This window comes from Musca domestica, unplaced genomic scaffold (assembly GCF_030504385.1).
Source record: "Musca domestica strain aabys unplaced genomic scaffold, Musca_domestica.polishedcontigs.V.1.1 28, whole genome shotgun sequence".
Lineage (NCBI taxonomy): Eukaryota > Metazoa > Arthropoda > Insecta > Diptera > Muscidae > Musca > Musca domestica.
In genome coordinates, this window is record NW_026712293.1 from 9,074,607 (window position 1) to 10,228,039 (window position 1,153,433).

A 1,153,433-nucleotide genomic window follows, 5' to 3' on the forward strand; every position below is an offset into this window, starting at 1 on the left:
CAGCAACAGCCCGGAGAAAGAAAAAGGGAAGAAAAACCTTTACTGCAGCAGCCAGAGATGGTGAACAGGTTCCTGAGCGTGCTCGAAAAAATAGGAACAGCTTTAACGGTTGGAACACTGCAAGGGGCCCGGCATGTTGGGAATAGACCCAACCCCATAGACGATGATATGGACCTTATCGATCTCGATAATTAAAACTATCGAAGAGGTCACATCGTTAAGGATTTTTTCTTGGCACTCTTCTTCTTGAAGTTTGGAAAAGTGGATCACCAGATCAAAATTGTGAATTTTTTATAAATAAAAAGGTTGGCCGACTGAGTCATTTTTAATTTTGAAATAATAATTAAAGTGACTTTTCTTATGTGTTTGTTTGTAGTTTACTAAATAATATTGTTGTTGGTCTTTGTGCAACAATAAATTCCGGCTCAAAATCTACTCAGTAGAATTTGAACCACAACAAGTCCATACGACGGTATTAGAACTTGTACATGGTCCTTCGAGTCCAAAAAATAAAGAATCGGCTTATTTGCCAAAAATATTTTCCAAAAAAAGCACTAATTTTAATTTAAAATTAATTTGAAAGTAATAAGAAGTGTTGTTGTGTTTTCATCTGTGTTCGAATGTGGCGGCTTTTGTGTTGTTTGCCGTAGACACACATACATTCAACAAATCAGCACTGCCATTTCCAAAAGATACCGTTTGTGTGAAGTTAGAAGAAAAAGAGATATTTGTTTGTATTCATTGTTATTAACACTATCAAAAACACATACACTAACACCATTATAAAACACCACAATCACTTTCATATTCTCCATCATTATTTTTGGCATTTATTTCATTTTGTTTTGTGTTACATTTGTCGCATTCGACATTTGTAATAAACAATCTCTTGTAATAAACAATCAATAATAAACAATCTTTTTGACAAGTTTCTGACGCAACGTATAAAACTTTGCATAAATTATTGAATCAATAAAATATAATAATACACATAAATAATTTTGAATAAAAATAAATAATAAGAAAAAAAAATTAAATTTAATTAAAAAATAATTAAATAAACAAATCATAAAAATATATTAAAAACATTTTTTCAATAAGTTTAAAAACAAATTAAACTTTTGCTGAGAAAAATAATGTTATACGGCAAATCAAAAACATTTACAGAAATAATTTCATTTTATTTATTAACAATAAATAAAGTGATAATTATAATTTGTTTGTAAAATAATAAAAAATAAAAAAAAATAAATAAAAATTAAATAAAAATAATAAATAACAATAAATAAACCTCATATAAATATACAAAAAAATAAATGGAAAACAAACTGGATTCAACTATTTGTGCTAAGTTTGAATACGAAACCGACAGCCTTATGAATATGTGCATTCAATTGGAGAATATTCCCGAGGAACTATTTTCGTATTCTTATAATAGAAACCAGATTAGAATCCATTGATGAAGATTGGCACAATGCACGCAGTGCATTTGAATGTGTATATTTAGCAGAAGTAGAGGAAGAAGAAGGAAATGCTTAAAACTAAATCCAGAAAAATATTTGAGTCCCTCAGGGACAAATACCAAACTACAAAAGCAACATTATTAGAGATTTTGAAGAAAAGAAAACTAAATTAAAATAATACCGCTAGAGGCGATGTTACAAATCTGTCACTGTTTCACAGCTCAGCTGTGTATCCTCCGGGTACAATCTTTGACATGTAGGAAATTTGTATTAAAGTGCCACCTTGTGACACTCAAGACTTCTACGGAAGTTATGAACAATGGCCAACTTTTAGAGGCATGTTTACGGCCATAAATGGAAATCATCCCAGACTCACACCTGCGCAAAAACTCTATCATTTGCGTAACAAAACAAAGGGTGAGGCTGGTAGAATTGTTGATCGGTACCCGTTATCTGATCAGAATTTTTCGTTGGCATGGGAAGCATTATCAGTGCGATACGAAAATGCGAGGGTACTGGTAGATAATCAATTAAAGATTCTATTCAATCTTTCGGCAGCAAAGACTGAATCTAGCAGATATAAAAAGAATTCAATCAACAGTTAGCGACTGTCTAGCTATATTAAAAGCACATAAGGTGCAAGTAGATCAATGGGATCCTATTTTGATATATTTGTGTTCAACTAAGCTTCCGGTTGAAACTCTGACTCTTTGGGAACAATCGCTCGAATCACATTCAGAGCTACCAAAATGGTCACAAATGGAAGATTTACTAAAAAACAGACATAGAGTCCTAGAGAGAATAGACAGTCTAAGAAATATAGCAGCTTCAACTGCCTTTAATGATGAATTTCAAGCGCAATCGACACAATCGAATAGATGTGTCATGTGTAATAGAAATATTTTAAAGAATTGTTCAAGATTTAATAGTATGGGTGTAAATCAGAGAATTGAATTTGCAAGAGAAAAAAGGTTGTGTAACAATTATCTTATATATAGACACATTTCTCAGGAATGCGTTAGTGTACATAGGTGTATGTTTTGCAAAAAGAAACACCACACTAATAACGTTCAAGAGAGATCTGCACAGCCAGGATTGGTAGAAAGAGAAAGTCAAAACACTTACCGTTCTGAAAATGGACGCCAAACAAATGCTCTAGTTACCACAGAGAATATTGTAGAAGAAATGCCATGTCCAATTCTGTAGCTCAAACTTCTAATGTGGAAACACATGTGTCAGTAAGTCATGATGACGTTATGCTGCCTACAGCTCTAGTAAAAGTAAAATATTCTGGGGAAATATTTACAGTTAGAGCTCTCATTGACTCTACTTCGAAACGAAAGTTCGTTACTCAAAAAATAATTAAACGAATTGGCATATTGACTGAAAAAGCTAGTTTCAAGATTAGTAGACTGAGTGGAACAGTTGTGGCTAATTCAAATAAAAAATGTGTTCTGACGCTGTTTCAGAAATAAATGAAACTGAATTTGAAGCAGAAGCTTTAGTTGTGCAAAATTTGACAAGTTTAGTTTATTAAAATTTCAGATTTGGGAAGTATTAAGGATTTGAAGTTAGCAGATCCAGGCTTTATGATTTCTGCTCAAATCGATATGCTTATAGGTAGTGATGTTATCCCGTATATAATCCTAGAGGGAGTTAAAAAGAACATATTGGGCAACATAATATCAGCCAATGAAATTTGTTTAGCGTCTATAGAAATACAAAATAATTCTGAAGATGACGTTAGTAAATTATTGAGAAAGTTTTGGAAACAAGAAGTAATAAGTGAAGTGCCCATTTCCAGGAAATCAGACGAATATTGCGAGAAATGTTACGCCAACACGACATACCGTTGATCAGATGGAAGATTCGTTGTAAAATTACCTTTCAAAGAAGAATTTCCCCAAAAATGTACCTAGATTCGTCCAGATTCAAGGCAAAGAAACAATATGAACATATGGAAGTAAAGTTAAGCTAGAATGTAGACCTCGAGGAGTCATATAATGACCTATTAAATGAATATTTGTCATTGGGTCATATGAAACCCACAGAATCAAGAGAAATATGTACGGGTGGGAATATTTTTCATATTACTTACCGCAGCATGCAGTCTTTCGCCCAGAAAGTTCTAGTACTAAAGTGAGAGTGGTGTTTAATGGATCGAGTAAGACAAAAAGCTCTTATTCTTTAAACGATGTTTTACATACAGGGCCAATTTTACAACATTATTTAGTGTCTTTAATTTTGAATTGGCGCCTGTAAAAGTATGTGTTTAACGGTGACATTGAAAAAATGTACCGACAGATATGTGTTCATGATTTGATCGGCAATACCAGAGAATTTTATTTAGAAAAGAAGGTCAGAGTGATATTATTTGGCGATTCGCATCGAAAATAATTAAAAATTAGATATATGTTGATGATGTATTGACTGGAGTTCATACTCTTGCCTCAGCTTTGGAGGCGGAAAAACAATTAATTTGTGTTTTGAATTCTGCTGGATTTCCGTTAAAGAAGATAACGGCAAATCATCTGACCCTTCTTTCTAACGTCCGATCGGAAGATTTGTTAAATGAAGAATTTTTAAGAATTAAAGATATGAGTTCAACAAAGACATTAGGTATTCGTTGGAATGCTTTAACTGACTCATTTTATATATAGTATGAAGTCACTAGAGGTGACTAGCTCGATAACTAAAAGGAAAATCTTGTCAACAATTTCGAAATTATTTGACCCAGCAGAGTGGTTAACGCCTTTAATTATACAGTCGAAAATTTTGTTGCAAACCTTTGGTTAGAAGGTGTTAATTGGGATGAAAGAGTAAGTTCATCCACGTGTACTAAATGGAAATCATTTTTGAATCAATTTTCAAGTGTTGATTCTATTCAAATACCAAGATGGATTAATTATTGCCTAGAGGGCAATATACAATTTCATGGATTTTGTGACGCATCTAAGAAAGCGTATTGTGCCGCAGTATAAGTTCGAATGGACACAGAATCAAAGTCATCAGTAAACTTGTTAATAGCGAAAAGTAAAGTTGCTCCAATTTTCAAGTGTTGATTCTATTCAAATACCAAGATGGATTAATTATTGCCTAGAGGGCAATATACAATTTCATGGATTTTGTGACGCTTTCTTAGTATTGTGCCGCAGTATAAGTTCGAATGGACACAGAATCAAAGTCATCAGTAAACTTGTTAATAGCGAAAAGTAAAGTTGCTCCATTAAAAAGAGTAAGCTTGCCAAGATTAGAGCTTTGTGGCGCCGTATTGCTCTCATCTTTGGTGAAGTATATTGTCTCCAAATTAGATGTGAAATTCTGTCCACATGTGGACAGATTCAACAATTGTATTGGCATGGTTGCAAAAACATCCATCCACATGGAATACTTATGTTGCAAACAGAACCGCAACTATATTCAAAAATATCGAAAACGCAACTTGGAGAAATGTTTCTTCCAAATGTAGTCCTGCAGATCTTGGAACAAGAGGTTGTAATTCTGTAGAGTTAAGTAAATGTTCGCTATGGTGCAATGGCCCAATGTGGTTATTAAGTCCTGGTAATAATTGGCCAGAATCTAATATGGTATCGAAAGATCCGCCAGAAAAACGAAATATTGAAGTACATTGTGCACCAATTATAGAGAAAGGTGATTATAAAGAAATGATTCAAAAATTTTCTGCTTATACCAGAACATTGTGGATTATAGGATATATGTATCGTATGAAGACTAAGCGAAGAAAAATTAATATTCAGATGGAGGAAGTGGAAAACTTCTATCTCAAGATGAGCTGAATCACGCTAAGATGGTTCTAGCCCGAATAGCGCAAAGGGTTCATTATCCACAAGAATATAATGATTTAATTAATTGGAAAATTATAACACGAAAAAGTCCGTTACGTGCTTGAATCCATTTATGGATGAGAATGGGGTAATGAGTGTTAATGGACGTCTAGCTAATGCAAATGTTTCTAATGACGAACGATTTCCAAATAATAATTCCAAGTTCGTCTCATTTATGTAATATATTCTTGGAATTTATTCACAAAACATTATTGCATCCTGATGTAAGACTTATGATGTCCATGGTTCAACGGCAATTTTACATCCCTAGACTAAGAAGAACCGTTAAAAAAGTAGTGCATAATTGTGTAATTTGTGCAAGATACAAACAAAATGTTAAATCACAGATACTGGCTGCCTTGCCTTTAGAGAGAACTTCTTTTTCACTTCCCTTTACCTATGTTGGAACAGACTTTGCAGGTCCATTTCAAATTAAAAGTGGCAATTTGAGAAATTCACCGTATCAAAAGTATATATACATACATACATTTGTATGTTTTTCGACAAAAGCCATACATCTTGAAGCGTGTTCGTTACTATCCATAGAAGCGTTTCTTGCAACATTTACATGATTCATAGGTAGAAGAGGTTTGCCTAGATGTGTAATGTCAGATAATGGAACCAATTTTGTGGGTGCCAGTCGTACTCTCTCGAGGGAATATCATGCATTTATAAAAAAAATCTTCCAAAGAAATTTCGGAGAAGTATATTGTTAATGACTTCGAGTGGAATTTTATTCCACCTAGCGCTCCACACATGGGCGGATTATGGGAAGCAGGAGTTAAAAGTTTTAAGACACATTTCAAAAAGGTAATGTCTGAAAGAAAGTTCAATTTTGAGGAATTTGCCACTGTTTTAGTGAGAATAGAAAGTGTATTAAACTCTAGGCATTTGACACCATTGTCAGAGGATCCGGAAGATTTAGAGGCTTTAACTCCAGCACATTTCCTAAGAGGTGGACCATTATTATTCGCTACGGAAATGCCTATTGACGATTTATCGCTATAGCTATTATCAGTGGTTGTCAGTAGAATGTAATATATGTGTATGCGTGCCCCAATCATGGTTAAATATCTAACAGATAATGCCTTTGATGGCACCCTTTTTTCTCTGGGTTATTTTTTCTTTCAATATATTTCTTGCAGTTACATAATAATGAATATGGGCCAAGGTGAAGTCTGTAAGGTTTGCTACGGTATTCATCACCTGAGAAACTGTCCGGCTTTTCAAGTGATGACGGTATAGCAAAGAGAGAGAGAGAGAGAGAGAGAGAGTGATATTGGCCCGCAGATACTGCAAGAACTGCCTCGGACGAAACCACGTAGCGAGATTTTGTTCCTGGCCAGGGACATGTCGTATGTGTGGCTCTCGGCACAATACGATGCTGCATCGTCCTGTAGTAGCAGGTCTAATTGACAGTAGCATAGGGTTTGCCAGATATCACCCGTATGTCAATCAAAGAGCGCAGCAGACCCAAAAGCAACAACAAATTCTTGCTCAACTGCAGACATGACACGCGCACACTGTCACTGAAACTCCACCAAGGCAACAAAGCGGAAGCAACATCAGAATAAACAACAGATTGGTGTGCAGAAAAAACATACAAACAACAAACATCGGCGAGACAAAACAACCAAAAGTAGAGTAAACAACAAAATCAATAAGCCGCACAACAGCCACAGCAACAGCCCGGAGAAAGAAAAAGGGAAGAAAAACCTTTACTGCAGCAGCCAGAGATGGTGAACAGGTTCCTGAGCGTGCTCGAAAAAATAGGAACAGCTTTAACGGTTGGAACACTGCAAGGGGCCCGGCATGTTGGGAATAGACCCAACCCCATAGACGATGATATGGACCTTATCGATCTCGATAATTAAAACTATCGAAGAGGTCACATCGTTAAGGATTTTTTCTTGGCACTCTTCTTCTTGAAAATTAGAAAAGTGGATCGCCAGATCAAAATTGTGAATTTTTTATAAATAAAAAGGTTGACCGACTGAGTCATTTTTAATTTTGAAATAATAATTAAAGTGATTTTATTTTGTGCAGACAACAAACGTATCACCAGAATACTTTTGTGTTTGTTTGTAGTTTGCTAAATAATATTGTTGTTCGTCTTTCTGCAACAATAAATTCCGGCTCAAAATCTACTAAGTAGAATTTGAACCACAACAAGTCCACACGACGGTATTGGAACTTGTACAATAACATTTGTGTATTATTTCTATTTTTCTTCAATTTTTATCAAAACATAAATTACAGTCCATTGCAAATAATGCCTTATAGTTTGTTTTTCTTATACATTTGTTCATTTGGAGGAGTAATTAACATCCACTACATTATAACCAAAATTTTTTTGTCATTAATATCATTATATACATTTAGAAACAAGTTAAAAAGCAGTAGGTTTGGGCGGGTCGAACTTTGAATGCCCTCCACCATTTGGAACGAGTTTGGAAATGTTCATAAAATAAAATCCGTAAAAAATTCTGTTAACATTTTAAAAATACCGAATATAACCGTTATATTGTGATCTACAAGACGTGAATCTACATAGGCATTGTTTGTCATAAGCCATTACCATATTCAAATTCGAAACTTAAAATAAATTGTGAATAATGTAGCTAAAATCATCAAAACAGCGAAGACCAGCGAATTTTTCATAACGGGGCAATGATTTTTGATGAGTGTGATCGGCTTCATTCATCCTAGTTCAGTGAGTGATTTGATTAAAACAAAAATGATCGAATCGGAGTTAAATCATAATTTTCATTTTAGTAACCATTTTATAACTAACAATTAAAAAACATTAAGTTAGGCCGTCCCGAACTTTAGTACCCTCCACCAATGGGTAAAGAAAACATTTGATATAAAATATCTCAATTGTCACGTGTTCCGCTTTGAACTACAAAAATAACCATAAGACCGTTTGTATAATACTGATAAGCTTTTCGAAAAACCATAAAGTGGTTGAGGCCGTTGTATGGGGGCCACACCAAAAGAGAACCTCTATCGACAACTTTATACTTCAAGGATTGCCACCTACCAAATCTTCTAAAATATCAAATTCCAAAAAAAAATCGTGAGTAAATGAGTCTAATATTATCAAAATAACGAATATCGGTAGGTATCGTTATATGTGCGCTATAGGAAAACGTGGACCTAAATATTCAATGTTTCGCCACCGTAGCTAATACCCACTATGAACTACAAATACCAAAAACCGTCAAAATACCGAATATCGGGAGGTACCTTTATATGTGGGCTATAAAGAAACGTGTACCTATTTTATTAACAACAATCCTAGAAACAAAACAAATTATTCTGCCAAATTTTGAAGCTTTACGGCAAATAATGCTGGCTGTATTATGACTTTAACAGATACACGGACATCGTAAAATCGACTTAGATCGATATATCTCATTTTCAGTACCAACCATCCTAGCCACAATACAACTTTTTTTCACATTTTTTGGTGCTCTACGTCAAATAATGTGGGCTGTATAGTGATACCAACAGACATTATGACAAACAGGCCGACTTAGAATGTAATGCTGATCATGAATGTGTATACTTCATGCGGTCCACGATTATTATTTATGGTGGAGGGTATAAAATCAGTCCCCATTAAACAAAATGGTTAAAATTCTATTTTATAAACAGACAATTTTTATTCTCTCCACTACTTTATAGAGGCTATATTAGCTAATTTTTTAGGGGATAGTTTAATATTCGGTATGAAGGTAGTTCAGGAAACCGTAGTATTTTGTTTTTGCAAAATGGTTAGGCTAAACCCCATAATTGTTGTTTTTGTAAACAGTCAATTTTTATTCCCTCCACTACTTTATAGAGGCCATATCTGCTAATTTTTTAGGGGGATCGTTTAAAATTCGGTGTAGTTGCAAAATGGTTAGGCTAAACCCCATAATTGTTGTTTTTATAAAAACAACTTTTGTTTATCAGTGGAGGATATTGGTAATGTTTACCAGGCGGTAAGGTAGGGAATACCTAGGTTTCGGAAAGAGATACCAATCCTCATAAGTCCCAATGACTTTGACTGGGGATGTCAATGGCTTTGGATGGGTTGTCAGAGTGAGTGTGTCAGAGACTATAATAATTGTGTTTTATTTCTGTTTTTCTACGCTTTTTATCAAAACACAATTTCGGCGCATATACTTTTTGTTCTTCGAGCAGGATTTATCATATCAGCCAAACATTTCATCTAACCTAAGCTAACGTTTTTTGTCTTCAATATCATCATATAAAATTATAAACAAGTTAAAAAGCAGTAAGTTCGGCGGGGCTGAACTTTGAATGCCTTCCACATTTTGGAGCGAATTTGTCAATTTTCAAAAAAATCCGTTAAAAATTCTGGTAAAATCTAAGAAATGCCGAATATAGCCGTTATATTGGAGTCTATACGACGTGGACCTACATAGGTGCCGTCATATCGGAGCGATACGAAGACCTGGACCTGCATAGACAATTTTCTGTCACAGAGTGTTGTTCCCATTACGAACTATAAATACGAAATTTGCAACTACTCCGGTAAATAGTAAACCTAAAATCGTTAAAATACCAAATTTTGGAAGGTACCGTTATATAATGTCGCTAAAATCATCAAAATACCGAATAACGGGAGGTACAGTTATATGGGGACTATATTAATACGGGGACCTACACAGACAATTTTCTCTCATAGGCTGTAGTATCTATTACGATCTCAAATACAAAATTTGAAACAATTGCAGAGAATAATGTCGCTAAAATCATCAAAATACCGAAGATAAGGATTTAACGTTATATGGGGGCTATACGAAGACGTGGACCTGCACAGAAAATTTTCTGTCTTAGGCGCTAGACAGAATACCAAATTTGAAACAATTTCGGTGAATAATGTCGCTAAAATCATCAAAATATCGAATAACGGGAGGTGCAGTTATATGGGGGCTATATCCTATCCTGCCTACTGGCAAAATATACATGTCTGCAAAATTTTAGACTTCTATCTCAATTCGTTCAAAAGATAGCGTGATTTCAACTGACAGACGGGCATCGCTAAATCGACATAGAATTTTACGCTAATCATGAATATATATACTTTGTTGGGTCTTACATGAATATTTCCAGAAGTTACAAACGGAATGACAAAGTTAATATACCCTCTATACTATGGTGGAGGGTATAAAAATATAATTTTGCTGCTCACAAGGCTATGACAACATAATATTATACATTATTAATATAGTATTACAGAACGAGAATTATATAAATAGAACAAAGCATCCATTCGGGTTGAAAACGATTTTGTGGAACGTAATTCTTACCGAGCATTTAATAGTGGACCAGACACACAAGCATTCAGAGGTGTCAAATCTTAGGTCCGGTGGTGCCAAATCAAATAATAATATCAATCTAAGAAAAATCTACATGCCCACTATACTCAATTGATATCGCGAATAGTCCAGGACTATTATCCAATCAGTATATTCATGAAACAATGAAGACATGGTAGCAAATAACTACGACCTGAATATTTCTTTTTCTTTTTTATAGTCTTGTAATAACACAACATGTATATAGACTTTCTATGTATTGTGTTGAATAATAAACATAATAAACAATTCTGTTGTAATTTAAATTCATATTACAGCTTTTGGGAAGAACAAATGTTTCTTTTTGAGACTAAACAGTGGTGAAATTATATTAGGAACAATGTTACAGAAAGTCCATGGTGTCCCATTCGATTTTCGCAATTTTTCCATAAAAAAATGCATACCATCTACCATTTGGAACAAATTTGGCAATTTTCAAAAAATTTAATCCGTTAAAAATTCTGCTAAAATCTTAAAAATTCCGAATGTAGCCATTTTATTAGGGTATATACGACGACGTTGACCTGTATGGGCAACTTTTGTCATAAACATTATAACATTCAAATGCGAAACTTGAAAAAATTAGGTGAATAATGTAGTTCAAATCATGAAAATACCGAATATCTGGAGTTTCCATTATATGAGGGCTGTACGAAAACGCCGACCAGCTTGGCCCATTTACGAACTTAACCTGCCTACTGGGAGGAGTTACAAACGGAATGACAATACAAATATACGTTCCATAGAATGGTGGAGGGTATCACAATTAAGGCAAAATTCAGATCAATCAATTATCGTTTGTGTTTTGATAAAACCTCCTCCGATAAAATGGAGGAGTCATCCTAAAACAAAGAACACCATTTAGACCGTCAAACAAATTATTAGCTAAACTTCAAGAGTTTGGTCTAAATGCATATTTGGTCTGCAATCAGTTAAATTTCTTGGACATCTTGTCGAACCCGAAGGTTTACGTTGATTAACAGAAAAAGTTGAAGCAATAGCCAACTATCCTCAACCTAAACCTTCGTTGCTATGGTAAACTTTTATCGAAGATTTATATCAGGAGCTGCGACCAACAAACTTCCACTAACAGCGAGTCATAACGGAAACAAGAAGAACAACGAAATCTACTAATATGGATGAAAAAAAAAACAAAACAAGTTTCGAAAAATGTAAGTCCGACTTTTATCACATCCGTGTGAAGGCTTGCATTACGCTCGACGCTTACGATGTGGCCGTTGGTGGAGAACTCTAACTACAAAGAGCTAATAGCTGGATACTTTTAAGTTTTTACTCAATGAACCTTTCGAAAAGGCAGGAGAAATAATGTACGTATGACAGCCATATGCTTGAACGTCGCCAATTTACAGTTTTCACGAATCATAAACACTTAACTTTTCCATTTAAAACAAATTCTGATAAGACTACACCTTTATCAACTGACATAAGTCACAATTTTCAGTTGATATGCGTCACATCAGCAGAGCGGATAATGTTGTCGTATACGTACTCTCTCGCACTTCAAAAATTTCAATGCCAATTGATTGCAACAAATTAGCCGAAAGTATGATTCTGAATTACAAAGTAAATTACGATTACAAAACGATAAGTCATTTATGAATCCGGACATCAACCGAAACTCAGCGTGTTTACTGTGGTATTTTAATAGAAAATGTTCGACCATTCATCCCTTTAGAAATGCGAAAAATCGTATTTGACTCACTGCATAATTTTTGTTATTATGCTGGATGAATGTTTTGCCAACTGGTATGCTAAGACTTAGGGATAGCAAACGTGAAGATACTAACATATCTGCGTTTGAACTAACGTGTGGAACATTAGTTAGGCTTCCAGGTGGTACGCTGATTGATCCGAAGTTAAAGAACCGCAAATTGAAAATTTTATCATATCCCTCAAGGCGAGAATGCAAGCATTGAAACCTGTCCCTGCAAATCACAAAACAAGTATCTCTGACAAAACATCTCGTAAACTGCAGTCACGTTCTTGTTCGTCATAATGCAGTAAGACAAATCTTTAAAACTCTTCCCGATGGACCTCTTAGAGTACTGCGCAGATCCCATGCACAGAAGAGTGTAATGTTACATTTTGATAAAGATCCCTTTTTTTTCGTTCGGTCCCAACGCCACTCTTACCCGCCCCTGCCGACCGAGGGGGCCACCTTCCAATACGTAGGGAGCGCGTACACCCCATAGTCCGCACCATGGAGGGTTAGTATTGTAGGGAAACACCAGCTAAAATAAAACATCAGCCGGTTTTAGTAAAAGGATTAGTATTACAAATCACACACAACGAGCAAAAATACAAATCTGGCAGCTCCTGATACTGTAATTATAAATTAAGTATTGATATTTTTATTGCATGCAAAGGTTCAGATAGTGATAAATTATTATAGAGGTTGTTATATATTTCACATAAAGATCTAAGGGGGTTGCTTAGTTCGTAGTTAGATCTCGCCAAGGAAAGATTTAGCGGTATATAATTACGAGTTGTTCTAGACGGAACATTAAACTTTATTTCACTAATTAAAAATTGTGAATCAATTTGACCACGCAAAAGTCGTATTAAAAATATTGCTCTAAGTAATAAACGTCTTCTTTCTAACGATGGAAGGTCTATAAGTTTTAATCGATTTTCATAGGGGGAGTGCTTCAGACGGATTCCAGGGCAGACCTTTGAGAGCGAATATAATGAATTGTTTTTGAACTGCTTCTATTGAATTAGAGTAACATTTATAACTAGACTAGTAAACAAGCGTTTAGTTACGTAAGGGTCTTCAAACTCTTTAGACCAGCGCTTAATGAAACCTAGAAGAGACTTTGCTTTATTAACGCTAGATTCAATGTGTAAGTTAAAACGAAGTTTATTGTCCAAAATAACACCAAGATCAATAAATGAGTCTACATTCTCCAATTTGTATGAACCTACGAAGTAATCAGATTGAATATGTCTAGATCTGAATAATGATGATTTTGCATTTTTAAGATTTAGTGACATGCCATTTATACCACACCAATTTACAATGGAATGTATATCATGTTGTAAATGTGATGAGCTATTGAGAGAATCGAGATTAATGAACAGCTTAACATCATCTGCAAACATTAGAATTTTGGAAAACCTTACAACTGACGGACGATCATTGAGATAGAGAACGAATAGTAATGGCCCTAAATGGCTTCCCTGGGGAACACCAGAATGGGATGGTATTTGTGAAAGACACCTTTTGAGTACGGTTTTCAAGGTATGATGAAATCCAGTCTAACAATAATGTAGGGAAACCCATTAAATCAAGCTTGTGGAGTAATAAACCATGTACGACAGTGTCAAAAGCTTTACTAAAATCGGTATAAATTACATCAGTTTGAAATTTATTAGCAAAACCATTATGAACATAGCATGTTAATTCCATAAGATTAGTCAAAGTTGACCTACCTCTGATGAAACCGTGTTGACACGGTGAAAAAATTGGAACCACAAAGTGTATTAGCCTACGCGGAACCAATAATAATATCAATCTAAGAAAAATCTACATGCCCACTATACTCAATTGATATCGCGAATAGTCCAGGACTATTATCCAATCAGTATATTCATGAAACAATGAAGACATGGTAGCCCATTGTCCCATTCGATTTTCGCAGTTTTTCCATAAAAAAATGCATACCATCTACCATTTGGAACAAATTTGGCAATTTTCAAAAAATTTAATCCGTTAAAAATTCTGCTAAAATCTTAAAAATTCCGAATGTAGCCGTTTTATTAGGGTATATACGACGACGTTGACCTGTATGGGCAACTTTTGTCATAAACATTATAACATTCAAATGCGAAACTTTAAAAAAAATAGGTGAATAATGTAGTTAAATTCATGAAAATACCGCATATCGGGAGGTTCCTTTATATGAGGGCTGTACGAAAACGCCGACCAACTTGGCCCATTTACGAACTTAGCCTGCCTACTGGCAGGAGTTACAAACGGAATGACAATACAAATATACGTTCCATAGAATGGTGGAGGGTATCACAATTAAGGCAAAATTCAGATCAATCAATTATCGTTTGTGTTTTGATAAAACCTCCTCCGATAAAATGGAGGAGTCATCCTAAAACAAAGAACACCATTTAGACCGGCCGTTGGTGGAGACCTCCAACAACAAAGAGCTAATAGCTGGATACTTTTAAGTTTTTACTCAATGAACCTTTCGGAAAGGCAGGAGAAATAATGTACGTATGACAGCCATATGCTTGAACGTCGCCAATTTACAGTTTTCACGAATCATAAACACTTAACTTTTCCATTTAAAAAAATTTCTGATAAAGCTACACCTTTATCAACTGACATAAGTCACAATTTTCAGTTGATATGCGTCACATCAGCAGAGCGGATAATGTTGTCGTAGACGTACTCTCTCGCACTTCAAAAATTTCAATGCCAATTGATTGCAACAAATTAGCCGAAAGTATGATTCTGAATTACAAAATATATTAAACGATAAGTCATTTATAAATCCGGACATCAACCGAAACTCAGCGTGTTTACTGTGGTATTTCAATAGAAAATGTTCGACCTTTCATCCCTTTAGAAATGCGAAAAATCGTATTTGACTCACTGCATAATTTTTGTTATTATGCTGGATGAATGTTTTGCCAACTGGTATGCTAAGACTTAGGGATAGCAAACGTGAAGATACTAACATATCTGCGTTTGAACTAAGGTATGGAACATTAGTTAGGCTTCCAGGTGGTACGCTGATTGATCCGAAGTTAAAGAACCGCAAATTGAAAATTTTATCATATCCCTCAAGTCGAGAATGCAAGCATTGAAACCTGTCCCTGCAAATCACAAAACAAGTATCTCTGACATAACATCTCGTAAACTGCAGTCACGTTCTTGTTCGTTATAATGCAGTAAGACAAATCTTTAAAACTCTTCCCGATGGACCACTTAGAGTACTGCGCAGATCCCATGCACACAAGCGTGTAATGTTACATTTTGATAAAGATCACTTTGTGCGCAGACTCTCTAGTAAGGCGAGTATATGTAGGAGTGCCCATTTGTCAACAACATAGAATGTTTTGACTACGAAATATAAGCTTTAAAAATATAAAAAACAAAGCAATTCAAATTTAGTTCAATAAATAGTCGGTTGTATTTTGATAAGACCCCCCATTACGAACATAACAATTTATATGGTAGAACCCGGTATTATACAGCCAAATTGTGTATTGTAAACAAGCAGTGAACCAGATGAAACCCGAAATTGGTGATTTTTACTAATTTAGGGTACAAGTCTGCACCAAAACTATATTTGACAAATCTAACTGCAGGCCCGAAGCTACAGAAATGGCTTTATGTTGCGCACTTTGTATCCTGTAGCTGCGAGAGTACTGTTTATCCCATTTTTGTTGTTTTTATAGTAACAAAATAATATAATCCAACATAACTATTTTGCAACAAAATACTACTCTATTAATACGCAAGGCACGGTCGACGAAGGGGTTTTTTGTTGTAGTAGACAAAACCTACTTACATGGCTATTCTATTTCGAACGAGAGAGATGTAAATATTTATAAGTGCGGTTGTAAGATTAAAAAGAAATACCAGGATTGGTGGCTCTTTCCGAAACCTTTGTTCTTCATGAAACCTATATTTTTTGGTACATATTACCAAATTAGTTGAGGTGATATCCAGATCATATTCTTGTAAAACATCTGTCATTTGATACTACAGTTAGAAATGTGTGTCAGTAGTCTCTGTAAGGGACATGAAGTCAAATTGTGACATTGTTGTCGAGAGTGCAATCAGATGGATCAAACTTTGTTGCAGAGGTCGCTCTATCTATCGTGAGTAGTTCGAACAAAAAGGTGACTCTTAAAAATTAGAATTTGTCTTCCATCCCCCTCTCCTTTCAGCAAAGAAAATTCATGTTAATAGTAATCGCTCCTCCGTTTTAAATGTGACATTTTGCAGAATATATATGTATGTAGTGTAATTCGCCAATTCAGAAATTTCGGTACTAAGAATTCTCTGAGCCATTTCAGTAGCTTTGGGCCTGCAGTCAGATTTGTCAAATATAGTTTTGCCTGATTCGGAATTCGGCGAATTTTTGCCAACTGATTTTTATCATAAATTATTAAAAATTACAATTTTCGTGTTTTGTCTGCTACGCCTCTCATTTAGAGTGCGCAATTTGGCTAGATTATAATGGCTTATATCATATAAAATGTTATATCTCTATATCGTACGAATGGACCGGGACCTCTAATTACTCCGAATGATCGTTTTCACATTGGATCAAATTGAGCACGCAGTTTAAATCACGTGTTTGATTCAAGTGAGCAATCACAACTGTGATTTTTTTCCTTCACTCGGGTTCGCTTAGCGTCATTGTCTATTCAACTATTCAATCAACTTAGGTATATTGCATAAGTAAACAAAAACGTCGCAGTTTTGTGTGAAAGATCTCGGCCAATAATGTAAAATGAACAATATTTAACCATTACAAATATATATTCCTATTTTACTAACAACCATCCTAGATACAAAACAAATTTTTCTGCCAAATTTTGAAGTTTCACTTCAAATAGTGCGGGCTGTATCATGACTTCAACAGACACACGGACATGGTTAAATCGACCTAGACCGATATATCTCATTTTCAATATCAACCATCCTAGCCACAATAAAACTTTTTTTTTGGCAAATTTTGATACTCTACGTCAAATAATGCGGGCTGTATAGTGATACCAACCGACATTATGACAAACAGACCGACTTAGAATGTAATGCTGATCATGAATGTGTATACTTTATGGGCTTTGACTGGGGATGTCAATGGCTTTGGATGGGTTGTCAGAGTGAGTGTGTCAGAGAGTATAACAATTGTGTTTTATTTCTGTTTTTGTACGCTTTTTATCAAAACGCTATTTCGGCTCATAAACTTTCCTTTTGTTCCTTGAGCTGGATTTGTCATATCAGCCTAACATATCATTTAACTTAACCTAACGGTTTTTGTCATCAATATCATCATATACAATTATAAACAAGTTAAAAAGCAGTAAGTTCGGCGGGGCTGAACTTTGAATACCTTCCACATTTTGGAGCGAATTTGGCAATTTTCAAAAAAATCCGTTAAAAATTCTGGTAAAATCTAAGAAATGCCGAATATAGCCGTTATATTGGGGTCTATACGACGTGGACCTACATAGGTGCCGTCATATCGGAGCGATACGAAGACCTGGACCTACATAGACAATTTTCTGTCACAGAGTGTTGTTCCCATTACGAACTATAAATGCGAAATTTGCAACTACTCCGGTAAACAGTAAACCTAAAATCGTTAAAATACCAAATTTTGGAAGGTACCGTTATATAATGTCGCTAAAATCATCAAAATACCGAATAACGGGAGGTACAGTTATATGGGGACTATATTAATACGGGGACCTGCACAGACAATTTTCTCTCATAGGCTGTAGTATCTATTACGATCTCAAATACAAAATTTGAAACAATTGCAGAGAATAATGTCGCTAAAATCATCAAAATACCGAAGATAAGGAGTTAACGTTATATGGGGGCTATACGAAGACGTGGACCTTCACAGAAAATTTTCTGTCTTAAGCGCTAGACAGAATACCAAATTTGAAACAATTTCGGTGAATAATGTCGCTAAAATCATCAAAATATCGAATGACGGGAGGTGCAGTTATATGGGGGCTATATGAAAACGTGGACCTACATGGCGCATTTACGAACCTATCCCGCCTACTGGCAAATATACATGTCTGCAAAATTTTAGACTTCTATCTCAATTCGTTCAAAAGATAGCGTGATTTCAACTGACAGACGGGCATCGCTAAATTGACATAGAATTTTACGCTAATCATGAATATATATACTTTGTTAGGTCTTACATGAATATTTCCAGAAGTTACAAACGGAATGACAAAGTTAATATACCCTCTATACTATGGTGGAGGGTATAAAAATATAATTTTGCTGCTCACAAGGCTATGACAACATAATATTATACATTATTAATATAGTATTACAGAACGAGAATTATATAAATAGAACAAAGCATCCATTCGGGTGGAAAACGATTTTGTGGAACGTAATTCTTACCGAGCATTTAATAGTGGACCAGACACACAAGCATTCAGAGGTGTCAAATCTTAGGTCCGGTGGTGCCAAATCAAATAATAATAATAATAATAATATCAATCTAAGAAAAATCTACATGCCCACTATACTCAATTGATATCGCGAATAGTCCAGGACTATTATCCAATCAGTATATTCATGAAACAATGAAGACATGGTAGCAAATAACTACGACCTGAATATTTCTTTTTCTTTTTTATAGTCTTGTAATAACACAACATGTATAGACTTTCTATGTATTGTGTTGAATAATAAACATAATAAACAATTCTGTTGTAATTTAAATTCATATTACAGCTTTTGGGAAGAACAAATGTTTCTTTTTGAGACTAAACAGTGGTGAAATTATATTAGGAACAATGTTACAGAAAGTCCATGGTGTCCCATTCGATTTTCGCATTTTTTTCATAAAAAAATGCATACCATCTACCATTTGGAACAAATTTGGCAATTTTCAAAAAATTTAATCCGTTAAAAATTCTGCTAAAATCTTAAAAATTCCGAATGTAGCCGTTTTATTAGGGTATATACGACGACGTTGACCTGTATGGGCAACTTTTGTCATAAACATTATAACATTCAAATGCGAAACTTGAAAAAATTAGGTGAATAATGTAGTTCAAATCATGAAAATACCGAATATCTGGAGTTTCCATTATATGAGGGCTGTACGAAAACGCCGACCAGCTTGGCCCATTTACGAACTTAACCTGCCTACTGGGAGGAGTTACAAACGGAATGACAATACAAATATACGTTCCATAGAATGGTGGAGGGTATCACAATTAAGGCAAAATTCAGATCAATCAATTATCGTTTGTGTTTTGATAAAACCTCCTCCGATAAAATGGAGGAGTCATCCTATAACAAAGAACACCATTTAGACCGTCAAAAAAATTATTAGCTAAACTTCAAGAGTTTGGTCTAAATGCATATTTGGTCTGCAATCAGTTAAATTTCTTGGACATCTTGTCGAACCCGAAGGTTTACGTTGATTAACAGAAAAAGTTGAAGCAATAGCCAACTATCCTCAACCTAAACCTTCGTTGCTATGGTAAACTTTTATCGAAGATTTATATCAGGAGCTGCGACCAACAAACTTCCACTAACAGCGAGTCATAACGGAAACAAGAAGAACAACGAAATCTGCTAATATGGATGGAAAAAAAACAAAACAAGTTTCGAAAAATGTAAGTCCGACTTTTATCACATCCGTGTGAAGGCTTGCATTACGCTCGACGCTTCCGATGTGGCCGTTGGTGAAGACCTCTAACAACAAAGAGCTAATAGCTGGATACTTTTAAGTTTTTACTCAATGAACCTTTCGGAAAGGCAGGAGAAATAATGTACGTATGACAGCCATATGCTTGAACGTCGCCAATTTACAGTTTTCACGAATCATAAACACTTAACTTTTCCATTTAAAAAAATTTCTGATAAGACTACACCTTTATCAACTGACATAAGTCACAATTTTCAGTTGATATGCGTCACATCAGCAGAGCGGATAATGTTGTCGTAGACGTACTCTCTCGCACTCCAAAAATTTCAATGCCAATTGATTGCAACAAATTAGCCGAAAGTATGATTCTGAATTACAAAGTAAATTACGATTACAAAACGATAAGTCATTTATGAATCCGGACATCAACCGAAACTCAGCGTGTTTACTGTGGTATTTCAATAGAAAATGTTCGACCATTCATCCCTTTATAAATGCGAAAAATCGTATTTGACTCACTGCATAATTTTTTTTATTATGCTGGATGAATGTTTTGCCAACTGGTATGCTAAGACTTAGGGATAGCAAACGTGAAGATACTAACATATCTGCGTTTGAACTAACGTGTGGAACATTAGTTAGGCTTCCAGGTGGTACGCTGATTGATCCGAAGTTAAAGAACCGCAAATTGAAAATTTTATCATATCCCTCAAGGCGAGAATGCAAGCATTGAAACCTGTCCCTGCAAATCACAAAACAAGTATCTCTGACAAAACATCTCGTAAACTGCAGTCACGTTCTTGTTCGTCATAATGCAGTAAGACAAATCTTTAAAACTCTTCCCGATGGACCTCTTAGAGTACTGCGCAGATCCCATGCACACAAGCGTGTAATGTTACATTTTGATAAAGATCCCTTTGTGCAGACTCTCTAATAAGGCGAGTATATGTAGGAGTGCCCATTTGCCAACAACATAGAATGTTTTGACTAAGAAATATAAGCTTTAAAAATATAAAAAATAAAGCAATTCAAATTTAGTTCAATAAATAGTCTGTTGTATTTTGATAAGACCCCCCATTACGAACATAACAATTTATATGGTAGAACCCGGTATTATACAGCCAAATTGTGTATTGTAAACAAGCAGTGAACCAGATGAAACCCGAAATTGGTGATTTTTACTAATTTAGGGTACAAATCTGCACCAAAACTATATTTGACAAATCTGACTGCAGGGCCGAAGGTACTGAAATGGCTTTATGTTGTGCACTTTGTATCCTGTAGCTGCGAGAGTACTGTTTATCCCATTTTTGTTGTTTTTATAGTAACAAAATAATATAATCCAACATAACTATTTTGCAACAAAATACTACTCTATTAATACGCAAGGCACGGTCGACGAAGGGGTTTTTTGTTGTAGTAGACAAAACCTACTTACATGGCTATTCTATTTCGAACGAGAGAGATGTAAATATTTATAAGTGCGGTTGTAAGATTAAAAAGAAATACCAGGATTGGTGGCTCTTTCCGAAACCTTTGTTCTTCATGAAACCTATGTTTTTTTGGTACATATTACCAAATTAGTTGAGGTGATATCCAGATCATATTCTTGTAAAACATCTGTCATTTGATACTACAGTTAGAAATATGTGTCAGTAGTCTCTGTAAGGGACATGAAGTCAAATTGTGACAGTCATTGTTGTCGAAAGTGCAATCAGATGGATCAAACTTTGTTGCAGAGGTCGCTCTATCTATCCTGATTAGTTCGAACAAAATGGTGACTCTTAAAAATTAGAATTTGTCTTCCATCCCCCTCTCCTTTCAGCAAAGAAAATTCATGTTAATAGTAATCGCTCCTCCGTTTTAAATGTGACATTTTGCAGAATATATATGTATGTAGTGTAATTCGCCAATTCAGAAATTTCGGTACTAAGAATTCTCTGAGCCATTTCAGTAGCTTTGGGCCTGCAGTCAGATTTGTCAAATATAGTGTTGCCTGATTCGGAATTCGGCGAATTTTTGCCAGCTGATTTTTATCATAAATTATTAAAAATTACAATTTTCGTGTTTTGTCTGCTACGCCTCTCATTTAGAATGCGCAATTTGGCTAGATTATAATGGCTTATATCATATAAAATGTTATATCTCTATATCGTACGAATGGACCGGGACCTCTAATTACTCCGAATGATCGTTTTCACATTGGATCAAATTGAGCACGCAGTTTAAATCACGTGTTTGATTCAAGTGAGCAATCACAACTGTGATTTTTTTCCTTCACTCGGGTTCGCTTAGCGTCATTGTCTATTCAACTATTCAATCAACTTAGGTATATTGCATAAGTAAACAAAAACGTCGCAGTTTTGTGTGAAAGATCTCGGCCAATAATGTAAAATGAACAATATTTAACCATTACAAATATATATTCCTATTTTACTAACAACCATCCTAGATACAAAACAAATTTTTCTGCCAAATTTTGAAGTTTCACTTCAAATAGTGCGGGCTGTATCATGACTTCAACAGACACACGGACATGGTTAAATCGACCTAGACCGATATATCTCATTTTCAATATCAACCATCCTAGCCACAATAAAACTTTTTTTTTGGCAAATTTTGATACTCTACGTCAAATAATGCGGGCTGTATAGTGATACCAACCGACATTATGACAAACAGACCGACTTAGAATGTAATGCTGATCATGAATGTGTATACTTTATGGGCTTTGACTGGGGATGTCAATGGCTTTGGATGGGTTGTCAGAGTGAGTGTGTCAGAGAGTATAACAATTGTGTTTTATTTCTGTTTTTGTACGCTTTTTATCAAAACGCTATTTCGGCTCATAAACTTTTGTCATATCAGCCTAACATATCATTTAACTTAACCTAACGGTTTTTGTCATCAATATCATCATATACAATTATAAACAAGTTAAAAAGCAGTAAGTTCGGCGGGGCTGAACTTTGAATACCTTCCACATTTTGGAGCGAATTTGGCAATTTTCAAAAAAATCCGTTAAAAATTCTGGTAAAATCTAAGAAATGCCGAATATAGCCGTTATATTGGGGTCTATACGACGTGGACCTACATAGGTGCCGTCATATCGGAGCGATACGAAGACCTGGACCTACATAGACAATTTTCTGTCACAGAGTGTTGTTCCCATTACGAACTATAAATGCGAAATTTGCAACTACTCCGGTAAACAGTAAACCTAAAATCGTTAAAATACCAAATTTTGGAAGGTACCGTTATATAATGTCGCTAAAATCATCAAAATACCGAATAACGGGAGGTACAGTTATATGGGGACTATATTAATACGGGGACCTGCACAGACAATTTTCTCTCATAGGCTGTAGTATCTATTACGATCTCAAATACAAAATTTGAAACAATTGCAGAGAATAATGTCGCTAAAATCATCAAAATACCGAAGATAAGGAGTTAACGTTATATGGGGGCTATACGAAGACGTGGACCTTCACAGAAAATTTTCTGTCTTAAGCGCTAGACAGAATACCAAATTTGAAACAATTTCGGTGAATAATGTCGCTAAAATCATCAAAATATCGAATGACGGGAGGTGCAGTTATATGGGGGCTATATGAAAACGTGGACCTACATGGCGCATTTACGAACCTATCCTGCCTACTGGCAAAATATACATGTCTGCAAAATTTTAGACTTCTATCTCAATTCGTTCAAAAGATAGCGTGATTTCAACTGACAGACGGGCATCGCTAAATTGACATAGAATTTTACGCTAATCATGAATATATATACTTTGTTAGGTCTTACATGAATATTTCCAGAAGTTACAAACGGAATGACAAAGTTAATATACCCTCTATACTATGGTGGAGGGTATAAAAATATAATTTTGCTGCTCACAAGGCTATGACAACATAATATTATACATTATTAATATAGTATTACAGAACGAGAATTATATAAATAGAACAAAGCATCCATTCGGGTGGAAAACGATTTTGTGGAACGTAATTCTTACCGAGCATTTAATAGTGGACCAGACACACAAGCATTCAGAGGTGTCAAATCTTAGGTCCGGTGGTGCCAAATCAAATAATAATAATAATAATATCAATCTAAGAAAAATCTACATGCCCACTATACTCAATTGATATCGCGAATAGTCCAGGACTATTATCCAATCAGTATATTCATGAAACAATGAAGACATGGTAGCAAATAACTACGACCTGAATATTTCTTTTTCTTTTTTATAGTCTTGTAATAACACAACATGTATATAGACTTTCTATGTATTGTGTTGAATAATAAACATAATAAACAATTCTGTTGTAATTTAAATTCATATTACAGCTTTTGGGAAGAACAAATGTTTCTTTTTGAGACTAAACAGTGGTGAAATTATATTAGGAACAATGTTACAGAAAGTCCATGGTGTCCCATTCGATTTTCGCATTTTTTTCATAAAAAAATGCATACCATCTACCATTTGGAACAAATTTGGCAATTTTCAAAAAATTTAATCCGTTAAAAATTCTGCTAAAATCTTAAAAATTCCGAATGTAGCCGTTTTATTAGGGTATATACGACGACGTTGACCTGTATGGGCAACTTTTGTCATAAACATTATAACATTCAAATGCGAAACTTGAAAAAATTAGGTGAATAATGTAGTTCAAATCATGAAAATACCGAATATCTGGAGTTTCCATTATATGAGGGCTGTACGAAAACGCCGACCAGCTTGGCCCATTTACGAACTTAACCTGCCTACTGGGAGGAGTTACAAACGGAATGACAATACAAATATACGTTCCATAGAATGGTGGAGGGTATCACAATTAAGGCAAAATTCAGATCAATCAATTATCGTTTGTGTTTTGATAAAACCTCCTCCGATAAAATGGAGGAGTCATCCTATAACAAAGAACACCATTTAGACCGTCAAAAAAATTATTAGCTAAACTTCAAGAGTTTGGTCTAAATGCATATTTGGTCTGCAATCAGTTAAATTTCTTGGACATCTTGTCGAACCCGAAGGTTTACGTTGATTAACAGAAAAAGTTGAAGCAATAGCCAACTATCCTCAACCTAAACCTTCGTTGCTATGGTAAACTTTTATCGAAGATTTATATCAGGAGCTGCGACCAACAAACTTCCACTAACAGCGAGTCATAACGGAAACAAGAAGAACAACGAAATCTACTAATATGGATGGAAAAAAAAACAAAACAAGTTTCGAAAAATGTAAGTCCGACTTTTATCACATCCGTGTGAAGGCTTGCATTACGCTCGACGCTTCCGATGTGGCCGTTGGTGAAGACCTCTAACAACAAAGAGCTAATAGCTGGATACTTTTAAGTTTTTACTCAATGAACCTTTCGGAAAGGCAGGAGAAATAATGTACGTATGACAGCCATATGCTTGAACGTCGCCAATTTACAGTTTTCACGAATCATAAACACTTAACTTTTCCATTTAAAAAAATTTCTGATAAGACTACACCTTTATCAACTGACATAAGTCACAATTTTCAGTTGATATGCGTCACATCAGCAGAGCGGATAATGTTGTCGTAGACGTACTCTCTCGCACTCCAAAAATTTCAATGCCAATTGATTGCAACAAATTAGCCGAAAGTATGATTCTGAATTACAAAGTAAATTACGATTACAAAACGATAAGTCATTTATGAATCCGGACATCAACCGAAACTCAGCGTGTTTACTGTGGTATTTCAATAGAAAATGTTCGACCATTCATCCCTTTAGAAATGCGAAAAATCGTATTTGACTCACTGCATAATTTTTTTTATTATGCTGGATGAATGTTTTGCCAACTGGTATGCTAAGACTTAGGGATAGCAAACGTGAAGATACTAACATATCTGCGTTTGAACTAACGTGTGGAACATTAGTTAGGCTTCCAGGTGGTACGCTGATTGATCCGAAGTTAAAGAACCGCAAATTGAAAATTTTATCATATCCCTCAAGGCGAGAATGCAAGCATTGAAACCTGTCCCTGCAAATCACAAAACAAGTATCTCTGACAAAACATCTCGTAAACTGCAGTCACGTTCTTGTTCGTCATAATGCAGTAAGACAAATCTTTAAAACTCTTCCTGATGGACCTCTTAGAGTACTGCGCAGATCCCATGCACACAAGCGTGTAATGTTACATTTTGATAAAGATCCCTTTGTGCAGACTCTCTAATAAGGCGAGTATATGTAGGAGTGCCCATTTGCCAACAACATAGAATGTTTTGACTAAGAAATATAAGCTTTAAAAATATAAAAAATAAAGCAATTCAAATTTAGTTCAATAAATAGTCTGTTGTATTTTGATAAGACCCCCCATTAGGAACATAACAATTTATATGGTAGAACCCGGTATTATACAGCCAAATTGTGTATTGTAAACAAGCAGTGAACCAGATGAAACCCGAAATTGGTGATTTTTACTAATTTAGGGTACAAATCTGCACCAAAACTATATTTGACAAATCTGACTGCAGGGCCGAAGGTACTGAAATGGCTTTATGTTGTGCACTTTGTATCCTGTAGCTGCGAGAGTACTGTTTATCCCATTTTTGTTGTTTTTATAGTAACAAAATAATATAATCCAACATAACTATTTTGCAACAAAATACTACTCTATTAATACGCAAGGCACGGTCGACGAAGGGGTTTTTTGTTGTAGTAGACAAAACCTACTTACATGGCTATTCTATTTCGAACGAGAGAGATGTAAATATTTATAAGTGCGGTTGTAAGATTAAAAAGAAATACCAGGATTGGTGGCTCTTTCCGAAACCTTTGTTCTTCATGAAACCTATGTTTTTTTGGTACATATTACCAAATTAGTTGAGGTGATATCCAGATCATATTCTTGTAAAACATCTGTCATTTGATACTACAGTTAGAAATATGTGTCAGTAGTCTCTGTAAGGGACATGAAGTCAAATTGTGACAGTCATTGTTGTCGAAAGTGCAATCAGATGGATCAAACTTTGTTGCAGAGGTCGCTCTATCTATCCTGATTAGTTCGAACAAAATGGTGACTCTTAAAAATTAGAATTTGTCTTCCATCCCCCTCTCCTTTCAGCAAAGAAAATTCATGTTAATAGTAATCGCTCCTCCGTTTTAAATGTGACATTTTGCAGAATATATATGTATGTAGTGTAATTCGCCAATTCAGAAATTTCGGTACTAAGAATTCTCTGAGCCATTTCAGTAGCTTTGGGCCTGCAGTCAGATTTGTCAAATATAGTGTTGCCTGATTCGGAATTCGGCGAATTTTTGCCAGCTGATTTTTATCATAAATTATTAAAAATTACAATTTTCGTGTTTTGTCTGCTACGCCTCTCATTTAGAATGCGCAATTTGGCTAGATTATAATGGCTTATATCATATAAAATGTTATATCTCTATATCGTACGAATGGACCGGGACCTCTAATTACTCCGAATGATCGTTTTCACATTGGATCAAATTGAGCACGCAGTTTAAATCACGTGTTTGATTCAAGTGAGCAATCACAACTGTGATTTTTTTCCTTCACTCGGGTTCGCTTAGCGTCATTGTCTATTCAACTATTCAATCAACTTAGGTATATTGCATAAGTAAACAAAAACGTCGCAGTTTTGTGTGAAAGATCTCGGCCAATAATGTAAAATGAACAATATTTAACCATTACAAATATATATTCCTATTTTACTAACAACCATCCTAGATACAAAACAAATTTTTCTGCCAAATTTTGAAGTTTCACTTCAAATAGTGCGGGCTGTATCATGACTTCAACAGACACACGGACATGGTTAAATCGACCTAGACCGATATATCTCATTTTCAATATCAACCATCCTAGCCACAATAAAACTTTTTTTTTGGCAAATTTTGATACTCTACGTCAAATAATGCGGGCTGTATAGTGATACCAACCGACATTATGACAAACAGACCGACTTAGAATGTAATGCTGATCATGAATGTGTATACTTTATGGGCTTTGACTGGGGATGTCAATGGCTTTGGATGGGTTGTCAGAGTGAGTGTGTCAGAGAGTATAACAATTGTGTTTTATTTCTGTTTTTGTACGCTTTTTATCAAAACGCTATTTCGGCTCATAAACTTTTGTCATATCAGCCTAACATATCATTTAACTTAACCTAACGGTTTTTGTCATCAATATCATCATATACAATTATAAACAAGTTAAAAAGCAGTAAGTTCGGCGGGGCTGAACTTTGAATGCCTTCCACATTTTGGAGCGAATTTGGCAATTTTCAAAAAAATCCGTTAAAAATTCTGGTAAAATCTAAGAAATGCCGAATATAGCCGTTATATTGGGGTCTATACGACGTGGACCTACATAGGTGCCGTCATATCGGAGCGATACGAAGACCTGGACCTGCATAGACAATTTTCTGTCACAGAGTGTTGTTCCCATTACGAACTATAAATACGAAATTTGCAACTACTCCGGTAAATAGTAAACCTAAAATCGTTAAAATACCAAATTTTGGAAGTTACCGTTATATAATGTCGCTAAAATCATCAAAATACCGAATAACGGGAGGTACAGTTATATGGGGACTATATTACTACGGGGACCTGCACAGACAATTTTCTCTCATAGGCTGTAGTATCTATTACGATTTCAAATACAAAATTTGAAACAATTGCAGAGAATAATGTCGCTAAAATCATCAAAATACCGAAGATAGGCAGTTAACGTTATATGGGGGCTATACGAAGACGTGGACCTGCACAGAAAATTTTCTGTCTTAGGCGCTAGACAGAATACCAAATTTGAAACAATTTCGGTGAATAATGTAGCTAAAATCATCAAAATATCGAATAACGGGAGGTGCAGTTATATGGGGGCTATATGAAAACGTTATGTGGGGGCTATACGAAGACGTGGACCTGCACAGAAAATTTTCTGTCTTAGGCGCTAGACAGAATACCAAATGTGAAACAATTTCGGTGAATAATGTCGCTAAAATCATCAAAATATCGAATAACGGGAGGTGCAGTTATATGGGGGCTATATGAAAACGTGGACCTACATGGCGCATTTACGGACCTAACCTTCCTACTGGCAAAATGTACATGTCTGCAAAATTTTAGACTTCTATCTCAATTCGTTCAAAAGATAGCGTGATTTCAACAGACAGACGGACATGGCTAAATCGACTTAGAATTTTATGCTGATCAAGAATGTACATACTTGGTTAGGTCTGACATGAGTATTTTGAGGAGTTAGAAACGGCATGACAAAGGTAATATACCCTCCATAGTATGGACAAAAATGTTACAATCACAGAACTTCCACTTTGAAACACGGAGCTCACTTTTTTCTTTTGTGGTGAACATTCAATCAGTGGGGAAAGTAACATTAAACAGTGGAAGTGCAAAAGACAAATAATTTGATAGAATCAAAAACATTATATGAATTTGGCTCATTATATATTATCAAATTTGTGTTTGTGAGATAAATGATTCATTCATATTACAATTTTCAGTGCAAACGCAGAGACTGCGTTCTTGCCCTTTTTACTGGTAGTAGTCGCCTAACCGTCAGAAATAAATACATACATACGTTCATTTATCGTTCTGCTTTGTTACAAGTACGGTAGACCTCTCTGTCGGTCGATTGTGGTTAAGTAACACACAAAGTCAAATATTTTTGTGGAAAGTTTATACAAGTGTGTGTATATATGTATAGTTAAAAACAATTATTGACAATTCCGCGGCTATAGAGACCAGTATGAGTATGGTTGGGAAAGCTTGATCAAACTTAGTCGGTAACATTTTTTTATTATTTTTTTATTCGAGTTGTTCAAGCGAAACGAAAGAGTTGTGAGGAAATATGAATTGACGGAAGCGAATTGTTCATAACGGACAATGATCTATGATGAATGTGATCGGCCTAATTCATTCTAGTTCAGTGAGTGATTTGATTAAAACAAAAATGATCGAATCGGAGTGAAGACATAATTTTAATTTTAATAACCATTTCATAACTAACAAGTAAAAAATATTAAGTTTAGCCCTCCCGAACTATTAATACCCTCACGTGTTCCGCTTTGAACTACAAAAATAACAGTAAGATAGCTTGTATAATACAGTTGAACTTTTTGAAAAATCATAAACTGGTTGGGCCACACCAAACGGGAACCTCTATCGACAATTTTATACTTCAAGGATTGCCACCTACCAAATCTTCTTAAATACCAAATTCGAAAATAGCGAATATCGGTATGTATCGTTATCTGTGCGCTATAGAAAAACGTGGACCCAAAATACCGTCAATATACGAATATCGGGAGGTACCGCTATATGTGGGCGTTAAAAAAGTGTACCTATTTTATTAACAACCATCCTAGATACAAAACGAATTATTCTGCCAAATTTTGAAGCTTTACGTCAAATAATCCGGGCTGTATTAGACCGATATATCTGATTTTCAATACCAACCATCCTAGCCACAATGCAACATTTTTGGCAAATTTTGATACTCTACGTCAAATAATGTGGGTGCAGCCCAACAGACATTATGACAAACAGATCAACTTAAAATGTAATGCTGATCACGAATGTGTATACTTTATGGGGTCTACGATGATTATTTAGGGATGTTACAAACGTAATGACAAATATAATGCACCCTTCAAATATTCACAATAGACCCTACAAAGTATATATATTCTGAATCAGCGTAATGATGGTAATGTTTACCAGACGGTAAGGGAGCGAATACCTAGGTATCGGAAAGAGATATCAATCCTCATAAATCCCAATGACTTTGACTGGGGAATTTAATGGCTTTGGATGGGTTGTCAGAGTGGATGTTTCAGAGACTATAACAATTGTGTTTTATTTCTGTTTTTCTACCCTTTTTATCAAAACGCTATTTCGGCGCATAAACATTGTTCTTCGAGCTGGATTTATCATATCAGCCTAATATTTCATCTAACCTAATATTTTTTGTCATCAATATCATAATATACATTTATAAAAAAGGTAGGTCAAATGCCTTTTATTGCTGTGAGCCCACGAAAACTAATAACTGGCAAAAATGTTACAATCACAGAACTTCCAATTTGAAACGCGGAGCTCACTTTTTTCAAGAACAATATATGAATTTGGCTCATTCTATTATATAAAATTTGTGTTGTTGTGTTGCATTTTGATATGAGATAAATAATTCTTTCATATTACAATTTTCAGTGTCCAAGCAGTGCATTCACTCATGCCCTTGTTACTGGCAGCCGTCGCCTAACCGTCAGAAATAAATACATACATACGTCCATTTATCGTTCTGCTTTGTTACAAGTACGCTAGACCACTCTGTCAGTCGATTATGGTAAAGTAACACACAAAGTTAAATATTTTTGTGGAAAGATTATGTAAGTGTGTGTATATACGTATAGTTAAAAACAATTATTGACAGTTCCGCGACTATAGAGACCAGGGGTATGATTGAGTAAGCTTGATCACACTTATTCGGTCAGATGTAACATTTTTTTTGGAGTTGTTCAAGCGAAACGAAAGATTTGTGAGGAAATATAAATTGATCGAAGTGAATTGTTCATAACGGGCGATGATCTATGATGAGTGTGATCGACTTGATTCACTTTAGTTCAGTGAGTGATTTTATTAAAAGAAAAATGATCGAATCGGAGTGAAATCATAATTGTAATTTTAACAACCATTTCATAACTGACAAGTAAAAACACATTAAGTTTAGCCGTCCCGAACTTTAAATACCCTCCACCATTGGATAAAGAAAACATTTGATATAAAATATCTCTGTTCATGCGAAAGTTTGATGATCTGGTCACCCTAATTCAAAAGCTATGTTCCGCGCGCACTCGTAAGTTGTGCTTGTGTTGTAGCGCTCAATCACTCAATATGTCCGTTTGTGTCCTCTCTGTGGTTTTCCGATTTTCCTTTGTTCCAAATAAAATCACTTGTTACCTTAACGTCAACCACAACTGTTTGAATTTGGTAAGCGCTATTCAAATCTTCAAATTTGAATTCTAAATAAAGAACCAGAATTGTTCTTTCAAACAAAACTGATACGCTCTTTTTATTTCCTTTCCTTTTTCCTTATCCACATCTGCAAAACGAGAGTAAAATATTTCGAATTCCACGGAATAGTTTTCTGTCCAAAACAGCAGTATAACCAGCTTTCTATTCCACAGAAATACCCATATTTGGTATTTACATTTGGTCCATTCGAACCGGATTTAACTGCCGTGCCAAAATTGCCAATCATCCATACTATCCTCCTTATCCATTTTCTCCATCAAAATCAAGGTAAGTTTGTGCCTTAATCATCCAAAAGTGAAATTCAATAGTGCGATTCAATATCCAAGTGATTAACTCAAAGTGCGTTTTGCCGTCAGCAAATTTATATTTTCCTTTTTTTGTTTCTATCAACGCACAGTGTTCCGATTTTTTAACTCCAGAGTTTAAAGTTAAAATTACTTCCAAATCATCATAAAATATTTAAATTTTCCTTTAAATATTTTTAATCGATTTTAGGTGAAAAATATTTTTCCTTCCATTAATATAATTTCAATTATTTCCCCGTTTAAATTTCCATTAATTTAATCAAATATTCAAATATTTATTTATTTCCAATTCGCGACAGTGTGTTTATTCTTCATATTTCTATTTTGCCGCTAAGCCATTTCAACTTGTTTTTGTGTTTATGAATATTATCCATCTCCGTTTTACTCTACCACTGTAGTTGTTGTTGTTAGAGAGATTCCCACTACTGGATATTCTCGTCAGCAAGCTAACTATTCATCCACACATAAGCACACATACTACTATCATTCCTTGTTGGCCTCTGTTGAGTTGTTCGTCCACTCAGCCACCACAGTGTCTATTCATTATTTTCACTCAACAGTGATTGAAATATTCTCTTCGTTGCGCTCTTTAATAAACGCACACCCTACAGTCGGTCTGTTTATATGGTCGCACTACAACCTGTTTGTGACACCTATATATTATTCTATATTAACATATATATAGCCGTGAAGCGTTGGAATAATTTAGTCTTGCAGACTAGTAATTCATCATTTGGCCGCTGGAGGGCGCTATTTATATATAAAAATAGCCGAAAAATATTAATTTTTATCATTTTTTTCCGATTTTTTCTGGGTTTCTGCCATTATTGCGGGTCTGTTTACACCAGAGTATTCTCCTACCACTTGTCGTCATCTGAAGTGTCCATAATCGACACTAGGTGTCGCCCTGTAAATAAGGAAATATCTCCAAAATTCCCATTTTTCGCTATTTTTTCTAGATTTTTCGTGAATTGTAATAATTTTTGAACATTTCTTCAATCCTGCTGGGCTTATTTGCTATCTCAGATACGTAGTGCTCCATACCGCCACCAGAGGTCGCTTTTCACTGCTGAAAAGACCTGGAAAAACTGATTTTTTGCTTCAAAATTCCAAAATACGTCTTGTTTTTGAATTCTTTTCTGTAAATTTCACACTTCGGTGAATTATTTTTCCTGTTCTGTTGTATACTTGTGAATTTAGCCGCTAGAGGTCGTATTTTCTATAAGAAAACATCATCAAACCACTCGATTTTCCGAATTTCCGTTCATTTTCGGACTTTTTTCCCAATATTCTCGAGAATTCCAACAATTTCGCTGTTTCTCCTGAGTTTCGACTTAAGAAAAGTTCCAATTTTCGTAAGTTCCTCTTCATAACTCCTTCCAACAATGTCGTTAGACGCTTTCATTCGTAATGCTGACCAGCTGGTTGCATACAATGCTGGTATCGGCGATGGAACTATCCCGGCGACTTCCGCTCAGTTAGTCAAGGTCCATATTTCCGAGTGCACGGGCTTGTGGGAAACGGCAAAGTCTTCCTTTGATCTATTCATGATTGAGCAAGCTAATGAAGAAGGTGATGAGGAAGAGGGTGGTGAGGATGAAGCTTCAAATCGAGACACATTCCAGGCTAAGTACAATAGCACATATGTGACTTATTGTACGTGTTTAGCGCGGTTGACAGAACTTTTGGAAAGTTTTCAGCCTCCACCGGTTGCTTCTCCAGCGTCAACCGACGGCAGTACCATTTCAGACAACCGTGCAGAGCAAAGCTCTAGTCATTCGTTCCACCTCCTCCGTGCGACACGGAAATCCTTGATGGCGATTATATGTCATGGCCAACATTCCGAGACATGTTCACGGCTGTGTACATCAAAAATTCCAGGCTCAGTCCAGTTGAGCGTTTATTCCACTTATCTCAGAAGACCAAAGGTGAAGCACGTGATATAGTCCAAAGGTCTCCTTCCTCCGTGCGACACGGAAATCTTTGATGGCGATTATATGTCATGGCCAACATTCCGAGACATGTTCACGGCTGTGTACATCAAAAATTCCAGGCTCAGTCCAGTTGAGCGTTTATTCCACTTATCTCAGAAGACCAAAGGTGAAGCACGTGATATAGTCCAAAGGTCTCCATTGACTAACCAGGGATTCCAATTGGCTTGGCAGAACTTGTGTTCGAGGTTCGAAAATAAACGAATTTTGGTAAATGGTCAACTGAAGGTTCTTTTCAATCTTCCTTTCATTAAATCTGAATCTGCTTCTGCGCTAAAGGACCTTACACGCGACATTAATTCCTGTATATCTGCGCTGGCATTATACGATATCGACGTCACAAGTTGGGATCCAGTTTTCGTCTTCCTTTGTTCCAATCGCCTTCCAGACTCAACTCTGACGTTGTGGGAGCAAGGTCTGACAGACAAGACATCACTTCCTAGGTGGGAAGACCTTGATTCCTTCCTCACAAATCGGTATCGTACCCTTGAGTCCGTTTCAGAAATGAAACAATTCAAAATCTGAGGACAACAAAGGTAAATCCAATTCCAAACCAAATCCGAAAGGTTCGAAATTCAGTTCTTTCCAGATTAAGGTTTCTGCTCCGAAGTGTCCATTACGCACCAATTCTATGCATATTCTTCGGAAGTGTCCTCGATTCATAGCAATGGACATTAAAAATCGTATGTCCGAGGTGAAAAAGCAGGGGTTATGCTTGAATTGTTTCTCCAAAACACATCATATCCGGAATTGCACTAGCAAAAACAATTGTTTCGAGTGCCAAAAGAGACACAACACAATGCTTCACGATAGTTCAGTGCATTCACGACCATCCAATCCTTCTTCCAACTCAAATAGTAGCGCCAATCTGAACGCCAGCTCTGTTCTATTCACTCCTAATTCCGTACAGTCCACTAGTTCTGGGAACGGAGTTATCCAATCCTGCTTCACGACGAGTTCTAGGGGAATATTATTGGGGACCGCTCTTGTAAATGTCATGCACTTAGGTGTTTCATATCCAGCACGGGTTCTTCTTGATTCCGGTTCCCAAGGAACATTTGTATCCGAGAAATTCTTCAACAAATTAAAGCTTCCCTATGAACGAACGAACGTTCAGATTTCCGGCCTCAATAATACCACTGCAGCTTCCGTTCGAAAACTTTGCAGTGTTCTTTTATGCTCCAGATTTGACAATTCCCTGCAAGTTTCCGTGCATTCCATTCCGGAGATCTACCATCACAGACTCTGCCGACGTCCTTATTCGCTCGTCTTCTCAACATCAAGCTAGCAGATCCACATTTCTATAAGAGTTCCATTATTGATCTGCTAATTGGAGGTGATTTTATTCCTGAAATAATGAGATCAGGGGTTATGCACAATGTGTGCGATTCCATAATGGGCCAAGAGACCATCTTCGTATGGATTCTCACTGGTCCAATTCCTATTTCGGTTCCGACTACTTCCACTGTCGTCTCTAACTTCTGTGAGATTTCTCTTGATAAGGATATTTGCCGTTTCTGGGAGATAGAGAATTGCCCCAGAAAGAAATTTGTTTCTAATTCCGATAAATTCTGTGAAGAATTGTTTGCTTCAACTACCGCGAGGAATAAGGATGGCAGATATGTCGTTCGTCTTCCCTTTAAGGAAGGTTTTCCGAATAGTAAACTCCTAGGACACTCCCGTCCAAGCTCGGTCTCTCAATTCCTTCGCAACGAGAGCCGCCTACTCCGAAATCCAAATTTCAAGATAGAGTATGATCAGGTTGTTAAAGAGTACATACAGCTGAACCATATGATTCCGATTCAGGCTCCGAGTTCCAATAACGATACCCTCCACTACTATATGCCTCATAATTCCGTTCTACCACAAAGGTTCGTGTGGTATTCAATGCGTCTTCTGCTTCATCCAATGGTCAAAGTCTTAACGACATTTTGCATACAGGTCCAGTGTTGCAGAATGATTTGACTACGCTAATTCTCAAATGGCGCTTATTCCGCTACGTGTTTAATGCTGACATCCAAAAAATGTACCGCCAAATTCTCGTCCATTCCGATCATTCTCCGTTCCAAAGAATTGTATTCCGCAACCACCCAGGTGAAAGCATCCAAGATTTCGAGCTACAAACTGTCACATTTGGTGTCAATTGTGCTCCGTACTTGGCTATTCGCACACTTCTTCAACTAGCTGATGATGTCCAAGTTAGCCATCCGAAGGCAAGCTCGATTATCCGTAATAATATGTATGTGGATGATGTACTTTCTGGTGCACATTCAATTCCCGAAGCAGTTCAATCCAGAAACGAGCTTAAATCCGCTCTGGCATCAGCTGGTTTCTCCCTTCGAAAATGGACAGCGAACACAAAGGATATTCTAGCGGGTCTTCCAAATGACCATTTGTTGTGTGAAGATTTCCTAAACTTCGACGATAGTAGCATTGCTAAAACGCTAGGAATTCGTTGGAACGCTCGTTCAGATTCAGTTTTTTTTTGTCACAACGCCTTTTCCGTCTTCATGTTCCTATACCAAGAGGGAAGTTCTTTCTCAGATCTCCAGACTGTTTGATCCTGCAGGCTGGCTTTCCCCATGCATCGTTGTGGCAAAAATTATAATGCAGAGAATGTGGTCCGATGGTACGGATTGGGACGAAGTTATCAGTCCGGCCACATTGTCCCAGTGGAAGATATTTCAATCCGACTACTCGAATCTTGATCAAGTTCGAATTCCAAGATGGCTCCATTATGTTCCTTCCGCTGAAGTTCAATTTCATGGGTTTTGCGATACCTCTGAAATATGGGCATATGCGGCCGCTATATATGTGCGAATAGCTCGAGGTACCTCCGTATTCACACACCTGGTGTATTCCAAAACAAGAGTTGCTCCAGTCAAAACGTTATCCATTCCACGTCTAGAGCTTTGTGGGGCTGTCCTCTTAGCAGAGATGATTGATGCGTTACTTCCGACTCTCGATCTTCCTAATTATTCCTTGTTCTGCTGGACAAACTCGACAATCGTTCTCTCCTGGCTTTCCAAACCGCCATGCCATTGGTTAACGTTCGTAGCCAATCGCATTTCCAATGTTGTTCAAGTGGTGGATCCTTCTAAGTTCCACCATGTTCCTTCCGAATCCAACCCAGCAGACTTAGCAAGCCGCGGTCTCTTCCCATCCGATATCATTGATAATGATCTCTGGTGGCACGGGCCGGTTTGGTTACGAGAGTCTCCAGATCAGTGGCCAGACTTTGCTACTGAAGAACTGTCCGTAACCAGCGTCGAACGAAAACCCGTTCGTGTTCATTTTTCCTATTTCAAGGCGGCGGACGATATTGTGGGGAAGATTTCATCATATCAACGAGCATTGCGAGTTTTTTCATATGTGTATCGTTTCCTTCATCGTTTCCATCCTCGTTACCGTTCTCCTGTTGCACAACCACTCTGTAATTCCGATATCATTGGAGGTCGGAATATTCTTATCCGATGGTATCAAAAGTTCAGTTTTCCAGAGGAGTACAGATCCCTATCGCTCAGGAAACCGATTTCTACGTCCAGTTCCCTTCTATGCTTGAATCCGTACCTTGACTCTAAGGGGATTATCCGTTCATGCGGACGTTTAGAATCGGCTCCTGGCATTCCTGATGATGAGAAGCGTCCAATCATTCTTCCGTACAATTGCAAGCTAGCTCGTTTCTATGTCCAATTCATTCACAATATCACTATTCATGGTGGAAATCAGCTTGTTCTTCGATTAATACGATCCCAGTATTGGGTTCCTAAAATCAAGACCCTGATTAAAACAACGATCAATAAGTGTCGGACTTGTCTTCTGTATAAGAAACTATGTCAAAGACAGATCATGGCTGCGCTCCCTCCTGAGCGCACTGAAATTCTCGTCCTTTCGCTCGCACGGGCCTAGATTTCGCTGGCCCTTTTGACATCAAGAGCTATTGTGGTCGCGCATGTCGGATCACGAAAGGGTATGCGTGCGTTTTCGTTTGTTTCTCGACCGAAGCGATTCATCTGGAGGCAACATCCGATCTTTCCACTCCCACGTTCTTGGCGGCTTTTCATAGATTTGTTTCACGGCGCGGATGTCCAGCACATCTGTATTCAGACAACGGTACGACCTTCGTGGAGGCGTCCAAAGTACTGGCGAGAGAATTCATCCAAGCCTCTCGCACAGCGCTAATAGAAAAATTTTCCGTCCGTTGGCACTTCATTCCACCCGGAGCACCTCATATGGGTGGCCTCTGGGAAGCTGAGGTTAAGAGTTTCAAACCCCATTTCCGAAAGTTCGCCGGCTCCTACAAGTTCACGTTTGAAGAGTTTTCGACACTTCTCTCCAGAATTGAGTCCTGTTTAAACTCTCGTCCATTGTCTCCTATTTCCAGCGATCCAACTGATTTTGCTGCTTTGACGCCAGGTCATTTCCTCATCAGGACTCCCATTTTAGCTCCTATTGATCCAAATATTGATGAGAGTCCAATTTCCTTGATAAATCGTTGGAAACGTTTGAAAGCGATCCATCAGAGTTTCTGTGCTCGGTGGAAAACAGAGTATCTCCGTGAGCTTCAAAAGCGCCACAAGTGGCAGACTCCTGAGAAAGATATTGAAGAGAACACACTGGTCGCCATATATGATGAGAATCTTCCGCCAAATTCATGGCGTCTGGGTAGAGTTTCCAAGACATCGCGGCTCTGATGGCCATGTTCGTGTCGCAGATCTTGTGACTCAGAAAGGCGTTATCACTCGTCCAATTACAAAACTTGTTGTCCTTTCCGATAACTAAGTTCCGAATTTCTTTTTATTTCTCTCCGTCCTCGGTTAGTTTCAGAGCCAGTTCTCGGTCCCCTTCACCGCAGCCGTCGTCTTCTACGGCGGCTCGTCGCCAACCTGCGTCTGCACCGGCACCAGCGAAAAGGGGGTCCCTAACATCTTTGATCCAGCAGAATCGGACCATTTTGTTACCTACCGTCCTGGTGAGGATTGATGCGAAGAATGTGGCCAGGTGTCTCTTGGATTCCGCTTCGCCGGTCAGCAGAGTTTCGAGAGCGTTTGTGTAAACACGCTGACCCTGAGAGAGGAGACGGTATGCCAGCTGACATTATTTTCGAGGTTTGATTCGAAGGTGAAGATTGAGGGCACATTCCGGGTTGACAATCGGATCACGACAAAGACGCCAGCTGAATCACTCCCGGAGGAGTTCAAAAGGAACTTCCCACATTTGTTCTTTGCAGACCCCAAGTTTTATCAATCTGCAGGGGTCGACATAGTGATTGGAGTAGACCTATATCCGAAGGTCGTGTCTGAAGGGGTATATGCGAGGAGCGGGTTGCCAACGGCTCAGAGCACGGTGTTTGGCTGGGCGATATATGGGCTGTGTTCATAATTGGGACATCCCTATCTTTTTTTTCTATTCTCTTTTCTAAACTCAAATGAATTACTAATAAACATGAACTGAAGAATGCACTATTGTTTTCCTTTTCCCCCAAAGCACAAACTTTATCTTTCCAGATGCCCTCCTGAAGTTCCAGATGCGAGCTCGGATTCTTTTCGGCGCTGATGTTAGATGTAATCCTCCCGCTGTTTCATCATTATATTTCTTACTTACTATAATCTCATATCCATTTCATTCATTACTTTACATCACTTGTATTGTAAGCAGTGGGGACACACACGGGTTTTCCGTTTCATTCTTTTATTGCAGTGATACTGCAAGGGGGCCGGTAATGTTCATGCGAAAGTTTGATGATCTAGTCACCCTAATTCAAAAGCTAAGTTTCGCGCGCACTCGTAAGTTGTGCTTGTGTTGTAGCGCTCAATCACTCAATATGTCCGTTTGTGTCCTCTCTGTGGTTTTCCGATTTTCCTTTGTTCCAAATAAAATCACTTGTTACCTTAACGTCAACCACAACTGTTTGAATTTGGTAAGCGCTATTCAAATCTTCAAATTTGAATTCTAAATAAAGAACCAGAATTGTTCTTTCAAACAAAACTGATACGCTCTTTTTATTTCCTTTCCTTTTTCCTTATCCACACCTGCAAAACGAGGGTAAAATATTTCGAATTCCACGGAATAGTTTTCTGTCCAAAACAGCAGTATAACCAGCTTTCTATTCCACAGAAATACCCATATTTGGTATTTACAATCTCAATTGTCACGTGTTCCGCTTTGAACTAAATAACAGTAAGACCGTTTGGATAATATTGTTAAACTTTTCGAAAAACCATAAAGTTGCTGAGGCCACAGAGATGATTTTAGCTACATTATTCACCGAATTTTTTCAAGTTGCGCAAATGGATATTGTAATGGCTTATAACTCATACGGACCTTTTGACATTCAGAGCCATTCGAGGCCCGGGCCATTAAGGACCACAAACAAAATGTTCGAAATACGAATATAAAAATATGATTTTGTTGTTCACAAGACTATGACAATATAATATTATACATAATTAATAAAATATTACAGAACGAGAATTATATAAATAGAAAAAAACATCCATTCGGGAGGAAAGCGATTTTGTGGAATGTAATTCTTACCGAGCATTTAACAGTGTACAAGACACACAAGCATTCAGAGGTGTCAAATCTTAGTTCCGGTGGTGCCAAATCAAATAATAATAATATCAGTCTAAGAAAAATCTACACTCCCTATGTACTCGATTGATATTGCGAATAGTCCAAGAGTATTATCCAATCAGTATATTCATGGAACAATGAAGACATGGTAGGGAATAGGTATCACCTGAACATATCTTTTTCTCGATGTTACAAAAAGTCAATGGCGTTCCATTTGTTCATTGTTCATTTTTTCATAAAACAATTAAAAAAATGAAAAACATCTACCATTTGGAACAAATTTGGCAATTTTCAAAAAATAAAATCCGTTAAAAATTCTGTTAAAATCTTAAAAATACCGAAAGTAACCGTTATATTCGGGTCTATACGACGACGTTGACCTGTATGGGCAACTTTTGTCATACACCATTACAATATTCAAATGCGAAACTTGAAAAAATTATGTGAATAATGTAGTTCAAATCATGAAAATACCGAATATTTGGAGTTTCCATTATATGAGGGCTGTACGAAAACGCCGACCGACATGGTCCGTTTACGAACTTAACCTGCCTACTGGCAGGAGTTACAAACGGAATGAAAAAGCCAATATACCCTCCATAGAATGGTGGAGGGTATCAAAATTAAGGCAAAATTCAGACCAATCAATTATCGTTTGTGTTTCGATAAAACCTCCTCCGATAAAATGGTGATCCTCGACACCGAATTTTCTTTAAGAAATTAATTCGAAACAGATAATCCTGAATCTCAACAGAAAGCAGTTCTATATATTAAGACAATGACACATTACAAAAAAATTCCTATATTTTGTAGAGAAAATCCTTCGATTTGTACAGGTAGAAGCAGAATTAGCTTTGAAGGGAATAGATTCCGAGCAAATTAAATACAATATAATTATCGCTGAATTGGATACCGAATTGTGATGCAAGTGAAATCGTGTTTTATCCTCCTCTTTATGTTTGCACACAATTGAAAAAACGTTTGATTGGACATTTTCCGTGTCTGAGGAAAAACGCATCAATTAACTTCTGAATAATATGGGAATTAGTGTTACAAAACCAAGTATTCTGCCCCAAGAAATGTTTTATTGTTTACTGATTGATATGACACGCTGCATATTCATAGATCCAAAAACTGGCATCAACATTAAGGGAAAGGTGAAATCAATTCCGGGCTACGTGGAAATGAAAAATATGGAAATAAACTGTACATATCATGATTTACTATCTCAATTTAAATATAATACGAACATATCAAGGGAAAACAAAAGGTTCATCATGGCTTATTTCATTATATTTAGGCTAAAGGCGCTCCTCGTCGGCTTCTTCCAAATAAGATAGCCATAGGGAAACAATAATGTTAGTATGTGCTGTATCAAGAAAATTAGCGATTTTCCAAAAGCAGGTCAACTCCTCTACACAGCAACAAAAAAGAATGACGAATGGAGGCCACAAGGCGACTACATTTTTTGAACGCACAAAAAATCCCTGACAAATATCCTCACCGTCATCTGCATGATTTTGCCCATGACCTCCAAGGAAATAAACTTTTCTCTATGGTCGATCTCTCCAGAATTGAGTCCTGTTTAAACTCTCGTCCATTGTCTCCTATTTCCAGCGATCCAACTGATTTTGCTGCTTTGACGCCAGGTCATTTCCTCATCAGGACTCCCATTTTAGCTCCTATTGATCCAAATATTGATGAGAGTCCAATTTCCTTGATAAATCGTTGGAAACGTTTGAAAGCGATCCATCAGAGTTTCTGTGCTCGGTGGAAAACAGAGTATCTCCGTGAGCTTCAAAAGCGCCACAAGTGGCAGACTCCTGAGAAAGATATTGAAGAGAACACACTGGTCGCCATATATGATGAGAATCTTCCGCCAAATTCATGGCGTCTGGGTAGAGTTTCCAAGACATCGCGGCTCTGATGGCCATGTTCGTGTCGCAGATCTTGTGACTCAGAAAGGCGTTATCACTCGTCCAATTACAAAACTTGTTGTCCTTTCCGATAACTAAGTTCCGAATTTCTTTTTATTTCTCTCCGTCCTATGTTGTTCTGTCCTTACCTTGTCCTTAGCTACCATGCCCAAACACGTTTCCAACAACAATAAACGCAGTCATTCCAATCCAGCTCCATATAAACGACAGTTTCTATGCCCTCTCTGCCAGCGTCCTCATGCGTTGCGTCGATGCCACAAGTTCCTGGATATGAACATGCCGGAACGCTTAGATACTGTCCGTCAGCACAAATACTGCGTGAATTGCTTGGCAGTAGATCACTCAAATGGGTCGTGCTTCAGTGACAAGGGGTGTCGCCATTGCAAGAAGTCTCACCACACTATCCTTTACGTCGATCCCAAAGTCCGCGATCAGATTTTACCACGACATGCGCCCTCGGTTAGTTTCAGAGCCAGTTCTCGGTCCCCTTCACCGCAGCCGTCGTCTTCTACGGCGGCTCGTCGCCAACCTGCGTCTGCACCGGCACCAGCGAAAAGGGGGTCCCTAACATCTTTGATCCAGCAGAATCGGACCATTTTGTTACCTACCGTCCTGGTGAGGATTGATGCGAAGAATGTGGCCAGGTGTCTCTTGGATTCCGCTTCGCCGGTCAGCAGAGTTTCGAGAGCGTTTGTGGAGAAGATAAGGTTAAACACGCTGACCCTGAGAGAGGAGACGGTATGCCAGCTGACATTATTTTCGAGGTTTGATTCGAAGGTGAAGATTGAGGGCACATTCCGGGTTGACAATCGGATCACGACAAAGACGCCAGCTGAATCACTCCCGGAGGAGTTCAAAAGAAACTTCCCACATTTGTTCTTTGCAGACCCCAAGTTTTATCAATCTGCAGGGGTCGACATAGTGATTGGAGTAGACCTATATCCGAAGGTCGTGTCTGAAGGGGTATATGCGAGGAGCGGGTTGCCAACGGCTCAGAGCACGGTGTTTGGCTGGGCGATATATGGGCTGTGTTCATAATTGGGACATCCCTATCTTTTTTTTCTATTCTCTTTTCTAAACTCAAATGAATTACTAATAAACATGAACTGAAGAATGCACTATTGTTTTCCTTTTCCCCCAAAGCACAAACTTTATCTTTCCAGATGTCCCTCCTGAAGTTCCAGATGCGAGCTCGGATTCTTTTCGGCGCTGATGTTAGATGTAATCCTCCCGCTGTTTCATCATTATATTTCTTACTTACTATAATCTCATATCCATTTCATTCATTACTTTACATCACTTGTATTGTAAGCAGTGGGGACACACACGGGTTTTCCGTTTCATTCTTTTATTGCAGTGATACTGCAAGGGGGCCGGTAATGTTCATGCGAAAGTTTGATGATCTAGTCACCCTAATTCAAAAGCTAAGTTTCGCGCGCACTCGTAAGTTGTGCTTGTGTTGTAGCGCTCAATCACTCAATATGTCCGTTTGTGTCCTCTCTGTGGTTTTCCGATTTTCCTTTGTTCCAAATAAAATCACTTGTTACCTTAACGTCAACCACAACTGTTTGAATTTGGTAAGCGCTATTCAAATCTTCAAATTTGAATTCTAAATAAAGAACCAGAATTGTTCTTTCAAACGAAACTGATACGCTCTTTTTATTTCCTTTCCTTTTTCCTTATCCACACCTGCAAAACGAGAGTAAAATATTTCGAATTCCACGGAATAGTTTTCTGTCCAAAACAGCAGTATAACCAGCTTTCTATTCCACAGAAATACCCATATTTGGTATTTACAATCTCAATTGTCACGTGTTCCGCTTTGAACTAAATAACAGTAAGACCGTTTGGATAATATTGTTAAACTTTTCGAAAAACCATAAAGTTGCTGAGGCCACAGAGATGATTTTAGCTACATTATTCACCGAATTTTTTCAAGTTGCGCAAATGGATATTGTAATGGCTTATAACTCATACGGACCTTTTAACATTCAGAGCCATTCGAGGCCCGGGCCATTAAGGACCACAAACAAAATGTTCGAAATACGAATATAAAAATATGATTTTGTTGTTCACAAGACTATGACAATATAATATTATACATAATTAATAAAATATTACAGAACGAGAATTATATAAATAGAAAAAAACATCCATTCGGGAGGAAAGCGATTTTGTGGAATGTAATTCTTACCGAGCATTTAACAGTGTACAAGACACACAAGCATTCAGAGATGTCAAATCTTAGTTCCGGTGGTGCCAAATCAAATAATAATAATATCAGTCTAAGAAAAATCTACACTCCCTATGTACTCGATTGATATTGCGAATAGTCCAAGAGTATTATCCAATCAGTATATTCATGGAACAATGAAGACATGGTAGGGAATAGGTATCACCTGAACATATCTTTTTCTCGATGTTACAAAAAGTCAATGGCGTTCCATTTGTTCATTGTTCATTTTTTCATAAAACAATTAAAAAAATGAAAAACATCTACCATTTGGAACAAATTTGGCAATTTTCAAAAAATAAAATCCGTTAAAAATTCTGTTAAAATCTTAAAAATACCGAAAGTAACCGTTATATTCGGGTCTATACGACGACGTTGACCTGTATGGGCAACTTTTGTCATACACCATTACAATATTCAAATGCGAAACTTGAAAAAATTATGTGAATAATGTAGTTCAAATCATGAAAATACCGAATATTTGGAGTTTCCATTATATGAGGGCTGTACGAAAACGCCGACCGACATGGTCCGTTTACGAACTTAACCTGCCTACTGGCAGGAGTTACAAACGGAATGAAAAAGCCAATATACCCTCCATAGAATGGTGGAGGGTATCAAAATTAAGGCAAAATTCAGACCAATCAATTATCGTTTGTGTTTCGATAAAACCTCCTCCGATAAAATGGTGATCCTCGACGCCGAATTTTCTTTAAGAAATTAATTCGAAACAGATAATCCTGAATCTCAACAGAAAGCAGTTCTATATATTAAGACAATGACACATTACAAAAAAATTCCTATATTTTGTAGAGAAAATCCTTCGATTTGTACAGGTAGAAGCAGAATTAGCTTTGAAGGGAATAGATTCCGAGCAAATTAAATACAATATAATTATCGCTGAATTGGATACCGAATTGTGATGCAAGTGAAATCGTGTTTTATCCTCCTCTTTATGTTTGCACACAATTGAAAAAACGTTTGATTGGACATTTTCCGTGTCTGAGGAAAAACGCATCAATTAACTTCTGAATAATATGGGAATTAGTGTTACAAAACCAAGTATTCTGCCCCAAGAAATGTTTTATTGTTTACTGATTGATATGACACGCTGCATATTCATAGATCCAAAAACTGGCATCAACATTAAGGGAAAGGTGAAATCAATTCCGGGCTACGTGGAAATGAAAAATATGGAAATAAACTGTACATATCATGATTTACTATCTCAATTTAAATATAATACGAACATATCAAGGGAAAACAAAAGGTTCATCATGGCTTATTTCATTATATTTAGGCTAAAGGCGCTCCTCGTCGGCTTCTTCCAAATAAGATAGCCATAGGGAAACAATAATGTTAGTATGTGCTGTATCAAGAAAATTAGCGATTTTCCAAAAGCAGGTCAACTCCGCTACACAGCAACAAAAAAGAATGACGAATGGAGGCCACAAGGCGACTACATTTTTTGAACGCACAAAAAATCCCTGACAAATATCCTCACCGTCATCTGCATGATTTTGCCCATGACCTCCAAGGAAATAAACTTTTCTCTATGGTCGATCAGGTGCGTGCTTACAATCAAATTCCTATTGCACCTCATCATGTCCCACAGACCGCAATCATAATACCATTTGGACTCTTTGAGTTCGATAATATGACATTTGCCTTATGTAATTCGGGACGAATTTTCCAAAGATACATGTACGGACGACATTTTGGTGTCATCCTAAAACAAAGAACAACACTTAGACCGCCAAACGAAATTATTAGCTAAACTTCAAGAGATTGGTTTAAATGCATTTTTGGTGGACATCTTGTCGAACCCGAAGGTTTACGTCGATTAACGGAGAAAGTTGAAGCAATAGCCAACTATCCTCAACCTAAACCTTTGTCGATTCGTTGCTATGGTAAACTTGTATCGAAGATTTATATCAGGAGCTGGGACCAACAAACTTCCACTAACAGCGTGTCATAACGGAAAAAAGAAGAACAACGAAATCTACTAATATGGATGGAAGAAAACAAAACAAGTTTCGAAAAATGTAAGTCCGACTTTTACCACATCCGAGTGAAAGCTTGCATTACGGTCGACGCTTCCGATGTGGCCGTTGGTGGAGACCTCCAACAACAAAGAGCTAATAGCTGGATACCTTTAAGTTTTTACTCAATGAAACTTTCGGAAACGCAGGAGAAATAATGTACGTATGACAGCCATATGCTCGAACGTCGCCAATTTACAGTTTTCACGAATCATAAACCTTTAACTTTCCCATTTAAAAAAATTTCTGATAGAGCTACACCTTTATCAACTGACATAAGTCACAATTTTCAGTTGATATGCGTCACATCAGCGGAGCGGATAATGTTGTCGCTCTCTCTCTCTCGTACTTCAAAAATTTCAATGCCAATTGATTGCAACAAATTAGCCGAATCTCAAAAGTATGATTTTGAATTACAAAGAATATTAAACGATAAGTCATTGATGAATCCGGACATCAACCGAAACTCAGCGTGTTTACTCTGATATTTCACCAGAAAATGTTCGACCTTTCATCCCTTTAGAAATGGGAAAAATCGTATTTGACTCACTGTATAATTTTTGTTAAAATTAATTTTAATTAAAATTATGTAATTTGGACCTTCATATTTGCCAGCATTCCAGCAACAATTTCAATCGACAAAGGACGACATTATTTATTGTATCCTTGGATGTACTCGCATCAGAACTTCGGCACATTATCCCTGTGCTAATGGAATGATAGAACGATGGCACAAATCATTAAAATCATTTTGTAGTGAAAGTTCAATCTTTGGGGAAAATAACATGAAACAGTGGAAGAGCAAAAGACAACTAATTTGATAGAATCAAAAACATTATGTGAATTTAGCTTATTATATTTTATGAAATTTTTGTTGTTGTGTTGCATTTTCATATGAGATAAATGAATCATTCATATTACAATTTTCAGTGCCCACGCAGTGACTTCACTCATGCCCTTTTTACTGGCAGCCGTCGCCTAACCATCAGAAATAAATACATACATACGTTCATTTATCGTTCTGCTTTGTTACAAGTACGGTAGACCATTATGTTGGTCGATTGTGGTTAAGTAACACACAAAGTTAAATAATTTTGTGGAAAGTTTATGTAAGTGTGTGTATATATGTATAGTTCAAAACAATTATTGACAATTCCACGACTATAGAAACCAGTATGAGTATGGTTGAGTAAGCTTGATCAAACTTAGTCGGTCAGATGTAACATTTTTCTTATTATTTTTTTATTCGAGTTGTTCAAGCGAAACGAAAGAGTTATGAGGAAATATGAATTGATCGAAGCGAATTGTTCATAACTGGCGATGCTCTATGATGAGTGTGATCGGCTTGATTCACCCCAGTTCAGTGAGTGATTTGATTAAAAGAAAATGATCGAATCCGAGTGAAATCATAATTGTAATTTTAATAACCATTTCATAACTAACAAGTAAAAACACATTAAGTTTAGCCGTCCCGAACTTTAAATACCCTCACGTGTTCCGCTTTGAACTACAAAAATAACAGTAAGATAGCTTGTATAATACAGTTGAACTTTTTGGAAAATCATAAAGTGGTTGGGCCACACCCAATGGGAACCTCTATCGGCAATTTTATACTTCAAGGATTGCCACCTACCAAATCTTCTTAAATACCAAATTCGAAAAAAAAATTGTGAGAAAATGTGACTAATATTATCAAAATAGCGAATATCGGTATCTATCGTTATATGTGCGCTACAGAAAAACGTGGACCTAAATATTCAATGTTTCGCCACCGTAGCTTATACCCACTATGAACTACAAATACCAAAAATCGCCAAAACACCGAATATCGGGAGGTACCGCTATATGTGGGCATTATAAAAGTGTACCTATTTTATTAACAACCATCCTAGATACAAAACAAACTATTCTGCCAAATTTAGAAGCTTTACGTCAAACTATCCGGGCTGTATTAGACCGATATATCTCATTTTCAATACGAACCATCCTAGCCACAATACAACGTTTTTTGGCAAATTTTGATACTCTACGTTAAATAATGTGGGTGCAGCCCAACAGACATTATGACAAACAGATCGACTTAGAATGTAATGCTGATCATGAATGTGTATACTTATGGGGACTACGATGATTATTTAGGGATGTTATAAAACGTAATGACAAAGTTTTCAAGGTGGAGGGTATAAAATCAGTCCCCATTCAACAAAATGGTTCAAATTATATTTAATAAACAGACAACTTTTATTCCCTCCACCACTTTATAGAGGCTATATTAGCTTTGCCATTCCGATCGAAATATTCACAATAGACCCTACAAAGTATATATAATCTGAATCAGCGTAAAATTCTAAGGCGATATAGCGATGTCCAATTTTCTGTCTGTTGTAATCACGCTATCTTTCGATAGAATTGAGATAGAAGGATAAACTGGCAAAGATGTGTATTTTGTCTGTAAGCAGGATAACCTCGTAAATGGTCGGTTCACATTTTCGTATAGCTCCCATATGACAATACGTACCGGTATTCGATATTTTGACAACTAAGACGACATGTTTAAAATTTGGCACTTAGAATTTATAAAGGGTCTATAGAAAAACGAAGGCCTATTAGTTTTCCTATAGGCCTCATATTTTGGCGACTAAGATCACATTTTCTAACAATTCGGTATCTAAAGCTTTAATGGGTTCCACATCCTGTGGCAGAGAATTGTCTATTCCCATATAACTGTATCTCCCTCCCGAGACTTGGTACTTAGCGTTTGTTATGGTTTCAATAGCCTGTGGCATATTGCATTTTGCTATAGCAAAATTTATTTTGTATTCTAATACTTTGAGCTACATTTTTCAGGGGGATCGTTTAAAATTCTGTATGTCGATACTTCAGGATACCGTAGTATTTTGTTGTTGCAAAATGATTAGGCTAAACCCCATAACTATTGTTTTTACAAAAACAACGTTTGTTTGTTAGTGGAGGATAATGGTAATGTTTACCAGGCGGTAAGGCAGGGAATACCTAGGTTTCGGAAAGAGATACCAATCCTCATTAGTCCCAATGACTTTGACTGGGGATGTCAATGGCTTTGGATGGGTTGTCAGAGTGAGTGTTTCAGAGACTATAACAATTGTGTTTTATTTCTGTTTTTCTACCCTTTTACCAAAACGCTATTTCGGCGCATAAACTTTTTGTTCGAGCTAGATTTATCATATCAGCCTAATATTTCATCTAACCTAACATTTCTTGTCATCAATATCATCATATACGTTTATAAAAAAGGTATGTCAAATGCCTTTTATTGTTGTGAGCCATAGATGCCCAGTAGTGGCTGATTTCAGCAATTTCAACTCACACGTATTCTTACGCTCTTTTGTTTGATCGCCAATCAACCAATAGGAAAGCAGAAATATGAGTGGGAGAGACAAGCTACACAGGCAGAAGTTCTGTGTAATATTAACATTTAATCGTAATCGAGACTGCTGTTAGTGAACACGTAAACTGAAAATTATTGCGATATGTCAATGATGTCATTTGAAAAGTATTTTATGATACAAAATGCTTTTGATGATATGCAATGTTTTATATGTTATAAGACATTAAAAAAAATAAGAAATATAATTTAAAAAAACATTTTGAAACTACATAAATAAATGCATTTATCAAGAGTATTACTAAAACATGTATATTCATTAATTTTACATTTCATAGAAAAAGAAAAAAAATGACGACACCCGCCACACATATGCTTTCGTCGCTATCCCGTTGACGACTAAATAAAATGAATAGAAAAATCTTTTCTTCCAGTGTTATTTTGTCGCTCTCACCAACACTATTACATTGGGCATCTATGTTGTGAGCCCACGAAAACTAATAACAGGCAAAAATGTTACAATCACAGAACTTCTACTTTTGTAACGCGGAGCTCACTTTTTTCAAGAACAGGAGTATTATATGAACTTGGTTCATTCTATTATATAAAATTTGTGTTGTTGTGTTGCATTTTGATATGAGATAAATAATTCTTTCATAGGACAAGTGTACCAGTAGTCGGCACTTTTAGAATTTTCAATGTTTCAATCTTTCAACATTCTGAGTGAAATTGCAGAAAAATAAAGTTGTTTAGATTCCAAATTTTGTTTAGTTTTCGAAATAATAAACAACAATTGAATTTGTTTCTATTAAATTGGCAAAATTTGAAATTTTACTAAAATAGTCGTTTTTTGCCAGTAGTCGGCACCATTTTCCAATACCCGGCATGTCTATTTGCCAGTAGTCGGCATATAGTATTTCAGTAAAAACATATATTAATAAAATATAATAATAATATAATAATAGTATGGTTACCTTCAGTAACGTGTAGATTTTAATAAAAATTAAATTAAATAAAAAGAAAAAAGTACCTTTCTTATATTTGGAATTTGTGAATTGATCTCTTTCCTTTCTTCAAAAATGCCACCGCTATCTAAAACGTCAAATAGCTGATTTTAAAAACCTACTTAATTTAGAAAAGTTGGTCAAAAAGCACAAATAAAAACAACTGCCGACACAAAAATATTTTTTTATTTGTGTAGTTTTTGTATAATATTTTAATAGTTTTCTCAAGTATTGGTGAAATGGGTCAGAAATTATATTTTTTTAGTAATCGGCACCCCCTGCCGACTACTGGCAAATCTCTTTTTTTCTGTGCCTAATGTCGGCATTAAATAATATAACAGAAAAAGGCTTGATTTGTAAATTTTTTAAGTTATAAAATGATCTTTAGACTGTTATTTACTTAAATAAAATATTTCTGATTCCAAAAGTATTAAATTTAATTTACTTAAATCGACTATTAAGTTGACACCACCACTAATTTTTTCTTTACAAACAAGCACTATCGCATGCGTTGGAAGACAGTCACTGACGAAAACCGTTATGCTCTCGTAATAAATGATCGGAGCTAATTGTTTTTTTTTTTACAGAAAGAGAGCAGAGAACACTGTTGACGTTTTTTGCAATTATTTCATTACTTGGTCAATTATATTCTTAGTTATTTAAGTTTAAATTTCAAAACTGCCGACTACTGGAACATGCCGACCTTAGGCGCACGTACCCTATTACAATTTTCAGTGTCCAAGCAGTGCATTCACTCATGCCCTTGTTACTGGCAGCCGTCGCCTAACCGTCAGAAATAAATGCATACATACGTCCATTTATCGTTCTGCTTTGTTACAGGTACGCTAGACCACTCTGTCGGTCGATTATGGTTAAGTAACACACAAAGTCAAATATTTTTGTGGAAAGTTTATGTAAGTGTGTGTATATATGTATAGTTAAAAACAATTATTGACAATTCCACGACTACCGAGACCAGTATGGGTATGATTGAGTAAGCTTGATCACACTTATTCGGTCAGATCTAACATTTTTATTGGAGTTGTTCAAGCGAAACGAAAGAGTTGTGAGGAAATATAAATTGATCGAAGCGAATTGTTCTTAACGGGCAATGATCTATGATGAGTGTGACCGACTTGATTCACCCTAGTTCATTGAGTGATTTGATTAAAAGAAAAATGATCGAATCGGAGTGAAATCTTAATTGTAATTCTAATAACCATTTCATAACTAACAATTAAAAACACATTAGGTTAAGCCGTCCCGAACTTTAAATACCATCCACCATTGGGTAAAGAAAACATTTGACATAAAATATCTCAATTGTCACGTGTTCCGCTTTGAACTACAAAAATAACAGTAAGACCGTTTGGATAATATTGTTCAACTTTTCGAAAAACCATAAAGTGGTTGAGGCCGTTGTATGGGGGCCACATCAAACGGGAAATCTTAATTACCAAATTCGAAAATTAATCACATTATCTTTCGAACGACTTGAGACAGAGATGATTTTAGCTACATTATTCACCGATTTTTTTTACGTTTCGCATATGAATATTGTAATGGCTTATAACTCATACGCACCTTATAACATTAAGAGCCATTCGAGGCCCAGGACATTAAGGACCACAAACAAAATGTTCGAAATACGAATATAAAAAATATAATTCTGCTGTTCAAAGACTATGACAATATAATATTATACATAATTAATATAATATTACAGAACGAGAATTATATAAATAGAACAAAACATCTATTCGGGAGGAAAACGATTTTGTGGAATGTAATTCTTACCTAGCATTTAACAATGGACAAGACACACAAGCATTCAGAGGTGTCACATCTTAGTTCCGGTGGTGCCAAATCAAATAATAATAATATCAGTCTAAGAAAAATCTACACTCCCTATGTACTCGATTGATATTGCGAATAGTCCAGGACTATTATCCCATCAGTATATTCATGGAACAATGAAGACATGGTAGGGAATAGCTATCACATGAACATATCTTTTTCTCGATGTTACAAAATGTCCATGGCGTTCCATTTGTTTTTTTTTCGCAATTTTTTCATAAAACATTAAAAAAAATGAAAACCATATACCATAGGAACAAATTTGGCAATTTTTAAAAAATATAATCCGTTAAAAATTCTGTTAAAATCTTAAAAATACTGAAAGTAACCATTATATTCGGGTCTATACGACAACGTTGACCTGCATAGGCAACTTTTGTCATAAACTATTACAATATTCAAATGCGAAACTTGAAAAAATTAGGTGAATAATGTAGTTAAAATCATGAAAATACCGAATATCTGGAGTTTCCATTATATGAGGGCTGTACGAAAACGCCGACCGACATGGCCCCTGCCTACTGACAGGAGTTATAAACGGAATGACAAAGCCAATATACCCTCCATAGAATGGTGGAGGGTATCAAAATTAAGGTAAAATTCAGATCAATCAATTATCGTTTGTGTTTTGATAACACCTCCACCGATAAAATGGTGATCCTCGACGCTGAATTTTCTTCAAGAAATTAATTCGAAACAGATAATCCTGAATCTCAACAGAATGCAGTTCTATATATTAAGACAATGACACATTACAAAAAATACCTAGATTTTCTAGAGAAAATCCTTCGATTTGTACAGGTAGAAGCACAATTAGCTTTGAGGGGAATAGATTCCGAGCAAATTAAATACAATATAATTATCGCTGAATTGGATACCGAATTGTGATGCAAGTGAAATCGTGTTTAACCCTCCTCTTTATGTTTGCACACAATTGAAAAAGCGTTTGATTGGACATTTTCCGTGTCTGAGGAAAAAACGCATCAATTAACTTCTGAATAATATGGGAATTAGTGTTACAAAACCAAGCACTCTGCTCCAAGAAATGTTGCTCTGTCGGAGCCGATTTTTTTTTAAGTTTTATTGTTTACTGATTGATATGACACGCTGCATATTCATAGATCCAAAAACTGGCATCAATATTAAGGGAAAGGTGAAATCCATTCCGGGCTACGTGGGAATGAAAACTATGGAAATAAACTGTACATATCATGATATACTATCTCAGTTTTAATATAATACGAACATATCAAGGACAAACAAAAGGTTCATCATGGCTTACATCATTATATTTATGCCAAAGGTGCTCGTCGTCGGCCTCTTCCAAATAAGATAGCCATAGGGAAACTGAATGTTAGTATATGATGTATCAAGAAAATTAGCTATCTTCCAAAAGCTGGTCAACTCCGCTACACAGCAACAAAAAAGAATGACGAATGGAGGCCACAAGGCGACTACAGTCTTTTGAAAGCACAAAAAATCCCTGACAAATATCCTCTACGGAAATAAACTTTTCTCTACGGTCGATCAGGTGCGTGCTTACAATCAAATTCCTATTGCACCTCATCATGTCCCAAAGACCGCAATCATAATACCATTTGGACTCTTTGAGTTCGATAATATGACATTTGGCTTATGTAATTCGGGATAAATTTTCCAAAGATACATGTACGGACGACATTTTGGTGTCATCCTAAAACAAAGAACAACATTTAGACCGCCAAAAAAATATTAGCTAAACTTCAAGAGTTTGGTCTAAATGCATTTTTGGTCTGCAATCAGTTAAATTTCTTGAAAATCTTGTCGAACCCAAAGGTTTACGTCGATTAACGGAAAAAGTTGAAGCAATAGCCAACTATCCTCAACCTAAACCTTTGTCGATTCGTTGCTATGGTAAACTTGTATCGAAGATTTATATCAGGAGCTGGGACCAAAAAACTTCCACTAACAGCGTGTCATAACGGAAACAAGAAGAACAACGAAATCTACTAATATGGATGGAAAAAAACAAAACAAGTTTCGAAAAATGTAAGTCCGACTTTTATCACATCCGTGTGAAGGCTTGCATTACGCTCGACTCTTCCGATGTGGCCGTTGGTGGAGACCTCCAACAACAAAGAGCTAATAGCTGGATACTTTTAAGTTTTTACTCAATGAAACTTTCGGAAACGCAGAAGAAATAATGTACGTGTGACAGATATATGCTTGAACGTCGCCGATTTACAGTTTTCACGAACCAAAAACCTTAAACTTGTCCATTTAAAAAATTTTCTGATAAAGCTACACATTTATCAACTGACATAAGTCACAATTTTCAGTTGATATGCGTCACATCTGCGGAGCGGATAATGTTGTCGCAGACGTACTCTCTCGCTCTTAAAAAATTTCAATGCCAATTGATTGCAACAAATTAGCCGATGCTCAAAAGTATGATTCTGAATTACAAAGTATATTAAACGATAAGTCATTGATGAATCCGGACATCAACCGAAACTCAGCGTGTTTACTGTGATATTTCAATAGAAAATGTTCGACCTTTCATCCCTTTAGAAATGCGAAAAATCGTACTTGACTCACTGTATAATTTTTGTTAAAATTAATTTTAATTAAAATTGTGTAATTTGGACTAACATATTTACCAGCGTTCCAATGTTCATAGACATACACAGTGAAATCCGTTCGTATCCTGTTGCTGAAGATCGTTTTCATCAGGTAAATGAAGATATTGTTGGTCCTCTACCACCGAGCAAATGCTACAATTACCTTCTAACCTGCATAAATCGGTTTATTCGGTGGGTCGTATCGGTACCTATCGGGGATATGCGAGCATCTATAGTTGCTGAAGTTGAACTGGATTGTAGGTTTCGGCGTTCCAGCAACAATTTCAACCGACAAAGGACGACATTATTTATTGTATCCTTGGATCTACTCGCATTAGAACTACAGTACATCATCCCTGTGCTAATGGAATGATATAACGATGGCACAGATCATTAAAGTCTGGCATAATTAGCCATCCCTCGCAAAACTGGATGGATGTTTTGCCAACTGTTATGCTAAGACTTAGGGATAGCAAACGTGAAGATACTAACATATCTCCGTTTGAACTAACGTATGGAACATTAGTTAGGCTTCCAGGCGGTACGCTGATTGATCCGAAGTTAAAGAACCGCAAATTGAAGATTTTATCATGTCCCTCAAATCGAGAATGCAAACATTGAAACCTGTCCCTGCAAATCACAAAACAAATCGGTCAGTATCTCTGTCAAAACATCTCGTAAACTGCAGTCACGTTCTTGTTTGTCATAATGCAGTAAGACAAATCTTTAAAACTCTTTCCGATGGACCACTTAGAGTACTGCGCAAATCTCATAAGCAAATATCATTGGATGCGAACGAAAAAGAAGGGCAATACCAATCGACAGAATTAAGCCAGCATTTATATTCAACTCAGATATAACCGAAGATCCTAAAGTAACTGATTCGCAAGCCTCAACACGACAAATTTCTCATGTGAACGATCCTACGAACCAGGCGTCTACTTGTATAAAAACACCTATCCCATGTACAGGGACGTGTAATGTTAAATTTTGATAAATATCCCTTTGTGCGCAGACTCTCTTGTAAGTCGAGTATATGTTGGAGTACCCATTAGCGAACAACATAGAATGCTATGACTTAGAAATATAAGCTTTAAAAATATAAAAAATAAAGCAATTCAAATTTAGTTCAATAAATAGTCTATTGTGATTTGATAAGACCCCCCGATACGAACATAACAATTTATATGGTAGAACCCGTTATTATAAAGCCAAATTGTGTATTGTAAACAAGCAGTGAACCAGATGAAACCCGAAATTGGTGATTTTTACTAATTTAGGGTACAAATCTGTACCAAAACTATATTATATATATCAAGAGAGACAGATAATACTCATTAGAATTTGCCATCGCTAACTTTGAACGAAAGTTCAAAGTTGAATAAAATGGTATGATGGCAAATTATTAGAAATAATGACGAGTTGCATTTTAGGCTTATAATTTAATTGTAAATTAAACATTACCGCCGCCCTTGAAACATCTAGGTATGTTACAACAATAATGCTTAGATCTAAAGATTAAAATATAAATAAATGAAAGGTATAACCGTCAATTTTTTTGAGCGTTCATTATTCAGTTTATTTATTTATTTTTTTTTTTTTTTCAAAAAACAAGTGATGGTCGATGAACCATCAAGGCAATAGAAGATTGCCTTCAACAAATTTTAGACCATGGGTCTCGATTTAGGCCGATCATCTCGGGCAACTTCACAGTGGGCAAGGACCGGATACCACCCAACCAAAAATAGTAAGTTGAGCCCAAGGGAACCCTGGGCTCGAATGGGTTTGAGATTTAATAACCTTCGGGTACACAACGGGGCCAAGAATTAGCGCGATGTGAGCGTACTTGTAGAATTCGGGATCTGCTAGTTGCATCCCAGCATAGTGGTCCTGATTAGGTCTGGAGCAGATTGCGCAGGAGTGACCACATGTCTCAAGGGCATGCTAAGTGCGGATACACGAAGCAGCTGGTCGTGAAAAGACTGTGAAGTCAGTTGGCAGAACAAATCCTGGCCAACGTTTAAGGAGCTGAGCTGGAGTTTACTAGTCAGCGTTGAGCAAATTCGACTATGTCCAGCACAAGGATCCAATAGCGCTCGAACTGGTACTTTCCGGTCCGGAAGAACAATTTGTACCACCATTGTAGGCCCCAGAGTCACAATGGTCTGTATGGACTGAACTATCGGACGGACGGCGCCCGAAGGGGCTGACGATATCGGATGAGAGTGGCCGAACGGACGTCTAACAGAGGACTTCTTTAAAGCGGAAGAATTTGAATTGGACGAGGGCGACGAATGTAACGTAGGAGACGTGTAGCCTCTACTACCCGAAGGGCGGACAGTTCCATGGAGTGTTTGGTTGGAGTGGAGAAGGGTGTGGTGGTTATTGTTGCACTTCTTACATCGTCGCACACTGAAACAATCTCTTAGAATATGTGATCGGGTCAAACAATTCGAACAGAAATTATTCTGTGCCACAAATCGAATTCTCTTCACACAAGGTAGCTTGTGGAACTCGGGACAATCTTTCAAGAAATGCCTCTGCATGCACATTGAGCATTTCGGACCCTGTGGGCGATTAGATCCTGCCCCTGGTCGATTACCACAAGGAATTGTGGCCGTACTATTTGTTGTGTTTTCATCATTGGCTGGTGCAAGCTCCCGATGGGGAGACGCCGAAGGAATAGTCCAAGTTGAAGCAGAACGCGCCCGTGCAATCTTCCGATGAGGAGAAGCGGGTCCTACTTCTCCATTATTGGGCAGAAGTACCGCCATTTGGGACGAAAATCCCGGATTGGACACAACAGTTGCCGTGCAATTCTCCTGATGAGGAGAGACAACCGATGCGGTGCTGGGGAGAGCCTTCAAACTCTCTTTCTTCATCTGACATAGGGATGTTGTCATCCACAATTGGGAGAGAAGCGGCCATCGTGCTCATGTTTTCCATATCTGCGAAAAAATGGAGATGGCTCGGTAAAGAGTGAACAACTATATATTTATGGTCGATCAGAATGACAAGCTTAACTACGGGTCGTTTTACGATACCGTTTTCCGTTTTCACGTCCGCGACTCTAACATGACCGTCGATTCCCGGATAGACTTTTACGATGCGACCGAGTTTCCACGAAGTGGGAGGTAGTTGTTCATGTCGAAGAACTACTAAATCATCCGTTTGAATATCACGTTGCGGAAATTTCCACTTGTAGCGATGGTGGAGACTCTTTACATATTCATCTTTCCAACGAAGGCAGAATTTTTGAGAGAGCGCTTTCAATTATCGATACCGGTTCACGATATCCAAAGGAGATTCGTTTATGATGGGCTCTGGGGGAGCAAGGATTGGAGACCCGACAAGAAAATGTCCAGGCGTAAGCGCCACCGTATCATCAAGACTATTATTCATAGGACAGAGAGGACGAGAATTTAAACAAGCTTCTATTCTTGTTAGTACTGTCGAAAACTCTTCAAATGTAAATTTAAGATTTTTAGTCGTTTTTCGAAAATGAGTTTTGAAGCTTTTGACAGCAGCTTCCCAGAGTCCACCCATATGTGGAGCTCCGGCTGGATTAAACTTCCAGGAAAGCTCCTGGTATTGAAACTTGCAACGAAGTTTATTACGGATGTCGTTTAATGCCAGTTTAAATTTTCGTTCTAACTCTCGATATCTCGAAAACTAAATTGTCGAGAAGAACGAAAATTATCCGAGAATATAGTCTTGGGACATCTACGGCGTGAAATAAACCTATAAAAGGCTGCTAAAAATGTTTCCGTGGATAAACCAGAAGATGGTTCTAAATGAATTGCTTTCGTAGAAAAGCACACAAAAACGCAAACATAACCTTTTGTATTTTTGCAATATCTACCTGTAAAGGATTTGATATCAAATGGTCCAGCGAAATCGATACCTGTAGTAGAGAAAGGTCTGGACAAAATAGTTCTCTCCGGAAGAAGAGATACCATGATTTGTGTACATGTACGTTTTTTTCGCTAAAATGCATATTTTGCAATGTCTTATTGTTTTTCTAATCAAAGAAGTAGCACGAGGAATGCAACATTCCAGACGAAGAATGCAAAGCATTAATTGGTTTCCTCCGTGCATAGACTCTATGTGAATTTGTTCCAACAAAAGTTCTGCGAATCTACTATGGTATGGTAACAAAACTGGATGACGTTCAGAAGTGGAAAGAGTTGGACACTGTGCAAGGCGTCCATTTAAGCGCATTACCCCTGTTTCATCCAGAAATGGATTTAAGGATAAAATTGAACTCTTCGAATTGAGTGGCTTTTTGTGTAGTAACGCATAGTACTCCTCAGCATAAAATGATTTTTGAGCTAAAACAGCCAGACGAAATTTCACTGCTTGGATTTCAGAATTAGTGGGGGTGGAACCTTCAAACTGATATTTGCCTCGATGAGCAGAATGTGTATTATGGAAAAACCTTAGAATACATGCAATGGCGCGGAGTGCCGTATCGATGGAAGAGGATCGATTTAAGATATCTTCATTGTTTTGCATAAAAGTTACATGACTTAACTGGGCGAAGTTCGACAACAGTATCAAGCGAAACGTTTTGAATATTCCAATTTGAACTATCAAGACCTAGCTATTGTGGCCCATGCCACCAAATTTGTGATGAAGCCAACTCCGAAGGAGAAAGCCCCCGACTGCCCAAGTCTGCAGGATTGTCCTCAGACCGAACGTGGAACCACTTATTTTGCCCAACATTCTCCTGAATACGACAGACCCTATTTGCTACGAAAATAGACCATGTTGATTGCGTTTTTTGAAGCCAAGAAAGCACAATTGTTGAATCTGTCCAGCAATAAATTTTGTTAAAAGAAATATCAATCTCGTTTAGAATGCCTTTTAGAAGTTCGGATGCCAGCACTGCACCGCATAATTCTAAACGAGGTAAAGATATACATTTGAAAGGACTTTTGTTTTGCATGAGAGCAGATTTGTGAAGATGGTGCCATTTGAATCTATAACACGAATGTAAGCTACCCCCGCGTATGCCTTTTCTGAGGCATCGGAAAGGACATGAAGTTCGACTTGGAAATTCGGAGAATATTGGACCCAACGAGGAATAGAAATCGAATTGACGTGAAGATAGGATTCAAGGAATTTCTGCCATTCACGTTCCCTCGAAGACGGAAGCGAATCATCCCACCCAATGTTGTCGAGCCAAATACGTTGAATATTTATTTTTGCGTCCACTATAACTGGTCCTAGCCATCCAACTGGATCAAATAATTTTGCGATAGTTGACAAAACCTCCCGTTTAGTATATTTGGACCGATGTTAAAGCGCGTTTACACTGAAATAAAAATGGTCCAGCTGTGCATTCCAACGAATACCCAGCGGTTTTGAACTGCTAGCTTTTACGAAAGTTAGAAGCTGAGCGTCGTATTGGCTGTCCATTTACGTAACTCAAATTTGGCGGAAGATAGAGCACCGATTAGTTGGTCTCTAGATTTGTGCGCTGTCTCCAAATCGTGATAGCCGGTTAAGACGTCATCTACGTACATGCACTTCCGAAGAATATGTGCAGCTAATAGAAATTCATTTTCGGTGTCATCGGCAAATTGTAGTAAAGTCCGAATGGCAAGATATGGAGCACAATTTACTCCGAATGTTACTGTTTGAAGTTCAAAGTCTTGAACCGGCTTGTTGGGAGAATCCCGAAAAACAATTCTTTGGAGGGGGGTGTGAGCAGGATCTACGCTAATTTGTCTGTACATTTGTGTTATGTCGCAGTTAAAAACAAATTTGAAAAGTCTGCATCTTAGAATAAGGAGGACTAAATCCAACTGAAGAGTTGGGCCGACATAAAGAATATCATTTAGACTATTCCCATTAGACGTCTTGTTTGAAGCATTGAAAACCACACGCAATTTAGTTGTTTGTTTATCCGGATTAATAACCGGATGGTGAGGTAGGTAGTAAACCGTAGAGCTTGCTGACGAAGTCGAAACCAGTCTCATGTGGTCTAATTCTAAATATTCCCGGACCACCCCATCGTAAATGGTTTTAATTTGTGGTTTTCTAATGAGGGAAGCCTCATTACGGAAAAATCGATGTAAAGAGTTGGTCCTGGAATGACCAAGCTGACCTGAGAATTCTGGTATAAGGGGAAGTTTGACAATATATCTGCCATCTGAGTCCCGACACGTTGTATTTTTGTAATTTTCCTCACAAAACTTGTCCGAAGGAGACAGAATTGCGCGCTTTGGAGATTCTTCCAATTCCCAGAATCGAAGAAGTGTCTTGTTAAGATTATCTTCGGAATAATTTAATGTGGTAGTTAATACCGTTATGTTGGAAGAGGGAATTGGACCAGTAATGATCCAGCCAAAAACAGTATTTTGAGCCATTAATGACCCTAAAATGTTGGATTGAATTCCTCGAAGAAGAATTCTAGTATATAAATCAGCGCCTAGGAGTAGATCAACTGATCTAGATTCAAAGAAATTTCTATCAGCCAAACGAATATTTGGCAAACGGGAAATTAAGTCACCACCAAGTGAAAAAGATGGTAAATTGCCAGAAATATCGGGAACCACAAATGCTGAAAATTCCATGAATATTGATGTATCGATAGGAGAACCTATGCATAACGAACACAATTTTCTTGATGTAGTGGACAAGGTTTGGTTAATGCCAGAAATAGTTGCTTGTGTCGACTTAGTAGAAATACCAAGACGACGTTGTAAGATTTCTGTAATGATGGAAGCTTCAGAAGCTTGGTCAATTAAGGCACGAGCAGGGTATGTTATACCTTGATGAATTAAATGAACCATTGCTGTACCTAAAATAACATTTTTGTTGTGCGAAATATGATACACTTGCCTATTGGCAGAGTGCGATACACCTGACGAAGTCGAGGGAAGATTTGGATTCGCATTGCTAGATTGGAAAGAAGGTTGGTTTGAAATCGACCTCGGAGAAGTCGTTGATGGAACGGGAACTGCAGGATTGGACATTGCACGATGTAAAAGGATGTGATGCCGCTTGTTGCATTTACCACAGTTATGTTTACTTATACATTTTTTGACCTCATGACCAATCGTAAGACAATTAATACAACAATTGAACTGTTTAAGTACTGAAAAGCGACCTTCTACTGATAATTTGTTGAATTCTGGACACAAACGCAAAGGATGAACAGATTTCGGACAAAGAACGCACACTCTAACTGAAGGACCACGAGAAGAATTAACAGAAGGAGCTGGCTTCGTAAAATAAGCTCGCACTATCTTTTCATATTTTTAGAGGAATCTATGCCACGAATATCTCGAAGGGACGTAAGGGTTTAAATCCGTTCCGTAAGGAAATTATCCAAATCCTTCCAAGATGACAATGCCGATTTGTTTTTGACCGTCTGTTCCCACAATGAGACAGTGTTTTTAGGTAATCTTTGTATGCATAAAAAGACTAATATGGGATTCCAATCGTTCGTAGAAACGTCGTAGATCGCCATAGCCGATATGCATCCATTGATTGCCCGCTGCAGACCCGTAGATTACTCATTGTCAAGAACTGGAAGATCAAAAAGTAATTTAAGTTGACATTGTCATATGCCTCCTTCAATGCTTGCCACGCTAAATCAAAACTTCTATGCGTCAAAGGGAACTTTGAAATAACATATTTTGCTTCACCACTAGTTTTTTTCAGCAAGTAACATAGTTTTTCAATGTTACTAAGGCGGCTGTTGTTGATATAAACCGCCGAAAAAGGATCCATGAATGTAGGCCACGAAAGAAAATCACCATTAAAAACATCAATATCGCAAGGCGGAAAATTTAAACTATGCATAACATTGTCATTTGAAGCGAAAACTTCAAATGACCTTCCCGTTTGGTGTGAAACACCAGACAACGAGAGAATATTATCAGGGTGGTTGGCATTTCTTCTAGGAGTACTAGAAAAGTTAGAATTCAAATTCGATGGAGGACTTGTCTGGGATGAATGATCCGAGTTCGAATGAACCGATTGAATTGAAGAAGAATTGGAGGGCTTTTGCGAAGGACGAAGCTGATCCAATTTTCTATTGGTTGATGCAATTACGTTGACATATGCCTTAAATGCAGCATTATATTTACTTTGTGCTGATTCGAGGTCGGTTTCTTGGTCCTCGCCAGCAAGTTTAATAGAAGTAAGGCATTTGTCATACGTATCTTTCACTTTATCCCATAGCGACTTAGCTTCAGAAGATTGAACTTCAAGAATGTAAATGTCTAGATCTTCATCTCGAAGCGCATTGAAGTTGCTTTCGAATTGAATGATAGCATAAGTTGATCTGATAAAATAATAATCAAGTAAAATAGAAACAAAATGTTTTTTAATTTTTGTAGAAAATTTCTAGATTCAGGAAAATTATTTTATTTGTTAGCGAATACTAACAAATGCAACACTAAAACAAAGTATTTTACTTTTTAAGCGAAGCTTTAAAAAGAAACAATTATAAAGTACTCTTTCTTGATGTAGTGAAAATCGTATATATTTTCACTGTGTATCGAATAATACACGTTGGTTTCTTTATATTTATCGAAGAATACTCAAAATTAGGTTATGTGTATCAAATAATACACGAGAAAATTATTTCCAAAAAAAAATAATTTAAAAACCAAGAATGAATGACCAAAAATCGCAAAAAATCTGCAAATTTTTTATTTTTTTTTTCTTGAGTTTATGACAAAATGTAGGGTGCACGGACTGTAAAATGCACGCTACAAATCAAAATCGCAATCAAGAATTAATAAAATATTGTTATAAATATTTAAATATTCAAAAAAAAGTATATAAAAATCGTTTATAATATAAAATAACGAATATTATTACAGTAAAATACAAAACGACCGAATGTAGGGTGTATTCAAAAACGAAATAGCTAATTTCCAACAGAACCGTTAAAACTTTTAAGAAAAATTAAAATTTTTGAAAAAAAAAAGTATTTTTTAAATTTGGCCCGAACAGACCTAATAAACAATTTTCACTTTTTGTTATGAACACACCTATTACACGGTGTGGTGGTTACTGACTACCTAACACAAGTCAGTCAACCACAAGCATACAACACTGATATGTGATCGTATTGTTGTTGTTGTATTAACCACTAGTATGTTGTTATTGTTATTTGAATTCTCTTTTGTGTTGAAAAACACAAAAGCACCAATCACAACAACAATGTAAATCACAGATCACTGCTTATTTATTTGCACCACACTTTTTCTTTCTTTTTTACGCGTATATCGTAAATAAGAGCGAATATGTGCAAATGTATTTTGAGTGTAATATTCTTGAAGAGAATTATTACACACAATGAGAAACCGGCACTGTTGGAAATTATGAAAAAGCGAATTACCGACGGACGGACACTTAAGCAAACGGAATGAACGACCGTAGTTAAGCACTGTATTTGTATTGAATATATTTTTTAGAGAATATTTTTATTCAAACACTCGCGTTTATGCTCACTAAAAATGACGGGACGTACCTTTAAGTGATGAATGGATGTAATTAATGAAAATAATTGATGATGATGATGAGATGATTGGCGAGAGTTGATTTTTGGTTGGCTGTGTTGACGATGTCAAAACCTTTGAATAAGAAAGGAACCAGATTAGTTGTTGTTGCTGGAAAGCCCGTATCTCGGTTCGAAGTGACCGAAATGGTGCGGAGCAGTGTAAAGAAAATAAAAAGGGAAATAATAAAACACAAGAAATTTAGTATTTTTAAAATTAAAAAATTGGTGGTTTTATTATGTTTTTATATTAGTCGAATAACTAATATAATTTTACCTTTTTTACAATTGGTGTTGCAGCTTTGTTGCTAGGACTAAGATCCGTATAACAAGTGAAGAAAAAGCAACGCGAAAGCCAAGATGTCTCAAGAGCCGCGTAAATTTACAGATAATACTCGATAGAATTTGCTATCGCTAACTTTGAACGAAAGTTCAAAGTTTAATAAAATGGTATGATGGCAAATTATTAGAAATAATGACGAGTTGCATTATAGGCTTATAATCTAATTGTAAATTAAACAGGCTTTATGTTGCGCACTTTGTATCCTGTAACTGCCGGACTACTGTTTATCCCATTTTTGTTGTTTTTATAAAAACAAATTAATATAATCCAACATAACTATTTTCCAACAAAATACTACGGTATCCCGAACAAACATGCCAACACTGTTCTATTAATACGCAAGGCACGGTCGACGAAGGGGTTTTTTGTTTTAACAGACCAAACCTCATTACATGGCTATGCTATTTCGTTCAAGTAAATGAAAGCAACGAACATGGGGAGAGAGACGTAAATATTTATAAGTGCGGTTGTAAGATTAAGAAGAAATACCAGGATTGGTGGCTCTTTCCGAAACCTATGTTTTTCATGAAACCTATGTTTTTTTAATGGTACACATTGCCATCATTCTCCACCAATGAACAATTTTTTTTAAACAAAAATCATGGGATTAAGTCTAACTATTTTGCGACCACAAAATACTAAGGTATCCCTAATAAACATTCAAAGAGCTTATTATTTATGGTGTTGAGGTTAGAAGTGAGAAATTGAAAAATAGTGGAAATTAGTTGAGGTAATATCCAGATAATATTCTTGTAAAACATCTATCTTCTGATACTTCAGTTAGAAATAAGTGTTAGTAGTCTTAGAAACTTAATGGCATCGTAGAGATGTAAATTGCCTCTGTAAGGGCATGAAGTCAAATTGTGACAGCCATTGTTGTAAAGCGAATTGTTCATAACGGGCGAAGATCTATGATGAGAGTGATCGGCTTGATTCACCCTAGTTCAGTGAGTGATTTGATTAAAAGAAAAATGATCGAATCGGAGTGAAATCATAATTGTAATTTTAATAACCATTTCATAACTAACAAGTAAAAACACATTTAGTTTAGCCGTCCCGAACTTTAAATACCCTCACGTGTTCCGCTTTGAACTACAAAAATAACAGTAAGATAGCTTGTATAATACAGTTGAACTTTTTGGAAAATCATAAAGTGGTTGGGCCACACCCAATGGGAACTTTTATCGACAACTTTATACTTCAAGGATTGCCACCTACCAAATCTTCTTAAATACCAAATTCGAAAAAAAATTCGTAAGAAAATGTGACTAATATAATATGTGATAATATAGAAAAACGTGGACCTAAATATTCAATGTTTCGCCACCATAACTATGAACTACAAATACCAAAAATCGTCAAAATACCGAATATTGGGAGGTACCGCTATATGTGGGCGTTAAAAAAGTGTACCTATTTTATTAACAACCATCCTAGATACAAAACAAATTATTCTGCCAAATTTTGAAGCTTTACGTCAAATAATCCGGGCTGTATTAGACCGATATATCTCATTTTCAATACCAACCATCCTAGCCACAATACAACGTTTTTGGCAAATTTTGATACTCTACGTCAAATAATGGGGGTGCAGCCCAACAGACATTATGACAAACAGATCGACTTAGAATGTAATGCTGATCATGAATGTGTATACTTTATGGGGTTCACGATGATTATTTAGGGATGTTACAAACGTAATGACAAAGATAATGCACCCTTCTTTTCAAGGTGGAGGGTATAAAATCAGTCCCCATTAAACAAAATGGTTCCAATTATATTTAATAAACAGACAACTTTTATTCCCTCCACCACTTTATAGAGGCTATATTAGCTTTGTCATTCCGATTGTAACTCCTCGAAATATTCACAATAGTCCCTACAAAGTATATATATTCTTAATCAGCGTAAAATTCTAAGGCGATGTATCGATGTCCATTTTTCTGTCTGTTGTAATCACGCTATCTTTCGAAACAACTGAGATAGAAGAATAAACATGCAAACATGTGTATTTTGTCTGTAAGCAGGATAACCTCGTAAATGATCGGTTCACATTTTCGTATAGCTCCCATATGACAGTACGTACCGGTATTCGATATTTTGACGATTAAGACCACATGTTTAAAATTTGGCACTTAGAATTTATAAAGGGTCTATAGAAAACCACAGGCCTATTAGTTTTTCTATAGGTCTCGTATTTTGGCGACTTAGATCACATTTTCTAACAATTCGGTATCTTAAGCTTAATGGGTTCCACATCCTGTGGCAGAGATTTGTCTATTCCCATATAACTGTATATCCCTCCCGAAACTATTGTTAAACTTTTCGAAAAACCATAAAGTGGTTGAGGCCGTTGTGCGGGCGCCACATCAAACGGGAAATCTTAATTACCAAATTCGAAAATTAATCACGTTATCTTTCGAACGACTTGAGACAGAGACGATTTTAGCTGCATTATTCACCGATTTTTTTCAAGTTTCGCATATGAATATTGTAATGGCTTTTTACTCATACGCACCTTATAACATTCAGAGCCATTCGAGGCTCGGGCCATTAAGGATCACAAACAAAATGTTCGAAATACGAATATAAAAAATATAATTTTGCTGTTCACAAGACTATGACAATATAATATTATACATAATTAATATTATATTACAGAACGAGAATTATATAAATAGAACAAAACATCCATTCGGGAGGAAAACGATTTTGTGGAATGTAATTCTTACCGAGCATTTAACAGTGGACAAGACTCACAAGCATTCAGAGGTGTCACATCTTAGTTCCGGTGGTGCCAAATCAAATAATAATAATATCTATGCACTCGATTGATATTGCGAATAGTCCAGGACTATTATCCAATCAGTATATTCATGGAACAATGAAGACATGGTAGGGAATAGCTATCACATGAACATATCTTTTTCTCGATGTTACAAAAAGGTCATGGCGTTCCATTTGTTTTTTTTTTCGCAATTTTTTCATAAAACATTAAAAAAAAATTAAAACCATCTATCATTTGGAACAAATTTGGCAATTTTTAAAAAATAAAATCCGTTAAAAATTCTGTTAAAATCTTAAAAATACCGAAAATAATTATATTCGGGTCTATACGACAACGTTGACCTGCATAGGCAACTTTTGTCATAAACCATTACAATATTCAAATGCGAAACTTGAAAAAATTAGGTAAATAATGTAGTTAAAATCATGAAAATACCGAATATCTGGAGTTTCCATTATATGAGGGCTGTACGAAAACGCCGTCCGACATGGTCCATTTACGAACTTAACCTGCCTACTGGCAGGAGTTACAAACGGAATGAAAAAGCCAATATACCCTCCATAGAATGGTGGAGGGTATCAAAATTAAGGCAAAATTCAGATCAATCAATTATCGTTTGTGTTTTGATAGAACCTCCTCCGATAAAATGGTGATTCTCGACGCTGAATTTTCTTTAAGAAATTAACTCGAAACAGATAATCCTGAATCTCAACAGAATGCAGTTCTATATATTAAGACAATGACACATTACAAAAAATTCCTAGATTTTGTAGAGAAAATCCTTCTATTTGTTCAGGTAGAAGCACAATTAGCTTTGAATGGAATAGATTCCGAGCAAATGAAATGCAATATAATTATCGCAGAATTGGATACCGAATTGTGATGCAAGTGAAATCGTGTTTAACCCAACTCTTTATGTTTGCACACAATTGAAAAGTCGTTTTATTGTACATTTTCCGTGTCTGAGGAAAAACGCTCACAACTGAAAAGTCGTTTTATTGGACATTTTCCGTTTCTGAGGAAAAACGCATCAATTAACTTCTGAATAATATGGCAATTAGTGTTACAAAACCAAACATTCTGCTCCAAGAAATGGTGCTCTGTCGGAGCCGATTTTTTTTTAAAGTTTTATTGTTTACTGTTTGATATGAGACGCTGCATATTCATAGATCCAAAAACTGGCATCAACATTAAGGGAAAGGTGAAATCAATTCCGGGCTACGTGGAAATGAAAATTATGGAAATAAACTGTACATATCATGATTTACTATCTCAGTTTTAATATAATACGAACATATCAAGGACAAACAAAAGGTTCATCATGGCTTATATCATTATATTTAGGCCAAAGGCGCTCCTCGTCGGATTCTTCCAAAAAAGATAGCCATAGGGAAACAAGAATGTTAGTATATGCTGTATGAAGGAAATTAGCGATCTTCCAAAAGCTGGTCAACTCCGCTACACAGCAACAAAAAAGAATGACGAATGGAGACCACAAGGCGACTACGGTCTTTTGAAAGTACAAAAAATCCCTGACAAATATCTTCTACGGAAATAAACTTTTCTCTACGGACGATCTGGTGCGTGCTTACTATCAAATTCCTATTGCACCTCATCATGTCCCAAAGACCGCAATCATAATACCATTTGGACTCTTTGAGTTCGATAATATGATATTTGGCTTATGTAATTTGGGACAAATTTTTCAAAGATACATGTACGGACGACATTTTGGTGTCATCCTAAAACAAAGAACAACATTTAGACCGCCAAAAGAAATTATTAGCTAAACTTCAAGAGTTTGGTCTGAATGCATTTTTGGTCTGCAATCAATTAAATTTCTTGGAAATCTTGTCGAACCCGAAGGTTTACGTCGATTAACGGAAAAAGTTGAAGCAATAGCCAACTATCCTCAACCTAAACCTTTGTCGATTCGTTGCTATGGTAAAGTTTTATCGAAGATTTATATCAGGAGCTGCGATCAACAAACTTCCACTAACAGCGGGTCATAACGGAAACAAGAAGAACAACGAAATCTACTAATATGGATGGAAAAAAACAAAACAAGTTTCGAAAAATGTAAGTCCGACTTTTATCACATCCGTGTGAAGGCTTGCATTACGGTCGACGCTTCCGTTGTGGCCGTTGGTGGAGACCTCCAACAACAAAGAGCTAATAGCTGGATACTTTTAAGTTTTTGCTCAATGAAACTTTAACTTTTCCATTTAAAAAATTTTCTGATAAAGCTACACCTTTATCAACTGACATAAGTCACAATTTTCAGTTGATATGCGTCACATCAGCGGAGCGGATAATGTTGTCGCAGACGTACTCTCTAGCACTTCAAAAATTGCAATGCCAATTGATTGCAACAAATTAGCCGATGCTCAAAAGTATGATTCTGAATTACAAAGTATATTAAACGATAAGTCATTGATGAATCTGGACATCAACCGAAACTCAGCGTGTTTACTGTGATATTTCAATAGAAAATGTTCGACCTTTCATCCCTTTAGAAATAGGAAAAATCGTATTTGACTCACTGTATAATTTTTGTTAAAATTAATTTTAATTAAAATTATGTAATTTGGACTTACATATTTGCCAGCGTTCCAATGTTCATAGACACGTACAGTGAAATCCTTTCGTATCCTGTTGCTGAAGAACGTTTTTATCAGGTAAATATAGATATTGTTGGTCATCTACCACCGAGCAAATGCTATAGTTACCTTATAACCTGCATAAATCGGTTAATTCGGTGGCCCGTATTTATACCTATTGAGGATATGCGAGCATCTATAGTTGCTGAAGTTGAACTGGATTGTAGGTTTCGGCGTTCCAGCAACAATTTCAACCGACAAAGGACGACATTATTTATTGTATCCTTGGATCTACTCGCATCAGAACTACGGTACATCATCCCTGTGCTAATGGAATGATGGCACAAATCATTAAAATCATGTTGTGGTGAAATTTCAATCATTGTGGAAAATAATATGAAACAGTGGAAGAGCAAAAGACAAATAATTTGATAGAGTCAAAAATATTATGTGAATTTATCTTATTATATTTTATGAAATTTTTGTTGTTGTGTTGCATTTTCATATGAGATAAATGATTCATTCATACTACAATTTTCAGTGCCCACGCAGTGACTTCACTCATGCCCTTTTTTCTGGCAGCCGTCGCCTAACCGTCAGAAATAAATACATACATACGTTCATTTATCGTTCTGCTTTGTTAGAAGTACGGTAGACCATTCTGTTGGTCGATTGTGGTTAAGTAACACACAAAGTTAAATAATTTTGTGAAAAGTTTATTTAAGTGTGTGTATATATGTATAGTTAAAAAAAATTATTGACAATTCCGCGACTATAGATACCAGTATGGTTGAGTAAGCTTGATCAAACTTAGTCGGTCAGATGTAACATTTTTCTTATTATTTTTTTATTCGAGTTGTTCAAGCGAAACGAAAGAGTTGTGAGGTAATATGAATTGATCGAAGCGAATTGTTCATAATGATCTATGATGAGTGTGATCGGCTTGATTCACCCTAGTTCAGTGAGTGATTTGATTAAAAGAAAAATGATCGAATCGGAGTGAAATCATAATTGTAATTTTAATAACCATTTCATAACTAACAAGTAAAAACACATTTAGTTTAGCCGTCCCGAACTTTAAATACCCTCCCGCTTCCGCTTTAAACTACAAAAATAACAGTAAGATAGCTTGTATAATACAGTTGAACTTTTTGAAAAATCATAAAGTGGTTGGGCCACACCCAATGGGAACCTTTATCGACAATTTTATACTTCAAGGATTGCCACCTACCAAATCTTCTTAAATACCAAATTCGAAAAAAAATCATGAGAAAATGTGACTAATATAATATGTCATAATATAGAAAAACGTGGACCTAAATATTCAATGTTTCGCCACCATAACTAAGAACTACAAATAACAAAAATCGTCTAAATACCGAATATTGGGAGGTACCGCTATATGTGGGCGTTAAAAAAGTGTACCTATTTTATTAACAACCATCCTAGATACAAAACAAATTATTCTGCCAAATTTTGAAGCTTTACGTCAAATAATCCGGGCTGTATTAGACCGATATATCTCATTTTCAATACCAACCATCCTAGCCACAATACAACGTTTTTGGCAAATTTTGATACTCTACGTCAAATAATGTGGGTGCAGCCCAAGAGACATTATGACAAACAGATCAACTTAAAATGTAATGCTGATCACGAATGTGTATACTTTATGGGGTCTACGATGATTATTTAGGGATGTTACAGACGTAATGACAAAGATAGGGTGCATTATCTTTGTCATTACACAATAGATCCTACAAAGTATATATATTCTGAATCAGCGTAAAATTCTAAGGCGATATAGCGATGTCCATCTTTCTGTCTGTTGTAATCACGCTATCTTTCGAACGAATTGACAGTACGTACCGATATTCGATATTTTGAAGATTAAGACCACATGATACCAACAGACATTATGGCAAACAGATCGACTTAGAATGTAATGCTGATCATGAATGTGTATAATTTACGGGGTTCACGATGATTATTTAGGGATGTTACAAACGTAATGACAAAGATAATGCACCCTTCTTTTCAAGGTGGAGGGTATAAAATCAGTCCCCATTAAGAAAATGGTTCAAATTATATATAATAAACAAACAATTTTTATTCCCTTCACCGCTTTATAGAGGCTATATTAGCTTTGTCATTCCGATTGTAACTCCTCGAAATATTCACAATAGACCCTACAAAGTATATATATTCTGAATCAGCGTAAAATTCTAAGGCGATATAGCGATGTCCATCTTTCTGTCTGTTGTAATCACGCTATCTTTCGAAAGAATTGAGATAGAAGAATAAACATGCAAACATGTGTATTTTGTCTGTAAGCAGGATAACCTCGTAAATGGTCGGTTCACATTTTCGTATAGCTCCCATATGACAGTAAACCGCAGGCCTATTAGTTTTTCTATAGGTCTCATATTTTGGCGACTTAGATCACATTTTCTAACAATTCGGTATCTAAAGCTTTAACGGGTTCCACATTTTGTCTATTCCCATATAACTGTATATCCCTCCCGAAACTTGGTACTTAGCCTGTGGCATATTACATTTTGCTATAGCAAAATTTATTTTGTATTCTAATGCTTTGAGCTACATTTTTCAGGGGGATCGTTTAAAATTCTGTATGTAGATTCTTCAGGATACCGTAGTATTTTGTTGTTGTAAAATGATTAAGCTAAACCCCATAACTGTTGTTTTTACAAAAACAACGTTTGTTTGTTATTGTAGGATAATGGTAATGTTTTCCAGGCGGTAAGGCAGGGAATACCTAGGTTTCGGAAAGAGATACCAATCCTCATAAGTCCCAATGGCTTTGACTGGTGATGTCAATGGCTTTGGATGGGTTGTCCAAGTGAGTGTTTCAGAGACTATAACAATTGTGTTTATTTCTGTTTTTCTACCCTTTTATCAAAACGCTATTTCGGCTTTTTGTTCGAGCTAGATTTATCATATCAGCCTAATATTTCATCTAACCTAACATTTTTTGTCATCAATATCATCATATACATTTATAAAAAAGGTATGTCAAATGCCTTTTATTGTTGTGAGCCCACGAAAACTAATAACAGGCAAAAATGTTACAATCACAGAACTTCCACTTTGTAACGGGGAGCTCACTTTTTTCAAGAACAGGAACATTATATGAATTTGGCTCATTCTATTATATAAAATTTGTGTTGTTGAGTTGCATTTTGATATGAGATAAATAACTCTTTCATATTACAATTTTCAGTGTCCAAGCAGTGCATTCACTCATGCCCTTGTTACTGGCAGCCGTCGCCTAACCGTCAGAAATAAATACATAAATACGTCCATTTATCGTTCTGCTTTGTTACAGGTACGCAAGACCACTCTGTCGGTCGATTATGGTTAGGTAACACACAAAGTTAAATATTTTTGTGGAAAGTTTATGCAAGTGTGTGCATATATGTATTGTTAAAAACAATTATTGAAAATTACACGACTACAGAGACCAGTATGGGTATGATTGAGTAAGCTTGATCACACTTATTCGGTCAGATGTAACATTTTTATTGGAGTTGTTCAAGCGAAACGAAAGAGTTGTGAGGAAATATAAATTGATCGAAGCGAATTGTTCTTATCGGGCAATGATCTATGATGAGTGTGAACGACTTGATTCACCCTAGTTCATTGAACTACAAAATACAAAAATAACAGTAAGACCGTTTGGATTATATTGTTAAACTTTTCAAAAAACCATAAAGTGGTTGAGGCCGTTGTATGGGGCCACATCAAACGGGAAATTTTAATTACCAAATTCGAAAATTAGTCACGTTATCTTTCGAACGACTTGAGACAGAGATGATTTTAGCTACATTATTCACCGATTTTTTTCAAGTTACGCATATGAATATTGTAATGGCTTATAACTCATACGCACCTTATAACATTCAGAGCCATTCGAGGCCCGGGCCATTAAGGACCACAAACAAAATGTTCGAAACACGAATATAAAAAATATAATTTTGTTGTTCACAAGACTGACAATATAATATTATACATAATTAATATAATATTACAGAACGAGAATTATATAAATAGAGCAAAACATCCATTCGGGAGGAAAACGATTTTGTGGAATGTATTTCTTACCGAGCATTTAACACATCTTAGTTCCGGTGGTGCCAAATCAAATAATAATAATATCAGTCTAAGAAAAATCTACACTCCATATGTACTCGATTGAAATTGCGAATAGTCCAGGACTATTATCTAATCAGTATATTCATGGAACAATGAAGACATGGTAGGGAATTGCTATCACATGAACATATCTCGATGTTACAAAAAGTCCATGGTGTTCCATTTGTTTTTTCGCAATTTTTTCATAAAACATTAAAAAAATGAACACCATCTACCATTTGGAACAAATTTGGCAATTTTCAAAAAATAAAATCCGTTAAAAATTCTGTTAAAATCTTAAAAATACCGAAAGTAACCGTTATATTCGGGTCTATACGACAACGTTGACCTGCATAGGCAACTTTTGTCATAAACCATTACAATATTCAAATGCGAAACTTGAAAAAAATTATGTGAATAATGTAGTTAAAATCATGAAAATACCGAATATCTGGAGTTTCCATTATATGAGGGCTGTACGAAAACGTCGACCGACCAATTTCAATGCCAATTGATTGCAACAAATTAGCCGATGCTCAAAAGTATGATTCTGAATTACAAAGTATATTAAATGATAAGTCATTGATGAATCCGGACATCAACCGAAACTCAGCGTGTTTACTGTGATATTTCAAAAAAAAATGTTCGACCTTTCATCCCTTTAGAAATGGGAAAAAACCTATTTGACTCACTGTATAATTTTTGTTAAAATTAAGTTTAATTAAAATTATGTAATTTGGACTTACATATTTGCCAGCGTTCCAATGTTCATAGACACACACACAGTGAAATCCGTTCGTATCCTGTTGCTGAAGAAGGTTTTCATCAGGTAAATATAGATATTGTTGGTCCTCTACCACCGAGCAAATGCTATAGTTACCTTCTAACCTGCATAAATCGGTTTATTCGGTGGGCCGTATCGATACCTATTGAGGATATGCGAGCATCTATAGTTGCTGAAGTTGAACTGGATTGTACGTTTCGGCGTTCCAGCAACAATTTCAACCGACAAAGGAAGACATTATTTATTGTATCCTTGGATCTACTCACATCAGAACTACGGCACATTATCCCTGTGCTAATGTAATGATAGAGCGATGGCATAAATCATTAAAATTTTGTGGTGAAAATGCAATCATTGGGGAAAATAATATGAAACAGTGGAAGAGCAAAAGACAAATAATTTGATAGAATCAAAAACATTATGTGAATTTAGCTTATTATATTTTATCAAATTTTTGATGTTGTGTTGCATTTTCATATGAGATAAATGATTCATTCATATTACAATTTTCAGTGCCCACGCAGTTACTTCACTCATGCCCTTTTTACTGGCAGCCGTCGCCTAACCGTCAGAAATAAATACATACATACGTTCATTTATCGTTCTGCTTTGTGGTTAAGAAACACACAAAGTTAAATAATTTTGTGGAAGGATTATTTAAGTGTGTGCATATACAGAGACCAGTATGAGTATGGTTGAGTAAGCTTGATCAAACTTAGTCGGTCAGATGTAACATTTTTCTTATTATTTTTTTATTCAAGTTGTTCAAGCGAAACGAAAGAGTTGTGAGGAAATATGAATTGATCGAAGCGAATTGTTCATAACGGGCGAAGATCTATGATGAGTGTGATCGGCTTGATTCACCCTAGTTCAGTGAGTGATTTGATTAAAAGAAAAATGATCGAATCGGAGTGAAATCATAATTGTAATTTTAATAACCATTTCATAACTAACAAGTAAAAACACATTAAGTTTAGCCGTCCCGAACTTTAAATACCCTCACGTGTTCCGCTTTGAACTACAAAAATAACAGTAAGATAGGTTGTATAATACAGTTGAACTTTTTGAAAAATCATAAAGTGGTTGGGTCACACCCAATGGGAACCTTTATCGACAGTTTTATACTTCAAGGATTGCCACCTACCAAATCTTCTTAAATACCAAATTCGAAAAAAAATTGTGAGAAAATGTGACTAATATTATCAATATAGCGAATATCGGTATGTATCGTTATCTGTGCGCTATAGAAAAACGTGGACCTAAATACCGTCAAAATACCGAATATCGGGAGGTACAGCTATATGTGGGCGTTAAAAAAGTGTACCTATTTTATTAACAACCATCCTAGATACAAAACAAATTATTCTGCCAAATTTTGAAGCTTTACGTCAAATAATCCGGGCTGTATTAGACCGATATATCTCATTTTCAATACCAACCATTCTAGCCACAATACAACGTTTTTGGCACATTTTTATTCTCTACGTTAAATAATGTGGGTGCAGCCCAACAGACTTTTTGACAAACAGATCGACTTAGAATGTAATGCTGATCATGAATGTGTATACTTTATGGGGTTCACGATGATTATTTAGGGATGTTACAAACGTAATGACAAAGATAATGCACCCTTCTTTTCAAGGTGGGGGGTATAAAATTAGTCCCCATTAAACAAAATGGTTCCAATTATATTTAATAAACAGACAACTTTTATTCCCTCCACCACTTTATAGAGGCTATATTAGCTTTGTCATTCCGATTGTAACTCCTCGAAATATTCACAATAGACCCTACAAAGTATATATATTCTGAATCAGCGTAAAATTCTAAGGCGATATAGCGATGTCCATCTTTCTGTCTGTTGTAATCACGCTATCTTTCGAAAGAATTGAGATAGAAGAATAAACATGCAAACATGTGTATTTTGTCTGTAAGCAGGATAACCTCGTAAATGGTCGGTTCACATTTTCGTATAGCTCCCATATGACAGTACGTACCGGTATTCGATATTTTGACGATTAAGACCACATGTTTAAAATTTGGCACTTAGAATTTATAAAGGGTCTATAGAAAACCGCAGGCCTATTAGTTTTTCTATAGGTCTCATATTTTGGCGACTTAGATCACATTTTCTAACAATTCGGTATCTAGAGAATTGTCTATTCCCATATAACTGTATATCCCTCCCGAAACTTGGTACTTAGCCTGTGGCATATTGCATTTTGCTATAGCAAAATTTATTTTGTATTCTAATACTTTGAGCTACATTTTTTAGGGGGATCGTTTAAAATCCTGTATGTAGATACTTCAGGATACCGTAGTATTTTGTTGTTGCAAAATGATTAGGCTAAACCCCATAACTGTTGTTTTTACAAAAACAACGTTTGTTTGTTTGTGGAGGATATGACTTTGACTGGGGATGTCAATAATATTTCATCTAACCTAACATTTCTTGTCATCAATATCATTATATACATTTATAGAAAAGGTATGTCAAATGCCTTTTATTGTTGTGAGCCCACGAAAACTAATAACAGAACTTCCACTTTGTAACGCGGAGCTCACTTTTTTCAAGAACAGGAACATTATATGAATTTGGCTCGTTCTATTATACAAAATTTGTGTTGTTGTGTTGCATTTTGATATGAGATAAATAATTCTTTCATATTACAATTTTCAGTGTCCAAGCAGTGCATTCACTCATGCCCTTGTTACTGGCAGTTCATTTATCGTTCTGCTTTGTTACAGGTACGGTAGACCACTCTGTTGGTCGATTGTGGTTAAGTAACACACAAAGTTGAATAATTTTGTGGAAAGTTTATTTAAGTGTGTGTATATATGTACAGTTAAAAACAATTATTGACAATTCCACGACTACAGAGACCAGTATGGGTATGATTGAGTAAGCTTGATCACACTTATTCGGTCAGGTGTAACATTTTTATTGGAGTTGTTCAAGCGAAACGAAAGAGTTGTGAGGAAATATAAATTGATCGAAGCGAATTGTTCTTATCGGGCAATGATCTATGATGAGTGTGACCGACTTGATTCACCCTAGTTCATTGAGTGATTTGATTAAAAGAAAAATGATTGAATCGGAGAGAAATCTTAATTGTAATTCTAATAACCATTTCATAACTAACAATAAAAAAGACATTAAGTTTAGCCGTCCCGAACTTTAAATACCCTCCACCATTGGGTAAAGAAAACATTTGAGATAAAATATCTCAATCGTCACGTGTTCCGCTTTGAACTACAAAAATAACAGTAAGACCGTTTGGATAATATTATTAAACTTTTCGAAAAACCATAAAGTGATTGAGGCCGTTGTATGGGAGCCACATCAAACGGGAAATCTTAATTACCAAATTCGAAAATTAATCACGTTATCTTTCGAACGACTTGGGACAGAGATGATTTTAGTTACATTATTCATCGATTTTTTTCATATGTAAATATTCTAATGGCTTATAACTCATACGCACCTTATAACATTCAGGACCACAAACAAAATGTTTGAAATACGAATATAAAAAATACATATCTTTTTCTCGATGTTACAAAAGTCCATGGCGTTCCATTTGTTTTTTCGCATTTTTTTCATAAAACATTAAAAAAATGAAAACCATCTATCATTTGGAACAAATTTGGCAATTTTTAAAAAATAAAATCCGTTAAAAATTCTGTTAAAATCTTAAAAATACCGAAAGTAACCGTTATATTCGGGTCTATACGACAACGTTGACCTGCATAGGCAACTTTTGTCATAAACCATTACAATATTCAAATGCGAAACTTGAAAAAAATTATGTGAATAATGTAGTTAAAATCATGAAAATACCGAATATCTGGAGTTTCCATTATATGAGGGCTGTACGAAAACGCCGACCGACATGGCCCATTTACGAACTTAACCTGCCAACTGGCAGGAGTTACAAACGGAATGAAAAAGCCAATATACCCTCCATAGAATGGTGGAGGGTATCAAAATTAAGGCAAAATTCAGATCAATCAATTATCGTTTGTGTTTTGATAAAGCCTCCTCCGATAAAATGGCGATCCTCGACGCTGAATTTTCTTTAAGAAATTAATTCGAAACAGATAATCCTGAATCTCAACAGAATGCGGTTCTATATATTAAGACAATGAAACATTACAAAAAATTCCTAGATTTCGTAGAGAAAATCCTTCTATTTGTTCAGGTAGAAGCAGAATTAGCTTTGAATCAATTAACTTCTGAATAATATAGGAATTAGTGTTATAAAACCAAGCATTCTGCTCTAAGAAATTTTGCTCTGTCGGAGCATTGTTATGACACGCTGCATATTCATAGATCCAAAAACTGGCATCAACATTAAGGGAAAGGTGAAATCAATTCCGGGCTACATGGAAATGAAAACTATGGAAATAAACTGTACATATCATGATTTACTATCTTAATTTAAATATAATACGAACATATCAAGGAAAAAGCAAAAGGTTCATCATGGCTTATATCATTATATTTAGGCCAAAGGCGCTCGTCGTCGGCTTCTTCCAAATAAGATAGCCATAGGGAAATAATAATGTTAGTATGTGCTGTATCAAGGAAATTAGCGATCTTCCAAAAGCTGGTCAACTACACTACACAGCAACAAAAAAGAATGACGAATGGAGACCACAAGGCGACTACAGTCTTTTGAAAGCACAAAAAATCCCCGACAAATATCCTCTACGGAAATAAACTTTTCTCTACGGACGATCTGGTGCGTGCTTACAATCAAATTCCTATTGCACCTCATCATGTCCCAAAGACCGCAATCATAATGCCATTTGGACTCTTTGAGTTCGATAATATGACATTTGGCATATGTAATTCGGGACAAATTTTCCAAAGAAACATGTACGGACGACATTTTGGTGTCATCCTAAAACAAAGAACAACATTTAGACCGCCAAAAGAATTTATTAGCTAAACTTCAAGAGTTTGGTCTAAATGCATTTTTGGTCTGCAATCAATTAAATTTCTTGCTAATTTTGTCGAACACGAAGGCTTACGAAATCTACTAATATGGATGGAAAAAAACAAAACAAGTTTCGAAAAATGTAAGTCCGACTTTTATCACATCAGTGTGAAGGCTTGCGTTACGGTCGACGCTTCCGATGTGGCCGTTGGTGGAGACCTCCAACAACAAAGAGCTAATAGCTGGATACTTTTAAGTTTTTACTCAATGAAACTTTTGCTTATGCTCGAACGTCGCCGATTTACAGTTTTCACGAATCATAAACCTTTAACTTTTCCATTTAAAAATTTTTCTGATAAAGCTACACCTTTATCAACTGACATAAGTCACAATTTTCAGTTGATATGCGTCACATCAGCGGAGCGGATAATGTTGTCGCAGACGTACTCTCTCGCACTTCAAAAATTTCAATGCCAATTGATTGCAACAAATTAGCCGATGCTCTAAAGTATGATTCTGAATTACAAAGTATATTAAACGATAAGTCATTGATGAATCCGGACTTCAACCGAAAATCAGCGTGTTTACTTTGATATTTCAATAGAAAATGTTCAACCTTTCATCCCTTTAGAAATGCGAAAAATGGTATTTGATTCACTGTATAATTTTTGTTAAAATTAATTTTAATTAAAATTATGTAATTTGGACTTACATATTTGCCAGCGTTCCAATGTTCATAGACACACACAGTGAAATCCGTTCGTATCCTGTTGCTGAAGAACGTTTTCATCAGGTAAATATAGATATTGTTGGTCCTCTACCACCGAGCAAATGCTATAGTTACCTTCTAACCTGCATAAATCGGTTTATTCGGTGGGCCGTATCGGTACCTATTGAGGATATGCGAGCATCTATAGTTGCTGAAGTTGAACTGGATTTTACGTTTCGGCGTTCCAGCAACAATTTCAACCGACAAACGAAAGTGGAAAGTTTATTTAAGTGTGTGTATATATGTATTGTTAAAAACAATTATTGACAATTCCACGACTACAGAGACCAGTATGAGTATGGTTGAGTAAGCTTGATCAAACTTAGTCGGTCAGATGTAACATTTTTCTTATTATTTTTTATTCGAGTTGTTCAAGCGAAACGAAAGAGTTGTGAGGTAATATGAATTGATCGAAGCGAATTGTTCATAACGGGCGATGATCTATGATGAGTGTGATCGGCTTGATTCACCCTAGTTCAGTGAGTGATTTGATTAAAAGAAAAATGATCGAATCGGAGTGAAATCATAATTGTAATTTTAATAACCATTTCATAACTAACAAGTAAAAACACATTAAGTTTAGCCGTCCCGAACTTTAAATACCCTCACGTGTTCCACTTTGAACTACAAATATTGCCACCTACCAAATTTTCTTAAATACCAAATTCAAAAAAAAATTCGTGAGAAAATGTGACTAATATTATCAATATAGCGAATATCGGTATGTGTCGTTATCTGTGCGATATAGAAAAACGTGGACCTAAATATTCAATATTTCGCCACCATAACTATTAACTACAAATACCAAAAAACGTCAAAATACCGAATATTGGGAGGTACCGCTATATGTGGGCGTTAAAAAAGTGTACCTATTTTATTAACAACCATCCTAGATACAAAACAAATTATTCTGCCAAATTTTGAAGCTTTACGTCAAATAATCCGGGCTGTATTAGACCGATATATCTTATTTTCAATACCAACCATTCTAGCCACAATACAGCGTTTTTGGCACATTTTTATACTCTACGTCAAATAATGTGGGTGCAGCCCAAAAGACTTTTTGACAAACAGATCGACTTAGAATGTAATGCTGATCATGAATGGGTATACTTTATGGGGTTCACGATGATTATTTAGGGATGTTACAAACGTAATGACAAAGATAATGCACCTTTCTTTTCAAGGTGGGGGGCATAAAATTAGTCCCCATTAAACAAAATGGTTCCAATTATATTTAATAAACAGACAACTTTTATTCCCTCCACCACTTTATAGAGACTATATTAGCTTTGTCATTCCGATTGTAACTCCTCGAAATATTCACAATAGACCCTACAATATATATATATATTCTGAATCAGCGTAAAATTCTAAGGCGATATAGCGATGTCCATCTTTCTGTCTGTTGTAATCACGCTATCTTTCAAAAGAATTGAGATAGAAGAATAAACATGCAAACATGTGTATTTTGTCTGTAAGCAGGATAACCTCGTAAATGGTCGGTTCACATTTTCGTATAGCTCCCATATGACAGTACGTACCGGTATTCGATATTTTGACGATTAAGACCACATGTTTAAAATTTGGCACTTAGAATTTGTAAAGGGTCTATAGAAAACCGCAGGCCTATTAGTTTTTCTATAGGTCTCATATTTTGGCGACTTAGATCACATTTTCTAACAATTCGGTATCTAAAGCTTTAATGGGTTCCACATTCTCTGGCAGAGAATTGTCTATTCCCATATAACTGTATATCCCTCCCGAAACTAGGTACTTAGCCTGTGGCATATTGCATTTTGCTATAGCAAAATTTATTTTGTATTCTAATACTTTGAGCTACATTTTTCATGGGGATCGTTTAAAATACTGTATGTAGATACTTCAGTATACCGTAGTATTTTGTTGTTGCAAAATGATTAGGCTAAACCCCATAACTGTTGTTTTTACAAAAACAACGTTTGTTTGTTAGTGGAGGATAATGGTAATGTTTACCAGGCGGTAAGGCAGGGAATACCTAGGTTTCGGAAAGAGATACCAATCCTCATAAGTCCCAATGGCTTTGACTGGGGATGTCAATGGCTTTGGATGGGTTGTCAAAGTGAGTGTTTCAGAGACTATAACAATTGTGTTTTATTTCTGTTTTTCTATCCTTTTATCAAAACGCTATTTCGGCGCATAAACTTTTTGTTTGAGCTAGATTTATCATATCAGCCTAATATTTCATCTTACCTAACATTTTTTGTCATCAATATCATCATATACATTTATAAAAAAGGTATGTCAAATGCCTTTTATTGTTGTGAGCCCACGAAAACTAATAAAATTGTTACAATCACAGAACTTCCACTTTGTAACGCGGAGCTCACTTTTTTCAAGAACAGGAACATCATATGAATTTGGCTCATTCTATTATATAAAATTTGTGTTTTTGTGTTGCATTTTGATATGAGATAAATAATTCTTTCATATTACAATTTTCAGTGTCCAAGCAGTGCATTCACTCATGCCCTTTTTACTGGCAGCCGTCGCCTAACCGTCAGAAACAAATACATACATACGTCCATTTATCGTTCTGCTTTGTTACAAGTACGGTAGACCATCATGTTGGTCGAGTGTGGTTAAGTAACACACAAAGTTGAATAATTTTGTGGAAAGTTTATTAAGTATATATGTATAGTTAAAAACAATTATTGACAATTCCACGACTACAGAGACCAGTATGGGTATGATTGAGTAAGCTTGATCACACTTATTCGGTCAGATGTAACATTTTTATTGGAGTTGTTCAAGCGAAACGAAAGAGTTGTGAGGAAATATAAATTGATCGAAGCGAATTGTTCTTATCGGGCAATGATCTAAGATGAGTGTGACCGACTTGATTCACCCTAGTTCATTGAGTGATTTGATTAAAGGAAAATGATCGAATCGGAGTGAAATCTTAATTGTAATTCTAATAACCATTTCATAACTAACAATTAAAAATACATTAAGTTTAGCCGTCCCGAACTTTAAATACCCTCCACCATTGGGTAAAGAAAACATTTGATATAAAATATCTTAATTGTCACGTGTTCCGCTTTGAACTACAAAAATAACAGTAAGACCGTTTGGATAATATTGTTAAACTTTTCGAAAAACCATAAAGTGGTTGAGGCCGTTGTATGGGGCCACATCAAACTGGAAATCTTAATTACCAAATTCGAAAATTAATCACGTTATCTTTCGAACGACTTGGGACAGAGATGATTTTAGCTACATTATTCACCGATTTTTTTCAAGTTTCGCATATGAATATTGTAATTGCTTATAACTCATACGCACCTTATAACATTCAGAGCCATTCGAGGCCCGGGACATTAAGGACCACAAACAAAATGTTCGAAATACGAACATAAAAAATATAACTTTGACAATATAATATTATACATAATTAATATAATATTACAGAACGAGAATTATATAAATAGAACAAAACATCCATTCGGGAGGAAAACGATTTTGTGGAATGTAATTCTTACCGAGCATTTAACAGTGGACAAGACACACAAGCATTCAGTGGTGTCACATCTTAGTTCCGGTGGTGCCAAATCAAATAATAATAATATCAGTCTAAGAAAAATCTACACTCCCCATGTACTCGATTGATATTGCGAATAGTCCAGGACTATTATCCAATCAGTATATTCATGGAACAATGAAGACATGGTAGGGAATTGCTATCACATGAACATATATTTTTCTCGATGTTACAAAAAGTCCATGGCGTTCCATTTTTTTTCGCAATTTTTTCATAAAGCATTAAAAAAAATGAAAACCATCTAACATTTGGAACAAATTTGGCAATTTTCAAAAAATAAAATCCGTTAAAAATTCTGTTAAAATCTTAAAAATACCGAAAGTAACCATTATATTCGGGTCTATACGACAACGTTGACCTGCATAGGCAACTTTTGTCATAAACCATTACAATATTCAAATGCGAAACTTGAAAAAATTAGGTGAATAATGTAGTTAAAATCATGAAAATACCGAATATCTGGAGTTTCCATTATATGAGGGCTGTACGAAAACGCCGACCGACATGGCCTCTGCCTACTGACAGGAGTTACAAACGGAATGACAAAGCCAATATACCCTCCATAGAATGGTGGTATCAAAATTAAGGCAAAATTCAGATCAATCAATTATCGTTTGTGTTTTGATAAAACCTCCTAAGATAAAATGGTGATCCTCGACGCTGAATTTTCTTTAAGAAATTAATTCGAAACAGATAATCCTGAATCTCAACACAATGCGGTTCTATATATTAAGACAATGACACATTACAAAAAATTCTTAGATTTTGTATAGAAAATCCTTCGATTTGTTCAGGTAGAAGCACAATTAGCTTTGAATGGTATAGATTCCGAACAAATTAAATACAATATAATTATCGCAGAACTGGATACCGAATTGTGATGCAAATGAAATCGTGTTTAACCCCCCTCTTTATGTTTGCTCACAATTGAAAAAACGTTTGATTGGACATTTTCCGTGTCTGAGGAAAAACGCATTAATTAACTTCTGAATAATATGGGAATTAGTGTTACAAAACCAAGAATTCTGCTCCAAGAAATGGTGCTCTGTCGGAGCCGATTTTATTGTTTACTGATTGATATGACACGCTGCATATTCATAGATCCAAAAACTGGCATTAACATTAAGGGAAAGGTGAAATCAATTCCGGGCTACGTGGAAATAAACTGTACATATCATGATTTACTATCTCAATTTTAATATAATACGAACATATCAAGGAAAAACAAAAGGTTCATCATGGCTTATATCATTATATTTATGCAAAAAGTGCTCCTTGTCGGCTTCTTTTAAATAAGATAGCCATAGGGAAACAAGAATGTTAGTATATGCTGTATCAAGGAAATTAGCGATCTTCCTAAAGCTGGTCAACTCTGCTACACAGCAACAAAAAAGAATGACGAATGGAGAACACAAGGCGACTACAGTCTTTTGAAAGCACAAAAAATCCGTGTCAAATATCCTCTACGGAAATAAACTTTTCTCTACGGACGATCTGGTGCGTGCTTAATATCAAATTCCTATTGCACCTCATCATGTCCCAAAGACCGCAATCATAATACCATTTGGACTCTTTGAGTTCAATAATATGACATTTGGCTTAAGTAATTCGGGACAAATTTTCCAAAGATACATGTACGGACGACATTTTGGTGTCATCCTAAAACAAAGAACAACATTTAGACCGCCAAAAGAAATTATTAGCTAAACTTCAAGAGTTTGGTCTGAATGCATTTTTGGTCTGCAATCAGTTAAATTTCTTGGAAATCTTGTCGAGCCCAAAGGTTTACGTCGATTAACGGAAAAAGTTGAAGCAATAGCCAGCTATCCTTGTCGATTCGTTGCTATGGTAAAGTTTTATCGAAGATTTATATCAGGAGCTGCGACCAACAAACTTCCACTAACAGCGTGTCATAACGGAAACAAGAAGAACAACGAAATCTACTAATATTGATGGAAAAAAACAAAACAAGTTTCGAAAAATGTAAGTCCAACTTTTATCACATCCGTGTGAAGGCTTTCATTACGGTCGACGCTTCCGATGTGGCAGTTGGTGGAGACCTCCAACAACAAAGAGCTAATAGCTGGATACTTTTAAGTTTTTACTCAATGAAACTTTTGGAAACGCAGGAGAAATAATGTACGTATGACAGCCATATGCTCGAACGTCGCCGATTTACAGTTTTCACGAATCATAAGCCTTTAACTTTTCCATTTAAAAATTTTTCTCATAAAGCTACACCTTTATCAACTGACATAAGTCACAATTTTCAGTTGATATGCGTCACTTCAGCGGAGCGGATAATGTTGTCGCAGACGTACTCTCTCGCACTTCAAAAATTTCAATGCCAATTGATTGCAACAAATTAGCCGATGCTCTAAAGTATGATTCTGAATTACAAAGTATATTTAACGATAAGTCATTGATGAATCCGGACTTCAACCGAAACTCAGCGTGTTTACTTTGATATTTCAATAGAAAATGTTCGACCTTTCATCCCTTTAGAAATGCGAAAAATCGTATTTGACTCACTCTATAATTTTTGTTAAAATTAATTTTAAGTAAAATTATGTAATTTGGACTCAAATATTTGCCAGCGTTCCAATGTTCATAGACACGTACAGTGAAATCCGATCGTATCCTGTTGCTGAAACCGTTTTCATCAGGCAAATATAGATATTGTTGGTCCTCTACCACCGAGCAAATGCTATAGTTACCTTCTAACCTGCATAAATCGGTTTATTCGGTGGCCCGTATCGATACCTATTGAGGATATGCGAGCATCTATAGTTGCTGAAGTTGAACTGGATTGTACGTTTCGGCGTTCCAGCAACAATTTCAACCGACAAAGGACGACATTTTTTATTGTATCCCTGGATCTTCTCGCATCAGAACTACGGCACATTATCCCTGTGCTAATGGAATGATAGAACGATGGCACAAATCATTAAAATCATTTTGTGGTGAAAATTCAATCATTGGGGAAAATAATATGAAACAGTGGAAGAGCAAAAGACAAATAATTTGATAGAATCAAAAATATTATGTGAATTTAGTTTATTATATTTTATCAAATTTTTGTTGTTGTGTTGCATTTTCATATGAGATTAATGTTTCATTCATATTAAAATTTTCAGTGCCCACGCAGTGACTTCACTCATGCCCTTGTTACTGGCAGCCGTCGCCTAACCGTCAGAAATAAATAAATAAAACATACATACGTTCATTTATAGTTCTGCTTTGTTACAAGTACGGTAGACCATTATGTTGGTCGATTGTGGTTAAGTAACACACAAAGTTAAATAATTTTGTGGAAAGTTTATTTAAGTGTGTGTATATATGTATAGTTAAAAACAATTATTGACAATTCCGCGACTATAGAAACCAGTATGAGTATGGTTGAGTAAGCTTGATCAAACTTAGTCGGTCAGATGTAACATTTTTCTGATTATTTTTTTATTCGAGTTGTTCAAGCGAAACGAAAGAGTTGTGAGGAAATATGAATTGATCGAAGCGAATTGTTCATAACGGGCGAAGATCTATGATGAGTGTGATCGGCTTGATTCACCCTAGTTCAGTGAGTGATTTGATTAAATAAAAAAATGGTCGAATCGGAGTGAAATCATAATTGTAATTTTAATAACCATTTCATAACTAACAAGTAAAAACACATTAAGTTTAGCCGTCCCGAACTTTAAATACCCTCACGTGTTCCGCTTTGAACTACAAAAATGACAGTAAGATAGCTTGTATAATACAGTTGAACTTTTTGAAAAATCATAAAGTGGTTGGGCCACACCAAACGGGAACCTCTATCGACAATTTTATACTTCAAGGATTGCCACCTACCAAATCTTCTTAAATACCAAATTCGAAAAAAAAATTTTTGAGAAAATGTGACTAATATTATCAAAATAGCGAATGTCGGCATGTATCGTTATCTGTGCGCTATAGAAAAACGTGGACAAATTATTCTGCCAAATTTTGAAGCTTTACGTCAAATAATCCGGGTTGTATTAGACCGATATATCTCATTTTCAATACCAAACATTCTAGCCACAATACAACGTTTTTGGCACATTTTTATACTCTACGTCAATCATAATACCATTTGGACTCTTTGAGTTCAATAATATGACATTTGGCTTAAGTAATTCGGGACAAATTTTCCAAAGATACATGTACGGACGACATTTTGGTGTCATCCTAAAACAAAGAACAACATTTAGACCGCCAAAAGAAATTATTAGCTAAACTTCAAGAGTTTGGTCTGAATGCATTTTTGGTCTGCAATCAGTTAAATTTCTTGGAAATCTTGTCGAGCCCGAAGGTTTACGTCGATTAACGGAAAAAGTTGAAGCAATAGCCAGCTATCCTTGTCGATTCGTTGCTATGGTAAAGTTTTATCGAAGATTTATATCAGGAGCTGCGACCAACAAACTTCCACTAACAGCGTGTCATAACGGAAACAAGAAGAACAACGAAATCTACTAATATTGATGGAAAAAAACAAAACAAGTTTCGAAAAATGTAAGTCCAACTTTTATCACATCCGTGTGAAGGCTTTCATTACGGTCGACGCTTCCGATGTGGCAGTTGGTGGAGACCTCCAACAACAAAGAGCTAATAGCTGGATACTTTTAAGTTTTTACTCAATGAAACTTTTGGAAACGCAGGAGAAATAATGTACGTATGACAGCCATATGCTCGAACGTCGCCGATTTACAGTTTTCACGAATCATAAGCCTTTAACTTTTCCATTTAAAAATTTTTCTCATAAAGCTACACCTTTATCAACTGACATAAGTCACAATTTTCAGTTGATATGCGTCACTTCAGCGGAGCGGATAATGTTGTCGCAGACGTACTCTCTCGCACTTCAAAAATTCCAATGCCAATTGATTGCAACAAATTAGCCGATGCTCTAAAGTATGATTCTGAATTACAAAGTATATTTAACGATAAGTCATTGATGAATCCGGACTTCAACCGAAACTCAGCGTGTTTACTTTGATATTTCAATAGAAAATGTTCGACCTTTCATCCCTTTAGAAATGCGAAAAATCGTATTTGACTCACTCTATAATTTTTGTTAAAATTAATTTTAAGTAAAATTATGTAATTTGGACTCAAATATTTGCCAGCGTTCCAATGTTCATAGACACGTACAGTGAAATCCGATCGTATCCTGTTGCTGAAACCGTTTTCATCAGGCAAATATAGATATTGTTGGTCCTCTACCACCGAGCAAATGCTATAGTTACCTTCTAACCTGCATAAATCGGTTTATTCGGTGGCCCGTATCGATACCTATTGAGGATATGCGAGCATCTATAGTTGCTGAAGTTGAACTGGATTGTACGTTTCGGCGTTCCAGCAACAATTTCAACCGACAAAGGACGACATTTTTTATTGTATCCCTGGATCTTCTCGCATCAGAACTACGGCACATTATCCCTGTGCTAATGGAATGATAGAACGATGGCACAAATCATTAAAATCATTTTGTGGTGAAAATTCAATCATTGGGGAAAATAATATGAAACAGTGGAAGAGCAAAAGACAAATAATTTGATAGAATCAAAAATATTATGTGAATTTAGCTTATTATATTTTATCAAATTTTTGTTGTTGTGTTGCATTTTCATATGAGATTAATGTTTCATTCATATTAAAATTTTCAGTGCCCACGCAGTGACTTCACTCATGCCCTTGTTACTGGCAGCCGTCGCCTAACCGTCAGAAATAAATAAATAAAACATACATACGTTCATTTATAGTTCTGCTTTGTTACAAGTACGGTAGACCATTATGTTGGTCGATTGTGGTTAAGTAACACACAAAGTTAAATAATTTTGTGGAAAGTTTATTTAAGTGTGTGTATATATGTATAGTTAAAAACAATTATTGACAATTCCGCGACTATAGAAACCAGTATGAGTATGGTTGAGTAAGCTTGATCAAACTTAGTCGGTCAGATGTAACATTTTTCTTATTATTTTTTTATTCGAGTTGTTCAAGCGAAACGAAAGAGTTGTGAGGAAATATGAATTGATCGAAGCGAATTGTTCATAACGGGCGAAGATCTATGATGAGTGTGATCGGCTTGATTCACCCTAGTTCAGTGAGTGATTTGATTAAATAAAATAAATCATAATTGTAATTTTAATAACCATTTCATAACTAACAAGTAAAAACACATTAAGTTTAGCCGTCCCGAACTTTAAATACCCTCACGTGTTCCGCTTTGAACTACAAAAATGACAGTAAGATAGCTTGTATAATACAGTTGAACTTTTTGAAAAATCATAAAGTGGTTGGGCCACACCAAACGGGAACCTCTATCGACAATTTTATACTTCAAGGATTGCCACCTACCAAATCTTCTTAAATACCAAATTCGAAAAAAAAATTTTTGAGAAAATGTGACTAATATTATCAAAATAGCGAATGTCGGCATGTATCGTTATCTGTGCGCTATAGAAAAACGTGGACAAATTATTCTGCCAAATTTTGAAGCTTTACGTCAAATAATCCGGGTTGTATTAGACCGATATATCTCATTTTCAATACCAAACATTCTAGCCACAATACAACGTTTTTGGCACATTTTTATACTCTACGTCAAATAATGTGGGTGCAGCCCAACATACATTATGACAAACAGATCGACTTAGAATGTAATGCTGATCATGAATGTGTATACTTTATGGGGTTGACGATGATTATTTAGGGATGTTACAAACGTAATGACAAAGACAATGCACCTTTCTTTTCAAGGTGGAGGGTAAAAAATCAGTCCCCATTAAACAAAATGTTTCAAATTATATTTAATAAGCAGACAACTTTTATTCCCTCCACCACTTTATATTAGCTTTGTCATTCCGATTGTAACTCCTCGAAATATTCACAATAGACCCTTCAATATATATATATTCTGAATCAGCGTATAATTCTAAGGCGATATAGCGATGTTCATCTTTCTGTCTGTTGTAATCACGCTATCTTTCGAAAGAATTGAGATAGAAGAATAAACATGCAAACATGTGTATTTTGTCTGTAAGCAGGATGACCTCGTAAATGGTCGGTTCACGTTTTCGTATAGCTCCCATATGACAGTACGTACCGGTATTCGATATTTTGACGATTAAGACCACATGTTTAAAATTTGGCACTTAGAATTTATAAAGGGTCTATAGAAAACCGCAGACCTATTAGTTTTTTCTATAGGTCTCATATTTTGGCGACTTAGATCATATTTTCTAACAATTCGGTATCTAAAGCTTTAATGGGTTCCACATTCTCTGGCAGAGAATTGTCTATTCCCATATAACTGTATATCCCTCCCGAAACTTGGTACTTAGCCTGTGGCATATTACATTTTGCTATAGCAAAATTTATTTTGTATTCTAATACTTTGAGCTACATTGAACTACTGAAATACTACTTCAGGTTACCGTAGTATTTTGTTGTTGCAAAATGATTAGGCTAAACCCCATAACTGTTGTTTTTACAAAAACAACGTTTGTTTGTTAGTGGAGGATAATGGTAATGTTTACCAGGCGGTAAGGCAGGGAATACCTAGGTTTCGGAAAGAGATACCAATCCTCATAAGTCCCAATGGCTTTGACTGGGGATGTCAATGGCTTTGGATGGGTTGTCAGTGTGAGTGTTTCAGAGACTATAACAATTGTGTTTTATTTCTGTTTTTCTACCCTTTTATCAAAACGCTATTTCGGCGCATAAACTTTTTGTTCGAGCTAGATTTATCATATCAGCCTAATATTTCATCTAACCTAACATTTTTTGGCATCAATATAGTCATATACATTTATAAAAAAGGTATGTCAAATGCCTTTTATTGTTGTGGGCCCACGAAAACTAATAACAGGCAAAAATGTTACAATCACAGAACTTCCACTTTGTAACGCGGAGCTCACTTTTTTCAAGAACAGGAACATTATATGAATTTGGTTCATTCTATTATATAAAATTTGTGTTGTGTTGCATTTTGATATGAGATGAATAATTCTTTCATATTACAATTTTCAGTGTCCAAGCAGTGCATTCACTCATGCCCTTGTTACTGGCAGCCGTCGCCTAACCGTCAGAAATAAATACATAAATACGTCCATTTATCGTTCTGCTTTGTTACAGGTACGCTATACCACTCTGTCGGTCGATTATGGTTAAGTAACACACAAAGTTAAATATTTTTGTGGAAAGTTTATGTAAGTGTGTGTATATATGTATTGTTAAAAACAATTATTGACAATTACACGACCACAGAGACCAGTATGGGTATGATTGAGTAAGCTTGATCACACTTATTCGGTCAGATGTAACATTTTTATTGGAGTTGTTCAAGCGAAACGAAAGAGTTGTGAGGAAATATAAATTGATCGAAGCGAATTGTTCTTATCGGGCAATGATCTATGATGAGTGTGACCGACTTGATTCACCCTAGTTCATTGAGTGATTTGATTAAAAGAAAAATGATCGAATCGGAGTGAAATCTTAATTGTAATTCTAATAACCATTTCATAACTAACAATTAAAAACACATTAAGTTTAGCCGTCCCGAACTTTAAATACCCTCCACCATTGGGTAAAGAAAACATTTGATATAAAATATCTCAATTGTCACGTGTTCCGCTTTGAACTACAAAAATAACAGTAAGGCCGTTTGGATAATATTGTTAAACTTTTCGAAAAACCATAAAGTGGTTGAGGGGGACACATCAAACGGGAAATTTTAATTACCAAATTCGAAAACTAATCACGTTATCTTTCGAACGACTTGAGACAGAGATGATTTTAGCTACATTATTCACCGATTTTTTTCAAGTTACGCATATGAATATTGTAATGGCTTATAACTCATACGCACCTCATAACATTCAGAGCCATTCGAGGCCCGGGCCCTTAATGACCACAAACAAAATGTTCGAAATACGAATATAAAAAATATAATTTTGCTGTTCACAAGACTATGACAATATAATATTATCCATTATTAATACAATATTACAGAACGAGAATTATATAAATAGAACAAAACATCCACTCGGGAGGAAAACGATTTTGTGGAATGTAATTCTTACCGAGCATTTAACAGTAAACAAGACACACAAGCATTCAGAGGTGTCACAAAATAAAATCCGTTAAAAATTCTGTTAAAATCTTAAAAATACCGAAAATAACCATTATATTCGGGTCTATACGACAACGTTGACATGCATGGGCAACTTTTGTCATAAACCATTATAATATTCAAATGCGAAACTTGAAAAAATTAGGTGAATAATGTAGTTAAAATCATGAAAATACCGAATATCTGGAGTTTCCATTATATGAGGTCTGTACGAAAACGCCGACCGACATGGTCCATTTACGAACTTAACCTGCCTACTGACAGGAGTTACAAACGGAATGAAAAAGCCAATATACCCTCCATAGAATGGTGGAAGGTATCAAAATTAAGGTAAAATTCAGATCAATCAATTATCGTTTGTGTTTTGATAAAACCTCCTCCGATAAAATGGTGATCCTCTACGCTGAATTTTCTTTAAGAAATTAATTCGAAACAGATAATCCTGAATCTCAACAGAATGTAGTTCTATATATTAAGACAATGACACATTACAAAAAATACCTAGATTTTCTAGAGAAGATCCTTCGATTTGTTCAGGTAGAAGCACAATTAGCTTTGAATGGAATAGATTCAGAGCAAATTAAATACAATATAATTATCGCTGAATTGGATACCGAATTGTGATGCAAGTGAAATCGTGTTTAACCCTCCTCTTTATGTTTGCACACAATTGAAAAAACGTTTGATTGGACATTTTCCGTGTCTGAGGAAAACGCATCAATTAACTTCTGAATAATATGGGAATTAGTGTTACAAAACCAAGTATTCTGCTCCCAGAAATGTTGCTCTGTCGGATCCGAGTTTTTTTTAGAGTTTTATTGTTTACTGATTGATATGACACGCTGCATATTCATAGATCCAAAAACTGGCATCAACATTAAGGAAAATGTGAAATCAATTCCGGGCTGCGTGGAAATGAAAACTATGGAAGTAAACTGTACATATCATGATTTACTATCTCAATTTAAATATAATACCAACATATCAGGGAAAAACAAAAGGTTCATCATGGCTTATATCATTATATTTAGGCCAAAGGCGCTCCTCGTCGGCTTTTTCCCGATAAGATAGCCATAGGTAAACAAGAATGTTAGTATATGCTGTATCAAGGAAATTAGCGATCTTCCAAAAGCTGGTCAACTCCGCTACACAGCAACAAAAAAGAATAACGAATGGAGACCACAGTGTTTTGAACGCACAAAAAATCCCTGACAAATATCCTTTCCGTCATCTGCATGATTTTGCCCATGACCTCCAAGGAAATAAACTTTTCTCTACGGACGATCTAGTGCGTGCTTACAATCAAATTCCTATTGCACCTCATCATGTCCCAAAGACCGCAATCATAATACCATTTGGACTCTTTGAGTTCGATAATATGACATTTGGCTTATGTAATTCGGGACGAATTTTCCAAAGATACATGTACGGACGACATTTTGGTGTCATCCTAAAACAAAGAACAACATTTAGACCGAAATGAAATTATTAGCTAAACTTCAAGAGTTTGGTCTAAATGCGTTTTTGGTCTGCAATCAGTTAAATTTCTTGGAAATCTTGTCGAACCCGAAGGTTTACATCGATTAACGGAAAAAGTTGAAGCAATAGCCAACTATCCTCAACCTAAACCTTTGTCGATTCGTTGCTATGGTAAACTTTTATCGAAGATTTATATCAGGAGCTGCGACCAACAAACTTCCACTAACAGCGTGTCATAACGGAAACGAGAAGAACATCAAAATCTACTAATAGGGATGGAAGAAAACAAAACCAGTTCCGAAAAATGTAAGTCCGAATTTTACCACATCCGTGTGAAGGCTTGCATTACGGTCGACGCTTCCGATGTGGCCGTTGGTGGAGACCTCCAACAACAAAAAGCTAATAGCTGGATACTTTTAAGTTTTTACTCAATGAAACTTTAACTTTTCCATTTAAAAAACTTTCTGATAAAGCTACACCTTTATCAAATGATGCTCAAAAGTATGATTCTGAATTACAACGTATATTAAACGATAAGTCATTGATGAATCCGGACATCAACCGAAACTCAGGGTGTTTACTGTGATATTTCAATAGAAAATGTTTGACCTTTCATCCCTTTCGAAAAGGGAAAAATCGTATTTGACTCACTGTATAATTTTTGTTAAAATTAATTTTAATTAAAATTGTATAATTTTGACTTACATATTTGCCAGCGTTCCAATGTTCACAGACACACACAGTGAAATCCGTTCGTATCCTGTTGCTGAAGATCGTTTTCATCAGGTAAATGAAGATATTGTTGGTCCTCTAGCACCGAGCAAATGCTACAGTTACCTTCTAACCTGCATAAATCGGTTTATTCGGTGGCCCGTATCAATACCTATTGAGGATATGCGAGCATCTATAGTTGCTGAAGTTGAACTGGATTGTAGGTTTCGGCGTTCCAGCAACAATTTCAACCGGCAAAGGACGACATTATTTATTGTATCCTTGGATCTACTCGCATCAGAACTACGGTACATCATCCTTGTGCTTATGGAATGGTATAACGATGGCACAGATCATTAAAATCTGGCATAATTAGCCATCCCTCGCAAAACTGGATGGATGTTTTGCCAACTGTTATGCTAAGACTTAGGGATAGCAAACGTGAAGATACTAACATATCTCCGTTTGAACTAACTTATGGAACATTAGTTAGGCTTCCAGGCGGTACGCTGATTGATCCGAAGTTAAAGAACCGCAAATTGAAGATTTTATCATGTCCCTCAAATCGAGAATGCAAACATTGAAACCTGTCCCTGCAAATCACAAAACAAATCGGTCAGTATCACTGTCAAAACATCTCGTAAACTGCAGTCACCTTCTTGTTCGTCATAATGCAGTAAGACAAATCTTTAAAACTCTTTCCTATGGACCACTTAGAGTACTGCGCAGATCTCATAAGCAAATATCATTGGATGCGAACGAAAAAGAAGGGTAATACCAATAGACAGAATTAAGCCAGTTTTTATATTCAACTCAGATATAACCGAAGATCCTAAAGTAATCAATATCCTTATCCATACAAAAGGAGTCTACTCATTCGCAAGCCTAAACATGACAAACTTCTCATGTGAACGATTCTACGAACCAGGCGTCTACTTGTATAAAAACACTTATCCCATGTACAGGAATGTGTAATGTTAAATTTTGATAAAGATCCCTTTGTGCGCAGAATCTCTAGTAAGTCGAGTATATGTAGGAGTACCCATTATCCAACAACATAGAATGCTTTGACTTTGAAATATAAGCTTTAAAAATATAAAAAATAAAGCAATTCAAATTTAGTTCAATAAATAGTCTATTGTGATTTGATAAGACCCCCCGATACGAACATAACAATTTATATGGTAGAACCCGTTATTATACAGCCAAATTGTGTATTGTAAACAAGCAGTGAACCAAATGAAACCCGAAATTGCTGATTTTTACTAATTTAGGGTACAAATATGTACCAAAACTATATTTGACAAATCTGACTGCAGGCCCGAAGCTACAGAAATGGCTTTATGTTGCGCACTTTGTATCCTGTAACTGCGAGACTACTGTTTATGCCATTTTTGTTGTTTTTATAAAAACAAAATAATATAATCCAACATAACTATTTTCCAACAAAATACTGCGGTATCCCGAACAAACATGCCAACACTGTTCTAATAATACACAAGGCACGGTCGACGAAGGGGTTTTTTGTTTTTACAGACCAAACCTCCTTACATGGCTATGCTATTTCGTTCAAGTAAATGAAAGCAACGAACGAAAGGAACATGTGGAGACAGACGTAAATATTTATAAGTGCGGTTGTAAGATTAAGAAGAAATACCAGGATTGGTGGCTCTTTCCGAAACCTATGTTTTTCATGAAACCTATGTTTTTTTATGGTACACATTGCCATCATTCTCCACCAATGAACAATTTTTTTTTAGACAAAAATCATGGGATTAAGTCTAACTATTTTGCGACCACAAAATACTAAGGTATCCCTAATAAACATTCCAACTTTTTTCAAAGAGCTTATTATTTATGGTGTTGAGGTTTGAAGTGAGAAATTGAAAAATAGTGGAAATTAGTTGAGGTAATATCCAGATAATATTCTTGTAAAACATCTGTCTTCTAATACTTCAGTTAGAAATAAGTGTCAGTAGTCTTAAAAACTTAATGGCATCGTTCAGATGTAAATTGCCTCTGTAAGGGACATAAGGTCAAGGGACATAAGGACAGCCATTGTTGTCGAAAGTACAATCAGATGGATCACGTGTTCAGTTCATGTGAGCAATCACAACTGTGATTTTTTTCTTCAATCCGGCTCGCTTAGCGTCATTGTTAATTGAACTATTCAATCAACTTAGGTACATTGTGTAAGTAAACAAAAAGGTCGCCGTTTTGTGTTGTGCCGCAAAATTTTTTCGATATCTCTTACCAATTTCGAAAAAAAGACAAAAATTTCGAAAGTATGTCAGAATTGCAATATTCGAATTTCGAAAAAATTAAAGTTGTGCTGGGTCGTGCTTGATTTGTGCTAACTTGTGCCGTTTATTTTTTCTCAATATCTTCAACCGTTTTCAAGATATGGCAATTTCGAAAAATAACAGTAATTTTCAGAAAAATTGCTGTAATTTGTAAAAATTTAAATATCGAGATGCGGTAATTTTTGCTGAGTTGTGCTCACTTAACACAATTTTTCGTCCATGCCTAACGAATTTCTACCTTTACTCGTTACTCGCTAAAAATTAAAAAAATGTATAACTTTTGTAATATGTGGAATTTTTTAAATCTGCAGTTGTGCTGAATTGTGCTCACCTAGGACAATGTTTCTTCCATACATAGGAAGTGTGCATATCTACTCGTTAGTCGTTAAAATAGTAAAAATCAAACTTGCATTCTTATAGAACCAAGATATCGAAAAACTAAAAGCAAAATTTTTCGTCCATACATTGAAAATTTGTATTTCCACTCGTTACTAGTTAAAACTGGAAAAAATACATATATAAAGAAAAATTGCTGTAGTTTTTGTAAAAATTCAAAAAAAAAAAAAAAAAATTCGAGATGCGGTGAATTGTGCTGAGTTGTGCTCACTTAGCACAATTTTTCGTCCATACATAACGAATTTCCACCTTTACTCGCTAAAAATTAAAAAAATGTATAACTTTTGTAATATGTGGAATTTTTTAAATCTGCAAAATGTGCTGAATTGTGCTCACCTAGCACAAGAAAAAATACATATATAAAGAAAAATTGCTGTAATTTTTGTAAAAATTCAAATATCGAGTTGCGGTTAATTGTGCTAACCACTCGTTACTAGTTAAAATTGGAAAAAAAACATATATAACGAAAAATTGCTGTAGTTTTTGTAAAAACTCAAATATAGAGATGCGGAAATTGTGCTGAGTTGTGCTCACTTAGCACAATTTTTCGTCCATACATATTGAATTTCCAACTTTACTCGATAAAAATTAAGAAAATTTATAACTTTTGTAATATGTGGAATTTTTAAATCTGCAAGTTGTGCTGAATTGTGCTCACCTAGCACAATTTTTCGTCTATACGTTGGAAATTTGTGTCTCTACTCGTTACTCGTTAAAATAGTAAATATCAAACTCGCATACTTATAGAGACAAGATATCGAAAAACTAAAAGTTGTGCTGATTTGTGCTAACCTAGCACAATTTTTCGTCCATACATTGAAAATTTATATTTCCACTCGTTACTAGTTAAAATTGGAAAAAATACATATATAAAGAAAAATTGCTGTAATTTTTGTAAAAATTCAAATACCGAGATGCGGAAATTGTGCTGAGTTGTGCTCACTTAGCCCAATTTTTCGTCCATACATAACTGTATAAGTTCGATACGTTCCACCACAACTTTCCAATGCTCGATCAATCACGGATGCTGATTGGCGCACAGGCATCTCCTCTACAACTCCCCTGGCGGAGACCGTAGTGAGCGGATCGTCGCTGGGTATTGGTTGTTGTCGGTAGGCTCAGCGTGCTCTCATTAGAAGTATTTGTAGTTGTAATTGTAGACAGACATGGGACCCTCAGCGGTCACTCAGAACCATTGCGTTCACTTGTCTTTAGTCTTTGAAGCGAAACCCAACACGGCCACTGTCGCCAACACCATATTTGAAAAGAGGTAATCCTTATTGTTGAAAAAACACATCAAAAGCAATTCAATAAACCAGCAAATTTTGCAAGAAAAGAAACTAATCCTAATTGTTTTATTTCTCGTTGTATTTTCTTTTCCCCCATTACTCTACATAAACATTTTGGTCCTTCGAGCAAATGTTCAACTCAGGGGAGTGGGGGGAAAGGCTTCGTATAGCGGCAAGAACAAAAACTCCCCAGAGTTATTATGTGAGAATGAGATGTGAGGTGATGTATAGGTGAGAGATGAGGCGAGGGTGATTCGCGCGTGTGTAGTAGGATAAAAAGAAAGACAAAATCAAGAAATGAAATAAAGATAAATTAGTATTTTCTAAATATAATTTATGCTTTATTGTGACTCTTTCTTTTCAAACGACAGAATTACCTCTTTTCAATATGGTGTTGGCGACAGTGGCCGTGTTGGGTTTCGTTTCAAAGATTAAAGAGGCGAGGGTGATTCGCGCGTGTGTAGTAGGATAAAAAGAAAACAAAATCAAGAAATAAAACAATTAGGATAGTTTATTTGCTTGCAAAATTTGCTGGTTTATTGAATTGCTTTTGATGTGTTTTTTCAACGATAAGGATTACCTCTTTTCAAATATGGTGTTGGCGACAGTGGCCGTGTTGGGCTTCGCTTCAAAGACTAGAGACAAGTGAACGCAATGGTTCTGAGTGACCGCTGAGGGTCCTTTGTCTGTCTACAATTACAACTACAAATACTTCCAATGAGAGCAAGGTGAGCCTACCGACAACAACCAATGCCCAGCGATGATCCGCTCACTACGGTCTCCGCCAGGGGAGTTGTAGAGGAGATGCCTGTGCGCCAATCAGCATCCGTGATTGATCGAGCATTGGAAAGTTGTGGTGGAACGTATCGAACTTATACATTCCGCCTCCTTGCTAGAACTACGAGTCTAGCAATTAATATCAATTTATTATAAGTTAGGAAAGAACGTTAATTCAGATTCCTAAGTGAGCTATAGTTGTAGATTTTTAATTTATAAAAGCGATATGACGAATTACCGATAGATTCGTTCTACAATTTCAATCTTTAGCGCAATTAATTTTTTTTTAGCAAATTTCGACTATAAATGATACGATTCTTTTCTAAATTGGTCACATTCAATTCTTGATGCAAGATTAGGTTACAGTCGCGGGAGGTACTGAACCGGTAAGGATATACCCGAAAATAGACTTTTGGGCCAGCAAAGAATCCAAAACTATTTTTGGAGGTTCAGCTTCTAAAATTTTAGGATACAAGTCAGCGCCAAGTAGCAAATCTATTGGGCTGTCATCGAAAGAATCTGCTAATTCAAGATTAGGAATTCGAGTCTTTAAATTACAAAAAGATGGTGACGAGATCAACTTCCCCTTGACTTTGGGTAAGACTAACGCTTTTGTTTCCACAATTCTAGATGCGTTTTTAGGGGAAGACAACTTAAGAGAACAGACTGCTCTTGGCGAATTAGATTCAGGTGTGATTGTCAAATAACAAGTTGAAATTCCAAGTGCATTTTTGAGTTTCTTACGTACAATCGATGCTTTAGAGGAAGTATCTGCAATTGCACGAGTAGTGTACGATTTACCATCATAAACAATATTTACCAGTGCAGTTCCCAAGAGCACATGATCTTCAGTGGTGTTGGGAGACGGGCTATTTGAATTATGTTTTGCAGAGGGGGTGCGTTTCAGAGGGCTTTGGATCTCGACTTTTGACCTTCGTAAAAGCCGGAGGGTCTTTGAACCTCGACTTTTGACCTTTGTAAAAGCCGGAAGGGTTTTTAAACATCGACTTTTGACTTTGTTAAAAGCCAGAGGTAAATTCTTAGATTTCAAACCGAGTGTTTGGGAAGGCAGGGAGGATGGTGAAGAGTGACTTTTTGTTAAATTATTAGATACCAGAGATGGCTTGGATAAAGTGTCTGAAACAACTCTACTAATTTGTGGTCGGTGAAGAAGGCTGTGGTGCCGTTGATTGCAAGATTTGCAACTATTGATACTTCGACAATGTTTAACTACATGGCCACGAGAAAGACAATTTATACAACACTTATTCTTTATCACAATTAAGAATTTGTCCTCAAACGAAAGTTGTACAAACTTGGGGCAGAGTCGAAGAGCATGACTCTCGTTAGGACAAATGGAGCAATAAGTGTTTGGCCGAGGAGAAGGAGCAACACATTTTGACTCATGTACCAATGACCTTTTAATGATTGAACTAGATGTTCGAACATGCTTGGATGCCAACGATCTAGTGGAGGAGCGATGAAGTGAAACACTCTTTGATGACCACGATTTCTTCACAGGTCTAGGAGCAGTAACATTCTTTGATAACAATGATTTATTCGAGGGAATAGGAGAAGTGACTATTTTTGACTTTTCTGTGGGCGGATTTTTGTGTATACTCTGAATACACTGCAAAGTTTGTATTCTCTCTATAAGGAAAGCATCTAAGTCTGGCCAGGAAGGCAACAACGACTTATTTTTGATACTTTGCTCCCACAAAGTCAAGGTGGTTAAAGGCAAACGCTGCAAACAAATATGTACAATAATTGGATCCCACTGATCCGTGGCGACGTCATAGACGGTCATTGCACCGAGACAATTATTAATTCCACGTTGGACACTTTTCAAACCCGAACAAGTTTCAATTTTAAGTGGAGGAATATCGAACAAGTTTTTGATATGACTGTTCACCACGATGCGCTTATTATCATACGCATCTGACAAAGCTTTCCACGCTAAGGGGAAACTACAATTTGTGAGTGGAAATCTGCAAACAATTTCGCGGGCCTCACCGGTAGTCTTCTTCCTAAGATGGCAGAGACGCTCTATGTCTGAAATACGTGCATTATTTATGTAGACGGTGGTGAACAGATCACGAAAAGTGGGCCAAGATAAATAATCGCCGGTAAAGACTTCGATTTCAATATGTGGCACGACGAGACAATGACAATTGAAGTTTGGATTGGAGCAACTATTTATGGAGGAAAATTCTGAGAGCACATGAAGTGTTGGATTGGTAGAATGCACCGAAATCGATTCGACGGGGTTGGCCAAACCCAAGGCAGATGGAGGAGATACATCAGAATTATTCAACAGTACCTTGGGTGGAATTTGGCTAGTGGGATGTTGAAGAGTCATTGTAGGTCAGAAGCAGGGATGGGGGACTGAGGGGCAGATCAACAATTTTCACTGAGTGGAGCTTTAAGGCGATCAAGATGCCTGTTTATGGTGGATAAACACCGAGATAAGCAATACAAGCTGCACTATATTTTCCCTCAATAACATAAAAACTATCGGATTGGATAGTCTCGGTAGTCTTGAGATATATTTTGCACTCCTCATAAGTGCACAAGACTTTGTCCCACAATTCCCTAATCTCCGATTTCCGAATCTCAAGACCATACACAGTGAACTGTGATTCGTCGAGCTGTTCGAAATAAGCTACACTCTTCAGAACAATGTCAGCGGCTCTAATAAACCGTGTGAGCGGAGTGATCGACATCGTTGCCTAATTTATCACAAAAACAATGCAAACTGTTTGCAAAGGAAATAAAATTGCCCAAAGAATTGAAGAAAATAGCTACAAACTGAAATTTTCAAATAAGAAGCTAATTTCAAGAGAAGCTAATTCCGAGTATTTTCACAACAATAAAGCTCTATGGTGCATTTCCCTACACCAAGTAGCTTTATTGTTGTGAAAATACTCGGAATTAGCTTCTCTTGTTGTACAAAATACTTTGTACATACTTTTGAGTGCGGTTGAGGCGCTGGGAAAATCTAGCAATAAACAATAAATATTCTAAAATAACATATTTCCCAGCCGCCATAAAACACAACAGTGAACAATTCGGTGATCTTGTGCGCTGACGCATACGATAATGTGTGAGATAATAAAGGCTATGACCCACACGCACAGATATCAATGCGCTCAGTAGATGCACAAGACCACTTGAATGAAATGACAAGCAGCCCTGCAATGTTCTCCATTCAGTATTAGAATAGATAAGAGTAATTGTGTGGCTGCGATTAGGTTAAGATAGATTAGTTTCAGTAGTACTTAAGGAATATACTTTAGAAATAAAATCAGAATTGAAATAACACCCTAAGGAAGCGGTCGTGTTTCTTTTCTCACCGAACACAGAATAGAGTTGACAATCGAAGAGGGAGATTGGACTCTATTCTTATCATTAAAAACATTGATCCTCCGAGCAGGATCCAAAACAGAATTGAATCTACAGAAAAACCATTCGGTTGGTTTTCTTTTCTCACTCACTTGTACTGATCATCCGTCTTCGCGTTTCGTTTCGTTTTGTAATCTCTATGTTACGGACAGAGTTTTCTCAACAACCTCCTTCCATCGAGTTGTTTTATTCCCCCTCGTTCTTTCTCTATCCCCTTAATTTAGTTGGTGAAGAATTTTGCATCATCGCTTTGTCCATAACATAAATACATATTGCACATTTGGTCGTATCGAGCCGGATTCGGGCCAAAATCTGTGAGTGTCCCTCGGTCTACTAGTTCATTGTCGAATAGTAATTGTCCCATTTGTTCTAACCAGAGTCAAAATGATTATGTAGAGTAATGGGGGAAAAGAAAATACAATGAGAAATAAAACAATTAGGATAGTTTCATTTTCCTGCAAAATTTGCTGGTTTATTGAATTGCTTTTGATGTGTTTTTTCAACAATAAGGATTACCTCTTTTCAAATATGGTGTTGGCGACAGTGACCGTGTTGGATTTCGCTTCAAAGGCTAAAGACAAGTGAACGCAATGGTTCTGAGTGACCGCTGAGGGTCCTTTGTCTGTCTACAATTACAACTACAAATACTTCCAATGAGAGCAAGGTGAGCCTACCGACAACAACCAATGCCCAGCGACGATCCGCTCACTACGGTCTCCGTAGTAGGAGATGCCTGTGCGCCAATCAGCATCCGTGATTGATCGAGCATTGGAAAGTTGTGGTGGAACGTATCGAACTTATACAATTTCCAAATTTACTCGTTACTCGCTAAAAATTAAAAAAAAATTTATAACTTTTGCAATATGTGGAATTTTTAAATCTGCAAGTTGCGCTAAATTGTGCTCACCTAGCACAATTTTTCGTCCATAAATTGGAAATTTGTATCACTACTCGTTACTCGTTAAAATAGTAAAAATCATTGAAAATATGTATTTCCATTCGTTACTATTTAAAATTGGAAAAAATACATATATAAAGAAAAATTGCTGTAGTTATTGTAAAAAATCAAATATCGAGATGCGGTAAATTGTGCTGAGTTGTGCTCACTTAGCACAATTTTTCGTCCATACATAACGAATTTTCACCTTTATTTGTTACTCGCTAAAAATTAAAAAAATTATAACTTTTGTAATATGTGGAATTTTTAAATCTGCACGTTGTGCTGAATTGTGCTCACCTAGCACAATTTTTCGTCCATACATTGGACATTTGCATATCTACTCGTTAGTCGTTAAAAGAGTAAAAATCAAACTCGCATACTTATAGAAACAAGATATCGAAAAACTAAAAGTTGTGCTGATTTGTGCTAACCTAGCAAAATTTTTCGTCCATACATTGAAAATTTGTATTTCCACTCGTTACTAGTTAAAATTGGAAAAAATACATATATAAAGAAAAATTGCTGTAATTTTTGTAAAAACTCAAATATCGAGATGTGGTAAATTGCGCTAACCTAGCACAATTTTTCGTCCATACATTGAAAATTTGTATTTCCATACGTTACTAGTTAAAATTGGAAAAAATACATATAAAACGAAAAATTACACCATACATTGAAAATTGGTATTTCCACTCGTTACTAGTTAAAATTGGAAAAAATACATATATAAAGAAAAATTGCTGTAATTTTTGTAAAAATTCAAATATCGAGTTCGAACTGTGATTCGTCGAGCTGTTCGAAATAAGCTACACTCTTCAGAACAATGTCAGCGGCTCTAATAAACCGTGTGAGCGGAGTGATCGACATCGTTGCCTAATTTATCACAAAAACAATGCAAACTGTTTGCAAAGGAAATAAAATTGCCCAAAGAATTGAAGAAAATAGCTACAAACTGAAATTTTCAAATAAGAAGCTAATTTCAAGAGAAGCTAATTCCGAGTATTTTCACAACAATAAAGCTCTATGGTGCATTTCCCTACACCAAGTAGCTTTATTGTTGTGAAAATACTCGGAATTAGCTTCTCTTGTTGTACAAAATACTTTGTACATACTTTTGAGTGCGGTTGAGGCGCTGGGAAAATCTAGCAATAAACAATAAATATTCTAAAATAACATATTTCCCAGCCGCCATAAAACACAACAGTGAACAATTCGGTGATCTTGTGCGCTGACGCATACGATAATGTGTGAGATAATAAAGGCTATGACCCACACGCACAGATATCAATGCGCTCAGTAGATGCACAAGACCACTTGAATGAAATGACAAGCAGCCCTGCAATGTTCTCCATTCAGTATTAGAATAGATAAGAGTAATTGTGTGGCTGCGATTAGGTTAAGATAGATTAGTTTCAGTAGTACTTAAGGAATATACTTTAGAAATAAAATCAGAATTGAAATAACACCCTAAGGAAGCGGTCGTGTTTCTTTTCTCACCGAACACAGAATAGAGTTGACAATCGAAGAGGGAGATTGGACTCTATTCTTATCATTAAAAACATTGATCCTCCGAGCAGGATCCAAAACAGAATTGAATCTACAGAAAAACCATTCGGTTGGTTTTCTTTTCTCACTCACTTGTACTGATCATCCGTCTTCGCGTTTCGTTTCGTTTTGTAATCTCTATGTTACGGACAGAGTTTTCTCAACAACCTCCTTCCATCGAGTTGTTTTATTCCCCCTCGTTCTTTCTCTATCCCCTTAATTTAGTTGGTGAAGAATTTTGCATCATCGCTTTGTCCATAACATAAATACATATTGCACATTTGGTCGTATCGAGCCGGATTCGGGCCAAAATCTGTGAGTGTCCCTCGGTCTACTAGTTCATTGTCGAATAGTAATTGTCCCATTTGTTCTAACCAGAGTCAAAATGATTATGTAGAGTAATGGGGGAAAAGAAAATACAATGAGAAATAAAACAATTAGGATAGTTTCATTTTCCTGCAAAATTTGCTGGTTTATTGAATTGCTTTTGATGTGTTTTTTCAACAATAAGGATTACCTCTTTTCAAATATGGTGTTGGCGACAGTGACCGTGTTGGATTTCGCTTCAAAGGCTAAAGACAAGTGAACGCAATGGTTCTGAGTGACCGCTGAGGGTCCTTTGTCTGTCTACAATTACAACTACAAATACTTCCAATGAGAGCAAGGTGAGCCTACCGACAACAACCAATGCCCAGCGACGATCCGCTCACTACGGTCTCCGTAGTAGGAGATGCCTGTGCGCCAATCAGCATCCGTGATTGATCGAGCATTGGAAAGTTGTGGTGGAACGTATCGAACTTATACAATTTCCAAATTTACTCGTTACTCGCTAAAAATTAAAAAAAAATTTATAACTTTTGCAATATGTGGAATTTTTTAAATCTGCAAGTTGCGCTAAATTGTGCTCACCTAGCACAATTTTTCGTCCATAAATTGGAAATTTGTATCACTACTCGTTACTCGTTAAAATAGTAAAAATCATTGAAAATATGTATTTCCATTCGTTACTATTTAAAATTGGAAAAAATACATATATAAAGAAAAATTGCTGTAGTTATTGTAAAAAATCAAATATCGAGATGCGGTAAATTGTGCTGAGTTGTGCTCACTTAGCACAATTTTTCGTCCATACATAACGAATTTTCACCTTTATTTGTTACTCGCTAAAAATTAAAAAAATTATAACTTTTGTAATATGTGGAATTTTTAAATCTGCACGTTGTGCTGAATTGTGCTCACCTAGCACAATTTTTCGTCCATACATTGGACATTTGCATATCTACTCGTTAGTCGTTAAAAGAGTAAAAATCAAACTCGCATACTTATAGAAACAAGATATCGAAAAACTAAAAGTTGTGCTGATTTGTGCTAACCTAGCAAAATTTTTCGTCCATACATTGAAAATTTGTATTTCCACTCGTTACTAGTTAAAATTGGAAAAAATACATATATAAAGAAAAATTGCTGTAATTTTTGTAAAAACTCAAATATCGAGATGTGGTAAATTGCGCTAACCTAGCACAATTTTTCGTCCATACATTGAAAATTTGTATTTCCATACGTTACTAGTTAAAATTGGAAAAAATACATATAAAACGAAAAATTACACCATACATTGAAAATTGGTATTTCCACTCGTTACTAGTTAAAATTGGAAAAAATACATATATAAAGAAAAATTGCTGTAATTTTTGTAAAAATTCAAATATCGAGTTCGAATATTTTTCGTCCATACATAACGAAAATCCAACTTTACTCGTTACTCGCTAAAAATTAAAAAAAAATTATAACTTTTGCAATATGTGGAATTTTTGAAATCTGCAAGTTGTGCTGAATTGTGCTCACCTAGCACATTTTTTCGTCCACTAAATGGAAATTTGTATCTCTACTCCTTACTCGTAAAAATAGTAAAAATCAAAATCGCATATTTAGAAACAAGATATGGAAAAACTAAAAGTTGTGCTGATTTGTGCTAACGTAGCACAATTTTTCGTCCATACATTGAAAATTTGTATTTCCACTCGTTACTAGTTAAAATTGGAAAAACGTTTTTCGTTCATACATAACGAATTTCCACCTTTACTCGTTACTCGCTAAAAAATTAAAAAAAATGTATAACTTTTGTAATATGTGGAATTTTTTAAATCTGCAAGTTGTGCTGAATTGTGCTCACCTAGCACAATTTTTCGTCCATGCATTGAAAATTTATATTACCACTCGTTACTAGTTAAAATTATATATATAACGAAAAATTGCTGTAATTTTTGTTAAAATTCAAATATCGAGATGCGGTAAATTGTGCTAAGTTGTGCTCACTTAGCACAATTTTTCGTTCATACATAACGAATTTTCATCTTTACTCGTTACTCGCAAAAAATTAAAAAAATTTAAACTTTTGAAATATGTGGAATTTTTTAAATGTGCAAGCTGTGTTGAATTGTGCTCACCTAGCACAATTTTTCGTCCATACATTGGAATTTTGCATATCTACTCGTTAGTCGTTAAAATAGTAAAAATCAAACTCGCATACTTATAGAAACAAGATATCGAAAAACTAAAAGTTGTGCTGATTTGTGCTAACCTAGCAAAATTTTTCGTCCATACATTGAAAATTTGTATTTCCACTCGTTACTAGTTAAAATTGGAAAAAATACATATATAAAGAAAAATTGCTGTAATTTTTGTAAAAACTCAAATATCGAGATGTGGTAAATTGTGCTAACCTAGCACAATTTTACGTCCATACATTGAAAATTTGTATTTCCATACGTTACTAGTTAAAATTGGAAAAAATACATATAAAACGAAAAATTACACCATCCATTGAAAATTTGTATTTCCACTCGTTACTAGTTAAAATTGGAAAAAATACATATATAAAGAAAAATTGCTGTAATTTTTGTAAAAATTCAAATATCGAGTTCGAATATTTTTCGTCCATACATAACGAAAATCCAACTTTACTCGTTACTCGCTAAAAATAAAAAAAAATTATAACTTTTGCAATATGTGGAATTTTTGAAATCTGCAAGTTGTGCTGAATTGTGCTCACCTAGCACATTTTTTCGTCCACTAAATGGAAATTTGTATCTCTACTCCTTACTCGTAAAAATAGTAAAAATCAAAATCGCATATTTAGAAACAAGATATGGAAAAACTAAAAGTTGTGCTGATTTGTGCTAACGTAGCACAATTTTTCGTCCATACATTGAAAATTTGTATTTCCACTCGTTACTAGTTAAAATTGGAAAAACGTTTTTCGTTCATACATAACGAATTTCCACCTTTACTCGTTACTCGCTAAAAAATTAAAAAAAATGTATAACTTTTGTAATATGTGGAATTTTTTAAATCTGCAAGTTGTGCTGAATTGTGCTCACCTAGCACAATTTTTCGTCCATGCATTGAAAATTTATATTACCACTCGTTACTAGTTAAAATTATATATATAACGAAAAATTGCTGTAATTTTTGTTAAAATTCAAATATCGAGATGCGGTAAATTGTGCTAAGTTGTGCTCACTTAGCACAATTTTTCGTTCATACATAACGAATTTTCATCTTTACTCGTTACTCGCAAAAAATTAAAAAAATTTAAACTTTTGAAATATGTGGAATTTTTTAAATGTGCAAGCTGTGTTGAATTGTGCTCACCTAGCACAATTTTTCGTCCATACATTGGAATTTTGCATATCTACTCGTTAGTCGTTAAAATAGTAAAAATCAAACTCGCATACTTATAGAAACAAGATATCGAAAAACTAAAAGTTGTGCTGATTTGTGCTAACCTAGCAAAATTTTTCGTCCATACATTGAAAATTTGTATTTCCACTCGTTACTAGTTAAAATTGGAAAAAATACATATATAAAGAAAAATTGCTGTAATTTTTGTAAAAACTCAAATATCGAGATGTGGTAAATTGTGCTAACCTAGCACAATTTTTCGTCCATACATTGAAAATTTGTATTTCCATACGTTACTAGTTAAAATTGGAAAAAATACATATAAAACGAAAAATTACACCATCCATTGAAAATTTGTATTTCCACTCGTTACTAGTTAAAATTGGAAAAAATACATATATAAAGAAAAATTGCTGTAATTTTTGTAAAAATTCAAATATCGAGTTCGAATATTTTTCGTCCATACATAACGAAAATCCAACTTTACTCGTTACTCGCTAAAAATAAAAAAAAATTATAACTTTTGCAATATGTGGAATTTTTGAAATCTGCAAGTTGTGCTGAATTGTGCTCACCTAGCACATTTTTTCGTCCACTAAATGGAAATTTGTATCACTACTATTTACTCGTAAAAATAGTAAAAATCAAAATCGCATATTTAGAAACAAGATATGGAAAAACTAAAAGTTGTGCTGATTTGTGCTAACGTAGCACAATTTTTCGTCCATACATTGAAAATCTGTATTTCCACTCGTTACTAGTTAAAATTGGAAAAACATTTTTCGTTCATACGTAACGAATTTCCACCTTTACTCGTTACTCGCTAAAAAATTAAAAAAAATGTATAACTTGTGTAATATGTGGAATTTTTTAAATCTGCAAGTTGTGCTGAATTGTGCTCACCTAGCACAATTTTTCGTCCATGCATTGAAAATTTATATTACCACTCGTTACTAGTTAAAATTATATATATAACGAAAAATTGCTGTAATTTTTGTTAAAATTCAAATATCGAGATGCGGTAAATTGTGCTAAGTTGTGCTCACTTAGCACAATTTTTCGTTCATACATAACGAATTTTCATCTTTACTCGTTACTCGCAAAAAATTAAAAAAATGTATAACTTTTGTAATATGTGGAATTTTTTAAATCTGCAAGCTGTGTTGAATTGTGCTCACCTAGCACAATTTTTCGTCCATACATTGGAAATTTGCATATCTACTCTTTAGTCGTTAAAATAGTAAAAATCAAACTCGCATACTTATAGAAACAAGATATCGAAAAACTAAAAGTTGTGCTGATTTGTGCTCACTTAGCACAATTTTTCGTCCATATATTGAAAATTTGTATTTCCACTCGTTACGAGTAAAATTGAAAAAAATACATATATAACGAACAATTGCTGTAATGTTTGTAAAAATTCAAATATCGGGATGCGGTAAATTTTGCTGAGTTGTGCTCACTTAGCACAATTTTTCGTCCATACACTGGAAATTTGTATCTCTACTCGTTACTCGTTAAAATAGTAAAAATCAAAGTCGCATATTTAGAAACAAGATATCGAATAACTAAAAGTTGTGCTGATTTGTGCTAACCTAGCACAATTTTTCGTCCATACATTGAACATTTATATTGCCACTCGTTACTAGTTAAAATTATATATATAAAGAAAAATTGCTGTAATTTTTGTAAATAATAATTTAATTTAATAATAAAATTCAAATATCGAGATGCTGTAAATTGTGCTGAGTTGTGCTCACTTAGTACAATTTTTCGTCCATACACTGGAAATTTGTATCTCTACTCATTAAAATAGTAAAAATCAAAATCGCATATTTAGAAACAAGATATCGAAAAACTAAAAGTTGTGCTGATTTGTGCTCACTTAGCACAATTTTTCGTCCATATATTGAAAATTTGTATTTCCACTCGTTACGAGTAAAATTGAAAAAAATACATATATAAGGAACAATTGCTGTAATGTTTGTAAAAATTCAAATATCGGGATGCGGAAAATTTTGCTGAGTTGTGCTCACTTAGCACAATTTTTCGTCCATACACTGGAAATTTGTATCTCTACTCGTTACTCGTTAAAATAGTAAAAATCAAAATCGCATATTTAGAAACAAGATATGGAAAAACTAAAAGTTGTGCTGATTTGTGCTAACCTAGCACAATTTTTCGTCCATACATTGAAAATTTGTATTTCCACTCGTTACTAGTTAAAATTATATATATAACGATAAATTGCTGTAATTTTTGTAAAAATTCAAATATCGAGATGCGGGAAATTGTGCTAAGTTTTGCTCACTTAGCACAATTTTTCGTCCATACATTGAAAATTTATATTTCCACTCGTTACTAGTTAAAATTATATATATATAACGAAAAATTGCTGTAATTTTTGTAAAAATTCAAATATCGAGATGCGGGAAATTGTGCTAAGTTGTGCTCACCTAGCACAATTTTTCGTCCATATATTGGACATTTGCATATCTACTCGTTAGTCGTTAAAAAAGTAAAAATCAAACTCGCATACTTATAGAAACAAGATATCGAAAAACTAAAAGTTGTGCTGATTTGTGCTAACCTAGCAAAATTTTTCGTCCATGCATTGAAAATTTGTATTTCCAATCGTTACTAGTTAAAATTGGAAAAAATACATATATAACGAAAAATTGCTGTAATTTTTGTAAAAACTCAAATATCGAGATGCGGTAAATTGCGCTAACCTATCACAATTTTTCGTCCATACATGGAAAATTTGTATTTCCACACGTTACTAGTTGAAATTGGAAAAAATACATATAAAACGAAAAATTACACCAAACATTGAAAATTTTTGTAAAAACTCTAATATCGAGATGCGGTAAAATAGTAAAAATCAAACTCGCATACTTATAGAAACAAGATATCGAAAAACTAAAAGTTGTGCTGATTTGTGCTAACCAAGCACAATTTTTCGTCCATACATTGAAAATTTGTATATCCGCTCGTTACTATTTAAAATTGTAAATTTTAAATTTACTCGTTACTCGCTAAAAATTAAAAATATGTATAACTTTTGTAATATGTGGAATTTTTTAAGTCTGCAAGTTGTGCTGAATTGTGCTCACCTAGCACAATTTTTGCTCATACATTGAAAATTTGTGTATCCACCCGTTACTAGTTAAAATTGGAAAAAAATACATACATAAAGAAAAATTGCTGTAATTTTTATAAAAATTCAAATATCGAGATGCAGTAAATTTTGCTGAGTTGTGCTCACTTAGAACATTTTTTCGCTTATACACTGGAAATTTGTATCTCTACTCGTTACTCGTTAAAATAGTAAAAATCAAAATCGCATATTTAGAAGCAAGATATCGAAAAACTAAAAGTTGTGCTGATTTGTGCTAACCTAGCACAATTTTTCGTCCATACATTGAAAATTTATATTTCCACTCGTTACTAGTTAAAATTATATATATATATAACGAAAAATTGCTGTAATTTTTGTAAAAAATTAAACATCGAGATGCGGTAAATTGTGCTGAGTTGTTCTCACTTAGCACAATTTTTCGTCCATACACTGGAAATTTGTATCTCTACTCGTTATTCGTTAAAATAGTAAATATCAAAATCGCATATTTAGAAACAAGATATCGAAAAACTAATAGTTGTGCTGATTTAAGCTAACCTAGCACAATTTTTCGTTCATACATTGAAAATTTATATTTCCACTCGTTACTAGTTAAAATTATATATATAACGAAAAATTGCTGTAATTTTTGTAAAAATTTTAACATTGAGATGCGGTAAATTGTGCTGAGTTGTGCTCACTTAGCACAATTTTTCGTCCATACATAAAGAATTTCCACCTTTACTCGTTACTCGCTAAAAATTAAAAAAATATATAACTTTTGTAATATGAGGTATTTTTTAAATCTGCAAGTTGTGCTGAATTATGCTCACCTAGCACAATTTTTCGTCCATACATTGGAAATTTGTATATCTACTCGTTACTCGTTAATAAAAATCAAACTCACATACTTATAGAAACAAGATATCGAAAAACTAAAAGTTGTGCTGATTTGTGCTAACCTAGCACAATTTTTCGTCCATATATTGAAAATTTGTATTTCCACTCGTTACTAGTTAAAATTGGAAAAAATACATATATAAAGAAAAATTGCTGTAGTTTTTGTAAAAACTCAAATATCGAGATGCGGTAAATTGTGCTCACTTAGCACAATTTTTCGTCCTTACATAACAATTTCTTACTTTACTCGTTACTCGCTAAAAATTAAAAAAAATGTATAACTTTTGCAATATGTGGAATTTTTTAAATCTGCAAGTTGTGCTGATTTGTGCTAACCTAGCACAATTTTTCGTCCATACATTGAAAATTCGTATTTCCACTCGTTACTAGTTAAAATTGGAAAAAACATTTTTCGTCCATACATAACGAATTTCCACCTTAACTCGTTACTCGCTAAAAATTAAAAAAATGTATAACTTTTGTAATATGTGGAATTTTTAAATCTGCAAGTTGTATTGAATTGTGCTCACCTAGCACAATTTTTTGTCCATACATTGGAAATTTGTGTCTCTGCTCGTTACTCGTTAAAATAGTAAAAATCAAACTCACATACTTATAGAAACAAGATATCGAAAAACTAAAAAATGTGCTGATTTGTGCTAACCAAGCAAAATTTTTCGTCCATACATTGAAAATTTGTATTTCCACTCGTTACTAGTTAAAATTGGAAAAAAATACATATATAAAGAAAAATTGCAGTAGTTTTAGTAAAAATTCAAATATCGAGATGTTCTCACTTAGCACAATTTTTCGTCCATACACTGGAAATTTGTATCTCTACTCGTTATTCGTTAAAATAGTAAATATCAAAATCGCATATTTAGAAACAAGATATCGAAAAACTAAAAGTTGTGCTGATTTAAGCTAACCTAGCACAATTTTTCGTTCATACATTGAAAATTTATATTTCCACTCGTTACTAGTTAAAATTATATATATAACGAAAAATTGCTGTAATTTTTGTAAAAATTTAAACATTGAGATGCGGTAAATTGTGCTGAGTTGTGCTCACTTAGCACAATTTTTCGTCCATACATAAAGAATTTCCACCTTTACTCGTTACTCGCTAAAAATTAAAAAAATATATAACTTTTGTAATATGGGGAATTTTTTAAATCTGCAAGTTGTGCTGAATTATGCTCACCTAGCACAATTTTTCGTCCATACATTGGAAATTTGTATATCTACTCGTTACTCGTTAATAAAAATCAAACTCACATACTTATAGAAACAAGATATCGAAAAACTAAAAGTTGTGCTGATTTGTGCTAACCTAGCACAATTTTTCGTCCATATATTGAAAATTTGTATTTCCACTCGTTACTAGTTAATATTGGAAAAAATACATATATAAAGAAAAATTGTTGTAGTTTTTGTAAAAACTCAAATATCGAGATGCGGTAAATTGTGCTCACTTAGCACAATTTTTCGTCCTTACATAACAATTTCTTACTTTACTCGTTACTCACTAAAAATTAAAAAAAAATGTATAACTTTTGCAATATGTGGAATTTTTTAAATCTGCAAGTTGTGCTGATTTGTGCTAACCTAGCACAATTTTTCGTCCATACATTGAAAATTCGTATTTCCACTCGTTACTAGTTAAAATTGGAAAAAACATTTTTCGTCCATACATAACGAATTTCCACCTTAACTCGTTACTCGCTAAAAATTAAAAAAATGTATAACTTTTGTAATATGTGGAATTTTTAAATCTGCAAGTTGTATTGAATTGTGCTCACCTAGCACAATTTTTTGTCCATACATTGGAAATTTGTGTCTCTGCTCGTTACTCGTTAAAATAGTAAAAATCAAACTCACATACTTATAGAAACAAGATATCGAAAAACTAAAAAATGTGCTGATTTGTGCTAACCTAGCAAAATTTTTCGTCCATACATTGAAAATTTGTATTTCCACTCGTTGCTAGTTAAAATTGGAAAAAAATACATATATAAAGAAAAATTGCAGTAGTTTTAGTAAAAATTCAAATATCGAGATGCGGTAAATTGTGCTGAGTTGTGCTCACTTAGCACAAATTTCGTCCATACTTTGGAAATTTGTATTTCCACTCGTTACTAGTTAAAATTGGAAAAAATACATATATAACGAAAAATTGCTGTAATTTTACTCGTTAAAATAGTAAAAATCAAACTCGCATCGAAAAACTAAAATTTGTGCTGATTTGTGCTAACCTAGCAAAATTTTTCGTCCATACATTGAAAATTTGTATTTCCACTCGTTACTAGTTAAAATTGGAAAAAATACATATACAAAGAAAAATTGCTGTAGTTTTTGTAAAAATTCACATATCGAGATGCAGTAAATGTGTGCTGAGTTGTGCTCTCCTAGCACAATTTTTCGTCCATGCATAATGAATTTCCACCTTTACTCGTTACTCACTAAAAATTAAAAAAATGTATAAATTTTGTAATATGTGGAATTTTTAAATCTGCAAGTTGTGCTGAATTGTGCTCACCTAGCACAATTTTTCGTCCATACATTGGAAATTTGTGTCTCTACTCGTTACTCGTTAAAATAGTAAAAATCAAACTCGCATACTTATAGAAACAAGATATCGAAAAACTAAAAGTTGTGCTGATTTGTGCTGACCTAGCAAAATTTTTCGTCCATACATTGAAAATTTGTATTTCCACTCGTTACTAGTTAAAATTGGAAAAAATACAAATATAACGAAAAACTGCTGTAGTTTTTGTAAAAACTCAAATATCGATATGCGGTAAATTGTGCTGAGTTGTGCTCACTTAGCACAATTTTTCGTCCATACACTGGAAATTTGTATCTCTACTCGTTACTCGTTAAAATAGTAAAAATCAAAGTCGCATATTTAGAAACAAGATATCGAAAAACTAAAAGTTGTGCTGATTTGTGTTAACCTAGCACAATTTTTCGTCCATACATTGAAAATTTATATTTCCACTCGTTACTAGTTAAAATTATATATATAACGAAAAATTGCTGTAATTTTTGTAAAAATTTAAACATCGAGATGCGGTAAATTGTGCTGAGTTGTGCTCACTTAGCACAATTTTTCGTCCATACATAAAGAATTTCCACCCTTACTCGTTACTCGCTAAAAATTAAAAAAATATATAACTTTTGTAATATGAGGATTTTTTTAAATCTGCAAGTTGTGGTGAATTGTGCTCACCTAGCACAATTTTTCGTTCATATATTGGAAATTTGTATATCTACTCGTTACTCGTTAATAAAAATCAAACTCACATACTTATAGAAACAAGATATCGAAAAACTAAAAGTTGTGCTGATTTGTGCTAACCTAGCACAACTTTTCGTCCATATATTGAAAATTTGTATTTCCACTCGTTACTAGTTAAAATTGGAAAAAATACATGTATAAAGAAAAATTGCTGTAGTTTTTGTAAAAACTCAAATATCGAGATGCGGTAAATTGTGCTAAGCTAGCACAATTTTTCGTCCATACATGACAATTTCTTACTTTACTCGTTACTCGCTAAAAATTTAAAAAATGTATAACTTTTGCAATATGTGGTATTTTTTAAATCTGCAAGTTGTGCTGAATTGTGCTCACCTAGCACATTTTTCCGTCCATAAATTGGAAATTTGTATCTCTACTCGTTGCTCGTTAAAATAGTGAAAATCAAAATCGCATATTTAGAAACAAGATATCGAAAAACTAAAAAATGTGCTGATTTGTGCTAACCTAGCAAAATTTTTCGTCCATACATTGAAAATTTGTATTTCCACTCGTAACTAGTCAAAATTGGAAAAAAATACATATATAAAGAAAAATTGCAGTAGTTTTAGTAAAAATTCAAATATCGAGATGCGGTAAATTGTGCTGAGTTGTGCTCACTTAGCACAAATTTCGTCCATACATAAAGAATTTCCACTTTTACTAGTTACTCGCTAGAAATTAAAAAAATGTATAACTTTTGTAATATGTGGAAAAAATACATATATAAAGAAAAATTGCTGTAATTTTTGTAAAAACTCAAATATCGAGATGCGGTAAATTGTGCTAACCTAGCATAATTTTTCGTCCATACATTGAAAATTTGTATTTCCACTCGTTACTAGTTAAAATTGGAAAAAATACATATATAACGAAAAATTGCTGTAATTGCGGTAATTTTACTCGTTAAAATAGTAATAATCAAACTCGCATCGAAAAACTAAAATTTGTGCTGATTTGTGCTAACCTAGCAAAATTTTTCGTCCATACATTGAAAATTTGTATTTCCACTCGTTACTAGTTAGAATTGGAAAAAATACATATATAAAGAAAAATTGCTGTAGTTTTTGTAAAAATTCACATATGGAGATGCAGTAAATTGTGCTGAGTTGTGCTCTCCTAGCACAATTTTTCGTCCATACATAATGAATTTCCACCTTTACTCGTTACTCACTAAAAATTAAAAAAATGTATAAATTTTGTAATATGTGGAATTTTTAAATCTGCAAGTTGTGCTGAATTGTGCTCACCTAGCACAATTTTTCGTCCATACATTGGAAATTTGTGTCTCTACTCGTTACTCGTTAAAATAGTAAAAATCAAAATCGCATACTTATAGAAACAAGATATCGAAAAACTAAAAGTTGTGCTGATTTGTGCTGACCTAGCAAAATTTTTCGTCCATATATTGAAAATTTGTATTTCCACTCGTTACTAGTTAAAATTGGAAAAAATACATGCATAAAGAAAAATTGCTGTAGTTTTTGTAAAAACTCAAATATCGAGATGCGGTAAATTGTGCTGAGTTGTGCTCACTTAGCACAATTTTTCGTCCATACACTGGAAATTTGTATCTCTACTCGTTACTCGTTAAAATAGTAAAAATCAAAATCGCATATTTAGAAACAAGATATCGAAAAACTAAAAGTTGTGCTGATTTGTGCTAACCTAGCACAATTTTTCGTCCATACATTGAACATTTATATTTCCACTCGTTACTAGTTAAAATTATATATATGACGAAAAATTGCTGTAATTTTTGTAAAAATTTAAACATCGAGATGCGGTAAATTGTGCTGAGTTGTGCTCACTTAGCACAATTTTTCGTCCATACATAAAGAATTTCCACCCTTACTCGTTACTCGCTAAAAATTAAAAAAATATATAACTTTTGTAATATGAGGATTTTTTTAAATCTGCAAGTTGTGCTGAATTGTGCTCACCTAGCACAATTTTTCGTCCATACATTGGAAATTTGTATGTCTATCGTTTCTCGTTAATAAAAATCAAACTCACATACTTATAGAAACAAGATATCGAAAAACTAAAAGTTGTGCTGATTTGTGCTAACCTAGCACAACTTTTCGTCCATATATTGAAAATTTGTATTTCCACTCGTTACTAGTTAAAATTGGAAAAAATACATGTATAAAGAAAAATTGCTGTAGTTTTTGTATAAACTCAAATATCGAGATGCGGTAAATTGTGCTGAGTTGTGCTCAATTTTAGCACAATTTTTCGTCCATACATAACAATTTCTTACTTTACTCGTTACTCGCTAAAAATTAAAAAAATGTATAACTTTTGCAATATGTGGAATTTTTTAAATCTGCAAGTTGTGCTGAATTGTGCTCACCTAGCACAATTTTCCGTCCATAAATTGGAAATTTGTATCTCTACTCGTTACTCGTTAAAATAGTGAAAATCAAAGTCGCATATTTAGAAACAAGATATGGAAAAACTAAAAGTTGTGCTGATTTGTGCTAACCTAGCACAATCTTTCGTCCATACATTGAAAATTCGTATTTCCACTCGTTACTAGTTAAAATTGGAAAAAATATTTTTCGTCCATACATAACGAATTTCCACCTTAACTCGTTACTCGCTAAAAATTAAAAAAATGTATAACTTTTGTAATATGTGGAATTTTTAAATCTGCAAGTTGTGCTGAATTGTGCTCACCTAGCACAATTTTTCGTCCATACATTGGAAATTTGTGTCTCTACTCGTTAATCGTTAAAATAGTAAAAATCAAACTCACATACCTATAGAAACAAGGTATCGAAAAACTAAAAGTTGTGCTGATTTGTGCTAACCTAGCAAAATTTTTCGTCCATACATTGAAAATTTGTATTTCCACTCGTTACTAGTTAAAATTGGAAAAAATACATATATAAAGAAAAAATGTTGTAGTTTTTGTAAAAATTCAAATATCGAGATGCGGTAAATTGTGCTAACCTAGCATAATTTTTCGTCCATACATTGAAAATTTGTATTTCCACTCGTTACTAGATAAAATTGGAAAAAATACATATATAAAGAAAAATGGCTGTTGTTTTTGTAAAAATTCAAATATCGAGATGCGGTAAATTGTGCTGAATTTTGCTCACGTAGTACAATTTTTCCTCCATAAATTGGAAATTTGTGTCTCTTCTCGTTACTCGTTAAAATAGTAAAAATCGCATATTTAGAAACAAGATATGGCAAAAACTAAAAGTTGTGCTGATTTGTGCTAACCTAGTACAATTTTTCGTCCATACATTGAAAATTCGTATTTCCACTCGTTACTAGTCAAAATTGGAAAAAACATTTTTCGTCCATACATAACGAATTTCCACCTTAACTCGTTACTCGCTAAAAATTAAAAAAATGTGTAACTTTTGTAATAAGTGGAATTTTTAAATCTGCAAGTTGTGCTGAATTGTGCTCATCTAGCACAATTTTTCGTCCATAAATAACGGATTTCCAACTTTACTCGTTGCTCGCTAAAAATTAAAAAAATGTATAACTTTTGTAACATGTGGAAAAAATACATATATAAAGAAAAATTGATGTAATTTTTGTAAAAACTCAAACATCGAGATGAGGTAAATTGTGCTAACCTAGCATAATTTTTCGTCCATACATTGGAAATTTGCATATCTACTCTTTAGTCGTTAAAATAGTAAAAATCAAACTCGCATACTTATAGAAACAAGATATCGAAAAACTAAAAGTTGTGCTGATTTGTGCTAACCTAGAAAAATTTTTCGTCCATACATTGAAAATTTGCATTTCCACTTGTTACTAGTTAAAATTGCAAAAAATACATATATAACGAAAAATTGCTGTACTTTTTGTAAAAACTCAAATATCGAGATGCGGTAAATTGTGCTAACCTAACACAATTTTTCGTCCATACATTGAAAATTTGTATTTCCACTCGTTACTAGTTAAAATTGGAAAAAATATTTTTCGTCCATAAATAACGAATTTCCACCTTTACTCGTTACTCGCTAAAAATTAAAAAAATGTATAACTTTTGTAATATCGAGATGCGGTAAATTGTGCTGAGTTGTGCTCACTTAGCACAATTTTTCGTCCATACATAACGAATTTCCAACTTTACTCGTTACTCGCTAAAAATTAAAAAAAGTATAACTTTTGTAATATGTGTATTTCCACTCGTTACTAGTTAAAATTGAAAAAAAAAAAAAAATACATATATAAAGAAAAATTGCTGTAATTTTTGTAAAAATTCAAATGTCGACATGCGGAAATTGTGCTCACTTAGCACAATTTTTCGTCCATACATTACAATTTCCAACTTTACTCGTTACTTGCTAAAAATTAAAAAATGTATAACTTTTGTAATATGTGGAAAAAATACATATATAAAGAAAAATTGCTGTAATTTTTGTAAAAACTCAAATATCGAGATAAGGTAAATTGTGTTAACCTAGCATAATTTTTTGTCCATACAATAGTAAAAATCAAACTCGCATACTTATAGAAAAAAGATATCGAAAAACTAAAAGTTATGCTGATTTGTGCTAACCTAGCAAAATTTTGTGTCCATACATTGAAAATTTGCATTTCCACTCGTTACTAGTTAAAATTGCAAAAAATACATATATAACGAAAAATTGCTGTACTTTTTGTAAAAACTCAAATATCGAGATGCGGTAAATTGTGCTAACCTAACACAATTTTTCGTCCATACATTGAAAATTTGTATTCCACTCGTTACTAGTTAAAATTGGAAAAAATATTTTTCGTAAATAAATAACGAATTTCCACCTTTACTCGTTACTCGCTAAAAATTAAAAAAAATTATAACTTTTGTAATATGTGGAATTTTTTAAATCTGCAAGTTGTGCTGAATTGTGCTCACCTAGCACAATTTTTCGTCCATACATTGGAAATTTGTATATCTACTCGTTACTCGTTAAAATAGTAAAAATCAAACTCGCATACTTGTAGAAACAAGATATCGAACAACTAAAAGTTGTGCTGATTTGTGCTAACCTAGCACAATTTTTCGTCCATATATTGAAAATTTGTATTTCCACTCGTTACTAGGTCAAATGGGAAAGAATACATATATAAAGAAAAATTGCTGTAATTTTTGTAAAAACTCAAATATCGAGATGCGGTAAATTGTGCTAACCTAGCACAATTTTTCGTCCATACATTGAAAATTTGTATTTCCACTCGTTACTAGTTAAAATTGGACAAAATACATATATAACGAAAAATTACACCATACATTGAAAATTTGTATTTCAACCCGTTACTAGTTAAAATTGGAAAAAATACATATATAACGAAAAATTGCTGTAGTTTTTGTAAAAACTCAAATATCGAGATGCGGTAAATTGTGCTAAGCTAGCACAATTTTTCGTCCATACATTGAAAATTTGTATTTTCACTCGTTACCAGTTAAAATTGGAAAAAATACATATATAAAGAAAAATTGCTGTAATTTTTGTAAAAATTCAAATATCGAGATGCGGTAAATTGTGCTGAGTTGTTCTCACTTAGCACAATTTTTCGTCCATACATGACAATTTCTTACTTTACTCGTTACTCGCTAAAAATTTAAAAAATGTATAACTTTTGCAATATGTGGAATTTTTTAAATCTGCAAGTTGTGCTGAATTGTGCTCACCTAGCACAATTTTCCGTCCATAAATTGGAAATTTGTATCTCTACTCGTTGCTCGTTAAAATAGTGAAAATCAAAATCGCATATTTAGAAACAAGATATCGAAAAACTAAAAAATATGCTGATTTGTGCTAACCTAGCAAAATTTTTCGTCCATACATTGAAAATTTGTATTTCCACTCGTAACTAGTTAAAATTGGAAAAAAATACATATATAAAGAAAAATTGCAGTAGTTTTAGTAAAAATTCAAATATCGAGATGCGGTAAATTGTGCTGAATTGTGCTCACTTAGCACAAATTTCGTCCATACATAAAGAATTTCCACTTTTACTAGTTACTCGCTAGAAATTAAAAAAATGTATAACTTTTGTAATATGTGGAAAAAATACATATATAAAGAAAAATTGCTGTAATTTTTGTAAAAACTCAAATATCGAGATGCGGTAAATTGTGCTAACCTAGCATAATTTTTCGTCCATACATTGAAAATTTGTATTTCCACTCGTTACTAGTTAAAATTGGAAAAAATACATATATAACGAAAAATTGCTGTAATTGCTGTAATTTTACTCGTTAAAATTAATAATCAAACTCGCATCGAAAAACTAAAATTTGTGCTGATTTGTGCTAACCTAGCAAAATTTTTCGTCCATACATTGAAAATTTGTATTTCCACTCGTTACTAGTTAAAATTGGAAAAAATACATATATAAAGAAAAATTGCTGTAGTTTTTGTAAAAATTCACATATGGAGATGCAGTAAATTGTGCTGAGTTGTGCTCTCCTAGCACAATTTTTCGTCCATACATAATGAATTTCCACCTTTACTCGTTACTCACTAAAAATTAAAAAAATGTATAAATTTTGTAATATGTGGAATTTTTAAATCTGCAAGTTGTGCTGAATTGTGCTCACCTAGCACAATTTTTCGTCCATACATTGGAAATTTGTGTCTCAACTCGTTACTCGTTAAAATAGTAAAATCAAAATCGCATACTTATAGAAACAAGATATCGAAAAACTAAAAGTTGTGCTGATTTGTGCTGACCTAGCAAAATTTTTCGTCCATATATTGAAAATTTGTATTTCCACTCGTTACTAGTTAAAATTGGAAAAAATACATGTATAAAGAAAAATTGCTGTAGTTTTTGTAAAAACTCAAATATCGAGATGCGGTAAATTGTGCTGAGTTGTGCTCACTTAGCACAATTTTTCGTCCATACACTGGAAATTTGTATCTCTACTCGTTACTCGTTAAAATAGTAAAAATCAAAATCGCATATTTAGAAACAAGATATCGAAAAACTAAAAGTTGTGCTGATTTGTGCTAACCTAGCACAATTTTTCGTCCATACATTGAACATTTATATTTCCACTCGTTACTAGTTAAAATTATATATATAACGAAAAATTGCTGTAATTTTTGTAAAAATTTAAACATCGAGATGCGGTAAATTGTGCTGAGTTGTGCTCACTTAGCACAATTTTTCGTCCATACATAAAGAATTTCCACCCTTACTCGTTACTCGCTAAAAACTAAAAAAATATATAACTTTTGTAATATGAGGATTTTTTTAAATCTGCAAGTTGTGCTGAATTGTGCTCACCTAGCACAATTTTTCGTCCATACATTGGAAATTTGTATATCTACTCGTTTCTCGTTAATAAAAATCAAACTCACATACTTATAGAAACAAGATATCGAAAAACTAAAAGTTGTGCTGATTTGTGCTAACCTAGCACAACTTTTCGTCCATATATTGAAAATTTGTATTTCCACTCGTTACTAGTTAAAATTGGAAAAAATACATGTATAAAGAAAAATTGCTGTAGTTTTTGTATAAACTCAAATATCGAGATGCGGTAAATTGTGCTGAGTTGTGCTCACTTAGCACAATTTTTCGTCCATACATAAGAATTTCTTACTTTACTCGTTACTCGCTAAAAATTAAAAAAATGTATAACTTTTGCAATATGTGGAATTTTTTAAATCTGCAAGTTGTGCTGAATTGTGCTCACCTAGCACAATTTTCCGTCCATAAATTTGTATCTCTACTCGTTACTCGTTAAAATAGTGAAAATCAAAATCGCATATTTAGAAACAAGATATGGAAAAACTAAAAGTTGTGCTGATTTGTGCTAACCTAGCACAATCTTTCGTCCATACATTGAAAATTCGTATTTCCACTCGTTACTAGTTAAAATTGGAAAAAATATTTTTCGTCCATACATAACGAATTTCCACCTTAACTCGTTACTCGCTAAAAATTAAAAAAATGTATAACTTTTGTAATATGTGGAATTTTTAAATCTGCAAGTTGTGCTGAATTGTGCTCACCTAGCACAATTTTTCGTCCATACATTGGAAATTTGTGTCTCTACTCGTTAATCCTTAAAATAGTAAAAATCAAACTCACATACCTATAGAAACAAGGTATCGAAAAACTAAAAGTTGTGCTGATTTGTGCTAACCTAGCAAAATTTTTCGTCCATACATTGAAAATTTGTATTTCCACTGGTTACTAGTTAAAATTGGAAAAAATACATATATAAAGAAAAAATGTTGTAGTTTTTGTAAAAATTCAAATATCGAGATGCGGTAAATTGTGCTGAATTTTGCTCACGTAGTACAATTTTTCCTCCATAAATTGGAAATTTGTGTCACTTCTCGTTACTCGTTAAAATAGTAAAAATCGCATATTTAGAAACAAGATATGGCAAAAACTAAAAGTTGTGCTGATTTGTGCTAACCTAGTACAATTTTTCGTCCATACATTGAAAATTCGTATTTCCACTCGTTACTAGTTAAAATTGGAAAAAACATTTTTCGTCCATACACAACGAATTTCCACCTTAACTCGTTACTCGCTAAAAATTAAAAAAATGTCTAACTTTTGTAATAAGTGGAATTTTTAAATCTGCAAGTTGTGCTGAATTGTGCTCATCTAGCACAATTTTTCGTCCATAAATAACGGATTTCCAACTTTACTCGTTGCTCGCTAAAAATTAAAAAAATGTATAACTTTTGTAACATGTGGAAAAAATACACATATAAAGAAAAATTGATGTAATTTTTGTAAAAACTCAAACATCGAGATGAGGTAAATTGTGCTAACCTAGCATAATTTTTCGTCCATACATTGGAAATTTTGCATATCTACTCTTTAGTCGTTAAAATAGTAAAAATCAAACTCGCATACTTATAGAAACAAGATATCGAAAAACTAAAAGTTGTGCTGATTTGTGCTAACCTAGAAAAATTTTTCGTCCATACATTGAAAATTTGCATTTCCACTTGTTACTAGTTAAAATTGCAAAAAATACATATATAACGAAAAATTGCTGTACTTTTTGTAAAAACTCAAATATCGAGATGCGGTAAATTGTGCTAACCTAACACAATTTTTCGTCCATACATTGAAAATTTGTATTTCCACTCGTTACTAGTTAAAATTGGAAAAAATATTTTTCGTCCATAAATAACGAATTTCCACCTTTACTCGTTACTCGCTAAAAATTAAAAAAATGTATAACTTTTGTAATATCGAGATGCGGTAAATTGTGCTGAGTTGTGCTCACTTAGCACAATTTTTCGTCCATACATAACGAATTTCCAACTTTACTCGTTACTCGCTAAAAATTAAAAAAAAGTATAACTTTTGTAATATGTGTATTTCCACTCGTTACTAGTTAAAATTGAAAAAAAATACATATATAAAGAAAAATTGCTGTAATTTTTGTAAAAATTCAAATGTCGAGATGCGGAAATTGTGCTGAGTTGTGCTCACTTAGCACAATTTTTCGTCCATACATTACAATTTCCAACTTTACTTGTTACTTGCTAAAAATTAAAAAATGTATAACTTTTGTAATATGTGGAAAAAATACATATATAAAGAAAAATTGCTGTAATTTTTGTAAAAACTCAAATATCGAGATAAGGTAAATTGTGTTAACCTAGCATAATTTTTCGTCCATACATTGGATATTTGCATATCTACTCGTTAGTCGTTAAAATAGTAAAAATCAAACTCGCATACTTATAGAAAAAAGATATCGAAAAACTAAAAGTTATGCTGATTTGTGCTAACCTAGCAAAACTTTTTGTCCATACATTGAAAATTTGCATTTCCACTCGTTACTAGTTAAAATTGCAAGAAATACATATATAACGAAAAATTGCTGTACTTTTTGTAAAAACTCAAATATCGAGATGCGGTAAATTGTGCTAACCTAACACAATTTTTCGTCCATACATTGAAAATTTGTATTCCACTCGTTACTAGTTAAAATTGGAAAAAATATTTTTCGTCCATAAATAACGAATTTCCACCTTTACTCGTTACTCGCTAAAAATTAAAAAAAATTATAACTTTTGTAATATGTGGAATTTTTTAAATCTGCAAGTTGTGCTGAATTGTGCTCACCTAACATAATTTTTCGTCCATACATTGGAAATTTGTATATCTACTCGTTACTCGTTAAAATAGTAAAAATCAAACTCACATACTTGTAGAAACAAGATATCGAACAACTAAAAGTTGTGCTGATTTGTGCTAACCGCACAATTTTTCGTCCATATATTGAAAATTTGTATTTCCACTCGTTACTAGGTCAAATGGGAAAGAATACATATATAAAGAAAAATTGCTGTAATTTTTGTAAAAACTCAAATATCGAGATGCGGTAAATTGTGCTAACCTAGCACAATTTTTCGTCCATACATTGAAAATTTGTATTTCCACTCGTTACTAGTTAAAATTGGACAAAATACATATATAACGAAAAATTACACCATACATTGAAAATTTGTATTTCAACTCGTTACTAGTTAAAATTGGAAAAAATACATATATAACGAAAAATTGCTGTAGTTTTTGTAAAAACTCAAATATCGAGATGCAGTAAATTGTGCTAACCTAACACAATTTTTCGTCCATACATTGAAAATTTTTTTTTCACTCGTTACCAGTTAAAATTGGAAAAAACATTTTTCCTCCATACATAACGAATTTCCACCTTTACTCGTTACTCGCTAAAAATTAAAAAAAATTTATAACTTTTGTAATATGTGGAATTTTTTAAATCTGCAAGTTGTGCTGAATTGTGCTCACCTAGCACAATTTTTCGTCCATACATTGGAAATTTGTACATCTACTCGTTACTCGTTAAAATAGTAAAAATCAAACTCGCATACTTATAGAAACAAGATATCGAAAAACTGAAAGTTGTGCTAATTTGTGCTAACCTAGCACAATTTTTCGTCCATATATTGAAAATTTGTATTTCCACTCGTTTCAAGTTAAAATTGGAAAAAATACATATATAAAAAAAATTGCTGTAATTTTTGTAAAAACTCAAATATCGAGATGCGGTAAATTGTGCTAACCTAGCACAATTGTTCGTCCATACATTGAAAATTCGTATTTCCACTCGTTACTAGTTAAAATTGGAAAAAATACATATATAACGAAAAATTGCTGTACTTTTTGTAAAAACTCAAATATCGAGATGCGGTAAATTGTGAAAAATAAAGAAAAATTGATGTAATTTTTGTAAAAACTCAAACATCGAGATGAGGTAAATTGTGCTAACCTAGCATAATTTTTCGTCCATACATTGGAAATTTGCATATCTACTCTTTAGTCGTTAAAATAGTAAAAATCAAACTCGCATACTTATAGAAACAAGATATCGAAAAACTAAAAGTTGTGCTGATTTGTGCTAACCTAGAAAAATTTTTCGTCCATACATTGAAAATTTGCATTTCCACTTGTTACTAGTTAAAATTGCAAAAAATACATATATAACGAAAAATTGCTGTACTTTTTGTAAAAACTCAAATATCGAGATGCGGTAAATTGTGCTAACCTAACACAATTTTTCGTCCATACATTGAAAATTTGTATTTCCACTCGTTACTAGTTAAAATTGGAAAAAATATTTTTCGTCCATAAATAACGAATTTCCACTTTTATTCGTTACTCGCTAAAAATTAAAAAAATGTATAACTTTTGTAATATGTGGAATTTTTAAATCTGCAAGTTGTGCTGAATTGTGCTCACCTAGCACAATTTTTCGTCCAAACATTGGAAATTTGTGTCTCTACTCGTTAATCGTTAAAATAGTAAAAATCAAACTCACATACCTATAGAAACAAGGTATCGAAAAACTAAAAGTTGTGCTGATTTGTGCTAACCTAGCAAAATTTTTCGTCCATACATTGAAAATTTGTATTTCCACTCGTTACTAGTTAAAATTGGAAAAAATACATATATAAAGAAAAAATGTTGTAGTTTTTGTAAAAATTCAAATATCGAGATGCGGTAAATTGTGCTGAATTTTGCTCACGTAGTACAATTTTTCCTCCATAAATTGGAAATTTGTGTCACTTCTCGTTACTCGTTAAAATAGTAAAAATCGCATATTTAGAAACAAGATATGGCAAAAACTAAAAGTTGTGCTGATTTGTGCTAACCTAGAAAAATTTTTCGTCCATACATTGAAAATTTGCATTTCCACTTGTTACTAGTTAAAATTGCAAAAAATACATATATAACGAAAAATTGCTGTACTTTTTGTAAAAACTCAAATATCGAGATGCGGTAAATTGTGCTAACCTAACACAATTTTTCGTCCATACATTGAAAATTTGTATTTCCACTCGTTACTAGTTAAAATTGGAAAAAATATTTTTCGTCCATAAATAACGAATTTCCACCTTTACTCGTTACTCGCTAAAAATTAAAAAAATGTATAACTTTTGTAATATCGAGATGCGGTAAATTGTGCTGAGTTGTGCTCACTTAGCACAATTTTTCGTCCATACATAACGAATTTCCAACTTTACTCGTTACTCGCTAAAAATTAAAAAAAAGTATAACTTTTGTAATATGTGTATTTCCACTCGTTACTAGTTAAAATTGAAAAAAAATACATATATAAAGAAAAATTGCTGTAATTTTTGTAAAAATTCAAATGTCGAGATGCGGAAATTGTGCTGAGTTGTGCTCACTTAGCACAATTTTTCGTCCATACATTACAATTTCCAACTTTACTCGTTACTTGCTAAAAATTAAAAAATGTATAACTTTTGTAATATGTGGAAAAAATACATATATAAAGAAAAATTGCTGTAATTTTTGTAAAAACTCAAATATCGAGATAAGGCAAATTGTGTTAACCTAGCATAATTTTTCGTCCATACATTGGATATTTGCATATCTACTCGTTAGTCGTTAAAATAGTAAAAATCAAACTCGCATACTTATAGAAAAAAGATATCGAAAAACTAAAAGTTATGCTGATTTGTGCTAACCTAGCAAAATTTTTTGTCCATACATTGAAAATTTGCATTTCCACTCGTTACTAGTTAAAATTGCAAGAAATACATATATAACGAAAAATTGCTGTACTTTTTGTAAAAACTCAAATATCGAGATGCGGTAAATTGTGCTAACCTAACACAATTTTTCGTCCATACATTGAAAATTTGTATTCCACTCGTTACTAGTTAAAATTGGAAAAAATATTTTTCGTCCATAAATAACGAATTTCCACCTTTACTCGTTACTCGCTAAAAATTAAAAAAAATTTTGTTGTTGCAAAATCGTCAGGCGAAATCCCATTATTGTTGTTTTTATAAAAACAACGTTTGTTTATGAGTGGAGAACGATGGTAATGTTTACCAGGGGGTAAGGCAGGGAATACCTAGGTTTCGGAAAGAGCCACCAATCCTCATCAGTTCCCTTGTTTCTTGTCTGGGATATTCTCCCCAGAAGTTATTTAAAAAATAACTTCTATGACAAAAAACATTTTTTACCCAAGTGACGAGATCGTAAGCTCAATAGAAGAGGAACAAAAGAATTACATAAAACTAAAATTCTTTTGGAAAATCTTCTAAATCTTACAACCGCACTTTTAAACATTTACATCTTTCTCCACTTTGTTATGCTTTCGTTCAACCTGAACGAAGTAACATAACCATGTAAGTTTGTTTTGTCTGTTACAACAAAAACCCCTTCGTCGACCGTGCCTGTGTCTATTAATAGAACAGAGTTTGGCTTGCTTGTTTGGGATACCATAGTATTTTGTTGTTGCAAAATCGTCAGGCGAAATCCCATTATTGTTGTTTTTATAAAAACAACGTTTGTTTATGAGTGGAGAACGATGGTAATGTTTACCAGGGGGTAAGGCAGGGAATACCTAGGTTTCGGAAAGAGCCACCAATCCTCATCAGTTCCCTTGTTTCTTGTCTGGGATATTCTCCCCAGAAGTTATTTAAAAAAATAACTTCTATGACAAAAAACATTTTTTACCCAAGTGACGAGATCGTAAGCTCAATAGAAGAGGAACAAAAGAATTACATAAAACTAAAATTCTTTTGGAAAATCTTCTAAATCTTACAACCGCACTTTTAAACATTTACATCTTTCTCCACTTTGTTATGCTTTCGTTCAACCTGAACGAAGTAACATAACCATGTAAGTTTGTTTTGTCTGTTACAACAAAAACCCCTTCGTCGACCGTGCCTGTGTCTATTAATAGAACAGAGTTTGGCTTGCTTGTTTGGGATACCATAGTATTTTGTTGTTGCAAAATCGTCAGGCGAAATCCCATTATTGTTGTTTTTATAAAAACAACGTTTGTTTATGAGTGGAGAACGATGGTAATGTTTACCAGGGGGTAAGGCAGGGAATACCTAGGTTTCGGAAAGAGCCACCAATCCTCATCAGTTCCCTTGTTTCTTGTCTGGGATATTCTCCCCAGAAGTTATTTAAAAAAATAACTTCTATGACAAAAAACATTTTTTACCCAAGTGACGAGATCGTAAGCTCAATAGAAGAGGAACAAAAGAATTACATAAAACTAAAATTCTTTTGGAAAATCTTCTAAATCTTACAACCGCACTTTTAAACATTTACATCTTTCTCCACTTTGTTATGCTTTCGTTCAACCTGAACGAAGTAACATAACCATGTAAGTTTGTTTTGTCTGTTACAACAAAAACCCCTTCGTCGACCGTGCCTGTGTCTATTAATAGAACAGAGTTTGGCTTGCTTGTTTGGGATACCATAGTATTTTGTTGTTGCAAAATCGTCAGGCGAAATCCCATTATTGTTGTTTTTATAAAAACAACGTTTGTTTATGAGTGGAGAACGATGGTAATGTTTACCAGGGGGTAAGGCAGGGAATACCTAGGTTTCGGAAAGAGCCACCAATCCTCATCAGTTCCCTTGTTTCTTGTCTGGGATATTCTCCCCAGAAGTTATTTAAAAAAATAACTTCTATGACAAAAAACATTTTTTACCCAAGTGACGAGATCGTAAGCTCAATAGAAGAGGAACAAAAGAATTACATAAAACTAAAATTCTTTTGGAAAATCTTCTAAATCTTACAACCGCACTTTTAAACATTTACATCTTTCTCCACTTTGTTATGCTTTCGTTCAACCTGAACGAAGTAACATAACCATGTAAGTTTGTTTTGTCTGTTACAACAAAAACCCCTTCGTCGACCGTGCCTGTGTCTATTAATAGAACAGAGTTTGGCTTGCTTGTTTGGGATACCATAGTATTTTGTTGTTGCAAAACCTAGGTATTCCCTGCCTTACCCCCTGGTAAACATTACCATCGTTCTCCACTCATAAACAAACGTTGTTTTTATAAAAACAACAATAATGGGATTTCGCCTGACGATTTTGCAACAACAAAATACTATGGTATCCCAAACAAGCAAGCCAAACTCTGTTCTATTAATAGACACAGGCACGGTCGACGAAGGGGTTTTTGTTGTAACAGACAAAACAAACTTACATGGTTATGTTACTTCGTTCAGGTTGAACGAAAGCATAACAAAGTGGAGAAAGATGTAAATGTTTAAAAGTGCGGTTGTAAGATTTAGAAGATTTTCCAAAAGAATTTTAGTTTTATGTAATTCTTTTGTTCCTCTTCTATTGAGCTTACGATCTCGTCACTTGGGTAAAAAATGTTTTTTGTCATAGAAGTTATTTTTTTAAATAACTTCTGGGGAGAATATCCCAGACAAGAAACAAGGGAACTGATGAGGATTGGTGGCTCTTTCCGAAACCTAGGTATTCCCTGCCTTACCCCCTGGTAAACATTACCATCGTTCTCCACTCATAAACAAACGTTGTTTTTATAAAAACAACAATAATGGGATTTCGCCTGACGATTTTGCAACAACAAAATACTATGGTATCCCAAACAAGCAAGCCAAACTCTGTTCTATTAATAGACACAGGCACGGTCGACGAAGGGGTTTTTGTTGTAACAGACAAAACAAACTTACATGGTTATGTTACTTCGTTCAGGTTGAACGAAAGCATAACAAAGTGGAGAAAGATGTAAATGTTTAAAAGTGCGGTTGTAAGATTTAGAAGATTTTCCAAAAGAATTTTAGTTTTATGTAATTCTTTTGTTCCTCTTCTATTGAGCTTACGATCTCGTCACTTGGGTAAAAAATGTTTTTTGTCATAGAAGTTATTTTTTTAAATAACTTCTGGGGAGAATATCCCAGACAAGAAACAAGGGAACTGATGAGGATTGGTGGCTCTTTCCGAAACCTAGGTATTCCCTGCCTTACCCCCTGGTAAACATTACCATCGTTCTCCACTCATAAACAAACGTTGTTTTTATAAAAACAACAATAATGGGATTTCGCCTGACGATTTTGCAACAACAAAATACTATGGTATCCCAAACAAGCAAGCCAAACTCTGTTCTATTAATAGACACAGGCACGGTCGACGAAGGGGTTTTTGTTGTAACAGACAAAACAAACTTACATGGTTATGTTACTTCGTTCAGGTTGAACGAAAGCATAACAAAGTGGAGAAAGATGTAAATGTTTAAAAGTGCGGTTGTAAGATTTAGAAGATTTTCCAAAAGAATTTTAGTTTTATGTAATTCTTTTGTTCCTCTTCTATTGAGCTTACGATCTCGTCACTTGGGTAAAAAATGTTTTTTGTCATAGAAGTTATTTTTTTAAATAACTTCTGGGGAGAATATCCCAGACAAGAAACAAGGGAACTGATGAGGATTGGTGGCTCTTTCCGAAACCTAGGTATTCCCTGCCTTACCCCCTGGTAAACATTACCATCGTTCTCCACTCATAAACAAACGTTGTTTTTATAAAAACAACAATAATGGGATTTCGCCTGACGATTTTGCAACAACAAAATATTATGGTATCCCAAACAAGCAAGCCAAACTCTGTTCTATTAATAGACACAGGCACGGTCGACGAAGGGGTTTTTGTTGTAACAGACAAAACAAACTTACATGGTTATGTTACTTCGTTCAGGTTGAACTAAAGCATAACAAAGTGGAGAAAGATGTAAATGTTTAAAAGTGCGGTTGTAAGATTTAGAAGATTTTCCAAAAGAATTTTAGTTTTATGTAATTCTTTTGTTCCTCTTCTATTGAGCTTACGATCTCGTCACTTGGGTAAAAAATGTTTTTTGTCATAGAAGTTATTTTTTTAAATAACTTCTGGGGAGAATATCCCAGACAAGAAACAAGGGAACTGATGAGGATTGGTGGCTCTTTCCGAAACCTAGGTATTCCCTGCCTTACCCCCTGGTAAACATTACCATCGTTCTCCACTCATAAACAAACGTTGTTTTTATAAAAACAACAATAATGGGATTTCGCCTGACGATTTTGCAACAACAAAATACTATGGTATCCCAAACAAGCAAGCCAAACTCTGTTCTATTAATAGACACAGGCACGGTCGACGAAGGGGTTTTTGTTGTAACAGACAAAACAAACTTACATGGTTATGTTACTTCGTTCAGGTTGAACGAAAGCATAACAAAGTGGAGAAAGATGTAAATGTTTAAAAGTGCGGTTGTAAGATTTAGAAGATTTTCCAAAAGAATTTTAGTTTTATGTAATTCTTTTGTTCCTCTTCTATTGAGCTTACGATCTCGTCACTTGGGTAAAAAATGTTTTTTGTCATAGAAGTTATTTTTTTAAATAACTTCTGGGGAGAATATCCCAGACAAGAAACAAGGGAACTGATGAGGATTGGTGGCTCTTTCCGAAACCTAGGTATTCCCTGCCTTACCCCCTGGTAAACATTACCATCGTTCTCCACTCATAAACAAACGTTGTTTTTATAAAAACAACAATAATGGGATTTCGCCTGACGATTTTGCAACAACAAAATACTATGGTATCCCAAACAAGCAAGCCAAACTCTGTTCAATTAAAAAAAATTATAACTTTTGTAATATGTGGAATTTTTTAAATCTGCAAGTTGTGCTGAATTGTGCTCACCTAACACAATTTTTCGTCCATACATTGGAAATTTGTATATCTACTCGTTACTCGTTAAAATAGTAAAAATCAAACTCGCATACTTGTAGAAACAAGATATCGAACAACTAAAAGTTGTGCTGATTTGTGCTAACCTAGCACAATTTTTCGTCCATATATTGAAAATTTGTATTTCCACTCGTTACTAGGTCAAATGGGAAAGAATACATATATAAAGAAAAATTGCTGTAATTTTTGTAAAAACTCAAATATCGAGATGCGGTAAATTGTGCTAACCTAGCACAATTTTTCGTCCATACATTGAAAATTTGTATTTCCACTCGTTACTAGTTAAAATTGGACAAAATACATATATAACGAAAAATTACACCATACATTGAAAATTTGTATTTCAACTCGTTACTAGTTAAAATTGGAAAAAATACATATATAACGAAAAATTGCTGTAGTTTTTGTAAAAACTCAAATATCGAGATGCAGTAAATTGTGCTAACCTAACACAATTTTTCGTCCATACATTGAAAATTTTTTTTTTCACTCGTTACCAGTTAAAATTGGAAAAAACATTTTTCCTCCATACATAACGAATTTCCACCTTTACTCGTTACTCGCTAAAAATTAAAAAAATGTATAACTTTTGTAATATGTGGAATTTTTTAAATCTGCAAGTTGTGCTGAATTGTGCTCACCTAGCACAATTTTTCGTCCATACATTGGAAATTTGTACATCTACTCGTTACTCGTTAAAATAGTAAAAATCAAACTCGCATACTTATAGAAACAAGATATCGAAAAACTGAAAGTTGTGCTAATTTGTGCTAACCTAGCACAATTTTTCGTCCATATATTGAAAATTTGCATATCTACTCTTTAGTCGTTAAAATAGTAAAAATCAAACTCGCATACTTATAGAAACAAGATATCGAAAAACTAAAAGTTGTGCTGATTTGTGCTAACCTAGAAAAATTTTTCGTCCATACATTGAAAATTTGCATTTCCACTTGTTACTAGTTAAAATTGCAAAAAATACATATATAACGAAAAATTGCTGTACTTTTTGCAAAAACTCAAATATCGAGATGCGGTAAATTGTGCTAACCTAACACAATTTTTCGTCCATACATTGAAAATTTGTATTTCCACTCGTTACTAGTTAAAATTGGAAAAAATATTTTTCGTCCATAAATAACGAATTTCCACCTTTACTCGTTACTCGCTAAAAATTAAAAAAATGTATAACTTTTGTAATATCGAGATGCGGTAAATTGTGCTGAGTTGTGCTCACTTAGCACAATTTTTCGTCCATACATAACGAATTTCCAACTTTACTCGTTACTCGCTAAAAATTAAAAAAAGTATAACTTTTGTAATATGTGTATTTCCACTCGTTACTAGTTAAAATTGAAAAAAAAAAAACATATATAAAGAAAAATTGCTGTAATTTTTGTAAAAATTCAAATGTCGAGATGCGGAAATTGTGCTGAGTTGTGCTCACTTAGCACAATTTTTCGTCCATACATTACAATTTCCAACTTTACTCGTTACTTGCTAAAAATTAAAAAATGTATAACTTTTGTAATATGTGGAAAAAATACATATATAAAGAAAAATTGCTGTAATTTTTGTAAAAACTCAAATATCGAGATAAGGTAAATTGTGTTAACCTAGCATAATTTTTCGTCCATACATTGGATATTTGCATATCTACTCGTTAGTCGTTAAAATAGTAAAAATCAAACTCGCATACTTATAGAAACAAGATATCGAAAAACTAAAAGTTATGCTGATTTGTGCTAACCTAGCAAAATTTTTTGTCCATACATTGAAAATTTGCATTTCCACTCGTTACTAGTTAAAATTGCAAAAAATACATATATAACGAAAAATTGCTGTACTTTTCGTAAAAACTCAAATATCGAGATGCGGTAAATTGTGCTAACCTAACACAATTTTTCGTCCATACATTGAAAATTTGTATTCCACTCGTTACTAGTTAAAATTCGAAAAAATATTTTTCGTCCATAAATAACGAATTTCCACCTTTACTCGTTACTCGCTAAAAATTAAAAAAAAAATATAACTTTTGTAATATGTGGAATTTTTTAAATCTGCAAGTTGTGCTGAATTGTGCTCACCTAGCACAATTTTTCGACCATACATTGGAAATTTGTATATCTACTCGTTACTCGTTAAAATAGTAAAAATCAAACTCGCATACTTGTAGAAACAAGATATCGTACAACTAAAAGTTGTGCTGATTTGTGCTAACCTAGCACAATTTTTCGTCCACATATTGAAAATTTGTATTTCCACTCGTTACTAGGTCAAATGGAAAGAATACATATATAAAGAAAAATTGCTGTAATTTTTGTAAAAACTCAAATATCGAGATGCGGTAAATTGTGCTAACCTAGCACAATTTTTCGTCCATACATTGAAAATTTGTATTTCCACTCGTTACTAGTTAAAATTGGACAAAATACATATATAACGAAAAATTACACCATACATTGAAAATTTGTATTTCAACTCGTTACTAGTTAAAATTGGAAAAAATACATATATAACGAAAAATTGCTGTAGTTTTTGTAAAAACTCAAATATCGAGATGCAGTAAATTGTGCTAACCTAACACAATTTTTCGTCCATCCATTGAAAATTTTTATTTTTACTCGTTACCAGTTAAAATTGGAAAAAACATTTTTCCTCCATACATAACGAATTTCCACCTTTACTCGTTACTCGCTAAAAATTAAAAAAATGTATAACTTTTGTAGTATGTGGAATTTTTTAAATCTGCAAGTTGTGCTGAATTGTGCTCACCTAGCACAATTTTTCGTCCATACATTGAAAATTCGTATTTCCACTCGTTACTAGTTAAAATTGGAAAAAATACATATATAAAGGAAAATTGCTGTAATTTTTGTAAAAATTCAAATATCGATATGCGGAAATTGTGATGAGTTGTGCTCACTTAGCACAATTTTTCGTCCATACATAACAATTTCCAACTTTACTCGTTACTCGCTAAAAATTAAAAAAATGTATAACTTTTGTAATATGTGGAAAAAATACATATATAAAGAAAAATTGCTGTACTTTTTGTAAAAACTCAAATATCGAGATGAGATAAATTGTGCTAACCTAGCACAATTTTTTGTCCATACATTGGGAATGTGCATATCTACTCGTTAGTCGTTAAAATAGTAAAAATCAAACTCGCATACTTATAGAAACAAGATATCGAAAAACTAAAAGTAGTGCTGATTTGTGCTAACCTAGCAAAATTTTTCGTCCATACATTGAAAATTTGTATTTCCACTCGTTACTAGTTAAAATTGGAAAAAATACATATATAAAGAAAAATTGCTGTAGTTTTTGTAAAAATTCAAATAACGAGATGCGGTAAATTGTGCTAACCTAGCACAATTTTTCGTCCATACATTGAAAATTTGTATTTCCACTCGTTACTAGTTAAAATTGGAAAAAATACATATATAACGAAAAATTACACCATACATTGAAAATTTGTATTTCCACCCGTTACTAGTTAAAATTGGAAAAAATACATATATAACGAAAAATTGCTGTAATTTTTGTAAAAACTCAAATATCGAGATGTGGTAAATTGTGCTAAACTAACACAATTTTTCGTCCATACATTGAAAATTTTTATTTCCACTCGTTACCAGCTAAAATTGGAAAAAACATTTTTCCTCCATACATAACCACCTTTCCACCTTTACTCGTTACTCGCTAAAAATTAAAAAAATGTATAACTTTTGTAATATGTGGAATTTTTAAATCTGCAAGTTGTGCTGAATTGTGCTCACCTAGGACAATTTTTCTTCCATACATAGGAAGTGTGCATATCTACTCGTTAGTCGTTAAAATAGTAAAAATCAAACTTGCATTCTTATAGAACCAAGATATCGAAAAACTAAAAGCAAAATTTTTCGTCCATACATTGAAAATTTGTATTTCCACTCGTTACTAGTTAAAACTGGAAAAAATACATATATAAAGAAAAATTGCTGTAGTTTTTGTAAAAATTCAAAAAAAAAATTCGAGATGCGGTAAATTGTGCTGAGTTGTGCTCACTTAGCACAATTTTTCGTCCATACATAACGAATTTCTTACTTTACTCGTTACTCGCTAAAAATGAAAAAAATTTATAACTTTTGTAATATGTGGAATTTTTTAAATCAGCAAAATGTGCTGAATTGTGCTCACCTAGCACAAGAAAAAATACATATATAAAGAAAAATTGCTGTAATTTTTGTAAAAACTCAAATATCGAGATGCGGTTAATTGTGCTAACCACTCGTTACTAGTTAAAATTGGAAAAAAACATATATAACGAAAAATTGCTGTAGTTTTTGTAAAAACTCAAATATCGAGATGCGGAAATTGTGCTGAGTTGTGCTCACTTAGCACAATTTTTCGTCCATACATTGAAAATTTGTATTTCCTCTCGTTAATAGTAAAATTGGAAAAAATGTATACATAACGAAAAATTGCTGTAATTTTTGTAATAATTCAAATATCGAGATGCGGTACATTCTGCTGAGTTGTGCTCACTTAGCACAATTTTTCATCCATACATAACAATTTCTTACTTTACTCGTCACTCGCTAAAAATTAAAAAAAAAAAAATTAAAACTTTTGTAATATGTGGAATTTTTTAAATCTGCAAGTTGTGCTGAATTGTGCTCACCTCAGCACAATTTTTCGTCCATACATTGAAAATTTGTATTTTCGTCCGTACATTGAAAATTTGTATTTCCACTCGTTACTAGATAAAATTGGAAAAAATATTTTTCGTCCATACATAACGAATTTCCACCTTTACTCGTTACTCGCTAAAAATTAAAAAAAAATGTATAACTTTTGTAATATGTGGAATTTTTTAAATCTGCAAGTTGTGCTGAATTGTGCTCACATTGTACAATTTTTCAGCACAATTTTTCGTCCATACATTGGAAAATTGTATCTCTACTCGTTACTCGTTAAAATAGTTAAAATCAAACTCACATACTTATAGAAACAAGATATCGAAAAACTAAAAGTTGTGCTGATTTGTGCTAACCTAGCAAAATTTTTCGTCCATATATTGAAAATTTGTATTTCCACTCGTTACTAGTTAAAATTGGAAAAAAAAAATACATATATATATGCGGTAATATAAATTAAAAAAATGTATAACTTTTGTAATATGTGAAATTTTTAAATTCTGCAAGTTGTGCTGAATTGTGCTCACCTCAGCACAATTTTTCGTCCATACATTGGAAATTTGTATATCTACTCGTTACTCGTTAAAATAGTAAAAATCAAACTCGCATACTTATAGAAACAAGATATCGAAAAACTAAAAGTTGTGCTGATTTGTGCTAAACTAGCACAATTTTTCGTCCATACATTGAAAATTTGCATTTCCACTCGTTACTAGTTAAAATTGGAAAAAATACATATATAAAGAAAAATTGCTGTAATTTTTGTAAGAACTCAAATATCGAGATGCGGCAAATTGTGCTAACCTAGCACAATTTTCTCGTCCATACATTGAAAATTTGTATTTCCACTCGTTACTAGTTAAAATTGGAAAAAATACATATATAACGAAAAATTGCTGTAACTTTTGTAAAAACTCAAATATCGAGATGCGGTAAATTGTGCTAACCTAGCACAATTTTTCGTCCATACATTGAAAATTTGTATTTCCACTCGTTACTAGTTAAAATTGGAAAAAATATTTTTCGTCCATACATAACGAATTTCCACCTTTACTCGTTACTCCCTAAAAATTAAAAAAAAGTATAACTTTTGTAATATGTGGAATTTTTTAAATCTGCTGAGTGCTGAATTGTGCTCACTTTGCACAATTTTTCGTCCATACATAGCGAATTTCCAACTTTACTCGTTACTCGCTAAAATTAATTGTGCTCACCTAGCACAATTTTTCGTCCATACATTGAAAATTTGTATTTCCACCCGTTACTAGTTAAAATTGGAAAAAATATTTTTCGTCCATACAAAACGAATTTCCATCTTTACTCGTTACTCGCTAAAAATTAAAAAGATGTATAACTTTTGTAATGTGTGGAAGGTTTTAAATCTGCAAGTTGTGCTGAATTGTGCTCACCTAGCACAAATTTTCGTCCATACATTGGAAATTTGTATCTCTACTCGTTACTCGTTTAAATAGTAAATATCAAAATCGCATATTTAGAAACACGATATCAAAAAACTATAAGTCGTGCTGATTTGTGCTAACCTAGCACAATTTTTCGTCCATACATTGAAAATTTGTATTTCCACTCGTTACTGGTTAAAATTGAAAAATACATATGTAACGAAAAATTGCTGCAATTTTTGTAAAAATTCAAATATCGAGATGCGGTAAATTGTGCTAAGTTGTGCTCACTTAGCACAATTTTTCGTCCAAACATAACGAATTTCCATCTTCACTCGTTACTCGCTAAAAATTAAAAAAATGCTGTAATTTTTGTAAAAACTCAAATATCGAGATGCGGTAAATTGTGCTAACCTAGCACAATTTTTCGTCCATACATTGAAAATTTGTATTTCCACTCGTTACTAGTTAAAATTGGAAAAAATACATATATAACGAACAATTGCTGTAATTTTTGTAAAAATTCAAATATCGAGATGCGGTAAATTGTGCTAAGTTGTGCTCACTTAGCACAATTTTTCGTCCAAACATAACGAATTTCCATCTTTACTCGTTACTCACTAAAAAGTAAAAAAATGTATAACTTTTGCAATATATGGAATGTTTTAAATCTACAGGTTGTGCTGAATTGTGCTCACCCAACACAATTTTTCGTCCATACAATTGAAATTTGTATCTCTACTCGTTACTCGTTAAAATAGTAAAGATTAAAATCGCATGTTTAGAAACACGATATCGAAAAACTAAAAGTTGTGCTGATTTGTGCTAACCTAGTACAATTTTTCGTCCATACATTGAAAATTTGTATTTCCACTCGTTACTGGTTAAAATTGAAAAATACATATATAACGAAAAATTACACCATACATTGAAAAATTGCATTGCCACTCGTTACTATTTAAAATTGGAAAAAATACATATATAACGAAAAATTACACCATACATTCAAAAATTGCATTTCCACTCGTTACTAGTTAAAATTGGAAAAAATACATATATAACGAAAAATTACACCATACATTGAAAAATTGCATTTCCACTCGTTACTAGTTCAAATTGAAAAAAATACATATATAACGAAAAATTGCTGTAATTTTTGTAAAAACATAAATATCGAGATGCTGTAAATTGTGCTAACATAACACAGTTTTTCGTCCATACATTGAAAATTTGTATTTCCACTCGTTACTAGTTAAAATTGGAAAAAATATTTTTCATTTATGTGTTTGTTTTCTCTTTCGAGACGAGCTTAATGATCTGAAATTTGCAGTGAAAAGGAAAGCCAGATAGACACTATCACACACTCACCACTATGCGACGCGTTTCGCCGTTGGTTAAGCGGCTCATCAGGCATATTTGGTGTGGATGATGGCTTACAAGGGCCGTTCTCTGGAAAGTAGTATATATTTCGAACTTATTGCAAATTAGCATATGCGAATTATACACTAGAAACTCTCCAGGTTCGACTCAAGTTCTATTGGCAGATCTTTTTCACAGCAAAGTTTTGTTTTTGTAGTGATGGATTTTTTGTCTCGGCTCAAATATCGAGATGCGGTAATTTGTGCTAACCTAGCACAATTTTTCGTCCATACATTGAAAATATGTATTTCCACTCGTTACTAGTTAAAATTGGAAAAAATACATATATAACGAAAAACTACACCATACATTGCAAATATTTATTTCCACTCGTTACTAGTTAAAATTGGAAAAAATACATATATAACGAAAAATTGTTGTAATTTTTGTAAAAACTGAAATATCGAGATGTTGTAAATTGTGCTAACCTAACAGAACTTTTCGTCCATACATTGAAAATTTGTATTTCCACTCGTTACTAGTTAAAATTGGAAAAAATATTTTTCGTCCATACATAACGAATTTCCACCTTTACTCGTTACTCGCTAAAAATTAAAAAAATGCTGTAATTTTTGTAAAAACTCAAATATCGAGATGCGGTAAATTGTGCTAACCTAGCACAATTTTTCGTCCATACATTGAAAATTTGTATTTCCACTCGTAACTAGTTAAAATTAGAAAAATACATATATAACGAAAAATTGCTGTAATTTTTGTAATAATTCAAATATCGAGATGCGGTAAATCTGCAAGTTGTGCTGAATTGTGCTCACCTAGCACAATTTTTCGTCCATACATTGGATATTTGTATCTCTACTCGTTACTGGTTAAAATAGTAAAAATCAAAATCGCATATTTTGAAACAAGATATCGAAAAACTATAAGTTGTGCTGATTTGTGCTAACCTAGCACAATTTTTCGTCCATACATTGAAAATTTGTATTTCCACTCGTTACTGGTTAAAATTGAAAAATACATATATAACGAAAAATTGCTGCAATTTTTGTAAAAATTCAAATATCGAGATGTGGTAAATTGTGCTAAGTTGTGCTCACTTAGCACAATTTTTCGTCCAAACATAACGAATTTCCATCTTCACTCGTTACTCGCTAAAAATTAAAAAAATGCTGTAATTTTTGTAAAAACTCAAATATCGAGATGCGGTAAATTGTGCTAACCTAGCACAATTTTTCGTCCATACATTGAAAATTTGTATTTCCACTCGTTACTAGTTAAAATTGGAAAAAATACATATATAACGAACAATTGCTGTAATTTTTGTAAAAATTCAAATATCGAGATGCGGTAAATTGTGCTAAGTTGTGCTCACTTAGCACAATTTTTCGTCCAAACATAACGAATTTCCATCTTTACTCGTTACTCACTAAAAAGTAAAAAAATGTATAACTTTTGCAATATATGGAATGTTTTAAATCTACAGGTTGTGCTGAATTGTGCTCACCCAACACAATTTTTCGTCCATACAATTGAAATTTGTATCTCTACTCGTTACTCGTTAAAATAGTAAAGATTAAAATCGCATGTTTAGAAACACGATATCGAAAAACTAAAAGTTGTGCTGATTTGTGCTAACCTAGTACAATTTTTCGTCCATACATTGAAAATTTGTATTTCCACTCGTTACTGGTTAAAATTGAAAAATACATATATAACGAAAAATTACACCATACATTGAAAAATTGCATTGCCACTCGTTACTATTTAAAATTGGAAAAAATACATATATAACGAAAAATTACACCATACATTCAAAAATTGCATTTCCACTCGTTACTAGTTAAAATTGGAAAAAATACATATATAACGAAAAATTACACCATACATTGAAAAATTGCATTTCCACTCGTTACTAGTTAAAATTGAAAAAAATACATATATAACGAAAAATTGCTGTAATTTTTGTAAAAACATAAATATCGAGATGCTGTAAATTGTGCTAACATAACACAGTTTTTCGTCCATACATTGAAAATTTGTATTTCCACTCGTTACTAGTTAAAATTGGAAAAAATATTTTTCATTTATGTGTTTGTTTTCTCTTTCGAGACGAGCTTAATGATCTGAAATTTGCAGTGAAAAGGAAAGCCAGATAGACACTATCACACACTCACCACTATGCGACGCGTTTCGCCGTTGGTTAAGCGGCTCATCAGGCATATTTGGTGTGGATGATGGCTTACAAGGGCCGTTCTCTGGAAAGTAGTATATATTTCGAACTTATTGCAAATTAGCATATGCGAATTATACACTAGAAACTCTCCAGGTTCGACTCAAGTTCTATTGGCAGATCTTTTTCACAGCAAAGTTTTGTTTTTGTAGTGATGGATTTTTTGTCCACAACAACTACATTGCTTCCAATGCATACACTTGTTTTAGTGCTGCTTTAGGAAGACGGGTTAATGGCTCTGAACGTAGAGACGGCAACTTATAGTTTGCTGCACACCAAGGTCCGCGGTTAAAATCCCACACCCAGGCTCGGCTGAATTTTTGAGTTTTGCCTTGTTAAGGCGAAGATTTATGTGTTTGTTTTCTCTTTCGAGACGAGCTTAATGATCTGAAATTTGCTGTGAAAAGGAAAGCCAGATGGACACTATCACACACTCACCACTATGCGACGCGTTTCGCCGTTGGTTAAGCGGCTCATCAGGCATATTTGGTGTGGATGATGGCTTACAAGGGCCGTTCTCTGGAAAGTAGTATATATTTCGAACTTATTGCAAATTAGCATATGCGAATTATACACTAGAAACTCTCCAGGTTCGACTCAAGTTCTATTGGCAGATCTTTTTCACTAAATATGTCTGATGAGCCGCTTAACCAACGGCGAAACGCGTCGCATAGTGGTGAGTGTGTGATAGTGTCTATCTGGCTTTCCTTTTCACTGCAAATTTCAGATCATTAAGCTCGTCTCGAAAGAGAAAACAAACACATAAATCGTAAAACATATGATCTTCGCCTTAACAAGGCAAAACTCAAAAATTCAGCCGAGCCTGGCTGTGGGATTTGAACCGCGGACCTCGGTGTGCAGCCAACTAGAAGTTGCCGTCTCTACGTTCAGAGCCATTAACCCATCTTCCTAAAGCAGCACTAAAACAAGTGTATGCATTGGAAGCAATGTAGTTGTTGTGGACAAAAAATCCATCACTACAAAAACAAAACTTTGCTGTGAAAAAGATCTGCCAATAGAACTTGAGTCGAACCTGGAGAGTTTCTAGTGTATAATTCGCATATGCTAATTTGCAATAAGTTCGAAATATATACTACTTTCCAGAGAACGGCCCTTGTAAGCCATCATCCACACCAGATATGCCTGATGAGCCGCTTAACCAACGGCGAAACGCGTCGCATAGTGGTGAGTGTGTGATAGTGTCTATCTGGCTTTCCTTTTCACTGCAAATTTCAGATCACTAAGCTCGTCTCGAAAGAGAAAACGAACACATAAATCATAAAACATATGATCTTCGCCTTAACAAGGCAAAACTCAAAAATTCAGCCGAGCCTGGGTGTGGGATTTTAACCGCGGACCTCGGTGTGCAGCCAACTAGAAGTTGCCGTCTCTACGTTCAGAGCCGTTAACCCGTCTTCGTAAAGCAGCACTAAAACAAGTGTATGCATTGGAAGCAATGTAGTTGTTGTGGACAAAAAATCCATCACTACAAAAACAAAACTTTGCTGTGAAAAAGATCTGCCAATAGAACTTGAGTCGAACCTGGAGAGTTTCTAGTGTATAATTCGCATATGCTAATTTGCAATAAGTTCGAAATATATTCTACTTTCCAGAGAACGGCCCTTGTAAGCCATCATCCACACCAAATATGCCTGATGAGCCGCTTAACCAACGGCGAAACGCGTCGCATAGTGGTGAGTGTGTGATAGTGTCTATCTGGCTTTCTTTTTCACTGCAAATTTCAGATCATTAAGCTCGTCTCGAAAGAGAAAACAAACACATAAATCATAAAACATATGATCTTCGCCTTAACAAGGCAAAACTCAAAATATTTTTCGTCCATACATAACGAATTTCCAACTTTACTCGTTACTCGCTAAAAATTAAAAAAATGTGTAACTTTTGTAATATTCGTATTTCCACTCGTTACTAGTTAAAATTGGATAAAATACATATATAAAGAAAAATTGCTGTAAGTTTTTTAAAAACTCAAATATCGAGATGCGGTAATTTGTGCTAACCTAGCACAATTTTTCGTCCATACATTGAAAATTTGTATTTCCACTCGTTACTAGTTAAAATTGGAAAAAATACATATATAACGAAAAACTACACCATACATTGCAAATATTTATTTCCACTCGTTACTAGTTAAAATTGGAAAAAATACATATATAACGAAAAATTGTTGTAATTTTTGTAAAAACTGAAATATCGAGATGTTGTAAATTGTGCTAACCTAACAGAACTTTTAGTCCATACATTGAAAATTTGTATTTCCACTCGTTACTAGTTAAAATTGGAAAAAATATTTTTCGTCCATACATAACGAATTTCCACCTTTACTCGTTACTCCCTAAAAATTAAAAAATGTATAAATTTTGTAATATGTGGAATTTTTTAAATCTGCAAGTTGTGCTGAATTGTGCTCACCTAGCGCAATTTTTCGTCCATACATAGGAAATTTGTATATCTACTCGTTACTCGTTAAAATAGTAAAAATCAAACTCGCATATTTAGAAACAAGATATCGAAAAACTAAAAGTTGTGCTGATTTGTGCTAACCTAGCACAATTTTTCATCCATACATTGAAAATATGTATTTCCACTCGTTACTAGTTAAAATTGGAAAAAATACATATATAACGAAAAATTGCTGTAATTTTTGTAAAAATTCAAATATCGACATGCGGTAAATTATGCTGAGTTGTGCTCACTTAGCACAATTTTTCGCCCATACATAACGAATTTCCAACTCGCTAAAATTAACTCGCTAAAATTAATTGTGCTCACCTAGCACAATTTTTTGTCCATACATTGGAAATTTGTATGTATACTCGTTAAAATAGTAAAAATCAAACTCGCATACTTATAGAAACAAGAAAATTAAAAAAATATATAACTTTTGTAATATATGGAATTTTTTAAATCTGCAAGTTGTGCTGAATTGTGCTCACCTGACAAAATTTTTCGTCCATACATTGGAAATTTGTATATCTACTCGTTACTCGTTAAAATAGTAAAAATCAAACTCGCATATTTAGAAACAAGATATCGAACAAGATTAGAAACAAGATTTGTGCTAACCTAGCACAATTTTTCGTCCATACATTGAAAATATGTATTTCCACTCGTTACTAGTTAAAATTGGAAAAAATATATATATAACAAAAAATTGCTGTAATTTTTGTAAAAATTCAAATATCGACACGCGGTAAATTATGCTGAGTTGTGCTCACTTAGCACAATTTTTCGCCCATACATAACGAATGTCCAACTTTACTCGTTACTCGCTAAAATTAATTGTGCTCACCTAGCACAATTTTTCGTCCATACATTGGAAATTTGTATTTCCACTCGTTACTGGTTAAAATTGAAAAATACATATATAACGAAAAAGTGCTGTAATTTTTGTAAAAATTCAAATATCGAGATGCGGTAAATTGTGCTTAGTTGTGCTCACGTAGCACAATTTTTCGTCCATACATAACGAATTTCCATCTTTACTCGTTACTCGCTAAAAAGTAAAAAAATGTATAAATTTTGTAATATGTGGAAAGTTTTAAATCTGAAAGTTGTGCTGAATTGTGCTCACCTAACACAATTTTTCGTCCATACAGTTGAAATTTTTATCTCTACTCGTTAAAATAGTAAAAATCAAAATCGCATATTTAGAAACAAGATATCGAAAAACTAAAAGCTGTGCTGATTTGTGCTAACCTAGCACAATTTTTCGTCCATACATTGAAAATTTGTATTTCCACTCGTTACTGGTTAAAATTGAAAAATACATATACAAAGAAAAATTGCTGTAATTTTTGTAAGAATTCAAATATCGAGATGCGGTAAATTTTGCTGAGTTGTGCTCACTTAGCACAATTTTTCGTCCAAACATTGGAAATTTGTACATCTACTCGTTACTCGTTAAAATAGTAAAAATCAAAATCGCATATTTAGAAAAAAGATATCGAAAAACTAAAAGTTGCGCTGATTTGTGATAACCTAGCACAATTTTTCGTCCATACATTGAAAATGTGTATTTCCACTCGTTACTGGTTAAAATTGAAAAATACATATATAAAGAAAAATTGCTGTAATTTTTGTAAGAATTCAAATATCGAGATGCGGTAAATTTTGCTGAGTTGTGCTCACTTAGCACAATTTTTCGTTCATACATAACGAATTTCAACTTTACTCGTTACTCGCTAAAAATTAATAAAATATATAACATTTGTAATATGTGAAATTTTATAAATCTGCAAGTTGTGCTGAATTGTGCTCACCTAGCACAATTTTTCGTCCATACAGTGGAAATTTGTACATCTACTCGTTACTCGTTAAAATAGTAAAAATCAAAATCGCATATTTAGAAACAAGAAATCGAAAAACTAAAAGTTGTCCTGATTTGTGCTAACCTAGCACAATTTTTCGTCCATACATTGAAAATTTGTATTTCCACTCGTTACTGGTTAAAATTGAAAAATACGTATATAACGAAAAATTGCTGTAATTTTTGTAAATATTCAAATATCGAGATGCGGTAAATTTTGCTGAGTTGTGCTCACTTAGCACAATTTTTCGTCCATGCATAACGAATTTTCAAATTTACTCGTTACTCGCTAAAAATTAAAAAAATATATAACATTTGTAATATGTGGAATTTTATAAATCTGCAAGTTGTGCTGAATTGTGCTCACCTAACACAATTTTTCGTCCATACAGTTGAAATTTGTATCTCTACTCGTTACTCGTTAAAATAGTAAAAATCAAAATCGCATATTTAGAAACAAGATATCGAAAAACTAAAAGTTGTGCTGATTTGTGCTAACCTAGTACAATTTTTCGTCCATACATCGAAAATTTGTATTTCCACTCGTTACTCGTTAAATACATAAATACCGAAAAATTGCTGTAATTTTTGTAAAAATTCAAATATCGAGATGCGATAAATTGTGCTAAGTTGTGCTCACTTAGCACAATTTTTCGTCCATACTTAACGAATTTCCACCTTTACTCGTTACTCGCTAAAATTAAAAAAATATACAACTTTTTTAATGTGTGGAATTCTCCAAATCTGCTGAATTGTGCTCACCTAGCACAATTTTTCGTCAATTGCTGTAATTTTTGTAAAAATTCAAATATCGAGATGCGGTAAATTTTGCTGAGTTGTGCTCACTTAGCACAATTTTTCTCCATACATAACGAATTTCCACCTTTACTCGTTACTCGCTAAAAATTAAAAAAATGTATAACTTTTGTAATATGTGGAATTTTTTAAATCTGCAAGCTGTGCTGAATTGTGCTCACCTAGCACAATTTTTCGTCCATACATAACGAATTTCCACATTTACTCTTTACTCGCTAAAAATTAAAAAATGTATAACTTTTGTAATATGTGGAATTTTTAAATCTGCACGTTGTGCTGAATTGTGCTGAGCTAGCACAATTTTTCGTCCATACATTGGAAATTTGTATCTCTACTCGCTACTCGTTAAAATAGTAAAAATCAAAATCGCATATTTACAAACAAGATATCGAAAAACTAAAAGTTGTGCTGATTTGTGCTAACCTAGCACAATTTTTCGTCCATACATTGAAAATTTGTATTTCCACTCGTAACTAGTTAAAATTGGAAAAAATACATATATAACGAAAAATTGCTGTAATTTTTGTAATAATTCAAATATCGAGATGCGGTAAATCTGCAAGTTGTGCTGAATTGTGCTCACCTAGCACAATTTTTCGTCCATACATTGGATATTTGTATCTCTACTCGTTACTGGTTAAAATAGTAAAAATCAAAATCGCATATTTTGAAACAAGATATCGAAAAACTAAAAGTTGTGCTGATTTGTGCTAACCTAGCACAATTTTTCGTCCATACATTGAACATTTGTATTTCCACTCGTTACTAGTAAAATTGGAAAAATGTATACATAACGAAAAATTGCTGTAATTTTTGTAAAAATTCAAATATCGAGATGCGGTAAATTGTGCTGATTTGTGCTAACCTAGTACACTTTTTCGTCCATACATTGGATATTTGTATCTCTACTCGTTACTGGTTAAAATAGTAAAAATCAAAATCGCATATTTTGAAACACGTTATCGAAAAACTAAAAGTTGTGCTGATTTGTGCTAACCTAGTACAATTTTTCGTCCATACATTGAAAATTTGTATTTCCAGTCGTTACTGGTTAAAATTGAAAAATACATATATAACGATAAATTGCTGTAATTTTTGTAAAAATTCAAATATGGAGAAATTCAAATATGTAGAATATGGATTGTGCTTAGTTGTGCTCACTTAGCACAATTTTTCTCCATTCATAACGAATTTCCACCTTTACTCGTTACTCGCTAAAAAGTAAAAAAATATATATCTTTTGTAATATGTGGAATTTTTTAAATCTGCAAGTTGTGCTGAATTGTGCTCACCTAGTATCTCTACTCGTTACTCGTTAAAATAGTAAAGATCAAAATCCATATTTAGAAACAAGATATCAAAAAAATAAAAGTTGTGCTGATTTGTGCTAACCTAGTACAATTTTTCGTTCATACATTGAAAATTTGTATTTCCATTTGAAATTGTATTTCCAATTGAAAAATACATATATAACGAAAAATTGCTGTAATTTTTGTAAAAACTCAAATATTGAGATGCGGTAAATTGTGCTGAATTGTGATCAGCAAGCACAATTTTTCGTCCATACATTTGAAATTTGTATCTCTACTCGTTACTCGTTAAAATAGTAAAAATAAATATCGCATATTTAAAAACAAGATATCGAAAAACTAAAAGTTGTGCTGGTTTGTGCTAACCTAGCACAATTTTTCGTCCATACATTGGAAATTTGTAACTCTATTCCTTACTCGTTTAAATTTTAAGAATCAAAATCGCATGTTTAGAAACAATATATCGAAATACTAAAAGTTGTGCTGATTTTCACCTTTACTCGTTACTCCCTAAAAATTAAAAAAATGTATAACTTTTGTAATATGTGGAATTTTTTAAATCTGCAAGTTGTGCTGATTTGTGCTAACCTAGCACAATTTTTCGTCCATACATTGAAAAATTGTATTTCCACTCGTTACTAGTAAAATTGGAAAAAATGTATACATAACGGAAAATTGCTGTAGTTTTTGTAAAAATTCAAATATCGAGATGCGGTAAATTGTGCTGACGAATTTTCACCTTTACTTGTTACTCGCTAAAAATTAAAAAATGTATAACTTCTGTAATATGTGGAATTCTTTAAATCTGTAAGTTGTGCTGAATTGTGCTCAGCAAGCACAATTTTTCGTCCATACATTGGAAATTTGTATCTCTACTCGCTACTCGTTAAAATAGTAAAAATAAATATCGCATATTTAGAAACAATATATCGAAAAACTAAAAGTTGTGCTGATTTGTGCTAACCTAGCACAATTTTTCGTCCATACATTGGAAATTTGTAACTCTACTCCTTACTCGTTTAAATTATAAGAATCAAAATCGCATGTTTAGAAACAAGATATCGAAAGACTAAAAGTTGTGCTGATTTTCACCTTTACTCGTTACTCGCTAAAAATTAAAAAAATGTATAACTTTTGTAATATGTGGAATTTTTTAAATCTGCAAGTTGTGCTGAATTGTGTTCACCTAGCACAATTTTTCGTCCATACATTGGAAATATGTATATCTACTCGTTACTCGTTAAAATAGTAAAACTCAGACTCGCATATTTAGAAACAAGATATCGAAAAACTAAAAATTGTTCTGATTTGCGCTAACCTAGCACAATTTTTCGTCCATACATTGAAAATGTGTATTTCCACTCGTTACTGGTTAAAATTGAAAAATACATATATAACGAAAAATTGCTGTAATTTTTGTAAAAACTCAAATATCGAGATCCGGTAAATTGTGCTAACCTAGCACAATTTTTCGTTCATACATTGAAAAATTGTATTTCCACAAGTTACTAGTAAAAATTGGAAAAAATACATATATAACGAAAAATTGCTGTAATTTTTGTAAAAATTCAAATATCAAGATGCTCACTTAGCACAATTTTTCGTCCATACATAACGAATTTCCACCTTTACTCGTTTTTTTGTAAAAATTCAAATATTGAGATGCGGTAAATTTTGCTGAGTTGTGCTCACTTAGCACAATTTTTGTTCAAACCTAACGAATTTCCACCTTTACTCGTTACTGGCTAAAAATTAAAAAAATTTATAACTTTTGTAATATGTGGAATTTTTTAAATCTGCAAGTTGTGCTGAATTGTGCTCACCTAACTCAATTTTTCGTCCATACATTGGAAATTTGTATCTCTACTCGTTACTGGTTAAAAAAGTAAAAATAAATATCGCATATTTAAAAACAAGATATCGAAAAACTAAAAGTTGTGCTTATTTGTGCTAACGTAGCACAAGTTTTCGTCCATACATTGAAAATTTGTATTTCCACTCGTTACTAATTAAAATTGGAAAAAATGCATATATAACGAAAAATTGCTGTAATTTTTGTAAAAACTCAAACATCGAGATGCGGTAAATTGTGCTAACCTAGTACAATTTTTCGTCCATACATTGAAAATTTGTATTTCCACCCGTTACTAGTTAAAATTGGAAAAAATACAAATATAACGAAAAATTGCTGTAATTTTTGTAAAAATTCAAATATCGAGATGCGGTAAATTGTGCTGAGTTATGCTCACTTAGCACAATTTTTCGTCCATACATAACGAATTTCCACATTTACTCTTTACTCGCTAAAAATTAAAAAATGTATAACTTTTGTAATATGTGGAATTTTTAAATCTGCACGTTGTGCTGAATTGTGCTGAGCTAGCACAATTTTTCGTCCATACATTGGAAATTTGTATCTCTACTCGATACTCGTTAAAATAGTAAAAATCAAAATCGCATATTTACAAACAAGATATCGAAAAACTAAAAGTTGTGCTGATTTGTGCTAACCTAGCACAATTTTTCGTCCATACATTGAAAATTTGTATTTCCACTCGTAACTAGTTATAATTGGAAAAAATACATACATGACGAAAAATTGCTGTAATTTTTGTAAAGATTCCATTATCGAGATGCTCACTTAGCACAATTTTTCGTCCATACATAACGAATTTCCACCTTTACTCGTTACTCTGCAACGATCGCATATTTAGAAACAAGATATCGAAAAACTAACAGTTGTGCTGATTTGTGCTAACCTAGCACAATTTTTCGTCCATACATTGAAAATTTGTATTTCCTCTCGTTAATAGTAAAATTGGAAAAAATGTATACATAACGAAAAATTGCTGTAATTTTTGTAATAATTCAAATATCGAGATGCGGTACATTCTGCTGAGTTGTGCTCACTTAGCACAATTTTTCGTCCATACATAACGAATTTCCACCTTTACTCGTTACTCGCTAAAAATAAAAAAAAAAAATTAAAACTTTTGTAATAAGTGGAATTTTTTAAATCTGCAAGTTGCTCTGAATTGTGCTCACCTAGCACAATTTTTCGCCCATACATTGGAAATTTGTAACTCTACTCCTTACTCGTTAAAGTTATAAGAATCAAACTCGCATACTTATAGAAACAAGATATCGAAAAACTAAAAGTTGTGCTGATTTGTGCTAACCTAGCACAATTTTTCGTCCATACATTGAAAAATTGTATTTGGAAAAAATACATATATAACGAAAAATTGCTGTAATTTTTGTAAAAATTCAAATATTGAGATGTGGTAAATTGTGCTTACCTAGCACAATTTTTCGTCCATACACTGAAAATTTGTATTTCCACTCGTTACTAGTTAAAATTGGAAAAAATATTTTTCGTCCATACGTTACTCGTTAAAATAGTAAAGACCAAAATCGCATATTTAGAAATAAGATATCAAAAAACTAAAAGTTGTGCTGATTTGTGCTAACCTAGTACAGTTTCTCGTCCATACATTGAAAATTTGTATTTCCACTCCATACATAACGAATTTCCACTTTTACTCGTTACTCGCTAAAATTAAAAAAATGTACAACTTTTGTAATATGTGGAATGTTTTAAATCTACAAGTTGTGCTGAATTGTGCTCACCTAGCACAATTTTTCGTCAATTGCTGTAATTTTTGTAAAAATTCAAATATTGAGATGCGGTAAATTTTGCTGAGTTGTGCTCACTTAGCACAATTTTTCGTCCATACATAACGAATTTCCACCTTTACTCGTTACTCGCTAAAAATTAAAAAAATTTATAACTTTTGTAATATGTGGAATTTTTTAAATCTGCAAGTTGTGCTGAATTGTGCTCACCTAGCTCAATTTTTCGTCCATACATTGGAAATTTGTATCTCTACTCGTTACTGGTTAAAATAGTAAACATAAATATCGCATATTTAAAAACAAGATATCGAAAAACTAAAAGTTGTGCTGATTTGTGCTAACGTAGCACAAGTTTTCGTCCATACATTGAAAATTTGTATTTCCACTCGTTACTAGTTAAAATTGGAAAAAATACATATATAAAGAAAAATTGCTGTAATTTTTTTAATAATTCAAATATCGAGATGCGGTACATTCTGCTGAGTTGTGCTCACTTAGCACAATTTTTCGTCCATACATAACGAATTTCCACCTTTACTCGTTACTCGCTAAAAATTAAAAAAATATATAACTTTTGTAATAAGTGGAATTTTTTAAATCTGCAAGTTGTGCTGAATTGTGCTCACCTAGCACAATTTTTCGCCCATACATTGGAAATTTGTAACTCTACTCCTTACTCGTTAAATTTATAAGAATCGAAACCGCATATTTAGAAACAAGATATCGAAAAACTAAAAGTTGTGCTGATTTGTGCTAACCTAGCACAATTTTTCGTCCATACATTCAAATTTGTGTTTCTACTCGTTACTAGTTAAAATTGGAAAAAATTCATATATAACGAAAAAATGCTGTAAAATATCGAGATGCGGTAAATTGTGCTGAGTTGTGGTCACTTAGCACAATTTTTCGCCCATACATAAAGAATTTCCACCTTTACTCGTTACTCGCTAAAAATTAATAAAATGTATGACTTTTGTAATATGTGGAATTTTTTAAATCTGCAAGTTGTGCTGAATTGTGCTCACTTAGCACAATTTTTCGTCCATACATTGAAAATTTGTATTTCCACTCGTTACTAGTTAAAATTGGAAAAATTACATATATAACAAAAAATTGCTGTAATTTTTGTAAAAATTCAAACATCGAGATGCGGTAAATTGTGCTGAGTTGTGCTTACTTAGCACAATTTTTCTCCATACATAACGAATTTCCACCTTTACTCGTTACTCGCTAAAAACTAAAAAAAAAGATTAACTTTTGTAATAAGTGGAATTTTTTAAATCTGCAAGATGTGCTGATTTGTGCTCACCTAGCACAATTTTTCGTCCATACATTGGAAATTTGTATATATAATCGTTACTCGTTAAAATAGAAAAATCAAACTCGCATACTTATAGAAACAAGATATCGAAAAACTAAAAGCTGTGCTGATTTGTGCTAACCTAGCACAATTTTTCGTCCATACATTGAAAATTTGTATTTCCACTCGTTACTAGTTAAAATTGGAAAAAATACATATATAAAGCAAAATTGCTGCAATTTTTGTAAAAACTCAAATATTGAGATGGGGTAAATTGTGCTGATTTATGCTAACCTAGTACAATTTTTCGTCCATACATTGAAAATTTGTATTTCCATTCGTTACTGGTTAAAATTGAACAATACCTATATAACGAAAAATTGCTGTAATTTTTGTAAAAATTCAAATATCGAGATGCGGTAAATTGTGCTGAGTTGTGCTTACTTAGCACAATTTTTCTCCATACATAACGAATTTCCACCTTTACTCGTTACTCGCTAATAACTAAAAAAAAAGATTAACTTTTGTAATATGTGGAATTTTTTAAATCTGCAAGATGTGCTGAATTGTGCTCACCTAGCACAATTTTTCGTCCATACATTGGAAATTTGTATATATACTCGTTACTCGTTAAAATAGTAAAAATCAAACTCGCATACTTATAGAAACAAGATATCGCAAAACTAAAAGTTGTGCTGATTTGTGCTAACCTAGCACAATTTTTCGTCCATACATTGAAATGTGTATTTCCACTCGTTACTAGTTAAACTTGGAAAAAATACATATATAAAGCAAAATTGCTGCAATTTTTGTAAAAACTCAAATATTGAGATGCCGTAAATTGTCCTCACCTAGCACAATTTTTCGTCCATACATTGAAAATTTGTATTTCCACTCGTTACTAGTTAAAATTGGAAAAAATACAAATATAACGAAAAATTGCTGTAATTTTTGTAAAAATTCAAATATCGAAATGCGGTAAATTGTGCTGAGTTGTGCTCACCTAGCACAATTTTTCGTCCATACATTGGAAATTTGCATATATACTCGTTACTCGTTAAAATAGTAAAAATCAAAATTGCATATTTAGAAACAAGATATTGAAAAACTAAAAGTTGTGCTGATTTGTGCTAACCTAGCACAATTTTTCGTCCATACATTGAAAATTTGTATTTCCACTCGTAACTAGTTAAAATTGGAAAAAATACATATATAACGAAAAATTGCTGTAATTTTTGTAAAGATTCAAATATCGAGATGCTCACTTAGCACAATTTTTCGTCCATACATAACGAATTTCCACCTTTACTCGTTACTCGCTAAAAATTAAAAAAAAAATTATAACTTTTGTAATAAGTGGAATTTTTAAATCTGCAAAATGTGCTGAATTGTGCTAACCTAGCACAATTTTTCGTCCATACATTAAAAATTTGTTTTTTCACTCGTTACTAGTTTAAATTGGAAAAAATACATATATAACGAAAAATTGCTGTAATTTTTGTAATAATTCAAATATCGATATGCGGTAAATCTTCAAGTTGTGCTGAATTGTGCTCACTTAACACAATTTTTCGTCCATACATAACGAAATTTCCACCTTTACTCGTTACTCGCTAAAAATTAAAAAAATATATAACTTTTGTAATAAGTGGAATTGTTTAAATCTGCAAGTTGTGCTGAATTGTGCTCACCTAGCACAATTTTTCGCCCATAAATTGGAAATTTGTAACTCTACTCCTTACTCGTTTAAGTTATAAGAATCAACCTCGCATACTTATAGAAACAAGATATCGAAAAACTGAAAGTTGTGCTGAATTGTGCTCACCTAGCTCAATTTTTCGTCCATACATTGGAAATTTGTATCTCTACTCGTTACTGGTTATAATAGTAAAAATAAATATCGCATATTTAAAAACAAGATATCGAAAAACTAAAAGTTGTGCTGATTTGTGCTAACGTAGCACAAGTTTTCGTCCATACATTGAAAATTTGTATTTCCACTCGTTACTAGTTAAAATTGGAAATAATACATATATAAAGAAAAATTGCTGTAATTTTTGTAAAAACTCAAATATCGAGATGCAGTAAATTGTGCTAACCTAGCTCAATTTTTCGTCCATATATTTGAAATTTGTATCTCTACTCGTTACTGGTTAAAATAGTAAACATAAATATCGCATATTTAAAAACAAGATATCGAAAAACTAAAAGTTGTGCTGATTTGTGCTAACGTAGCACAAGTTTTCGTCCATACATTGAAAATTTGTATTTCCACTCGTTACTAGTTAAAATTGGAAAAAATACATATATAAAGAAAAATTGCTGTAATTTTTTTAATAATTCAAATATCGAGATGCGGTACATTCTGCTGAGTTGCGCTCACTTAGTACAATTTTTCGTCCATACATAACGAATTTCCACCTTTACTCGTTACTCGCTAAAAATTAAAAAAATATATAACTTTTGTAATAAGTGGAATTTTTTAAATCTGCAAGTTGTGCTGAATTGTGCTCACCTAGCACAATTTTTCGCCCATACATTGGAAATTTGTAACTCTACTCCTTACTCGTTAAATTTATAAGAATCGAAACCGCATATTTAGAAACAAGATATCGAAAAACTAAAAGTTGTGCTGATTTGTGCTAACCTAGCACAATTTTTCGTCCATACATTCAAAATTTGTGTTTCTACTCGTTACTAGTTAAAACTGGAAAAAATTCATATATAACGAAAAATTGCTGTAAAATATCGAGATGCGGTAAATTGTGCTGAGTTGTGGTCACTTAGCACAATTTTTCGCCCATACATAAAGAATTTCCACCTTTACTCGTTACTCGCTAAAAATTAATAAAATGTATGACTTTTGTAATATGTGGAATTTTTTAAATCTGCAAGTTGTGCTGAATTGTGCTCACTTAGCACAATTTTTCGTCCATACATTGAAAATTTGTATTTCCACTCGTTACTAGTTAAAATTGGAAAAATTACATATATAACAAAAAATTGCTGTAATTTTTGTAAAAATTCAAACATCGAGATGCGGTAAATTGTGCTGAGTTGTGCTTACTTAGCAAAATTTTTCTCCATACATAACGAATTTCCACCTTTACTCGTTACTCGCTAAAAACTAAAAAAAAGATTAACTTTTGTAATAAGTGGAATTTTTTAAATCTGCAAGATGTGCTGATTTGTGCTCACCTAGCACAATTTTTCGTCCATACATTGGAAATTTGTATATATACTCGTTACTCGTTAAAAAAGAAAAATCAAACTCGCATACTTATAGAAACAAGATATCGAAAAACTAAAAGTTGTGCTGATTTGTGCTAACCAAGCACAATTTTTCGTCCATACATTGAAAATTTGTATTTCCACTCGTTACTAGTTAAAATTGGAAAAAATACATATATAAAGCAAAATTGCTGCAATTTTTGTAAAAACTCAAATATTGAGATGGGGTAAATTGTGCTGATTTGTGCTAACCTAGTACAATTTTTCGTCCATACATTGAAAATTTGTATTTCCATTCGTTACTGGTTAAAATTGAACAATACCTATATAACGAAAAATTGCTGTAATTTTTGTAAAAATTCAAATATCGAGATGCGGTAAATTGTGCTGAGTTGTGCTTACTTAGCACAATTTTTCTCCATACATAACGAATTTCCACCTTTACTCGTTACTCGCTAATAACTAAAAAAAAGATTAACTTTTGTAATATGTGGAATTTTTTAAATCTGCAAGATGTGCTGAATTGTGCTCACCTAGCACAATTTTTCGTCCATACATTGGAAATTTGTATATATACTCGTTACTCGTTAAAATAGTAAAAATCAAACTCGCATACTTATAGAAACAAGATATCGCAAAACTAAAAGTTGTGCTGATTTGTGCTAACCTAGCACAATTTTTCGTCCATACATTGAAATGTGTATTTCCACTCGTTACTAGTTAAACTTGGAAAAAATACATATATAAAGCAAAATTGCTGCAATTTTTGTAAAAACTCAAATATTGAGATGCGGTAAATTGTCCTCACCTAGCACAATTTTTCGTCCATACATTGAAAATTTGTATTTCCACTCGTTACTAGTTAAAATTGGAAAAAATACAAATATAACGAAAAATTGCTGTAATTTTTGTAAAAATTCAAATATCGAAATGCGGTAAATTGTGCTGAGTTGTGCTCACCTAGCACAATTTTTCGTCCATACATTGGAAATTTGTATATATACTCGTTACTCGTTAAAATAGTAAAAATCAAAATCGCATATTTAGAAACAAGATATTGAAAAACTAAAAGTTGTGCTGATTTGTGCTAACCTAGCACAATTTTTCGTCCATACATTGAAAATTTGTATTTCCACTCGTAACTAGTTAAAATTGGAAAAAATACATATATAACGAAAAATTGCTGTAATATTTGTAAAGATTCAAATATCGAGATGCTCACTTAGCACAATTTTTCGTCCATACATAACGAATTTCCACCTTTACTCGTTACTCGCTAAAAATTAAAAAATGTATAACTTTTGTAATATGTGGAATTTTTTAAATCTGTAAGTTGTGCTGAATTATGCTCAGCTAGCACAATTTTTCGTCCATACATTGGAAATTTGTATCTCTCTTCGTTGCTCGTTAAAATAGTAAAAATAAAAATCGCATATTTAAAAACAAGATATCGAAAAACTAAAAGTTGTGCTGATTTGTGCTAACCTAGCACAAATTTTCGTCCATACATTGGAAATGCGTAACTCTACTCCTTACTCGTCAAAATTATAAGAATCAAAATCGCATGTTTAGAAACAAGATATCGAAAAACTAAAAGTTGCGCTGATTTGTGCTAACCTAGCACAAGTTTTCGTCCATACATTGAAAATTTGTATTTCCTCTCGTTACAAGTAAAATTGGAAAAAATATATACATAACGAAAAATTGCTGTAATTTTTGTAATAATTCAAATATCGAGATGCGGTACATTCTGCTGAGATGTGCTCACTTAGCACAATTTTTCGTCCATACATAACGAAATTTCCACCTTTACTCGTTACTCGCTAAAAATTAAAAAAATATATAACTTTTGTAATAAGTGGAATTGTTTAAATCTGCAAGTTGTGCTGAATTGTGCTCACCTAGCACAATTTTTCGCCCATAAATTGGAAATTTGTAACTCTACTCCTTACTCGTTTAAGTTATAAGAATCAACCTCGCATACTTATAGAAACAAGATATCGAAAAACTGAAAGTTGTGCTGATTTGTGCTAACCTAGCACAATTTTTCGTCCATACATTGAAAATTTGTATTTCCACTCGTTACTAGTTAAAATTGGAAAAAATACATATATAAAGAAAAATTGCTGCAATTTTTGTAAAAACTCAAATATTGAGATGTGGTAAATTGTGCTTACCTAGCACAATTTTTCGTCCATACACTGAAAATTTGTATTTCCACTCGTTACTAGTTAAAATTGGAAAAAATATTTTTCGTAAATACATAACGAATTTCCACCTTTACTGGTTACTCGCTAAAATTTAAAAAAATTTATAGCTTTTGTAATGTGTGGAATGTTTTAAATCTGCAAGTTGTGCTGAATTGTGCTCACCTAGTATCTCTACTCGTTACTCGTTAAAATAGTAAAGATCAAAATCGCATATTTAGAAATAAGATATCAAAAAATTGAAAAATACATATATAACGAAAAATTGCTGTAATTTTTGTAAAAACTTAAATATTGAGATGCGGTAAATTTTGCTGAGTTGTGCCCACTTATCGCAATTTTTCGTCCATACATAACGAATTTCCAACTTTACTCGTTACTCGCTAAAAATTAAAAAAATTTATTACTTTTGTAATATGTGGAATTTTTTAAATCTGCAAGTTGTGCTGAATTGTGCTCACCTAGCACAATTTTTCGCCCATAAATTGGAAATTTGTAACTCTACTCCTTACTCGTTTAAGTTATAAGAATCAACCTCGCATACTTATAGAAACAAGATATCGAAAAACTGAAAGTTGTGCTGATTTGTTCTAACCTAGTACAATTTTTCGTCTATACATTGAAAATTTGTATTTCCACTCGTTACTAGTTAAAATTGGAAAAAATACATATATAAAGAAAAATTGCTGTAATTTTTGTAAAAACTCAAATATCGAGATGCGGTAAATTGTGCTAACCTAGTACAATTTTTCGTCCGTTCATTGAAAATTTGTATTTCCACTCGTTACTAGTTAAAATTGGAAAAAATACATATATAACGAAAAATTGCTGTAATTTTTGTAAAAATTCAAATATCGAGATGCGGTAAATTGTGCTGAGTTGTGCTCACTTAGCACAATTTTTCGTCCATACATAACGAATTTCCACATTTACTCTTTACTCGCTAAAAATTAAAAATGTATAACTTTTGTAATATGTGGAATTTTTTAAATCTGCACGTTGTGCTGAATTGTGCTGAGCTAGCACAATTTTTCGTCCGTACATTGGAAATTTGTATCTCTACTCGATACTCGTTAAAATAGTAAACATCAAACTCGCATGCTTATATAAACAAGATATCGAAAAACTAAAAGTTGTGCTGATTTGTGCTAACCTAGTAAAATTTTTCGTCCATACATTGGAAATGCGTAACTCTACTCCTTACTCGTCAAAATTATAAGCATCAAAATCGCATGTTTAGAAACAATATATCGAAAAACTAAAAGTTGTGCTGATTTGTGCTAACCTAGCACAATTTTTTGTCTATACATTGAAAATTTGTATTTCCACTCGGTACTAGTTAAAATTGGAAAAAATACATATATAACGAAAAATTGCTGTAATTTTTGTAATAATTCAAATATCGAGATACGGTACATTCTGCTGAGTTGTGCTCACTTAGCACAATTTTTCGTCCATACATAACGAATTTCCACCTTTACTCGTTACTCGCTAAAAATTAAAAAAAAAAATTAAAACTTTTGTAATAAGTGGAATTTTTTAAATCTGCAAGTTGTGCTGAATTGTGCTCACCTAGCACAATTTTTCGCCCATACATTGGAAATTTGTATTTCCACTCGTTACTAGTTAAAATTGGAAAAAATATTTTTCGTAAATACGTAACGAATTTCCACCTTTACTGGTTACTCGCTAAAATTTAAAAAAATTTATAGCTTTTGTAATGTGTGGAATGTTTTAAATCTGCAAGTTGTGCTGAATTGTGCTCACCTAGTATCTCTACTCGTTACTCGTTAAAATAGTAAAGATCAAAATCGCATATTTAGAAATAAGATATCAAAAAATTGAAAAATACATATATAACGAAAAATTGCTGTAATTTTTGTAAAAACTTAAATATTGAGATGCGGTAAATTTTGCTGAGTTGTGCCCACTTATCGCAATTTTTCGTCCATACATAACGAATTTCCAACTTTACTCGTTACTCGCTAAAAATTAAAAAAATTTATTACTTTTGTAATATGTGGAATTTTTTAAATCTGCAAGTTGTGCTGAATTGTGCTCACCTAGCACAATTTTTCGCCCATAAATTGGAAATTTGTAACTCTACTCCTTACTCGTTTAAGTTATAAGAATCAACCTCGCATACTTATAGAAACAAGATATCGAAAAACTGAAAGTTGTGCTGATTTGTTCTAACCTAGTACAATTTTTCGTCTATACATTGAAAATTTGTATTTCCACTCGTTACTAGTTAAAATTGGAAAAAATACATATATAAAGAAAAATTGCTGTAATTTTTGTAAAAATTCAAATATCGAGATGCGGTAAATTGTGCTGAGTTGTGCTCACTTAGCACAATTTTTCGTCCATACATAACGAATTTCCACATTTACTCTTTACTCGCTAAAAATTAAAAATGTATAACTTTTGTAATATGTGGAATTTTTTAAATCTGCACGTTGTGCTGAATTGTGCTGAGCTAGCACAATTTTTCGTCCGTACATTGGAAATTTGTATCTCTACTCGATACTCGTTAAAATAGTAAACATCAAACTCGCATGCTTATATAAACAAGATATCGAAAAACTAAAAGTTGTGCTGATTTGTGCTAACCTAGTAAAATTTTTCGTCCATACATTGGAAATGCGTAAATCTACTCCTTACTCGTCAAAATTATAAGCATCAAAATCGCATGTTTAGAAACAATATATCGAAAAACTAAAAGTTGTGCTGATTTGTGCTAACCTAGCACAATTTTTTGTCTATACATTGAAAATTTGTATTTCCACTCGGTACTAGTTAAAATTGGAAAAAATACATATATAACGAAAAATTGCTGTAATTTTTGTAATAATTCAAATATCGAGATACGGTACATTCTGCTGAGTTGTGCTCACTTAGCACAATTTTTCGTCCATACATAACGAATTTCCACCTTTACTCGTTACTCGCTAAAAATTAAAAAAAAAAATTAAAACTTTTGTAATAAGTGGAATTTTTTAAATCTGCAAGTTGTGCTGAATTGTGCTCACCTAGCACAATTTTTCGCCCATACATTGGAAATTTGTAACTCTACTCCTTACTCGTTAAATTTATAAGAATCGAAACCGCATATTTAGAAACAAGACATCGAAAAACTAAAAGTTGTGCTGATTTGTGCTAACGTAGCACAATTTTTCGTCCATACATTGAAAATTTGTATTTCCACTCGTTACTAGTTAAAATTGGAAATTGTGCTGAATTGTGCTCAGCTAGCACAATTTTTGGTCCATACATTAGAAATTTGTATCTCTCTTCGTTGCTCGTTAAAATAGTAAAAATAAAAATCGCATATTTAAAAACAAGATATCGAAAAACTAAAAGTTGTGCTGATTTGTGCTAACCTAGCACAAATTTTCGTCCATACATTGGAAATGCGTAACTCTACTCCCTACTCGTCAAAATTATAAGAATCAAAATCGCATGTTTAGAAACAAGGTATCGAAAAACTAAAAGTTGTGCTGATTTGTGCTAACCTAGCACAATTTTTTGTCCATACATTGAAAATTTGTATTTCCACTCGTTACTAGTTAAAATTGGAAAAAATACATATATAACGAAAAATTGCTGTAATTTTTGTAATAATTCAAATATCGAGATGCCGTACATTCTGCTGAGTTGTGCTCACTTAGCACAATTTTTCGTCCATACATAAATCTGCAAGTTGTGTTGTTGCGGTAAATCTGCAAGTTGTGTTGAATTGTGCTCACCTAGCACAATTTTTCGTCCATACATTTGAAATTTGTATCTCTACTCGTTATTGGTTAAAATTGAAAAATACATATATAACGAAAAATTGTTGTAATTTTTGTAAAAACTCAAATATCGAGATCCGGTAATTTGTGCTAACCTAGCACAATTTTTCGTCCATACATTGAAAAATTGTATTTCCACTCGTTACTAGTAAAAATTGGAAAAAAATACATATATAACGAAAAATTGCTGTAATTTTTGTAAAAATTCAATTATCAAGATGCTCACTTAGCACAATTTTTCTTCCATACATAACGAATTTCCACCTTTACTCTTTACTCGCTAAAAATTAAAAAAATGTATAACTTTTGTAATATGTGGAATTTTTTAAATCTGCAAACTGTGCTGAATTGTGCTCACCTAGCACAATTTTTCGTCCATACGTTGGAAATTTGTATCTCTACTTGATATTCGTTAAAATAGTAAAAATCAAAGTCGCATATATAGAAACAAGATATCGAAAAATTAAAAGTTGTCCTGATTTGTGCTAAAATAGCACAATTTTTCGTCCATACATAAATCTGCAAGTTGTGTTGTTGCGGTAAATCTGCAAGTTGTGTTGAATTGTGCTCACCTAGCACAATTTTTCGTCCATACATTTGAAATTTGTATCTCTACTCGTTATTGGTTAAAATTGAAAAATACATATATAACGAAAAATTGCTGTAATTTTTGTAAAAATTCAAATATCGCGATGCGGTAAATTGTGCTGATTTGTGCTAACCTAGCACAATTTTTCGTCCCTACATTGAAAATTTGTATTTCCACTCGTTACTGGTTAAAATTGAAAAATACATATATAACGCAAAATTGCTGCAATTTTTATAAAAACTCAAATATCTATATCCGGTAAACTGTGCTAACCTAGCACAATTTTTCGTCCATACATTGAAAAATTGTATTTCCACTCGTTACTAGTAAAAATTGGAAAAAATACATATATAACGAAAACTTGCTGTAATTTTTGGAAAAATTCAAATATCAAGATGCTCACTTAGCACAATTTTTCGTCCATACATAAAGATATTCCACCTTTACTCGCTAAAATTAAAAAATGTATAACTTTTGTAATATGTGAAATTTTTAAATTCTGCAAGTTGTGCTGAATTGTGCTCACCTCAGCACAATTTTTCGTCCATACATTGGAAATTTGTATATTTACTCGTTACTCGTTAAAATAGTAAAAATCAAACTCGCATACTTATAGAAACAAGATATCGAAAAACTAAAAGTTGTGCTGATTTGTGCTAAAATAGCACAATTTTTCGTCCAAACATTGAAAATTTGTATTTCCACTCGTTACTAGTTAAAATTGAAAAAAATACATATATAAAGAAAAATTGCTGCAATTTTTGTAAAAACTCAAATAGTGAGATGTGGTAAATTGTGCTTACCTGGCACAATTTTTCGTCCATACACTGAAAATTTGTATTTCCACTCGTTACTAGTTAAAATTGGAAAAAATACAAATATAACGAAAAATTGTTGTAATTTTTGTAAAGATTCAAATATCACTCCGCACAATTTTTCGTCCATACATTGGAAATTTGTAACTCTACTCCTTACTCGTTTAAGTTATAAGAATCAAACTCGCATACTTATAGAAACAAGATATCGAAAAACTGAAAGTTGTGCTGATTTGTGCTAACCTAGCACAATTTTTCGCCCATACATTGGAAATTTGTATTTCCACTCGTTACTAGTTAAAATTGGAAAAAATACATATATAAAGAAAAATTGCTGCAATTTTTGTAAAAACTCAAATATTGAGATGTGGTAAATTGTGCTTACCTAGCACAATTTTTCGTCCATACACTGAAAATTTGTATTTCAACTCGTTACTAGTTAAAATTGGAAAAAATATTTTTCGTAAATACATAACGAATTTCCACCTTTACTCGTTACTCGCTAAAAATTAAAAAAATTTATAGCTTTTGTAATGTGTGGAATGTTTTAAATCTGCAAGTTGTGCTGAATTGTGCTCACCTAGTATCTCTACTCGTTACTCGTTAAAATAGTAAAGATCAAAATCGCATATTTAGAAATAAGATATCAAAAAATTGAAAAATACATATATAACGAAAAATTGCTGTAATTTTTTTAAAAACTTAAATATTGAGATGCGGTAAATTCTGCTGAGTTGTGCTCACTTAGCGCAATTTTTCGTCCATACATAACGAATTTCCAACTTTACTCGTTACTCGCTAAAAATTAAAAAAATTTATTACTTTTGTAATATGTGGAATTTTTTAAATCTGCAAGTTGTGCTGAATTGTGCTCACCTAGCTCAATTTTTTTAGCTCAGACTCGCATATTTGGAAACAAGATATCGAAAAACTAAAAGTTGTGCTGATTTGTTCTAACCTAGTACAATTTTTCGTCTATACATTGAAAATTTGTATTTCCACTCGTTACTAGTTAAAATTGGAAAAAATACATATATAAAGAAAAATTGCTGTAATTTTTGTAAAAACTCAAATATCGAGATGCGGTAAATTGTGCTAACCTAGTACAATTTTTCGTCCGTACATTGAAAATTTGTATTTCCACTCGTTACTAGTTAAAATTGGAAAAAATACATATATAACGAAAAATTGCTGTAATTTTTGTAAAAATTCAAATAGTGAGATGTGGTAAATTGTGCTTACCTAGCACAATTTTTCGTCCATACACTGAAAATTTGTATTTCCACTCGTTACTAGTTAAAATTGGAAAAAATACAAATATAACGAAAAATTGTTGTAATTTTTGTAAAGATTCAAATATCACTCCGCACAATTTTTCGCCCATACATAACGAATTTCCACCTTTACTCGTTACTCGCTAAAAATTAAAAAATGTATAACTTTTGTAATATGTGGAATTTTTTAAATCTGTAAGTTGTGCTAAATTGTGCACAATTTTTCGTCCATACATTGGAAATTTGTAACTCAACTCCTTACTGGTTAAAATAGTAAAAATTAAAATCGCATATTTAGAAACAAGATATCGAAAAACTAAAAGTTGCGCTGATTTGTGCTAACCTAGCACAATTTTTCGTCCATACATTGAAAATTTGTATTTCCTCTCGTTACAAGTAAAATTGGAAAAAATATATACATAACGAAAAATTGCTGTAATTTTTTTAATAATTCAAATATCGAGATGCGGTACATTCTGCTGAGATGTGCTCACTTAGCACAATTTTTCGTCCATACATAACGAATTTCCACCTTTACTCGTTACTCGCTAAAAATTAAAAAAAAAATTATAACTTTTGTAATAAGTGGAATTTTTTAAATCTGCAAAATGTGCTGAATTGTGCTAACCTAGCACAATTTTTCGTCCATACATTAAAAATTTGTTTTTTCACTCGTTACTAGTTAAAATTGGAAAAAATACATATATAACGAAAAATTTTTGTAATAATTCAAATATCGAGATGCGGTAAATCTTCAAGTTGTGCTGAATTGTGCTCACTTAACACAATTTTTCGTCCATACATAACGACATTTCCACCTTTACTCGTTACTCGCTAAAAATTAAAAAAATATATAACTTTTGTAATAAGTGGAATTTTTTAAATCTGCAAGTTGTGCTGAATTGTGCTCACCTCGCACAATTTTTCGCCCATACATTGGAAATTTGTAACTCTACTCCTTACTCGTTTAAGTTATAAGAATCAAACTCGCATACTTATAGAAACAAGATATAATTTTTGTAATAATTCAAATATCGAGATGCCGTACATTCTGCTGAGTTGTGCTCACTTAGCACAATTTTTCGTCCATACATAAATCTGCAAGTTGTGTTGTTTCGGTAAATCTGCAAGTTGTGTTGAATTGTGCTCACCTAGCACAATTTTTCGTCCATACATTTGAAATTTGTATCTCTACTCGTTATTGGTTAAAATTGAAAAATACATATATAACGAAAAATTGTTGTAATTTTTGTAAAAACTCAAATATCGAGATCCGGTAAATTGTGCTGAGTTGTGCTCACTTAGCACAATTTTTCGTCCATACATTGAAAAATTGTATTTCCACTCGTTACTAGTAAAAATTGGAAAAAAATACATATATAACGAAAAATTGCTGTAATTTTTGTAAAAATTCAATTATCAAGATGCTCACTTAGCACAATTTTTCGTCCGTACATTGAAAATTTGTATTTCCACTCGTTACTAGTTAAAATTGGAAAAATACATATATAACGAAAAATTGCTGTAATTTTTGTAAAAATTCAAATATCGAGATGCGGTAAATTGTGCTGAGTTGTGCTCACTTAGCACAATTTTTCGTCCATACATAACGAATTTCCACATTTACTATTTACTCGCTAAAAATTAAAAATGTATAACTTTTGTAATATGTGGAATTTTTTAAATCTGCACGTTGTGCTGAATTGTGCTGAGCTAGCACAATTTTTCGTCCATACATTGGAAATTTGTATCTCTACTCGATACTCGTTAAAATAGTAAACATCAAACTCGCATGCTTATATAAACAAGATATCGAAAAACTAAAAGTTGTGCTGATTTGTGCTAACCTAGTACAATTTTTCGTCCATACATTGGAAATGCGTAACTCTACTCCTTACTCGTCAAAATTTTAAGCATCAAAATCGCATGTTTAGAAACAATATATCGAAAAACTAAAAGTTGTGCTGATTTGTGCCAATCTAGCACAATTTTTTGTCTATACATTGAAAATTTGTATTTCCACTCGGTACAAGTTAAAATTGGAAAAAATACATATATAACGAAAAATTGCTGTAATTTTTGTAATAATTTAAATATCGAGATGCGGTACATTCTGCTGAGTTGTGCTCACTTAGCACAATTTTTCGTCCATACATAACGAATTTCCACCTTTACTCGTTACTCGCTAAAAATTAAAAAAAAAATGTATAACTTTTGTAATAAGCGGAATTTTTTAAATCTGCAAGTTGTGCTGAATTGTGCTCACCTAGCACAATTTTTTGTCCATACATTGGAAATTTGTAACTCTACTCCTTACTCGTTAAATTTATAAGAATCGAAACCGCATATTTAGAAACAAGATATCGAAAAACTAAAAGTTGTGCTGATTTGTCCTAACCTAGCACAATTTTTCGTCCATACATTGGAAATGCGTAACTGTACTCCCTACTCGTCAAAATTATAAGAATCAAAATCGCATGTTTAGAAACAAGATATCGAAAAACTAAAAGTTGTGCTGATTTGTGCTAACCTAGCACAATTTTTTGTCCATACATTGAAAATTCGTATTTCCACTCGTTACTAGTTAAAATTGGAAAAAATACATATATAACGAAAAATTGGTGTAATTTTTGTAATAATTCAAATATCGAGATGCCGTGCATTCTGCTGAGTTGTGCTCACTTAGCACAATTTTTCGCCAATACATAAAGAATTTCCATCTTTACTCGTTACTCGCTAAAAATTAAAAAAATGTATGACTTTTGTAATATGTGGAATTTTTTAAATCTGCAAGTTGTGCTGAATTGTGCTAACCTAGCACAATTTTTCGTCCATACATTGAAAATTTTTATTTCCACCCGTTACTAGTTAAAATTGAAAAAAATACATGTATAAAGCAAAATTGCTGCAATTTTTGTAAAAACTCAGATATTGAGATGCGGTAAACTGTGCTCACCTAGCACAATTTTTCGTCCATACATTGAAAATTTGTACTTCCAATCGTTACTAGTTAAAATTGGAAAAATACTTATATAACGAAAAATTGCTGTAATTTTTGTAAAAATTCAAATATTGAGATGCGGTAAATAGTGCTGAGTTGTGCTCAGTTAGCACAATTTTTCGTCCATACATAACGAAAATCCAACTTTACTCGTTACTCGCTAAAAATTAAAAAGTGTATAACTTTTGTAATATGTGGATTTTTTTAAATCTGCAAGTTGTGCTGAATTGTGCTCACTTAGCACAATTTTTCGTCTATGCATTGAAAATTTGTATTTCCACTCGTTACTAGTTAAAATTGGAAAAAATATATATATAACGAAAAATTGCTGTAATTTTTTTAAAAATTCAAATATCGAGATGCGGTAAGTTGTGCTGAGTTGTGCTTACTTAGCACAATTTTTCTCCATACATAACGAATTTCCACCTTTACTCGTTACTCGCTAAAAATTAAAAAAAAATGTATAACTTTTGTAATAAGTGGAATTTTTTAAATCTGCAAGTTGTGCTGAATTGTGCTCACCTAGCACAATTTTTCGCCCATACATTGGAAATTTGTAACTATACTCCTTACTCGTTAAATTTATAAGAATCGAAACCGCATATTTAGAAACAAGATATCGAAAAACTAAAAGTTGTGCTGATTTGTGCTAACCTAGCACAATTTTTTGTCCATACATTGAAAATTTGTATTTCCACTCGTTACTAGTTAAAATTGGAAAAAATACATATGTAACGAAAAATTGCTGTAATTTTTGTAATAATTCAAATATCGAGATGCGGTACATTCTGCTGAGGTGTGCTCACTTAGCACAATTTTTCGTCCATACATAACGAATTTCCACCTTTACTCGTTACTCGCTAAAAATTAAAAAAAAATGTATAACTTTTGTAATAAGTGGAATTTTTCTAAATCTGCAAGTTGTGCTGAATTGTGCTCACCTAGCACAATTTTTCGTCCATACACTGCAAATTTGTATTTCCACTCGTTACTAATTAAAATTGGAAATAAATACATATATAACGAAAAATTGCTGTAATTTTTGTAAAAATTCAAATATTGAGATGCGGTAAATGGTGCTGAGTTGTGCTCAGTTAGCACAATTTTTCGTCCATACATAACGAAAATCCAACTTTACTCGTTACTCGCTAAAAATTAAAAAATGTATAACTTTTGTAATAAGTGGAATTTTTCTAAATCTGCAAGTTGTGCTGAATTGTGCTCACCTAGCACAATTTTTCGTCCATACACTGCAAATTTGTATTTCCACTCGTTACTAATTAAAATTGGAAATAAATACATATATAACGAAAAATTGCTGTAATTTTTGTAAAAATTCAAATATTGAGATGCGGTAAATGGTGCTGAGTTGTGCTCAGTTAGCACAATTTTTCGTCCATACATAACGAAAATCCAACTTTACTCGTTACTCGCTAAAAATTAAAAAATGTATAACTTTTGTAATATGTGGATTTTTTTAAATCTGCAAGTTGTGCTGAAATGTGCTCACTTAGCACAATTTTTCGTCTATGCATTGAAAATTTGTATTTCCACTCGTTACTAGTTAAAATTGGAAAAAATATATATATAACGAAAAATTGCTGTAATTTTTTTAAAAATTCAAATATCGAGATGCGGTACATTCTGCTGAGGTGTGCTCACTTAGCACAATTTTTCGTATATACATAACGAATTTCCACCTTTACTCGTTACTCGCTAAAAATTAAAAAAAAATGTATAACTTTTGTAATAAGTGGAATTTTTTAAATCTGCAAGTTGTGCTGAATTGTGCTCACCTAGCACAATTTTTCGCCCATACATTGGAAATTTGTTACTCTACTCCTTACCCGTTAAATTTATAAGAATCGAAACCGCATATTTAGAAACAAGATATCGAAAAACTAAAAGTTGTGCTGATTTGTGCTAACCTAGCACAATTTTTTGTCCATATATTGAAAATTTGTATTTCCACTCGTTACTAGTTAAAATTGGAAAAAATACATATGTAACGAAAAATTGCTGTAATTTTTGTAATAATTCAAATATCGAGATGCGGTACATTCTGCTGAGGTGTGCTCACTTAGCACAATTTTTCGTATATACATAACGAATTTCCACCTTTACTCGTTACTCGCTAAAAATTAAAAAAAATGTATAACTTTTGTAATAAGTGGAATTTTTTAAATCTGCAAGTTGTGCTGAATTGTGCTCACCTAGCACAATTTTTCGCCCATACATTGGAAATTTGTAACTCTACTCCTTACCCGTTAAATTTATAAGAATCGAAACCGCATATTTAGAAACAAGATATCGAAAAACTAAAAGTTGTGCTGATTTGTGCTAACCTAGCACAATTTTTCGTCCATACATTGGAAATTTGTATATATACTCGTTACTAGTTAAAATTGGAAAAAATGCATATATAACGAAAAATTGCTGTAAAATATCGAGATGCGGTAAATTGTGCTGAGTTGTGGTCACTTAGCACAATTTTTCGCCAATACATAAAGAATTTCCACCTTTACTCGTTACTCGCTAAAAATTAAAAAATGTATGACTTTTGTAATATGTGGAATTTTTTAAATCTGCAAGATGTGCTGAATTGTGCTCACCTAGCACAATTTTTCGTCGATACATTGGAAATTTGTATATATACTCGTTACTCGTTAAAATAGTAAAAATCAAACTCGCATACTTATAGAAACAAGATATCGAAAAACTAAAAGTTGTGCTGATTTGTGCTAACCTAGCACAATTTTTCGTCCATACATACATTTTCGTCCACTCGTTACTGGTTAAAATTGAAAAATACATATGTAACGAAAAATTGCTGTAATTTTTGTAAAAATTCAAATATCGAGATGCGGTAAATTGTGCTGAGTTGTGGTCACTTAGCACAATTTTTCTCCATACATAACGAATTTCCACCTTTACTCGTTACTCGCTAAAAACAAAAAAAAATTAACTTTTGTAATATGTGGAATTTTTTAAATCTGCAAGATGTGCTGAATTGTGCTCACCTAGCACAATTTTTCGTCCATACATTGGAAATACTCGTTACTCGTTAAAATAGTAAAAATAAAAATCGCATATTTAAAAACAAGATATCGAAAAACTAAAAGTTGTGCTGAATTGTGCTGAGCTAGCACAATTTTTCGTCCATACATTGGAAATTTGTATCTCTACTCGATACTCGTTAAAATAGTAAACATCAAACTCGCAAGCTTATATAAACAAGATATCGAAAAACTAAAAGTTGTGCTGATTTGTGCTAACCTAGTACAATTTTTCGTCCATACATTGGAAATGCGTAACTCTACTCCTTACTCGTCAAAATTATAAGCATCAAAATCGCATGTTTAGAAACAATATATCGAAAAACTAAAAGTTGTGCTGATTTGTGCTAATCTAGCACAATTTTTTGTCTATACATTGAAAATTTGTATTTCCACTCGGTACTAGTTAAAATTGGAAATTGTGCTGAATTGTGCTCAGCTAGCACAATTTTTGGTCCATACATTAGAAATTTGTATCTCTCTTCGTTGCTCGTTAAAATAGTAAAAATAAAAATCGCATATTTAAAAACAAGATATCGAAAAACTAAAAGTTGTGCTGATTTGTGCTAACCTAGCACAATTTTTCGTCCATACATTGGAAATGCGTAACTCTACTCCCTACTCGTCAAAATTATAAGAATCAAAATGGCATGTTTAGAAACAAGATATCGAAAAACTAAAAGTTGTGCTGATTTGTGCTAACCTAGCACAATTTTTTGTCCATACATTGAAAATTTGTATTTCCACTCGTTACTAGTTAAAATTGGAAAAAATACATATATAACGAAAAATTGGTGTAATTTTTGTAATAATTCAAATATCGAGATGCCGTACATTCTGCTGAGTTGTGCTCACTTAGCACAATTTTTCGCCAATACATAAAGAATTTCCATCTTTACTCGTTACTCGCTAAAAATTAAAAAATGTATGACTTTTGTAATATGTGGAATTTTTTAAATCTGCAAATTGTGCTAACCTAGCACAATTTTTCGTCCATACATTGAAAATTTTTATTTCCACCCGTTACTAGTTAAAATTGAAAAAAATACATGTATAAAGCAAAATTGCTGCAATTTTTGTAAAAACTCAAATACTGAGATGGGGTAAATTGTGCTGATTTGTGCTAACCTAGTACAATTTTTCGTCCATATATTGAAAATGTGTATTTCCAATCATTACTAATTAAACTTAGAAAAAAAAACATATATAAAGCAAAATTGCTGCAATTTTTGTAAAAACTCAGATATTGAGATGCGGTAAACTGTGCTCACCTAGCACAATTTTTCGTCCATACATTGAAAATTTGTACTTCCAATCGTTACTAGTTAAAATTGGAAAAATACTTATATAACGAAAAATTGCTGTAATTTTTGTAAAAATTCAAATATTGAGATGCGGTAAATGGTGCTGAGTTGTGCTCAGTTAGCACAATTTTTCGTCCATACATAACGAAAATCCAACTTTACTCGTTACTCGCTAAAAATTAAAAAGTGTATAACTTTTGTAATATGTGGATTTTTTTAAATCTGCAAGTTGTGCTGAATTGTGCTCACTTAGCACAATTTTTCGTCTATGCATTGAAAATTTGTATTTCCACTCGTTACTAGTTAAAATTGGAAAAAATATATATATAACGAAAAATTGCTGTAATTTTTTTAAAAATTCAAATATCGAGATGCGGTAAGTTGTGCTGAGTTGTGCTTACTTAGCACAATTTTTCTCCATACATAACGAATTTCCATCTTTACTCGTTACTCGCTAAAAATTAAAAAAAAAATGTATAACTTTTGTAATAAGTGGAATTTTTTAAATCTGCAAGTTGTGCTGAATTGTGCTCACCTAGCACAATTTTTCGCCCATACATTGGAAATTTGTAACTATACTCCTTACTCGTTAAATTTATAAGAATCGAAACCGCATATTTAGAAACAAGATATCGAAAAACTAAAAGTTGTGCTGATTTGTGCTAACCTAGCACAATTTTTTGTCCATACATTGAAAATTTGTATTTCCACTCGTTACTAGTTAAAATTGGAAATAAATACATATATAACGAAAAATTGCTGTAATTTTTGTAAAAATTCAAATATTGAGATGCGGTAAATTGTGCTGAGTTGTGCTCACTTAGCACAATTTTTCGTCCATACATAACGAATTTCCACCTTTACTCGTTACTCGCTAAAAATTAAAAAAAATGTATAACTTTTGTAATATGTGGATTTTTTTAAATCTGCAAGTTGTGCTGAATTGTGCTCACTTAGCACAATTTTTCGTCTATGCATTGAAAATTTGTATTTCCACTCGTTACTAGTTAAAATTGGAAAAAATATATATATATAACGAAAAATTGCTGTAATTTTTTTAAAAATTCAAATATCGAGATGCGGTAAGTTGTGCTGAGTTGTGCTTACTTAGCACAATTTTTCTCCATACATAACGAATTTCCACCTTTACTCGTTACTCGCTAAAAATTAAAAAAAAAATTTATATCTTTTGTAATAAGTGGAATTTTTTAAATCTGCAAGTTGTACTGAATTGTGCTCACCTAGCACAATTTTTCGCCCATACATTGGAAATTTGTAACTCTACTCCTTACTCGTTAAATTTATAAGAATCGAAACCGCATATTTAGAAACAAGATATCGAAAAACTAAAAGTTGTGCTGATTTGTGCTAACCTAGCACAATTTTTTGTCCATACATTGAAAATTTGAATTTCCACTCGTTACTAGTTAAAATTGGAAAAAATACATATGTAACGAAAAATTGCTGTAATTTTTGTAATAATTCAAATATCGAGATGCGGTACATTCTGCTGAGGTGTGCTCACTTAGCACAATTTTTCGTCCATACATAACGAATTTCCACCTTTACTCGTTACTCGCTAAAAATTAAAAAATGTATGACTTTTGTAATATGTGGAATTTTTTAAATCTGCAAGATGTGCTGAATTGTGCTCACCTAGCACAATTTTTCGTCCATACACTGCAAATTTGTATTTCCACTCGTTACTAATTAAAATTGGAAATAAATACATATATAACGAAAAATTGCTGTAATTTTTGTAAAAATTCAAATATTGAGATGCGGTAAATGGTGCTGAGTTGTGCTCAGTTAGCACAATTTTTCGTCCATACATAACGAAAATCCAACTTTACTCGTTACTCGCTAAAAATTAAAAAATGTATAACTTTTGTAATATGTGGATTTTTTTAAATCTGCAAGTTGTGCTGAATTGTGCTCACTTAGCACAATTTTTCGTCTATGCATTGAAAATTTGTATTTCCACTCGTTACTAGTTAAAATTGGAAAAAATATATATATAACGAAAAATTGCTGTAATTTTTTTAAAAATTCAAATATCGAGATGCGGTAAGTTGTGCTGAGTTGTGCTTACTTAGCACAATTTTTCTCCATACATAACGAATTTCCACCTTTACTCGTTACTCGCTAAAAATTAAAAAAAAAATTTATATCTTTTGTAATAAGTGGAATTTTTTAAATCTGCAAGTTGTACTGAATTGTGCTCACCTAGCACAATTTTTCGCCCATACATTGGAAATTTGTAACTCTACTCCTTACTCGTTAAATTTATAAGAATCGAAACCGCATATTTAGAAACAAGATATCGAAAAACTAAAAGTTGTGCTGATTTGTGCTAACCTAGCACAATTTTTTGTCCATACATTGAAAATTTGTATTTCCACTCGTTACTAGTTAAAATTGGAAAAAATACATATGTAACGAAAAATTGCTGTAATTTTTGTAATAATTCAAATATCGAGATGCGGTACATTCTGCTGAGGTGTGCTCACTTAGCACAATTTTTCGTCCATACATAACGAATTTCCACCTTTACTCGTTACTCGCTAAAAATTAAAAACAAATGTATAACTTTTGTAATAAGTGGAATTTTTTAAATCTGCAAGTTGTGCAGAATTGTGCTCACCTAGCACAATTTTTCGCCCATACATTGGAAATTTGTAACTCTACTCCTTACCCGTTAAATTTATAAGAATCGAAACCGCATATTTAGAAACAAGATATCGAAAAACTAAAAGTTGTGCTGATTTGTGCTAACCTAGCACAATTTTTCGTCCATACATTGGAAATTTGTATATATACTCGTTACTAGTTAAAATTGGAAAAAATGCATATATAACGAAAAATTGCTGTAAAATATCGAGATGCGGTAAATTGTGCTGAGTTGTGGTCACTTAGCACAATTTTTCGCCAATACATAAAGAATTTCCACCTTTACTCGTTACTCGCTAAAAATTAAAAAATGTATGACTTTTGTAATATGTGGAATTTTTTAAATCTGCAAGATGTGCTGAATTGTGCTCACCTAGCACAATTTTTCGTCCATACATTAGAAATTTGTATATATACTCGTTACTCGTTAAAATAGTAAAAATCAAACTCGCATACTTATAGAAACAAGATATCGAAAAACTAAAAGTTGTGCTGATTTGTGCTAACCTAGCACAATTTTTCGTCCATACATTGAAAATTTGTATTTCCACTCGTTACTAGTTAAAATTGGAAAAAATACATATATAAAGCAAAATTGCTGCAATTTTTGTAAAAACTCAAATATTGAGATGGGGTAAATTGTGCTGATTTGTGCTAACCTAGTACAATTTTTCGTCCATACATTGAAAATTTGTATTTCCACTCGTTACTGGTTAAAATTGAAAAATACATATATAACGAAAAATTGCTGTAATTTTTGTAAAAATTCAAATATCGAGATGCGGTAAGTTGTGCTGAGTTGTGCTTACTTAGCACAATTTTTCTCCATACATAACGAATTTCCACCTTTACTCGTTACTCGCTAAAAACAAAAAAAAAATTAACTTTTGTAATATGTGGAATTTTTTAAATCTGCAAGATGTGCTGAATTGTGCTCACCTAGCACAATTTTTCGTCCATGCATTGGAAATACTCGTTACTCGTTAAAATAGTAAAAATAAAAATCGCATATTTAAAAACAAGATATCGAAAAACTAAAAGTTGTGCTGATTTGTGCTAACCTAGCACAATTTTTCGTCCATACATTGGAAATGCGTAACTCTACTCCTTACTCGTCAAAATTATAAGAATCAAAATCGCATGTTTAGAAACAAGATATCGAAAAACTAAAAGTTGTGCTGATTTGTGCTAACCTAGCACAATTTTTTGTCCTTACATTGAAAATTTGTATTTCCACTCGTTACTAGTTAAAATTGGAAAAAAAAATATATAACGAAAAATTGCTGTAATTTTTGTAAAAATTCAAATATTGAGATGCGGTAAATGGTGCTGAGTTGTGCTCAGTTAGCACAATTTTTCGTCCATACATAACGAAAATCCAACTTTACTCGTTACTCGCTAAAAATTAAAAAATGTATAACTTTTGTAATATGTGGATTTTTTTAAATCTGCAAGTTGTGCTGAATTGTGCTCACTTAGCACAATTTTTCGTCTATGCATTGAAAATTTGTATTTCCACTCGTTACTAGTTAAAATTGGAAAAAATATATATATAACGAAAAATTGCTGTAATTTTTTTAAAAATTCAAATATCGAGATGCGGTAAGTTGTGCTGAGTTGTGCTTACTTAGCACAATTTGTCTCCATACATAATGAATTTCCACCTTTACTCGTTACTTGCTAAAAACTAAAAAAAAGATTAACTTTTGTAATATGTGGAATTTTTTAAATCTGCAAGATGTGCTGAATTGTACTCACCTAGCACATTTTTTCGTCCATACATAGGAAATTTGTATATATACTCGTTACTCGTTAAAATAGTAAAAATCAAACTCGCATACTTATAGAAACAAGATATCGAAAAACTAAAGGTTGTGCTGATTTGTGCTAACCTAGCACAATTTTTCGTCCATACATTGAAAATTTGTATTTCCACTCGTTACTAGTTAAAATTGGAAAAAATACATCTACAAAGCAAAATTGCTGCAATTTTTGTAAACACTCAAATATTGAGACGGGGTAGATTGTGCTGATTTGTGCTAACCTAGTACAATTTTTCGTCCATACATTGAAAATTTGTATTTCCAGTCGTTACTGGTTAAAATTGAAAAATACATATATAACGAAAAATTGCTGTAATTTTTGTAAAAATTCAAATATCGAGATGCGGTAAGTTGTGCTGAGTTGTGCTTACTTAGCACAATTTTTCTGCATACATAACGAATTTCCACCTTTACTCGTTACTCGCTAAAAACTAAAAAAAGATTAACTTTTGTAATATGTGGAATTTTTTAAATCTGCAAGATGTGCTGAATTGTGCTCACCTAGCACAATTTTTCGTCCATACATTGGAAATACTCGTTACACGTTAAAGTAGTAAAAATCAAACTCGCATACTTATATAAACAAGATATCGAAAAACTAAAAGTTGTGCTGATTTGTGCTAACCAAGCACAATTTCTCGTCCATACATTGAAAATTTTTATTTCCACCCGTTACTAGTTAAAATTGAAAAAAATACATGTATAAAGCAAAATTGCTGCAATTTTTGTAAAAACTCAAATACTGAGATGGGGTAAATTGTGCTGATTTGTGCTAACCTAGTACAATTTTTCGTCCATACATTGAAAATTTGTATTTCCACTCGTTACTGGTTAAAATTGAAAAATACATATATAACGGAAAATTGCTGTAATTTTTGTAAAAATTCAAATATGGAGATGCGGTAAGTTGTGCTGAGTTGTGCTTACCTAGCACAATTTTTCTCCATACATAACGAATTTCCACCTTTACTCGTTACTCGCTAAAAACTAAAAAAAAATTAACTTTTGTAATATGTGGAATTTTTTAAATCTGCAAGATGTGCTGAATTGTGCTCACCTAGCACAATTTTTCGTCCATACATTGGAAATACTCGTTACTCGTTAAAATAGTAAAAATCAAACTCGCATACTTATAGAAACAAGATATCGAAAAACTAAAAGTTGTGCTGATTTGTGCTAACCTAGCACAATTTTTCGTCCATACATTGGAAATGCGTAACTCTACTCCTTACTCGTCAAAATTATAAGAATCAAAATCGCATGTTTAGAAACAAGATATCGAAAAACTAAAAGTTGTGCTGATTTGTGCTAACCTAGCACAATTTTTTGTCCATACATTGAAAATTTGTATTTCCACTCGTTACTAGTTAAAATTGGAAAAAATACATATGTAACGAAAAATTGCTGTAATTTTTGTAATAATTCAAATATCGAGATGCGGTACATTCTGCTGAGGTGTGCTCACTTAGCACAACTTTTCGTCCATACATAACGAATTTCCACCTTTACTCGTTACTCGCTAAAAATTAAAAAAAATGTATAACTTTTGTAATAAGTGGAATTTTTTAAATCTGCAAGTTGTGCTGAATTGTGCTCACCTAGCACAATTTTTCGCCCATACATTGGAAATTTGTAACTCTACTCCTTACTCGTTAAATTTATAAGAATCGAAACCGCATATTTAGAAACAAGATATCGAAAAACTAAAAGTTGTGCTGATTTGTGCTAACCTAGCACAATTTTTCGTCCATACATTGGAAATTTGTATACATACTCGTTACTAGTTAAAATTGGAAAAAATGCATATATAACGAAAAATTGCTGTAAAATATCGAGATGCGGTAAATTGTGCTGAGTTGTGGTCACTTAGCACAATTTTTCGCCCATACATAAAGAATTTCCACCTTTACTCGTTACTCGCTAAAAATTAAAAAATGTGTGACTTTTGTAATATGTGGAATTTTTTAAATCTGCAAGTTGTGCTGAATTGTGCTCGCTTAGCACAATTTTTCGCCCATACATTGAAAATTTGTATTTCCTCTCGTTACTAGTTAAAATTTGGAAAAATTACATATATAACGAAAAATTGCTGTAATTTTTGTAAAAATTCAAATATTGAGATGCGGTAAATTGTGCTGAGTTGTGCTTACTTAGCACAATTTTTCTCCATACATAACGAATTTCCACCTTTACTCGTTGCTTGCTAAAAACTAAAAAAAAGATTAACTTTTGTAATATGTGGAATTTTTTAAATCTGCAAGATGTGCTGAATTGTGCTCACCTAGCACAATTTTTCGTCCATACATTGGAAATTTGTATATATACTCGTTACTAGTTAAAATTGGAAAAAATGCATATATAACGAAAAATTGCTGTAATATATCGAGATGCGGTAAATTGTGCTGAGTTGTGGTCACTTAGCACAATTTTTCGCCAATACATAAAGAATTTCCACCTTTACTCGTTACTCGCTAAAAATTAAAAAATGTATGACTTTTGTAATATGTGGAATTTTTTAAATCTGCAAGATGTGCTGAATTGTGCTCACCTAGCACAATTTTTCGTCCATACATTAGAAATTTGTATATATACTCGTTACTCGTTAAAATAGTAAAAATCAAACTCGCATACTTATAGAAACAAGATATCGAAAAACTAAAAGTTGTGCTGATTTGTGCTAACCTAGCACAATTTTTCGTCCATACATTGAAAATTTGTATTTCCACTCGTTACTAGTTAAAATTGGAAAAAATACATATATAAAGCAAAATTGCTGCAATTTTTGTAAAAACTCAAATATTGAGATGGGGTAAATTGTGCTGATTTGTGCTAACCTAGTACAATTTTTCGTCCATACATTGAAAATTTGTATTTCCACTCGTTACTGGTTAAAATTGAAAAATACATATATAACGAAAAATTGCTGTAATTTTTGTAAAAATTCAAATATCGAGATGCGGTAAGTTGTGCTGAGTTGTGCTTACTTAGCACAATTTTTCTCCATACATAACGAATTTCCACCTTTACTCGTTACTCGCTAAAAACAAAAAAAAATTAACTTTTGTAATATGTGGAATTTTTTAAATCTGCAAGATGTGCTGAATTGTGCTCACCTAGCACAATTTTTCGTCCATGCATTGGAAATACTCGTTACTCGTTAAAATAGTAAAAATAAAAATCGCATATTTAAAAACAAGATATCGAAAAACTAAAAGTTGTGCTGATTTGTGCTAACCTAGCACAATTTTTCGTCCATACATTGGAAATGCGTAACTCTACTCCTTACTCGTCAAAATTATAAGAATCAAAATCGCATGTTTAGAAACAAGATATCGAAAAACTAAAAGTTGTGCTGATTTGTGCTAACCTAGCACAATTTTTTGTCCTTACATTGAAAATTTGTATTTCCACTCGTTACTAGTTAAAATTGGAAAAAAAAATATATAACGAAAAATTGCTGTAATTTTTGTAAAAATTCAAATATTGAGATGCGGTAAATGGTGCTGAGTTGTGCTCAGTTAGCACAATTTTTCGTCCATACATAACGAAAATCCAACTTTACTCGTTACTCGCTAAAAATTAAAAATGTATAACTTTTGTAATATGTGGATTTTTTTAAATCTGCAAGTTGTGCTGAATTGTGCTCACTTAGCACAATTTTTCGTCTATGCATTGAAAATTTGTATTTCCACTCGTTACTAGTTAAAATTGGAAAAAATATATATATAACGAAAAATTGCTGTAATTTTTTTAAAAATTCAAATATCGAGATGCGGTAAGTTGTGCTGAGTTGTGCTTACTTAGCACAATTTGTCTCCATACATAATGAATTTCCACCTTTACTCGTTACTTGCTAAAAACTAAAAAAAAGATTAACTTTTGTAATATGTGGAATTTTTTAAATCTGCAAGATGTGCTGAATTGTACTCACCTAGCACATTTTTTCGTCCATACATAGGAAATTTGTATATATACTCGTTACTCGTTAAAATAGTAAAAATCAAACTCGCATACTTATAGAAACAAGATATCGAAAAACTAAAGGTTGTGCTGATTTGTGCTAACCTAGCACAATTTTTCGTCCATACATTGAAAATTTGTATTTCCACTCGTTACTAGTTAAAATTGGAAAAAATACATCTACAAAGCAAAATTGCTGCAATTTTTGTAAACACTCAAATATTGAGACGGGGTAGATTGTGCTGATTTGTGCTAACCTAGTACAATTTTTCGTCCATACATTGAAAATTTGTATTTCCAGTCGTTACTGGTTAAAATTGAAAAATACATATATAACGAAAAATTGCTGTAATTTTTGTAAAAATTCAAATATCGAGATGCGGTAAGTTGTGCTGAGTTGTGCTTACTTAGCACAATTTTTCTGCATACATAACGAATTTCCACCTTTACTCGTTACTCGCTAAAAACTAAAAAAAGATTAACTTTTGTAATATGTGGAATTTTTTAAATCTGCAAGATGTGCTGAATTGTGCTCACCTAGCACAATTTTTCGTCCATACATTGGAAATACTCGTTACACGTTAAAGTAGTAAAAATCAAACTCGCATACTTATATAAACAAGATATCGAAAAACTAAAAGTTGTGCTGATTTGTGCTAACCAAGCACAATTTCTCGTCCATACATTGAAAATTTTTATTTCCACCCGTTACTAGTTAAAATTGAAAAAAATACATGTATAAAGCAAAATTGCTGCAATTTTTGTAAAAACTCAAATACTGAGATGGGGTAAATTGTGCTGATTTGTGCTAACCTAGTACAATTTTTCGTCCATACATTGAAAATTTGTATTTCCACTCGTTACTGGTTAAAATTGAAAAATACATATATAACGGAAAATTGCTGTAATTTTTGTAAAAATTCAAATATGGAGATGCGGTAAGTTGTGCTGAGTTGTGCTTACCTAGCACAATTTTTCTCCATACATAACGAATTTCCACCTTTACTCGTTACTCGCTAAAAACTAAAAAAAAATTAACTTTTGTAATATGTGGAATTTTTTAAATCTGCAAGATGTGCTGAATTGTGCTCACCTAGCACAATTTTTCGTCCATACATTGGAAATACTCGTTACTCGTTAAAATAGTAAAAATCAAACTCGCATACTTATAGAAACAAGATATCGAAAAACTAAAAGTTGTGCTGATTTGTGCTAACCTAGCACAATTTTTCGTCCATACATTGGAAATGCGTAACTCTACTCCTTACTCGTCAAAATTATAAGAATCAAAATCGCATGTTTAGAAACAAGATATCGAAAAACTAAAAGTTGTGCTGATTTGTGCTAACCTAGCACAATTTTTTGTCCATACATTGAAAATTTGTATTTCCACTCGTTACTAGTTAAAATTGGAAAAAATACATATGTAACGAAAAATTGCTGTAATTTTTGTAATAATTCAAATATCGAGATGCGGTACATTCTGCTGAGGTGTGCTCACTTAGCACAACTTTTCGTCCATACATAACGAATTTCCACCTTTACTCGTTACTCGCTAAAAATTAAAAAAAATGTATAACTTTTGTAATAAGTGGAATTTTTTAAATCTGCAAGTTGTGCTGAATTGTGCTCACCTAGCACAATTTTTCGCCCATACATTGGAAATTTGTAACTCTACTCCTTACTCGTTAAATTTATAAGAATCGAAACCGCATATTTAGAAACAAGATATCGAAAAACTAAAAGTTGTGCTGATTTGTGCTAACCTAGCACAATTTTTCGTCCATACATTGGAAATTTGTATACATACTCGTTACTAGTTAAAATTGGAAAAAATGCATATATAACGAAAAATTGCTGTAAAATATCGAGATGCGGTAAATTGTGCTGAGTTGTGGTCACTTAGCACAATTTTTCGCCCATACATAAAGAATTTCCACCTTTACTCGTTACTCGCTAAAAATTAAAAAATGTGTGACTTTTGTAATATGTGGAATTTTTTAAATCTGCAAGTTGTGCTGAATTGTGCTCGCTTAGCACAATTTTTCGCCCATACATTGAAAATTTGTATTTCCTCTCGTTACTAGTTAAAATTTGGAAAAATTACATATATAACGAAAAATTGCTGTAATTTTTGTAAAAATTCAAATATTGAGATGCGGTAAATTGTGCTGAGTTGTGCTTACTTAGCACAATTTTTCTCCATACATAACGAATTTCCACCTTTACTCGTTACTTGCTAAAAACTAAAAAAAAGATTAACTTTTGTAATATGTGGAATTTTTTAAATCTGCAAGATGTGCTGAATTGTGCTCACCTAGCACAATTTTTCGTCCATACATTGGAAATTTGTATATATACTCGTTACTCGTTAAAATAGTAAAAATCAAACTCGCATACTTATAGAAACAAGATATCGAAAAACTAAAAGTTGTGCTGATTTGTGCTAACCTAGCACAATTTTTCGTCCATACATTGAAAATTTGTATTTCCACTCGTTACTAGTTAAAATTGGAAAAAATACATATATAAAGCAAAATTGCTGCAATTTTTGTAAAAACTCAAATATTGAGATGGGGTAAATTGTGCTGATTTGTGCTAACCTAGTACAATTTTTCGTCCATACATTGAAAATTTGTATTTCCACTCGTTACTGGTTAAAATTGCTGTAATTTTTGTAAAAATTCAAATATCGAGATGCGGTAAGTTGTGCTGAGTTGTGCTTACTTAGCACAATTTTTCTCCATACATAACGAATTTCCACCTTTACTCGTTACTCGCTAAAAACTAAAAAAAAGATTAACTTTTGTAATATGTGGAATTTTTTAAATCTGCAAGATGTGCTGAATTGTGCTCACCTAGCACAATTTTTCGTCCATACATTGGAAATACTCGTTACTCGTTAAAATAGTAAAAATAAAAATCGCATATTTAAAAACAAGATATCGAAAAACTAAAAGTTGTGCTGATTTGTGCTAACCTAGCACAATTTTTCGTCCATACATTGGAAATGCGTAACTCTACTCCTTACTCGTCAAAATTATAAGAATCAAAATCGCATGTTTAGAAACAAGATATCGAAAAACTAAAAGTTGTGCTGATTTGTGCTAACCTAGCACAATTTTTTGTCCATACATTGAAAATTTGTATTTCCACACGTTACTAGTTAAAATTGGAAAAAATACATATGTAACGAAAAATTGCTGTAATTTTTGTAATAATTCAAATATCGAGATGCGGTACATTCTGCTGAGGTGTGCTCACTTAGCACAATTTTTCGCCCATACATAACGAATTTCCACCTTTACTCGTTACTCGCTAAAAATTAAAAAAAAATGTATAACTTTTGTAATAAGTGGAATTTTTTAAATCTGCAAGTTGTGCTGAATTGTGCTCACCTAGCACAATTTTTCGCCCATAGATTGGAAATTTGTAACTCTACTCCTTACTCGTTAAATTTATAAGAATCGAAACTGCATATTTAGAAACAAGATATCGAAAAACTAAAAGTTGTGCTGATTTGTGCTAACCTAGCACAATTTTTCGTCCATACATTGGAAATTTGTATATATACTCGTTACTAGTTAAAATTGGTAATAAATACATATATAACGAAAAATTGCTGTAAAATATCGAGATGCGGTAAATTGTGCTGAGTTGTGATCACTTAGCACAATTTTTCGCCCATACATAAAGAATTTCCACCTTTACTCGTTACTCGCTAAAAATTAAAAAATGTATGACTTTTGTAATATGTGGAATTTTTTAAATCTGCAAGTTGTGCTGAATTGTGCTCGCTTAGCACAATTTTTCGTCCATACATTGAAAATTTGTATTTCCACTCGTTACTAGTTAAAATTGGAAAAATTACATATATAACGAAAAATTGCTGTAATTTTTGTAAAAATTCAAATATTGAGATGCCGTAAATTGTGCTGAGTTGTGCTTACTTAGCACAATTTTTCTCCATACATAACGAATTTCCACCTTTACTCGTTACTTGCTAAAAACTAAAAAAAAGATTAACTTTTGTAATATGTGGAATTTTTTAAATCTGCAAGATGTGCTGAATTGTGCTCACCTAGCACAATTTTTCGTCCATACATTGGAAATACTCGATACTCGTTAAAATAGTAAAAATAAAAATCGCATATTTAAAAACAAGATATCGAAAAACTAAAAGTTGTGCTGATTTGTGCTAACCTAGCACAATTTTTCGTCCATACATTGGAAATGCGTAACTCTACTCCTTACTCGTCAAAATTATAAGAATCAAAATCGCATGTTTAGAAACAAGATATCGAAAAACTAAAAGTTGTGCTGATTTGTGCTAACCTAGCACAATTTTTCTTCCATACATTGAAAATTTGTATTTCCACTCGTTACTAGTTAAAATTGGAAAAAATACATATATAACGAAAAATTGCTGTAATTTTTGTAATAATTGTAATTTGCTGAGTTGTGCTTACTTAGCACAATTTTTCTCCATACATAACGAATTTCCACCTTTACTCGTTACTCGCTAAAAACTAAAAAAAAAATTAACTTTTGTAATATGTGGAATTTTTTAAATCTGCAAGATGTGCTGAATTGTGCTCACCTAGCACAATTTTTCGTCCATACATTGGAAATTTGTTATATACTCGTTACTAGTTAAAATAGTAAAAATCAAACTCGCATACTTATAGAAGCTAGATATCGAAAAACTAAAAGTTGTGCTGATTTGTGCTCACTTAGCACAATTTTTCGTCCATTCATTGATAATTTGTATTTCCACTCGTTACTAGTTGAAATTGGAAAAATACATATATAACGAAAAATTGCTGTAATTTTTGTAAAAACTCAAATATTGAGATGCGGTAAATTGTGCTTACCTAGCACAATGTTTCGTCCGTACACTGCAAATTTGTATTCCCACTCGTTACTAGTTAAAATTGGTAATAAATACATATATAAAGAAAAATTGCTGTAATTTTTGTAAAAATTTAAATATTGAGATGCGGTATATTGCGCTGAGTTGTGCTCACTTAGCACAATTTTTCGTCCATACATAACGAAAATCCAACTTTACTCGTTACTCGCTAAAAATTAAAAAATATATAAATTTTGTAATATGTGGAATTATTTAAATCTGCAAGTTGTGCTGAATTGTGCTCACCTAGTATCTCTACTCGTTACTCGTTAAAATAGTAAAAATCAAAATCGCATATTTAGAAATAAGATATCAAAAAATTGAAAAATAAGGAAAAATTGCTGTAGTTTTTGTAAAAACTTAAATATCGAGATGCGTTAAATTGTGCTGAGTTGTGCTCACTTAGCACAATTTTTCGTCCATACATAACGAATTTCCACTTTTACTCGTTACTCGCTAAAAACTAAAAAAATGCGCAACTTTTGTAATATGTGGAATGTTTTAAATCTACAAGTTGTGCTGAATTGTGCTCACCTAGCACAATTTTTCGTCAATTGCTGTAATTTTTATAAAAATTCAAATATTGAAATGCGGTAAATTTTGCTGAGTTGTGCTCACCTAGCACAATATTTCGCCCATACATAACGAATTTCCACCTTTACTCGTTACTCGCTAAATATTAAAAAAATTTATAACTTTTGTAATATGTGGAATTTTTTAAATCTGCAAGTTGTGCTGAATTGTGCTCACCTAGTTCAATTTTTCGTCCATACATTGGAAATTTGTATTTCCACTCGTTACTAGTTAAAATTGGAAAAAATACATATATAAAGCAAAATTGCTGCAATTTTTGTAAAAACTCAAATATTGAGATGCGGTAAATTGTGCTGTAAATAAAAATTGCTGTAATTTTTGTTACTAGTTAAAATTGGAAAAAATACATATATAACGAAAAATTGCTGTAATTTTTGTTACTAGTTAAAATTGGAAAAATTACATATATAAAGCAAAATTGCTGCAATTTTTGTAAAAACTCAAATATTGAGATGCGGTAAATTGTGCTGATTTGTGTTAACCTAGTACAATTTTTCGTCCATACATTGAAAATTTGTATTTCCACTCGTTACTGGTTAAAATTGAAAAATACATATATAACGAAAAATTGCTGTAATTTTTGTAAAAATTCAAATATCGAGATGCGGTAAGTTTTGCTGAATTGTGCTCACCTAGCACAATTTTTCGTCCATACATTGGAAATACTCGTTACTCGTCAAAATAGTAAAAATCAGACTCGCATATTTAGAAACAAGATATCGAAAAACTAAAAGTTGTGCTGATTTGTGCTAACCTAGCAAAATTTTTCGTCCATACATTGAAAATTTGTATTTCCACTCGTTACTAGTTAAAATTGGAAAAAATACATATATAAAGCAAAATTGCTGCAATTTTTGTAAAAACTCAAATATTGAGATGCGGTAAATTGTGCTCACCTAGCACAATTTTTCGTCCATACATTGAAAATTTGTACTTCCAATCGTTACTAGTTAAAATTGGAAAAAATACATATATAACGAAAAATTTCTGTAATTTTTGTTACTAGTTAAAATTGGAAAAATTACATATATAAAGCAAAATTGCTGCAATTTTTGTAAAAACTCAAATATTGAGATGCGGTAAATTGTGCCGATTTGTGTTAACCTAGTACAACTTTTCGTCCATACATTGAAAATTTGTATTTCCACTCGTTACTGGTTAAAATTGAAAAATACATATATAAAGAAAAATTGGTGTAATTTTTGTAAAAATTCAAATATCGAGATCCGGTAGATTGTGCTGAGTTGTGCTTACTTAGCACAATTTTTCGTCCATACATTGAAAATTTGTATTTCCACTCGTTACTGGTTAAAATTGAAAAATACATATATAACGAAAAATTGCTGTAATTTTTGTAAAAATTCAAATATCGAGATGCGGTAAGTTGTGCTGAATTGTGCTCACCTAGCACAATTTACTCACCTAGCACAATTTACTCGTTAAAATAGTAAAAATCAAACTCGCATACTTATAGAAACAAGATATCGAAAAACTAAAAGTTGTGCTGATTTGTGCTAACCTAGCACAATTTTTCGTCCATATATTGAAAATGTGTATTTCCACTCGTTACTAGTTAAACTTGGAAAAAATACATATATAAAGCAAAATTGCTGTAATTTTTGTAAAAACTCAAATATTGAGATGCGGTAAATTGTGCTCACCTAGCACAATTTTTCGTCCATACATGGAAAATTTGTACTTCCAATCGTTACTAGTTAAAATAACGAAATAACGAAAAATTGCTGTAATTTTTGTAAAGATTCAAATATCGAGATGCTCACTTAGCACAATTTTTCGTCCATACATAACGAATTTCCACTTTTACTCGTTACTCGCTAAAAATTAAAAAATGTATAACTTTTGTAATATGTGGAATTTTTTAAATCTGTAAGCTGTGCTGAATTGTGCTCAACTAGCACAATTTTTCGTCCATACATTGGAAATTTGCATCTCTATTCGTTACTCGTTAAAATAGTTAAAATCAAACTCGCATACTTATAGAAACAAGATATCGAAAAACTAAAAGTTGTACTGATTTGTGCTAACCTAGCAAAATTTTTCGTCCATACATTGAAAATTTTTTATTTCCACTCGTTACTAGTTAAAATTGGAAAAAATACATATATAAAGCAAAATTGCTGCAATTTTTGTAAAAACTCAAATATTGAGATGCGGTAAATTGTGCTCACCTAGCACAATTTTTCGTCCATACATTGAAAATTTGTACTTCCAATCGTTACTAGTTAAAATTGGAAAAAATACATATATAACGAAAAATTGCTGTAATTTTTGTTACTAGTTAAAATTGGAAAAAATACATATATAACGAAAAATTTCTGTAATTTTTGTTACTAGTTAAAATTGGAAAAATTACATATATAAAGCAAAATTGCTGCAATTTTTGTAAAAACTCAAATATTGAGATGCGGTAAATTGTGCCGATTTGTCTTAACCTAGTACAATTTTTCGTCCATACATTGAAAATTTGTATTTCCACTCGTTACTGGTTAAAATTGAAAAATACATATATACAGAAAAATTGGTGTAATTTTTGTAAAAATTCAAATATCGAGATGCGGTAGATTGTGCTGAGTTGTGCTTACTTAGCACAATTTTTCGTCCATACATTGAAAATTTGTATTTCCACGCGTTACTGGTTAAAATTGAAAAATACATATATAACGAAAAATTGCTGTAATTTTTGTAAAAATTCAAATATCGAGATGCGGTAAGTTGTGCTGAATTGTGCTCACCTAGCACAATTTTTCGTCCATACATTGGAAATACTCGTTACTCGTTAAAATAGTAAAAATCAAACTCGCATACATATAGAAACTAGATATCGAAAAACTAAAAGTTGTGCTGATTTGTGCTCACTTAGCACAATTTTTCGTCCATACATTGAAAATTTGTATTTCCACTCGTTACTAGTTGAAATTGTAAAAAATACATATAAAACGAAAAATTGCTGTAATTTTTGTAAAAACTCAAATATTGAGATGCGGTAAATTGTGCTTACCTAGCACAATTTTTCGTCCGTACACTGCAAATTTGTATTTCCACCCGTTACTAGTTAAAATTGGTAATAAATACATATATAACGAAAAATTGCTGTAATTTTTGTAAAAATTCAAATATTGAGATGCGGTAAATTGTGCTGAGTTGTGCTCACTTAGCACAATTTTTCGTCCATACATAACGAATTTTCGCTAAAAACTAAAAAAATGCGCAACTTTTGTAATATGTGGAATGTTTTAAATCTACAAGTTGTGCTGAATTGTGCTCACCTAGCACAATTTTTCGTCAATTGCTGTAATTTTTATAAAAATTCAAATATTGAAATGCGGTAAATTTTGCTGAGTTGTGCTCACCTAGCACAATATTTCGCACATACATAACGAATTTCCACCTTTACTCGTTACTCGCTAAATATTAAAAAAATTTATAACTTTTGTAATATGTGGAATTTTTTAAATCTGCAAGTTGTGCTGAATTGTGCTCACCTAGTTCAATTTTTCGTCCATACATTGGAAATTTGTATTTCCACTCGTTACTAGTTAAAATTGGAAAAATACATATATAAAGCAAAATTGCTGCAATTTTTGTAAAAACTCAAATATTGAGATGCGGTAAATTGTGCTGTAAATAAAAATTGCTGTAATTTTTGTTACTAGTTAAAATTGGAAAAAATACATATATAACGAAAAATTGCTGTAATTTTTGTTACTAGTTAAAATTGGAAAAATTACATATATAAAGCAAAATTGCTGCAATTTTTGTAAAAACTCAAATATTGAGATGCGGTAAATTGTGCTGATTTGTGTTAACCTAGTACAATTTTTCGTCCATACATTGAAAATTTGTATTTCCACTCGTTACTGGTTAAAATTGAAAAATACATATATAACGAAAAATTGCTGTAATTTTTGTAAAAATTCAAATATCGAGATGCGGTAAGTTTTGCTGAATTGTGCTCACCTAGCACAATTTTTCGTCCATACATTGGAAATACTCGTTACTCGTTAAAATAGTAAAAATCAGACTCGCATATTTAGAAACAAGATATCGAAAAACTAAAAGTTGTGCTGATTTGTGCTAACCTAGCAAAATTTTTCGTCCATACATTGAAAATTTGTATTTCCACTCGTTACTAGTTAAAATTGGAAAAAATACATATATAAAGCAAAATTGCTGCAATTTTTGTAAAAACTCAAATATTGAGATGCGGTAAATTGTGCTCACCTAGCACAATTTTTCGTCCATACATTGAAAATTTGTACTTCCAATCGTTACTAGCTAAAATTGGAAAAAATACATATATAACGAAAAATTTCTGTAATTTTTGTTACTAGTTAAAATTGGAAAAATTACATATATAAAGCAAAATTGCTGCAATTTTTGTAAAAACTCAAATATTGAGATGCGGTAAATTGTGCCGATTTGTGTTAACCTAGTACAACTTTTCGTCCATACATTGAAAATTTGTATTTCCACTCGTTACTGGTTAAAATTGAAAAATACATATATAAAGAAAAATTGGTGTAATTTTTGTAAAAATTCAAATATCGAGATCCGGTAGATTGTGCTGAGTTGTGCTTACTTAGCACAATTTTTCGTCCATACATTGAAAATTTGTATTTCCACTCGTTACTGGTTAAAATTGAAAAATACATATATAACGAAAAATTGCTGTAATTTTTGTAAAAATTCAAATATCGAGATGCGGTAAGTTGTGCTGAATTGTGCTCACCTAGCACAATTTACTCACCTAGCACAATTTACTCGTTAAAATAGTAAAAATCAAACTCGCATACTTATAGAAACAAGATATCGAAAAACTAAAAGTTGTGCTGATTTGTGCTAACCTAGCACAATTTTTCGTCCATATATTGAAAATGTGTATTTCCACTCGTTACTAGTTAAACTTGGAAAAAATACATATATAAAGCAAAATTGCTGCAATTTTTGTAAAAACTCAAATATTGAGATGCGGTAAATTGTGCTCACCTAGCACAATTTTTCGTCCATACATGGAAAATTTGTACTTCCAATCGTTACTAGTTAAAATAACGAAATAACGAAAAATTGCTGTAATTTTTGTAAAGATTCAAATATCGAGATGCTCACTTAGCACAATTTTTCGTCCATACATAACGAATTTCCACTTTTACTCGTTACTCGCTAAAAATTAAAAAATGTATAACTTTTGTAATATGTGGAATTTTTTAAATCTGTAAGCTGTGCTGAATTGTGCTCAACTAGCACAATTTTTCGTCCATACATTGGAAATTTGCATCTCTATTCGTTACTCGTTAAAATAGTTAAAATCAAACTCGCATACTTATAGAAACAAGATATCGAAAAACTAAAAGTTGTACTGATTTGTGCTAACCTAGCAAAATTTTTCGTCCATACATTGAAAATTTTTTATTTCCACTCGTTACTAGTTAAAATTGGAAAAAATACATATATAAAGCAAAATTGCTGCAATTTTTGTAAAAACTCAAATATTGAGATGCGGTAAATTGTGCTCACCTAGCACAATTTTTCGTCCATACATTGAAAATTTGTACTTCCAATCGTTACTAGTTAAAATTGGAAAAAATACATATATAACGAAAAATTGCTGTAATTTTTGTTACTAGTTAAAATTGGAAAAAATACATATATAACGAAAAATTTCTGTAATTTTTGTTACTAGTTAAAATTGGAAAAATTACATATATAAAGCAAAATTGCTGCAATTTTTGTAAAAACTCAAATATTGAGATGCGGTAAATTGTGCCGATTTGTCTTAACCTAGTACAATTTTTCGTCCATACATTGAAAATTTGTATTTCCACTCGTTACTGGTTAAAATTGAAAAATACATATATACAGAAAAATTGGTGTAATTTTTGTAAAAATTCAAATATCGAGATGCGGTAGATTGTGCTGAGTTGTGCTTACTTAGCACAATTTTTCGTCCATACATTGAAAATTTGTATTTCCACGCGTTACTGGTTAAAATTGAAAAATACATATATAACGAAAAATTGGATGTAATGCGGTAAGTTGTGCTGAATTGTGCTCACCTAGCACAATTTTTCGTCCATACATTGGAAATACTCGTTACTCGTTAAAATAGTAAAAATCAAACTCGCATACATATAGAAACTAGATATCGAAAAACTAAAAGTTGTGCTAATTTGTGCTCACTTAGCACAATTTTTCGTCCATACATTGAAAATTTGTATTTCCACTCGTTAGTAGTTGAAATTGTAAAAAATACATATAAAACGAAAAATTGCTGTAATTTTTGTAAAAACTCAAATATTGAGATGCGGTAAATTGTGCTTACCTAGCACAATTTTTCGTCCGTACACTGCAAATTTGTATTTCCACCCGTTACTAGTTAAAATTGGTAATAAATACATATATAACGAAAAATTGCTGTAATTTTTGTAAAAATTCAAATATTGAGATGCGGTAAATTGTGCTGAGTTGTGCTCACTTAGCACAATTTTTCGTCCATACGTAACGAAAATCCAACTTTACTCGTTACTCGCTAAAAATTAAAAAATGTATAACTTTTGTAATATATGGAATTTTTTAAATCTGCAAGTTGTGCTCACTTAGCACAATTTTTCGTCCATACATTGAAAATTGTATTTCCACTCGTTACTAGTTAAAATTGGAAAAAATATATTTATAACGAAAAATTGCTGTAATTTTTTTAAAAATTCAAATATCGAGATGCGGTGAATTGTGCTGATTTGTGCTAACCTAGTACAATTTTTCGTCCATACATTGAAAATTTGTATTTCCACTCGTTACTGGTTAAAATTGAAAAATACATATATAACGAAAAATTGCTGTAATTTTTGTAAAAATTAAAATTTCGCGATGCGGTAAATTGTGCTGAGTTGTGCTTACTTAGCACAATTTTTCTCCATACATAACGAATTTTCACCTTTACCTGTTACTCGCTAAAAACTAAAAAAAAGATTAACTTTTGTAATATGTGGAATTTTTTAAATCTGCAAGATGTGCTGAATTGTGCTCACCTAGCACAATTTTTCGTCCACACATTGGAAATTTGTATATATACTCGTTAAAATAGTAAAAATCAAACTCGCATACCTTTAGAAACAAGATATCGAAAAACTAAAAGTTGTGCTGATTTGTGCTAACCTAGCACAATTTTCGTCCACACATTGAAAATTTGTATTTCCACTCGTTACTAGTTAAAATTGGAAAAAATACATATATAAAGCAAAATTGCTGCAATTTTTGTAAAAACTCAAATATTGAGATGCGGTAAATTGTGCTCACTAGCACATTTTTTCGTCCATACATTGAAAATTTGTACTTCCAATCGTTACTAGTTAAAATTGGAAAAAATACATATATAACGAAAAATTGCTGTAATTTTTGTTACTAGTTAAAATTGGAAAAAATACATATATAACGAAAAATTGCTGTAATTTTTGTTACTAGTTAAAATTGGAAAAAATACATATATAAAGCAAAATTGCTGCAATTTTTGTAAAAACTCAAATATTGAGATGCGGTAAATTGTGCTGATTTGTGTTAACCTAGCACAATTTTTCGTCCATACATTGAAAATTTGTACTTCTAATCGTTACTAGTTAAAATTGGAAAAAATTCATATATAAGGAAAAATTGCTGTAATTTTTGTAAAAATTCAAATATCGAGATGCGGTAAATTGTGCTGAGTTGTGCTCACTTAGCACAATTTTTCGTCCATACATAACGAAAATCCAACTTTGCTCGTTACTCGCTAAAAATTAAAAAATGTATAACTTTTGTAATATGTGGAATTTTTTAATTTTGCAAGTTGTCCTGAATTGTGCTCACCTAGCGCAATTTTTCGTCCATACATTGGAAATTTGTATATATCCTCGTTACTCGTTAAAATAGTAAAAATCAAACTCGCATACTTATAGAAACAAGATATCGAAAAACTAAAAGTTGTGCTGATTTGTGCTAACCTAGCACAATTTTTCGTCCATACATTGAAAATTTGTATTTCCACTCGTTACTATTTAAAATTGGAAAAAATACATATATAAAGCAAAACTGCTGCAATTTTTGTAAAAATTCAAATATTGAGATGCGGTAAATTGTGCTCACCTAGCACAATTTTTCGTCCATACATTGAAAATTTGTACTTCCACTCGTTACTAGTTAAAATTGGAAAAAATACATATATAACGAAAAATTTCTGTAATTTTTGTAAAAACTCAAATATTCAGATGCGGTAAATTGTGCTCACCTAGCACAATTTTTCGTCCATACATTGAAAATTTGTATTTCCACTCGTTACTGGTTAAAATTGAAAAATACATATATAACGAAAAATTGCTGTAATTTTTGTAAAAATTCAAATTTTCTACATACATAACGAATTTCCACCTTTACTCGTTACTCGCTAAAAACTAAAAAAAGATTAACTTTTGTAATATGTGGAATTTTTTAATTCTGCTGAATTGTGCTTACTTAGCACAATTTTTCGTCCATACATTGGAAATTTGTATATATCCTCGTTACTCGTTAAAATAGTAAAAATCAAACTCGCATACTTATTGAAACAAGATATCGAAAAACTAAAAGTTGTGCTGATTTGTGCTAACCTAGCACAATTTTTCGTCCATACATTGAAAATTTGTATTTCCACTCGTTACTAGTTATAATTGGAAAAAATACATATATAAAGAAAATTTTTCGTCCATACATTGAAAATTTGTACTTCCACTCGTTACTAGTTAAAATTGGAAAAAATACATACATAACGAAAAATTGCTGTAATTTTTGTAAAAATTCAAATATCGAGATGCGGTAAATTGTGCTGAATTGTGCTAACTTAGCACAATTTTTCGTCCATACATAACGAAAATCCAACTTTACTCGTTACTCGATAAAAATTAAAAAATGTATAACTTTTGTAATGTATGGAATTTTTTAAATCTGCAAGTTGTGCTGAATTGTGCTCACTTAGCACAATTTTTCGTCCATACATTGAAAATTTGTATTTCCACTCGTTACTAGTTAAAATTGGAAAAAATACATACATAACGAAAAATTGCTGTATTTTTTGTAAAAATTCAAATATCGAGATGCGGTAAATTGTGCTGATTTGTGCTAACCTAGTACAATTTTTCGTCCATACATTGAAAATTTGTATTTCCACTCGTTACTGGTTAAAATTGAAAAATACATATATAACGAAAAATTGCTGTAATTTTTGTAAAAATTCAAATACAGAGATGCGGTAAATTGTGCTGAGTTGTGCTTACTTAACACAATTTTCTCCCTACATAACGAATTTCCACCTTTACTCGTTACTCGCTAAAGCTAAAAAAATATTAACTTTTGTAATATGTGGAATTTTTTAATTCTGCAAGTTGTGCTGAATTGTGCTCACCTAGCACAATTTTTCGTCCATACATTTTAAATTTGTATGTATACTCGTTACTAGTTAAAATAGTAAAAATCAAACTCGCATACTTATAGAAACAAGAAATCGAAAAACTAAAAGTTGTGCTGATTTGTGCTAACCTAGCACAATTTTTCTTCCGTACATTGAAAATTTGTATTTCCACTCGTTACTAGTTAAAATTGGAAAAAATACATATATAAAGAAAAATTGCTGCAATTTTTGTAAAAACTCAAATATTGAGATGCGGTAAATTGTGCTCACCTAGCACAATTTTTCGTCCATACATTGACAATTTGTACTTCCACTCGTTACTAGTTAAAATTGGAAAAAATACATATATAACGAAAAATTGCTGTAATTTTTGTAAAAATTCAAATTTCGAGATGCGGTAAATTGTGCTGAGTTGTGCTTACTTAGCACAATTTTTCTCCATACATAACGAATTTCAACCTTTACTCGTTACTCGCTAAAAACTAAAAAAAAGATTAACTTTTGTAATATGTGGAATTTTTTAAATCTGCAAGTTGTGCTGAATTGTGCTCACCTAGCACAATTTTTCGTCTATACATTTTAAATTTGTATGTATACTCGTTAAAATAGTAAAAATCAAACTCGCATACTTATAGAAACAGGATATCGAAAAACTAAAAGTTGTGCTGATTTATGCTACATTTACAATTTGTACTTCCACTCGTTACTAGTTAAAATTGGAAAAAATACATATGTAACGAAAAATTGCTGTAATTTTTGTAAAAATTCAAATATCGAGATGCGGTAAATTGTACTGAGTTGTGCTCACTTAGCACAATTGTTCGTCCATACATAACGAAAATCCAACTTTACTCGTTACTCGCTAAAAACTACAAAAATGTTTAACTTTTGTAATATGTGGAATTTTTTAATTCTGCAAGTTGTGCTGAATTGTGTTCACCTAGCACAATTTTTCGTCCATACATTGACAATTTGTACTTCCACTCGTTACTAGTTAAAATTGGAAAAAATACATATGTAACGAAAAATTGCTGTAATTTTTGTAAAAATTCAAATATCGAGATGCGGTAAATTGTACTGATTTGTGCTAACCTAGTACAATTTTCCCACTCGTTACTAGTTAAAATTGGAAAAAATACATATATAACGAAAAATTGCTGTAATTTTTGTTACTAGTTAAAATTGGAAAAAATACATATATAACGAAAAATTGCTGTAATTTTTGTTACTAGTTAAAATTGGAAAAAATACATATATAAAGCAAAATTGCTGCAATTTTTGTAAAAACTCAAATATTGAGATGCGGTAAATTGTGCTGATTTGTGTTAACCTAGCACAATTTTTCGTCCATACATTGAAAATTTGTGCTTCCAATCGTTACTAGTTAAAATTGGAAAAAATTCATATATAAGGAAAAATTGCTGTAATTTTTGTAAAAATTCAAATATCGAGATGCGGTAAATTGTGCTGAGTTGTGCTCACTTAGCACAATTTTTCGTCCATAAATAACGAAAATCCAACTTTGCTCGTTACTCGCTAAAAATTAAAAAATGTATAACTTTTGTAATATGTGGAATTTTTTAATTTTGCAAGTTGTCCTGAATTGTGCTCACCTAGCACAATTTTTCGTCCATACATTGGAAATTTGTATATATCCTCGTTACTCGTTAAAATAGTAAAAATCAAACTCGCATACTTATAGAAACAAGATATCGAAAAACTAAAAGTTGTGCTGATTTGTGCTAACCTAGCACAATTTTTCGTCCATACATTGAAAATTTGTATTTCCACTCGTTACTATTTAAAATTGGAAAAAATATATATATAAAGCAAAACTGCTGCAATTTTTGTAAAAATTCAAATATTGAGATGCGGTAAATAGTGCTCACCTAGCACAATTTTTCGTCCATACATTGAAAATTTGTACTTCCACTCGTTACTAGTTAAAATTGGAAAAAATACATATATAACGAAAAATTGCTGTAATTTTTGTAAAAACTCAAATATTGAGATGCGGTAAATTGTGCTCACCTAGCACAATTTTTCGTCCATACATTGAAAATTTGTATTTCCACTCGTTACTGGTTAAAATTGAAAAATACATATATAACGAAAAATTGCTGTAATTTTTGTAAAAATTCAAATTTTCTACATACATAACGAATTTCTACCTTTACTCGTTACTCGCTAAAAACTAAAAAAAGATCAACTTTTGTAATATGTGGAATTTTTTAATTCTGCTGAATTGTGCTTACCTAGCACAATTTTTCGTCCATACATTGGAAATTTGTATATATCCTCGTTACTCGTTAAAATAGTAAAAATCAAACTCGCATACTTATTGAAACAAGATATCGAAAAACTAAAAGTTGTGCTGATTTGTGCTAACCTAGCACAATTTTTCGTCCATACATTGAAAATTTGTATTTCCACTCGTTACTAGTTATAATTGGAAAAAATACATATATAAAGCCAATTTTTCGTCCATACATTGAAAATTTGTACTTCCATTCGTTACTAGTTAAAATTGGAAAAAATACATACATAACGAAAAATTGCTGTAAATTTTGTAAAAATTCAAATATCGAGATGCGGTAAATTGTGCTGAATTGTGCTAACTTAGCACAATTTTTCGTCCATATATAACGAAAATCCAACTTTACTCGTTACTCGCTAAAAATTAAAAAATGTGTAACTTTTGTAATATATTTTTTAAATCTGCAAGTTGTGCTGAATTGTGCTCACTTAGCACAATTTTTCGTCCATACATTGAAAATTTGTATTTCCACTCGTTACTAGTTAAAATTGGAAAAAATACATACATAACGAAAAATTGCTGTAATTTTTGTAAAAATTCAAATATCGCGATGCGGTAAATTGTGCTGATTTGTGCTAACCTAGTACAATTTTTCGTCCATACATTGAAAATTTGTATTTCCACTCGTTACTGGTTAAAATTGAAAAATACATATATAACGAAAAATTGCTGTAATTTTTTTAAAACTCAAATATTGAGATGCGGTAAATTGTGCTCACCTAGCACAATTTTTCGTCCATACATTTTAAATTTGTATGTATACTCGTTACTAGTTAAAATAGTAAAAATCAAACTCGCATACTTATAGAAACAAGATATCGAAAAACTAAAAGTTGTGCTGATTTGTGCTACCCTAGCACAATTTTTCTTCCATACATTGAAAATTTGTATTTCCACTCGTTACTAGTTAAAATTGGAAAAATACATATATAAAGAAAAATTGCTGCAATTTTTGTAAAAACTCAAATATTGAGATGCGGTAAATTGTGCTCACCTAGCACAATTTTTCGTCCATACATTGAAAATTTGTATTTCCACTCGTTACTGGTTAAAATTGAAAAATACATATATAACGAAAAATTGCTGTAATTTTTGTAAAAATTCAAATACAGAGATGCGGTAAATTATGCTGAGTTGTGCTTACTTAACACAATTTTCTCCATATATAACGAATTTCCACCTTTACTCGTTACTCGCTAAAGCTAAAAAAATATTAACTTTTGTAATATATGTGGAATTTTTTAATTCTGCAAGTTGTGCTGAATTGTGCTCACCTAGCACAATTTTTCGTCCATACATTTTAAATTTGTATGTATACTCGTTACTAGTTAAAATAGTAAAAATCAAACTCGCATACTTATAGAAACAAGATATCGAAAAACTAAAAGTTGTGCTGATTTGTGCTAACCTAGCACAATTTTTCGTCCATACATTGTGTTTATTAATATTAATTAAAGCAGATATACACAACACTTGAATTGTGTAACCTTGGTATGTTTACAATTTCTTGTAATCTACCAAGAAAATTTATTTTTGCTTTCTATTTATACATTTTTGAATTCATTAAAACTAGCATTTAAAGTTAACTAAGCAATAAATTACTTCAGCCAATAACCCATGCAATGTGAAACCAATCGAGGTGTTTCTTTATTTAGGCTATTGGCCTGCATAAGGCAAACAATAATTATATAGGTCAGTTATATGCTGACATAGAATAAAATAATAATAAAAACAAAATTAAAAATGTGTTAGTAAAATATGTTCTTTTGAACATTCTCCCCCACGTTGAACGAGGAACGTTCAAGAAACTGTCTGGTCAATGACGTATGATGATGAGACTGACTGCCGAGGGGTAGGTGTTGGGTTCATGTTATTGTTGGAAGTTCTGTGGTGCCGAAACTTGACAATGACGTATATGGCTACTCCAATTCCAATGCAAAGAGCTAGATAGCTGATGGTATGATGGTGAATGGCCGTCGATTTCATTAATTGTGGAAGGCGTCCGATTTCAATAGGTTTTAGCTGTTGGTGTAAGGTGACGAGTTCAGCAGCATGTGTTTCATAGGTGCTGTTTAATGTTTTGTTGAGCAAGACAAGCTTACTGCTTGAGATTATGGAATCCAGTGGCTTAAGTCTCAGATATGATGTGTGCACTGTTGTTTTGTTTTCGTAGTGACCGTATATTGTAAATGTGTTGTCTTTGAAAATGCAGCCTGGCCCAATTTCTAAAGTTCCAGCTCCTTGCACCTCCAGGTGTGTCATTTTTGTACCACAAACAAAGGACAATTCTGTTAAATTGGCTAGAGTAAACATCCATTTATTCTTTTGTTCCATTTGTCTCCAAGTTTGGTGGTGCATGGTTGATTGCAAGTCGCACGCTTCTGACGATTTGTTCAATAAGAAAATCACCTCGCATAAATGTGATCGATCGCCTTTGCTAAATTTCGCTTGGTTGTCGCAAATAAAAACGTCATTTGTGGTATGTATGCAGCTGTTCATTTCTTCTGCGGTTAGCGATATGAACTCATCCCGATGGACGTTAGCTGCCAATAATGTTGATTTCAAAGCTATTGAAATAAATCGACCGGATCGTAGCATAGGTACGGGGATCATTTTGAATAAATCATACTGCTGGAGATCCACTAATGGAAGGCGAATCTCGAATATGATATGGTTCTTAATAACCCTTCCCTTACTCTTCATTAATTTGAAGAAATCCGAAACATTATCTTCGCGAACGGGTAGAGCACGAGATGGAGGAATGTGAGCCTTGATGGTTTGGAGCTCTTGTAGCAATTGATGTGGCGTAAGTAGCAACGGACTTATCCGACCATGATGAGCATCCGTTAAAACGTCGATTAAGTTATCTTCTATATGTTTCAACCTTGATGAAAGTAGCATGAGCTGTGAAGTGAGAAACATAATTGATTGTGTTGTCTTTACAACATCTTCTTCTTTCTTCACCTTATTTGCCAAAAGGTTCATCTCCACTTGCATGTTGCCGAAGTTCCTTTGGCTCGTATCTTCGTCCTTTCTAATTATGTTGATTGTTGAATCAATAATAGATGTCTGATTTTTTAGAAGATCCAACAAATGTTGCTTGTCTGGAGTGTTTCTCCATACGATTAGTTGATATTTGCGATCTCTTTTGTCGACTAGCACTTGTCTGTACATCTTTTCAATGTCTGTTGTAAACACAAATCTCGGCAGTCTAAAACGCAACAGCATTCCAAACAGATCTCCTTGAACCCTGGGACCTGAATGCAAAATATCATTGAGTGACCATCCAGATGATGACTTGCAAGACGCATCGAACACAACCCTCAGTTTTGTTGTGCTGCTATTGTCAAGTTCTGGTCTTCACAAACATCGTCTTGTTCCCAGAACATCTTTAATAAATCTTCTAAAGCATGTTCATCTTCTCCGAAAACGGCGCATGTCACAGTTTCTGATTCAGCCTGAACTCTTCCACTAGCAATCCATCCTAGTTTTGAGTTCTTCAATATAGGAAGCTCTTTGGACATTCGAAGTTCTTGTGAGAGAATCAGGTTGAAGTAGAACTCTGCTCCAAGTAGTACGTCAATCCTGGTCGTTTGATAAAAATAGGGATCTGCTAGTTTTATGTTTTCTGGAATAGGCCATGATGTGATGTCGATCTCAGTGCTTGGTTGGGGTGGCACTATATTTGGTAACACAAAGGCTTCTAGGCGTGTTCTGAATTTGCTGGTGAGTGACTTAAGCTCCACGTTGACCCTGTGGTTTGCGGTTCTTGATCTACCTCCAACACCTTCGATACAGAGAGATGTTTGAATGGGTTCGATACCCAACCTCTGCACTAGTCGCTCTGACACCAGATTAATTTGTGAACCGGAATCCAGAATCGCCTTAAACTCATAGCTTCTTCCATTATTTGCCTTGATCGCAACACGTGCGGTTGCAAGAAGTACGTATGATTGGGATCTATTCGCCGATGCTACTGTTGGCGGCTGTTGAACCGACAAATCTGCTGACTTGTTCTCTACTTGTGGCCTCGTTGAAAAATGCAAAAGTGTATTGTGTTTTTGTTGACACTTCCTGCACTTCCCACTTGTACACGTTTTTGCCTGATGGTCATCCTTGAAGCAATTTAGACACATCTTGTGTCTAGCAACCCATTTCTGTCTTTCGGGCACTGTCATTGCCAAGAACTGTTTGCAGTAATATAGGGGGTGGTCACCTTTGCACATGTGACATCTACGGATCGTGGTGGAAGCAGTCGTTGCTGACGGTTTGCTCTTCTGAATCCCATTGACAGCTTCTAATGATTCGAAACGACTCCTCAAACATTTCATGAAATGATCCATCGTTTGGAGTTCTTTCGAATCTACAATCGACTGCTCATACAACACATGAGTAGTCTTGTCCATCCTCTTTGTTAGGATGTGGATTAAGAGTGGATCCCATTCCTTTGGCCTTACTCCAAGACCCTCCAATGCCAATAACGATTCATGAAGACTATCATGAAAGTCCTTCACTGATCTGCTATCGCCAGACATGTTGGGCAGGTTTAGCATTCTCTCAAGTATAGTTGACACTTGAGCTCTCTTGTTATTGTACCTGTCTTGGAGTGTCTTCCAGGCAATGTCGTAATTCGCCTCGGTCAACTCGAGGTGCCTTATGAGTTTCTCGGCTTCCCCAGTCACGTTGGCCTTGAGATACCACATTTTTTGCACTTGTGGCAAGGCTTGCTCGTTGATCATTTTCCCAAAAATGTCAGCAAACGTCTGCCACTTCGAATAATCCCCATTAAATTGAGGGATTGTAATTTTTGGCAGATTAACTTGATTTGCCAAGTTTCCGCCTGATCTCTGCTGAGACGACGAATGATCGACCTGTGTTAGCGTCGATATTTTTTCTTTGAACTTTAACGTCTCTTCCTCTAAGAGAACGTAGGCTGATGCATCGTACCCCACCAACGTTGGGTCATCAAAGTCCTCGAACATTTTGAAGTGGATATCTTCCACGTGTGTCCACAGTTTTTCAATTGCAGCCACTGTCTGACAGGGAGCAGCTTGGCCTGAATTGCCCCTTATTAACGTTTGTATGGACTGCATTAGAGCCCTCTGACGTCTCACTAATGCAGTCACGCTGCTGGTTGCAGTAAACTGGCCTGATTGTTTTTGCACCCCCTCCCTTGTTGCGGGAAGCGGTTTCTGAGGCATTTGTTCTTTGCCCCTTTTGATGTCTGCCTCGATGTTGTCGATTGCAGCTCTGTACTCTTCACCAATGACTTGGTATTCGTTATTGGTGATATGGAGATGTGACTCTGCCGCAGGATCTGCACGAATTTTGTTTTCATTGCGATCGATCTCTGCCCAGAGTGCTTCCATTTCCTTGAGCTTTTTGCTGTAGAACTCCACCGTTCTTCTTTCCAATGGAGCCTTTTTTACGTTCGCAATTGCCTTCCTCAACTCGGCAATTGCTGCTTGTTGTTGCTCGATTACTGTAGCTAGATCCATACTGTATCCGCCTTACGGTGATTAGCTATCAGTTGATTCAGATTCTTGATGTAGGTACTGGCTTCTTCTCCAGATGTTTCTGGCTCTTAGATGGTGCTACTAGTTGTACGTAACTAGCTCCTTTCACTCCTCAAACATTTCATGAAATGATCCATCGTTTGGAGTTCTTTCGAATCTACAATCGACTGCTCATACAACACATGAGTAGTCTTGTCCATCCTCTTTGTTAGGATGTGGATTAAGAGTGGATCCCATTCCTTTGGCCTTACTCCAAGACCCTCCAATGCCAATAACGATTCATGAAGACTATCATGAAAGTCCTTCACTGATCTGCTATCGCCAGACATGTTGGGCAGGTTTAGCATTCTCTCAAGTATAGTTGACACTTGAGCTCTCTTGTTATTGTACCTGTCTTGGAGTGTCTTCCAGGCAATGTCGTAATTCGCCTCGGTCAACTCGAGGTGCCTTATGAGTTTCTCGGCTTCCCCAGTCACGTTGGCCTTGAGATACCACATTTTTTGCACTTGTGGCAAGGCTTGCTCGTTGATCATTTTCCCAAAAATGTCAGCAAACGTCTGCCACTTCGAATAATCCCCATTAAATTGAGGGATTGTAATTTTGGCAGATTAACTTGATTTGCCAAGTTTCCGCCTGATCTCTGCTGAGACGACGAATGATCGACCTGTGTTAGCGTCGATATTTTTTCTTTGAACTTTAACGTCTCTTCCTCTAAGAGAACGTAGGCTGATGCATCGTACCCCACCAACGTTGGGTCATCAAAGTCCTCGAACATTTTGAAGTGGATATCTTCCACGTGTGTCCACAGTTTTTCAATTGCAGCCACTATCTGACAGGGAGCAGCTTGGCCTGAATTGCCCCTTATTAACGTTTGTATGGACTGCATTAGAGCCCTCTGACGTCTCACTAATGCAGTCACGCTGCTGGTTGCAGTAAACTGGCCTGATTGTTTTTGCACCCCCTCCCTTGTTGCGGGAAGCGGTTTCTGAGGCATTTGTTCTTTGCCCCTTTTGATGTCTGCCTCGATGTTGTCGATTGCAGCTCTGTACTCTTCACCAATGACTTGGTATTCGTTATTGGTGATATGGAGATGTGACTCTGCCGCAGGATCTGCACGAATTTTGTTTTCATTGCGATCGATCTCTGCCCAGAGTGCTTCCATTTCCTTGAGCTTTTTGCTGTAGAACTCCACCGTTCTTCTTTCCAATGGAGCCTTTTTTACGTTCGCAATTGCCTTCCTCAACTCGGCAATTGCTGCTTGTTGTTGCTCGATTACTGTAGCTAGATCCATACTGTATCCGCCTTACGGTGATTAGCTATCAGTTGATTCAGATTCTTGATGTAGGTACTGGCTTCTTCTCCAGATGTTTCTGGCTCTTAGATGGTGCTACTAGTTGTACGTAACTAGCTCCTTTCACAAATAAATATTTCAAATTCCTTACCACTGGTGGGGGGAAATTCGAAATTTATGAGTGAATCAAGTAATCCTTGTCAGGATCACGTCGGGGTCACCAAAAAATGTTTATTAATATTAATTAAAGCAGATATACACAACACTTGAATTGTGTAACCTTGGTATGTTTACAATTTCTTGTAATCTACCAAGAAAATTTATTTTTGCTTTCTATTTATACATTTTTGAATTCATTAAAACTAGCATTTAAAGTTAACTAAGCAATAAATTACTTCAGCCAATAACCCATGCAATGTGAAACCAATCGAGGTGTTTCTTTATTTAGGCTATTGGCCTGCATAAGGCAAACAATAATTATATAGGTCAGTTATATGCTGACATAGAATAAAATAATAATAAAAACAAAATTAAAAATGTGTTAGTAAAATATGTTCTTTTGAACACATTGACAATTTGTACTTCCACTCGTTACTAGTTAAAATTGGAAAAAATACATATATAACGAAAAATTGCTGTAATTTTTGTAAAAATTCAAATATCGAGATGCGGTAAATTGTGCTGAGTTGTGCTTACTTAGCACAATTTTTCTCCATACATAACGAATTTCCACCTTTACTCGTTACTCGCTAAAAACTAAAAAAAAGATTAACTTTTGTAATATGTGGAATTTTTTAAATCTGCAAGTTGTGCTGAATTGTGCTCACCTAGCACAATTTTTCGTCTATACATTTTAAATTTGTATGTATACTCGTTACTCGTTAAAATAGTAAAAATCAAACTCGCATACTTATAGAAACAAGATATCGAAAAACTAAAAGTTGTGCTGATTTGTGCTAACCTAGCACAATTTTTCGTCCATACATTGACAATTTGTACTTCCACTCGTTACTAGTTAAAATTGGAAAAAATACATATGTAACGAAAAATTGCTGTAATTTTTGTAAAAATTCAAATATCGAGATGCGGTAAATTGTGCTGAGTTGTGCTCACTTAGCACAATTGTTCGTCCATACATAACGAAAATCCAACTTTACTCGTTACTCGCTAAAAACTACAAAAATGTTTAACTTTTGTAATATGTGGAATTTTTTAATTCTGCAAGTTGTGCTGAATTGTGTTCACCTAGCACAATTTTTCGTCCATACATTGACAATTTGTACTTCCACTCGTTACTAGTTAAAATTGGAAAAATACATATATAACGAAAAATTGCTGTAATTTTTGTAAAAATTCAAATATCGCGATGCGGTAAATTGTGCTGATTTGTGCTAACCTAGTACAATTTTTCGTCCATACATTGACAATTTGTACTTCCACTCGCTACTGGTTAAAATTGAAAAATACCTATATAACGAAAAATTGCTGTAATTTTTGTAAAATTTCAAATATCGAGATGCGGTAAATTGTGCTGATTTGTGCTAACCTAGTACAATTTTTCCACTCGTTACTAGTTAATATTGGAAAAAATACATATATAACGAAAAATTGCTGTAATTTTTGTAAAAATTCAAATATCGAGATGCGGTAAATTGTGCTGAGTTGTGCTCACTTAGCACAATTGTTCGTCCATACATAACGAAAATCCAACTTTGCTCGTTACTCGCTAAAAATTAAAAAATGTATAACTTTTGTAATATGTGGAATTTTTTAATTTTGCAAGTTGTCCTGAATTGTGCTCACCTAGCACAATTTTTCGTCCATACATTGGAAATTTGTATATATCCTCGTTACTCGTTAAAATAGTAAAAATCAAACTCGTATACTTATAGAAACAAGATATCGAAAAACTAAAAGTTGTGCTGATTTGTGCTAACCTAGCACAATTTTTCGTCCATACATTGAAAATTTGTATTTCCACTCGTTACTATTTAAAATTGGAAAAAATATATATATAAAGCAAAACTGCTGCAATTTTTGTAAAAATTCAAATATTGAGATGCGGTAAATTGTGCTCACCTAGCACAATTTTTCGTCCATACATTGAAAATTTGTACTTCCACTCGTTACTAGTTAAAATTGGAAAAAATATATATATATAACGAAAAATTGCTGTAATTTTTGTAAAAATTCAAATTTTCTACATACTGTGATGACGAAAGTCGCCCTCTCGTTTTCGCCACAACAATATTATGAATTGTTAAATAAATTAAATTTTTTATTATCAAATCATTAATAATAAAATGAATTCCCAAAACTTATTCAACTACCCCCATACTTGTTTAACAAGAAAAGTTCTAATAATTCGCCGGCCGTTAAGTTCAATGACCGATCATTTCAAGGCCACATAATTACAACATAGCCAATGACAGGCAAAGAAGAAAAAGCGACAAATACGCAAAATATGCACAAACAACTTACAAGCATTACAACGACGGTAACTGCATATCAGCAAACGACACTAACAATGCTGAATGTGAAAGTGATGTTTGGTCAACCAATGGTAAGTGCGTTGGTGGAGTTTAATAGAAGTCGTTACAGTTATCCCCACTAACAAAGAACATTGGCAGAAGACGGCAGTGGGGAATAACAACAACGAAAGGTATGTTTATTTTCCTATAAAAGGGAAAGTTAAATTAGAAAAGAGATCAGTGAGTCATCTAAGCCAGAACAGCTAACAAGTGCGCGAATTCAAATAAACGTGAGAACGAAGCAAGTCATAGCCAGGTGAGTCAGAGTAGTGATCCCCATATCCTCCCGAACGAGTGGTGTTTATATCCCTTCGGTGTCCTTCGCGAAATTTTGATTAGAGCTAGTTGTGCCCGACTCGTTTAGTAACCCTCTGTGGAGTTGGTATCCTTTGGGCCCGTATCGTTAAATCATCGGAAGATTTCGGCTTTCTTAAAGTAACCCTCTGTGGAGTGTGTATCCCTTGGGCCCCCGTCGTTAAGTTCTCGGGAGACTTCGGTTTTTCTTACATTAACCCTCTGTGGAGTGTGTATCCCTTGGGTCCATGTTGTAGAAAACTCTCAGAAGACTTCGGTTTTCTCAAATTAACCCTCTGTGGAGTGTGTATCCCTTGGGTCCGTGTCGTAAAGAACACTCGGAAGACTTCGGCTTTCTTAAATTAACCCTCTGTGGAGTGTGTATCCCTTGGGCCCCCGTCGTTAAGTTCTCGGGAGACTTCGGTTTTTCTTACATTAACCCTCTGTGGAGTGTGTATCCCTTGGGTCCATGTTGTAGAAAACTCTCAGAAGACTTCGGTTTTCTCAAATTAACCCTCTGTGGAGTGTGTATCCCTTGGGTCCGTGTCGTAAAGAACACTCGGAAGACTTCGGCTTTCTTAAATTAACCCTCTGTGGAGTGTGTATCCCTTGGGCCCCCGTCGTTAAGTTCTCGGGAGACTTCGGTTTTCTTACATTAACCCTCTGTGGAGTGTGTACCCCTTGGGTCCATGTTGTAGAAAACTCTCGGAAGACTTCGGTTTTCTCAAATTAACCCTCTGTGGAGTGTGTATCCCTTGGGTCCGTGTCGTAAAGAACTCTCGGAAGACTTCGGCTTTCTTAAATTAACCCTCTGTGGAGTGTGTATCCCTTGGGTCCATGTTGTAGAAAACTCTCGGAAGACTTCGGTTTTCTCAAATTAACCCTCTGTGGAGTGTGTATCCTTTGGGTCCGTGTCGTAAAGAACACTCGGAAGACTTCGGCTTTCTTAAATTAACCCTCTGTGGAGTGTGTATCCCCTGGGTCCCCGTCATTAAGTTCTCGGGAGACCTCGGTTTTCTTACGTTAACCCTCTGTGGAGTGTGTATCCCTTGGGTCCGTGTCGTAAAGAACACTCGGAAGACTTCGGCTTTCTCGAATTAACCCTCTGTGGAGTGTGAATCCCTTGGGTCCCCATCGTTAAATTTTCGGAAGACTTCGGTTCGTGTCTTTAAACCCGCGAGAGACTTCGGTTTTCTTGAATTAACCCTCTGTGGAGTGTGTATCCCCTGGGTCCCCGTCGTTGAATTCTCGGGAGGCTTCGGTTTATTTACATTAACCCTCTGAGGAGTGTGTATCCCTTGGGTCCGTGTCGTTAATTCCTCGGATGATCTCGTTTCTCCATTATTAACCCTCTGTGGAGTACGTATCCCGCTGGGTCCGACTCTTTGGACTTTCGGAACTTCGTTTCTCTGTTATTAACCCTCTGTGGAGTGCGTATCCCTTAGGTCCGTGTCGTTCACTTCTCGGAAGATCTCAGCCCTCCATTATTAACCCTCTGTGGAGTACGTATCCCTCTGGGTCTCGACGCTTTAGATTTTCGAAAGACTTCTTTTTCCCTCTTATTAACCCTCCGAGGAGTCCGTATCCCCTGGGACCCGTAGCTAATACCCCTGTAAGGCCTTATTTTGAACTTAAATCCATCGAAGGGTCCGGTGCCCCGTGGACCCTTGTCACGTAATCCAGTGGAATCCATCCAACGGGCGGTGGAAGAATCGTACAATCAATGTCGTTGGTTCAAAAACAAAATTGACGCGGTTCGAACTAATCCGAAGAATTTTCCCGATTATTCAATTGTCGGTACCCAACTTTACCGACACGTCCAAAAAACTACGAATGATGACGACGAAACACCATGGAAGTTGTGTGTTCCCACGCACTTGCGAGAGCGCGTGCTACATGAAAATCATAGCCAGGCGACTGCAGGACATCTGGGAATACGTAAGACTATCCTTCGGACGGGTAGACGCTATTATTGGCCCGGCATGACTCGCGATATCACTCGTTTTGTACAGAGCTGTGATTTGTGTCAGAAGTATAAACCGAGTCAAACCGCACCGGCGGGCGGAATGCTATTGTCAATACCCGAGGAACCATGGGCCACCGTTTGCGCCGACTTTGTAGGTCCACTACCGCGTAGTAAACATGGCAATTGTATGCTTTTGGTGTTCATTGACCGATTTACTAAATGGGTGGAGTTAGTCCCCCTACGGAAGGCCACGGGGGAAACTGTAGTTAAGGCGTTTAGGGAAAGGATTCTTGCGCGTTTTGGGACCCCTAAACTTCTCATAACCGACAACGGCAGTCAATTTACTAGCCGGATCCTGGATAAATACTTACAGGAGATTGGGGTTCGAAGACAATTTACGGCACCTTATTGTCCCCAAGAAAACCCTACGGAACGAGTCAATAGGACAATTAAAACAATAATGGCGCAGCTAGCCAAGAATAAACACAATACTTGGGACGATTATCTAGCAGAAATCACGTTAGCGGTGAATACCAGCATTTCCGAGTCTACAGGGTACAGTCCAGCTTTCTTGGTGCAAGGTCGGGAACCCCGGCTACCCGGTGCTTTGTTCGACGAGGTTACCCCCGGCACTGGAACGCGAGTGGCTACACCTTCGCAAAGGGCCTCAGAGCTTGAAGAAATTTTTAAGATAGTTAGAGGAAATTTAGCACGAGCTGGGGAAGAACAGCGGCGTAGGTATAATCTTCGGCGACGCGAATGGACTCCTGTGATAGGCGATTTGGTACTTGTCAAGCAACACCATTTGTCCAAGGCTCTAGACAACTTCGCGGCGAAATTGGCCCCAAAGTTTGATGGGCCTTATGAGGTCGTTAGTTTCCTGTCTCCGGTTATCGTGAAGGTTCGCCGACTAAACGGACATAACGAGAAAACCGCCCACATTAGCGACATCAAACCATACATTTCCACTTCTAGCCCAGGGAAAAATCCCACTCTTACTAATCACGATTCTTTTCCCTCTTCCAAAACAGATACCATAATGTCGAACACTCCACAACCCCAACGTACCAAAGCCTATTACAAACAACAATGGCAATTGATGGACTCGATGAAGCCTTGTTCGGTTCAGCTTACCAGACTAAGCGAAAAGCAAATTGACCACGCTTTGGTAGTCGGTGGAAAGGCAGACTCACCTCACCAACCAGTTAATGGGGCGACTACAGTCTGTCGGCCTATGACCAGCTTGATTTCCAAACCAATTAAGCGATCCTCGTCAGCTAATCTGTCGCTTAAGTCGGCCAAAAGTACTCCAGCACCCAAGCCCACAACGAAATCAGCCGAGAAGATATTTATGGTCTGCCCGCCAAGCACAAACCAACCCAAAAGACATGTTGCGAAGGCCTCAACATCCAAACCAACTAGGCGGCAGCCACTTATCAAGCCAAATCCTTCCCTTCCGAAGCCAATACAGATGGTTGTTGATACAATCGTCATATCATCTGATGATGAGCCGAAAACGCCGCCGCGCAGACCGCCGCCAGTGCAGGACAACCCTATCACGCCCCCTCCATTTGTATCACCCTTATCAACAACCGGTGACGTGGGTACCGACCTGCCGCCTACTCCCGGCCGCAGTCTATTTCTGGAATTTGGAGTGCCTACAACATCCAGTCGATGCGCGTCGGATTCCGATTCGGAGCCACAGGCTCCCAGGATAAATCGGAGGTTGGAGAGTTCACGAGGTGAAGGGGGGTCCAGGCTTCCAAGTTTGGCTGTTGTGCCACCACCCCCTCCTAGTACAAACGAGGAGATCTCTTTCCACTGTCGCGAGGAGTTGTCCGAGGATGCCAGGCGTGAGTTGCAGCCCTGTTTGCGAGAAGCACTGCGTCGACGAGTCGGACGTCAACCGTACAAACGGATATTCTCGGTGGCAGGCAAGAAGATGCGGGTCATCATCAATCGCCAAGGAAAGGTCATAGTGACCAGTCGGCCCGAAGGACAGTCGTCAGCGGAAGGGGAGGTAGTGTGATGACGCAGTGCTTCTCGCAAACAGGGCTGCAACTCACGCCTGGCATCCTCGGACAACTCCTCGCGACAGTGGAAAGAGATCTCCTCGTTTGTACTAGGAGGGGGTGGTGGCACAACAGCCAAACTTGGAAGCCTGGACCCCCCTTCACCTCGTGAACTCTCCAACCTCCGATTTATCCTGGGAGCCTGTGGCTCCGAATCGGAATCCGACGCGCATCGACTGGATGTTGTAGGCACTCCAAATTCCAGAAATAGACTGCGGCCGGGAGTAGGCGGCAGGTCGGTACCCACGTCACCGGTTGTTGATAAGGGTGATACAAATGGAGGGGGCGTGATAGGGTTGTCCTGCACTGGCGGCGGTCTGCGCGGCGGCGTTTTCGGCTCATCATCAGATGATATGACGATTGTATCAACAACCATCTGTATTGGCTTCGGAAGGGAAGGATTTGGCTTGATAAGTGGCTGCCGCCTAGTTGGTTTGGATGTTGAGGCCTTCGCAACATGTCTTTTGGGTTGGTTTGTGCTTGGCGGGCAGACCATAAATATCTTCTCGGCTGATTTCGTTGTGGGCTTGGGTGCTGGAGTACTTTTGGCCGACTTAAGCGACAGATTAGCTGACGAGGATCGCTTAATTGGTTTGGAAATCAAGCTGGTCATAGGCCGACAGACTGTAGTCGCCCCATTAACTGGTTGGTGAGGTGAGTCTGCCTTTCCACCGACTACCAAAGCGTGGTCAATTTGCTTTTCGCTTAGTCTGGTAAGCTGAACCGAACAAGGCTTCATCGAGTCCATCAATTGCCATTGTTGTTTGTAATAGGCTTTGGTACGTTGGGGTTGTGGAGTGTTCGACATTATGGTATCTGTTTTGGAAGAGGGAAAAGAATCGTGATTAGTAAGAGTGGGATTTTTCCCTGGGCTAGAAGTGGAAATGTATGGTTTGATGTCGCTAATGTGGGCGGTTTTCTCGTTATGTCCGTTTAGTCGGCGAACCTTCACGATAACCGGAGACAGGAAACTAACGACCTCATAAGGCCCATCAAACTTTGGGGCCAATTTCGCCGCGAAGTTGTCTAGAGCCTTGGACAAATGGTGTTGCTTGACAAGTACCAAATCGCCTATCACAGGAGTCCATTCGCGTCGCCGAAGATTATACCTACGCCGCTGTTCTTCCCCAGCTCGTGCTAAATTTCCTCTAACTATCTTAAAAATTTCTTCAAGCTCTGAGGCCCTTTGCGAAGGTGTAGCCACTCCTGGGGGCTCAACCGGGATACACACTCCACAGAGGGTTACTTTAAGAAAGCCGAAATCTTCCGATGATTTAACGATACGGGCCCAAAGGATACCAACTCCACAGAGGGTTACTAAACGAGTCGGGCACAACTAGCTCTAATCAAAATTTCGCGAAGGACACCGAAGGGATATAAACACCACAGAGGGTTAATGTAAGAAAAACCGAAGTCTCCCGAGAACTTAACGACGGGGGCCCAAGGGATACACACTCCACAGAGGGTTACTTTAAGAAAGCCGAAATCTTCCGAGAGTTTTCTACAACATGGACCCAAGGGATACACACTCCACAGAGGGTTAATGTAAGAAAAACCGAAGTCTTCTGAGAGTTTTCTACAACATGGCCTCTCGTTTTCGCCACAACAATATTATGAATTGTTAAATAAATTAAATTTTTTATTATCAAATCATTAATAATAAAATGAATTCCCAAAACTTATTCAACTACCCCCATACTTGTTTAACAAGAAAAGTTCTAATAATTCGCCGGCCGTTAAGTTCAATGACCGATCATTTCAAGGCCACATAATTACAACATAGCCAATGACAGGCAAAGAAGAAAAAGCGACAAATACGCAAAATATGCACAAACAACTTACAAGCATTACAACGACGGTAACTGCATATCAGCAAACGACACTAACAATGCTGAATGTGAAAGTGATGTTTGGTCAACCAATGGTAAGTGCGTTGGTGGAGTTTAATAGAAGTCGTTACAGTTATCCCCACTAACAAAGAACATTGGCAGAAGACGGCAGTGGGGAATAACAACAACGAAAGGTATGTTTATTTTCCTATAAAAGGGAAAGTTAAATTAGAAAAGAGATCAGTGAGTCATCTAAGCCAGAACAGCTAACAAGTGCGCGAATTCAAATAAACGTGAGAACGAAGCAAGTCATAGCCAGGTGAGTCAGAGTAGTGATCCCCATATCCTCCCGAACGAGTGGTGTTTATATCCCTTCGGTGTCCTTCGCGAAATTTTGATTAGAGCTAGTTGTGCCCGACTCGTTTAGTAACCCTCTGTGGAGTTGGTATCCTTTGGGCCCGTATCGTTAAATCATCGGAAGATTTCGGCTTTCTTAAAGTAACCCTCTGTGGAGTGTGTATCCCTTGGGCCCCCGTCGTTAAGTTCTCGGGAGACTTCGGTTTTTCTTACATTAACCCTCTGTGGAGTGTGTATCCCTTGGGTCCATGTTGTAGAAAACTCTCAGAAGACTTCGGTTTTCTCAAATTAACCCTCTGTGGAGTGTGTATCCCTTGGGTCCGTGTCGTAAAGAACACTCGGAAGACTTCGGCTTTCTTAAATTAACCCTCTGTGGAGTGTGTATCCCTTGGGCCCCCGTCGTTAAGTTCTCGGGAGACTTCGGTTTTTCTTACATTAACCCTCTGTGGAGTGTGTATCCCTTGGGTCCATGTTGTAGAAAACTCTCAGAAGACTTCGGTTTTCTCAAATTAACCCTCTGTGGAGTGTGTATCCCTTGGGTCCGTGTCGTAAAGAACACTCGGAAGACTTCGGCTTTCTTAAATTAACCCTCTGTGGAGTGTGTATCCCTTGGGCCCCCGTCGTTAAGTTCTCGGGAGACTTCGGTTTTTCTTACATTAACCCTCTGTGGAGTGTGTATCCCTTGGGTCCATGTTGTAGAAAACTCTCAGAAGACTTCGGTTTTCTCAAATTAACCCTCTGTGGAGTGTGTATCCCTTGGGTCCGTGTCGTAAAGAACACTCGGAAGACTTCGGCTTTCTTAAATTAACCCTCTGTGGAGTGTGTATCCCTTGGGCCCCCGTCGTTAAGTTCTCGGGAGACTTCGGTTTTCTTACATTAACCCTCTGTGGAGTGTGTACCCCTTGGGTCCATGTTGTAGAAAACTCTCGGAAGACTTCGGTTTTCTCAAATTAACCCTCTGTGGAGTGTGTATCCCTTGGGTCCGTGTCGTAAAGAACTCTCGGAAGACTTCGGCTTTCTTAAATTAACCCTCTGTGGAGTGTGTATCCCTTGGGTCCATGTTGTAGAAAACTCTCGGAAGACTTCGGTTTTCTCAAATTAACCCTCTGTGGAGTGTGTATCCTTTGGGTCCGTGTCGTAAAGAACTCTCGGAAGATTTCGGCTTTCTTAAATTAACCCTCTGTGGAGCGTGTATCCCTTGGGCCCCCGTCGTTAAGTTCTCGGGAGACTTCGGTTTTTCTTACATTAACCCTCTGTGGAGTGTGTATCCCTTGGGTCCATGTTGTAGGAAACTCTCGGAAGACTTCGGTTTTCTCAAATTAACCCTCTGTGGAGTGTGTATCCCTTGGGTCCGTGTCGTAAAGAACACTCGGAAGACTTCGGCTTTCTTAAATTAACCCTCTGTGGAGTGTGTATCCCCTGGGTCCCCGTCATTAAGTTCTCGGGAGACCTCGGTTTTCTTACGTTAACCCTCTGTGGAGTGTGTATCCCTTGGGTCCGTGTCGTAAAGAACACTCGGAAGACTTCGGCTTTCTCGAATTAACCCTCTGTGGAGTGTGAATCCCTTGGGTCCCCATCGTTAAATTTTCGGAAGACTTCGGTTCGTGTCTTTAAACCCGCGAGAGACTTCGGTTTTCTTGAATTAACCCTCTGTGGAGTGTGTATCCCCTGGGTCCCCGTCGTTGAATTCTCGGGAGGCTTCGGTTTATTTACATTAACCCTCTGAGGAGTGTGTATCCCTTGGGTCCGTGTCGTTAATTCCTCGGATGATCTCGTTTCTCCATTATTAACCCTCTGTGGAGTACGTATCCCGCTGGGTCCGACTCTTTGGACTTTCGGAACTTCGTTTCTCTGTTATTAACCCTCTGTGGAGTGCGTATCCCTTAGGTCCGTGTCGTTCACTTCTCGGAAGATCTCAGCCCTCCATTATTAACCCTCTGTGGAGTACGTATCCCTCTGGGTCTCGACGCTTTAGATTTTCGAAAGACTTCTTTTTCCCTCTTATTAACCCTCCGAGGAGTCCGTATCCCCTGGGACCCGTAGCTAATACCCCTGTAAGGCCTTATTTTGAACTTAAATCCATCGAAGGGTCCGGTGCCCCGTGGACCCCTGTCGCTAATACTCTCGTTAGCCCTTGTCTTTTGGGCTTTAACCCTCTGCGGAGTCCATAAGCCGCAGGGTCCCCCCGATCTTGCTGGCTTTGCCTATCGTTGGCTTCGCCTATTGAGTCGGAAGAGTGGATCTGGAGTACTTATCCAGGTCTCCGTCGAATATTGTTGGAAAAAGGGAAGATACCAAGAACTCCGGAGACGACACCAGAGCCCTCATTGGCCATATCAACGGGAGTACTGATCCAGGTCTCCTGCGATTACGGGAACGGAAGAAGGAGCCAGTCAGCTAGAGGATTTATCCAGGACATCTCTAACGTAGGAAGAGAAGACAACCCGTACGGAGATTCTACTTCATAGACGCAACATAGAGTTTTATAATCAGCACCATATCCGCCAATAAAGCCACAATTTGACTAAAAACCAAAACCAAACTGTGTTATCACTCTCTCGGTCACTCAATATAAATTTCTGTGACGAACTCCGGCCCCTTGCAAGCTTACCCCAGCAACCGGAGGAAACTCGTCGTTACAATACATAACGAATTTCTACCTTTACTCGTTACTCGCTAAAAACTAAAAAAAGATCAACTTTTGTAATATGTGGAATTTTTTAATTCTGCTGAATTGTGCTTACCTAGCACAATTTTTCGTCCATACATTGGAAATTTGTATATATCCTCGTTACTCGTTAAAATAGTAAAAATCAAACTCGCATACTTATTGAAACAAGATATCGAAAAACTAAAAGTTGTGCTGATTTGTGCTAACCTAGCACAATTTTTCGTCCATACATTGAAAATTTGTATTTCCACTCGTTACTAGTTATAATTGGAAAAAATACATATATAAAGCCAATTTTTCGTCCATACATTGAAAATTTGTACTTCCATTCGTTACTAGTTAAAATTGGAAAAAATACATACATAACGAAAAATTGCTGTAAATTTTGTAAAAATTCAAATATCGAGATGCGGTAAATTGTGCTGAATTGTGCTAACTTAGCACAATTTTTCGTCCATATATAACGAAAATCCAACTTTACTCGTTACTCGCTAAAAATTAAAAAATGTGTAACTTTTGTAATATATTTTTTAAATCTGCAAGTTGTGCTGAATTGTGCTCACTTAGCACAATTTTTCGTCCATACATTGAAAATTTGTATTTCCACTCGTTACTAGTTAAAATTGGAAAAAATACATACATAACGAAAAATTGCTGTAATTTTTGTAAAAATTCAAATATCGCGATGCGGTAAATTGTGCTGATTTGTGCTAACCTAGTACAATTTTTCGTCCATACATTGAAAATTTGTATTTCCACTCGTTACTGGTTAAAATTGAAAAATACATATATAACGAAAAATTGCTGTAATTTTTGTAAAAACTCAAATATTGAGATGCGGTAAATTGTGCTCACCTAGCACAATTTTTCGTCCATACATTTTAAATTTGTATGTATACTCGTTACTAGTTAAAATAGTAAAAATCAAACTCGCATACTTATAGAAACAAGATATCGAAAAACTAAAAGTTGTGCTAAATTGTGCTAACCTAGCACAATTTTTCTTCCATACATTGAAAATTTGTATTTCCACTCGTTACTAGTTAAAATTGGAAAAAATACATATATAAAGAAAAATTGCTGCAATTTTTGTAAAAGCTCAAATATTGAGATGCGGTAAATTGTGCTCACCTAGCACAATTTTTCGTCCATACATTGAAAATTTGTATTTCCACTCGTTACTGGTTAAAATTGAAAAACACATATATAACGAAAAATTGCTGTAATTTTTGTAAAAATTCAAATACAGAGATGCGGTAAATTATGCTGAGTTGTGCTTACTTAACACAATTTTTCTCCATACATAACGAATTTCCACCTTTACTCGTTACTCGCTAAAAACTAAAAAAAAAATTAACTTTTGTAATATGTGGAATTTTTTAAATCTGCAAGTTGTGCTGAATTGTGCTCACCTAGCACAATTTTTCGTCTATACATTTTAAATTTGTATGTATACTCGTTACTAGTTAAAATAGTAAAAATCAAACTCGCATACTTATAGAAACAAGATATCGAAAAACTAAAAGTTGTGCTGATTTGTCCTAACCTAGCACAATTTTTCGTCCATACATTGACAATTTGTACTTCCACTCGTTACTAGTTAAAATTGGAAAAAATACATATATAACGAAAAATTGCTGTAATTTTTGTAAAAATTCAAATATCGAGATGCGGTAAATTGTGCTGAGTTGTGCTTACTTAGCACAATTTTTCTCCATACATAACGAATTTCCACCTTTACTCGTTACTCGCTAAAAACTAAAAAAAAGATTAACTTTTGTAATATGTGGAATTTTTTAAATCTGCAAGTTGTGCTGAATTGTGCTCACCTAGCACAATTTTTCGTCTATACATTTTAAATTTGTATGTATACTCGTTACTCGTTAAAATAGTAAAAATCAAACTCGCATACTTATAGAAACAAGATATCGAAAAACTAAAAGTTGTGCTGATTTGTGCTAACCTAGCACAATTTTTCGTCCATACATTGACAATTTGTACTTCCACTCGTTACTAGTTAAAATTGGAAAAAATACATATGTAACGAAAAATTGCTGTAATTTTTGTAAAAATTCAAATATCGAGATGCGGTAAATTGTGCTGAGTTGTGCTCACTTAGCACAATTGTTCGTCCATACATAACGAAAATCCAACTTTACTCGTTACTCGCTAAAAACTACAAAAATGTTTAACTTTTGTAATATGTGGAATTTTTTAATTCTGCAAGTTGTGCTGAATTGTGTTCACCTAGCACAATTTTTCGTCCATACATTGACAATTTGTACTTCCACTCGTTACTAGTTAAAATTGGAAAAATACATATATAACGAAAAATTGCTGTAATTTTTGTAAAAATTCAAATATCGCGATGCGGTAAATTGTGCTGATTTGTGCTAACCTAGTACAATTTTTCGTCCATACATTGACAATTTGTACTTCCACTCGCTACTGGTTAAAATTGAAAAATACCTATACAACGAAAAATTGCTGTAATTTTTGTAAAATTTCAAATATCGAGATGCGGTAAATTGTGCTGATTTGTGCTAACCTAGTACAATTTTTCCACTCGTTACTAGTTAAAATTGGAAAAAATACATATATAACGAAAAATTGCTGTAATTTTTGTAAAAATTCAAATATCGAGATGCGGTAAATTGTGCTGAGTTGTGCTCACTTAGCACAATTGTTCGTCCATACATAACGAAAATCCAACTTTACTCGTTACTGGCTAAAAATTAAAAAATGTATAATTTTTGTAATATGTGGAATTTTTGAAATCTGCAAGTTGTGCTGAATTGTGCTCAGTTAGCACAATTTTTCGTCCATACATTGTAAATTTGTTAATACTCGTTACTCGTTAAAATAGTAAAAATCAAACTCGCATACTTATAGAAACTAGATATCGAAAAACTAAAAGTTGTGCTAAATTGTGCTAACCTAGCACAATTTTTCGTCCATACATTGAAAATTTGTATTTCCACTCTTTACTAGTTAAAATTGGAAAAAATACATATATAAAGCAAAATTGCTGCAATTTTTGTAAAAACTCAAATATTGAGATGCGGTTAATTGTGCTCACCTAGCACAATTTTTCGTCCATACATTGAAAATTTGTACTTCCACTCGTTACTAGTTAAAATTGGAAAAAATACATATGTAACGAAAAATTGCTGTAATTTTTGTAAAAATTCAAATATCGAGATGCGGTAAATTGTGCTGAGTTGTGCTCACTTAGCACAATTGTTCGTCCATACATAACGAAAATCCAACTTTACTCGTTACTCGCTAAAAACTACAAAAATGTTTAACTTTTGTAATATGTGGAATTTTTTAATTCTGCAAGTTGTGCTGAATTGTGTTCACCTAGCACAATTTTTCGTCCATACATTGACAATTTGTACTTCCACTCGTTACTAGTTAAAATTGGAAAAATACATATATAACGAAAAATTGCTGTAATTTTTGTAAAAATTCAAATATCGAGATGCGGTAAATTGTGCTCAGTTGTGCTCACTTAGCACAATTTTTCGTCCATTCATTGGAAATTTGTATCTCTGCTCCTTACTCCTTTGCTCGTAACTCGCTAAAAATTAAAAAATGTATAGCTTTTGTAATATGTGGAATATCGAGATGCGGTACATTGTGCTGAGTTGTGCTCACTTAGCACAACTTTTTGTCCATGCTTAACTAATTTCCACCTTTACTCGTTACTCGCTAAAAATTAAAAAAAATGTATAACTTTTGTAATATGTGGAATTTTTTAAATCTGCCTAACACAATTTTTCGTCCATACATTGGAAATTTGTATCTCTACTCGTTACTCGTTAAAATAGTAAAAATCAAAATCGCATATTTAGAAACAAGATATCGAAAAACTAAAAGTTGTGCTGACTTGTGCTAACCTAGCACAATTTTTCGTCCATACATTGAAAATTTGTATCTCCACTCGTTACTAGTTAAAATTGGAAAAAATACATATATAAAGAAAAATTGCTGTAAAGAATTTTCACCTTTACTCGTTACTCGCTAAAAATTAAAAAAAAATGTATAACTTTTGTTATATGTGGAATTTTTTAATTCTACAAGTTGTGCTGAATTGTGCTCACCTAGCACAATTTTTCGTCCATACGTTGGAAATTTGTATCTCTACTTGTTACTCGTTATAATAGTAAGAATCAAAATCGCATATTTAGAAACAAGATTTCGAAAAACTAAAAGTTGTGCTGATTTGTGCTAACCTGGCACAATTTTTCGTCTATACATTGAAAATTTTTATTTCCACTCGTTACTAGTTAAAATTGGAAAAAATACATATATAAAGAAAAATTGCTGCAATTTTTGTAAAAACTCAAATATTGAGATGTGGTAAATTGTCCTCACCTAGCACAATTTTTCGTCCATACATTGAAAATTTGTACTTCCACTCGTTACTTGTTAAAATTGGAAAAAATACATATATAACGAAAAATTGCTGTAATTTTTGTAATAATTCAAATATTGCGATGCGGTAAATTGTGCTGAGTTGTGCTCACTTAGCACAATTTTTCGCCCATACATAACGAAAATCCAACTTTACTCGTTACTGGCTAAAAATTAAAAAATGTATAATTTTTGTAATATATGGAATTTTTGAAATCTGCAAGTTGTGCTGAATTGTGCTCAGTTAGCACAATTTTTCGTCCATACATTGTAAATTTGTTAATACTCGTTACTCGTTAAAATAGTAAAAATCAAACTCGCATACTTATAGAAACTAGATATCGAAAAACTAAAAGTTGTGCTAAATTGTGCTAACCTAGCACAATTTTTCGTCCATACATTGAAAATTTGTATTTCCACTCTTTACTAGTTAAAATTGGAAAAAATACATATAAAAATACATATATAAAGAAAAATTGCTGCAATTTTTGTAAAAACTCAAATATTGAGATGTGGTAAATTGTCCTCACCTAGCACAATTTTTCGTCCATACATTGAAAATTTGTACTTCCACTCGTTACTTGTTAAAATTGGAAAAAATACATATATAACGAAAAATTGCTGTAATTTTTGTAATAATTCAAATATTGCGATGCGGTAAATTGTGCTGAGTTGTGCTCACTTAGCACAATTTTTCGCCCATACATAACGAAAATCCAACTTTACTCGTTACTCGCTAAAAATTAAAAAAAATGTATAAATTTTGTTATATGTGGAATATTTTAAATCTGCAAGTTGTGCTGAATTGTGCTCATTTAGCACAATTATTCGTCCATACATTGGAAATCTGTATATTTGCTCGTTAGTAAAAATCAAACTCGCATACTTATAGAAACAAGATATCGAAAAACTAAAAGTTGTGCTGATTTGTGCTAAACTAGCACAATTTTTCGTCCATACATTGGAAATTTGTATATCTACTCGTTACTCGTTAAAATAGTAAAAATCAAACTCGCATGTTTAGAAACAAGATATCGAAAAACTAAAAGTTGTGCTGATTTGTGCTAACCTAGCACAATTTTTCGTCCATACGTTGAAAATTTGTATTTCCACTCGTTACTAGTTAAAATTGGAAAAAATACATATATAAAGAAAAATTGCTGTAATTTTTGTAGAAACTCAAATATCAAAATATTTATCGCTTCGGTAAATTGTGCTAACCTAGCACAATTTTTTACTCGCTACTCGTTAAAATAGTAAAAATCAAAATCGCATATTTAGAAACAAGATATCGAAAAACTAAAAGTTGTGCTGATTTGTGCTAACCTAGCACAATTTTTCGTCCATACATTGGAAATTTTGTATTTCTACTCGTTACTAGTTATAATTGGAAAAAAATATATATATAACGAACAATTGCTGTAATTGTTGTAAAAATTCAAATATCGAGATGTGGTAAATTGTGCTAACCTAGCACAATTTTTCGTCCATACATTGAAAATTTGTATTTCCACTCGTTACTAGTTAAAATTGGAAAAAATACATATATATTGGAAATGCTGTAATATTTATAAAAATTCAAATATCGAGATCGGTACACATTAACTTTTGTAATGTGTAGAATGTTTTAAATCTGCAAGTTGTGCTGAATTGTGCTCACCTAGCACAATTTTTCGTCCATACATTGGAAATTTGTATCTCTACTCGTTACTCGTTAAAATAGTAAAAATCAAAATCGCATATTTAGAAACAAGATATCGAAAAACTAAAAGTTGTGCTGATTTGTGCTAACCTGGCACAATTTTTCGTCCATACATTGAAAATTTGTATTTCCACTCGCTACTGGTTAAAATTGAAAAATACATATATAACGAAAAATTGGTGTAATTTTTGTAAAAAATCAAATATCGAGATGCGGTAGATTGTGCTGAGTTGTGCTTACTTAGCACAATTTTTCTCCATACATAACGAATTTCCACTTCTACTCGTTACTCGCTAAAAACTAAAGAATTTTCACCTTTACTCGCTAAAAATTAAAAAAAAAATGTATAACTTTTGTTATATGTGGAATTTTTTAATTCTACAAGTTGTGCTGAATTGTGCTCACCTAGCACAATTTTTCGTCCATACGTTGGAAATTTGTATCTCTACTTGTTACTCGTTAAAATAGTAAGAATCAAAATCGCATATTTAGAAACAAGATATCGAAAAACTAAAAGTTGTGCTGATTTGTGCTAACCTGGCACAATTTTTCGTCTATACATTGAAAATTTTTATTTCCACTAGTTACTAGTTAAAATTGGAAAAAATACATATATAAAGAAAAATTGCTGCAATTTTTGTAAAAACTCAAATATTGAGATGTGGTAAATTGTCCTCACCTAGCACAATTTTTCGTCCATACATTGAAAATTTGTACTTCCACTCGTTACTTGTTAAAATTGGAAAAAATACATATATAACGAAAAATTGCTGTAATAAAATAGTAGGAATCAAAATCGCATATTTAGAAACAAGATATCGAAAAACAAAAAGTTGTGCTGATTTGTGCTAACCTGGCACAATTTTTCGTCTATACATTGAAAATTTTTATTTCCACTCGTTACTAGTTAAAATTGGCAAAAATACATATATAAAGAAAAATTGCTGCAATTTTTGTAAAAACTCAAATATTGAGATGCGGTTAATTGTGCTCACCTAGCACAATTTTTCGTCCATACGTTGGAAATTTGTATCTCTACTCGTTACTCGTTAAAATAGTAGGAATCAAAATCGCATATTTAGAAACAAGATATCGAAAAACTAAAAGTTGTGCTGATTTCTGCTAACCTGGCACAATTTTTCGTCTATACATTGAAAATTTGTACTTCCAATCGTTACTAGTTAAAATTGGAAAAAATACATATATAAGGAAAAATTGCTGTAATTTTTGTAATAATTCAAATATTGAGATGCGGTAAATTGTGCTGAGTTGTGCCCACTTAGCACAATTTTTCGTGCATGCATAAAGAATTTCCAACTATAACGAAAAATTGCTGTAATTTTTGTAATAATTCAAATATCGAGATGCGGTAAATTGTGCTCAGTTGTACTCACTTAGCACAATTTTTCGTCCATTCATTGGAAATTTGTATCTCTGCTCCTTACTCATTTGCTCGTTACTCGCTAAAAATTAAAAAATGTATAGCTTTTGTAATATGTGGAATATCGAGATGCGGTACATTGTGCTGAGTTGTGCTCACATAGCACAACTTTTTGTCCATGCTTAACTAATTTCCACCTTTACTCGTTACTCGCTAAAAATTAAAAAAAATGTATAACTTTTGTAATATGTGGAATTTTTTAAATCTGCTAGTTGTGCTGAATTGTGCTCACCTAGCACATTTTTTCGTCCATACATTGGAAATTTGTATATATACTCGTTACTCGTTAAAATAGTAAAAATCAAACTCGCATACTTATAGAAACAAGATATCAAAAAACTAACTAACCTAGTACAATCTTTCGTCCATACATTAAAAATTTGTATTTCCACTCGTTACTAGTTAAAATTGAAAAATACATATATAAAGAAAAATTGCTGTAAACAATTTTCACCTTTACTCGTTACTCGCTAAAAATTAAAAAAATGTATAACTTTTGTCATATGTGGAATTTTTTAAATCTGCTAGTTGTGCTGAATTGTGCTCACCTAGCACAATTTCTCGTCCATACACTGGAAATTTGTATATATACTCGTTACTCGTCAAAATAGTAAAAATCAAACTCGCATATTTAGAAATAAGATATCGAAAAACTAAAAGTTGTGCTGATTTGCGCTAACCTAGCACAATTTTTCGTCAATACATTGGAAATTTGTATTTCCACTCGTTACTAGTTAAAATTGGAAAAAATACATATATAACGAAAATTTGCTGTAATTTTTGTAAAAATTCAAATATCGAGATCGGTACACATTAACTTTTGTAATGTGTAGAATGTTTTAAATCTGCAAGTTGTGCTGAATTGTGCTCACCTAGCACAATTTTTCGTCCATACATTGGAAATTTGTATATATACTCGTTACTCGTTAAAATAGTAAAAATCAATATCGCATATTTAGAAACAAGATATCGAAAAACTAAAAGTTGTGCTGATTTGTGCTAACCTAGCACAATTTTTCGTACATACATTGAAAGTTTGTTTTTCCACTCGTTACTAGTTAAAACTGGAAAAAAATACATATATAAAGAAAAATTGCTGTAATTTTTAAAATTGGAAAGAATACATATAAATCGAGTTATTCGGTATATTGATGATTTTAGCTATATTTTCCAATGGCATTGTCTAAAAATACACACAAGAAGTTCCTTCTGAGCACTTTAACCCCTGAAAGGAATATGTCTATATAGTTCCACAATATCGAATATCCCCCATATAACGGTACCATCGATATTCGGGATTTTGATGATTTTAGCCACATTTCCCAATGGAATTATCTGAAAATCCACACAGGGAGTTCCTAGTGAGTACTTTACCCCTAGACATAGATTTGTCTATATAGGTCCACAATATTGTATATCCCCCCATATATCGGCTTTCCTACCTTTCGATATTAGGTATTTTAAAGATTTTAACAGAATTTTTAATGGATTTTATTTTTTTGAGGTAGGGTATTCAAAGTTCGGCCCTGCCGAACTTACTGCTTGTTTACTTGTTTAGATCAATTTCATCACATATTGCAAATTTCATTGAAATGTGGCGTACACAGCGTGTTTAATGCATGAAATACACGAAATCGGCCGAAAATATATATAATGGAACTATATCCGAATCTGAACCGATTTCAATATAATTTGGCAAATATATTTTCTGATCAAATCCCGTCACTCATTCTAAATTTGGAGACTGTATCTGCATATAAATTCTAAATTTTTGGGGGGTACCTCCGATTCTGATGCTTTGTCTCTTGTTCCAAGTGGAATTTCAAAAATGTATATATCCTATGTTACTTTTAGGTGATGTTTTAGCATACTTGGAAATTTTCAGAAAAATCTGGGCAGCGGTTTCCGAGTCCACAAATAACGAACAAGCAAACATACAAACATTTTCCTCATTTATAGATATAGATATACATTATATCTATATACGTTTATATAATAAAATTCTATTATAAATGAATATGCCAACAACCATTTTTGTTAATATAAATTATTTTATTAAATGTTCAATATTTACTTTCATCAATTTTCGTGTAAAATAGTAGTTGTGGATCAACCGTTGTGCTTTCGTCTACTCTTTCTGGAGATATGTTTGTGGAAGTATCATCGTATGTTATCCATTGACATCCAACCTTAACGAATGCTGTATAATGACCGATTGATGTATTTTCATAATCTCCGTAATAAGCGACGAATCCAGCCATCTTGTACGCCGGTCCTCCAGGAACTATGACGGTGCCTGAGATGTCGGATATAGTTGTTACTCTGTACAAACCAGTAATTACACTTATCAGAAGATGTGGATTGTAGCTCTGCGTTGATATCACGCTCCGGCAACAGCATTCCTTTCTAAAATCGTTTCGGAAAATCTAAAGCATATATCAGAGAACTAAGCCCACTATCAACAATTTTTGTGTAGATGTATTCGGGCCAGTATTGATGCATCTATTGTCGATAAATTGCACTCATTGCAGCTGTATTTTAGAGTGTAACTTGGGACTTAGCCAAAAAGTTCCAGCGCCAAATCTGTTACATTGCAAAATGAATTGACTTGGGAAATATTACATAATGGTGTCCCATAATCGTTCGCATACTTCGATGTTGTTGTCTGAGTACATCTTAGAGATCGTAGAATTTCGACCCTTTTCTTAAAAAAATAGCACAAAGTCTCTCTTTTAGAAATATTCTCGTACACTGTATAAAGGGATTATCGAAATTTGATATAATACCGTCAAAATATTGATTGTTTGCAACGCATTTGTATTTTTACTCGTTAAAATAGTAAAAATCCAAATCACATATTTGGAAACAAGATATCGAAAAACTTAAAGTCGTGCTGATTTGTGCTAACCTAGCACATTTTTTCGTCCATACATTGAGAATTTGTATTTCCACTCGTTAATAGTTATAATTGGAAAAATACATATATAAAGAAAAATTGCTGTAATTTTTGTAAAAACTCAAATATGGAGATGCGGTAAATTGTGCTAACCTAGCAAAATTTTTCGTCTATACATTGAAAATTTGTATTATTGTAAAGTTGTGCTGATTTGTGCTAACCTAGTACAATTTTTCGTCCATACATTGAAAATTTGTATTTCCACTCGTTACTGGTTAAAATTGAAAAATACATATATAACGAAAAATTGCTGTAATTTTTGTAATAATTCAAATATGGAAATGGAAAATTTGTATTTTCACTCGTCACTGGTTAAAATTGAAAAATACATATATAAAGAAAAATTGCTGTAATTTTTGTAAAAATTCAAATATCGAGATGCGGTAAATTGTGCTGAGTTGTGCTCACTTAGAACAATTTTTCGTCCATACATTGGAAATTTTTATATCTGCTCGTTACTCCTTTGCTCGTTACTCGCTAAAAATTAAAAAATGTATAGGTTTTGTAATATGTGGAATATCGAGATTCGGTAAATTGTGCTGAGTTGTGCTCACTTAGCACAATTTTTCGTCCATACATAACGAATTTCCACCTTTATTCGTTACTCGCAAAAAATTAAAAAAAATGTATAACTTTTGTAATATGTGGAATTTTTTAAATCTGCAAGCTGTGCTAAATTGTGCTCACCTAACAAAATTTTTCGTCCATACATTGGAAATTTGTATCTCTACTCGTTACTCGTTAAAATAGTAAAAATCAAAATCGCATATTTAGAAACAAGATATCGAAAAACTAAAAGTTGTGCTGATTTGTGCTAACCTAGCACAATTTTTCGTCCATACATTGAAAATTTGTACTTCCAATCGTTACTAGTTAAAATTGGAAAAAATACATATATAACGAAAAATTGCTGTAATTTTTGTAACAATTCAAACATCGAGATGCGGTAAATTGTGCTGAGTTGTACTCGCTTAGCACAATTTTTCGTCCATACATAACGAATTTCCACCTTTACTCGTAACACGCTAAAAATTAAAAAAAAATTATAACTTTTGTAATGTGTAGAAGGTTTTAAATCTGCAAGTTGTGCTGAATTGTGCTCACCTAGCACGATTTTTCGTTCATGCATTGGAAATTTGTATCTCTACTCGTTAAAATAATAAAAATCATAATCGCATATTTAGAAACAAGATGTCAAAAAACTAAAAGTTGTGCTGATTTGTGCTAACCTAGCACAATTTTTCGTCCATACATTGGAAATTTGTATTTCCACTCGTTACTAGTTAAAATTGGAAAAAATACATATATAACGAAAAATTGCTGTAATTTTTGTAAAAATTCTAATATCGAGATGCGGTAAATTGTGCTAACCTAGCACAATTTTTCGTCCATACATAACGAATTTCCACCTTTATTCGTTACTCGCTAAAAATTAATAAAATGTATAACTTTTGTAATATGTGGAATTTTCTAAATAAGCAAATTGTGCTGAATTGTGCTCACCTAACACAATTTTTCGTCCATACATTGGAAATTTGTATCTCTACTCGTTACTCGTTAAAATAGTAAAAATCAAAATCGCATATTTAGAAACAAGATATCGAAAAACTAACAGTTGTGCTGATTTGTGCTAACCTAGCACAATTTTTCGTCCATACATTGAAAATTTGTATTTCCACTCGTTACTAGTTAAAATTGGAAAAAATACATATATAAAGAAAAATTGCTGTAGTTTTTGTAAAAATTCAAATATCGAGATACGGTAAATTGTGCTGAGTTGTGCTCACTTACCACAATTTTTTCGTCCATACATAACGAATTTCCACCTTTTATAGTTAGTCGCTAAAAATTAATAAAATGTATAACTTTTGTAATATGTGGAATTTTCTAAATCTGCAAGTTGTGCTGAATTGTGCTCACCTAACACAATTTTTCGTCCATACATTGGAAATTTGTATCTCTACTCGTTACTCGTTAAAATAGTAAAAATCAAAATCGCATATTTAGAAACAAGATATCGAAAAACTAAAAGTTGTGCTGATTTGTGCTAACCTAGCACAATTTTTCGTCCATACATTGAAAATTTGTATTTCCACTCGTTACTAGTTAAAATTGGAAAAAATACATATATAAAGAAAAATTGCTGTAATTTTTGTAAAAATTCAAATATCGAGATGCGGTACATTGTGCTGAGTTGTGCTCACTTAGCACAATTTTTCGTCTATGCTTAACGAATTTCCACCTTTACTCGTTACTCACTAAAAATTAAAAAAAATGTATAACTTTTGTAATGTGAGGAATATTTTAAATCTGCAAGTTGTGCTGAATTGTGCTCGCCTAACACAATTTTTCGTCCATACATTGGAAATTTGTATCTCTACTCGTTACTCGTTAAAATAGTAAAAATCAAAATCGCATATTTAGAAACAAGTTATCGAAAAACTAAAAGTTGTGCTGATTTGTGCTAACCTAGCACAATATTTCGTCCATACATTGAAAATTTGTATTTCCACTCGTTACTAGTTAAAATTGGAAAAAATACATATATAAAGAAAAATTGCTGTACTTTTTAAAATTGGAAAGAATACACATAAATCGAGATATTCGGTATATTGATGATTTTAGCAATATTTTCCAATGGTATTGTCTAAAAATACACACAAGAAGTTCCTTTTGAGCACTTTAACCCCTGAAAGGGATTTGTCTATATAGTTCCACAATATCGAATATCCCCCACATAACGGTACCATCGATATTCGGGATTTTGATAATTTTAGCCACATTTCCCAATGGAATTATCTGAATATACACACAGGGAGTTCCTAGTAAGTACTTTACCCCTAGACGTAGATTTGTCTATATAGGTCCACAATATTGTATATCCCCCCATATATCGGCCTTACTACCTTTTCATATTAGGGATTTAAAAGATTTTAGCAGAATTTTTAATGGATTTTATTTTTTTGAGGGAGGGTATTCAAAGTTCGGCCCTGCCGAACTTACTGCTTGTTTTCTTGTTTAGATCAATTCCATCACATATTGCAAATTTCATTGAAATGTGGCGTAATGCATCAAATACATGAAATCGGCCGAAAATATATATAATGGAACTATATCCGAATCTGAACCGATTTCAATATAATTTGGCAAATATATTTTCTGATCAAATCCCGTCACTCATTCTAAATTTGGAGACTATATCTGTAATCGATCGGGTACCTCCGATTCTGATTCTTTGTCTCTTGTTCCAAGTGGAATTTCAAAAATGTATATATCCTATGTTACTTTTAGCATACTTGGAAATTTTCAGAAAAATCTGGGCAGCGGTTTCCGAGTCCACAAATAACGAACAAGCAAACACACAAACATTTTCCTCATTTATAGATATAGATATACATTATATCTATATACGTTTATATAATAAAATTCTATTATAAATGAATATGCCAACAACCATTTTTGTTAATATAAATTATTTTATTAAATGTTCAACATTTACTTTCATCAATTTTCGTGTAAAATGGTAGTTGTGGATCAACCGTTGTGCTTTCGTCTACTCTTTCTGAAGATTTGTTTGTGGAAGTATTATCGTATGTTATCCATTGACATCAAACCTTAACGAATGCTGTATAATGACCGATTGATGTATTTTCATAATCTCCGTAATAAGCGACGAATCCAGCCATCTTGTACGCCGGTCCTCCAGGAACTATGACGGTGTCTGAGATGTCGGATATAGGTGTTACTCTGTACAAACCAGTAATTAAACTTATCGGAAGATGTGGATTGTAGCTCTGCGTTGATATCTTGCTCCGGCCACAGCATTCCTTTCTAAAGTCGTTTCGGAAATCTAAAGCATCTATCAGAGAACTAAGTCCACTACCAACAATTTTTTGTAGATGTATTCGGGCCAATATTGATGCATTTATTGTCGATAAATTGTTCTCATTGCAGCTGTATTTTAGAGTGTAACTTGGGACTTCGGCAAAAATTTCCAGCGCCAAATCTGTTACATTGCAAACTGAATTGACTTGGGAAATATTACATAATCGTTCGCATACTCCGATGTTGTTGTCTAAGTATATCTTAGAGATCGTAGAATTTCGACCATTTTCGTAAAAAAATTAGCACAAAGTCTCTCTTTTAGAAATATTCTCATGCACTGTATAAATGGATTATCGAAATTTGATATAATGCCGTCATAATATTGATTGTTTGCAACGCACATGGAGAAGATTTATAGTATGCTATTAAAATCACATGTGTTTGAGAGCGATATGCTTCTGTCGTTTAATTTTACGTTGGAACAAATTGATCCATTTGGAATGACAGGTAGCCACGTTCCTCGCTTTGTAATGCTGGATTCAACTTGTGGGAAAATTTCTCCGTACCTTGGGATTTTTGTTTAGAAGTTTTAGAGACACGTTTTTTCTGTTTCTTGAAGAGTGATACTTCTGGTAAATCGCTATCGGACGATGATGCCTTTCGTTTTGATGTTAATAGGACTATTTGATTGCGATGATGACGATGTTTCCGGTAATGTGGAACTTAAATTTGTTCGTTTTTATACCACGCCAAGTCATTTCGAAAGTAAGTTCTGGATCTTTTTTTGGAGAAATTGTTCCACTTTCTTCCGATGATGACATACGACTCCAGTATGATGAGACGTAATCTTTGGGTGTGGAAATGGCAATCGTTGGTATGGGGATATCCTGTTCTACAATCCGCGCCTCTTTTCTTCTAGCCATACTTCTACATGCAGCTTCTTTAAGAGTTTTTTCTATTTCTTTCAAGTGTTTTGCTATAAATTTATCAGCACGAAGAGGCAGACCAATATTTTGAAACTATCGGTGCTTCAAGTCGTTAAAATATGACTCCACTCTAGCCGATGTTGCATTTACGTTACCGCGTTTTCTAACACTTCGCATTGTTTCCGTGAATATTGGAAAGTATGGCATTAGGTTTTTTAATTTTTTTGCGAATTCGGGCAACATGTACCCATTGATATCATCATCGATATCCGTTGTTTCCTTTGTGGCCTTTTCTTCAATTTCTGCATAGGTTTGTGCAATGTAATTATATAGATTCGGCGATTTCGTTCGCTCCTCAAATTCAATGTCAATTTCTTTGTCATCATCAACATTGCCCAAATTGTCTTCGCCAATTATATTGGTAGCTACTTCGGTTGGTATGCCTTTGATTTTCGATCGAAGGAACTCCTTTGCTTGAAATGCTGGACTTCCTTTGTTACCATTTTTGTGCAGGCATAATGCCAGAATTGCAACATATACATTGTGCATATCCGCAAAGACTCTTGCTTTCTCATGATACACATTTCTCTTATATACAGAGCGCGAACGCCACCTCGGTGTTTCGAATAACATTTCCATCTGGCAATAATATTGGTGAAGTGGCATATATCCAAGCGTAATAAAAACGGCGGATATATTTTTGAATTACCCTTAATTATTTCGAAACATGTTTCAACATAATGTCGTAATGATACATTCCATTTTAATTGGTTCGTTGTCTAAAGGTTCCGTAAAAATTTTATCCTCAAAAAAAAAAGAGATTTTTTACGGAAACAATTTTATTGAGTATATTAATATATTTTCACAACGATTCTTTTTCGAGCAATTATTTTGTATATCACACGAACTATGTTGATGTTAAATATGCAAATACTTTTACTATAAAGTCGAAAACCGTAATGCCTATAAGAAATAGTGTTGCGGAGCAGCGAAAATGAAAAAAGGAAAATAAAACACAAATAATTAAAATTTTTAAATAATAAAAATTGGCGGTTTTATTGAATATTATATTAGTCGAAAAACTAATATAACTTTACCTTTTTTAACAATGGGTGTTGTGAAGATGATGTCGTTGGACGAAAATCCGAATAACAAGTAAGTTAAAAAGTAGCGAGCAAGCCTAGATGTCACAAGAGAGGCGCGAATTGATCATCTTTGCTCGTTACAATTTGTCATCACTAACTTTGAACGAAAGTTCAAAGTTGAATAAAATGGTATTTGACAAATTGAAGAAAAAGAGCAAAGGGTTGCATTTCTAAAGAAATTAAATTAAATTGAAGTTAAACATTACCGCCACCCTTGATACATCGAGCGATGTTACAACAAAACAAATCTTAACTTATAATAAATGGGAAATACAATTATAATAAATAAGAGGCGTAACCGTCAATTTTGAGCATAAAAAATTCATTTTATTATGTATATATATATATATTTTTTTTTTTAATTTTTTCAAAAAACAATTGATGGTCGTATAACCATCGATACAATAGAAGATTGCCTCCAAAAATCAGCTTGGCGATAGAGACAGATGTTGGCTGATCATCTCTGGCGATCCTACAGTGGACAAGGACCCGATATCACCCAACCAAAAATGGTTAATTGAGCCCAGGGGAACCCGGGACTCGAATAAGTCTGTGACTTTATTACCTTCAGGTACACATCAGGCCCAAGAATGAGCTCCACGTGAGCGGACTTATGGAATTCGGGATCTGCCAATTGCATCCCGGCATAATGGTCCTTGAAATAGTCGGGGGCTGATTGCGACGGCGTGACCACATGCCTCAAGGACATACTTCTGGCGGAAACGCGCAGAAGTTGGGACGAATCATGAAATGATTGCAAAGTAAGTTGGAAATAAAGCTCTTGGCCAACGGTTAGAGAATTGAGCTGAAGCTTACTAGCCAGCGTTGAGCATATACGGCTATGTCCAGCACAGGGGTCCAACAGCGCTCTGACTGGTACTTTTCTATCCGGAAGGATAATATTAACTGTATAGTCGGAACAACAAAGCTCGACGGCTTGGACGAGACCGGACAAGGAGGAGCGGACAATCTCGGTTTAGAGGACTTCTTTGGAACGGACTTTTTCGAAGTGGGTATATGCGACGAGGTGGATGGACGAGACGTGGAATCTTTTTTACCCGAAGGTCGGACATTTCCCTTGGATAGGGGCTTTTTGCCGAGGTGAAGAAGTGTATGGTGGTCGCCTTTACACTTCTGACAACGATGTGGACTCAAACATTTTCGGAGGGTATGTGACCTGCCTAAACAATTGGAGCAGAAATGCTCCTGAACCACAAATCGAATCCTTTTTTCGCAGGTCAATTTAAGAAATTCGGGACATTCCCGAAGGACGTGCCTCTGTGTGCACAAAACACATTTAGGTCCCTGTTGTCGAATGGATCTGGCCACTGTGCATTTGCCTTGAGGAGTTTCGGCGGGAGTGGAAGTTTTAGTCTCCCGTAGAGGAGCAACCACTCCGCCTTTGGTAGCCACATCTGTCGTTGAAAGTTCGTGGACGACGGGTGCAAGCTCCCGTAGAGGAGACGCCGTGCCAACGGTCCAGGCAGAGCCTTGAGGAGATGCAGACCTCGCTGGTGCAATCTCCCGCAGAGGAGCAGCGGTGTCTGCGCATGTGGTCGAAAGGCCACTAGTTGAGGCCAGGAGCACCTGAGGGGTATCTCCTGCCGTTTGGGACGAAGATCCCGGATTTGGTGCAGGCTCTGCCGTGCAATTCTCCCGTAGAGGAGAAGCGGAGCCTGTTTGATCTGCCGTAGAGCCGTTCGAATTGGCTGGCAGTGCCGGTGCAGGTTCCCGTAGAGGAGCGGCAGCATTGCTGACCCCGCGTATGTCGGAGTCTTGGGAGCCCAGAGGAATAATGGCATCCTCGACACCTCTCTCTTCATCCGACATTGGGATGTCCTCATCGTAATAAGGAAGGGAAGCGGCCATTTGACTCAAATTTTCCATCTGTGAAAAAAGTGGAGATGGCATGGTAGAGAGGCGAACATTTTAATCGTCGTCGGTCAAAATGACCAGCTTAACTACAGGTCGTCTTACGATACCGTTTTCCGTTTTTATATCAGCGACGCGAACGTGACCGTCAATTCCCGGATAAACTTGGACAACGCGACCTAATTTCCACGCTGTGGGAGGTAAATGTTCCTGTCGAAGGACAACTAAATCATCCGGTTGAATATCGCGTTGCGGAAATTTCCACTTGTAACGATGGTGGAGGCTCTTTAAGTATTCTTCTTTCCACCGAAGGCAGAATTGTTGTGAGAGCGCTTTTAATTTTCTATACCGATTAACGATATCCAATGGAGATTCATTAATACATGACTATCAGTCATGGGACAGAGTGGACGAGAATTTAAGCACGCCTCAATTCTTGTGAGCAATGTAGAAAATTCTTCAAACGTATATTTGAAATTTTTAGCCATTTTCCTAAAATGAGTTTTAAAGCTTTTAACCGCAGCTTCCCAAAGACCACCCATATGTGGAGCTCCAGCTGGGTTAAATCTCCATGAAAGCTCTTGATAGGAAAACTTTGATCGGAGTTTATCACGAATTTCATTTAATGCTTGCTTAAATTCCCGTTCTATCTCTCGAGATGCACCAACGAAGTTAGTGCCATTGTCGGAGAAGATAGTCTTTGGACATCCACGACGAGATATAAATCTATTAAATGCAGCCAGGAAGGTAGTGGTAGATAAATCCGAGGCTACTTCTAAATGTATTGCTTTCGTAGAAAAGCACACGAAGACACATACATACCCCTTTGTAATTTTACAACATCTACCTGTAAAGGATTTAATGTCGAATGGGCCAGCGAAATCGATACCTGTAGAGGTGAAAGGCCTAACCAAAACCGTTCTTTCTGGAGGCAGAGATGCCATAATTTGGGTACAAGTACGTTTCTTTGCTAAAACGCACAATTTGCAATGCCTTATGGTTGACCTAATCAGAGAAGTAGCGCGAGGAATCCAGTACTCCATGCGAAGCATACGGAGCATTAATTGGTTTCCTCCATGAAGCGAATCTACATGAATTTGTTCCAACAACAGTCTTGCGAATTTAATATGATAAGGTAAGAGAATAGGATGCCGTTCAGAATAGGAGAGAGTCGGAGACTGCGATAGGCGTCCATTCAATCTCATTACCCCTTCTTTGTCCAGAAATGGATTTAGAGATAAAATAGCACTTTTAGGATTAAGTGGTCGTTTATGAAGTAAGGCATAATATTCCTCTGAATAGTATGCCTTTTGAGCAAGCGTAGCAAGACGTAATTTTACGGCTAGGATCTCTGAATTGTTAGGAGCGGAACTCTCATAATGATGTTTACCTCTATGAAAAGAATGCGTATTGTGGAAAAATCGAAAGATATATGCAATGGCGCGAAATGCTCTATCTATGGAAGAAAATCTATTTAAAACATCATCATAGTTTTGATAAAAGTGACATGACTTTTAACAGGACGAAGTTCGACCTCAGTGTCAACAGAAACATTTTGAATTTCCCAGTTAGAACTATTAAGGCTTAGCCAATGAGGACCGTGCCACCAAATTTGAGAAGAGGCCAACTCCGAAGGAGAAAGCCCCCTACTACCTAAATCAGCAGGATTGTCCTCAGATCGAACATGAAACCATTTATTTTGCCCAACATTCTCTTGAATGCGACATACCCTATTGGCAACGAAAGTAGACCATGTAGATGGAGTTTTTTGAAGCCAAGAAAGGACGATCGTAGAATCGGTCCAACAAAAGATATTATTAAAAGATATGCCAATTTCACTCAAAATACCCTTGACAAGTTCTGATGCTAATAATAATACAGCACCGCATAATTCTAAACGAGGTAGGGAAATGGACTTAAGCGGAGCTACTTTTGTTTTGCAAGTCAGCAAATTTGTGAAAATTTCCCCATTTGAAGCAACGACACGAATGTACGCTACCCCCGCGTATGCCTTTTCCGAGGCATCGGAAAAGACATGAAGTTCGACATGACAAAGAGGTGAATATTGGACCCAACGAGGATTGGATATGGAATTAACACCCTGATAAGAAATCACAAATTTTTCCCATTCGCGTTCTGTCGAAGACGGAAGCGAATGTACCCATTCCCAATTTTGTCTAGCCAAATACGCTGCATGATGATTTTTGCTACAACAATTACTGGTCCTAACCATCCTACTGGATCGAAGAGCCTGGCGATGGTTGACAAAACTTCCCGTTTAGTATATTTGGACCGGTGTTCCAGAGGGTTAACACTGAAATAGAAATGGTCCAACTGTGCATTCCAGCGAATGCCCAGCGGTTTTGAACTACTAGCTTCCACGAAAGTGAGAAGCTTAGCATCATGTAGGTGATCTAAGGGAAGACAATCTAAAATTTCTCGATTATTGGCTGTCCATTTACGAAGTTCAAACTTCGCGGAAGAAAGATCACCAATGAGTTGGTCTCTTGATTTTTGCGCTGTCTCCAAATCGTGATAACCGGCCAAGACGTCATGCACTTCCGAAGGATATGTGCAGCTAGCGGAAATTCATTTTCTGTATCATCGGCCAATTGAAGTAAAGTCCGAATCGCAAGATAAGGAGCACAGTTTACTCCGAAGGTTACCGTTTGAAGTTCAAAGTCTTGAACCGGTTTGTTGGGAGAATCCCGAAATAAAATTCGTTGGAGAGCCGTATGAGCAGAATCGACCCGAATTTGCCTGTACATTTGCGTTATGTCGCAATTGAATACAAATTGGAAAAGTCTCCATCTTAGAATAAGAAGGACTAGGTCCAACTGAAGAGTTGGGCCGACATAGAGAATATCGTTAAGACTATTCCCGTTGGAAGTCTTGTTCGAGGCATTGAAAAACCAATCTCAATTTTGTTGTTTGTTTATCCGGATTAATAACCGGATGGTGAGGAAGATAGCAAACTGTAGAGCTTGCTGACGAAGTCCAAACCAGTCTCATGTGGTCTAATTCTAAATATTCCCGGACCACCCCATCGTAAATTGTTTTAATTTGCGGTTTTCTTAGGAGTGAAGCCTCATTTCGAAAGAATTGTCGTAAGCAATTGGTCCTAGAATGACCAAGTTGGCCTTCGAATTCAGGAATGATAGGAAATGTGACAATATATCTGCCTTCTGCGTCCCGCCGAGTCGTCTTTTTGAAATTTTCCTCACAGAATTTGTCCGAAGGAGACAAGATAGCGCGTTTTGGAGGTTCTTCCAATTCCCAGAATCGAAGAAGAGTCTTGTTAAGATCTTCTTCCGGAAAGTTGATAGTGGTTGTTAAAACTGTAATTGTAGAATTGGGAATGGGACCAGTAATGATCCAGCCGAAAACAGTTCTCTGTGCCATTAAAGAACCTAAGATGTTCGATTGAATTCCCTGTAAAAGGATTCTAGGATATAGATCAGCGCCTAGTAGAAGGTCAACTGGTCTAGAATCGCAGAAGTTTCTATCTGCCAAACGAATATTTGGCAAACGGGAAATTATGTCACCACCTATTGAAATGGAGAGTAAATTACCAGAAATAGCGGGAACCACTAGAGCCGGGATTTCAAAGAAAATTGATGAGTCGATAGGAGAACCTATGCATAATGAGCACAATTTTCTGGATGTAGTGGAAACACTTTGATTAACGCCAGAAATCGTAGCTTGGGTCGACGTAGTAGAAATACCAAGACGACGTTGCAAATTTTCAGTGATGAAAGACGCTTCAGAAGCTGGGTCGATTAGGGCACGAGCAGGGTATGTGATGCCTTGGTGAATTAGATTCACCATTGCAGTACCCAAAACAATATTTTTGTTTTGCGAAATATGATACACTTGCCTATTGACAGAGTGGGATATACCTGACGAAGTCGAGGGAATATTTGGATTCGCATTGATGGATTGGTTAGAAGTTATTGGCGACGGAGTCGCTGCTGGTGTAGAATTTGCGTGATTTGACATCTCACGATGTAAAAGTGTGTGATGTCGCTTATTGCATTTCCCACAATTGTGTTTACTTACACATTTTTTAACTTCATGACCAACCGTCAGACAGTTCAGACAACAATTGAAGCGTTTGAGCACTGAAAAACGACCTTCTATGGATAATTTTTTGAACTCAGGACAAAAACGCAATGGATGAACCAATTTAGGACAGAGAACGCAAGATTTAAAGGAAGAAGCGCTAGAAGACACAGAAGGAACGGACTTTGTTAGGTGAGTCCGCACCTTTTTCTCAACCTTTTTTGATGAGTCAATACCTCGAATGTCTCGGAGACAAATAAGGGTCTGGATCCTTTCCGTAAGAAAACGATCCAAATCCTTCCAATCAGACAAAGCCGACTTGTCTTTGACTGTCTGTTCCCATAGCGAGACCGTGTGCTTAGGCAATCTTTGAATGCATATGAAGACTAATATGGGATCCCAGTCATTCGTAGAAACGTCATAGATCGCCATAGCCGAAATACATCCATTGATTGCTCGTTGTAGATTTTTCAAACCAGCACTGGACTCATTATAAAGAACTGGAAGATCAAAGAGCAATTTCAATTGGTTGTTAACCAAGATTCGGACATTGACATATGTCTCCTTTAAGGCCTGCCACGCTAAAGCGAAACTTTTGTGTGTCAGCGGAAACTTTGAAATGATGTCTTTAGCTTCCCCACTGGTTTTCTTAAGTAAATAACATAATTTTTCAATGTTACTAAGTCGACTGTTGTTGATGTATACTGCAGAAAACAGATCCCTAAAGGTAGGCCAGGAAAGGAAATCGCCATTGAAAACATCTATATCGCATGGCGGTAGATTCAGACTATGCATTACATTGTCATTTGAAGCGAAAACTTCAACTGGCGGTTCTGTATGGCGCGAAACACCAGACAGAGGTAACATTTCTGAAAGAGGAGGAGAAACAACTCTTGGAGTGCTAGTTACATGTGAAACATGTGAATTCGAGCGTTGAGACTGCTGGGTACTATTCAAACTTTGGACCAACGAAGGATTAGAATTTTTTTGTAAGGTACGTAATTGGTCCAATTTACGATTTATTGAAGCAAAGACATTGGTCAAACATTTCCTTCACTTTACTCCACAATTCCCTTGCCTCAGCGGCCTGAACATCAAGGGAATATATGTCCAACTCTTCCTCTCGAAGAGAAGTAAAGTTGGCTTCAAATTTTACCAGAGCATCAGTTGCTCTGATAAAGAAATCAAGTGGAGATAGTGGCATTGTGAATTAGAAAGCTGTATGAATCCAGCCAAAGAGAACAAGAACTGAATTTAAAAATCGCAAATCTGAAAATATCAGTGTAAACAAACTTTAAATTGTTAAAACTCAACGAAAATTGAGTGAAATTGTTCAAATTTATATTGAAACAGCACGAAAATGCTTTTATCTGTTAGTGAATGCTAACAAATACAACACCCAACTAGATAAAGAAACTTTTTTTTTTTTAAATTTAAAAAAAGTGATGAGAAAATGTAAATAAATTTTCTCGGTAATGAAAATCGAAAAGATGTATCGAATAATACACTCTTTTTATGAGTATTAAAAAAATACCAAAAACTTGAAGAAGTATTTGCAAATTTGACAAACTTTGTTTCGTTAGGCGTTTCAGTGTATCGAAAAATACAGAGAATTTGATTTGTGTATCGAAATATACACAACAAAATTATTTCCGAAAAGAAATAATTTAAATCCAAATATGTAGAATATTTATTACTGACTGTAGGGTGCACGGACTGTAAGATGCACGCTACAGTTCAAAACAATAATTATTTTTTCCAAAAAGGACAAAAAATTCAAATAAATATTTAAAAAAATAAAAATATTTAATTTATATTTTTATACTATATAATAATAACGAAAATTATTATTAAATATCGAAACGACCGAATATAGGGTGCATCCAATAACGAAATAGTTAATTTCCAACAGAACCGTTAAAACTTTTAAGAAAAAATTAAAATTTTTGAAAAAATATATTTTTTAATTTTGGCCCGAACAGACCTAACAAACAATTTTCACTTTTTTGAGCGAACGGACCTATTACACTGTGTGGGTGGTTACTGACTACCTATTGTAAAGTTACTCAACCACAAGCATACAGCACTAATATGTCGTATTGTTGTTGTTGTTATTTCTTCTCTGTTTTGTGGTAATAAACAAAAAAGCACAAATCACAATGACAATGAAAATCACGGATCACTGCTTATTTATTTGCACCACACTTACGACAGATTACGCGTATATCATAAAGAAGAGAGAAAGAATGTAAATGTATCATGAGTGTAATATTCTTGAAGAGAATATTACACACAATGAGAAACCGGCACTGTTGGAAATCATACAAAACGAATTACCAACGGACGGACACTTGTAAAAACGACCGTAGTTAAGCACTTTGTTCGTTGTTTTTGTAAGATTATTTTTATTTCAAAACGAAACACTCGCGGCTTATGCTCACTAAATGGACGGTACGTACCTTTTTAGTGATGTAGTGATGAATTTATGTTAATAAATTAATGGATAGGCTGCGAGTATAGGATGGTAGGCACTGGTAACTGCTGTTTTTTGACGAAGTCAAACCTTTTTTAAAAAGGGAAAGAAGAAGCAGATTAGTTTTTTTTGTTCCTGGAAGCACGTATCTCGGCTCGAAGAGACCAAAAATGTTGCGGAGCAGCGAAAATGAAAAAAGGAAAATAAAACACAAATAATTAAAATTTTTATATAATAAAAATTGGCGGTTTTATTGAATATTATATCAGTCGAAAAACTAATATAACTTTACCTTTTTTAACAATGGGTGTTGTGAAGATGATGTTGTTGGACGAAAATCCGAATAACAAGTAAGTTAAAAAGTAGCGAGCAAGCCTAGATGTCACAAGAGAGGCGCGAATTGATCATCTTTGCTCGTTACAATTTGTCATCACTAACTTTGAACGAAAGTTCAAAGTTGAATAAAATGGTATTTGACAAATTGAAGAAAAAGAGCAAAGGGTTGCATTTTTAAAGAAATTAAATTAAATTGAAGTTAAACAAATAGGTTAAAAGAAATGTAGACTCTCCAACCCATTTGCAAGATTTTTCAACAGGTAGATCAATTGCACAATGTATGAATGTATGTAACCTTTCGTATAACAAAAGTATATATTTTCCATTAAAGTACCTACTATCATGTTTACAATTTTATATACCTAAAAGGAAGGAATATGCAAGTTGTATGTGTAAGGTTAAATTCATTCATATCTTGTAGATTTGATCTACCTGTATAAAAATCTTGCAAATGTCCAAAAACACGTGCAAGACATAAACACTTTTATTGCTGAGTTTTTCTCAAATATAAAAATTGACAAATCGGAATAAATTTATGTTTGATCAGGTATATTACATTCATCAAAATTTACGACCTTTGCCATTCACATTCCTCTGAATTTTCAAGAGCAATAAACTTAGAAGCGTTTAAGTCACAACACACACCTTTTGCAAACGGTAAAGTCATATTTGAACATTAATAATGACTTTACCGGAAACACAAATGCAGATTTCAAAAATTCCACATGTTACAAAAGTTATACCTTCCACCATACATAGTATAGAGGGTATATTAAGTTCATCATTCCGTTTGTAACTCATCGAAATAAAAAGTGAAGACCCAAGAAAGTATATATATTCCAGAGGTGGGCATAATACACTGTATTTTTAGTGCACAAATAATTTCACTATCACTGTTCATTTAGTGGCAGTGAAATTTTTTATTCCACTTCCACTAACCTTTTGAAATTAAATTGCACTTCCACGAACCATTTAGTGATATTTAAAAAAAAATTGTAAATTAGTGCTATTTAGAAAAGAAATCAAATTGTATGAATATTTACTATATATTCTGGACTACTATATATTATAATACTTAAATACATAGTGTTTTTTTGGCTTCGCTAAGATTTACTGGTAGTGCAATTTCACTAAATTTTGTGGTAGTGCCATTAAAATTTCACTACCACTAAAATTTAGTGGTAGTGCATTTTTTTAAATTTCACTAAATGGTTAGTGGTAGTGCAATTTAATTGTCTGAAATTCCACACAAGGAGTCCCTCGTGAGTACTTTATCCACTGAAAGAGTTGTCTATATAGGTCCACAATATCGTATATCTCCCATATAACGGTACCCCCCGATAATCGGTATTTTGATGATTTTAGCCACATTTTTCAACGAAATTGTCTGATCTGAAATTCTACTTTACCTCCAGACATAGATTTGACTAAAAAAGTCCACAATATCGCATATCCCACATATACCGGCACCTTCCAAAATTAGGTATTTTCATGATTTTAGCCACATTTTTCAAAGGAATTGTCTGAAATTGTACACAAGGACACTTTACCCCCTGAAAGAGAGTTGTCTATATAGGTCCATGATATCGTATATCCCCAATATAACAGTATTCCCCGATATTCGGTATTTTGATGATTTTAGTCACATTTTTAATGGAATAGTCTGAAATTCCAGACAAGGAGTTCCTTGTGTGTATTTTATCCATTGACAGAGAATTATCTATATAGGTCCACGATATCGTATATCCTCCATATAATGGTACCCCCCTATATTCGGAATTTTATTGATTTTAGCCACATTTTTCAATGATATTATCTGAAAATCCACACAAGAAGTTCCTTGTAAGTACTTTATTCCTTTAAAATTTATCTGTATAGTTCCAAGATTCCTTTAAAATACAATTATCTGTATAGTTCCAAGATATCGTTTAGCCCCATATAACGGGTCTCCCCGATATTCGGTATTTTGATGATTTAAGCCACATTTTTCAACGGAATTGTTGGAATTTTACATAAGGAGTTCTTTGTGCGTACTTTACCCCCAGATACAGATTTGTCTATATAGGTCCACAATATAACATATCCCCCATACATGGGCACCTTCTGATATAAGGTATTTTAAAAATTTTAAAAGAATTTTTAATGGATTTTATTTTTTTGAAAATTTTCTAATTCGTTCCTAATGGTGGAGGGTATTCAAAGTTCGGCCCGGCCGAACTTACTGCTTTTTTACATGTTTGTAACCTTCAGCATACATAGTATGGAGGGTATATTAAGTTCATCATTCCGTTTGTAAATCATCGAAATAATAATTTAGACCCAACAAAGTATATATATTCTTGATTAGCGTAAAATTTAGCCCTGTTCGTCGGTCTGTCCTTCCGTTGGTGTAATCATGCTGCAGTCAAAACAAGTAGGAATATGAAGCTAAAATGTTGCACAGATCTGTCTTTTGCTGCAGACAGGTCAAGTTCGAAGATGGGCTATATCGGTTAACAATATAACGGTAGCCACAGTTTTCAATGGAATTTTCTGAAAATCCGCACAAGGAAGAAGTTCCTAGAAGTTAATTGACTATATAGGTCCACGATATCGTATAGCCCCCATAAACCAGTACCCCCCGATACTCTTCGTATAGCCCCTATATAATAGTTTTCATTTAAGCGGTATTTTCTGACGGGATTTTTTGTGCTAAGTGAGCACAACTCAGCACAATTCACCGCATTTCGATATTTGAATTTTTACAAAAATTACAGCAATTTTTCTTTATATATGTTTTTTTTTTCCAATTTTAACTAGTATCGAGTGGAAATACAAATTTTCAATGTATGGACGAAAAATTGTGCTAGGTGAGCACAATTCAGCACAACTTGCAGATTTAAAAAATTCCAAAACAAAAGTTATGCATATTTTAATTTTTAGCGAGTAACGAGTAAAGGTGGAAATTCGTTATGTATGGAGGAAAAATTGTGCTAAGTGAGCACAACTCAGCACAATTTACCGCATCTCGATATTTGATATTTTTACAAAAATTACAGCAATTTTTCTGGAAAATATTGGTTTTTTCGAAATTGCCATATCTTGAAAACGGTTGAAGATATTGAGAAAAAAATTCGAAATTCAAAAATTGCTATTCTGATGTACTTTCGAAATTGTCGTTTTTTTCGAAATTGGTAAGAGATATCGAAAAAATTTTAACGGCACAAATGGGCACAAACCGAGTACGACTCAGCACAACTTTAATTTTTTCGAAATTCGAAAATTGCAATTCTCTCAGATTTTTTCGAAAAAAAATCTTTTTTCGAATATCTCAAAAATTGTTTTCGAATTTCGAAAAAAAATCGGCACAATTGAGCACAAACCTAGCACAACTTTCCTTTTTTCGAAATTCGATAATTGCAATTTCAACGGACACCACATTCACACTAATCCTAGATGATCGCCTTGTTATGAGCAATTCAACGCAAAACAACGATTGAGTATGATTGTTATTAGTTTCACGGGCTCACAACAATAAAAGGCATTTACCCTTCCTTTATTATAAATGTATATGATATATATATGAGAAAAAATTGTGCTTATAATGTTGTAGATGTTGATTATTCCTCCACATGAACATATAAGAAAAAAAATAGGGTAGAAGACCAGCAATAAAACACAAATTTTATACTCTCAAGGCGGGATCACATGATTGCCGCAATGCGCCAATTATTGGTGCATTTTATATGCCAATCGTGTGATTGCACAATTTATTGTCCAATGCGACAATCAAAAATAAATTGTGCTGATTTGCGGCAATCAAATACAAATCTGGTACGACAATCGTGTGAACTGTTAATAGACAACCATGCGCAAATTTAAATTTGAAAAATGCGTCAATATTTATTGTTTTCTAGTGCGTCAATCAAAGAAGACAATACGCGGCAATAACCTGATTTTTTTTAAATAATATTTTTTCTTGTGTTTCTACCGTCAACATTTCTTTGTCGTAAGTAAAGTAAAGTTAATTTAAATTGTTGTACTTGCTATAATTATGTTTATATTATGTATTTGCAGCTTTAATATTCGATGATTGCATTGTATACGAAAATTCAGCTGAGCTTGAGTTCTTTTCCCCCGATCAGCAACCAGAAACACCTGTGCCGAAAAAAAAGAAAAATACAAAGTGTAATTTGTTCCTGGACCTACATTGCAATACAGGAGCTGATACAAGCTGTGGAACAGCATCCATGTGTTTGGCAGTATTCATCCACCGAGTACAAAGATAGGAATAAACGGGAGCAGGCGTGGCGGGAAATTGAAAAAATGTGTACAGGGCACACGGTGGAAGACTGCAAGGCCAAATGGTGCAACATTAAAACGGCCTTTCAAAATCAAAAAAAAAAAAAGTAAAATCAAAATCTGGTCAGGGAGCCGAAAATACCATGCCACATTGGCCGCATTGGTCTGCAATGCAATTTTCCAACAACCACTCTGTGTCAAAAATGTCAAGTACAGTGTCAACATTAGATTTGGATGACTCTGGAAGTACTTCACAACATGCTGCTGCTGAGATTGTAAAGGTAGACAAAAGTGACATTTTGCAGCGTGCAGTTAAGTGTTTAGATGCGGAGGAAGATAATCGGCACGCGATTGGGATGTATTTGGCATCACAAATTCGAGAAATTGCCAAGAAAAATATTTGATATATAAAATTATTTATATATTTTTATATTGCTAGCTCAATTCTCCAATAGGAGACATGAAATACTTTTCCATTTCATCCCGAACAGCCTTTGCTTCACTTGTTATATAAGAACTTGGAACATTTTCTGTTCCACTCACAGCATCTTGTGGGAAGTCATTTCGCCATGTACCAGGAATTAAAGCACCGTCCTCATCGTAGCGATCAACAAGCAACGACGTTGTATAATTTGAATTTTTTTTAACAAAAAAATTGTGTAATGCACAGCAAGCTAGAGTTGCAGAGGTTGTTTTCTCTGCATTAAGTTTGGAAGGGCGTGAAAAAATTTGAAATCGCTTGACCATTATGCCAAATGCATTTTCTACAACACGTCGTGCTCTCGATAGCCTGATGTAAACTTTTACCAGGATATGCGGAAAGCATCATCCGCAACCAAAACAAATGGAACATTTGCTTGACGTCCTGGCAATGGTTTTGGAAGTGGCAAATTTAGCTCATTATGGTTTAAAGCACGTTGAAAAGTACAGTTTCCAAAGACTCCACCATCCGACACACGACCATTACAGCCAACATCAACGTATAAAAAGTTGTATTCGGCATCAACAACTGCCATTAGCACTATACTATGTGTACCTTTATAGTTATAGAAGGTGCTTCCTGAATTAGGTGGTGCTATAATTTGCACATGTTTGCCGTCAACCGCCCCTATGCAGTTCGGGAAGTTCCATAGTTTGTTAAATTTGAAAGCAACGGCATTCCATTCTTCCTGCGTGGATGGTATCTACATACATATCAAAAGAAATAATAAGTCAATTAAAAAGCATAAATATGTGTGTATTTAGATTTTTCATACCTTTATGTATGCACCTTTTAACGCTTTATAAATAGCATCACAAACAATTGGTACGAAAAGTGATATGGTATTTGGGGCAACACGGAAGAAGACCGAAAGACTTTTATAACTGTCACCAGATGCAAGAAATCGAAGTGTCACAGCTAAGCGTATTTGTTCGGGAATAGCCTTTCGCATGTTTGTGTCTTATTTTTAATATATGGTGACACTAGTTGCAACAATTCGATAAACGTTTCGTCATCCATCCGGATAAAATTTTTAAACAAAAACTTTTGGTTTTCGATTTCCCGGAATTCCATTAATGTTTTGTCATATGCACCATCAGTGCTTCTTTTTGTGAGCCACTCTCTGACCCACGTACTTCTATTTACTTTTCTTTTCTTTCATTTTTCTCATCGTCAAATGCGCACACCATAATTATAGCTGCTGCAATTTTCTTTTTTTTTTAAAAGAACACATCTTAATGAAACAAATTGTTAAATGCTTTTACATTTTTAATAAACAAACTTTGACACATAGCAGCTTTTTCTGATATTTGCCGTGTAGTAGAACAATCATGTGACTGAAGTTGGACAATAATTGTCACTTGATGGTTTTGAGACAATACGCGGCAATCAAATTTATGAAAAGTTGGACAATCATGTGACCGCAGAGAATTTGATTCTGACAATTTATTTATTGTGGTAAAACTTTGGACAATAAAAATTGGTTTAAATTGGCGCATTGCGACAATCATGTGATCCCACCTTCAGACTCATATATTTGGATTGTTTCTTTACTCATTCAATTGATATTCAATCGATACAAAACGAAATTTTACTTTAGTACTTATACACGAACATATCCTTTCTCGAGTAGAGCACCAATACGAAATCACCAAGGCAGAATTAAGGAAGGTGGTAGAATTAGCGCTAATTCTTTAAAAATTTGACGTTAATACATCATTGTTGCAATAATATTAATCGACACATTTATTTATTTTGTGAAAGCCATAATTAAACTTATGATAAAATATACCTGTAACCAATAGAGTTTTATGAATGCATTGGCTGTTATTATGAAATATAGAACTGTATTATTAATATTGAATTTAAGGTTTCTACAAATCCTGATAGAGGCTCATGGTCGTCGAAGCTGGATTTCATTTTGTCTGTCGTTGGTTTGGCCATCGGGTTAGGAAACGTTTGGCGCTTTCCCTACTTGTGTTACAAAAATGGTGGTGGCGCTTTCCTAATTCCATATTTAGTTGCTTTATTTTTGGCCGGAATTCCAATGTTTTTCATGGAGTTAGCTTTGGGACAAATGCTGACAATTGGAGGATTGGGGGTATTTCAAATTACTCCCATTTTTAAAGGAATAGGGTACGCCGCTGCCGTTATGTCATGCTGGATGAACGTGTACTATATAGTTATTTTAGCCTGGGCTGTATTTTATTTGGTTATGTCAATGCGAGCGGATGTGCCATGGCGTAATTGCAATAACTCCTGGAATACGCACAAATGTGTAAATCCATATAGCAGAAAACAAATTCAATGCTGGGTCAAAAGCGATAATATTTCTGGATCTAGAATTTGTTCTGTTAATGATGTAAATATTTCAATGTCAGACATAACAGATCCAGTTAAAGAGTTTTGGGAGTATGTCGAAATATATGTTTATGTTCTAATCGTTTAAGGAATCTAATTTTTATTTTTAGACGAAGAACTTTGAACATATCTTCAGGGATAGATAATATTGGCTCCGTTCGATGGGAACTTGCCGGCACACTCCTCCTCGTATGGATCTTATGTTATTTTTGCATTTGGAAAGGAGTTAAATGGACCGGAAAAGTTGTATACTTCACAGCGTTATTTCCTTATGTGTTGCTAAGTATCCTCCTAGTTCGAGGGGTAACGTTACCAGGAGCATGGGATGGTATTAAATTTTATATTATTCCCAATTTCAATAAACTGACAGAATCACAGGTGAATGAACTTAAAAAAAACTCAAACACTATCTGATTAACGCATATCAATTTTAAGGTTTGGATTGACGCCGTAACACAAATATTTTTCTCATATGGATTAGGCTTAGGAACTCTCGTTGCGTTAGGTAGTTATAATAAATACAATAACAATGTGTACAAGTATGTTTGTTACTGTATATTAAGAATATAATATTAAGTGTACACACTTGTGTAAATATTTCATTCCTTAGGCTTAGGTTTCGTAGTAGGATACACCTCTACCTAATTTCAAATACTAAATTTGAAACAATTCCAGTGAATAATGTCGCTAAAATCATCGAAATACCGAATATAGAGAGGTACCGTTATATGGGGGCTATATGAAAACGTGGATCTACATGGCCCATTTGCCAACTTAACCTGCCTACTGTAAAATAAACATGTGCGCAAAATTTTAGCCTTGTATCTGAATTCGTTCGAAACATATCGTGATTACAACAGACAGGCGGACGGTCATCGCTAAATCGACTTAGAATTTTAAGCTGATCAAGAATATATATACTTTGATGGGTCTGACATTAGTATTTCGAGGAGTTACAAACGGAATGAAAAAGTTAATATACCTTCCATAGTATGGTGGAGGGTATAAAAACGGGCGCACCTTTACAAGCAAGTACCCTTCGTATTGGGTGCAACAACCTATGACGGAAAATTGTCATACAGACACGTCTTCGTATAGCCGGCCGGTACCACCCAATATTCGGAATTTTGATAATTTCAGCATTTAAATGTCTACAAATCTTGTGTGTCTCGTTACCGTTACCGTGAGAGCCCGACGTCAAGCAAGTGGACGGGAAAAAACAGCAACATCAGCAGAAATGGTTCGAAAAGTGAAGAAGCGACTTGATTGAACCCCGCGTCGCAGTGGCCGAAAAATGGCTCGTGAGCTGAACATATGGCAATATTCCATTCGGCAAATATTGGAAAATGGGCTCGGGGTAAAGCCATTGAAATTCCAAAAAGTGCAAGGAATTACACCGCAACAAAAAGAAAATAGACTCAAAAGGGCTAAAGAGTTGCTTCGCTTGGACGAAAGTGGTGAACTGCAGAATTCGGCTTTCTCCGACGAGAAAACATTCGTTATCCAGCAGTTTGTAACAAACAACTGAGTCCAGCATGACTCAGCACCATCGTACTCAGCACGCGCCACCCAAGAGCGCACAATGGCCACCAAAATCTCAGAGGAACATTCGGGCAGCGTGTGACGGTTTCATTGGAGTTTGAAGGATATAATTCGTGCCAAAGATGACCAATTCGAACAAATCTAAATTTATTCTTAAATTTGATGCTATTTCCGACATTCTTGCTTTCATTCAATAAAATTTTAACAAAAAATTTAAATTATAGCTTTTGACTTTGTTGCAGTTTTTTAGTCTCTGGCAGACAAATAGAGTTTTTCGTCTTCGTATGTAAGTAAACAAAAATAGTTTCTTTCTACATGCAAATTTTGGTTCAATTAACTCCAACACAAACAAAACGAATGCCAAAGAAGACAATCAAAAATATCAATCGGTAATTTACAAAATGTTAACAAAGTAAAATATTATGTTTGAAAAAAGAAATTCACAGAAAAGGTATGGCCCATTTCATCCGCTATGCTGTATCGATTCCAACAGGTGCGCATCCTCGCTGTTCTAAAAATTAGACGCCAATTGGAGGCGACAAAATCAGAAAAATCTTTTGTTGGTCCATTTCAAGCCCTAAAAATTTTTTTTATAGCTCTAACACTGACTCAACGCAACATATCGTCATAATTGCGACCTGTAGCGTGATTACTCCACCATTGGGCAAATAAAATATTTTTATATAGAAGTATCTTAATACAACCGTGTTCCACATTAAGCTACAAATACCAGTAAGACCATTTGGATAATGCAGTTAAACTTTTCAAAAAAAAAGAAAGTAAAAAGCCTGTAAGCTTGGCCGGAACGATCTTTGAATAACCTCCACCATTTGGAACGATTTTGGCAATTTTCAAAAAAATAAAATCTGTTACAATTTCTGTTAAAATCTTAAAAATACCGAATGTAGCCGATATGTTAGAGTCTATACGACGACGTTGACCTGCATAGGCAATTTTTGCCATAAACCATTACAATATTCAAATGCGAAACTTGAATAAATACAAGTGAGAAAACTGTAAGTTCTCCAGGCCGATCTTTGTAGTATTATCCGTTACGGACTTCATATACCAAATTCGAAACAATTCTGGTGAATAATGTCTCTAAAATCATCAAAATACCGAATATCGGGAGGTACTGTTATATTGGGGCTATACAAAGACGTGGACCTGCACAGACAATTTTCTGTCTTAGGCTGTAGTATCCATTGGGGATACCAAAAGTAAAATTTTATCAAACTTCTTCATTTCGTTCGGAAGCTAGGGTGATTTCCACAGATGGACAAAAGGATAAATGGAAGGACAACGCTAAATCGACATATAATTTTATGTTGATGAAGAATATGTATACTTTGTGGGGTCTAAAATGTATATTTCTAGGTGTTACAAGCGGAACGACAAACTTAATATACCCTCCATATTATGATGGAGCGTATAAAAATAATACAGTAAAACTATTAAAATACCGAATATAGGTAGGTGTCATTATATTGGGGCTATGCGTAGACGTGGACCTGCACTGACAACTTTTTTGTCATAGGTTATAGTATCCATTACGAACTTCAAACACCAAATTTGAAACAATTCCGATGAATAATGTCTCTTCAATCATCAAAATACCGAATAAGTCGTGGACCTGCACAGACAATTTTTTGTCGTAGGCTGTAGTATTCATTGCGAACTTCAAATGCCAAAAGTAAAATTTTATCAATCTTTTTCATTTCGTTCGGAAGCTAGGGTGATTTCCACAGACGGAGAGACGGATATACGGAAGGACACCGCTAAATCGACATAGAATTTTATGCTGATTAATAATATGCATTCTTTGTGGGGTTTAAAATGTATGTTTCGAGGTGTTACAAACCGAATTACAAACTTAATATACCCTCCATGCTATGGTAGAGGTGATAAAAATTCAGTGAAATATATAGCTAAAATTATCAAAATACTGAATATAGTGGGGTACCGTTATATTGGGGCTATGCGAAGACGTGGACCCGCACATACAATTTTCTGTCGTTGGCTGTAGTATCCATTACAATTGAAACAATTCAGGTGTATAATGTCGTTAAAATCGTCAAAATACCGAATATCGAGTGGTACCGTTATATGGGGGATATGCGGAGACGCAGACCAACACAGATAATTCTCTGTCATAGTCTGTAGTATCCGTTACGGACTTCGAACACTAAATTTAAACCAACTCCGGTGAATAATGCATTTAGCACATACATCAACATAGTGGGATGCACATGCAAGCGTTACAATTGTTATACCCTCCACAGTACTATGTAGAATATATTAACTTTGTCATTTCGTTTGCTCATACTCATGTTAGACCCAAGAAAGTTTATATATATCGATTTGCGTAAAATTTTAAGCCGATTTGACCACGAGCCATACTTTGGAGGGTATAATAGCATTGTCATTATGTTTGTAACTCCTCGAAATTCTTATCTTAGACCCAACAAAGTATATATATTCTCGATCTGAGTAAATTTCTAAGCCAATTTATAGACAGACAGACGGACGTGCAACCCACAAGGATTTTTTCTGAGTACTTCATCGTCTGTAAGAAAATTGTCTGTATAGTTCAACGATAGCCCACATACAACTGCACCCTCCCAATATTCGGTATTTGCGTGATTTCTTTATTTTATTTATTTTTGCCGCAATTGTTTTAAATTTCATATTGCATACGCATTTTTTATCATACGCTTTAGTACCCATTACCAAATTGTCTATGTAGGTCCACGTCTTCATATAGCCCCCATATAACATCACCTCCTTTTTTTTGTTTTATGATTTAATTTTGATGATTTAACTGTGATATTCGGAATGGGTTCCAGTTTGATGATATTAGCGACATATTTTACCGGATTTATATAAAATCTCGTATTATAAGTTCGTAATAGTTACCACAGCCTATAACTAGCAAGTAAAAAGATGTAAGTTCGGCAGGCCTATCTTTTTTTCAAATTTTCAAAAAAAAAAAAAAAATACTTTAAAAAGTCTGTTTAAGTCTTAAAAATACTGAATGTAGCCGTTTTATTAGAGTATATACGACGACGTGAACCTGCATAGGCAACTTTTGTAATAAACTATTACAATATTCAAATGCGAAACTTGAACAAAAAATTCGGTGAATAATGTAGCTAAAATCATCAAAATACCGTTACGGACTTCAAACACCACATTTGAAACAATTCCGAAGAATAATGTTGCAAAAATCATCAAAGTACCGAATATTGTGTGGTACCGTTATATGAGTGTTATATGAAAAAGTGGACCTGTACGGACAATTGTCTGTCATAGGCTGTAGTATCCATTACGAACTTTAGATAGCAAATTTGAAACAATTCCGGTGAATAATGTCGCCTAAATCAGCAAAATACCGAAAATCGGGAGGTACCATTATATGGGGGCTATACATAACTTATATAACAAATTTTATATGCAGGACCACGTCTTCGTATAGACCCTATATAACGGTTTTAATTTGAGCAAACATTGATCCAATCGAGCCGGTTTATTTTTAACGAAAATTAATCCGTCTCCTTTTACAAAGGCATTAACATCGACTTCGTCGAGGACAACAACAACCAACAAAATAAAAAGATCAACGATCATCAAAATTTACAATTTATTTATTTATTCAAATAAAATTATAGCAGCAGCACAGGTATGTACACATCTTTTACATTGATTCCGTGTTGTGATAAATAATAAAAAAAACTATCGGTCGTTTTACAGCACTTCCGTCCGCCCATTTGCCGTCGGTAAATTTAATTTTAAAAACAATAATATTTGGTGTCAAATCCGTCCGTATTATCCGTATTATTTTTATATAAATATAAGCTAACATAATATATGTTTAATCAAAAATTATTTTACTTTTTATAAAACATTTTTGATTTAATTTTTTCGTTGTTTTCCGCTACCGATTGAAAACGTGCATCTTACAGTCCGTGGATCCTATAGTCGTTTTAATTAACATTTTAAATATTTTTTCGAATGTTTGATTTTTTACTAAAAATTTTTGATATTCTTTCGTTGGCAATTGTTATCATCGATACTTTGCCATAGTTTTCAGGTATTCTACGATACACTGTAAACATTTTACGAAATTTGGAATACACTGAGATAAGTTTTGAGTTAATATTTAATTCTTTTCTTAAAATTTCTATATATTTGTGGTTTAATCACGTTAAATCTCAATACTTGTGCCGTATGTACGATACTTTATTACGATTAGTCAACGGCAAATTATAAAATCAGTGTGTTTCTAATAAAACCCATTAATTTTAAAGTACATTTTATTAATATTTTTGTGAAAAACGTCAACTTTTTTTTTTTGGATTTTCTCATAAATTATTCGACTTTACGTGTCATTTTATAGAAATTAAAGCATTTCGTGCAATTCTTTCTATATTTTTCTATGTTCATAGTACAAATTGTTTTTCCAAAGAATTCTTGGTATTTTTGCTACTTTTCCTGCAGCTTTCTAAACAATGTACAGTTTTCGACGAAAGCTTTAGACCATTTTCTATTTTTGTTATTCTGTTTTGAATTACGTTCATTTATTTGAAATAAAATGCCACTCACACCTCTAGATTTATTCATCCGAGCTACTTATGCTTTGGTTAAATTTGATACCAACTTCAGTTCCAACGGGACATCGAGCTAATGTCTATATTTTAGAATTACATGGAGCTGAGTTCAGAACGTTATGGGAAAAGGTGAAAACAGTTTTTGACATCTGTCTTAATTATTTTGCAGAAAAAGACAGTTCAGGTGAGGACATCACTGCCGCTGACGCTAAATACGATGTCGCATTTAGATGTTTTCTAAAAGTTTCTTTTTTGGCCTACATTTAGAGACTTATTTTCGTCATATAATACTGGAATAAGTGACATTGAACGTCTATGTCATTTAAACAATAAGACCAGTGGCGACGCCCATGACATCGTGGCTAAGTTTTCACTTACCCACAAAAACTTTGGTCTTGCGTGAAAGCTCTAAAACAAACGTATGACAATCCACGTATTTTGGTGAACCACCCACTTAAGATTTTATTTGACCTGCCAGTATTAGACAAGTTTATTTTTAAAGAAATTGCAAAGAGGTATAAATGGGTGTATTTCGGCCATGTTAAATCATTACGTGTCAACTGAAGGCTGGACACTATTCGAGTGTTCATATGTCTTCAAAGGCTCCCCAAAAATAGCGTCACACTATGGGAACAAAGTATCAAAAATAAATCTGCTTTGTCTTCCTGGGAAGATTTAGATAAGTTTCTTACAGAACGCATCCAAACTCTTACCTGTTTTCGGGACATTAGAGGCATTGACAACGTCAAACCTCAAAGTAGTAAAAAAGTTCGTTCACATTTCACGAATGCTGGCACGAACGGATCCCCTACTTTTACGCCTCGTAATTCACATTCATCATCTAGGCCATCCCGAGCTTCATCCAATAAAACAAGCATTCTATGTCCACGACAAATGCATCATATCAGAGCATGCCAAAAATTTCTAAAACTTTCAGTTTCTGACAGAATTAACATCATTGGGCGACATAATTGTTGTTTAAATTGTCTGTTTCCTAAACATTAAGTCAACCACTGCAGTAGTCCATACAATTGTAGTAAATGTAATAAAAGACATCATATTCTATTACATAGAGATAATTCCACGTCTTCGACTGCAGCAACTTCTGAAGTCAGGAATGTAGCTTTGTCCAATCAACCCTCCGCTTTTTCAGGTCTAACTTCCAGCTCTTCTAATAGACAGGTATTTCATGCCGCTCAAAGTCGAAATGTCCTATTAGGCACGGCAATAGTGAACATCGTTCACCAGGGTACCACGTACCCTCCCAGAGTATTAATTGACCCTGCTTCAGAAGCATCTTTTATTACAGATCGCTTAAAGCACATACTAGGCATCACCTCCACTATCAATTTCTGGTATTAATCAGACAGTTTCGACTACGTCGCGCAAGTTGTGTTCAATTTGTATAAGTTCTCCATTGGATGCTTCGCTTTCAATGGAAACTACTGCCCTGAATTTACCTTTCATCTCTGGCAATCTGCCTTTCTTTTCTGTCAATAGCGACTTCGTTTCTCGTTTGCCAAATCTACGTTTGGCTGATCCAAATGTGTTCAACAGTCGCCCTGTTGACCTTTTGCTGGGAGCAGATCTTTATTCGAAAATTCTGCAACAGGGAATTCACACTAATATATTAGGCTCCCTAATAGCACAAAATACGGTTTTTGGTTGGATCATTACTGCTTCTATTCCCCCTCAACATCTATCAGTCTTTTCCCTTAAAGTCAGTATATCTGACGAAGAAAATCTTAACAAGGTCCTTCTTCGTTTTAGGGAACTAGAGGAAGTTCCTAAACGTGCAATTTTGTCGCCCTTCGACCAGTTTTGTGAGGCAAATTATAAACGTACCACACGTCGGATTCAGAGGGCAGGTACATGGTTTTCAACGTCTCGAATGAAACTTCCAACGGGAAAAGTCTTAATGATATTTTACATGTGGGTCCCACTTTGCAACTAGACTTAGTATTCCTTATTCTTAGGTGGAGATTATTTAAATTTGTATATAACTGCGACATCGCACAGATGTATAGCCAAATTCGTTTCGATCCGGCACATACTCCACTACAGAGAATACTCTTCCGAGATTCTCTTAAAAACCCTGTTCAGGATTTTGAGTTGCACGGTGATATTCGGCGTAAACTGCGCCCCCTATTTCGCCATACGGACGCTTTTACAGTTAGCTGACGATACTTACGATGAATATCCTCTCGCTGCACACATACTACTAGCATGTACGTCGACGATGTGCTAACAGGATATCATGGCTTGCGTACAGCTTTAAATTCTCGCGATCAATTAAGATCTGCTCTTTCGTCCGCTAAATTTAAGCTGAGAAAAGTGGGTAGCAAATGAACGTGCTATTTTGCAAAATCTTCTTACGGAAGATTTAACAGAATCCAAATTTCTTTCGTTTGTGGAAGCTAGCAATTCCAAGCCGTTAGGTATACAGCTTGATTTCTTTTACTTTAGGTTGAAAGCTCTCCCCACAAAAGCCCACTATACAAAACGAAAAACTTTGTCCACTATTGCCAAACTGTTCGATCCTTTAGATTGGTTAGGCCCCGTAATGGTGACAGCTAAAATAGTTATGCAGAAAACTTGAACAGATAAAATCGGTTGGGATGATGTACTTCTGTCCACGACAGAACGTGATTGGCACAATTTTGTGGAATGCTACCAGGATGCGAATTCCATTCATGTTCCTCGGTGGGTCCATTATACGCCAAATTGTTCCGCCGAACTTTATTTTTTTTCAGATGCCTCAGAAAAGGCGTACGCGGGTGTTATATGTATTCGGATTATAACGCCGAATAAAGACATTTATACTCAACTCCTGACTTGCAAAACTAAGGTAACCCCCTTAAAGACAATTTCCTTATCACGGTTGGAACTTTTGCGGGGGGTTTCGTCTTCCGAGCTCGCCTCCTATAATCTTTGGTGGCATGGACCACATTGGCTACGCCAAAATAGTTCTCATTGGAATTTATCCAATTTTCCTCTACTTGACACCGAAATTGAAATGCGTGCTGTCGAGACTCATGCCTCTTTCTTTAATAATTATTGTGACCCTTTAGAAGATTTCTCTTCGTTAGATAGGGCTCCTATGTTTTTAGATTTTTCCACCGGACTCATCCTGCTCATAGGGGTCGATACATTTACAATGAGAAGGCCCTTACCAGTTCAGAGATAAAAGCGGTTACTAAAGGCTACGCCTGTGTTTTTGTTTGCTTTTCTTCGAAAGCAATACATCTTGAGGCTACTTCTGATTTGTCTGCGGCAACGTTTTTAGCATCCTTTTATCGCTTTATCTCCAGACGTGGTTGTCCAAAAACAATGTTTTCTGATAATGGCACCAACTTCGTTGGAGCTGCTAGGGAAATCGAAAATGACTTTAAAATAGTTCTCCGTGAAAGTCGTACTAACTTGTGTTCCACACTGCAGTATCAGGAACTTTCATGGCAATTTATTCCAGCTGGCGCCCGCCATATGGGTGGTCTATGGGAGGCCACCGTAAAAAGTGTTAATTTCCATTTTAGTAAGCAAGCTAAGAACTTCAAATTTACGTTTGATGAACTTTCTACGATTCTTTCCAGAATCGAAGCTTGTTTAAATTCGCGTCCTTTATGTCCCATAAATGACAACCCCCAAGATATAGTATATATAGCATTTTCTCATTGGAACCCCAGTCCTTGCTCCTCCGGATCCAGCAATTTACAATGCGCCTTTGCATCTGGTAAATCGGTTTCGGAAACTTAAAACTCTCACTCATCAACTCTGCCTACGGGTGAAGTATGAGTATTTTCAAGAGCTTGCACAAAAGATACAAATGGAAGTTTCCACAACGCAATCTCCAAAAATGCGACTTAGTCGTAATTAGACATTAAAATCTTCCTCCCACTTCGTGGAAATTAGAACGGATTAAAGCGGTGCACCCGGGTTCTGATGGTCGAGTACGAGTCGCAGATATCCATACGGAAAATGGCACTATCCGACGGCCAATTGTAAAATTAATTGCGCTACCTTAATTGTCATAATCCATGTTTTCGATTCGTATTTGTAATCTCTTTGTTTTTACGCGAAAGAAAAAAAAGTATAATTGATGGCCGCGAACGCGTCGCGAATTCTCGGACAATGACAATTTTAAAACGACCTACGGTTTTTGATGGACATTCTGGCCAAGTAATATCCGCCTACGGCTGTCCCAAAATTTCATTCAGGAGATCCTGTGGTCTCGCAACCCCTTACGGCATCCTGTCGGAACAACTAGGATTCGAACAAGGCATGTGTTCACTACGGCGGCAAGCAACATCTACGGGACTGCAATGAGTTCAAGGTGACGCGCGTTGAGAGAAATTTGCGAACAGTCGCCCTGCATAAATGTTGCGGTAACTGTCCAATGCATTGTCTTCGAGATTGTCACGTTCGGCGTTGTTGCAAAATCTGCAACCTGCAACATCATACGTTGCTTCACCAACCTTCCTCCAATAATATGACTCCTTCCGGCGCTTCTCAGCCAAGAACATCAAATCACCCTAGGACACAAAAAGCTCCGCAAGCGTAAATATTCAAAACTTCCGTCCGTTCCTTCCACCTCTACGCACTCAAGTGCATCGGTCACTCTCCAATAGGCCAAAACCAATGGGGCTTCCCTTGCGTTGCAAATCGGCCAATATGCGCCATTCAGCACGTAGCTACGCTCGGGCCTACGATGGTGGTAAAGCTGCTTCTAAACGGACTACGGATACCTGTCAGAGCCCTTTTGGACCCATGTGCAGAACATAGCATAATTTGTCGGTCACTGGCTGACAGCCTTAAGCTATGGGTCCAAAAAGATTCTACCAGTTTTCCGTCACCTCATCTTATGATAGCACGCAACGCCTTTCAGTGTCGACACGAGTGATCGATTTGGAGTACCTGATTTCTCCTCCGGAGATTGTGTCAGCGGGTTTGAAAGAACATTTTTCTGGCCTGCAGTTAGCCGATCCTCGGTTTTACGAGGCTGCAGCTGTAGCATGGTTGTAGGCCCTGAAGTTTACGACAAAATAATGAAGTCTCAAACCTATTCGAGTCCTGGTTTACCATGGGCGCAGCTCACCATTTCGGCTGGGTAATACCGGGGCCATGTAATATTTAAAAGAAGTGAGGGGCAATCTTCAATCGCCTCTGGCTCTACGAGCGCTCTTCACTGGACTCTACGAGTCATTTGTTACAAAGAAAGAAGTTAATAGATCTGTTCTCTACGAGCCAATAACGATCTCTGCTCTACGAGCAAGAACTTTGTATTATAAAAAAGTAATTATGTTATAAAAAGAAGTAAGCATTATTGAAAAAAGTAAAAAAAAATAATTAATAAAAAATAAAAGAGGAAAAAAAATTAATTGTATATTTTGTTCTTAATTTTGCACCATAGCAGGATGCTTCGACGCGGGCGGCAATGTATAGTTTCAACGCATTTTTCCTAATGTATATGATTTAAATTTTCCCACGGGTCCTTTTTTATCCCTTCGCTACAATTTTTCCAATACTGATTTATACGTCTTTGTTTATTTCGTAGACAAAAACAAATGTAGTAACAAAATGTAACGAGTACCTTTTTATACCCCGCTTTGCGACATCATAGTTTTTTTTTTTTAATTCGCTAAGATCTCTCGCTCATTGGTTCACGACCGAAAAGCATCTAAACCCAAACATCCCTTAAAAAAATGAGATTTTAATTGTTCCACGAACAAAAATTAAATAAAAATATCAGTCCACGTCTGCTTTTGAAAAATTCTAATTCCTTGTGTTTTTATTTTTTCTCTACTTTCGTTTTGCAACGCAAACAAAAATTATTGCAAGTACAGGGTGAGTTAAAAAACAGCAACCAACTTCAGTCTGCTGTCATTTCTATGACACTTGTCTGACAGCTGTTAAAATTATTGCAGTGACAGCTCAACGTATTGTTTACAAGCGTACAAAAGATGATGGAAATGGAAATAATGGAATTCAAAGTAAATAGTGTGATTTCTTTATGTTTGGCTGGAAAACCACCTGTGGCTATCTTTAGACCACTCCAGAATTTGAATGTGAATAAATCTTTCGTGTCTCCTACATCACTCGTCACCGTGATACTCGTAGCGTAGCCCGACGGCAAGGAAGTGGACGGAAGACAACCGCAACATCAGTAGAAATGGTTCGACAAGTGAAGAAGCGACTTGATCGAAACCCACATTGTAGTGGCCGAAAAATGGCTCGTGAGCTGAATATATCGCAATATTCCGCTCGGCAAATATTGAAAAATGAGCTCGGGGTAAAGCCATTTAAATTCCAAAAAGTGCAACAAAGAAAATAGACTCAAAAGAGCTAAAGAGTTGCAACATAGTAAAGCGCCATAATTTTTACATATTTTTTAATAATTGAATGAAAGCAAAAAATTTCGGAAATAGCATCAAATTTTAGAATACGTTTAGGTTTGTTCGAATTGGTCGCCTTTGGGACGAATTGTTGCCTTCAAACGGCCAAAGAAACCTTCACACGCTGCCCTAATGTAGCTCTGTGGTATTTTGGCCCATTCCCGGCTGAGCTGATCGACACTTTGTAGGAGGGGCTTAGAAATGACAGCAGTCTGAAGTTGGTTGCAGTTGTTTCATCTCACACTGTATTAAAAAACAAAATCGTATAATAAACTTTAAATAAAAAACACTTTGCAGTAATCAGGTTAAAAGTATATACCGTTGATGAAAATTTCAAGTCAATCCGAGTATGTGAACAATTTTAGGGATTATGTTCGTCTTGGATGCGGTCATAATTCCCACTTTTTGAGGTATCCATAAAACTCTTAAAATAATAAATTCAGAGCAATGGCTGTCTATAGTGTCGCTAAAATCAATCACCTATTTTTCTTCCAATTACAAGGCAAATTACAGACAAATAGAATTTTTGGTCTTAGCATGTAAGTAAACAAAAATAGTTTTTTTCTACATGCAAATTGTGGTTCAATTAACTCCAACATAAACAAAACAAAACGCCAAAGTAGACAATCAAAAATATCAATCGCTACTTCACAGAATGTTAACAAAGTAAAATATTTAGTTGAAAAAGGATATTCAAACAAAACGTATGGTCCATTTCATCCGCTGTGCTGTATCGATCCCAACAGGTGCGCATCCTCGCTGTTCTAAAAATTAGACGCCAATTGGTTTTTAATTATGACCAGAGAGACTACAAATCAGAAAATTCTCTTTTTGGTCCATTTCAAGCCCTAAAGGTTTTTATTCTGACTCCAACCCTGACTCAACGCAACATATCGTGAAATTTGCGTCATAATTGTAACCTGTAGCGTCGTCACAAACAACAGGTAAAAAACATTGCAGTTAAACTTAAAAAAATAAACAAGTAAAAAAGCAGTAAGTACGGCCGGGCCGAACTTTGAATACCCTCCACCATTTGGAACGAATTAGAACATATAAAAAAATAAAATCCATTAACAATTCTGTTAAAATCTCGGAAGGTGCCGATATATGGGGGATAAACGATATTGTGGACCTATATAAACAAATCTATGTCTAGGGATAAATTACTCACAAATAACTCCTTGTATAGAATTTAAGACAATTCCGTTTAAAAATGTGGTTAAAATCATCAAAATACCGAATATTGAGTGGTACCGTTATATGGGAGATATAAGATATCATGGACCTATATAGAGAACTCTCTGTTAGGGGGTAAAGTGTTCACAAAGAACCACTTGTGTAGAATTTCAGAAAATGTGGCTAAAATCATCAAAATACCGAATATCGGTGGGTACCGTTATATGGGGGATATACGATATCATTGACCTATGTAGACAATTCTCTTTCATGGTGAAAAGTGCCCACAAAGAACTCCTCGTCTGGATTTTCAGAATATTCTATTAGAAAATGTGGCTAAAATCATGAAAATACAGAATATCGGGGGTACCATTATATAGGGGCTATACGATATCGTGGACCTATATAGACAATTCTAAAATAATAAATTCAGAACAATGGCTGTCTATAGTGTCGCTAAAATCAATCACCTATTTTTCTTCCAATTACAAGGCAAATTACAGACAAATAGAATTTTTGGTCTTATAAGTAAACAAAAATAGTTTTTTTCTACATGCAAATTGTGGTTCAATTAACTCCAACATAAACAAAACGCCAAAGTAGACAATCAAAAATATCAATCGCTAATTCACAAAATGTTAACAAAGTAAAATATTTAGTTTAAAAAGGATATTCAAACAAAACGTATGGTCCATTTCATCCGCTGTGCTGTATCGATCCCAACAGGTGCGCATCCTCGCTGTTCTAAAAATTAGACGCCAATTGGTTTTTAATTATGACCAGAGAGACTACAAATCAGAAAATTCTCTTTTTGGTCCATTTCAAGCCCTAAAGGTTTTTATTCTGACTTAACGCAACATATCGTGAAATTTGCGTCATAATTGTAACCTGTAGCGTCGTCACAAACAACAGGTAAAAAACATTGCAGTTAAACTTAAAAAAATAAACAAGTACAAAAGCAGTAAGTACGGCCGGGCCGAACTTTGAATACCCTCCACCATTTGGAACGAATTAGGACATATAAAAAAATAAAATCCATTAACAATTCTGTTAAAATCTCGGAAGGTGCCGATATATGGGGGATAAACGATATTGTGGACCTATATAAACAAATTTATGTCTAGGGATAAATTACTCACAAATAACTCCTTGTATAGAATTTAAGACAATTCCGTTTAAAAATGTGGTTAAATCATCAAAATACCGAATATTGGGTGGTACCGTTATATGGGAGATATAAGATATCATGGACCTATATAGAGAACTCTCTGTTAGGGGGTAAAGTGTTCACAAAGAACCACTTGTGTAGAATTTCAAAAAATGTGGCTAAAATCATCAAAATACCGAATATCGGTGGGTACCGTTATATGGGGGATATACGATATCATTGACCTATGTAGACAATTCTCTTTCATGGTGTAAAGTGCCCACAAAGAACTCCTCGTCTGGATTTTTAGAATATTCTATTCGAAAATGTGGCTAAAATCATGAAAATACAGAATATCGGGGGTACCATTATATGGGGGCTATACAATATCGTGGACCTATATAGACAATTCTCTGCCAAGAGATAAAGTTCTCTTAGGGAACTGCTTGTGTGGATTTTCATACAATTCCATTGCGAACTTGACCTGCCTGCAGACAAAAGGGAGATCTGGGCAAAATTTTAGCTTTCTATCTTAATTCGTTTAGCCTGTAGCCTGATTACAACAGACGGGCGGTCTAAAATGATTATTTCGATGAGTTACAAACGGAATGACGAACTTAATATTCCCTCCATATTTTTTTTTTTTTTGTGGAGGGTATAACAAGTTAAAAAGCAGTAAGTTCGGCCGAACTTTTAACACCCTCCACCATTTGCAACGAATTTGGAAATTTTAAAAAAATAAAATCCTTAAAAAAATCTGTTAAAATTTTAAAATTACCGAATATAGCCGTTATATTGGGGTCTATACGACGTGGACATACATAGGCATTGTTTGTCATTAGCCATTACCATATTCAAATTCGAAACTTGAAATAAACGGTGAATAATGTAGCTAAGGTGCAGTTAAATTGGAGCTGTGCCAAGACCTGGACCAGCATAGACAATTTTCTGTCACAGGCTGTAGCATCCATTACGAACTTCAAATACCACATCTCAAACAACTTCGGTGGGTATTGTATCTAAAATCGTCAAAATACCGAATATAGGGAGGTACTGATATATGGGCCTATACGAAGACCTGGACCCGCACAGACAATTTTCTGTCATAGACTGTAGTTCCCATAACGAACTTCAAATACCAATTTAGAAACAATTCTGGTGAATAATGTCACTAAAATCATCAAAATACCGAATATAGGAAGGTACCGTTATATGAGGGCTATACGAAAACGTGGAAAAGAACTTTGTATTATAAAAAAGTAATTATATTATAAAAAAAGTAAGTATTATTGAAAAAAGTAAAAAAAATATTAATAAAAAATAAAAGAAAAAAAAAATTAATTGTATATTTTCTTCTTAATTTTGCAACATAGCAGGATGTTTCGACGCGGGCGGCAATGTATAGTTTCAACGCATTTTTCCTAATGTATATGATTTAAATTTTCCACTACTGATTTATACGTCTTTGTTTATTTCGTAGACAAAGACAAATATAGTAACAAAATGTAACGAGTACCTTTTTATACCCCGCTTTGCGACATCTTAGTTTTTTTTTTAATTCGCTAAGATTTCTCGCTCATTGGTTCACGACCGAAAAGCATCTAAACCCAAACATCCCTTAAAAAAATGAAATTTTAATTGTTCCACGAACAAAAATTAAATATAAATATCAGTCCTCGACTGCTTTTGAAAAATTCTAATTCCTTGTGTTTTTATTTTTTCTCTAGTTTCGCTTTGCAACGCAAACAAAAATTATTGCAAGTATTTCTCTTTCTTTCATTTAAAAGACATTGTTGAATTTGGGTTTTTTCTCATCTATTTCGATATATAGAGACATTATGTACAGGGTGAGTTAAAAAACAGCAACCAACCTCAGACTGCTGTCATTTCTATGACACTTGTCTGACAGCTGCTAAAATTATTACAGTGACAGCTCAACATATTGTTTCCAAGCGTACAAAAGATGATGGAAATGGACATAATGGAATTCAAAGTTAATAATGATTTCTTTATGTTTGGCTGGAAAACCACCTGTGGCTATCATTAGAGCACTCCAGAATTTAAATGTGAATAAATCTTTCGTGTCTCCTACATCACTCGTCACCGTGATACTCGTAGCGTAGCCCGACGGCAAGGAAGTGGACGGAAGACAACCGCAACATCAGCAGAAATGGTTCGACAAGTGAAGAAGCTACTTGTTCGAAACCCACATTGTAGTGGCCGAAAAATGGCTAGTGAGCTGAATATATCGCAATATTCCGCTCGGCAAATATTGAAAAATGAGCTCGGGGTAAAGCCATTTAAATTCCAAAATGTGCAACAAAGAAAATAGACTCAAAAGAGCTAAAGAGTTGCAACATAGTAAAGCGCCATAATTTTTACACATTTTTTAATAATTGAATGCAAGCAAAAAATTTCGGAAATAGCATCAAATTTTAGAATACGTTTAGGTTTGTTCGAATTGGTCACCTTTGGGACGAATATTGGCCTTCAAACGGCCAAAGAAACCGTCACACGCTGCCCTAATGTAATGGCTAATGTAACAATGGCTGTCTACAGTGTCGCTAAAATCAATCACCTATTTTTCTTCCAATTATAAGGCAAATGACAGACAAATAGAATTTTTGGTCTTAGCACGTAAGTAAACAAAAATAGTTTTTTTTTTCTACATGCAAATTGTGGTTCAATTAACTCCAATATAAACAAAACGAAACGCCAAAGTAGACAATCAAAAATATCAATCGCTAATTCACAGAATGTTAACAAAGTAAAATATTTAGTTGAAACGGGATATTCAAACAAAACGTATGGTCCATTTCATCCGCTGTGCTGTATCGATCCCAACAGGTGCGCATCTTCGCTGTTCTAAAAATTAGACGCCAATTGGTCTCTCTTTTTGGTCCATTTCAAGCCCTAAAGGTTTTTATTCTGACTCCAACCCTGACTCAACGCAACATATCGTGAAATTTGCGTCATAATTGTAACCTGTAGCGTCATCACCAATAACAAGTAAAAAACATTGCAGTTAAACTTAAAAAAAAAACAAGTAAAAAAGCAGTAAGTACGGCCGGGCCGAACTTTGAATACCATCCACCATTTGGAACGAATTAGGACATTTAAAAAAATAAAATCCATTAACAATTCTGTTAAAATCTCGGAAGGTGCCGATATATGGTACTGTTATTTGTGAACTATTTGATATCGTGGACCTATATAGATAATTCTCTTTCAATGAATAAAGTACTCACAAGGAACTTGTTGTGCGGATTTTAAGACTATTCCATTGGAAAATGTGGCTAAAATCATGAAAATCCCGAATATCGGGGGATACCGATATATGGATATATAGACAATTCCCTTTCAGGGGGTACTGTGCTTACAAGGAACCCCTTGTGTAGACAATTCCGTCGAAAAATGCTGCTAAAATCATCGAAATACCGAATATCGTTATATGGGGGATATACGATATCATGGGCCTATATAGACAATTCTCTTTCATGGTGTAAAGTGCCCACAAAGAACTCCTCGTCTGGATTTTCAGACTATTCTATTAGAAAATGTGGGTAAACTCATCAAAATACCGAATATCGGGGGGTACCGTTATATGGGGGCTATACGATATGACGATTTTACCCACATTTTTCAACGGAATTGTCTGAAAATCCACACAAGGAGTTCCTTGTGGGTACTTTATACCTCGCCAGAGAATTATCTATATAGGTCCACAATATCGTATAGCCCCCATACAACGGTACCCCCCGATATTCGGTATTTTGATGATTTTACCCACATTTTTCAACGGAATTGTCTGAAAATCGACACAACGAGTTCTGAAAATCCACAAAAGGAGTCCCTTGTGGGCATTTTACCTCCTCAAAATGAAGTGTCGTTATAGGTCCACGATATCGTATATCCCCCATATAACTGTAACCTCCGATATTCGGTATTTTGATGATGTTAGCCACGCTTTTCAATGGGATTGTCTTAAAATCAACACAAGTAGTTCCTTGTGGGTACTTTATACCTCGGCAGAGAATTGTCCATATAGGTCCACGATATCGTATAGCCCCCATATAACGGTACCTTCCGATATTCGGTATTTTATGATTTGACCCACATTTTTCATCGGAATTGTCTGAAAATCCACACAAGGAGTTCCTTGTGGGTACTTTATACCTCGCCAGAGAATTATCTATATAGGTCCACAATATCGTATAGCCCCCATATAACGGTACCTTCCGATATTCGGTATTTTATGATTTGACCCACATTTTTCATCGGAATTGTCTGAAAATCCACACAAGGAGTTCCTTGTGGGTACTTTATACCTCGGCAGAGAATTGTCCATATAGGTCCACGATATCGTATAGCCCCCATGTAACGGTACCCCCCGATATTCGGTATTTTGATGATTTTACCCACATTTTCAACGGAATTGTCTGAAAATCCACACATAGAGTTCCTTGTGGGTACTTTATACCTCGGCAGAGAATTATTTATATAGGTCCATAATATCGTATAGCCCCCATATAACGGTATCCCCCGATATTCGGTATTTTGAAGATTTTACCCACATTTTTGAACGGAATTGTCTGAAAATCCACACAAGGAGTTCCTTGTGGGTACTTTATACCTCGGCAGAGAATTATCTATATAGGTCCACGATATCGTATAGCCCCCATGTAACGGTACCCCCCGATATTCGGTATTTTGATGATTTTACCCACATTTTTCAACGGAATTGTCTGAAAATCCACACAAGGAGTTCCTTGTGGGTATTTTATACCTCGCCAGAGAATTATTTATATAGGTCCACAATATCGTATAGCCCCCATATAACGGTACCCCCCGATATTCGGTATTTTGAAGATTTTACCCACATTTTTGAACGGAATTGTCTAAAAATCCACACAAGGAGTTCCTTGTGGGTACTTTATACCTCGGCAGAGAATTATCTATATAGGTCCACAATATCGTATAGCCCCCATATAACGGTTCCCCCCGATATTCGGTATTTTGATGATTTTACCCACATTTTTCAACGGAATTGTCTGAAAATCCACACAAGGAGTTCCTTGTGGGTACTTTATACCTCGGCAGAGAATTATCTATATAGGTCCACAATATCGTATAGCCCCCATATAACGGTACCCCCGACATTTGGTATTTTGGTGATTTTACCCACATTTTTCAACGGAATTGTCTGAAAATCCACAAAAGGAGTCCCTTGTGGGCATCTTACCTCCTCAAAATGAAGTGTCTTTATAGGTCCACGATATCGTATATCGCCCATATAACTGTAACCTCCGATATTCGGTATTTTGATGATGTTAGCCACCCTTTTCAATGGAATTGTCTTAAAATCAACACAAGTAGTTCCTTGTGAGTACTTCACCCCCTGAGAGAGAATTGTCTATACAGGTCCACGATATCGTATATCCCCCATATAACGGTACCTCCCGATATTCGGTATTTTATGATTTGACCCACATTTTTCATCGGAATTGTCTGAAAATCCAAACAACGAATTCCTTGTGGGTACTTTATACCTCGGCAGAGAATTATCTGTATAGATCCACGAAATTGTATAGCCCTCATATAACGGTACCCCCGATATTCGGTATTTTGATGTTTTTGGCCATATTTTTCAACGGAATGGTCACAAGGGGTTCTTTGTACACAAGGGGTTCTTTGTGAGCACTTTACCCACCGACAGAGAATTCTGTATATAGGTTAACGATAACGTATAGCTCCCATATAACGGTACCCCGCGATATTCGGTATTTTGGTGATTTTAGACACATTTTCCAATCGTATTGTCTGAAAATCCACACACGGAGTTCCTTGTGAGTACTTTACACGCAGACATATATTTGTCTTTATAGGTCCACAATATCGTATATCCCCCCATATATCGGCACCTTCCTATATTAGATATTTTAAAGATTTTAAAAGAATTTTTATTGGATTTTATTTTTTTGAAAATTTTCTAATTCGTTCCAAATGGTGGAGGGTATTCAAAGTTCGGCCCGGCCGAACTTACTGCTTTTTTACTTGTTTTATTTAAAATTTTATATACATTTTTTTTAATACAGTGTGAGATGAAAAAACTGCAACCAACTTCAGACTGCTGTCATTTCTAAGCCCCTCCTCTAAAGTGTCGAACACCTCAAGCAAGCATTTCGCCGGGAATGTAGCAAAATACTGCAGAGCAACATTCGGGCAGCGTGTGACGGTTTCTTTGGCCTTTTAAAGGTCATAATTCGTGCCAAAGGTGACCAATTCGAACAAACTTAAACGTATTCTAAAATTTGATGCTATTACCGAGATTTTTTGCTTTCATTCAATAATTAAAAAAATATGTAAACATTATGGCGCTTTACTATGTTGCAACTCTTTAGCTCTTTTGAGTCTATTTTCTTTGTTGCACTTTTTGGAATTTAAATGGCTTTACCCCGAGCTCATTTTTCAATATTTGCCGAGCGGAATATTGCGATATATTCAGCTCACGAGCCATTTTTCGGCCACTACAATGTGGGTTTCGATCAAGTCGCTTCTTCACTTGTCGAACCATTTCTACTGATGTTGCGGTTGTCTTCCGTCCACTTCCTTGCCGTCGGGCTACGCTACGAGTATCACGGTGACGAGTGATGTAGGAGACACGAAAGATTTATTCACATTTAAATTCTGGAGTGCTCTAATGATAGCCACAGGTGGTTTTCCAGCCAAACATAAAGAAATCATTATTAACTTTGAATTCCATTATTTCCATTTCCATCATCTTTTGTACGCTTGGAAACAATATGTTGAGCTGTCACTGTAATAATTTTAACAGCTGTCAGACAAGTGTCATAGAAATGACAGCAGTCTGAGGTTGGTTGCTGTTTATTCAACTCACCCTGTACGTAATGTCTCTTTATATCGAAATAGATAAGAAAAAAAAAAAACAAATTCAACAATGTCTTTCAAATAAAAGAAGGAGAAATATTTGCAATAAACTTCCGAGGGCCATCATTCTAAAGCAAGAAGTGTCTCTTGCCGAAAATATAATGACATGCACCGAATCATATATCGTACACAAATTCAACCAAACAAGACGTCGAAGAGATGGTTTAAAAAAGGAAATAATGCCCTCCCCCTCTTTAAGGAACTTAAAAAAATCCAAAAAATTTCGTCGAAATATACAGCTCAAATTAAGACCTTTATATAGGGTCTATACGAAGACGTGGACCTGCATATAAAATTTGTTTGGTATAGCCCCATATAATGGTACCTCCCGATTTTAGGTATTTTGCTGATTTAGGCTACATTATTCACCGGAATTGTTTCAAATTTGGTATTTAAAGTTCGTAACGGATACTACAGCCTATGACAGATAATTGTCTGTGCTGGTCCACGTTTTCATATAGCCGCCATATAACGGTACCTCCCGATATTCGGTACTTTGATGATATTTGCAACTTTATTCACCGGAATTGTTTCAAATGTGGTGTTTGAAGTTCGTAATGAATACTACAGCCAATGACGGAAAAATGTACCCCGTATGATGGTACCTCCCTATATTCGGTATTTTGATGATTTTAGCTACATTATTCACCGAATTTTTTATTCAAGTTTCGCATTTGAATATTGTAATGGTTTATGACAAAAGTTGCCTATACTGGTCCTCGTAGTCGTATAGGCCCTAATATAACGGCTACATTAGGTAATTTTAAGATTTAAATAGAGTTTTTAACGGATTTTATTTTTTTTTTCGTTTTTTGAAAATTGTCAAATTCGTTCCAAATGGTGGAGGGTATTCAAAGATCGGCCCTGCCGAACTTACATATTTTTTACTTGTTAGTTATAGGCTGTGGTAACTATTACGAACTTATAATACGAAATTTTATATAAATCCGGTAAAATATGTCGCTAATATAATCAAACTGGAACCCATTCCGGTGAATAACACAGTTAAAATAATCAAAATACCAAAACAAAAAAGGGAGGTGATGTTATATTGCATATGCAATATGAAATTTAAAACAATTGCGGTAAAAATAAATAAAATAAAAAAATCATCCAAATAGCGAATATTGGGAATATTGGTGCAGTCGTATGTGGGCTATCGTTGAACTATACAGAAAATTCTCTTACAAACGATGAAGTACTCTGAAAAACTCCTTGTGGGTTATACGCCAGTCTGTCTGTCTCTAAATTGGCTTTGAATTTTACTCAGATCGAGAATATATATACTTTGTTGAGTCTCAGATAAGAATTTCGAGGAGTTACAAACATAATGACAATGCTATTATACCCTCCAAAGTATGGCTCGTGGCTAACTCGTTGCAAGGCGTTGTTACAACAGACAGACCGACTACGCTAAATCTGTTTAGAATTTTACGCATATCGATATTATATATACTTTTTTGGGTCTAACATGAGCATGAGCAAACGGAATGACAAAGTTAATATATTCTAAATAGTATGGTGAGGGTATAACAATTGTAACGTTTGCATGTGCATCCCACTATGTTGGTGTTTGTGCTAAATGCATTATTTTGATGATTTTGGCGACATTCTTCACCGGAATTGTTTCAAATTTGGTGTTTGAAGTTCGTAATGGATACTACAGCCTATGACATAAAATTGTCTGTGCAGGTCCACGTCTCCAATATAACGGTACTCCCCTATATTCGGTATTTTAAACATTTTAGCTATATATTTCACAGAATTTTTATACACTCTACCATAACATGGAGGGTATATTAAGTTTGTAATTCGGCTTGTAACACCTAGAAATATACATTTTAGACATATTATTGATCAGCATAAAATAAATTTTGATCAGCATAAAATAAATTCAGCATAAATTTAAATTTAAATTTGTCCTTCCGTAATCCGTCTCTCCGTCTGTGGAAATCACTTTAGCTTCCGAACTAAATGAAAAGGTTGATAAAATTGTACTTTTGGTATTTGAAGTTCGTAATGGGTACTTCAGCCTGTGACAGAAAATTGTCTGTGCAGGTCGACGTCTTCGTATAGCCCCAATATAACGGTAACTCCCGATTTTCGGTATTTAGATGAATTCAGCGACAGTATTCACCGGAGTTTGTTCAAAGTTAACGTTTGAAGTCCGTAACGGATACTACAGCCTATGACAGAAAATTGTCTATAGCGGTACCTCCCGATATTCGGTACCTTGATGATTTTAGCGACATTATTCACCGGAATTCTTTCAAATATTGTGTTTGAAGTTCGTAAAGAATACCACAGCCTACGACAGACTATTCTCTGTGCAGGTCCACGTCTTCGTATATCCCCCATATAATGGAATCTCCAATATTCGGTATTTTGTTGTATGAGGTTCGTAATGAATGAAATTGTCTATGAAGGTCCACGTCTTCACATATCCCCCATATAATGGTACCTCCCGATATTTGGTATTTTGATGATTTTAGCGACATTATTCACCAAAATTGTCTCAAATTTAGTTTTTGAAGTCCGTAACGGATACTACAGCCTATGACAGAAAACGTCTTCGTATAGCCCCAATATAACGGTACCTCCCTATATTCGGTATTTTGACGATTTAAGCGACATTATTAACTGGAATTGTTTCAAATTTGGTGTTTGAAGTGCGTAATGGATACTACAGCCTATGACAGAAATTTGTATGTGAATGTCCACGTCTTCGTATAGCCCCAATATAACGGTACCTCCCTATATTCGGTATTTTGATAATTTTCGATATGTATTTCACCGAATTTTTATACCCTCCACCATAGCATGGAGGGTATATTAAGTTTGCCATATTGATCAGCATTAAATTCTATGTCGATTTAGCGTTGTCCTTCCGTATATCCGTCTGTCCGAACGAAATAAAAAGATTGATAATATTTTACTTTTGGTATTTGAAGTTCGTAATGAATACTACAGCCTACGACAGAGAATTGTCTGTGCACGTCCACGTCTTCGTGTAGGACCCATATAGCTGTACCTCCCGATATTCGGTATTTTAATGATTTTAGCGACGTTATTCACCGGAATTGTCTCAAATTTGGTATTTGAAGTTCGTAAGGTCCACGTCTTCGTATAGCCTTCATATAGCGATACCCCCCGATATTCGGTACTTTAATGATTTTAGCGACATTATTCACCGGAATTGTTTTAAATTTGGTGTTTCAAGTTCGTAATGAACGCTACAGCCTATGACGGAAAAGTGTACCCCGTATGATGGTACCTCCCTATATTCGGTATTTTGATGATTTTAGCTACATTATTCACCGAATTTTTTATTCTAGTTTCGCATTTGAATATTGTAATGGTTTTTGAAAAAAGTTGCCTATGCTGGTCCTCGTAGTCGTATAGACCCTAATATAACGGCTACATTCGGTATTTTTAAGATATAAACGCAGTTTTTAACGGATTTTATTTTTTTCGTTTTTTTGAAAATTGTAAGAATCGTTCCAAATGGTGGGGGTATTCAAAGATCGGCCCTGCCGAACTTACATATTTTTTTTCTTGTTAGTTATAGGCTGTGGTAACTATTACGAACTTATAATACGAAATTTTAAATAATTCCTGTAAATTATGTCGCTAATATAATCAAACTTGAACCCATTCCGGCGAATAACACAGTTAAAATCATCAAAATACCAAAACAAAAAAGGGAGGTGATGTTATATGTGGGCTATATGAAGACGTGGACCTACAAAGACAATTTTGTAATGGGTACTACAGCGTATGATAAAAAATGCATATGCAATATGAAATTTAAAACAATTGCGGTAAAAATAAATAAAATAAAACCAGTAAAGAAAATCCTAAAGTCGGGCGGGGCAGATTTTATGATACCACTTCGCGAATTTAGTTGAGCTCCACATAACAATTAAATCAATCATACACCCTAGGATTATAATTATAATTTAAAGTTCAAAGGACTAAATATGCCGAAGCATTTGTATCTTTTAAATTCGGACTTGTATTGACCATTTGGTGCAAAATTAATTTGAAATCAGATAAAGATATATATCCAAATCTGAACCGATCTCGATAAAATTTGGCAAATATATATCTCTGATGTATTTGATATATTTGAATATCGTTGTTACGGAGTGCATAATACGGCTGTGGATAACAAATACAACAAATCGGATGAACAATATACATGGGAGCTATAGCTATATCTGAACCGATCTTCACCAAATTTGGCATACTACCTTCTAGACTCAGTCGTATGTGCCAAATTCCATCCCATTTGGGCAAATATTAGACGTTTGGTGCACAATAAAAGGTAAATCGGACGAAGTTATATATGGGAGCTATATCCAAATCTGAACCGATCTCGATAGAATTTAGCAAAGGTATTTCTGAGCTGTATTTGATATATTTCCCTGAATATCGTTGTTACGGAGTGCATATTACGGCTGTGGGTAACAAATACAACAAATCGGATGAACAATATATATGGGAGCTATAGCTATATTTGAACCGATTTCCATCAAATTTGGCATGCTTATTTTTAGGCCTAATGTGGTTGTACAAAATTCCACACTATTCGGGCTGTTATTACACGTTTGGTGCACAATAAAAGACAAATCGGACGAAGACATAATACCCTGACCACCTTGTGGTGTAAGTAGGGTATAAAAATCATCCAAATAGCGAATATTTGGAATATTGGTGGAGTTGTATGTGGGCTATCGTTGAACTATACAGACAATTCTCTTACAGAAGATGAAGTACTCAGAAAAACTCCTTGTGGGTTACACGTCCGTCTGTCTGTCTCTAAATTGGCTTAGAATTTTACTCAGATCGAGAATATATATACTTTGCTGGGTCTAAGATAAGAATTTCGAGGAGTTACAAACATAATGACAATGCTATTATGCCCTCCAAAGTATGGCTCGTGGTCAACTCGTTGCAAGGCGTTGTTACAACAGACAGACGGATAACGCTAAATCGGCTTAGAATTTTACGCAGATCGATATTATATACACTTTTTTGGGTGTAATATCAGTATGAGCAAACGGAATGACAAAGTTTATATATTCTAAATAGTATGGTGAGGGTATAACAATTGTAACGCTTGCAGGTGCATCACACTATGTTGGTGTATGTGCCAAATGCATTATTTTGATGATTTTGGCGACATTATTCACCGGAATTGTTTTAAATTTGGTGTTTGAGGTTCGTAATGAATACCACAGCCTACGACAGACAAGTGTCTGTGCAGATCCACGTCTTCGTATATCCCCCATATAATGGTATCTCCGATATTCGGTATTTTGATGATTTTAGCGACACTTTTCACCGGAATTGCTCAAATTTGATGTATGAAGTTCGTAATGAATACTACAGTATATGAAAGAATATTGTCTGTGCAGGTCCACGTCTTCGCATACCCCCATATAATGGTACCTCCTGATTTTCGCCATATTTTTTACGGATTTTTAAAAATGTCTTATTTGTACGTCATAATGCGTTCTAGTTCCTGTTGCGGAAAATTGCATGTATAGGTACATATGTTCGCATAACCCCCATATATCGGTACCTCCCTATATTCGGTATTTTGATAATATAAGCTATATTATTCACCTAATTTTTATATCCTCCACCACAGTAAGTTTGTCATTCCTTTTGTAACACCTCGACATTTTAGACCCCACAATATATACATATTATTGATCAGCATAAAATTCTATGTCGATTTAGCTTAGTCCTTCCATATATAAGTCTGGCCATCTGTGGAAATCGCTCTAGCTTCCGAACGAAATGAAAAGGTTTATAAAATTGCACTTTTGGTATTTGAAGTTCGTAACTGCAGACTATGACAGAAAATTGTCTTTGCAAGTCCACGTCTTCGTATATCCCCCATATAATGGTACCTCCCGATATTCGGTGCTTTGATGATTTTAGCGACATTTTTCACCGGAATTGTTTAAAATTTGATGTATGAAGTTTGTAATGCCAGAAAATTGTCTGTACAGGTCCACGTCTTCGCATATCCCCCATGTAACAATACCTCCTGATTTTCGCCACATTTTTTACGGATTTTTTTAAAAATGTCTTATTTGTACGTCATAATCCTGTGGCGGAAAATTGCATGTATAAATACATATGTTCGTATTGCCCCATACATGCTATAATTATCAAAATACCGAATATAGGCAGGATATTCGGTATTTTGATAATTATAGCATTATTATTCACCGAATTTTTATATCCTCCACCATAGTAAGTTTGTCATTCCGTTTGTAACACCTAAAAATATATATTTTAGACCCCACAATTTATACATATTATTGAAAATTGTCTTTGCAGGTCCAAGTCTTCGTATATCCCCCATATAGCGGTACCCCCCGATATTCGGTACTTTGATGATTTTAGCGACATTATTCACCAGAATTATCTCAAATTTAGTATTTTAAGTTTGTAATTGATACTCCAGGCTAAGACAGAAAATTGTCTTTGCAGGTTCACGTCTTCGTACATCCCCAGCTATAACGGTACCATACGATATTCGGTATTTTGATGATTTTAGCGACATTATTCAACGGAATTGTTTAAAATTTGAGGTATGAAGTTCGTAATGAATACAACAGCCTACGACGGACAATTGTCTGTGCAGGTCCACGTCTGAGTATATCCCCTATATAATGGTACCTCCGGTATTCGGTATTTTAATGATTTTAGCCACATTATTTACAGAATTGTTTAAAATTTGGTGCATTAAGTTCGTAATGGATACTACAGCCTATGACAGAAAATTATCTGCGCAGGTCCTCGTCTTCGTATAGCCCCAATATAACGGTACCTCCCTATATTCGGTATTTTGATAATTTTCGCTATGTATTTCACCGAATTTTTATACCCTCCACCATAGCATGGAGGGTATATTAAGTTTGCCATATTGATCAGCATTAAATTCTATGTCGATTTAGCGTTGTCCTTCCGTATATCCATCTGTCCGAACGAAATAAAAAGATTGATAATAATTTACTTTTGGTATTTGAAGTTCGTAATGAATACTACAGCCTACGACAGACAATTGTCTGTGCACGTCCACGTCTTTGTATAGGACCCATATAGCTGTACCTCCCGATATTCGGTATTTTAATGATTTTAGCGACGTTATTCACCGGAATTGTCTCAAATTTGGTATTTGAAGTTCGTAAGGTCCACGTCTTCGTATAGCCTTCATATAGCGATACCCCCCGATATTCGGTACTTTAATGATTTTAGCGACATTATTCACCGGAATTGTTTTAAATTTGGTGTTTCAAGTTCGTAATGAACGCTACAGCTTATGACGAAAAAATGTACCCCGTATGATGGTACCTCCCTATATTCGGTATTTTGATGATTTTAGCTACATTATTCACCGAATTTTTTATTCTAGTTTCGAATTTGAATATTGTAATGGTTTTTGAAAAAAGTTGTCTATGCTGGTCCTCGTAGTCGTATAGACCCTAATATAACGGCTACATTCGGTATTTTTAATATATAAACGCAGTTTTTAACGGATTTTATTTTTTTTCGTTTTTTGAAAATTGTAAGAATCGTTCCAAATGGTGGGGGTATTCAAAGATCGGCCCTGCCGAACTTACATATTTTTTTTCTTGTTAGTTATAGGCTGTGGTAACTATTACGAACTTATAATACGAAATTTTAAATAATTCCGGTAAAGTATGTCGCTAATATAGTCAAACTTGAACCCATTCCGGCGAATAACACAGTTAAAATCATCAAAATACCAAAACAAAAAAGGGAGGTGATGTTATATGTGGGCTATATGAAGACGTGGACCTACAAAGACAATTTTGTAATGGGTACTACAGCGTATGATAAAAAATGCATATGCAATATGAAATTTAAAACAATTGCGGTAAAAATAAATAAAATAAAACCAGTAAAGAAAATCCTAAAGTCGGGCGGGGCAGATTTTATGATACCACTTCGCGAATTTAGTTGAGCTCCACATAACAATTAAATCAATCATACACCCTAGGATTATAATTATAATTTAAAGTTCAAAGGACTAAATATGCCGAAGCATTTGTATCTTTTAAATTCGGACTTGTATTGACCATTTGGTGCAAAATTAATTTGAAATCAGATAAAGATATATATCCAAATCTGAACCGATCTCGATAAAATTTGGCAAATATATATCTCTGCTGTATTTGATGAGAATATCGTTGTTACGGAGTGCATAATACGGCTGTGGATAACAAATACAACAAATCGGATGAACAATATACATGGGAGCTATAGCTATATCTGAACCGATCTTCACCAAATTTGGCATACTACCTTCTAGACTCAGTCGTATGTGCCAAATTCCATCCCATTTGGGCAAATATTAGACGTTTGGTGCACAATAAAAGGTAAATCGGACGAAGTTATATATGGGAGCTATATCCAAATCTGAACCGATCTCGATAAAATTTAGCAAAGGTATTTCTGAGCTGTATTTGATATATTTCCCTGAATATCGTTGTTACGGAGTGCATATTACGGCTGTGGGTAACAAATACAACAAATCGGATGAACAATATATATGGGAGCTATAGCTATATCTGAACCGATTTCCATCAAATTTGGCATGCTTATTTTTAGGCCTAGTGTGGTTGTACAAAATTCCACACTATTCGGGCTGTTATTACACGTTTGGAGCACAATAAAAGACAAATCGGACGAAGATATATATGGGAGCTATATCTAAATTTTTACCGATTATCTCCAATTTCAATAGGGTTCGTCCTTGGGCCAAACAAATGTTGTTTGGAAAATTTCATGTCAATCGGATAATAAATGCGACCTGCATTTTGTTCACAAAAATACATGGACAGACGGACGGACGGACAGACGGACTGACATGCATAAATCAACTCAGAAAGTGATTCTATGCAGATCATCAAAAGGAACTATGGGTCTATCTCGTTTCCTTTTGCCTGTTACAAACAAATGCACAAAGACATAATACCCTGACCACCTTGTGGTGTAAGTAGGGTATAAAAATCATCCAAATAGCGAATATTTGGAATATTGGTGGAGTTGTATGTGGGCTATCGTTGAACTATACAGACAATTCTCTTACAGAAGATGAAGTACTCAGAAAAACTCCTTGTGGGTTACACGTCCGTCTGTCTGTCTCTAAATTGGCTTAGAATTTTACTCAGATCGAGAATATATATACTTTGCTGGGTCTAAGATAAGAATTTCGAGGAGTTACAAACATAATGACAATGCTATTATGCCCTCCAAAGTATGGCTCGTGGTCAACTCGTTGCAAGGCGTTGTTACAACAGACAGACGGATAACGCTAAATCGGCTTAGAATTTTACGCAGATCGATATTATATACACTTTTTTGGGTGTAATATCAGTATGAGCAAACGGAATGACAAAGTTTATATATTCTAAATAGTATGGTGAGGGTATAACAATTGTAACGCTTGCAGGTGCATCACACTATGTTGGTGTATGTGCCAAATGCATTATTTTGATGATTTTGGCGACATTATTCAACGGAATTGTTTAAAATTTGAGGTATGAAGTTCGTAATGAATACAACAGCCTACGACGGACAATTGTCTGTGCAGGTCCACGTCTGAGTATATCCCATATATAATGGTACCTCCGATATTCGGTATTTTAATGATTTTAGCCACATTATTTACAGAATTGTTTAAAATTTGGTGCATTAAGTTCGTAATGGATAGTACAGCCTATGACAGAAAATTATCTGCGCAGGTCCTCGTCTTCGTATAGCCCACATAAAATGGTACCTCTCGATATTCGGTATTTTAATGATTTTAGCGACATTATTTAACGGAATCGTTTCAAATTTGGTGTTTGTAGTACGTAATTAATTCTACTGCCTACGACGGACAATTGTCTGTGCAGGTCCACGTCTTCGTATATAACCCATATAATGGCACCCCCCGGAATTGTTTCAAATTTGGTATTTGAAGTTCGTAATGAATACTACAGTCTAAGGCAGGTCCACGTCTTCGTATATCCCTAAATATAACGGTACCCCCCGATATTCGGTAGTTTGATGATTTTAGCGACATTATTCAACGGAATTATTTCAAATTTGGTGTTTGAAGTTGGTAATGAAATCTTCCTATATCCCAAATATAATTGTACTTCCGATAATCAGTATTTTAATGATTTTAGCGACATTATTCACCACAATTGCTTCAAATTTGGTGTTTGAAGTTCGTATTGGATACTACAGCCTATGACAGAAGATTGTCTGTGCAGGTCCACGTCTTCGTATAGACCCCATATAACTGTACTTCCAGATATTCGGTACTTTGATGAATTTAGCGACAATATTCACCGGGATTTTCTCAAACTTAGTAATTAAAGTTCGTAATGAATACTACAGTCTAAGACAGAAAATTGTCTGTGCAGGTCCACGTCTTCGCATAACTCCAATATAACGGTACCTGCCTATATTCGGTATTTTGATGATTTTAGTGACATTATACACCGGAATTGTCTCAAACTTAGTATTTGAAATTCGTTATGAATACTACAGCCTAAAACAGACAATTGCCGTGCAGGTCCACGTCTTCGTATATCCCCCATATAATGGTATCTTCGATATTCGATACTTTGATGATTTTAGCGACATTTTCACCGGAATTGTTTCAAATTTGATGTATGAAGTTCGTAATGAATACTACGGTATATGACAGAAAATTGTCTGTACAGGTCCACGTCTTCGCATATTCCCCATATAACGGTCTGATTTGTACGTCATAATGCGTTCTAGTTCCTGTGGCGGAAAATTGCATGTATAGGTACATGTGTTCGCATAGCCCCCATATATCGGTGCCTCCCTATATTCGGTATTTTGATCATTTTAGCTATATTATTCACCTAATTTTTATATCCTCCACCATAGTAAGTTTGTCATTCCTTTTGTAACACCTCGAAATATACATTTTAGACCCCACAATGTATACATATTATTGATCAGCATAAAATTCTATCTCCATTTAGCGTAGTCCTTCCGTATATAAGTCCGGCCATCTGTGGAAATCGCTCTATCTTCCGAACGAAATGAAAAGGATGATAAAATTTCACTTTTGGTATTTGAAGCTCGTAATGTGTACTGCAGACTATGACAGAAAATTGTCTTTGCAGTTCGACGTCTTCCTATAGCCCCCATATAGCGATACCCCCGATATTCGGTACCATCCGATATTTGGTACCCCCCGATATTCGATATTTTGATGATTTTAGCTACATTATTCATCGGAATTGTTTCAAATTTGGTGTTTGAAGTTCGTAATGAATTCTACAGTCTACGACGGACAATTGTCTATGCAGGTCAACGTCTTCGTATATCCCCCATATAATGGAACGTCCGATATTTGATATTTTAATGATTTTAGAGACGAGAGACAGAAATGCTTCAAATTAGAGACAGAAATGCTTCAAATTTGATGTTTGAAGTTCGCAAATGATACTACAGCCTATGACAGAAGATTGTCTGTGGAGGTCCATGCCTTGCCCCCATGCCTTGTGCAGATATTGCCCCCATATATTGGTACTCCCCGATATTCGGTACTTTAATGATCTTAGCGGCATTATTCGCCGGAATTGTTTCAAATTTGGAATTTGAAGATCTTAATGAATACTACAGTCTACGACAGAAAATTGTCTTTGCAGGTTCACGTCTTCGTATATCCCCAGCTATAACGGTACCATCCTATATTCGGTAGTTTGATGATTTTAGCGACGTTATTCAACGGAATTGTTTACAATTTGATGTATTAAGTTCGTAATAAATACTATAGCCTACGACGGATAATTGTCTGTGCAGGTCCTCGTCTTCGTATATCCCCCATATAATGGTACCTCTGATATTCTGTATTTTAATGATTTTAGCGACATTATTCACCAGAAAAGCTTCAAATTTGATGTTTGAAGATAGAAAATGGTACTACAGCCTATGGCAGAAAATTGTCTGTGCAGGTCTATGCCTTCGTATTGCTCCCATATAATTGTACCCCATCGTCTGTGCTATTCCGCGTCTTCGCGTAGCCCCAATATAACGGTACCTCCCTATATTCGGTATTTTGATGATTTTAGCGACATTGGAAGATTGCATAGCCCTCTATTCGGTACTTCCCGATATTCGGTACTTTGATGATTTTTGCAACTTTATTCACCGGAATAGTTTCAAATGTGGTGTTTGAAGTTCGTAATGAATACTACAGCCTATGACGGAAAAATGTACCCCATATGATGGTACCTCCCTATATTCGGTATTTTTATGATTTTAGCTACATTATTCACCGAATTTTTTATTCTAGTTTCGCATTTGAATATTGTAATGGTTTATGACAAAAGTTGCCTATGCTATTCCTCGTAGTCGTATAGACCCTAATATAACGGCTACATTCGGTATTTTTAAGATAAAAACACAGTTTTTAACGGATTTTATTTTTTTTTTCGTTTTTTGAAAATTGTCAGAATCGTTCCAAATGGTGGGGGTATTCAAAAATCGGCCCTGCCGAACTTACATATTTTTTTTCTTGTAAGTTATAGGCTGTGGTAACTATTACGAACTTATAATACGAAATTTTAAATAATTCCGGTAAAATATGTCGCTAATATAATCAAACTGGAACCCATTCCGGTGAATAACACAGTTAAAATCAAAACAAAAAAGGGAGGTGATGTTATATGTGGGCTATATGAAGACGTGGACCTACAAAGACAATTTTGTAATGGGTACTACATAGTATGATAAAAAATGCATATGCAATATGAAATTTAAAACAATCGCGGTAAAAATAAATAAAATAAAACCAGTAAAGAAAGTCCTAAAGTCGTGCGGAGCCGATTTTATGATACCCTACTCCACTTATAATTTAGTTGAGCTCCACATAACAATTAAAAGTTTTTATGGGAGAATTCAATCATACACCCTAGGATTATAATTATAATTTAAAGTTCAAAGGACTAAATATGCCGAAGCATTTGTATCAAAATTAATTTTAAATCGGATAAAGATATATATGGGAGCTATATCTAAATCTGAACCGATCTCGATAAAATTTGGCAAATATATATCTCTGCTGTATTCGATATATTTCCCTGAATATCGTTGTTACGGAGTGCATAATACGGCTGTGGGTAACAAATACAACAAATCGGATGTACAATATACATGAACCGATCTTCACCAAATTTGGCATACTACCTTCTGGACTCAGTCGTATGTGCCAAATTCCATCCCATTTGGGCAAATATTAGACGTTTGGTGCACAATAAAAGGTACATCGGACGAAGTTATATATGGGAGCTATATCCAAATCTGAACCGATCTCGATAAAATTTACCAAAGGTGTTGCTGAGCTGCTTTTGATATATTTCCCTAAATATTGTTGTTACAGAGTGCATCTTACGGCTGCGGAGGACAAAAATAACAAATCGGATGAACAGTATATATGGGAGCTATAGCTATATCTGAACCGATTTCCATCAAATTTGCTTATTTTTATACCCTCCACCTTGGAAAGGAGGGTATATTAACTTTGTCATTCCGTTTGTAACATCCTTAAATATTCGTCTTTGACGCCATAAAGTATATATATTCATGATCAGCATAAAATTCTAAGTCGATTTAACGATGTCCGTCTGTCTGTCCGTCTGTCTGTCTGTTGAAATCACGATACAGCCCACATTATTTGACGTAGAGCGCCAAAATTTAGCAGAGCTATTTGCATTGTGTCTAGGATGGTTGGTATTGCAAATGAGATATATCGGTCCACGTTCTGGTATAGTCCCCATATAACGGTACCTCCCGATATTCGGTATTTTGATGATTTATGCCACATTTTTTCACGGATTTGTCTGGAAATTGGTATTTGTAGGTCATAACGGGTCCCTGAGCGTGTGGCAAAACATTGCATGTATAGGTCCACGTTGTGGTATAGCCCCCATATAAAGGTACCTCCCGATATTCGGTATTTTGATGATTTATGCCACATTTTTCACGGATTTGTCTGGAAATTGGTATTTGTGGGTCATAATGGGTCCTAGTTCGTGTGGCGAAACATTGTAATTATAGGTCCACGTTTTGGTATAGCCCCCATATAACGGTATCTCGCGATATTCGGTACTTTGATGATTTTTGCCACATTTTTTTCACGGATTTGTCTGAAAATTGGTATTTGTTGGTTATAATGGGTTCCAGCTTCGGTGGCGAAACATTGCATGTATGGCTCCATGATTTGATATAGCCCCCATATAACGGTACCTCCCGATATGCGGCATTTTTATGGTTTTTGACACATTTCTTCTAATGTTTCTTTTACCCTAAGGTGGAGGGTATTAAAAGTTTGGCCCGGCCGAACTTAATGTTTTTTACTTGTTAGGCCTAATTTGGTTGCATGTGCAAAATTTCATACTATTCGGGCTGATATTACACGTTTGGTCCACAATAAAAGGCAAATCGCACGAAGATATATATGGGAGCTATATCTAATTTTTTACCGATTATCTCCAATTTCAATAGGGTTCGTCCTTGGGCCAAACAAATGTTGTTTGGAAAATTTCATCTCAATCGGATAATAAATGCGACCTGCATTTTGTTCACAAAAATACATGGACAGGCGGACGGACGGACGGACTGACATGCATAAATCAACTCAGAAAGTGATTCTATGCAGATCATCGAAAGGAACTATGGGTCTATCTCGTTTTCTTTTGCCTGTTACAAACAAATGCACAAAGACATAATACCCTGACCACCTTGTGGTGTATGTAGGGTATAAAAATCATCCAAATAGCGAATATTTGGAATATTGGTGGAGTTGTATGTGGACTATCGTTGAACTATACAGACAATTCTCTTACAGAAGATGAAGTACTCAGAAAAACTCCTTGTGGGTTACACGTCCGTCTGTCTGTCTCTAAATTGGCTTAGAATTTTACTCAGATCGAGAATATATATACTTTGCTGGGTCTAAGATAAGAATTTCGAGGAGTTACAAACATAATGACAATGTTATTATACCCTCCAAAGTATGGCTCGTGGTCAACTCGTTGCAAGGCGTTGTTACAACAGACAGACGGATAACGCTAAATCGGCTTAGAATTTTACGCAGTTCGATATTATAAATTAATCAAAATGAATACATTAAACTTTATTCATTGAGTATGAGTTAAAAACTGAACTTACAATAATGCTGTTACTTAAAACTAAGCCACCACATTATGCTGCGCCGCTGTCGCTCTGTAAACGTTGCCATTGCATTTCTTGCTGACACAGTGGCCCGTGTAGAATATTGGGCTATTAACCTGCAGTGGGGTGTTGAATAGGCGGCTCGTGTTACTTGTGGGAATACGGGAGCATGAAGGTTTCCCATGAATGGTTGTAAGTAGTTGGTTTGGGTGCAACCAAATGAATAAGGTGTTTAATGCGCTGACTTAGCAGCTCGTGTGGGGTTTTTTTTTGCTTTAGTGCAGCCAAAATGTGGGAATACAGGAACACGAGGGTTCCTCATGATAACTCCTCCCCTTCTAAGTGGGGGCCGTCCTCGGTCCTCGTAATAGCGTTTTTGATTGCATCTTCAACTGACCTGGTTATGATGATCTTCTTTTTTGTGATGGTTCTTCGTCGTAATAGGTAACCTGCCAGTCCAACAATCGCAAAACCACCAATGGTTGATAAACCTGCGATTTGGCCCTGATCGACCACACGTTGTAAATGGCGGATGTGTTGGAGGTTCCGTTGGTTCACGTGGTGCAGATAGGGGCACTTAGTATCTCAGTGTGTTGTGTCAGGTTGATCTCAGAAGCCCATGGAGTTTCAGGTTGCAGAGGAGTCGTCGAATTCTCGTTGTAATATACCGAATCGTTGATTTTTACATGATCTTTGAAAATGACCAGGTAAGTGCCATTAATTGTAACAGGAGCTTCATTACTTTCTTCTACTATTGTCAGTTGGTCATTTATGACTACCAATCCATCGCCTATTGGTGTAATCGGCGTGAGATTGTTGAATGTGGTGCTGCAGCTTGCAGTGTTACGTGTCAGTAGTTGTAGAGCGCATGATGTGGCTGATGACGGTAGGCAAAAAGTTGGTATCGTGTCGCTGCAGTTCCTTACCGCTAAGGTACGATTATGGCATACCGCTAAGGTGGATTCTTGTAGGTGGAGCATTTGGTGACCGGGAGCTACTGGTAAAGTAGTAATTTTCTTACATCTAAGCTTAGGAATAGGATATCTTATTAGGAAGTAAATTACATTATCGTATTGCAAAATCTTAATATTAGCTACAGCCATAACATCGGCCACGGAGAGGTTCGTGAAGTTCTCATTTTTTATTATGAAGTTTATTTCGTTACTGTCTAAAAGGATGGGGTTCAAGACTCCAATTTTTGCGAATGTGATAGAAGTGATAAGATTGTCTAAGTCTGTTATTATTGCTCTGTTTCTAGCTAATAGAATATCGTAAAGGTGGCTAGTGTCTATTTCTCTGTGTTTTTCTGTCTTCAAGATTTTATTTACTGTAATGGTGAGACTATTAATTTCTTTCTGTACCTCAGTGTTGATAGTAAACTGTCTGTCTTGGGAGTCGATTAGTTGTTCTGCCTTGTTTGTTAGTCTGTCAAAGTCGTCATGGTCTGGGGTCCCTGCAATATATTTCAGTACCGTCCCTATAAAGTTCAAGCTTCTCGCTTGTCTGTGATGAGTATTTACTGTCTTTATTAGTCTACTTATCTGATTTACGTCTGCGTCTAGCAACTTCCTCATGTGTGTTTGAGGAAAATGGTCCGTAGCGTTAGCTGTCTCGTCCTTTTGTCGTTCGTACAGAGTCAGGTTCGTAACATGTTTGATGTGTCCATAACTTTCCCAGATAACAAGGTCACCACCGGTCACCGGAATGTATCCTGCATTTGAGTAGTCTATTAGTCGTCCAGATGTTGCTGATACCAATATGGCTATAACCAATTTTAAAGCGGTTTTGAAAACGTAAGTTATAATTTTTTTTTTATTCGTCTCCCGCATAAAACTTGTGCTAATTCTAGAAAGGAAGAAAATTCAGCGGAGATTGTCCTTATGGACCCTCCTCCCCCTTATGAGAACGGTGGTACCCATGTCTTTTCCAACTTCCTCTTCGGTGTAAAGAGGTGTAAGTTTATTACCTAGCCTTCTGTTATGTTTTACGAACACTTTTTCCCCAACGGCAAAATCCCTATGTTGCCTATTCTTATTGTGCGCTTCTAAGTTTTTGATCTAAGTGTTTTTATACGCGATACTATTTGTGCGTCGGCTTCCGAGAAATGAAAGGCTGTAATAGGTTTCGTCTCAGTTACCGAATGTATTGACCTGTTATATTCGATGGTAGCAAAAAGAAGTATCTCTTCGATATCATCTAAATTTTTGTCAAGTTTAAGACATCTAGATATTTCCATCAGTGTGTTGTGAAATCGCTCTACCTGTCCATTTGAGGTACTGTGCAAGGGTGGAGCGTTCGCAATATCGATGTCGAAATGGTTCTTTAACGTGGCCTTGATGCTATGTGAATTGAGCGACTTCTCGTTGTCACAGTAAATAGTTTTCGTATTTGAAAACACATTGAGCAACTGCAGAAGCTGAGGCTTAACGTCTACTATCGTCCTAGACATTAAAGACTGTACTATTGCAAATTTTGAAAATTTGTCAATGCAAGTCAAAAAATATTTCGACCCTGTTGAAAATATATCAATGTGGAGAATTTCTCCACAATATGTGGGTATGGGTGTTTGAGCAATGAGTTGCTTTTTTGGATGGCGGTCATACTTCGCTTGAGAGCATACGCGACAATTTGCTACAAATTGTTTAGTCTTCTTTTCCATTTTTGGAAAAAAATAGTCTTCAATTATTTGCTTCACGTTTTCCTGGGCTGCTCGGTGTGCTCGATTGTGTTCGGCTGCGATAATTTCTTGTTGTTCGTTAGGATCTGATATATCAATAACTAACTTTTCTGTGTGCCTGAATTTCACGGTTGGAAAGAGTTCGATCAATTTATGCTGGAATCGTGCCAATATGTGCAGATCACACTGCAGAGCATTTACAACATCTACGTTCACGGCTTCCTGTAGATTTTTAATTAAATCGTCATTGGTTCGGAATATAATCAAGTGTCTCGTCTTTTTCCCAAAAATAATGAAAGTTCTCTTCTGGGGTTCTGTGCCTTCCTCAACAAGTATCTGATTACGGAAGCAATTTACCGGCTTATCGGTTTTCTCAATCGTGTTGGTAGATGATTCTTCGCTGTGGATAGTTTCAACACTCGCATTGTCTAAAGCATTAATGTGCTGTCTGGACAGCGCATCTGCAACTACGTTTTCCTTGCCTGGTTTATAGATTAGCTTTGCGTTGCATTCATCAATGAAAGCTTTCCACCTTTTAATTTTAGAATTCGGATTTCTGTCCGAAACGGCAAAGGTTAATGGTTGGTGGTCCGTGAATACGTTTAATTTTGATGCACCATAAAGATAGTTTCTAAGCGTTTTATGTGCCCAGACAATGCTAATAATTCCCGTTCATTAGTAGCGTAATGTTCCTCGCTAATTGTCAAAGTGCGGGAAATCATGGTTATAGGTTTTCCCTCCTGTGAAAAGACAGCACCTATAGCATGGGAAGATGCGTCTGTGGTTAAATCGAACGCTTTTTTGAAATCTGGGTATGTTAAGGTTTGATTTTTTTCGACTGTGTTGCAGTAACTCAGCCGTACTCTCCTCTCAGTATGTTTGATAGTGGTTTCGCAATCTTGGCGAAGTCGCGTATGAAGCAGCGGTAGTATCCCGCTAAGCCTAAGAATGACCTTAAACCTCTTAACTCGGGTAAAATAAAAAAAATCTTCTGTAACGCCGAAAATTTTAATTTTGCATTTATGTTTGATGGGAGTAACTCCATGAATTGATTTTACTGCAAATGAATTTTGGACTTCATTTACTCCCTTTAGTTCCGGTAAGGTTTTGATGTAACTCCTTGAAGCCCCCGTGTCGACAAGGAGTTTGATTTCTTTCCCTCCTATTGACCTCGAAATCCAAGGCAGGAGGGACCTTCCCCTAAAAAATTAAGCTCGTCGCTCTCAATTTCGTCTACGGCCTGCTCCGCATCTTCATCATACGTTGGCTCGTCCATTGATTCGTGTTCTTCGCTAAGATGATTCACACGTTGTAGTTTTGGTCCTGTGTATCGCCCTGAATTCGACGCTCGTTTCTGTGTATTTCCCTGTGACCTGTCATTATAGTCGTGACTTTGGTAGTTTATTTTTTGTCTAAATTGGTATAGGAAAGGGTCTACTTCCATAGGTTCGACACGTCTATGATCGGCGAAGTTACCACTGGTGTGTGGCTTTTGGTTATTTAAGTTGTTCTGCGGTTGACCAGCCTGTTTCTGTTTGGTAACCGAATAATGTGGGTTCTTCTGTCCCACATTGTGATCCGTATTAGGGGAATTTTGGGCAGAACGCGCGAAAGCGTAGCGCTCGTTATTAGCGTCTACTTCTTGTGCTAAGGCCAATGCAGAAGGGAGGTCTGTTGGTCTTGAGGCAAACAGGATATCACAAAGGGGTTTCCTTAAACCTGATATGAAAACCCTAAGGGCATCGGCTCTGTATTTTTCGTTTATAGTGTCTGCTACACTATTTTCATATGACATGATTGTCTTATTGGCTAACAAGGTTAATTTCTCTTCTACCTCATCGTAGAAATCTAGTAACTGCATCGAACCCTGCCTCAGCGTGGACAGTTCTTGTTCGATCAGATATATCGGACGTTTGTCCGCGTAAGTAAAATCGAGACGGGCAATGATTGCTTTAAAACTTAATACCGTGCTAAAGGATGAAAGTACTGCATCGGCGGCACCTCGCACTTTATTTCTAAGAATAATCACCGCTTGATAGTGGCGTTCGCTGCCATCGTATTTTTCAAATAACTCGTATGCATTGTGCGCTGCCTCGCGCCATGACACATAGGTGCCTGGCTGTCCGGAAAATTCCGGAAGAGACTTTATGGCATCTAAGGTGATATCACAAGGTACCAGCGGATTTATCCGAACTTTCGTAAACTTTTCAATTTTAGGTTTGTCAGTAGCAAGTCTACTGTTAATCGCAGTTATTTTCCTGTCGAATTCTAATTTTTGAGCGGCCAATGCTCTGCTCACTTCTGCTCTAACTAGCTCACTTACTTGTTCGGCGTTCATGGTTTCTTTTGTTTCTAAACTTAATTTGCCTAATAAGTCTTCGAATTCCTGACTCATAAATTATTCGCAAAAATGGAGTATTCCCAAAAAAAAATATATATTTGAATGAATTTGGTTAAATTTTCTCCTTTTTTATTTTAATTTTCACTTTAAAACAAAAAAAAAATGGCACTTCACTTACCTTATCATCCTTAAATGTTATGTAAATTAATTAAAATTAATTTCTGTTGTTGATCTTCGGTAACTTCTTCCACTTCTTGCCTCGGGATGTGTGTTTCTTGATGAGCCTTCTGATTGTTTTTCACTTTCTTTCGCCGCCCAAGGATATTCGTTCCTTGCTGATTCTGTAGATCGTCTTCGATGTTGCCTTTCGCTGCCCAAGGATATTCGTTCCTTGGTGACTTAAGCTTATTTTCGAACACAATTGAGTCCTTTTTTCTTAAGGGTATTTTGGTACAGTTTTGACTGAGTTTTCTTTCCTATTTATATTTTTTTTCTCACAGGATTTTTATTCTATGTTTTGTAGTTTCACTTTTCACAGTTCTAACTTTTTTAGAGTTCTTTTCGCGAAGTGAACCACGTACGTTTTTACTTTTCCTTTTTTAGGATTTGTATTTTTATTTTATATTTTGTAGTTTCACTTTTCACAGTTCTAACTTTTTTAGAGTTCTTTTCGCGAAGTGAGCCACGTTGGGCGCCAATTAATCAAAATGAATGAATTAAACTTTATTCATTGAGTATGAGATAAAAACTGTACTTACAATAATGCTGTTACTTAAAACTAAGCCACCACATTATGCTGCGTCGCTGTCGCTCTGCCAACGTTGCCATTGCATTTCTCGCTGACACAGTGGCCCGTGTAGAATATTGGGCTATTAACCTGCAGTGGGGTGTTGAATAGGCGGCTCGTGTTACTTGTGGGAATACGGGAGCATGAAGGTTTCCCATGAATGGTTGTAAGTAGTTGGTTTGGGTACAACCAAATGAATAAGGTGTTTAGAATAAGGTGTCTAATGCGCTGACTTAGCAGCTCGTGTGGGGTTTTTGGTTGCTTTAGTGCAGCCAAACTGTGGGAATACGGGAACACGAGGGTTCCTCATGATAACTTATATACACTTTTTTTGAGCAAACAGAATGACAAAGTTTATATATTCTAAATAGTATGGTGAGGGTATAACAATTGTAATGCTTGCACGTGCATCACACTATGTTGGTGTATGTGCAAATGCATTATTTTAATGATTTTGGCGACATTATTCACCGGAATTGTTTTAAATTTGGTGTTTGAGGTTCGTAATGAATACTACAGTCTATGAGAGAAAATTGTCTGTGCAGGTCCACGTCTTCGTATATCCCTCATATAATGGTATCTCCGATATTCGGTATTTTGATGATTTTAGCGACACTTTTCACCGGAATTGCTCAAATTTGATGTATGAAGTTCGTAATGAATACTACAGTATATGAAAGAATATTGTGTGTGCAGGTCCACGTCTTCGTATATCCCCCATATAATGGTATCTCCGATATTCGGTATTTTGATGATTTTAGCGACACTTTTCACCGGAATTGCTCAAATTTGATGCATGAAGTTCGTAATGAATACTACAGTATATGAAATAATATTGTCTGTGCAGGTCCACGTCTTCGCATACCCCCATATAACGGTACCTCCTGATTTTCGCCATATTTTTTACGGATTTTTAAAAATGTCTTATTTGTACGTCATAATGCGTTCTAGTTCCTGTTGCGGAAAATTGCATGTATAGGTACATATGTTCGCATAACCCCCATATATCGGTACCTCCCTATATTCGGTATTTTGATAATATTAGCTATATTATTCACCTAATTTTTATATCCTCCACCTAATTTTATATCCTGGGTACTGCAGACTATGACAGAAAATTGTCTTTGCAAGTCCAAGTCTTCGTATAGCCCCCATATAGCGATGCCCCCCGATATTCGGTACTTTGATGATTTTAGCGACATTATTCACCGGAATTTTTTCAAATTTGGTATTTAAAGTTCGTAATGAATACTACAGTCTAAGGCAGGTCCACGTCTTCGTATATCCCCAAATATAACGGTTCCCTCCGATATTCGGTAGTTTTATGATTTTAGCGACATTATTCAACGGAATTATTTCAAATTTGGTGTTTGAAGTTCGTAATGAAATCTTCCTATATCCCCCATATAATTGTACTTCCGATAATCAGTATTTAAATGATTTTAGCGACAGTATTCACCAGAAATGCTTCAAATTTGGTGTTTAAAGTTCGTATTGGATACTACAGCCTATGACAGAAAATTGTCTGTGCAGGTCTACGTCTTCCTATAGACCCCATATAACTATACTTCCCGATATTCGGTACTTTGATGATTTTACCGACAATATTCACCAGAATTTTCTCAAACTTAGTACTTGAAGTTCGTAATGAAAACTACAGTCTAAGACAGAAAATTGTCTGTGCAGGTCCACGTCTTCGCATAACTCCAATATAACGGTATCTGCCAATATTCGGTATTTTGATGATTTTAGTGACATTATACACCGGAATTGTCTCAAACTTAGTATTTGAAATTCGTAATGAATACTACAGCTTAAAACAGACAATTGCCGTGCAGGTCCACGTCCTCGTATATCCCCCATATAATGGTATCTTCAATATTTAATATTTTGATGATTTTAGGGACATTTTCCCCCGGAATTGTTTCAAATTTGATGTATGAAGTTCGTAATGAATACTACAGTATATGACAGAAAATTGTCTGTACAGGTCCACGTCTTCGCTTATTCCCAATATAACGGTACCTCCTGATTTCGCCACATTTTTTACGGATTTTTTAAAAATGTCTGATTTGTACGTCTTTATGGGTTCTAGTTCCTGCGGCGGAAGATTGCATGTATACTTACATGTGTTCGCATAGCCCCCATATAGCGATACCCCCGATATTCGGTATTTTAATGATTTTAGCGACATTATTTAACAGAAATGCTTCAAATTTGATGTTTGAAGTTCGCAAATGATACTACAGCCTATGACAGAAAATTGTCTGTGCAGGTCCATGCCTTCGTATTGCCCCCATATATTGGTACTCCCCGATATTCGGTACTTTGATGATCTTAGCGACATTATTCGCCGGAATTGTTTCAAATTTGGAATTCGAAGTTCTTAATGAATACTACAGTCTACGACAGAAAATTGTCTTTGCAGGTTCACGGCTTCATATATCCCCAGCTATAACGGTACCATCCGATATTCGGTAGTTTGATAATTCTAGCGACATTATTCAACGGAATTGTTAAAAATTTGATGTATGAAGTTCGTAATGAATACTACAGCCTACACGGGTAATTGTCTGTGCAGGTTCTCGTCTTCGTATATCCCCCATATAATGGTACCTCCGATATTCGGTACTTTAATGATTTTAGGGACATTATTCACCGGAAATGCTTCATATTTCATGTGTGAAATTGCAAATGGTACTACAGCCTATGACAGAAAATTGTCTGTGCACGTCCATGCCTTCGTATTGCCCCCATAAAACTGTACCCCCCGATATTCGGTATTTTGATGATTTTAGCGACATTATTCACCGGAATTGTTTTAAATTTGGTGTTTGAAGTTCAGATATATCGGACGTTTGTCCGCGTAAGTAAAATCGAGACGGGCAATGATTGCTTTAAAACTTAATACCGTGCTAAAGGATGAAAGTACTGCATCGGCGGCACCTCGCACTTTATTTCTAAGAATAATCACCGCTTGATAGTGGCGTTCGCTGCCATCGTATTTTTCAAATAACTCGTATGCATTGTGCGCTGCCTCGCGCCATGACACATAGGTGCCTGGCTGTCCGGAAAATTCCGGAAGAGACTTTATGGCATCTAAGGTGATATCACAAGGTACCAGCGGATTTATCCGAACTTTCGTAAACTTTTCAATTTTAGGTTTGTCAGTAGCAAGTCTACTGTTAATCGCAGTTATTTTCCTGTCGAATTCTAATTTTTGAGCGGCCAATGCTCTGCTCACTTCTGCTCTAACTAGCTCACTTACTTGTTCGGCGTTCATGGTTTCTTTTGTTTCTAAACTTAATTTGCCTAATAAGTCTTCGAATTCCTGACTCATAAATTATTCGCAAAAATGGAGTATTCCCAAAAAAAAATATATATTTGAATGAATTTGGTTAAATTTTCTCCTTTTTTATTTTAATTTTCACTTTAAAACAAAAAAAAAATGGCACTTCACTTACCTTATCATCCTTAAATGTTATGTAAATTAATTAAAATTAATTTCTGTTGTTGATCTTCGGTAACTTCTTCCACTTCTTGCCTCGGGATGTGTGTTTCTTGATGAGCCTTCTGATTGTTTTTCACTTTCTTTCGCCGCCCAAGGATATTCGTTCCTTGCTGATTCTGTAGATCGTCTTCGATGTTGCCTTTCGCTGCCCAAGGATATTCGTTCCTTGGTGACTTAAGCTTATTTTCGAACACAATTGAGTCCTTTTTTCTTAAGGGTATTTTGGTACAGTTTTGACTGAGTTTTCTTTCCTATTTATATTTTTTTTCTCACAGGATTTTTATTCTATGTTTTGTAGTTTCACTTTTCACAGTTCTAACTTTTTTAGAGTTCTTTTCGCGAAGTGAACCACGTACGTTTTTACTTTTCCTTTTTTAGGATTTGTATTTTTATTTTATATTTTGTAGTTTCACTTTTCACAGTTCTAACTTTTTTAGAGTTCTTTTCGCGAAGTGAGCCACGTTGGGCGCCAATTAATCAAAATGAATGAATTAAACTTTATTCATTGAGTATGAGATAAAAACTGTACTTACAATAATGCTGTTACTTAAAACTAAGCCACCACATTATGCTGCGTCGCTGTCGCTCTGCCAACGTTGCCATTGCATTTCTCGCTGACACAGTGGCCCGTGTAGAATATTGGGCTATTAACCTGCAGTGGGGTGTTGAATAGGCGGCTCGTGTTACTTGTGGGAATACGGGAGCATGAAGGTTTCCCATGAATGGTTGTAAGTAGTTGGTTTGGGTACAACCAAATGAATAAGGTGTTTAGAATAAGGTGTCTAATGCGCTGACTTAGCAGCTCGTGTGGGGTTTTTGGTTGCTTTAGTGCAGCCAAACTGTGGGAATACGGGAACACGAGGGTTCCTCATGATAACTTATATACACTTTTTTTGAGCAAACAGAATGACAAAGTTTATATATTCTAAATAGTATGGTGAGGGTATAACAATTGTAATGCTTGCACGTGCATCACACTATGTTGGTGTATGTGCAAATGCATTATTTTAATGATTTTGGCGACATTATTCACCGGAATTGTTTTAAATTTGGTGTTTGAGGTTCGTAATGAATACTACAGTCTATGAGAGAAAATTGTCTGTGCAGGTCCACGTCTTCGTATATCCCTCATATAATGGTATCTCCGATATTCGGTATTTTGATGATTTTAGCGACACTTTTCACCGGAATTGCTCAAATTTGATGTATGAAGTTCGTAATGAATACTACAGTATATGAAAGAATATTGTGTGTGCAGGTCCACGTCTTCGTATATCCCCCATATAATGGTATCTCCGATATTCGGTATTTTGATGATTTTAGCGACACTTTTCACCGGAATTGCTCAAATTTGATGCATGAAGTTCGTAATGAATACTACAGTATATGAAATAATATTGTCTGTGCAGGTCCACGTCTTCGCATACCCCCATATAACGGTACCTCCTGATTTTCGCCATATTTTTTACGGATTTTTAAAAATGTCTTATTTGTACGTCATAATGCGTTCTAGTTCCTGTTGCGGAAAATTGCATGTATAGGTACATATGTTCGCATAACCCCCATATATCGGTACCTCCCTATATTCGGTATTTTGATAATATTAGCTATATTATTCACCTAATTTTTATATCCTCCACCTAATTTTATATCCTGGGTACTGCAGACTATGACAGAAAATTGTCTTTGCAAGTCCAAGTCTTCGTATAGCCCCCATATAGCGATGCCCCCCGATATTCGGTACTTTGATGATTTTAGCGACATTATTCACCGGAATTTTTTCAAATTTGGTATTTAAAGTTCGTAATGAATACTACAGTCTAAGGCAGGTCCACGTCTTCGTATATCCCCAAATATAACGGTTCCCTCCGATATTCGGTAGTTTTATGATTTTAGCGACATTATTCAACGGAATTATTTCAAATTTGGTGTTTGAAGTTCGTAATGAAATCTTCCTATATCCCCCATATAATTGTACTTCCGATAATCAGTATTTAAATGATTTTAGCGACAGTATTCACCAGAAATGCTTCAAATTTGGTGTTTAAAGTTCGTATTGGATACTACAGCCTATGACAGAAAATTGTCTGTGCAGGTCTACGTCTTCCTATAGACCCCATATAACTATACTTCCCGATATTCGGTACTTTGATGATTTTACCGACAATATTCACCAGAATTTTCTCAAACTTAGTACTTGAAGTTCGTAATGAAAACTACAGTCTAAGACAGAAAATTGTCTGTGCAGGTCCACGTCTTCGCATAACTCCAATATAACGGTATCTGCCAATATTCGGTATTTTGATGATTTTAGTGACATTATACACCGGAATTGTCTCAAACTTAGTATTTGAAATTCGTAATGAATACTACAGCTTAAAACAGACAATTGCCGTGCAGGTCCACGTCCTCGTATATCCCCCATATAATGGTATCTTCAATATTTAATATTTTGATGATTTTAGGGACATTTTCCCCCGGAATTGTTTCAAATTTGATGTATGAAGTTCGTAATGAATACTACAGTATATGACAGAAAATTGTCTGTACAGGTCCACGTCTTCGCTTATTCCCAATATAACGGTACCTCCTGATTTCGCCACATTTTTTACGGATTTTTTAAAAATGTCTGATTTGTACGTCTTTATGGGTTCTAGTTCCTGCGGCGGAAGATTGCATGTATACTTACATGTGTTCGCATAGCCCCCATATAGCGATACCCCCGATATTCGGTATTTTAATGATTTTAGCGACATTATTTAACAGAAATGCTTCAAATTTGATGTTTGAAGTTCGCAAATGATACTACAGCCTATGACAGAAAATTGTCTGTGCAGGTCCATGCCTTCGTATTGCCCCCATATATTGGTACTCCCCGATATTCGGTACTTTGATGATCTTAGCGACATTATTCGCCGGAATTGTTTCAAATTTGGAATTCGAAGTTCTTAATGAATACTACAGTCTACGACAGAAAATTGTCTTTGCAGGTTCACGGCTTCATATATCCCCAGCTATAACGGTACCATCCGATATTCGGTAGTTTGATAATTCTAGCGACATTATTCAACGGAATTGTTAAAAATTTGATGTATGAAGTTCGTAATGAATACTACAGCCTACACGGGTAATTGTCTGTGCAGGTTCTCGTCTTCGTATATCCCCCATATAATGGTACCTCCGATATTCGGTACTTTAATGATTTTAGGGACATTATTCACCGGAAATGCTTCATATTTCATGTGTGAAATTGCAAATGGTACTACAGCCTATGACAGAAAATTGTCTGTGCACGTCCATGCCTTCGTATTGCCCCCATAAAACTGTACCCCCCGATATTCGGTATTTTGATGATTTTAGCGACATTATTCACCGGAATTGTTTTAAATTTGGTGTTTGAAGTTAGTAATGAATACTACAGCCTATAACAGACAATTGTCTGTGCAGGTCCATGCCTTCGTATTGCCCCCATATAACTGTACCCCCCCCCCTGATATTCGGCACTTTCATGATCTTAGCGACATTATTCACCTTAATTGTTTCAAATTCGGAATTTGAAGTTCGTAATGAATACTACAGTCTAAGACAGAAAATTGTCTGTGCAGTTCCACGTCTTCGCGTAGCCCCAATATAACGGTACCTTCCCGATATTCAGTACTTTGATGATCTTAGCGACATTATTCACCGGAATTGTTTCAAATTTGGAATTTGAAGTTCGTAATGAATACTACAGTCTAAGACAGAAAATTGTCTGTGCAGTTCCACGTCTTCGCGTAGCCCCAATATAACGGTACTTCCCAATATTCGGTATTTTGATACCTTTAGCTATATTATTCACCTAATTTTTATATCCTCCACCATAGTAAGATTGTCATTCCTTTTGTAACACCTCGAGATATACATTTTAGACCCCACAATGTATACATATTATTGATCAGCATAAAATCCTATGTCCATTTAGCGCAGTCCTTCCGTATATAAGTCTGCCCATCTGTGGAAATCGCTCTAGCTTTCGAACGAAATGAAAAGAATGATAAAATTTCACTTTTGGTATTTGAAGTTTGTAATGGGTACTGCAGACTATGACAAAAAATTGTCTTTGCAGGTCGACGTCTTCGTATAGCCCCATATAGCGATACCCCGATATTCGGTACCCCCCGATATTCGATATTTTGATGATTTTAGCTACATTATTCAACGGAATTGTTTAAAATTTGGTGTTTGAAGTTCGTAATGAATTCTACAGTCTACGACAGACAATTGTCTGTGCAGATCCACGTCTTCGTATATTCCCATATACGTCCGATATTTGGTATTTTAATGATTTTAGCTACAATATTCACCAGAAATGCTTCAAATTTGATGTTTGAAGTTCGCAAATGATACTACAGGCTATGACAGAAAATTGTCTGTGCACGTCCATGCCTTCGTATTGCCCCCATAAAACTGTACCCCCCGATATTCGGTATTTTGATGATTTTTGCGACATTATTCACCGGAATTGTTTTTAATTTGGTGTTTGAAGTTAGAAATGAATACTACAGCCTATAACAGACAATTGTCTGTGCAGGTTCACGTCTTCGTATAGCCTCCATATAATGGTAACTCCCGATTTTCGGTATTTTGCTGATTTAGGCTACATTGTTCACCGGAATTGTTTCAAATTTGTTATTTTAAGTTAGTAACGGATACTACAGCCTATGACAGACAATTGTCTGTGCAGGTCCACGTTTTCATATAGCCCTCTATTCGGTACTTCTCGATATTCGGTACATTGATGATTTTTGCAACTTTATTCACCGGAATAGTTTCAAATGTGGTGTTTGAAGTTCGTAATGAATACTACAGCCTTTGACGGAAAAATGTACCCCATATGATGGTACCTCCCTATATTCGGTATTTTTATGATTTTAGCTACATTATTCACCGAATTTTTTATTCTAGTTTCGCATTTGAATATTGTAATGGTTTATGACAAAAGTTGCCTATGCTGGTCCTCGTAGTCGTATAGACCCTAATATAACGGCTACATTCGGTATTTTTAAGATAAAAACACAGTTTTTAACGGATTTTATTTTTTTCGTTTTTTGAAAATTGTCAGAATCGTTCCAAATGGTGGGGGTATTCAAAGATCAGCCCTGCCGAACTTACATATTTGTTTTCTTGTAAGTTATATGCTGTGGTAACTATTACGAACTTATAATACGAAATTTTAAATATATATAATCAAACTGGAACCCATTCCGATGAATAACACAGTTAAAATCATAAAAATACCAAAACAAAAAAGGGAGGTGATGTTATATGTGGGCTATATAAAGACGTGGACCTACAAAGACAATTTTGTAATGGGTACTACAGCGTATGATAAAAAATATGAAATTTAAAACAATTGCGGTAAAAATAAATAAAATAAAACCAGTAAAGAAAGTCCTAAAGTCGGGCGGGGCCGATTTTATGATACCCTACACCACTTCGCGAATTTAGTTGAGCTCCACATAACATTTAAATCAATCATACACCCTAGGATTATAATTATAATTTAAAGTTCAAAGGACTAAATATGCCGAAGCATTTGTATCTTTTAAATTCGGACTTGTATTGACCATTTGGTGCAAAATTAATTTGAAATCAGATAAAGATATAAATGGAAGCTATATCCAAATCTGAACCGATCTCGATAAAATTTGGCAAATATATATCTCTGCTGTATTTGATATATTTCCCTGAATATCGTTGTTACGGAGTGCATAATACGGCTGTGGATAACAAATACAACAAATCGGATGAACAATATACATGGGAGCTATAGCTATATCTGAACCGATCTTCACCAAATTTGGCATACTACCTTCTAGACTCAGTCGTATGTGCCAAATTCCATCCCATTTGGGCAAATATTAGACGTTTGGTGCACAATAAAAGGTAAATCGGACGAAGTTATATATGGGAGCTATATCCAAATCTGAACCGATCTCGATAAAATTTGGCAAAGGTATTTCTGAGCTGTATTTGATATATTTCCCTGAATATCGTTGTTACGGAGTGCATATTACGGCTGTGGGTAACAAATACAACAAATCGGATGAACAATATATATGGGAGCTATAGCTATATCTGAACCGATTTCCATCAAATTTGGCATGCTTATTTTTAGGCCTAATGTGGTTGTACAAAATTCCACACTATTCGGGCTGTTATTACACGTTTGGTGCACAATAAAAAGTAAATCGGACGAAGTTATATATGGGAGCTATATCCAAATCTGAACCGATCTCGATAAAATTTAGCAAAGGTATTTCTGAGCTGCATTTGATATATTTCCCTTAATATTGTTGTCACAGTGTGCATATTACGGCTGCGGAGGACAAAAATAACAAATCGGATGAACAATATATATGGGAGCTATAGCTATATCTGAACCGATTTCCATCAAATTTGGCATGCTTATTTTTAGGCCTAATGTGGTTGTGCAAAATTCCACATTATTCGGGCTGTTATTACACGTTTGGTGCACAATAAAAGGCAAATCGGACGAAGATATATATGGGAGCTATATCTAAATTTTTACCGATTATCTCCAATTTCAATAGGGTTCGTCCTTGGGCAAAACGAATGTTGTTTAGAAAATTTCATCTCAATCGGATAATAAATGCGACCTGCATTTTGTTCACAAAAATACATGGACAGACGGACGGACGGACGGACAGACGGACTGACATGCATAAATCAACTCAGAAAGTGATTCTATGCAGATCATCAAAAGGAACTATGGGTCTATCTCGTTTCCTTTTGCCTCTTACAAACAAATGCACAAAGACATAATACCCTGACCACCTTGTGGTGTATGTAGGGTATAAAAATCATCCAAATAGCGAATATTTGGAATATTGGTGGAGTTGTATGTGGGCTATCGTTGAACTATACAGACAATTCTCTTACAGAAGATGAAGTACTCAGAAAAACTCCTTGTGGGTTACACGTCCGTCTGTCTGTCTCTAAATTGGCTTAGAATTTTACTCAGATCGAGAATATATATACTTTGTTGGGTCTAAGATAAGAATTTCGAGGAGTTACAAACATAATGACAATGCTATTATGCCCTCCAAAGTATGGCTCGTGGTCAATTCGTTGAAAGGCGTTGTTACAACACACAGACGGATAACGCTAAATCGGCTTAGAATTTTACGCAGATCGATATTATATACACTTTTTTTGGGTGTAACATCAGTATGAGCAAACGGAATGACAAAGTTTATATATTCTAAATAGTATGGTGAGGGTATAACAATTGTAACGCTTGCAGGTGCATCACACTATGTTGGTGTATGTGCCAAATGCATTATTTTGATGATTTTGGCGACATTATTCACCGGAATTGTTTTAAATTCTACTACAGCCTACGACAGACAATTGTCTGTGCAGGTCCACGTCTTCGTATATCCCCCATATAATGGTATCTCCGATATTCGGTATTTTGATGATTTTAGCGACACTTTTCACCGGAATTGCTCAAATTTGATGTATGAAGTTCGTAATGAATACTACAGTATATGAAAGAATGTTGTCTGTGCAGGTCCACGTCTTCGCATACCCCCATATAATGGTACCTCCTGATTTTCGCCATATTTTTTACGGATTTTTAAAAATGTCTTATTTGTACGTCATAATGCGTTCTAGTTCCTGTGGCGGAAAATTGTTCTCATAGCCCCCATATATCGGTACCTCCCTATATTCGGTATTTTGATAATAATAGCTATATTATTCACCTAATTTTTATATCCTCCACCATAGTAAGTTTGTCATTCCTTTTATAACACCTCGACATTTTAGACCCCACAATATATACATATTATTGATCAGCATAAAATTCTATGTCGATTTAGCTTAGTCCTTCCATATATAAAATCTGGTAACTCCCGATTTTCGGTATTTTGCTGATTTAGGCTACATTATTCACCGGAATTGTTTCAAACTTGTTATTTAAAGTTCGTAACGGATACTACAGCCTATGACAGACAATTGTCTGTGCAGGTCCACGTTTTCATATAGCCCTATATTCTGTACTTCTCGATATCCGGTACTTTGATGATTTTTGCAACTTTATTCACCGGAATAGTTTCAAATGTGGTGTTTGAAGTTCGTAATGAATACTACAGCCTATGATGGAAAAATGTACCCCATATGATGGTACCTCCCTATATTCGGTATTTTTATGATTTTAGCTACATTATTCACCGAACTTTTTATACTAGTTTCGCATTTGAATATTGTAATGGTTTATGACAAAAGTTGCCTATGCTGGTCCTCGTAGTCGTATAGACCCTAATATAACGGCTACATTCGGTATTTTTAAGATATAAACACAGTTTTTAACGGATTTTATTTTTTTTTTCGTTTTTTGCAAAATGTCAGAATCGTTTCAAATGGTGGGGGTATTCAAAGATCGGCCCTGCCGAACTTACATATTTTTTTCATGTTGGTTATAGGCTGTGGTAACTATTACAAACTTATAATACGAAATTTTAAATAATTCTGGTAAAATATGTCGCTAATATAATCAAACTGGAACCCATTCCGGTGAATAACACAATTAAAATCATCAAAATACTAAAACAAAAAAGGGAGGTGATGTTATATGTGGGCTATATGAAGACGTGGACCTACAAAGACAATTTTGTAATGGGTACTACAGCGTATGATAAAAAATGCATATGCAATATGAAATTTAAAACAATTGCGGTAAAAATAAATAAAATAAAAAAATCATCCAAATAGCGAATATTGGGAATATTGGTGCAGTTGTATGTGGCCTATCGTTGAACTATACAGACAATTCTCTTACAGAAGATGAAGTATTCAGAAAAAATCCTTGTGGGTTACACGTCCGTCTGTCTGTCTCTAAATTGGCTTAGAATTTATTCAGATCGAGAATATATATACTTTGTTGGGTCTAAGATAAGAATTTCGAGGAGTTACAAACATAATGACAATGCTATTATGCCCTCCAAAGTGTGGCTCGTGGTCAATTCGTTGAAAGGCGTTGTTACAACAGACAGACGGATAACGCTAAATCGGCTTAGAATTTTACGCAGATCGATATTATATACACTTTTTTGGGTGTAACATCAGTATGAGCAAACGGAATGACAAAGTTTATATATTCTAAATAGTATGGTGAGGGTATAACAATTGTAACGCTTGCAGGTGCATCACACTATGTTGGCGTATGTGCCAAATGCATTATTTTGATGATTTTGGCGACATTATTCACCGGAATTGTTTCAAATTTGTTATTTAAAGTTCGTAACGGATACTACAGCCTATGACAGACAATTGTCTGTGCAGGTCCACGTTTTCATATAGCCCTATATTCGGTACTTCCCGATATTCGGTACTTTGATGATTTTTGCAACTTTATTCACCGGAATAGTTTCAAATGTGGTGTTTGAAGTTCGTAATGAATACTACAGTATATGAAAGAATATTGCCTGTGCAGGTCCACGTCTTCGGATACCCCAATATAACGGTACCTCCTGATTTTCGCCATATTTTTTACGGATTTTTAAAAATGTCTTATTTGTACGTCATAATGCGTTCTAGTTCCTGTGGCGGAAAATTGCATGTATAGGTACATATGTTCTCATAGCCCCCATATATCGGTACCTCCCTATATTCGGTATTTTGATAATAATAGCTATATTATTCACCTAATTTTTATATCCTCCACCATAGTAAGTTTGTCATTCCTTTTATAACACCTCGACATTTTAGACCCCACAATATATACATATTATTGATCAGCATAAAATTCTATGTCGATTTAGCTTAGTCCTTCCATATATAAAATCTGGTAACTCCCGATTTTCGGTATTTTGCTGATTTAGGCTACATTATTCACCGGAATTGTTTCAAACTTATTTAAAGTTCGTAACGGATACTACAGCCTATGACAGACAATTGTCTGTGCAGGTCCACGTTTTCATATAGCCCTATATTCGGTACTTCTCGATATTCGGTACTTTGATGATTTTTGCAACTTTATTCACCGGAATAGTTTCAAATGTGGTGTTTGAAGTTCGTAATGAATACTACAGCCTATGACGGAAAAATGTACCCCATATGATGGTACCTCCCTATATTCGGTATTTTTATGATTTTAGCTACATTATTCACCGAATTTTTTATTCTAGTTTCGCATTTGAATATTGTAATGGTTTATGACAAAAGTTGCCTATGCTGGTCCTCGTAGTCGTATAGACCCTAATATAACGGCTACATTCGGTATTTTTAAGATATAAACACAGTTATTAACGGATTTTATTTTTTTTTTTTTTCGTTTTTTGCAAAATGTCAGAATCGTTTCAAATGGTGGGGGTATTCAAAGATCGGCCCTGCCGAACTTACATATTTTTTTCTTGTTAGTTATAGGCTGTGGTAACTATTACGAACTTATAATACGAAATTTTAAATAATTCTGGTAAAATATGTCGCTAATATAATCAAACTGGAACCCATTCCGGTGAATAGCACAGTTAAAATCATTAAAATACCAAAACAAAAAAGGGAGGTGATGTTATATGTGGGCTATATGAAGACGTGGACCTACAAAGACAATTTTGTAATGGGTACTACAGCGTATGATAAAAAATGCATATGCAATATGAAATTTAAAACAATTGCGGTAAAAATAAATAAAATAAAAAAATCATCCAAATAGCGAATATTGGGAATATTGGTGCAGTTGTATGAGGCCTATCGTTGAACTATACAGACAATTCTCTTACAGAAGATGAAGTACTCAGAAAAAATCCTTGTGGGTTACACGTCCGTCTGTCTGTCTCTAAATTGGCTTAGAATTTTACTCAGATCGAGAATATATATACTTTGTTGGGTCTAAGATAAGAATTTCGAGGAGTTACAAACATAATGATAATGCTATTATGCCCTCCAAAGCATGGCTCGTGGTCAATTCCTTGAAAGGCGTTGTTACAACAGACAGACGGATAACGCTAAATCGGCTTAGAATTTTACGCAGATCGATATTATATACACTTTTTTGGGTGTACCATCAGTATGAACAAACGGAATGGCAAAGTTTATATATTCTAAATAGTATGGTGAGGGTATAACAATTGTAACGCTTGCAGGTGCATCACACTATGTTGGTGTATGTGCCAAATGCATTATTTTGATGATTTAAGAGACATTATTCAACGGAATTGTTTCAAATTTAGTGTTTCAAGTTCGTAATGAATTCTACAGCCTACGACGGACAATTGTCTGTGCAGGTCCACGTCTTCGTATATCCCCCATATAATGGAATCTCCGATATTCGGTATTTTGATGAATTTAGCGACACTTTTCACCGGAATTGCTCAAATTTGATGTATGAAATTCGTAATGAATACAGTATATGAAAGAATATTGTCTGTGCAGGTCCACGTCTTCGCATACCCCCATATATCGGTACCTCCCTATATTCGTTATTTTGATATCCTCCACCATAGTAAGTTTGTCATTCCTTTTATAACAACTGGACATTTTAGACCCCACAATATATATATATTGTTGATCAGCATAAAATTCGATTTAGCTTAGTCCTTCCATAGATAAGTCTGGCCATCTGTGAAAATCGCTCTAGCTTCCGAACGAAATGAAAAGGTTTATAAAATTGCACTTTTGGTATTTGAAGTTCGTAATGGGTACTGCAGACTATGACAGAAAATTGTCTTTGCAAGTCCACGTCTTCGTATAGCCCCCATATAGCGATACCCCCCGATATTCGGTACTTTGATGATTTTAGCGACGTTATTCTCCGGAATTGTCTCAAATTTGGTGTTTGAAGTTCGTAATGGATACTACAGCCTATGACAGAAAATTATCCGTGCAGGTCCACGTCTTCGTATAGCCCACATATAACGGTGCCTCTCGATTTTCGGTATTTTGATGGTTTTTGGGACATTATTCACCGGAATTGTTTCAGATTTGTTGTTTGAAATTGGTAACGGATACTACAGCGCATGACAGAAAATTGTATGTGAATGTCCACGTCCACGTCTTCGCATATCCCCCAATATTCGGTACCTTGATGATGTTAGCAACATTATTCACCAGAATTGTTTCAAATTTGGTATTTGACGTTCGCAATTAATACTACAGCATAAGACAGAAAATTGTCTGTGCAGGTTCACGTCTTCGCATATCCCCCATATAGAGGTTCCTACCGATATTCTTTTCTTTGATGATATTAGCGGCATTCTTCACCGGAATTGTTTCAAATTTATGTATGATGTTCGCAATGAATTTTACAGCCAAAACTTTCTGTGCAGGTCAACGTCTTAGCATATCACCCATATAACGGTACCTCCCAATATTCGGTATTTTGATGATTTTAGCGACATTATTCACCGGAATTGTTTCAACTTTGGCATTTGATGTTCGCAATTAATACTACAGCCTAAGACAAAAAATTGTCTCTGCAGGTCCACGTCTGTGCATATCCCCCATATAGTGGTACATCCCGATATTCTTTACTTTGATGATGTTAGCGACATTATTTATCCGAATTGTTTCAAATTTGGTGTTTGAAGTTCGTAATGAATTCTACAGCCTACGACGGACAACTATCTGTACAGGTCCACGTCTTCGCATATCCCCCATATAACGGTACCTCTCGATATTCGGTATTTTGAAGATTTTTGCGACATTATCCACCCGAATTGTTTCAAATTTGGTGTTTGAAGTTTGAATTAATACTACAGTCTAAGACAGAAAATTGTCTATGAGGGTCCACGTCTTCGCATATCCCCCATATAACGGTACCTCTCGATATGCAGTATTTTGATGAGTTTGGCGACATTATTCACCGGAATTGTTTCAAATTTGATGTTTGAAGTTCGCAATGAATACTACAGCCTACGACAGAAAATTGTCTGTGAAGGTCCACGTCTTCGCATAGCCTAAATATAACGTTACCTCCCGATATTTCTTACTTTGATGATTTTAGCGACATTATTCACCGGAATTGTTTCAAATTTGATGCATAAAGTTCGCAATGAATACTACAGCCTACGACAGACAATTGTCTGTGCAGGTCCACGTCTTCGTATATCCCCGAATATCGTACATACCATTATAATCTATGATATTCGGTATTTTGATTTTAGCGACATTTTTCACCGGAATTGTTTTAATTTTGATGTTTGAAGTTCGTCATGAATTCTACAGTATATGACAGAAAATTGTCTGTGCAGGTCGACGTCTTCGTATATCCCCTTATAACGGTACCTCCTGATTTTCGCCACGTTTTTACGGACTTTTTAGAAATGTCTTATTTGTACGTCATAATGGGTTCTAGTTCCTGTGGCGGAAGATTGCATGTATTGTACATATGTTCGTATAGCTCCATAGATCTGGACCTCCCTATATTCGGTATTTTGATAATTTTAGCTATATTATTCCTCCACCATAGTAAGTTTGTCATTACGTTTGTATCACCTTGAAATATACATTTTAGACCCCACAATGTACACATATTATTGATCAGCATAAAATTCTATGTCGATTTAGCATTGTCCTTCCGTATATAAGCCTGTCCATCTGTGGAAATCACTCTAGCTTCCGCACGAAATGAAAAGATTGATAAAATTTCAATTTAGGTATTTGAAGTTCGTAATGGGTACTGCAGGCTATGACTGAAAATTTTATGTGCAGGTCCACGTCTTCGTATAGCCCCCATATAGCGATATCCCCCAATATTCGGTATTTTGATGATTGTAGCGACATTATTCACCGGAATTGTTTCAACTTTGGCATTTGACGTTCGCAATTAATACTACAGCATAAGACAGAAAATTGTCTGTGCAGGTTCACGTCTTCGCATATCCGCGATATAGAGGTTCCTACCGATATTCTTTACTTTGATGATATTGGCGACATTCTTCACCGGAATTGTTTCAAATTTATGTATGATGTTCGCAATGAATTTTACAGCCAAAACTTTCTGTGCAGGTCAACGTCTTAGCATATCACCCATATAACGGTACCTCCCAATATTCGGTATTTTGATGATTTTAGCGACATTATTCACCGGAATTGTTTCAACTTTGGCATTTGATGTTCGCAATTAATACTACAGCCTAAGACAAAAAATTGTCTCTGCAGGTCCACGTCTGTGCATATCCCCCATATAGTGGTACATCCCGATATTCTTTACTTTGATGATGTTAGCGACATTATTTATCCGAATTGTTTCAAATTTGGTGTTTGAAGTTCGTAATGAATTCTACAGCCTACGACGGACAACTATCTGTGCAGGTCCACGTCTTCGTTTTGCTGCCATATAACGGTACCTCCGTATATTCGGTATTTTGACGACATTATTCACCGGAATTGTTTCAAATTTAATGCAATGAATACTGCAGCCTATGACAGAGAATTGTCTGTGCAGGTCCACGTCTTCGCATATCCCCCATATAACGGTACCTCCTGATTTTCGCCACATTTTTTACGGATTTTTTAAAAATGTCTTATATGTACGTCATAATGGGTTCTAGTTCCTGTGGCGGAAGATTGCATATATTGTACATATGTTCGTATAGCCCCATATATCTGTACCTCCCTATATTCGGTAAGTTTGTCATTCCGTTTGTACCACCTTGAAATATACATTTTAGACCCCACAATGTATAAATATTATTGATCATCATAAAATTCTAGATTGATTTAGCGTTGTCCTTCCGTATACCAGCCTGCCCGCCTGTGGAAATCACTCTAGAGTCCGAACCCCATAATATATACCCCATATAATGGTAAAACCGATATTCGGTATTTTAATGATTGTAGCGACATTATTTACAAGAAATGTTTCAAATTTGGAGTATGAAGTTCGTAATAAATGATGCAGCCAACCACAGATAATTGTCTGTGCAGGTCCACGTCTTCTCATATCCACCATATAACAGTACTTCTCGATTTTCGGTATTTTGATGATTTTTGCCGCAATATTCACCGGAATTGTTTCAAATTTGGTGTTTGAAATTTGAATGAATTCTACAGTCTACGACAGAAAATTGTCTTTGCAGGTCCACGTCTTCGTATATCCCCCATATAATGATACCTCCGATATTCGGTATTTTAATGATTTTAGCGACATTTTTCACCAGAATTGTTTCAATTTTGATGTATGAATTTCGTAATGAATACTACAGTATATGACAGAAAATTCTCTGTGCAGGTCGACGTCTTCGCATATCCCCCATATAATGGTACCTCCTGATTTTCGCCACATTTTTTACGGATTTTTTAAAAATGTCTTATATGTACGTCATAATGGGTTCTAGTTCCTATGGCGGAAGATTGCATGTATAGGTGCATATGTTCGTATAGCCCCATATACCTGTACCTCCCTATATTCGGTAAGTTTGTCATTCCGTTTGTACCACCTTGAAATATACATTTTAGACCCCACAATGTATAAATATTATTGATCATCATAAAATTCTAGGTTGATTTAGCGTTGTCCTTCCGTATACCAGCCTGCCCGCCTGTGGAAATCACTCTAGAGTCCGAACCCCATAATATATACCCCATATAATGGTAAATCCGATATTCGGTATTTTAATGATTGTAGCGACATTATTTACAAGAAATGTTTCAAATTTGGTGTATGAAGTTCGTAATAAATGCTGCAGCCAACCACAGACAATTGTCTGTGCAGGTCCACGTCTTCGCATATCCACCATATAACAGTACTTCTCGATTTTCGGTATTTTGATGATTTTTGCCGCATTATTCACCGGAATTGTTTCAAATTTGGTGTTTGAAGTTTGAATGAATACTACAGTATATGACAGAAAATTGTCTGTGCAGGTCGATAAAATTGATAAAATTTCAATGTAGGTATTTGATGTTCGTAATGGGTACTGCAGGCTATTACTGAAAATTATATGTGCAGGTCCACGTCTTCGTATAGCCCCCATATAGCGATACCCCCCGATATTCGGTACTTTGATAATTTTAGCGACATCCCTCAACGGAATTGTATCAAATTTGGTATTTGAAGTTCATAATTGATACTCCAGGCTGAGACAGAAAAATGTCTTTGCAGGTCCACGACTTCGTATATCTCCAAATATAACGGTACCATCCGATATTGCCAGTTATTGTGAATTAAATACAACCTTGCAACACATATATTTGTGCAGCTCCCCCTACATGTAATGATGTAAATATGATCATGTAAATATCGGTTAACTAATAACATCGATTATCTAGTATTTAGTATGTGTAGATTACTAAGATAATATGTCCGTTACAGAATAGTCTAGATTAAGAATATTCTAGTTTAGAACCATCTAGAAAAGCTTTTATATATATAAGCAGGAGAAGAGAAAGAAAGTTACCTCAGTTTGTAAAGTGTCTGCCTAAGAGTTAACAAGTGTGAAATAAAGTCCGAAAAAACCGAAAGTGTCCGCGAGTGTTTTATTTGTCTACCTGGTGTTAAGTGTTAGTGGACATTAGTGGAAACAAATTTAAATTTACAACAGGTTATGGGCCCAGACGAGCTCTTAAAAAAAAATAGATGGACATTGTGTGTGACCAAGAACTTTTGAAAAAGTGTGCCCAAAAAAGGAACATTGTTAAAAGTGTGTTCCCATAAAATATTGGCAAAGTGTGTTGTGGCCTAGTGGATTGCTGTTGTGTGTCAACAAGCAAAGAAAAAAAAAAGATTTTGTGTGCGGCCATAAAAACGTTTTGTTGCATGTCAACATATAAAAGGAACATTTGAGACAAAGAAAAAAGGCCAACAAGTGGACAATTGTGTGTCAGTAAAGACTTTCAAATTAAAAAAAAAATAATAATTGTGAAGTAAAAATGGGCTCGTCGTTATATAATATAGAGAAGCTAGACGAAGCAAATTATGACTCCTGGAGTTTTACGATGAAAGCGGTTTTGGTGCATCAGGAGTGCTGGGACGTGGTGAGCGGTTCCTCCAAGAAACCAGAAAAAGATAACGAGTCATGGGTCAAAAAAGATGAAAAAGCGCTGGCGACCATTATATTGAGTGTAACGGCAAGACAGATCTCCTACATAAAAGCCTGCAAAACATCGGCGGAAGCATGGAGCACCCTAAAAGATGTACATAGACCAAAAGGCCCGGTAAGAAAAGTCACCCTTTTTAAGCAATTGTTGGGCATGTGTATGGGCGAGGGTGAATGTGTCCAGCAGCATGTGTGCAAGTTCGCTGCTATAAGTGACAAATTGGCAGAGACCGGGATCGAGCTACAAGAAGAGCTATTTGTAATAATACTGCTAGCAAGCTTGCCAAAGTCGTTTGAGAATTTTGTGGTGGCTTTGGAAACCAGAGACGAATTGCCCAGTCTGAGTGCATTAAAGATCAAGCTTGCTGAGGAAGGCGAAAGAAGAAAGGCAAACGGTTCCAGTGACGTAGTAGCAGCAGAAAATGCATTTGTGTCGCACAGCAAAAAAGAACACCCCAGAAAATTCTATACAAATAACAACAAGGAAAGTCCCAGAAAATTCCACACAGGTAGCAACAACAACAACAACAACAATGGGCGAAGCAATAAGAATGTGCACAACAACAACAAAAATGGCAAGTGTTACAGTTGCGGACGTCAAGGGCATTTCGCTGCCCAATGCAACAACAACAAAGGCAAGATGAGCGCAAACGCACACACACAGTCATTCAGTGTGCTGGCATCAACGAATGAGAACAACAACAACGTGTTAAACTCCAGCGTGTGGTGCGTCGACAGTGGCGCTACAACTCATTTGTGCTGCGACAGAGGAATGTTCACGAAATTTATAGATCATCATGAAGAAATAAATTTGGCTGGCGAGAACAAAATCACAGCGAGAGGCAAAGGCAGTGTGTTTCTAGAAGAGTGCAACGTTATGCTTAACAACGTTCTGTATGTGCCTGAACTGCAGTGCAATTTTATTTCTGTGGGCAGAGTGGCAAATAAGGCGGCAGTGAAATTCAATGGTAAAGGAGCAAGAGTCATCGATGCTAAAGGAAAAACAGTGCTGTACGCAAAAAGGGTAGGCGATTTGTTTTTGTATACTACATCAAAAAAGAAATCATTTTTTATGAATAGTAATGAGGCTCTCAAATGGCATTACCGATATGGACATTTAAATTTAAATAGCTTAAAGAAATTAGTTGATGAAAAATTAGTACATGGTATGAAAGTAAATTTTCCTAAAGAAATAAATTGTAAGGTTTGCATGAAAAGCAAGTGCACAGCGAAGCCATTCACGCAGTCTGAGAGCAGAGCGACAGACTTATTAGAGTTAGTTCATACTGATTTGTGCGGACCAATAAATAAACAGTCAATTGGGGGTTCGCGGTATTTATTAACATTTATTGATGACATGTCGCGTTATGTTTTTGTTTATTTCCTCAAATCAAAAGATGAGACATTTGAGAAATTTAAAGAGTTCAAAGAGATGGTCGAACGTCAAACAGGTAGGAAGATAAAATGTTTGAGATCGGACAATGGCACAGAATTTGTAAACAACCACTTTAATACATATTTGAAAGAGCATGGTATTGTTAGGCAACTCACTGTACCACACACGCCACAACAAAACGGTGTGGCTGAGAGGTTCAATCGAACTTTAGTGGAAATGGCTAGGTCTATGCTTGTAGCAGCAAATCTAGATGAGTCGTTGTGGGCAGAGGCTGTAAACACAGCAGCGTACCTGCGAAATAGATCAACCACAAAAGCGTTAGACGACAAGGCAACGCCATATGAGATGTGGTATAATAAAAAGGCTGCAGTAAAACATTTAAAAATTTTTGGCTCTACAGCAATAGCGCTGAATAAGAAAAACCACCATAAATTTAGAGCAAAGGGTGAAGAGTATGTGGTTGTAGGGTATTCAGAGACATCGAAGGCGTATCGTTTGTTTGATAAACACACAAGAAAGGTAGTGTTAGGCCGCGATGTGTATTTCATAGAGGAAATTAATGACAAGGATGTAGTGCAAATTCCGATTACCAATGGTGGAGAAATTAATTTGTCGAATTATAAGGAACACGACCATAAGAGTGATGACAATGATGATCAGAGTATGAAAAGTGATGGCGAATTTGAGTCGGCAGAGGAAGACAATATGTTAATAGAGGAACAGGAACATCCCATTAAGGAGGGGAGTAATGTAGAGAAGCCGCGAATAGGTCCAGGCAGACCAAAAATAGTAAAGACTGGTAAAGCAGGTAGACCAAAGAAACAGTATAATGTTTTGAATCTAATGAAGGTTGAGGATATTGTTGTGCCAAATACTGTTGAAGAGGCTATGTCAAGTGGCAACAGGCAATGGAAGATGAATATAATTCGCTAATAAAAAACGAAACATGGGAATTGAGTAATTCGCCAGCAAGTCAAAGAGTGATTGGCTGCAAGTGGGTTTTTACCTTAAAGAAAAATTCCAAAGGTCAAGTTGAGCGATTTAAAGCAAGATTGGTTGCAAGAGGGTTTGATCAAGAATATGGAATAAATTATACGGAGACATTTTCTAAGATAATATGTCCGTTACAGAATAGTCTAGATTAAGAATATTCTAGTTTAGAACCATCTAGAAAAGCTTTTATATATATATAAGCAGGAGAAGAGAAAGAAAGTTACCTCAGTTTGTAAAGTGTCTGCCTAAGAGTTAACAAGTGTGAAATAAAGTCCGAAAAAACCGAAAGTGTCCGCGAGTGTTTTATTTGTCTACCTGGTGTTAAGTGTTAGTGGACATTAGTGGAAACAAATTTAAATTTACAACAGGTTATAGGCCCAGACGAGCTCTGAAAAAAAATATATGGACATTGTGTGTGACCAAGAACTTTTGAAAAAGTGTGCCCAAAAAAGGAACATTGTAAAAAGTGTGTTCCCATAAAATATTGGCAAAGTGTGTTGTGGCCTAGTGGATTGCTGTTGTGTGTCAACAAGCAAAGAAAAAAAAAAAAAGATTTTGTGTGCGGCCATAAAAACGTTTTGTTGCATGTCAACATATAAAAGGAACATTTGAGACAAAGAAAAAAGGCCAACAAGTGGACAATTGTGTGTCAGTAAAGACTTTCAAATTAAAAAAAAATAATAATTGTGAAGTAAAAATGGGCTCGTCGTTATATAATATAGAGAAGCTAGACGAAGCAAATTATGACTCCTGGAGTTTTACGATGAAAGCGGTTTTGGTGCATCAGGAGTGCTGGGACGTGGTGAGCGGTTCCTCCAAAAAACCAGAAAAAGATAACGAGTCATGGGTCAAAAAAGATGAAAAAGCGCTGGCGACCATTATATTGAGTGTAACGGCAAGACAGATCTCCTACATAAAAGCCTGCAAAACATCGGCGGAAGCATGGAGCACCCTAAAAGATGTACATAGACCAAAAGGCCCGGTAAGAAAAGTCACCCTTTTTAAGCAATTGTTGGGCATGCGTATGGGCGAGGGTGAATGTGTCCAGCAGCATGTGTGCAAGTTCGCTGCTATAAGTGACAAATTGGCAGAGACCGGGATCGAGCTACAAGAAGAGCTATTTGTAATAATGCTGCTAGCAAGCTTGCCAAAGTCGTTTGAGAATTTTGTGGTGGCTTTGGAAACCAGAGACGAATTGCCCAGTCTGAGTGCATTAAAGATCAAGCTTGCTGAGGAAGGCGAAAGAAGAAAGGCAAACGGTTCCAGTGACGTAGTAGCAGCAGAAAATGCATTTGTGTCGCACAGCAAAAAAGAACACCCCAGAAAATTCTATAGAAATAACAACAAGGAAAGTCCCAGAAAATTCCACACAGGTAGCAACAACAACAACAACAACAATGGGCGAAGCAATAAGAATGTGCACAACAACAACAAAAATGGCAAGTGTTACAGTTGCGGACGTCAAGGGCATTTCGCTGCCCAATGCAACAACAACAAAGGCAAGATGAGCGCAAACGCACACACACAGTCATTCAGTGTGCTGGCATCAACGAATGAGAACAACAACAACGTGTTAAACTCCAGCGTGTGGTGCGTCGACAGTGGCGCTACAACTCATTTGTGCTGCGACAGAGGAATGTTCACGAAATTTATAGATCACCATGAAGAAATAAATTTGGCTGGCGAGAACAAAATCACAGCGAGAGGCAAAGGCAGTGTGTTTCTAGAAGAGTGCAACGTTATGCTTAACAACGTTCTGTATGTGCCTGAACTGCAGTGCAATTTTATTTCTGTGGGCAGAGTGGCAAATAAGGCGGCAGTGAAATTCAATGGTAAAGGAGCAAGGAGAGTTGTTTTTGTATACTACATCAAAAAAGAAATCATTTTTTATGAATAGTAATGAGGCTCTCAAATGGCATTACCGATATGGACATTTAAATAGCTTAAAGAAATTAGTTGATGAAAAATTAGTACATGGTATGAAAGTAAATTTTCCTAAAAGAAATAAATTGTAAGGTTTGCATGAAAAGCAAGTGCACAGCGAAGCCATTCACGCAGTCTGAGAGCAGAGCGACAGACTTATTAGAGTTAGTTCATACTGATTTGTGCGGACCAATAAATAAACAGTCAATTGGGGGTTCGCGGTATTTATTAACATTTATTGATGACATGTCGCGTTATGTTTTTGTTTATTTCCTCAAATCAAAAGATGAGACATTTGAGAAATTTAAAGAGTTCAAAGAGATGGTCGAACGTCAAACAGGTAGGAAGATAAAATGTTTGAGATCGGACAATGGCACAGAATTTGTAAACAACCACTTTAATACATATTTGAAAGAGCATGGTATTGTTAGGCAACTCACTGTACCACACACGCCACAACAAAACGGTGTGGCTGAGAGGTTCAATCGAACTTTAGTGGAAATGGCTAGGTCTATGCTTGTAGCAGCAAATCTAGATGAGTCGTTGTGGGCAGAGGCTGTAAACACAGCAGCGTACCACAAAAGCGTTAGACGACAAGGCAACGCCATATGAGATGTGGTATAATAAAAAGGCTGCAGTACAACATTTAAAAATTTTTGGCTCTACAGCAATAGCGCTGAATAAGAAACACCACCATAAATTTAGAGCAAAGGGTGAAGAGTATGTGGTTGTAGGGTATTCAGAGACATCGAAGGCGTATCGTTTGTTTGATAAACACACAAGAAAGGTAGTGTTAGGCCGCGATGTGTATTTCATAGAGGAAATTAATGACAAGGATGTAGTGCAAATTCCGATTGCCAATGGTGGAGAAATGAATTTGTCGGATTATAAGGAACACGACCATAAGAGTGATGACAATGATGATCAGAGTATGAAAAGTGATGGCGAATTTGAGTCGGCAGAGGAAGACAATATGTTAATAGAGGAACAGGAACATCCCATTAAGGAGGGGAGTAATGTAGAGAAGCCGCGAATAGGTCCAGGCAGACCAAAAATAGTAAAGACTGGTAAAGCAGGTAGACCAAAGAAACAGTATAATGTTTTGAATCTAATGAAGGTTGAGGATATTGTTGTGCCAAATACTGTTGAAGAGGCTATGTCAAGTGAGCATTCCCAATATTGGCAACAGGCAATGGAAGATGAATATAATTCGCTAATAAAAAACGAAACATGGGAATTGAGTAATTTGCCAGCAGGTCAAAGAGTGATTGGCTGCAAGTGGGTTTTTACCTTAAAGAAAAATTCCAAAGGTCAAGTTGAGCGATTTAAAGCAAGATTGGTTGCAAGAGGGTTTGATCAAGAATATGGAATAAATTATACGGAGACATTTTCACCTGTAGTCAGATATGAAACAATTAGAATGGTAATAGCTCTTGCAGCAGAGTATAATTTACATTTGCATCAAATGGACGTGTCAACAGCATATTTAAATAGCGACTTAACAGAAGACATATATATGAAACAGCCTCAGTGTTTTGTTGACAAAAGGAACCCTAATGCTGTGTTGAAGCTGAAAAAGGCTTTGTATGGGTTAAAGCAATCAGGCAGACAATGGAATAGGACGTTAGATAAAATATTAAGAGAAATGGGATTTTCAGCGTGTCCTAGTGAGCCATGTTTATATAGGCGAAACGAAAATGGCAACATAAATTTGATTGCAGTCTATGTAGATGATTTGTTGATAGCAAGTTCAGACTTCAGTGAAATGGAAGATATAAAGTCAAATATTGCAGCAAGGGTAGATGTAGTTGACAAGGGACCAGCTACTAAGTTTTTGAGCATTGAAATTGAAAGAGAAGGATCTACAGGTAAAATTAGTATACATCAGAAAGCTCAAATTAGAGAATTGTTAGATAGATATGGAATGAAAGAGTGTAGGCCAGTTTGTACCCCATTAGAACCCAAATTTCAGATAGCATGTAGCAATGAAAATTGTAAGCGAGTAGATTCAAAAGATTACCAGTCGTTAATAGGATCACTAATGTATTTAGCGATATGTTCGCGTTCTGATATACTACACTCAGTGTGTAAACTATCACAGAAAAATACGGATCCTCATCATGAGCATATGACAGCAGCGAAACGAATTTAGAAGTATCTAAATAAAACGATAGATTATAGATTACAGTATCAAAAGACTGGACAACAGGTAATAGCTTATGTTGACGCTGACTGGGGTGATGATATAGAAACAAGAAAATCGTACACTGGCTACGTGTTTATGCTCGCTGGAAGTGCTTTTTCATGGGAATCAAAGAAGCAGGGTACAGTTGCGTTAAGTAGCACTGAAGCCGAGTATATGGCTATTTCATCAGCAGCAAAAGAATCTGTTTATTTAAGAAAGTTGTTGTCTGAACTCAAAATAGATTGCCCTGATAAAATAATGATAAATGGAGATAATGTAGGGGCGTTACATTTATTTAGAAATCCAGTATATCACAATAGAACAAAACATATAGATATAAAGTTTCACCATATAAGAAATGTGTACATGGAAGGACATATAGATTTATGTTACGTTTCTAGTTCTGAGAACATAGCAGATATTTTAACGAAGAATTTATCAAAGGTGTCTCATTTAAAACTAGTAAAAGAACTTGGATTGACATGACTGGATTTTTATAGTATGTCTATAAAGAATGAATAAGTGTTGTAATGTAAATAGTATGTATAAATTAGAGAATAAGGAAATAAGAAATATATGTGTTGAGGAGGGGTGTCAGTTATTGTGAATTAAATACAACCTTGCAACACATATATTTGTGCAGCTCCCCCTACATGTAATGATGTAAATATGATCATGTAAATATCGGATAACAAATAACATCGATTATCTAGTATTTAGTATGTGTAGATTACTAAGATAATATGTCCGTTACAGAATAGTCTAGATTAAGAATATTCTAGTTTAGAACCATCTAGAAAAGCTTTTATATATAAGCAGGAGAAGAGAAAGAAAGTTACCTCAGTTTGTAAAGTGTCTGCCTAAGAGTTACCAAGTGTGAAATAAAGTCCGAAAAAACCGAAAGTAACCGCGAGTGTTTTATTTGTCTACCTGGTGTTAAGTGTTAGTGGACATTAGTGGAAACAAATTTAAATTTACAACAGATATTCGGTATTTTGATGATTTTAGAGACATTATTCAACGGAATTGTTTCAAATTTAGTGTTTCAAGTTCGTAATGAATACTACAGTCTAAGACAGAAAATTGTCTGTGCAGGTCCTCGTCTTCGCATATCCCCCATATAACGGTACCTCTCGATTTTCGGTATGTTGATGATTTTTGCGACATTATTCACCGGAATTGTTTCAAATTTGGTGTTTAAAGTTTGAATGAATACTACAGTCTAAGACAGAAAATTGTCTGTGCAGGTCCTCGTCTTCGCATATCCCCCATATAACGGTACCTCTCGATTTTCGGTATTTTAGTGATTTTAGCGACGTTATTCAACGGAATTATTTCAAATTTGATATTTAAAGTTCGTAATGAATACTACAGTCTAAGACAGAAAATTGTCTGTGCAGGTCATCGTCTTCGCATATCCCCCATATAACCGTACCTCTCGATTTTCGGTATGTTGATAATTTTTGCGACATTATTCACCGGAATTGTTTCAAATTTGGTGTTTAAAGTTTGAATGAATACTACAGTCTATGACAGAAAATTGTTTTTGCAGGTCCACGTCTTCGTATATCCCCCATATAATGATACCACCGATATTCGGTATTTTAATGATTTTAGCGACATTATTCACCAGAAATGCTTCAAATTTGGTGTTTGAAGTTCGTAATGGACACTACAGCCTATGACAGAAAATTATCTGTGCAGGTCCACGTCTTCGTATAGCCCACATAAAACGGTGCCTCTCGATATTCGGTATTTTGATGATTTTAGCGACATTATTCAACGGAATTGTTTCAAATTTAGTGTTTCAAGTTCGTAATGAATACTACAGTCTAAGACAGAAAATTGTCTGTGCAGGTCCTCGTCTCCGCATATCCCCCATATAACGGTACCTCTTGATATTCAGCATTTTAATGATTTAAGCGACATTATTTACCGGAATTGTTTAAAATTTTGTATTTGACGTTCGTAATAAATACTATAGTCTAAGACAAAAAATTGTCTGTGCAGGTCCACGTCTTCGTATATCCCCCATATAACGGTACCTCTCGATATTCGGCATTTTAATGATTTTAGCGACATTATTCACCGGAATTGTTTCAAATTTTATGTTTAAGGTGCATAATGAATACTACAGCTTACGACAGACTATTGTCTGTGCAAGTCCACCCCATATAATGGTAAATCCGATATTCGGTATTTTAATGATTGTAGCGACATTATTTACAAGAAATGTTTCAAATTTGGTGTATGAAGTTCGTAATAAATGCTGCAGCCAACCACAGACAATTGTCTGGGCAGGTCCACGTCTTCGCATATCCCCCATATAACGGTACTTCTCCATATTCGGTATTTTGATGATTTTAGCGACATTATTGACCCGAATTGTTTCAACTTTGGCATTTGAAGTTCCCAATTAATACTACAGCCTAAGACAAAAAATTGTCTGTGCAGGTCCACGTCTGTGCATATCCCCTATATAGCGGTACATCCCGATATTCTTTACTTCGATGATTTTAGCGATATTATTTATCCAAATTGTTTAAAATTTTGTGTTTGAAGTTCGTAATGAATTCTACCGCCTACGACGGACAATTATCTGTACAGGTCCACGTCTTCGCATATCCCCCATATAACGGTACCTCTCGATATTCGGTATTTTGAAGATTTTTGCGACATTATCCACCCGAATTGTTTCAAATTTGGTGTTTGAAGTTTGAATTAATACTACAGTCTAAGACAGAAAATTGTCTATGAGGGTCCACGTCTTCGCATATCCCCCATATAACGGTACCTCTCGATATGCAGTATTTTGATGAGTTTGGCGACATTATTCACCGGAATTGTTTCAAATTTGATGTTTGAAGTTCGCAATGAATACTACAGCCTACGACAGAAAATTGTCTGTGAAGGTCCACGTCTTCGCATAGCCTAAATATAACGTTACCTCCCGATATTTCTTACTTTGATGATTTTAGCGACATTATTCACCGGAATTGTTTCAAATTTGATGCATAAAGTTCGCAATGAATACTACAGCCTACGACAGACAATTGTCTGTGCAGGTCCACGTCTTCGTATATCCCCGAATATCGTACATACCATTATAATCTATGATATTCGGTATTTTGATTTTAGCGACATTTTTCACCGGAATTGTTTTAATTTTGATGTTTGAAGTTCGTCATGAATTCTACAGTATATGACAGAAAATTGTCTGTGCAGGTCGACGTCTTCGTATATCCCCTTATAACGGTACCTCCTGATTTTCGCCACGTTTTTACGGACTTTTTAGAAATGTCTTATTTGTACGTCATAATGGGTTCTAGTTCCTGTGGCGGAAGATTGCATGTATTGTACATATGTTCGTATAGCTCCATAGATCTGGACCTCCCTATATTCGGTATTTTGATAATTTTAGCTATATTATTCCTCCACCATAGTAAGTTTGTCATTACGTTTGTATCACCTTGAAATATACATTTTAGACCCCACAATGTACACATATTATTGATCAGCATAAAATTCTATGTCGATTTAGCATTGTCCTTCCGTATATAAGCCTGTCCATCTGTGGAAATCACTCTAGCTTCCGCACGAAATGAAAAGATTGATAAAATTTCAATTTAGGTATTTGAAGTTCGTAATGGGTACTGCAGGCTATGACTGAAAATTTTATGTGCAGGTCCACGTCTTCGTATAGCCCCCATATAGCGATATCCCCCAATATTCGGTATTTTGATGATTGTAGCGACATTATTCACCGGAATTGTTTCAACTTTGGCATTTGACGTTCGCAATTAATACTACAGCATAAGACAGAAAATTGTCTGTGCAGGTTCACGTCTTCGCATATCCGCGATATAGAGGTTCCTACCGATATTCTTTACTTTGATGATATTGGCGACATTCTTCACCGGAATTGTTTCAAATTTATGTATGATGTTCGCAATGAATTTTACAGCCAAAACTTTCTGTGCAGGTCAACGTCTTAGCATATCACCCATATAACGGTACCTCCCAATATTCGGTATTTTGATGATTTTAGCGACATTATTCACCGGAATTGTTTCAACTTTGGCATTTGATGTTCGCAATTAATACTACAGCCTAAGACAAAAAATTGTCTCTGCAGGTCCACGTCTGTGCATATCCCCCATATAGTGGTACATCCCGATATTCTTTACTTTGATGATGTTAGCGACATTATTTATCCGAATTGTTTCAAATTTGGTGTTTGAAGTTCGTAATGAATTCTACAGCCTACGACGGACAACTATCTGTGCAGGTCCACGTCTTCGTTTTGCTGCCATATAACGGTACCTCCGTATATTCGGTATTTTGACGACATTATTCACCGGAATTGTTTCAAATTTAATGCAATGAATACTACAGCCTATGACAGAGAATTGTCTGTGCAGGTCCACGTCTTCGCATATCCCCCATATAACGGTACCTCCTGATTTTCGCCACATTTTTTACGGATTTTTTAAAAATGTCTTATATGTACGTCATAATGGGTTCTAGTTCCTGTGGCGGAAGATTGCATATATTGTACATATGTTCGTATAGCCCCATATATCTGTACCTCCCTATATTCGGTAAGTTTGTCATTCCGTTTGTACCACCTTGAAATATACATTTTAGACCCCACAATGTATAAATATTATTGATCATCATAAAATTCTAGATTGATTTAGCGTTGTCCTTCCGTATACCAGCCTGCCCGCCTGTGGAAATCACTCTAGAGTCCGAACCCCATAATATATACCCCATATAATGGTAAAACCGATATTCGGTATTTTAATGATTGTAGCGACATTATTTACAAGAAATGTTTCAAATTTGGAGTATGAAGTTCGTAATAAATGATGCAGCCAACCACAGATAATTGTCTGTGCAGGTCCACGTCTTCTCATATCCACCATATAACAGTACTTCTCGATTTTCGGTATTTTGATGATTTTTGCCGCAATATTCACCGGAATTGTTTCAAATTTGGTGTTTGAAATTTGAATGAATTCTACAGTCTACGACAGAAAATTGTCTTTGCAGGTCCACGTCTTCGTATATCCCCCATATAATGATACCTCCGATATTCGGTATTTTAATGATTTTAGCGACATTTTTCACCAGAATTGTTTCAATTTTGATGTATGAATTTCGTAATGAATACTACAGTATATGACAGAAAATTCTCTGTGCAGGTCGACGTCTTCGCATATCCCCCATATAATGGTACCTCCTGATTTTCGCCACATTTTTTACGGATTTTTTAAAAATGTCTTATATGTACGTCATAATGGGTTCTAGTTCCTATGGCGGAAGATTGCATGTATAGGTGCATATGTTCGTATAGCCCCATATACCTGTACCTCCCTATATTCGGTAAGTTAGTCATTCCGTTTGTACCACCTTGAAATATACATTTTAGACACCACAATGTATAAATATTATTGATCATCATAAAATTCTAGGTTGATTTAGCGTTGTCCTTCCGTATACCCGCCTGCCCGTCTGTGGAAATCACTCTAGAGTCCGAACGAAATGAAATGGTTGATAAAATTTCACTGTTGGTATTTAAAGTTCGTAATGGGTACTAAAGCCTATGACAGAAAATTGTCTGTGCAGGTCCACGTCTTCGCATATCCCCCATATAACGGTACATCCCGATATTCTTTACTTCGATGATTTTAGCGACATTATTTATCCAAATTGTTTAAATTGTTTCAACTTTGGCATTTGAAGTTCCCAATTAATACTACAGCCTAAGACAAAAAATTGTCTGTGCAGGTCCACGTCTGTGCATATCCCCCATATAGCGGTACATCCCGATATTCTTTACTTCGATGATTTTAGCGACATTATTTATCCAAATTGTTTAAAATTTTGTGTTTAAAGTTCGTAATGAATTCTACCGCCTACGACGGACAATTATCTGTACAGGTTCACGTCTTCGTTTTGCTCCCATATAACGGTACCTCCGTATATTCGTTATTTTGACGACATTATTCACCGGAATTGTTTCAAATTTGATGCATAAAGTTCGCAATGAATACTACAGCCTATGACAGAAAATTGTCTGTGCATGTCCACGTCTTCGCATATCCCCCATATGACGGTACCTCTCGATATTCGGTATTTTGATGATTTTAGCGACATTATTCACCCGAATTGTTTCAAATTTGGTGTTTGAAGTTTGAATTAATACTACAGTCTAAGACAGAAAATTGTCTATGAGGGTCCACGTCTTCGCATAGCCCAAATATAACGGTACCTCCTGATTTTCGCCACATTTTTTACGGATTTTTAAAAATGTCTTATTTGTACGTCATAATGGTTTCTAGTTCCTGTGGCGGAAGATTGCATATATTGTACATATGTTCGTATAGTCCCATATATCTGTACCTCCCTATATGCGGTAAGTTTGTCATTCCGTTTATACCACCTTGAAATATGCATTTTAGACCCCACAATGTATAAATATTATTGATCATCATAAAATTCTAGGTTGATTTAGCGTTGTCCTTCCGTATACCCGCCTGCCCGTCTGTGGAAATCACTCTAGAGTCCGAACGAAATGAAATGGTTGATAAAATTTCACTGTTGGTATTTAAAGTTCGTAATGGGTACTAAAGCCTATGACAGAAAATTGTCTGTGCAGGTCCACGTCTTCGCGTATCCCCCATATAACGGTACCTCTCGATATTCGGTATATTGATGATTTTAGGGACATTATTGACCCGAATTGTTTCAACTTTGGCATTTGAAGTTCGCAATTAATACTACAGCCTAAGACAAAAAATTGTCTCTGCAGGTCCACGTCTGTGCTTTTCCCCCATATAGCGGTACATTCCGATATTCTTTACTTTGATGATTCTAGCGACATTATTTATCCGAATTGTTTCAAATTTGGTGTTTGCAGTTCGTAATGAATTCTACAGCCTACGACGGACAACTATCTGTCTTCGTTTTGCTGCCATATAACGGTACCTCCGTACATTCGGTATTTTGACGACATTATTCACCGGAATTGTTTCAAATTTGATGCATAAAGTTCGCAATGAATACTACAGCCTACGAGAGAAAATTGTCTGTGCAGGTCCACGTCTTCGCATATCCTCCATATAACGGTACATCTCGATATTCGGTATTTTGATGATTTTAGCGACATTATCCACCCGAATTGTTTCAAATTTGGTGTTTGAAGTTTGAATTAATACTACGGTCTAAGACAGAAAATTGTCTATGAGGGTCCACGTCTTCGCATATCCCCCATATAACGGTACCTCTCGATAAGCAGTATTTTGATGATTTTAGCGACATTATTCACCGGAATTGTTTCAAATGTGATGTTTGAAGTTCGCAATGAATACTACATTCTAAGACAGAAAATTGTCTGTGAAGGTCCACGTCTTCGCATAGCCTAAATATAACGGTACCTCCCGATATTTTTTACTTTGATGATTTTAGCGACATTATTCGCCGGAATTGTTTTAAATGTGGTGTTTGAAGTTCGTAATGAATACTACAGCCTACGACAGACAATTGTCTGTGCAGGTCCACGTCTTCGTATATCCCCGAATATCGTAGATACCATTATAATCTATGATATTCGGTATTTTGATTTTAGCGACATTTTTCACAGGAATTGTTTCAATTTTGATGTATGAAGTTCGTCATGAATTCTACAGTATATGACAGAAAATTGTCTGTGCAGGTCGACGTCTTCGTATATCCCCTTATAACGGTACCTCCTTATTTTCGCCACATTTTTTACGAATTTTTTTAAAAATGTCTTATTTGTACGTCATAATGGGTTCTAGTTCCTGTGGCGGAAGATTGCATGTATTGTACATATGTTCGTATAGCTCCATAGATCTGGACCTCCCTATATTCGGTATTTTGATAATTTTAGCTATATTATTCCTCCACCATAGAAAGTTTGTCATTACGTTTGTATCTCCTTGAAATATACATTTTAGACCCCACAATGTACACATATTATTGATCAGTATAAAATTCTATGTCGATTTAGCGTTGTCCTTCCGTATATAAGCCTGTTCATCTGTGGAAATCACTCTAGCTTCCGCACGAAATGAAAAGATTGATAAAGTTTCAATTTAGGTATTTGAAGTTCATAATGGGTACTGCAGACTATGACTGAAAATTTTATGTGCAGGTCCACGTCTTCGTATAGCCCCCATATAGCGATATCCCCCAATATTCGGTATTTTGATGATTGTAGCGACATTATTCACCGGAATTGTTTCAAATTTTGTGTTTGAAGTACGTAAGGAATACTACAGCTTATGACAGACTAATGTACATGCAAGTCCACTTCTTCGTATATATCCCATATAAGGGTCCTCCGATATTCGGTATTTTAATGTTTTTAGCGACATTATTCACCAGAAATGCTTCAAATTTGGTGTTTGAAGTTCGTAATGGATACTACAGCCTATGACAGAAAATTATCTGTGCAGGTCCACGTCTTCATATAGCCCACATATAACGGTGCATCTCGATATTCGGTATTTTGATGATTTTAGCGACATTATTAACCGGAATTGTTTCAAATTTTGTGTTTGAAGTACATAAGGAATACTACAGCTTACGACAGACTATTGTCTATGGAAGTCCACGTCTTCGTATATACCCCATATAATGGTACCTCCGATATTCGGTATTTTAATGATTGTAGCGACATTATTTATAAGAAATGTTTCAAATTTGTTGTATGAAGTTCGTAATAAATACTGCAGCCTACCACAGACAATTGTCTGTGCAGGTCCGCGTCTTCGCATATCCACCATATAACAATACTTCTCGATTTTCGGTATTTTGATGATTTTTGCGACATTATTCACCGGAATTGTTTCCAATTTGGTGTTTGAAGTTTGAATGAATACTACAGTCTATGAGAGAAAATTGTCTTTGCAGGTCCACGTCTTCGTATATCCCCCATATAATGATACCTCCGATATTCGGTATTTTAATGATTTTAGCGACATTTTTCACCAGAATTGTTTCAATTTTTCGTAATGAATACTACAGTATATGACAGAAAATTCTCTGTGCAGGTCGACGTCTTCGCATATCCCCCATATAATGGTACCTCCTGATTTTCGCCACATTTTTTACGGATTTTTTAAAAATGTCTTATATGTACGTCATAATGGGTTCTAGTTCCTATGGCGGAAGATTGCATGTATAGGTGCATATGTTCGTATAGCCCCATATATCTGTACCTCCCTATATTCGGTAAGTTTGTCATTCCGTTTATACCACCTTGAAATATACATTTTAGACACCACAATGTATACATATTATTGATCAGAATAAAATTCTATGTCGATTTAGCGTTGTCCCTCCGTATATCCGCCCGTCCGTCTGTGGAAATCACTCTAGCTTAAGAACGAAATGAAAAGGTTGATAAAATTTTACTGTTGGTATTTAAAGTTCGTAATGGGTACTAAAGCCTATGACAGAAAATTGTCTGTGCAGGTCCACGTCTTCGCATATCCCCCATATATAGGTACTTCTCGATATTCGGTATTTTGATGATTTTAGGGACATTATTGACCCGAATTGCTTCAACTTTGGTATTTGAAGTTCGCAATTAATACTACAGCCTACGACAAAAAATTGTCTGTGCAGGTCCACGTCTGTGCATATCCCCCATATAGCGGTACATCCCGATATTCTTTACTTCGATGATTTTAGCAACATTATTTATCCGAATTGTTTCAAATTTTGTGTTTGAAGTTCGTAATGAATTCTACCGCCTACGACGGACAATTATCTGTACAGGTCCACGTCTTCGCATATCCCCCATATAACGGTACCTCCGTATATTCGGTATTTTGACGACATTATTCACCGGAATTGTTTCAAATTTGATGCATAAAGTTCGCAATGAATACTACAGCCTATGACAGAAAATTGTCTGTGCATGTCCACGTCTTCGCATATCCCCCATATAATGGTACCTCTCGATATTCGGTATTTTGATGATTTTAGCGACATTATTCACCCGAATTGTTTCAAATTTGGTGTTTGAAGTTTGAATTAATACTACAGTCTAAGACAGAAAATTGTCTATGAGGGTCCACGTCTTCGCATATCCCCCATATAACGGTACCTCCCGATATGCAGTATTTTGATGATTTTAGCGACATTATTCACCGGAATTGTTTCAAGTTTTGTGTTTGAAGTACGTAAGGAATACTACAGCTTACGACAGACTATTGTCTGTGCAAGTCCACGTCTTCGTGTATACCCTATATAATGGTACCTCCGATATTCGGCATTTTACGGTTTTAATGATTATTTACAAAAAATGTTTCAAAATTTGTGTATGAAGATCGTAATAAATATTGCAGCCTACCACAGACAATTGTCTGTGCAGGTCCACGTCTTCGCATAGCCCAAATATAACGGTACCTCCTGATTTTCGCCACATTTTTTACGGATTTTTAAAAATGTTTTATTTCTACGTCATAATGAGTTCTAGTTCCTGTGGCGGAAGATTGCATATATTGTACATATGTTCGTATAGCCCCATATATCTGTACCTCCCTATATTCGGTAAGTTTGTCATTCCGTTTGTACCACCTTGAAATATACATTTTAGACCCCACAATGTATAAATATTATTGATCATCATAAAATTCTAGGTTGATTTAGCGTTGTCCTTCCGTATACCCGCCTGCCCGTCTGTGGAAATCACTCTAGAGTCCGAACGAAATGAAAAGGTTGATAAAATTTCACTGTTGGTATTTAAGGTTCGTAATGGGTACTAAAGCCTATGACAGAAAATTGTCTGTGCAGGTCCACGTCTTCGCGTATCCCCCATATAACGGTACCTCTCGACATTCGGTATATTGATGATTTTAGGGACATTATTGACCCGAATTTTTTCAACTTTGGCATTTGAAGTTCGCAGTTAATACTACAGCCTAAGACAAAAAATTGTCTCTGCAGGTCCACGTCTGTGCATATCCCCCATATAGCGGTACATTACGGTACAGCGATATTCTTTACTTTGATGATTTTAGCGACATTATTTATCCGAATTGTTTCAAATTTGGTGTTTGAAGTTCGTAATGAATTCTACAGCCTACGACGGACAACTATCTGTCTTCGTTTTGCTGCCATATAACGGTACCTCCGCATATTCGGTATTTTGACGACATTATTCACCGGAATTGTTTCAAATTTGATGCATAAAGTTCGCAATGAATACTACAGCCTACGAGAGAAAATTGTCTGTGCAGGTCCACGTCTTCGCATATCCCCCATATAACGGTACCTCTCGATATTCGGTATTTTGATGATTTTAGCGACATTATCCACCCGAATTGTTTCAAATTTGGTGTTTGAAGTTTGAATTAATACTACAGTCTAAGACAGAAAATTGTCTATGAGGGTCCACGTCTTCGCATATCCCCCCATATAACGGTACCTCTCGATATGCAGTATTTTGATGAATTTAACGACATTATTCACCGAAATTGTTTCAAATTTGATGTTTGAAGTTCGCAATGAATACTACATTCTAAGACAGAAAATTGTCTGTGAAAGTCCACGTCTTGGCATAGCCTAAATATAACGGTACCTCCCGATATTTTTTACTTTGATGATTTTAGCGACATTATTCGCCGGAATTGTTTTAAATTTGGTGTTTGAAGTTCGTAATGAATACTACAGCCTACGACAGACAATTGTCTGTGCAGGTCCACGTCTTCGTATATCCCCGAATATCGTAGATACCATTATAATCTACGATATTCGTATTTTGATTTTAGCGACATTTTTCACCGGAATTGTTTCAATTTTGATGTATGAAGTTCGTCATGAATTCTACAGTATATGACAGAAAATTGTCTGTGCAGGTCGACGTCTTCGTATATCCCCTTATAACGGTACCTCCTGATTTTCGCCACATTTTTTACGAATTTTTTTAAAAATGTCTTATTTGTACGTCATAATGGGTTCTAGTTCCTGTGGCGGAAGATTGCATGTATTGTACATATGTTCGTATAGCTCCATAGATCTGGACCTCCCTATATTCGGTATTTTGATAATTTTAGCTATATTATTCCTGCACCATAGTAAGTTTGTCATTACGTTTGTATCATCTTGAAATATACATTTTAGACCCCACAATGTATACATATTATTGATCAGCATAAAAGTCTAAGTCGATTTAGCGTTGACCTTCCGTATATAAGCCTGTCCATCTGTGGAAATCACCCTAGCTTCCGAACGAACTGGAAAGGTTGATAAAATTTCAATTTAGGTATTTGAAGTTCGTAATGGGTACTGCAGGCTATGACTGAAAATTTTATGTGCAGGTCCACGTCTTCGTATAGCCCCCATACAGCGATACCCCCCAAAATTCGGTACTTTGATGATTTTAGCGACATTCTTCAACGCAATTATCTCAAATTTGGTATTTGATGTTCGTAATTAATACTCCAGGCTGAGACAGAAAATTGTCTGTGCAGGTCCACGTCTTCGTATATCTCAAAATATAACTGTACCATCCAATATTCGGTATTTTGATGATTGTAGCGACATTACTCACCGGAATTGTTTCAAATTTAGTGTTTCAAGTTCATAATGAATTCTTCAGCCTACGACGGACAATTGCCTGTGCAGGTCCACGTCTTCGTATATCCCCCATATAATGATACCTCCGACATTCGGTATTTTAATGTTTTTAGCGACATTATTCACTAGAAATGCTTCAAATTTCGTGTTTGAAGTTCGTAATGGATACTGCAGCCTATGACAGAAAATTATCTGTGCAGGTCCACGTCTTCATATAGCCCACATATAACGGTGCATCTCGATATTCGGTATTTTGAAGATTTTAGCGACATTATTCACCGGAATTGTTTCAAATTTGTGTTTGAAGTACATAAGGAATAGTACAGCTTACGACAGACTATTGTCTGTGCACGTCCACGTCTTCGTATATACCCCATAAAATGGTACCTCCGATATTCGGTATTTTAACGATTGTATCGACATTATTTACAAGAAATGTTTCAAATTTGGTGTATGGAGTTCGTAATAAATACTGCAGCCTACCACAGACAATTGTCTGTGCAGGTCCACGTCTTCGTATATACCCCATATAACAATACTTCTCGATTTTCGGTATTTTGATGATTTTTGCGACATTATTCACCGGAGTTGTTTCAAATTTGGTGTTTAAAGTTTGTAATGGGTACTAAAGCCTATGACAGAAAATTTTCTGTGCGGGTCCACGTCTTCGCATATCCCCCATATAACGGTACCTCTCGATATTCGGTATATTGATGATTTTAGGGACATTATTGACCCGAATTATTTCAAATTTGGCGTTTGGTACTACAGTATATGACAAAAAATTGTCTGAGCAGGTCCTCGTCTTCGCATATCCCCCATATAATGGTACCTTTCGATATGCAGTATTTTGATGATTTTAGCGACATTATTCACCGGAATTGTTTTAAATTTGGTGTTTGGTACTACAGTATATGACAAAAAATTTTCTGTGCAGGTCCACGTCTTCGCATATCCCCCATATAACGGCACCTCCTGCTTTTCGCCACATTTTTTACGGATTTTTGAAAAATGTCTTATTTGTACGTCATAATGGGTTCTAGTTCCTGTGGCGGAAAATTGCATGTATAGTTACATATGTTCGTATAGCCCCCATATATCGGTACATCCCTATATTCGGTATTTTGATAATTTTAGCTATATTATACACCGAATTTTTATATCCTCCTCCATAGTAACTTTGTCATTCCGTTTGTAACACCTAGAACTACACATTTTATACCCCACAATGTATACATATTATTGATCAGTATAAAATTCTATATCGATTTGGCGATCTCCTTCCGTATATAAGCCTGTCCATCTGTAATTAATACTCCAGGCTAAGACAGAAAATTGTCTTTGTAGGTCCACGTCTTCGTATAGGCCACATATAACGGTACCATCCGATATTCGGAATTTTGATGATTTTAGCGACATTATTCAACGGATTTGTTTAAAATTTAGTGTTTCAAGTTCGTAATGAATTATACAGCCAACGACGTCAAATTGTCTGTGCAGGTTCACGTGTTCGTTTATCCCCCATATAATGGTACCTCCGATATTCGGTATTTTAATAATTTTAGCGACATTATTCACCAGAATTGCTTCAAATTTGGTGTTTGAAGTGCGTAATGGATACTACAGCCTATGGCAGAAAATTATCTGTGCAGGTCCACATCTTCGTATAGCCCACTTATAACGGTACCTCTCGATATTCGGAATTTTGATGATTTTAGCGACATTATTCAACGGAATTGTTTCAAATTTGGTACTTGAAGTTCATAATGAATACTACAGTCTAAGACAGAAAATTGTCTGTGCAGGTCCACGTCTTCGTATATACCCCATATAATGTTACCTCCTTATATTCGGTACTTTGATGATTTTAGCGACACTACTTACGAGAAATGTTTCATATTTGGTTTTTGAAGTTCGTAATGAATACTACAGCCTACGACATACAATTGTCTGTGCAGGCCCACGCCATCGCATATCCACCATATAACAATACTTCTCGATTTTCGGTACTTTGATGATTTTAGCGACATTATTCACCGGAATTGTCTCAAATTTGGTGAAGTTCGTAATTAACACTCCAGGCTAAGACAGAAAATTGTCTTTGCAGGTTCACTTCTTCCTATACCCCCCATATAATGGTACCTCCGACATTCGGTAGGTTAACGATTTTAGCGACATTATTCACCAGAAATGCTTCAAATTTGGTGTTTGAGGTTCCTAATGAATACTACAGCTTACGAAAGACTATTGTCTGTGCAAATCTAAGTCTTCGTACATACCTCATATATAGCATTTTCAGATTAAATGAAACCTTTTGAAATTCAAATGAAACTTTTTGCAGCGGGAATGAAACCTTTTGCAGTGGAATTGAAACCTTTTGCAGTGGAAATGAAACCTTTTGCAGTGGAAATGAAACCGTTTGCAGCGGGAATGAAACCTTTTGCAACCGAAATGAAACCTTTTACAACCGAAATGAAACTTTTTGCAAATCAAATGAAACTTTTAGATTTTTAGAAGGAAAAATAACAAAATATTTTTATTTTTAGTACGTTTAAAATTAAATTAACTAATTATAACTAATATATAGTTAAAGAGGAGTTTTTATTGATTATTAATATTTATGTTTTTATAAAATTTTTTCTTAAAGCTTCCATAATACACAAGTGTAGATGCAGAAAGATTGAAAAAAGTTTTTCAAGGTATTTTTTTCAAAGGACCCGAATTAGGTATCTTTTTATAATCTCCTCCATGGAAAGGAGGATATATTAAATTTGTCATTCGGTTTGTAACACCTCTAAATATTCGTCGTAGACCCCATAAAGTATATACAATCATAATCATAGTTGATTTAATGATTTCCACTTATCTGTCTTTTGAAATCACGACTTACCTTTATTAGGTAAGATTAATAGTATACTATAACTATAAAAATTGTGGTAAAGCTTAATTTCAGATTTCAGTCCTGGCCATACCTATAAAGGGCAAAATTTCTTTAAATTTCTCTTTTTAGCGTTAAGCATTTGGAATTTAATAATATGGAAGCATTTTATATCAAATCAATAAAGAACCATTTGTTATTACAATAATTGAAAATTTAAGAAATAATATAAATGTATGTAGATATTTATAATCAATAAAAAATCCTCTTTGTCAATATATTAGTTATATTATTATTAATTATTAATTGATTTCATTTAAAAACTACTAAAAATAAAAATGTTTTGTTATTTTTCCTTCTAAAAATCTAAAAGTTTCATTTGATTTGCAAAAAGTTTCATTTCGGTTGCAAATGGTTTCATTTCGGTTGCAAAAGGTTTCATTTCCGCTGCAAACGCTTTCATTTCCACTGCAAAAGGTTTCATTTCCACTGCAAAAGGTTTCAATTCCACTGCAAAAGGTTTCATTTCCGCTGCAAAAAGTTTCATTTGAATTGCAAAAGGTTTCATTTAATCTGAAAATGCTATAACGGTGCCTCCTGATTTTCGCCACAATTTTTACGGATTTTGGTTCTAGTTCCTGTGGCGGAAGATTGCATGTATAGGTACATATGTTCGTATAGCCCCATATATCTGTACCTCCCTATATTCGGTAAGTTTGTCATTCCGTTTGTACCACCTTGAAATATACATTTTAGACCCCACAATGTATAAATATTATTGATCCTCATAAATTTCTAGGCTGATTTAGCGTTGTCCTTCCGTATACCAGCCTGCCCGTCTGTGGAAATCACTCTAGAGTCCGAACGAAATGAAAAGGTTGTTGGTATTTAAAGTTTGTAATGGGTACTAAAGCCTATGACAGAAAATTGTCTGTGCAGGTCCACGTCTTCGCATATCCCCCATATAACGGTACCTCTCGATATTCGGTATATTGATGATTTTAGGGACATTATTGACCCGAATTATTTCAACTTTGGCATTTGAAGTTCGCAATTAATACTACAGCCTAAGACAAAAAATTGTCTCTGCAGGTCCACGTCTGTGCATATCCCCCATATAGCGGTACATCCCGATATTCTCTACTTTGATGATGTTAGCGACATTATTTATCCGAATTGTTTCAAATTTGGCATTTGAAGTTCGTAATGAATTCTACAGCCTACGACAGAAAATTGTCTGTGCAGGTCCACGTCTTCGCATATCCTCCATATAACGGTACCTCTCGATATTCGGTGTTTTGATGATTTTAGCTACATTATCCACCCGAATTGTTTCAAATTTGATGTTTGAAGTTCGCAATGAATACTACAGCCTACGACAGACAATTGTCTGTGCAAGTCCACGTCTTCGCATATCCTCCATATAACAATACTTCCCGATATGCAGTATTTTGATGATTTTAGCAACATTATTCACCGGAGTTGTTTAAAATTTGGTGTTCGAAGTCCATAACGGATACTACAGTCTCTAACGGAAAATTGTCTGTGCAGGACCACCTATTCGTATAGGTCGTATAGAACGGTACCTCCCTATATTCAGTATTTTGATAATTTTAGCCATATTATTCACCAAATTTGTATGCGCTCCACACATATTATGGAGGGTATATTAAGTTTGTCAATCCGTTTGTAACACTTCGAAAAAACATATAACGGTACTTCCCTATATTTGGTATTTTGATGATGGTATTTGATGACATTATTCACAGGAATTGTTTCAAATTTTTATTTTAAATTTGGTGTTTGAAGTTCGTAATGAATACTACTAAGACAGAAAATTGTCTATGCAGGTCCACATCTTCGCATATCCCCCATATAACGGTACCTCTCGTATTTTTATGATTTTAGCGACATTATTCACAGGAATTGTTTCAAATTTGGTGTTTGAAGTTCGTAATGAATAATACAGTCTATGACAGAAAATTGTCTGTGCAGGTCCACGTCTTGGCATATCCCCCATATAACGGTGCCTCCTGATTTTCGCCACAATTTTTACGGATTTTTTAAAAAAGTCTTAATTGTACGTCAACATTGGTTCTAGTTCCTGTGGCGGAAGATTGCATGTATAGGTACATATGTTCGTATTGCCCCCATATATCGGTACCAGCATAAAATTCTATGTCGATTTAGGGTAGTCCTTCCGTATATAAATCTGGCCATCTGTGGAACTCGCTCTAGCTTCCGAACGAAATGAAAAGGTTGATAACATTTCACTTTTGGTATTGTAGTAAAACTTCTATGTATAATAAAAACGAAATCTTTATAAGAACTTAACAGATGGATGGATATTATATTGATATTTGGGTTTCGCTCTTGGACAGTTCTTTCACCAAGCTTGTTCAATGACCTCGGACGGCGGGAGATCGATAACAAATTAATGAATAATGAACAACTGCGTAAAAAACTAATCGTTGAAGCCAACAATAGGGGTTGCCAAGGAGCGAGTGCCGAAAAAGGTTTACACAGTACGCTTGTGGAATTATTATATGTTCAATTACATACGATACAATTCAAAAATAAATTGTTTATAGTTATTGGTGCTATGTGGTTAATAAGAATAAGCCTTAGCGTTCACATTACAGTATTTGAAGATCGTAATGGGTACTGCAGACTATGACAGGAAATTGTCTTTGCAGGTCCACGTCTTCGTATACCTTCTTCATATATAGATACCCCCCGATATTCGGTATTTTGATGATTATTCAACGGAATTGTTTCAAATTTGGTGGTTGAAGTTCGTAATAAATTCTACAGCCTACGACGGACAATTGTCTGTGCAGGTCCACGACTTCGTATACCCCCATATAATGGTATCTCCGATATTCGGTATTTTGATGATTTTAGCGACATTTTTCAACGAAGTTGTTTCAAATTTAGAGTTTCAAGTAATAATTTTCGTAATGGGTACTACAGAATTAGACAGAAAATAGTTTGTGCAGGTCCACGTCTTCGTATATCCCCCATATAATGGTTTCTCCGATATTCGGTATTTTGATGATTTTAGCGACATTTTTCACCAGAATTGTTTTAAATTTGATGTATGAAGTTCGTAATGAATATTACAGTATATGACAGAAAATTGTCTGTCCAGGTCCACGTCTTCGCATATCCCCCATATAACGGTACCTTCTGATTTTCGCCACATATTTTACGGATTTTTTAAAAATGTCTTATTTGTGCGTCACAATGGGTTCTAGTTCCTGTGAGCGAAGATTGCATTTATAGGTACATATGTTCGCATAGCCCCCATTTATTGGTACCTCTCTATATTCGGTATTTTGATAATTTTAGCTATATTATTCACCTAATTTTTATATCCTCCACCATAGTAAGTTTGTCATTCCTTTTGTAACACCTCGAAATATACACTTTAGATCCCACAATGTATACATATTATTGATCAGCATAAAATTCTATGTCGATTTAGCGTAGTCCTTCCGTAAAAAAGTCTGGCCATCTGTGGAAATCGCTCTAGCTTCCGAACGAAATGAAATGGTTGATAAAATTTCACTTTTGGTATTTGAAGTTCATAATGGGAACTGCAGACTATGACAGAAAATTATCTGTGCAGGTCCAATTCGAATAGCCTCCATATAGCGATACCCCCGATGTTCGCTATTTTTATGATTTTAGCGACATTATTCAACGGAATTGTCTCAAATTTGGTATTTGAAGTTCGTAATTAATACTCCAGGCTAAGAAAGAAAATTGTCTTTGCAGGTCCACGTCTTCGTATATCCCCAAATGTAAATGTGATAACCCCCGATTTTTGGTATTTAATGATTTTAGCGACATTATTCAACGTAATTGTTTCAAATTTGATGTTTGAAGTTCGTAATGAATTCTACAGCCTATGACAGAAAATTGTCTGTGCAGGTCCACGTCTTCGTATATCCCCCATATAATGGTACCTCCGATACTCGGTATTTTAATGATTTTAGCGACATTATTCACCAGAAATGCTTCAAATTTGGTGTTTGAAGTTTGTAAGGGATACTATTTTGATAACGAAATGAAAAGATTGATCAAATTTCACTGTTGGTATTTGAAGTTCGTAATGGGTACTAAAGCCTATGACAGAAAATTGTATCTGCAGGTCCACGTCTTCGTATAGCCCCCATATAGTGATACCTCCCGATTTCAGCGACATTATTCAATGGAATTGTTTCAAATTTGGTGTTTGAAGTTCTTAATGACTTCTTTGTTTGAAGTTGGTAACGTATACTACAGCCTATGACAGAAAATTGTCTGTGCAGGTCCTCGTCTTCGCATATCCCCCATGTAACTGTACCTCCCAATATTTGACACCTTGATGATTTTAGCGACATTATTCACCGGAATTGTTTCAAATTTGGTATTTGAGGTTCATAATGAATACTACAGTCTAAGACAGAAAATTGTCTGCGCAGGTCCACATCTTCGCATAGCCCCAATATAACGGTACCTCCCTATATTCGGTATTTTGATGATTTTAGCGTCATTATTCACAGGAATTGTTTTCAATTTGGTGTTTGAAGTTCGTAATGAATACTACAGCCTACGACAGACAATTGTCTGTACCGGTCCACGTCTTCGTATATCCCCCATATAATGGTTTCTTCGATATTCGGTATTTTTATGATTTTAGCGACATTTTTCACCGGCATTATTTCAAATTTGATGTATGAAGTTCGTAATGGATACTACAGCCTATGACAGAAAATTATATGTGTATATCACCAAATATAACGGTACCATCCGATACTCGGCATTTTGATGATTTTAGCGACATTATTCAACGGAATGGTTTCAATTTTGGTGTTTGAAGTTCGTAATGAATTCCACAGCCTATGACAGAAAATTATCTGTGCAGGTCCACGTCTTCGTATATCCCCAAATGTAACGGTACCATTCGATATTCGGTATTTTGATGATTTTAGCGACAAATTCATTCATTCATTCAAAGGAATTGTTTCAAATTTGGTGTTTGAAGTTCGTATTGAATTCCACAGCCTACGACGGACAATTGTCTGTGCAGGTCCACGTCTTCGTATATCCAACATATAATGGTACCAACAATTTTATTTTAGCGACATTATTCACCGGAATTGTTTTAAATATGGTGATTGAAGTTCGCAATGACAATTGTCTGTGCAGGTCCACGTCTTCGTATACCTCCTATTAATGGTATCTCTGATATTCGGTATTTTGATGATTTTAGCGAAATTATTCAGCGGAACTGTTTCAAATTTGGTGTTTGAAGTTTGAATGAATACTACAGTCTAAGACTGAAAATTGTCTATGCATGTCCACGTCTTCGCATATCCACCATATAACGGTACCTCTCTATATGCAATATTTTGATGATTTTAGCGACATTATTGACCAGCAGTTCGACATTTATTTTTTGAAGTTCGTAGCGGATACTACAGTCTAAGACAGAAAATTGTCTGTGCAGGTCCACGTCTTCGCATATCCCCCATATAACTGTACCTCCCAACATTCGGTACCTTGATGATTTTAGCGACATTATTCACCGGAATTGTTCCAAATTTGGTATTTGAAATTCGTAGTGAATACGACAGTCTAAGACAGAAAATTGTCTGTGCAGGTCCACGTTTTCGCATATCCCCCATATAACGGTACATCTCGATATTCGGCATTTTGATGATTTTCGCAACATTATTCACCGGAATTGTTTCAAATTTTATGTTTGAAGTACGTAATGAATACTACAGCCTACGAAAGCCTATTGTCTGTGCAGGTCTACGTCTTCGCATATCCCCCATATAACTGTACCTCCCAACATTCGGTACCTTCATGATTGTAGCGACATTATTTACCATAAGTGTTTCACATTTGGTGTTTGAAGTTTGTAATAAATACTACAGCCTACGACAGACAATGGTCTGTGCAGGTCCACGTCTTCGCATATCCACCATATTAATGTATAAAGTTCTTAATGAATACTACAGTATATGACGGAAAATAGTCGGTACAGGTCCACGTCTTCGCATATCCCCCATTTAACGGTACCTCCTGATTTTCGCCACATTTCTTACGGATTTTTTAAAAATGTTTTATTTGTACGTCATACTGTGTTCTAGTTCCTGTGGCGGAAGATTGCGTGTATAAGTACATATGTTTGTATAGCCCCCATATATCGGTACCGCTTTAAACTGGGTATTTTGATAACGAAATGAAAAGATTGATCAAATTTCACTGTTGGTATTTGAAGTTCGTAATGGGTACTAAAGCCTATGACAGAAAATTGTATCTGCAGGTCCACGTCTTCGTATAGCCCCCATATAGTGATACCTCCCGATTTCAGCGACATTATTCAATGGAATTGTTTCAAATTTGGTGTTTGAAGTTCTTAATGACTTCTTTGTTTGAAGTTGGTAACGTATACTACAGCCTATGACAGAAAATTGTCTGTGCAGGTCCTCGTCTTCGCATATCCCCCATGTAACGGTACCTCCCAATATTTGACACCTTGATGATTTTAGCGACATTATTCACCGGAATTGTTTCAAATTTGGTATTTGAGGTTCATAATGAATACTACAGTCTAAGACAGAAAATTGTCTGCGCAGGTCCACATCTTCGCATAGCCCCAATATAACGGTACCTCCCTATATTCGGTATTTTGATGATTTTAGCGTCATTATTCACAGGAATTGTTTTCAATTTGGTGTTTGAAGTTCGTAATGAATACTACAGCCTACGACAGACAATTGTCTGTACCGGTCCACGTCTTCGTATATCCCCCATATAATGGTTTCTTCGATATTCGGTATTTTTATGATTTTAGCGACATTTTTCACCGGCATTATTTCAAATTTGATGTATGAAGTTCGTAATGGATACTACAGCCTATGACAGAAAATTATATGTGTATATCACCAAATATAACGGTACCATCCGATACTCGGCATTTTGATGATTTTAGCGACATTATTCAACGGAATGGTTTCAATTTTGGTGTTTGAAGTTCGTAATGAATTCCACAGCCTACGACAGACAATTGTCTGTGCAGGTCCACGTCTTCGTATATCCACCATATAATGGTACCAACCGATATTTGGTACTTTGATGATTGTAGCGACATTATTCAACGGAATTTTTTCAAATTTGATGTATGAAGTTCGTAATGAATACTATAGTATATGACAGAAAATTGTCTATGCAGGTCCACGTCTTCGCATATCCCCCATGTAACTGTACCTCCCCATATTCGGTACCTTGATGATTTTAGCGACATTATTCACCGGAATTGTTTCAAATTTGGTATTTGAGGTTCGTAATGAATACTACAGTCTAAGACAGAAAATTGTCTGTGCAGGTCCACATCTTCGCATAGCCCCAATATAACGGTACCTCCCTATATTCGGTATTTTGATGATTTTAGCGACATTATTCACAGGAATTGTTTTCAATTTGGTGGTTGAAGTTCGTAATGAATACTACAGCCTACGACAGACAATTGTCTGTACCGGTCCACGTCTTCGTATATCCCCCATATAATGGTTTCTCCGATATTCCGTATTTTTATGATTTTAGCGACATTTTTCACCGGCATTATTTCAAATTTGATGTATGAAGTTCGTAATGGATACTACAGCCTATGACAGAAAATTATCTGTGCAGGTCCACGTTTTCGTATATATATATTCGGCATTTTGATGATTTTAGCGACATTATTCAACGGAATGGTTTCAATTTTGGTGTTCTAAGTTCGTAATGAATTCCACAGCCTACGACGGACAATTGTCTCTGCAGGTTCACGTCTTCGTATATCCGCCATATAATGGTACCAACCGATATTTGGTACTTTGATGATTGTAGCGACATTATTCAACGGAATTTTTCAGATTTGATGTATGAAGTTCGTAATGAATACTACAGTATATGACAGAAAATTGTCTATGCAGGTCCACGTCTTCGCATATCCTCCATGTAACTGTACCTCCCAATATTCGGTACCTTGATGATTTTAGCGACATTATTCACCGGAATTGTTTCAAATTTGGTATTTGAGGTTCGTAATGCAGGTCCACGTCTTCGCATATCCCCCATGTAACTGTACCTCCCAATATTCAGTACCTTGATGATTTTAGCGACATTATTCACCGGAATTGTTTCAAATTCGGTATTTGAGGTTCGTAATGAATACTACAGTCTAAGACAGAAAATTGTTTGTGCAGGTCCACATCTTCGCATAGCCCCAATATAGTGGTACCTCCCTATATTCGGTATTTTGAAGATTTTAGCGACATTATTCACCGAAATTGTTTTAAATTTGGTGTTTGAGGTTCGTAATGAATACTACAGCCTACGATAGACAACTGTCTGTGCCGGTCCACGTCTTCGTATATCCCCCATATAATGGTTTCTCCGATACTTGGTATTAAGATGATTTTAGCGACATAATTCACCAGAAATGCTTCAAATTTCCTTTTTTTTGGTTCATGTAAAACAAAAAAACATTAAATATTTCGTTGATACCAACAATACTGTCGTCGTTGCTAGTTCCTAGTTTGGCGTGCTTTACTACATAAAGCAAAGATTGCAATATAATTCTTTTTTGTTTGGTCTGTCCGCTTTAATATTGCATATTGTTGTTGTTATATTTATTCTCTTTTTCTCGTTGTAACAACAGTCAAATTCATTTTCTGTTTTGTTTGTCGCAAACAACAACAATACTGTTTGATCATCCACCAACATCACTCCTTGCTTTGTCGTTGTTCTCTGATCAGCACTAGTTGTTTGTGCTTTGTTAGATCACTGAACGAACATAACAAGCGAAGGAAGAATATTTTTGTTTATTCCTCTTTCTGTCGTGTCCGTTTAGGTTGAGTAGCTACACTACGTTGGTCGGTCACATCTATTTGTTATAGTATTTGGTATTGAGCGTAAAATTATTGTTCTTATTAAAATTAAAATAATATAAATACTATAGTGTATTTAATTTTTGTTGTTGTTTTCGTACTTTTTGAAATTTATGCACCCTATAGACGGTTATTTTGACTAATTAAATAAACATAAACATAAATAAAATTGTTATTTTATTTATTTCTCTATTTTTTACCAATTTGCTTCGGTGTTTCTTGCTATAATTTTGGCTTCCTCTCCTCTACAAACTTTCATCAGAGACTCAGAGGCTCTGATAGAATTTGGTGCACAAATCGGTGCAATAAAAGATGATTTAGAAATTAGTATGCTAGAGGCATTGCCCCCAATTGATATTGATATTTTTGAGGGAGATTATTTTTCTTGGCCTTCCTTTCGGGATTTGTTTAGCGAAATTTACATAAACAACTCTCGTTTGAGTGATGTCGAACGCATGTTCTATTTGCTTAATAAAACTGCTGGAGAATCACGGGAAATCAGTTTCCTCTAACTAACCGTGGTTTTGCTTTCGCATGGAAAGCATTAAATGATGAATACAACAATATTCGATTATTGGTTCATCATCAACTAAAGTCGTTGCATAATCTTCCGATTCTTGAGAAAGAAACTGCAGTGCGTCTTAAGGAGATCCGACGGGGAATAAATAGTTGCATTTTTTCTATGTCGATCTATAACGTTCCCACAGATCAATGCGATCCGATACTTGTCTTTCTTTGCCTGCAACGCTTGCCGGAAGAAACGACAATGCTATGGGAACAAGGTATTAAAAACAAATCGGCCCTTTCTTCGTGGAAAGATTTGGACACTTTCCTTTCAGAAAGGAAAAACACGCTTGTGTGTTTGGAAAGTTATCAAGAGAAATCGTTAAATACTGCTAGGAATTCCCATTCCAAATGTTCATCTTCCCCTTCAATTGGAAAATCATGTTCTCTTTGTCGAGAGAAATGCTATCGCCTTCATTTTTGCTCAATATTTAAAGAATTAGCCCCCGCAAGTACGTTTGCATTCGTCAAGCGCCACGAACATTGTATAAATTGTTTTGTAAAGGGGCATAGACTAGTAAATTGTACTAGTAAAAATAGTTGTATGAAATGTGGTCAACGTCATCACACGATATTACATCGCGAGTCATTAAAACCGAATAGTTCGTTTCCGGTTCTGACTCCAAATGCTTCGTCAAGCGGAGCAAAATCGTTGTTGTCAGCTTCAGCCCCAGTTTTTCGTCCCTCGAAATGTATATCCTCCACATCGGTTGGAGTCGAAAATCAAAAATCTAATTTGGTTCTTTCAAAATCGCTTTACAAAATGTCTAAAAGCAACCTTATTAAGTTTATAAAAATGAATTTATCGGAAGGTAGTCAGTCAACGAAATTAAAACTTGTTAACAACGTTGTAGGACGACCTTCGTGTAAAATCGGTATCGCGACAGCTGCTGGTGTATATACCGACATTGACACAGTGTCTCAATTGGAACCCCCTCGAATATCGTTTCGGGAAACATTTAGCTCGATTGAAGTCCGAATCTGTAACTGCAGGTTCATCTGCGGCTTCAAAATATTACATTTCACGTACTAATATAGCTTGATTGAAGTCCGAATCTGTTACTGCAGATTTATCTGCGGCTTTATATTATCGTTGTAACGGAGATGGATCCCGAATCTGTTACTGCAGATTCATTTGCGTTTCCATCCCCTACATTTTGTTCGAATAAAAAGCTCACACTGCACTATACAACCCGTACCTACTACTAGAACTAATTTAGATTAAGTTAATTGTGTTGAAACATGCTTTGATATTTCAAGGGGGTCGGCATGTTTAATTTAGAATTGCATTTGACATTTTAACGAGTAATTGGTTGTCACTAGTTTAGCCGCCTCCTTTAGACATCAAGTAGTATTTCGCAAACAAAGAATAAATAGTTGTATATATTAAGAAAAACCCTTTTTTATTTATCTCTCTCTTATCCACTGCTCGACGCATTCGGCGTATTACTCCAATCGGCGGAGCCCCTCTGAGCTAAACAGGGAATAAATAGTTGCATTTTTTCTATGTCGATCTATAACGTTCCCACAGATCAATGGGATCCGATACTTGTCTTTCTTTGCCTGCAACGCATGTTCATCTTCCCCTTCAATTGGAAAATCATGTTCTCTTTGTCGAGAGAAATGCTATCGCCTTCATTTTTGCTCAATATTTAAAGAATTAGCCCCCGCAAGTAGGTTTGCATTCGTCAAGCGCCACGAACATTGTATAAATTGTTTTGTAAAGGGGCATAGACTAGTAAATTGTACTAGTAAAAATAGTTGTATGAAATGTGGTCAACGTCATCACACGATATTACATCGCGAGTCATTAAAACCGAATAGTTCGTTTCCGGTTCTGACTCCAAAGGCTTCGTCAAGCGGAGCAAAATCGTTGTTGTCAGCTTCAGCCCCAGTTTTTCGTCCCTCGAAATGTATATCCTCCACATCGGTTGGAGTCGAAAATCAAAAATCTAATTTGGTTCTTTCAAAATCGCTTTACAAAATGTCTAAAAGCAACCTTATTAAGTTTATAAAAATGAATTTATCGGAAGGTAGTCAGTCAACGAAATTAAAACTTGTTAACAACGTTGTAGGACGACCTTCGTGTAAAATCGGTATCGCGACAGCTGCTGGTGTATATACCGACATTGACACAGTGTCTCAATTGGAACCCCCTCGAATATCGTTTCGGGAAACATGTAGCTCGATTGAAGTCCGAATCTGTAACTGCAGGTTCATCTGCGGCTTCAAAATATTACATTTCACGTACTAATATAGCTTGATTGAAGTCCGAATCTGTTACTGCAGATTTATCTGCGGCTTTATATTATCGTTGTAACGGAGATGGATCCCGAATCTGTTACTGCAGATTCATTTGCGTTTCCATCCCCTACATTTTGTTCGAATAAAAAGCTCACACTGCACTATACAACCCGTACCTACTACTAGAACTAATTTAGATTAAGTTAATTGTATTGAAACATGCTTTGATATTTCAAGGGGGTCGGCATGTTTAATTTAGAATTGCATTTGACATTTTAACGAGTAATTGGTTGTCACTAGTTTAGCCGCCTCCTTTAGACATCAAGTAGTTTTTCGCAAACAATGAATAAATAGTTGTATATATTAAGAAAAACCCCTTTTTATTTATCTCTCTCTTATCCACTGCTCGACGCATTCGGCGTATTACTCCAATCGGCGGAGCCCCTCTGAGCTAAACAGTATATATATTATTGACCAGCATAAAATTCTATGTCGATTTGGCGTTATCCTTCCCTATATCCGCCTGTCCGTCTGTGAAAATCACTCTAGATTCCGAACGAAATGAAGAGGTTGATAAAATTCACTGTTGGAATTTGAAGTTCGAAATGGGTACTAAAGCCTATGACAGAAAATTGTTTTTGCAGGTCTTCGTATAGCCCCCATGTAACTGTACCTCCCAATATTCAGTACCTTGATGATTTTAGCGACATTATTCACGGAATTGTTTCAAATTTGGTATTTAAAGTTCGTAATGGCTTCTACAGTCTACGACGGACAATTGTCTGTGCAGGTCCACGTCTTCGTATATCCCCCATGTAACTGTACATCCCAATATTCGGTACCTTGATGATTTTAGCGACATTTTTCACCGGAATTGTTTCAAATTTGGTGTTTGAAGTTCGTAATGAATTCTACAGTCTACGACGGACAATTGTCTGTTCAGGTCCACGTCTTCGTATATCCCCCATATAATGGTACGTCCGATATTCGGTACTTTGATGATTTTAGCGAAATTATTCAACGGAAATTTGTCAAATTTGGTATTTGAAGTTCGTAATGAATACTAAAGTGTAAGACAGCAAATTTTCTGTGCAGGTCCACGTCTTCGCATGGCCCCAATATAACGGTACCTCCCTATATTCGGTATTTTGATGATTTTAGCGACATTATTGACCGGAATTGTTTTACATTTGGTGTTCGAAGTTCGTAATGAATACTACAGCCTACGACAGACAATTGTCTGTGCAGGTCCACGTCGTCGTATATCCCCCATATAATGGTATCTCCGATATTCGGTATTTTGATGATTTCAGTGACATTTTTCACCGGTATTGTTTCAAATTTGACGTATGAAGTTCGTAATGGATACTACAGTCTACGACAGAAAATTGTCTTTGCAGGTCCATGCCTTCGTATTGCCCCCATGTAACTGTACCTCCCGATATCCGGTACTTTGATGATTTTAGCGACATTATTCACCGGAATTGTTTCAAATTTGGTATTTGAAGTTCGTAATGAATACTACAGTCTACGACAGACAATTGTCTGTGCAGGTCCACGTCTTCGTATATCCCCCATGTAACTGTACCTCCCAATATTCGGTACCTTGATGATTTTAGCGACATTTTTCACCGGAATTGTTTCAAATTTGGTGTTTGAAGTTCGTTATGAATTCTACAGTCTACGACGGACAATTGTCTGTTCAGGTCCACGTCTTCGTATATCCCCCATATAATGGTACGTCCGATATTCGGTACTTTGATGATTTTAGCGACATTATTCAACGGAATTGTTTTAAATTTGGTGTTCGAAGTTCGTAATGAATTCTACAGCCTACGACATATAATTGTCTTTGCAGGTCTACAGCTACGAGTAGCCCCAATATAATGGTACCTCCCTATATTCGGTATTTTGATGATTTTAGCGACATTATTGACCGGAATTGTTCTACATTTGGTGTTCGAAGTTCGTACTGAATTCTGCAGCCTACGACAGACAATTGTCTGTGCAGGTCCACGTCTTTGTATATCCCCCATGTAACTGTACCTCCCGATATTCGGTACTTTGATGATTTTAGCGACATTATTCAACGGAATTGTTTTAAATTTGGTGTTTGAAGTTCGTAATGAATTCTACAGTCTACGACGGACAATTGTCTGTTCAGGTCCACGTCTTCGTATATCCCCCATATAATGGTACATCTGATATTCGGTACTTTGATGATTTTAGCGAAATTATTCAACGGAAATGTGTCAAATTTGGTATTTGAAGTTCGTAATGAATACTAAAGTTTAAGACAGAAAATTTTCTGTGCAGGTCCACGTCTTCGCATGGCCCCAATATAACGGTACCTCCCTATATTCGGTATTTTGATGATTTTAGCGACATTATTGACCGGAATTGTTTTACATTTGGTGTTCGAAGTTTGTAATGAATACTACAGCCTACGACAGACAATTGTCTGTGCAGGTCCACGTCGTCGTATATCCCCCATATAATGGTATCTCCGATATTCGGTATTTTGATGATTTTGGTGACATTTTTCACCGGAATTGTTTCAAATTTGATGTATGAAGTTCGTTATGAATACTACAGTATATGGCAGAAAATTGTCTGTGCATGTCTACGTCTTCGCATATCCCCCATATAACGGTACCTCCCAATATTCGCCACATTTTTACGGATTTTTAAAAATGTCTTATTTGTACGTCATAATGGGTTCTAGTTCCTGTGTCGGAAGATTGCATGTATAGGTTTAATATTCGTATAGCCCCCATATATCGGTACCTCCCTATATTCGGTATTTTGATGAATTTGGCGATATTTTTCACCGGATTTGTTTCAAATTTGATGCTTTAAGTTTGTAATGAATTCTACAGCCTACGACGGACAATCGTCTGTGCAGGTCCACGTGTTCGTTTATCCCCCATATAATGGTACCTCCGATATTCGGTATTTTGATGATTTTAGAGACATTATTCACCGGAATCATTTCAAATTTGGTGTTTTAAGTTCGTAATGAATACTACAGCCTACGACGGACAATTGTCTATGCAGGTCCACGTCTTCGTATATCCCCCATATAATGGTACCTCCCTATATTCGGTATTTTGATGAATTTGGCGACATTTTTCACCGGATTTGTTTCAAATTTGGTGTTTCAAGTTCGTAATGAATTCTACAGCCTACGACGGACAATCGTCTGTGCAGGTCCACGTCTTCGTATAGTCCCCATATAGCGATACCATTATTCAACGGAATTATTTCAAATTTAGTGTTTTAAGTTCGTAATGAATACTACAGCCTACGACGGACAATTGTCTATGCAGGTCCACGTCTTCGTATATCCCCCATATAATGGTACCTCCCTATATTCGGTATTTTGATGAATTTGGCGACATTTTCACTGGATTTGTTTCAAATTTGGTGCTTGAAGTTCGTAATGAATACTACAGTCAAAAACAGAAAATTGTCTGTGCAGATCCACATGTTCGTATATCCCCCAAGTAACTGTAACTCCCAATATTCGGTACCTTGATGATTTTAGCGACATTATTCAACGGAATTGTTTCAAATTTGGTGTTTGAAGTTCGTGATGAATACTACAGTCAAAGACAGAAAATTGACTGTGCAGGTCCACATCTTCGTATATCCCCCATGTAACTGTACCTCCCGATATTCGGTACTTTGATGATTTTAGCGACATTATTCACCGGAATTGTTTCAAATTTGATGTATGAAGTTCGTAATGAATACTACAGTATATGACAGAAAATTGTCTGTGCAGGTCCACGTCTTCGCATATCCCCCATATAAGGGTACCTCCTGATTTTCGCAAGATTTTTTACGGATTTTTTAAAAATGTCTTATTTGTACGTAGCAATGGGTTCTAGTTCCTGTGGCGAAAGATTGCATGTATAGGTACATATGTTCGCATAGCCCCCATATATCGGTACCCTCCCATATTCGGCATTTTGATCATTTTAGTTATATCATTCACCTAATTTTTATATCCTCCACCATAGTAAGTTTGTCATTTCTTTTGTAACACCTAGAAATACACATTTTAGACCCAACAATGTATACATATTATTGATCAGCATAAAATTCGATGTCGATTTAGCGTAGTCCTTCCGTATATAAGTCTGGCCATCTGTGGAAATCGCTCTAACTTCCGAACGAAATGAAAAGGTTGATAAAATTTCACTTTTGGTATTTGAAGTTCGTATTGTGTACTGCAGACTATGACAGGAAACTGTCTGTGCAGTTCCACCTCTTCGTATAGCCTTCATACAGCGATATCCCCCGATATTCGGTATTTTGATGATTTTTGCGACATTATTCACCGGAATTGTTTAAAATTTTGTGTTTGAAGTACGTAATGAATACTACAGCTTACGACAGACTATTGTCTGTGGAAGTCCACGTCTTCGTATATACCCCATATAATGGTACCTCCGATATTCGGTATCTTGATGATTTTAGCGACATTATTCACCAGAATTGTTTCAAAGTTGGTATTTGAAGTTCGTAATGAATTCCACAGTCTACGACGGACAATTGTCAGTGCAGGTCCACGTCTTCGTATATCCCCCATATAATGGTATCTTCAATATTCATTATTTTCATGATTTTAGCGACATTTTTTACCGGAATTGTTTCAGATTTGATGTATGAAGTTCGTAATGAATACTACAGTGTATGACAGAAAATTGTCTGTGCAGATCCACGTGAATAATTGTTTCAAAGTTGGTGTTTGAAGTTCGTAATGAATTCCACAGCCTACGACGGACAATTGTCAGTGCAGGTCCACGTCTTCGTATATCCCCCATATAATAGTATCTTCTATATTCGGTATTTTGATGATTTTAGCGACTTTATTCACCGGAATTATTTCAAATTTGATGTATGAAGTTCGCAATGAATACTACAGTATATGACAGAAAATTGTCTGCGCAGATCCACGTCTTCGCATATCCCCCATATAACGGTACCTCCTGATTTTCGCCAAATTTTTTACGGATTTTTTTTAAACGTTATAATGGGTGCTAGTTCCTGTGGCGGAAAATTGCATGTATAAGTACATATTTTCGTATAGCCCCCATATATCGGTACCTCCAATATTCGGTATTTTCATAATTTTAGCTATATTATTAACCGAATTTTTATATCCTCCACCATAGTATGTTTGTCATTCCGGTTGTAACACCTAGAAATACACATTTTAGACCCCACAATGTATACATATTTTTGATCAGCATTAAATTCTATATCGATTTAGCGTTGTCCTTCTGTATATAAGCCTGTCCATCTGTGGAAATCACTCTAGCTTCCGAACGAAATGAAGAGGTTGATAAAATTTCAATTTAGGTATTTGAAGTTAGTAATGGGTTCTGCAGACTATGACAGAAAATTGTCCTTGCAGGTCCAAGTCTTCGTATAGCCCCCATAGAGCGACAGCCCCGATATTCGGTTCTTTGATGATTTTGGCGACATTATTCAACGGACTTGTCTCAAATTTGGTATTTGAAGTTCGTAATTAATACTTCAGGCTAAGACAGAAATTGTCTTTGCAGGTCCACGTCTTCATATATCTCCAAATATAACGGTACCATCCAACATGCGGTATTTTGATGATTTTAGCGACATTATTCAACGGAATTGTTTTAAATTTGGTGTTTGAAGTTCGTAACGAATACTACAGCCTATTACAGAAAATTGTCTGTGCAGGTCCACGTCTTCGTATATCCCCCATATAATGGTATCTCCGATATTCGGTATTGTGATGATTTTAACGACATTTTTAACCGGAATTGTTTCAAATTTGATGTATGAAGTTCGTAATGAATACTACAGTGTATGACAGAAAATTGTCTGTGCAGGTTTTCGTCTTCGCATTTACCCCTTATAACGGTACCTCCTGATTTTCGCCATATTTTTAAGGATTTTTTTAAAAATGTCTAATTTGTACGTCGTAATGGGTTCTAATTCCTGTGGCGGAAGATTGCATGTATAGGTACATATGTTCGCATAGCCCCCATATATCGGTACCCCATTCCCTTATATTCGGTATTTTGATAGTTTTAGCTATATTATTCACCTAATTTTTATATCCTCCACCATATAACCTCTCGATATAACCCCCCTATATTCGGTATTTTGATGATTTTAGCGACATTATTCACCAGTATTGTTTCATATTTTATGTTTGAAGTACGTAATGAATACTACAGCTTACCACAGACTATTGTCTGTGCAAGTCCACGTCTTCGTATATACCCCATATAACCGTACCTCTCGATATTCGTCATTTTGATGATTTTAGCGACATTATTCATGGTATTGTTTCAAATTTTGTGTTTGAAGTCCATAACAGATACTACAGTCTATGACCGAAAAATTTCTGTGCAGGTCCACCTCTTCGTATAGGCCATATAGAACGTTACATCTCTATGTTAGGCATTTGGATAATTTTAGCTTATTATTCACCAAATTTTTATACGATCCACCATAGTATGGAGGGTATGTTAAGTTTGTCAATCCGTTTGTATCACCTCGCAAAATTATATAACGGTACTTCCCTATATTCCGTATTTTGATTATTTCAGCGACATTATTCGGCAGAATTGTTTCAAATTTGGTGTTTGAAGTTTGAATGAATACTACAGTCTAAGACAGAAAATTGTCTATGCAGGTCCACGTCTTAACATATCCCCCATATAACGGTAGCTCTCGATATGCAGTACTTTGATGATTTGACCAGAAATGCTTCAAATTTCGTGCTCGAAATTCGTAACGGATACTACAGCCTAAGACAGAAAATTGTCTGTGCAGGTCGACGGCTTCGTATATAACGGTACCTCTCGATATTCGGTATTTTGATGATTTTATCGACATTATTTACCCGAATTGTCTCAAATGTGGTGCTATAAGTTCCTAATGGATACTAAAGTCTATGAGAGAAAATTTTCTGTGCATATCCACGTCTTCGTATATACCCCATTGTTAATGCCAAAATCGTGGGAGAAAGGAAAATTAGGATATTTTCTTTTCTCCTTCTGGCATCTCAGGTTTTCCTGATTCTTTTTCAATTATTTTCCTCACATACACTTTGACATTGCCGCTTACTTATTCTTATATGTATGCGTTCTGCTTTCATTTTCGAAACATTTCGTCTGTGCTTTCACGGACTTTTTCCTTTTTTCTCTTTTTACTTTCTTTCAATTCAACCATTGTTACAAGCGGTAAGAATTCGTTTCAAAAAACCTAAAGTTTTCTTTCAATAAAGGATATTTCTATATTGTTTAATTCAACACTCTAATCCTTTTGTGTTTTTATTCCATTCTTTTTTTCCTATCCATCCTGAAATCCATCTGGGAGAAATATTGTGTTTCCACCAATATTTCTTTGGTTCGGTTTCTAAGCGCCTTCATTTTCTACAGGAAAATTACCGACGAATCCCTGGTATTTTCATTTGGTCCTCCACGAACCGTATTTTAGCTTAAACCGAAAGCGTTCTGTTCCAGTTTGGATTAAAAACTTCGTTATTTTTCTTTTTCTTCAACATTAAGGTAAGTTTGTGCCTTCGTTCTTTTACTATAAAAGTGCAAATTTTTCTGAAAATAAAAAGTGCATTTGCCGTCGGCAAAACATCATTTCGTTCAATACGCGTTTTCGGTGGAAGAGTGTAAATCATTTTCGATTTTTAATATCTTAAGAGAACAGTGCAAACTCCGATTGTGCAGTGATTTAACTCAAAGATTAATTTCTCTTAAAATTTCGCAAAAGAGCTTTATTGTTTTCAAGTGTTTTTGCATCCACTTGAATATTCGTTCGATCATAGCTACTCAATCTAAAGTTTGCGCTGTTTTGGTATTTGTGATTTTTTTTTTCGATCAACAAGTGACAACAACAATTAATTTTTTCTCGCTTTCGTTGTATGTTTGTTTGACGATATTGCAGTGTGTGGTTGTTGTTATTGTTTCTCTCGCTTTACTTATCACATCTCATCCATATGTGTATAGGGTTCACCAATTCGAAAATCGACCTTTAGTACATTTTAGTATTTCACTAAACATAGGGGTCGCCAATTATTAACCGGTTACCTTCATTCGAATATTTTTATTTTTTGCTTTCTGCATTGAAAATAAGTTCGTTCTCAATACTATTTTACGTGCATAATTATATTACATTGATATTGTAATATTGTTTCTTCAAAATAATTATTTATTTTTCTAAACGATTTATTCATTTCGTCCGACATAATACGTCCTCTATAAACACTTTTATTGAAAAAAGAAATATCTGTTAAATAATATTATAAAAATTGAATAATAATCGTTTTTTTTTTAATAAGAACGAGGGAAAAAATTGCGTATTTTTCTTGCCACCTTCTATCTTGTTTGAACATTTTTCGAGCTTTTGGTTTGAGATTCAGTTTTTTTGTGAAATTTATCACAGTTAATTTTTTTGCCCTAAATTTGATATTCCCAGAAAGCTTTCTGTTCTGTTTTGCGATTTGGATTCTTTTTTTATTCGATTCTTCATTTCAGTTATTCTCCTCGTATATCTAATTCGAAGTTACTTATTCCAAAATGTCTCTCGACTCTTTCATTCGTCTTGCCGACACGATCGTGGGATTTGATTCGGATATTAGTGATCATCTCCTTCCAGTCAGCTCCATTCATTCTATCAATGTTCACATTGAAGAAATTAAGTCCATATGGGTAAGAATCAAGTCCGAGTATGATACATACATCCGAGATCGTGAATCCGAGGGCAATGGAGACGAAGAGTCGGGTGATGAAGACACAGCTTCTGAACTAGGGACAATTCGAGCTAAGTATAAGACAACGTACCTTACTTACTGTAAGTGTATATCCCAGCTGTCTCAGTTATCCGAGGAACTACAATCGGCTTCAATTCCAAAAGAGTCTCCCGTGGCTCCCAGCCCAGTTCCTCCATCCAATCCTGAACAGGCGAACTCAGGATATTCTTTCAATTTACCGCCATGTGATACAGAGGTCTTCTCCGGGGATTATATGTCATGGCCCACATTCCGAGACATGTTCACGGCTGTGTACATAAAAAAATCCTCGCCTCAGTCCAGTTGAGAAATTATTTCATTTAGTTCACAAGACCAAAGGCGAAGCAAAAGAGATAGTTCAGAAGAGTCCTCTTACTAATAGTGGTTTCAGCCAAGCCTGGTCCAGCCTGTGCGATCGCTACGAAAATAAGCGAATTCTCGTAAATGGCCAGCTTAAAGTTTTATTCAACCTTCCTTCAGTTCCTTCTGAATCTGCTCAGAGTTTAAAACGCCTCCAAAGAGACATTAATTCATGCATCTCTGTTCTCAAGACCTACGATATTGACGTGGCGAGCTGGGATCCCATTTTTATCTATCTCTGTTCTAATCGTCTACCTGATTCCACACTTACTCTTTGGGAGAATACCCTCTCGGACAAGTCCAGTATTCCACGGTGGGCGGAATTGGACACATTCCTAACAAATAGATATCGCACTCTAGAGTCTGTTTCAGAGATGCGAAAAGGTGTTTCAGGTTCAAGTCAAAAGGAAAGTTCGGTCGATATAAAGTCCAAAGTTTCCAAAAAGTTTAGTTCGTTCCAGAGTAAGGTCTCCGATCCCAAATGTCCGTTGTGTCCAAACGAGGCTCACATAATCCGCAAATGTCCGAAGTTTTTAAAAATGAATTATGAAGCGCGCATTTCTGAGATCAAACGGCAAGGACTGTGTCTCAACTGCTTTTCAAAAACGCATTCCGTGAAAAATTGTCCTAGCAAACATAGTTGCTATACATGCAATAAGCGGCATAATACTCTTCTGCATAGAAACTCTGTTCATTCTTCTTCCTCCTCAGCACCATCTACATCTAGCACTGCTCCAAATTCAAACCTCAATCCCAGCTCCGCTCCATTTTCACATTCTGGATTACAGTCCACTAGCAGCGGAGTGGGAACTGTACAAAATTATTTTTCTGCCGGTGTTCAGGGGGTATTGCTAGGCACGGCTATGGTACAAATTGTTCATAATGGTGTGACATATTCGGCTCGCGCGCTATTCGATTCTGGTTCCGAGGGAACATTTATTTCAGAATCATTGTTTAATAAACTTAAATTGCCTCATAAGCGCACGAGAGCTCAAATTTCAGGTTTGAATGATTCTAATTCTGCCAGCGTACGTAAACAGTGCTCTTTCATTCTTTCTTCGCAATTTGACCACAACTTTGAATTAACGATTACTGCCTTCGTAATTCCTAAACTTTCGGGGAATCTGCCAAGTCATTCTATTCCGACTGCTTCGTTCAAAGATCTTCCAAATATTTCGTTGGCTGACCCTAACTTCTACAAGAGCTCACAAGTTGACCTACTTTTTGGCAGCGATGCCAGCCCTAATGCTTTCCAATTCAAGATCAGGTATATGCGGCTCTCTTCTGGCCCAAGAGACAGTCTTCGGATGGATCTTGACGGGCCCCATAGGTAAGAATTCGTCCAGGGTCGTCAACATAATCTCTAATTTTTGCGAAATCTCTTTGCATAAAGAGATTTCACGCTTTTGGGAGGTGGAGAATCTTCCAAGGAAGAACTTCTTGTCCCCACCCGATAAATTTTGCGAAGAACTATTCAAATCAACTACAACAAGAACTAATGACGGTAAATACGTGGTTCGTTTGCCTTTTAAGGAGACTAATTTTAATGGCGAAGGTTTAGGACATTCAAGATCCAGTGCTATGGCCCAGTTCTATAGGAACGAAGCTCGACTCATGCGTACTCCCGATTTAAAGAAGGAATATGATCGAGTCGTTCGGGAATACTGTGATCTAGGCCATATGCGTTTTATTCCCCATTCCAACGTTTCATCCGGTCCTAGTTATTATTTACCTCACCATGCCGTCATCAAACCTGAGAGCGTATCTACAAAGGTTCGGGTAGTATTTAATGCCTCCTCTCCTACTTCCAGCGGGTTAAGTCTCAATGATATTCTTCATACGGGCCCAATTCTGCAATCAGACCTAACCTTGTTAATTTTAAGGTGGAGATTCTTTCGCTTCGTTTTCAATGCCGACATTGAGAAAATGTATAGGCAAATATTAATTCATCCAGATCATGCTAAATTCCAGATGATCTTATGACTTTCAATTGCAGACAGTGACATTTGGGGTCAATTCCGCACCTTATCTGGCGATTCGAGTACTTTATCAGCTAGCTGAGGATGTTCGTTCAGAACTTCCTAGAGCTAGCGACATTCTTCGCAATTTTATGTACGTTGACGATGTACTCGGTGGGGCTCATTCTATTCCTTTAGCCCTACGTTCTATTCAGGAGTTGCAATCAGCTTTGAAGTCCGCTGGATTTTCTTTACGAAAGTGGACATCCAATTTGAAAACAATTCTGGCCGATATTCCGCCTAAGCATCTCCTTCGACAGGACTTTCTTGAGTTCGAAAAAAGTAGTACGGCCAAAATGTTAGGCATACGATGGGATGCTCATTCAGATTCTTTCTTTTTTACTGCCAAACCATTTTCTAATCCGTCCACATATACCAAACGTGTACTTCTGTCGCATATAGCGAAATTGTTCGATCCAGCCGGTTGGTTATCTCCATGTGTGGTTTTGGCAAAAATTATGATGCAGAAGATTTGGGCCTCTGGGGATGATTTATTGTCTCGTGATATCGTTTCCGATTGGTTGCAATTCCAAAATGATTTTCCGTCCATTGATAAAATTCGAATTCCGCGCTGGATAGATTTCACGCCTACAAGCGATATTCAATTTCATGGCTTCTGTGACGCGTCAGAGAGCGCGTATGCAGCGGCCTTGTACATTCGTATATCCTCTGGCGCATCTGTTTACACGCACCTCCTATATTCCAAGACGAAAGTAGCTCCATTAAAAACTCTGTCCATTCCGAGACTTGAGTTATGTGGTGCTGTACTTCTAGCTGAGATGATCGATAGTCTTCTTCCGTCATTGGATGTCCCGTCCTATTCCATATTCTGCTGGACGGACTCCACAATTGTTCTTTCGTGGTTGGCTAAAACACCTTGCTTCTGGAAAACTTTTGTGGCGAATAGAGTTTCCAACATTACTCAAATTGTTGATTCATCCAAATGGCATCATGTTTCTTCTGAGACAAATCCAGCAGACCTGGCAAGCAGAGGCGTTTTCCCGTCAGACCTTGTCGGTAATGACTTATGGTGGCGGCGACCTCATTGGCTGCGCGAAAAATCGAGCCCGTGGGGTGCAACCGCTGTTTCAATTCCGGACACAAATCTCGAAAAGAGGTCCATTCACGTCAACTTTGCCTATTTTTCTGATTTCCAAGACGTCTTAGATGTGTTTTCATGCTTCAGTAAAGCTCTTCGTGCCCTCGCCCTGGTCTATAGATTCATCTCTCGCACGCATCATGGATTTCGTACCAATTCTGTTCGCGTATCGGGCCCATTGACTAGCGATGAGCTGAATCTAGCTACAAATCGGTGGATTCAGTTGTGCCAAAAGGCATTCTATCCAAATGAATACCACGCACTATTTGCCAAACTTCCAATTCTTGCTTCCAGTTGTATCCGTAATTTAAATCCTTTCCTAGATGCTGATGGAATAATTCGTTCATGTGGCCGCCTTTCATCCTCTCCGGGCCTATCTTATAACGAGAAACATCCCATCATTCTTCCGTCCAATTGCCATTTCTCAAAGTTGCTGGTTTCTTTCGTTCATTCGGTTACTCTCCATGGTGGTAACCAGCTAGTTTTGAGAGTAATTCGCTCTCAATATTGGATTCCCAAGGTGAAAAACCTCATCAAGGCCACAATTAACAAGTGTAAAGTTTACATCCTTTACAAAAAACGTTGTCAGAAGCAACTAATGGCTGCCCTTCCTCCAGAAAGGACCGAGCTTTCTCGCCCATTCGCACGAACTGGTCTAGATTTTGCTGGACCATTCGATTTAAAAACATACAATGGTCGGTCTTTTCGTATCACTAAAGGATACGTATGCGTTTTCGTGTGTTTCGCAACGAAGGCTATCCATTTAGAACTCACTTCGGATCTTTCCACATCCACGTTTCTTTCTTTGTTGTCCCGTATAGAAGCTTGCCTTAATTCCAGGCCATTGTCACCAATTTCGCAGGATCCTTCTGACTTTGCTGCCTTAACTCCCGGGCATTTCCTTATTGGGACTCCTATTCTGGTTCCCGTCGATCCTCAAATTGATACTTCTTCCACTTCCATTCTCAATCGTTGGGAAAAACTGAAAGCAATTCACCAGACGTTCTGTTCACGATGGAAAAACGAATACTTGCGTGAGCTTCAGAAACGCAATAAATGGCAAACTTCTGAACCTAACGTCACCGTCGATTCGTTAGTAGCCGTCATCGATGACAATCTTCCACCGAACGCGTGGCGTCTAGGACGCATTTCGAAAGTATATCTGGGTTCAGACGAACGTGTACGAGTCGCGGATATAGTTACCCAACGGGGAACTATCACCCGACCAGTCACGAAACTCGTCGTATTATCCGCCCAAAACTAATACTTTCTTCCATCCAATCTGTTCCTGATGTCTAATCTGTAACAATCCGTTATATTCGTTCCTTCTACGCCAAGTAGAACAATATGTCTAACCGATCGCCATCCCGTGCTCGTTCAATCATCCGCTCCAGCGTGGAGAAACAGCGTCTGGCATATTCTTGCCATATTTGTCACACCCGACATCCATTGCGCCTATGCCGGAAATTTATGGGGATGAGTACATCTGGTCGTCTTAGTGTCGTGGAGAAATACAAATATTGCAAAAATTGTCTCGCACACGAGCATTCCCACGGCAGCTGCTTTTCATCGCAGGGTTGCAAAAAGTGCCACAAGCGGCACCACACCTTACTTCACCCATCGACTGAACGCACTCAACATCAACGACGTCCTCAACCCGAAGGTCATGCCCAGCCCACAGATCGCGCGCATCCCGAAGCTACACCTTCAGCTACCAACGGCATTAGTGCCAAAACACTATCATCGCTGATACGCCAAAATACCATTGTTTTGGTCCCGACAGTGGTCGTTCGGATTTCGGATGGGAAAGTGAAGTTGACAGCACGATGCCTGCTGGATTCAGGTTCAACTGTCAGCAGAGTATTAAAAAGGTTGACCGACTCCAAGAATTTGACGACGCTCACCTTGGACAAGGAATCGTTGTGCCCTCTAACCCTGACATCCCGGTTTGATTCTGCACGGAAAGTCGAAGCGATGATGAAGGTAGATAGTCGGTTAAACATTAAAACTCCTTCCAAAGACTTGCCTGCAGACTTTAAGGACAATTATGTCAACTTATGCCTGGCCGACTCAAAATTCTACCGTCGTACCGTCAAGCGTTCTACCGTCGACATAATTATTGGAGCTGACTTGTACACTAAAATAGTCATAGAAGGTACCATTTCGAGACCAGGACTGCCAACTGCCATCAACACCATATTTGGCTGGGCCATTTATGGACCTTATTCGTCCTAGTTTCTATCCTGAAACATACTATGTATCTTCTAAAATAAACCAAAATTGAATTCCATTGAAAAATTTGCACTATTTTGTATTTATTTTTATACTTGTGAACGAAACACAAACTTTACTTTTCAGCTACATATATTCTTTCCTTCAACGTTTTTTTTTCTGATAACGTAAATTCCATTCAGATTACGTTGTTATCCGGAAAAGTACACACGACATGACCTTGTTTTTATTTTTTTCATTGCAGTGTAACTGCAAGGTGGGCGGCGATGTTAATGCCAAAATCGAGGGAGAAAGGAAAATTAGAATATTTTCTTTTCTCCTTCTGGTATCTCAGGTTTTCCTGATTCTTTTTCAATTATTTTCCTCACATACACTTTGACATTGCCGCTTACTTATTCTTATATGTATGCGTTCCGCTTTCATTTTCGAAACATGTCGTCTGTGCTTTCACGGACTTCTTCCTTTTTTCTCTTTTTACTTGCTTTCAATTCAACCATTGTTACAAGCGGTAAGAATTCGTTTCGTTTTAATTCAACACTCTAATCCTTTTGTGTTTTTATTCCATTCTTTTTTTCCTATCCATCCTGAAATCCATCTGGGAGAAATATTGTGTTTCCACCAATATTTCTTTGGTTCGGTTTCTAAGCGCCTTCATTTTCTACAGGAAAATTACCGACGAATCCCTGGTATTTTCACCCATATAACGGTACCTCCTGATATTCGGTATTTTGATGATTTTAACGACATTACTCACCAGAATTTTTTCAACTTTGGTGTTTAAAGTCCATAACTGATTCTACAGTCTGTGGCAGAAAAATTTCTGTGCAGGTCCACCTCTTCGTATAGGCCCTGTAGAACGGTACCTCCCTATATCAGGCATTTTGATAATTTTAGCTGCATTATTCACCAAATTTTTATATCCTTCACCATAGTAAGCTTGTCATTTTATACATATGTATACATATTTCTGATCAGCATAAAATTCTATGTCGAATTAGCGTTGTCCTTCCGTATATAAGCCTGTTCATCTGTGGAAATCACTCTCGCTTCCGAACGAAATGAAAAGGTTGATAAAATTTCAATTTAGGTATTTGAAGTTCGTAATGGGTACTGTAGACTATGACAGAAAATTGTCCTTGCAGATCCACGTCTTCGTATAACCCTATATAGCGATACCCCCTCCGATATTCGGTACTTTGATGATTTTAGCGACATTATTCAACGGAATTGTCTCATTTTTGGTATTTGAAGTTCGTAATTAATACTCCAGGCTATAACAGAAAATTGTCTTTGCAGGTCCACGTCTTCGTATATCCAATATGTAATGGTATCTCCGATATTCGGTATTTTGATGATTTTAGCGACATTATTCACCAGAAATGCTTCAAATTCAGTGTTTCAAGTTCGTAATGATTTCTACAGCCTACGACGGACAATTGTCTTCGTCACGTCTTCGTATATCCCCTATATAATGGTACCACCGATATTCGGTATTTTGATGAATTTAGCTACATTATTCACCGGAATTGTTTCAAAGTTGGTGTTTGAAGTTCGCAATGAATACTACAGACTAAGACAGAAAATTGTCTCTACAGGTCCACCTCTTCGTATATCCAATATGTAATGGTATCTTCGATATTCGGTATTTTGATGATTTTAGCGACATTATTCACTAGAAATGCTTCAAATTTGGTATTTGAAATTCGTAATGAATACGACAGTCTAAGACAGAAAATTGTCTGTGCAGGTGCTTGTCTTCGCATATCCCCCATATAACGGTACCTCTCGATATTCGGCATTTTGATGATTTTAGCGACTTCATTTCCCGGAATTGTTTCAAATTTTGTCTTTGAAGTTCGTAATGAATACAACAGACTAAGACAGAAAATTGTCTTTGCAGTTCCACGTCTTCGCATATCCCCCATATAACCGTACCACTCGATATTCGGCATTTTGATGATTATAGCGACATTATTCACCGGAATTGTTTCAAATTTTGTCTCTGAATACAACAGTCTAAGACAGACTATTGTCTGTGCAGGTCCACGTCTTCTTATATACCCTATATAATGGTACCTCCGATATTCGGTATTTTAATGATTGTTGCGACATTTTTCACCAGAAATGCTTCAAATTTGGTGTTTGAAGTTCGTAACGGATACTACAGTCTAAGACAGAAAATTGTCTCTGCAGGTCCACGTCTTCGCATATCCCCTATAAACCGGTACCTCTCGATATTCGGTATTTTGATGATTTTTGCGACATTATTCACCCGAATGATCTCAAATTTGGTGCTATAAGTTCCTAAAGGATACTGAAGCCTGTGACAGAAAACTTTCTGTGCATGTCCACGTCTTCGTCTAAAACCCATATAACGGTACCTCCTGATATTCTGTATTTTGATGATTTTAACAACATTATTCACCAGATTTGTTTCAACTTTGGTGTTTGAAGTCCGTAACGGATATTACAGTCTATGACAGAAAAATGTCTGTGCAGGTCCACCTCTTCGTATAGGTCCTATAGAACGGTACCTCCCTATTTTAGGCATTTGGATAATTTTAGCTATATTATTCACCAAATGTTCATACGCTCCACCATAGTATGAAGGCTATATTAAGTTTGTCAATTCGTTTGTAACACCTCGAGAAAATATATAACGGTACTTCCCTATATTCGGTATTTTGATGTCTTTAGCGACAATATTCAGCGGAATTGTTTCAAATTTGGTGTTTTGAAGTTTGAATGAATACTACAGTCTAAGACAGCAAAATTGTCTATGCAGGTCCACGTCTTCGTATATCCCGCATATAACGGTACCTCTCGATATGCAGTATTTTGATGATTTCAGCGACATTATTCACCGGAATTGTTTTAAATATGGTGTTTGCAGTTCGTAATATATACTACAGCCTACGACGGACAATTATCTTTGCCGGTCCACGTCTTCGTATATAACCCCTATAATGGCATCTCCGATATTCGGTATTTTGACGATTTTAGCGACATTTTCACAGGAACTGTTTCAAATTTGATGTATGAAGTTCGTAATGAATAATACAATATATGACAGAAAATTGTCTGTGCAGGTCAACATCTTCGCATATCCCCAATATAACTGTATCTCCTGATTTTCGCCACATTTTTTAAGGAATTTTTTAAAAATATCTAATTTGTACGTCATAATAAGTTCTGCTTCCTGTGGCGGAAGACTGCATGTATAGATACATATGTTCGTATTGTGTTTGAAGTACGTAATGAATACTACAGCTTACGACAGAAAATTGTCTGTGCAGGTCCACGTCTTCGTATATACCCCATATAAATATACTTCTCCATTTTCGGTATTTTGATGATTTTAACGACATTATTCACCGGAGTTGTTTTTAAATTGGTGTTTGAAGTACATAACGGTTACTACAGTCTGTGACAGAAAAATGTCTGTGGAGGTCCACCTCTTAGTATAGGCCCTATAGAACGGTACCTCCCTATATTAGGCATTTTGATAATTTTAGCTATATTATTCACCAAATTTTTATACGCTCCACCATAGTGTGGAGGGTATGTTAAGTTTGTCAATATGTTTGTAACACCTCGAAAAATATGTAACGGTACTTCCCTATATTCGGTATTTTGATGATTTTAGCGACTTATTCAGCGGAATTGCTTCAAATTTGGTGTTTGAAGTTTGAATGAATACTACAGTCTAAGACAGAAAATTGTCTATGCAGGTCCACGTCTTCGTATGTCCCCCATATAACGGTACCTCTCGATATGTAGTATTTTGATGATTTTAGCGACATTATTCACCAGAATTGTTTCAAATTTGGTGTTTGAAGTTCGCAATGAATACTACAGTCTAAGAAGGAAAATTATCTGTGCAGGTCTTCGCATAGCCCAAATATAACCGTACCTCCCGATATTCTTTACTATGATGACTTTAGCGACATTATTCACCAGAAAGGCTTCAAATATTGTGTTTGAAGTTCGTAACGGATACTACTGCCTAAGACAGAAAATTGTCTGTGCAGGTCCACGTCTTCGCATATCCCCCATATAACTGTACTTTCCAATATTCACGGGAGTTTCAAATTTGGTGTTTGAAGTTCGCAATGAATACGACACTCTAAGACAGAGAATTGTCTGTGCAAGTCCACGTCTTCGTATATAACCCATATAAATATACTTCTCCATTTTCGGTATTTTGATGATTTTAGCGACATTATTCACCAGAATTGTTTCAAATTTGGTGTTTGAAGTTCGCAATGAATACTACAGTCTAAGAAGGAAAATTATCTGTGCAGGTCTTCGCATAGCCCAAATATAACCGTACCTCCCGATATTCTTTACTATGATGACTTTAGCGACATTATTCACCAGAAAGGCTTCAAATATTGTGTTTGAAGTTCGTAACGGATACTACTGCCTAAGACAGAAAATTGTCTGTGCAGGTCCACGTCTTCGCATATCCCCCATATAACTGTACTTTCCAATATTCACGGGAGTTTCAAATTTGGTGTTTGAAGTTCGCAATGAATACGACACTCTAAGACAGAGAATTGTCTGTGCAAGTCCACGTCTTCGTATATAACCCATATAATAGTACCTCCGATATCCGGTATTTTGACGATTTTAGCGACATTACTCACAGGAATTGTTTCAAATTTGGTATTTGAAGTTCGTAATGAATACTACAGTCGAAGACAGAAAATTGTCTGTGCAGATCCACGTCTTCGCATAGCCCAAATATAACAGTACCTCCCGATATTCACCGAAATTGTTTTAAATATGGTGTTTGCAGTTCGTATAGCCTACGACGGACAATTGTCTGTGCAGGCCCACGTCTTCGTATATCCCCCCTATAATGGCATCTCCGATATTCGGTATTTTGACGATTTTAGCGACATTTTTCACCGGAATTGTTTCAAATTTGATGCATAAAGTTCGCAATGAATACTACAGCCTACGAGAGAAAATTGTCTGTGCAGGTCCACGTCTTCGCATATCCTCCATATAACGGTACATCTCGTTGATGATTTTAGCGACATTATCCACCCGAATTGTTTCAAATTTGGTGTTTGAAGTTTGAATTAATACTACGGTCTAAGACAGAAAATTGTCTATGAGGGTCCACGTCTTCGCATATCCCCCATATAACGGTACCTCTCGATATGCAGTATTTTGATGATTTTAGCGACATTATTCACCGGAATTGTTTCAAATTTGATGTTTGAAGTTCGCAATGAATACTACATTCTAAGACAGAAAATTGTCTGTGAAGGTCCACGTCTTCGCATAGCCTAAATATAACGGTACCTCCCGATATTTTTTACTTTGATGATTTTAGCGACATTATTCGCCGGAATTGTTTTAAATGTGGTGTTTGAAGTTCGTAATGAATACTACAGCCTACGACAGACACTTGTCTGTACAGGTCCACGTCTTCGTATATCCCCGAATATCGTAGATACCATTATAATCTATGATATTCGGTATTTTGATTTTAGCGACATTTTTCACCGGAATTGTTTCAATTTTGATGTATGAAGTTCGTCATGAATTCTACAGTATATGACAGAAAATTGTCTGAGCAGGTCGACGTCTTCGTATATCCCCTTATAACGGTACCTCCTTATTTTCGCCACATTTTTTACGATTTTTTTAAAAATGTCTAATTTGTACGTCATAATGGGTTCTACTTCCTGTGGCGGAAGACTGCATGTATAGATACATATGTTCGTATTCTGTTCGTTCGTTTTGTGTTTGAAGTACGTAATGAATTCTCCAGCTTACGACAGACTATTGTCTGTGCAAGTCCACGTTTTCGTATATACCCCATATAATGGTACCTCCGATATTCGGTATTTTAATGATTGTAGCGACATTATTAAAAAGAAATGTTTCAAATTTGGCGTTTGAAGTTCGTAATGAATACTACAGCCTACGACACACAACTGTCTTTGCAGGTCTACGTCTTCGCATATCCATCATAAAACAATACTTTTCCATTTTCGGTATTTTGATTATGTTAATGACATTATTCACCGGAATTGTTTCAAATTTGGTAATTGAAGTTCGTAATGAATACGACAGTCTAAGACAGAAAATTGTCTGTGCAGGTGCTTGTCTTCGCATATCCCCCATATAACGGTACCTCTCGATATGTAGTGTTTTGATGATTTTAGCGACATTATTCACAGGAATTGTTTCAAATTTGGTATTTGAAGTTCGTAATGAATACGACAGTGTAAGACAGAAAATTGTCTGTGCAGGTCCTTGTCTTCGCCTATCCCCCTTATAACGGTACCTCTCGATATGCAGTATTTTGATGATTTTAGCGACATTATTCACCGGAATTGTTTCAAATTTGGTGTTTGGAATTCGCAATGAATACTACAGTCGAAGACAGAAAATTGTCTGTGCAGGTCCACGTCTTCGCATATCCCCATATAACTGTACCTTCCAATATTCGGTACCGTGATGATTCTAGCGACAGGTCCACGTCTTCGCTTATCCCCCACATAACGGTATGTGGGATATCCGGTATTTTGAAAATTTTAGCAACATTATTCACCCCAATTGTCTCAAATTTGGTGCTAGAAGCTCCTAACGGATACTGAAGCCTATGACAAAAAACTTCCTGTGCATGTCCACGTCTTCGTATATAACCCATATAACTGTACCTCCTGATATTCGGTACTTTGATGATTTTAGCGACATTATTCAACGGAATTGTCTCAATTTTGGTATTTGAAGTTCGTAATTAATACTCCAGGCTAATACAAATATAACGGTAAAATCCGATATTCGGTATTATGATGATTTTAGCGACATTTTTCGACGGACTTGTTTCAAATTTAGTGTTTCAAGTTCGTTCGTACGACGGACAATTGTCTGTACAGGTCCACGTCTTCGTATATCCCCTATATAATCGTACCTCCGATATTCGGTATTTTAATGATTTTAGCGACATTATTTACCAGAAATGCTTCAAATTTGGTGTTTGAAGTTCGTAATGGATACTACAGACTATGACAGAAAACTATCTGTGCAGGTCCACGTCTTGGTATAGCCCACGTATAACTGTACCTCTCGATATACGGTATTCTGATGATTTTAGCGACATTATTCAACGGAATTGTTTAAAATTTGTTATTTGAAGTTCGTAATGAAAACGACAGTCTAAGACAGAAAATTGTCTGTGCAGGTCCTCGTCTTCGCATATCCCCCATATAACGGTACCTCTCGATATTCGGCATTTTGATGATTTTAGCGACATTATTTACCGGAATTGTTTAAAATTTTGTGTTTGTAGTTCGTAATAAATACTACAGTCTAAGACAGAAAATTGTCTTTGCAGGTCCACGTCTTCGCATATCCCCCATATAACCGTACCTCTCGATATTCGGTATTTTGATGATTTTAGCGACATTATTCACCGGAATTGTTTCAAGTTTTGTGTTTGAAGTACGTAATGAATACTACAGCTTACGACAGACTGTTGTCTGTGCAAGTCCAGGATTTCGTATATATCATATAATAGTACCTCCGATATTCGGTATTGTAATGATTGTAGCGACATTATTTACCAGAAATGTTTCAAATTTGGTGTTTGCAGTTCGTAATGAATACTACAGCCTAGGAGAGACAATTGTCTTTGGAGGTCCACGTCTTCGTATATCCACCATATAACAATACTTCTTGATTTTCGGTATTTTGATGATTTAACGACATTATTCACCGGTGTTGTTTCAAATTTGGTATTTGAAGTACATAACGGATACTACAGGGTTGCCCATATTCGACGGACCCATCTGGCAACGCCATAAATTTTGATAACTTTCGCTTAATGACATACCGCGTTTGAAGCGTCAGTCCAAGCAGATTTTTACCATGAACCAATACACGCGCTCTGAAATAGTTCAAATTTACATTCAACAGAAGAAGTCTATTGTGAGAACTCAACGTGCTTTTAAAAAATGTGAGAAGTGCGCCTTCTAAGAACACCATTAAGCGTTTATACGAAAAATTTTCGACTGGTAAAGCTCTTTCTAATCCGAAGAGGCCATATAAAAGTCGACCAAGGCGATCGGCCGAGAATATCGCTGCCGTACGAGCCAGTGTTGAGAGGTCCCCAAGAACATCCCAAAAACGCCGTTCTCAGCAGTTGGGCATGGCTCGGTCTACTTTACAACGGATTATTCGCATTGATTTGCAGTCGTTCCCGTACAAAATTCAATTGACGCAAAGAATGTTGCCTGCGGACAAGCCTGGTCGATTGGAATGGGCCCAAAAAAAGAACATGGGTCCGTCGAATATGGGCAACCCTGTACAGTCTATGGCAGAAAAATGTCTGTGCAGGTCCACCTCTAGAACGGTACCTCCCTATATTAGGCATTTTGAAAATGTTAGCTATATTATTCACCAAATTTTTATACGCTCCACCAAAGTATAGATGGGATGTTAAGTTTGTCAATCCGTTTGTCACACCTCGAAAATATATGTAACGGTACTTCTTTTGATGATTTTAGCGACATTATTCAGCGGAATCGTTTCAAATTTGGTGTTTAAAGTCTAAGACAGAAAATTGTCTATGCAGGTCCACGGCTTCGCATAACCTTCACATAGCCCAAATATAACGGTACCTGCCGATATTCTTTACTTTCATGATTTTAGCGACATTATTGACCAGAAATGCTTTAAATTTGGTGTTTGAAGTTCGTAACGGATACTACAGCCTAAGACAGAAAATTGTTTGTACAGGTCCACGTCTTCGCATATCCCCCATATAACTGTACCTTCCAATATTCGGTATTTGGTATTTGAAGTTCGCAATTAATACTACAGCCTAAGACAGAAAATTGTCTGTGCAGGTACACGTCTTCGCATGTCCCCCATATAACGGTACCTCTCGATATTCGGTATTTTGATGATTTTAGCGACATTATTCACCCGAATTGTCTCAAATTTGGTGCTAGAAGTTCCTAACGGATACTGAAGCCTATGACAGAAAACTTTCTGTGCATGTCCACGTGTTCGTATACACCCCATATAACGGTACCTCCTGATATTCGGTATTTTGATGATTTTAGCGACATTTTTCACCGGAATTGTTTCAAATTTGATGTATGAAGTTCGTAATAAATACCACAAAATATGACAGAAAATTGTCTGTGCAGGTCCAATTCTTCGTATAGGACCTATAGAAAGGTACCTCCCGATATTCTTTACTTTGATGATTTTAGCGACATTATTCACCAGAATTGTTTCAAATTTGATGTATAAAGTTCGTAATGAATACTACAATATATGACAGAAAATTGTCAGTGCAGGTCAACGTCTTCGCATATCGCCAATATAACGGTATCTCTGATATTCGGTATTTTGACGATTTTAGCGACATTTTTCACCGGAATTGTTTCAAATTTGATGTATGAAGTTCGCAATGAATACTACAATATATGACAGAAAATTGTCTGTGCAGGTTCAACTCTTCGTGTAGGCCCTATAGAAAGGTACCTCCCGATATTCTTTACTATGATGATTTTTGCGACATTTTTCACCGGAATTGTTTTAAATATAGTGTTTGCAGTTCGTAATATACTACAGCCTACGACGGACAATTGTCTGTGCAGGTCCACGTCTTCGTATATCCCCCATATAATGGTATCTCCGATATTCGGTATTTTGATTATTTTAGCGACATTTTTCACCGGAATTGTTTCAAATTTGATGTATGCAGTTCGTAATGAATACTACAATATATGACAGAAAATTGTCTGTGCAGGTCAACGTCTTCGCATATCCCCAATATAACGGTATCTCCTGATTTTCGCCACATTTTTTACGAATTTGTTAAAAGTTCTACTTCCTGTGGCGGAAGACTGCATGTATAGATACATATGTTCGTATGGCCCATATATCTGTACATCACTATGTTCGGAATTTTGATAATTTTAGCTATATTATTCCTTCACCAAAGTAAGTTTGTCATTCCGATTTTAACACATTGAAATATACATTTTAGACCCCACAATGTATACATATTATTGATCAGCATAAAATTCTATGTCAATTTAACGTGGTACTTCTGTATATCCGCCTGTCCGTCTGTGGAAATCACTTTAGCTTCCGAACGAAATGAAAAGGTTGATAAATTTTCACTGTTGGTATTTGAAGTTCGTAATGGGTACTAAAGCCTATGACAGAAAATTGTCTTTGCAGGTCGACGTACCCCCCCCCCCCCCCCGATATTCAGTACTTTGATGATTTCAGCGACATTATTCACCGGAATTGTTTCAAATTTGGTGTTTGACGTTGTTAATGACAGACAACTCGGTATTACGTATTTTGATGATTTTAGCGACATTATTCACCAGAAATGCTTCACATTTGGTGTTTGAAGTTCGTAACGGATACTACAGCCTAAGACAGAAAATTGTCTGTACAGGTCCACGTCTTCGCATATCCCCCATATAACGGTACCTTTCGATATTCGGTATTTTGATAATTTTAGCGACATTATTCACCGAAATTGTTTCAAATTTGGTATTTGAAGTTCGTAACGGATACTACAACGGCATTGTTTCAAATTTGGTGTTTTAAGTTCGTAATTAATACTCTAGGCTAAGACAGAAAATTGTCTTTGCAGGTCCACGTCTTCGTATATCCCCAAATATAACGGTACCATCCGTTATTCGGTATTTTGATGGCTTTAGCGACATTATTCACCGGAATTGTTTCAAATTTGCTGTTTGAAGTTCGTAATGGATGCTTCAGCCTATGACAGACAATTGTCTTTTTTAAAAATGTCTTATTTGTACGTCATAATTGGTTCGTATAGCCCCCATATATCGGTACCTCCCTATATTCAGTATTTTGATAACTTTTGCTATATTATTCGCCGAATTTTTATATCCTCCACCATAGTAAGTTTGTCATTCCGTTTGTAACACCTAGAAATATACATTTTAGGCCCCACAATGTATACATTTTATTGATCAGCATAAAATTCTATGTCGATTTAGCGTTGTCCTTCCGTATAACCGATGTCCGTCTGTGGAAATCACTCTAGCTTCCGAACGAAATGAAAAGGTTGATAAAATTTCACTGTTGGTAAAGCCTATGACAGAAAATTATCTTTGCAGGTCCACGTCGTCGTATATCCCCCATATAACGGTACCATCCGATATTTTGATAATTTAACGACATTAATCAACAGAATTGTTTCAAATTTGGTGTTTGAAGTTCTTAATGACAGACAATTCGGTATTCCGTATTTTGATGATTTTGGCGAAATTATTCACCCGAAATGCTTCAAATTTATTGTTTGAAGATCGTATTGGATACTACAGTCTATGACAGAAAATTGTCTGTGCAGGTCCACGTCGTCGCCTAGCCCCAATATAACGGTACCTTCATATATTCGTTACTTTCATGATTTTAGCAACATCATTCACCGGAATGGTTTTAAATTTAATGTTTAAGGCTCGCAATGGATGCTACAGCCTATGACAGACAATTGTCTTTGCAGGTCCACGTCCTCGTATATCCCCAAATATAACGGTACCTCCCGATACTCAGTATTTTGATGATTTTAGCGACATTATTTAATGGAATTGTTTCAAATTTTGCGTTTGAAGTTCGTAATGAATTCTACAGCCTGCGACGGACTATTGTCTGTGCAGGTCCACGTCTTCGTATATCCCCCATATAATGGTACTTCCGCTATTCGGAATTTTGATGATTTTAGCGACATTATTCAACGGAATTGTTTCATATTTGGTATTGAAGTTCGTAATGAATACTTCAGTCTAAGACAGAAAATATCCCCCATATAACCGTACCTCGATACCTCAATATTCGGCATTTTGATGATTTTAGCGACATTATTTACAGGAATTGTTTCAAAATTGGCAGACTATTGTCTGTGCAAATCCACGTCTTCGTATATACCCCATATAACAATACTTCCCGATTTTGGGTATTTTGATGCTTTTAGCAACATTATTCACCGGAGTTGTTTCAAATTTGGTGTTTGAAGTCCGTAACGGATACTACAGTCTATGACAGAAAATTGTTTGTGCAGGTCCACCTCTTCCTATAGCCCACATATAACGGTACCTCTCGATATTCTGAATTTTGATGATTTTAGCGACATTATTCACCGGAATTGTCTCAAATTTGGTATTTGAAGTTGGTAATGAATGCTGCAGTCTAAGACAGAAAATTGTCTGTGCAGGTCCACGTCTTCGCATATCCCCCATATAACCGTACCTCTCGATATTCGGCATTTTGATGATTTTAGCGACATTATTTACCGGAATTGTTTCAAATTTGGTATTTGTAGTTGGTAATGAATACTACAGCTTACGACAGACTATTGCCTGTGCAAATTCATATAACAATACTTCCCGATTTTGGGTATTTTGATGATTTTAACAACATTATTCACCAGAGTTGTTTCAAATTAGGTGTTTGAAGTTTGAATGCAGGTCCACGTCTCCGCATAGCCCCTATATAATTGTATCTCCGATATTCGGTATTTTAATGATTTTAGCGACATTTTTCACCGGTATTGTTTCAAATTTGATGTATGAAGTTCGTAATGAATACTACAGTATATGACAGACAATTGTCTGTGCAGGTTCATGTCTTCGCATATCCCCCATGTAACGGTACCTCCTGATTTTCGCTACATTTTTTACGTATTTTTTAAAAATGTCTCATAATGGGTTCTAGTTCCTGTGGCGGAAGATTGCATGTATAGGTGCATATGTTCGTATAGCCCCCATATATCGGGGGCTATATTATTTACCGAATTTTTATATCCTCCACCATAGTAAGTTTGTCATTCCGTTTGTAGCACCTAGAAATATACATTTTAGACCCCACAATGTATACATTTTATTGATCAGCATAAAATTCTATGTCGATTTAGCGTTGTCCTTCCGTATATCCGATGTCCGTCTGTGGAAATCACTCTAGCTTCCGAACGAAATGAAAAGGTTAATAAAAATTCACTGTTGGTAAAGCCTATGACAGAAAATTGTCTTTGCAAGTCCACGTCGTCGTATATCCCCCATATAACGGTACCATCCGATATTTTGATAATTTAACGACATTATTCAACGGAATTGTTTCAAATTTGGTGTTTGAAGTTCTAAATGACAGATAATTCGGTATTCCGTATTTTGAAAATTTTTGGCGAAATTATTCACCCGAAATGCTTCAAATTTATTATTTTAGTTCGTATTGGATACTATAGTCTATGACAGCAAATTAACTGTGCAGGTCCACATCTTCGGTATTTTGACGATTTTGGCGACATTATTCACCGGAATTCTTTTAAATTTGATGCATGAAGTTCACAATGAATACTACTGCCTATGGCAGAAAATTGTATGTGCAGGTCCACGTCGTCGCCTAGCCCCAATATAACGGTACCTTCATATATTCGTTATTTTCATGATTTTAGCACCATTATTCACCGGAATGGTTTTAAATTTAGTGTTTAAAGTTTGCAATGGATGCTACAGCCTATGACAGATAATTGTCTTTGGAGGTCCACGTCCTCGTATATCCCCAAATATAACGGTACCTCCCGATACTCGGTATTTTGATGATTTTAGCGACATTATTTAATGGAATTGTTTCAAATTTTGCGTTTGAGGTTCGTAATGAATTCTACAGCCTGCGACGGACAATTGTCTGTGCAGGTCCACGTCTTCGTATATCCCCCATATAATGGTACCTCCGCTATTCGGTATTTTAATGATTTTAGCGACATTATTCGCCAGAAATGATTCAAATTTAGTGACTGAAGTTCGTATCTGTGCAGGCCCACGTCTTCGCATAGGCCAAATAGAACGGTACCTCCCCATATTAGGCATTTTGATAATATTAGCTGTATTACTCACCAAATTTTTTTATGCTCCACCATAATATGGAGGGTATATTAATTTTGTCATTCCGTTTGTAAAACCTCGATAAAATATATAACGGTCCTCCCTATATTCGGCATTTTGATGATTTTATTGACATTATTCACCGGAATTGTTACAAATTTGGTGTTTGAAGTTCGTAATGGATACTACAGTCTATGACAGGGAGACATACGAAGACATGAACCTGCACAGAAAATTGTCAGTATTAGGCTGTAATATTTATTGCGGACATCATACATAAGTTTGAAACAATTCCGGTGAAGAATGTCGCTAAAATCATAAACGTAAGGAATATCGGGAGGTACCGTTATATGGGTGATATGCGAAGACATGGACCTGCACAGACAATTTTCTGCCTTAAACTGTAATATTCATTGCGAACTTCAAGTACCAAATTTGAAACAATTACGGAGACTTAATATACGCTCCATATTATGGTGGATCATATAAAAATTATATAAAAATTATATATGCTCCACCACAATACTGAGCGTATATTAAGTCTACATTAAGTCTGCGGAATTGTTTCAAAAACATCCATTAACAAAATGAGAAACTTTCTTGAATGTAAAGAAACTTCTTAATTACTGCAATGAAAACCATTCATTCATGAAATGAAAAACTTTCATGAATACAGTGTAACTTCTACATTAATAACATTGGTGCAGTGAAATATTTGATTTAATGAAATGGAATAAAGCTATTCCTAGCTATTAATGGAATAAAGCTATTCCTGAAAGCAATTAAATAAGCAATTAAACGTTTTTTTTTTTCAAATACTTTATTTTATTATTATTATTTTAATTTGTAATTAAAATCTGATTAATTAGCAATGTTATATATATATATATATATATATATATATATATATATATATATATATATATATATATATATATATATATATATATATATATATATATATATATATATATATATACTTGCTAATTAATCAGATTTTATGTATATATATATATATATATATATATATATATATATATATATATATATATATATATATATATATATATATATATATATATATATATATATATATACATATATATATATATATATGATGAACGTAAAACTCTCAGTCCATTTAGCGATGACTGGCTTTTTTCCTTACACTTTGGAAAAATACTTTGGTTTTCATTTTACCTGTAAAATACAGGTATCAGTGGAAAATGATCCAATTTATAAACTTCTTAAAAAAACTTGTGTTTAAAAAATTGACCTGACCAGGAATTGAACAAGGGTCATCTAGGTCGCAATCAACAAAAAGACCTCAGCGACACCCGCTTACCAACTGAGCCACAACGTTATTGATAATTACGCTATCTAAATAAAAACAGTAGTTTTACACAGTTTTGGTACATCGTAATACCTCCCCACAAAAGCTCGAAATTTTCAAAAAATATGTTTTCTGCACAGAAAGAGAAACGATAATCCGATTTTGGTCCAACCTTGCAAATCCTAATATTTGCGTCAGTGCTAGGTCATCAAGTACCTGCCCCACAAAGGGTCCACATTTTGTATAATTACAGCTCTTATAAAATGTGATGTAAGAGTCCAATTGTCTTGTTTCAGACATTCTAATATTTTTATCAACCCAAGATCTGGTGTTAGGATGGAACATCCGATTCCACTTAGATTTGTCACGTCTGAGTATTTTTATCGACACAAGATCTGTTTTAAATATGGTAGAAATCGAACCATTTGTTTTTGTATCTCCCTCAAAAAAGGGTAAAGGTTTTGAATAACAAAAACGATCATAAAATCCAAAATAAACATCAAGTTATCTTCAAATTACACATATCACAACATTTTTATTAACCGAAGGTCTAGTGTGAAGATGGGATATATCGCTCCACTCATTTGGGTACCTCCCCCACTGTTTTTGCCTTTACCTTTTATTTTCCTTTTTTTTGTTAAATATTGGATGTGTAATTCTTGCAATTTTAATTCAATTTGTTATTTTATTTGTGATTCCAACCTTTGTTGTTTGTGTGGATGCACAATAGTATGATTTCTGTATTGTAAAATTTTGTTTTCGTATTTTGTACAATTTTATGTAATTCAAGTTGTTTAGTGTTGTACAATGTTAAATTTGTGTTTTTAAATTCAATATATTTTTTCATTATTTTCAAAAAACTTCGCTGCTGTTATCACGGGCCGCTTGTCGCTCTGAAGATGTTTTTCGAACTGCCCAGGAATATTCTGGCTTGGGCTACCAGAGCTGTTGAACCTTCCAGGATTTATTGGAGAAGTGTTTGGCTAGCGGCAGCACGTATGCATATATTAATCAATATGCACCAATGTACATACTGTGTACCACTAGCCGCAAATTTCCTATGGTCGTATGATCACTGACCATACATTCTCCGCCCCCATAACTCCGTGCTAATATGCGTCTTTCCTAATTCGATGGCATGGCTTATTGGCCCGGCAAGGACATATCCCAGATTCGTATTATAACGCCTGAACATCGCCCACTCTAGCCGCGGTACACCCTGCTCTTCTTATAGCAGTATACGTGTCTGCTCCTTATTCTAGATCTATAGGTATATTGTTTCTGGGCTCTGGGTCCGCTTCTTCGGTAAAATATGAGGTAGAGTACCCAATAGGGATATTACAGCCGACTAACTCAGCAAAGCCCGTTTCGTATAATGAGTGTCCATATCCTCTGAGGTCACTCGCAGGAGAACAGTATGTACAAAAACTAGGTCCCATGAAAAAGAGGGCTCGCTTATTTGAGCGGGCTGTAGGCTATCCTCGAGCTGTGGCGCCCCATTTAGCATCGTGTGGTGTCGATAATCACATCGTCTGCAACCCATGATGCATGAACAATCGGAGGCCAAACGCGATCGTGCCAAACAGTTTCGACGTTAGCCCTGATACGGAGTTTGATCTTTAAACCGCTGGCACGAGCTCAAAGCATGGTCCTGCTGACACAATCCGCAGGAGTACTGCCAATGGCCTGGCCTTGCTCCTCTAGCTCTGGAGGCTGCTCTATCCTCCCAACGGCTGCGAGGATTGCGATCAGGGCTTGGGCGACGTTCGAAGTGTCGGGCTGGGTTGTTTCTGTTGGGCACTGGTGCAACTTCGCGGGCTGGGGGGGCTTCTGGTGGATGTGGGTTGCGGTCGGGGCGTTGTGGGTTTCTTTCAACAATTAATCGACGGGATTCTCTCCTTTCAAGGCGTCTTAGGGTTTCTTCGTCTCTCCAATTTTGGACTGGTAAATATGCTGCCATCTGTGAAAAAGAGAAGAAGGAGTACTAATTCTTTTGAAAGGAGGGGTCCGACAAATCAGTCGGAAAATAACTTGACAACCTTCGTTATGAGTCGGCTGATGTTGCCACCAGCAGTTTTTATGTCTACCACTCTAACATTTTGATCTGTTCCCTGATGGGTGTTGATAATTCTCCCGAGTTTCCACTCATTTGGTGCCAAACGTTCGTCTTTAATCACAACTAAGTCACCTTCTTTAAGGTTATCCTTTTGATATTCCCATTTGGTACGGCGATGAAGCTCATGTAAATATTCAACCTTCCATCGATTACACTAATGTTGGGAGATGATTTTTAACCTATTCCATGTATTAACTAGACTAATATCTTGATCAGAAACATCGGTTTCGGGCGGAGCTAAAATCGGGGTACCGATTAAGAAATTACCTGGGGTTAAAGGCGCCAAATCGTTAGGATCTTCGCTAGCTGGACTCAAGGATCTAGAGTTAAGACATGCCTCTATGCGGGTTAAAATTGTGGTGAACTCTTTAAATGTAAAGTTCATTTTTGGCATACTTTTTCTTAAATGATTTTTAAAGGATTTAACCCCGGCCTTCGACAAGTCAGCCATGTGCGGAGCGCCAGGCGGGATAAATTTCCAACTAATGTTTTGATGAAAATTGTTTTGAACTGTACTATTTTGTATATATTTCATGAAGGCTAGTCGATGCCGCTTTAACAGATCAACGGCTCCCACAAAATTGGTCCCATTATAGGAATAGATACATGACGGACAGCTAATGAATCTAGAGAAAGCGGCAAGAAAGGTCACTTGTGGGTTCCAAATGAATGGCTTTGGTAGCGAAGCAAACAAACAAACAGACATATCCCCTCGTAATGAAACAGGTTCTGCCAGAATAGCTTTTAATATTGAAGGGTACCGCAAAATCAACGCCTGTGTTCATAAAGGGTCTTGCCAAAAGAGTTCGTTCAGGAGGTAGTGATGCCATTCTTTGACTCTGTGTGCGTTTCTTGTGAATTAACATATTTTGCAATTATGTATTGTTTGTTTAACCAACGATTTTAGTCCGAATATCCAGAACTCGGGCCTTAATAATCTGATCACCAACTGATTACCATCGTGCAATGTGATCTTGTGAGCAAAATCTACTAATAGTTTGCTTAATATTACTCCATGTGGTAATATTATTGGATGCCGTTCATCGTAAGTTAGCGCAGGCGATTGTACTAATCGGCCATTAGATGTCATGATCCCCTTTGAGTCCAAAAAAGGATTGAGTGTCAGTAATGAACTAGAAGAAGATGTTCGAACTTTCCTTACAAGTGATTCATAATCGGCTGCATAAAAGAATTTCTGGGTATGAATTATGCAAGCACGTTTGCCATCCTGAATTTCTCCAGCGGTGAGTTCCGTTGAAGAGGTTCTAAGATTTCGTCTATTTATTCCAGTGTTTTTTCCAAAATCTTAACGCATATGCATACGATCTATAGACCCTTGTTAAAGATGAATAATTTCTTAGAGGGTCACTTTCTTCTTGTAATAGAGTCAGTGATTTTAGTGTTTTTGCCTCTAAGTTTGTATCATCGGGGATCTTATGTGCTGGCCAACGAACTTTAGGTATTTTGAGCCATTGCGGTCCATGCCACCAGAGTTTGTTGTTTATAAGTTCGCTGGGTGGGCATCCTCGACCGGCAATGTCTGCGGGGTTATCTTCAGAGTCTACATGATTCCATTGTTCAGCTCCACTATTTTCTAAGATATCAGATGATTTCCCACAAAGGCTGACCAATGACAAGGTGTTTTTTTCAACCAAGCCAGCACGATTGTTGAGTCAGTCCAGTAATGAACCGAAAAGTTTGATATATTGAGATTATTCAATATTGTTGATGCTAATTTCGACAAAAGTAAGGCTCCACAGAGTTCTAATCTGGGAAGTGAAATTTTCTTGATTGGAGCAACTCTTGTTTTGGCAGTAAGCAATGACGTTCTAATTTCGTTGTCTTCATTCTGTAGTCGAACATATAATGCTGCTGCATATGCCTTTTCCGATGCATCGCAGAATCCACCCATTCCATTTCTACTACACTATATGTGGTGTAATTTATCCAAATTCAAAGTGTCATCCCAGTTAATCTTATCAAGCCAAATTTGTTGCATAACTAGTTTGGCGGTTACTACAATGGGGGCAAGTTACCCACATGGGTCGAATAATTTGGCAATTGTTGAGAGAACTTCCCTTTTTGTATAAGCTCTTTTAATATCCACTGAGGGTGGAGTGAAATTGAAAAAATCACAAAAATCAGGTCATTTATTAATTTTGGATCATTAACAGTCCACTTCATTAGCTGAAATCCAGTCGATTTCATAGCGGCTGTTAACTCCTTCCGAGATTTTATAGTCTCTTCGATCGAATGACCTCCTGCTAAAACGTCATCAACATAAAGGTTGTCCTGGAGAGTTTCTAGTGTATAATTCGCATATGCTAATTTGCAATAAGTTCGAAATATATACTACTTTCCAGAGAACGGCCCTTGTAAGCCATCATCCACACCAAATATGCCTGATGAGCCGCTTAACCAACGGCGAAACGCGTCACATAGTGGTAAGTGTGTGATAGTGTCTATCTGGCTTTCCTTTTCACTGCAAATTCCTGATCATTAAGAGAAAACAAACACATAAATCATAAAACATATGATCTTCGCCTTAACAAGGCAAAACTCAAAAAATTCAGCCGAGCCTGGCTGTGGGATTTGAACCGCGGACCTCGGTGTGCAGCCAACTAGAAGTTGCCGTCTCTACGTTCAGAGCGATTAACCCGTCTTCCTAAAGCAGCACTAAAACAAGTGTATGCATTGGAAGCAATGTAGTTGTTGTGGACAAAAAATCCATCACTACAAAAACAAAACTTTGCTGTGAAAAAGATCTGCCAATAGAACTTGAGTCGAACCTGGAGAGTTTCTAGTGTTTAATTCGCATATGTTAATTTGCAATAAGTTCGAAATATATACTACTTTCCAGAGAACGGCCCTTGTAAGCCATCATCCACACCAAATATGCCTGATGAGCCGCTTAACCAACGGCGAAACGCGTCGCATAGTGGTAAGTGTGTGATAGTGTCTATCTGGCTTTCCTTTTCACTGCAAATTCCTGATCATTAAGCTCGTCTCAAAAGAGAAAACAAACACAAAATTATTTTCGATGCTAGTGGATAAGTGTCTTTTACGTATTCGGCTAATTGAATGAGGGTTCGAAATGCCAAAAATGGTGCACAATTAACCCCAATTCATAATCTTGTATAGGGTCAGACGATGATTTTCTGAATAATATTCGTTGAAACTGTGTTTGACTAGGGTCCAATAAAATTTGCCTGTACATTTTTGTAACGTCAGCATTATAAACGTGTGTGAAAAATCTCCACTTTAGTACTTGTAATACAATATCTTGCTGTAAAACCGGACCTGCATATAAATTGTCATTGAGACTTCGCTTGTTTCACGTGGGACTTGATGCATTGAAAACAACTCGTAATTTTGATGTAATCTTTTCAGGTCTTATGACTGCGTGGTGTGGGAGATAATAGTTTGGAGTCTTGTTTATATCATTTGAAGATATTTTTCTGATATGCCCGAGTTCTAGATATTCAAGGATTGCGCTATCGTATAATTCCTTTATCTCTGGACTTTTTATAAGATATTCTATAAAATTGAGCTAAAGCAATATTTCTTGAGTCTCCGATTTCTTCGCATTTTTTAAATGGGGGGTCACAATATATCGCCCTTCCGAATTTCACATGATACGTATTCATCTGATCTCAAAATCTGTTTTGGGGTCTCTTCCACCTCCCAAAAACGTGTTAATATTTTTTCAATCGATGTAGTATTGCAGAGTGATATTTGTCTTTTCCTTTGTGATTCATCCTTCAAGGGTCCGCCAATTATCCATCCAAACACTGTTTTTTAGCTAATAAGGTACCAATTGATTTCATAGGTGTTCCAACTGTAAAGATGAGTGGGCGGGCCTATGTCCATTGCTATTAAGAGATCAACTGGTTGGCTGATGAAGAACTTCGGTTCGGCTAATTCAAAGTTCGTGGCGTCATGCATCTGGGTTTTTTAAGGGTATATGACGGCAAGTTTGACGGAAGCGATTTTAGAACAGGTGCCCAAACATCTAACCTGAAATTTGGGTCAAGTCTAGAACGTAATTTAAATAGGCAAGCTTTAGCAGAAGTTTCGGAAATGAGTCGATTAATTCTTGTCACATGCACTACGTTTCGTTTAGTGTGCAACCTTAAACGATTCTTTAATTTCTCATTAATAAATGTAGATTGTGATCCTGAGTCGATTATAGCTCGTGCGTTGTAATAATGATCATTCGCTTGGATTTGAACCATGGCTGCAAAAAGTAAGGTGTCTCCGGGACGAGGACTGACTTTACCGTCATCCTAGAGTGTCAAAATTGTTTTGTTAGTAGTTTCTTCATTTGGTGTTGTGAGAGCGGCAGTACTGGTGCTAGGGCGTACTTCCTCTTGTGATGAAGTTTGTGTTGTAGTTCCCTTATGTAACATAGTATGGTGCTTCAAACTACATGTTCTGCAACCAAACCGACTTTTGCAATCTTTCACGCCATGGTTAGACGACAAACAATTGTAGCAAAGGTGTGCCATTTTGACCACATGAATCCGGTCATTTACATTGTTAGCAATAAATTGTAGACAATCACGTATGAAATGATTAGATTTGCAAATTTGCACGTATTTAAGTACTGGTTCTTGGATTGCTGCTGAACGATTGCATTTTTACCCTTGTAATTTTGGGCTTTCTGATTAATATTCGTTTGAAAACTGCTTGTAAATCTCATTTTCTTTGTATAGTCGTTTCTGCTCTGAGTCTGCTGATTTGGTTTTGACAAGTTTGGTTTTATGTTTCCTACTGATTCAAGCGTTTTGAATTTGTGGGTCAAAAAGTTGTTAAAAGCTTCCCACGATGGTGGAGTCTTGCAATCTTCTATGGTATTTTCAAATTCTTCTAAAAAAGTTCTTGGAAGTTTGTTGGAACAAAGATATATCAATATAGGATCCCATCCTGCTACTTCGACATTTTGTGTCTCCAAAATTTGAATGCAGCTATTTACTGTTCGCTGTAACTTCTGTATACTGTAACTCGAATCAGTTGAAACGTTTGGTAAATTGAATAGTATTTTTAGTTGCTCGTTCATCTGCATTCTTTTATTCTCGTATCTGTCGGTTAAATTCCTCCAGGCTAACTCAAATCCCCCATTTGTTAGAGGAACATGGCTTATAACTTCTCTAGCTTCGCCAGTGTTTTTTTGAGTCAAATGAAAAAGTTTTTAAACATTGCTCAATTTGGGGTTCTGGATGTAAATGGCGGTAAATAAATCCCGAAAAGTCGGCCAAGTATTGTAACTTCCTTCAAAAGTGTCCGTGTCGCAGGGTGGTAATCTCGAATATGGGGTAAAATCAGCTTCCTTTTGAGACAAGTGGTTCTCTCTTCTGAGTTTTTCCTTTGCTTCATTTTCTTTGAGATTTTGGATTTGTTCATTGATTAATCCTATCGCCTTTTTGTATGTGTCGATTGCCTCTAAGTAGTGGGTCCTCAATTTAGTTTTATCAACCGGTTTTTCTCCTTCCTCTGGAATAAAATCTCGGCATTCTAAATACGCTTTTTTTACTTGGTCACAAAATGAACTTAGCTCCACTCTCGATGTGTATGTCGTCATCTGTGCTGCGATGCTCACAATTGATGCGTAATCCTTCAGATCATTCACGCAATTTGCAAATTTCTCACGGTTGAGTTTAAACATCTTTGTTGTATCAATGGCCAGTCTTTAGAACAAATTTTTGTATGACAAGAATTTAACAAAATTGGCCGACTAAGAGGACAGATCTTTGTTGTATTTGGATACAAACAAATCAATGATTTTTCTTGGCAAAACCTTGAATGTTACTTTTCCAAATATAATTTTAACGACAAGTGATATTTAATTGGGAATCGCGCTTTTGAATGCGGAAATTTTACAATACTTGCTAGCAAATACTTTTCAAGAGGTCAGAGAAATATTAAAAATTTCGACGAAATAAATTGGGAATTAACGTTCGGCAAATCAATAAGCATTTATATTATTATTTCTGAAAACAGCAAGAATTCCATAGAAGGGTCAGTCAAATTAACGATATAATGGCCAATTTGAAACAAAATATCCGTTTTTACTATTTAAAAATGTTCAAAAAACAATCGCAGAAAAAATGTGTGCTGGGTTGCCACGAAAAAAAAACTATTTTCAAAGAGAAAAATCAGAAAAATTAAATAAGACCGCTGAATTCCTATGCTAGAAAGATTTGATTTTGAGTAAATACCATTTTTTTTTTTCAAAAAGAGCTAACCAAAAAAGATTTATAAGTATGGGAGTTTCCCAGCAAACTATTTGCCAACAAAAAATTTTTGGACCAAAAAAGTTTAATTTTTCACAAACGAGGGTTAATTTTTTCAGCAAATTATCCAAATATAAAAAAAAAAACTTTTGAATATCAGTCTGAGTCAACAAATATTCTATAAACGCTCGATTTTGATAAATAATTTTTTCGATAATAATTTTTTTCCGAAGTTCTTCAACAATTGTACTTTCAGTGAATTGTGATATATTCAGCAATTTATGCGGCAAATTGTATAAAATTTTAGATTATTTTTTTGTAAAAAGAAATATTGTGGGTCGCAGATTAGAGTCTCACAGCACCATCATCAAATCAAAATTTCCAAAAAGTAGATAATTTTGTCGAAAATCTAAAAAAAAATTCAGCGAAATGTAAAAGTGTCTTTCAAGAAATTCTTCTATGGCCCCCAGAATGAATTGTTTGATTTAAAAGTGATACGGATTTTTTTTTTCCAGAATTTTGAGAAAAAAAATATAGCAGAAAAAATAATACGATGTATTTACAGTCTCATAAGTAATTATGTTCACATATAAGTTGAAAACAAATTCGACTTTGAAATTTTAGGTTAGTTAACTTTAAAAATGTTGGTGCCCTTCCGCCAAAGGAGTTTATATAACGCGTCTAATTTCCAAGAATTCCCAAATTTAATTTTTTTTGAATGTAACATGGCGTTTTGTAGATATTTAGTAATATTCCGATATGTCTGTGTTTATATAAAATATTTCTTGTGAATGTATGTGTCAGGGAGTAACCAGCAATTTTCCAAAAAAAAAAAAAATCCACAAAAAATATATACGATGGCAATTGTTGTTGTTGAATTGTGACGCCAAAAATAGCGCCATAATATTCCACGTTGATTTCGTGTGGTTTTTGGTATGTAAAATGTTTAGCAGAATGTCTGGCAATTTTTCGAAATTGTTGTATCGCAATTATGGCGCCATAAGTTGCCCCTTTTTTTTCTCAAAAAACGCAAGTTAAATGTAAATGGAATATTCAAAATGGCTCCAAAAATTTATGTTTAATAAGTGTATGTTGATTTGCAAAAAGTCCCACTGTATACAGTACACTGTATACGGACAGACAAATTATTATTAATATTAATATATATATATTTTTTTAAAGAGAGTCTTAAACAAACCGACGGACAGGAGTTCCAATTTTTCCATAAAATCTCAATTTAACAATTTGCGGGTTAGTTTCAATAATTTGGAAACTCTTTTCCACAATTTCCAAATATTTATTGAGAGAAATCTAGATATTTTTGTGTATGTGTAAATAAGGATGTATTTTTGTATTCCCCAGTTCTAAATAAAGGGTCAGCATCATCTCTTCTGTCACCTAAAGGTGTCGGTGTCAAAATCAACCGCACACTGCAATCCTTTCTCGATTCCACGCTTAAAGCACAAAAATATCTCATTCGTACTCACTTTGCCTCTCTTTTTATAGTTGGGAATGTGTTGATGTATGTGTGTTTGCCCTGTGCTTTCTTGTTCTTCGTTCTGTTGGCGTCTGGGCTGTTTTGTTGTTTGAGTTTGGATTAGTTACACCCGAACCGCTGTGTCTTGTTTAATCAATTTGCTTTTATTTTCTTTGGATATATAGGAAAATTTGTTATTCACTCTTGTTATTTATTTTTTGAAATTATAAAACTTAATAAATTTTATATTTTTTGTTTTGACCCACTGTGTTTCATTTTTTTTGTCTCTTTAATTTTTCCTGTGGTCTCTCACTGCTTTATCTTATTGTTTTATTACTAATTGCTTCCACTGATCACAGTTTGTTGTTTGTGTGGATGTACAATTGTTTGATTTGTGTATTGTAAAATTTTGTTTTCGTATTTTGTACAATTTTATGTAATTCAAGTTGTTGAGTGTTGTACAATGTTAAATTTGTGTTTTTAAATTCAATATTTTTTTATTATTTTCAAAAAAACTTCACTGCTGTTATCACAGGCCACTTGTCGCTCTGAAGATGTTTTTCGAACTGCCCAAGAATATTCTGGCTTGCGCTACCAGAGCCGTTGAACCTTCCAGGATTTATTGGAATGTGTTTGGCTAGCGGCAGCACGTATGCATGTATTAGTTAATATGCACCAATGTACATATTGTGTACCGCTAGCCGCAAATTTAAAATTCTTACATATAGTAGCGACCATAAGTATGGTCACTGACCATACACCCACAAAGGGTTAAAACTTTGGGTATTCATGAAGCTCATAAAATGCGAAATAAATAATTCAGACATCAGTCGGTTTTGCCGACAGATGTATACCCCAGCCTTGAGTTATGATTATTCAAACTGTTTACCCTTTATGTGGGAGTTTCCAAAGCAGTGGGATAACTTGGATCAATTCGTATCTGACCTAAGACTGATAAAAATATTACAACATTACAGATTTTGGCTATATTGACTACTTCCTATACTTTATATGAGATATGTTCAAAATTTTGGCAAATGTAAAACTATGTATGACGTAACAGGTGTAGCGGACCGAAGTATTCAATTTTCATACTATGTCGAATACAGATAAAAATATAGGTATGTGCACAATTTGAAGGACATCGAACATTTATATCCAATATGTTATGTAAAATAAAAAATTCGATAAAAAACATATTCATATCAGATTTCTGGTTAAGAGAAATATTTAGATTTAGAAAGTTGTAAAGAATCTGTCGCAAGTTATGACAGATGTAAATATTGGAAATTGTGTTCCTTTTTGGTGAGGTACCAGAAGGAGTTGGCAGAGTTGGGTGTCTATTTCGCTTTCTTTGAGCGTTCTCCGATCTCTACCATCTGTATACCCTCAGTCATATGGATACAGAGGGTATATATCATTTGCTAGGTCAAAACGTGCCTAGGTGAAATAACGGTTTTAGACCCTAGGTCTCTTTGGCCCAAATCCGGTTCGGGACATTTGGATTCGATCTGGCGATATCCGTCTGTCTGTCTGGCTTGTGGGCACGTTAATTTTCAAAGGGAATAACCGATTTTGTCCAAACTTGGTACATCGTAATATTTTTGCCAAAACTTAGATCAAGTTCGGAGATGGGCAATATCGGTCCACTCCTACTGGTACCTCCTCACAAATGGTCGAAATTTTCAAAAAAAAAATATTTTTTGCCCAAAAAATGAGAAATGATAATCCGATTTTGCTCCAACTTTGCAAATCCTAATATTTGCGTGAACGCTAGGTCAGGCGCGAAAATGGACAATATCGGTCTACTCCATCAATTAGCTCCCCCACAAAGAATCAAAATTTTGAATAATTACATCTCTTATAAAATGTGATGTAAGAGTTCGATTGTCTTAAAATTTCACAAATCCCATTTATTAGGTCTGGCGAAAAGATGGAGTACATCAGTCCAATCCTTTTGGTACCGACCCCAAAAAAGGTCGACATTTTGTATATCAATTAAGCTTATAAAACGCGAAATAAATACCCGATTCCATTACAGACTTGGTACATCTCAATATTTCTATCAACACAGGATCTGTTATAACAAGTTAAAATCAGTAAGTTCCGAACTCTTAATACCCTCCACCATTTGGGACGATTTAGGAAATTTTGAAAAACATAAAATCCATTAAAAAGGCTGTTAAAATCTTAAAAATACGAAATATCGGAAGGTGCCGATATATGGGGGATATAAGATATTGTGAATCTATATGGACACTTCTATTTCAGGGGATAAAGTACTCACACGGAGCTCCTTTTATGCAATTTCAGAATTCCGTTGAAAAGTGTGGCTGAAATCATCAAAATACTGAATATTGGGGGGTACCGTTGGGGATATACGATATCGTGGACCTATATAGACAATTCTCTGCCAGGGAGTAAATTACTCACAATGAACTCCTTGTGTATAATGTCAGACAATTCCATTGAAAAATATGGCTAAAATCATCATAATGACGAATATCGGGGGTACCGTTATATGGGGGCTATACGATATCGTGGACCAATATAGACAATTCTGTTCTAGGGGATAAAGTATTCACAAGAACTCCTCGAGTAAATTTTTAGATAATTTCGTTGAAAAATGTGGGTGAAATCATCAAAATGCCGAATATCGGGGGGTACCGTTGTATGGGGGATATACGATATCGTGGACCTATATAGACATTTTCGACCAGGGGGTAAAGTACTCATAACGAAATCCTTGTGTACAATTTCAGGCAAAATGTGACTAAAATAATCAAAATACCGAATATAGGGGATTACCCTTATATGGGAGCTATACGATATCATGGACCTATATAGACAATTCTCTGCCAGGGAGTAAATTACTCACAATGAACTCCTTGTGTATAATGTCAGACAATTCCATTGGAAAATATGGCTAAAATCATCATAATGCCGAATATCGGGGGTTCCGTTATATGGGGGCTATACGATATCGTGGACCAATATAGACAATTCTCTTCTAGGGGATAAAGTATGAACAAGAACTCCTCGAGTAAATTTTTAGATAATTTCGTTGAAAAATGTGGGTGAAATCATCAAAATGCCGAATATCGGGGGTACCGTTGTATGGGGGATATACGATATCGTGGACCTATATAGACATTTCCGACCAGGGGGTAAAGTACTCATAACGAAATCCTTGTGTACAATTTCTGGCAAAATGTGACTAAAATAATCAAAATACCGAATATAGGGGATTACCGTTATATGGGGGCTATACGATATCGTGGAACTATATAGATAATTTTCTGCCAGGGGTAAAGAACTCGTTAGGAACTCCTTGTGCTCAATTTCAGACAATTCTATTGAAAAATGTGACTAAAATCATAAAAATACCGAATTTCGGGTGGTACCGGGCTATAAGGTATCGTGGACCTATATAGCCCATCTTCGAACTTGACTTTGTTGGGTCTAAAATTATTTTTTCGATGATTTACAAATGGAATGGCGAACTTAATATACCCTCCATACTGTATGGTGGAGGGTATAAAAACGATAGAGACCGGACAACTCCTTCTGGTTTATCCCCCACAAAGGCTCAAAATTTTAAACATCCATAAAACTCGTGAAAAGCAATTCCATTTAATTATTAGGATTTACAAAGATGGAGCAAAATCGGGTAATTACTTCTCTTTTTATGCAAAATTTTTATTTGTTTTGAAAATTTCAACATTGTTTGGGGGAGGTACCAGAAGGAGTGGCCCGATATATTCCATCTTAACACCAGACATTGGGTTAATTTAAATATCGGGATGTGTGAAATTTGACGACAATCGGACATCACAATTTATGAGAGTTGAATTAATTTAAAATGTTGACCCTTTACTACCATTATATTATTACCCAAATATTAGGATTTGCAAAGTTGGAGCAAAATCGGATTATCATTTCTCTTTTTATCTCCAAAAAATATATTTTTTTTGAAAATGTCGACCATTTGTGAGGTGTACCTGTAGGAGTGGACCGATATTGCCCACCTCCGAACTTGATCTAAGTTTTGACAAAAAATTACGTTGTTAACCAGAAATCTTATATGAATATGTTTTTTATCGAAAATTTTTATTTTACATAATATATCGGATATAAGTGTTCGATTTCTTCTAATTCTATGATCGTTTTTGTTACTCAAAACCTTTACCCTTTTCTTGTGTCGATAGAAATACTCAGACGTGCCAAGTCTAAGTGGAATCGGATGTTAATTTCCCGTTTTATGAGCTTAATGGATATTCAAAATTTCTATCTTTTGTGTGGGAGGTACTAGAAAGAGAGGTTCGATATGTTCCATCCTAACACCAGATCTTGGGTAAATAAAAATATTAGAATGTCTAAAAATTTGAAGACAATTGGACTCTTACATCACATTTTATAAGAGCTGTAATTATACAAATAATTTATTTAATTTATAATTTTAACCCTTTGTGGGGAAGGTACTTGATGAAATGGACCGATATTTTCCATTTTCGCACCTGACCTAGCACTGATGCAAATATTAGGATTTGCAAGGTTGGACCAAAATCAGATTATCGTTTCTCTTTCTGTGCAGAAAACATATTTTTTGAAAATTTCGACCTTTTGTGGGAGAGGTATTACGATGTACCATGTTTGGACCAAATCGGTTACTCCCTTTGAAAGTTATCGTGCCTACCAGCCAGCCAGACAGACGGACGGACATCACTTTTTTATTTTACTGTTTTAACCGTATCAAATGATATGTACCCTCTCTACCCATATGGCTGAGGGTATAATAAATATTATTCAACATTGATAGGTCTATTGTATTTAATGATAAACAAATTGTACCATTTATAATACATTATATATTAAAATTCATCCGTTTTATGGAAAGTAACGGTTCATCAAAATTAAAATGCATATATTTATAGTTCAGTTTTTGTTCTACCTTTTTATAACTATTATTAGATGAAATATATTCTGAACATGATGATTGGTTCACAATATCGTATCAAAAAGTTCATGCCAAATTACTCCCTAAATTATGGGAATAGAAATATGAAAATTTCCGCAAAAAGCCAAGAAGAAAATATTAGATAAACACTGTTTTTGTACCAAAATGAACAGTTTATTTGGTTTATGTATTGAGATGTTAAGCTGTAACCCTTTCATGTAGTTTCATTTCTTACAACAAACCACAACAAGCTAATACTATTCTTGTAATTTCTACCGATAAAACTAATGAGCAAACGTTATATTCTCCACGTTCGGCAGAACCGCTACAGTTACTGCAGAATCTAATAAGCCTTTCGTTCTGGCCAAGCCTCCAGCGGTTATAGAAACCGGCCGATAAATATAAAAAAAATCTATCTGTTTCTGCAGATACTATTAATGAAAAGTCTGTTTCTGCAGACATTAATAATGTAATCCTAACGCCTTCTGATTTAAATGAAAAGTCTGTGTCTGCAGACAATAATAACGAATTCCCTATGCCTTTGCGTAGGAATCAACTTATTGTTGATATTTGTGTCCCGATTGCATCCCGATACTACAGTTGATAACCTTCGGTCTTACATAAAAACAAAAATTCCAAATTTACCTGATAATCGCATAAACATTTTTATGCCCTCCACCATACTATGGAGGGTATATTAATTTTGTCATTCCGTTTGTAACTCCTCGAAATACTCATGTCAGACCCAACAAAGTATATATATTCTTGATTAGCGTAAAATCCTAAGACGATTTAGCCATGTCCGTCTGTCCGTCCGTCTGTCTGTTGTAATCACGCTATCTTTCGAACAAATTGAGATAGAAGGCTAAAATTTTGCACACATGTATATTTTGCCAGTAGGTAGTAAATGGGCCATGTAGGTCCAATTTATCGTATAGCCCCCATATAACGCTACCTCCCGATATTTGGTATTTTGGTGATTTTAGCGACATTATTCACCAGAATTGTTTCAAATTTGGCATTTGAAGTTCGTAATGGATACTACAGCCTAAGAAAAAAATCTAAGAAAATTATCTGTGCAGGTCCACGTCTTCGAGTAGCCCCCATATAACGGTACACCCCCCCATATTCGTTATTTTGATGATTTTAGCGACATTATTTAGCGGAATCGTTCCAAATTTGGCATTTGTAGTTCGTAATAGATACTGCAGCATAAAACAGAAAATGGGCCATATAGGTCCACGTCTTCATATAGCCCCCATATACCGTACCCCCCGATATTCGGTATTTTGATGATTTTAGCGACATTATTTACCGGGATTGTTTCAAATTTCGCATGTGAAGTTCATACTGGATACTTCAGCCCATGCCAGAAAATTGTCTGTGCAGGTTCACGTCTTCGTATAGCCCCCATATAACGGTACCCCCCATATTCGGTATTTTGATGATTTTAGCTACATTATAAACAGATTTTTCTTCAAGTTTCGCATTTAAATATTATGATAACTTATGACAAAAGTTGCCTATGCAGGCCCACGTCGTCGCATAAGCATTCGGTATTTTTAAGGTTTTAACAGAATTTTTAACGGTTTTTTTTTTAATTTTTTTTTTCGGAAATTGCCAAATTTGTACCAAATGGTGGAGGGTATTAAAAGTTCGGCCCGGCCGAACTTACACCTTTTTAACTTGATAAATTTAACACGTCCCAACCTCGCAATATTTCATAATTTAAAATCATTACTTCTGCTAAAATATTTAATTTAATAGTTCTGGTCGGATGGATTGTTGGTAAAGGAATTTGTATTTAGGGAAAGAACAAATCCCGTTAATTTACCGGTTAATCTTTCAGTTGTACCATTGTCAAAAAGCTAACTAAATCTCTATCTCTTCTTTATCAAAACGTGAGAGGTCTTAACACCAGACTTAGAAATATTTATTTAAAATCATTTGACTGTGATTTCAAATTTTGATATTCACGGAAACATAGTTAAAACCACAAATTCGTGACACTGAGATTTTATCTGATCAGTACCAAATTTACAGAAAAGAACAGATTAAATAAAATGGGTGGGGGAGTTTTCGTTGCCGTTCATAATTCCATTGCCCCAGAACGTATTTTGGTTGCAGAACTCCCTAAGATTGAAAGTGTTTGTGTTAAATTAAAATATCTAAATTGTAATTTTATTATATCTTGTTCATATATTCCTCCAAATTCAGACATTGATATTTTTCTTATTCATTTAGTCCAAATAAAAGAGGTTTCATTATATCATTCCTCCAACGCAGAAAAGATTTGTCTGGGGGATCTCAATCTGCCTAATCTAGCATGGGTCCCAGAACTTTCTGGAACTTTCTACTGAGATGTCATCTTTTTGGGAAATCATATTTGAGCAATGTCTTTATCAAATAAATTCTATCTATAATGCGAAAGGTAAAATATTAGATTTATTTTTTTCTTCATCCTTAACTTCTTCTGTGTGCAGAAGCCCTCCTTTCTCAGAGCCAGATGATATGTATCATCCTACTCTTATGGTAGCCATTGAACTTAGTAACATTCAAACAGTACATACTTTGTCTCAAAATAAGTCGCGTAAGTTAAACATTGGCAAGACTAACGTTGATCTGCTGCGTTCTACATTATCCAATATAAATTGGTGTTTTGAAGGTAATTTGGATTTTCGTACTTCAAGCTTTTATAAAATAATTAGCAATGCATTAGAAACCTCAGTCCCACTTGCGAAAATGTACTGTGATATGGGTCCAGTTTGGTTAACCCCACAACTTAGGCGCTTACGTAACATAACAATCAAGTTATTTAAAAAAATCAATTCTACCATAAACTTTACTAATTATACAAAAGCTAGAAGTTTATACAACACTGAAAATTCTAAATGTTACTCTGAATACCCAGTCAAGATGAGAAACAGCCTCTATAAAAATCCTAAGAATTTTTATAAATTCGTTACTTCAAAAAGAAAAGTCCGTGAATTTCGCAGTATGCGATTCGGTATTAGAGAATCATGTGAACCTAAGGAAATAGCAGACATGTTTGCAGATTTTTTTAAAGTACGTATTCCAGACATTCCACTAAGGGTGTAAAATACTCTTATAGTATTAATAAACTTAGATGAAGTGTTGAATGGTCTACTTTCATTAAAATGTTCCAATTCACCAGGTCCAGATGGTGTACCGTCTTTCATTTTAAAAGCATGTGCACATGAACTATATCGTCCTCTAACAAGTATTTTTAATACTTCGTTAACCCTAGTGTATTTTCCTTTTATTTGGCGTTCGAGCTTTATTATTCCATTGCATAAAGCTGACAGTAGATGTGTTATTGAAAATTATAGGGGCATTGCAAAACTAAGTGCAATTCCCAAACTTTTTGAGCGTTTGGTTACACAACGAATAACTCATTTCGTTACATCTATAGTATCACCACACCAGCATGGTTTTGTTAAAGGAAGATTAACTTTGACAAATTTATTAGAACTGGTCTCTAATGTTCACACTGGATTCTCAAAAAATCTCCAAACTGATATTATATATACTGATTTCGGAAAAGCTTTCGATACGGTGGTGCATAATTTGTTTATATATAAACTTGACTTAATGGGTTTCTCTACAATTCTCCTAAAATGGATATCGTCTTAGTTGCATGACCGTACCCAAAAGGTATATTTTAATAATACTCTCTCTAAAAATATTACAGTATTTCATAGATGCCCAATGTAATAGTGTTGGTGAGAGCGACAAAATAACACTGGAAGAAAAGATTTTTCTATTCATTTTATTTAGTCGTCAACGGGATAGCGACGAAAGCATATGTGTGGCGGGTGTCGTCATTTTTTTTCTTTTTCTATGAAATGTAAAATTAATGAATATACATGTTTTAGTAATACTCTTGATAAATGCATTTATTTAAGTAGTTTCAAAATGTTTTTTTAAATTATATTTCTTATTTTTTTTAATGTCTTATAACATATAAAACATTGCATATCATCAAAAGCATTTTGTATCATAAAATACTTTTCAAATGACATCATTGACATATCGCAATAATTTTCAGTTTATGTGTTCACTAACAGCAGTCTCGATTACGATTAAATGTTAATATTACACAGAACTTCTGCCTGTGTAGCTTGTCTCTCCCACTCATATTTCTGCTTTCCTATTGGTTGATTGGCGATCAAACAAAAGAGCGTAAGAATACGTGTGAGTTGAAATTGCTGAAATCAGCCACTACTGGGCATCTATGCAGTATTTTCTGGTGTGCCTCAGGGTAGCCATATAAGTCCACTACTTCTTGTACTTTATTTAAATGATCTTCCATCTATTATTCGCAACTCAAGAATATTAATGTTTGCTGACGATGTTGAACTTTTCTGCACTCTTAATTCTCACAACGTCCCATATTTTCAAAACAATCTCCATATCATAACCGCAGACACCAAAATTACATCTATATTAAATTTCCGGATTTAAGATCTGTTCCTTCAGTCAACACCAAATTTAGTATTTTTTCTACAATTATAGTTCACATTTCAAAAACCACAACCATATCCCAATTCAGATACCATGAAGTAAATATGAAGTCTCCCCTCACCCAATATCAACTATAGTACAAATTATTACTTTTCGTACATATATAGAACCCATTTCCAAACCAACCCCAAATCTCAAATACAGATACCATCATTTATCTAAATATCAATTTTCAATCATCTCTATCCCTTTACCCGATACCACTCAGTGCTTTTCGTACACATTTTCGGAACCATTTAAAATAACCAGGTTACACATGAACAGCAACTCAGATATCAAGCACTGCTCACCCAACACCATTTTACTACCAAATACCATTTCAGAACTTTTCTTAACTTTATAGTTCGAATTGCTAAAAACCCCCAGGTACATCTATTCCGATCTCCATCAGTGATTCTCGTTTCAAATTTAGAATTCTAGCTCATTCCGTTTGGCCAATACGAATATTCAGCTTTTAGTACATTAAAGTGATTTTTGTACCCTTTTAGTACATATATACAAAAAATCATCCTTATCGTACGTCTACGAACCCTCATGGAAAATTTTGAGATTCTAGCTTGAGCAGTGTTTTCAGCAATTTTCAGCCAATTTTTTCCTATTATTTGACATTTTGTAGAAATATTGTGCTCATCCAAATCAAAATTCATCAAACGAGTTCTCCGTTCAATATAGTTTAACAAAAAACAAAAAAATAAATAAAAAACAAAAAAAAAATGGTAAAATTACATTGTCCGAAATGATTCACATTATAACAAATGACATTAAATAAATCTCATTTATTTGTATAAATTAATATTAATATATCTTTTATTTATAAAAAAATTTAACAATACAATTATATATAGTACAATAAATGAAATTGTAACAAATTTAAATTATAAATAAAGGATCTATACACATTAATTTCAAAAGCTTTTTAACATAAATACTAATTTGTATTTCAAATGCATTTTAAATTCACATAAATTAATAAAACACATACTTATTAAATACAAAGGGAATCAATAAAGTCTAAAAAGCTTGTAATAAATTTGATATGGAATATAAAATTTTTACATTTTTAGTAGTGCATTCACCAATACGCAAACTTTGGATTTTGGTTTGCCTTTCTGCTTCATTTCATACAAATATGTTTCAATAAATTTTCAAAATAGGGATGAGGGCAATGGATATTCTATGTTAAACACATGAAATGACTTAAAACATATATCTCTTAAAGTTATTTACAGGCGTAAAGTTATTTACAGGCGTAAGATATCCATCTATATATAAAAAATACTCCACATCCATCGCTCGGGTTTCCTAGACCCAGGATATACGGTTGTATCGGCTCGTTCCGCTTTGATAGGAATTTTATTTGTGAGGTCAAAAACTGCATTGTTTCATTTATGTATATGAAAGCTTCCTGTGAGTCTTTAATTGTGTATCTTCCAAATTCCTTTTTCCCGCATTTATTGGTACCCATGAATTTTTTGTGGGGTACAAATAGCCGTGAATGCACCATAAAAGTTTTAATGTATTGTTATCTAGAAAATAAAAAAAAATTATAATTATCAATTTTGAGACAAGTTTTAAAACATCCTACCTTTTTCAAATCCATCTTCGTCCACTGAATTTAACAGTTCCGTCATATAAGGATCTCGACATTTCATGGATTCTTTTATGTAAGTCAAAATTTTCCTTAATTTGTCATCCCACTCAATTATCTTACAAATTGTCAGCCGTTCGGCAGTTTATATTATGGCCACTTTTTTAAAATATCAGCTATATTTTTACTTTCATCTACAATTTGCCTCAATCTGAACTTCGACGAAACTCTCCACGCGTTGTTAAATTGTCATATTTGACACTTGTTATGTAAGCAAAAACAGTTTCATCTGCAAATAGAAAGGATATTTTTTTACAATTTTTACATATTTAACTGTTTTCTTAGTACATACCTTCATCTTCTTGTGGTGCATTAGTTGTTTCTTGTACTTGGGGGTACGGACAATTTTGATGTAATTTGTATATCTGTTTTTTGTTATGAAATTTTACATAAATTTTTCCACGCCTGTCTGTCCGATAGTATTACATTTTTTCTGTGTGAAACAAATGTATAAATTCCTTTTCTAGCCGGTAACTATCTTGTTGAGTCATATTCAATTGTTTGCTGTGGGAATTAATTATAATCAATTATAATAGTTCTTTCCTTGTCGGATATTTGTTCCGTTTTCGTATAATTTCAATATGGCCAGTACAGTGATTTGTATAATATTTTCTGTACAATCTGATAACGATTTACTTGGAATAGATCTCGGTGCGGATTGCGAAAACGATTCAATTCTGGATCTGCTTATTGGAGATTCAATTTCATCTCTCGATTTTTGAAAATTGTGTTTAAAGATGACTCTATTCCAAAATTTCAATTTTGGAAGTAGGTCATATAAATCATCATGAGACATTAACTGTCATGCTAATATTTTCATCTGTCTGAAAGAATATTATTAAACATTTTGTAACCATGATTTTAAAAAAATAAATCGGTGAGATGTACTAAATTCCAAGAATTTAATAGATCATGGATTGAACATTTAGTGGCTGGTACATCTATAAATGAAAAAAAAAAAAAAAAACAAAAATAACAAGTTAAAAAGCAGTAAGTTCGTCCGGGCCGAACTTTTAATACCCTCCACCATTTGCAACGAATTTAGAAAATTTCAAAAAATAAAATCCTTAAAAAATTCTGTTAAAATTTTAAAAATACCGAATATAGCCGTTATTTTGGGGTCTATACGACGTGGACATACATAGGCATTGTTTGTCATAAGCCACTACCATATTCAAATTCGAAACTTGAAATAAACGGTGAATAATGTAGCTAAAATCATCAAAATACCGAATATAGGGAGGTACCGTTATATGGGGGCTATACGAAGACCTGGACCCGCACAGACAATTTTCTGCCATAGACTGTAGTTCCCATAACGAACTTCAAATACCAATTTTAAAACAATTCCGGTGAATAATGTCGCTAAAATCATCAAAATACCGAATATAGGGAGGTACCGTTATATGGGGGCTATATGAAGACGTGGACCTGCACCGACAATTTTCTGTCTTAGGGTGTAGTATCCATTTTGAACTTCAAATACCAAATTTGAAATAATTCCCGTGAATAATGTCGCTAAAATCATCAAAATACCGAATATCGGGAGGTACCGTTATATGGGGGCTATACCAAGACGTGGACCGGCACGAATAATTTTCCGTCTTAGGGTGTAGTATCCATTTTGAACTTCAAATACCAAATTTGAAACAATTCCCGTGAATAATGTCGCTAAAATCATCACAATACCGAATATAGGGAGTTACCGTTATATGGGGGCTATATGAAAACGTGGACCTTCATGGCCCATTTACGAACTTAACCTGCCTACTGGAAAAATAAACATGTGTGCAAAATTTTAGCCACCTATCTCAATTCATTCGAAAGATAGCGTGATTACAACAGACAGACGGACAGACAGACAGACGGACGGACAGACAGACAGACGGACATCGCTAGTTCGACTTAGAATTTTACGCTGATCAAGAATATATATACTTTGTTGGGTCTGATATGAGTATTTCGAGGAGTTACAAACGGAATGACAAAGTTAATATACCCTCCATAGTATGGTGGAGAGTATAACAAGTAAAAAAACATTAAGTTCGGCCGGGCCAAACTTTTAATACCCTCCACCTTAGGGTAAAAGAAACATTAGAAGAAATGTGGCAAAAACCATTAAAATGCCGATTATGGGGAGGTACCGTTATATGGGGGCTATACCAAAACGTGGGCCTATAATTACAATGTTTCGCCACCGGAGCTGGAACCCATTATGACCCACAAATACCAATTTTTAGACAAATCAGTGAAAAAATGTGGCAAAAACCATCAAAATACCGAATATCGGGAGGTACCGTTATATGGGGGCTATATCAAATCATGGACCCATGCATGCAATGTTTCGCCACCGAAGCTGGAACCAATTATGACCAACAAATACCAATTTTCGAACAAATCCCTGAAAAAATGTGGCAAAAATCATCAAATTACCGAATATCGGGAGGTACCGTTATATGGGGGCTATACCAAAACGTGGACCTATAATTACAATGTTTCGCCACCGGAGCTGGAACCCATTATGACCAACAAATACCGATTTTCAGACAAATCCGTGAAAAAATGTGGTAAAAAAAATTAAAATACTAAATATCGGGAGGTACCTTTATATGGGGGCTATACCACAACGTGGACCTATACATGCAATGTTTTGCCACACGCTCAGAGACCCGCTATGACCTACAAATACCAATTTTAAGACAAATCCGTGAAAAAATGTGGCATAAATCATCAAAATACCGAATATCGGGAGGTACCGTTATATGGGGACTATACCAAATTATGGACCCATACATTCAATGTTCCGCCACCGGAGCTGGAAACCATTATGACCCACAAATACCAATTTTTAGACAAATCGTTGAAAAAATGTGGTAAAAAAAAACTAAAATACTAAATATCGGGAGGTACCTTTATATGGGGGCTATACCACAACGTGGACCTATACATTCAATGTTTTGCCACACGCTCAGGGACCCGCTATGACCTACAAATACCAATTTTAAGACAAATCCGTGAAAAAATGTGGCATAAATCATCAAAATACCGAATATCGGGAGGTACCGTTATATGGGGACTATACCAGAACGTGGACCGATATATCTCATTTTCAATACCAACCATCGTAGACACAATGCAAATAGCTCTGCTAAATTTTGGAGCTCTACGTCAAATAATGTGGGCTGTATCGTGATTTCAACAGACAGACAGACAGACAGACGGACAGACAGACAGACAGACGGACATCGTTAAATCGACTTAGAATTTTAAGCTGATTATGAATATATATACTTTATGGGGTCTAAAACGAATATTTAGGGATGTTACAAACGGAATGACAAAGTTAATATACCCTCCTTTCCAAGGTGGAGGGTATAAAAATAGTTCATTACACGAAGCATAATTTTTGCTCGTGCTGTTTTCAAAAAGGTCATTGGAGGCCCTACTAATGAATCCGTAGTAAGTACGTGAAAGTCTCCCAGGTCACTAGGATCAATTTGAAGTGCAGTACAATGCTTTAAATATTTAAAATTGTTAACTATTTGAACAAATAACGATAAAGAATGATCAAATACAATAATATTAACGATGTTATATAATTCATAATCATAACTTCTGGTGCCTACAAAAAATCTTTTTTGAATAAATTTTTTTATACAATACTTTTTCATACAAGGAAAATGAATATTCTGACATATTAACTTTTAAAGCTTTAAAATTACCCATATTAGTTGTGAAAATATCATTTTTATAGCATTGGATATTTGGACTTTCAGTTTGTGAAAGCAAATAATAGGCAAAATAAAGCTGGAATTTTTTTACTATTGAAATGTTTAAATTCTGCCTGGAAGTAGTTGCATGAAACGGACTGGACCGCATGCAGCCATTACTTCAGGGTAATGAGTAAGTATATGAAATTTAGGTTTTAAATTATCTTTGAATAGGCGTATGTAAATTTTGTTATGTTCTTTGATATTAGTTTAAAACGACTCTATAGATAATTCGCATATTTTGAAAAGTAATATTGAATATATTATATTTATAAGTTTATGAATAAATTGCCAAACTTCGTCATCTTCAGGGACCATATCGCCAACCATTATTGGAAAATAAAAAACAAATTTTAACATTTCACGAGCAGAAATTCGTAACCGATTTCGTTTTAAGTGATTTATGGATATATCTTGAAAAATGTTCCCTATTTCTACTTCACCATATTTTTTTCTATTTTTTAAAAGTTCCAATGTAAAGTATTTCTTTTCATTCATAAAATACAAAATAGATTTACACATATCGTAATGATTAAATTATCGATCACGTGGAACGAAGGTATTCGATTGAAAAAACATTTCTGCACAATACCAGTTTCTTTGGGATTTTCTTGGTCAAGCTGTTCATTGTAATTATCCTTGGTACGATGCAATAAAGGTAAATCTGTGGGTGAAGTTTCACTTAAAGTTTTACTTATTGAACAAAAACGGCAAAGTGTCCCATTAAATGCCCTATTATATCCCATTAAACTGTTAAGTCCAAGATCCAAGAGAAGAGAATAACAAATTTGAATGGTGGTTTATGACACACAAACAAGCACCATCAGCCACACACAAACCGCTGGCCGATATTGTCATTTGCTGTCGAAAATGGTTGTTGTTTATATTTGAGAGACGTAAAGTGTGTTTTCGGTTGCTACGCTTACCGATTGGAAAAAAAAAATCCCTTTGATATGCTGACATAGTAAGTTCGTTATTTTTTGCAACAACGTATTTATATGATGAGGAATGCGTAGAGTTTTTTCGGCTGCTGCGGTATTTTTTTGTTTCTGAAATTATGATGTACATTATTGGTTGTAGGTGAGAACAAAATAGAATAAGAAATTTTAATGGTGGTTGTTTTTATTTGGGAGTGGTAAAGTGTGTTTTCGGTTGCTACCTTAAATCAAATTACATGAAAAAATGTGTGCATATGAAGAAAAAAATATTCTCCCTTTGCATATGCTGGCATAGTAAGATCCTTATTTTCTGCAAACAACGAATGAGGAATGTTTAGTGCTGGTGCGGGGAATAGGGAAAACCACCAATGGAACTAAAGAACAGTTGTAGTTGTTTTTGTTTGGTTGACATGTAGGCTTGTTCGTATTTTCATGATTTTAGGCACATTTTTCAAATTTCGTATTTAGTTTCTAGCTCCGGTGGCGAAACATTGTATGTTTAGGTCTACGTTTTGGTATAGCCCCCATATAACAATACCCCCCCGATATCCGGTATTGGAAGCTCTTAATGAGTACTACAACTTATGGCAAATAATTTCGTATGCACGTCCACGTCTTCGTAGCTTCAATATAACGGTTTTCGCGATATTTTTCGACGGATTTTTATACCCTCCACCTTGGAAAGGAGGGTATATTAACTTTGTCATTCCGTTTGTAACATCCTTAAATATTCGTCGTAGACCCCATAAAGTATATATATTCATAATCAGAATAAAATTCTAAGTCGATTTAACGATGTCCGTCTGTCTGTCTGTCCGTCTGTCTGTCTGTCTGTCCGTCTGTGTGTCTGTTGAAATCACGATACAGCCCACATTATTTGACGTAGAGCGCCAAAATTTAGCAGAGCAATTGGTATTGTGTCTAGGATGGTTGGTATTGAAAATAAGATATATCGGTCCACGTTCTGGTATAGTCCCCATATAACTGTACCTCTCGATATTCGGTATTTTGATGATTTATGCCACATTTTTTCACGGATTTGTCTGACAATTGGTATTTGTATGTCATAATGGGTCCTAGTTTGTGTAGCGAAACATTGTATGCATAGGTCCACGTTTTGGTATAGTCCCCATGTAACGGTACCTCACGATATTCGGTATTTTGATTATATTTGCCAAAATTTTCACGGATTTGTCTAAAAATTGGTATTTGTAGGTCATAATGAGTTCCAGCTCCGGTGGCGGGTCATTGTAATTATAGGTCCACGTTTTGGTATAGCCCCCATATAACGGTACCTCCCGATATTCGGTAATTTGATGATTTTTGCCCCTTTTTTCACGTATTTGTCTGAAAATTGGTATTTGTAGGTCATAATGGGTTCTAGCTCCGTTGGCGGAACCTTGCATGTGTAGGTCCACGATTTGGTAGAGCCCACATATAACGGTACCTCCCGATATTCGGCATTTTAATGGTTTTTGCCACATTTCTTCTAATGTTTCCTTTACCCTAAGGTGGAGGGTATTAAAAGTTTGGCCCGGCCGAACTTAATGTTTTTTTACTTGTTTAAAATTGTTTCAAGTTCCTTCAAAATGGTGGAATGTATTAAATGTTCGGTCTCGCCGAAAATTGCTGTTTTTTTTATATTTTAATAACTACACCACACTGTGATAGAGGGTAATTTGTCGTTATGCATTTGTTTGTATCAGGTAGAAATCCGCGAGATACTTTTCTGGATGATCTTTATAAAATCACGTTCTGAGTCGGGTTATGCATGTCAATAAGTCTGACCGTCTGTCCATGTATTTTAATGAACAATATGCAGGTCGCCTTTATTGTTCAATTAGATGACATATTCCACGTATCATTTGTTTGGCCTAAGAACGAACTCCATAGCGTAACGTTTCATTCATTTCATGAAACTGCTTCATTAAATTGGAGCGCAAATTTAAATATAACAATTATCACAAATTTCTCTCAAATTATAAATACTTTGGTTGCGTACGTGTTTGTATCAGACATCGTGGTTATGTATCATTTCTATATTCAATTTTTTACTGAATTTTGTAAAAATAAGTAGTTTCGTAACATTAATGAAATCCTCTCATATATTCTTCGAAACCAAAAATCATTGAATTTAAAAGCAACGTAAATTTTCATTGCATGAACAAAATATTTACTCCATGACAGAAAATTGTATGTGCAGGTCCACGTCTTCACATAGCCCATATAACGGTACCTCCATATATTCGGTATTTTGATGATTTTAGCGAAATTATTCAACGGAATTGTTTCAAATGTGGTGTTTGAAGTTCATACTAACAGACAATTCGGTATTTGGTATTTTGATGACTTTAGCGACATTATTCACCATTCACATATTCGTAACGGACACTACAGCCTATGACAGACAATTGCCTGTGCAGGTCCACGTTTTCGCATATCCCCCAAGTTAGCTCCGCTGTCGGCCAACTGATAAACTACATTGCAAGATGCTGTTAGTGCCACGGCCAGTTATTGAACTATGGCCAACTTTTTGTAGTTATCGAATTATTGTAATCTCAATCACTATTAATTAAAGTAAAATCTTTCTGAGGATTTTAAACCAACCTGATTTTAAGTGTAGATTACAACATTACATTAACTTTAAATTCAATTTGTACAAAAAATATAATAAGTTTTCGCGCTTCGTTTCAACCTAAAAAGTAACTACAAACATCTAAAACTGAATTTACTTTTATGTATTTAATTTATAATTTTTCCTCAATTAGGAATTTCAACATACAAATGCAACTGGATATTGAATAAACTGAATTTTCTAAACCTTGTATTTGTTGTTTACAATCTCGTGGAACTAAGCGCGTGGGCAGATTAAACTAAAATTATTTTTATAAGAAGAATCTCGTTCCAAAACCTAACCCCAAAGCAGTGGAATAAGACAACCAGAATACGGATAACCCAAAGAAAACACATCCAGCCGGCTAAATTTGTAAGTCCCAGAAATGGTTTGTTCTTCTTTACAGGGTCAACCACCACAACACCAACTCGCCATCAACAGCAAACTGTTGCATTTGTAATAAACCCCTCTCGGGTCCGCGTGCACTTTTTCACAAATGCCAAAAGATTTATCATCTAAATTGTGTTAGCGTAAACAGTGATAATGAACCTTGCACATGCCATAATTGTGCCAACATAAATCTGTTTTCAAGCTCTTCAAAATCTGTTCGAAATCATCGCAGTAAAGCCTCCAGCGTTTCACGAGGCTCCACTATCCGAAGAAAACAATTAGAACTGCAGCGCCTCGAAGAAAAAAGGCAGCTAGATAAAAACATTATTCACCGCAATTGTTTCAAATTTGGTGTTTGAAGTTCGTAACTTATACTAAAGCCTATGACAGAAAATTGTCAGTGGAGGTCCACGTCTTCGCATATCTCCAAATATAACGTTTCCACCCTATATTCGGTATTTCGATGATTGTAGCGGCATTATTCACCGGAATTGTTTCAAATTTTGTGTTTCAAGTTTGTAATTTATATTTTTACAAATTCAAATTTAATAAAAAATGAGCTCGAGGTCTTTGTTGTTGTTTAGTTATTTATTATTTTCGATATTTCGTCCTCCAACGGAAGACATCATCAGGAACAATACTGTTTAAACATATAACAAAATTTTATAAAATATCGCTGAACTTCGACGCCGACCTTGTGTTGCTGCCATCTGTTTTGTCACTGCAGCATTCCCTTCTTATTGTATATCTTTGTTTATTTTTCTAATCAGATGTCTGTAACTGTTTGCTAGATTCTCTGTGTCTGTTTTGTAGTTTATTCGTTGTGATGTTGGAGTATTCATTATGTGTAGAGTTTCCAACATAAGTCGCTTTTGGTAGTTGTTCTCGCACTGTAGCACTCTCACTCTCTCTAATTCTGGATGATGTTGTTCGGTGGCACAGTGGGTAGAAAGTGCTGTTTTCTGTGTTGTGATTGATGACCTGTTTTTAATGTCTGATTTGTGTCCGGATAACCGTGTTTTTAATTTGTTTTTTGTTGTCCCGATGTAATATTTTTGACATTTATCATTTTCGTTCCCGTTGCATTTTATTTTGTATATTAAATTTGATTTGTCCATAGTGTCTATTTTTGGTTTTAATTGAGTAAATAGTTTTTGTAACGTATTGTAGGTTTTTGGCGCAATTGAGTAATTGTTGTCTTCATAACATTTGGAGTTTTTAAAGCGTTCGGAAAGTCCGGGTATATAAGTGACCGATTTATAGCATTTATTTTGTTTTTCCGTAGTTTGTCGCTTTTTATTATTTTTATAGTATTGATTTATTAGTTTAGTTTTATTTATTTAGTTTGTAATTTATACTAAAGCCTATGACAGACAATTTTCAGAGCAGGTCCACGTTTTCGCATATCTCCAAATATAACGTTACCTCCCGATATTTGGTATTTCGATGATTTTGGCGACATTATTCACCGGAATGGTTTTAAATTTGGTGTTTGAAGTTCGTAATAAATAACAGTTCGTAATAATATTATTAATAAATAATAATACCGATAGTGCAAGATTTTCCTTATTTGGCTGGATTACCTGTAAACGGTTACGTTGATGCTACACCACGATTATTGATTGGTCTAAACAATTCTAAACTATGAGTTTACAACAATATAAAATAAGGTAATATCAACGAACCAGTGGCAATTCGGACCCGTCTGGGGTGGTTAGTGTACGGTGCATTGGGAAATAAGTTTATAGAACACCATCACTGCCATTCGGATGAATGCAATAATAAGATTCTATCGGATTTAGTGAAAACGTTTTACTCTTTGGAAACTGCCGGTGTAGATGGTGCAAAAACCATGATGAGTAAGGACGACGAAAAGGTCATGTCCATCTTAGAGAAGTGTACTATACAAAGAGCAGATGGACATTACGAAACCTATGTGTTGTGGCGAGACTACAATGTACAAATGCCAAAGAGTTACGGTATGGCACTGAAAAGGTTTAAATGTTTAGAAAAGAAATTAATAAGTGAGCGTCATTTAAATGATATTTTCAATAAAACAATTTCTGAATATATTTCAAAAGGCTCTACAACCAAGACAGAAAACTATCGCGTAACGTCAAGCAAAGAGAAAAGGTTTGGTTTTTGCCAATTTTTTGATTTATGGTAATATAGAGCAGATGTTTCACCAGGTGTTTATAAGGGAAGAAGATCGTAATGCCCAGCGATTTCTATGGCGTACAGAGAGCAAAGGAGAACCTGACGTTTATGTTATGAACGTGATGATTTTCGCAGCGTCATGTTCACCATGCATATCGCAGTACGTTAAAAATATTAATGCCGATAAATTTAACGGAAAATATCCTACTGTAGCAGCGGCTATAAAAACAATCATCATGTCGATGACGATTTAGAAGCAATTACCTTAGCCAAAAATGTTAAATATATTCACGGAACGGCTGGCTTTAATATCAGAAACCGGATCTGTAATAACAAAAGTGTTTTAGCTGCAATGAATGGTATCAATAGTCAACAACATAAGCGCCTTAATCTCGAAAACGAAATTATAGCAGAGAAAGTTCTTCGTGTTTTTTAAAGTCAATAGATGACACCTTTACGTTTAAACTTTTGCTAAATATTGACAACAAAATACTGACAGAAAAAAAATCCCCTCAAAACGGGAAATATTAATAATTTTGATGTCAATATATGATCCTTTAGGTCTCATTGGACACTATTTGATGTACCTAAAAATAATACTGCAGGATGTATGGAGGAGCAGCGTAACGTGGGATGAACAAATACAGCCCCATCATTTAGCGAAGTGGACTAAATGGCTATCATTTTTACCGGAAATTGAAATGATAGCCATTTAGTCCACTTCGTTTGTTACCTAGAATATTTTAGTGATTATCACGATGTTGATGTACAATTCCATACATTCGCTGACGTTAGCGAAAATGGCTATGCAGCAGTTTCCTATTTTAGGATTTCGTATCACTTGTGGGTTCAAAAACCAGAGTTGTCCCACTTAGAGTAGCTACCATTCCACGTTTGGAATTAATGGCAGCAGTAATTGCTTCACGTTCGGCCAATAGTATCAAAAAGAGTACAACCATTGAACTCAGCCCAATGAATTTTGGTCTGATTCTAAAACTGTCATCAAAAAATGTATCATAAATTCGTGGCTTTTCGGGCAAGCGAAATTCTCGACAAGACTGATTTAGATGATGGATTTCCGGCAAATTAAACATGACAGACGAAGCTACAAAGTGGTCCAAACGTCGGCCCGACTTATCTAATCACAGTAGAAGCGAAATGGTCCAAGTTTTATGAAAGAAGACCCAAGCTGTGGCCGATACATACTGGCATAAATGCTTATAGTGACTGTGAACTTAAACAAAATTTGCTTCATGTAAAAGGAATTCACCACTTGGTTACAATTGAGCGTTTTTCTCAGAAGAGCGCTTAGGTCGGTTGCCTATGCCATACATTTCATAAGCAAACTTAAAAAGAGTTCAGCACCAAATAACATATCTCAACGCGAACTAAAAACAGCGGAGATCATTCTCATTCAGCGAGCTCAAATGGACAATATTTCGATGAAATAACAACGATGAAAGATGGTGGTAAAATTCCAGATGAATTTAAACACCCAGCAATTATGTCAAAACAAAACTACATCACCGAGCTAATATTACTTCACTTTCACGCAAAATACCATCATGGAAATCAAGAGACCGCCATAAATGAAATTCGACAACAATATTATGCGCCTCGCTTAAGAACTACGTATAGAAGTTATACGAAAATACCAAATATGCAAAGTTAGTAAGGCAGAACCAACATACCCACAAATGGAAATTGGTCCAATTTTGGTAACCGTCAATCGGCACAAGGAGAAAAGATATGTCGCATTGTTTACCTGTCTAATTAAACGAGCCGTGCAAATGGAGATAGTACATTCTCTTACCACCAGTTCTCGTATTTTAGCAATACGGAATTTCATAGTGGTGGTACGCCAAGAGAATTCTTCAGCGATAATGCGACTAACTTTGTTGGATCAGAAAAGGAGCTACGCGCTACCGTAAAAGAAGTTGACGGAAACGAATTTGTTCGCAATTTCACAACTGCTACAATTAAAAGGAATTTCATTCCGCCTGCTGCCCCACATATGGGCGGGGTGTGGGTACATATGGTACGTTCTATCAGTCAATGATGAAACCATCCGCAGTATTATGGCAGAAGTTGAAAATATTGTAAACTCTCGCCCACTTACTTACGTGCCAATAGACAACGAAACTCAAGAGGCACAAACGCCTAACCATCTACTGCTAGGGAGTTCCAATGGAATGAAACCATTAGCAGATTGTGAAGACTACAGTGTGGTGATTAAGAATAGCTGGTTGCCCATCCCAAATGTATACCCAACAATATTGGAAAATATGGCTGTGGGAGTATTTACCATCTCTTACATGTCGAACCAAGTGGTTTGAAAATAGTAAACTCTTAAGTAAAGGCGATTTGGTTGCTGTGGTTGACCCTTCGTTCCCGAGAAATGTTTGGCCAGGGGGTAAGGCAGGGAATACCTAGGTTTCGGAAAGAGCCACCAATCCTCATCAGTTCCCTTGTTTTTTGTCTGGGATATTCTCCCCAGAAGTTATTTTAAAAATAATTTCTATGACAAAAAACATTTTTTACCCAAGTGACGAGATTGTAAGCTCAATAGTTTTTATATATTTTAGCTCAAATGTTTTTATAAAAACAACAATAAAGGGATAAAGCCTAAATATTTTGCAACAACAAAATACTACGGTATCCCGAACAAACAAGCCACACTGTTCTATTAATAGACAAGGCACGGTCGACGAAGGGGTTTTTGTTGTAACAGACAAAACCAACTTACATGGTTATGCTACTTCGTTCAGGCTGAACAAAAGCATAACAAGTGGAGAAAGATGTAAATGTTTATAAGTGCGGTTGTAAGATTTAGGAGACTTTCCAAGAGAATTTTATTTTTTTTTTTTAATTCTTTGGTTCCTCTTCTATTGAGCTTACGATCTCGTCACTTGGGTAAAAAATGTTTTTTGTCATAGAAGTTATTTTTAAAATAACTTCTGGGGAGAATATCCCAGACAAAAACAAGGGAACTGATGAGGATTGGTGGCTCTTTCCGAAACCTAGGTATTCCCTGCCTTACCCCCTGGTAAACATTACCATCGTTCTCCACTAATAAACAAACGTTGTTTTTATAAAAACAACAATAAAGGGATAAAGCCAGACCATTTTGCAACAACAAAATACTACGGTATCCCGAACAAACAAGCCACACTGTTCTATTAATAGACAAGGCACGTTCGACGAAGGGGTTTTTGTTGTAACAGACAAAACCAACTTACATGGTTATGCTACTTCGTTCAGGCTGAACGAAAGCATAACAAGTGGAGAAAGATGTAAATGTTTATAAGTGCGGTTGTAAGATTTAGAAGACTTTCCAAGAGAATTTTATTTTTTTTTTAATTCTTTGGTTCCTCTTCTATTGAGCTTACGATCTCGTCACTTGGGTAAAAAAAAAATGTTTTTTGTCATAGAAGTTATTTTTAAAATAACTTCTGGGGAGAATATCCCAGACAAAAACAAGGGAACTGATGAGGATTGGTGGCTCTTTCCGAAACCTAGGTATTCCCTGCCTTACCCCCTGGTAAACATTACCATCGTTCTCCACTAATAAACAAACGTTGTTTTTATAAAAACAACAATAAAGGGATAAAGCCAGACCATTTTGCAACAACAAAATACTACGGTATCCCGAACAAACAAGCCACACTGTTCTACAGGTTGTTTTCATGCGAGCTCATAGAGCACGATCGTGCCATGCCCGAAAGGAACCGATCGTAACATGAAAACTGAAGGAATGTGCTCGTAGAGCAAGATCGTGCAATGCCTCGATAAGGTTCTGATCTGTTGAAGGTTGAACTCGTCGAGTCCAAGGTGGCGAAACCACTGATCTCTCCTGGAGGAACTCCAGGGACCATCGAAGACGGATTTTTAATTCATTTTTCTCCGAAGGAGGTTCTCTTCATCCGTTGTGTATGCCGTGGGCTTCAGGGATCAGCGCAGCCATCAAATCGTTGTTCCTTATTGTATATGGGACGTAATCCGCACACCATCATCGCAACCATCATTCTAAATTTTCCAACTCATATGAAAAGTAGAGAGGAAGCGAAAATGTAAATAGGAACGAATTTTGGTCAGAATGACCACAAAACCGTAGGTCGTTTTTCAACTGTATAGTTCGATGCTCCGCGGCTCTAACGCGGCCATCAAACTAAATTTTTTCCAAATTTGTAGTGAAAAAGTAGGAGGCGTAGACGACGCGAAACATCGACTATAACTAACTCCGTAGGAGTGGGAAAGGAATTGAAATGGCCGTCGGACAAAAGTGCAGTTTTCAATATTAAATTTCGCTCCTCACATTCGGTTATATTTATGTGAATTATGGATCGGTAATCCAGCAATATAAATAATTATAGATGCTTAGCATCTGCTTTAAGATTTGGCATTCAAAATATTCCCCGTGAACAATATGGGATGCCTCGTTGAAAATTAAGTACAGGCGGCCGTATAGCCATTGTTTTTGCGGATTGAATTCATTTGCGTGACAAATGAAAAAAAGACGTAGTCGATTCAGATGGTCGTTGACCGATAGTTGCGTAGCAAGTAGAAAATACAGGTGTAGGCGATGAAGTCTTAAAGTTTTCGGTAGGAAAACTTACCTATGTATACCTAAAACGTATGGAAAAATAGCGTCCGTAGGGAAAGATGTGAGCAAAAGTGACTCAAAGTCCCCAGTCTTTTACCCTAATCTAAGGAGAATCCCTAAAAAAAGTAATGAACCTAATACGTTGGTACGTGTACCCTGTAGCAGAATCTTCGGATAATGATCTGCCCCTAATAGTAGGTCAACGGGACGAGAAGAAAAAGGATCAGGGTCGGCCAAACGAAGATTTGGCAATTGCGGAATGGTGTCACGTTTTATGGAAAATGATGGCAGATTTTCTGCAATTGTCGGCAGAACCAGAGCATTAGCTTCCATTGTCTGCGTAGCATCCAATGGAGAACTAATACGAACGGGACATTGCTTACGGGAAATTTGTGAAACGGACCCACTAACCCCCGAGATCGAAGCTTGAACGTTATTCGCGCCTATACCCAATCTTTTTTGTATACTTTCAGAAACAAAAGATGCTTCTGAAGCAGGATCTATTAAGGCTCTAGCTGGGTACGTAGTACCGTTGTGCACAATATGCACCATAGCTGTACCTAACAATATTTTTCTGCTCTGGGTGGAATGAAATACCTGTCGGTTTGAAGACCCTGATATAGTATTGGTAGAAGTAGTAGGTAGAATTACCTGATCTAGCCTTCTAACATTTGAAGTCGTCGGAGACGATTGAGGCGTGGCCTCGATGTGTAACAGCGTGTGATGCCGTTTATTGCATATAGTGCAGTTGTAAATGCTGTTGCATTTTGAAGATTCATGTCCGTGAGACAAACAATTAAGACAACAGAAGTGTTTCTTAACTGTGCTGATTCTTTCAGGAACTGAAAGTCTAAGGAATTTATGACAAACTCTTAGATGATGCCTTTGTCGTGAACAAAGCGCACATGATTTAGGCGAGGATGTACGAGGTAACTTAAAGAAATGAGGGGCACTTTGGGCCGTGACGGAATTTGATGTATTCGTTGCACCATTCGTAGAAAGGGAACATTTATCATTGTTTAGAGGTTCGACGTAATCGATGCCCCTAATGTCACGTAAGCAGGTCAGAGTTTGGATCCTTTCTGTAAGAAAGTGATCCAAATCTTTCCACGAAGACAGAGAAGATTTGTTCTTTAAGCTTTGTTCCCAAAGCACCACGCAGTTCTTAGGTAACCTCTGAAGACACAGGAAAACTAGAATAGGATCCCAGTCTTTTGTCGGCACATCATAATTAGACATGGACGAAATACACCCGTTTATGCCCCTTTGTAATTTCTTTAACCCTGCACTAGTTTCTTTGTCTAAAACTGGAAGGTCAAAGAGGAGCTTAAGTTGGTGGTTCACCAAAATTCGAGGATTGTCATAAGTAGAAAACAAGGCACTCCATGCTAAGCTAAAGTTTTTGTGTGTAAGCGAAAACTTAGACACAATTTCATGGGCATCGCCACTGGTTTTATTATTTAAATGGCATAAACGCTCAATATCGGTTATGCTGCTGTTGTTTATATAAATGGCAGAGAATAAGTCCCTGAACGTAGGCCAGGAAAGAAAATCGCCATTGAATACTTCTATGTCACAGGGTGGCAAATTTAACCTGTGACTGGAATTTTCATTTCCACAGGATGTGAAAGATGAATTTTGGGAACTTTCGGATCGATGCGGAGCATTTAATACGGTCGCTGTATCCTCGGAACGAGGTATTGAAGGGTTACCTACATGAGATTTTGGTGTAATTACAGTAGGGGACTCAGGCGGAGCCCGTAGCGCGCCTAACTTTCTATTAATGGACGCTAGAACATTTAAAAAACATTTGTAGGCGACATCGTATTTGATGTCGGCGGCTGAAATGTCGTCCTCATTAGAATTTTTATCTTCATGTAGGTAATCAAGGCACTTTTCAAATTGGAATTTAACTTTATCCCATAGTGTTCTGACCTCAGCTCCTTGTAATTCTAGGATGTAAACATCGAGCTCTTCGTCCCGTTGGGAACTGAAATTGGCATCAAATTTTACCAAAGCATTAGTAGCTCGGATGAATAAATCCAAAGGAGTGAGTGGCATTTTGAATGCAAATCAGAAGCAAAACAAATGAATAATGTTTATTTAGACACGTAATGTCTTGTTTGAAAAACAAATGCAGCCGAAGAATACAAAACTGCAGCGAAATTACAAGAAATTGTAATTAAATTTGCACGAAAATGCGTAAAATGTTTTTAAAACGACACGTAATGTCAAGAAATTCAATATTTATTTAATGAAAATACACTGATTGTATAATAGTCGAGGAATATAATTGAGGTTTGACGTGATTAAACCACAAAAGTTAAATAATATTATAAAGAAACTCAAAAATTGTAATTTTTTTCTTTCAGTGTATTTTATATTGTTTACAGTGTATCGTAAAATACACACAGTATGTGACAGGGTATCGTAAATACCACTTACCGACAAAAAATCTAAAAGAAATGTGTAAAAAGTCGAAAAACTCAAAAATGTGACGAAAATCACTAAACTAGGTAGGGTGCACAGACCGTTAGTTGTGCTCTTCCAATCGTTCAGAATAAATCAAGAAACAAAACAGTTTTCTCGAAAGAGTTTGCAAAAATAAATAGTAATATATGTATTAAACGTTATTTAATAAAATATTACTATGCACATATATGTATGTATATACCGAATGTAATTTTTATTATTGGTTGATATTCGAAGAAATCAACACAAAATTTTATTGCAAATGGCACTTTCAATTTTTCAATAAATATATTATGATAAATGATCGTGAACACACCTATTGTATGTGATCAGTTATCATTTATCAGTGAGTGTCACTATTGTTATTTACACGAATATGTAAATAAAGAGGAACCAACAATCAGCAGTAATGACAACAAATATTCTTTTCTGTTGTTGTTGTTGTGTTTTACAAACTTATAAGAAGATGCAAAACACAAAAAGAACAATGAGAAAATAAAGTAAAATATAAAAGAAATATGCCAAAAATGTAAATAGGCAATGAGAAAATATGTTAGTCTGTGATTGTGGTTGTGTGTGTGTTTTGTTGGAAACAAAAATCACTTTGACACTGTTTTGTTGTTATGATAAATGCCGACGGCAATCTCATAGGAGACGGACGGACATGTAAACTTGTTGTAAAACGACCGAAGGCTTTATTTTGTTTTACAAGCACAACAATAACAAAGTTCGGTATGTCACTTTAGAAGTAATTCAGAGCGTACATACCTTTGTTGTGGCGGTTTAAATAAAATGAAAATAATTAAATAGATGTGATGGTGGTGATCGACGATCCCGTAGTTGTTGTTGACGACGTAGTCGTTGTATCCTTGGTGAGGCAAAGAGACGGATCGTAGAATCCAATCTTTTTGCTGCGAAACAGTCGTTCCTTTGTTGTTTTTCCTCGTGAAGGAAGGAGACAGATCGTAAAATCCGCCTCGAAGGACCAATGTTTGCATAGCAAAATGAAAAAAAAGGAAATGGGAGAAAAATAAAAACACAATAAATTAATATTTTTTCCCACTGAGCAGTGGACTGTATATTTTTTATAGGGTGGCTGTTCGTAGAACAATATTACCTTCGTACAAAGGTTTTTTGGCAGTAGGACGTAATCCTATGCTTGTTAGTACTCGTAGAGTCGGTGGAATACTGTAAAGGCGGCAATTACAAACGCCACTCCTTAGGAAATGTCATTACCTTTGACATTATGTACGAAGTACAAAGTCGTATTAAGAGGTAGTAGACATTACCGAAGGAGGAGCAAAATCACCCGTGTTACAAATAATAATAATAATAATAATGAAAATTCAGTTTGAAATTTAACAATAACGTTACCATCATATATTCGGTATTTTGATGATTTTAGCGACATTATTCAGCGGAATTGTTTCAAATTTGATGTATGAAGTTCGCAATGAATATGACAGAAAATTATAATCATTATTAAATTATCAGGTCCACGTCTTCGTATATACCCCATACAGCAGTACCCCCGATATACGATATTTAAATGATTTTAACGACATTATTCACCAGAATTGTTTCAAATGTGGTATTTGAAGTTCGCAATTAATACTACAGCCTAAGACAGAAAAATTTCTGTGCAGGTCCACGTCTTCGTATATCTCCCATATAACGGTACCTATTGATATTCAGTATTTTGATGATTTTGGCGACGTTATTCACCGGAATCGTTTCATGAAGTTCGCAATGAATACTACAGTCTATGACAGAAAAGTGTATGTGCAGGTCCACGTCTTCGCATAGCCCCAATATAATGGTACCTCCCTATATTCTGTATTTTGATGATTTTAGCGACATTATTCACCGGAATCGTTTCATGAAGTTCGCAATGAATACTACAACCTATGACAGAAAATTGTCTGTGCAGGTCAACATCTTCGTATATCCCCAAATATAACGGTACCCCCCGATATTAAGTATTTAGATGATTTTAGCGACGTTATTCACCGAAATTGATTCATGAAGTTCGTAATGAATGCTACAGTCTATGACAGAAAAGTGTATGTGCAGGTCCACGTCTTCGCATAGCCCCAATATAACGGTACCTTCCTATATTCTGTATTTTGATGATTTTAGCGACGTTATTCACCGGAATTGATTCATGAAGTTCGTAATGAATACTACAGTCTATGACACAAAATTTTCTGTGCAGGTCCACGTCTTCGCATATCCCCCATATAACTGTATCTCCCGAAATTCGGTACTTTGATGATTTTAGCGACATTATTCACAGGAATTGTTTCAATTTGGTATTTGAAGTTCGCAATGAATATTACAGTCTAAGACAGAAAATTGTCTGTGCATTTCCACGTCTTAGTATATCCCCAATATAACGGTACCTCCCTATATTCTGTATTTTGATGATTTTAGCGACATTATTCACCGGAATTGTTTCATGAAGTTCGCAATGAATACTACAGTCTATGACAGAAAATTGTCTGTGCAGGTCCACGTCTTAGTATATCCCCAAATATAACGGTACCCCCCGATATTAGGTATTTTGATGATTTTAGCGACATTATTCACCAGAAATGCTTCAAATTGGGTGTTTGAAGTTCGTAATGAATACTACAGCCTATGACAGTAAATTGTCTGTGCAGGTCCACGTCTTAGTATATCCCCAATATAACGTTACCTCACGATATTCGGCATTTTGATAACAGTGATGATTTTAACGACATTATTCACCAGAATTGTTTCAAATTTGGTATTTGAAGTTCGCAATTAATACTACAGCCTAAGACAGAAAACTTTCTGTGCAGGTCCACGTCTTCGTATATCTCCCATATAGCATATATCCCCAATATAACGTTACCTCACGATATTCGGCATTTTGATAACAGTGATGATTTTAACGACATTATTCACCAGAATTGTTTCAAATTTGGTATTTGAAGTTCGCAATTAATACTACAGCCTAAGACAGAAAACTTTCTGTGCAGGTCCACGTCTTCGTATATCTCCCATATAGCATATACCCCAATATAACGTTACCTCACGATATTCGGCATTTTGATAACAGTGATGATTTTAACGACATTATTCACCAGAATTGTTTCAAATTTGGTATTTGAAGTTCGCAATTAATACTACAGCCTAAGACAGAAAATAGTCTGTGCAGGTCCACGTCATCGCATAGCCCCAATGTAACTGTACCTTCATATATTCAGTATTTTGATGATTTTAGCAACATTATTCACCGGAATGGTTTCAAATTTGGTGCTTGAAGTTCGTAATGAATACTACAGCCTATGACAGAAAATTGTATGTGTAGGTCCACGTCTTATTATATCCCCCATATAGCGTACATCCCGATATTCGGTACTTTGATGATTTTAGCGACATTATTCACCGGAATTATCTCGAATTTGGTATTTGAAGTTCGTAATTAATACTACAGCATAAGACAGAAAATTGTCTTTGCATGTCTACGTCTTCGAATAGCCCCGATATAACGGTACCTCTCGATTTTCAGTATTTTGACTACAGTCCAGGGTTTAAAATGCTAACGCCAAATTAGCAATAGCACCGAAAATTTTCAGCCTTGCCAGCTAAAAAATCTTCAAAATTTGTAGCCCATCAATTGGCTACGCCAATAAATAGCAACACATTACAAAAAAAAGTAGCCGAGAGAGCTAATGCTACTTGAAACAGTCAGCAAAACAAAATAGCAGTGAGCTGCTGAGCTAAAATGAAATTAGCCTTAGCATCAAAATAGCTCAGCATCAAAAAAGCAAAGTCAAAAAGCAAATCAAAATAGCTCGGTTTTCAGCCAACAAAAACAAATATTTATTTTTGATTTCAGTGTTGCTCATAAAAAGTTCATACTGTATGAAACGCGATAAAAATCGCATTTTTATCCATTTGATATTTTCATATGTAGACAAATCCAAATGTTATTGAATTCAATAAATTTAATTATTAATCAATACAGTTAGAAAAGATATTGATAAATTACCTTTACTTAACTTAACTTTTAGCTTTATTGTCGGTAAGGGCTAAACAAAATTAGCTCGCTTATCAAAAACGAGCTAAATAGCTATGCGCTGAATTAAATATTTAATAGCAGTTGCAATAAAAGGCTAAGGCTAATTTCAATAAATTTAATTATTAATTATTATTCGTTACGGATACTACAGCCTAAGACGGAAAATTGTGTGTGCAGGTCCTCGTCTTCGCAGATCCCCCATATAGCGGTACCTCCCGAAATTCTTTACTTTGAAGATTTTAGCGACATTCTACACCGGAATTGTTTCAAATTTATGTATGATGTACGCAATGAATATTACAGCCTAAGACAGAAAATTTTCTGCACAGGTCCACGTCTTCATCACCGGAATTGTTTCAAATTTTGGTCTTTGAAGTCCGTAACGGATACTGCAGCCTATGACAGAAATTTGTCTGCAGGTCCACGTCTTCGTGTAGCCCCAATATAACGGTACCTCCCTATTTTCTGAATTTTGATTGTTTTAGCGACGTTATTCACCGCAATGGTTTCAAATTTGGTGTTTGATGGTCGTTTCGGATACTAAAGCATATGAGAGAAAATTTTTTGTGCAGGTCCACGTCTTCGTATAGCCCCAATATAACGGTACCTCTGTGTATTCAGTATTTTGATGATTTTAGCAACATTATTCACCGAAGTTTCAGATTTGGTGTTTGACGTTCGAAATGTATACAACAGCCTATGACTGAAAATTGTCTCTGCAGGTCTACGTCTTCGTATAGCCCCAATATAACGTTACCTCTCCATATTCGGTTTTTTGACGGTTTTAGCGACATTATTCATCGGAATTGTTTCAAATTTGATGAATGAAGTTCGCAATGAATACTACAGCCTATAACAGAAAATTGTTGTGCAGGTCCATGTCTTCACATATCCCCCATATAACGGTCCATCCCTATTTCCGGTATCTTCATGATTTTAGCTACATTATTCACAGGAATTGTTTCAAATTTGATGTATGAAGTTCTCAATGAATACTACAGCCTATGACAGAAAATTATTTGTGCAGGTCCACGTCTTCGTATATATCCCATATAACACTACCCCCGATATGCGGTATTTTGATGCCTTTAACGAATACTACAGTCTATGAAAGAAAATTGTCTGTGCAGGTCCACGTCTTCGTATATACCCCATATGACGGTACCTCACGATATTTTGTATATTGATGATTTTAGGGAAATTATTCACCCGAATTGTCTCAAATTTGGTGCTAGAAGTCCGAACCGGATACTGCAGCCTATGACAGAAAATTGTCTGTGCAGGTCCACGTCTTCGTATAGCCCCAATATAACGTTACCTCTCCATATTCGGTTTTTTGACGGTTTTAGCGACATTATTCAGCGGAATTGTTTCAAATTTGATGTATGAAGTTCGCAATGAATACTACAGCCTATAACAGAAAAATGTCTGTGCAGGTCCATGTCTTCGCATATCCCCCATATAACGGTCCATCCCTATTTCCGGTATCTTCATGATTTTAGCTACATTATTCACAGGAATTGTTTCAAATTTGATGTATGAAGTTCTCAATGAATACTACAGCCTATGACAGAAAATTATTTGTGCAGGTCCACGTCTTCGTATATACCCCATATAACAGTACCCCCGATATGCGGTATTTTTATGCCTTTAACGAATACTACAGTCTATGAAAGAAAATTGTCTGTGCAGGTCCACGTCTTCGTATATACCCCATATGACGGTACCTCACGATATTTTGTATATTGATGATTTTAGGGAAATTATTCACCCGAATTGTCTCAAATTTGGTGCTAGAAGTCCGAACCGGACACTGCAGCCTATGACAGAAAATTGTCAGTGCAGGTCCACGTCTTCGTGTAGCCCCAGTATAACGGTACCTTCCTATGTTCTGAATTTTGATTATTTTAGCGACGTTATTCACGGGAATGCTTTCAAATTTGGTGTTTGAAGTTCGTAATGGATACCACAGCATTAGATGGGAAATTGTCTGTGCAGGTCCACGTCTTCGCATATCGCCCATATAGCGTTACCTCGCGATATTCTTTACTTTGATGATTTTAGCGACATTCTGCAGCCGAATTGTTTCAAATTTATGTATAATGTTCGCAATGAATATTACAGCCTAAGACAGAAAATTTTCTGTGCAGGTCCACGTCTTCGTATATCTCCTATATAACGATACCTCCAGATATTCGGTATTTTGATGATTTCAGCGAAATTATTCACCAGAAATGCTTCAAATTTGGTGTTTGAAGTTCGTAATAGTTACTGTAGTCTACGACAGAAAATTGTCTGAGCAGGTCCACCTCTTTGCATAGCCCCAATATAACGTTACCATCATATATTCGGTATTTTGATGATTTTAGCAACATTATTCACCGGAATGGTTTCAAATTTGGTGTTTGAAGTTCGTAATGGATACTTCAGTCTATGACAGAAAATTGTCTTGCAGGTCCACGTCTTCGCAGATCTCCCATATAGCGGTACCTCCCGATATTCTTTACTTTGAAGATTTTAGCGACATTCTTCACCGGAATTGTTTCAAATTTATGTATGATGTTCGCAATGAATATTACAGCCTGAGACAGAAAATTGTCTGTGGAAGTCCACGTCTTCGTATATCCCCCATATAGCGACATTCTTCACCGGAATTGTTTTAAATTTGGTATTTGAAGTTCGTAATAAATAATACAGCCTACGCCAGACAACTGTCTGCGCAGGTACACGTCTTCGTATATCCCCAAATATAACGGTACCACCCGATATTCGGTATATTGATGATTTTAGCGACATTATTCAACGGAATTGTTTCAAATTTGTTGTTTGAAGTTCTTAATGAGAGACAATTGGGGATACGGTATTTTGATGATTTTAGCGACATTATTCACAACAAATACTTAAAATTTGGTGTTTGAAGTTCGTAATGGATACTTCAGTCTGTAAAAGAAAATTGTCTTTGCAGGTCCACGTCTTCGCATATCCCCCATATAGCGGTACGTCGCGATATTCCTTACTTTGATGATTTTAGCGACATTCTTAAGCCGAATTGTTTCAAATGTATGTATAATGTTCGCAATGAATATTAAAGCCTAAGAGAGAAAATTTTGTGTGCAGGTCCACGTCTTCGTATATCTCCCATATAACGATGCCCCCGATATTCGGTATTTTGATGATTTTAGCGACATTATTCACCGGAATTGTTTCAAATTGGGAATTTGAAGTTCGCAATGAATATTACAGTCTAAGACAGAAATTTTTTTGCCGCCATATAACGGTGCCTCCGGATATTCTTTACTTTGATGATTTTATCGACATTCTTCTCCGGAATTGTTTCAAATTTGGTGTTTTAAGTTCGAAATGACAGACAATTCGGAATTCGCTATTTTGATGATTTTAGCGACATTATTCACCAGCAATAGTTCAAATTTAGTGTTTGAAGTTCGTAACGGACACTACAGCCTATGACAGACAATTGCCTGTGCAGGTCCACGTTTTCGCATATCCCCCATGTTAGCTCGGCTGTCGGCCAACTGATGAACTACTTTGCAAGATGCCGTTAGTGCCACGGCCAATTGTTGAACTATAGCCAACTTTTTGTAGTTATCGAATTATTGTAATCTCAATCACTATTGATTAAAGTAAAATCTCTCTGAGGGTTATAAACCAACGTGATTCTAAGTGTAGAATGCAACATTACTTTAACTTTAAATTCAATTTGTACAAAAAATATAATAAGTTTTCGCGCTTCGTTTCAACCTAAAAAGTAACATCTAAAACTGAATTTACTTTTATGTATTTAATGCATAATTTTTCCTCAATTAGGAATTTCAACTTACAAATGCAACTGGATAGTGAATAAACTGAATTTTCTAAACCTTGTATTTGTTGTTTACAATCTCGTGGAACTAAGCGCGTGGGCAGATTAAACTAAAATTATTTTTATAAGAAGAATCTCGTTCCAAAACCTAACCCCAAAGCAGTGTTCTTCTTTACAGGGTCAACCACCACAACACCAACTCGCCATCAACAGCAAACTGTTGCATTTGTAATAAACCCCTCTCGGGTCAGCGTGCACTTTTTCACAAATGCCAAAAGATTTATCACCTAAATTGTGTTAACGTCAACAGTGATAATGAACCTTGCACATGCCATAATTGTGCCGACATAAATATGTCTTCAAGCTCTTCAAAATCTGTTCGAAGTCATCGCAGCAAAGCCTCCAGCGTTTCACGAGGCTCCACTACTCGAAGAAAACAATTAGAACAAATTCTTCTGTAGAAAATACTAATGTAACGTTTGCTGTCTTCACTTCAAACCAATCTACAAAAAATAATGTGCCTATAAACACGACAGTAACACACTTTCAAAATAAAATAGCCCATCCATCTTTACATTCAACATCATATAATAATACAACCACTTATATTGATAGAGCAGAAATTCCAACAACACAAAAAATAAAACAACAGCTTTTCCATCTAACGTCACTTTAAAGCATCTGCTAATTACCCTTTCCTCCCACCAACAACAGCTTTTCCACCCAACGGCACTCAGGGGCCATCGGTGGATTACACTTTCTGTCCATCAGGTTCATCAGCTCCAAGCAATACCATACCTTCAAACCTCACTCATCAGCAAATAACATCGAGACAAACTGTTCCTAAAGATCTACCCATATTCACTGGCAATCCGGAAGTGTGGCCTCTTTTCAGTTCCACATACGATTGGTCTACGGAGTATGTGGCTTAACTGATGCTGAGAACTTAATCCATCTGCAAAAGGCGTTGCAAGGAGATGCTTTGAAATCTGTACAGCACATTTTAATCCACCCGTGCTGTGTGCCAGCCGCAATTTCAACACTAAAATTATGGTATGGACAGTCAGAAAAGATCCTCCATTCCCTGAAACAAAAAATAAAATCATTACTGGCAGTCAAGGTAAATAAGTTGGGTACACTCACCTAATTTGCCGTACAAGTTAAAGGTCTACATGCCACAATAGAAGCCTGCAATCTTCTTGATGAGCTGAATAATCTATCATTATTACAGGAATTAATTGCCAAATATCCTTCTTATTTCCAAATTCATTTGGGTACATACAAAATGAATTTATCAAAACAAAATAGAAAAGTCAATATAGCGGAATTCTCCACATGGATTTCTGATATTGGTGTTTCTGCCAGCAGCGTAAATATTGATAGCAGTTCTAGCTCTGCCTCAGAAAGTCTCTCACGCAATAGGCAGAGAAAGGCATATGTACACACTCACACTGAACAAAGCAGAAAGAGATGTATCGTATCGCAGTTATAACTGCAACAACGTTGCCAACTGCGAGAAATTTAAGAGAATGGATAGGACAAATAAATGGAATATCGTAAGAGAATTTAATCTCTGTAAACAATGTTTACGAAAACATTTTGGCAAATGCAATAGTAACAACGTATGTGGTGTTGATAATTGTCAATATAAACATTATCTATTGCATAAACCAACAGAAAAGACGGACAAAAGTGAAATATCAAACATGGAGGATTCAAATAAAAACAACGTTTCAATGCAAAACAGTGAAAACCAGAGATATAAAACGCAAAAAGCATTGGGCTGTAACAATTTATTTAAAGTTAGTTCGGTAAAAATATATGGCAATGTAAACAAATTTATAGAAACATTTGCGTTTATCGACGACGTTTCTTCAACCAGTTTAATAAATAAACAGATCGTCAACGACCTATATCTTTCCGGAACCAATGAACTTTTATGTCTTAAATGGACTGGGAACGTCGAACGGTAAACAGTTCTCGTAGACTTTGCTTAAGTGCGGCAGGTCAAACCAAAAAAGTTCATACAGTAGAAGTTCGAAAAGTGAAACATTTTCTTTACAGAGGTAAACTGTTGACTTTAAAACCCTAGTGCAAACGGTTACGTTGATGCTACACCACGATTAATGATTGGTCTAAACAATTCTAAACTATGAGTTTAAAACAATATAAAATAAGGTAAGATCAACGAACCTGTGGCAATTCGGACCCGTCTTGGGTGATTAGTGTACGGTGCAATGGGAAATAAGGTTATAGAACATCATCACTGCCATTCAGATGAATGCAATAATAAGATTCTATCGGATTTAATGAAAACGTTTTACTCTTTGGAAACTGCCGGTGTAGATGGCGCAAAAACCATGATAAGTAAGGACGACGAAAAGGCCATGTCCATCTTAGAGAAGTGTACTATACAAAGAGCAGATGGACATTACGAAACCTCTTTGTTGTGGCGAGACGACAATGTACAAATGCCAAAGAGTTACGGTATGGCACTGAAAAGGTTTAAATGTTTAGAAAAGAAATTAAGAAGTGACCGTAATTTAAATGATATTTTCAATAAAACAATTTCTGAATATATTTCAAAAGGCTCTATAACTAAGACAGAAAATTATCGCGTAACGTCAAGCAAACAAAAGAAGGTTTGGTATTTGCCAATTTTCCCAGTTTTTAATAAAAACAAGCCAGGGAAAAGCAGAACCTTTTAACGATATGCTGATGAAAGGTCCAGATATGTTGGGTTCGTTTCCATCAATTCTCATTTGTTTTCGTGAAAAAGCTATCGCCATTTATGGTAATATAGAGCAGATGTTTCACCAGGTGTTTATAAGGGAAGAAGATCGTAATGCCCAGCGGTTTCTATGGCGTACAGAGAGCAAAGGAGAACCTGACGTTTATGTTATGAACGTGATGATTTTCGCGTCATGTTCACCATGCATATCGCAGTACGTTAAAAATATTAATGCCGATAAATTTAACGGAAAATATCCCACTGTGGCAGCGGCTATAAAAACTATCATCATGTCGATGACAATTTAGAGCAATTACCTTAGCCAAAAATGTTAAATATATTCACGGAACGGCTGGCTTTAATATCAGAAACTGGATCTGTAATAACAAAAGTGTTTCAGCTGCAATGAGTGGTATCAATAGTCAACAACATAAGCGCCTTAATCTCGAAAACGAAATTATAGTAGAGAAAGTTCTTGGTGTTTTTTGAAGTCAATAGATGACACCTTTACGTTCAAACTTTCACAAAATATTGACAACAAAATACTGACAGAAAAAAAATCCCCTCAAAACGGGAAATATTAAGAATTTTGATGTCAATACATGATCCTTTATGTTTCATTGGACAGTATTTGATGTAAAATAATACTGCAGGATGTATGGAGGAGCAGCGTAACGTGGGTTGAAGAAATACAGCCCCATCATTTAGCGAAGTGGACTAAATGGCTCTCATTTTTACCGGAAATTGAAATGATAGCCATTTAGTCCACATCGTTTGTTACCTTGAATATTTTAGTGATTATCACGATGTTGATGTACAATTCCATACATTCGCTGACGTTAGCGAAAATGGCTATGCAGCAGTTTCCTATTTTTGGATTTCGTATCACTTGTGGGTTCAAAAACCAGAGTTGTCCCACTTAGAGTAGCTTCCATTCCACGTTTGAAATTAATGGCAGCAGTAATTGCTTCACGTTCGGCCAATAGTATCAAAAAGAGTACAACCATTGAACTCTGCCCAATGAATTTTGGTCTGATTCTAAAACTGTCATCAAAAAATGTATCATAAATTCGTGGCTTTTCGGGCAAGCGAAATTCTCGACAAGACTGATTTAGATGATGGATTTCCGGCAAATTAAACATGACAGACGAAGCTACAAAGTGATCCAAACGTGGACCCGACTTATCTTATCACAGTAGAAGGCAAAATTGTCTAAGTTTTTTGAAAGAAGACCCAAGCTGTGGCCGATACATACTGGCATAAATGCTTATATTGACTGTGAACTTAAACAAAATTTGCTTCATGTAAAAGGAATTCACCAAGACAGAAAATTATCGCGTAACGTCAAGCAAAGAAAAGAAGGTTTGGTATTTGCCAATATTCCCAGTTTTTAATAAAAACAAGCCAGGGAAAAGCAGAATCGTTTGGGATGCAGCTGCGAAAGCCCATGGCATTTCTTTAAACGATATGCTGGTGAAAGGTCCAGATATGTTGTGTTCGTTTCCATCAATTCTCATTCGTTTTCGTGAAAAACCTATCGCCATTTGTGGTAATATAGAGCAGATGTTTCACCAGGTGTTTATAAGGGAAGAAGATCGTAATGCCCAGCGATTTCTATGGCGTACAGAGAGCAAAGGAGAACCTGACGTTTATGTTATGAACGTGATGATTTTCGCAGCGTCATGTTCACCATGCATATCGCAGTACGTTAAAAATATTAATGCCGATAAATTTAACGGAAAATATCCTACTGTGGCAGCGGCTATAAAAACAATCATCATGTCGATGACGGTTTAGAAGCAATTACCTTAGACAAAAATGTTAAATATATTCACGGAACGGCTGGCTTTAATATCAGAGACTGGATCTGTAAAAACAAAAGTGTTTTAGCTGCAATGAATGGTATCAATAGTCAACAACATAAGCGCCTTAATCTCGGAAACGAAATTATAGTAGAGCAAGTTCTTGGTGTTTTTTGAAGTCAATAGATGACACCTTTACGTTCAAACTTTCACAAAATATTGACAACAAAATACTGACAGAAAAAAAATCCCCTCAAAACGGGAAATATTAAGAATTTTGATGTCAATATATGATCCTTTATGTTTCATTGGACAGTATTTGATGTACATAAAAATAATACTGCAGGATGTATGGAGGAGCAGCGTAACGTGGGTTGAAGAAATACAGCCCCATCATTTAGCGAAGTGGACTAAATGGCTCTCATTTTTAACGAAAATTGAAATGATAGCCATTTAGTCCACTTCGCTTGTTACCTCCAATATTTTAGTGGTTATCACAATGTTGATGTACAATTCCATACATTCGCTGACCCCAGCGAAAATGGCTATGCAGCAGTTTCCTATTTTAGGATTTCGTATCACTTGTGGGTTCAAAAACCAGAGTTTCCCCACTTAGAGTAGCTTCCATTCCACGTTTGGAATTAATGACAGCAGTAATTGAGTCACGTTTGGCCAATAGTATCAAAAAGAGTACAACCATTGAACTCAGCCCAATGAATTTTGGTCTCATTCTAAACCTGTCATCAAAAGAAGTATCATCAATTCGTGGCTTTTCGGGCAAGCGAAATTCTCTACTCGATTGATTTAGATGATGGATTTCCGGCAAATTAAACGTGGCAGACGAAGCTACAAAGTGGTCCAAACGTGGGCCCGACTTATCTAATCACAGTAGAAGGCAAAATTGTTCAAGTTTTATGAAAGAAGACCCAAGCTGTTACCGATACATACTGGCATAAATGCTTAAAGTGACTGTGAACTTAAACAAAATTTGCTTCATGTAAAAGGAATTCACCACTTGGTTACAATTGAGCGTTTTTCTCAATGGCGGAGAGCGCTTAGGTCGGTTGCCTATGCCATACATTTCATAAACAAACTTAAAAAGAGTTCAGCACCAAATAACATATCTCAACGCGAACTAAAAACAGCGGAGATTATTCTAATTAGCAAGCTCAAATACACAATATTTCGATGAAATAACAACGATGAAAGGTGGTGGTAAAATTCCAGATGAATTTAAACACCCAGCAATTATGCCAAAACAAAACTACATCACCGAGCTAATATTGCTTCACTTTCACTCAAAATACCATCATGGAAATCAAGAGACCGCCATAAATGAAATTCGACAACAATATTATGTGCCTCGCTTAAGAACTACGTATAGAAAAGTTATACGAAAATACCAATTGTGCAAACTTAGTAAGGCAGAACCAACATACCCACAAATGGCAAGACTTCCAAGGGCTAGACTGTCGGCACATGTTGCACCCTTTACATTTACGGGCCTGGACATTTTTTGGTCCAATTTTGGTAACCGTCAATCGGCACAAGGAGATAGTACATAATAGTGCAAATTGAGATAGTACATTCTCTTACCACCAGTTCTTGTATTTTAGCAATACGTAATTTCATAGCCAGACGTTTACACCAAGGGAATTCTTCAGCGATAATGAGACCAACTTTGTTGGATCAGAAAAGGAGCTACGCGCTACCGTAAAAGAAGTTGACAGAAACGAATTTGTTCGCAATTTCACAACAGCTACAAGTAAATGGAATTTCATTCCGACTGCTGCCCCACATATGGGCAGGTGTGGGAACGCATGGTACGTTCTACTAAAACTGTTTTTTTTATTTGTATAAAATAATGCCGACGAGATCAGTCAATGATGAAACCATCCGCAGTATTATGACAGAAGTTTAAAATATTGTAAACTCTCGCCCGCTTACTTACGTGCCAATAGACAACGAAACTGAAGAGGCACAAACGCTTTACCATCTACTGCTAGGGAGTTCAAATGGAATGAAACCATTAGCAGATTTTGAAGACTACAGTGTGGTGGTTAAAAATAGCTGGTTGCCCATCCCAAATGTATACCCAACAATTTTGGAAAAGATGGCTGTGGGAGAATTTGGTTGTTGTGGTTAACCCTTCGTTACCGAGAAATGTTTGGCCAGGGGGAAAAGTTTTGGAAACAACAGTTGCAGCTGTCGCCCAGGTTCGAAAAGCGAAAATTATGACATCAAGAGGTGTGTGCTAGAGAGACCAGTAGCAAGATTGGTTCTACTCGACGTGCATTCAAATAGGGAGTAGGGCTTCGAATCTTTCTTGCTATACTGCGGCCAGGTGTTAGAGCCACTGTCGGCCAACTGATGAACTACATTGCAAGTTAGCGCCACGGCCAATTGTTTAATTATAACCAACTTTTTATAGTATTTGGTATTTGAAGTTCGCAATGAATATTACAGTATAAGACAGAAAATTGTCTGTGCAGGTTCACATTTTCGCATAGCCCCAATATAACGGTTCCTTCATATATTCGATATTTTGATGATTTTAGCAACATTATTCACCGGAATTGTTTCGAGTTTGGTGTTTTAAGTTCGTAATGGATACTACAGTCTATGACAGAAAAGTGTATGTGCAGGTCCACGTCTTCGCATAGCTCAAATATAACGGTACCTCCCTATATTCTGTAATTTGATGATTTTAGCGACATTATTCACCGGAATCGTTTCATGAAGTTCGCAATGAATACTACAGCCTATGACAGAAAATTTTCTGTACAGGTCCACGTCTTCGCATATCCCCCATATAACTGTACCTCCCGATATTCGGTATTTGCATGATTTTAGGGACATTATTCACAGGAATTGTTTCAATGAATATGACAGAAAATTATCTGTACAGGTCCATGTCTTCGTATATACCCCATATAACAGTACCCCCGATATGCGATATTTTGATGATTTTAGCGACATTATTCACCGGAATTTTTTCAAATTGGTATTTGAAGTTCGCAATGTATACTACAGTCTAAGACAGAAATTTGTCCGTGCAGGTCCACGTCTTCGCATATTACCCAAATAACGTTATCTCTCAATATTCGGCTTTTTGATGCTTTTAGCGACATTATTCACCGGAATTGATTCATGAAGATCGCAATGAATACTACAGTCTATGACAGAAAAGTGTATGTGCAGATCCACATCTTTGCATAGCCCCAATATAATGGTACCTCCCTATATTCTGTATTTTGATGACTTTTGCGACATTATTCACCAGAAATGTTTCAAATTGGGTGTTTGAAGTTCGTAACGGATGTTACAGCCTATGACAGAAAATCTTCTGTGTCATATCCCCAAATATAACGGTACCCCCCGATATTAAGTATTTAGATGATTTTAGCGACATTATTCACAGGAATTGTTTTAAATTTGTTGTTTGAAGTTCGTAATGGATACTACAGTCTACGACAGAAAAATTGTCTGTGGAGGTCCACGTCTTCGCATAGCCCCAATGTAACGGTACCTTCATATATTCGGTATTTTGATGATTTTAGCAACATTATTCACCGGAATTGTTTCAAATTTGGTGTTTGAAGTTCGTAATGAATACTACAGCCTATGAGAGAAAATTATCTGTGCAGGTCCACGTCTTCGTATATACCCCATATAACAGTAACAGTACATTATTCACCGGAATGGTTTCAAATTTGGTGTTTGAAGTTCGTAATGGATACAACAGCCTATGACAGAAAATTGTCTGTGCAGGTCCACGTCTTAGTATATCCCCCATATAACGTTACCTCCCGATATTCGGTATTTTGATGATTTTAGCGACATTATTCACCGGAATTGCCTCATGAAGTTCGCAATGAATACTACAGTCTATGACAGAAAATTCTCCGTGCAGGTCCACGTCTTTGCATAGCCACCATATAGCGTACCTCCCGATATTCGGTACTTTGATGATTTTAGCGACAGTATTCACCGGAATTGTCTCTAATTTTGTATTTGAAGTTCGTAATTAATACTATAGCATAAGAGAGAAAATTGTCTTTACAGGTCTACGTCTTCGTATAGCCCAGATATAACGGTACCTCCCGATTTTCAGTATTTTGACTACATTCCAGGGTTTAAAATGCTAACGCCAAATTAGCAATAGCACCGAAAATTGTCAGCCTTGCCAGCTAAAAAATCTTCAAAATGTTTAGCCCATCAATTAGCTACGCTAATAAATAGCAATATATTACAAAAAAAAAAAAAAAAAATAGCCGAGAGAGCTAATGCTACTTGAAACCGTCAGCAAAGACAAAATAGCAGTGAGCGGCTGAGCTAAAATAAAATTAACCTTAACATCAAAATAGCTCAGCATCAAAAAACAACGTGAATGTGCTACTTAGCTCGGTTTTCAGCCGAAAAAAAAAAACAAATATTTATTTTTGAGTTCAGTATTGCTTATGAAAAAGTTCATACTGTATGAAATGCGATAAAAATCGCATTTTTATCCATTTGATACTTTCATATGTAGACAATGTGCAAATGTTATTGAATTCAATAAATTTAATTATTCATCAATACAGTTAGAAAAAATATTGATAAATTACAATTTAAGTATAAACTTATATTAGCTCGAAACCATATGTACGTGTTTTATTAGTTTGTACGTTGACAACACACAATCATAAAAATATGTTTTGGGCTGCTCATTCGGCTAAAGGAAAATAGCAGCAGCCGAAATCCGAGCTATTGCTTATTTTGTGTGCTGAACTTTTAGCTTTATTGTCGGTTAGGGCTAAACAAATATACCTTATCAAAAACGAGTTAAATAGCTATGCGCTGAGTTAAATAGCTGATCATGTGCTATTTTAGCCGTGGCTGTCAATATTTAATATTAGTTGCACTAAAAGGCTAAGGCTAATTTCAATAGGTGCTGGCTTTTAAACCCTGCTACAGTATATGACAGAAAACGTCTTCGTATAACCCCAATATAATTCCACCTCCCTATATTAGGCATTTTGATAATTTTAGCTATATTAATCACCAAATTTTTATACGCTCCACCATAGTTTTGTCATTCCGTTTGTAACACCTCGAAATATGCATTTTAGACCCCACAAAGTATACATAATCTTCATCAGCGTAGAATTCTATGAGAGTTGTCCTTCCGTATATCCGTATTTGAAGTTCGTAACGGATACTACTATAAAAATCGGCCCGGCAGAACTTACAGTTTTCTCTCTTGTATTTATTAAGTTTCGCATTTGAATATTGCCGAGCCCCATATAATGGAACCTCCGACGTAATTTAATGATTTTAGCGACATCATTTAAAAGCAATGTTTCAAATTTGGTGTTTGAAGTTCGTTACGAATACCACAGCCATTGTCTGTGCAGGTCCACGTCTTCGCATAGCCCCAATATAACGGTAACTCTGTGTATTCGGTATTTTGATGATTTTAGCAACATTATTCACCGAAATTTCAAATTTGGTGTTTGATGTTCGAAATGTATACAACAGCCTATGACTGAAAATTGTCTCTGCAGGTCCACGTCTTCGTATAGCCCCAATATAACGTTACCTCTCGATATTCGGTTTTTTGATGATTTTATCGACATTATTCAGCGGAATTGTTTCAAATTTGGTGTTTTACGTTCGTAATGGATACTGCAGCTTATGACAGGAAATTAGTATGTCATATCCCCCATATAACGGTACATGCCTATATTCGGTATTTTCATGATTTTATCGACATTATTCACAGGAATTGTTTCAAATTTGATGTATGAAGTTCGCAATGAATACTACAGCCTATGAGAGAAAATTATCTGTGCAGGTCCACGTCTTCGTATATACCCCATATAACAGTACCCCCGATATGCGGTATTTTGATGATTTTAGCAACATTATTCACCGGAATGGTTTCAAATTTGGTGTTTGAAGTTCGTAATGGATACAACAGCCTATGACAGAAAATTGTCTGTGCAGTTCCACGTCTTAGTATATCCCCCATATAACGTTACCTCCCGATATTCGGTATTTTGATGATTTTAGCGACATTATTCACCGGAATTGCCTCATGAAGTTCGTAATGAATACTACAGTCTATGACAGAAAATTTTCTGTGCAGGTCTACGTCTTTGCATAGCCCCCATATAGCGTACCTCCCGATATTCGGTACTTTGATGATTTTAGCGACTTTATTCAACGGAATTGTCTCGAATTTGGTATTTGAAGTTCGTAATTAATACTACAGCATAAGACAGAAAATTGTCTTAGCAGGTCTACGTCTTCGTATAGCCCCGATATAACGGTACCTTCCGGTTTTCAGTATTTTGACTACAGTGCAGGATTTAAAATGCTAACGCCAAATTAGCAATAGCACCGAAAATTTTCAGCCTTGCCAGCTAAAAAATCTTCAAAATTTGTAGCCCATCAATTAGCTACGCCAACAAATAGCAACACATTACAAAAAACAAGTAAAAAACATTAAGTGCGGTCTGGCCAAACTTTTAATATGCTCCACCTTAGGGTAAACAAAACATTAGAAGAAATTTGACAACAACCATTAAAACGTCGAATATTGGAAGGTATCGTTATATGGGGGCTATACCAAATCGTGGACCTACACATTCAATGTTTCGCTAAAGGAGCTAGAACCCATTATGACCTACAAGTACCAATTTTTAGACCAATCCGCGAAAATATGTGGCAAAATTTATCAAAATATCGAATATAGGGAGTTACCGTTTTATGGGGCTATACCAAAACGTGGACCTATTATTATAATGACTCTCCACACGAACTGGGACCCATTATGATCTACAACTACCAATTTTCAGAGAAATTCGTGAAAAATGTGTCAAAAATCATCAAACTACAGAATATTGGGAGGTACCGTTATATGGGGACTATACCAAAATGTGGACCTATACATACAATGTTTCGCCACACGAACTAGGACCCATTACGACTAACAAATTCCAATTTTTAGACAAATCAGTGCAAAAATGTGGCAAAAACCATCAAAATACCGAATATAGGGAGGTACCGTTATATGGGGACTATACCAAATCGTGGACCCATACATGCAATGTTTCGCTATCGGGGCTAGAACCCATTATGATATACTTTATGGGGTCTACGACGAATATTTAAAGATGTTACATACGGAATGACAAAGTTAATATACCCTCATTTCCAAGGTGGAGGGTATAAAAATAGCCGAGAGAGCTAATGCTACTTGAAATCGTTAGCAAAGACAAAATAGCAGTGAGCGGCTGAGCTAAAATGAAATTAGCTTTAGCATCAAAATAGCTCAGCATCAAAAAACCAACGTGAATGCTGCTACTTAGCTCGGTTTTCAGCCAAAAAAAACAAATATTTATTTTTGAGTTCAGTGTTGCTCATGAAAAAGTTCATACTGTATGAAATTCGATAAAAATCGCATTTATATCCATTTGATACTTTCATATATAGACAATGTGCAAATGTTATTGAATTCAATAAATTTAATTATTCATCAAAACAGTTAGAAAAAATATTGATACATTACAATTTAAATATAAACTTATATTAGCTCGAAACTATATGTACGTGTTTTATTAGTTTGTACGTTGACAACACACAATCATAAAAATATGTTTTGGGCTGCTCACTCGGCTAAAGGGAAATAGCAGCAGCCGAAATCCGAGCTATTGCTTATTTTGTGTGCTGAATTTTTAGCTTTATTGTCGGATAGGGCTAAACAAAAATACCTTATCAAAAACGAGCTAAATAGCTATGCGCTGAGTTAAATAGCTGATCATGTGCTATTTTAGCTATTTAGTTAAATAGCTGATCATGTGCTATTTTAGCAGTGGCTGTCAATATTTAATAGCAGTTGTACTAAAAGGCTAACGCTAATTTCAATAGGTGCTGGCTTTTAAACCCTGCTACAGTCTATGACAGAAAATGGTCTGTGGAGGTCCACGTCTTAGTACAGCCCCATTATAATTCCACCTCCCTATATTAGGCATTTTCATAATTTTAGCTATATTATTCACCAAATTTTTATACCCTCCACCATAGCATGGAGGGAATATTAAGTTTGTCAATCCGTTTGTAACACCTCGAAATAATATAACGGTACCTATCTATATTCGGTATTTTGATAATCTTAGCTATATTATTCACCAAATTTTTACACCCTCCACCATAGTATGGAGGGTATATTAAGTTTGTCATTCCGTTTGTAACACCTCGAAATATACATTTTATACCCCACAAAGTATAAATCTTCATCAGCGTAGAATTCTATGAGAGTTGTCCTTCCGTATATCCGTCTGTCCGTCCGTATTTGAAGTTCGTAACGGATACCACTACAACAATTGGCACGGCAGAACTTACAGTTTTCTCACTTGTATTTATTTAAGTTTCGCATTTGAATATTGCCGGGCCCAATATAATGGAACCTCCGACGTAATTGAATGATTTTAACGACATTATTGACCAGAAATGTTTCAAATTTGGTGTTTGAAGTTCGTTACGGATACTACAGCCTATGATAGAAAATTGTCTGTGAAGGTCCACGTCTTCGTATAGCCCCAATATACCGGTACCTCTGTGTATTCGGTATTTTGATGATTTTAGCAACATTATTCAATAAAATTTCAAATTTGGTGTTTGACGTTCGAAATGTATACAACAGCCTATTACTGAAAATTGTCTTTGCAGGTCCACGTCTTCGTATAGCCCCAATATAACGGTGCCTCCCTATATTCGGTATTTTGATGATTTTAGCGACATAATCACCGGAATTGTTTCAAATTTTGGTCATTGAAGTCCGTAACGGATACTGCAGCCTATGACAGAAAATTGTATGTGCAGGTCCACGTCTTCGTGTAGCCACAATATAACGGTACCTCTCTACATTCGGAATTTTGATTATTTTAGCGACATTATTCACCGGAATGGTTTCGAATTTGGTGTTTGAAGTTCGTAATGGATACTACAGCCTAAGACGGAAAATTGTCTGTGCAGGTCCACGTCTGCGCAAATCCCCCACATAGCGGTACCTTGCGATATTCTTTACTTTGATGATTTTAGCGACATTCTTCAGCCAAATTTTTTCAAATTTATGTATGATGTTCGCAATGAATATTACAGCCTAAGACAGAAAATTTTCTGTGCAGGTCCACGTCTTTATCACCGGAATTGTTTCAAATTTTGGCCTTTGAAGTCCGTAACGGACAGAAAATTGTCTGTGCAAGTCTGCGTCTTCGTGTAGCCCCAATATAACGGTACCTCCCTATATTCGGAATTTTGATCATTTTAGCGACATTATTCACCGGAATTGTTTCATGAAATTCGCAATGAATACTACAGCCTATGACAGAAAATTGTCTGTGCAGGTCCACGTCTTCGCATATCACCCATATAACGGTACCTCTCGATATTCTGTATTTTGATGATTTTAGTGACATTATTCACCGGAATTGTTTCATATTTTGCGTTTGAAGTTCGTAATGGGTACTACAGCCTATGGCAGAAAATTGTCTGTGCAGGTCCACGTCTTAGTATATCCCCCATATAACGGTACCCCCGATATTCGGTATTTTATGATTTTAGCGACATTATTCACCGGAATTGTTTTAAATTAGACGTCTAAAGTCCGTAACAGATACTGCAGTCTATGACAGAAAATTATCTGTGCAGGTCCACGTCTTTGCATAGTCCCCATATAGCGTACCTCCCGATATTCGGTATTTTGATGATTTTAGCGACATTCTTCACCGAAATTGTCTCGAATTTGGTATTTGAAGTTTGTAATTAATACTACAGCATAAAACAGAAAATTGTAGAAAACGGTACCTCCCGATATTCGGTACTTTGATGATCTTAGCGACTTTATTCACCGGAATTGTTTCGAATTCGGTGTTTCAAGTTCGTGATGGATACTACAGCCTATGACAAAAAATTGTCAGTGCAGGTCCACGTCTTCGTATAGCCCCAATATACCGGTATCTCCCGATTTTCAGTATTTTGACTACAGTGCAGGGTTTAAAATGCTAGCGCCAAATTAGCACTAGCACCGAAAATTTTCAGCCTTGCCAGCTAAAAAATCTTCGAAATTTGTAGCCCATCAATTAGCTACGCCAATAAATAGCAACACATTACAAAAACAAAAAAAAATATATATATATATATATATATATATATATATATATATATATATATATATATATATATATATATATATATATATATATATATAGCCGAGAGAGCTAATGCTACTTGAAATCGTCAGCAAAGACAAAATAGCAGTGAGCGGCTGAACTAAATTGAAATTAGCCTTAGCATCAAAATAGCTCAGCATCAGTGTTGCTTATGAAAATGTTCATACTGTATGAAATGCGATAAAAATCGCATTTTTGTCCATTTGATACTTTCATATGTAGACAATGTGCAAATGTTATTGAATTCAATAAATTTAAATGTATTTTAGTTTTGTGACATATTAATAAATACAGTTAGAAAAAATATTAATAAATTACAATTTAAATATAAACTTATATTAGCTGACGAGCTCGAAACCATATGTACGTGTTTTTTTAGTTTGTACGTTGACAACACACAATCATAAAAATATGTTTTCGGCTGCTCATTCGGCTAAAGGAAAATAGCAGCAGCCGAAATCCGAGCTATTGCTTATTTTGTGTGCTGAACTTTTAGCTTTATTGTCGGTTAGGGCTAAACAAAAATATCTCGCTTATCAAAAACGAGCTAAATAGCTATGCGCTGAGTTTAATAGCTGATCATGTGCTATTTTAGCCGTGGCTGTCAATATTTAGTAGCAGTTGCACTGTAAGGCTAAGGCTAATTTCAATAGGTGCTGGCTTTTAAACTCTACTACAGTCTTTGACAGAAAATGTTCTGTGCAGGTCCAAGTCTTCGTATAGCCCCAATATAACGGTACCTCCCTACATTCGCAATTTTGATTATATCAGCTACATTATTCACCAGAATGGTTTCAAATTAGATGTTTGAAGTTCGTAATGGATACTACAGCCTAAGACGAAAAATTGTCTGCACATGTCCACGTCTTCGCTTATCTCTCATATAACGGTTCCTCCTGATATTGGGTATTTTGATGATTTTAGCGACATTCTTCACCTGAATTGTTTCAAATTTGGTGTTTTAAGTTCGTAATAGATATTAGTCTATGACAGAAAATTGTCTGTGCAGGTCCATGTTTTCGCATAGCCCAGTATAACGGAACCTCCCTAAATTTGATGCATGAAGTTCACAATGAATAATACAGCCTATCGTTATTTTTTGCAACAACGTATTTATATGATGAGGAATGCTTAGAGTTTTTTCGGCTGCTGCGGTATTTTTTTGCTTTTGGAAATTATGATGTACGTTATTGGTTGTAGGTGAAAACAAAAGAGAATAAGACATTTTAATGGCGGTGGTTTATATTTAGGTATATATGTAGGAGAGGTGTGTTTTCGGTTGCTACGTTAAATCCAAATTACATGAAAAAATGTGTGCATATGAAGAAAAAATATTCTCTCTTTGTATATGCTGGCATGTTTAGTGTTGGTACGGGGAATAGGGGAAACCACCACCGGAACATTTTTTTAGTTTAAAGAGTTCTTGCTGAAAAATGTAAAGGCGTGTGTTTGCTTGCAAGTAACGGTTTTGGTTGTTTTTGTTTGGTTGGCACGTAGGCTTTTTGGTATTTTCATGATTTTAGGCACATTTTTTATGGAATTGTTTCAAAATTCGTATTTGAAATTGAGAATCGGTGCCACAGCCTATTTCAAAAAAATTGGTATTGTCTTCGTATAACCCCATATAATGGTACCTCCCGATATTCGGTAATTTGATGGATTTTGCCACATTTTTTTTCACGGATTTGTCTAAAAATTGGTATTTGTTCAAATTTGGTGTTTGAAGTGCGTTACGGATACTACAGCCTATGACAGAAAATTGTCTGTGCAGGTCCACATCTTTGTACAGCCCCAATATAACGGTACCTCTGTGTATTCGGTATTTTGATTATTTTAGCACCATTATTCACCGAAATTTCAAATTTGGTGTTTGACGTTCGAAATGTATACAACAGCCTATGACTGAAAATTGTCTCTGCAGGTCCACGTCTTCGTATATCCCCCCATATAACGGTACCTTCCGATATTCGGAATTTTATTGATATTAGCAATACTATTCACGGGAATTGTTTCAATTTGGTATTTGAAGTTCGCAATGAATATTACAGTCTAAGACAGAAATTTGTCTGTGCAGGTCCACGTCTTCGTATATCCCCCATTTTTTCAAATTTGGTGTTTGAAGACAATTCGGTATTTTGATGATTTTAGCGAAATTATTCACCGGAATTGTTTTAAATTTGTTGTTTTAAGTTCGTAATGGATACTATAGTCTACGACAGAAAAATTTTCTGTGCAGGCCCACGTCATCGCATAGCCCCAATGTTACGGTACCTTCATATATTCGGTATTTTGTTGATTTTAGCAACATTATTCACCGGAATGGTTTCAAATTTTGCGTTTGAAGTTCGTAATGGGTACTACAGCCTATGACAGAAAATTGTCTGTGCAGGTCCACGTCTTAGTATATCCCCCATATAGCGTTACCTCCCGATATTCGGTATTTTGATGATTTAAGCGACATTATTCAACTGAATTGTTTTGAATTAGACATTTGAAGTCCGTAACGGATACTGCAGTCTATGACAGAAAGTTCTCTGTGCAGGTCCAATTTTTTGCATAGCCCCCATGTGTTTTAAGTTCGTATTGGATACTACAGTCTAAGTCAGAAAATTGTCTATGAAGGTCCACGTCTTCGCATAGCCCAATATAACGGTACCTCCCTATATTCGGTATTTTGAGGATTTTAGCGACATAATTCACCGGAATTGTTTCAAATTTGATACATGAAGTTCGCAATGAATAATACAGCTTATCGTTATTTTTTGCAACAACTTATTTATATGATGAGGAATGCTAAGAGTTTTTTCGGCTGCTACCGTATTTTTTTGCTTTTGAAAATTATGATGTACATTATTTTTTGCAGGTGAAAACAAAAGAGAATGAGACGTTTTAATGGTGGTTGTTTATATATAGGAGAGGTAAAGTGTGTTTTCGGTTGCTTCGTTAAATCAAATTACATGAAACAAACATTAAGTTCGGCCGGGCCAAACTTTTAATACCCTCCACCTTAGGGAAAAAGAAACATTAGAAGAAATGTGGAAGTACCGTTATATGGGGGCTACACCAAAACGTGGACCTATAATTACAATGTTTCGCCACACGAACTATGACCCACAAATACCAATTTTTAGACAAATCAGTGAAAAAATGTGGCAAAAACCATCAAAATACCGAATATCGGGAGGTACCGTTATATGGGGGCTATATCAAATCATGGACCCATGCATGCAATGTTTCGCCACCGATGCTGGAACCCATTATGACCAACAAATACCAATTTTCAGACAAATCCGTGAAAAAATGGGTTAAAAATCATGAAATTACCGAATATCGGCAGGTACCGTTATATGGGGGCTATACCAAAACGTGGACCTATAATTACAATGTTTCGTCAATCGAACTAGGACCCATTATAACTCACAAATAACACTTTTTAGACAAATCAGTGAAAAAATGTGGCAAAAACCATCAAAATACCGAATATTGGGAGGTACCGATATATGGGGGCTATATCAAATCATGGACCCATGCATGCAATGTTTCGCCACCGAAGCTGGAACCCATTATGACCCACAAATACCAATTTTCAGACAAATCCGTGAAAAAATGTTGCAAAAATTATCAAATTACCGAATATCGGGAGGTACCGTTATATGGGGGCTATACCAAATCATGGACCCATACATGCAATGTTTCGCCACCGGAGCTGGAAACCATTATGACCCACAAATACCAATTTTTAGACAAATCCGTGAAAAAATGTGGCAAAAAAAACTAAAATACCCAATTTCGGGAGATACCTTTATATAGGGGCTATACCACAACGTAGACCTATACATGCAATGTTTTGCCACACGCTCAGGAACCTACAAATCCCTGAAAAAAAGTGGCATAAATCATCAAAATACCGAAAATCGGGAGGTACCGTTGTATGGGGACTATACCGGAACTTGGACCGATATATCTCATTTTCAATACCAACCATCCTAGACACAATGCAAATAGCTCTGCTAAATTTTCTACGTCAAATAATGTGGGCTGTATCGTGATTTCAACAGACAGACAGAGAGACGGACATCGTTAAATCGACTTAGAATTTTATGCTGATTATAAATATATATACTTTATGGGGTCTAAGACGAATATTTAAGGATGTTACAAACGGAATGGCAAAGTTAATATACCCTCCTTTCCAAGGTGGAGGGTATAAAAATGTGTGCATATGAAGAAAAAATATTCTCCCTTTGCATATGCTGGCATGTTTAGTGTTGGTACGGGGAATAGGGGAAACCACCACCGGAACTTTTTATACCCTTCACCAGAAGGTGGTCAGGGTATTATGTCTTTGTGCATTTGTCTGTAACAGGCAAAAGGAAACGAGATAGACCCACAGTTCCTTTTGATGATCTGCATAGAATCACTTTCTGAGTTGATTTATGCATGTCAGTCCGTCTGTCCGTCCGTCCATCTGTCCATGTATTTTTGTGAACAAAATGCAGGTCGCATTTATTATATGATTGAGATGAATTTTTCCAATTGCCCAAATGGGATGAAATTTGGCACATACGACTGAGTCTAGAAGGTAGTATGCCAAATTTGGTTCAGATATAGCTATAGCTCCCATATATATTGTTCATCCGATTTGTTGTATTTGTTACCCACAGCAGTATTATGCACTCTGTAACAACGATATTCAGGAAAATATATCAAATACAGCAGAGATATATATTTGCCAAATTTTATCAAGATCGGTTCAGATTTGGATATAGCTCCCATATATATCTTTATCTGATTTCAAATTAATTTTGCATCAAATGGTCAATACAAGTCCGAATTTAAAAGATACAAATGCTTCGGCATATTTAGTCCTTTGAACTTTAAATTATAATTATAATCCTAGGGTGTATGATTGAATTCTCCCATAAAAACTTTTAATTGTTATGTGGAGCTCAACTAATTAGCAAAGTGGTGTAGGGTATCATAAAATCGGCACCGCCCGACTTTAGGACTTTCTTTACTGGTTTTTAGTTTAAAGAGTTCCTGGTTGTTTTTGTTTGGTTGGCACGTAGGCTTTTTGGTATTTTCATGATTTTAGGCACATTTTTAATGGGATTGTTTCAAATTTCGTATTTGAAATTTAGAATTGGTACCACAGCCTATGTCAAAAAAAAAATTGGTTTAAGGTCCACGTCTTCGTATAGCCCCATATAATGGTACCTCCCGATATTCGGTAATTTGATGGATTTTGCCACATTTTTTCACGGATTTGTCTAAAATTTGGTATTTGTTAGTCATAATGGATTCTAGCTCTGGTGGCGAAACATTGCATGTTTTGGTATAGGCCCCATATAACAAAACCCCCCGATATTTGGTACTTTGATGATTTTAGCAATATTATTCACCGGAATCGTTTCAAATTTCGTATTGGAAGCTCTTAATGGGTACTACAACTTATGGCAAATAATTTCGTATGCATGTCCCGCCGAACTTTGCGGTATTTTTTATATTTTAATACCTATACCACACTGTGGTAGAGGGTAATTTGTCGTTGTGCATTTCTTTTTGTAACAGGTAAAAATCCGCGAGATAAACATAAAATCACGTTCTGAGTCGGGTTATGCATGTCACCATCTGTCCATGTATTGTAATGAACAAAATGCAGGTCGCCTTTTTTGTTCAATTAGATAACATTTTCTACGTATCATTTATTTGGCCTAAGCACCAAGTCCATAACGTAACGTTTCATTCAATTTATGAAACTGCTTCATTAAATTGGAGCACAAATTTAAATATAGCAATTATCACAAATTTCTCTCAAATTATAAATACTTTGGTTGCGTACTTGTTTGTATCAGACAGCGTGGTTATGTATCATTTCTATATTCACATTTTTTACTGAATTTTGTAAAAATAAGTAGTTTCGTAACATTAACGAAATCCGTCTCATATATTCTTTGAAACCAAAAATCATTGAATTGAAAAGCAACGTAAATTTTCATTGCAGGAAAAAACATTTATTATATTAACAAAGCTTTTCATTGCATAAATGCCAACGAAACCGGTTCATTGATACTACGAAGCATTTTTCTTTCAGTGTAGTCTACGACAGAAAATTGTCTGTGCAGGTCCACGTCTTCGCATAGCCTCAATATAACGGTACCTTCATTTATTATTTATTAGCGACATTATTCACCGGAATTGTTTCAAATTTGGTATTTGACGTTCGCAATTAATACTACGGTCTATGACAGAAAATTGTCTGTACAGGTCCACGTCTTCGCATATCCCTCATATAACTGTACCTTCCGATATTCTTTACGTTAATGATTTTAGCGACATTATTCACCGGAATTGTTTCAAATTTGGTGTTTGATGTTCTTAATGACAGACAATTCGCTATTTTGATGATTTTAGCGATATTATTCACCGGAATTGTTTCAAATTAGATCTATGAAGTTCGCAATGAATACTACAGCCTATGACAGAAAATTGTCTGTGCAGGTCCACGTCTTCGTATATCCCCCATATAACGGTACCTATCGATATTCGGTACTTTGATGATTTTAGCGACATTATTCACCGGAATTGTCTCAAATTTGGTATTTGAAGTTCGTAATTAATACTCCAGGCTAAGGCAGAAAATTGTCTTTGAATACCGGTATTTTGATGATTAAAGCGACATTATTCACTAGAAATGCTTCAAATTTGGTGTTTGAAGTTCTATGACAGAAAATTGTCTGTGCAGGTCCACGTCTTCGTATATCCCCCATATAACGGTACCTACCGATATTCGGTACATTTATGATTTTAGCGACATTATTCACAGGAATTGTCTCAAATTTGGTATATGAAGTCCGTAATTAATACTCCAGGCTAAGACAGAAAACTGTCTTTGAGTTCCGGTATATTGATGATTTAAGCGACATTATTCACCAGAAATGCTTTAAATTTGGTGTTTAACCCTCTGCAACTGACGTATGGTCTGACAGACCCCGCAAAGAGAACAATCGTTCGTAACTTTGTAAAATAACAAGTTACGATCTATACGCTCTCGTTACCTTTTCTATTCATGCTCCTACGTCGCTCAGTGTGAAAAGATCAATCGTGGGCAACGCACGTGTCTAACTGCGCAGTAAAAGGTCTATTAGACCCGCACATCAACATTTGTGTAAGTAGCCAGCAGACCACCACGTCAGTATTATTGTGAAATTCTATATGGTCTTGTAGACCTCACATCAGTAATATCGTAAAATTACATATTGTCTCTCAGACCTCACAACAGTAAAATTGTATTTTGACTATTATTATCGCTTATATTTTTGCAGTCAGTAAGCTCAGAGGAAATGACTTCCTATAAAAGAACATCAGGTGGAACTTTTAAAAGCAGCGAACAGCAAATAACTGAGTGGCTGGAAGAAATTGATGAAGAGGGTGAAGATTTCAGCGGCGACGATGATGTAAATGATCCAGATTTTGCAGCAGAAGAAATTATATTTGAGGACGACGAAATTTCTCTGGAAGCGCGTTTTCAAGAGGAAGATAATAGCTTTGCGGAAGTTCAAACGGAATCCATAAGTGAGCATTTGTACAGATGTAAAAATGGCTTTGTATGGTCTGATCAGGAGGGTGCAAGACATTCTAGAGTTCCAGCTCATAATATTCTAAGGCTACCAAACATTGTAACTTTCACAAAATTTGAAAGTTATGTTTGTCTTTGGACAAAATTTTTTGATCAGTCTATGCTTTCAAGCTTGATAGTAAATACAAACCAAAAGCTTAATATGTATAGGAGCCAGTTCAAAAATAACAGCCGAGCAGAACTTATGGACACGAATGAGAATGAAATGAGAGCATTCATAGGGCTCTTATATTATTCGTCGGTGTTTAAATGCAACGCCTCCGATCTCAATACAGTATTTGCTACTGATGGCACAGGCCGTGAAATATTTCGCTGCGTTATGTCCAAGTATAGATTTTCATGTTTTCATGGTTTGATGATCTTATGACCAGACAAGAACATGTAAAAGAGGATCCGCTGGCTCCTATATCAAATTTATTTAATAAATTCATCTTAAATTCTCAAGCTCAGTACTCCCCTGGCGCCTATATGTGCATTGACGAGATGCTGGTTCCATTTAGAGGTCGTTGCAAATTTGTAATCTACATGCCACAAAAACCTGGTAAATATGGGCTAAAGATCATGATTTTATGTGACGCACGAACTTTTTACACCTACAATGCTTATATCTACTGTGGTAAAAATTCTGATGGAATAGGACTAAATGAAGAAGAGAAGAAATTATCGGTGCCATCGCAATCAGTCTTACGACTTGTGAAAGCTGTTGAAGGCTCAAACCGTAACATTACAGCGGACAACTGGTTTAGTTCCATTCCGCTAATAGAAGCTTTACTAAAAAAGAATCTAACCTATCTTGGAACACTGAAAAAAATAAGAGAGAGATCCCTGCATGTTTTTTGCAAAACAAAGAAAGAGAAGTTTCGAGTTCACTTTACGCTTTCACCAAGGACTTTACATTATTATCATTTGTTCCAAGAAAAAATAAAGCAGTCCTTTTAGTTTCATCCACACACCACATCCAGGAATCCGACATTGCAACAGGCAAATGTAATGATTGAAGATTACAATCAAACAAAAGGAGGCGTTGATGAGATCGACAAAAAGTGCTCGATATATTCCTGCAGTCGCAAAACACGTCGTTGGCCGATGGCAATTTTTTATAGACTACTTGATATGATAGGTATCAACTGTTTCGTTGCGTACCAAGCATGTGAAAATATGGACCTCAAATTGAGAAGAGGCCAATTTCTGTTAAATATGGCTCGTGAAATGGTGCTAGATCACATGAAAGCACGTGCATATAATGAAAGATTACCACGAGAATTGCGCATGACCATTAGTCGAGTTCTGGGAAAAGATCTTCCTCCTCCACCACCAAAAATTCAGCCTGAGACAGGCAGTGGAAGAAAACTGTGTCATATATGTCCATCTAAATTACAAAGAAAAAAATTACAACTGCTGTTCTTGTTTGAAACCTGTTTGCTTGCAGTGTTCCAATCCTCTCTGCGATAACTGCCAAGCAAAATGTAGTTTTAAAGACTGAATTTTTAAGACTGAACATGTACTGATCTAACCGTACGATTTGGCTAAAAATCAAACCAAAACTTATTTGATAAGTGTTTTTAAGGTAAAAAAACAATATTTGTAAGAATAATTGTTTTTTTTTTTTGTTTTTAAGAGAAGAGTATTTTTTTTTTGTTATTATAGAACTAAATGAAATAAACCATACCTTGAAAAAATCGTCATTTATTTGAAATTTTTAACCTATGCTAGATTGAAAACTATTTACTGTTGTACATAAATAAGGCCAAGAAGGCGCCAGTCAAAAATTTGAGCATGGGAAATCGGTTTAAAAATGAGGTCTGCTAGACCCCATGTCAGTCACATTGTTACAATTAGACCACGTCAGTTGCAGAGGGTTAAAGTTCGTAATGGATACTACACCCTATGACAGTTTGTGCAGGTCCACGTCTTCGCATATCCTCCATGTACCTCCCGATATTCTTTACTTTGATGATTTTAGCGACATTATTTACCGGAATTGTTTCAAATTTAGTATTTGAAGTTCGCAATGAATATTACAGTCTAAAGCAGAACATTGCCTGTGCAGATCCACGTCTTCACATATCACCCACATAACGGTAAATTTCGACATTCGGTATTTTGATGATTTTAGCGACATTATTCACCGGAATTGTTTGAAAATTTATGTTTTAGGTTCGTAGTAGATTCTACAGTCTATGACAGAAAATTGTATGTGTAGGTCCACGTCTTCGCATATCCCCAATATAACGGTACCTCCCTATATTCGGTATTTTTATTATTTTAGCGACATTATTCACCGGAATTGTTTCAAATTAGATCTATGAAGTCCGCAATGAATAATACAGCCTATGACAGACATTCAGTATTTTGATGATTTTAGCGACACTTTTCACCGAAATTGTTTCAAATTTGGTGTTTAAAGTTCGTAACGGATACTACAGCATATGACAGAAAATTGTATGTGCAGGTCCACGTCTTCGCATAGCCCCAATATAATGGTACCTCTCTATATTCGGTATTTAGATGATTTTAGCGACATTATTCACCTGAATTGTTTCTTGTTAGATCTATGAAGTTCTGTGCAGGTCAACGTCTTAGCATATCACCCATATAACGGTACCTCCCAATATTCGGTATTTTGATGATTTTAGCGACATTATTCACCCGAATTGTTTCAAATTTGATGTTTTAAGTTCGTAGTGGATACTACAGTCTATGACAGAAAATTGTCTGTGCAGATCCACGTCTTAGCATATCACCCATATAACGGTACCTCCCAATATTCGGTATTTTGATGATTTTAGCGACATTATTCACCGGAATTGTTTCAAATTATATCTATAAAGTTTGCAATGGATACTACAGCCTATGACAGAACTGTACCTGCCGATATTCTTTACTTTGCTGATTTTAGCGACATTATTCACCGGAATTGTTTCAAATTTGGTATTTGAAGTTTGCAGTGAATATTACAGTCTAAGGCAGAAAATTGCCTGTGCAGGTCCACGTCTTCGCATAACACCCATGTAACGGTACCTCTCGATATTCGGTATTTTGATGATTTTAGCGACATTATTTACCGGAATTGTTTCAAATTTAGTATTTGAAGTTCGCAATGAATATTACAGTCTAAAGCAGAACATTGCCTGTGCAGATCCACGTCTTCACATATCACCCACATAACGGTAAATTTCGACATTCGGTATTTTGATGATTTTAGCGACATTATTCACCGGAATTGTTTGAAAATTTATGTTTTAGGTTCGTAGTAGATTCTACAGTCTATGACAGAAAATTGTATTTGTAGGTCCACGTCTTCGCATATCCCCAATATAACGGTAACTCCCTATATTCGGTATTTTTATTATTTTAGCGACATTATTCACCGGAATTGTTTCAAATTACATCTATGAAGTCCGCAATGAATACTACAGCCTATGACAGACATTCGGTATTTTGATGATTTTAGCGACACTTTTCACCGAAATTGTTTCAAATTTGGTGTTTAAAGTTCGTAACGGATACTACAGCATATGACAGAAAATTGTATGTGCAGGTCCACGTCTTCGCATAGCCCCAATATAATGTAACCTCTCTATATTCGGTATTTAGATGATTTTAGCGACATTATTCACCTGAATTGTTTCTTGTTAGATCTATGAAGTTCTGTGCAGGTCAACGTCTTAGCATATCACCCATATAACGGTACCTCCCAATATTCGGTATTTTGATGATTTTAGCGACATTATTCACCCGAATTGTTTCAAATTTGATGTTTTAAGTTCGTAGTGGATACTACAGTCTATGACAGAAAATTGTCTGTGCAGATCCACGTCTTAGCATATCACCCATATAACGGTACCTCCCAATATTCGGTATTTTGATGATTTTAGCGACATTATTCACCGGAATTGTTTCAAATTATATCTATAAAGTTTGCAATGGATACTACAGCCTATGACAGAACTGTAGATTCTACAGTCTATGACAGAAAATTGTATGTGTAGGTCCACGTCTTCGCATATCCCCAATATAACGGTACCTCCCTATATTCGGTATTTTTATTATTTTAGCGACATTATTCACCGGAATTGTTTCAAATTAGTTCTATGGAGTCCGCAATGAATACTACAGCCTATGACAGACATTCGGTATTTTGATGATTTTAGCGACACTTTTCACCGAAATTGTTTCAAATTTGGTGTTTAAAGTTCGTAACGGATACTACAGCATATGACAGAAAATTGTCTGTGCAGATCCACGTCTTAGCATATCACCCATATAACGGTACCTCCCAATATTCGGTATTTTGATGATTTTAGCGACATTATCACCGGAATTGTTTCAAATTATATCTATAAAGTTTGCAATGGATACTACAGCCTATGACAGAACTGTACCTGCCGATATTCTTTACTTTGCTGATTTTAGCGACATTATTCACCGGAATTGTTTCAAATTTGGTATTTGAAGTTCGCAGTGAATATTACAGTCTAAGGCAGAAAATTGCCTGTGCAGGTCCACGTCTTCGCATAACACCCATGTAACGGTACCTCTCGATATTCGGTATTTTGATGATTTTACCGACATTATCCAACAGAATTGTTTTAAATTTGGTGTTTTAAGGTCGTATAGGATACTACAGTCTATGGCAGAAAATTGTATGTGCAGGTCCACGTCTTCGCATAGCCCCAATATAACGGTACCTCCCTATATTCGCTATTTTAATGATTTTAGCGACATGATTCATAGGAATTATCTCAAATTTGGTATTTGAAGTTCGTAGTGGATACTACAGTCTAAGACAGAAAATTGTCTGTGCAGGTCTACGCCTTCGCATACCCCATATAACGGTACCTCCCGATATTAAGTATTTTGATGATTTTAGCGACATTATTCATCCGAATTGTCTCATATTTGGTATTTGACGTTCGCAATTAATACTACAGCCTAAGACAGAAAATTATCAGTGCAGGTTCACGTCTTCGCATATCCCCCATATAGAGGTTCCTCCCGATATTCTTTACTTTGATGATATTAGCGACATTCTTCACCGGAATTGTTTCAAATTTATGTATGATGTTCGCAATGAATTTTACAGCCTGAGAAAACTTTCTGTGCAGGTCCACGTATTCGTATATCCCCCATATAACGGTAAATACCGATTTCGGTACTTTGATGATTGTAGCGACATTATTCACCGGAATTGTCTCAAATTTGGTATTTGAAGTTCGTAATTAATACTCCAGGCTAAGACAGAAAATTGTCTTTGTGTTCCGGTATTTTGATGATTTAAGCGACATTATTCACTAGAAATGCTTCAAACGTGGTATTTGAAGTTCGCAACGGATATCACAGCCTATGACAGAAAATTGTCTGTGCAGGTCAACGACATTATTTAACGGAATTGTTTCAAATTTGGTGTTTGAAGTTCTTAATGACAGACAATTCGGTATTCGGTATTGTGAAAACTGTCTGTGCAAATCCACGTCTTCACATATCCCCCATACAACGGTACCTCTCGATATTTGATAGTTTGATGATTTTAGCGACATTCTTCACCGGAATTGTTTAAAATTTGGTGTTTGAAGTTCTTAATGACAGACAATTCGGTATTTTGATGATTTTAGCGACATTATTCACCAGAATTGCTTCAAATTCGGTGTTTAAGCTTCGTAACACATACTACAGCCTATGACAGAAAATTGTCTGTGCAGGTCCATGTCTTCGCATATCCTCCATATAGCTGTACCTTCCGATATTCTTTACTTTGATGATTGTAGCGACCTTTTTCACTAGAAATGCTTCAAACTTGGTGTTTGCAGTTCGCAACGGATACCACAGCCTATGACAGAAAATTGTCTGTGCACGTCCACGACATTATTTAACGGAATTGTTTCAAATTTGGTGTTTGAAGTTCTTAATGACAGACAATTCGGTATTCGGTATTTTGATGATTTTAGCGACGTTATTCACCAGAAATGCTTCAAATTTGTTGTTTGAAGTTCGCAACGGATACTACAGCCTATGACCGAAAATTGTCAGTGCAGGTCCACGTCTTCGCATATCCCCCATACAACGGTACCTCCCGACATTCTGTATTTTGATTATTCTAACGACATTATTCACCGGAATTGTTTCAAATTTGATGTTTGAAGTTCGTAATTTATACTAAAGCCTATGACAGAAACTCTTCTGTGCAGGTCATCGTCTTCGCATATCCCTCCCTATATTCGGTATTTTGATGATTTTAGCGACATTATTCACCGGAATTGTTTCAAATTTGGTGTTTGAAGTTCTCAATGACAGACAATTCGGGATTCGGTATTTGGATGATTTTAGCGAAATTATTCACCAGAAATACTTCAAATTTGGTGTTTGAAGTTCGTAACGGACACTACATCCTATGACAGACAATTGCCTGTGCAGGTCCACGTTTTCGCATATCCCACATGTTAGCTCCGCTGTCGGCCAACTGATAAACTACATTGCAAGATGCTGTTAGTGCCACGGCCAATTGTTGAACTATAGCCAACTTTTTTTAGTTATCGAATTATTGTAATCTCAATCACTAAAAAGTAAAATCTTTCTGAGGGTTATAAACCAACGTGATTCTAAGTGTAGAATACAACATTACTTTAACATTAAATTCAATTTGTACAATCTGCCCGTGGGCAGATTAAATTAAAATTCTTTTTATAAGAAGAATCTCGTTCCAAAACCTAACCCCAAAGCAGTGGAATAAGACAACCAAGATACGGATAACCCAAAGAAAACACATCCAGCCGTCTAAATTTTTAAGTCCCAGAAATGTTTTTTTCTTTTTTACGGGGTCAACCGACACAACACCAACTCGCCATCAACAGAAAACTGTTCCGTTTGTAATAATAATAAATACCAAAAGATTTATCATCTTAATTGTGTTAACGTAAACAGTGATAATGAACCTTGCACATGCCATAATTGTGCCGACATAAATCTGTCTTCAAGCTCTTCAAAATCTCTTCGAAGTCATCGCAGCAAAGCCTCCAGCGTTTCACGAGGCTCCACTATCCGAAGAAAACAATTAGAGCTTCAGCGCCTCGAAGAAGAAAGGCACCTAGATAAAGAAAGAGATTCCAAATCTTTAAGGCTAAAGTATCAATTGTTGCACCAAGAAGAAGAAGGGGGGATGATCGTAGCTCCGTAGACATAAATTCCGTACACGGATGGCTGAACAATCAACCCAATCCTCATAACATACCAGAAATAAGTCAAAGTGCTGTGCCACCGCTTAAAGGACCAAATTGTTCTGTAGAAAATACTAATGTAACGTTTACTGTCTTCACTTCAAACCAATGTCAAGCAGCAGCACAATCTACAAAAAAATAATGTGCCTATAAACACGACAGTAACACACTTTCAAAATAAAATAGCCCATCCATCTTCACATTCACATCATATATTAATACAACCACTTCTATTAATAGAGCAGAAATTCCAACAACACAAAAAATAAAACAACAGCTTTTCCATCTAACGTTACTTTAAAGCATCTGCTAATTACCCCTTCCTCCCACCAACAACAGCTTTTCCACCCAACGGCACTCAGGGGCCACCGGCGAATTACACTTTCTGTCCATCAGGTTCGTCAGCTCCAAGCAATACCATACCTTCAAACCTCACTCATCAGCAAATAACATCGAGACAAACTGTTCCTAAAGATCTACCCATATTCACTGGCAATCCGGAAGTGTGGCCTCTTTTCAGTTCCACATACGATTGGTCTACGGAGTATGTGGCTTAACTGATGCTGAGAACTTAATCCGTCTGCAAAAGGCGTTGCAAGGAGATGCTTTGAAATCTGTACAGCACATTTTAATCCAACCGTGCTGTGTGCCAGCCGCAATTTCAACACTAAAATTATGTTATGGACAGTCAGAAAAGATCCTCCATTCCCTGAAACAAAAAATAAAATCATAACTGGCAGTCAACGTAAATAAGTTGGGTACACTCACCTAATTTGCCGTACAAGTTAAAGGTCTATATGCCACAATAAAAGCCTGCAATCTTCTTGATGAGCTGAATAATCTATCATTATTACAGGAATTAATTGCCAAATTTCCTTCTTATTTCCAAATACATTGGGGTACATACAAAATGAATTTATCAAAACAAAATAGAAAAGTCAACATAGCGGAATTCTCCACATGGATTTTTGATATTGGTGTTTCTGCCAGCAGCGTAAATATTGATAGCAGTTCTAGCTCTGCCTCAGAAAGTCTCTCACGCAATAGGCAGAGAAAGGCATATGTACACACTCACACTGAACAAAGCAGAAAGAGATGTATCGAATCGCAGTTATAACTGCAACAACGTTGCCAACTGCGAGAAATTTAAGAGAATGGATAGGACAAATAAATGGAATATCGTAAGAGAATTTAATCTCTGTAAACAATGTTTACGAAAACTAGGTATGTGGTATTGATATTTGTCAATATAAACATCATTATCTATTGCATAAACCAACAGAAAAGACGGACAAAAGTGAAATATCAAACATGGAGGATTCAAATAAAAACAACGTTTCAATGCAAAACAGTGAAAACCAGAGATATAAAACGCAAAAAGCATTGGGCGATAACAATTTATTTAAAGTTATTTCGGTAAAAATATATGGCAATGTAAACAAATTTACAGAAACATTTGCGTTTATCGACGACGTTTCTTCAACCAGTTTAATAAATAAACAGATCGTCAACGACCTAAATCTTTCCGGAACCAATGAACTTTTATGTCTTAAGTGGACTGGGAATGTCGAACGGTAAACAGTTCTCGTAGACTTTGCTTAAGTGCGGCAGGTCAAAACAAAAAAATTCATACAGTAGAATTTCAAACAGTGAAACATTTTCTTTACCGAGGCAAACTGTTGACTTTAAATCCCTATTGCAAGATTTTCCTTATTTGGCTGGATTACCTGTAAACGGTTACGTTGATGCTACACCACGATTAATGATTGGTCTAAACAATTCTAAACTATGAGTTTACAACAATATAAAATAAGGTAAGATCAACGAACCAGTGGCAATTCGGACCCGTCTTGGGTGGTTAGTGTACGGTGCATTGGGAAATAAGTTTATGGAACACCATCACTGCCATTCGGATGAATGCAATAATAAGATTCTATCGGATTTAATGAAAACGTTTTACTCTTTGGAAACTGCCGGTGTAGATGGTGCAAAAACCATGATGAGTAAGGACGACGAAAAGGCCATGTCCATCTTAGAGAATTGTACTATACAAAGAGCAGATGGACATTACGAAACCTCTTTGTTGTGGCGAGACGACAATGTACAAATGCCAAAGAGTTACGGTATGGCACTGAAAAAGTTTAAATGTTTAGAAAAGAAATTAAAAAGTGAGCGCCATTTAAATGATATTTTCAATAAAACAATTTCTGAATATATTTCAAAAGGCTCTATAACCAAGACAGAAAATTATCGCGTAACGTCAAGCAAAGAAAAAAAGGTTTGGTATTTGCCAATTTTCCCAGTTTTTAATAAAAACAAGCCAGGGAAAAGCAGAATCATTTGGGATGCAGCTGCGAAAGCCCATGGCATTTCTTTAAACGATATGCTGATGAAAGGTCCAGATATGTTGTGTTCGTTTCCATCAATTCTCATTAGTTTTCGTGAAAAAGCTATCGCCATTTGTGGTAATATAGAGCAGATGTTTCACCAGGTGTTTATAAGGGAAGAAGATCGTAATGCCCAGCGATTTCTATGGCGTACAGAGAGCAAAGGAGAACCTGACGTTAATGTTATGAACGTGATGATTTTCGCAGCGTCATGTTCAGCATGCATATCGCAGTACGTTAAAAATATTAATACCGATAAATTTAACGGAAAATATCCTACTGTGGCAGCGGCTATAAAAACAATCATCATGTCGATGACGATTTAGAAGCAATTACCTTAGACAAAAATGTTAAATATATTCACGGAACGGCTGGCTTTAATATCAGAAACTGGATCTGTAATAACAAAAGTGTTTTAGCTGCAATGAATGGTATCAATAGTCAACCACATAACCGCCTTAATCTCGGAAACGAAATTATAGTAGAGAAAGTTCTTCGTGTTTTTTAAAGTCAATAGATGACACCTTTACGTTTCAACTTTCGCTAAATATTGACAACAAAATACTGACAGAAAAAATCCTCTCAAAACGGGAAATATTAATTATTTTGATGTCAATATATGATCCTTTAGGTCTCATTGGACACTATTTGATGTACTTAAAAATAATACTGCAGGATGTATGGAGGAGCAGCGTAACGTGGGATGAACAAATACAGCCCCATCATTTAGCGAAGTGGACTAAATGGCTGTCATTTTTACCGGAAATGGAAATGATAGCCATTTAGTCCACTTCGCTTGTTACCTCCAATATTTTAGTGATTATCACGATGTTGATGTACAATTCCATACATTCGCTGACGCCAGCGAAAATGGCTATGCAGCAGTTTCCTATTTTAGGATTTCGTATCACTTGTGGGTTCAAAAACCAGAGTTTCCCCACGAAGAGTAGCTTCCATTCCACGTTTGGTATTAATGGCAGCAGTAATTGCGTCACGTTTGGCCAATAGTATCATAAACAAACTTAAAAAGAGTTCAGCACCAAATAACATATCTCAACGCGAACTAAAAACAGCGGAGATCGTTCTCATTAGCAAGCTCAAATGGACAATATTTCAATGAAATAACAACGATGAAAAGTGGTGGTAAAATTAGCAAAAGTAGCTTTCTCCTTTTTTAGACGGTAATGAAGTTTTACGTATTGATAGCCGAATAGAACACGCCGATGTTCCAGATGAATTTAAACACCCAGCAATTATGCCAAAACAAAACTAAATCACCGAGCTAATATTACTTCACTTTCACCCAAAATACCATCATGGAAATCCAGAGACTGCCATAAATGAAATTCGACAACAATATTATGTGCCTCGCTTAAGAACTACGTATAGAAAAGTTATACGAAAATACCAATTGTGCTAAGTTAGTAAGGCAGAACCAACATACCCACAAATGGCAAGAATTCCTAGGGCTAGACTGTCGGCACATGTTGCACCCTTTACATTTACGGACCTGGATTTTTTTTGGTTCAATTTTGGTAAACGTCAATCGGCACAAGGAGATAGTACATAATAGTGCAAATTGAGATAGTACATTCTCTTACCACCAGTTCTTGTATTTTAGCAATACGTAATTTCATAGCCAGACGTGGTACGCCAAGGGAATTCTTCAGCGATAATGCGACCAACTTTGTTGGATCAGAAAAGGAGCTACGCGCTACCGTAAAAGAAGTTGACAGAAACGAATTTGTTCGCAATTTCACAACTGCTACAAGTAAATGGAATTTCATTCCGACTGCTGCTCCACATATGGGCGGGCGTGGGAACGCATGGTACGTTCTACTAAAACTGTTTTTTTTTTTGTATAAAATCATGCCGTCGAGATCAGTCAATGATGAAACCATCCGTATTATGGCAGAAGTTTAAAATATTGTAAACTCTCGCCCGCTTACTTACGTGCCAATAGACAACGAAACTCAAGGGGCACAAACGCTTAACCATCTACTGCTAGGGAGTTCAAATGGAACGAAACCATTAGCAGATTTTGAAGACTACAGTGCGCTGGTTAAGAATAGCTGGTTGCCCATCCCAAATGTATACCCAACAATTTTGGGAAAAGATGGCTGTGGGAGAATTTGGTTGTTGTGGTTGACCCTTCGTTGCCGTGAAATGTTTGGCCAGGGGGAAAAGTTTTGGAAACAACAGTTGCAGCTGCCGACCAGGTTCGAAAAGCGAAAATTATGACATCAAGAGATGTGTGCTAGAGAGACCAGTAGCAAGATGGGTTCTACTCGACGTGGATTCAAATAGGGAGTAGGGCTTCGAATCTGCGGCGGGGTGTTAGAGCCACTGTCGGCCAACCGATAAACTACATTGCAAGTTAGCGCCACGGCCAATTGTTGAACTATAGCCAACTTTTTATAATTATCGAATTTTTATAATCTCAATCAATATTAATTAAAGTAAAATTTTTTTGAAGTTATAGACCAACGTGATTATAAGTGTAGAATACAACATTACTTAAATAAATTCAATTTGTACAAAAAATAAAATAAGTTTTCGCGCTTTGTAACTACAAAAGTAACTACAAACATCTAAAAACTGTATTTACTTTTATGTATTTAAATTATAATTATTCCTCAATTAGGAATTTCAACATACAAATGCAACTGGATATTGAATGAACTGAATTTTCTAAACCTTTTATTTGTTGTTTGCAATCTTGTGGAACTTAGCGCTTGGGCAGATTCCCGCAACACACCATGTAACTGTACCTCCCGATATTCTTTACTTTGATGATTTTAGCGACATTATTCACCGGAATTGTTTCAAATTCGGTATTTGAAGTTCCTAATGGATACTACAGCCTATGACAGAAAATTGTCTGTGCAGTTCCACGTATTCGCATAGCCCCAATATACCGGTACCTGCATATATTCGGTATTTTGATGATTTTAGCAACATTATTCACCGGAATGGTTTCAAATTTTGCGTTCGAAGTTCGTAATGGATACTACAGCCTATGACAGAAAATTGTCCGTGCAGGTCCACGTCTTCGTATATCCCCTATATAACGTTACCTCCCGATGTTAGGTATTTTGATGATTTTAGCGACATTATTCACCGGAATGGCTTCAAGTTTGGTGTTTTAAGTTCGTAGTGGATACTACAGCTTATGACAGAAAATTGTCCGTGCAGGTCCACGTCTTCGTATATCCCCTATATAACTTTACCCCCCCGATATTCGGTAATTTGATGAATTAAGATACATTATTCACCGGAATTGTTTGACATTTGATGTTTTAAGTTCGTAGTGGATACTACAGTCTATGACAGAAAATTGTCTGTGCAGGTCCACGTCTTCGCATATACCTCATATAACTGTACATCCCGATATTCGGTATTTTTATGATTATAGCGACATTATTCACCGGAATTGTTTTAATTTGTTATTTGAAGTTCGCAATGAATATTACAGTCTAAGACAGAAATTTGTCTGTGCAGGTCCACGTCTTCGTATAGCCCCAATTATAACGGTACCTCCCGATTTACCGTATTTTGACTACAGTCTAGGGTTTAAAATGGTAACGCCAAATTAACAATAGGACCGAAAATTTTCAGCCTTGCTAGCTAAAAAATCTTCAAAATTTGTAGCCCATCAATTAGCTACGCCAATAAATAGCAACACATTACAAAAAAAATTAGCCGAGAGAGCTAATGCTACTTGAAGTCGTCAGCAAAGACAAAATAGCAGTGAGCGGCTGAGCTAAAATGAAATTAGCCGTAGCATGAAAAAAGCAACGTGAATGCTGTCCTTAGCTCGGTTTTCAGCCAACAAAAACAAATATTTATTTCTGAGATCAGTGTTGCTCATAAAAAAGTTCATACTGTATGAAATGCGATAAAAATCGCATTTTTATCCATTTGATACTTTCATATATAGACAATGTGCAAATGTTATTGAATTCAATAAATTTAAATGTATTTTAGTTTTGTGACATATTAATAAATACAGTTAGAAAAAAAATTGATAAATTACAATTTAAATATAATCTTATATTAGCTGACGAGCTCGAAACCATATGTACGTGTTTTATTAGTTTGTACGTTGACAACACACAATCATAAAAATATGTTTTCGGCTGCTCATTCGGCTAAAGGAAAATAGCAGCCGCCGAAATCCTAGCTATTACTTATTTTGTGTGCTGAACTTTTAGCTTTATTGTCGGTTGGGGCTAAACAAAAATAGCTTTTAAAGCCTGCTACAGTCTATGACAGAAAATTGTCTGTGCAGGTCCACGTCTTCGCATATCCCCCATATAATTGCACCTCCCTATATAAGGCATTTTGATAATTTTAGCTATATTATTCACCAAATTTTTATACCCTCCACTATAGTATTCTTTATCAGCGTAGAATTCTATGAGAGTTGTCCTTCCATATATCCGTCTGTCCGTCCGTATTTGAAGTTCGTAACAGATACTACTACAAAGATCGGCCCGGCACAACTTACAGCTTTCTTACTAGTATTTTTTAAGTTTCGCATTTGAATATTGCCGGGCCCCATACACTGGAACCTCCGACGTCATTTAATGATTTCAGCGACATTATTCACCGGAATGGTTTCAATTTAGGTGATTGAAGTTCGAAATGTATACAACAGCCTATGACTGAAAATTGTCTCTACAGGTCCACGTCTTCGTATAGGCCCAATTTAACGGTACATCCCTATGTTCGGTATTTTGATGATTTTAGCGACATTATTCACCGGAATAGTTTCAAAATATATCTATAAAGTTTGCAATGAATACTACAGCCTATGACAGAGCTGTACCTGCCGATATTCTTTACATTGCTAATTTTAGCGTCATTATTCACCGGAATTGTTTCAAATTTGGTATTTGAAGTTCGCAGTGAATATTACAGTCTAGAGCAGAAAATTGCCTGTGCAGGTCTACGTCTTCGCATAACACCCATATAACGGTACCTCTCGATATTCGGTATTTTGATGATTTTAGCGACATTATTCACCGGAATTTGCTCAAATTTGGTATTTGACGTTCGCAATTGATACTACAGCCTAAGGCAGAAAATTGTCTGTGCAGGTTCACGTCTTCGCATATCCCCCATATAGAGGTTCCTCTCGATATTCGTTACTTTGATGATATTAGCGACATTCTTCACCCGAATTGTTTCAAATTTATGTATGATGCTCGCAATGAATTTTCCAGCCTGAGAAAACTTTCTGTGCAGGTCCACGTATTCGTATATCTCCCATATAACGGTAAATACCGATATTCGGTACTTTGAAGATTGTAGCTACATTATTCACCGGAATGGTCTCAAATTTGGTATTTGAAGTTCGTAATTAATACTCCAGGCTAAGACAGAAAATTGTCTTTGAGTTCCGGTATTTTGATGATTTAAGCGACATTATTCACTAGAAATGCTTCAAACTTGGTATTTGAAGTTCGCAACGGATACCACAGCCAGAAAATGACAGAAAATTGTCTGTGCAGGTCAACGACATTATTTAACGGAATCGTTTCAAATTTGGTGTTTGAAGTTCTTAATGGCAGACAATTCGGTATTTTGATGATTAATTTAGCAAAATTATTCACCGGAATTGTTTCATGAAGTTCGCAATGAATACTACAGCCTATCACAGAAAACTGCCTATGCAAATCCACGTCTTCACATATCCCCCATATAACGGTACCTCTCGATATTTAGTAGTTTGATGATTTTAGCGACATTCTTCACCGGAATTGTTTCAAATTTGGTGTTTGAAGTTCTTAATGACAGACAATTGGAACTAAGCGCGTGGGCAGATTAAATTAAAATTCTTTTTATAAGAAGAATCTCGTTCCAAAACCTAACCCCAAAGCAGTGGAATAAGACAACCAAGATACGGATAACCCAAAGAAAACACATCCAGCCGGCTAAATTTGTAAGTCCCAGAAATGGTTTGTTCTTCTTTATGGGGTCAACCGACACAACACCAACTCGCCATCAACAGAAAACTGTTCCGTTTGTAATAATAATAAATGCCAAAAGATTTATCACCTAAATTGTGTTAACGTAAACAGTGATAATGAACCTTGCGCATGCCATAATTGTGCCGACATAAATCTGTCTTCAAAATCTGTTCGAAGTCATCGCAGCAAAGCTTCCAGCGTTTTACGAGGCTCCACTATCCGAAGAAAACAATTAGAACTTCAGCGCCTTGAAGAAGAAAGGCAGCTAGATAAAGAGAGAGATTCCGAATCTTTAAGGCAAAAGTATCAATTGTTGCACCAAGAAGAAGAAGAAGGGAGGGATGATCGTAGCTCCGTAGACATAAATTCCGTACACGGATGGCTGAACAATAAACCCAATCCTCATAACATACCAGAAATAAGTCAAAGTGCTGTGCCACCGCTTAAAGGACCAAATTGTTCTGTAGAAAATACTAATGTAACGTTTGCTGTCTTCACTTCAAACCAATGTCAAGCAGCAGCACAATCTACAAAAAATAATGTGCCTATAAACACGACAGTAACACACTTTCAAAATAAAATAGCCCATCCATATTTACATTCAACATCACATAATAATACAACCACTTCTATTGATAGAGCAGAAATTCCAACAACACAAAAAATAAAACAACAGCTTTTCCATCTAACGTCACTTTAAAGCATCTGCCAATTACCCCTTCCTCCCACCAACAACATCTCTTCCACCCAACGGCACTCAGGGGCCACCGGCGAATTACACTTTCTGTCCATCAGGTTCGTCAGCTCCAAGCAATACCATACCTTCAAACCTCACTCATTAGCAAATAACATCGAGGCAAACTGTTCCTAAAGATCTACCCATATTCACTGGCACTCCGGAAGGGTGGCCTTTTTTCAGTTCCTTATTCGATTGGTCTACGGAGTATGTGGCTTAACTGATGCTGAGAACTTAATCCGTCTGCAAAAGGCGTTGCAAGGAGATGCTTTGAAATCTGTACAGGACATTTTAATCAACCCGTGTTGTGTGCCAGCCGCAATTTCAACACTAAAATTATGGTATGGACAGTCAGAAAAAGATCCTCCATTCCCTGAAACAAAAAATAAAATCATTACTGGCAGTCAACGTAAATAAGTTGGGTACACTCACCTAATTTGCCGTACGAGTTAAAGGTCTATATGCCACATTATTACAGGAATTAATTGCCAAATTTCCTTCTTATTTCCAAATTCATTGGGGTACATACAAAATGAATTTATCAAAACAAAATAGAAAAGTCAACATAGGGGAATTCTCCACATGGATTTTTGATATTGGTGTTTCTGCCAGCAGCGTAAATATTGATAACAGTTCTAGCTCTGTCTCAGAAAGTCTCTCACGCAATAGGCAGAGAAAGGCATATGTACACACTCACACTGAACACAGCAGAAAGAGATGTATCGTATCGCAGTTATAACTGCAACAACGTTGCCAACTGCGAGAAATTTAAGAGAATGGATAGGACAAATAAATGGAATATCGTAAGAGAATTTAATCTCTGTAAACAATGTTTACGAAAACATTTTGGCAAATGCAATAGTAACAACGTATGTGGTGTTGATAATTGTCAATATAAACATTATCTATTGCATAAACCAATAGAAAAGACGGACAAAAGTGAAATATCAAACATGGAGGATTCAAATAAAAACAACGTTTCAATGCAAACAGTGAAAACCAGAGATATAAAACGCAAAAAGCATTGGGCTGTAACAATTTATTTAAAGTTAGTTCGGTAAAAATATATGGCAATGTAAACAAATTTATAGAAACATTTGCGTTTATCGACGACGTTTCTTCAACCAGTTTAATAAATAAACAGATCGTCAACGACCTATATCTTTCCGGAACCAATGAACTTTTATGTCTTAAATGGACTGGGAACGTCGAACGGTAAACAGTTCTCGTAGACTTTGCTTAAGTGCGGCAGGTCAAAACAAAAAAGTTCATACAGTAGAAGTTCGAACTGTGAAACATTTTCTTTACAGAGGTAAACTGTTGACTTTAAGACCCTAGTGCAAACGGTTACGTTGATGCTACACCACGATTAATGATTGGTCTAAACAATTCTAAACTATGAGTTTAAAACAATATAAAATAAGGTAAGATCAACGAACCTGTGGCAATTCGGACCCGTCTTGGGTGATTAGTGTACGGTGCAATGGGAAATAAGGTTATAGAACACCATCACTGCCATTCGGATGAATGCAATAATAAGATTCTATCGGATTTAATGAAAACGTTTTACTCTTTGGAAACTGCCGGTGTAGATGGTGCAAAAACCATGATAAGTAAGGACGACGAAAAGGCCATGTCCATCTTAGAGAATTGTACTATACAAAGAGCAGATGGACATTACGAAACCTCTTTGTTGTGGCGAGACGACAATGTACAAATGCCAAAGAGTTACGGTATGGCACTGAAAAGGTTTAAATGTTTAGAAAAGAAATTAAGAAGTGACCGTAATTTAAATGACATTTTCAATAAAACAATTTCTGAATATATTTCAAAAGGCTCTATAACTAAGACAGAAAATTATCGCGTAACGTCAAGCAAATAAAAGAAGGTTTGGTATTTGCCAATTTTCCCAGTTTTTAATAAAAACAAGCCAGGGAAAAGCAGAACCTTTAAACGATATGCTGATGAAAGGTCCAGATATGTTGGGTTCGTTTCCATCAATTCTCATTTGTTTTCGTGAAAAAGCTATCGCCATTTATGGTAATATAGAGCAGATGTTTCACCAGGTGTTTATAAGGGAAGAAGATCGTAATGCCCAGCGGTTTCTATGGCGTACAGAGAGCAAAGGAGAACCTGACGTTTATGTTATGAACGTGATGATTTTCGCAGCGTCATGTTCACCATGCATATCGCAGTACGTTAAAAATATTAATGCCGATAAATTTAACGGAAAATATCCCACTGTGGCAGCGGCTATAAAAACAATCATCATGTCGATGACAATTTAGAAGCAATTACCTTAGCCAAAAATGTTAAATATATTCACGGAACGGCTGGCTTTAATATCAGAAACTGGATCTGTAATAACAAAAGTGTTTTAGCTGCAATGAATGATATCAATAGTCAACAACATAAGCGCCTTAATCTCGGAAACGAAATTATAGTAGAGAAAGTTCTTGGTGTTTTTTGAAGTCAATAGATGACACCTTTACGTTTAAACTTTCACAAAATATTGACAACAAAATACTGACAGAAAAAAAATCCCCTCAAAACGGGAAATATTAAGAATTTTGATGTCAATATATGATCCTTTATGTTTCATTAGACAGTATTTGATGTACATAAAAATAATACTGCAGGATGTATGGAGGAGCGGCGTAACGTGGGTTGAAGAAATACAGCCCCATCATTTAGCGAAGTGGACTAAATGGCTCTCACTTTTACCGGAAATTGAAATGATAGCCATTTATTCCACTTCGCTTGTTACCTCCAATATTTTAGTGGTTATCACGATGTTGATGTACAATTCCATACATTCGCTGACGCCAGCGAAAATTTCTATGCAGCAGTTTCCTATTTTAAGATTTCGTATCACTTGTGGGTTCAAAAACCAGAGTTTCCCCACTTAGAGTAGCTTCCATTCCACGTTTGGAATTAATGACAGCAGTAATTGCGTCACGTTTGGCCAATAGTATCAAAAAGAGTACAACCATTGAACTCAGCCCAATGAATTTTGGTCTCATTCTAAACCTGTCATCAAAAGAAGCATCATCAATTCGTAGCCTTTCGGGCAAGCGAAATTCTCTACTCGATTGATTTAGATGATGGATTTCCGGCAAATTAAATGTGGCAGACGAAGCTACAAAGTGGTCCAAACGTGGGCCCGACTTATCTAATCACAGTAGAAGGCAAAATTGTTCAAGTTTTTTGAAAGAATACCCAAGCTGTGGCCGATACATACTGGCATAAATGCTTAAAGTGACTGTGAACTTAAACAAAATTTGCTTCATGTAAAGGGAATTCACCACTTGGTTACAATTGAGCGTTTTTCTCAGTGGCGGAGAGCGCTTAGGTCGGTGCCTATGCCATACATTTCATAAACGAACTTAAAAAGAGTTCAGCACCAAATAACATATCTCAACGCGAACTAAAAACAGCAGAGATTATTCTAATTAGCAAGCTCAAATGCACAATATTTCGATGAAATAACATCGATGAAAGGTGGTGGTAAAATTCCAGATGAATTTAAACACCCAGCAATTATGCCAAAACACAACTACATCACCGAGCTAATATTGCTTCACTTTCACTCAAAATACCATCATGGAAATCAAGAGACCGCCATAAATGAAATTCGACAACAATATTATGTGCCTCGCTTAAGAACTACGTATAGAAAAGTTATACGAAAATACCAATTGTGCAAACTTAGTAAGGCAGAACCAACATACCCACAAATGGCAAGACTTCCAAGGGTCAGACTGTCGGCACATGTTGCACCCTTTACATTTACGGGCCTGGACATTTTTTGGTCCAATTTTGGTAACCGTCAATCGGCACAAGGAGATAGTACATAATAAGGCAAATTGAGATAGTACATTCTCTTACCACCAGTTCTTGTATTTTAGCAATACGTAATTTCATAGCCAGACGTGGTACGCCAAGGGAATTCTTCAGCGATAATGCGACCAACTTTGTTGGATCAGAAAAGGAGCTACGCGCTATCGTAAAAGAAGTTGACAGAAACGAATTTTTTCATTCCGACTGCTGCCCCACATATGGGCGGGCGTGGGAACGCATGGTACGTTCTACTAAAACTGTTTTTTTTTTTTTATAAAATAATGCCGACGAGATCAGTCAATGATGACACCATCCGTATTATGACAGAAGTTTAAAATATTGTAAACCCTCGTCCGCTTACTTACGTGCCAATAGACAACGAAACTCAAGAGGCACAAACGCTTAACTATCTACTGCTAGGGAGTTCAAATGGAACGAAACCATTAGCAGATTTTGAAGACTACAGTGTTTGTTGTTTACAATCTTGTGGAACTTATCGCTTGGGCAGATTCCCGCAACACCCCATGTAACTGTACCTCCCGATATTCCTTACTTTGACGATTTTAGCGACATTATTCACCGGAATTGTTTCAAATTCGGTATTTGAAGTTCCTAATGGATACTACAGCCTATGACAGAAAATTGTCTGTGCAGTTTCACGTATTCGCATAGCCCCAATATAACGGTACCTGCATAAATTCGGTATTTTGATGATTTTAGCAACATTATTCACCGGAATGGTTTCAAATTTGGCGCTTGAAGTTCGTAATGGATACTACAGCCTATGACAGAAAATTGTACGTGCAGGTCCACGTCTTCGTATATCCCCTATATAACGTTACCTCCCGATATTAGGTATTTTGATGATTTTAGCGACATTATTCACCGGAATGGTTTCAAGTTTGGTGTTTTAAGTTCGTAATGCATACTACAGTCTATGACAGAAAAGTGTATGTGCAGGTCCACGTCTTCGCAAAACCCCAATATAACGTTACCTCCCGATATTCTGTACTTTAGCGACGTTATTAACCGGAATTGTCTCAAATTTGGTATTTGTAGTTCGCAATCAATACTCCAGGCAAAGACAGAAAATTGTCTTTGCAGATCCACGTCTTCGTATATCCCCAAAAATAACGGTACCACCGATATTCGGTAATTTGATGAATTAAAATGCATTATTCACCGGAATTGTTTGACATTTGATGTTTTAAGTTCGTAGTGGATACTACAGTCTATGACAGAAAATTGTATGTGCAGGTCAACGTCTTCGCATAGCCGCAATATAACGGTACCTCATTATATTCGGTATTTTGATGATTTTAGCGACACTATTCACCTGAATTGTTTCAAATTAGATCTATGAAGTTCGAAATTAATACTACAGCCTATGACAGAAAATTGTCTGTGCAGGTCCACGTCTTCGCATATCCCTCATATAACTGTACCTCCCGATATTCGGTATTTTTATGATTATAGCGACATTATTCACCGGAATTGTTTTAATTTGTTATTTGAAGTTCGCAATGAATATTACAGTCAAATTTGTCTGTGCAGACGTGGTACGTTTGTCATAGCCAGACGTGGTTCGCCAAGGGAATTCTTCAGCGATAATGCGACCAACTTTGTTGGATCAGAAAAGGAGCTACGCGCTACCATAAAAGAAGTTGACAGAAACGAATTTGTTCGCAATTTCACAACTGCTACAAGTAAATGGAATTTCATTCCGACTGCTGCCCCACATATGGGCGGGCGTGGGAACGCATGGTACGTTCTACTAAAACTGTTTTTTTTTTGTATAAAATAATGCCGACGAGATCAGTCAATGATGGCAGAAGTTTAAAATATTGTAAACCCTCGCCCGCTTACTTACGTGCCAATGGACAACGAAACTCAAGAGGCACAAACGCTTAACCATCTACTGCTAGGGAGTTCAAATGGAACGAAACCATTAGCAGATTTTGAAGACTACAGTGCGCTGGTTAAGAATAGCTGGTTGCCCATCCTAAATGTATACCCAACAATTTTGGAAAAGATGGCTGTGGGAGAATTTGGTTGTTGTGGTTAACCCTTCGTTACCGAGAAATGTTTGGCCAGGGGGAAAAGTTTTGGAAACAACAGTTGCAGCTGCCGGCCAGGTTCGAAAAGCGAAAATTATGACATCAAGAGATGTGTGCTAGAGAGACCAGTAGCAAGATGGGTTCTACTCGACGTGGATTCAAATAGGGAGTAGGGCTTCGAATCTGCGGCGGGGTGTTAGAGTCACTGTCGGCCAACCGATAAACTACATTGCAATAGCCAACTTTTTATAATTATCGAATTTTTGTAATCTCAATCAATATTAATTAAAGTAAAATCTTTTTGAAGTTATAGACCAACGTGATTATAAGTGTAGAATACAACATTACTTAAATAAATTCAATTTGTACAAAAAATAAAATAAGTTTTCGAGCTTTGTTTCAAACTAAAAAGTAACTACAAACATATAAATACTGTATTTACTTTTATGTATTTAAATTATAATTATTCCTCAATTAGGAATTTCTAAATCTTGTATTTGTTGTTTACAATCTTGTGGAACTTAGCGCTTGGGCAGATTCCCGCAACACCCCATGTAACTGTACCTCCCGATATTCTTTACTTTGATGATTTATGCGACATTATTCACCGGAATGGTTTCAAATTTGGTGTTTTAAGTTAGTAATGCATACTACAGTCTATGACAGAAAAGTGTATGTGCAGGTCCACGTCTTCGCATAGCCCCAATATAACGTTACCTCCCGATATTCGGTACTTTGATGATTTTAGCGACGTTATTAACCGGAATTGTCTCAAATTTGGTATTTGTAGTTCGCAATTAATACTCCAGTCAAAGACAGAAAATTGTCTTTGCAGATCCACGTCTTCGTATATCCCCAAAAATAACGGTACCCCCCGATATTCGGTAATTTGATGAATTAAGATACATTATTCACCGGAATCGTTTGACATTTGATGTTTTAAGTTCGTAGTGGATACTACAGTCTATGACAGAAAATTGTATGTGCCGGTCAACGTCTTCGCATAGCCGCAATATAACGGTATCTCCCTATATTCGGTATTTTGATGATTTTAGCGACATTATTCACCTGAATTGTTTCAAATTAGATCTATGAAGTTCGAAATTGATACTACAGACTATGACAGAAAATAGTCTGTGCAGGTCCACGTCTTCGCATATCCCTCATATAACTGTACATCCCGATATTCGGTATTTTTATGATTATAGCGACATTATTCACCGGAATTGTTTTAATTTGTTATTTGAAGTTCGCAATGAATATTACAGTCTAAGACAGAAATTTGTCTGTGCTAGTCCACGTCTTCGTATAGCCCCAATTATAACGGTACCTCCCGATTTACCGTATTTTGACTACAGTCTAGGGTTTAAAATGGTAATGCCAAATTAACAATAGCACCGAAAATTTTCAGCCTTGCCAGCTAAAAAATCTTCAAAATTTGTAGCCCATCAATTAGCTACGCCAATAAATAGCAACACATTACAAAAAAATTAGCCGAGAGAGCTAATGCTCCTTGAAGTCGTCAGCAAAGACAAAATAGCAGTGAGCGGCTGAGCTAACATGAAATTAGCCTTAGCATGAAAAAAGCAACGTGAATGCTGCTACTTAGCTCGGTTTTCAGCCAACAAAAACAAATATTAATTTCTGAGTTCAGTGTTGCTCATGAAAGGGATAAAAATCGCATTTTTATCCATTTGATACTTTCATATGTAGACAATGTGCAAATGTTATTGAATTCAATAAATTTAAATGTATTTTAGTTTTGTGACATATTAATAAATACAGTTAGAAAAAAAATTGATAAATTACAATTTAAATATAAACTTATATTAGCTGACGAGCTCGAAACCATATGTACGAGTTTTATTAGTTTGTACACTGACAACACACAATCATACAAATATGTTTTCGGCTGCTCATTCGGCTAAAGGAAAATAGCAGCCGCCGAAATCCGAGCTATTGCTTATTTTGTGTGCTGAACTTTTAGCTTTATTGTCGGTTAGGGCTAAACAAAAATAGCTTTTGAACCCTGCCACGTCTTCGCATATCCCCCATATAATTGCACCTCCCTATATAAGGCATTTTGATATTTTTAGCTATATTATTCACCAAATTTTTATACCCTCTACTATAGTATTCTTTATCAGCGTAGAATTCTATGAGAGTTGTCCTTCCGTATATCCGTCTGTCCGTCCGTATTTGAAGTTCGTAACAGATACTACTACAAAGATCGGCCCGGCACAACTTACAGCTTTCTTACTTGTATTTTTTAAGTTTCGCATTTGAATATTGCCGGGCCCAATATACTGGAACCTCCGACGTCATTTAATGATTTCAGCGACATAATCACCGGAATTGTTTCAAATTTTGGTCTTTGAAGTCCGTAACGGATACTGCATCCTATGACAGAAAATTTTCTGTGCAGGTCCACGTCTTCGTGTAGCCCCCATATAACGGTACCTCCCTATATTCGGAATTTTGATTATTTTAGCGACATTATTCACCGGAATGGTTTCAAGTTTGGTGTTTGAAGTTCGAAATGTATACAACAGCCTATGACTGAAAATTGTCTCTGCAGGTCCACGTCTTCGTATAGCCCCAATATAACGGTGTCTCCCTATATGCGGTATTTTGATGATTTTAGCGACAAAACCACCGGAATTTTTTCAAATTTTGGTCTTTGAAGTCCGTAACGGATACTGCAGCCTATGACGGAAAATTGTCTGTGCAGGTCTACGTCTTCGCATATCCCCCATATAGCGGTACCTCGCGATATTCTTAACTTTGATGATTTTAGCAACATTCTTCAGCCGAATTGTTTCAAATTTATGTATGATATTCGCAATGAATATTACAGCCTAAGACAGAAAATTTTCTGGCAGTCCACGTCTTCGTGTAGCCCCAATATAACGGTACATCCCTATATTCAGAATTTTTATTATTTTAGCGACATTATTCACCGGAATGGTTTCAAATTTGGTGTTTGAAGTTCGAAATGTATACAACAGCCTATGACTGAAAAGTGTCTCTGCAGGTCCACGTCTTCGTATAGCCCCAATATAACGGTGTCTCCCTATATGCGGTATTTTGATGATTTTAGCGACAAAATCACCGGAATTGTTTCAAATTTTGGTCTTTGAAGTCCGTAACGGATACTGCAGCCTATGACAGAAAATTGCCTGTGCAGGTCTACGTCTTCGCATAACACCCATATAACGGTACCTCTCGATATTCGGTATTTTGATGATTTTAGCGACATTATTCACCGGAATTGTTTTAAATTTGGTGTTTTAAGTTCGTAAAGGATACTACAGTCTATGGCAGAAAATTGTATGTGCAGATTTACGTCTTCGCATAGCCCCAATATAACGGTACCTCCCGATATTAGGTATTTTGATGATTTTAGCGACATTATTCATCCGAATTGTCTCAAATTTGGTATTTGACGTTCGTAGTGGATACTACAGTCTAAGACAGAAAATTGTCTGTGCAGGTCTACGTCTTCGCATTTCCCCAATATAACGGTACCTCCCGATATTAGGTATTTTGATGATTTTAGCGACATTATTCATCCGAATTGTCTCAAATTTGGTATTTGACGTTCGCAATTAATACTACAGCCTAAGACAGAAAATTGTTTGTGCAGGTCCACGTCTTCGTATATCCCCAAATATAACGTTACCCCTCGATATTCGGTACTTTAATGATTTTAGCGACATTATTCACCGGAATTGTCTCAAATTTGGTATTTGAAGTTTGTAATTAATACTCCAGGCTAAGACAGAACATTGTCTTTAAGTTCCGGTATTTTGATGATTTAAGTGACATTATTCACCGGAATTGTTTCAAATTTGGTATTTGAAGTTCGCAATGAATATTACAGTCTAAGGCAGAAAATTGCCTGTGCAGGTCTACGTTTTCGCATATCCCCCATAAAACTGTACCTCCCGATATTCGGTAGTTTGATGATTTTAGCGACATTATTCACCGGAATTTTTTCAGATTTGTTGTTTGAAATTGGTAACGGATACTACAGCGCATGACAGAAAATTGTCAGTGCAGGTCCACGTTTTCGCATAACACCCATATAACGGTACCTCTCGATATTCGGTATTTTGATGACTTTAGCGACATTATTCACCAGAAATACTTCAAATTCGGTGTTTAAAGTTCATAACGGATACTACAGCCTATGACAGAAAATTGTCTGTGCTGGTCCACGTCTTCGCATATCCTCCATATAACGGTACCTCCCTATATTCCTTACTTTGATGATTTCAGCGACATTATTCACCGGATTTGTCTACATTTGTTGTTTGAAATTGGTAACGGATACTACAACGCATGACAGAAAATTGTCAGTGCAGGTCCACGTCTTCGCATATCCCCCAATATTCGGTACCTTGATGATTTTAGCAACATTATTCACCAGAATTGTTTCAAATTTGGTATTTGAAGTTCGCAATGAATATTACAGTCTATGACAGAAAATTGTATGTCAGGTCCACGTCTTCGCATATCCCCCATATAACGGTACCTCCCGATATTCTGTATTTGACGACTTTAGCGACATTATTCATTGGAATTGTCTAAAATTTGGTATTTGACGTTCGCAATTAATACTCAAGGCTAAGGCAGAAACTTGTCTTTGAGTTCCGGTATTTTGATGATTTAAGCGACATTATTCACCAGAAATGCTTCAAATTTGGTGTTTGAAGTTCGCAACGGATACCACAGCCTATGACAGAAAATTGTCTGTGCAGGTCTACGTCTTCGCATATCCCCCATATAACGGTACCTACCAATATTCGGTACTTTGATGATTTTAACGACTTTATTCACTGGAATTGTCTCAAATTTAGTATTTGAAGTTCGTAATTAATACTCCAGGCTAAGACAGAAAATTGTCTTTGAGTTCCGGTATTTTGATGATTTAAGCGACATTATTCACCAGAATTGTTTCAAATTATATCTATGAAGTTCGAAATTGATACTACAGCCTATGACAGAAAATAGTCTGTGCAGGTCCACGTCTTCGCATATCCCTCATATAACTGTACATCCCGATATTAGGTATTTTTATGATTATAGCGACATTATTCACCGGAATTGTTTTAATTTGTTATTTGAAGTTCGCAATGAATATTACAGTCTAAGACAGAAATTTGTCTGTGCTAGTCCACGTCTTCGCATAGCCGTAATATAACGGTATCTCCCTATATTCGGTATTTTGATGATTTTAGCGACATTATTCACCTGAATTGTTTCAAATTAGATCTATGAAGTTCGAAATTGATACTACAGCCTATGACAGAAAATAGTCTGTGCAGGTCCACGTCTTCGCATATCCCTCATATAACTGTACATCCCGATATTCGGTATTTTTATGATTATAGCGACATTATTCACCGGAATTGTTTTAATTTGTTATTTGAAGTTCGCAATGAATATTACAGTCTAAGACAGAAATTTGTCTGTGCTAGTCCACGTCTTCGTATAGCCCCCAATTATAACGGTACCTCCCGATTTACCGTATTTTGACTACAGCCTAGGGTTTAAAATGGTAACGCCAAATTAACAATAGCACCGAAAATTTTCAGCCTTGCCAGCTAAAAAATCTTCAAAATTTGTAGCCCATCAATTAGCTACGCCAATAAATAGCAACACATTACGAAAAAATTAGCCGAGAGAGCTAATGCTACTTGAAGTCGTCAGCAAAGACAAAATAGCAGTGAGCGGCTGAGCTAACATGAAATTAGCCTTAGCATGAAAAAAGCAACGTGAATCAGTCCACGTCTTCGTGTAGCCCCAATATAACGGTACATCCCTATATTCAGAATTTTTATTATTTTAGCGACATTATTCACCGGAATGGTTTCAAATTTGGTGTTTGAAGTTCGAAATGTATACAACAGCCTATGACTGAAAAGTGTCTCTGCAGGTCCACGTCTTCGTATAGCCCCAATATAACGGTGTCTCCCTATATGCGGTATTTTGATGATTTTAGCGACAAAATCACCGGAATTGTTTCAAATTTTGGTCTTTGAAGTCCGTAACGGATACTGCAGCCTATGACAGAAAATTGCCTGTGCAGGTCTACGTCTTCGCATAACACCCATATAACGGTACCTCTCGATATTCGGTATTTTGATGATTTTAGCGACATTATTCACCGGAATTGTTTTAAATTTGGTGTTTTAAGTTCGTAAAGGATACTACAGTCTATGGCAGAAAATTGTATGTGCAGATTTACGTCTTCGCATAGCCCCAATATAACGGTACCTCCCGATATTAGGTATTTTGATGATTTTAGCGACATTATTCATCCGAATTGTCTCAAATTTGGTATTTGACGTTCGTAGTGGATACTACAGTCTAAGACAGAAAATTGTCTGTGCAGGTCTACGTCTTCGCATTTCCCCAATATAACGGTACCTCCCGATATTAGGTATTTTGATGATTTTAGCGACATTATTCATCCGAATTGTCTCAAATTTGGTATTTGACGTTCGCAATTAATACTACAGCCTAAGACAGAAAATTGTTTGTGCAGGTCCACGTCTTCGTATATCCCCAAATATAACGTTACCCCTCGATATTCGGTACTTTAATGATTTTAGCGACATTATTCACCGGAATTGTCTCAAATTTGGTATTTGAAGTTTGTAATTAATACTCCAGGCTAAGACAGAACATTGTCTTTAAGTTCCGGTATTTTGATGATTTAAGTGACATTATTCACCGGAATTGTTTCAAATTTGGTATTTGAAGTTCGCAATGAATATTACAGTCTAAGGCAGAAAATTGCCTGTGCAGGTCTACGTTTTCGCATATCCCCCATAAAACTGTACCTCCCGATATTCGGTAGTTTGATGATTTTAGCGACATTATTCACCGGAATTTTTTCAGATTTGTTGTTTGAAATTGGTAACGGATACTACAGCGCATGACAGAAAATTGTCAGTGCAGGTCCACGTTTTCGCATAACACCCATATAACGGTACCTCTCGATATTCGGTATTTTGATGACTTTAGCGACATTATTCACCAGAAATACTTCAAATTCGGTGTTTAAAGTTCATAACGGATACTACAGCCTATGACAGAAAATTGTCTGTGCTGGTCCACGTCTTCGCATATCCTCCATATAACGGTACCTCCCTATATTCCTTACTTTGATGATTTCAGCGACATTATTCACCGGATTTGTCTAAATTTGTTGTTTGAAATTGGTAACGGATACTACAACGCATGACAGAAAATTGTCAGTGCAGGTCCACGTCTTCGCATATCCCCCAATATTCGGTACCTTGATGATTTTAGCAACATTATTCACCAGAATTGTTTCAAATTTGGTATTTGAAGTTCGCAATGAATATTACAGTCTATGACAGAAAATTGTATGTCAGGTCCACGTCTTCGCATATCCCCCATATAACGGTACCTCCCGATATTCTGTATTTGACGACTTTAGCGACATTATTCATTGGAATTGTCTAAAATTTGGTATTTGACGTTCGCAATTAATACTCAAGGCTAAGGCAGAAACTTGTCTTTGAGTTCCGGTATTTTGATGATTTAAGCGACATTATTCACCAGAAATGCTTCAAATTTGGTGTTTGAAGTTCGCAACGGATACCACAGCCTATGACAGAAAATTGTCTGTGCAGGTCTACGTCTTCGCATATCCCCCATATAACGGTACCTACCAATATTCGGTACTTTGATGATTTTAACGACTTTATTCACTGGAATTGTCTCAAATTTAGTATTTGAAGTTCGTAATTAATACTCCAGGCTAAGACAGAAAATTGTCTTTGAGTTCCGGTATTTTGATGATTTAAGCGACATTATTCACCAGAATTGTTTCAAATTAGATCTATGAAGTTCGAAATTGATACTACAGCCTATGACAGAAAATAGTCTGTGCAGGTCCACGTCTTCGCATATCCCTCATATAACTGTACATCCCGATATTAGGTATTTTTATGATTATAGCGACATTATTCACCGGAATTGTTTTAATTTGTTATTTGAAGTTCGCAATGAATATTACAGTCTAAGACAGAAATTTGTCTGTGCTAGTCCACGTCTTCGCATAGCCGTAATATAACGGTATCTCCCTATATTCGGTATTTTGATGATTTTAGCGACATTATTCACCTGAATTGTTTCAAATTAGATCTATGAAGTTCGAAATTGATACTACAGCCTATGACAGAAAATAGTCTGTGCAGGTCCACGTCTTCGCATATCCCTCATATAACTGTACATCCCGATATTCGGTATTTTTATGATTATAGCGACATTATTCACCGGAATTGTTTTAATTTGTTATTTGAAGTTCGCAATGAATATTACAGTCTAAGACAGAAATTTGTCTGTGCTAGTCCACGTCTTCGTATAGCCCCCAATTATAACGGTACCTCCCGATTTACCGTATTTTGACTACAGCCTAGGGTTTAAAATGGTAACGCCAAATTAACAATAGCACCGAAAATTTTCAGCCTTGCCAGCTAAAAAATCTTCAAAATTTGTAGCCCATCAATTAGCTACGCCAATAAATAGCAACACATTACGAAAAAATTAGCCGAGAGAGCTAATGCTACTTGAAGTCGTCAGCAAAGACAAAATAGCAGTGAGCGGCTGAGCTAACATGAAATTAGCCTTAGCATGAAAAAAGCAACGTGAATGCTGCTACTTAGCTCGGTTTTCAGCCAACAAAAACAAATATTAATTTCTGAGTTCAGTGTTGCTCATGAAAGGGATAAAAATCGCATTTTTATCCATTTGATACTTTCATATGTAGACAATGTGCAAATGTTATTGAATTCAATAAATTTAAATGTATTTTAGTTTTGTGACATATTAATAAATACAGTTAGAAAAAAAAATTGATAAATTACAATTTAAATATAAACTTATATTAGCTGACGAGCTCGAAACCATATGTACGTGTTTTATTAGTTTGTACACTGACAACACACAATCATACAAATATGTTTTCGGCTGCTCATTCGGCTAAAGGAAAATAGCAGCCGCCGAAATCCGAGCTATTGCTTATTTTGTGTGCTGAACTTTTAGCTTTATTGTCGGTTAGGGCTAAACAAAAATAGCTTTTGAACCCTGCCACGTCTTCGCATATCCCCCATATAATTGCACCTCCCTATATAAGGCATTTTGATATTTTTAGCTATATTATTCACCAAATTTTTATACCCTCCACTATAGTATTCTTTATCAGCGTAGAATTCTATGAGAGTTGTCCTTCCGTATAACCGTCTGTCCGTCCGTATTTGAAGTTCGTAACAGATACTACTACAAAGATCGGCCCGGCACAACTTACAGCTTTCTTACTTGTATTTTTTAAGTTTCGCATTTGAATATTGCCGGGCCCAATATACTGGAACCTCCGACGTCATTTAATGATTTCAGCGACATAATCACCGGAATTGTTTCAAATTTTGGTCTTTGAAGTCCGTAACGGATACTGCATCCTATGACAGAAAATTTTCTGTGCAGGTCCACGTCTTCGTGTAGCCCCCATATAACGGTACCTCCCTATATTCGGAATTTTGATTATTTTAGCGACATTATTCACCGGAATGGTTTCAAGTTTGGTGTTTGAAGTTCGAAATGTATACAACAGCCTAAAACTGAAAATTGTCTCTGCAGGTCCACGTCTTCGTATAGCCCCAATATAACGGTGTCTCCCTATATGCGGTATTTTGATGATTTTAGCAACAAAACCACCGGAATTTTTTCAAATTTTGGTCTTTGAAGTCCGTAACGGATACTGCAGCCTATGACGGAAAATTGTCTGTGCAGGTCTACGTCTTCGCAAATCCCCCATATAGCGGTACCTCGCGATATTCTTTACTTTGATGATTTTAGCAACATTCTTCAGCCGAATTGTTTCAAATTTATGTATGATATTCGCAATGAATATTACAGCCTAAGACAGAAAATTTTCTGGCAGTCCACGTCTTCGTGTAGCCCCAATATAACGGTACATCCCTATATTCAGAATTTTTATTATTTTAGCGACATTATTCACCGGAATGGTTTCAAATTTGGTGTTTGAAGTTCGAAATGTATACAACAGCCTATGACTGAAAAGTGCAGGTCCACGTCTTCGTATAGCCCCAATATAACGGTGTCTCCCTATATGCGGTATTTTGATGATTTTAGCGACAAAATCACCGGAATTGTTTCAAATTTTGGTCTTTGAAGCCCGTAACGGATACTGCAGCCTATGACAGAAAATTGCCTGTGCAGGTCTACGTCTTCGCATAACACCCATATAACGGTACCTCTCGATATTCGGTATTTTGATGATTTTAGCGACATTATTCACCGGAATTGTTTTAAATTTGGTGTTTTAAGTTCGTAAAGGATACTACAGTCTATGGCTGAAAATTGTATGTGCAGATTTACGTCTTCGCATAGCCCCAATATAACGGTACCTCCCGATATTAGGTATTTTGATGATTTTAGCGACATTATTCATCCGAATTGTCTCAAATTTGATATTTGACGTTCGTAGTGAATACTACAGTCTAAGACAGAAAATTGTCTGTGCAGGTCTACGTCTTCGCATTTCCCCAATATAACGGTACCTCCCGATATTAGGTATTTTGATGATTTTAGCGACATTATTCATCCGAATTGTCTCAAATTTGGTATTTGACGTTCGCAATTAATACTACAGCCTAAGACAGAAAATTGTTTGTGCAGGTCCACGTCTTCGTATATCCCCAAATATAACGTTACCCCTCGATATTCGGTACTTTAATGATTTTAGCGACATTATTCACCGGAATAGTCTCAAATTTGGTATTTGAAGTTTGTAATTAATACTCCAGGCTAAGACAGAACATTGTCTTTGAGTTCCGGTATTTTGATGATTTAAGTGACATTATTCACCGCAATTGTTTCAAATTTGGTATTTGAAGTTCGCAATGAATATTACAGTCTAAGGCAGAAAATTGCCTGTGCAGGTCTACGTTTTCGCATATCCCCCATATAACTGTACCTCCCGATATTCGGTAGTTTGATGATTTTAGCGACATTATTCACCGGAATTTTTTCAAATTTGTTGTTTGAAATTGGTAACGGATACTACAGCGCATGACAGAAAATTGTCAGTGCAGGTCCACGTTATCGCATAACACCCATATAACGGTACCTCTCGATATTCGGTATTTTGATGATTTTAGCGACATTATTCACCAGAAATACTTCAAATTCGGTGTTTAAAATTCATAACGGATACTACAGCCTATGACAGAAAATAGTCTGTGCTGGTCCACGTCTTCGCATATCCTCCATATAACGGTACCTCCCTATATTCCTTACTTTGATGATTTCAGCGACATTATTCACCGGATTTGTCTAAATTTGTTGTTTGAAATTGGTAACGGATACTACAACGCATGACAGAAAATTGTCAGTGCAGTTCCACGTCTTCGCATATCCCCCAATATTCGGTACCTTGATGATTTTAGCAACATTATTCACCAGAATTGTTTCAAATTTGGTATTTGAAGTTCGCAATGAATATTACAGTCTATGACAGAAAATTGTATGTCAGGTCCACGTCTTCGCATATCCCCCATATAACGGTACCTCCCGATATTCTGTATTTGACGACTTTAGCGACATTATTCATTGGAATTGTCTAAAATTTGGTATTTGACGTTCGCAATTAATACTCAAGGCTAAGGCAGAAACTTGTCTTTGAGTTCCGGTATTTTGATGATTTAAGCGACATTATTCACCAGAAATGCTTCAAATTTGGTGTTTGAAGTTCGCAACGGATACCACAGCCTATGACAGAAAATTGTCTGTGCAGGTCTACGTCTTCGCATATCCCCCATATAACGGTACCTACCAATATTCGGTACTTTGATGATTTTAACGACTTTATTCACTGGAATTGTCTCAAATTTAGTATTTGAAGTTCGTAATTAATACTCCAGGCTAAGACAGAAAATTGTCTTTGAGTTCCGGTATTTTGATGATTTAAGCGACATTATTCACCAGAAATGCTTCAAATTTGGCGTTTGAAGTTCGCAATGAATATTGCAGTCTAAGGCAGAAAATTGCCTGTGCAGATTTACGTCTTCGCATATCACCCACATAACGGTGCCTCTCGATATTCGGTACTTTGATGATTTTAGCGACATTATTTACCGGAATAATGTACCGATATTCTTTACTTTAATGATTTTAGCGACATTATTTACCAGAATTGTCTCAAATTTGGTATTTGAAGTTCGTAATTAATACTCCAGGCTAAGACAGAAAATTATCTTTGAGTTCCGGTATTTTGATGATTTAAGCGACATTATTCACCAGAAATGCTTCAAATTTGGTGTTTGAAGTTCGCAACGGATACCACAGCCTATGACAGAAAATTGTTTGTGCAGGTCCACGTCTTCGCATATCCTCCATATAACTGTACCTCCCGATATTCTGTACTTTGATGATTTTAGCGACATTATTTACCGGAATAATGTACCGATATTCTTTACTTTAATGATTTTAGCGACATTATTTACCAGAATTGTCTCAAATTTGGTATTTGAAGTTCGTAATTAATACTCCAGGCTAAGACAGAAAATTATCTTTGAGTTCCGGTATTTTGATGATTTAAGCGACATTATTCACCGGAATTGTTTCCAATTAGTTCTATGAAGTTCGTAACGGATACTGCAGCCTATGAGAGAAAATTGTCTGTGCAGGTCCACGTCTTCGCATAGCCCCAATATAACGGTACCTCCCTATATTCGGTATTTTGATGATTTTAGCGACATTATTCACCGGAATTGTTTGACATTTGATGTTTTAAGTTCGTAGTGGATACTACAGTCTATGACAGAAAATTGTATGTGCAGGTCAACGTCTTCGCATAGCCCCAATATAACGGTGCCTCCTGATATTCTTTACTTAGATGATTTTAGCGACATTCTTCACCGGAATCGTTTCAAATTTGTTGTTTGAAATTGGTAACGGATACTACAGCGCATGACAGAAAATTGTCTGTGCTGGTCCACGTCTTCGTATATCCGCATATAACGGTACTTCCCAATATTCGGTACTTTGATGATATAAGCGACGTTATTCACCGAAATTGTCTCAAATTTGGTATTTGAAGTTCGCAATTAATACTCCAGAAAATTTTCTGTGCCTCCCAATATTCGGTACCTTGGTGATTTTAGCGACATTATTCACCGGAATTGTTTCAAATTTGATGTTTTAAGTTCGTAGTGGATACTACAGTCTATGACAGAAAATTGTATGTACAGGTCCACGTCTTCGCATAACCCCAATATTACGGTACTTTCCTATATTCGGTATTTTGATGATTTTAGCGACATTATTCACCGGAATTGTTTCAAATTTGACGTTTTAAGTTCGCAGTGAATACTACAGCCTATGACAGAAACTTGTCAGGTCCACGTATTCGCATATCCCCCATATAACTGTACCTGCCGATATTCTTTACAAATTTCTTATTTGAAGTTCGCAATGAATATTGTAGTCTAAGGCAGAAAATTGCCTGTGCAGGTCCACGTCTTCGCTTATCACCTATATAACGGTACCTCTCTATATTCTATAGTTTGATGATTTTAGCGACATTCTTCACCGGAATTGTTTCAAATTTGTTGTTTGAAATTGGTAACGGATACTACAGCGCATGACAGAAAATTGTCTGTGCAGGTCCACGTCTTCGCATATCCCCCAATATTCGGTACCTTGATGATTTTAGCAACATTATTTACCAGAATTGTTTCAAATTTGGTACTTGAAGTTCGCAATGAATATTGCAGTCTAAGACAGAAAATTGTTTGTGCAGGTCGACGTCTGCGCATATCCCCCAAATAAAACGGTGCCTCCCGACTTTCTTTACTTAGATGATTTTAGCGACATTCTTCACCGGAATTGTTTCAAATTTATGTGTGATGTTCGCAATGAATATTACAGCCTGAGACAGAAAATTTTCCGTGCTGGTCCACGTCTTCGTATATCCGCATATAACGGTACTTCCCGATATTCGGTACTTTGATGATATAAGCGACGTTATTCACCAAAATTGTCTCAAATTTGGTATTTGAAGTTCGCAATTAATACTCCAGAAAATTTTCTTTGCAGATCCACGTCTTCGCATATTCCCATACAACTGTGCCTCCCAATATTCGGTACCTTGATGATTTTAGCGACATTATTCACCGGAATTGTTTCAAATTTAGTATTTGAAGTTCGCAATGAATATTACAGTGTAAGACAGAAAATTTTTTGTGCAGGTTCACGTCTTCGCATATCGCCCATATAACGGTACCTCTCGATATTCAGTAGTTTGATGATTTTAGCGACATTCTTCACCGGAATAGTTTCAAATTTGGTGTATGATGTTCTTAATGACAGATAATTCGGTATTTTGACGATTTTAGCGACATTATTCACCAGAAATGCTTCAAATTTGGTGTTTAAAGTTCGTAACGGATACTACAGCCTATGACAGAAAATTGTCTGTGCAGGTCCACGTCTTCGCATATCCTCCATATAACTGTACCTCCCGATATTCTTTACTCTGATTATTTTAGCGACATTATTCAGCGGAATTGTTTCAAATTTGGTATTTAAAGTTCGCAATGAATATTACAGTCTAAGGCAGAAAATTACCTGAGCAGATCCACGTTTTAGCATATCACCCATATTACGGTACCTCTCGATATCCGGTATTTTGATGATTTTAGCGACATTATTCACCGGAATTGTTTCAAATTTGATGTTTTAAGTTCTTAGTGGATACTACAGTCTATGACAGAAAATTGTATGTACAGGTCCACGTCTTCGCATAACCCCAATATAACGGTACCTCCCTATATTCGGTATTTTGATGATTTTAGCGACATTATTCACCGGAATTGTTTCAAATTTGATGTTTTAAGTTCGCAGTGAATACTACAGCCTATGAGAGAAACTTGTCAGGTCCACGTATTCGCCTATCCCGCATATAACTGTACCTGCCGATATTCTTTACAAATTTGTTATTTGAAGTTCGCAATGAATATTGCAGTCTAAGGCAGAAAATTGCCTGTGCAGATTTACGTCTTCGCATATCGCCCATATAACGGTACCTCTCGATATTCAGTAGTTTGATGATTTTAGCGACATTATTCACCCGAATTGTTTCAAATTTGGTGTATGATGTTCTTAATGACAGATAATTCGGTATTTTGACGATTTTAGCGACATTATTCACCAGAAATGCTTCAAATTTGGTGTTTAAAGTTCGTAACGGATACTACAGCCTATGACAGAAAATTGTCTGTGCAGGTCCACGTCTTCGCATATCCTCCATATAACTGTACCTCCCGATATTCTTTACTCTGATTATTTTAGCGACATTATTCAGCGGAATTGTTTCAAATTTGGTATTTAAAGTTCGCAATGAATATTACAGTCTATTACAGAAAATTGTATGTACAGGTCCACGTCTTCGCATAACCCCAATATAACGGTACCTCCCTATATTCGGTATTTTGATGATTTTAGCGACATTATTCACCGGAATTGTTTCAAATTTGATGTTTTAAGTTCGCAGTGAATACTACAGCCTATGAGAGAAACTTGTCAGGTCCACGTATTCGCCTATCCCGCATATAACTGTACCTGCCGATATTCTTTACAAATTTGTTATTTGAAGTTCGCAATGAATATTATAGTCTAAGGCAGAAAATTGCCTGTGCAGGTCCACGTCTTCGCATATCACCCATATAACGGTACCTCTCGATATCCGGTATTTTGATGATTTTAGCGACATTATTCACCGGAATTGTTTCAAATTTGATGTTTTAAGTTCTTAGTGGATACTACAGTCTATAACAGAAAATTGTATGTACAGGTCCACGTCTTCGCATAACCCCAATATAATGTTACCATCATATATTCGGTATTTTGATGATTTTAGCGACATTATTCACCGGAATTGTTTCAAATTTGATGTTTTAAGTTCGCAGTGAATACTACAGCCTATGAGAGAAACTTGTCAGGTCCACGTATTCGCATATCCCGCATATAACTGTACCTGCCGATATTCTTTACAAATTTGTTATTTGAAGTTCTCAATGAATATTATAGTCTAAGGCAGAAAATTGTCTGTACATGTCCACGTCTTCGTATATCCCCATTTTTTTCAAATTTGGTGTTTGAAGACAATTCGGTATTTTGATGATTTTAGCGACATTATTCACCAGAAATGCTTCAAATATGGTGTTTAAAGTTCGTAACGGATACTACAGCCTATGACAGAAAATTGTCTGTGCAGGTCCACGTCTTCGCATATCCTCCACATAACTGTACCTCCCGATATTCTTTACTTTAATGATTTTAGCGAGATTAATCACTGGAATTGTTTCAAATTTAGTATTTGAAGTTCGCAATGAATATTACAGTCTAAGGCAGAAAATTGCCTGTGCAGATCCACGTCTTCGCATATCACACATATAACGGTACCTCTCGATATAAGGTATTTTGATGATTTTAGCGACATTATTCACCGGAATTGTTTCAAATTTGATGTTTTAAGTTCGCAGTGATTACTACAGCCTATGAGAGAAACTTTTCAGGTCCACGTATTCGCATATCCCCCATATAACTGTTCCTGCCGATATTCTTTACAAATTTGTTATTTGAAGTTCGCAATGAATATTATAGTCTAAGGCAGAAAATTGCCTGTGCAGGTCCACGTCTTCGCATATCACCCATATAACGGTACCTCTCGATATTCTATTGTTTGATGATTTTAGCGACATTCTTCACCGGAATTGTTTCAAGTTTGTTGTTTGAAGTTCTTAATGACAGACAATTCGGTATTTTGATGATTTTAACGACATTATTCACCAGAAATGCTTCAAATTCGGTGTTTAAAGTTCGTAACGGATACTACAGCCTATGACAGAAAATTGTCTGTGCAGGTCCACGTCTTCGCATATCCTCCACATAACTGTACCTCCCGATATTCTTTACTTTAATGATTTTAGCGAGATTAATCACTGGAATTGTTTCAAATTTAGTATTTGAAGTTCGCAATGAATATTACAGTCTAAGGCAGAAAATTGCCTGTGCAGATCCTCGTTTCAGCATATCACACATATAACGGTACCTCTCGATATAAGGTATTTTGATGATTTTAGCGACACTTTTCACCGAAATTGTTTCAAATTTGGCTTTTTAAGTTCGTATTGGATACTACAGTCTATGACAGAAAATTGTATGTGCAGGTCCACGTCTTCGCATAGCCCCAATATAACGGTACCTCCCTATATTCGGTATTTTGATGATTTTAGCGACATTATTCACCGGAATTGTTTCGAATTAGATCCATGAAGTTCGCAATGAATACTACAGCCTATGACAGAAAATTGTCTGTGCAGGTCCACGTCTTCGTATATCCCCAATTTTTTCAAATTTGGTGTTTAAAGACAATTCGGTATTTTGATGATTTTAGCGACATTATTCACCAGAAATGCTTCAAATTTGGTGTTTAAAGTTCGTAACGAATACTACAGCCTATGACTGAAAATTGTCTGTGCAGGTCCACGTCTTCGCATATCCCCCATATAACTATAACTCCCGATATTCTTTACTTTATGATTTTACCGACATTATTTCACCGGAATTGTGTCAAATTTAATATTTGAAGTTCGCAATGAATATTACAGAGTAAGGCAGAAAATTGCCTGTGCAGATCCACGTCTTCGCATATCACCCATATAACGGTACCTCTCGATATTCGGTATTTTGATGATTTTAGCGACATTATTCACCGAAGTTGTTTTTAATTTGATGTTTTAAGTTCGTAGTGGATACTACAGTCTATGACAGAAAATTGTATGTGCAGGTCAACGTCTTCGCATAGCCCGAATATAACGGTACCTACCTATATTCGGTATTTTAATGATTTTAGCGACATTATTCACCTGAATTGTTTCACATTAGATCTATGAAGTTCGAAATGAATACTACATCCAATGACAGAAAATTGTCTGTGCAGGTTCACGTCTTCGCATATCCCTCATATAACTGTACCACCCGATATTCTTTACTTTAATGGTTCTAGCGACATTATTCACCGGAATTGTTTCAAATTTGTTGTTTGAAATTGGTAACGGATACTACAGCGCATGAAAAAAATTGGCTTTGCAGGTCCACGTCTTCGCATATCCCCCATATAACGGTACATTGATGATGTTAGCAACATTATTCACCAGAATTGTTTCAAATTTGGTATTTCACGTTCGCAATTAATACTACAGCCTAAGACAGAAAATGGTCTGTGCAGGTTCACGTCTTCGAATATCCCCCATATAGAGGTTCCTCCCGATGTTCTTTACTTTGATGATATTAGCGACATTCTTCACCGGAACTGTTTCAAATTTATGTATGATGTTCGCAATGAATTTTACAGCCTGAGAAAACTTTCTGTGCAGGTCCACTTATTCGTATATCCCCCATATAACGGTACTTCTCAATATTCTATACTTTGATGATATTAGCGACATTATTCACCGGAATTGTCTCAAATTTGGTATTTGAAGTTCGCAATTAATACTCCAGGCTAAGACAGAAAATTTTCTTTGCAGATCCACGTCTTCGCATATTCCCCATATAACTGTACCTCCCAATATTCGGTATTTTGATGATTTTAGCGACATTATTCACCGGAATTGTTTCAAATTTGATGTCTTAAGTTCGCAGTGGATACTACAGTCTATGACAGAAAATTGTCTGTGCAGGTCCACGTCTTCGCATATCCTCCATATAACTGTACCTCCCGATATTCTTTACTCTGATTATTTTAGCGACATTATTCAGCGGAATTGTTTCAAATTTGGTATTTAAAGTTCGCAATGAATATTACAGTCTATTACAGAAAATTGTATGTACAGGTCCACGTCTTCGCATAACCCCAATATAACGGTACCTCCCTATATTCGGTATTTTGATGATTTTAGCGACATTATTCACCGGAATTGTTTCAAATTTGATGTTTTAAGTTCGCAGTGAATACTACAGCCTATGAGAGAAACTTGTCAGGTCCACGTATTCGCCTATCCCGCATATAACTGTACCTGCCGATATTCTTTACAAATTTGTTATTTGAAGTTCGCAATGAATATTATAGTCTAAGGCAGAAAATTGCCTGTGCAGGTCCACGTCTTCGCATATCACCCATATAACGGTACCTCTCGATATCCGGTATTTTGATGATTTTAGCGACATTATTCACCGGAATTGTTTCAAATTTGATGTTTTAAGTTCTTAGTGGATACTACAGTCTATAACAGAAAATTGTATGTACAGGTCCACGTCTTCGCATAACCCCAATATAATGTTACCATCATATATTCGGTATTTTGATGATTTTAGCGACATTATTCACCGGAATTGTTTCAAATTTGATGTTTTAAGTTCGCAGTGAATACTACAGCCTATGAGAGAAACTTGTCAGGTCCACGTATTCGCATATCCCGCATATAACTGTACCTGCCGATATTCTTTACAAATTTGTTATTTGAAGTTCTCAATGAATATTATAGTCTAAGGCAGAAAATTGTCTGTACATGTCCACGTCTTCGTATATCCCCATTTTTTTCAAATTTGGTGTTTGAAGACAATTCGGTATTTTGATGATTTTAGCGACATTATTCACCAGAAATGCTTCAAATATGGTGTTTAAAGTTCGTAACGGATACTACAGCCTATGACAGAAAATTGTCTGTGCAGGTCCACGTCTTCGCATATCCTCCACATAACTGTACCTCCCGATATTCTTTACTTTAATGATTTTAGCGAGATTAATCACTGGAATTGTTTCAAATTTAGTATTTGAAGTTCGCAATGAATATTACAGTCTAAGGCAGAAAATTGCCTGTGCAGATCCACGTCTTCGCATATCACACATATAACGGTACCTCTCGATATAAGGTATTTTGATGATTTTAGCGACATTATTCACCGGAATTGTTTCAAATTTGATGTTTTAAGTTCGCAGTGATTACTACAGCCTATGAGAGAAACTTTTCAGGTCCACGTATTCGCATATCCCCCATATAACTGTTCCTGCCGATATTCTTTACAAATTTGTTATTTGAAGTTCGCAATGAATATTATAGTCTAAGGCAGAAAATTGCCTGTGCAGGTCCACGTCTTCGCATATCACCCATATAACGGTACCTCTCGATATTCTATAGTTTGATGATTTTAGCGACATTCTTCACCGGAATTGTTTCAAGTTTGTTGTTTGAAGTTCTTAATGACAGACAATTCGGTATTTTGATGATTTTAACGACATTATTCACCAGAAATGCTTCAAATTCGGTGTTTAAAGTTCGTAACGGATACTACAGCCTATGACAGAAAATTGTCTGTGCAGGTCCACGTCTTCGCATATCCTCCACATAACTGTACCTCCCGATATTCTTTACTTTAATGATTTTAGCGAGATTAATCACTGGAATTGTTTCAAATTTAGTATTTGAAGTTCGCAATGAATATTACAGTCTAAGGCAGAAAATTGCCTGTGCAGATCCTCGTTTCAGCATATCACACATATAACGGTACCTCTCGATATAAGGTATTTTGATGATTTTAGCGACACTTTTCACCGAAATTGTTTCAAATTTGGCTTTTTAAGTTCGTATTGGATACTACAGTCTATGACAGAAAATTGTATGTGCAGGTCCACGTCTTCGCATAGCCCCAATATAACGGTACCTCCCTATATTCGGTATTTTGATGATTTTAGCGACATTATTCACCGGAATTGTTTCGAATTAGATCCATGAAGTTCGCAATGAATACTACAGCCTATGACAGAAAATTGTCTGTGCAGGTCCACGTCTTCGTATATCCCCAATTTTTTCAAATTTGGTGTTTAAAGACAATTCGGTATTTTGATGATTTTAGCGACATTATTCACCAGAAATGCTTCAAATTTGGTGTTTAAAGTTCGTAACGAATACTACAGCCTATGACTGAAAATTGTCTGTGCAGGTCCACGTCTTCGCATATCCCCCATATAACTATAACTCCCGATATTCTTTACTTTATGATTTTACCGACATTATTTCACCGGAATTGTGTCAAATTTAATATTTGAAGTTCGCAATGAATATTACAGAGTAAGGCAGAAAATTGCCTGTGCAGATCCACGTCTTCGCATATCACCCATATAACGGTACCTCTCGATATTCGGTATTTTGATGATTTTAGCGACATTATTCACCGAAGTTGTTTTTAATTTGATGTTTTAAGTTCGTAGTGGATACTACAGTCTATGACAGAAAATTGTATGTGCAGGTCAACGTCTTCGCATAGCCCGAATATAACGGTACCTACCTATATTCGGTATTTTAATGATTTTAGCGACATTATTCACCTGAATTGTTTCACATTAGATCTATGAAGTTCGAAATGAATACTACATCCAATGACAGAAAATTGTCTGTGCAGGTTCACGTCTTCGCATATCCCTCATATAACTGTACCACCCGATATTCTTTACTTTAATGGTTCTAGCGACATTATTCACCGGAATTGTTTCAAATTTGTTGTTTGAAATTGGTAACGGATACTACAGCGCATGAAAAAAATTGGCTTTGCAGGTCCACGTCTTCGCATATCCCCCATATAACGGTACATTGATGATGTTAGCAACATTATTCACCAGAATTGTTTCAAATTTGGTATTTCACGTTCGCAATTAATACTACAGCCTAAGACAGAAAATGGTCTGTGCAGGTTCACGTCTTCGAATATCCCCCATATAGAGGTTCCTCCCGATGTTCTTTACTTTGATGATATTAGCGACATTCTTCACCGGAACTGTTTCAAATTTATGTATGATGTTCGCAATGAATTTTACAGCCTGAGAAAACTTTCTGTGCAGGTCCACTTATTCGTATATCCCCCATATAACGGTACTTCTCAATATTCTATACTTTGATGATATTAGCGACATTATTCACCGGAATTGTCTCAAATTTGGTATTTGAAGTTCGCAATTAATACTCCAGGCTAAGACAGAAAATTTTCTTTGCAGATCCACGTCTTCGCATATTCCCCATATAACTGTACCTCCCAATATTCGGTATTTTGATGATTTTAGCGACATTATTCACCGGAATTGTTTCAAATTTGATGTCTTAAGTTCGCAGTGGATACTACAGTCTATGACAGAAAATTGTATGTGCAGGTCCACGTCTTCGCATAGCCCCAATATAACGGTACCTCCCTATATTCGGTATTTTGATGATTTTAGCGACATTATTCACCGGAATTGTTTCGAATTAGATCTATGAAGTTCGTAATGAATACTACAGCCTATGACAGAAAATTGTCTGTGCAGGTCCACGTCTTCGTATATCCCCAATTTTTTCAAATTTGGTGTGTGAAGACAATTCGGTATTTTGATGATTTTAGCGACATTATTCACCAGAAATGCTTCAAATTTGGTGTTTAAAGTTCGTAACGGATACTACAGCCTATGACAGAAAATTGTCTGTGCAGGTCCACGTCTTCGCATATCCCCCAATATTCGGTACCTTGATGATGTTAGCAACATTATTCACCAGAATTGTCTCAAATTTGGTATTTGAAGTTCGCAATTAATACTCCAGGCTAAGACAGAAAATTGTCTGTGCAGGTCCATGTCTTCGCATATCCTCCACATAACTGTACCTCCCGATATTCTTTACTTTAATGATTTTAGCGAGATTAATCACCGGAATTGTTTCAAATTTAGTATTTGAAGTTCGCAATGAATATTACAGTCTAAGGCAGAAAATTGCCTATGCAGATCCACGTATTAGCATATCACACATATAACGGTACCTCTCGATATAAGGTATTTTGATGATTTTAGCGACACTTTTCACCGAAATTGTTTCAAATTTGGCGTTTTAAGTTCGTATTGGATACTACAGTCTATGACAGAAAATTGTATGTGCAGGTCCACGTCTTCGCATAGCCCCAATATAACGGTACCTCCCTATATTCGGTATTTTGATGATTTTAGCGACATTATTCACCGGAATTGTTTCGAATTAGATCTATGAAGTTCGAAATGAATACTACAGCCTATGACAGAAAATTGTCTGTGCAGGTCCACGTCTTCGTATATCCCCAATTTTTTCAAATTTGGTGTTTGAAGACAATTCGGTATTTTGATGATTTTAGCGACATTATTCACCAGAAATGCTTCAAATTTGGTGTTTAAAGTTCGTAACGAATACTACAGCCTATGACTGAAAATTGTCTGTGCAGGTCCACGTCTTCGCATAGCCCCAACATAACGGTACCTCCCTATATTCGGTATTTTGATGATTTTAGCGACATTATTCACCGGAATTGTTTCGAATTAGATCTATGAAGTTCGCAATGAATACTACAGCCTATGACAGAAAATTGTCTGTGCAGGTCCACGTCTTCGCATATCCCCCATATAACTATACCTCCCGATATTCTTTACTTTATGATTTTACCGACATTATTTCACCGGAATTGTGTCAAATTTAGTATTTGAAGCTCGCAATGAATATTACAGTCTAAGGCAGAAAATTGCCGGTGCAGATCCACGTCTTGGCATATCACACATATGACGGTACCCTTTCGATATAAGGTATTTTGATGATTTTAGCGACACTTTTCACCGAAATTGTTTCAAATTTGACGTTTTAAGTTCGTATTGGATACTACAGTCTATGACAGAAAATTGTCTGTGCAGGTCCACGTCTTCGTATATCCCCAATTTTTTCAAATTTAGTATTTGAAGACAATTCGGTATTTTGATGATTTTAGCGACATTATTCACCAGAAATGCTTCAAATTTGGTGTTTAAAGTTCGTAACGAATACTACAGCCTATGACTGAAAATTGTCTGTGCAGGTCGACGTCTTCGCATATCCCTCATATAACTATACCTCCCGATATTCTTTACTTTACGATTTTACCGACATTATTTCACCGGAATTGTGTCAAATTTAGTATTTGAAGTTCGCAATGAATAGTACAGAGTAAGGCAGAAAATTGCCTGTGCAGATCCACGTCTTCGCATATCACCCATATAACGGTACCTCTCGATATTCGGTATTTTGATGATTTTAGCGACATTATTCACCGAAGTTGTTTTAAATTTGATGTTTTAAGTTCGTAGTGGATACTACAGTCTATGACAGAAAATTGTATGTGCAGGTCAACGTCTTCGCATAGCCCGAATATAACGGTACCTAACTATATTCGGTATTTTAATGATTTTAGCGACATTATTCACCTGAATTGTTTCACATTAGATCTATGAAGTTCGAAATGAATACTACATCCTATGACAGAAAATTGTCTGTGCAGGTTCACGTCTTCGCATATCCCCCATATAACTGTACCACCCGATATTCTTTACTTTAATGGTTCTTGCGACATTATTCACCGGAATTGTTTCAAATTTGTTGTTTGAAATTGGTAACGGATACTACAGCGCATGACAAAAAATTGGCTTTGCAGGCCCACGTCTTCGCATATCCCCCAATATTCGGTACCTTGATGATGTTAGCAACATTATTCACCAGAATTGTTTCAAATTTGGTATTTCACGTTCGCAATTAATACTACAGCCTAAGACAAAAAATGGTCTGTGCAGGTTCACGTCTTCGCATATCCCCCATATAGAGGTTCCTCCCGATGTTCTTTACTTTGATGATATTAGCGACATTCTTCACCGGAACTGTTTCAAATTTATGTTTGATCTTCGCAATGAATTTTACAGCCTGAGAAAACTTTCTGTGCAGGTCCACTTATTCGTATATCCCCCATATAACGGTACTTCTCAATATTCTATACTTTGATGATATTAGCGACATTATTCACCGGAATTGTCTCAAATTTGGTATTTGAAGTTCGCAATTAATACTTCAGGCTAAGACAGAAAATTTTCTTTGCAGATCCACGTCTTCGCATATTCCCCATATAACTGTACCTCCCAATATTCGGTATTTTGATGATTTTAGCGTCATTATTCACCGGAATTGTTTCAAATTTGATGTCTTAAGTTCGTAGTGGATACTACAGTCTATGACAGAAAATTGTATGTGCAGGTCCACGTCTTCGCATAGCCCCAATATAACGGTACCTCCCTATATTCGGTATTTTGATGATTTTAGCGACATTATTCACCGGAATTGTTTCGAATTAGATCTATGAAGTTCGCAATGAATACTACAGCCTATGACAGAAAATTGTCTGTGCAGGTCCACGTCTTCGTATATCCCCAATTTTTTCAAATTTGGTGTTTGAAGACAATTCGGTATTTTGATGATTTTAGCGACATTATTCACCAGAAATGCTTCAAATTTGGTGTTTAAAGTTCGTAACGAATACTACAGCCTATGACTGAAAATTGTCTGTGCAGGTCCACGTCTTCGCATATCCCCCATATAACTATACCTCCCGATATTATTTACTTTATGATTTTACCGACATTATTTCACCGGAATTGTGTCAAATTTAGTATTTGAAGTTCGAAATGAATATTACAGAGTAAGGCAGAAAATTGCCTGTGCAGATCCACGTCTTCGCATATCACCCATATAACGGTACCTCTCGATATTCGGTATTTTGATGATTTTAGCTACATTATTCACCGAAGTTGTTTTAAATTTGATGTTTTAAGTCCGTAGTGGATACTACAGTCTATGACAGAAAATTGTATGTGCAGGTCAACGTCTTCGCATAGCCCGAATATAACTGTACCTCCCGATATTCTTTACTTTAATGGTTCTAGCGACATTATTCACCGGCATTGTTTCAAATTTGTTGTTTGAAATTGGTAACGGATATTACAGCGCATGACAGAAAATTGGCTTTGCAGGTCCACGTCTTCGCATATCCCCCAATATTCGGTACCTTGATGATGTTAGCAACATTATTCACCAGAATTGTTTCAAATTTGGTATTTGAAGTTCACAATGAATATTACAGTCTAAGGCAAAAAATTGCCTGTGCAGATCCACGTCTTCGCATATCACCCATATAACGGTACCTCTCGATATTCGGTATTTTGATGATTTAACGACATTATTCACCAGAAATACTTCAAATTCGGTGTTTAAAGTTCGTAACGGATACTACAGCCTATGACAGAAAATTGTCTGTGCAGGTCCATGTCTTCGCATATCCTCCACATAACTGTACCTCCCGATATTCTTTACTTTAATGATTTTAGCGAGATTAATCACCGGAATTGTTTCAAATTTAGTATTTGAAGTTCGCAATGAATATTACAGTCTAAAGCAGAAAATCGCCTGTGCAGATCCACGTATTAGCATATCACACATATAACGGTACCTCTCGATATAAGGTATTTTGATGATTTTAGCGACACTTTTCACCGAAATTGTTTCAAATTTGGCGTTTTAAGTTCGTATTGGATACTACAGTCTATGACAGAAAATTGTATGTGCAGGTCCACGTCTTCGCATAGCCCCAATATAACGGTACCTCCCTATATTCGGTATTTTGATGATTTTAGCGACATTATTCATCGGAATTGTTTCGAATTAGATCTATGAAGTTCGCAATGAATACTACAGCCTATGACAGAAAATTGTCTGTGCAGGTCCACGTCTTCGTATATCCCCAATTTTTTCAAATTTGGTGTTTGAAGACAATTCGGTATTTTGATGATTTTAGCGACATTATTCACCAGAAATGCTTCAAATTTGGTGTTTGAAGTTCGTAACGGATACTACAGCCTATGACAGAAAATTGTCTGTGCAGGTCCACGTCTTCGCATATCCCCCATATAACTATACCTCCCGATATTCTTTACTTTATGATTTTACCGACATTATTTCACCGGAATTGTGTCAAATTTAGTATTTGAAGTTCGCAATGAATATTACAGTCTAAGGCAAAAAATTGCCTGTGCAGATCCACGTCTTAGCATTCACCCATATAACGGTACCTCCCTATATTCCTTACCTTGATGTTTTTACCGACATTCTTCACCGGAATTGTTTCAAATTTATGTATGATGTTCGCAATGAATATTACAGCCTGAGACAGAAAATTTTCCGTGCTTGTTCACGTCTTCGTATATCCCCCATATAACGGTACATCCCAATATTCTTTACTTTGATGATATTAGCGACGTTATTCACCGGAATTGTCTCAAATTTGGTATTTGAAGTTCGTAGTGGATACTACAGTCTAAGACAGAAAATTGTCTGTGCAGGTTCACGTCTTCGGATATCCCCCATATAGAGGTTCCTCCCGATGTTCTTTACTTTGATGATATTAGCGACATTCTTCACCGGAACTGTTTCGAATTTATGTATGATGTTCGCAATGAATTTTACAGCCTGAGAAAACTTTCTGTGCAGGTCCACTTATTCGTATATCCCCCATATAACGGTACTTCTCAATATTCTTTACTTTGATGATATTAGCGACATTATTCACCGGAATTGTCTCAAATTTGGTATTTGAAGTTCGCAATTAATACTCCAGGCTAAGACAGAAAATTTTCTTTGCAGATCCACGTCTTCGCATATTCCCCATATAACTGTACCTCCCAATATTCGGTATTTTGATGATTTTAGCGACATTATTCACCGGAATTGTTTCAAATTTGATATCTTAAGTTCGTAACGAATACTACAGCCTATGACTGAAAATTGTCTGTGCAGGTCTACGTCTTCGCATATCCCTCATATAACTATACCTCCCAATATTCGATACCTTGATGATTTTAGCGACGTTATTCACCGGAATTGTCTCAAATTTGGTATTTGAAGTTCGTAGTGGATACTACAGTCTAAGACAGAAAATTGTCTGTGCAGGTTCACGTCTTCGGATATCCCCCATATAGAGGTTCCTCCCGATGTTCTTTACTTTGATGATATTAGCGACATTCTTCACCGGAACTGTTTCGAATTTATGTATGATGTTCGCAATGAATTTTACAGCCTGAGAAAACTTTCTGTGCAGGTCCACTTATTCGTATATCCCCCATATAACGGTACTTCTCAATATTCTTTACTTTGATGATATTAGCGACATTATTCACCGGAATTGTCTCAAATTTGGTATTTGAAGTTCGCAATTAATACTCCAGGCTAAGACAGAAAATTTTCTTTGCAGATCCACGTCTTCGCATATTCCCCATATAACTGTACCTCCCAATATTCGGTATTTTGATGATTTTAGCGACATTATTCACCGGAATTGTTTCAAATTTGATATCTTAAGTTCGTAACGAATACTACAGCCTATGACTGAAAATTGTCTGTGCAGGTCTACGTCTTCGCATATCCCTCATATAACTATACCTCCCAATATTCGATACCTTGATGATTTTAGCGTCATTATTCACCGGAATTGTTTCAAATTTGGTATTTGAAGTTCACAATGAATATTACAGTCTAAGGCAAAAAGTTGCCTGTGCAGATCCACGTCTTCGCATATCACCCATATAACGGTACCTCTCGATATTCGGTATTTTGATGATTTTAGCTACATTATTCACCGAAGTTGTTTTAAATTTGATGTTTTAAGTCCGTAGTGGATACTACAGTCTATGACAGAAAATTGTATGTGCAGGTCAACGTCTTCGCATAGCCCGAATATAACTGTACCTCCCGATATTCTTTACTTTAATGGTTCTAGCGACATTATTCACCGGCATTGTTTCAAATTTGTTGTTTGAAATTGGTAACGGATATTACAGCGCATGACAGAAAATTGGCTTTGCAGGTCCACGTCTTCGCATATCCCCCAATATTCGGTACCTTGATGATGTTAGCAACATTATTCACCAGAATTGTTTCAAATTTGGTATTTGAAGTTCACAATGAATATTACAGTCTAAGGCAAAAAATTGCCTGTGCAGATCCACGTCTTCGCATATCACCCATATAACGGTACCTCTCGATATTCGGTATTTTGATGATTTAACGACATTATTCACCAGAAATGCTTCAAATTCGGTGTTTAAAGTTCGTAACGGATACTACAGCCTATGACAGAAAATTGTCTGTGCAGGTCCATGTCTTCGCATATCCTCCACATAACTGTACCTCCCGATATTCTTTACTTTAATGATTTTAGCGAGATTAATCACCAGAATTGTTTCAAATTTGGTATTTGAAGTTCACAATGAATATTACAGTCTAAGGCAAAAAGTTGCCTGTGCAGATCCACGTATTAGCATATCACACATATAACGGTAGCTCTCGATATAAGGTATTTTGATGATTTTAGCGACACTTTTCACCGAAATTGTTTCAAATTTGGCGTTTTAAGTTCGTATTGGATACTACAGTCTATGACAGAAAATTGTATGTGCAGGTCCACGTCTTCGCATAGCCCCAATATAACGGTACCTCCCTATATTCGGTATTTTGATGATTTTAGCGACATTATTCATCGGAATTGTTTCGAATTAGATCTATGAAGTTCGCAATGAATACTACAGCCTATGACAGAAAATTGTCTGTGCAGGTCCACGTCTTCGTATATCCCCAATTTTTTCAAATTTGGTGTTTGAAGACAATTCGGTATTTTGATGATTTTAGCGACATTATTCACCAGAAATGCTTCAAATTTGGTGTTTGAAGTTCGTAACGGATACTACAGCCTATGACAGAAAATTGTCTGTGCAGGTCCACGTCTTCGCATATCCCCCATATAACTATACCTCCCGATATTCTTTACTTTATGATTTTACCGACATTATTTCACCGGAATTGTGTCAAATTTAGTATTTGAAGTTCGCAATGAATATTACAGTCTAAGGCAAAAAATTGCCTGTGCAGATCCACGTCTTAGCATTCACCCATATAACGGTACCTCCCTATATTCTTTACCTTGATGTTTTTACCGACATTCTTCACCGGAATTGTTTCAAATTTATGTATGATGTTCGCAATGAATATTACAGCCTGAGACAGAAAATTTTCCGTGCTTGTTCACGTCTTCGTATATCCCCCATATAACGGTACATCCCAATATTCTTTACTTTGATGATATTAGCGACGTTATTCACCGGAATTGTCTCAAATTTGGTATTTGAAGTTCGTAGTGGATACTACAGTCTAAGACAGAAAATTGTCTGTGCAGGTTCACGTCTTCGGATATCCCCCATATAGAGGTTCCTCCCGATGTTCTTTACTTTGATGATATTAGCGACATTCTTCACCGGAACTGTTTCGAATTTATGTATGATGTTCGCAATGAATTTTACAGCCAGAGAAAACTTTCTGTGCAGGTCCACTTATTCGTATATCCCCCATATAACGGTACTTCTCAATATTCTTTACTTTGATGATATTAGCGACATTATTCACCGGAATTGTCTCAAATTTGGTATTTGAAGTTCGCAATTAATACTCCAGGCTAAGACAGAAAATTTTCTTTGCAGATCCACGTCTTCGCATATTCCCCATATAACTGTACCTCCCAATATTCGGTATTTTGATGATTTTAGCGACATTATTCACCGGAATTGTTTCAAATTTGATGTCTTAAGTTCGTAGTGGATACTACAGTCTATGACAGAAAATTGTATGTGCAGGTCCACGTCTTCGCATAGCCCCAATATAATGGTACCTCCCTATATTCGGTATTTTGATGATTTTAGCGACATTATTCACCGGAATTGTTTCGAATTAGATCTATGAAGTTCGCAATTAATACTACAGCCTATGATAGAAAATTGTCTGTGCAGGTCCACGTCTTCGTATATCCCCAATTTTTTCAAATTTGGTGTTTGAAGACATTTGGTGTTTGAAGACAAGGTATTTTGATGATTTTAGCGACATTATTCACCAGAAATGCTTCAAATTTGGCGTTTAAAGTTCGTAACGAATACTACAGCCTATGACTGAAAATTGTCTGTGCAGGTCTACGTCTTCGCATATCCCTCATATAACTATACCTCCCAATATTCGATACCTTGATGATTTTAGCGTCATTATTCACCGGAATTGTTTCAAATTTGGTATTTGAAGTTCACAATGAATATTACAGTCTAAGGCAAAAAATTGCCTGTGCAGATCCACGTCTTAACATTCACCCATATAACGGTACCTCCCTATATTCTTTACCTTGATGATTTTACCGACATTCTTCACCGGAATTGTTTCAAATTTATGTATGATGTTCGCAATGAATATTACAGCCTGAGACAGAAAATTTTCCGTGCTTGTTCACGTCTTCGTATATCCCCCATATAACGGTACATCCAATATTCTTTACTTTGATGATATTAGCGACGTTATTCACCGGAATTGTCTCAAATTTGGTATTTGAAGTTCGTAGTGGATACTACAGTCTAAGACAGAAAATTGTCTGTGCAGGTTCACGTCTTCGGATATCCGCCATATAGAGGTTCATCCCGATATTCTTTACTTTAATGATATTAGCGACATTCTTCACCGGAATTGTTTCAAATTTATGTCTGATGTTCGCAACGAATTTTACAGCCTGAGAAAACTTTCTGTGCAGGTCCATGTATTCGTATTTCCCTCATATAACGGTTCCTACCGATATTCGGTACTTTGATGATTGTAGCGACATTTTTCACCGGAATTGTCTCAAATTTGGTATTTGAAGTTCGTAATTAATACGCCAGGCTAAGACAGAAACTTTTCTTTGAGTTCCAGTATTTTGATGATTTAAGCGACATTATTCACTAGAAATGCTTCAATCTTGGTGTTTGAAGTTCTTAATGACAGACAATTCGGTATTCGCTATTTTGATGATTTTAACGACATTATTCACCGGAATTGTTTCATGAAGTTCGCAATGAATACTACAGCCTATCACAGAAAACTGTCTGTGCAAATCCACGTCTTCACATATCCCCCATATAACGGTACCTCTCGATATTTGGTAGTTTGATGATTTTAGCGACATTCTTCACCGGAATTGTTTCAAATTTGGTGTTTGAAGTTCGCAATGAATATTAGAGTCTAAGGAAAAAATTGCCTCTGCAGTTCCACGTCTTAGCATATCACCCCTATAACGGTACCTCTCAATATTCGGTATTTTGATGATTTTAGCGACGTTATTCACCGGAATTATTTCAAATTTGATGTTTTAAGTAGTGGATACTACAGTCTATGACAGAAAATTGTATGTGCAGGTCCATGTTTTCGTATATCCCCCATTTAACGGTTCCTACCAAATTTGGTATTTGAAGTTCGTAATTAATACTCCAGGCTAAGACAGAAAATTGTCTTTGAGTTCCGGTATTTTGACGATTTAAGCGACATTATTCACTAGAAATGCTTCAAACTTGGTGTTTGAAGTTCGCAACGGATACCACAGGCTATGACATAAAATTGTCTGTGCACGTCAACGACATTATTTAACGGAATTGTTTCAAATTTGGTGTTTGAAGTTCTTAATGACAGACAATTCGGTATTTTGATGATTTTAGCGACGTTATTCACCAGAAATGCTTCAAATTTGTTGTTTGAAGTTCGTAACGGATACTACAGCCTATGACAGAAAATTGTCAGTGCAGGTCCACGTCTTCGCATATCCCCCATACAACGGTACCTCCCGATATTCTGTATTTTGTTTATTCTAACGAGATTATTCACCGGAATTGTTTCAAATTTGATGTTTGAAGTTCGTAATTTATACTAAAGCCTATGACAGAAACTCTTCAGTGCAGGTCAACGTCTTCGCATATCCCTCCCTATATTCGGTATTTTGATTATTCTAACGACATTATCTACCGGAATAGTTTTAAATTTGGTGTTTGAAGTTTGTAGTAAATAATACAGCCTACGCCAGACAACTGTCTGCACAAGTCCAGTCTTCGTATATCCCCAAATATAACGGTACCACCCGATATTCGGAATTTTGACGATTTTAGCGACATTATTTAACGGAATTGTTTCAAAATTTGGTGTTTGAAGTTCTTAATGACAGACAATTCGGTATTTTGATGATTTTAGCGAAATTATTCACCAGAAATACTTCAAATTTGGTGTTTGAAGTTCGTAACGGACACTACAGCCTATGACAGACAATTGCCTGTGCAGGTCCACGTTTTCGCATATCCCCCATGTTAGCTCCGCTGTCGGCCAACTGATAAACTACATTGCAAGATGCTGTTAGTGCCACGGCCAATTGTTGAACTATAGCCAACTTTTTTTAGTTATCGAATTATTGTAATCTCAATCATTAAAAAGTAAAATCTTTCTGAGTGTTATAAACCAACGTGATTCTAAGTGTAGAATACAACATTACTTTAACTTTAAATTCAATCTGTACAAAAAATAAATTATGTTTTCGCGCTTCGTTTCAAACTAAAAGTTAACTACAAACATCTAAAACTGAAATTACTTTTATGTATTTAATTTATAATTTTTCCTCAATTAGAAATTTCAACACACAAATACAACTGGATATTGAATAAACTGAATTTTCTAAACCTTGTATTTGTTGTTTACAATCTTGTGGAACTAAGCTCGTGGGCAGATTAAATTAAATTTCTTTTTATAAGAAGAATCTCGTTCCAAAACCTAACCCCAAAGCAGTGGAATAAGACAACCAAGATACGGATAACCTAAAGAAAACACATCCAGCCGGCTAAATTTTTAAGTCCCAGAAATGGATTGTTCTTCTTTACGGGGTCAGCCGCCACAACACCATAATAATAAATGCCAAAAGATTTATCACCTAAATTGTGTTAACGTAAACAGTGATAATGAACCTTGCACATGCCATAATTGTGCCGACATAAATCTATCTTCAAGCTCTTCAAAATCTGTTCGAAGTCATCGCAGCAAAGCCTCCAGCGTTTCACGAGGCACCACTGTGCGAAGAAAACAATTAGAACTTCAGCGCCTCGAAGAAGAAAGGCAGCTAGATAAAGAAAGAGATTCCGAATCCTTAAGGCAAAAGTATCAATTGTTGCACCAAGAAGAAGAAGAAGAAGGGAGGGATGATCGTAGCTCCATAGACATAAATTCCGTACACGGATGGCTGAACAATCAACCCAATCCTCATAACATACCAGAAATAAGTTAAAGTGCTGTGCCACCGCTTAAAGGACCAAATTGTTCTGTAGAAAATTCTAATGTAACGTTTGCTGTCTTCACTTCAAACCAATGTCAAGCAGCAGCACAATCTACAAAAAATAATGTGCCTATAAACACTACAGTAACACACTTTCAAAATAAAATAGCTCATCCATCTTTATATAATAATACAACCACTTCTATTGATAGAGCAGAAATTCCAACAACACAAAAAATAAAACAACAGCTTTTCCATCTAACGTTACTTTAAAGCATCTGCTAATTACCCTTTCCTCCCACCAACAACAGCTTTTCCACCCAACGGCACTCAGGGGCCACCGGTGGATTACACTTTCTGTCCATCAGGTTCATCAGCTCCAAGCAATACCATACCTTCAAACCTCACTCATCAGCAAATAACATCGAGACAAACTGTTCCTAAAGACCTACCCATATTCACTGGCAATCAGGAAGTGTGGCCTCTTTTCAGTTCCACATTCGATTGGTCTACGGAGTATGTGGCTTAACTGATGCTGAGAACTTAATCCGTCTGCAAAAGGCGTTGCAAGGAGATGCTTTGAAATCTGTACAGCACATTTTAATCCACCCGTGCTGTGTGACAGCCGCAATTTCAACACTAAAATTATGGTATGGACAGTCAGAAAAGATCCTCCATTCCCTGAAACAAAAAATAAAATCATAACTGGCAGTCAACGTAAATAAGTTGAGTAAACTCACCTAATTTGCCGTACAAGTTAAAGGTCTACATGCCACAATAGAAGCCTGCAATCTTCTTGATGAGCTGAATAATCTATCATTATTACAGGAATTAATTGCCAAATTTCCTTCTTATTTCCAAATTCATTGGGGTACATACAAAATGAATTTATCAAAACAAAATAGAAAAGTCAACATAGCGGAATTCTCCACATGGATTTTTGATATTGGTGTTTCTGCCAGCAGCGTAAATATTGATAGCAGTTCTAGCTCTGCCTCAGAAAGTCTCTCACGCAATAGGCATATGTACACACTCACACTGAACAAAGCAGAAAGAGATGTATCGTATCGCAGTTATAACTGCAACAACGTTGCCAACTGCGAGAAATTTAAGAGAATGGATAGGACAAATAAATGGAATATCGTAAGAGAATTTAATCTCTGTAAACAATGTTTACGATAACATTTTGGCAAATGCAATAGTAACAACGTATGTGGTGTTGATAATTGTCAATATAAACATCATTATCTATTGCATAAACCAACAGAAAAGACGGACAAAGGTGAAATATCAAACATGGAGGATTCAAATAAAAACAACGTTTCAATGCAAAACAGTGAAAACCAGAGATATAAAACGCAAAAAGCATTGGGCTGTAACAATTTATTTAAAGTTATTTCGGTAAAAATATATGGCAATGTAAACAAACTTATAGAATCATTTGCGTTTATCGACGACGTTTCTTCAACCAGTTTAATAAATAAACAGATCGCCAACGACCTAAATCTTTCCGGAACCAATGAACTTTTATGTCTTAAATGGACTGGGAACGTCGAACGGTAAACAGTTCTCGTAGAATTTGCTTAAGTGCGGCAGGTCAAAACAAAAAAAGTTCATACAGTAGAAGTTCGAACAGTGAAACATTTTCATTACCGAGGCAAACTGTTGACTTTAAACCCCTAGTGCAAGATTTTCCTTATTTGGCTGGATTACCTGTAAACGGTTACGTTGATGCTACACCACAATTAATGATTGGTCTAAACAATTCTAAACTATAAGTTTACAACAATATAAAATAAGGTAAGATCAACGAACCTGTGGCAATTCGGACCCGTCTTGGGTGATTAGTGTACGGTGCAATGGGAAATAAGTTTATAGAACACCATCACTGCCATTCGGATGAATGCAATAATAAGATTCTATCGGATTTAATGAAAACGTTTTACTCTTTGGAAACTGCCGGTGTAGATGGTGCAAAAACCATGATGACTAAGGACGACGAAAGGGCCATGTTCATCTTAGAGAAGTGTACTATACAAAGAGCAGATGGACATTATGAAACCTCCACAAATGCCTAAGAGTTACGGTATGGCATTGAAAAGGTTTAAATGTTTAGAAAAGAAATTTAAAAGTGAGCGTCATTTAAATGATATTTTCAATAAAACAATTTCTGAATATATTTCAAAAGGCTCTATAACCAAGACAGAAAATTATCGCGTAACGTCAAGCAAAGAAAAAAAGGTTTGGTTTTTGCCAATTTTATCAGTTTTCAATAAAAACAAGCCAGGGAAAAGCAGAATCGTTTGGGATGCAGCTGCGAAAGCCCATGGCATTTCTTTAAATGATATGCTGATGAAAGGTCCAGTATGTTGGGTTCGTTTCCATCAATTCTCATTTCTTTTCGTGAAAAAGCTATCGCCATTTATGGTAATATAGAGCAGATGTTTCACCAGGTGATTATAAGGGAAGAAGATCGTAATGCCCAGCGATTCCTATGGCGTACAGAGAGCAAAGGAGAATTTGACGTTTATGTTATGAACGTGATGATTTTCGCAGCTATGGCTTTAATATCAGAAACCGGATCTGTAATAACAAAAGTGTTTTAGCTGCAATGAATGGTATCAATAGTCAACAACATAAGCGCCTTAATCTCGGAAACGAAATTATAGTAGAGAAAGTTCTTCGTGTTTTTTGAAGTCATTAGATGACACCTTTACGTTTCAACTTTCACAAAATATTGACAACAAAATACTGACAGAAAAAAAGTCCCCTCAAAACGCGAAATATTAAGAATTTTGATGTCAATATATGATCCTTTATGTTTCATTGGACACTATTTGATGTACCTAAAAATAACACTGCAGGATGTATGGAGGAGCAGCGTAACGTGGGATGAAGAAATACAGCCCCATCATTTAGTGAAGTGGACTAAATGGCTCTCATTTTTAACGGAAATTGAAATGATAGCCATTTAGTCCACTTCGCTTGTTACCTCCAATATTTTAGTGATTATCACGATGTTTATGTACAATTCCATACATTCGCTGACGCCAGCGAAAATGGCTATGCAGCAGTTTCCTATTTTAGGATTTCGTATCACTTGTGGGTTCAAAAACCAGAGTTTCCCCACTTAGTGTAGCTTCCATCCCACGTTTGGAATTAATGGCAGCAGTAATTGCGTCACGTTTGGCCAATAGTATCAAAAAGAGTACAACCATTGAACTCAGCCCAATGAATTTTGGTCTCATTCTAAAACTGTCATCAAAAGAAGTATCATCAATACGTGGCTTTTCGGGCAAGCGAAATTCTCTACACGATTGATTTAGATGATGGATTTCCGGCAAATTAAACATGGCAGACGAAGCTACAAAGTGGTCCAAACGTGGGCCCGACTTATCTAATCACTGTAGAAGGCAAAATGGTCCAAGTTTTTTGAAAGAAGACCCAAGCTGTGGCCGATACATACTGGCATAAATGCTTATATTGACTGTGAACTTAAACAAAATGTGCTTCATGTAAAAGGAATTCACCACTTGGTTACAATTGAGCGTTTTTTTCAGTGGCGAAGAGCGCTTAGGTCGGTTGCCTATGCCATACATTTCATAAACAAACTTAAAAAGAGTTCAGCACCAAATAACATATCTCAACGCGAACTAAAAACAGCGGAGATTGTTCTCATTAGCAAGCTCAAATGCACAATATTTCGATGAAATAACAACGATGAAAGGTGGTGGTAAAATTAGCAAAAGTAGCTTTCTCCTTTTTTAGATGGTAATGAAGTTTTACGTATTGATAGCTGAATAGAACACGCCGATGTTCCAGATGAATTTAAACACCCAGCAATTATGCCAAAACAAAACTAAATCACCGAGCTAATATTACTTCACTTTCACGCAAAATACCATCATGGAAATCAAGAGACCGCCATAAATGAAATTCGACAACAATATTATGTGCCTCGCTTAAGAACTACGTATAGAAAAGTTAAACGAAAATACCAATTGTGCAAAGTTAGTAAGGCAGAACCAACATACCCACAAATGGCAAGACTTCCAAGGGTCAGACTGTCGGCACATGTTGCACCCTTTACATTTACGGGCCTGGACATTTTTGGTCCAATTTTGGTAACCGTCAATCGGCACAAGGAGATAGTACATAATAGTGCAAATTGAGATAGTACATTCTCTTACCACCAGTTCTTGTATTTTAGCAATACGTAATTTCATAGCCAGACGTGATACGCCAAGGGAATTCTTCAGCGATAATGCGACCAACTTTGTTGGATCAGAAAAGGAGCTACGCGCTACCGTAAAAGAAGTTGACAGAAACGAATTTGTTCGCAGTTTCACAACTGCTACAAGTAAATGGAATTTCATTCCGACTGCTGCCCCACATATGGGCGGGCGTGGGAACGCATGGTACGTTCTACTAAAACTGTTTTTTTTTTTTTTGTATAAAATAATGCCGACGAGATCAGTCAATGATGAAACCATCCGTATTGTGGCAGAAGTTTAAAATATTGTAAACCCTCGTCCGCTTACTTACGTGCCAATAGACAACGAAACTCAAGAGGCACAAACGCTTAACCATCTACTGCTAGGGAGTTCAAATGGAACGAAACCATTAGCAGATTTTGAAGACTACAGTGCGCTGGTTAAGAATAGCTGGTTGCCCATCCTAAATGTATACGCAAGAATTTTGGAAAAGATGGCTGTGGGAGAATTTGGTTGTTGTGGTTGACCCTTCGTTGCCGAGAAATGTTTGGCCAGGGGGAAAAGTTTTGGAAACAACAGTTGCAGCTGCCGACCAGGTTCGAAAAGCGAAAATTATGACATCAAGCGATGTGAGCTAGAGAGACCAGTAGCAAGATGGGTTCTACTCGACGTGGATTCAAATAGGGAGTAGGGCTTCGAATCTGCGGCGGGGTGTTAGAGCCACTGTCGGCCAACCGATAAACTACATTGCAAGTTAGCGCCACGGCCAATTGTTGAACTATAGCCAACTTTTTATAATTAATACCTCCCGATATTCGGTACTTTGATGATTTTAGCGACGTTATTAACCGGAATTGTCTCAAATTTGGTATTTGTAGTTCGCAATTAATACTCCAGGCAAAGACAGAAAATTGTCTTTGCAGATCCACGTCTTCGTATATCCTCAAAAATAACGGTACCCCCCGATATTCCGTAATTTGATGAATTAAGATATATTATTCACCAGAAATGCTTCAAATTTGGTGTTTGAAGTTTGTAAAGGATACTACAGCCTATGACAGAAAATTGTCTGTGCAGGTCCACGTCTTCGCATATCCCCCTTATAACTGTACATCCCGATATTCGGTACTTTTATGATTATAGCGACATTATTCACCGGAATTGTTTTAATTTGTTATTTGAAGTTCGCAATGAATATTACAGTCTAAGACAGAAATTTGTCTGTGCAGGTCCACGTCTTCGCATATCACCTATATAAAGGTACCTCTCGATATTCGGTATTTTAACGATTTTAGCGACATTATGCACCGGAATTGTTTCAAATTCGGTATTTGAAGTTCCTAATGGATACTACAGCCTATGACAGAAAATTGTCTGTGCAGTTCCACGTATTCGCATAGCCCCAATATAACGGTACCTGCATATATTCGGTATTTTGATTATTTTTAGCAAAAATTATTCACCGGAATGGTTTCAAATTTGGCCTTTGAAGTTCGTTATGGATACTACAGCCTATGACAGAAAATTGTCCGTGCAGGTCCACGTCTTCGTATATCCCCTATATAACGTTACCTCCCGATATAAGGTATTTTGATGGTTTTAGCAACATTATTCACCGGAATGGTTTCAAGTTTGGTGTTTTAAGTTCGTAATGCATACTACAGTCTATGACAGAAAAGTGTATGTGCAGGTCCACGTCTTCGTATAGCCCCAATATAACATTACCTCCCGATACTGATTACCTCCCGATATACATTGATGATTTTAGCGACGTTATTCACCAGAATTGTTTCAAATTTGGTATTTTTAGTTCGCAATTAATACTCTAGGCAAAGACAGACAATTGTCTTTGCAGATCCACGTCTTCGCATATCCCCAATATAACTGTACCTCCCGATATTCGGTACTTTTATGATTATAGCGACATTATTCACCGGAATTGTTTTAATTTGTTATTTGAAGTTCGCAATGAATATTACAGTCTAAGACAGAAATTTGTCTGTGTAGGTCCACGTCTTCGCATAGCCCTAATATAACATTACCTCCCGATACTGATTACCTCCCGATATACATTGATGATTTTAGCGACGTTATGCACCGGAATTGTTTCAAATTCGGTATTTGAAGTTCCTAATGGGTACTACAGCCTATGACAGAAAATTGTCTGTGCAGTTCCACGTATTCGCATAGCCCCAATATAACAGAACCTGCATATATTCGGTATTTTGATGATTTTAGCAAAATTATTCACCGGAATGGTTTCAAATTTGGCGTTTGAAATTCGTAATGAATGCTACAGCCTATGACAGAAAATTGTCTGTGCAGGTCCATGTCTTCGCATATAACGCAAATAACGTTCCTCTCGATATTCGGTATTTTAATGATTTTAGCGACATTATTCAAATTTGGTGTTTTACGTTCGTAATGAATACTACAGCTTATGACAGAAAATTATCTGTGCAGGTCCACGTCTTCGCATATCCCCCATATAACGGTACCTCCCTATATTCGGTACTTTGATGATTTTAGCGACATTATTCACCGGAATTGTTTCGAATTTGGTGTTTCAAGTTCGTAATGGATACTACAGCCTATGAGAGAAAATTGTCATTGCAGGTCCACGTCTTCGTATAGCCCCAATTATAACGGTACCTCCCGCTTTACCGTATTTTGACTACAGTCTAGGGTTTAAAATGGTAACGCCAAATTAGCAATAGCACCGAAAATTTTCAGCTATGCCAGCTAAAAAATCTTCAAAATTTGTAGCCCATCAATTAGCTACGCCAATAAATAGCAACACATTACAAAAAAAATTAGCCGAGAGAGCTAATGCTACTTGAAGTCGTCAGCAAAGACAAAATAGCAGTGAGCGCCTGAGCTAAAATGAAATTAGCGTGAAAAAAGCAACGTGAATGCTGCTACTTAGCTCGGTTTTCAGCCAACAAAAACAAATATTAATTTCTGAGTTCAGTGTTGCTCATGAAAAAGTTCATACTGTATGAAATGCGATAAAAATCGCATTTTTATCCATTTGATACTTTCATATGTAGACCATAGGTGCACAAAATGAACATTGCGCTTGTATGTGTGAGAGAAAATAAAAATGCACGTAAAGAAAATTTTGATTACAGCAAGCGGTCGATGCTTGGACAGCGAACACATGTGTGACTAGATACGTTTTTTTATGAAAATAAAATGAAAATAGTATATATGTAATTGGATTTCTAATTCGAATTATTTAGGAAAATATAAGTATGGAGGTTTTCCAATTAACATATTAATTAAATTAAAAATACATTGAATTTGTATGAAATAACTTCTTTTGTAATTTAATGTTTCAAGAAATGTTTGAATATGTTTATTTTACATTGAAAAATAATGTGTGAAAATGTAGATTTGTTTCAAAAAGAAGTAAATTTCAGTTGATAAGGGTTCAAGGGGTTTAAAAAATATACATAATAATGTTATATACAGTTTGACTTAAAACAGGATGTTTTCCGATGACAATAAAAGGCACTGTACATTTCCAAAAGCATAAAATAAGAACTCAACATATTCATATTTCCCTACGCATCCAGTCTCATTAAATCTGTCATTTGTTTTCTCTAAGTGTTCACGGCAAAACAATGCGTGCACCACCCGAGCATGTGTGTATCCGTTGAAGTCTCATCAACGACTGAAAGCGAGAGAATAAAAATACACACGAACGCGACATCGACGAAAATGTACTATTTTGTGCATCTTAGATGTAGACAATGTGCAAATGTTATTGAATTCAATAAATTTAAATGTATTTTAGTTTTGTGACATATTAATAAATACAGTTAGAAAAAAAATTGATAAATTACAATTTAAATATAAACTTATATTGCTGACGAGCTCGAAACCATATGTACGTGTTTTATTAGTTTGTACACTGACAACACACAATCATACAAATATGTTTTCGGCTGCTCATTCGGCTAAAGGAAAATAGCAGCCGCGGAAATCCGAGCTATTGCTTATTTTGTGTGCTGAACTTTTAGCTTTTTTGTCGGTTAGGGCTAAACAAAAATAGCTTTTGAACCCTGCCACGTCTTCGCATATCCCCCATATAATTGCACCTCCCTATATAAGGCATTTTGATAAATTTAGCTATATTATTTACCAAATTTTTATACCCTCCACTATAGTATTCTTTATCAGCGTAGAATTCTATGAGAGTTGTCCTTCCGTATATCCGCCTGTCCGTCCGTATTTGAAGTTCGTAACAGATACTACTACAAAGATCGCCCCGGCACAACTTACAGCTTTCTTACTTGTATTTTTTAATTTAATTCCCCCATTTAATTGCACCTCCCTATATAAGGCATTTTGATAAATTTAGCTATATTATTTACCAAATTTTTATACCCTCCACTATAGTATTCTTTATCAGCGTAGAATTATATGAGAGTTGTCCTTCCGTATATCCGCCTGTCCGTCCGTATTTGAAGTTCGTAACAGATACTACTACAAAGATCGCCCCGGCACAACTTACAGCTTTCTTACTTGTATTTTTTAATTGTTTCAAATTGTTTCAAATTTTGGTCTTTGAAGTCCGTAACGGATACTGCAGCCTATGACAGAAAATTGTCTGTGCAGGTCCACGTCTTCGTGTAGCCCCAATATAACGGTACATCCCTATATTCGGTATTTTGATGATTTTAGCGACATTATTCACCGGAATTGTTTCAAATTATATCTATAAAGTTTGCAATGAATACTACAGCCTATGACAGAACTGTACCTGCCGATATTCTTTACTTTGCTGATTTTAGCGAGATTATTCACCGGAATTGTTTCAAAGTTGGTATTTGAAGTTCGTAGTGAATATTACAGTCTAGAGCAGAAAATTGCCTGTGCAGGTCCACGTCTTCTCATAACACCCATATAACGGTGCCTCTCGATATTCGGTATTTTGATGATTTTAGCGACATTATTCAAATTTGGTGTTTTACGTTCGTAATGAATACTACAGCTTATGACAGAAAATTATCTGTGCAGGTCCACGTCTTCGCATATCCCCCATATAACGGTACCTCCCTATATTCGGTACTTTGATGATTTTAGCGACATTATTCACCGGAATTGTTTCGAATTTGGTGTTTCAAGTTCGTAATGGATACTACAGCCTATGAGAGAAAATTGTCATTGCAGGTCCACGTCTTCGTATAGCCCCAATTATAACGGTACCTCCCGCTTTACCGTATTTTGACTACAGTCTAGGGTTTAAAATGGTAACGCCAAATTAGCAATAGCACCGAAAATTTTCAGCTATGCCAGCTAAAAAATCTTCAAAATTTGTAGCCCATCAATTAGCTACGCCAATAAATAGCAACACATTACAAAAAAAATTAGCCGAGAGAGCTAATGCTACTTGAAGTCGTCAGCAAAGACAAAATAGCAGTGAGCGCCTGAGCTAAAATGAAATTAGCGTGAAAAAAGCAACGTGAATGCTGCTACTTAGCTCGGTTTTCAGCCAACAAAAACAAATATTAATTTCTGAGTTCAGTGTTGCTCATGAAAAAGTTCATACTGTATGAAATGCGATAAAAATCGCATTTTTATCCATTTGATACTTTCATATGTAGACAATGTGCAAATGTTATTGAATTCAATAAATTTAAATGTATTTTAGTTTTGTGACATATTAATAAATACAGTTAGAAAAAAAATTGATAAATTACAATTTAAATATAAACTTATATTGCTGACGAGCTCGAAACCATATGTACGTGTTTTATTAGTTTGTACACTGACAACACACAATCATACAAATATGTTTTCGGCGGCTCATTCGGCTAAAGGAAAATAGCAGCCGCGGAAATCCGAGCTATTGCTTATTTTGTGTGCTGAACTTTTAGCTTTTTTGTCGGTTAGGGCTAAACAAAAATAGCTTTTGAACCCTGCCACGTCTTCGCATATCCCCCATATAATTGCACCTCCCTATATAAGGCATTTTGATAAATTTAGCTATATTATTTACCAAATTTTTATACCCTCCACTATAGTATTCTTTATCAGCGTAGAATTCTATGAGAGTTGTCCTTCCGTATATCCGCCTGTCCGTCCGTATTTGAAGTTCGTAACAGATACTACTACAAAGATCGCCCCGGCACAACTTACAGCTTTCTTACTTGTATTTTTTAATTTAATTCCCCCATATAATTGCACCTCCCTATATAAGGCATTTTGATAAATTTAGCTATATTATTTACCAAATTTTTATACCCTCCACTATAGTATTCTTTATCAGCGTAGAATTATATGAGAGTTGTCCTTCCGTATATCCGCCTGTCCGTCCGTATTTGAAGTTCGTAACAGATACTACTACAAAGATCGCCCCGGCACAACTTACAGCTTTCTTACTTGTATTTTTTAATTGTTTCAAATTGTTTCAAATTTTGGTCTTTGAAGTCCGTAACGGATACTGCAGCCTATGACAGAAAATTGTCTGTGCAGGTCCACGTCTTCGTGTAGCCCCAATATAACGGTACATCCCTATATTCGGTATTTTGATGATTTTAGCGACATTATTCACCGGAATTGTTTCAAATTATATCTATAAAGTTTGCAATGAATACTACAGCCTATGACAGAACTGTACCTGCCGATATTCTTTACTTTGCTGATTTTAGCGAGATTATTCACCGGAATTGTTTCAAAGTTGGTATTTGAAGTTCGTAGTGAATATTACAGTCTAGAGCAGAAAATTGCCTGTGCAGGTCCACGTCTTCTCATAACACCCATATAACGGTACCTCTCGATATTCGGTATTTTGATGATTTTAGCGACATTATTCAAATTTGGTTTTTTACGTTCGTAATGAATACTACAGCTTATGACAGAAAATTATCTGTGCAGGTCCACGTCTTCGCATATCCCCCATATAACGGTACCTCCCTATATTCGGTACTTTGATGATTTTAGCGACATTATTCACCGGAATTGTTTCGAATTTGGTGTTTCAAGTTCGTAATGGATACTACAGCCTATGAGAGAAAATTGTCATTGCAGGTCCACGTCTTCGTATAGCCCCAATTATAACGGTACCTCCCGCTTTACCGTATTTTGACTACAGTCTAGGGTTTAAAATGGTAACGCCAAATTAGCAATAGCACCGAAAATTTTCAGCTATGCCAGCTAAAAAATCTTCAAAATTTGTAGCCCATCAATTAGCTACGCCAATAAATAGCAACACATTACAAAAAAAATTAGCCGAGAGAGCTAATGCTACTTGAAGTCGTCAGCAAAGACAAAATAGCAGTGAGCGCCTGAGCTAAAATGAAATTAGCGTGAAAAAGCAACGTGAATGCTGCTACTTAGCTCGGTTTTCAGCCAACAAAAACAGATATTAATTTCTGAGTTCAGTGTTGCTCATGAAAAAGTTCATACTGTATGAAATGCGATAAAAATCGCATTTTTATCCGTTTGATACTTTCATATGTAGACAATGTGCAAATGTTATTGAATTCAATAAATTTAAATGTATTTTAGTTTTGTGACATATTAATAAATACAGTTAGAAAAAAAATTGATAAATTACAATTTAAATATAAACTTATATTGCTGACGAGCTCGAAACCATATGTACGTGTTTTATTAGTTTGTACACTGACAACACACAATCATACAAATATGTTTTCGGCTGCTCATTCGGCTAAAGGAAAATAGCAGCCGCGGAAATCCGAGCTATTGCTTATTTTGTGTGCTGAACTTTTAGCTTTTTTGTCGGTTAGGGCTAAACAAAAATAGCTTTTGAACCCTGCCACGTCTTCGCATATCCCCCATATAATTGCACCTCCCTATATAAGGCATTTTGATAAATTTAGCTATATTATTTACCAAATTTTTATACCCTCCACTATAGTATTCTTTATCAGCGTGGAATTCTATGAGAGTTGTCCTTCCGTATATCCGCCTGTCCGTCCGTATTTGAAGTTCGTAACAGATACTACTACAAAGATCGCCCCGGCACAACTTACAGCTTTCTTACTTGTATTTTTTAATTGTTTCAAATTGTTTCAAATTTTGGTCTTTGAAGTCCGTAACGGATACTGCAGCCTATGACAGAAAATTGTCTGTGAAGGTCCACGTCTTCGTGTAGCCCCAATATAACGGTACATCCCTATATTCGGTATTTTGATGATTTTAGCGACATTATTCACCGGAATTGTTTCAAATTATATCTATAAAGTTTGCAATGAATACTACAGCCTATGACAGAACTGTACCTGCCGATATTCTTTACTTTGCTGATTTTAGCGAGATTATTCACCGGAATTGTTTCAAAGTTGGTATTTGAAGTTCGTAGTGAATATTACAGTCTAGAGCAGAAAATTGCCTGTGCAGGTCCACGTCTTCTCATAACACCCATATAACGGTACCTCTCGATATTCGGTATTTTGATGATTTTAGCGACATTATTCACCGGAATTGTTTTAAATTTGGTGTTTTAAGTTCGTATAGGATACTACAGTCTATGGCAAAAAATTGTATGTGTAGCTCCACGTCTTCGCATAGCCCCAATATAACGGTACCTCCCTATATTCGCTATTTTCATGATTTTAGCGACATTATTCACCGGAATTGTCTCAAATTTGGTATTTGAAGTTCGTAGTGGATACTACAGTCTAAGACAGAAAATTGTCTGTGTAGGTCCACGTCTTCGCATATCCCCCATATAGAGGTTCCTCCCGATATTCTTTACTTTGATGATATTAGCGACATTCTTCACAGGAATTGTTTCAAATTTATGTATGATGTTCGCAATGAATTTTACAGACTTAGAAAACTTTCAGTGCAGGTCCACGTATTCGTATATCCCCCATATAACGTTAAATACCGATACTCGGTACTTTGATGATTGTAGCTACATTATTCACCGGAATGGTGTCAAACTTGGTATTTGAAGTTCGTAATTAATACTCCAGGCTAAGACAGAAAATTGTCTTTGAGTTCCGGTATTTTGATTATTTAAGCGACATTATTCACTAGAAATGCTTCAAACTTGGTATTTGAAGTTCGCAACGGATACCACAGCCTATGAGAGAAAAATGTCTGTGCTGGTCAACGACATTATTCACCGGAATTGTCTCAAATTTGGTATTTGAAGTTCGTAGTAGATACTACAGTCTAAGACAGAAAATTGTCTGTGCAGGTTCACGTCTTCGCATATCCCCCATATAGAGGTTCCTCCCGATATTCTTTACTTTGATGATATTAGCGACATTCTTCACCGGAATTGTTTCAAATTTATGTATGATGTTCGCAATGAATTTTACAGACTTAGAAAACTTTCAGTGCAGGTCCACGTATTCGTATATCCCCCATATAACGGTAAATACCGATATTCGGTACTTCGATGATTGTAGCTACATTATTCACCGGAATGGTCTCAAATTTGGTATATGAAGTTCGTAATTAATACTACAGTCTATGAAAGAAAATTGTATGTGCAGGTCCACGTCTTCGCATAGCCCCAATATAACGGTACCTCTCTATATTCGCTATTTTGATGATTTAAGCGACATTATTCACTAGAAATGCTTCAAACTTGGTATTTGAAGTTCGCAATGAATACTACAACCTAAGACAGAAAATTGTCTTAGCAGGTCCAGGTCTTCGCATATCCTCCATATAACTGTACCTCCCGATATTCTTTACTTTGATGATTTAAGCGACATTATTCACCGGAATTGTTTCAAATTTAGTATTTGAAACTCGCAATGAATATTACAGTCTAAGGTAGAAAATTGCATGTGCAGATCCACGTTTTAGCATATCACCCATATAAAGGTACCTCTCTATATTCGGTATTTTGATGATTTTTGCTACTTTACTCATCAGAATTGTCTCAAATTTGGTATTTGATGTTCGCAATTAATACTACAGTCTATGAAAGAAAATTGTATGTGCAAGTCCACGTCTTCGCATAGCCCCAATATAACGGTACCTCTCTATATTCGCTATTTTGATGATTTTAGCGACATTATTCACCAGAATTGTTTCGAATTAGATCTATGAAGTTCGCAATGAATATTACAGCCTAAGACAGAAAATTGTCTTTGCAGGTCCACGTCTTCGCATATCCTCCATATAACTGTACCTCCTGATATTCTTTACTTTGATGATTTTAGCGACATTATTCACCGGAATTGTTTCAATTTTAGTATTTGAAGTTCGCAATGAATATTACAGTCTAAGGCAGAAAATTGCCTGTGCAGTTTCACGTCTTAGCATATCACCCATATAACGGTACCTCTCAATATTCGGTATTTTGATGATTTTAGCGACATAATTCACCGGAATTATTTCAAATTTGATGTTTTAAGTTCGTAGTGGATACTACAGTCTATGACAGAAAATTGTATGTGCAGGTCCACGTCTTCGTATATCCCCCATATAACTGTTCCTACCGATATTCGGTACTTTGATGATTGTAGCGACATTTTTCACCGGAATTGGCTCAAATGTGGTATTTGAAGCTCGTAATAAATACTCCAGGCTAAGACAGAAAATTGTTTTTGGGTTCCGCTATTTTGCTGATTTAAGCGACATTATTCACTAGAACTGCTTCAAACTTGGTGTTTGAAGTTCGCAACGGATACCACAGCTTATGACATAAAATTGTCTGTGCACGTCAACGACATTATTTAACGGAATTGTTTCAAATTTGGTGTTTGAAGTTCTTAATGACAGACAATTCGGTATTTTGAAGATTTTAGCGACGTTATTCAGCAGAAATGCTTCAAATTTGTTGTTTGAAGTTCGTAACGGATACTACAGCCTATGACAGAAAATTTGTCAGTGCAGGTCCACGTCTTCGCATATCCCCCATACAACGGTACTTCCCGATATTCTGTATTTTGATTATTCTAACGACATTATTTACCGGAGTTGTTTCAAATTTGATGTTTGAAGTTCGTAATTTATACTAAAGCCTCTGACAGAAACTCTTCAGTGCAGGTCAACGTCTTCGCATATCCCTCCCTATATTCGGTATTTTGATGATTTTAACGACATTATTCACCGGAATAGTTTTAAATTTAGTGTTTGAAGTTCGTAATAAATAATACAGCCTACGCCAGACAACTGTCTGCACAAGTCCAGTCTTCGTATATCCCCAAATATAACGGTACCAACTTTTTTTATTTATCGAATTATTGTAATCTCAATCACTATTAATTAAAGTAAAATCTTTCTGAGGGTTTTAAACCAACGTGATTCTAAGTGTAGAATACAACATTACTTTAACTTTAAATTCAATCTGTACAAAAAATAAATTAAGTTTTCGCGCTTCGTTTCAAACTAAAAATTAACTACAAACATCTAAAACTGAAATTACTTTTATGTATTTATTTTATAATTTTTCCTCAATTAGGAATTTCAACACACAAATACAACTGGAAATTGAAAAAACTGAATTTTCTAAACCGTGTACTTGTTGTTTACAATCTTGTGGAACTACGCTCGTGGGCAGATTAAATTAAAATTCTTTTTATAAGAAGAATCTCGTTCCAAAACCTAACCCCAAAGCAGTGGAATAAGACAACCAAGATACGGATAACCTAAAGAAAACACATCCAGCCGGCTAAATTTGTAAGTCCCAGAAATGGTTTGTTCTTCTTTACGGGGTCAACCGCCACAACACCAACTCGCCATCAACAGAAAACTGTTCCGTTTGTAAAAATAATAAATGCCAAAAGATTTATCACCTAAATTGTGTTAACGTAAACAGTGATAATGAACCTTGCACATGCCATAATTGTGCCGACATAAATCTGTCTTCAAGCTCTTCAAAATCTGTTCGAAGTCATCGCAGCAAAGCCTCCAGCGTTTCACGAGGCTCCACTATCCGAAGAAAACAATTAGAACTTCAGCGCCTCGAAGAAGAAAGGCAGCTAGATAAAGAAAGAGATTCCAAATCTTTAAGGCAAAAGTATCAATTGTTGCACCAAGAAGAAGAAGGGAGGGATGATCGTAGCTCCATAGACATAAATTCCGTACACGGATTCCGTACAATCAACCCAATCCTCATAACATACCAGAAATAAGTCAAAGTGCTGTGCCACCGCTTAAAGGACCAAATTGTTCTGTAGAAAATACTAATGTAACGTTTGCTGTCTTCACTTCAAACCAATGTCAAGCAGCAGCACAATCTACAAAAAATAATGTGCCTATAAACACGACAGTAAAACACATTCAAAATAAAATAGCTCATCCATCTTTACATTCAACATCATATAATAATACAACCACTTCTATTGATAGAGCAGAAATTCCAACAACACAAAAAATAAAACAACAGCTTTTCCATCTAACGTTACTTTAAAGCATCTGCTAATTACCCTTTCCTCCCACCAACAACAGCTTTTCCACCCAACGGCACTCAGGGGCCATCGGTGGATTACACTTTCTGTCCATCAGGTTCATCAGCTCCAAGCAATACCATACCTTCAAACCTCACTCATCAGCAAATAACATCGAGACAAACTGTTCCTAAAGACCTACCCATATTCACTGGCAATCAGGAAGTGTGGCCTCTTTTCAGTTCCACATTCGATTGGCTTAACTGATGCTGAGAACTTAATCCGTCTGCAAAAGGCGTTGCAAGGAGATGCTTTGAAATCTGTACAGCACATTTTAATCCACCCGTGCTGTGTGACAGCCGCAATTTCAACACTAAAATTATGGTATGGACAGTCAGAAAAGATCCCCCATTCCCTGAAACAAAAAATAAAATCATAACTGGCAGTCAACGTAAATAAGTTGGGTACACTCACCTAATTTGCCGTACAAGTTAAAGGTCTATATGCCACAATAGAAGCCCGCAATCTTCTTGATGAGCTGTATAATCTATCATTATTACAGGAATTAATTGCCAAATTTCCTTCTTATTCCCAAATTCATTGGGGTACATACAAAATGAATTTATCAAAACAAAATAGAAAAGTCAACATAGCGGAATTCTCCACATGGATTTTTGATATTGGTGTTTCTGCCAGCAGCGTAAATATTGATAACAGTTCTAGCTCTGTCTCAGAAAGTCTCTCACGCAATAGGCAGAGAAGGGCATATGTACACACTCATACTGAACAAAGCAGAAAGAGAGGTATCGTATCGCAGTTATAACTGCAACAACGTTGCCAACTGCGAGAAATTTAAGAGAATGGATAGGACAAATAAATGGAATATCGTAAGAGAATTTAATCTCTGTAAATAATGTTTACGAAAACATTTTGGCAAATGCAATAGTAACAACGTATGTGGTGTTGATAATTGTCAATATAAACATCATTATCTATTGCATAAACCAACAGAAAAGACGGACAAAGGTGAAATATCAAACATGGAGGATTCAAATAAAAACAACGTTTCAATGCAAAACAGTGAAAACCAGAGATATAAAACGCAAAAAGCATTGGGCGGTAACAATCTATTTAAAGTTATTTCCGTAAAAATATATGGCAATGGAAACAAATTTATAGAAACATTTGCGTTTATTATGTCTTAAATGGACTAGGAACGTCGAACGGTAAACAGTTCTCGTAGACTTTGCTTAAGTGCGGCAGGTCAAAACAAAAAAGTTCATACAGTAGAAGTTCGAACAGTGAAACATTTTCATTACCGAGGCAAACTGTTGACTTTAAAACCCTAGTGCAAGATTTTCCTTATTTGGCTGGATTACCTGTAAACGGTTACGTTCATGCTACACCACGATTAATGATTGGTCTAAACAATTCTAAACTATGAGTTTACAACAATATAGAATAAGGTAAGATCAACGAACATGTGGCAATTCGGACCCGTCTTGGGTGATTAGTGTACGGTGCAATGGGAAATAAATTTATAGAACACCATCACTGCCATTCGGATGAATGCAATAATGAGATTCTATTGGATTTAATGAAAAAGTTTTACTCTTTGGAAACTGCCGGTGTAGATGGTGCAAAAACCATGATGAGTAAGGACGACGAAACGGCCATGTCCATCTTAGAGAAGTTTACTATACAAAGAGCAGATGGACATTACGAAACCTCTTTGTTGTGGCGAGACGACAACGTAAAAATGCCAAAGAGTTACGGTATGGCACTGAAAAGGTTTAAATGTTTAGAAGAGAAATTAAAGTGAGCGTCATTTAAATGATATTTTCAATAAAAGAATTTCTGAATATATTTCAAAAGGCTCTATAACCAAGACAGAAAATTATCGCGTAACGTCAAGCAAAGAAAAAAAGGTTTGGTATTTGCCAATTTTCCCAGTTTTTAATAAAAATAAGCCAGGGAAAAGCAGAATCGTTTGGGATGCAGCTGCGAAAGCCCATGGCATTTCTTTAAACGATATGCTGATGAAAGGTCCAGATATGTTGTGTTCGTTTCCATCAATTTTCATTCGTTTTCGTGAAAAAGCTATCGTCATTTGTGGTAATATAGAGCAGATGTTTCACCAGGTGTTTATAAGGGTAGAAGATCGTAATGCCCAGCGATTTCTATGGCGTACAGGGAGCAAAGGAGAACCTGACGTTTATGTTATGAACGTGATGATTTTCGCAGCGTCATGTTCGCCATGCATATCGCAGTACGTTAAAAATATTAATGCCGATAAATTTAACGGAAAATATCCTACTGTAGCAGCGGCTATAAAAACAATCGTCATGTCTATGACGATTTAGAAGCAATTACCTTAGCCAAAAATGTTAAATATATTCACGGAACGGCTGGCTTTAATATCAGAAACCGGATCTGTAATAACAAAAGTGTTTTAGCTGCAATGAATGGTATCAATAGTCAACAACATAAGCGCCTTAATCTCGGAAACGAAATTATAGTAGAGAAAGTTCTTCGTGTTTTTTGAAGTCATTAGATGACACCTTTACGTTTCAACTTTCACAAAATATTGACAACAAAATACTGACAGAAAAAAAGTCCCCTCAAAACGCGAAATAGTAAGAATTTTGATGTCAATATATGATCCTTTATGTTTCATTGGACAGTATTTGATGTACATAAAAATAATACTGCAGGATGTATGGAGGAGCAACGTAACGTGGGATGAAGAAATATAGCCCCATCATTTAGCGAAGTGGACTAAATGGCTCTCATTTTTACCGGAAATTGAAATGATAGCCATTTAGGCCACTTCGCTTGTTACGTCCAATACCTTAGTGATTATCACGATGTTTATGTACAATTCCATACATTCGCTGAAGCCAGCGAAAATTTCTATGCAGCAGTTTCCTATTTTAGGATTTCGTATCACTTGTGGGTTCAAAAACCAGAGTTTCCCCACTTAGAGTAGCTTCCATTCCACGTTTGGAATTAATGGCAGCAGTATTTGCGTCACGCTTGGCCAATAGTATCAAAAAGAGTACAACCATTGATCTCAGCCCAATGAATTTTTGTCTGATTCTAAAATTGTCATCCAAAGAAGTATCATCAATTCGTGGCTTTTCGGGCAAGCGAAATTCTCTACACGACTAATTTAGATGATGGATTTCCGGCAAATTAAACGTGGCAGACGAAGCTGCAAAGTGGTCCAAACGTGGGCCCGACTTATCTAATCACAGTAGAAGGCAAAATGGTCCAAGTTTTTTGAAAGAAGACCCAAGCTGTGGCCGATACATACTGGCATAAATGCTTATATTGACTGTGAACTTAAACAAAATTTGCTTCATGTAAAAGGAATTCACCACTTGGTTACAATTGAGCGTTTTTCTCAGTGGCGAAGAGCGCTTAGGTCGGTTGCCTATGCCATACATTTCATAAACAAACTTAAAAAGAGTTCAGCACCAAATAACATATCTCAACGCGAACTAAAAACAGCGGAGATTGTTCTCATTAGCAAGCTCAAATGGACAATATTTCGATGAAATAATAACGATGAAAGGTGGTGGTAAAATTAGCAAAAGTAGCTTTCTCCTTTTTTAGACGGTAATGAAGTTTTACGTATTGATAGCCGAATAGAACACGCCCAGCAATTATGCCAAAACAAAACTACATCACCGAGCTAATATTACTTCACTTTCACGCACAATACCATCATGGAAATCAAGAGACCGCCATAAATGAAATTGGACAACAATATTATGTGCCTCGCTTAAGAACTACGTATAGAAAAGTTATACGAATAGCTGGTTGCCCATCCCAAATGTATACCCAACAATTTTGGAAAAGATGGCCGTGGGAGAATTTGGTTGTTGTGGTTGACCCTTCGTTGCTGAGAAATGTTTGGCCAGGGGGAAAAGTTTCGAAAAGCGAAAATTATGACATCAAGAGATGTGTGCTAGAGAGACCAGTAGCAAGATTGGTTCTACTCGACGTGGATTCAAATAGGGAGTAGGGCTTCGAATCTGCGGCAGGGTGTTAGAGCCACTGTCGGACAACCGATAAACTACATTGCAAGTTAGCGCCACGGCCAATTGTTGAACTATAGCCAACTTTTTATAATTATCAAATTTTTGTAATCTCAATCAATATTAATTAAAGTAAAATCTTTTTGAAGTTATAAACCAACGTGATTATAAGTGTAGAATACATTACTTAAATAAATTAAATTTGTAAAAAAAAAAATAAAATAAGTTTTCGCGCTTTGTTTCAAACTAAAAAGTAACTACAAACATCTAAAAACTGTATTTACTTTTATGTATTTAAATTATAATTATTCCTCAATTAGGAATTTCAACATACAAATGCAACTGGATATTGAATGAACTGAATTTTCTAAACCTTGTATTTGTTGTTTACAATCTTGTGGAACTTAGCGCTTGGGCAGATTCCCGCAACACCCCATGTAACTGTACCTCCCGACATTCTTTACTTTGATGATTTTAGCGACATTATTCACCGCAATTGTTTCAAATTCGGTATTAGAAATTCCTAATGGATACTACAGCCTATGACAGAAAATTGTCTGTGCAGTTCCACGTATTCGCATAGCCCCAATATAACGGTACATGCATATATTCGGTATTTTGATGATTTTAGCAACATTATTCACCGGAATGGTTTCAAATTTGGCGTTTGAAGTTCGTAATGGATACTACAGCCTATGACAGAAAATTGTCTGTGCAGGTCCACGTCTTCGTATATCCCCTATATAAAGTTACCTCCCGATATTGGGTATTTTGAAGATTTTAGCGACGTTATTCACCGGAATGGTTTCAAGTTTGGTGTTTTAAGTTCGTAATGCATACTACAGTCTATGACAGAAAAGTGTATGTGCAGGTCCACGTCTTCGCATAGCCCCAATATAACGTTACCTCCCGATATTCGGTACTTTGATGATTTTAGCGACGTTATTCACCGGAATTGTCTCAAATTTGGTATTTGTAGTTCGCAATTAATACTCCAAGCAAAGACAGAAAATTGTCTTTGCAGATCCACGTCTTTGTATATCCCCAAAAATAGCGGTACCCCCCGAATATTCGGTATTTTAATGATTTTAGCGACATTATTCACCGGAATTGCTTCAAATTTGGTGTTTTACGTTCGTAATGAATACTACAGCTTATGACAGAAAATTATCTGTGCAGGTCCACGTCTTCGCATATCTCCCATATAACGGTACCTCCCTATATTCAGTACTTTGATGATTTTAGCGACATTATTCACCGGAATTGTTTCGAATTTGGTGTTTCAAGTTCGTAATGGATAATACAGCCTATGAGAGAAAATTTTCATTGCAGGTCCACGTCTTCGTATAGCCCCAATTATAACGGTACCTCCCGCTTTACCGTATTTTGACTACAGTCTAGGGTTTAAAATGGTAACGCCAAATTAGCAATAGCACCGACAATTTTCAGCTTTGCCAGCTAAAAAATCTTCAAAATTTGTAGCCCATCAATTAGCTACGCCAATAAATAGCAACACATTACAAAAAAATTAGCCGAGAGAGCTAATGCTACTTGAAGTCGTCAGCAAAGACAAAATAGCAGTGAGCGGCTGAGCTAAAATGAAATTAGCCTTAGCGTGAAAAAAGCAACGTGAATGCTGCTACTTAGCTCGGTTTTCAGCCAACAAAAACAAATATTAATTTCTGAGTTCAGTGTTGCTCATGAAAAAGTTCATACTGTATGAAATGCGATAAAAATCGCATTTTTATCCATTTGATACTTTCATATGTAGACAATGTGCAAATGTTATTGAATTCAATAAATTTAAATGTATTTTAGTTTTGTGACATATTAATAAGTACAGTTAGAAAAAAAATGATAAATTACAATTTAAATATAAACTTATATTAGCTGACGAGCTCGAAACCATATGTACGTGTTTTATTCCTTTGTACGTTGACAACACACAATCATCAAAATATGTTTTCGGCTGCTCATTCGGCTAAAGGAAAATAGCAGCCGCCGAAATCCGAGCTATTGCTTATTTTGTGTGCTGAACTTTTAGCTTTATTGTCGGTTAGGGCTAAACAAAAATAGCTTTTAAGCTATGCTACAGTCTATGACAGAAAATTGTCTGTGCAGGTCCACGTCTTCGCATATCCCCCATATAATTGCACCTTCCTATATTAGGCATTTTGATAATTTTAGCTATATTATTCACCAAATTTTTATACCCTCCACTATAGTATTCTTTATCAGCGTAGAATTCTATGAGAGTTGTCATTCCGTATATCCGTCTGTCCATCCGTATTTGAAGTTCGTAACAGATACTACTACAAAGGTCGCATTTGAATATTGCCGGGCCCAATATACTGGAACCTCCGACGTCATTTAATGATTTCAGCGACATAATCACCGGAATTGTTTCAAATTTTGGTCTTTGAAGTCCGTAACGGATACTGCAGCCTATAACAGAAAATTTTCTGTGCAGGTCCACGTCTTCGTGTAGCCCCCATATAACGGTTTCTCCCTATATTCGGAATTTTGATTATTTTAGCGACATTATTTACCGGAATGGTTTCAAGTTTGGTGTTTGAAGTTCGTAATGACGGAAAATTGTCTATGCAGGTCCACGTCTTCGCATATCCCCCACATAGCGGTACCTCGCGATATTCTTTACTTTGATGATTTTAGCAACATTCTTCAGCCGAATTGTTTCAAATTGATGTATGATGTTCGCAATGAACATTACAGCCTAAAACAGAAAATTTTCTGGCAGTCCACGTCTTCATGTGCTATTTTAGCCGTGACTGTTGTAATTTCAATAGGTGCTGGCTTTTAAACCCTGCTACAGTCTATGACAAAAAATGGTCTGTGGAGATCCACGTCTTAGTACAGCCCCAATATAATTCCACCTCCCTATATTAGGCATTTTGATAATTTTAGCTATATTATTCACCAAATTTTTATTCCCTCCACCATAGCATGGAGGGTATATTAAGTTTGTCATTCCTTTTGTAACACCTCGAAATAATATAACGGTACCTATCTATATTCGGTATTTTGATAATCTTAGCTATATTATTCACCAAATTTTTATACCCTCCACCATAGTATGGAGGGTATATTAAGTTTGTCATTCCGTTTGTAACACCTCGAAATATACATTTTATAAACCACAAAGTATAAATCTTCATCAGCGTAGAATTCTATGAGAGTTGTCCTTCCGTATATCCGTCTGTCCGTCCGTATTTGAAGTTCGTAACGGATACCACTACAACAATTGGCACGGCAGAACTTACAGTTTTCTCACTTGTATTTATTTAAGTTTCGCATTTGAATATTGCCGGGCCCAATATAATGGAACCTCCGACGTAATTGAATGATTTTAACGACATTATTGACCAGAAATGTTTCAAATTTGGTGTTTGAAGTTCGTTACGGATAATACAGCATATGACAGAAAATTGTCTGTGAAGGTCCACGTCTTCGTATAGCCCCAATATACCGGTACCTCTGTGTATTCGGTATTTTGATGATTTTAGCAACATTATTCACCAAAATTTCAAATTTGGTGTTTGACGTTCGAAATGTGTACAACAGCCTATTACTGAAAATTGTCTTTGCAGGTCCACGTCTTCGTATAGCCCCAATATAACGGTGCCTCCCTATATTCGGTATTTTGATGATTTTAGCGACATAATCACCGGAATTGTTTCAAATTCTGGTCTTTGAAGTCCGTAACGGATACTGCAGACTATGACAGTAAATTGTATGTGCAGGTCCACGTCTTCGTGTAGCCACAATATAACGGCACCTCTCTACATTCGGAATTTTGATTATTTTAGCGACATTATTCACCGGAATGGTTCCAAATTTTGTGCTTGAAGTTCGAAATGTATACTACAGCCTATGATAGAAAATTGTCTGTGTAGGTCCACGTCTTCGTATAGCCCCAATATAACGGTACCTCCCTATATTCGGTATTTTGATTTTAGAGACTCTATTTACCGGAATTCTTACAAATTTTGTGTTTGCAGTAATGGATACTACAGCCTACGACAGACGATTGTCTGTAAAGGTCCACGTCTTCGTACAGCCCCAATATAACGGTACCTCACAATATTCGGTATTTTGACGATTTTAGCTACATTATTCACCGAAATGGTTTCAAATTTGGTGCTTGAACTTCGTAATGGATACTACACCCTATGACAGAAAATTGTCTGTGCAGTTTCATGTGTTCGTATAGCCCCAATTATAACGGTACCTCCCTATATTCAGTATTTTGATAATTTAAGCATATATTTCACCGAATTTCTGAACCCTCTACCATAGCATGGAGGGTATATTAAGTTTGTCATTCGGTTTGTAACACCTCGAAATATATATTTTAGACCCCACAATAATTGCATATTATAGATGAGCATAAAATTCTATGTCGATTTAGCGTTGTCCTTCCGTATATCCGTCTCTCCGTCTGTGGAAATCAATCTAGCTTCCGAACGAAATGAAAAAGGTCGATTTTTTTTTACTTTTGGTATTTGAAGTTCGTTATGCTTATGAAAGTAAAATCTCCGTGCAGGTCCACGTCTTCGTATATCCAACATATAATGGTACCCGGCATTTGGACGATTGTAGCGACATTATTCACCGGAAATGTTTCAAATTTGATATTTGAAGCTGGTAATGAATACTACAGCTTTTGAAAGACATCTGTCTGTGCAGGTCCACGTCTTCGTATATCCAACATATAATGGTACCCGGTATTTTGACGATTTTAGCGACATTATTCACCAGAATTCTTTCAAATTTTTTGTTGGAAGTTCGTAATGAATACTACAGCCTACGCCAGACAATTGTCTGTGCAGGTCCACGTCTTCGTATATCCACCATATAGTGGTAGCTCGCTATATTCGGTATTTCGATGACTGACAATACTCACCGAAATCGTTTCAAATTTAGTGTTTGAAATTCGTCACTGATACTACAGCCTATGACTGAAAATTGTCTGTGCAGTTCCACGTCTTCGTATAGCCCGGTACCTCCCCATATTCGGTATTTTGATAATTTATGTATATATTTCACCGAATTTTTATACCCTCCACCATAGCATGGAGGGTATATTAAGTTTGTCATTCGGTTTGTAACACCGCGAAATATATATTTCAGACCCCACAATGTATACATATTATAGATCGGCATAAAATTCTATTCTATTGTCCTTCCGTATATCCGTCTCTCCGTCTGTGGAAATCAATCTAGCTTCCGAACGAAATGAAAAAGGTCGATTTTTTTTTTACTTTTGGTATTTGAAGTTCGTTATGCTTATGAAAGTAAAATCTCCGTGCAGGTCCACGTCTTCGTATATCCAACATATAATGGTACCCGGTATTTGGACGATTGTAGCGACATTATTCACCGGAAATGTTTCAAATTTGATATTTGAAGCTGGTAATGAATACTACAGCTTTCGACAGACATCTGTCTGTGCAGGTCCACGTCTTCGTATATCCAACATATAATGGTACCCGGTATTTAGACGATTTTAGCGACATTATTCACCAGAATTCTTTCAAATTTTTTGTTGGAAGTTCGTAATGAATACTACAGCCTACGCCAGACAATTGTCTGTGCAGGTCCACGTCTTCGTATATCCACCATATAGTGGTAGCTCGCTATATTCGGTATTTCGATGACTGACAATACTCACCGAAATCGTTTCAAATTTAGTGTTTGAAATTCGTCACTGATACTACAGCCTATGACTGAAAATTGTCTGTGCAGTTCCACGTCTTCGTATAGCCCGGTACCTCCCCATATTCGCTATTTTGATAATTTATGTATATATTTCACCGAATTTTTATACCCTCCACCATAGCATGGAGGGTATATTAAGTTTGTCATTCGGTTTGTAACACCGCGAAATATATATTTCAGACCCCACAATGTATACATATTATAGATCGGCATAAAATTCTATTCTATTGTCCTTCCGTATATCCGTCTCTCCGTCTGTGGAAATCACTCTAGCTTCCGAACGAAATGAAAAAGGTTGATACAATTTTACTTTTGGTATTTGAAGTTCGTAATGGGTACTACAGCCTATGACTGAAAATTGTCTGTGCAGGTCCACGTCTTCGTATAGCCCCAATAAAACGGTTCCTCCTGATATTCGGTATTTTGATGATTTTAGCGACACTATTCACCGGAATGGTTTCAAATTTGGTGCTTGAAGTTCAAAATGTATACTACAGCCTATGACTGAAAATTGTCTGTGCAGTTCCACGTCTTCGTATAGCCCCCATATAGCGGTACCTCCCGATATTCGTTACATTGATGATTTAAGCAACATTATTCACCGGAATTCTTTCAAATTTTGTGTTTGCAGTTCGTAATGAATACTACAGTCTTCGATAGACAATTGTCTGTGCAGGTCCACGTCCTTGTATGTCCAACATATAATTGTACCCGGTTGTTTGACGATTGTAGCGACATTATTCACAGGAATGGTTTCCAATTTGTTGCTTAAAGTTCGAAATGTATACTACAGCCTATGACTGAAAATTGTCTGCGCAGGTCCTCGTCTTTGTATAGCCCTCAAATACCGGTACCTCTCGATATTCGATATTTTGATGATTTTGGCAACATTATTCACCGAAATGGTTTCAAATTTGGTGTTTGAAGTTCGAATTATATACTACAGCCTATGACTGAAAATTGCCTGTGCAGGTCCTCGTCTTCGTATAGCCCCCATATAGCGGTACCTCCCGATATTCGGTACTTTGATGATTTTAGCGACATTATTTACCAAAATGGTTTCAAATTTGGTGTTTGAACTTCGTAATGGATACTACACCCTATGACAGAAAATTGTCTGTGCAGGGCCACGTCTTCGAATAGCCCCCATATAGCAGTACCTCCCGATATTCGGTACATTGATGATCTTAGCGACATTATTCTCCAGAATTCTTTCAAATTTTTTGTTGGAAGTTCGTAATGAATACTACAGCCTACGCCAGACAATTGTCTGTGCAGGTCCACGTCTTCGTATATCCACCATATAATAGTAGCTCCCTATATTCGGTATTTTGATGACTGCAGCGACAATACTCACCGAAATCGTTTCAAATTTAGTGTTTGAAATTCGTCACTGATACTACAGCCTATGACTGAAAATTGTCTGTGCAGGTCCACGTCTTCGTATAGCCCCAATAGAACGGTTCCTCCTGATATTCGGTATTTTGATGATTTTAGCGACATAATTCACCGGAATGATTCCAAATTTTGTGCTTGAAGTTCGAAATGTATACTACAGCCTATGACTGAAAATCGTCTGTGCAGTTCCACGTCTTCGTATAGCCCCAATTATAACGGCACCGAATTTTCATAACCTCCACCATAGCATGGAGGGTATATTAAGTTTGTCATTCGGTTTGTAACACCGCGAAATTTATATTTTAGACCCCACAATGTATACATATTATAGATCGGCATAAAATTATATTCTATTGTCCTTCCGTATATCCGTCTCTCCATCTGTGGAAATCACTCTAGCTTCTGAACGAAATGAAAAAGGTTGATACAAATTTACTTTTGGTATTTGAAGTTCGTAATGGGTACTACAGCCTATGACAAAAAATTGTCTGTGCAGGTCCACGTCTTCGTATAGCCCCCATATAGCGGTACCTCCCGATATTCGGTACTTTGATGATTTAAGCAACATTATTCACCGGAATTCTTTAAAATTTTGTGTTTGCAGTTCGTAATGAATACTACAGCCTACGACAGACAATTGTCTGTGCAGGTACACGTCTTCGTAATTTGAGGTTGGTAATGAATACTACAGTCTTCGATAGACAATTGTCTGTGCAGGTCCACGTCCTTGTATGTCCAACATATAATGGTACCCGGTAGTTTGACGATTGTAGCGACATTATTCACAGGAATGGTTTCCAATTTGTTGCTTAAGGTTCGAAATGTATACTACAGCCTATGACTGAATATTGTCTGCGCAGGTCCTCGTCTTCGTATAGTCCTCAAATACCGGTGCCTCTCGATATTCGATATTTTGATGATTTTAGCAACATTATTCACCGAAATGGTTTCAAATTTGGTGTTTGAAGTTCGAATTATATACTACAGCCAATGACTGAAAATTGTCTGTGCAGGTCCTCGTCTTCGTATAGCCCCCATATAGCGGTACCTCCCGATATTCGGTACTTTGATGATTTTAGCGACATTATTTACCAAAATGGTTTCAAATTTGGTGTTTGAACTTCGTAATGGATACTACACCCTATGACAGAAAATTGTCTGTGCAGGGCCACGTCTTCGTATAGCCCCCATATAGCAGTACCTCCCGATATTCGGTACATTGATGATCTTAGCGACATTATTCTCCGGAATTCTTTCAAATTTTTTGTTGGAAGTTCGTAATGAATGCTACAGCCTACGCCAGACAATTGTCTGTGTAGGTTCACGTCTTCGTATATCCACCATATAATAGTAGCTCCCTATATTCGGTATTTTGATGACTGCAGCGACACTGATACTACAGCCTATGACTGAAAATTGTCTGTGCAGGTCCACGTCTTCGTATAGCCCCAATAGAACGGTTCCTCCTGATATTCGGTATTTTGATGATTTTAGTGACATAATTCACCGGAATGGTTCCAAATTTTGTGCTTGAAGTTCGAAATGTATACTACAGCCTATGACTGAAAATCGTCTGTGCAGTTCCACGTCTTCGTATAGCCCCAATTATAACGGTACCTCCCCATATTCGGTATTTTGATAATTTAGGTATATATTTCACCGAATTTTTATACCCTCCACCATAACATGGAGGGTATATTAAGTTTGTCATTCGGTTTGTAACACCTCGAAATATATATTTTAGATCCCACAATGTATACATATTATAGATCAGCATAAAATTCTATGTCTATTGTCCTTCCGTATATCCGTCTCTCCGTCTGTGGAAATCACGTGGACCTACTTCGTATAGCCCCATATAGCGGTACCTCCCGATATTCGGTATTTTGATGATTTTAGCGACATTATTCACCGAAATGGTTTCAAATTTTGTGCTTGAATTTCGTAATGGATACTACACCCTATGACTGAAAATTGTCTGTGCAGGTCCTCGTCTTCGTATAGCCCCAATATAACGGTACCTCACGATATTCGGTATTTTGATGATTTTAGCGACATTATTCACCGAAATGGTTTCAAATTTTGTGCTTGAATTTCGTAATGGATACTACACCCTATGACTGAAAATTGTCTGTGCAGGTCCTCGTCTTCGTATAGCCCCCATATAGCGGTACCTCCCGATATTCGGTACTTTGATGATTTTAGCGACATTATTCACCGAAATGGTTTCAAATTTGGTGTTTGAACTTCGTAATGGATACTACACCCTATGACAGAAAATTGTCTGTGCAGGGCCACGTCTTCGTATAGACCCCATATAGCAGTACCTCCCGATATTCGGTACATTGATGATTTTAGCGACATTATTCTCCAGAATTCTTTCAAATTTTTTGTTGGAAGTTCATATAGAATACTACAGCCAACGCCAGACAAATGTCTGTGCAGGTCCATGTCTTCGTATATCCACCATATAGTAGTAGCTCCCTATATTCGGTATTTTGATGACTGCAGGGACAATACTCACCGAAATCGTTTCAAATTTAGTGTTTGAAATTCGTCACTGATACTACAGCCTATGACTGAAAATTGTCTGTGCAGGTCCACGTCTTCGAATAGCCCCAATATAACGGTTTCTCCTGATATTCGGTATTTTGATGATTTTAGCGACATAATTCACCGGAATGGTTTCAAATTTGGTGCTTGAAGTTCGAAATGTATACTACAGCCTATGACTGACAATTGTCTGTGCAGGTCCACGTCTTCGTATAGCCCCTGTATAGATACCGATACCTCCCGATATTCGGTACTTTGACGATTTTAGCAACATTATTCACCGAAATGGTTTCAAATTTGGAGTTTGAGGTTCGAAATGTATACTACAGACTATGAATACTACGTCTTCGTATAGCCCCAATTATAACGGTACCTCCCTATATTCGCTATTTTGATAATTTAGGTATATATTTCACCGAATTTTTATACCCTCCACCATAACATGGAGGGTATATTAAGTTTGTCATTCGGTTTGTAACACCTCAAAATATATATTTTAGAACCCACACTGTATACATATTATAGATCAGCATAAAATTCTATGTCTATTGTCCTTCCGTATATCCGTCTCTCCGCCTGTGGAAATCACTCTAGCTTTCGAACGAAATGAAAAAGGTTGATACACTTTTACTTTTGGTATTTGAAGTTCGTTATGTTTACTACGGCCTATGACAGAAAATTGTCTGTGCAGGTCCACGACTTCGTATAGCCCCATATAGCGATACCTCCCGATATTCGCTACTGTGATGATTTTAGCAACATTATTCGCCGGAAATCTTTCAAATTTTGTGTTTGCACTTCATAATGAATACTACAGCCTACGACAGACAATTGTCTGTGCAGGTCCACGTCTTCGTATATCCACCGTATAAAGGTACTTCCGATATTCGGTATTTTAATGATTGTAGCGACATTATTCACCAGAAATGTTTCAAATTTGATATTTGAAGTTGGTAATGAATACTACAGCCTTCGACAGACAATTGTCTGTGCAGGTCCACGTCCTTGTATATCCAACATATGGTATGGTATGGTACACGGTATTTGACGATTGTAGCGACATTGTTCACCGGAATTGTTTCCAATTTGGTGCTTAAAGTTCGAAATGTATACTACAGCCTATGACTGAAAATTGTCTGTGCAGGACCCCGTCTTCGTATAGCCCCCATATACCGATACCTCCCGATATTCGGTTCTTTGAAAACTACAGCCTTCGACAGACAATTATTTGTGCAGGTCCACGTCCTCGTATATCCAACATATAATGGTACCCGGTATTTTGACGATTGTAGCGACATTATTCACCGGAATGGTTTCAAATTTGGTATTTGAAGTTCGAAATGTATACTACAGCCTATGACAGAAAATAGTCTGTGCAGGTCCACATCTTCGTATAGCCCCATATATCGGTACCTCCTGATATTCGGTACTTTGATGATTTTAGCAACATCATTCACCGAAATTGTTTCAAATTTGGTATTTGAAGTTCGAAATTTATACTACAGCCTATTACTTAAAATTGTCTGTGCAGGTCCTCGTCTTCGTATAGCCCCCATAACCCGGTACCTCCCGATATTTGGTACTTTGATGATTTTAGCAACATTATTCACCGAAATGGTTTCAAATTTGGTATTTGAAGTTTGAAATGTATACTACAGCCTATGACTGAAAATTTTCCGTGCAGGTCCACGTCTACGCATAGCCCCAATTATAACGGTACCTCCCCATATTCGGTATTTTGATAATTTAGGTATATATTTCACCGAATTTTTATAACCTCCACCATAGCATGGAGGGTATATTAAGTTTGTCATTCGGTTTGTAACACCTCGAAATATACATTGTAGACCCCACAAAGTATACATATTCTTGATCAACATAAAATTCTATGTCGATTTAGCGTTGTCCTTCCGTCTATCCTTCTGTCCATCTGTGCAAATCTCCATAGCTTCCTAACAAATGAAGAAGTTTGATAAAATTCTCCTGTTGGTATTTGAAGCTCGTAATGGGTACTACAGCTTTTGACAAACAATTGTCTGTGCTGGTTGACGTTTTCGCGTAGCCCCATATAACGGCACCTCCCTATATTCGGTATTTTGATGATTTTGGCGACACTGTTCACCGCAATGGATGCAACAACCTAAGACCCACAATTGTCTGTGCAGGTCCACGTCTTCGTATAGCTCTCCCGATATTCGGTAGTTAGATGATTTTAGAGACATTATTCAGCGGAATTATTTCGAATTTATTATATGAATTTCGTAATGGATACTTCTGCAAAGATCGGCTGCAGAACTTACAGCTTTCACACTTGTATTTATTCAAGTTTCGAAAACAACAGAAGTTTTAACGGATTTTATTTATTTATTTATTTTTTATTTTTGAAAATTGCCAAAATCGTTCCAAAGGGTGGAGGGTATTCAAAGATCGGCCCAGCCGAACTTATAGCTTTTTTACTTTTTTTTTTTTGAAAAGTTTAACTGCATTACCCAAATGGTCTTACTGGTATTTGTAATTTAATGTGGAACACGGTTGTATTAAGATACTTCTATATAAAAATGTTTTCTTTACCCAATGCACTATGGTTTTTTTACGTTTATTTTTGGCATAAACTCTAATTTTAAAGCTATTGAATTGAAATTTGGTTTGTATACCTGCTATATAGCCGATCTGGCCGATTTGAAGTGAAATTTAGTTTGTATTCATTTCTTATGCTCCCAAGATTATCTACCAATTTTCATATGATTTAGCTGCTGTATAGCCGATCTGCCCGATTTAACCCAACGTTTTTGTTTATGAAGCTATTGAAGTGAAATTTGTTTTGTATACATTTTTTGTTCTCCCAAGATGATTTGGGGAAACATACGGCTCATCCATTACTATAATTATACTTTTGCTAAGCCATTTTGAATGTTTAGTTTTAAATCGCTCTAATTTACGGTTGCACTTTGGAAAATGCTTTTTTATATAATTAACAAAATCTTTAACTTGTTTTGATATCACACGCATTTGGTCTTCATTTAAACTGATATTATTGATATTCTGTAACACATACATATTTCACAATTGCATCTTCTGAGCGATTGTTGCTGCTCCAAATTTTAATAAGCGCTGCATGGGCAAACACATGTTTATCTGCAAAACACTTGTTGTCACAAAATAGAACAAAAAAGGCTAGTTACTCATTAATTAACACACCTTTGTTAATAACTTGGCATTTATATCTTTTTGCAATGCTTTGCCATTCACATGTTACACTCCACGGAACACAACTACAATTTATAGATTTTATATAAAGTTATACATAAACAAATCATTTCACAGTATTACAACAACAGACAATTATGACAAAAAGAGCATCTCGTCTTAATTTTACGTACCTGAACTAACGTTTTCCATAATTACAAATTTTAATTCTTTTCAATTTTGTTAAATCACAAGCACTTGAACTTAGCTGATCTTTACCGCCAGTTGTAGCAAAACAAAGTGATTTTCAAACAGCTGACAAAAAATTATACTTTTTACCCACCATTGCAATGGTGGAGGGTATTAAAAGTTCGGCCCGGCCGAACTTAATGTTTTTTACTTGTTATTTGTAATCACGCTACCGGAGTCAGGGTTAAGGTTATTACAAGTTAAAAAAACAGGCCGGGCCGAACTTTGAATTTCCTCCACCATTTGGAACGGATTTGGAAATAAAATCCTGAAAAAACTTTAGTAAAATTTTAAAAATACCGAATATTGCCGTTATATTGGTGCCTATACGACGTGGAACCACACAGGCATTATTTGTCATAAGTCATTACCAAAATTCAAATTCGGAACTCGAAATAAACGGTGAATAATGTAGCAAAAATCATCAAAATATAAAATATAGGAAGGTACCGTTATATCGGAGCTGTGCGAAGACCTGAACCTGCGTAGACAATTTTTTTTCATATTCTGTAGCATCCATTACGAACTTCAAATACGGCATTTCAAACAATTTCGGTGAGTATTGTACCTAAACTCAAAAAAATACCGAATATAGGGAGGTACTGGTATATAGGGCCTATACGAAGACCTGGACCTGCATAGACAATTTTCTTTCACAGACTGGAGTTTCCATTACGAACTCTAAATGCGTAATTTGAAAAAAGTTTGGTGAATAAAGACGCTAAAATCACAAAAATACCGAATATATGGAGGTACCGTTATATGGGGACTATACGAAGACCAGGACCTGCATAGACAATTTTCTTTCACAGACTGTAGTTCCCATTACGAACTTTAAATACGTAATTTGAAACAATTCTGGTGAATAATGTCGCTAAAATCATCAAAATACCGAATATCGGGAGGTACCGTTATATGGGGGCTATACGAAGACGTGGACCTACACAGACAAATTTCTGCCTTTCAGTACGAACTTCAAATACCAAGTTTTAGCGATATTTGATTGATTGTCTACTTTGGCGTTTCGTTTTGTTTGTGTTGGAGTTAATTGAACCACAATTTGCGTGTAAACAAAAACTATTTTTGTTTACTTAGATACGAAGACCAAAAATTCTATATGTCTGTCATTTGCTTTGTAATTGGAAGAAAATAGGAGATTGATTTTAGCGACACAATAGACCGCAATTGTTCTGAATTTATTATTTTAAGAGTTTAATGGATACTTCAAAATGTGGGAATTATGACCGCATCCAAGACGAACATAATCCCTATGGGAAGTATGATCGTTGACTGTTTGAAAATTGTTCACATACTCGGATTGACCTGAAATATTTATTAACGGTAATTACTTTAAACCTGATTACAGCAAAGTTTTTTTTTTTAATTTAAAATTTATTATGCAATATTGTTTCTTAATACAGTGTGAGATGAAAAAACTGCAACCAACTTCAGACTGCTGTCATTTCCAAAGTGTCGATCACCTCAAGCAAGCACTTCGCCGGGAATGGGCCACAATACTGCAGAGCAACATTCGGGCAGCGTGTGACAGTTTTTTTTGCCGTTTGAATGCCATAATTCGTACCAAAGGTGACCAATTCGAACAAACCTAAACGTATTCTAAAATTTGACGCTATTTCTGAGATTTTTTGTTTTAATTTAATAATTAAAAAAAATATGTAAAAATTATGGCGTTTGGCTTTGTTGCAACTCTTTCGCTCTTTTGAGTCTTTTCTCTTTATTGCATTTTGGAATTTTAATTTTACCCTGAGCTCATTTTTCAATATTTGGCGAGTGGAATATTGGGATATGTTCAGCTCAAGAGCCATTTTTCGGCCACTGCGATGTGGGTTTCGATCAAGTAGCTTCTTTACTTGTCGAACCATTTCTGCTGATGTTGCTGTTTTCTTCCGTCCACTTCCTTTCGTCGGGCTACGCTACGAGTATCACGGTGACGAGCGATGAGCGACACGGCTCTAACGATAGCCACTGGTGCAAATATAAAGAAATCACACTATCAACTTTGAATTCCATTACGAATAACTTTTTTTGGAAAAATCTCACCAAAATGCTTTTGTACGCTTGTAAACAATATAATGGGCTGTCACTGGAATAATTTTTAACGGCTGTCGGACAAATGGCTTAGAAATGACAGCAGTCTGAAGTTGGTTGCTGTTTATTCAACTCACCCTGTACGTAATGTCTCTTTATATCGAAATAGATAAAAAAAAAAAAAACAAATTCAACAATGTCTTTTAATTCAAAGAAGGAGAAATATTTGCAATAATTCATCATTCTAAAACAAGAAGTGTCTCTTGCCGAAATTAAAATGATATGCAGCGAAGCATATATCGTACACAAATTCAACCAAAAAAGACGTCGAAGGGATGGTTTAAAAAAAAGGGAAATAATGCCCTCCCCCTTTTTAAGGAACTTAAAAAAAAATCCAAAAAATTTCGTCGAAAAATATAGCTCAAGTTAAGACCATTATATAGGGTTTATACGAAGACGTTGTCCTGCATATAAAATTTGTTTGGTATAGCCCTCATATAATGATACCTCCCGATTTTCGGTATCTTGCTGATTTAGGCTACATTATTCACCGGAATTGTTTCAAATTTGGTATTTAAAGTTCGTAACGGATACGACAGCCTATGACAGGCAATTTTCTGTGCAGGTCCACGTTTTCATATAGCCGCCATATAACGGTACCTCCCGATATTCGGTACTTTGATGATTTTGCAACTTTTTTCATCGGAATTGTTTCAAGTGTGGTGTTTGAAGTTCGTAATGAATACTACAGCCTATGACAGGAATTTGTGCAGGTCCGCATCTTCGTATATCCCCCATATAATGGTACCTCCCAATATTCGGTATTTTGCTAATTAAGCGAATTATTCAAGTTTCGCATTTGAATATTTTAATGGTTTATGATAAAAGTTGCCTATGTTGGTCCACGTCGTCGTGTGGACCCTAATATAACGGCTACATTCGGTATTTTTAAGATTAAAACAGATTTTTTTTACGGATTTAATTTTTTTGAAATAATGTTCCAAATGGTGGAGGGTGTTCAAAGATCGGCCCTGCCGAACTTACATCTTTTTTACTTGTTAGTTATATGCTGTGGTAACCATGACGAACTTATAATATGACATTTGAAATAATTCCGATAAAATATGTCGCCAATATAATCAAACTGGAACCCATTCCGATGAATAACGCAGTTAAAATCATCAAAATACCAAAATAAAAAAGGGAGGTGATGTCATATGTGGGCTATATGAAGACGTGGACCTATATAGACAATTTTGTAATGGGTACTACAGCGTATGATAAAAAAGTACATATGCAATATGAAATTTAAAACAATCGCCGTAAAAATAAATAAAAAAATCATCCAAATAGCGAATGTTGGGAGGGTGCAGTTGTGTGTGGGCTATCGCTGAACTATATAATTTTCTTACAGACGGTGAAGTACTTAGAAAAACTCCTTGTGGGTTACACGTCCATCTGTCTGTCTCTCAATTGACTTAGAATTTTACTCAGATCGAGAATATATATACTTTGCTGGGCCTAAGATTAGAATTTCGAGGAGTTACAAACATAATGACAATGCTATTATGCCGTCCAAAGTATGGCTCGTGGTCAATTCATTGAAAGGCGTTGTTACAACAGACAGACGGACAACGCTAAATCGGCTTAGAATTTTACGCAGATCGATATTATATATATTTTTGGGTCTAACATGAGTATGAGCAAACAAAGTTAATATATTCTACATAGTATGGTGGAGGGTATAACAATTGTAATGCTTGCATGCAAATTCCATTATGTGCTAAATGTATAACACCTACATTTTTGATTAAAAATATATCACACCTTTGAATAAATTGTTAGTACTATTATATTTTTAGGACGAACGTGGGGAATTAACCACCATTTGGAACGATTTTGACAATTTTCAAAAAAATAAAATCCGTTCAAAATTCTGTTAAAATCTTAAAAATACCGAATGTAGCCGTTATATTAAGGTGTATACGACGACGTGGGCCTGCATAGGCAACTTTCATCATAGACCGTTTCAATATTCAAATGTGAAAATTGAATAGAAAAAATCGGTTAATAATGTAGCTAAAATCATCAAAATACCGAATATCGGAAGGTATGGTTCTATGGGACATGGACCTACACCGACAATTTTCTGTCATGGGCTGTAGTATCCATTACGAACTTCAAAAACCAAATTTGAAAAAATTCCGCCGAATAACATTGCGAAAATCATCCAAATACCGAATATCGGGTGGTGCTGTTTTATGGGGGCTATACGAAGACGTGGACCTACACAGTCAATTTTCTGTCCTACGCTATAGTACCCATTACGAACTTCAAATACCAAATTTAACAAGTCCGGTGAATAATGTCGCTAAAATCATCAAAGAACCGAATATCGGTAGGTACCGTTATAGGGGGTTATACCAAACCGTGGAGCTTTATGGCCCATTTTAATTACATCATCATCACATTTGTCTAAAATTTATCAACCTACTTCATTTCATTCGGAAGCTAGAGTGATTTGCACAGACAGACAGACTGACAGACGGACGTCGATAAATCGACATACAATTTGCTGACCGAGAATACAGGGTAAGATAAAAAATCTACGACAACGTCAAACGCTACGATTTTTTTAATTTTATTGAATGAGAGCAAAATATGTCGGAAATAGCATAAAGTTTTAGAAAAAATTTAGATTTGTTCGAAATGGTCCAAACGGCCATTGAAACCTTCGCACGCTGCCCAAATGTTGCTCTGCCGTATTTTTGGCCCATTCAGTGCGAAGCGCTTGCTTGGGTTGATTGACACTTTGGTATTTTTTAGTTCCAACCTTGCTTTCCAAAATACTCCAGACACAATAGTTCAAAGGATCGGTATCCAGAGGTTTTGGTGGCCCTTAAGCGCTGGAAATGAAGCGAGGAACCCCATTTTGTAGCCATTCTTTGAGTTTATTTTCTTTCTGATGATGATTTTTCAATATTTGCGATATATTCAGCTCAGGAGCCATTTCTCGGCCACTGCCACGTGGGTTTCGATCAAATCGCTTCTTCACTTTTCGAACCATTTCTGCTGATGTTGCTGTTTTCTTCCGTCCACTTTCTTGCCGTTGGGCTACGCTACGAGTATCACGGTGACGAGCGATGGTACGAGACACAAAAGATTTATTCTCATTTAAATGCTGGAGTGCTCTAACGATAGCCAAATATAAAGAAATCACACTATCACGCTTGAATTGCATCACGATTACCTTTTTTTTTGGAAAATTCTCACCAAACTGCTTTTGTACGCTTTTAAACAATATAAGTTGTGCTCCAGAACCTGCAAATTAGTACTAATTAGCACTAATTCTGCTACAACGCGTTCACGTACTCCAAAAACTAGCAAAACTTGCAGCTCTCTCGAGAAAAAAATGGCGCTGAGTGGTGCACATTTCTGCTTGTTTTAGCTACATGAATTTGGCCGAGCAGAAATGTGCATATTGTAAATTTGACATGTAATTGGCAGGGCTAACAAGGTTGAAAAATGTATTGATACATTTCAATAAAGAAAATGATCAACTTGAAAACTAAAGGAAAAACTAATATTTGTCGTGCAAAAAACAAAAATAGAAAATATGGAGCAACTGATGTATTCACTTTTGGATGATTCCAGCAGTGAAGAGGACTGGCTGAATGAGGAATCAGATTATTAATTATTATTATAAATTATTAATTTTAACCTATCGTCTTCAATACTCATTTTTTAAATGTTGGCGCTCTTTTCAGTAAGGTTTCACCAGTCCGATTTAGGCTGTTTACTTTTGGAATTTTGAATTTTGACATTTTATCGCATTTCTGCTAATTTTCCGTTCCCTTATTTTTTGAGCAAACCTAAATGAGAATGACATTTTGAACTGTTCTCTCTTCTGCTAGTTTTACTACTAAAAAAGTACTGGAACACAACTATAATGTGCTGTCACTGGTATAATTTTAACAGCTGTCGGACGAGTGGCTCAGAAATGACAACAGTCTGAAGTTGGTTGCATTTTTTTCATCTCACCCTGTATATATACCCTGTGGGGTCTAAAATGTATATTTCGAGGTGTTACAAACGGAATGACAAACTTACTATACACTCCATACTATGGTGGAGGGCATAGAAAGGCACCGAAGAGATTGCTTAAAAGAAACCTAGAATAACTGTAACTTACAAATACCCTTGTGCTGAGTATTACTCACAGATATAAGCTAAATCTTCGAACAAAGATGCAACACATTTAGGAAAATATAATTGTTAGTAAATGTATATACGCTTGAAAACGATCATTTCTTCAATGCGAATATATCTTTCGCAATTTACGAAATAGGTACATAATAGCGTCCATATGACCTATAATTATGTATTTACTCTTAAATTCCATAAAAAATCCATTAACATAATGTTACACGTATAATGGTACCACCCGATTATATGTACTTTGAAGGTTTCTGCCAACAAATCAGATGGAACTTTACAAGGGTTTGTTTATTCCTTGTCAAAAATTTTTGATTAAGGTTTACTAATTGGTATAGCTTCGGTATATAGCCGCTTCTCTATTTTCCGTGTTTTGAAGGCTTCTACAAAAATTTCCAACCAAAGAAAAAATGGTTCCTCCGGATATAGGTATTTAAAATCATCTTCCACAACCGAATTAGATTAAATATGGTAGCTCTGCTCTTTCCTTGCAAAAAAGTTCAATTCAGATCCACTATTTGGAATAGCCCCCATACGGGGTACGGTAACTCCCGATTTTTGGTATCTTGAAGATTCCTGAAACAATTGCTATAGCCCCCTTATAATGGTGCCTCCTGATTTTCAGTATGTTGGTTTCTGCCAGAATTTCCTAAGAATTATTTCTCCTTCGGCGCAAAACAATAAATTGAAACGTTGATTAAACGAATTTGCCGACAAAGAGCGTTTTAATTTGTGTTTTCCTTTTGCTATGATCTCGACACTCCATTTGCTCTTTTGAAAGAACATTTTCGCATTTTATCTTCGTTTTGCTGTGAATAAAAATACATCAATATTCCATTCAGTTTCTCAATAATCGGCTTAATAGGCCAAACAATAACCTTATCTCTCCAACTCTCATGTTAGCTTAGTTGATGTCTATTCTCATCAACAATAATTCCCCAAAATTCTACGCGCCCTTATTAGCGTCAGTTTACTAACTTACAAGCATACTAACAATTATTTTCTGTGATCTGATACCCGTCGCCGTTCGCTCACCTGCTTGTGTTTTAATCCCCTTTTGTTCGGTATTCGCAAACCCCATTGTCAGTTATCTGTTCGTAGTGTTGTAGTTAACCCACCCCCGTAACCATTCGATCCTCAAACACTACTTGAGTTGAATTCTCTTTTATGTGGTATTCTTTATTCACCACTGCAAAAAATAAAAATTTTTTAAGAACATAATTGATTTGTAGTATGTTTTTGGAATTTCTAGTTTCTAGTTTTGGCATTTTGTATAACAGGGGCAGGGATGACCTTAGAAACTGCAACAGATGAAATTTCCACTGCCGATGCGAAATTTTAATCTCCGAGTTAGAGCTATATTGATTGTTTGGCAGAAGTTAATGAGAATTTGCAAAATCTGACATCGGTGAAATCACCCTCGTCAATCCGAGTTAGTAATACCCATCCAGAGGTTTCTAATTCCCCTAATATCTCTAGCCATAATTTAAATATGTCCAATATTGTGAATCCCGATCCTTGACTGTGTGCTGAAATGTCTAATTCTAATTGGAGTCTGCCGCCGGATAATTGCAATACTATGCACAGCCTAAAACTTCAGCCGTGAAAAATATATAATTTCCACGGTTACTTCTTTCGTGGCCCACATTTCGTTATCTTTTCTCAGTCATTTGCATAAGTAATTGTCGGCTAAGTGACATTGAGAGGTTATGACACTTAGTGAAATAAACTAATGCTGAGGCAAAGAAAATCGTTAGGCTGAGGAACCTGGAAGTCTGAGATTGAGCCTGGTTTTTTATAGGCTCAGAGGGTTGCCTGGTGTCCCCGTTTTGAGGAACGGGTCCGGTAAACGCATCCTTAGATGCCCTCAACTCCGCTTCCACTTCTCGATCAGACATCATCTCCTCGTTATAGTCGGACAAAAATACCTCAGGGAAAAGTTCTTGTTGGGTTTCCGTAACTAACACAAATAACGAAAGAGGACAACACGAAAGAAAAAGCTAACAACAGATTTATTTCTGTAACACAACTAACTTGACAACTGGTCGCCTAACAACACCCCTAGCAGTTCGGAAGTCTACCACGCGAGCCTTACCGTCATTTCCAGGATGCGTATCGACTACGCGTCCTGACTTCCAAGAAGTAAGTGGAAGTTTTCATGCCTAATGTCTACTAAATCATTGACTGCACAATTCTACCCAGATATTTCCACTTATAACACTTATTTATATTAAACAAATACTCTTCTTTCCAAAATGCAAAACTGATGTCTTCAGTTTTCTATACCGATTGACTAAACTTAATGGCGATTCTTCAACAAGAGGTTCTGGCGGAGCAAGAAGTGGGGCACCTATAAAAAAGTGACCAGGTGTAAGCACTACCACTTCATAGAGAACCGGGAACCCGGAACCGGGAATGCAAACAGGCTTCAATGCAAGCTAAAATCTTCGAAAATTCTTCAAACATTCACGACAAGGACTTGGCATGCCGATAAAAATGTATTTTAAAACTTGTGACTGTTGCCTCCCAAAGACCACCCATGTGGGAACGCCAGCTGATATAAATTGCAAAGTAAACTCCTGGTATTCCATAGAGGAACAAATGGTATGACGACATTCTTTAAGAAACATTCTAAAATCTTTTTCGAATTCATGCGAGGCACCACCAAATTAGCCCCGTTGTCCGAAAAGTAGTTTTAGAACAACCACGACGACCTTTGAATTGATAAAAGTTAGCCAAATGCACAACTTTGGCCATGAAACAAAAAAGACACAAACGTATCTGTTACCGCCGAAATTGCGTGTAAAAATAAATAAAATAAAAACACGAACGTTTTAATTTTAAATTCAAAAAAAGTATGGTAGATTTATTGGGATAAGTTAGTAAATTAGAAAAAGGTGTAGGACAGATTACCTGTTGTCGAAAAGAGGCGTCGGCGGCAAATTTATACTCGTTAGAATCTGCATTTGACAGTTCAATGTTGTAACAAAACCGAATATGCAGATTGTAACGAGTATAGCATTCGATAAAGTCTCAAACACAATGAATGTGGAGACGACAATGGAAATTAATGAACTTACGATTCTAAATTAAACATTGGCCACCCCCTTGCAACATTATAAATGTTGTAACACAACCAACATAATAACATTTTACAGATATATAAATATATAACAAATGATGATAGCAAAGGAAAGGAGGACAGTGCAGTTGTGAGCTGTTAATTTCAATACAATTTTATTTTTTCAATATTTTCAAATTCAATAACATATACTACGGTTACGTGTAACAAAAACCCGATAATATCCATCCAAATATTGTATAATGGGCGATAGGCAATCCTGGAGAGACTTGCACTCGACTGGTGACGACTTTAGCATACACATCAGGACCTAGGACTAAAGCAACACGACTTGGTCGGTAAAAGGAGGGATCTGCTAGGGGTAAACCTAGGAACGACTCCTTCAGTTTTTCGGAAATTGGTTCCGTCGGCGTGAAAACGTGGCGAAGATCTGTCACTCGAGCCGAAACAATGATCGACTGTGTCGGATCATAAACTGAAGTGGCCGAAAATCGGCTAAAACGAACTCCATCCAAATTGGAGATAGGTAGTCTTAAGTGGTCAACCATTGAGGCACATATTTGACTTTGGATAGCGCATGGGTCTAACACTGGCTGAACTGGGTATGATGGTCCGACACAATGAATTCTCACCACTAAACTTGGTGATAGTGTCGCCACCGATTGTAGAGATAATAGGATAAGGGGAGAAGCAGTGTGATAACCAGCCGGTGTGGTATGTACGGACGGATGTGAACCAGACCTGACGTTCGGACGAGACTCGGAACTTGGGTACGGACGGGGTCTTGTAGTTTTTCGACTCCGGGACGAATAATGGTGATCCTTAGGATCATCGTGCAACAGTTAGTGATGATCACCTCCACATCTATAGCAGACCTTCTTACTATGGCACTCCCTCCGTTGGTGTCCTTTTGTGAGACATCGTGTGCAGTCCCGATGTGTTATGACGACCTGTATACGGGCAACAAATTCTTTGCATGTACCAAGAGCATGCCGGCGAGTGCAAACCCGACACCCGTTACGATTCACGATTGATGTGCCTGGGGAGCCCGCAGTTACGGACTCTGATGTATTTGCCCGAGCTGACGATACGACTACAGATCCCACAGTTATGGGATCTGGCCCCCTAGATGCAAGTTCCGCGATATACGGCAATACGGATGAACCCGCAGTTACAGATTCTGATGGTTTTCCGCGGGCTGGATCCGCAGTTACGGATTCCAATAATTGGGAGGTAGGCAACGGCGCTGAATCCGCAGTTACGGATTCTGTTACCGACTCCGACAATTTTACGGCCGCAATAGGTTTAACCAGTTCCTCAACAGCTTCGGATGTAGTACGCCTTTTGGTACCAGATATCTCGTCCGCCCTCTCTAATACGGTGTCTATCTTCGAGAGGAGTTCGATTTCAAACATATTGGTGGCATCCATTATACTAAGAAGAAAAAATGGTTTAATTTTCTTCATTCGTCGATTGGTCGGTCAGAATGACCAACTTAGCTATCGGCCGCTTTACAACGCCATTTGTCGTACGAACGTCCACGACACGAACATGTCCGTCTACACCGGGATAAACATTTATAACACGACCTAACTTCCATAAGGTCGGTGGTAGATTTTCTTGTCGAACGACGACTAAATCACCTATCTACTTCCCTTTCAGGGTACTTCCACTTGTACCGCATATGCAAATTTTTGAGATATTCCTCCTTCCATCTGATACAAAATTGATGAGCAAGCGCTTGGACTTTTCGAAACCGATTCACGAGCGAGATCGGTGTTTCATTAACCATGGGTTCGGGAGGAGCTAGTAAAGGCGCACCAATAAGAAAGTGACCGGGTGTTAAGGAAATCCGATACTGCCTCCAAATGAATAGCCTTGGTCGAGAAGCAAACGAATACACAAACATATCCTTTTGTAATTTTGCAAGCCCGACCCCAAAACGATTTTATCTCAAAGGGACCAGCAAAGTCCACACCAGTTGTAGTAAACGCCCTATCGATAATTGTTCTTTCCGGGAGCCATTATTTGACTACAGTGTTTCTTTTTATCTAAAATGCATACCTTACAATGACGAATGACAAAGCGAATCAATTGTTTTACTCTGGGAATCCAGTATTCCATTCTCAAGATACGAAGCATCAGCTGTGTTCCTCCGTGAACACTCTTGACGTGAATATATTCCACCAAAAGTCTAGCGAACCTACTTTTATATGGCAGAATTATTGGACAACGTTCTGAGGGTGAAAGTGTGGGTGACCGCGCCAAACGACCATTCATGCACATGACACCATTTTCCACAAGCATTGGATTAAGTGGAACTAAATGACTCGAGTGTGCCACGGGTTTTTTATCCATCAAATCCTTGTACTCTTAAGCGAAGTGGGCTTTTTGAGTGATAACTATCAACCGTAAGCGAACCTCATTAAATTCCGAAGTTGTAATTTTTTTCTGAGAGTAATAATATTTACCTCGATACCGAGAATGTGTTTGACGCAAAAATCTAAGCATGTAAGCGACAGCCCGAATATCTTTTACAAATGACGAATATCTGTCCAAAATATCTGTAAAGGTTGACGAAAAGAATGAGAAATGACACTGCACCAAACGCATTTCTATGTCAGTCTCAAGCGGAGTTAAATCTCGAATAGACCAACTCGATTTATCTTGGCTGAGCCAGTCTGGCCCATGCCACCAAAGAGAGCTAGAAGCTAACTCTGCAGGGGTTACACCTCGACTTCCAAGGTCCGCAGGATTATCTTCTGACCGAACATGATACCAATTATGGTTGCCAACATTTTCTTGAATACTGCTGATGCTATTGGCAACAAATGTAGTCCAAGTTGAAGGTGTTTTTCGAAGCCATGATAAAACAATAGTAGAATCCGTCCAACAATATACTTGACGAAATTTTATGTCGATCTCCCTCACTATATCTTTCAAAAGTTCCGAAGCTAAGACTGCGCCACAAAGCTCTAAGCGAGGAAGTGATATTGATTTTATTGGGGCCACTTTGGTCTTACTAGACAATAAATGCACGAACACATTTTGACCTGGCACTTCAACTCGAATATATACTACCTCCGCGTATGCCTTAATCGAGGCATTTGAAAACAACTTAGCTATTGCCGAAAGAACTTCCCTCTTTGTATAACTCGATTTTTTCTCTATAGACTTGACATCAAACTAAAACGAATCTAACCTAGCATTCCACCTTATACCAAGAGGTTTAGAACTACTAGCTTCTACAAATGACAACAATTGCGCATCTACCAAATGTTCTTGGGGGAAACAGTTCAAAATAATTTTATCATTGGCTGTCCATTTTCTAAGCTCAAACTTCGCCGATGAAAGTGCCGAAATAAGTTGTCCCTAGCTGTTACCGCTATCTCAAAACATCATCCACATACATGGATTTTCGCAATATGTGCGCTGCCAAAGGGAATTCATTTTCTGTTTCCTCCGCGAGTTGCAAAAGAGTTCTAATAGCTAAGTATGGAGCGCAATTCAAGCCGAAAGTCACAGTTGCAATTCAAAATCTTGAATTGGCTTTGTTGGCGAGTCCCTATAGAGAAGCGGAGTGTGCCGAGGGTCTACTCGTATCTGCCGATACAATTGGGTTATGTCCGAGTTAAACACGAATTTGAATACTCGCCAACGAAGTATCAGAAGAACAAGGTCGAGTTGTAAAGTGGGTCCAACATGTAAAATATTGTTTAAACTATTCCCATTAGAAGTTTTATTCGAAGCATTGAAGACAACACAAAGTTTAGTTGTCTGCTTTTCGGCGTTAATTACCGGATGATGAGGCAAATAACAAGAGAGGCTGTCAAGACGGTAAGCAGAAACTGACTTCATATGATCGAGTTCTAAATATTCAGTCAAAACTTGATCGTACGTAACTTTAACCTCCGGTTTTTTCAAAAGAGATGCTTCATTCCGAACTGCTTAAGGACATTAGCCCGAGATTCTCCTAAATACCTATCTGCATCTAAGTCAGTTCGTATGGGCAAGGTTACCATGTATCTACCGTCAGATAATCTATGCGTAGTTCGGACATAGTTTTCCTCACAAAGACGATCAGAGGGGGACAACATTTTTCGTTTAGGAAGCTCTTCTAACTCCCAGAATCGAAGCAAAGTTTTGTTTAGCGAATCTTCTTCTTCAACATTTATTGTGGTAGCAAAGGTTTGAATTACCGACGATGGAATCGGCTCAGTGACAAGCCAACCGAAAACTGTATTTTGTGCTAACAACGAGCCGGACACAATAGAACGACAACCTTCCAACAAGATTTTAGGGTATAAATCTGCCCCAAGCAGCAGATCTACTGGACGTAAATCGAATAAATTAATGTCAGCCAAACGAATATTTGGAATATGCGACCTAAAATCTGATGAGACGGTGAACGAAGGTAAATTTCCAGAAATAAGTGGCAATACTAAAGCATTAGTTTCCAACAAGACCGATGAATCACAAGGACTTCCAATTTTTATCGAACAAGCTTTGCGTGAATGTGCCGAAATTGCGCAATTAACGCCTGAAATACTAATATTGGTTGAAGAAATTGGGAGTTTTAGACGGTTCTGGAGCCGCTCAGATAAAAAGGACGATTCAGAAGCAGGGTCTATCAACGCCCTAGCTGGGTAAGAAATTCCACAATGAATTAAGTTCACCATTGCGGTTCCTATAAGCACAGATTTATTTTGTGCCGCGTGAAATACTTGTCGGGAATTACCATTAGTCGATGTAGCAGGAACTGCTGGATCGACCGAAGAAAATGGAGCACGATTTCCAACGTTATTACTATTTCTATTAGGAGAGGTTGGGGCCGAAGATGATTTAGAAGGCGAAGAATCAGTTCTATGCAACAATGAGTGATGTGTTCTACCACATTTAGAACACCGATGTTTGCTAATACAATTTTTAACCTCGTGACCATTTCTGAGACAATTCACACATAGGCGACGACGCTTAACGATAGAAAATCTTGTGGGGATCAACATATTTTTGAAACGAGGACATTCAAAAAGCATATGATTATGTTGCGAGCAAAGAATACAAGAGCTATTTTGGGGGGATTTGAAATTATCCGATGACTTCGATTTTGTCATATGTTTTTGTACCTTTTTACAACAGATTTTGTTGCCTGTTCACTTCCCCTCATATCATGCAAGCACATTAAAGTTCGAACCCTTTCAGTCAAGAAGCTATCCAAATCTATCCAAAGTGATATTGCCGATTTGTCTTTTACGCTTTGTTCCCACAACGTTTGGTTGTGGACAAGTAACCGAGGATTGTCATAATTATCTTTTAAAGCTTTCCACGCAAGACCGAAAATGCGGTGAGTCAACGGAAGTCTCGAGATAATTTCTCGAGCCTCTCCACTAGTTTTGCGCGTAAGATGGCAAAGACGCTCTATATCGCTTAAACGCGAATTATTTATGTACACCGTGCTAAAAAGGTCTCTAAACGTGGGCCAGGATTGAAAATATCCTTCGAAAACATCTATATCACACGGAGGAAGCGCTAAACTATGCATAATGTCATTATTTGAAGGATCAATTAAACTCTGATCAACACTAGGATTCCCAATATTCGATATTGGGGAGCTAGTCTTACCTACTTCCTGAGAAGTATATGTAGCAGAGTTCGCTATCTTTAAAGCTACATCACAAGACTGTAATTCTTGAGGAATATTACAGGGATGCTGCAAAAGTGACACTACTGAACTACTACGAGAGGAGTTCAGCGATTTTCTCGAACCTCGAAATTCTATCAACCTATTATTTATATCTGTTAAGCATTTCATATATTCCTGGTGCACGACCTCATATTTATGATCAGCGGACTCGATCATTTCTTTAGTGGAGTCCTCAGACGTTTCCAAGAAGAGCATACATGTATCGAAGACATCCTGGGTCTTTTTCCAATATTTTTCTAGCTCGGCGCTACGAACTTCTAATGCACAGAGGTTGATTTCCTCTGGTTTCATTGCCCGAACCTGTTCCACGAACCTGACGAAGGTATCCGAAACCCGGATGAAGCTGTCCAATGGAGTATACGACATATTTAAAAGTTTTATTTAAATAAGGAACAACAATCAAATAGTTCACAAAGAAATTTGTTTTTGTTTTTTTTTTTTAATTTTGACAAATTTCTTTGAAGAAAAACTCGAAATGTTCACGAAGAATTTCCGTAGGCGATCAGAAATATTCAATTTAGTTTTACCAAATGATTTTATTCTTTTCGAGAGAAACCAATTTCTTCTGGAAAATAATAAATATCAAACAAATTTTGCACAAATTCCGACAAAAAGTTGAAAAGATTCCAAATTTCAAAAAAAGGCGACCTAATTCTTCACGAGAGAAACCAATTTCTTCTAGAAAAGAATCAAAATCGAACAATTTTATTTAAAATTAGGCAAAAATATTCAACGACTTCAATTTTAAACGAATCCGACCTAATTCTTCACAAGAGAAACCAATTTCTTCTAGAAAAGAATTAAAATCGACCAAAATTTCCAAGAATTCTTAAAAAGATGTATGCCAACAGCAGGATCTAATATGAAGTTTTACCAAAACAATTAATAAAACTTCCCCAAATGCTAAAATTTTCCCGAAATTCTTAAAGAAAATTAACGAAGGTTTTTTAATAATGGCACAAAAATTACCAAAATGATCAAAAACTGTAAAATTTCCGACAAAACCCGATCAAATTCTTGAAAATGCAATGAAATTCCAAAAACCAATCAAAAAGTGACCGAAATGTCCGAAAACAAATCAAAAAACAAGCTTTTTTCCAAAAATTTGAACGAAAAAATCCAAAAAAATTGCGAAAGACAAAAAAATATATAAATTTTTGTGTATAGAAAATATATAAAATGTTAAATAAAAAATGTATATTTAACTAAATTTTCAAAAATATAAATTATTATTTAAAAAATATTTACTTTCGTAAAAAATAATCAAGAAAGTATATTATTTATACGAAGCGACCAATAAATCGACCAATGCGGACTGTAGAGTGCACGATATTTAATTATTTCCAAAATAATTACAATTTGTTCACACGTACACCATTAACATATATAACAATTTTTTTCACCTTTGTACCAACGTATTAACTAACCACCATCGACCGAACCGAATGGTGTAGCGCACACGTAACAAAGAAGAAAGAACAAGTTAAAAAGCAGTAAGTTCGGCCGGGCCGAACTTTTAATACCCTCCACCATTTACAACGAATTTGGAAATTTTCAAAAAATAAAATCCTTAAAAAATTCTGTTAAAATTTTAACAAGTTAAAAAGCAGTAAGTTCGGCCGGGCCGAACTTTTAATACCCTCCACCATTTACAACGAATTTGGAAATTTTCAAAAAATAAAATCCTTAAAAAATTCTGTTAAAATTTTAAAAATACCGAATATAGCCGTTATGTTGGGGTCTATACGACGTGGACATACATATGTATTGTTTGTCATAAGCCATTACCATATTCAAATTCGAAACTGGACCCGCACCGACAATTTTCTGTCACAGACTGTAGTTCCCATAACGAACTTCAAATATCAAATTTTAAACAATTCCGGTTAATAATGTCGCTAAAATCATCAAAATACCGAACATAGCGAGGTGCCGTTATATGGGGGCAATACGAAGACGTGGACCTGCACAGACAATTTTCAGTCTTAGGGTGTAGAATCCATTTGGAACTTAAAATACCAAATTTGAAACAATTCCAGTGAATAATGTCGCTAAAATCATCAAAATACCGAATATAGGGAGGTACTGTTATATTGGGGCTATACGAGGACGTGAACCTGCAAAGACAATTTTCTGTCTTAGGGTGTAGTATCCATTTGGAACTTCAAATACCAGATTTGAAACAATTCCCGTGAATAATGTCGCTAAAATCATCGAAATACCGAATATCGGGAGGTACCGTTATATGGGGGCTATACGAAGACATAGACTTGCACAGACAATTTTCTATCTTATGGTGTAGTATCCATTTGGAACTTCAAATACCAAATTTGAAACAATTCCGGTGAATAACGTCGCTAAAATCATCAAAATACCGAATATAGGGAGGTACCGTTATATTGGGGCTATACGAAGACGTGGACCTGCAAAGACAATTTTCTGTCTTAGGGTGTAGTATCCATTTGGAACTTCAAATACCAGATTTGAAACAATTCCCGTGAATAATGTCGCTAAAATCATCAAAATACCGAATATCGGGAGGTACCGTTATATGGGGGCTATACGAAGACATAGACTTGCACAGATAATTTTCTATCTTAGGGTGTAGTATCCATTTGGAACTTAAAATACCAAATTTGAATCAATTCCGGTGAATAACGTCGCTAAAATCATCAAAATACCGAAAATCCGGAGGTACCGTTATATGGGAGCTATATGAAAACGTGGACCTACATGGCCCATTTACGAACTTAACCTGCCTACTGGAAAAATAAACATGTGTGCAAAATTTTAGCCATCTATCTCAATTTATTCGAAAGATAGCGTGATTACAACAGACAGACGGACAGACAGACAGACAGACAGACAGACGGACAGACAGACAGACAGACGGACATCGCTAAATCGACTTAGAACGCTGATCAAGAATATATATACTTTGTTGGGTCTGACATGAGTATTTCGAGGAGTTACAAACGGAATGACAAAGTTAATATACCCTCCATAGTATGGTGGAGGGTATAAAAGAGAAAAAAAAAAACTAGGCGAGCGACGGCTGCCTAACCAAGCATATGTATGTAACAGGTGTATGTATGTATAAACATCAAACAGACGATCGACGACCGCAAGCGTACATATGTCACACGCGTAAATATGTAAATATAATTATGTATGATGGATCAGTGAAAAAATAGAAAATATGAACAAGTGATTTTTGGAGTTTGGTGGTGTTTTTTTTTCTTTTGTTATTCTTTTTGAATATGAACGAACACTAGAGTGAGTGGATGCTATTGCAATATTTATTATATTTATTTATTAAAATTGTTCAAATTTTCATTTAAAAACCGATTTCACCGCAATTGTTATTAAAAATAATTTATTTAAATTTTATCTACTCACTTTTGAAACAAAATTCACTTGTTAATAATTATTTTTTAAACACAAAAATATTCTTTTTTCCCACTGATTACTATGTCCGTCCGAGACTAATAAACAAGAGAACGATAGAAGGACCGACAAACAAAGGGAATACGCGACGCGTTGCAAAGCGGCTGTTGTTGTTGTAAAAAAAAAGAATAGGTTAACGAACATTATTTTTGTTTTGTTATTAATTTCGATAGTTATTATTTTTTTCGCGAGCTCACAATAAAAAACACTGCACTGACCTACGTTTGTTGATGACGATGTAACTGATGATAATGATGTAAATAATGTAATGGGGGATGATGATGTAGTTGCTGTTGGGAAGAACCAAACAAAAAAATCCGATTAGACAACGATACCAAGTAGCTCGTATCCGGCTCGATTGGACCAAATAATGTTACCGCCGAAATTGCGTGTAAAAATAAATAAAATAAAAACGCGAACGTTAAGTATGGTAGATTTATTGGGATAAATTAATAAATTAGAAAAAGGTGTAGGACAGATTACCTGTTGGTTGGTTTGGCAGCCAAATTTATACTCGTTAGAATCTGCATTTGACAGTTCAATGTAGTAACAAAAAGGAATATGCAGATTGTAACGAGTATAGCTTTCGATAAAGTCTCAAACACAATGAATGTGGAGACGACAATGGAAATTATTGAACTTACGATTCTAAATTAAACAGTATCCTTTAGTGATACGACAAGCACGACCCGTAAATGAATTTACATCATAAGGTCCAGCAAAGTCTATCACAGTTGTATAGAAAGGTCTATTTATTGCAGTTTTTTCGGGAGGAAGTGCAGCCATTATCTGCGAACACGATCGATTTTTCTCTGGCCAGCAAACCTTGCAACGATTAATTACTATACGGATGAGCGTTTTGACAGGATAAATCGTAAACTCCATTCAAATCATGCGCAACATTAGCTGATTACCACCCTGCTCAGTTTGTGAATGTGCGTATTCAACAAGAAAGCGTGCTAGTCGACAACCGTATTTCAGAAAAATGGGACACTTTTCATTCTCAGATAAGGTGGAAGAATTTACTAAACGTCCATGCAGACGCATAACACCAATCTCGTCTAGAATGGGGTATAAAGGAAGAAGAGAGCTAGAGGAAGGTAACTACATAATAAAACTTCTGTGCCAATAGGCTAAATGATTCTTTATCATTCTACTTTCTTCCGAAGCTGGGATTTTACTCGTGAAACAATTTGGAGACCGATATTGGGGGTGGGTTTTATGGATGAAATGGTACATATAAGCCCAAAACTTGCAAAGCTCCATCAAGTAATGAAAATCGCTTCAAAATATCTTTATATTTTGTGAAGAAAGAAAAATGCGATTTAACACTACGCGTTTCCAATTCAGTTGCAAGTGGAGAGAGATGTTAGGTTTTCTAAGCGGAACTATATAACAAAATGAACACTATTTTTCCCTAGGGAATTTTTATTCGCATATAAATAACCCCCGCATTTGCTTTATCTGAAGCAACAGAGAACACATGTAGTCCTGCCAAAGCATTTGGTTCATAATCAACCCAACGCGGAATTGTAATTGAGTTGACATGAGGGTAATTATCAACGAAAGTTGATGGGATTTACACAGAAATATAACGAGTCCAAATTCCATCGAATAACCAAGAACCTGAGAGTCCGTGGGCATACTAGCAAGAACAGATTTGTCGTTTGCAGCCCACTTACTCAACTCAAATTTTTGCTGTGGAGCAATGAGCTGATCCCGAGCAAGAATAGCGGTATATAGGTCATGAGCGCCAGCAAGGACGTCATCAACATACATACTTTTACGAAGGATATTTGAAGCAAAAGGATATTCAGATTCACAATCATCAGCAAGTTGGAGCAAAATACGAATAGCTAAATAAGGGGCACAATTTACTTCAAAAGTGAGAGTTTGCAATTGGTAATCAGAAATGGGGTCATTGGGAATAAAATTCTTGGTCGGAACAAAATGATTAGAAGATATGTATCTTTTGGGTAAACGCGAATTTGACGATACATTTGCGCGATGTTACAATTAAACACGCCAATTAAAAGCGCCATCCCAATATTAACAAGACTAAGTCTGCTTGGAGAGTTGGTCCCACGTGTATAATGTCGTTTAGAATTATACCAGTAGAAGTTTTATTTGATGTATTAAAAACTACGAGTTATTTTGAGGTCTGTTTCTCTAGATTGACAACTGGATGATGGGGTAAGTAACATATTAGTGACGCTAGTGAGGGAAAAACAGAGCACATGTAACCTAAGCCAAGATACTCGCGAACAACGTAAAAGCAAATTTTCATCCCTAAGGAATTGGCTAAGAACGCGAATCAAAAATGTTCAGGCTGTGAAAAATTTTAGTACGGATGGGAAGTGTGATAATGTAACGACGCTCTGAATTTCTCGCTGTTGTAGACCGGTAATTGTCCTGGCAGAACTTGTCTGATGCCGAAAGTAATTTGCGTTCAAGTTTCCAAAACTACAGAATGTTTTTATTGAGGCTGTCTTCCTCACTTAAGCTCAAAGGGGTCGTAAAAACTTGCAAGGGAGAGGGGGGAACTGGACCAAAAAGGATCCAACCAAACAACATTTGCGGATATAAGTCTGCACCCAACAACATATCTACCGAACGACAATCAAAAATGTTTGGATCAGCCAACCCAAGATTTTGCAAAAACCGAGCTAAAGCAGGGCTACAGAAAATGATGGAAGATTACTAGAAATCTTTGGGAGAACAAAAGCATTTGTTTCCAAAACAAGTAAAAAAACATTAAGTTCGGCCGGGCCAAACTTTTAATACCCTCCACCTTAGGGTAAAGGAAACATTAGAAGAAATTTGACAACAACCATTAAAATGTCGAATATTGGGAGGTACCGTTATATGGGGGCTATACCAAAACGTGGACCTATAATTACAATGACTCGCCACACGAACTGGGATCCCTTATGATACACAACTACCAATTTTCAGAGAAATTTGTGATATGTGTCAAATCAATGTGTCAAAAATCATCAAAATACCGAATATTGGGAGGTACCGTTATATGGGGACTATATCAAAATGTGGACCTATACATACAATGTTTCGCCACACGAACTAGGATCCATTACGACCCACAAACACCAATTTTAGACAAATCAGTGCAAAAATGTGAAAAAACCATCAAAATACCGAATATCGGGAGGTACCGTTATATGGGGACTATACCAAATCGTGGACCCATACATGCAATGTTTCGCTACCGGAGCTGGAACCCATTATGACCAACAAATACCAATTTTTAGACAAATCCGTGAGAAAGTGTGGCAAAAATAATCAAAATATCGAATATTGAGAGGTACCTTTATATGGGGGCTATACCAAAACGTGGACTTATATATGCAATGTTTTGCCACACGTACAGGGACCCGTTATCACCTACAAATACCAATTTTCAGACAAATCTGTGAAAAAATGTGGCTTAAATCATCAAAATACCGAATATCGGGAGGTACCGTTATATGGGGATCATATCAGAACGTGGACCGATATATATCATTTTCAATACCAACCATACTAGACACAGTACAAATTGCTCTGCTAAATTTTGGCGCTCTACGTCAAATAATGTGGGCTGTAGCGTGATTTCAACAGACAGACATACAGACGGACAGGCAGACGGACATCGTTAAATCGACTTAGAATTTTGTGCTGATTATGAATATATATATACTTTATGGGGTCTACGACGAATATTTAAGGATGATACAAACGGAATGACAAAGTTAATATACCCTCCTTTCCAAGGTGGAGGGTATAAAAATGGAAGAACTTAACCGATAACTTATACAAAGCCGACAATTTTTTCTAGAGATAACAAAGGACGAACAATTTACACCGCAAATGGTTGCAAGAGTGGGTCGAGATGATAACTTCAATCCGTTTTGAAGGTGCTCAGTTATAAAAGTAGGGTCAATGCGAGCTCGAACTGGATAAGAATTTCCTTCGTGAGCAATATTAACCATGGCGGTACCGAGAAGGACTCGCCAATTGTGTTATGTGTACAACACTTGACGACTTACAAACGTTGGATTAGCACCAGCGGATGTAGAGGCAACATTATCTAAATTAGAATTGGAATGAGTTCTCGACTCGGACTGTCAGTGTCACATTTTAAGAGGAGCTATTTGTAGGTGCCGATCGATTAGGTTTATTCATAAGCGTATGATATTTTTCTTGGCATACATAGCAACTATGTGCACTGGGACAGTTACTAACAGAATGACCTCAAACAATTGAAACACAAGCCTTGCAAAAAAATTTCAATATAGGTACACTAATTGGAATAGCCCCCATATAATGATACCAACCGGATTTCGGCATTTATGGGGTTTCTGCCACATTGTTCAATGAAAACAACTGAAAATTTATATTTAAGGTTCTTGAAAAGTTTGTTTTCTTCTAGCGAAAAAAATTCCTAACATAATTACCGACCATGTTAGATAAAGCTGGATAATTGAGGATTGTTTTCTCCTTTCGAAAAAAATTTCGATTTAGGTTCACGAATTGGTATAACCACCATATAGCGGTACTTTCAGATTGTCAGTATTTTTTAGAGTTTCTGTCACAATTTCCAACCATACCATTTCTCCACTCCTTACAAAAAACTTTTCGATTAAGATCCACTAATTGTAATACCCAGATAACTGTCTATCCGTCCCGGTTTTCAATATTTTGAAGGTTTCTGCCACAATTTCAAACCAAATCAGTCGAAACTTGACATTTGCGGTTCTTGAAAGTTCTGCTTTCATCCTGCGAAAATGTTTGATTCAGTTATTCTAATGGGAGTAGCCCCCATTTATCGGGGGTTTGTGCCAAACTTTCATATGCGGTTCTTGAAAGTTCTGCTTTCATCTTGGAAAAAATCTTCGATTCAGGTATTCTAATTGGAGTAGCCCTCATTTATCGTTTTTTTTTTTTTTTTTTTTTTTTTTTTTTGCCAAACTTTCCAACCGACATAGATGACATTTGACAATTGGGGTTCTCGATTCTTCTACAGTTTCCAACAAATCATCTAAAACTTGATAAACCAGTTAAAATTGGAATTTGGGGTTCTTGAATGTTTCACTAATTGGTATATCCCCCATATAACGGTACCATCCGATTTCCAAAAATTTTTAAGGACTTTACCACATTTTCCAACTACATTAGATAAAACTTGACAATTGGGGTTCTTGGTAGATCTGTTGTATCCTTACAATAAATTGTTCGATTAAGATCCACTAATTGGCATAGCCCCCAGATAACGATACCATCCTATTTTCAAAATTTTTTAAGGTTTCTACCACATTTTCCAACTACAGTAGATGACACTTGACAATTGGGGTTCGTGGTAGGTCTGTTCTCTCCTTGCAAAACAACTTTTCGAGTAAGGTCCACTAATTGTTATTGCCCCTAGATAAATGTTCCTCCTGGTTTTCGATATTCTGAAGGATTCTGCAACAATTCCAAACAAAATCAGTCGAAGATTGACATTTGCTGTTCTTGAAAGATCTGCTTTGTTCTTACGAAATATTTTCGATTCAGGTATTCTAATTGGGGTTGTCTCCATTTGTCGGAGATTTTGTGCCACACTTTCAAATCAAAATGGATCATATTTGAAAATTGGGGTTCTCGATTCTGCCACAGTTTCCAGTCAAATCAGCTAAAACTTTAAAATCGGGTCTCTTGAAATGTTTGCTCTGTAACGACACTGTTTCCTCCGTGGGCTGAGGTGAATGAATGATGGGTGAAGGACTATGGTAACTCGGAATCGGTGTACGAAGCACACTTTCCTTAATCGTGGACCCGGAATATAAGCGGCCGAAGAACACCTACAGCCTACAGAAGGCTTATTGTTGCTAGTTGTTTACGTCCATTATAATCCTTCGCATAAGCAAATTGTTGCAACATGTTTACGTCTAATGTAGATTCCATTGCACATGAATGTTGTTGCTTGTTGTTTACGTCCAACGCACACAGCCAATTTCCCTTACGCATGTATGTTGTTGCTACCTGTTTACTTCTAACGACTACATTACATTCACTTGCGCGAGGTTCTCTTTTTAAAGCATGGATTACATAATATATATATATATATATATATATATATATATATATATATATATATATATATATATATATATATATATATATATATATATATATATATATATATATATATATATATATATATATACATATATACATACATACATATATATATATATATATATATATATATATATATATATATATATATATATATATATATATATATACACGATTCGGCGACTCCCGCCTTTACAGCTCTCTCCTTTCGAAAACTGTTGATTCAGATTTAATTATTGGTATAATCCCCATATAACTGTACCTTCCAATTTTCACATTTTTTTAAGGTTTCGACAACAGTTTCAAACTAGATTAGATGAATCTTGACAATTGGGATTCTTGGTAGGTTCTTAGTGTTCTCTCCTTGCAAAAGCTTTTCGATTCAGGTGCACTAATTGGAATAGCCCCCCATATATCGGTTTCTGCTACATTTTCCAACTGAAACTTGACTCTTGGGGTTCTCGGTAGGTCTGTTCTCTATCTCTGCAAAAACTATTCGATTCAGGTCCACTAATTAGAATAGCTCTCAGGTTTCTGATGTCATTTTCAACCAAATCAGATGAATCTTAACTTGAAAAGTGCGTTCGCTTGTTGCAAGAATTTTAGATATTGGACAATTTCCTCCTAATGTATGAAACTAGAAAAATGGGGTTCTCTTCTTGAAAAAAATCTATTCAGGTCCACTTTTTAGAGTAGCCCCCATATAACTTTACTTCCCGATTTTCGTGTTTGAAGGTCTCCGCAACAATTTTTTGGCGCTTGCCAAAAAAATTCGATTTAGGTCCACTTATTGTATAACCTCCATATAACAGTAAAGTCCGAGCTTCAGTTTTTTAAGGTTTCCCCCAAAGTAGATGAAACTTGAAACTTTGGGTAGGTCTGCTCTCTCCTTGCTTAAACTCTTTGAATCAGGTCATCTAATTAGAATAGCCCTCATAAAATAGTTCTTCCCGATTTTCGAAATATATAGGAGGTTCCTGATACAATTTCCAACCAAACCAGATGGAACTAGACATCTGTGGTTCTTGAAGGGTTTGTTCTCTCCTGGCAAAAACTGTTCGATTCTTTGCACTTACAATAACATTACCTCTTGAAAGGCGTTTTGTGAAATACGCTCCATATAACGGTACCTCCACAGTTTTAATATTTTAATGGTTTCGACCACAATTTGTAAACAAATAAGATAATTGGAAAATCCTATCCTTGCAAAAAAGTTTCAATTTAGGTCCACTAATTTGTATAACCCTAATATAGCGGTACTTTCCGAATTTCAGTTTCTAAGGTTTCTGAAACATGACACATGATAAGTAGATGAAACATGACTCTGGGGGTTCTCGTTGAGAAAACTTGATTCGCTCTAGCTTTTCGCTCCGATTTTTGGTATTTTTTAGGTTTATGCCACAATCTCCAACCAAAACAGCAAAAACTTTTCAACTTGGTTGCAAGAGTGGGTCGAGATGATAACTTCAATCCGTTAGGTCTGTTCTCTCCTTGCAAAACAACTTTTCGAGTAAGGTCCACTAATTGTTATTGCCCCTAGATAAATGTTCCCCCTGGTTTTCGATATTCTGAAGGATTCTGCAACAATTCCAAACAAAATCAGTCGAAGATTGACATTTGCTGTTCTTGAAAGATCTGCTTTGTTCTTACGAAATATTTTCGATTCAGGTATTCTAATTGGGGTTGTCTCCATTTGTCGGAGATTTTGTGCCACACTTTCAAATCAAAATGGATCATATTTGAAAATTGGGGTTCTCGATTCTGCCACAGTTTCCAGTCAAATCAGCTAAAACTTTAAAATCGGGTCTCTTGAAATGTTTGCTCTGTAACGACACTGTTTCCTCCGTGGGCTGAGGTGAATGAATGATGGGTGAAGGACTATGGTAACTCGGAATCGGTGTACGAAGCACACTTTCCTTAATCGTGGACCCGGAATATAAGCGGCCGAAGAACACCTACAGCCTACAGAAGGCTTATTGTTGCTAGTTGTTTACGTCCATTATAATCCTTCGCATAAGCAAATTGTTGCAACATGTTTACGTCTAATGTAGATTCCATTGCACATGAATGTTGTTGCTTGTTGTTTACGTCCAACGCACACAGCCAATTTCCCTTACGCATGTATGTTGTTGCTACCTGTTTACTTCTAACGACTACATTACATTCACTTGCGCGAGGTTCTCTTTTTAAAGCATGGATTACTTAATATATATATATATATATATATATATATATATATATATATATATATACATATATACACATATATATATATATATATATATATATATATATATATATATATATATATATATATATATATATATATATATATATATATATATATATATATATATATATATATATACACGATTCGGCGACTCCCGCCTTTACAGCTCTCTCCTTTCGAAAACTGTTGATTCAGATTTAATTATTGGTATAATCCCCATATAACTGTACCTTCCAATTTTCACATTTTTTGAAGGTTTCGACAACAGTTTCAAACTAGATTAGATGAATCTTGACAATTGGGATTCTTGGTAGGTTCTTAGTGTTCTCTCCTTGCAAAAGCTTTTCGATTCAGGTGCACTAATTGGAATAGCCCCCCATATATCGGTATCTGCTACATTTTCCAACTGAAACTTGACTCTTGGGGTTCTCGGTAGGTCTGTTCTCTATCTCTGCAAAAACTATTCGATTCAGGTCCACTAATTAGAATAGCTCTCAGGTTTCTGATGTCATTTTCAACCAAATCAGATCAATCTTAACTTGAAAAGTGCGTTCGCTTGTTGCAAGAATTTTAGATATTGGACAATTTCCTCCTAATGTATGAAACTAGAAAAATGGGGTTCTCTTCTTGAAAAAAATCTGATGAATGAATGATGGGTGAAGGACTATGGTAACTCGGAATCGGTGTACGAAGCACACTTTCCTTAATCGTGGACCCGGAATATAAGCGGCCGAAGAACACCTACAGCCTACAGAAGGCTTATTGTTGCTAGTTGTTTACGTCCATTATAATCCTTCGCATAAGCAAATTGTTGCAACATGTTTACGTCTAATGTAGATTCCATTGCACATGAATGTTGTTGCTTGTTGTTTACGTCCAACGCACACAGCCAATTTCCCTTACGCATGTATGTTGTTGCTACCTGTTTACTTCTAACGACTACATTACATTCACTTGCGCGAGGTTCTCTTTTTAAAGCATGGATTACTTAATATATATATATATATATATATATATATATATATATATATATATATATATACTAGCTGGCCCGGTCCGCGTTGCCGGCCCGTAGTTTTTGTCTATTATGCATATTTGTCAAAGCATAATTATTCACAGATATGACTGATATAAGTGTTCACGTACTGGTCGATTAAAAGTGTTTTAAAATACTTGTACCCATATTTAAGCCGTGGGCTTCAATATTTAAATCGTGGGCTTCAAAGGTGTGGATGTGCTATACAAATCTATTAAAAAGTATATATCAATCTTATCCCCAAGTAAGGGATCAAATTAATTTTTAGTCAAATGAGCAGTAATTTGGAATTTGCTGTATTTTGTACACCTCATAAGTGAGGGCTGAATGAATTAAGAATAGCCAAAGTTAATTAATTTTTTAAAGCCATTAGCACCACAGATTGTCCATTAGAGTTCTTATAAGTCCCCCTAACCATGTCGGTCTGTTTGTCCGCCAAAAGGTGGACTTGAGGGGGTACTATTATATGGAAAAATTTGTAGATATGTTCCAACTTTTGTGTAAGATTTTCACTCCCCAAATACACATTTTTAGCGAAATCCTTTGAAATATGGTAAAATCAGGAGGTACCTTTATATGGGCACTACTCCGAGACATCGACCTACATTGAAAACATTCTTCTACCCCTTATAATCCAATATGACAAATAGAGACCAAATCAAAAATATAGCAGAAAAACATAGCATGTCAAACTGAAAAAAATTTCGCGTGATTGAAAATGAGTAAAAATAGTTTTATCCACCATATTTTTCATCGTAGTAGAATTCAATGACAAACAACAAATATTCGGTCCCGTGTTCATGTTTCCACAATTTATTTCATATAGACGTATATCCCAAACCTACGTTTCCAACCAATATTCTCTTGGGAGTTACAAATTTAATAGAATACAAAATTTTCTTTTCTGACCACACATTATATGTGAAAGTGGACTTGGGGATACTCCAATGTGGGGACTTTACTTAAATAAATTCCTATGTGGCAATTAGCTGTATGATGGTTCCCTAACCCCTTAGAGACAAATATGCCAAATAAGGGCCAAACAATGAAAAAAGTGCCCAAGACCCCAAAAATAGCTTAAATCATATGATGGTTATATAAATATGAATTCGGGATGTACCCTTATCGTGAGTTATGAACGATATCATGACCTGCAAAAGTGATTTAAGGTATATTGAATGTTTGTGAAGAATTTCTGGAAGGATAGAAATCCTTTTCTAACTAAAAGTCTCATTCGCTCTACTATTTTCCACCCTTTATATTTGGTATTTTACTGATTGTACTTCCAAAGAATTTAGCATTTTGAGCTCTCATTGGACGGATTATTGTCACATGAAAGAAGTAGGTCCACGCTTTAAATGAGCTCATTAGGCTTTTTCTGTCATTTTTGGTTGTTTAAATGTGTTCGCATCTTCCATCTAAAGCACGATGTCGGCCCTGTAGTTGAAAGGTAGATGTCAGTTAACTTCGTATTTCGCACTTATTTCATTTTTTTGGTGAAAAATTATTCTTTATTTTGTTCACAAAAAATCCACTGAATTCAATATGATAATGACAAAAGAAGAATAACAAATTGAAAAAATCTTCAACTTGTTCGCTGATGTATTACAGCAAATGTTTAAAGACCCTTACTATTATTTTAAAATTCGATTCCACTGAAAATTTTTTCGATTTTTTCCCGATTTGAGAATTTTTGCAATGAGATCTCTTTTTCGTGATTTTTTAACGATTTTGAAAAATTAATTATCTTATAATTAATAATTATCTTTATTTTGGTGTGACCGCGTTAAATTATTTCGACATCATCCATTCCGTTTCGCCACCACATAATTCGGTACACACTTCCATGTAACCCGCCATCAATTTCAGATCTCAAGAAATCAAGTCAATTTAATAAATTGGTATTAATATTCGAATTCAAAAATAAAATATAAAAAACACTACAAATGTACATTAGAAAAAAGTAAGTCAAAATGGAAAAAAATCATGCAAAATAAAACATTACTATTGTACATTTGAAAAGTCAAAATGAAAATGTTAATATATCACATTTTTACGCGATTTTTTTGGATATTATCCTTTTCGGAGAGGAGACAACTCCGAATTTGTGTGAATCGTGAAAATCAGTCCAGCGGTTCTTAAGTTATAAGCGTAGTAACTAACACAACTTACATTTATATATATATATATATATATATATATATATATATATATATATATATATATATATATATATATATATATATATATATATACATATATATATATATATATTCTGCCACAATTTCAAACCAAATCAGTCGAAACTTGACATTTGCGGTTCTTGAAAGTTCTGCTTTCATCCTGCGAAAATGTTTGATTCAGTTATTCTAATGGGAGTAGCCCCCATTTATCGGGGGTTTGTGCCAAACTTTCATATGCGGTTCTTGAAAGTTCTGCTTTCATCTTGGAAAAAATCTTCGATTCAGGTATTCTAATTGGAGTAGCCCTCATTTATCGTTTTTTTTTTTTTGCCAAACTTTCCAACCGACATAGATGATATTTGACAATTGGGGTTCTCGATTCTTCTACAGTTTCCAACAAATCATCTAAAACTTGATAAACCAGTTAAAATTGGAATTTGGGGTTCTTGAATGTTTCACTAATTGGTATATCCCCCATATAACGGTACCATCCGATTTCCAAAAATTTTTAAGGACTTTACCACATTTTCCAACTACATTAGATAAAACATGACAATTGGGGTTCTTGGTAGATCTGTTGTATCCTTACAATAAATTGTTCGATTAAGATCCACTAATTGGCATTGCCCCCAGATAACGATACCATCCTATTTTCAAAAATTTTTAAGGTTTCTACCACATTTTCCAACTACAGTAGATGACACTTGACAATTGGGGTTCGTGGTAGGTCTGTTCTCTCCTTGCAAAACAACTTTTCGAGTAAGGTCCACTAATTGTTATTGCCCCTAGATAAATGTTCCTCCTGGTTTTCGATATTCTGAAGGATTCTGCAACAATTCCAAACAAAATCAGTCGAAGATTGACATTTGCTGTTCTTGAAAGATCTGCTTTGTTCTTACGAAATATTTTCGATTCAGGTATTCTAATTGGGGTTGTCTCCATTTGTCGGAGATTTTGTGCCACACTTTCAAATCAAAATGGATCATATTTGAAAATTGGGGTTCTCGATTCTGCCACAGTTTCCAGTCAAATCAGCTAAAACTTTAAAATCGGGTCTCTTGAAATGTTTGCTCTGTAACGACACTGTTTCCTCCATGGGCTGAGGTGAATGAATGATGGGTGAAGGACTATGGTAACTCGGAATCGGTGTACGAAGCACACTTTCCTTAATCGTGGACCCGGAATATAAGCGGCCGAAGAACACCTACAGCCTACAGAAGGCTTATTGTTGCTAGTTGTTTACGTCCATTATAATCCTTCGCATAAGCAAATTGTTGCAACATGTTTACGTCTAATGTAGATTCCATTGCACATGAATGTTGTTGCTTGTTGTTTACGTCCAACGCACACAGCCAATTTCCCTTACGCATGTATGTTGTTGCTACCTGTTTACTTCTAACGACTACATTACATTCACTTGCGCGAGGTTCTCTTTTTAAAGCATGGATTACTTAATATATATATATATATATATATATATATATATATATATATATATATATATATATATATACACGATTCGGCGACTCCCGCCTTTACAGCTCTCTCCTTTCGAAAACTGTTGATTCAGATTTAATTATTGGTATAATCCCCATATAACTGTACCTTCCAATTTTCACATTTTTTGAAGGTTTCGACAACAGTTTCAAACTAGATTAGATGAATCTTGACAATTGGGATTCTTGGTAGGTTCTTAGTGTTCTCTCCTTGCAAAAGCTTTTCGATTCAGGTGCACTAATTGGAATAGCCCCCCATATATCGGTATCTGCTACATTTTCCAACTGAAACTTGACTCTTGGGGTTCTCGGTAGGTCTGTTCTCTATCTCTGCAAAAACTATTCGATTCAGGTCCACTAATTAGAATAGCTCTCAGGTTTCTGATGTCATTTTCAACCAAATCAGATGAATCTTAACTTGAAAAGTGCGTTCGCTTGTTGCAAGAATTTTAGATATTGGACAATTTCCTCCTAATGTATGAAACTAGAAAAATGGGGTTCTCTTCTTGAAAAAAATCTATTCAGGTCCACTTTTTAGAGTAGCCCCCATATAACTTTACTTCCCGATTTTCGTGTTTGAAGGTCTCCGCAACAATTTTTTGGCGCTTGCCGAAAAAATTCGATTTAGGTCCACTTATTGTATAACCTCCATATAACAGTAAAGTCCGAGCTTCAGTTTTTTAAGGTTTCCCCCAAAGTAGATGAAACTTGAAACTTTGGGTAGGTCTGCTCTCTCCTTGCTTAAACTCTTTGAATCAGGTCATCTAATTAGAATAGCCCTCATATAATAGTTCTTCCCGATTTTCGAAATATATAGGAGGTTCCTGATACAATTTCCAACCAAACCAGATGGAACTAGACATCTGTGGTTCTTGAAGGGTTTGTTCTCTCCTGGCAAAAACTGTTCGATTCTTTGCACTTACAATAACATTACCTCTTGAAAGGCGTTTTGTGAAATACGCTCCATATAACGGTACCTCCACAGTTTTAATATTTTAATGGTTTCGACCACAATTTGTAAACAAATAAGATAATTGGAAAATCCTATCCTTGCAAAAAAGTTTCAATTTAGGTCCACTAATGTGTATAACCCTAATATAGCGGTACTTTCCGAATTTCAGTTTCTAAGGTTTCTGAAACATGACACATGATAAGTAGATGAAACACGACTCTGGGGGTTCTCGTTGAGAAAACTTGATTCGCTCTAGCTTTTCGCTCCGATTTTTGGTATTTTTTAGGTTTATGCCACAATCTCCAACCAAAACAGCAAAAACTTTTCAACTTGGTTGCAAGAGTGGGTCGAGATGATAACTTCAATCCGTTAGGTCTGTTCTCTCCTTGCAAAACAACTTTTCGAGTAAGGTCCACTAATTGTTATTGCCCCTAGATAAATGTTCCTCCTGGTTTTCGATATTCTGAAGGATTCTGCAACAATTCCAAACAAAATCAGTCGAAGATTGACATTTGCTGTTCTTGAAAGATCTGCTTTGTTCTTACGAAATATTTTCGATTCAGGTATTCTAATTGGGGTTGTCTCCATTTGTCGGAGATTTTGTGCCACACTTTCAAATCAAAATGGATCATATTTGAAAATTGGGGTTCTCGATTCTGCCACAGTTTCCAGTCAAATCAGCTAAAACTTTAAAATCGGGTCTCTTGAAATGTTTGCTCTGTAACGACACTGTTTCCTCCGTGGGCTGAGGTGAATGAATGATGGGTGAAGGACTATGGTAACTCGGAATCGGTGTACGAAGCACACTTTCCTTAATCGTGGACCCGGAATGTAAGCGGCCGAAGAACACCTACAGCCTACAGAAGGCTTATTGTTGCTAGTTGTTTACGTCCATTATAATCCTTCGCATAAGCAAATTGTTGCAACATGTTTACGTCTAATGTAGATTCCATTGCACATGAATGTTGTTGCTTGTTGTTTACGTCCAACGCACACAGCCAATTTCCCTTACGCATGTATGTTGTTGCTACCTGTTTACTTCTAACGACTACATTACATTCACTTGCGCGAGGTTCTCTTTTTAAAGCATGGATTACTTAATATATATATATATATATATATATATATATATATATATATATATATATATATATATATATATATATATATATATATATATATATATATATATATATACACGATTCGGCGACTCCCGCCTTTACAGCTCTCTCCTTTCGAAAACTGTTGATTCAGATTTAATTATTGGTATAATCCCCATATAACTGTACCTTCCAATTTTCACATTTTTTGAAGGTTTCGACAACAGTTTCAAACTAGATTAGATGAATCTTGACAATTGGGATTCTTGGTAGGTTCTTAGTGTTCTCTCCTTGCAAAAGCTTTTCGATTCAGGTGCACTAATTGGAATAGCCCCCCATATATCGGTTTCTGCTACATTTTCCAACTGAAACTTGACTCTTGGGGTTCTCGGTAGGTCTGTTCTCTATCTCTGCAAAAACTATTCGATTCAGGTCCACTAATTAGAATAGCTCTCAGGTTTCTGATGTCATTTTCAACCAAATCAGATGAATCTTAACTTGAAAAGTGCGTTCGCTTGTTGCAAGAATTTTAGATATTGGACAATTTCCTCCTAATGTATGAAACTAGAAAAATGGGGTTCTCTTCTTGAAAAAAATCTATTCAGGTCCACTTTTTAGAGTAGCCCCCATATAACTTTACTTCCCGATTTTCGTGTTTGAAGGTCTCCGCAACAATTTTTTGGCGCTTGCCAAAAAAATTCGATTCAGGTCCACTTATTGTATAACCTCCATATAACAGTAAAGTCCGAGCTTCAGTTTTTTAAGGTTTCCCCCAAAGTAGATGAAACTTGAAACTTTGGGTAGGTCTGCTCTCTCCTTGCTTAAACTCTTTGAATCAGGTCATCTAATTAGAATAGCCCTCATATAATAGTTCTTCCCGATTTTCGAAATATATAGGAGGTTCCTGATACAATTTCCAACCAAACCAGATGGAACTAGACATCTGTGGTTCTTGAAGGGTTTGTTCTCTCCTGGCAAAAACTGTTCGATTCTTTGCACTTACAATAACATTACCTCTTGAAAGGCGTTTTGTGAAATACGCTCCATATAACGGTACCTCCACAGTTTTAATATTTTAATGGTTTCGACCACAATTTGTAAACAAATAAGATAATTGGAAAATCCTATCCTTGCAAAAAAGTTTCAATTTAGGTCCACTAATTTGTATAACCCTAATATAGCGGTACTTTCCGAATTTCAGTTTCTAAGGTTTCTGAAACATGACACATGATAAGTAGATGAAACATGACTCTGGGGGTTCTCGCTGAGAAAACTTGATTCGCTCTAGCTTTTCGCTCCGATTTTTGGTATTTTTTAGGTTTATGCCACAATCTCCAACCAAAACAGCAAAAACTTTTCAACTTGGTTGCAAGAGTGGGTCGAGATGATAACTTCAATCCGTTTTGAAGGTGCTCAGTTATAAAAGTAGGGTCAATGCGAGCTCGAACTGGATAAGAATTTCCTTCGTGAACAATATTTACCATGGCGGTACCGAGAAGGACTCGCCAATTGTGTGATGTTTACAACACTTGACGACTTACAAACGTTGGATTAGCACCAGCGGATGTAGAGGCAACATTATCCAAATTAGAATTGGAATGGCGTCGGCGTCACATTTGAAGTGGAGATATTTGTAGGTGCCGATCGATTAGGTTTATTCATAAGCGTATGATATTTTTCATGGCATACATAGCAACTATGTGCACTGGGACAGTTACTAACAGAATGACCTCTTGGCAAACAATTGAAACAGAAGCCTTGCAAAAAAAAATTCAATATAGGTCCACTAATTGGAATAGCCCCCATGTAATGATACCAACCGGTTTTCGGTATTTTTGAGGTTTCTGCCACATTGTTCAATGAAAACATCTGAAAATCGGTGTTAGATCTGTCCTTGAATTTTTTTCGATTCAGTTCCACTAATTTGTATAACCCCTATATAATAGTACATTTGGATTTTCAGTTTCTCACGGTTTCTGCCACAAGTGCCAACCAAATTATAGGAAACGTGACAATTAGGTTTCTTGGTAAGTCGGTTCTCTCCCTCTGCAAAAATTGTTCGATTCAGATCTTAACAACTGTTCTCTTCTTGCAAAAAAAAAAAAATAAAAATTGACTCAGTTCCACCAATTGGAATAGAGGCCTTGTAACGGTACATCCCGATTTTCGGTGTTTTGAAGGCTTCTGCAACAATTTCCAACCATAGCAGATGAAACTTGAAACTTAAGGTTCTCGCTAGGTTTGTGCTCTCACTGAAAAATACTTTGGATTCAGGTCCACTAATTATAATAGCTCCCATTTAACTGTACCTGAAGAATTTTCTGTATTTGGAGGTTTCTGCCACGATTTCCAAACAAATTAGATGAAACTGGTTAGTTCTACCCTTGCAAAAATTTCTGATTCAGTTTCACTAATTTATATAAACCCCATATAACGGTGTCTTCCGATTTTCAGTTTTTTCTTTAAGTTTCTGCCACATTTTCCAGCCAAAGTAGATGAAACTGGAGAATTCATTTCAGGTCCACTAATTGGTATAGCCCGAATATAACAGTACCCTCCGATTATCAATTTTTTAAAGTTTCTGTCGCAATTTCCAACCAAAGTAAAAGAAACTTGAAGTTCTCGGTAGGTCAGTTCCATCCTTGCAGAAAATATGCGATTCAGGTTCAATAATTGGTATAGCTCCCATATAACAGCACCCCCCGATTTTAGGTATTGTTGACGTTTCTACCACAACTTCCTTCCAAATCGACTAAAACTTTACATTTGAGTGCGTCCGGATTTTCAGTATTATTTTATTTTTTAAAAAATGACAATTGGGGTACTCGGTAGGGCTTCCCCTTACTCAAAACGTTTGATTAAGATCCACTAATTGGAATAGTCCCCATATAACCGTTCCACCCGATTTTCAGAATTTTGAAGGTCCAACAATTTCCAACCAAATTAGCTAAAACTTGACAATTGAGGTTCTCGGTAGGCCTGTTCTCCCTTCAATGCTGTTCGGTTCAGGTTCCCTAATTGGTATAGCCCCCATATAACGGTGTCCACAGATTTTCTTTAGTTTTGATGTTTCTGCCACAATTTTCAACCAATATCAGCTGAAATGTGACATTTAGGCGCGTCCCGATTTTCTGCCACAATTTCCTTCAAAATCATTAAAACTTGACATTTGAGTGCGTCCGGATTTTCAGAACTTCGAATATCCTCCACCATTTGGTACAAATTTAACAATTTTCAAAAAACTAAAATACGTGAAAAATTCTGTTAAAATCTTAAAAATACCGAATGTAGTCGTATATTAGGGTCTATACGACGACTTGGATCTGCATAGACAACTTTTGTCACAAGCTATTACAATATTCAAATGCGAAACTTGAAATGCGAAACTTATAGTGTAGCTAAAATCATCAAAATACCGAATATAAGGAGGTACCATGAAGATTATTAATGGACCTGCCCTGACAATTTTCTGTCCATTACTAACTTCAAATACAAAATTTGAAGTAATTCCGGTAGATAATGTCGCTAAAATCACCAAAATACCGAATATTGGGGGTTCCGTTATATGGGGGCTATACGAAGACGTGGACCTGCACAGACAATTTCCTGCCAATTCTGAAGTATTCATTACGAACTTCAAATACTAAATTTGAAATAGTTCCGATAAATAACGTCTCTAAAATCATCAAAATACCCAATATCGGGAGGTACCGTTATAATTGGGACTATACGAAGACGTGGACCTACATGGCTCATTTTCTGTCTTAGGATGTAGTATCCATTACGAACTTCAAATACCAAAATTGAAACAATTCCGGATGTAGTATCCATTGCGAACTTCAAATACCAAAATTGAAACAATTCCGGTAAATAATATCGCTAAAATCATCAAAATACCGAGTATCGGTGTGTATTATGTCTGCAGGACTTTTGGTATTGAAATTAGCGACATTATTTACCGGAATTGTTTCAATTTTTGTATTTGAAGTTCGTAATAGATGCTACAGCATAAAACAGAAAATGGGCCGTGTAGGTCCACGTCTTCGTATAGCCCCCATATAATGGTACCACCGATATTCGGTATTTTTATGATTTTAGCGATTTTATTTACCGGAATTGTTTCAATTTTGGTATTCGAAGTTTGTAATGGATACTACATCCTAAGACAGAAAATGAGCCATGTAGGTCCACGTCTTCCTATAGCCCCCATATAATGGTACCTCCCGATATTGGGTATTTTGATGATTTTAACTACATTATAAGTTTCGCATTTCAAGTTTCGCATTTGAATGTTGTAATAGTTCCCTCTGCATGTCGAAGTCGTCGTATAGACAGCTTACAGCTTTTTTATTTGTTTCATCATTATATTTAACTTTTGAAGCATATGATATTAAAAAATTTAGCATTATAAAAGGGTCACAAGAAAGTCCATTGCTGGCTATTGGCTGGTACAATATGTTGTGCAGGGAAGGTTCGTTTCAATTTTTGTACCCTCCACCATAGTATGGAGGGTGTATTAAGTCAGGTCCACGTCTTCGTATATCCCCCATATAACGGAACCCCCAATATTCGTTATTTTGCTGATTTTAGCTACATTATAAACAGATTTTTTTTTTCAAGTTTCGCATTTGAATATTGTAATAGCTTGTGAAAAAAGTCGCCTATACATGTCCAAGTCGTCGAATTTTTCACGGATTTTATTTTTTGAAAATTGTTAAATTTTTACCAAAGTATTTAAAGTTCGGCACGGCCGAACTTACAGCCTTTTTACTTGTTTTGAAGTAAATTTTTCTCTAATTTGAAGGTACTCGTTTCGCTGTGGGATATGTTTGTCATCTGCTCTGTGATTAACATTGCTTAGACCTTTTGTAATGTAATTATAGCACTCATATATCACGGGCCCATTATTAGTTGTGTTGTTTAATTGACAAGTGTAGTAGTCGTGGTTCCCTGCACAGAGCAAGCACACCCCCTTTCTGTAACAATCTGTGGAACCATGTTCATGCATCGCACATTTGGAGCAATGAGTTGAACCTCGTTTATTACTAAGAATATTCCTTTAGTGCACTCCAACGTCACAGATAAACCTTATTTACCTTACTTCATTTTTACTTACATGGCTCTTGTCAAATTCGATCATATATAATGCGTCGGGTGGGTTACTTCGTTTAGTTGGAGTTTCCTTTGCGTTTACAGATTCAATGTTAAAGGTATTCTTAAATTCATCCTGAAGGGTTCCGATACTTATTTTGGGCAATCGAAACAGAAGAATGGTTGAAGAAGGTTTCTGCAACAATTTCCAACCAAATTAAATGAAACTTGGTGATTGGGGTTCTCGGTTGGTGCTTTCTCTCTGTTGCGGAGCAATGTAAATAAAATAAAAAGGGAAATAAAACACAAGTAATTAATATTTTTGAAATTAAAAAATTGGCGGTTTTATTGATGATTTATATTAGTCGAAAAACTAATATATGATTTACCTTTGTTGTACAATGGTGTTGCAAAGATGTTGTTAGGGCGAAGATCTGTAAAACAAGTAGAGAAAAAGCAACGAGAAAGTCAAGATGTCTCAAGAGCCGCGCAAATTGACAGATAATACTCGTTAGAATTTGCCATCGCTAACTTTGAACGAAAGTTCAAAGTTGAATAAAACGGTATGATGGCAAATAACGGAAGTTTAGCAGAGGTCTTCTTTATAGCGGACGAATTTGAATTGGACGAGGGCGACGAATGTAACGTACGAGACGTGTAGCCTCTACTACCCGAAGGGCGGACAGTTCCATGGAGTGTTTGGTTGGAGTGGAGAAGGGTGTGGTGGTTATTGTTGCACTTCTTACATCGTCGCACACTGAAACAATCTCGTAGAATATGTGATCGGGTCAAACAATTCGAACAGAAATTATTCTGTACCACAAGTCGAATTCTCTTCACACAAGGTAGCTTGTGGAACTCGGGACAATCTTTCAAGAAATGCCTCTGCATGCACATTGAGCATTTCGGACCCTGTGGACGATTAGATCATTGGCGTGTGAAAGCGGAGACGCCGAAGGAATAGTCAAGGTAAAGCAGAACGCACCCATGCAATCTCCCGATGAGGAGAAGCGGGTCCTACTTCTTCATTACCGGAAGGGTATCAACCGCCATTTGGGACGAAAATCCCGGATTAGACACAACAGTTGCCGTACAATTCTCCTGATGAGCAGAGACAACCGATGCGGTGCTGGCGAGAGCCACAGTTGCTGTGCTATTCTCCCGATGAGGAGAAGCAACCATCTTCTTGTCAGCCGATGAGCTGGTTTGGCAGGCTTGAAGACCCGGAGCAGACTCCTGATTAGGAGCTTCTATAATCTGTTTAAAAGCCGAGTCTTGTGATCCTAAAGGAGCCACATTGTTGTCTTCAAACTCTCTCTCTCTCTCTCTTCATCCGACATTGGGATGTAGTCATCCACAATTGGGAGGGAAGCGGCCATCGTGCTGAAGTTTTCCATATCTGCGAAAAAATGGCGCAGTGAAGAGAGAACAACTATCTATTCTTGGTCGGTCAGAATGACAAGCTTAACTACGGGTCGTTTTACGATACCGTTTTCCGTCTTCACGTCCGCGACTCTAATATGACGGTCGATTACCGGATAGACTTTTACGACGCGACCGAGTTTCTACGAAGTGGGAGGTAGTTGTTCATGTCGAAGAACTACTAAATCATCCGTTTGAATGTCACGTTGCGGAAATTTCTACTTGTAGCGATGGTGGAGGCTCTTTAAATATCCATCTTTCCACCGAAGGCAGAATTTTTCGATACCGGTTCACGATATCAAAAGGAGATTCGTTTATGATGGGCTCTGGGGGAGCAAGGATTGGAGACCCGACAAGAAAATGTCCAGGCGTAAGCGCCACCGTATCATCAAGGCTATCATTCATAGGACAGAGAGGACGAGAATTTAAACAAGCTTCTATTCTCGTTAGTATTGTCGAAAACTCTCCAAATGTAAATTTAAGATTTTTAGTCATTTTTCTAAAATGAGTTTTGAAGCTTTTGACAGCAGCTTCCCAGAGTCCACCCATATGTGGAGCTCCGGCAGGGTTAAACTTCCAGGAAAGCTCCTGGTATTGAAATTTACAACGGAGTTTATTACGGATGTCATTTAATGCAAGTTTGAATTCTCGTTCTAACTCTCGAGATGCTCCAACGAAATTGGTACCATTATCCGAGAAGATAGTCTTGGGACATCCACGGCGAGTAATAAACCTATAAAAGGCTGCTAAAAATGTTTCCGTGGATAAATCGGAAGATGGTTCTAAATGAATTGCTTTCGTAGAAAAGCACACAAAAATGCAAACATAACCTTTTTAATTTTGCAATATCTACCTGTAAAGAATTTAATATCAAATGGTCCAGCGAAATCGATACCTGTAGTAGAGAAAGGTCTGGACAAAATAGTTCTCTCCGGAGGAAGAAATGCCATGATTTGTGTACATGTACGTTTTTTTGCTAAAATGCATATTTTACAATGTCTTATTGTTTTTCTAATCAACGAAGTAGCACGAGGAATCCAATATTCCAGACGAAGAATGCAAAGCATTAATTGGTTTCCTCCGTGCATAGACTCTATGCGAATTTGTTCCAACAAAAGTTCTGCGAATCTACTATGGTATGGTAACAAAATTGGATGACGTTCAGAAGTGGAAAGAGTTGGACACTGTGCAAGGCGTCCATTTAAGCGCATTACCCTGTTTCATCCAGAAATGGATTTAAGGATAAGATTGAACTCTTCGAATTGAGTGGCTTTTTATGTAGTATCGCATAGTATTCTTCAGCATAAAATGATTTTTGTGCTAAAGCAGCCAGACGGAATTTGACTGCTTGGGTTTCAGAATTAGTGGGGGTGGAACCTTCGAACTGGTATTTGCCTCGATGAGCAGAGTGTGTATTATGGAAAAACCTTAGAATACTTACAATGGCGCGGAGCGCCGTATCTATGGAAGAGAATCGATTTAAGATATCTTCATAGTTTTGTATAAAAGTTACATGACTTTTAACTGGGCGAAGTTCGACAACAGTATCAAGCGAAACGTTTTGAATATTCCAATTTGAACTATCAAGATCTAGCCATAGTGGCCCATGCCACCAAATTTGTGATGAAGCCAACTCCGAAGGAGAAAGCCCCCGACTGCCCAAGTCTGCAGGATTGTCCTCAGACCACTTGTTTTGCCCAACATTCTCCTGAATACGACAGACCCTACTTTCTACGAAAGTAGACCATGTTGATTGCGTTTTTTGAAGCCAAGAAAGCACAATTGTTGAATCTGTCCAGCAATAAATTTTGTTAAAAGAAATATCAATCTCGTTTAGAATGCCTTTTAGAAGTTCGGATGCCAGCACTGCACCGCATAATTCTAAAAGAGGTAAAGAAATACATTTGAGAGGAGCTACTTTTGTTTTGCATGAGAGCAGATTTGTGAAGATGGTGCCATTTGAATCTATAACACGCCTTTTCTGAGGCATCAGAAAGGAGATCAAATTCAACTTGGAAATTCGGAGAATATTGGACCCAACGAGGAATAGAAATCGAATTGACGTCAAGATAGGATTCAACGAATTTCTGCCATTCACGTTCCGTCGAAGACGGAAGCGAATCATCCCACCCAATGTTGTCGAACCAAATACGTTGCATAATTATTTTTGCGACCACTATAACTGGTCCTAGCCATCCAACTGGATCAAATAATTTTGCGATAGTTGACAAAACTTCCCGTTTAGTATATTTGGACCGATGTTCCAGCGCGTTTACACTGAAATAAAAATGGTCCAGCTGTGCATTCCAACGAATACCCAGCGGTTTTGAACTGCTAGCTTCTACGAAAGTTAGAAGCTGAGCGTCGTAAAGATGATCTGAAGGAAGTGGTTGTAAAATACTGCGATCATTGGCTGTCCATTTACGTAATTCAAAGATAGAGCACCAATTAGATGGTCCCTAGATTTGTGCGTTGTCTCCAAATCGTGATAGCCGCTTAAGACATCATCTACGTACATGCACTTCCGAAGGATATGAGCAGCTAATGGAAATTAATTTTCTGTGTCATCGGCCAATTGCAGTAAGGTCCGAATGGCAAGATATGGAGCACCATTTACTCCGAATGTTACGGTTTGAAGTTCAATATCTTGAACCGGCTTGTTGGGAGAATCCCGAAAAACAATTCTTTGGAGGGGGGTCTGTGCAGGATCATTTGTGTTATGTCGCAGTAAAAAACAAATTTGAAAAGTCGCCATCTTAGAATAAGGAGGACTAAATCCAACTGAAGAGTTGGGCCGACATAAAGAATATCATTTAGACTATTCCCATTAGAAGTCTTGTTTTGTTTATCCGGATAAATAACCGGATGGTGAGGTAGGTAGCAAACCGTAGAGCTTGCTGATGAAGTCGAAACCAGTCTCATGTGGTCTAATTCTAAATATTCCCGGACCACCCCATCGTAAATGGTTTTAATTTGTGGTTTTCTAATGAGGGAAGCGTCATTACGGAAAAATTGACGTAAACAGTTGGTCCTGGAATGACCAAGCTGACTTGAGAATTCTGGTATAATGTGAAGTTTGACAATATATCTGCCATCTGAGTCCCGACACGTTGTATTTTTGTAATTTTCCTCACAAAACTTGTCCGAAGGAGACAGAATTGCGCGCTTTGTAGATTCTTCCAATTCCCAGAATCGAAGAAGTGTCTTGTTAAGATTATCTTCGTAATAATTTAATGTGGTAGTTAATACCGTTATGTTGGAAGACGGAATTGGACCAGTAATGATCCAGCCAAAAACAGTATTTTGAGCCATTAATGACCTTAAATGTTGGATTGAATTCCTCGAAGAATATTCTAGGATATAAATCAGCACCTAGGAGTAGATCAACTGATCTAGATTCAAAGAAATTTATATCAGCCAAACGAGTATTTGGCAAACGGGAAATTAAGTCAGCACCAAGTGAAAAATATGGTAAATTACCAGAAATAGCGGGAATTGGACCAGTAATGATCCAGCCAAAAACAGTATTTTGAGCCATTAATGACCCTAAAATGTTGGATTGAATTCCTCGAAGAATATTCTAGGATATAAATCAGCACCTAGGAGTAGATCAACTGATCTAGATTCAAAGAAATTTATATCAGCCAAACGAGTATTTGGCAAACGGGAAATTAAGTCAGCATCAAGTGAAAAATATGGTAAATTGCCAGAAATAGCGGGAACCACTAATGCTGACAATTCCATGAATATTGATGTATCGATAGGAGAACCTATGCATAACGACCACAATTTGCTTGATGTAGTGGACAAGGTTTGGTTAATGCCAGAAATAGTTGCTTACGTCGACGTTGTAGAAATACCAAGACGACGTTGTAAGTATTCAGTAATGATGGAAGCTTCAGAAGCTAGGTCAATTAAGACACGAGCAGGATATGTTATACCTTGATGAATTAAATGAACCATTGCTGTGCCTAAAATAACATTTTTGTTGTGCGAAATATGATACACTTGCATATTGGCAGAGTGCAATACACCTGACGAAGTCGATGGAAGGTTTGGATTCGCATTGCTAGATTGGGAAGAAGGTTGGTTTGACATCGACCTCGAAGAAGTCGTTGATGGAACGGGAACTGCATGATTGGACATCGCACGATGTAAAAGGGTGTGATGCCGCTTGTTGCATTTACCGCAGTTATGTTTACTTACACATTTTTTGACCTCATGACGAATAATAAGACAATTAATTCAACAATTGAACCGTTTGAGTACTGAAAAGCGACCTTCTACTGATAATTTGTTGAATTCTGGACTCAAACGCAAAGGATGAACAGATTTCGGACAAAGAACGCGCACTCTAACTGAAGGACCATGAGAAGAATTAACAGAAGGAGCTATCTTCGTAAAATGAGCTCGCACCTTCTTTTCAGATTTTCTAGAGGAATCTATGCCACGAATATCTCGGAGACACGTAAGGGTTTGAATCCGTTCCGTAAGGAAATGATCCAATCCTTCCATGATGACAGTGCCGATTTGTTTTTGACCGTCTGTTCCCACAATGAGACGGTGTTTTTAGGTAATCTTTGTATGCATAAAAAGACTAATATGGGATCCCAATCGTTCGTAAAACGTCACAAATCGCCATAGCCGATATGCATCCATTGATTGCCCGCTGCAGATTTTTTAAACCCGTAGATGACTCATTGTCAAGAACCGGAAGATCAAAAATTAATTTAATTTGATTGTTAACCAATATACGGACATTGTCATATGCCTCCTTCAATGCTTGCCACGCTAAATCAGAACTTCTATGCGTCAAAGGGAACTTTGAAATAACATCTTTTGCTTCACCACTAGTTTTTTTCAGCAAATAACATAGTTTTTCAATGTTACTAAGGCGGCTGTTGTTGATATAAATCGCCGAAAAAAGATCCCTGAATGTAGGCCAAGAAAGAAAATCACCATTAAAAACATCAATATCGCAAGGCGGAAGATTTAAACTATGCATAACATTGTCATTTGAAGCGAAAGATTCAATTGATCTTCCCGTTTGGTGTGAAACACCAGACAACGAGAGAATATCATCAGGAGTGCTAGAAAAGTTGGAATTCAAATTCGATGGAGGATTTGTTTGGGATAAATGATCCGAGTTCTACAAACCGATTGAAGTGAATACGAATTGGAGGGCTTTTGCGAAGCACGAAGCTGATCCAATGTTCTATTGGTTGATGCAATTACGTTGACATATGCGTTAAATGCAGCATTGTATTTACTTTGTGCTGATTCGAGGTCCGTTTCTTGGTCCTCGCCAGCAAGTTTAATAGAAGTAAGACATTTGTCATACCTATCTTTCACTTTATCCCATAGCGACTTAGCTTCAGAAGATTGAACTTCAAGAATGTAAATATCCAGATCTTTATCTCGAAGAGCATTGAAGCTGCTATCGAATTGAATGATAGCTACAGTTGATCTCATAAAATAAGCAAGAGTAGTAAGCGAAATTTTGAATAATAAAAAAAAGGTTTACTGGACTAAAATCAAGTAAAATAGAAACAAAATGTTTGTAATTTTTGTAGAAACTTCAAAATTTCAAGTATATGATTTTATTTGTTAGCAAATACTAACAATTGCAACAACCAACAGAGGATATTACTTTTTAAGCGAAGCTTTAAAAAGAAAACAATTGATATAAATTAGAAAAAATATAAAATACTCTTTCTCGATGTAGTTAAAATCGTATATATTTTCACAGTGTATCAAATAATACACATTGTTTTGTTTATATGTATCGAAGAATACCGAAAATTAAGTTATGTGTATCGAATAATACACGAGAAAATTATTTCCGAAATGAAATAATTTAAAAACCAAGAATAAATGACCAAAAATCTGTAAATTTTTATTTTTTCTTGAATTTATGACCAAATGTAGGGTGCACGGACTGTAAAATGCACGCTACAAATCAAAATTGCAATCAAGAATTAATAAAAAACAATAATAAATGTTTAAAAAAAATTAAATAAAATATCGTTTAAATATATATAATAACGAATATTATTATTATATGCTAAACGACCGAATGTAGGATGAATTCAATAACGAAATAGTTATTTTCCAACAGAACCGTTAAAACTTTTAAGAAAAAAATAGATTTTTGAAAAAATATATTTTTTAATTTTGGCCCGAACAGCTCTAATAAACAATTTTCACTTTTTGCAATGAACACACCTATTACACGGTGTGGTGGTTACTGACTACCTAACAAAAGTCAGTCAACCACAAGCATTCAGCACTGATATGTGATCGTATTGTTGTTGTTGTATTAACCATTAGTATGTTGTTATTGTAATTTGAATTCTCTTTTGTGTTGAAAAACACAAAAACACCAATCACAACAACAATGTAAATAACAGATCACTGCTTATTTATTTGCACCACACTTTCTATTTCATTTTACGCGTATATCGTAAATAAGAGCGAAGATGTGTAAATGTGTTATGAGTGTAATATTCTTGAAGAGAATTATTACACACAATGAGAAACCGGCACTGTAGGAAATTACGAAAAAACGAATTACCGACGGACGGACACTTAAGCAAACGAAACGAACGACCGTAGTTAAGCACTTTTTTGTTTTTGTATTGAATTTAGTATTTTATTTGAGAATATTTTTTTTTTATTGCACACTCGCGTATGCTCACTAAAAATGACGGTACGTACCTTTTAGTGATGAATGGATGTATGTAATGAAAATAATTGATGATGATGATGAGACGACTGGCGAGAGTTGATGATTTTGGTTGGCACCAGGTTAGTTGTTGTTGCTGGAAAGCCCGTATCTCGGTTCGAAATAAAAAGGCAAATAAAACACAAGTAATTAATATTTTTGAGATTAAAAAATTGGCGGTTTTATTGATGATTTATATTAGTCGACCTTTGTTGTACAATGGTGCTGCAGAGATGTTGTTAGGACGAAGATCCATAAAACAATTAGAGAAAAAATCGAATTGACAGATAATACTCGTTAGAATTTGTCATCGCTAACTTTGAACGAAAGTTCAAAGTTGAATAAAATGGTATGATGGCAAATAATTAGAAATAATGACGAGTTGCATTTTAGGTTTATAATTTAATTGTAAATTAAACACGCTCCTTGCAAAAAATTTTTGATTCAGGTTCACTAAATGGTTCACCCCCCTTATAACGGCACCGCAGATTTTCAGTATTTTGAAGGTTTCTGCAACAATATCCAACAAAATTAGATGAAACGTAAAAAGTGGGGTAGTCGGGAAACATGTTCTCTACGTGCAAACAATGTTCAATTAAGGTCCGATATTTGCTTCCACATATAATTGGCAAAAATGCCTCCCGATTTCCCTACTTTTAAGGTTTCTGCCACAATTTCCAAACAAATCAGCTAAAACCTCACATATGCGGTTCTTGAAAGGTATATTTCGATTCAGGTTCACCACACCAGTTTCAGTAAAGTGAAGGTTTCTGTCACAATTTCCAACAAATATAGATTAAACTGTACAAGTGGCGTTCTTGATAGGGCTTCTTATATTTGGGGTTCTTTAGAGGTCTGTTTTCTCCTTGCGAAAAATGTTCCTCTAATTGCCATAGCCTCCATATGAAAAGTTTGAAAGTTTCTGTCACACTTTCCAGGGAAATCAGCTTGAACTATACATTTAATGTTCTTGAAAAATCTGATTTTTCTTTGCGAAAAATATTATATAAAGGTCCTCTTTGTTCTTGTAGGGATAAACCGCGCTGGAAATCTATTTTTTATAAAAGTTTATTAATTAGAGAAAAAGCTTAAAAAATGATGTGTACACGAAGGAGAATAAAACATGAAGTAAAAGAAAAAATATAAAAATAAGTATTCAACAAAAATCGCAAACGTATGTGGTTGAAACAATATTAAAATTAACAAGTTATTTGAAAAAAAAAATGAAATGTTTAGAGTGCCATAAACACTCAATCAGTGTGTTTAAATTGTATTTCATCTCGAAACTGAAGTTGATATATTTTTAAGTTTATGTTTCCTTTGGCTGTGTGAGTGATACTTTACATCAATATCTTTTGATCTTAATTTCTTTGAAACATTGTATAAAGACACGGATCATGCAAACATTTCTTAAAACCAAGATGGAGCAATAAATCGTTACATTTTTCGTTGCAGCATCTTGGCCTTTGTTTAAGTCCATAAAGCAACTTTCGTAACTCGTTACATTTTTCGTTGCAGCATCTTGGGCTTTGTTTAAGTCCATAAAGCAACTTTCATAACTTGAATTCTTGGTTTTTAGGAGTGTTTCATCCGTCAGTAACCATATAAATACCTCTGATCCTCTTTGATGCGAAAAAACCATTTATTTTTGTAGTATTTTGAAGATGCTATATTATACCCGTTTATAATATGGTAATGGCTTATAACAAACAATGCCTATGTAGGTCCAAGTCGTATAGACCCCAATATAATGGCTATTTTTGTTTTTTGAAAAAATAGATACCAATATAACGGCAATTTTTATTTTTTGAAAATTACCAAGCTCTTTTCAAATGGCTTCATTCGCACAACCTCTAATTTTTTTCTTACCAATGTCGGACTCGTAGCCGAATTCTTAGCAAATGTATTTTGCAGAGCCGACGACATCTCCTTCGCTGTTTTCTTGTCGCGAACACATTCCAAATAATCATCTGGTATTTAGCTGATGATTGTTGTCTTAGCATTTTTATCTGTTTTAGAGAATGCTTCAGCTAAGTTTTGTTCGGCTCTTGGAGTTTCCTCTATGGCATCCAGCAAATCCCCAGTCCCAAAATTGGTTCCGCGGAATTGCAAGATTACGTGGATTGACTCTTGGCTGATATCGAACATAACCTCCATAATATTCTTGCAAATATAAACCGGGGTGGCTATTTATTTTTTATAAAGGTTTTATTAATAAGAAAACATAATTGAAAAATGGTATGTACGCGAAGAAGAACCAACTTTGATGTAAAGAAAAACTATTTTCTACAAAACTACGTATTCAACAATAAGTTCAAACGAATGTGATTGAGACAATATTAAAACTACTGAGTTTCCTAAAAAATTTAAACATTCAAAGTGTCACAAAAGGTCTACTAATTGGTATAGCCCCCATATAATAGTACCACCAGATTTTCAGTATTTTGAAGGTTTCCGCCACAATTTGCTACAAACTTAGATGAAATTTGATAACTTTCGATAGGTCCATCGTCTTCTTGTAAAAATTTTTCGATTTAGGTCCATTAATTGATATAGCTCCCATAGTACGGTATATCCCGATTTTCAATATTTTGAAGGATTCTGCAAAAATTTCCAACCAAATTAAATGAAACTTGGTAATTGGGGTTCTCAGTTGATGTTTTCTCGTTGAAAAAATTCACGATTCAGATTCACTAATTGTTTCAAAACCCAAATAACAGTACTACCACATTTTCAGTATTTTAAAAGTTTATGCCACAATTTGCAATAAAATTAGTCATGAATAATGGGTAATCGGTAAGTAAGTTCTCTACTTGCAAGCAATGTTCGATTCAGGTTCGATATTGGGGTCCACATATAATAGTACTACCCGATTATCTGTACTTTGAAGGTTTGATTGAAGGTTCAGATTGAAAGGTCTCTTATTGCCCCCTTACGGGAATTTGATGTTTTCTGCAAAAACTTCTATCAAACTCAGCTAAAACTTGACATTTGTGGTTCTTAAAAGATCTGTTTTCTTTGTGCGAAACACAAAAATCCACAAATTCGTATTGCCCGTCCAGTCAATTACGAATGCTGATTGACACCATGGACATCTTCTCGGAAACTTCCCTTGGGGGAGGCCGTAGAGCGCAGATGCCATCGGCCGGTGGTTGTTGTTGTTTCGCTCACTTTAATACAAACGAGACTCTGCTCGCATTGGAAACAATTGTAGATGTAGTAATAGAATTCGACAAAGATCCTCGGCGTTCATTGAAATCCTCTGCCATTGCAAGAACATCGGCGTTTACTTGTCGTTTATAAGTTGTAACGTCACTGCGTCACCCTAAATTACTTAAGGTAACTTTGCTTGTCGTACTAAAAAAAACATAGCAATAAACCACAAAACTTAGATAAACTTAAAACTTATATTATTATGTTTTATTTTCTTCCTTTCACCTCCTCACAATTCCCTACATAAATATTTGTTTGTATCGAGCCGGATGTGTGTCGCTTGAGAAGTTTGATTTTTATAATCGCTGCATTTTCTCTATTTTCATAAGGAATCACCATCAATTCTATCACCCCCGCATCAATTCCTTTTCATTATTAAGCATCATCATCAAGAAAATGGTACTTTCAAGTGTTTTTATTATTATGAGCTTCGGCTAAGAAAAATACAAGCAGATCTAATTGCAAAAGTGTTGTGTTTTAAATTGTTCGCGAATTCACATGCCTCATTATATTTATTTACATTCCACTCGTACCCCATATCGTGAAGTAAACTTGGCTTGCTGCTGTATTGTAAAATAATGATTTCTCCTACGGTGCTAAAAATAATAATATTCACCAATTAATTTCATTGAAATCTACCTCCTAAATTGAAATATTGATTAAACGAATTTTCCGACATAGAGTGTTTTAAATAGTGTTTTACTTTTTCTATAATCTACTCATTCCACTTGTTTTTTTGAGGCAACATTTTCACATTTTATCTTTTTTTGCTCTCAATAACAATACATCAATATTCCATTTAGTTTCTCAATAATCGACTTCATCGGCCTAACAGCAACTTTTTCTATCCAACCCTCAAGTTTGTTTGGTTGTTGTCTATTCTCGTTAAGAATAATTCCCCAAAATTCCACGCGCCTTTATAAGAGTCGGTTTACTAATGCACAAGCATACTAACAATTATTTTCTGTGATCTGATCCCCGTAGCAGTTCGATCACCTGCTTGTGTCTTATTCCCTTTTGTGCGGTATTCGCAAACACCATTGTCAGTGATCTGTTCGTAGTGTTGTAGTTAACTCACACCCGTAACCGATCGATCATCAAACACTGCCTGAGTTTTATTCTCTTTTATGCGGTATTCTTTATTCACCACTGCACACTAGGATTGTCTGACAAAAACTGTGAATTTTGCAAACTCAGTCAGAGAGTCAGAGCTATATTGATTGTTTGGCAGAAGTTAATGTGAAGTTGCAAAATCTAAAATCGATGAAATCTATTTCGTCGTTAACACTGTTATCAAAGTCGCCCGCAAAATACTCTAATTCATTTTGCATCCAAACTAGACGAAACTTGACAGTAGGGCTTCTCGGTGGATATATTCTCTTACAAAAAATGTTCGATTCAGATCCACTAATTGGAATGTCCTCAATTTAACTATACCTCAATATTTTCGGTATTTTGAAGGTTTCTGCCACAATTTTTTCCAAATTAGATGTAACTTGAAAATATGGATAATCTCTCCTTGCAAAAACCAAATTCGTTTCATGTCCACTAATTGGTACAACCCAAAAACATAAGGGTCCCCCCGATTTTCTGGTTTTAGAAGGAACAGAAGGAAGAAAGGCCACAACTTTTATCGAAATTAGATGAAAAATCTGGTCAACTAATAAGTATAGCTCCGATAAAACGGCACCAGCCGAATTGCAATATGTTTTAGGTAGCTGCTAGAATTTTCAAACAAATGAAATGAAACTTTTTAGTTGGGATTATCCTTAGGTCTGTTTTCTCTTTGCAAAATTGTTTGATTGACCAATTGACCACCAATTGGTATATCTTCCATATAACTGTTCCTCAACTTGGCAATTGGCGTTCTCGGTAGATCTGTCCTCTCCTTGCAGTAAATGTTCAATTCCTGCTCATTTACTGTGCCCACATATAACGATACCCCCGGTACTTTGAATTTTTCTCACACAATGTCAAACAAAATTAGAGGAAATTTGAGAATTTATGTTTTCGGTAGATTCTTTTCTCGGTAGATTCTTCTTTTTCTTTAGATGTGGATATTTGTCCAATTTTGCAAAAAGTCGGTCACACTTTTTTTTTAATTTATCAGTGCTTTTGATAATGCATTCAAGTTTATTTCATCCTTTCATCTATTGGATTCTGATGGTCATACACTTTTTAACCATGAAGTTCGGAACTTCAAGACTTATTAAAATTGTGAGTCAATCCGAGTTAGTAATACTCATCCAGATGTTTCTAATTCCGCTAATATCTCTAGCCATACTTTAAATATGTCTAACATTGTGAACCACGATGTTCAATTTCTGCTGAAATGTCAAATTCTAGTTGGAGTCTGCCGCCGGATAATTGCAATACTATGCACAGTCTAAAACTACTGCCGTGTGAAATAGATGATTTTCACGGAGACTTCCTGTCGTGATAATGAAAGTCACGCAGTGTACTGCTGATCTCGTTTAAAAAATGTATATCTGTGATGAAAAGACATGAGTGGTGTTTTAATTGTCTATTTAAAGGTCAATCGGTTAGAAATACTTTAGGCAAACATAATTGCAATTTCATACCCCAACAGTGTCATTCAAAATGCTACTTTACCAGCCTCTAGTTTGCAGTCTAATACTAATATAGTTAACGAGGCTCCACTGCTACAAATCTGACACCAGTTAATCGCCAGGTTTGTCACACTACTCACGATTCTAGATTTCTGCTCAGCACAGCTATTGTTAAATTAGTTCACCAAGGCAATTCCTACCCTGTTCGAGCCCTTGTTGACCTTGCGTATAAGTGAGCGCCTCCGAAAAAGAATGAAATTATCCTCCGGTATTTCTCCTGCCAGAATATCTGTTGGATATGCTTCACACCCAGTTCAAAATGTACCCCATCTTTTCTGAACGGTTCACTGTATTCTCCGAATGCGCCGATTTGTGTAGGGCCTTCACCATTTTATTGACGCTCGCCTCAAAATACTACAAAAAATGATGATGCCGATTGACACCACGGACATCTCCCGACAACTTCCCTCGGCGGAGAACGTAGAGCTCAGAAGCCATTAGCGGTGGTTGTTGTTGGTTAGATCACTTTGATACAAACGAGACTCTGCTCTCATTAGAAAAAAATAAATAAATGTAGTAGTAGTAATTCTCGGCGATCATCGTGATCCTCTGCGACTGCAATAATATCGGCCTTCACTTGTCGTTTAGAAGTTGTACCGAATAGTTGCGCCAATACAAATTACTTAAGGTAATATTGCTTCTTGTACTAAGAAAAGAAACCTACAAATAAACCACAAAACTTAGATAAACTTTAAACTAATAATATTGTGTTCTATTGTTGTTTTTTTTTTTTTCAAATGATTATTTTAGTGGTTGAGTGTTTTAGTTTCTTTGACCTCTGGTTTCATATACAAATTAAAACCAAATTATTTTATTTTGTATTTTATTCCCGACGTTTTGTCGCTGTTGTGGCGACTTCTTCTGGGGAAATTCGACTATTAAATCAATAAGTGTACAATTAATTTCATCCTAAGTCACAAAATAGGAAAAGCTTACAATATAATTTTTTAGGACGAGTTTACATAGAACATATAATAAACTACACTTCTTAAAAATTAACATCACAGTTTTTTATTTTATTGCAGCTCCATAGCAGGAACTTTTGTTGTCAGTATCCTCTTTCAAGTTCATCGTCACAATTGCCAGCCAAAGTAGAGCTCTTCGCTCCTTGCAGAAACTTGCACCAACTGGTTCAACCCCCATATAACGGAACCCCTGATGTTCACTATTTTAACGTTTTCTGCCTCGTTTCCAACCAAATTAGACGAAACCTGACAGTAGGGCTTCTCGGTGGATATATTCTCTTCTTACAAAAAATGTTCGATTCAGATCCACTAATTGGAATGTCCTCAATTTAACTATACCTCAATATTTTCGGTATTTTGAAGGTTTCTGCCACAATTTTTTCCAAATTAGATGTAACTTGAAAACATGGATAATCTCTCCTTGCAAAAACCAAATTCGTTTTATGTCCACTAATTGGTACAACCCACATATATTGGGGTCCCCCCGATTTTCTGGCTTTAGAAGGAACAGAAGGAAGAAAGGCCACAATTTCTAGCCAAATTAGATGAAACTGGACATTTGGAATTCTGGGAAGATATGTTCTCTCCTTAGATGAGAGTTCGTCCACAATTAGATAAAACTTAACTCTTTTCAAAAAAATTAGTTCAACTAATAAGTATTGCTCCAATATAGCGATACCAGCCGAATTGCAAAATTCTCTACTTTGCTACTAGAATTTTCAAACAAATTAAATGAAACTTTTTAGTTGGGATTCTCCTTAGGTCTGTTCTCTCTTTGCATAATTGTTTGATTGAGGTCCACCAATTGGTATATCTTCCATATAACTGTTCCTCAACTTGGCAATTGGCGTTCTAGGTAGATCTGTCCTCCCCTTGCAGGAAATGTTCAATTCCTGCGCATTTAGTGTGCCCACATATAACGGTACCCCCGGTACATTGAAGGTTTCTCACACAATGTCAAACAAAATTAGATGAAATTTGAGAATTGGGGTTTTCGGTAGATTCTTTTCTTGATAGATTCTTATTTTTTCTTTAGATTTTGACATTTGCCCAATTTTGCAAAATGTCGGTCACATCTTTTTCTCATTTTATCAGTGCGTCTAATAATGTAGTCAAGTTTATTTCATCCTTTCATCTATTGAATTCTGAAAGTCATACACTTTTTAACCATGAAGTTGAAATCGGTGAAATCACTTTCGTCCATAACTACTGTTATAAAAGTCAGCGCGCAAACCACTCCAATTTAAAATTGTGTGTCAAACCGGGGATAGTAATACTCATCCAGAGGTTTCTAATTCCGCTAATATCTTTAACCATAATTTAAATATGTCCAACATTGTTAACCACGATGTTCAATTGTCTGCTGAAATTTCAAATTCTTGTTGGAGTCTGCAGCCGGATAATTGCGATTTCCACGGAGACTTCCTGTCGTGGCACACATTACGTGATCTTCTCTCGGCCATGTACATAAATAATTGTCGGCTAAGTGACATTGAGAGGTTATGTCACTTAGTGCAAAAAACTAAAGGTGAGGCTAGGAAAATCGTTTCTCAGTTACCCGCAAATATTTTCCTCTGGCTTAGAAGTCTCTGCACGATACTTATGATAACAAAAGTGATCTGGTGATTAGTCATCTGAAAATTTTATTTTATATCCCCTCGTTAACAAGTTCCGGTTTTAGAACCCTTGCAACGTTGTATAGACGGTTGTGTATCTGTAACGGATCACTGGGATTCATCGTCTGCCTGAACTTACTGTGACACTTTGGCAACAGATTCTCCTGAATCATAAACGAATTCACGCAACGTTACGACACCTTTTGCGAATTCTTCACTGCAGCAATGAAAGTCACGTAGTGTACTGCTGCTATCGTTTAAAAAGCAAATATCTGTGATAAAAAGACATCAGTGGTGTTTTAATTCTCCAGCTTAAGGTTTGATGCTACAATTTCCAACAAATTTAAATGAAACTTTTTAGTTGGGATTCTCTGTAGGTCTGTTCTCTCTTTGTAAAATTGTTTGATCGAATGTTCGACCCCGGCCCATTTATTGTGCCCACATTTTACGGTACCCCGGTACTTTGAAGGGTTCTCACACAATTTCAATCAAAATTAGATGAAATTTGAGAATTGAGGTTTTAAGTAGATTTTTTTTGGTAGATTCTTCTTTTCTTCAGATTTTGACATTCGCCCAATTTTGCAAAATGTCGGTCACTCCTTTTTCTCAATTTATCAGTGCGTCTGATAATGTATACAAGTTAATTGCATCGTTTCATCTATTTGATTCTGAAATCATACAGTTTTAACCATGAAGTTTGAAACTTCAAGACTTATGGAGCAAGGTCAAGAATACTTATGATCAATGTCTTCCATTTTTGATGACCTTAGAAACTGCCACAGATGAAATTTCCTCTGCCGATGGGAAATTTCAATCTTTGAGTCTGATCTGTATTGATTATTTGACAGAAGTTAATGAGAAGTTGCAATATCTAAAATCGGTGAAATCTCCTTCGTCCACAACTACTGTTATCAACGTCAGCACACAAAGCACTCCAATTCGAAATTGTGTGTCAAACCGAGTTAGTAATACTCATCCAGAGGTTTCTACTTCCGCTAATATGTCTAGCCAAAATTAATAGCAATACTATGCACAGCCTAAAACTACCGCCGTGTGAAATACAAAATTTTCACGGGGACTTCCTGTCGTGGCCTATATTTCGTGATCTTTTCTCGGCCATGTATATAAATAATTGTCGGCTATGTGACATTGAACGGTTATGTCACTTAGTGCAAAAAACTAAAAGTGAGGAAAATAGTTTCTAAATTACCCAAATTTGAAGTCTCTGCACGATACTTATGATAACAAACGTATTCTAGTGAATAGTCGTCATATTTCATATCCCTTCGCTAACAAGAGTAACGAGTTCCGGTTTAAAACCGTTCCAACGAGGGATAGACAATTGTCTATCTGTAACGGATCACTGGGATTTAACGTCTGCCTGCCGAATTCACGCAACGTTAAGACGACGTTATACACATCGTTTTTTATACTGCAGCAATGAAAGTCACGTAGTATACTGCTGCTCTCGTTTCAAAAAGTTAATATCTGCGATAGAAAGACATCAATGGAGTTTTAATAGTTCATCCAAAGGTCACCCGGTTAGAAATTCTTCAAACACGTATACTTGCAAATTCATACCCCAACATTGTTGAATGACAATGCTACTTTACCAGTCTCTAGTTTGCAGTCTAGTACTAATATAGTTAACGAGGCTCCACTGCTGCAAATCTACCAATTGGTATATCTTCCATATAACTGTTGCAATATCTAAAATCGGTGAAATCTCCTTCGTCCACAACTACTGTTATCAACGTCAGCACACAAAGCACTCCAATTCGAAATTGTGTGTCAAACCGAGTTAGTAATACTCATCCAGAGGTTTCTACTTCCGCTAATATGTCTAGCCAAAATTAATAGCAATACTATGCACAGCCTAAAACTACCGCCGTGTGAAATACAAAATTTTCACGGGGACTTCCTGTCGTGGCCTATATTTCGTGATCTTTTCTCGGCCATGTATATAAATAATTGTCGGCTATGTGACATTGAACGGTTATGTCACTTAGTGCAAAAAACTAAAAGTGAGGAAAATAGTTTCTAAATTACCCAAATTTGAAGTCTCTGCACGATACTTATGATAACAAACGTATTCTAGTGAATAGTCGTCATATTTCATATCCCTTCGCTAACAAGAGTAACGAGTTCCGGTTTAAAACCGTTCCAACGAGGGATAGACAATTGTCTATCTGTAACGGATCACTGGGATTTAACGTCTGCCTGCCGAATTCACGCAACGTTAAGACGACGTTATACACATCGTTTTTTATACTGCAGCAATGAAAGTCACGTAGTATACTGCTGCTCTCGTTTCAAAAAGTTAATATCTGCGATAGAAAGACATCAATGGAGTTTTAATAGTTCATCCAAAGGTCACCCGGTTAGAAATTCTTCAAACACGTATACTTGCAAATTCATACCCCAACATTGTTGAATGACAATGCTACTTTACCAGTCTCTAGTTTGCAGTCTAGTACTAATATAGTTAACGAGGCTCCACTGCTGCAAATCTACCAATTGGTATATCTTCCATATAACTGTTCCTCAACTTGGCAATTGGCGTTCTAGGTAGATCTGTCCTCCCCTTGCAGGAAATGTTCAATTCCTGCGCATTTAGTTTGCCCACATATAACGGTACCCCCGGTACATTGAAGGTTTCTCACACAATGTCAAACAAAATTAGATGAAATTTGAGAATTGGGGTTTTCGGTAGATTCTTTTCTTGATAGATTCTTATTTTTTCTTTAGATTTTGACATTTGCCCAATTTTGCAAAATGTCGGTCACATCTTTTTCTCATTTTATCAGTGCGTCTAATAATGTAGTCAAGTTTATTTCATCCTTTCATCTATTAAATTCTGAAAGTCATACACTTTTTAACCATGAAGTTCGGAACTTCAAGACTTATGGGCGAGGTCAAGAAACTGCTACGGATGAAATCTTCTCTGCCGACGCGAAATTTCAATCTTCGAATCAGAGCTATATTGATAGTTTGGCAGAAGTTAGTGAGAAGTTGTAAAATCTAAAATCGGTGAAATCACTTTCGTCCATAACTACTGTTATAAAAGTCAGCGCGCAAACCACTCCAATTTAAAATTGTGTGTCAAACCGGGGATAGTAATACTCATCCAGAGGTTTCTAATTCCGCTAATATCTTTAACCATAATTTAAATATGTCCAACATTGTTAACCACGATGTTCAATTGTCTGCTGAAATTTCAAATTCTTGTTGGAGTCTGCAGCCGGATAATTGCGATTTCCACGGAGACTTCCTGTCGTGGCACACATTACGTGATCTTCTCTCGGCCATGTACATAAATAATTGTCGGCTAAGTGACATTGAGAGGTTATGTCACTTAGTGCAAAAAACTAAAGGTGAGGCTAGGAAAATCGTTTCTCAGTTACCCGCAAATATTTTCCTCTGGCTTAGAAGTCTCTGCACGATACTTATGATAACAAAAGTGATCTGGTGATTAGTCATCTGAAAATTTTATTTTATATCCCCTCGTTAACAAGTTCCGGTTTTAGAACCCTTGCAACGTTGTATAGACGGTTGTGTATCTGTAACGGATCATTGGGATTCATCGTCTGCCTGAACTTACTGTGACACTTTGGGAACAGATTCTCCTGAATCATAAACGAATTCACGCAACGTTACGACACCTTTTGCGAATTCTTCACTGCAGCAATGAAAGTCACGTAGTGTACTGCTGCTATCTTTTAAAAAGCAAATATCTGTGATAAAAAGACATCAGTGGTGTTTTAATTCTCCAGCTTAAGGTTTGATGCTACAATTTCCAACAAATTTAAATGAAACTTTTTAGTTGGGATTCTCTGTAGGTCTGTTCTCTCTTTGTAAAATTGCTTGATCGAATGTTCGACCCCGGCCCATTTATTGTGCCCACATTTTACGGTACCCCCGGTACTTTGAAGGGTTCTCACACAATTTCAATCAAAATTAGATGAAATTTGAGAATTGAGGTTTTAAGTAGATTTTTTTTGGTAGATTCTTCTTTTCTTCAGATTTTGACATTCGCCCAATTTTGCAAAATGTCGGTCACTCCTTTTTCTCAATTTATCAGTGCGTCTGATAATGTATACAAGTTAATTGCATCGTTTCATCTATTTGATTCTGAAATCATACAGTTTTAACCCTGAAGTTTGAAACTTCAAGACTTATGGAGCAAGGTCAAGAATACTTATGATCAATGTCTTCCATTTTTGATGACCTTAGAAACTGCCACAGATGAAATCTCCTCTGCCGATGGGAAATTTCAATCTTTGAGTCTGATCTGTATTGATTATTTGACAGAAGTTAATGAGAAGTTGCAATATCTAAAATCGGTGAAATCTCCTTCGTCCACAACTACTGTTATCAACGTCAGCACACAAAGCACTCCAATTCGAAATTGTGTGTCAAACCGAGTTAGTAATACTCATCCAGAGGTTTCTACTTCCGCTAATATGTCTAGCCAAAATTAATAGCAATACTATGCATAGCCTAAAACTACCGCCGTGTGAAATACAAAATTTTCACGGGGACTTCCTGTCGTGGCCCATATTTCGTGATCTTTTCTTGGCCATGTATATAAATAATTGTCGGCTATGTGACATTGAACGGTTATGTCACTTAGTGCAAAAAACTAAAAGTGAGGAAAATAGTTTCTAAATTACCCAAATTTGAAGTCTCTGCACGATACTTATGATAACAAAAGTATTCTAGTTAATAGTCGTCATATTTCATATCCCTTCGCTAACAAGAGTAACGAGTTCCGGTTTAAAACCGTTCCAACGAGGGATAGACAATTGTCTATTTGTAACGGATCACTGGGATTCAACGTCTGCCTGCCGAATTCACGCAACGTTAAGACGACGTTATACACATCGTTTTTTATACTGCGGCAATGAAAGTCACGTAGTATACTGCTGCTCTCGTTTCAAAAAATTAATATCTGCGATAGAAAGACATCAATGGTGTTTTAATAGTTCATCTAAAGGTCACCCGGTTAGAAATTCTTCAAACACGTATACTTGCAAATTCATACCCCAACATTGTTGAATGACAATGCTACTTTACCAGTCTCTAGTTTGCAGTCTAGTACTAATATAGTTAACGAGGCTCCACTGCTGCAAATCTAACACCAGTTAATCGCCAGGTGTGTCACACTTCTCACTATTCTAGATTTCTGCTCAGCACAGCTATTGTTAAATTTGTTCGCCAAGGCAAATCCTGCCCTGCTCGAGCCCTTGTTGACACTGCGTCCGAGGCAATTTTTATAAGTGAACACGTCCGAAATAGAATTAAATAGCCCTCCGGCACTTCTCCTGCCAGAATATTTGTTGTAAGTGCTTCACACCCAGTTTTAAATATTCCCCATCTACTCTGAACGGTTCATCTTCGTCTCCGAAAGCACCGATTTGTTCAGAGTTCTCACCATTTTATTGACGTTCTCCTCAAAATATTACCAAAAGAAACCTATTTTTCGTTAAATATTGCGTAGAATTGAATTGTAGTGAAATATCAAAGTGGGCGGCAATGTATAAGTAGGGCTTTAACCTCCCGAGTCTAGTCAATCACGGATGCTGATTGACACCACGGGCATCTTCTCGGCAACTTCCCTCGGCGGAGCTAAGAATCCATCGGCCGGTAGTTGTTGTTGGTTAACTCATTCTGATACAAATGAGACTCTGCTCTCATTGGAAACAATTGTAAATGTAGTAGTAGTAATCGACAAAGATTTTCGGCGATCACCGCGATCCTCTGCGATTGCACTAACCTCGGCGTTCACTTGTCGCTTAGAAGTTGTAACGAATACAATAAGGTCTCTGCGCCACCCCAAATAACTTGAGGTAATATTGCTTCTTGTACTAAGAAAAGAAACCTACAAAAATATCACAAAACTTAGATAAACTTCAAAGTAATATTATTGTGTTTTATTTTTAATTTCTTCCTTTCCCCTCCTCACAATTACCCCTATCAAATCTTCGACGAAGGTCCTATAATTTGTATAGCTCCCATAAAACGGTACCTCCCGAGTTTCGGTATTTTGAAGTTTTCTGCCGCAATTCTTCTCTCCTTGCAGAAACTTTTCGATTCAGGTTAAATAATTGGTTCAATCCCCATATAACGGTACCCCTGATTTTCAGTATTTTAAAGCTTTCAGCCTCATTTTCCAACCAAATTAGACGAAACTTGAGAGTAGGGCTTCTCGGTGGATATATTCTCTTCTTACAAAAAATGTTCGATTCAGATCCACTAATTGGAATGTCCCCAATATAAATATACCTCAATATTTCCGGTATTTTGAAAGTTTCTGCCACATTTTTTTTAAATAAGATGTAACTCGAAAACATAAAAAATCATCATGTTCGCTAATTGGTACAACCCACATAAATTTGGGTCCTTCCGATTTTCTGGGTTTAGAAGGTTTCTGCCACAATTTCTAGCCAAACTAGATGAAACTTGATATTTGGAATTCTGGGAAGATCTGTTCTCTCCTTAGATGAGAATCCGTCCACAATAAGATGAAACTTACCTCTTCAAAAAATCAGGTACCAGATGAATTACATCTTTTTCTAGTTTGATGCTACAATTTCCAACAAATTTAAATGAAACTTTTTAGTTGGGATTCTCTGTAGGTCTGTTCTCTCTTTGTAAAATTGTTTGATTGAGGTTTACTAATTGGTATATCTTCCATATTACTGTTCCTCAAAATTGTAAATATTTTGAAGGTTTCTTCTACAATTTCCAACTAAATTAGACGAAACTTGGCAATTGGCGTTCTCGGTAGATCTGTCCTCTCCTTGTTCGAATGTTCGGCCCATTTATTGTGCCCACATTTTACGGTACCCCCGGTACTTTAAAGGGTTCTCACACAATTTCAATCAAAATTAGATGAAATTTGAGAATTGAGGTTTTCAGTAGATTTTTTTTTTGGTAGATTCTTTTTTTCTTCAGATTTTTGATATTCGCCCAATTTTGCAAAATGTCAGTCACTCCTTTTTCTCAATTTATCAGTGCGTCTGATAATGTATACAAGTTTATTGCATCGTTTCATCTATTTGATTCTGAAATCATACAGTTTTAACCATAAAGTTATGGAGCAAGATGATGATTGATGACCTTAGAAACTGCCACAGATGAAATCTCCTCTGCCAATGCGAAAGATCAATCTTTGAGTCTGATCTGTTTTGATTACTTGACAGAAGTTAGTGAGAAGTTGCAAAATCTAAAATCGGTGAAATCTCCTTCGTCCACAACTACTGTTATCAACGTCAGCACACAAAGCCCTCCAATTCGAAATTGTGTGTCAAACCGAGTTAGTAATACTCATCCAGAGGTTTCTACTTCCGCTAATATGTCTAGCCAAAATTTAAATGTGTCCAAAATTGTGAACCCAGATGTTCACTTTTCTGCTGAAATGTCAAATTCTAATTGGAGTCTCCCCACGGATAATAGCAATACTATGCACAGCCTAAAACTACCGCCGTGTGAAATACATAATTTTTCACGGGGACTTCCTGTCATGGCCCACATTTCGTGATCTTTTCTCGACCATGTATATAAATAATTGTCGGCTATGTGACATTGAACGGTTATGTCACTTAGTGCAAAAAACTAAAGGTGAGGAAAATAGTTTCTACATTACCCAAATTTGAAGACTCTGCACGATACTTATGATAACAAACGTATTCTAGTGAATAGTCGTCTGAAAATTTTATTTCATATCCCTTCGCTAACAAGAGTAACGAGTTCCGGTTTAAAACCGTTCCAACGAGGGATAGACGATTGTCTATCTGTAACGGATCACTGGCATTCAACGTCTGCCTAAACTTACTGTGACACTTTGGGAAGTCTTTGAGAGTGTCAAAAATAAGTCATCCTTATCGTTATGGTCTGAGCCCGATTCTTTCCTCACTGAAGGAATTCAAATGCTTCCCTGTCTGCATGATGTCAAAGGTATCGATTCCTCAGAGTCAAGATCGAATTCACGCAACGTTAAGACACCTTTGGCGAATTCTTCATCTGATGAAATTAAACGACGTTATACACATCGTTTTTTACACTGCAGCAATGAAAGTCACGCAGTGTACTGCTGCTCTCGTTTCAAAAAATTAATATTTGTGATAGAAAGACATCAGTGATTTTTTGATAGCTCATTTAAAGGTCACCCGGTTAGAAATTCTTCAAGCTTTCTGTCTCATTTTCCAACCAAATTAGACGAAACTTGAGAGTAGCACTTCTCGGTGGATATATTCCCTTCTTACAGAAATATATACCGATATAACGGTACCAGCCGAATTGCAACATTTTGTAGGTTGCTGCTACAATTACCAACCAAATTAAATGAATCTTGACAATTGGGATTCTCTGTACGTCTGTCCACTCTTTGCAAAAATTTTCAATATTTTAAAAGTTTCTTCTTCAATTTCCAACCAAATTAAGCCCATCCTTGCATTCCGGCACATTTATTTTGCCCACATATTACTGTACCCCTGGTTCTTTGAAGGTTTCTGACACAATTTCAAACAAAATTAGATGCAATTTGAGAATTAAGGTTTTCAGTAGATTTTTTTTGGTAGATTCTTTTTTTCTTCAGATTTTGATATTCGCCCAATTTTGCAAAATGTCGGTCACTCCTTTTTCTCAATTTATCAGAGCGTCTGATAATGTATACATGTTTATTGCATCGTTTCATCTATTTGATTCTGAAATCATACAGTTTTAACCATGAAGTTTGAAACTTCAAGACTTATGGAGCAAGGTCAAGAATACTTATGATCAATGTCTTGCATTTATGATGACCTTAGAAACTGCCACAGATGAAATCTCCTCTGCCGATGCGAAATTTCAGTCTTTGAGTCTGATCTGTATTGATTATTTGACAGAAGTTAGTGAGAAGTTGCAAAATCTAAAATCGGTGAAATCTTCTTCGTCCACAACTACTGTTATCAACGTCAGCACACAAAGCCCTCCAATTCGCAATTGTGTGTCAAACCGAGTTAGTAATACTCATCCTGAGGTTTCTACTTCCGCTAATATGTCTAGCCAAAATTTAAATGTGTCCAAAATTGTGAACCCAGATGTTCAATTTTCTGCTGAAATGTCAAATTCTAATTGGAGTCTCCCCACGGATAATAGCAATACTATGCACAGCCTAAAACTACCGCCATGTGAAATACATAATTTTCACGGGGACTTCCTGTCGTGGCCCACATTTCGTGATCTATTCTCGGCCATGTATATAAATAATTGTCGGCTATGTGACATTGAACGGTTATGTCACTTAGTGCAAAAAACTAAAGGTGAGGAAAATAGTTTCTACATTACCCAAATTTGAAGTCTCTACACGATACTTATGATAACAAACGTATTCTAGTGAATAGTCGTCTGAAAATTTTATTTCATATCCCTTCGCTAACAAGAGTAACGAGTTCCGGTTTAAAACCGTTCCAACGAGGGATAGACGATTGTCTATCTGTAACGGATCACTGGCATTCAACGTCTGCCTAAACTTACTGTGACACTTTGGGAAGTCTTTGAGACTGTCAAAAATAAGTCATCCTTATCGTTATGGTCTGAGCTCGATTCTTTCCTCACTGAAGGAATTCAAATGCTTCCCTGTCTGCATGATGTCAAAGGTATCGATTCCTCAGAGTCAATATCGAATTCACGCAACGTTAAGACACCTTTGGCGAATTCTTCATCTGATGAAATTAAACGACGTTATACACATCGTTTTTTATACTGCAGCAATGAAAGTCACGCAGTGTACTGCTGCTCTCGTTTCAAAAAATTAATATTTGTGATAGAAAGACATCAGTGATGTTTTGATAGCTCATTTAAAGGCCACCCGGTTAGAAATTCTTCAAGCTTTCTGTCTCATTTTCCAACCAAATTAGACGAAACTTGAGAGTAGCACTTCTCGGTGGATATATTCCCTTCTTACAGAAATATATACCTATATAACGGTACCAGCCGAATTGCAACATTTTGTAGGTTGCTGCTACAATTACCAACCAAATTAAATGAATCTTGACAATTGGGATTCTCTGTACGTCTGTCCACTCTTTGCAAAAATTTTCAATATTTTAAAGGTTTCTTCTTCAATTTCCAACCAAATTAAACCAATCTTAGCAATTGACGTTCTCGGTAGATCTGTCCTCTCCTTGCATTCCGGCACATTTATTTTGCCCACATATTACTGTACCCCTGGTTCTTTGAAGGTTTCTGACACAATTTCAAACAAAATTAGATGCAATTTGAGAATTAAGGTTTTCAGTAGATTTTTTTTTTTTTGTAGATTCTTTTTTTCTTCAGAATTTGATATTCGCCCAATTTTGCAAAATGTCGGTCACTCCTTTTTCTCAATTTATCAGTGCGTCTGATAATGTATACAAGTTTATTGCATCGTTTCATCTATTTGATTCTGAAATCATACAGTTTTAACCATGAAGTTTGAAACTTCAAGATTTATGGAGCAAGGTCAAGAATACTTATGATCAATGTCTTGCATTTTTGATGACCTTAGAAACTGCCACAGATGAAATCTCCTCTGCCGATGCGAAATTTCAATCTTTGAGTCTGATCTGTATTGATTATTTGACAGAAGTTAGTGAGAAGTTGCAAAATCTAAAATCGGTGAAATCTTCTTCGTCCACAACTACTGTTATCAACGTCAGCACACAAAGCCCTCCAATTCGAAATTGTGTGTCAAACCGAGTTAGTAATACTCATCCAGAGGTTTCTACTTCCGCTAATATGTCTAGCCAAAATTTAAATGTGTCCAAAATTGTGAACCCAGATGTTCAATTTTCTGCTGAAATGTCAAATTCTAATTGGAGTCTCCCCACGGATAATAGCAATACTATGCACAGCCTAAAACTACCGCCATGTGAAATACATAATTTTCACGGGGACTTCCTGTCGTGGCCCACATTTCGTGATCTATTCTCGGCCATGTATATAAATAATTGTCGGCTATGTGACATTGAACGGTTATGTCACTTAGTGCAAAAAACTAAAGGTGAGGAAAATAGTTTCTACATTACCCAAATTTGAAGTCTCTGCACGATACTTATGATAACAAACGTATTCTAGTGAATAGTCGTCTGAAAATTTTATTTCATATCCCTTCGCTAACAAGAGTAACGAGTTCCGGTTTAAAACCGTTCCAACGAGGGATAGACGATTGTCTATCTGTAACGGATCACTGGGATTCAACGTCTGCCTGAACTTACTGTGACACTTTGGGAAGTATTTGAGAGTGTTAAAAATAAGTCATCCTTATCGTTATGGTCTGAGCTCGATTCTTTCCTCACTGAAGGAATTCAAATGCTTCCCTGTCTGCATGATGTCAAAGGTATCGATTCCTCAGAGTCAAGATCGAATTCACGCAACGTTAAGACACCTTTGGCGAATTCTTCATCTGATGAAATTAAACGACGTTATACACATCGTTTTTTATACTGCAGCAATGAAAGTCACGCAGTGTACTGCTGCTCTCGTTTCAAAAAATTAATATTTGTGATAAAAAGACATCAGCGATGTTTTGATAACTCATTTAAAGGTCACCCGGTTAGAAATACTTCAAGCTTTCTGTCTCATTTTCCAACCAAATTAGACGAAACTTGAGAGTAGCACTTCTCGGTGGATATATTCCCTTCTTACAGAAATATATACCGATATAACGGTACCAGCCGAATTGCAACATTTTGTAGGTTGCTGCTACAATTACCAACCAAATTATATGAATCTTGACAATTGGGATTCTATGTACGTCTGTCCCCTCTTTGCAAAAATTTTCAATATTTTAAAGGTTTCTTCTTCAATTTCCAACCAAATTAAACCAATCTTAGCAATTGACGTTCTCGGTAGATCTGTCCTCTCCTTGCATTCCGGTAAATTTATTTTGCCCACATATTACTGTACCCCTGGTTCGTTGAAGGTTTCTGACACAATTTCAAACAAAATTAGATGCAATTTGAGAATTAAGGTTTTCGGTAGATGTTTCTTTCTTTAGATTTTGATATTTGCCCAATTTTGCAAAATGTCGGTCACATCTTTTTCTCAATTTATCAGTGCGCCTAATAAAGCAGTCAATTTGATTGCTATAATAGGGTAAGTGTACCAGTAGTCGGCACTTTTAGGATTTTCGCGTTTTTAATGGCTCACCATTCTGAGTGGAACATTTCAATTATTACAAAGTTAATTTATTCATATTCGAAATTTTGTATAAGTTTTTATAACTTTTTATTAAATTTCATAAAAACAATGTTTATTTGCCAGTAGTCGGCACCACTTGGCAATTGTCGGTATGGCATGTTCCAACAGTCGGCATACCAATTGTTTGTAAGAATAAGAATAATAATAATAATAAATTTATTAATTAAAATATAATATTTTTGCTTAGGTAAACTGATTCGATGTCTTTATTGTACTTTTCTTAGGAATATGAATTGTTGAGGACCTTCACAGACAAAAATTTAATTTTTATTAGAATAAATCAACTTTTCGTAGCGAAATTGTGCACAAAGATAGCGGGCAATATATTTGAAGTAAACAAAATACATTTAGTTATAATAGTTTCATTTATTTGGGCTTAAAAATAAAAAGTGCCGACTACTGGGACATGCCGAACTTAGGCACACTTACCCTTGTTAAGGAGAAGTTGCATAACCTAAAATCGGGGAAATCTCCTTTGTCCACAATGTTGTCAAGTTTGTTGCATCATTTCATCTATTTGATTCTGAAAGTCATACACTTTTTAACCATGAAGTTCGGAATTTCTAGGGCAAGGCCAAGAATACTTATGATCAATGTCTTGCATTTTTGATGACCTCAGAAACTGCTACAGATGAAATCTTCTTCGAGTCAGATCTATATTGATTTTTTGGCAGAAGTTAATGAGAAGTTGCATAATATAAAATCGGTGAAATCTCTTTCGTCCACAACTACTTTTATAAAAGTCAGCGCACAAAGCACTCCAATTTAAAATTGTGTGTCAAACCGGGTTAGTAATACTCATCCAGAGGTTTCTATATACACCAGGCAATTATAATATATCCAGCCATAAATTAAATATGTCCAAAATTAAGAGCCCCGATGTTCAATTGTCTGCTGAAATGTCAAATTCTTATTGGAGTCTCCCACCGGATAATTACAATACTATGCACAGCCTAAAACCACAGCCGTATGAAATATATAATTTCCACGGAGACTTCCTGTTGTGGCCCACACTACGTGATCTTTTCTTGGCAATGTACATAAATAATTGTCGGCTAAGTGACATTGAAAAACTATGTCACCTAAGGTAAGGTGACATTGTGCAAATATTTGACGAAAAATGTCAAATATTTCTTGGTCGCAATCTGACCCACAAATGTTATTTGACGGCCAATACAAAAACAGCTGATTTTGGGAAATCATAATTATTAGCCAGGACTCAAAAATTTGACCAGTGTGTCCATAATGTGAACACATATGATCAATTATTTTCCTTGTTTTTGGTCAAACATTTATTTAACGGTGCAAAAAAACCTAAATGCGAGGTTAAGAAAATCATTTCTAAATTACCCACCAAAAATTTTCCTCTGGCTTTGAAATCTCTGCACGATACTTATGACAACAATCATACTCTTGTGAATAGTCATCTGAAATTTTATTTTATATCCTTTCGTTAACAAGCGAAACGACTTCTGGTTTAAAACCCTGAAACGGGGGATAGACGGTTGTCGATCTGTAACGGATCACTAGGAATCAACGTCAATTTCATACCCCTACAGTGTCACTGAAAATGCCGTTTTACCAGTCTCTAGTCTGCAGTCTAGTTAACGAGGCTCCTACATCCACTGCTGCAAATATGCTGCAGTACAATCTTCTCTGAACGGTTCACCTACGTCTCCGAAAGCACCGATTTCTTCAGAGCCCTCACCATTTAAGTGACGCTCGCCTCAAGATACTACAAAAAAAATATTTTTCGTTAAATCTTGCGTAAAATTAAATTGTAGTGAAATATAGTACAAAGATCACAAAAACGTTATACACATCGTTTTTTATACTGCAGCAATGAAAGTCACGCAGTGTACTGCTGCTCTCGTTTCAAAAAATTAATACATGTGATAGAAAGACATCAGTGATGTTTTAATAGTTCATCTAAAGGTCACCCGGTTAGAAATTCTTCAAGCTTTCTGTCTCATTTTCCAACCAAATTAGACGAAACTTGGGAGTAGCACTTCTCGGTGGATATATTCCCTTCTTACAGAAATATATATACCGATATAACGGTACCAGCCGAATTGCAACATTTTGTAGGTTGCTGCCACAATTGCCAACCAAATTAAATGAATCTTGACAATTGGGATTCTCTGTACGTCTGTCCACTCTTTGCAAATAATGTTCAATATTTTAAAGGTTTCTTCTTCAATTTCCAATCAAATTAAACCAATCTTGGCAATTGACGTTCTCGGTAGATCTGTCCTCTCCTTGCATTCCGGCACATTTATTTTGCCCACATATTACTGTACCCCTGGTAATTTGAAGGTTTCTGACACAATTTCAAACAAAATTAGATGCAATTTGAGAATTAAGGTTTTCGGTAGATTTTTCTTTCTTTAGATTTTGATATTTGCCCAATTTTGCAAAATGTCGGTCACATCTTTTTCTCAATTTATCAGTGCGCCTAATAAAGCAGTCAATTTTATTGCTATAATAGGGTAAGTGTACCAGTAGTCGGCACTTTTAGGATTTTCGCGTTTTTATTGGCTCACCATTCTGAGTGGAATATTTCAATTATTACAAAGTTAATTTATTCAGATTTGAAATTTTGATAAGTTTTTATAACTTTTTATTAAATTTCATAAATTTGTAGTTTTTTAAAACAATGCTTTTTGCCAGTAGTCGGCACCACTTGCCAATTGTCGGTATGGCATGTTCCAACAGTCGGCATACCAATTTTTTGTAAGAATAATTAATAATAATAATAATAAATGTATTAATTAAAATATAATATTTTTGCTTAGGTAAACTGATTCGATGTCTTTATTGTACTTTTCTTAAGAATATGAATTGTTGAGGACCACAGACAAAAATTTATTTTTTATTAGAACAAATCATCTTTTCGTAGCGAAATTGTGCACAAAGATAGCGGGCAATATATTTGAAGTAAACAAAATACATTTAGTTATAATAGTTTCATTTATTTGGGCTTAAAAATAAAAAATGCCGACTACTGGGACATGCCGAACTTAGGCACACTTACCCTTGTTAAGGAGAAGTTGAAATCTTCTTCGAGTCAGATCTGTATTGATTTTTTGGCAGAAGTTAATGAGAAGTTGCATAATCTAAAATCGGTGAAATCTCTTTCGTCCACAACTACTTTTATAAAAGTCAGCGCACAAAGCACTCCAATTTAAAATTGTGTGTCAAACCGGGTTAGTAATACTCATCCAGAGGTTTCTATATCCACCAGGCAATTATAATATATCCAGCCATAAATTAAAAATGTCCCACATTAAGAACCCCGATGTTCAATTGTCTGCTGAAATGTCAAATTCTTATTGGAGTCTCCCACCGGATAATTACAATACTATGCACAGCCTAAAACCACAGCCGTATGAAATATATAATTTCCACGGAGACTTCCTGTTGTGGCCCACACTACGTGATTTTTTCTTGGCCATGTACATAAATAATTGTCGGCTAAGTGACATTGAAAAATTATGTCACCTAAGGTAAGGTAACATTGTGCAAATATTTGACGAAAAATGTCAAATATTTCTTGGTCACAATCTGACCAACAAATGCTAACGGCCAATACAAAAACAGCTGATTTTGGGAAAACAAAATTATTTGCCAGGACTCAAAAATTTGACCAGTGTGTCCATAATGTGAACACATATGATCAATTATTTTCCTTGTTTTTGGTCAAACATTTATTTAACGGTGCAAATGCCTGTAAGTGGAAACAAGGGAACATATTGATTTAAAACAGTGTTCGATATATATATATATATATATATATATATATATATATATATATATATATATATATATATATATATATATATATATATATATATATATATATATATATATATATATATATATATATATATATATATATATATATATATATATATATATATATATTCTTAATGATATATATACCCCCAAATGGGTAAAAGTTGTTCATACACGCGTCGTAATACGCATAAATGCTTGCAGGTTCTGGAACGTGTTTACGAATACCGCACAAAAGCCAATAAGACACAAGGAAGGACGAACAAAAAATAATTTATAGTATGCTTAAATTATAAACCGACGTAATAAAGGTTCGTGAAATTTTGGGGAATTATTGTTGAGAGAATAGACAACAACTAAACAAACTGATCTGTATTGATTATTTGACAGAAGTTAGTGTGAAGTTGCAAAATCTAAAATCGGTGAAATCTTCTTCGTCCACAACTACTGTTATCAACGTCAGCACACAAAGCCCTCCAATTCGAAATTGTGTGTCAAACCGAGTTAGTAATACTCATCCAGAGGTTTCTACTTCCGCTAATATGTCTAGCCAAAATTTAAATGTGTCCAAAATTGTGAACCCAGATGTTCAATTTTCTGCTGAAATGTCAAATTCTAATTGGAGTCTCCCCACGGATAATAGCAATACTATGCACAGCCTAAAACTACCGCCGTGTGAAATACATAATTTTCACGGGGACTTCCTGTCGTGGCCCACATTTCGTGATCTATTCTCGGCCATGTATATAAATAATTGTCGGCTATGTGACATTGAACGGTTATGTCACTTAGTGCAAAAAAACTAAAGGTGAGGTCACTTAGTGCAAAAAACTAAAGGTGAGGAAAATAGTTTCTACATTACCCAAATTTGAAGTCTCTGCACGATACTTATGATAACAAACGTATTCTAGTGAATAGTCGTCTGAAAATTTTATTTCATATCCCTTCGCTAACAAGAGTAACGAGTTCCGGTTTAAAACCGTTCCAACGAGGGATAGACGATTGTCTATCTGTAACGGATCACTGGGATTCAACGTCTGCCTGAACTTACTGTGACACTTTGGGAAGTATTTGAGAGTGTCAAAAATAAGTCATCCTTATCGTTATGGTCTGAGCTAGATTCTTTCCTCACTGAAGGAATTCAAATGCTTCCCTGTCTGCATGATGTCAAAGGTATCGATTCCTCAGAGTCAAGATCGAATTCACGCAACGTTAAGACACCTTTGGCGAATTCTTCATCTGATGAAATTAAACGACGTTATACACATCGTTTTTTATACTGCAGCAATGAAAGTCACGCAGTGTACTGCTGCTCTCGTTTCAAAAAATTAATATTTGTGATAAAAAGACATCAGCGATGTTTTGATAGCTCATTTAAAGGTCACCCGGTTAGAAATACTTCAAGCTTTCTGTCTCATTTTCCAACCAAATTAGACGAAACTTGAGAGTAGCACTTCTCGGTGGATATATTCCCTTCTTACAGAAATATATACCGATATAACGGTACCAGCCGAATTGCAACATTTTGTAGGTTGCTGCTACAATTACCAACCAAATTATATGAATCTTGACAATTGGGATTCTATGTACGTCTGTCCCCTCTTTGCAAAAATTTTCAATATTTTAAAGGTTTCTTCTTCAATTTCCAACCAAATTAAACCAATCTTAGCAATTGACGTTCTCGGTAGACCTGTCCTCTCCTTGCATTCCGGTACATTTATTTTGCCCACATATTACTGTACCCCTAGTTCGTTGAAGGTTTCTGACACAATTTCGAACAAAATTAGATGCAATTTGAGAATTAAGGTTTTCGGTAGATGTTTCTTTCTTTAGATTTTGATATTTGCCCAATTTTGCAAAATGTCGGTCACATCTTTTTCTCAATTTATCAGTGCGCCTAATAAAGCAGTCAATTTTATTGCTATAATAGGGTAAGTGTACCAGTAGTCGGCACTTTTAGGATTTTCGCGTTTTTAATGGCTCACCATTCTGAGTGGAACATTTCAATTATTACAAAGTTAATTTATTCATATTCGAAATTTTGTATAAGTTTTTATAACTTTTTATTAAATTTCATAAAAACAATGTTTATTTGCCAGTAGTCGGCACCACTTGGCAATTGTCGGTATGGCATGTTCCAACAGTCGGCATACCAATTGTTTGTAAGAATAAGAATAATAATAATAATAAATTTATTAATTAAAATATAATATTTTTGCTTAGGTAAACTGATTCGATGTCTTTATTGTACTTTTCTTAGGAATATGAATTGTTGAGGACCTTCACAGACAAAAATTTAATTTTTATTAGAATAAATCAACTTTTCGTAGCGAAATTGTGCACAAAGATAGCGGGCAATATATTTGAAGTAAACAAAATACATTTAGTTATAATAGTTTCATTTATTTGGGCTTAAAAATAAAAAGTGCCGACTACTGGGACATGCCGAACTTAGGCACACTTACCCTTGTTAAGGAGAAGTTGCATAACCTAAAATTGGGGAAATCTCCTTTGTCCACAATGTTGTCAAGTTTGTTGCATCATTTCATCTATTTGATTCTGAAAGTCATACACTTTTTAACCATGAAGTTCGGAATTTCTAGGGCAAGGCCAAGAATACTTATGATCAATGTCTTGCATTTTTGATGACCTCAGAAACTGCTACAGATGAAATCTTCTTCGAGTCAGATCTATATTGATTTTTTGGCAGAAGTTAATGAGAAGTTGCATAATCTAAAATCGGTGAAATCTCTTTCGTCCACAACTACTTTTATAAAAGTCAGCGCACAAAGCACTCCAATTTAAAATTGTGTGTCAAACCGGGTTAGTAATACTCATCCAGAGGTTTCTATATACACCAGGCAATTATAATATATCCAGCCATAAATTAAATATGTCCAAAATTAAGAGCCCCGATGTTCAATTGTCTGCTGAAATGTCAAATTCTTATTGGAGTCTCCCACCGGATAATTACAATACTATGCACAGCCTAAAACCACAGCCGTATGAAATATATAATTTCCACGGAGACTTCCTGTTGTGGCCCACACTACGTGATCTTTTCTTGGCAATGTACATAAATAATTGTCGGCTAAGTGACATTGAAAAACTATGTCACCTAAGGTAAGGTGACATTGTGCAAATATTTGACGAAAAATGTCAAATATTTCTTGGTCACAATCTGACCCACAAATGTTATATGACGGCCAATACAAAAACAGCTGATTTTGGGAAATCATAATTATTAGCCAGGACTCAAAAATTTGACCAGTGTGTCCATAATGTGAACACATATGATCAATTATTTTCCTTGTTTTTGGTCAAACATTTATTTAACGGTGCAAAAAAAACTAAAGGCGAGGTTAAGAAAATCCTTTCTAAATTACCCACCAAAAATTTTCCTCTGGCTTTGAAATATCTGCACGATACTTATGACAACAATCATACTCTTGTGAATAGTCATCTGAAATTTTATTTTATATCCTTTCGTTAACAAGCGAAACGACTTCTGGTTTAAAACCCTGAAACGGGGGATAGACGGTTGTCGATCTGTAACGGATCACTAGGAATCAACGTCAATTTCATACCCCTACAGTGTCACTGAAAATGCCGTTTTACCAGTCTCTAGTCTGCAGTCTAGTTAACGAGGCTCCTACATCCACTGCTGCAAATATGCTGCAGTACAATCTTCTCTGAACGGTTCACCTACGTCTCCGAAAGCACCGATTTCTTCAGAGCCCTCACCATTTAAGTGACGCTCGCCTCAAGATACTACAAAAAAATATCTTTCGTTAAATCTTGCGTAAAATTAAATTGTAGTGAAATATAGTAGAAAGATCACAAAAACGTTATACACATCGTTTTTTATACTGCAGCAATGAAAGTCACGCAGTGTACTGCTGCTCTCGTTTCAAAAAATTAATACATGTGATAGAAAGACATCAGTGATGTTTTAATAGTTCATCTAAAGGTCACCCGGTTAGAAATTCTTCAAGCTTTCTGTCTCATTTTCCAACCAAATTAGACGAAACTTGGGAGTAGCACTTCTCGGTGGATATATTCCCTTCTTACAGAAATATATATACCGATATAACGGTACCAGCCGAATTGCAACATTTTGTAGGTTGCTGCCACAATTGCCAACCAAATTAAATGAATATTAACAATTGGGATTCTCTGTACGTCTGTCCACTCTTTGCAAAAAATGTTCATTGTTCACACATTTCGTGATCTTTCCTCGGCCATGTACAGAAATAATTGTCGACTAAATGATATTGAGAGGTTATGTCACTTAATACAAAAACTAAAGGCGAGGCTAAAAAGAAAATCGTTTCTGAATTACCCGCAAAATTTTTCCTGTCATCTGAAAATTTTATTTTATATCTCCTCGTTATAAAGGGTTCAGGTCTAAAAACTTTGCAACGGGGGATAGACGGTTGTTTTTCTGTCTATGATATTGTAACGGATCACTGGCATTCAACGTCTGCCTGAGCTTACTGTGACACTTTGGGGACAGAGTCTCAAAAATAAGTCGTCCTTATCGTTATGGTCAGAGCACAATTCTTTCTTCACTGAAGGAATTCAAATGCTTCCCTGTCTGCATGATGTCAAAGGTATCGATTCCTCAGAGTCAAGATCGAATTCACGCAACGTTAAGACACCTTTGGCGAATTCTTCATCTGATGAAATTAAACGACGTTATACACATCGTTTTTTATACTGCAGCAATTAAAGTCACGCAGTGTACTGCTGCTCTCGTTTCAAAAAATTAATATTTGTGATAGAAAGACATCAGTGATGTTTTAATAGCTCATTTAAAGGTCACTCGGTTAGAAATTCATAAAGCTCACATAATTGCAGTTTCATACCGCGTGTCATTCAAAATGCTGCTTTACCAGTCTCTAGTCTGCAGTCTAGTGCTATTATAGTAAACGAGGCTCCACTGCTTCAAATCCGACACCAGTGTGTCATACTATTCACTTCTCTAGATTTCGGCACACAGTTCAAAATATTCCCCATCTTCTCTGAACTGTTCACCTTCGTCTCCGAAAGCACAAATTGGTTCAGACCTTCAGCATATTATTGACGTTCGCCTCAAAATACTACAGAATATCATCGACTCACAGATTACTTTCCATTTCTACATCATTCGCCAAAAAATATGGAAGTACTAAATATTCGCCAAACTCACACATTTGTTCTCCTTCCCGTTGAAAACGTCAATTTTAACCGCAATGGTTCCAATCGGTAGGTTAGCTAAGAATATTTATTCGGGAACTACCACCTACATCTCATCTTTTGATCTCAGTCCAAAATAATTGCAAACCCAATTTTTCTTTAAATCATGCATAAAATTGAATTATAGTGAAATATACTAAAAAGCTCACATAAACCTTAACTTACGATTCTTTCTATACTCACTCATTGCAAGAACTATAATCGTTGATATATCACTGATATCTTGCACTTTGTAACTATATTGAATTGTAGTAAGGTGGGCTGCAATGTATGAGTTGACTTCAACTTCCCGAGACCAGTCAATCACGGAGGCATCTTCTCGGCAAATTCCCTCGGAGGAGACCGCAGAGCTGAGAAGCTATCGGTCGGTGGTTGTTGTTGGTTAGTTCACTTTGATACAAACGAGACTCTGCACTCATTGGAAACAATTTTAAATGTAGTAGTAATCGACAAAGATCCTCGGCGATCACCGCAATTGCATTAACCTCGTCGTTCACTTGACGTTTAGAAGTTGTAGCGAATACACTAAAGTCTCTGCGCCACCGCAAATGACTCAAGGTAATTTAGCTTCTTGTACTAAGAAAAGAAACCTGGCAATAAACCACAGTATTTAGATAAACTTAAAAGTAATGTTATTGTGTTTTATTTTTATTTTCTTCTTTTCACCTCATCACAATTCCCCACATAAACAGCCCCTACACCATTTTCAACGAATGTCCCATAATTTGTAATGCTCCCATAAAACGGTACTTCCCGAATTTCGGTATTTTGAACGTTTCTCCCACAATTGCCAGCAAAATAAACAAAATTTGACAATTAAGATTCTCAGTAGAGCTCTTCTCTCCTTGCAGAAAATGTTCGATTCAGGTTCACTAATTGGTTCAACCGCCATGTAATGGTTCCCCCAATGTTCAGTATTTTAAAGCATTCTGCCTTATTTTCCAACCAAATTAGAGGAAACTTGAAAGTAGGGCTTCTCGGTGGATATATTCTCTTCTTACAAAAAATGTATGATTCAAGTCCACTAATTGGAATGTCCCCAATATAAATGTACCTCAGTATTTTCGGTATTTTGAAAGTTTCTGCCACATTTTTTTTTTTCAAATTAGATGTAACTTGAAAACTTGGATAATCCGTGGGTCGGTTCTCTCCTTGCAACAACCAATTTGGTTTCATGTCCACTAATTTGTCCAACCCACATATTTAAGGGTGACCCCGATTTTCAGTATTTAGAAGGTTTCTGCCACAATTTCCAACCAAATAAGACGAAACTTGAGATTTGGAATTCTGGGAAGATCTGTTCTCCCCTTAGATAAGAGTTCGTCCACAATTTGCTGAAACGTAACTCTTTTAAAAACAATCAGGCTCACTAATAAGTATAGCTCCGATATAACGGTACCAGCCGAATTGTAACATTTTCTAGTTTTATGCTACAACTTCCAACAAAATTAAATGAAACTTTTAAGTTGGGATCCTCTGTAGGTGTGTTCTCTCTTTGCAAAATTGTTTGATCAAAGTTCACTAATTGGTATAGCCTCCATATAACTATACCTCCAAATATTTAGAAGGTTTCTGCTACAATTTCCAACCAAATTAGACGAAACTTGGCAATTGGTGTTTTCGGTAAATCTGCCCTCTCCTTGCAAGAAATGTTCGATTGCGGTCCATTTATTGCGGTCACATATAGCGCTACCGCTACTTTGAAAGTTTCTGACGCAATTTCAAACACAATTAGATGAAATTTGAGAATTGAGGTTCTCGGTAGATTCTTTTCTTTCTTTAGATTTTGATATTCGCCAAATTTGCAAAATATCTGTCACACCTTTTGCTCTATTTATCAGTGCGTCTTAAAATGTAGTCAAGTTTACTGCATCATTTCATCTATTTGATTCTGAAAGTCATACACTTTTTAACCATGAAGTTCGGAACTTCAAGAATTATGGGGCAAGGCCAAGAATACTTATGATCAATATCGTGAATTTTTGATGACCTCAGAAACTGCTACCGTTGAAATCTTCTCTGCCGACGCGAAATTTCAATCGTCGAGTCAGAGCTATATTGATTATTTGGCAGAAGTTAGTGAGAAGTTGTTGAATCTAAAATCGGTGAAATCACTTTCGTCCATAACTACTGTTATAAAAGTCAGCGCGCAAAGCACTCCAATTAAAAATTGTGTGTCAAACCGGGGTTAGTAATACTCATCCAGAGGTTTCTAATTCCGCTAATATCTCTAGCCATAATTTAAATATGTCCAACATTGTTAACCACGATGTTCAATTGTCTGCTGAAATGTCAAATTCTTGTTGGAGTCTGCCGGCGAAAAATTGCAATACTATGCACAGCATAAAACTACTGCCGTGTGAAATAGAAGATTTCCACGGAGACTTCCTGTCGTGGCACACATTACGTGATCTTCTCTCGGCCATGTACATATATAATTGTCGGCTAAAAAACTAAAAGCAAGTTCCTAGTTACCGTTACTAAGTTACCCACGAATATTTTCCTCTGGCTTGGAAGTCTCTGCACGATACTTATGGTAACAAAAGTATTCTGGTGAATAGTCATCTGCAAATTTTATTTTATATCCCCTAGTTAACAAGCGAAACGAGTTCCGGTTTTAGAACCCTTGCAATGTTGGATAGACGGTTGTGTATCTGTAACGGATCACTGGGACAACGTCTGCCTGAACTTACTGTGACACTTTCGGAACAGATTCTCCTGAATCATAAACGAATTCATGCAACGTTACGACACCTTTTGCGAATTCTTCATCTGATGAAATTAAACCACGTTAAAAACTAGTGGTTTCTACTGCAGCAATGAAAGTCACGCAGTGTACTGCTGCTATAGTTTAACGAGTAAATATCTGATAAAAAGACATCAGTGGTGTTTTAATTCTCCATCTTAAGGTCACTCGGTTAGAAATTCTTCAAACACGTATACTTGCAAATTCATACCCCAACATTGTCATTCAAAATGCTACTTTACAGGTCTCTAGTTTGCAGTCTAGTACTAATATAGTTAACGAGGCTCCACTGCTGCAAATCTAACACCAATTAATCGCCAGGTGTGTCACACTACTCACGATTCTCGAGCCCTTGTTGACCCTTCGTCCGAGGCAAATTTTTTAAGTGAACACGTCCGAAATAGAATTAAATAGCCCTCCGGCATATCTCCTGCCAGAATATCTGTTGTAAGTGCTTCACACCCAGTTTTGAATATCGCCATCTACTCTGAACGGTTCATCTTCATCTCCGAAAGCACCGATTTGTTCAGACTTCTCACCATTTTATTGATGTTCTCCTCAAAATATTACAAAAAAACCTATTTTTCGTTAAATATTTCGTTATATGAATTGAAATGTAGTGAAATATCAAAGTGGGCGGCAATGTATAAGTAGGCCTTTAACCTCCCGAGTCTAGTCAATCACGGATGCTGATTGACACCACGGGCATCTTCTCGGCAAATTCCCTCGGAGGAGACCGGAGAAAATCCTGTGGTTATTTATTTTTTATTTATTTTTTTAATTAGAGCTCGAACTTGAAAAATAGTATCGTGGACATAGGAGAATGAAATTTGAAGTAAAGTAAAACTATTTACTACAAAAAAAAAAAAAAAAAAAAATTAAACAAAAATGCAAGCATATGTTATTGAAACAATGTTAAAATTACTGAGTTACCAAAAACAAGTATTCACAGTGTCACATAGATCCACTAATTGGTATAGCTCCCATATAATGGTACCAGCTATTTATTTACTACAAAAGAAAATATAAACAAATATGCAAGCATGTGTTATTGAAACAATGTTTAACTTACTGAGTTAGCAAAAAAAAGAAATATTCACAGTGTCATACAGGTCCAATAATTGGTATAGCCATACATGTCCACTAATTGGTATAGCCCCCATTTACGGGTACCACCAGATTTTAAGTATGTTGAAGGTTTCTGTCACAATTTCCTAAAAATTTAGAAGAAACTTGAGAATTTGCGGTAGGTCCATCCTCTCCTTGCAAAAATTTTTCAATTTAGGTCCATTAATTGGTTTAGCTCCCATAGAACGGTATATCCCGATTTTCAATATTTGAATGTTTCTGCACACATAATGTTACACTTATAATGGTACTAACCGATTATCTGTACATTGAAAGTTTTCGCCACAATTTGCGCACTAGACAACTGGAACTTTTCAAAGGTGTTTTTATTACTTGTTGAAAAAATTGGATTAAGTTTTACTAATTGGTGCAGCTTCGGTATATAAGCACTTCTCAATTTTTTCAAAAATGTCCAACCAAAAAAAAAAAAAAAAAAAAAGTGGTTGCTCCCAAATATAGGTATTTTTAAGGTTTCTGCCACAATTTCCAAGCAAATTAAATGAAACTTGGTAGGTCTACTCTATCCTTGCAAAAAATGTTTGATTAAGATCCACTAATTAGAATAGCTCCCATACAACGGTAAATCCCGATTTTCGATATTTTGTAGATTTCTGAAACAGATTTTATAGCCCCCATATAGCTGTGCCAGCCGCTTTTTAGTATTTTAGTTTCTGCCGCAATCTCCAAAGAAATCCCCCCTTACGTGAATTTGATGGTTTCTGCAAAAACTAACACTTAACATTTGTGGTTCTTGGAAAATCTGTTTTCTTCTTGCGAAACATGTTTTATTAAAATCCACTAATTTGTATTGCCCCTGGCCTTCAACTTCCCGAGTCCAGCCGATTACGAATGCTGATAGACACAACGGGCTTCTCCACGGCAATTTCCCTTGGCGGAGACCGTAGAGCGCAGATGCCATCGGCCGGTGTTGATGTTGTTTAGCTCACTTTGATACAATCGAGATTCTGGTCTCATTTGAAACAATTGTAAATGTAGTAGTAGTAATCGACAAAGATCCTCGGGGATCATCGCGTTCCTCTGCGATTGCAATAATATCGGCGTTCACTTGTCGTTTAGAAGTTGTAAGACCCTTGTATATCTGTGCCACTCCAAATTACTTAAGGTAATTTTGCTTCTTGTACTAAGAAAAGAAACCTACCAATGAACCACAAAACTTAAATAAACTTAAAACTAATATAATTGTGTTTTATTTTCTTCCTTTCATCTCCTCAAAAATATTTGGTTGGATCGAGCCGGATTTGTGTCGTTTGAGAAGTTTGGCTGGCTATAATTGCTGTATTTTCTCTATTTTCATAGGGAATCAACATATCTATCACCACCGCATCAATACCGTTCCTCATTAAGCACCATCATCAAGAATAAAGTTCGTTAGTTCAATGTTTTTATTATTTTGAGCTTCGGCAAAGATAACTACCAAAAGATCTTAGTGAGAATGATGTGTTTGAAATTGTTCGCGATATCATATTCATCATTATATTTATTTACAGTCCACTCGTACTCCATGTCGTGAAGCAAATTTGGCTTAAAACTTTGTTGTGAAAGAATTATTTCACCTTCAGTGCTAAACAATAATGAACACACATTAATTTCATTGAAATCTACCTCCAAAATAAAAATGTTTTTATTTGTGTTTTCCTTTTGCTATTATCTCCACACTCCATTTGCTCTTTTGAGTCAACATTTTCGCATTTTCTTTTCGTTTTGCTCTCAATGAAAGTACATTAATGTTCCATTTAGTTTTTCAATAATCGGCGAAATAGTAAATTTATCTCTCCAACCCTCAAGTTTGTTTAGTTGCTGTCTATTCTCATCAACAATAATTCCCCAAAATTTCACGTACTTTTGCTACGTCGGTTTATAATTTAAGCATACTATAAATTATTTTTTGTTCGTCTTTCCTTGTGTCTTATTGGCTTTTGTGCGGTATTCGTAAACACATTGTCCGTGATCTGTTCGTAGTGTTGTAGTTAACCTACCCCCGTAACCGGTCGATCTCCAAACACTGCATGCGTTTTATTCTCTTTTATACGGTATTCTTTATTCACCACTGCACACTAGGCCTGTCTGACAAAAATTGTGACTTTTGCAAAAATTAAATATTAAAATATTTTTGGAAAATTTTTAATTTTTTTTATTCGTAGTAAGGCTCTGAAATTTCTAGTTCAAAATACAACCTACTTTTGGCATTTTGTATAACATTAAGCAAATAATCCCCACTATGTTTTGGATCTTTTACTTTAAAAAATCTGCTGGTTTGTTGGAGATACACTGGTGTATAAATTGCTAAGCTCTCCAATTAACATCGTCAATGCAAGTTCGGGACTCCAAGACTTATGGGGCAAGGCCCAGAATACTTATGACCAATGTCTTGAGTTTCTGATGTCGTTAGAAACTGCAACAGATTAAATCTCCTCTGCCGATTCGAAATTTTAATTTTCGAGTCGGAGCTATGTTGGTTGTTTGGCAGGAGTTAATGAGAAGTTGCAAAATCTAAAATCGGTGAAATCTCCTTCGTCCACAACTACTATTATCAACGTCAGCACGCAAAGCCCTCCAATTCGAAATTGTGTGTCAAACAGAGTTAGTAATACTCATCCAGAGGTATCTAATTCCCTTATTATATCTAGCCATAATTTAAATATGTCCAAAATGGTGAACCCCGATGTTCAATTGTGTCCTGAAATGTCGAATTCTCCCGCCGGATAAGTGCAATACTATGCACAGTCTAAAACTACCGTCGTGGGAAATAGATGATTTCCACGGAGACTTCCTTTCGTGGCCCACCCAGAAATAATTGTCGAATAAATGATATTGAGAGGTTATGTCACTTAATACAAAAACTAAAGGCGAGGCTAAAAAGAAAATCGTTTCTGAATTACCCGCAAAATTTTTCCTGTCATCTGAAAATTTTATTTTATATCTCCTCGTTATAAAGGGTTCAGGTCTAAAAACTTTGCAACGGGGGATAGACGGTTGTTTTTCTGTCTATGATATTGTAACGGATCACTGGCATTCAACGTCTGCCTGAGCTTACTGTGACACTTTGGGGACAGAGTCTCAAAAATAAGTCGTCCTTATCGTTATGGTCAGAGCACAATTCTTTCTTCACTGAAGGAATTCAAATGCTTCCCTGTCTGCATGATGTCAAAGGTATCGATTCCTCAGAGTCAAGATCGAATTCACGCAACGTTAAGACACCTTTGGCGAATTCTTCATCTGATGAAATTAAACGACGTTATACACATCGTTTTTTATACTGCAGCAATTAAAGTCACGCAGTGTACTGCTGCTCTCGTTTCAAAAAATTAATATTTGTGATAGAAAGACATCAGTGATGTTTTAATAGCTCATTTAAAGGTCACTCGGTTAGAAATTCATAAAGCTCACATAATTGCAGTTTCATACCGCGTGTCATTCAAAATGCTGCTTTACCAGTCTCTAGTCTGCAGTCTAGTGCTATTATAGTAAACGAGGCTCCACTGCTTCAAATCCGACACCAGTTAATTTCCACGTGTGTCATACTATTCACTTCTCTAGATTTCGGCACACAGTTCAAAATATTCCCCATCTTCTCTGAACTGTTCACCTTCGTCTCCGAAAGCACAAATTGGTTCAGACCTTCAGCATATTATTGACGTTCGCCTCAAAATACTACAGAATATCATCGATTCACAGATTACTTTCCATTTCTACATCATTCGCCAAAAAATATGGAAGTACTAAATATTCGCCAAACTCACACATTTGTTCTCCTTCCCGTTGAAAACGTCAATTTTAACCGCAATGGTTCCAATCGGTAGGTTAGCTAAGAATATTTATTCGGGAACTACCACCTACATCTCATCTTTTGATCTCAGTCCAAAATAATTGCAAACCCAATTTTTCTTTAAATAATGCATAAAATTGAATTATAGTGAAATATACTAAAAAGCTCACATAAACCTTAACTTACGATTCTTTCTATACTCACTCATTGCAAGAACTATAATCGTTGATATATCACTGATATCTTGCACTTTGTAACTATATTGAATTGTAGTAAGGTGCGCTGCAATGTATGAGTTGACTTTCAACTTCCCGAGACCAGTCAATCACGGAGGTATCTTCTCGGCAAATTCCCTCGGAGGAGACCGCAGAGCTGAGAAGCTATCGGTCGGTGGTTGTTGTTGGTTAGTTCACTTTGATACAAACGAGACTCTGCACTCATTGGAAACAATTTTAAATGTAGTAGTAATCGACAAAGATCCTCGGCGATCACCGCAATTGCATTAACCTCGTCGTTCACTTGACGTTTAGAAGTTGTAGCGAATACACTAAAGTCTCTGCGCCACCGCAAATGACTCAAGGTAATTTAGCTTCTTGTACTAAGAAAAGAAACCTGGCAATAAACCACAGTATTTAGATAAACTTAAAAGTAATGTTATTGTGTTTTATTTTTATTTTCTTCTTTTCACCTCATCACAATTCCCCACATAAACAGCCCCTACACCATTTTCAACGAATGTCCCATAATTTGTAATGCTCCCATAAAACGGTACTTCCCGAATTTCGGTATTTTGAACGTTTCTCCCACAATTGCCAGCAAAATAAACAAAATTTGACAATTAAGATACTCAGTAGAGCTCTTCTCTCCTTGCAGAAAATGTTCGATTCAGGTTCACTAATTGGTTCAACCGCCATGTAATGGTTCCCCCAATGTTCAGTATTTTAAAGCATTCTGCCTTATTTTCCAACCAAATTAGAGGAAACTTGAAAGTAGGGCTTCTCGGTGGATATATTCTCTTCTTACAAAAAATGTATGATTCAAGTCCACTAATTGGAATGTCCCCAATATAAATGTACCTCAGTATTTTCGGTATTTTGAAAGTTTCTGCCACATTTTTTTTTTCAAATTAGATGTAACTTGAAAACTTGGATAATCCGTGGGTCGGTTCTCTCCTTGCAACAACCAATTTGGTTTCATGTCCACTAATTTGTCCAACCCACATATTTAAGGGTGACCCCGATTTTCAGTATTTAGAAGGTTTCTGCCACAATTTCCAACCAAATAAGACGAAACTTGAGATTTGGAATTCTGGGAAGATCTGTTCTCCCCTTAGATAAGAGTTCGTCCACAATTTGCTGAAACGTAACTCTTTTAAAAACAATCAGGCTCACTAATAAGTATAGCTCCGATATAACGGTACCAGCCGAATTGTAACATTTTCTAGTTTTATGCTACAACTTCCAACAAAATTAAATGAAACTTTTAAGTTGGGATCCTCTGTAGGTGTGTTCTCTCTTTGCAAAATTGTTTGATCAAAGTTCACTAATTGGTATAGCCTCCATATAACTATACCTCCAAATATTTAGAAGGTTTCTGCTACAATTTCCAACCAAATTAGACGAAACTTGGCAATTGGTGTTTTCGGTAAATCTGCCCTCTCCTTGCAAGAAATGTTCGATTGCGGTCCATTTATTGCGGTCACATATAGCGCTACCGCTACTTTGAAAGTTTCTGACGCAATTTCAAACACAATTAGATGAAATTTGAGAATTGAGGTTCTCGGTAGATTCTTTTCTTTCTTTAGATTTTGATATTCGCCAAATTTGCAAAATATCTGTCACACCTTTTGCTCTATTTATCAGTGCGTCTTAAAATGTAGTCAAGTTTACTGCATCATTTCATCTATTTGATTCTGAAAGTCATACACTTTTTAACCATGAAGTTCGGAACTTCAAGAATTATGGGGCAAGGCCAAGAATACTTATGATCAATATCGTGAATTTTTGATGACCTCAGAAACTGCTACCGTTGAAATCTTCTCTGCCGACGCGAAATTTCAATCGTCGAGTCAGAGCTATATTGATTATTTGGCAGAAGTTAGTGAGAAGTTGTTGAATCTAAAATCGGTGAAATCACTTTCGTCCATAACTACTGTTATAAAAGTCAGCGCGCAAAGCACTCCAATTAAAAATTGTGTGTCAAACCGGGGTTAGTAATACTCATCCAGAGGTTTCTAATTCCTCTAATATCTCTAGCCATAATTTAAATATGTCCAACATTGTTAACCACGATGTTCAATTGTCTGCTGAAATGTCAAATTCTTGTTGGAGTCTGCCGACGAAAAATTGCAATACTATGCACAGCATAAAACTACTGCCGTGTGAAATAGAAGATTTCCACGGAGACTTCCTGTCGTGGCACACATTACGTGATCTTCTCTCGGCCATGTACATAAATAATTGTCGGCTAAAAAACTAAAAGCAAGTTCCTAGTTACCGTTACTAAGTTACCCACGAATATTTTCCTCTGGCTTGGAAGTCTCTGCACGATACTTATGGTAACAAAAGTATTCTGGTGAATAGTCATCTGCAAATTTTATTTTATATCCCCTAGTTAACAAGCGAAACGAGTTCCGGTTTTAGAACCCTTGCAACGTTGGATAGACGGTTGTGTATCTGTAACGGATCACTGGGACAACGTCTGCCTGAACTTACTGTGACACTTTCGGAACAGATTCTCCTGAATCATAAACGAATTCACGCAACGTTACGACACCTTTTGCGAATTCTTCATCTGACGAAATTAAACCACGTTAAAAACTAGTGGTTTCTACTGCAGCAATGAAAGTCACGCAGTGTACTGCTGCTATAGTTTAACGAGTAAATATCTGATAAAAAGACATCAGTGGTGTTTTAATTCTCCATCTTAAGGTCACTCGGTCAGAAATTCTTCAAACACGTATACTTGCAAATTCATACCCCAACATTGTCATTCAAAATGCTACTTTACAGGTCTCTAGTTTGCAGTCTAGTACTAATATAGTTAACGAGGCTCCACTGCTGCAAATCTAACACCAATTAATCGCCAGGTGTGTCACACTACTCACGATTCTCGAGCCCTTGTTGACCCTTCGTCCGAGGCAAATTTTTTAAGTGAACACGTCCGAAATAGAATTAAATAGCCCTCCGGCATATCTCCTGCCAGAATATCTGTTGTAAGTGCTTCACACCCAGTTTTGAATATCGCCATCTACTCTGAACGGTTCATCTTCATCTCCGAAAGCACCGATTTGTTCAGACTTCTCACCATTTTATTGATGTTCTCCTCAAAATATTACAAAAAAACCTATTTTTCGTTAAATATTTCGTTATATGAATTGAAATGTAGTGAAATATCAAAGTGGGCGGCAATGTATAAGTAGGCCTTTAACCTCCCGAGTCTAGTCAATCACGGATGCTGATTGACACCACGGGCATCTTTTCGGCAAATTCCCTCGGAGGAGACCGGAGAAAATCCTGTGGTTATTTATTTTTTTATTTATTTTTTTAATTAGAGCTCGAACTAGTAAAATAGTATCGTGGACATAGGAGAATGAAATTTGAAGTAAAGTAAAACTATTTACTACAAAAAAAAAAAAAAAAAAATTAAACAAAAATGCAAGCATATGTTATTGAAACAATGTTAAAATTACTGAGTTACCAAAAACAAGTATTCACAGTGTCACATAGATCCACTAATTGGTATAGCCCCCATATAATGGTACCAGCTATTTATTTACTACAAAAGAAAATATAAACAAATATGCAAGCATGTGTTATTGAAACAATGTTTAACTTACTGAGTTAGCAAAAAAAAGAAATATTCACAGTGTCATACAGGTCCACTAATTGGTATAGCCATACATGTCCACTAATTGGTATAGCCCCCATTTACGGGTACCACCAGATTTTAAGTATGTTGAAGGTTTCTGTCACAATTTCCTAAAAATTTAGAAGAAACTTGAGAATTTGGGGTAGGTCCATCCTCTCCTTGCAAAAATTTTTCAATTTAGGTCCATTAATTGGTTTAGCTCCCATAGAACGGTATATCCCGATTTTCAATATTTTGAATGTTTCTGCACACATAATGTTACACTTATAATGGTACTAACCGATTATCTGTACATTGAAAGTTTTCGCCACAATTTGCGCACTAGACAACTGGAACTTTTCAAAGGTGTTTTTATTACTTGTTGAAAAAATTGGATTAAGTTTTACTAATTGGTGCAGCTTCGTTATATAAGCACTTCTCAATTTTTTCAAAAATGTCCAACCAAAAAAAAAAAAAAAAAAAAGTTGTTGCTCCCAAATATAGGTATTTTTAAGGTTTCTGCCACAATTTCCAAGCAAATTAAATGAAACTTGGTAGGTCTACTCTATCCTTGCAAAAAATGTTCGATTAAGATCCACTAATTAGAATAGCTCCCATACAACGGTAAATCCCGATTTTCGATATTTTGTAGATTTCAGTAACAGTATTTTAGTTTCTGCCGCAATCTCCAAAGAAATCCCCCCTTACGTGAATTTGATGGTTTCTGCAAAAACTAACACTTGACATTTGTGGTTCTTGGAAAATCTGTTTTCTTCTTGCGAAACATGTTTTATTAAAATCCACTAATTTGTATTGCCCCTGGCCTTCAACTTCCCGAGTCCAGCCGATTACGAATGCTGATAGACACAACGGGCTTCTCCACGGCAATTTCCCTTGGCGGAGACCGTAGAGCGCAGATGCCATCGGCCGGTGTTGATGTTGTTTAGCTCACTTTGATACAATCGAGATTCTGGTCTCATTTGAAACAATTGTAAATGTAGTAGTAGTAATCGACAAAGATCCTCGGGGATCATCGCGTTCCTCTGCGATTGCAATAATATCGGCGTTCACTTGTCGTTTAGAAGTTGTAAGACCCTTGTATATCTGTGCCACTCCAAATTACTTAAGGTAATTTTGCTTCTTGTACTAAGAAAAGAAACCTGCCAATGAACCACAAAACTTAAATAAACTTAAAACTAATATAATTGTGTTTTATTTTCTTCCTTTCATCTCCTCAAAAATATTTGGTTGGATCGAGCCGGATTTGTGTCGTTTGAGAAGTTTGGCTGGCTATAATTGCTGTATTTTCTCTATTTTCATAGGGAATCAACATATCTATCACCACCGCATCAATACCGTTCCTCATTAAGCACCATCATCAAGAATAAAGTTCGTTAGTTCAATGTTTTTATTATTTTGAGCTTCGGCAAAGATAACTACCAAAAGATCTGAGTGAGAATGATGTGTTTGAAATTGTTCGCGATATCATATTCATCATTATATTTATTAACAGTCCACTCGTACTCCATGTCGTGAAGCAAATTTGGCTTAAAACTTTGTTGTGAAAGAATTATTTCACCTTCAGTGCTAAACAATAATGAACACACATTAATTTCATTGAAATCTACCTCCAAAATAAAAATGTTTTTATTTGTGTTTTCCTTTTGCTATTATCTCCACACTCCATTTGCTCTTTTGAGTCAACATTTTCGCATTTTCTTTTCGTTTTGCTCTCAATGAAAGTACATTAATGTTCCATTTAGTTTTTCAATAATCGGCGAAATAGTAAATTTATCTCTCCAACCCTCAAGTTTGTTTAGTTGCTGTCTATTCTCATCAACAATAATTCCCCAAAATTTCACGTACTTTTGCTACGTCGGTTTATAATTTAAGCATACTATAAATTATTTTTTGTTCGTCTTTTCTTGTGTCTTATTGGCTTTTGTGTGGTATTCGTAAACACATTGTCCGTGGTCTGTTCGTAGTGTAGTTAACCTACCCCGTAACCGGTCGATCTCCAAACACTGCATGCGTTTTATTCTCTTTTATACGGTATTCTTTATTCACCACTGCACACTAGGCCTGTCTGACAAAAATTGTGACTTTTGCAAAAATTAAATATTAAAATATTTTTGGAAAATTTTTAATTTTTTTTTTATTCGTAGTAAGGCTCTGAAATTTCTAGTTCAAAATACAACCTACTTTTGGCATTTTGTATAACATTAAGCAAATAATCCCCACTATGTTTTGGATCTTTTACTTTAAAAAATCTGCTGGTTTGTTGGAGATACACTTGTGTATAAATTGCTAAGCTCTCCAATTAACATAGTCAATGCAAGTTCGGGACTCCAAGACTTATGGGGCAAGGCCCAGAATACTTATGACCAATGTCTTGAGTTTCTGATGTCGTTAGAAACTGCAACAGATTAAATCTCCTCTGCCGATTCGAAATTTTAATTTTCGAGTCGGAGCTATGTTGGTTGTTTGGCAGGAGTTAATGAGAAGTTGCAAAATCTAAAATCGGTGAAATCTCCTTCGTCCACAACTACTATTATCAACGTCAGCACGCAAAGCCCTCCAATTCGAAATTGTGTGTCAAACAGAGTTAGTAATACTCATCCAGAGGTATCTAATTCCCTTATTATATCTAGCCATAATTTAAATATGTCCAAAATGGTGAACCCCGATGTTCAATTGTGTCCTGAAATGTCGAATTCTCCCGCCGGATAAGTGCAATACTATGCACAGTCTAAAACTACCGTCGTGGGAAATAGATGATTTCCACGGAGACTTCCTTTCGTGGCCCACATTTCGTGATCTTTCCTCGGCCATGTACAGAAATAATTGTCGACTAAATGATATTGAGAGGTTATGTCACTTAATACAAAAACTAAAGGCGAGGCTAAAAAGAAAATCGTTTCTGAATTACCCGCAAAATTTTTCCTGTCATCTGAAAATTTTATTTTATATTTCGTTAAAAAGGGTTCAGGTCTAAAAACTTTGCAACGGGGTATAGACGGTTGTTTTTCTGTCTATGATATTGTAACGGATCACTGACATTCAACGTCTGCCTGAGCTTACTGTGAGACTTGGGGATAGAGTCTCAAAAATAAGTCGTCCTTATCGTTATGGTCAGAGCTTGATTCTTTCTTCACTGAAAGAATTAAAAGCTTTCCTGTGTGCCTGATACCAACTGAATCAAAACAGAATTCACGCAACGTTAAAACACCTTCTTCATATGATGAAATGAAACCACGTTATAAACATCGTTTTTTCTACTGCAGCGATGAAAGTCACGCAGTTAACTGATGCCCTCGTTTCAAAAAATTTATATCTGTCATAAAAAGACATCAGTGGTGTTTTAATTGCTTATCCAAAGGTCACTCGGTTAGAAATTCTTAAAGCTCACATAATTGCAGTTTCATACCGCAACAGTGTCATTCAAAATGCTGCTTTACCAGTCTCTAGTCTGCAGTTTAGTCCTATTATAGTAAACGATGCTCCACTGCTTCAAATCCGACACCAGTTAATTTCCACGTGTGTCATACTATTCACTTCTCTAGATTTCGGCACACAGTTCAAAATATTCCCCATCTTCTCTGAACTGTTTACCTTCGTCTCCGAAAGCACAGATTTGTTCAGACCTTCAGCATATTATTGACGTTCGCCTCAAAATACTACAGAATATCATCGACTCACAGATTACTTTCCATTTCTACATCATTCGCCAAGAAAATATGGAAGTACTAAATATTCGCCAAACTCACACATTTGTTCTCCTTCCCGTTGAAAACGTCAATTTTAACCGCAATGGTTCCAATCGGTAGGTTAGCTAAGAATATTTATTCGGGAACTACCACCTACATCTCATCTTTTGATCCCAGTCCAAAATAATTGCAAACCCAATTTTTCTTTAAATCTTGCATAAAATTGAATTATGAAATATACTAAAAAGCTCACATAAACCTGAATTTGCGATTCTTTCTATACTCACTCATTGTAAGAACTATAATCGTTGATATATCACTGATATCTTGCACTTTGTAACTATATTGAAATATAGTAAGGTGGGCTGCAATGTATGAGTTGACCTTCAACTTCCCGAGACCAGTCAATCACGGAGGTATCTTCTCGGCAAATTCCCTCGGAGGAGACCACAGAGCTGAGAAGCTATCGGTCGGTGGTTGTTGTTGGTTAGTTCACTTTGATACAAACGAGACTCTGCACTCATTGGAAACAATTTTAAATGTAGTAGTAATCGACAAAGATCCTCGGCGATCACCGCAATTGCATTAACCTCGTCGTTCACTTGACGTTTAGAAGTTGTAGCGAATAAACTAAAGTCTCTGCGCCACCGCAGATGACTCAAGGTAATTTTGCTTATTGTACTGAAAAAAGAAACCTGGCAATAAACCACAGAATTTAGATAAACTTAAAAGTAATGTTATTGTGTTTTATTTTTATTTTCTTCTTTTCACCTCATCACAATTCCCCACATAAACAGCCCCTATACCATTTTCAACGAATGTCCCATAATTTGTAATGCTCCCATAAAACGGTACTTCCCGAATTTCGGTATTTTGAACGTTTTTCCAACATTTGCCAGCAAAATAAACAAAATTTGACAATTAAGATTCTCAGTAGAGCTCTTCCCTCCTTGCAGAATATGTTCGACTCAGGTTCACTACTTGGTTCAACCCCCATATAACAGTACCTCCGATTTTCAGTATTTTAAAGCCAAATTAGACGAAACTTGATATTTGGAATTTTGGGAAGATCTGTTCTATTCTTACGAACAATTGTTATTCAAGCCCACTGATTGGTATAGCCCCATATGACAGTACCTCCCGGTTATTGATATTTTGTAGGTTTCGGCAAAAATTTTCAACAAAATTAGATGAAACATAACACTTTTCAAAAAAAAAAAATCAGGTCCACTAGTTGGTATTGCACCGATATAACGATACCTACCGAATTGCAATATTTTGTAGATTGCTGCTACAATTTCAAACCAAATTAAATGAATCGTGACAGTTGGGATTTTTGGTTGGTCTATTCTGTTTTTGCAAAATGGTTTGATTTTGGTCCACTAATTTGTATAGATTCTATATAACTGTTCCTCCAAATTTTCAATATTTTGAAGGTATCTGCTACAATTACCAACAAAATTAGACGAAATATGACAATTGGTGTTCTGGGTAGATCTGTCCTCCCCTTCCAAGAAATGTTCGATTCCTGCCCATTTATTGTGCCCACATATAACGGTACCTTCCGATTTTAGGTATTTTGAAGGCTTCTGCCACAATTTTAAACCAAATTAGATGAAATGTAAGAATTGACGTTCTCGGTCGATATGTCCTTTCTTGGCCAAATAGTATAGGCTTCATAGAACAGTATCCCCCATTTTCAGTATTTTGAAAGTTTCTCCCACGATTTTCATCCACATCAACTAAGACTTAACATTTGGAGTCTGTCCCTTTCTCGCCGAAAATGTTCGCTCATTGTCCAGAAATTGGTATTATCCCTATATAACGGTACCTCTCGAATGCTGGCACTTTGAAGGCTTCTACCAAAATTTCAAACCAAATCGACTGAGACTTAGCATATGGGGCTCATATGGGTATAGTTACTAATTGGTATATAACGGTAAATCTAGATTTTCAGTATTTTTCCGATTTCTGCTACAATTTCCAACCAAATTATATGAAACTTTTGAATTCGTGTTCTCGCCAGGTCTTTGCGGTTTCCTTCAATATTTCTAACCGAATTATATAAAACCTAACAATTGGGGTCCTGGATAGATCTTTCCTATCCTTGATCAGCGTAAAATTCTAAGTCGATTTAGGGATGTCCGTCTGTCTGTTGAAATCACGCTACCTTTCCAACGAATTGAAATACAAAGCTAAAATTTTGCACACATGCTTATTTTTACACTAGGCAGGTTAAGTTCGTAAATTGTAGGTCCTTGTAGGTCCACGTTTCATATAGCTCGCATATAACGGCACCTTCTGATATTCGGTATTTTGACGATTTTAGCGACATTATTAAACGGAATTGTTAAAAATTTGGAACTTGAAGTTCGCACAGAAAATAGTCTGTGCAGGTCCGCGTCCTCGTATAGCCCCTATATAACGATACCTCCCTATATTCGGTATTTTGGTGATTTTAGCGTCTTTATTCACCAAAATTTTTTCAAATTACGCATTTAGAGTTCGTATTGGAAACTACAATCTGTGACAGAAAATTGTCTATGTAGGTCCAGGTCTTCGTATAGGCCCCATATACCAGCACCTCCCTATATTCGGTATTTTGAAGAGTTTAGGTACAATACTCCCCGAAATTGTTTGAAATGTCGTATTTGAAGTTCGTAATGGATGCTACAGGCTATGATAAAAAATTGTCTTCGCAGGTTCAGGTCTTCGCACAGCTCCGATATAACGGTACCACCCTCTATTCTATATTTTGATGATTTTAGCTACATTATTCACCGTTTATTTCAAGTTCCGAATTTGAATTCGGTAATGACTTATGACAAATAATGCCTTTGTGGGTCCACGTCTTATAGGCACCAATATAACCAATGTAACAATTTTTTTTTTCAGGATTTTATTTCTACATTCGTTCCAAATGGTGTAGGGTATTCAAAGTTCGACCCGGCCGAACTTACGCTTTTTAACTTATTTATTTTTAAAGTTTTTGCCACAATTTTAAACCAAATTAGTTGACACTTGAGAATCGAAGTTGTCGGTACGTCTTTCCTCTCCTTCCAAAAAATGTTTTATTTAGGTAGACTAATTGGTAAAGCGTAACTGGTATCAAACCATTTACAATATTTTGAAGGTTTCTGCCAAAATTTCTATCCACATCAGCTATTTTGCTATTTCTGCCACAATTTCCAACCAAATTATATGAATCTCGACGATTGGGGTTTTCCGTTAGCCCCAATATAGAGGTATCCCGATTTTCAGTATTTTAAAGTATTCTGCCACAATTTCCAACCAAATTTGATGAAACTCAGTCGGCCTGCTTCCTCAACTTAGAAGGATTTAGGGTATTTTCGGTATATCCATCCTCTCCTTGCAAAATTTTTCGAATTTGATCCATAATTTGGTATAGCTCCCATTGAACGGAGTATACCAACTGTTTTGTTCCGAAACAATACCTGGGCAAATCCCAACAACAATTCAAGCAAATGAAAGTAACACCGGTAGAGCACAACTGGAGCCAACCACAGCGTCACCAGGCAGTTTTATATGAAAATAAAAACCACTTTTTCGGCCACGGAAAGAAAACAATTCTGGATTATATTAAAAAGTAATAAAAAATTAAAGATTTTACACAAATTGATTTCTTATTAACATGTTCGATTGGCTGAAGAACGCGGACGTCTATTCCGTCCAACGAATTAAACAACAAGAACGATAAATCTTATAACTAGAAACATTATAATGGCTAAATGTATCGCAGCGGGTGCCCATCTCTGCAACCAAAGAAAACATATCCCAAGCTTCGTCTAGGGTAGCCAGATCAAAGGAAGATGTTATAGTTTGACTGTGGTATCCTGGGATTTCCAAATTAGGGCACGGCACGAGCGTGAACATCCCGGCTCGCAAATAATGAAACGACAAGAAAACAAAAGAATTAAAAGAATAAGTCGGTTTCTGAGAACAGTGCAAATTCTACACATTAGTCTCAATCTTAATTCAGCTTTTAAGTTATAAAAAATTCAACAAACAAATAATAGTAAAAAAATATAGTAAATAAAATCCAATAAAAAATCATATTCATTAAAAAAGGGAAATCCAATGGGATCAGAGCTGTAAGTGGATATCCACATTCACTTGTGTCATGGTTAATGCACATATACATCATGTCTACAGCAATTTATGCAGTATAAGTCCCGGATTTAACTTATCCAAAAATAGTGAACTGCGCAAGCGGTTTACCAAGCGCACCTCAACTAACCCCTTTCCGAACGATTTTGGAATATAAATCTACACCCAACTTCAGAAGAACCGGCGACAATATGTGGAAATACTCGTCAGCTAACTGCAACCCCGGGAACTACTCTACAATACGAACATCCCCTGAATTCTTCGGAGTAACCTCGCGTAATTGCGACGAACTTCCGCATACGTTTCCACCGTCGACGACATCCCGTGAGTCTCTACGCTGGAGCAGGCATCTGGTTTTATTTCCTACTCGAACAACTTTTTAACTCATCTTCTTCATCAAAGAATCAGCTAGTATAGAGCTCTCGCCACAGGGGGCATTAAGGCTCCTAATTCGATTTCGACCACTGCTGTCGTTCTCAACAAAATAGTCTCTCGTAAGCCATATGTAGGAATCACTTCGTACGACGTCTCCCTTCTACCATTCTGTCGCCTACCGCACGGCATTTTTTCGAGGACGAACTAGGTGCCTTTTTAAATGTATGTTTGGACGAGCGAGGTCCTTTATGCGACGCAGTTTTGGACGAACTAGGTCCATTATGCGTATGCTCTGGTTCCTTAGAAGAGTTAGACGAGCGGGGTCCTTTCTTCGGTCGGGACTTTTCTTCACCAAGTCCCCAGACGGACGAGATCCAGATTTGTAATGTAAGGTATGGTGCATATTTTCACATTTCTTACACTTTACGGTCCTCTCACACGTGCGCCACGTGTGTTTGTGTGCTAGACAACCAGCACAATGCTGATAAATGGAAATTATCTTCATTCTTTCGGCGTAACCCATTCCAGGAACTTGCGACAGAACCGAAGTGGATGATTCTTTAGACAGACTCGGCAAACAATACGCCTCTTGTTCACAGGATTTTCGGCCTTATACCTCTAAGTTGTAATGTTGATTCTATAATGAACAAAATAACTCTAGTTAGAGAGTAACACGACGAGTTTAACTACTGGCCTAATTATCAAACACCGTTCAGTCTTGATCTCCGCAACCCGCACTAACTGATCGACGCCTGGTAACACTTTAGTTAAGCGACCTAATCTCCATTCATTAGACGGAATATTATCTTCTTTAATAACAACCATATCGTTTACTTTAACATTTACAACGGGATTTTTCACTTGTTCCGTTTGGTGAGTTCCTTCAAATATTCATTCTTCCAAAGTACACACAATCGTTGATTCAAAGCTTTAACCCTTTGCCATCGGTTTATAATCGATTCCGGAACTTCCATTATTTCGGGTTCGGGAGGTCCAAAGTCCAAAGTGGTGTTAATTTAAACGTGCCTCAACACGAGCTAACAGCGTAGAAAATTCTTCAAAAGTATATTACATATTTGCTGATATTCTTCTGAAGTGATATTTAAACGATTTCACACCAGCTTCCCATAAACAATCCATATATGGTGCTCCTGCGGGATTAAAAAACCAATTTATAACCCTTGCCGAATAAATCTTAATAAATTCAGGGCCAACCGTTTGAATAAAGTTTGCGAAATTCAGTCCTTATTGCCTTGGATGCCCCAACAAAATTCGTTCCATTGTCAGAATACATGTCTTTTAGACAACCTCTCCTAAAACAAACCGGGAAATTGCAAAAAAGTCGCCGCTGATAAGTCACTTACTTGCTATATGGATGGCTCGCGTGGCAAAACACACAAGTAGACAAACGTATCCTTTTGTGATCAAACACGCCCGACTTGTATACTTCTTGATATCATAGGGACCAGCAAAATCAACACCAGTTCGAGTGAAAGGTCTATCAAGTATATTCCTGGAAAGCGGCAAAGAGGCCATCAACTGATTTTGGGTCTGTTTAGCCATTATGGTACAAATTCGGCAACGACGTATAGACCATCGGATTAGGTTTTTCGCTCTTGATATCCAAAATTACGATCGCAGAATTGAAAGTATTAATTGATTACTATCATGAAGAGTAGTTTGATGAATAAAATTCGCTAGAAGTTGTGACGTTTTACAATTATAAGGCAGAATGAGTGGATGTTTTTCACTAAACGACATCTCACTTGCAGTAGTCAGCCGGCCACCAACACTCATTAAACTTTTCGAATCAACAAACAGATTTAAGATAAGTAAACTACTTTTTGGTGAAAGCAATCTTTTATTCGATAAACAATAATATTCACCTGCGAAGTAAACCTTTTGAGCTACTTGGAATTCCTTGGAACTTACCATTGTCTGGGAAAAAGATTTTTGTTCTTTCAGACAGGCAATGAAACGAAATACATATGTGATGATAGGTAACGCCTTTGAATGAGAAGCAAAGTGATCTTGGACATCATCATACTCTTTTATGTAGGTATGACATACTTTCTTCCCTCTTCTTGAGTATCTAAATCTGCGATGTCCGCTTCCCAGCGAATAACTATATGAAACCTCCAAAGTGTAGCTAGGCAGTTGTTCTGTCAATCTTGGTAAAACTAAACTAGAACCTTGGATTCCAAAACTTTCATTTTGAGGCGATTTTAACAAAAATGTACACTTTCTCAGCAGACCCAGCTAAAGCATCATTCTGACGGGAAATCCTTGTGTTTCCTTTTTTAATGCGCAGATTAAGACGTTGCTGCAATTTTTCATATGATGTTGCCTTCAAAATGTTGTCTGAGATCCCGAATCAATTAAAGCTCTAGCAGCAAAAATGACACCATTCACTTCAATTTGAACAATCGCCGTTCCCAATAGAACCTGTTTTTGTCGCCACAAATCATTGTTCCTGATTCATCTTCAAAAACTTCGGACAAGATTTCACCCAATGATCCTGTGAACATATAAAGCACGATTTTTTATTTATGTTACTTAACGTTTCTACTAGAACGAGGATAATCAATCGGAGGTTTAACTTCAGGAGACTTAGCTTCCTTGGAACGTGTTAAGTCGTATACGGTCTCTAACGACTGAAATCTGGCCGTCAAAAAATCATCGAGATCCGACCACTTAGAAACTTCTGTCTTTTTACTAACTGTCTGCTCCAAAAGCGATAATGTTTTTTGGACAATTTATTGGAGCATAGAAACACAAAAATGGGATCCCAACTATCAATGTCGATTTACACAATACAATTGTTAACGTCCCTTTGGAGTCGTTTTATTTCTCCAGCTGACACATTCTTGATTGGAACCAGATTAAAAAAGGCTTCAATTGACTGTTCACTAAAATGCGCTTATTCTCATATCTGTCCTTTAGATTTGACCATGCATTTGCAAACCAATCGTTATTTTATAACGATTTCTAAGGCTTCACCTCCAGTATTTTTGCAAAATAAAACAAATAATCACAAGGAGGCAAGCGCAAGCTATGGTCAGAAACGTTATTTTTCGAACGTCTTGTTCGCTAACTAGGAGTAACCATTGTTGACGACAGTGTGGAGTTGTCCCCAAAGGTCTGGGACAATTCACCCATTTGCGCTGAGCAACACATATACGCTTCCCTACACTGCCTATAAAAATTGCCTGCTTCGTCTTTAGATTCACTACTTTCAATACAAACATGTTCATGACTGGAATCTATTCTGGCCCATAATCTTTTCAATTGAACCTTACAAGGCTCAACAGCCAACAAAGTTACCAAGTCTTTATACATGGCGTCAAAATCAGCTTTAAACTCCAGTAACAAGGCAGCAAGCGCTTTAAATTAAAGAAACACTTTCGATTCTGCCATTTTTTTGATTTAAGCAATCCACAAATACCAATATAAATCAAAGTAAACTTGGGAAAAAATGTATAAATCATCACAATCTTCCGTAGACGTGTAATTACTAGTGGAAAAAATTTTTAAATAAGCACCAAAAATGGTTAAACTCCGAAATGACAAAAAATTCAATTATTCAGTAACCAAAAATATTTTATGGGTAAGTGAAGGACGACTCACCTTGTTATTGTTAAAGTGCAACTGTCGCAAGCAAAAAGCAATCGACTCACTTATTATTATAAGTCTCCTTCCAACGTATGCACTGTCACTGACAAAAAGTAATGGGCAACAAAAAAACCTATACAAACTTTTATCACAAAAATTTAATATTTTACAGAAGCAAATTACGAAAATGAGAACAAAAATTTCCTTTTTCTTAAATTAGTGGCAAAACAAAAGTTATGAAAAAAACTTGCAAAACACAGTTATTATTTTACAGAGTTTCGTCTGTCCGTCTGTTTGAATTCCGTTTATTCTATCCCAAAGTAACAACAGCACTCGCGATTATTATTTAAAACTATTAATTATAATTATAACTTTTGGTGTTTTTTAATTATAAATTATATTTTAATTAATAAAACTTATTTGCAAACCAAACCAAATAAAATCAAAACAAAAATCTAACTAACAAGAAGAAGACCTCTGTTAGTTGTTGTTGTTGTAGCAGTTTTACATGTTCTGTTGTTTTTCTGATTAATCCGGTTCTTCCTCAATGTCCAGGTTTAGGAGTTCTGCTACCTTTATGGGTTGTAGCCATAGATCCTCTGGACTTTGGTTAAGGACTTTGGTTAAATACGCAACTCCCGGCGTATCCAGTTGCTTCAACATTACCATTGATATTCCGTGCGGGCCCAACGCTTTAGATGACTTTAGATGTATACCTCTGTTAGTTGTTAGTGTTCTCTATCACAACGGCGAACAGCTTTGACGGCGTTGCCAGATCAACACCTTTTTGACTACAAACTGGGGTAAACAAAATCATTTTGGAATATTTCCAAATAACTTTTTTTGCAATGAATGATAATTTTGTCAAAACATAACATAATTAATAATAAAACTATATGATTACCTGATTTCGCCAATATCCAACAAAAGAAAAATAGTATGTTCCTCGTACTCACGATCCGGCTCAAAGCACGATGTTTTGTTCCGAAGCAAAACCTGGGCAAATCCCAACAACAAATCAAGCAAATAAAATGCAACACCGGTGGAGCACAACTGCAACCAATCACAGCAACACCAGGCAATTTGTATGTGAAAATAAAAACAATTGTTTCGGCTACGGAAAGAAAACCAATCTGGATTTTTATAAAAAAGAAATAAAAATTCAAAGATTTTACACAAATTGATTTCCTATTCAACCAAAGAAAAAATATCACAAGCTTCGTCTAGGGTAGCCAGATCAACGAGAGATATTATAGTTGGTGCCCAGACATAACCCCCATTTTTTGGGGGCTTAAGTCAGTCCCATACCGCGGACATAACCCCCCATTTGACTAGGGGCTATGTCCGACGTAGTTGGCGGACATAATCCCCAATGGGGGTTATGACCGATTTTATTTTTAGCATTAAACGTTATAGAAAGGTAAGAAAATGTAAATAATTTTATTATTTTTCAACAAAAAATGAATATTTTAATGTAACAAAAACTAGATTTCATTAGATAATAAATTTATATATAATTTTGTTGAATATAGAACTCTTCCACATGACCAACTACTTGTTTACAAAATGGACATAATGTGAGTGTGTCGTTATTAAGATTTCTTTTATTAATTTCATCAAAACATGCCCGACAAATTTTTCCATGTTTGCATGGTTTAAGAATTATGTTCTTTTTATTTGTAAAGCAAACTTCACACAAAAGTCCATCTGCAATTTTCCTCTTCTTCGAATTCTCTCTTCGGATTCTTATGCTTCCGAGTCCAAGTTAATGGAAATATTTTCGTTATTACGCATTATGTTGTTGCTTTTATTTGTCATACTTTGTAAAAAAAATTTAAGAGTAATTTCGCCCAAATCATACTTCGAAACTAATTCATTTATTAAATCATGTCGGTCCCTATTCCTCTTTTTTGGCCTTTCAAAAACTTCATAAAATCCATCCAGGGTTTGCGATAATTCATTAAACTGTCGACTCTCATCATGTTTCAAAACTTTGAAAAACTCCCAGAAGTTTCCATGTGTTGGAATTCGCGTCGATAAGTAGCTATTATACCCTTCTAATGCACTTGTCGTTCTAATATGTTCCTTGTAAAGGGACATATTTTTGGGAGTTTCCTATCAAAATAAAATGTTGTATATTAATGTTTATAGAATTATTTTATTTATTTTTTAATATACCTTTTTTAACCACTGTACCTCAAAATATTTAAAAAGAGGTTCAAATACATTTTCATTTGCTGTAGCAAACAAGGGGTTAGCATATGCTTCCATTTTACAAATATTAAAGGCTTCTTCAATTACAACATCTTTCAGAAGTGGCGAAACGAGAATTTTTTTAAAAATTCGCTTTGCCTCTGTTGATGTTTGCATAAATCTTGAAAGTTGTTTTATTTTAGAAGCCTTTCTTCTTACAGCTTGACAAAAATGAAACCAACAGCCCTTAATTTTTGTATGTGGAAAAACAGAAAGGACGGCATTCCTCATAGATTTCTTGAAATCGGTAGTAAAGCTTTTGGCATCAAATTTGAAAATATTTGAATCAATGTATTGCAGCACATGTTCATATGCTTTTTGTTTCTTATTTGACATAAGAACAAAAGGAAAAGTCTGTAAATATTTAAATAATAATACAATATATTTACACGTTCCAATTTTAAATTTATAATTGTTCCTATAAGTAAACAAAACGACGGCCCCGCATCGAAAATTTTTCAATGGAAAACTGTTAAAATTATTGTTATGAAAATTTTTCTTAACATATCTGCATTTCAAAATCGTAAACAAAGCGCCGCAGGTGAAAAATTTTTCATAGAAAATCGCGCGATTTTTTACGAAAAATTTTTCATTTTTACAATCGCGCTTTTTTATATGAAAAATTTTTCATAGGAAAACTGTTAAAATTATTGTTATGAGAATTTTTCATAACATATCTACATTTTTAAATTGTAAAAATTATTCACTTAGCTTTTGTTTATACACTTTACTTACGTGTCTATCCTGGGCAATGTGTATTATTAGTAGCTGTTTGTATCCGCATGCTGGAACTACCGCAAATGTTGCATCCATTAATTAATATTATCATTTATCAATTTCGTCATAGGAATTGACAAGAAGAGCGTGTATGAAAAATCGTCTTCTGTCACAGTTGTTTGATAAAATTTTTCTTTATTATTACTCGCACACATTCCGAATTCATTAAGTATGGTAGGATTTTTAAATAATTGTATGAAGTCTTGTGGGCTTTGAGGTACCCTTGGCATTTTTTCACACTTAATCCTACGTAAGTGGCGCTGCATTTTACTAAAAACCAGCGATTTTGCAGTATCGTTGTTCATTATTGAATATCTCTCTAACTCTGTTAGCTTGCAAAGATGGTTGAGCAACTTCAGTTTTGATTTTATTTTTTAAAACAAGTTGTTTTTTATGTTCCTCCTGATCTCCGTGTTCCAGATGAACTTCTTTGCCAGTTCGCACAGTGCATTTTCCATTTACTTCAGAGATGAAGATTGAAGCTTTACACTTACTTTGATAGCATTCATATCTTTTAATATTTTCACTTGTCTTTTTATTAAAATACTTAGATTTGAACGCAAAAATCTGCTTTTCGTTTTTTAAATACACTAAAACGCTACCTTTACGCGCACCCGTAATGTATTCAAGGTCCATTTCTGTATTCATGTTATCTCGTCAACGACTAAATAATTGTGATAAAAAAACGTAAATAATACTCGAAATCTAGTTCTTTCATGCAGAATTATAACGGTAAATTGTTAAATTATGAATAAACTAATATTTTGTGAAATATTGAAAAAACAAATTTTGGAGGTTATGTCCGTTTTTCAGCGCGGACTTAACCCCCAAAATTATGGGGCTTATGTCCGTATATTTTTTGGGGATTAAGTCCGTCCCATACGTCGGACATATTCCCCAGTCCGCGCTATGAAACGGACTTAAGCCCCAAAAAAATGGGGGTTATGTCTCTGGGGGCTATGTCCGGGCACCTATTTGGTGCCGTGGCGAATTTTGAATGGCTTCTTATCCTTTCTATAATCTCAACTCTTCAATGGAAGTCGTGGGGTAGATGTTAATGATTGTACACTCACATCGATATTTACGTCAGATTTTCTTTAATTCACTTTTGTACTTATTAAAGTCTGATTTATATGTGTTGATTTGCCATTACTAGATTTACCACTTCGATGAAATTAGATAGTTTTATTTGATTGAAATTCCTTTTCGTAACTTTACAGATCTTCACCTTGTCCTTGCGAGGGAGAAAGCGGTATACACCTTGCCGTTCAATCCGGACTAAGACGATATTATATAAAATTTCTATAGGGTTAGTAGAAGTTCGGCAGCCGCGGCCTTGAAATTGTGGACCATGCTTAGACCAGCTTTTCCGTTCCACCTTATATATGGTTTGTGGCACGCAAACGTTTATATTTCGCGACCCAAAAATCAGCATTTCCCCTCGACTTCTTAGCAAAGCTTAGCATAAAAGGATTCAGTACGTGCTAGTACGTGAACATTTTCATTCAAGTGGAAGTGAAAATTCTGGTCACAGGTTAAATTTGCCATAGAAGCATTCAATGGCGATTTTTTTTCCTAGCCTACCTTCAGGGACTTATTTTCTGTAATTTATATAAACAATTGTAGCTTATATAAACAATGGCAATTCTTTTAGTCGATCATGATTGTATAATTCCAGTTATGTTGCAAAATGCATCCGAGTCTCAATTAGCTATCTTGCAGGAAATATTTATTGTTTGGTTCAGGTTGTGCTTCGTATCCAGTCCGTGGAATCTGGTTACTGTGAACTATATTCCCAAATCTAGGAAACAAAGTCACACTTTGTACAAAGACTACTGGCCTTTCTGACCAAGAACTGTCAAAGTCATGACTATGTCAAAGGTCGACCTGTGGAGACTTCCCTACAGGAAGTTATCGCTTACATTGAGAAGAGTATAAAAATCTCCAACTTCACATTGACAGTTTTCTCGCTATATAGGGGGATTTCAATATTGTGAAGCTCGAATCGATTCAAAATGTTTTTTATGCACCTGCTATCTCCTATATCCTGTTTCAAAGGATTGATTGAATGCTAAAAGGCAGGATTACCTATTCGAGCTTAGGGGAGAGTCCCATCAAGAAAAGTCAACAGGGGTATTCCGCGTGGAGGAATTTTCTCGCCCCTGCTTTGGCTTCTAGTTATATACGAAAAACTAGTGAGTTTCGATCAACTCAGAATAAAGGTAATCATCTTTTCTGATGAAATGGTGATGCTGGTAAGTGGTAAATTTGTTTCAACTATTTCAGACTCAATGCACGACAATAGACTAGGACTATTCACTAGAAAACTAAAAGTATACAAATTTTAGTCGTACATGTGCAAATGTAGCATGCGAGTCCTGATCGTTAATGATCAAATTGAGTACCTCGCATAGAGACCACTCGTTAACCTGCTCTGAACGTTATACTTAACATCTAGCCATTAGATCTATTGTCCCAGTTTGGAACATCAAGGAATGCACTGACACTAATAACAATTTTAGTGTATTTTTTTTGCACGGATCCTGGGGACATATTTTTCAACTTCAACTTTACTAAAATTATAACATGGCAAGGCAAGCATTCGTATAACGAGATATCTCATTTCTTCTTTAGTTCCCAATTTGCAAATTTCTTATTATAACTAGTTCTTCTTAGGATCAACACAATGGACCAGCACATCCTAAAACCAAATATAAACATTTGCGTCACTTTTTAAACAGAATTGTTTTACATTTGTGCTTCAAAATGGGTATAATGTCATATGACAGAAAATTTGTTATACAGTAACTACCTCTTATGTAGGTACAATTTTAATGCTTGGTATATGGATTTTCCAATTGGCACAACCATCTAGTGTCGATAATTATCTCTACAGGGTCACTTTCCTTTAAGACCATCGGTAGCACCCTATATTCTTCATTTTGATCATTTTAACAGTTTTTTTTATAAGAAAACATGCAGTTTTCTCCCCCAGGATATATATCCAATATGAACTGTAAATATCGAATTCTTAAATATTTCGCAGGAAACTGACCCTAAAATCATCAAAACACAGAATATGGAAAGGTAAATATTATAAACTCTAAATACCGAATTATAAACTATTGCGCTAGAAAGAGTGGCTAAAATCGTCTAAATATCGAATATCGAGTGATACCTTAATATTAGGGCTATAAGAAAACGTGAACCTAGTTGGACAAATTGTAACGGATAGTTGTTATGTACGACGTTCAGCGCAGGCTAATGAGTGGTCACTTTTTCCATCATTTTGGTATTTGTTTCGTGTTGCCATTTTACTGCATCGAACATCATCATTATCACCTATTACTTGTTGTTTACATCTGTCCGCTGTTATGCTGACCATCGATCATTTCAAAAGTATTTAGAATAAGTGAGGAAGTAAGTGTAACGTTACGAAAGTTTGTGGTAAACGTATCCTAAAGTAGCACAAGTACTGAACGTATCATAAATTGCCATTTAATCATAACAAGTAAAAAACATCAAGTTCGGCCGGGCCGAAATTTTAGTAAAGTCCACCATTGGGTAGAGAAATAATTTCTTTTATAGAAATATCCTAATTCAATTCATTTAAACTACAAATACCGTTTGTATAATACAGTTCAACTTTTCCCAAAAAAAAAAGTACAAAAAAAATAAAAAAAAATAAAGTGAGTGTGTCCATTATATGAGGGCCATACCAAAAAGGGTACTCATTTAGAAAACTTTACACTACACGGATTATTATCTTTTGCAAGTCTTAACTGCCACATTTCCGTGGATAAATGTGTCAAGGATTATCATATATATAATACCGAACATCAGTGGGTACCATTGTACGGCGAAAACATGGACCTAGATATTAAATATTTCGCCACCGGAGCTTGAACCCATCATGACCTACAATACCAAGTTTTAGACACTTCCGTGGAAAAATGTGGCAAAAATCATCAACATACCGAATATCGGAAGGTACCGTTATATAGGGGCTATAAAAAAATATGCACATATACATGCAATGTTCCGCCACAGGAACAAGAACCCATTATGACCTACAAATAACAAGTTCGTGGAAAAATGTGGCAAAAATCATCAACATACCGAATATCGAAGTGTACCGTTATATAGGGTAACAAAAAAAGCCTGAACCTATACATACAATATTCCGCTACTGGTGCAAAACCCCATTAAGAAATACAAATACCAATTTTTTAATGAATCCGTGGCTAATGTGACAGAAATCAGCTATCTATACGAAAATGGTATCACCCACCGGAGCTAGAACTCACTATAACCTTTTAATACCAATTTTTAGATAAATCCGTAGAGATATGTGGCAAAAATCATAAAAATACTGAATATCGTGAAGTGTCGTTATATGGCAGCTATACTAAAATATTGACTTATACATACAATTTTCCGCCACCGGAACTAGAACCCATTATGATCATTATCAGTGCGATACGAAAATGTTAGGATAGATCTTGCAAAGATATTAAAAGAATTCAATCGACAGTATGCGAATCATTGGCTATATTTAAAGCTCATAGTATAAAGGTGGATCAATGGGATCCAATTTTAATATATTTATGGCCTACTAAGCTTCCGATTGATACACTGATCCTATGGAAACAATCGCTCGAATCACATTTAGAGTTAACCAAATGGTCATAAATTGAAGATTTTCTAAAGAACAGACATCGGGTTCTAGAGCGAATAGATGGTCTCAGAAGACAAACAGCTTCAAAATTATTTAGTTATGACTATATATCGCATCAAAATCATTTATGCTCATTCGACACATTCAAATAAGTGTGTCTTGTGTTATGAGAACCATATTTTGAAAAATTGTGTGATTGTATTTTGCAAAAAGAAGCATCATACAAAATTGCACCTACAAAGTAATGTAGAAGAGAGATCTACACAACCAGGAAATGTAACAAGTGATAATCAAGCATCTGTCCGTTCAGAAAATGGACGTCAAACAAATATTCTTGTTACCACTGAGAATACTTTTGATATAATGTCATGTTCATCTACTTCGATAGTTCAAGCATCTAACGTTGAAAATATGTTTCAGTGTGTCATGATGATATTATGTTGCCAACGGCATTAGTAAAAGTTAAATATTCTGAAGAACTATTTACTGTTAGAGCTCATTGACTCAGCTTCAAAGCGAAATTTATAAAAAGAATCTGAATGTGTACCGATTGTACTGAACGGAACAGCTGTCGCAAAATATTGTGTTCAGATACAAGCAACAACAATATTTAAAGAGTTTGTTGCCGACACAAACAATATCAATTTATAATGTAATTAAAATTAGCAGACCCTACATAATGTGGCATTAAAAGGAGAGTCAGCCGGTGCAGATTCAGCAGCTTCAGAAGAAGATGTTATAATAAGTGATGATGCATAAGAAGAAAAATTATTAATTAAAATTATTATTATATATTGCAATGGATATATTTTCTGAAAACGATCCTGACGAAACCCGTCGTACGGGCGTAGCAGCATCTGTTGATCAAGCCATTGTTACAAAGAAATATATCAACAAAAAATATTTAAAAATTCAACAAAGTTTAGACATTTTTGTTTAAAAAAACAGTAAGACCATCCAATCAAATGGATATAAGTGTTGTTGATTTAGATTTATTATCTGAGGAGCGTTTAACGTAAGCTAAATAAATAAGAATTTTTGAATGCATCCCCTTATTTCGAATATGTATACACACATATGTAAATGAATTTAATTTTTGTTATGGTTTTTCTTCTTTTATTGTTTTGTTATTTTTTTATAATAATTAAAAACATTTTTTGAAGTAAATGAAATAAATAAAAACGTATTCATAGTTGTTTTTTTTTTACCAAAAATATATACCTTTTTTGCTTTGTTTTGAATATTTTCCCCAGTAAATTAAATTTCAATGCATTTTGTATATATATAAAAAGGTGTATTACAAAATGATTTTGAATTGGCGCTATTATAAGTATGTTTTTAACGGTGAGATCAAGAAAATTTACCCACAGATGTTTGTGCATCTTTCTGGTCGACAGTATCAAAGAATATCATTCAGGGAATGTATTAATGAAGAAATTAAAGATTTTGAGATATGTACGGCAATTTTGGTATAAAGTGTGCTCCTTATATATCGATTCGCACATTGTTGTAATTGAAAGAAGAGGCAAGAAAGAAAAGTAGAATTGGGTCAACAAAAATAAAAAACGAGAAAACGTTGATTATGTTTTGACTGGATGTCATACAATTGATTCAGCCCGCGAGGTGCAAGCACAACTAATTGATACATTGCATTCGGCAGGATTTACGTTGAAAAAAACGGCAAATCATCCGTGTTTTCTTTCAAATGTCTGACCAGAAGATTTATTGAATGAATAACTTTTCAGAGTTGAAGATATGAATTCAACTAAAACATTGGATATTCAGTGGAATGCCATTACCGACTTATTTTCTTATAATATATAAATCACCAAATATGTAACCGGGATATTTTCAACAGTTTCAAAACTATTTGACGCCGATAATCGTACAGGCAACACTTTTTTGCAAGTCCTTTGGTAAAAAGACTTTGATTGAATGGAAAAAAAATTGTGGATCCATTTTCAAAAATTGATTCTATACATTTACAAAGATGGATTGATTGCTGACTAGATGCCACAATTGAAATATCGTTAATGTAGTCAACCTTTCGAAGCCAGTTTTACATTCCATGTTTGACCTTTAAGAAATTCCCCTTATCCAAAGTCGTATGTTTTGTATATTTGTATGCTTTTCGACAAGAGGAGTCCAGAGGACTTAAAGGCTTTAACGCCAACGCACGTAGTGAGAGGCAGGTCACTGAAATTTGCTCCAAAAATGCCATTTATCACTTATAAATTGATGGGAAAAGGTTAAAACTATTCAACACACGTTCACAAGAGATGGAAAAATGAATAAATCCAAGAGCTGTATAAGCGATATAAATGGAAGTACCCCAACGGAGCCTGAAGGAAAACGACACGGTCTTAATAAAAGATGAACTTGAACTTGGAAGATGGGACACCGTTTAGAGTCGTTAATGTAAAAACTACACAGGTATAATATCTCGTCCAATTGTTAAATTGTGTGTACTTCCAGTCAGTGGTTGTTAGTAGAAATTAGTGTATGTTTTTCGAAAAGACATAACTCTGCCTAAATAGAACTTTTTCGTCTGCATTGTTTCCTCTCTTTACATCAATTGCAGTTGTATAATCATGAATACGGGCCACATAGATCAACGCAGGGTCATTTTGCGCAGCCGTTAAAATTATGCATGTAGAGCAGAGGGGAGGCATAGTGCTTTCCAACAAGTACTGCATTAATTGCATGGGGCAAACTCATTTTGTCCGCAATTGCTTATGGTCAGGTAATTGCAGACTGTGTGGTGCTTGGCACAACACAACTCACCGCAACCAACAAAAGTGGAAAATGTCAATAACCTTATTATTGGAAAACTACCGGCAACAAGATGTCACCCAAATGCCAATCAAAGGGAGGCACCACGTCGATAACAACAACAAATATTTAGTGGTCAACAACTAAGCAGCAAGAAGCAAAAAGACTTCAACACGAAGTCTAAAAACTCCATAAGGCAAGAGATCTGCAAAAACAAAATTATTTAGGGACATTGCTAACACGATATAGCCAAAAGAAACCCCATATACAAAACCACAACAATCCAAAAAAGAAAATAACAACAACGTTCCGGAAACTAAACTACAACCGGCTCGAATGAATATATTTTCAGATGTGCTGGAGAGAATAGCATCTGTATTATCCGTTACACCAGTGCAAGGGGCCCGTCATGTTGGGAATCTGCTCAACCCCTTAGATGATGACATCGAAATGGACCTCTTAGACCTCGATAAATGAATAATCAATGGATATTCATCACCAACAACAAACCATCACTCTTCTTCGAGTGCAGATCACCAGATCCACACCTCATTTATTTTAATTGTTTTAATAAAGCAATCGTGTTTGACCGCCAATATCAGTATATCATCATATATCAGTATTTATTATTTATTTGGCAGACAACAAACGTGAGTATCTCTAATTACTTGTTGTGTTTTCGTAGATAAAATATTCCGATTGTTTTCCGTCTTTCCTCAACAACATATGTGTGCTTATTTAAGAATCTAGCCAGTGGAATGTGAACCCCTACAAGTACAATCGGCCGTATTGGATCGTAATCCAACAGCTATTACTACATTGTCAGAGATGCAATGTTTTCGAAATTATAACATGATTAGGGGAACTTGAGCCTTTACTAACCTCTATACTATTGAACAGGTATCCGGGGTCCCCTGCTATGTCTGTTCTAGTATTTCCATAAGGATGTGTTAACATTTTCCCCCAGACCCTGCAATCTAGTCCTCCTACCTAGAATGGTTTGAAGCATTACATGTCTGTATCACACATTAAATCAGTAAGTTTGCCCGTTGGTTACCTCTAACTCCTCTATGACCTGATACCCATATTATGCGCACTGATTCTTTTTAGATTAGTTGTTCTTCGCCGTTATGGAATTCAACACAGATCTTGATTTCGGCTGTAATTGCCCCGATGACGACTTTACTGTCCGGAAGTTGGCCTTGTGTTAGTAAGAAACTACTTCAGGTTCTTTGTGATTGCTTTGTTTTCCGTCCGGAGAACTGTAGTGTGATTTGGAAGGCGGAGAGAGATTTTAGTCTCCAGGTCTCATCCAACTTAGAGTCGTCCGAGAAGCAACAGCTTCGCTATGCAAGTCTTTGTCCCTTTGGCTACCTCATAAAATAACAACTAAAAAGACATTAAGTTCTGTCGGGCCGAACCTTTTATACCCTCCACCATAGGGTAAAGAGAACATTTTCATATAAAAGCATCTGAATACTAACGTGTTTCACTTTAAACTAAAAAAGCCAGTAAGATCGATTGAATAATGCTGCTAAACTTATCAAGAAACTATAAAGTGAGTGAGGCCGTTATATGGGGTCATAACAAAACACGAACCTGAATAGACTATTTTATACTTTAAGGATTGTCATCTACCAAATCTTCTTAAATAACAAATTTGAAACAATTTCGTGGGTACATGCGACTAGATTTGTCACAATACCGAACACAATACCGAGTAGCAAAACGTGGACTTAAATATTAAGTAATCTGCCATCGGAGAACCCATTTATTAGCTACAAGTACAAAATTTTAGAGAAATCCGTGAAAAATATGGCAAAAATCATGAAAATACGCAAGTGGTTGTGGGGAGGAAAAAGAATCAAAGAAAAATCAAAACAGTAAGTAGTTTTAAGATTATCTAAGTTTGGTGGTTTATTGAGTTGCCGAGACGATGCTCGTGGTGTCAATCACCATCCGTGATTGACTGGAAAGTTGAAGAAAAACATATACATGGCTATACAGAAACATGGGGCTATGTAATGTTTCGCCACCGGAGCTAGAACCCATTATGACCTACAAATACCAATCTTCAGACAAATCCGTGGAAAAATGTGGCGAAAACAATCATAATACCGAATATCGGAAGGTATGGGTATATGGCGTCTATACCAAAACTCTACGTCAGATAATGTGCTCTGTATCGTGATTTCAACAGACAGACGGATAGACAGACATCGTCAAGTCATGAATTTACATACTACGACGAATACGGAACGACAAAGTTAATATACCCTCCTTTTCTAGGTGGCGCGTGTAAAGATAGACTCTAGAGTCCTAGTTGGTGTAGTTTTCAATGCCCCTTGATGCGTAGGTAACACATTCTTTGTACTTTTTGCAAGATGTTGATATTCCACTTTTTATGTCCACTAGTTCGTATAATAGAATAGTGCTAATCGCGCTTCTATGCAGACAGTGAGTTCTTTATTTAGTCTATATCATTAAAATATTGTCATCTTTGTTTGCCAGCATCCATGAGCTTTGTTTCGTCTTTAACTAATGTGGTCCTTCCAGTCAGGATTTTTATGCAAGATTACACCTAGGTGTTTGACTTTACCAGAAGCCTGGCTCGTTTAGTTTGTTCCCTTTCCCTGGTGAAACCATTTGTTCCCTTTTTCTAGTCTACATTTAGTCCTCTTGATCTCTCCCAATTGTAAGTTATCTTGAAGACCGATTAGGCTTTATGCGCAGTGGCTTTCATCTAAGAAGTGTTATAACGTAACAGGGATTGTAGTAGTTACCTACAGGTGAAGTGACAAGACTTCTCTTGTGGCGTTCCTTGACTTTGAGATGGTAGACAAGCGATAAAAATTCTGGTTAGTTTGCGGATTCCCTTTTTTATGAATTTCACCTGTTACACAAGCCTTTTCGAAGGCAGATTTCTCCTCATAAGTGGACAACTATGTTCGAATGACTTTACTTTGGTGTCCGTTAGATTGATGACTTTATTGTTTTTGGAATTCGTTGTTTTCTGCATAAAATCTTCTATTAACAATCTCTTCTGCTTTTTAGCTAGTTTTGAAGTTATTGTGGAAGATTGTTGGGTTTAGCAGAGGCCTCTCTATGTTAAACCTACTGTTTATTGATCAGATACCGAGTACTTTTCTGAGACCCTGCACTTCGCACATTAGATATTGTGAACATATTGTTACAACAAATAAGGTGTATGCATCAACTACAACAACTAATATTTTACAATAACAACATTATGTTTATAGTAACTATAAAGTCAGTCTGACCATTGGTTGGGATTTGAAAATAAAAACAAATATTAACAAAACTTTTCATTGAAACATATTCATTTGAGTTTTGTTTGTAGCTTAGCCGCTGTTATTAGTGATGTTCTTATATGTATGCCTTTAAATCTCATTCTGAGGAAAATAAAAGTTTATTATCTGTCCTGCGAGATAACAAATTAAATGTCCCCAAAAAAACCATTCTGGGGCCGTGACGAGGGGCTTTAAATTGACGAAGTATTCTTGCGGATTAAACCAAAAATTATTAAAAGCTATGTTCGCAGCGGCTTTATGAACGCATATGCGTTACTTATCGGGTCCCTCGATGGCCTTTAGTTGTGCATTAGGCTGAGAAATGTGAACAAATAATATATGCAACAACACTAATAGACCCATTGCTATTCCCAACGATCCGTTGCAATGGTCGGGCTGGATTCTCACTACTTCCTGCAAAACATGTCATAGGGTTGCTGTCATACACTCATTAAAGGGGACAATAAACCTAGCCCTGTCGGCTAGAGTGAAAAGCTCCAAAAGCAGAGACAACATTAATCAAGGTATAATTTATATACCCGTGTTTTGTAGCTTAGAGATATTTTCGACTACGCAGATGGGTCAAACCATTGTAATATACCTAGTCTAGCAGCAGTTTGAGTCTAGCAGAAATTTGCTCCAAAAATGCCATTTATCACTTATAAATTGATGGGAAAAGGTTAAAGCTATTCAACATACGTTCACAAGAAATGGAAAAATGAATAAATCCAAGAGCTGCATAAGCGATATTAATGGAAGTATCTCCAACGGAGCCTGAAGGAAAACGACATGGTCGTGATAAAAGATGAACTTTTACCGCCGAATGACTGGAAGATGGGACGCGGTTTAGAGTAGTTAATGTAAAAACTACACAGGTATAATATCTCGTCCAATTGTTAAATTGTGTGTACTTCCAGTCACTGGTTGTTAGTAGAAATTAGTGTATGTGTTTCGAAAAGACATAACTCTGCCTAAATAGATTTTTTTTGTCTGTATTGCTTTCTCTTTTTACATCAATTGCAGTTGTATAATCATGAATACGGGCCACATAGATCAACGCAGGGTCATTATGCGCAGCCGTTAAAATTATGCATGTAGAGCAGAGGGGAGGCATAGTGCTTTCCAACAAGTACTGCATTAATTGCATGGGGCAAACTCATTTTGTCCGATCAGATCGCCAGATCCATACTTCATTTATTTTAATTATTTTAATAAAGCAATCGTGTTTGACCGCCAATATCAGTATTTTGAATAAGTGTTTTATTTATTTGACAGACAACAAATGTGAATATCTCTAATTACTTGTTGTGTTTTCGTAGATAAAATATTCCGATTGTTGTCCGGCTTTCCTCAACAACATATGTGTACTTATTTAAAAATTTAGCCAGTGGAATGTGAACCCCTACAAGTACAATCGACCGTATTGGACCGTAATCCAACAGCTATTACTACATTTTCAGAGATGCAATGTTTTCGAAATTATAACATGATTAGGGCAACTTAAGCCTATACTAACCTCTATACTGTTGAACAGGTATCCGGGGTCCACTGCTATATCTTTTCTAGTATTTCCATAGGGATGTGTTAACATTTTGCCCCCAGACCCTAAAATCTAGTCCTCCTACCTAGTATGGTTTGAAACATTACATATCTATATCACACATTAAATCAGTAAGTTTGCCCGTTGGTTACCTCTAACTCCTCTATGACCTGATACCCATATTATGCGCACTGATTCTTTTTAGATTAGTTGTACTTCGCCGTTATGGAATTCAACACAGATCTTGATTTCGGCTGTAATTGCCCTGTCCGGAAGTTGGCCTTGTGTTAGTAAGAAACTACTATAGGATCTTTGTGATTGCTTTGTTTTCCGTCCGGAGAACTGTAGTGTGATTTGGAAGGCGGAGAGAGATTCTAGTCTCCAGGTCTCATCCAACTTAGAGTCGTCCGAGAAGCAACAGCTTCGCTATGCAAGTCTTTGTCCCTTTGGCTACCTCATAAAATAACAACTAAAAAGACATTAAGTTCTGTCGGGCCGAACCTTTTATACCCTCCACCATAGGGTAAAGAGAACATTTTCATATAAAAGCATCTGAATACTAACGTGTTTCACTTTAAACTAAAAAAGCCAGTAAGATCGATTGAATAATGCTGCTAAACTTATCAAGAAACTATAAAGTGAGTGAGGCCGTTATATGGGGTCATAACAAAACACGAACCTCCATAGACTATTTTATACTTTAAGGATTGTCATCTACCAAATCTTCTTAAATAACAAATTTGAAACAATTTCGTGGGTACATGCGACTAGATTTGTCACAATACCGAACACAATACCGAGTAGCAAACCGTGGACTTAAATATTAAGTATTCTGCCACCGGAGAACCCATTTATTAGCTACAAGTACAAAATTTTAGAGAAATTCGTGGAAAATATGGCAAAAATCATGAAAATACGCAAGTGGTTGTGGGGAGGAAAAAGAATCAAAGAAAAATCAAAACAGTTAGTAGTTCTAAGATTATCTAAGTTTGGTGTTTTATTGAGTTGCCCAGACGATGGACAGACCTCTTCAAATCATGAATTTACATACTGCGACGAATACGGAACGACAAAGTTAACATACCCTCCTTTTCTAGGTGGCGCGTGTAAAGATAGACTCTAGAGTCCTAGTTGGTGTAGTCTTCAATGCCCCTTGATGCGTAGGTAACACATTCTTTGTACTTTCTGCAAGATGTTGATATTCCACTTTTTATGTCCACTAGTTCGTATATTAGAATAGTGCTAATCGCGCTTCTATGCAGACAGTGAGTTTTTTATTTAGTCTTTATCATTAAAATATTGTCATCTTTGTTTGCCAGCATCCATGAGCTTTGTTTCCTCTTTAACTAAAGTGGTCCTTCCAGTCAGGATTTTTATGCAAGATTACACCTAGGTGTTTGACTTTACCAGAAGCCTGGCTCGTTTAGTTTGTTCCCTTTCCCTGGTGAAACCATTTGTTCCCTTTTTCTAGTCTACATTTAGTCCTCTTGATCTCTCCCAGTTGTAAGTTATCTTGAAGACCGATTAGGCCTTATGCGCAGTGGCTTTCATCTAAGAAGTGTTATAACGTAACAGGGATTGTAGTAGTTACCTACAGGTGAAGTGACAAGACTTCTCTTGTGGCGTTCCTTGACTTTGAGATGGTAGACAAGCGATAAAAATTCTGATTAGTTTTCGGATTCCCTTTTTTTACGAATTTCACCTGTTACACAAGCCTTTTCGAAGGCAGATTTCTCCTCATAAGTGGACAACTATGTTCGAATGACTTTACTTTGGTGTCCGTTAGATTGATGACTTCAATGTTTTTTTGGAATTCGTTTTTTTCTGCATAAAATCTTCTATTAACAATCTCTTCTGCTTTTAAATTAGTTTTGAAATTATTGTGGAAGATTGTTGGGTTTAACAGAGGCCTCTCTATGTTAAACCTACTGTTTATTGGTCAGATACCGAGTACTTTTCTGAGACCCTGCCCTTCGCTCATTAGATATTTTGAACATATTCATTTATCACTTATAAATTGATGGGAAAAGGTTAAAGCTATTCAACATACGTTCACAAGAAATGGAAAAATGAATAAATCCAAGAGCTGCATAACCGATATTAATGGAAGTATCCCCAACGGAGCCTGAAGGAAAACGACATGGTCTTGATAAAAGATGAACTTTTACCGCCGAATGACTGGAAGATGGGACGCGGTTTAGAGTAGTTAATGTAAAAACTACACAGGTATAATATCTCGTCCAATTGTTAAATTGTGTGTACTTCCAGTCAGTGGTTGTTAGTAGAAATTAGTGTATGTGTTTCGAAAAGACAAAACTCTGCCTAAATATAACTTTTTCGTCTGTATTGTTTTCTCTTTTTACATCAATTGCAGTTGTATAATCATAAATACGGGCCACATAGAGCAACGCAGGGTCATTTTGCGCAGCCTTTAAAATGATGCATGTGGAGCAGAGGGGAGGCATAGTGCTTTCCAACAAGTACTGCATTAATTGCATGGGGCAAACTCATTTTGTCCGCAATTGCTTATGGTCAGGTAATTGCAGACTGTGTGGTGCTTGGCACAACACAACTCACCGCAACCAATAAAAGTGGAAAATGTCAATAACCTTATTATTGGAAACCTACCGGCAACAAGATTTCACCCAAATGCCAATCAAAGGGAGGCACCACGTCGATAACAACAACAAATATTTAGTGGTCAACAACTAAGCAGCAAGAAGCAAAAAGACTTCAACACGAAGTCTAAAAACTCCATAAGGCAAGAGATCTGCAAAAACAAAATTATTTAGGGACATTGCTAACACGATATAGCCAAAAGAAACCCCATATACAAAAACACAACCATCCTAAAAAGAAAATAACAACAAAGTTCCGGAAACTAAACAACAACCGGCACGAATGAACATATTTTCAGATGTGCTGGAGAGAATAGCAACTGTATTATCAGTTACACCAGTGCAAGGGGCCCGTCATGTTGGGAATCTGCTCAACCTCTTAGATGATGACATCGAAATGGACCTCACAGACCTCGATAAATGAATAATCGATGGATCCCATCACCAACAACAAAACATAACTCTTCTTCTTTAAAGTTTCGAGTGCAGATCGCCAGATCATTTATTTTAATTGTTTTAATAAAGCAATCGTGTTTGACCGCCAATATCAGTATTTTGAATAAGTGTTTTATTTATTTGGCAGACAACAAATGTGAGTATCTCTAATTACTTGTTGTGTTTTCGTAGATAAAATATTCCGATTGTTGTCCGTCTTTCCTCAACAACATATGTGTACTTATTTAAGAATCAAGCCAGTGGAATGTGAACCCCTACAAGTACAATCGGCCGTATTGGACCGTAATCCAACAGCTATTACTAAATTGTGAGAGATGCAATGCTTTCGAAATTATAACATGATTAGGGGAACTTAAGCTATACTAACCTCTATACTGTTGAACAGGTATCCGGGGTCCCCTGCTATGTCTGTTCTAGTATTCCCATAAGGATGTGTTAACATTTTCCCCCAGACCCTGAAATCTAGTCCTCCTACCCAGTATGGTTTGAAACATTACATGTCTGTATCACACATTAAATCATTAAGTTTGCCCGTTGGTTACCTCTAACTCCTCTATGACCTGATACCCATATTATGCGCACTGATTCTTTTTAGATTAGTTGTTCTTCGCCGTTATGGAATTCAACACAGATCTTGATTTCGGCTGTAATTGCCCCGATGACGACTTTACTGTCCGGAAGTTGGCCTTGTGTTAGAAAGAAACTACCTCAGGATCTTTGTGATTGCTTTGTTTTCCGTCCGGAGAACTGTAGTGTGATTTGGAAGGCGGAGAGAAATTTTAGTCTCCAGGTCTCATCCAACTTAGAGTCGTCCGAGATGCAACAGCTTCGCTATACAAGTCTTTGTCCTTTTGGCTACCTCGTAAAATAACAAATAAAAAGACATTAAGTTCTGCCGGGCCGATCTTTTTATACCCTCCACCATAGGGTAGAGAGAACATTTGCATATAAAAGCATCTGAATCCTAATGTGTTTCACTTTAAATTACAAAAACCAGTAAGATCGATTGAATAATGCTGCTAAATTTTTCAAGAAACTATAAAGTGGGCGAGGCCGTTATATGGGGTCATAACAAAACGCGAACCTCCATCGACTATTTTATACTTTAAGGATTGTCATCTACCAAATCTTCTTAAATAACAAATTTGAAATAATTTCGTGGGTACATGCGACTAGAATTGTCACAATACCGAATATCGGTGGGTATCATTATGTGTGCGCTGTAGCAAAACGTGGACTTAAATATTAAGTATTCTGCCACCGGAGAAACCATTTATTAGCTACAAGTACAAAATTTTAGAGAAATCCGTGGAAAATGTGGCAAAAATCATGAAAATACGCAAGTGGTTCTGAAGAGGAAAAAGAATCAAAGAAAAATCAAAACAGTAAGTAGTTTTAAGATTATCTAAGTCTGGTGGTTTATTGAGTTGCCGCGACGATGCTCATGGTGTCAATCACCATACGTGATTGACTGGAAAGCTGAAGAAAAACATGTACATGGCTATACAGAAACATGGGGCTATGTAATGATTCGCCACCGGAGCTAGAACCCATTATGACCCACAAATACCAATCTTCAGACAAATCCTTGGAAAAATGTGGCGAAAACAATCATAATACTGAATATCGGAAGGTATGGGTATATGGCGTCTATACCAAAACCCTACGTCAGATAATGTGCCCTGTATCGTGATTTCAACAGACAGACGGATAGACAGACATCGTCAAATCATGAATTTACATACTACGACGACTACGGAATGACAAAGTTAATGTACCCTCCTTTTCTAGGTGGCGCGTGTAAAGATAGACTCTAGAGTCCTAGTTGGTATGGTCTTCAATGCCCCTTGATGCGTAGGTAACACATTCTTTGTACTTTTTGCAAGATGTTGATATTCCACTTTTTGTGTCCACTAGTTCGTATATTAGAATAGTGCTAATCGCGCTTCTATGCAGACAGTGAGTTTTTTATTTAGTCAATATCATTAAAATATTGTCATCTTTGTTTGCCAGCATCCATGAGCTTTGTTTCCTCTTTAACTAATGTGGTCCTTCCAGTCAGGCTTTTTATGCAAGGTTACACCTAGGTGTTTGACTTTACCAGAAGCCTGGCTCGTTTAGTTTATTCCCTTTCCCTGGTGAAACCATATGTTCCCTTTTTTCTAGTTTACGTTTAGTCCTCTTGATCTCTCCCAGTTGCAAGTTATCTTGAAGACCGATTAGGCCTTATGCGCAGTGGCTTTCATCTAAGAAGTGTTATAACGTAACAGGGATTGTAGTAGTTACCTACAGGTGAAGTGAAAAGACTTCTCTTGTGACGTTCCTTGGCTTTGAGATGGTAGACAAGCGATAAAAATTCTGGTTAGTTTGCGGATTCCCGTTTTTTACGAATTTCACCTGTTACACAAGCCTTTTCGAAGGCAGATTTCTCCTCATAAGTGGATAACTATGTTCGAATGACTTTACTATGGTGTCCGTTAGATTGATGACTTTATTGTTTTTGGCATTCGTTGTTTTCTGCATAAAATCTTCTATTAACAATCTCTTCTGCTTTTTAGTTAGTTTTGAAGTTATTGTGGAAGATTGTTGGGTTTAGCAGAGGCCTCTCTATGTTAAACCTAATATTTATGGGTCAGATACCGAGTACTTTTCTGAGACCCTGCACTTCGCTCATTAGATATTGTGAACATGTTGTTACAATAAATATGGTGTATGCATCAACTACAACAAATAATATTTTACAATAACAACATTATGTTTATAGAAACTATAAAGTCATTCTGACCATTGGTTGGGATATGAAAATAAAAACAAATATTAACAAAACTTTTCATTGAAACATATTCATTTGATTTTTGTTTGTAGCTTAGTCGCTGTTATTAGTGTTGTTCTTATACGTATGGCTTGAAATCTCACCCTGAGGAATATAAAAATTTATTATCTGTCCTGCGAGATAACAAATTAAATGTCCCAAAAAAACCGTTCTGGGGCCATTACGAGGGGCTTTAAATTGACGAAGTATTCTTGCGGATTAAACCAAAAATTATTAAAAGCTATGTTCGCAGCAGCTGTATGAAAGCATATGCGTTACTTATCGGGTCCCTCGATGGCCTTTAGTTGTCAATTAGGCTGAGAAATATGAACAAATCATATATGCAACAACACCAATAGACCCATTGCTATTCCCAACGATCCGTTGCAATGGTCGGGCTGGATTCTCACTACTTCCTGCAAAACATGTCATAGGGTTGCTGTCATACACTTATTAAAGGGCACAATAAACCTAGCCCTGTCGGCTAGAGTGAAAAGCTCCAAAAGCAGATACAACATTAATCAAGGTATAATTTATATACCCGTGTTTTGTAGCTTAGAGATGTTTTCGACTACGCAGTTGGGTCAAACCATTGTAATATGTCTAGTCTAGCAGCAGTTTAAGTACACACGCGCCAGCTGCTGAATCCATACATTGAGCCACAATATACATAACCATACGGATTAGAATTATCTGATCAACCAAGGTCATAGCAATCGCAACAGCCCTATGTATGTGTCCACCACTAAAAAGCTAGATGAAAAGGCTTTTAATGTCCCACCCCTGGGATAGGTACCCGAGTCAATAGAAAGGAAATCCAAAATGAAATTTCTCATAAATTCTCCTGAGCTGACTCCTAAAGAGCTTTGACAATAAATAAACCTCTAACTATATTAACAAAAGTATGACATTAAAATACCAATTTTTATTTAAGAAATGTAGCAAAGATCATTAAAATACTAAATATCAGAATGTATCATTATGTGGGGGCTACACGAAAACGTGTATCTATATACTATGTTCCGCCACCGGAGCTAGAACACAATGCGAACTACAAACACCAATTTTCAGACAAATCCATGGAAAATGTGCCAAAAATATGTCATTTATATGAAATATGAATATATTTTTCGTCTGTATTGTTTTCTCTTTTTACATCAATTGCAGTTGTATAATCATGAATACGGGCCACATAGAGCAACGCAGGGTCATTTTGCGCAGCCTTTAAAATGATGCATGTGGAGCAGAGGGGAGGCATAGTGCTTTCCAACAAGTACTGCATTAATTGCATGGGGCAAACTCATTTTGTCCGCAATTGCTTATGGTCAGGTAATTGCAGACTGTGTGGTGCTTGGCACAACACAACTCACCGCAACCAATAAAAGTGGAAAATGTCAATAACCTTATTATTGGAAACCTACCGGCAACAAGATTTCACCCAAATGCCAATCAAAGGGAGGCACCACGTCGATAACAACAACAAATATTTAGTGGTCAACAACTAAGCAGCAAGAAGCAAAAAGACTTCAACACGAAGTCTAAAAACTCCATAAGGCAAGAGATCTGCAAAAACAAAATTATTTAGGGACATTGCTAACACGATATAGCCAAAAGAAACCCCATATACAAAAACACAACCATCCTAAAAAGAAAATAACAACAAAGTTCCGGAAACTAAACAACAACCGGCTCGAATGAACATATTTTCAGATGTGCTGGAGAGAATAGCAACTGTATTATCAGTTACACCAGTGCAAGGGGCCCTTCATGTTGGGAATCTGCTCAACCTCTTAGATGATGACATCGAAATGGACCTCACAGACCTCGATAAATGAATAATCGATGGATCCCATCACCAACAACAAAACATAACTCTTCTTCTTTAAAGTTTCGAGTGCAGACCGCCAGATCATTTATTTTAATTGTTTCAATAAAGCAATCGTGTTTGACCGCCAATATCAGTATTTTGAATAAGTGTTTTATTTATTTGGCAGACAACAAATGTGAGTATCTCTAATTACTTGTTGTGTTTTCGTAGATAAAATATTCCGATTGTTGTCCGTCTTTCCTCAACAACATATGTGTACTTATTTAAGAATCTAGCCAGTGGAATGTGAACCCCTACAAGTACAATCGGCCGTATTGAACCGTAATCCAACAGCTATTACTAAATTGTGAGAGATGCAATGCTTTCGAAATTATAACATGATTAGGGGAACTTAAGCTATACTAACCTCTATACTGTTGAACAGGTATCCGGGGTCCCCTGCTATGTCTGTTCTAGTATTTCCATAAGGATGTGTTAACATTTTCCCCCAGACCCTGAAATCTAGTCCTCCTACCTAGTATGGTTTGAAACATTACATGTCTGTATCACACATTAAATCAGTAAGTTTGCCCGTTGGTTACCTCTAACTCCTCTATGACCTGATACCCATATTATGCGCACTGATTCTTTTTAGATTAGTTGTTCTTCGCCGTTATGGAATTCAACACAGATCTTGATTTCGGCTGTAATTGCCCCGATGACGACTTTACTGTCCGGAAGTTGGCCTTGTGTTAGTAAGAAACTACCTCAGGATCTTTGTGATTGCTTTGTTTTCCGTCCGGAGAACTGTAGTGTGATTTGGAAGGCGGAGAGAAATTTTAGTCTCCAGGTCTCATCCAACTTAGAGTAGTCCGAGAAGCAACAGCTTCGCTATACAAGTCTTTGTCCTTTTGGCTACCTCGTAAAATAACAAATAAAAAGACATTAAGTTCTGCCGGGCCGATCTTTTTATACCCTCCACCATAGGGTAGAGAGAACATTTGCATATAAAAGCATCTGAATCCTAATGTGTTTCACTTTAAATTACAAAAACCAGTAAGATCGATTGAATAATGCTGCTAAATTTTTCAAGAAACTATAAAGTGGGCGAGGCCGTTATATGGGGTCATAACAAAACGCGAACCTCCATCGACTATTTTATACTTTAAGGATTGTCATCTACCAAATCTTCTTTAATAACAAAATTGAAATAATTTCGTGGGTACATGCGACTAGAATTTTCACAATACCGAATATCGGTGGGTATCATTATGTGTGCGCTGTAGCAAAACGTGGACTTAAATATTAAGTATTCTTCCACCGGAGAAACCATTTATTAGCTACAAGTACAAAATTTTAGAGAAATCCGTGGAAAATGTGGCAAAAATCATGAAAATACGCAAGTGGTTCTGAAGAGGAAAAAGAATCAAAGAAAAATCAAAACAGTAAGTAGTTTTAAGATTATCTAAGTCTGGTGGTTTATTGAGTTGCCGCGACGATGCTCATGGTGTCAATCACCATACGTGATTGACTGGAAAGCTGAAGAAAAACATGTACATGGCTATACAGAAACATGGGGCTATGTAATGATTCGCCACCGGAGCTAGAACCCATTATGACCCACAAATACCAATCTTCAGACAAATCCGTGGAAAAATGTGGCGAAAACAATCATAATACTGAATATCGGAAGGTATGGGTATATGGCGTCTATACCAAAACCCTACGTCAGATAATGTGCCCTGTATCGTGATTTCAACAGACAGACGGATAGACAGACATCGTCAAATCATGAATTTACATACTACGACGAATACGGAATGACAAAGTTAATGTACCCTCCTTTTCTAGGTGGCGCGTGTAAAGATAGACTCTAGAGTCCTAGTTGGTATGGTCTTCAATGCCCCTTGATGCGTAGGTAACACATTCTTTGTACTTTTTGCAAGATGTTGATATTCCACTTTTTGTGTCCACTAGTTCGTATATTAGAATAGTGCTAATCGCGCTTCTATGCAGACAGTGAGTTTTTTATTTAGTCAATATCATTAAAATATTGTCATCTTTGTTTGCCAGCATCCATGAGCTTTGTTTCCTCTTTAACTAAAGTGGTCCTTCCAGTCAGGATTTTTATGCAAGATTACACCTAGGTGTTTGACTTTACCAGAAGCCTGGCTCGTTTAGTTTGTTCCCTTTCCCTGGTGAAACCATTTGTTCCCTTTTTCTAGTCTATATTTAGTCCTCTTGATCTCTCCCAGTTGTAAGTTATCTTGAAGACCGATTAGGCCTTATGCGCAGTGGCTTTCATCTAAGAAGTGTTATAACGTAACAGGGATTGTAGTAGTTACCTACAGGTGAAGTGACAAGACTTCTCTTGTGACGTTCCTTGGCTTTGAGATGGTAGACAAGCGATAAAAATTCTGGTTAGTTTGCGGATTCCCGTTTTTTACGAATTTCACCTGTTACACAAGCCTTTTCGAAGGCAGATTTCTCCTCATAAGTGGATAACTATGTTCGAATGACTTTACTATGGTGTCCGTTAGATTGATGACTTTATTGTTTTTGGCATTCGTTGTTTTCTGCATAAAATCTTCTATTAACAATCTCTTCTGCTTTTTAGTTAGTTTTGAAGTTATTGTGGAAGATTGTTGGGTTTAGCAGAGGCCTCTCTATGTTAAACCTAATATTTATGGGTCAGATACCGAGTACTTTTCTGAGACCCTGCACTTCGCTCATTAGATATTGTGAACATGTTGTTACAATAAATATGGTGTATGCATCAACTACAACAAATAATATTTTACAATAACAACATTATATTTATAGAAACTATAAAGTCATTCTGACCATTGGTTGGGATATGAAAATAAAAACAAATATTAACAAAACTTTTCATTGAAACATATTCATTTGATTTTTGTTTGTAGCTTAGTCGCTGTTATTAGTGTTGTTCTTATACGTATAACTTGAAATCTCATCCTGAGGAAAATAAAAGTTTATTATCTGTCCTGCGAGATAACAAATTAAATGTCCCAAAAAAACCGTTCTGGGGCCATTACGAGGGGCTTTAAATTGACGAAGTATTCTTGCGGATTAAACCAAAAATTATTAAAAGCTATGTTCGCAGCAGCTTTATGAACGCATATGCGTTACTTATCGGGTCCCTCGATGGCCTTAATTTGTCAATTAGGCTGAGAAATATGAACAAATCATATATGCAACAACACCAATAGACCCATTGCTATTCCCAACGATCCGTTGCAATGGTCGGGCTGGATTCTCACTACTTCCTGCAAAACATGTCATAGGGTTGCTGTCATACACTTATTAAAGGGGACAATAAACCTAGCCCTGTCGGCTAGAGTGAAAAGCTCCAAAAGCAGATACAACATTAATCAAGGTATAATTTATATACCCGTGTTTTGTAGCTTAGAGATGTTTTCGACTACGCAGTTGGGTCAAACCATTGTAATATGTCTAGTCTAGCAGCAGTTTAAGTACACACGCGCCAGCTGCCGAATCCATACATTGAGCCACAATATACATAAACATACGGATTAGACTTATCTGATCAACCAAAGTCATAGCAATTGCAACAGCCCTATGTATGTGTCCACCACTAAAAAGCTAGATGAAAAGGCTTTTAATGTCCCACCCCTGGGATAGGTACACGAGTCAATAGAAAATAAATCCAAAATGAAATTTCTCATAAATTCTCCTGAGCTGACTCCTAAAGAAATAAATTTGCAGTTCTGCAAATCCAAACACTACAAACAAAAATAGAAAAGTGTAAACCCATATGATTATCAATTACACCTGATTTAATACACTTTGACAATAAATAAACCTCTAACTATATTAACAAAAGTATGACATTAAAATACCAATTTTTATTTAAGAAATGTAGCAAAGATCATTAAAATACTAAATATCAGAATGTATCATTATGTGGGGGCTACACGAAAACGTGTATCTATATATACTATGTTCCGCCACCGGAGCTAGAACACAATGCGAACTACAAACACCAATTTTCAGACAAATCCATGGAAAATGTGCCAAAAATATGTCATTTATATGAAATATGAATATATTTTTCGTCTGTATTGTTTTCTCTTTTTACATCAATTGCAGTTGTATAATCATGAATACGGGCCACATAGAGCAACGCAGGGTCATTTTGCGCAGCCTTTAAAATGATGCATGTGGAGCAGAGGGGAGGCATAGTGCTTTCCAACAAGTACTGAATTAATTGCATGGGGCAAACTCATTTTGTCCGCAATTGCTTATGGTCAGGTAATTGCAGACTGTGTGGTGCTTGGCACAACACAACTCACCGCAACCAATAAAAGTGGAAAATGTCAATAACCTTATTATTGGAAACCTACCGGCAACAAGATTTCACCCAAATGCCAATCAAAGGGAGGCACCACGTCGATAACAACAACAAATATTTAGTGGTCAACAACTAAGCAGCAAGAAGCAGCAAGACTTCAACACGAAGTCTAAAAACTCCATAAGGCAAGAGATCTGCAAAAACAAAATTATTTAGGGACATTGCTAACACGATATAGCCAAAAGAAACCCCATATACAAAAACACAACCATCCTAAAAAGAAAATAACAACAAAGTTCCGGAAACTAAACAACAACCGGCTCGAATGAACATATTTTCAGATGTGCTGGAGAGAATAGCAACTGTATTATCAGTTACACCAGTGCAAGGGGCCCTTCATGTTGGGAATCTGCTCAACCTCTTAGATGATGACATCGAAATGGACCTCACAGACCTCGATAAATGAATAATCGATGGATCCCATCACCAACAACAAAACATAACTCTTCTTCTTTAAAGTTTCGAGTGCAGACCGCCAGATCATTTATTTTAATTGTTTTAATAAAGCAATCGTGTTTGACCGCCAATATCAGTATTTTGAATAAGTGTTTTATTTATTTGGCAGACAACAAATGTGAGTATCTCTAATTACTTGTTGTGTTTTCGTAGATAAAATATTCCGATTGTTGTCCGTCTTTCCTCAACAACATATGTGTACTTATTTAAGAATCTAGCCAGTGGAATGTGAACCCCTACAAGTACAATCGGCCGTATTGAACCGTAATCCAACAGCTATTACTAAATTGTGAGAGATGCAATGCTTTCGAAATTATAACATGATTAGGGGAACTTAAGCTATACTAACCTCTATACTGTTGAACAGGTATCCGGGGTCCCCTGCTATGTCTGTTCTAGTATTTCCATAAGGATGTGTTAACATTTTCCCCCAGACCCTGAAATCTAGTCCTCCTACCCAGTATGGTTTGAAACATTACATGTCTGTATCACACATTAAATCATTAAGTTTGCCCGTTGGTTACCTCTAACTCCTCTATGACCTGATACCCATATTATGCGCACTGATTCTTTTTAGATTAGTTGTTCTTCGCCGTTATGGAATTCAACACAGATCTTGATTTCGGCTGTAATTGCCCCGATGACGACTTTACTGTCCGGAAGTTGGCCTTGTGTTAGTAAGAAACTACCTCAGGATCTTTGTGATTGCTTTGTTTTCCGTCCGGAGAACTGTAGTGTGATTTGGAGGGCGGAGAGAAATTTTAGTCTCCAGGTCTCATCCAACTTAGAGTAGTCCGAGAAGCAACAGCTTCGCTATACAAGTCTTTGTCCTTTTGGCTACCTCGTAAAATAACAAATAAAAAGACATTAAGTTCTGCCGGGCCGATCTTTTTATACCCTCCACCATAGGGTAGAGAGAACATTTGCATATAAAAGCATCTGAATCCTAATGTGTTTAAATTACAAAAACCAGTAAGATCGATTGAATAATGCTGCTAAATTTTTCAAGAAACTATAAAGTGGGCGAGGCCGTTATATGGGGTCATAACAAAACGCGAACCTCCATCGACTATTTTATACTTTAAGGATTGTCATCTACCAAATCTTCTTTAATAACAAAATTGAAATAATTTCGTGGGTACATGCGACTAGAATTTTCACAATACCGAATATCGGTGGGTATCATTATGTGTGCGCTGTAGCAAAACGTGGACTTAAATATTAAGTATTCTTCCACCGGAGAAACCATTTATTAGCTACAAGTACAAAATTTTAGAGAAATCGGTGGAAAATGTGGCAAAAATCATGAAAATACGCAAGTGGTTCTGAAGAGGAAAAAGAATCAAAGAAAAATCAAAACAGTAAGTAGTTTTAAGATTATCTAAGTCTGGTGGTTTATTGAGTTGCCGCGACGATGCTCATGGTGTCAATCACCATACGTGATTGACTGGAAAGCTGAAGAAAAACATGTACATGGCTATACAGAAACATGGGGCTATGTAATGATTCGCCACCGGAGCTAGAACCCATTATGACCCACAAATACCAATCTTCAGACAAATCCGTGGAAAAATGTGGCGAAAACAATCATAATACTGAATATCGGAAGGTATGGGTATATGGCGTCTATACCAAAACCCTACGTCAGATAATGTGCCCTGTATCGTGATTTCAACAGACAGACGGATAGACAGACATCGTCAAATCATGAATTTACATACTACGACGAATACGGAATGACAAAGTTAATGTACCCTCCTTTTCTAGGTGGCGCGTGTAAAGATAGACTCTAGAGTCCTAGTTGGTATGGTCTTCAATGCCCCTTGATGCGTAGGTAACACATTCTTTGTACTTTTTGCAAGATGTTGATATTCCACTTTTTGTGTCCACTAGTTCGTATATTAGAATAGTGCTAATCGCGCTTCTATGCAGACAGTGAGTTTTTTATTTAGTCAATATCATTAAAATATTGTCATCTTTGTTTGCCAGCATCCATGAGCTTTGTTTCCTCTTTAACTAAAGTGGTCCTTCCAGTCAGGATTTTTATGCAAGATTACACCTAGGTGTTTGACTTTACCAGAAGCCGGGCTCGTTTAGTTTGTTCCCTTTCCCTGGTGAAACCATTTGTTCCCTTTTTCTAGTCTATATTTAGTCCTCTTGATCTCTCCCAGTTGTAAGTTATCTTGAAGACCGATTAGGCCTTATGCGCAGTGGCTTTCATCTAAGAAGTGTTATAACGTAACAGGGATTGTAGTAGTTACCTACAGGTGAAGTGACAAGACTTCTCTTGTGACGTTCCTTGGCTTTGAGATGGTAGACAAGCGATAAAAATTCTGGTTAGTTTGCGGATTCCCGTTTTTTACGAATTTCACCTGTTACACAAGCCTTTTCGAAGGCAGATTTCTCCTCATAAGTGGATAACTATGTTCGAATGACTTTACTATGGTGTCCGTTAGATTGATGACTTTATTGTTTTTGGCATTCGTTGTTTTCTGCATAAAATCTTCTATTAACAATCTCTTCTGCTTTTTAGTTAGTTTTGAAGTTATTGTGGAAGATTGTTGGGTTTAGCAGAGGCCTCTCTATGTTAAACCTAATATTTATGGGTCAGATACCGAGTACTTTTCTGAGACCCTGCACTTCGCTCATTAGATATTGTGAACATGTTGTTACAATAAATATGGTGTATGCATCAACTACAACAAATAATATTTTACAATAACAACATTATATTTATAGAAACTATAAAGTCATTCTGACCATTGGTTGGGATATGAAAATAAAAACAAATATTAACAAAACTTTTCATTGAAACATATTCATTTGATTTTTGTTTGTAGCTTAGTCGCTGTTATTAGTGTTGTTCTTATACGTATAACTTGAAATCTCATCCTGAGGAAAATAAAAGTTTATTATCTGTCCTGCGAGATAACAAATTAAATGTCCCAAAAAAACCGTTCTGGGGCCATTACGAGGGGCTTTAAATTGACGAAGTATTCTTGCGGATTAAACCAAAAATTATTAAAAGCTATGTTCGCAGCAGCTTTATGAACGCATATGCGTTACTTATCGGGTCCCTCGATGGCCTTAATTTGTCAATTAGGCTGAGAAATATGAACAAATCATATATGCAACAACACCAATAGACCCATTGCTATTCCCAACGATCCGTTGCAATGGTCGGGCTGGATTCTCACTACTTCCTGCAAAACATGTCATAGGGTTGCTGTCATACACTTATTAAAGGGGACAATAAACCTAGCCCTGTCGGCTAGAGTGAAAAGCTCCAAAAGCAGATACAACATTAATCAAGGTATAATTTATATACCCGTGTTTTGTAGCTTAGAGATGTTTTCGACTACGCAGTTGGGTCAAACCATTGTAATATGTCTAGTCTAGCAGCAGTTTAAGTACACACGCGCCAGCTGCCGAATCCATACATTGAGCCACAATATACATAACCATACGGATTAGACTTATCTGATCAACCAAAGTCATAGCAATTGCAACAGCCCTATGTATGTGTCCACCACTAAAAAGCTAGATGAAAAGGCTTTTAATGTCCCACCCCTGGGATAGGTACACGAGTCAATAGAAAATAAATCCAAAATGAAATTTCTCATAAATTCTCCTGAGCTGACTCCTAAAGAAATAAATTTGCAGTTCTGCAAATCCAAACACTACAAACAAAAATAGAAAAGTGTAAACCCATATGATTATCAATTACACCTGATTTAATACACTTTGACAATAAATAAACCTCTAACTATATTAACAAAAGTATGACATTAAAATACCAATTTTTATTTAAGAAATGTAGCAAAGATCATTAAAATACTAAATATCAGAATGTATCATTATGTGGGGGCTACACGAAAACGTGTATCTATATATACTATGTTCCGCCACCGGAGCTAGAACACAATGCGAACTACAAACACCAATTTTCAGACAAATCCATGGAAAATGTGCCAAAAATATGTCATTTATATGAAATATGAATATATGCCATTTTCAAAATTCTAGACACAATACAAATTGTTCTGCCAAATTCTAAAGCTCTACGTCAGATAATGTGGGCTGCATCGTGATTTCAACAGACAGACAGATGGACATACGGACATCGTTAAATCGATCAATACTGTTGTTTGCGTTGCAAATTGAAAGAAGATAAATAAAACAAAAGATTATTAGTATTTTATTTCAGAACAATCGTGGACTGATATTTTATTTAAAATTGTTCGTTAAACAATTTTATTTACCTTGATTACAGGGTTTGATGTTTTTCGGTTGTAAACCAACGAGCGAGTAATCTTTGCGAATTAAAAAAGCTAAGATGTCGCAAAGCGGGTTTATAAAAGCTATTCGTTACATTTTGTTACCACATTTGTCTTTGTCTACGAAGTAAACAAAGACGTATAAAAATTGTAGTGTACAACATGTAACGCAGGGATGGAAAAAGCCTGTGGGGAAAGTTTATATCAAATAAGTTATGAAAATGGCTTTGAAACTATACATTGCCGCCCGCGTTGCAACATCCAGCTGTGTTGCAAAATTAACAAAAAAACAAATACGTATATAAAGTTTTTTTTTTCATTTTTTCATAAACATTTTATTTATAAATACAAAAAGTTATTTGCTCGAGAAGCAGGATCATATCGTGGCTCGAGGAGACCAGATCCATTAACTTTTTATTGGATACGCAAGTGACTCGAAAAGTCTTGTGACAGGGGCTCGACGAGCCAGAGGCAATTGAAGATTGCCCCTCACATTATACGTTACATGGGCCCGATATAACCCATCCGAATATGGTGAGCTGCGCCCATGGAAAACCAGGGCTTGAATAAGTTTGCGGCTTCATGATTTTATTGTAGACTTCAGGGCCAAGAATGACACTAATCGCTGCTGCTTCATGGAACCGAGGATCGGCTAACTGCAGGCCAGCATAGTGTTCTTTCAGACCGGCGGACACAGACTCCGTAGGAGCGACAGGGTTCCCAAGATTAATAACTCGCGCCGAAATTGAAATCCGCTGAGTGATGACGTATGATGATGCAACGGAGAATTGGCAGAACCTCTCGGGTCCCACGAAGACAGGACACAGCTTAATACTATCAGCCAATGACCGACAGATTAAACTATGTCCTGCGCACGGGTCTATGAGAGCTCTGACAGGTATCCGATGACCATTGTACATCAGCTCCACCACCACTGTTGGCCCGAGCGTGGCTACGGACTGGATGGCAGCTATGGGCCTGCGGACAACGGAAGGACAGGAGCAGGAGGTTTTGAAGAGTTAACGGGCGGACGTTTTGAAGATCTACGCTTCCGTGATTTCTTAGAAGGCTTGACTGCAGTATTGGAGACTTGTAAGGGAATTGGTTCTGGTGCGGACGTTGGAGCAACTTCGTTGGGAGAAGGCTGGTGGAGCAATGTGTGACGCCCTTTCTTACAAATTTTGCAACTGTACGGACTGGGACAGTCACGAATTGGGTGAGTAGTGGACAGACAATTGCCACAGCATTTGTGAAATGCGACCACCCTCAACCTTCTCTCAACTCGCATCACTCGAAATTCTTTGCAGTCCCTGAGAAGATGTGTGCCGTTGCATATTGCGCAAACCTTTTTCGAACCCTGGTTCTTCCGACAGGATGCCGAAAGTTGTGGCGAGACCACTGGTTCGCCTGAAGGAGCTTCAGGGACCGTCGTAGACGGATTTTTTAATATTGGATTTTCCTCCGAGGGAGAAGCAGCTTCAGGGGGCACAGATACCATTGGCTCATCGGAGATGGGGGTAGTAATGGCGTCGAGCTCCCTTTCCTCATCAGACATGGGGACGTCGTCCTCATAGTCGGGTAGAGTTGCAGCCATCTTTCCTAAATTTTCCATCTTCTGTGAAAATAGAGAGGATGCAATAATACAACGATGAGGAGAGAGTTATTGGAATTATTGGGCAGGATGACCATCAAAAACCGTAGGTCCTTTTAAATTGTCATGGCCCGAGAATTCGCGACGCGTTCGCGGCCATCATTATAATTTTTTTCTTTTCCCGAAAAAATATAGAGGATACAAATACGAATCGAAAAACATGGACAATGACAATTATGGAAGCGCAATTAATTTTACAATTGGCCGTCGGATAGTGCCATTATCCGTATGGATATCTGCGACTCGTACTCGACCATCAGAACCCGGGTGCACCGCTATAACTCGACCTAATTTCCACGAAGTGGGAGGAAGATTTTCATGCCGAACCACGACTAAGTCGCCTTTTTGGAGGCCGCGTTGCGGAAACTTCCATTTGTACCTTTTGTGCAAGCTCTTCAAATACTCATCCTTCCACCGTAGGCAGAGCTGCTGAGTGAGAGCTTTAAGTTTCCGAAACCGATTTACCAGATGCAAAGGCGTTTCGTCAATTACTGGCTCCGGAGGAGCAAGGATTGGGGTTCCAAAGAGACAATGACCTGGTGTTAGTGCTACTATATCCTGGGGATTGTCATTTATGGGACATAAAGGACGTGAATTCAAACAAGCTTCGATTCTGGAAAGAGTCGTAGAAAGTTCTTCAAACGTAAATTTGAAGTTCTTAGCTTGCTTACGAAAATGCAACTTAAAACTTTTTACGGCGGCCTCCCATAGACCACCCATATGGGGGGCGCCAGCGGGAATAAATTGCCATGAAAGCTCCTGATACTGCAATGTGGAACACAAGTTAGTACGACTTTCACGGAGAACTGTTTTAAAATTATTTTCGATTTCCCTAGAAGCTCCAACGAAGTTGGTGCCGCTATCAGAGAAAATTGTTTTTGGACAACCACGTCTGGAGATAAAGCGGTGAAAGGCTGCTAAAAATGTTGCCGTAGACAAATCAGAAGTAGCCTCAAGATGTATTGCTTTCGTAGAAAAGCAAACAAAAACACAGACGTAACCTTTAGTGATTTTAGAAAAGCGGCCTGTAAAAGATTTAAGATCGAAGGGACCTGCAAAATCAACACCAGTAGTTGTGAATGGTCGAGATAATACTGTTCTTTCCGGAGGAAGAGCAGCCATTATCTGAGAGCAAGACCGTTTTTTGTCCAAGAAACATGTTTTACTTTTAGTAATGGTGGTTTTTATTAGTGATGTGAGTCGTGGGACCCAATATTCAATTCTAATGATGCGTAACATCAGTTGATTTCCACAGTGGATGGAAAGAACATGTATGAATTGAAGTAGTAAGTGCGTGAAACGACTTTGGCGAGGCAGAATAATGGGATGCCTTTCTGTGTAAGACAGAGTAGGTGATTGCGACAAGCGTCCATTAAGCCTAATTACCCCGAATTCATCCAGAAAAGGATTTAAGGGTAAAAGAGAACTCTTTGCATTTAAGGGAACCTTATCTGACAAAGACTGGTACTCATCTGCAAAGTGAACTTTTTGAGATAAAATAGCCAGACGTAATCTAACCGCTTTTATCTCTGAACTGATAAGGGCCTTCTCATTGTAAATGTATCGACCTCTATGAGCAGGATGAGTCCGGTGGAAAAATCTAAAAACATAGGAGAGGACTCGAAGAGCCCTATCTAACGAAGATAAATCTTCTAAGGGGTCACAATAATTATTAAAGAAAGAGGCATGAGTCTTGACAGCACGCATTTCAATTTCGGTGTCAAGCAGAGGAAAACTGGATAAATCCCAATGAGAACTATTTTGGCGTAGCCAATGTGGTCCATACCACCAAAGATTAGAGGAGGCCAGCTCGGAAGGCGAAACCCCCCGGCTGCCTAAATCAGCGGGATTATCTTCAGAGCGCACGTGATGGCAATTACCTACGTCTGCTATCTCCTGAATTTTGCTGACACGGTTGGCAACAAATGTCGTCCACGTAGATGGACTTTTGTTGAGCCAGGAGAGGACGATCGTAGAATCAGTCCAACAGTAAATTTTTTGGAATGAAATGTCTATTTCATCTATAATATTTTTTAATAATTTGGAGGCCAAAACGGCTCCGCAAAGTTCCAACCGTGGTAAGGAAATTGTCTTTAGGGGGGGTACCTTAGTTTTGCAGGTCAGGAGGTGAGTATAAATGTCTTTATTCGGCGTTATAATCCGAATATATATCACCCCCGCGTATGCCTTTTCTGATTCATCAGAAAAGACATGAAGTTCGGCGGAACAACTTGGCGTATAATGGACCCACCGAGGAACTTGAATGGAATTCACATCCTGGTAGCAATCCACAAAATTTTGCCAATCACGTTCTGTCGTAGACAGAAGTGCATCATCCCAGCCGATTTTATCTGTCCAGATTTTCTGCATAACTATTTTAGCTGTCACAATTACGGGGCCTAACCAACCTAAAGGATCGAACAGTTTGGCAATAGTGGACAAAGTTTCTCGTTTTGTATAGTGGGCTTTTGTGGGGAGAGCATTCACACTAAAGTAAAACAAATCAAGCTGAGCATTCCAACGTATACCTAACGGCTTGGAACTGCTAGCTTCCACAAAGGAAAGAACTTTGGCATCTATTAAATCTTCCGTAGGAAGATTTTGCAAAATAGCACGGTCATTTGCTGTCCACTTCCTCAACTCAAATTTAGCGGACGAAAGAGCAGATCTTAATTGATCGCGAGAATTTAAAGCTGTACGCAAGTCATGATATCCTGTTAGCACGTCGTCGACGTACATGCACCTACGTAGTATGTGTGCAGCGAGAGGATATTCATCGTCAGTATCGTCAGCTAACTGTAAAAGTCACCGTCTGCAACTCACAATCCTGAACAGGTTTTTGAGGAGAATCCCGGAAGAGTATTCTCTGTAGTGGAGTATGTGCCGGATCGACACGAATTTGGCGATACATCTGTGTGATGTAGCAGTTATATACAAATTTAAATAATCTCCATCTAAGAATGAGGAATACTAAGTCTAATTGCAGAGTGGGGCCCACATGTAAAATATCATTAAGACTTTTCCCGTTGGAAGTTTTATTCGAGGCGTTGAAAACCACTCGAAGCTTGGTAGTCTGCTTGTCGGGATTTATTACTGGATGGTGGGGGAGGTAACAAACCGTAGAGTTTGTTGACGCGGCAACTACTGGCCTCATATGCTCCAAATCTAAATATTCATTGACCACTTGGTCGTAGACTGCCTTGATTTGTGGCTTTCGAAGAAGAGATGCCTCATTCCGAAGAAATTGTCGTAAACAATTATTTTTGGAAAATCCTAAGTCTGCCTGTCCAACTAACTCTGTCTTGAGGGGAAGGCTGACCACGTACCTGCCCTCTGAATCCCGACGTGTGGTACGTTTATAATTTGCCTGACAAAACTGGTCGGAGGGCGACAAAATTGGACGTTTAGGAACTTCCTCCAGTTCCCAAAAACGAAGAAGAACCTTGTTAAGGTTTTCTTCGTCAGATATACTGACTTTAACGGAAAATACTGATAGATGTTGAGGGGGAATAGAACCTGTAATGATCCAACCAAAGACCGTATTTTGTGCTATTAGGGAGCCTAATATATTAGTGTGAATTCCCTGTAGTAAAATCTTCCAATAAAGATCTGCTCCCAGCAAAAGGTCAACAGGGCGACTGTTGAACAAATTTGGATCAGCCAAACGTAGATTTGGCAAACGAGAAACGAAGTCGCAATTGACAGAAAACGAAGGCAGATTGCCAGAGATAGAAGGTAAAATCAGGGAAATAGTTTCCATTGAAAGCGAAGCATCCAATGGAGAACTTATACAAATTGAACACAACTTGCGCGACGTAGTCGAAACTGCCTGATTAATGCCAGAAATTGTAGCAACAGTTGTAGTGGAGGCGATGCCTAGTATGTGCTGTAAGCGATCTGTAATAAAAGAAGCTTCAGAAGCAGGGTCAATTAATGCTCGGGCAGGGTACGTGATACCCTGGTGAACGATGTTCACCATTGCCGTGCCTAATAGAACATTTCGACTTTGAGCGGTATGAAATACCTGTCTATTAGCAGAGCTGGAAGTTAGACCGGAAGAAGTGGAGGGTGGATCAGAAGAAGCTACGTTCCTAACTTCAGAAGTTGCTGCAGTCGAAGACGTGGAATGATCTCTATGTAATAGAGTGTGATGTCTTTTATTACATTTACTACAATTGTATGGACTACTGCAGTGGTTGACTAAATGTTTAGGTGACAGACAATTTAAACAACAATTATGTCGCCTAATGGTGTTAATTCTTTCAGGAACTTAAAGTTTTAAAAATTTTTGACATGCTCTGATATGATGCATTTGTCGTGGACATAAAATGCATGTTTTATTGGAGGGTGCTCGGGATGGCCTAGATGTAGAAAGTGAATTACGAGGTGTGAAATTAGGGGATCGGTTCGTGCCAGCATTCGTGAAATGTGTACGAACTTATTTACTACTTTGAGGTTTGACATTGTCAATACCTCTAATGTCACGAAGGCAGGTAAGAGTTTGGATGCGTTCTGTAAGAAACTTATCCAAATCTTCCCAGGAAGACAAGGCTGACTTATCTTTAATACATTGTTCCCAAAGTGTGAAACTATTTTTGGGAAGCCTTTGAAGACATATGAACACTAGAATAGGGTCCCAGCCTTCAGTTGTCACATCATAGTTTAACATGGCCGAAATGCACCCATTTATGCCTCTTTGCAATTTCTTTAAACCTAAACTTGTCTCACTCTCCAATACTGGCAGGTCAAATAAAAGTATTAGTTGGTGGTTCACCAAAATACGTGGATTGTCATAAGTTTGTTTTAGAGCTTTCCACGCAAGACCAAAGTTTTTGTGGGTAAGTGAAAATTTAGCCACTATGTCATGGGCGTCACCACTGGTCTTATTGTTTAAATGACATAGACGTTCAATGTCACTAATGCCAGTATTGTTAATATACACTGCCGAGAATAAGTCTCTAAATGTAGACCAAGAAAGAAAGTCGCCATTAAATATTTCTATGTCACAAGGCGGTAAATTCAACCTATGACCCGAATTATCACCACTACAGGATGCGAGTGATGAGTTATAAGATATTGGAGAATGAGGCGAAACCTCCAACATCGAAGCTCTATCCTCGGAACGAGGACTAGGCTGATTGATTGTATTAATCTCGGAACGAGACATAGTCCTATTACCTACGCTAGCCTGAGGAGACGATGTCGCCATCGATGACTTAGGCGGAGCCCGAAGTTCATGTAACTTCCTATTTATGGAAGCTAATACTTTTAGATGACATCTAAATGCGACATCGTATTTTGTATCAGCGGCAGTGATGTCCTCATCTGAACTGCCTTCTTCTGCAAAATAATTAAGACACTTGTCAAAAACGGTTTTCACCTTTTCCCATAACGTTCTGACCTCAGCTCCCTGTAATTCTAAAATATAGACATCGAGTTCATCGTCCCGTTGGGAACTGAAGTTGGCATCAAATTTAACCAAAGCATCAGTAGCTCGGATGAACAAATCTATAGGTGTGAGTGGCATTTTATTTCAAATAAATGAACGTAATTCAGAAAAAAATTAGAAAAATGTCTAAAGTTTTCGTGGAAAACTGTATTTTGTTTAAGAAAACTGTAGGAAAAGTAGCAAAAACACCAAGAATGTTCAAAGAATTGTTTGAAAAACAATTTGTACTATGAAAATCTTTAAAAATATGTACCGAAAATACAGCAGAAATATAAAAATATAGAAAAATTTGCAACAAAGACTTAAATTTCTATAAAGTGACACGTAATGTCGAATAATTTGTGTGAAAATCCAAAAAAAGTTAGTTTTTTACAAAAATATTAATAAAATGTACTTTAAAGCACGAGATGCTGGAAGAAAAATAATGTGCTTTATTAGAAATACACTGATTTTCTAATTAGTCGTTGACTAATCGTAATAAAGTATCGTAGATACGGCGAAAATATTGAGGTTTAAAGTGATTAGACCACAAATATATAGAAATTTTAAGAAAAGAAGTTAATGTTAACTCAAAATTTCTCTCAGTGTATTCAAAATTTCGTAAAATGTTTACAGTGTATCGTATAATACCTGCAAACTATGGCAAAGTATCGATGATAACAATTGCCAACGAAAAAATATCAAACATTTTTAATAAAAAATCAAAAATTCCAAAAAATATTAAAAATTTCAATAAAACCGACTGTAGAGTGCACGGACTGTAGAATGCACGTTTTCAATCGGTAGCGGACAACAACAAAAAAAAAATAAATCAAAAATATTTTATAAAAATTGAATAATTTTTGATCAAATATATAATATATTATATTTTATTTATATAAAAATAATATTTTAATAAATAAGACCGAATATTTAATTTAAATTGATATCCGTAGGATTCAACACAAAAAATACCCAAAAATGGCACTAAAATATTTTGATCAATTTGTTGGATAATATTAGGAAGTGTGAACATCCCTAATAAATGTGATCATATGTTACTTATATGTAAGTGTCACATATGTCACAATGTGGCAACAATCAGCAAAGATGACAATTACTCTTGCATATGGTAATTGTTGTTGTGATGATTTTGGTGTTTTGATAAAGAAGAAGAAATAAATGAAAAACAAAACACCAAAAACTGATAAAAAATAGAAGAAATGCGCGAAAACGCGATAAAATGAAATTAAAATGACTTTAAAAAACTGAGATTGTGTGTGTATATTTTTTCTTGTAAACAAAAATTTACAGTGACCGATTTGACACAAAATATTATTGTTTTTAAAATGAAATTTACCGACGGCAAATGGACGGACGGACGCGCTGTAAAACGACCGACGGTTTTTATTATTTATCACAACACGAGAATTATTGTATGTCATTATTTATTTGTGAAATAAAGATGTGTACATACCTGTGTTGCTGATATAAATTTATTTACATAAATAAAGAATATTTGGATGATCGGAGATCTTTCTGTGGGTGTTGTTGTCCTCGACGAAGTCGATGTTTGTGCCTTGTAAAAGGAGAGAAAGGAGACGGGTTAATTTTCGATGAAAATAATCCGGCTTGATTACAGGGTTTGATGCTTTTCGGTTGCAAACCAACGAGCGAGTAATCTTAGCGAATTAAAAAAGCTAAGATGTCGCAAAGCGGGGTTATAAAAGCTATTCGTTACATTTTGTTACTACATTTGTCTTTGTCTAGGAAGTAAACAAAGACGTATAAAAAGTGTAGTGTACAACATGTAACGCAGGGATGGAAAAAGCCTGTGGGGAAAGTTTAAATCAAATAAGTTATGAAAATGGCTTTGAAATTATACAACTGTCTTTCGACAAGAGAGTACAAGCCAAACAGTTAGATTGGCTTTTAATGGATCAAGTAAAACGAAAAGCTCGTATGCCTTAATTGATGTTTTGCATTCAGGGCCAATATTACAAAATGATTAATTGTCTGTAATTTTAAATTGGCGTCTTTATAAGTATGTTTTCAACGGTGAGATCGAGAAAATGTACGGACAGATATTTGTGCATCGAGAGTATCAAAGAATAATATTCAGGAAATGTATTAATGAAGAAATTAAAGATTATGAGTTATGCACAGTAACTTTTGGTATAAACTATGCTCCTTTCGATTCATTGTTGCTATAGGTAGAACAACGAGAAAACGTTGATAATGTTTTGACTTGAGGTCATACAATTGATTCAGACCTCAAAGTGCAAGGACAACTAATTGATACATTGCATTCGGCAGGATTTCCGTTGAAAAAGATAACGACAAATCATCCGAGTTTGTCTTCAAACGTCCGACCAGAGGAATTATTGAATGAAGAATTTTTGTGGATTGGAGATATGAGTTCAACTAATATTTATAATAATAAGTCACAAGAGGTCACTCGCCAAATTTCTAAAAGGGAAATCTTGTCAACAGTTTCAAAACTATTTGACCCAGCAGGGTGGTTAACGCCTTTAATCGTACAGGCAAAAATTTTATTACAAGATCTTTTGTAAGAAGGCAATTATTTAATTGGAAAATTTAGTGGATCAATTTTCAAAAATTGATTCAATACAGATGCCAAGATAGATTAATTTCTGACTAGGTGGCACAATTGAAATAGATGGTTTTTGTGATGTATTTGAGAAAGCCTATTGTGCTACATTAATGTTTGTATGAATACAGAGACCAGCACAACTGCAAAAAAAAAAATAAAAATATAAGGTTACCAAGACTAGAGCTTTGTGCTGCCGTATTGCTATGATATGTTATCTCAAAATTTGAATGTTAACAGTTGTCCTACTCATTTATGGACAGATTCTACAGGTGTATTGGCATGGTTGCAAAAACATCCATCCAATATATACATATGTTGCAAACAGAACTGCATTAACATTTCAAAAAGTACAAAGTTGCAAATGGACAAAGTGTAATCCAGCAGATCTGGAGGTTCCAGTACTGAATGGTCCACTGTGGTTACTTAGTCTTGAAAAAAATTTGCCAAAATAAATATAACGAAATATAATTGTACATAGCGCATCAAATATTGAGAAAGATGATTTATAATAACAAATTTTCTTCGTACAACAAAGCACTGTTGGTTCTTGTCCGAATAACCCCAATGTTTCACTATTCGCAAGAGTATAACGATATAAGCAATTCGAAAGATATTTTACGTTAAATCTCAATGTGTGCACTAAATCCGTTTTTGGATAAAGATGGCTTAATAAGAGTTAATGGTCGATTGGGGACCGCTAACACTTCTTATGATAAACGATACCCTATAATATTGCCAAAATCACAGCATTTTTTTTAAATAGACATGTCGTTAATGATGTCAAACTTTCGATGTCAAACTTTGTACAAGATAAACAAATCAAGCATTCATAAACAATGTTCTTTAACTTTATTTTAACTCCAATCCAAAGTCGTATGTTTGTGTATTTGTATGCTTTTCGAAGCTTGTTTAGCATTATCAAGCGAAGCTTTTCTTTTAACATATGCTAGATTCATAGGTAGATGAGGCTAACCTAGATATTAAATGTCTGACCATGGAACAGATTTTGTAGGGGCAAATAGTGTGTGAAAAGTATATAGTTAATGGCTTCGAATGGAAATTCATCGCTCCCAGTGTTCCACATATGGGGGGTTACGGGAAGCAAGTTTTAATGATATAAATTTAATTTTCATAAGGTAGTGAACGATAAAAAATTAAATTTTGAGGAATTTTCAACGATTTTAGTTAGAATTGAAAGTGTTCTAAACACGCGAATTTTAACACCATTATCTGATGATGCAGAGGATTTGGAAACTTTAACGTCAGCGCACTTTCTGAGAGGTAGGTCACCGATATTTGCTCCAGAAATGCCAAGAGAATATTTATCACTTATAAATCGATGGGAAAAGGTTACAGCTATTTATCTCGCGTTCAACAAGAGATGGAAAAATGAATATATTCAATAGCTGCATAAGCGATATAATTGAAAGTACCCCAACGGAGTCTGAAGGAAAACGACATGGTCTTAATAAAAGATGAACTCTTAACGCCGAATGACTGGAAGATGGGACGCGGTTTAAAATTGTATAAAGGGCATGCCCACGTAAGAGTAGTTGATGTAAAAACTACACAGGTATGATATCTCGTCCGATTGTTAAATTGTGTGTAATTCCAGTCAGTGGTTGTTAGTAGAATGTAGTGTATGTGTTTAGAAAAGACATAACTCTACCATAACTCTGTCATGCCTTAAATGACACTCTTTACGCCTGTATTGTTTTTCTCTTTACATCTATTGCAGTTGTATAATCATGAATACGGCTAATTGTAGGCTGTGTGATTCTCGGCACAACAATATGCTTCGCCATTCACCGCAACCAACAAAAATGGAAAATTGCAATAACCTTATTATTGAAAACCTACCTGCAACAAGATTTCACCCAAAAGCCAATCAGAAGGAGGCACAAGGCCGATAACAACAAAAAAACTTAGTGGTCAACAATTAAGCAGCAAAAAGCAAAACGACTTCAACACGAGAAGAAGCGAGAGATCTGCAAAAACAATCCAAAATTATTTAGGAACAGGGCATCATCGGGGGAAACAAAATAGTGCCAGCACCGGCTCAATGTGACAGAGTTTTTATGTGCTGGAAAGAATAGCGACTGCATTATCAGTTACACCACTGCAAGGGGCCCGGCATGTTGCGAATCTACCCAACCCCTTAGATGATAACATCGAAATGGACCTCACAGACCTCGATAGATTAGGTCCCGTCACCAAAAACAAAACATCACTCTTCTTCTTGAAAGTATCGAGTGCAGATCGTCAGATCCATACCTCAATTATTTTAGTTGTTTTAATAAAACAATCGTGTTTTACCGCCAGTGTCAGTATTTTGAATAAAAGTGTTTTATTTATTTAGCCGACAACAAACGTGAATATCGTCGTTATGCAATCCAACGCAGATCTTGACTTCGGCAGTAAATGCCTTGATGACGGCTTTATTTTCCGCTAAGATATTTATGGAAGTTGGCCTCGTGTTAGTAAGAAACCACTTCAGGATCTATGTGAATGGTTTTCCGTCCGGAGAACTGTAGTGTGATTCGGAAGATGGAGAGAGATTTTAGTTTTCAGGTCCCTTCCAATTTAGAGTCGTCCGTTATACAAGTCTTTGTCCTGGGACAAACTTTGAATAGCCTCCACCATTTGTGACGACTTAATTTTCAAAAAAATAAAATCCATTAAAAATTCTGCTAAAATCTCAAAAATACCAAATATCGGAAGGTGCCGATATATTGGGGATATACGATGTTGTAGACCTATCTAGACAATTCTATTTCAGGAAAAAAAGTAATCTCACGGAACTCCTTGTATGTAATTTCAGAAATTCCATTGAAAAATGTGACTAAAATCATTCCAGACAATTCCATTAAAAAATTTGGCTAATGTTATCAAAATACCGAATATCGGGGGTATCGTTATATTAGGGCTATAAGATATCTTTCACCTCTATCGACAATTCTCTTCTACGGGATAAAGTATTCACAAGGAACTACTTGCGTGAATTTTCAGACGATTCCGTTGAAAAATGTGACTAAAATCATCCAAGTACTGAATATCGGGGGTACCGTTGTATGGGGGATATACAATATCGTGGACCTATATAGACAACTCTCTGACAGGGAATAAAGAACTCATAAAGAACTCCTTGTGTACAATTTCGAACTTGAACTGTCTGCAGACTAAAGACATACCTGTGCAAAATTTTTTTCGATGAGTTACAAACGGAGTGACGAACTTAATATACCGTCCATGCTATGCATGGTGGAGGGTATAAAAACATAAAGTTCTGCCGGGCCGATCTTTTAATATGCTCCACCATTGGGCAAAGAAAACATTTGCATATAAAAGCATCTGAATCCAAACGTGTTCCACTTTAAATTAGAAATACCAGTAAGACCGATTGAATAATGCTGTTAAACTTTTCAAAAAACTATAAAGTGGGTGAGGTCGCTATATGGGATAATAGATCAATAGATAATTTTATACTTTAAGGATTGTCATCTACCAAATCTTCTTGAATATCAAATTTGAAACAATTTCGTGGGTAAATGTTACCAGAATTATCAAAATATGGAAAATCGGTGGGTATTGTTTTATGGCGGATATATGAAAAAAATGGACTTGAATATTAAATATCCTGCCCTTTATGAACTACAAATACCAATTTTTAGACAAATCCGTGAAAATATATGGCAAAAATCATCAATATACCGAATATCAGGAGGTACCGTTATATGGGATGCTTATGCGCAAGGGGTTGTGGGGAGGAAAAAGAATAAAGGAAAAAAAAAAAATTAATTAACAGTAATTAGTTTTAAGATTATCTAAGTTTGGTTTATTGAGTTGCCGAGGAGATGCCCTTGGTGCCAATCACCATCCGTGATTGACGACTCGGGAAGATGAAGGAAAACTTATACATGGGTCTATACAATGTTTCGGCACCGGAGCTAGAACCCATTATGACCTACAAACACCAATTTTCAGAAAACTCCATAAAAAAAATACGCAAAAGTAAAGACGGAGTTGTCAGCATCGGCAGGAGAGAAGATAGCATCTATAGCAGTTAAAAAAAAGATACTGTTTGAACATCAACGGCTACAGCTGCTATTAGCCAAACATAAAGATATATTCAGTGATGTAGCGTGTAAGTTCAAAGGTCCTCCTATTAAAGTGCAATTAAAGCAAGATGCTAAGACAAAATTTTTTAGACCCCGAGAAATCCCATTCTCATTACGGTATGCGTATGCCAAAGAAATAGATGCTAAGATTGCGGCGAGATTTTACGAAAGAATAGAGTATTCAGAATGGGCATCTACAACACATGTAGTGACGAAGAAGAATGGAGGTATACGTATTACGGGTAACAAACAAACCGTAAATCCGCAAATTGTAATAGACGAACACCCAATTCCGAAAGCGAAGGATATTTTCAACAGGATGAAGGGCTTAACGGTGTTTGCCCATTTGGATATTACTGACGCGTATTCACACTTGGTCCTTGACAAGAAATTTGCCCGTGTCCTGACGCAGAATACTCCAACACGTGGACTGATACGTCTAACTCGACTAGTTTATGGAGCCGCCAACATTCTGGCCATTTGTCAAAGAACGATAGAAATGGCTATACATGGCATTCCTAATATTCTTCATTTTTTGACGATATTCTGCTGTTTGCAACAGATGCTGATGATCTGTTGAAAGTTCTTAGGACTGCAGTATGCAAGATAAAGGAATTTGGATTTAAGTTAAACAAAAAGAAGTGCGTATGTGTGACATCATCGATTGAATTTTTAGGTCACAAAATCGACGCCAAGGGAATTGATAAATCCAACAAACACATTGAAGCGATTATGCATGCGACAAAACCAAGAACGTTGGAGGAGTTACAATCATTTATGGGAAAGGCGTCGTATTACTCGAATTTCATACCAAAACTGTCTACACTTAAGGGGCCACTTCGGGACGTTTTGAAAAGAGGAACTTTCTATTGCAATAAAAATAAAGATGCGGCATACACCAAAATCAAGCAACTGTTGATATCTCCGCTAGTTCTGATCCCGTACGATCCAGCATTGCCTAGTCTACTTGCAACGGACGCCAGTAAAACGAGACTGGGAGCTGTTCTGTCGCATCGTCTTTCTAATGGACAGGAACGTCCAATTGCTTATGCGAGCCGTACCATGAACGCGACGGAGCAACGATATTCACAAATCGATAAAGAGGCGCTGGCCATAGTGTAGGCCGTCCAAAAGTTTTTCAAGTACCTGTATGCCCGTCATTGGTCTCTGATTACTGACCACAAACCGCAGGTACAAATCCTACATCCGAGTAAGACGCTGTCTGTTTTATGCATATCCCGTATGACAAACTACGCCGATTTCCTTTTTAATTTCGATTTTGAAGTGGTCCACAAAACCTCGAATGAAAACAGTAATGCCGATTTTTTGTCTCGAGTAACTCCAGCCAACAGAGTGAGCAAGCTCAGTTTTGATAAGTCCATATGTAATGACCTTGATGAATTCGACAGTTTCGTGATTCGCCAAATTATTCAATTACCCGTAACTGCTGAACGAATTGCGCTGGAAACGAGAAAGGATCAACATCTTGGTAAGATTACAAAGTTATTGGAAAGTGGACAGTGTTTGTCAAAAGCTGGTTAAAAAACACCTGAAATGAACTACAAAGTGTCGTCAGGGTGTTTAATGTTTGAACACCGAATTGTGATCCCTTCTAGGTTTCGGGGCGATTTAATGAAAGATTTGCATGGCGCACATCTAGGGACGGTTTAGATGAAAGACATAGCCCGGTCCTTCGTTTACTGGCCGGGCATTGACAAAGATATTGAGAGCACTGCGAGGGAATGTGAGAAATGTGCAAAGTATAATAATGTCTCGAAGAAGTGCACAGATCATCATTGGGAGTACCCCAAGGCTCCGTGAGAAAGAGTGCACATAGATTATGCGGGTCCCTTCGAGGAAATCATGTTACTCATCATTAGCGATGCCTTCTCTAAATGGTTGGAGGTAAAGATTACCATTGACTTGACCGCAGCTGCGACGATTACATTGCTGGGTGAAGTGTTTGCTACATACGGAGTACCATATATAGTAGTTTCCGATAATGGAACGAATTTTTCTTCGGATGAATTGAAGAATTTTATACAAAGAAGTGGAGTTAAGTACCACAAATTTACTGCTCCCTATCACCCAGCAACTAACGGCCAAGCAGAGCAAAGTGTCCAAACGGTGAAAAATGTATTAAAGGCTATGTGCACAATGAAAATGACATTGAAGGAGAATCTAAACGAATTCCTGAGACAGTACACGAATTTTCCTCATTCGACTAAGGAAGGCAAACTCTGTGAATCGTCCGAATAGCTACGGAGCTGGTTCGAGCATCGTCCCCGACGAACAAAAAGAATCGGTAATCGAACAAGATGAAGAGGACATGGAGACAACTAACTCAGAGATTGAGCTAGAACAGACCGAACAATTTCAACTCCACTCGTCTCTACACATGGGTATGAGGACATACAAGCTTCTTCGACACTTACTTCATTGCTAGGATTCCCGGAATCATCCGCATCATCATTTGCTACAAATGTCGACGAACGGGGACAAGGATTGCGGCGATCAACAAGGGTTTAGGGACCCAGGGCCCTATTCTCTCCTTAGAAGGGGTACCGTTGTATGGGGAATCTACGATATCGTGGACCTATATAGACAATTCTCTGGCAGGGAATAAAGTACCCATAAGAAACTCCTTGTGTACATTTTCAAACAATTTCATTGACCTATATAGACAATTCTCTGACAGGGAATAAAGTACTCATAAAGAACTCCTTGTGTACAATTTCGAACTTGAACTGTCTGCAGACTAAAGACATATCTGTGCAAAATTTTAGACGGACGGAAAGACGGGCAGTACTAAATCGGCTTAGAATTTTACGATGATCAAGAGTATATATACTTTTTTGGGTCTAAAATTATTATTTCGATCAGTTACAAACGGAGTGACGAACTTAATATACCGTCCACACTATATATGGTGGAGGGTATAAAACATGAAATTCTGCTGGGCCGATCTTTTCATACCCTCCACCATTGGGTGAAGAAAACAAACAAAAAAGGATCTGAATCCAAACGTGTTCCACTTTAAATAAGAAATACCAGTAAGGTCGATTAAATAATGCTGTTAAACTTTTCAACAAACTATAAAGTGGGTGAGGCCGCTATATAAGGGCCATATCAAACCGGGAACCTCAATAGACAATTTTATACTTTAGGGATTGTCATCTACCAAATCTTCTTAAATACCAAATTTGGAACAATTTCGTTGGTAAATGTGATCAGAATTATCAAAATACGGAAGATCGGTTGGTATTGTTTTATGGCGGATATACGAAAAATTGGACTTGAATAGTAAATGTCCTGCCACCGGAAAATCCATTTATGAACTACAATTACCAATTTTTAGACAAATCCGTGAAAATATCGGAATATCGGGAGGTACCGTTATATAGGGTGTTTATGCGCAAGGGGTTGTGGGGAGGAAACAGAATCAACGAAAAAACAAAACAGTAATTAGTTTTAAGATTATCTCAGCTTGGTTTATTGAGTTTCGAGGAGATGCCCTTGGTGTCAATCACCATCCGTGAATTTGAAGGACAACATATACTTGGGGCTATAAAGAAACATGGGGCTATACAATATTTCGCCACTCGACCTAGAACCCATTATGACCAACAAATACCAATTTTCAGACAAATCCGTGGAAAAAGGTCGCAAAAATTATCAAATCGGTATCGTTATATGGCGACTATACCAAAATGTGAAACGATGTATCTCATTTTCAATACCAACCATCCTAGACACAATACAAATTGTTCCAAAAAATATCTGTATAGTGATTTTATCAGACAAACGGGCAGACAGACATTGTTAAATCGACTTAAAATTTTATGCTGACCAAGAATTTGGATACTTTATGGAGTCTACGACGAATATTTAGGGATGTTACAAACAAAATGACAACGTTAATATACCCTCCTTTTTAAGGTGACGCGTATAAAAATAGACTCTGGAGTCCTCGTTGGTGTAGCCTTCAATTCCCCTTGATTTCTAGGCAACACATTCTTTGGACTTTTGCAAGATGTTTATATTGCACTTTTTATGCCCACTAGTTCTTATGCTAGAATATTGCAAGCCAGTGAGTTTTTTCATTTAATCTATATCACTAAACTATTGTCATCTTTGTTTACCAGCGTCTATAAGCTTTGTTTCCTCTTTAACTAATGTGGTCTTTCCACTTTTTTTTTTTTATCCCAGATACTAGGTGTTGTTTGACTTTACCGGAGGCACTAAGTGCCTTATATCAGAAAGTTGTTTCGTTTAGTTGCTGATTTTAGTGTTACTGGTGAAACCATATTGTTCCCTTTTTCGGTTTTACATCTAGTCCTCTTGACCTCGCCTAGTTATACAAGAAGTGTTATAACGTAACAGGGATTATAGTAGTTACTTACAGATGAGTTGACAAGACCTCTCTTGTGGCATTCCCTGAAAAACTTTGTTTATAAGAACTTGGCTTTGAGATGGTAGGCAAGCAATGAAAATTCTTGTTGGTTTGCGAATTCCATTTTTTACGAATTTCACCTGTTACACATGCCTTTTCGAAGGCAGATTTCTCCACCTATGTGGACAATTATGTTCGAATGACTTCACTATGGTGTCAGTTGGATTGATGACTTCATTTTCTATGTCTAACCTGACATTTTTTTTTGGCATTCCACGTTTTCTGCTAAAATCTTCTATTAACAATCTCTTGTGCTTTTTAATTAGTTTTGAAACTACCTTTTTCGACATATTATACTGAATCTAGGTCGTCCTGTATTGGCAAATTGCCTTGCACTCCCGATGGTACCCATAATCTCTAATATCGTCAATGTTTACCTTTAAATTTGTATTTATGAATGTCCATTACCGCTCTTGAAAACTACCTTTTGCAATAAAGAGGAACACTAATTGCTTCTAGATATTTCTTAACTATATATTATAATCTTTCTATAATGTGATAATGTCTCCGAAACTAAAAGACTAAGGACTCTGCAGATCGTTCCATTGTGTCGAGAAACATTTTTTACATTAAAAACAGTTGTAATGTTAGTTGTATTTTATTCAAACAAAGATGTAACAGCGTTCATTTCAAGAAGTGGAAAATTGTACTGGAGATTGGCTTGTGCCATTTAACTTCAAACGCTCTCAAATATCTCGAAAACTAACAGACTAAGGACTATAGGAATGCTTCCATTGTATCTAGGAATATTTTTACATTTTTCCATTGTGTCGAGAAACCTTTTTTTACACTAAAAGAGTTCTAATATTAGTTGTATTTTATTCAAACAAACAGATAACAGCCTTCATTTCAAGAAGTGGGAAAATTTCCTGAAAATTAGCTAGTGCCCTTCAACTTCAAACGATCGCAAATATTTCGGAAACTAACAGACTTATGACTCTGCGGATTGTTCCATTGTGTCGAGGAACATTTTTTACAGTAAAAACAGTTCTAATATTAGTTGTATTTCATTCAAACAAAGAGGTAACAGCGTTCATTTCAAGAAGTGGAAAATTGTACTGGAGATTGGCTTGTGCCATTTAACTTCAAACGCTCTCATATATCTCGAAAACTAACAGACTAAGGACTATACGAATGCTTCCATTGTATCTAGGAATTCTTTTTACACTAAAAACAGTTCTAATATTAGTGTTATTTCATTCAAACAAAGAGGTAACAGCGTTCATTTCAAGAAGTGGGAAAATTTTCCGAAATTTGACTAGTGCTTTTCAACTTCAAGCGATCGCAATTATCTCGGAAACTAACAGACTTATAACTCTGGGAATGGTTCCATTGTATCGAGGAACATTTTTACACTAAAAACAGTTCTAATATTAGTTGTATTTTATTCAAACAAAGAGATAACAGCGTTCATTTCAATGAGTGAGAAATTGTAGTGAAAATTGACTAGTAGCCTTCAACTTCAAACGATCGCAAGTATCTCGGGAACTGAAAGACTTAGGATGGTTCAATTGTGTCGAGAAATCTTTTTTTACACTAAAAGAGTTCTAAAAATAGTTGTATTTTATTCAAACAAAGAGATAACAACCTTCATTTCAAGAAGTGGGAAATTTTCCTGAAAATTGACTAGTGCCTTCAAATTCAAACGATCGCAAATATCTCGGAAACTAAGAGAAAAAAATGCTTCCATTGTGTCGAGAAACCTTTTTTTACACTAAAAGAGTTCTAATATTAGTTGTATTTTATTCAAACAAAGAGGTAACAGCCTTCATTTCAAGAAGTGGGAAAATTTCCTGAAAATTGGCTAGTGCCCTTCAACTTCAAACGATCGCAAATATTTCGAAAACTAACAGACTTATGACTCTGCGGATAGTTCCATTGTGTCGAGAAACATTTTTTAAATTAAAACCAGTTCTAATATTAGTTGTATTTTTTTCAAACAAAGAGATAACAGTGTTCATTCCAAGAAGTGGGAAATTGTACTGGAGATTGGCTTGTGCCCTTCAACTTCAAATTATCGCGAATATCTTGGAAACTAAAACACTTAGGACTCTGGGAATGGTTTCATTGTGTCGAGAAACCTGTTTTTATACTAAAAGAGTTCTAAAATTAGTTGTATTTTATTCAAACAAAGAGATAACAACCTTCATTTTAAGAAGTGGGAAATTTTCCTGAAAATTGACTGGTGCCTTCAACTTCAAACGATCGCAAATATCTCAAAAACTGACAGACTTTTGACTCTGCGGATGGTTCCATTGTGTGGAGGAACATTTTTTACACTAAAAACAGTTCAAATATTAGTTGTATTTAATTCAAACAAAGATGCAACAGCGTTCATTTCAAGAAGTGGGAAATTGTACTGGAGATTGACTAGTGCCCTGCAACTTCAAGCGATCGCAATTATCTCGGAAACTAACAGACTTATATCTCTGGGAATGGTTTCATTTTATCGAGGAACATTTTTACACTAAAATAAGTTCTAATATTAGTTGTCTTTTATTCGAACAAAGAGATAACAGCGTTTATTTCAATAAGTGAGAAATTGTACTGAAAATTGGCTAGTACCCTTCAACTTCAAACGATCGCAAATATCTCGGAAACTGAAAGACTTAGGATGGTTCCATTGGGTTGGGAAACATTATTTAAATTAAAAACAGTTTCCTCTTTAACTAATGTGGTCTTTCCAGTCTTTCCACTTTTTTTATCCCAGATTACTCCTAGGTGTTTGACTTTACCGGAGGCACTAAGTGCCTTATATCAGAAAATTGTTTCGTTTAGTTGCTGATTTTAGTGTTACTGGTGAAACCATATTGTTCCCTTTTTCGGTTTTACATTTAGTCCTCTTGACCTCGCCCAGTTATACAAGAAGTGCTATAACGTAACAGGGATTACAGTAGTTTCTTACAAATGAATTGACAAGACCTCTCTTGTGGCATTCCCTGAAAAACTTTGTTTATAAGAACTTGGCTTTGAGATGGTAGGCAAGCAATGAAAATTCTTGTTGGTTTGCGAATTTCATTTTTTACGAATTTCTCCTGTTACACATGCCTTTTCGAAGGCAGATTTCTCCACCTATATGGACAATTATGTTCGAATGACTTTACAATGGTGTCAGTTGGATTGATGACTTCATTTTCTATGTCTTACCTGGCATTCCACGTTTTCTGCATAAAATCTTCTATTAACAATCTCTTGTGCTTTTTAATTAGTTTTGAAACTACTTTTTTCGACATATAATACTGAATCTCGGTCGTCCTGTATTGGCAAATTGCCTTGCACTCCCAATGGTACCAATAATCTCTAATATCGTTAATGTTTACCTTTAAATTTGTATTTATGAATGTCCATTACCGCTCTTGAAAACTACCTTTTGCAATAAAGAGGAACAATAATTGCTTCCAGATGTTTCTTAATTACATATTATAATCTTACTATAATGTGATAAAACGGCGTGGGCGAACTTTAAATACTACAAATACCAATTTTCCGATTTCAACAGACATATGGAGAGAAAGACAGGCGGACAAAGTTAAATCGCATTATCTACCGCAGAAAGAAAACCCCATTCCGAACCAAATGTACCGAATTTCAGGGGAGGTACAGTTATATGGAGCCATAGACGCTCTAAGTACGAATATTAAACAGTTCCGTTCAAATATGTGGCTTAAACCCTGGGGAGGTACATTTATATGGGGACCTACATAAACAATTTTCGGCCACAGGTGGTAGAACCCGTTAAAAAAAATTAAATACCGAATTTTTAACAATTGCGTTAAAAAATGTAAAGAATTATGTTGAAAAATGTGATCTAAACCATCAAAATACCGAATATCGTGAGATACTCTTATATGGGGGCTATAAGAAAACGTAAACCTAGATGGACAATGTTCTGCCATAGAATGTAGAAACCGCTACAAACTCTATGCACAGGACTAGAAATTATGGGATTTATACAATTATGTTAGAAAATGTGATATAAATTGTCAAAATATCGAATATATGGAGGTGCTGTTATATGGGGGCTATACAAAATGTTGTCCATTTACGAACTTAACCTTTTTTGATTTATTCGCTGTCAATCATCTATGGCCCTTTTGAAATTTGCCAGCATCAATGAGCTTTGTTTAATCTTTTCCTAATGCTGTCTTTCCAGTTAGTGTTTTTTATACAAGATTAGTCCTAGGTGTTTGACTTTACTGGAGCTATTAATTGTCTTAGTCCGGATAAGCGAATCGTTTCTGATATTGCATAACTAGCCTTGTAGAGTTTAGATATAAGAAGCCCCTTGCTTCGGGCTAGGCCTTGAGTGTGTACTCAAATAGTAAACACGCGTTCCGCATTTTGGGTTTAGGCCGCGCTATATTTATCTAATGTATAAGAAAAGTGGTTAAAAAACGAGTACTCTTCTGATATCATGCACTTATTTTATTTGATGTTATAATAATTATATAATTATTTCTAAAATTTCTTCCCAAATTTTATTATTAAAAGTTTGTCTGTTGCTCATTTTAAAATTTATTATGTTGTATATTTAAAATGCTTCTTTTATTTGTTGTAGTTCTACCCCTTGGTATATGGTGTGAGTTAGCATCACCCCAAACGAGTACCTTATTGCTATTTGGCTTCACTTTCCTTGCCAGGCACTGCAATGATGACGTCGGTGGTAATATTGGGGAATCGACACATATCCCGGGAGCAGGTATATGTTGCATTCCGCTTGATTCAGTATGTCGCGTCCGACGTAGACAACCTCGTCCCTATAGTGATTCCTTTGAAAAGGTGGCGGTTTAATTCTATAACTCCCACCCGCCTTCTACGTTGACTGAGTCTCCTTTGAGGCTGTGACAGATATGGCCACATTATCCATAATGCAGCCCATCCATAGCAATTCCATAGCAATTCGCATTTCTGTATCTGCTCACAAATAGAATTCTGGAAACCAATCCTCTGTTTCATATTTCCGGTGCTTCAAGGTGTCCCCGCGTAGCCCATCCTAAAACTCCATAGAGACATGCTTTAACTTCGAATCAGGAATAACGATTGGGCTTATTTTCTTTCAGAATCCTACAATGTTCGGCTATAGTACCCGATATTTCTTTCTTGTCCGTCGCATACACCACACACACCAACAGCATACGCCATAAGCACTAAAATCCGTTCCTGACTCTTATTGTTGCCCGGTATTGAGATTGTCAAAAGAAGAATTTTACAAAGCAGGTGTATCAGTTCTTGATTCTTCTTTGTCAGTCATTGAAGTTTGACAGTTATGCTGAAAAAATTTGGTGCGAATCGAGTGTAATACGTGCAAACAACCAAAAATCCGTAACTCATGTAGACGTCGTGCCTGGAGACTATGACTTCGTCGACGATATCGGCTACTATAAGTTCATAATTTACCGCTCCATTTTGGTCTATTGACACCTTGGAAAAACACATTGAGGCCAGAGCACGAAGCCGATCGGCACAGCCGCCGCCGACTTTTTGTAAGTCATCTAAGCCGCCGCCGAGGCATGTGGCTCTCATCGGCTCAACTGAGTCGGCTAAGCCTTCGAATAAATTCATGCAGCATGTTTGTATAAATATGCCTTTTAATCTTATCGATTAATAAATTTATTATTTCATAGTGGTAAGGGTACTATGTCATTGTGCATTTATTTTCTATTACAAAATCTTTGGCAACTTTTTGTATTTTACGAATTTTGATGAAGTGGCAGATACATGGTTTGCAAAAAAGTCATTGTGTTTTTGCTTGTTCATCAAAAGTAGGAGAAGTATTAATAAAAGGTTTATAAAATGTGTCAAATATATATTAAAAATTATTTATTTACGATAACAATGCAGCCGTCGAACCATTTCTATCAAATTAGTATATTTTTGTAATAATTATTGAAGTGCTATAAGCAACAAATGTGCATAAAAACGTATATACTAATTTTTATTCTAAATTAAATGAATGGAAAGTTATTAAACCAGCAAAATTATTTTTTAAAGTTAAATTCGTCGACTGTAGCCGACTTTTAGCCGCCGCCGGCAGTATATTGCTTTAGCTGCCGCAAATTCTCTTTCGGCTGCATTCGACATTTAGCCGCCGCCGATTTTTTTTTTTGTGCTTAGCTGCCGCCGCCGCGAGGAATTTTACATCGGCTTCGCCCTCTGATTGAGTCATTGATTCGTGATATACCCTAAATATATAGGAAATAGTATGCCAAAGTTGGACTTCAAGTCATTTGCTAACAGGTGAAGCAACAAGACGTATAAAATCAGCTGTTTTTCACCCTGACTAAAAAGAAAAAATTCAAACAACAATTTTTTAGAAAATTTTGTAAAAATGTCTCAAAAAAGAAAGAAGCATTGGGGTAATAGAACTAGGTTTAAACAACCAAAGCCAGGCGAAGCGGTGAGTTTCAAAAGATACCAGGATTTATCTGACATAGATGATGATGGTAGTATTGAGGGTGGTGAGATTGCGGAAAACAGAATTAAGGTTCCGTCGATAGTAGTTGACAGCCAACACAGCCTAACAAAAGTTATGATACTTCTTGGACACAGCTCCAAATACAAAAGAATGTCAATTGGAACCAAAGTATTTCCAGAAACAATAGCGAACTTCTACGAGGCGGTTGAAAAACTAAAAGCCAATGGCATGAAATTCTTCACCCATTCCTTGGTCGATCAGAAGAAATTTAAGCTTGCTCTGTTTGGATTGCCCAGAATAAGTATCGGAACCCTTCAGGATGAATTTAAGAATACCTTCAACATTGAACTTGTAGACTTAAAGGAAATTCCAACTAAACGAAGTAACCCAGACGACGCTTTATATATGATCGAATTTGACAAGAACCATGTAAGTAAAAATGAAGTAAGGAAAATAAGGTTTCTCTGTGACGTTGTAGTGCACTGGAGGAATCCTCTTAGAAAGAAACGAGGTCCAACTCATTGCTCCAAATGTGCGATGCATGGACATGGTTCCACAAATTGTTACCGAAAGGAGGTGTGCTTGCTTTGTGCAGGGAACCACGACTACTCCACTTGTCAATTAAACAAAACTGCTAATAAGGGGCCCGTGATATATAAGTGATATAATTGCATTGCAAAAGGTCTAAGCAATGTTAACACAGAGCAGATGACAAAAATTGCCCACAGCGAAACGAGTACCTTCAAATTAGAGCAAAAGTTACTTCAAAACATAACTCTAATAAATTGAAAAGAGCCTTCCCTGTGCAAAATATTGGACCAGATAATAACCAGCAAAGGGTACATAATGAACATTCTAGTGACCCTTTTATAATGCCAAATTTGTCAACATCATATGCTTCAAAAGTTAAAAATAATGATGAAAAAAAGGATGATGATTTATCAAATGAAAAAATCCTTCAAATTTATTTCGAGGCTATAGATGCCCTACAGAAATGTCAAAACAAATATGACAAAATGCGAGTTCTTGGAATGATGCTCAGACATGTCATATAACCAATTAATTCAGCATGATATAAATGTTATGCATTTTAATGTCCAAGGCATAACAAAACCAGCATCCATTTTAGAATTAGAGCACACAATAAATGAAAGGAATATAGATATTTTACTCCTGAATGTAACATTTTTGAAAGCAAATCATAAAATGAAACTGCGAAATTTCATAATATATAGAGAAGACAGACCAGGACATGGTGAAGGAGTTCTTATAGCAGTAAAAAACAATATTCCTCATCAAAAATTGCCTAAAATTCCTACCCATTCTATAGAAAACATTTCTATAATTATAAACATTAATAGAAAACCAGTCAGGCTGACGACAGCCTATTGCCCCAAATATACAGCGCACTTTATTAATGATATAAAAAGTCTAACAAACTCTTCAAATGACTTTTTTATTTTCGGAGGCATTGTACACAAAATAATACGGCTGGACAACGTTTGTACCATCATCAACTGAGCTCCAATTTTTACATTCACTATCCCGATGGTTTTACGCGATATACACAGCGTCAAGCACCACAACTGCCCTCTGTTGTCGATATTATGCTCACGAATTCTGGACTTCAATTTTCATCCAAATATTTTAAAATCGGACCATATTCCGATGACCTGTAAAATTTCTGGCTCCTTTAACGTGAAAGCCATGCAAACTCGTCTCTATCATAAGACAAACTGGAGGTCTATCCACAGATATGTTGAAGGCGCTATACTCCAAAAACACCTTGAAAATTCAGTGGTGACCTATTTAAATGCCGATGGAATTCTTAATGAAATTATAACAATAATGCAAACTGCTGAGAAAATGGTTCCAAAGTGTGAGAAAGTCAGCTGGAAAAAAAGGCTCTCTCAACTAACTTTATATTTAATTGGACAACGAAGAAGATTCCGCCGAAAACTTCAAAGATGTTACGTGGTATCGGAGAGAACAACACTCATTGGTTTACCAAAGCAGCTAGATAAGCTGATAGAATTCCACGTGTTAGAAGATAGAAATGTCAGCTGGAGTAACTTCTTGAAATCGTTGCCACGTGGAAGCAAGAAATTTTGGTGGTTGTCCAGGACTATAAGGGGAACTCGAACAAGTGTTGGGACATAAGCGGTAGATGGCGTTGTTGTAAGCAACAGTCTTGAAAAGGCTAACATTATTGCAAAAGTATTTGAAGAATCTCACAAGATTACTGCACATGTGGTATCATCAAAGGATCGGCCTGTTGAACTACATATTCGGTGGCTTGATAAACAAAATATAATAACAGAGAATATTGACTCAATATCAGTTGAAGAAGTCAAATGGTTCACCAAAAACCTTAAAAATTCGAAAGCCCCGGGTCTAGATGGTATAAAACCCGTAGTCCTTAAAAATATGCCAAACTCTTTTTTCATGATTGTTTCAAAGGTGTTTACGTGGTGTTTAAGAAATGGTTATTTTCCAACTGTATTTAAGAAGGCTAAAATATTACCAGTACTAAAGAATGGAAAAAATTCACAAAATCCTAATGGCTATAGACCAATAAGTATGCTAAACTGTTTGGATAAGGTTTTTGAAAAATCTATTTTGCATAGTATTAAAGAATTCGCAGAAAACCACAATATCATCAAAGAAGAACAATTTGGATTTCGCAAACAACACTCGACTGTCCACCAGGTTAAACGAATAGTAAACATTATTAAAACAAATAAAAGAGATCGTAAAAGTACAGGTGCAGTATTCCTAGACATTGAGAAGGCATTCGATTCTATATGGCACAACGGTTTGATTTTTAAACTTCACAAGTTTGGTTATCCTGTTTACCTACAAAAGATTGTACACAGTTTTCTGAAATAGAGACATTTTGCTGTACATATTGATGATGAGCATTCAGATCAAAAAGAAATTACTGCAGGTTTACCACAAGGATCTGTGTTGTCCCCGATCTTAAATTCGATATATACATCAGATTTAAAACTTCTTAAACAACACGATGTCGCATTGTATGCTGATGACACGGCTATCATTACCAATGGAAAGGTTTCCAATTCAATAATCAAGAAACTTCAGTTGTCATTAAATCATATTAAAAAGTATTTTGACAAGTGGAAAATAAAAATAAACGAAGCGAAAACCCAGGCAATAATTTTTCCCTTCAACAAATCCCCGAAACGCATTCCAAATCAACCCTTGATATTTTGCAGCAACAATATAAATCTGCAAACATCTGTAAAGTATCTCGAAATACAATTAGATAAAAATCTCACATTTAGAGATCACGTTATAACTTCATCAGAAAAGCTGTCAAATGTGGTCGAGCTCTATTTCCACTACTTAACCGCAAATCCAAACTTGATATAAAAAACAAGTTGTTACTTTATAAAATGTGCATCCGCACAATTATATGTTATGGCTGTCCGGTATGATATGGTTTGTGTGCAAAAACTCACATGAAAAAGTTACAAATAATTCAAAATAAAAATCTTAAAATTATATATGGTCTTAATAGACGATATTCCACAGAACTTCTCCATCAACGGCACCAAGAGGATATGATCATCCCATTCATCGAAAAAATCACAAACAATTTTGAAATGCGTAATAGATCTTCAAATTTTACATTGCTAAAAAATTGCATGATTGAGAAATTAATATTAATGTAAAAAAACATTTTAAATCTTGGCTATTTGCATTGTAAAAGGTTTTTACCTATCTTTTTGCCTTAAATTTGTATATAACTATTAAGAAAATGTTTCCTTATAAAATTTAAAGAGATCCTATTTGCTGCAATACTTTTAGTTTTATCTCATAAATTGTTATGTATTATATATTGTTTAATTGTATACTGATAGACGAATATTTTAATAAAAAAAAAGTTGGACTTAGTGGATATACCATCTGTGAATCATAAAGATTTCCTGTATCAACTTCACTTTGTTTTTCTGCCTTAAAAATTTTGTTTACTGTAGTGGTGAGGCTTCTTTCTGCACTTCGGTGTTGATAGTAAACTGTCTCTCCTGTGAGATGATTAGTTGGTCAACTGTGTTGGTCAGTTTGTCGAAGTCATCATAAAATGTCGACACTAATATGGCTATGACCAATCTTAAGGCAATCCTAAAAAATGTAAACAATATTTCCTTTAACTTACGTTCAATATAATATATCTTCTTTCTTTACATTATAGTGAAAGGAACTTCACCGAAGATTGTCAGAATTGTTGTCCCTAGGTCTTGTTTCTTTTTCAGCTGAAACCCTCATATTGGCTTCAAATATACTTCTCAGTAATAATTCCACATCTTGTAAGTGTTGTTGCTCGTTTTTCGATTACATCGTCTATGTAAACAAAACACCTCGTCCCAAAGTGTTCTCCTAACACATCATCTATAGCCTTCTGAAAAATGCTTGGAGCATTCTTCAGACCGAAGGACAGTCTACAAAGCTCGTATTTTCCGTTTTTATGGAAAACGCCGAACTTTCAACACCCTTTACCGTTTGGAACGAATTTGACAATTCTCAAAAAAACTAAATCCAACAAAACCTTAAAAATACTGAAAATAGGCGTTATATTGACTGACTTGACGATGACGTTTTTCATATAACATTACAATATTCGAATACTAAACTTTAAAAATATCCGCTGATAATATAGCTTAGCGTGGACCTGCACAGACAATTTCTGTCTTAGGCTGTAGTATCCATTCCGAACTTCAAATACCAAATTTGAAACAATTTCGGTGAATAATGTCGCTTAAATCATTAATATACAGAAAATAGGAAGTTACCATTATATGGCGGCTATACCAAACCTAGGATGTCCTATTTTCAACACCAAAAGTCCTGCAGACATTTTTTTATCAACCTACTGCATTTCGTTCGGAATTTCCATAGACGGATAGACGGACAGAAAAAAATCGAATCAAAATTTCAAATATAAGGATGTACCGTTATACTGGACCTTCACAGCTGTGGTAACCATTACGAACTTTAAACACCAAATTTGAAACAATTTTGGCGAATAATGTCGCTAAATCTACTGCTGATAAAGTATTTATATCCTGTGTGGGGTTTAAAATGTATATTTCGAGGTGTTACAAACGGAATGACCAACCTAACATACCCTCTACACTATGGTGGAGGATATAATGGTAAGAAGCTTTAAGTTCGACCGGGCCGATCTCTTAATACCCTCCACCATTTGGAACGATTTTGGCAACGATTTTTAAAATCATCAAAATATCGAATGTCGGGGGGTACCGCTATATGGGGGATATACGAAGACTAAGACCTTCGCAGACAACTTTCTGTCTAAGGCTGTAGCACCAATTACGAACTTCAAATACCAAATTTGAAAAATTTCCGGTCAATACTGTCGCTTAAATCTCCAAAAAACCGAAAAAGGGAGGTACCATTATATGGGGGCTATACCAAACCGTGGACCTACATCACCCATTTTCAATACCAAAAGTCCTGCAGACATAATAAACAGTTGAGTAAAATTTTATCAACCTACCTCATTTCGTTCAGAAGCTAGAGTGATTTCCACTGACGGATAGAATACGCTCGAACATTTGGGACGTTTTTGGTAATTTTCCAAAAAAAAAAAAAAAAATCCGTTTAAAATCTCTAAAATACTGGATGTAGCTGTTAAATTAAGGTTTACACGGTAACGTGGCCTCCATAGGCAACTTTTGTCATAAACCATTACAATATTCAAATGCGAAACTTGATTACAAAAAACCGAATCAAAATTCGAAATATAAGGATGTACCGTTATACTGGACCTTCACAGAAAATATTCTGTCGTAGGCTGTAGTAACCATTACGAACTTTAAACACCAAATTTGAAACAATTTTGGCGAATAATGTCGCTAAAATCATCAAAGTACCGAATATCGGTACTTTCTGTCTTAGGCTGTAGTTCCCGTTACGAACTTCAAATACCAAATTTAAAATAATTCCGGTGATTAATGTCGCTACTGGAGGTACCGTTATATGGGGGATATATGAAGACGTGGACTTGCTCAGACAATTTTCTCTTGCAGAATAAGCTTCGATTTGTTCGAATTGGTCACGTTTGGCACGAATTATGGCCTTCAAAAAGTCAATGAAACCGTCACACGCTGCCCGACTCTTTGGTATTTTTAGTGCCAACCTTGCTTTCCAAAATACTCCAGGCACAATAGACCAATGAATTGGTATCCGGAGATAGGGTAAAGGAAATATTAGAAGAAATGTGGCAAAACCCATTAAAATGCTGAATATCGTGAGGTACCTTTATATGGGGGCTATACCAAATCGTGGACCATGCAATGTTTCGCCAACGGAGCTAGAACCCATTATGATCTACAACTACCAATTTTCACAGTAATTCGTGAAAAAATGTGTCAAAAATCATCAAAATACCGAATATTGGGAGGTACCGTTACATGGGGACTATACCTAAACGTGGACCTATGCATACAATGTTTCGCCACACGAACTAGGACCCATTATGACCCACAAATACCAATTTTAGACAAATCAGTGAAAAAATGAGGCAAAAACCATCAAAATACCGAATATCGGGAGGTACCGTTAAATGGGGCTATACCAAATCGTACATGCAATGTTTCGCTACCGCAGCCGGGACATATTCTGACCAACAAATACCAATTTTTAGACAAATCCGTGAAAATTTTGGCAAAAATAATCAAAATACCGAATATCGTGAGGTACTTTCTGCCTTAGGCTGTAGTTCCCGTTACGAACTTCAAATACCAAATTTAAAATAATTCCGGTGATTAATGTCGCTACTGGAGGTACCGTTATATGGGGGATATATGAAGACGTGGACTTGCTCAGACAATTTTCTCTTGCAGAATAAGCTTCGATTTGTTCGAATTGGTCACGTTTGGCACGAATTATGGCCTTCAAAAAGTCAATGAAACCGTCACACGCTGCCCGACTCTTTGGTATTTTTAGTGCCAACCTTGCTTTCCAAAATACTCCAGGCACAATAGACCAATGGATTGGTATCCGGAGATAGGGTAAAGGAAATATTAGAAGAAATGTGGCAAAACCCATTAAAATGCTGAATATCGTGAGGTACCTTTATATGGGGGCTATACTAAATCGTGGACCATGCAATGTTTCGCCAACGGAGCTAGAACCCATTATGATCTACAACTACCAATTTTCACAGTAATTCGTGAAAAAATGTGTCAAAAATCATCAAAATACCGAATATTGGGAGGTACCGTTACATGGGGACTATACCAAAACGTACATGCAATGTTTCGCTACCGCAGCCGGGACATATTCTGACCAACAAATACCAATTTTTAGACAAATCCGTGAAAATTTTGGCAAATATAATCAAAATACCGAATATCGTGAGGTACCGTTACATGGGGACTATACCAAAACGTGGACCTATGCATACAATGTTTCGCCACACGAACTAGGACCCATTATGACCCACAAATACCAATTTTAGACAAATCAGTGAAAAAATGAGGCAAAAACCATCAAAATACCGAATATCGGGAGGTACCGTTAAATGGGGCTATACCAAATCGTACATGCAATGTTTCGCTACCGCAGCCGGGACATATTCTGACCAACAAATACCAATTTTTAGACAAATCCGTGAAAATTTTGGCAAATATAATCAAAATACCGAATATCGTGAGGTACCGTTACATGGGGACTATACCAAAACGTGGACCTATGCATACAATGTTTCGCTACACAAACTAGGACCCATTATGACATACAAATACCAATTGTCAGACAAATCCGTAAAAAAATGTGGCATAAATCATCAAAATACCGAATATCGAGAGGTACAGTTATATGGGGACTATACCAGAACGTGGACCGATATATCTCATTTTCAATACCAACCATCCTAGACACAGTACAAATTGCTCTGCTAAGTTTTGGCGCTCTACGTGAAACAATGTGGGCTGTATCGTGATTTCAACAGACAGACAGACGGACATCGTTTAATCGACTTAGAATTTTATGCTGATTATGAATATATATATACTTTATGGGGTCTACGACGAATATTTAAAGATGTTACAAATGGAATGACAAAGTGAATATACCCTCCTTTCCATGGTGGAGGGTATAAAAATCGGTGAATAATGTATACAAAATCATCAAAATTACAATTATAGTGATGTACCGTTATATTGCACCTTCACAGACAATAATCTTTCATAGGCTGTAGTAACAATTACGAACTTCAAACACCAAATTTGAAACAATTCCGGTCAATAATGTCGCTAAAATCATCAAAATATGGAATATCGGTACTTTCTGTCTTAGGCTGTAGTTCCCGTTACGAACTTCAAATACCAAATTTGAAACAATTCCGTTAAATAATGTCGCTTAAATCATCAAAATACCGAAAAAGCGAGGTACCACAATATGGGTGCTATACCAAAACGTGGATCTACATCACCCATTTTCAATACTTAAGGTTGTATTTTTTTCAAACAAAGAGATAACAGTGTTCATTCCAAGAAGTGGGAAATTGTACTGGAGATTGGATTGTGCCCTTCAACTTCAAACGATCGCGAATATCTCGGAAACTAAAACACTTAGGACTCTGGGAATGGTTTCATTGTATCGAGGAACATTTTTACACTAAAAACAGTTCTAATATTAGTTGTATTTTATTCAAACAAAGAGATAACAGCGTTCATTTCAATGAGTGAGAAATTGTACTGAAAATTGACTAGTACCCTTCAACTTCAAACGATCACAAGTATATCGGAAACTAAAAGACTTAGGATGGTTCCATTGTGTCGAGAAACATTTTTTAAATTAAAAACAGTTCTAATAATAGATGTATTTTTTTCAAACAATGAGATAACAGCGTTCATTCCAAGAAGTGGGAAATTGTACTGGAGATTGGCTTGTGCCCTTCAACTTCAAACGATCGCGAATATCTCGGAAACTAAAACACTTAGGACTCTGGGAATGGTTCCATTGTGTCGTAAACCGTTTTTTACACTAAAAGAATTCTAAAATTAGTTGTGCTTTATTCAAACAAAGAGATAACAACTTTCATTTCAAGAAGTGGGGAATTTTCCTGAAAATTGACTAGTGCTTTCAACTGCACACGATTGCAAATATCTCGGAAACTAACAGACTTATGACTCTGTGAATTGTTCAATTGTGTCGAGGAACATTTTTACTCTACAAACAGTTCTAATATTAGTTGTATTTTATTCAAACAAAGATGTAACAGCGTTCGTTTCAAGAAGTGGGAAATTGTACTGGAGATTGACTAGTGCCCTGCAACTTAAAGCGTTCGCAATTATCTCGGAAGCTAACAGACTTATAACTCTGGGAATGGTTCCATTGTATCGAGGAACATTTTTACACTAATATTAGTTGTATTTTATTCGAACAAAGAGATAACAGCGTTCATTTCAATGAGTGAGAAATTGTACTGAAAATTAGCTAGTACCCTTCAACTTCAAACGATCGCAAGTATCTCGGAAACTAAAAGACTTAGGATGGTTCCATTGGGTTGGGAAACATTTTTTAAATTAAAAACAGTTCTAATATTAGTTGTATTTTTTTCAAACAACGAGATAACAGTGTTCATTCCAAGAAGTGGGAAATTGTACTGGAGATTGGCTTGTGCCCTTCAACTTCAAACTATCGCGAATATCTCGGAAACTAAAACACTTAGGACTCTGGGAATGGTTTCATTGTGTCGAGAAACCTGTTTTTATACTAAAAGAGTTCTAAAATTAGTTGTATTTTATTCAAACAAAGAGATAACAACCTTCATTTTAAGAAGTGGGAAATTTTCCTAAAAATTGACTGGTGCCTTCAACTTCAAACGATCGCAAATATCTCAAAAACTAACAGACTTATGACTCTGCGGATGGTTCCATTGTATCGAGGAACATTTTTACACTAAAAACAGTTCTAATATTAGTTGTATTTTATTCGAACAAAGAGATAACAGCGTTCATTTCAAGAAGTGGGAAATTGTACTGGAGATTGACTAGTGCCCTGCAACTTCAAGCGATCGCAATTATCTCGGAAACTAACAGACTTATATCTCTGGGAATGGTTTCATTTTATCGAGGAACATTTTTACACTAAAACAAGTTCTAATATTAGTTGTCTTTTATTCGAACAAAGAGATAACAGCGTTTATTTCAATAAGTGAGAAATTGTACTGAAAATTGGCTAGTACCCTTCAACTTCAAACGATCGCAAATATCTCGGAAACTGAAAGACTTAGGATGGTTCCATTGGGTTGGGAAACATTATTTAAATTAAAAACAGTTTCCTCTTTAACTAATGTGGTCTTTCCAGTCTTTCCACTTTTTTTTATCCCAGATTACTCCTAGGTGTTTGACTTTACCGGAGGCACTAAGTGCCTTATATCAGAAAATTGTTTCGCTTAGTTGCTGATTTTAGTGTTACTGGTGAAACCATATTGTTCCCTTTTTCGGTTTTACATTTAGTCCTCTTGACCTCGCCCAGTTATACAAGAAGTGCTATAACGTAACAGGGATTACAGTAGTTTCTTACAAATGAATTGACAAGACCTCTCTTGTGGCATTCCCTGAAAAACTTTGTTTATAAGAACTTGGCTTTGAGATGGTAGGCAAGAAATGAAAATTCTTGTTGGTTTGCGAATTCCATTTTTTACGAATTTCACCTGTTACACATGCCTTTTCGAAGGCAGATTTCATCTATGTGGACAATTATGTTCGAATGACTTCACTATGGTGTCAGTTGGATTGATGACTTAATTTTCTATGTCTTACCTGGCATTATTTGCATTCCACGTTTTCTGCATAAAATCTTCTATTAACAATCTCTTGTGCTTTTTAATTAGTTTTGAAACTACTTTTTTCGACATATAATACTGAATCTCGGTCGTCCTGTATTGGCAAATAGCTTGCACTCCCAATGGTACCAATAATCTCTAATATCGTTAATGTTTACCTTTAAATTTGTATTTATGAATGTCCATTACCGCTCTTGAGAACTACCTTTTGCAATAAAGAGGAACAATAATTGCTTCTAGATATTTCTTAATTACATATTATAATCTTACTATAATGTGATAAAACGACGGGGGCGAACTTTAAATACTACAAATACCAATTTTCTGATTTCAACAGACATATGGAGAGAAAGACAGGCGGACAAAGTTAAATCGCATTATCTACCGCAGAAAGAAAACCCCATTCCGAACCAAATGTACCGAATTTCAGGGGAGGTACAGTTATATGGAGCCATAGACGCTCTAAGTACGAATATTAAACAGTTCCGTTCAAATATGTGGCTTAAACCCTGGGGAGGTACATTTATATGGGGACATACATAAACAATTTTCGGCCACAGGTGGTAGAACCCGTTAAAAAAAGTTAAATACCGAATTTTTAACAATTGCGTTAAAAATGTAAAGAATTATGTTGAAAAATGTGATCTAAATCACCAAAATACCGAATATCGTGAGATACTCTTATATGGGGGCTATAAGAAAACGTAAACCTTGATGGACAATGTTCTGCCATAGAATGTAGAAACCGCTACAAACTCTATGCACAGGACAAGCAATTACCGGATTTAAACAATTATATTAGAAAATGTGATATAAATTGTCAAAATATCGAATATATGGAGGTGCTGTTATATGGGGGCTATACAAAATGTTGTCCATTTACGAACTTAACCTTTTTTTTATTCGCTGTCAATCATCTATGGCCCTTTTGAAGTTTGCCAGCATCAATGAGCTTTGTTTAATCTTTTCCCAATGCTGTCTTTCCAGTTAGTGTTTTTTATACAAGATTAGTCCTAGGTGTTTGACTTTACTGGAGCTATTAATTGTCTTAGTCCGGATAAGCGAATCGTTTCTGATCTTGCATAACTAGCCTTGTAGAGTTTAGATATAAGAAGCCCCTTGCTTCGGGCTAGGCCTTGAGTGTGTACTCAAATAGTAAACACGCGTTCCGCATTTTGGGTTTTGCGGAGGCCGCGCTATATTTATCTAATGTATAAGAAAAGTGGTTAAAAAACGAGTACTCTTCTGATATCATGCACTTATTTTATGTGATGTTATAATAATTATATAATTATTTCTAAAACTTCTTCCCTAATTTTATTATTAAAAGTTTGTCTGTTGCTCATTTTAAAATTTATTATGTTGTATATTTAAAATGCTTCTTTTATTTGTTGTAGTACTATCCCTTGGTATATGGTGTGAGTTAGCATCACCACAAACGAGTACCTTATTGCTATTTGGCTTCACTTTCCTTGCCAGGCACTGCAATGATGACGTCGGTGGTAATATTGGGGAATCGAACGCCACATATCCCGGGAGCAGGTATATGTTGCAATTCGCTTGATTCAGTATGTCGCGTCCGACGTAGACAACTCTGGAGAAAGAACGCACCTCGTCCCTATTGTGATTCCTTGTGAAAAGGTGGCGGTTTAATTCTATAACTCCCACCCGCCTTCTACGTTGACTGAGTCTCCTTTGAGGCTATGGCAGATATGGCCACATTATCCATAATGCAGCCCATCCATAGCAATTCCATAGCAATTCGCATTTCTGTATCTGCTCACACATAGAATTCTGGAAACCAATCCTCTGTTTCATATTTCCGGTGCCTCAAGGTGTCCCCGCGTAGCCCATCCTAAAACTCCATAGAGACATGCTTTAACTTCGAATCAGGAATAACGATTGGGTTTATTTTCTTTCACAATCCCACAATGTTCGGCTATAGTATCCGATATTTCTTTCTTGTCCGTCGCATACACCACATACACCAACAGCATACGCCATAAGCGCTAAAATCCGTTCCTCACTCTTATTGTTGTCCGGTATTGAGTTTGTCAAAAGAAGAATTTTACAAAGCAGGTGTATCAGTTCTTGATTCTTCTTTGTCAGTCATTGAAGTTTGACAGTTATGCTGAAAAAATTTGGTTCGAATCGAGTGTAATACGTGCAAACAACCAAAAATCCGTAACTCATGTAGATGTCGTGTCTGGAGACTATGACTTCGTCGACGATATCGGCTACTATAAGTTCATAATTTACCGCTCCATTTTGGTCTATAAATGCACAGTTGCTCAAAGTGCGTAATGAAGCTCATTTTTCGATAGGTACGAAAAAAGCCGATTTTTCGGAATGGAAGTGAAGATTAGCTAGAAGCTTTACAATACATCACACTGTCGCTGACCTTGTGGTAGCATTGGCCCACATTTATTCAAAAATATTGAGAATGACGAGTGTTACCATGATATCAACCGTTTTTTTTTTTTTTTTTTTTTTTTTTTTTTTTTTTTTCAAAAACGTTGACTTGCATGAAAGCTGGTCTCAACAAGACGATGACGGTAAAAATTTTATTTGCGGATCGGGCCCAGTCAATTAGCCGTGTAAATCGTGCCTTAAAAAAATTGTGCACCTTATTACCTGGGACGGTGTTGCAACTCACTTGTCTGCAAATTGACACCTTGGAAAAACACATTGAGGCCAGAGCACGAAGCCGATCGGTACAGCCGCCGCCGACTTTTTGTAAGTCATCTAAGCCGCCGCCGAGGCATGTGGCTCTCATCGGCTCAAACTCCTAGCCAACTGAGTCGGCTAAGCCGTCGAATAAATGCTTGCAGCATGTTTGTATAAATATGCCTTTTAATCTTATCGATTAATAAATTTATTATTTCATAGTGGTAAGGGTATTATGTCATTGTGCATTTATTTTCTATTACAAAATCTTTGGCAACTTTTTTATTTTACGAATTTTGATAGAGTGGCAGATACATGGTTTGCAAAAAAGTCGTTGTGTTTTTGCTTGTTCATCAAAAGTAGGAAAAGTATTAATGAAAGTTTTATAAAACCATCCTGTATTCTGCAATATTAAAAAATACAATTGTTTTTTTACGATAACAATGCGGCCGTCGAACCATTTCTATCAAATTAGTATATTTTTGTAATAATTATTGAAGTGGTATAAGTAACAAATGTACATAAAAAGTATATACTAATTTTTATTCTAAATTAAATGAATGGAAAGTTATTAAACCAACAAAATCATTTTTTAAAGTTACATTCGTCGACAGTAGCCGACTTTTAGCCGCCGCCGGCCGTATATTACTTTAGCTGCCGCAAATTCTCTTTCGGCTGCATTGGACTTTTAGCCGCCGCCGATTTTTTTGTGCTTAGCCGCCGCCGAGGGAGGGTATAATGGTAAAAAGCTTTAAGTTCGGCCGGGCCGATCTCTGAATACCCTCCACCATTTGGAACGATTTTGGCAACGATTTTTAAAATCATCAAAATATCGAATGTCGGGGGGTACCGCTATATGGGGGATATACGAAGACTAAGACCTGCGCAGACAACTTTCTGTCTTAGGCTGTAGCACCCATTACGAACTTTAAATACCAAATTTGAAAAATTTCCGGTCAATACTGTCGCTTAAATCTCCAAAAAACCGAAAAAGGGAGGTACCATTATATGGAGGCTATACCAAACCGTGGACCTACATCACCCATTTTCAATACCAAAAGTCCTGCAGACATAATAAACAGTTGAGTAAAATTTTATCAACCTACCTCATTTCGTTCAGAAGCTAGAGTGATTTCCACGGACGGACAGAATACCCTCGAACATTTGGGACGTTTTTGGCAATTTTCCAAAAAAAAATCCGTTTAAAATCTCTAAAATACTGGATGTAGCTGTTAAATTAAGGTTTATACGATAACGTGGCCTCCATAGGCAACTTTTGTCATAAACCATTACAATATTCAAATGCGAAACTTGATTACAAACAATCGAATCAAAATTGGAAATATAAGGATGTACCGTTATACTGGACCTTCACAGACAATATTCTGTCGTAGGCTGTAGTAACCATTACGAACTTTAAACAATTTTGGCGAATAATGTCGCTAAAATCATCAAAGTACCGAATATCGGTACTTTCTGTCTTAGGCTGTAGTTCCCGTTACGAACTTCAAATACCAAATTTAAAATAATTCCGGTGATTAATGTCGCTACTGGAGGTACCGTTATATGGGGGATATATGAAGACGTGGACTTGCTCAGACAATTTTCTCTTGCAGAATAAGCTTCGATTTGTTCGAATTGGTCACGTTTGGCACGAATTATGGCCTTCAAAAAGTCAATGAAACCGTCACACGCTGCCCGACTCTTTGGTATTTTTAGTGCCAACCTTGCTTTCCAAAATACTCCAGGCACAATAGACCAATGAATTGGTATCCGGAGATAGGGTAAAGGAAATATTAGAAGAAATGTGGCAAAACCCATTAAAATGCTGAATATCGGGAGGTACCGTTATATGGGTGCCATACCAAATCGTGGACCTACACATGCAATGTTTCGCCAACGGAGCTAGAACCCATTATGACCTACAAATACCAATTTTCAGACAAATACGTGAAAAAATGTGGCAAAAATCATAAAATTATCGAATATCGGGAGGTACCGTTAAATGGGGCTATACCAAATCGTGGAGGTACCGTGAAAAATTTTGCAAAACTAATCAAAATCGTGGACCTACACATGCAATCTTTCGCCAACGGAGCTAGAACCCATTATGATCTACAACTACCAATTTTCAGAGTAATTCGTGAAAAAATGTGTAAAAAATCATCAAAATACCGAGTATTGGGAGGTACCGTTACATGGGGACTATACCAAAACGTGGAGGTACCGTGAAAAATTTTGCAAAAATAATCAAAATTCCGAATATCGTGTGGTACCTTTATATGGGGGCTATACCAAATCGTGGACCTACACATGCAATCTTTCGCCAACGGAGCTAGAACCCATTATGATCTACAACTACCAATTTTCAGAGTAATTCGTGAAAAAATGTGTCAAAAATCATCAAAATACCGAATATTGGGAGGTACCGTTATATTAGGGCTATACCAAGACGTGGAACTATAATTACAATGACTCGCCACACGAACTGGGACCCATTATGACCCACAAATACCAATTTTAGACAAAACAGTGAAAAAATGAGGCAAAAACCATCAAAATACCGAATATCGGGAGGTACCGTTAAATGGGGCTATACCAAATCGTGGAGGTACCGTGAAAAATTTTGCAAAAATAATCAAAATACCGAATATCGTAAGGTACCTTTATATGGGGGCTATACCAAATCGTGGACCTACACATGCAATCTTTCGCCAACGGAGCTAGAACCCATTATGATCTACAACTACCAATTTTCAGAGTAATTCGTGAAAAAATGTGTCAAAAATCATCAAAATACCGAATATTGGGAGGTACCGTTACATGGGGACTATACCAAAACGTGGACCTATACATAAAATGTTTCGCCACACGAACTAGGACCCATTATGACCCACAAATACCAATTTTAGACAAATTAGTGAAAAAATGAGGCAAAAACCATCAAAATACCGAATATCGGGAGGTACCGTTAAATGGGGCTATACCAAATCGTGGACCCATACATGCAATGTTTCGCTACCGCAACCGGGACACATTATGACCAACAAATACCAATTTTTAGACAAATCCGTGAAAAATTTGGCAAAAATAATCAAAATACCGAATATCGTGAGGTACTTTTATATGGGGGCTATACCAGACTAGGACCCATTATGACATACAAATACCAATTGTCAGACAAATCCGTGAAAAAATGTGGCATAAATCATCAAAATACCGAATATCGAGAGGTACCGTTATATGGGGACTATACCAGAACGTGGACCGATATATCTCATTTTCAATACCAACCATCCTAGACACAGTACAAATTGCTCTGCTAAGTTTTGGCGCTCTACGTGAAATAATGTGGGCTATATCGTGATTTCAACAGACAGAAAGACGGACATCGTTTAATCGACTTAGAATTTATGAATATATATATATATATATATATATATATATATATATATATATATATATATATATATATATATATATATATATATATATATATATATACTTTATGGGGTCTACGACGAATATTTAAAGATGTTACAAATGGAATGACAAAGTGAATATACCCTCCTTTCCATGGTGGAGGGTATAAAAATCGGTGAATAATGTATACAAAATCATCAAAATTACAATTATAGTGATGTACCGTTATATTGCACCTTCACAGACAATAATCTTTCATAGGCTGTAGTAACAATTACGAACTTCAAACACCAAATTTGAAACAATTCCGGTCAATAATGTCGCTAAAATCATCAAAATATGGAATATCGGTACTTTCTGTCTTAGGCTGTAGTTCCCGTTACGAACTTCAAATACCAAATTTGAAACAATTCCGTTAAATAATGTCGCTTAAATCATCAAAATACCGAAAAAGCGAGGTACCACAATATGGGTGCTATACCAAAACGTGGATCTACATCACCCATTTTCAATACTAAAGGTCCTGTAGATATAATACGCATTTGAGTAAAAATTTATCAACCTACTTCACTCCGTTAGGAAGCTAGAGTTATTTCCACGGACGGACAGATGGACGAGCATCGCTAAATTGACATAGGATTTTATTCTGATTAAGAATATATATACTTTGCGGGGTCTGAAATGTATATTTTGATTTGTTACAAACGGAAAGACAAACTTAATATACCCTCCATATTATAGTGGAGGGTATAAAAAGTTGTAATTTCGGCCGAGCCGATCTGTAGTTACCTTCCACCATTTGGAACGATTTTGGCAATTTTCAAAAAAAAAAAAAATAAATATATAAATAATAAAATCCGTTAAAAATCTGTCAAAAGCTCAAATATACCGAATGTAGCAGTTTTATTGTGTCTATACGATGACGTAGACCTGCATAGGTATCTTTTGTCATACACCATTACAATATTCACATTCGAAACTTGAATAAAAAAAATCGGTGAATAATGTAGCTAAAATCTGCAAAATTCCGTATATAGGGATGTACCATTATATTGGACCTTCACGGACCATATTTTGTCATGGGCTGTAGTAACTATTACGAACTTCAAACACCAAATTTGAAACATTTTCGGTGAATAATGTCGCTAAAATCATCAGAACACCGAATATCGGGTGGGTACCGTTTTATGGGGGCTATATGAAGACATGGACCTGCAATTTTCTGTCATAAACTGTAGTACCCATTACGAACTTTAAATACCACATTTGAAACGTTTCCGGTGAATAATGTTGCTTAAATTACCAATAATAATAATACACATTTGAGTAAAATTGTATCAACCTACTTCATTTCGATCGGAAGCTAGAGTGATTTCCACAGGCGGACAGACAAACAGATGAACGAACATCGCATAATCGACATAGAATTTTATGCTGTTTTAAGAATATACTGGGTGGGATAAAAAAAGCTGCAACAAAGTCAAACGCCATAATTTTACTCTTTTTTAATTTTGTTGCATAAAAACAAAAAATGTCGCAAATAGCATCAAATTTCAGAATAGGTTTAGATTTGTTCGAATCGGTCACCTTTGGCACGAATTATGGCCCTCAAAAGGTCAATGAAAGCGTCACACGCTGCCCGAATGTTGCTCTTCTGTATTTTGGCCCATTCCCTGCGAAGCGCTGGCTTGAGGTGATCGACACATTGGTGTTTTTAGTGTCAACCTTGCTTTCCAAAATACTCCAGGCACAATAGTCGAATGGATTGGTATCCGGAGATTTTTGTGGCCATTGTGCGCTAGTAATAAAGAGATGAACCTCTTTTTGTGACCATTCTTGGGTGGCGCGTGCTGAGTGCGATGGTGCTAAGTCCTGTTGGAATGTCCAAGGTCTGCGGCCAAAATGTTTGCGTGCCCAAGGCTTTAATACACCCTCCTGAATATTTTCGCGATAATATAAAGAATTTTTTCTGATGCCACGGTCGATTAACACGAGCGGAGAGCGACCATCGGCTGTTATGGCACCCCACACCATCACCATGGCCGGCGATTCAGTTCTAGTGGCCAACCGAATGTCACATTTTCAGATGACTCCTTTGGAAATAACACGATCATTTTGTTTGCTTACAAACTGCTGGACAACGAATATTTTCTCATAGGAGAAACCAAAGCGAGCAACTCTTTAGCTCTTTGAGTCTATTTACTTTCGGTTGCGGTTTAAGTTCGTACAGCTTTTGAACTTCAATGGCTTTTTTCCCGAACTCATTTGTCAATATTTGCCGAATGGAATATTGTGATATGTTCAGCTTACGGACCATTTTTCGACCACTGCGACGCCGGTTTCGATCAGGTCACAGCTGTTGGACGAGTGGCTTAGAAATGAAAGCAATCTGAAGTTTTTGTAGTTTTTTCATCTAATCCTGTATATATACTTTGTGGGGTCTAATGTCTATTCCGAGGTGTTACAAACGGAATGGCAAATTTAATATACCCTCCATACTATGGTGGAGGGCATAAAAACCTGTAACTTCGACCGGGCCGGTTTTTGAATGCCCTTCACCATTTGGAACGATTTTGGCAATTTTCAAAAAATAAAATTGGTTAACAATTCGGTATAAATCTTAAAAATACCTAAAAAAAGCTGCTAAATTATGGTCTATATGAAGACGTATAAAATATAAAATTACACTTCTGGCGAATAATGTTGCTAAAATAATCAAAATACCGAGTATCGGGAGGTACCGTTGTATGGGGGTATACGAAGGCGTAGTCATGTACGGACGATTGTCTGTCATAGGCTGTAGTATCCATTACGAACTTCAAATAACAAGTTTGAAAGATTTCCTGCGAATAAAGTCGCTTAAATCACCAAAATACCCAAAATAGGGTGTTACCATTATATGAGGCTATACCAAATCGTGGACTTACTCGGCCTATATTAATACCAAAAGTTCTGTTGACATAATATACATTTGATTGAAATTTTGTCAACCTAGAGTGATTTCCACAGACGTATGATGTTGGAAGTCGGGCGGCAATGTATATTTTCAAAGTAATTGTGATTCATTTGATTTTAAATTTCCCCACGGGTCCTTTTTTCCCTTCGTTACATTTTGCCCACTACTCATTTATACGTCTTAGTTTATTTCGTAGACAAAGACAAATGTAGTAACAAAATGTAACGAGTAGTTTTTTAAACCCTGCTTTGCGACATTTTAGCTTTTATAATTCCCTAATATTACTCGCTCATTGGTTCCCGACCAAAAGCACCAAACACATAGGTCCTGTAAAAAATTAATTTAATTGTTTTACGAACAATTATCCATAAAATATCAGTCAACGACTGCATTTGAAAAATTCTAATTCCTTGTGTTTTTTTATTTCTTTACATTCATTTTGCAAAACAAACAGTCACCTTTGGCAGTCACCGCTGACACGCTGACAGAATGTTGATATGCGGTATTTTGGTCCATTCCGGCGAAGCGCTTGCTTGAGTTGATCGACACTTTTGTAGTTTTTAAGTGCCAACTTTGCTTTCCAAAATACTCCAGACACAATAGTCCACCGGATTGTTATCCTGAGATACCGCTAGAAATGAAGCGAGGAACCTCATTTTGTAACCATTCTTGGGTGGCGTGTGCTGAGTGCGATGAGGCTGAGTACTGTGGGAATGTCCAAGGTCCACGGCCAAAATGTTTGAGTGCCCAAGGCTTAAATACACCCCCTAGAATATTTTCACGATAATATTCTCTTCCAGATTTCACCATATGAGCAACGTCAAAGTATTCAGGGCATACAGAAGACGTTGCTTTAAATTCTACTTGGCAAACGTTACTCCATTCTGCCCTCGACACTACAGCTTTTGGAACCGAAAGAAATGTACTCTTCCTGGAACCTCCCTCTTTCTGCATATGTGGCAAATTCTCATTTTCAAATTCACATATTGTCCTGTTCATTTATAATTTACTAGCTGAACCCGGTGCGCTTCGCTACCCCTTTTGATTTTATATGCATTCAAAATTTTATTTACGAATATGTGTTGGTTAAAAAAAAAACAAATTTAAAAATTAAAAAAAAAAAATATTGCACTACTTTAATGCGTAAATAACCAAAACCATTAGAAAAGCAGTAACATGACATACATACACGAAGGGTTTGTCCTTCGGATTTATTTATTTCATAGCAAATACCAAGAGTGCAGTAAACTGCAATCTTTTGAAGTTGAGTGGCATTTGTATTGCAATTAGTGAAGCAACGTACTTCGCCGTAATAAGTGTATTTCAAATTAATTATTGTGTTGTTTTTTAGTGTTAGCCTAGGAGTTGTGGGTCAATGGTTCTTATTAAAATCATATCCCAATCTGATCCGATTTAAATATAATTAAAAAAAAAATACTTTTACACCAAATTCCGCCACACCTTTCATATTTCATTGAAATTGGTGCGTCAAATATGTGAAATCGTCCGAGAATATATATATTGGAGCTATATCCAAATCTTAACTAATTTCCAATTAATTTTTCACATTTATTATTGTAACCAAATTCCGCCACACATTCTGAATTTCATTGGTATCGGTCATATATATCATGTTTGGTGCATAACATGTATGAAATCGGCCGAAACATATATGCTAGCTATACCCAAACCTCAACAGATTTCAATATAATTTGGCAATTTTTTCTGGTGCCAGATTTTGTCTCTCTCGCTTTGGGTGCATCAAATATGTGAAATCGGATGAGTATATAGCTATAAGCTATAATCAAATCTCAGCTTATTTAAATATAATTTGTCGAATTTATTTTTGTACCAAATTTAGCCACTCATGCCGAATTTCATTGGAATCGGAAATACGTATCGTGTTTTGTGCATCAAATACGTGAAATCAGCGGAAAATATATATGGGAGCTATATCCAAATCTGAACCGATTTTAGTATAATTTGACTAATTTATTTTCTAATCAAAATCCCGTTGCATATTCCAAATTTCTTTGGAATCGAACATACATATCGTGTATGGTGCATAAAATACATGAAATCGGTCGAAAATATATATGAGAGCTATATCCAAATCTGAACCGATTTTAGTATAATTTGACAAATTTATTTTCTAATCAAAATCCCGTTACATATTCCAAATTTCTTTGGAATCGAACATACATATCGTGTATGGTGCATAAAATACATGAAATCGGTCGAAAATATATATGAGAGCTATATCCAAATCTGAACCGATTTTAATTTGACAAATGTATATTTGTTTTAATTTCCGCTACACATTCCAAATTTCATTGAAATTAGAGATGCATAGCGTGTTTGGTGCATCAAATACATGAAATCGGTCGAAAATGCATATGGGAGCTATATCCAAATCTGAACCGATTACAATATAATTTGGCAAACTTATTTTTGTTCCAAATTCCGTTACGTATTCCAATTTTGGAGACTGTATCTTTAACCAATCAATAGATATGTGCATATAAAATCTAAATTTTTGGGAGGTACCTCCGATTCTGATGCTATATCTCCAGTTCCAAGTGGAAATTCAAAACTGTATATAGCCTATGTTACTTTCAGGCGATGTTGCAGTATATATGGAAATTTTCAGGAAAATCTATTCAGCGGTTTTCGAGTCCCTAAATTACAAACAAACATTTTCCTCTTTTATAGATATAGATTTGTCTTCAAATTACTTTACTAATTTAAATTATTTCGAAATTTGATGTTGGTTTGCTTGTTGGCCTTGATTTGTCTAAGGCCTTTGATCATACGCTTCTGCTCTGTAAGCTGAGAGACAAGTTTTGTTTCTCTCCTTCTTCGTGTAGATTGATATCGTCGTATTTGAGTGGAAGAACTCAGTTTGTTGTGCACAGGGGTGTTCAGTCTGATGTTTGTGCTGTGCGGTGTGGTGTCCCACAGGGATCTGTGCTTGGCCCTCTGCTTTTTATTATGTTCATTAATGACATTGTGGGGTCTATGTCTAATTTCAGTTGTGAAGTTTTCATGTATGCGGATGACATTCATGTCTTCGTTAGAAGTGCAGATCTCTTTGAGTTGGAAAATGTGGCAAAGACTACTTTGAGATTGCTTTCTATGTGGATCTCCTCTAATGGTTTGTCTGTAAATTGGAATAAAACAGAAGCTGTTCTGTTTAATAGTCCTCGTTATGTTCCTACGCCGTGCATCTGTGTTGGCTCCTTTGTGGTTAATGTTGTGGATGAGATGTTTGGGTGTAGTCATTGACACCAAACTTAATTTTTCAGCGTATGTTGATTCGTTGCTGTCTCGTGTGCGTTTTCAGATGCGGAGGCTATATAGTCTTCAAGCTCATTTGCCTCTTAGTGTTAGGATGATGGCTGCCAGATCTTTATTAATGTCTCATGTCAACTATTGTTTGGAAGTCATCTCTGGGCGAATGCTTCCCTAATTCTGCGCGTACGCAAACTTGTTAACTCTATTGTTAGATATGTGTTTGGGTTGCGCTGTAGTGATCGTGTAACACAGTATGTTATTAAGTTTCTTGGACTGTCATTTGACAGATATGTTGAATATCGCCTTCTTTTGTGTCATTACCGAATTATGAGGAATGTTAATTCTCCTTTGTATAATAAGTTTGTGTTTTGTAGATCATCTCGAAATCCGCAATTGCTGTTTCCAAGGTTTCCGTCTGTAGTTGGTGAGAAGGCGTTTGTTGTGAGAGTTGCGAGATTGTGGAATCAGCTCCCTCTGACCCTGCGTAATTTTACCTGTTCTTTTGACATGTACAAGAAGAGGTGTTTTGAATATTTGTCTGTTCACTGAGTTTCTGGTTGCGGGTTATTTTTTGTTATTTCTTTTCTTTTGTTAGTTGTTTTAGTTTTTATGGTTGTTTATTTTCCATGTAGTATATAATTTTATTGTTTTTTTCTTTTTTAAGGATTTTGTTTTGCTATACTTGTAGTAGCTACGTTCGCTCGGTTTGAAACGAGTGATGATTAGCGCTTAAGTGTATTGATGCCTCTTGCCTTTTCCTCTCTACCTTGCTAAACTGTTGTTCAACTTGGTAGAGGAGTTTTGTCTGAGGATCTAATTGCTAAATTGCTATTAAATTTAAATTATTATTATTATTTTTTGTATATATTTTACTATTCGTTGATAATTTTTGTTATTTATTTAGTTTTTTTAGATTAATTTGGTTATAGACTGTTTTTATACTGTTGTATGTTAATATAAGATTTTGGCCATGTTGGCTTATTTATATTGAATTGTATGAAATAAATGAAATGAAATGAAATTTTTTGACAAGAATATCACAGTTTTTTTTTTCATTAGAGCGAATTCAAAATATATTTTGACAGAAAACTTGCTCGTTAGATGGTCTTATTGGCCGCCCTTATATAGGCCTTGCCCTTCAACATTTGGAACGAATTTGACAATTTAAAAAAAACAAAATTCGTTAAAAATTCTGTTCAAATCTTAACAATACCTAAAATAGACGTGGACTTGCATGATCAACTATTTTCACATAACATTATCAAATACGAAAGCTGAAAAAAAATCAGCTGAATAATTTAGCTAAAATCATCAAAAAAAAAAAAAAAAAAAAAAAAAAAAAAAAAAAAAACACAAAAATAAAGGAAGGTGCAGCTATATGTGGGTTATCTATAAACGTTTACCTACACAGACAAATCTTAAAAATACTGAAAATGGGCGTTATATTAGGGTCTATACGACGACGTGGACCTGCATAGGCAACTTTTGTCGTAAGCAAGTACGACATTCAAATGCCAAACTTGAAAAAAAATCCGTGAATAATATAGCTAAGCGAGGACCTGCACAGAGAATTTTCTGCATAAGGCTGTCGTATCCATTACAAACTTCATATACCAAATTTGAAACAAATCCAATGAATAATGTCGTTAAAATCATCAAAATACCGAATATCAGGAGGTAACGGTATATGGTATATCACCAAAATACCGAAAACAGGGAGTTACCATTATATGGGGGCTATACCAAAAAGTGGACCTACATGACCTATTTTCAATTCCAAAAGTCCTGCAGAAACAATATATATTTGAGTTAAATTTTATCAACCTACTTCATTTCATTCGGAAGCTAGACTGATTTCCACAGACAGATAGACGTACTGACATCGCTAAATCGACGTAGAATTTTTTGCTGATCAAAAATTTTTACATATTGTGGGGTGTAAAATGTAAATTTTGAAGTGTTACAAACGGAATGACGAACTTGTTATACCATGCTATGGTGGAGGGTATAAGAAAAACAAGTAAATTTGAGTATTTTAAAAACAAGACCGAACTTTGAATTCTCCACCATTTGGAATGAATTTGTCAATTTTCAAAAAAATAAAATCCGTTACAAAATTCTGTTAAAATCTTAAAAATACAGAACGTGGCCGTTATTTTAGGGTCTATACGACGACGTTGATCTACATATTCAACTTTTCGTCATAAGTCAATATAATATTCAAATGTAAAACTTGAAAAAATTCGGTGAATAATGTAGCTCAAATCATCAAATTACCGAATATAGAGCGGTACTACTGCACAGCCACCTTTCTGTAAAAGGCTGCAGTATCCATTTCGAACTCAAAATAAAAAATTTGAAACAATTGATAATTGATTTGATTTGAAACAATGAATAATGTCACTATAATCATCAAAATAAAGAATATAGAGATATTCTATTATATTGGGGACCTGCACGGATAATTTTCTGTAATAGGCTATAGTAGTTGTTTAGGCGGGGAATTGTGAGGAGGTGAAAGGAGGAAAATAAAAACACACAAGTAGTGATTAGTTTTAAATTCAAATAAGTTTGGTGGTTTATTGAGAGATTCTTTTCTTAACAACAAACAAAATTACCTTGTGTAATTTGGGGTGTCGCAGAGACCTTTGTGTTTATGTGTCAACTACTAAACGACAAGTGAACGCTGAGGTTCTTGCAATCGCAGAGGATCGCAGTGATCGCCGAGGATCATTGTCGATTACTACTACTACATCTACAATTATTTCCAACGAGAGCAGAGTCTCGTATGTATCAAAGTGAGCTAACCAACAACAACCACCGCCCGGTGGCATCTGCGCCCTACGGTCTCCGCCGAGGGAAGTATGCCGAGGAGATGCCCGTTGTGTCAATCAGCATCCGTGATTGACTGGACTTGGGAAGTTGAAGGCCAACTTAAACATTGCCGCCCACCTTGATACATTTCAATGTATTAACAAAAGCAAGTTTATATCAGTGATATTTCAACAATTAAATTTTTAACAAAAATAGAGTATAGACAGGATCGTAAGTTCAGGTTTATGTGAGCGTTTTAGTATATTTTACTACAGGTACATTTTATGCAAGATTTAAAGAACAAATAAGTTGTACAAGTGTTCTGGACCAAACAATGAACAAAGATTAATGCATAAATATGACGACTGATCACATAACTATACCGGAAGCAATACTGAATTCCGAAGATGAAATGTAGGTGGTAGTTCCCGAATAAGTTTTCTTAATTAACCTATCGAAAGGAAAGCAGGTATGATTTAAGTTAACGTTTTGAGCGGGATAGACAACAATTGGGAGAGGTTGGTGAATGTTTAATACTCCTCTGTGAATATACAAGCATGGTTTTTTGGCGAATGATGTGCAATGGCGAATTTTTAGGTGAATGTAGCGTAATTAGTGGTGAATACTTTGAGGTGAGGGTGAACCATTTAGAAAAAAGAAGGGGAATCTTTGAACTTGGGTGTACTTTAGGCTTGTGAAAAGCGGGAAATTGAAGTAGAAGTTATAGGCCAGTATTTAAGGAGTCTTAGGAGGAGAATATGGTTTGTATTGTATAGAGGGCTAATAACTATTTAAATCTTTATTGAAGTGGGGTGCAGTAGAAGTACGGCGTGATATTAAACCATAGGTTGGACTCGCGGTGCTCAGTGGTGGATAACTGGGCAAGGAAATACCCGACAAAGTGGTATTGTGTTCTGACGAACACGATTTGTGCTTTGGAACTTTTTGTGGGTGAAGATGTTTAAGGATTTTATGGGAGTTAGCTTTCTCACGTGATTGAATAGTGGTCGTAAAGACCTTCAGGAGTGGACCAGGAATTGGACCAGATACAATCCATCCGAAGACCGTATATTGTGCCAACAATGAACCAAGTATGTTCTGTTGGACACCTGGCAACACAATTTGGGGATACAAGTCTGCACCTAACAATATATCCACAGGACGAGAATCGAAAATTTTTGGATCTGCTAGACGGATATTACAAAAAACCCTTGAAGGGGAAATATTGACATTTGGGAGACATTTGATCTTTGGGAGAACAAATGCTTTGGTTTTCAATAAAATTGTGGAATCTAAACCAGAGCTAATATTAATGATGCAATTTTCCCTGGAGGTAGCGGTAGATGAAGAATTTACACCAGATATTCTAGCAGGAGAGGAACGGGAGGGCAATTTTAATCTTTTTTGGAGGTGCTCACTTATGAAAGTTGCCTCGGACGCAGGGTCAACAAGGGCTCGAACAAGGTAGGATTTGCCTTTATGTATTAAATGAACTATAGCGGTGCTGAGAAGAACTTTAGAATTGTTGGTAGTGTGATACACCTGGCGATTAACTGGTGTCAAATTTGAACCAGTGAAGGTGGAAGTCCCGTTAGCTAAATTAGGAATAGATTGCGGACTAGAGGGCAGAACTGTAGCACTAGGATTGGTATTGGAGAATGGACTTCTATTCGGTTTGTGTAAAAGGGTGTGGTGTCTCCCATGACAAAAATTACAATTATGGGTGGACAGCAGTAAAGTGCGTGAGTTTCATTGGGGCAGTAGAAACAACGATGTTTAGAACGTGGTTTTATTATATTAGAAGAATTTTTCACCAAAGGTGCCCTAACGTTGCGTGAATTTGATCTTGATTCAGAAGAAGAATCGATGCATTTTAGATCACGCAGACAGGCAAGCGTCTGTATTCTTTCAGTGAGGAAAGAATCGAGCTCGGACCATAACGATAAGGACGACTTATCTTTGAGACTCTGTTCCCAGAGTGTCACAGTAAGTTCTGGCAGACGTTGAATACAAATAAAAACCAGAATAGGATCCCAGTGATCCGTAACAATGTCATAGACTGATATGGCAGACAAACAGCCGTTTATGCCCCGTTGCAAGGTTTTAAACCTGAACTCGTCTCACTTGTTAACGAGGGGAGATCAGACAACTTTTTCAAATAACTATTCACAAGAATGCGTTTGTTATCATAAGTATCATGCAGAGACTTCCAAGCTAGAGGAAAACTTCTGTGGGTAAGTGGAAATTTAGAAACAATTTCCTTTGCCTCACCTTTAGTTTTCTGCACTAAGTGACATAACCTCTCAATGTCACTTAGCCGATTATTATTTATGTACATGACCGAGAAAAGATCACGAAATGTCGGCCACGACAGGAAATCTCCATGGAAATCATCTATTTCACACGGCGGTAGATTTAAGTTGTGCATGTTATTGCAATTATCAGGCGGAAAACTACCATTGGAAATCGAAAAGTCAGCAGGGGATTGAATATTAGGGTTCACGATGTTGGACAAATTTAAACTTTGGCTAGACATAGTTTCACAATTAGAAATACGTGACTGAGCATTATTTACACGATTTGACTCGAAGTTTTGAAATGGAGTGTTTTGCGGGCTGACGTTGACAACGGTCGTTGTGGACGAAGGAGATTTCACCGACTTTAGACTTTGCAACTTCTCGTTAATTTCTGCCAAACAATCAATGTAGCTCTGACTCGAAGACCGAAATTTCGCATCGGCAGAGGATATTTCATCTGTAGTAGTTTCTAAGGTCATCAAAAAGTCAAGACATTGGTCATAAGTGTTTTTGACCTTGTCCCATAAGTCTTGAAGTTCTGAACGCCGAACTTCAAGGTTAAAAACTGTATGCCTTTCAGAATCAAGTAGGTGAAATGATGCAATAAACTTGACTACATTATCAGAGGCACGGATAAATTGGGAAAATGGAGTGACTGACATTTTGAAAAATTAAGCAAATATCAAAATCTGAAGAAAGGTGCAACGTTTTATAGTAGGAAAAAACTTAAAACCTTTTTTATTTGAGTAAATTCCGGTTGTAGGGTGCACGTTTTTTACGAAATATGTTTAACAATGTTTTTACACAAGTGAATGTCCAAAAAACTAAGCAGAATTTTGTACGAAATGTCAAAAAAAGTAATGTGATTAGGGAGAAAAAGCAATAAGTTCGTCCAAAATGCCCAATGTAGAGAGTATTTGTCTAAAAATTACAAAAAACCTGCTACAAATCAACTATATTTTCAAAAATGTACAAAAAAATATTTTAAGATTTTATTTTTTTTTTCAAAATTCACAATTTCTGTCAGACTGACCTACTGTGCAGTGGTGAATAAAGAATACCGCACAAAAGAGAATAAAACACAAGCAGTGTTTGTTGATCGAACGGCGACGGGGGTTGGTTAACTATCACACTACGAACAGATCACTGACAATGGTGATTACGAATATCGCACAAAAGGGAATAAAACACAAGCAGTGTTTGTGGAGCGAACGAATCAGTGGAGGGGTTAGTTAACACACTACAAGCAGATCACTGACAGTTATTATTAAGAATATCGCACAAAACGGAATAAAACACAAGCAGTGTTTATTGATAGGACGGTGACGGGGGGTTGACTACCACACTACAAATAGATCACTGACAGTAAAGCAACAGTGATTGGTGAGAGAGCTAATAATTGTTGGTGTGATTGTGTATTAGTAAACCGACGCTAATAAAGGCGCGTGGAATATTGGGGAATTATTGTTGGTGAGAACAGACAACAACTAAGCAAATTTGAGAGTTGGGGAGATGAAGTTGTTGTTCGAATTATATGTTAAGCCGATGATGGAAACACCAATTGGAATATTGATGTATTCTTGTTGAGAGCAAAGATGAAATAGAAGAATGTTGTCTCAACAGAACAAATAGAGTGTGGGGAATATGGCAAAAGGCAAACACAAAAACACTCTACGTCGGCAAAGTCAATATTTTAACTAATAAGGTAGATTTTAAGGAAATAATTTGGAGAGTTTTATGGTCCAGCGCCGAAGGAGAAATAATTCTTTGACAACACAGTTTTAGGCTAAATTTACTTCACGATATGGAGCAAAAGTGGACTGTAAATAAATATGATGAAGCGTATGATATCGCGAAATAGGGTGTAGCAATCGACCAGTACCGCGGAACAATTTAAACCACAACACTTTTGCACTTTGATCTTTTGTAATTTTCTTTGGAGAAGCTCACAATAACAAAAACACTGAACTTACGTACCTTGTTCTTGGTGGAGATGTGTTATGAGGAGATGTATTGATGCGGTGGTGAGGGATATGAGGGGGATGTGTTGTAGGTGATGGTGATTCCTTGTATAGAAAAGTACAGACAGCAATTAATACCAGCCAAACTTCGCTTTTTCACAAATCCGACTCGATACGACCAAATGTTTAGGCGGGGAATTGTGAGGAGGTGAAAGGAGGAAAATAAAAACACACAAGTAGTGATTAGTTTTAAATTCAAATAAGTTTGGTGGTTTATTGAGAGATTCTTTTCTTAACAACAAACAAAATTACCTTGTGTAATTTGGGGTGGCGCAGAGACCTTTGTGTTTATGTGTCAACTACTAAACGACAAGTGAACGCTGAGGTTCTTGCAATCGCAGAGGATCGCAGTGATCGCCGAGGATCATTGTCGATTACTACTACTACATCTACAATTATTTCCAACGAGAGCAGAGTCTCGTATGTATCAAAGTGAGCTAACCAACAACAACCACCGCCCGGTGGCATCTGCGCTGTACGGTCTCCGCCGAGGGAAGTATGCTGAGGAGATGCCCGTTGTGTCAATCAGCATCCGTGATTGACTGGACTCGGAAAGTTGAAGGCCAACTTAAACAGTAGTCATTACGAACTTTAAAACCCAATTTTGAAACAATTCCGGTGTCGCTAAAATCATCAAAATACCGAATATCGGGTGGTACCGTTGTATAGGGTATACGAAGGGTGGACCTGTACGCACAATTTTCCGTCATAGAATGTAGTACCCATTACGAACTTCAAATAACAAGTTTGTAATATTCCCGGTAAATTAGGTCGCTTAAATCACCAAAATATCGAAAATAACGAGTTACCATTATATGGGAGCTATACCAAACCGTGGAACTACATGGCCTATTTTCAATACCAAAAGTCCTTCAGACATAATATACATTTGAGTAAAATTTTATCAACCATCATCATTTCGTTCGGAAGCTAGAGGGATTTCCACAGACGGATAGACGGACGGACATCGCTAAATCGACATATGCTTATTAAATATTTATATACTTTGTGGTGTTTATAATGTATTTTTCAAGGTGTTACAAAAGGCTTGACAAACTTAATATACCGCCCTTGGTATGGTGGAGAGTGTAAAAGAAATAAGTAAAGAAGATGTAAGTCCGGCCGAACTTAGAAAATACCCTTCACCAGGAAGCGAATTGGTAAAAATACGGACCTGTCTTTTAATTTTAATGCCAATTTTTTGTTTTTTTTTTCTCTAGGCGAAAAAACTAGCTTCGCCCTGACATCTAATAATCATTTCAAATTTGTTAATTGCCAACGTAGAAAAACAAAACCGAAAGGAAAACATCATGTATCACAATGTCGACTTTTGTTTGGGAGGTATGATTAAATGGAGTTTGTGTTTTCGACACTGTGCACTCTATATCCCATCTTATTTATTAATATATTATTATTTTTACATAAATATAATGTAACATATTATATATTCAATCAAAAACTATTTAATTTTTTTATAAAACTTTTTTGGTTTCATTTTTTGTTGTTGTCCGCTACCGATTTAAAACCTGCATCTTACAGTCCGTGCACCCTACAGTCGGTTTTAGTAACATTTTTTTTCTCGAATTTTTGATTTTTATTAAAGGTTTTTGATATTTTTTCGTTGGCTATTGTTATCATCTCTACTTAGCCATAGTTTGCAGGTATTCTACGATACACTGTAAACATTTTACGAAATATGGAATACGATGAGAGAAATTTTAAGTTTGTATTTAATTATTTTCTTAAAATTTCTATATGTCTATGGTTTAACACCGTTAAACTCAATTTTTACGCCATATCTACGATACATTATTACGATGTCGCATTTAGATCTTATCTGAAAGTATTAGATTCCATAAACAGGAAGTTATATGAACTTCGGGCTCCGCCTAAGTCATCAATGGCGACATCGTCTCCTCAGGCTAGCGTAGGTAATTGGACTATATCTCGTTCCGAGGATAGAGCTTCGATTTTGAAGGCTTCGCCTCATTCGCCCATATCTTATAACTCATCACTCACATCCTGTGGTTGTGATAATTCTGTTCATTGGTTGAATTTGCCGCCTTGTGACATAGATATATTTAACGGCGACTTTCTATATTGGCCTACATTTAGAGACTTATTCTCGTCAGTGTATATTAACAATACTGGCATTAGTGACATTGAACGTCTATGTCAATTAAACATTAAGACCAGTGGCGACGCCCAAGACATTTACTTATCCACAAATACTTTGGTCTTGCGTGGAAAGCCCAAAAACAAGCTTACAACAATCCACATATTTTGGTGAACCACCAACTTCAACTTTATTTAGACAGTGAGACTAGTTTCGGTTTAAAGAAATTGCAAAGGTGCATAAATGGATGTATTTCGGTCATGTTAAATTATGACGTATCAACTGAAGGCGGGAAAGTGTTCAAATGTCTTCAAAATAGGGTCACCCTTTGGGGTGACATTGGAGGCATTGACAACGTTAATCCTCAAAGTAGTAAAAAAGTTCGTTCACATTTCACGAATGCTGACACGAACCGATCCCCCACTTTTACACCTCGTAATTCACCTTTTTCATCTAGGCCATCCCGAGCACCCTCCAATAAAACATGCATTCTATGTCCATGACAAATGCATCATATCGGAGCATGCCAAAAAAATTCTAAAACTTTCAGTTCCTGAAAGAATTGCTCTCCCGTAAACATTTAATCAAGAACTGCAGGATTCCATACAATTGTAGTAAATGTAATAAAAGACATCACACTCTATTACATAGAGATAATTCCACGTCTTCGACTGCAGCAACTTCTGAAGTCAGGAACGTAGCTTTGTCCAATCAACACTTCACTTCATTAGGTCTAACTTCTAGCTCTAGGCAGGTATTTCATGCCGCTCAAAGTCGAAATGTCCTATTAGGCACGCCGCTAGGCCTCCACTACAACCGTTGCTACAATTTTTGGTATTAATCAGACAGTCAATTTGTATAAGTTCTCCATTGTATGCTTCGCTTTCAATGGAAACTACTGACCTGATTTTACCTTCCATCTCTGGCAATCTGCCATCAATAGCGTTTTTAGTTAACTAAATCTAGGCTTATCTGATCCAAATTTGTTCAACAATCGCTCTGTTGACCATTAGCTGAGAGCAGATCTTTATTCGAAGATTCTGCTACATAGAATTCACAATAATATAATAGGCTCCCTAATAGCACAAAATACCGTATTTGGTTGGATCCTTACTGGTTCTATTCACCCTCAACAGCTATCAGTCATTTCCGTCAAAGTCATTCTATCTGACGAAGAAAACCCTAACAAGGTTCTGGAGGAATTATAAACGTACCACACGTCGGGATTCAGAGGGCAGGTGCGTGGTCAGCCTTCTACTCAAGACAGAGTTAGTTGGATACACAAACTAGGGATTTTCCCGAAATAATTTTTAACGACAATTACTTCGAAATGAGGCATCTCTTTTTCGAAAGCCACAAATCAAGACAGTCTACGACCAAGTGGTCAATGAGTATTTAGATTTGGACCATATAAGGCCAGTAGTTGCCGCGTCAACTAAATCTTCAATTTGCTACCTCCCCCAGCATCCAGTAATAAATCCTGACATGCAGACTACCAAGCTTCGATTGGTTTTCAACGCCTCGAATAAAACTTCGAACGGGAGAAGTCTTTATGATATTTTACTTGTGGCTCCCACTCTGCAATTAGACTTAGTATTCCTTTTTCTTAAGTGGAGATTATTTAAATTTGTATATAACTGCGGCATCACGCAGATTTCCCGCCGTTATAAAAAAAAAAGCTGTAAGTTCGGGCCGAACTTTTAATACCATTCATCATTTAGCACAAATTTGGAAATTTACAAAAACTAAAAAATCCGTTAAAAATTCTGTAAACATCTTAAAAATACCGAATGCCTATACGACGACGTGGGCCTGCATTGGTAACTTTTGTCATAAGTTATTACAATATTTAAATGCGAAACTTGAAGAAAAATCTGTTTATTATGTAGCTAAAATCATCAAAATACCGAATATAGGTGTACCGTTAAATGGGGGCTATACGAAGACGTGGACCTGCACAGACAATTTTCTGACATGGGCTGAAGTATCCATTACGAACTTCACATGCGAAACTTGAAACAATCCCGGTAAATAATGCCGCTAATATCATCAAAATTTTGAATATCGGGGGTACGGTATATGGGGGCTATACGAAGACGTGGACCTACATGACCCATATTCTGTTTTATGCTGCAGTATCTATTCAACTACCAAATTTGGAACGATTTATTTATTTATTTATTCAATATTTCGTAACACAGCAGCCTTTTTAGGCCAAAAATAGCATTACAGTGTAATATTACCAAATAGAAAAAATCTTAATTATAATAATACAAATATTTATTTTATGACACATTACTATAAATTAATTTATTTTACTCTATCTAGTTTTGTTTAAGTTTAAGTTTGAGTTTGTTGGCTCCCCAGCCGCAAATACTTTAAGATTAAATACATAATGATAGAAAAAAAATTATGCAAAGTTACAATTCAGTAGTATTTAAATGGTTACATAACTTTAAACGAAGCACATTATTAGAATGCGAAAAAAATACGCAGGTCAAGAGGTAGGAAGTTCCAGCATCTTGCAACGCGAATTACAAAAGACTTCTCAAATTGAGAGTTAAAAATCCTTGGTAAAACAATCTGGGTGTTTCTAGTGGAACGGGTAAATTTAAACATATCGCACAGAGGCAAGGGTATACCAGTTTTAATAATTTTGTAAAAAAAAGCAAATTGCGAAGGTCAATATATCGTTCGAAAGGCAGTCCCAGAAACTGCTTAACAAATGGGGAAACATGATCACGCCGGCGTATATTATAGACATATCGGATAGTAGAGTTAACAATGCATTTCAATTGAAGAACATTGTAATAGACAGTTCCAGATATGACTTCTAAGGCGTAGGAAACCAACGGCATTAATAGCGCATAAGCAATTCTGAACTTGATCCATGTTGGAAAATAGGAACAAGTTGAGTAAAGTCTACGCAAAATTCCGTAAACTTTGGCATGAACGGAGTCAATATGAGGTCCAAAATTAAGCCTTCTATCAGTAATGACTTCCAAGCAATTATGCTGATCTAAAAAATGTACCATAGTTTGTCCAATGAAAATATTTATTACCATCTCATTAGAAGTAAATTGAATTGCTTTTGTTTTCGAAGGATTTATCGTCAAAGAATTGCTGCTAGTCCATTGGAGCATTGAATTAAGACACACATTAATATTATTTTCCAAAATAGTCCCACACCCCTTATCAGCAATAAACAATAAGAAAATATCATCAGCAAAAACGAATGCATCACAGGAGTTTGGATTCAAACACGCAGAGAAATCATTAATATAAAGTATAAATAAGAGTGGTCCTAAAACAGAGCCCTGTGGTACCCCAGAAGTCAGGCGTGCAACCCTAGATCTCATACTATTCAATTCAACGAATTGAAACCCATGATTCATATAATCCATAATCAGTTTACACGCTGTATAGGAAAAATTAAAGCCATGCCTTAGTCTACGTATCATAGTAGCATAACATATGGAATTAAACGGTTTAGATAGATCCAAAGAAATTAAGATGCTGTCATAGTTCTTATTTATGTTGCGTCTGATAGACTCGGTGAGATGCAACAGCAAAGATGTGGTACTATGACCAGCACGGAAAGCATATTGTGATTCAAAAATTTTATTCCTGGTAAAAGACAGAATTTGATTCTTTAATATATGTTCAAATACCTTAGATAATACGGGTAAAATTGATGTGAGCCGCATATCATCAAAGGAACTTAAAGCAGAAGTTTTCGGGATAGAAACAACACGCGCTGTCTTCCAGGCTACAGAAAAAACTGATGTAGTTATAATCAAGTTAAACAAGTCCAAGATCAAGTGAGAAATATGAGGAAATGAAATCTTTAAAAACTCAAGTGGTATTTTATCCACGCCAACAGACTTCGACTCAATTTTACCTAAAGCAATTGCAACATCCTCGCTACTTACACACTCAAATGAGTGCGAATTACTAACATCTTCAAAGTGATCAATATCAATCAATCCAACCACATCAGGACCAGCACCTGATGCGAAAAAGTTGTTCAGCGCATTAACATCACCATCATAATCAGCCCCCTCAGCACCTGCACAACCATACCTTTTTAAAGCCCGCCATAATTCTTTACAATTCATTCCATTAAAATGTCTAGAATAGAACTGACGCCGCACCTTTCTAATCACTGATTTAGCCCGGTTTCGATATCTTTTGAAAATACTCCAATTCTCATTAGTGCTATTCTCTTGGAATGCTTTATATGACGCATCTCTTAAAGACTGAGCAAATACAATTTCTCTTCTACTCATCCATTTATGATGAAACGAATGAATTTTTCTTCTAACTGTAGGTAGAAAAAACAAATAGCTCTTTTATCAGCGAATCAAGTAGTAAACATTTAGCATTAACGTCACTAGTTGAGTAGAATAAAGGTGTGTCGAAATTACTCAAGGTTTGTAGCAAGCCTTCCAGTTTATATTATTGTAATCCTTGTACTCTATAATTTCATCCAAGGTTTTCATATTAATATCAAAAGAGGAAAAAATTAAAGCATGGTGTGATAATGAGGGACATTGGACTTGATTAGAATAATGGGGCTTTAAGCTGTCACTTATTAGCATAAAATCAAGCAAAGAAAAGGAAGCATGAGCCACATCAAAGTGTGTCGGTATTGAGGTATGTAAAAAGGATAAGTTTAACCTAGAGCACATAGCACGCATTAAACCACTTCTCGCAACTTTGAACATATCACAATTAAAATCACCAACAACAATCACATTTGAAAAACTCATTAACAAATCATAGTGAATTTCTTCAAAAGCCACCAGATCCCCTACAGGTGGTAAATAAACAACCCCAAAAACACACTTTGTGTTACCAGAGTATAGTTCTAAAAAGAGCGATTCACACTTTCCCAATACTGAGGACTTAAAAACCAGTTTGTGTTTGAGGTATTTAGATACAAAAATGCACACACATCCACCTCTTGACTGCTCACGATCATTCCTGTAACAGTTATATCCTGGAATACTAATAGCTTTCCTGGATACAAAAGGCTTCAACCACGTTTCCGAGATACCAAAAGCATCAATTTTAGATCCAGCCAACATTGCACTAAGTTCATCGAATTTAACTGAATTACTAGAAGGCCTTATACTTTGGCAATTTAAATGAGCCACATTAAATCTTCCTTCGCTTGAATTAAAAATAGATCTAAAATACGTGTTTCCACTAATCGCCTCACCCATATTCATGTTAAAAGACATCAAAATTATACAAAGCACGTAAGATGGGGTACCAACAAAAATAATTATACAAATTCAGAGTATTATTAAAAAATTCCAGAAATTCCATTAAGATGCGAAAGACACAGCTAATCATAAAACTTACGAGATCAATATAATTGTAAACTCATGTTATGAGAAAAGAAAAAATTCAAAACCTATAGTTATAGTGACACAAAAAAAATTATAACCTAGATTTAACAAAAGCTAGAACCCTTTTTAAGAACTGATATTATAATATTATGCCATTGTATCATCAAAACTAGGTTAAATATGTAGAAAGAAAAAACCGGAGCGAGTCCGGAAGTACTCCTTCATAATTTTATCACGAATCAGTACATAATTGAATTTTACCAAGACCGCCTTGCGATTATGCATATAGCACACATGATGGATATCGTTTCCCGTAATGGGTATTTTGAAGAATTCACCCAAAGCAACAAAAAATCATTTAAATGTTCAGGCAAACCTCCAATAATAAAATCTGCCCGGTTAAGCCTCCGATGAAGTATATTATTTTCCGCTTCCAAAGATTTCATTTTTAATGAAGTGCGAGAATCAACATCATCAATGCGGTTGTTGCAACTAACAATATCTTCTTTCATGCCATTCAAACATGAAACCATCTCAGCTTTTATGTTATCAAGTGCACTTTTAATAGTATTCTGCTCAGCTTGATTTGTAGTAATAAAATTGTCAAATTTCATATTAAGCTGAGGGATATCATCAGCAATACTTCCTGGATTGGCAAGTTTGTCTCCACAAGAGCTAACAACAAATGCTGCTACTTTAATCGCCTTCATAGCCAACAATTCCTTATCAGATAGCTGGGCACATGATGCATGTACCCAGTGTGAGCAAATTATGCATTTGATGCTACCACTCTTCCCAACATTTTCAGAGCACACACCACATACAATTTTAGCGGCACCCGGCATATTGAACAAGAACAAACAGCATACAACAGCAACAAGTAGCGTAAAAAGCAAAGCAACTACAGATAGAATCCAATTCAGCAATGTATTATAATCTTCACAGCAACACACCAAACTCCGGTTAAAGCTTGTATGATTTTTTCACAAAAATCCAAAGTTTATCTTCAAAATTTCAATTTCTCCACAATGCTCTTACAAAATGCATAAAAGCAAACACAAAATTTAGAGATGTACATACGCTTTAGCAAGACAAATGCGAAATATGATCAGCTGCACGATTTCTCACTTTTATTCAGTCATGGCGTTGCCAGATTCCGTTAAATAATGTCGCTAAAATCATCAAAATAACGAATATCGGGGGTACCGTTATATGGGGGCTATATGACGTGGACCTACATGGTTCATTTTTTTACTTAGGATGTAGTATCTATTACGAACTTCAAATACCAAATTTGAAGTTCGTAATGGATACTACAATTTCGGTAAATAATTTCGCTAAGATCATCAAAATACCGAATATCGGGGAGTACCGTTATATGGGGGCTATACGAAGACGTGGACCTGCACAGGTAATTTTCTGTCATAGGATGTAGTATATATTACGAACTTCAAATACCAAATTTGAAACAATTCCGGTAAATAATTTCCATAAAATCATCTAAATACTGAATATCGGGAGGTACCGTTATATGGCGGCTTTATGATAACGTGGACATGGCCCATTTACGAACCTAACCTGGCCTCTGACAAAATATACATGTGTGCATTTTAGCCTTCTATCTCAATTCGTTCGAAAGATAGCGTGATTACAACAGACAGACGGACAGACAGACGGACATGGCTAAATCGTCTTAGAATTTTACGCTGATCAAGAATATATATATTTTGTTGGGTCTGACATGAGTATTTTGAGGAGTTACAAAAGGAATGAAAAAAAAAATCATCTTAATAATGTAGCTAAAATCAACACAAAAAAGAAGGTGCAGCTATATGTGGGTTATCTATAGACGTTTACCTACACACACAAATCTTAAAAATACCGAAAATAGGCGTTATATTAGGGTCTATACGACGACGTGAAACCGCATAGGGAACTTTTGTCGTAAGCAATTAAGCTGTAGTATCCATTACGAACTTCCAATACCGAATTTGAAACAATTCCGGTGAATAATGTCGCTAAAATCATCAAAAATAAAATAACGTTATATGGCGTCTATACGACGACGTGGACCTGCATAGGCAACTTTTGTCGTAAGCAATAACAACATTCAAATGCCAAATTTGAAAAAAAAATCGTGAATAATATAGCTAAGCATGCAACTGCACACACAATGTTCTGTCATAGCATGTAGTACAGTATATTTGTATTTTCCGTATTTCCGGTAAATAGTATCGCTTATATCACCAAACTACCGAAAATAGAGAGTAACCATTATATGGGGACTATACAAAAAAGTGGCCTTACATGGCCTATTTTCAATACCAAAAGTTCTGCAGACATAATATACATTTGAGTTAAATTTTATCAACCTACTTCATTTCGTTCGGAAGTTAAAGTGTTCTCCACAGACAGATAAAATGACTGAAAACGGACGGAAAAAAATCGGTGAATAATGTAGCTGAAATCATCAAAATGCCGAATATAGAGCGGTACTATTACACGGGGGCTATACCAAAAAGTTTCTCTGCACAGACAATTTTCTGTAATAGGCTGCTGTACCCATTACGAATTTCAAATACCAAATTTGAAACAATTCCGGTGCATATTGTCGCTATAAGCATCAAATTAAAGAACATAGAGGGTTCTGTTATATTGGGGACCTGCACAGACAATTTTATGTAATAGGCTATAGTATACAATACGAACATCATATAAAAAAATTGGAACACTTCCGGTGAATAATGTCGCTAAAATAATCAAAATACCGAATATCGGGAGGTACCGTTGAATGGGGATATACGAAGGCGTTGTCATGTACGGACGAATGTCTGTCATTGGCAAGTTTGAAACATTTCCTGTGAATAATGTCGCTTAAATCACCAAAATACCCAAAATAGGGCGTTACCATTATATGAGGCTATACCAAATCGTGGACCTACTCGGCCTATTTTAATACCGAAAGTCCTGTTGACATAATATACATTTGAGTGAAATTTTATCAACCTAGAGTGATTTCCACAGACGTATGATGTTGGAAGTTGGGCGGCAATGTATATTTTGAAAGTAATTGTGATTCATTTGATTTTAAATTTCCCCACGGGTCCTTTTTTTCCTTCGTTACATTTTGCCCACTACTCATTATACGTCTTAGTTTATTTCGTAGACAAAAACAAATGTAGTAACAAAATGTAACGAGTAGATTTTTAAACCCCGCTTTGAGATATTTTAGCTTTTATAATTCCCTAATATTACTCGCTCATTGGTTCACGACCAAAAGCACCAAACACATAGATCCTGTAAAAAAATTTAATTTAATTGTTTTACGAACAATTATCCATAAAATATCAGTCAACGAAAAACTCTAATTCCTTGTGTTTTATTTCTTTACATTCATTTTGCAACACAAACAGTCATCTTAGGCAGTCACCGGTGACCGGCGAAGCGCTTGCTTGAGGTGACCGACACTTTGGTAGTTTTTTAGTGCCAACCTTGCTTTCCAAAATACTCCAGACACAATAGTCCAACGGATTGGTATCCTGAGATTTTTGTAGCCATTGTGCGCTAGATATGAAGCGAGGAACCTGATTTTGAAACCATTCTTGGGTGAACGTGCTGAGTCCTGTGGGAATGTCCAAGGTCTGAGGTCAAAATTTTAGCGTGCCCAAGGATTTACAATATTTTCACGATAATATTCTCTTCCAGATTTCACCACATGAGCAACGTCGAAGTGTTCAGAGCATACAGAAGACGTTGCTTTAAATTCTACCTGGCAAACGTTACTCCATTCTGCCCTCGACACTACAGCTTTTGGAACCGAAAAAAATGTACTCTTCCTGGAACCTCCCTCTTTCTGCATATGTGGCAAATTCTCATTTTCAAATTCATAAATTTCCCTGTTTATTTATAATTTATATAGATTTGTCTTCAAATTACTTTACTATTTTAAATTATTTCGAAATTTTATCACAGTTTTGAAATATATTTTGACAGAAAACTTGGTCGTAAAATGGTCTTATTGGCCGCCCTTATATAGGTTTTGCCCTTCAACATTTGGAAAGAATTTGACAATTTTCAAAAAAAAAAAAATAATATTATTATTATAATAATAATAAATATAATAATAATAAATAAATAAATAAAATAAAATAAAATCCGTAAAAAAATCTGTTAAAATCTTAAAAATACCTAAAATAGCTGTTATATTATGGGCTATATGAAGACGTGGACCTGCATGATCAACTATTTTTCACATGGCATTATCAAACACGAAACCTGAAAAAATCAGCTGAATAATGTAGCTAAAATCATAAAAAAAACACAAATAAAGGAAGGTACAGCTATATGTGGGTTATCTATAGACGTTTACCTACACAGACAAATCTTAAAAATACGGAAAATAGGCATTATATTAGGGTCTATACGACGACGTGGACCTGCATAGGCAACTTTTGTCGTAATGAAGTACAACATTAAAATGCCAAACTTGAAAAAAACCATGAATAATATAGATAAGCGTGCACCTGCACAGACAATTTTCTGTCTGTAGTATCCAATACGATCTTCATATACCAAATTTGAAACTATTCCAGTGAATAATGTCTCTAAAATCATCAAAATACCGAATCTGCCTGTCTGTCATATGATGTAGTGCAGTATGTTCGTATTTTCCTATTTCCGGTAAATAGTGTCGCTTATATGACCAAAATAACGAAAATAGGGAGTTACCACTACATGGGGGCTATACCAAAAATGGACCCTAATTGACTTATTTTCAATACCAAAAGGCCTGCAGAGACAATATATATTTTAGTTAAATTTTATCAACCTACTTCATTTCGTTCGGAAGCTAGACTGATTTCCACAGACAGATAGACGTACTGACATCGCTGAATCAACGTAGAATTTTTTGCTTATCAAGAATTTATACACATTGTGGGGTGTAAAATGTAAATTTTGAAGTGTTACAAACGGAATGACAAACTTGTTATACCGTCCATGCTATGGTGCAGGGTATAAGAAAAACAAGTAAATTTTAATATTTTAAATACAAGACCGAAATTTGCATACCCTCCACCATCTGGAATGAATTTGGCAATTTTCAAAAAATTAAAATCCGTTACAAAATTCTTTTAAAATCTTAAAAATACAGAATGTAGCCGTTATATTAGGGACTATACGGCGGCGTGGACCTTTTGTCAAAAGTCATTACAATATTCGAAAGCGAAACTTGAAAAAAAATCGATGAATAAAGCAGCTGAAATCATCCAAATACCTAATATAGAGCGGCCCTATTATATTGGGGACCTGCACAGACAATTTTCTGTAATAGGCTATAGTATGCAATACAAGCGTCAAATAGCAAATTTGAAACAATTCCGCTGAATAATGTCGCTATAATCATCAAAATAAAGAATATAGAGAGGTTCCATTATATTGGGGACCTGCACAGACAATTTTCTGTAATAAGCTATAGTATGCAATACGAACGTCAAATACCAAACACTCCCAGTGAATAATGTCGCTAAATTCATCAAAATACCGAATATCGGGAGGTACCGTTGTATGGGGGTATACGATGGCGTGGACATGTAAGGACGATTTTCTGTCATAGGCTGTAGTATCCATTACGAACTTCAAATATAAAGTTTGAAACTTTTCCTGTGGATAATGGCACTTAATTCACCAAAATACCGAAAATATGGAATTACCATCATATGAGGGCTATACCAAATCGTGGACCTACACGGCCTATTTTCAAGACTAAAAGTCCTGCAAACATAATATACATTTGAGTAAAATTATATCAACCTAACTCATTTCGTTCGGCAGCTATAGTGATTTTCACAGACGGATAGAGAGACAGACGGACGTATATCGCTAAATCGACATAAAATTTTATACCGATCAAGTATTTACATATATTGTGGTGTTTGAAATGTATATTTTGAGGTGTTACAACGGAATGACAAACTTAATATACCCTCCATACTATGGTGGATGGTATAAGAAAGACAAGTAGTTTTTAATACTTTGAAAATGAAAGCCGAACTTTGAATACCCTCCACCATTTGGAACGAATTTGGCAATTTTCAAAAAAATAGAATCCGCTAAAAATTCTTTTAAAATCTTAAAAATACAGAATGTAATGATTATATTAGGGTCAATATGATGACGTGGAGCTACATATTCAACTTTTGTCATAAGTCATTACAATATTCAAAAGCGAAACTTAAAAAAGCGGTGAATAGTGTAGCTGAAATCATCAAAATAGCGAATATAGAGCGGTACAATTATATGGGGGCTACATCTAAACATTTACCTGCACATAAAATTTTCTGTAATAGGCTGCAGTATACATTACGAACATCAAATACCAAATTTGAAACAATTCCGGTAAATAATGTGGGTATAATCATCAAAATAAAGAATGCATAGAGGTTGTATTATGTAAGGGACCTGCACAAACAATTTTCTGCTAAAGTAATTGGGATTCATTTGATTTCAAATTTAATCCTTTTTTAACCCTTCGTTCATTTTGTCCACTACTCATTTATATGTCTTAGTTTATTTCGTAGACAACGAGAAATGTAGTAACAAAATATAACGAGTAGTTTTTTAAGCCCCGCGACAATTTAGCTTTTTTATTTCCCTAAGATTACTAGCTCATTGGCTCCTACATTCAGTAAAAAAGGTAATTTGATTGTTTTACGAACAATTATCAATAAAATATCAGTCCACGACTGTATTTGAAAAGTTATAATTGCTTGTGTTTTTACTTTCTATACTTTCAATTTGCAACGCAAACAATCACCTTTCACACGCTGCCCGAATGTTTATACAGTATTTTTCGGTTAATTGAACCTACGGTTAATTGGTTTCCCCGCTTAATTGAACCACATGATAGGGCAAAAAAATATTGAATAGGAAAACACATGTAAATTTCCTCGGATAATTAAATCCGGTTAATTGATTTTCCCGCTTAATTGGTTCAAAATTCTTGTCATCAAAAATAAATTTCCTCATATTTTTCCCCGGATAATTGCATTATTATTGAAAAATAATCTGGCATCTTTTTATATACACATGTGACATCACTTGTAAAAAACATTAGGTGGCATCTCTACTAATTGAAAACATATGTTCATTGCTAAGGAAAACCGCGAGAAAACGTAAGTGTTTAATTTGTAGTATTTGACAATAACATTGGAAATACATTTTATTTTATTGTTAATTTTTTGTAGGCTATGAGTGGAAAACGATACGTAACTCTTACACTAAAGGATAAGCTTAAAATTTTATCTGAAGCTAAATGCAAACAGAAGTCTGAGCTGTGCAAAAAGTATGGGTGCTCTCTTAACACATTGAATAGAATTTTGCGAAATGAGTCCGAAATTAAGTCTAAAGCCTCCAAGTGGAAATTGTCAAGCAAGCGTGTACGGAATGGAAACAATATTGACGTTGAAAGAGCGCTTCAAATTTGGTTCGAACAAATGCAATCATCTGGTGCAGTGATTTCCACACACATGTTGATGGAAAAAGCAGAGCAGTTGGCTCAACAAATGAATTGTGATTTTACACCATCAACAGGTTGGTTATGGCGCTGGCAACAGCGACAAGGAATTAAGCTGAGAAAAATACATGGGGAACAAAAATCTGCGGATTCAAATGCGACGGAAGATTTTTTAAGTTCAGTTGTACCAAATATAATTTCAGAATACGAGGAGGCCGACATTTTCAACGCGGATGAGAGCGCTTTATTTTTTAAAGCTTTGCCTCCAAAAAGTCTTTGCAAACAAGGATACCGTAACACTGGATTCAAGTCATCTAAGGAGCGCGTAACATTACTTTTTATATGCAATGCGACGGGTAATTACAAAAAAGTTATTGTAATCGGAAAGGCTAAAAACCCACGTTGTCTGAAAAGTAAAGTATCGCCCTTAAAATACTATTCGAATCAAAAAGCATGGATGACAGCCGATCTATGGAGCGAAATTATTCTTAATTTAGAAGAAGAAATGGCTTCACAGAAACGAAACATTGTTCTGTTTGTAGACAATGCGTCTTGCCACAAGAAGCCCCAAAATTTGAAGCACATAAATATACAGTTTTTACCAGCAAATACAACAGCAATAAGCCAGCCCTTAGATCAGGGTATAATTCATGCCTTCAAGTCATATTATAGACAGAATATTGTTAGAAAGCAGATTGTAGCTATGGAGCTAGGGAAGACAGTTGAAGAGTTTTCGAAGTCAATTAATATTCTACAAGCAATGCATATGATAAAGCGCAGTTTTTGGATGGTTAAACAAACTGTTTTAAAAAGGTATTAAAAAATCGGATTTTGTTTTTGTTCATGTTAGCAATGCTAGGTGTAATTTTACAGGCGAAGTTAATGAAGACGTCACCCGAAGAAGAAAATGAGGAAACTGAAAGTTCCGATGAGTTTGAAATAGCGGACAATTTAAGAGAAGAATTTGAAAAATTCGTAACATGTGACGACAACGTAGAATGTAATGGAGTGCTCACTGATATGGAAATTATTAAAAATATTTTGGATTCGGCTGAAGATGAGGATGAAGAGCAAGAACATGATAATCTAAAACCTCCATCAGTTCTAGAAGCTTTAAAATACATACAAGAACTTCAGACATTTTTTTGTACCGAAAATAAGTTCCTATGTGAGTTAGGTAATATGGAGTCTTATATCTTATCAAATAAATTAAAAAATACACAAACGAAAATTACAGACTTTTTCAAGTAATTCCTTTAAAATGTAAACAAGATGTTTGTTTTTCTTTTTAAATAATGATCTCGAAAAGTGTGAATATGTACGACATGAATTTATTTGTCCTTTTTATTTTTTAAACACTATGTAATATTTTAATACCTACGTGAATGAAGGAGCTTTATGTATATGTACATATATGAATTGTTTTTATGCTTTAAGTTTATGTTCTTTTTTGTAATACCTACATATGAATTGTTTTTTAGTTTATAAATGTGATTTCTTTGTACATCTAATATGGACATAAATAAATAAATAATTTTAAATACTTAAAATGCTCATATGCGATTTATTTTAATCCATTGGTAGTTCAAATTATAAGTGATTTATGTAATTGAACAAACCGTTCACTTAAGCGGGTATCGGTTAATTGGATTCTCGGTTAATTGAACAAAAAAATGTGCAAATTTTGATGTGCAATTAACCGAAAAATACTGTATACGGTATTTTGGTCCTTTCCCGGCGAAGCGCTTGCTTGAGGTGACCGACACTTTGGTATTTTTAAGTGCCGGCAAGGTATATTTTCAAAGTAATTGTGATTCATTTGATTTAAAATTTAACCACGGGTCCTCTTTTTTCCCTTCATTACATTTTGTCCACTACTCATTTATACGTCTTAGTTTATTTCATAAAGACAAATGTAGTAAAAACGTTACTCCATTCTGCCCTCGACACTACAGCTTTTGGAACCGAAAAAAATGTACTCTTCCTGGAACCTCCCTCTTTCTGCATATGTGGCAAATTCTCATTTTCAAATTCATAAATTTCCTTGTTTATTTATAATTTATATAGATTTGTCTTCAAATTACTTTACTATTTTAAATTATTTCGAAATTTTATCACAGTTTTGAAATATATTTTGACAGAAAACTTGGTCGTAAAATGGTCTTATTGGCCGCCCTTATATAGGTCTTGCCCTTCAACATTTGGAAAGAATTTGACAATTTTCAAAAAAAAAAAAAAATAATAATAATAATAATAATAATAAATAAATAAATAAAATAAAATAAAATCCGTAAAAAAATCTGTTAAAATCTTAAAAATACCTAAAATAGCTGTTATATTATGGGCTATATGAAGACGTGGACCTGCATGATCAACTATTTTTCACATGGCATTATCAAACACGAAACCTGAAAAAAATCAGCTGAATAATGTAGCTAAAATCATAAAAAAAAACACAAATAAAGGAAGGTACAGCTATATGTGGGTTATCTATAGACGTTTACCTACACAGACAAATCTTAAAAATACGGAAAATAGGCATTATATTAGGGTCTATACGACGACGTGGACCTGCATAGGCAACTTTTGTCGTAATGAAGTACAACATTAAAATGCCAAACTTGAAAAAAACCATGAATAATATAGATAAGCGTGCACCTGCACAGACAATTTTCTGTCTGTAGTATCCATTACGATCTTCATATACCAAATTTGAAACTATTCCAGTGAATAATGTCTCTAAAATCATCAAAATATCGAATCTGCCTGTCTGTCATATGATGTAGTGCAGTATGTTCGTATTTTCCGTATTTCCGGTAAATAGTGTCGCTTATATCACCAAAATAACGAAAATAGGGAGTTACCACTACATGGGGGCTATACCAAAAATGGACCCTAATTGACTTATTTTCAATACCAAAAGGCCTGCAGAGACAATATATATTTTAGTTAAATTTTATCAACCTACTTCATTTCGTTCGGAAGCTAGACTGATTTCCACAGACAGATAGACGTACTGACATCGCTGAATCAACGTAGAATTTTTTGCTTATCGAGAATTTATACACATTGTGGGGTGTAAAATGTAAATTTTGAAGTGTTACAAACGGAATGACAAACTTGTTATACCGTCCATGCTATGGTGCAGGGTATAAGAAAAACAAGTAAATTTTAATATTTTAAATACAAGACCGAAATTTGCATACCCTCCACCATTTGGAATGAATTTGGCAATTTTCAAAAAATTAAAATCCGTTACAAAATTCTTTTAAAATCTTAAAAATACAGAATGTAGCCGTTATATTAGGGACTATACGGCGGCGTGGACCTTTTGTCAAAAGTCATTACAATATTCGAAAGCGAAACTTGAAAAAAAAAATCGGTGAATAAAGCAGCTGAAATCATCCAAATACCTAATATAGAGCGGCCCTATTATATTGGGGACCTGCACAGACAATTTTCTGTAATAGGCTATAGTATGCAATACAAGCGTCAAATAGCAAATTTGAAACAATTCCGCTGAATAATGTCGCTATAATCATCAAAATAAAGAATATAGAGAGGTTCCATTATATTGGGGACCTGCACAGACAATTTTCTGTAATAAGCTATAGTATGCAATACGAACGTCAAATACCAAATTTGAAACACTCCCAGTGAATAATGTCGCTAAATTCATCAAAATACCGAATATCGGGAGGTACCGTAGTATGGGGGTATACGATGGCGTGGACATGTAAGGACGATTTTCTGTCATAGGCTGTAGTATCCATTACGAACTTCAAATATAAAGTTTGAGACTTTTCCTGTGAATAATGTCACTTAATTCACCAAAATACCGAAAATATGGAATTACCATCATATGAGGGCTATACCAAATCGTGGACCTACACGGCCTATTTTCAAGACTAAAAGTCCTGCAAACATAATATACATTTGAGTAAAATTATATCAACCTAACTCATTTCGTTCGGCAGCTATAGTGATTTCCACAGACGGATAGAGAGACAGACGGACGTATATCGCTAAATCGACATAAAATTTTATACCGATCAAGTATTTACATATATTGTGGTGTTTGAAATGTATATTTTGAGGTGTTACAACGGAATGACAAACTTAATATACCCTCCATACTATGGTGGATGGTATAAGAAAGACAAGTAGTTTTTAATACTTTGAAAATGAAAGCCGAACTTTGAATACCCTCCACCATTTGGAACGAATTTGGCAATTTTCAAAAAAATAGAATCCGCTAAAAATTCTTTTAAAATCTTAAAAATACAGAATGTAATGATTATATTAGGGTCAATATGATGACGTGGAGCTTCATATTCAACTTTTGTCATAAGTCATTACAATATTCAAAAGCGAAACATAAAAAAGCGGTGAATAGTGTAGCTGAAATCATCAAAATAGCGAATATAGAGCGGTACAATTATATGGGGGCTACATCTAAACATTTACCTGCACATAAAGTTTTCTGTAATAGGCTGCAGTATCCATTACGAACATCAAATACCAAATTTGAAACAATTCCGGTAAATAATGTGGGTATAATCATCAAAATAAAGAATGCATAGAGGTTGTATTATGTAAGGGACCTGCACAAACAATTTTCTGCTAAAGTAATTGGGATTCATTTGATTTCAAATTTACCCACGGGTCCTTTTTTAACCCTTCGTTACATTTTGTCCACTACTCATTTATATGTCTTAGTTTATTTCGTAGACAACGAGAAATGTAGTAACAAAATATAACGAGTAGTTTTTTAAGCCCCGCGACAATTTAGCTTTTTTATTTCCCTAAGATTACTAGCTCATTGGCTCCTACATTCAGTAAAAAAGGTAATTTGATTGTTTTACGAACAATTATCAATAAAATATCAGTCCACGACTGTATTTGAAAAGTTATAATTGCTTGTGTTTTTACTTTCTATACTTTCAATTTGCAACGCAAACAATCACCTTTCACACGCTGCCCGAATGTTTATATACGGTATTTTGGTCCTTTCCCGGCGAAGCGCTTGCTTGAGGTGACCGACACTTTGGTATTTTTAAGTGCCGGCAAGGTATATTTTCAAATTGTGATTCATTTGATTTAAAATTTAACCACTGGTCCTCTTTTTTCCCTTCATTACATTTTGTCCACTACTCATTTATACGTCTTAGTTTATTTCATAAAGACAAATGTAGTAAAAAAAATGTAACGAGAAGATTTTTAAGCCCCGCTTGGCGACAATTTAGCTTCTTTATTTCCCTATGATTACTCGTTCATTGGCTCACGACCAGAAAGCATCAAGCTCCTACATCCTGTCAAAGAAGGTAATTTGATTGTTTTACGAACAATTATCAATAAAATATCAGTCCACGGCTGTATTTGAAAACTTCTAATTGTTTGTAATTTTATTTTCATTACTTTCATTTTGCAACGAAAACACTCACCTTTGGCAGTCACCGTTGATACGCTGCCAGAATGTTGATCTGCGGTATTTTGGTCCATTCCCGGCGAAGCGCTTGCTTGAGGTGATCGACACTTTGGTAGTTTTTAAGTGCCAGCCTTGCTTTCCAAAATACTCCAGACACAATAGACCAACGGATTGATATCCTAAGATTTTGGTGGCCATTGTGCGCTAGAAATGAAGCGAGGAGCCTCATTTTGTAGCCATTATTGGGTGGCGCGTGCTGAGTGCGATGGTGCTGAGTCCTGTGGGAATGTCCAAGGTCTGCGCAAAAATGTTTGCGTGCCCAAGGCGTCAATATACCATTTAGAATATTTTCGTTATAATATTCTCTTCCAGATTTCACCACATAAGCAATGTTAAAGTGTTCAGAGCATACAGAAGACGATGCTTTAAATTCTACCTGGCAAACGTCACTGCATTCTGCCATCGACACTTCAGCCTTTGTACTCCTTCTTGGAACCTCCCTCTTTCTGCATATTTGGCAAACTCTCATTTTCAAATTCACAATTTTTCCTGTTTATTTATAATTTTTATAGATTTGTGTTCAAATTCCTTTACTAATTTAAATTATTTCGATTTTTTTTTGACAAGAATTTTACATTTTTGTTTTTGTATTTGTAGGGCGAATTAAAAATATATTTTGACAGAAAACTTGGTCGTCAGGTGGTCTTACTGGCCGCCCTTATATAGGCCTTGTTCTTCACCATTTGGTACGAATTTGACGATTTTCAAAAAAATAAAATCCGTTGTAAATTCAGTTAAAATCCTAAAAATGCCGAAAATAGCTGTTATATTATGATCCATACTAAGTCGTGGACTTGCACAATCAACTTCTTTTAACATAACATTACAATATTCAAATACGAAACCTAAATAATGTAGCTAAAATCATAAAAAAAAAAAAAAAAAAAAAAAAAACATATAAAGGAAGGTGCAGCTATAAGTGGGTTAGGTGTAGACGTTGACCTACTCAGACAAATCTTAAAATACCGAAAATCGGCGTTAACTTAGGGTCCATACGACAACGAGGACCTGTATAGGCAAATTTTGTCGTAAGAAATTACAACATTCAAATGCTAAACTTGAAATAAATTCGGTGAATAATAAAGCTGAAATCATCAAAATACCGAATATAGGGCGGTACTGTTATATGAAGGCTATACCAAAATGTTTATCTACATAGAGAATTTTCTGTAATAGGCTGCAATATCCATAACGAACTTCAAATACAAAATTTGAAACACTTCCGGTGAATAATGTCGCTTAAATCATTAAAATACCGAAAAAGGGAGTTACCATTGCTCCAGACACAATGGTCCAACGGATTGGTCCTGAGATTTTTGTAACCATTGTGCGCTAGAAATGAAGCAAGGAACCTCATTTTGTAACCATTCTTGGGTGGCACGTGCTGAGTCCTGTGGGAATGTTCAAGTTTTGTGGTCAAAAATTTTGCGTGCCCAAGGCTTTAGAATATTTTCGCGATAATATTCTCTTCCAGATTTCACCACATGAGCAACGTCGAAGACATTGCTTTAAATTCTACCTGGAAAACGTTACTTCATTCTGCCCTCGACATTTCAACCTTTGGAACCGAAATAAATGTAATCCTTCCTGGAACCTCCCTCTTTCTGCATATTTGGCAAATTCTCATTTTATTAATTTATAATTTATTTATTTATAATTTATATCGATTTGTCTTCAAATTCCTTTACTTATTTCAATTATTTCCAAATTTTTTTACAAGAGTGTCACAAATTGGTTTTTGAATTCATAGGGCGAATACAAAATATATTTTGACAAAAACCTTGGTCGTAAGGTTTCCATCACCATTTGGAACGAATTTGACAATTTTCAAAAAAATAAAATCCGTTAAAAATTCAGTTAAAATTTTAAATATAGCGAAAATAGCTGTTATATTATGGTCCATACGGAGACGTAGACCTGCATAATCAAATTTTTTCACATAAAATTACAATATTCAAATACGACACTTGAAAAAAATCAGCTGTATAATGTAGCTATAATCATAAAAAAAAAATAAAAGAAGGTGCAGCTATATATGGTTTATCTCTAGACGTTGACCTACACATACAAATCTTAAAAATACCGTTATATGGGGGCTATACGAAGACGCCATAATATACATTTGAGTGAAATTTTATCAACCTACATCATTTCGTTCGGAGGCTAGAGTGATTTCCACAGACGTAGGACGTTTCAACTCGGGCGGCAATGTATATTTTCAAAGTAATTATGATTCGTTTGATTTAAAATTCCCTTCGTTACATTTTGTCCACTACTCATTACACGTCTTAGTTTATTTCGTAGACAAAGACAAATGCAGTAACAAAATGTAACGAGTAGCTTTTTAAACCCCGCTTTGCGACAGTTTAGCTTTTTTAATTCCCTAAGATTACTCGCTCACTGGTTCACGTCCAAAAAGCATCAAACCTTTACATCCTGTAAAAAAAAGTAATTTTATTGTTTTACGAACAATTATCAATAAAATATCAGTCCTCGACTGCATTTCAAAAGATCTAATTGCTTGCGTTTTTATTTTCTTTTCTTTCATTTTGCAACGCAAACAGTCACCTTTGGCATGACCGCTGACACGCTGCCCGAATGTTGATATGCGATATTTTTGTCCATTTGAGTTAAATTTCATCAACCTACTTCATTTCGTTGTGAAGCTAGAGTGTTTTCCACAGACAGGTAGACGTACTGACATCGCTTAATCGATGTAGAATTTGTTGCTGATCAAGAATTTATACACATTGTGGGGTGTAAAATGTATATATTGAAGTGTTACAAACGGGATGATAAACTTGTTATACCATCCATACTGTGTAGCGTATAAAAAAAGTAATTAAATTTGAATATTTTGAAAAACAGGACCGAACTTTGAATACCCTCCACCATTTGGAATGAATTTGGCATTTTTCAAATAATAGAATCCGCTAAAAAACTAAAATCTTAATAATACAGAATGTAGCCGTCATATTAGGGTCTACAGGACGACGTGGACCTGCATATTCAACTTTTGTCAAAGGTCATTACAATATTCAAAACTTGAAAAAAAATCAAATTTAATAATCAAAATAAAGAATATAAAGAGGTTATATTATATTGTGGACCTGCATATTATGGTCTATACGAAGATGTGGACCTGCATAATCAACTTTTTTTCACATAACATAACAATATTCAAATCCGAAACTTGAAAAAATCAGCTGAATAATGTAGCTACAATCATCAAACATAACAAAATATGTGGTTTATCTGTAGACGTTGACCTACACAGACAAATCTTCAAAATACCGAAAATAGACGTTATATTAGGGTCTATACGACGACGTTGACTTGCATAGACAACTTTTGTCGTTAGCAATTACAACATTCAAAAGCCAAACCTAAAAAAAAATCGGTGAATAATGTAGCTGAAATCATCGAAATACCGAATATAGAGCGGTACTGTTATATGGAGGCTATACCAAAGTGTTTATCTGCACAGACAATTTCCTGTAATAGGCTGCAGTATCCATTACGAACTTCAAATGCCAAATTTGAAATAATTCCGGTGAATAATGTCGCTATAATCATTAAAATAAAGAATATAGAGAGGTTCTATTATATTGGGGACCTGCACAGATAATTTTCTATAAAAGGCTATACTTATACCTAAAATATATTATGGTCTATACGAAGACGTGGATTTGAATCAACTTTTTATACCCTCCACCACAGTATGAAGGTATATTAAGTTTGTCATTCCGTTTGTAACACATCGAAATATACATTTTAGTCCCCACAAAGTATATATATTTTTGAGCAGCATAAAATTCTATGTCGATTTATCAATCTCCGTCCGTCTGTGGAAATCATTCTAGCTTTCGGACGAAATAAAGTAGGTTGAAAATATTTTACATAAATGTGTATTATGTCTGCAGGACTTTTGGTATTGAAAACGGTAGGTGCACGTCTTCGTATAGCCCCCATATAACGGTGCGCCCCGATATTCGGTATTTTGATGATTTTAGCGACATTGTTTACCGGAATTGTTTCAATTTTGGTATTTGAAGTTCGTAATGATTACTACATCCTACGACAGAAAATGAATCATGTAGGTCCACGTCCTCCTATAGCCCCCATATAACGGTACCTCCCGATATTGGGTATTTTGATGATTATAGCGACATTATTTACCGGAATTGTTTCAAATCTCGCATTTGAAGTTCGTAATGGATACTACAGCCTATGACAGAAAATTGTCTTTGCAGATCCACGTCTTCGTATAGCCCCCATATAACGGAACCCCTAATATTCGGTATTTTGATGATTTTAATGACATTCTTTACCGGAATTACTTCAAATTTTGTATTTGAACTTAGTAATGGATACTAAAGCCTATGACAGAAAATTGTCTTGGCATGTCCATTTATAACCCCCATGGTACCTCCCTATATTCGGTATTTTGGGCGATTTTAGCTACAATATAAACATATTTTTTTCAAGTTTCGAATTTGAATATTGTAATAGCTCGTGACAAATATAATATATAATTGTACCACCCTATTTTCGCTATTTTGAAGATTCAGCCACATTATTCATCGCTTTTTTCAAGTTTCGCTTTTGAATATTTTAAAATAGCGATTATAGAGCGGTACAATTATATGGGGGCTAACCCAAAACATTAACCGGCACACACAATTTTCCGTAATAGGCTGCAGTATCCATTACACAACTCCGTGGAATGGGGGAATGGCATCGACATCGGTAAGACAATAAAAAATCCCCAGAGTTTTTTATGATGAGAGGAGTGTAGTTGAGGGATTTGGTGTGGTGCGGGTGATTCGCGCGTGTGGTGCAGGATAAAAGAAAGACGAAATCAAGAAATGAAACAATGATAAATTAGTATTTTTCTAAATATAATTTATGCTTTATTGTGACTCTTTCTTTTCTGACAACAAAATTACCTCTTTTCAAATATGGTGTTGGCGACAGTGGCCGTGTTGAGTTTCGCCTCAAAGACTAAAGACAAGTGAACGCAATGGTTCTGAGTGACCGCTGAGGGTCCCATGTCTATCTACAATTACAACTACAACTACTTCCAATGAGAGCAAGGTGAGCCTACCGACAACAACCAATGCCCAACGACGATCCGCTTACTACGGTCCCCGCCAGGGGAGTTGTAGAGGAGATGCCTATGCGCCAATCTGCATCCGTGATTGGAAAGTTGTGGTGGAACGTATCGAACTTATACATTCCGGCCCCCTTGCTAGAACTACGAGTCTAGCAATTAATATCACTTTATTATAAGTTAGAAGAGAACGTAAATTCAGATTCCTACGTGAGCTGTTGTTGCAGATTTTCGTATTTTCATCAAAGCGATTACCGAATTACCGATAGATTCGGTCTACAATTTCAATATTTAGCGCAAATAATGTTTTCAGTAAATGCCAATTATAAATGCAACGATTCTTTTCTAAATTGGTCGATTTCAATTCTTGGTTCAAGATTAAGTTACAGTCCAGGGAGGGGATAGAGAATGAACGAGGGGGAATAAAACAACATCGACAACTCGATGGAAGGAGGTTTTTGAGAAAACTCTGTCCGTAACAAAAAGATTACAAAACGAAATAGAATAGAACAACACCAAATATTTTTTGTATGATCAAAGCGACGACGGATGATCAGTACAAGAGAAGCTAATTACGAGTATTTTCACAACAATAAAAGCTACTTGGTGTAGGGAAATGCATTTGATTAACACAAGAAGTGTTAATACGAGTCGACAACTTACTTCTTTTCAAACGAAAGGCAAATGTATGATCACCGCGGCGTTGGATGATCAGTACAAATATTATTTTTTCTTGTACAAAGACGAGAGTGGGCTGTATATTGAATGCAACAAATACACGCGTAGTACGATTGAGATTCGACCAAACCGAAACCATTTTAGTATGCACTAAGAATTGCGGGTAGTTCACTTCAAATGGAAAACTGAATTTACGTACCTGTTTCTTCGTCAAATATTTTGGTGATGATGAGAGGGATCCAGTGATTTCTTAATCCAAACAAACGACAACAAATTTTGGCTCGAATCTGTCTCGATACGACTAAATGTTTAACTCCGGGGAATGGGGGAATGGCTTCGACAGCGGTAAGACAACAAAAACTCACCAGAGTTTTTTATGATGAGAGGTGTGAGGTGTGTAGTTGAGGAATTTGGTGAGGTGCGGGTGATTCGCGCGTGTGGTTTAGGATAAAAGAAAGACAAAATCAAGAAATGAAACAATGATAGATTACTATTTTCCTAATTATAATTTATGCTTTATTGTGACTCTTTCTTTTCAAACAACAAAATTACCTCTTTTCAAATATGGTGTTGGCGACAGTGGCCGTGTTGGGTTTCGCTTCGAAGACTAAAGACAAGTGAACGCAATGGTTCTGAGTGACCGCTGAGGGTCCCATGTCTGTCTACAATTACAACTACAACTACTTCCAATGAGAGCAAACTGAGCCTACCGACAACAACCAATGCCCAGCGAAGATCCGCTCACTACGGCCTTCGCCAGGGGAGTTGTAGAGGAGATGCCTATGCGCCAATCAACATCCGTGATTGATCGAGCATTGGAAATTTGTGGTGGAACGTATCGAACTTATACATCCATTATATGGGGGCTATACCAAACCTAAGATGACCTATTTTAAATGCCAAAAGTCCTGCAGACATAATATACATTTGAGTGAAATTTTATCAACCTACTTCATTTCGTTCGGAAGCCAGAGTGATTTCCACAGACGTTGTATGTTGCAACTCGGCGGCAATGCATATTTTCAAAGTAATTGTTATTCATATGATTTAAAATTTCCCCATGGGTCCTTTTTTATCCCTTCATTACATTTTGTCCACTACTCATTTATACGTCTTTTTTATTTCGTAAACAACGACAAATGTAGTAACAATATGTAATGAGTAAACCCCGCTTTTCGACATTTTAGCTTTTTCAATTCCCAAAGATTACTCGCTCATTGTTTCACGACTAGAAAGCATCAAACTGGTACATCAGTAAAAATAGGTAATTTGATTGTTTTACGAACAATTATCAATAAAATATCAGTCAACGACTGCATATGAAAAATTCTATTCTCTTGTGTTTTTATTTTGTTTACTTTCAGTCACCGCTGTTACGCTGCCCGAATGTTGATCTGCGGTATTTTGGTCCATTCGCGGCGAAGCGCTTGCTTGGGATAACGACACTTTGGTATATATCATTTTCGCGATAATATTCTCTTCCAGTTCTCACCACATAAGCAACGTTAAAGTGTTCAGAACATACAGAAGACGTTGCTTTAAATTCTACCTGGCAAACGTTAGTCCATTCTGCCCTCGGCACTTCAGCCTTTGTACTCCTTCCTGGAACCTCCTCTTTCTGCATATTTGGCAAATTCTCATTTTCCTGTTATTTTTTATATAGATTTGTCTTCAAATTCCTTTACTAATTTAAATAACTTGGTCGCCAGATGGTCTTACTGGCCGCCCTTATATAGGCCTTACCCTTCACCATTTGAAAAGAATTTGACGATTTTCAAAAAAATAAAATCCGTTAAAAACTCAGTTAAAATCTTAAAAATGCCGAAAATAGCTGTTATATTATGATCCATACTAAGACGTGGACCTGCACAATCAACTTTTTTAACATAACATTACAATATTCAAATACGAAACCTGAATAATGTACTTAAAACACACTTAAAATCATCAAAAAAAAAAAAAAAAAAAAACATATAAAAAAGGAACAGCTATATATGGGTTAGGTGTAGACGTTGACCTACACAGAAAATAGGCGTTAACTTATGGTCCATACGACAACGAGGACCTGTATAGGCAATTTTTGTCGTAAGAAATAACAACATTCAAATGCTAAACTTGAAATAAATTCGGTGAATAATAAAGCTGAAATCATCAAAATACCGAATATAGGGCGGTACTATTGTATGGGGGCTATACCAAAATGTTTATCTACACAGAGAATTTTCTGTAATAGGCTGCAATATCCATAACGAACTTCAAATACAAAATTTTAAACACTTCCGGTGAATAATGTCGCTTAAATCATTAAAATACCGATAAACGGGAGTTACCATTGCTTTCTAAAATACTCCAGACACAATAGTCCAACGGATTGGTCCTGAGATTTTTGAAATCATTGTGCGCTAGAAATGAAGCGAGGAACCTCATTTTGTAACCATTCATGGGTGGCACTTGCTGAGTCCTGTGGGTATGTTCAAGGTCTGTGGTCAAAATTGTTGTGTGCCCAAGGCTTTAGAATATTTTCGCGATAATATTCTCTTCCAGGTTTCACCACATGAGCAACGTCGAAGACATTGCTTTAAATTCTACCTGGAAAACGTTACTCCATTCTGCCCTCGACATTTCAGCCTTTGGAACCGAAATAAATGTACTCCTTCCTGGAACCTCCCTCTTTCTGCATATTTGGCAAATTCTCATTTTGAAATTCAGAAATTTTCCTGTTAATTTATAATTTATATCGATTTGTCTTCAAATTCCTTTACTTATTTCAATTATTTCCAAATTTTTTTACAAGAGTGTCACAAATTGGTTTTTGAATTCATAGGGCGAATACAAAATATATTTTGACAAAAACCTTGGTCGTAAGGTTTCCATCACCATTTGGAACGAATTTGACAATTTTCAAAAAAATAAAATCCGTTAAAAATACAGTTAAAATTTTAAAAAGAGCGAAAATAGCTGTTATATTATGGTCCATACGGAGACGTAGACCTGCATAATCAAATTTTTTCACATAAAATTACAATATTCAAATACGACACTTGAAAAAAAAATCAGCTGTATAATGTAGCTAAAATCGTAAAAAAAAACAAATAAAAGAAGGTGCAGCTATATATGGTTTATCTCTAGACGTTGACCTACACAGACAAATTTTAAAAATACGGAAAATAGTCGTTATATAAGGGTCTGTAAGACGACGTGGACCTGCATATGCCACTTTTGTCGTAAGCAATTACAACATTCGAATGCCAAACTTAAAGCCTGCAGTATCTATTACTAACTTCAAATACCAAATTTGAAACAATTCCGGTGAATAATGTGGCTAAAATCATCAAAATACCGAATATAGGGAGGTAACGTTATATGGAGGCTATACGAAGACGTGAATCTGCACTGACAATTTTCTATCATAGGATGTAGTACAATATTTTCGTATTTTCCGGTAAATAATGTCGCTTATATCACCAAAATACCGAAAATAAGGTGTTACTTACTTTTGAATTTGCTGTAATAACCTGCAGTATCTATTATGTGGGTTATCTCTAGACGTTGACCTACACATACAAATTTTAAAAATACGGAAAATAGGCGCTATATAAGGGTCTGTAGGACGGCGTGGACCTGCAAAGGTAACTTTTGTCGTAAGCAATAACAACATTCAAATGCCAAACTTAAAGCCTACAGTTTCTATTACGAACTTCAAATACCAAATTTGAAACAATTCCGGTGAATAATGTCGCTAAAATCATCAAAATACCGAATATCGGGAGGTAATGTTATATGGGGGCTATACGAAGACGTGAATCTGCACTGACAATTTTCTGGCATAGGATGTAGTACAGTATTTTCGTATTTTCCGGTAAATAATGTCGCTTATATCACCAGAATACCGAAAATAAGGTGTTACTTACTTTTGAATTTTCTGTAAAAACCTGCAGTATCTATTACGAACTTCAAATACCAAATTTGAAACAACTCCGGTGAATAATGTCGGTGTAATGTAGAGAGGTTCTAATACATTGGGGACCTGCACAGACAATTTTCTGTAATAGGCTCTAGTATGCATTACGAACTTCAAATGCCAGACTTGAAACAACTCCGGTGAATAATGTCACTAAAATCGTCAAAGAACCGAAACCAAAAGTCCTGCAGACATAATATACATTTGTGTGAAATTTTATCAACCTACTTCATTTCGTTCGGAGGCTAGAGTGATTTCACAGACGTAGGATGTTTCAACTCGGACGGCAATGTATATTTTCAAAGTAATTGTGATTCATTTGATTTAAAATTTACCCACGGGTCCTTTATTATCCCTTCGTTACATTTTGCCCACTACTCATTACACGTCTTAGTTTATTTCGTAGACAAAGACAAATGCAGTAACAAAATGTAACGAGTAGCTTTTTAAACCCCGCTTAGCGACAGTTTAGCTTTTTTAATTCCCTAAGATTACTCGCTCACTGATTCACGTCCAAAAAGCATCAAACCCCTACATTCTGTAAAAAAAAAAGAAATTGAATTGTTTTACGAGCAATTATCAATAAAATATCAGTCCTCGACTGCATTTTAAAAGATCTAATTGCTTGCGTTTTTATTTTCTTTACTTTCATTTTCCAAAGCAAACAGTCACCTTTGGCGTGACCGCTGCCCGAATATTGATATGCGATATTTTTGTCCATTACCCGCGAAGCGCTTGCTTGAAGCGATCGACACTTTGGTAGTTTTTAAGTGCCATCCTTGCTTTCCAAAATACTCCAAATACAATAGTCCAACGGATTGGTATCCTGAGGAACCTCATTTTGTAACCATTGGAGGCATGTGCTGAGTTCTGTGGGAATGTCCAAGGTCTGCGGTCAAAATTTTTGCGTGCCCAAGGCTTTAGAATATTTTCGCGATAATATTCTCTTCCAGATTTCACCACATGAGCAACGTCAAAGTGTTCAGAGCATACAGAAGATGTTGCTTTAAATTATACTTGGCAAACGTCACTCCATTCTGCCCTCGACACTCCAGCCTTTGGAACCGATAAAGTGTACTCTTTCCTGGAACCTCCCTCGTTCTGCATATTTGGCAAGTTCTCATTATCAAATTAACAAATTCACAAAATTTTCCTGTTTATTTATAATTCATATAGATTTGTCTTCAAATTCCTTTACTAATTTAAATCATTTCGCAATTTTTTCACATGAATGTCACAAATTTTGTTTTTGTATTCATAGTGCGATTTCAGAATATATTTTGACAGAAAACTTGGTCGTTAGATGGTCTTACTGCCCGCCCTTATATAGGCCTTGCCCTTCAACATTTTCAAAAAAATAAGAAGACGTGGACCAGCATAATCAACTTTTTACACAGACAGACAAATCTTAAAAATAGACGTTATCTTAGGGTCTATACGACGACGTGGACCTGCATAGGCAACTTTTGTCGTAAGCAGTTACAACATTAAAATGCCAAACTTAAAAAAATCCGTGAATAATATAGCTAAGCGTGGAACTGCATAGACAATTTTCTGTTTTAGGCTGTAGTATCCATTACGAACTTCAAATGCCAAATTTTAAACAATTCAAATATAAAATTTGAAACGAAGGCGTGGACCTGAACGGACGATTTTCTGTCGTAGGCTGTAGTATCCATTACGAACTTCAAATAACGAGTTTGAAACATTTCGTGTGAATAATGTCGCTTAAATCACCAAAATACCGAAAACAGGGACTTACCCTTATATGAGGTTATACAAATCCAAGGATTTTCAATGCCAAAAGTCCTGAAGACGTAATTACCATTTGAGTGAAATTTCATCAACCTACTTCATTTCGTTCGGAAGCTATAGTGATTTCCACAGACTGATAGACGAACGGACATCGCTAAATCGATTTAGAACCGTATGCCGATCAAGTATTTATATACTTTGTAGGGTTGAAAGTGTATATTTCGAGGTGTTACAAGCGAACGTCCATGCTATGGTGGAGGGTATACAAAAAACAAGTAAAATGCTGTAAGTTCGGCCGGGCCTATTTTTGAATACACTACAGAGACAATTTTCTGTTATAGGCTGTGGTATCCACTACGATCTTCAAACACTAAATTTGAAACAATTCCGGTAAATAATGACGCCAAAGGCATCAAAATACCGAATTTGGGAGGTACTGTTATATAGGGGACCTGCACAAACAGCTTTCTGTCTTAGGCTGCAGTATTCATTACAAACTACGAATACCAAATTTGAAACATTTCCGATGAATAATGTTAATATATAATAATAAATAATAATGTTAATTTAATGCTTAAATCACCAAAATACCGAAAAACGGGAGTTACCATTACATAGGCAATATACCAAAACGTGGACCTTCATCACACATTTCAACACCAAAAGTCCTGCAGACTATGGTGGAGGCTATAAAAAACACAAGTAAAAAAGCTGTAAGTTCGGCCGGGCCGAACTTTGAATACTCTCCTCCATTTGAAACGAATTTCGCAATTTTGAGGAAATTAATTTCGTTATATTAGGGTATATATGACAATGTGGACCTTAAATACAACTTTTGTCATAAGCCATTACAATATTCTAATGCGAAACTTAAAAAAGAAAATTCGGCGAATAATGTAGATAAAATCATCATGATACCGAATATATTCATGGGGGCTATACCAAAACGTGGACCTGCACAGACAATTTTCTCTAATAGGCTGTAGTATGCCATAAAGAAAGGGAAATAATAAGGAAAATAAACACAACAGTTGTGGATTGTATATTTATTGAATAATTGTTCGTGAAGAAATTGTTTAATACCCTTACACATGATGCAAGGTTTGGTGCTGGATGAAGTTCCGATACCGATTGTAGAACCAATTATGAACTACAAATACCAATTTTTTCACAATTTCTGTAGAAAATCTGGCTTAAATTGTCTGTGCTGTGTTAAAATCTTAAAAATGTAAAAATGTAGCCGTTTTATTAGGGTATATATGACAATGTGGACCTTAAATACAACTTTTGTCATAAGCCATTACAATATTCTAATGCGAAACTTAAAAAAGAAAATTCGGCGAATAATGTAGATAAAATCATCATGATACCGAATATATTCATTGGGGCTATACCAAAACGTGGACCTGCACAGACAATTTTCTCTAATAGGCTGTAGTATGCCATAAAGAAAGGGAAATAATAAGGAAAATAAACACAACAGTTGTGGATTGTATATTTATTGAATAATTGTTCGTGAAGAAATTGTTTAATACCCTTACACATGATGCAAGGTTTGGTGCTGGATGAAGTTCCGATACCGATTGTAGAACCAATTATGAACTACAAATACCAATTTTTTCACAATTTCTGTAGAAAATCTGGCTTAAATTGTCTGTGCTGTGTTAAAATCTTAAAAATGTAAAAATGTAGCCGTTTTATTAGGGTATATATGACAATGTGGACCTTAAATACAACTTTTGTCATAGGCGATTACGGTATTTCAGAACAATGCTCTGTTAATGGAGTAAACTGGAAATACGAATTTTTTGGAAAATCAGTTTAAAAATTTTACTTAATCCAATAAAATACCACATAGTTGTAGTCGATCCAGATGGTCGTATACAATATTTACGTTGCAAGTAAAAACAGAAGTGTGGCTATAAAATCCGAAGGAAAACTGACCTGTATCTAAAGAATTTATAGAAAAATAGCATCATTACGGAAAAACGTGACAATTGGCTCAAAATTCCCTGTTGTATTACGTAATCTCAATTTAAGAAGAGTTTCTAAATATAATATTGTAAATGGGAGCTTTGGACCAGTAATGCTCCAAACGATAACGGTACTCTGCGCTATCAATGAACCCAGTACGTTTGTATGTGTACCACGTAGAAAGATCTTCGGATAAAGATCTGCACCTAGTAGTAGGCCAATAGGGCGAGAAAAAGCGGGATCAGGGTAAGCCAAATGAAGATTTGACAATTGTGGAATGTGACACCATTGATGAAAAATGTTGGCAGATTTTCGGCAAGTGTAGGCAAAACCAAAGCATTAGTTTCCATTATCTGCGTGCCTCCCAATGTAAAACTGGTAAAAATGGGACATTGTTTACGGAAAATTTGTGAAACGGACAAACTAACCAACGCACAGTGATCGCTGCCGTTGGCCAAAATTCAAAAAATTAAAATCAGATATTTATTGCCAAATGTGTCAACATGAACTCTTAACGGATTAAGCTTTTTAGAAAACATAATAATCATATCTTCATTCTAACGGCCCACTTCGAGAATAGCATCAAAAAAGGGAAAATGTAGTTAGTTGCTTTTTTCAGTGGGATCAGTGAAAAAGTGGAGTAAAAATACAACTGTATTACAAAATTAAATACATTTTAAAATGACAAATCTTGGCATAATTATTGAAAATCAAGGTATTGACTTATTTTTTGTGCAGTAATTTGTGTGTTCTGAGATGCCTTTAAGATTATTTTGAAAATAAAATAAGTAATGGTCCTAAGATTCTAAAAGTGCTAATTTAACTTTCAGATTTTGTCAGATGTGTATGTTATGCGCAAAAAAATAGTGGCTTCGCTGCAATTTTGTCAGTTCTATGGTGCTAGTGACATAGAATATGTTTTTGTTGTTTGGGATTGATAAGGATGTAATTGAGGGGTGTTCAATAAAGTTGCAACCATTGTCTTCTGGATATAATATAAATGTCGAAAAATTTAAGGCCTTTGCATCGGAAACTGCTAAAGCGTTAACAAATAGATATCCATGGCAATATCTACCACCCGCATCTCATAAAATTTTAATACATGCACCTGACATTATAAATTTGTCATTATATCGATTAGATAACTATAGGAGGAGGCCGTGGAGTCAACAAAGATATAAAAAAGTTTCGACTAAATCATACCCGAAAAAAATGCTCGTGTTTCAAAAAACAGATCTTGTTGTTGCAAAATGATCAGGCTTAATCCCTTTATTGTTGTTTTTATAAAAACAAAGTTTGTTTAAGTTAACGTTTTTAACGTTTATCACATATGGTGATATTTTGAATTAGTAAAACAACGATTTTTTGGGATTGATGTCCACTTATGTGGACGTGTAAAAACAATCTGATTTATTATTTCATTTTGTAGCTTAATATAGTTTGACAGAAGTGTGAGATAATGCTTACTTTGCATTCTTCCAGCAAACATCAATATTTACCGGTCGAATACCCGCACCACTAATAAGCGCATCAGCATTTCAACGACCAGGTGGTGGCGTGATGAAATATGGTTTTTGCTTCTTAATTAATTTATAACAGAAAATTCCAATAGTAATTGATAAAATGAAAATTAAAGTAAGTATGAATAACAGTTTATGATGTGATATCTTAACTTCTATTATTTGCAGTAAATTACTATTATCCAAATAAATTCTATGAAGATACGGCAAAGAAAGATTTACGTTGTGAGCTTATGTTATATTTAAAATTGTTGGTGGGTGTGGCTCAGTAAAATCAATTTGACGACGTTTGTTAAGATAAACAGTGTTATTTATAGTAACATTCTCTGCAAAGCGTATTAACGCGGTTCCCTCAATCATCATTGGTTTTATATCAACCACTTTAGTATTTTTAACATTATTAAGTAATATTGAACCCTCCGATATCATTTGAATTTGCGGAATGTTATCAGCAGGCTCAGTAGGGCAAGTTGCAAAATTCGAATTTAAAATTTGAGATAAACATTCGTTATCTATACTTTTGCAAATATTTGTGTTCCCCACATTTATACAATCAGTTACAGGGATATATTGTTTGTTACAATCCGCTGAGGTCTTTACACTTAGTTGGATAATAGTGTTGTTGTGAATGACTGGAAAAATTCTTACAAAATTAAATTTTCGCTCAATTAGGGGCAACTTAATAGTGTAGTAAATAGTGTTATTACTTTCGTAAATGCTTACATCACTAGCTTTAAGTAGATTATTTATACTTAACGGTACCATTCCATTCTCGAGAATATAACTTACTTCGGCATTGTCAAGTATAATAGGATTTACAATGTTAGCCTTAGCGAGAGTTATTGATAAATACATTTGGCTCAAAAAATAATTTCACTATTCCTGGCACTCAAAAGTTCAAGAAATACTAGCTCATCAACATTAATGGAATTGGAAGTCCTGGATATTTTTTGCAGTTCGATTATTCTTTCCGTCAGTTCGTTGATTTTGTCTTGAAGGGCCGAGTTGATAATTGTCTGTTTATTGATGTCATGTATAATCATATTGTCTTCTGTAGTTAATAACTCAAAATCAACACGGTCTTGTGTTCCGGCTATGAACTTAAGAGTTGATCCTATAAAATCCAGTGAGCGTGCGTGTCGGCCGATTACAAAGTCAATTTCCCTTCTGTCTGAAAAATTTTTTAATAACCCATTTGTTTCTTCCAAAATCATTTCGTACTCCGTTAAATTTATCCTGTGCAGAATGTATTTGTGGTCATTATAAATTGCTACGTCTCCATCTTTTACAGCTATGAAGTAAGAGTCCGTGTAGTCCAGTATTGTTTCCGATGTCAGTACTGTCAATCTCATTAGAAGTCTAGTAGAGAACAAACAAAAAAAAAATAGATTACCGTAAATTACTTTTATGAACTTTCCATCCATTAATCAACACTGTCGAGCCTAAGTCTTGTTCAATTGTCCCTTCGACGTACCATTTATCAAATTTATTCCCAAGCCTACGATTTCTCCTAACGAACACTTTTTCACCTGGATGGTAAACTTTAAACGAGGCGTTTTCGTTATGAATCTTTAGAGTTTTTTTCTGAGCAACGTTCAATTTTCCTTTAATTAATAATGTCTATTGGTTTTCTTAATGTTACAGAGTGGATGGTATTATATTTAAATGTGGACAAAAGCAGCAGTTCGACTGTATCTTCTACATTTTGCTGTGCTTTAACACCTCTGGCAATTTCTAATAAAATGGAGTGGAATCTTTCAACTTGGCCATTACTCTGACTGTGCATTGGAGGTACAAAATGTTGTTCCGCACCGTAATAGTCTCTGAGAAAGGTACCAATTAGACTTGATTTGAAAGATTTCTTATTGTCCAATACAATAAGTCTCACGTTTCCAAATCTGTTTAGTATTTGGGAAAGAGCCGTTTTGATATCGATTGCATTCCTGGATGCAATTGGGACAGTAATCGCAAATTTCGAAAATTTGTCTATTGCTGTCAAAAAATTGCTTTTATTTGTTATTAGTATGTCAATGTGCAGGATATGACCGGGATATTCAGGTATTGGAGTAGGGGATATTACTGTATTTTCCGGTTTTCTCTGGTATTTATTTTCTTTGCAAATCTTACAATTAGCTATAACCATTTTTATACCCTCCACCATACTATGGAGGGTATATTAACTTTGTCATTCCGTTTGTAACTCCTCGAAATACTCATATCAGACCCAACAAAGTATATATATTCTTGATCAGCGTAAAACTCTAAGCGATGTCCGTCTGTCTGTCTTGCGTCTGTCTGTCCGTCTGTCTGTCCGTCTGTCTGTCTGCTGTAATCACGCTATCTTTCGAATGAATTGAGATAGATGGCTAAAATTTTGCACACATGTTTATTTTTCCAGTAGGCAGGTTAAGTTCGTAAGTGGGCCATGTAGGTCCATGTTTTCATATAGCCCCCATATAACGGTACCTCCCTATATTCGGTATTTTGATGATTTTAGCGACATTATTCACGGGAATTGTTTCAAATTTGGCATTTAAAGTTCAAAATGGATGCTACACCATAAGACGGAATATTGTCTGTGCAGGTCCACGTCTTCGTATAGCCCCCATATAACGGTACCTCCCGATATTCGGTATTTTGATGATTTTAACGACATTATTCACAGGAATTGTTTCAAATTTGGTATTTGAAGTTCAAAATGGATACTACACCCTAAGACAGAAAATTTTCTGTGCAGGTCCACGTCTTCATATAGCCCCCATATAACGGTACCTCCCTATATTCGGTATTTTGATGATTTTAGCAACATTATTCACCGGAATTGTTTCAAAATTGGTATTTGAAGTTCGTTATGGGAACTACAGTCTGTGACAGAAAATTGTCTGTGCGGGTCCAGGTCTTCGTATAGGCCCCATATATCAGTACCTCCCTATATTCGGTATTTTGACGATTTTAGGTACAATACCCACCGAAATTGTTTGAGATGTGGTATTTGAAGTTCGTAATGGATGCTACAGCCTGTTACAAAAAATTGTCTATGCTGGTCCAGGTCTTCGCACAGCTCCGATATAACGGCACCTCCTTATATACGATATTTTGATGATTTTAGCTACATTATTCACTGTTTATTTCAAGTTTCGAATTTGAATATGGTAATGGCCTATGACAAACAATGCCTATGTATGTCCACGTCGTATAGACCCCAATATAACGGCTATATTCTGTATTTTTAAAATTTTAAAAGAATTTTTAAGGATTTTATTTTTTAAAAATTCCCAAATTCGTTGCAAATGGTGGAGGGTATTAAAAGTTCGGCCCGATAAGTCGATTTAACGATGTCCGTCTGTCTGTGCGTCTGTCTGTCTGTTGAAATCACGATACAGCCCACATTATTTGACGTAGAGCGCCAAAATTTAGCAGAGCAATTGGTATTGTGTCTAGGATGGTTGGTATTGAAAATGAGATATATCGGTCCACGTTCTGGTATAGTCCCCATATAACGGTACCTCCCGATATTCGGTATGTCACATTTTTTCACGGATTTGTCTGAAAATTGGCATTTGTAGGTTATAACGGGTCCCTGTACGTGTGGCAAAACATTGCATGTATAGGTCCACGTTTCGGTATAGCCCCCATATAAAGGTACCTCCCGATATTCGGTATTTTGATTATTTTTGCCACATTTTTTCACGGATTTGTCTAAAAATTGGCATTTGTTGGTCATAATGGTTTTCAGCTCGGGTGGCGAAACATTGCATGTATGGGTCCTTGATTTAGTATAGCCCCCATATAACGGTACCTTCCGATATTCGGTATTTTGATGGTTTTTGTCACATTTTTTCACTGATTTGTCTAAAAATTGGTATTTATGAGTCATAGTGGGTCCTAGTTCGTGTGGCGAAACATTGTATGTATAGGTCCACGTTTTGGTATAGCCCCCATATAACGGTACCTCCCGATATTCGGTATTTTGATGGTTTTTGTCACATTTTTTCACTGATTTGTCAAAAAATTGGTATTTGTAGGTCATAGCGGGTCCCTGTACGTGTGGCAATATATTGCATGTATGGGTCCACGTTTTGGTATAGCCCCCATACAACGGTACCTCCCGATATTCGGTATTTTGATGGTTTTTGCCACATTTTTTCACTGATTTGTTTAAAAATTGGGATTTGTAAAATGCAAAATATTGCATGTATGGGTCCACGTTTTGGTATAGCCCCCATATAAAGGTACCTCCCGATATTCGGTATTTTGATTATTTTTGCCACATTTTTTGACGGATTTTTCTAAAAATTCGTATTTGTTGGTCATAATGGTTTCCAGCTCCGGTGGCGAAACATTGCATGTATGGGTCCATGATTTGGTATAGCCCCCATGTAACGGTACCTCCCGATATTCGGCATTTTGATGGTTTTTGCCACATTTTTTCACTGATTTGTCTAAAAATTGGTATTTGTGAGTCATAGTGGGTCCTAGTTCGTGTGGCGAAACATTGTATGTATAGGTCCACGTTTTGGTATAGCCCCCATATAACGGTATCTCCCGATATTCGGTAATTTGATAATTTTTGCCACATTTTTTACGTATTTGTCTGAAAATTGGTATTTGTAGGTCATTATGGGTTCTATCTGCGGTGGTTAAACATTGCATGTATGGGTCCATGATTTGGTATAGCCCCCATATAACGGTACCTCCCGATATTCGGTATTTTGATAGTTTTTGTCACATTTTTTTCACTGATTTGTCTAAAAATTGGTATTTGTGAGTCATAATGGGTCCTAGTTCGTGTGGCGAAACATTGTATGTATAGTCCCAATATTCGGTATTTTGATGATTTTTGACACATTTTTTTATGAATTTCTCTGAAAATTTGGTAGTTGTAGATCATAATGGGTCCCAGTTCGTATGGCGAGTCATTGTAATTATAGGTCTACGGTTTGGTATAGCCCCCATATAACGGTTCCTCCCGATATTCGGTATTTGGATTATTTTTGCCACATTTTTTGACGGATTTGTCTAAAAATTCGTATTTGTTGGTCATAATGGTTTCCAGCTCCGGTGGCGAAACATTGCATGTATGGGTCCATGATTTGGTATAGCCCCCATGTAACGGTACCTCCCGATATTCGGCATTTTGATGGTTTTTGCCACATTTTTTCACTGATTTGTCTAAAAATTGGTATTTGTGAGTCATAGTGGGTCCTAGTTCGTGTGGCGAAACATTGTATGTATAGGTCCACGTTTTGGTATAGCCCCCATATAACGGTTCCTCCCGATATTCGGTATTTTGATGGTTTTTGTCACATTTTTTCACTGATTTGTCAGAAAATTGGTATTTGTAGGTCATAGCGGGTCCCTGTACGTGTGGCAAAATATTGCATGTATGGGTCCACGTTTTGGTATAGCCCCATATACGGAATCTCCCGATATTCGGTAATTTGATGATTTTTGCCACATTTTTTACGTATTTGTCTGAAAATAGGTGTTTGTAGGTCATAATGGGTTCTATCTGCGGTGGCTAAACATTGCATGTATGGGTCCATGATTTGGTATAGCCCCCATATAACCTCCCGATATTCGGTATTTTGATGGTTTTTGTCACATTTTTTACTGATTTGTCTAAAAATTGGTATTTGTGAGTCATAATGGGTCCTAGTTCGTGTGGCGAAACATTGTATGTATAGGTCCACGTTTTGGTATAGTTCCCATATAACGGTACCCAATATTCAATATTTTGATGATTTTTGACACATTTTTTTACGAATTTCTCTGAAAATATGGTAGTTGTAAATCATAATGAGTCCCAGTTCGTATGGCGAGTCATTGTAATTATAGGTCCACGGTTTGGTATAGCCCGCATATAATGGTACCTCCCGATATTCGGTAATTTGATGATTTTTGCCACATTTTTTTCACGTATTTGTCTGAAAATTTGTATTTGTAGGTCATAATGGGTTCTAGCTCCGGTGGCTAAACATTGCATGTATGGGTCCATGATTTGGTATAGCCCCATATAACGGTACCCTCCGATATTCGTTATTTTGATGGTTTTTGCCACATTTCTTCTAATGTTTCCTTTACCCTAAGGTGGAGGGTATTAAAAGTTTGGCCCGGCCGAACTTAATGTTCTTTTACTTGTTACCGGAAAATAATATTCATTAATAATTTGTTCATAATTTTCTTGTAACGATCGGTGTGCCCGATTATGTTCTGTCGTTATTATGTCCCGTTGATCATCTTCCTGGATAACATCCATGACCAGTTTTTTTGTATGAGTAAATTTAGCTGATGGAAATTTGGTCCTTATGCAAGTCTGTATTTCAGCAAGAACTGAAAGGTCACAACAAATTGCATTTACCGTCCCTGGATTAATGATTTCTAAGAGAAGAGTTATCAAATTTTTCACAGTATCATATGTTATTGTATGTCTTGAAAAAACGCTGGAATAAAATCTTTCTTGTCTTAGAGGCTGACTGCTCCTTAGATAATATTATCTGTGTTTTATATTGGTTTACTGGGTATTTAACAGAAGTTATAACTTGTGATAAAGAAATTTCGCTGTGAACTGTTCCATCATCCGACTCGTCTTGAGTATGGTTTACGTTCTGCCTGGAGAGTGCGTCAGCGACAACATTCTCTTTGGCAGTTTTATAGAAAAATTTCGGAGAAAATTCTTCTATAAAAGATCGCCATCTTTTCATTTTTGAGTTCGGATTCTTATCTGACATCGAAAATGTCAATGGTTGGTGATCTGTGAAAATATGAATTTCTGAAACACCGTATAGGTAATACCATAAATCTTTCAATGCCCAGACGATTGCGAGTAACTCTCGTTCGTTTGCAGCATAGTTTGCTTCGGTTGCAGACAAAGTCCTAGATATCATGGTTATTGGTATACCATCTTGTGTTAAAACTGCTCCAAGAGCGATTGCAGAAGCGTCCGTTGTTAGTTCGAACTTCTTTTCAAAGTCAGGATATGCTAGAATAACATCTTCTGATGAATGAATTTGTTTTAATTTTTCGAATGCTGCTAATGCATCTTCTTTCAAATCTATTCTTACACCCTTCGATTTCTTCGCCGAGATGTTACCATTTTCGGCCTCTAACAATCTAGTTAGAGGTTTAGCAATAACTGCATAAGCCTTTATAAATCTCCTATAGAAACCTGAAATTCCTAAGAACGATCTGAGACTTTTCAAATTTTCAGGTTTTGGAAATAATAATGTCGTCCATATAAACTTGACATATTTTCCCAATATGTTCTCGCAATATATCATCTATCGTGCGTATCTATCTGAAAAATACTCGGCGCATTTTTTAAACCAAATGGTAGTCTACAAAATTCATATTTGCCGTTATTGACACTAAACTGTTTTACTTCTGTCGCGTTCAGCTAGTCGAATCTGGTGGTATCCTGATTTAAGATCTAGTGTCGTGAAGTACGACGATCTTCCTATCGTAGATAGCAATACCGGAATTTCAGGCATGGGATATTTGTAGTTGTCAGTTTGTTCATTTAGTTTCCTGAAGTCAATCACTAACCTGTGGTTAGGATTCCCATTGTCGTCGGTACCCTTTTTTCTCACAACCGGTACCGGGGAATTATATGCGGAAAATGATTTCCTAATAATTCCATCGATTTCTTTGTTTACGAAATCCGCCATTTGTACTGGGTATGGATAGGATCTCGAGTAAATTGGTTCTTCGGTTTTTGTTTTTATGGTTGCTTCAACGCATGTGTTGTAGGGTAGTGCCGGTTTGGATCTGCAAAGGCATTGGCATTAGCCCTAATAACCCTGCTAAAATCCTCCACCACAGAGTCAGGTACGGATTCCTGATCTATAGCGTGAAAGTTTATTTGCTCACAATTTTTTGATATAGCTGTTTTATTTTTGTCATATTTCAGAGTGTCGTTTCCAGTGTCCAATTTGCAATTGATTTGCTTCAAGAACTCATATCCTATTATTCCGTCAAAAGTCTTTAGTGTGTCAATCAAATAAAATGTCGTGATATGTCCGAATAAAACCATAGTGTATTTTTTTCGATGGTGTTCGTGCCGTTGACATTAAAGGGTTTACTCAAATGTACTGCATTAATTTGTCCGTCTAATGGTTTAATGAATTTTTTTTTGATGAACCAGTGTCTATTAACAATTTTAGCTCCCTTCCGTTTATAGTCTTTATTATAAAAGGTAGGAGCGGTTTTACTCTAAAAAATGCAACTCTTCCACGACATGATCTTCGTCGTCCTCATCCTGAGGGAAATCCTCCTCAAAGGTTGAGTCCTCTGATTCTTCCTCCGCATTAATATGATTTACTCTCTGCTGTTTCTAGAGAGGCGCACTTCTCCCAGAATCCACTTCCCGCTCCCGCTTTGTATTATTTTGATAAGCATTTCGGTTGTTATTTGAATTAAAAGCAGTGGGACGTCTAAACATTGATGACCCTGGGTCAACTTCCATCTGTACGATATCTTGTTTATTTGTCTCAGATGTATGAGCATTCGGCGCTGTGCGCCGGAAAATTGGATGACTATTCTGCGAATAACTAGGTTTCGACTTGTTCGCAATGCTGCCCTCCGCGCAAACTCCTGTCTGCGATTGTCCTGTGGCCAATGCAGTTGGCAGATCTGAAGGTTTTGTCGAAAATAAGATATCGCTAAGTGGCTTTCTTAGTCCCGATATGAATATTCTAAGAGCATTTTCTCTGACCCTCTCATTTAAAGCTTTGCTTACCTCCTCATTGTTGGAGTAAGTCATTTTATTTTTATTTATTATTAATGTCAGGTGTTTATCAACTTCATCATAAAATTCATTAATTGACAATTTACCTTGTCTTAAAATGCTCAGTTCATTCTCTAAAACCTGGACCGATCTCTTATCAACAAAACACTGATCAAGGCGAGCGATTATCGCTTTGAAATTGAAAATAGTATTGAAGGCAGACAACTTGTCGTTTGCCGTTCCAACTATTTTATTCCTAAATATACCAATGGCTATGTAGTTCGGTTCCGTATTTTCTTTGTAGTAATTAATGGCAAAATGGGCGGCTTCTCGCCAGGCCGGGTAGGCTGCTAGGTCCCCTTTAAATTCCGGGAGGGATTTAATCAAACCTAATGACATTCCCCTAGCACCGCCTAATGAAACTAGCTCGTATGTCTCTACTTTTTTATTTGCAACTATTGAAGTTGGCTCGCTATAATATTTAGTTGAGCTTTAAGTTCCTCTGTCATAACATCGACAGTAGCCGTGACTAACCCTACGATTTCGTCTCTAGTAGCCATTTTTTTTTTCTATTTAAGCCAAATTTAAATTTATCAGATTTCCAACTTCACTTCACTTTTATTGAGTCTTTTTTTACAAACAATTAAAAATAAGTATCTTTTGTTTAACACAAATAACTGAAAATGAAGTGGTACTTACATTAATTTCATCATATTATCTGCTTTGTTGAGTTGATAGTATCTGCTTTGTTGAGTTGTTGAGTTTACCTTAAAGCCCGCCCGGCTTTTCTCTTTAAAGTCTGTCCGACTTTATTTTGAAAGTCCGACCGACTTTTCTTTTATTTGATTTTTGTTGGTGTATTACTTTGTCTTTCGTGTTTCACTCTATTTAGTCGATTTCTATGAAATCTTATCATTTAGTTTTTCACACTAGACTTAAAATTCTTTTTGGTGTATTATATTGTCTTTTGTGTTTCACTTTGTTTAGTCGATTTCTATGAAATCTTATTTTTTAGTTTTCCTGGGGAGAATATCCCACACGAAAAACAAGGGAACTGATGAGGATTGGTGGTTCTTTCCGAACTCTAGGTCTTCCCTACCTTACGCCCTGTTAAAAATTACCATCGTTCTCCACTAATACACAAACTTTGTTTTTATAAAAACAACAATTAAGGGATTAAGCCTGATCATTTTGCAACAACAAGATCTGTTTTTTGAAACACGAGCATTTTTTTCGGGTATGATTTAGTCGAAACTTTTTTATATCTTTGTTGACTCCACGGCCTCCTCCTATAGTTATCTAATCGATATAATGACAAATTTATAATGTTGGGTGCGTGTATTAAAATTTTATGAGATGCGGGTGGTAGATATTGCCATGGATATCTATTTGTTAACGCTTTAGCAGTTTCCGGTGCAAAATCCTTAAATTTTTCGACATTAATATTATATCCAGAAGACAATGTTTGCAACTTTATTGAACACCCCTCAATTACATCCTTATCAATCCCAAACAACAAAAACATATTGTATGTCACTAGCGCCATAGAACTGACAAAATTGCACCGAACTTTAGCTTTAACTGAAATCCAATTTTATTTTCAAAATAATCTTAAAGGCAACTCAGAACACCCACATCGTCTATATTACACACAACTACTAAACACACAAATTACAGCACTAAAAATAAGTTAATACCTTGATTTTCATTAATTATGCCAAGATTTGTCATCTTAAAAAGTATTTAATTTTGTAATACAGTTGTATTTTTACTCCACTTTTTCACTGAACCCACTGAAAAAAAGCAACTAACTACATTTTCTCTTTTTTGATGCTATTCTCGAAGTGGGCCGTTAGAATGAAGATATGATTATTATGTTTTCTAAAAAGCTTAATCCGTTAAGAGTTCATGTTTACACATTTGGCAATAAATATCTGAATTTCATTTTTTAAATTTTGGCCAATGGCAGCGATCACTCTGCGTTGGTTAGTTAGTCCGTTTCACAAATTTTCCGTAAACAATGTCCCATTTTTACCAGTTTTACATTGGGAGGCACCCAGATAATGGAAACTAATGCTTTGGTTTTGTCTACACTTGCCGAAAATCTGCCAAAATTTTTCATCAATGGTGTCACATTCCACAATTGGCAAATCTTCATTTGGCTGACCCTGATCCCGCTTTTTCTCGCCCTATTGGCCTACTACTAGGTGCAGATCTTTATCCGAAGATCTTTCTACGTGGTTCACATACAAACATACTGGGTTCATTGATAGCGCAGAGTACCGTTATCGTTTGGACCATTACTGGTCCAAAGCTCCCATTTAACATTATCTATTTAGAAACTCTTCTTAAATTAAGATTACGTAATACAACTGGAATTTTGAGCCAATTGTCAGGTTTTTCCGTAATGATGCTATTTTTCTATAAATTCTTTAGGTACAGGTCAGTCTTCCTTCGGATTTCATAGCCACACTTCTGTTTTTACTTGCAACGTAAATATTGTATACGACCATCTGGATCGACTACAACTATATGGTATTTTATTGGATTAAGTAAAATTTTTAAACCGATTTTCCAAAAAATTGGTATTTCCAGTTTACTCCATTAACAGAGCATTGTTCTGATATACCGTAATCGCCTACGACAAAAATTTTATTTAAGGTCCACATTGTCATATATACCCTAATAAAACGGCTACATTTTTACATTTTTAAGATTTTAACACAGTTCGTAACGAATTTAGTTTCTTGAAAATTGCCAAATTCGTTTCAAATGGTAGAGAGTAATCAAAGTTCGGCCCGGCCGAACTGACAACTTTTTTCCTTGTGTTTTTTTTTTATAGCCTCCACCATAGCAGGACTTTTGATGTTGAAATGGGTGATGAAGGTTTATTTTGTATACAAAAAAATCAAATTTTAAAGTGATTTGAATAAAAAATACTTCTATTTTTGGAGGTACCTTTACAGGGGGACTCTACCTATTCTTTAATTCTTTAGAACGTAAAATGTCTAATAACAGAACAATCTGGTGTAGGAATGTGACAAGAATTGGGCAAATAACCCTTATTCGGGAGGTACGTTGTAAGGGGACCATGCCAAAACATGCATCGACCATATCCATTTTATCACATTTTTTATTTTTATCCAATAAAGGTACCATAACCAAAGATTCATATTGATATCTGCACTGAAAGTATTTTTGGCCGCTGTTCCCATACGACCTCGACCACTGTGCAACGAGATTTAAGCTTTAATTTCATTCGCGCCTATACCCAATATCCAAGAGGGATCTATTAAGTTTCTAGATGGATACGTAGATCGTTTCTGAACTAAATGGACTCTGCCTAAAAAAAACTCTTCTGTTCGGGTAGTATGAAATACTTTTCCAATTGAAGATCCTGTTATCATATCCCTAGAGGTGGTAGGTAGATGTACCTGATCTAAGATGCTACAATGAAAAACGTCAATGATTGGAGAGGCGTGACCGTGATGTGTATCTGTGTGTGATACCGTTTGTTGCATATAGTGCAGTTGTGAATGCTGTTGCATTTAGAAACTTCGTGTCCGTTAGACAAACAACGAAGACAAGAAAAATGCCGCGCATGAAAAAGTTACAAATATTTCCTCGAAGACAAAATAGATTTGTTTTTATGCTTTATTCCCAAAGCACCATATAGTTCTTAGGCAATCTCTGAAGACACGAGAAAACTAGTATAGGATCCCAGTCTTCTGTCGACACATCATAATTAGATTGGAACGAAATACACCTGTTTTATCTCTCTGTAGTTTTATAACCCCTCACTAGTTTCTTTGTCTACAATTGGAAGGTCACAGAGGAGTGTAGTGTTTCACCAAAATTGGAGGATTTTCATACGTAGAAAATAATGCACACCATTCTAAAGTTTTTGTTTGTAAGGGAAAAAGTAGACAGAATTTCATGTTTATCACCACTAGTTTTGTTTAAATGACATTAGCGCTCGATATTTATATATATATATGACAGTTAATAAGCCCCTGGATGTAGGCCAGGTTAGGAAATCGACATTGAAAACTTCGAGATATTGGGGAAGTTACTGCGGAGTCTGTAGTACACATAGCTATCTATTAATATACGCTAGAACGTTTAAAAATATTTGTAGGTGACAAAATGTTTGATTTCTTCGTCTTAAATGTCATGCTCATTAGCATCTTTATCATTTGACAACATTTCCTTGATTACCTACGTGAATCAAGGAATTTGTAAAATTCGAGTTTAAATGTTTCCCATAATGTTTAACTGCGGCTCCTAGAAATACTACGATGTAAACATCGACCTCTTCGTCCCGTTGGGAACTAAAAGTGGCATCAAATTTCGCCAAAGCGTTAGTAGCTCGGATGAATAAATCCAAAGAAGTCAGTAGCATTATATGTATATAATGCATACAGAATGTATATTCTGACACGTAATACCTAGTTTAAAAACAAATGCAGCCATTTAATACAGAACTGCCCCGAATATTAATTAAATGGTTAAACATAAACGTTCTTTATTGCTGCTGTGTTTATGTAACTTTTAGTTAACTGAAACTCAGACATTTCTTATAGTTTCGTTGTCTATGCACCTCTTTATTGACTTGTTCAACTTAATCTAAAATACCAAACAATATTTATTTTGTCTTTCCACGTTTGACCACACGTTTGATGTTTTATTTGACGCATTGAAGACTAATTTTGAAGTTCGCTTTTCTAAATTTATAACTGGATGATGAGGCAAGTAGCAAAATGTAGAATCTCCAGAAGGAATGGATACTGGTCTCATATGACCTAAATCTAAATATTCTTTTAATACATCCTCATAAAGTAGCTTAATATTTGGCCTTTTTAAAAGAGATGCATTATTACGAATAAATTGTCGTAACAATTTGTTCTAGAATGCTTAAGATCAGGTTTGACGTGAAATTCAGGTTTAATAGACAGAGTGACAATATATCTGCCATTGGAGTCCCTTCTAGTCGTGCGTCTATAATTAACTTCACAATATTTGACAGCTGGAGACAAGATTGAGCGTTTTGGAATTTCCTCTAATTCCCAAAATCTAAGAAGCGTCTTATTAAGAATATTCTACATTGGTAGAGAAAACACTTATGTTGTTGGGTGAAAGGGGACCAGTAATGATCCAGCCGAGCACAGTGTTTTGCGCATTTAATGAGCCTAGAATATTAGATTGCAAACCATCTAGCACAAGTTTGCGATATACGTCTGAACCTAGCAACATATCAACAGGTCTGCAGTCAAATAACTAAGAATCTGGCAAATGTAAATTGGACAGAGGAGATGAAATATCACTATTAACAACAAATGATGGATTTCCTGAAATGGTAAGAACCACTAACGCGGTTATCTCTATAAAAGTGACCTATGTATACATGAATTAAGACTGAACGAACACAATTTGTTGGACTGTGTGGACACAGTTTGATTCACCCCTGAAGTAGTAGCATGGGTGGATGATGTACAAAGACCTATACGTTTTTGCAACCTTTCAGTAATAAAGAATGCCTTGGAGGCTGGATCAATCAGTGCACGAGCTGGATACATAGTACACTGGTGAACTATATTCACCATTGCTGTGCCCAAAAGAACTGTTCTATTTTGCGATTTATGAAATACCTGTCGATTCACTGAACTTGATGATTGGCCAGACGAAGTGGATGGAAGGTTTGGATTGTGATTGACAGATTCTGGAATATTACTTGTGGAAGAAGGGCCATTGGAAGAAGGCGGTACTTTATTGGCTGAGATGCCAATTGTAGGAGTTTCACGACTATATGCGCTACTACAGTTTTTGACATCATGACCTCGGGAGAGGAAATTGATGCAACAAAGGTGACATTTTACAATACAAAAGCGATCAGGTAATGAACGATTTCTAAACTCCGGACATATTCTTAAATGGTGAGATTGCCTTCGACATAACAAGCAACATTTATCAGCAGATGTTCTAGTGGAATGAGAAGAAAATGCAGGAAGTGGGTTGGCAAAATTTGTAAAATGTGATTTTACCAGTTTACTGTCACCCCTTTTTGACTCCTCTATAACTTCTAGATCTCGAAGACAAGTTAAAGTTTGGATTCTTTCCGAAAGAAAGAAATCCAAATCCTTCCAAGACGACAAAGCAGACTTGCCTTTTACATATTGTTCCCATATGGTAACAGTTTGTTTGGGAAGTCTTGGCAAGCAAAGAAATACCAATATGGGATCCCAACCGTCGGTCAGAACATCGTACAAAGCCATAGCGGAGAAACAACTTTTTATTCCACGCTGCAAATTTTAAACCTGAACTTGACTCGCGCTCAAGCACTGGAAGATCGAAAATAACTTTTAATTGATTGTTCACTACAATACGCACATTATTGTAGGTTTCCTTCAAAGCTTTCCAAACTAAACTAAAACTTTTATGTGTCATGGGAAACTTAGCGACAGTATCTCAACCTTCTCCACTCGTCTTTTTGTGAAGGTGACACAGTTTTTCTATTTCGTTTAAACGAGATAAGTTTATATAGACCGCTGAAAGAAATCCGTGAAGGTTGGCCAGGAAAGAAAATCGCCATAGAATACATCGATGTTGCACGGTGGTACATTTATGCTATGCTATTCTGAAAGTTCGTTGATCGATTTGAAACTTCTGATATTGAAATAACATCTTCAGATCGACGGGAACGGATATGTGATGTTCATAGGGGTGCGTTCACCTTAGGAGTGGTAGGTGCAGTATTGGACCTGTTTTAAATTTCATCTGCTTTCCTATTGATTGTGGGCGACATCATACTTGCTATCAGCTGATATAATATCTTCGCTACAGGCATCGTCAGAAGTTTGGAAATAATTTAAGCATTTGCCAAACATTTCTTTAACCTTACTCCACAGTTCGCGAGCTCCATTTCCTTGAATTTATGAAGAATAAATATCAAGATCGCCGTCACGTAAGGATTAAGAAATCAAGGGGAGTTAGCACCATTTTGACAAATTAAAACCAAAAAGTAAATATGAAACCATAGGCTACTTAAAAATAAATTGGAAGAGAAAGAAAATTAGAAAATTAGAACTCTCTGTTCTCCAAAACCGAAGATGAAATGTGCAAAAATTTGATACGTTGTATCGAAAAATTCACTTTTTGTAAATAAATGCAGTATAAATATTTTACAATTCAAGAAAAGTATCTCCCAAAAAAATTATGTTTATAAAATAAAATACACTGAAATTCCCTTCAGTGAATTATGTTAAACTCCAAAAGATTTTTTATATTATCAAAATGAATGAGAAGTAATTGTATTTTAAAGTATATGATTAAATTAAAAAAAAATAAAATTATATATATATATATATATATATATATATATATATATATATATATATATATATACATATATATATATATATAGATGTAAGACAGATAGACAAGCTTTTACTCTAAATACATCCCTTAAGATGATTTTCGGAGGAATCGAAATATTGGATGAATAAAAACAAGTAAAAAACATTAAGTTCGGCCGGGCCAAACGTTTAATAACCTCCACCTTAGGGTAAAGGAAACATTTGAAGAAATGTGGTGAAAACCATCAAAATACCGAATATCGGGAGGTACCTTAAATAGGGACTATACCAAAATGTGGACCTATACATGCAATGTTTTGCCACACGTACAGGGACCCAATATGACCTACAAATACCAATTTTCAGACAAATCCGTGAAAAAATGTGGCATAAATAATCAAAATACCGAATATCGGGAGGTACCGTAACATTTGGACTATGCCAGAACGTGGACCGATATATCTCATTTTCAATACCAACCATCCTAGACACAATACAAATACCTCTGCTAAATTTTGGCGCTCTACGTCAAATAATGTGGGCTGTATCGTGATTTCAACAGACAGACGGACAGACAGACGCACATCGATAAATCGACTTAGAATTGTATGCTGATTATGAACATATATACTTTATTGGGGTCTACGACGAATATTTAAGGATGTTACAAACGGAATGACAAAGTTAATATACCGTCCTTTCCAATGTGGAGGGAATAAAAAGAAAAATTCAAAAATAAAAACATAGCAATTAACCAAATAAGTTAAATAAATATAACAGGTCAACAATATACAACAACAACATTTAACACGGAAAAATTAAAAATTAATTTATACGTTAAAAATTAATTTATACAAAGAAATTAAACAAAAATACGAAACTGCAGTAGGTAATGGACGAAGAAGATTACAACAAATATATTGAGAGCGAAAATGTTCTCCGTCGCAGCTACGACAACAAAAACAAAACAAGACACATCAACAAATACCAAATATTAAAACAAGAACAAATATCAATGCTGAATATTCAACATAACAACCAATGGTTCATCAACAACACCAACGTAATCATACCAAACGACGTTCAGTGGCTTTTATCGATGGGTCCCAAAGATGCTTTGCCAACAACAAGAACGGCATTGCCCTTACTGAATGTCATTGCAGAAAGTGAAAAATTCATTCAAACCTTATACGACAAAGAGGATCAAGAGAATGCGAGAAATGCAATAGTCTCTCTAATTGACGACCACTTACAACAGACGAAATTGAGTATGAGAGAGAAACTAATAATGGACACTGTGGGTAGAACAAAACAATTTTTAAAAGAAAATAAATATGAGTTTTGCCTTGTTAAGGCGAAGATCATATGTTTTTTGATTTATGTGTTTGTTTTTTCTCTTTCGAGACGAGCTTAATGATCTGAAATTTGCAGTGAAAAGGAAAGCCAGATAGACACTATCACACACTCACCACTATGCGACGCGTTTCGCCGTTGGTTAAGCGGCTCATCAGGCATATTTGGTGTGGGATGATGGCTTACAAGGGCCGTTCTCTGGAAAGTAGTATATATTTCGAACTTATTGCAAATTAGCATATGCAAATTATACACTAGAAACTCTCCAGGTTCGACTCAAGTTCTATTGGCAGATCTTTTTTCACAGCAAAGTTTTGTTTTTGTAGTGATGGATTTTTTGTCCACAACAACTACATTGCTTCCAATGCAATACAACAACTACATTGCTAATTATCATCGCTAGTTATCGACCATTAACTCTTATTATGCCATCTTTATCCAAAAACGGATTTAGTGCGCGCAATGAGCTGTGACGTGAAATGTCTTTCGAATTTCTTAAATCATTATACTCTTGCGGATAATGAAACATTTGGGTTGTTCGGACAAGAACCAATTTTGCATGATTTAACTCTTCGTGAGACAGAATCTTACCATTTGACAACTCAGACTTTTCATTTTTTCGTTACGCTTCTTCATACGAAATATGTATCCTACAACCCACAATGCTTTGTTGTAAGAAGAAAACTTGTTTATTATCAAATTATCTTTATCAATAATTGGTGCACAATGAACAACTATTTTTCGTTGTTCTGGTGGATTTTGTAAAATTATACTTGATTTTGGCCAATTATTTCCAGGACTATGTAACCATATTGGACCATTCCACCATAGCGAATTACTACATAAATCTTCAGTACTGGAACCTCTAGTTCCAAGATCTGCTAGATTACACTTTGTGTAAACGTGTCTCCATTTACCATTTTCAACATTCTGAAATATTAATGCAGTTCTGTTTGCAACATACGTATTCCATGTGGATGGATGTTTTTGCAACCATCCCAATACAATTGTTGAATCTGTCCATAAATGAACAGAACAATTTTTAATAGTCAAATTATTTTCGAGTATTTTTGTAAAATGTTCCAATTGTCATCTATTGTTCTTAAAGCTAGGTTAATCGGTATGCGGGGAAATAAGAAAACTACGTCAAATGATATTATTAATTCGTCTTCTTCAATCTCCAAATTCATTATATTTTTTTCAAAATCAATTGCGTCCTTAATGTTGTATGGTGAATCCACAGTCAAGTGTTTTAAAATATTTACAATATACTTGGAAAGTCCGTGTGCTGGTGGATTTATTGAATTTATTCAATTACTCCCACTTATATATATATATATATATATATATATATATATATATATATATATATATATATATATATATATATATATATATATATATATATATATATATCCAGACGAAGTGGATGGACGAAGTGGATGGAAGGTTTGGATTCTGATTGACAGCTTCTGGGAGATTATATATATATATATATATATATATATATATAATCTTCCAGAAGCTGTCAATCAGAATCCAAACCTTCCATCCACTTCGTCTGGCCAATCATCAAGTTCTGTGAATCGAGAGGTATTTCATACTTTGCAAAATAGAACAGTTCTTTTGGGCACAGCAATGGTGAATTTAGTTCACCAGGGTACTACGTATCCAGCTCATACACTGGTTGATCCAGCCTCCAAGGCATCCTTTATTATCATACTTTGTACATCATCCACCCATGCTACTATATCAGGGGTGAATCAAACTGTGTCCACACAGTCCAACAAATTGTGTTCGTTCGGTCTTAGTTCATGTATACATAGCTCAATTTTTTATGGAGATAACGGCGTTAGTGGTTCTTACTTTTTCAGGAAATCCATTATTTGTTGTTAATAGTGATATTTCATCTCCTCTGTCCAATTTACATTTGCCAGATTCTCAGTTATTTGACTGTTGATATGTTGCTAGGTGCAGACGTATATCACAAACTTCTGCTAGATGGTTTGCAATCTAATTTTCTAGGCTCATTAATTGCGCAAAACACTGTGCTCGACTGGGTCATAACTTGTCCCTTTCCCCCAATAACATAAGGGGTTTCTCTACCAATATAGAATAATCTGAAGAAGGGACTCTTAATAAGACGCTTCTTAGACGCTGACAAATATTGTGATGTTAATTACAGACGCACGACAAGAAGGGACTCAAATGGCAGATATATTGCCACTGTCCCTATCAAACCTGACCTTGGGCATTCTAGAACAAATTGTTTACGACAATTCATTCGTAATGAGGCTTCTCTTTTAAAAAGGTCTAATATTAAGCAACTTTATGATGATGTATTAAAAGAATATTTAGAATTAGCTCATTTGAGACCAGTACCCATTCCTTGTGGAGATTCTACATTTTGCTACTTGCCTCATCATCCAGTTATAAATTTAGAAAAGCAAACTTTAAAATTAAAGGGTAGTCTTCAATGCGTCAAATAAAAAATCAAACGAGAATAGTCTCAATGACACTTCGTCGTACGTCGGTCCGACACATTAACTACATCTTGTCTTCCACATACTGAGGTGGAGGTTCTTGTGAAATTACCCAAACGTATCGTCAAATTCTAATAGATCCACTTCATACGCCTCTTCAAAGAATTATATTTCGGGATTCTCCATTCAAGACTTTGAGTTACAAACGACAACCTCTGGAGTTAATTTAGCTCCATACCTTGCCATTCGTACCTTATTGCAGTTAGCAGATGAAACTGAAAAGCAGTTTCTACTTGCTGCACATTTCCCACGGAAGTGCAAGTGTGTCGACGATGTTCTAACCATGACTTGGAAACAGCGTGCCACTCTAGGGATCAGTTAATTCGTGCAATAAAATCAGCTAAATTTGACTTGCGGAAATGGACTGCGAATGATTGTTATATACTGGAATGTCTTCCAGCTGAGCACTTAATAAGCACTAAGCTCCTTGATTTCGTCGAAACAAGTTGTTCTAAACCACTAGGCATTCGATGGAATGCGAAATTGGACGTTTTCTACTCAAGCCTATTATTAAAAAATTGACTTATACCAAACGGAAGTACTCTCCACCATTGCTAAATTGTTTGATCCTATTGGGTGGTTCGGTCCTGTTTTAATAATTGCAAAAATTATAATGCAACGCATATGGTTAGATCGAATAGATTGGTATGATTCTCTTCCATCCACTACACTACGTTATTGGCAAAAATTTGTTGAGACGTACCAGGACGTCAATTCGATTCAAGTCCCACGTTGGATAAAGTATGCCCCTGATTGTACAGCTTGATATTTTTTCAGATGCCTCTGGAAAGGCATATGCAGGGTTGGTATATATTCGTATATTAGCTTCTAATGGTGAAATTTTTACACATTTGCTTTGATGTAAGACGAAAGTCGCTCCTTTTAAGTCGATCTCGCTACCACGTTTAGAATTGTGTGGTGCGGTTTTAGCATCAGAACTCTTTAAGTCAATTACTGCTGAGGTAGATATAGATTTTCAAAAAATTTGCTTTAGGACTGATTCTACGATTGTTCTTTCATGGTTGAAGAAAATTCCATTGACTTGGTCCACTTTTGTTGCGAATAGGGTGTCTAAAATATAAGAAAATTTAGGTCAAAATATCTGGTACCATTTGCGTTCAAAAAACAACCCCGCCGATTTGGGTGCCGCTGAATTGGCACCCCCCCCAATCTGGTGGCACGGACTACAATGCACAGTGGTCGAGGTCGTATGGGAACAGCGACCAAAAATTCTTTCAGTGCAGATATCAATATGAATCTTTGGTTATGGTACCTTTATGGGATAAAAATAAAAAATGTGATAAAATGGATATGTTCGATGCATGTTTTGGCATGGTCCCCTTACAACGTACCTACCGAATAAGGGTTATTTGCCCAGTTCTTGCCACATTTCTACACCAGATTGTTCTGTTATTTGACATTTTACGTTCTAAAGAGTTAAAGAATAATCTTTTCTAAAAATTTATTGGTGGAGAAAGATGGTAATTTTTACCAGGCTTAAGGCACGGAATACTAGGTTTCGGAAAGAGCCCCCAATCCTCATCAGTTCCCCTGGTTTTTGTCTGGAATATTCTTCCCAGAAGTTATTTTAAAAATAATTTAAGAGTTCATGTATACACATTTGGCAATAAAAATTTGATTTTCATTTTTTAAATTTTGGCCAATGGCAGCGATCACTGTGCAATGGCTTCGTTTAGATAGCTCTCAGTGGAGGTTTCGTGATTTGTCGGTTCTTGAGACAGATTTGGAAATGCGTCACGTAAAGGCGCATTTCTCTTACTTTGAAAATTATGTCGATATTTTGGACCGGTTTTAATCTTTAGATAAAGCTTTCAGAAAAATAGCGTTCGTTTTCAGATATTATTATAAGATACGCCCGAACCTCAAACAACACACATTTCACGAAAACTCACCAACGATGACTAAGCTTAATAAAGTAAAAATATGTCTTCTAATTTTGTCTCAAAAAGTACCATTATGGTAGACCATTAGAATCGAAAAGTTCAATTTTGATATTAAATCCATTTTTGGATGAAGCTGGTCTTATGAGACTTAATGGGAGATTAGTTCGTTCGCCTACTCTCTCTTATTCCACGCGACATCCTATTTTATTACCTTATAAATGTCGCTATTCCCGTCTTATAGTTGAAAAACTTCTCGGTGTTTCTATTCATGGTAGAATTCAATTATTATTACTACTAATACGCAGAGAGTATTGGATTCCACGATTGACTTCACTTATTCGCAGTCATTGTAAACCTTGCATATTGGAAAAGAAACAATCTTGCACACAAATTATGGCTGCTCTCTCTCCGGAGAGAACGACCATAGCTTGACCATTTACCACTACAGGTTTAGATTTTGCTTGTCCATTCGATCTTAAGTCCTTTTCTGGTCGATGTTGTAAAGTAACAAAATGTTATGTTTGTGTTTTTGTCTGCTTTTCTACAAAAGCAATACAACTAAAAGGAACATCAGACAACATATTTAGCAGCGTTTTATAGGTTAATTTCGCGACGCTGATGTCCTAGTACTATCTTCTCTGACAATTGTACTAATTTCGTTGGCGCATCCAGAGCATTAGAGTTTGATATCAAATCGGTAGCTCAAGCAAGTTGCGATAGGATATCTTCTGCATATCAATATCAAGAACTTTCATCCCAGCGGGGGCCCAACATATGGCAGGTCTTTGGGAAGCTGCAGTAAAAAGTTTTAAACAACATTTTCGCAAACACGCTAAGAATTTCAAATATACACATAAAGAATTTTTAACAATCGTATCCAAATTGAAGCTTGTTTAAACTCTCGGCCACTTGCGTTCGAGTTCGAGTTGCTGACGTGAAAACCAAAAATGGCATTGTACGACGACCCGTAGTAAAGCTGGTCGTTTTGACCAAATAATATATTATTTAGTCTTTCGCTGTAGCTAAATCTCTATTTTTCACAGAATGAAAAATTTAAACAAGATGGTAGCCACTTCGCTCCCCGACTATGAGAATGACGTCCCCATGTCAGACGAGGAAAGAGATGACGCAGACATTGTGATGGTCACATTAACTGATTTGGATCCGACACCATTAGATGGCACTGGTACCAAAATTGAGGCAACGACACAGTGGCGACGCCGAAATCTACTGCGGACTCTAAAGATTCATCTAGGATCCGGTATCGTAAGTGCTATCAGAGACACAACTTGCGGCAATGCAATGTCTTTCAAAGTATGCCACTAGACCAGCGCATTAGGACCATTGTCAGACTGCATCATTGCTCAAATTGCCTGGACTCCGGCCAATCCCTTTGTCACTGCAAGAAGGATTCTGCTTGCCGAAATTGCAAGGGCAGACACCACACACTCTGATGTCCATCTAACACCCTCACGGCTATAAATAGAAGATAAAAAAGGGTCGATCACAAATTATCGTAGGTTTCGTTTCCTCTTGCAACGTAATGTGTGCGTATTTAGGCACAGCGTGCATTAGTAAATAAATGCTTGGGTTAATTTATTACATGTATAGTTTAGTGTTAAGAAAATGTTGTAAATAAATTGAGTTCCCTCCCAGCCACGGAACGAGTAACATCATCTCGCGGCGTTTTCTTTTTCTAGTTACACCGCTTTGTGATGAGATTAGGAGTCGACCTCATCATTTGGTGACTCCGACGTGATAGTATCGCGTGTAGTTAGTGAAGGAAGTGATTCGATAGGCTATATTTTCAGTGTTCGTGAAATTATTAGTCTATGCGAAATAAGCACGCATTTTCGTAGTAGTGAAGTGTGTTAGGCTTATATGTTGTAGCGACGTAAAAGATGCTCTGTTGAAGCAAAGATAGTGTTAGATCCTTTCGTTGTGTAAAAGGAGACATGATAGGTAGCAGTGAAAGATTCTGTCGATCTATCTCTCCATATACTAAGGCAATAGACGTGTAGTTACAAGTGACTAGAGTATTAGTTTATTTTTTGAGCGCACATATATTTCGTCAATATGAATTTTGTAGAATTCATTCAACATCAAAATATGTTGGGCTAGTATATTGTGTCGCTTTATTTAGAACTGGAAAAAATTGTTTTGTGTGCTGTAACAAAAGAAATTAGGGAAAAATTTACCATATTAGGTACTTCCTTTCCAGAAGAAAGAAAGGAATATTTAGATAACGAGAGGGAACTTCGTCGTATGAAAAAATGTACACACTCGGATTGCATAGACGCCTTGGGAGTGCGGTATGCGACTAAAGTTATCGACAGAGTTCTAAATGGCATAGATATTTTTGTGTCCATAGATATTCCAAGTTTAGATATCGATTATTTAGCTGAGGTAAACAGCTCAAGTTCATCGGAACAGTGTGGGGAAAATGCCTTACTGTTCCATTCACAGCCGCCAGATAGTAGGATTAAGGTTAAACTTATCGATGCATCATTTGATTTTTGGGAGGAGATTAGAAGAGGTTTTTTCTCAAGAACAGAAAACATCGATAAGAATTTTCAGACATTATCGTCACAATACGTGCGGTATTTGGATGTAGTTGGAAAACAGGATGACTATACAAGTCATAACAATTTTCGTAAAATCTGTTACCGCATAGTGAGAAGTGGGGACATTACAAGAATAGCACCTTAAAAGGTGAACATGAAAGATTATGTTTCAGGTGGCTTAGGGACTCAGCAAAAAGTAGTTGAGGACTTAAAAGCTATCGAAAGAAAAAATTAAAACGTTCACCTTAATGTTCCGCGAGTCGAAGGATAAATAACGAGTAAAATTGAAATTGAAGAAGGGCTGCCAACAAGGAATATGCAGGAAAAAAGAATCCTGTATTTGCTCCTCCTGACGAAGAAGAAAGTGAAACCCCGGCCAAAGGTTGTATTGTCGATGGAGACAAAGAGAAGATTGATAATTTCCATCTGAAACGTCCGGGATGGTTCAGAAGTCGTGGTGAATATAACAACATGGGTATAAGTAAACGACGTATCCATGCAGAAGATGTGTCATTGGATTATGGCGAGGATGTAAACATATCCCAGGTATCTGGTCATCGTTGGCGGAGAGATCCAGACTTCAAGTGATTGGTGGATGTCATGGGTGCAATTACCTTGTTACAAGTAGCATTCTTCGGAGACTATTATTACGTTAGAAATTAATTATGAAATAAGATATAACTTTAGCACAGCTTTATCCAATTCTTAATATTAAGGAAATGATGTTTATTTTATATAATTTTTAAAAACTTAGAATCGATCCATCTAATTTTGTTAAAAGATTAGTATCTGTTAAGGCCAGAAAATGCTTAGTTTTGTAGAAACTGTACTTGTTGTATAAATAGTTTGTATGTTTAATGTGCTTCTTTAAATTATTATCTCATTTTATTTGTCTTTTCTGAAGAATGTAAATTAGTTAAATAAAGAAAACACTTATGATACATGTGTTTTCCATATGCTATGTCTATGGTCGGTAATAAATTATGTAATAAATGCCACGGCCATAAATAGAAGATATTAAAGGGGCGATCACAAATTATTGTACGTTTCGTTTTCTCCCGCAACGTAATGTGTACGTATTTAGGCACAGCGTGATTTAGTAAAGAAATGCTTGCGTAAATGTATTAGATGTAAAGTTTGGTGTTAAGAAAATGTTGTCAATAAATTGAGTTCACTTCCAGCCATGGAACGAGTAACATTATCTCGCGGCGTTTTCTTTTTCTAGTTACACCTAGTTCTAGTAAAGTTTTCATAATAACAAAAAGGTACGTACGTAGTGTTGTTGTTGTGTCGCTCAGTTTGAGATAATATTCATATTTTCGTTACGCGAAAATAGAAGAAAGAAAAATAAAAGATACCAACAAAGTGCATTAAGAGAGTGCTGTGGTCATTGGTGATTTTTATTCTCTAAAAATATTAATATTAGTGTGCTTGCAAGAAATAAAATTTAAAGCAAAAGAAAATAAGAAAAAAAAAAACACCAACAATAATCAAGGCTATTCGTTTGCGTTGAGTGGTCATAAAAAAGCAAAATAAATACCCACCACTGCAGTGCTTTTTTGATGGGTTGATGCTGCGCGCGCACACACACACAACATCTGTTTATATACGAGGTTCGTTTAGCCAGTGGAAATACAGTGGTAATCGAATATATTTTTTAATACTTTTTTTTATAGATTTTTAAAATGTTGTTGTTGTATATAGTTGACCTGTTATATTTATTTTACTTATTTGGTAAATTCCTTGGCTTAAGGTCATTAAAAAACTATGTTTTCTATATAAAGTAAGTAAAAGCTCGTCTATTGAGTTTAAATGTTACTATCAAACTCTTTTTTTTCCTCCGGAAATCATCTTCAGGGATATGTTTTACAAAAAACACAAATTATAAACTGATTTTAACAATATATAACACAATAAATAACATACATTTTTAAAGTAAAAGCTCGTCTATTGAGTTTAAATGTCACTATCAAACTAAGTTTTCTTTCGTCGGTGTTTATGAACTAGGCTTTGTAAATTTGAGCACAATGGTCTGTATCGGTTTTATAATTAATTCTTTTGTCATTTGGTAAACTTATAATATGTAACATTGACAATGTAAATCGTCTTTTGTAATTATTTGCTAATATGTGCTAATATGTCGACGGCTTTAAGGTCGGGTTTATGTCCTGTAAATATGCAATGGGCAGCTAAAGCAGTCTTCTGTTCGAGAGGCTTGTCACTTTTTTGATCCGATTTATGTCCGGAAAGGAAAGTTTTTAATTTCGTCTTTGTCGTGCCGACTTTTGGCATACGTCAGCGTCGCCCCCTTACATGTTATCCTATAAACTACATTGCACTTGTCCTCCTTCTTAATTTTAGATTTAGACTGTCGACATTATTACATGATTTAAACGCTAATTGATAGTGGTCCTTATTATAGATGTTGGATTTACAAAGTCTTTCTGAGAATCCCGGGATGTAAGCAACAGCTTTATATATCTTTTCTTGTCTTGCCTCCTTTTTTTGTTCCCTTTTTGCGTGTTTAATTAGGTCGTCAATGGTGCTTTTTGAAAAATCATTTTGGCTTAATATGTGGCGTATTTTTCTTTCGTTCTCTGAGTGGAATTGTTCGTCACTTTGTTGAAAACTTTTTTGATAAAATTAGGCGCTGTGTTTATTTTTATTCGTCGGGGGTGTTTAGAATAAGAGTTTATCAATCGTCCTGACGCCGTTGGTTTTTGGTACCAATATAATTTAAGTTCTCTTCCTTGTCTGATTATTATTGAGTCCAAATAGGGTAGCCTATCATTTTTCTCCAGTTCGTGTATAAATTGTATGCTCGGGTTGAATGCGTTTAGAATATTTAATGTGGTGTTGATCTCCGATCTCTTCATTATACAAAAAAATGTCGTCTACGTATTTAGTTACTGCTCTCGGCTTTGTCATCAGTTTTTCTAAAGAAGCGTACAATAATTCCTCCATTACGATGTCAGCAATGATCGGTGACGCTGGTGATCCCATAGGAAGTCCTTTTCGTTGTTCGTATACCTTATCCGAGCATATGGAATATCTACAGTCGTTTATACAAAAGGTCAGTATTTCTTTAAAAACTTCTTTAGGTATTTTCGAGTATTTTTGTAAAATGTTCCAATTTTCATCTATTGTTCTTAAAGCTAGGTTTATCGGTATGCTGGGAAATAACAAAACTACGTCAAATGATATTATTACTTCGTCTTCTTCAATCTCCAAATTCGTTATATTTTTTTCAAAATCAATTGCGTCCTTAATGTTATATGGTGAATCCCCAGTCAAATGTTTTAAAATATTTACAATGTACTTGGAAAGTCCGTGTGCTGGTGGATTTATTGAAGAACATATTGGTCTTGGAGGTGTACTTTCTTTATGTACTTTTGGAAGCCCGTAAAATCTTGGCGCATTTGCAGCATTGATTGTCAATTCATTTTTCTCCATCATATAAATTACTCCCACTTACTTGTTTTCTGTAATGTCGTAGTTGGGTCCCGCTTTAACCTTTTGTAGTTGCACATATCATTTAAAATAGTTTTCATTTTCATATCAAAGTCCATCTTGTACATTGCAACCGTCTTTCCCCCTTTATCAGCATTTAATATCAATACATATTTATTTTCTATGTGTTTGTTTTTTCTCTTTCGAGACGAGCTTAATGATCTGAAATTTGCAGTGAAAAGGAAAGCCAGATAGACACTATCACACACTCACCACTATGCGACGCGTTTCGCCGTTGGTTAAGCGGCTCATCAGGCATATTTGGTGTGGGATGATGGCTTACAAGGGCCGTTCTCTGGAAAGTAGTATATATTTCGAACTTATTGCAAATTAGCATATGCGAATTATACACTAGAAACTCTCCAGGTTCGACTCAAGTTCTATTGGCAGATCTTTTTTCACAGCAAAGTTTTGTTTTTGTAGTGATGGATTTTTTGTCCACAACAACTACATTGCTTCCAATGCATACACTTGTTTTAGTGCTGCTTTAGGAAGACGGGTTAATGGCTCTGAACGTAGAGACGGCAACTTCTAGTTGGCTGCACACCAAGGTCCGCGGTTGAAATCCCACAGCCAGGCTCGGCTGAATTTTTTGAGTTTTGCCTTGTTAAGGCGAAGATCATATGTTTTATGATTTATGTGTTTGTTTTTTCTCTTTCGAGACGAGCTTAATGATCTGAAATTTGCAGTGAAAAGGAAAGCCAGATAGACACTATCACACACTCACCACTATGCGACGCGTTTCGCCGTTGGTTAAGCGGCTCATCAGGCATATTTGGTGTGGGATGATGGCTTACAAGGGCCGTTCTCTGGAAAGTAGTATATATTTCGAACTTATTGCAAATTAGCAATGTAGTTGTTGTATTGCATTGGAAGCAATGTAGTTGTTGTGGACAAAAAATCCATCACTACAAAAACAAAACTTTGCTGTGAAAAAAGATCTGCCAATAGAACTTGAGTCGAACCTGGAGAGTTTCTAGTGTATAATTTGCATATGCTAATTTGCAATAAGTTCGAAATATATACTACTTTCCAGAGAACGGCCCTTGTAAGCCATCATCCCACACCAAATATGCCTGATGAGCCGCTTAACCAACGGCGAAACGCGTCGCATAGTGGTGAGTGTGTGATAGTGTCTATCTGGCTTTCCTTTTCACTGCAAATTTCAGATCATTAAGCTCGTCTCGAAAGAGAAAAAACAAACACATAAATCAAAAAACATATGATCTTCGCCTTAACAAGGCAAAACTCATATTTATTTTCTTTTAAAAATTGTTTTGTTCTACCCACAGTGTCCATTATTAGTTTCTCTCTCATACTCAATTTCGTCTGTTGTAAGTGGTCGTCAATTAGAGAGACTATTGCATTTCTCGCATTCTCTTGATCCTCTTTGTCGTATAAGGTTTGAATGAATTTTTCACTTTCTGCAATGACATTCAGTAAGGGCAATGCCGTTCTTGTTGTTGGCAAAGCATCTTTGGGACCCATCGATAAAAGCCACTGAACGTCGTTTGGTATGATTACGTTGGTGTTGTTGATGAACCATTGGTTGTTATGTTGAATATTCAGCATTGATATTTGTTCTTGTTTTAATATTTGGTATTTGTTGATGTGTCTTGTTTTGTTTTTGTTGTCGTAGCTGCGACGGAGAACATTTTCGCTCTCAATATATTTGTTGTAATCTTCTTCGTCCATTACCTACTGCAGTTTCGTATTTTTGTTTAATTTCTTTGTATAAATTAATTTTTAACGTATAAATTAATTTTTAATTTTTCCGTGTTAAATGTTGTTGTTGTATATTGTTGACCTGTTATATTTATTTAACTTATTTGGTTAATTGCTATGTTTTTATTTTTGAATTTTTCTTTTTATTCCCTCCACATTGGAAAGGACGGTATATTAACTTTGTCATTCCGTTTGTAACATCCTTAAATATTCGTCGTAGACCCCAATAAAGTATATATGTTCATAATCAGCATACAATTCTAAGTCGATTTATCGATGTGCGTCTGTCTGTCCGTCTGTCTGTTGAAATCACGATACAGCCCACATTATTTGACGTAGAGCGCCAAAATTTAGCAGAGGTATTTGTATTGTGTCTAGGATGGTTGGTATTGAAAATGAGATATATCGGTCCACGTTCTGGCATAGTCCAAATGTTACGGTACCTCCCGATATTCGGTATTTTGATTATTTATGCCACATTTTTTCACGGATTTGTCTGAAAATTGGTATTTGTAGGTCATATTGGGTCCCTGTACGTGTGGCAAAACATTGCATGTATAGGTCCACATTTTGGTATAGTCCCTATTTAAGGTACCTCCCGATATTCGGTATTTTGATGGTTTTCACCACATTTCTTCAAATGTTTCCTTTACCCTAAGGTGGAGGTTATTAAACGTTTGGCCCGGCCGAACTTAATGTTTTTTACTTGTTTTTATTCATCCAATATTTCGATTCCTCCGAAAATCATCTTAAGGGATGTATTTAGAGTAAAAGCTTGTCTATCTGTCTTACATCTATATATATATATATATATATATATATATATATATATATATATATATATATATATATATAATTTTATTTTTTTTTTAATTTAATCATATACTTTAAAATACAATTACTTCTCATTCATTTTGATAATATAAAAAATCTTTTGGAGTTTAACATAATTCACTGAAGGGAATTTCAGTGTATTTTATTTTATAAACATAATTTTTTTGGGAGATACTTTTCTTGAATTGTAAAATATTTATACTGCATTTATTTACAAAAAGTGAATTTTTCGATACAACGTATCAAATTTTTGCACATTTCATCTTCGGTTTTGGAGAACAGAGAGTTCTAATTTTCTAATTTTCTTTCTCTTCCAATTTATTTTTAAGTAGCCTATGGTTTCATATTTACTTTTTGGTTTTAATTTGTCAAAATGGTGCTAACTCCCCTTGATTTCTTAATCCTTACGTGACGGCGATCTTGATATTTATTCTTCATAAATTCAAGGAAATGGAGCTCGCGAACTGTGGAGTAAGGTTAAAGAAATGTTTGGCAAATGCTTAAATTATTTCCAAACTTCTGACGATGCCTGTAGCGAAGATATTATATCAGCTGATAGCAAGTATGATGTCGCCCACAATCAATAGGAAAGCAGATGAAATTTAAAACAGGTCCAATACTGCACCTACCACTCCTAAGGTGAACGCACCCCTATGAACATCACATATCCGTTCCCGTCGATCTGAAGATGTTATTTCAATATCAGAAGTTTCAAATCGATCAACGAACTTTCAGAATAGCATAGCATAAATGTACCACCGTGCAACATCGATGTATTCTATGGCGATTTTCTTTCCTGGCCAACCTTCACGGATTTCTTTCAGCGGTCTATATAAACTTATCTCGTTTAAACGAAATAGAAAAACTGTGTCACCTTCACAAAAAGACGAGTGGAGAAGGTTGAGATACTGTCGCTAAGTTTCCCATGACACATAAAAGTTTTAGTTTAGTTTGGAAAGCTTTGAAGGAAACCTACAATAATGTGCGTATTGTAGTGAACAATCAATTAAAAGTTATTTTCGATCTTCCAGTGCTTGAGCGCGAGTCAAGTTCAGGTTTAAAATTTGCAGCGTGGAATAAAAAGTTGTTTCTCCGCTATGGCTTTGTACGATGTTCTGACCGACGGTTGGGATCCCATATTGGTATTTCTTTGCTTGCCAAGACTTCCCAAACAAACTGTTACCATATGGGAACAATATGTAAAAGGCAAGTCTGCTTTGTCGTCTTGGAAGGATTTGGATTTCTTTCTTTCGGAAAGAATCCAAACTTTAACTTGTCTTCGAGATCTAGAAGTTATAGAGGAGTCAAAAAGGGGTGACAGTAAACTGGTAAAATCACATTTTACAAATTTTGCCAACCCACTTCCTGCATTTTCTTCTCATTCCACTAGAACATCTGCTGATAAATGTTGCTTGTTATGTCGAAGGCAATCTCACCATTTAAGAATATGTCCGGAGTTTAGAAATCGTTCATTACCTGATCGCTTTTGTATTGTAAAATGTCACCTTTGTTGCATCAATTTCCTCTCCCGAGGTCATGATGTCAAAAACTGTAGTAGCGCATATAGTCGTGAAACTCCTACAATTGGCATCTCAGCCAATAAAGTACCGCCTTCTTCCAATGGCCCTTCTTCCACAAGTAATATTCCAGAATCTGTCAATCACAATCCAAACCTTCCATCCACTTCGTCTGGCCAATCATCAAGTTCAGTGAATCGACAGGTATTTCATAAATCGCAAAATAGAACAGTTCTTTTGGGCACAGCAATGGTGAATATAGTTCACCAGTGTACTATGTATCCAGCTCGTGCACTGATTGATCCAGCCTCCAAGGCATTCTTTATTACTGAAAGGTTGCAAAAACGTATAGGTCTTTGTACATCATCCACCCATGCTACTACTTCAGGGGTGAATCAAACTGTGTCCACACAGTCCAACAAATTGTGTTCGTTCAGTCTTAATTCATGTATACATAGGTCACTTTTATAGAGATAACCGCGTTAGTGGTTCTTACCATTTCAGGAAATCCATCATTTGTTGTTAATAGTGATATTTCATCTCCTCTGTCCAATTTACATTTGCCAGATTCTTAGTTATTTGACTGCAGACCTGTTGATATGTTGCTAGGTTCAGACGTATATCGCAAACTTGTGCTAGATGGTTTGCAATCTAATATTCTAGGCTCATTAAATGCGCAAAACACTGTGCTCGGCTGGATCATTACTGGTCCCCTTTCACCCAACAACATAAGTGTTTTCTCTACCAATGTAGAATATTCTTAATAAGACGCTTCTTAGATTTTGGGAATTAGAGGAAATTCCAAAACGCTCAATCTTGTCTCCAGCTGTCAAATATTGTGAAGTTAATTATAGACGCACGACTAGAAGGGACTCCAATGGCAGATATATTGTCACTCTGTCTATTAAACCTGAATTTCACGTCAAACCTGATCTTAAGCATTCTAGAACAAATTGTTACGACAATTTATTCGTAATAATGCATCTCTTTTAAAAAGGCCAAATATTAAGCTACTTTATGAGGATGTATTAAAAGAATATTTAGATTTAGGTCATATGAGACCAGTATCCATTCCTTCTGGAGATTCTACATTTTGCTACTTGCCTCATCATCCAGTTATAAATTTAGAAAAGCGAACTTCAAAATTAGTCTTCAATGCGTCAAATAAAACATCAAACGTGTGGTCAAACGTGGAAAGACAAAATAAATATTGTTTGGTATTTTAGATTAAGTTGAACAAGTCAATAAAGAGGTGCATAGACAACGAAACTATAAGAAATGTCTGAGTTTCAGTTAACTAAAAGTTACATAAACACAGCAGCAATAAAGAACGTTTATGTTTAACCATTTAATTAATATTCGGGGCAGTTCTGTATTAAATGGCTGCATTTGTTTTTAAACTAGGTATTACGTGTCAGAATATACATTCTGTATGCATTATATACATATAATGCTACTGACTTCTTTGGATTTATTCATCCGAGCTACTAACGCTTTGGCGAAATTTGATGCCACTTTTAGTTCCCAACGGGACGAAGAGGTCGATGTTTACATCGTAGTATTTCTAGGAGCCGCAGTTAAACATTATGGGAAACATTTAAACTCGAATTTTACAAATTCCTTGATTCACGTAGGTAATCAAGGAAATGTTGTCAAATGATAAAGATGCTAATGAGCATGACATTTAAGACGAAGAAATCAAACATTTTGTCACCTACAAATATTTTTAAACGTTCTAGCGTATATTAATAGATAGCTATGTGTACTACAGACTCCGCAGTAACTTCCCCAATATCTCGAAGTTTTCAATGTCGATTTCCTAACCTGGCCTACATCCAGGGGCTTATTAACTGTCATATATATATATAAATATCGAGCGCTAATGTCATTTAAACAAAACTAGTGGTGATAAACATGAAATTCTGTCTACTTTTTCCCTTACAAACAAAAACTTTAGAATGGTGTGCATTATTTTCTACGTATGAAAATCCTCCAATTTTGGTGAAACACTACACTCCTCTGTGACCTTCCAATTGTAGACAAAGAAACTAGTGAGGGGTTATAAAACTACAGAGAGATAAAACAGGTGTATTTCGTTCCAATCTAATTATGATGTGTCGACAGAAGACTGGGATCCTATACTAGTTTTCTCGTGTCTTCAGAGATTGCCTAAGAACTATATGGTGCTTTGGGAATAAAGCATAAAAACAAATCTATTTTGTCTTCGAGGAAATATTTGTAACTTTTTCATGCGCGGCATTTTTCTTGTCTTCGTTGTTTGTCTAACGGACACGAAGTTTCTAAATGCAACAGCATTCACAACTGCACTATATGCAACAAACGGTATCACACACAGATACACATCACGGTCACGCCTCTCCAATCATTGACGTTTTTCATTGTAGCATCTTAGATCAGGTACATCTACCTACCACCTCTAGGGATATGATAACAGGATCTTCAATTAGAAAAGTATTTCATACTACCCGAACAGAAGAGTTTTTTTAAGCAGAGCTATGGCCCATATGTACCCATCTAGAAACTTAAAAGATCCCTCTACAGAAGAATTCTTTTTATCACCGTATGCAAAAAAATTGGGTATAGGCGCGAATGAAATTAATGAAACGAATACTTTGGTTTTGCCGACATTTACCGAAAATCTGCCAAAACTTTAATCAATGGTGTCACATTCCACAATTGTCAAATCTTAATTTGGCTGACCCTGATCCCTGTTGACCTACTACTAGGGGCAGATCTTTATCCCAAGATATTGCTACGAGGTACACATACAAACGTACTGAGTTCATTGATTGCGCACCGTTATCGGTTGGATCACTACTGATCTAAGGCTTGACTCCCATTTACAATATTCTATTTAGAAACTGTTCTTGTATTAAGATTAGGCTATACAACTCAGAATTTTGAGCTAATTGTCACGTTTTTCCGTAAGGAAGCTATTTTTCTGTAATTTTTTTACGTACAGGTCAGTTTTCCTTCGGATTTCATAGCCACACTTCTGTTTTTCCTTGCAACGTAAATACTTGCCTGCGACCATCTGCATCAACTACGACTATATGGTATTTAAATGGATTAAGTATAATTTTTAAACTTATTTTCCTAAAAATTCTTATTTGGAGTTCACTCCATTAACAGAGAATTGTTTCCTGTAGCGCTCGAATAACGCCACCTTCGGATATTCCGTATTTTTGACAATTAAAGCTAGACTTTCTATATGAACGGTGAAAAATTTGATATTTGTAGTTCATAATTCGTTCTACAATCGGTATCGGAACATTGTCCATATTGGTTCATGGTTCCCATACTCATCTTTATTCGGTATTTTAATGATCATAGCCAGATTTTCCATGGAACTTTTTTAAATGTGGTATTTAAAATTGGTAACCATAACTTTTAGGTGAAATTTATCCTTGCGAGTTTAAGAACATTTGCTGCATTTTCCAACCATCTCAGTGATATTTGTAGCTTAAAGTGGAACGCATTTGAATCCACACTCTTTTATTTAAAAAGGCTTTCCTTACGTAATGGTGGAGGGTTTTTGAAGTTCGGCCCAGGCGAATATAATGTTTTTTACTTGTTTCTATTTATCAATGTCCAACGTCTACTTTGGTCACTCGTTTTCAGTTATCCCGTTGTTACAAATGCTCTTGAAGCAGATTTTTTTTATAATACTAATTTTATGGTACTACTTATTTTTAATAATTTTAGCTTAAAAAATATAAATTGTCAACGAGCTTGTAATCAGTTTTAAAACGCACTTGTAAATATGGTCAAAAACTGCCGTATCTCCTAATCTGCCTAAAACTATTTAAAGAAACAATGTAAGTCCCGTTTTTGGCATTCACGTTCACAAGTAGGAATATGAATTGCTTAACTTGAAATCTAGGTAGTCGGAATTGGTTGATATTATGTGCATTGTCAAACATGATTGTTCATTTTGATATGTGACATTTATTGAATCACGTGCTTGCCGTTATCGTACTTATGTAAATCTAATTAGCATTTTGTTAGTTATTAATTACTATTGGTTTACTTGTTACCACCACGAAGAACTCGGTGTCGTATCGTATTTATAAGATGTTGAACGAAAATAAAATTGTAAAATACAACAGGAGATATGCTATTTATGAAGTTTATTTGAATTTTATATATGTATATATATATATATATATATATATATATCTATAAGGGATGCTTTGCTGGTTTGTACAATAAATTCAAGTACAAGTATGTTTGCGGGTTTTGTAATTTTTTCTGTAGTTGGATTCATGGCACACGAGCAAGAACGATCGGTATCAGAAGTGGCGGCGTCTGGTCCAGGATTGGCGTTTTTAGTATATCCAGCAGCCGTTTTGCAACTTCCAGGGTCATCGTTATGGTCATGTTTATTTTTTCTAATGCTTTTACTAATCGGACTTGATTCCCAATTTTGTACAATGGAAGGCTTTATAACAGCAATAATTGATGAATGGCCACAAGTTCTGCGAAGCCGGAAAGAACTTTTTATAGCTATAGTGTGTACTCTCAGCTATTGCTTAGGAATGTCTTGCATATCCCAGGTAAATTTTAATATATTTGAGGATAAGTGGTAATATATACAAAACTTTTGATTTAAAGGGAGGAATGTATGTATTTCAATTGTTGGATTCATACGCCGTAAGTGGTTTCTGTTTGCTGTGGTTAATATTCTTTGAATGCATTTCAATTTCTTGGTGTTACGGTGTTGATCGCTTCTATGATGGAATTAAAGACATGATTGGTTACTATCCAATTGTCTGGTGGAAATTTTGTTGGTGTTTTACCACACCATTGATATGCGCAGTAAGCACACATAAAGGCAAACCCCTTCAAATCATGTCTGAAAGCACAGGTATTTCATAGAACGGTGATGGTTCCATAAATATGGTCATATTTATCTAGAAGAGAGATAGAGACAAATTCTTGTGACATTTTATAAAACGACGCAAGAAATTTCGACTGCAAATTGTAAATTTGGTGGAAATGGCTTCGGATATAGCTACTGCTTTAAATATATAAACCGAATTTTTAATTAGGTCCCAGCAGCCCTAAAATACGCACAATAACAATAATTTTTAATACAAGATCATAGATTCACCACTTGACAAATTTATCGGTATGGTTTCGGATTTGACTAGACCAAATATATATCTTTTCGTCCTATTTCAAATTCGTTGCTCTAGTTATTGCTCCCATATGTATATATTATTAATTTCTGCAGAAGCACTATATACAAAATAACAATGATTTTTAATACAAGACACTACATTCACCTCTTCCTAACATTTGTCAATAACGGTTCACATTTAGATATAGCTCACATATATCACTTCATCCGATTTTAGGTTTGTTGTACACCAACTCAAAATGGATGGATATTGGCAGATTTCGACTTTAGAGAAAATCAAATCATATGTAGTAATAGTCTGCAAATTTTGCATAAGTCCGTACATTTTAATGAAATTTATTTTCGTTGAACAAGTGACGTATAATTACCAAGTTCAGTGATGTATAATTTACCAGGTTTTATGGATCAATTGAGAAATGGTAATAGAAAATCCCACCTTTTATTGCAGAAATCATAATAGTGTCGTGCAAATAAATTAAAACCAGGAACAAGACCCTTCAAGTGTTATTAAATTTCATGATTAATTAGTTGCTTGATTAGACGAAGATCCGCTATTTTACCGCCTAATTTTTCTTCAGTGATGAGGTGAATTTTAGGTTGAATGGATATTTCAACAAGAAAAATTGCTATGTTTGGTAAAGTCATCGGTCCTTTTTTATTTAAAAATTAGGAAGTGCGAAGTGTTACCGTGTTAGAAAAACGATACAGAATTATACTCAATAAGTTTTTCTTGTCAAAACTTGTTGATATGGATGTAATCCAAATATTATTTCAACAGGATGGTGCCACTTTTCGTATTGCAAACGAACAAATGGACTTATTGATACGTACTTGAAGAAGAGTAACGACTACAGAGTGCTAGAGGAGCACAATTTAGAGTAACTTGCCGATTTCAAAAATTCCACATTTTTTTCACAGACAAATTTCTGTCACAGACTATAGTATTTATTACGAAATTAGCCTATTACGAACTTAGCCATTTCTCCCATTGCCTATAGTATCCATTTCAAACTTCAAATACCAAATGTGAAACACTCCCGTGAATAATATCGCCAAAATCATCAAAATACCGAATATCCGAAGGTACCTTCATATGGGGGCTGTATAAAAACCTGGACCTACATAGCCCAATTACGAACTTGCCTACTGACGAAATAAGCATGTATGCAAAATTTTAGCCTTTTATCTCAATTCGTTCGAAAGATAGCGGGATTACAACAGACAGACGGACAGACATCGCTAAATCGACTTAGAATTTTACGCTGATCAAGAATATATATACTTGGTTGGGTCTGACCTGAGTATTTCGAGGAGTTAGAAACGGAATGACAAAGTTAATACACCCTCCCTAATATGGTGGAGGGTATAATAAACGGCACGAGTTAGCACAGATCAAGCACAACAACAACTTTTACGAAAATTGGAAAATTGCAATTCTCGCATACTTTCAAAATTGTCGGTTTGTAGGAATTGATAGGAGATATTGAAAAAATGATAATGGCACAAATAAGCACAAACCGAGTACAATTCAGCACAATTTTATTTTATTTATTTATTTATTTATTTTTTTTTTTTTTTTTGAAATTTAAAAATTGCACTTCTATCAGATTTGTTCGAAAATCTCAGAATTTCGAATATCTCATAAATCAACGAAAACTTTTTTTTTTCGAAAATTGCAATTCCCACGCACACCACATAAAAATGTGATATGTTCGGCAGGGTTAAACTTTTAATACTCTCCACCATGGCATAAAGAAAACTCTTAAAAATAATGGGATCCGGATTCCACATCCATTTTTGATGAGGAAATGGGTTGATAAAAAGTCTTCAAGGTGCCGTAAATTCGATGGTTCCGGTATTCAGTTAAAGTGATTATCAAAAGAGCCGATTCCAGCAGTCTTCTGTTACAAGATACAGAATCAATCACATACTCTACGTATACCGAATATCGGGAGTACTACAGAAGAAAAAAACCGAATTATACGCAATTCCGTTTAAAAATGTGAAATGTGAAAAACCAATTGCAATCTCAACGAATTTTAAACAAATCTGTTATCATATGAACCTATATTGACAATGCTCTACCACAAAATGTGGAACTCTCCACAAATTCAAAGTACCAGATTTTAAGAAATTTTATTAGAAAATGTGACATAAATCATTAAAATATCGAAAATCGAGAAGAATTGTCATATGGAGGCTATAAGAAAACTTCCCGTTACATATTCTAAGAACCGAATTTTTAACAAGTCTGTTACAAAATGTGATCTATCTATATTGAATATAGGGAGCTACTGTTATATTGGTGCTATACGCAAACGTGGACCGACATCTCTCATTTACAAAAATGACAAAGTTAATATACATTCCGTAGCATTGTGGTTGGTAAAAAAAAACCTACAAATAAATGTGACTGAAATCGCCAAAATTTTAAAGTACAAAATAATTTGTATATAATTTGATTGTTGGTGACGTGCTGGGAAAATCTAACAATTACTAATAAGTATTCCAAAATTGTGAATTTTTCAGCTGCGTAAAATGCGGCATGTGTACATGTGCGGCAGAAGGTAACTGCGCTGCCATATACGATAATGTGTAAAATAAACAAGTAAAGAGCTGTAAGTTCGGCCGGGCCAAACTAATATTCAAAAAAAGTAAAATCCATTAAAAATTCTGTTAAAATCTTCAAAATACTGAATGTCGCATATGCAACTTTTACTAAATTTTCTGTCACAGGCTGTAACATCCATTTCGACCTTCAAATTTGACATCTCAAACATTTCGGTGAGTATTGTACCTAAAATCGTTAAAATACCGAATATAGTGAGGTACTGGTATATGGGGCCTATACGAAGACCTGGACCTGCATACACAATTTTCTGTCACAGACTTAGTTCCCTTTACGAACTCCAAATACCAAATTTGAAACTACTCCGGTGAATAATGACGCTAAAATCATCAACATACCGAATATAGGGGGGGTACCATTATGTGGGGCGATACGAAAACGTGGACTTGCACAGACAATTTCTTGTTATAGCCTGTAGTATCCATTTCAAACTTCAAATACCAGATTTGAAACACTTCCGGTAAATAACATCGCCAAATTGATCAAAATACCGAATATCCGGAGGTACCTTTATATGGGGCTGTATGAAAACCTGGACCTACATGGCCCCTTTACAAACTTAACCTGTCTACTGATAAAATAAACATGTGTGCAAAATGTTAGCCTTATATCTGAATTCGTTCGAAAGATATCGTGAATATAACAGAAACACACAGACAGAAAGGTGGACATTGCTAATCGACTTAGAATTTTACGGTGATCAAGAATATATATACTTTGTTGGGTCTGACATGAGTATTTAGAGGAGTTACAAACGGAATGACAAAGTTAATATACCCTCCATAGTATGGTGGAGGGTATACAAATTTAAAAATGAATGTTTCCTAGATAATCCAGGAAAGTTCAGTAGCAGTAGATAAACGTCTTGTGTTAGCGCATATATTAATGGCGACATGAATACGAGGCTGTAAGCCGAATGGAGATACTGCACAAGTGGAAATAGAAAAATACTTAAAACCACCAGAAGGCTGAACCTTTTAACGTGGGTACTATATCCTCAGTCCGGAGGAAGTACCACTGGAAGCTGCGAAATGTGCAAAATTGTTTTTCTTACCTTTGCGCTGACAACCAATCAGAGGCGCCCGCATAAAACGAGTTGTGGAAAAGATGAAAAGGTTGATATTACATGCCCTTTGGACGACACAAGAGAAGCAAAGGAAAAAATTGGAAGCCAAGGTGGAAAGAATCGACACACCAGAGGTAGTGTGCAAAAAGTGAGCTTGTACGGTATGAATTTGAGAAGACAGAGAATAGAGCCACCAACAAGAGAAGAGCAAGGAGAAAATGTCTTTCAGCGAAGTACCGACGTACACCGGATTTCATGCCTTTCCATTTTGTAACTGCTGACTACCTCTGATTTGTCGACTTGCTAGTTTGCAATCACTTGCGAATTGAACAAAAATAAGACTTTATTCTATCTGAAGAATATAAGACACTGTGGCGCAGTGGCATGCCAGCTTTGCTCTCTGATCACCTCGGTTTGAGTATTTCATCTAATAAGTAAGAGTTCTATGCAAATGAACATTGGAAAAACTAACAATAAAACTAAAACAAAAATGCATATGTCTGAAGTAAATATTTTTTTTTTGTTTTTTTTTCTTCACTTCCAATAATTATCGAGGAAGTGACTTCCACGATTATTAGTAAACTATCGCGGGCGTGGTTCATCTCTTCCTGAAGGATGCTCCTTCCGGGGTGAGAAAGTGATATCAAACGCGATGATTTCTATCGCTTAGGCGTGACTTCTAAGGGATTTGGGGGATAGTTTTTGCTTGCTGGGAAGGCACAAAAACACAGAAATTTACACATGTGATAATTTATGGCCGCTGGGAATATGACAATTCTGAAATATGTATTTTATAATGTTAATTTTTTTCAATGCCAACACCGCACTTTCCACCTAGGCTAGCCCAAAGGCAGGAACAACAATTTTTGCGCATTCCATAGCTTCCAGCGATACTTTCTCCAGACTAAGAAAATAGTACTCACGTTGCAAACATCCGCTTTTGATGGTTTTAGGCACTATTAAATTTCCGCATGTGCTGCATTTCGATTCGACTTAGAAACTCGTGTTATCGTTGCCATTAATTAATGCGCTAACATGAGGCATTTATTCACTGCTATTGAACTCACATGGTTCTATCGGGAACGCTCTGTTTAAAATTTTTAAAATTTTTTGTGTAAAACTTAATAAGTGTTTTTAACAAGAATTTTGTATTATTTCATGTTTAGAATATTTGTATTACCGATGCTACTGTTGTGCAGAAATAATCTGAGTTTGCTTCATGATTCATATTTCTTGTCGGAGGTTCTTTTGAATTTAACCCATTAACGGCGACGGGTGCGAAAACGCACCAAAAATAGACGTGTTTTTTAGCATGCATTGAAACGGTTCCATATTTAATATCGCTTTTCTGTTTCTTGGTATAGATAGTAGATGGATTCGTCTATTTTTTAACTTTGACTGTTTTTTCATCAGAAGTCACCTACATGATGATAAACGCATCGCCAAGTGCAGGTTTTCCCACAAGCAAAAAATAACACTATTATACAAAGAAAACATATAGAAAAATAATATTTTTTAAATATGTATTGGTATGGATCGGTAGCCCTTTGTCCAATATTTAACTCATAAAATTTTCAAAATTGTACATATAAACGTCTTTGCATATATACGTGTTGTGCGTTTTCGCACCCGTCGGCGCTAATGGGTGCTTTTTTACTAAGAAATGTATTTTCGGTTAACCATATGTGCGAACGCTAATGAAGCGCTCCCAATCAAAATAGCTTTCACACTGTCTGCTCTCTGTCACGATATCTTTAATGTATCATTTCGCTTAAAAATGTCTAAAGAGATTATATATATAGGAACAGAGTTTCAACAGGTGTCGTATTTGCTCCAGGATAAATTCAGTTAAATGTGCCAAAATCCAGCCAACTTGATCTGAAATTACATATTTGGTGCACAATAAATATGAAATTGTATGAAGATATATATGGAATCTATATTCAAATCTTAACCGATCTCCATGAAATTTGTCAGAAATGTTTTTGATTTATATTTGTACAGATTACGAATGTGAGGGAAACCCCAAATCGGATGAATCATATATATACTATATATATATATATATATATATATATATATATATATATATATATATATATATATATATATATATATATATATATATATATATATATATATATATATATACTATATCTATACCGATTTTCACCAAATGAGAAGTACTTGCTTCAGGGTTGAATTCACTCGGATGTGTCGAAATCCATCCATATTGGATACATATTAAACATGTGAGCACAATAAAATTTAAATCAGACGATAATATATATGGGTGCATCGAAATCTGAACCGATTGCCAGATATGCTTCTAGACTGAATCTGGCTGCGTGTACCTAAATTGATTTGATTCGGACGGATCTTACGCATTTATATTGTATTGTATTTTGCACTACTTATGAAATCGGACGACACTATGTATGGGAACTATATTCAAATCTGATCAAACAAATTTTCTCCAATATTCATAATTAGAACAAGTAAAAAAGCAATAAGTTTGGCCGGACAGAACTTTGAATACCCTCCGCCATATGAAAGGAATTAGGAAATTTTCAAAAAGAAAATTAAAAATACCGATATACGATATTGTGTACCTATAAAGACAATTCTTTTTCAGAGGGTATAGTACTCACAAGGAACTCCTTGTGTTGAATTTCAGACAATTCCATCGAAAAGTGTGGCTAAAATCATCAAAATACCCAATATCGGCGTGTACCGTTATATGGGGACTATACCAAAACGTGGACGGATATATATCATTTTCAATACCAACCATCCTAGACACAATACAAACTGTTCTGCTAAATTTTGACGCTCTACGGCTGTATCTTGATTTCATCTGGCAGATAGATAGACGGACGGACAACGTTAATTCGACTTAGAATTTTGTGCTAATTATGAATATATATATATATATATATATATATATATATATATATATATATATATATATATATATATATATATATATATATATATATATATATATATATATATATATATATATATATATATATATATATATATATATATATATATATATATATATATATATATATATATTTTTATGGGGTATTAAACGAATATATAGGGATGTTACAAACGAAATGACAAAGTTAATTTTTCCAATTTTTGTCTAATTGTATTAAAATTCTAACTTAATTCATGTATTTTCCTTTACAATGCTATTAATTTATTAAAACATTTTCTAGTACTAAAATTGTACCCAGTAACGCCGACGGGTGCGAAAACGCACCACCCCTGCAAGAGCAAGGGGTAGAGATAGGGGGCTGAATATTTGTGCGCGGAATATGAGTGACATTATGGTATCCTCCACTAAGTTTCAAAATTTTTCTCCCACAAATAAGGGAGCCGGCGTTAATGGGTTAAGCTTGGGGCTATTATATCACCTCTTATAAAATAATAATTTGAGGGTATATCGTTTGTCATTCCCTTTGTATTCCTGACCAGCGTAAACTTGTAAGCCAAATTCGCCATGTTCGTCTGTCCGCCCGTCTGTTATAATCAAGCTAGAGGTCATAATAGGAAGATATTTTTTTTTTTTTTTTAAATTTGAGTTGGATTTTTTTACAATAGAAGTGACGCATAACCCCGAATACTTAAATGTCGGCTTTTACATTAGTTTATTTTCAAATTGTGGATAGTATAGAGGCCACGCCAAACTTTTTTTTACTAGTTTTATTTTATTTTGGATTTTTATTGTCCTCTTTTCAAAATACTTTCTTTTTTTTCTTGGACTTTTTGTTGCACTCTTATGTTTTATTACTATTTTGTCCCAATGGCTTTTCTCTTCGTTACCATGTTTATTTTCTTTTTTATTTAATCCTATGGCTTCAGCCAAAAAGCTCCCACACAACTATTATTTTCTCTTATTAGATTTAAAAAAGAATATAACATTGTTGTTTGTCCCTTCATTCAAGTGGTCTTGGCTACCTACTTTCGCATTGACATCTGTGTGTTTGTTATGACTTTTATTATCTTACACATTATCCTATGACACAGGCCACAATGAATTATACACTTGGCCGCTGGGAATCTGATAATTTTGAAATTTGTATATTAAATTATTAAAATTTCCCTATATCTCACCCGCACTCAAAAGTATGTAAAAAAGTATTAAAAAACTATAAAAGAGGAAAAAATGTGTATATTTCTAATTTATGGTCTCGAAAACTGCTGCACAGATTTTATAGCTCCCTTATGTGTTTTCGGTCGATTTCATGTATTTGATGCATTAAACACGCTGTGTACGCCACATTTCAATGAAATTTGGAATGTGTGATGACATTTTTATAAAAAAAAATTGTTTGTCAAATTATTTGGATATAGTTTCCATACATATTTTTAACCGACTTCGTTTATTTGATGCACAAAACAGGATATATATCTTCGATTCCAATGAAATTTGGAATGTGTAACGGGATTTGATCAGAAAATAAATTTGTCAAATTATATTAAAATCGGTTCAGATTTGGATATAGCTCCAATATATATTTTCGGCCGATTTCACATATTTTATGCACCAAACACGATACGTATTTCCGATTCCAATGAAATTCGGCATGAGTGACTAAATTTGGTAAAAACAAAACACATTTGTCAAATTTTATTCAAATAGGTTCAGATTCGGATATGATTTTAATAAGAATCATTGACCCACAACGCAATGGTATTAAGCTAACATTAAAAATCTACACAACAATTTAATTAAGGATACGATTATTACGGCGAAGTATGTTGCTACCTCGAGTTTTCTAATTGCAACAGAAATGGCATTCAACTTCAAATAATTGCAGTCTCTTGCACACTTGACATTTACTATGAAATTAATAAACCCGAAGGAAAAACCCTTCATTTATGCGTGGCTATACCAAATCGAAGACCGATACATCTCATTTTCAATAACAACCATCCTAGAAGATATACAAATGGTTCTACTCTGTTCTAAAGCACTACGTCAAATAATGAAACAACAACAAACAAAAAGCTGTAAGTTCGGCCCGGCCGAACATTGAATACCTTCCACCATTTGTTACAAATATGGCAATTTTCTCAAAAAAAAAAAATTAAATAAAAAAAAATCCCTAAAAAATTCTGTTATATGGGGGCTATACGAAGACGTGGACCTACATGGCTCATTTTCAGTCTTAGGCTGTAGTATCCATTACGTACTTCAAATACCAATTTTGAAACAATTCTGGCAAATAATGTCGCTAAAATCATTCAAATACCGAATATCGGGGGTACCGTTATATGGGGGCTATACGAAGACGTGGACCCACATGGCTCATTTTCTGTCTTAGGCTGTAGTATCCATTGCGTACTAAAGCCGGCGTTAATGGGTTAAGCTTGGGGCTATTATATCACCTCTTATAAAATAATAATTTGAGGGTATATCGTTTGTCATTCCCTTTGTATTCCAGACCAGCGTAAACTTGTAAGCCAAATTCGCCATGTTCGTCTGTCCGTCCGTCTGTTATAATCAAGCTAGAGGTCATAATAGGAAGATATTTTTTTTTTTTTTTTTTTTTTTTTTAAATTTGAGTTGGATTTTTTTACAATAGAAGTGACGCATAACCCCGAATACTTAAATGTCGGCTTTTACATTAGTTTATTTTCAAATTGTGGATAGTATAGAGGCCACGCCAAACTTTTTTTTACTAGTTTTATTTTATTTTGGATTTTATTGTCCTCTTTTCAAAATACTTTCTTTTTTACTTGGACTTTTTGTTGCACTCTTATGTTTCATTACTATTTTGTCCCAATGGCTTTTCTCTTCGTTACCATGTTTATTTTCTTTTTTATTTAATCCTATGGCTTCAGCCAAAAAGCTCCCACACAACTATTATTTTCTCTTATTAGATTTAAAAAAGAATATAACATTGTTGTTTGTCCCTTCATTCAAGTGGTCTTGGCTACCTACTTTCGCATTGACATCTGTGTGTTTGTTATGACTTTTATTATCTTACACATTATCCTATGACACAGGCCACAATGAATTATACACTTGGCCACTGGGAATCTGATAATTTTGAAATTTGTATATTAAATTATTAAAATTTCCCTATATCTCACCCGCACTCAAAAGTATGTAAAAAAGTATTAAAAAACTATAAAAGAGGAAAAAATGTGTATATTTCTAATTTATGGTCTCGAAAACTGCTGCACAGATTTTATAGCTCCCTTATGTGTTTTCGGTCGATTTCATGTATTTGATGCATTAAACACGCTGTGTACGCCACATTTCAATGAAATTTGGAATGTGTGATGACATTTTTATAAAAAAAATTGTTTGTCAAATTATTTGGATATAGTTTCCATACATATTTTTAACCGACTTCGTTTATTTGATGCACAAAACAGGATATATATCTTCGATTCCAATGAAATTTGGAATGTGTAACGGGATTTGATCAGAAAATAAATTTGTCAAATTATATTAAAATCGGTTCAGATTTGGATATAGCTCCAATATATATTTTCGGCCGATTTCACATATTTTATGCACCAAACACGATACGTATTTCCGATTCCAATGAAATTCGGCATGAGTGACTAAATTTGGTAAAAACAAAACACATTTGTCAAATTTTATTCAAATAGGTTCAGATTCGGATATGATTTTAATAAGAATCATTGACCCACAACGCAATGGTATTAAGCTAACATTAAAAATCTACACAACAATTTAATTAAGGATACGATTATTACGGTGAAGTATGTTGCTACCTCGAGTTTTCTAATTGCAACAGAAATGGCATTCAACTTCAAATAATTGCAGTCTCTTGCACACTTGACATTTACTATGAAATTAATAAACCCGAAGGAAAAACCCTTCGTTTATGCGTACTAAATCGGTGGCTATACCAAATCGAAGACCGATACATCTCATTTTCAATAACAACCATCCTAGAAGATATACAAATGGTTCTACTCTGTTCTAAAGCACTACGTCAAATAATGAAACAACAACAAACAAAAAGCTGTAAGTTCGGCCGGGCCGAACATTGAATACCTTCCACCATTTGTTACAAATATGGCAATTTTCTCAAAAAAAAAAAAAAAAAATTAAATAAAAAAAAATCCCTAAAAAATTCTGTTATATGGGGGCTATACGAAGACGTGGACCTACATGGCTCATTTTCAGTCTTAGGCTGTAGTATCCATTACGTACTTCAAATACCAATTTTGAAACAATTCTGGCAAATAATGTCGCTAAAATCATTCAAATACCGAATATCGGGGGTACCGTTATATGGGGGCTATACGAAGACGTGGACCCACATGGCTCATTTTCTGTCTGAGGCTGTAGTGTCCATTGCGAACTTCAAATACCAAATTCGAAATATAGGGGCTATACGAAGACGTGGACCTACAATACCAAAAGTACCTGCAGACATAATACACGATACAAACACGTGGACCTATAGTGTCCATTTCTCCCATAGCCTATAGTATCAATTTCAAGCTTCAAATACCAAATTGAAACACTTCCTGTGAATAATATCGCCAAAATCATCAAAATACCGAATATCCAAAGGTACCTTCATATGGGGGCTGTATAAAAACCTGGACCTACATAGCCCATTTACGAACTTGCCTACTGACGAAATAAGCATGTATGCAAAGTTTTAGCCTTTTATCTCAATTCGTTCGAAAGATAGCGGGATTATAACAAACAGACGGACGGACATCGCTAAATCGACTTAGAATTTTACGCTGATCAAGAATATATATACTTGGTTGGGTCTGACCTGAGTATTTCGAGGAGTTAGAAACGGAATGACAAAGTTAATACACCCTCCCTAATATGGTGGAGGGTATAATAAACGGCACGAGTTAGCACAGATCAAGCACAACAACAACTTTTACGAAAATTGGAAAATTGCAATTCTCGCATACTTTCAAAATTGTCGGTTTGTAGGAATTGATAGGAGATATTGAAAAAATGTTAATGGCACAAATAAGCACAAACCGAGTACAATTCAGCACAATTTTATTTTATTTATTTATTTTTTTTTTTTTGAAATTTGAAAATTGCACTTCTATCAGATTTGTTCGAAAATCTCAGAATTTCGAATATCTCATAAATCAACGAAAACTTGCAATTCCCACGCACACCACATAAAAATGTGATATGTTCGGCAGGGTTAAACTTTTAATACTCTCCACCATGGTATAAAGAAAACTCTTAAAAATAATGGGATCCGGATTCCACATCCATTTTTGATGAGGAAATGGGTTGATAAAAAGTCTTCAAGGTGCCGTAAATTCGATGGTTCCGGTATTCAGTTAAAGTGATTATCATAAGAGCCGATTCCAGCAGTCTTCTGTTACAAGATACAGAATCAATCACATACTCTACGTATACCGAATATCGGGAAGTACTACAGAAGAAAAAAAACCGAATTATACGCAATTCCGTTTAAAAATGTGAAATGTGAAAAACCAATTGCAATCTCAACGAATTTTAAACAAATCTGTTATCATATGAACCTATATTGACAATGCTCTACCACAAAATGTGGAACTCTCCACAAATTCAAAGTACCAGATTTTAAGAAATTTTATTAGAAAATGTGACATAAATCATTAAAATATCGAAAACCGAGAAGAATTGTCATATGGAGGCTATAAGAAAACTTCCCGTTACATATTCTAAGAACCGAATTTTTAACAAGTCTGTTACAAAATGTGATCTATCTATATTGAATATAGGGAGCTACTGTTATATTGGTGCTATACGCAAACGTGGACCGACATCTCTCATTTACAAAAATGACAAAGTTAATATACATTCCGTAGCATTGTGGTTGGTAAAAAAACCTACAAATAAATGTGACTGAAATCGCCAAAATTTTAAAGTACAAAATAATTTGTATATAATTTGATTGTTGGTGACGTGCTGGGAAAATCTAACAATTACTAATAAGTATTCCAAAATTGTGAATTTTTCAGCTGCGTAAAATGCGGCATGTGTACATGTGCGGCAGAAGGTAACTGCGCTGCAATATACGATAATGTGTAAAATAAACAAGTAAAGAGCTGTAAGTTCGGACGGGCCAAACTTTGAATACCCTCCACCATTTGAAGCGAATTTGGCAATATTCAAAAAAAGTAAAATCCATTAAAAATTCTGTTAAAATCTTCAAAATACTGAATGTCGCATATGCAACTTTTACTAAATTTTCTGTCACAGGCTGTAACACCCATTTCGACCTTCAAATTTGACATCTCAAAAATTTCGGTGAGTATTGTACCTAAAATCGTTAAAATACCGAATATAGTGAGGTACTGGTATATGGGGCCTATACGAAGACCTGGACCTGCATACACAATTTTCTGTCACAGACTTAGTTCCCTTTACGAACTCCAAATACCAAATTTGAAACTACTCCGGTGAATAATGACGCTAAAATCATCAACATACCGAATATAGGGGGGGTACCATTATGTGGGGCGATACGAAAACGTGGACTTGCACAGACAATTTCTTGTTATAGCCTGTAGTATCCATTTCAAACTTCAAATACCAGATTTGAAACACTTCCGGTAAATAACATCGCCAAATTGATCAAAATACCGAATATCCGGAGGTACCTTTATATGGGGCTGTATGAAAACCTGGACCTACATGGCCCCTTTACAAACTTAACCTGTCTACTGACAAAATAAACATGTGTGCAAAATGTTAGCCTTATATCTGAATTCGTTCGAAAGATATCGTTGAATATAACAGACACACACACAGACAGAAAGGTGGACATTGCTAATCGACTTAGAATTTTACGCTGATCAAGAATATATATACTTTGTTGGGTCTGACATGAGTATTTAGAGGAGTTACAAACGGAATGACAAAGTTAATATACCCTCCATAGTATGGTGGAGGTTATACAAATTTAAAAATGAATGTTTCCCAGATAATCCAGGAAAGTTCAGTAGCAGTAGATAAACGTCTTGTGTTAGCGCATATATTAATGGCGACATGAATACGAGGCTGTAAGCCGAATGGAGATACTGCACAAGTGGAAATAGAAAATGCTTAAAACCACCAGAAGGCTGAACCTTTTAACGTGGGTACTATATCCTCAGTCCGGAGGAAGTACCACTGGAAGCTGCGAAATGTGCAAAATTATTTTTCTTACCTTTGCGCTGACAACCAATCAGAGGCGCCCGCTCAAAACGAGTTGTGGAAAAGATGAAAAGTGTGATATTACATGCCCTTTGGACGACAAAAGAGAAGCGGAATATTATGAAGGTGATCGAGGGATTCTCGAAATGGTCACAAAAAATTGGCTATTTCATATATATGACTGCGAATATGTCTGGTGTATTTTTGTTGCCGCTCGCTTGGTCCAGTCCCTTCCCTCTAATTTTGAATGAGACCTACTAGCTAATGGGGGAAAATCTGGCCTGGAAAAACAAGGCAAAGATCTGGAAGTCAAAGTGGAGCAGCAAAGGAAAAAATTGGAAGCCAAGGTGGAAAAGAATCGACACACCAGAGGTAGTGTGCAAAAAGTGAGCTTGTACGGTATGAATTTGAGAAGACAGAGAATAGAGCCACCAACAAGAGAAGAGCAAGGAGAAAATGTCTTTCAGCGAAGTACCGACGTACACCGGATTTCATGCCTTTCCAGTTTGTAACTGCTGACTACCTCTGATTTGTCAACTTGCTAGTTTGCAATCACTTACGAATTGAACAAAAATAAGACTTTATTCTATCTGAGGAATATAAGACACTGTTGCGCAGTGGTAAGCATGCCAGCTTTGCTCTCTGATCACCTCGGTTTGAGTATTTCATCTAATAAGTAAGAGTTCTATGCAAATGAACATTGGAAAAAGTAACAATAAAACTAAAACAAAAATGCATATGTCTGGAGTAAATTTTTTTTTTGTTTTTTTTTTTTTTCACTTCCAATAATTATCGAGGAAGTGACTTCCACGATTATTAGTAAACTATCGCGGGCGTGGTACATCTCTTCCCGAAGGATGCTCCTTCCGGGGTGAGAAAGTGATATCAAACGCGATGATTTCTATCGCTTAGGCGTGACTTCTAAGGGATTTGGGGGATAGTTTTTGCTTGCTGGGAAGGCAAAAAACACAGAAATTTACACATGTGATAATTTATGGCCGCTGGGAATATGACAATTCTGAAATATGTATTTTAAATTGTTAATTTTTTTCAATGCCAACACCGCACTTTCCACTTAGGCTGATACGGCCAATTGTGATGCAATTTCCTCTACCTTGGTTTCATTATTCTGTACAAGAGCTCTAACTTTTTCCCCCGAGTTAGGACATGCCGGCAAGAACATATTTCTATCCTCAATGTTCTGAGCGGCAACAAAAACACACGAGTCACATCCACAGTCATGCGTGTTAAATAACCAATATCTTCTGGCCATATTGAGAATCTTCCGATCACCTTCAAACACTCCGCTTACCTTTTGTCGTCTAAATGGCTGTAGTGTCACGCTTGTCTGCGGGGCATCAGATTGGTTGTCAGCCCAAAGGTAGGAAAAACATTCCATAGCTTCCAGCGATACTTTCTCCAGACTAAGAAAATAGTACTCACGTTGCAAACTTCCGCTTTTGATGGTTTTAGGCACTATTAAATTTCCGTATGTGCTGCATTTCGATTCGACTTAGAAACTCGTGTTATCGTTGCCATTAATTAATGCGCTAACATGAGGCATTTATTCACTGCTATTGAACTCACATGGTTCTATCGGGAACGCTCTGTTTAAAATTTTTAAAATTTTTTGTGTAAAACTTAATAAGTGTTTTTAACAAGAATTTTGTATTATTTCATGTTTAGAATATTTGTATTACCGATGCTACTGTTGTGCAGAAATAATCTGAGTTTGCTTCATGATTCATATTTCTTGTCGGAGGTTCTTTTGAATTTAACCCATTAACGGCGACGGGTGCGAAAACGCACCAAAATAGACGTGTTTTTTAGCATGCATTGAAACGGTTCCATATTTAATATCGCTTTTCTGTTTCTTGGTATAGATAGTAGATGGATTCGTCTATTTTTTAACTTTGACTGTTTTTTCATCAGAAGTCACCTACATGATGATAAACGCATCGCCAAGTGCAGGTTTTCCCACAAGCAAAAAATAACACTATTATACAAAGAAAACATATAGAAAAATAATATTTTTTAAATATGTATTGGTATGGATCGGTAGCCCTTTGTCCAATATTTAACTCATAAAATTTTCAAAATTGTACATATAAACGTCTTTGCATATATACGTGTTGTGCGTTTTCGCACCCGTCGGCGCTAATGGGTGCTTTTTTACTAAGAAATGTATTTTCGGTTAACCATATGTGCGAACGCTAATGAAGCGCTCCCAATCAAAATAGCTTTCACACTGTCTGCTCTCTGTCACGATATCTTTAATGTATCATTTCGCTTAAAAATGTCTAAAGAGATTATATATATATAGGAACAGAGTTTCAACAGGTGTCGTATTTGCTCCAGGATAAATTCAGTTAAATGTGCCAAAATCCAGCCAACTTGATCTGAAATTACATATTTGGTGCACAATAAATATGAAATTGTATGAAGATATATATGGAATCTATATTCAAATCTTAACCGATCTCCATGAAATTTGTCAGAAATGTTTTTGATTTATATTTGTACAGATTACGAATGTGAGGGAAACCCCAAATCGGATGAATCATATATATACTATATATATATATATATATATATATATATATATATATATATATATATATATATATATATATATATATATATATATATATATATATATATATATATATATATATATATATACTATATCTATACCGATTTTCACCAAATGAGAAGTACTTGCTTCAGGGTTGAATTCACTCGGATCTGTCGAAATCCATCCATATTGGATACATATTAAACATGTGAGCACAATAAAATTTAAATTAGACGATAATATATATGGGTGCATCGAAATCTGAACCGATTGCCAGATATGCTTCTAGACTGAATCTGGCTGCGTGTACCTAAATTGATTTGATTCGGACGGATATTACGCATTTATATTGTATTGTATTTTGCACTACTTATGAAATCGGACGACACTATGTATGGGAACTATATTCAAATCTGATCAAACAAATTTTCTCCAATATTCATAATTAGAACAAGTAAAAAAGCAGTAAGTTTGGCCGGACAGAACTTTGAATACCCTCCGCCATATGAAAGGAATTAGGAAATTTTCAAAAAGAAAATTAAAAATACCGATATACGATATTGTGTACCTATAAAGACAATTCTCTTTCAGAGGGTATAGTACTCACAAGGAACTCCTTGTGTTGAATTTCAGACAATTCCATCGAAAAGTGTGACTAAAATCATCAAAATACCCAATATCGGCGTGTACCGTTATATGGGGACTATACCAAAACGTGGACGGATATATATCATTTTCAATACCAACCATCCTAGACACAATACAAACTGTTCTGCTAAATTTTGACGCTCTACGGCTGTATCTTGATTTCATCTGGCAGATAGATAGACGGACGGACAACGTTAATTCGACTTAGAATTTTGTGCTAATTATGAATATATATATATATATATATATATATATATATATATATATTTTATGGGGTATTAAACGAATATATAGGGATGTTACAAACGAAATGACAAAGTTATTTTTTCCAATTTTTGTCTAATTGTATTAAAATTCTAACTTAATTCATGTATTTTCCTTTACAATGCTATTAATTTATTAAAACATTTTCTAGTACTAAAATTGTACCCAGTAACGCCGACGGGTGCGAAAACGCACCACCCCTGCAAGAGCAAGGGGTAGAGATAGGGGGCTGAATATTTGTGCGCGGAATATGAGTGACATTATGGTATCCTCCACTAAGTTTCAAAATTTTTCTCCCACAAATAAGGGAGCCGGCGTTAATGGGTTAAGCTTGGGGCTATTATATCACCTCTTATAAAATAATAATTTGAGGGTATATCGTTTGTCATTCCCTTTGTATTCCTGACCAGCGTAAACTTGTAAGCCAAATTCGCCATGTTCGTCTGTCCGCCCGTCTGTTATAATCAAGCTAGAGGTCATAATAGGAAGATATTTTTTTTTTTTTTTTTTTAAATTTGAGTTGGATTTTTTTACAATAGAAGTGACGCATAACCCCGAATACTTAAATGTCGGCTTTTACATTAGTTTATTTTCAAATTGTGGATAGTATAGAGGCCACGCCAAACTTTTTTTTACTAGTTTTATTTTATTTTGGATTTTTATTGTCCTCTTTTCAAAATACTTTCTTTTTTACTTGGACTTTTTGTTGCACTCTTATGTTTCATTACTATTTTGTCCCAATGGCTTTTCTCTTCGTTACCATGTTTATTTTCTTTTTTATTTAATCCTATGGCTTCAGCCAAAAAGCTCCCACACAACTATTATTTTCTCTTATTAGATTTAAAAAAGAATATAACATTGTTGTTTGTCCCTTCATTCAAGTGGTCTTGGCTACCTACTTTCGCATTGACATCTGTGTGTTTGTTATGACTTTTATTATCTTACACATTATCCTATGACACAGGCCACAATGAATTATACACTTGGCCACTGGGAATCTGATAATTTTGAAATTTGTATATTAAATTATTAAAATTTCCCTATATCTCACCCGCACTCAAAAGTATGTAAAAAAGTATTAAAAAACTATAAAAGAGGAAAAAATGTGTATATTTCTAATTTATGGTCTCGAAAACTGCTGCACAGATTTTATAGCTCCCTTATGTGTTTTCGGTCGATTTCATGTATTTGATGCATTAAACACGCTGTGTACGCCACATTTCAATGAAATTTGGAATGTGTGATGACATTTTTATAAAAAAAATTGTTTGTCAAATTATTTGGATATAGTTTCCATACATATTTTTAACCGACTTCGTTTATTTGATGCACAAAACAGGATATATATCTTCGATTCCAATGAAATTTGGAATGTGTAACGGGATTTGATCAGAAAATAAATTTGTCAAATTATATTAAAATCGGTTCAGATTTGGATATAGCTCCAATATATATTTTCGGCCGATTTCACATATTTTATGCACCAAACACGATACGTATTTCCGATTCCAATGAAATTCGGCATGAGTGACTAAATTTGGTAAAAACAAAACACATTTGTCAAATTTTATTCAAATAGGTTCAGATTCGGATATGATTTTAATAAGAATCATTGACCCACAACGCAATGGTATTAAGCTAACATTAAAAATCTACACAACAATTTAATTAAGGATACGATTATTACGGTGAAGTATGTTGCTACCTCGAGTTTTCTAATTGCAACAGAAATGGCATTCAACTTCAAATAATTGCAGTCTCTTGCACACTTGACATTTACTATGAAATTAATAAACCCGAAGGAAAAACCCTTCGTTTATGCGTACTAAATCGGTGGCTATACCAAATCGAAGACCGATACATCTCATTTTCAATAACAACCATCCTAGAAGATATACAAATGGTTCTACTCTGTTCTAAAGCACTACGTCAAATAATGAAACAACAACAAACAAAAAGCTGTAAGTTCGGCCGGGCCGAACATTGAATACCTTCCACCATTTGTTACAAATATGGCAATTTTCTCAAAAAAAAAAAAAAAAAAAAATTAAATAAAAAAAATCCCTAAAAAATTCTGTTATATGGGGGCTATACGAAGACGTGGACCTACATGGCTCATTTTCAGTCTTAGGCTGTAGTATCCATTACGTACTTCAAATACCAATTTTGAAACAATTCTGGCAAATAATGTCGCTAAAATCATTCAAATACCGAATATCGGGGGTACCGTTATATGGGGGCTATACGAAGACGTGGACCCACATGGCTCATTTTCTGTCTGAGGCTGTAGTGTCCATTGCGAACTTCAAATACCAAATTCGAAATATAGGGGCTATACGAAGACGTGGACCTACAATACCAAAAGTACCTACAGACATAATACACGATACAAACACGTGGACCTATAGTGTCCATTTCTCCCATAGCCTATAGTATCAATTTCAAGCTTCAAATACCAAATTGAAACACTTCCTGTGAATAATATCGCCAAAATCATCAAAATACCGAATATCCAAAGGTACCTTCATATGGGGGCTGTATAAAAACCTGGACCTACATAGCCCATTTACGAACTTGCCTACTGACGAAATAAGCATGTATGCAAAGTTTTAGCCTTTTATCTCAATTCGTTCGAAAGATAGCGGGATTATAACAAACAGACGGACGGACATCGCTAAATCGACTTAGAATTTTACGCTGATCAAGAATATATATACTTGGTTGGGTCTGACCTGAGTATTTCGAGGAGTTAGAAACGGAATGACAAAGTTAATACACCCTCCCTAATATGGTGGAGGGTATAATAAACGGCACGAGTTAGCACAGATCAAGCACAACAACAACTTTTACGAAAATTGGAAAATTGCAATTCTCGCATACTTTCAAAATTGTCGGTTTGTAGGAATTGATAGGAGATATTGAAAAAATGTTAATGGCACAAATAAGCACAAACCGAGTACAATTCAGCACAATTTTATTTTATTTATTTATTTATTTTTTTTTTGAAATTTGAAAATTGCACTTCTATCAGATTTGTTCGAAAATCTCAGAATTTCGAATATCTCATAAATCAACGAAAACTTGCAATTCCCACGCACACCACATAAAAATGTGATATGTTCGGCAGGGTTAAACTTTTAATACTCTCCACCATGGTATAAAGAAAACTCTTAAAAATAATGGGATCCGGATTCCACATCCATTTTTGATGAGGAAATTGGTTGATAAAAAGTCTTCAAGGTGCCGTAAATTCGATGGTTCCGGTATTCAGTTAAAGTGATTATCATAAGAGCCGATTCCAGCAGTCTTCTGTTACAAGATACAGAATCAATCACATACTCTACGTATACCGAATATCGGGAAGTACTACAGAAGAAAAAAACCGAATTATACGCAATTCCGTTTAAAAATGTGAAATGTGAAAAACCAATTGCAATCTCAACGAATTTTAAACAAATCTGTTATCATATGAACCTATATTGACAATGCTCTACCACAAAATGTGGAACTCTCCACAAATTCAAAGTACCAGATTTTAAGAAATTTTATTAGAAAATGTGACATAAATCATTAAAATATCGAAAACCGAGAAGAATTGTCATATGGAGGCTATAAGAAAACTTCCCGTTACATATTCTAAGAACCGAATTTTTAACAAGTCTGTTACAAAATGTGATCTATCTATATTGAATATAGGGAGCTACTGTTATATTGGTGCTATACGCAAACGTGGACCGACATCTCTCATTTACAAAAATGACAAAGTTAATATACATTCCGTAGCATTGTGGTTGGTAAAAAAAACCTACAAATAAATGTGACTGAAATCGCCAAAATTTTAAAGTACAAAATAATTTGTATATAATTTGATTGTTGGTGACGTGCTGGGAAAATCTAACAATTACTAATAAGTATTCCAAAATTGTGAATTTTTCAGCTGCGTAAAATGCGGCATGTGTACATGTGCGGCAGAAGGTAACTGCGCTGCCATATACGATAATGTGTAAAATAAACAAGTAAAGAGCTGTAAGTTCGGACGGGCCAAACTTTGAATACCCTCCACCATTTGAAGCGAATTTGGCAATATTCAAAAAAAGTAAAATCCATTAAAAATTCTGTTAAAATCTTCAAAATACTGAATGTCGCATATGCAACTTTTACTAAATTTTCTGTCACAGGCTGTAACATCCATTTCGACCTTCAAATTTGACATCTCAAAAATTTCGGTGAGTATTGTACCTAAAATCGTTAAAATACCGAATATAGTGAGGTACTGGTATATGGGGCCTATACGAAGACCTGGACCTGCATACACAATTTTCTGTCACAGACTTAGTTCCCTTTACGAACTCCAAATACCAAATTTGAAACTACTCCGGTGAATAATGACGCTAAAATCATCAACATACCGAATATAGGGGGGGTACCATTATGTGGGGCGATACGAAAACGTGGACTTGCACAGACAATTTCTTGTTATAGCCTGTAGTATCCATTTCAAACTTCAAATACCAGATTTGAAACACTTCCGGTAAATAACATCGCCAAATTGATCAAAATACCGAATATCCGGAGGTACCTTTATATGGGGCTGTATGAAAACCTGGACCTACATGGCCCCTTTACAAACTTAACCTGTCTACTGACAAAATAAACATGTGTGCAAAATGTTAGCCTTATATCTGAATTCGTTCGAAAGATATCGTTGAATATAACAGACACACACACAGACAGAAAGGTGGACATTGCTAATCGACTTAGAATTTTACGCTGATCAAGAATATATATACTTTGTTGGGTCTGACATGAGTATTTAGAGGAGTTACAAACGGAATGACAAAGTTAATATACCCTCCATAGTATGGTGGAGGTTATACAAATTTAAAAATGAATGTTTCCCAGATAATCCAGGAAAGTTCAGTAGCAGTAGATAAACGTCTTGTGTTAGCGCATATATTAATGGCGACATGAATACGAGGCTGTAAGCCGAATGGAGATACTGCACAAGTGGAAATAGAAAATGCTTAAAACCACCAGAAGGCTGAACCTTTTAACGTGGGTACTATATCCTCAGTCCGGAGGAAGTACCACTGGAAGCTGCGAAATGTGCAAAATTATTTTTCTTACCTTTGCGCTGACAACCAATCAGAGGCGCCCGCTCAAAACGAGTTGTGGAAAAGATGAAAAGTGTGATATTACATGCCCTTTGGACGACAAAAGAGAAGCGGAATATTATGAAGGTGATCGAGGGATTCTCGAAATGGTCACAAAAAATTGGCTATTTCATATATATGACTGCGAATATGTCTGGTGTATTTTTGTTGCCGCTCGCTTGGTCCAGTCCCTTCCCTCTAATTTTGAATGAGACCTACTAGCTAATGGGGGAAAATCTGGCCTGGAAAAACAAGGCAAAGATCTGGAAGTCAAAGTGGAGCAGCAAAGGAAAAAATTGGAAGCCAAGGTGGAAAAGAATCGACACACCAGAGGTAGTGTGCAAAAAGTGAGCTTGTACGGTATGAATTTGAGAAGACAGAGAATAGAGCCACCAACAAGAGAAGAGCAAGGAGAAAATGTCTTTCAGCGAAGTACCGACGTACACCGGATTTCATGCCTTTCCAGTTTGTAACTGCTGACTACCTCTGATTTGTCAACTTGCTAGTTTGCAATCACTTACGAATTGAACAAAAATAAGACTTTATTCTATCTGAGGAATATAAGACACTGTGGCGCAGTGGTAAGCATGCCAGCTTTGCTCTCTGATCACCTCGGTTTGAGTATTTCATCTAATAAGTAAGAGTTCTATGCAAATGAACATTGGAAAAAGTAACAATAAAACTAAAACAAAAATGCATATGTCTGGAGTAAATTTTTTTTTTGTTTTTTTTTTTTCACTTCCAATAATTATCGAGGAAGTGACTTCCACGATTATTAGTAAACTATCGCGGGCGTGGTACATCTCTTCCCGAAGGATGCTCCTTCCGGGGTGAGAAAGTGATATCAAACGCGATGATTTCTATCGCTTAGGCGTGACTTCTAAGGGATTTGGGGGATAGTTTTTGCTTGCTGGGAAGGCAAAAAACACAGAAATTTACACATGTGATAATTTATGGCCGCTGGGAATATGACAATTCTGAAATATGTATTTTAAATTGTTAATTTTTTTCAATGCCAACACCGCACTTTCCACTTAGGCTGATACGGCCAATTGTGATGCAATTTCCTCTACCTTGGTTTCATTATTCTGTACAAGAGCTCTAACTTTTTCCCCCGAGTTAGGACATGCCGGCAAGAACATATTTCTATCCTCAATGTTCTGAGCGGCAACAAAAACACACGAGTCACATCCACAGTCATGCGTGTTAAATAACCAATATCTTCTGGCCATATTGAGAATCTTCCGATCACCTTCAAACACTCCGCTTACCTTTTGTCGTCTAAATGGCTGTAGTGTCACGCTTGTCTGCGGGGCATCAGATTGGTTGTCAGCCCAAAGGTAGGAAAAACATTCCATAGCTTCCAGCGATACTTTCTCCAGACTAAGAAAATAGTACTCACGTTGCAAACTTCCGCTTTTGATGGTTTTAGGCACTATTAAATTTCCGTATGTGCTGCATTTCGATTCGACTTAGAAACTCGTGTTATCGTTGCCATTAATTAATGCGCTAACATGAGGCATTTATTCACTGCTATTGAACTCACATGGTTCTATCGGGAACGCTCTGTTTAAAATTTTTAAAATTTTTTGTGTAAAACTTAATAAGTGTTTTAACAAGAATTTTGTATTATTTCATGTTTAGAATATTTGTATTACCGATGCTACTGTTGTGCAGAAATAATCTGAGTTTGCTTCATGATTCATATTTCTTGTCGGAGGTTCTTTTGAATTTAACCCATTAACGGCGACGGGTGCGAAAACGCACCAAAAATAGACGTGTTTTTTAGCATGCATTGAAACGGTTCCATATTTAATATCGCTTTTCTGTTTCTTGGTATAGATAGTAGATGGATTCGTCTATTTTTTAACTTTGACTGTTTTTTCATCAGAAGTCACCTACATGATGATAAACGCATCGCCAAGTGCAGGTTTTCCCACAAGCAAAAAATAACACTATTATACAAAGAAAACATATAGAAAAATAATATTTTTTAAATATGTATTGGTATGGATCGGTAGCCCTTTGTCCAATATTTAACTCATAAAATTTTCAAAATTGTACATATAAACGTCTTTGCATATATACGTGTTGTGCGTTTTCGCACCCGTCGGCGCTAATGGGTGCTTTTTTACTAAGAAATGTATTTTCGGTTAACCATATGTGCGAACGCTAATGAAGCGCTCCCAATCAAAATAGCTTTCACACTGTCTGCTCTCTGTCACGATATCTTTAATGTATCATTTCGCTTAAAAATGTCTAAAGAGATTATATATATATAGGAACAGAGTTTCAACAGGTGTCGTATTTGCTCCAGGATAAATTCAGTTAAATGTGCCAAAATCCAGCCAACTTGATCTGAAATTACATATTTGGTGCACAATAAATATGAAATTGTATGAAGATATATATGGAATCTATATTCAAATCTTAACCGATCTCCATGAAATTTGTCAGAAATGTTTTTGATTTATATTTGTACAGATTACGAATGTGAGGGAAACCCCAAATCGGATGAATCATATATATACTATATATATATATATATATATATATATATATATATATATATATATATATATATATATATATATATATATATATATATATACTATATCTATACCGATTTTCACCAAATGAGAAGTACTTGCTTCAGGGTTGAATTCACTCGGATCTGTCGAAATCCATCCATATTGGATACATATTAAACATGTGAGCACAATAAAATTTAAATCAGACGATAATATATATGGGTGCATCGAAATCTGAACCGATTGCCAGATATGCTTCTAGACTGAATCTGGCTGCGTGTACCTAAATTGATTTGATTCGGACGGATATTACGCATTTATATTGTATTGTATTTTGCACTACTTATGAAATCGGACGACACTATGTATGGGAACTATATTCAAATCTGATCAAACAAATTTTCTCCAATATTCATAATTAGAACAAGTAAAAAAGCAGTAAGTTTGGCCGGACAGAACTTTGAATACCCTCCGCCATATGAAAGGAATTAGGAAATTTTCAAAAAGAAAATTAAAAATACCGATATACGATATTGTGTACCTATAAAGACAATTCTCTTTCAGAGGGTATAGTACTCACAAGGAACTCCTTGTGTTGAATTTCAGACAATTCCATCGAAAAGTGTGGCTAAAATCATCAAAATACCCAATATCGGCGTGTACCGTTATATGGGGACTATACCAAAACGTGGACGGATATATATCATTTTCAATACCAACCATCCTAGACACAATACAAACTGTTCTGCTAAATTTTGACGCTCTACGGCTGTATCTTGATTTCATCTGGCAGATAGATAGACGGACGGACAACGTTAATTCGACTTAGAATTTTGTGCTAATTATGAATATATATATATATATATATATATATATATATATTTTATGGAGTATTAAACGAATATATAGGGATGTTACAAACGAAATGACAAAGTTAATTTTTCCAATTTTTGTCTAATTGTATTAAAATTCTAACTTAATTCATGTATTTTCCTTTACAATGCTATTAATTTATTAAAACATTTTCTAGTACTAAAATTGTACCCAGTAACGCCGACGGGTGCGAAAACGCACCACCCCTGCAAGAGCAAGGGGTAGAGATAGGGGGCTGAATATTTGTGCGCGGAATATGAGTGACATTATGGTATCCTCCACTAAGTTTCAAAATTTTTCTCCCACAAATAAGGGAGCCGGCGTTAATGGGTTAAGCTTGGGGCTATTATATCACCTCTTATAAAATAATAATTTGAGGGTATATCGTTTGTCATTCCCTTTGTATTCCTGACCAGCGTAAACTTGTAAGCCAAATTCGCCATGTTCGTCTGTCCGCCCGTCTGTTATAATCAAGCTAGAGGTCATAATAGGAAGATATTTTTTTTTTTTTTTTTAAATTTGAGTTGGATTTTTTTACAATAGAAGTGACGCATAACCCCGAATACTTAAATGTCGGCTTTTACATTAGTTTATTTTCAAATTGTGGATAGTATAGAGGCCACGCCAAACTTTTTTTTACTAGTTTTATTTTATTTTGGATTTTTATTGTCCTCTTTTCAAAATACTTTCTTTTTTTTCTTGGACTTTTTGTTGCACTCTTATGTTTTATTACTATTTTGTCCCAATGGCTTTTCTCTTCGTTACCATGTTTATTTTCTTTTTTATTTAATCCTATGGCTTCAGCCAAAAAGCTCCCACACAACTATTATTTTCTCTTATTAGATTTAAAAAAGAATATAACATTGTTGTTTGTCCCTTCATTCAAGTGGTCTTGGCTACCTACTTTCGCATTGACATCTGTGTGTTTGTTATGACTTTTATTATCTTACACATTATCCTATGACACAGGCCACAATGAATTATACACTTGGCCGCTGGGAATCTGATAATTTTGAAATTTGTATATTAAATTATTAAAATTTCCCTATATCTCACCCGCACTCAAAAGTATGTAAAAAAGTATTAAAAAATTATAAAAGAGGAAAAAATGTGTATATTTCTAATTTATGGTCTCGAAAACTGCTGCACAGATTTTATAGCTCCCTTATGTGTTTTCGGTCGATTTCATGTATTTGATGCATTAAACACGCTGTGTACGCCACATTTCAATGAAATTTGGAATGTGTGATGACATTTTTATAAAAAAAAATTGTTTGTCAAATTATTTGGATATAGTTTCCATACATATTTTTAACCGACTTCGTTTATTTGATGCACAAAACAGGATATATATCTTCGATTCCAATGAAATTTGGAATGTGTAACGGGATTTGATCAGAAAATAAATTTGTCAAATTATATTAAAATCGGTTCAGATTTGGATATAGCTCCAATATATATTTTCGGCCGATTTCACATATTTTATGCACCAAACACGATACGTATTTCCGATTCCAATGAAATTCGGCATGAGTGACTAAATTTGGTAAAAACAAAACACATTTGTCAAATTTTATTCAAATAGGTTCAGATTCGGATATGATTTTAATAAGAATCATTGACCCACAACGCAATGGTATTAAGCTAACATTAAAAATCTACACAACAATTTAATTAAGGATACGATTATTACGGCGAAGTATGTTGCTACCTCGAGTTTTCTAATTGCAACAGAAATGGCATTCAACTTCAAATAATTGCAGTCTCTTGCACACTTGACATTTACTATGAAATTAATAAACCCGAAGGAAAAACCCTTCATTTATGCGTACTAAATCGGTGGCTATACCAAATCGAAGACCGATACATCTCATTTTCAATAACAACCATCCTAGAAGATATACAAATGGTTCTACTCTGTTCTAAAGCACTACGTCAAATAATGAAACAACAACAAACAAAAAGCTGTAAGTTCGGCCGGGCAGAACATTGAATACCTTCCACCATTTGTTACAAATATGGCAATTTTCTCAAAAAAAAAAAAAAAAAAAAATTAAATAAAAAAAAATCCCTAAAAAATTCTGTTATATGGGGGCTATACGAAGACGTGGACCTACATGGCTCATTTTCAGTCTTAGGCTGTAGTATCCATTACGTACTTCAAATACCAATTTTGAAACAATTCTGGCAAATAATGTCGCTAAAATCATTCAAATACCGAATATCGGGGGTACCGTTATATGGGGGCTATACGAAGACGTGGACCCACATGGCTCATTTTCTGTCTTAGGCTGTAGTATCCATTGCGTACTAAAGCCGGCGTTAATGGGTTAAGCTTGGGGCTATTATATCACCTCTTATAAAATAATAATTTGAGGGTATATCGTTTGTCATTCCCTTTGTATTCCAGACCAGCGTAAACTTGTAAGCCAAATTCGCCATGTTCGTCTGTCCGTCCGTCTGTTATAATCAAGCTAGAGGTCATAATAGGAAGATATTTTTTTTTTTTTTTTTTTTTTTTAAATTTGAGTTGGATTTTTTTACAATAGAAGTGACGCATAACCCCGAATACTTAAATGTCGGCTTTTACATTAGTTTATTTTCAAATTGTGGATAGTATAGAGGCCACGCCAAACTTTTTTTTACTAGTTTTATTTTATTTTGGATTTTTATTGTCCTCTTTTCAAAATACTTTCTTTTTTACTTGGACTTTTTGTTGCACTCTTATGTTTCATTACTATTTTGTCCCAATGGCTTTTCTCTTCGTTACCATGTTTATTTTCTTTTTTATTTAATCCTATGGCTTCAGCCAAAAAGCTCCCACACAACTATTATTTTCTCTTATTAGATTTAAAAAAGAATATAACATTGTTGTTTGTCCCTTCATTCAAGTGGTCTTGGCTACCTACTTTCGCATTGACATCTGTGTGTTTGTTATGACTTTTATTATCTTACACATTATCCTATGACACAGGCCACAATGAATTATACACTTGGCCACTGGGAATCTGATAATTTTGAAATTTGTATATTAAATTATTAAAATTTCCCTATATCTCACCCGCACTCAAAAGTATGTAAAAAAGTATTAAAAAACTATAAAAGAGGAAAAAATGTGTATATTTCTAATTTATGGTCTCGAAAACTGCTGCACAGATTTTATAGCTCCCTTATGTGTTTTCGGTCGATTTCATGTATTTGATGCATTAAACACGCTGTGTACGCCACATTTCAATGAAATTTGGAATGTGTGATGACATTTTTATAAAAAAAATTGTTTGTCAAATTATTTGGATATAGTTCCCATACATATTTTTAACCGACTTCGTTTATTTGATGCACAAAACAGGATATATATCTTCGATTCCGATGAAATTTGAAATGTGTAACGGGATTTGATCAGAAAATAAATTTGTCAAATTATATTAAAATCGGTTCAGATTTGGATATAGCTCCAATATATATTTTCGGCCGATTTCACATATTTTATGCACCAAACACGATACGTATTTCTGATTCCAATGAAATTCGGCATGAGTGACTAAATTTGGTAAAAGCAAAACAAATTTGTCAAATTTTATTCAAATAGGTTCAGATTCGGATATGATTTTAATAAGAATCATTGACCCACAACGCAATGGTATTAAGCTAACAGTAAAAATCTACAAACAATTTAATTAAGGATACGATTATTACGGTGAAGTATGTTGCTACCTCGAGTTCTCTAATTGCAACAGAAATGGCATTCAACTTCAAATAATTGCAGTCTCTTGCACACTTGACATTTGCTATGAAATTAATAAACCCGAAGGAAAAACCCTTCGTTTATGCGTACTAAATCGGTGGCTATACCAAATCGTAGACATTACATACATACATCTCATTTTCAATAACAACCATCCTAGAAGCTATACAAATGGTTCTACTCTGTTTTAAAGCACTACGTCAAATAATGAAACAACAACAAACAAAAAAGCTGTAAGTTCGGCCGGGCAGAACATTGAATACCTTCCACCATTTGTTACAAATATGGCAATTTTCTCAAAAAAAAAAAAAAAAAAAATTAAATAAATAAAATAAAATCCCTAAAAAATTCTGTTATATGGGGGCTATACGAAGACGTGGACCTACATGGCTCATTTTCAGTCTTAGGCTGTAGTATCCATTACGTACTTCAAATACCAATTTTGAAACAATTCTGGCAAATAATGTCGCTAAAATCATTCAAATACCGAATATCGGGGGTACCGTTATATGGGGGCTATACGAAGACGTGGACCCACATGGCTCATTTTCTGTCTTAGACTGTAGTATCCATTGCGTACTTCAAATACCAATTTTGAAACAATTCTGGCAAATAATGTCGCTAAAATCATTCAAATACCGAATATCGGGGGTACCGTTATATGGGGGCCGTACGAAGACGTGGACCCACATGACTCATTTTCTGCCTTAGGCTGTAGTATCCATTACGTACTTCAAACACAAATTTGAAAAAATTCCAGTAAATAATGTCGCTAAAATCATCAAAATACCAAATATCGGGGTACCATTTTATGGGAGCTATACGAAGACGTAGACCTACGAAGACCTGATAAATCGACATAGAATTTTATGCTAATCAAGAATATATAAACTTTGTTGGGTCTAAATTTACATTTCGAGGTGTTACAAACGGAATGACAAACTTAATATACCCTCTATACAATTGTGGAGGGTATAAAAAACAAGTATAAATACATTTTTATTTATTCCATTTATTTCAAAAAATGTTTATAATTATTATAAAGAAATAACAAAACAATAAATTAGGAAAACAACATAACAAAATTAAATTAATTTACATATGTATGTTAACATATTCGAAAAAAGGAGATGCACTCAAAAATTTTAATTTAATTAGCTTACATTGAACCCTCTTCAGATGATAAATCTAAATCAACAACACTTATATCTATTTGATTGGATGGTCTTCAATTTTTTTGAATAAAAATGTCTAAATTTGTTGAATTTTTAAACATTTTTTGTTAATGTATTTCTTTATAACAACTAATGGCTTGATCAACAGATGCTGCTACGCCCGTGCTACGGTTTTCGTCAGGATCGTTTTCAGGGAAATTAATTACATAGCTTTGGAAATATTGGCGATTGCTAATTTTTTTCTTCTAATGTATCACCACTTATTATGACTTCTTCTGAAACTGCCCTGGCTGGATCTCCTTTTAATGCCACATTATGTCAATTTGCCCGTATTTTAAAGCGATTAAACCATTGCAGAATTTAAGTTATTATTAAGTTATTTTTTATTATTACGTCCTTGCTCAGTGGCATTCTTGTTCATGTATACAAATTGAATTCACCAATAATAGATTTCTTGCTACAGTATCTTGTTTAGATTGGAGTGGTGTGACAATTTCAGCTAATTGATTTTATTTAATCAATGTTTCTGTTGCAAATTCTTCTTACTGTTGTAGCGCCTAGTCGAAGAGCTCCTCCTATATTAACATCCTTATCTCCCGATTTAAAACGTTTTATTACGTCCAATTTTAATTCCAAATTTATTAATTTGCTTAAATTTTAACTCATTTTTACGTCCTGAATGAACTCTGGCGAATCATACACTAAATTCTTTACACAACCAGACAGTTGTTCTTGGCACCATAAGGAAAAGAGAATTTCCCTTATTTCACGCTATTTGAAAATTTTTTAACGTATAGGTGACGATTAGTATTGACAAGAAGTTGTAAAAATGCTAAACGACAGAAAAGATGCTAAATTCGGCACTGCAAATGCAAAAAAATAGTAATCCACAATATAGCTCGGACCGACGCAACCTGAAATTGCAACGAAGCAAATCGAATTTTCTGGTATTTGAAAAGCGACGCAACTCGAAAGGACACAAATCGGTAAGACGCAAGTCGAGGCTCTATACAAATGTATATACAAACAAGTAAAATAGCTGTAAGTTCGGTCGGGCCGAACTTTGAATACCCTCTACCATTTGGAACAAATTTGGCCATTCTCAAAAATATTAAAATCCGTTAAATTCTGTTAAAATCTTAAGCTGTTTTATTAGGGTCTATAATATGACGTAGATCTTCATAGGTAACTTTTGTCAAAAGCCATTACAATATTCAAATGCGAAACTTAAAAAAAATCGGTGAATAATGTAGTTTAAATTATCAGATACCGGATATCGGCAGGTACCGTTATATGGAGGCTATACGAAGTCGACAATTTTCTGTCTTAGGCTGTAGTATCTATTACGAACGTGAAATACCAAATTTGAAACAATTTCAGTGAATAATGTCGCTAAAATCATTAAAATACCAAACATCGGGAGGTAGCGTTACATGAGGGCTATACAAAGACGTGGACCTGCACAGACAATCTCCTGTCATAGGCTGTAACATCCATTACGAACATCAAATACCAAATTTTAAACAATTTCGTTGAATAATGTTGCTAAAATCAACAAAGTACCGAATATCGGGAGATACCGTTATTTGGGGGCTATATCAAAACGAGGATCTACAGGGCCCATTTTCAATAATAAAAGTCCTGCAGGCATAAAATACATTTGGGTAAAATTGTATTAATTTACCTCAGTTCATTCGGAAGTTAGAGTGATTTCCACGGACAGACGGACATTGCTTAATCGACATAGAATTGCATGCTGATCAAGGGTCTAAAATGTATATTTCGAGGTGTTACAAATGGATTGACAAAATTAATCTTCCTACTATGCTGGAGGGTGTAAAAATAAATATATGGTAACCGAGTTTCAACAAATGTCGTATTTGTTTCCGCAAAAATCCATACAATGGTGGGGCATAATAACCGTCAAATCGGATGATAATATTTGTGAAAGATACAAGGTGAGAAAAAAAACTACAACAAAGTCAAACGTCTAAATTTTTTATTTTTTTATTTCTATTGATGAAAGCAAAAAATGTCGGAAATAGAATCAGATTTTAGAATAAGTTTAGATTTGTTCGAATTGGTCACCTCTGGCACAAATAAAGCCTTCAACGGGCAATGAAACCGTCATACTGCCGGAATGTTGCTCTGAGGTGTTTTGTCCCATTCTCGGCTTAGCGCTTGCTTGAGGTGATCGACACTTTGTTATTTTTTAGTGCCAACCTTGCTTCCCAGAAAACTTTAGACACAATAGTATAACGGATTGGTATTCTGATGCCACGGTCGCATAATACAAGCGAAGAGCGACCATCGGCTGTTAAAGCGGCCCACACCATCACCATGGCTGGCGTTTGAGTTCTGGTGGCCAACCGAATGTCACATTTTCAGCTGACGTCTTTGGCAAGTAAACACGATCATTTTGTTTGTTTGCCAACTGCTGCACAACGAATGTTTTCTCATCGGAGAAATTCGGTGGTTCACAGCTTACGGCCAAGTGAAGCAACTCCTTAGCTCTTTTGAGTCTATTTTCTTTCTTTTGCGGTGTAAGTTCTTGCACTTTTTGGAATTTCAATGGCTTTAACCCTAGCTCAGATTTCAATATATGTCGAATGAAATATTGCGATATGTTCAGCTCACAAGCCATTTTTCGGCCATTGCAACGCGGGTTTCTATCAAGTCGCTTCGTTACTTTTCGAACCATTTCTGTTGATGATGCTGTTTTTTTCCGTGCACTTCCTTGACGTAAGGCTACGCTACCAGTATCACGATAACGAGTGATGGTACGAGACACAAAAGATTTATTTACATTTAAATGCTGAAGTGCTCTAACGATATGGTTTTCCAGCCAAATATAAAGAAATCACACTACCGCGCTGAATTCCATCACGAATATTTTTTTTCTGTAAAATTCTCACCAAAATGCTTTTGTACGCTCGTAAAGAATATAATGAGCTGTTACTAGAATAATTTCAAGAGCTGTCGGACAGGTGGCATAGAAATGACAGCTGTCTGAAGTTGGTTGCAGTTTTTTTATCTTTATATCCAAATCTGAACCGCTGACATCTGCTACCAATATCATATTTTTGTGGAGTTCATATTACGGCTATCGGAGACTTAAACTCCAAATCCGATGAAATATATATGGGCGCTACAGCTGTATCTTAACTAATTTTCACCAACATTGACATATTTGCTTCTAGGCTAAATTCGGTCGTATGTACAAAAATCCATTCGATTTTGACGAATATTCCACATAAGGCACACATTAAAATTGAAATGAGACGAAAATGCGCATTGGGTGCGCATTATTTATGAATGCTCCGACAACACTATACATGGGAGCTACATCCAAATCCGATCCGATTATAATCAATTTCAACAGGTTTTGTCCTTGCACCAAACACATAATTTGTTGAAAATTTTATCTCAATCGGACAATAAATGCAAACTCTACTTTGTTTACAAATATATATGGATAGACGGACGGACATGCATAAGTCGACTCAGAATGTGATTCTATGAACTATATATACTATAGGTCTATTTGGTTTCCTTGTGCATGTTACAAACAAATGCACAAAGGCATGATACCCTGTACCATAGTTTAGTGTCTGGTATAAAAATGAGCTAAGTTTGGCCAGAACGAACTTTTAGTACCCTCCACCATAAGGTAAAGAAAATATTAAAAAAAAAATAATTGGACTAGGGTTGAATATTGGGTCCACTTCCATCGTCTAATAAATTCGGCCGATGGTAACGGTCCTCTTTAAAAGAGGGTGGGTGAACGTATGCAATGACCTGTCAAAAAAAAAAAAAAAAAAAAAAAAAAAAAAAAAAAACTCGAGGGCTAGAGCAAAATGCGAACCTATGCAGCAATGATCTTTCACAAAAGGTAGAACCCATTAGAAACTCTAAGTAAGAAATTTTAAACAATATTATTAGAAAAAGTGCTCTTAATCATCAAAACACTGAGCACTGGGAGATATTGTTGTATGAGGCTATAAGTACACGTGAAAGTTTAAAACCATGTCCTGCCAACGGTTATTATGGAAATGTGTTCTATTGTAAACGAAATTATACTAAAATATGCACATATTGAAACTGTAGTGAACCGATAAAGCTGGAATTCTAAAATTTTGAAATAAAATATATATCTATCAAAAAGTTCACACCATGTTTCCATTGGTACCAATTTCGGACCGGCAACATTGTCCTGAGAGGCACAGTGGGTTTTTTTTTGTATGAAAAAATGGGTTAAAGTCAATAGTATTAAACACACAAAAATGTTCAAGTAGCTCTGTTAACGTTTACTTTGATCTGTAATATTCTTTGATAAATATAAGGTTTGGGTCTTTGTTATTTAAATTTGGAATATATCTCAACGGACCTGGAAATAAATTACGGAAATGGCTGGATGTTTCATAATATGGTGTGAACGTTTTGATACATTGATATTTTTAACAACCAAATATTTAAAAGTAGCAACTACCAGCTACTTCGTATGCGAAACAAGTAAAAAACTGTAAATTCGGCAGAGCCAAACTTTTAATACTCTCCACAATATGCAACAAATTTGGTAATTTTCAAAAAAATAAAATCCGTTAAAAATTCTAGTAAAATCTTAAAAATACCGAATGTAGCCGTATATAAACGACGACGTGGGCCTGCACTTTTTTCATATTCAAATGCGAAATTAAAAAAAAAAATAAAATCGGTGAATAATGTCGCTAAAATCGTCAAAACACGGAATATAGGTAGGTACCATTATATATGGGGCTACGCCAAAACGTGAACCTGCACAGACAATTTTCTGTCTGAGGCTGTAATACCTATTACGAATTTCAAATACCAAACTTGAAACAATTCCGGGGAATAATGTCGCTAAAATCATCAACATACCGAATATCGGGAGGTACCATTAAATGGGGGCTATATTTAGACGTGGACCTGCATAGACAATACTCTGTCATAGGCTGTAGTATCCATTACTTCACACTTCAAATACCAAATTTGAAACAATTGTGAATAATGTCGCTAAAATCATTAAAATACGGAATATCGGAAGGTACCGTTATATCGGGGCTATACGAAGACGTGGACATTCGCACACATTTTTCTGTCATGGGCTGTAGTATACACTACGAACTTCAAATATCAAATTTAAAAAAATTCCGGTGAATAATGTCGCTTAAATTACCGAAATACCGAAAAAGTGAAATATCTTTATATGGGGGTAATACAAATACATGGACCTACATGACCCATTTTCAATACCAAATGATCTGCAGACATAATACACATTTGAGTAAAATTTTATCAACCCACTTCATTTCGTTCAGAAGTTAGAGTGATTTCCACAGACGGACGGACATCGCTAAATCGACATAGAATTATATGCTGATCAATAATATATATACTTTGTGGGGTCTAAAATGTATAGTTCGAAGTGTTACAAAAGGTTTGACAAAGGATATAAGAATTGTTTTATATTAACTGAGTTTAAGTAGAATTCTAAAACAAAAAAATTATCTCAACCCGAGCCACCAAAATCGACCAACATGAACAATTCCAAGAATCAAGCTTCGCCCAATTCGCCTTTGCGTTGATGAATAAGTAATTGTTTTACTATTTACCTACATACCACAATCTCACACTCCCACACTAATTCCAATTCAAAATTTTAGGAATTTTAGCAAATATAGTACTATTTAGTACATACACTTCAATATAGTACATACATTTCTACACACAACATTCATACTAATTCCAAAGTTCAGGAATGCAGCCCTATCGGTTCGCACAAATCCAAATTGTATCAAATTTATTATACATAAGTACGAATTTCCAAACTTTCTACATACCCCAATCCTACACTCAAAATTTCCTAAACTAACTCCATACCTTAATTATACAATCCGATAAACGTGTTATTTCCAGCTATATCGGTTTACCACATTTCCAATTTGTGCACATTTTAGTATAATTTAGTTCACATTAGAACACATTTCCATAATAACCTGCATCATACAACCCATAAGAAATCTTATTTCCCAATATTAGGATTCCTGCCCTATCTGCCCACCCAAATCCTAAATGTTCAAAATTTAGCACTATTTACTACACATAAGTACGGTCCGCCCTAATACAAATTGTACCGAATTTAGTACACTTAAGTACAAATTTTCATATTTACCTACATCATACAGTCCAGTAGAAATCTAATTTTAAAATTTCGGGATAAAAACTCTACCGATTCACCAACAATTTAAATTGTACCAAATTTAGTTCCACGTAGAACATTTCGGTATAATTTCGTATACATGAGTACCAACTTCCGAATCTACCTCTTTACATCGACTTTACTTTAAGGTTTTAGATCTAAGCGTTTACATGAAACGAAATAGTTCCAAATGTAGTACATTTTACTATTTTTCGTACACTAACATTTATAAACTTTTGGTACATCTGTCATACAACTTATCAGTGACCCCCATTCCAAATTTTATAGTTCTAAATCTGCTGCTTCCTAAAATACAAAGGGTACCGTTCAATAATTTTTTATATCGTTCTACTATGAAATTCCAAAAAATTTTCCAGATTCTAGCTTCAGCCGTTGTGTCAGGGCGTTGATGTATCGTTAAATCAGTCAGTTAATTACTTTGCTCTTTTATAAATATAGATAAACAAGGCGCTTTAAAGCTGATTTTGTGTGAATAGCAATAAAAAAGTAGAACGAAAACTGAACTGTAAATACCTGTATTTTTATTTTCATTGAACGTTACCTTCCATGGCGATGCTGTTTAGAGTTTCAGATACAACACAAATAAGAACTTTTGTCTATAAATATGTTGTTTGATTCAGATTAGGTATTTGGAGCACAATGTTGCAAGGTGTTAATGCCGAGTTGGTTAAGGGCAACTGCTAGCATTCGGTGGTTTGGGGGTTCAATTCGCCGTCGCAACGTCAGGTTTACTTTTACATTACCGATTTTATCCGTTTTACGTTCCAAAAAGAGAAAAGAAAACTAGTTGTCGCGATGCGGGAATGAACTCCCAAGCCAGCGCGTGCCAGCAGTTTCCCTTAACCAACTCGCCCATCACACCACTGCAATATTGTATCAAAATGTTCATGCCAAGTCATGAAGCTGCTGAAAAATGAAATTTATAACTTCCTTAAAATTATTTCTTTCTACTTTGCTCACAACTGATATAGTAATTGTAATATAAAATTTTCCGGAAGAAAGTCAGGAAGAAAATATTAGATAAACACTATAATAGTTGAAATAGTAGAATTCACGCATTGTCCCTTTGTACATCATTCTAATAAAATTGTTTTTGTGCCGAAATGAACAATTTATTTGGTTGACGTATACAGATGTTAAGTTTTTGCCCTTTCATGTAGTTGCATTTCCAACAATAAACCATTTTCTTTAGTCTACACTTAAGCTAGCGACCATCAATGTTGCCAAATAGATTTTTCAGTTTTACTGAGAGACCTGCAAAACTATTATTTTAATTTTTATGCCGTACTCACAAGCCATTGTAGCTCGATTGGTAGGTGGCTTGCGATGAGGTATTTTTGTTGATTGCGACCCCGATCACCCTGGTTCAATTTCTGGTAAGAACAATTTTTTAAACACAATTTTTTGTAAGACATTTATTAGTTGAATCATTTCTCACTTCTACCTGTATTTCCAGGTAAATATTTTGACCATACTGTTAAGTGGAATTATGTATTTGAAAGGACTTTCATATCTTGCAATCGGTAGGAACTTCCTATCCCTTTCGTAAATCCAATGAAGATTAATCTCGATGTTCCAGTAGAATTTGTCCTTGTAGGGGCAATGGTCGGAAATTTAGTACTTTTCGCACAAATTGAGTACCATTTAGTACTTTTCATTGTTATGATATGGAGGTTGTTTTGGAAATGCGTCCCATATTTTCAAAACCACCTTCATACCATAACCGCAGACACCAGGAATGTCATTTATATAAAATTTCAGGATTTCAAATCTATTCCTGCGCAATCTTCAAACTTCCTAAGCCATTGCTCAACATTCGGCAATTGGTCTCCACTGAAACTCGAGACCAATTCATGAATATTGCTCAAATACCGATGATGCTTCACCATAATCAGAGCCGTCGTCAGATGTAGAATGATCGTAATATTCAAGGAGACGAGCCTGCAGTTCGCCTTTATTTCCACTTTTCCTTAAATTGAGCGAACACAGTTTTTCCTTGTGACCTTCAAATACAAAAAGACCAAAATGTTTTACAAAAAGTCTACGTTTAAAATAAGTATTATATGAAATACTTACAAGCTAATATAAAAATAAAATTACTTCAAAACAAGATTAAAATTTTAATAATTACAAGTATTCCCTTCTGAATAACCTTTCTCTTTTTCAAGTGCTTGCCGTTAGGCGACAACACAAAAAAGTGATGCAATCGATCATGATGCAATGCACGCAATTTCCCCTACCACAATTTAATGCGTAATACGTAATACTTCTACTTCTTACTTCATCTAAATATACAGACTAAAATATCAACTCATAATATGTACTTTTATTTTTACACATCCAAGCTTAAATTCTGCTCGTAGATCAGCTCCACTCACTCCCTTGTCAACGATAACTTCAGGGTCAAAATTGCTATGTTCCTTCTGTTGTATTTGCGCACAATCAGCATTGTTGCCTTCTTGCAGTACTCTGGATGATGTTATGCATGCGCACTCAGCATTCAAATGTTATTGTTGTTTCATGTACTTCCATAAAGGTCAACGGGCTATTTTACGACACACGCTCTAGATTGTTCTTGTAAAATCTTTGCAGGTAGTTCTTATCATCTTTAATGTCTTTGAAATGGTCATTGGCAGATTTTATCAGCCAAATTTTACGATTTTAATGCACACAATATTGTAGTTGTAGTTATGCACAAACAGTTGTTGTAAATCTTCTACTTCTTTGACTATATCAAAAACTCATTACGTCAGCCAAAGAGTTATTTTATGATTTCGACGCAGAAAAAGATCTTTGTTGTTATGTAAAACAAGAAGTTTTATATATCTTCAATCTCTTTGCAATTATCATTGACCGATTGCGACACATTATTTTCAACAACTGTCTTAATTATCGTTTCCACATTACAAATTTTATTTTTTTATTAGCTTGTAAGTATTTCATATAATACTTATTTTAAACGTAGACTTTTTGTAAAACATTTTGGTCTTTTTGTATTTGAAGGTCACAAGGAAAAACTGTGTTCGCTCAATTTAAGGAAAAGTGGAAATAAAGGCGAACTGCAGGCGCGTCTCCTTGAATATTACGATCATTCTACATCTGACGACGGCTCTGATTATGGTGAAGCATCATCGGTATTTGAGCAATATTCATGAATTGGTCTCGAGTTTTAGTGGAGACCAACTGCCGAATGTTGAGCAATGGCTTAGGAAGTTTGAAGATTGCGCAGGAATAGATTTGAAATCCTGAAATTTTATATAAATGACATTCCTGGTGTCTGCGGTTATGGTATGAAGGTGGTTTTGAAAATATGGGACGCATTTCCAAAACAACCTCCATATCATAACAATGAAAAGTACTAAATGGTACTCAATTTGTGCGAAAAGTACTAAATTTCCGACCATTGCCCCTACAAGGACAAATTCTACTGGAACAACATGGAAAGCTTGTCGAGATTAATCTTCATTGGATTTACGAAAGGGATAGGAAGTTCCTACCGATTGCAAGATATGAAAGTCCTTTCAAATACATAATTCCACTTAACAGTATGGTCAAAATATTTACCTGGAAATACAGGTAGAAGTGAGAAATGATTCAACTAATAAAAGTCTTACAAAAAATTGTGTTTAAAAAATTGTTCTTACCAGAAATTGAACCAGGGTGATCGGGGTCGCAATCAACAAAAATACCTCATCGCAAGCCACCTACCAATCGAGCTACAATGGCTTGTGATTACGGCATAAAAATTAAAATAATAGTTTTGCAGGTCTCTCAGTAAAACTGAAAAATCTATTTGGCAACATTGATGGTCGCTAGCTTAAGTGTAGACTAAAGAAAATGGTTTATTGTTGGAAATGCAACTACATGAAAGGGCAAAAACTTAACATCTGTATACGTCAACCAAATAAATTGTTCATTTCGGCACAAAAACAATTTTATTAGAATGATGTACAAAGGGACAATGCGTGAATTCTACTATTTCAACTATTATAGTGTTTATCTAATATTTTCTTCCTGACTTTCTTCCGGAAAATTTTATGTTACAATTACTATATCAGTTGTGAGCAAAGTAGAAAGAAATAATTTTAAGGAAGTTATAAATTTCATTTTTCAGCAGCTTCATGACTTGGCATGAACATTTTGATACAATATTGCAGTGGTGTGATGGGCGAGTTGGTTAAGGGAAACTGCTGGCACGCGCTGGCTTGGGAGTTCATTCCCGCATCGCGACAATTAGTTTTCTTTTCTCTTCTTGGAACGTAAAACGGATAAAATCGGTAATGTAAAAGTAAACCTGACGTTGCGACGGCGAATTGAACCCCCAAACCACCGAATGCTAGCAGTTGCCCTTAACCAACTCGGCATTAACACCTTGCAACATTGTGCTCCAAATACCTAATCTGAATCAAACAACATATTTATAGACAAAAGTTCTTATTTGTGTTGTATCTGAAACTCTAAACAGCATCGCCATGGAAGGTAACGTTCAATGAAAATAAAAATACAGGTATTTACAGTTCAGTTTTCGTTCTACTTTTTTATTGCTATTCACACAAAATCAGCTTTAAAGCGCCTTGTTTATCTATATTTATAAAAGAGCAAAGTAATTAACTGACTGATTTAACGATACATCAACGCCCTGACACAACGGCTGAAGCTAGAATCTGGAAAATTTTTTGGAATTTCATAGTAGAACGATATAAAAAATTATTGAACGGTACCCTTTGTATTTTAGGAAGCAGCAGATTTAGAACTATAAAATTTGGAATGGGGGTCACTGATAAGTTGTATGACAGATGTACCAAAAGTTTATAAATGTTAGTGTACGAAAAATAGTAAAATGTACTACATTTGGAACTATTTCGTTTCATGTAAACGCTTAGATCTAAAACCTTAAAGTAAAGTCGATGTAAAGAGGTAGATTCGGAAGTTGGTACTCATGTATACGAAATTATACCGAAATGTTCTACGTGGAACTAAATTTGGTACAATTTAAATTGTTGGTGAATCGGTAGAGTTTTTATCCCGAAATTTTAAAATTAGATTTCTACTGGACTGTATGATGTAGGTAAATATGAAAATTTGTACTTAAGTGTACTAAATTCGGTACAATTTGTATTAGGGCGGACCGTACTTATGTGTAGTAAATAGTGCTAAATTTTGAACATTTAGGATTTGGGTGGGCCGATAGGGCAGGAATCCTAATATTGGGAAATAAGATTTCTTATGGGTTGTATGATGCAGGTTATTATGGAAATGTGTTCTAATGTGAACTAAATTATACTAAAATGTGCACAAATTGGAAATGTGGTAAACCGATATAGCTGGAAATAACACGTTTATCGGATTGTATAATTAAGGTATGGAGTTAGTTTAGGAAATTTTGAGTGTAGGATTGGGGTATGTAGAAAGTTTGGAAATTCGTACTTATGTATAATAAATTTGGTACAATTTGGATTTGTGCGAACCGATAGGGCTGCATTCCTGAACTTTGGAATTAGTATGAATGTTGTGTGTAGAAATGTATGTACTACATTGAAGTGTATGTACTAAATAGTACTATATATGCTAAAATTCCTAAAATTTTGAATTGGAATTAGTGTGGGAGTGTGAGATTGTGGTATATAGGTAAATAGTAAAACAATTACTTATTCATGTTGGTCGATTTTGTTGGCTCGGGTTGAGATAAATTTTTGTTTTAGAATTATACTTAAACTCAGTTGCTATAAAACAATTCTTATATCCTTTGTCATACCTTTTGTAACACTTCGAACTATACATTTTAGACCCCACAAAGTATATATATTATTGATCAGCATATAATTCTATGTCGATTTAGCGATGTCCGTCCGTCTGTGGAAATCACTCTAACTTCTGAACGAAATGAAGTGGGTTGATAAAATTTTACTCAAATGTGTATTATGTCTGCAGATCATTTGGTATTGAAAATGGATCATGTAGGTCCATGTTTTTGTATTACCCCCATATAAAGATAATTCACTTTTTCGGTATTTCGGTAATTTAAGCGACACTATTCACCGGAAATGTTTTAAATTTGGTATTTGAAGTTCGTAGTGTATACTACAGCCCATGACAGAAAAATGTGTGCGAATGTCCACGTCTTCGTATAGCCCCGATATAACGGTACCTCCCGATATTCCGTATTTTGATGATTTTAGCGACATTATTCACAATTGTTTCAAATTTGGTATTTGAAGTGTGAAGTAACGGATACTACAGCCTATGACAGAGTATTGTCTATGCAGGTCCACGTCTAAATATAGCCCCCATTTAATGGTACCTCCCGATATTCGGTATGTTGATGATTTTAGCGACATTATTCCCCGGAATTGTTTCAAGTTTGGTATTTGAAATTCGTAATAGGTACTACAGCCTCAGACAGAAAATTGTCTGTGCAGGTTCACGTTTTGGCGTAGCCCCATATATAATGGTACCTACCTATATTCCGTGTTTTGACGATTTTAGCGACATTATTCACCGATTTATTTTTTTTTTTAATTTCACATTTGAATATGAAAAAAGTGCAGGCCCACGTCGTCGTTCATACACGGCTACATTCGGTATTTTTAAGATTTTACTAGAATTTTTAACGGATTTTATTTTTTTGAAAATTACCAAATTTGTTGCATATTGTGGAGAGTATTAAAAGTTTGGCTCTGCCGAATTTACAGTTTTTTACTTGTTTCGCATACGAAGTTGCTGGTAGTTGCTACTTTTAAATATTTGGTTGTTAAAAATATCAATGTATCAAAACGTTCACACCATATTATGAAACATCCAGCCATTTCCTTAATTTATTTCTAGGTCCGTTGAGATATATTCCAAATTTAAATAACAAAGACCCAAACCTTATATTTATCAAAGAATATTACAGATCAAAGTTAACGTTAACAGAGCTACTTGAACATTTTTGTGTGTTTAATACTATTGACTTTAACCTATTTTTTCATACAAAAATGGAAATAGAACTCATTATCAGAAAATGTGCAAAATATTGCAAGGCACCTTTAATTAGTACCAAAATATTAAGTGACAGCACAAGCTTAAAACCCACTGTGCCTCTCAGGACAATGTTGCCGGTCCAAAATTGGTACCAATGGAAACATGGTGTGAACTTTTTTAATAGATATATATTTTATTTCCAAATTTTAGAATTCCAGCTTTATCGGTTCACTACAGTTTCAATATGTGCATATTTTAGTATAATTTCGTTTACAATAGAACACATTTCCATAATAACCGTTGGCAGGACATGGTTTTAAACCTTCACGTGTACTTATAGCCTCATACAACAATATCTCCCAGTGCTCAGTGTTTTGATGATTAAGAGCACTTTTTCTAATAAAATTGTTTAAAATTTCTTACTTAGAGTTTCTAATGGGTTCTACCTTTTGTGAAAGATCATTGCCTGCATAGGTTCGCATTTTGCTCTAGCCCTCGAGTTTTTTTTTTTTTTTGACAGGTTATTGCATACGTTCACCCACCCTCTTTTAAAGAGGACCGTTACCATCGGCCGAATTTATTAGACGATGGAAGTGGACCCAATATTCAACCCTAGTCCAATTATTTTTTTTTTTTAATATTTTCTTTACCTTATGGTGGATCGTACTAAACGTTCTTTCTGGCCAAACTTAGCTCATTTTTATACCAGACACTAAACTATGGTACAGGGTATCATGCCTTTGTGCATTTGTTTGTAACAAGCACAAGGAAACCAAATAGACCTATAGTATATATAGTTCACAGAATCACATTCTGAGTCGACTTATGCATGTCCGTCCGTCTATCCATATATATTTGTAAACAAAGTAGAGTTTGCATTTATTGTCCGATTGAGATAAAATTTTCAACAAATTATGTGTTTGGTGCAAGGACAAAACCTGTTGAAATTGATTATAATCGGATTTGGATGTAGCTCCCATGTATAGTGTTGTCGGAGCATTCATAAATAATGCGCACCCAATGCGCATTTTCGTCTCATTTCAATTTTAATGTGTGCCTTATGTGGAATATTCGTCAAAATCGAATGGATTCTTGTACATACGACCGAATTCAGCCTAGAAGCAAATATGTCAATGTTGGTGAAAATTAGTTAAGATACAGCTGTAGCGCCCATATATATTTCATCCGATTTGGAGTTTTAGTCTCCCATAGCCGTAATATGAACTCCACAAAACCGATGTCAACGAGACAATTTTTTGGTCCCTGATTATGAATCGTACTGTTTTGAAGGTCCTTCTTCAAAATTCATATTCAGGGACCAAAAAATTTTCTCGTTGACATCGGTTCCACAGAAAGCATAATATCTCCAAATGCATTTAAAAATTTTATGATAAAAATAATTTACAAAATGGCATTAAACGGAGTTACAGAAATATACAAGAAAATTATTACTCCATATCCTGGTGAATTTAAAATATATGGCTTCATTACTTGGATGGTCAAAGATTTAATAGGAAATAAATATAGTGCTATAATTTGTCAAAATATTTTACATGTTATAGAAGTGACAATAAATGTTCAAGACTGTTAAATCACTCAAATGATTTTTTAATATTATTTAAATTTGATTTGTTGCTCAAAGAGCATTTTTGAAAACATAACATTATTTAAATTAATTATTTTCAGTACTTAATATTTTAACGCTACAAGAGCCACCTTAATGTCATTTTTTCTGTTTTCCCTTTTCTATTATTTACTTTGAATTCGCCCTAAAGAGAATCCATCATAACTAGCATTGTTATTGTAAATATGGATGAGCAGTCAGACGATCAAGTGATAGGCAGAGAACGCACATACGTACAAACATACATACATACGTTGAGTGCATCATCTCTGTTTATGTTATTGCTCTGCCTCTGCTGATCGCTCTGCTGCTATTCAATGCAAAAAATATTGTCCCGCTATTCCTTTGGTTGTTAAACCAGAATAGAAAAGAAATAAAACATTCTTATTTGAAACAACTAAAGAGTGAAGAAGTGTTTTAATTTGGTGACGGGCTAGAGGCAAACAAAAAAGTAGATATTACCCAACACAGTGGTTGAGTAAAAATTGCAAATTAATTTTGGAGAAAATTGCATAAAAATTAAGCTAAAAGTGGAACTAAACGAAGGCGAGAATTTTGGCGTGTCTCAACAGAGGAAGAAAATATTTGGACAAATTGCTCTTCCAGGAGAAAGAACTTGCTCAGGGAATTCTACTTGCTGTTGGATAACCGTGGTCAGATTAAAGGCGGAGAGGTGTATTAAAACACTTTTGTCGTAAGTGGCCCTATAGACAACACAATTGCCCAGAGTAAGTCAATTTACATACTCAAGTCGAACCCTTGAGTTAGGAGTGTGTTTAATTACATATGAAACATATTCCGGGGTTGTCAAAATAGGCAATCCTCAAACATTGGCGACCGTGACAGGACACTTGTGTCTTTTTAACCTACAATTTTTGCTCCATATTACCCAAGTGCATTTGGATTTTGTTTGCCCGCCTTTTTACTGTCAGCCATTACTCCGTCATTTTGCGAAAGAATCGAAGCCATTTTTATAAGCGATAAGGAATATTGCTGAATTGAAAATTTAGAGTGAGACAGCATTCTCGCCTACTTTTCATCTAATTTTTTGGTGCCATTTTTAAAACTATCGTTGCTCAAGTGGCTGAAGCTGAAAATTAGACTGAGACGGCATTCTCATAACCGGCTTTTTTTCTTGCGCAACATAATCCTATCATCGGTAAACAACGGAAAACATTTTTACACAAATTTATAATAAATTATAATTCCAAATGACTGATGAACAAGTCCAAGGTTCCCAAAGGGACACAACCCTTGAGGAATTGAAACAACAACGTGGCTCGTCAAAGGGGAGTATGACCCGAATTAAAAATATAATTGAATCCAACACTTCATTGTCTCATACAGAACTTGAGTGTCGGTTGGGAATTGTAGAATCCCACTACAAGCAAGCTTCTTACTACCAAAGTCAGATAGAAAGATTGTCCCCCAGAGATAATGGAAGAGCCGAAATTGAGGAACTGTATGTTTCAATTAAAACTAAAATTCTTACTCAAATTGGGCAAAGTAGACGTCCTAGTATAGCTGATCAATCTTTTGTGTTGCCTCATGTCCCATCTAATAGATTACCCAGCTTAAAATTACCGAAGTTTGACGGGAAATATCTGGAATATAAGAACTTTATAAATACGTTTAACAATTTGGTCCACAATGACCCAAATATTTCTACTTCGGAAAAATTCAACCACTTACTCTCGTGTCTTAGTGGGGAAGCGCTTGCAACCATAAAGGCATTCCAAGTCACTGATGAAAATTACTCTAATGCCCTTAAAAGATTGAAGGAGCGGTACGATAATGACACACTAATCTTTCTTGAAAATGTGACATCAATGTTTGAACTTCCGAAGTCCAATAAACCTGTTCCAAAGCAATTGAGAAATATTGTGGATACAATTTCTGCTCTCTATAGCTCTTTGAAATCCCTTGGCTCCTTTGAACAAATTTGTGATGCCTTCATAATTCATCTCGCAATGAGCAAGGTTGATTCTGAAACCAAACAACGATGGGATGAATACATCGATTACTCTAAATTACCCTCTTGGACTGAATGTTGCTCCATGTTGGACAAGCGTTGTCAGCAATTGGACGCACAGTGCCGACGGTCTTCAAAACAGCATAACCCTACCATAACAACAAATTACTCACATAGTAATAATCAAAAACAACATTCATTCGTAACAAAAAATGTGGCTCAAGATTTTGTGTGCAGTCATTGCTCCAAATCGGGTCATATGATATCAACTTGTCAGCGGTTCATCGTTCTTACTCCTAATCAACGAATTGAACAAGCTAAGCAACAAAAACTTTGCCTCAACTGTTTATCAAAAGGGCATGGTTACATACAATGCCCCTCAAAATATTCATGTAGATTTTGTAAACAACGTCATCACTCGCTTCTTCATAAGCAATTAGAACCAACCTGTCCCCAGAAAGAAGAAGAACCGTCATCATCATCTGCTGCTACACATAGCACCTTTCAAACCAAACCCAGTCCCCAAGTGAGTGCTGTTATTCTTGCTACTGCATTAGTATTGGTTCGTGACTCAGAGGGAAAATATCAATTGGGCCGTGCTCTGCTTGACTCTTGCTCTCAAGTTAACTTCATAAGTGAGACATTATGCAAATCTCTTAATCTCAAGAAATGCACAAATTCAACAGATGTCTCTGGAGTTGGCTCTTCGAAGTTGAGAGTCACTCATAAAACACAAACGACAATAAGATCTCGTCTTAATAACTTCAATATGTCATTAGAGTTCCTGGTTTCTCGCAATATAACTGGTTATCATCCTGATGAGAATCTTTCCGTTAATGATTTCAATTTGCCCTCCAACATAGAGCTAGCTGATCCAGAATTTCATCGTCGACGAGGAATCGATATTTTACTCGGAGCAGAATCATTCTTTTCGCTCTTATCCGTTGGTCAAATTAAACTTGGAGAAAATTTGCCCACTTTACAAAAAACTCTCTTGGGATGGATTGTCTCTGGAAAGTATACAAGTCAAACGGCAATATCATCACAAAGGTCTACTTACTCCATTGTACAACACAAAGATATTTTCCAAGAGATAAATAAAAATATTGAAATGCTATGGAAAATTGACGTCGTTGAAAGCAAATGCCAAAATATGTCCCGAGAACAAAAAGTATGTGAAGACCATTTTGTGAAAAATGTATCAGTTCAATCGGATGGACGCTTAATGGTGAGATTACCCTTTAAAGGTGACCCAAATGTGCTTGGCGATTCACGAGACATTGCCCTGCGTCGTTTCTTTTCCATAGAGAGAAAATTGAACAAAAACCCTGAATTAAAAGAGGATTACTCACAATTTCTTAAAGAATATGAGGAATTGGGCCATATGTCTCAGGTGGACGACACTAATATTTCAGTTCCCAACTATTACATACCACATCACTGTGTTCTTCGCCCCAGCAGTGTGTCGACCAAGTTGCGTGTTGTTTTCGACGCATCATGTCGAACCTCTTCACAAACATCCCTGAATGAAATTATGATGGTGGGTCCAACAATCCAGAACAATTTATTAATTACTCTGCTTCGTTTCAGGTGTCATCGTTACGGAATGACAGCTGATATCGTCAAAATGTATCGCCAGGTTTTGGTTCACCCTGAGGATAGACAACTTCAGCTTATACTGTGGAGAGATGACTCCACCAAACCGATAAAAACATTTGCCCTCAACACCGTTACATACGGGACAGCTTCGGCACCATATCTCGCAATTCGAAGTCTACATTATGCCGCAGAACGTTTTCCCAACCCATACGAAATAGGAAAAGGCATAATCATGAATGATTTTTATGTCGACGATATGGTTACTGGAGCGGATGACCTTGTATCTTTAAAACGCATTAAGAACGAAGTCACCGAAATTTTATCTTACTCGAAATTTTCACTCTCGAAATGGCATAGCAATTACCCAGGTTATGTTTCAAGTGAAGATGAAGTAAAGGAAATGACGCTAAATGATGACGTCACAAGTACTTTGGGTATGACATGGCACTCAGATAATGACACATTCCATTTTGAGTTCCGCCCATCCAAAACGTATGCACATAATACGAAAAGAAACATTCTTTCCCTGACGTCGACGCTCTTTGACCCAATGGGTTTAATAAGCCCTCTCATCATCAGGTCAAAAATATTGATCCAACATCTTTGGATCATAAAATGTGATTGGGATGAATCAGTCCCTCAAGAAATTGAATCAGCGTGGGAATCCATCATGGCTGATTACAATAATTTGTCTCAAGTAAAGATTCCTCGATACATTCGACTGCCAAATTCAACTAACATAGAGGTCCATGGATTTGGAGATGCTTCAATAAAGGCATATGATTGCTGTTTATATCTTCGCTGTGAAGATTCTTTGGGAAACATAGCAGTAAATTTAATCGCATCCAAGTCAAGGGTTGCGCCCTTGAAAACGAGAACATTGCCACGATTAGAGTTGTGTGCTGCTCATTTACTCGCAACCTTCTGGAGCCAATTAAAGCAATATTTTAACTTCCCGATTTCTCAAATCTACTTTTGGTCGGATTCTCAGATTACTCTTCATTGGATTAAGTCCCACTCTTCAACCTTGTCTACTTTTGTGGGTAACAGAGTAGCTGAGATTCAAGAAACTTGCCCTGATGTCCTATGGCAATATGTTCCTACTGAACTCAATCCCGCTGATTTAGTATCCAGAGGTTGTTCTGTCTCCGATATACTGGTTTCGCCTTGGTTCGTAGGCCCTTCCTTTCTTATTGGCCCATCTTTCAATTGGCCAAATTATTCTGGCCCAAGTCTAAGCGAAGCGGACATGCAGCTTGAAAGACGAAAAATTACATTGGTAACAAAAAAGGAGGACTTACCCTATATCCTAAAAGCAGTCCATAAATTCAGTAACTATTTAAAATGTCTCAGAATATTCTCATATATATTTCGAATTCGTTCAAGGAAATCGCTCCACTTGCCCTCTATATCTCCAGATGAGTTGACACATTCTCTCCATAGGATAGTCTGGTGCATTCAACAACATTATTTTTCGGAGGAATTCCTTGAAATATCAAAGCATGGATTTGTCTCTGGTCAGCTGTCATCATTGGCTCCATTTATAGAAGATGTCTCTGGAGTGCAATTAATAAGAGTTGGCGGCCGATTATTAAATGCCGAGCTTACACCAGAGATGAAGTTTCCTTTGCTCCTGCCCAAAATCGATCCCTTCGTAAAAATCATGGTGATATACATTCATCGCTCTAATTACCATGCTGGTCCAAGGGCCTTAGTATCTTTGGTTCAGCAGCAATTTTGGATTATCAATTGTCGGTCTTTGGCCCGTAAGGTTGTTCATCAGTGCATACATTGCACAAGATACAAACCGAAATTACTCACTCAGGTAATGGGCAACTTACCTAAAGATAGAGTTACCCGTTTCCGCCCATTTGATGTTGTTGGAGTTGATTTTGCTGGTCCCATACCAACGTATCTCAGGATTCGAGGGAAAGCTCCATCAAAATCCTACATTGCTGTCTTCGTTTGTTTCGCATCAAAGGCAGTACACCTAGAAGAGGTATCCGACTTGTCCAGCGAGGCCTTCATAGCAGCATTAAAACGGTTTACTGGCCGCAGAGGTGTACCGTCAAGAATTTATTGCGATAACGCTACCAATTTTGTTGGAGCAGAGAGGAAATTGAGTGATTTTCATAAATTTTTCCACCTCGACAAAAATAAGGAAGCAGTTGCTCATTATTCATCTGCGAAGTTCATAGAATTTTCCTTCATTCCTCCCAGAGCTCCTCATTTTGGTGGACTATGGGAAGCTGCTGTGAAATCAGCTAAAGGCCACTTGCTCAGAACGCTCCCTAGTGCTCGTCTTACATTTGAAGAGCTATGCACAGCCCTTGTTGAAATAGAGGCAATTTTAAATTCCCGTCCTATCTGCCAGATATCCACAGATCCCAACGACTTAGAAGCGCTTACTCCAGGGCATTTACTCATTGGTTGCCCGTTGCAGTGTATTCCAGAGAAGATAAAATACGACTCTGACATTTCTCATCTACAACAGTGGCAACGAATCTCAGCCATAAAGTCTCATTTCTGGAGCAGGTGGCACACAGAATACTTGGCTCAGTTACAAAATCGTTATCGCTGGAAAAACCCACAACAAAATCTTCAAGTCAACGATATGGTGCTCATACACGAAGACAATGTTCCCCCCATGAAATGGGCCATCGGTCGTGTTACCAAACTTATTCCAGGAGCAGACGGTTTTGTTCGAGTGGCAGAAGTCAAGACATCACAAACTACATTAAAGCGTCCCGTGGCAAAGTTAGCCGTACTTCCTAAAGAATAAAGTTTGATTGAAACCAGGGTTTCAATGGGGCCCGGGATGTTAAATCACTCAAATGATTTTTTAATATTATTTAAATTTGATTTGTTGCTCAAAGAGCATTTTTGAAAACATAACATTATTTAAATTAATTATTTTCAGTACTTAATATTTTAACGCTACAAGAGCCACCTTAATGTCATTTTTTCTGTTTTCCCTTTTCTATTATTTACTTTGAATTCGCCCTAAAGAGAATCCATCATAACTAGCATTGTTATTGTAAATATGGATGAGCAGTCAGACGATCAAGTGATAGGCAGAGAACGCACATACGTACAAACATACATACATACGTTGAGTGCATCATCTCTGTTTATGTTATTGCTCTGCCTCTGCTGATCGCTCTGCTGCTATTCAATGCAAAAAATATTGTCCCGCTATTCCTTTGGTTGTTAAACCAGAATAGAAAAGAAATAAAACATTCTTATTTGAAACAACTAAAGAGTGAAGAAGTGTTTTAATTTGGTGACGGGCTAGAGGCAAACAAAAAAGTAGATATTACCCAACACAGTGGTTGAGTAAAAATTGCAAATTAATTTTGGAGAAAATTGCATAAAAATTAAGCTAAAAGTGGAACTAAACGAAGGCGAGAATTTTGGCGTGTCTCAACAGAGGAAGAAAATATTTGGACAAATTGCTCTTCCAGGAGAAAGAACTTGCTCAGGGAATTCTACTTGCTGTTGGATAACCGTGGTCAGATTAAAGGCGGAGAGGTGTATTAAAACACTTTTGTCGTAAGTGGCCCTATAGACAACACAATTGCCCAGAGTAAGTCAATTTACATACTCAAGTCGAACCCTTGAGTTAGGAGTGTGTTTAATTACATATGAAACATATTCCGGGGTTGTCAAAATAGGCAATCCTCAAACAAGACAATTTTATAAGTATGTTACCCACCAAAAAATATTTGATTCAAGTTCTCTGGAAAAATGCTAGGACCAATATAGAATCTCATTAATTTTAAAAAAAATTATAACGAAATAATACAAAAACTCTTTTATTTAGATAGCGATAACTTAACGTTTAAGCATTCTAGAGTTTACTGATATCCGAAGGTACATGAAGAGGATATTAAACGTAAAATCAATGATATGCTAAACCAGTATTATTTTTGTACCTAAAAAGACGACAGTCATGACCTATAATTATTGATTATAGCAACTTCAATGATAACACCATCGCTGACTAATATCCAATTCCCAATAAAGAAAATATATTAGATGAATTGGGTAAAGCTCAGTCAGTTTCGATCAAATTAAGCTTAAGCCAGAACACAGACAGGAGACAGCATTTTCTACTCCTATTGGTCATTATGAATTCGTTGGGATATAACATGGACTTTAGAATGCTTCTGCTAAAGCCTATTTTTATGGTGTATTATATTAATAAAAAAATCTGTTGTATATTTAGACGACACACTGTTATTTAGAACTTTATCACACGCTACATAGATAATCTGAATAAATTGTTTCGGCCCTTGAAGAAACAGGTCTTAAGATACAAGTTCATAAATGTAAATTATTATCAAAACCAACTTAAAATTTAGGACATTTAATGACTACCGAAGGAATAAACCATGTAAAGAAAAAAAAAAAACTAATCTCAAATTAACGACAACCGAAAAACCAATTAAATAATTTTTGGGAATGATTGGTTATTACAGAAAATTTATAAGGAGAAGAAAAACTTATGTCGCGGATCGAGCTTCTTCGATTATAAGGTCAGGGGAGCTAGGAGGGAAAAACTTATGAGAAAATTACCAGGGGTGAGAGCAACTATTTTGTCTATTTTGTCGTTCATGTAAAACGAAGCATTACAAGTTAGTTTTATGTAATTCTTGGTTCCTCTTCTATTGAGCCTACGATATCGTCACTTGGGTAAAAAAAGTTGTTTGTCTTAGAAGTTTTTTTAAATGACAGACAAAAGGAATAAGACAAAAAAGGAACTGATGAGGATTGGTGGCTCTTTCCGAAATCTAGGTATTCCCTGCCTTACCCCCTGGTAAATATTACCATCGTTCACCACTTAGAAAAAAACGTTGTTTTTAAAAACTACAATAAAGGTATTAAACCGCAATATTTTGCAACAATCAAATACCTCGGCATTCCGAACAAACAAGCCAACGCTGTTCGATAAGATTTTACTCAAATGTGTATTGTATTTGCAGGTCTTTTGGTATTGACAATGGGTTTTGTATATAATGGTAGCTCTCTTTTTTCAGTATTTTGGTGATTTAAGCGACATTATTCACCCGAAATGTTTCAAATTTGGTATTTGAAATTCGTAATGGGTATAACAGCCTACGACAGAAAATTGTCGGTGCAGATCCACGTCTTCGTATAGCCCCTATATATTCGGTATTTTGAGGATTTTAGGTACAATTAACCAATTGTTTTATTCGACTTTCGCATTTAAATATTTTGTAATGGTTCATGACAAAAGTTGCACATGTAGGTCCACGTCATCGTATAAGGGCTACATTCGGTATTTTTAAGATTTTAACAGAATTTTCAACGGATTTATTTTATTTATTTATTTATTTTTTTTTTTTTTTTGAAAATTGCCAAAATCGTTCCGAATGGTGGAGGGCATTCAAAGATCGAACCGGCCGAAGTTATAGCTTTTTTACTTGTATATAATAAACTCAGATTTTTTTTTTGCCTGGGCAACGCAACACACAATTTCGCATCAATATGTTTTCGACACGTTCTTCTTTCGCATTTATATTTAAGGTTTATACTGTTGACATTTCTTTATTGTTTGGCGTTCCTTTAATAAAATACGTTTTTTTGCTGTTGAAAATTGTTCGATTTGACTCTATTCTATACAATAAATCTCCTTGTCATTCAATTCATTTGGTTTTGCCAAACTTTGCTACAAGAACGATCTCGGAGCTATTAATGGGCAAATTCAAGCAATTAAGCAGAAAAAAAAACAAAAGATAAAGTGAAACGAGAATCTCAGGTGGCACAAAAAGGAATTACTGAATAAGATTTTTAATCGATTTCTAGATTGCCGCCGTGTGTCACTGATACATTTTGTGGCCGTGCTTGGCCCATGTTCCATGATTTACTCACAGAAATTATTGTTCAGAACATCAAAGTAAGTAAAGTTGAAAAGTTGTTTCATTTAACCCAAAAGACGAAAGAAGAGGCAAGAGAGATAATTAGTCATTTCAGCTTACAAATGACGGTTTCGATTTAGCATGGAAGAATCTTGCAGAGCGGTACGAAAATAAAAGGATGCAGGTCAGCGCACAGATAATATTTTTTTTAATTTACCCTACGTTACATTTGATTCTACGTAACATTTATGTAAACGTTAAAGGGTGGAATCCTATTCTTATATATCTTTGCTCCACAAAATTTCCACAGTCTTACGTCCAAGAGTTCGAAACTTCTTTGGAAAATATCATTGCCACATGGGAACAAGTAAACAACCACTTGAAACAACGTCGAAAATCTGTGGGAAATAATTGTGGGAAATTCGATTTCAGTAAAAAATTTAAATTTGTTAATAGTTTTCAAACCAATACACGGTCCAATTCCCAATCACGAGCGCTTTCAATAAATAGAAAAAACTTCGAATCAGCAGCCTAAGATTCAAAAAAAAAAAAAAATTGTCTACTTTACTCATTTCGTAGAAAAGCCAGTAAATGACAGAATTCACATAGTAAAGATTTCACGACTTTGTTATAACTGTCTTTCTCGAATCATACCGCAGAAGAATGCAAAAGTCGGTTTGTCGATCTTGCAATATGAGACACCATTTCAGACACCACCATAAGGAAACGGAAACCCAAACTATAGCAAGAGATGACGCACGCCCTAGTACTAGTGTTTCAGCTCTCACCACAACAATACAGTCCACAGAACCAGCAAATATTATAGCAAGATCAAAGAATTTTTGAACATAGCCCTAGCGTAACTTTGCTTTTCACTACAATGGTCCAAGTCCAAAATAGAGGACACTCTTTGGATGCCAGAGCAAATATTGGCCCTGAATCACAATTTACATTTATCTTAGAAAAACTTAAAAACAAGTTGATTTTGCCAACAAAGAGAGGGCTTGTTCATGTTAAGGAACTATCCAAATTGTCTCGGAAATTTCTACAAAATCTTACCTTTTCACTCATCGTTCTCGTTTAGACCCAAGTTTTGAGTTGGAGGAAAGTGCGCCAGTTTTGAAGATCCTTCCCTCTAATTTACCTCCACAAAATATCGAAAGGAGTAAACTTACAAATATAATTGGCATTACTTAGGCAAACCCAAAATTCCACATAAGTCAACCATTTTATCTCTTCAAAGGGATGGATATAGACCCTTTAATATTCACGATGGGAACACCTATGAAATCCCTTGTCTTGTTCTTAGCACAAAACACAGTATTTGGTTGGATAATAGGAGGATCAACAACATATGAGTGTTCAATACAACTGCAATTGACAATATTATTCACGTTTTTGGGAGGTGGAAGAGCCCCCAAAAAGAGTTCTACGGTCAGAAGAGAAGAGAAATAGAGAATGGAGAAAGTGCTTTCAAAGACTGCTGCAATAAAGGATTCGTATGATAAAACGATATTAAAATACTTAGACTTGGGACATAAGAGAAAATTTTGGCAGGAAGAAAAAACCAGAACCCAAATTACTATTTGCCACATCATGCCATTAAAATGAAGAATTTCGTAAAGAATTCTGGAAAAATTGATTGCCTTACTATACCTAGATGGATAAAATACGCTCCCACTAGTCACATAGAAATTCATGGATTCTGTGACGCCTCCGATAGTGCGTACGGTGCAGCTTTGTATATCCGGATGGAGAATAACAATAATAGTGTTGACATATTCCTTTTAGCTTCCAAAACAAGGGTTGCACCGATAAAAAAGATTTCATTACCACGACTTGAATTCTGCTGGTCCGTACTTTTATCAAAATTATCCACTTCTATAATTAGTCGTTCTTCAGTCGTCAGATATTGACTCTATCATTGTTTTAGCCTGTCTCAACAGGCATCCGTGTCATTGGAACACGTTCGTAGGCAACAGCATATCAGAAATGATTGAAAACGTGGGTAATGGGCGATGGTGCCATGATGACTCTGAAGCAAAACCCGCTGATGTAGCAAGTCGAGGGGTACACCGATCGACTTAAAGCAACATAATTTATGGTGGCAAGGACCACAGTGCATAAAATATCAAAAACAAGTTGGCCTTGAAATAACGTGTCAATAGAGACGAATTTAGAAAAGAAAGCGGTTAAAGTTCTTGCTCTTACCAATATTACTGAAGATACCAAGAAAGAACTGAAAAACGACTCTTTGAAATACTTGTCCAGAGCTTATAGATCATATGCCTTCGCCAAGCGGTATGATAAAAGTCTTGAATTTTCAAGTACACAAATTAAGTAGGCTAAACAGCTAATTATCATTTTCACCCAACAACATTATTAGGCACACGAGTACAAATTATTGCAACGAAAATCAAAACTTCCACCTAGTAGTAGTCTCCTGACTTTAAATCCATGTATTGATAGTAATGTAGAACCTGATATTTTTGGCTCAGATATTTCATACGTTAATCATTAGAAACGACGCAGAATTATTTCAAAACCTTTTTTCCATAGATGAAAAACTGAATACTTGAATGAACTCAAAGAAGGATAATTTGAAAGAAGGGGACCTCGTGGTTCTAAAAGGCGACCGCTTTTCGCCAACTGAATGGAGATTGCGACGCATTGTCCGTGACAAAAAGAGTGACGTATAAGGGCTACATTCGGTATTTTTAAGATTTTAACAGAATTTTTAACGGATTTATTTTATTTATTTTTTTTTTTTTTTTTTTTTTTTGAAAATTGCCAAAATCGTTCCGAATGGTGGAGGGCATTCAAAGATCGAACCGGCCGAAGTTATAGCTTTTTTACTTGTATATAATAAACTCAGATTTTTTTTTTGCCTGGGCAACGCAACACACAATTTCGCATCAATATGTTTTCGACACGTTCTTCTTTCGCATTTATATTTAAGGTTTATACTGTTGACATTTCTTTATTGTTTGGCGTTCCTTTAATAAAATACGTTTTTTTGCTGTTGAAAATTGTTCGATTTGACTCTATTCTATACAATAAATCTCCTTGTCATTCAATTCATTTGGTTTTGCCAAACTTTGCTACAAGAACGATCTCGGAGCTATTAATGGGCAAATTCAAGCAATTAAGCAGAAAAAAAACAAAAGATAAAGTGAAACGAGAATCTCAGATGGCACAAAAAGGAATTACTGAATAAGATTTTTAATCGATTTCTAGATTGCCGCCGTGTGTCACTGATACATTTTGTGGCCGTGCTTGGCCCATGTTCCATGATTTACTCACAGAAATTATTGTTCAGAACATCAAAGTAAGTAAAGTTGAAAAGTTGTTTCATTTAACCCAAAAGACGAAAGAAGAGGCAAGAGAGATAATTAGTCATTTCAGCTTACAAATGACGGTTTCGATTTAGCATGGAAGAATCTTGCAGAGCGGTACGAAAATAAAAGGATGCAGGTCAGCGCACAGATAATATTTTTTTTAATTTACCCTACGTTACATTTGATTCTACGTAACATTTATGTAAACGTTAAAGGGTGGAATCCTATTCTTATATATCTTTGCTCCACAAAATTTCCACAGTCTTACGTCCAAGAGTTCGAAACTTCTTTGGAAAATATCATTGCCACATGGGAACAAGTAAACAACCACTTGAAACAACGTCGAAAATCTGTGGGAAATAATTGTGGGAAATTCGATTTCAGTAAAAAATTTAAATTTGTTAATAGTTTTCAAACCAATAAACGGTCCAATTCCCAATCACGAGCGCTTTCAATAAATAGAAAAAACTTCGAATCAGCAGCCTAAGATTCAAAAAAAAAAATTGTCTACTTTACTCATTTCGTAGAAAAGCCAGTAAATGACAGAATTCACATAGTAAAGATTTCACGACTTTGTTATAACTGTCTTTCTCGAATCATACCGCAGAAGAATGCAAAAGTCGGTTTGTCGATCTTGCAATATGAGACACCATTTCAGACACCACCATAAGGAAACGGAAACCCAAACTATAGCAAGAGATGACGCACGCCCTAGTACTAGTGTTTCAGCTCTCACCACAACAATACAGTCCACAGAACCAGCAAATATTATAGCAAGATCAAAGAATTTTTGAACATAGCCCTAGCGTAACTTTGCTTTTCACTACAATGGTCCAAGTCCAAAATAGAGGACACTCTTTGGATGCCAGAGCAAATATTGGCCCTGAATCACAATTTACATTTATCTTAGAAAAACTTAAAAACAAGTTGATTTTGCCAACAAAGAGAGGGCTTGTTCATGTTAAGGAACTATCCAAATTGTCTCGGAAATTTCTACAAAATCTTACCTTTTCACTCATCGTTCTCGTTTAGACCCAAGTTTTGAGTTGGAGGAAAGTGCGCCAGTTTTGAAGATCCTTCCCTCTAATTTACCTCCACAAAATATCGAAAGGAGTAAACTTACAAATATAATTGGCATTACTTAGGCAAACCCAAAATTCCACATAAGTCAACCATTTTATCTCTTCAAAGGGATGGATATAGACCCTTTAATATTCACGATGGGAACACCTATGAAATCCCTTGTCTTGTTCTTAGCACAAAACACAGTATTTGGTTGGATAATAGGAGGATCAACAACATATGAGTGTTCAATACAACTGCACTTGACAATATTATTCACGTTTTTGGGAGGTGGAAGAGCCCCCAAAAAGAGTTCTACGGTCAGAAGAGAAGAGAAATAGAGAATGGAGAAAGTGCTTTCAAAGACTGCTGCAATAAAGGATTCGTATGATAAAACGATATTAAAATACTTAGACTTGGGACATAAGAGAAAATTTTGGCAGGAAGAAAAAACCAGAACCCAAATTACTATTTGCCACATCATGCCATTAAAATGAAGAATTTCGTAAAGAATTCTGGAAAAATTGATTGCCTTACTATACCTAGATGGATAAAATACGCTCCCACTAGTCAGATAGAAATTCATGGATTCTGTGACGCCTCCGAAAGTGCGTACGGTGCAGCTTTGTATATCCGGATGGAGAATAACAATAATAGTGTTGACATATTCCTTTTAGCTTCCAAAACAAGGGTTGCACCGATAAAAAAGATTTCATTACCACGACTTGAATTCTGCTGGTCCGTACTTTTATCAAAATTATCCACTTCTATAATTAGTCGTTCTTCAGTCGTCAGATATTGACTCTATCATTGTTTTAGCCTGTCTCAACAGGCATCCGTGTCATTGGAACACGTTCGTAGGCAACAGCATATCAGAAATGATTGAAAACGTGGGTAATGGGCGATGGTGCCATGATGACTCTGAAGCAAAACCCGCTGATGTAGCAAGTCGAGGGGTACACCGATCGACTTAAAGCAACATAATTTATGGTGGCAAGGACCACAGTGCATAAAATATCAAAAACAAGTTGGCCTTGAAATAACGTGTCAATAGAGACGAATTTAGAAAAGAAAGCGGTTAAAGTTCTTGCTCTTACCAATATTACTGAAGATACCAAGAAAGAACTGAAAAACGACTCTTTGAAATACTTGTCCAGAGCTTATAGATCATATGCCTTCGCCAAGCGGTATGATAAAAGTCTTGAATTTTCAAGTACACAAATTAAGTAGGCTAAACAGCTAATTATCATTTTCACCCAACAACATTATTAGGCACACGAGTACAAATTATTGCAACGAAAATCAAAACTTCCACCTAGTAGTAGTCTCCTGACTTTAAATCCATGTATTGATAGTAATGTAGAACCTGATATTTTTGGCTCAGATATTTCATACGTTAATCATTAGAAACGACGCAGAATTATTTCAAAACCTTTTTTCCATAGATGAAAAACTGAATACTTGAATGAACTCAAAGAAGGATAATTTGAAAGAAGGGGACCTCGTGGTTCTAAAAGGCGACCGCTTTTCGCCAACTGAATGGAGATTGCGACGCATTGTCCGTGACAAAAAGAGTGACTAGTCGGCACCCACCTTTCGCTTGGGACGTTGTGTTTGCCCCCACTGCCTTAATGCGTGTCACAACTCGCAAAACTGTGCGAGCCAAATTTTTCAAACGTCATCTATATCAAGAAATGCCTATTCAGCATTTCAACGACTGGGGCTTTGGTCATTCATGCAAGCAAATGATTTGCAACCTTTAAAATAATGAAAAAGCTTAAAAACGGCAATACACCAAGATGTATGTACGCCTGCGGAACAGTTTTTCAAAATTGTGCTATATTTTCAACCAAAACTGTATGTGCTATTTATTTAGCACATACTGTAGAATAGCGGTATGCACTGCATATGTCTATCACACATACATATATGCGAGCACTAGAATTCGTTATTTCTCTTTCTGCTTTCCATTAAGCATTGGAAACGTCACAAGCGAAGACAGTTTGTCTGTGGAGATGCAAACCATTGTTATTCATTCGAAGGTTTGTAATTAAACCGATAAGCACATCATCCCACGTCGTGACCGTAAAGACAAAATAGAAAAATATTAAACTAAAATACTTTCCTCTGAAAACTTACCTCGAACTGTAATATTTATCTTTTGTATGATTTGTTAATAAACCTAAATTATAAATAGAAACAATATCGAAGTGAAATACTTACCTCTGAAACTTACCCTGGAAAAACTGTAATACTTATAATTTTTAATAAATCTGAATAAAAAATTGAAAACATTTTTTTTGTTGAAAAATAAAAACAAACCAATCGTGTAAACTTTTAATGTATCACCATGTAAAGCCTTTAAGGCGCATTTTATTCATATTGTAATGAAATTGTATTGAATAAATATGAATTGAAAAAAAAAAAAAAATGAGGACAATTCCTTTTGAACATAAATTTAAATGTAGTCCGTTTCAAACCGAATATCCAATTATAGGGAGGTATTGCTTCAAGGGGGCTATAAGAAACGAGAACCTATATGAAAAATGTACAATTACTGATTTCTAAGGTAGGATTGATGTGTGCAGTCGAAATACATCATCATAATGAATACATTAATGGTCACTTTAAAATCTTAAATAGTGCCGTTAACAAATTTACGAGGCAAATAATGTAAGTAAATAGGAAGGAAACGGAATCAACGATTTAAATCACTAAAATATTTATAGTTAGGGGTGATATCTTCAATAATATTGTTAATACATAATTTGAAGTTACATAATTTGAAGTTGAAAGAATTTTGAAGAGTAGAAAGTTGTAATATACATTTCTCGAAGCCATAACCATACTGGAAATTGTAGAAAAATTAAATAATACCATTACAAAAAAAAAAAAAAACCAAAAATATAGAAGAAAAGTAACAAAAAAACGAACGTTCCAAAAATATGCAATAAAACACATATTCAACCGTTAGAGAAACACCGCATAGCGTTCACTATGGATGTGACGAATTAATTATAATTAAAAATTAAAACTAAGATATTATGCATATTTGGTGCATGTGTGCATATGAACTCAATAAAGTGAGAACTTTGTATCGGCTTGTCTAAATTAATAAATCAAAAAGAACATTTCCTTAACGGCCGCCCAAGTGTGAGGCATCATCCGGACTTCACCACAACAACAACTGCAGTCTTTTTAAACATTTTTTTTTTTAATTCAATCCAATAAAAAAAATGTAAATAGAGCGTTCGCTGATAGTGTTTAAAAAAATTGTTCCGTGGCTCTGTTATCGTTTAATAATTTCGTTTTTGCGTGATAAAAATTTCTTCGTGTTGTTCGCATGAATTTTTGAGTTGTTTTTGTGCTTTGTTATCCGTTTATCAGAACTATCGAAAGTCAGGAATTCTCAGCTTCCTTAAATTTTTCGTGAATTTTGTTCTAAACTGTATTAAGCTATAGCGTTCGCTAGGAAAAGCTAAAAACAATCGTGGAAAGCGCGTAGCAAGTGCGCTCCTGTCGTAAGAGTGTCTCGTGTATTGAGCCTTTAAATATAATGAAATCCTTGCCGTAGTTTTACGGCAAAAATGGGACATAGGAGAAAAGCGGCGCATACCTTACACAATTTATGAAAAACACGATGATAGTTCCGAATATTATCACGCCTTAGGCATGATGCAAAACAAAATTACGTTTTCATCGACACTCCTCTCAATTTAAAGCCATATTAGATAAGCTAGATTCCACATACGCGGACAAAAGACCGGGAAATATGACACTTCTCTAATATAACGACGAAGTAGAGAAGAAACTAACTCTACTTATACATAAAATCATCCAGACATACGATAGCAGAGTAGCTGCGTCGTTGAATGGGAAATATAGGGCAGATGCGTTACGAATGTTTATTTCAGAAACCAAAATACTTTTAAGCGATGCCCCCCTCGAAGCTAACCATGAACGTTACTTGTTTGGAGCTAATTTTTCTAGAGGCATGAAAAAAGACTTAAAACATCTGAACAGAAGAAACAGCCCATTTGGTGAACATCCTCACAATAATCAATGGCGACAGAATACTCAACCCAGTGGTTACTAATCAGGGACAAGCAAATAGAAGAACGAAAGAAATAATCAATTAGTCTCAGACCTACCAAATCAAGAATATAATAAATATCAAGCAATAGCTGAATATGGCGTAGAATTAAATAACGACAAAATCGTAGAATTCGACTAAGTAATTTTTTTTAACATGACTATCGTGCCATTCATAGAAAGGGAATTTGCAGGGAGAAAAATTAAACACTTGATATACAGGTGCATCAAAAATTATATGAAACCATTGAAGGAATTGAAAGGTGTTGTCGCCCTGAATAAACCATTTAATGTGAAATCAGTTCATGGTAATAAAATAGATACAAATTTTACAATGTATATTTCTAATACGAATGCGACCTTCCGTTTATTGCCGAACTTGACAACTTTTGAAGGGATAATTGGACGCGAATTACATAAATAAATGATACTGTACTCTACCTGAAAAGTAAATTCGTATTTACTGATTGTGGCTCTGAGTTTATCCAATTTTTTAAGTGTCCAGACGTAAATTTTTTGAACGTCGGTGGCCCAAGATATAAAATATATTAAAAAAACTAAATGTTGGAAAACCGCAGAACTAGACGAGGCTCTTCCCTACAATACTAATATCACACCTACTATTCGTACATCAAATTAGGGAGTTTCGGATTTCGTATGTTCTGAAACACAGGCTATGTTAACAGCCGGTAAAATTCGTCAATCAGGCTCGCTGATAACAACCCTGTATTGGTTGTACATATTAAAGAGACTGATAAACAAGGCAATACAAAAAAAGAACAAAGTTTGGTGATAGAGTTTAGAAAGCTGAACAAAAAAAAAATAGACGACAGGCATGTAGGCAAAACCAAGTACTTTACCACTGTTTGCGTATCAAAATGAGAATAAAGAAATTGGAGAAAAATAAAAACACAAATAATTAATATTTTTTCCAACTAGAGTAGTGGACTGTATATTTTTTATAGGGTGGCTGTTCGTGGAACAATATTACCTTCGTGCAAAGGGTTTTTGCAGTAGGACGTAATCCTATGCTTGTTAGCGGCAATTACAAAACGTCACTCCTTAGGAAATGTCATTACCTTTGACATTATGTACGAAGTACAAAGTCGTATTAAGAGGTAGTAGACACTACCTAAGGAGGAGAAAAATCCCGAAAAACCCGTGTTACAAATTTGTAATATTAACGCAATTTAATGAAAATTAAGCTTGAAATTAAACATTCCGCCGGCCTTTGCAACATTTCACCGTGTTGCAAATTTTACGTTAATATTAGTTATTTTCATGTGAGCTCGTGGAGCACGATCGAGCTTTGCCTCGAGAAGGAACAGATCGTATCATGAAAACAATGGACAAAAAAAAAATAAAAAAGGTTGTTTTCAATTTTTCATGCGAGTTCATAGAGCACGATTTTGCAATGCCCGAAGAGGAACCGATCGTAACATGAAAACTGAAAGAATGTGCTCGTAGAGCAAGATCGTGCAATGCCTCGAGAAGGTCCTGATCTTTAAAGGTTGAACTCGTCGAGTCTAATGTGGCGAAACCACTGATCTCTCCTGGAGGAACTCCAGGGACCGTCGAAGACGGATTTTTAATTCAAATTTCTCCGAGGGAGGTTCTGCTTCATCCGTTGTGTATGCCGTGGGCTTCAGGGATCAGCGCAGCCATCAAATCGTTGTTCCTTATTGTATATGGGACGTAATCCGCACACCATCATCGCAACCATCATTCTAAATTTTCCAACTCATATGAAAAGTAGAGAGGAAGCGAAAATGTAAATAGGAACTAACTTTGGTCAGAATGACCACAAAACCATAGGTCGTTTTTCAACTGTATAGTTCGATGCTTCGCGGCTCTAACACGGCCATCAAACTAAGTTTTTTCCAAATTTGTAGTGAAAAAATAGAGAGGAGGCGTAGACGACGCGAAACATCGACTATAACTAACTCCGTAGGAGTGGGAAAGGAATTGAAATGGCCGTCGGACGTTTTCAATATTAAATTTCGCTCCTCACATTCGGTATATTGGTGTGAACTATGGATCGGTGATCCAGCAATATAAATAATTATAGATGCGTAGCATCTGCTTTAAGATTTGGCATTCAAAATATACCAGATGAACAATATGGGTTGCCTCTTTGAAAATTAAGTACAGACGGCCGTATAGACATTGTTTATGCGGATTGAATTCATTTGCGTGACAAATGAAAAAAAAGACGTAGTCGATTCAGATGGTCGTTGACCGATAGTTGCGTAGCAAGTAGAAAATACAGGTGTAGGCGATGAAATCTTAAAGTTTTCGGTAGGAAAACTGACCTATGTATACCTAAAACGTATGAAAAAATAGCGTCCGTAGGGAAAGATGTGAGCAAAAGTGACTCAAAGTCCCCAGTCTTTTACCCTAATCTAAGGAGAATCCCTAAACAGAAGGTTGTAGAGGGGAGTTTGGCATGGCACCAGTGATGATCCAGCCGAAGACGGAGCTCTGCACCATAGCTGTGCCTAACAATACTTTTCTGCCCTGGGTGGAATGAAACACCTGTCGGTCTGAAGACCCTGATGTGATACTGGTAGAAGTAGTAGGTAGAATTACCTGATCTGGACTTCTAACCTTCGAAGTCGTCGGGGACGAATGTGGCGTGGCCCAGATGTGTAACAGCGTGTGATGCCGTTTGTTGCATGTGGTGCAGTTGTGAATGCTGTTGCATTTAGAAGCTTCATGTCCGTGAGACAAACAATTAAGACAACAGAAGTGTTTCTTAACTGTGCTGATTCTTTCAGGAACTGAAAGTCTAAGGAATTTATGACAAACTCTTAGATGATGCCTTTGTCGTGAACAAAGCGCACATGATTTAGGCGAGGATGAACGAGGTAACTTAAAGAAATGAGGGGCACTTTGGGCGGTGACGGAATTTGAGGTATTCGTTGCATCATTCGTAGAAAGGGAACGTGTGTCATTGTTTAGAGGTTCGACGTAATCGATGCCCCTAATGTCACGTAAGCAGGTCAGAGTTTGGATCCTTTCTGTAAGAAAGTGATCCAAATCTTTCCACGTAGACAAAGTAGATTTGTTATTTATGCTTTGTTCCCAAAGCACCACGCAGTTCTTAGGTAACCTCTGAAGACACAGGAAAACTAGAATAGGATCCCAGTCTTTTGTCGACACATCATAATTAGACATAGACGAAATACACCCGTTTATGCCTCTTTGTAATTTCTTTAACCCTGCACTAGTTTCTTTGTCTAAAACTGGAAGGTCAAAGAGGAGCTTAAGTTGGTGGTTCACCAAAATTCGAGGATTGTCATATGTAGAGAATAATGCACTCCATGCTAGGTTAAAGTTTTTGTGTGTAAGCGAAAACTTAGACACAATTTCATGGGCGTCACCACTAGTTTTGTTATTTAAATGGCATAAACGCTCAATGTCGCTTATGCCGCTATTGTTAATGTATATGGCAGAAAACAAGTCCCTGAACGTAGGCCAGGAAAGAAAATCGCCATTGAATATTTCGATGTCACAGGGTGGCAAATTTAACCTGTGACTGGAATTTTCATTTCCATAGGATGTGAAAGATGAATTTTGGGAAGTTTTGGATCGATGCGGAGCATTTGATACGGTCGCTGTATCCTCGGAACGAGATATTGAAGTGTTACATACATGAGATTTTGGTGTAATTACAGTAGGGGACTCAGGCGGAGCCCGTAGCGCGCCTAACTTTCTATTAATGGACGCTAAAACATTTAAAAAACATTTGTAGGCGACATCGTATTTGATGTCGGCGGCTGAAATGTCGTCCTCATTAGAATTTTTATCTTCATGTAGGTAATCGAGGCACTTTTCAAATTGGAATTTAACTTTATCCCATAGTGTTCTGACCTCAGCTCCTTGAAGTTCTAAGATGTAAACATCGAGCTCTTCGTCCCGTTGGAAACTGAAATTGGCATCAAATTTTACCAAAGCATTAGTAGCTCGGATGAATAAATCCAAAGGAGTGAGTGGCATTTTGAATGCAAATCAGAAGCAAAACAAATGAATAATGTTTTTTTAGACACGTAATGTCTTGTTTGAAAAAAAATTGCAGCCGAAGAATACAAAAGCAACGAAAATACAAGAAATTGAAATTTAATTTGCACGAAAATGCGTAAAATGTTTTTAAAACGACACGTAATGTCAAGAAATTCAATATTTATTTAATGAAAATACTTATTGTATAATAGTCGTGGACTATAATTGAGGTTTAACGTGATTAAACCACAAAAAGTAAAATAATATTATAAAGAAACTCAAAAATTGTACATTTTTTCTTTCAGTGTATTTTATATTGTTTACAGTGTATCGTAAAATACACACAGTATGTGGCAGGGTATCGTAAATACCACTTACCGACAAAAAAAAATCTAAAAGAAATGTGTAAAAAGTCGAAAAACTCAAAAATGTGACGAAAATCACTAAAGCCGATGGTAGGGTGCACAGACCGTTAGTTGTGCTCTTCCAATCGTTCAGAATAAAGCAAGAAACAAACAGTTTTCTCGAAAGAGTTTGCAAAAATAAATAGTAATATTTGTTATTTAATAAAATATTACTATGCACATAGATGTATGTATATACCGAATGTAGGGTGTATTGTATCGGAGACACAAGCAAAATTTTATTATTGTTTGATATTCGGAGAAATCAACACAAAATTTTATTACAAATGGCACTTTCAATTTTTCAATAAATATATTATGATAAATGATGGTGAACACACCTATTGTATGTGATTAGCTATCATTTATCAGCGAGTGTCACTATTGTAATTTACACGAATGTGTAAATAAAACGGAACCAACAATCAGCAGTGTTGACAACAATTACTCTTTTATATTGTTGTTGTTGTGTTTTACAAATATACAAGAAGATGAAAAACACAACAATAATGTAGTGTAATGTAGTACAGTAGTGCAGGCAAAAAATATAAAAGAAATGTGCTAAAAATGAAATTATTAGGCAAAGCGAAATACAAAATTACTGTGACTGTGGTTGTGTATGCGATTTGTTCTAAACAAATCGAATTGTGATATTAGTGATGTTTTGTTGCTTGAAATAAATGCCGACGGCAATCTCATGGGAGACGGACGGACGTACAAACTTGTTGAAAACGACCGAAGGCTTTGTTTTGTTTTATTAACACAACAATAACAATGTTCGGTATGTCACTTTGAACGTAATTCACTGTGTACATACCTTTGTTGTGGCGGTTTAATAAAAATGTAATGTAATTTTATTAGAGGTGATGGTGGTGATCGATGATCCCGTTGTTGTTGTTGACGACGTAGTCGTTGTATCCTCGGTGAGGCAAAGAGACGGATCGTAGAATCCAATGTTTTTGCTGCGAAACAGTCGTTCCTTTGTTGTTTTTCCTCGTGAAGGAAGGAGACAGATTGTAAAATCCGGGACCAATGATTGCGTAGCAAAATGAAAATAAAGAAAATGAGAGAAAAATAAAAACACAAATGATTAATATTTTTCCCACTGAGCAGTGGACTGTATATTTTTTATAGGATGGCTGTTCGTGGAACAATATTACCTTCGTGCAAAGGGTTTTTGCAGTAGGACGTAATCCTATGCTTGTTAGCGGCAATTACAAAACGTCACTCCTTAGGAAATGTCATTACCTTTGACATTATGTACGAAGTACAAAGTCGTATTAAGAGGTAGTAGACACTACCTAAGGATATGTAATATTAACGCAATTTAATAAAAATTAAGCTTGAAATTAAACAACCACTTTAGATCTAAAGTAAGGTATTCATTATATGTTACTCTCTGAAAAAGACAGGAAAAAGTCACTTTTCCCTCTGCGTAAAATGCGAAATATGAATTTTGCTGACTACCCTTTTTGTTTGGTTTTCGGAAAACTGGAATGACCACGCAAATCACAATGTATGGGTCCTGGATAAGTTGTATGAAGCCAATATGAGAGTGCAGCGCAAAACTCAAACTTTTCAAAGAAAGCTCATAACAATAACAATGGTATTGGTATTCGGTATTTTCATGATTTTTGCCACATTTTTTCACGTATTGGTCTAAAAATTGGTATTTGTAGTTCTTAACAGGTTGTCAACGGAACGGAACATTGCATGTATAGATCCACGATTTCTTATAGCCCCCATATAACGATACCTCCTGATATTCGGTATTTTGATGATTTTAGCTACATTGTCAACCAAATTGTTTTATTCAACTTTCGCATTTGAATATTGTAATGGTTTATGACAAAAGTTGCACATGCAGGCCCACGTCATCGTATAGACACTAATAAAACGGCTACATTCGGTATTTTTAAGATTTTAACAGAATTTTTAACGGATTTTATTTATTTTTTTTTGTTGTTGCAAAATCGTCAGGCAAAATCCCATTATTGTTGTTTTTATAAAAACAACGTTTGTTTATGAGTGGAGAACGATGGGAATGTTTACCAGGGGGTAAGGCAGGGAATACCTAGGTTTCGGAAAGAGCCACCAATCCTCATCAGTTCCCTCGTTTCTTGTCTGGGATATTCTCCCCAGAAGTTATTTTAAAAAATAAAAATAAAATATTAATAGACACAGGCACGGTCGACGAAGGGGTTTTTGTTGTAACAGACAAAACAAACTTACATGGTTATGTTACTTCGTTCAGGTTGAACGAAAGCATAACAAGTGGAGAAAGATGTAAATGTTTATAAGTGTGGTTGTAAGATTTAGAAGATTTTCCAAAAGAATTTTAGTTTTATGTAATTCTTTTGTTCCTCTTCTATTGAGCTTACGATCTCGTCACTTGGGTAAAAAAAAAAAAAAAAAATTTTGTCATAGAAGTTATTTTTTAAAATAACTTCTGGGGAGAATATCCCAGACAAGAAACAAGGGAACTGATGAGGATTGGTGGCTCTTTCCGAAACCTAGGTATTCCCTGCCTTACCCCCTGGTAAACATTACCATCGTTCTCCACTCATAAACAAACGTTGTTTTTATAAAAACAACAATAATGGGATTTTGCCTGACGATTTTGCAACAACAAAATACTATGGTATCCCAAACAAGCAAGCCAAACACTGTTCTATTTATTTTTTATTATTTTTTTTTTTTTTGAAAATTGCTAAAATCGTTGCGAATGGTGGGGGGTATTCAAAGATCGAAGCGGCCGAAGTTATAATTTTTTACTTGTTTATAATAAACTCAGTATTTTTTCCTGGAAGAAAAAATTTCAATTTCATGGAAGAAAAAAAGCTGAAGCCGAATTACTATTGATTGCCTTACTATACCTAGATGGATAAAATACGCTTCCACGAGTCCGATAGAAATTCATGGATTCTGTGACGCCTCCGAAAGTGCGTACGGCGCAGCTTTGTATATCCGGATGGAGAATAACAATAATAGTGTTGACACATTGTTTTAGCTTCCAAAACAATGGTTGCACCGATAAAAAAAAAGATCCATCATCAAAGCTCAAAAAGCATCCGTGTCATTGGAACACGTTTGTAGGCAACAGCATACAGAAATGATTGAAAACGTGGGTAATGGGCGATGGTGCCATGATGACTCTGAATCAAATCCCGCTGATGTAGCAAGTCGAGGGGTACACCGATCGACTTAAAGCAACATAATTTATGGTGGCAAGGACCACAGTGCATAAAATATCAAAAACAAGTTGGCCTTGAAATAACGTGTCAATAGAGACGAATTTAGAAAAAAAGAGTTTAAAATTCTTCCTCTTACCAATATTACTGAAGATGCCAAGAAAGAACTTATATAAAACGACTCTTTGAAATACTTCTCAGACTTGTCCAGAGCATATAGATCATATGCCTTCGCCAAGCGGTATGATAAAAGTCATTTGCTAGGTCGTTAATTCTCAAGTACACAAATTAAGTAGGCTAAACGGCTAATTATCATTTTCACCCAACAGCATTATTAGGCACACGAGTACAAATTATTGCAACGAAAATCAAAACTTCCACCTAGTAGTAGTCTCCTGACTTTAAATCCATGTATTGATTGTAATGTCATTATCAGATCCAATTTACACACAAAATAACATTGCATGGAGGAGATCAACTCATGACTCGAATTTTACGTTCTGAATATTGGATATTCAAGTTAAAAAGTATTAGTTAAAAAAACTACATATAACTGCAATGTATGCACATTTTATAAAAAAAAAACATTATCAAAATCAAATCATGGCTTATCTACCGCCTGAAAGAACTTCGCTTACAAGACCCTTCTACAACACTAGGGTTGACTTTGCAGGCTTTTTTAATATTAAAAACTTAACTGTTCGCGCTTGTCTCATTACATTAGGATATGTATGTGTTTTTATATATTTTAACACCAAAGTAATTGGCTTATAGCAACCACACGCTATATAGGTCGAAGAGGATGTCAATCCTTTGTATATTCAGACAACGGCACCAACTTTGTCGGTGCCTCTAAATCCCTATAAAAGAATAAAATAAAATTTATTAAAAATATTACATCGAAAGCCATGACACGAAATTCTCATCAAAATTTGGAATGGAGCTCCTCACATGGGTGGATTGTGGGAGGCAGGATTTAAGTCCTTTAACACAAAACTAATCTCAATTCAAAATCTTTGAGTCCGGTAAGTGATGACCTTAGTAAAATAGCTCCATTAACTCGAGCGCATTTCCTAATTGGGTCGCCTCTACTAGAACTAGCAGAACCTGATGTTTCCGCCTCAGATATTTCATACGTTAATCATTAGAAACGACGCAGAATTATTTCACAACATTTTTGCCATTGATGAAAAACCGAGTACTTGAACGAATTCAAAGAAGACACAAATGGAAATATCAGAAGAATAATTTGAAAGAAGGGTTTCGTGGTTCTGAAAGGCGACCGTTTTTCATCAACTGAATGGAGATTACGACGCATTGTCCGAACGTACAAATAGACAAAAAGAGTGTCTAGTCGGTACCCACCTTTCGCTTGGGACTTTGTGTTTGTCCCCACTGCCTTGATGCGTGTCACAACTGATAGTGTCGATACATGCAAAACTGTGCGAACCCAAATTTTTCAAACGTCATCAATATCAAGAATTGCCTATTCAGCATTTCAACGACTGGGGCTTAGGTCATTCATGTACCAAAGTAAACGATTTGCAACCTTTAAAATAATGACAAGTTAAAAAGCAGTAAGTTCGGCCCGGCCGAATTTTGAATACCTTCCACCATTTGGAACGAAATTGGAAATTTTCTATACGACGTGGACCTACATAAGCTTTGTTTGTCATAATCAATTACCATATTCAAATTCGAAACTTGAAATAAACGGCGAACAATGCAGCTAAAATCATTAAAATATCGTATATTGGGAGGTAACGTTATATCGGAGCTGTGCGAAGTCCTGGACCTGCACAGACAATTTTCTGTCGCAGGCTGTAGCATCAATTAAGAACTTCAAATACAACATCTCAAACAATTTCGGTGGGTATTGTACCTAAACTCGAAAAATACCGAATATAGGGAGGTACTGATACAAGTTAAGCGATTTGTTATTTAAAGCAAACCAGCTTTGTTGAGTCTCATTAATAAACTGCTTTCTTTATTTAAAAAATGGTCATACAATGGTTTTATAATTATGCTTACATTAACAAGATTTTTCTTGAGTATCTCAAAGTCATCATGATCGGGGTTTCCCGCGATCCATTTCCATGCTGTTCCTATGAAATTCAAAGACCTTTTGGTTCTAGGTTTGAGTCTGTCCAAATATTCTTGTAATACTATTAATTCACAGATAAAGAAAGGTCGGAGATAATGACTGCTACTGACATTCCTATCTACTGTCGTTTTCATACAATCAATTAGTGATTGATATTTGTCGATATCAATGATGGGAATCAATTTAAAAGTTCCGGTTTGTAATTTTGTCATTCCTGCGTCCAGTTTCACAATTTGTGAATTATTGTAGTCGAATATTTGTACGTCACCGATGGTCGATGTGAAGATTTTCCTGAAATCAAAAAAATAAAAAGTCAGTTACGAATGTTGTTGTTGTGAAAAAATTTCCCGGATACTGTTAGGAGGGTAGATGTTTTGTTATCTTTTACTGTCTCTTCTCTGTAAGTCTTGCTCAACTTAGTCCCTAGTCTTTTATTTTCAGTTACAAAAATTTTCTGTCCTGGTTCGTAGGTCTTTGGTGGAGTCTTTTTTTATTATGGTAGTTCAAATTCTCGGCTTATTTCTGTGTAAGTTTCTGTAACATTTCCTGTCGTTCCTTCTGTATGTCTTTGGGGCCAGTACATATTCTCCTGCCAAAATAGGCTTCAACCGGTTTCCTATTGATTGTGGAATGAATGAAGTTATTATTCTCATAAATTGACTTCTTTAAAAGCTCTGAAAATGTGGTATTTGTGTTTTCAGATTTCAAACAACGCATTATCTGTGACAAGATTGAATGAAATCTTTCAATCTGGCCGTTCACGCTACTGCTATAGGGTGGAGTTTTAAATACCTTGACATTATATTGATTTTGGAGCACAAAAATGATCGCACTTGAGTTAAAGGGTTTTTCGTTATCAATTACAATTGTCTTTAACATACCGAAAGATTAAAAATGTCTCTGAGTGGCTCTTTAACGTCAACTGCCGCTCTGGAATTGAGTAACTTAACTTGGGCGTACCTCGAAAATTTATATATAGCAGTAAGTATTGGTTTCTTTTCCGTTAAATATATGTCAATTTGAACGATCTCTCCAGGAAACTGTGGTATTGCCGTTTCTCCTAATTCAATTTTACTCGGGAATCTATCATACTTATTTTCCTTGCAGATTTTGCAAGTCTTGACTACCTTTTTGATTTTTGAGTGCATTTCTGGAAAATAATATTGTGACAATATTTGAATCCTGTTTTCCACGCTATTTCGGTGTGCTCTGATATGTTCATTTATAATTACTTCTTCTTGTTCGTCGATGGTATTGAGGTCAGTTACTATTGCTCTAGAGTATTTTACTTTATACCGTGAGAAGTTTTCACGAAATACTTCCTGAAGTTTTCCAAGAATATGATCTAATGTTTTAATGCAGTTCGTAACTGATGGGTTCAAATACTTTTTTAAAATTTCAGTGAGATTGTCCGTTGTGATATTTGGTTCGTTTAATCTATGTCGATGGATTGTTGGAAAAACAATTTCAAAATTGTAAGAAGGGTGTTAAAGGCATTTATCGGTACGTCGGTAAATTGAATTAAATTGTGCGAAGAGCTTTCGTCACTATGTTGTGTAGAAGTAATAGAGTTTACCTGTGAATGATTTTGATCAAGATTTTTAGTATTTTTAGTATGGTAGCTATCATTCTTGGGACAATCTTTTGAAACTTCTGGGGGTCTGGATAAAGCGTCAGCGACTTCAAGGAAGGCCTTCCATCTTTTCAATTTATAGTTTGAATTTTTATTATTCAATGAATATGTAAGTGGCAGGTGGTCAGTGAACATTTTCATTTTGGATGAACCATATAGGTAATTCCGAAGTTCCTTCAAAGCCCAAACAATTGCAAGCATTTCCTTTTCATTAGTCGCATAGTGCTCTTCAGCTTTTTGAAGGGTACGAGACAAAAAAATGATAGGTCTGTCATCTTGAGACAGTACTGCGCCAAGAGCGTAGCTAGAGGCGTCAGTATTAAGGTGAAATTTTTTATTAAAGTCAGGATACGCTAACAAAACGTCTTCCAACATGAAAGCGTTTTTCAATTGCATCTTCAGTAAGATTTATGTAAAGATTGGGCATTCCAAGAAAAGATGTTAGATCCTTTAACGTTTTAGGAATTGGGTAATTGTTAATGGCTTCTACCCTGCTTGGATTTGCTTTTATTCTGCAATCAGAAACAATAAAACCCAAAAATTCAACTTCTCGTTTAAAGAATTCGCACTTGTCGAGTTGAACTTTCATGTTCGCTTTATTTAAAGTCTGAAATACTGTGTTCAAGTTCTCGAAATGAGATTTGTCGTCCTTCGAGAAGATGATGATGTCGTCTATGTAGACCAAACAAATTTTCCCAATATGATCCCTTAGAATAGCATCTAAGGCTCTTTGGAAAATGGAAGGGGCATTTTTCAACTCAAACGGCAATTTTGTAAACTCGTACTTTCCATTATTCTCGGAAAATGCAGTTTTTTTTCATGTCGCTTTCTTTTAAAGGGATTTGATGGAATCCACTTTTTAAGTCTATTACTGAGAACCATTTACATTTTGACAACTGAGGAAAAACCTCATTAATATTGGGTATCGGATATTTGTCCGAGATGGTAACATCGTTAAGTTTGCATACGATACTTTTTCTTTTCAGAAGCGTCCGATTTTTTGGAAAAATCCATAGAGGAGAGTTGTAGGCTGACCGTGAAGGTCATATTATCCCGTGATCCAAAAGTTCTTTGATTTGCGATTCTACCTTGTGCGAATTTCACTAACAACGGATGTAGTGTACGTTAATTTTTCATGTGGATTACTGAAAGGTTTCTATGTTTCTGAACTAAATTATCGAGTTGCATTCTTTGTTCGTCAGTCATGTGGTCGTTCCTGATATTAATAGTATTCACTGATTGTGATGAGAGCTGTTTTATTCGTATTTTGATTCTGTTATCCACTATCATATAACTTTTGCTGCGTGAATAACTGCTGCTAACTCTTTTAAACTGTCATTTCCCAGAATTGCATGAAAGGACAAAAGGAAAAACCTTTGCTTTGGCAGATTTGTATCGAAATGTTTTATAAAGGTATGATGTGTAATTTTTGTCTGTCTGGCGATAGAGGATGCGAAAAAGGTTTTTCATTTGGAATAATATTTTTTACTAAATTTGCTTGGATATAATTCTTATTCGTCCTACTTTCGAAATAAGGCAGAGACGATTTCCTTAATCTAAAAAATGAATTTCAGAAAATTCTTCAGACAATGAATGCTAATTGTTTTCTTGAATATCATACTGATTATCAAGGTAGTCGTCAAACGGTGTGACGATCTTCATAGCTTTGTCGCTCAGATTCGTTTTCTTCAATCTCATCTTGAGATTCTTCCGTGTTTAAATTAAAATTACGTTGAATTTTCGGAGGATTTATAGTATGCTTATTTGAAATGAATGGTCTTTTCCCCGAAATTGGTTATTATTGGTGGGTCTGTTAATGTAATTTACAGATCTAGTACGTATAGATGGATCCACATCCATGGGTTCTGGACTGGGTTGCGGTTTTGGAGCGGTTGGTCTTGGGGGTTGGAAAAAATTATTACCAAATGTTGACCTTGCGGCATTCGGTTATAATAATTCCTTGGATTAAAACTGTTATTAAACTGTTGGGGGGGGGGGGGGGGGTAGTATAAGATTCGAGCGCCGCATCAGCGTTCCCTACAATTTTATTTCTAACCACATTCAGAATTGCATAGTATTTAGGAGAACATTTTTTAGACTCATAAAGTTTCATTTTCCTGTCTACACTTTTTTTCATGAATTGTATTCTGTCGCGTTTCCCGAAAATTCCCGCAAAATTCGGACTACGTCTGGGACCTTGTCCAGGTCAGAAAGGTCATTCCCATAACGTGCCTCGATTATTTGATCTGTGCCAGAAATGTCTGCACTAGGACTAAAAAATTGCCTAATTGCAATTTGGCACTGTTCGGCACAGATCCGGGCGATCGTTTTCTGCATTTGTCTGTTCTGTTCTTCCGTGTTAAAAATATTAATGACCGGGTGTCTAATTGAATTTGCCGCCGGATTTGACATTATGATAGAAAAATTGCTTAAAATATTTCAAAGATTTAGTTTTAAAAAATATTTTTATCTGTTTCATTCACTTAAAAATTGATTCAAATGCTTCAAGTATATTTTTTCAATAAAAACTATGATTTAGTTTCAAAAAAATATTTTTATCTGTTTCTTCACTTAAAAATTATTTCAAATGTTTCAAGTATATTTTTTCAACAAAAACTATGATTTAGTTTCAAAAAAATATTTTTATCTGTTTCTTTAACTTAAAAATTAATTCAAATGTTTCAAGTATATTTTTTCAATAAAAACTAAACTTTAGTTTCAAAAAAAAAATATTTTTATCTGTTTTTTTCACTTAGAAATTAATTCAAATGTTTCAAGTATATTTTTTCAATAAAAAAATTTCCTTCACTTTAATTGGATATTTAATATAAACTATATATATATATATATATATACTATATTTTGTGGAGCCTATGGGGTCCTTTTGCCGCTTGGTAGTTGGGCGCCAGTTAAGCGATTTGTTATTTAAAGCAAACCAGCTTTTTTGAGTCTCATTAATAAACTGATTTCTTTTTTTAAAAAATGGTCATACAATGGTTTTATAATTATGCTTACATTAACAAGTTTGTATGGTTGGTATTCTAAAGAGTCTTTCACATTTTATTTTGTTTCTACTTGCCTGACATATTTCATATTTTGTGGATGGTGGTGTCATATGACGTTGGTTCGTTGACACAGTGGCGTGTGCAACGATAATGATGAGTTAACAACAGTGGCGTGTGTGTTCGAGAATTATGAGTTAACAACAGTGGCATGTGTGTTCAAGAATTATGGGTTAACATATATGGGACCTATACAAAGAACCATGGTACAATAAAAATGTAAAGTAGAGCTCCCACCTAATTATTTTTTTTTCTAAGTGTGCTTGAATTCTGCCAATTTTGTGTATATATTTGTTGTTTTGAAAAATAACAAGTCAAAAAGCAGTAAGTTCGGCCGGGCAGAACTTTGAATATCCTCCACCTTTTGCAACGAATTTAAAAATTTTCAAAAAATAAAATTCTTAAAAAATTCTGTTAATATTTTAAAAACACCAAATATAGCCGTCTATTGGGGTCTATACGACGTGGACCTACATAGGCATTGTTTGTCGTAAGCCATTACCATATTCAAACTCGAAACTTGAAATAAACAGTGAATCATGTAGCTAAAATCGTAAAAATATCGCATATAGGGAGGTACCGTTATATCGGAGCTGCGCGAAGACCTGCACCTGCATAGACAATTATCTGTCATAGGCTGTGGCAGTCATTACGAACTTCAAATACCACATCTCAAACAATTTCGATGGGTATTGTACCTAAAATCGTCAAAATAACGAATATAGGGAGGTACTGATATATGGGGCCTATACGAAGACCTGGACCTACATAGACAATTTTCTGTCACAGATTGTAGTTCTCATAACGAACTCCAAATACGTATTTTAAAACAACTTTGGTGAATAATGACGCTGAAATCATCAAAATACCGAATATTGGGAGGTACCCTTATATGGGGGCTATAGGAAGACGTGGACCTGCACAAACAATTTTCTGTCTTAAGGTGTAGTATTTATTTTTAACTTCAAATACCAAATTTGAAAAAATACCGTTAAATAACGTCGCTAAAGTCATCAAAATACCATATATAGGGAGGTACCGTTATGTGGGCCCTATACGAAGACGTGGACTTGCACAGACAATTTCCTATCTTAGACTGTAGTATTCATTACAAATTTCAAATACCAATTTTGAAACAATTCAGGTGAATAATGTCGCTAAAATCATCAAAATACCGAACATAGGGAGGTACCGTTATATGGTGGCTATACGAAGACATGGACCTGCACAGACACTTTTCTGTCTTCTGAACTTCAAATACCAAATTTGAAACAATTCCGATGAATAATTTCGCTAATATCATCAAAATACCGAATATCGGGAGGTACCGTTATATGGGGGCTATATGAAAACGTGGATCTATATGGCCCATTTACGAACTTAACCTGCCTACTGGCAAAATAAACATGTGTGCAAAATTTTAGCCTTCTATCTCAATTCGTTCGAAAGATAGCGTGATTACAACAGACAGACAGACAGGCGGACAACGCTAAATCGACTTAGAATTTTACGCTGATCAAGAATATATAAACTTTGTTGGGTCTGACATAAGTATTTCAAGGAGTTACAAACGGAATGACAAAGTTAATATACCCTCCATAGCATGGTGGTAGGTATAAAAACAAAATATTTTCAAAATCAGTGTGTGGAAGAAACTTATATAGCGGTGCGCTCATTTATAATATTAACGAGATTTGCCATGGAATTTAAATAATGAACACTTAGCATCATATTTTTGAGAGTCCAGTCATTTCATTCATCTTTGGCGTTATTTGACTCATTTTAGAAATGAACAAAAAATATCAAATAAATGAAAGCAACTTGTTGCCTATAATTTTGAATAATTCTGACAGGAAACGGGCATAGCCTCAGGGCTGTATTTCTGTAGTTTTACGAAGCTGTTTTACCTCCTTATTGTACCATGACGAAGACCTACCTGCACAGACAATTTTCTGACGCAGACTGTAGTTCGGATCACGAACTCTAAATACGTCAAAATTCCGGTAAATAAGGACGCTAAAATCATCAAAATACCGAATATTGAGAGGTTCCCTTATACGAAGACGTGGACCTGCACAGACAATTTTCTGGCATAGGCTGCAGTATCCATTACGAACTTCAAATACGAAATTTGAAACAATTCCGGTGAAAAATGTCGCTAAAATCACCAAAATACCGAATATCGGGAGGTACCATTATAATGGGGCTATACGAAGACGTGGACCTGCATAGACAATTTTCTGTCTTAGGTGGTAGTATCCGTTTCGAACTTCAAATACCAAATTTGAAACAATTCCTGTGAATAATGTCGCTAAAATCATCAAAATATCGAATATCGAGAGGTACCGTTATATGGGGGTTATATGAAAACGTACATGGCCCATTTACAACTTAACCTGCCTACTGGCAAAATAAACATGTGTGCAAAATGTTAGCCTTCTATCTCAATTCGTTCGAAAGATAGCGTGATTACAACAGACAGACAGACGGACATGGCTATATCGTCTCAGAATTTTACGCTGATCAAGAATATATATACTTTGTTGGGTCTAAGATCATTATTTCGATCAGTTACAAACGGAATGACAAAATAAATATACCCTCCGTAGTATGGTGGCGGGTATAAAAAACTTGCAAACGGCAATACACCAAGATGTATGTACGCCTGCGTGAGTTAGTGACGTAAAGGCATGCCAGACTAAACCCGGATATGTATTTTTGGTCCCATTAAAAATATGCTTATTAATTAAATCTTATTTGTTTTCACATATTTAACGGCGGGGGAGGCATGTACATGACAGTACCAACAATTTTTCAAAATGTGCTATATTTTCAACCAAAACTGAAACGGAATCAAAGATAGTTATTTAAATCACTAAAATATTTATAGTTAGGGGTGATATCTTCAATAATATTGTTAATATTCTAAGTAGATACAAAATAAAAGCAAAGTTGAAGGAATTTTGAAGAGTAGAAGGTTGTAATATACATTTCTCGAAGCCTATTAACCATACTGGAAATTCAATGTGGAAAAATTAAATAATACCATTACAAAAAAAAAAAAAAAAAAAAAAAAAAAAAAAAAAAAACTAAAAATATTGAAGAAAAACTTCCAATAAAGTCACAAAAAACGAACGTTCCAAAAATATACAATAAAACACATATTCAACCGTTAGAGAAACACCGCATAGCGTTCACTATGGATGTGAGGAATTAATTATAATTAAAAATTAAAACTAAGAAATTATGCATATTTGGTGCATGTATGCATATGAACTCAATAAAGTGAGAACTTTGTATCGGCTTGTCTAAATTAATAAATAAATAACAAGTAAAAAAGCTGTAAGTTCGGCCGGGCCGAACTTTTAATACCCTCCACCATTCGGTACAAATTTGGCAATTTCCAAAAAAAAAAAAAAAATAAAATAAATAAATAAATAAATAAATAAAATAAAAAAATCCTTTAAAAATTCTGTTAAAATCTTAAAAATACCGAATGTCTATACGACGACGTATACATGCATAGGCAACTTTTGTCATAAGTTATTACAACATTTAAATGCGAAATATGAAGAAAAATATGTTTATAATGTAGCTAAAATCATCAAAATACCGAATATAGGGGGTACCGTTATATGGGGGCTATACCAAGACGTGGACCTGCACAGACAATTTTCTGGCATGGGATGAAGTATCCATTACGAACTTCAAATGCGAAATTTAAAACAATCCCTGCAAATAATGTCGCTAAAATCATCAAAATAACGAATATCGGGGGGTACGGTATATGGGGCCTATACGAAGACGTGGACCTACATGGTCCATTTTCTGTTTTCTGCTGCAGTATCTATTACGAACTTCAAATACCAAATTTGGAACGGTTCCGTTAAATAATGTCGCTAAAATCATCAAAATACCGAATATCGGGGGGTACATTAAAGGGGGGCTATACGAAGACGTGGACCTGCACAGATAATTTTCTGTCTTAGGCTGTAGTATCCATTACGAACTTCAAATGCCAAATTTGAAACAATTCCGGTGAATAATGTCGCTAAAATCATCAAAATACCGAATATCGAGAGGTACCGTTATATGGGGGCTATATGAAAACTTGGACCTACATGACCCATTTACGAACTTAACCTGCCTACTGGCAAAATATACATGTGTGCAAAATTTTAGCCTTCTATCTCAATTTGTTCGAAAGATAGCGTGATTACAACAGACAGACAGACGGACAGACAGACAGACACACAGACAGACAGACGGACATGGCTAAATCGTCTTAGAATTTTACGCTGATCAAGAATATATATACTTTGTTGGGTCTGACGTGAGTATTTCGAGGAGTTACAAACGGAATGACAAAATTAATATACCCTCCATAGTATGGTGGAGGGTATAAAAATTAATAAATAAAAAGAACATTTACTTAACGGCCGCCCAAGTGTGAGGCATCATCCGGACTTCACCATAACAACAACTGCAGTCTTTTTTAGAATTTGTTTTTCAATTCAATCCAATAAACAAAATGTAAATAGAGCGTTCGCTGATAGTGTTTAAAAAATTGTTCCGTGGCTCTGTTATCGTTTAATAATATCGTTTTTGCGTGATAAAAATTTCTTCGTGTTTTTCCGCATAAATTTTTGAGTTGTTTTTGTTCTTTGTTATCCGTTTATCAGAACAATCGAAAGTCAGGAATTCTCAGCTTCCTTAAATTTTTCGTGAATTTTGTTCTAAACTGTATTAAGCTATAGCGTTCGCTAGGAAAAGCTAAAAGCAATCGTGGAAAGCGCGTAGCAAGTGAGCTCGTGTCGCAAGAGTGTCTCGTGTATTGAGCCTCTAAATATAATGAAATCCTTGCCGTAGTTTTACGGCAAAAATGGGACATATGTCTCATGGAGAAAAGCGGCGCATACCTTACAAAATTTATGAAAAACACGATGATAGTTCCAACATTATCAGGCCTTAGGCATGATGCGAAACAAAATAACATATTCACCCTTTGACACTCTTCTCAATTTAAAGCCATATTAGATAAGCTAGATTCCACATACGCGGACAAAAGACCGGCTTACCTTATAAAACAGGAAATGTCAACCCTATTCCTGGGAAATATGACACTTCTCTAATATAACGACGAAGTAGAGAAGAAACTAACTCTACTTATACATAAAATCATCCAGACATACGATAGCAGAGTAGCTGCGTCGTTGAATGGGAAATATAGGGCAGATGCGTTACGAATGTTTATTTCAGAAACCAAAATATTTTTAAGCGATGCCCCCCTCGAAGCTAACCATGAACGTTACTTGTTTGGAGCTAATTTTTCTAGAGGCATGAAAAAAGACTTAAAACATCTGAACAGAAGAAACAGCCCATTTGGTGAACATCCTCACAATAATCAATGGCGACAGAATACTCAACCCAGTGGTTACACTAATCAGGGTCAAGCAAATAAAAGAACGAAAGAGTTAATCAATTAGTCTCAGACCTACCAGATCAAGAAGATAATGAATATCAAGCAATAGCTGAGAAAAATTAAACTCTTGATATATATAGGTGCATCAAAAGATTATATGAAACCATTGAAGGAATTTAAAGGTGTTATCGCCCTGAATAACCACTTAACGTGAAATCAGTTCATGGTATGAAATAGATACAAATTTTACGATGTATATTTCTAATACGAATGCGACCTTCTTTTTATTGTCGAACTTGACAACATTTGAAGGGATAATTGGACTCGACTTACATAAAGAAAATGATACTGTACTCTACCTGAAGTAAATTCGTACTTACTGATTGTGGTTCTGAATTTATCCAATTTTTTAAGTGTCCAGACGTACATTTTTTGAACGTCGGTGATCAAAGATATAAAAGATATTAAAAACACTAAATGTTGGAAAACCGCAGAACCCTACAATACTAATATCATAGCTACTATTCGTACATAAAATTAGGAACCAATAAATTCAAAATTTTATCCATACCCAATGGGAGTTTCGGATTTCGTATGTTCTGAAACACAGGCTATGTTAAGAGACGGTAAAATTCGATAATCAGGCTCGCTGATAACAACCCTGTATTGGTTGTAGATATTAAAGAGAGTAATAATAAGGCAATACAAAAAACAACGTTTGGTGATAGAGTTTAGAAAGCTGAACAATAGACGACAGGCATGTAGGCAAAACAAAGTACTTTACCACTTTAGATCAAAAGTCATGTATTCATTATATATTACTCCCTGAAAAAGACAGGTTTGGTTTTCGGAAAACTGGAATGACTACGCAAACCCATAGCATGGGTCCTGGATAAGTTGTATGAAGCCAATATGAGAGTGCAGCGGAAAAATCAAACTTTTCAAAGAAAGCGTTGAACGTTTAGGATTCTTAGTTTCGCGTGGAGAGAAAAGAATATGCCCTAATAAAGTAGCTCCGGTGGCAGAACATTGCATGTATAGGTCCACGTTTTCGTATAGCCGCCGCCTCCCGATATTCGGTATTTTTATAATTTTTGTAGGTCGTAATGGGTTTATAAATTTTGTAGGTCATAATGGGTTTAAGCTTCAGTGGCGGAATATTGTAAGTATAGGTCCACGTTTTCGTATAGACGCCATATAAAGGCATCTCCAGATGTTCGGTTTTTTATGATTTTTGTCACACTTTTCCACTGATTCAAAAATTTGTTATTTGTAGGTCAGAAAGGGTAATAGTTCCGTTGGCGGAACATTGTGTAGGTCCTTACTTTCGTATAGCCCCCACATAACAATAACTCCTGGTATTCGGTATTTTCATGATTTTTGTCAGATTTTCCAACGGATTGGTCTAAAAATTGGTATTTGAAGTTCTTAATGGGTGGTCAACCGAACATTGTATGTATAGAACCACGACTTCTTTTAGCCCCCATATAACGATACCTCCTGGTATTCGGTATTTTGATGATTTTTGACACATTTCCACGGATTCTTCTAAAAATTGGTATTTTTAGTTCCTAATGGGGTTGCGCTCTAGTAGCAGAATATTGAATATCAAGGTTCATGTTTTCCTATAACCGCCATATAATGGAACCCTTTGAAGTTCGGTATTTTTATAATCGGAATTTTTAATAATATATAAATGTTTTTTTTTTTTTTTTTTTTTTTTTTTTTTTTTTTTTTTTTTGAAAAGTTTAACAGATTTATCCAACCGGCCTGATGGGTATCTGTAGTTTAAAGTGGAACATGGTTGAATTAAGATACTTCTATATAATACTGTTTTCTTTACCCTATGGTGGAGAGTATTAAAAGTTCGGACGGGCCGAACTTGTTGTTTTTTGTACTTGTTTTTCAAACAAAATCTATATTCATATCTAATTTATTTTCATATGACAAGTGGCAGATTTTACAATAATAATAAATGTTCTTTTATTTTCGGTATTCCTTGGCCCGCAAAAAAAGTTTTACATTCCATTTCTAAGGAATACCATATTTATTTATCTGTTCTTGGGCTTAAATATATAAGATAAATATTTAGAACCCATTATCTTAAGGAAACGTTTGCGGTGATGTAAGTTCTTGTGTAGGCCTCTGATGAGGTTTAGTTTTAGGACCCCAGTTAAGGATAAAATCTGCAGAACTACCAGCTGAAAACTGTTGTCAAAATCTTGGCAATATCTTCTATATGAATTCTGTTCTAAAACGAAAGTTTACACTGAAAATTTTTGTAATGTATTTAATGCCATTTCGACTAAAAATTAGAGATGAGATGATACTTTTCCTTTTGTTTGGTTCCATTCCATAATTAAGTCTAACATGACTTATCATACTAATATTTGATTTTTCTGTTTTAGATTTTATTCTTACTTGACTTTTATACCCTCTAAAAAATATGAATATAACAAGATATTCGGTCTAAAATTAATGTAAACTCTTGCCAGCATATGTCTACATTTAAGGAAGAACTATCTTAATTGTGGCTTTCGAAGAGGACATGCCCAATTTCGAAAAATTGTCGTAAATAAATATTTCGAGAAAACCCTAAGTTTGTCTGTACAACAAACTCTGTCGTAAGGCGAAGGCTGACAACGTACTCACTCACTGAATCTCGACGTGCGGTACGTTTATAATTTGCTTCGAAAAACTGGTCGGAAAGCGGCAAGATTTGACTTTTCGGAATCTTGTTAAGATTTTCTTCGTCAAGTCAATTAAGATTTTATTCGTCATTTTGATAGATGTTGTGCTACTAAAAAAATCTGGATTGACCAAACGTAGATTTGGCACACGAGAAACAAAGTTATTACCGACAGAAAAATAAGGTATATTGTCATGTAATCGAAACTGTCTGACTAGTAATGTAAATTGCAGCAACAGATGTATTGGAGACGATGTCTAGCATGTGCTGTGCAAAAATAAGCACCATATTTTCAAAGGCAATGTTTCAAATTTTATTTTATTTTTTTATACCCTCCACCATACTATGGAGGCTATATTAACTTTTTCATTCCGTTTGTAACTCCTAGAAATACTAATATCAGACCCAACAAAGTATATATATTTTGATTAGCGTAATATTCTAAGTTGATTTAGCGATGTCTGTCTGTTGCAATCACGCTATCTTGTCTAATTTAGAATTACATTAAATAAAGCTTTTTATTGACCCCTAGTTTGGTCCTTAATTATTCGTTAAAATGTACGCGCTACTGTTTATTGCAACCTTGTGCTAGCGCCTTTGACGTTTTAACGAGTAATTAGTTGTCACTCGTTTTCAAGTAGTATTTCGCTGTCATTTGGACAGACAACGCCCGCAATATCGTTTGCCATCACATATCGTTGTGCATAGAAGGGCATATTGTTGCCACAGGTAATATCGTTACCACTAACAAACTAAGAATAAATAGATCCATATTATATTAAGGAAAAGCTCTTGTGTTTTATTTCTTTTTATATTTCCCCTCTACGGTCCACTGCTCGACACATTCAGCGTTTCACTACCATCGACGGAGCCCCTCTTAGCTAAACATTTGGTCCAATCGAACCGGATATTCCAGCCCTCTTGGACGCTTTTGGAATCCACAATATACAGTCCATTACTCCTGCATCACAAGGTACGTATAGTGCAGTGTTGTTTTTAAGTGAGCTCGCGTTACTAAATTTACGCGACAATAACAAAACATTCGGTTTTGTTCAGGTCCAAAGGTCGTTTTACAACGTCACATCTTTTTTTTTTTGTTTTGTTCCCCGCCAATCGTTGACTTCCAATTTGGATGCTTGCATTCGGCAGCATCATAATCAAAACCAAACTCGAGAATAAAATTGTTGCAAAAATCGCTTGCTAATTTTTCTTTGTTTTGTTTCATGTAAAACAACAAAACATTCAATATTTCGTTTCGATGATACCAAAAAAAAACTTCGTCAGGTATTGTTGTTGCTAGCTCTTAGTTTGGTGTGCTTTACGCATAAAGCAAAGATTGCAATATTATTCTTTTTGTTTTGTCTGTCCGCTGTAATATTGCAAATTGTTGTTGTTACATTTATTCTTTTCTTTTGTTGAACCAATAGTCACATTTCAAATTCGTTGTCGCAAACAACAACACTGTTTGAACCCCCACCTCTGTTTGCTTGCTTTGTCGCCGTTCTCTGATCAGCACTTGTTGTTTGTGAATTGTTAGATCAGTGAATTAACATAACAAACGAAGGAAGAATATTTTTGTGTATTCCTCTTTCTGTCGTGTCCGTTTAGGTTGAGTAGCTACACTACATTGGTCGGTCACCTCTGTTTGTTATATTAGTTGGTATTGGATGTAAAATTATTGTTATTATTGAAGTAATAATAATTTTAATACTATTGTGTATTAAACTTTTGATCATTGTTTTTATCTTTTAATAAGCTTATACATCCTATAGACGGTCATTTTGACTAATTAGATAAATATAAATAAAATTTTTATTATATTTATTTTTGCATTTTCCCCCAAAATTGTTCGGTATTTCTTCATTTAATTATGGCCTTCGCTCCTCTACAAACCTTCATTAGAGCATTGGACGCTCTGACAGAATTTGGTGCTCAAATCGGTGCAATAGAAGATAATAATTTAAATAGTTCTTTAGAGGAAAGGAAGAAAAAGTTAGAAAAACTATGGCAATCGGTAAATAAATCGTTGCGTCACTTAGAAAATTCGGAAAATGTATCAAAAGAACATCTGCATTTGGCAGAAAGTAAATACAATGTTTCTATTAACATCTACTCTAGTATGATGGCAACAATTAATAGAAAAAATATAAAATATCGATGCCTAACAAGAAATTCAAATAAAATTGCGGATGCATCTCATGAGCAATCGGCTTAATCTCTTTTGGTTCCTGAATTGCAGGAAAATCGTGCCGCTAGCATTTCTTCTGGTTGTGATATCGTTCACAATATGGCATTGCCCCCAATTGATATTGATATTTTTGAGGGAGATTTTTCTTCTTGGCCTTCCTTTCGGGACTTGTTTAGCGCCATTTACATAAATAACTCTCGCTTGAGTGATGTGCAGCGCATATATTATTTGCTGCAAAAGACTGCTGGTGATGCAATATTTATATTAGTTTTCCAATTTCCTTTAACAAATCGTGGTTTCGCTTTTAAATGATGAGTATGACAATACTCGTATATTGGTACATCGTCAGTTGTCTTCGTTATTTAGTCTTCCAATTCTAGATAAGGAAACAATCTCTGGTTTGAAAGAGATTAGAATTGGAATTAATCGTTGTATCTCCTCCATGTCGACTTATAACGTTCCCACAGATCAATGGGATCCGATACTTGCCTTTGTTTGCCTACAACGTTTACCTAAAGAAACGCAACTGCTGTGGGAACAAGGTATAAAAAACAAATCGGCTCTTTCTTCGTGGAAAGATTTAGACACCTTTCTTTCAGATTGGATAAACACGCTTGTGTGTTTGGAAAATTATAGCGACAAATCGATTTCTGTGCATAATTCAAATTCGTTTAATACCGCTACCAAGTCCAACTCTAAATGTTCGTATTCTCCTCCAATTGGAAAAACGTGTTCTCTTTGTAGTGAGAAAATCCATCGGCTTCATTTGTGTTCAAAGTTTAAGAATTTATCCCCAGCAAATAGGTTTGCATTCGTAAAACGCAACGACCATTGCATAAATTGTTTGGTAAAGGGACATACATTAGTAAATTGTTCTAGTAAAAATAGTTGTTTGAAATGTGATCAACGTCATCACATGCTATTACATCGCGAGCCAGTAAAACCGAATAGTTCGATTCCGGTTTTGACTCCAAAAGCTCAGGCAAGCTCGTCAAAAATGTTGTTGTCAGTTGCAGCGCCAGCTTTTCGTCCCTCAAAATGTACATTCTCCACATCGGTTGAGGTCCAAAATAAAAAATCGGAAATGGTTCGTTTAAAATCACTACACCAAATGTCGAAAGAGAGCTTAATTAAATTTATAAAAACAAATTTATTCAACGGAAATAATAAAAAGAAGTTTAAATTTGAAAACAATGTTGTAAAGCGACCTTCGCGTAAAATTGGTCTCACGACAGCTGGCGGTTTATATACCGGCATTGACACAGGGTCTCAATTGGAACCCCCCTCGAATATCGTTTCGAGAAACACATAGCTCGATTGAAGTCCGAATCTGTAACTGCAGGTTCATCTGCGGCTTCAAAGTATTACATTTCGTATATAAATATAGCTTGATTGAAGTCCGAATCTGTTACTGCAGATTCATCTGCGGCTTCATATTATCGTTGTAGCGGAGATGGATCCCGAATCTGTTACTGCCGATTCATCTGCGTTTCCATTCCCTACATTTTGTTCGAAAAAAAGCTCACACTGCACTATACAACCCGTACCTACTACTGGAACTAAATTACATTAAGTTTAATTGTGTTGAAACATGCTTTGATGTTTCAAGGGGGTCGGCATGTTTAATTTAGAACTACATTAAATAAAGCTTTTTATTGACCCCTAGTTTGGTCCTTAATTATTCGTTAAAATGTACGCGCTACGGTTTATTGCAACCTTGTGCTAGCGCCCTTGACGTTTTAACGAGTAATTAGTTGTCACTTTTTTTGCCGCCTCCTTTAGACATCAAGTTGGAGTTCGCTGTCATTTGGACAGACAACACCCGCAATATCGTTTGCAAGCACATATTGTTGTACATAGAAGGGCATATTGTTGCCACAGGTAATATTGTTACCACTAACAAACTAAGAATAAATAGATCCATATTATATTAAGGAAAAGCTCTTGTGTTTTATTTCTTTTTATATTTCCCCCCTACGGTCCACTGCTCGACGCATTCGGCGTTTCACTCCCATCGGCGGAGCCCCTCTGAGCTAAACAGTTGTATTAAAGATGATGCCTAGCATGTGCTGTGCAAAAATAAGCACCACATTTTCAAAGGCAATGTTTCAAATTTTATTTTATTTTTTATACCCTCCACCATACTATGGAGGGTATATTAACTTTTTCATTCCGTTTCTAACTCCTAGAAATACTCATGTCAGACCCAACAAAGTATATATATTTTCATGAGCGTAATATTCAAAATCGATTTAGCGATGTCTGTCTGTTGCAATCACGCTATCTTGTCTATGCAGGTCCAGGTCTTCGTATTCTGTATTTTGACAATTTAGGTACAATACCCACCGAATTGGTTTGATAAGTCGTAATTGAAGTTCGTAATGGACGCTACAGCCTGTAACAGATAGTTGTCTATGCAGATTCATGTATTCGCACAGCTCCGATATAACGGAACCTACCTATATACGATCGTTTATTTCAAGTTTCGAATTTGAATATGACAAACAATGCCTATGTAGATCCACGTCATATAGTCCCCAATATAACGGCTTTATTTGGTATTTTTAAAACTTTACAGAATTTTTTAAGGATTTTATTTTTTGAAAATGGTGGAGGGAATTCAAGGTTGGGCCCTGCCGAACTTACAGCTCTTTAACTTGTTTTATTTATGGACGGTTCCAAAAACTGCTATACGTAACTACTTTAAAATTATTTATAATATCTGATCTTAAATGGAATTAAACATTAAAACCAATTAGCAAAAATTAAAACATAATAATTGATAAGTAATAAGATGAATCAGCTATGCAAGAGAAATAAAAAAACACACAAGAAAATCACAAACATTTTCAACAATATTTTGATTGAAGTGAGCATATAATTTACGCTTATAACATTTTAAGGAAGATTCTCAAGACATTTTAAGATTGAGCGGCAGATTGTAGAAAATACGAACAATTCTTACATTGAAGGATTTTTCCAATATAGGAGTCAATCGTGGTATACGGATTTGCGAGTTCCTTACAGATCTAGAATACTTAGACAGATCTAAAAGACAACTTTGATGGTTGATGTTGGCAATAGATAACATCTACTGTGGCAGAACATTGTCTATATAGACACACGATTTCCCATAGCCACATATTTCAAATGCAGTGTTTCAAATTTAATGGTTGATGTTGGCAATAGATTCCAACTAATGTGGCAAACAATTGACAGCATAGGCTCACGTTTTCCTAAAGTCTCCATATAACAGTATCTCCCGATATTTAATATTCCTATGATTTTTTTCTAACGGATTTGTTTAATTTCGTTTTTATATTCTGTGATGGGATCCACATGTGGCGACGGAATGTTGTCTATATTGGTCAATGCATTTCTATATTCCCTATACAATGGTACTTCCCGATTTGCCACATTTTCAATATAAATGTTTTAAATATGGTACTTGAAACTCACAACATATAACATATACCTGCATATAAAAAATGTTGTCTAGACTCTATATATAATCTATAATTCCTAAAACGATGAAAATACCAAATATCGGGAGATACCGTTATATGGGGCCTATACGAAGATCTGCATATTATGCATATTATTGCACATTATTGGCACAATTTAAATAAATAGAAATTATTGTTTGTTTTTGCATCAAAGTAACTTTAAAGTAAATCTGGGTAATTTTCTTTGCTGGAAATCGGGTGATTTAAATGTTTTTAATACTTCCTTTTGTGCTCGCAGTGTCTGCTAAAATGTCATCGCCACATATATTGTTTTTAAGATCTTCCGTGCGAGCGACGGCGGGTTGTATCTATGTACATACAGTTGTTCGCAATATTCTTCAAATTCTACCAGCCCGTTATAAGTTAACACAATTTCCATTGTCCCACCCTAATACTTTGGTCGAACGATGGCGAACTATAATAATTGTTCGTCCACTCCACACGAGGCACAGTGTCAGCAATTATATTCATCATCATTGCTTAGCCAACACCAAACATACGAGCATTTATTCAACGTATTGCAATATAATACTCTACAAAAAGGCGCAGAGTCAGCAGTAGAAAACAATAATTATAAGTTTATTCATAGCATTAAGTATTTTAATAAGTTAGTTTGATAACACCGTACGACACGATTTTTCACCCATGATCAAACTGACAAAATTCTGAAAATATAGCTCAAAATAAAATATACGTATCTCCCAGTTTTTCTAGATCAATTCATTTAAGCTTTTAACGAGCAATTCAATTTTTGGAGTAGGGTTAAAAAATATATATAAAATAAGTTTATAAAAAACTTAAAACCTTAAGTGTAAACTTGGAAAGAAGGTGCGTCACCAGGCTTCGAAATTAGTCTGGGCTGCGTAGAAATAAGTAACACAAGAGGACAACAACGGCGACAACATCATCAGCGGAGAGGACATCAACAACATAAAATGGAGTCTCTATTTATACAATTGTAAGATGGTAAATAGTGAATAATACATGTATTATTAAAATTAATATTAAATAACACAAATCGAGTGTTTGGAAAAATGTGTATGATAAATATTATATAGTGAATTATAAAGATCTTAATAAGAAGTGAGTGGCTGCTAGCAAAAATTGGTTTCGATAATATTTAAAATTAATTCCGCTTGTTTTTTTCGAAATTCGTGAAATTTAAAAAAAAAGCCTGTTCGTTTTTTTTCTGATCTTGACCAAGAAGTAGAATTTATAATAGATTCCTTCAATCAAATTCCTGTAGACAAAAGATCTGACAATAATAATATAATGGCAACTACCGCAGGAAGCATTTCGGCGGCTTTGACAGTTCAAAGACAGCAATTTGAAAAACAAATTTCCGATATTGATAATAAACTTGAAATATTCTTTTTATTTTATTTTATTGTGCCTTATAAGGATGTTGAAATTAACAAAGAAATTCGGTGTGATGAGTCCTTAGAGGTTGTAAAATCCTCACCAGACTTTGAAGGCAAGCATGAAACGTACGTTTCATGGCGCCAGGCTGCTCATACTGCCTATAAGTTGTTCGAGCCTTACGATGGAAGTTCTACATACTATCAGGCAGTAGCAATAATTCGAAATAAAATAAAGTGTCAAGCCAATATGGTGTTATCCTCATTCAATACAGTGTTAAATTGTAAGGCTATTATTGCCCGACTAGACTTTACTTATCAGAATAAGCGTCCAATTTACTTAATTGAGCAAGAGTTGTCCACTCTTCGTCAGGGTAATAATACGTTACTAGAATTCTATGATGAAGTAGAAAAGAAACTGACATTACTTACCAACAAAACCACTATGTCATATGAAAGTGTTGTCACAAATTGTATGAACGAAAAATACAGAATGGATGCGTTACGCGTTTTCATTTCTGGCACAAAAAAAGATTTGAGTAATGTATTATTTTCCGCTCGTCCATCCGACTTACCATCAGCATTGGCATTGGCCCAAGAGGTTAAGTCAAATCGGGAAAGATACCAATTCGCGTCAAACTTCGCTAAATCACGCGAGGACAGATTTAAGTATAAGTATGAAACACATTTCGCACACGGAAATGTTCAAAGTAAAAATCCGTACTTTTCTAAAAGAAATTCAAATCGTTCAAACAAGAACGAAAATAATCAAATAGAACCCATGGAGGTCGATGAATCTATGCGATTCAGACAATCAACTAAATTCAAGCCATCTACATAGGGCATACCTCATAATCAATACGATCAAAATCAGAACCTACCACAGCCGTTCCAAAATCGACCAAATTGGCATGCCGTGAAAAGACAAAACAGTGGTACGGCAAAATACACTGGGCTAAAACATCAGAGAATTAATCACAGTTCTCAAGATGAGTCCGGATGTGGTCAAGACTACCATCAAATGGCAGAAACCGAAGCAGACGATATTGTAATCGATGCTGGGGATGAATTTGACCAGATTGATCTTTTAGTCACAACTCCCTGCTACCATTTATAGAAAGGAAAGTGGCAGGTAAAATCATAAAATTGCTTATTGATACGGGGGCTTCGAAGAATTATATCAAACCTATAAAAGGTTTAAAAGGTATTATTCCCGTGGCCAACCCGTTCATAGTGAAATCTATTCATGGTTTCACAGCAGTTAAGGAAAAATGTACCATAAATATTTTTCAAACCAATAGTAATTTTTTTTATCTTACCATCACTATCAACGTTTGATGGTATAATTGGCCTGGATCTATTAACACAGACAGGTGCAACGTTGAATTTTGAAAGTAGGGAACTTAAAACTACAGTTGGGATCGAAAAGATCCAATTTTTAAAATGCGTAAATGTAAATTTTACACGAGTTGAGGACATAAAAATACCTCAAATCGTTGCGGAAAAATTTAAGGAAGTGATAAAAAAATTTTCGGGTGTTTTTGCAAACCCCAAAGAATCACTTCCATATAATACGAATATTGTAGCTACCATTAGAACTAATTCTAGTGATCCCGTTTATACAAAACTATACCCATATCCCATGGGTGTAGCAGATTTTGTTAACAATGAAGTAAAAGAACTTCTGCATAACGGCATAATACGGCCTTCCAGATACCCTACAATAATCCCGTTTGGGTTGTTGATAAAAAGGGCAAGGATGAATACGGTAATTCCAAAAAACGATTAGTTATAGACTTCAGGAAACTGAACAGCATTACGATCGATGACAAATACCCAATACCCTAAATACCCGTCATTCTCTCAAATCTTGGCAAACAAGATTTTTTACAACACTTGATCTTAAATCAGGTTACCATCAAATAACACTATCTGAACAAGATCGTGAAAAAACTGCATTCTCAGTTGGAAATGGAAAATATGAATTTTGCCGTCTTCCTTTTGGTCTGAAGAATGCCCCCAGCATTTTCCAAAGGGCCATAGACGATGTCCTGAGAGAGCAAATTGGAAAGTCATGCTATGTTTACGTCGACGACGTCATTGTTTTCTCTGAAACCGAAGAAGACCATGTGAAACATATTGAGTGGGTACTGGAGAGATTATACGGGGCCAATATGAGAATTTTTCGGGAAAAATCACATTTCTTTCGGGAAAGTGTCGAATACCTCGTTTTTTTTTTGTGTCCAGAAATGGCATCAGAACGAGCCCGGAAAAAGTAAAGGCCATCCTTAATTATGAAACACCTTCTACACTCTTCAACGTAAGGTCGTTTCTAGGATTGGCAAGTTATTACAGGTGCTTTATTAAAGTTTTCGCATCTATCGCCAAGCCGCTAACAGATATTCTAAAGGGCGAAAACGGCAAGATTAGTGCTTCTCAATCAAAAAGGGTGAAAATAAATTTTAATGAAGAGCAAATGCAGACGGTTAGTAAATTAAAGGAAATCCTTGCTTCTGAAGAAGTTATGCTTCTTTATCCTGACTTCAAAAAACCTTTTGATCTTACAACAGACGCCTCTTCATTGGGTCTGGGAGCAGTTCTCTCACAAGGGGGGAGGCCAATCACCATGATTTCCAGAACCCTTAAAGATAAAGAGCAAAACTATGCCACTAATGAGCGAGAGCTCTTAGCTATTGTTTGGGCTCTTCAAAAATTGAGGAACTTTTTATATGGAGTAAGATATTTAAATATTTACACAGAACACCAACCACTTACATTTTCAGTCTCTGATAGAAACCCGAATGCTAAGATAAAACGGTGGGCAGCATTTGTTGACGAACATAATGCCAAAATTATTTATAAACCTGGAAAGGAGAATTATGTGGCGGACGCCCTTTCGCGACAGAACATCCATACTCTGAATGTAGAATCTATGCGCACCGAGAAACATTTCGAGCCTCAATCTTTGAATACTTTGGAAGAGGATAATCACTCAGATCTTGCAACGGTACACAGCGAAATATCTTTGACCTATACCATTGAGTCTACAGAAAAACCGGTCAATTGCTTTAGGAACCAAATTGTCCTCCGGGAGGCAAATTTCCTACTTAAAAGAAATTTTATTGTCTTTACTGAGAAGACTTGACATATGATTGACTTCACAAGCAGGGAAACATTACCAAACGAAGTAAAATCAGCGATCAATCCAAATGTCGTAAATGCAATACGTTGCGATCTGCCAACTTTAGCCTGTATTCAGCATGAATTGGTTAGATACTTTCCCGCTACTAAATTTTGGCAATGCAAAAATTTTGTCCAGGACATTTTTGATAAAAATGAACAAATGGAAATTATTGCCATCGAACATAACCGCTCAGGAAAATGTTAAGCAGATACTTTCTGATTATTACTTTCCAAAAATGGCAAAGTTGGCAAATGAAATTGCTGCAAATTGTAAAATCTGTTCGAGGGCTAAATACGACAGACACCCCATGAAACATGAGCTTGGGGTAACCCCAACATCATCTTACGTAGGCGAAATGAAGCATTTCGATGTATCGATGTATTTTCAACGGATAAAATTTTTTTTCTAACATGCATCGATAAATTTTCAAAGTTTGCGGTTGTTCAACATATTCCACCTCGTACAATAATAGATTTAAAAGGGCCGATTATACAACTAATTAATCTTTTTCCACACACGGAAAATATTTACTATGACAACGAACCTTCACTAAAATCTAAGACTATTATGTCCCTGTTACGGGATCAATTTAATGTTAAAGTGGAAAAAGCTGCTCCCCTTCATAGCACATCAAATGGACAAGTCGAGCGCTTTCATAGCACACTTTCTGAAATAGCTAGATGCCTAACCAACAAACGACCGATAGATATTTTCCAATTCTCCTCATCCGAATTAAGGGAGGAAATTAAAGAAAAAATTTCAAAAGCTCAACAGACCGTACTAAATAAAAACTATGCCTCCAGGCAAAATAGAACATTTGAAGTTGCTGAGTCCGTACTAGTGAAAAACAACAAAAGGCTAGGAAATAAATTGACCCCGTTATACTCTGAAGAAACAATAGAAGCCGATCTAGGAACTACGGTTCTTATTAGAGGGAGGGTGGTCCACAAGGACAACATAAGAAAATTCAAAATTTGTATAATCCGATTATAATTAACAACTCTTTTAAACAAATTTTAGGACTTTGATGATGTTGCTTATCAGACCCCTTACCACATAATTAATTGACTATTCTGGCTCCGACTACATACCGATTGAAGATGGGGATGTTATAATTTGGCAGGACTTTGACTACTTACGACATACATCAAATCTGACAATATATTTGGAAATTGCGGACGAAACCGAAAAACTTATGGAACATTTCCCCTCCTCGCATATGTGAAAATAAACGAGTCTGATATTAAGCGAATACGCTCCCTCCTACAATCATTGTATGTTCACCACAGACACGCGAGAAGTATTAACATCCTGGGAACAGCACAAAAAATAATAGCGGAGACTCCCGATTTGGACGACTTTGAGGAAAAGAAATTTCGACAGAAGGAACTTATAAATTCAATTAAGAAACAGGTTTCAATCAACTCTAAAACACAGGATCAGATAAATAAGTTAACAGATATTGTCAACAAAATTATTGGAAATGCTAAACCTGAACAAATTCATACAGGGTATTTATACGAAATACTACTTGCTCGAAACAGAATTACAATTGCGGAAATCGAAACATTAATGCTATCAATCACTCTTGTAAAAGCAAATGTAATTAATACTACGCTATTAGATTCCGATGATGTAAATGAATTATTACAATTAAGTTCAACAAATACAACTGTAACAGACTTGCTAGAAGTATCACTAATTAAGGTCCTACTGTATAATAAAATATTGCATTTTCTTATTAAATATCCCAAGCCCAAATCAGTTTGTAAGAAAATAATTATGCACCCCGTCCAACATAATGGCACAATATTACATCTTGCTGAAACCAATAGCGTCGCTAATTGTGGAAATCGTATAATTGCAATAGGAAACTGTACCTCAACGCTAACTTCATCATTTTGTCAAGAATATTCTCAACCAACTTGTGCTCAACAGCTTCATTCGGGTACAATAGCACACTGCAGCAAAAGACCAAGTCATCTTGAACCATTGGAGATTGTCGATGATGGCGTCATGATAATTAACGACAACAGAGCCACCATAAAAAACCCAGAAGGAGTCGTAACAATAATTACCGGTACATATTTGATTACGTTTGAAGATGAAATCAGTATTAATGACTCATATACAAAAACCAGAAGATGGTACTGAAGATGGTACCGACGCCGGTTATATCTACTATTGATAATATCACAAGTCATCAAGAGATATTGAGACTGCCGTATCTTCAAAGATTAAATTTTGAAAACTTACAACACATCGATGTCGTGAAGAACAGGACAATAACCGGCCCAGCGGTCTCTGGACTTATAATATATAATAAAGAAGATCCCAATATAGGGACGTACCGTTATTTGGGGCTATACGAAGACGTGGACCTTTCCAGAATATTTTCTGTCATACGCTGTACTATACATTACGAACTTCAAACACTAAATTTTAAACAATTTCGGTGAATAATGTCGCTAAAATCATCGAAATACCGAATATCGGAAGGTAATATGAGGAATATACGAAGACTTGGACCTGCACAGACAATTTTCTGTCATAGGCTGTAGTATCTATTACGAAATTCAAGCACCAAATTTGAAACAATTCCGGTGACTAATGTCGCTAAAATCATCCGAATACCGAATATCGGGGAACACCGTTATATGGGGGCTATACGAAGACGTGGACCTGCACAGACAATTTTCTGTCATAAGCGGTAGTACCCATTACGAACCTCAAATAGCAAATTCGAAACATTCCCGGTGAACAATGTCGCTTAAATCTATAAAATACCGAAAAAAAGGAGGAACCATTATTTGGGGGCTATACCAAAAAGTGGACCTACACCACCCATTTTCAATACCAAAAGTCCTGCAGACTTAATACTCATCGAGTGAAATTTTATCAATCTATTTCATTTCGTTCGGAAACTAGAGTAATTTCCACAGATGCACAGACGGACGGACTTCGCTAGATCGACATAGAATTTTATGCTAATCAAGAATATATATACCTTGTGGTTTCTAAAATGTATATTTCGAGGTGTTACAAACTGAATGACAAACTTAATAATGGAGGGTATAAAACTAAAAAAAGTAACAAGTAAGAAAGCAGCTATGTTCGGCCCGGCCTCCACTATTTCGAAGGAAATTGAAAATTTTCAAAAAAAATCCGAAATTTACCTTTAAGGAAAACCGTTATATGGAAACTATACGAAAACGCGGACTTGCATACGATTTTTTTGCCGTAGACTGTAGTGCCCATTACGAACATCAGATATGAAATTTGTTACAATTCCGGTGAATGATGTCGCAAAATCATGAAAATGCGGAGTATCGGAGGCGGATGGAGGCTATACGAAGATGTGGACCAGCATATGATTTTTTTTGCCATAAGTTATAGTATCCATTAAGATCTTTCAATACGAAATTTGAAACGGTAACGGTGAATAATGTTGCTGAATCGTCAAAATACCGACTGTCAGAAGGTACCGTTATATGGGGGCTATACTAAGACGCGGACCTGCATATAAAAAATGTTGTCTAGACTCTAGTACCAGATACGAACTTCAAATACGGAATTCGAAATAAATCCGGCAAATAATGTCGCTAAAATTATGAAAATACCAAATATCGGGAGATACCGTTATATGGGGCCTATACGAAGATCTGCATAAAAAATTTTTGCTATAGGCTGCAGTACCCATTGGTATTTTCCAGTACGAAATATGAAACGGTGCCGGTGAATAATTGTTACCGAAATCATCAAAATACCGAATATCGGGAGGTACCGTTATATGGAGGCTATACGAAGACTTGGACCCGCATGGAATTATTTTTGTCATAGGCTGTAGTACCTATTAGGAACTTCTAGTACGAAATTCGATACGATTCCGGTGAATAGTGTTGCTAATATCATAAAAATTCCGAATATCGGAAGGTACCGTTATATAGGGGCTATACGAAGACTTGGACCTGCATGCAAAATTTTTTGTCATAGGCTGTAGTACCTATTAGGAACTTCCAGTACGAAATTTGCTTATATCATTAAATACCTATATCATTAAAATACCCATATAACGGCACCTATATGGGGGCTATAAAAAGACTTGGACCTGCATGCAAAAATTTTTGTCATAGGCTGTAGTACCCATAAGTATCTTCCAGTAAGAAATTTGAAACGATTCCGGTGAATAATGTTGCTGTAATCATGAAAAAACCCAATATAGGGAGGTGCCGTTATATGGAAGATCTGAACCTGCATACAAAATTTTCCGATATAGGCTGTTGTTTGCGCCAATGCGGGGAAAGGGGGGAATATGCAAAGCAAACCAATACGAAATAGAATAAATAAAAACACAACAGCGGGGTTAGTTTTATAATATAAAATAAGGCAACAGCCAGGCTTTATTGATAAATAATAAAAAAGGAGTTGGTAAACAATAGTACCTTAGTTTGCACGATAGCGGGGGAAGGCCTTCGTGCGTATCGGGACGATAGAAGAAGAGATCGATTAACAACAAAACAACGATCCCAATATGAAGTAAGTCGGCGTTGGCGCCATTCGCCACTCGTTGAAATCTGTTGACATTGACAGATTTCAACGATGTTACAAGTAATTAGATGTTAACCCATTGTTAACGTTGCAAAACATTAATTTTCAATCTAAATTAAACATATCGCCCACCTTGCAACATATTAGGATGTTGTAACTAAAATACAATACATAATTCCTTTTCTTTTTTTCTTTTCTTTTTTTCAATTCAATTCTTTGTTTCTTTATTTTTCAATTCATAATTTTTTCAAAAAACATTGAGTAACACTATATGTTACATATGCCCGACAATACCCACCCAAATATGGTGTAGTGGGCTATCGGTAACTCTGTCGTCGCATGCACTCGTCAGTCCTACCTGCGAGGGGGAAGCATTTTCAGTCGGACGTTAGTAAGGACTATGACGCGAACGGTGCCTATAATCCCTATGCGGACGACGCCGACTATTACTTGTGGGTTTAACCACGGTCTTCGAATCAACATGAAGAAGAGTGTGGTGATCTTCTTTCTTTTACTGTGACTGTCCCTGGCTTGGTGGGATTTCGGAAAACACCGTATGCAATCATTAAATTTAACAACAACTCTACGACGCATGTCAACATTCATGACGCGGAAGTCGTTACATCTATCCAAAGGGTGCATGCGGTCACAAAGGCGACATTTATGGGAGGCCGCAGATGTATTCCGAGAGGATTCGGACCTACTAGATTTTGCCGACTCCTCCAACGAGTGAGGAGTGGCAACCCGAGCCGCAGATGGACCCGAAGATCCGGACTCGGTTCGCGATTTTTCAATTTGGGGGTTATCGGCAGGGACCGGAGCCGCAGATGAATCCAGATATGGATTCGGACTCGGTTTTCATCAATTCGGCAGTAGAGGCGAGGGCCGCAGATGAATCCGACTTGTTCGATTCGGACCCATGCTCAGATATTTTTACAGCTGCAATGGGTTCCACAAGAGCAGCTTCAACGGCAGCCGACGACAATGTGGTGTCCGTGGGGCAACATTCCGGGGTAGCAATACCGTCATCAGCGTTCAAAAGTTCATCTTCAGAATATACTTTCATCGACATACTAGATAATGAGAAGATAACTATTTAATTACTTATCAAAGGGTCGTCGGCCAGAACGACCAACTTGGCGATGGGCCGTTTCGGACGTCCGCGACTCGAACGTGACCGTCAGTTCCCGGATGAACATTTACGACACGGCCTAATTTCCACGACGTTGGCGGAAGCTGGTCATGACGAACAACAACTAGATCGTCTATGGCTAACTTGCGCTCTGGAAATTTCCATTTATACCTCATGTGTAAATGTTTCAAATATTCCTCTTTCCACCTCAAACTAAACTGATAGGCGAGGGCCTGAACTTTTCTAGACCGATTAACTAAGCTTAATGGTTGCTCTGTGATCAGAGGTTCAGGCGGTGGTTACACCGGGCCCCCAATGACATCGGATAAAGAGGAGTTCAAACGCGCTTCTATCCTTTCTTGGAGGAATTTTCTAAAACCCCTCTGAATTTCCCGCGAAGCGCCAACGAAATTTGTTCCATTATCCGAAAAAATAGAACGGGGACAAACACGACGAGCAATAAATCTATGCAACGCGGCCAAGAAATTAGCAGTCGACAAATCGGATACTGCTTCCAAATGAATTGCCTTTGTAGCGAAACAAACAAATTCACACACATAACCCTTTGTGAGACGACAAGACCGACCTAGGTAAGATTTTATATCAAATGGACCCGCGAAGTCCACGCCAGTATTTGTAAATGGCCGATCAAGAGTTGTCCTCTCTGGGGGAAGTGCAGCCATAAATTAACTGCAGCTGCGCTTTTTCAGTAAAATGCAGACTTTGCAACGCCGAACTACAAAACGAATGAGATTTTTCATACGTGGAATCCAATATTCCAATCTAAAAGTACGCAACATCAATTGAATATCAACCTGAGAGCCAAAGTACTACGATAGGGGAGGATTATCGGGAATCGCTCCGAATGGGAAAGCGTGGGTGAAAGTGCCAATCTACCATTCATTCGCATGACGCCGCTTTCATCCACGAAAGGATTAAGGGGAAGTAGGCAACTCCTAGCATACCGGGATGTGTTTGGCGAAGAAATCTAACCACATAGGCAATGACTCGAAACGCAAATATGAAAAGTTAGCCAAAATATCTTCATAGGTCGACGAAAAGAACGAAAAGGGTAGCAAGATTATAAATCAACCATATAGATTTATTTTTACCTAACCAATTAGGACCGTGCCACCATAGGCGGGAGGAAGACAATTTGAGGGATACATACCTCGACTTCCAATGTCAGCGGGGTTATCTTCTGATTTGACATGATACCAGTTGTGATTGCCAAAATTTTCTTGTATCCGACATACACGATTTGCAACGAAAATTGTCCATGTGCAGGGGGTTTACTTCAGCCATGCTAGCACTATAATGGAATCTGTCCAACAATAAATTTGACGAAACTCGATACCTATTTCCCGAACTATAGTTTTTAGAAGATCTCACGCCAAAACTGCTCCACAAAGCTCTAAGCGGGATAATGAAATTGATTTTAAGGGAGCGACCTTTGTTTGCACGATAACAAATTTACGAAAATTTTTCCATCTGGGGACTCAACACGCATATAGACTACCATCGCGTATGCCTTTTCCGAGGCGTCGGAAAAGACATGAAGTTCTGCAGAAACTCCTGGAACATACTGAATCCACCTACGAATCCGGATTGAGTTTACATGGGGATATGATTCCACGAACCTTTTTCAATCAGTCTCAGTAGCTGCCAAAAGTGAATCAGCCCAACCAATATTGTCCAGCCAAACTTTCTGCATAATCATTTTCGTTGTCTCAATGACTGGAGCCAACCACCCAACGAGGTCAAACAATTTCGTAATAGCCGAAACAACTTCCCTCTTAGTGTAGGTGGATTTATTAACAATAGGGTTAACTGCAAAGCAGAAACAATCTAACCGCCCATTCAATGTTATACCCAAAGGTTTAGAACTGCTAGCTTCAACAAACGATAACAATTAAGCGTCAACCAAATGCTCAGGGGGGAAACGATCCAAAATAGCTCTATTATTGGCAGTCCATTTTCTAAGCTCAAACTTTGCCGACAAGAGTGCCCTAATCAACTGGTCCCTAGCTGCTAATGCAGTCTCAATGTCATGAGCTCCAGCTAAAACATCGTCAACGTACATACAATTTCGCAAAATATGCGCTGCTAGGGGTAATTCTGACTCAGTATCATCTGTTGTAAAAGCGTCCGAATTGCTAAGTATGGTGCACAATTTACACCGAATGTGACCGTCTGAAGTTCACAGTCTAAAACCTGCTTCGTCGTCGAATCACGATATAAAATTCTCTGAAGAGGTGAATGCTTGGGACCTACGCGGATTTGCCTATATATTTGGTAATATCAGAGTTGAAAACGAATTTGAAGACACGCCAACGGAGGATTAAAAGGACCAAATCTTGGTGTAAAGTTGGACCTACGTGCAAAATGTCGTTAAGAATCTGCCCATTCGAAGTTTTGTTTGAGGCATTGAATACTACTCTAGTTTAGTAGTCGACTTTTCTAAGTTAATCACAGGGTGATGAGGTAAATAACACGAAATGACTTCCTTTGAAGTATTTGCGGATATTGGCTTCATGTGATCAAGTTCCAAGTATTCCGATAATACTTGATCGTAAACAATTTTTACGTCGGGCTTCTTTATCAAAGAATTTTCGTAGCGATAAAATTGTTTAAGAATATTTGAGCGAGATTCTCCCAAGTACCCAGTAGCGCCAATCTCAGCTTTTATTGGTAGTGTAACAATATATCTACCCTCTGAGTTTCCTCAAGTTCCCAGAATCTCAACAATGTGTGGTTAAGTTTATTTTCCTCTGCTACGTCAATAGTAGTGGCGAAAGTTCGGACTTGTGCTGCTGGGATAGGACCAGTGACAAGCCAGCCAAACACGGAGTTTTGAGCTAGTAAAGCTCCAGACAAAATCGGACGACAACCATCTTAAACTATTTTGGGGTAAAGATCGGCTCCTAACAACAGATCTACAGGTCGAGGCTCAAAAAGATTTACATCAGCTAAGCGAAGGTCGGGGATTTGCTTCCTCAAGTCTGAATTTGCCACAAATGACGGAAGATTTCCTGAAATGGCACGCAACACTAACACACTTGTTTCCAATAGAAGAGATGTGTCGAGTGGACTGCTAATTCTTATACTGCAAGCTTTATTGGCAGTAGCCGAAAGCGAACCACTCACTCCTGATACAACAACATTAGCAGAGGATACGAGAAGCTTCAAACGATTTTGGAGTCGCTCTGAAATAAAAGAGGACTCTGACGCAGGATCTATCCGCGCCCTAGTAGGATACAGAACACCGTCGTGAACGATATTCACCATTGCCGTACCCAAAAGTACAGCTTTGTCCTGTGCGGCGTGAAACACTTGACGGGGTACACATCCAGCCGATGTGGATGCTACACAGTTTCCCGAATTGGATTGCCTAGAGCTCGAATTTAGGGACACGTTAGAAGACACGGTGGAAGTTTGAGACGAATTACCCAATGTAATATCTTCCCGATGCAACAATGTATGATGTGCCTTATTGCAATTCGAACACCTACGTTTGCTATCGCATTTCTACGAAGACAGTTCATGCAAAGTTGATGGCGTTTCATTACTTTATACCGATCAAGGGGTTTTAAGCTCTTAAAGCGGGGACAGTCATACAATTTATGACGTTGATTTTGACAAATGACGCAATGTGGACGCTTCAATGCACGCGGAGAACTAAGCGATTTAGGGACATTAACATCAGAATAATGCGCTTGAACTTTTCTACTACTTAACTGCTTCGACCTATCTGTGCCACGCATGTCATAAAGACACATGAGCGTATGAATTCTCTCAGCGAGAAAAGCATCCAAGTCTTTCCAAGACGAAAGAGAGGATTTATCCTTTACACTTTGCTCCCAAAGGGTCTGAGTAAGTTAAGCAACCATTTATACCGCGTTGGATCGTCTTTAATCCTGAACTAGTCTCACTAACAGGAATATCTCACTAATAGGAATATCGAATAAAACCTTCAACTGGTTATGAACAAGAAGTCGAGGATTGTCATAAGTTTCGATCAAAGCCTTCCAAGCCTGCGCGAAACTACGATTAGTTAGTGGAAACTTTGACACTATCTCGCGAGCTTCCCCTGTCGTCTTCCTGACCAAATGACAAAGTCTTTCAATGTCGCTTAGACGAGCATTATTAATTATACAGCGGTAAACAAATCCCTAAAGGTGGGCCATGAGTGGAAATCGCCTTCAAAAACATCTGTGTCACAAGGCGGCAGAGCTAGATTATGTACAACATCTGAATTTGAAACAAAATCTAAATTTCGAAAACTCGCACTACTATTCCCCACAATAGAGGTAAGCGGTAAGTCTGAATCTGCGAAGCCTGATTCGAAACATTCAATTGATTTCGCGTTTCAACCGACGTTTTCGGCATAATTGGATTCGGTGATTTTTCTAGGGTTTCACCCGGGGTTTCTAACAACGACGCTACCGAACCACTAACGCTGGAATTAATAGAAGAGGAACGAGTTTTAAAATGATCTAACTTCCTATTAATTGCAGCCTGGCATCTCAGATAGAGTTGAAAAGATGCATTATACTTTTGATCGACAGCATCTATTTCTTCTTTTGACGTCTTTACAGACGTCATCACAAAATCACAGCCTTTTTGAAATTTTTCCTGCATTCTTTCCCACAAGTTCTCTAATCCATTAAGAAGGGATTTCAATGTATGAAAATCTAGTTCGTCGTCACGCATAGATTCGAAGCTAGCGTTAAATTGTACGAGAGCATCAGAAGCTCTGATAAACATATTAATTGGAGACAAAGGCATTTTGAAATTTTTTTACCAAGTCTCTACTACAATAAGTAAAAGAAAAACAACTTAAGCACAATTTGCTATAAAAAATTAGCCAAAAGCCAAATTCTACTTCGTACAATATACGAAGGAACCACAAATCAACCCAAAAATTATCAACAAGTTCAAAACTTTCGAATAGTTTTACCAAATTTCTCAAATGTTCAAGAAACGAAAAGCTTCCAAAAATTTACAAAAAACCGCACTATAGGGTCAAAAAATTCAAAAACTTTCGCAAAATAGTTGCCTTGAACCTCTCACACTATAGTGAAAAAATTAAAATGTGGACTAAAAATTCCAGAATTATAATCTCTAATGAGGTATTTAGCAACTGATAATAAGGTAGCACGAAAAATGTGAAGAAATCAATGAATAAATATAAAATTTTCAAAAAATATATCAATAAATATATATATATATACATCAAATTTTCTAAAAATTTTCAAATTTTACCGGTAACTTTTCAAAAAAACTTATTTTCGCGCACAAAAATTCAAAATATTTTAATGTTTAATATTTTCTAACGAAAATATTGACATTATTTCAATTTTATATCAAAAGTTACCTACAATTTAAGCAACTAAACTATGTAGCGTAATTTTCCAAAAAAATATTGACCAAATATAAAATTTTCGAATAAAATCTCCAAAATTAATTAAAAAATTTAAATTCCGCACGAAAAATATCAATTTTAACACCTTTTACTCAAAAAGTCGTATTGACCGATCGTAGGGTGCACGCGTTATTTCTTTTTTCCAAAAATCAAAAATTTTTCATATATTATATTACAGGTCGTTTTATCACGGTTCACCTGTAATGCAACGAGCGATAGAAAAATATCAAACGTCTGCACCAAACGTATGTATGTATACGCTTATGCGTGGCTGACCGACCAAGCAGTGATCATCAGCCGTATGCCTATTACTGCGTTTGTATGTTTGTATATCGATTGTTAGCGAACAACCAAACAAACCAATGTAACTGCCGCGTGTATTTTTTGGGGGTGATTTTTAATGAATATTTTAATTAGCAAAAATGCAATTTTGCAAAAAATTTAACAATTTTTTAATTTCATCTATGCCGATCGATAGGAAATTTAACGTACATTAAAATGACACCCGACAACAATATTTTATTTTCACTAGAAAAGCCAAAGAATACACTTTTTCACAATTATTTTGGTTTATTTGTTTTCTATGATTTTCTGTCGAATGCCGACGGCAAAACAATATTTGCAAAACTAGACGGCGGGGGAACGGGGTACGTGACGCGTTGTAAAACGGCCACAGAACAAATAAACGACACGATTGTTTTTGTTTTACACAACTTTTTCCGAAAATTCTTTCTTAAAGAATATTATCTTTTCACAAGGCACTTTTTTCACTTTACGTGCCTGGTTGTTTTTAATGGAAAATAGATGATGATGAGGATGATGATAATGATGTGTGGACTGTAAGTCTTGGTGTAAGTTGATGGTGATGATGGTGTTTGCTTTGCAAAAAGAAAAAAAGAAGAAACGATTAACTTCATTTTACCAAGGGCTCGTAATCCGGCTCGAAGGACCAATGTTTGCGCCAATACGGGGAAAGGGGGGAATATGCAAAGCAAACCAATACAAAATAGAATAAATAAAAAAACGACAGCGGGGTTATTTTTATAATATATAAAATAAGGCAAAAGCCAGGCTTTATTGATAAATAATAAAAAAGGAGTTGGTAAACAATATTAACTTAGTTTGCACGATAGCGGGGGAGAGCCTTCGTTCGTATCGGGGCGATAGAAGAAGAGAGCGATTAACAACAAAACAACGATCCCAACATGAAGTAAGTCGGCGTTGGCGCCATTCGCCATTCTGTCAATGTCAACAGATTTCAACGATGTTAATAATTTACAAGTAATTAGATGTTAACCCATTGTTAACGTTGCAAAACATTAATTTTCAATCTAAATTAAACATGCCGCCCACCTTGCAACATATTAGGATGTTGTAACTAAAATATAGTACATAATTCCATTTCTTTTTTTTTTCAATTCAATTCTTTGTTTCTTTATTTTTCAATTCATCATTTTTTCAAAAAACATTGTGTAACACTATATGTTACATATGCCCGACAATACCCACCCAAATATGGTGTAGTGGGCTATCGGTAACCCTCTCGTCGCATGCACCTGATGTGTTACGACCCTGGCATAGACTTCCGGCCCGAGTACCAGGGCCACCCGACCAGGCCTATTAAAATCAGGATCTGCCAAAGGAAGACCAAGAAAGGAGTCTTTTATGCGCTCTGGGATTGCCGCTGTAGGCGTACGCGCATGGTCCAGATGGGTCACCACTGCCACAATTGACAAGGACTGACTCCGGTCGTATATCGAGGTGAGATTAAGCCTACATATTTGGCTACCATCGATTCTTGAAGTTGGGATACGAAGACTATGCACCAGAGAGGAGCATATCTGATTCTTAGGCTGTTGTTTGCGCCAATGCGGGGAAAGGGGGGAATATGCAAAGCAAACCAATACGAAATAGAATAAATAAAAACACAACTGCGGGGTTAGTTTTATAATATAAAATAAGGCAAAAGCCAGGCTTTATTGATAAATAATAAAAAAGGAGTTGGTAAACAATATTACCTTAGTTTGCACGATAGCGGGGGAGAGCCTTCGTTCCTATCGGGGCGATAGAAGAAGAGAGCGATTAACAACAAAACAACGATCCCAACATAAAGTAAGTCGGCGTTGGCGCCATTCGCAACTCGTTGATATCTGTTGACATTGACAGATTTCAAGGATGTTAATCATTTACAAGTAATTAGACGTTAACCCATTGTTAACATTGCAAAACAATCATTTTCAATCTCAGTTAAACAGCTGTGGTACCCATCACTGTTTTCCAATACGAAATTTGAAACGATTCCGGTGAATAATGTTGCTGAGATCATTAAAATATACCGTTATATTGTGGCTATACGAAGACTTGGACCTGCATAGAATTTTTTTTTCATAGGTTGTAGGTAGGTAATTCTGCTAAATAATGTCGCTAAAATCATGAAAATACCGAATATAGGGCGGCCCCGTAGACTGACATGACCCAGTTGCGAAATTAAGCCGCTATGCATGTATGTAACATTTTAGCCTTCTATCTCAATACGTTTGAAAGATAGCGTGATTACAACAGAATAACAGAACCTCGTCTTAGAATTTTACGCTGATCTAAAATATATATACTTTGTAGGGTCTATTATGAATATTTCGAGGAGCTACATACGAAGACGTAGACCTCCATAGACAATTTTCTGTGATAGGCTACAGTATCCATTACAAACTTTAAACACGACATTTGAAACAATTACGGTGAATAATGTCGCTAAAATCATTAAAGTACCGAATATCGGGGGGTTAAATTATATGGGGCTATACGAAGACGTGGACCTAAACAGACAATTTTCTGTCATAAGCTGTAGTACCCCCTACCAACTTCAAATACCAAATTTCAAACATTGAATAATGTCGCTAAATTCACCAAAATACAGAAAAAAGTGATATACTATTATATGGGGGCTGCTTGTGTAGAGTAATGGGGGAAAAGAAATAATTAGAAAAATAAAACAATCAGGATTAGTTTCTTTTCTTGCTAAATTTGCTGGTTTATTGAATTGTTTTTGGTGTGTTTTTTCGACAATAAGTATTACCTCTTTTTAATATGGATTGTTGGCGACAGTGGCCGTGTTGGGGTTCGCTTAAAAGACTAAAGACAAGTGAACGCAGAGGTTCTAGGTGATCGCAGAGGATCTCATGTCTGTCTACTAATACAACTACAACTACTTCCAATGAGAGCATGTGTAACAAGGTGAGGTTACCGACAACAACCAATGCCCAGCGACGATCCGCTCACTACGGTCTCCGCCAGGGGAGTTGTAGAGGAGATGCCTGTGCGCCAATCAGCATCCGTGATTGATCGAGCAAGGGAAGTTGAGGGGCAAAGTATCTAACTTATATATTGCCGCCCACCTTGATATACATGCATGTGTATCAACTAAAAAAAGCTCAAAGGAATTATGTTATATATTAATTCATGTGCAACAAGGTTTATAAGTTATAGGTTAGGACGTAAGTTCAGTTAATTTGTGGGTATTTTATTCAAATCATTTTAATTCATATAATTAGATATCTATACCGCGGCAATTACAAATTGACGGGCCCGAAATTACCCAACCAAACAAGGTATATTTCCCAAACAACAGACTTAATTAGGTAACACAACTAACTTGACGACTGGTCGCCTAACAATACCCTGAGCAGTTCGGACGTCTACAACGCGAACGTTACCGTCATTACCGGGATGTGTTTCGACTACACGTCCTAGTTTCCAAGAAGTTAGTGGAAGTTTTTCATGCCTAATGACTACTAAATCATTGATTGCAAAATTTCTCTATGGATATTTCCATTTATAACGCTTATTCAAACTAAACAAATACTATTCTTTCCACCTAATGCAGAACTGATGCGTAAATGCCTTCAGTTTTCTATACCGATTGACTAAACTCAATGGCGATTTTTCAACAAGGGGTTCTGGCGGAGCAAGAAGGGGGGCACCTATAAGAAAATGGCCCGGTGTAAGCGCTACCAATTCATCGAGACTATCCGATATAGGATATAGGGGCCGAAAATTCAAACAGGCTTCAATGCGAGCTAATATAGTCGAAAATTCTTCAAACGTATATGACAAGGACTTGGCATGCCGATAAAAATGTTTTTTAAAACTTTTGACAGCTGCCTCCCAAAGACCACCCATGTGGGGAGCGCCAGCTGGTATAAATTGCCAAGTAAGTTCCTGATACCCCATAGAGGAACAAATGGCATGACGACTTTCACTAAGAAATGTTCTAAAATCTTTTTCGAATTCATGCGATGCACCAACAAAATTAGTCCCGTTGTTCGAAAATATGGTTTTTGGACAACCACGACGACCAATGAATCGATAAAAGGTAGCCAGAAATGAAGCCGTCGATAGATCAGACGCAGCCTCTAAATGCACGGCTTTGGTAGTGAAACAAACAAAGACACAAACGTATCCTTTGGTGATACGACAAGCACGACCCGTAAATGACTTAATATCAAAAGGTCCAGCAAAGTCTACTCCAGTTGTAGTGAAAGGTCTATTTGTCGAAGTTCTTTCGGGAGGAAGTGCAGCCATAATCTGCGGACACGATCGATTTTTCTCTAGCCAGCAAACCTTACAACGATTAACTACTGTACGGATGAGCGGTTTGACACGAGGAATCCAAAGCTCCATTCGAATGATACGCAACATTGGCTGATTACCACCGTGCACAGTTCTTGAATGTGCGTATTCAACAAGAAGACGTGCCAATCGACAACCATATGGTAGAAAAATGGGACACTTTTCATTTTCAGATAAAGTGGGAGCATTTACTAAACGTCCATGCAGACGCATAACACCAAAGTCGACTAGAATGGGGTTTAAAGAAAGAAGGGAGCTAGAGGAAGGTAAAGGCCGTTTATCCAAAAGATGCTTATACTCATCTGCACAATGACACTTCTGTGCTAATATGGCTAAATGATTCTTAACCATTCTAATTTCCTCAGAGGTTGGAATTTACTTGTGAAACAATTTGCAGGCCGATTGTGGGGATGAGTTTTATGAATGAAACGGTACATATATGCCAAAACTCGCAACGCTCTATCAAGTGATGAAAATCGCTCCAAAATATCTTCATATTTTGTAAAGAATGAAAAATGTGTTTTTACACTACGAGTTTCCAATTCAGTTTCGAGTGGAGAGGGATCTGCAGTTCTCCAAGTAGAGCTATCTAAACTCAACCAACTAGGCCCTTTCCACCAAAGGGAATTATTAGCAAGTTCTAAAGGAGAGACTCCGCGGCTTCCCAAATCCGCCGGGTTGTCCTCAGACCTAACATGGAACCAATGGCCATTTCCTACGTTTTGTTGTATTCGACAAACCCTATTTGATACAAAAGTAGTCCAAGATGTAGGAGTTTTTCGCAACCAAGCTAACACAATTGTGGAATCAGTCCAACAGTAAATCTTATCAATTGGAATATCCAAGTCTCTCAAAATGGGCTTTAGGAGTTCCGACGCTAGTACAGCACCACATAATTCCAAGCGAGGTAATGAAACCGACTTAATTGGGGCTACTCTTGTCTTAGATGCCAGCAAATGAACACTAATTTCCCCTAATGAATTTTTTATTCGCATATAAATTATCCCCGCGCATGCTTTCTCCGAAGCATCAGAGAACACATGTAGTTCTGCCAAGGTGTTTGGTTCATAACGAACCCAACGCGGAATTGTAATCGAGTTAACATGAGGGTAATTGTCAACAAAAGTGAGCCAGGAATTCTTTGTAGCAAGAAGAAGCGAATCGTCCCATCCGATGTTATCTAACCACACCTTTTGCATAATAAGTTTTGCTACCACTAAAACGGGAGCTAACCAACCTACGGGATCAAACAACTTGGCTATATGTGAAAGAATTTCCCGCTTCGAATAATTAGATTTTTTAGGGATGGGATTTACACAGAAAAAGAACGAGTCCAAACTGGCATTCTATCGAATACCCAATGGTTTGGAACTACTTGCCTCTATAAAGGAAAGAACCTGAGCGTCAATTAAATGGTCAGTGGGCAAACTTGCAAGAACAGATTTGTCGTTTGCAGTCCACTTTCTCAACTCAAATTTAGCTGTGGACAAAGAAGCAATGAGCTGGTCCCGAGCAAGAATAGCGGTGTCTAGGTCATGAGCGCCAGCAAGGACGCCATCAACATACATACTTTTTCGAAGGATATTTGAAGCCAAAGGATATTCAGACTCACAATCATCAGCAAGTTGGAGCAAAGTACGAATTGCTAAATAATGGGCACAATTTACTCCAAAAGTGACAGTTTGCAATTCGTAATCTGAAATGGGATCATTGGGGGATTCCCGAAACAAAATTCTTTGAAGTGATGTATGTTGTTGGTGAACGGGAATTTGACGATACATTTGCGTGATGTCACAATTAAACACGAACCGAAATAAGCGCCATCTCAATATTAACAAGACTAAGTCTGCCTGGAGAGTTGGTCCCACGTAAAGGATGTCGTTTAGACTAATACCAGTAGAAGTTTTATTTGATGCATTGAAAACTACGCGCAGTTTGGAGGTCTGTTTTTCTAGATTGACAACTGGATGATGGGGTAAGTAACATACTAGTGGCGCTTGTGAGGGGGAAACAGAGCACATGTGACCTAAGTCAAGATACTCGCGAACAACTGCATCATACATTTCTTTGAGATATGGTTTACGTAAAAGCGAATTTTCATTCCTAAAAAATTGACTCAGAAAATTCTGCCGCGAATCACCAATTTTAAGGCTGTGAGGAAATTCAGTACGGATGGGAAGTGTGACAACGTAACGACCCTCTGAATTTCTCGTAGTTGTGGACCGATAATTATCCTCGCAGAACTTGTCTGACGGCGAAAGTAATTTGCGTTTGGGGACCTCCTCAAGTTCCCAAAACCTCAGAATGGTTTTATTGAGGCTGTCTTCCTCACTGAAGCTCAAAGTGGTCGTAAAGTCCTGCAAGGGTGAGGAGGGAATTGGACCCGAGAGGATCCAACCAAAGACGGTATTTTGCGCCAATAGAGAGCCTAATATATTTTGTTGTACCCCCGGCAACAATATTTGCGGATATAAGTCTGCACCCAACAACATATCTACGGAACGACAGTCAAAAATGTTTGGATCAGCCAACCGGAGATTTGGCAGAGAACGAACTGAAGTAGGGTCAACCGAAAACGATGGAAGGTTGCTAGAAATCTTGGGGAGCACAAAAGCATCTGTTTTCAACAAAATTGAAGCACTTAAGCGAGAGCTTATACAAATCCGACAGTTTTTCCTGGAGGTAGCGGAGGACGAAATTTACGCCAGAAATGGTTGCAAGAGTGGATCGAGACGATAATTTCAATCTATTTTGAAGGTGCTCAGTTATAAAACAAGCCTCAGACGCAGGGTCAATGAGGGCTCGAACTGGATAAGAGTTTCCTTCATGAACAATATTTACAATGGCGGTACCGAGAAGGACTCGCGAGTTATTCGATGTGTGAAACACTTGACGGTTTACTACAGTCGGATTAGCACCAGTGGATGTAGAGGCAACATTATCTAGATTAGAATTGGAAGCAGTTCTTGGGACTCGGACTGTGGGCGTCACATTCGAGGAGGAGCTATTTAGGGTTTATGCCTGAGGGTATGATGTTTTTCATGGCATACATAGCAGCTATGTGCACTGGGACAATTACTAACAGAATGACCTCTTGACAAACAATTGAAACACAAGCCATACTTTTTTACAACAGCAATTTTTTGATCGAAAGACATCTTTTTGAAACGATGACAAGAGTAGAGCGCATGATTTTGATTAGGGCATACAACACAACGATGTTTTGGATAAGATTTTACTGTATCAGGGGAAGTTTTCGCCAAATGTGCCTTAACGTTGCGTTGGTTTGGGGATTTGGATGAATATATACCTTTTATGTCCCGCAAACAGGCAAGCGTCTGAATTCTCTCCGTGAGGAACGAATTGAGCTGAGCCCATGACGATAAGGAAGACTTATCTGTGAGACTCTGTTCCCAGAGTGTCACCGTAAGTTTTGGCAGACGCTGAATACAAATAAAAACTAAAATAGGATCCCAATGATCCGTGACAATGTCATAGACTGACATGGCAGATAAACAACAGTTAATGCCCCTTTGAAAAGTCTTAAGACCTGAACTCGTTTCATTAGCTAACGATGGAAGATCGAACAGAATATTTAAATGGCTATTGACAAGAATTCTTTTGTTGTCATAAGTATCCCAAAGAGCTTTCCAAGCCAGAACAAAACTTTTATGCGTGAGTGGAAACTTCGACACTATTTCCCTAGCCTCACCTTGAGTTTTCTTAATCAAATGACACAACCTCTCAATATCAGTTAGTCGGGAATTATTTATGAACATTGCAGAAAATAAATCCCGGAACGTGGGCCACGACAAAAAATCTCCGTGGAAATCATCTATATCGCACGGCGGTAAATTAAGATTATGAATGGTGTCGGAACCACAAGGCGGTAAACTCCAATTCAAAACTGAGATATCAGAAGTACTCTGAATATCTGAATAAGCCATATTGGATAAAGGCGGCAAACTATTATTAAGTACATTGTTTGGATTGGTAGTACCTGACTGTGAAGTATTCGACCTATTGCATGACCGCGCCACAGAAACCTGATTTTGGACATTCTTGGGGGTATTAACACGAATTTCAGCTGGGGTGGAAGGAGGTGTCTTCGCAGACTTGAGTTTCTGCAACAGTTCAGTTATTTCCGACAAACATTCAACGTAGTTTTCTCTGGTGGACTGATATTTTTCATCAGCAGAAGCAATTCCGTCTGAGGTAGTACCCTCAACGGTTATCAAATAATCGAGATACTTTTCATAAGTATCCTTCACTTTGTACCACAAGTCCTGAAGTTCGGTGTTTCGAATTTCTAAATTGAAAACCGTGTGAGTTTCTGCCTTAATTAAATTAAAAGCAGCTGCAAATTTACCAACATTATCAGATGCCCGAATAAATTGAGTTAGTGGAGTGACCGACATGGTTTCAGAATTTGATTTCAACAAATACTAATCAAATATTCAGCTAAATCACACAAAGTCTTATTAAAGAAGCCCCAAAAATAAACGGCGCAAGTTTAAAGTTACAAAGAAAAACTAATTCGGTAGAAAGAAAATTGAATAACTTCCCGAATTTTACCAAAAAAATAGCAAAAAAGGGACAAAAAGTATATTAAAAACAAATGTATGCGTATATAAATATCCAAGTATTAATCAAAATATATTTAAATTGGGGATATTTATCAATCAATATTGAAAAAAATCGAAAAATAAGAAAAATTGATAAATTGTCGGTGTGTGCCGAGTGTAGGGTGCACGTATTTCCAACTGACAAATATTGATATGTACACGCGTACTAATAATTTCTTTAAAATAAGCAAAACTCTTAATATAAGTTACGAAAACATTGATATTTTCCTTGCACAAGAGCACAATAAAATGTACATATAATATGCCGAATGTAGGGTGACAAAAATTAAAAATGTCCAAAAACACTTTTTTATCAAATATTATCAAAAACAAATTAAAATTATTTTTTCAAAATTTTATTTTTTAAAATTCACAATTTTTCTACTTGCACCCACTGTGCAGTGGTGAATAACGAATACCGCACAAAGAAGAATAAAACACAAGCAGTGTGTAACCAACGACGACGAACCAACAGTGAGAGTTGGAGAAATAAATAAGTTGTTGTTATAGTTGTTGGTTAGTAGACTGACGCTAGAAAAAGGCGCTTGGAATATGGAGTATTATTGTTGTTGCAATTACACGACAAACAGACCAACGAAAATGACCAAACAGTGTGTGCTGGAGCGAGGTACGGGGGGATTTAGCAAGTGTTGGTATGTTTGGATGTTAATTAGAAAAAGCGGCACTTGCAATGTGGTGATTTTATTCTTGTGAGAGTAATACCGAATTGGTGAGATGTAAAGAGATCACTCGACAATGCAGAAATGTGTGGAGAATATTGCAATAACCGAAAACAAAATTATGCACACTACAGCGGCAGATTATTTTATAAACAGAAATATATTTCTTTTTTATAAATTCGAATTATTAAACACAAATTAACCAGGAAATTCGATTATTTCGCAATAAAATGGAAAATAATGCGAATAAATCTCGATTTAAAGGAATATTTAATAATTTTTCAGCAAAAAAAAAATAAAAATGTTGTTAACTGTAAATTTAAAGATACCGCAAATTAGGGTAAAACAAAGGCGACCAGTACCGCGAAGCAAACAAAAACTAACACTTTTCATTTATTTTTTTTTTTTCAAAATAAATAGCACTCTGAGCTCACAATAACAAGTTTCACTGAACTTACGTACCTTTTTTGATGTTGATGATGATGAATAGGATGATGTTGATGCGGTGGTGCGATTAATGAGGGGGGATGTATGTTTTGGAGTTGATTCCTTTGCAAAGAGATAACAAAAAACTGCAATTAATAATCAGGCAAACTTCACAACTTGGCAAATCCGGCTCGATGCGACCAAAATGTTTGTGTAGAGTAATGGGGGAAAAGAAATAATAAGAAAAATAAAACAATCAGGATTAGTTTCTTTTCTTGCTAAATTTGCTGGTTTATTGAATTGCTTTTGGTGTGTTTTTTCGACAATAAGTATTACCTCTTTTCAATATGGATTGTTGGCGACAGTGGCCGTGTTGGGTTTCGCTTAAAGCCTAAGACAAGTGAACGCAGAGGTTCTAGGTGATCGCAGAGGATCTCATGTCTGTCTACTAATACAACTACAACTACTTCCAATGAGAGCATGTGTAACAAGGTGAGGTTACCGACAACAACCAATGCCCAGCGACGATCCGCTCACTACGGTCTCCGCCAGGGGAGTTGTAGAAGAGATGCCTGTGCGCCAATCAGCATCCGTGATTGATCGAGCAAGGGAAGTTGAGGGGCAAAGTATCTAACTTATACAGGGGCTATACGCAAACGTGGACCTACAATACTCATTTTCAATACTAAAAGTCCTGCAGACACATTTGAGTGAAATTTTATCAACATACTTCATTTCGTTCGGAAGCTAAAGTGAAATCCATAGACGGACGGACATCGCTAAATCGACATAGAATTTTATGCTGATCAAGAATATATACTTTGTGGGGTCGAAAATGTATATTTCGAGGTGTTACAAACGGAATGAAAAACTTAATGTGCCCTGCATACTATGGTGATTTAGCAGGGCGAGATTTAAATTAAATAACAATTTGGACGTTAAATAGAAATCCTTTAACAATTCTTGAAAATACTTCAATACCTATACTGTTCTTGTGACATAATGTTCTTGTGTACGAGCTGTGTGTAGTAAGAAAACAAGTATAAACCCTAGTAGTTTTCGTTGTTGCTAAATGTTTATTTATAGTTCAATCTAACAAACAGTCTTGAGTTGCGGTAAGAATGGCGTGGGGTTAGATAATACTGTTTGTTTGACACCTACAGTTTGTTTACGTTGTTGTTAATTAGAAAATTACTGGTGGTCAGGTGGTGAAATGTCTTCATACTTGAACAGTTGTGTAGTTTAAGTATGAAGACATTTCAGAGACATTTTTGGACGTGTGACCAGAAAATATTTTTTTCATAGGGGCGTAAACTAGAGCCAATTCAAGTGACCATTTTGAGTAAATACAGTTGTACAAGTATGTGCGAGGTTTATGTATTTTTAATTGAAACAAAGGCACATTTATATAAAAAATTAACAGAACTTATATTTGGTTTTGAAAGAACTGAAAATATTATAATTTCGAAAAAAAAGTATTTTCTTGGCAATTTAAAATTCAAAGAAGAAGTGATGTAAGTTTACAAGTACAAACATTGTAAAGTGTGCACTTACATTACCCCCTTCCTAGTGAAAACGATACAGATTTCTCTTTCGATTTGATAGAAGTGATTTCTTGACTTAAATCAATTTCTGAATTCTGAATTCAATTTCTGTAAATGCTGGTTTAAGTCGATCAATTGAGATCTTATCTGTCTTGCTTCCGATTTGAAGAGTAAAATATTTCGGAAATCTCTTGATCACTCTGTAAGGTCCATGAAAATTTTGTTCAAGAGGTTTAAGTACACGATCATTCCTTATCCACACATGGGAACATACATTCAATTCCTTGTTGGTAAATATATTTCAACTGCTCTTATTTGAAGTTGTTGCTGGTTTAATTCTGGACATTAATGTTTGAAGATGTAATAGAAAATCATCTGAATCTAGAACGACATTACTTTCGGTGAACATTTGACCAGGAAAATGAAGTGTTTCGCCATATACCCTTTCGACTGGAGAACAATTAATAGTATCTTTTACCGAAGTTCTTATCCCAAGCAATACTAAAGGCTAAGACCTTGTCCATTGAGTTTTCTTATGGTATATCAATGCGGATTTAAGAGTTCTGTGAAGACGTTCAACTAATCCATTCGATTGTGGATGATAAGACGTCGAATGTTTTAATCGAGTTCCCAATAACTTTAATAGATTTCGAAAAGCATTCGATGTGAACTGGCGTCCTCTGTCCGTGTGAACAATATCGGGAAAACCAAAACGAGATACCCAGACATTTAAGAAACTTTGGGACACAGTTTAAGCTGTAATATTCAGCATTGGTATTGCTTCCATCCATCGGGTAAATCGATCACGACAGGTAAGAATATAGCGTTGACCATCTGATAGTGGAAATGGGCCAACTATATCTAAGTGCACCTCAGGAAAACGTCGCGATGATAATGGAGATATCCCGATTGGACTTTTTGTATGGCGAGTTATTTTTGATCGTTGACAATCCTGACAAGATTTTGTCCATTGTGCACAATCTCTTTTCATAAAAGGCCAGCAATAACGTTCAGTGACAAGTTTTGCGGAAGATCTTCAACCAGGATGAGATAAATTGTGTAAACCGTAAAATACTGATTTCGCAATTGAACTGGAACATATGGTCTTGGATTATTAGCTTGAGAGACATCACAAAATATCTTCGTATTTGAGGCAGGAATTGTAATGAGTTGTAAATTCATTGATGTTTCGAAATAAAATAATAAAATTTAAATGTCGAAGTTGACGAGGACTTGCTTTTTCTGGCTTTTGAGAAAAAGCGTAAATTAGTGGCTTGTGATCAGTATAGATTGAAAACGAACGCCGTTCTAGGTAGTCCCGAGAATACTTAACAGCTTCATAAATCGCTAATAGTTCTCGATCGTAAGTACTATAGCGTTGCTGACTTTTGTTTAGCTTCTTTGTAAAGAAAGATAATGGTTGTAAATCACCATCGATTCTCTGTTCCAAAACAGCTGATGCATCCACTTTAATGGATAATTCAGCATTACTAACGGGATGAAATAACAACACTGCATTTGATAAGCTTGACTTACATTGCGAAAATGATTTTTCCGCTTCCTTAGTCCAAATAACTGGTCGTTTATCATTTTTCACCACATTCTTGAGAAGTTGGTTTAGTGGGGCTTGTTCTGTCGCTGCATTAGGTAAAAACCGTCTATAAAAGTTTACCATTCCGAGAAAGCGTCCTTTATAGTCCTTTATAAGTCCTTTATAGTCGAAGGCTTAGGAATATTTTCAATTTCATCAATTTTGCTTCGAATGGGTTGCATTCCAGTTAATGATATTCGGAAACCAAGGAAATCAATTTCACTATTACCGAAAGAACATTTACCTTGATTGACGACAATGCCATATTTTTGAAACCTCTCAAAAACAATCTTTAGATGCTCCAAATGTTCAGCAGGCGATTTTGAAAATATAAGGACATCGTCAACAAATACAAAAGGTAAACCACGTAGTACTTCATCCATTATGCTTTGGGCGGCATTTCGCAATCCAAACGGCATTTTGACAAATTCGTATAAAGCAAATGGAGTAGCGATAGCAGTTTTTGGTACGTCGTCAGGAAATACAGGAATTTGATAAAATGCGCGTGCCAAATCCAACTTTGAAAATATGCAGCTACCGGCTATGTTAATGTTGGCATCAGTGATAAAAGGTATTGGATAACGATCAGGTACCGTAAATTTATTTAAAAATCAGTAATCTCCAACACATCTCCACTCACCATTTTTCTTGGGAACCATATGAAGAGGGTTCGACCAATTACTACTTGATGATCTAATAATTCCATGTTCGATCATATACTCAAAATCTTTTTTGGCAATTTGAAAGCGATTTTGATCTAAGCGCCGTGGTTTTGCATATACGGGTGGTCCAGTCGTTTCAATATGATGATATATTCCATGTTCCGTTTTAATACCAGGAATAGTGAAGGCTTGATAGACATCTGGATATTTCATTAAGAATTTATTGTACACAGATTCAATCTTGTTATGCCTAGTGACGGATTTTTTTTGTTCGCTGAAACTTGCAGATCTGTTTCGCCATCAATCAGTGCTTTACGCTTAAGATCAGGAAGAAGATGCAAATGTTAAAAAAAAAAAACAGAAATAATAGTGGGTTTTGTCACATCTGCTATAATAATGGTCCAAGAAAAATTTCTCCGTAATCCAAAATCTATATGCATAATTTTCTGACCGAAAGTACGAATTGAAGATCCATTAGCAGCAAACATTTTAACACCACAGTCTGACGTTTTTAAAGTCTTGAAACTTGTAGGAATTACAGACACATCGGCTCCGGTGTCAATTAAAAAATCTCTGTTGGAAAGCTTATCTTTAACAAAAAGGCGACACGAGATACCACTGTCATCTGGAATTGTCGCAACTTCCGAGTGGTCCTCTAGTTTTTTGAGAAAGAGCATGGGGACACACAATTTGTTGCCTTTTCTGCGAACCGATTATGGTACCAACACCAGTCTCTGCGTCGTGATTTACTTCTGCTACGTGATTTGCTGTTATTACCTGTCTCTGAACGAGTTTTAGAGCGGTTTCTATAAAAGTTGTTGAACTTCTTTTCTAAAGCTTCAATTTAACGGGATCAATACTTCCAACTGCAGCAGTTACTTCATAAAGTTGGGTCGAACGTAGGCTCATGATCTTATCTGCTTGCAGAGCTAACGAAGACAAATCACTTACTTGACTTATTGTTAAAATAGACCGAACATCTTCTGGAAGTTGTTCCAAAAATAGCGTCTTGAGAACAGCATCATTTAATTGACCAGAAGCAAGATTTTTCATAACTTGAAGCAACTGCCATTGTTTTTGATCACCTAATTCTTGACTTTTCAGCAGTCTGCGGAGTTTTGATTCCTGAGATTCGGAAAAAGTTTCCATAAGGCGATTTTTAACGGCAACAAATCAGCAGGAGGATTTTCCAAAATATTACAAATATGAGGAAGAAAATTTGAATCGATATTTGCTATAACGTATTGGAATTTGGTCTAACGCGAGTGATACCAAAAATTGCAAAAATAGCTTCAACCTGCATAAACCACAATTTTGTATTTTCTTTCCAGAATGGAGGCAGCTTTTGGACACTACGAGCAGCAACATTACGCGCTTGAGATCTTTTATTCCGACCATCTGCTAATTGTATTTTATTTGTTTTTTTTTTTTTGTATTCAACGGTTTAAAACGCGGGGTCCTCAATTAATGTGCAAGGTTTATGTATTTTAAAATTCAAAGACGAAGTGATGTAAGTTTACAAGTACAAACATTGTAAAGTGTGCACTTACAAGTATGCTTACATTTACAATCGTGCCCAGGGATAAACCATTCAAGTGTTTTCCTAATTTTGTTTGTGTATTTCATATCAACGAATTTGTTAATATTGAAAGTGGGATAGTTACTTGCTTTATCCTTATTTGAGATTTCGAATATAAGTAAATATTTTTAAATTTTACTCCGCTAGGGCTTTTAATAAAACTGATATTAATTATGTCATGTAATTAGTTTTTCCCCAATTTAATGGATCTACTATTACAGCTCCAATCGAATTAGGTAATAAGGGACTATGTTTACGTCCATCTTTGCTACGATTTTTAAAATCAAAGTTTTTCTCATTAATATTCGTATTTTATTTCACCAAACGCATTTTGGAGACTGTGTATTGCTATGGATTCTTCGTAAAATTTATAAGATATTTTTCTTTTAGATTACAGAATAACATATAAAATGGTTTATTATAAAAACCTAATTAATTATAAACGAATTATTCGAGGAAGAGGACTATTGAATAACGCTATTGACGCACTAATACTCGAGCTTCATTTACCTGGATATGAATTTTGTGGTCCCTGTAAAAAATTGGAAAAAGATTGACAAGAGGCGATAAAGAAATATATGCTTTAGGTTCAGCTTGCAAAGTACAATGTAATGATATTAACGCAAGACATAAAGCGGAACAAGACCTAGCTGAAAGGACTTGGTAACAAGTGAAAGAAAAAGATAGTAACTGGGGTGAAACGATTAATGCTTTTTTAGTTAGCAATACTATGAAGGCTAACTCAGAATTAAGTATGGAAATAACTAAAAATGTGAAATGCAGAAAAAACCTGTTTCATTGACTGTTATAAATTCAACTTCGATTCTTAGAAAGAAGAAACCACGCGATGTTAATAGTGCCATAAAAATTGCTCATAAAACAATAGGACAAGCAATTAAGAGTAAAATATCTAATATAATTACTCCCATATTCCACTGAGTGCTGTTGGTGCTCATCAATAGCGAAAGCAGTCAAATCAGCCAAGAATGCTCAGAAGAAACTTGAAGAAAACATTCGTCATAATAAATCTATGGAGAACATCGCCATCGGTAATGGCATTTACCTCAAACCATTTAAACATGGGATGGGTATTGTAGACAAAAAGTAATCTTGGACAACAAAAAACTTCTAAGTCAGGTACCTAATAGACCTTTAACAGATGTTGATATTGAAGTGTTTGGAAAAAAATATATTCCAAATTTTAGGGGAGTTTACATGCGGGGTAAACTACCTTATAATTCACATAACATCTTAAATTATAAATCTTGATTCTCATAAAGGACCTGGTACACATTGGGTTGCATACTATAGAAACAAGACGAAAAATAATATTTTGATAGCTTTGGTAATCTTCAACCTCCCGTGGAGATATTAAAATATGTAGGAGCAGATGTATCTTATAATTATGTAAGAAAACACAAATTGAATATAATTAGTTGTGGTCATTTATGTTAAGAATTTTTATTGAATAAGAATGTTTCTAATTTATATAATTAAAAAAATTATACAAATATTCTAGTCTAAAGATAATAAAAATTAAAAAAAAGTTTTGAATTTTATTTAATATGAGATAGTGTATAGAAACTAACACTGTTTGTAAAATACATAAACATTTCAAACTGTTCAATTTCATAGAATTTTTTTCTTTTAAATGTAAATCTTTTGAAAAATTATATGTGTGCACTCCACATACATTATAAATTCGGTTTCACATATCGGTACATTATAGGTTTTACATCTTCTGATAAGAGGACAGCTGCTTAACTAACGCATATGTTCAGCAAGGGGTAAATCAGATTCTTTCCAAGAGATATTTTAACCCGAGAGAAATAACATATAACTCTATCAGCTTCGGGTATGATTTAGTCGAAACTTTTTCATATCTTTTTTTCCGGACTCCACGGCCTCCTCCTATAATTATCTAATCGATATAATGACAAATTTATAATATCGGGTGCATGTATTAAAATTTTATGAACTGTGGGTGGACGATAGTGTCATGGATATATATTTGTTAACTATTTATCAGTTTCCATTGCAAAGGCCTTAAATTTTTCGATATTAATATTATACCCAGAAGACAATGCTTGCAACATTATTGAACACCCCTCAATTATATCCTTATCAATCCCAAACAACAAAAACATATTCTATGTCACTAGCACCATAGAACTGACAAATTTGCAACAAAATTAAAATTAGCACTGTTAGAATCTTAGGACCATTACTAATGGCGTGAAAAAAATCACATTGGAGGATTCAGGGGGGGGGGGGGAACAATTAAAACTTTAACTGAAATCCAATTTTATATTCAAAATTAATCTTAATGGCAAATCAGAACACTCACATCTTCTATATTATACACATCTACTAAATACAAAAATTACTGCACTAAAAATAAGTCAATACCATGCTTTTCAATAATAATGCCAAGATTTGTCATTTTAAAATGTATTTAATTTTGTCATACAGTTCTATTTTTACTCCACTTTTTCTCTGATCCCACTGAAAAAACAACTAACTACATTTTCTCTTTTTGATGCTATTTTTGAAGTGGGCCGTTAAAATGAAGCCGAGATTATTATGTTTTCTAAAAAGCTTAACCCCTTAAGAGTTCACGTGACAATAAATATCTGATTTTCATTTTTTGAATTTTGGCCAATGGCAGCGACCACTCTGCAATGGTACATATCATTGGATTGATATATACAGAAATCTGATTCATGAATACAATCGAACTAAACATGGAACTACAAATATGCGCCCCATTGATATAATGCTCGTCTACGTAATAACTGTGTAGCACATTTATTTGATGAAGTACGATATAAATCAAATGGTATCTATAAAAAACTCTGTTTCTTACAAGGATTGAGTATAATATGATAAGGAATGCTGGCTGGACTAATGGTGCTGACTTGAATGGCAGCATTTTAATTTTTTGTATTCCCCTTAAAATGCTCTTGGAATTTGCAGAGATCCATCAAAGCTGCAGATTATGATAATAAATAATATATAATGGAAATAAAAAATAAATATTAAATAATGGAAAAACTCTTCCTATTGATTTTCGAAGTCGGGATTGTTATTTCTATCCAAAGTTTAAGGGTGCAACTAAATGTCATTGGAATGTAAAATTATCGACTAATAGAGAAAGACCACGCTTTATATTACTCGCCCAAGAAGCGAAGGGAAATTCATCCACTCAAATTTGGTAAACGTGAAATTCATTTGAATTCATATGCATATCTGCCGAAGATTTAAGTCTGAAGTTTGAGGAAAACGGATATTCCGTACTTTAGGATATGTATGCCATATTTCAATTAAACTACTTTTTAAGTGAACCACAACTAATATTATCTTGAGAAGAGTTTAAAGAAACCCCAATTTTTGTAATTGATGTAAGCCACCAAAACTAAGTAGTCGAAAGCGGTCCAATAGTTGTTCAAGTGGAATTTGAAACTAATTCACAAATTCCAACTGGTAAACCGGATTACTGCTAAGGATTAAGCACGATCGAATAATCGACTATAATCATTTAAATGGAATTGTTCAAAAAATGTTGTAATATTCTATGCTTACTTTATTAATAAATTGAAAATTAAATTTATTTTACTTATTGATTTCTTTTCTCTTTTTTTTTGATATAAATGTAGATACAAATATATACATGTATATGAAATAAGTTAATCTTAACTAAAAAATGTGTTATCAATATCAATTGCTTCATTCAATAGATTTGTAATTGGTTTACGCTCTATAGCTACATGACCCCAAGCATATGGGGTCATGTCGAACCATTCTTTTTCTTTCGTTTAAACATTATAAAATTTTACATAACTCATTTGTATACATTTCATGGAGCTAAGATCTAAAAGTATACATGGTATCACTAACTATGACTTCACTAGAGTATTCTTATAATTGTTTATGTTATATCGCCTAATGACACATTTTTTACACCTTTAGCTTTTTTAACTACCACGCCATCATCTACCCTATACGAGTATATTTTTGGGCCTAAAGCAACAAATTCAAACATATTTGTTTCAAAATTCTAATCCTTTTTCATACCTATAACTATTTTATTTCGTCGGGGTATGTTATACATATTGTCCTCAGAGTAAGCTTATGTATCGAAGTATTAATCAACATCTGCTTATATATCCTCATATATATCTTCCGTATATATAAATGAATAGCTATAGAATTTGGGTTTGGCTATCAAAGACTGAGCTCCTAACTAATTTCGATTAGTTGTTTCCCGATGACTCAGTAACTTTATATCTTCCCGTTTATCTCTATTTTCCATAGTTTTCCCAAATACTGCATTATTGAAAAGTTTAAACAAATTCCTTAAGATATCATTATCCTGTTTTTTGTCTTCTTCAGAATTTTTTCTATATATGAAGCTAAACGTGTAGACTGATTAAAGGAAATTGCGCGATGAACTTTATCCAAAACCATACCATTATCTATGCATTACTCTTATATCATATAATGTATACTATACAATTTCTTTGGATCAAAGTCTGTAATCAGCTTTTCATATTTTGAAGCCCCAACTTTTTTGTTTTTGGAGCAGAAAGACAAATCGTTATGTTTATCATAGAACGTTTTTGGATAACTTAGATCCACTTCGTAAATTTAACCAATGTATGAATTTGCTTTAGATTTCCGAATTTGTTTAGCATCTCTTATTATATCTTCATTTTTGATCCATTGAAAATTATTGGGATAAATTGTGCTACCGTATAATTAATGTTGCATACATTATGAGCTGCCCCTCTAAATTTACCGGTTAGGTGACAATGATCACGAACTTTATCGTCATACAACTTTTTAACCCAAATATGGCAATTTAGTGCTGAGTCAAATATGCTTTGCTAGATAGATGATAGCGGTTTCATAGGCTTACTAAGAGACAAGTAATTATTATAAATTTCTCTACAGGAAACATCTAATTGCTCTATAAATTTCTGAGCGGCATCCAGATCACTATAGTTATGATATACATCTACACCACTATCAAACAAACATTTAATAATGAATCCAAATGCAAGTGGAATGTGCTCCATAACTCTTTCCCCACCTGCTATTACAGTCAAAATCTGCGTAAATGACAAATGGTACGTCCATTTGTTTTCTATAGTTCTTAAATTCCATACTTGTGACCACACGACTACAATTTTTTTCTGAATGATCATCAAGTGTTCTCTGTGGGTGCAATAGAAACAGCTATAACAAACTAATATGTTTCTTTTATTAGTTCTAAGCTGAGTCCTTATCAGTCTGAAAGTTCGTTCGTTCTCAATAGTATTTTACGTGAATAATTATATTACATTGATATTGTAATATTGTTTCTTCAAAATAATTATATACATACACTATGAAGGCTAAATCAGAATTAAGTATGGAAATAACTAAAAATGTGAAATGCAGAAAAAACCTGTTTCATTGACTGTTAAAAATTCAACTTCGATTCTTAGAAAGAAGAAACCACGCGATGTTAATAGTGCCATAAAAATTGCTCATAAAACAATAGGACAAGCAATTAAGAGTAAAATATCTAATATAATTACTCCCATATTCCACTGAGTGCTGTTGGTGCTCATCAATAGCGAAAGCAGTCAACTCAGCCAAGAATGCTCAGAAGAAACTTGAAGAAAACATTCGTCATAATAAGTCTATGGAGAACATCGCCATCGGTAATGGCATTTACCTCAAACCATTTAAACATGGGATGGGTATTGTAGACAAAAAGTAATCTTGGACAATAAAAACTTCTAAGTCAGGTACCTAATAGACCTTTAACAGATGTTGATATTAAAGTGTTTGGAAAAAAATATATTCCAAATTTTAGGGGAGTTTACATGCGGGGTAAACTACCTTATAATTCACATAACATCTTAAATTATAAATCTTGATTCTCATGAAGGACCTGGTACACATTGGGTTGCATACTATAGAAACAAGACGAAAAATAATATTTTGATAGCTTTGGTAATCTTTAACCTCCCGTGGAGATATTAAACAATTAAAACTTTAACTGAAATCCAATTTTATATTCAAAATTAATCTTAATGGCAAATCAGAACACTCACATCTTCTATATTATACACATCTACTAAATACAAAAATCACTGCACTAAAAATAAGTCAATACCATGCTTTTCAATAATAATGCCAAGATTTGTCATTTTAAAATGTATTTAATTTTGTCATACAGTTCTATTTTTACTCCACTTTTTCTCTGATCCCACTGAAAAAACAACTAACTACATTTTCTCTTTTTGATGCTATTTTTGAAGTGGGCCGTTAAAATGAAGCCGAGATTATTATGTTTTTTAAAAAGCTTAACCCCTTAAGAGTTCACGTGACAATAAATATCTGATTTTCATTTTTTGAATTTTGGCCAATGGCAGCGACCACTCTGCAATGGTACATATCATTGGATTGATATATATAGAAAGCTGATTCATGAATACAATCGAACTAAACATGGAACTACAAATATGCGCCCCATTGATATAATGCTCGTCTACGTAATAACTGTGTAGCACATTTATTTGATGAAATACGATATAAATCAAATGGTATCTTTAAAAAATTCTGTTTCTTACAAGGATTGAGTATAATATGATAAGGAATGCTGGCTGGACTAATGGTGCTGACTTGAATGGCAGCATTTTAATTTTTTGTATTCCCCTTAAATGCTCTTGGAATTTGCAGAGATCCATCAAAGCTGCAGATTATGATAATAAATAATATATAATGGAAATAAAAAAATAAATATTAAATAATGAAAAAACTCTTCCTATTGATTTTCGAAGTCGGGATTGTTATTTCTATCCAAAGTTTAAGGGTGCAACTAAATGTCATTGGAATGTAAAATTATCGACTAATAGAGAAAGACCACGCTTTATATTACTCGCCCAAGAAGCGAAGGGAAATTCATCCACTCAAATTTGGTAAACGTGAAATTCATTTGAATTCATATGCATATCTGCCGAAGATTTAAGTCTGAAGTTTGAGGAAAACGGATGTTCCGTACTTTAGGATATGTATGCCATATTTCAATTAAACTACTTTTTAAGTGAACCACAACTAATATTATCTTGAGAAGAGTTTAAAGAAACCCCAATTTTTGTAATTGATGTAAGCCACCAAAACTAAGTAGTCGAAAGCGGTCCAATAGATGTTCAAGTGGAATTTGAAACTAATTCACAAATTCCAACTGGTAAACCGGATTACTGCTAAGGATTAAGCACGATCGAATAATCGACTATAATCATTTAAATGGAATTGTTCAAAAAATGTTGTAATATTCTATGCTTACTTCATTAATAAATTGAAAATTAAATTTATTTTACTTATTGATTTCTTTTTTCGTTTTGATATAAATGTAGATACAAATATATACATGTATATGAAATAAGTTAATCTTAACTAAAAAATGTATTATCAATATCAATTGCTTCATTCAATAGATTTGTAATTGGTTTACGCTCTATAGCTACATGACCCCAAGCATATGGGGTCATGTCGAACCATTCTTTTTCTTTCGTTTAAACCTTATAAAATTTTACATAACTCATTTGTATACATTTCATGGAGCTAAGATCTAAAAGTATACATGGTATCACTAACTATGACTTCACTAGAGTATTTTTATAATTGTTTATGTTATATCGCCTAATGACACATTTTTTACACCTTTAGCTTTTTTAACTACCACGCCATCATCTACCCTATACGAGTATATTTTTGGGCCTAAAGCAACAAATTCAAACATATTTGTTTCAAAATTCTAATCCTTTTTCATACCTATAACTATTTTATTTCGTCGGGGTATGTTATACATATTGTCCTCAGAGTAAGCTTATGTATCGAAGTATTAATCAACATCTGCTTATATATCCTCATATATATCTTCCGTATATATAAATGAATAGCTATAGAATTTGGGTTTGGCTATCAAAGACTGAGCTCCTAACTAATTTCGATTAGTTGTTTCCCGATGACTCAGTAACTTTATATCTTCCCGTTTAACTCTATTTTCCATAGTTTTCCCAAATACTGCATTATTGAAAAGTTTAAACAAATTCCTTAAGATATCATTATCCTGTTTTTTGTCTTCTTCAGAATTTTTTCTATATATGAAGCTAAACGTGTAGACTGATTAAAGGAAATTGCCGATGAACTTTATCCAAAACCATACCATTATCTATGCATTACTCTTATATCATATAATGTATACTATACAATTTCTTTGGATCAAAGTCTGTAATCAGCTTTTCATATTTTGAAGCCCCAACTTTTTTGTTTTTGGAGCAGAAAGACAAATCGTTATGTTTATCATAGAACGTTTTTGGATAACTTAGATCCACTTCGTAAATTTAACCAATGTATGAATTTGCTTTAGATTTCCGAATTTGTTTAGCATCTCTTATTATATCTTCATTTTTGATCCATTGAAAATTATTGGGATAAATTGTGCTACCGTATAATTAATGTTGCATACATTATGAGCTGCCCCTCTAAATTTACCGGTTAGGTGACAATGATCACGAACTTTATCGTCATACAATTTTTTTAACCCAAATATGGCAATTTAGTGCTGAGTCAAATATGCTTTGCTAGATAGATGATAGCGGTTTCATAGGCTTACTAAGAGACAAGTAATTATTATAAATTTCTCTACAGGAAACATCTAATTGCTCTATAAATTTCTGAGCGGCATCCAGATCACTATAGTTATGATATACATCTACACCACTATCAAACAAACATTTAATATTGAATCCAAATGCAAGTGGAATGTGCTCCATAACTCTTTCCCCACCTGCTATTACAGTCAAAATCTGCGTAAATGACAAATGGTACGTCCATTTGTTTTCTATAGTTCTTAAATTCCATACTTGTGACCACACGACTACAATTTTTTTCTGAATGACCATCAAGTGTTCTCTGTGGGTGCAATAGAAACAGCTATAACAAACTAATATGTTTCTTTTATTAGTTCTAAGCTGAGTCCTTATCAGTCTGAAAGTTCGTTCGTTCTCAATAGTATTTTACGTGAATAATTATATTACATTGATATTGTAATATTGTTTCTTCAAAATAATTATATACATACACTATGAAGGCTAAATCAGAATTAAGTATGGAAATAACTAAAAATGTGAAATGCAGAAAAAACCTGTTTCATTGACTGTTAAAAATTCAACTTCGATTCTTAGAAAGAAGAAACCACGCGATGTTAATAGTGCCATAAAAATTGCTCATAAAACAATAGGACAAGCAATTAAGAGTAAAATATCTAATATAATTACTCCCATATTCCACTGAGTGCTGTTGGTGCTCATCAATAGCGAAAGCAGTCAACTCAGCCAAGAATGCTCAGAAGAAACTTGAAGAAAACATTCGTCATAATAAATCTATGGAGAACATCGCCATCGGTAATGGCATTTACCTCAAACCATTTAAACATGGGATGGGTATTGTAGACAAAAAGTAATCTTGGACAATAAAAACTTCTAAGTCAGGTACCTAATAGACCTTTAACAGATGTTGATATTGAAGTGTTTGGAAAAAAATATATTCCAAATTTTAGGGGAGTTTACATGCGGGGTAAACTACCTTATAATTCACATAACATCTTAAATTATAAATCTTGATTCTCATAAAGGACCTGGTACACATTGGGTTGCATACTATAGAAACAAGACGAAAAATAATATTTTGATAGCTTTGGTAATCTTCAACCTCCCGTGGAGATATTAAAGTATGTAGGAGCAGATGTATCTTATAATTATGTAAGAAAACACAAATTGAATACAATTAGTTGTGGTCATTTATGTTAAGAATTTTTATTGAATAAGAATGTTTCTAATTTATATAATTAAAAAAATGATACAAGTATTCTAGTCTAAATATAATAAAAATTAAAAAAAAAAGTTTTGAATTTTATTTAATATGAGATAGTGTATAGAAACTAACACTGTTTGTAAAATACATAAACATTTCAAACTGTTCAATTTCATAGATTTTTTTTCTTTTAAATGTAAATATTTTGAAAAATTATATGTGTGCACTCCACATACATTATAAATTCGGTTTCACATATCGGTACATTATAGGTTTTACATCTTCTGATAAGAGGACAGCTGCTTAACTAACGCATATGTTCAGCAAGGGGTAAATCAGATTCTTTCCAAGAGATATTTTAACCCGAGAGAAATAACATATAACTCTATCAGCTTCGGGTATGATTTAGTCGAAACTTTTTCATATCTTTTTTTCCGGACTCCACGGCCTCCTCCTATAATTATCTAATCGATATAATGACAAATTTATAATATCGGGTGCATGTATTAAAATTTTATGGACTGTGGGTGGACGATAGTGGCATGGATATATATTTGTTAACTATTTATCAGTTTCCATTGCAAAGGCCTTAAATTTTTCGATATTAATATTATACCCAGAAGACAATGCTTGCAACATTATTGAACACCCCTCAATTATATCCTTATCAATCCCAAACAACAAAAACATATTCTATGTCACTAGCACCATAGAACTGACAAATTTGCAACAAAATCAAAATTAGCACTGTTAGAATCTTAGGACCATTACTAATGGCGTGAAAAAAAATCACATTGGAGGATTCCGGGGGGGGGGGGGGGGGGGGGGGGTCGGAACTATTAAAACTTCAACTGAAATCCAATTTTATATTCAAAATTAATCTTAATGGCAAATCAGAACACTCACATCTTCTATATTATACACATCTACTAAATACAAAAATTACTGCACTAAAAATAAGTCAATACCATGCTTTTCAATAATAATGCCAAGATTTGTCATTTTAAAATGTATTTAATTTTGTCATACAGTTCTATTTTTACTCCACTTTTTCTCTGATCCCACTGAAAAAACAACTAACTACATTTTCTCTTTTTGATGCTATTTTTGAAGTGGGCCGTTAAAATGAAGCCGAGATTATTATGTTTTCTAAAAAGCTTAACCCCTTAAGAGTTCACGTGACAATAAATTTCTGATTTTCATTTTTTGAATTTTGGCCAATGGCAGCGACCACTCTGCAATGGTACATATCATTGGATTGATATACAGAAAGCTGATTCATGAATACAATCGAACTAAACATGGAACTACAAATATGCGCCCCATTGATATAATGCTCGTCTACGTAATAACTGTGTAGCACATTTATTTGATGAAATACGATATAAATCAAATGGTATCTATAAAAAATTCTGTTTCTTACAAGGATTGAGTATAATATGATAAGGAATGCTGGCTGGACTAATGGTGCTGACTTGAATGGCAGCATTTTAATTTTTTGTATTCCCCTTAAAATGCTCTTGGAATTTGCAGAGATCCATCAAAGCTGCAGATTATGATAATAAATAATATATAATGGAAATAAAAAAATAAATATTAAATAATGGAAAAACTCTTCCTATTGATTTTCGAAGTCGGGATTGTTATTTCTATCCAAAGTTTAAGGGTGCAACTAAATGTCATTGGAATGTAAAATTATCGACTAATAGAGAAAGACCACGCTTTATATTACTCGCCCAAGAAGCGAAGGGAAATTCATCCACTCAAATTTGGTAAACGTGAAATTCATTTGAATTCATATGCATATCTGCCGAAGATTTAAGTCTGAAGTTTGAGGAAAACGGATATTCCGTACTTTAGGATATGTATGCCATATTTCAATTAAACTACTTTTTAAGTGAACCACAACTAATATTATCTTGAGAAGAGTTTAAAGAAACCCCAATTTTTGTAATTGATGTAAGCCACCAAAACTAAGTTGTCGAAAGCGGTCCAATAGATGTTCAAGTGGAATTTGAAACTAATTCACAAATTCCAACTGGTAAACCGGATTACTGCTAAGGATTAAGCACGATCGAATAATCGACTATAATCATTTAAATGGAATTGTTCAAAAATGTTGTAATATTCTATGCTTACTTCATTAATAAATTGAAAATTAAATTTATTTTACTTATTGATTTCTTTTTTCGTTTTGATATAAATGTAGATACAAATATATACATGTATATGAAATAAGTTAATCTTAACTAAAAAATGTATTATCAATATCAATTGCTTCATTCAATAGATTTGTAATTGGTTTACGCTCTATAGCTACATGACCCCAAGCATATGGGGTCATGTCGAACCATTCTTTTCTTTCGTTTAAACCTTATAAAATTTTACATAACTCATTTGTATACATTTCATGGAGCTAAGATCTAAAAGTATACATGGTATCACTAACTATGACTTCACTAGAGTATTCTTATAATTGTTTATGTTATATCGCCTAATGACACATTTTTTACACCTTTAGCTTTTTTAACTACCACGCCATCATCTACCCTATACGAGTATATTTTTGGGCCTAAAGCAACAAATTCAAACATATTTGTTTCAAAATTCTAATCCTTTTTCATACCTATAACTATTTTATTTCGTCGGGGTATGTTATACATATTGTCCTCAGAGTAAGCTTATGTATCGAAGTATTAATCAACATCTGCTTATATATCCTCATATATATCTTCCGTATATATAAATGAATAGCTATAGAATTTGGGTTTGGCTATCAAAGACTGAGCTCCTAACTAATTTCGATTAGTTGTTTCCCGATGACTCAGTAACTTTATATCTTCCCGTTTATCTCTATTTTCCATAGTTTTCCCAAATACTGCATTATTGAAAAGTTTAAACAAATTCCTTAAGATATCATTATCCTGTTTTTTGTCTTCTTCAGAATTTTTTCTATATATGAAGCTAAACGTGTAGACTGATTAAAGGAAATTGCGCGATGAACTTTATCCAAAACCATACCATTATCTATGCATTACTCTTATATCATATAATGTATACTATACAATTTCTTTAGATCAAAGTCTGTAATCAGCTTTTCATATTTTGAAGCCCCAACTTTTTTGTTTTTGGAGCAGAAAGACAAATCGTTATGTTTATCATAGAACGTTTTTGGATAACTTAGATCCACTTCGTAAATTTAACCAATGTATGAATTTGCTTTAGATTTCCGAATTTGTTTAGCATCTCTTATTATATCTTCATTTTTGATCCATTGAAAATTATTGGGATAAATTGTGCTACCGTATAATTAATGTTGCATACATTATGAGCTGCCCCTCTAAATTTACCGGTTAGGTGACAATGATCACGAACTTTATCGTCATACAATTTTTTTAACCCAAATATGGCAATTTAGTGCTGAGTCAAATATGCTTTTCTAGATAGATGATAGCGGTTTCATAGGCTTATTAAGAGACAAGTAATTATTATAAATTTCTCTACAGGAAACATCTAATTGCTCTATAAATTTCTGAGCGGCATCCAGATCACTATAGTTATGATATACATCTACACCACTATCAAACAAACATTTAATATTGAATCCAAATGCAAGTGGAATGTGCTCCATAACTCTTTCCCCACCTGCTATTACAGTCAAAATCTGCGTAAATGACAAATGGTACGTCCATTTGTTTTCTATAGTTCTTAAATTCCATACTTGTGACCACACGACTACAATTTTTTTCTGAATGACCATCAAGTATTCTCTGTGGGTGCAATAGAAACAGCTATAACAAACTAATATGTTTCTTTTATTAGTTCTAAGCTGAGTCCTTATCAGTCTGAACGACTTGACCTTTTTATTATAAACGCCCTGTTTCAAACTGGTATGTTTACTATAATCGACCCTGTTAAAGAAATGCTGTTCCTACCCTCCAAACCGGTATGTTTATCATAAACCGATCAGTTTATGATTACCTCTGTTCTGTTTAAAATATCTTAATAATTACTGGAAGAAAAATATTACTGGAAAAAATGTTAAAAAAAAAACTTAATAAATCAAGGGGTATTCTGAGAAGAAAATTTCAATCTATTAAAGAAGAAGAGGATGGCATCGGAAGACGACTTCAGTATGCATTTGAACCAATTACAAAACCATAAAATGATGTGGTTATATTATCACATTTAAACTTAAATGAAACAAAAAAATCGATAAACGTCATTAAAAATGAAAAACTTGTTAATAAGGAAATCGGATTAAAACTAGAAAAGGGCTTTGTTGTCAAAAGTGAACATGAAGATGACTCTTGTTAATGTCAAAATCGTGGGTGAAAGGAAAATATCCTGACTTCTGGCATCTCCTCACATACACTTTGACATTGCCGCTTACTTATTTGTATATGTATGCGTTCTGCTTTCATTTTCGAAACATGTCATCTGCGCTTTCAAGGACTTTTTCCTTTTCTCTTTTTACTTACTTTCAATTCAACCATTGTTACAAGCGGTAAGAATTCGTTTCAAAAACACCTAAAATTTTCTTTCAATAAAGTATATTTCTATATTGTTTAATTCAACACTCTAATACTTTTGTGTTTTTATTTCATTCTTTTTTTTTTCCTATAAATCCTGAAATCCATCTGGGAGAAATATGGTCTTCCCACCAATATTTCTTTGGTTCGATTTCTAAGCGCCTTCATTTTCTACAGGAAAATTACCGAACGAATCCCTGGTATTTTCATTTGGTCCTCCACGAACTGGTTTTTAACTTAAACCGAAAGTTTTGTTCCAGTTTGGATTAAAAACTTGGTTATTATTATTATTATTATTTTTTTTTTTTTTTTTTTTTTTGAACATTAAGGTAAGTTTGTGTCTTCGTTATTTTACTATAAAAGTTTCTGAAAATAAAAAGTGCATTTGCCGTCGGCAAAACATCATTTCGTTCAATACGCGTTTTCGGGGGAAGAGTGTAAATCATTTTCGTTTTTTGATATATTAAGAGAACAGTGCAAACTCAAATATTAATTTCTCTTAAAATTTCGGAAGAGAGCTTTCTTGTTTTCAAGCGTTTTTGCATCCACTTGAACATTCGTTCGATCATAGCTACTCAATCTGAATTTTGCGCTGTGTTGGTATTTGTGATTTTTTTTCGATCAACAAGCGACAACAACAATTAATTTTTTCTCGCTTTCGTTGTATTCCAATCCCGCTGTTTGGCGATATTGCAGTGTGTGGTTGTTGTTATTGTTTCTCTCGCTTTACTTTTCCATATGTGTATAGGGTTCACCAATTCGAAAGTCGACCTTTAGTACATCTTAGTATTTCACTAAACATGGGGGTCGCCAATTCGTTTTTCGGTATCCGTTGAACTGATTAGTTACCATCATTCGAATATTTTTATTTTTTGCTTTCTGCATTGAAAATGAGTTCGTTCTCAATAGTATTTTACGTGAATAATTATATTACATTGATATTGTAATATTGTTTCTTCAAAATAATTATTACATAATACGTTCTCTATAAATACTTTTATTGAAAAAAATATATCTGTTAAAGTAAATAATAGTATAGAAATTGAATAATAATCTTTTTTTAATAAGAGCGAGGAAAAAATGCATATTTTGCTTGCCGCTTTCTATTTTGTTTGAACATTTTTCGAGCTTTCGGTTTGAAATTCAGTTTTTTGTGAAATTTATCACAGTTAGTTTTTTTTGCCCTAAATTTGATATTCCCAGAAAGCTTTCTGTTCTGTTTTGCGATTTGGTTTCTTTATTCGATTCTTCATTTCAGTTATTCTCCTCGTATATCTAATTCGAAGTAACTTATTCCAAAATGTCTCTCGACTCTTTCATTCGTCTTGCCGACACGATCCTGGGATTTGATTCGGATATTAGTGATAATCTACTTCCAGTCAGCTCCATTCATTCTATCGATGTTCAGATTGAAGAAATTAAGTCCATATGGGTAAAAATCAAGTCCGAGTATGATACATACATCCGAGATCGTGAATCCGAGGGCAATGGAGACGAAGAGTCGGGTGATGAAGACACAGCTTCTGAACTAAATACAATTCGAGCTAAGTATAAGCCGCCATGTGATACAGAGGTCTTCTGTGGGGATTATATGTCATGGCCAACATTCCGAGACATGTTCACGGCTGTGTACATAAAAAATCCTCGCCTCAGTCGAGTTGAGAAATTATTTCATTTAGTTCACAAGACCAAAGGCGAAACAAAAGAGATAGTCCAGAAGAGTCCTCTTACTAATAGTGGTTTCAGCCAAGCCTGGTCCAGCCTGTGCGATCGCTACGAAAATAAGCGAATTCTAGTAAATGGCCAGCTTAATGTTTTATTCAACCTTCAACGCCTCCAAAGAGACATGAATTCATGCATCTTTGTTCTCAAGACCTACGATATTGACACGGCTAGCTGGGATCCCATTTTTATCTATCTCTGCTCTAATCGTCTACCTGATTTCACACTTACTCTTTGGGATCATACCCTCTCGGACAAGTCTAGTATTCCAGAGTCTGTTTCAGAGATGCGAAAAGGTGTTTCAGGTTCAAGTCAAAAGGAAAGTTCGGTCGATATAAAGTCCAAAGTTTCCAAAAAGTTTAGTTCGTTCCAGAGTAAGGTATCTGATCCCAAATGTCCGTTGTGTCCAAACGAGGCTCACATAATTCGCAAATGTCCGAAATTTTTAAATTATGAAGCGCGCATTTCGGAGATCAAACGGCAAGGACTGTGTCTCAACTGCTTTTCAAAAACGCATTCCGTGAAAAATTGTCCTAGCAAACATAGTTGCTATACATGCAATTAGCGGCATAATACTCTTCTGCATAGAAACTCTGTTCATTCTTCTTCCTCCTCAGCACCATCTACACTGCTCCAAATTCAAACCTCAACCCCAGCTCCGCTCCATTTTCACATTCTGGATTACAGTCCACTAGCAGCAGAGTGGGGACTGTACAACATTATTTTTCTGCTGGTGTTCAGGGGGTATTGCTAGGTACGGCGATGGTACAAATTGTTCATAATGGTGTGACATATTCGGCTCGCGCGCTCTTCGATTCTGGTTCCTAGGGAACTTTTATTTCAGAATCATTGTTTAATAAACTTAAATTGCCTCATAAGAGCACGAGAGGTCTAATTTCAGGTTTGAATGATTCTAATTCTGCCAGCGTACGTAAACAGTGCTCTTTCATTCTTTCTTCGCAATTTGACCACAACTTTGAATTAACAATTACTGCCTTCGTAATTCCTAAACTTTCGGGGAATCTGCCAAGTCATTCTATTCCGATAGCTTCGTACAAAGATCTTCCAAATATTTCGTTGGCTGACCCTAACTCCTACAAGTGCTCACAAGTTGACCTACTTTTTGGCAGCAATATACTGCCAGCCCTAATGCTTTCCAATTCAAGATCAGGTACATGCGGCCCAAGAGACAGTCTTCGGATGGATCTTGACGGGCCCCATAGGTAAGAATTCGTCCAGGGTCGTCAACATAATCTCTAATTTTTGCGAAATCTCTTTGCATAGAGATTTCACGCTTTTGGGAGGTGGAGAATTTTCCAAGGAAGAACTTCTTGTCCCCACCCGATAAATTTTGCGAAGAACTTTTCAAATCAACTACAACTAGAACTAATGACGGTAAATACATGATTCGTTTGCCTTTTAAGGAGACTAATTTTAATGGCGAAGGTTTAGGACATTCCAGGTCCAGTGCTATGGCACAGGTCTATAGGAACGAAGCTCGACTCATGCATACTCCCGAGTTAAAGAAGGAATATGATCGAGTCGTTCGGGAATACTGTGATCATATGCACTGTATTCCCCATTCCAACGTTTCATCCGGTCCTAGTTATTATTTACCTCACCATCAAACCTGAGAGTGTATCTACAAAGGTTCGGGTAGTATTTAATGCTTCCTCTCCTACTTCCAGTGGATTAAGTCTCAATGATATTCTTCATATGGGACCAATTCTGCAATCAGACCTAACCTTGTTAATTTTGAGGTGGAGATTCTTTCACTTCGTTTACAATGCCGACATTGAAAAAATGTACAGGCAAATACTAATTCATCCAGATCATGCTAAATTATATCGTTCAAATCTTATATCGTTCAAGCCCAGATGATGAAATTAAAGACTTTCAATTACAGACAGTGACATTTGGGGTCGATTCCGCACCTTATCTGGCGATTCGAGTACTTTATCAGCTAGCTGAGGATGTTCGTTCAGAACTTCCTAGAGCTAGCGACATTCTTCGCAATTTTATGTACGTTGACGACGTACTCGGTGGGGCTCATTCTATTCCTTTAGCCCTACGTTCTATTCAGGAGTTGCAATCAGCTTTGAAGTCCGCTGGATTTTCTTTACGAAAGTGGACATTCAATTTGAGAACAATTCTGGCCGATATTCCGCCTGAGCATCTCCTTCGACAGGACTTTCTTGAGTTCGGAGAAAGTAGTACGGCCAAAATGTTAGGCACACTATGGGATGCTCATTCAGATTCTTTCTTTTTTACTGCCAAACCATTTTCTAATCCGTCCACATATACCAAACGTGTACTTCTGTCGCATATAGCGATATTGTTTGATCCAGCCGGTTGGTTATCTCCATGTGTGGTTTTGGCAAAAATTATGATACAGAAGATTTGGGCCTCTGGTATCGGATGGGATGATTTATTGTCTCGTGATATCGTTTCCGATTAGTTACAATTCCAAAATGATTTTCTGTCCATTGATAAAATTCGAATTCCGCGCTGGATATATTTCACGCCTACAAGCAATATTCAATTTCATGGCTTCTGTGACGCGTCAGAGAGCGCGCAAGCATACGGGTGCTCCCCATATGGGTGGATTGTGGGAAGCCGGAGTTAAGAGCTTCAAGGCTCACTTCCGTAATATTCGTTCCTTCTACGCCAAGTAGAACAATATGTCTAACCGATCGCCACCGTGCTCGTTCAATCATCCGCTCCAGCGTGGAGAAACAGCGTCTGGCATATTCTTGCCATATTTGTCACACCCGACATCCATTGCGCCTATGCCGGAAATTTATGGGGATGAGTACATCTGGCCATCTCAGTGTCGTGGAGAAATACAAATATTGCAAAAATTTTCTCGGACACGAGCATTCCCACGGCAGCTGCTTTTCATCACAGGGTTGCAAGAAGTGCAAGAAGCGGCACCACACCTTACTTCACCCATCGACTGAACGCACTCAACATCAACGACGTCCTCAACCCGAAGGTCGCGCCCAGCCCACAGATCGCGCGCATCCCGAAGCTACACCTTCAGCTAACAACGGCATTATTGCCAAAACACTATCATCATTGATACGCCAAAATACCATTGTTTTGGTCCCGACAGTGGTCGTTCGGATTTCGGATGGGAAAGTGAAGTTGACAGCACGATGCCTACTGGATTCAGGTTCAACTGTCAGCAGAGTATTAAAAAGGTTGACCGACTCCAAGAAGATGGCGACGCTCACCTTGGACAAGGAATCGTTGTGCCCTCTAACCCTGGCATCCCGGTTTGATTCCGCACGGAAAGTCGAAGCGATGATGAAGGTAGATAGTCGGGTAAACATTAATACTCCTTCCAAAGACTTGCCTGCAGACTTCAAGGACAATTACGTCAACTTATGCTTGGCCGACTCAAAATTCTATGAGCATTCTTCCATCGACATAATTATTGGAGCTGACTTGTACACTAAAATAGTCATAGAAGGTACCATTTCAAGACCAGGACTGCCAACTGCCATCAACATCATATTTGGCTGGGCCATTTATGGACCTTATTCGTCCTAGTTTCTATCCTGAAACAAACAACCTATGTATATTCTAAAATAAACCAAAACTGAATTCCATTAAAAAATGTGCACTATTTTGTATTTATTTTTATTCTTGTGAACGAAACAAACTTTCCTTTTCAGCTACATATATTCTTTTTACGTACATTCCATTCAGATTACATTGTAATCCGGAAAAGCAGTTTAAGTACAAGGTGGGCGGCGATGTTCATATCAACATCGTGGGTGAAAGGAAAATATTCTGACTTCTGGCATCTCAGGTATAGCCTCCGGTCAGGCTTCGTAGCATCGCTACTACCAGTTGAACTCCAAACAGTCCGGGACTGGTCACCCACCAACAGAAAAACAGCAAAGAACACACACTCAAATCACGACAATTAACATGCTGTCCTCACGGACTGCACAATGGGCCCACTGGGACCGCGGCAACGGACTACACAACACAAACAATAAACAGGACTACCCTCACGGATAGCCTACACAACATCCACAGAGGAACCCCAGCAATCGTCCCAAAGTTCCAAGGACCAAACCGGCCCAATAGCCTACGGCCCACCTCCACTATGTGCGGGGACCCTCTCCACTAAGTCTTGTCCTTCTACTAAATACTTCTCGCGCAAAATTACTTAAACATCTAAAGGTCCGATCGTCTTCAAGGACCCTACTGAAATCCCACCCCGCCCCTCCATACGTAATACCCATATTTGCTAAACATCTAATGTCATTATAGTAACGGCATTCCGTCAGTATATGCACCCAGTCCTCGGTCATCCCGCACCCACATAAATCCGTCTGAGCAAGGCCTCTCTTATGCAAAAATGCATTGAGAGAGCCATGCCCCGTCAGTAAGAAACCAGTACTTAAGCCGAAGCGAAAGTCTGGCCGGTCCAGTACGAACGTTGCGTCACGAATAAATTCGTACGTCACCCTTCCCTTGTCACTGTCCGTCCACCTTGTCCACCAAAAATTAACAACGCACTCCCGAAGGAGCGCCTTGTACCGCCTAATATCCCCATCTGCCAGATCAGAAGGGCTGAGCCAGTTCTCATCCTCAGCCAGCTGCAAACCGCGTTTCAGCTTATACAGAATAGCCCTACTTCTCACTTCCAGGTCAAGCGGCACGGCGCCAAGCAGCACCTGCAGTGCATCAGTGGACACAGTCCTACACACAGGCAAACACGCTAACATGACGACCCGCTGACACGACAGGAGCTTTTTCCGACCCAACACAGACGCACCAGTTTTGTACCACACAGGAGCCCCATAAGTTGCGCAGGCAACAAACAGGCCACTATATATGATACGCACGGAACGCCTGCTCAAGCCCCAATCAGTCCGCAAAACACGCCTGACCATTCCCACCACTCTAGTTAGCTTCTCCTTCAGGTGATCAAAGTGAACCAGGAAATTAAGCCTATCCTTCATATGAATGCCTAGATACTTAATTGTACTTGCGTACCTTATGCCACGTTCACCAGCTCGTATAAACGGAGGTCGACTATGAGCAAGTCTGCCTTTCAGCATCATCAACCATGTCTTGTCATTCGCAACCTCAACGCCAACTCGATCACTCCATGCTTGGACTATACGCATTGCCTGCTCACCACGAGTCTCCAGCTCAAGTCGAGACTCACCTTCAACCATGATAAGCAAGTCATCCGCATAAGCACAAACCTTGAAAGACGCCGAGAGCTCCCGCAGCAGGGGATCCATCATGAGGTTCCAAATAAATGGGCCACAGATGGACCCCTGAGGGCAACCACGTTGGACATCCTTCCAGACCGAAGCACTGGATCCCATGACACAAGCCTTCCTCTCATGAAAGTTACTAGACCAAAGGCCAATTTCCTGGCAACCGATCGCTAACAACCTCGTGAGCACGCTATTCCACAAAAGGAAGTCAAATGCACCCTTAAAGTCGACAAAAATGCCAACGACATACTTGGCATTTGACCCGCTCGGGCTATTCTGCACATGCAACCACGCGTCCACAGTACTTCTACCCTCGGTAAAACCGAATTGATGCGGCGATGTACCTTCGGAGTAGCGCTCCTTAAACCTAGACACCATAATCCTCTCCAGTACTTTTCCAAGAACTGGAAGCAGACTTATTCCCCGATATGAGCGAGGATCACTCCTTACTCTATCTGGCGACTTAAGTAGCACCACCACTCTAGCAATCTTCCACGCACGCGGGAAGTACCCTTGGCTCATGCAGCGGCTAAACACTGACTCGATATACTCAGGCATGACCTTCCAGATGGCTTTATACATCTGACCAGTCATACCGTCGATACCAGGCGACTTTCTGCTTCTAATCCGACAGATACTGTCCGAAACTTCCAACCTTTCCACTGCCGGAGGCTCAGCCAATTCATCAACAAGCGGAGGAAATGTCTGAGTCTCCGAACTGGGAAAGAATGATCCCAACAAAACAGACAGCTCGTCCTTGTACGTCCTAAGGAAAGCAAGGAACTCAGTTTTACGCTGAGCCAAGTCCTCCGCATTGGTCCGTCTATCCCGTTGGAATTTCTTCCTAAGGCGACTGAGTCTCCTCCGCATCACGGGTCCACCATTTGACCTTACTTGGTTTAACCTTACGGCGTCTACCAAGAAGCTCGTCATTGACTCCGCTCATCCACTCGTTCAACCTGCTAACCTGGTCATCTATGGTCAGTGCCCTGAAGTCCGCTAATGGCATAGCAGCCTCCCTAACACTGTTCGCATATAGGTCCCAGTTCACGTCTCGTTCCTTCCAAGTCCTGAAACGCTCTGTTCCCTGCGTTCGTCCCCGCGGCGTGACCACAAGCTCAATGAGATTATGATCACTAACACCCCAGTCATCAACAACACGCCAACAAAATTGGTAAGCAGTCGTTGCTGCCCCATTTGCAGCCGTCACGTCAATGCCGCTAACTCCCGAGAGCCCATCAAAGGTATACAGATCCGAGGGCTCATTCAAAATCTCCACGCCCCTCGCTAACACCCATTCGCCTAGCATCTCTCCTCGTACGCGATTCTGATGGCCAGAAGTATGCCTGGACATCTTGGAGAACCACAACGAGGAGGATGCATTCGCGTCTAAACTTAGGATAAGCGGACAACTACTCGCAAGGAGTAGTACCGTATCCATATACCTTAAATAGGGCTCCAACGGAGAGCTAAATCTACAATAGATGCTAGCCAACAACATCTTTCCCCCCGCCCACTCAACGGACAGACATAACCCCCATTGGATACTTGAGACAACTGTACAGTCAATGTCACTGTCCACAACAACTATCGCAGAGTCTCCTCCCTCGTCCGTAAAGACACGCATCCCCCCCGGAAGTCCCCACACGCATCCATCTCTAACATATGGCTCCTGAATTAACGCGAAGGTTGCACCCATACGGAGAAGCGACTGGCCAAACTCATGTACAACACTCGCAGACCTCTGGCAGTTATACTGATGGATCCTCATCAATGTCTTGCGTTTGCTCTGGCCGTCAACGCAGCGTAAATCGGGCACGCCGAGGACAGCATAAGGTGTCCAGCCGGGAGTCCCTTCAGCTCACAATTACGACAACGCACAGGATTTGGACAGTCCATACTCACGTGGCCGGAAACACCACACCTTCTACATATGTCGGACTTCATCCGGCACTCCCTGACTCGGTGATCAAAGCCAAGACACCGATAACAAGACGGCACTGGGTCCTGCCTCCGCACAATGAAGCGGAACCACTTAATATAAGCGCCTTCCGCACACAACTTTTCTGCCACCCGCTCTACATTCCAGTACCACATTCACCTTCGACTCGTTGGCACCAGATCTCCAAGGCCCGCTTGCCAGTCGAACACTCTTCCTGAAGCTTTCAGGAGACAACGTATCGACAAAATTCATGTCGTAGAGCTCCTGCATGAAATCGTCCGTCGAAATCTCCGCATGGACACGCTGCACAACAACTTTCGGGCCAAGTTTGTCGTTCACCAACACCTCAAGGCCTACATCAGCGAACTTTGTATTTGCAGCAATCTTTTGCCGCTCTGCAACCGACGGAGTACGTATGACAGCTCCGCCATCACGAGTCTCCTTCACCTCATGCACCCTGACTTTAAGCGTAGGGCCAACCTCCTCCACCACCTTCTTAGCCACATCCTTACTCGAGGTACCCTTCTTCCCCTTAACAACGACCGACCACGTCTCCATCGGCCTAACAGCGGGCACCACAGCAGAGGGAACACTTACAGGCGCAGCGGCAGATACCAGGGCAGGGCCCTGGCTGACAGCAACTCCACTAGAAGGCCCTGGCAAAGGGCACACACCACCCTTAGCAGCAAAACCTTCATATGCCTCCAACTTGCCTCTCAGCCTCTCGTTTTCCACGATGGCCCGCATAAGCATCTCTTCGTATCTACTAGCTAAAGAGATTACTTCCCGCGTAGTCTCAGCACTGCACTGGCTCTCACAGAGTAAATCCAGCAGAGAGTCGGTCACACTTTTCATCTCCATGACAGAGACACCACCAGCCGACTTAGGAGCAGCTCTCTTTGCATGAGAGCGACTACTCCTCTGCACCTCGCCAACCCGCTCACTACCAGACAACGCAATGTCTGGTTCGCGAACAGAACCAACAACAACAGCAGCGGCAACACCAGCAGATATGGCACTCCCAACACCAGCAGCACCACCTGCCTTCAAAGGGGACCCCAGCTTCTGCCTCTTTGACTCCTCACCACCATCAGAGCTCTGCTCGCTCTCCGTATGGCGCAACCTTCTCCCAGCAGGAGGAGGCATAAGCGCCGCCGAAACACCCTCAACCTCCATATCAGAAACCCCTGTCCCATCACCGTCAACAGACGAGACGTCACCGGACTTCTTCTTCCTCAGTGTCTTCGGTGGCATATCCGAGACACAACCCAACAAAAGTTAAACAAAACTATTCCCCACAAGATAATAATAGTCCAAAAAACAAATCAGGGTCACAACAAAATCACTTACCAGCAAAGCAAGTAAATGGAACCGAGGCTCCAACAAACCTGGCTTACTCCACCAAGGAAAGAACCAATGGACAGATGGCACCTGCCCAGAGGAATCCAACCACTCCAAGGAAGCCGATGCACAAATGGCCACTGAGACACCAAATCCCCACTAGATCACTTGCGCGCACGGAATGTCCGCTGCGGTGAGACACCAATGGATTGTCCAGAGGATTCCCCACCAACAACTTAATAACACTGACAGAGTCAGAAAATCTGAATTTCGCGTTAAGAGCGAGACAAGAAATATCGCACTAATTTGACCCGAATGTTTAACACAATTTTTCCGCTAGTAAAATCACACGACCGTTCTCATCAACTGCTCAACGTCAAGTGATATACAGTATTATATTGAATCAAGTTCTTAATAAATAAATATGGAAAGAAGGACTGTAGTAAATGAACTCCATTCTCAAGCTAGGAAACGTATTCTGAGCCGAAGAGTTATTACAAAGGGCACAAGCAGATTTGGTTGAAATGGGGAGTTTTTCAACCATAAATAAAGAATATAAATATTTGCAACTCTTATTGATGCTTAAAAAAAAATGCGATTGCTGGAATAGTACCTAACAACTTACAAACGGATGATGTGAAAGAGTTTTTTAACAAAGACTTTCAAAAATTAGCAAATATATATGCAATAACTCACTATTCAACACATAGTATTCTGAAAGCTAAATTGTTGAAAGATTCAACCGAAAGATTTTTCAACGATTCCCAAATGCGTACCTTGTAGAAAAATTCTTAAAATCAAAAAGTGATCAGGTATTTGTAAAACGGTTGGTTTGACTACAAACCATTATAATTCATGGATAAATAAAAATGTTACATTATAAAAATTGTTAAATAAAATTTATAAAATAAAGCAAAGAAAAGTATTTTCTCATTTAAACAAACACTCATAATGTCAATAACAGTAGCTCTAACCTGCCGTTTTAACGCCATTTCTGGTAACAAGAGATTACGAGTAATGAAAACGAAAAGAATACAAAACCCATTGACATTGTGGCTAATTACAAAACACTACACCTTGAAATATTTTCCTCCCATGACTCAGTCGATTTTAATCAGCACCGTTATATAAGCTTACTTTTGGGCGGTGTCTTACCACCAGGTAGAAGACATTGCTCACAGCTCCCAATAAATATTTTCCGAGTAAACGCAACTCAAATTTAGTGTAATATAACTACGGGAGCATATTTGAATAATACACCTGTACATAACTTACATGAGTTCGAAATAAATGTTTCTCATGGATATAAAATGGATGATATACCTCGTAACTTGATTTATTTACCTGTGAATGTGAAGTAAAAAAGTTGCCGAAAAATTTGGATTACTGATCAAGAACAACGGCTATTAATTTTCGCTGTGAAGAAACTACTCTGCGGCTACATTTGAGACCAATATCAAAATGATTATATGTAATAAATATATTAAAACACAGGCTATGAAGGCTAGGAAGGAAAGTGAAAAAATTGAAATCGATTAAATTAACGATTAAAATGTTAAACGCATTCCGATGATAGCATAATCAAAACAGATTATCACAGAAATTAACCATACATTCGTTCTTTTAAGAATAATGAAATTAGAATTACAATACAAAATCGAGACATATATGTGTTGCCAAGTGAGAGTTACATATACGATGAAGGTGTAATAACATCATCAGATGGACACCCAAAGGCTAACGGCTACGTAATAACTGTGTAGCATATTTATTTGATGGAATACGATATAAATTAAATGGTACCGAAATTGATCATACACGATGTTTAGGAGCATCGAGCACTGTAAAAAATGTTGTTTCTCTTACAAGTGTTGGGAGTAATATTATGAGAAATTCTGGCTGGACTAACGGTGCTGACTTGAATAGGAGCATTTTAATTTTTTGTATTCCCCTTAAAATGCTGTTGGAATTTGCAGAGGATTACAATAAAGTAATATTAAATGATAAACATGAATTTATTATGCTGCGTAGCTCAAGTAATCAAAAAGCATGTTATTTTACCGATTGAAACGGGAATCTAAATGTACAAATAAATAACATAACATGGAGGATACCTCATGTAGGCTTAGCAGATCCATCAAAACTGCATATTATGAGAATAATAAATAAAGAAAAACCTCTTCCTATTGCTTTTCGTAGTCGGGGTTGTCATTTTAATTCAACGTTTCAACGAAGGGAAATTCATCCACTCAAATTTGGTAGACGCGAAAGTTCATTTGAATTCAGAAGCATATCGAAAAATGTTCTAATATTCTATAAGAAATTCATTAATAAATTGAACATTTAATAGAGAAAACAAGACATTTTAAAAATATTGTTGTATTGTTTATTTATTTTTTCGTTTTAATATAGATGAAGATACAAATATATGCAGTGAATGCCATTAATATTCGGTTGTTTGTTTATAAAAAAAAATCTAACTTTTTATTTTTGTTAATGTTATATAAATATTAAGAGATCAAAATAAAATTAAATCACATTCATAGCTATTAGATAAAATACGTAAATAAAAAACTAAATTAATTCATTTGCCATTAATATTCTATTTTTAAGTTATAACCTAGAAAACTATAAAAAAATTAATATCTTGTAGGATAGCCCTTATTTTTAATTACTTCTGAAAGGCGATTTGGCATATTCTTAATACATTTTTGTAAATAATCAACTCCGAATTTATTTCATTCTTCTTGAAGCCTCTTTTTAAGATCATTTTTCGAAGGAACTGGCTTCTCACGAACACGCCGATGCAAATAATCCCACAAATTTTCAATCAGATTCATGATGATTGTGATGGCGTATTTATAACTTTTGGGCAATTGTATAAAAACCATTCACGGACCACGAGGGCTTTATGCTTAGGGTCATTGTCTTGGTATAATTTAAATGTACACAAAATACCCATTTTTTCAGCAGATTGTTTCAAATTGTCCTTTAAAATTGTTAAATAAGACTCCTTATTCATTATACCATCGATGAAAACAAGGTTTCCCACTCCTTTCGCCTATATGCATCCCCATACCATGACACTTCCACTTCCGTGCTTTACTGTTGGAGTGATATTTTTCCCTTTCAGTTCCTCATTCGGCTTACGCCAAACAAATTTGCTTTCATCAAGGAAAATTACATCATCCCACCAAGATACATCCTTCTGAATATGTTCCTTCGCAAAATTGAGGCGATTTCTTCCATTGACCAAATCAACAAAGGGTTTTTTCGAGACACTCGACCGTTGAACCCTTCTCTTTTTATTATGTGGCGTACAGTTGACTCAGAAATTGATTTTTTAATTCCGTTTTAACCTCGGCCACAATTTTAGGAGCACTATGTCACGGATTTACTTTTATTTTCTTGACAATATTGTGTTCTTCCATCTCGGTTAGTTTTTTGGGCTGGCCACTTTGTTTCTTAAACTCAATTCTCCCCTCATTTTTTGTACCTTCTGACGATATCACCAATAGTGTTTTGTTTTATATTGAACATTTCAGCAATTTCTTTATACTTTTTTCCGTTTTTTTTAATGTATAATTATCAATTTTCTCAAATTTAGGGGAGTATTTTTCCTTTACGACAGATTGTAGTTTATAAGAGACAAAAAATAAAAATAATTCTTTTTATGCATGTGTTTAACATTTTTTGTGTTTTGTTAATGCGTGATTCCCCACATTCTACAGAAAACATGTAGCATTGAAGATTTACAGCGTTGTATTTGCGAGTTAGGGGAAAAAACCGAATATTAATGGTGCACAAATATTTTGATACTTTCCGAATTGGTCGACTTTACCATATTAAAGTAAATATTACGAAAAAAATTATGAGTTAATTTTTACCTCTAAATATGTATATTTCACTACATAAAAAGAAAAAAATAGATTTCTTAACATCTTAATAGAAATTTCGACTTAAAAAAAAAAAGAAAAAAATCAATAAAAATCCGAATATTAATGGCAATAACTGTACATGTATATGAAATAAGTTAATCTTAACTAAAAAATGTATTATCAATATCAATTGCTTCATTCAATAGATTTGTAAATTTTTCCACGCTCTATAGCTAGATGATCCCAAGCATATGTGTTCACCATACCTTGTCGAAAAATTCTTTTTGTATCTTTAAAACTTAATGCAACTTAAAACAATTTTAGACAACTCAATTGTATAAATTTCATGGAACTAAGATCTAAAATGTACATGTTATGTTGTATCGCCTAATGACACATATTTTACACCTTTAGCTTACTTCCACGCCATCATCTACCGTATATGAGTACATTTTTGGGCCTGAACCAACAAATTCAACCATATTTTTTTTTTTCAAAATTCTCATCCTTCATCATACCTATAACTTTTTTATTCCGTCGGAGTATGTTATACACATTGCCATCAGAGTAAGCTGATGTATCGGAGTATTGATCAACATCTGATCTTATATCTTCTACATATATCTTCCGTATATATAGTATATATAAATGAATCCGTATCTATATAATTAGGAATTACACACTCACCAAATTTATTCTTCATATAAACATAATGGAAATCATACATTTTTCATTTTGCTGACTCCAATATACAATGTCCTAAATATATATGTTTGTTGTAAGTGACACAAAGTCGCTCCATTTGGATTGCCCAAAGATCATCGCAATGGCTATCAAAGACTGAACTCCTAATTTATTTCGATTAGTTGTTTCCCAATTATTTACTCACTTTTTATCTTTCCTTTTATCTCTATTTTCCATAATTTTCCCAAATACTGCATTATTGAAAATTTTAAACAAATTCCTTAAGAAATCATTCTCCGCTTTTTTCCTTTCTTTAGTATTTTTATCTAAATGGAGCTAACCACGGAGACTGGTCAAAGAAAATTGCACGACGAACTTTATCCAAACCCAAACCATTATCTAAGCATTACTTTAATGTCAGATAATGTATGCTATACGATTTCTTTGGATTAAAATCGGCAATCAGCTTGTCATATTTTGAACCCCGAACTTGTTTGTTTTCGGAACCGAAAGACAAATCGGTATGTTTATCATGGAACGCTTTTGGATAACTTAGATCCATTTCGTAAATGTAGCCAATGTTTGAATTTGCTTTAGCATCTCTTATTATATCTTCATTTTTGACCCATTGACAATGATCACGAACTTCATCATAATTTAATTTTTTATCACAAATATGGCAATTTAGTGCTGAGTCAAATAAGCTTTGCTAAATAGATGATAGCGTTTTCATTGGTTTATTAAGAGACAAGTAATTATTATAAATTTCTCTACATGAAACATCTAATCTACTATATGATAATACACATCTATACTGCTATCAAACAAACATTTAATATTTAATCCAAATACACTTGGAATGTGCTTCTTAACTCTTTCCCCACATACTATTACAGTATCTAAACACATTCAAAATCTGCGTAAATGGTACGCCCATTTGTTTTCTATACTTCTTAAATTCTAAAATACTTTCGTCAGACTTGGCCATACTTGTGACGACACGACTACTTTTCATTTTCTGAATAACCATCAAATATTCTCTGACCTGTTTATTATAAACGCCCTGTTTCAAAGTGACCTCTGCTGTTCCTACCCTCTAAACCGGTCTGTTTATCATAAACCGATCAGTCTATGATTATTACTATGATTATCTGTTTATGAAATCTTAATTACTGGAAGAATGTTAAAAAACTTAATAAATCAAGGGGCATTCTGAGAAGAAAATTTCGATCTATTAAAGAAGAAGAGGATGACATCGGAAGGCGACTTCAGTATACATTTAATCCTATTATAAAACTATAAATTGATGTGGTTAAATTATCACTTTAATCTTAAATGAAACAAAAAAATCGATAAACGCCACTAAAAATTAAAAAACTTGTTAAAAAGTAATACGAACTAAAACTAGAAAAGGACTTTGTTGTCAAAAGTAAAGATGACTCTAATAACGATGAGGAAATGTTCTATTTTGAAGAGGAGGAGGAGAGAAGAGAAGATTAGCAGTATAAGAAGGGGGTGGAAAGTCTTACGCCCTTATTTAAAAATAATATATAAGCTATAATAATAAATAAGCTAGGCAACGTTTTCCACATCGAAGAGTTATTACAAAGAGCATTAATGATTTATGGCAAGCAGATTTGGTTGAAATGGGGAGTTATTCAACCATTAAAATGTCTGGGCTAAAGCGATAAAAACACAAAGCGCGAAAGTTGTATGCACTACATTAAAAAAATTTGGTTGCTGGCAGAGTTCCTAACAACTTACAATCGGATGATATGAAAGTGCTTTTTAACAAAGACTTTAAGAAATTAGCAGATATGTATGCAATACATCAATATTCAACACATAGTGTTATGAAAGCTAAATTGTTGAAAGATTCAATCGAACCTAAATACAATGTTTCGAGAATTTTCTTACAATGGAACATATCATTCGATTGATATATACAGAAAGCTGATTTATGAATACAATCTGACTAAACATGGAAATATAACTATGAGACAAATTGAAATTTCAATAAAACTACAACCAATATTATCTTAAGAAGAGTTTAACGATAACCCAATTGTTGTAATTGATGTAAACCACCAAAACGAAGCAGTCAAAAGCGGTCCAATAGATGTTCAAGTGGAATTTGAAACTAATTCACAAATTCCAGCCGGTTTAGCCGATTACTGCTAAGGATTAAGCACGATCGATTAATCGACTATAATCTTTTTAATGGAATTGTTCGAAAGATGTTTTAATATTCTATACTTACTTCATTAATAAATTGAAAATTTAAAAAAAGAAAAAAAGAAATATTCATGTAGATACAAATGTATACATGTATATGAAATAGGTCAATCTTAATTAAAAAAGTATTATCGATATCAATTGCTTCATTTAATAGATTTGTAATTTTTTTCCACGCTATAGCTGCATGATCATGCATATGTGTTCACCTTACCTTTTCAAACCATTTTTTTGTTTCTTTTTGAACCTAATACAATTTTAGATAGCACATTTTTAAAAATTTTATGGAGCTTAGACCTAAAAGTATACATAGTATCACTAACTATGACTTCATTAGAGTATTCTTATAATTGTATATGTTACATCGCCTAATTACACATTTTTTACACCTTTAGCTTTTTTAACTTCCACGATATCATCTACGGTATACGAGTACATTTTTGGGCCTAAACCAACAAATTCAAGCATATTTTTCCAAACTTCTCATCCTTCATCATACCTATAACTTTTTTTTCGCCGGAGTATGTTATACACATTGTCCTCAGAGTAAGCTGATGTATCGAAATATTGATCAACATCTGCTCTTATATCCTCATAGATATCTTCTGTATATAAATGAATCCGTATCCATAAAATTAGGAATAACGCACTCACCAAATTTATTCTTCATGTAAACATTATGGAAATCATACATTTTCTATTTTGCTAACTCCAATATACAAAGTCCTAATTATATATGTTTGTTGTAAGTGACACAAAGTCGCTTCATATAGATTGCCCAAAGATCATCGCAAAATTGTGTGGCGCTATATAAGTTCGGTTTGGCTATCAAAGACTGAGCTCCTAATTCATTTCGATTAGTTTTTTTCCCAATGATTTACAAACTTTATATCTTCCCGTTTATCTCTATTTTCCCTATTATTCCCAAATACTGCATTATTGAAATGTCTAAACAACAGTATTTTTATCAATATGGAGCTAACCATTGAGACTGATCAAAGGAAATTGCACGATGAACTTTATCCAAAACCAGACCATTATCTAAGTTATACTCTAATATCAGATAATGTACGCTATAGTTTGAACCCCCAAATTTTGGCGCTATATAAGTTCGGTTTGGCTATCAAAGACTGAGCTCCTAATTCATTTCGATTAGTTTTTTTCCCAATGATTTACTAACTTTATATCTTCCCGTTTATCACTATGTTCCCTATTTTTCCCAAATACTGCATTATTGAAATGTCTAAACAACAGTATTTTTATCTATATGGAGCTAACCATAGAGACTGATCAAAGGAAATTGCACGATGAACTTTATCCAAAACCAGACCATTATCTAAGTTATACTCTAATATCTGATAATGTACGCTATAGTTTGAACCCCCAAATTTTGTTTTCGGAACAGAAAGACAACCCGTTATGTTTATTATGTCACCTTTTTGGATAACTTAGATCCACTTTGTAAATGTAAGCAATGATTGAATTTGCTTTAGAAGTCCGAATTTGTTTAGCATCTCTAATTATATCTTCATTTTTGACCCATTGAAAATTACTATCAGGGATATATTGTCTCATAGCTCAACCGCATCATTATATAACAAGTAGCTTGATAGAGATTTTTTATTAAAATTCTTTATGTATGAAACACGTCTAGATCGGTTAATAATTCAAGACCTACTTTTGTTGTCTGAAAATAATAATCCCAGTGATGTATAATACTGGTAATAATCAAGCTTATATACATTTGTAAAACGTCAGTAAGAAGTAGGACATCAAACCTTAAATATAACTCCATATAATCATAATTTGAATAATTGACACACTTTTATAGCATGCTTATATACTTCTATATAGCAACTTTTATCATTTAATGCACTAATTATTCGATTGGAGAAAGAATAGTGTCGTTCAACTTCTTAAAAGAATTTATACATTCATTACAGCGTAGACCCTTTTTTCCTCATGAGAGTGAATCCATTATCGTTGGGGAAATGTTTTCTAATATGTTATCTTTTAGAAAATAATTCTCCATTTGTACAGTAGCTAGATAAAGCATCCAAATTACTAGCCATAAACCTAATTGAATCCAAAAATCTACATTCAAACGTCTTGCGTCTATCAAAAAATCCACATTCACCGTATGCGATAAAGAAATATATTTTCCGTTTGTTAGAGGAACTATAGTGGCTTTACCCCCTATAGTTGTCACAAGCTCTTTAACACACAAATGGCAATCATATTCTGAAAAATTATGGAAAAGTATGGGGATGAATTGTGCTACCATATGTTGCATACGTTATGAGCTGCCCCCCTAAATTTACCGGTTACGTGACAATGATCACGAATTTTATAATCATATAATTTTTTATCATAAATATGGTAATTTAGTGCTGAGTCAAATATACTTTGCTAGATAGATGATAGCGGTTTCATTGGCTTATTAAGAGACAAGTAATTATTATAAATTTCTCTACAGGAAACATTTAATTACTCTATACCCCTGTTCCTACCCTCAAAACCGGTCTGTTTGTTATAAACCGATCAGTTTATGATTACCTCTGTCCTGTTTAAAAAATCTTAATAATTACTGGAAGAAAAAGAATGGATGAGAATGTTTTAAAAGAACTTAATACATCAAGTGGCATTCTGAGAAGAAAATTTCAATCTATTAAAGAAGAGGAAGATGACATCGGAAGACGATTTAAACTTAAATGAAACAACAAATCGATAAACGTAATTAAAAATGAAAATCTTTTTAAAACGAAAACGAACTAAAACTAGAAAAGGACTTTGTTGTCAAGAGTGAACATAAAGATGACTCTAGAAACAATGACGGTGTCCCCAGAAAGACGGAAATTGTGATTGGAAATTCGGTAACAGTAAAATGTACTTGGTAGATGACAAAATAAAAGTTGGAAACCAAATATGGGCTTTATCAGTCGGTCTATACAATCTTTTACTCCACAAAAATTCTGCTGGACTTGATAAATTTAAATTAGATGTATATAAGAAAATTCTAAAGAATACGTGTGTACACTGAAGAAATCATGAATCAACCGGACAAATTAGAGGTAATAAAAGTCCGAAGTATACAAAAATTATAGATAGACTTAATTATACTTTAGACTTAAATCATGGCGGATATGCTTCTGAATTCTAATGAACTTTTGCGTTTATCAAATTTGAGTGGATGAATATCCCTTTGCTTCTAGGTCGATTAACATAAACCGGTAAAATAACATGCTTTTTGATTACTCGAACTATATAGCATAATAAAACCATGTTTACCATTTAATGTTACTTTATTATAATCCTCTGCGAATTCCAACAGCATTTTAAGGGGAATACAAAAAATTAAAATGCTCCTATTCAAGTCCAGCCAGCATTCCTCATAATATTACTCTCAACACTTGTAAGGTAAACGATTTTTTTATAGTGCTCGATTCTCCAAAACATCGTGTACGATCAATTTCGATACCATTTTATTTATATCGTATTCCATCAAATAAATATGCTACCCAGAATATAGCAAAATGTATTCATTGCTCATAGTTACATCAATTGGTCGCATATTTCTAGATACTTTGCTTTAGGAAATATCCTAATGTGATTGTAAACAGAATCTAGAAAAATATGTTCACTGCTCTTAGTTACATCAATTTGTCTCATATTTATATTTCCATGTTTAGTTAGATTGTATTCATAAATTCTGTATATATCAATCAAATGATATGTTCCATTGTAAGAAAATTCTCGAAACATTGTATTTAGGTTCGGTTGAATCTTTCAACAATTTAGCTTTCATAACACTATGTGTGGAATATTGATGTATTGCATATATATCTGCTAATTTCTTAAAGTCTTTGTTAAAAAGCAATTTCACATCATCCGATTGTAAGTTGTTAGGAACTCTGCGAGCAATCACAATTTTTTTAAATGCAGTGCATACAACTTTCGCGCTTTTTGTTATTATTGCTTTAGCCCAGACATTTTAGTGGTTGAATAACTCCCCATTTCAACCAAATCTGCTTGCCATAAATAATTAATGCTCTTTGTAATAACTCTTCGATGTGGAAAACGTTTTCTAGCTTGATAATGGAGTTCATGTACTATAGTTCTCCTTTTATTTATTAATAACTTTATTCAATATAATACTGTGTGGGACTGACATTGTCGATATTACATATACCTCTCTCTTCATTTCAAATATGTTTTATTTGTTTTTTTATGAGATTTATTTCATTCAGTTAATTTCTTATCCCTGATGATATTTCTCGTCTTATTAGTTCTTGTGAATGTAGGATTTTCTTTTGTTATAAACTCTGTTGACTGCGTCGTTGTCTTCCGATGGAGGCACCAAGTTTTTATTTTTTTTACTTTTGATATCGATGTTATAATGCTGGTCAATATCAACTCCAAAAACTTTTAAAACACTTTTTCTCCAATTACTATAGTTTGATTGTGACTGAATTTATCGACGCTCATTGCATAATTGATACATATTGTTTCCCGTCAGTTTATTACATTGTCTTCTCTTAGCTCTTCAATTATTGACATTATCTCATTGTCCTGGTTTGTATGACCAGCATTTTTAGAGGCTATTAATAATTTTAAACGTTCAACGAACATATTTGGATTATTCCAATATATAATTTGGTTTTTTTAGATTTTCTTTATTAACTTTTAATTATCCTTAACCTGTGTGTGTTAATTGAAAAAAATTATTATAATTTTTGTATACTTCGGACTTTTATTACCTCTAATTTGTCCGGTTGATTCATGATTTCTTCAGTGTACACACGTATTCTTTAGAATTTTCTTATATACATCTAATTTAAATTTATCAAGTCCAGCAGAATTTTTGTGAAGTAAAAGATTGTATAGACCAACTGATAAAGCCCATATTTGGTTTCCAACTTTTATTTTGTCATCTACCAAGTACATTTTACTGTTACCGAATTTCCAATCACAATTTCCGTCTTTCTGAGGACACCGTCATTGTTTCTAGAGTCATCTTTATGTTCACTCTTGACAACAAAGTCCTTTTCTAGTTTTAGTTCGTTTTCGTTTTAAAAAGATTTTCATTTTTAATTACGTTTATCGATTTGTTGTTTCATTTAAGTTTAAATCGTCTTCCGATGTCATCTTCCTCTTCTTTAATAGATTGAAATTTTCTTCTCAGAATGCCACTTGATGTATTAAGTTCTTTTAAAACATTCTCATCCATTCTTTTTCTTCCAGTAATTATTAAGATTTTTTAAACAGGACAGAGGTAATCATAAACTGATCGGTTTATAACAAACAGACCGGTTTTGAGGGTAGGAACAGGGGTATAGAGTAATTAAATGTTTCCTGTAGAGAAATTTATAATAATTACTTGTCTCTTAATAAGCCAATGAAACCGCTATCATCTATCTAGCAAAGTATATTTGACTCAGCACTAAATTACCATATTTATGATAAAAAGTTATATGATTATAAAATTCGTGATCATTGTCACGTAACCGGTAAATTTAGAGGGGCAGCTCATAACGTATGCAACATATGGTAGCACAATTCATCCCCATACTTTTCCATAATTTTTCAGAATATGATTGCCATTTGTGTGTTAAAGAGCTTGTGACAACTATAGGGGGTAAAGCCACTATAGTTCCTCTAACAAACGGAAAATATATTTCTTTATCGCATACGGTGAATGTGGATTTTTTGATAGACGCAAGACGTTTGAATGTAGATTTTTGGATTCAATTAGGTTTATGGCTAGTAATTTGGATGCTTTATCTAGCTACTGTACAAATGGAGAATTATTTTCTAAAAGATAACATATTAGAAAACATTTCCCCAACGATAATGGATTCACTCTCATGAGGAAAAAAAGGAACTCTGCGAGCAATCACAATTTTTTTAAATGCAGTGCATACAACTTTCGCGCTTTTTGTTATTATTGCTTTAGCCCAGACATTTTAGTGGTTGAATAACTCCCCATTTCAACCAAATCTGCTTGCCATAAATAATTAATTCTCTTTGTAATAACTCTTCGATGTGGAAAACGTTTTCTAGCTTGATAATGGAGTTCATGTACTATAGTTCTCCTTTTATTTATTAATAACTTTATTCAATATAATACTGTGTGGGACTGACATTGTCGATATTACATATACCTCTCTCTTCATTTCAAATATGTTTTATTTGTTTTTTTATGAGATTTATTTCATTCAGTTAATTTCTTATCCCTGATGATATTTCTCGTCTTATTAGTTCTTGTGAATGTAGGATTTTCTTTTGTTATAAACTCTGTTGACTGCGTCGTTGTCTTCCGATGGAGGCACCAAGTTTTTATTTTTTTTACTTTTGATATCGAGGTTATAATGCTGGTCAATATCAACTCCAAAAACTTTTAAAACACTTTTTCTCCAATTACTATAGTTTGATTGTGACTGAATTTATCGACGCTCATTGCATAATTGATACATATTGTTTCCCGTCAGTTTATTACATTGTCTTCTCTTAGCTCTTCAATTATTGACATTATCTCATTGTCCTGGTTTGTATGACCAGCATTTTTAGAGGCTATTAATAATTTTAAACGTTCAACGAACATATTTGGATTATTCAATATATAATTTGGTTTTTTTAGATTTTCTTTATTAACTTTTAATTATCCTTAACCTGTGTGTGTTAATTGAAAAAAATTATTATAATTTTTGTATACTTCGGACTTTTATTACCTCTAATTTGTCCGGTTGATTCATGATTTCTTCAGTGTACACACGTATTCTTTAGAATTTTCTTATATACATCTAATTTAAATTTATCAAGTCCAGCAGAATTTTTGTGAAGTAAAAGATTGTATAGACCGACTGATAAAGCCCATATTTGGTTTCCAACTTTTATTTTGTCATCTACCAAGTACATTTTACTGTTACCGAATTTCCAATCACAATTTCCGTCTTTCTGGGGACACCGTCATTGTTTCTAGAGTCATCTTTATGTTCACTCTTGACAACAAAGTCCTTTTCTAGTTTTAGTTCGTTTTCGTTTTAAAAAGATTTTCATTTTTAATTACGTTTATCGATTTGTTGTTTCATTTAAGTTTAAATCGTCTTCCGATGTCATCTTCCTCTTCTTTAATAGATTGAAATTTTCTTCTCAGAATGCCACTTGATGTATTAAGTTCTTTTAAAACATTCTCATCCATTCTTTTTCTTCCAGTAATTATTAAGATTTTTTAAACAGGACAGAGGTAATCATAAACTGATCGGTTTATAACAAACAGACCGGTTTTGAGGGTAGGAACAGGGGTATAGAGTAATTAAATGTTTCCTGTAGAGAAATTTATAATAATTACTTGTCTCTTAATAAGCCAATGAAACCGCTATCATCTATCTAGCAAAGTATATTTGACTCAGCACTAAATTACCATATTTATGATAAAAAATTATATGATTATAAAATTCGTGATCATTGTCACGTAACCGGTAAATTTAGGGGGGCAGCTCATAACGTATGCAACATATGGTAGCACAATTCATCCCCATACTTTTCCATAATTTTTCAGAATATGATTGCCATTTGTGTGTTAAAGAGCTTGTGACAACTATAGTTTTACAAATGTATATAATACTGGTAATAATCAAGCTTATATACATTTGTAAAACGTCAGTAAGAAGTAGGACATCAAACCTTAAATATAACTCCATATAATCATAATTTGAATAATTGACACACTTTTATAGCATGCTTATATACTTCTATATAGCAACTTTTATCATTTAATGTACTAATTATTCGATTGGAGAAAGAATAGTGTCGTTCAACTTCTTAAAAGAATTTATACATTCATTACAGCGTAGACCCTTTTTTTCCTCATGAGAGTGAATCCATTATCGTTGGGGAAATGTATTCTAATATGTTATCTTTTAGAAAATAATTCTCCATTTGTACAGTAGCTAGATAAAGCATCCAAATTACTAGCCATAAACCTAATTGAATCCAAAAATCTACATTCAAACGTCTTGCGTCTATCAAAAAATCCACATTCACCGTATGCGATAAAGAAATATATTTTCCGTTTGTTAGAGGAACTATAGTGGCTTTACCCCCTATAGTTGTCACAAGCTCTTTAACACACAAATGGCAATCATATTCTGAAAAATTATGGAAAAGTATGGGGATGAATTGTGCTACCATATGTTGCATACGTTATGAGCTGCCCCCCTAAATTTACCGGTTACGTGACAATGATCATGAATTTTATAATCATATAATTTTTTATCATAAATATGGTAATTTAGTGCTGAGTCAAATATACTTTGCTAGATAGATGATAGCGGTTTCATTGGCTTATTAAGAGACAAGTAATTATTATAAATTTCTCTACAGGAAACATTTAATTACTCTATACCCCTGTTCCTACCCTCAAAACCGGTCTGTTTGTTATAAACCGATCAGTTTATGATTACCTCTGTCCTGTTTAAAAAATCTTAATAATTACTGGAAGAAAAAGAATGGATGAGAATGTTTTAAAAGAACTTAATACATCAAGTGGCATTCTGAGAAGAAAATTTCAATCTATTAAAGAAGAGGAAGATGACATCGGAAGACGATTTAAACTTAAATGAAACAACAAATCGATAAACGTAATTAAAAATGAAAATCTTTTTAAAACGAAAACGAACTAAAACTAGAAAAGGACTTTGTTGTCAAGAGTGAACATAAAGATGACTCTAGAAACAATGACGGTGTCCCCAGAAAGACGGAATTTGTGATTGGAAATTCGGTAACAGTAAAATGTACTTGGTAGATGACAAAATAAAAGTTGGAAACCAAATATGGGCTTTATCAGTCGGTCTATACAATCTTTTACTTCACAAAAATTCTGCTGGACTTGATAAATTTAAATTAGATGTATATAAGAAAATTCTAAAGAATACTTGTGTACACTGAAGAAATCATGAATCAACCGGACAAATTAGAGGTAATAAAAGTCCGAAGTATACAAAAATTATAATAATTTTTTTCAATTAACACACACAGGTTAAGGATAATTAAAAGTTAATAAAGAAAATCTAAAAAAACCAAATTATATATTGGAATAATCCAAATATGTTCGTTGAACGTTTAAAATTATTAATAGCCTCTAAAAATGCTGGTCATACAAACCAGGACAATGAGATAATGTCAATAATTGAAGAGCTAAGAGAAGACAATGTAATAAACTGACGGGAAACAATATGTATCAATTATGCAATGAGCGTCGATAAATTCAGTCACAATCAAACTATAGTAATTGGAGAAAAAGTGTTTTAAAAGTTTTTGGAGTTGATATTGACCAGCATTATAACCTCGATATCAAAAGTAAAAAAAATAAAAACTTGGTGCCTCCATCGGAAGACAACGACGCAGTCAACAGAGTTTATAACAAAAGAAAATCCTACATTCACAAGAACTAATAAGACGAGAAATATCATCAGGGATAACAAATTAACTGAATGAAATAAATCTCATAAAAAAACAAATAAAACATATTTGAAATGAAGAGAGAGGTATATGTAATATCGACAATGTCAGTCCCACACAGTATTATATTGAATAAAGTTATTAATAAATAAAAGGAGAACTATAGTACATGAACTCCATTATCAAGCTAGAAAACGTTTTCCACATCGAAGAGTTATTACAAAGAGAATTAATTATTTATGGCAAGCAGATTTGGTTGAAATGGGGAGCTATTCAACCACTAAAATGTCTGGGCTAAAGCAATAATAACAAAAAGCGCGAAAGTTGTATGCACTGCATTTAAAAAAATTGTGATTGCTCGCAGAGTTCCTTTTTTTCCTCATGAGAGTGAATCCATTATCGTTGGGGAAATGTTTTCTAATATGTTATCTTTTAGAAAATAATTCTCCATTTGTACAGTAGCTAGATAAAGCATCCAAATTACTAGCCATAAACCTAATTGAATCCAAAAATCTACATTCAAACGTCTTGCGTCTATCAAAAAATCCACATTCACCGTATGCGATAAAGAAATATATTTTCCGTTTGTTAGAGGAACTATAGTGGCTTTACCCCCTATAGTTGTCACAAGCTCTTTAACACACAAATGGCAATCATATTCTGAAAAATTATGGAAAAGTATGGGGATGAATTGTGCTACCATATGTTGCATACGTTATGAGCTGCCCCTCTAAATTTACCGGTTACGTGACAATGATCACGAATTTATAATCATGTAACTTTTTATCATAAATATGGTAATTTAGTGCTGAGTCAAATATACTTTGCTAGATAGATGATAGCGGTTTCATTGGCTTATTAAGAGACAAGTAATTATTATAAATTTCTCTACAGGAAACATTTAATTACTCTATACCCCTGTTCCTACCCTCAAAACCGGTCTGTTTGTTATAAACCGATCAGTTTATGATTACCTCTGTCCTGTTTAAAAAATCTTAATAATTACTGGAAGAAAAAGAATGGATGAGAATGTTTTAAAAGAACTTAATACATCAAGTGGCATTCTGAGAAGAAAATTTCAATCTATTAAAGAAGAGGAAGATGACATCGGAAGACGATTTAAACTTAAATGAAACAACAAATCGATAAACGTAATTAAAAATGAAAATCTTTTTAAAACGAAAACGAACTAAAACTTGAAAAGGACTTTGTTGTCAAGAGTGAACATAAAGATGACTCTAGAAACAATGACGGTGTCCCCAGAAAGACGGAAATTGTGATTGGAAATTCGGTAACAGTAAAATGTACTTGGTAGATGACAAAATAAAAATTGGAAACCAAATATGGGCTTTATCAGTCGGTCTATACAATCTTTTACCTCACAAAAATTCTGCTGGACTTGATAAATTTAAATTAGATGTATATAAGAAAATTCTAAAGAATACGTGTGTACACTGAAGAAATCATGAATCAACCGGACAAATTAGAGGTAATAAAAGTCCGAAGTATACAAAAATTATAATAATTTTTTTCAATTAACACACACAGGTTAAGGATAATTAAAAGTTAATAAAGAAAATCTAAAAAAACCAAATTATATATTGGAATAATCCAAATATGTTCGTTGAACGTTTAAAATTATTAATAGCCTCTAAAAATGCTGGTCATACAAACCAGGACAATGAGATAATGTCAATAATTGAAGAGCTAAGAGAAGACAATGTAATAAACTGACGGGAAACAATATGTATCAATTATGCAATGAGCGTCGATAAATTCAGTCACAATCAAACTATAGTAATTGGAGAAAAAGTGTTTTAAAAGTTTTTGGAGTTGATATTGACCAGCATTATAACCTCGATATCAAAAGTAAAAAAAATAAAAACTTGGTGCCTCCATCGGAAGACAACGACGCAGTCAACAGAGTTTATAACAAAAGAAAATCCTACATTCACAAGAACTAATAAGACGAGAAATATCATCAGGGATAAGAAATTAACTGAATGAAATAAATCTCATAAAAAAACAAATAAAACATATTTGAAATGAAGAGAGAGGTATATGTAATATCGACAATGTCAGTCCCACACAGTATTATATTGAATAAAGTTATTAAGAAATAAAAGGAGAACTATAGTACATGAACTCCATTATCAAGCTAGAAAACGTTTTCCACATCGAAGAGTTATTACAAAGAGCATTAATTATTTATGGCAAGCAGATTTGGTTGAAATGGGGAGTTATTCAACCACTAAAATGTCTGGGCTAAAGCAATAATAACAAAAAGCGCGAAAGTTGTATGCACTGCATTTAAAAAAATTGTGATTGCTCGCAGAGTTCCTAACAACTTACAATCGGATGGTGTGAAATTGCTTTTTAACAAAGACTTTAAGAAATTAGCAGATATATATGCAATACATCAATATTCCACACATAGTGTTATGAAAGCTAAATTGTTGAAAGATTCAACCGAACCTAAATACAATGTTTCGAGAATTTTCTTACAATGGAACATATCATTTGATTGATATATACAGAATTTATGAATACAATCTAACTAAACATGGAAATATAAATATGAGACAAATTGATGTAACTAAGAGCAGTGAACATATTTTTCTAGATTCTGTTTACAATCACATTAGGATATTTCCTAAAGCAAAGTATCTAGAAATATGCGACCAATTGATGTAACTATGAGCAATGAATACATTTTGCTATATTCTGGGTAGCATATTTATTTGATGGAATACGATATAAATAAAATGGTATCGAAATTGATCGTACACGATGTTTTGGAGAATCGAGCACTATAAAAAAATCGTTTACCTTACAAGTGTTGAGAGTAATATTATGAGGAATGCTGGCTGGACTTGAATAGGAGCATTTTAATTTTTTGTATTCCCCTTAAAATGCTGTTGGAATTCGCAGAGGATTATAATAAAGTAACATTAAATGGTAAACATGGTTTTATTATGCTATATAGTTCGAGTAATCAAAAAGCATGTTATTTTACCGGTTTATGTTACTCGACCTAGAAGCAAACGGATATTCATCCACTCAAATTTGATAAACGCAAAAGTTCATTAGAATTCAGAAGCATATCCGCCATGATTTAAGTCTAAAGTTTATTGAAAACAGATGTGCCGTACTTTACGATATGTATACGAAATTTCAATAAAACTACAACCAATATTATCTTAAGAAGAGTTTAACGATAACCCAATTGTTGTAATTGATGTAAACCACCAAAACGAAGCAGTCAAAAGCGGTCCAATAGATGTTCAAGTGGAATTTGAAACTAATTCACAAATTCCAGCCGGTTTAGCGGATTACTGCTAAGGATTAAGCACGATCGATTAATCGACTATAATCCTTTTAATGGAATTGTTCGAAAGATGTTTTAATATTCTATACTTACTTCATTAATAAATTGAAAATTTAAAAAAAGAAATATTCATGTAGATACAAATGTATACATGTATATGAAATAGGTCAATCTTAATTAAAAAAGTATTATCGATATCAATTGCTTCATTTAATAGATTTGTAATTTTTTTCCACGCTATAACTACATGACCCCAGGCATATGTGTTCACCTTACCTTGTCGAACATTTTTTTGTTTCTGTTTGAACCTAATACAATTTTAGATAGCACATTTTTAAAAATTTTATGGAGCTTAGATCTAAAAGTATACATAGTATCACTAACTATGACTTCATTAGAGTATTCTTATAATTGTATATGTTACATCGCCTAATTACACATTTTTTACACCTTTAGCTTTTTTAACTTCCACGATATCATCTACGGTATACGAGTACATTTTTGGGCCTAAACCAACAAATTCAAGCATATTTTTCCAAAATTCTCATCCTTCATCATACCTATAACTTTTTTATTTTGCCGGGGTATGTTATACACATTGTCCTCAGAGTAAGCTGATGTACCGAAGTATTGATCAACATCTGCTCTTATATCCTTATATATATCTTCCGAATATGTAAATGAGTCCGTATCCATAAAATTAAGAATTACGTACTCACCAAATTTATTCATCATATAAACTTAATGGAAATCATACATTTTCCATTTTTCTAATACACAAAATACTAAATATATATGTTTGTTGTAAATGACACAAAATCGCTCCATTTGGATTGCCCAAAGATCATCTCAAAATTGTGTGGCGCTATAGGAGTTGGGTTTGGCTACCAAAGACTGAGCTCGAAATTTATTTCGATTAGTTGGTATCCAATGATTTACTAACTTCATATCTTTCCGTTTATATCTATTTTCCATATTTTTCCCAAATACTACATTATTGAAAAGTTTATACAAATTATTTAAGAAATCATTAACGGCTTTTTGCCTTTCTTTATTTTTAACTATATATGAAGCTAACCGTAGAGATTTATCAAAGGAAATTGCGCGATGAACTTTATCCAAAACCAGACCGTTATCTTAACATTAATTTAATATCTTATAATGTACGCTATATGATTTCTTTGGATCAAAATCGGCAATCAGCTTGTCATATTTTGAACCCCAAACTTCTTGGTTTTCGGGACCGAAAGACAAATCGTTATGTTAATCATGTTAGATTCACTTCGTAAATGTAACCAATGTTTGAATCTGCTTCAGGGGTCCGTATTTGTTAGCATCTCCTATTATATCTTCATTTTTGATCCATTGACAATGATCACGAACTTTATCATTATATAATTTTTAATCACAAATATGGCAATTTAGTGCTGAGTCAAATATATTTTGCTACATAGACGATATTTCATTGGTTTATTAAGATGCAAGTAATTATTATAAATTTCTCTACATGAAACATCTAATTGCTCTATAAATTTCTGAGCGACATCCTCACCACTATAGTGATAATACACATCTAGACTACTATCAAACAAACATTTAATATTGTATCCAAATACACAAGAAATGTGCTTCTTAACTCTTTCCCCACATACTATTACAATATCTAAACACATTCAAAATCTGAGTAAATGACAAATGGTACGACCATTTGTTTTCAATAGTTCTTAGATTCTAAAATACTTTCCTCAGACTTGGCCATACTTGTAACGACACAACTACTTTCCTTTTTCTGAATAACCATCAAATATTCTTTGTGGGTGCAATAGAAACAGCTATTACAAACTAATATTCTTCTACTATTAGTTCTAAGCTGAATCCTAAGCAGTCTGAAAGACTGACTGTTTCAAACTGAAATGTTTATTATAAACACCCTGTTTCAAACTGACCTCTGTTGTTCCTACCCTCCAAACCGGACTGTTTTTCAAAAACCGATCAGTTTATGATTACCTCTGTTCTGTTTATGAAATCTTAATAATTACTGGAAGAAAAAGATTACTGGAGGAATGTTTCAAAAGAACTTAATAAATCAAGGAGCATTCTGAGAAGAAAATTTCAATCTATTAAAGAAGAAGAGGATGACATCGGAAGACGACTTCAGTATACATTTAATCCATAATACATAATTAAATTATAACATTTAATCATAAATAAAACAAAACAATCGACAAACGCCATTAAAAATTAAAAAAAAACTTGTTAAAAAGGAATACGAACTAAAACAAGAAAAGGACTTTGTTGTCAAAAGTAAAGATGACTCTAATAACGTTGAGGAAACATTCTTTATTGAAGGGGAGGAGGAGGAGAAAAGAGATTAGCAGTATAAGAAGGGAGTGGAAAGCCTTACGCTGTTATTTAAAAATAATACATACGATAACATAAACGGTCCCCAAAAAAACGAAAATGGTGATTTGAAATTCGGTAACAGTAAAATGTATTTTTTAGATGGCAAAATAAAAGTTTGAAACTAAACTTGGGCTTTATCAATCGGTCTATACAATCTTTAATTTCACAAAAATTCTACTGGCTTTGATAAATTTGAATTAGATGTATATAAGAAAATTCTAGAAAATACGTGTGTACACGGAAATTAGAGGTAATAAAGTTCCGAGGTATACAAAAATTATAAAATTTTCAATCAACTCACACAGGTTAAGGATTATTGAAAGTTAATCTAAAGAAACCAAATTATGTATATTGGAAAACCCCAAATGAGTTGGTTGAACGTTTAAAATTAGTAATACCCTCCAAAAATGCTGGTCATACAAATCAGGATAATAATGTCAATAATTGATAAGCTAAGAGAAGACAATATAATAGACTGAAGTATCAATTATGCAATGAGCGTCAATAAATTCAGTCACTAATGAAACTATAGTAATTTGAGAAAAAAATGTTTTAAAAGTTTTTGGAGTTGATATTGACCAGCATTATAACCTCGATATCAAAAGTAAAAAAATAACAAGTAACAAGTAAAAAAGCTGTAAGTTCGGCCGTGCCGAACTTTTAATACCCTCCACCATTTGGTACAAATTTGGCAATTTCCAAAAAAAAAAAAAATAAAATAAATAAATAAATAAAATAAAAAAAAATTCTTTAAAAATTCTGTTAAAATCTTAAAAATACCGAATGTCTATACGACGACGTATAACTGCATAGGCAACTTTTGTCATAAGTTATTACAACATTTAAATGCGAAACATGAAGAAAAATTTGTTTATAATGTAGCTAAAATCATCAAAATACCGAATATAGGGGGTACCGTTATATGGGGGCTATAGCAAGACGTGGACCTGCACAGACAATTTTCTGGCATGGGCTGAAGTATCCATTACGAACTTCAAATGCGAAATTTAAAACAATCCCGGTAAATAATGTCGCTAAAATCATCAAAATACCGAATATCGGGGGGTACGGTATATGGGGCCTATACGAAGACGTGGACCTACATGGTCCATTTTCTGTTTTCTGCTGCAGTATCTATTACGATCTTCAAATACCAAATTTGCAACGGTTCCGTTAAATAATGTCGCTAAAATCATCAAAATACCGAATATCGGGGGGTACGGTATATGGGGGCTATACGAAGACGTGGACCTACATGGCCCATTTTCTGTTTTCTGCTGCAGTATCTATTACGAACTTCAAATACCAAATTTGGAACGGTTCCGTTAAATAATGTCGCTAAAATCATCAAAATACCGAATATCGGGGGGTACATTAAAGGGGGGCTATACGAAGACGTGGACCTGCACAGATAATTTTCTGTCTTAGGCTGTAGTATCCATTACGAACTTCAAATGCCAAATTTGAAACAATTCCGGTGAATAATGTCGCTAAAATCATCAAAATACCGAATATCGTGAGGTACCGTTATATGGGGGCTATATGAAAACTTAGACCTACATGACCCATTTACGAACTTAACCTGCCTACTGGCAAAATATACATGTGTGCAAAAGTTTAGCCTTCTATCTCAATTTGTTCGAAAGGTAGCGTGATTACAACAGACAGACAGACAAACGGACAGACAGACAGACACACAGACGGACATGGCTAAATCGTCTTAGAATTTTACGCTGATCAAGAATATATATACTTTGTTGGGTCTGACATGAGTATTTCGAGGAGTTACAAACGGAATGACAAAATGAATATACCCACCATAGTATGGTGGAGGGTATAAAAACTTGGTGCCGCCATCGGAAAGACAACGACGCAGTCAACAGAGCTTATGTACAAAGGAAAATTATATATTCACAAGAACTATTAAGACGAGAAATATCATCAGAGATAAGAAATTTACTGAATGAAATAAATCTCTAAAAAAAACAGATAGGACATATTAGAAATGAATAGAGAGATATGTAATATCGACAATGTCAGTCCCACACAGTATTATATTGAATAAAGTTATTAATAAATAAATATGGAAAGGAGAACTATAGTAAATAAACTCCATTATCAAGCTAAGAAACGTTTTCCACATCGAAGAGTTATTACAAAGAGCATTAATTATTTATGGCAAGCAGAATTGGTTGAAATGGGGAGTTATTCAACCATTAATGAAGGATATAAATATTTGGTTACTGTTATTGATACGATCTCAAAATATGTCTGGGCTAAAGCGATAAAAACAAAAGGCACAAAAGATGTATGCGCTGCATTTAAAAAAATATGATTGCTGGCAGAGTACCTAACAACTTACAATCGGATGATGTGGAAGTGCTTTTTAATAAAGACTTTAAGAAATTAGCAGATATATATGCAATACATTAATATTCAACACATAGTGTTATGAAAGCTAAATTGTTGAAAGATTCAACCGAACCTAAATACAATGTTTCGAGAATTTTCTTACAATGGAACATATCATTCGATAGATATATGTCTGTATACATATATCAAACTAATTTATAAATACAATCGAACTAAACGTGGACATATAACTATGCGACAAATTGATGTAACTAAGAGCAGTGAAAAAATTTTTCTAGATTCAGTTTACAATCACATTAGAATATTTCCTAACGCAAAGTATCTAGAAATATTTGCGACCCATTGATGTAACTATGAGCAATGAACAAATTTTGCTATATTCTGTGTAGCATATTTATTTGATGGAATACGATATAAATAAAATGGTATCGAAATTGATCGTACACGATGTTTTGGAGAATCGAGCACTATAAAAAAATTGTTTCCCTTACAAGTGTTGAGAGTAATATTATGAGGAATGCTTGCTGGACTAATGGTGCTGACTTGAATAGGAGCATTTTAATTTTTGTGTTCCCCTTAAAATGCTGTTGGAATTCGCAGAAGATTATAATAAAGTAACATTAAATGGTAAACATGGTTTTATTATGCTACGTAGTTCGAGTAATCAAAAAGCATGTTATTTTACCGGTTTATGTTACTCGCCCTAGAAGCAAAGGGATATTCATCCATTCAAATTTGATAAACGCGAAAGTTCATTAGAATTCAGAAGCATATCCGTCGATGATTTAAGTCTGAAGTTTAATGAAAACCGATGTGCCGTACTTAACGATATGTATACGGAATTTCAATAAAACTACTTTTTAAGCGAACCACAGGTAATATTATCTTGGGAAGAGTTTAAAGGAAACCCAATTGTTGTAATTGATGTAAGCCACCAAAACGAAGAAGTCAAAAGCGGTCCAATAGATGTTCAAGTGAAATTTCAAACGAATCCACAAATTCCAGCTGGCCAGCGGATTACTGCTGAATCCTTCATGATCGATTAATCGACTATAATACTTTTAATGGAATTGTTCGAAAAATTTTGTGATATTCTATACTTACTTCATTAATTAATTGAAAATTTAATTAAGAATAAAGACATATTAGAAATTGTGTTGTGTTGTTTATTTATTTATTCGTTTTAATATAAATGTACATACGAATATATACATGTATATGAAATAAGTTAATCTTAACTAAAAAATGTATATTCAATATCAATTGCTTCATTCAATAGATTTGTAATTGGTTTACGCTCTATAACTACATGACACCAAGCATATGTGTTAAACTTACCTTGTCGAACCATTCTTTTTGTATCTTTAAAACTAAATACAATTTTAGATAACTCATTTGTATAAATTTCATGGAGCAAAAATCTAAAATGTACATGGTAGCACTAACCTCATTAGAGTATTCCTATAATCTCCTATGTTGTATCGCCTAATGACACATTTTTTACACCCTTAGCTTTTTTAACTTCCACGCTATCATCTACCATCATCTATCATCCAAAGATCATCGCAAAAGTGTGTGGCGCTATATAAGTTCGGTTTGGCTCTCAAAGACTGAGTTCCTAATTCATTTCGATTAGTTTTTTTTCCCAATGATTTACTAACTTTATATCTTCCCGTTTATCTCTATTTTCCCTATTTTTTCCCAAATACTGCATTATTGAAATTTCTAAACAAATTCCTTAAGAAATCATTCTCCAATTTTTGCATTTCTTCAGTATTTTTATCTATATGGAGCTAACCATAGAGACTGATCAAAGGAAATTGCACGATGAACTTTATCCAAAACCAGACCATTATCTAAGTTATACTCTAATATCAGATAATGTACGCTATAGTTTGAACCCCCAAATTTTTGGCGCTATATAAGTTCGGTTTGGCTATCAAAGACTGAGCTCCTAATTCATTTCGATTAGTTTTTTCCCAATGATTTACTAACTTTATATCTTCCCGTTTATCTCTATTTTCCCTATTTTTCCCAAATACTGCATTATTGAAATGTCTAAACAACAGCATTTTTATCTATATGGAGCTGACCATAGAGACAGATCAAAGGAAATTGCACGATGAACTTTATCCAAAACCAGACCATTATCTAAGTTATACTCCAATATCAGATAACGTACGCTATAGTTTGAACCCCCAAATTTTGTTTTCGGAACAGAAAGACAACCCGTTATGTTGATCATGTCACCTTTTTGGATAACTTAGATCCACTTTGTATATGTAAGCAATGTTTGAATTTGCTTTAAAAGTCCGAATTTGTTTAGCATCTCTAATTATATCTTCTTTTGACCCATTGAAAATTACCATCAGGGATATATTGTCTCATAGCTCAGCCGCATCATTATATAACAAGTAGCTTGATAGAGATTTTTTATTAAAATTCTTCATATATATATTATTCGCTTTAGTATATCTCCTAGAACACTTTGTTAGACCACCTCTAATACCAATCTTAATTATATGAAACACGTCTAGATCGGTTAATAATTCAAGACCTACTTTTGTTGTCTGAAAATAATAATCCCAGTGATGTATAATACTGGTAATAATCAAGCCTATATACATTTGTACATGACTTTCTAAAATTTTCAAAAACGTCAGTAAGAAGTAGGACATCAAACCTTAAATATAACTCCATATAATCACGTAATTTGAATAATTGCCACACTTTTATATGCATGCTTATATTCTTCTATATAGCAACTTTTATCATTTAATGTACTAATTATTCGATTGGAGAAAGAATAGTGTCGTTCAACTTCTTAAAAGAATTTAAACATTCATTACAGAGTAGACCCTTTTTTCCTCATGAGAGTGAATCCATTATCGTTGGGGAAATGTTTTCTAATATTTTATCTTTTAGAAAATAATTCTCCATTTGTACAGTAGCTAGATAAAGCATCCAAATTACTAGCCATAAACCTAATTGAATCCAAAAATCTACATTCAAACGTCTTGCGTCCATCAAAAGATACACATTCACCGTATGCGATAAAGAAATATATTTTCCGTTTGTTAGAGGAACTATAGTGACTTTACCCCTTATAGTTGTCACAAACTCTTTAACACACAAATGGCAATCATATTCTCTATACCCCTGTTCCTACCCTCAAAACCGGTCTGTTTGTTATAAACCGATCAGTTTATGATTACCTCTGTCCTGTTTAAAAAATCTTAATAATTACTGGAAGAAAAAGAATGGATGAGAATGTTTTAAAAGAACTTAATACATCAAGTGGCATTCTGAGAAGAAAATTTCAATCTATTAAAGAAGAGGAAGATGACATCGGAAGACGACATTTAAACCCAAAATGATGTGGTTAAATTATCTCATTTAAACTTAAATGAAACAACAAATCGATAAACGTAATTAAAAATGAAAATCTTTTTAAAACGAAAACGAACTAAAACTAGAAAAGGACTTTGTTGTCAAGAGTGAACATAAAGATGACTCTAGAAACGATGATGAAACGTTCTATTCTGAAGAATAAGGGGTGGAGAAAATAGAAGATTAGCAGTATAAGAAGGGAGTAGAAAGTCTTACGTTCTTATTTAAAAATAATACATACGATAACATAAACGGTCCCCAGAAAGACGGAAATGGTGATTGGAAATTCGGTAACAGTAAAATGTACTTGGTAGATGACAAAATAAAAGTTGGAAACCAAATATGGGCTTTATCAGTCGGTCTATACAATCTTTTATTTCACAAAATTCTGCTGGCCTTGATAAATTTAAATTAGATGTATATAACAATATTCTAGAGAATACGTGTGTACACGGAAGAAATCATGAATCAACCGGACAAATTAGAGGTAATAAAGGTCCGAAGTACACAAAAATTATAAAAAATTGTTTCAATCGACTCACACAGGTTAAGGATTATGGAAACTTAATCTAAAAAACCAAGTTATATATTTTAATAATCCAAATGAGTTGGTTGAACGCTTAAAATTATTAATAACCTCCAAAAATGCTGGTCATACAAACCAGGACAATGAGATAATGTCAATAATTGAAGAGCTAAGAGAAGACAATAAGTATCAATGACGGGAAACAATAAGTATCAATTATGAAATGAGCGTCGATAAAATCAGTCACAAATTAAACTATAGTAATTTGAGAAAAAATGCTTTAAAAGACTTTGGAGTTGATATTGACCAGCATTACAATCTCGATATAAAAAGTTAAAAAAAAAAATAAAAACTTGGTGCCTCCATCGGAAGACAATGACGCAGTCAACAGAGCTTATAACAAAAGAAAATCCTACATTCACAAGAACTATTGCGACGAGAAATATTATCAGGGATAGGAAATTAACTGAATGAAATAAATCTAATAAAAAAACAGAAAAAACATATTTGAAATTAATAGAGAGATATATGTAATATCGACAATGTCAGTCCCACACAGTATTTTATTGAATAAAGTTATTAATAAATAAATATGAAAAGGAGAACTATAGTAAATGAACTCCATTATCAAGCTAGGAAACGTTTTCCACATCGAAGAGTTATTACAAAGAGCATTAATGATTTATGGCAAGCAGATTTGGTTGAAATGGGGAGTTATTCAACCATTAATAAAGGATATAAATATTCGCTTACTGTTATTGATACGATCTCAAAATATGTCTGGGCTAAAGCGATAAAAACAAAAAGCGCAAAAGATGTATGCGCTGCATTTAAAAAAATTATGATTGCTGGCAGAGTACCTAACAACTTACAAACGGATGATGTGAAAGTGTTTTTTAACAAAGACTTTAAGAAATTAGCAGATATTCAACACATAGTGTTATGAAAGCTAAATTGTTGAAAGATTCAACCGAATCTAAATACAATGATTCGAGAATTTTCTTACAATGGTACATATCATTCGATTGATATATGTCTGTATACATATATCAAACTAATTTATAAATACAATCGAACTAAACGTGGACATATAACTATGCGACAAATTGATGTAACTAAGAGCAGTGAAAAAATTTTTCTAGATTCAGTTTACAATCACATTAGAATATTTCCTAAAACAAAGTATCTATAAATATGCGACCCACTGATGTAACTAAGAACAATGAACAAATTTTGCTATATTCTGTGTAGCATATTTATTTCATGGAATACGATATAAATAAAATGGTATCGAAATTGATCGTACACAATGTTTTGTAGAATAGAGAACCATAAAAAAATAGTTTCCCTTACAAGTGTTGAGAGTAATATTATGAGGAATGCTGGCTGGACTAATGGTGCTGGCTTGAATTGGAGCATTTTAAAATGCTGTTGGAATTTGCAGAAGATTATAATGAAGCAACATTAAATGGTAAACATGGTTTTATTATGCTACGTAGTTCGAGTAATCAAAAAGCATGTTATTTTACCGGTTTATATTACTCGCCCTAGAAGCAAAGGGATATTCATCCATTCAAATTTGATAAAGGCGAAAGTTCATTAGAATTCAGAAGCATATCCGTCGATGATTTAAGTCTGAAGTTTAATGAAAACCGATGTGCCGTACTTTACGATATGTATACGGAATTTCAATAAAACTACTTTTTAAGCGAACCACAGGTAATATTATCTTGGGAAGAGTTTAAAGGAAACCCAATTGTTGTATTTGATGTAAGCCACCAAAACAAAGAAGTCAAAAGCGGTCCAATAGATGTTCAAGTGGAATTTCAAACGAATCCACAAATTCCAGCTGGCCTAGCGGATTACTGCTGAATACTTCATGATCGATTAATCGACTATAATACTTTAAATGGAATTGTTCGAAAAATTTTGTGATATTCTATACTTATTTCATTAATTAATTGCAATTTTAATAAAGAAAAAAAGACATATTAGAAATTGTGTTGTGTTGCTTATTTATTTATTCGTTTTAATATAAATGTACATACGAATATATACATGTATATGAAATAAGTTAATCTTAACTAAAAAATGTATATTCAATATCAATTGCTTCATTCAATAGATTTGTAATTGGTTTACGCTCTATAACTACATGACACCAAGCATATGTGTTAAACTTACCTTGTCGAACCATTCTTTTTGTATCTTTAAAACTAAATACAATTTTAGATAACTCATTTGTATAAATTTCATGGAGCAAAAATCTAAAATGTACATGGTAGCACTAACTATGACCTCATTAGAGTATTCCTATAATCTCCTATGTTGTATCGCCTAGCCTTTAGCTTTTTTAACTTCCACGCTATCATCTACCGTATACGAGCACATTTTTGGACCTAAACCAACAAATTCAAGCATATTTTTTCCAAAATCCTCATCCTTCAGCATACCTGTAACTTTTTTATTTTGTCGGGGTATGTTATACACATTGCCCTCATAGTAAGCTGATGTATCGAGTATTGGTAAACATCTGCTCTTATATCCTCTATATATATCTTCCGTATATATAGTATATATAAATGTATCCGTATCTATATAATTAAGTACTACGCACTCACCAAATTTATTCTTCATATAAACAATATGGAAATCATACATTTTCCATTTTGCTAACTCTAATATACAAAGTCCTAATTATATATGTTTGTTGTAAGTGACACAAAGTCGCTTCATATGAATTGCCCAAAGATCATCGCAAAATTGTGTGGCGCTATATAAGTTCGGTTTGGCTATCAAAGACTGAGCTCCTAATTCATTTCGATTAGTTTTTTTCCCAATGATTTACTAACTTTATATCTTCCCGTTTATCTCTATTTTCCCTATTTTCCCAAATACTGCATTATTGAAATGTCTAAACAACAGTATTTTTATCTATATGGAGCTAACCATGGAGACTGATCAAAGGAAATTGCACGATGAACTTTATCCAAAACCAGACCATTATCTAAGTTATACTCTAATATCAGATAATGTACGCTATAGTTTGAACCCCCAAATTTTGTTTTCGGAACAGAAAGACAACCCGTTATGTTTATCATGTCACCTTTTTGGATAACTTAGATCCACTTTGTAAATGTAAGCAATGATTGAATTTGCTTTAGAAGTCCGAATTTGTTTAGCATCTCTAATTATATCTTCATTTTTGACCCATTGAAAATTACCATCAGGGATATATTGTCTCATAGCTCAACCGCATCATTATATAACAAGTAGCTTGATAGAGATTTTTTTTTTTAATTCTTCATGTATATATTATTCGCTTTAGTATATCTCCTAGAGCACTGTGTTAGACCACCTCTAATACCAATCTTAATTATATGAGACACGTCTAGATCGGTTAATAATTCAAGACCTACTTTTGTTGTCTGAAAATAATAATCCCAGTGATGTATAATGCTGGTAATAATCAAGCTTATATACATTTGTAAAACGTCAGTAAGAAGTAGGACATCAAACCTTAAATATAACTCCATATAATCATAATTTGAATAATTGACACACTTTTATAGCATGCTTATATTCTTCTATATAGCAACTTTTATCATTTAATGTACTAATTATTCGATTAGAGAAAGAATAGTGTCGTTCAACTTCTTAAAAGAATTTAAACATTCATTACAGCGTAGACCCTTTTTTCCTCATGAGAGTGAATCCATTATCGTTGGGGAAATGTTTTCTAATATGTTATCTTTTAGAAAATAATTCTCCATTTGTACAGTAGCTAGATAAAGCATCCAAATTACTAGCAATGAACCTAATTGAATCCAAAAATCTACATTCAAACGTCTTGCGTCTATCAAAAGATCCACATTCACCGTATGCGATAAAGAAATATATTTTCCGTTTGTTAGAGGAACTATAGTGGCTTTACCCCTTATAGTTGTCACAAACTCTTTAACACACAAATGGCAATCATATTCTGAAAAATTATGGAAAAGTATGGGGATGAATTGTGCTACCATATGTTGCATACGTTATGAGCTGCCCCTCTAAATTTACCGGTTACGTGACAATGATCACGAATTTTATAATCATATAATTTTTTATCATAAATATGGTAATTTAGTGCTGAGTCAAATATACTTTGCTAGATAGATGATAGCGGTTTCATTGGCTTATTAAGAGACAAGTAATTATTATAAATTTCTCTACGGGAAACATTTAATTACTCTATACCCCTGTTCCTACCCTCAAAACCGGTCTGTTTGCTATAAACCGATCAGTTTATGATTACCTCTGTCCTGTTTAAAAAAATCGTAATAATTACTGGAAGAAAAAGAAAGGATGAGAATGTTTTAAAAGAACTTAATACATCAAGTGGCATTCTGAGAAGAAAATTTCAATCTATTAAAGAAGAGGAAGATGACATCGGAAGACGACATTTAAACCCAAAATGATATGCTTAAATTATCTCATTTAAACTTAAATGAAACAACAAATCGATAAACGTAATTAAAAATGAAAATCTTTTTAAAACGAAAATGAACTAAAACTAGAAAAGGACTTTGTTGTCAAGAGTGAACATAAAGATGACTCTAGAAACGATGATGAAACGTTCTCTTCTGAAGAATAAGGGGAGGAGAAAATAGAAGATTAGCAGTATAAGAAGGGAGTGGAAAGTCTTACGTTCTTATTTAAAAATAATACATACGATAACATATATGGTCCCCAGAAAGACGGAAATGGTGATTGGAAATTTGGTAACAGTAAAATGTACTTGGTAGATGACAAAATAAAAGTTGGAAACCAAATATGGGCTTTATCAGTCGGTCTATACAATCTTTTATTTCACAAAAATTCTGCTGGCCTTGATAAATTTAAATTAGATGTATGTAAGAATATTCTAGAGAATACGTGTGTACACGGAAGAAATCATGAATCAACCGGACAAATTAGAGGTAATAAAGGTCCGAAGTACACAAAAATTATAAAAAATTGTTTCAATCGACTCACACAGGTTAAGGATTATGGAAACTTAATCTAAAAAACCAAGTTATATATATTTTAATAATCCAAATGAGTTGGTTGAACGCTTCAAATTATTAATAACCTCCGAAAATGCTGGTCATACAAACCAGGACAATGAGATAATGTCAATAATTGAAGAGCTAAGAGAAGACAATATAATTAACTGACGGGAAACAATAAGTATCAATTATGAAATGAGCGTCGATAAAATCAGTCACAAATTAAACTATAGTAATTTGAGAAAAAATGCTTTAAAAGTCTTTGGAGTTGATATTGACCAGCATTACAACCTCGATATAAAAAGTTAAAAAAAAAAAATAAAAACTTGGTGCCTCCATCGGAAGACAATGACGCAGTCAACAGAGCTTATAACAAAAGAAAATCCTACATTCACAAGAACTATTACAACGAGAAATATTATCAGGGATAAGAAATTAACTGAATGAAATAAATCTAATAAAAAAACAGAAAAAACATATTTGAAATTAATAGAGAGATATATGTAATATCGACAATGTCAGTCCCACACAGTATTTTATTGAATAAAGTTATTAATAAATATATATGGAAAGGAGAACTATAGTAAATGAACTCCATTATCAAGCTAGGAAAAGTTTTCCACATCGAAGAGTTATTACAAAGAGCATTAATGATTTATGGCAAGCAGATTTGGTTGAAATGGGGAGTTATTCAACCATTAATAAAGGATATAAATATTCGCTTACTGTTATTGATACGATCTCAAAATATGTCTGGGCTAAAGCGATAAAAACAAAAAGCGCAAAAGATGTATGCGCTGCATTTAAAAAAATTATGATTGCTGGCAGAGTACCTAACAACTTACAAACGGATGATGTGAAAGTGTTTTTTAACAAAGACTTTAAGAAATTAGCAGATATTCAACACATAGTGTTATGAAAGCTAAATTGTTGAAAGATTCAACCGAATCTAAATACAATGATTCGAGAATTTTCTTACAATGAAACATATCATTCGATTGATATATGTCTGTATACATATATCAAACTCATTTATAAATACAATCGAACTAAACGTGGACATATAACTATGCGACAAATTGATGTAACTAAGAACAGTGAAAAAAATTTTCTAGATTCAGTTTACAATCACATTAGAATATTTCCTAAAACAAAGTATCTATAAATATGCGACCCATTGATGTAACTAAGAACAATGAACAAATTTTGCTATATTCTGTGTAGCATATTTATTTGATGGAATACGATATAAATAAAATGGTATCGAAATTGATCGTACACAATGTTTTGTAGAATAAAGAACCATAAAAAATTGTTTCCCTTACAAGTGTTGAGAGTAATATTATGAGGAATGCTGGCTGGACTAATGGTGCTGGCTTGAATTGAAGCATTTTAAAATGCTGTTGGAATTTGCAGAAGATTATAATAAAGCAACATTAAATGGTAAACATGGTTTTATTATGCTACGTAGTTCGAGTAATCAAAAAGCATGTTATTTTACCGGTTTATGTTACTCGCCCTAGAAGCAAAGGGATATTCATCCATTCAAATTTGATAAATGCGAAAGTTCATTAGAATTCAGAAGCATATCCGTCGATGATTTAAGTCTGAAGTTTAATGAAAACCGGTGTGCCGTACTTTACGATATGTATACGGAATTTCAATAAAACTACTTTTTAAGCGAACCACAGGTAATATTATCTTGGGAAGAGTTTAAAGGAAATCCAATTGTTGTAATTGATGTAAGCCACCAAAACGAAGAAGTCAAAAGCGGTCCAATAGATGTTCAAGTGGAATTTCAAATGAATCCACAAATTCCAGCTGGCCTAGCGGATTACTGCTGAATCCTTCATGATCGATTAATCGACTATAATACTTTAAATGGAATTGTTCGAAAAATTTTGTGATATTCTATACTTACTTCATTAATTAATTGAAAATTTAATAAAGAAAAAAAGACATATTAGAAATTTTGTTGTGTTGCTTATTTATTTATTCGTTTTAATATAAATGTACATACGAATATATACATGTATATGAAATAAGTTAATCTTAACTAAAAAATGTATATTCAATATCAATTGCTTCATTCAATAGATTTGTAATTGGTTTACGCTCTATAACTACATGACACCAAGCATATGTGTTAAACTTACCTTGTCGAACCATTCTTTTTGTATCTCTAAAACTAAATACAATTTTAGATAACTCATTTGTATAAATTTCATGGAGCAAAAATCTAAAATGTACATGGTAGCACTAACTATGACCTCATTAGAGTATTCCTATAATCTCCTATGTTGTATCGCCTAGCCTTTAGCTTTTTTAACTTCCACGCTATCATCTACCGTATACGAGCACATTTTTGGACCTAAACCAACAAATTCAAGCATATTTTTTCCAAAATCCTCATCCTTCAGCATACCTGTAACTTTTTTATTTTGTCGGGGTATGTTATACACATTGCCCTCATAGTAAGCTGATGTATCGAGTATTGGTAAACATCTGCTCTTATATCCTCTATATATATCTTCCGTATATATAGTATATATAAATGTATCCGTATCTATATAATTAAGTACTACGCACTCACCAAATTTATTCTTCATATAAACAATATGGAAATCATACATTTTCCATTTTGCTAACTCCAATATACAAAGTCCTAATTATATATGTTTGTTGTAAGTGACACAAAGTCGCTTCATATGAATTGCCCAAAGATCATCGCAAAATTGTGTGGCGCTATATAAGTTCGGTTTGGCTATCAAAGACTGAGCTCCTAATTCATTTCGATTAGTTTTTTTCCCAATGATTTACTAACTTTATATCTTCCCGTTTATCTCTATTTTCCCTATTTTCCCAAATACTGCATTATTGAAATGTCTAAACAACAGTATTTTTATCTATATGGAGCTAACCATGGAGACTGATCAAAGGAAATTGCACGATGAACTTTATCCAAAACCAGACCATTATCTAAGTTATACTCTAATATCAGATAATGTACGCTATAGTTTGAACCCCCAAATTTTGTTTTCGGAACAGAAAGACAACCCGTTATGTTTATCATGTCACCTTTTTGGATAACTTAGATCCACTTTGTAAATGTAAGCAATGATTGAATTTGCTTTAGAAGTCCGAATTTGTTTAGCATCTCTAATTATATCTTCATTTTTGACCCATTGAAAATTACCATCAGGGATATATTGTCTCATAGCTCAACCGCATCATTATATAACAAGTAGCTTGATAGAGATTTTTTTTTTAATTCTTCATGTATATATTATTCGCTTTAGTATATCTCCTAGAGCACTGTGTTAGACCACCTCTAATACCAATCTTAATTATATGAGACACGTCTAGATCGGTTAATAATTCAAGACCTACTTTTGTTGTCTGAAAATAATAATCCCAGTGATGTATAATGCTGGTAATAATCAAGCTTATATACATTTGTAAAACGTCAGTAAGAAGTAGGACATCAAACCTTAAATATAACTCCATATAATCATAATTTGAATAATTGACACACTTTTATAGCATGCTTATATTCTTCTATATAGCAACTTTTATCATTTAATGTACTAATTATTCGATTAGAGAAAGAATAGTGTCGTTCAACTTCTTAAAAGAATTTAAACATTCATTACAGCGTAGACCCTTTTTTCCTCATGAGAGTGAATCCATTATCGTTGGGGAAATGTTTTCTAATATGTTATCTTTTAGAAAATAATTCTCCATTTGTACAGTAGCTAGATAAAGCATCCAAATTACTAGCCATGAACCTAATTGAATCCAAAAATCTACATTCAAACGTCTTGCGTCTATCAAAAGATCCACATTCACCGTATGCGATAAAGAAATATATTTTCCGTTTGTTAGAGGAACTATAGTGGCTTTACCCCCTATAGTTGTCACAAACTCTTTAACACACAAATGGCAATCATATTCTGAAAAATTATGGAAAAGTATGGGGATGAATTGTGCTACCATATGTTGCATACGTTATGAGCTGCCCCTCTAAATTTACCGGTTACGTGACAATGATCACGAATTTTATAATCATATAATTTTTTATCATAAATATGGTAATTTAGTGCTGAGTCAAATATACTTTGCTAGATAGATGATAGCGGTTTCATTGGCTTATTAAGAGACAAGTAATTATTATAAATTTCTCTACGGGAAACATTTAATTACTCTATACCCCTGTTCCTACCCTCAAAACCGGTCTGTTTGCTATAAACCGATCAGTTTATGATTACCTCTGTCCTGTTTAAAAAAATCGTAATAATTACTGGAAGAAAAAGAAAGGATGAGAATGTTTTAAAAGAACTTAATACATCAAGTGGCATTCTGAGAAGAAAATTTCAATCTATTAAAGAAGAGGAAGATGACATCGGAAGACGCCATTTAAACCCAAAATGATATGGTTAAATTATCTCATTTAAACTTAAATGAAACAACAAATCGATAAACGTAATTAAAAATGAAAATCTTTTTAAAACGAAAATGAACTAAAACTAGAAAAGGACTTTGTTGTCAAGAGTGAACATAAAGATGACTCTAGAAACGATGATGAAACGTTCTATTCTGAAGAATAAGGGGAGGAGAAAATAGAAGATTAGCAGTATAAGAAGGGAGTGGAAAGTCTTACGTTCTTATTTAAAAATAATACATACGATAACATATACGGTCCCCAGAAAGACGGAAATGGTGATTGGAAATTCGGTAACAGTAAAATGTACTTGGTAGATGACAAAATAAAAGTTGGAAACCAAATATGGGCTTTATCAGTCGGTCTATACAATCTTTTATTTCACAAAAATTCTGCTGGCCTTGATAAATTTAAATTAGATGTATGTAAGAATATTCTAGAGAATACGTGTGTACACGGAAGAAATCATGAATCAACCGGACAAATTAGAGGTAATAAAGGTCCGAAGTACACAAAAATTATAAAAAATTGTTTCAATCGACTCACACAGGTTAAGGATTATGGAAACTTAATCTAAAAAACCAAGTTATATATATTTTAATAATCCAAATGAGTTGGTTGAACGCTTCAAATTATTAATAACCTCCGAAAATGCTGGTCATACAAACCAGGACAATGAGATAATGTCAATAATTTAAGAGCTAAGAGAAGACAATATAATTAACTGACGGGAAACAATAAGTATCAATTATGAAATGAGCGTCGATAAAATCAGTCACAAATTAAACTATAGTAATTTGAGAAAAAATGCTTTAAAAGTCTTTGGAGTTGATATTGACCAGCATTACAACCTCGATATAAAAAGTTAAAAAAAAAAAATAAAAACTTGGTGCCTCCATCGGAAGACAATGACGCAGTCAACAGAGCTTATAACAAAAGAAAATCCTACATTCACAAGAACTATTACAACGAGAAATATTATCAGGGATAAGAAATTAACTGAATGAAATAAATCTAATAAAAAAACAGAAAAAACATATTTGAAATTAATAGAGAGATATATGTAATATCGACAATGTCAGTCCCACACAGTATTTTATTGAATAAAGTTATTAATAAATATATATGGAAAGGAGAACTATAGTAAATGAACTCCTTTATCAAGCTAGGAAAAGTTTTCCACATCGAAGAGTTATTACAAAGAGCATTAATGATTTATGGCAAGCAGATTTGGTTGAAATGGGGAGTTATTCAACCATTAATAAAGGATATAAATATTCGCTTACTGTTATTGATACGATCTCAAAATATGTCTGGGCTAAAGCGATAAAACAAAAAGCGCAAAAGATGTATGCGCTGCATTTAAAAAAATTATGATTGCTGGCAGAGTACCTAACAACTTACAAACGGATGATGTGAAAGTGTTTTTTAACAAAGACTTTAAGAAATTAGCAGATATTCAACACATAGTGTTATGAAAGCTAAATTGTTGAAAGATTCAACCGAATCTAAATACAATGATTCGAGAATTTTCTTACAATGGAACATATCATTCGATTGATATATGTCTGTATACATATATCAAACTCATTTATAAATACAATCGAACTAAACGTGGACATATAACTATGCGACAAATTGATGTATCTAAGAGCAGTGAAAAAAATTTTCTAGATTCAGTTTACAATCACATTAGAATATTTCCTAAAACAAAGTATCTATAAATATGCGACCCATTGATGTAACTAAGAACAATGAACAAATTTTGCTATATTCTGTGTAGCATATTTATTTGATGGAATACGATATAAATAAAATGGTATCGAAATTGATCGTACACAATGTTTTGTAGAATAGAGAACCATAAAAAAATTGTTTCCCTTACAAGTGTTGAGAGTAATATTATGAGGAATGCTGGCTGGACTAATGGTGCTGGCTTGAATTGGAGCATTTTAAAATGCTGTTGGAATTTGCAGAAGATTATAATAAAGCAACATTAAATGGTAAACATGGTTTTATTATGCTACGTAGTTCGAGTAATCAAAAAGCATGTTATTTTACCGGTTTATGTTACTCGCCCTAGAAGCAAAGGGATATTCATCCATTCAAATTTGATAAACGCGAAAGTTCATTAGAATTCAGAAGCATATCCGTCGATGATTTAAGTCTGAAGTTTAATGAAAACCGGTGTGCCGTACTTTACGATATGTATACGGAATTTCAATAAAACTACTTTTTAAGCGAACCACAGGTAATATTATCTTGGGAAGAGTTTAAAGGAAATCCAATTGTTGTAATTGATGTAAGCCACCAAAACGAAGAAGTCAAAAGCGGTCCAATAGATGTTCAAGTGGAATTTCAAATGAATCCACAAATTCCAGCTGGCCTAGCGGATTACTGCTGAATCCTTCATGATCGATTAATCGACTATAATACTTTAAATGGAATTGTTCGAAAAATTTTGTGATATTCTATACTTACTTCATTAATTAATTGAAAATTTAATAAAGAAAAAAAGACATATTAGAAATTTTGTTGTGTTGCTTATTTATTTATTCGTTTTAATATAAATGTACATACGAATATATACATGTATATGAAATAAGTTAATCTTAACTAAAAAATGTATATTCAATATCAATTGCTTCATTCAATAGATTTGTAATTGGTTTACGCTCTATAACTACATGACACCAAGCATATGTGTTAAACTTACCTTGTCGAACCATTCTTTTTGTATCTTTAAAACTAAATACAATTTTAGATAACTCATTTGTATAAATTTCATGGAGCAAAAATCTAAAATGTACATGGTAGCACTAACTATGACCTCATTAGAGTATTCCTATAATCTCCTATGTTGTATCGCCTAATGACACATTTTTTACACCTTTAGCTTTTTTAACTTCCACGCTATCATCTACCGTATACGAGCACATTTTTGGACCTAAACCAACAAATTCAAGCATATTTTTTCCAAAATCCTCATCCTTCAGCATACCTGTAACTTTTTTATTTTGTCGGGGTATGTTATACACATGATGTATCGAGTATTGGTAAACATCTGCTCTTATATCCTCTATATATATCTTCCGTATATATAGTATATATAAATGTATCCGTATCTATATAATTAAGTACTACGCACTCACCAAATTTATTCTTCATATAAACAATATGGAAATCATACATTTTCCATTTTGCTAACTCCAATATACAAAGTCCTAATTATATATGTTTGTTGTAAGTGACACAAAGTCGCTTCATATGGATTGCCCAAAGATCATCGCAAAATTGTGTGGCGCTATATAAGTTCGGTTTGGCTATCAAAGACTGAGCTCCTAATTCATTTCGATTGGTTTTTTTCCAATGATTTACTAACTTTATATCTTCTTTTTTATCTCTATTTTCCCTATTTTTCCCAAATACTGCATTATTGAAATGTCTAAACAACAGTATTTTTATCTATATGGAGCTAACCATAGAGACTGATCAAAGGAAATTGCACGATGAACTTTATCCAAAACCAGACAATTATCTAAGTTATACTCTAATATCAGATAATGTACGCTATAGTTTGAACCCCCAAATTTTGGCGCTATATAAGTTCGGTTTGGCTATCAAAGACTGAGCTCCTAATTCATTTCGATTAGTTTTTTACCCAATGATTTACTAACTTTATATCTTCCCGTTTATCTCTATTTTCCCTGTTTTTCCCAAATACTGCATTATTGAAATGTCTAAACAACAGTATTTTTATCTATATGGAGCTAACCATAGAGACTGAGCAAAGGAAATTGCACGATGAACTTTATCCAAAACCAGACCATTATCTAAGTTATACTCCAATATCAGATAATGTACGCTATAGTTTGAACCCCCAAATTTTGTTTATTTTGTTACAGAAAGACAACCCGTTATGTTTATCATGTCACCTTTTTGGATAACTTAGATCCACTTTGTAAATGTAAGCAATGATTGAATTTGCTTTAGAAGTCCGAATTTGTTTAGCATCTCTAATTATATCTTAATTTTTGACCCAGTGAAAATTACCATCAGGGATATATTGTCTCATAGCTCAACCGCATCATTATGTAACAAGTAGCTTGATAGAGATTTTTTTTTAAAATTCTTCATGTATATATTATTCGCCTTAGTATATCTCCTAGAGCACTGTGTTAGACCACCTCTAATACCAATCTTAATTATATGACACACGTCTAGATCGGTTAATAATTCAAGACCTACTTTTGTTGTCTGAAAATAATAATCCCAGTGATGTATAATGCTGGTAATAATCAAGCTTATATACATTTGTAAAACGTCAGTAAGAAGTAGGACATCAAAACTTAAATATAACTCCATATAATCATAATTTGAATAATTGACACACTTTTATAGCATGCTTATATTCTTCTATATAGCAACTTTTATCATTTAATGTACTAATTATTCGATTAGAGAAAGAATAGTGTCGTTCAACTTCTTAAAAGAATTTAAACATTCATTACAGCGTAGACCCTTTTTTCCTCATGAGAGTGAATCCATTATCGTTGGGGAAATGTTTTCTAATATGTTATCTTTTAGAAAATAATTCTCCATTTGTACAGTAGCTAGATAAACCATCCAAATTACTAGCCATAAACCTAATTGAATCCAAAAATCTACATTCAAACGTCTTGCGTCTATCAAAAGATCCACATTCACCGTATGCGATAAAGAAATATATTTCAAACTCTTTAACACACAAATGGCAATCATATTCTGAAAAATTATGGAAAAGTATGGGGATGAATTGTGCTACCATATGTTGCATACGTTATGAGCTGCCCCTCTAAATTTACCGGTTACGTGACAATGATCACGAATTTTATAATCATATAATTTTTTATCATAAATATGGTAATTTAGTGCTGAGTCAAATATACTTTGCTAGATAGATGATAGCGGTTTCATTGGCTTATTAAGAGACAAGTAATTATTATAAATTTCTCTACGGTAAACATTTAATTACTCTATACCCCTGTTCCTACCCTCAAAACCGGTCTGTTTGTTATAAACCGATCAGTTTATGATTACCTCTGTCCTGTTTAAAAAATCTTAATAATTACTGGAAGAAAAAGAATGGATGAGAATGTTTTAAAAGAACTTAATACATCAAGTGGCATTCTGAGAAGAAAATTTCAATCTATTAAAGAAGAGGAAGATGACATCGGAAGACGACATTTAAACCCAAAATGATGTGGTTAAATTATCTCATTTAAACTTAAATGAAACAACAAATCGATAAACGTAATTAAAAATGAAAATCTTTTTAAAACGAAAATGAACTAAAACTAGAAAAGGACTTTGTTGTCAAGAGTGAACATAAAGATGACTCTAGAAACGATGATGAAACGTTCTATTCTGAAGAATAAGGGGAGGAGAAAATAGAAGATTAGCAGTATAAGAAGGGAGTGGAAAGTCTTACGTTCTTATTTAAAAATAATACATACGATAACATATACGGTCCCCAGAAAGACGGAAATGGTGATTGGAAATTCGGTAACAGTAAAATGTACTTGGTAGATGACAAAATAAAAGTTGGAAACCAAATATGGGCTTTATCAGTCGGTCTATACAATCTTTTATTTCACAAAAATTCTGCTGGCCTTGATAAATTTAAATTAGATGTATGTAAGAATATTCTAGAGAATACGTGTGTACACGGAAGAAATCATGAATCAACCAAACAAATTAGGGGTAATAAAGGTCCGAAGTACACAAAAATTATAAAAAATTGTTTCAATCGACTCACACAGGTTAAGGATTATGGAAACTTAATCTAAAAAACCAAGTTATATATATTTTAATAATCCAAATGAGTTGGTTGAACGCTTAAAATTATTAATAACCTCCAAAAATGCTGGTCATGCAAACCAGGACAATGAGATAATGTCAATAATTGAAGAGCTAAGATCAATTATGAAATGAGCGTCGATAAAATCAGTCACAAATTAAACTATAGTAATTTGAGAAAAAATGCTTTAAAAGTCTTTGGAGTTGATATTGACCAGCATTACAACCTCGATATAAAAAGTTAAAAAAAAAAAAAAATAAAAACTTGGTGCCTCCATCGGAAGACAATGACGCAGTCAACAGAGCTTATAACAAAAGAAAATCCTACATTCACAAGAACTATTACGACGAGAAATATTATCAGGGATAAGAAATTAACTGAATGAAATAAATCTAATAAAAAACAAAAAAACATATTTGAAATTAATAGAGAGATGTGACTCCCACACAGTATTATATTGAATAAAGTTATTAATAAATAAATATGGAAAGGAGAACTATAGTAAATGAACTCCATTATCAAGCTAGGAAACGTTTTCCACATCGAAGAGTTATTACAAAGAGCATTAATGATTTATGGCAAGCAGATTTGGTTGAAATGGGGAGTTATTCAACCATTAATAAAGGATATAAATATTTGCTTACTATTATTGATACGATCTCAAAATATGTCTGGGCTAAAGCGATAAAAACAAAAAGCGCAAAAGATGTATGCGCTGCATTAAAAAAAAATATGATTGCTGGCAGAGTACCTAACAACTTACAAACGGATGATGTGAAAGTGTTTTTTAACAAAGACTTTAAGAAATTAGCAGATATTCAACACATAGTGTTATGAAAGCTAAATTGTTGAAAGATTCAACCGAATCTAAATACAATGATTCGAGAATTTTCTGACAATGGAACATATCATTCGATTGATATATGTCTGTATACATATATCAAACTAATTTATAAATACAATCGAACTAAACGTGGACATATAACTATGCGACAAATTGATGTAACTAAGAGCAGTGAACAAATTTTTCTAGATTCAGTTTACAATCACATTAGAATATTTCCTAAAACAAAGTATCTATAAATATGCGACCCATTGATGTAACTAACAATAAACAAATTTTGCTATATTCTGTGTAGCATATTTATTTGATGGAATACGATATAAATAAAATGGTATCGAAATTGATCGTTCACAATGTTTTGTAAAATAGAGAACCATAAAAAAAATTGTTTCCCTTACAAGTGTTGAGAGTAATATTATGAGGAATGCTGGCTGGACTAATGGTGCTGGCTTGAATTGGAGCATTTTAAAATGCTGTTGGAATTTGCAGAAGATTATAATAAAGCAACATTAAATGGTAAACATGGTTTTATTATGCTACGTAGTTCGAGTAATCAAAAAGCATGTTATTTTACCGGTTTATGTTACTCGCCCTAGAAGCAAAGGGATATTCATCCATTCAAATTTGATAAACGCGAAAGTTCATTAGAATTCAGAAGCATATCCGTCGATGATTTAAGTCTGAAGTTTAATGAAAACCGATGTGCCGTACTTTACGATATGTATACGGAATTTCAATAAAACTACTTTTTAAGCGAACCACAGGTAATATTATCTTGGGAAGAGTTTAAAGGAAACCCAATTGTTGTAATTGATGTAAGCCACCAAAACGAAGAAGTCAAAAGCGGTCCAATAGATGTTCAAGTGGAATTTCAAACGAATCCACAAATTCCAGCTGGCCTAGCGGATTACTGCTGAATCCTTCATGATCGATTAATCGACCAGAATACTTTAAATGGAATTGTTCGAAAAATTTTGTGATATTCTATACTTACTTCATTAATTAATTGCAAATTTAATAAAGAAAAAAAGACATATTATTGTGTTGCTTATTTATTTATTCGTTTTAATATAAATGTACATACGAATATATACATGTATATGAAATAAGTTAATCTTAACTAAAAAATGTATATTCAATATCAATTGCTTCATTCAATAGATTTGTAATTGGTTTACGCTCTATAATTACATGACACCAAGCATATGTGTTAAACTTACCTTGTCGAACCATTCTTTTTGTATCTTTAAAAATAAATACAATTTTAGATAACTCATTTGTATAAATTTCATGGAGCAAAAATCCAAAATGTACATGGTAGCACTAACTATGACCTCATTAGAGTATTCCTATAATCTCCTATGTTGTATCGCCTAATGACACATTTTTACACCTTAAGCTTTTTAACTTCAACGCTATCATCTACCGTATACGAGCACATTTTTGGACCTAAACCAACAAATTCAAGCATATTTTTTTCCAAAATCCTCATCCTTCAGCATACCTGTAACTTTTTTATTTTGTCGGGGTATGTTATACACATTGCCCTCAGAGTAAGCTGATGTATCGAGTATTTGGTAAACATCTGCTCTTATATCCTCTATATATATCTTCCGTATATATAGTATATATAAATGTATCCGTATCTATATAATTAAGTACTACGCACTCACCAAATTTATTCTTCATATAAACAATATGGAAATCATACATTTTCCATTTTGCTAACTCCAATATACAAAGTCCTAATTATATATGTTTGTTGTAAGTGACACAAAGTCGCTTCATATGGATTGCCCAAAGATCATCGCAAAATTGTGTGGCGCTATATAAGTTCGGTTTGGCTATCAAAGACTGAGCTCCTAATTCATTTCGATTGGTTTTTTTCCAATGATTTACTAACTTTATATCTTCCTGTTTATCTCTATTTTCCCTATTTTTCCCAAATACTGCATTATTGAAAAGTCTAAACAACAGTATTTTTATCTATATGGAGCTAACCATAGAGACTGATCAAAGGAAATTGCACGATGAACTTTATCCAAAACCAGACCATTATCTAAGTTATACTCTAATATCAGATAATGTACGCTATAGTTTGAACCCCCAAATTTTGGCGCTATATAAGTTCGGTTTGGCTATCAAAGACTGAGCTCCTAATTCATTTCGATTGGTTTTTTTCCAATGATTTACTAACTTTATATCTTCCTGTTTATCTCTATTTTCCCTATTTTTCCCAAATACTGCATTATTGAAAAGTCTAAACAACAGTATTTTTATCTATATGGAGCTAACCATAGAGACTGATCAAAGGAAATTGCACGATGAACTTTATCCAAAACCAGACCATTATCTAAGTTATACTCTAATATCAGATAATGTACGCTATAGTTTGAACCCCCAAATTTTGGCGCTATATAAGTTCGGTTTGGCTATCAAAGACTGAGCTCCTAATTCATTTCGATTAGTTTTTTACCCAATGATTTACTAACTTTATATCTTCCCGTTTATCCCTATTTTCCCTATTTTTCCGAAATACTGCATTATTGAAATGTCTAAACAACAGTATTTTTATCTATATGGAGCTAACCATAGAGACTGATCAAAGGAAATTGCACGATGAACTTTATCCAAAACCAGACCATTATCTAAGTTATACTCCAATATCAGATAATGTACGCTATAGTTTGAACCCCCAAATTTTGTTTTCGGAACAGAAAGACAACCCGTTATGTTTATCATGTCACCTTTTTGGATAACTTAGATCCACTTTGTAAATGTAAGCAATGATTGAATTTGCTGTAGAAGTCCGAATTTGTTTAGCGTCTCTAATTATATCTTCATTTTTGACCCATTGAAAATTACCATCAGGGATATACCTGAGTGTTGCTTTATGTGAGCACCTACCTTACGGTCTATCTCACAGTGGTCTTAGCACCGGGTGAATACAATGCGTCTACCAACGCCCCCACAAAAGTGAGTACCAAATCGCTCGCGCGTTATTTGGACGCGGTCGCCTCCTTGGTTAGGAGCGGAGCCTATCTAAAACTCCTGCCTTTCTAAGGTTCAGGCACCCGGTTGATAATGCAACTCCACATTCGAGCAACACACTCTCCCCGCGATTTGGGTCTAACCACAGCCACCGCGATGCACCCACAAGGGGGCCAACACCAACTGCCAGGCTAGATCCGAAGACCTAGGGGCACCTGGCACCCGCGGTACCAGAATATAGCCTCCGGTCAGGCTTCGTAGCAACGCTACTACCAGTTGAACTCCAAACAGTCCGGGACTGGTCACCCACCAACAAAAAATCAGCAGAGAACACGCACTCAAAACACAACAATTAACATGCTGTCCTCACGGACTGCACAATGGGTCCACTGGGACCGCAGCAACGGACTACACAACACAAACAATAAACAGGACTACCCTCACGGATAGCCTACACAACATCCACAGAGGAAACCCCAGCAATCATCCAAAGGTCCAAGGACCAAACCGGCCCAACAGCCCACGGCCCACCTCCACTATGTGCGGGACCCCCTTCACTAAGTCTTGTCCTTCTACTAAATACTTCACGCGCAAAATTACTTAAACATCTAAAGGTCCGATCGTCTTCAAGGACCCTACTGAAATCCCACCCCGCCCCTCCATACGTAATACCCATATTTGCTAAACATCTAATGTCATTACAGTAACGGCATTCCGTCAGTATATGCATCCAGTCCTCGGTCATCCCGCACCCACATAAATCCGTCTGGGCAAGGCCTCTCTTATGCAAAAATGCATTGAGAGAGCCATGCCCCGTCAGTAAGAAACCAGTACTTAAGCCGAAGCGAAAGTCTGGTCCGAAGCGAAAGTCGGTCCAGTACGAACGTTGCGTCACGAATAAATTCGTACGTCACCCTTCCCTTGTCACTGTCCGTCCACCTTGTCCTCCAAAAATTAACAACACACTCCCGAAGGAGCGCCTTGTACCGCCTAATATCCCCATCTGCCAGATCAGAAGGGCTGAGCCAGTTCTCATCCTCAGCCAGCTGCAAACCGCGATTCAGCTTATACAGAATAGCCCTACTTCTCACTTCCAGGTCAAGCGGCACGGCGCCAAGCAGCACCTGCAGTGCATCAGTGGACACAGTCCTACACACAGGCAAACACGCTAACATGACGACCCGCTGACACGACAGGAGCTTTTTCTGACCCAACACAGACGCACCAGTTTTGTACCACACAGGAGCCCCATAAGTCGCACAAGCAACAAACAGGCCACCATATATGACACGCACGGAACGCCTGCTCAAGCCCCAATCAGTCCGCAAAACACGCCTGACCATTCCCACCACTCTAGTTAGCTTCTCCTTCAGGTGATCAAAGTGAACCAGGAAATTAAGCCTATCCTTCATATGAATGCCTAGATACTTAATTGTACTTGCGTACCTTATGCCACGTTCACCAGCTCGTATAAACGGAGGTCGACTATGAGCAAGTCTGCCTTTCAGCATCATCAACCATGTCTTGTCATTCGCAACCTCAACGCCAACTCGATCACTCCATGCTTGGACTATACGCATTGCCTGCTCACCACGAGTCTCCAGCTCAAGGCGAGACTCACCTTCAACCATGATAAGCAAGTCATCCGCATAAGCACAAACCTTGAAGGACGCCGAGAGCTCCCGCAACAGAGGATCCATCATGAGGTTCCAAATAAATGGGCCACAGATGGACCCCTGAGGGCAACCACGTTGGACATCCTTCCAGACCGAAGCACTGGATCCCATGACACAAGCCTTCCTCTCATGAAAGTAACTAGACCAAAGACCAATTTCCTGGCAACCGATCGCTAACAACCTCGTGAGCACGCTATTCCACAAAAGGAAGTCAAATGCACCCTTAAAGTCGACAAAAATGCCAACGACATACTTGGCATTTGACCCGCTCAGGCTATTCTGCACATGCAACCACGCGTCCATAGTACTTCTACCCTCGGTAAAACCGAATTGATGCGGCGATGTACCTTCGGAGTAGCGCTCCTTAAGCCTAGACACCATAATCCTCTCCAGTACTTTTCCAAGAACTGGAAGCAGACTTATTCCCCGATATGAGCGAGGATCACTCCTTACTCTATCTGCCGACTTAAGTAGCACCACCACTCTAGCAATCTTCCACGCACGCGGGAAGTACCCTTGGCTCTTGCAGCGGCTAAACACTGACTCGATATACTCAGGCATGACCTTCCAGATGGCTTTATACATCTGACCAGTCATACCGTCGATACCAGGCGACTTTCTGCTTCTAATCCGACAGATACTGTCCGAAACTTCCAACCTTTCCACTGCCGGAGGCTCAGCCAATTCATCAACAAGCGGAGGAAATGTCTGAGTCTCCGAACTGGGAAAGAATGATCCCAACAAAAGCCCTACGCTCTCCCCCCACCCCGAGGTCATTGTCGTAGAGCTGCTACGCAATGCCTGTAGGTCGCCCTGACTACTTGACCCACCATGCCGGCACACACGGTATACTTTACCCCAAGGATCGTCTTTATTGTCCTGGATAAATCTCCTCCAATTGTCTTCTTTACTCCTAGACAGCTCGTCCTTGTACGTCCTAAGGAAAGCAAGGAACTCAGTTTTACGCTGAGCCAAGTCCTCCGCATTGGTCCGTCTATCCCGTTGGAATTTCTTCCTAAGGCGACTGAGTCTCCTCCGCATCAGACTTAGCTCACGGGTCCACCATTTGACCTTACTTGGTTTAACCTTACGGCGTCTACCAAGGAGCTCGTCATTGACTCCGCTCATCCACTCGTTCAACCTGCTAACCTGGTCATCTATGGTCAGTGCCCTGAAGTCCGCTAATGGCATAGCAGCCTCCCTAACACGGTTCGCATATAGGTCCCAGTTCACGTCTCGTTCCTTCCAAGCCCTGAAACGCTCTGTTCCCTGCGTTCGTCCCCGCGGCGTGACCACAAGCTCAATGAGATTATGATCACTAACACCCCAGTCATCAACAACACGCCAGCAAAATTGGTAAGCAGTCGTTGCTGCCCCATTTGCAGCCGTCACGTCAATGTCGCTAACTCCCGAGGGCCCATCAAAGGTATACAGATCCGAGGGCTCATTCAAAATCTCAACGCCCCTCGCTAACACCATTCGCCTAGCATCTCTCCTCGTACGCGATTCTGATGGCCAGAACTATGGCTGGACATCTTCGAGAACCACAGTGAGGAGAATGCATTCGCGTCTAAACCTAGGATAAGCGGACAACTACTCGCAAGGAGTAGTACCGTATCCATATACCTTATATAGGGCTCCAACGGAGAGCTAAATCTACAATAGATGCTAGCCAACAACATCTTTCCCCCCGCCCACTCAACGGACAGACATAACCCCCATTGGATACTTGAGACAACTGTACAGTCAAAGTCACTATCCACAACAACTATAGCAGAGTCTCTTCCCTCGTCCGTAAAGACACGCATCCCCCCGGAAGTCCCCGCACACACCCATCTCTACAAAAAGGCTCCTGAAGCAGGGCGAAGGTTGCCCCCATACGAAGCAGCGCCTGTCCAAACTCGTGCATAACACTCTCTGACCTCTGGCAATTGTACTGGAGTATCCTCATCAGTGCCTAGCGTTCGCCCTCGCAGCCAAAGCAGCATAAATAGGGCAGGATGCTGATAACATCAAATGCCCAGACGGCAACCCCTTAAACTCACAGTTTCGACACCGGATTGGATTAGGACACTCCGAACTCATATGCCCCGTTAAACCACAGCGTCGGCAAACATCTGACTTCATCCTACACTCCCTTATCCGGTGGTCGAAACTGAGGCACCTGTAACAAGAGGGCACAGCATCCTGCCTCCGCACTATGAAGCGGAACCATCTAATGTAAACGCCCTCAGCACTCAACTTCTCTGCAACACGCTCAGAACACTCCAGCACAACATTTATCTTTGACTCACCATCTCCAGTCCTCCAAGGGCCACTAGACAGGCGCACGCTCTTCCTAAATACTTCCGGGGACATCATCTCAGCAAGGTTCAAATCGTAAAGCTCGGTCATAAATTCATCCGGCATTAGCTGTGAATGGACACGCTGCACCACCACCTTCGGACCCAACCTGTCATTCACAGACACCTCCAGGCCTACATCCGCAAACTTCGTATTGGCGACTATCTTTTCCCTCTCCGCTACAGAGGGGGTCCTGATGACCGCACCACCATCCCGTACCTCCTTAACCTCATGGACCCTAACGCCAAGAGTAGGGCCCACCTCGTCGACCACCTTCTTCACCACCTCCTTACTCGAACTCCCCTTCTTCGAACGCACAACCACCGACCAAGTTTCCACCGGCTTACGAACAGGTGCCGCTGCAGGAGAGGCAGGTAGCGTCTGCTGCACCACAAGGGGGGCCGCCACAGCAGCCGCAACAGAAGGCCCAGAAGCAGGGCCTACTACACCACGAGCCGCCAGCTGCTCGAACGCCTCCAGCTTCCCTTTCAACCTCTCGTTTTCGACGATCGCCCGCATAAGCATCTCTTCATACTTACTGGCCAGCGAAATCACCTCACGCGTCGTGTCAGAACTACACTGGCTCTCGCAGAGAATATCAAGAAGAGAGTCAGTAACTCCCTTCATGTCCAACACCGAGACACCACCCACCTTCTTAGGAACAGACCTCCTAGCACTCCATCAGGGATATATTGTCTCATAGCTCAACCGCATCATTATATAACAAGTAGCTTGAAAGAGATTTTTTTAAAATTCTTCATGTATATATTATTCGCCCTAGTATATCTCCTAGAGCACTGTGTTAGACCACCTCTAATACCAATCTTAATTATATGAAACACGTCTAGATCGGTTAATAATTCAAGACCTACTTTTGTTGTCTGAAAATAATAATCCCAGTGATGTATAATGCTGGTAATAATCAAGCTTATATACATTTGTAAAACGTCAGTAAGAAGTAGGACATCAAACCTTAAATATAACTCCATATAATCATAATTTAAATAATTGACACACTTTTATATCATGCTTATATTCTTCTATATAGCAACTTTTATCATTTAATGTACTAATTATTCGATTGGAGAAAGAATAGTGTCGTTCAACTTCTTAAAAGAATTTAAACATTCATTACAGCGTAGACCCTTTTTTCCTCATGAGAGTGAATCCATTATCGTTGGGGAAATGTTTTCTAATATGATATCTTTTAGAAAATAATTCTCCATTTGTACAGTAGCTAGATAAAGCATCCAAATTACTAGCCATAAACCTAATTGAATCCAAAAATCTACATTCAAACGTCTTGCGTCTATCAAAAGATCCACATTCACCGTATGCGATAAAGAAATATATTTTCCGTTTGTTAGAGGAACTATAGTGGCTTTACCCCCTATAGTTGTCACAAACTCTTTAACACACAAATGGCAATCATATTCTGAAAAATTATGGAAAAGTATGGGGATGAATTGTGCTACCATATGTTGCATACGTTATGAGCTGCCCCTCTAAATTTACCGGTTACGTGACAATGATCACGAATTTTATAATCATATAATTTTTTATCATAAATATGGTAATTTAGTGCTGAGTCAAATATACTTTGCTAGATAGATGATAGCGGTTTCATTGGCTTATTAAGAGACAAGTAATTATTATAAATTTCTCTACGGGAAATATTTAATTACTCTATACCCCTGTTCCTACCCTCAAAACCGGTCTGTTTGTTATAAACCGATCAGTTTATGATTACATCTGTCCTGTTTAAAAAATCTTAATAATTACTGGAAGAAAAAGAATGGATGAGAATGTTTTAAAATAACTTAATACATCAAGTGGCATTCTGAGAAGAAAATTTCAATCTATTAAAGAAGAGGAAGATGACATCGGAAGACGACATTTAAACCCAAAATAATGTGGTTAAATTATCTCATTTAAATTTAAATGAAACAACAAATCGATAAACGTAATTAAAAATGAAAATCTTTTTAAAACGAAAATGAACTAAAACTATAAAAGGACTTTGTTGTCAAGAGTGAACATAAAGATGACTCTAGAAACGATGATGAAACGTTCTATTCTGAAGAATAAGGGGAGGAGAAAATAGAAGATTAGCAGTATAAGAAGGGAGTGGAAAGTCTTATGTTCTTATTTAAAAATAATACATACGATAACATATACGGTCCCCAGAAAGACGGAAATGGTGATTGGAAATTCGGTAACAGTAAAATGTACTTGGTAGATGACAAAATAAAAGTTGGAAACCAAATATGGGCTTTATCAGTCGGTCTATACAATCTTTTATTTCACAAAAATTCTGCTGGCCTTGATAAATTTAAATTAGATGTATATAAGAATATTCTAGAGAATACGTGTGTACACGGAAGAAATCATGAATCAACCGGACAAATTAGAGGTAATAAAGGTCCGAAGTACACAAAAATTATAAAAAATTGTTTCAATCGACTCACACAGGTTAAGGATTATGGAAACTTAATCTAAAAAACCAAGTTATATATATTTTAATAATCCAAATGAGTTGGTTGAACGCTTAAAATTATTAATAACCTCCAAAAATGCTGGTCATACAAACCAGGACAATGAGATAATGTCAATAATTGAAGAGCTAAGAGAAGACAATATAATTAACTGACGGGAAACAATAAGTATCAATTATGAAATGAGCGTCGATAAAATCAGTCACAAATTAAACTATAGTAATTTGAGAAAAAATGCTTTAAAAGTCTTTGGAGTTGATATTGACCAGCATTACAACCTCGATATAAAAAGTTAAAAAAAAAAATAAAAACTTGGTGCCTCCATCGGAAGACAATGATGCAGTCAACAGAGCTTATAACAAAAGAAAATCCTACATTCACAAGAACTATTACGACGAGAAATATTATCAGGGATAAGAAATTAACTTAATGAAATAAATCTAATAAAAAACAAAAAAACATATTTGAAATTAATAGAGAGATATATGTAATATCGACAATGTGAGTCCCACACAGTATTATATTGAATAAAGTTATTAATAAATAAATATGGAAAGGAGAACTATAGTAAATGAACTCCATTATCAAGCTAGGAAACGTTTTCCACATCGAAGAGTTATTACAAAGAGCATTAATGATTTGTGGCAAGCAGATTTGGTTGAAATGGGGAGTTATTCAACCATTAATAAAGGATATAAATATTTGCTTACTATTATTGATACGATCTCAAAATATGTCTGGGCTAAAGATATAAAAACAAAAAGCGCAAAAGATGTATGCGCTGCATTTAAAAAAATTATGATTGCTGGCAGAGTACCTAACAACTTACAAACGGATGATGTGAAAGTGTTTTTTAACAAAGACTTTAAGAAATTAGCAGATATTCAACACATAGTGTTATGAAAGCTAAATTGTTGAAAGATTCAATCGAATCTAAATACAATGATTCGAGAATTTTCTGACACTGGAACATATCATTCGATTGATATATGTCTGTATATATATATATGAAACTAATTTATAAATACAATCGAACTAAACGTGGACATATAACTATGCGACAAATTGATGTAACTAAGAGCAGTGAACAAATTTTTCTAGATTCAGTTTACAATCACATTAGAATATTTCCTAAAACAAAGTATCTATAAATATGCGACCCATTGATGTAACTAAGAACAATGAACAAATTTTGCTATATTCTGTGTAGCATATTTATTTGATGCAATACGATATAAATAAAATGGTATCGAAATTGATCGTACACAATGTTTTGTAAAATAGAGAACCATAAAAAAAATTGTTTCCCTTACAAGTGTTGAGAGTAATATTATGAGGAATGCTGGCTGGGCTAATGGTGCTGGCTTGAATTGGAGCATTTTAAAATGCTGTTGGAATTTGCAGAAGATTATAATAAAGCAACATTAAATGGTAAACATGGTTTTATTATGCTACGTAGTTCGAGTAATCAAAAAGCATGTTATTTTACCGGTTTATGTTACTCGCCCTAGAAGCAAAGGGATATTCATCCATTCAAATTTGATAAACGCGAAAGTTCATTAGAATTCAGAAGCATATCCGTCGATGATTTAAGTCTGAAGTTTAATGAAAACCGATGTGCCGTACTTTACGATATGTATACGGAATTTCAATAAAACTACTTTTTAAGCGAACCACAGGTAATATTATCTTGGGAAGAGTTTAAAGGAAACCCAATTGTTGTAATTGATGTAAGCCACCAAAACGAAGAAGTCAAAAGCGGTCCAATAGATGTTCAAGTGGAATTTCAAACGAATCCACAAATTCCAGCTGGCCTAGCGGATTACTGCTGAATCCTTCATGATCGATTAATCGACTAGAATACTTTAAATGGAATTGTTCGAAAAATTTTGTGATATTCTATACTTATTTCATTAATTAATTGCAAATTTAATAAAGAAAAAAAGACATATTAGAAATTTTGTTGTGTTGCTTATTTATTTATTCGTTTTAATATAAATGTACATACGAATATATACATGTATATGAAATAAGTTAATCTTAACTAAAAAATGTATATTCAATATCAATTGCTTCATTCAATAGATTTGTAATTGGTTTACGCTCTATAACTACATGACACCAAGCATATGTGTTAAACTTACCTTGTCGAACCATTCTTTTTGTATCTTTAAAAATAAATACAATTTTAGATAACTCATTTGTATAAATTTCATGGAGCAAAAATCTAAAATGTACATGGTAGCACTAACTATGACCTCATTAGAGTATTCCTATAATCTCCTATGTTGTATCGCCTAATGACACATTTTTTACACCTTTAGCTTTTTTAACTTCCACGCTATCATCTACCGTATACGAGCACATTTTTGGACCTAAACCAACAAATTCAAGCATATTTTTTTCCAAAATCCTCATCCTTCAGCATACCTGTAACTTTTTTATTTTGTTGGGGTATGTTATACACATTGCCCTCAGAGTAAGCTGATGTATCGAGTATTGGTAAACATCTGCTCTTATATCCTCTATATATATATTCCGTATATATAGTATATATAAATGTATCCGTATCTATATAATTAAGTACTACGCACTCACCAAATTTATTCTTCATATAAACAATATGGAAATCATACATTTTCCATTTTGCTAACTCCAATATACAAAGTCCTAATTATATATGTTTGTTGTAAGTGACACAAAGTCGCTTCATATGGATTGCCCAAAGATCATCGCAAAATTGTGTGGCGCTATATAAGTTCGGTTTGGCTATCAAAGACTGAGCTCCTAATTCATTTCGATTAGTTTTTTTCCCAATGATTTACTAACTTTATATCTTCCCGTTTATCTCTATTTCCCCTATTTTTCCCAAATACTGCATTATTGAATTGTCTAAACAACAGTATTTTTATCTATATGGAGCTAACAATAGAGACTGATCAAAGGAAATTGCACGATGAACTTTATCCAAAACCAGACCATTATCTAAGTTATACTCTAATATCAGATAATGTACGCTATAGTTTGAACCCCCAAATTTTGTTTTCGGAACAGAAAGACAACCCGTTATGTTTATCATGTCACCTTTTTGAATAACTTAGATCCACTTTGTAAATGTAAGCAATGATTGAATTTGCTTTAGAAGTCCGAATTTATTTAGCATCTCTAATTATATCTTCATTTTTGACCCATTGAAAATTAGCATCAGGGATATATTGTCTCATAGCTCAACCGCATCATTATATAACAAGTAGCTTGATAGAGATTTTTTTTTTTTAAATTCTTCATGTATATATTATTCGCCTTAGTATATCTCCTAGAGCACTGTGTTAGACCACCTCTAATACCAATCTTAATTATATGAAACACGTCTAGATCGGTTAATAATTCAAGACCTACTTTTGTTGTCTGAAAATAATAATCCCAGTGATGTATAATGCTGGTAATAATCAAGCTTATATACATTTGTAAAACGTCAGTAAGAAGTAGGACATCAAACCTTAAATATAACTCCATATAATCATAATTTGAATAATTGACACACTTTTATAGCATGCTTATATTCTTCTATATAGCAACTTATATCATTTAATGTACTAATTATTCGATTGGAGAAAGAATAGTGTCGTTCAACTTCTTAAAAGAATTTAAACATTCATTACAGCGTAGACCCTTTTTTCCTCATGAGAGTGAATCCATTATCGTTGGGGAAATGTTTTCTAATATGTTATCTTTTAGAAAATAATTCTCCATTTGTACAGTAGCTAGATAAAGCATCCAAATTACTAGCCATAAACCTAATTGAATCCAAAAATCTACATTCAAACGTCTTGCGTCTATCAAAAGATCCACATTCACCGTATGCGATAAAGAAATATATTTTCCGTTTGTTAGAGGAACTATAGTGGCTTTACCCCCTATAGTTGTCACAACCTCTTTAACACACAAATGGCAATCATATTCTGAAAAAATTATGGAAAAGTATGGGGATGAATTGTGCTACCATATGTTGCATACGTTATGAGCTGCCCCTCTAAATTTACCGGTTACGTGACAATGATCACGAATTTTATAATCATATAATTTTTTATCATAAATATGGTAATTTAGTGCTGAGTCAAATATACTTTGCTAGATAGATGATAGCGGTTTCATTGGCTTATTAAGAGACAAGTAATTATTATAAATTTCTCTACGGGAAATATTTAATTACTCTATACCCCTGTTCCTACCCTCAAAACCGGTCTGTTTGTTATAAACCGATCAGTTTATGATTACCTCTGTCCTGTTTAAAAAATCTTAATAATTACTGGAAGAAAAAGAATGGATGAGAATGTTTTAAAAGAACTTAATACATCAAGTGGCATTCTGAGAAGAAAATTTCAATCTATTAAAGAAGAGGAAGATGACATCGGAAGACGACATTTAAACCCAAAATGATATGGTTAAATTATCTCATTTAAACTTAAATGAAACAACAAATCCATAAACGTAATTAAAAATGAAAATCTTTTTAAAACGAAAACGAACTAAAACTAGAAAAGGACTTTGTTGTCAAGAGTGAACATAAAGATGACTCTATGATGACAATGTCCCCAGAAAGACGGAAATGGTGATTGGAAATTCGGTAACAGTAAAATGTACTTGGTAGATGACAAAATAAAAGTTGGAAACCAAATATGGGCTTTATCAGTCCGTCTATACAATCTTTTATTTCACAAAAATTCTGCTGGCCTTGATAAATTTAAATTAGATGTATATAAGAATATTCTAGAGAATACGTGTGTACACGGAAGAAATCATGAATCAACCGGACAAATTAGAGGTAATAAAGGTCCGAAGTACACAAAAATTATAAAAAATTGTTTCAATCGACTCACACAGGTTAAGGATTATGGAAACTTAATCTAAAAAACCAAGTTATATATATTTTAATAATCCAAATGAGTTGGTTGAACGCTTAAAATTATTAATAACCTCCAAAAATGCTGGTCATACAAACCAGGACAATGAGATAATGTCAATAATTGAAGAGCTAAGAGAAGACAATATAATTAACTGACGGGAAACAATAAGTATCAATTATGAAATGAGCGTCGATAAAATCAGTCACAAATTAAACTATAGTAATTTGAGAAAAAATGCTTTAAAAGTCTTTGGAGTTGATATTGACCAGCATTACAACCTCGATATAAAAAGTTAAAAAGAAAAATAAAAACTTGGTGCCTCCATCGGAAGACAATGACGCAGTCAACAGAGCTTATAACAAAAGAAAATCCTACATTCACAAGAACTATTACGACGAGAAATATTATCAGGGATAAGAAATTAACTGAATGAAATAAATCTAATAAAAAAACAGAAAAAACATATTTGAAATTAATAGAGAGATATATGTAATATCGACAATGTGAGTCCCACACAGTATTATATTGAATAAAGTTATTAATAAATAAATATGGAAAGGAGAACTATAGTAAATGAACTCCATTATCAAGCTAGGAAACGTTTTCCACATCGAAGAGTTATTACAAAGAGCATTAATGATTTATGGCAAGCTGATTTGGTTGAAATGGGGAGTTATTCAACCTTTAATAAAGGATATAAATATTTGCTTACTATTATTGATACGATCTCAAAATATGTCTGGGCTAAAGCGATAAAAACAAAAAGCGCAAAAGATGTATGCGCTGCATTAAAAAAAATTATGATTGCTGGCAGAGTACCTAACAACTTACAAACGGATGATGTGAAAGTGTTTTTTAACAAAGACTTTAAGAAGTTAGCAGATATTCAACACATAGTGTTATGAAAGCTAAATTGTTGAAAGATTCAACCGAATCTAAATACAATGATTCGAGAATTTTCTTACAATGGAACATATCATTCGATTGATATATGTCTGTATACATATATCAAACTAATTTATAAATACAATCGAACTAAACGTGGACATATAACTATGCGACAAATTGATGTAACTAAGAACAGTGAACAAATTTTTCTAGATTCAGTTTACAATCACATTAGAATATTTCCTTAAACAAAGTATCTATAAATATGCGACCCATTGATGTAACTAAGAACAATGAACAAATTTTGCTATATTCTGTGTAGCATATTTATTTGATGGAATACGATATAAATAAAATGGTATCGAAATTGATCGTACACAATGTTTTGTAAAATAGAGAACCATAAAAAAATTGTTTCCCTTACAAGTGTTGAGAGTAATATTATGAGGAATGCTGGCTGGACTAATGGTGCTGGCTTGAATTGAAGCATTTTAAAATGCTGTTGGAATTTGCAGAAGATTATAATAAAGCAACATTAAATGGTAAACATGGTCTTATTATGCTACGTAGTTCGAGTAATCAAAAAGCATGTTATTTTACCGGTTTATGTTACTCGCCCTAGAAGCAAAGGGATATTCATCCATTCAAATTTGATAAACGCGAAAGTTCATTAGAATTCAGAAGCATATCCGTCGATGATTTAAGTCTGAAGTTTAATGAAAACCGATGTGCCGTACTTTACGATATGTATACGGAATTTCAATAAAACTACTTTTTAAGCGAACCACAGGTAATATTATCTTGGGAAGAGTTTAAAGGAAACCCAATTGTTGTAATTGATGTAAGCCACCAAAACGAAGAAGTCAAAAGCGGTTCAATAGATGTTCAAGTGGAATTTCAAACGAATCCACAAATTCCAGCTGGCCTAGCGGATTACTGCCGAATCCTTCATGATCGATTAATCGACTATAATACTGTTCACGGATAAGTGAACATGTTTTTATAATAAAAGAGAATAGCGGGGTCTACCTAGTGTAGAAGAGAAGAATTTGTTAAACAGGGATCTTTTTAATACAGTCCATATTATATAAGATAAGAAAATGTGGTAAAGAGACCTTTGAGTTAGAAATAAATAATTCAATTACTGCATGTGGTATGTTTGAGTTAGATTACTGGATGAAATCTTAACTCATACTGATAATGAAGTGCAGCATGTTTGCTTGCCACAAGTGAGATAGCTACGCATGTTTTATGACCTCCCCTAGAATTTATGGCGACATGGTGCACAGGCATGTGTAGATTTGTATCACTCTATTTCTCTCTCTCTCTCTCTCTCTCTCTCTCTCTCTTACACTTTATGCTAGACTAGGTTAAGAAAAATTATCATAAGTAGAACTTAAGAATTATTTTAAATGAATAAAAACAGTGTAGTAAAAATATTCAATCGGTGCGTACATTTCCTCCGCGTACATCTGGTCCATCGAGCCTAAACGTAAAACAAAAAAATAATAATAAAAGAACCAGCAAAACAAAAAAGATGAATACGGCTACACCCGAGAATTGATGCAGGAAATTGAAAAAACAATTGATGAAATCAAAACCGGAGGATTAAAATCTCAAAAATTGCTTTCGGAAGACTCAACAGAAGCTGAAGAAACTGGAGCAGACAATAATTTGATGGCGGCAGACAATAAGGATGATAAAGGAATGGAGACTCAAAACCGACGTCCCGAAACAGAGGAAAGGGAAGAATTGGGTGCAAGGAGCATTCAATGGAATTTCCCTAGTATGCGGAGTCAATAGGAGATTGCGGCAAGAGAAACGGCGGTGACGGCGAGCAAACACGATGAGGGGGCCTCACATCTGGGCAAAAAGGCGTCAGACATAAGGGATGTAACTGTGGGGTCATACTCCCGGGAGGACGATTCGTTGGAAAGCTCGGCATCGACCAAGATCGAGTTAGAGGCCAGAGCGATCATCCGAGATATGGAAGAAACGGCGGTGTTGGCGAGCAAAAGCGACGAGGGGGCTTCAAATCTGAACATAAGGGAGTCAGACAAAAGGGATGTGGCTGTGGGGCCATACTCCCGGGAGGACGATTCGTTGGAAAGCTCGGCACCGACCAAGATCGAGTTAGAGGCTAGAGGGATCATACGAGAGGTGGAATGTACCATGATACTAATGGATAGCCTAGAGACGGAAAAGGATATAGAGACAGCATTTGATTTTATCGGAAATATTGTGAAGACCACGGAAAGGGAGATACTAATCGATCCAGAAATTCAGGAACAATGGAGACGACTGTTAATGAAAGAAATCAAAAATGTTAGCAGCGATCAGAGAATCTCAGTCAAAAATAGCAGAAAGGGTGGATCAGCCGTACAGCATCATCAACAAAAGGGAAATTGAAATTCCCACATTCAGTGGTGATATAAGTGAATGGGAATCGTTTCATGATCTTTTCAAGAGCCTAGTGCACGATGCACCGTACTACACCAACGTGGAAAAAATGCATAGGCTAAAGGCGGCGGTAAAAGGAGAGGCGAGTCATATAATACAACAACTAAGGACGCAGGACAACTCTTATAAGGAGGCGCTACAGTTGTTGAAATTAACATACGAGAATCGGAGGGTGCTATTCAATAAGATGGTGGATGACATTTTGGATCAGCCAACAATGGATAGTGAGTCCACGAAGAGCGTGAAGCAGATGCTGGACGCAACAAAGAATAGCATTCAAGGCCTTAAATCCATCAATATACAATTGGAAAACACCGAAATATTTTTCGCAAGGGTTATTTTAAGGAAATTTGCAGAAATGGATTAAGGCTGTACGAACAGCAAACAAGAAAGTCAAGAGAAACACAAAAGTTAAGTGACGTTATTCAGTTTTTGGAACAACAGTATTTGGCGTTGGAAGCAGAGGTCGAAGATAAGCTGTTAACAATCGAGATTAAGAAGAACAAGGACATCCATCTGTGTCGCTGGGGCAATAAGGTGCCAAAGGATGCGAAAGTTACCATGAAGATGCCTGGTGGAAATCATGCAGCTAGAAAAAGGCAGGCTGGAGACACAAGAAATTATGAACTCTGGGGCGATAAACTGTCTAAGGACTGTAAGATGGCGTTGCCAGAGAACGATGACATTTTTCGCAACAGAAAGAGGACGACGCATAAAACGGATTCAGCCTGGAAATTAAAGCCGGCAGACAAAGGAGGTGGGACGTTCAAGATAGACCGGCTGGAAAGATGGTGGAGTTTCCTGGGTGCCATAACTTAATTTCTTTTCTCTTAAAATATCAGTTCCCTTAGATTTATTTAACTTTTTATAATTTTTATATTTTATATGTACTTTTGCCCCTGCCAAGAATGTTCTCGGATAAGTGAACATGTTTTTATAATAAAAGAGAATAGCGGGGTCTACCTAGTGTAGAAGAGAAGGATTTGTTAAACAGGGATCTTTTTAATGCAGTCCATATTATATAAGATAAGAAAATGTGGTAAACAGACCTTTGAGATAGAAATAAATAATTCAATTACTACATGTGGTATGTTTGAGTTAGATTACTGGATGAAATCTTAACTCATACTGATAAGGAAGTGCAGCATGTTTGCTTGCCACAAGTGAGATAGCTACGCATGTTTTATGACCTCCCCTAGAATTTATGGCGACATGGTGCACAGGCATGTGTAGGTTTGTATCTCTCTATTTCTCTCTCTCTCTCTCTCTTACACTTTATGCTAGACTAGGTTAAGAAAAATTATCATAAGTAGAACTTATGAATTATTTTAAATGAATAAAAACAGTGTAGTAAAAATATTCAATCGGTGCGTACATTTCCTCCGCGTACAAATACTTTAAATGGAATTGTTCGAAAAATTTTGTGATATTCTATACTTACTTCATTAATTAATTGAAAATTTAATAAAGAAAAAAAGACATATTAGAAATTTTGTTTTGTTGCTTATTTATTTATTCGTTTTAATATAAATGTACATACGAATAAATACATGTATATGAAATAAGTTAATCTTAACTAAAAAATGTATATTCAATATCAATTGCTTCATTCAATAGATTTGTAATTGGTTTACGCTCTATAACTACATGACACCAAGCATATGTGTTAAACTTACCTTGTCGAACCATTCTTTTTGTATCTTTAAAACTAAATACAATTTTAGATAACTCATTTGTATAAATTTCATGGAGCAAAAATCTAAAATGTACATGGTAGCACTAACTATGACCTCATTAGAGTATTCCTATAATCTCCTATGTTGTATCGCCTAATGACACATTTTTTATACCTTTAGCTTTTTTAACTTCCACGCTATCATCTACCGTATACGAGCACATTTTTGGACCTAAACCAACAAATTCAAGCATATTTTTTCCAAAATCCTCATCCTTCAGCATACCTGTAACTTTTTTATTTTGTCGGGGTATGTTATAAACATTGCCCTCAGAGTAAGCTGATGTATCGAGTATTGGTAAACATCTGCTCTTATATCCTCTATATATATCTTCCGTATATATAGTATATATAAATGTATCCGTATCTATATAATTAAGAACTACGCACTCACCCAATTTATTCTTCATATAAACAATATGGAAATCATGCATTTTCCATTTTGCTAACTCCAATATACAAAGTCCTAATTATATATGTTTGTTGTAAGTGACACAAAGTCGCTTCATATGGATTGCCCAAAGATCATCACAAAATTGTGTGGCGCTATATAAGTTCGGTTTGGCTATCAAAGACTGAGCTCCTTATTCATTTCGATTAGTTTTTTCCCAATGATTTACTAACTTTATATCTTCCCGTTTATCTCTATTTTCCCTATTTTTCCCAAACACTGCATTATTGATGTCTAAACAACAGTATTTTTATCTATATGGAGCTAACCATAGAGACTGATCAAAGGAAATTGCACGATGAACTTTATCCAAAACCAGACCATTATCCAAGTTATACTCTAATATCAGATAATGTACGCTATAGTTTGAACCCCCAAATTTTGGCGCTATATAAGTTCGGTTTGGCTATCAAAGACTGAGCTCCTAATTCATTTCGATTAGTTTTTTTCCCAATGATTTACTAACTTTATATCTTCCCGTTTATCTCTATTTTCCCTATTTTTCCCAAACACTGCATTATTGAAATGTCTAAACAACAGTTTTTCTATCTATATGGAGCTAACCATAGAGACTGATCAAAGGAAATTGCACGATGAACTTTATCCAAAACCAGACCATTATCTAAGTTATACTCTAATATCAGATAATGTACGCTATAGTTTGAACCCCCAAATTTTGTTTTCGGAACAGAAAGACAACCCGTTATGTTTATCATGTCACCTTTTTGGGATAACTTAGATCCACTTTGTAAATGTAAGCAATGATTGAATTTGCTTTAGAAGTCCGAATTTGTTTAGCATCTCTAATTATATCTTCATTTTTGACCCATTGAAAATTACCATCAGGGATATATTGTCTCATAGCTCAACCGCATCATTATATAACAAGTAGCTTGGTAGAGATTTTTTATTAAAATTCTTCATGTATATATTATTCGCCTTAGTATATCTCCTAGAGCACTGTGTTAGACCACCTCTAATACCAATCTTAATTATATGAAACACGTGACGTGATGAAACAGTGATGTATAATGCTGGTAATAATCAAGCTTATATACATTTGTAAAACGTCAGTAAGAAGTAGGACATCAAACCTTAAATATAACTCCATATAATCATAATTTGAATAATTGACACACTTTTGAATAGTGAATAGTGTCGTTCAACTTCTTAAAAGAATTTAAACATTCATTACAGCGTAGACCCTTTTTTCCTCATGAGAGTGAATCCATTATCGTTGGGGAAATGTTTTCTAATATGTTATCTTTTAGAAAATAATTCTCCATTTGTACAGTAGCTAGATAAAGCATCCAAATTACTACCCATAAACCTAATTGAATCCAAAAATCTACATTCAAACGTCTTGCGTCTATCAAAAGATCCACATTCACCGTATGCGATAAAGAAATATATTTTCCGTTTGTTAGAGGAACTATAGTGGCTTTACCCCCTATAGTTGTCACAAACTCTTTAACACACAAAAGGCAATCATATTCTGAAAAATTATGGGAAAGTATGGGGATGAATTGTGCTACCATATGTTGCATACGTTATGAGCTGCCCCTCTAAATTTACCGGTTACGTGACAATGATCACGAATTTTATAATCATATAATTTTTTATCATAAATATAGTAATTTAGTGCTGAGTCAAATATACTTTGCTAGATAGATGATAGCGGTTTCATTGGCTTATTAAGAGACAAGTAATTATTATAAATTTCTCTACGGGAAATATTTAATTACTCTATACCCCTGTTCCTACCCTCAAAACCGGTCTGTTTGTTATAAACCGATCAGTTTATGATTACCTCTGTCCTGTTTAAAAATCTTAATAATTACTGGAAGAAAAAGAATGGATGAGAATGTTTTAAAAGAACTTAATACATCAAGTGGCATTCTGAGAAGAAAATTTCAATCTATTAAAGAAGAGGAAGATGACATCGGAAGACGACATTTAAACCCAAAATGATGTGGTTAAATTATCTCGTTTAAACTTAAATGAAACAACAAATCGGTAAACGTAATTAAAAATGAAAATCTTTTTAAAACGAAAACAAACTAAAATAAGAAAAGGACTTTGTTGTCAAGTTTGAACATTAAGATGACTTTAGAAACGATGACGATGTCCCCAGAAAGACGGAAATGGTGATTGGAAATTCGGTAACAGTAAAATGTACTTGGTAGATGACAAAATAAAAGTTGGAAACCAAATATGGGCTTTATCAGTCGGCCTATACAATCTTTTATTTCACAAAAATTCTGCTGGCCTTGATAAATTTAAATTAGATGTATATAAGAATATTCTAGAGAATACGTGTGTACACGGAAGAAATCATGAATCAACCGGACAAATTAGAGGTAATAAAGGTCCGAAGTACACAAAAATTATAAAAAATTGTTTCAATCGACTCACACAGGTTAAGGATTATGGAAACTTAATCTAAAAAACCAAGTTATATATATTTTAATAATCCAAATGAGTTGGTTGAACGCTTAAAATTATTAATAACCTCCAAAAATGCTGGTCATACAAACTAGGACAATGAGATAATGCCAATAATTGAAGTGCTAAGAGAAGACAATATAATTAACTGACGGGAAACAATAAGTATCAATTATGAAATGAGCGTCGATAAAATCAGTCACAAATTAAACTATAGTAATTTGAGAAAAAATGCTTTAAAAGTCTTTGGAGTTGATATTGACCAGCATTACAACCTCGATATAAAAAGTTAAAAAAAAAAATAAAAACTTGGTGCCTCCATCGAAAGACAATGATGCAGTCAACAGAGCTTATAACAAAAGAAAATCCTACATTCACAAGAACTATTACGACGAGAAATATTATCAGGGATAAGAAATTAACTGAATGAAATAATAATAATGAAAAAACATATTTGAAATTAATAGAGAGATATATGTAATATCGACAATGTCAGTCCCACACAGTATTATATTGAATAAAGTTATTAATAAATAAATATGGAAAGGAGAACTATAGTAAATGAACTCCATTATCAAGCCAGGAAACGTTTTCCACATCGAAGAGTTATTACAAAGAGCATTAATGATTTATGGCAAGCTGATTTGGTTGAAATGGGGAGTTATTCAACCATTAATAAAGGATATAAATATTCGCTTACTGTTATTGATACGATCTCAAAATATGTCTGGGCTAAAGCGATAAAAACAAAAAGCGCAAAAGATGTATGCGCTGCATTTAAAAAAATTATGATTGCTGGCAGAGTACCTAACAACTTACAAACGGATGATGTGAAAGGTTTTTTTAACAAAGACTTTAAGAAATTAGCAGATATTCAACACATAGTGTTATGAAAGCTAAATTGTTGAAAGATTCAACCGAATCTAAATACAATGATTCGAGAATTTTCTTACAATGGAACATATCATTCGATTGATATATGTCTGTATACATATATCAAAATAATTTATAAATACAATCGAACTAAACGTGGACATATAACTATGCGACAAATTGATGTAACTAAGAGCAGTGAAAAAAATTTTCTAGATTCAGTTTACAATCACATTAGAATATTTCCTAAAAGTATCTATAAATATGCGACCCATTGATGTAACTAAGAACAATGAACAAATTTTGCTATATTCTGTGTAGCATATTTATTTGATGGAATACGATATAAATAAAATGGTATCGAAATTGATCGTACACAATGTTTTGTAGAATAGAGAACCATAAAAAAATTGTTTCCCTTACAAGTGTTGAGAGTAATATTATGAGGAATGCTGGCTGGACTAATGGTGCTGGCTTGAATTGGAGCATTTTAAAATGCTGTTAGAATTTGCAGAAGATTATAATAAAGCAACATTAAATGGTAAACATGGTTTTATTATGCTACGTAGTTCGAGTAATCAAAAAGCATGTTATTTTACCGGTTTATGTTACTCGCCCTAGAAGCAAAGGGATATTCATCCATTCAAATTTGATAAACGCGAAAGTTCATTAGAATTCAGAAGCATATCCGTCGATGATTTAAGTCTGAAGTTTAATGAAAACCGGTGTGCCGTACTTTACGATATGTATACGGAATTTCAATAAAACTACTTTTTAAGCGAACCACAGGTAATATTATCTTGGGAAGAGTTTAAAGGAAATCCAATTGTTGTAATTGATGTAAGCCACCAAAACGAAGAAGTCAAAAGCGGTCCAATAGATGTTCAAGTGGAATTTCAAATGAATCCACAAATTCCAGCTGGCCTAGCGGATTACTGCTGAATCCTTCATGATCGATTAATCGACTATAATACTTTAAATGGAATTGTTCGAAAAATTTTGTGATATTCTATACTTACTTCATTAATTAATTGAAAATTTAATAAAGAAAAAAAGACATATTAGAAATTTTGTTGTGTTGCTTATTTATTTATTCGTTTTAATATAAATGTACATACGAATATATACATGTATATGAAATAAGTTAATCTTAACTAAAAAATGTATATTCAATATCAATTGCTTCATTCAATAGATTTGTAATTGGTTTACGCTCTATAACTACATGACACCAAGCATATGTGTTAAACTTACCTTGTCGAACCATTCTTTTTGTATCTTTAAAACTAAATACAATTTTAGATAACTCATTTGTATAAATTTCATGGAGCAAAAATCTAAAATGTACATGGTAGCACTAACTATGACCTCATTAGAGTATTCCTATAATCTCCTATGTTGTATCGCCTAATGACACATTTTTTACACCTTTAGCTTTTTTAACTTCCACGCTATCATCTACCGTATACGAGCACATTTTTGGACCTAAACCAACAAATTCAAGCATATTTTTTCCAAAATCCTCATCCTTCAGCATACCTGTAACTTTTTTATTTTGTCGGGGTATGTTATACACATGATGTATCGAGTATTGGTAAACATCTGCTCTTATATCCTCTATATATATCTTCCGTATATATAGTATATATAAATGTATCCGTATCTATATAATTAAGTACTACGCACTCACCAAATTTATTCTTCATATAAACAATATGGAAATCATACATTTTCCATTTTGCTAACTCCAATATACAAAGTCCTAATTATATATGTTTGTTGTAAGTGACACAAAGTCGCTTCATATGGATTGCCCAAAGATCATCGCAAAATTGTGTGGCGCTATATAAGTTCGGTTTGGCTATCAAAGACTGAGCTCCTAATTCATTTCGATTGGTTTTTTTCCAATGATTTACTAACTTTATATCTTCTTTTTTATCTCTATTTTCCCTATTTTTCCCAAATACTGCATTATTGAAATGTCTAAACAACAGTATTTTTATCTATATGGAGCTAACCATAGAGACTGATCAAAGGAAATTGCACGATGAACTTTATCCAAAACCAGACAATTATCTAAGTTATACTCTAATATCAGATAATGTACGCTATAGTTTGAACCCCCAAATTTTGGCGCTATATAAGTTCGGTTTGGCTATCAAAGACTGAGCTCCTAATTCATTTCGATTAGTTTTTTACCCAATGATTTACTAACTTTATATCTTCCCGTTTATCTCTATTTTCCCTGTTTTTCCCAAATACTGCATTATTGAAATGTCTAAACAACAGTATTTTTATCTATATGGAGCTAACCATAGAGACTGAGCAAAGGAAATTGCACGATGAACTTTATCCAAAACCAGACCATTATCTAAGTTATACTCCAATATCAGATAATGTACGCTATAGTTTGAACCCCCAAATTTTGTTTATTTTGTTACAGAAAGACAACCCGTTATGTTTATCATGTCACCTTTTTGGATAACTTAGATCCACTTTGTAAATGTAAGCAATGATTGAATTTGCTTTAGAAGTCCGAATTTGTTTAGCATCTCTAATTATATCTTAATTTTTGACCCAGTGAAAATTACCATCAGGGATATATTGTCTCATAGCTCAACCGCATCATTATATAACAAGTAGCTTGATTTTTTTTTTTTTTAAATTCTTCATGTATATATTATTCGCCTTAGTATATCTCCTAGAGCACTGTGTTAGACCACCTCTAATACCAATCTTAATTATATGACACACGTCTAGATCGGTTAATAATTCAAGACCTACTTTTGTTGTCTGAAAATAATAATCCCAGTGATGAATAATGCTGGTAATAATCAAGCTTATATACATTTGTAAAACGTCAGTAAGAAGTAGGACATCAAACCTTAAATATAACTCCATATAATCATAATTTGAATAATTGACTCACTTTTATAGCATGCTTATATTCTTCTATATAGCAACTTTTATCATTTAATGTACTAATTATTCGATTAGAGAAAGAATAGTGTCGTTCAACTTCTTAAAAGAATTTAAACATTCATTACAGCGTAGACCCTTTTTTCCTCATGAGAGTGAATCCATTATCTTTGGGGAAATGTTTTCTAATATGTTATCTTTTAGAAAATAATTCTCCATTTGTACAGTAGCTAGATAAAGCATCCAAATTACTAGCCATAAACCTAATTGAATCCAAAAATCTACATTCAAACGTCTTGCGTCTATCAAAAGATCCACATTCACCGTATGCGATAAAGAAATATATTATATATTATCGTTGGGGAAATGTTTTCTAATATGTTATCTTTTAGAAAATAATTCTCCATTTGTACAGTAGCTAGATAAAGCATCCAAATTACTAGCCATAAACCTAATTGAATCCAAAAATCTACATTCAAACGTCTTGCGTCTATCAAAAGATCCACATTCACCGTATGCGATAAAGAAATATATTTTCCGTTTGTTAGAGGAACTATAGTGGCTTTACCCCCTATAGTTGTCACAAACTCTTTAACACACAAATGGCAATCATATTCTGAAAAATTATGGAAAAGTATGGGGATGAATTGTGCTACCATATGTTGCATACGTTATGAGCTGCCCCTCTAAATTTACCGGTTACGTGACAATGATCACGAATTTTATAATCATATAATTTTTTATCATAAATATGGTAATTTAGTGCTGAGTCAAATATACTTTGCTAGATAGATGATAGCGGTTTCATTGGCTTATTAAGAGACAAGTAATTATTATAAATTTCTCTACGGGAAATATTTAATTACTCTATACCCCTGTTCCTACCCTCAAAACCGGTCTGTTTGTTATAAACCGATCAGTTTATGATTACCTCTGTCCTGTTTAAAAAATCTTAATAATTACTGGAAGAAAAAGAATGGATGAGAATGTTTTAAAATAACTTAATACATCAAGTGGCATTCTGAGAAGAAAATTTCAATCTATTAAAGAAGAGGAAGATGACATCGGGAGACGACATTTAAACCCAAAATGATGTGGTTAAATTATCTCATTTAAATTTAAATGAAACAACAAATCGATAAACGTAATTAAAAATGAAAATCTTTTTAAAACGAAAACGAACTAAAACTAGAAAAGGACTTTGTTGTCAAGAGTGAACATAAAGATGACTCTATGATGACAATGTCCCCAGAAAGACGGAAATGGTGATTGGAAATTCGGTAACAGTAAAATGTACTTGGTAGATGACAAAATAAAAGTTGGAAACCAAATATGGGCTTTATCAGTCCGTCTATACAATCTTTTATTTCACAAAAATTCTGCTGGCCTTGATAAATTTAAATTAGATGTATATAAGAATATTCTAGAGAATACGTGTGTACACGGAAGAAATCATGAATCAACCGGACAAATTAGAGGTAATAAAGGTCCGAAGTACACAAAAATTATAAAAAATTGTTTTAATCGACTCACACAGGTTAAGGATTATGGAAACTTAATCTAAAAAACCGAGTTATATATATTTTAATAATCCAAATGAGTTGGTTGAACGCTTAAAATTATTAATAACCTCCAAAAATGCTGGTCATACAAACCAGGACAATGAGATAATGTCAATAATTGAAGAGCAAAGAGAAGACAATATAATTAACTGACGGGAAACAATAAGTATCAATTATGAAACGAGCGTCGATAAAATCAGTCACAAATTAAACTAGTTGATATTGACCAGCATTACAACCTCGATATAAAAAGTTAAAAAAAAAATAAAATAAAAACTTGGTGCCTCCATCGGAAGACAATGACGCAGTCAACAGAGCTTATAACAAAAGAAAATCCTACATTCACAAGAACTATTACGACGAGAAATATTATCAGGGATAAAAAATTAACTGAATGAAATAATAATAATGAAAAAACATATTTGAAATTAATAGAGAGATATATGTAATATCGACAATGTCAGTCCCACACAGTATTTTATTGAATAAAGTTATTAATAAATAAATATGGAAAGGAGAACTATAGTAAATGAACTCCATTATCAAGCTAGGAAACGTTTTCCACATCGAAGAGTTATTACAAAGAGCATTAATGATTTATGGCAAGCAGATTTGGTTGAAATGGGGAGTTATTCAACCATTAATAAAGGATATAAATATTCGCTTACTGTTATTGATACGATCTCAAAATATGTCTGGGCTAAAGCGCTAAAAACAAAAAGCGCAAAAGATGTATGCGCTGCATTTAAAAAAATTATGATTGCTGGCAGAGTACCTAACAACTTACAAACGGATGATGTGAAAGTGTTTTTTTAACAAAGATTAGCAGATATTCAACACATAGTGTTATGAAAGCTAAATTGTTGAAAGATTCAACCGAATCTAAATACAATGATTCGAGAATTTTCTTACAATGGAACATATCATTCGATTGATATATGTCTGTATACATATATCAAACTAATTTATAAATACAATCGAACTAAACGTGGACATATAACTATGCGACAAATTGATGTAACTAAGAGCAGTGAACAAATTTTTCTAGATTCAGTTTACAATCACATTAGAATATTTCCTAAAACAAAGTATCTATAAATATGCGACCCATTGATGTAACTAAGAACAATGAACAAATTTTGCTATATTCTGTGTAATATATTTGTTTGATGGAATACGATATAAATAAAATAATATTTTGTAGAATAGAGAACCATAAAAAAATTGTTTCCCTTACAAGTGTTGAGAGTAACATTATGAGGAATGCTGGCTGGACTAATGGTGCTGGCTTGAATAGGAACATTTTTAAATGCTGTTGGAATTTGCAGAAGATTATAATAAAGCAACATTAAATGGTAAACAAGATTTTATTATGCTACATAGTTCTAGTATTCAAAAATCATGTGATTTTACCGCTTTATGTTACTCGCCCTAGAAGCAAAGGGAAATTCATCCACTAAAATTTGGTAAACGCAAAATTTCATTAGAATTCAGAAGCATGTCCGTCGATATGGATACGAAATTTCAATAAAACTTCTTTTTAAGTGAACCATTGGTATATTAAGAAGAGTTTAAAGATAACCCAATTGTTGTAATTGATGTAAGACACCAAAACGAATTAGTCCCAAGCGGTCCAATAGATGTTCAAGTAGAATGTGAGACTAATTTACAAATTCCAGCTGGTTTAGCGGATTACTGCTAAGAATTACGCACGATCGATTAATCGACTATAATCCTTCAAATGTAATTGTTCGAAAAATGTTTTAATATTCTATACTTACCTCATTGATAAATTGAAAATTTAATAAAGAAAAAAAAAAAATTTACAAATATTGTGGTATTGTTTATTTATTTATTTTTTCGTTTTAACATAAATGTAGATACAAAAATATACATGTTTATGAAATAAGTTAATCTTAATTAAAAAATATTATCAATATTAATTGCTTCATTCAATAGATTTGTATTTTTTTTACGCTCCATAGCTACATGACCCCAAGCATATGTGTTCAACTTACCTTGTCGAACCATTCTTTTTGGTTTTTTGTTTAACTCACGGGAGTGGAGGAATGGCAGACAGCGGCAGCAACCACAAAAACCCCCCGAAATTATTATGTGATGGTGAGAGGTGCGGATAATTCGCGCGTGTGGTGTTGGTGAAAAGAAGAAATTGCAAGAAATGAAACACAAAAGATTATTAGTAATAAATCTATATAGATTTCATCCTTTATTGGGTATTTCTATTTTCTATTAAACAACAAAATAACTTTGTAATTTGTGTTGGCGACAGAGGCCTGGTTAACAGAACCCCGAACGAGGGTTAGGTGGGAAAAGCTTACGCTTCAAATACTGATCCACAGGTGAACGCAGAGGTTCTTGCAATAGCAGTGATCGCCGAGGATCATTGTCGATTACTACTACTACATTAACAATTATTTCCAATGAGAGCAGAGTCTCGTATGTATAAAAGTAAGCTAACCACTTGGCTTTTAAATTTGGGAGGAACCTGAGATGGTTTTGAGCAGGATGCTGCAAATATTGTACTAATTTGTGGCCGATGCCTTTGTTTGCAATAATTACAACTACAATGTTTAACAGGATGGCTACGAGATAGACAATTTGTTCAACACTTATTCATTTTCACTATCAAGAATTTGTCCTCAAATGAACGTTTCAGAAACTTGGGACAGAGTCGAAGCACATGACTGGTTAGGACAAATGGGACAATTAGTATTCGACAATTATTTAGCTGATGGAGGAGCAGAAGGAACATACTTTGTCTTATGTACCAGCGACTTCTTAATGGTGGATGAAATGTCATTAACTTTGGACGTAAATGCCTTATGGGAGGAACTAGGAACAACAACGTTTTTTGGCAACAAAATGTTCTCTGCAAGACTAGGAGAAGTAGCAATCTTGGTCGACAACGACTTGGTCGATGAATTAGGAGAAGGAGCGAGAACTTTTGTGGGCGGATTTCCACGTATATTTTGAATATACTGTAAAGTTAGAATTCCTTCTCTGAGGAAAGCATTTAAATCTTTCCAGGAAGGCAATGACGACTTCTTATGCATTGCTCCCATAGGGTTAATGTTAATTTTGGTAACCGCTGCAAACAAATATTTACAATTATTGGACCCCACTGATCCGTGACGACGTCACAGAGGGTAATTGCAGCGAGACAACTATTAATACCCCGCTGAATGGTCTTCAAAAACTGACAAGTTTCTTTATCAAAAAAGGGAAGCTCGAATAAATTCTTTAGGTGATTATTAACTACCATACGCTCAGTGTCATGCGTATCCGGCAACGCTTTCCTAAATCGAAACTAGTGAAAGTAGTGAAAATATCTATATCAAGTGGAGGTAAGGCGAAATGATTATCGGCGGAAGGATTAGAACAATTGTGGTGGGAGCATGAACGGGTGGAGGAGCAGACTGCACAGTAACAGATTCGAGATTGCCCAAAAACAATTGGGAAGGTGATAATGTATCAGGTACATTAGGCGTTGCCATGATATTTACGTTAGAACCTGCAAGAGGTGAAAGCTGAGGAGCTATATCAGGAAAACAATTATCATTACTTTGAGATTTAAGGCGATGAAGATGCCCGTTTATGGTGGATAAACACCAATGATATGCGATAAATGAATTATTGTATTTATCCTCAACGACATCAATATCATCACTCTGTGTAGTCTCTGATGATGATGTGTGTTAGTTTTTACACTCAGTGTAAGTGTTTAGGACCTTGTTCCATAATTCTCGAATTTCTGAAATACAAATTTCGAGATTAAAGACTGTAAATCGGGATTTATTTATCTGTCCGAAGGATTCAACAGATTAAAGAACAAGGTTAGCAGCTCTAACAAACCGAGTTATTTCTCCAAATTGTTATGATTAAGGTGAGGAATATTTTGCGGTATATGCCGAATGTAGGGTGTATTATTTCAAAACAAATACCCAAACCCTACTGAAAATCACAAATAGTACAACAAATTATCTATTAATTGCCCAAACAATTGAGAAATAGTCACAAAAAACGAACAGCTTAAACTAGTATGTGGTTTAAGAATATTTGGCAATGTAAATTCTCAAGTAAGAATTGATCTACGTTAAGAAAACGAAGGAGAATTGCAACAACAGTGAATGTGCGTTGACGACTACGACAAAATAACCAAATGAGGATTATTATAACAGAGAAGAATGTATTGTTGTTAATTCCAAGCAACTCTCGTTAAAGGGCTCTACCTTTGAAACGAAGAGGGGGAGGGGGATAAAAACACCGAAACGTTTGGTTGGTGAGGATGACAAATAAACCAGTGACAACAACAAAGTCAAATATGTTTGGTGTGATCAACGTAACGTAGAGTGATCTATGCAACGAAAGCACCTATATGCGACAAAGCGGACTGTATTTGGTGTAAAATAACGATATAAAATAGCAAAAACACGAGCGAAGGGTGATTGAAGATCGACCAATATTATGTTTTTTTTTTTCAAATAAAAACAACATATGCACTAAACCGCGGGTAGTTCACTTAAATAGAGATCTGAATTTAAGTACCTGGTTTTTAGTCTAATATATTGATGATTGTGATGAGAGAGAAAGACTTCTTCATACAATAAGGGGTGAAACGACAAGGCTTCAATCCGGCTCGATGGGACCAAATGTTTAACTCAGGGGTGTGGAGGAATGGCAGACAGCGGCAACAACAATGAGAACTCGCCAGAGTTATTTTGTGATGGTGAGAGGTGCGGGTGACTCGCGCGTGTAGTGATGGTGAAAAGAAGAAATTGCAAGAAATGAATCATAAGAGATTATTAGTAATAAATCTATATAGATTTCATCCTTTATTGGGTATTTCTCTCTTCTATTAAACAACAAAATTACCTTTGTAATTTGGGGTGGCGACAGAGGCCTGGTTAGTATAACTGCGAACGAGGGATAGGCAGGAAAAGCGTACGCTTCAACCACTGATCGAAAAGTGAACGCAGAGGTTCTTGCAATCGCAGAGGATCGCACTGATCGCCGAGGATCATTGTCGATTACTACTACTACATTTACAATTATTTCCAATGAGAGCAAAGTCTCGTATGTATAAAAGTAAGCTAACCACTTGGCACGGTGGCAACTGCGCTCTACGGTCTCCGCAGAGGGAAGTTTGCCGAGAAGATCATCAGCATCCGTGATTGACTGGACTCGGGAAGATGAAGGCCAACTTCTGCATTCTTTTTAAACCCAAATGTATCGTCAGATCCTTTCAAAATAATTTTTTCGGGATTCTCTAAACAATCCTATTCGATTCCGTTCCAAAGAAGCCCTATAAACCAAATGTGTCCGCTTCTCCTTGTCCGGTCTCGTCCAAGCCGTCGAGCGTTGATGTTCCGACTATACAGTCCATTCAGCCCATTGTTACGCTGGGGCCGGCAATGGTGGTAAATATTATCCTTCCGGATAGAAAAAAATCAGTCAGAGCGCTTTGGATCCATGTGCTGGGCATAACCTTATATGCTCAACGATTATTGGTAAGCTCCAGCTCAATTCTATAAACGTTGGTCAAGAGCTTTATTGCCCACTATCCTTGCAATCATTTCATGATTCATCCCAACTTCTCAGCATTTCCGCCAGAAGTATGTCCTTAAGGCATGTGGTCACGCAATCTCAATAAGCCCCCGAATATTTCAAGAACCATTATGGCGGGATACAATTAGCAGATCCTGAATTCCATAAGTCCGCTCAAGTTGGGCTCATTCTTGGGCCTGATGCTTACCCGAAAGAAATAAAGTCACAGACTTATTCGAGTTCCGGGTTTCCCTGGGCTCAATTAACCATCTTTGGTTGGGTGATATCGGGTCCATGTCCACTGTAGGATCGCCAGAGATGATCAGCCAACATCTGTCTCTATTGAGAAGCTGATTTTTGGAGGCTATCTTCTATTGTCTCGATGGTTCTACAACTAACAATTGTTAAAAAAAAAGAATGACAAGGAAAAATGCAGTAAGTTCGGCCGGGCCGAACTTTGAATACTCTCCACCATTTGGAACGAATTAGAAAATTTTCAAAAAAATAAAATCCATTAAAAATTCTTTTAAAATCTTTAAAATATCTAATATAAGAATATCCCCCTTCAGATATTGTGGACCTATGAAGACAAATCTATGTCTGAGTGTAAAGTACTCACAAGGAACTCCTTGTGTGGATTTTCAGATAATTTAATTGGAAAAAGTGGCTAAAATCATCAAAATACCGAATATCGGGGGTACCGTTATATGGGGGCTATACGATATCGTGGACCTATATTGATAATTCTCTGTCGAGGTATAAAGTGTCCACAAGGAACTCCTTGTGTGGATTTTCAGTCAATTCCGTTGCAAAATGTGGGTAAAATCATCAAAATACCGAATATCGGGGGTACCGTTATATGGGGGATATACGATATCGTGGACCTGTAAAGAACTCACAAGGAACTACTTCTGTGGATTTTAAGACAATTCCATTGCGGCCAACATCCAATGTGGCTAACATCATCAAAATACCGAATATAGGGGGGGGGGGGGGTACAGTTATATGGAGCATATACGATATCGTGGACCTATATAGGCAATTCATATTGAGGGGGTAAAATGCCCACGAGGCACTCATTTTGTGGAATTTCAGTCAATTCCATTGAAAAATGTGGCTAAAATCATCAAAATACAGAATACCGTTGGGGTACCGTTATATGGGGGCTATATGATAGTGTGGACCTATATTGATAATTCTCCGCCTAGGTATAAAGTACCCACAAGGAACTCCTTGTGTGGATTTTCAGACAATTCGATTGAAAAATGTGGCTAACATCATCATAATACCGAATATCGGGGGTACCGTTATATTGGGGCTATACGATATCGTGCACCGATATAGCAAATCTTCGAACTTGTCCTGCCTGCAGACGAAAGAGAGATGTGTGCAAAATGTTAGCTTCCTATCTTAATACGTTTAGACTGTAGCGTGATTACAACAGACGGACAGACGGACGGACATGGCTAAATCGTCTTAGAATTTTACGCTGATCAAGAATATACAAATGGAATGACGAACTTAATATACGCTCCATACTATGTATGGTGGAGGGTATAAAAAATACATACCTATAATAATATGCACAAAATTAAATATCTAATTTATTATAGGTTAAGATTTTTTTGTTGTAACATCGCTAGACGTTTCAAGGGCGGCGGAAATGTTTTGGTTCAATTTAATTTAATTTCTTTAAAATAGAACCCTTTGCTCTTTTTCTTCAATTTGTCAAATACCATTTTATTCAACTTTGAACTTTCGTTCAAAGTTAGGGATGACAAATTGTAACGACCAAAGATGATCAATTCGCGCTTCTCTTGTGACATCTATGCTTGCTCGCTACTTTTTCCTAACTTGTTATTCGGATTTTCGCCCAGCTAACATCTTCTTCACAATACCCATTGTTCAAAAGGAAAAGTTATTTTAGTTTTTCGACTTTTATAATAATATTTAATAAAACCGCCAATTTGTACTATTTAAAATTGCTAATATTTTGTGTTTTATTTCCTTTTTCTATTTATTTTCGCTGCTGCACAACACATTTGAATTCAGATACACATTTGATTCATACAGTGTATTTGAAAAACATAAAGGGTACTACAGCCTATGACAGAAAATTGTCTGTAGTCCATGTCTTCGTATAATCTCCATATAACGGTAAAATTTTAAAATTTTCTGTTTGTAGTTCGTAATAAATACTAAGTCTAAGGCAGAAAATTGTGTGTGCAGGTCCATGTTTTCGTATATCCCCAATATAACGGTACCTCCCTATATTTGATATTTTGATGATTTTAGCGCATTGTTCACTGGAATTTTTCCAATTTGGTGTATCAAACTCGTAATGGATACTACAGGCTATGACAGAAAATTGTCTGTGCAGGTTCACGTCTTCATATAGCCCTAATATACCGGTACCTTCCTACATTCGGAATTTTTACGATTTTGGCTTAGATTTACGCTGTGGGCGTTATCGACTTCGTTTTGATATATATATATGATAATCTCGAAATAAAACACAATATATTAGCATTTTTAAATAATACAAATTGGCGGTTTTATTGAATATTATAAAAGTCGAAAAACTAAAATAACTTTTCCTTTCGAACAATGGGTATTGTGAAGAAGATGTTAGCTGGGCGAAAATCCGAATAACAAGTTAGGAAAAAGTAGCGAGCAAGCATAGATGTCACAAGAGAAGCGCGAATTGATCATCTTTGGTCGTTACAATTTGTCATCCCTAACTTTGAACGAAAGTTCAAAGTTGAATAAAATGGTATTTGACAAATTGAAGAAAAAGAGCAAAGGGTTCTATTTTAAAGAAATTAAATTAAATTGAACCTAAACACTTCCGCCGCCCTTGAAACGTCTAGCGATGTTAGATATTTAATTTTGTGCATATTATAGGTATGTATTTTTTATTTATTTTTTTTTTAAACAAGTCCTTGAAACATTCGGGGGGTTATTGAGATTGCGTGACCACATGACTTAAGGACATACTTCTGGCGGAAATGATGAAAAGTTGGGATGAATCATGAAATGATTGCAAGGATAGTGGGCAATAAAGCTCTTGACCAACGTTTAAATAATTGAGCTGGAGCTTACCAATAATCGTTGAGCATATAAGGTTATGCCCAGCACATGGATCCAAAGCGCTCTGACTAATTTTTTTTTATCCGGAAGGATAATATTTACCACCATTGCCGGCCCCAGCGTAACAATGGGCTGAATGGACTGTATAGTCGGAACAACAAAGCTCGACGGCTTGGACGAGACCGGACAAAAGAGAAGCGGACAAATTTGGTTTAGAGGGCTTCTTTGGAACGGACTTTTTCGAAATTTATATTTGCGACGAGGTAGATGGACGAGACGTAGAAACTTTTTTACCCGAAGGTCGGACTTTTCTTTAGAATCAATCAAATTTTCAACGGGAAGGGGTTCTAGGATAGAGCGCACATCAGATAATCATTTCGAAATCGTGGTATCCCGCCAGCACGTCGTCACCGTACATGCACTTTCTTAACATGTGTGCAGCTAGGGGAAATCGGACTCGTTATCATTGACCAACTGTAATAATGTCCGAGTCGCTAAATAGGGAGCACAATTAACACTCAAATTTGTAGTTCATAATCTCGAATAGGATTGTTTAGAGAATCCCGAAAAAGTTATTTTGAAAGGATCTGACGATACATTTGGGTGATGTCACAATTAAAAACATATTTATATAGTCTCTATCTTAATATTAGGATCAAGTCAAATTGTAGAGTCGGAACAGCATATAAAATGTCATTGAGGCTTTTCCCATTAGATGTTTGATTGGAAGCGTTAAATACCACCCGTGATTTAGGAGTTTGCTTATCAGGAATTATAACGGGTTATGAGCCAGATAACAAACTGTAGAGTTTGTCGACGTAGTCGAAACTGGTCTCATACGGTCTAAATCTAGATATTCATGAACCACCCCATCGTACATTTCCTTTATTTGAGTTTTTTAAGTAATGACGCCTCATTACGAAAAGCCAGTCGTAGACAATTTGTCTTAGAGTGTCCAAGATTATAAACTCTTGTTTATTGGGAAGAGATACAACGTTTCTTACAGTAGAGTCCTTATATGTGTGTTGTTGATAAATATTTTCACAATATTGGTCTGACGGAGACAGTAAATTGTACTTGGGCACTTCTTCTAATTCCCAGAAACGAAGAAGTGTTTGATTAAGCTTGCTTTCAGGGGAGTTAGTAACGTTGGTTAAAAATGCAGTTATGCTACTTAAAATTATTCCACAAGTAGGGGCTGGAACTGTTATAACTCAGCCGATAACAGTTCTTTATGCAACTACGGAAATCACAATATTGCAATCCCGGAAGAAGTATTTTTGGATTAAAGTGAGCCCCTATTAGCATCCTTACTGGACGACAGTCAAACAAATTTCTCTCAGCCAAACGTAGATTTGTCGTGTTAGAAGAAATTAGAATATTGAATTGCATTCCCGGAATTAAGTATTTTTAGACAAAAGTCAGCCCCTATTAACATCTTTACTGGACGACAGTCAAACAAATTTCTCGCAGCCAAACGTAGATTTGTCATATTAGAAGCAATGCCAAATGGGAAACGAAGGAAGATTGCCAGATATGGTTGGAACTACTAAAGCTGTCATTTCCCTAAATAATGTACAGTCTATAGGAGATCTTTAACGTAAAGAACATACTTTTCGTGACGTTGGTGAAACTGCTTGATTTATTCCACAAATTGTAGCTTGAGTTGAAATTGCGGATATACCAAGACTCAGTTGTAACCTTTCGGATACAAATGATGCTTCAGAAGCAGAATCTATAAGAGCACGAGCAGGTTATCTAACACTTTGATGAATAATGTTGACTATTGCTGTGCCCAAGAGCCGACTTGTTTTGCGAGGAATGGAATACCTGCCTAGTTACAGGATTCGAAGTTTGATCTGATGAAGTTGAAGGTATATTTGAATAAGATGGTTGAATGGGACGTGAAACATTAACCCCAATTACGAAGAAATATTAAGTTGCCCTGTATCATGGTGAAGCAGAGTATGATGTCGTTTATGACATTTTGAGCAAATATGGAAACTGGTGCCATTCCTGACATAATGCCCTCGGGATATGCAATCAATGCAAAGCTTGTGCTGCTTTATAATTGAATAGCGTTGAGCTGATGAACCCTTTTTAAATTCTGGGCATACACGTAACTGATGGATTTGCCTAGGACAGAATATACAGAAGATTGTGCAGTCTTAGGCGGAGCAGCATTCGTAAAATATGTCCTAACTTTTCTTCTCTGCGTGGAATATATTCCCTTAATATCTTTAAGGCGAAGAAGCGCCTGTATTCTTTCTGTCAAAAAAAAGAACCAAATCTTTTCACGAAGACAACTCTGACCTATCTTTAATACCTTGTTTGCGCAGCGTTACTGCATTCTTGGGAAGCCCTTGTAATCCAATTCTCAGTAGCAATATCGTAAATTGACATAGAGGACACACAGCCATTAATAGCCAGAGACATAGCCATTAATACCTCTTTCAAACCTGCGCTAGTTTCGATACCGAGCACAGGAAGGAATAGAGCCTTAAGTTGACTGTTAACTAATATTCGAACATTATCAAAGGTTTCTTTTAACAATTTCCATGCTAAGTTAAAATATATTTTCAGAATATTTTCATAATTTCTCGTGCGTCACCACTAGTTTTTCACAAATTCTCTATACATCTCTAAATGTTGGCCATATAAGAATATCACCATCGAAAACATCACTATCACAAGGTGGAAGGTTGATATTATCTAGGCTTTTTGCTGAGGTGAAGAAGTGTGTGGTATTCGCCTTTACACTTCTGACAACGATGTGGACTCAAACATTTTCGGCGGATATGGACCTGCCTAAACAATTGGAGCAGAAATGGTCCTTTATTACAAATCGAATCCTTTTTTCGCAGGTCAATTGAAGAAAATCGAGTCATGCGCGAAGGCCGTGTCTCTGTGTGCATAAAACTCATTTAGGTTAATGTTGTCGAATGAATCTGGCACTGTGAATTTGGCTTGAAGGGTTTCGCCGGAAATGAAACTTTTTGTCTCCCGTAGAGGAGCAACCACTTCGCCTTTGGTAGCCACATCTGTCGATGGAAGTTCGTGGACGACCGTGCCAACGTCCCAGGCAGAGCCTTGGGGAGATACAGACCTCGCTGGTGCAATCTCCCGTAGAGGAGCAGCGGTGTCTGCGCCTGTGGTCAATAGACCAATGTTTGAAGCTAGGAGCACCTGGGGGTATTTCCTGCCGGTTGGGACGAAAATCCCTGTTTTGGCGTAGGCTCTGCAATGCTTTATCAGAGTCTTGGGAGCCCAACGGAATAATGACATCCTCGACACCTCTCTTTTTATCCGGCATTGGGTTGTCCTCATCGTAGTAAGGAAGGGAAGCAGCCATCTGACTCAAATTTACCATCTGTGAAAAAGGTGGAGATGGCATGGTAGAGAGACGAACATTTTAATCTTCGTCGGTCAAAATGACCAGCATAATTACAGGTCGCCTTACAATAACGTTATCGGTTTTAATAACAGGGACGCGAACGTGACCGTCAATTCCAGGATAAGCATGGACAACGCGACCAAATTTCCACGCTGTAGGGGGCAAATTTTCCTGTCGAAGGACTACTAAATCGTCCGGTTGAATATCACATTTCAGGAAATTTAATGATTGCTTAAATTCTCATTCTATCTCTCGAGGTGCACCAACGAAGTTAGTGACGTTGTCCGAGAAGATAATCTTTGGACATCCACGACGAGATATAAATCTATTATATGCAGCCAGGAAGGTAGTTGTAAATAAATCCGAGGCTATCTCTAAATGTATTGCTTTCGAAGAAAAGCACTCGAAGACCCCTTTGTAGTTTTACAACATCTACTTGTAAAGGATTTTATGTCGAATAGGACAGTGAAATAGATATCTGTAGAGTTGAAAGGCCTAACCAAAACCTTTCTTTCTGGAGGCAGATATGCTATAACTTGTGCACAATTTGCAATATCTTATGGTTGACCTTATCAGTGAAGTAGCGCGAGGAATCCAGTAATCCATGTGAAACATACGGACCATTAATTTGTTTCCTCCATGGAGCGAATCTATATGAATTTGTTCCAACAACAGTCTTGCGAATTTACTAAGATATTGTAAGAGAATAGGATGCCGTTCAGAATAGGAGAGAGCCGGAGACTGCGACAGGCGTCCATTCAATCTCACTACATATTCTTTACCCAGCAATGGATTTAAAAATAAGATAGAACTTTTGGAAATGGTCGTTTTGTGGTCGTAATATTCGCCTGAATAGTATGCCTTTCGAGCAAGCGCAGCTAGACGTAATTTTGCTGCTTGGATCTCTGAATTGTTAGGAGGGGAACTCTTATGATAATGTTAACCTCTATGGGAAGAATGCGTATTGTGAACAAATCGAAAAACACATGCCCTGGCACGAAATGCCATATCTATTGAAGAAAACCTGTTTAAAAAATCATCATAGTATTTTATAAAAGTGACATGACTTTCAAAAGTCGAAGTTCGACCTCAATGGCAACAGAAACATTTTCAACTTAGCAGTTGGAACTATCAAGGCTTAGCCAATGAGGACCGTGTCACCAAATTTGAGAAGAGGCCCCTGCTGCCTAAATCAGCAGGATTGTCCTCAGACCGAACATTAAAACATTTGTTTCTTCAACATTCTCTTTGATGCGTATACCCTATTGGCAAGGAAAGTAGACCATGTATATAGAGTTTTTTTGAAGCCAAGAAATGACGATCGTTGAATCGGTCCAACAAAAGAAATTATTAAAATATATGTCAATTTTACTTAAAATACTCTTAAGTAGTTCTGATGCTAATACAGCACCGCATAATTCTAAGCGAGGTAAGGAAATTGATTTAAGCGGGGCCAGTTTTGTTTTACAATCTACCCCCGCGTATGCCTTTTCCAAGGCATCGGAAAAGACATGCAGTTCCACACGACAAAGAGGTGAATATTGGACCCAACGAGGAATGGATATGGAATTAACACCCTGATAGGAAATCACCAATATTTCCCATTCGCGTTCTGTCGAAGATGGAACAAATCGTTCCAACCAATGTTGTCTAGCCAAATACGCTGCATGATGATTTTTGCTACAACAATTACTGATCCTAACCATTCTACTGGATCGAAGAGGTTGGCGATGGTTGACAGAACTTCCGTTTAGTATATTTGGACCGGTGTTCAAGCGGGTTTATCCTGAAATAGAAATGGTCCAACTGTGAATTCCAGCGAATACCCAGCGGTTTTGAACTATTAGCTACCACGAATGTGAGGAGCACAGTTTACTCCGAAGGTTACCGTTTAAGGTTCAAAGTCTTGAAATAGTTTGTTGGGAGAATCCCGAAATAAAATTCGTTGGAGAGGAGTATGAGCAGAATCGACTCGAATCTGCCTGTACATTTGCGTTATGTCTCAATTGAATACAAATTGAAAAAGTATCCATCTTAGAATAAGAAGGAGTAGGTCCAACTGAAGAGTTGGACATAGAGAATATTGCTATTCCCTTTGGAAGGTGGCAAACTGTAGAGCTTTCTGACGAAGACGAAACCAGTCTCATGTGGTCTAATTTTAATATTACCTGACCAACCCATCGTTAATGGTTTTAATTTGCGGTTTTCTCAGTAGTGAAGCCTCATTTCAAAAAAATTGTTGTAAGCAGTTGGTCCTAGTATGACTAAGCCTGCGAATTCAGGAATGATGGGAATTTTGAAATAGGGGGTAAATAACCAGAAAAAAACGGGAAACACTAGAGCTTGGATTTCAAAGAAAAATTATGAGTCGATAGGTGAACCTATGCAACGGCCACCTATTGAAATAGGGGGTAAATAACCAGAAAAAGCGGGAAATACTGGAGCTTGGATTTCAAAGAAAATTTATGAGTCGATAGGTGAAACTATGCATGAACCAATGAGCACAATTTTCTGGATGTAGTGGAGACACTATGGTTAACGCCAGAAATCGTAGCTGGGGCGGACGTAGTAGAGAGCAGAAGCTGGGTCGATTAGTCAAGAGCACGGTACATAATGCCTTGCTGAATTAAATTCACAATTGCCCACAACAACATTCTTGTTTTGCGAAATATGATACATTTGCCTATTGACACAGTGGGATATACCTGACGAAGTCGAGAGAATATTAAGATTCTAATTATTGGATTGAGACGAAGATTGATAAGAAGCTGATGACGATGGAGTCGCTGATGGTGAATTTGTGTGATTGGACATCTCACGTTGTAAAACGTGTGACGTCGCTTGTAACATTTGCCACAATTGTGTATACATTTTTTAACTTCATGGCCAACCTTCAGACAGTTCAGACAGCAATTGAAACCTTTGAGCGCTGAAAACCGACCTTCTGTGGATAAGTTTTTGAACACTGGGCAAAAACACAATGGATGAACCAATTTAGGGCAGAGAACGCAAGATTTAAATGAAGAAGAGCTAGAAGTAACAGAAGATGCGGACTTTGTTAAATGAGTCTGCACTTTTCCCTCAACCGTTTTTGATGAGTCAATACCACGAATGTCTCTGAGACACGTAAGGGTCTGGATCCTTTTCGTAAGAATACCATGCAAATACTTCCAATTGGACAAAGCAGACTTGTCTTTGACCGTCTGTTCCCAAAGCGAGACCGTATGCTTAGGCAATCTTTGGATGCATATAAAGACTAATATGGGATCTCAGTCGTTCGTAGAAACATCATCGCCATAGTCGAAACACATACATTAATTGCTCATTGTAGATTTTTCAAACAAGCACTGGACTCAATATCGAGAACTGGAAGATCAAAGAGCAATTTCAGTTGGTTGTTAACCAAGATTCGGACATTGTCATATGTCTCTTTTAAGGCCTGCCACGCTAAAGCGAAACTTTTGTGTGTCAGCGGAATGTTTGATATGATGTCTTTTGCTTCTCACCTGTCACAATTGTTCAATGTTACCAAGTCGACTGTTGTATGTTGATGTATACCGCAGAGAAAAGATCCGTAAAGGTAGGTCAGGAAAGGAAATCGCCGTTGAAAATATCTATATCAAATGGTGGTAGATTCTTTGAACCAGCGAAGGATAAAAATTTTCCTGTAAGGCACGTAGTTGGTCCAATTTTCGGTTGACTGAAGCAATGATATATACATATGCCTTATACGCAACGTCATATTTACTTTCTGCATATGTGATGTCTTCTCTTTCAGCATCTTCAGAAATTTGGAGATATGTAAGAAATTGTTCGAATATTTCCTTCACTTTACCCCACAATCCCCTTGCCTCGGCGGCCTGAACATCAAGGGAATATATGTCCAACTCTTCCTCTCGAAGATAAGTAAAGATGGCTTCAAATTTTACCAGAGCATCAGTTGCTCTAATAAAGAAATCACATGGAGTTTGTGGCATTGTGAATTAGAAAAATTTAGAAATACAGTCAAATAAAAAATGAATTTGAAAGATGGCAAAATCTAAAGTTTCAATGTAAACCAACTTAAAATTGGTGAAACTCAACGAAAATTGAGTCAATATTTTTTTCAAATTTTTATTGGAACAGCACGAAATGCTTTTATCTGTTAGTGAATGCTATCTTGTATATGATGCAAAATGGTCAGGCTTTATCCCCTCATTGTTGTTTTTATAAAAACAACGTTTGTTTATTAGTGGAGAACGATGGTAATGTTTCCGAAACCTAGGTATTCCCTGCCTTACCCCTGGTAAACATTACCATCGTTCTCCACTAATATATATTTTTTTAATTTAAAAAAAAAAGTAATTAGAAAATGTAAATAAATTTTCTCGGTGTAATGAAAATCGGGAAGATTTTAACACATTTCAGGAAATTTAATGATTGCTTAAATTCTCATTCTATCTCTCGAGGTGCACCAACGAAGTTAGTTGTTCGAGAAGATAATCTTTGGACATCCACGACGAGATATAAATCTATTATATCTCTAAATGTATTGCTTTCGAAGAAAACCACTCGAAGACACAGATATACCCCTTTGTAGTTTTACAAAATCTACTTGTAAAGGATTTTATGTCGAATAGGACAGTGAAATAGATATCTGTAGAGTTGAAAGGCCTAACCAAAACCTTTCTTTCTGGAGGCAGATATGCTATAACTTGTGCACAATTTGCAATATCTTATGGTTGACCTTATCAGTGAAGTAGCGCGAGGAATCCAGTAATCCGAGCGAATCTATATGAATTTGTTCCAACAACAGTCTTGCGAATTTACTAAGATATTGTAAGAGAATAGGATGCCGTTCAGAATAGGAGAGAGCCGGAGACTGCGATAGGCGTCCATTCAATCTCACTACCCATTCTTTACCCAGAAATGGATTTAAATGTAAGATAGAACTTTTGGAAATGGTCGTTTTGTGGTCGTAATATTCGCCTGAATAGTATGCCTTTCGAGCAAGCGCAGCTAGACGTAATTTTGCTGCTTGGATCTCTGAATTGTTAGGAGGGGAACTCTTATGATAATGTTAACCTCTATGGGAAGAATGCGTATTGTGAACAAATCGAAAAACACATGCCCTGGCACGAAATGCCATATCTATTGAAGGAAACCTGTTTAAAAAATCATCATAGTATTTTATAAAAGTGACATGACTTTCAAAAGTCGAAGTTCGACCTCAATGGCAACAGAAACATTTTCAACTTAGCAGTTGGAACTATCAAGGCTTAGCCAATGAGGACCGTGTCACCAAATTTGAGAAGAGGCCCCTGCTGCCTAAATCAGCAGGATTGTCCTCAGACCGAACATTAAAACATTTGTTTCTTCAACATTCTCTTTGATGCGTATACCCCATTGGCAAAGAAAGTAGACCATGTATATAGAGTTTTTGAAGCCAAGAAATGACGATCGTAGAATCGGTCCAACAAAAGAAATTATTAAAATATATGTCAATTTTACTTAAAATACTCTTAAGTAGTTCTGATGCTAATACAGCACCGCATAATTCTAAGCCAGGTAAGGAAATTGACTTAAGCGGGGCCAGTTTTGTTTTACAATCTACCCCCGCGTATGCCTTTTCCAAGGCATCGGAAAAGACATGCAGTTCCACATGACAAAGAGGTGAATATTGGACCCAACGAGGACTGGATATGGAATTAACACCCTGATAGGAAATCACCAATATTTCCCATTCGCGTTCTGTCGAAGATGAAACAAATCGTCCCAACCAATGTTGTCGAGCCAAATCCGCTGCATGATGATTTTTGCTACAACAATTACTGATCCTAACCATCCTACTGGATCGAAGAGGTTGGCGATGGTTGACAGAACTTCCGTTTAGTATATTTGGACCGGTGTTCAAGCGGGTTTATCCTGAAATAGAAATGGTCCAACTGTGATTTCCAGCGAATACCCAGCGGTTTTGAACTATTAGCTACCACGAAAGTGAGGAGCACAGTTTACTCCGAAGGTTACCGTTTAAGGTTCAAAGTCTTGAAATAGTTTGTTGGGAGAATCCCGAAATAAAATTCGTTGGAGAGGAGTATGAGCAGAATCGACCCGAATCTGCCTGTACATTTGCGTTATGTCGCAATTGAATACAAATTGAAAAAGTATCCATCTTAGAATAAGAAGGAGTAGGTCCAATTGAAGAGTTGGACATAGGGAATATTGCTATTCCCTTTGGAAGGTGGCAAACTGTAGAGCTTTCTGACGAAGACGAAACCAGTCTCATGTGGTCTAATTTTAATATTCCCTGACCAACCCATCGTTAATGGTTTTAATTTGCGGTTTTCTCAGTAGTGAAGCCTCATTTCAAAAAAATTGTTGTAAGCAGTTGGTCCTAGTATGACCAAGCCTGCGAATTCCGAAATGATGGGAATTTTGAAATAAGGGGTAAATAACCAGAAAAAGCGGGAAACACTAGAGCTTGGATTTCAAAGAAAATTTATGAGTCGATAGGTGAACCTATGCAACGGCCACCTATTGAAATAGGGGGTAAATAACCAGAAAAAGCGGGAAACACTGAAGCTTGGATTTCAAAGAAAATGTATTTCAAAGAAAATGAACAACATTCTTGTTTTGCGAAATATGATACATTTGCCTATTGACATAGTGGGATATACCTGACGAAGTCGAGAGAATATTTAGATTCTAATTATTGGATTGAGACGAAGATTGATAAGAAGCTTATGACGATGGAGTCGCTGATGGTGAATTTGTGTGATTGGACATCTCACGTTGCAAAATGTGTGACGTCGCTTGTAACATTTGCCACAATTGTGTATACAGTTTTTAACTTCATGGCCAACCGTCAGACAGTTCAGACAGCAATTGAAGCCTTTGAGCGCTGAAAACCGACCTTCTGTGGATAAGTTTTTGAACACTGGGCAAAAACACAATGGATGAACCAATTTAGGGCAGAGAACGCAAGATTTAAATGAAGAAGAGCTAGAAGTAACAGAAGATTCGGACTTTGTTCAGTGAGTCTGCACTTTTCCCTCAACCGTTTTTGATGAGTCAATACCACGAATGTCGCTGAGACACGTAAGGGTCTGGATCCTTTTCGTAAGAATACCATGCAAATACTTCCAATTGGACAAAGCAGACTTGTCTTTGACCGTCTGTTCCCAAAGCGAGACCGTATGCTTTGGCAATCTTTGGAATGCATATAAAGACTTATATGGGATCTCAGTCGTTCGTAGAAACATCATCGCCATAGTCGAAACACATACATTAATTGCTCATTGTAGATTTTTCAAACAAGCACTGGACTCAATATCGAGAACTGGAAGATCAAAGAGCAATTTCAGTTGGTTGTTAACCAAGATTCGGACATTGTCATATGTCTCTTTTAAGGCCTGCCACGCTAAAGGGAAACTTTTGTATGTCAGCGGAATGTTTGATATGATGTCTTTTGCTTCTCAACTGTCACAATTGTTCAATGTTACCAAGTCGACTGTTGTATGTTGATGTATACCGCAGAGAAAAGATCCGTAAAGGTAGGTCAGGAAAGGAAATCGCCGTTGAAAATATCTATATCAAATGGTGGTAGATTCTTTGAACCAGCGAATGATAAAAATTTTCCTGTAAGGCACGTAGTTGGTCCAATTTTCGGTTGACTGAAGCAATGATATTTACATATGCCTTATACGCAACGTCATATTTACTTTCTGCATATGTGATGTCTTCTCTTTCAGCATCTTCAGAAATTTGGAGATATGTAAGAAATTGTTCAAATATTTCCTTCACTTTACCCCACAATCCCCTTGCCTCGACGGCCTGAACATCAAGGGAATATATGTCCAACTCTTCCTCTCGAAGAGAAGTAAAGTTGGCTTCAAATTTTACCAGAGCATCAGTTGCTCTAATAAAGAAATCACATGGAGTTTGTGGCATTGTGAATTAGAAAAATTTAGAAATACAGTCAAATAAAAAATGAATTTGAAAGAGGGCAAAATCTAAAGTTTCAATGTAAACCAACTTAAAATTGGTGAAACTTAACGAAAATTGAGTCAATATTTTTTTCAAATTTTTATTGGAACAGCACGAAATGCTTTTATCTGTTAGTGAATGCTATATTGTATATGATAGCATTCACTAACAGATAAAAGCATTTCGCGCTGTGCGCACCCAACCAGATAAATATTTTTTTTTTTTTAGAACAGTGTGGCTTGTTTGTTCGGGATACCGTAGTATTTTGTTGTTGCAAAATGGTCAGGCTATATCCCTTTATTGTTGTTTTTATAAAAACAACGTTTGTTTATTAGTGGAGAACGATGGTAATGTTTCCGAAACCTAGGTATTCCCTGCCTTACCCCCTGGTAAACATTACCATCGTTCTCCACTAATAATTTTTTTTAAATTTAAAAAAAAAGTAATTAGAAAATGTAAATAAATTTTCTAGGTGTAATGAAAATCGGAAAGATTTTAACTGTGTATGGAATAATACACGCTTGGTTGTATGAGTATAAAAAATATACTAAAAACTTGAAAAAATATTTGCAAATTTGACTAACTTTGTTTCGTTAAGTGTAGAAAACTGCACGATTTTTCGAAAAATACAGAGAATTTGATTATGTATATGGAAATGTACCCAACAAAATTATTCCCGAAAAGAAATAATCACAAAACCTAATCAAATCGCCAAAAAAAATCTATAAGAAAATTAATTTTGCTTAATATTCTTACCGACTCTAGGGGGCACGTACTGTAGGATGCACGCTACAGTTCAAAATAATAAATATTTTTCCAAAAAGAACAACAACTTCAAAGAAATATTTAAAAAATTAAAAATAATAAATATATTTAGTAATAATATATTATAATAACAATAATTATTATTAGATATCGAAACGACCGCATTTAGGGTGCACTTTATACGGACTCGAACAATTTCCAACAGAACCGTATGTTTCCAAAATTATTGATTACATGTTTGGTCCGAAAAGACCTAATAAACAAATTTTCAACTTTTTGCCCGAACAGACCTATTATACTATTATGTTATGTTGTTAGTGTTTATTTTGTTCTTCTTTATGCCAAAGATCACGAAATAAACAAAAACAACCACAGTAAAATCACTGATCATGCTTATGTATTGCAATAAACACTTTTTGCTCATATTTTCTTCACGCATAACACAACAAAGAGCGGGTATTAAGAGTGTAATATTCATGAAGAGAATTACTACACGAATTACAAAACCGGCACTGTTGGAAATGTATGACACTTTCGATTTACCGGCGGACACTTGTAAAAACGACCATAGTTAAGTACTCTGTTCGTTGTTTTTGTAATTTTATTTTTATTTCAAAACGAAAAACTCGCGATTTATGCTCACTAAATAGCAGGTACGTACCTTCTTAATGATAAGATTATAAATAAAATGAAAATATATGAAAGGATGGACGTAAAGGCTGCGAGTGTGGGATGGTAGGTACTGGTTGCTGCTGTTTTTAACGAAATCAAACCTTTTTAAAAAGGGAAAGAAGAAGTAGGTTAGTTTATTTTGTTGCTGGAAGCACTTGTTTCGGCTCGATGAGATCAAAGATGTTGCGAAGCAGTGAAAATAAATAAAAAGATAAATAAAACACAATATACTGGAATTTCTAAATAATGAAAATTAGCGGTTTTCGATGAATTGTTATAATAGTCGAGAAACTTATCGCTGAAACAATGGGCGTTGTGAAATGATGTTAGCATGTTGCTTATTTCTAAGAATATTCTTTGTATTTCAACTTAAACAGTGAAGGTGGAATATGGGCCGCATTTTATGACGTGGAGGTACATTTTACAAATCTTAATTTTACAAAAAAAGTTTATTTGAACGTATATTTTCATAATTAGTTGTTTTATAAGTAAAAGCTTGCATATTTTTAATTACAATAAGTTAACAACTAAAAAATTATATTAGTTCGGCAGCGTCTTTTTAATACCCTCCGCCATTTGAAAGGAAATGAAATTTTCAGAAAAAATTAATCGTTGAAAAAGACTATTTTAATCAATACCGTAATATATAGGGCTGTACGATGACGAGGACCTGCATACGCAATTTGTTGTCACAGGCTGTAGGACCCATTAAGACCACCCATTTGAATAAAAACAAGTAAAAAACATGAAGTCGACCGGGCCAAACTTTTAATATGCTCCACCAGTGGGTAAATGAAACATTTTTTTTATAAAATATCTGAATTCGATCGTGTTCCACTTTAAACTACAAATACCGATAAGACCAGTTGGATAATGCTGTTAAATTTTTCAAAAAACCATAAGGTGGTTTAGGCCGTTATATGGTGGCCATACCAAAAGGGGAACCTCCATAGAAAATTTTAGGCTTTAAGATTGTCATCTATCAAATCTTCTAAAATAGCAAATTTAAAACAATTTCGTGGGTAAATGAGACCAGGATTATCAAAATACCGAATATCGGTTGGTACCATTATATGTGCGCTATATGAAAACGTTGAACAATATATTCAATTTTCTGCCACCGGAGCTAGAACCCATTATGACCAACAAATAACAATTTTTAGACAAATCCGTGAAAAATGTGGCAAAAATCTTCGAGATGCCGAATATCTTGAGGTATCGTTTTAGGGGGCTATACAGAAACGTGGACCTATACATACAATGTTTCGCCACCGGAGGTAGAACCCATCATGACTAAGAAATGCCAACTTTTAGACAAATCGGTGAAAAAAAAATGTGGCAAAAATCATCAAAAGTCGACTTAGAATTTTATGCTGATTATGAATATACATGCTTTATGGGGTCTACGAGGAATATTTAGGGATGTTACAAAGGGAAGGACAAAGTTAATATACCCTCCTTTCCAAGGTGGGGTATAATGAATAATCGTTCTAATATCATCAACGTACCGAGAAAAGAGAAGGGCCATACGAAGATGTGGACCTGCATAGACAATTTTTTTTAATGGGTTAAAGTATCCATTATGAATTTCAAATACGAATTGACGCAATTCCGGTGAATTATCTCGCTAAAACGTGAAGACGTGGGACTATACGACATGGCCCTATTAACGAACATAATCTGTCTTCTGGAAAAAATACACATGTGTGCAAAATTTTAACCTAAAAGACAGAGAGACCGACATCGCTAAATATCTGATTCTGAATTTTAGTCCTTCTTATAAAAATTCATATCTCCGTTTTTTTCCGAGTTTACCGGATAGATTCGTCTCAGATATATTATGACATCGTATTATAACAGCGTAAGTTTATGCTTCAATCCTTCTTTCTGTTCATCTCATCTTTCTGATTACCTTGAACTTATGCCCTTGCTCCCCGATAACATCTCTTTTTTGCGGTGAGCTTTGAAATGTTTTGTGTCTACCACAATGCATCCACCATGTTTTTTGTAGTCACGTCAGTCTTTTCTCAAATTGGATTCCCTCAGAGAGATGTATCGGTATTTTAGAAACAGGTATAGGAGCAACTGATTTCTTTTTCTTATAACATATTTCATTCTTTTTTGTTTTTTCTTCTTCACTTATCCACCGACGGATATCAGTAATTTATGTGAAACTTTTTCTCACTTTTTGGTTTCCTCTATGTTTACGACTCACACCTTTTTGAACTCGCGTTGTGGCGGTGCACTGTAGATTTAATTTTGAGTTGTTAGCCCTTCAATAAAGGAGAATATAGAAAAACGACATATAATGCTCAACTCCATCCATTCCATAAGTACGATTGTAAAAATTAGAGGGTTTCCCAAAAAAAAATCTTAATATAATTCTTTGGTTCCTCTTCTATTGGCTTACGATCTCGTCACTTGGGTAAAAGATGTAATGTTCTAGGAACAAAATGCCAACGCATTATTTAGAAATTCCAATATACTGGAATTTCTAAATAATGAAAATTAGCGGTTTTCGATGAATTGTTATAATAGTCGAGAAACTTATCGCTGAAACAATGGGCGTTGTGAAATGATGTTAGCATGTTGCTTATTTCTAAGAATATTCTTTGTATTTCAACTTAAACAGTGAAGGTGGAATATGGGCCGCATTTTATGACGTGGAGGTACATTTTACAAATCTTAATTTTACAAAAAAAGTTTATTTGAACGTATATTTTCATAATTAGTTGTTTTATAAGTAAAAGCTTGCATATTTTTAATTACAATAAGTTAACAACTAAAAAATTATATTAGTTCGGCAGCGTCTTTTTAATACCCTCCGCCATTTGAAAGGAAATGAAATTTTCAGAAAAAATTAATCGTTGAAAAAGACTATTTTAATCAATACCGTAATATATAGGGCTGTACGATGACGAGGACCTGCATACGCAATTTGTTGTCACAGGCTGTAGGACCCATTAAGACCACCCATTTGAATAAAAACAAGTAAAAAACATGAAGTCGACCGGGCCAAACTTTTAATATGCTCCACCAGTGGGTAAATGAAACATTTTTTTTATAAAATATCTGAATTCGATCGTGTTCCACTTTAAACTACAAATACCGATAAGACCAGTTGGATAATGCTGTTAAATTTTTCAAAAAACCATAAGGTGGTTTAGGCCGTTATATGGTGGCCATACCAAAAGGGGAACCTCCATAGAAAATTTTAGGCTTTAAGATTGTCATCTATCAAATCTTCTAAAATAGCAAATTTAAAACAATTTCGTGGGTAAATGAGACCAGGATTATCAAAATACCGAATATCGGTTGGTACCATTATATGTGCGCTATATGAAAACGTTGAACAATATATTCAATTTTCTGCCACCGGAGCTAGAACCCATTATGACCAACAAATAACAATTTTTAGACAAATCCGTGAAAAATGTGGCAAAAATCTTCGAGATGCCGAATATCTTGAGGTATCGTTTTAGGGGGCTATACAGAAACGTGGACCTATACATACAATGTTTCGCCACCGGAGGTAGAACCCATCATGACTAAGAAATGCCAACTTTTAGACAAATCGGTGAAAAAAAAAATGTGGCAAAAATCATCAAAAGTCGACTTAGAATTTTATGCTGATTATGAATATACATGCTTTATGGGGTCTACGAGGAATATTTAGGGATGTTACAAAGGGAAGGACAAAGTTAATATACCCTCCTTTCCAAGGTGGGGTATAATGAATAATCGTTCTAATATCATCAACGTACCGAGAAAAGAGAAGGGCCATACGAAGATGTGGACCTGCATAGACAATTTTTTTTAATGGGTTAAAGTATCCATTATGAATTTCAAATACGAATTGACGCAATTCCGGTGAATTATCTCGCTAAAACGTGAAGACGTGGGACTATACGACATGGCCCTATTAACGAACATAATCTGTCTTCTGGAAAAAATACACATGTGTGCAAAATTTTAACCTAAAAGACAGAGAGACCGACATCGCTAAATATCTGATTCTGAATTTTAGTCCTTCTTATAAAAATTCATATCTCCGTTTTTTTCCGAGTTTACCGGATAGATTCGTCTCAGATATATTATGACATCGTATTATAACAGCGTAAGTTTATGCTTCAATCCTTCTTTCTGTTCATCTCATCTTTCTGATTACCTTGAACTTATGCCCTTGCTCCCCGATAACATCTCTTTTTTGCGGTGAGCTTTGAAATGTTTTGTGTCTACCACAATGCATCCACCATGTTTTTTGTAGTCACGTCAGTCTTTTCTCAAATTGGATTCCCTCAGAGAGATGTATCGGTATTTTAGAAACAGGTATAGGAGCAACTGATTTCTTTTTCTTATAACATATTTCATTCTTTTTTGTTTTTTCTTCTTCACTTATCCACCGACGGATATCAGTAATTTATGTGAAACTTTTTCTCACTTTTTGGTTTCCTCTATGTTTACGACTCACACCTTTTTGAACTCGCGTTGTGGCGGTGCACTGTAGATTTAATTTTGAGTTGTTAGCCCTTCAATAAAGGAGAATATAGAAAAACGACATATAATGCTCAACTCCATCCATTCCATAAGTACGATTGTAAAAATTAGAGGGTTTCCCAAAAAAAATCTTAATATAATTCTTTGGTTCCTCTTCTATTGGCTTACGATCTCGTCACTTGGGTAAAAGATGTAATGTTCTAGGAACAAAAATGCCAACGCATTATTTAGAAATTCCAATATACTGGAATTTCTAAATAATGAAAATTAGCGGTTTTCGATGAATTGTTATAATAGTCGAGAAACTTATCGCTGAAACAATGGGCGTTGTGAAATGATGTTAGCATGTTGCTTATTTCTAAGAATATTCTTTGTATTTCAACTTAAACAGTGAAGGTGGAATATGGGCCGCATTTTATGACGTGGAGGTACATTTTACAAATCTTAATTTTACAAAAAAAGTTTATTTGAACGTATATTTTCATAATTAGTTGTTTTATAAGTAAAAGCTTGCATATTTTTAATTACAATAAGTTAACAACTAAAAAATTATATTAGTTCGGCAGCGTCTTTTTAATACCCTCCGCCATTTGAAAGGAAATGAAATTTTCAGAAAAAATTAATCGTTGAAAAAGACTATTTTAATCAATACCGTAATATATAGGGCTGTACGATGACGAGGACCTGCATACGCAATTTGTTGTCACAGGCTGTAGGACCCATTAAGACCACCCATTTGAATAAAAACAAGTAAAAAACATGAAGTCGACCGGGCCAAACTTTTAATATGCTCCACCAGTGGGTAAATGAAACATTTTTTTTATAAAATATCTGAATTCGATCGTGTTCCACTTTAAACTACAAATACCGATAAGACCAGTTGGATAATGCTGTTAAATTTTTCAAAAAACCATAAGGTGGTTTAGGCCGTTATATGGTGGCCATACCAAAAGGGGAACCTCCATAGAAAATTTTAGGCTTTAAGATTGTCATCTATCAAATCTTCTAAAATAGCAAATTTAAAACAATTTCGTGGGTAAATGAGACCAGGATTATCAAAATACCGAATATCGGTTGGTACCATTATATGTGCGCTATATGAAAACGTTGAACAATATATTCAATTTTCTGCCACCGGAGCTAGAACCCATTATGACCAACAAATAACAATTTTTAGACAAATCCGTGAAAAATGTGGCAAAAATCTTCGAGATGCCGAATATCTTGAGGTATCGTTTTAGGGGGCTATACAGAAACGTGGACCTATACATACAATGTTTCGCCACCGGAGGTAGAACCCATCATGACTAAGAAATGCCAACTTTTAGACAAATCGGTGAAAAAAAAATGTGGCAAAAATCATCAAAAGTCGACTTAGAATTTTATGCTGATTATGAATATACATGCTTTATGGGGTCTACGAGGAATATTTAGGGATGTTACAAAGGGAAGGACAAAGTTAATATACCCTCCTTTCCAAGGTGGGGTATAATGAATAATCGTTCTAATATCATCAACGTACCGAGAAAAGAGAAGGGCCATACGAAGATGTGGACCTGCATAGACAATTTTTTTTAATGGGTTAAAGTATCCATTATGAATTTCAAATACGAATTGACGCAATTCCGGTGAATTATCTCGCTAAAACGTGAAGACGTGGGACTATACGACATGGCCCTATTAACGAACATAATCTGTCTTCTGGAAAAAATACACATGTGTGCAAAATTTTAACCTAAAAGACAGAGAGACCGACATCGCTAAATATCTGATTCTGAATTTTAGTCCTTCTTATAAAAATTCATATCTCCGTTTTTTTCCGAGTTTACCGGATAGATTCGTCTCAGATATATTATGACATCGTATTATAACAGCGTAAGTTTATGCTTCAATCCTTCTTTCTGTTCATCTCATCTTTCTGATTACCTTGAACTTATGCCCTTGCTCCCCGATAACATCTCTTTTTTGCGGTGAGCTTTGAAATGTTTTGTGTCTACCACAATGCATCCACCATGTTTTTTGTAGTCACGTCAGTCTTTTCTCAAATTGGATTCCCTCAGAGAGATGTATCGGTATTTTAGAAACAGGTATAGGAGCAACTGATTTCTTTTTCTTATAACATATTTCATTCTTTTTTGTTTTTTCTTCTTCACTTATCCACCGACGGATATCAGTAATTTATGTGAAACTTTTTCTCACTTTTTGGTTTCCTCTATGTTTACGACTCACACCTTTTTGAACTCGCGTTGTGGCGGTGCACTGTAGATTTAATTTTGAGTTGTTAGCCCTTCAATAAAGGAGAATATAGAAAAACGACATATAATGCTCAACTCCATCCATTCCATAAGTACGATTGTAAAAATTAGAGGGTTTCCCAAAAAAAAATCTTAATATAATTCTTTGGTTCCTCTTCTATTGGCTTACGATCTCGTCACTTGGGTAAAAGATGTAATGTTCTAGGAACAAAAATGCCAACGCTGTTCTATTTTTGACAAAAACCACAACGCATATACAAGCATCTTATTTGAGACATCGGTGTACACATTTCATAAGCATCAGCCTTCTGCTGCAGAAATGATTAAGCCACAGTAGTTTGGTTGCAGAATTTCAGTCTAGAAAGGTCATTAATATAATAAGTTATCTTTATACACAGCAATGAATTAAAGCTTGGCTATAATGCGATAACAGTTTTTGTTTTATAATCATCTGATCTGAAAACATCTATAATGGTGTCAAATGTTGATTCTAAATTGTATAAAGAAAATAATTTATATTTTTGTAGAAATGAAATCTAATATTATTGAAATTTACATATGCCTTATACGCAACGTCATATTTACTTTCTGCATATGTGATGTCTTCTCTTTCAGCATCTTCAGAAATTTGGAGATATGTAAGAAATTGTTCGAATATTTCCTTCACTTTACCCCACAATCCCCTTGCCTCGGCGGCCTGAACATCAAGGGAATATATGTCCAACTCTTCCTCTCGAAGAGAAGTAAAGTTGGCTTCAAATTTTACCAGAGCATCAGTTGCTCTAATAAAGAAATCACATGGAGTTTGTGGCATTGTGAATTAGAAAAATTTAGAAATACAGTCAAATAAAAAATGAATTTGAAAGATGGCAAAATCTAAAGTTTCAATGTAAACCAACTTAAAATTGGTGAAACTCAACGAAAATTGAGTCAATATTTTTTTCAAATTTTTATTGGAACAGCACGAAATGCTTTTATCTGTTAGTGAATGCTATCTTGTATATGATAGCATTCACTAACAGATAAAAGCATTAATATTTTTTTTTTAGAACAGTGTGGCTTGTTTGTTCGGGATACCGTAGTATTTTGTTTTTGCAAAGTGGTCAGGCTTTATCCCTTTATTGTTGTTTTTATAAAAACAACGTTTGTTTATTAGTGGAGAACGATGGTAATGTTTCCGAAACCTAGGTATTTCCTGCCTTACCCCCTGGTAAACATTACCATCGTTCTCCACTAATAAATTTTTTTAAATTTAAAAAAAAAGTAATTAGAAAATGTAAATAAATTTTCTCGCAGTAATGAAAATCGGGAAGATTTTAACTGTGTATGGAATAATACACGCTTGGTTGTATGAGTATAAAAAATATACTAAAAACTTGAAAAAATATTTGCAAATTTGACTAACTTTGTTACGTTAAGTGTAGAAAACTGCACGATTTTTCGAAAAATACAGAGAATTTGATTATGTATATGGAAATGTACCCAACAAAATTATTCCCGATAAGAAATAATCACAAAACCAAAACAAATCGCCAAAAAAATCTATAAGAAAATTAATTTTGCTTAATATTCTTACCGACTCTAGGGGGCACGGACTGTAGGATGCACGCTACAGTTCAAAATAATAAATATTTTTCCAAAAAGAACAACAACTTCAAAGAAAATTTTAAAAAATTAAAAATAATAAATATATTTAGTAATAATATATTATAATAACAAAAATTATTATTAGATATCGAAACGACCGCATTTAGGGTGCACTTTATACGGACTCGAACAATTTCCAACAGAACCGTATGTTTCCAAAATTATTGATTACATGTTTGGTCCGAAAAGACCTAATAAACAAATTTTCAACTTTTTGCCCGAACAGACCTATTATACTATTATGTTATGTTGTTAGTGTTTATTTTGTTCTTCTTTATGCCAAAGATCACGAAATAAACAAAAACAACCACAGTAAAATCACTGATCATGCTTATGTATTGCAATAAACACTTTTTGCTCATATTTTCTTCACGCATAACACAACAAAGAGCGGGTATTAAGAGTGTAATATTCATGAAGAGAATTACTACACGAATTACAAAACCGGCACTGTTGGAAATGTATGACACTTTCGATTTACCGGCGGACACTTGTAAAAACGACCATAGTTAAGTACTCTGTTCATTGTTTTTGTAATTTTATTTTTATTTCAAAACGAAAAACTCGCGATTTATGCTCACTAAATAGCAGGTACGTACCTTTTTAATGATGAGATTATCAATAAAATGAAAATATATGAAAGGATGGACGTAAAGGCTGCGAGTGTGGGATGGTAGGTACTGGTTGCTGCTGTTTTTAACGAAATCAAACCTTTTTAAAAAGGGAAAGAAGAAGTAGGTTAGTTTATTTTGTTGCTGGAAGCACTTGTTTCGGCTCGATGAGATCAAAGATGTTGCGAAGCAGTGAAAATAAATAAAAAGAGAAATAAAACACAATATACTGGAATTTCTAAATAATGAAAATTAGCGGTTTTCGATGAATTGTTATAATAGTCGAGAAACTTATCGCTGAAACAATGGGTGTTGTGAAATGATGTTAGCATGTTGCTTATTTCTAAGTATATTCTTTGTATTTCAACTTAAACAGTGAAGGTGGAATATGGGCCGCATTTTATGACGTGGAGGTACATTTTACAAATCTTAATTTTACAAAAAAAGTTTATTTGAACATATATTTTCATAATTAGTTGTTTTATAAGTAAAAGCTTGCATATTTTTAATTACAATAAGTTAACAACTAAAAATCATATTAGTTCGGCAGCGTCTTTTTAATACCCTCCGCCATTTGAAAGGAAATGAAATTTTCAGAAAAAATTAATCGTTGAAAAAGACTATTTTAATCAATACCGTAATATATAGGGCTGTACGATGACGAGGACCTGCATACGCAATTTGTCACACTCTGTAAGATCCATTAAGACCACCCATTTGAATAAAAACAAGTAAAAAACATGAAGTCGGCCGGGCCAAACTTTTAATATGCTCCACCAGTGGGTAAATGAAACATTTTTTTTATAAAATATCTGAATTCGATCGTGTTCCACTTTAAACTACAAATACCGATAAGACCAGTTGGATAATGCTGTTAAATTTTTCAAAAAACCATAAGGTGGTTTAGGCCGTTATATGGTGGCCATACCAAAAGGGGAACCTCCATAGAAAATTTTAGGCTTTAAGATTGTCATCTATCAAATCTTCTAAAATAGCAAATTTAAAACAATTTCGTGGGTAAATGAGACCAGGATTATCAAAATACCGAATATCGGTTGGTACCATTATATGTGCGCTATATGAAAACGTTGAACAATATATTCAATTTTCTGCCACCGGAGCTAGAACCCATTATGACCAACAAATAACAATTTTTAGACAAATCCGTGAAAAATGTGGCAAAAATCTTCGAGATGCCGAATATCTTGAGGTATCGTTTTAGGGGGCTATACAGAAACGTGGACCTATACATACAATGTTTCGCCACCGGAGGTAGAACCCATCATGACTAAGAAATGCCAACTTTTAGACAAATCGGTGAAAAAAAAATGTGGCAAAAATCATCAAAAGTCGACTTAGAATTTTATGCTGATTATGAATATACATGCTTTATGGGGTCTACGAGGAATATTTAGGGATGTTACAAAGGGATGGACAAAGTTAATATACCCTCCTTTCCAAGGTGGGGTATAATGAATAATCGTTCTAATATCATCAACGTACCGAGAAAAGAGAAGGGCCATACGAAGATGTGGACCTGCATAGACAATTTTTTTTAATGGGTTAAAGTATCCATTATGAATTTCAAATAAGAATTGACGCAATTCCGGTGAATTATCTCACTAAAACGTGAAGACGTGCGGCTATACGACATGGCCCTATTAACGAACATAATCTGTCTTCTGGAAAAAATACACATGTGTGCAAAATTTTAATCTAAAAGACAGAGAGACCGACATCGCTAAATATCTGATTCTGAATTTTAGTCCTTCTTATAAAAATTCATATCTCCGTTTTTTTCCGAGTTTACCGGACAGATTCGTCCCTTCTGCATGCTAAATTTTGATTTCTTCCCCTCAGATGTATTATGACATCGTATTATAACAGCGTAAGTTTATGCTTCAATCCTTCTTTCTGTTCATCTCATCTTTCTGATTACCTTGAACTTATACCCTTGCTCCCCGATAACATCTCTTTTTTGCGGTGAGCTTTGAAATGTTTTGTGTCTACCACAATGCATCCACCATGTTTTTTGTGGTCACGTCAGTCTTTTCTCAAATTGGATTCCCTCAGAGAGATGTATCGGTATTTTAGAAACAGGTATAGGAGCAACTGATTTCTTTTTCTTATAACATATTTCATTCTTTTTTGTTTTTTCTTCTTCACTTATCCACCGACGGATATCAGTAATTTATGTGAAACTTTTTCTCACTTTTTGGTTTCCTCTATGTTTACGACTCACACCTTTTTGAACTCGCGTTGTGGCGGTGCACTGTAGATTTAATTTTGAGTTGTTAGCCCTTCAATAAAAGAGAATATAGAAAAACGACATATAATGCTGAACTCCATCCATTCCATAAGTACGATTGTAAAAATTAGAGGGTTTCCAAAAAAAAAAAAAAAATCTTAATTTAATTCTTTGGTTCCTCTTCTATTGGCTTACGATCTCGTCACTTGGGTAAAAGATGTAATGTTCTAGGAACAAAAATGCCAACGCTGTTCTATTTTTGACAAAAACCAGAACGCATATACAAGCATGTTATTTGAGACATCGGTGTACACATTTCATAAGCATAAGCCTTCTGCTGCAGAAATGATTAAGCCACAGTAGTTTGGTTGCAGAATTTCAGTCTAGAAAGGTCATTAATATAATAAGTTATCTTTATACACAGCAATGAATTAAAGCTTGGCTATAATGCGATAACAGTTTTTGTTTTATAATCATCTGATCTGAAAACATCTATAATGGTGTCAAATGTTGATTCTAAATTGTATAAAGAAAATAATTTATATTTTTGTAGAAATGAAATCTAATATTATTGAAATTTACATATGCCTTATACGCAACGTCATATTTACTTTCTGCATATGTGATGTCTTCTCTTTCAGCATCTTCAGAAATTTGGAGATATGTAAGAAATTGTTCGAATATTTCCTTCACTTTACCCCACAATCCCCTTGCCTCGGCGGCCTGAACATCAAGGGAATATATGTCCAACTCTTCCTCTCGAAGAGAAGTAAAGTTGGCTTCAAATTTTACCAGAGCATCAGTTGCTCTAATAAAGAAATCACATGGAGTTTGGAGTGAGTTTTGGAGTGAATTAGAAAAATTTAGAAATACAGTCAAATAAAAAATGAATTTGAAAGAGGGCAAAATCTAAAGTTTCAATGTAAACCAACTTAAAATTGGTGAAACTCAACGAAAATTGAGTCAATATTTTTTTTAAATTTTTATTGGAACAGCACGAAATGCTTTTATCTGTTAGTGAATGCTATCTTGTATATGATAGCATTCACTAACATATAAAAGCATTTCGCGCTGTTCGCACCCAACCACATAAATATTTTTTTTTTTAGAACAGTGTGGCTTGTTTGTTCGGGATACCGTAGTATTTTGTTGTTGCAAAATGGTCAGGCTTTATCCCTTTATTGTTGTTTTTATAAAAACAACGTTTGTTTATTAGTGGAGAACGATGGTAATGTTTCCGAAACCTAGGTATTCTCTGCCTTACCCCCTGGTAAACATTACCATCGTTCTCCACTAATAAATTTTTTTAAATTTAAAAAAAAGTAATTAGAAAATGTAAATAAATTTTCTCGGAGTAATGAAAATCGGGAAGATTTTAACTGTGTATGGAATAATACACGCTTGGTTGTATGAGTATAAAAAATATACTAAAAACTTGAAAAAATATTTGCAAATTTGACTAACTTTGTTTCGTTAAGTGTAGAAAACTACACGATTTTTCGAAAAATACAGAGAATTTGATTATGTATATGGAAATGTACCCAACAAAATTATTCTCGATAAGAAATAATCACAAAACCAAAACAAATCGCCAAAAAAATCTATAAGAAAATTAATTTTGCTTAATATTCTTACCGACTCTAGGGGGCACGGACTGTAGGATGCACGCTACAGCTCAAAATAATAAATATTTTTCCAAAAAGAACAACAACTTCAAAGAAAAATTTAAAAAATTAAAAATAATAAATATATTTAGTAATAATATATTATAATAACAAAAATTATTATTAGATATCGAAACGACCGCATTTAGGGTGCACTTTATACGGACTCGAACAATTTCCAACAGAACCGTATGTTTCCAAAACTATTGATTACATGTTTGGTCCGAAAAGACCTAATAAACAAATTTTCAACTTTTTGCCCGAACAGACCTATTATACTATTATGTTATGTTGTTAGTGTTTATTTTGTTCTTCTTTATGCCAAAGATCACGAAATAAACAAAAACAACCACAGTAAAATCACTGATCATGCTTATGTATTGCAATAAACACTTTTTGCTCATATTTTCTTCACGCATAACACAACAAAGAGCGGGTATTAAGAGTGTAATATTCATGAAGAGAATTACTACACGACTTACAAAACTGGCACTTTCGATTTACCGGCGGACACTTGTAAAAACGACCATAGTTAAGTACTCTGTTCATTGTTTTTGTAATTTTATTTTTATTTCCAAACCAAAAACTCGCAATTTATGCTCACTAAATAGCAGGTACGTACCTTTTTAATGATGAGATTATAAATAAAATGAAAATATATGAAAGGATGGACGTAAAGGCTGCGAGTGTGGGATGGTAGGTACTGGTTGCTGCTGTTTCTAACGAAATCAAACCTTTTTAAAAAGGGAAAGAAGAAGTAGGTTAGTTTATTTTGTTGCTGGAAGCACTTGTTTCGGCTCGATGAGATCAAAGATGTTGCGGAGCAGTGAAAATAAATAAAAAGAGAAATAAAACACAATATACTGGAATTTCTGAATAATGAAAATTAGCGGTTTTCGATGAATTGTTATAATAGTCGAGAAACTTATCGCTGAAACAATGGGTGTTGTGAAATGATGTTAGCATGTTGATTATTTCTAAGTATATTCTTTGTATTTCAACTTTAACAGTGAAGGTGGAATATGGGCCGCATTTTATGACGTGGAGGTACATTTTACAAATCTTAATTTTACAAAAAAAGTTTATTTGAACGTATATTTTCATAATTAGTTGTTTTATAAGTAAAAGCTTGCATATTTTTAATTACAATAAGTTAACAACTAAAAAATCATATTAGTTCGGCAGGGCCTTTTTAATACCCTCCGCCATTTGAAAGGAAATGAAATTTTCAGAAAAAATTAATCGTTGAAAAATACTATTTTAATCAATACCGTAATATATAGGGCTGTACGATGACGAGGACCTGCATACGCAATTTGTCACACTCTGTAAGATCCATTAAGACCACCCATTTGAATAAAAACAAGTAAAAAACATGAAGTCGGCCGGGCCAAACTTTTAATATGCTCCACCAGTGGGTAAATGAAACATTTTTTTATAAAATATCTGAATTCGAACGTGTTCCACTTTAAACTACAAATACCGATAAGACCAGTTGGATAATGCTGTTAAATTTTTCAAAAAACCATAAGGTGGGTTAGGCCGTTATATGGTGGCCATACCAAAAGGGCAACCTCCATAGAAAATTTTAGGCTTTAAGATTGTCATCTATCAAATCTTCTAAAATAGCAAATTTAAAACAATTTCGTGGGTAAATGAGACCAGGATTATCAAAATACCGAATATCGGTTGGTACCATTATATGTGCGCTATATGAAAACGTTGAACAATATATTCAATTTTCTGCCACCGGAGCTAGAACCCATTATGACCAACAAATAACAATTTTTAGACAAATCCGTGAAAAATGTGGCAAAAATCTTCGAGATGCCGAATATCTTGAGGTATCGTTTTAGGGGGCTATACAGAAACGTGGACCTATACATACAATGTTTCGCCACCGGAGGTAGAACCCATCATGACTAAGAAATGCCAACTTTTAGATAAATCGGTGAAAAAAAAATGTGGCAAAAATCATCAAAAGTCGACTTAGAATTTTATGCTGATTATGAATATACATGCTTTATGGGGTCTACGAGGAATATTTAGGGATGTTACAAAGGGAAGGACAAAGTTAATATACCCTCCTTTCCAAGGTGGGGTATAATGAATAATCGTTCTAATATCATCAACGTACCGAGAAAAGAGAAGGGCCATACGAAGATGTGGACCTGCATAGACAATTTTTTTTAATGGGTTAAAGTATCCATTATGAATTTCAAATAAGAATTGACGCAATTCCGGTGAATTATCTCGCTAAAACGTGAAGACGTGCGGCTATACGACATGGCCCTATTAACGAACATAATCTGTCTTCTGGAAAAAATACACATGTGTGCAAAATTTTAATCTAAAAGACAGAGAGACCGACATCGCTAAATATCTGATTCTGAATTTTAGTCCTTCTTATAAAAATTCATATCTCCGTTTTTTTCCGAGTTTACCGGACAGATTCGTCCCTTCTGCATGCTAAATTTTGATTTCTTCCCCTCAGATGTATTATGACATCGTATTATAACAGCGTAAGTTTATGCTTCAATCCTTCTTTCTGTTCATCTCATCTTTCTGATTACCTTGAACTTATGCCCTTGCTCCCCGATAACATCTCTTTTTTGCGGTGAGCTTTGAAATGTTTTGTGTCTACCACAATGCATCCACCATGTTTTTTGTGGTCACGTCAGTCTTTTCTCAAATTGGATTCCCTCAGAGAGATGTATCGGTATTTTAGAAACAGGTATAGGAGCAACTGATTTCTTTTTCTTATAACATATTTCATTCTTTTTTGTTTTTTCTTCTTCACTTATCCACCGACGGATATCAGTAATTTATGTGAAACTTTTTCTCACTTTTTGGTTTCCTCTATGTTTACGACTCACACCTTTTTGAACTCGCGTTGTGGCGGTGCACTGTAGATTTAATTTTGAGTTGTTAGCCCTTCAATAAAAGAGAATATAGAAAAACGACATATAATGCTGAACTCCATCCATTCCATAAGTACGATTGTAAAAATTAGAGGGTTTCCCAAAAAAAAAAAAAATCTTAATTTAATTCTTTGGTTCCTCTTCTATTGGCTTACGATCTCGTCACTTGGGTAAAAGATGTAATGTTCTAGGAACAAAAATGCCAACGCTGTTCTATTTTTGACAAAAACCAGAACGCATATACAAGCATGTTATTTGAGACATCGGTGTACACATTTCATAAGCATAAGCCTTCTGCTGCAGAAATGATTAAGTCACAGTAGTTTGGTTGCAGAATTTCAGTCTAGAAAGGTCATTAATATAATAAGTTATCTTTATACACAGCAATGAATTAAAGCTTGGCTATAATGCGATAACAGTTTTTGTTTTATAATCATCTGATCTGAAAACATCTATAATGGTGTCAAATGTTGATTCTAAATTGTATAAAGAAAATAATTTATATTTTTGTAGAAATGAAATCTAATATTATTGAAATTTACATATGCCTTATACGCAACGTCATATTTACTTTCTGCATATGTGATGTCTTCTCTTTCAGCATCTTCAGAAATTTGGAGATATGTAAGAAATTGTTCGAATATTTCCTTCACTTTACCCCACAATCCCTTTGCCTCGGCGGCCTGAACATCAAGGGAATATATGTCCAACTCTTCCTCTCGAAGAGAAGTAAAGTTGGCTTCAAATTTTACCAGAGCATCAGTTGCTCTAATAAAGAAATCACATGGAGTTTGTGGCATTGTGAATTAGAAAAATTTAGAAATACAGTCAAATAAAAAATGAATTTGAAAGAGGGCAAAATCTAAAGTTTCAATGTAAACCAACTTAAAATTGGTGAAACTCAACGAAAATTGAGTCAATATTTTTTTTAAATTTTTATTGGAACAGCACGAAATGCTTTTATCTGTTAGTGAATGCTATCTTGTATATGATAGCATTCACTAACATATAAAAGCATTTCGCGCTGTTCGCACCCAACCACATAAATATTTTTTTTTTTTTAGAACAGTGTGGTTTGTTTGTTCGGGATACCGTAGTATTTTGTTGTTGCAAAATGGTCAGGCTTTATCCCTTTATTGTTGTTTTTATAAAAACAACGTTTGTTTATTAGTGGAGAACGATGGTAATGTTTCCGAAACCTAGGTATTCTCTGCCTTACCCATTTGTAAACATTACCATCGTTCTCCACTAATAAATTTTTTTAAATTTAAAAAAAAGTAATTAGAAAATGTAAATAAATTTTCTCGGAGTAATGAAAATCGGGAAGATTTTAACTGTGTATGGAATAATACACGCTTGGTTGTATGAGTATAAAAAATATACTAAAAACTTGAAAAAATATTTGCAAATTTGACTAACTTTGTTTCGTTAAGTGTAGAAAACTACACGATTTTTCGAAAAATACAGAGAATTTGATTATGTATATGGAAATGTACCCAACAAAATTATTCTCGATAAGAAATAATCACAAAACCAAAACAAATCGCCAAAAAAATCTATAAGAAAATTAATTTTGCTTAATATTCTTACCGACTCTAGGGGGCACGGACTGTAGGATGCAGCTCAAAATAATAAATATTTTTCCAAAAAGAACAACAACTTCAAAGAAAAATTTAAAAAATTAAAAATAATAAATATATTTAGTAATAATATATTATAATAACAAAAATTATTATTAGATATCGAAACGACCGCATTTAGGGTGCACTTTATACGGACTCGAACAATTTCCAACAGAACCGTATGTTTCCAAAACTATTGATTACATGTTTGGTCCGAAAAGACCTAATAAACAAATTTTCAACTTTTTGCCCGAACAGACCTATTATACTATTATGTTATGTTGTTAGTGTTTATTTTGTTCTTCTTTATGCCAAAGATCACGAAATAAACAAAAACAACCACAGTAAAATCACTGATCATGCTTATGTATTGCAATAAACACTTTTTGCTCATATTTTCTTCACGCATAACACAACAAAGAGCGGGTATTAAGAGTGTAATATTCATGAAGAGAATTACTACACGACTTACAAAACTGGCACTTTCGATTTACCGGCGGACACTTGTAAAAACGACCATAGTTAAGTACTCTGTTCATTGTTTTTGTAATTTTATTTTTATTTCCAAACCAAAAACTCGCGATTTATGCTCACTAAATAGCAGGTACGTACCTTTTTAATGATGAGATTATAAATAAAATGAAAATATATGAAAGGATGGACGTAAAGGCTGCGAGTGTGGGATGGTAGGTACTGGTTGCTGCTGTTTCTAACGAAATCAAACCTTTTTAAAAAGGGAAAGAAGAAGTAGGTTAGTTTATTTTGTTGCTGGAAGCACTTGTTTCGGCTCGATGAGATCAAAGATGTTGCGGAGCAGTGAAAATAAATAAAAAGAGAAATAAAACACAATATACTGGAATTTCTAAATAATGAAAATTAGCGGTTTTCGATGAATTGTTATAATAGTCGAGAAACTTATCGCTGAAACAATGGGTGTTGTGAAATGATGTTAGCATGTTGATTATTTCTAAGTATATTCTTTGTATTTCAACTTTAACAGTGAAGGTGGAATATGGGCCGCATTTTATGACGTGGAGGTACATTTTACAAATCTTAATTTTACAAAAAAAGTTTATTTGAACGTATATTTTCATAATTAGTTGTTTTATAAGTAAAAGCTTGCATATTTTTAATTACAATAAGTTAACAACTAAAAAATCATATTAGTTCGGCAGGGCCTTTTTAATACCCTCCGCCATTTGAAAGGAAATGAAATTTTCAGAAAAAATTAATCGTTGAAAAATACTATTTTAATCAATACCGTAATATATAGGGCTGTACGATGACGAGGACCTGCATACGCAATTTGTCACACTCTGTAAGATCCATTAAGACCACCCATTTGAATAAAAACAAGTAAAAAACATGAAGTCGGCCGGGCCAAACTTTTAATATGCTCCACCAGTGGGTAAATGAAACATTTTTTTATAAAATATCTGAATTCGAACGTGTTCCACTTTAAACTACAAATACCGATAAGACCAGTTGGATAATGCTGTTAAATTTTTCAAAAAACCATAAGGTGGGTTAGGCCGTTATATGGTGGCCATACCAAAAGGGCAACCTCCATAGAAAATTTTAGGCTTTAAGATTGTCATCTATCAAATCTTCTAAAATAGCAAATTTAAAACAATTTCGTGGGTAAATGAGACCAGGATTATCAAAATACCGAATATCGGTTGGTACCATTATATGTGCGCTATATGAAAACGTTGAACAATATATTCAATTTTCTGCCACCGGAGCTAGAACCCATTATGACCAACAAATAACAATTTTTAGACAAATCCGTGAAAAATGTGGTCAAAAATCTTCGAGATGCCGAATATCTTGAGGTATCGTTTTAGGGGGCTATACAGAAACGTGGACCTATACATACAATGTTTCGCCACCGGAGGTAGAACCCATCATGACTAAGAAATGCCAACTTTTAGATAAATCGGTGAAAAAAAAATGTGGCAAAAATCATCAAAAGTCGACTTAGAATTTTATGCTGATTATGAATATACATGCTTTATGGGGTCTACGAGGAATATTTAGGGATGTTACAAAGGGAAGGACAAAGTTAATATACCCTCCTTTCCAAGGTGGGGTATAATGAATAATCGTTCTAATATCATCAACGTACCGAGAAAAGAGAAGGGCCATACGAAGATGTGGACCTGCATAGACAATTTTTTTTAATGGGTTAAAGTATCCATTATGAATTTCAAATAAGAATTGACGCAATTCCGGTGAATTATCTCGCTAAAACGTGAAGACGTGCGGCTATACGACATGGCCCTATTAACGAACATAATCTGTCTTCTGGAAAAAATACACATGTGTGCAAAATTTTAATCTAAAAGACAGAGAGACCGACATCGCTAAATATCTGATTCTGAATTTTAGTCCTTCTTATAAAATTCATATCTCCGTTTTTTTCCGAGTTTACCGGACAGATTCGTCCCTTCTGCATGCTAAATTTTGATTTCTTCCCCTCAGATGTATTATGACATCGTATTATAACAGCGTAAGTTTATGCTTCAATCCTTCTTTCTGTTCATCTCATCTTTCTGATTACCTTGAACTTATGCCCTTGCTCCCCGATAACATCTCTTTTTTGCGGTGAGCTTTGAAATGTTTTGTGTCTACCACAATGCATCCACCATGTTTTTTGTGGTCACGTCAGTCTTTTCTCAAATTGGATTCCCTCAGAGAGATGTATCGGTATTTTAGAAACAGGTATAGGAGCAACTGATTTCTTTTTCTTATAACATATTTCATTCTTTTTTGTTTTTTCTTCTTCACTTATCCACCGACGGATATCAGTAATTTATGTGAAACTTTTTCTCACTTTTTGGTTTCCTCTATGTTTACGACTCACACCTTTTTGAACTCGCGTTGTGGCGGTGCACTGTAGATTTAATTTTGAGTTGTTAGCCCTTCAATAAAAGAGAATATAGAAAAACGACATATAATGCTGAACTCCATCCATTCCATAAGTACGATTGTAAAAATTAGAGGGTTTCCCAAAAAAAAAAAAATCTTAATTTAATTCTTTGGTTCCTCTTCTATTGGCTTACGATCTCGTCACTTGGGTAAAAGATGTAATGTTCTAGGAACAAAAATGCCAACGCTGTTCTATTTTTGACAAAAACCAGAACGCATATACAAGCATGTTATTTGAGACATCGGTGTACACATTTCATAAGCATAAGCCTTCTGCTGCAGAAATGATTAAGCCACAGTAGTTTGGTTGCAGAATTTCAGTCTAGAAAGGTCATTAATATAATAAGTTATCTTTATACACAGCAATGAATTAAAGCTTGGCTATAATGCGATAACAGTTTTTGTTTTATAATCATCTGATCTGAAAACATCTATAATGGTGTCAAATGTTGATTCTAAATTGTATAAAGAAAATAATTTATATTTTTGTAGAAATGAAATCTAATATTATTGAAATTTACATATGCCTTATACGCAACGTCATATTTACTTTCTGCATATGTGATGTCTTCTCTTTCAGCATCTTCAGAAATTTGGAGATATGTAAGAAATTGTTCGAATATTTCCTTCACTTTACCCCACAATCCCCTTGCCTCGGCGGCCTGAACATCAAGGGAATATATGTCCAACTCTTCCTCTCGAAGAGAAGTAAAGTTGGCTTCAAATTTTACCAGAGCATCAGTTGCTCTAATAAAGAAATCACATGGAGTTTGTGGCATTGTGAATTAGAAAAATTTAGAAATACAGTCAAATAAAAAATGAATTTGAAAGAGGGCAAAATCTAAAGTTTCAATGTAAACCAACTTAAAATTGGTGAAACTCAACGAAAATTGAGTCAATATTTTTTTTAAATTTTTATTGGAACAGCACGAAATGCTTTTATCTGTTAGTGAATGCTATCTTGTATATGATAGCATTCACTAATATATAAAAGCATTTCGCGCTGTTCGCACCCAACCACATAAATATTTTTTTTTTTTAGAACAGTGTGGCTTGTTTGTTCGGGATACCGTAGTATTTTGTTGTTGCAAAATGGTCAGGCTTTATCCCTTTATTGTTGTTTTTATAAAAACAACGTTTGTTTATTAGTGGAGAACGATGGTAATGTTTCCGAAACCTAGGTATTCTCTGCCTTACCCATTTGTAAACATTACCATCGTTCTCCACTAATAAATTTTTTTAAATTTAAAAAAAAGTAATTAGAAAATGTAAATAAATTTTCTCGGAGTAATGAAAATCGGGAAGATTTTAACTGTGTATGGAATAATACACGCTTGGTTGTATGAGTATAAAAAATATACTAAAAACTTGAAAAAATATTTGCAAATTTGACTAACTTTGTTTCGTTAAGTGTAGAAAACTACACGATTTTTCGAAAAATACAGAGAATTTGATTATGTATATGGAAATGTACCCAACAAAATTATTCTCGATAAGAAATAATCACAAAACCAAAACAAATCGCCAAAAAATCTATAAGAAAATTAATTTTGCTTAATATTCTTACCGACTCTAGGGGGCACGGACTGTAGGATGCAGCTCAAAATAATAAATATTTTTCCAAAAAGAACAACAACTTCAAAGAAAAATTTAAAAAATTAAAAATAATAAATATATTTAGTAATAATATATTATAATAACAAAAATTATTATTAGATATCGAAACGACCGCATTTAGGGTGCACTTTATACGGACTCGAACAATTTCCAACAGAACCGTATGTTTCCAAAACTATTGATTACATGTTTGGTCCGAAAAGACCTAATAAACAAATTTTCAACTTTTTGCCCGAACAGACCTATTATACTATTATGTTATGTTGTTAGTGTTTATTTTGTTCTTTATGCCAAAGATTACGAAATAAACAAAAACAACCACAGTAAAATCACTGATCATGCTTATGTATTGCAATAAACACTTTTTGCTCATATTTTCTTCACGCATAACACAACAAAGAGCGGGTATTAAGAGTGTAATATTCATGAAGAGAATTACTACACGACTTACAAAACTGGCACTTTCGATTTACCGGCGGACACTTGTAAAAACGACCATAGTTAAGTACTCTGTTCATTGTTTTTGTAATTTTATTTTTATTTCCAAACCAAAAACTCGCGATTTATGCTCACTAAATAGCAGGTACGTACCTTTTTAATGATGAGATTATAAATAAAATGAAAATATATGAAAGGATGGACGTAAAGGCTGCGAGTGTGGGATGGTAGGTACTGGTTGCTGCTGTTTCTAACGAAATCAAACCTTTTTAAAAAGGGAAAGAAGAAGTAGGTTAGTTTATTTTGTTGCTGGAAGCACTTGTTTCGGCTCGATGAGATCAAAGATGTTGCGGAGCAGTGAAAATAAATAAAAAGAGAAATAAAACACAATATACTGGAATTTCTAAATAATGAAAATTAGCGGTTTTCGATGAATTGTTATAATAGTCGAGAAACTTATCGCTGAAACAATGGGTGTTGTGAAATGATGTTAGCATGTTGATTATTTCTAAGTATATTCTTTGTATTTCAACTTTAACAGTGAAGGTGGAATATGGGCCGCATTTTATGACGTGGAGGTACATTTTACAAATCTTAATTTTACAAAAAAAGTTTATTTGAACGTATATTTTCATAATTAGTTGTTTTATAAGTAAAAGCTTGCATATTTTTAATTACAATAAGTTAACAACTAAAAAATCATATTAGTTCGGCAGGGCCTTTTTAATACCCTCCGCCATTTGAAAGGAAATGAAATTTTCAGAAAAAATTAATCGTTGAAAAATACTATTTTAATCAATACCGTAATATATAGGGCTGTACGATGACGAGGACCTGCATACGCAATTTGTCACACTCTGTAAGATCCATTAAGACCACCCATTTGAATAAAAACAAGTAAAAAACATGAAGTCGGCCGGGCCAAACTTTTAATATGCTCCACCAGTGGGTAAATGAAACATTTTTTTATAAAATATCTGAATTCGAACGTGTTCCACTTTAAACTACAAATACCGATAAGACCAGTTGGATAATGCTGTTAAATTTTTCAAAAAACCATAAGGTGGGTTAGGCCGTTATATGGTGGCCATACAAAAAGGGGAACCTCCATAGAAAATTTTAGGCTTTAAGATTGTCATCTATCAAATCTTCTAAAATAGCAAATTTAAAACAATTTCGTGGGTAAATGAGACCAGGATTATCAAAATACCGAATATCGGTTGGTACCATTATATGTGCGCTATATGAAAACGTTGAACAAAATATTCAATTTTCTGCCACCGGAGCTAGAACCCATTATGACCAACAAATAACAATTTTTAGACAAATCCGTGAAAAAATGTGTCAAAAATCTTCGAGATGCCGAATATCTTGAGTTATCGTTTTAGGGGGCTATACAGAAACGTGGACCTATACATACAATGTTTCGCCACCGGAGGTAGAACCCATCATGACTAAGAAATGCCAAATCGGTGAAAAAAAAATATGTGGAAAAATTATCAAAAGTCGACTTAGAATTTTATGCTGATTATGAATATACATGCTTTATGGGGTCTACGAGGAATATTTAGGGATGTTACAAACGGAAGGACAAAGTTAATATACCCTCCTTTCCAAGGTGGGGGTATAATGAATAATCTTTCTAATATCATCAACGTACCGGGAAAAGAGAAGGGCCATACGAAGATGTGGACCTGCATAGACAATTTTTTTTAATGGGTTAAAATATCCATTATGAATTTCAAATACGAATTGACGCAATTCCGGTGAATTATCTCGCTAAAACGTGAAGACGTGGGGCTATACGACATGGCCCTATTAACGAACATAATTTTAACCTAAAAGACAGAGAGACCGACATCGCTAAATATCTGATTCTGAATTTTAGTCCTTCTTATAAAAATTCATATCTCCGTTTTTTTCCGAGTTTACTGGACAGATTCGTCCCTTCTGCATGCTAAATTTGGATTTCTTCCCCTCAGATGTATTATGACATCGTATTATAACAGCGTAAGTTTATGCTTCAATCCTTCTTTCTGTTCATCTCATCTTTCTGATTACCTTGAACTTATGCCCTTGCTCCCCGATAACATCTCTTTTTTGCGGTGAGCTTTGCAATGTTTTGTGTCTACCACAATGCATCCACCATGTTTTTTGTGGTCACGTCAGTCTTTTCTCAAATTGGATTCCCTCAGAGAGATGTATCGGTATTTTAGAAACAGGTATAGGAGCAACTGATTTCTTTTTCTTATAACATATTTCATTCTTTTTTGTTTTTTCTTCTTCACTTATCCACCGACGGATATCAGTAATTTATGTGAAACTTTTTCTCACTTTTTGGTTTCCTCTATGTTTACGACTCACACCTTTTTGAACTCGCGTTGTGGCGGTGCACTGTAGATTTAATTTTGAGTTGTTAGCCCTTCAATAAAAGAGAATATAGAAAAACGACATATAATGCTGAACTCCATCCATTCCATAAGTACGATTGTAAAAATTAGAGGGTTTCCCAAAAAAAAAAAATCTTAATTTAATTCTTTGGTTCCTCTTCTATTGGCTTACGATCTCGTCACTTGGGTAAAAGATGTAATGTTCTAGGAACAAAAATGCCAACGCTGTTCTATTTTTGACAAAAACCAGAACGCATATACAAGCATGTTATTTGAGACATCGGTGTACACATTTCATAAGCATAAGCCTTCTGCTGCAGAAATGATTAAGCCACAGTAGTTTGGTTGCAGAATTTCAGTCTAGAAAGGTCATTAATATAATAAGTTATCTTTATACACAGCAATGAATTAAAGCTTGGCTATAATGCGATAACAGTTTTTGTTTTATAATCATCTGATCTGAAAACATCTATAATGGTGTCAAATGTTGATTCTAAATTGTATAAAGAAAATAATTTATAGTTTTGTAGAAATGAAATCTAATATTATTGAAATTTACATATGCCTTATACGCAACGTCATATTTACTTTCTGCATATGTGATGTCTTCTCTTTCAGCATCTTCAGAAATTTGGAGATATGTAAGAAATTGTTCGAATATTTCCTTCACTTTACCCCACAATCCCCTTGCCTCGGCGGCCTGAACATCAAGGGAATATATGTCCAACTCTTCCTCTCGAAGAGAAGTAAAGTTGGCTTCAAATTTTACCAGAGCATCAGTTGCTCTAATAAAGAAATCACATGGAGTTTGTGGCATTGTGAATTAGAAAAATTTAGAAATACAGTCAAATAAAAAATGAATTTGAAAGAGGGCAAAATCTAAAGTTTCAATGTAAACCAACTTAAAATTGGTGAAACTCAACGAAAATTGAGTCAATATTTTTTTTAAATTTTTATTGGAACAGCACGAAATGCTTTTATCTGTTAGTGAATGCTATCTTGTATATGATAGCATTCACTAATATATAAAAGCATTTCGCGCTGTTCGCACCCAACCACATAAATATTTTTTTTTTTAGAACAGTGTGGCTTGTTTGTTCGGGATACCGTAGTATTTTGTTGTTGCAAAATGGTCAGGCTTTATCCCTTTATTGTTGTTTTTATAAAAACAACGTTTGTTTATTAGTGGAGAACGATGGTAATGTTTCCGAAACCTAGGTATTCCCTGCCTTACCCATTTGTAAACATTACCATCGTTCTCCACTAATAAATTTTTTTAAATTTAAAAAAAAGTAATTAGAAAATGTAAATAAATTTTCTCGGAGTAATGAAAATCGGGAAGATTTTAACTGTGTATGGAATAATACACGCTTGGTTGTATGAGTATAAAAATATACTAAAAACTTGAAAAAATATTTGCAAATTTGACTAACTTTGTTTCGTTAAGTGTAGAAAACTACACGATTTTTCGAAAAATACAGAGAATTTGATTATGTATATGGAAATGTACCCAACAAAATTATTCTCGATAAGAAATAATCACAAAACCAAAACAAATCGCCAAAAAAATCTATAAGAAAATTAATTTTGCTTAATATTCTTACCGACTCTAGGGGGCACGGACTGTAGGATGCAGCTCAAAATAATAAATATTTTTCCAAAAAGAACAACAACTTCAAAGAAAAATTTAAAAAATTAAAAATAATAAATATATTTAGTAATAATATATTATAATAACAAAAATTATTATTAGATATCGAAACGACCGCATTTAGGGTGCACTTTATACGGACTCGAACAATTTCCAACAGAACCGTATGTTTCCAAAACTATTGATTACATGTTTGGTCCGAAAAGACCTAATAAACAAATTTTCAACTTTTTGCCCGAACAGACCTATTATACTATTATGTTATGTTGTTAGTGTTTATTTTGTTCTTTATGCCAAAGATTACGAAATAAACAAAAACAACCACAGTAAAATCACTGATCATGCTTATGTATTGCAATAAACACTTTTTGCTCATATTTTCTTCACGCATAACACAACAAAGAGCGGGTATTAAGAGTGTAATATTCATGAAGAGAATTACTACACGACTTACAAAACTGGCACTTTCGATTTACCGGCGGACACTTGTAAAAACGACCATAGTTAAGTACTCTGTTCATTGTTTTTGTAATTTTATTTTTATTTCCAAACCAAAAACTCGCGATTTATGCTCACTAAATAGCAGGTACGTACCTTTTTAATGATGAGATTATAAATAAAATGAAAATATATGAAAGGATGGACGTAAAGGCTGCGAGTGTGGGATGGTAGGTACTGGTTGCTGCTGTTTCTAACGAAATCAAACCTTTTTAAAAAGGGAAAGAAGAAGTAGGTTAGTTTATTTTGTTGCTGGAAGCACTTGTTTCGGCTCGATGAGATCAAAGATGTTGCGGAGCAGTGAAAATAAATAAAAAGAGAAATAAAACACAATATACTGGAATTTCTAAATAATGAAAATTAGCGGTTTTCGATGAATTGTTATAATAGTCGAGAAACTTATCGCTGAAACAATGGGTGTTGTGAAATGATGTTAGCATGTTGATTATTTCTAAGTATATTCTTTGTATTTCAACTTTAACAGTGAAGGTGGAATATGGGCCGCATTTTATGACGTGGAGGTACATTTTACAAATCTTAATTTTACAAAAAAAGTTTATTTGAACGTATATTTTCATAATTAGTTGTTTTATAAGTAAAAGCTTGCATATTTTTAATTACAATAAGTTAACAACTAAAAAATCATATTAGTTCGGCAGGGCCTTTTTAATACCCTCCGCCATTTGAAAGGAAATGAAATTTTCAGAAAAAATTAATCGTTGAAAAATACTATTTTAATCAATACCGTAATATATAGGGCTGTACGATGACGAGGACCTGCATACGCAATTTGTCACACTCTGTAAGATCCATTAAGACCACCCATTTGAATAAAAACAAGTAAAAAACATGAAGTCGGCCGGGCCAAACTTTTAATATGCTCCACCAGTGGGTAAATGAAACATTTTTTTATAAAATATCTGAATTCGAACGTGTTCCACTTTAAACTACAAATACCGATAAGACCAGTTGGATAATGCTGTTAAATTTTTCAAAAAACCATAAGGTGGGTTAGGCCGTTATATGGTGGCCATACCAAAAGGGGAACCTCCATAGAAAATTTTAGGCTTTAAGATTGTCATCTATCAAATCTTCTAAAATAGCAAATTTAAAACAATTTCGTGGGTAAATGAGACCAGGATTATCAAAATACCGAATATCGGTTGGTACCATTATATGTGCGCTATATGAAAACGTTGAACAATATATTCAATTTTCTGCCACCGGAGCTAGAACCCATTATGACCAACAAATAACAATTTTTAGACAAATCCGTGAAAAATGTGGCAAAAATCTTCGAGATGCCGAATATCTTGAGGTATCGTTTTAGGGGGCTATACAGAAACGTGGACCTATACATACAATGTTTCGCCACCGGAGGTAGAACCCATCATGACTAAGAAATGCCAACTTTTAGACAAATCGGTGAAAAAAAAATGTGGCAAAAATCATCAAAAGTCGACTTAGAATTTTATGCTGATTATGAATATACATGCTTTATGGGGTCTACGAGGAATATTTAGGGATGTTACAAAGGGAAGGACAAAGTTAATATACCCTCCTTTCCAAGGTGGGGTATAATGAATAATCGTTCTAATATCATCAACGTACCGAGAAAAGAGAAGGGCCATACGAAGATGTGGACCTGCATAGACAATTTTTTTTAATGGGTTAAAGTATCCATTATGAATTTCAAATACGAATTGACGCAATTCCGGTGAATTATCTCGCTAAAACGTGAAGACGTGGGACTATACGACATGGCCCTATTAACGAACATAATCTGTCTTCTGGAAAAAATACACATGTGTGCAAAATTTTAACCTAAAAGACAGAGAGACCGACATCGCTAAATATCTGATTCTGAATTTTAGTCCTTCTTATAAAAATTCATATCTCCGTTTTTTTCCGAGTTTACCGGATAGATTCGTCCCTTCTGCATGCTAAATTTTGATTTCTTCCCCTCAGATATATTATGACATCGTATTATAACAGCGTAAGTTTATGCTTCAATCCTTCTTTCTGTTCATCTCATCTTTCTGATTACCTTGAACTTATGCCCTAGCTCCCCGATAACATCTCTTTTTTGCGGTGAGCTTTGAAATGTTTTGTGTCTACCACAATGCATCCACCATGTTTTTTGTAGTCACGTCAGTCTTTTCTCAAATTGGATTCCCTCAGAGAGATGTATCGGTATTTTAGAAACAGGTATAGGAGCAACTGATTTCTTTTTCTTATAACATATTTCATTCTTTTTTGTTTTTTCTTCTTCACTTATCCACCGACGGATATCAGTAATTTATGTGAAACTTTTTCTCACTTTTTGGTTTCCTCTATGTTTACGACTCACACCTTTTTGAACTCGCGTTGTGGCGGTGCACTGTAGATTTAATTTTGAGTTGTTAGCCCTTCAATAAAAGAGAATATAGAAAAACGACATATAATGCTGAACTCCATCCATTCCATAAGTACGATTTTAAAGATTAGAGGGTTTCCAAAAAAAAAAAAAATCTTAATTTAATTCTTTGGTTCCTCTTCTATTGGCTTACGATCTCGTCACTTGGGTAAAAGATGTAATGTTCTAGGAACAAAAATGCCAACGCTGTTCTATTTTTGACAAAAACCAGAACGCATATACAAGCATGTTATTTGAGACATCGGTGTACACATTTCATAAGCATAAGCCTTCTGCTGCAGAAATGATTAAGCCACAGTAGTTTGGTTGCAGAATTTCAGTCTAGAAAGGTCATTAATATAATAAGTTATCTTTATACACAGCAATGAATTAAAGCTTGGCTATAATGCGATAACAGTTTTTGTTTTATAATCATCTGATCTGAAAACATCTATAATGGTGTCAAATGTTGATTCTAAATTGTATAAAGAAAATAATTTATATTTTTGTAGAAATGAAATCTAATATTATTGAAATTTACATATGCCTTATACGCAACGTCATATTTACTTTCTGCATATGTGATGTCTTCTCTTTCAGCATCTTCAGAAATTTGGAGATATGTAAGAAATTGTTCGAATATTTCCTTCACTTTACCCCACAATCCCCTTGCCTCGGCGGCCTGAACATCAAGGGAATATATGTCCAACTCTTCCTCTCGAAGAGAAGTAAAGTTGGCTTCAAATTTTACCAGAGCATCAGTTGCTCTAATAAAGAAATCACATGGAGTTTGTGGCATTGTGAATTAGAAAAATTTAGAAATACAGTCAAATAAAAAATGAATTTGAAAGATGGCAAAATCTAAAGTTTCAATGTAAACCAACTTAAAATTGGTGAAACTCAACGAAAATTGAGTCAATATTTTTTTTAAATTTTTATTGGAACAGCACGAAATGCTTTTATCTGTTAGTGAATGCTATCTTGTATATGATAGCATTCACTAACAGATAAAAGCATTAATATTTTTTTTTTAGAACAGTGTGGCTTGTTTGTTCGGGATACCGTAGTATTTTGTTTTTGCAAAATGGTCAGGCTTTATCCCCTTATTGTTGTTTTTATAAAAACAACGTTTGTTTATTAGTGGAGAACGATGGTAATGTTTCCGAAACCTAGGTATTTCCTGCCTTACCCCCTGGTAAACATTACCATCGTTCTCCACTAATAAATTTTTTTAAATTTAAAAAAAAAGTAATTAGAAAATGTAAATAAATTTTCTCGCAGTAATGAAAATCGGGAAGATTTTAACTGTGTATGGAATAATACACGCTTGGTTGTATGAGTATAAAAAATATACTAAAAACTTGAAAAAATATTTGCAAATTTGACTAACTTTGTTACGTTAAGTGTTGAAAACTGCACGATTTTTCGAAAAATACAGAGAATTTGATTATGTATATGGAAATGTACCCAACAAAATTATTCCCGATAAGAAATAATCACAAAACCAAAACAAATCGCCAAAAAAATCTATAAGAAAATTAATTTTGCTTAATATTCTTACCGACTCTAGGGGGCACGGACTGTAGGATGCACGCTACAGTTCAAAATAATAAATATTTTTCCAAAAAGAACAACAACTTCAAAGAAAATTTTAAAAAATTAAAAATAATAAATATATTTAGTAATAATATATTATAATAACAAAAATTATTATTAGATATCGAAACGACCGCATTTAGGGTGCACTTTATACGGACTCGAACAATTTCCAACAGAACCGTATGTTTCCAAAATTATTGATTACATGTTTGGTCCGAAAAGACCTAATAAACAAATTTTCAACTTTTTGCCCGAACAGACCTATTATACTATTATGTTATGTTGTTAGTGTTTATTTTGTTCTTCTTTATGCCAAAGATCACGAAATAAACAAAAACAACCACAGTAAAATCACTGATCATGCTTATGTATTGCAATAAACACTTTTTGCTCATATTTTCTTCACGCATAACACAACAAAGAGCGGGTATTAAGAGTGTAATATTCATGAAGAGAATTACTACACGAATTACAAAACCGGCACTGTTGGAAATGTATGACACTTTCGATTTACCGGCGGACACTTGTAAAAACGACCATAGTTAAGTACTCTGTTCATTGTTTTTGTAATTTTATTTTTATTTCAAAACGAAAAACTCGCGATTTATGCTCACTAAATAGCAGGTACGTACCTTTTTAATGATGAGATTATCAATAAAATGAAAATATATGAAAGGATGGACGTAAAGGCTGCGAGTGTGGGATGGTAGGTACTGGTTGCTGCTGTTTTTAACGAAATCAAACCTTTTTAAAAAGGGAAAGAAGAAGTAGGTTAGTTTATTTTGTTGCTGGAAGCACTTGTTTCGGCTCGATGAGATCAAAGATGTTGCGAAGCAGTGAAAATAAATAAAAAGAGAAATAAAACACAATATACTGGAATTTCTAAATAATGAAAATTAGCGGTTTTCGATGAATTGTTATAATAGTCGAGAAACTTATCGCTGAAACAATGGGTGTTGTGAAATGATGTTAGCATGTTGCTTATTTCTAAGTATATTCTTTGTATTTCAACTTAAACAGTGAAGGTGGAATATGGGCCGCATTTTATGACGTGGAGGTACATTTTACAAATCTTAATTTTACAAAAAAAGTTTATTTGAACGTATATTTTCATAATTAGTTGTTTTATAAGTAAAAGCTTGCATATTTTTAATTACAATAAGTTAACAACTAAAAAATCATATTAGTTCGGCAGCGTCTTTTTAATACCCTCCGCCATTTGAAAGGAAATGAAATTTTCAGAAAAAATTAATCGTTGAAAAAGACTATTTTAATCAATACCGTAATATATAGGGCTGTACGATGACGAGGACCTGCATACGCAATTTGTTGTCACAGGCTGTAGGACCCATTAAGACCACCCATTTGAATAAAAACAAGTAAAAAACATGAAGTCGACCGGGCCAAACTTTTAATATGCTCCACCAGTGGGTAAATGAAACATTTTTTTTATAAAATATCTGAATTCGATCGTGTTCCACTTTAAACTACAAATACCGATAAGACCAGTTGGATAATGCTGTTAAATTTTTCAAAAAACCATAAGGTGGTTTAGGCCGTTATATGGTGGCCATACCAAAAGGGGAACCTCCATAGAAAATTTTAGGCTTTAAGATTGTCATCTATCAAATCTTCTAAAATAGCAAATTTAAAACAATTTCGTGGGTAAATGAGACCAGGATTATCAAAATACCGAATATCGGTTGGTACCATTATATGTGCGCTATATGAAAACGTTGAACAAAATATTCAATTTTCTGCCACCGGAGCTAGAACCCATTATGACCAACAAATAACAATTTTTAGACAAATCCGTGAAAGAATGTGGCAAAAATCTTCGAGATGCCGAATATCTTGAGGTATCGTTTTAGGGGGCTATACAGAAACGTGGACCTATACATACAATGTTTCGCCACCGGAGGTAGAACCCATCATGACTATGAAAAGCCAACTTTTAGACAAATCGGTGAAAAAAAAATGTGGCAAAAATCATCAAAAGTCGACTTAGAATTTTATGCTGATTATGAATATACATGCTTTATGGGGTCTACGAGGAATATTTAGGGATGTTACAAAGGGAAGGACAAAGTTAATATACCCTCCTTTCCAAGGTGGGGTATAATGAATAATCGTTCTAATATCATCAACGTACCGAGAAAAGAGAAGGGCCATACGAAGATGTGGACCTGCATAGACAATTTTTTTTAATGGGTTAAAGTATCCATTATGAATTTCAAATACGAATTGACGCAATTCCGGTGAATTATCTCGCTAAAACGTGAAGTCGTGGGACTATACGACATGGCCCTATTAACGAACATAATCTGTCTTCTGGAAAAAATACACATGTGTGCAAAATTTTAACCTAAAAGACAGAGAGACCGACATCGCTAAATATCTGATTCTGAATTTTAGTCCTTCTTATAAAAATTCATATCTCCGTTTTTTTCCGAGTTTACCGGATAGATTCGTCCCTTCTGCATGCTAAATTTTGATTTCTTCCCCTCAGATATATTATGACATCGTATTATAACAGCGTAAGTTTATGCTTCAATCCTTCTTTCTGTTCATCTCATCTTTCTGATTACCTTGAACTTATGCCCTTGCTCCCCGATAACATCTCTTTTTTGCGGTGAGCTTTGAAATGTTTTGTGTCTACCACAATGCATCCACCATGTTTTTTGTAGTCACGTCAGTCTTTTCTCAAATTGGATTCCCTCAGAGAGATGTATCGGTATTTTAGAAACAGGTATAGGAGCAACTGATTTCTTTTTCTTATAACATATTTCATTCTTTTTTGTTTTTTCTTCTTCACTTATCCACCGACGGATATCAGTAATTTATGTGAAACTTTTTCTCACTTTTTGGTTTCCTCTATATTTACGACTCACACCTTTTTGAACTTGCGTTGTGGCGGTGCACTGTAGATTTAATTTTGAGTTGTTAGCCCTTCAATAAAAGAGAATATAGAAAAACGACATATAATGCTCAACTCCATCCATTCCATAAGTACGATTGTAAAAATTAGAGGGTTTCCCAAAAAAAAAAAATCTTAATTTAATTCTTTGGTTCCTCTTCTATTGGCTTACGATCTCGTCACTTGGGTAAAAGATGTATTGTTCTAGGAACAAAAATGCAAACACTGTTCTATTTTTGACAAAAACCAGAACGCATATACAAGCATGTTATTTGAGACATCGGTGTACACATTTCATAAGCATCAGCCTTCTGCTGCAGAAATGATTAAGCCACAGAAGTTTGGTTGCAGAATTTCAGTCTAGAAAGGTCATTAATATAATAAGTTATCTTTATACACAGCAATGAATTAAAGCTTGGCTATAATGCGATAACAGTTTTTGTTTTATAATCATCTGATCTGAAAACATCTATAATGGTGTCAAATGTTGATTCTAAATTGTACAAAGAAAATAATTTATATTTTTGTAGAAATGAAATCTAATATTATTGCTCTTTTCCAGAATGACAGGAATGTTTCAAAAATACTACCTTAATCTATAATAATCTATAATAAACCAACTTGGAACCCATTATGTGGAATATTACAGTTATTTAGAAGTTTCTACTTCTCGAAGTCTTTTACAGGCAATCACGTTTTCGATACTTAGAACATTTTCAAAATTAAAAACTAAAAAAAAAAATTCAAACAAATATTTGCAAATTTGACTAACTTTGTTTCGGTTAGTGTAGAAAACTACACGACTTTTCTCCTAGTGTATCGAAAAAGAAGCAGGATCTATAAGAGCACGAGCAGGGTATCTAACACCCTGTTGAATAATGACTGCCAGATATGGTTGCAATTACTAAGTAATGAACATAATTTTCGTGACGTTGGTGAAACTGCTTGATTTATTCCATAAATTGTAGCTTGAGTTGAAATTGCGGATATACCAAGACTCAGTTGTAACCTTTCGGATACAAATGATGCTTCAGAAGCAGGATCTATAAGAGCACGAGCAGGTTATCTAACACTTTGATGAATAATGTTGACTATTGCTGTGCCCAAGAGAACAGACTTGTTTTGCGAGGAATGGAATACCTGCCTAGTTACAGGATTCGAAGTTTGATCTGATGAAGTTGAAGGTATATTTAAATAAGATGGTTGAATGGAACGTAGAACATTAACCCCAATTAAGAAGAAAGTTGTGACGTAGTCGTAGAAATATTTATTTGCCCTGTATCATGGTGAAGCAGAGTATGATGTCGTTTATGACATTTTGAGCAATTATGGAAACTGGATTCTTGGGAAGCTCTTGTAATCCAATTCTCAGTAGCAATATCGTAAATTGACATAGAGGACACACAGCCATTAATAGCCAGAGACATAGCCATTAATCCCTCTTTCAAACCTGCGCTAGTTTCGATACCGAGCACAGGAAGGAATAGAGCCTTAAGTTGACTGTTAACTAATATTCGAACATTATCAAAGGTATCTTTTAACAATTTCCAGGCTAAGCTAAAACTTTTAAGAGGGAATATTTTCATAATTTCTCGTGCGTCACCACTAGTTTTTCACAAATTCTCTATACATCTCTAAATGTTGGCGATGTAAGAATATCACCATCGAAAACATCAATATCACAAGGTGGAAGGTTGATACTATCTAGGCTTTTTGCTGAGGTGATGAAGTGTGTGGCATTCCCCTTTACACTTCTGACAACGATGTTGACTCAAACATTTTCGACGGATGTGGGACCTGCCTAAACAATTGGAGCAGAAATGGTCCTGTATTACAAATCGAATCCAGGTCAATTGAAGAAATCCAGCAGGTCAATTGAAGAAACTCGAGTCATGCCCGAAGGCCGTGTCGCTGTGTGCATAAAACTCATTTAGGTTAATGTTGTCGAATGGATCTGGCACAGTGCATTTGGCTTGAGGAGTTTCGCCGGAAGTGAAACTTTTTGTCTCCCGTAGAGGAGCAACCACTTCGCCTTTGGTAGCCACATCTGTCGATGGAAGTTCGTGGACGACGGGTGCAAGTTTTCGTAGAAGAAGACGCCGTGCCAACGTCCCAGGCAGAGCCTTGGGGAGATGCAGACCTCGCTGGTGCAATCTCCCGTAGAGGAGCAGCGGTGTCTGCGCCTGTGGTCAATAGACTAATGTTTGAAGCTAGGAGCACCTGGGGGTATCTCCTGCCGGTTGGGACGAAAATCCCTGATTTGGCGTAAGCTCTGCAGTGCTTTATCAGAGTCTTGGGAGCCCAACGGAATAATGACATCCTCGAAACCTCTCTTTTTATCCGGCATTGGGATGTCCTCATCGTAGTAAGGAAGGGAAGCAGCTATCTGACTCAAATTTTCCATCTCCGAAAAAGGTGGAGATGGCATGGTAGAGAGATGAACATTTTAGTCTTCGTCGGTCAAAATGACCAGCATAACTACAGGTCGCCTTACAATAACGTTATCGGTTTTAATAACAGGGACGCGAACGTGACCGTCAATTCCAGGATAAGCATGGACAACGCGACCAAATTTCCACGCTGTAGGGGGCAAATTTTCCTGTCGAAGGACTACTAAATCGTCCGGTTGAATATCACATTTCAGGAAATTTAATGATTGCTTAAATTCTCATTCTATCTCTCGAGGTGCACCAACGAAGTTAGTGACGTTGTCCGAGAAGATAGTATTTGGACATCCACGACGAGATATAAATCTATTATATGCAGCCAGGAAGGTAGTGGTAAATAAATCCGAGGCTAGCTCTAAATGTATTGCTTTCGAAGAAAAGTACTCGAGATATACCCCTTTGTAGTTTTACAACATCTACCTGTAAAGGATTTTATATCGAATAGGACAGTGAAATAGATATCTGTAGAGTTGAAAGGCCTAACCAAAACCTTTCTTTCTGGAGGCAGATATGCTATAACTTGTGTACAATTTGCAATATCTTATGGTTGACCTTATCAGTGAAGTAGCGCGAGGAGTCCAGTAATCCATGTGAAACATACGGACCATTAATTTGTTTCCTCCATGGAGCGAATCTATATGAATTTGTTCCAACAACAGTCTTGCGAATTTACTAAGATATTGTAAGAGAATAGGATGCCGTTCAGAATAGGAGAGAGCCGGAGACTGCGATAGGCGTCCATTCAATCTCACTACCCATTCTTTACCCAGAAATGTATTTAAAGATAAGATAGAACTTTTTGAATTGTCGTTTTGCGAAGTAAGGCATAATATTGGCCTGAATAGTATGCCTTTCGAGCAAGCGCAGCTAGACGTAATTTTGCTGCTTGGATCTCTGAATTGTTAGTAGGGGAACTCTCATGATTATGTTAACCACTATGAGAAGAATGTGTATTGTAAACAAATCGAAAAACACAAGCCCTGGCACGAAATGCCATATCTATTGAAGAAAACCTGTTTAAAAAATCATCATAGTATTTTATAAAAGTGACATGACTTTCAAAAGGTCGAAGTTCGACCTCAATGGTAACAGAAACATTTTCAACTTAGCAGTTGGAACTATCAAGGCTTAGCCAATGAGGACCGTGTCACCAAATTTGAGAAGAGGCCCCTGCTGCCTAAATCAGTAGGACTGTCCTCAGAACGAACATTAAACCATTTGTTTCTTCAACATTCTCTTTGATGCGTATACCCCATTGGTAACGAAAGTAGACCATGTATATGGAGTTTTTTGAAGCCAAGAAATGACGATCGTAGAATCGGTCCAACAAAAGAAATTATTAAAATATATGTCAATTTTACTTAAAATACTCTTAAGTAGTTCTGATGCTAATAAAGCACCGCATAATTCTAAGCGAGGTAAGGTAATTGACTTAAGCGGGGCCAGTTTTGTTTTACAATATACCCCCGCGTATGCCTTTTCCAAGGCATCGGAAAAGACATGCAGTTCAACACGACAAAGAGGTGAATATTGGACCCAACGAGGAATGGATATGGAATTAACACCCTTCGCATTCTGTCGAAGATGGAACAAATCGTCCCAACCAATGTTGTCGAGCCAAATACGCTGCATGATGATTTTTGCTACAACAATTACTGATCCTAACCATCCTACTGGATCGAAGAGGTTGGCGATGGTTGACAGAACTTCCGTTTAGTATATTTGGACCGGTGTTCAAGCGGGTTTATCCTGAAATAGAAATGGTCCAACTGTGAATTCCAGCGAATACCCAGCGGTTTTGAACTATTAGCTACCACGAAAGTGAGGAGCACAGTTTACTCCGAAGGTTACCGTTTAAAGTTCAAAGTCTTGAATAGTTTGTTGGGAGAATCCCGAGCAGAATCGATCCGAATCTGCCTGTACATTTGCGTTATGTCGCAATTGAATACAAATTGAAAAAGTATCCATCTTAGAATAAGAAGGAGTAGGTCCAACTGAAGAGTTGGACATAGAGAATATTGTTAAGATTATTAAGGCTATTCCCTTTGGAAGGCAGCAAATTGTAGAGCATTCTGACGAAGACGAAACCAATCTCATCGTAAATGGTTTTAATTTGTGTTTCTCTCAACAAAATTGTCGTAAGCAATTGGTTCTAGTATGACCAAGCTGGCCTGCGAATCCCGGAAGAAGTATCTTTGGGTAAAAGTGAGCCCCTATTAACATCTTTGCTGGACGACAGTCAAACAAATTTCTCGCTGCCAAACGTAGATTTGTCATATTAGAAATAAAGCCAAATGGGAAACGAAGGATGATTGCCAGATATGGTTAGAACTACTAAAGCTGTCATTTCCACAAATAATGTACTGTTTATAGGATATCCTTAACGTAAAGAACATAATTTTCGTGACGTTGGTGAAACTGCTTGATTTATTCCTGAAATTGTAGCTTGAGTAGAAATTGTGGATATAGCAAGACTCAGTGGTAACCTTTCTAATACAAATGATGCTTCAGAAGCAGGATCTATAAGAGCCTGCTCGTGCCCTGATGATTGTCAGATATGGTGGAACTACTAAAGCAGGCATTTCCATAAATAATGTAATGTCTACAGGAGATCCTTAACGTAAAGAACATAATTGACGTTGGTGAAAATACTTGATTTATTCCTGAAATTGTAGCTTGAGTAGAAATTTTGGATATAGCAAGATCTATCTATCAGGATCTATAAGAGCACGAGCAGGTTATCTAACACCCTGATGGACAATGTTGACTATTGCTGTGCCCAAGAGAACCGACTTGTATTGCGAGGAATGGAATACCTGCCTAGTTACAGGATTCGAAGTTTGATCTGATGAAGTTGAAGGTATATTTAAATAAGATGGTTGAATGGAACGTGGAACATTAACCAATTACGAAGAAGGTTGTGATGTACTCGTACAAATATTTATTTGCCCTGTATCATGGTGAAGCAGAGTATGATGTCGTTATATAATTATAATTATTCCCTTAATATCTTTAAGACGGATAAGCGCCTGAATTCTTTCTGTCAAAAAATCTTTTCACGAAGACAACGCTGATCTATCTTTAATAGCTTGTTTCCACAGCGTTACTGTATTCTTGGAAAGCCCCTGTAATCCAAGAAGTACTAATATTGGGTCCCAATTGTCAGTTGCAATATCATAAATTGACATAGAAGAGACACAGCCATTTATACCTCTTTTAAACTTGCGCTATTTTCGATACGGTGCTCTGGAAGCAATAGAGCCTTAAGTTGATTGTTAACTAATGTTCGAACATTATCAAAGGTATATTTTAACAATTTCCATGCAAGGCTAAAACTTTTTAAGAGGGATTTTTTTTATAATTTCTCGTGCGTCACCACTAGTTTTTCACAATTTCTCTATAAATCTCTAAATGTTGGCCAAGTAAGAATGTCACCATCGACAACATCAATATCACAAGGTGGAAGGTTGATACTATGTAGGCCTTTTGCTGAGGTGAAAAAGTGTGTGGTGGTCGCCTTTATACTTCTGACAACGATGTGGACTTAAACATTTTCCGAGGGTATGGGACCTGCCTAAACAACTGGATGGCATGGTAGAGAGATGAACATTTTAATCTTCGTCGGCTAAAATGACCAGCTAAACTACATGTTATCTTACAATACTGTTATCCGTTTTAATATCAGGGACGCCAACATGACCGTCAATTAATTTCCACGCTACGGGAGGCAAATTTTCCTGTCAAAAGACCACTAAATCGTCCGGTTGAATATCGCGTTGCGGAAATTTCCACTTGAAACGAGGCTCTTTAAATATTCTTGCTTCCGACGAAGGCAGAATTGTTGTGAGAGCACTTTCAATTTTCTATACCTGTTAACGATATCCAATGGAGAGTCATTTATTCTGAGCTCTGGAGGAGCGAGGATCGGAGATCCGATAAGAAAATGCCCAGGTGTAAGGGCCACCGTAGTGTCAGGAGAATAAGTCATGGGACAGGGCGGACGAGAATTGAAGCATGTCTCATTCTTGTTATCAGTGAAGAAAATTCTTCAAAGGAGTCTTAAAGCTTTTAACTGCAGCTTCCCAAAGTCCATCCATTTGTGGAGCTCCAGCTGGGTTAAATCTCCGTGAAAGCTCTTGATAAGAAAACTTTGATCGGAGTTTATCACGAATTTCATTTAATGATTGCTTAAATTCTCCTTATATCTCGAGTTGCACCAACGAAGTTAGTGCCGTTGTCCGAGTAGATAGTCTTTGGACATCCACGACGAGATATAAATCTATTATATGCAGCCAGGAAGGTAGTGGTAAATCAATCCGAGGGCAGCTCTAAATGTATTGCTTTCGTAGAAAAGCACTCGAAGACACAGACATTTTGTTTATAGTTTTACAACATCTACCTGTAAAGGAAATCGATATCTGTGTAGTTGAAAAGCCTGACCAAAACCGTTCTTTCTGGAGGCAGAGATGCCATAACTTGTGTAGAATTTGCAATATCTTATGGTTGACCTTATCAGTCAAGTAGCGCGAGGAATCCAGTAATCCATGTGAAACATACGGAGCATTAATTGGTTGCCTCCATGGAGCGAATCTATATGAATTTGTTCCAACAACAGTCTTGCGAATTTACTAAGATATGGTAAGAGAATAGGATGCCGTTCAGAATAGGAGAGAGTCGGAGACTGCGATATACGTCCGTTCAATCTCATTACCCATTCTTTATCTATAAATGGATTTAAAGATAAGATAGAACTTTTGGAATTAAGTGGTCGTTTATGAATTAAGGCATAATATTCCTCTGAATAGTATGCCTTTTGAGCAAGCGCAGCAAGACGTAATTTTACTGCTTGAATTTCTGAATTGTTAGGAGGGGAACCCTCATGATAATGTTTACCTCTATGAGAAGAATGCGTATTGTGAAAAAATCCAATGAGGACCGTGCCACTAAATTTGAGAAGAGGCCAACTCCGAAGGTGGAACCCCCCCCCCCCTGCTGCATAATTCAGCACAATTGTCCACAGAACGAACATTAAACCATTTATTTTGCTCAACATTCTCTTTGATGCAAACACCCTATTGGTAACGAAAGTAGTCCATGTATATGGAGTTTTTTGAAGCCAAGAAATGACGATCGTAGAATCGGTCCAACAAAAGAAATTATTAAAATATATGTCAATTTTACTTAAAATACTCTTAAGTAGTTCTGATGCTAATAAAGCACCGCATAATTCTAAGCGAGGTAAGGTAATTGACTTAAGCGGGGCTACTTTTGTTTTACAATATACCCCCGCGTATGCCTTTTCCATCGGAAAAGACATGCAGTTCAACACGACAAAGAGGTGAATATTGGACCCAACGAGGAATGGATGTGGAATTAACACCCTTCGCATTCTGTCGAAGATGGAATAAATCGTCCCAACCAATGTTGTCGAGCCAAATACGCTGCATGATGATTTTTGCTACAACAATTACTGATCCTAACCATCCTACTGGATCGAAGAGGTTGGCGATGGTTGACAGAACTTCCGTTTAGTATATTTGGACCGGTGTTCAAGCGGGTTTATCCTGAAATAGAAATGGTCCAACTGTGAATTCCAGCGAATACCCATCGGTTTTGAACTATTAGCTACCACGAAAGTGAGGAGCACAGTTTACTCCGAAGGTTACCGTTTAAAGTTCAAAGTCTTGAAATAGTTTGTTGGGAGAATCCCGAAATAAAATTCGTTGGAGAGGAGTATGAGCAGAATCGACCCGAATCTGCCTCTACATTTGCGTTATGTCGCAATTGAATACAAATTGAAAAAGTATCCATCTTAGAATAAGTAGGAGTAGGTCCAACTGAAGAGTTGGACACAAATAATATTGCTATTCCCTTTGGAAGGTGGCAAACTGTAGAGCTTTCTGACGAAGACGAAACCAGTCATGTGGTCTAATTTTAATATTCCCTGACCAACCCATCGTTAATGGTTTTAATTTGCGGTTTTCTCAGTAGTGAAGCCTCTTTCAAAAAAATTGTTGTAAGCAGTTGGTCCTAGTATGACCAAGCCTGCGAATTCCGGAATGATGGGAATTTTGAAATAGGGGGTAAATAAGCAGAAAAAGGGAGAAACATTAGAGCTTGGATTTCAAAGAAAATTTATGAGTCGATAGGTGAACCTATGCAACGGCCACCTTTTGAAATAGGGGTTAAATAACCAGAAGAAGCGGGAAACACTGGATCTTGGATTTCAAAGAAAATTTATGAGTCGGTAGGTGAAACTATGCATGAACCAATGAGCTCAATTTTCTGGATGTAGTGGAGACACTATGGTTAACGCCAGAAATCGTAGCTTTTGCGGACATAGTAGAGAGCAGAAGCTGGGTCGATTAGTCAAGAGCACGGTATATAATGCCTTGGTGAATTAAATTCACCATTGCCGTACCCACAACAACATTCTTGTTTTGCGAAATATGATACATTTGCCTATTGACAGAGTGGGATATACCTGACGAAGTCGAGAGAATATTTAGATTCTAATTATTGGATTGAGACGAAGATTGATAAGAAGCTGATGACGATGGAGTCGCTGATGGTGAAGTTGCGTGATTGGACATCTCACGTTGTAAAAGTGTGTGACGTCGCTTGTAACATTTGCCACAATTGTGTATACATTTTTTAACTTCATGGCCAACCGTCAGACAGTTCAGACAACAATTGAAGCCTTTGAGCGCTGAAAACCGACCTTCTGTGGATAATTTTTTGAACTCTGGGCAAAAACACAATGGATGAACCAATTTAGGGCAGAGAACGCAAGATTTAAATGAAGAAGAGCTAGAAGTAACAGAAGATGCGGACTTTGTTAAGTGAGTCTGCACTTTTCCCTCAACCGTTTTTGATGAGTCAATACCACGAATGTCTCTGAGACACGTAAGGGTCTGCATCCTTTTCGTAAGAATACCATGCAAATACTTCCAATCGGACAAAGCAGACTTGTCTTTGACCGTCTGTTCCCAAAGCGAGACCGTATGCTTAGACAATCTTTGGATGCATATAAAGACTAATATGGGATCTCAGTCGTTCGTAGAAACATCATAGATCGCCATAGTCGAAACACATACATTAATTGCTCATTGTAGATTTTTCAAACAAGCACTGGACTCAATATCGAGAACTGGAAGATCAAAGAGCAATTTCAGTTGGTTGTTAACCAAGATTCGGACATTGTCATATGTCTCTTTTATGGCCTTTGTGTGCCAGCGGAATGTTTGATATTATGTCTTTTGCTTCTCACCTGTCACAATTGTTCAATGTTACTAAGTCGACTGTTGTATGTTGATGTATACCGCAGAGAAAAGATCCGTAAAGGTAGGTCAGGAAAGGAAATCGCCGTTAAAATATCTATATCAAATGGTGGTAGGTTCTTTGATCCGGAAGCGAAGGATAAAAATTTTCCTGTATGGCACGTAGTTGGTCCAATTTTCGATTGACTGAAGCAATGATATTTACATATGTCTTATACGCAACGTCATATTTACTTTCTGCATATGTGATGTCTTCTCTTTCAGCATCTTCAGAAATTTGGAGATATGTAAGAAATTGTTCGAATATTTCCTTCACTTTACCCCACAATCCCCTTGCCTCGGCGGCCTGAACATCAAGGGAATATATGTCCAACTCTTCCTCTCGAAGAGAAGTAAAGTTGGCTTCAAATTTTACCTCAGCATCAGTTGCTCTAATAAAGAAATCACATGGAGTTTGTGGCATTGTGAATTAGAAAAATTTAGAAATACAGTCAAATAAAAAATGAATTTGAAAGATGGCAAAATCTAAAGTTTCAATGTAAACCAACTTAAAATTGGTGAAACTTAACGAAAATATTTTTTTAAAATTTTTATTGGAACAGCACGAAATGCTTTTATCTGTTAGTGAATGCTATCTTGTATATGATAGCATTCACTAACAGATAAAAGCATTTCGCGCTGTGCGCACCCAACCACATAAATATTTTTTTTTTTAGAACAGTGTGGCTTGTTTGTTCGGGATACCGTAGTATTTTGTTGTTGCAAAATGGTCAGGCTTTATCCCTTTATTGTTGTTTTTATAAAAACAACGTTTGTTTATTAGTGGAGAACGATGGTAATGTTTCCGAAACCTAGGTATTCCCCCCCTGGTAAACATTACCATCGTTCTCCACTAATAAATTTTTTTAAATTTAAAAAAAAAAAGTAATTAGAAAATGTAAATAAAATTTCTCGGTGTAATGAAAATCGGGAAGATTTTAACTGTGTATGGAATAATACACGCTTGGTTGTATAAGTATAAAAAATATACTAAAAACTTGAAAAAATAATTGCAAATTTGACTAACTTTGTTTCGTTAAGTGTAGAAAACTGCACGATTTTTCGAAAAATACAGAGAATTTGATTATGTATATGGAAATGTACCCAACAAAATTATTCCCGATAAGAAATAATCACAAAACCAAAACAAATCGCCAAAAAAATCTATAAGAAAATTAATTTTGCTTAATATTCTTACCGACTCTAGGGGGCACGGACTGTAGGATGCACGCTACAGTTCAAAATAATAAATATTTTTCCAAAAAGAACAACAACTTCAAAGAAAAATTTAAAAAATTAAAAATAATAAATATATTTAGTAATAATATATTATAATAACAAAAATTATTATTAGATATCGAAACGACCGCATTTAGGGTGAACTTTATACGGACTCGAACAATTTCCAAAACTATTGATTACATGTTTGGTCCGAAAAGACCTAATAAACAAATTTTCAACTTTTTGCCCGAACAGACCTATTATACTATTATGTTATGTTGTTAGTGTTTATTTTGTTCTTCTTTATGCCAAAGATCACGAAATAAACAAAAACAACCACAGTAAAATCACTGATCATGCTTATGTATTGCAATAAACACTTTTTGCTCATATTTTCTTCACGCATAACACAACAAAGAGCGGGTATTAAGAGTGTAATATTCATGAAGAGAATTACTACACGAATTACAAAACCGGCATTTTCGATTTACCGGCGGACACTTGTAAAAACGACCATAGTTAAGTACTCTGTTCATTGTTTTTGTAATTTTATTTTTATTTCAAAACGAAAAACTCGCGATTTATGCTCACTAAATAGCAGGTACGTACCTTTTTAATGATGAGATTATAAATAAAATGAAAATATATGAAAGGATTCTTACCGACTCTAGGGGGCACGGACTGTAGGATGCACGCTACAGTTCAAAATAATAAATATTTTTCCAAAAAGAACAACAACTTCAAAGAAAAATTTAAAAAATTAAAAATAATAAATATATTTAGTAATAATATATTATAATAACAAAAATTATTATTAGATATCGAAACGACCGCATTTAGGGTGAACTTTATACGGACTCGAACAATTTCCAAAACTATTGATTACATGTTTGGTCCGAAAAGACCTAATAAACAAATTTTCAACTTTTTGCCCGAACAGACCTATTATACTATTATGTTATGTTGTTAGTGTTTATTTTGTTCTTCTTTATGCCAAAGATCACGAAATAAACAAAAACAACCACAGTAAAATCACTGATCATGCTTATGTATTGCAATAAACACTTTTTGCTCATATTTTCTTCACGCATAACACAACAAAGAGCGGGTATTAAGAGTGTAATATTCATGAAGAGAATTACTACACGAATTACAAAACCGGCATTTTCGATTTACCGGCGGACACTTGTAAAAAGACCATAGTTAAGTACTCTGTTCATTGTTTTTGTAATTTTATTTTTATTTCAAAACGAAAAACTCGCGATTTATGCTCACTAAATAGCAGGTACGTACCTTTTTAATGATGAGATTATAAATAAAATGAAAATATATGAAAGGATGGACGTAAAGGCTGCGAGTGTGGGATGGTAGGTACTGGTTGCTGCTGTTTCTAACGAAATCAAACCTTTTTAAAAAGGGAAAGAAGAAGTAGGTTAGTTTATTTTGTTGCTGGAAGCACTTGTTTCGGCTCGATGAGATCAAAGATGTTGCGGAGCAGTGAAAATAAATAAAAAGAGAAATAAAACACAATATACTGGAATTTCTAAATAATGAAAATTAGCGGTTTTCGATGAATTGTTATAATAGTCGAGAAACTTATCGCTGAAACAATGGGTGTTGTGAAATGATGTTAGCATGTTGATTATTTCTAAGTATATTCTTTGTATTTCAACTTTAACAGTGAAGGTGGAATATGGGCCGCATTTTATGACGTGGAGGTACATTTTACAAATCTTAATTTTACAAAAAAAGTTTATTTGAACGTATATTTTCATAATTAGTTGTTTTATAAGTAAAAGCTTGCATATTTTTAATTACAATAAGTTAACAACTAAAAAATCATATTAGTTCGGCAGCGTCTTTTTAATACCCTCCGCCATTTGAAAGGAAATGAAATTTTCAGAAAAAATTAATCGTTGAAAAATACTATTTTAATCAATACCGTAATATATAGGGCTGTACGATGACGAGGACCTGCATACGCAATTTGTCACACTCTGTAAGATCCATTAAGACCACCCATTTGAATAAAAACAAGTAAAAAACATGAAGTCGGCCGGGCCAAACTTTTAATATGCTCCACCAGTGGGTAAATGAAACATTTTTTTATAAAATATCTGAATTCGAACGTGTTCCACTTTAAACTACAAATACCGATAAGACCAGTTGGATAATGCTGTTAAATTTTTCAAAAACCCATAAGGTGGGTTAGGCCGTTATATGGTGGCCATACCAAAAGGGGAACCTCCATAGAAAATTTTAGGCTTTAAGATTGTCATCTATCAAATCTTCTATAAAAGCAAATTTAAAACAATTTCGTGGGTAAATGAGACCAGGATTATCAAAATACCGAATATCGGTTGGTACCATTATATGTGCGCTATATGAAAACGTTGAACAAAATATTCAATTTTCTGCCACCGGAGCTAGAACCCATTATGACCAACAAATAACAATTTTTAGACAAATCCGTGAAAGAATGTGGCAAAAATCTTCGAGATGCCGAATATCTTGAGGTATCGTTTTAGGGGGCTATACAGAAACGTGGACCTATACATACAATGTTTCGCCACCGGAGGTAGAACCCATCATGACTATGAAAAGCCAACTTTTAGACAAATCGGTGAAAAAAAAATGTGGCAAAAATCATCAAAAGTCGACTTAGAATTTTATGCTGATTATGAATATACATGCTTTATGGGGTCTACGAGGAATATTTAGGGATGTTACAAAGGGAAGGACAAAGTTAATATACCCTCCTTTCCAAGGTGGGGTATAATGAATAATCGTTCTAATATCATCAACGTACCGAGAAAAGAGAAGGGCCATACGAAGATGTGGACCTGCATAGACAATTTTTTTTAATGGGTTAAAGTATCCATTATGAATTTCAAATACGAATTGACGCAATTCCGGTGAATTATCTCGCTAAAACGTGAAGACGTGGGACTATACGACATGGCCCCATTAACGAACATAATCTGTCTTCTGGAAAAAATACACATGTGTGCAAAATTTTAACCTAAAAGACAGAGAGACCGACATCGCTAAATATCTGATTCTGAATTTTAGTCCTTCTTATAAAAATTCATATCTCCGTTTTTTTCCGAGTTTACCGGATAGATTCGTCCCTTCTGCATGCTAAATTTTGATTTCTTCCCCTCAGATATATTATGACATCGTATTATAACAGCGTAAGTTTATGCTTCAATCCTTCTTTCTGTTCATCTCATCTTTCTGATTACCTTGAACTTATGCCCTTGCTCCCCGATAACATCTCTTTTTTGCGGTGAGCTTTGAAATGTTTTGTGTCTACCACAATGCATCCACCATGTTTTTTGTAGTCACGTCAGTCTTTTCTCAAATTGGATTCCCTCAGAGAGATGTATCGGTATTTTAGAAACAGGTATAGGAGCAACTGATTTCTTTTTCTTATAACATATTTCATTCTTTTTTGTTTTTTCTTCTTCACTTATCCACCGACGGATATCAGTAATTTATGTGAAACTTTTTCTCACTTTTTGGTTTCCTCTATTTTTACGACTCACACCTTTTTGAACTCGCGTTGTGGCGGTGCACTTTAGATTTAATTTTGAGTTGTTAGCCCTTCAATAAAAGAGAATATAGAAAAACGACATATAATGCTCAACTCCATCCATTCCATAAGTACGATTGTAAAGATTAGAGGGTTTCCCAAAAAAAAAAAAAATCTTAATTTAATTCTTAATTTCATAAGCATCAGCCTTCTGCTGCAGAAATGATTAAGCCACAGTAGTTTGGTTGCAGAATTTCAGTCTAGAAAAGTCGATAACAGTTTTTGTTTTATATTCATCTGATCTGAAAACATCTATAATGGTGTCAAATGTTGATTCTAAATTGTATAAAGAAAATAATTTATATTTTTGTAGAAATGAAATCTAATATTATTGAAATTTACATATGCCTTATACGCAACGTCATATTTACTTTCTGCATATGTGATGTCTTCTCTTTCAGCATCTTCAGAAATTTGGAGATATGTAAGAAATTGTTCGAATATTTCCTTCACTTTACCCACAATCCCCTTGCCTCGGCGGCCTGAACATCAAGGGTATATATGTCCAACTCTTCCTCTCGAAGAGAAGTAAAGTTGGCTTCAAATTTTACCTGAGCATCAGTTGCTCTAATAAAGAAATCACATGGAGTTTGTGGCATTGTGAATTAGAAAAATTAAGAAATACAGTCAAATAAAAAATGAATTTGAAAGATGGCAAAATCTAAAGTTTCAATGTAAACCAACTTAAAATTGGTGAAACTCAACGAAAATTGAGTCAATTCATTTTTTTCAAATTTTTATTGGAACAGCACGAAATGCTTTTATCTGTTAGTGAATGCTATCATGTATATGATCTTAATTTAATTCTTTGGTTCCTCTTCTATTGGCTTACGATCTCGTCACTTGGGTAAAAGATGTAATGTTCTAGGAACAAAAATGCCAACGCTGTTCTATTTTTGACAAAAACCAGAACGCATATACAAGCATGTTATTTGAGACATCGGTGTACACATTTCATAAGCATAAGCCTTCTGCTGCAGAAATGATTAAGCCACAGTAGTTTGGTTGCAGAATTTCAGTCTAGAAAGGTCATTTATATAATAAGTTATCTTTATACACAGCATTGAATTAAAGCTTGGCTATAATGCGATAACAGTTTTTGTTTTATAATCATCTGATCTGAAAACATCTATAATGGTGTCAAATGTTGATTCTAAATTGTATAAAGAAAATAATTTATATTTTTGTAGAAATGAAATCTAATATTATTGAAATTTACATATGCCTTATACGCAACGTCATATTTACTTTCTGCATATGTGATGTCTTCTCTTTCAGCATCTTCAGAAATTTGGAGATATGTAAGAAATTGTTCGAATATTTCCTTCACTTTACCCCACAATCCCCTTGCCTCGGCGGCCTGAACATCAAGGGAATATATGTCCAACTCTTCCTCTCGAAGAGAAGTAAAGTTGGCTTCAAATTTTACCAGAGCATCAGTTGCTCTAATAAAGAAATCACATGGAGTTTGTGGCATTGTGAATTAGAAAAATTTAGAAATACAGTCAAATAAAAAATGAATTTGAAAGAGGGCAAAATCTAAAGTTTCAATGTAAACCAACTTAAAATTGGTGAAACTCAACGAAAATTGAGTCAATATTTTTTTTAAATTTTTATTGGAACAGCACGAAATGCTTTTATCTGTTAGTGAATGCTATCTTGTATATGATAGCATTCACTAACATATAAAAGCATTTCGCGCTGTTCGCACCCAACCACATAAATATTTTTTTTTTAGAACAGTGTGGCTTGTTTGTTCGGGATACCGTAGTATTTTGTTGTTGCAAAATGGTCAGGCTTTATCCCTTTATTGTTGTTTTTATAAAAACAACGTTTGTTTATTAGTGGAGAACGATGGTAATGTTTCCGAAACCTAGGTATTCTCTGCCTTACCCCCTGGTAAACATTACCATCGTTCTCCACTAATAAATTTTTTTAAATTTAAAAAAAAGTAATTAGAAAATGTAAATAAATTTTCTCGGAGTAATGAAAATCGGGAAGATTTTAACTGTGTATGGAATAATACACGCTTGGTTGTATGAGTTTAAAAAATATACTAAAAACTTGAAAAAATATTTGCAAATTTGACTAACTTTGTTTCGCTAAGTGTAGAAAACTGCACGATTTTTCGAAAAATACATGTTTACATGTTTAGTCCGAACAGACCTAATAAACAAATTTTCAACTTTTTGCCGAACAGACCTATTATACTATTATGTTATGTTGTTAGTGTTTATTTTGTTCTTCTTTATGCCAAAGATCACGAAATAATCAAAAACAACCACAATAAAATCATTGATCATGCTTATGTATTGCAATTAACGCTTTTTGCTCATATTTTCTTCACGCATAACACAACAAAGAGCGGGTATTAAGAGTGTAATATTCATGAAGAGAATTACTACACGAATTACAAAACCGGCACTGTTGGGAATGTATGACACTTTCGATTTACCGACGGACACTTGTAAAAACGACCATAGTTAAGTACTCTGTTCATTGTTTTTGTAATTTTTATTTCAAAACGAAAAACTCGCGATTTATGCTCACTAAATAGCAGGTACGTACATTTTTAATGATGAGATTATAAATAAAATGAAAATATATGAAAGGATGGACGTAAAGGCTGCGAGTGTGGGATGGTAGGTACTGGTTGCTGCTGTTTTTAACGAAATCAAACCTTTTTAAAAAGGGAAAGTAGAAGTAGGTTAGTTTATTTTGTTGCTGGAAGCACTTGTTTCGGCTGGATGAGATCAAGGATGTTGCGGAGCAGTGAAAATAAATAAAAAGAGAAATAAAACACAATATATTGGAATTTCTAAATAATGAAAATTAGCGGTTTTCGATGAATTGTTATAATAGTCGAGAAACTTATCGCTGAAACAATGGGTGTTGTGAAATGATGTTAGCATATTGTTTATTTCTAAGTATATTCTTTGTCTTTCAACTTTAACAGTGTAGGTGGAATATGGGCCGCATTTTATGACGTGGAGGTACATTTTACAAATCTTAATTTTACAAAAAAAGTTTATTTGAACGTATATTTTCATAATTAGTTGTTTTATAAGTAAAAGCTTGCATATTTTTATTTACAGTAAGTTAACAACTAAAAAATCAGCTTAGTTCGGCAGGGCTTTTTTAATACCCTCCGCCATTTGAAAGGAACTTGAAATTCTCAGAAAAAAATAATCGTTGAAAAAGACTTTTTAATCAATACCGTAATATATAGGGCTGTACGATGACGAAGACCCATTAAGACCACCCATTAGGACAAAAACAAGTAAAAACCATGAAGTCGGCCGGGCCAAACTTTTAATATGCTCCACCAGTGGGTACATGAAACATTTTTTTATAAAATATCTGAATTCGAACGTGTTCCACTTTAAACTACAAATACCGAAAGACCAGTTGGATAATGCTGTTAAATTTTTCAAAAAACCATAAGGTGGGTTAGGCCGTTATATGGGGGCCATTCCAAAACGGGAACCTCCATAGAAAATTTTAGGCTTTAAGATTGTCATCTATCAAATCTTCTAAAATAGCAAATTTAAAACAATTTCGTGGGTAAATGAGACCAGGATTATCAAAATACCGAATATAGGTTGGTACCATTATATGTGCGCTATAGGAAAACCTTGAACAAAATATTCAATTTTCTGCCACCGGAGCTAGAACCCATTATGACCAACAAATAACAATTTTTAGACAAATCCGTGAAAAAATGTGGCAAAAATCTTCAAGATGTCGACTGTCGGGAGGTACCGTTTTAGGGGGATATACAGAAACGTGGACCTATACATACAATGTTTCGCCACCGGAGGTAGAACCCATCATGACTAAGAAATGCCAACTTTTAGACACATCGGTGAAAAAAAAAATGTGGCACAAATCATCAAAAGTCGACTTAGAATTTTATGCTGATTATGAATATACATGCTTTATGGGGTCTACGAGGAATATTTAGGGATGTTACAAACGGAAGGACAAAGTTAATATACCCTCCTTTCCAAGGTGGGGTATAATGAATAATCGTTCTAATATCAAGAGAGAAAAGAGAAGGGCCATACGAAGATGTGGACCTGCATAGACAATTTTTATGAATTTCAAATACGAATTGACGCAATTCCGGTGAATTATCTCGCTAAAACGTGAAGACGTGGGGCTATACGACATGGCCCTATTAACGAACATAATCTGTCTTCTGGAAAAAATACACATGTGTGCAAAATTTTAACCTAAAAGACAGAGAGACCGACATCGCTAAATATCTAATTCTGAATTTTAGTCCTTCTTATAAAAATTCATATCTCCGTTTTTTTTCCGAGTTTACCGGACAGATTCGTCCCTTCTGCATGCTAAATTTGGATTTCTTCCCCTCAGATGTATTATGACATCGTATTATAACAGCGTAAGTTTATGCTTCAATCCTTCTTTCTGTTCATCTCATCTTTCTGATTACCTTGAACTTATGCCCTTGCTCCCCGATAACATCTCTTTTTTGCGGTGAGCTTTGAAATGTTTTGTGTCTACCACAATGCATCCACCATGTTTTTTGTGGTCACGTCAGTCTTGGATTCCCTCAGAGAGATGTATCGGTATTTTAGAAACAGGTATAGGAGCAACTGATTTCTTTTTCTTATAACATATTTCATTCTTTTTTGTTTTTTCTTCTTCACTTATCCACCGACGGATATCAGTAATTTATGTGAAACTTTTTCTCACTTTTTGGTTTCCTCTATATTTACGACTCACACCTTTTTGAACTTGCGTTGTGGCGGTGCACTGTAGATTTAATTTTGAGTTGTTAGCCCTTCAATAAAAGAGAATATAGAAAAACGACATATAATGCTCAACTCCATCCATTCCATAAGTACAATTGTAAAAATTAGAGGGTTTCCCAAAAAAAAAATTTTAATTTAATTCTTTGGTTCCTCTTCTATTGGCTTACGATCTCGTCACTTGGGTAAAAGATGTAATGTTCTAGGAACAAAAATGCAAACACTGTTCTATTTTTGACAAAAACCAGAACGCATATACAAGCATGTTATTTGAGACATCGGTGTACACATTTCATAAGCATCAGCCTTCTGCTGCAGAAATGATTAAGCCACAGAAGTTTGGTTGCAGAATTTCAGTCTAGAAAGGTCATTAATATAATAAGTTATCTTTATACACAGCAATGAATTAAAGCTTGGCTATAATGCGATAACAGTTTTTGTTTTATAATCATCTGATCTGAAAACATCTATAATGGTGTCAAATGTTGATTCTAAATTGTACAAAGAAAATAATTTATATTTTTGTAGAAATGAAATCTAATATTATTGCTCTGTTCCAGAATGACAGGAATGTTTCAAAAATACTACCTTAATCTATAATAATCTATAATAAACCAACTTGGAACCCATTATGTGGAATATTACAGTTATTTAGAAGTTTCTACTTTTTCGAAGACTTTTACAGGCAATCACGTTTTCGATGCTTATGATTAAAAAATTAAAATTAAAAACCAAAAAAAAAAATTTCAAACGGACCAGTTTTGGCCAAAACGCACACTTCTGTTGGAAATTGTCACGATTGCTGGATGACGATATGGGTCAGCGTGCCGTAGCTTTATTTATTATATTTCCTTCTTCCAAATAGTTTGTTAATTTAGGGTACCCCCGTAGTGAATTTTTGTTTCGTGGGAATAGACATGGGAACAACACTGATTTTTATACCTTCCACCATAGTATGGAGGGTATATTAAGTTTGTCATTCCGTTTGCAACTCCTTGAAATATACTGTTAAGACCCGACAAAGTATATATATTCTTTATCAGCATGAAATTCTATGTCAATTTAATGATATCCGTCCATCTGTGGAAATCACTCTAGCTTCCGAACGAAATTAATTTGGTTGATAAAATTTTACTCGAATGTGTATTATGTCTGCAGCACTTTTGGGTGCTCTAGGTCCACGTTTTGGTATAACCCCATATAATGGTAGCTCCCTTTTTTCGGTATTTTGATGATTTTAACGCCATTATTCAACGAAATTGTTTCAAATTTAGTGTTTAAGTTCGTAATGGATACTACAGCCTTTGACAGAAAATTGTCTGTGCAGGTCCACGTCTTCGTATAGCCCCCATATAAAGGTACCGCCCGATATTCGGCATTTTGATGATTTTAGCGACATTATTCAACGCAATGGTTTCAAATTTGGTGTTTGACGTTCGTAATGGATACAACAGCCTTAGACAGAAAATTGTTTGTGCATGTCCACGTCTTCTTATATCCCCCATATAACAGATTAAGACAGAAAATTGTCTATGCATGTCCATGTCTTCGTATAGCCCCTATATAACTGAAAAAATGCCGTAGTTGCTTATGGGTTTGTGTTGCTGGGATTCCGCTGTAGGTAAATAAGCAGAGAGCGATAAATAATGCACGAGATATCCCAACAGTGCTGAGTGGACTGTATGATAGATTTTAGCTTGATGAATTATTCCTCATAGCCAATGAGGAATAATTAGCGAAAATAAGAAAGAGAAAATAAAACCAGTTAGTAATTTTCTTAGAAACGTTACAAAACGTAAAACTACTATTGGTTTATTGAGAGAGAGATGAGATGCTTACCAGTGCGAGTCAGTTACAAGAGTGATTCAATGATAAGTGTCATTTGACTGGGTAAGCGGCGCTTTAGAGTAGATTCGTTAAAAAGAGATTAACTTAACGAGAGTACTTAAACTACGGGTACAATTCATTTTACTTAACCTAGTACAATTTGTTTTGATACAATTCACAATAATTCAGTAGTTCAATTCTTAAACTAAGGGTATTCATTTTATAAATGTGGCGAATTCAGCGAATTTGTCCATGGCCCCGGCCTTGCACCTGTGCAACGGATGTGGAGACACACAGCACAGACGCCAGAGATTTTATGGCCTGTGAAAGGAGACGTTGGTTGGGCATTACCACGCTTCGAATATCGACACTCTGGGGCTGACGGTAGCGGCGACGGGTGTAGGTTTGGGAGTTATTGCGCGACTGCCGACGCTGGGGTTGATGTGACGATTGTTGTCGTTGTTGCTGTGGTGGTCGATGTTGACGATTTGGTCGTCGGTTGTTCCGCTGCGATGCAGGATTCGGAGAGGTTCTGCGCGGAACCAGCTCCCGGGATGGGCTCTCTTCTCCGCTGGGCAGTGCCAGTCGACCATGCACATTTGGCCGAAAGTTTCCCTGCGATTCAGGGTGCAGCATGGTGTGATGTTGGTAACCACATTTACGGCAGACGTCCTTCGAGTGGCAGTCTCGTACCGTGTGACTCTTGGCCAAGCAGTTCAGGCAGTATTTAAATTTTCGGATGACGTTTCGCCTCGCTGGAACCCGCATCATAATGAACTGCTGGCAGAAACGCAAGGAGTGCCGCTGGTTGCAAACAACACATTTGTACACTTCGTGGCTATTGATTGACCTGAAATGGGATATGAATTAGTACGGCCCATTTCACTGTATGAAAAGGAATATATAAGGATGAAGTGAGGTGGAATGAGAAGTGATATGGTTACCATTTAATAGGGGGAAATTAGAGCTGAAATAGAAATATTTTTTTTTTTTAGTTGATGTGTTAGTCGGATGTGTCATCATCCAACAGTGGCAAGTAGCAGAGCTTGACAATTGGGCGAGTTATGGTGCCAGAAGCAGTCCTTACTTCCACTACTCTGACCTGCGTATCTGATCCGCTATGCGTATTCGTGATTCTACCAAGTCTCCATTCGCTAGGAGGCAACAAATCATCCATAACCACGACTAAATCACCGACTTTAAGATTAGGAGTTGAACGTCTCCATTTGTAACGTTTTTGTAGTGACTTTAAGTAGTCTTCTTTCCACCTGACGGAAAATTGTTGATGAATTGCCTTCAATCTGAGCCACCTATTTATGATAGACATGTTTTGATTACTAAGTTCTGTTAACGCCATAATCGGGGAACCTCGAAGAAAATGCCCAGGAGTCAAGGCGGTGAAATCGGAGCGATCTTCAGATATAGCAGATATAGGACGCGAATTTAGAACTCCCTCGATTCTTGCTAATACTGTTGAAAACTGTTCAAAAGTAAACCGATGAGCACCGGCAATTCGTTTAAAGTGGTGCTTGAAGCTTTTCACAGCTGAATCCCATAACCCACCCATATGTGGAGCATGGGGTGGAATAAACTTACATTCGAAGCCATAAGCAGCATACTTGTCTGAAACGTCTTGAGCGGTGGATTTTAGAAATACGCAAAACTCTCTTGCTAGTCGTCGACTAGCACCAAGGAAATTTTTACCATTGTCAGATACTATCCGAGAGGGTAGTCCTCGCCTCCCAACGAACCGAGCCAGTGCGGCCTCAAAGGCGATCGTTGACAATTCGGAACAGGGCTCTAAATGAATAGCTTTCGTGGTAAAGCAGACGAATAAGCATACATAGCCTTTAAGTATGGGCGATTGACGCAAAATAGAACTTTTTAATTCAAACGGGCCTGCAAAATCTATACCTGTGATGTGAAAAGGGGGAGTCAAAGTACACCGTTCAGGTGGTAATGGAGCCATAATTTGCGAACAACACTTTTGCTTGTAGATGAGACAGATTTTGCATTTGTGAATGATGCTTTTAACTTTTGGTTTGAGACGAGAAATGTAGAATTCCGTTTGAACCAATCTACACATTAAATTACAATCAGCGTGAGCCAGACAAAGGTGCAAATGCTCTAGATATAACCGACAAAATCTGGATTTGTTAGGAATAATTATTGGGAACCGTTCATTGTATGGCAAGGAAGAATTAGCTAGCCGGCCGTTAACTCTCATTATCCCTTTTTCATCCAAAAACGGGTTAAGAGACTTTAGGGAGCTTTTTGTCGATATTTCCATGTTGCTTTCCAGACACTTGTATTCTTCTTCATAAAATTTTCGTTGATAGTAAATTATGAGGCGATTTTTAGCAAAGGCGAAATCGGAGTGCGATAACTTTTCGTCGGATACTTTTGAAAAATTGCGCCGTTTGCTTATGCTATTTTGATAAAACCGGCCAATATAAGCAAAAACCTTTAACGCACGTTTGTACGTAGTGTCTGTTAATGCATTCCATTTAATACCAAGTGTTTTAGTCGAACTATTTTCTTGTAAGCTCAGAAATTCAGAGTGATAAAGATCTTCAGAAGAGAGTGTCGAGAGAAGATTTTTGTCGTTTGTCGTAAACTTTTTGAAAGGAAAACCTGCACTACTAAGAACCGAAATAAGATCTTTCTGATTATTTATTGCTTCTTCCACCGTGAAACCTCCAGTTAGAACATCGTCAACGTATGTTTCTCTCTGAATTATTTGATGGACGTTAGGATATTCATTTTTCGAGTCTTCTGATAATTGCAATAGCGTGCGTATAGCAAGGAACTGTGCGCAATTTACACCGAATGTGACAGTTTTTAAGTTGTAATCTTTGACCATATCTTCGGGACTGGTTCGAAAGAGAATTCTCTGAAATGATCTATCGTGTGGATGTATAAGAATTTGTCTATACATTTTTTGGATGTCTCCGCTGAAGACATAAGGATACTTTCGCCAATTAAGTATTACTGACGTTAAGTCTGTTTGGAGAGTGGGTCCTGTATGAAGGACATCGTTAAGAGAAAAACCTGACTTTGATTTTCGAGATGCGTTGAAAACTACTCGTACTTTTGTGCTTTTATGTTCTGGTCGAACAACTGCATGGTGTGGGAGATAAAAGGATAAGTATTTGCCTTCTATGCATAATTCATGAGACGAGGTTTCTTCCATGTGATCTAATGACAAATATTCACTTAAAACTGCGTTAATTCAGTTGCTAATTCATTATTACTTGACATGGTTTGTTCCAGGCGCGTATATTGGGCTAAGGCTGTGTACCTTGAAGAGCCAAGAAACAATGTATCGGAAAATTCCTTTTTAAAAGGCAATCGGACCATATAACGACCATCAGCTGTTCGTGTTGTGGTTTTTTTTATAGAATTCTTCACAAAATTCATCTGAGACTGAGACGGGTGGAGTACGAGGAACCTCTTCCTGTTCCCAAAATTTTCTTAGCAAATTGCTTATTAAAAAATTTTCAGATTCGACTATTCGAGATGTGAACGAATAAACTTGTTCAAATTGCATTGGGCCACTTAGCACCCAACCGAATATTGTGTTATAAGCAGATGCATTGCCACATATATTCTTTTTAATACCCTCTAGGTTTATAAATCTTTCAGAATCATTGCCCAAAATGAGATCGATTTGAGACGACTTGTTAAATGATGGATCAGCTAAATCGATATCTGCTAGATCCTGAGGGTTAGCAACTTCAAAAGTGGCAGAGGGAAGAGATTTGACTACTTTAGGTAATACGATTGCTGTTATAGAAAATCGCATATTATGTTTCAGGGCGACAATAATTAATTCACACTCCTTTTTGGAAGTCTGTTTCTGGCTTCCAACACCAGTAATTTCGAATTTGCAATAAATTTCGAATCCTTTCTGATAGGAAAGTTCTTTGCGATCCAGGATTAATCAATGTTCTTAAAGTGAATAATTCGCCCCTGTGTTCGATTTGAACTAGCGCTGTTCGTAGAAGAATTGTGTTGTTATCTGTGCAAAAATTGGCGTGAACTTGAGACGAGCGTTTTAAATTAGATGTTGATGGACTTTCAGGAGTAGTCGTGTGAATTGGCTTGAAAAAATTTTTATTTGAGTCAATGCGCATATCTTCGGAGAAGTTTTCTGAAGAAGATTTATTTATGTGGAGAAGTGTGTGATGATCTTTATGGCAAACCAAACACGTATTATTGCTTTTACAGTTTCCTTTCATGTGACCAGATGATAAACAGTTAAGACATACATTATTTTTGACAACAAAATCTACCCGTTGCTGAATTGACAACTTTCGAAATTCTTGACACGACCTGAGCTGATGATTCGTCTTGCAATAGGAACATTTGAGATCAACCCTTTCCTGAGAAGAATTTTGTTGTTTTTTCGAAAACATATGAGAAGCTGAGGATTGAGTCTCCTTTGAATGCCGAATGCTTGAGATGCGTTCAACTACTTCGAACCGATTTATGAGGAATTCATCTAGTTGTACCCAGGTTGGCAATTCTCGATGAGATTTGAGCGATTGCTCCCACAGAGGTAGAGTTTCATCAGGTAATTTAGTAGAGACCCAGTATATTAAGATTGCATCCCAACTTTCTATGTCGACATTGAGTGTTTTTAGTGTGCAAAGACAGTCACTTACTGTAGAATGGACCTTTTGAATGGACTCGCTATTTTCCACCGTGGCAACAGGAATGTTAAACAAAATTTTGAGTTGATTATCTACAAGGACCCTTTTTTTCTCATATCGAGATTTGAGCGCATTCCACGCCAATTGAAAATTGTCATCGCAGAGAGGATATCGCTTCACTATAGCACCCGCAGGACCTTTACTTTTATTTCGCATGTGATAAAGTTTTTGAGCCTGGGACAATTTTGTGTGGTTGACATAGGCCGCTGTGAACATGTCACGGAAAGAAGGCCATTCTTCATAACCACCTAAAAATATCTCGGTGTCATACGGAGGAACCTTTATACAAATAGGGGAATTATCAAGAGACGACTGGGGTAAATTAATTGGGAGCACACTTTGCCTAGCACCTTGATGATTCTGAGCACCAGAAATTCTTAAAATATCTTCAATTTGTGATCTCGCTGTGTAATATGCTTCAGAACTAGCATTAAAATTGATCTTTGCATTTTCTATAAAATCTTTGACATTAGCTGACTTAGGAGACAACATAACATTTTTGTATGCGTTCTGCAAATTCAACCACCTTTGCTCTAAATCATTTAATTTGACTTGTAAAACTGAGTCAGTTTGATCTGTAATATCACTTTGATCAAACTGTTCGCAAAAATTTATCAAATGATCGCATTCAAACAAAAACACATCATGTTCTGGAGATGTCTGCGTTATACTCTTCGCAGAAATCGATGCTTTAGGCCCATTACTGGGAGTAATCTTTGACGATGTCGATGCTTTCATGGTATCAGTGGCAACGTTTTCAGAAACGGACATATTCAATTTTAATTATATTCGAACACTCGAGATGAAACTGTTTTGAACTAACCACTGACTTAGGCAAAAATAATTTTATTCGTTCTTCACTTCAATCTTTATTGAGTCGAGCAATTCCTTATAAGCAAATAATCTTGGTTCAGACGACGAATTTGCTACACCAGTCTTCAAATTTATCTACTTCCAGAAATTTCTCAAAACTTTCAAACCTTACGAATTTCAAAATGCTTTCATGTAGTTGTAGTTTTAGTGGGTGACTACCAAACCGTAATTCACGAGAAAACAAGCTTGTTAAAATCCGATGAGAATTTAATTCAATAGAATAATTGACTGAATTTCAATTAATTGCGCAATCAAAATTGCAATAAATGTAATAAAATAGCACTCAATCATGTGAGCGTATTTCCACAGAAAAATCTTTTTTTTTTGTTTTTTTAATTCAAAATATTAATTGAGACGAGCACCGTAGCTATTATAATTCAAATTATTATTATTAATTTTTTCGTCACTGGCACATTCTTTTAGCACTAACTCTTTATTATATTTTTTTTTTTGCTGGAAAAAATATTTACATTTAGTTGGATATATATGAGATGAGTGTGTAATCAATATTGTGTTAGTATATTAATTTCATTAGAATTTTTCATTATTTTTGTTAAAATTACTAATTTTTTTCTTTGGGTCTACACCCTATAAATGATGAACTAATATTTTTTCTCGAGTGTATAGAGAGCGGTTCATATGCCGTGTTATTGTTATTATTCTTTTCGTTTCTTCTTTGTGTTATATTCTCCCCACTGGCTAACCGTGGTTTGAACAATGTACGCTGTGTGTGTTTGTATATATTTTCGTTTACTTGAGAGATGTGTGTGGTGCTTGTTGTAATGATGATATTGTTATTATAAATATTTCTGTTATTCTTGCTGTGAGAAATGTGTACACCCAAAAAATAATGATAGTGCCACTAAATGACGGTGATATAATTTTTTTGTTGTGAGATGTGCCAATATGTATTTAATATAATGTATTATTTATTACCGTGTATGCTGGTATATGGCAAAGTGATTTTTTTTTCAACTTTGTGCTGTTTGTTAATGTATTTTATGTATATGCTTCGATAATGCAAATATATGGATGTGGGTAACGGTGATCATTGACAGCAAAAATATATACCTTGCAATATTTTCCAACGGGATCTATTTATTTTCACCTTTTTTATGCACATATATATACATACTATTTTTTTCTCCACGAAAAAAATACGTTTAACACAAAAAAATTCTTTTTTTTTTTTGAGTGTTTTCTCTTTTGGCACTTTATTCAATTTTTTTTGTCACCAACATACAGCACAGGGATAAAGTTGTTGTTGTTTTATACCAGACACTTTTCTCACTTTGGGCTTTGCTTTTTTTCGGTCGTTTTTGTTGTTTGTGTAATTTTTAGAGATCTTGGTTGGAATTTCTTCTTTTAGTTTTGCACACACACACACTTTGCTAATATTCACTTTTCTATATATTGAATTGCAAAAAACGCACTTACCGCACTTACTGTATGATAGATTTTAGCTTGATGAATTATTCCTCATAACCAATGAGGAATAATTAGCGAAAATAAGAAAGAGAAAATAAAACCAGTTAGTAATTTTCTTAGAAACGTTACAAAACGTAAAACTACTATTGGTTTATTGAGAGAGAGATGAGATGCTTACCAGTGCGAGTCAGTTACAAGAGTGACTCAATGATAAGTGTCATTTGACTGGGTAAGCGGCGCTTTAGAGTAGATTCGTTAAAAAGAGATTAACTTAACGAGAGTACTTAAACTACGGGTACAATTTATTTTACTTAACCTAGTACAATTTGTTTTGATACAATTCACAATAATTCAGTAGTTCAATTCTTAAACTAAGGGTATTCATTTTATAAATGTGGCGAATTCAGCGAATTTGTCCAATAACTGTACCCCCGATATTCGGTATTTTGATGATTTTAGCGATAGTATTCACCGGAATTGTTTTAAATTTGGTGTTTGAAGTTTGAAAAAAAAAAACAGTCTAAAACCGAAAATTTTCTGTGCAGGTCTACATCTTCGTATAGCCCCTGTTTAGCTCAGGGGAGTGGGGAGAATGGCTTCGACAGCGGTAGCAACAAAAAGAACTCTCCAGAGTTATTATGATGTGAGTTGTGATGTGTAGGTGAGAGGTTTGGTGCGGTGCGGGTGATACGCGTGTGTGGTGTAAAGAAAGAAATATGACAAGAAATAAAATAAAGATAAATTAGTATTTTTCTAAATATAATTTATGCTTTATTGGTTCTTTCTTTTCAAGCAAAAAAAATTACCTCTTTCACTACAGTGGCCGTGTTGGGTTTCGTTTCAAAGACTAAAGACAAGTGAACGCAATGGTTCTGAGTGACCGCTGAGGGTCCCATGTCTGTCTACAATTACAACTACAACTACTTCCAATGAGAGCAAGGTGAGCCTACCGACAACAACCAATCCCCAGCGACGATCCGCTCACTACGGTCTCCGCCAGGGGAGTTGTAGAGGAGATGCCTGTGCGCCAATCAGCATCCGTGATTGATCGAGCATTGGAAAGTTGTGGTGGAACGTAGCGAACTTATACAGCCCCCATATAACTGTACCTCCCGATATTCGGTATTTTGATGATTTCAGCGACATTATTTAACGGTATTGCTTCAAATTTGGTGTTTCGAGTTCGCAGTGGATGCAACAGCCTATGACAGAAAATTATCTACGCAGATCCACGTCTTCATATAGCCCCATATAACGGTACCCCTCAATATTCGGTATTTTAATGATTTTACCGACATTATTCACCGGAATTGTTTTAAATTTGGTGTTTTAAGTTCGTAATGGATACAGCAGTCTAAGACAGAAAATTGTCTGTGCATGTCCACGTCTTCGTATATCCCCATATAACTGTACCTCCCGATATTCGATATTTTGATGATTTTATCGACATTATTCACCGAATTCGTTTCAGATATGGTGTTTCATGTTCGCAGTGGATAAAACAGCCTAAGACAGAAAATTGTCTATGCACGTCCACGGTACCTCCCGATATTCGATATTTTGATGATTTAAGCGACATTATTCACCGAAATTGTTTGAAATTTGGTGCTTGAAGTTCATAATATATACAACGGCCTTGAATAGAAAATTTTGTGTGCATGTCCACGTCTTCGTATATCCCCCATATAACGGTACCGCCCGATATTCGGCATTTTGATGATTTTACCGACATTGTTCAACGGAATTGCTTCAAACTTCGTATTTGAATTCGCAACGGATACAACAGCCTTTGACAGAAAATTGTCTGTGCAGGTCCACGTCTTCGTATAGCCCCCATATAAAGGTACCGCCCGATATTCGGTATTTTGATGATTATAGCGACATTATTCAACGTAATTGTTTCAAATTTGGTGTTTGAAGTTCGTAATGAATACTACCACCTAAGACAGAAAATTTCGTATGCAGGTTCACGTTTTCGTATATACCCCATATAACGCTACCTCCCGATATTCGGTATTTTAATGATTTTAGCGTCAGAATTGTTTCAAATTACGTATTTGGAGTTCGTAATGGGAACTACAGTCTGTGACAGAAAATTGTCTATGCAGGTCCTGGTCTTCTTATAGGCCCCATATACCAGTAACTCCCTATATTCGGTATTCTGACGATTTTAGGTACAATACCCACCGAAATTGTTTGAGTTATCGTAGTTGATGTTCGTAATGGATGCTACTGCCTGTGAAAGAAAATTGTCTATGCTGGTCCAGGTCTTCGCACAGCTCTGATGTAACGGTACCTCCCTATATACGATATTTTGATGATTTTACCTACATTATTCAACCTTTATTTCAAGTTTTGAATTTGATAATAGTAATGGCTTATGACAAACAATGCCTATGTAGGTCCACGTCGTATAGACCCCAATATAACGGCTATGTTCGGTATTTTTAAAATTTTAGCAGAATTTTTTAAGCATTTAATTTTTGGAAACTTCCAAATGGTTGAGGGTATTCAAAGTTCGGCCCGGCCGCACTTACTGCTTTATAACTTGTTAGAACTCGCGTTGTGGTGGTACACCGAAAATTTCATTTTGAGTTGTTGTTAGTACTTCACCAGAAGAGTATTAAGACAAAATTATAATGCTAAACTCCACCCACTGTAAGCAACTCCCATTATTTTGTCTTCTCTTTCGTCAAAAAATGTCTTCAGAATAAATACTTAACAAAAGAGATCCATTTTAAGTTGCGCCCACGTGCTTAAGGAATTTAGATCTCATTTTTATACCCACCACCATAGTATAGTTTGTCATAACCACCACCATAGTAAAGTTTGTCGTAGTATTTAGTTTGCCATTCCGTTAGTAACACCTCGAAATACACATTTTAGACCCCACAAAGTATAGATATTCTTGATCAGCATAAAATTCTATTTCGATTTAGCGATGTCCGTCCGTCTGTGGAAATCACTTTAGCTTCCGAACGAAATGAAGTAGATTGATATTGTTGATATTGAAAATGGGTGACGTAGGTCCAGGTTTTGGTATAGCACCCATATAATGGTACCTCCCTTCTTCAAGTATTTTGAAGATTTTAGCAAAATTAATTACCAGAAATGTTTAAAATTTGATCTTTGAAGTTCGTAATGGGTACTACAGCTTATGGCAGAAAATTGTCTGTGCAGTTCCACGGCTTCGTATCGCCCCTATATAACTGTACCCCCGATATTCGGTATTTTGATGATTTTAGCGATAGTATTCACCGGAATTGTTTTAAATTTGGTGTTTGAAGTTTGAAAAAAAAAAAAACAACAGTCTAAGACAGAAAATTGTCTGTGCATGTCCAAGTCTTCGTATATCCCCCATATAACGGTACCTCCAGATATTCGATATTTTGATGGTTTTAGCGACATTATTCACCGAAATTGTTTGAAATTTGGTGTTTGAAGTTCGTAATGGATACAACAGCCTTAGACAGAATATTGTTTGTGCATGTCCACGTCTTCTTATATCCCCCATATAACGGTACCTCCCGATATTCGACATTTTGATGATTTTAGCGACATTAGTCATCGGAATTGTTTTAAATTTGGTGTTTAAATTTCGTAATGCATACAACAGATTAAGACAGAAAATTGTCTATGCATTTCCAAGTCTTCGTATATCCCCCATATAACGGTACCTCCCGATATTCGATATTTTGATGATTTTAGCGACTTTATTCACCGAAATTGTTTGAAATTTGGTGTTTGAAGTTCGTAATGGATACAACAGCCTTAGGCAGAAAATTGTTTGTGCATGTCCACGTCGTATTTGAACTCGCAACGGATGCTACAGCCTATGATAGAAAATTATCTACGCAGGTCCGCGTCTTCATATATCCCCCATATAACGGTACCTCCCGATATTCGATATTTTGATGATTTTAGCGACATTATCCAACGGAATTGTTTCGAACTTTGTACTTGAATTCGCAACGGATGCTACAGCCTATGACAGAAAATTATATACGCAGGTCCGCGTCTTCATATATCCCCCATATAACGGTACCTCCCGATATTCGATATTTTAATGATTTTAGCGACATTATTCACCGGAATTGTTTTAATTTGGCGTTTAAAGTTCCTAATGGATACAACAGTCTAAGACAGAAAATTGTCTATGCATGTCCACGTCTTCGTATATCCCCCATATAACCCTCCCTACCGATATTCGATATTTTGATGATTTTAGCGACTTTATTCACCGGAATTGTTTCAAATGTGTTGTTTAAAGTTCGTAATGGATACAACAGCCTAAGAGAGAAATTTGTCTGTGCATGTCCACGTCTTCGTATATCCCCCATATAACGGTACCTCCCGATATTCGACATTTTGATATTTTAGCGACATTATTCACCGGAATTGTTTTAAATTTGGTGTTTAAAGTTCGTAATGCATACAACAGACTAAGACAGAAAATTGTCTATGCAGGTCCACGGTACCTCCCGATATTCGATATTTTGATGATTTAAGCGACATTATTCACCGAAATTGTTTGAAATTTGGTGTTTGAAGTTCGTAATATATACAACAGCCTAGAATAGAAAATTTTGTGTGCATGTCCACGTCTTCGTTTATCCCCTATATAACGGTAATTCCCGATATTCGACATTTTGATGATTTTAGCGACATTATTAACCAGCATTGTTTTAAATTTGGTGTTTAAAGTTCGAAATGGATACAACAGACTAAAACAGAAAATTGTCTGTGCATGTCCACGTGTTCGTATATCCCCCATATAACGGTACCACCCGATATTCGGCATTTTGATGATTTTACCGACATTGTTCAACGGAATTGCTTCAAACTTCGTATTTGAATTCGCAACGGATGCTACAGCTTATGACAGCAAATTATTTGTGCATGTTCTCGTCTTCGTATATCCCCCATATAACGGTACCGCCCGATATTCGGCATTTTGATGATTTTAGCGACATTATTCAACGGAATTGTTTCGAACTTCTTATTTGAATTCGCAACGGATGATACAGCCTATGATAGAAAATTAACTACGCAGGACCGCGTCTTCATATATCCCCCATATAACGGTACCTCCCGATATTCGATATTTTGATGATTTTAGCGACATTACTCAACGGAATTCGCAACGGATGCTACAGCTTATGACAGCAAATTATTTGTGCATGTCCACGTCTTCGTATATCCCCCATATAACGGTACCTCCCGATATTCGATATTTTGATGATTTTAGCGACATTATTCACCGAAATTATTTGAAATTTGGTGTTTGAAGTTCGTAACAGCCTTAGGCAGAAAATTGTTTGTGCATGTCCACGTCGTATTTACTACGCAGGTCTGCGTCTTCATATATCCCCCATATAACGGTACCTTCCGATATTCGATATTTTGATGATTTTAGCGACATTATTCAACGGAATTGTTTCGAACTTTGTATTTGAATTCGCAACGGATGCTGCAGCCTATGACAGAAAATTATCTACGCAGGTCCGCGTCTTCATATATCCCCCATATAACGGTACCTCCCGATATTCGATATTTTGATGATTTTAGCGACATTATTCAACGGAATTCGCAACGGAAGCTACAGCTTATGGCAGCAAATTATTTGTGCATGTCCACGTCTTCGTATATCCCCCATATAACGGTACCTCCCGATATTCGATATTTTGACGATTTTAGCGACAGTATTCACCGAAATTGTTTGAAATTTGGTGTTTGAAGTTCGTAATGGATACAACAGCCTTAGGCAGAAAATTGTTTGTGCATGTCCACGTCGTATTTGAATTCGCAACGGATGCTACAGCCTATGATAGAAAATTATCTACGCAGGTCCGCGTCTTCATATATCCCCCATATAACGGTACCTCCCGATATTCGATATTTTGATGATTTTAGCGACATTATTCAACGGAATTCGCAACGGAAGCTACAGCTTATGGCAGCAAATTATTTGTGCATGTCCACGTCTTCGTATATCCCCCATATAACGGTACCTCCCGATATTCGATATGTTGATGATTTTAGCGACAGTATTCACCGAAATTGTTTGAAATTTGGTGTTTGAAGTTCGTAATGGATACAACAGCCTTAGGCAGAAAATTGTTTGTGCATGTCCACGTCGTATTTGAATTCGCAACGGATGCTACAGCCTATGATAGAAAATTATCTACGCAGGTCCGCGTCTTCATATATCCCCCATATAACGGTACCTCCCGATATTCGATATTTTGATGATTTTAGCGACATTATCCAACGGAATTGTTTCGAACTTTGTACTTGAATTCGCAACGGATGCTACAGCCTATGACAGAAAATTATATACGCAGGTCCGCGTCTTCATATATCCCCCATATAACGGTACCTCCCGATATTCGATATTTTAATGATTTTAGCGACATTATTCACCGGAATTGTTTTAATTTGGCGTTTAAAGTTCCTAATGGATACAACAGTCTAAGACAGAAAATTGTCTATGCATGTCCACGTCTTCGTATATCCCCCATATAACCCTCCCTACCGATATTCGATATTTTGATGATTTTAGCGACTTTATTCACCGGAATTGTTTCAAATTTGTTGTTTAAAGTTCGTAATGGATACAACAGCCTAAGAGAGAAATTTGTCTGTGCATGTCCACGTCTTCGTCTTTTGATATTTTAGCGACATTATTCACCGGAATTGTCTTAAATTTGGTGTTTAAAGTTCGTAATGCATACAACAGACTAAGACAGAAAATTGTCTATGCAGGTCCACGGTACCTCCCGATATTCGATATTTTGATGATTTAAGCGACATTATTCACCGAAATTGTTTGAAATTTGGTGTTTGAAGTTCGTAATATATACAACAGCCTAGAATAGAAAATTTTGTGTGCATGTCCACGTCTTCGTTTATCCCCTATATAACGGTAATTCCCGATATTCGGCATTTTGATGATTTTACCGACATTGTTCAACGGAATTGCTTCAAACTTCGTATTTGAATTCGCAACGGATGCTACAGCTTATGACAGCAAATTATTTGTGCATGTTCTCGTCTTCGTATATCCCCCATATAACGGTACCGCCCGATATTCGGCATTTTGATGATTTTAGCGACATTATTCAACGGAATTGTTTCAAACTTCTTATTTGAATTCGCAACGGATGATACAGCCTATGATAGAAAATTAACTACGCAGGTCCGCGTCTTCATATATCCCCCATATAACGGTACCTCCCGATATTCGATATTTTGATGATTTTAGCGACATTATTCAAGGGAATTGTTTCGAACTTTGTATTTGAATTCGCAACGGATGCTACAGCCTATGACAGAAAATTATCTACGCAGGTCCGCGTCTTCATATATCCCCATATAACGGTACCTCCCGATATTCGATATTTTGATGATTTTAGCGACATTACTCAACGGAATTCGCAACGGATGCTACAGCTTATGACAGCAAATTATTTGTGCATGTCCACGTCTTCGTATATCCCCCATATAACGGTACCTCCCGATATTCGATATTTTGATGATTTTAGCGACAGTATTCACCGAAATTGTTTGAAATTTGGTGTTTGAAGTTCGTAATGGATACAACAGCCTTAGGCAGAAAATTGTTTGTGCATGTCCACGTCGTATTTGAATTCGCAACGGATGCTACAGCCTATGATAGAAAATTATCTACGCAGGTCCGCGTCTTCATATATCCCCCATATAACGGTACCTCCCGATATTCGGTATTTTGATGATTTTAGCGACATTATTCAACGGAATTGTTTCGAACTTTGTATTTGAATTCGCAACGGATGCGTCTTCATATATATCCCATATAGCGGTACCTCCCGATATTCGATATTTTAATGATTTTAGCGACATTATTCACCGGAATTGTTTTAAATTTGGTGTTTAAAGTTCGTAATGCATACAACAGACTAAGACAGAAAATTGTCTATGCACGTCCACGGTACCTCCCGATATTTGATATTTTGATGATTTAAGCGACATTATTCACAGAAATTGTTTGAAATTTAGTGTTTGAAGTTTGTAATATGTACAACAGCCTAAGATAGTAATTTTTCTGTGCATGTCCACGTCTTCATTTATCCCCCATATAACGGTAACTCCCGATATTCGACATTTTGATGATTTTAGCGACATTATTAACCAGCATTGTTTTATGTTTGGTGTTTAAAGTTCGTAATGGATACAACAGACTAAAACAGAAAATTGTCTTTGCATGTCCACGTCTTCGTATATCCCCCATATAACGGTACCGCCCGATATTCGGCATTTGTTCAATTCTTTCAGTTATAAAAAATAATAACTTTGAATGAAATGGGGGATAACCATTTCAGAACAAATACAAAATATGGGGAAAGAATTGTGCTGAAAATTAATGATGCTATCCTCTATTTGCCGTCAAGATTCCTCTCGCTGGCGGATGAATACCTAAAAGAAATAGCTGGTATTTCTGTTGCGAAAACTTTACAAACTAGAATTAAAACATTTGGATCATCCAGATTATTTTTATCAACCATATTTAACATAAACTGAAAAGTAAATAAACATTTTGTTTGAGACTATATATTGCAACCTGTTTAAATGTATACAGAGAGATATTTCAGTTGATTAGTTAAGCTTTAGAAAGGAAGATGTCTCTGCTTAATAAGGAAGACGAACGCTTAAAAACCTTTGCTCGCTGGCCTTTAACTTATCCAGATCCCAAGCCAATGGCTGAGTAGGACTTTATTATACTGGTGTAGGAGATATTACCAGATGTTATTTTTATAAAATTAACACTCATAGTTGGGATCAAATTGATTGCCCTGTTACTGAGCATTCAAGTTGACATATCGTTGTCCATTGCTGGAAGGGCGTGAAACAACTAATGTCCCAACTATATCAAAAAATTGAAATTGTATGCCTTCTGAAATTTATGTTTGTGGTTGTGGGCCGAGTAAATGTTCACCAATTTTCTTATTACTGTTCACTTTCATTACCTTTAATGCTTTAAATAAAGTTTTATGCAAATAATACAGTTGCTTTTTTTATTTATTAAGTTTATTAATTTCATCGTGTAGTATGTAGCTAAGTTCTTTCCAGTTTTGTTCAATGAATACAAATATCTTAAATATATTATTTACAGCACACTCAAATCAAGTTTCCAAATGTATAGGACAGTTTGTAAAATAATTTTGACAAGCTCGAAGTTTCATATTATTTTCTATATTTATAATGGTAGAATGAATATATTTCTGTAAAAAGATTTTCTTTTCTTGTCCAACGACAAAAATATATTGATAGATGTTGAATGGTGTAAGAGCTTTCTCAAAATCATTTTAACTTTTTTCTCCATCCGTCCAACCTAAGCCATTCATATGTGTCTTGGTATAGGCATTTGTTCTGCATGCTTCTCCAGTAATTTCTTTTATATTAAAAGGTGGACGAAACAAAACATAATCTGTAACAACAGAAGCACCACACATAAATGCTCTTGTGGTTTGCATGGCAATATTGAAAATCAACCAGTGCAATATCCGATCTATTTATTTGAAACATCTTCTTAGGAAAATTGAATTTGAATGGAGGGGATATCATCTATGTAAGAGTATTTATAAATGTTGCTCATGTTCAATAAAAACTTTAAACAAAGATGTCCACAATTATATGTATGAAATCGTTGATCTCTTTTATAATTGTAAGTAATAGCTTGTCCCAAATAACGTAAAACCTCTACAGAAGATTGAAGATTACCAAAACTCTCGTAATAGTCGATATTATTATTGTTGTTTTTATTATATGCCACCCAATGAGTACCAGGTTCACTGCTAACATCCAAATTTATGATACCACATTCAATTCGATGTGGTTTCTTAGGTAGATTATCACGCATATAAACACCTCTAAAGTGAGGTATATAATGTTTTCCCCAACAAAAAAACAAAAAAAAAAAAAAAAAAAACAACTAATAGATAGAGGCCTTTACCCATAGCTATAGCTTCTATTCTATTGTTATGTCTGGTTTTTTTTTGCATTCAAAACGGCCTTGGTAATTGTTGAACTACCTGATGCTAAGGCTCCCAATGATCCTAATGCAGTTAAAATGGGAACGCGAGGAAGAAATCCACCTCTTTTGGGAACGCTTAATACTCGCGGTATAGCGACCTTTGATTTTTTCCTCAAAACGTCTTTTGTATTTCATGTCTAGCTATTTTTATGGCCTTACTCAAAATTATTTGGTTTTTTGCTTTTAAGGGAACTCGTAGTTTTTTAAATAATTTTTAAAAAGTTGTTGACCCAATATTTTTTTGAAGTTCAACGGGTAAAGAGTTAATCAACTTATTTACCAGTCCTCCTCCTTGAACGTGTTTTTATACCCTCCACCATACATAGTATGGAGGGTATAGTAAGTTCGTCATTCCGTTTGTAACTCATCGAAATAATCATTTTAGACGCAACAAAGTATATATATTCTTCATCAGCGTAAAATTCTAAGACGATCCTGTCCGTCTATCCATCCGTCGGAATTGTCTGAAATTATACACAAGAGGTTCTTTGTGAGCACTTTACCCCTGACAGATAATTCTCTACATAGGTGAACGATATCGCATAGCCCCCGGTACCCTCCGATATTCGGTATTTTGATGATGTTAGCCACATTTTTCAATGGAATTGCCTGAAAATTCACACAAGGAGTACCTTGTGGGTACTTTATACATCGGAAGAGAATTATCTACATGTCCACGATATCGCACAGCCCCCATATAACGGTACCCTCCGATATTCGGTATTTTGATTATTTTAACCACATTTTCAACGGAATTGTCTGATAATCCACACAAGAAGTTCCTTGGAAGAGAATTACTTATATAGGTCCACGATATCGTATAGCCCCCATATAACGGTACCCCCCGATATTCGGTATTTTGATGATTTTAACCTCATTTTTCACCGGAATTGTCTGAAAATCCACACATGGAGTACTTTGTGGGTACTTTATACGTCGGAAGAGAATTATCTATATAGGTCAACAATATCGTATAGCCCCTATATAACGATACCCCACAGTTTTCTACGGAATTGTCTGAAAATCCACACAAGGATATTCGGTATTTTGATGATTTCAGCAACATTATTCAATGGAATTGTCCGAAATTTCACACGAGGTGTTCTTTGCGAGTACTTTATCCCTTGGAAGAGAATTATCTATACAGGTCTACGATATCTTTAGCCCCCCATATAACGGTACCCCCAATATTCGGTATTTTGATGATTTTAGTTACATATTTAAACGGAATTGTCTGAAATTATACACAAGAGGTTCTTTGTGAACACTTTACCCCCTGACAGAGAATTCTCTATATAGGTGAACGATATCGTATAACCTCCATATAACGGTAACACCGATATTCGGTATTTTGATGATTTTTAACCCCTGAAAGTTAATTGTCCATATAGGTCTACAATATCGTATATCCCCCATATATCGACACCTTGCGATATTAGATATTTGAAAGATTTTTAAGGAATTTTTAGTGGATTTTATTTTTTGAAATTTTTCTAATTCTTTCCAAATGGTGGACCGCCCGGCCTAACTTACTGCTTTTTTATTGTTTTCTAATAAATCGCTTCCTGTTGTAAACAATCATTTTATACTTTTTTAGCAGGGCGCTAAAGGAGAGAAATATCGATATTTGATTTTATTATAAATATGAATGTTTTCCTAAAACTACTCATTATTTTAAGTCATGAGATTACTGGCACCACGAGCTAAAATAATTGTTCAAAATGTGGATTTTATACAAAGGAAAACCCCTCGACATAGTACTTTGCTACCTGATTCTATACGAGCCTTAATAGTAGGACCATAAAATTGTGAAAAAACTAATGTGATGCTTAGTTTGATAGAAAGCCCCTATGGAATAATCTGTATCAGACAAAATATGAGTACCTAAAGAAACTGATATCCACTACAAAGGGAATGAGATTGTATACATTTAACAACAATGACGATGTTATACAAACGGACAAAATAAAGCCAAACTCAATCATGATTTTTGATGATGTTGCATGCGATAAACAAAACAACATTAAAATTACTTCAGCATGGGGCGACATAAGAATGTTGATTCGTTTTATTTGTGTCAAACATACACACGTATACAAAAGCATTTATGGCGTAATAATGCGAATTTGATAATCATGTTACAACAAGATGATCTGAATTTAACACATATATTTAACGATCACGACGGATGTGCCATCAGTTTTTTTTTTTAAAAAAAATTGTCATGAATTCTGGAAAGAAAAGTATGGATTTCTAACGATTTCCAAGGATGACGAAATTTACTCTGAAAGCTACAGAAAATGCTTTCATATGTTTATTCAACCTTAATATTATTTAACGTATTTGCATATGTTAATTTATATTAGTACACCTACAGCAATGGAGGGGGAAATGCTGTAACGGCTTGTTAATTCCAGAAATGTTTTGAGAAAGAAATTTCAAAGCATTAAAATGGGCGAAGATGCTAAGAAAGAGAAAATGAAAATGTACAGAGATTCTATTATTACGAGTACACACCTTAAGAATTATAAACCAGATGTAAAGTTAGATTCCAGTGTAGTGGAGGGGTTAAAGTATAAAATGGATTACACACAAAATTTCGATTCCTTTAATACATCACAAGACGACGACAAATCTATCATTTTTGAAGAAAATTAAAAAACTAGATGTAGTCTATGGTCCACGATGAAAAGATTATAAAAAATATAAGAAAATAATAAAAAATATAATAGAGGATAGTCACAGCGGCAAAGGCTTACTGACAGTAAGTCTTGGTAAACCCAACTATATATACTGGGACGATCCCAACGAATTGATAGAACGATTAAAGCTGTTGTTGGCATCACAACAAGCCGGAAACAATAACCATACTAATGAAATTGTTTATATTATCGAGGAACTGCGAGGAAATATAATATATTAAATAATACTCTCTCAAGGAGCATACAACATATGACTGTTGACAAGTTTGGACATCATTACATTACATTAAAAAAAAAAACAATCAATAGCAGTGAGAGAAAATGTTAACGCAAAATAAAAAGATTAGGAATGTTGCACCTCCAGCAGAAAGAGCGAATGCGGTCAACCAAGCATACGTACATACGCAAATCAAGCACATACAAGAAATTTTAAAGAAAAATTTCATTCAAGAATGCACCTACCTAAGAGAAGAAATATCACAACTGCAACTTTCACAAAACGATGTGTGAAGACCTTAAAACAAAAACGTTAACGAATGTTGCTATGACTTTTGAAAAAAATATTGCAAAGAGAAGGAATTCCAAAAAAATTTGCAAACCGATGATGGAAAAGAGTTTTTCAACAAAGATTTTAAAAAACTAATGCAGAAATATTCCATAAACCACCACTTCACATATAGTGTATGAAAGGCCTCAATTGTAAACAATACAATAAAACACCTCATCGAACAATAAAAATGGCCCCTATTCAAGTAAATTCATCGAATGAGAAGGCATTGTTGCAATCTGCTTATAACCACTTAACAATTGTTAGGAGACAAAACTTTCGTGTGGGTGATCATGTACGCATTAGCAAATATAAATATCAATTTGAAAAGGGATACACGCCAAATTGGGCTACGGAAATATTCAAGATAAGAACAATAAGAATAACAAACCCCGCAACTTATTTATTAGAAGATTATGAAGGGAATCCCATCCAAGGATGTTTCTGCAAAGAGGAACTTTCACCTATAAAATATCCCAACACGTATTTAGTTTAGAAAATTTGAAAAACAAAAGGTAATGAAGTCTTGGTTAAGTGGCTAGGATTCTCAGACAAACATAAATCCTAAATAGATAAGAATCATGTCGTATAATCTTAATATATTTATGCAATCATATATTTAAATAATTAAAAACCCATATATACGTATGCATATTTTGTGTTTCAGTTATTACGACAAAGAATTTTGCAAAGTCAAGAACGTTTACTGTGTCCGGTAAATCTCCAATTCTACATTCAACATATTTACCCCCTATTGAATTGGGAAATTGTAGTTAGGAGTGTTGCTTAATTGATTTCCAATCATACAATTCAATACCCAATGTTGATAATGGTAGCAATCTCTTTCACAATGGAGACAATATTATAAAAATATCTATAGGATCCTATGAATTGCAAGATATTGCGAATTACTTGGAAACGGAATATAAAACTATCCACGAGAATAGATCCATTAAAATTAAGACGAATAATAATACACTACTGAACGTCAAAGAAATCGGTCGTCTGCAGATAAAGATAGTAGATCAAAAAGGTCGCTTTATAAATTTTAGAGAAGAAGAAATCACGCTACGTATTCATATAAGACCAATGCAATCATGATTGTCTACAATAAATACAATCATAAACAAATACCAAGACACACTCATCATAAAGTTGTCAAACCGACAAGACCTACAATTTCAAAGGAAAATAAAGAGTTTTTAAAACTTATTAAGTCAAACCAAATGTCTGAAATACTTAACATTAATGAGCGGTCATTCTCGGGTGAGAATATTGTAAAGAAAGACTACCACAGCTATGTTCCATATATGCAATCATTTAAAAAAAATAAATTCGCATAAGTATACAAAATCAGGATCTTTACATACTTCCATTGTTATCTATTCATTGAAGGAAATTTGAGAAATGGCATGGGAGAAGTTTCGCAAAATTCAAGACAGAGAAATAATTGTGTGGGATATTCGCTATGAACTAAATGGAGTTGAAATTGATCGTAATCCTTGTCTAGGAATAACTACAGAAAATAAAAATTAGATTTCTCTAAGCTAATCCGAAAGTAAGGTTATGAGCAAGCGGGATGGAAAGCTGATAATGATTTATCAGTAGGCTACTTTCATTTTTGTGTAACCTTTAACCGTCTACTAGGGTTCGCAGAGGACTTTGATAAAGTACCAACGATAAAAATGTGTGTTATTCAACTATGGATACGGAGGAAATTAAACTCAACATAAAAAATGTTGTATGGAAAGTACAACACATTCAATTAGCAGACCATAGAAAAATCAGCTTTTTGAAAACTATCAAGGATGGAAAACCGCTGCCTTTAGCATTCCGCAGCTGGGACTGCTAATTTAATCCAAATTTTTCTGGTGGAATACAACACAGTTGGAATGTTAAATTGTCTGTCAATCATGAAAGACCACGATATCTTTGATATTTGAAAAATAAAGACAACAAGAGTGTTAAAAACATCAAAATTCACTTGAACTCTGAAACCTATCCTTACGATGATTTGAATGTAAAGTTTGAAGAAAATGACTATGCAGTACTATATGACATATATACAAATTTCAACAATCATATTACATGAGGGAGCCACAACCACTTCTTACATATGCTAGTTTTAAGGACAAGCCCATTTCCGTTATTGACATTAGCAAACAAAACGAAGCTGCTAAGAATGAACCAATCGATTTATAAATGCAATTTGAAAACAATAAACCAATTCCACTTCACTTCAATAAAACACAATTTATATAAATTGATATACAAAAATATTTTGTTTTATTTTCTAATAAGGATATATATATAAAACTAGTTAACATTTAATACACTTATACTTATTTAAAGATTAAACATTTTGTGTTGCGAGAAAATATTAATATGATTTGTAGTGAGTAAATTGAAATTAATATTATTATGCTCTTTTATCTATATATTGAAACTTAAATCATCATTAAATTATATTTTAATTCAAGTCCAATGAGACAGATTCATTTGAGTTATTTACATTTGTTTCATGAAGGTTATTTAATCTATAGTTGCCCCAAGCATAGGTGTGAATACCATAATCTAGAATAAATCGTTCATCATTTTTATGGCTTAGCGATATTTTAGGAATTTTGTCTGTATATATTGTATGCTGCCTTGACCTAAACGAAAACATGGTGCCGTAAAAAACCTTCTTGTTGTAAAGACATTCTCGATATTTATCTATAGTATACTTTTTTAGGACCGAATTTTTAACACCCTTAGATTTTTTTACTTCTTCGCTATAAACTGCATTGATTGCATACATTTTAGGACGAAGGACTACAAATTTAACCATTGTTTTTCCGTCATTCTCATCTTTCATAATGCCAAGTTTTTTCTTATTAATCTTTTGAAAACCCAGACGAGTCAAATCAAGCCAATATTTCATCTAGAGATAATTCGGAATACAAATTCCATCCGTAAAATATTAATATGAACGAATCTGTATCCATATAATTTAGAATAAAATCCTCACCAAATTTCACTTTTAGAAAAACATACAGAAAATCATACATCACCCACTTTGATAATTCTAATAGCAGAACCCTAAGTACAATGGTCTGTCATATTTTAATTTTGCATTCCTAATTTGAATATCAACCATATTTTCGGAAAATATTGAAAGACTATTAAAATTTGTCTTCGATATTAATTTACTAGCAACATTCCTTCTTCTTTGGTTTACCTCGTCTATTCACATTGTCGCAATTTTCACAGTTTTTCTTTTTCGATATTCTCCATTGTCTTACCGAATAAAGAGTTATTCAATAATAAAAAAAAAAACCTTTTGCAAAGGAATTTTCAGCCTTTTCCCTATGTTCATTATTCTTCAGTATGTAAGGAGCTAACCAAGCGCTTTGTGTGAAAGTCAAAACTCGATGGAAATTAGCCGATGTTTGAGAGATTGCTTAAGTAATTTGTAGTGTATGGTGTATGATGTTTTGTCAGTAAAATCTACAATCAGTTCTTCGGTTTTTGAGCCCTCAACACACTTTTTCTCCGCCAAAAAAGGCAAATCATTGTGTTTGTCGTGAAGGTGCGGTGGATATTCAATATCAACCTCTAAAATAAAACCAGTAGGAGCGTTGTCATTAATAGACAGTATTAGAGCTGGATCATTGAATTTCTCCATTTCATAACACTCCACCTATCTAAAATCCTTTTCAGGGGGACACTCAGTCATACCTGTACCATATAAATTATTTACACCCAAATAATAAATATTTACCTCTGGTTTGGTACTATTATAATTGGGAGCATCTTCATTATTTGCTACCGAGTGTCTGTTTGAACACTGGGTAAGCCCTCCCCGAATACCATTTTTGCAGAAATTGTACGTGTCTATATCTCTAAGTAGCTCAAGTTCGACTTTAGTACATAGTAGCATTGCATCCCAAGATAGAGATGGTGCTGTGAAGTATTGACAAGGGTCCAGTTCGTGAATTAGAATACATAAGCTCCTGAAAATATCAAATACGTCTGTTAAAAGCAATACATCTGCTTTTAAGTATAAATCCATGTAGTCTTGCATAGTTTGACATCGAAAGTGTGACCAAACATTTGTTGCATGCCTATAGTCGTCTGACGAACATTCAGTGTCTGTCAACTTATTATAAAATTGGTCTATAGGGGAAAGTTGTTTCTCTTTCAGTTTTTCAAATGATGAAATATATTTGTAGGGAAATACCCCTTTCCTAGTCATAAGTTCGAATGCTTCATCATCAGGAAAATGAGATCTGATAGCAACAAAAAGATCTCGAGATAAATTCCTTGCTAACTTATCCAAACTAGTAGGCATTAATCGAAAACTATCTAAGAAACGATGCTCTAATCTATTCATTTTCTTCTTTTTCTCCTCGTTTTTGCTCGGACTTTCCTCTTCTTGTTGGAATTCCCCATCATCTTCCTGACATGAATCTTTTCTTTTCCTACAACAACTGTACTTTTTAAAGAACTAGAGTCGGTTGACTCGTTATCCATATTAATGAAATAAGACATTGAAATATATTTTTAGTTGTTTTGAGGTATGATTCTAATTTTACCTCCAAATTCAAATAATTCTTTAAAGAAGAGGTGACAGTCGTACGAAAGAAAATTGTGGAAATATATTGACACATATACGGCAATTGATATCATTAATAAAGACTGTCTCTTCTTCGGGTGTTAAAGTATTCATAGGTTTCATATAAAATTTTACAATCCTGAATTACTTCTTTCAGAAAAACATTTGCTGCGTCGGGACCACTAAACTTCGTTTATAAAACTTCGTTTAATAAAAATAACTAAATGCACATGGAATATGCTCCTTTACCTTTTCCGTTTTACTCCCCCACCATTGTTCTCATCTTCCGCCACGACTTCTGGTATGCCTTTGGAGTTAGCATAAATAACAAAAGGCACCTTTTCCTTTTTCTTGTGATTGACCAACTTCAATACAGCATCCTTCTTGTTTGGCAGGGTACAGACTACTAATCCATTAAAACTTTTTTTTTTTCGATCGTTCCCAACGCCTCACTTTCCCGCCCCTGCCGACCGAGAGGGCCACCTCCCCATAACGTCGGGAGCACGTACACCCCATAGTCCGGATTATAGGGGGTTAGTAGACTTGGGAAACAGGCTACATTAGAACATCAGCCGGTTTGACTATTAAAATAATTAAAATATCTAAACTAAACTACAGTAAAACTAAACAATACAAATACTAAATCACAGAAACTAAGTCTGGCAACTATTTATACCCTACACCACAAGGTGGTCAGGGTATTATGTCTTTGTGCATTTGTTTGTAACAGGCAGAAGGAAACGAGATAGACCCATAGTTCCTTTTGATGATCTGCATAGAATCACATTCTGAGTCGATTTATGCATGTCCGTCCGTCCGTCTGTCCGTCCGTCCGTCTGTCCGTCCGTCCGTCTGTCCGTCCGTCTGTCCGTCCGTCCGTCTGTCCATGTATTTTTGTAAACAAAGTACAGGTCGCATTTATTGCCCGATCCCGATGAAATTTTGCAAAGATCTTTTGTTTGGCCCAAGGACGAACCCTATTGAAATTGGAGATAATCGGTCAAAATTTAGATATAGCTCCCATATATATCTTCGTCCGATTTGTCTTTTATTGTGCACCAAACGTGTAATATCAGCCCGAATTTTATGGAATTTTGCACATACACCCAAATTAGGCCTGAAAATATGTATGCCAAATTTGATCGAAATCTGTTCAGATATAGCTATATATAGCTCCCATATATATTGTTCATCCGATTTGTTATTTTTTTCCACCGCCGCCGTAATATGCACTATGCAACAACAATATTTGGGGAAATATATCAAATACAGCTCAGAAATACATTTGCTAAATTTTATCGAGATCGGTTCAGATTTGGATATACCTCCCATATATAACTTCGTCCGATTTACCTTTTATTGTGCACCAAACGTCTAATATCTAATATCTTTGCCAAATTTTATCGAGATCGGTTCAGATTTGGATATAGCTCCCATATATATCTTTATCCGATTTCAAATTAATTGTGAACCAAATGGGCAATACAATTCCGAATTTAAAAGATACAAATACTTCGGCATATTTAGTCCTGTGAACTTTAAATTATAATTATAATCATAGCGTGTATGATTGAATTCTCCCATAAAAACTTTTAATTGTTATGTGGAGCTCTACTTAATTAGCAAAGTGGTGTAGGGTATCATAAAGTCGGCCCCGCCCGACTTTAAGACTTTCTTTACTGGTTTATAAACTAAGAACGTAGGATAGAGTTTTTTATGACATGCAAGGGTTCACACAAAGAAATCGTGTTGTATAATTTATTATAATCAGCACATAAACTTCGGAGAGGATTATTTATTTCATAGTTCGATTTTGCTAATGTTAGTTTAAGTGGTATGTAATAACGCGTATTTCGCGAGGGGACGTTGAATTTAATTTCACCAGTTAAAAACTCAGAATCAATTTGACCACGCAAAAGTTTTATGATAAAAATACATCTAAGCATTAATCTCCTTTTCTCTAGTGTAGGAAGATCGATAAGTTTAAGCCGATTCTCATAAGGTGGGAGAAGTTCATTTGAATTCCATCCTAAACCTCTCAGAGCAAACAAAAGAAATTGAACTCTATCTTTTTTGAGTATATTTTATAAAAAGGACTCCAAAGTACGCAGCCATATTCTAAAGTAGGTCGAACAAGGCTGATAAATAAGCGTTTGGTTACATAAGGATCGTCGAATTCCTTTGACCAACGTTTTATAAATCCTAGTAAAGATTTTGCTTTATTAACACAAGACTCAATATGTAAATTAAAACGTAATTTATTATCTAATATGACACCAAGATCAAGAAACGAGTCAACATTATCCAGTTTGTAAGAACCAATGAAATAGTTGTAGTTCATATGCTGAGATCTACATAAGGACAATTTTTTAAATTTTTTTAAATTTAATGACATTCCATTGACACTACACCAATGAGCAAGAGAATACAAGTCCTGTTGCAGATTAAGCGATTCGTTGTGGGAATCAAGAGTGCAGAAAAGTTTAACATCGTCAGCAAACATTAATATTTTTGAATTGCGAATAATAGATGGAAGGTCATTTAAATAAAGTACAAAAAGTAGTGGACCTAAATGGCTACCCTGAGGAACACCAGAAAATACTGTAATATTTTTAGAGAGAGTATTATTAAAAGATACCTTTTGGGTACGGTCATGCAAATAAGACGATGTCTATTTTAGGAGAATTGTAGAGAAACCCATTAAGTCAAGTTTATATATTAACAAATTATGCACCACCGTATCGAAAGCTTTACTGAAATCAGTATATATAATATCAGTTTGGAGATTTTTTGAGAATCCAGTGTGAACATTAGAGACCAGTTCTAATAAATTTGTCAAAGTTGATCTTCCTTGAACAAAACCATGCTGGTGCGGTGATACTATAGATGTAACGAAATGAGTTATTCGTTGTGTAACCAAACGCTCAAAAAGTTTGGGAATTGCACTTAGTTTGGCAATGCCCCTATAATTTTCAATAACACATCTACTGTAAGCTTTATGCAATAGAATAGTAAAGCTCGAACGCCAAATAAGAGGAAAATACCCTAGGGTTAACGAAGTATTAAAAATACTTGTTAGAGGAAGATATAGTTCATGTGCACATGCCTTTAAAATGAAAGACGGTACACCATCTGGACCCGGTGAATTAGAATATTTCAATGAAAGTAGACCTTTCAACACTTCATCTGATGTGAGAATAATATGAGGAAAATGATTAAGTTTATTAATACTATAAGAGTATTTTACACCTTTATTGGAATGTTTGGAATACGTACTATGAAAAAAATCTGCAAACATGTCTGCTATTTCCTTAGGTTCACACGATTCTCTACTTCCGAATCGCATACTACTGGGAAATTCACGAACTTTTCTTTTTGAATTAACGAATTTATAAAAGTTCTTAGGATTTTTATAAAGGCCGTTTCTCATCTTGACTAGGTATTCAGAGTAACATTTAGAATTTTCAGTGTTGTATAAACTTCTAGCTTTTGTATAATTAGTAAGGTTTATGGTAGAATTGATTTTTTTAATTTTTTTTAAATAACTTGCTTTTTATGTTACGTAAGCGCCTAAGTTGTGGGGTAAACCAAACTGGACCCCTATCACAGCACATTTTCACAAGTGGGACTGAGGTTTCTAATGCATTGTTAATTATTTTATAAAAGCTTAAAATACGAAAATCCAAATTACCTTCAAAACACCAATTTATATTGGACAATGTAGAACGCAACAGATCAACGTTAGTCTTGCCAAAGTTTAACTTACGCGACTTATTTTGAGATGAAGTATGTTTTGTTTGAATGTTACTAAGTTCAATGGCTACCATAAGAGTAGGATGATACATATCCTCTGGCTCTGAGAAAGGAGGGATTCTGCACACAGAAGAAGTTAAGGATGAAGAAAAAATTAAATCTAATAATTTACCTTTTGCATTATAGATAGAATTTATTTGATAAAGACATTGCTCAAATAAGATTTCCCAAAAAGATGACATCTCAGTAGAAAGTTCTATAGAAGATACTGGTACATAATCTGCAATATTTTCTCCTGGGACCCATGCTAGATTAGGCAGATTGAAATCCCCCAGGCAAATCATTTCCGCGTTGGAGGAATGATATAATGAAACCTCTTTTATTAAGGCTGAATGCATAAGATAAGTATCCATGTCTGAATTTGGAGGAATATATGAACAAGTTATAATAAAATTACAATTTAGATAGTTTAATTTAACACAAACAAATTCAATCTTAGGGTGTTCTCTAACCAAAATACGTTCTGAGGCAATGGAATTATGAACGGCAATAAAAACTCCTCCACCCATTTTATTTAATCTGTCTTTTCTTCATTTAAAATATATAATATCGGAAGGTGCCGGTATATGGGGGATATACCATATTGTGGACATATATAGACAATTACCTTTCAGGGGTTAAAGTGCTCACAAAGAACTCCTTGTGTAGATTTTCAGACAGTACCATAGAAAAATATGGATAAAATCGTCAAAATACCGAATATCGATGGAACCGTTATATGGGGGCAATACGATATCGTGGACCTATATAGATAATTCTCTTCCAAGGGATAAAGTACCCACAAGGAACTCCTTGTGTGGATTATCAAACAATTGCGTTGAAAAATGTGGATAGAATCATCAAAATACCGAATATCGGAGGGTACAGTTATATAGGGGGCTATGCGATATTGTTGACCTATATAGATAATTCTTTTCCGAGGTATAAAGTACCCACTAGGGACCCCTTGTGTGGAATTTCAGGCAATTCCTTTGAAAAAAGTGGCTAACATCATCAAAATGCCGAATATCGGAGGGTACCGTTATATGGGGGCTATCCGATATCGGGGACCTATATAGATAATTCTCTTCCGAGAATACCGTAGACCTATATAGATAATTCTCTTCCAAGGGTAAAGTACTCACAATGAACTCCTCGTGTGGAATTTCAGTCAATTCCATTGAAAAATGTGGCTGAAATCATCAAAATACCGAATATCGGAGGGTACCGTTGTATGGGGGCTATATGATATCGTGGTCCTATCCAGATAATTCTCTTTCAAGAGATAAAGTACTCATAAGGAAATTCTTGTGTGGATTTTCAGACCATTCCATTAGAAAATGTGGCTAAAATCATCAAAACACCGAATATCGGGAGTATCGTTATATGGGGCCTTTACGATATCGTGGACCGATATTTTAGCTTCCTATCTTAATTCGTATAGACTGTAGCGTGATTAAAACAGACGGACGGACAGGGCTAAATCGCTGATGAAGAATATATATACTTTGTTGGGTCTAAAATGCCTGCACAGACAATTTTCAGTCTTAGGCTGCAGTATACATTACGAATTTCACACACCAGGGAGGTAACGTTATATGGGGGCTATACCAAAACGTGGACCTACATGACATTTTCAATACCAAAAGTCCTGCAGACATAATATACATTTGAGTAAAATTTTATCAATCTACTTCATTTCGTTCGGAAGCTAGAGTGATTTCCACAAATGGACAGACGGATAAAGGGAGACGGACGGACAGCGCTTAATCGACATAGAATTTTATGCTGATCAAGAATGTATATACTTCGTGGGGTTTTAAACTGTAATACTAAAAGTCGGAAGGTACCGTTATATGGGGGCTATACGAAGACGTGGACCTGCACAGACAATTTTCTTTCTTAAACTGTAGTATCCATTTCGAACTTCAAATACAACATTTGAAACAATTCCAGTGAATAATGTTGCTAATATCATAAAAACACCAAATATAGGGGGGTACCGTAAAATGGCGGCTATACCAAAACGTGGACCTACATGGTCAATTTTCAATACCAAAAGTCCTGCAGACATAATATACATTTGAGTAAAATTTTATCAATCTACTTCATTTCGTTAAGAAGCTAGAGTGATTTCCACAGATGGACAGACGGATAAAGGGAGACGGCATAAAATTCTATGTCGATTTAGCGATGTCCGTCCGTTTGTGGAAATCACTCTAGCTTCCGAACAAAATAAAGTAGGTTGTTAAAATTTTACTTAAATGTGTATTATATCCGCACGACTTTTGGTATTGAAAATGGGTGATGTAGGTTTACGTTTTAGTATATTCCCCATATAATGGTACCTTCCCTTTTCGGTATTTTAGTGATTTAGAGACATTATTCACCGGAAATGTTTCAAATTTGGTATTTGGATGGATACTACAGCCTATGACAGAAAATTGTCTGTGCAGGTCCACTTCCTCGTATATCACCCATGTAACGGTACCTCCCGATATTAGGTATTTTGATTATTTTCGCGCATTATTCACCGAAATTGTTTAAAATTTGGTGTTTGAAGGTATACATATTTTAATCAGCAAAAAATTCTATGTCGATTAAGTGATGTCCGTCCATGTCCATCTCTCCGTCTGTCCGTCTGTGGAAATCACACTAGCTTCCGAACGAATTGATATTTTGATGATTTTAGCAACATTATGCACCATTTATTTCAAGTTTCGAATTTGAATATGGTAATGGCTTATGACAACCAATGCCTATGTAAGTCCACGTCGTATAGACCCCAATATAACGGTATTAGGTATTTTTAAAATCTTAACAGAATTTTTTAAGGATTTTATTTTTTAAAAATTTTGAAAAATTCAAAGTTCGGTCCTGCGAATTTACTGTTTTTTTACTTATTAAGATTTTAAAAGAATTTTTAACAGATTTAATTTTTTTGAAAATTGCCAAAATCGTTCCAAATGGTGGAGGGTATTCAAAGATCGGTCCAGCCGAACTTAGACGTTTTTACTTGTATTTAAAGTAAGTTATTTTAGTTAATTAATTTATGTTTTTTCGCTAGTTAGAATTCGACTTATACTAGTTTGTGCAACTTTGTAATATTCATTACAATGATCTGCATTCAATTTCTAACTAGTAACGATTTTTGCTTATGCGCCGCCTTGCGACCTCTTGGCATTCTCGTTATTCTTGTTCTTAGATTACATCCACATAGCATATAGCACCATCTTAAAAAAAGCTAAATATTGTTTACAACATTGTTACATAATAAATTGCCAATATTTCTATTGGAACATTTTCTAATAAATCGTTTTTTTTTATCTATTTTTTGGTTTGGGGTTTTATTCAAATTGCTACGCAAACATTGGTCCATTGTGAGTCGGATACAAAACCAATTAATAAGGATTTCTCCACTTCTTTTTATTTAAACAAGTAACAATGCTGTAAGTTCGGCAGGGCCAAACTTTGAATACCCTCCACCATTTGGCTATTTAAAAAAAAAAATAAAATCCATTCAAAATTCTGTTAAAATCTTAAAAATACCGAAAGTAGTCGTATATTAGTCTATACGACGACGTGGACATGTTTATAATGTAGCTAAAATCATCACCATAGGGGTTAAGAAACGTAGACCTGTACAGACAATTTCCAGAAATATGCTGTTGTATCCATTACGAACTTCAGATACAAAATGTGAAATAATTCCGGTAAATAATGTCGCTATCATCAAAATACCAAATATCGGGAGGTACCGTTATATGGGTGCTATACGAAGAGGTAGACCTACATGGCCCATATTCTGTCTTAATCCGTAGTATCTATTACGAACTTTAAGTATCAATATTGAAACAACTCCAGTAAATAATGTCGCTAACAAGTCATCAAAATACCGCATATCGGGAGGTACCGTTAAATGGGGGCTATATGAAGACGTGGGCCTACATGGCCCATTTTCATCACCAAAAGTCCTGCATACATAATACAAATTATGAATTATGATTTGTATTTTTTAATACATTTATTTCAATTATGAATTTTTGAATAATTAATTATTTTTGTGTGTTATTACTACGATGAGTTGTTGTCCACTAATTGTATTGTATTTTTTATTTCTTAATCTAAGCCCCTATGCTATACTCTACTGCCGTATCTCTGCTACCGCTTTGCTGACATTGCGAGAAGTCGCTCTGCTACCGCTGTGCTGATGTTGCTGCACTATATTTGGCTACTCAGGTGTCAAGAACTTGTGGGAAAGTTAAATGTGCTGAATAGCACACTCGTATAGCGTTCAGTTACGTGACAAATTCCCAAAACTGTGGGAATGATGAAAGCATACTTGAATACTTGAATTTTGAGAAAAAAAAAACGATATAACGTAACGTATTTTTGCACATTTCATCTTCGGTTGTGGAGAACTACTTTCTGTTTTATTTTTAAATTTATAAAGGAATTGGAGTTATTATAGCTATTTTCTTACTCTGTTCTAAATTTTTTTCTATTTTCTCAATTTTTTTCTGTACTTTTTGGTTTTAATTTGTCAAAATGGTGCTAACTCCCCTCGATTTCTTTATCAGAGCCACCGATGACTCCTGTGAATCCTATTCAAAATTTAGCAATTCAACCGATTGTAACTATGGTTCCAACTATAATTGCTCAGTTGGTCCTAAATTCATGGCGAGTCTCTGTCCGAGCACTTCTGGACCCATGCGCTGGCAATAGCCGAATCTGTATTACGTTGGTCCAGTCGTTGCGGTCACAAACTATCCCCCTAGGTCCCGATCGCTTTGTACATGCACATTAGCATCGTTCTACAATGCTTCCCAAAAGCTGTTGGTGTCTGCCAGGGTCACGGAGTTCAGACACATAGTTTCACCATCCGAGTGCGCATCGGAAGAAATAGCAAACCATTATAAAGATATGATGCTGGCCGATCCTCAATTTTAAAGCGACTCGTATAGTTTTGGTGCTGTTAGCAGAAATGTACCCCAAAGTGATAAAGGCACAGACATATAGCAGTCTAGGGTTCCCATGGGCCCAAATAACCATCTTCGGTTGGATAGTATCTGATCTATGCACAATGTGATTTTCTTGGGTTACTCCCCAAAGAGCTTGCCCGCGCCATAGTGGACGAGGAATATTACGCGTGTGCTACTCAGCACATATAACTTTCCCACAAGTTCTTGACACTTGAGTAGCCAAATATAGTGCAGCAACTCGGTAGCAGAGCTACGGCAGTGGAGCATAGCGCAGGAGCTTAGATTAACGAATGAAAATTATGATGCAAGTAGTGGACAACAACTCATGTTAGCAATAACACACAAAAATAATTAATTATTAAATAAAAATAAATGTATTAAAAATACAAATGAAAATCCATAATTTAATTGTATTACAAAATACAAATAAAAATCAATAATTTGTACATTAGTTTATATTGCAACACGGCAATAAGTTGCAAGGCGGCCGGCAAATGTTTAAAGTAAATTATTTTCATTAATTAATTTAAGTTTCTTCGCTCGTTAAGATTCGATTCATACTATTTTGTGCAACTTTGTAATATTCATTACAAAGATGTGCCGTCATATTCTAACGCGTAACGATTTTTACTAATGCGCCTCTCTGCGACCTCTTTGCGTTCTCGTTATTCTTGTTCTTGGATTACATCCACACAGCATCTAGCGCCATATTTAGAAAAAAGTTAAATATTGTTTACAACAATATTATATAATAAATTGCCAATATTTTTATTGAAACATTTTTCTTAAAAAAATCGTTATTCAAATTGCTACGCAAACAACTTGTTTTAGCTACATTATTCACCGAGTTTTTTATACAAGTTTCGCATTTGAATATTGTAAGGGTTTATGACAAAAGTCATCGTATAGATCCTAAATTAACGGATACATTTGGTATTTTTATGCAGGTCCACGTCTTCGTATAACCCCCATTTAACGGTACCTCCCTATTTTCGGTATTTTGTTGATTTAGCTACATTTTTCACTGAAATTGTTTAAAATTTAGTATTTGCAGTTCGAAATAGATACATAGATTAGATAAATAGATAGATAAATTGTTTTGGTGCAGCCCCCATATATAGTAACTCCTTTTATTCGGTATTTTGATGATTTTAGCTGCAATATTCACAGTATTTTTTAAGTTTCGCATCTGAATATTGCAATGGCTTATAATAGATTTTTTAAGATTTTACCAGAATTTTAAACGGATTTTATTTATTTAATTGCCGAATTCGTGAAAGGATATTTTAAGTTCGGTCCGGCCAAACTTACTGCTTTTTATACCCTAGACCATAGTATGCAGGGTATATTAAGTTCGTCATTTGAAATACACATTTAAGACCCCACAAAGTATATATATTCTTGATCAGCATAAAATTCTATGTCGATTAAGCGCTGTCCGTCCGTCTCCCTTTATCCGTCTGTCCATCTGTAGAAATCACTCTAGCTTCCGAAAGAAATGAAGTCTGCAGGACTTTTGGTACTGAAAAGTGGTCCAGGTCCACGTTTTGGTATAGCCCCATATAACGGTAGCTCCCGATATTCGGTGTTTTTATGATTTTAGCAACATTATTCACTAGAATTGTTTCAAATCTTGTATTTGAAGTTCGAAATGGATACTACGGTTTAAGAAAGAAAATTGTTTATGCAGGTCCACGTCTTCGTATATCCCCCATATAACGGTACCTCCCGATATTCGGTACTTTGTTAATTTTATCGACATTATTTACCGGGCTTGTCATGGATATCTTGAATGCCCCACCCCTACACAGCACATGTAAAGAAAGAAGAAATATTAAATCGGTAGTAAGTTAAAGGAAATATTGTTTTAATTTTATTTTAGGATTGCCTTAAGATTGGTCATTGATGCCGACATATTAGTGTCGGCATCAAATGGACGTTTAATGGACTACTCTAATGCGAGATACATTCCGGTAACCGGCGGGGATCTCGTAATTTGGGAAAACTTTGGACACATAAAACATAATACTAACCTAACTTTATACGAATAACTAAGAGACGAAACAGCTATTGCTACAAACTACTTTCCCCAGACTCATATGAGAAAATTGCTAGATGCGGACGTAAATCAAATAAGTAGACTGATACAGACGGTAGATACTTACCTCAGACAAGCGAGAAGAATGCATTAGGAAGAGTCCTGAAATACATCACTGGGGCATCTGAACATGATGACTTCGACAAACTGATCAACACAGTTGACCAAGTTGACTAATCAATTCACAGGAGAGACAGTTTACTATCAACTCCGAAGTGAAGAAAGAAATTAATAGCCTCACCACTACAGTAAACTAAATTTTAAAGACAGAAAAAACTAATGTACAAATTATTGATTTTTATTTGTATTTTTTAATACATTTAAATTATTGATTTTTATTTGTATTTTTTAATACATTTATTTTTATCTAGTAATTAATTATTTTTGTGTGTTATTAATACGATGAGTTGTTGTCCACTAATTGTATTCTATTTTTCATTCCTTAATCTTAGCTCCTATGCTATGCTCCACTGCCGTAGCTCTGCTACCGCTGTGCTGATGTTGCTGAACTATATTTGGCTACTCAGATGTCAAGAACTTGTGGGAAAGTTAAATGTGCTGAGTAGCACACGCGTATAGCGTTCAGTTACGTGACAAAAGCCAAAAGTGTGGGAATGATGAAATAAGTGTATGTCTTCATGATAACTTAGACTTATCTAGAGTGATTTCAACAGACGGGCAGACGAACGGACATTGCTAAATTGACATAGAATATAGAACAGAGTGGCTTGTTTGTTCGGGATACCGTAGTATTTTGTTGTTGCAAAATTTTTAGGCTTTATCCCTTTATTGTTGTTTTTATAAAAACAACGTTTTTTTTATTAGTGGAGAACGATGGTAATGTTTACCAGGGGGTAAGGCAGGGAATACCTAGGTTTCGGAAAGAGCCACCAATCCTCATCAGTTCCCTTGTTTTTTGTCTGGGATATTCTCCCCAGAAGTTATTTTAAAAATAACTTCTATGACAAAAAACATTTTTTACCCAAGTGATGAGATCGTAAGCTCAATAGAAGAGGAACCAAAGAATTGAATAAAACTTAAATTCTTTTGGAAAGTCTTCTAAATCTTACAACCGCACTTATAAACATTTACATCTTTCTCCACTTGTTATGCTTTCGTTCAACCTGAACGAAATAGCATAACCATGTAAGTTGGTTTTGTCTGTAACAACAAAAACCCCTTCGTCGACCGTGCCTTGTCTATTAATAGAACAGTGTGGCTTGTTTGTTCGGGATACCGTAGTATTTTGTTGTTGCAAAATTTTTAGGCTTTATCCCTTTATTGTTGTTTTTATAAAAACATTTGAGCTAAAATATATAAAAACTATTGAGCTTACAATCTCGTCACTTGGGTAAAAAATGTTTTTTGTCATAGAAATTATTTTTAAAATAACTTCTGGGGAGAATATCCCAGACAAAAAACAAGGGAACTGATGAGGATTGGTGGCTCTTTCCGAAACCTAGGTATTCCCTGCCTTACCCCCTGGTAAACATTACCATCGTTCTCCACTAATAAACAAACGTTGTTTTTATAAAAACAACAATAAAGGGATAAAGCCTAAAAATTTTGCAACAACAAAATTGACATAGAATATTATGCTGATGAAGAATATATATACGTTGTGGGGTCTAAAATGTATATTGCGAGGTGTTACAATCGGAATGACGAACATAATATACCCTCCATACTATGGTGGAGGGTATAAAAAAGGTTTGACTACGTCAACTCGCATCACCAATCAACAAGCATCCCTCCATCTTAAATACATTTTAATAATAACAAGTAAAAAAGCCGTAAGTTCGGCCGGCCGAACTTTGAATACCCACCACTATTTGGTACAAATTTGGCAATTTTCAAAAAAATAAAATCCGTTAAAAATTCTGTTAAAATCTTAAAAACACCGAAGGTAGCCGTATTCAATATTCAAAAGCGAAACTTGAAAAAAATCTGTTTATAATGTAGCTAAAATCATAAAAATTTGGAGCTGCACAATTTTCTGGCATAAGCTGTAGTATCTATTACGAACTTCAAATGCAAAATTTGAAATAATTCCGGTAAATAATGTAGCTAAAACCATCAAAATACCGAATATCGGGGGGAACCGTTATATGGGGGTTATACGAAGACGTGGACCTGTATGGCCATTTTCTGTCTTAAGACGAAGTATCTATTACGAACTTCAAATACCAAATTTGAAACAATTCAGATTAATAATGTCGCTAAAATCATTAAAATGCCGAATATCGGAAGGTACAGTTATATGGGGGCTATACGAAGACGTGGACTTACATGACCCATTTTCTGTCTTAGGCCGTAGTATCCATTATGAAGTTTAAATACCAAATTTGAACAATTCAGATTAATAATGTCGCTAAAATTATCAAAATACCGAATAACGGGCGACACCGTTATATTGGGGCTATGCGAAGACGTGGACCTACATGGGCCAATTTATCTTAAATCGTAATATCTCTTACTAACTACAAATACCAAATTTTAAACAATTCCGGTAAATAATGTCGCTAAAATCATCAAAATACCGAATATCGGGAGGTACCGTTATATGGGGCCTATACGAAGTCTTGCAGATATTATACACAAAAGTCTTGCACATTTGAATAACATTTTATTAACCTACTTCATTTCGTTCGGAAGCTAGAGTGATTTCCACAAACGGAAGACGGACGGACATTGCTAAATCGACATAGAATTTTATGCTGATCAAGAATATATATATATATATATATATATATATATATATATACTTTGTTGGGTCTAAAATGTATATTTCGAGGTGTTACAAACGGAATGACAAACCTAATATACCCTTCATACTATGGTGGAGGGTATAAAAAATTAGAGTCTGAAATAATTTACTGAGAAAAATTCAGTGTATTATTAGCATAAAAATATTTTTTTTTTTTTTTTTTTTTTTTTTTTGGAGATTTTCATACTTTTCTTGAATTTTGAACAAAAGGAGAATTTTTCAATATAATATATCGAATTTTTGCACATTTCAACTTCGGTTCTGGAGAACTACGTTCTGTTTTATTTTTAAATTTATAAAGGAATTAGAGTTATTATAGCTATTTTCTTACTCTGTTCTAAAATTCTCTCAATTTTTTTCTGTACTTTGTGGTTTTATATATACTTTTTGTTTTAATTTGTCAAAATGGTGCTAACTCCCCTCGATTTCTTTATCAGAGCCACCGATGCTCTTGTCAAGTTCGATGCTAACTTCGCTTCCTTACGTGACGATGATCTTGATATTTATTCTTTATCTTGATATTTAATTCAAGGAAATGAAGCACGCGAACTGTGGAGTTAATTTAAAGAAATATTTGACAAATGCTTAAATTATTTACAAACTTCAGACGATGCCTGTAGCGAAGATATTACATCAGCTGATAGCAAGTATAATTTCGCCTACAAGGCTTTCGTTCAAGTGTTGCCGGCAATCAATAGGAAAGCAGATGCAATTAAAAATAGGTCTAATACTGCACCTACCACTCCTAAGGTGAATGCACCCTCACGAATATCACGTATCAGTTCCCCTTTATCTGAAGATGTTGTTTCAATATCATAGGTTTTAAATCGATCAACGAATTTTCAGGATATTTCAAACATTTCGTTCCAAGATAGTTCCAGTCATAGCTTAAATTTACCACCGTGTAACATCGATGTATTCAATGACGATTTTTTTTGTGGCCAACCTTCAGGGATTTCTTTTCAGCGGTCTACATGAACAATTCTCGTTTAAGAGAAATAGAAAAACTGTGTCACCTTCACAAAAAGACGAGTGGTGATATTGTCTCTAAGTCTCCCTTGACACACAAAAGTTTTAGTTTAGCTTGGAAAACTTTGAAGGAAACCTACGATAATGTGCGTATTTTAGTGAATAATCAATTGCAAATCAAAATCAAATACTTCCCAAACAAATTGTTACCATATGGGAACAAAATGTGAATGACAAGTCTGCTTTGTAGGCTTGGAAGGATTTGGATCTCTTTCTTTTGGAAAGAATCCAAGCTTTAAAACGTCACCTTTGTTGCATCAATTGCCTCTCCCCAGGTTATGATGTCAAAAACTGTAGTAGCACATATAGTTGTTCTAAGTTTAAGAAAATACATCAGACTCTACTGCATCGTGAAGCTCCTCCAACTGGCATCTTAGACAATGGCTCCTCAGGCCCCTCTTCCACAAGTAATCTTCCACGAGCTGTCAATCACAATCCAAATTCCATTCACTTCGTCTGGCCAATAATCAACTAAAGTGAATCGACAGGTATTTCATAATTCGCAAAATAGTACAATTCTTTTGGGCGCAGCAATATTGAATATAGTTCACCAGGGTGCTACGCATCCAGCTCGTGCAGTGGTTGATCCAGCCAATGTAAAGGTCTTTGTACATAATCCACCCATGCTACTAAATAAGGGGTAAATCACACTGTGTCCACACAGTCCAACAAATTGTGTTCGTTTGGTCTTAGTTCATGTATAGATGGGTCAATTTTTATGGAGATAACGGCGTTATCGTCTCGTCTGTCCAATTAGCATTTGACAGATTCTCAGCTATTTGACTGCAGACCTGTAGATATGTTGTCAGGTGCAGGCGTATATCCCAAACTTCTGCTAGATGGTTTGCGATCTAATATTCTAGGCTCATTAATTGCGTGAAACAAGGTGCTCGGCTGGATCATTACTGGTCCTCTTTCCCCCAAAAACATAAGGGTTTCTCTCCAAAGTAGAATATTCTGAAGAAGAGGCTCTTAATAAGACGCTTTATAGATTTAAGGAATTAGAGGAAATTCCAAAACGCTCAATCTTGTCTTCGGCTGACAAATATTGTAAAGTTAATTATAGACGCGCTAATAGTAGGGACTCCAATTGCAGATATATTTTCACTCTGTCTATTAAACCTGAATTTCACGTCAAACCTCATCTTAAGCATTCTAGAACAAATTGTTTACGACAATTTATTCGTAATAAGGCATCTCTTTTATAAAGGCCAATTATTAAGTATCTTTATGATGATGTATTAAAAGAACATTTAGATTTAGGTCATATGAGACCAGCATCCATTCCTTCTGGAGATTCTACATTTTGCTACTTGCCTCATCATCTAGTTATACATTTAGAAAAGCAAACTTCAAAATTAAGGGTTGTCTTCAATGCGTAAAATATTAAACGGTAATAGTACCAACGACATTTTGTACGTCGGTCCGACACTTCAACTATATATTGGCTTCCTCATACTGAGGGAGAGGTTCTTCGATTGTGACATTACCCAAATGTATCGTAGAATTCTAGTAGATCCACTTCATACGCCTATTCAAGGAATTCTATTTCGGGACTCTCCCGATGTGCCCATTCAAGACTGAGTTACAAACGGTAACTTTTGGAGTTAAATGCGCTCCATGCCTTGCCATTCGTACGTTATTGCAGTTAGCAGATGACACTGAAGAGCAGTTTCCACTTGCAGCACATGTCCTACGGAAGTGCATGTATGTCGACGACGTTCTAACAGGGTACCATGATATGGAAACAGCGTGCCACTCCAGGGATCAGTTGATTTGTGCATTAAAATCAGCTAAATTTGACTTGCGGAAATGGACTGCGAATGATCGTTCTATAGTGGCATGTCTTCCATCTGAGCACTTAAGGAGCTTAGTACTTAAGCTCCTTAATTTCGTCGAAACTAGTAGTTCTAAACCACCAGGAATTCGATGGAATGTGCAATTAGATGTTTTCTACTTCTATATCAAGCCTCTTATTAAAAAATTTACTTATACCAAACGGAAAGTACTCTTCACCATTGCTAAATTGTTTTATCCTAGGTTAGGTCCTGTTTTAATAATTGCAAAAATTATAATGCAACACATATGGTTAGATCGAATAGATTGGGATGATTCTCTTCCATCCACTACACTACGTGACAGGCAAAAATTTGTTGAGACGTACCAGAACGGCAAGGCGGCCGGTAAATGTTTAAAGTAAATTATTTTCTTTAATTAATTTAAGTTTTTCCGTTCGATTCATACTATTTTGTGCAACTTTGTAATATTCATTACAAAGATGTGCCGTCAAGTTCTAACGCGTAACGATTTTTACTTATGCGCCTCTCTGCGACCTCTAGACGTTCTCGTTATTCTTGTTCTTGGATTACATCCACACAGCATCTAGCACCATATTTTGAAAAAAAGGTAAATATTGTTTACAACAATATTATTTAATAAATTGCCAATATTTTTATTGAAACATTTTTCTAAAAAAAACAACTTGTTTTATCTACATTATTCACTGAGTTTATTATACAAGTTTCGCATTAGAATATTGTAAGGGTTTATGACAAAAGTTATCCTATAGACCCTAAATTAACGGATACACTTAGTATTTTTAAGCAGGTCCGCGCCTTCGTATAGCCCCCATTTAACGGTGCCCCCTTTTTTCGTTATTTTGTTGATTTAGCGACATTTTCACTGGAATTGTTTCAAATTTGGTATTTGAAGTTCGTAATAGATGCTGCATACTATGACAGGAGACTCTCTGTGAGGTCCACGTCTTTGGATAGCCCCCATATAACGGTACCTCCCGATATTCGGTATTTTGATCATTTTAGCGACATTATTCTCCGGAATTGTTTCAGATTTGGTATTTGAAGGTCGTAATGAACACCACAGCCTATGAAAGAAAATTGTCTGTGCAGGTCCACGACTTCGTACAGCCTTCATATAACGGTGCCTCCCGATATTCGGTATTTTGATGATTTTGATTATCGACATTATTCTCCGGACTAGGTTGAAATTTGGTATTTGAAGTTCGTAATGGATACCACTATATATGAAAGAAAATTGTTTTGGTGTAGGCCCCATATATAGTTACTCCTTATATTCGGTATTTTGATGATTTTAGCTGCATTATTCACAGTTTTTTTTAAGTTTCGCTTCTAAATATTGTAAGGGCTTATGATGCAAGTTGCCTATTCAGGTCCACGTCGTCGCATAGACCTTAATATGGCTACATTCGGTATTTTTAAAATTTTACCAGAATTTTAAACGGATTTTATTTTGCCAAATTCGTTCAAAATAGTGGAAGGATATTTTAAGTTCGGTCCGGTCAAACTTACAGCTTTATATACCCTAGACCATAGTATGGAGGATATATTAAGTTCGTCATTCGAAATACACATTTAAGACCCCACAAAGTATATATATTCTTGATCAGCATAATATTCTTTGTCTCCCTTTATCAGTCTGTCCATCTGTGGAAATCACTCTAGCTTCCGAACGAAATGAAGTAGATTGATAAAATTTTATGTCAGAAGGACTTTTGGTATTGAGAATTGACCATGTAGGTCCACGTTTTGGTATAGCCCCATATAACGTTACCTCCCGATATTCGGTGTTTTTATGATTTTAGCAACATTATTTACCGGAGGGGATCTCGTAATTTGGAAAAACTTTGGACACATAAAACATGCTACTAACCTAACTTTATTTCAATTACTAAGAGACGAAACAGCTAATGCTACAAACTACTTTACCCAGACTCATATGAGAAAATTGCTAGATGCGGACGTAAATCAAAAAAGTAGACTGATACAAACGGTTAATATTAACCAAAGACAAGCGAGAAGCCTGAATGTATTAGGAAAAGTCCTGACATACATCACTGGGACACCTAATCATGATGACTTCGACAAACTGACCAACACAGTTGACCAACTAATCAACTCACAGGAGAGACAGTTTACTATCAACACCAAAGTGCAGAAAGAAATTAAAATTTTAAAGGCAGAAAAACAAAGGGAAGTTGATACAGGAAATCTTTATGATGTCCTCCTAGCCAGAAACAGGGCGATAATAACAGAATTAAATAACTTAGTAACCTCTATCACATTCGAAAAAATTGGAGTTTTGAATCTTATCCTTTTAGATAGCAATGAAATCAATTTCACAATAAAAACCCGTAGCTAAAATTAAGATTTTACAATACAATAATGTAATATATTTCCTGATAAGATATCCTATCTCTAAGTTTAAATGCAAGAAAATTATTTTATTACCAGTAGCAAGAGGTCACCTAATGAATGCTCCACTTGCAAGAATCCACCCTCGCTGCATGTCACAATTACACCTCAGCAGTAAGAAACTGCAGCGATACTATGCCAATATTTTGTCTGTCATCAACACTCACATCATACGCTCTGGAACTAAAGACAGCAGCACAACATTCAACAATCTCCCACCAATTACAGCGATAGGCGATGGTTTGGTGGTCATCAATGACCAACTGGCGGTTGTAGAAAAAAACAACGAACCCCCTGTTACGATCGATGGTACTTACCTAGTTATCTTCAATGATTTCGTTAGAATCAATAATACGATGTACTACAATGAAAATTCAACGACACCCCTACAACCAGATATTCCATGGGCTTCTATGGTTAACCTAACGCAACATACCGATATACTAAGCACGTCATATCTCCGTCATGTCAATAAGCAAAATCTCCATCACCTACAACATGTGGTCTATCAAGGTCATATCGCAAGATTATCGACTATTGGAATTCTATTACTTATAGGACTGATTGCTTACTCAAGCAATGTCAGCAAATCGGTAGCAGAGCTACGGCAGTGGAGCATAGCGTAGGAGCTTAGATTAACGAACGAAAATTATAATGCAAGTAGTGGACAACCACTGTTGGTAATATTTAAAAAAATAATGATTAAATAAAAATAAATGTACTGAAAAATACAAAAGAAAATCAATAATTTGCACATTAGTTTACATTGCATGTCGGCAATAAGTTGCAAGGCGGCCGGTAAATGTTTAAAGTAAATCATTTTCTTTAATTAATTTAAGTTTTTTCACTCGTTAAGATTCGATTCATACTATTTTGTGCAACTTTGTAATATTCATTACAAAGATGTGCCGTCAAATTCTAACGCGTAACGATTTTTACTTATGCGCCTCTCTGCGACCTCTTGGCGTTCTCGTTATTCTTGTTCTTGGATTACATCCACACAGAATCTAGCTCCATATTTTGAGAGAAGGTAGATATTGTTTACAACAATATTATTTAATAAATTGCCAATATTTTTATTGAAACATTTTTCTAAAAAAATCGTTATTCAAATTGCTACGCAAGCAACTTGTTTTAGCTACATTATTCACCGAGTTTTTCATACAAGTTTCGCATTTGAATATTGTAAGGGTTTATGACAAAAGTCATCCTATAGACCCTAAATTAACGGATACATTTGGTATTTTTAAGCAGGTCCACGTCTTCGTATAGCCCGCATTTAACTGTACCTCCCTGTTTTCGGTATTTTGTTGATTTAGCTATATTATTCACTGAAATTGTTTCAAATTTAAGTATTTTAAGTTCGAAATGGATACTACAGCCTAAGACTGAAAATTGTATGTGCAGGTCCACGTCTTCGTATAGCCCCATATAACGGTACCTCCCGATATTCGGTATTTTGATGATTTTGATTATCGACATTATTCTCCGGACTAGGTTGAAATTTGGTATTTGAAGTTCGTAATGGATACCACAATCTATGAAAGAAAATTGTTTTGGTGTAGCCCCCATATATAGTAACTTCTTATATTCGGTATTTTGATGATTTTAGCTGCATTATTCACAGTTTTTTTTTTAGTTTCGCTTCTGAATATTGTAATGGCTTATGATAAAAGTTGCCTACTCAGGTCCACATCGTCGCATAGACCTTAATATAATGGCTACATTCGGTATTTTTAAGATTTTACCAGAATTTTAAACGGATTTTATTTTTTAATTGCCAAATTCGTTCAAAATAGTGGAAGGATATTTTAAGTTCGGTCCGGTCAAACTTACAGCTTTTTGTACCCTAGACCATAGTATGGAGGGTATATTAAATTCGTCATTCCAAATACACATTTAAGACCCCACAAAGTATATATATATATTCTTGAACAGCATAAAATTCTATGTCGATTAAGCTCTGTCCGTCCGTCTCCCTTTATCCGTCTGTCCATCTGTGGAAATCACTCTCGCTTCCGAACGAAATGAAGTAGATTGATAAAATTTTATTCAAATGTATATTATGTCTGCAGGACTTTTGGTATTGAAAATTTACCATGTAGGTCCACGTTTTGGTATATACCCATATAACGGTACCTCCCGATATTCGGTGTTTTTATGATTTTAGCAACATTATTCACTAGAATTGTTTCAAATTTTGTATTTGAAGCTCGAAATGGATACTACAGTTTAAGAAGGGTCCACGTCTTCGTATAGCCCCCATATAATGGTACCTCCCGATATTCGGTACTTTGTTGATTTTGGCGACATTATTTACCGGATTTGTCATAGATATCTTGAATGCCCATCCCTACACAGCACATCAGCACATGTAAAGAAAGAAGAAATATTATATTGGTAGTGAGTTAAAGGAAAAATTGTTTAAATCTTTTAGGATTGCCTTAATATTGGTCATAGCCATACTAGTGTCGGCATCAAATGGACGTTTAATGGACTACTCTAATGCGAGATACATTCCTGTAACCGGAGGGGATCTCGTAATTTGGGAAAAACTTTGGACATATAAAACATGCTACTAACCTTACTTTATACGAATTATTAAGAGACGAAACTGCTAATGCTAGAAACTACTTTCCCCAGATTCAATGAGAAAATTGCTAGATGCGGACGTAAATCAAAAAAGTAGACTGATACAAACGGTAAATATTCACCACAGACAAGCGAGAAGCCTGAATGAATTAGGAAAAGTCCTGAAATACATCAGTGGGACACCTGATCATGATGACTGTGACAAACTGACCAACACAGTTGACCAACTAAACAACTCACAGGAGAGACAGTTTACTATCAATACCGAATTGCAGAAAGAAATTAATAGCCTCACCACTACAGTAAACAAAATTTTAAAGGCAGAAAAACAAAGGGAAGTTGATACAGGAAATCTTTATGATGTCCTCCTAGCCAGAAACAGGGCGATAATAACAGAACTAAATAACTTAGTAACCTCTATCACCTTCGAAAAATTGGAGTTTTGAGTCTTATCCTTTCAGATAGCAATGAAATCAATTTCACAATAAAAACAGGAAATCTTTATGATGTCCTCCCAGCCAGAAACAAGGCGATAATAACAGAATTAAATAACTTAGTAACCTCTGTCACATTCGAAAAAATTGGAGTTTTGAATCTTATCCTTTTAGATAGCAATGAAATCAATTTCACAATAAAAACCCGTAGCTAAAATTAAGATTTTACAATACAATAATGTAATATATTTCCTGATAAGATATCCTATCTCTAAGTTTAAATGCAAGAAAATTATTATATTACCAGTAGCAAGAGGTCACCTAATGAATGCTCCACTTGCAAGAATCCACCCTCGCTGCATGTCACAATTACACCTCAGCAGTAAGAAACTTCAGCGATACTATGCCAACATTTTGTCTGTCATCAACACTCACATCATGCGCTCTGGAACTAATGACAGCAGCACAACATTCAACAATCTCCCACCAATTACAGCGATAGGCGATGGTTTGGTGGTCATCAATGACCAACTGGCCGTTGTAGAAAAAAGCAATGAACGCCCGGTTACGATCAATGGTACTTACCTAGTTATCTTCAATAATTTCGTTAGAATCAATAATCAATGGTATTGAAAATTGACCATGTAGGTCCACGTTTTGGTATAGTCCCATATAACAGTACCTCCCGATATTCGGCGTTTTTATGATTTTAGCAACATTATTCACTGGAATTGTTTCAAATTTTGTATTTGAAATTCGAAACGGATACTACAGTTTAAGAAAGAAAATTATCTGTGCAGGTCCACGTCTTCGTATAGCCCCCATATAACGGTACCTCCCGATATTCGGTATTTTGATCTTTTATCGACATTATTCTCCGGAATTGTTTCAGATTTGGTATTTGAAGGTGGTAATGGATACCACAGCCTATGAAATATATAGTAACTCCTTTTATTCGGTATTTTGATGATTTTAGCAGCATTATTCAGTTTTTTTTTTTAAGTTTCGCTTCTAAATATTTTAAGGGCTTATGATACAAATTGCCTATTCAGGTCCACGTCGTCGCATAGACCTTAATATAATGGCTACATTCGGTATTTTTAAAATTTTACCAGAATTTTAAACGGATTTTATTTATTTAATTGCCAAATTCGTGAAAGGATATTTTAAGTTCGGTCCGGCCAAACTTTCTGTTTTTTATACCCTAGACCATAGTGTGCAGGGTATATTAAGTTCGTCATTCGAGATACACATTTAACACCCCACAAAGTATATATATTCTTGATCAGCATAAAATTCTATGTCGATTAAGCGCTGTCCGTCCGTCTCCCTTTATCCGTCTGTCCATCTGTGGAAATCACTCTAGCTTCCGAACGAAATGAAGTCTACAGGACGTTTGGTACTGAAAAGTGGTCCAGGTCCACGTTTTGGTATAGCCCCATATAACGGTAGCTCCCGATATTCGGTGTTTTTATGATTTTAGCAACATTATTCACTAGAATTGTTTCAAATCTTGTATTTGGAGTTCGAAATGGATACTACGGTTTAAGAAAGAAAATTGTTTGTGCAGGTCCACGTCTTCCTATATCCCCCATATAACGGTACCTCCCGATATTCGGTACTTTATTAATTTTATCGACATTATTTACCGGGCTTGTCATAGATATCTTGAATGCCCCACCCCTACACAGCACATGTAAAGAAAGAAGAAATATTATATCGGTAGTAAGTTAAAGGAAATATTGTTTTAATTTTATTTTAGGATTGCCTTATGATTGGTCATTGATGCCGACATATTAGTGTCGGCATCAAATGGACGTTTAATGGACTACTCTAATGCGAGATACATTACTGTAACCGGCGGGGATCTCGTAATTTGGGAAAACATTGGACACATAAAACATAATACTAACCTAACTTTATACGAATAACTAAGAGACGAAACAGCTATTGCTACAAACTACTTTCCCCAGACTCATATGAGAAAATTTCTAGATGCGGACGTAAATCAAATAAGTAGACTGATACAGACGGTAGATACTTACCTCAGACAAGCGAGAAGCCTGAATGCATTAGGAAGAGTCTTGAAATACATCACTGGGGCATCTGAACATGATGACATCGACAAACTGACCAACACAGTTGACCAAGTTGACTAATCAATTCACAGGAGAGACAGTTTACTATCAACACCGAAGTGCAGAAAGAAATTAATAGCCTCAACACTACAGTAAACTAAATTTTAAAGACAGAAAAAACTAATGTACGAATTATTGATTTTTATTTGTATTTTTTAATACATTTATTTTTATCTAGTAATTAATTATTTTTGTGTGTTATTACTACGATGAGTTGTTGTCCACTAATTGTATTCTATTTTTCATTCCTTAATCTTAGCTCCTATGCTATGCCCCACTGCCGTAGCTCTGCTACCGCTGTGCTGATGTTGCTGCACTATATTTGGCTATTCAGATGTCAAGAAGTTGTGGGAAAGTTAAATGTGCTGAGTAGCACACGCGTATAGCGTTCAGTTACGTGACAAAAGCCAAAAGTGTGGGAATGATGAAATAAGTGTATGTCTTCATGATAACTTAGACTTATCTAGAGTGATTTCCACAGACGGGCAGACGAACGGACATTGCTAAATTGACATAGAATATTATTCTGATCAAGAATATATATACTTTGTGGGGTCTAAAATGTATATTGCGAGGTGTTACAAACGGAATGACGAACATAATATACCCTCCATACTATGGTGGAGGGTATAAAAAAGGTTTGACTACGTCAACTCGCATCACCAATCAACAAGCATCCCTCCATCTTAAATACATTTTAATAATAACAAGTAAAAAAGCCGTAAGTTCGGCCGGCCGAACTTTGAATACCCACCACTATTTGGTACAAATTTGGCAATTTTCAAAAAACTAAAATCCGTTAAAAATTCTATTAACATCTTAAAAACACCAAAGGTAGTCGTATACAATATTCAAAAGCGAAACTTGAAAAAAATCTGTTTATAATGTAGCTAAAATCATAAAAATTTGGAGTTGCACAATATTCTGGCATAAGCTGTAGTATCTATTACGAACTTCAAATACAAAATTTGAAATAATTCCGGTAAATAATGTAGCTAAAATCATCGAAATACCGAATATCGGGGAACCGTTATATGGGGGCTATACGAAGACGTGGACCTGTATGGCCATTTTCTGTCTTAAGACGAAGTATCTATTACGAACTTCAAATACCAAATTTGAAACAATTCAGATTAATAATGTCGCTAAAATCATTAAAATGCAGAATATCGGAAGGTACAGTTATATGGGGGCTATACGAAGACGTGGACTTACATGACCCATTTTCTGTCTTAGGCCGTAGTATCCATTATGAACTTTAAATACCAAATTTGAAACAATTCAGATTAATAATGTCGCTAAAATTATCAAAATACCGAATAACGGGAGGCACCGTTATATTGGGGCTATGCGAAGACGTGGACCTACATGGGCCAATTTATCTTAAATCGTAGTATCTCTTACTAACTACAAATACCAAATTTTAAACAATTCCGGTAAATAATGTCGCTAAAATCATCAAAATACCGAATATCGGGAGGTACCGTTATATGGGGCCTATACGAAGTCTTGCAGATATTATACACAAAAGTCTTGCACATTTGAATAACATTTTATTAACCTACTTCATTTCGTTCGGAAGCTAGAGTGATTTCCACAAACGGAAGACGGACGGACATTGCTAAATCGACATAGAATTTTATGCTGATCAAGAATGGGTCATAAATGTATATTTCGAGGTGTTACAAACGGAATGACAAACCTAATATACCCTCCATGTGAAAGTGAGTGAAATTCAGTGTATTTTTAGAATAAAAATATACTTTTTTTGGGAGATTTTCATACTTTTCTTGAATTTTGAACAAAAGGAGAATTTTTCAATATAATATATCGAATTTTTGCACATTTCATCTTCGTTTCTGGAGAACTAAGTTCTGTTTTATTTTTAAATTTATAAAGGAATTGGAGTAATTATATCTATTTTCTTACTCTGTTCTAAAATTTTCTCAATTTTTTTTCTGTACTTTTTGGTTTTTATTTGTCAAAATGGTGCAAACTCCCCTCGATTTCTTTATCAGAGCCACCGATGCTCTTGTCAAGTTCGATGCTAACTTCGCTTCCTTACGTGACGATGATCTTGATATTTATTCTTTAGAAATTCAAGGAAATGAAGCACGCGAACTGTGGAGTGAGGTTAAAGAAATATTTGACAAATGCTTAAATTATTTACAAACTTCAGACGATGCCTGTAGCGAGGATATTACATCAGCTGATAGCAAGTATAATTTCGCCTACAAGGCTTTCGTTCAAGTGTTGCCGGCAATCAATAGGAAAGCAGATGCAATTAAAAATAGGTCTAATACTGCACCTACCACTCCTAAGGTGAATGCACCCTCACGAATATCACGTATCAGTTCCCCTTTATCTGAAGATGTAGTTTCAATGTCAGAGGTTTTAAATCGATCAACGAATTTTCAGGATATTTCAAACACTTCATTCCAAGATAGTTCCAGTCATAGCTTAAATTTACCACCGTGTGACATCGATGTATTCAATGACGATTTTTTTTGTGGCCAACCTTCAGGGATTTCTTTTCAGCGGTCTACATGAACAATTCTCGTTTAAGAGAAATAGAAAAACTGTGTCACCTTCACAAAAAGACGAGTGGTGATATTGTCTCTAAGTCTCCCTTGACACACAAAAGTTTTAGTTTAGCTTGGAAAACTTTGAAGGAAACCTACGATAATGTGCGTATTTTAGTGAATAATCAATTGCAAATCAAAATCAAATACTTCCCAAACAAATTGTTACCATATGGGAACAAAATGTGAATGACAAGTCTGCTTTGTAGGCTTGGAAGGATTTGGATCTCTTTCTTTTGGAAAGAATCCAAGCTTTAAAACGTCACCTTTGTTGCATCAATTGCCTCTCCCCAGGTTATGATGTCAAAAACTGTAGTAGCACATATAGTTGTTCTAAGTTTAAGAAAATACATCAGACTCTACTGCATCGTGAAGCTCCTCCAACTGGCATCTTAGACAATGGCTCCTCAGGCCCCTCTTCCACAAGTAATCTTCCACGAGCTGTCAATCACAATCCAAATTCCATCCACTTCGTCTGGCCAATAATCAACTAAAGTGAATCGACAGGTATTTCATAATTCGCAAAATAGTACAATTCTTTTGGGCGCAGCAATATTGAATATAGTTCACCAGGATGCTACGCATCCAGCTCGTGCAGTGGTTGATCCAGCCTCCGAGGCATCCTTTATTACTGAAGGGTTGGAAAATGTAAAGGTCTTTGTACATAATCCACCCATGCTACTAAATAAGGGGTAAATCAAACTGTGTCCACACAGTCCAACAAATTGTGTTCGTTTGGTCTTAGTTCATGTATAGATGGGTCAATTTTTATGGAGATAACGGCGTTAGTGGTCCCTACTATTTCAGGAAATCCATCATTTGTTGTTAATAGTGATGTTTCACCTCGTCTGTCCAATTAGCATTTGGCAGATTCTCAGCTATTTGACTGCAGACCTGTAGATATGTTGTTAGGTGCAGACGTATATCCCAAACTTCTGATAGATGGTTTGCGATCTAATATTCTAGGCTCATTAATTGCGCGAAACAAGGTGCTCGGCTGGATCATTACTGGTCCTCTTTCCCCCAAAAACATAAGGGTTTCTCTCCAAAGTAGAATATTCTGAAGAAGAGGCTCTTAATAAGACGCTTTATAGATTTAAGGAATTAGAGGAAATTCCAAAACGCTTAATCTTGTCTTCGGCTGACAAATATTGTAAAGTTAATTATAGACGCGCTAATAGTAGGGACTCCAATTGCAGATATATTTTCACTCTGTCTATTAAACCTGAATTTCACGTCAAACCTGATTTTAAGCATTCTAGAACAAATTGTTTACGACAATTTATTCGTAATAAGGCATCTCTTTTATAAAGGCCAATTATTAAGTATCTTTATGATGATGTATTAAAAGAACATTTAGATTTAGGTCATATGAGACCAGCATCCATTCCTTCTGGAGATTCTACATTTTGCTACTTGCCTCATCATCTAGTTATATATAAACTTCAAAATTAAGGGTTGTCTTCAATGCGTAAAATATTAAACGGGAATAGTACCTACGACATTTTGTACGTCGGTCCGACACTTCAACTATATATTGGCTTCCTCATACTGAGGGAGAGGTTCTTTAAATATGTCTTCGATTGTGACATTACCCAAATGTATCGTCAAATTCTAGTAGATCCACTTCATACGCCTATTCAAGGAATTCTATTTCGGGACTCTCCCGATGTGCCCATTCATTGCAGTTAGCAGATGACACTGAAGAGCAGTTTCCACTTGCAGCACATGTCCTACGGAAGTGCATGTATGTCGACGACGTTCTAACAGGGTACCATGACATGGAAACAGCGTGCCACTCTAGGGATCAGTTGATTTGTGCATTAAAATCAGCTAAATTTGACTTGCGGAAATGGACTGCGAATGATCGTTTTATAGTGGCATGTCTTCCATCTGATCACTTAATAAGTACTAAGCTCCTTAATTTCGTCGAAACTAGTAGGTCTAACCCACCAGGAATTCGATGGAATGTCCAATTAGACGTTTTCTACTTCTATATCAAGCCTCTTATTAAAAAATTTACTTATACCAAACGGAAAGTACTCTCCACCATTGCTAAATTGTTTTATCCTAGGTTAGGTCCTGTTTTAATAATTGCAAAAATTATAATGCAACACATATGGTTAGATCGAATAGATTGGGATGATTCTCTTCCATCCACTACACTATGTGACAGGCAAAAATTTGTTGAGACGTACCAGAACGGCAAGGCGGCCGGTAAATGTTTAAAGTAAATTATTTTCTTTAATTAATTTAAGTTTTTCCGTTCGATTCATACTATTTTGTGCAACTTTGTAATATTCATTACAAAGATGTGCCGTCAAGTTCTAACGCGTAACGATTTTTAATTATGCGCCTCTCTGCGACCTCTAGACGTTCTCGTTATTCTTGTTCTTGGATTACATCCACACAGCATCTAGCACCATATTTTGAAAAAAAGGTAAATATTGTTTACAACAATATTATTTAATAAATTGCCAATATTTTTATTGAAACATTTTTCTAAAAAAAACAACTTGTTTTATCTACATTATTCACTGAGTTTATTATACAAGTTTCGCATTAGAATATTGTAAGGGTTTATGACAAAAGTTATCCTATAGACCCTAAATTAACGGATACACTTAGTATTTTTAAGCAGGTCCGCGCCTTCGTATAGCCCCCATTTAACGCTGCCCCCTTTTTTCGTTATTTTGTTGATTTAGCGACATTTTCACTGGAATTGTTTCAAATTTGGTATTTGAAGTTCGTAATAGATGCTGCATACTATGACAGGAGACTCTCTGTGAGGTCCACGTCTTTGGATAGCCCCCATATAACGGTACCTCCCGATATTCGGTATTTTGATCATTTTAGCGACATTATTCTCCGGAATTGTTTCAGATTTGGTATTTGAAGGTCGTAATGAACACCACAGCCTATGAAAGAAAATTGTCTGTGCAGGTCCACGACTTCGTACAGCCTTCATATAACGGTGCCTCCCGATATTCGGTATTTTGATGATTTTGATTATCGACATTATTCTCCGGACTATGTTGAAATTTGGTATTTGAAGTTCGTAATGGATACCACTATATATGAAAGAAAATTGTTTTGGTGTAGGCCCCATATATAGTTACTCCTTATATTCGGTATTTTGATGATTTTAGCTGCATTATTCACAGTTTTTTTAAGTTTCGCTTCTAAATATTGTAAGGGCTTATGATGCAAGTTGCCTATTCAGGTCCACGTCGTCGCATAGACCTTAATATGGCTACATTCGGTATTTTTAAAATTTTACCAGAATTTTAAACGGATTTTATTTTTTAATTGCCAAATTCGTTCAAAATAGTGGAAGGATATTTTAAGTTCGGTCCGGTCAAACTTACAGCTTTATATACCCTAGACCATAGTATGGACGATATATTAAGTTCGTCATTCGAAATACACATTTAAGACCCCACAAAGTATATATATTCTTGATCAGCATAATATTCTTTGTCTCCCTTTATCCGTCTGTCCATCTGTGGAAATCACTCTAGCTTCCGAACGAAATGAAGTAGATTGATAAAATTTTATGTCAGAAGGACTTTTGGTATTGAGAATTGACCATGTAGGTCCACGTTTTGGTATAGCCCCATATAACGTTACCTCCCGATATTCGGTGTTTTTATGATTTTAGCAACATTATTTACCGGAGGGGATCTCGTAATTTGGAAAAACTTTGGACACATAAAACATGCTACTAACCTAACTTTATTCCAATTACTAAGAGACGAAACAGCTAATGCTACAAACTACTTTACCCAGACTCATATGAGAAAATTGCTAGATGCGGACGTAAATCAAAAAAGTAGACTGATACAAACGGTTAATATTAACCAAAGACAAGCGAGAAGCCTGAATGTATTAGGAAAAGTCCTGACATACATCACTGGGACACCTAATCATGATGACTTCGACAAACCGACCAACACAGTTGACCAACTAATCAACTCACAGGAGAGACAGTTTACTATCAACACAAAATTGCAGAAAGAAATTAAAATTTTAAAGGCAGAAAAACAAAGGGAAGTTGATACAGGAAATCTTTATGATGTCCTCCTAGCCAGAAACAGGGCGATAATAACAGAATTAAATAACTTAGTAACCTCTATCACATTCGAAAAAATTGGAGTTTTGAATCTTATCCTTTTAGATAGCAATGAAATCAATTTCACAATAAAAACCCGTAGCTAAAATTAAGATTTTACAATACAATAATGTAATATATTTCCTGATAAGATATCCTATCTCTAAGTTTAAATGCAAGAAAATTATTTTATTACCAGTAGCAAGAGGTCACCTAATGAATGCTCCACTTGCAAGAATCCACCCTCGCTGCATGTCACAATTACACCTCAGCAGTAAGAAACTGCAGCGATACTATGCCAATATTTTGTCTGTCATCAACACTCACATCATACGCTCTGGAACTAAAGACAGCAGCACAACATTCAACAATCTCCCACCAATTACAGCGATAGGCGATGGTTTGGTGGTCATCAATGACCAACTGGCGGTTGTAGAAAAAAACAACGAACCCCCTGTTACGATCGATGGTACTTACCTAGTTATCTTCAATGATTTCGTTAGAATCAATAATACGATGTACTACAATGAAAATTCAACGACACCCCTACAACCAGATATTCCATGGGCTTCTATGGTTAACCTAACGCAACATACCGATATACTAAGCACGTCATATCTCCGTCATGTCAATAAGCTAAATCTCCATCACCTACAACATGTGGTCTATCAAGGTCATATCGCAAGATTATCGACTATTGGAATTCTATTACTTATAGGACTGATTGCTTACTCAAGCAATGTCAGCAAATCGGTAGCAGAGCTACGGCAGTGGAGCATAGCGTAGGAGCTTAGATTAACGAATGAAAATTATAATGCAAGTAGTGGACAACAACTCTTGGTAATATTAAAAAAAATCAATGATTAAATAAAAATAAATGTATTAAAAAATACAAAAGAAAATCAATAATTTGCATATTAGTTTATATTGCATCTCGGCAATAAGTTGCAAGGCGGCCGGTAAATGTTTAAAGTAAACCATTTTCTTTAATTAATTTAAGTTTTTTCACTCGCTAAGATTCAATTCATACTATTTTGTGCAACTTTGTAATATTCATTACAAAGATGTGCCGTCAAATTCTAATCCGTAACGATTTTTACTTATGCGCCTCTCTGCGACCTCTTGGCGTTCTCGTTATTCTTGTTCTTGGATTACATCCACACAGAATTGAAAGAAGGTAAATATTGTTTACAACAATATTATTTAATAAATTGCCAATATTTTTATTGAAACATTTTTCTAAAAAATCGTTATTCAAATTGCTACGCAAGCAACTTGTTTTAGCTACATTACTCACCGAGTTTTTCATACAAGTTTCGCATTTGAATATTGTAAGGGTTTATGACAAAAGTCATCCTATAGACCGTAACGGATACATTTGGCTTTTTGAAGCAGGTCCATGTCTTCGTATAGCCCCTATTTAACTGTACCTCCCTATTTTCGGTATTTTGTTGATTTAGCTATATTATTCACTGAAATTGTTTCAAATTTAAGTATTTTAAGTTCGAAATGGATACTACAGCCTATGACTGAAAATTGTCTGTGCAGGTCCACGTCTTCGTATAGCCCCCATATAACGGTACCTCCCGATATCTGGTATTTCGATGATTTTAGCGACATTTTTCACTGGAATTGTTTCTGTGAGGTCCACGTCTTCGGATAGCGGATATTCGGTATTTTGATCATTTTAGCGACACTATTCACCGGAATTGTTTCAGATTTGGTATTTGAAGGTCGTAATGGATACCACAGCCTATGAAAGAAAATTGTTTTGGTGTGGCACCCATATATAGTAACTTCTTATATTCGGTATTTTGATGATGTTAGCTGCATTATTCACTGATTTTTTTTAAGTTTCGCATTTGAATATTGTAATGGCTTATGATACAAGTTGCCTATGCAAGTAATAAAATAATAATAATAATAATATAATGACTACATTCATTATTTTTAAGATTTTACCAGAATTGTAAACAGATTTTATTTTTTTTAATTGCCAAATTCGTTCCAAATAGTTGAAGGATATTTTAAGTTTGGTCCGGCCAAACTTACAGCTTTTTATACCCTAGACCATAGTATGGAGGGTATATTAAGTTCGTCATTCGAAATACACATTTAAGACCCCACAAAGTATATATAAATTCTTGATCAGCATAAAATTCTATGTCGATTAAGCGCTGCCCGTCCGTCTCCCTTTATCCGTCTGTCCATCTGTGGAAATCACTCTAGCTTCTGAACGAAATTAAGTAGATTGATAAAATTTTACTCAAATGTATATTATTGAAAATTGACCATGTAAGTCCACGTTTTGGTATAGCCGCCATTTAACGGTACCTCCCGATATTTGGTGTTTTTATGATTTTAGCAACATTATTCACTGGAATTGTTTCAAATGTTGTACTTGAAGTTCGTAATAGATGCTGCATACTATGACAGGAGACTCTGGTATTTTGATGATTCTAGTGACATTTTTCACTGGAATTGTTTCAAATTTGGTATTTGAAGTTCGTAATAGATGTTGCATCCTATGACAAGAGACTCTATGTGAGGTCTACGTCTTCGGATAGCCCCCATATAACGGTACCTCCCGATATTCGGTATTTTGATCATTTTAGCGACATTATTCTCCGGAATTGTTTCAGATTTGGTATTTGAAGGTCGTAATGGATACCACTGCCTATGAAAGAAAATTGTCTGTGCAGGTCCACGACCTCGTGTAGCCTTCATATAACGGTGCCTCCCGATATTCGGTATATTGATGATTTTGATTATCGACATTATTCTCCGCACTAGGTTGAAATTTGGTATTTGAAGTTCGTAATGGATACCACAATCTATGAAAGAAAATTGTTTTGGTGTAGCCCCCATATATAGTAACTTCTTATATTCGGTATTTTGATGATTTTAGCTGCATTATTCACAGTTTTTTTTTTTTTTTTTAGTTTCGCTTCTGAATATTGTTTGGTGTAGCCCCCATATATAGTAACTTCT

General features: G+C 35.5%; 3 protein-coding genes across 3 annotated transcripts; 2 read left to right on the forward strand and 1 right to left on the reverse strand.

Moving 5' to 3' along the window:
* Window positions 1-251,348: 251,348 nt before the first annotated feature.
* Window positions 251,349-252,791, reverse strand: LOC101891138 (uncharacterized). The gene is made up of 2 exons (XM_005189745.4): window positions 251,828-252,791; window positions 251,349-251,755 (listed from the first exon to the last, which is right to left on the reverse strand). Exons 1-2 carry the CDS (start codon window positions 252,002-252,004, stop codon window positions 251,375-251,377), a joined length of 558 nt encoding a protein of 185 aa, XP_005189802.3. The 5' UTR covers window positions 252,005-252,791; the 3' UTR covers window positions 251,349-251,374.
* LOC101891311 (sodium- and chloride-dependent GABA transporter 1) lies at window positions 252,291-798,648 on the forward strand. The gene is made up of 7 exons (XM_059124348.1): window positions 252,291-252,302; window positions 252,896-253,464; window positions 253,524-253,791; window positions 253,849-253,952; window positions 797,235-797,604; window positions 797,663-797,866; window positions 798,640-798,648. The coding sequence occupies exons 1-7, from the start codon at window positions 252,291-252,293 to the stop codon at window positions 798,646-798,648; spliced, it is 1,536 nt and encodes a 511-aa protein (XP_058980331.1).
* A 47,174-nt stretch (window positions 798,649-845,822) lies between these two features.
* LOC131803252 (uncharacterized) lies at window positions 845,823-850,205 on the forward strand. Its single transcript, XM_059124349.1, has 2 exons — window positions 845,823-847,915; window positions 849,959-850,205. The coding sequence occupies exons 1-2, from the start codon at window positions 845,823-845,825 to the stop codon at window positions 850,203-850,205; spliced, it is 2,340 nt and encodes a 779-aa protein (XP_058980332.1).
* Window positions 850,206-1,153,433: the final 303,228 nt, after the last annotated feature.

What these genes read in the sequence shown, in the direction of transcription:
- LOC131803252 (XM_059124349.1), top strand. Translation starts at nt 845,823, where the DNA reads ATGAGCAAGGTTGATTCTGAAACCAAACAACGATGGGATGAATACATC. An exon ending in GAGTTCCGCCCATCCAAAAC is followed by an intron (nt 847,916 to 849,958) that starts GTATGCACATAA and finishes TTTCTGGAGCAG; the next exon opens with GTGGCACACAGAATACTTGG.
- LOC101891138 (XM_005189745.4), bottom strand. Translation starts at nt 252,004, where the DNA reads ATGCGAAAGGCTATTCCCGAACAAATACGCTTAGCTGTGACACTTCGA. An exon ending in TAAAAGGTGCATACATAAAG is followed by an intron (nt 251,756 to 251,827) that starts GTATGAAAAATC and finishes ATATGTATGTAG; the next exon opens with ATACCATCCACGCAGGAAGA.
- LOC101891311 (XM_059124348.1), top strand. An exon ending in CCAGTTAAAGAGTTTTGGGA is followed by an intron (nt 253,465 to 253,523) that starts GTATGTCGAAAT and finishes TTTTATTTTTAG; the next exon opens with ACGAAGAACTTTGAACATAT. An exon ending in ATAAACTGACAGAATCACAG is followed by an intron (nt 253,792 to 253,848) that starts GTGAATGAACTT and finishes ATCAATTTTAAG; the next exon opens with GTTTGGATTGACGCCGTAAC.